This window comes from Ranitomeya variabilis, chromosome 2, assembly GCF_051348905.1.
Source record: "Ranitomeya variabilis isolate aRanVar5 chromosome 2, aRanVar5.hap1, whole genome shotgun sequence".
Lineage (NCBI taxonomy): Eukaryota > Metazoa > Chordata > Amphibia > Anura > Dendrobatidae > Ranitomeya > Ranitomeya variabilis.
Genome location: NC_135233.1, coordinates 1,093,531,675 through 1,094,685,107, shown reverse-complemented (window position 1 = coordinate 1,094,685,107; position 1,153,433 = coordinate 1,093,531,675). Strand labels below are relative to the sequence as shown.

General features: G+C 45.2%; 6 protein-coding genes across 9 annotated transcripts; 2 read left to right on the top strand and 4 right to left on the bottom strand.

Annotated features, from left to right (window-relative positions):
• The first annotated feature begins 34,537 nt into the window (after positions 1-34,537).
• Positions 34,538-42,633, top strand: ESCO2 (establishment of sister chromatid cohesion N-acetyltransferase 2). 2 transcript variants are annotated; one of them, XM_077291794.1, is made up of 10 exons: positions 34,538-34,728; positions 35,613-36,471; positions 36,993-37,062; positions 37,138-37,186; positions 37,456-37,579; positions 37,670-37,801; positions 38,043-38,132; positions 38,673-38,813; positions 41,319-41,491; positions 41,587-42,633. In XM_077291794.1, the coding sequence occupies exons 1-10, from the start codon at positions 34,676-34,678 to the stop codon at positions 41,717-41,719; spliced, it is 1,824 nt and encodes a 607-aa protein (XP_077147909.1). In that variant the 5' UTR covers positions 34,538-34,675; the 3' UTR covers positions 41,720-42,633. The 2 variants fall into 2 exon arrangements, with proteins under 2 accessions (XP_077147909.1, XP_077147910.1); XM_077291795.1 differs by lacking the exon at positions 34,538-34,728 and adding an exon at positions 34,939-35,119.
• An 8,477-nt stretch (positions 42,634-51,110) lies between these two features.
• PBK (PDZ binding kinase) lies at positions 51,111-66,716 on the bottom strand. The gene is made up of 7 exons (XM_077291793.1): positions 66,548-66,716; positions 64,407-64,503; positions 63,172-63,314; positions 62,524-62,693; positions 53,792-53,921; positions 51,705-51,887; positions 51,111-51,625 (listed from the first exon to the last, which is right to left on the bottom strand). The coding sequence occupies exons 1-7, from the start codon at positions 66,606-66,608 to the stop codon at positions 51,423-51,425; spliced, it is 987 nt and encodes a 328-aa protein (XP_077147908.1). The 5' UTR covers positions 66,609-66,716; the 3' UTR covers positions 51,111-51,422.
• A 123,183-nt stretch (positions 66,717-189,899) lies between these two features.
• Positions 189,900-512,937, bottom strand: SCARA5 (scavenger receptor class A member 5). The gene is made up of 9 exons (XM_077291789.1): positions 512,771-512,937; positions 482,208-482,338; positions 431,868-431,993; positions 349,206-349,880; positions 309,308-309,388; positions 301,474-301,572; positions 240,198-240,251; positions 207,952-208,146; positions 189,900-190,830 (listed from the first exon to the last, which is right to left on the bottom strand). The coding sequence occupies exons 2-9, from the start codon at positions 482,317-482,319 to the stop codon at positions 190,694-190,696; spliced, it is 1,479 nt and encodes a 492-aa protein (XP_077147904.1). The 5' UTR covers positions 482,320-482,338; positions 512,771-512,937; the 3' UTR covers positions 189,900-190,693.
• A 9,770-nt stretch (positions 512,938-522,707) lies between these two features.
• LOC143808782 (L-gulonolactone oxidase-like) lies at positions 522,708-694,286 on the bottom strand. 2 transcript variants are annotated; one of them, XM_077291791.1, is made up of 12 exons: positions 694,108-694,286; positions 668,931-669,032; positions 668,469-668,594; positions 652,911-653,005; positions 622,948-623,038; positions 622,272-622,457; positions 587,064-587,171; positions 586,573-586,649; positions 530,974-531,123; positions 524,143-524,307; positions 523,426-523,516; positions 522,708-523,245 (listed from the first exon to the last, which is right to left on the bottom strand). In XM_077291791.1, exons 1-12 carry the CDS (start codon positions 694,108-694,110, stop codon positions 523,117-523,119), a joined length of 1,323 nt encoding a protein of 440 aa, XP_077147906.1. In that variant the 5' UTR covers positions 694,111-694,286; the 3' UTR covers positions 522,708-523,116. The 2 variants fall into 2 exon arrangements, with proteins under 2 accessions (XP_077147906.1, XP_077147907.1); XM_077291792.1 differs by having other exon boundaries at positions 694,092-694,135.
• Positions 694,287-879,443: 185,157 nt separating this feature from the next.
• On the top strand, positions 879,444-882,353 carry LOC143804065 (uncharacterized). The gene is made up of 5 exons (XM_077281805.1): positions 879,444-879,739; positions 879,821-879,889; positions 880,085-880,277; positions 880,438-880,594; positions 880,715-882,353. Exons 1-5 carry the CDS (start codon positions 879,668-879,670, stop codon positions 882,351-882,353), a joined length of 2,130 nt encoding a protein of 709 aa, XP_077137920.1. The 5' UTR covers positions 879,444-879,667.
• A 178,952-nt stretch (positions 882,354-1,061,305) lies between these two features.
• On the bottom strand, positions 1,061,306-1,138,884 carry EPHX2 (epoxide hydrolase 2). 2 transcript variants are annotated; one of them, XM_077291787.1, is made up of 19 exons: positions 1,138,722-1,138,882; positions 1,128,808-1,128,892; positions 1,124,608-1,124,767; positions 1,124,001-1,124,191; positions 1,123,112-1,123,234; positions 1,122,957-1,123,028; positions 1,113,106-1,113,201; positions 1,112,828-1,112,906; positions 1,112,592-1,112,626; positions 1,105,100-1,105,126; positions 1,101,096-1,101,181; positions 1,100,833-1,100,944; positions 1,100,481-1,100,555; positions 1,083,470-1,083,509; positions 1,081,888-1,081,990; positions 1,081,364-1,081,433; positions 1,079,014-1,079,094; positions 1,078,292-1,078,350; positions 1,061,306-1,061,643 (listed from the first exon to the last, which is right to left on the bottom strand). In XM_077291787.1, the coding sequence occupies exons 1-19, from the start codon at positions 1,138,823-1,138,825 to the stop codon at positions 1,061,568-1,061,570; spliced, it is 1,674 nt and encodes a 557-aa protein (XP_077147902.1). In that variant the 5' UTR covers positions 1,138,826-1,138,882; the 3' UTR covers positions 1,061,306-1,061,567. The 2 variants fall into 2 exon arrangements, with proteins under 2 accessions (XP_077147902.1, XP_077147903.1); XM_077291788.1 differs by lacking the exons at positions 1,100,481-1,100,555; positions 1,100,833-1,100,944; positions 1,101,096-1,101,181 and having other exon boundaries at positions 1,138,722-1,138,884.
• Positions 1,138,885-1,153,433: the final 14,549 nt, after the last annotated feature.

Below are 1,153,433 nucleotides of genomic sequence, written 5' to 3'. Positions count from 1 at the left end.
AGTGTATTGCCAAAAATTTCGGAAATGGTCCGTGCTTACTCAGTGGAATGAGTGTGCTCTGGCCGCAAATTTCAGAAATGGCCTTTCTGAAGCCATTAAGAATGTGATGGTGGGTTTCCCTGTTCCTACAAATCTGAATGATTCTATGGCGCTGGCTATTCAAATTGATCGGCGTTTGCGGGAGCGCAAAACCGCTAATCCTCTGGTGGTGTTGTCTGAACAAACACCTAATTTAATGCAATGTGATAGAATTCAGACTAGAAATGAGCGGAAAAATCATAGACGTCAGAATGGGTTATGTTTTTACTGTGGTGATTCTACACATGTTATATCAGCATGCTCTAGACGTCTAACAAGGGTTGTTAGTCCTGTCGCCATTGGTAATTTGCAACCTAAATTTATTCTGTCTGTGACTTTAATTTGCTCTTTGTCTTCTTACCCTGTTATAGCGTTTGTGGATTCAGGTGCTGCCCTGAGTCTTATGGATCTGTCATTTGCCAAGCGCTGTGGTTTTGTTCTTGAACCGTTGGTAAATCCTATTCCTCTTAGAGGTATTGATGCTACGCCATTGGCGGAAAATAAACCGCAGTTTTGGACGCAGGTAACCATGTGCATGACTCCTGAACATCGGGAGGTGATTCGTTTTCTTGTTCTGCATAAAATGCATGATTTGGTCGTTTTGGGTCTGCCATGGTTACAGACCCACAATCCAGTCTTGGATTGGAAGGCAATGTCTGTGTCAAGTTGGGGCTGTCAGGGAATTCATGCTGATTCCCCGCCGGTGTCTATTGCTTCCTCTACTTCTTCGGAAGTTCCTGAGTATTTGTCTGATTATCAGGATGTATTCAGCGAGTCCAGATCCAGTGCTCTGCCTCCTCATAGGGACTGTGACTGCGCCATAGATTTGATTCCAGGTAGTAAATTTCCCAAGGGAAGATTATTTAATCTGTCTGTACCTGAGCATGCCACAATGCGTTCGTATATCCAAGAGTCTCTGGAGAAGGGGCATATCCGTCCTTCCTCTTCCCCTCTTGGTACGGGATTCTTTTTTGTGGCCAAGAAGGACGGATCTTTGAGACCTTGTATTGACTATCGGCTTCTGAATAAAATCACTGTTAAATTTCAGTATCCTTTGCCTCTGTTGTCGGACTTGTTTGCCCGGATTAAAGGTGCCAAGTGGTTCACCAAGATAGATCTTCGTGGTGCGTACAACCTTGTGCGCATTAAGCAAGGAGATGAATGGAAGACTGCATTTAATACGCCCGAAGGTCATTTTGAGTACTTGGTGATGCCTTTTGGGCTCTCTAATGCTCCCTCAGTGTTTCAGTCCTTTATGCATGATATTTTCCGGAAGTATCTGGATAAATTTATGATTGTTTATCTGGATGATATTCTGGTTTTCTCTGAAGATTGGGACTCACATGTGGAGCAGGTCAGGATGGTGTTTCAGGTTTTGCGTGAGAATGCTTTGTTTGTTAAAGGCTCAAAGTGTCTCTTTGGAGTACAGAAGGTTCCCTTTTTGGGGTTTATTTTTTCCCCTTCTGCTGTGGAGATGGACCCAGTCAAGGTCCGAGCTATTCATGAGTGGACTCAACCCACGTCAGTTAAGAGTCTTCAGAAGTTCTTGGGTTTTGCTAACTTCTACCGTCGTTTTATCGCAAATTTTTCTAGCGTTGTTAAACCTTTGACGGATATGACCAAGAAAGGTTCTGATGTTGCTAACTGGGCTCCTGCAGCCGTGGAGGCGTTCCAAGAGTTGAAGCGCCGGTTTACTTCGGCGCCTGTTTTGTGCCAGCCTGATGTCTCACTTCCCTTTCAGGTCGAAGTGGATGCTTATGAGATTGGGGCAGGGGCTGTTTTGTCACAGAGAGGCCCTGGTTGCTCGGTAATGAGACCATGTGCTTTCTTCTCTAGGAAGTTTTCGCCTGCTGAGCGGAATTATGATGTTGGCAATCGGGAGTTACTGGCCATGAAGTGGGCATTTGAGGAGTGGCGTCATTGGCTCGAGGGTGCTAAGCATCGTGTGGTGGTCTTGACTTATCACAAAAATTTGATGTATCTCGAGTCTGCTAAGCGCCTGAATCCTAGACAGGCCCGCTGGTCATTGTTTTTCTCCCGTTTTGACTTTGTGGTCTCGTATTTACCAGGTTCAAAGAATGTGAAGGCTGATGCTCTTTCAAGGAGCTTTGTGCCTGACTCTCCTGGAGTCGCAGAACCTGTTGGTATTCTTAAAGAGGGAGTTATCTTGTCAGCCATTTCTCCTGATTTGCGACGCGTGTTGCAGAGATTTCAGGCTGGTAGACCTGACTCTTGTCCACCTGACAGACTGTTTGTTCCTGATAAGTGGACCAGCAGAGTCATTTCCGAGGTTCATTCCTCGGTGTTGGCAGGTCATCCGGGAATTTTTGGCACCAGAGATCTGGTGGCTAGGTCCTTTTGGTGGCCTTCCTTGTCACGGGATGTGCGGTCATTTGTGCAGTCCTGTGGGACTTGTGCTCGAGCTAAGCCTTGCTGTTCTCGTGCCAACGGGTTGCTCTTGCCCTTGCCTGTCCCGAAGAGGCCTTGGACACACATTTCCATGGATTTCATTTCTGATCTCCCGGTGTCTCAGGGTATGTCTGTCATCTGGGTGGTATGCGATCGCTTCTCGAAAATGGTCCATTTGGTGCCTTTGCCTAAGCTGCCTTCCTCTTCCGATCTGGTTCCTGTGTTCCTTCAGAATGTGGTTCGTTTACACGGCATTCCTGAGAATATTGTGTCTGACAGAGGATCCCAGTTTGTTTCCAGGTTCTGGCGATCCTTTTGTGCTAGGATGGGCACTGATTTGTCGTTCTCGTCTGCCTTTCATCCTCAGACTAATGGACAAATGGAGCGAACTAATCAGACTCTGGAGTCTTATTTGAGGTGTTTTGTTTCGGCAGATCAGGATGATTGGGTGACCTTCTTGCCGTTGGCTGAGTTTGCCCTTAATAATCGGGCTAGTTCCCCTACTTTGGTTTCGCCATTTTTCTGCAACTCTGGTTTCCTGTTGTGGATTCTGTTTGTGGGCTCCCTCTGGTGGTTACTGCTGGTACTGGGTGACTTTGGTGGGTTGCGGCCTTTGGTTTCCACCTGTCCATCAGAGGCTGGGTGTTTCCTATTTTACCTGGCCTTTCTGTCATTTCCTTGCCGGCTATCAATGTATTCAGATGTGCTCTGTTTGGTTCCTGCCTACCTGCTCCCAGATCTTTCAGGATAAGCTAAGTGCTGATTTTCAGTTGTTTGGTTTTTTGTCCAGCTTGCTTATTATGTCTCTATGCTAGCTGGTAGCTCTAGTGGACTGAGGTTCTCCCCATGTGCCATGAGTTGGCACATGGGTTCTTGTAATCTCAGGATGGTTTTTTTGATTAGGGTTTTTTGCTGACCGCTCAGTCCCCTTTTGTATCATTCTGCTTTCTAGTTTACAGCGGGCCTCAATTTGCTAAATCTATATATATCATCTCTATGTGTGTGCCTTCCTCTCATTTCACCGTCAATACATGTGAGGGGGCAACTATATCTTTTGGGGTTCATTCCTCTGGAGGCAAGTGAGGTCTTTATTTTCTCTGCAGTACTAGTTAGCTCTTAGGCTGGTGCGTGGCGTCTAGAACCAACGTAGGCACGCTCCCTGGCTATCTCTAGTTGCGTTTGTCAGGCGTAGGGCAGCGGTCAGCCCAGGTTCCATCACCCTAGAGCTCGTCCGTTATTTATTTGTACTTTGCTTGTCCTGTGCTATCCCTAGCCATTGGGGATTCATGACAGTTTCCATCCTCGTTTTTCCTCGGGACATGTGGAGCCTTCTGACTGTCCTGGGGTAGATTCTGTGGTGGATAGGTTGCAGCAGATCTGGAATCATGTGGTGGACAACTTAAAATTGTCACAGGAGAAGGCTCAGCGTTTTGCCAACCGCCGCCGCGGTGTGGGTCCCCGACTTCGTGTTGGGGATTTGGTGTGGCTGTCTTCTCGATTTGTTCCTATGAAGGTCTCCTCTCCTAAATTTAAGCCTCGCTTCATCGGTCCTTACAAGATATTGGAAATCCTTAATCCAGTGTCCTTTCGCTTGGATCTTCCGGTTTCGTTTGCCATTCACAACGTGTTCCATAGGTCTTTATTGCGTCGCTACGTTGTGCCTGTGGTTCCTTCTGCTGAGCCTCCTGCTCCGGTGTTGGTTGAGGGCGAGTTGGAGTACGTGGTTGAGAAGATCTTGGATTCTCGTCTCTCCAGACGGAGGCTTCAGTATTTGGTCAAGTGGAAGGGCTATGGTCAGGAGGATAATTCCTGGGTGGTTGCCTCTGATGTGCATGCGGCCGATTTAGTTCGTGCCTTTCACGCTGCTCATCCTGATCACCCTGGTGGTCTTGGTGAGGGTTCGGTGACCCCTCCTTAAGGGGGGGTACTGTTGTGAATTAGACTTTTTGGCTCCCTCTTGTGGTTACTAGTGATATGACTCTGGGATTTTCTTCCCTCAGTTTGCACCCAGCTGGGTCTGTCATGATTCCCCAATGGCATGGGAACATCAGAAACACAAAATAACAGACTAGCCCTCGGGTGATGGAAACTCAAGCTGACCGTGACCTAAATCTACCACACAACTAACAGTAGCCAGGAAGCATTCCTACGGCTGCCTAGATGCCATGCGCCAGCCGGAGAACTAACTACACCTGGAAGAGGAAGGAACAGACCTGGCTTACCTCTAGTGAAATTCCCCAAAGATGATAGTAGCCCCCACATATATTAACGGTGAGTTCAGAGGAAAAGACATACACAGTATGAAGGTAGGTTTAGCAAAGCGAGGTCCACTTACTAGATAGAGGAAGGATACAAAAGAGGACTTCACGGTCAGCTGAAAAACCCTTTCAAAAACCCATCCTGAAATTACTTTAAGACTCCTGTGTCAACTCATGACACAGGAGTGGCAATTTCAGTCCACAAGAGCTTCCAGTAACAGGAAATGACAAACTGTAAACTGGACAAAAAATACAAAACAAAAAGGACAAGAGTCCACTTAGCTGATCAGCAGACTGGTAGCAGGAACATGCAACTGAAAGACTCAGGTTACAATGATGACCGGCAAGGAAGTGACTGGAGAGCAAGGCTAAATAGGGAACTCCCAAAACTGATGGAAGCAGGTGAGCTGAGGCAGAAAAGAACACACAAGTCTCCAGTACCACCAGCCACCACTAGGGGAGCCCAAAAAGCGGATCACAACAGTACCCCCCCCTTAAGGAGGGGGCACCGAACCCTCACAAGAACCGCCAGGGCGACCTGGATGAGCCCTATGAAAGGCACGAACCAAATCCGAGGCATGAACATCAGAGGCAGTCACCCAAGAATTATCCTCCTGACCATAGCCCTTCCATTTAACCAGATACTGGAGTCTCCGCCTGGAAATACGGGAGTCCAAGATCTTCTCTATGACGTACTCCAATTCACCCTCAACCAGCACAGGAGCAGGAGGCTCAGCAGAAGGAACCACCGGCACCTCGTATCTCCGCAACAACGACCGATGGAACACATTATGGATAGCGAAAGATGCCGGGAGGTCCAAATGAAAGGAAACAGGGTTAATAATCTCCAAAATCCTATAGGGACCGATGAACCGAGGCTTAAATTTAGGAGAAGAAACCCTCATTGGGACAAAACGGGAAGACAACCACACCAAGTCCCCAACACGAAGGCGAGGACCAACCCGACGCTGGCGGTTAGCAAACCGCTGAGTCCTCTCCTGGGACAAATTCAAATTGGCCACCACTTGTTCCCAAATCCGATACAACCGATCCACCACAGCATCTACTCCAGGACAATCCGAAGACTCCGCCTGACCAGAAGAAAAACGGGGATGAAACCCCGAATTGCAAAAGAAAGGGGAAACCAAAGTGGCCGAACTAGCCCGATTATTAAGAGCAAACTCCGCCAACGGCAAAAAGGCAACCCAATCATCCTGATCCGCAGACACAAAACACCTCAAATACGTCTCCAAAGTCTGATTAGTTCGCTCCGTCTGGCCATTAGTCTGAGGATGGAAGGCAGACGAAAAAGACAAATCAATGCCCAACCTGGCACAGAATGCCCGCCAAAATCTAGAAACGAACTGGGTACCCCTATCAGAAACGATATTTTCAGGAATACCATGCAAGCGAACCACATTTTGAAAAAACAAAGGAACCAACTCAGACGAGGAAGGCAACTTCGGCAATGGCACCAAATGAACCATCTTAGAAAAACGGTCACACACCACCCAGATAACAGACATCCTCTGAGAGACAGGAAGATCAGAAATAAAGTCCATCGAGATGTGCGTCCAAGGCCTCTTCGGAATAGGCAAGGGCAACAACAACCCGCTAGCCCTAGAACAACAAGGCTTGGCCCGAGCACACACATCACAAGACTGCACAAAAACACGCACATCTCGAGACAGAGATGGCCACCAGAAGGATCTAGCCACCAAATCCCTGGTACCAAAAATTCCAGGATGACCCGCCAGCGTAGAAGAATGAACCTCCGAGATGACTCTACTGGTCCAATCATCAGGAACAAACAATCTACCAGGTGGGCAGCGATCAGGTCTATCCGCCTGAAACTCTTGCAAAGCACGTCGCAGATCTGGGGAAATAGCGGATAATATCACCCCATCCTTAAGGATACCTGTAGGTTCCGAATCACCAGGGGAATCAGGCTCAAAACTCTTAGAAAGGGCATCTGCCTTCACATTCTTAGAACCTGGTAGATATGAGACCACAAAATTAAACCGAGAGAAAAACAACGACCAGCGCGCCTATCTAGGATTCAGGCGCCTGGCAGACTCAAGATAAATCAGATTCTTGTGATCAGTCAAAACCACCACCTGATGTCTAGCACCCTCAAGCCAATGACGCCACTCCTCAAATGCCCACTTCATGGCCAAAAGCTCCCGATTACCGACATCATAATTTCTTTCGGCGGCAGAAAATTTTCGAGAAAAGAACGCACAAGGTCTCATCACTGAGCAATCGGAACTTTTCTGCGACAAAACCGCCCCCGCTCTGATCTCGGAAGCATCGACCTCAACCTGAAAGGGGAGAGAGACATCAGGCTGGCGCAACACAGGGGCAGACGAAAAGTGGCGCTTAAGTTCCCGAAAGGCCTCCACAGCGGCAGAGGACCAATTGGCAACATCAGCACCCTTCTTAGTCAAATCCGTAAGAGGCTTAGCAACACCAGAAAAACCAGTTATAAATCGACGATAAAAATTAGCAAAGCCCAAGAACTTCTGAAGACCCTTTAGAGAAGTAGGCTGCGTCCAGTCACAAATAGCCCGAACCTTGACAGGGTCCATCTCAACAGAAGAAGGGGAAAAAATGTACCCTAAAAAGGAAATCTTTTGAACCCCAAAAACACACTTAGAACCCTTTACACACAGAGAATTCTCCCGCAAGACCTGAAAAACCCTCCTGACCTGCTGAACATGAGACTCCCAGTCCTCAGAAAAAATCAAAATATCGTCCAAATACACAATCATAAATTTATCCAGATATTCACGGAAAATATCATGCATAAAGGACTGAAAAACTGAAGGTGCATTAGAAAGGCCGAAAGGCATTACTAAATACTCAAAGTGGCCCTCAGGCGTATTAAATGCGGTTTTCCACTCATCCCCTTGCTTAATTCGCACCAAATTATACGCCCCACGGAGATCAATCTTGGAGAACCACTTAGCCCCCCTTATGCGAGCAAACAAATCAGTAAGCAGCGGCAACGGATACTGATATTTGACAGTAATTTTATTCAGGAGTCGATAATCAATACAAGGCCTCAGCGAGCCATCCTTTTTAGAGACAAAGAAAAACCCAGCTCCTAAAGGTGATGAAGAAGGATGAATATGTCCCTTTTCCAGGGACTCCTTAACATACTCTCGCATGGCAGCATGCTCAGGTACAGATAGGTTAAACAAACGACCCTTTGGAAATTTACTGCCTGGAATCAGATCTATGGCGCAATCACACTCTCTGTGGGGAGGGAGAGAACCAATTTTAGGCTCTTCAAAAATATCCCCAAAATCCGACAAAAATGCCGGAACCTCAGAGGGAATAGATGACGAGATAAAAACCAAAGGTATGTCCCCATGAGCCCCCCGACATCCCCAGCTTAACACAGACATAGCTTTCCAGTCAAGGACTGGGTTATGAGACTGTAACCATGGTAATCCAAGCACCAAAACATCATGTAAATTGTACAACACAAGGAAGCGAATCACCTCCTGATGGTCTGGAGTCATACGCATAGTCACTTGCGTCCAGAACTGTGGTCTATTACAAGCCAGAGGTGTAGAATCAATACCCTTCAAAGGTATAGGAACTTCCAGAGGCTCCAAATCAAACCCACAGCGCCTGGCGAAGGACCAATCCATGAGACTCAGAGCGGCGCCAGAGTCCACATAGGCATCCACGGTAATAACTGATAATGAACAAATCAGAGTTACAGACAGAAGAAATTTAGACTGTAAAGTGCCAATAGAAACAGACTTGTCAACCTTCCTAGTACGTTTAGAGCATGCTGATATAACATGCGCGGAATCACCACAGTAGAAGCACAAGCCATTTTTGCGCCTATAATTCTGCCGCTCGCTTCTTGACAGAATTCTGTCACATTGCATTTTCTCTGGCGTCCCTTCAGAAGATACCGCCAAATGGTGCACGGGTTTGCGCTCCCGCAAACGCCGATCAATCTGAATCGCCATTGTGATGGACTCATTCAGACCTGTGGGCGTAGGAAACCCCACCATGACATCCTTAACGGCATCAGAAAGGCCTTCTCTGAAAATTGCCGCTAGGGCACACTCATTCCACTGAGTAAGCACAGACCATTTACGAAATTTTTGGCAGTATATCTCAGCTTCATCTTGCCCTTGAGACAGGGCTATTAAAGCTTTTTCAGCTTGAATCTCCAAATTAGGTTCCTCATACAGCAACCCTAAAGCCAGAAAAAACGCATCCACATTGAGCAACGCAGGATCCCCTGGTGTCAATGAAAATGCCCAATTTTGAGGGTCACCTCGCAGCAAAGAAATCACAATCTTAACCTGCTGAACAGGATCTCCAGAGAAGTGAGGTCTGAGAGAAAGGAATAATTTACAATTACATTTGAAATTCTGAAACCGAGATCTATCTCCGGAAAATACCTCTGGTGTAGGAATCTTAGGTTCAGAAATAGGGGTACGTATAACATAATCTTGTAAATTCTGAAACTTCGTAGCAAGATTATTTAAACCTGCAGCCAAACTCTGAGAGTCCATCCTTAAACTGGAGAGATCAGAGCCATTCAAGGATTAGAAGGAGAGAAAGGCAAGGCTGTAAATAGAGCAGAAATACAACTGAGCCAACTAAGTAGCAAACATGTGAAAAAAAAAAAAAAAAATCTACAGACTTTTTTTACTCTCCTTTCTTCTGCCAATTACTTTAACAGCGGCCGGTCATACTGTCATGATTCCCCAATGGCATGGGAACATCAGAAACACAAAATAACAGACTAGCCCTCGGGTGATGGAAACTCAAGCTGACCGTGACCTAAATCTACCACACAACTAACAGTAGCCAGGAAGCATTCCTACGGCTGTCTAGATGCCACGCGCCAGCCGGAGAACTAACTACGCCTGGAAGAGGAAGGAACAGACCTGGCTTACCTCTAGAGAAATTCCCCAAAGATGATAGTAGCCCCCACGTATATTAACGGTGAGTTCAGAAGAAAAGACATACACAGTATGAAGGTAGATTTAGCAAAGCGAGGTCCACTTACTAGATAGAGGAAGGATACAAAAGAGGACTTCACGGTCAGCTGAAAAACCCTTTCAAAAACCCATCCTGAAATTACTTTAAGACTCCTGTGTCAACTCATGACACAGGAGTGGCAATTTCAGTCCACAAGAGCTTCCAGTAACAGGAAATGACAAACTGTAAACTGGACAAAAAATACAAAACAAAAAGGACAAGAGTCCACTTAGCTGATCAGCAGACTGGTAGCAGGAACATGCAACTGAAAGACTCAGGTTACAATGATGACCGGCAAGGAAGTGACTGGAGAGCAAGGCTAAATAGGGAACTCCCAAAACTGATGGAAGCAGGTGAGCTGAGGCAGAAAAGAACACACAAGTCTCCAGTACCACCAGCCACCACTAGGGGAGCCCAAAAAGCGGATCACAACATGGGTCGTTAGTTCAGGGGTGTTGCTATATAAACCTCCTGGATCCTTAGTCCAGTGCCTGGCATCGTTGTAATCAGACACATTCTGTTTGCTCCTATCTGCTGGTCCTGGTTCGTGCAAAATTAAGCTAAGTCTTGCTTCTTTGTTTTTTGGGTTATTCGCTTGCTCTCATTTTTGTCCAGCTTGTACTAAATGTGATTCCTGACCTTGCTGGAAGCTCTAGGGGACTGGTGTTCTCCCCCCGGGCCGTTAGACGGTTCGGGGGTTCTTGAATTTCTAGTGTGTATATTTTTGATAGGGTTTTTGCTGACCATATTAGTTATCTTTCTATATTCTGCTATTAGCTAGTGGGCCTCTCTTTGCTAAATACCTAGCTCATTCTTATGTTTGTCTTTTCCTCTTACATCACCGTTATTATTTGTTGGGGGCTTGTATCCAACTTTTGGGGTCTTTTCTCTGGAGGCAAGAAAGGTCTTTCTTTTCCCTTCTAGGGTTAGTTAGTTCTCCGGCTGGCGCGAGACGTCTAGAATCAACGTAGGCACGTTCCCCGGCTGCTGGTATTTGTGGTGCTAGGATTAGATATATGGTCAGCCCAGTTACCACTGCCCTATGAGCTGGTTTTCTGTGTTTGCAGACTTAGCAATTATTCCTGAGACCCTCTGCCATTGGGGTCATAACACCTTGGCTCCTGGGACCCATAATTAACAACAGTTTAAGCCTACGGGCCAGTCCTTTCGTGCTCCGGGTATCCAAACAAAGGAAGTTACTTTAAACACATGGCCCCGTGACCCATTTAGCAACAGGTCATATAGTCCTGACCCTGTTCGTTCCGCTGGTCCTCCTGCACAAGTTTTCTCCCCCCTCCCTCGTTTTAGTGGAGTACGGTCCCTTAACAGCAACAGGTGGGCTGCTTTTACCAGGGAACAGTTCAGGGCTAAAACAGGTACAGTTCAAGGTTAAAACAGTTCAGTATTTAAAGCAGGCGCACAGAGTCCATTCCCGTTTCCATGGGTGATTAACCCCTTCATGGTTCAGTCCCGTAATCCAGCAGGGCATATGCAAACGTGCATAAACAAAACTTGGATGAGGACGGGGAAAACAAAAACACAGTCTCTTATTCGAGACTGTACTGGTCACCACTGACACCTCTGTCCTGGTGTCATACTGGGCTCACTGCCCTCTTAGGAGACGCAGAACAGTCTCTCATACATTTCTTCACTCGGTGCAACCAGCACAACATTTTCAAAGGGGCTGCCTCATTTCATGCAAGGCAACTGGGTGGCAGAGTAGGCCGCATTCAGGCCCTGAAAGACAACAAACGTATGGACCAAAGACCTGCTGGAAGATGACTCATCACTACTCCACCGGCTTCTTTCCTTCGGCAACGGCCAACTCAGCAAACTTGGAGCCTCCCGCTCCCGTGGCCCGACTGTAGCCACTGCTTAAGGGCACCTCTAGGGGCCGCGTATCATCCGGCCGGACATGGTTCCTCCGCCGGGGCGCTGCAGCTCCTTTAACATTCGGCGCTCCCGCCGTTTCTTGTTTGATCACTCCCGCTACCCACTGGACCTCTTCGGCCATGGGAGCCCGGGACTTATCCAGGCAGATGCCGTGGGGAGATGCGGAGGCCGGGGAAGGAGACGGGACAGGAGTCAGTGCGGGAGCTGAGGTGAGGGTAGATGTCGCACTCACCGTGACTGCAGCCAGCTGCTACGGTCCTCCACTGCAGCCGTGCAAACTCGGGATCACAACCGCAATGGTCCCTCTTTCCACAACTTCTGGTTTCTCGATCACTCCTTCAGGCTCTGGCTTCTCCGCATCCATGGTGACCTCGCTCTCTGCGATATTCATCTGCACAGGTATCTCACTTGGCAATGGCGTCTCTCTTCCAGGCATGCCATCTTGCTCTCCTGGCCTCCAATTGTTCGTGGGTGGAGTCACTTCCTGCTGCTCCACCCGTTTCTTCTGATCAGGCTGGAAGGGTGACAGCTTCTTCTTCGCCCGCAACCATTTAGGGTGGGCATTCTTCACAGGGGGATGCGGCCTTCTTTTCATTCGCACCAAATCTCTTTCATGACGCCCACGAAAGGTGGCACCCTCCCTCACTTTCACGCCGCTAACCTCTGTCTTCTTGTCAGTGTTCAGCACCATCTTAAAGTCACTGTCAGCCGCCATCTTTAACTCTTTCACGGCGGTCAACAATTCACAAGTCTCGGGAGTCTTCTCCATCAGCATTTCAAAATCACTGTCAGCCCCTCGTCCGGTTCCAATTGGGAAAGGTGGCGGGAGCACCATCTCAGCTGCTCCTGCCCCGGTCATAAACCCTGGATCCTTCTCTGATACTCTTAGGGTTTCAGGGCTCCTGGGTTCAATCCTGCCAACTATGCCAAAATGTAACAAGGTGACACGGAGTGGTAGTCATAGCCGAGTCCACGAGGTCACAGTCAGTGAGTGCCCCGGCCCCTTGCACATGAAACGGCAGATACAGTCCCAGTCCTGCAGCACAATTACCTCTAGCACTCGGTTGCTCCCAACACTGGAACGGCATCCTCCGGATACACCACACGCCATGCTTCAGTTCCAACATTAATTAACTTTTTAATAGAGATGGGGTAGATGAGGTAAATGAAGTAATTGAGGTAACAATTCCTGAACTGTCCCTATTCAAATATGCTGCTCCATTGGCAGCAGCAGCAGCAGAAGCATCAGCTCCTGTCAGCTTGCAGGAGCTAACAGTCTCTTGGTGGCCACTCACACAGTCCTTGTGCCCATTCCTGCTGCCCGGCAGTCCGACGGCAGCACTGCTTCCCCTACAGGGGTGTATTCTGCTCCCAACTGAGGAGCACGTCCTGCCATGGCCAAGCCTGGCTAGGCTCTGCTCGAGAAGCAGGAAATCACTTCCCTGTAAACCGGCTAGTCCTGCCAATTCATTAACTTAACTCTCTCTGTCACTAAGCTTGTGCATGACATACATAGCACATCACAACATACACAGCATAAGAACAGGCATAACAAACACAGCACATCATAATACATGACATTACAGTCTAATCATAGATGAACTATTCGGGTGCCACATGGGATGCACATGCCCAACATATATAGGACAAAGAAGGCAGTTGAGGGTCCCCACCACCTCTTTACACATACACACAAAAAGTAGATAATCAATGTATAAATCAAAAGGGCTTGCTACATATGCCTTACACTAGAGCCTATGCTTTTGTCTACCTACCAGCGGAGGTTGGCAACCTAGGGGATACGATAGTGGCATCCCCATTCCTCGATGACTCTCCCTGTTAGTCCTAGATGATCCTATTATAGGGAAGGGGTAAAAGGTAGAGTAAAAGAGAAAACTAAATGGTTCTAAGATAGCATAGGATACTCAAATATGCCAGCTGGACCACCTGCTTTAGACTAGTGTAGTATTAATAAGTCCAGCGAAATACAAAAAAGACTAGCAAGTCAGTGTAAGCAGGAGTGGGGAGACAGATTAACCATCAGTAGTAAATATATGCCAGTATCATAGATGACCAAACTCGATATCCGTCTATCTTAACCCTACATACACCCTGAGGCTTATTCCTGCCTATCAGTGGAGGTTTGAGAGGTAGAGATGTGTGCACTACTATATGTGGTGCCAAGGTAGGTTCCCACAGCATGTGAAACTCAAAAGGAAGAACCTGACACTCAACTTAATGCTTGTGAGAGTTTTAATTGTAGTACCCAAAACGTTTCGGTCCTAGTTCAGGACCTTCATCAGTTACGTACTAGTTTGGTGGATAAGGTAACTGTGTCAGATGATACACTGTGATCTGCGCCTGCTAATGGGTAGCTTATGTATTGCCATATGGTGATTAGAATGGGCTGTTACAGAATGGGTATCTATGTGTCCACACGCTGTGTCCCCCACTCGTCGACGCATTAAATGCCGCTGTCAGAGTTTGACAGTGGAATTTAACTAGTTAATAGGCACAGGCAGATCTTGATTCCATCTGCGCCTATTGAGGGCACATGTCAGCTGTTGAAAACAGCTGACATGGTGCGGCTTTGAGGTGGGCTCACCGCTAGAGCCCACCTCAAAGCGGGGCTTCTGACGTCGGACGTACTATCCTGTCCAACGTCAGAAAGGGGTTAATAAATGCAGAGCAGCATAAATATACAGCCCCAGAGGATCCTGTAAGCACTTACAGACCATAACACTTAGCACTAAATTATTATTATTTATTATTATAGCGCCATTTATTCCATGTCGCTTAACATGTGAAAAGGGGCATTCATATGTAAAAACAATTATTATAATCTTAAACAATACAAGTCATGACTAGACCAGGAGGAGACAGGACCCTGCCCTCGAGGGCTCACAATCTACAAGGGATGGGTGAGAATACAGTAGGCGAGAGCAGGGCTGGTCGTGCAGCGGTTTGGTCGATCGGTGGTTACTGCAGGTTGTAGGCTTGTCGGAAGAGGTGGGTCTTCAGGTTCCATTTGAAGGTTTCCACATTAGGCGAGAGTCTGATGTGTTGTGGTAGAGGGTTCCAGAGTAGGGGGATGCGCGGGAGAAATCTTGTATGCGGATGTGGGAGGAGGAGATAAGAGGGGAGTAGAGAAGGAGATCTTGTGAGGATCGGAGGTTGTGTGCAGGAAAGTACCGGGAGACGAGGTCACAGATGTAAGGAAGAGACACATTGTGGATGGCTTTGTACGTCATGGTTAGGGTTTTGAATTGGAGTCTCTGCGTAATGGGGAGCCAGTGAAGGGATTGACAGAGGGGAGAGGCCGGGGAATAATGGGAGCATAGGTGGATTAGTTGGGCAGCGGACTTTAGGATAGATTGGAGGGGTGCGAGAGTGTTAGAAAGAAGGCCACAAAGTAGGAAGTTGCAACGGTCGAGGTGGGAGATGATGAGGGCAGGCATTAGTGTTTTTGCAGATTCTTGGTTAAGGAATGTACGTATCTGGGAAATATTTTTGAGCTGGTGTGAGCATGAAGTGGAAAGGGATAAATAAAAAGGTCCATATCTCCAGAATCGTAAGGTTGTTTTTTTTTGTTTGTTTTTTTAAAAAGAAAAAAAAAAACAGATTATTCAGGGGAGCAGCAGGAATAAAATAAAAGCAAAATCTGGTCACTTTAGATCCTGTGACAGATCCTCTTTAATCTACATACTGAAAATACACCATGTACCAAATTATTATGCAAATGATATTTTTCTCGGATTTTCCTAAATGGTCGGTGCAAATGACAGTCAGTCTAATAAACGTCATCACCCGTTAGATTATACATCGGATTTTATTGAAGAAACCTCCCAATGATAACAGTTTAATCTCCAAAATGGATAAAACCTCACAATGCACCGTTCCAAATTATTAGGCACAGTAGAATTTCTAGACATTTGATTTGTTTTAAAGAACTGAAAAGTCTCATTTGTGGAATTTGCAGCATTAGGAGGTCACATTCACTGAGCAAAAAAGCTATTTAACTCCAAAACCTCCCAACAGGCCAAGTTACATGTAACATAGGAACCTTCTTTGATGTCACCTTCACAATTCCTGCATCCATTGAACATGTGAGTGTTTGGAGAGTTTCTGCTTGTATTTCTTCCCTCCCAGAGCTGCCGTTTTGATGTGAATGGCCTCCCACCCTCATAGATCTTTTGCTTGTTGATCCTCCAAAGGTTCTCTATAGGGTTGAGGTCAGGGGAAGATGGTGGCCACACCATGAGTTTATCTCCTTTTATGCCCATAGCAGCCAATGACTCAGGTTTTCTTTGCAGCATGAGATGGGGCATTGTCAGCATGAAGATGATTTTGCTCCTGAAGGCACGTTTCTGCTTTTTATACCATGGAGGAAAGTTGTCAGTCAGAAACTCTATATACTTTGCAGAGGTCATTTTCACACCTTCAGGAACCGTAAAGGGCCCTACCAGCTGTTTCCCCATGATTCCGGCCCAAAACATGACTCCTCCACATCCTTGCTGATGTCACAGCCTTGGTGGAACATGGTGGCCATCCACCAACCATCCACTACTCCGTCCATCTGGACCATCCAGGGTTGCTCGACACTCATCTGAAAACAACACTGTTTGAAAATTAGTCTTCATGTATGTCTGGGCCCACTGCAACCGTTTCTGCTTGTGAACACTGTTTAGGGGTGGCCGAATAGTAGGTTTATGCACCACAGCAAGCCTTTGAAGGAGCCTACACCTTGAGGTTTGAGGGACTCCAGAGGCACCAGCAGCTTCAAATAACTGTTTGCTGCTTTTGTAATGGTATTTTGGCAGCTGCTCTCTTAATCCAATGAATTTGTCTGGCAGAAACCTTCCTCATTATGCCTTTATCTGCATGAACTCCGTCTGTGCCCTGTTTCAGTCACAAATCTCTTCACAGTATGATGATCACTCCTAAGTTTTCGTGAAATATCTAATGTTTTTATACCTTGTCCAAGGCATTGCACTATTTGATGCTTTTCGGCAGCAGAGAGATCCTTTTTCTTTCCCATGTTACTTGAAAACTTTGGCCTGCTTAATAATGTGGAACATCATTTTTAAGTAGTTTTCCAGTGTTTAAGATTGATTTCAGTGATCCATTGAGCCATGAGACACAATACCATCCATGAGTTTATTTGAAAAACAAAACAAATAAATCTTTATGACCTTACATCCAATTTGCATAATAATTTGGAACACAGTGTAAATCATAAACAAATCCTGCTAACTCAATAGTGTTGAAGGGTTGGTGTTTTGCTTCTGGGATGAACAGTTCTGACTCAAAAGCAGATGTTAGACTAAAATTATCATTTTCATTGAATATTCACCACCATGTTGTGGGATTGACGGGGATGCAAATGATAATCATATCTGGGAGGACGTTTTGCATGAGATTTGTTAGTCTGAAAATGTCCTACATTCACCACCAGCCTTTACCTTATGTGTTAGGTTCTCGAAACTAAATACATGATACTTCCAAAAAAAGACATTTATTTTAATAGAGGATCTCAGTGGGATATTCTACAAAAAGAACATGGGAATTAAATTTCCACAGGTCAAAAATAGGACTCAAGCTAGTGAGTTATCACTGCACTCTATGGAGGCAAAGTTTTTACACATTTCTTGCAAAGTGGCCCAAGGTGCTAATACAATATATTGGAGATCAAAACTGAAGATTAAATAAAAGTTGTCCACTACTATAACCTTTTTCTTTTTTTTCATAAATCTTGCTATTATCTGCCACTGAAAACATCTACTGTGTTTATTTTAGCAATATTACCTTTTATCATGCTGTAGCAGCACATCTTTAGTGCTGGATTCAGCTCTAATGGGGTTAATCGACAACTTCCTTTCTCCTGAGTCATTGTGCTCTAATACTACAAGTTCCATGATGCATTGCACTGCTACTAAGCCCGAACCTACCACACCCACTCCAAAACACACCCCAACCCCTCCCTCCTCTCCCTCCTCTAGCCTCAAAAAAGATTTGTGATGTCATTTCTGTCCAACCTCCTCTTTTACATTTGTCCAACCCACACTCCATTACACACAGATAGATAGATAGATAGATAGATAGATAGATAGATAGATAGATAGATAGATAGATAGATGATAGATAGATGAATACATACAGATATATCTATGTCTATTTCCATAGATATGTCCATATCCATGTTTCTAAACCCCTTCACCCCCTGGAGCATTTTTGTTTTCGTTTATCGCTCCCCTTCTTTCCAGAGCCATAATTTTTCCGTCAATATGGCCATGTGGGGGCTTATTTTTTGCGGGACAAGTTCTACTTTTGAACGCCATCATTGGTTTTAGCATGTCGTGTAGCAGAAAATGTGAAAAAAATTCAAAGTGCAATGAAATGGCAAAAAAAGTGCAATCCCACACTTGTTTTTTGCTTGGCTTTTTGGCTAGGTTCACTAAATGCTAAGGCTGTGTGCACACGTTGCGGATCTGATTGCAGATCCGCAGCGTTTTTTGCTGCACTGAATTGCATCAAATCCGCAGTGTAGAGCACAACAACCAATGTAAGTCTATGGGAGCCGCAGACTTGTGCACATGCTGCGGAAAAAGCCGCACCAAAACCACACCAAGAACTGCATCAAAACTGCACCAAAAACTGTATCAAAACCGCACCAAAACTGCGAAACTGCACCAGGTTTTGATGGAGTTTTTGGTGCAGTTTTGATGCAGTTTTTGGTGCAGTTTTGATGCTTTTTTTGGTGCGGTTTATGCGCGGTTTTAATGCCGTTTTTGGAAATAAGTAAATAAACGGAAAATGTGCATGATTCGAATGGAAACATGCATGAAAAAACGGATTCCAAGGCCGGATTCATCATTTCACAGCTCAGTTTCATATGTTTTTTTGCCGGATCCGTCTCTGTGCATTTTTTCGCCGGACAGAAAAAAACGTTCCTCTGTATGTGTTTTCCATCCGGCGGAAACAGCTTTTTTGACGGATCCGGCAAAAAACGGATGAAACTCTATGAGAAAAAAACTGATCCGACGGAAAAAAATGGATCCGTTTTTTTAAAAACTCGCCGGATTGTGCCTCACGGCAAAAACCTGATGTGTGAAAGCACCCAAATATATGGATAGATACATCTATGTATCTATAGATATATCTATAGATAAATATATCTATAGATAGATATATCCATAGATATATAATAGAAAGGCCGATGTTTCTATAAGGCTACTTTCACACTTGCGTTTTTCGCAATCCGTCTTTTTGGGAAAAAAACGGATCCTGCAAATGTGCTCGCAGGATGCGTTTTTTACCCATAGACGTGTATTAGTGAAGGATCGCGACGGATGGCCACACGTCGCGTCCATTGTGCAACGGATCCGTCATGTTTTGGCAGACCGTTGGCACGTCCGTCGCGTCTGCCATTTTCTACCGCGCATGCGCGGCCAAAACTCCGCCCCCTCCTCCCCGGACTTCAGAATGGGCAGCGGATGCGTTGAAAAACTGCATCCGCTGCCCACGACGTGCACAAATTTCACAACGTGCGTCGGTACGTCGGCCCAACGCATAGCGATGGACCCGTGCCGACGCAAGTGTGAAACAGGGCTTAATGAGCGTTTAATTTAATAAAAAACGGAAAAAAACAACGTGGGCTCCCGCGCAATTTTCTGCGCAAGAGGGGGAAAGCCGACGGCCGGGGGCCAATATTTGTAGCCTGCTATGAATATCAGCCCGCAGCTGTCTGCGTAGCCTTTACTGGCTAGTAAACTAGGGGGACCCCCCCCAAAAAATGACGTGGGGTCCCCCTATATTTTATAGCCAGAAAGGCTACACAGACAGCTGCGGGCTGATATTCATAGCCTAGAGAGGGGCCATGGATATTGGTCCCCCCCCTGCTACAAATACCAGTCCGCAGCCACCCCAGAAATGGCGCATCTGTAAGATGCGCCAATTCCGGCACTGAGGCTGGTTTCACACTTTCGTTTTTGGACGCTGCGTTTTAGCGCTAAAAAACGCATGCGTTTTTTTTCCTATACTTAACATTAAAAACGCATGCGTTTTTTCGCATGCGTTTTGACACGTTTTCGGCAACGCATGTGTTTGTGAACGGGCGCGTTCATTTGCAGAAATGCAACCTGTAGTAATTTTTAGCGGCGTTTTTTTGCCGCAAAAAAATGCATGCGTTTATTTGCGGCAAAAAAATGCATTGCTGTCTATGTAAACGCATGCGTTTTTAAGCACATGCGTTTGTTTGCGTTAAAAACGCATGCGTTTTTATAGAAAAAAACAGAAAAAACACTGAAACACCACCCACCACCATCAGGGTGATAAAGGGATCCAAACCCTAACCCTAACCCTACCCCTAACCTCACCCCTAACCGTTTAATGAACATTTTCTGACAGTCATAGTGCCACGATATTTCAGTGCCACGTATGTAAGTGCCACGTATATAAGTGCCACGTATATAAGTGCCATTATGTAAGTGCCACGTGCCACGTATGTAAGTGCCATGTATGTAAGTGCCATGTATGTAAGTGCCATGTAAGTGCCACGTATGTAAGTGCCATGTATGTAAGTGCCATGTATGTAAGTGCCACGTATGTAAGTGCCACGTATTTAAGTGCCACGTGACACGTATTTCAGTGCCACGGATTTAAGTGCCACGTATTTCAGTGCCACGTGCCACGTATTTCAGTGCCACCTATGTAAGTGCCACCTATGTAAGTGCCACGTATTTCAGTGCCACGGATTTAAGTGCCACGTGCCACTTATTTCAGTGCCACGGATTTAAGTGCCACCTATGTAAGTGCCACCTATGTAAGTGCCACGTATTTCAGTGCCACGGATTTAAGTGCCACGTGCCACGTATTTCAGTGTCACGTATTAAAGTGCCACGTATTTCTGTCACGTTTAGGGTTAGGGTTAGGCCCTAACTCTACCCCTAGCTATTTCTATTTATAGTGGGTTTTCTTGTGGATTTTGATGATTGGCAGCTGTCACACACTTCTCAGCATGCATTTTAAAAACGCAAATGCATGAAAAAACGCATGTAAACCCGTCAAAACGCCACATTTTTTTTTCTACATGCAAAAACGCATGCGTCTAAAAAACGCAGCGTTTTACCGCGTTTACATGCGTTTTTTCACACATGCGTTTTTTTTAAAAACGCATGCAGATAAAAATGCAAGTGTGAAACCAGCCTTAGCCCCTCTCTTCCCACTCCCGTGTAGCGGTGGGATATGGGGTAATAAGGGGTTAATGTCACCTTGCTATTGTAAGGTGACATTAAGCCGGGTTAATAACGGAGAGGCGTCAATAAGACGCCTATCCATTATTAATCCAATACTAAAAAAGGGTTAATAAAACACACACACATTAGGAAAAAGTATTTTAATATTCTTCATTTAACGATACTTACCATACTTCAGCGCCTGCAAAAAACGTAACATAATAAACCGTATACTACCTGTCTGCCGTAGTCCAATTAATAACGAGTGTCCCATGACGATCTCCCCTATAGAACAGTGACATCGGGTCATGTCACTGCTCTATAGGACCCTCAGTGACACACTGACAGGAGACAATGGCTCCTGCAGTGTATCACTGAGATTACCTGAGTTCAAAGTGTCACTTTATGGCAATTGCTGCTTGGGAAAATGTCTCATACAGCAATGCCATAAAGTGAGACTAGGGACTATTTTCTCACAGGGGCGTAGGAATACATTGTGGGGAATACATTGTGGAAGGATACCTTCCTCCCCTCATTGTGTTCCTGGAGCCCCTGGAGGGTGGTTGCGTCAGCTGATGCTCCTGCTCTCCACAGGAGATCGTCGTGGGACACTCGTTTTAATTGGATTACTGCGGATCAGGGAGTATAGTGTTTGTTTATTATTTTAATATTTTTTACAGATGACAATGGCTTCGGGGATCAAAGTGACAAGTGATGGTGAGTATGTACTCTGTGTTATATGTACTGTATGTCTATATGTATGTACTGTATGTATGTATGTACTGTATGTCTGTATGTATGTATGTACTGTATGTATGTACTGTATGCGCATGTCGTCGCATGGCGCATCTCGTCGCATGTCGTCGCATGGCGCATGTCCTGTATGTGTTCTATGTATGTATGTACTGTATATGTGTTTTTTTTTTCTTTGTTTTTTTTTTTACATTCAACACATTAGCCGGATGATGGGACTACTACTGTCCCATCATTGGCTAATGTGTCACTCACTGTCACTGTAGCAGGCAGAGCCCGATGGGACTTGTAGTCCCATCGGACATGCCTGCACACAGAGACAACGCCGCCGCCACCACCACCGCACAGCCACCTTCAGCACCGGCAGCCGCCACCACGGCACCGGCCGCAGCCACGGGATCAGCCGCCACCGCAGCACATCTCGGCATTGTCGGCAAGCAGATCCCAGCACCAGACACCTGCAGTGCACAGCCCCGCCCGCCCCCAGCACAGCACAGTCCCGCCCACAGCCCAGTCACTCTTGAGTGACTGCTGACTGTGCGGCTGGGACACGCCTTTTACTGACGTCACGTCAATTTCCAGAGTCTGGAAATTGACGTGACGTCGGCGGAAATTAGCGGTGGCTGCAGCCTGGGGGTCACGTGACCCGGACTCAGCCACCAGCATAGCGCCGCTCACAGGGGAAAAAGGCAACGCAAGGTATTTACACAATTCATCAGGGGGCCCGGTCATGGCTCTCAATGGCAAGAGAACGTAGAAAAGCATACAAAAGGACTAGCTCTTGGAAGATGGGAACTCGAGCTGACTGTGAGCTAAACCTACCGCACAACTAACAGTGGCCGGGTAGCGTGCCTACGTTTTATCCCTAGACGCCCAGCGCCAGCCGGAGGACTGACTGACCCTAGCAGAGGAAAATACAGACCTGGCTTACCTCTAGAGAAATTTTCCCCAAAAGGCAGACAGTAGCCCCCACATATATTGTCGGTGATTTCAGAGGAAATTGACATACGAAGTATGAAGATAGGTTTAGCAAATTGAGGTCCGCTTACTAGATAGCAGGAAGACAGAAAAGGGAACTTCACAGTCAGCTGAAAACCCTATTCAAAACACCATCCTGAAATTACTTTAAGACTCTAATATCAACTCATGACACCAGAGTGGCAATTTCAGCTCACAAGAGCTTCCAGCCTCAGAAATATTCAATCACAGAGAACTGGAACAAAAATGCAAAACAAACTTAGGACTACAAGTCCAACTTAGCTGATAGTAGTCTAGGAGCAGGAACATGCAACAGAAAGGCTTCTGGTAACATTGTTGGCCGGCATAGAAATGACTGAGGAGCAAGGTTAAATAGAAAACTCCCACATCCTGATGGAAACAGGTGAACAGAGGAGATGAAGCACACAAGTTCAGTACCACCAGTGACCACCGGGGGAGCCCAGAAACCAAATTCACAACAGTACCCCCCCCTCAAGGAGGGGGCACTGAACCCTCACCAGAACCACCAGGGCGATCAGGATGAGCCCTATGAAAGGCACGGACCAAATCGGAGGCATGAACATCAGAGGCAGTCACCCAAGAATTATCCTCCTGACCGTAGCCCTTCCACTTGACCAGATACTGAAGTCTCCGTCTGGAAACACGGGAGTCCAAGATCTTCTCGACAACGTACTCCAACTCACCCTCAACTAACACCGGAGCAGGAGGCTCAACGGAAGGCACAACCGGTACCTCATACCTGCGCAACAATGACCGATGGAAGACATTATGAATAGAAAAAGATGCAAGGAGGTCCAAACGAAAGGACACAGGGTTAAGAATCTCCAATATCTTGTACGGGCCGATGAACCGAGGCTTAAACTTAGGAGAAGAAACCTTCATAGGGACAAAACGAGAAGACAACCACACCAAGTCCCCAACACAAAGACGAGGACCAACACGACGACGGCGGTTGGCAAAATGCTGAGTCCTCTCCTGGGACAACTTCAAATTGTCCACCACATGCCCCCAAATCTGATGCAACCTCTCCACCATAGCATCCACTCCAGGACAATCCGAAGACTCCACCTGACCGGAAGAGAAACGAGGATGAAACCCCGAATTACAGAAGAAAGGAGAAACCAAGGTGGCAGAACTAGCCCGATTATTGAGGGCAAACTCCGCCAACGGCAAAAAGGCAACCCAGTCATCCTGATCCGCAGACACAAAACACCTCAAATAAGTCTCCAAGGTCTGATTAGTTCGCTCCGTCTGGCCATTAGTCTGAGGATGGAAAGCAGACGAAAAAGACAAATCAATGCCCATCCTAGCACAAAACGCTCGCCAAAATCTAGACACGAATTGGGTTCCCCTGTCAGAAATGATATTCTCCGGAATACCATGCAAGCGAACCACATTTTGAAAAAACAGAGGAACCAGCTCAGATGAGGAAGGCAATTTAGGCAAGGGAACCAAATGGACCATCTTAGAGAAACGGTCACACACCACCCAGATGACAGACATCTTCTGAGAAACAGGGAGATCAGAAATAAAATCCATGGAGATGTGAGTCCAAGGCCTCTTCGGAATAGGCAAAGATAACAACAATCCACTAGCCCGAGAACAACAAGGCTTGGCCCGAGCACAAACATCACAAGACTGCACAAAACCTCGCACATCTCGCGACAGGGAAGGCCACCAGAAGGACCTAGCCACCAAATCCCTGGTACCAAAGATTCCAGGATGACCAGCTAACGCAGAAGAATGGACCTCCGAGATGACTCTACTGGTCCAATCATCAGGAACAAACATTCTACCAGGCGGGCAACGATCAGGTCTATCCGCCTGAAACTCCTGCAAGACCCGTCGCAAGTCTGGGGAAACAGCAGATAATATCACTCCATCCTTAAGGATACCTGTAGGTTCAGAATTACCAGGGGAATCAGGCTCAAAACTCCTAGAAAGGGCATCCGCCTTCACATTTTTAGAACCCGGTAGGTAAGAAACCACAAAATTAAACCGAGAGAAAAATAACGACCAGCGCGCCTGTCTAGGATTCAGGCGCCTGGCAGACTCAAGATAAATCAAATTCTTGTGGTCGGTCAATACCACCACCTGATGTCTAGCCCCCTCAAGCCAATGACGCCACTCCTCAAAAGCCCACTTCATAGCCAAGAGCTCCCGATTACCAATATCATAATTTCGCTCAGCGGGCGAAAATTTACGAGAAAAGAACGCGCAAGGTCTCATCACGGAGCAGTCGGAACTTTTCTGCGACAAAACCGCCCCAGCTCCGATTTCTGAAGCGTCGACCTCAACCTGAAAAGGAAGAGTAACATCAGGCTGACGCAATACAGGGGCGGAAGAAAAGCGGCGCTTAAGCTCCCGAAAGGCCTCCACAGCAGCAGGGGACCAATCAGCAACATCAGCACCCTTCTTAGTCAAATCAGTCAACGGTTTAGCAACATCAGAAAAACCAGTTATAAATCGACGATAAAAATTAGCAAAGCCCAAAAACTTCTGAAGGCTCTTAAGAGAAGAGGGTTGCGTCCAATCACAAATAGCCTGAACCTTGACAGGATCCATCTCAATGGAAGAGGGGGAAAAAATGTACCCCAAAAACGAAATCTTTTGAACCCCAAAAACGCACTTAGAACCCTTTACACACAAGGAATTAGAGCGCAAAACCTGAAAAACCCTCCTGACCTGTTGGACATGAGAGTCCCAGTCATCCGAAAAAATCAAAATATCATCCAGATACACAATCATAAATTTATCCAGATATTCACGGAAAATGTCATGCATAAAAGACTGAAAGACTGAAGGGGCATTTGAAAGACCAAAAGGCATTACTAAATACTCAAAATGGCCCTCAGGCGTATTAAATGCGGTTTTCCACTCATCCCCCTGCTTAATTCGCACTAAATTATACGCCCCACGAAGATCAATCTTAGAGAACCACTTGGCCCCCTTTATTCGAGCAAACAAATCAGTAAGCAGTGGCAACGGATATTGATATTTAACCGTGATTTTATTCAAAAGCCGATAATCAATACACGGCCTCAAAGAGCCATCTTTTTTAGATACAAAGAAAAAACCAGCTCCTAAGGGAGATGATGAAGGACGAATATGTCCCTTTTCCAAGGACTCCTTAATATATTCCCGCGTAGCAGCATGTTCAGGCACAGATAGATTAAATAAACGACCCTTCGGAAACTTACTGCCCGGAATCAGATCTATTGTACAATCGCAATCTCTGTGCGGAGGTAGTGAACCAAGTTTAGGCTCCTCAAAAACGTCACGATAATCCGATAAAAATTCCGGAATCTCAGAGGGAATAGATGACGAAATGGAAACCAAAGGTACGTCCCCATGAGTCCCCTGACATCCCCAGCTTAACACAGACATTGCTTTCCAGTCGAGGACTGGGTTATGAGATTGCAGCCATGGCAATCCAAGCACCAACACATCATGTAGATTATACAACACAAGGAAGCGAATAATCTCCTGGTGATCCGGATTAATACGCATAGTCACTTGTGTCCAGTATTGTGGTTTATTACTAGCCAATGGCGTGGAGTCAATACCCTTCAGAGGTATAGGAACTTCCAGAGGCTCTAAATTAAACCCACAGCGTTTGGCAAAGGACCAATCCATAAGACTCAAAGCGGCGCCAGAGTCGACATAGGCGTCCGCGGTAATAGACGATAAAGAGCAAATCAGGGTCACAGATAGAATAAACTTAGACTGTAAAGTGCCAATTGAAACAGACTTATCAACCTTCTTTGTGCGTCTAGAGCATGCTGATATAACATGAGTTGAATCGCCACAATAGAAGCATAACCCATTTTTTCGCCTAAAATTCTGTCGTTCGCTTCTGGACAGAATTCTATCACATTGCATAATCTCTGGTGCCTTCTCAGTAGACACCGCCAAATGGTGCACAGGTTTGCGCTCCCGCAAACGCCGATCAATCTGAATAGCCATTGTCATGGACTCATTCAGACCTGTAGGCACAGGGAACCCCACCATAACATCTTTAATGGCATCAGAGAGACCCTCTCTGAAATTCGCCGCCAGGGCGCACTCATTCCACTGAGTAAGCACAGACCACTTACGAAATTTTTGGCAGTATATTTCAGCCTCATCTTGCCCTTGAGACAGGGCCATCAAGGCTTTTTCAGCCTGAATCTCTAAATGAGGTTCCTCATAAAGCAACCCCAAAGCCAGGAAAAACGCATCCACATTGAGCAACGCAGGATCCCCTGGTGCCAAAGCAAATGCCCAATCCTGAGGGTCGCCCCGGAGCAAGGAAATTACAATCCTGACCTGCTGTGCAGGATCTCCAGCGGAGCGAGATCTCAGAGACAAAAATAATTTACAATTATGTTTGAAATTCTGGAAGCGAGATCTATCCCCGGAGAAAAATTCAGGCAAAGGAACTCTAGGTTCAGATATAGGAGCATGAATTACAAAATCCTGTAAACTTTGAACCTTCATAGCGAGATTATTCAAACCTGTAGCTAAACTCTGAGGATCCATTTTAATCAGGTGAAATCAGAACCATTCAAGGATTAGAAGGAGAGAGAGACGAAGGCTGCAGTAAGCAGAGATGTTAGAGAATCAACTAATGAGCAAACTCAGGAAAAAAAAAAAAAAAATTCTCTGCAGAGTTCTTTTCTCTCCTTTCTTCAGCCAATTATTTTAACCCTTGGCCGGCCAAACTGTCATGGTTCTCAATGGCAAGAGAACGTAGAAAAGCATACAAAAGGACTAGCTCTTGGAAGATGGGAACTCGAGCTGACTGTGAGCTAAACCTACCGCACAACTAACAGTGGCCGGGTAGCGTGCCTACGTTTTATCCCTAGACGCCCAGCGCCAGCCGGAGGACTGACTGACCCTAGCAGAGGAAAATACAGACCTGGCTTACCTCTAGAGAAATTTTCCCCAAAAGGCAGACAGTAGCCCCCACATATATTGTCGGTGATTTCAGAGGAAATTGACATACGAAGTATGAAGATAGGTTTAGCAAATTGAGGTCCGCTTACTAGATAGCAGGAAGACAGAAAAGGGAACTTCACAGTCAGCTGAAAACCCTTTCAAAACACCATCCTGAAATTACTTTAAGACTCTAATATCAACTCATGACACCAGAGTGGCAATTTCAGCTCACAAGAGCTTCCAGCCTCAGAAATATTCAATCACAGAGAACTGGAACAAAAATGCAAAACAAACTTAGGACTACAAGTCCAACTTAGCTGATAGTAGTCTAGGAGCAGGAACATGCAACAGAAAGGCTTCTGGTAACATTGTTGGCCGGCATAGAAATGACTGAGGAGCAAGGTTAAATAGAAAACTCCCACATCCTGATGGAAACAGGTGAACAGAGGAGATGAAGCACACAAGTTCAGTACCACCAGTGACCACCGGGGGAGCCCAGAAACCAAATTCACAACAGCCCCCCACATGACATGGTCTAGTGCTGACAATCACAGCCAGTATATAAAGCAAGGGGTGGCTAAACAGCAGCATTTTATGCTTGCACAGTGTAGGGAAAGGAAGTCAGAGCGCACAGATTATTCCACTTAGTGATAGGAAAAGTCCTAATCTGGTTCTGATGCACAACTGCAGTGCTGAAGAATATTGAAGTGGAAGTGGAAGTCTCAGTATAGGAATAATAATTCAATGACTCAAGTGATATTTAGGGAAGTGCTGAACCTGTATAGTCACTCCGTGTGACTGTGAATTGATTGATCTGTAATACACTGCAGTAAATCCTCATCCCGCCCCCTGTACCTCAAGGCTCTTGGGACCGTACTCTTCTTTACCTATACCTTTGGAATTGGACTACTCATAAAGTCCCATGGCTTCCACTACCACCAATATGCTGATGATACCCAGCTCTACCTCTCTGGCCTAGACGTCACTTCTCTGGTGTCCAGAATCCCAGAGTGTCCATCAGTCATTTCCTCCTTCTCCACTTCCTAACGCTCAATATGGGCAAAAACTGAACTAACCATTATTCCTCCATATCACCTAATTCTTCTACCCAATCAATTTATCGCAATAAATGACATTACACTTTCCGCCGTACCGGAAGTCTGCTGCCTCGGAGTAACCCTTGACTCTGTCCTGTCCTTCAAACCGCACATCCAAGCTCTCACCACCTTCTGCCGTATCCAACTCAAAAATATTTCCAGAATCCGTTCTTTCCTTAAACCGGAATCTATTAAAATGCTTGTGCATGCCCTAATCATCTCCCACCTGGACTACTGCAATATCCTCCTCTGTGGCCTCCCTGCTAACACTCTCCAGCTCGCCATTAATTCTCCTGCCGATCTAATCCACCTCTCTCCCCACTATTCCTCCACTTCTCCGTTCTGCAAATCCCTTCATTGGCTCCCAATTCCCCAACATTTTACTTCAAAGTATTAACACTGACCTGCAAAACCGCCCTTAATCTGTCTCCTCCATATACTGTATTTCTGAGCTGATATCCCAAAGGTTTTTTCACACATAATCTCTGGTCCTCCTTAGACCGTCTCCTCTCCCCCACACTTATACGTACCTTACACAATTGCCTCCAAGCCTTCTCCCGAGCAGCCCCTATACTCTGGAATTCTGTGCCCCAACATGCCCGATTATCCCCTACATACAGAACTTGAAAACTCATCTCTTCGACAAAGCTACAGTCTGCAATGACCCCACTGTCAGCACCACTGAAGCTGCCGCAACCCCCAATCTACTATTTCCTTCCCCGCAATGCTGTAGACAGTATGACTGCCGTTGCAAGTCAGACATTGCTTTTCAACCATGCTTCCACAGAAATAAAAAAAAAATAAAACTCGTGAAATAGGCCTGGACAGAAATGATGGTACCCCTGAAAGTAAATGTCCACTAACTATCATCACAGGTGTCTACAATCCTGGAATCAGTGGGTGGCCTGTATATAGGGCTACAGATCCTCACTGTGCTGTGTGGTGACATGGTGAGTATCACATCAACATGGACCAGAGGAAGCGAAGGACAGAGTTGTCTCAGGAGATTAGAAAAAAAATGATAGACAAACATGTTAAAGGTAAAAGTTATAAGACCGTCTCCAAGCAGTGTGATGTTCCTGTGACTACAGCTGCACATATTATTCAGAGATGTAAGATCCATGGGACTGTAGCCGACCTCCCTGGACGTGGCCGCAGGAGGAAAATTGATGACAAATCAAAGAGACGGATAATACGAATGGTAACAAAAGAGCCAGAAAAACGTCTAAACAGATTAAAGGTGAACTTCAAGCTCCAGGAACATCAGTGTCAGATCGCACCATGTGTCGTTGTATGAGCCAAAGTGGACTTCATGGGAGACGACCAAAGGAGGACACCATTGTTGGAAAAAAAAATCATAAAAAAGCCAGACTGGAATTTACCAAACTACATTTTGACAGGCCACAAAGCTTCTGGGAGAATGTCCTATGGACAGATGAGATAAAAATGGAAATTTTTGGCAAGGCACATCAGCTCTATGTTCACAGATGGAAAAATGAAGCATATCAAGAAAAGAACACTGTTCCTACTGTGAAACATGGAGGAAGCTCTGTTATGTTCTGGGGCTGCTTTGCTGCATCTGGCACAGGGTGTCTACAATCTGTGCAGGGTACAATGAAATCTCAAGACTATCAAGGGATTCTAGAGAGAAATGTGCTGCCCAGTGTCAGAAAGCTTGGACTCAGTCGCAGGTCATGGGTCTTGCAACAGGATAATGACCCAAAACACACAGCTAAAAACACCCAAGAATGGCTAAGAGGAAAACATTGGACTATTCTGAAGTGGCCTTCTGTGAGCCCTGACCTAAATCCTAGTGAGCATCTTTGGAAAGAGCTGGAAAAGGCAAACTTAAAATACGAGACAACTGGAGCAGTTTACTCTTGAGGAGCAGCCAAGATACCTGTGTCGAGAGGTGCAGAAGTCTCACTGACAGTTACAGGAATGATGTCACTGTGACAGAGCTTGAACTGCCGTGACCTCATCACTTGCTTTCTCCCACGGTCCTGAGGTCACACGAGTTCATGCCGGCAGCGAGCACAGACTCAGTGACGTCACCACTAGTTACAGAGCCTGTGCGCACTGCTTCTCATTCATTCCCCAGTAGTTTACAGCAGGGATGGTCGCATTAGCACTGCTCCTGGTTGTAAACTGTACATTTCCCAGATATGGATTGTGCCCTGTTACTGACTGTATGGTGGACAGGTGTGGGTAAATTGTTGTTTTTTATTTATTTTTTTTTACAGGAGATCCAGGGCTTCACTTGGATTAATAGTCTAATCAATAAGGGAAAACTGTGTGGTGCATGATTTAATTAAAATATTTTATTCTTACTGTGTGGTGTTTAATTAACCCTTTACCAACTATAGGATTAGTAATGGACAGGTGTCTTATTGACACCTCTCCATTACTAAGCCGGCTTAATGTCACCTTACAATAGGAAGATGACATTAACCCCTCATAACCCCACTTGCCACCGATACAGGGCAGGTGGGAAAAACCGGGCAAAGCTCCAGAATTGGCACATCTAATAGATGCGCCTTTTCTGGGAAGGTGTGGGCTGCTGTTTCTAAGCTGGGGGGGGCCTATATCCATGGCTCCTTACAAGCCTGAGAATAGCAGCCCACACATTTGAGTTTTGCCGGGTTGGTTTAAAAACATAGGGAGACCCCACGTCGGGTTTTCATTCATTCATTCTCCCCTGCTCATGCTGATCGCCAGCAGAGCAGGGGAGAATGGATGAAAGGAGCATTCAGCACCTGCTACCGGGGATCAGCGCTTACAGTAGTGCTACTTCCCTGGCGGCCATCTGTGTGGTACTGATGTGGCACACGGGCGGCACATGGTTGCCGCACGTAGTACACACACGGACACACGGACACTGATATCTCCGGTACCGGAAATATCAGGACATGTGAAACCGGGCCTTAGAGCAAGTTGTCCTCCTCCTTCTCCTCACCACACTCATCATTTTATCAGCTAGGCTGGACCTTCATGTAGTACCTGGTTGTGTCATCATCTCCACAATTGTCATCCATCACTACTGCTTGTCAAGCTCGAAATGAGCCTCTTGCTTCTTCTCCATCCCATATATCCATCCCTGATTGTGTGTCAAGGAATCCCAGTTATCCGCTGATTCGCCAACTAAACACTGATCTGTTCACCTTGATGGTGGCTCATTCACTGCTGTGCCAACTTGTGGAGTCTGCTGCCTTTCGTGAAATTATGGCATGTGCTCAGCCTTACCGGAAGATACAAAACTGCCATTCCTTTTTACAGAAATGGTTGCCCGCTCTCTGTCCTCCTGTACAAGAGAATATAAGCCGCTCTCTTGTCTTGTCTTTGACTTCCAAAGTCCAAAGTGCGCTTCACTGTAGATACCTGGAGCAGCAACTATGACCATAGACCATACGTGGATGAATGTTTTTAGAGGCAGAGATGCATCACCCCATCTGGGACAGGGGGTGAGACCTCCGCAACTGCGACATATGTCTGTTTCCAGTCTCCTCCTGCACCTCCTGCAGATCCTGTTTAACTGACGTGACTCCATCTTCTACAACCACATCGTTGGTCCTACCCACCGATCTCATTGTGTTTGCTCCTGCAAGGCAAAGCGATTCCAAGCAGTTTTACAGCTGGAAAGTAAAGGGCAGACAGTCCATATGGTGCCCGAATGGCGGCTTTGCAACTCACCTGAAGCTGAAGATCTCACCATAAGCTGCCACTTGGGATGGTCATGAATATTCTGGCTGCCATTCTCTCTGGCTAAGTAACTCATGTTCTGTACACGGCGCAACGTTCAGACTTTGACAGTGCGAGATTTCATTCACAAATATACTTTATTGAGGAAGGAAGTCTCTATGGTCGGTAAAGTGTCAGCTCCAACGATCTCATGTGATGAAGCATGTCCTCCTGGCCTTCCATAGACAAAACAGACGCATCCTACATGTCGCAGCGTCTGTGCAAACAGCGTAAAGCGGTGAGTGTCAGACGATATTATGTAGAAGACAAACCGGAGCGTGGGCTACCATGCGATCGGCATCCACAGGGGATGATATAAAGACCTTGGAAAAGGCAACACAATTCGTTAGTTGGGACAAGTGTGGGATCAGCAAAGTCATCCTGCCAATATTCATCCAGGAAAAAAATACACAACAGAACGCGAGAGGGGATGGAGGAAGAACAGAAACTGGAAACTGATCATTGCTGCCCTGTGTCTGCTGGCGACCCTCGAGGTTTCCATTGGCTGTTAGTCGTAATCATCAACATTAACAGAAATAAACACTTAGGAGCCTTTACAGGTGTTTTTTGTTACTTATTCTAATTTACTGAGATAATGACTTTTGGGTTTTCATTGGCTGTAAGCCATAATCATCAACATTAACAGAAATAAACACGTGAAATAGATCATTCTGTGTGTAATGACTATAGAATATATGAGACTCACTTTTTGTATTGAAGAACTGAAATAAACTCACTTTTTGATGATCTTCTAATCTTGTGAGAAGCCCCTGTGTGTATTTGCACATATATATAGATTTGATGGTAACATGAGAGACTCGGTATCCGGCGATTTAGATTCTGTTACATGTGACATTTTCTGTCTCCGTTTCCCTTTGATGCAAACGATCCGATTTCCCTGTGATGTTTCTTCTTTCTCCAGACGAGATGGAAATATCGAAACCGACAAACAACAACAAAGCTTCATCCGGCGGCTGCAGGACACAAGTACGTGATGGCGGTCTGTGACCGACGCCGCACAGTGACACCCCCCACACCGGACGCCATTGTACAAATCCCACCTGACTGCAACAGAGACAGAAGCCCCCTGATCCTCCTCCGGGGTCCGGAGATGATTAACCCCTGACTGCACCCAGGCAGCATTTTTTTTCTCTTTTTCCAGTGTTCTATGTGGTAAAAAGGATCACTCAAAACAACAACTGATCCCACAAAAAAAAACCCGTCCTCATACATCGGTGGATGGAAAAAAAAAACTACAAACTCATGGCTTTTGGAAGAAAGGAAAAAAAACAAAGGTGCTCAAAAGTGCTCCCCCCCCTATATGTGATAATGATAGTGACCGGCTGATCCACTAGAGGGCGCTCCGGAGGCAGATGATTCGCACGCAGCAGACGAAGGCGCCGCGGAGTCAGTGGCGCCATTTATTTCACAACGTTCCCACCATTTACACACAATGGATGAGACGCGGATCTGCTTCATGTAATAAGTAGATTTCATCTAACGTGCGCTTAGGAGCCAGGCCGGCGCCAGCAGCTGGTACTACACCCCTGCGGCTTATTGTACAAGGGATCGCAGGCTCAAGCCCCCCGAGTCACGGAGAATATATATTGTATATAATCCAATATTTCTGTGTGCATAACTATAAGGGCTAATAAAGTCTTACAATTATTTAACTGGATTTGATAAAAACTGCAGCAAAAATAATGACCTTGAGAAAACGTTATTGTCCATATTAAAAAAAATTATAATAATATTGGTAAGCAAAAAAGGATAAACTTTGAGCCCACCCTGGCAGAAGGCATTTTTTTTAATAATGTGCAATATGCTGTTTGGACACTAGATGGCGCAGCGTGTGATTTTAATTATTAGACCGGCAATGTGATTCCTTGTACACTAGATGGCGCTTTATTTCATTTAGATGACTTTTTCTGCAATATGCTGCTTGTACAGCAGAGGGCGCTCCGGATAATAATCATCACGTTTACGCGCCCTCTAGTGTTAAAATAGCAGAATGCCGTTCATTTAATGTATCTCTGCGAGCGCCCTCTGGTGAATGAATAGCATCCTGCAGTTATAATTAGTAATCCTGCGCCCTCTGGCGGTAGAAGCTCCGTACTGCACTCTACTGTGCTCGTTCCCGGGAAAGATCGGGGTTGCGCTTTTTGCCCAGCTGTCTCCGCGCGGTGCATGCTGGGGTCGGACTGGAGTTTGAACAGTCTGGCGGTAAATCTTTCCCGTGCGATCGCTTCCTGCAGTGCTGATCGCCCGCGAACACCCGACCATGGCCACCCGGACACCGAGGAAGAGAAAGCACAGCTGGGGCGCTGCAGACGGGTGAGGGCGATCATATCCTGCCAGGGTCCGAATATCGGGGGGCGCGATCGGGGGCGAAATCTGCCCCGATCCCTTCTGGACACTAGGACTGGGCGCAGACTGCGGTAATAACAGTCTGCGGGGGGCGCGGTAGTGCTAATGACCACCGGGGGGCGCTCAGGAGGCCGCAGATGATTGCACCTCATGTTATATAATCGCCGCCTGTAATGACCGCAGCGGCCGCCGGGGGGCAGCAGAGAGCGGCGGCGCTCATCACCTGCAGCGAGATCAGGACATGCTGGGAGTTGTAGTTCCGCAGCGGCCGCCGGGTGGCAGCAGAGAGCAGGACATGCTGGGAGATGTAGTTCCGGAGGCGGCAGGGCATTAACGAGGCACAGTGCGGTACATAGAGGTAAATTCCTGTGATCCGGCATTTTATAATCCGGACCCTCCAGTCGGCCTGCACAGGTTTATTATCTGCTTCTGATAATCCGGCACTGATTATCCTTCCTATAATCCAGATTATTTTCTAATCCGGCACTGCTCGGTCCTCGGTCATTTCACAGCTGCTGGATTACCAGATATTCTGAATTATCGGGCGGTCACTTCAGGGATAGAAGATCTGGAGACGAGGTCAGTAAGTGTCCCGGTGGCCGGAGGTTGGTTTCCATTCCTGTAATCCGGCATCCGGTGGTCTGGACGCTGCGGACCCCGCGCTGCTTCCTCCTCCCGTCTCGGAGATGGTTGAGAATGATCTGTGCGCAGACAATGGCGGTCACAGTCCTATAATCCGGGAGGCTCCGGGGTCAGGCAGAGATTCGTCCATTTTTTGTGTGTAACAGTAGCGGGGGTCCGAGGGTCCCGTGGTGTGTTGTCAGTAACGCTCGCCCTCTTCTCTCCCGCAGCCCACCCTCCGGCACGCCGGGGAAGAAGTTATTGGCGGACTGCAGCGTGGTGCTGACTCCGCTCCGGTCCAGGAACCTGAACAGCAGCACGAAACGTTCACCAACGCCGCGCAGCGCGACCACCGGGGACCCCCGGGAGAAGGAGAACATGGCGGCCTCCCCACGTAGGAGCAGCGTCGCCCGGAAGCTGATCGTGTCGCCCCAGCCGGCGGAGCGCGCCGACGCTTATGTCTTCTCCCCGGTGAAGTCGCCGGTGCCGGCCGTGTCCTTCTACAAGAAGCAGAGTGACTACGTGACGCCGATCGAGCGGAAACTGATCAGCGCCAGTAAGGGGCACAGCGGCGGCGGGGAGGACGGGACGTCACTGACGGTCACAAGGACGAGGAAACTGCCGAGCGCCAAGAAAAGGAGGTCAACCGGAAAGACCACGAAAAAAAGCCCCCCAAAAAACAGAAGTCCGACCCTCCAGGAGCCCAGCAAGATGTCGCCCGCAGAAGAGCCGGTCGCCCAGAAAACCGCCATCCTGGGGCTGAAGGTGAAGCCGCGGCCGAGGTTAACGGTGGGCGCTGCCTTCTTCGCCACCAGCAAGAGGCCTCATTCCGCGCCCCGGCGGCCCCCCGCCCACCTCAGATTACCAGCGTCTTCTAAGCCGTCGTTGAGACCCGGAAAAGAGAGCGCTGCGCCAACCGCGAAGTCTGAGGTCAGCACCGCGGGCAGGAAGGAGGCGGCCGGCGGCAGCCAGGAGGGAGGCGAAGGTCGTGTGTCGGCTGTCTGGGGGAACAGCGAGAGCGAGGGGGCCGACGACAACCAGAAGGGTCCGGAGGAGAAGAACGCCCACCCGGGACAAGAGCGCGGCGCGGTAAGGACGGCATCGGTGGTGGCGGGTGCACGATGGGGGTTGTAGCTGAACAGAAACCTGCAGAAATACAATCGCCGGTCACAGAGGGGGGGACAGAAAGGGAAAAGTTTTATTAAAAGTGCAAAGGAATGAAAAAATGTATTTGGTGTCGCGGCGTCCGTAGAAAATAACGAGGCCGTGCGGGAAACGTCACAGAAGGGAAAAAAGCAAAAACTGGACAGTAATTTTTTTTGTTTCAGTTACCAAATTTTCCCAAAAATCGATGAGTGCAGATAAAATCCTCAGCTGTTCACTTTGCCTTCGTTGATTGTGCTGTCGCCTTCCGTCGCCTTCGTTGATTGTGCTGTCGCCTTCGTTGATGTTGCTGTCGCCTTCCGTTGCTGTCGTCTTCCGTTGCCTTTTGTTGCCGTCTCCTTTGTTGATGTTGCTGTCGCTTTCCGTCGCTCTGGCCTCCACTGCTGTCTCCCCCTCTGACGGTGCCGTTGCCTCCCTTGCTGACTTCTGTTCTCCTTCCTGCGCAGGGAGCGGCCGATGGATCTCAGATGATATTTGACACTGACGACTCCATAGTGAAATCCTCGGAGAAGAGAGGTACGGGGCCGCGGCCGCTGAGAGCAACGCCACGAATAATGCAAGAATAAAAGTAACTCTTGTCTTCTGTTGCAGACCCCTCGGTGTACCCGATCTTCAGCACCCCGTCCGTGGCGAAGAAGCGGTCAGCGCAGCTTTTAGCTTTGTGATGTTTTGCTCTCTGTTATCAGCCCTGAAGCCCCGGCATGTTGTCCCATTTCCTTGTGATTGTCGGGAATATTTCTTTATTCCGTCCTGAGCTGTTATCTGCAGTCATCTGATAATCCGGAATATCTCTGCAGATGCCGGATTACCGGACTTCTCCTCCGTTCTCTTGTGTTTTGCACATTATTGTTTATCTTCTATGTTCCGATTTCCATCGTTGTCGTTCTTCTTTCTCTCTTTTCCCCTCAGACCCGTAGATTTTCGGGGGGATCTGACGTCCCCCGTTTGCTCCAGTACTCCGGCCGTGACTAAAGCCCCGAAGCTGAGCAAGAGGAAGGACGGCAAGAAAATGGCCGACGATCAGCTGATCATAGTGAGTCCAGCGCGGCACACGCCCACACGGTCTGCTGAAATCCTCTGTGCTGCGGCTGTCGGCAGTGACCCTCTGTGTCTCCCTCTGCAGGACGCGGGGCAGAAGCACTTTGGTCCGGTGTCGTGCGGCTCCTGCGGGATGATCTTCTCGGCCTCCAGTGCGGAGGATGAGGCTCAGCACGCGCAGTATCACCAGAGGCTACTGGAGCGGCTCCGCTACGTGGTGAGGACCCTCAGGTGGTGGGACGGCCATCGTGCCGGACCTCTGCTGGCAGTCAGTGAATGGGTGTCAGTCTAGGGCAGAACTAAGCCGTCTCACAGCTGAGGGTTCGCTGCAGTGTATCGCCGTCACCCTGGAGCTAAACATGGCCGCCCCTATTCACTGACAGCGAGCAGCGCTGGTACGACCGGCTCAGCATTTATTTTTTTATATATTTTTTTTTTTTAACCTTTTCGCTTTGCAGGGTTGGAAAAAAGAGCGAATCGTTGCCGAGTCCTTTGAAGGGAAAATCCTGATGATCTGCCCCGACGACCCGAAATATGCCAGGAGGAAGGTGAGGGGCTAACGCTGCACGTCACCGACCGATGTTCAGCGCTGATTGTGGAGGGTTTCTCTTCTCCAGTCACCTCCAGAGCTGCACTCTGGCAATTCTCCTCTAATTGTTCTTTTTTTTTTTTCTCTTCTCCAGTCATCTCCCAGAGCCGCACTCTGTTAATTCTGCTCTGATTGCTGAGGTTTTCTGCTCCGGTCACCTCCAGAGCTGCACTCTGTTAATTCTGCTTTGATTGTTCTTTTTTTTATTTCTTCTCCAGTCACCTGCGGAGCCGTGCTCTGTTAATTCTGCTCTGATTGCTGCACAGAACGCTCTCTAATACAATACAAAAAAAGTGTAGTCATCAGGCGGCAGAGGCTTGAATGCAGCTCCGGATGTGACAAGATACGAGTTAAAAAATAAAAAAAAACGTGCAAACTTTCCCGCCATTGTGGCTGATGCACAATTGAGCTGATCCTGGACAGTAGAATGTTTGGCCGCAGCTTTGGATGTGACTGGAGGACGGGTTTTTCCTGTAGATTTTGGTTTTGTCGCCTGCAGGCGGAGGAGGTGCGAGAGCTGGTGGACGCGGAGCTCGGCTTCCAGCAGACGAGCCTGAATTCTCCCGCCAGAGCGTGCACCTATCTGTACGTGACCAGTGATAAGATCGCCGGGTGCCTGATCGCCGAGCCCATCAGACAGGTACGTGGAGCCGCCCCATGGTCGTCTTCCATCATCTGCGCCACCCTGCTATAACATGAGCTTCGGCAGAATGTACAGAGATCAGTGGGATCATTCCAGCAGTCCAGTGATCTCGAAGGTCGCAGTTGTCCGCTATAACATGTGACGTCAGAGTACCATGAGATGGGAATTCCAATAGTCCGGTATAATATGAGCTCATGCTCTAACGTAGACTTGAAGGCCGGACCTCACCCCACAGGCAGAGTTTCGGTGTGATTACACCGCAGGAAGATCCTACATGCATGCTCTAACATAGGCTTGGAGGCGATGAATATCTGCGGGGATAAGGGTGCTAATGAAGGAATAGCAGCAGTGCTGCACCGAGTGGTGGCACAATATGGGGAATTAGACGTACGCGCTCTGACATAGGCTCGGAGGATCAGACGCGCTCTCTGGCATAGGCTCGGAGGATCAGATGCGCTCTCTGGCGTAGGCTCGGAGGATCAGACGCGCTCTCTGGCGTAGGCTCGGAGGATCAGATGCGCTCTCTGGCGTAGGCTCGGAGGATCAGACGCGCTCTCTGGCGTAGGCTCGGAGGATCAGACGCGCTCTCTGGCGTAGGCTCGGAGGATCAGACGCGCTCTCTGGCGTAGGCTCGGAGGATCAGATGCGCTCTCTGGCGTAGGCTCGGAGGATCAGACGCGCTCTCTGGCGTAGGCTCGGAGGATCAGATGCGCTCTCTGGCGTAGGCTCGGAGGATCAGATGCGCTCTCTGGCGTAGGCTCGGAGGATCAGACGCGCTCTCTGGCGTAGGCTCGGAGGATCAGATGCGCTCTCTGGCGTAGGCTCGGAGGATCAGACGCGCGCTCTGGCGTAGGCTCGGAGGATCAGTTGAGCGCGCTCCGACGTAGGCTCGGAGGATCAGTTGAGCGCGATCCGAGTTTCGGTGTGATTACACCGCAGGAAGATCCTACATGCATGCTCTAACATAGGCTTGGAGGCGATGAATATCTGCGGGGATAAGGGTGCTAATGAAGGAATAGCAGCAGTGCTGCACCGAGTGGTGGCACAATATGGGGAATTAGACGTACGCGCTCTGACATAGGCTCGGAGGATCAGACGCGCTCTCTGGCGTAGGCTCGGAGGATCAGACGCGCTCTCTGGCGTAGGCTCGGAGGATCAGATGCGCTCTCTGGCGTAGGCTCGGAGGATCAGACGCGCTCTCTGGCGTAGGCTCGGAGGATCAGACGCGCTCTCTGGCGTAGGCTCGGAGGATCAGACGCGCTCTCTGGCGTAGGCTCGGAGGATCAGACGCGCTCTCTGGCGTAGGCTCGGAGGATCAGATGCGCTCTCTGGCGTAGGCTCGGAGGATCAGACGCGCTCTCTGGCGTAGGCTCGGAGGATCAGATGCGCTCTCTGGCGTAGGCTCGGAGGATCAGACGCGCTCTCTGGCGTAGGCTCGGAGGATCAGACGCGCTCTCTGGCGTAGGCTCGGAGGATCAGACGCGCTCTCTGGCGTAGGCTCGGAGGATCAGACGCGCTCTCTGGCGTAGGCTCGGAGGATCAGATGCGCTCTCTGGCGTAGGCTCGGAGGATCAGACGCGCTCTCTGGCGTAGGCTCGGAGGATCAGATGCGCTCTCTGGCGTAGGCTCGGAGGATCAGACGCGCTCTCTGGCGTAGGCTCGGAGGATCAGACGCGCTCTCTGGTGTAGGCTCGGAGGATCAGACGCGCTCTCTGGCGTAGGCTCGGAGGATCAGACGCGCTCTCTGGCGTAGGCTCGGAGGATCAGACGCGCTCTCTGGCGTAGGCTCGGAGGATCAGACGCGCTCTCTGGCGTAGGCTCGAAGGATCAGACGCGCTCTCTGGCGTAGGCTCGGAGGATCAGACGCGCTCTCTGGCGTAGGCTCGGAGGATCAGACGCGCTCTCTGGCGTAGGCTCGGAGGATCAGACGCGCTCTCTGGCGTAGGCTCGGAGGATCAGACGCGCTCTCTGGCGTAGGCTCGGAGGATCAGACGCGCTCTCTGGCGTAGGCTCGGAGGATCAGACGCGCTCTCTGGCGTAGGCTCGGAGGATCAGACGCGCTCTCTGGCGTAGGCTCGGAGGATCAGACGCGCTCTCTGGCGTAGGCTCGGAGGATCAGACGCGCTCTCTGGCGTAGGCTCGGAGGATCAGACGCGCTCTCTGGCGTAGGCTCGGAGGATCAGACGCGCTCTCTGGCGTAGGCTCGGAGGATCAGACGCGCTCTCTGGCGTAGGCTCGGAGGATCAGACGCGCGCTCTGGCGTAGGCTCGGAGGATCAGTTGAGCGCGCTCCGACGTAGGCTCGGAGGATCAGTTGAGCGCGCTCCGACGTAGGCTCGGAGGATCAGACGCGCACGCTGGCGTAGGCTCGGAGGATCAGACGCGCGATCCGACGTAGGCTCGGAGGATTTTCGATGTATACACTTGTGCAGTCCCGGAGACTTCTTGTCACCCTTCCTCCGGGCCCCCAGGTCTCATGTTCTTGCTTTGATCGCGTCTGCAGGCGTTTCGGGTTCTGGCCGAGCCGCCGTCTCCTGAGGACAAGTCGCTGGAGCGTCACCGAGCCTGGCGCTGCTCCTCTGACCCCCAGCCGGCCATCTGCGGCATCAGCAGGATCTGGGTGTTCTCCCCGATGCGCAGGAGGAACATCGCCAGCCGCCTGATGGACGCCGTGAGGTGAGGGCGCCGCTGATCTCCATCTTATAGTAGTATGTTGTTGTCCTGTCAGCGCCCCCCTGTGGTGACACCCGGCATGTTCTCTTCTCTTACAGGAGCTCCTTCATTTACGGCTCGCACCTGAACACCGATGAGATCGCCTTCTCCGACCCCACGCCAGACGGGAAGCTTTTCGCCAGCACCTACTGCGCCGTCCCCGACTTCCTGGTGTACAACTTCCTCAGTTAGATGCTGATGAGAGCAGTAGTTTCTCCAGCCCCGCTGGGAGTTGTAGTTCTGCAGCAGTTGGAAGCTGCTTGTTTAGTTTGTTGCACTTTGTTTCGCTCGCTGCTAGAACAGATCGTCCTCGTGCCGCTGTTTTTTGGTCTCACGACGAGGCGGTCGGAGCGTTCTTTAGTGCCCGGTGCCTCCAGCGAAGGGGACACTAAAGAATGCTCCACCTGTATTATAAATGAAGAGTTTTATTTCCTCCCCCGCCTCAGTCCTTACTGGCAATGTCTTCCTGGTGACGGCGGAGTCCCTGCGCTTGTAGCTTTGGGACTGGATATAGGTTACCACTAACTCCGATAACTTCAGTAATTGCCATTTAAGCAATTCCCCAATTTGTTTGTTCACTGCCTTTTTAGAAATAAGAAACTTCTGGATTCTTGTGCAAAAAAAAAAGTTTCTGAATGATGAAAAGTTTAAACTTTTCCAACTTTTGTTCCTCTTCTCCAGGATCTCTTCCTGCTGTCTGTGAATGGGAACATTGATTATTTGCGCCGATGCAGGGGTCCGGGCCTGCAATTCTCGGGGGTCCGGATCCCGCAGCCGTGAGACTGATTGTCTTCTTTTTGATGTAAATAATAAGTTTTCATTCCCTGCTGGCAGCAGAGATCTTGGAGATGGTCTTTTATACAATAGTGTAAGTGGTGACGGAGGAGACGACTCCTCGCCGCTCCTGGTTCTCCGCTCCTGTCTGTTTTCTGTCCTGTAAATATTTCCTTGTGTGATGCTGGTACTTGTTGTTCACCAGTTGCATTCTCATTGCTGGTTGTACATTATAGATAAGATTGGCCAATCGTAGCCCCCAGGGACTGGTCACATGACACAATATTTTATCTTAAAGTTGCTGTTTAAAATAATAAAACTTTTATTTCTCACTTTTTTATTTATTTTTTAATCTAAAGTGACGCTTCAGCACAAGCTTGGCATTCCGTAGAGACCACCAACCAATCACATTAATGGGGGGTATCACGTGCTGCAGAAGACCCCACTTGGCATTTGTACACCCGTCCTATGGATGTAGCAGCATTACTCTGTTACTCCTCCTGGAAATCTGACCGGGGTCTGTCCTGTGTATTCCGATACTGCCGTCATGGATTGGATGATGGGGTCTTTATATAGTTGAACCGGTGGTCCATTTATTCCTGCATTTCCAGGAGGGATTACAGAGGGTCGGCACATGGGGACCATGATCCAGAATTGTGATTTCATTATAGCAGGGCTCCGGCGTTCCACAGCTGCCAGCCAGCTTCTCCTGATAATTTGGTCTCACCCTATGGACGTGTGGGAGAGAAACCTGACTGGGGAAGTGCCAGACTAGTCCCGGGCTGGCTCTGCATACAGCAGGCTGCCATCGTACAAGCCAGGCTCCCTGTGGTTTGGGCAGCAAGGGTAGAGTGACAGGTAGTGATGAGCGCGCGTCGGGGTGCTAGGCTACACAGAGTATCTCAGTTGATTAGCTTCCCGCCCTACATGTTTCGTAGCCATTATGTTGTCATGATTGCCCATGTATGGAGGGCAATATGTGTGGTTTTTTATGGCTAACAGCTGCAAAACATGCGGTGAGGAGACTTTAAAAACTGCGATACTCGGTGTAGCCAAGAATCCCGATGTTCACTCAAGTGGAGAGCACCCTCACTTATCACTGGTGACAGGTTCTACTAAAACTACTATAATAATGCCCCTGTCACAATACTGTTGCAGGATTTCCTGGGACAATGGGCTCCTTCCCTGTCCCTCAAGTTATGGGAACCCTAGGCCCAGTTCTCCTGATGGTGGAGATATAGGGGGCCTCGTATTTTGCTATGCTCCTAAATGAACGCTAAACTGTTTCCTACCTCACCCAGGGAGGTAAAGGACACAAACTTATTGGATAATACAGACCTGACTGATAAAAGAAACTACAATCATACAAATACACTCACACAAAAACAACCGAGTGGGAAATAAGGGAACAGTAGGAGAAAAAAACAAATGTAACAGGACAAGAATAAGTACACAAAACCAAATCCACACATGTCTCCTAAGAACTACACCATCTGACTGCTACTAATTCAGACTACTCTAAAGCACTAAACCAGGTAGTTGTAAACTATTACCAGCAATTCACCAGTGCAAGGCGTGAGCATACATACCCGAGAGGAGCGGCCAACCCAGAACAGCTGAGAACGTCAGACATAGAACTAATCAACCCTTGAAACCACAGAGAAAGGAAAATCTGCACTGCTAATAGTAAGGTGAAGCAGATCTAATAAGTGCCGGGATTTGTGTAACGATCTACTGGACCCTCTTTGTCAAGGTATCCCTGTGACAGTAGAACCCCTCCTAAGTGGGATCTCTGGACCCTCAACCAGGTTTATTTGTACGTGAGGCGTGAAAAGACCGAACCAACCTGATTGCATGAACATCAGAAGCTGGTACCCCCATTCTTTCTTCAGGATCGTAACCCTTCCAATTTACAAAATATTGAAGAGACCAGTATACAAAGCGAGAATCAATCTTCGCTATCTGGAATTCCAAATTCCAATCAACAGTGACTGAGGAAGGTGGTGGAGTGGAGATGGTTCAGAGGAAGCAATGTATTTTTTGTGAAGTGATCGGTGAAATACATTATGAATCTTGAACATGGATGGCAAAGCAAGGCGAAATGCTACAGGATTAACAATGGCCACAATGTTATAGAGGCAGATGAACCTGGGTCCAAGTTTCCAAGAAGGAACCTTCAACTTAATGTTCTTCGAGGACAACCACACCAAAGTCCCAACACACCAGTCCGGACCCACCAAGTGTTTCTGATCAGCCATACTCCTCAAATTATTAAGATCATTTTGCCACACTGATGTAAAAGGTGACGAAAACTCTTCTTTCTTAGGTAGTTCTGAAGAACGATTACAATTGAAGGAGCAGAAATGAGTGAAAACCGTACGACCCGAAGAAAGAGGACTTGTCAGTAGATTCATGACAACGGTTAATCACAGCGAACACATCTAGAGATAAAGAAGACCCCCAGTCTTCCTGATTCTCAGATGCAAAACACCCGAGAAGTCTCAAGATTCTAGTTCACTCTTTGTCCTTTAGACTGTGGATGAAAGGAGGACGAAAATGAAAGACAAATCCCAAAGCGATGACAAAATGCTTTCCAAAATTTGGAAATAAATTGAACCCGCTGGTCAGAAACTGTCAGATGGCATCCCATGTAATTTCATGATCTCTTTAATATTTGCGCCAAGGTCTTGTCATTCGGTAAAGAAGGTAGCACAATGAAATGTGCAATCTTGCTGAATCGGTCTACCACCACCATTATTACAGTGTTCTCTGCTGATACAGGTAGATCAGTGATGAAATCTACAGATAAAACGAGTCCATGGTCTTCAGGGAATCGCTGATGGTTGAAGAGCCCCAAACGGACAGGTATGAGGGGTCTTAGAATGCGCAGGCAGCTACATATTCCCAAACGTCCTGGTGTATCCTAGACCACCAAAAATGCACAGTATGGAGATCTGTGGTGGCTTTACTACCAGGATGTCCAGTCAAGACTAAATCATGATGTTCACTCAAAATTGTAAGACTGAAGTTCATAGGTACAAATAGTTTACCTGAAGGACCCTCAGCATCGGCATCACCCTGAGCCTCTAGGATCTCCTCCAGATCATAACATATGGCAGCAATAACCACCTCTTTTTGTAATCTAGGAACCGGCTCGCAATTACCTCCTCCCCCCAGAAAACAAGATCAGGCATCAGCGTAAAAGTTCTTGTTCCCCGGCCTATAGGTCTCCAAAAAAGTTGAATCTGGTAAAGAACAATGACCGTCTTGCCTGGCTAGGTGTCAGATATTTAGGAGATTCCAGATAGAAAAGATTTTCATAATCAGTGATGACCATGGCCAGGTGAACTGACCCATCCAAAAAATGACATCACTTCTCAAAGGTCAACTTTATTGCCAAGGGTTTTCTATTACCGACGTCATAGTTGCTCTGGGCAGATGACAGTGTCTTGGAAAAGTATGCACACAGATGCCATTTACTTGGGAGATGAACCCTGCGACAATACAGCCCCAACCACCACCTCTGACGTGTCAACCTCTACAATGAATGGCTGTGACGTCAGGCTGTATGAGAATCGGCACAGAAGCAAAACGCCGCTTCAAAAGTAGAAAATGCTTCACTGGCCGGACTGGACCATTTGGAAAAGGCCATCCCTTTCCTGGTCATATCCGTCAGAGGTTTGGCCACTTCTGAAAAGTTATTGATGAACTTGCAGCAATAATTAGAGAAACCCAAAAATCTTTGTAAAGCTTTCCGGTTTTCAGGACGATTCCAATCCAGAACCACCCAGACTTTCGCTGGATCCATGCACAAACCAGTGGACAATAAGCAGTAACCCAGAAAAAGGATCTCCTCTACCGAGAACATACATTTCTCTGGTTTGACATATAATTTATTGTCCCCGAGTATCTGTAAGACCTGCCTGACATTGATTTATTCGTCGGACCTCGAGTCACACCAGATAGACCACCACAAATCTACTTGCCAGATGAAGGAAAATGGTGCTGAAAGATGGAGTCAGCATTAGTCAACCTAATTAGCATGACAAGGTTTTTGTAATGTCCCTCAGGTGTATTAAAAGCAGTCTTCCACTCATCCTCCTCACTTATACAGATGAGATTGTATGCCCCCCTGTGGTCTAGTTTAGAAAACCACTTAGCCCCAACAATCTGATTAAAAAGGTTTGGATTGAGAAGGAGAGGATATGGATCCCAGTCCGTGATCTGATATAGGTCTCGGAAATCTTGACAGGGGAGTAACCTCCAGTCTTTTCTTCCCAATGAAAAACTCTGCTGCTCCAGGAAATGAAGAAGGTCTGATATAATACTTAGGCCGGTGTCACACTTGCAAATGTCATGCGAGAAAGTCACACGAGCCTCTCGCATCAATAATCGGCACTGCTGCCTGCACTCGGGACCGGAGCGTGTATCTGCTTGTATTTCTATGCAGCCACACGCTCCAGTGCCGAGTACCGGCGGCAGTGTCCGGTATCTCTCTGATATAGTCCTTCATGACCTGCCTCTCTCATGACCTTGGCCCAGCAAATAAAATAATGGCGCAATCATAAGGACGATGAGGAAGTTCCTGACACCCCCTGTTCTCAGAACACATTCTGAAAAAGACAGGTATTCGAGCAGGGACAAGGTATCAACCCTGGCTAAACGGGTGCCCAAGCAGTATCTTTGATAGTACTCACTCCACATTATTACCTCTGGAGCCCGTCAGTCCACCACGGAATTGTGCAATGAAAGTCCAAGAACTACAGGAGATGGCAAGCCCTCTAGCATATAACAATCGATTAATTCCGAGTGCATGGCCTCTACCTGCAGATATATACCTCTAACAACCCGAGTCAAATACCCCTGGCTCAAGGGAGCAGAATCAATAGCTATAAGTATAGGTATAGTCAAATTTATGAGGATTGAGGGCCTGGTCCTGGACGAACCAGGAGTCAATCAGAATAAACTCGGCTCGGCTGTCCAAAAAAGCACAAAAGAATTGTGACCTACCCACAAAGGAAATATATACACCCGCGTTGGCAACATCCCTGCCACCCGGGCTCCTAAGTTTTCCGGCAGTTTATTTGCGACTGCATAAAGATGGACAGATGTCCACAAAATGGTTCTATTTGGCACAACGAGAAAAAGAAAAAAAAAAACACTTTTCCCCAAACTGCAAGAGGACTTGTGCAACAGGTCTTCCCACCCAACATGGCAGCCTCCAGGGAGACAAAGGTCTTGTACAGAATTAAGGCATCTTTCACCTTCTCCGAGAGGCCCTGACAGAGCTGGCTACGCAGCGCGGGAGCATTCCACCTAGTATCTGTAGGCCACATACAGCGCAATACTCCTCCGCTGGCCAGTCTTCCTGATAAAGCCAATGTACTTTAGCCTTAGAGAGACGCAGTCGGGGGTCAGCATAACTTAGATCCAGAGCATTAAACAATTCCTCGACCGTGTGAAGCGACTGGGAGTCAGACGGCAGAGGAAATACTGAGGCTTAGGGAGGTCACCGTAGAGAGATTACAATCCGAAAGCAGCTGTTCCCTGAAGGCAGTGGACCCAAAGCCTGGAGATGGATCATGCAAGGCAACTGCGCATAGATCTGCCACCTCCAGGCTAAGTGTCTGTAATTGCCCAGCCAGAGCAGCCGCAAGATCCATAGTTGATCCAAAAAGGTATGGGCTGGTGATAATGTCACAATACTGTAACAGGATTTCCTGGGGCCATTGGCTCCTTCCCTGTCCCTCAAGCTAGGAGAAGCCAAGGCTATCCCTATTCCCCCAGATGGTGGAGGTGCTGGGGCCTCGCACCTCGTTATGCTCCTAAACGTACACTGAACTGTTTCCTCCCCCATCCAGGGAGGTAACGGACAGAAGTGTGTAGGAAAACACAAACTTGACAAACAGTGGAACTGACAGGTAGAAAAGAAACGACAATCATACAAATACACTGAATAAAACAAGAGTAAAGAAAAAAAAAAACTGTAGGAGGGAAAACAAACAAATAGCAGGGAAGAATAAACACAATACCAAACGCACACAGATACAGGCGCTTCTCACAAAATTAGAATATCATCAAAAAGTTCATTTATTTCAGTCCTTCATTACAAAAAGTGAAACTCATTTCACGTGTTTATTTCTGTTAATGTTGATGATTATGGCTTACAGGCAATGAAAACACAAAAGTCATTATCTCAGTAAATTAGAATCCTTTATAACACCAGCTTGAAAAATGACTTTAGAAAAAATGTTGTCCTACTGAAATGTACACTCACCGGCCACTTTATTAGGTACACCATGCTAGTAACGGGTTGGACCCCCTTTTGCCTTCAGAACTGCCTCAATTCTTCGTGGCATAGATTCAACAAGGTGCTGGAAGCATTCCTCAGAGATTTTGGTCCATATTGACATGATGGCATCACACAGTTGCCGCAGATTTGTCGGCTGCACATCCCAAAGATGCTCCATACAAGGCAGGATGGATCCATGCTTTCATGTTGTTTACGCCAAATTCTGACCCTACCATCCGAATGTCGCAGCAGAAATCGAGACTCATCAGACCAAGCAACGTTTTTCCAATCTTCTACTGTCCAATTTCGATGAGCTTGTACAAATTGTAGCCTCAGTTTCCTGTTCTTAGCTGAAAGGAGTGGTACCCGGTGTGGTCTTCTGCTGCTGTAGCCCATCTGCCTCAAAGTTCGACGCACTGTGCGTTCAGAGATGCTCTTAGGCCTACCTTGGTTGTAACGGGTGGCGATTTGAGTCACTGTTGCCTTTCTATCAGCTCGAACCAGTCTGCCCATTCTCCTCTGACCTCTGGCATCAACAAGGCATTTCCGCCCACAGAACTGCCGCTCACTGGATTTTTTTTCTTTTTCGGACCATTCTCTGTAAACCCTAGAGATGGTTGTGCGTGAAAATCCCAGTAGATCAGCAGTTTCTGAAATACTCAGACCAGCCCTTCTGGCACCAACAACCATGCCACGTTCAAAGGCACTCAAATCACCTCTCTTCCCCATACTGATGCCCGGTTTGAACTGCAGGAGATTGTCTTGACCATGTCTACATGCCTAAATGCACTGAGTTGCCGCCATGTGATTGGCTGATTAGAAATTAAGTGTTAACAAGAAGTTGGACAGGTGTACCTAATAAAGTGGCCGGTGAGTGTATGTTCAGTAAATGCACTCAATACTTGGTCACGTTTCCTTTTGCGTAAATCACTGCATCAATGCGGCGTGGCATGGAGGCGATCAGCCTGTGGCGCTGCTGAGGTGTTATGGAAGCCCAGGTCGCTTTGATAGCAGCCTTCAGTTCGTCTGTATTGTTGGGTCTGGTGTCTCATCTTCCTCTTGACAATACTCCATAGATTCTCTATGGGATTAAGGTCAGGCGAGTTTACTGCCAATCAAGCCCAGTGATACTGTTGTTTTTACACCAGATATTGGTACTTTTGGCAGTGTGGACAGGGGCCAAGTCCTGCTGGAGAATGACATTTCCATCTCCATCACTGTGTCAAGTCACTCATGACCAATAGACAACGCCAGAAGCATCTTACCTGGGCCAAGGAGTAAAAGAACCGGACTGTTGTCAGTGGTCCAAGGTGTTGTGTTCAGATGAAAGTAAATTTTGCATTACATTTGGAAATCAAGGTCCCAGAGTCTGGAGGAAGAGTGGAGAGGCCACAATCCAAGCTGCTGGAGGTCTAGTGTGAGGTCTCCACAATCAGTGATGGTTTGGGGAGCCATGTCATCTGCTGGTGTAGGTCCACTGTGTTTTATCAAGACCAAAGTCAGCGCAGCCGTCTACCAGGACATTTTAGAGTCCTTCATGCTTCCCTCTGCTGACAAGCTTTTTGGAGATGGATATGTCATTCTCCAGCAGGACTTGGCCCCTGTCCACACTGCCAAATTACCAATACCTGGTGTAAAAACAACAGTATCACTGGGCTTGATCGGCAGCAAACTCACCTGACCTTAACCCTATACAGAATCTATGGAGTATTGTCAAGAGGAAGATGAGACACCAGAGAGCTGAAGGCTGCTATCAAAGCAACCTGGGCTTCCATAACCTCTCAGTAGTGCCACAGGCTGATCGCCTCCAAGCCACGCCGCATTGATGCAGTAATTGATGTAATAGGAGCCCCGACCAAGTATTGAGGGCATTTACTAAACATACATTTCAGTAGGACATTTCAGATTTTACAATCATTTTTCAAGCTGGTGTTATAAAGTATTCTAATTTACCAAGATAATGACTTTTGGGCTTTCATTGGCAGTAAGCCATAATCATCAACAGTAACATAAAAACCACGTGAAACAGATCACTCTGTGTGTAGTGACTATATAATAGGAGATTCACTTTTTGTATTGAAGAACTGAAATAAATTAACTTTTTGATGATATTCTAATTTTGTGAGAAGCCCCTGTATGTCCTGAGAACAACACACAACGACTGCTACTAATTCAGACTACTCCTTCAACACTAAAAAAAAAAAGTTAGATGTAAACTATCAACAGCAATTCACCAGGACAAGGTGTGAGCATATAAAAAGGAGAGGAGCGGCCAACACAGAACAGCTGAGACCATTCAGGACGAAAAACTTCAGGAAGGTGAAGCAGATCTAATAAGTGCAGGGGTTTGTGTAACCAGTTGCCTCAATCTTCTGGTTCTCACAGGGGGCAGTATTACAGTATTTATATTCTTGTACACAGGGGCAGTATAACTGCTATAACACCATGTGCTGCAGGGTCCTTGGTAGTGAGGACAGAGTATTATCGTACAGAATTTAATGATCGCCATACAATGAATTATTTTTTTATAACAGGCCACTACATGTTTTATTATTATGTGAATATATAGGGACACTTAGAAACATAAATATAAGACAAAACAACATAAAAACAAAATTATTTTCACAACTCTTTAAACATCTGTATCTGAGGTGCAGTCCTCTCCCTCTCCTCTAGAGGTGCTCTTTCAATCAACTATCGCCTCTATAGTTCCGCTTTTTTTAACAACATAACCCTCCTAACAGAACTGGAAACTTTTTCTATGGAAGATGGAAGCATTAAAACTGTAAAACCGGCAACTTAGCAGATAGATGGCGGCCTATAATATATTCATTGGATATTCTCCGCCTCTAGGACCTCCACAATCAGTGCAGCAGAGGGCCTTTCTTTGGGGTCCTCACTCGAGCACATGAAAAACAGTTCTATGATCCGCTGATAGGAGTCGTCCAGATTATCAATGTTGAGCGGTGGCCGTGTCCCCAAGGCTTCGTAGTAGGCGTCCTCGTCAAAGTCGTCTTCATCGAAAGAGTCCTCTGTGGACCAACAAAAAAAGGGATCAGAAAGTGACGAAGATCGGAGTGTCCTACACTGCCGGGTCCTGACAACACCCACCTTCATCACCATTGTCGTTTTCTGGTGGCAGGTTGACATGAGGGATGGACAAGGTCATCATCTCCCATAGAGTCAAACCAAAGGCGTAGATGTCAGACTTATCGGAGATGACACCGAATTCTTCCAGAGCCTCCTTGGGTTTCCAGGATTCTGTGCCGATGTAATACGAGTCTGGATCACTCACTAGAAGCAAGGAAAAGTAATAGTGAAACGAGCACAGAAAGACTAGTCTGGTGAAAAGAAAGTAAGGAAGAGACACCTAGAGTGAAACACGTATAGGAAGACGGGAACAGCTGATGCCAAAAGCCTGTGGAGCCTCAGAATCAGGTTCTGTAGGCTTTGGACGTCGGAATCGTGGCACGTTGACATGCGTGGGACTTTTTTTTTTCCTAATAAACTGATAAACGAGGGACAGTATCTTGATTTTATTTCTTTCTCTAAGATTTTCAGGTTTCCATTTGTGTGTTTTATTTTTACCTGCCTAGGCCACCAAACAAATGCACTCTTTTATGTGCAGCAATGTGCCAAGCAGCCACCCCCTCCATTAATTTGGTAGGTTGTGAGTGGCTGCTTCATCGGTTATGCTGCACCGGTGTTTTTTCTACCACATGGGTCCACTGCATCCTGAGAGTGCATTTGTTTGGTGGCCTAGGCAGGTAAGCATCTCTGCCCTGTTTTGCTGTATTTTCTATTTTTGGAGGATCTTTGAATCCTCTTTTTGTGCTTTTGCTGTATTTTATTTTTAAATACATTTTTGTATTTTTAACTTTTCAGTACGAGGTCAGTACTGGGGATTGGGGGGCGTCCGATAGACACCTCCACCGCACCAGAGTAATGAGGAAGAACGGAGGCTAAGGGCCAAAATAGGCGCAACTAATGTGATGTGCCAATTCTGGGGTGGCTGCGGGTTGGTGTTTTTAGTCTGGGAAGGGCCCGATAACCAAGGACCTTCGCAGCCTGATAATACCAACCCGCGGCTGTCTGCTTTACCTTTACTGGTTATCAAAAATAGGAGACCCCATGTTGTTTTTTATCATTATTTATTAGGTTAAACAGGCATAAAAGCTGTGGAATAAACTCCACTTGAAAGGAACTAAAGGGTGTTGTGAAATTATATATCTGCAGGATAACTATCATCTATATATTGCTTTATTAGTTGTAAACTAGCTGCAAATTACATAGAAAAGTGCAGTATGTAAAATATGATAAAAACGCATTGTATACGGATCCGAGCCGAGCAAATAACCGCATGACAAGAAGTCAAGACAAGATTTTCCATTACTGACCCCTGGGCTTGATGTCAGCAGACATTACACAGCTGACATCAACCCCATTACCCCGATTGCCACTGCACCAGGGCAATCGGGAAGAGCCAAGGCATCTATGGATGCGCCACTTCTTGCATGGCTGGGGTTATTAGTATGGGAGGCCAATATCCATGGTCCATTCATGCCTATTAATATAAGTCTGCTTTGCCTTAGCTTAATAAAAAATAGGGGGAACCCAACATAATTTTTTTGGGATCCCCCTTATAATAACCAGTATTTGCTAAACAGAGAGCTGTGAGCTGATGTTAATAGGTTGGGAAGGTCCATGGATATTGGCCCCTTCCCAGAATAACACCAACAGCTCACAGCTGTCTGCTATCCCTCAGCTGGTAATTATTAGCTAAATATAAGGACAGAAAACTACACACACAAAGCACTGATTATGTATCTCACCGACTTATTTCTATCCTGAGGGTTCTGGCTGTGAATTTACTGTACTTGGCTGATGAATTGTCAGGTTTCCTTTGAGAGGTGTGAGTAAAAATTAGACGGCACACGCATGGTTCATGCGCTTTACGATTTTTTTTTTCGCATCCATTGACTTGCAATGGCGAGTGCGATCCGATTCTCGCAATCGCTATGGCGATGTGGTTGTGGGTGCTGTAATCTCCCCCAACCGGACAGGCCATACACTGCGACTGCGGGGGGGTGGGGTTGGTTGCAGGTTCTCCATCTCCCAAGGAGGGACTCAATTTAAGAAAATGAACCCACGGTCCCCGAGTCCTCACGTGGCCTCCTATAGACTTCCACAATACTCACTGATCATGTTCTCATCCAGCAGCAGCGACACCCCAACGTCACAGATTTTGATGGACTCGAAGTCGCCCTTGATAACTATGTTGGTGGATTTGATGTCTCCGTGCAGGATGTTTTTATCGTTGTGCAGGTACTGAAAAGGGAGAATAAGACGATACCATAGACTGTAGAACATAGATACAGGCCTGACCTATGACAACCCCTACTGCGCAGTGAAGGTATGACAGGCGGAGGGGCGCTCTCATTTTCTAAGAACCTATATTTTCCAGTCACTGGGGCGGGGTGAGCGCTTGTTCTTTACCAAATGAGTCAAGCAGATTTATATGAATGGGAAAATGCCAAACTTTTCTTTTTCAAATTTCCATGGGGATCTTGAATCTGTAACTCCCGTTACATACTGCTATATATTATATATACACATACACACAATACAATCATATAGCAGTATGTAGCTAAAATGAGGACCAACATGGCCGCCATGTCAATTCACGTCACGTAGGATCTCTACCCGTCAGCTGCAGCTACGTCCGCAGAAGACACCGGCCGGAAACACCGGGACTTGGAACCAACAGTAAATAAGAAAAAAGCCGCAGACTTGGCGAGTGCTGTAGAAAGATTAGAATCCAATGCCAAGTATAAAATCCTTAGATTCCAGCCAACACGTTTCGTAGCCGATCTGGCCCCTTCCTCAGGCACATAATGACTGGATATTGTCCATGACCTTTATAGGGGTCATTGATGACGTGATGACTTGGTTTCACAATAAAAATTACATACATCTAAAAAAGACAGCACTTTTTATAGTCACATTATTAGGTAAATAAGATAAAAATTCTCATCAAATATTATAAATACATAAACTATATTTGACGTTCATGTCTAGCACAGAATTCTAACATTCAATCTCATCGCTCTGATTACCGACAGGTTTGAGGGGTTCTGCTATGGGCACTAGTTTCACCCCAAATGACACCAATCTTTTCAAGTCCTCCCACTTAGCCCAGTCCTCCCTGCTGGTGGCCCACATCTTTTACAAAAGGTTCATTGATGATTTATTTTTTATATGGGCAGGCACACTCCATAAGGCAGATCTTTTCATGAATAAACTTAAAATGATAACCGTGGTGGTGGTTACATTTTTTTTCTAATTTTTCAGGACCAAAATATGGATTTTTGTGTACTTACCGTAAAATCCTTTTCTCCGAGCCATTCATTGGGGGACACAGACCATGGGTGTATGCTGCTGCCACCAGGAGGCTGACACTAAGTATTACAAAGAAGGTTAGCTCCTCCCCTGCAGTATACACCCCTCTGCTGGCTCCCAGCTAACCAGTTCGGTGCAAAAGCAGTAGGAGATCAATAACATATAAGCGTATAGCATGTCACATTATATATGAGAGTATAACATATCAAATGATAAAAACAAATACAACTAATAATAGGGAGGGAGCTGTGTCCCCCAATGAATGGCTCGGAGAAAAGGATTTTACGGTAAGTACACAAAAATCCCTATTTCTCCTTCGCCTCATTGGGGGACACAGACCATGGGACGTCCCAAAGCAGTCCCTGGGTGGGGACAACATCAGATCAGGCCGTGTAACCGCTACTTACAAGTGCGCCAAGGCGGCCTGCAAAGTCCGCCTGCCCAGACTCACATCTGAGGAAGTGTGTGAATTATAGTGCTTCAAGAATGCATGCGGACCTGAGACAGGGAGATAGGCTGACATCTAGCACGGAAGGACTCCTGGATGGTGAAAAGAATCCACCAGGCTAACGTGGCCGATGAACCCGGCTAAACCCTTCCTGTGACCATCGGGAAGCCTACTTACCATCGAGAAGCCCAAGCAAAGTGTCCAACCTTTGGAAGGACGCCGTCCTCGATACGTACCCACTTGGAGCACTCACTTCTTCCAGATTATGGAGAACCCATTCCGTTGTGTGGACTGGAGCCGAAAGATGAGAGGACGATGCCCCTGCAACAGTGGGAATACAAAACCACCTTGGCAACGAGGGAATGGGATGGCTTGAGGGCAACGATGCATAGATGGTAATAAGGAAAAAAGACTGAAAGGAACAGAGTGGGAAGCTCTGAAGACTCATCAGGATGACAAGAACGCATAGAAGAAAGGGGAGTGACGTTCCCTTATCGTAAAGTCTTTCTGGATCGAAAAAGGAGTGTACTGTAAGATCCCCAGGACCATTAAGGTCCCCCAGATCTAACGGTACGCGGTAGGGAAGAACTACAGGTGGAGACTCCCTGCGAGAAGGTCCATATTTCCAATTTTGACGAAATAAGACGGAGAAATACTAGTACCGCAAGCGAGAAAACCTGACATGGTCAGTGCGGGTCTCCCAGGATCACTGGGGGCCTTTTCCGCTTCCAAAAAGGTCTCAGACGTAGTGGAAGAGGAGTTATGGAAATTGGTACCGTGGAAGAAACGGAGTATGCACTGCGATGGACTTGGATCTTGCAGCCAAACCATGAACTGGAGTACATAGGCGTTCAGCTTGGACGCCATCCGACCTACATCTGGAGTACTCCAGTGAAGGCAGATGTGAAGGAAGACTTCCGAGTGAAGTTCCCACTCACTTGAGGAGAAAACCCTGATGGCTGAATATGTCAGCCGCCCAGTGTTCTACTCCAGGGACATGTACTGTTGAGATCACCGAATGATAGATCTCGGCCCATCAGAGAGTGCGAGGTACCTCGGCCATGGCGCTTGACTGTGGGTACCTGCGAGATGATTGACGTATGGCACAGCCGTGGCATTATCCAAATTGAAGACGGATGGTTGACCCGCCTAAGGGCAGTGGACCTGCTGTGGGATTGGCCGTACTGTTCAGATCCCCAGAGAAATGATCGGGAGAAGAAGACGGGCATTGGTATCCCTAATAACCATTGGACCAGAAGAAGGCTCTGGATGAGGAAGGAGCTTAGAAACTACCTTTTGAAAGCCTGATTGACTTGCTGAAAACGAGCGGAGCAAAAGAAAACTACTTCCGTTTTCATCTTATTGCTCGGAACCCTCCTAGCTAATTGAATGAACCGAGGGAATGAGTGATCAAGTGCACAAGCTCCGTGTTGAAGGGCCACGACCTTGACTCGAGAGAGAGAATTACCATCCTTCTTGTGCAGGATCATCGTCAAAGAGGATCTGCTGGGCTGGGAATGAGGAAAAAACTTGTCTAAGTTTAGCTGCTAGCCCAAGAGAGAGGGTATTGCAAGTGATATAGACGACTTAGCGTAGTCCTTGTAGAGCGGCTAGAGAGTCGACCGAGTAGGGCAGGACGACCATGTTTCTAAGGTGCAGGAAGCGCATGACAACCGTCATGACCCTTGCGACCACTCTGGTGTGGTAGCCAGGCAGAAGGGCCAGGTCGTGAAAATACTGTTCGCGAATGGAAAGGCGAAGAGATTATAGTAGAGAGGAGAAATAGGTATGTGAGGGAAGAATCCCGGATGACGATGGATGCCAGAAAACAACCACGTTTCTCTGTTGAAGTAGTGGCTGAGCGGAGGAACTCCATCCGAAAAAAGAGAGGGCCCTGTCAAAGGTTGTTAGAAGTTTGGGGTCCAGAAATGGAGATACTTTTCATTCCCTCCATTTTGGAACCAAGATCCCTTAGATCTAGACTGTCCTGGCCAATGCTTCCACTGCTGGTTGAGCTTGAAGAAGAGATACGATCCCTTGCTAGTCTCCCGCTCAGAAGATTTGATTGGCCAGCTATACTGTGGAACGAAGTAGATAAGGTCTGGGACCCGGAGACTTTCATTCTCTCCCTTTGGTCAAGCAACCCATGTGGCGGCTAAGAAAGGGTAGAGCGCTAAACCCGAAACCACAGGACGGAACTAACTAGACCTGCTATCCGACCGTCTGTGGAATCTTAATTGATGATACACCGGCCAGGATACTGGTAGGAATACCGCAAGAAATTCTGCCCGGCGAGTCTGTCAAGTGACAGAATGCGGGACTGTAACAAGCAGGTCTCTGCCATCGTGCAGAGAAGAAAATAAGGAAAAAAATAAAAATAAATAAAAAATAAAAAACCTCGATCCACCATCTCTTAACAGGGAAGTGGAGAGGAATCGTCCACTTTCTTGCATCTGATACAAAGGGGGGAAAAACCTCCTTGTTGGGACGCCACAAATGTGTGCCTCAGTACATCCCCAGAATTGAGGTTTCCGAGTGGACAGGGCAGGTTGAGGCGATAGACCTGGATGCAGAAGAAGATACATGGAGGCGACACTCCGTGTGCTCGTCTGTTGAAGGTGTGGGGGGAAATCGGAGCCCTTAAAGGGACCCGTCGCCCATAAAATTCCGACCAGGTATGGTATCCTACTTAGAGGTCTTCCAGTGCATCACCGTCAAATGTTGATGGAGATTTTCTAGAACCTGTACGTTTTTCTAGAATACTTGCGGCCCCTGCTAGCCGACGGCTCCCATTGTAGGAGAGGGAGCATGTGAGTGCTCCAGAGCTCAGTTAGGGTGACCAGCTTAGGATAGATGATGTGCCCTTAAGACCAGTAAATACTGGTCATGCGCTTTTAAGGCTAGGGGTTACTGGCCATGAGCCTTTAAGACCAGGGAATACTGGTCTTGTGCCTTTTGTAAGATGAAATACTGTTCATGTGCCTTTAAAAGCAGGGCATGCTGAAATCCAGGAGATAATGGTCATGTGCCCTTAAAACCAGGGTATGCTGGTCATTTGCGTTTAAGACCAGGGCGTACTGGTCCTGAGCCTTTAAGTCCAGGGCATAATGGTCACGTGCCTTAAAGACCTGGGCATACTGGTCGTGTGCCTTTAAAAGCCAGGGCGTACTGGACATGAGCCTTTAAGACCAGGGCATACTGGTCATGTGCCTAGAAAACCAGGACGTACTAGTCATGTGCCTTTAAGACCAGGGCATACTGGATATTGCGTTTAAGACCAGGGGATACTGGTCACGTGCCTTTAAGTCCAGGGCATACTGGTCATGTGCCTTGAAAACCAGGACGTACTAGTTATGTGCCTTTAAGACCAGGGCATACTGGTTATTGCGTTTAAGACCAGGGGATACTGGTCACGTGCCTTTAAGTCCAGGGCATACTGGTCATGTGCCTTGAAAACCAGGACGTACTAGTTATGTGCCTTTAAGACCAGGGCATACTGGTTATTGCGTTTAAGACCAGGGGATACTGGTCACGTGCCTTTAAGACCAGGGCATACTGGTCATGTGCTTTTAAGACCAGGGTATACTGGACACGTGTCTTTAAGACCAGGGAATACTGGTCACGAGTCTATAAGACCAGGGCATGCTGGTCACGTGCCTTTAAGACCAGGAATACTGGTCATGAGAGGAATGTAGGAACAAGTGCCTTAAAGACCAGCAAAGCTGGTAATGTGCCTTTAAGAACAAAAAAAGCTGGTCATGCTCCTTTAAGACCAGGGATGCTGGTCATGTGTCTTTAAGACGAGGGCACACTTGCCATGTGCCTTTAAGACCAGTGCCTACTGTCCCTGTGCCTTTAAGACCAGGGCATACTGGCCTGATTAAGTACTAAGGAAAAAGAGACCGGCTTCTGGCAGAGCAGAGAATGCTGGGGATGTGACCCTTTTAAAACTAGGGGACCCTTAAGACCAGGGAATGCTGGTCCTGGGTTTAATAAAAAGGCATGGAAAGCTGGGGATGCACCTATGGGCCCAGCGACTACCGAGGCAGAGTAGCAAATACCAGGGAATGAGTCGCCAGGGAATGAGTCGCCAGGGAATGAGTCGCCAGGGAATGAGTCGCCAGGGAATGAGTCGCCAGGGAATGAGTCGCCAGGGAATGAGTCGCCAGGGAATGAGTCGCCAGGGAATGAGTCGCCAGGGAATGAGTCGCCAGGGAATGAGTCGCCAGGGAATGAGTCGCCAGGGAATGAGTCGCCAGGGAATGAGTCGCCAGGGAATGAGTCACCAGGGAATGAGTCACCAGGGAATGAGTCACCAGGGAATGAGTCACCAGGGAATGAGTCACCAGGGAATGAGTCACCAGGGAATGAGTCACCAGGGAATGAGTCACCAGGGAATATGAGTCATGAGAGCTTCGTTGCTGGGAACTCACAGCTCTCCGTGTGCAAGCCTGCATACTGTACTATACATTCTGTAGTGTGCAGGAGCACCAGAAAATTGCAGCCTTAAGTATATAAAAAAACAGGGAAAGCTAGTCCCTTAATGCTGCCGGGATGCGTGCCGGGGATGGGGGGCCGATTCACCTTACTCAGGTTCTGAGTCCCCCGACTGGAATAGCGCTGACTTCAGCGCTGAAAAACCGCCGGCCGCAGCCCCCTCCAGAAGAAATAGTGACCGCAATGGAGGAGGAGGAAGATGGCCGCCGAGATCTCGTCTGGAACGAGAAGCGCCTGAATAGGGGGGCGGAGCCGCTAGAAGGGAGCAAGCGGTGGGCGGGGCCTCCCGGGCTGCGGCCTAAACAGGGCCGAAGCCGGGGACTAAAGTTATGGCTTCGGCCGGCGCGCACCCGCAGACTGAGGGGAAAAGTGCCGCGAAGCTCTGTGGGGACCCAGTCGCTATGGAGCCCTCCTCTGACCGTCGGAACACCCAAATCTCACGGAGCACTTACCCCAATATAGAGGGGGACCATGGCAGATGCTGCAGGTAGGAGCTGTGCCCGGGTAGATAGGCCGATGCAGGGTTGGGGAGCCTCCATCCACCATCCCTGCAGAAGAGGGGTGGAGAGGAACCGTCTGCCTCCTTCCATCATCCGCTTTTTCAGTGGTGATGCAGTGGGGGCTGCTCGGACGCCACGCTGGAAGGTGCCTCTGTACAGCCGAGGGTAAAACCTGGTGGACAGGGCTGAATGTCCGGCAATAGGCCTGGCTGCAGAAGAGGATACTGAAGGAAAACTCCAGTGCTCGTCTGATAAGGGAGGGGGGAGATCGGTGCCATGAAAGGGCCCGTCGCCCCTAGAATCAGCTCAGGCAGTGGCTTCCCACGTCGCAGGAGAGGATACGGAGAGGTAAAACTCCCGTGCTCGCCTGTTGATGGTTCGAGGAAATCGGAACATGAAAGAATCCGTCGCCCCATTCGACCGTAGTAAAAAGTAAAAAACGGAAAAAAAGAGTTCTTTGGGTCTGAATAGCAGACCCGTCCGTGTGCCTCCTACGGACACTAAGCAAGAACTGGTTAGCTGGGAGCCAGCAGAGGGGTGTATACTGCAGGGGAGGAGCTAACTTTCTTTGTAATACTTAGTGTCAGCCTCCTGGTGGCAGCAGCATACACCCATGGTCTGTGTCCCCCAATGAGGCGAAGGAGAAATAGAGTTTTTGGAAGGGAGAACAGAGGTAAGACCACCGCAAGTCCACAATTAAAAAAAAAAAAAAAGCGCAATGTTAAGTTACCTGGAGTTCTCGAGTGAACATTATCCAAAATGCATTCACAATGTTCCAAATGTCCAGTATAGATCAGAAGAAAACTGCACGTGATGGCGATTTTGAAAAAAAGTCAAAGTTTTACAACAAAGATTTGAAGACAAAAAAATACCTCCCCAAAGCATAATGACCAACCTGAGGAAGGGGCCATAGAGAATGCGAAACGCATGGTCTGAATAAAAGGATTTTATACTTAGGATTGGATTCTCATCTTCCTGGCAGCGCACACCAAGTCCGCTTTTTTTCTCGTATTCATGGTCATGTCTCAGAGGGCACAGAAGAGAGCATAGGTTTAATGCCGCTGTAATGCTCGACAATGGCACTTTAATGTTATCAGCAATGATCAGAGCTCAGCTCCGGTTGCTGCTATAAACAGGCAGATGGAGGTTGTATGACAGCTCGTGAGCTCACGCCATACCCCCCCAACCTCCTACATGACAGATATATCAGTCATTGGGCTTTCAGGGGTCATGCAGCCCCTCTCTTTCTCCGTGTAACAGGAACAGTAGACCATATAGGAGATTATATATTGGGCAGAGTTCAGACGGTAGAGGGACGATTGGTGCACTACAACCGAGTGTGAGCATTTATTCTTGAACTACATTGTGTGGCAGGGGATTATTTTCCTCTAATTTAATGATGTCAGAAAAGTCTTAAATTAAAAATGTATAACTAAAAATTAATTTCTGGAAACGCGGTTTATAAGGAATTTTGGCCATTTTCTTCTGCATCCTCTATGCATCACCATACATAGACTACATAGTGAGGGATTAGTGACTCGTTTGGGAGCTCCTTCTGTGGCCTGTATCGGAGACGGGGGTCCGCAGCTACCAAACTAAACGCCAGTGTCTTGCAAATCTTTTTGTTCACCCCTGGTCAGTACCGCTCGGTCTCTCTTCCCCCAGACCCATCTACTGTGATGATTTAGACTTGGTAAGAATTCATCACAGAAGATAGTTCAGGAGAAGGTAGATGAGCCTTATGGACCAAGGGGAGAAGATCACTGATTGATTCACTGGTCCAGCACCCTGAGCCTTCTATGTACTGTGATACATAGAGGATGTAGAAGACAAACAGTCCAAAATATTCAGTGGAAGCTACTTTGGCAAAAATGATTATAAAAGAAAAGAAATACATGAATTTAGGTTACAAAAAGACCAAGTTTCTGCAGCTTTCATTTAGGGACAGGAAATTAATAAAAGTGCCTCATATGGCCCCAACTACATGATCCTGGTGGCCACGGGTTGATGACCTGTTACCAGTCATTGCAGCTTCCCTTATATTACAAGGGGTCCCATTCTTTAGGGTAAAGCTATGACACTGTACCTTCAGCCCCCGCGCCATGCTCAGGGCCACCTTAAGAATGGTGTGGGCAGGAAACGGGCCCAGTTTCTTCTCGCTTCTCTCCTCTATCAGGTTGTTCAGCGACTTCTCTCCGCCGTACTCCATGGCGAGGCAGAGGCTGCCATCTTTGGCCTTGGTCAGGCCTCTGTAACCTGAGAAGGATAGGCGATACAACCTGTGAGCGAGTCACTGCATGTAAGGATGTGTTCACACCAGACAGCTTTTATTTTTTGGAAGTGTGATGACCCCTTTTAGCCGACACCAGAAAACAACCCACAGGATCAGAAAAAAAATGTGAACATTGGTAGACAAGCCCTGAAAAGCCAGGACCACTACCAGGACAGTGCCAGGACCTGCTGAGATTGGTTCTCTCTAATTTACGGCACATTACTAGTGATTAGTGCAGTCCCCTTAGAGAGGCGATAACCGCTCATCGGGTAATTTATGTGATTATTGTACTGACTGTCAACCTCTGGCTGTTCTATCAGATTATATCAAAACCTACAGGTTATTTCTTCTACCCGGCTGAATTCTAACACCAAAAGGAAACAAGGCGAAGATGATGGATCCATCAGCAGCTGAAATGCCGGACTATCGGGTACAGCGACTCCACACATACTTTCTACTCACCAACAATGTTGGGGTGTTGTAGGTTTTTCAGAATTCTGGCCTCATTATTCAGTCTCGTCTCATAGAGGCTCTTACTGGACTTGTCACACTGTTTATTCACCTTCTTTACCGCCCAAGGGGAATGAGATAAACCTTTTGGTGATCTACCAAAAAACAAAATGCTTATTCTCTAGAGCTGAACTCACTCTTCTGCTGGTGCAGTCACTGTGTACATACATTACTGATCCTGAGTTACATCCTGCATTATACCACAGAGCTGCACTCACTATTCTGCTGGTGCAGTCACTGTGTACATACATTACACTACTGATCATGAGTTACCTCCTGTATTATACCCCAGAGCTGCACTCACTATTCTGCTGGTGCAGTCACTGTGTACATACATTACATTACTGATCCTGAGTTACATCCTGTATTATACCCCAGAGCTGCAGTCACTATTCTGCTGGTGCAGTCACTGTGTACATACATTACATTACTGATCCTGAGTTACATCCTGTATTATACCCCAGAGCTGCACTCACTATTCTGCTGGTGTAGTCACTGTGTACATACATTACATTACTGATCATGAGTTACATCCTGTATTATACTCCAGAGCTGCACTCACTATTCTGTTGGTGCAGTCACTGTGTACATACATTACATTACTGATCCTGAGTTACATCCTGCATTATACCACAGAGCAGCACTCACTATTCTGCTGTTGCAGTCACTGTGTACATACATTACATTACTGATCCTGAGTTACCTCCTGTATTATACTCCAGAGCTGCACTCACTATTCTGCTGGTGCAGTCACTGTGTACATACATTACATTACTGATCCTGAGTTATATCCTGTATTATACTCCAGAGCTGCACTCACTATTCTGCTGGTGGAGTCACTGTGTACAAACATTACATTACTGATCCTGAGTTACATCCTGTATTATACCCCAGAGCTGCACTCACTATTCTGCTGGTGCAGTCACTGTGTACATAACATTACTGATCCTGAGTTACATCCTGTATTATACCCCAGAGCTGCACTCACTATTCTGCTGGTGCAGTCACTGTGTACATTACATTACTGATCCTGAGTTACATCCTGTATTATACTCCAGAGCTGCACTCACTATTCTGCTGGTGTAGTCACTGTGTAAGTACATTACTCTGTATATATATATGTGGTGACTCCACCAGAAGAATAGTGAGTGCAGCTCTGGATGGGCATCTTATGCAGTGGACTTCACCTTTTCATGAGATAGACGCTGACTCCAGTGCCGTAACCAAACTTCTTCATGAATGGTGAGGCTGGGATGGCAAATGAGGGGGACTGTGCGGAGGACCCTGCAATAGAGGAACAGAGCAGCCGTGTTAGAAGATTACAGTCGGTAGATATGACGCCGCTCTGCCCGCTCTAGTTACTGTTATGTTCTGCTTTCTACTAGGGTTGGCATATTACCAAAAAAAGACCAGACTCCATTTAAATCTTTAATTTTTTTTCTAATTTCGATCAAGTATAGATAAAAAGAGGAAAAAAAATATATACATACAATTGCGCTCCCGGCGTCTCGGTCAGGGATTCATATGAATCTGAAGCAGCACAAGTGTCACACGATAAAGGCTGCGGAGATTACAGCAAAGAAACCCGTCACACAGGAAAAGATACTGTGCATCATCGGGCACCTGATGCCCTGGGATCGCTGAGGGCCCCGGAGACCGGCAGGGGCCCAGGGAAACGTTTACACAGCAAGAAACTAGGAAGAAAAAATCCACCTCAAAAGCTGCCGGACTCCCTGTGGATTTGTCAGGCCGACTTCCAGACTTTTCACCACACTAGTAATAGCCGTGAACCCTCCAGGGGTGGGCCGAGAACCAAACAGGGGGCAACAGTGGCCTCATTACATGTTATAGAGGAGTCACAGGCCAGAGCTCAAGGGGAGGGGAAGGGTTAACCCAGGTCAGGACCCCGACCGTCACTATAGGGCCGAGCGACTGCTCCTCTGTATGAGACATATGGCCAACATATATCAGAGGGTCTTCACACAGAAAGGTGAGAGGTCACCCCCATCACTGTACGACGCCCCCACCCCCCAGTATAATACACCCCCATCGCTGTACGACGCCCCCACCCCCCAGTATAATACACCCCCATCACTGTACGACGCCCCCACCCCCCAGTATAATACACCCCCATCGCTGTACGACGCCCCCACCCCCCAGTATAATACACCCCCATCACTGTACGACGCCCCCACCCCCAGTATAATACACCCCCATCACTGTACGACGCCCCCACCCCCAGTATAATACACCCCCATCGCTGTACGACGCCCCCACCCCCAGTATAATACACCCCCATCGCTGTACGACGCCCCCACCCCCAGTATAATACACCCCCCTTCACTGTACGACGCCCCCACCCCCAGTATAATACACCCCCATCGCTGTACGACGCCCCCACCCCCCAGTATAATACACCCCCATCGCTGTACGACGCCCCCACCCCCAGTATAATACACCCCCATCGCTGTACGACGCCCCCACCCCCAGTATAATACACCCCCATCGCTGTACGACGCCCCCAGCCCCAGTATAATACACCCCCATCGCTGTACGACGCCCCCACCCCCCAGTATAATACACCCCCATCGCTGTACGACGCCCCCAGCCCCAGTATAATACACCCCCATCGCTGTACGACGCCCCCACCCCCAGTATAATACACCCCCATCGCTGTACGACGCCCCCACCCCCAGTATAATACACCCCCATCGCTGTACGACGCCCCCACCCCCAGTATAATACACCCCCATCGCTGTACGACGCCCCCACCCCCAGTATAATACACCCCCATCGCTGTACGACGCCCCCACCCCCAGTATAATACACCCCCCATCACTGTACGACGCCCCCAGTATAATACACCCCCATCACTGTACGACGCCCCCAGTATAATACCCCCCCATCACTGTACGACGCCCCCAGTATAATACCCCCCCATCACTGTACGACGCCCCCAGTATAACACACACCCCCCCATCACTGTACGACGCCCCCAGTATAACACACACCCCCCCCATCACTGTACGACGCCCCCAGTATAACACACACCCCCCCATCACTGTACGACGCCCCCAGTATAACACACACCCCCCCATCACTGTACGACGCCCCCAGTATAACACACACCCCATCACTGTACCACGCCCCCACCCCCAGTATAACACACATAACTGTGATTTCACACCTCGTCCTTCATATATAACTGATGACATCACACGGAGCCATATACCACACAGAGCCGCCAACCTCTAAGTGCCCCTGATATAACAGCTATAACGGCCCCCGCCGCCCCGCACACGCTGACACCCCGGGGTCCCGCTCTCACCGAGGCTCCTGCCCTTCGCCACCTTACAGGGGGTCTTGAAGCTGCTTTCTGCCTTCTCCATCTTCTCCGTTTCTGCCGTTACACACGAGCTGCTCCCGCGACACAATTCAAACCGAAGCGAGCGCGCTCCCGTGCCTGACGTCACCTAGAGCGACAAGCGTGCGTATAACGTCTCCAGAGCGCGCACGTAGTGACGTCATCTCCAGCAGCGGCAAAGGAGGAGGAGGGGCTCTTCTGTGTGATAGAAATACCGACTGTATCTAATCCTCTCCTGTGTGATACTGACTGCTGAGCTGTGTATCTAATCCTATCCTGTGTGATACTGACTGCTGAGCCGTGTATCTAATCCTATCCTGTGTGATACTGACTGCTGAGCCGTGTATCTAATCCTCTCCTGTGTGATACTGTCTGCTGAGCCGTGTATCTAATCCTATCCTGTGTGATACTGTCTGCTGAGCCGTGTATCTAATCCTCTCCTGTGTGATACTGACTGCTGAGCCGTGTATCTAATCCTATCCTGTGTGATACTGACTGCTGAGCCGTGTATCTAATCCTCTCCTGTGTGATACTGTCTGCTGAGCCGTGTATCTAATCCTCTCCTGTGTGATACTGTGTGCTGAGCCGTGTATCTAATCCTCTCCTGTGTGATACTGACTGCTGAGCCATGTATCTAATCCTATCCTGTGTGATACTGTCTGCTGAGCCGTGTATCTAATCCTCTCCTGTGTGATACTGACTGCTGAGCCGTGTATCTAATCCTATCCTGTGTGATACTGTCTGCTGGGCCGTGTATCTAATCCTCTCCTGTGTGATACTGACTGCTGAGCCATGTATCTAATCCTATCCTGTGTGATACTGTCTGCTGAGCCGTGTATCTAATCCTCTCCTGTGTGATACTGACTGCTGAGCCGTGTATCTAATCCTATCCTGTGTGATACTGTCTGCTGAGCCGTGTATCTAATCCTCTCCTGTGTGATACTGACTGCTGAGCCGTGTATCTAATCCTCTCCTGTGTGATACTGTGTGCTGAGCCGTGTATCTAATCCTCTCCTGTGTGATACTGACTGCTGAGCCGTGTATCTAATCCTATCCTGTGTGATACTGTCTGCTGAGCCGTGTATCTAATCCTCTCCTGTGTGATACTGACTGCTGAGCCGTGTATCTAATCCTATCCTGTGTGATACTGTCTGCTGAGCCGTGTATCTAATCCTCTCCTGTGTGATACTGACTGCTGAGCCGTGTATCTAATCCTATCCTGTGTGATACTGTCTGCTGAGCCGTGTATCTAATCCTCTCCTGTGTGATACTGACTGCTGAGCCGTGTATCTAATCCTATCCTGTATGATACTGTCTGCTGAGCCGTGTATCTAATCCTCTCCTGTGTGATACTGTCTGCTGAGCTGTGTATCTAATCCTCTCCTGTGTGATACTGACTGCTGAGCCGTGTATCTAATCCTATCCTGTGTGATACTGTCTGCTGAGCCGTGTATCTAATCCTCTCCTGTGTGATACTGACTGCTGAGCCGTGTATCTAATCCTATCCTGTGTGATACTGTCTGCTGAGCCGTGTATCTAATCCTCTCCTGTGTGATACTGTCTGCTGAGCCGTGTATCTAATCCTCTCCTGTGTGATACTGACTGCTGAGCCGTGTATCTAATCCTATCCTGTGTGATACTGTCTGCTGAGCCGTGTATCTAATCCTCTCCTGTGTGATACTGTCTGCTGAGCTGTGTATCTAATCCTCTCCTGTGTGATACTGTCTGCTGAGCCGTGTATCTAATCCTATCCTGTGTGATACTGTCTGCTGAGCCGTGTATCTAATCCTCTCCTGTGTGATACTGACTGCTGAGCCATGTATCTAATCCTATCCTGTGTGATACTGTCTGCTGAGCCGTGTATCTAATCCTCTCCTGTGTGATACTGTCTGCTGAGCCGTGTATCTAATCCTCTCCTGTGTGATACTGTCTGCTGAGCCGTGTATCTAATCCTCTCCTGTGTGATACTGACTGCTGAGCCGTGTATCTAATCCTATCCTGTGTGATACTGTCTGCTGAGCAGTGTATCTAATCCTCTCCTGTGTGATACTGTCTGCTGAGCCGTGTATCTAATCCTCTCCTGTGTGATACTGTCTGCTGAGCTGTGTATCTAATCCTCTCCTGTGTGATACTGTCTGCTGAGCCGTGTATCTAATCCTCTCCTGTGTGATACTGACTGCTGAGCCGTGTATCTAATCCTATCCTGTATGATACTGTCTGCTGAGCCGTGTATCTAATCCTCTCCTGTGTGATACTGACTGCTGAGCTGTGTATCTAATCCTATCCTGTGTGATACTGACTGCTGAGCCGTGTATCTAATCCTCTCCTGTGTGATACTGTCTGCTGAGCCGTGTATCTAATCTTCTCCTGTGTGATACTGACTGCTGATCTGTGTATCTAATCCTCTCCTGTGTGATACTGTCTGCTGAGCTGTGTATCTAATCCTCTCCTGTGTGATACTGTCTGCTGAGCTGTGTATCTAATCCTCTCCTGTGTGATACTGACTGCTGAGCCGTGTATCTAATCCTATCCTGTATGATACTGTCTGCTGAGCCGTGTATCTAATCCTCTCCTGTGTGATACTGACTGTTGAGCCGTGTATCTAATCCTATCCTGTGTGATACTGACTGCTGAGCTGTGTATCTAATCCTATCCTGTGTGATACTGACTGCTGAGCCGTGTATCTAATCCTCTCCTGTGTGATACTGTCTGCTGAGCCGTGTATCTAATCTTCTGTGTGATACTGACTGCTGATCTGTGTATCTAATCCTATCCTGTGTGATACTGACTGCTGAGCTGTGTATCTAATCCTCTCCTGTGTAATACTGTCTGCTGAGCCGTGTATCTAATCCTCTCCTGTGTGATACTGTCTGCTGAGCTGTGTATCTAATCCTATCCTGTGTGATACTGTCTGCTGAGCCGTGTATCTAATCCTCTCCTGTGTGATACTGTCTGCTGAGCTGTGTATCTAATCCTATCCTTTGTGATACTGTTTGCTGAGCTGTGTATCTAATCCTCTCCTGTGTGATACTGTCTGCTGAGCCGTGTATCTAATCCTATCCTGTGTGATACTGACTGCTGAGCCGTGTATCTAATCCTCTCCTGTGATACTGTCTGCTGAGCCGTGTATTTAATCCTCTCCTGTGTGATACTGTCTGCTGAGCCGTGTATCTAATCCTATCCTGTGTGATACTGTCTGCTGAGCCGTGTATTTAATCCTATCCTGTGTGATACTGTCTGCTGAGCTGTGTATCTAATCCTCTCCTGTGTGATACTGACTGCTGAGCCGTGTATCTAATCCTCTCCTGTGTGATACTGTCTGCTGAGCTGTGTATCTAATCCTATCCTGTGTGATACTGTCTGCTGAGCCGTGTATCTAATCCTATCCTGTGTGATACTGTCTGCTGAGCTGTGTATCTAATCCTATCCTGTGTGATACTGTCTGCTGAGCCGTGTATCTAATCCTCTCCTGTGTGATACTGACTGCTGAGCCGTGTATCTAATCCTCTCCTGTGTGATACTGTCTGCTGAGCCGTGTATCTAATCCTCTCCTGTGTGATACTGTCTGCTGAGCCGTGTATCTAATCCTCTCCTGTGTGATACTGTCTGCTGAGCCGTGTATCTAATCCTCTCCTGTGTGATACTGACTGCTGAGCCGTGTATCTAATCCTATCCTGTGTGATACTGACTGCTGAGCCGTGTATCTAATCCTCTCCTGTGTGATACTGTCTGCTGAGCTGTGTATCTAATCCTCTCCTGTGTGATACTGTCTGCTGAGCCGTGTATCTAATCCTCTCCTGTGTGATACTGACTGCTGAGCCGTGTATCTAATCCTATCCTGTATGATACTGTCTGCTGAGCCGTGTATCTAATCCTCTCCTGTGTGATACTGACTGCTGAGCCATGTATCTAATCCTCTCCTGTGTGATACTGTCTGCTGAGCCGTGTATCTAATCTTCTCCTGTGTGATACTGTCTGCTGAGCCGTGTATCTAATCTTCTCCTGTGTGATACTGACTGCTGATCTGTGTATCTAATCCTATCCTGTGTGATACTGACTGCTGAGCTGTGTATCTAATCCTCTCCTGTGTGATACTGTCTGCTGAGCCGTGTATCTAATCCTCTCCTGTGTGATACTGTCTGCTGAGCTGTGTATCTAATCCTATCCTGTGTGATACTGTCTGCTGAGCCGTGTATCTAATCCTCTCCTGTGTGATACTGTCTGCTGAGCTGTGTATCTAATCCTATCCTTTGTGATACTGTTTGCTGAGCTGTGTATCTAATCCTCTCCTGTGTGATACTGTCTGCTGAGCCGTGTATCTAATCCTATCCTGTGTGATACTGACTGCTGAGCCGTGTATCTAATCCTCTCCTGTGTGATACTGTCTGCTGAGCCGTGTATCTAATCCTCTCCTGTGATACTGTCTGCTGAGCCGTGTATTTAATCCTCTCCTGTGTGATACTGTCTGCTGAGCCGTGTATCTAATCCTCTCCTGTGTGATACCGTCTGCTGAGCCGTGTATCTAATCCTATCCTGTGTGATACTGTCTGCTGAGCCGTGTATTTAATCCTCTCCTGTGTGATACTGTCTGCTGAGCCGTGTATCTAATCCTCTCCTGTGTGATACTGTCTGCTGAGCCGTGTATTTAATCCTATCCTGTGTGATACTGTCTGCTGAGCTGTGTATCTAATCCTCTCCTGTGTGATACTGACTGCTGAGCCGTGTATCTAATCCTCTCCTGTGTGATACTGTCTGCTGAGCTGTGTATCTAATCCTATCCTGTGTGATACTGTCTGCTGAGCCGTGTATCTAATCCTCTCCTGTGTGATACTGTCTGCTGAGCTGTGTATCTAATCCTATCCTGTGTGATACTGTCTGCTGAGCCGTGTATCTAATCCTCTCCTGTGTGATACTGTCTGCTGAGCCGTGTATCTAATCCTCTCCTGTGTGATACTGTCTGCTGAGCTGTGTATCTAATCCTATCCTGTGTGATACTGTCTGCTGAGCCGTGTATCTAATCCTCTCCTGTGTGATACTGTCTGCTGAGCTGTGTATCTAATCCTATCCTTTGTGATACTGTTTGCTGAGCTGTGTATCTAATCCTCTCCTGTGTGATACTGTCTGCTGAGCCGTGTATCTAATCCTATCCTGTGTGATACTGACTGCTGAGCCGTGTATCTAATCCTCTCCTGTGTGATACTGTCTGCTGAGCCGTGTATCTAATCCTCTCCTGTGATACTGTCTGCTGAGCCGTGTATTTAATCCTCTCCTGTGTGATACTGTCTGCTGAGCCGTGTATCTAATCCTCTCCTGTGTGATACCGTCTGCTGAGCCGTGTATCTAATCCTATCCTGTGTGATACTGTCTGCTGAGCCGTGTATTTAATCCTCTCCTGTGTGATACTGTCTGCTGAGCCGTGTATCTAATCCTCTCCTGTGTGATACTGTCTGCTGAGCCGTGTATTTAATCCTATCCTGTGTGATACTGTCTGCTGAGCTGTGTATCTAATCCTCTCCTGTGTGATACTGACTGCTGAGCCGTGTATCTAATCCTCTCCTGTGTGATACTGTCTGCTGAGCTGTGTATCTAATCCTATCCTGTGTGATACTGTCTGCTGAGCCGTGTATCTAATCCTCTCCTGTGTGATACTGTCTGCTGAGCTGTGTATCTAATCCTATCCTGTGTGATACTGTCTGCTGAGCCGTGTATCTAATCCTATCCTGTGTGATACTGTCTGCTGAGCCGTGTATCTAATCCTCTCCTGTGTGATACTGTCTGCTGAGCTGTGTATCTAATCCTATCCTGTGTGATACTGTTTGCTGAGCTGTGTATCTAATCCTCTCCTATGTGATACTGTCTGCTGAGCCGTGTATCTAATCCTCTCCTGTGTGATACTGTCTGCTGAGCCGTGTATTTAATCCTATCCTGTGTGATACTGTCTGCTGAGCCGTGTATCTAATCCTCTCCTGTGTGATACTGTCTGCTGAGCTGTGTATCTAATCCTATCCTGTGTGATACTGTCTGCTGAGCCGTGTATCTAATCCTCTCCTGTGTGATACTGTCTGCTGAGCTGTGTATCTAATCCTATCCTGTGTGATACTGTCTGCTGAGCTGTGTATCTAATCCTCTCCTGTGTGATACTGTCTGCTGAGCTGTGTATCTAATCCTATCCTGTGTGATACTGTGTGCTGAGCCGTGTATTTAATCCTATCCTGTGTGATACTGTCTGCTGAGCCGTGTATCTAATCCTCTCCTGTGTGATACTGTCTGCTGAGCCGTGTATCTAATCCTATCCTGTGTGATACTGACTGCTGAGCTGTGTATCTAATCCTATCCTGTGTGATACTGTCTGCTGAGCCGTGTATCTAATCCTCTCCTGTGTGATACTGTCTGCTGAGCCGTGTATCTAATCCTATCCTGTGTGATACTGTCTGCTGAGCCGTGTATTTAATCCTATCCTGTGTGACACTGACTGCTGAGCCGTGTATCTAATCCTATCCTGTGTGATACTGTCTGCTGAGCCGTGTATCTAATCCTCTCCTGTGTGATACTGTCTGCTGAGCTGTGTATCTAATCCTATCCTGTGTGATACTGTCTGCTGAGCCGTGTATCTAATCCTCTCCTGTGTGATACTGTCTGCTGAGCTGTGTATCTAATCCTATCCTGTGTGATACTGTCTGCTGAGCCGTGTATCTAATCCTCTCCTGTGTGATACTGTCTGCTGAGCTGTGTATCTAATCCTATCCTGTGTGATACTGTTTGCTGAGCTGTGTATCTAATCCTCTCCTATGTGATACTGTCTGCTGAGCCGTGTATCTAATCCTCTCCTGTGTGATACTGACTGCTAAGCCGTGTATTTAATCCTATCCTGTGTGATACTGTCTGCTGAGCCGTGTATCTAATCCTCTCCTGTGTGATACTGTCTGCTGAGCTGTGTATCTAATCCTATCCTGTGTGATACTGTGTGCTGAGCCGTGTATTTAATCCTATCCTGTGTGATAGTCTGCTGAGCCGTGTATCTAATCCTCTCCTGTGTGATACTGTCTGCTGAGCCGTGTATCTAATCCTCTCCTGTGTGATACTGTCTGCTGAGCTGTGTATCTAATCCTATCCTGTGTGATACTGTCTGCTGAGCCGTGTATCTAATCCCCTCCTGTGTGATACTGTCTGCTGAGCCGTGTATCTAATCCTATCCTGTGTAATACTGTCTGCTGAGCCGTGTATCTAATCCCCTCCTGTGTGATACTGACTGCTGAGCCGTGTATCTAATCCTCTCCTGTGTGATACTGACTGCTGAGCTGTGTATTTAATCCTATCCTGTGTGATACTGTCTGCTGAGCCGTGTATCTAATCCCCTCCTGTGTGATACTGACTGCTGAGCTGTGTATCTAATCCTCTCCTGTGTGATACTGTCTGCTGAGCCGTGTATCTAATCCTATCCTGTGTAATACTGTCTGCTGAGCCGTGTATCTAATCCCCTCCTGTGTGATACTGACTGCTGAGCCGTGTATCTAATCCTCTCCTGTGTGATACTGACTGCTGAGCCGTGTATCTAATCCTATCCTGTGTGATACTGACTGCTGAGCCGTGTATCTAATCCCCTCCTGTGTGATACTGACTGCTGAGCTGTGTATCTAATCCTCTCCTGTGTGATACTGTCTGCTGAGCTGTGTATCTAATCCTATCCTGTGTGATACTGACTGCTGAACCGTGTATCTAATCCTCTCCTGTGTGATACTGACTGCTGAGCCGTGTATCTAATCCTCCTGTGTGATACTGACTGCTGAGCCGTGTATCTAATCCTATCCTGTGTGATACTGACTGCTGAGCCGTGTATCTAATCCTCTCCTGTGTGATACTGACTGCTGAGCCATGTATCTAATCCTCTCCTGTGTGATACTGTCTGCTGAGCCGTGTATCTAATCCTATTCTGTGTGATACTGACTGCTGAGCCGTGTATCTAATCCTCTCCTGTGTGATACTGTCTGCTGAGCCGTGTATCTAATCCTATTCTGTGTGATACTGACTGCAGAGCCGTGTATCTAATCCTATCCTGTGTGATACTTTCTGCTGAGCCGTGTATCTAATCCTATTCTGTGTGATACTGACTGCTGAGCCGTGTATCTAATCCTATCCTGTGTGATACTGTCTGCTGAGCCGTGTATCTAATCCTATCGTGTGATACTGACTGCTGAGCCGTGTATCTAATCCTCTCCTGTGTGATACTGTCTGCTGAGCCGTGTATCTAATCCTATTCTGTGTGATACTGACTGCTGAGCCGTGTATCTAATCCTCTCCTGTGTGATACTGTCTGCTGAGCCGTGTATCTAATCCTATTCTGTGTGATACTGACTGCAGAGCCGTGTATCTAATCCTATCCTGTGTGATACTGACTGCTGAGCCGTGTATCTAATCCTATCCTGTGTGATACTGACTGCTGAGCCGTGTATCTAATCCTCTCCTGTGTGATACTGACTGCTGAGCCATGTATCTAATCCTATCCTGTGTGATACTGACTGCTGAGCCGTGTATCTAATCCTCTCCTGTGTGATACTGACTGCTGAGCCGTGTATCTAATCCTATCCTGTGTGATACTGACTGCTGAGCCGTGTATCTAATCCCCTCCTGTGTGATACTGACTGCTGAGCCGTGTATCTAATCCCCTCCTGTGTGATACTGTCTGCTGAGCCGTGTATCTAATCCCCTCCTGTGTGATACTGTCTGCTGAGCCGTGTATCTAATCCCCTCCTGTGTGATACTGTCTGCTGAGCCGTGTATCTAATCCTATCCTGTGTGATACTGACTGCTGAGCCATGTATCTAATCCTCTCCTGTGTGATACTGACTGCTGAGCCGTGTATCTAATCCTCTCCTGTGTGATACTGACTGCTGAGCCGTGTATCTAATCCTCTCCTGTATGATATTGTCTGCTGAGCCGTGTATCTAATCCTCTCCTGTGTGATACTGACTGCTGAGCCGTGTATCTAATCCTATCCTGTGTGATACTGACTGCTGAGCCGTGTATCTAATCCTATCCTGTGTGATACTGACTGCTGAGCCGTGTATCTAATCCTCTCCTGTGTGATACTGACTGCTGAGCCGTGTATCTAATCCTCTCCTGTGTGATACTGTCTGCTGAGCCGTGTATCTAATCCTCTCCTGTGTGATACTGTCTGCTGAGCCGTGTACCTAATCCTCTCCTGTGTGATATTGTCTGCTGAGCCGTGTATCTAATCCTGTGTGATACTGACTGCTGAGCCGTGTATCTAATCCCCTCCTGTGTGATACTGACTGCTGAGCCGTGTATCTAATCCCCTCCTGTGTGATACTGTCTGCTGAGCCGTGTATCTAATCCCCTCCTGTGTGATATTGTCTGCTGAGCCGTGTATCTAATCCTGTGTGATACTGACTGCTGAGCCGTGTATCTAATCCCCTCCTGTGTGATACTGTCTGCTGAGCCGAGTATCTAATCCCCTCCTGTGTGATACTGTCTGCTGAGCCGTGTATCTAATCCCCTCCTGTGTGATACTGTCTGCTGAGCCGTGTATCTAATCCCCTCCTGTGTGATACTGTCTGCTGAGCCGTGTATCTAATCCCCTCCTGTGTGATACTGAGCTGTGTATCTAATCCTGTGTGATACTGTCTGCTGAGCCGTGTATCTAATCCTATCCTGTGTGATACTGACTGCTGAGCTGTGTATCTAATCCTCTCCTGTGTGATACTCTGCTGAACCGTGTATCTAATCCTATCCTGTGTGATACTGACTGCTGAGCCGTGTATCTAATCCTATCCTGTGTGATACTGACTGCTGAGCCGTGTATCTAATCCTATCCTGTGTGATACTGACTGCTGAGCCGTGTATCTAATCCTGTGTGATACTGACTGCTGAGCCGTGTATCTAATCCCCTCCTGTGTGATACTGACTGCTGAGCCGTGTATCTAATCCCCTCCTGTGTGATACTGTCTGCTGAGCCGTGTATCTAATCCCCTCCTGTGTGATACTGTCTGCTGAGCTGTGTATCTAATCCCCTCCTGTGTGATACTGTCTGCTGAGCCGTGTATCTAATCCTATCCTGTGTGATACTGACTGCTGAGCCGTGTATCTAATCCTCTCCTGTGTGATACTGACTGCTGAGCCGTGTATCTAATCCTCTCCTGTGTGATACTGACTGCTGAGCCGTGTATCTAATCCTCTCCTGTGTGATACTGTCTGCTGAGCCGTGTATCTAATCCTCTCCTGTGTGATACTGACTGCTGAGCCGTGTATCTAATCCTATCCTGTGTGATACTGACTGCTGAGCCGTGTATCTAATCCTATCCTGTGTGATACTGACTGCTGAGCCGTGTATCTAATCCTATCCTGTGTGATACTGACTGCTGAGCCGTGTATCTAATCCTCTCCTGTGTGATACTGACTGCTGAGCCGTGTATCTAATCCTCTCCTGTGTGATACTGTCTGCTGAGCCGTGTATCTAATCCTCTCCTGTGTGATATTGTCTGCTGAGCCGTGTATCTAATCCTGTGTGATACTGACTGCTGAGCCGTGTATCTAATCCCCTCCTGTGTGATACTGACTGCTGAGCCGTGTATCTAATCCCCTCCTGTGTGATACTGTCTGCTGAGCCGTGTATCTAATCCCCTCCTGTGTGATACTGTCTGCTGAGCCGTGTATCTAATCCCCTCCTGTGTGATACTGTCTGCTGAGCCGTGTATCTAATCCCCTCCTGTGTGATACTGTCTGCTGAGCCGTGTATCTAATCCCCTCCTGTGATACTGAGCTGTGTATCTAATCCTGTGTGATACTGACTGCTGAGCCGTGTATCTAATCTCCTCCTGTGTGATACTGTCTGCTGAGCCGTGTATCTAATCCTATCCTGTGTGATACTGACTGCTGAGCCGTGTATCTAATCCTATCCTGTGTGATACTGACTGCTGAGCCGTGTATCTAATCCTATCCTGTGTGATACTGACTGCTGAGCCGTGTAATCCTATCCTGTGTGATGACTGCTGAGCCGTGTATCTAATCCTCTCCTGTGTGATACTGACTGCTGATCCGTGTATCTAATCCTCTCCTGTGTGATACTGTCTGCTGAACTGTGTATCTAATCCTATCCTGTATGATACTGTCTGCTGAGCCGTGTATCTAATCCTATCCTGTGTAATACTGTCTGCTGAGCCGTGTATCTAATCCTATCCTGTGTGATACTGTCTGCTGAGCCGTGTTTCTAATCCTCTCCAGTGTGATACTGACTGCTGAGCCGTGTATCTAAGCCTATCCTGTGTGATACTGACTGCTGAGCCGTGTATCTAATCCTATCCTGTGTGATACTGTCTGCTGAGCCGTGTATCTAATCCTATCCTGTGTGATACTGACTGCTGAGCCCTGTATCTAATCCTATCCTGTGTGATACTGTCTGCTGAGCTGTGTATCTAATCCTATCCTGTGTGATACTGACTGCTGAGCCGTGTATCTAATCCTGTCCTGTGTGATACTGTCTGCAGAGCCGTGTATCTAATCCTATCCTGTGTGATACTGACTGCTGAGCCGTGTATCTAATCCTATCCTGTGATACTGTCTGCTGAGCCGTGTATCTAATCCTATCCTGTGTGATACTGACTGCTGAGCTGTGTATCTAATCCTATCCTGTGTGATACTGACTGCTGAGCCGTGTATCTAATCCTCTCCTGTGTGATACTGACTGCTGAGCCGTGTATCTAATCCTCTCCTGTGTGATACTGACTGCTGAGCCGTGTATCTAATCCTCTCCTGTGTGATACTGACTGCTGAGCCGTGTATCTAATCCTATCCTGTGATACTGTCTGCTGAGCCGTGTATCTAATCCTATCCTGTGATACTGACTGCTGAGCTGTGTATCTAATCCTATCCTGTGTGATACTGACTGCTGAGCCGTGTATCTAATCCTCTCCTGTGTGATACTGACTGCTGAGCCGTGTATCTAATCCTCTCCTGTGTGATACTGACTGCTGAGCCGTGTATCTAATCCTCTCCTGTGTGATACTGACTGCTGAGCCGTGTATCTAATCCTCTCCTGTGTGATACTGACTGCTGAGCCGTGTATCTAATCCTGTCCTGTGTGATAGTGACTGCTGAGCTGTGTATCTAATCCTATCCTGTGTGATACTGTCTGCTGAGCCGTGTATCTAATCCCCTCCTGTGTGATACTGTCTGCTGAGCCGTGTATCTAATCCCCTCCTGTGTGATACTGAGCTGTGTATCTAATCCTGTGTGATACTGACTGCTGAGCCGTGTATCTAATCTCCTCCTGTGTGATACTGTCTGCTGAGCCGTGTATCTAATCCTGTCCTGTGTGATACTGTCTGCTGAGCCGTGTATCTAATCCTATCCTGTGTGATACTGACTGCTGAGCCATGTATCTAATCCTATCCTGTGATACTGTCTGCTGAGCCGTGTATCTAATCCTATCCTGTGTGATACTGACTGCTGAGCTGTGTATCTAATCCTATCCTGTGTGATACTGACTGCTGAGCCGTGTATCTAATCCTATCCTGTGATACTGTCTGCTGAGCCGTGTATCTAATCCTATCCTGTGTGATACTGACTGCTGAGCTGTGTATCTAATCCTATCCTGTGTGATACTGACTGCTGAGCCGTGTATCTAATCCTCTCGTGTGACACTGACTGCTGAGCCGTGTATCTAATCCTGTCCTGTGTGATACTGTCTGCTGAGCCGTGTATCTAATCCTATCCTGTGTGATACTGACTGCTGAGCCGTGTATCTAATCCTATCCTGTGATACTGTCTGCTGAGCCGTGTATCTAATCCTATCCTGTGTGATACTGACTGCTGAGCTGTGTATCTAATCCTATCCTGTGTGATACTGACTGCTGAGCCGTGTATCTAATCCTCTCCTCTGTGATACTGACTGCTGAGCCGTGTATCTAATCCTCTCCTGTGTGATACTGACTGCTGAACCGTGTATCTAATCCTGTCCTGTGTGATACTGACTGCTGAGCTGTGTATCTAATCCTATCCTGTGTGATACTGTCTGCTGAGCCGTGTATCTAATCCCCTCCTGTGATACTGTGCTGAGCCGTGTATCTAATCCCCTCCTGTGTGATACTGAGCTGTGTATCTAATCCTGTGTGATACTGACTGCTGAGCCGTGTATCTAATCTCCTCCTGTGTGATACTGTCTGCTGAGCCGTGTATCTAATCCTCTTCTGTGTGATACTGTCTGCTGAGCCGTGTATCTAGTCCTCTCCTGTGTGATACTGAGCTGTGTATCTAATCCTGTGATACTGACTGCTGAGCCGTGTATCTAATCCCCTCCTGTGTGATACTGTCTGCTGAGCCGTGTATCTAATCCCCTCCTGTGTGATACTGAGCTGTGTATCTAATCCTGTGTGATACTGACTGCTGAGCCGTGTATCTAATCTCCTCCTGTGTGATACTGTCTGCTGAGCCGTGTATCTAATCCTCTTCTGTGTGATACTGTCTGCTGAGCCGTGTATCTAATCCTATCCTGTGATACTGTCTGCTGAGCTGTGTATCTAATCCTCTCCTGTGTGATACTGTCTGCTGAACCGTGTATCTAATCCTATCCTGTGTGATACTGACTGCTGAGCCGTGTATCTAATCCTATCCTGTGTGATGACTGCTGAGCCGTGTATCTAATCCTCTCCTGTGTGATACTGTCTGCTGAACTGTGTATCTAATCCTATCCTGTATGATACTGTCTGCTGTTCCGTGTATCTAATCCTATCCTGTGTAATACTGTCTGCTGAGCCGTGTATCTAATCCTATCCTGTGTGATACTGACTGCTGAGCCCTGTATCTAATCCTATCCTGTATGATACTGACTGCTGAGCCGTGTATCTAATCCTATCCTGTGTGATACTGACTGCTGAGCCGTGTATCTAATCCTATCCTGTATGATACTGACTGCTGAGCTGTGTATCTAATCCTATCCTGTGTGATACTGTCTGCTGAACCGTGTATCTAATCCTATCCTGTGTGATACAGACTGCTGAGCCGAGTATCTAATCCTCTCCTGTGTGATACTGACTGCTGAGCCGTGTATCTAATCCTGTCCTGTGTGATACTGACTGCTGAGCCGTGTATCTAATCCTGTCCTGTGTGATACTGTCTGCTGAGCCGAGTATCTAATCCTCTCCTGTGTGATACTGACTGCTGAGCCATGTATCTAATCCTCTCCTGTGTGATACTGTCTGCTGAGCCGTGTATCTAATCTTCTCCTGTGTGATACTGACTGCTGATCTGTGTATCTAATCCTCTCCTGTGTGATACTGTCTGCTGAGCTGTGTATCTAATCCTCTCCTGTGTGATACTGTCTGCTGAGCTGTGTATCTAATCCTCTCCTGTGTGATACTGACTGCTGAGCCGTGTATCTAATCCTATCCTGTATGATACTGTCTGCTGAGCCGTGTATCTAATCCTCTCCTGTGTGATACTGACTGTTGAGCCGTGTATCTAATCCTATCCTGTGTGATACTGACTGCTGAGCTGTGTATCTAATCCTATCCTGTGTGATACTGACTGCTGAGCCGTGTATCTAATCCTCTCCTGTGTGATACTGTCTGCTGAGCCGTGTATCTAATCTTCTGTGTGATACTGACTGCTGATCTGTGTATCTAATCCTATCCTGTGTGATACTGACTGCTGAGCTGTGTATCTAATCCTCTCCTGTGTAATACTGTCTGCTGAGCCGTGTATCTAATCCTCTCCTGTGTGATACTGTCTGCTGAGCTGTGTATCTAATCCTATCCTGTGTGATACTGTCTGCTGAGCCGTGTATCTAATCCTCTCCTGTGTGATACTGTCTGCTGAGCTGTGTATCTAATCCTATCCTTTGTGATACTGTTTGCTGAGCTGTGTATCTAATCCTCTCCTGTGTGATACTGTCTGCTGAGCCGTGTATCTAATCCTATCCTGTGTGATACTGACTGCTGAGCCGTGTATCTAATCCTCTCCTGTGATACTGTCTGCTGAGCCGTGTATTTAATCCTCTCCTGTGTGATACTGTCTGCTGAGCCGTGTATCTAATCCTATCCTGTGTGATACTGTCTGCTGAGCCGTGTATTTAATCCTATCCTGTGTGATACTGTCTGCTGAGCTGTGTATCTAATCCTCTCCTGTGTGATACTGACTGCTGAGCCGTGTATCTAATCCTCTCCTGTGTGATACTGTCTGCTGAGCTGTGTATCTAATCCTATCCTGTGTGATACTGTCTGCTGAGCCGTGTATCTAATCCTATCCTGTGTGATACTGTCTGCTGAGCTGTGTATCTAATCCTATCCTGTGTGATACTGTCTGCTGAGCCGTGTATCTAATCCTCTCCTGTGTGATACTGACTGCTGAGCCGTGTATCTAATCCTCTCCTGTGTGATACTGTCTGCTGAGCCGTGTATCTAATCCTCTCCTGTGTGATACTGTCTGCTGAGCCGTGTATCTAATCCTCTCCTGTGTGATACTGTCTGCTGAGCCGTGTATCTAATCCTCTCCTGTGTGATACTGACTGCTGAGCCGTGTATCTAATCCTATCCTGTGTGATACTGTCTGCTGAGCAGTGTATCTAATCCTCTCCTGTGTGATACTGTCTGCTGAGCCGTGTATCTAATCCTCTCCTGTGTGATACTGTCTGCTGAGCTGTGTATCTAATCCTCTCCTGTGTGATACTGTCTGCTGAGCCGTGTATCTAATCCTCTCCTGTGTGATACTGACTGCTGAGCCGTGTATCTAATCCTATCCTGTATGATACTGTCTGCTGAGCCGTGTATCTAATCCTCTCCTGTGTGATACTGACTGCTGAGCCATGTATCTAATCCTCTCCTGTGTGATACTGTCTGCTGAGCCGTGTATCTAATCTTCTCCTGTGTGATACTGACTGCTGATCTGTGTATCTAATCCTCTCCTGTGTGATACTGTCTGCTGAGCTGTGTATCTAATCCTCTCCTGTGTGATACTGTCTGCTGAGCTGTGTATCTAATCCTCTCCTGTGTGATACTGACTGCTGAGCCGTGTATCTAATCCTATCCTGTATGATACTGTCTGCTGAGCCGTGTATCTAATCCTCTCCTGTGTGATACTGACTGTTGAGCCGTGTATCTAATCCTATCCTGTGTGATACTGACAGCTGAGCTGTGTATCTAATCCTATCCTGTGTGATACTGACTGCTGAGCCATGTATCTAATCCTCTCCTGTGTGATACTGTCTGCTGAGCCGTGTATCTAATCTTCTCCTGTGTGATACTGACTGCTGATCTGTGTATCTAATCCTATCCTGTGTGATACTGACTGCTGAGCTGTGTATCTAATCCTCTCGTGTGATACTGTCTGCTGAGCCGTGTATCTAATCCTCTCCTGTGTGATACTGTCTGCTGAGCTGTGTATCTAATCCTATCCTGTGTGATACTGTCTGCTGAGCCGTGTATCTAATCCTCTCCTGTGTGATACTGTCTGCTGAGCTGTGTATCTAATCCTATCCTTTGTGATACTGTTTGCTGAGCTGTGTATCTAATCCTCTCCTGTGTGATACTGTCTGCTGAGCCGTGTATCTAATCCTATCCTGTGTGATACTGACTGCTGAGCCGTGTATCTAATCCTCTCCTGTGTGATACTGTCTGCTGAGCCGTGTATCTAATCCTCTCCTGTGATACTGTCTGCTGAGCCGTGTATTTAATCCTCTCCTGTGTGATACTGTCTGCTGAGCCGTGTATCTAATCCTCTCCTGTGTGATACCGTCTGCTGAGCCGTGTATCTAATCCTATCCTGTGTGATACTGTCTGCTGAGCCGTGTATTTAATCCTCTCCTGTGTGATACTGTCTGCTGAGCCGTGTATCTAATCCTCTCCTGTGTGATACTGTCTGCTGAGCCGTGTATTTAATCCTATCCTGTGTGATACTGTCTGCTGAGCTGTGTATCTAATCCTCTCCTGTGTGATACTGACTGCTGAGCCGTGTATCTAATCCTCTCCTGTGTGATACTGTCTGCTGAGCTGTGTATCTAATCCTATCCTGTGTGATACTGTCTGCTGAGCCGTGTATCTAATCCTCTCCTGTGTGATACTGTCTGCTGAGCTGTGTATCTAATCCTATCCTGTGTGATACTGTCTGCTGAGCCGTGTATCTAATCCTATCCTGTGTGATACTGTCTGCTGAGCCGTGTATCTAATCCTCTCCTGTGTGATACTGTCTGCTGAGCTGTGTATCTAATCCTATCCTGTGTGATACTGTTTGCTGAGCTGTGTATCTAATCCTCTCCTATGTGATACTGTCTGCTGAGCCGTGTATCTAATCCTCTCCTGTGTGATACTGTCTGCTGAGCCGTGTATTTAATCCTATCCTGTGTGATACTGTCTGCTGAGCCGTGTATCTAATCCTCTCCTGTGTGATACTGTCTGCTGAGCTGTGTATCTAATCCTATCCTGTGTGATACTGTCTGCTGAGCCGTGTATCTAATCCTCTCCTGTGTGATACTGTCTGCTGAGCTGTGTATCTAATCCTATCCTGTGTGATACTGTCTGCTGAGCTGTGTATCTAATCCTCTCCTGTGTGATACTGTCTGCTGAGCTGTGTATCTAATCCTATCCTGTGTGATACTGTGTGCTGAGCCGTGTATTTAATCCTATCCTGTGTGATACTGTCTGCTGAGCCGTGTATCTAATCCTCTCCTGTGTGATACTGTCTGCTGAGCCGTGTATCTAATCCTCTCCTGTGTGATACTGTCTGCTGAGCTGTGTATCTAATCCTATCCTGTGTGATACTGTCTGCTGAGCCGTGTATCTAATCCTCTCCTGTGTGATACTGTCTGCTGAGCTGTGTATCTAATCCTATCCTGTGTGATACTGTCTGCTGAGCCGTGTATCTAATCCTCTCCTGTGTGATACTGTCTGCTGAGCTGTGTATCTAATCCTATCCTGTGTGATACTGTTTGCTGAGCTGTGTATCTAATCCTCTCCTATGTGATACTGTCTGCTGAGCCGTGTATCTAATCCTCTCCTGTGTGATACTGACTGCTAAGCCGTGTATTTAATCCTATCCTGTGTGATACTGTCTGCTGAGCCGTGTATCTAATCCTCTCCTGTGTGATACTGTCTGCTGAGCTGTGTATCTAATCCTATCCTGTGTGATACTGTCTGCTGAGCCGTGTATCTAATCCTCTCCTGTGTGATACTGTCTGCTGAGCTGTGTATCTAATCCTATCCTGTGTGATACTGTGTGCTGAGCCGTGTATTTAATCCTATCCTGTGTGATAGTCTGCTGAGCCGTGTATCTAATCCTCTCCTGTGTGATACTGTCTGCTGAGCCGTGTATCTAATCCTCTCCTGTGTGATACTGTCTGCTGAGCTGTGTATCTAATCCTATCCTGTGTGATACTGTCTGCTGAGCCGTGTATCTAATCCCCTCCTGTGTGATACTGTCTGCTGAGCCGTGTATCTAATCCTATCCTGTGTAATACTGTCTGCTGAGCCGTGTATCTAATCCCCTCCTGTGTGATACTGACTGCTGAGCCGTGTATCTAATCCTCTCCTGTGTGATACTGACTGCTGAGCTGTGTATTTAATCCTATCCTGTGTGATACTGTCTGCTGAGCCGTGTATCTAATCCCCTCCTGTGTGATACTGACTGCTGAGCCGCGTATCTAATCCTCTCCTGTGTGATACTGACTGCTGAGCTGTGTATTTAATCCTATCCTGTGTGATACTGTCTGCTGAGCTGTGTATCTAATCCTCTCCTGTGTGATACTGTCTGCTGAGCCGTGTATCTAATCCTATCCTGTGTGATACTGTCTGCTGAGCCGTGTATCTAATCCCCTCCTGTGTGATACTGACTGCTGAGCCGTGTATCTAATCCTCTCCTGTGTGATACTGACTGCTGAGCCGTGTATCTAATCCTATCCTGTGTGATACTGACTGCTGAGCCGTGTATCTAATCCCCTCCTGTGTGATACTGACTGCTGAGCTGTGTATCTAATCCTCTCCTGTGTGATACTGTCTGCTGAGCTGTGTATCTAATCCTATCCTGTGTGATACTGACTGCTGAACCGTGTATCTAATCCTCTCCTGTGTGATACTGACTGCTGAGCCGTGTATCTAATCCTCCTGTGTGATACTGACTGCTGAGCCGTGTATCTAATCCTATCCTGTGTGATACTGACTGCTGAGCCGTGTATCTAATCCTCTCCTGTGTGATACTGACTGCTGAGCCGTGTATCTAATCCTCTCCTGTGTGATACTGACTGCTGAGCTGTGTATTTAATCCTATCCTGTGTGATACTGTCTGCTGAGCTGTGTATCTAATCCTCTCCTGTGTGATACTGTCTGCTGAGCCGTGTATCTAATCCTATCCTGTGTGATACTGTCTGCTGAGCCGTGTATCTAATCCCCTCCTGTGTGATACTGACTGCTGAGCCGTGTATCTAATCCTCTCCTGTGTGATACTGACTGCTGAGCCGTGTATCTAATCCTCTCCTGTGTGATACTGACTGCTGAGCCGTGTATCTAATCCCCTCCTGTGTGATACTGACTGCTGAGCTGTGTATCTAATCCTCTCCTGTGTGATACTGTCTGCTGAGCTGTGTATCTAATCCTATCCTGTGTGATACTGACTGCTGAACCGTGTATCTAATCCTCTCCTGTGTGATACTGACTGCTGAGCCGTGTATCTAATCCTCCTGTGTGATACTGACTGCTGAGCCGTGTATCTAATCCTATCCTGTGTGATACTGACTGCTGAGCCGTGTATCTAATCCTCTCCTGTGTGATACTGACTGCTGAGCCGTGTATCTAATCCTCTCCTGTGTGATACTGTCTGCTAAGCCGTGTATCTAATCCTGTCCTGTGTGATACTGTCTGCTGAGCCGTGTATCTAATCCTATTCTGTGTGATACTGACTGCTGAGCCGTGTATCTAATCCTCTCCTGTGTGATACTGTCTGCTGAGCCGTGTATCTAATCCTATTCTGTGTGATACTGACTGCAGAGCCGTGTATCTAATCCTATCCTGTGTGATACTGTCTGCTGAGCCGTGTATCTAATCCTATTCTGTGTGATACTGACTGCTGAGCCGTGTATCTAATCCTATCCTGTGTGATACTGTCTGCTGAGCCGTGTATCTAATCCTATCGTGTGATACTGACTGCTGAGCCGTGTATCTAATCCTCTCCTGTGTGATACTGTCTGCTGAGCCGTGTATCTAATCCTATTCTGTGTGATACTGACTGCTGAGCCGTGTATCTAATCCTCTCCTGTGTGATACTGTCTGCTGAGCCGTGTATCTAATCCTATTCTGTGTGATACTGACTGCAGAGCCCTGTATCTAATCCTATCCTGTGTGATACTGACTGCTGAGCTGTGTATCTAATCCTATCCTGTGTGATACTGACTGCTGAGCCGTGTATCTAATCCTCTCCTGTGTGATACTGACTGCTGAGCCATGTATCTAATCCTATCCTGTGTGATACTGACTGCTGAGCCGTGTATCTAATCCTCTCCTGTGTGATACTGACTGCTGAGCCGTGTATCTAATCCTATCCTGTGTGATACTGACTGCTGAGCCGTGTATCTAATCCCCTCCTGTGTGATACTGACTGCTGAGCCGTGTATCTAATCCCCTCCTGTGTGATACTGTCTGCTGAGCCGTGTATCTAATCCCCTCCTGTGTGATACTGTCTGCTGAGCCGTGTATCTAATCCCCTCCTGTGTGATACTGTCTGCTGAGCCGTGTATCTAATCCTATCCTGTGTGATACTGACTGCTGAGCCGTGTATCTAATCCTCTCCTGTGTGATACTGACTGCTGAGCCGTGTATCTAATCCTCTCCTGTGTGATACTGACTGCTGAGCCGTGTATCTAATCCTCTCCTGTATGATATTGTCTGCTGAGCCGTGTATCTAATCCTCTCCTGTGTGATACTGACTGCTGAGCCGTGTATCTAATCCTATCCTGTGTGATACTGACTGCTGAGCCGTGTATCTAATCCTATCCTGTGATACTGACTGCTGAGCCGTGTATCTAATCCTCTCCTGTGTGATACTGACTGCTGAGCCGTGTATCTAATCCTCTCCTGTGTGATACTGTCTGCTGAGCCGTGTATCTAATCCTCTCCTGTGTGATACTGTCTGCTGAGCCGTGTATCTAATCCTCTCCTGTGTGATATTGTCTGCTGAGCCGTGTATCTAATCCTGTGTGATACTGACTGCTGAGCCGTGTATCTAATCCCCTCCTGTGTGATACTGACTGCTGAGCCGTGTATCTAATCCCCTCCTGTGTGATACTGTCTGCTGAGCCGTGTATCTAATCCCCTCCTGTGTGATATTGTCTGCTGAGCCGTGTATCTAATCCTGTGTGATACTGACTGCTGAGCCGTGTATCTAATCCCCTCCTGTGTGATACTGTCTGCTGAGCCGAGTATCTAATCCCCTCCTGTGTGATACTGTCTGCTGAGCCGTGTATCTAATCCCCTCCTGTGTGATACTGTCTGCTGAGCCGTGTATCTAATCCCCTCCTGTGTGATACTGTCTGCTGAGCCGTGTATCTAATCCCCTCCTGTGTGATACTGAGCTGTGTATCTAATCCTGTGTGATACTGTCTGCTGAGCCGTGTATATAATCCTATCCTGTGTGATACTGACTGCTGAGCTGTGTATCTAATCCTCTCCTGTGTGATACTCTGCTGAACCGTGTATCTAATCCTATCCTGTGTGATACTGACTGCTGAGCCGTGTATCTAATCCTATCCTGTGTGATACTGACTGCTGAGCCGTGTATCTAATCCTATCCTGTGTGATACTGACTGCTGAGCCGTGTATCTAATCCTGTGTGATACTGACTGCTGAGCCGTGTATCTAATCCCCTCCTGTGTGATACTGACTGCTGAGCCGTGTATCTAATCCCCTCCTGTGTGATACTGTCTGCTGAGCCGTGTATCTAATCCCCTCCTGTGTGATACTGTCTGCTGAGCTGTGTATCTAATCCCCTCCTGTGTGATACTGTCTGCTGAGCCGTGTATCTAATCCTATCCTGTGTGATACTGACTGCTGAGCCGTGTATCTAATCCTCTCCTGTGTGATACTGACTGCTGAGCCGTGTATCTAATCCTCTCCTGTGTGATACTGACTGCTGAGCCGTGTATCTAATCCTCTCCTGTGTGATACTGTCTGCTGAGCCGTGTATCTAATCCTCTCCTGTGTGATACTGACTGCTGAGCCGTGTATCTAATCCTATCCTGTGTGATACTGACTGCTGAGCCGTGTATCTAATCCTATCCTGTGTGATACTGACTGCTGAGCCGTGTATCTAATCCTCTCCTGTGTGATACTGACTGCTGAGCCGTGTATCTAATCCTCTCCTGTGTGATACTGTCTGCTGAGCCGTGTATCTAATCCTCTCCTGTGTGATATTGTCTGCTGAGCCGTGTATCTAATCCTGTGTGATACTGACTGCTGAGCCGTGTATCTAATCCCCTCCTGTGTGATACTGACTGCTGAGCCGTGTATCTAATCCCCTCCTGTGTGATACTGTCTGCTGAGCCGTGTATCTAATCCCCTCCTGTGTGATACTGTCTGCTGAGCCGTGTATCTAATCCCCTCCTGTGTGATACTGTCTGCTGAGCCGTGTATCTAATCCCCTCCTGTGTGATACTGTCTGCTGAGCCGTGTATCTAATCCCCTCCTGTGATACTGAGCTGTGTATCTAATCCTGTGTGATACTGACTGCTGAGCCGTGTATCTAATCTCCTCCTGTGTGATACTGTCTGCTGAGCCGTGTATCTAATCCTATCCTGTGTGATACTGACTGCTGAGCTGTGTATCTAATCCTCTCCTGTGTGATACTGTCTGCTGAACCGTGTATCTAATCCTATCCTGTGTGATACTGACTGCTGAGCCGTGTATCTAATCCTATCCTGTGTGATACTGACTGCTGAGCCGTGTAATCCTATCCTGTGTGATGACTGCTGAGCCGTGTATCTAATCCTCTCCTGTGTGATACTGACTGCTGAGCCGTGTATCTAATCCTCTCCTGTGTGATACTGTCTGCTGAACTGTGTATCTAATCCTATCCTGTATGATACTGTCTGCTGAGCCGTGTATCTAATCCTATCCTGTGTAATACTGTCTGCTGAGCCGTGTATCTAATCCTATCCTGTGTGATACTGTCTGCTGAGCCGTGTTTCTAATCCTCTCCAGTGTGATACTGACTGCTGAGCCGTGTATCTAAGCCTATCCTGTGTGATACTGACTGCTGAGCCGTGTATCTAATCCTATCCTGTGTGATACTGTCTGCTGAGCCGTGTATCTAATCCTATCCTGTGTGATACTGACTGCTGAGCCCTGTATCTAATCCTATCCTGTGTGATACTGTCTGCTGAGCTGTGTATCTAATCCTATCTTGTGTGATACTGACTGCTGAGCCGCGTATCTAATCCTGTCCTGTGTGATACTGTCTGCAGAGCCGTGTATCTAATCCTATCCTGTGTGATACTGACTGCTGAGCCGTGTATCTAATCCTATCCTGTGATACTGTCTGCTGAGCCGTGTATCTAATCCTATCATGTGTGATACTGACTGCTGAGCTGTGTATCTAATCCTATCCTGTGTGATACTGACTGCTGAGCCGTGTATCTAATCCTCTCCTGTGTGATACTGACTGCTGAGCCGTGTATCTAATCCTCTCCTGTGTGATACTGACTGCTGAGCCGTGTATCTAATCCTCTCCTGTGTGATACTGACTGCTGAGCCGTGTATCTAATCCTATCCTGTGATACTGTCTGCTGAGCCGTGTATCTAATCCTATCCTGTGATACTGACTGCTGAGCTGTGTATCTAATCCTATCCTGTGTGATACTGACTGCTGAGCCGTGTATCTAATCCTCTCCTGTGTGATACTGACTGCTGAGCCGTGTATCTAATCCTCTCCTGTGTGATACTGACTGCTGAGCCGTGTATCTAATCCTCTCCTGTGTGATACTGACTGCTGAGCCGTGTATCTAATCCTCTCCTGTGTGATACTGACTGCTGAGCCGTGTATCTAATCCTGTCCTGTGTGATAGTGACTGCTGAGCTGTGTATCTAATCCTATCCTGTGTGATACTGTCTGCTGAGCCGTGTATCTAATCCCCTCCTGTGTGATACTGTCTGCTGAGCCGTGTATCTAATCCCCTCCTGTGTGATACTGAGCTGTGTATCTAATCCTGTGTGATACTGACTGCTGAGCCGTGTATCTAATCTCCTCCTGTGTGATACTGTCTGCTGAGCCGTGTATCTAATCCTGTCCTGTGTGATACTGTCTGCTGAGCCGTGTATCTAATCCTATCCTGTGTGATACTGACTGCTGAGCCATGTATCTAATCCTATCCTGTGATACTGTCTGCTGAGCCGTGTATCTAATCCTATCCTGTGTGATACTGACTGCTGAGCTGTGTATCTAATCCTATCCTGTGTGATACTGACTGCTGAGCCGTGTATCTAATCCTATCCTGTGATACTGTCTGCTGAGCCGTGTATCTAATCCTATCCTGTGTGATACTGACTGCTGAGCTGTGTATCTAATCCTATCCTGTGTGATACTGACTGCTGAGCCGTGTATCTAATCCTCTCCTGTGTGACACTGACTGCTGAGCCGTGTATCTAATCCTGTCCTGTGTGATACTGTCTGCTGAGCCGTGTATCTAATCCTATCCTGTGTGATACTGACTGCTGAGCCGTGTATCTAATCCTATCCTGTGATACTGTCTGCTGAGCCGTGTATCTAATCCTATCCTGTGTGATACTGACTGCTGAGCTGTGTATCTAATCCTATCCTGTGTGATACTGACTGCTGAGCCGTGTATCTAATCCTCTCCTCTGTGATACTGACTGCTGAGCCGTGTATCTAATCCTCTCCTGTGTGATACTGACTGCTGAACCGTGTATCTAATCCTGTCCTGTGTGATACTGACTGCTGAGCTGTGTATCTAATCCTATCCTGTGTGATACTGTCTGCTGAGCCGTGTATCTAATCCCCTCCTGTGATACTGTGCTGAGCCGTGTATCTAATCCCCTCCTGTGTGATACTGAGCTGTGTATCTAATCCTGTGTGATACTGACTGCTGAGCCGTGTATCTAATCTCCTCCTGTGTGATACTGTCTGCTGAGCCGTGTATCTAATCCTCTTCTGTGTGATACTGTCTGCTGAGCCGTGTATCTAGTCCTCTCCTGTGTGATACTGTCTGCTGAGCCGTGTATCTAATCCTCTCCTGTGTGATACTGAGCTGTGTATCTAATCCTGTGATACTGACTGCTGAGCCGTGTATCTAATCCCCTCCTGTGTGATACTGTCTGCTGAGCCGTGTATCTAATCCCCTCCTGTGTGATACTGAGCTGTGTATCTAATCCTGTGTGATACTGACTGCTGAGCCGTGTATCTAATCTCCTCCTGTGTGATACTGTCTGCTGAGCCGTGTATCTAATCCTCTTCTGTGTGATACTGTCTGCTGAGCCGTGTATCTAATCCTATCCTGTGATACTGTCTGCTGAGCTGTGTATCTAATCCTCTCCTGTGTGATACTGTCTGCTGAACCGTGTATCTAATCCTATCCTGTGTGATACTGACTGCTGAGCCGTGTATCTAATCCTATCCTGTGTGATGACTGCTGAGCCGTGTATCTAATCCTCTCCTGTGTGATACTGTCTGCTGAACTGTGTATCTAATCCTATCCTGTATGATACTGTCTGCTGAGCTGTGTATCTAATCCTATCCTGTGTGATACTGTCTGCTGAGCCGTGTATCTAATCCTATCCTGTGTGATACTGACTGCTGAGCCCTGTATCTAATCCTATCCTGTATGATACTGACTGCTGAGCCGTGTATCTAATCCTATCCTGTGTGATACTGACTGCTGAGCCGTGTATCTAATCCTATCCTGTATGATACTGACTGCTGAGCTGTGTATCTAATCCTATCCTGTGTGATACTGTCTGCTGAACCGTGTATCTAATCCTATCCTGTGTGATACAGACTGCTGAGCCGAGTATCTAATCCTCTCCTGTGTGATACTGACTGCTGAGCCGTGTATCTAATCCTGTCCTGTGTGATACTGACTGCTGAGCCGTGTATCTAATCCTGTCCTGTGTGATACTGTCTGCTGAGCCGAGTATCTAATCCTCTCCTGTGTGATACTGACTGCTGAGCCGTGTATCTAATCCTGTCCTGTGTGATACTGATTGCTGAGCTGTGTATCTAATCCTATCCTGTGTGATACTGTCTGCTGAGCCGTGTATCTAATCCTCTCCTATGTGATACTGTCTGCTGAGCTGTGTATCTAATCCTCTCCTGTGTGATACTGTCTGCTGAACCGTGTATCTAACCCTATCCTGTGTGATACTGTCTGCTGAGCCGTGTATCTAATCCTCTCCTGTGTGATACTGTCTGCGGAGCCGTGTATCTAATCCTCTCCTGTGTGACACTGACTGCTGAGCCGTGTATCTAATCCTGTCCTGTGTGACACTGTCTGCTGAGCCGTGTATCTAATCCTATCCTGTGTGATACTGTCTGCTGAGCCGTGTATCTAATCCTATCCTGTGTGATACTGACTGCTGAGCCGTGTATCTAATCCTATCCTGTGATACTGTCTGCTGAGCCGTGTATCTAATCCTATCCTGTGTGATACTGACTGCTGAGCTGTGTATCTAATCCTATCCTGTGTGATACTGTCTGCTGAGCCGTGTATCTAATCCTATCCTGTGTGATACTGTCTGCTGAGCCGTGTATCTAATCCTATCCTGTGTGATACTGACTGCTGAGCCGTGTATCTAATCCTATCCTGTGTGATACTGACTGCTGAGCCGTGTATCTAATCCTCTCCTGTGTGATACTGTCTGCTGAGCCGTGTATCTAATCCTCTCCTGTGTGATACTGTCTGCTGAGCCGTGTATCTAATCCTATCCTGTGTGATACTGACTGCTGAGCCGTGTATCTAATCCTCTCCTGTGTGATACTGTCTGCTGAACCGTGTATCTAATCCTATCCTGTGTGATACTGTCTGCTGAACCGTGTATCTAATCCTATCCTGTGTGATACTGACTTCTGAGCCGTGTATCTAATCCTATCCTGTGTGATACTGACTGCGGAGCCGTGTATTTAATCGTATCCTGTGTGATACTGACTGCTGAGCCGTGTATCTAATCCTCTCCTGTGTGATACTGTCTGCTGAGCTGTGTATCTAATCCTATCCTGTGTGATACTGACTGCTGAGCCGTGTATCTAATCCTATCATGTGTGATACTGTCTGCGGAGACATGTATCTAATCCTATCCTGTGTGATACTGACTGCTGAGCCGTGTATCTAATCCTATCCTGTGTGATACTGTCTGCTGAGCCATGTATCTAATCCTCTCCTGTGTGATACTGTCTGCTGAGCCGTGTATCTAATCCTATCCTGTGTGATACTGTCTGCTGAGCCGTGTATCTAATCCTCTCCTGTGTGATACTGTCTGCGGAGCCGTGTATCTAATCCTCTCCTGTGTGACACTGACTGCTGAGCCGTGTATCTAATCCTGTCCTGTGTGATACTGTCTGCTGAGCCGTGTATCTAATCCTATCCTGTGTGATACTGACTGCTGAGCCGTGTATCTAATCCTATCCTGTGTGATACTGACTGCTGAGCTGTGTATCTAATCCTATCCTGTGTGATACTGACTGCTGAGCCGTGTATCTAATCCTCTCCTGTGTGACCCTGACTGCTGAGCCGTGCATCTAATCCTGTCCTGTGTGACACTGTCTGCTGAGCCGTGTATCTAATCCTATCCTGTGTGATACTGACTGCTGAGCCGTGTATCTAATCCTATCCTGTGATACTGTCTGCTGAGCCGTGTATCTAATCCTATCCTGTGTGATACTGTCTGCTGAGCCGTGTATCTAATCCTATCCTGTGTGATACTGTCTGCTGAGCCGTGTATCTAATCCTCTCCTGTGTGATACTGTCTGCCAGTAACAGTTCCATAGTGGAGACACAGAAGCGTCTATTGGATGTGGTGCAAGATCAGCAGCACTAGTGCAGAAGACACTGCTTAAAGTTATGCTGTCCGGAGTGGATTGTCCAGGATAAAGTATCAAAGGAGAGGTGTCGGCTAGTGTGTCTGGGATGTGGCATCCACCGCTAGTATTTTGATGACTGCAATAAAATCACCAAAAAACTTCATTTAAGTTGAGTGCTTAAGTTTATCTCTCTCTGCATATGGTTTTGGACCCTACTAAGGCACCATATTCGGATAGTGCATGCGGTTTTCTCTTATACTCCTGTCCTGTCCTGTTCCTCCTGCTCTCCTGTCCTGTCACTCCTCTCCTGTCCTGTTACTCCTTGTCTCCTGTCTTGTCGCTCCTGTCCTGTCCTGTTACTCCTTCTCTCCTGTCTTGTCGCTCCTGTCCTGTCACTCCTGCTCTCCTGTCTTGTCGCTCCTGTCCTGTCCTGTTACTCCTTCTCTCCTGTCTTGTCGCTCCTGTCCTGTCACTCCTGCTCTCCTGTCCTGTCACTCCTGCTCTCCTGTCCTGTCACTCCTGCTCTCCTGTCCAGTCACTCCTGCTCTCCTGTCTTGTCGCTCCTGTCCTTTTACTCCTCTCCTGTCTTGTCGCTCCTGTCCTGTCACTCCTGCTCTCCTGTCCTGTCACTCCTGCTCTCCTGTCTTGTCGCTCCTGTCCTTTTACTCCTTCTCTCTTGACTTGTCGCTCCTGTCCTGTCACTCCTGCTCTCCTGTCCTGTCACTCCTGCTCTCCTGTCCTGTCACTCCTGCTCTCCTGTCCTGTCACTCCTGCTCTCCTGTCCTGTCACTCTTGCTCTCCTGTCCTGTCACTCTTGCTCTCCTGTCCTGTCACTCTTGCTCTCCTGTCCTGTCACTTCTGCTCTCCTGTCCAGTCACTCCTGCTCTCCTGTCTTGTCGCTCCTGTCCTGTCCTGTTACTCCTTCTCTCCTGTCTTGTCGCTCCTGTCCTGTCACTCCTGCTCTCCTGTCCTGTCACTCCTGCTCTCCTGTCTTGTCGCTCCTGTCCTGTCCTGTTACTCCTTCTCTCCTGTCTTGTCGCTCCTGTCCTGTCCTGTTACTCCTTCTCTCCTGTCTTGTCGCTCCTGTCCTGTCCTGTTACTCCTTCTCTTCTGTCTTGTCGCTCCTGTCCTGTCCTGTTACTCCTTCTCTCCTGTCTTGTCGCTCCTGTCCTGTCCTGTTACTCCTTCTCTTCTGTCTTGTCGCTCCTGTCCTGTCATTCCTGCTCTCCTGTCCTGTCACTCCTGCTCTCCTGTCCTGTCCCTTCTGCTCTCCTGTCCTGTCACTCCTGTCCTGTCCCTCCTGCTCTCCTGTCCAGTCACTCCTGCTCTCCTGTCTTGTCGCTCCTGTCCTGTTACTCCTTCTCTCCTGTCTTGTCGCTCCTGTCCTGTCATTCCTGCTCTCCTGTCCTGTCCCTCCTGCTCTCCTGTCCTGTCCCTCCTGCTCTCCTGTCCTGTCGCTCCTGTCACTCCTGTCCTGTCCCTCCTGCTCTCCTGTCCAGTCACTCCTGCTCTCCTGTCTTGTCGCTCCTGTCCTGTCACTCCTGCTCTCCTGTCCTGTCACTCCTGCTCTCCTGTCCAGTCACTCCTGCTCTCCTGTCTTGTCGCTCCTGTCCTGTCCTGTTACTCCTTCTCTCCTGTCTTGTCGCTCCTGTCCTGTCACTCCTGCTCTCCTGTCTTGTCGCTCATGTCCTGTTACTCCTTCTCTCCTGTCTTGTCGCTCCTGTCCTGTCACTCCTGCTCTCCTGGAGGTTGCTATGCTGTGGCTTTTTTTGGCCTAATGAAGTGAGAGTGCAGGTGCCCATTCGCAGCCTCGGATTGGCTGTCTGTAAACCTGGCACTGGCACCGCTCAAACATCCCCTTTGTGGGAAGTGAGTACTTGGTGTGTTTTATATTGGGGACTGTAGTGTTTTGAAGGTATTGTCCAAGTAGCAGAAAACCCCCTTAATAATATCTGCAGCCTCCTTCTGTGTTTATTATAATTTCTGTAGGTTAATTTTTGTTTGTTTTTTTCTCCCCCTTCCCCCTCCCCGAATTCCCCAAACACCTCTTTATTCTAAGTCCTTATGTACGAGGGGTGTAGCGCGGGGAACCCCTGGCGTCTGTGCTGTGCCCACCTCTTGCCCCCGGTATCTGTTACGGGTGAGGATCGGCGCGGGTTGGTGACTTGTGTATGTAACGGGCATCCACTGAGCGGATCACTGATCTCCGCCAGGAATGTGGGAGCCACTGAGATCTCATCAATTGCACTCGTCAGTCCACCTGCTTACTAATGTAAGGACTGTTGGGGAAAACCTGTACTTTGTCAGCTGCATTTTTTTTATACCAAAGCTGAAAATCATTAATGAGTTTTGGGACTGAATTTTCAACAATCCTGAAAATCTTTACCAGTTATAACAGGGGTGGGCAATTAATTTTCCCAAGGGGCCACATCAGAAACTGGTACTGCTGTGGAGGGCCGAACCAATCGGCTGCACTTAAAGGGGCGGTCCGAAACCAAAGGTGAATTTCATATTAAATGTATATCTATTCAGTGTAATAATCTAATCTTGCTTTCTAATATACTTCAATGAAAAATTCCCTGACGTACCCTTTACATTCTGACTTCCTGTCTTTTTTTTTTTTTTTTTTTTTTTTTTTACATGAGCATATAAAAAAATCATGATTTTCGTCCAGAAAAAGACGATTTTCCATCTGCATTGTCATCTGTATGGCATCCATTTTTATAGAGCAGAAGTGAATAAAATTTGAAAGAGGAAATACAGTGTCCTGTGTTAGTAATGGAAATGTATTCGTAAAAATCGGATGCTATATGGATGATTCATATGGGATCCAATTTTTTTTTTATTTTTGTACACCCATAGACTTCAACGGGTGGAACAGTCTGGAGTGGATGTGATAAGCCACAGATCACAGGGGGGAGCACTATGGGGGACTTAACCCTTACCTCTCCTGCACAGGACATACCACAGTACAAGCTGGGAGCAAAGAGGGAGGTAAGGGTTAACCTTCACATACAGGGGTGAGGAGGCCTACATGGTGGGGGCACATAGAATATGTATGTAGTGGGGGTGAGGGGGCACTTCACTGCTGGACCCCATATTCAGAGGGAATACTCAGCCCAAGGGTTTTATCCCCCTTCAGCTGCCAGGAAGATCCAGGGAGATGCAGGGGCTACTAATAAGCTGCCCTCCCTGAACCTAAACTACGGCCCCACAACTTTCATTCCACAGTGTGAAAGGAGGCGACGCAGGTGCAGTGACCTCAGCACAGCGGACGCAGGATGCTGCCTCCCAGGTGGTATCTGGGCTCCTCTTAGAAGCCACCTGCCCATTATCTGCAGCAGATGGGTGTTGTAGTCCATGCTTGCCTCCTCCGGTCCTGACCGCTCTGCCCCCTGACCTGCATAGATTTCAACAGCTCTGCAAGCCAGGAACTGAGCAGCCCCGCATCCACCCATGAGAAGACGGGGGCGGAGAAAGAGCAGACTCCTAGATCAGTCCCTCTCCGGTAGTGATGGGCAGTCCGGCTCACAAAACGGCTCTTTTTGGATCCTAAATGGATCCCTATTGACTATCTGTTCAGGCGTCCGAAACGCCGCCCACCTAGCGCAGAAACTCCGCCCACTTCTTAGAGCCAATTGCATTGAAGAGTGGGCGGGGTTTTGCTCAGGTGGGCGGGGGTTACGCATCCCGAAGTCCGTGATTTTACGCCCAGTGAGAGCCATTCAGGAAAATTTTAGTGGCTCTCACTGGCGTGCCAACTCCCATCGTTCACAGCAGGGAGCCGGCTCTTTGTGTCGGCTCTTTCGCGAATGACACGTCACTACTCTCCGGCCCACTGGCTGTGAGAGTCAGCGGGCCGCACACAAACACTCAGGGGGCCGGATGTGGCCCGCGGGCCGCAGTTTGCCCAGGCCTGAGTTATAAGATCCTTATTTGTAACTGAAAATGTTATTTTGGAAATCTCTATATTCTTCCCTTAATGTGTGTAAGAACTGGTCTGGGGCAATACTTTGATCTCTTTGAATCTAGAACGAACGCTCCTCATCACTGAAATTGCAACACAACGTCGTGGAATGATGGAGACGTTAATGATCTGCAAATGAGGGAAAATGGAAGCAACATTTGCAAAACCTCCGGATTTATTCAGTCGGGAATATGAACCAAGTGCAGAAATCCCGGCACTTCCAGCCTTGGCTGCCATCAGTGAGGTTATTAATGGTCGTCTGAGGAAGATTCTGCTGCTGAATGCACTCAGGAAATCATCAGGATCCTCTGCTGGCAACGACCACCGACGTCCCAGATCTGCTCGATGGAAGATAAATCCCGTCCATGAGTGACCGTGAGCTCTTAGCCATAACATTAGCCTATAAGGAATGGTAATTTCTACTTGAAGGACGTAAATTCTTGGTGATATACAGTTGGGCAAAAAAGTATTTAGTCAGTCAGCAATAGTGTAAGTTCCACCACTTAAAAAGATGAGAGGCGTCTGTAATTTACATCATAGGTAGACCTCAACTATGGGAGACAAACTGAGAACAAAAAATCCAGAAAATCACATTGTCTGTTTTTTTAACATTTTATTTGCATATTATGGTGGAAAATAAGTATTTGGTCAGAAACATAATTTCATCTCAATACTTTGTAAGAAATCCTTTGTTGGCAATGACAGAGGTCAAACGTTTTCTGTAAGTCTTCACAAGGTTGCCACACACTGTTGTTGGTATGTTGGCCCATTCCTCCATGCAGATCTCCTCTAGAGCAGTGATGTTTTTGGCTTTTCGCTTGGCAACACGGACTTTCAACTCCCTCCAAAGGTTTTCTATAGGGTTGAGATCTGGAGACTGGCTAGGCCACTCCAGGACCTTGAAATGCTTCTTACGAAGCCACTCCTTCATTGCCCTGGTTGTGTGCTTTGGATCATTGTCATGTTGAAAGACCCAGCCACGTTTCATCTTCAATGCCTTTGCTGATGGAAGGAGGTTTGCACTCAAAATCTCACGATACATGGCCCCATTCATTCTTTCATGTACCCGGATCAGTCGTCCTGGCCCCTTTGCAGAGAAACAGCCCCAAAGCATGATGTTTCCACCACCATGCTTTACAGTAGGTATGGTGTTTGATGGATGCAACTCAGTATTCTTTTCCTCCAAACACGACAAGTTGTGTTTCTACCAAACAGTTCCAGTTTGGTTTCATCAGACCATAGGACATTCTCCCAAAACTCCTCTGGATCATCCAAATGCTCTCTAGCAAACTTCAGACGGGCCCGGACATGTACTGGCTTAAGCAGTGGGACACGTCTGGCACTGCAGGATCTGAGTCCATGGTGGCGTAGTGTGTTACTTATGGTAGGCCTTGTTACATTGGTCCCAGCTCTCTGCAGTTCATTCACTAGGTCCCCCCGCGTGGTTCTGGGATTTTTGCTCACCGTTCTTGTGATCATTCTGACCCCACGGGGTGGGATTTTGCGTGGAGCCCCAGATCGAGGGAGATTATCAGTGGTCTTGAATGTCTTCCATTTTCTAATTATTGCTCCCACTGTTGATTTCTTCACTCCAAGCTGGTTGGCTATTGCAGATTCAGTCTTCCCAGCCTGGTGCAGGGCTACAATTTTGTTTCTGGTGTCCTTTGACAGCTCTTTGGTCTTCACCATAGTGGAGTTTGGAGTCAGACTGTTTGAGGGTGTGCACAGGTGTCTTTTTATACTGATAACAAGTTTAAACAGGTGCCATTACTACAGGTAATGAGTGGAGGACAGAGGAGACTCTTAAAGAAGAAGTTACAGGTCTGTGAGAGCCAGAAATCCTTATTGTTTGTTTCTGACCAAATACTTATTTTCCACCATAATATGCAAATAAAATGATAAAAAAAACAGACAATGTGATTTTCTGGATTTTTTTTTCTCAGTTTGTCTCCCATAGTTGAGGTCTAACTATGATGTAAATTACAGACGCCTCTCATCTTTTTAAGTGGTGGAACTTGCACTATTGCTGACTGACTAAATACTTTTTTGCCCCACTGTATATTGTGGAGGCACAGGGAGAGTCAGCGGGCACCCAGGTCCGCTAGCCGATACTGCATGGACCCTGGATCGTCCACCAAACGTCTGCTCTCCCCTTAATGTGGGCATAACGCTAATCAGACAACACAGGGTGAGGGTAAAACAGAAGGAAAAAAAAAAAATGTGACAAAACCAGCTCACCTACTAGGCATTTGTTGTGGGGAAGCCCGGATGACGTGCAGTCTTCACGTGAAGCAATAGAACAAATAGAGGAGAAAATCCAGCTTCCAGAAATATCAAAATTTATTGAAGATAAAATCCAGAGTCCAAAAACATGGTTAACAGGAGAAGAAATAGCAGCAAGCTACATGTTTCGAACAATAAGTTCTTTTTCAAAGCTGCTCACCATGCACCAGAGTGAGGTTTAAATAGCAGCTGTGAAAATCACAGTGAATCACTCCACCACCTGATGCAGCAGTGATTATATACAATAAAAACGCAAAATTATCACAAAAAAACAAAGAAATATATAATATACATATGTAAAACATATAGTACAACTAGACAATGTGGATCTCTCAGTAATGAAACATAATTTCCTTGCGAGCATTTAAGCCCATGGGATAGCAAGTGTTAAGATAAAACATCCAATAAGCTTCACGCGTCATTAGACGTCTCTTCAAGTCTCCTCCTCTGGCTGTCACTCCAAGCCTCTCAATGCCGACAACCCGAAGGAATGCAGTATTTCTTTGATGACTGGTAATAAAATGCTTAGAGGCATGAGATACAGAGCGATTATTATTAGTAGACACAACAATATCAGTGATATGTTCAGAGATACGCGTCTTTAACATGCGAGTGGTACAACCTATGTAACTTAATTTGCATTTAATGCATGTTATCATATAAACTACATTCTTGCTATTGCAGTTAATAAATTGCTGGATTTTATGTTCTTGTTTATCACTGCTATCAGTAAAAGAATGCGTGACAACGGAATGGGCACATGTGCGACATTTAGAAGCACCACAGTGATAAAAGCCTATATGGTGTAACCATGTATGGGAGACTTTACTGGATTTAAATAGGCTGGGTGAGAGAATGTCAGACAAAGTAGTAGCCTTTTTTGCAATCACCTGACAGCCTGAAGACAGAATTTCGGAAAGAATCTCATCCTCATATAAAATAGGAATGTTTTTCAAGATAAGAGATTTAATATCGTTGTATTGAGGACTATATTTAATAGAGCAAAAGGTTTTTTGATTTTGATACAATTTATTCTCCTTACTCTTTGATAACAGCATATCGCTGCGTTTTTTTTGTTGTACTATGTTTTTAGCTCTATCAAGAGACCAATTAGAATAGCCTCTTTTTTCTAATTTTTTACAACACAGATCGGTCTCTTGCTTTAAAATACTGGCATCATTACAATTCCTGGTTATTCTGGTAAGCTCGCCCACTGGTATGGACTTTATTGTATGTCCAGGATGGCTGCTGGACGCATGTAAAATGCTATTACCACAAAGGGGTTTGTGAAATGTGGAGGTGGTAATAACATGGCCCACAGTACTGCACAGTGTCAAGTCCAAAAAAGAGATCATGTGCGGATTATGACTGCATGTGAAGCGAAGATTGAAATCATTAGAATTGAGATGGACAAGAAACTCTGGTATGGCAGACACATCGCCACTCCAGATGAGGAGTAAATCGTCGATGTATCTACCATACCAGAAAATGTCCATCGCAAATGGGTTACAGTCCGAATAAAAAAACAATTCCTCCCAATATGACATTACCAAATTAGCAACAGATGGTGAGTGTTTACCTCCCATAGAAACTCCTTTGCATTGGAGAAAGAACTGCTGATCAAAGGAGAAATAATTATGAGTCATTAAGAAAAAGATAACCTGTATAACATAATTGCACAAATCAATAGTATAGTTACTATACTTATACAGATGGAATTCTAGTGCTTGAATGACAATATTTTGTGGAATACAGGTGTACAATGAAATGACATCACAACTTATCCATTGAAAACCATCACACCATGCAATATTAGAGAGCTGATGTAAAACATCTCTTGAGTCTCTCAGGAAACCTGGAACCCTCACAACCAATGGCTGTAATAGGGAGTCCACCCATTGGCTTAGATGTTCCGTTAGAGAACCCATCCCTGATAATATAGGGCGCATTGGTGGAGGTGTAATACCTTTGTGTACTTTGGGTAAGCCATACATTGTAGGTATAGTGGGGCAATCAACCTTGAGATACTCAACATGTGTTCTGGTTAGAACACCCAAAGCTGCGCCTTCATCTATCAAGCTGAACAGTTCTTTTTTGTAAGCCGATGTGGGATCTGAAGGCAGTTTTCTATACGTTGTGGTGTCATTCAAAAGATTGTTCATTTGATCCTTATACATCGATGTGTCCATGACAACAATCAGGCCACCTTTGTCTGCCTTTTTTATAATGATCTGGTCCATCTTTTTAATTTCCTGGAGAGCTCTGCGCGGTTTCCAATTTAGATTGCCTTTGTATGTTTTCTGTTGGACATATGTGTCTAAAGATCGCAAATCTCGTTCAATGACAGCTTGAAATCTGTCCATGCAGTCCACTCGTGATTGAATAGGGTAAAATGATGGATTTTTTGTTACAAATTGATCAGCTTGATTTACATCTCGGTTTAAAGATACATTAGACCTATTCAAGTCATTCAGATTTTGCTTTGTTAAATATTTTTGTGCTCTAAGGCATATATTTTCTTTCTTTTTTTTTTTTTGTTTGTGGGTTTTTTGGAAATATCTTCACAAAATGAATGAAAGTCCAGAAAGAGCTCGTAAAGCCGCTCAGTTGTTCTCAATGGATTTATCCTCCACAATGGATGGGTCTGAGTCAGACCTTTTCAGCACAGACGTTAATAAGCTGGAAAAACTGATGATAAATTAAATGAAAGTGTGGTGGGATTTTACTACATTGGACAATTATGTGCAAAAAGAAATGATCCCTAGAGGGTTGCGCATTAAGAAAATTCCCACCACCACATATTCACAGCAGTTTGTGCAAGAGTGGAATATGATCCTAAGTAATTGCTCCATTCAGCTAATGCAATTAATCATGAAATATGAGGACACTAAGCTGAAAAATATTCAGTCAGAAATCAACAACATTAAAACTAGCTTGGAAAATAAAGACACTATTAAATATAATGAGGAATTAAAAAGTATAAAAATATCTCTCGAAAACAGAAGATTTAATCATGAGTCGCAAGAAAAACAAATTTCAACGTGACTTAAGAGATTATCAAACAAATCAGGTATATGAATGGGGTAGATGGCAGAAAGCACACAAAAGCCCTCGCCCAATCCTGAAACGTACTAATTCCTCTGATACATCTGAGCGCCGAGTTTCTTTCAGTTCCTCAGACATGGATTCTATGGATAATGGGTCTATTGAAACTGGTGGTGATGAAAACATCAATCAAAATATGGATAACACCAACACCTACTACCGTAGACCAAGAAGATTCAACTCAAAAAATGCAAGAGGCGCGGGGGCCGCAAACACCGCAGGAAACTTTCGCATGGCTACCCGCAACAGAAAGTAACATCTTTTTCAGGTGATTTTTCTAATATTTTAAATATTTCTAGCTGTGATCTCTCAGTTGAACAATTGCAAGTGTTGTCCTTGGGACTTAAATATGCACCGGATCAACGGTTTGATTTATTTCATACACTGATAGATATCAACAGATTTATTCGCAATTTGACAGTCAAAAGACATTTTTTCAAACAGGAATCTACCTCCATTGTGGATACCTCTGCTGTCAGGAATGAATTTTGTGACCTTACGTTTAATGAACAATGTCTTTTGAGAAATCTGAATGACTTGAATGGGTCTAATGTATCTTTAAACCGAGATGTAAATCAAGCTGATCAATTTGTAACAAAAAATCCATCATTTTACCCTATTCAATCACGAGTGGACTGCATGGACAGATTTCAAGCTGTCATTGAACGAGATTTGCGATCTTTAGACACATATGTCCAACAGAAAACATACAAAGGCAATCTAAATTGGAAACCGCGCAGAGCTCTCCAGGAAATTAAAAAGATGGACCAGATCATTATAAAAAAGGCAGACAAAGGTGGCCTGATTGTTGTCATGGACACATCGATGTATAAGGATCAAATGAACAATCTTTTGAATGACACCACAACGTATAGAAAACTGCCTTCAGATCCTACATCGGCTTACAAAAAAGAACTGTTCAGCTTGATAGATGAAGGCGCAGCTTTGGGTGTTCTAACCAGAACACATGTTGAGTATCTCAAGGTTGATTGCCCCACTATACCTACAATGTATGGCTTACCCAAAGTACACAAAGGTATTACACCTCCACCAATGCGCCCTATATTATCAGGGATGGGTTCTCTAACGGAACATCTAAGCCAATGGGTGGACTCCCTATTACAGCCATTGGTTGTGAGGGTTCCAGGTTTCCTGAGAGACTCAAGAGATGTTTTACATCAGCTCTCTAATATTGCATGGTGTGATGGATTTCAATGGATAAGTTGTGATGTCATTTCATTGTACACCTGTATTCCACAAAATATTGTCATTCAAGCACTTGAATTTCATCTGCATAAGTACAGTAACTACACTATTGATTTGTGCAATTATGTTATACAGGTTATCTTTTTCTTAATGACTCATAATTATTTCTCCTTTGATCAGCAGTTCTTTCTCCAATGCAAAGGAGTTTCTATGGGAGGTAAACACTCACCATCCGTTGCTAATTTGGTAATGTCATATTGGGAGGAATTGTTTTTTTATTCGGACTAACCCATTTGTGATGGACATATTCTGGTATGGTAGATACATCGACGATTTACTCCTCATCTGGAGTGGCGATGTGTCTGCCATACCAGAGTTTCTTGTCCATCTCAATTCTAATGACTTCAATCTTCGCTTCACATGCAGTCATAATCCGCACATGATCTCTTTTTTGGACTTGACACTGTGCAGTACTGTGGGCCATGTTATTACCACCTCCACATTTCATAAACCCCTCTCTGGCAATAGCATTTTACATGCGTCCAGCAGCCATCCTGGACATACAATAAAGTCCATACCAGTGGGCGAGCTTACCAGAATAACCAGGAATTGTAATGATGCCAGTATTTTAAAGCAAGAGACCGATCTGTGTTGTAAAAAATTAGAAAAAAGAGGCTATTCTAATTGGTCTCTTGATAGAGCTAAAAACATAGTACAACAAAAAAAACGCAGCGATATGCTGTTATCAAAGAGTAAGGAGAATAAATTGTATCAAAATCAAAAAACCTTTTGCTCTATCAAATATAGTCCTCAATACAACGATATTAAATCTCTTATCTTGAAAAACATTCCTATTTTATATGAGGATGAGATTCTTTCCGAAATTCTGTCTTCAGGCTGTCAGGTGATTGCAAAAAAGGCTACTACTTTGTCTGACATTCTCTCACCCAGCCTATTTAAATCTAGTAAAGTCTCCCATACATGGTTACACCATATAGGCTTTTATCACTGTGGTGCTTCTAAATGTCGCACATGTGCCCATTCCGTTGTCACGCATTCTTTTACTGATAGCAGTGATAAACAAGAACATAAAATCCAGCAATTTATTAACTGCAATAGCAAGAATGTGGTTTATATGATAACATGCATTAAATGCAAATTAAGTTACATAGGTTGTACCACTCGCATGTTAAAGACGCGTATCTCTGAACATATCACTGATATTGTTGTGTCCACTAATAATAATCGTTCTGTGTCTAATGCCTCTAAGCATTTTATTACCAGTCATCAAAGAAATACTGCATTCCTTCGGGTTGTCGGCATTGAGAAGCTTGGGATGACAGCCAGAGGAGGAGACATGAAGAGACGTCTAATGACGCGTGAAGCTTATTGGATGTTTTACCTTAACACTTGCTATCCCATGGGCTTAAATGCTCGCAAGGAAATTATGTTTCATTACTGAGAGATCCACATTGTCTAGTTGTACTATATGTTTTACATATGTATATTATATATTTCTTTGTTTTTTTGTGATAATTTTGCGTTTTTATTGTATATAATCACTGCTGCATCAGGTGGTGGAGTGATTCACTGTGATTTTCACAGCTGCTATTTAAACCTCACTCTGGTGCATGGTGAGCAGCTTTGAAAAAGAACTTATTGTTCGAAACATGTAGCTTGCTGCTATTTCTTCTCCTGTGAACCATGTTTTTGGACTCTGGATTTTATCTTCAATAAATTTTGATATTTCTGGAAGCTGGATTTTCTCCTCTATTTGAGGGTAAAACAGTGTGCCAATGCTTTATTGAACCACAGAACAGGCAGATAATACATAGTACAGTCCCAGCAAAATACCCCAAGATGGCGCACATTACAGAATCTCACCCTTCCGCTGACTCGCTGGGATAATAGCAGCTGTTACTTCGGAGCTCCCAGGGTTGACTACCCCACCTGCGGCACAGAAAAAAGAGAGGAGGTAACGACAAGCTTAGGAAGATGACAGTCCATTGAGGTACAAGGCCAGTTGACCATGGTGTCACAACCTGGCTTTTCTGAACATCTCCATGGAGCCAGGCGACCGGCAGGTCCCAATCCTGGCTTTATCTAAACATATCCATGGTCCAGCGATGGTCAATTGAGCAGATCTCTATTCTTCCAACCGGGGCTGAGGTGTCATGATCTCCATGGCCAGAGAACTAGCATAAGCCTCTATAGGAACAAGCTCTTGGAAGATGTAACTGTACTGACCATGAACTAAACCTACCGCATCATCTAGAAGTAGCCAGGTAGCATGTCCTACTTTTTATCCCTATATGCCCAGCGCCGGCCGGAGAACTAAATAATGCTAGCAGAGGGAAATATAAGACCTGACTCACCTCTAGAGAAATGCCCAAAAGGAGACAGAAGCCCCCCACATATATTGGCGGTGATATGAGATGAAACAACAAACGCAGCAGGAAAATAGTTTTAGCAAATTTGAGGTCCGCTTTCTAGATAGCAGAAGACAGAAAGCATACTTTCATGGTCAGTAGAAAACCCTAACAAAACACATCCAGAAATTACTTTAGGACTCTGGCATTAACTCATAATACCAGAGTGGCAATTCCTGATCAACAAGAGCTTTCCAGACACAGTAACGAAACTGCAGCTGTGAACTGGAACCAAAATACAAAAACAAAACATGGACGAATGTCCAACTTATCTAGTAGATGTCTGGGAGCAGGAACAAGCACAGAGAGGCTTCTGATAACATTGTTGACCGGCAAGCATCTAACAGAGAAGCCAGGTTATATAGCGACACCCAGATCTAATCAGAACAGGTGAACAGGGAAGATGATGTCACAAGTTCAATTCCACCAGTAGCCACCGGGGGAGCCCAGAATCCAAATTCACAACAGTACCCCCCCCTCAAGGAGGGGGCACCGAACCCTCACCAGAACCACCAGGGCGATCAGGATGGGCCCTATGAAAGGCACGAACCAGATCAGAGGCATGAACATCAGATGCAGTGACCCAAGAATTATCCTCCTGGCCGTATCCCTTCCACTTGACCAGATACTGGAGTCTCCGTCTGGAAACACGGGAGTCTAGGATTTTTTCCACAACGTACTCCAACTCACCCTCAACCAACACCGGAGCAGGAGGCTCAACGGAAGGCACAACACCTCATCACGGCGCAGTCAGAACTTTTCTGCGACAACACTGCCCCAGCTCCGATCTCAGAAGCGTCGACCTCAACCTGAAAAGGAAGAGTCACATCAGGCTGACGCAACACAGGGGCAGAAGAAAAACGGCGCTTAAGCTCCTGAAAGGCCTCCACAGCATCAGGGGACCAATTAGCAACATCAGCACCCTGTCTAGTCAAATCGGTCAATGGCTTAACGACATCCGAAAAACCAGAAATAAATCGACGATAAAAGTTGGCAAAGCCCAAAAATTTCTGAAGACTTTTAAGAGAAGAGGGCTGCGTCCAATCACAAATAGCTTGAACCTTGACAGGATCCATCTCAATGGAAGAGGGAGAAAAAATATATCCCAAAAAGGAAATTCTCTGTACCCCAAAAACGCACTTAGAACCCTTGACACACAGAGAATTAGACCGCAAAACCTGAAAAACCCTCTTAACTTGCCGGACATGAGAGTCCCAGTCATCCGAAAAAATCAGAATATCATCCAGATACACTATCATAAATTTATCCAAAAAATCGCGGAAAATATCATGCATAAAGGACTGGAAGACTGAAGGGGCATTAGAAAGACCAAAAGGCATCACCAAATACTCAAAGTGGCCCTCGGGCGTATTAAATGCGGTTTTCCACTCATCCCCCTGCCTGATCCGCACCAAATTATACGCCCCACGGAGATCAATCTTAGAGAACCACTTGGCCCCCTTTATGCGAGCAAACAAATCAGTCAGCAACGGCAATGGGTATTGATATTTAACCGTGATTTTATTCAAAAGCCGATAATCAATACATGGTCTCAAAGAGCCGTCTTTTTTTGACACAAAGAAAAAACCGGCTCCTAAGGGAGATGACGATGGACGAATATGTCCCTTTTCCAAGGACTCCTTTATATATTCTCGCATAGCAGTATGTTCAGGCACAGACAGATTAAATAAACGACCCTTTGGGTATTTACTACCCGGAATTAAATCTATAGCACAATCGCACTCACGGTGCGGAGGTAGTGAACCCAGCTTGGGTTCTTCAAAGACGTCACGATAATCAGACAGGAACTCAGGGATTTCAGAGGGAATAGATGATGAAATGGACACCAAAGGTACGTCCCCATGAGTCCCCTTACATCCCCAGCTCAACACAGACATAGCTCTCCAGTCAAGGACTGGGTTGTGAGACTGCAGCCATGGCAATCCCAGCACCAAATCCTCATGTAGATTATACAGCACTAGAAAACGAATAATCTCCTGGTGATCCGGATTAATACACATAGTCACTTGTGTCCAGTATTGTGGTTTATTATTAGCCAATGGGGTGGAGTCAATCCCCTTCAGAGGAATAAGAGTTTCCAAAGGCTCTAAATCATACCCACAACGATTGGCAAAGGACCAATCCATAAGACTCAACGCGGCGCCAGAGTCGATATAGGCGTCAGTAGTAATAGATGACAAAGAGCAAATCAGGGTCACAGACAAAATAAATTTAGACTGTAAAGTGCCAATGGAAACGGATTTATCAAGCTTTTTAGTACGCTTAGAGCACGCTGATATAACATGAGTAGAATCCCCACAATAGAAACACAACCCATTTTTCCGTCTAAAATTCTGCCGCTCGCTTCTGGACAGAATTCTATCACACTGCATGCTTTCTGGCGTCTTCTCAGTGGACACCGCCAGATGGTGCACAGGTTTGCGCTCCCGCAGACGCCTATCGATCTGAATGGCCATTGTCATGGACTCATTCAGACCCGCAGGCACAGGGAACCCCACCATAACATCCTTAATGGCATCAGAGAGACCCTCTCTGAAAGTAGCCGCCAAGGCGCACTCATTCCACTGAGTAAGCACAGACCATTTACGGAATCTTTGGCAGTAAATTTCAGCTTCATCTTGCCCCTGCGATAGGGACATCAAAGTTTTTTCTGCCTGAAGTTCCAAATGAGGTTCGTCATAAAGCAACCCCAAGGCCAGAAAAAACGCATCCACATTGCGCAACGCAGGATCCCCTGGTGCCAATGCAAAAGCCCAGTCTTGAGGGTCGCCGCGGAGCAAGGAAATCACAATCCCAACCTGCTGTGCAGAGTCTCCAGCAGAACGAGATTTCAGGGACAAAAATAGCTTACAATTATTTCTAAAATTCTGAAAGCTAGATCTATTCCCTGAGAAGAATTCCGGCAAAGGAATTCTCGGCTCAGATACCGGAGCATGAATAATAAAATCTTGCAAATTTTGTACTTTCGTGGTGAGATTATTCAAACCTGCAGTTACACTCTGAAGATCCATTATTAACAGGTGAACACAAAGCCATTCAAAGATTATAAGGAGAGAGAAAAAAAAGAAAGACTGCAGCATAGACAGACTGGCAAGTGATCCAATTAAGAGCACAGAGGAAAAAAAAAAAAAAAACTCTCAGCAGACTTCTTATTTCTCTCCTTTCTCAGCCAAGGATTTTAACCCTTTAGTGGGCCGGTCAAACTGTCATGATCTCCATGGCCAGAGAACTAGCATAAGCCTCTATAGGAACAAGCTCTTGGAAGATGTAACTATACTGACCATGAACTAAACCTACCGCATCATCTAGAAGTAGCCAGGTAGCATGTCCTACTTTTTATCCCTATATGCCCAGCGCCGGCCGGAGAACTAAATAATGCTAGCAGAGGGAAATATAAGACCTGACTCACCTCTAGAGAAATGCCCAAAAGGAGACAGAAGCCCCCCACATATATTGGCGGTGATATGAGATGAAACAACAAACGCAGCAGGAAAATAGTTTTAGCAAATTTGAGGTCCGCTTTCTAGATAGCAGAAGACAGAAAGCATACTTTCATGGTCAGTAGAAAACCCTAACAAAACACATCCAGAAATTACTTTAGGACTCTGGCATTAACTCATAATACCAGAGTGGCAATTCCTGATCAACAAGAGCTTTCCAGACACAGTAACGAAACTGCAGCTGTGAACTGGAACCAAAATACAAAAACAAAACATGGACGAATGTCCAACTTATCTAGTAGATGTCTGGGAGCAGGAACAAGCACAGAGAGGCTTCTGATAACATTGTTGACCGGCAAGCATCTAACAGAGAAGCCAGGTTATATAGCGACACCCAGATCTAATCAGAACAGGTGAACAGGGAAGATGATGTCACAAGTTCAATTCCACCAGTAGCCACCGGGGGAGCCCAGAATCCAAATTCACAACACTGAGGTCCCCTACGTTGTTTCCTGTAGAATAGATCCGTGTCCCTCGTGATGGAGCCATGATGTATTGGCAGCAGTCCTGTAGGGTCTTCTGGATGTTTGGATGTCTTGGCAGAATCAATGGCTCTCTGTCTCTGTCAGGCTATACTGAGGCATGTAACCTCTTTTTATATTTAACAAGTGTCCTTCATCCAGTATTTACATAAAGGGCAAGAAAAGAGATAAGATCAAGTAGCATTACTTGATTATTTAATCTATTTGCACAGTTTTTCCTCCTCTGTTTTCAAAGTCACCAAACTTTATGTAATAATTAGCGTATCAGTAAACATCATTAGTCATCAAGGATACGCACACACTATGTTATATGAAATATCAGCTTACATATCAATATTACAGGCTTACACGAGCAAAAGTCTGTTTTCTTGACTAGCCCTGGAGTATAATACAGGATGTAACTCAGGATCAGTAATGTACAGTACAGACCAAAAGTTTGGACACACCTTCTCATTTAAACATTTTTCTGTATTTTCATGACTATGAACATTGTACATTCACACTGAAGGCATCAAAACTATGAATTAACACATGTGGAATTATATACTTAACAAAAAAGTGTGAAACAACTGAAATTATGTCTTATATTCTAGGTTCTTCAAAGTAGCCACCTCTTACTTTGATGACTGCTTTGCACACTCTTGGCATTCTCTGGATGAGCTTCAAGAGGTAGTCACCGGGAATGGTTTTCACTTCACAGGTGCGCCCTGTCAGGTTTAATAAGTGGGATTTCTTGCCTTATAAATGGGGTTGGGGCCATCAGTTGTGTTGAGCAGAAGTCTGGTGGATACACAGCTGATAGTCCTACTGAATAGACTGTTAGAATTTGTATTATGGCAAGAAAAAAGCAGCTAAATAAAGAAAAAAGGAGTGGCCATCATTACTTTAAGAAATGAAGGTCAGTCAGTCCGAAAAATTAGGAAAACTTTGAGTGTCCCCAAGTGCAGTTGCAAAAACTATCAATCGCTACAAAGAAACTGGCTCACATGAGGACCGCCCCAGGAAAGGAAGACCAAGAGTCACCTCTGCTTCTGAGGATAAGTTTATCTGAGTCACCAGCCTCAGAAATCGCAGGTTAACAGCAGCTCAGATTAGAGACCAGGTCAATGCCACACAGAGTTCTAGCAGCAGACACATCTCTACAACAACTGTTAAGAGGAGACTTTGTGCAGCAGGCCTTCATGGTAAAATAGCTGCCAGGAAACCACTGCTAAGGACAGGCAACAAGCAAAAGAGACTTGTTTGGGCTAAAGAACACAAGGAATTGACATTAGACCAGTGGAAATCTGTGCTTTGGTCTGATGAGTCCAAATTTGAGATCTTTGGTTCCAACCACCGTGTCTTTGTGCGACGCAGAAAAGGTGAACGGATGGACTCTACATGCCTGGTTCCCTCCGTGAAGCATGGAGGAGGAGGTGTGATGGTGTGGGGGTGCTTTGCTGGTGACATTGTTGGGGATTTATTCAAAATTGAAGGCATACTGAACCAGCATGGCTACCACAGCATCTTGCAGCGGCATGCTATTCCATCCGGTTTGCGTTTAGTTGGACCATCATTTATTTTTCAATAGGACAATGACCCCAAACACACCTCCAGGCTGTGTAAGGGCTATTTGACCAAGAAGGAGAGTGATGGGGGCTACGCCAGATGACCTGGCCTCCCCAGTCACCAGACCTGAACCCAATCGAGATGGTTTGGGGTGAGCTGGACCGCAGAGTGAAGGCAAAAGGGCCAACAAGTGCTAAGCATCTCTGGGAACTCCTTCAAGATTGTTGGAAGACCATTCCCGGTGACTACCACTTGAAGCTCATCAAGAGAATGCCAAGAGTGTGCAAAGCAGTCATCAAAGCAAAAGGTGGCTACTTTGAAGAACCTAGAATATAAGACATATTTTCAGTTGTTTCACACTTTTCTGTTAAGTATATAATTCCACGTGATAATTAGCTTTCCAGGTGATTCTAATTAAAGGAAATCTACTTAAAAATGATGTTCCACATTATTAAGCAGGCCACAGTTTTCAAGCAATATTGGAAATAAAAATGATTTCTCTGCTGCTGAAAAGCATCAAATAGTGCAATGCCTTGGTCAAGGGATGAAAACATTAGATATTTCTTGAAAAATTAAGAGTGATCATCATACTGTGAAGACATTTGTGACAGAGCACAGAGTTCATGCAGATAAAGGCATAATGAGGAAGGTTTCTGCCAGATAAATTCATTGGATTACGAGAGTGTGAAGGGACAAATTAAGAAAGATTCTCCATTTTGGCTTTTCGACTCCATTTTGCTGTTCTAAGATAAATTTTGTTAGTAGGCTAAAGTTTACAGCTGTTATGAGAACCTTGATTGTTGCAATCTAGCCAGGACATGAGACTGAGGGTGTATTGTTCTACGAGACTTTGACGCACAGACTGTTCCTGCATTCTTATAGGTTAAGAACTGTGAGCGTGTTCTTATGCTGATTGGTTGAAGTATAATTTCTATGACTATGAAAAGTTATACACAATAAACGGGGGCCAGAGAGATCTGCTTGATCCCCCCCAAACAGAGACATACGTCTCCGTCTGGTCATTTTCAGTTGCCGGCAACGCCCTGTAGATTAATTTGGAAATCACTGAGTTAACCGTGAAGGATCACTTTAGATCCTGCCTCAACAGTTGGCGCCTGAAACGTGGGACCCCAAGCAGGAACGCCTCTGGCCCCCGGAGGACAACAAGACAAAGGACTCTCGGACTGGACGCAGGCACTGGAAAATTGGGACTGATCATCCCCCACAACAACCACGGTATGTTGGCAGTTATACTGTCCAGACTGACCGTTTGGTGTGGTTTTCCTGTGTTTGTTGCTGCAAAGAGGATCTGAGGTTTGTCCCCGATGGTGGGGTGATTCTTGGGTGGAATCATATAGAGGTGTAGTTCCGTTGGGAGCCCAGTGCTCGAACCGTACCTCATAAGGGACGGACACCCCGGATTGACCAGTGATGTAATTCTCTTTATAGTCAAAATATCCTGAATTCCTGATCACTGTTAGAATCAGGTGCGGTAAGGTGATCGAAGATGGGTAGGATGCGTAACTCAGGAATATATAGATATATATGTGTATTTCCAGAGGTGTCTGGAGGGAAAATCTGAGACGCCCTCCTCCTTTCGCTGAGTACCGCGTTTTTGGGTTGTCCCAGCGGGGGACAGGTAGACCTAGTGGAACAAACTAATACGGCCGCTCTGGTATTGTGCATGACAAAGTAAGGATATTTAGCTCTAAAGGAGAATCAGTTTCCGTGGAAGAAGAAGAAGACTTTGAATTTGTTTGGTGAATCTGATATTGTTAGCCCAAAGATGGGGAAAATATTCTCAATCATTGGTTTTTCTACGGTGTTCTGGCATGTGAATTGTGTGATGAAGGTTTTGTAGAAATTAAGTCTGAGAACTACTGTATTCCGTTTCTGTGTGAAATTTCTAAGATACCAGATGGGAGGGGTCAAACAGCTGTTCTATTGCTTTCTCCTTTCTGTGCTGAGGAATGCTGCAATTTTCTTATCTCTGCTGTGTCTCTGGTATGGCGGGGGCACGTAGCTGCGTTCTCTCTGTATTTTCTTGGTGTAGTACACGCTGGGAGATCTGTGTTTTGTTTCAAGCAACAATATCGTTTTGCAGTACAAAGAAATACTGTAAGTTGAAAGTGAAATTATGATTGTTTTTGGGACGTTGAAAAAGGAAAGTTGTCTATTACTATGACAAAAAAATGGATGTTTTATGGTACCAGAAGGAACTGAGAAAGTGACTGAGATTAATGTGTCGGGAAAGCAAATAATTAAAAATTTGGGACAGGGGGTCTCCCTGCTAGATAATATGGTCCCTCCCCAGGAAATTAAGCCTCTACTCCCGACTGTAAGCCCTATGCCCCTTAACCCCAAGGCACCAATATATCCTGGACTGCCGAGAAGTTCTATGGGCGTCTTATGGTAGTATTTAAAGATTTGGGATTCTCATTGTAACAAAAAGCCCATTCACACCTTTTTGTAGTAGCTTTAATGTCCGGACTTAAATCTGAATTGAAAGAGGCAATAATGTCAGTTAGACCTGATATCAAGACTTCCACTCCAGATGATGCATTAAAATGAGTAGTAAAAAGGTTTTCAGAAGTTAGCCCATTCTGCATCAGCAGGGAAATCAAAAGGTTAAACCATTAGCCGCAGCGAATCCTGCTCCAATCTCAGCCCCCCCCCCCACAGTTACAAGGACGCAGATCCATTCCTTATCAGTGGCCCAAGTAACAGACTCCAGCTCCTGCCCTCCTCCCATACACAAATCCAGTCTCATACTCCAATATCCCTTTTAACCCTATGTCTGGGAATCTCCCTCACAAGCCCCGCCATGTCAATTCTTAGACCAAGAGCTTGTTTTAATCGGTGTAGATGGCAGACCCAATAAATATACTCTCACAAAACCCTGTGGGACCCTTCCCTGAAGTTACTGCTCAGTTCGTAATCTCTCCTATATGTCTGGTAAATTTACTGGGGGCAGATTTATTATCACAGTTCCGCTCCAGAATACAATTCCAAGATGATGGTCAGATGGTTCTTACATTATATAACCCCTGTATCCTACATGCCCTTCCTACGGTTATGATGGCCCTGATAGGCCCAGATCCACCCCCAATAATGCCTGTAGAACCATACTCTTTTGTCCCAGATATCTCAGGATGCTGCTTGGTTCACAGTTATCGACCTCGCCAATGCCTTCTTCAGCATTCCATTACACCCAGATTGCCAGTTTCTATTTGCATTCACTTATCAGGGATGACAATTGACGTGGACAGTTATGCCACAAGGGGCCGAAAACAGTCCCAATCAGTTTGCAAAAAATATGGGCGAGTGTCTTTTACCCAGGCAGTTAAATCACCCCTATGTCACACTGCTTCACTATGTGGCTGATCTTTTGTTGTGTGCACAAACAGAGCAGGAAGCCATTGCTGCCACTGTTAGCCTCCTCAAGTATCTGGCAGATCTGAACTGTCGGATTTCGGCTTCGAAACTTCCGTTCTGCCTTGGTCAAGTGATAGTTTTGGGTCACTGTCTCCTTCAGGGTGTCAGACACCTCACAAAAGAAAGAAAAATAGCCATCAGCTCCCTTCCTTTTCCGAAAGATGAGACTGAACTCCAGCGTTTTCTTGGACTATGTACCTATTCTCGTCAGTGGATAACGGACGCGTCCCGCATAATGCAACCTCTCTACAATGCCCTGAAGGAAGGTTCAAGATATGCTGATGATTTTGGCAGATTCCACACCGGATACGCTGTTACTACGGAAGATACTGTAGTGCACGGAGCTGCACTCCCTCCCTCACTGTCAGCAAAAGAAGCAGAACTTCAGACTCTGTCTACTGCATGTGTTCTGGCCAAAGACAGGCGGGCTAATATATACACGGACTCACAGTAAGAATTTGGTATTGCTCATGATTTCGGAGCCCTATGGGCCAATCGAGGGTTTATTACTACCGCCGGGACTCCAGTGAAGAATGCTGAAGCTGTTAAAACCCTCATGGACTCAATCAAATTACCTACTCAGGTGGCCATTATCAAGGTCAAGGTGCACGGTCCTAGGAGCAGTCCACAGACTGTTGGTAACGCCTTTGCAGCTATGCAAGCAAAAGCTGCTGCTCTCCTACCCGTTGACCTGACCATACCAGCTATGGTGACCACACACTCTCAGCGTAAACAGTTACAAGAAACACTGACTCTACAGGAAGCTGATGATCTACGCCAGACTGAGGTTTTCTGCTGGACCTCACAAGACCGCTTAATGACGATGCAGAGAATGTCCCCAAAGGAAGAGGTGAAGCAGTGGAAGGCTGATGGAGCACGTATGGACAATGGTCTCTGGAAAAAGGACCAATTTGTGTGTCTCCCTAAGCGGATGTACCCTGCTATTCCCTTGTGTGGGCACATGGGCCCACACATCGAGGAAAAAAAAAAAAAACAGGCCCTAGCCCTGGTACAAAAATTCTACTGGGCTCCAGGTATTTCTACAGTCCTGACAGCACTCAACCGTGCATGTAATATCTGTCAGACCTGCAATCCTGGTCAACTTCAACGTGTACCCCCGAAGCACCTTGCTAAGCCCGACTATCCTTTCCAAAGGCTCCAAGTGGACCATATCACGTTGCCTAAGTCTGGAAGGTATGAATATTGTCTGGTAGTTGTCAACATGTTCTCCAGTTGCCCAGAAGCATTCCCCGTTACCAACATGACTGCAAAGACTACAGCGAAGAAACTGGTGATGGAAGTTATATGCAGATATGGTGTTCCAGAAGTCGTCGAAAGTGACCAAGTTCCGGCCTTTTCTTCTTATGTGTATCAGGAGTTTCTGACAATGCTTGGATCCACTGTAGCCCTCTATACTCCGTACTATCCACAATCCAGTGGGAAAGTTGAGAGGCTGAACGGCACACTGAAGGGACAATTGACCAAAATGATGCAGGAGACTACGGCTCCATGGCCAGGGCTCCTACCCATTGTACTGTACCACATTCGTACTACCCCTAAGGCAAAACATGGCCTGTCCCCATATGAGATATTGTTTGGTGCTAGGCCCCCAGTTGCAAATTTCCAGCCTCAGTAGATATAAGAAGAAACTGACCGTGCTGTTCAATATGTTTTTCAGCTTAGTAAAAATCTTGCTAACACCCATGTTTTAGTTTCTTCTTCCTTTCCAGATTCAGCAGAAACCGACACTTGTCACAACTTGAAGTCTGGTGATTTTGTGGTCGTGAAAAGCCATGTCAGAAAACACGGACTAGAACCCTTGTATGACGGTCCCTACCAAGTCCTCATTACTCCTATGTCAGTAAAGCTGGAAGGAAGGCCGACGTGGATCCACATATTGGAACAGTGCATTGTGAGTTTTTATTCATTTTGGAGATTATACTGTTATCATTAGGAGGTTTCTTCAATAAAATTTGTATAATCTAACGGGCGATGACTTTTGTTAGACTGTCATTTGCACAGACCATTTAGGAAAATCCGAGAAAAATATCAGTTGCATAATAACTTGGAACATGGTGTATATATATATATATATATATATATATATATATATATATATATATACAGTATGTATATATATATATATATATATATATATATATATATATATATAATTACAGCAGCATGTAAAAGTTTGGGTACCCCTGGTAAAAATTACTGTTATTGTGAAGTTGAAATAATATCTAAAAGGCCTGAAGTTAAATATGACACATTTTGTTTGTATTTTAGGCAAAAAATATATATATATATATATATATATACACGAAGTTTGAGATCAACAAAATTCTGGACTATAAGAAGTTTTGTAGGAATCTCTTCTAATTAATAGTCTGGAAGGGACACAGTCCTGAGAAAAGATGCTGAGTACCAAAAAAGACCTGGTAGTCAATCCTCTGTTCCCCCTGCTACCTCAAACCCATCATTTGCTATAAGCATAACAAAATGTTGTTAGAGACTTTTCAAGGTAAATAATTCAGCCACATCCATGTGGGTTCTGCTTCAGATCTGCTATTATCTTCTTCAACTGCTCTCCTGGTTCTTTGGCCTCCAGCATGTCCTGCCTTGCCTGTTGGTCCACCATACGGAATAGCCTGTTTTCTCGCTGTTCCACTGCCTTCCAGCCTGCAGGACCAAGGCTCTGGCTCCTTGTGTCCACCATGACATGGGGCTTTATGACTCCACCTCACCAAGTGAACCTATCCCTTATATTGTCCCTTTGATACTGAAGACTATGTTAATGGTTCCTGCACATTGGCAACATATGTTGGGTCTATCCACTCATTTCATGTAAACAGTAGAGAGGAACAGGTCCCGAAATGTGTTAATTCAATGAAAACTTCCAGAACTTATTTCTGTTCCTAGATGAGCTCAGTATTTGGAGGGATCACACCCTTGACACTTGTATAGTGGCATAGTGCTTCTCGCACAATGGCATTTTAAGTATAGTGACCTCCTCTGTTACAAGACTTATATGAGGCTTTAGTCCTTGGTCAGGTGTCCAGGTAGTGATCCTTTCTTGGTGGCCATTGCAACTTTCATTGTCTAGAGGTCGCTAGTGTGCTCTAATTCTTGGTGGTCTGTTGTCAATTTAGTGTCTCTAACACTGGTGGTCCCATGGTGGACTTTGTGCACTTTTCATAGAGCTCGTCATTAATAATATTTGGGGCGCAGTTGGGTCCCATATGCTTAGTATCTATAGGATCAAGTACACAGCTCATAGATCATTCTCAGGCGCTACATGAATGCAGTGATACAACTGCTCACAAATGCAGCCTAACACCATTAATAATATGGAGAGAGGGCTGAAGCCTGTCTCTGCTGATAATCACTGCTCACTTTGAGAAAGGCAATGCAGCCGCTGCTTACACAATACTTCTCTTGTCTCTGAAATGATATATCTACCCATGTTCCAACAGAAACTATTGGGGACTTTTAAAGGGGTTCATTTACTACAACCTAGATGAAAATGTATACATTCCTGGTGCTGTCCCCATACATTACTGATCTTGAGTTACTCGCAGTATTATGCTCCAGAGCTGCACTCGCTGTTCTACCGGTGGAGTCACAAGATAATTGTCCATGTTTTTCAATTTGGTTCCACACTCCTCCCGAGGACAGCTCCTATTCTCCGAGCTCCTACACTTCAGGTTGTCCTTAACACACAGGTTCTCATGAAAGCAGCACCCAGTCCCAAAACGTCAAGGAGATCCTGATCGATGTAAACCAAACCCAAGATCCCAACTTAGACAATCCTTGAGCACCAGAGACTTCTGAAAATGGGTCAACAGAACTCTTGACAAGGCGCTTCGTTGGCAAAGTCCTCATCTCCCACATTCCCAGTCCCCACTGGCAAATTACCTTCAGAACCAAGGTAGCGGAAGATGTCCATGCGGTGTGCGAAGATCCTTCACTTGCCCTACTGTCTTCCATTCCTGGAAGAAAGGCTGAAACCATCCCCTACAGGAGAATGCCCAAGGAGGAGCCCTCTCTTTCCTCATATGACCTACTGGGGGGTGGCAGTAGAGGGAGTTAAGACGATATATAAAGTGTCAAGAGAGCTCCCCTCTTGTAAATGGTTTCATTGACAGCTCTTTTGAGGTTGAAACTGGTGTTCTCCACGGTTGTCCCTTGACCCATTGCTCTGTGTTTTTGATGTACCCATTCCTCGGAAAAGCATAGGGAAGGATGGATCTTGCAGCACTCTGACGGTGGTTGTGTATGCTGATGACTTCACTGTGTTTGTGTTCTTGGATGGTAAGGCAGAGTGGGTGAATCGGAAGAAGATTGCTACTCCGAGGTATCTGGGTCCATGCTATCCATTGACCTCTCAGTCACAGAGCACAGCACTAAATGTGTTGCAGCCTGAAATGGAGCAATGCTGGCCTCCGGAAGGACCCGAGTTGCAAACTTTACCAGCTCATTAATGAGCACTTCTGTCTGCATTGAGAAGTGCTATGGGACGCCAATCCTCAATTTAGGATGGGTCATTACCCTTTGATAATATGATCAGGGCAGACCTCCTCATTGAATACCTCAGTGAAGAGGGGAACTAAGGTGTCCTTATCGGTTCCTATAGAATTCAGATGTTAAGCCATCAGGACCAGGCAATATATTTATGATGAACCTTTCAATTGCCAAAACAATTTCCTCTTCCTGGATCATCCCTGTCAAAAACATCAAGACATGGTCTACCCCTGGTTCAGAGACAGTTTCAGCCAGGAAAGCAGACATCTCCTCCTAGTCCAGATCCCTATTTCCCAAGAGGTGCGACTAGAAGTGTCTGAGACCTCAGAGAACCTTACTCAGGATCTTTTCAGGAACCTGTGCTGTCAACCATTCTTACAACAACTTTACTGTTTCATTCTAGCTTGCAGCTTCTGTAGGGGATGGGCAAGCGGAGCTTTCCAAAATCCCGCTCCAGAGCCAAAGATACGTGTCCATCATACTGACACCTCCGTAGCTCAGATTTCACTCATCACAGCTACATCCAGATGAGAAAAAATGCTCAAGTTGCCTCTTCAGGACTCGATACAGGTGGTTCCTATCCAGACAAGAACAGTGTTTCCCAAACTCCAGTCCTCACGGACCCTACGGTTCATGTTTTCAGGATTTTCTTAGTATTGCGCAAGTAGTGAAAGTATCATCAAGGCATCAGGAATTGTCTCACCTGTGTAACACTAAGGAAAACGACCCGTGGGGTCCGTGAGGACTGGAGTTTGGGAAACACTGCTCTAGAGGCTCGAGAGCTGGTGGAGGAATCTCTGCACACTTTTATAAGGCTGTAACTCAGGATCAGTAATGTAATGTATGTACACAGTGACTGCACCAGCAGAATAGTGAGTGCAGCTCTGGGGTATAATACAGGATGTAACTCAGGATCAGTAATGTAATGTATGTACACAGTGACTGCACCAGCAGAATAGTGAGTGCAGCTCTGGAGTATAATACAGGATGTAACTCAGGATCAGTAATGTAATGTATGTACACAGTGACTGCACCAGCAGAATAGTGAGTGCAGCTCTGGAGAATAATACAGGATGTAACTCAGGATCAGTAATGTAATGTATGTACACAGTGACTGCACCAGCAGAATAGTGAGTGCAGCTCTGGGGTATAATACAGGATGTAACTCAGGATCAGTAATGTAATGTATGTACACAGTGACTGCACCAGCAGAATAGTGAGTGCAGCTCTGGGGTATAATACAGAATGTAACTCAGGATCAGTAATGTAATGTATGTACACAGTGACTGCACCAGCAGAATATAGTTAGTCCTCGGGTTACAACGGTCTCGAGTTACATCGTTTCGTGGTTACAACGCTTTATACAAAGCCTCGTTCCGACTTACACGATTTGCGTCGTAAGTCGAACTACATGCAATAGAGTCCAGTACTGTACACTGTACCCGGTTACACGAGGAAAACGAGTCTCCTGCACGCCATAACACCCTAATTATGTAGGGTACTGTGTTAGGATAGGTGTTTGGATAGGCTAAGTGTTTGCAGTACTGTACTGTTATTATGGTACAGTACTGTATGAATGTATGGTCCGACTTACATCGAAATTCGGTTTACGACTCCGTGTAAGAACGGATCAACGACGTAAGTCGAGGACTACCTGTAGTGAGTGCAGCTCTGGGGTATAATACAGGGTGTAACTCAGGATCAGTAATGTAATGTATGTACACAGTGACTGCACCAGCAGAATAGTGAGTGCAGCTCTGGGGTATAATACAGGAGGTAACTCAGGATCAGTAATGTAATGTATGTACACAGTGACTGCACCAGCAGAATAGTGAGTGCAGCTCTGGGGTATAATACAGGAGGTAACTCAGGATCAGTAATGTAATGTATGTACACAGTGACCGCACCAGCAGAATAGTGAGTGCAGCTCTGGGGTATAATACAGGAGGTAACTCAGGATCAGTAATGTAATGTATGTACACAGTGACTGCACCAGCAGAATAGTGAGTGCAGCTCTGGGGTATAATACAGGAGGTAACTCAGGATCAGTAATGTAATGTATGTACACAGTGACTGCACCAGCAGAATAGTGAGTGCAGCTCTGGAGTATAATACAGGATGTAACTCCGGATCAGTAATGTAATGTATGTGCACAGTGACTGCACCAGCAGGATAGTGGGTGCAGCTCTGCTCAGCTGCTGCTCACTGTGTTGATTGTGGGTGCGGTCGCTGCTGAACCTGCAGTGTGCTCCTGAGCTCCTGAGAACCACCACCTCTCCACCCGGGGACCTGCTCTCTCTCTTACCCAGGGAGGGAGTGGGTTTCCTGGGATGAGTGAAGGAGCCAAGTCCCAGGCTTCTGCTTCCCGGACCAGGCTGGCGGGGGGCAGAAGGAACCAGCAACCAGCCTGCACATCAGAGGATTCGGGGGTGAGACGCTCCACCAGGAGTCGCAGCAATGTGGCTCCTACTCCCCCCAGGTCTGCAGAGACCCAGAGAAGCCGCAAGGCTTCCATGGAGGAGAAGCCTGCTAGTGTGCAAGATGGCGGTCCTTCTGGAGGAAAGCTGAGTGCTCACGGAGGTGAAGCCGACCTCACTGAAGAGGGTTGGGCGCTGCAGAGCCCCCGGGAGTCTGTGTCCACCTATGCCTCCCGGGTCATGAGCCACCTCCGTGAGTATGAAGACGCAAGCAAGACCATCATGAGGCTCCGAGAGGAGCTGCGCTGCACAAGCAACAAAGCTGCAGGTTCCTCCAAACCGAGGAAGAATCAGCTCCAGGCAGAGGTAAGGAGACTGAAAGATGACATCAATGAGCTTGAAGTCAGAAAAGCTTTCATCAGAGAAAAAAGTGGACCATTTAAGGAAAAACTTATTAATGAAGATCGATTCAGAGAAATGGCTGATAACAGAGAGCAAAGGCAGATGGGGCTGCAGCCTGAGTGCCAGGTGGATGATGATGATGAGGAGGAGGAGGATGACCAGCAGAAAGCCCCACCTGGCAGCCTGCTTAGTCACTCACAGGCCACGTGCAGCGAGCTCCCTGCTGGACAGGCGACAATGACATCTCGTCGCAGTTCTACTGGCTCTGGGGAGGACAGTGACATCGGCCAGGGAGGGGCACTAATGGCCGAGATCAAGCTCCTGGAGTCCCCAGTGTGCCTTCAGAACTTCCATCTTGGTGATGATTTGCCAGAGGAGGCACCTGGGGGCCGGAAAAAAAAGGTGAAGAAGATCAAACCTAAGCTGCAGGAAGCGGTAAGCTATGTATATGCCCCCCTCCCTGTACCCCCTGAGTCGGCTGAAGGGTCAGCTCGCTGTATAAGCCCCGTTGCCCAGCCCAGCCCGGGTTCTGCTGTGGATCCGGTGCAAAGGCGCGGGGAGACTACAAAGCAATGTAGTGAGGCGCAGAGCTCCGTTTCTGCTTGTAGTAGCGGGGACGTAGCAGCAGGTGCATCAGCCGAGAGGCTGGACAGTGAGGGCGGCCCGGCGGCGGGCGAAAAATCAGGCCACGATACTGTGGTGCGCTCCCCAGTGGGAGGGGGGAGCAGCCCGGTGTCAGGGGCAGCTCCGGTAGCCTCGGTGCCCCTGAATGCTGTTGCCGCTGATCACTTAGTTGAGAAGCGGCGGCAGTGTGAGGGGGTTACCGGGGCTGGGCGTTCCGGTCCTCCCACCAAAGTCCTGTTCTGTGTTGGCGCCGCTGGTCAACAAGATCCTGATGCTAAGGATCAGCGGTGCCTCACAACAGCGAAAGATCAGCGGCGCCTGGTAGCAACCATGAAGCAGCGGAAAATATCAACTGATGATGCGGAGGGCACACATAAAACCAGGGGTGAGGTCACCTCCAGTTCTGTGGAGGAGACTCAGCCCCTTGTGCCTGATGATGCGGAGGCCAAAATGTCACCCCCTGTTGTCACTGGTCCAGCAGGAGTGAATGTGGTGGTGGGTATGGATGAGGAAAACTCTTTGTCTAGTGGTGTGGTTGCTGGTTTGGTGGAGGGTGAGGAGGTTATGGAGGTGGGTAATGGTGATACTGTTGGTGTGGATGTGGTCACTGGTCCGGTTGCCCCCCCGGTGGTGGCAGCACCTGTCAGGAGTTATGCCGCTGTCACCTCCGGGGGAAATAGGGCGTCCTCCTCGTCTCTGGGCTCTGGGGACGGCATGTTGCAACGGCGTCTCCTGGAGGCTCTAAAGAAGGGAGAGAGATCACTAATGGTAGAGGGTCGAGAGGTTGATCTATCCTTCTGGATAGAGAGGCATGGCCTCGGGGCCTTCCGAGAGCAAAGAGGGGGGGATACAGTGTGGTCCCTCCCAACAGCCGGGCCGGGTAGTGTGCATAGGAATGTGGTCCGTCTTCGGTGGAGGGGCAGTGATGCGTGTCCTCCAAGGTCGAAGGTTGTGGAGCTCCTGCTGAGGATGGGCTTCAAGGCAATTGACATCTACGCCTTGATACATCCCTATTCCACACCTGAGTTTGATGTCAGCTTTGTTCGGCCGGAGGGGCTTGAACTTTTCTGGTCGAACTATGAGTTGGCAAAAAATGAGCCCGGCTGGCGAGACTTTGCCGTTCAGGCGGTGTCTCGCCAAAATCAAGTCAAGAAAGTGACCGTGATGACATGTAACGAGTCGCTTTCTTGTTACGACATCATGACGTGGCTTGGCCGGTATGGAGAGGTAGTGGAGATGCCAAAGAAAAACCGTGACGAGTTTGGTATCTGGTCAGGGGCCTGGACGTTTATGGTAAAACTTAAGCGTTCAGGTGGTACGGTTGCCCACATACCATCATCTGCCTTCCTGGGTAGGGATCGTATCCTGGTCTTCTACCAGGGGCAACCGAAGCTCTGTCATAAGTGCGGCGACCCCACACACTTCAGCGCAAACTGCACTGTGCAGAAGTGTGCATTGTGTGGGGATGTCGGCCATCTTGCTGCATCTTGTGTGGAGATTAGGTGCCACCTGTGTGGTGAGTTAGGTCACCCATTCAGCCGTTGTCCTCGCTCCTTCGCTAACGCAGTCGTGACCCCGGTGGGAGAAAGCCGTGAGGCTGATTCTGCTGGGGAAGGGACTAGCAAGGGTGAGGGAGCTGAGGGGCCAAGGAAGAAAAGCAATAAAAAGACGCCTGCCCAGCTAAGGCGTCTAGACAAGCGCAGACAGGATAGGGAGCTGGGCGAGCCTCGGGCTACTGGGGCGGCCCCTGTCCTGGATGCCAGTCTTGCTGCTGAGGCCCCAAGGGATGATGAGTTGGATGAGGAGGTCAGGAGGATCCACAGGGAGGAGAGTGCCACTGCCTCAGAGTCCTCCCATTATGAAAGTATGGATGAGCATAATAGGCAGTGGCTAGAGGACAAGCGTAAGCTCGGCACCAAAAACAAGAGAAAGAAGGGAGATAAAAAATCTTCTCTCACTCTGACCAAGGTACCTAAGGAAGGAAAAACTGACTCCCCTCTGGTTGGTCTTTCTAACCGGTTCCAAGCCCTTGAAAACATCTCTTCCTCTGAGGAGGAAGCTGAGGGTGAGGTTCTGGCTTCGGCGGGGCTCACAGGGGGCGCCGAGTCTCCTCCTTCTGGGAACGTAAGATCCTTGGAGGGAGGGACTGGCCCAGAGTCCGGAGACGAGGACGAAAAAAATAAAAAACGCGTGGAAATGGATACCTCCATGTCATTAAAGAGGGGGAAGGATTCCTCCTCTGAGGCAGAGGATAAGGGGAGTGGGAAAAAGAAAGCCATCTAACTCAATCACCAATGATGGCGGAACCCACTCCGTTGACGCTGGCGTCCATTAATGTCGCCAGCATAAAGTCAAATACAGCTAGATTTGCGGCCTTTGATTTTCTCAGCCGGGTTGAAGCTGACATTTTCTTTTTGCAAGAGACCAGGCTGCCAAACATGGCAGATGTGTTTAAAGCTAAGAGGGAGTGGAGACTCGGGCCCTCCTATTGGTCTCTTGCGGCCGAGCCGTATAGCGGAGTGGCGGTCCTTTTTACCGCACCGGTGGAATGCCGACGGGTTATTGAGTTAGAAATGGGGAGGTGCCTGATCTTAGATGTCCTCATGAAGGGACAAGAGCTCCGGCTCATTAACATCTATGGTCCCCAATCTAAGTGGGACCGGAAGTGTCTCTTTATGAGGATCAAGCCCTACCTTTTTACAAGTCGGCAGGTTGTCTTTGGAGGGGACTTCAATGCTGTCACGAGGCCCCGAGATAGAGGAGGTTCCAGAGACAAGCTGACTTATGATAGCGTCGCCCTTAATAGTATAGCTAGTGAGGCTCGCCTGGTGGATGTCCACATTCGGCACACCCCAGGCCACGAGGGGTTCACCTATCATAGAGGTAACTGTAGGTCCAGAATAGATAGGTTTTATTTAAAGGAGGAAGCTGTCTCTTCAGCAGTGTCTGTTGTTGAGGTGGAGTTCTCCGACCACTGTTTAATTTTGTTTTCTCTGAATGTTACAGAGACCCTCCGGATGGGAAGAGGCTTTTGGAGGCTCAATTCGTCTCTCTTGGAAGAAGCGGAGATAAGACAGTCCTTTGAGGATTTTCTTCAGAGCCAGGTACCCTTACTGGATCTTTGTAGTAGTAGGTCAGAGTGGTGGGAGATGTTCAAGGAAAGGGTGGCAAGATTCTTCCGCCAGCTCTCGAGCCTCAGGAGTCTGAGCAGGTACCGCCTGTATCAGGGTCTGAGGAGGAAACTCGAGCATCTTGTCTCAACTGGAGGTAGCCGCGAGGAGATCTCCAGAGTGAAATCTTTGCTTATGAGGTGTCAGTACGATAGACATGCATCTTTGGTTTTTGAGAGGGATTACGGGAAGTACCGCTCGCCCGACCCTTAAGGTACCTTCACACGAAGCGACGCTGCAGCGATAGCGACAACGATGTCGATCGCTGCAGCGTCGCTGTTTGGTCGCTGGAGAGCTGTCACACAGACCGCTCTCCAGCGATCAACTATGCCGAGGTCCCCTGGTAACCAGGGTAAACATCGGGTAACTAAGCGCAGGGCCGCGCTTAGTAACCCGATGTTTACCCTGGTTACCAGCGTAAAATCTAAAAAAAACAAACAGCACATACTTACATTCACGTCCCCCTGCGTCCACTTCCTGACTGACTGAGCGCCGTACAGTGAGAGCAGAGCGGTGACGTCACCGCTGTGCTGCTTTCACTTTCACTTTGCGGCGCTGAGTCAGAGGAGGAAGCAGACTGCAGGGGACGCAATGTGAGTATGTGCTGTTTGTTTTTTTTACATTTTACGCTAGTAACCAGGGTAAACATCGGGTAACTAAGCGCGGCCCTGCGCTTAGTAACCCGATGTTTACCCTGGTTACCAGTGTAAAATATCGCTGGTATCGTTGCTTTTGCTTTCAAACACAACGATACACAGCGATCGGACGACCAAATAAAGTTCTGGACTTTATTCAGCGACCAGCGACATCACAGCAGGATCCTGATCGCTGCTGCGTGTCAAACGAAACGATATTGCTAGCGAGGACGCTGCAACGTCACGGATTGCTAGCGATATCGTTATAATGTCGTTTCGTGTGAAGGTACCTTTACAGAAACTGCAAGATGTCAGTGAATAGTAAAGTGGTTACAGGACTGGTCGACACTACGGGGTCCCTGAGGCGATCCAGATCAGGGATCCTGGAGGTTGTCAGATCCTTCTACTCGCACCTCTTGGGGAAGAGGGATCTTGATTGGGATGAGATGTCGGCTTTCCTGGCAGAAGCTGTCCCCGAACCAGGGGTAGACCCCTCTCTTGACGTTTTGACAGAAATTATCAGGGAAGAGGAAGTTCAGTTGGCGATTGAAGGGCTTGCTCCCAAAAAATCGCCTGGTCCAGATGGCTTAACATCTGAATTCTATAAGACCTTTAAGGACGTTTTGGTTCCCCTCTTGACTGAGGTATTCAATGAGTGTCTTTCCTCGGGCACTCTGCCGAAATCAATGAGGAGGTCTGCTCTGATCATCTTGTCAAAGGGTAAGGACCCGTCTTGCATTGAGAATTGGCGTCCCATAGCGCTTCTCAATGCAGACAGGAAGGTTCTAGCAAAGGTGCTGTTTAATCGGCTGGTGAAATTTGCACCCCGACTCCTTTCGGGGGCCCAGCATTGCTCTGTTCCAGGCCGCAGCACATTTAGTGCTGTGCTCTGTGTCCGAGAGGCAGTGGAGCAGGGTAGGGCTGGTCACTGGAAGGGGTACATGCTGTCACTGGACCAGGCAAAAGCGTTTGATCGGGTTAATCACGAGTACCTCTGGTCCGTCCTTCTGAGATATGGCCTGCCGGGGGGGTTTGTTGATTGGCTTAAGACCTTGTACAGTGGGGCAGAGAGTTTCCCGCTTGTGAATGGTTGGATTGGTAGCTCTTTTGAGGTTGGGTCCGGTGTTCGCCAGGGTTGTCCCTTGAGCCCGCTGCTGTACGTGTTTGCGATTGACCCTCTTCTTAGGAGGGTGGAGCGTGGACCGTTGGCCGGGATCGGGATGGATCAGGCAGCACCGGAAGCCACTCTGAGGGTGGTGGCGTATGCCGATGATGTCACTGTGTTTGCTTCCTCTCACGAGGAGGCAGGGTGGCTGATGTCAGAGGTAGATCGCTACTCGGAGGCATCCGGGTCCAAGATCAACCGGGATAAGTGTGAGAGTCTCTGGCTGGGAGGAGGAGATCCTGGTTTTGATCTCCCGGACACCCTTCCAGGACCCAAAGTCTCTGCAAAAGTCCTTGGCATCGAATTTGGCCAGGGGGATTACCCCAAACAAAATTGGGACAGCAGGCTAGAGATCGCCACTCAGAAGGTGAACCAATGGAAGGGTTGGTCTTTGACCCTAAGGGAAAGGGTAAACCTGAGCAAAACTTACCTGCTCCCTTTACTGATTTATCTGGGCAGTGTGTGCATCTTGCCGGAATCTCTCTGGACTCGGGTCTACAGTTTGTTCTTCCAACTGTTATGGGGGAATAGACTGAACCTGGTCAAGAGGGAGGTTACTTACCGTATGAGGAGACTAGGAGGGTTGGGTATGGTCAACCCTGTGGTATTCCTTGTGGATACCTTCATTAAGATCAATATCGCAAACCTCTGGAAAGAGAGGGCTCCTCCGTGGGTATTCTCCTGTAGGGGATGGTTTCAGCCTTTCTTCCAGGAATGGGAGACAGGAGGGCAAGTGAAGGATCTTCGCACTCCGCATGGACATCTTCCGGCTTATGCTACCTTGGTTCTGAAGGTAATTCGTCGGTGGGGTCTGGGAATGTGGGAGATCAGGACTCTGCCAAGGAAACTACTTGACAGTAGGGTTCTGTTGACCCATTTCCAGAGGCCTCTGGCGCTCAGGGACTGCCCAAGTCGGGATCTTGGGGTGGGTTTGCATCTTTTGAATTCTATCAGGATCCCCTCGAAGTTTTGGGACTTGGCTTGGCGCTGCTTCCATGGGAAACTGTGTGTGAGGGACAATCTGAAGTGTAGGAGCTCTGAGGACAGGAATTGTCCTCGGGAGCATTGTGGTACCTTGCTGGAAAGCATGGACCACTTCCTGCTTCATTGTCCCTTCAACACAGAGGTGTACAACAGGGTGGGCGCCTTCATTGGCTGGTCTCGGCTGGCCGGTCTCTCCTATGCGGAATGGGCCTATGGAGCATTCGGAGACCTTGGTGGTCGGGACCGTTGCACCTTATTTCTAGTTAGCGCAGTGGTTAGGTATCACACGTGGAACGCACGGTGCTTAGTATCGACGCAACGAAAAATCCTCCCCGTGGACGATGTGTTTAGGACCATACTTGGTGACCTGGTGAAGGTGCGCTCTCTGGAGTATGGGAGACTGGGCGCACGGAGGGCCGCGCTCCTCTGGAGGGGCTTTTCTTTTAGTGTGCCCTAGTCTGGTCATCTCCTTTCCTGGTGGTGGGCTGCTGCTGACACTGTAGATTTTTGTTTTGTTTGATCATTATACAGTGATGTAGGGCTGCAGGCGCCGAACTTGGGCTTCGTGTTTTGTAATTATTGTGGTGTGTGCTGCTGTATATATTGTATATGGGGATATAGATTTGGGTGTAGGTGTTAGGTTGGGTGGTGGGAAAAGGGGGGAGGTGGGATTATCTTGTGGGACTATGGGACACTGGGTTGTTTGGGGGAAAAACTGGCACTGCCTGATCTGGCCTATGGACGTTGGACATGGACTGAGGCATGTGACGCAGGACCAGCTCTCAGGTCAGTGCGGGGGGTTGGGAATGGAGGATAGCTTGTAGTATTGTATATATTTGTTTAATTTGTAGTTATTTTATTTAAAACTAAAAAAAAAAAAAAAAAAATTCCTGTATATAGTCTTTGTTTTCCATTGTTTATTTTATTTGTTATTATTATTTTGTTTGGTGACCGGACCTGAAGTTATTGTTCTGTATATACTGTATAATATGTGTGAGAGGAGAGAATGAGCGGCTGGACCAGTGTTCAGTATACTGATTATTTTCTGGCTAATATTTTTGTTATGTTTTCTGCTATTATTGTTGTTATGTTTTTCATTTTTATAATAAAAGATCTACAGGATGTAACTCAGGATCAGTAATGTAATGTATGTACACAGTGACTGCACCAGCAGAATAGTGAGTGCAGCTCTGGAGTATAATACAGGATGTAACTCCGGATCAGTAATGTAATGTATGTACAGTGACTGCACCAGCAGAATAGTGAGTGCAGCTCTGGAGTATAATACAGGATGTAACTCAGGATCAGTAATGTAATGTATGTACACAGTGACTGCACCAGCAGAGTAGTGAGTGCAGCTCTGGGGTATAATACAGGATGTAACTCAGGATCAGTAATGTAATGTATGTACACAGTGACTGCACCAGCAGAGTAGTGAGTGCAGCTCTGGGGTATAATACAGGATGTAACTCAGGATCTGTAATGTAATGTATGTACACAGTGACTGCACCAGCAGAATAGTGAGTGCAGCTCTGGGGTATAATACAGGAGGTAACTCAGGATCAGTAATGTAATGTATGTACACAGTGACTGCACCAGCAGAATAGTGAGTGCAGCTCTGGGGTATAATACAGGATGTAACTCAGGATCAGTAATGTAATGTATGTACACAGTGACTGCACCAGCAGAATAGTGAGTGCAGCTCTGGGGTATAATACAGGATGTAACTCAGGATCAGTAATGTAATGTATGTACACAGTGACTGCACCAGCAGAATAGTGAGTGCAGCTCTGGAGTATAATACAGGATGTAACTCAGGATCAGTAATGTAATGTATGTACACAGTGACTGCACCAGCAGAGTAGTGAGTGCAGCTCTGGGGTATAATACAGGATGTAACTCAGGATCAGTAATGTAATGTATGTACACAGTGACTGCACCAGCAGAATAGTGAGTGCAGCTCTGGGGTATAATACAGGATGTAACTCAGGATCAGTAATGTAATGTATGTACACAGTGACTGCACCAGCAGAGTAGTGAGTGTAGCTCTGGGGTATAATACAGGAGGTAACTCAGGATCAGTAATGTAATGTATGTACACAGTGACTGCACCAGCAGAATAGTGAGTGCAGCTCTGGGGTATAATACAGGATGTAACTCAGGATCAGTAATGTAATGTATGTACACAGTGACTGCACCAGCAGAATAGTGAGTGCAGCTCTGGAGTATAATACAGGAGGTAACTCAGGATCAGTAATGTAATGTATGTACACAGTGACTGCACCAGCAGAATAGTGAGTGCAGCTCTGGAGTATAATACAGATGTAACTCAGGATCAGTAATGTAATGTATGTACACAGTGACTGCACCAGCAGAATAGTGAGTGCAGCTCTGGGGTATAATACAGGAGGTAACTCAGGATCAGTAATGTAATGTATGTACACAGTGACTGCACCAGGAGAATAGTGAGTTCAGCTCTGGAGCATAATACAGGATGTAACTCAGGATCAGTAATGTAATGTATGTACACAGTGACTGCACCAGCAGAATAGTGAGCGCAGCTCTGGAATATAATTCAGGATATAAGTCAGGATCAGTAATGTAATGTATGTACACAGTGACTGCACCAGCAGAATAGTGAGTGCAGCTCTGGGGTATAATACAGGATGTGGATTTGTACAATATAGATAATGAATGTACACTGACTACAGTATTTGGAAATATTACAGATGGGAAAATATTTTTTTTTGTGGAATCTGATGGAGAGGTCTGATACATGATTCTCGGACATCTACCGTTTTGAGAACACAAGTGCTGTGCAGTCAGTGAGGAATAGTAGATTAGTAAGTGCAAGAGGAGAACTTGGAATATTTGTAAATTCGACAAAATCAAGTCCCAACTCATTTGCTAAAATAAAAATGTTAAATTGGACAACCCCTTTAAGTGGCTCAGCACTCGAGCATGTCTGCCCGTTATCGCTCAGCCCAATCTCCTCAGATCTGCACTCTCCTTTTATTTCATTGCTTCGCCTTATAGTTGATGATCTCTTTCACATTCCCGTATAACGTCCGTTCTTCTCCTCGCAGCTGCTATGTTTCCTTGGAGCACTAGAGGGCAGTGTTCTGCCGTGTGTCGGGTCCGGTGATTGGTTTGGCGTGTTCCAGGATCGGTCTCTATAGTCACATTAATTGGAAAGAAAAATTATTGCAACATTTTAATGTTTAGAACAATTTTTTACGGGTTAAAAAAAATCTGCGGAATGTTAAATGTTTGCATACCTCGAAGCCACCGCGTGACAGTTATAGCATCGCTGAGGGATAAATAAGCCGTTAAATAAGGTATTGATATAAAATGTTCAAGATTATTTTATTTCGTACGCATATGGCACTCATCTGTCAATCACAGAAGCTTAAGGTCGTTTTCTAATTTAGAAGAGAGATTGCTCAACAAGATTGTCAAAAGGTGCCGATCTGAGATCTCCAGTGATCGGCTGTAATCGGTGAATGACAAGTGTTCTGTTTACCTACAGCACCCCCACAGGAGAAATGAAGTATTGCACGGTCGATGTCAGTGGATTGTCTTAGTAATGTAGAGACATGTTGTGTCCTCCAGTGGAGGATGCGGTCTTTGGAACTGCTCTCCGCTTGAAAAATATTAATTTTAAATTGTTGGTTGATTCCGAAGTCTGAAACGTGGAATTAGGACTAAAAGACAACAGGACAGGAGAGTGGGGCATGACAAGAACAACGTTTAGAACTCGGGGGGTATTCAGTGTTCAAGTACAGGTTTTTGTCTGTACTCGAACCCCTCCCTGGGCTTGTCTGGCCTGGGCCTGAACTCTAAACCTTTACCTTGTATCTGATCTACTTCTGTCTGAACCTGTACCTTCCTCCAAACCTCAATGTCTGAATCAGTGCCTATGTCTAAACCTATTAATCTGTGTTATTTGATTGAGTTCCCTCTGTCTGATCCTGAACCTTTCCCTGCTCTGGTCTAGTCTGAAGAAGGACCTGTTTCCTAACCATGAAACCGCTCCACCGGTATCTGAGTCTGTCCGCACCTGCGGTTCCTGAGCCTGTCTGTACCAGCTGTACCCGAGCCTGTCCGCACCTGTGATACCTGAGCCTGTCCGCACCTGCGGTACCTGAGCCTGTCCGCACCTGCCATTCTTGAGCCTGTCTGCACCTGCCATTCCTGAGCCTGTCTGCACCTGCCATTCTTGAGCCTGTCTGCACCTGCCATTCCTGAGCCTGTCTGCACCTGCCGTTCCTGAGCCTGTCTGCATCTGCCGTTCCTGAGCCTATCCGCACCTGCCGTTCCTGAGCCTGTCTGCATCTGCCGTTCCTGAGCCTGTCTGCATCTGCCGTTCCTGAGCCTGTCTTCATCTGCCGTTCCTGAGCCTGTCTGCACATGCCATTCCTGAGCCTATCCACACCTGCCATTCCTGAGCCTCTCCGCACCTGCCGTTCCTGAGCCTGTCTGCACCTGCCGTTCCTGAGCCTATCTGCACCTGCCGTTCCTGAGCCTGTCTGCATCTGCCGTTCCTGAGCCTGTCTGCACCTGCCGTTCTTGAGCCTATCCGCACCTGCCGTTCCTGAGCCTGTCTGCATCTGCCGTTCCTGAGCCTGTCTGCACCTGCCATTCTTGAGCCTGTCTGCACCTGCCATTCCTGAGCCTGTCTGCACCTGCCATTCTTGAGCCTGTCTGCACCTGCCATTCCTGAGCCTGTCTGCACCTGCCGTTCCTGAGCCTGTCTGCATCTGCCGTTCCTGAGCCTATCCGCACCTGCCGTTCCTGAGCCTGTCTGCATCTGCCGTTCCTGAGCCTGTCTGCATCTGCCGTTCCTGAGCCTGTCTTCATCTGCCGTTCCTGAGCCTGTCTGCACATGCCATTCCTGAGCCTATCCACACCTGCCATTCCTGAGCCTGTCTGCACCTGCCGTTCCTGAGCCTGTCTGCACCTGCCGTTCCTGAGCCTATCTGCACCTGCCGTTCCTGAGCCTGTCTGCACCTGCCGTTCCTGAGCCTGTCTGCACCTGCCGTTCTTGAGCCTATCCGCACCTGCCGTTCCTGAGCCTGTCTGCATCTGCCGTTCCTGAGCCTGTCTGCACCTGCCATTCTTGAGCCTGTCTGCACCTGCCATTCCTGAGCCTGTCTGCACCTGCCGTTCCTGAGCCTGTCTGCATCTGCCGTTCCTGAGCCTGTCTGCATCTGCCGTTCCTGAGCCTGTCTGCATCTGCCGTTCCTGAGCCTGTCTGCATCTGCCGTTCCTGAGCCTCTCCGCACCTGCCGTTCCTGAGCCTGTCTGCACCTGCTGTTCCTGAGCCTATCTGCACCTGCCGTTCCTGAGCCTGTCTGCATCTGCCGTTCCTGAGCCTGTCTGCACCTGCCGTTCTTGAGCCTATCCGCACCTGCCGTTCCTGAGCCTGTCTGCATCTGCCGTTCCTGAGCCTGTCTGCACCTGCCATTCTTGAGCCTGTCTGCACCTGCCATTCCTGAGCCTGTCTGCACCTGCCGTTCCTGAGCCTGTCTGCATCTGCCGTTCCTGAGCCTGTCTGCACCTGCCGTTCTTGAGCCTATCCGCACCTGCCGTTCCTGAGCCTGTCTGCATCTGCCGTTCCTGAGCCTGTCTGCACCTGCCATTCTTGAGCCTGTCTGCACCTGCCATTCCTGAGCCTGTCTGCACCTGCCGTTCCTGAGCCTGTCTGCATCTGCCGTTCCTGAGCCTGTCTGCACCTGCCATTCTTGAGCCTGTCTGCACCTGCCATTCCTGAGCCTGTCTGCACCTGCCGTTCCTGAGCCTGTCTGCACCTGCCGTTCTTGAGCCTATCCGCACCTGCCGTTCCTGAGCCTGTCTGCATCTGCCGTTCCTGAGCCTGTCTGCACCTGCCATTCTTGAGCCTGTCTGCACCTGCCATTCCTGAGCCTGTCTGCACCTGCCGTTCCTGAGCCTGTCTGCATCTGCCGTTCCTGAGCCTGTCTGCATCTGCCGTTCCTGAGCCTGTCTGCATCTGCCGTTCCTGAGCCTATCTGCATCTGCCGTTCCTGAGCCTATCTGCACCTGCCGTTCCTGAGCCTCTCCGCACCTGCCGTTCCTGAGCCTGTCTGCACCTGCCGTTCCTGAGCCTGTCTGCACCTGCCGTTCCTGAGCCTGTCTGCACCTGCCGTTCCTGAGCCTGTCTGCACCTGCCGTTCCTAAGCCTATCCGCACCTGCCGTTCCTAAGCCTATCCGCACCTGAGGTCCGTGCCGGTCCGCACGTGTGGCTCTGTGCATGTCCACAGCTGTGGACCTGTGCCTCTCTGCACCTGCAGTTCAGTACCTCTCCTGCCAGTGACTTGGTTCTGGTTTGACCAGTTACTCTGGCTGCCGATGGTTCTGAGCCTATCCGCACGTGTAGTTCCATGCCTGTCAGCAACTGCAGATGTTTGCCTGTCCTCACCTGTTGTTCCATGTGTGTCTGCATCTGCAGTTCTGTACCTCTCCTGTCAGTGACTCGGTTCCTGTCTGATGGGTTACTTCAGCTCCAAGTCTGCGTGCCTCTGCTGGGGTCAGCAGATGCGTTACCGGACACTGTCCTGGGAGTGGTACATGGCGACCACCTCTGAGTCAAGTCTAACTCCACTATGAGGAGCTCTAGTGAAAAACCAGGTAGTCGCCTAGTCATGTTCCTCCCGGGTAAGTCAGGTTCGTGAAAATGTGGGTCGTTTAAGGATTTAAGAACATGATGAAGTGGCAACTGAAAACATATGTACAGGAACCCGAGACCTGGAACCACTGACAAGGCAACACAAACAGAGGAACCAAATCAAGAACTGACGCTGTGTGGATCTGGAGGTCTTTACCAGATGTCCCACCCAACATTGCGCCCAGTGAAGGACCGCTGAAGGATGCAGGTTTCTGTCTCCACTAACATTCGGGGACTCACGAGCCACCTTTATGACTTGTAGGACTCGGCAAAACATGTGTTTCGCATTTCTCACTTGTGCAGGCCTGTTTTGCATCGTTCCATGTCATCCCCATCCCTGTGATGGCGTGTCAGTGAGGGTGTCTGTTCGCCGGGTGCCTTGGTCACATTCAACAAATTGCTTAATGGTTAATTCCAAAAGTTCCACTCTGAAAATTACACACTTTGTAGTCGTCGCTGTTTGCACCAACGCGCTTTAGGGCTCGTCACTGTCTGACACATCTGCGCACATTCTCTGCATTTACTGTGATGTCAGAAGAGGGGCATGGAAGGATGTTGACCGGAGGCCTGCGAACTGGACAAGCTGAACACCGAACAAGAAGTGTTGTCATAGGGCAGAAGAGTTGCAGACATACAGCCAGTTCGACACTTTGATGTCCTCTCCAAGCTTTCTCCATAACACTTCTTGATGTGTCCCTTAACATCTTTACCTCCAATGACCTTTATGTACATTTTTTTTCATGATGGATGAACATCTCATCGAGTTACATGGATCATCTGCAGCTCAGATGTTGGCCGCAGCGTTTATGAGACAATTTAGTCCAATCGTCAGTTTTTCCCTTGGGAACACTTGTATCTGATTTAATCTTCGGACCAGACTTGTGTGACTTTTCTTTATTACTATTGTTGTGTTGTTATAGTTTCATTGTTTTTATACGTTTATGTGGATATTATACACAGCGGGGACAGACGTCGTCTTTGTATCTCTGAGACTGTCCTGTGATTAAGGAATTTTCCATCCAGGAACAATCTTTTTTTTCATTATGTAACGCACATTATGTACATTGTCTCATTATAGTCAGTCCCTGTTGGGGCTTACAGTTTCCTCAGATCCCAAACATGCGCCAGGGTTAATATGTAAGAAAGTAGAGGAGTCACAAGGAGAACATACAGACTGTGTGTAGGCGAGTCGTGGTAAATCATACAGAGTGGATGTAGAGGAGTCGTGGGAAGAACGTACAGAGTGGACGTAGAGGAGCAGTGGGAAGAACGTACAGACTGGACATGGAGGAGTCGTGGGAAGAATGTACAGACAATGTAGAGGAGTCATGGTAAAACATACAGACTGGGTGTAGAGGAGCCATAAGAAGAACGTACAGAGTGGACGTAGAAGAGTCATGGGAAGAACTTACAGAGTGGACGTACAGGAGTTGTGGGAAGAACATACAGACGATGTAGAGGAGTTGTGATAAAACATACATACTAGGTGTGGAGGAGCCGTAGCAAGAACGTACAGACTCGATGTGGAGGAGCCGTGGGAAGAACGTACAGACTGGACATAGAGGAGCTGTGGGAAGAACGTACAGACTGTACGTAGAGGAGTCGTGGGAAGAACGTACAGACTGTACGTAGAGGAGTCGTGGGAAGAGTGTACAGACTGGACGTAGAGGAGCCATGGGAAGAACGTACAGACTGGACATAGAGGAGCTGTGGGAAGAACGTACAGACTGTACGTAGAGGAGTCGTGGGAAGAACGTACAGACTGTACGTAGAGGAGTCGTGGGAAGAGCGTACAGACTGGACGTAGAGGAGCCATGGGAAGAACGTACAGACTGGACTTTGAGGAGCTGTGGGAAGGACGTACAGACTGTAGTTAGAGGAGTCGTGGGAAGAACGTACAGACTAGATGTATAGGAGCCGTGGGAAGAGCTTACAGACTGGATGAAATGGAACCGTGGGAAGTATGTACAGACTGGACATAGAGGAGTTGTGGGAAGAACAAACAGACTGGACATAGAGGAGTCGTGGGAAGAATGTACAAACTGGAAGTAGAGGAGTCGTGAGTAGAATGTACAGACTGGTTGTAGAGGACACGTGGGAAGAATGTACACATGAGTAACCGAGAAGTATATACAGTCTGGTATCTTCCAACAAGGCAATGGTTAATATCAGGAATGCGATGAAGTATAGACAAACTAGCTAGAAATTAACTTGAAGAGATGTGTTACCTTGATTACAGAGGCCCAGTGTGAACAGTTGTCAGAGGTTGATAACTTGCTGAGAGATTAGTGTGTGGACTTATTCTAAGCAACCAGGATTGAGGATAGAAATATTTCAGGTTTAGCAAGGAAGTCAGGAGTAGAAGAGGAGACAATAGACATCTGCCTGGAGCTCAGCTCAGTGAAGTAGATGAAATCTCTTGACAACTTAGGTCTTGGTCTAGGGTGATGATTGCAGAGGATTTTGTTGGGGTACCTGTGAAATCTGACGTGGACTACTGCACAGGGAAGTGGCCATAGAAGAAGGCAGCCAAGCCTACCACTTCACCAGTACCTGTGTATTTACTAAAATTACACTCCCAATTTAATTAGCATCTAATTGATTCTCTCATCTCTTGTGTAACGGACATTTTCCCGTGTACCCCATTCATTGTAGATGGGAAAACTGCAAAATCGGCAGCGGATCAAATACTTATTTTCACCACTGTATATAGATAGATAATAGGTGATAAATAATAAATAGATGATAGATAATAAATAGATAATAGATGATAGATTAATAGATAATAGATAGGCAATAGATAATAGATAATAATAGATAATAGAGATATAATAGATAGATAATATACAGAGGTCGGTCGGTCGGTCAGTCGCTGTCAGGGTTAATATGTTACTGTTGCCTCTGATGCATTATTACATTACGGAACATTCAGTTCTTCCATAGAACTTATCTGACCTTTCTATATATTTACATGCAGACTTTATTGCGAGAGCCGAACATAAAGCTGTCAGGATGCGCCGGCCATGTGTCAGCTGTTGGCAGACATTGTTCTCCGTATGTGGCCTCGGATTGTGTGATCCTGCAGATTTCATGTCCTTGTATCACATGAGCATTTAATGGGTGGCACATGTCATGTTTCTGTCATGGAAGGTCAGAGGCTTTACGGGGCCACACCGGCCGCTCACATCAGTGCATGGTGGCTCCACACTTCCTCCAGAGCACCAGGGACCCACAGACCACAGCTGCAGCCCTCGCTGCCACATTCGGGGGGCATGAAGTACATGAACAGTTTGCCTTTGCCCCTTTTGTCATTGTAGCCTTGGGTGATCCATGCACAAGAGGGTGGTGGGCTGCATGCCATCCTGCCACGGGTGGGTGTGGGGGCAGCGGTGCCGCCCCTCTTGTTCCTGTCAGTGTTTGGAAGGGTTCACTTATTTTCATGTTATCCATTTTGGACAAGATGTCCTGGGAGCGAGGCAGAGCCCACAGGAAAATGTATATCTCTGTGGAGGTGGAAGGCCCCGGCAGGGCACTAGGCAGCATTTACTTGCTAGCAATAGGACTTTTCAGAACTCATGGACTGGAGAAAGAAAAGTTCCTAAAACAGAGGGGTTTTCTCTAAGAAAATACTTAATTTTTGTTACACCCTCTCACTTTAAGGCCGGCGTCACACTTGGCGTAAGACAATACGCCACGTATTATACGTCCGTACTACGGCCGTAATACGGAGAAATGTTCCCAAAATAGTGATCCGTAGTCAGGGTGTGTCAGCGTATTTTGCGCATGGCATCCTCCGTATTTAATCCGTATGGCATCCGTACTGCGAGATTTTCGCGCAGGCTTGCAAAACCGACATCTAATGGATTTATGTGCTCAAATGTTCATTAAAACATATATACAGTATATATATATATATGTCATTGAGACACATATATATATATTCTGTATTTAGATTTCATTCAGCGCGATATCTGTGAAAAGCCGGTAATTCAATTGCCGGCTTCTCATTTCTCCTGCACAAACCCGACAGGATATGAGACATGATTACATACAGTAAACCATCTCATATCCCCTTTTTTTTTTGCATATTCCACACTACTAATGTTAATAGTGTGTATGTGCAAAATTTCAGCGCTGTAGCTGCTGAAATAAAGGGTTAAATGGCGGAAAAAATTGGAGTGGGCTCCCGCGCAATTTTCTCCGCCAGAGTGGTAAAGCCAGTGACTGAGGGCAGATATTAATAGCCAGGAGAGGGTCCATGGTTATTGGTCCCCCCCGTGGCTAAAAACATCTGCCCCCAGCCACCCCAGAAAAGGCACATCTGGAAGATGCGCCTATTCTGGCACTTGGCCACTCTCTTCCCACTCCCTGTAGCGGTGGGATATGGGGTAATGAAGGGTTAATGCCACCTTGCTATTGTAAGGTGACATTAAGCCAGATTAATAATGGAGAGGCATCAATTATGACACCTATCCATTATTAATCCAATTGTTGGAAAGGGTTAAAAAAACACACACACACACACACACGATTTAAAAGTATTTTAATGAAATAAACACAGCGGTTGTTGTAATAATTTATTGTTCTCTCAATCCATCAGGAACACCCTCGCTTGGAAAAATAATAAACGCACAAGATACATACCTTCTGGTGAACCGTCTCGTCCCACGAAGTAATCCATCTGAAGGGGTTAACTAATATTACAGGCAGGAGCCCTGCTAAATGCAGCGGTGCTCCGTGCCTGTAATCCCCGGCGAATGAATGAAATGTAGGTCATTGACCTACATTTCCTTCAGTCGCGGTGATGCGCCCTCTGGTGGATGTCCTCATATGACCTGGAGCGTGGGAAAAAGTTCCCAGGCTGCAGTTCATGAGAACATCCAGCAGGGGCGCATCACCGCGACTGAAGGAAATGTAGGTCAATGACCTACATTTCATTCATTCGCCGGGGATTACAGGCACGGAGCACCGCTGCATTTAGCAGGGCTCCTGCCTGTAATATTAGTTAACCCCTTCAGATGGATTACTTCGTGGGACGAGACGGTTCACCAGAAGGTATGTATCTTGTGCGTTTATTATTTTTCCAAGCGAGGGTGTTCCTGATGGATTGAGAGAACAATAAATTATTACAACAACCGCTGTGTTTATTTCATTAAAATACTTTTAAATCGTGTGTGTGTGTGTGTTTTTTTAACCCTTTCAAACAATTGGATTAATAATGGATAGGTGTCATAATTGACGCCTCTCCATTATTAATCTGGCTTAATGTCACCTTCCAATAGCAAGGTGACATTAACCCTTCATTACCCCATATCCCACCGCTACAGGGAGTGGGAAGAGAGTGGCCAAGTGCCAGAATAGGCGCATCTTCCAGATGTGCCTTTTTTGGGGTGGCTGGGGGCAGATGTTTGTAGCCACGGGGGGGCCAATAACCATGGACCCTCTCCTGGCTATTAATATCTGCCCTCAGTCACTGGCTTTACCATTCTGGTGGAGAGAATTGCGCGGGAGCCCACGCCAATTTTTTCAGCCATTTAACCCTTTATTTCAGCAGCTACAGTGCTGAAATTTTGCACATACACACTACTAACATTAGTAGTGTGGAATATGCAAAAAAAAAGGGGATATGAGATGGTTTACTGTATGTAATCATGTCTCATATCCTGTCGGGTTTGTGCAGGAGAAATGAGAAGCCGGCAATTGAATTACCGGCTGTTCACAGATATCGCGCTGAATGAAATCTAAATACAGAATATATATATATGTGTCTCAATGACATATATATATATATATATATATATATATATATATATATATATATATATATATATACTGTATATATGTTTTAATGAACATTTGAGGCCATAAATCCATTAGATGTCGGTTTTGCAAGCCTGCGCGAAAATCTCGCAGTACGGATGCCATACGGATTACATACGGAGGATGCCATGCGCAAAATACGCTGACACACCCTGCCTACGGATCAATATTTTGGGAACATTTCTCCGTATTACGGCCATAGTACGGACGTATAATACGTGGCGTATTGTCTTACGCCCAGTGTGAGGCCGGCCTTAAGGTCATTGCTAGTGGCAACTTACGGCATCACATAACCAGGTCCGTCCTCACTTTAGACACAAGACTTAGTCGACTATAGATGAGGGATGTGGGACGACAGAAGACGTTTACCACTGAATTTACTGGAAAGTTTCTATAATTTCTGTTTTTATGGGTTTTTGTTATTTTTTATGGTGAGTTTGGAGAAAAGTCATCTGTAGGAATTTTTGGAATCTGAAATCAGTGAAATTGTCCAATGTTCTCGTAGTAAAAATTCCAACCTAAGCACGAGACCAGTGCACCATCAGCGAGCAGCTTTATAATTTCTGTTACTTGCTTATATTTCTTTTTTTGCTATTTTTAAAGATGACTTGTCACTTGCCATAAGCCTCCTGGTGTGAGTGCCGCTTTTCTCCAGAATCCGGCGCTGTCGTTCTTCTTTTTCTGCATCTTTCCCTTCCTCAGATATGAATCATTCTTCTTTTTATATAAATCTTGCATTGTTAGCCAAATAGGCGTGGTCATCCATTATTTTTACATGGGCTTCTTACTGATGACCACGCCCACTTGGCTATAAGTACAAGATTTATATAAAAGGAAAAGGAGGCCATATCTCTGGAATGGAGAGGCGTAGAGACAAAAGAAAAACATCGTCGGATTCAGGAGAACAGCGGCATTTACACCAGGAGAAAATAATCCCATTTTATGGAACATGATGACCTGAATGTGCTCCAGGTCTCCTTCCCGATACTAGAACAGACTCTTCTGTGATCTGCTGGGGCCACAGTCCTGTTCTCTGGCCGTCCTGCGATTATCGCTAGGATCAGTGAGGATACATCCACTAAAACCCACGTTATTGCCAATAAGGAGGAGCCCATGACCCCTTTGGCTTTTTCAAAAATATTACCAATTCCCTAAAAGGCACCTGGTGTGAAATTTTGGGACAGCTCCATCTTTTATAAAGACCTTGAATCATCCGAAAATGACCTGTTGTTATTGTGTTAAATATATATTTTTATTTTTGGTTATGTGTTTTTTTTTCATATCATGATGATTTGTATTAAGAAAAAAAATACTAATATTGCAATTTTCCCACTGGCAACTGGGGCTATTCTGCACTCCTCCTGCTGTTTACAAAAAGCTTTTCAGAAGTTTCATTATCATCAGAGGCAGCAGTACAAGGATAGATAACACCTATATACAGTGGGTACGGAAAGTATTCAGACACCTTTATGTTTTTCACTCTTTGTTTCATTGCAGCCATTTGGTAAATTCAAAAAAGTTAATTTTTCTCATTAATGTACACTCCGCACCCCATCTAGACTGAAAAAAACAAGTGTAGAAATTTTTGCCTATTTAATAAAAAAGAAAAACTGAAACATCACCTGGTCATAAGTCTTCAGCCCCTTTGCTCAGACACTCATATTTAGGTCACATGCTGTCCATTTCCTTGTGATCCTCCTTGAGATGGTTCTAGTCCTTCATTGGAGGCCAGCTGTGTGTAATTAAACTGATAGGACTTGATTTGGAAAAACACCTGTTTTCAGGATCAATGTTTGGATTTGTGGCAGATCTGGCCTCTCAGAATAAAACTTTTTTCCTTTCAGGCTATCGGGGGTTAATGCAGTTTGTCCCGGTGACCGCTGGTGTAATTACTTTGCTGCCTTTTTTGCTTATGCAGGTGGTGACCACTCCAACCTTCCTTCAAAAGGTCACCTGATGCATCAGCTGACTGTTGGTTATACAGGTCCTTTTGGAGACCAACTGTGCTGAAGACTGGAGGTTGCTGGTTCAGTGGTTCTTCAGCTGAATACTGATATCTGGTGCCTTATTCTGCTGTGCGGTGCATTGCAGCAGAGAAAGCCAAGTGTTGAGTTTATTGTTGTTTTGTCCCTTTGTTGTCTGTAACTTCCCCTGTGTTGTATTAGTGCAGCGGTGGGGCCAGTGCTCTCACCTGCCAGCTCCCTACCTAGGGATAAGAGCAGGGTAAGTGAGGGACTAGGTATCCTGCTCGGCGATGGGGTGAAAGAACCCATATAGGGACGCTAGTAAGAGCAGGGCACATCCTCAGGTGAGTGCAGGAGGTGTCCATTCCCCGTTCCCTACCGACTGGGCCCACCGTTGTTAAAGTTTCCCCAGTGTACCCTTTTGTTGCTGCCACTAGAGGATCCCTCTACCCGAAGGACCACTAACAGCAGACATAGAACAGCCCTATGCTGTAGGAGACCCTAGATCCCAACACATTAAAAACATATATATATTGAACACATTCGGCAGATTAGTGGCCCAAATTGGCGGAGAAAGAATTAGTCCACAAACACCCTTCACAGATACAAGACTTAATGTTGATGGAGCAGTCATACACTCATCAAGTTTGCTGTTGATATGGTTTAAATACGTCAATGATCTACCCCTATTATTAACAATCTATAGCGCCCATAGACAGCGGGACGTCATTATATCATGATAAATTTACTGGTATAGCAGGGTCAAACCTAGAGGCATTGGTCCATACATCCCTTACTTATACTGATTCATTAAACCAGTCAAACTATAACATCCCAGCGTCCCAAAATGACATATAGAGTTTCCACATAAGTGTGTATCAATATATTAAATAGAAAGATAACCGCGCAGGTGCACAAATCTGGGATGTTATTACGTCTTGTATCTGTGATAATTGGCAATAATTTCCATCTGTTGTCTATTCCAAGTGCACAATTGCGCATGTGGGAATACTATATTTGTTAATTTTTTACACTTTTTTTTGCTATTTATGTTTCTGAAAATGAGGGCGATTCAATTTTTAGATTTTTTTCATGTTTTTATTATAACTTTTTTTTTCTGGGGTGTACTTTTGCAGCAGACACTGGGGTCTTTAGTAGGTCCCCCACTGCCATGAAGACTCACTTGCACCGTACAATCATATTTCACAGTGTGAACCAAAGGAAGTTGGATGTGTCACCCTGGCTCTTACATGCAGCTGTCGCATTCAGACGCTCAACGCTAGCGCCAATTGCATCAGTTATATTCAGATGCCGTCTTTGTAACCCAGCTGACACCTATGCTGCATAGAGGGAGCTCAATATCTGAGTCTTCTTCATAGGCCGGGGACACACTTAACGTATAAAAAAACGGTCCGTTTTTCACGGCCGAGAATCGCACAAATGTTTCAAAAACAGTGATCCGTGTGCAGTGCGAGGATGCGATTTCCTCGCATCAAATGATCCGTGTGACATCCGTGTGACATCCGTATGGCATCCGTATGCGGAGATTTTCGCGCAGGCTTGCAAAACCGACATCTAATGGATTTATGTGCTCAAATGTTCGGGAAAACATATATACAGTATATATATATATATGTCATTGAGACACATATATATATATTCTGTATTTATATTTCATTCAGCGCGATCTCTGTGAAAAGCCGGTAATTCAATTGCCGGCTTTGCATTTCTCCTTCACAAACCCGACAGGATATGAGACATGATTACATACAGTAAACCATCTCATATCCCCATTTTTTTTGCATATTCCACACTACTAATGTTAGTAGTGTGTATGTGCAAAATTTCAGCGCTGTAGCTGCTAAAATAAAGGGTTAAATGGCGGAAAAAATTGGCGTGGGCTCCCGCGCAATTTTCTCCGCCAGAATGGTAAAGCCAGTGACTGACGGCAGATATTAATAGCCAGGAGAGGGTCCATGGTTATTGGCCCCCCCGTGGGTAAAAACATCTGCCCCCAGCCACCCCAGAACAGGCACATCTGGAAGATGCGCCTATTCTGGCACTTGGCCACTCTCTTCCCACTCCCTGTAGCGGTGGGATATGGGGTAATGAAGGGTTAATGTCACCTTGCTATTGGAAGGTGACATTAAGCCAGATTAATAATGGAGAGGCGTCAATTATGACACCTATCCATTATTAATCCAATTGTTGGAAAGGGTTAAAAAACACACACACACATGATTAAAAAGTATTTCAATGAAATAAGCACAGCGGTTGTTTTAATAATTTATTGCTCTCTCATTCCATTTTCATACCCTCGCTTGGCAAAACAATAAACACACAACATACATACCCTCTCTGATGAACTGTCACGTCCCACGAAGTAATCCATCAGAAGGGGTTAACTAATATTACAGGCAGAGCTGCGATAATCCACTGGCTCGTACCTGTAATCCCCGGGTGCTGAAAGGAAAGCAGTGATCTATACTTACATTGAGTCGCGGTGAGGCTCCCTCTGGTGGATGTTCTCATGAACTGCAGCCTGGGAACTTTTTCCCACGCTCCAGGTCATATGAGGACATCCACCAGGGGGCGCATCACCGCGACTGAAGGAAATGTAGGTCAATGACCTACATTTCATTCATTCGCCGGGGATTACAGGCACGGAGCACAGCTGCATTTGCAGGGCTCCTGCCTGTAATATTAGTTAACCCCTTCAGATGGATTACTTCGTGGGACGAGACGGTTCACCAGAAGGTATGTATCTTGTGCGTTTATTATTTTTCCAAGCGAGGGTGTTCCTGATGGATTAAGAGAACAATAAATTATTACAACAACCGCTGTGTTTATTTCATTAAACTACTTTTAAATCATGTGTGTGTGTGTTTTTTAACCCTTTCCAACAATTGGATTAATAATGGATAGGTGACATAATTGACGCCTCTCCATTATTAATCTGGCTTAATGTCACCTTCCAATAGCAAGGTGGCATTAACCCTTCATTACCCCATATCCCACCGCTACAGGGAGTGGGAAGAGAGTGGCCAAGTGCCAGAATAGGCGCATCTTCCAGATGTGCCTTTTCTGGGGTGGCTGGGGGCAGATGTTTGTAGCCACGGGGGGGCCAATAACCATGGACCCTCTCCTGGCTATTAATATCTGCCCTCAGTCACTGGCTTTACCATTCTGGCGGAGAAAATTGCGCGGGAGCCCACGCCAATTTTTTCCGCCATTTAACCCTTTATTTCAGCAGCTACAGCGCTGAAATTTTGCATACACACACTACTAACATTAGTAGTGTGGAATATGCAAAAAAAATGGGGATATGAGATGGTTTACTGTATGTAACCATGTCTCATATCCTGTCGGGTTTGTGAAGGAGAAATGCAAAGCCGGCAATTGAATTACCGGCTTTTCTATAGAGCAGCGCTGCGTATTTCTCGCAATGCACACGCATGGTCCGTGTGGAATCCGATTTTTTCTCGCACCCATAGACTTGCATTGGCGAGTCTCGGCCGAGATACGCTGACAATCGCAGCATGCTGCGAGTTCCCTCGGATCCGAAATACGGTGGAGAAAATATCGGATGATGGGAGCTGAACCATAGATTAACATTGGGCCGAGTGTTATGCGATTTTTTATCGCATAGCACTCGTCCGTATTACGGTCTAGTGTGACCCCGGCCATATACTCAGCGCACACATCCACCGTATCTTGTAATGGTGTGAAAAGAGTTGCCCAGTGTCAAGAATCCGCTGCCTCCAATTGTAACGACAATTCCGCAATTGACTGACGAGTGACGGACGAGGCTTCGGCAGCGTCCACTACAAGGCCAGTTATAGGGAAACTCACAGTGAGCGTATGGTATATACACTTCCAACGCAAAAAAATATATGTATATATCCTCTGTAATGTCGCTGCTGGTTCCACAATAACAAAAAGGAACCACTAGCTGCCACCACCAATCGTTTATACAGGCCGATTGAACACCGGTTAAAGGTAGCGTATGGCTTCAGGGGTGCGGTTTACAGAATAAGAGGAACAGAACTATAATATTTATATATTGATTCCAGAAAGACAGGCAGTAAAATATACAAAAATGGGAACAAAACAATACGATATATGCAATTACATAAAATAAAAAGGATTAACGAAAGAAAACCTGGTGACGAAAATGGTTCACAGCGGAGGGAAGCACTCCGATTGGGAAAATGGACAGAACCTCCACAGTGAACTATGTCTTCCATGGAGAGACAAAAGACCCAGACCCAAATACTGCTATTTATTAGCTCCTCTTAATGAGATCATGTAGGGGAAGATTGTGGGATGTGCTGGGTCTATTAAAATATTAACTTGTAGAAAACTTGGCACTCGGGTAAATGTTGTAAACAGATAATTTTATTTTGTGCAGGCAATCCAAAAATAAAGAAATGTTTTGGTCCTGCAATGGCCTTCATCAGTCTGATAGATATAGATTGCAGTCCCAAGTTTTCTACAATACTTACATGGGATAGGTTCCTACGTGGGCACCATCCAATTTTGATCATATTTTATGAGATCCCCAACTTACAGGATATCTTCACCCCTGAATCTTCCAGGTAGTAGATATTCATGTCATATTTCTTATCATTGTTTTACCGTTGCATTGAGATCGATTATGGCCTGTTTCACATCATTTATCAGTCCGTTATTGAGTTGGAGGGGTTCTAGTGGCCCTACATTGAGTGAATGTGAGTGAATGTGTTCTGTTTGTCCCTTCGCTATGACGCCAAAAAGCTATATTCCATAAATATTGGATCAATACAAACCCCAATATTCAAATCTGACCCCTGGCACCAGCCAGACTGTGAGATCCTTAGATCTACGGAAGCTCTTCTCCTATCAGTATACAAGTGTCCATTTAAGTATCTGTTTCCCAGAGTAGATCTTCCTATCCTAATTACCTGGCCACTGCAGGGGTCCTCTGCTTCAATGGAGGTAAAGTGTTATCTCTCTCTTTATTTCCCTTGTTTTAATTACTTTCTAGGTCTAATTAATCCCATTTCAAGGTTGGAGCGTCAGCTCTTCTCCAGTTGTAGGTAGTTTGCCCTCTTCCCCATATGGTCAATGTGAGGGTGATATTATGGATTTTAATTTTCCTCTACGACATCCAGGATTTGTGATATTAAACCAATAGAGTTGACTTTCAGAGTGATTTCTCATCAGTGGATCAACACTATGGGGCCGAACAGATATCGATAAACTCGTATTTTTAATATCTACACGGTCAATCACTCAGTAAACTGGATGACAAATTCCCTTTAAGAGGTTAAAGTGCACCGGTAAATATGTGACTAAGGCTGGCGAGAGCCATTTACCTGCACCACGACCTCCGCTCTCACCCAGACATTGGTCTCCACCATCCACTCTTACACTATGGATTCTGTAGTGTCGCCTCCGGTATTTATTATCTCTTTGATATTTATATTCGCAGGAAACAAAACACAAATTTGCAATTTATGCGATAATTTTCCTTATACAATATTATATTCCTTATATTTCAGGGACACAGAGTCATCTCCAACAAGCAGGTCCCCGCGATGGTGGGAGAAGACTCCGGGAAATAATGTCAGCATCGTCCTTATGTAGAAGTGGCGCAGACCTGTGAATGTGACGTCCACAGCTGTGAAAATGTTCCTGGTGGGAATCCTGAACATCTGCATTGGCGGCCATCACTCAGGACCTGTCATAGGAAGAATCTGGAGGGGGAGACCAGAATGTCGCCTCGTATTCCAGTCATATGGTACCTGCCATCAAAGTATCTGCTTCATTAATGGACGGCTTCCCCCAATCTGCAACACACAGTAAATCTGCAGAAGGGAATTGTAACCAGGATGTGACGGCGCAACGTGCAGAAAAGGCAAGAGCTGCACTCACTATTCTGCTGGTGCAGTCACTGTGTACATACATTACATTACTGATCCTGAGTTACATCCTGTATTATACTCCAGAGCTGCACTCACTATTCTGCTGGTGCAGTCACTGTGTACATACATTACATTACTGATCCTGAGTTACATCCTGTATTATGCTCCAGAGCTGCACTCACTATTCTGCTGGTGCAGTCACTGTGTACATACATTACATTACTGATCCTGAGTTACATCCTGTATTATACTCCAGAGCTGCACTCACTATTCTGCTGGTGCAGTCACTGTGTACATACATTACATTACTGATCCTGAGTTACATCCTGTATTATACCCCAGAGCTGCACTCACTATTCTCCCTGCGGAGGACCTGCCATGTTAATGTATTCCACAGATAGCTCATTGATTTCTTCACACACTGTGTAATTCCTCACTTCCCCTGCGGAGGTGCTGCAGGATGATTGATCACTTGCTGCTGAGTTCTTGGAGGTGATCACTTCCGGCAAGAGAATTGTTCTGTTTATAGTTCTTATGAAAACATGATTTGGAGCCCCCTTAACCCTTCATTGCCCATACAGTCACTTTAGATATAGAACTCTAAGGCAGATATAGGCCTCCATGGAAGCCCCCTCCTCTGGGTGATTGTCTTGTCCCCTCGGTAATGACAGCCCTGTAAATGGCGGAGGTTCCGGCCTCTTGCCGGTCAGTTATGTCACAGTAATATTCCACTTCTGGAATGTTTCCTGCATCAGAGGCCGCTGCTCGTTTATTTCTATTAATCCATTTTTTGCCGGTGACATCGGAGCGAGGGTCCGGCCGTGGCACCGCAGAGATTTTCACTTGCTGTTAATTTGAGAAACAGAACGTGAGATGAAATGACGGAAATGTTTGGGAATTTTTTTAAGTCATTAAACCCCGGGGGGAACCAATGCTGTGGCGAAACCTCCCAGCGAGTCGTGTAAACTCATCCAAAAAATAGCATCATGGATGGGGCCTCAGCTTGAGGGCAGGAGACATCTGTTATAGTGAGTTCTTGTCTTCCCCATAAAGTATCACTGCAGGTCGTCCCTCTGTTACTCCTCCTGGGAATGTATAAGGAAGGTGGCGATACCCAGATGTCGCTCTCCTTCACTGCACAGTCTGACCTCATCCAATCCTGATGGCATGTGGGATGGTGGCTGCCAGGTTCCATAGAGCACTATGGAAATTATGTGTTATTTTATAACCACCCTAGACCACCAGGATATCAGATACTACTTCATAGACCACCAGGGATAATAAATATTACTCCATAGTCACTAATTATATTTAACTTTTTCAACATCCGTTGAGGTCTCATTTTTTGCACTTTTGTCCCTTTCTTCTTTATTTTCGGCTTATTTTTTAGTCTTATGAGGTCTTGTTTTTTTCACCAGATGAGTTGTAGTTTTGAATGACGACATTCATTTTACCATATGGAAAAATGGGGAAAAAATTCCAAGTGTGATGAAATGGTGAAAAGAAAACATAAAAATACGTCATTGTTTTTTTTTGTTTGGTTTTTTTCATTATGCAGTAAAATTGATTCGGTAACATGATTCTTCAGGTCGGTGCGAATACGGCGATAAAAAATACTTACAAAATTCTGAGCTTTTTGTTTTATTTATTTAGTATCCTTGGGGGACTTGAACCTACGTTTGTTTATTCGACACCCTGCAGTTCTATTGTCTTACAGTATATAGCATAATTCCAGCCCAATGACGCACCAATTTCTGCTTAGTGCATCAATCCTCCAAGTTATACATGTCGTCTGCTCATATTTCATTGATGCACATGGAAGACCTGCGGGTGATTGCTCAGTGGCAGATGACAAGACAACCTATTGGGGCCCTATGGGAATGACATACACTAGTTATCTCAGGTCCCGGCCATTAATCTGTCAGCTGAATAAAAGAGCCTGTGTAATACTTCCTTTCCCCTCTGGGGGGCGCTGCAGGGAAACTGATCACTTTCAGCTAATTACAGCTCCTCCCTGGAGGAGTCTCCAACCCTTCTAACCCTTCTAAGAAGGTGGGATTGTCCACAACCTTGGTGACTTGGAAGCCTTAATCTCTGCTTCTCTCTTGGGGGCGCATCTGGGATTGGTAAATCCAACCCTACCATTGGGATTACCGGTGTTGCAGAGGTTGTGAATTGTAACACTGCTTGCTTTACACTGCAGATGTACAGATCAATGATGAGGGCACTATCCTAAAAGAAGGTCCTGTGTCCCCTAAGCCGTAGACAGCGGGAGCAGCTTGACAGGAGCTGGATGACTCCATGGCTCGGTGAAGTCTACCATCTTGACCTCGGCCATCCCACCCGCTCTACTGTTGGAACATCTGATGTGGTAATTGGGTTTTCTGCTGAAGACGGAACATTTGTCACACTCGCTCCTAATTAATGGCACACGTCTGTGTTTTTCCACAGGCCAGATGTGGATGGGTGAGAAGACATGTCCATCCATGAGTTATTCTACCAGCAGATGCACAGCGCTAATCTCATCCAGACCTCAGCATTACATAAGACGGAAGAGCAGATTAATGAATGTGCAGGACTGATTGTGCCTCAGGCTGATGGATCGTCCTATGACCATACACATATCCTACATGTGCACAGTATTTCTATATAGCAGCTCAGGAGATGACTCCTTATGGTTTATCTTTACTCGTTACTTAGAAAAGAATTCAATTGATCCATTTTGGGATTAACCCTAGGGACAAGAAATGTATATATTTCCCTCATCCTCCAAAACAAAAGTTTTTTGCTCACATAGCAGTCTGATATGTCCAGAAACCATCCCTATCTTCCAGCTTTGTAATTTTCCATCCACTCTTTCTAAGAGACTGGTTCCTCTTTATAAGCATTCTGCCTGCACTTTAGGTGCTAGAACTTCTTTCCCTTCATTCCCCAGGATGCATTGCTTCTTCTTTTGTCCAGTGTCTGCCTCGAACAGAAAGCCCACCTGACCTGACCTGACCTTACTTCCTGTAGAGACAAAGACCCATCCTCACTTCCTGTAGAGACAAAGACCCATTATTATTATTATTATTATTATTATTATTTATTGTTATAGCGCCATTTATTCCATGGCGCTTTACAAGTGAGGAGGGGTATACATAATAACAAGTACAATAATCTTGAACAATACAAGTCATAACTGGTACAGTAGGAGAGAGGACCCTGCCCGCGAAGGCCCACAATCTACAAGGGATGGGTGAGAATACAGTAGGTGAGGGTAGAGCTGGTCATGCAGCGGTTTGGTCGATCGGTGGTTACTGTAGGTTGTAGGCTTGTCGGAAGAGGTGGGTCTTCAGATTCTTTTTGAAGGTTTCGATGGTGGGCGAGAGTCTGATGTGTTGTGGTAGAGGGTTCCAGAGTAGGGGTGATACGCGAGAGAAATCTTTTATGTGATTGTGGGAAGAGGAGATAAGAGGGGAGTAGAGAAGGAGATCTTGTGAGGATCGGAGGTTGCGTGTAGGAAAGTACCGGGAGATGAGGTCGCAGATGTAAGGAGGAGACAGGTTGTGGATGGCTTTGTACGTCATGGTTAGGGTTTTGTACTGGAGTCTCTGGGCAATGGGGAGCCAGTGAAGGGATTGACAGAGGGGAGAGGCCGGAGAATAGCGGGGGGACAGGTGGATTAGTCGGGCAGCAGAGTTTAGAATAGATTGGAGGGGTGCGAGAGTGTTTGAGGGGAGGCCACAGAGCAGAAGGTTGCAGTAGTCAAGGCGAGAGATGATGAGGGCATGGACTAGGGTTTTTGCAGATTCTTGGTTGAGGAATGAACGGATTCGTGCAATATTTTTGAGTTGAAGTCGGCAGGAAGTGGAAAGGGCTTGGATATGTGGTTTGAAGGAGAGATCAGCGTCAAGGATTACCCCGAGGCAGCGAGCTTGTGGGACTGGGGAGAGTGGGCAGCCATTTACTGTAATGGATAGGTTCGTTGGGGGGGTCACGTGAGATGGGGGAAAGATGATGAATTCTGTTTTGTCCATGTTAAGTTTCAGAAATCTAGCGGAGAAGAAGGATGAAATAGTGGACAGACATTGAGGGATTCTGGTTAGTAGGGAGGTGATATCTGGTCCAGAGATGTAGATCTGTGTGTCATCAGCATAGAGGTGATACTGAAAGCCATGAGATTCTATGAGCTGTCCCAGGCCAAAGGTGTAAATGGAGAAGAGCAGGGGCCCAAGGACTGAACCTTGTGGGACTCCGACAGATAGGGGGCGAGGTGAGGAGGTGGTGTGTGAGTGGGAGACGCTGAATGTCCGGTCTGTTAGGTATGATGAGATCCAGGATAGGGCCAAGTCTGTGATGCCAAGGGATGAGAGGGTCTGTAATAATAGGGAATGGTCCACTGTGTCAAAGGCAGCCGACAGGTCGAGGAGGAGGAGGACAGAGTAGTGTCGCTTGCTCTTGGCGGTTAAGAGGTCATTGGTGACCTTAGTTAGGGCAGTTTCAGTGGAATGGTGTGACCGGAAGCCAGATTGTAAGCGGTCAAAGAGGGAGCAAGAAGAGAGATGGGAGGACAGTTCAAGGTAGACGTGTTGTTCCAGTAGTTTTGAGGCATAGGGGAGAAGTGATATAGGGCGATAGCTAGATACAGAGGATGGGTCAAGAGAGGGCTTTTTGAGGATAGGTGTGATGGAGGCATGTTTAAAGCTTGAGGGGAAAACACCAGTTGTTAGTGATAGGTTGAAGAGATGGGTTAGGGTTGGGATGAAGATTGTGGTGAGGTTTGGGATGAGGTGGGATGGGAGCGGGTCAAGTGCACAGGTGGTGAGATGCGATCTTGAGAGTAGAGTGGCGAGTTGATCTTCTGTAATGGTGGAGTAGTTGGTTTTGGAGGTGGAGGGTAGGGAAGTTGGGAGGAAGGGCTCTGGGGCTTGTTGACCAAAACTGTCTCTGATGTTATCAATCTTCTGCTTGAAGAATGAGGCAAAGTCTTCAGCAGAGATAAGTGGGGAGAGAGGAGGTGCTGGGGGACGGAGGAGAGAATTGAAGGTGTTGAATAACTGTTTAGGGTTGTGAGACAGGGAGGATATGAGAGATGAGAAGTAGGTTTGTTTAGCTGTGGCGAGTGCGGTCTTGAAAGTAGTGAGGGACTGTTTGAATGCGATTAAGTGGTCGTTGGAGTGGGATCTTTTCCATCTGCGCTCAGCAGCCCTGGAAGCTCGCCTCAGTTCCTTGGTCAGGCTGGTGTGCCAGGGCTGTCTGTTGATTTTGCGAGCTTTGGTATGTGTAAGTGGGGCAGCAGATTCCAAAGCTACAGCTATTGTGGTGTTATATAGAGCGGCAGCGTCATCCGCATTGTGTATGGAACTTATGTCAGTGAGAGGTAGGAGGGATTCAGAGAATGAATGTAGGTCAAGATGTTTAAGATTTCTGCAAGGGTGTGAAAGTTTGTGGGGTGGGGACTCTAGACATGGAGTGGAGAGAGATGAGAATGTGAGAAGGTTGTGGTCAGAGAGAGGAAGAGGTGAGTTAGAGAGGTTAGATAGGGAGCAGAGGCGGGTGAAGATGAGGTCCAGTGTGTGACCATCTTTGTGAGTGGCTGCAGAAGACCATTGAGTGAGGCCGAAGGAGGAAGAGAGAGATAGAAGTTTAGTGGCAGCTGAGAGGGAAGTGTCAATGGAGATGTTAAAATCGCCCATGATGATAGTGGGGATGTCTGCAGAAAGGAAATGAAGTAGCCAGGTGGTGAAGTGGTCAAAGAAGATGGTGGCTGGCCCTGGGGGGCGGTAAATGACAGCCAGTTGGAGGTTGGAGGGGGAGTAGATGCGCACAGAGTGCACCTCAAAGGAAGGGAGGGTAACAGAGGGTGGCAGTGGGATTGGGGTGAAGGAGCAGTTATCTGACAGGAGAAAACCAACTCCTCCGCCATGCTTGCTGCTGGGGCGGGGTGTGTGAGAAAGGTGGAAGCCACCGTAAGAGAGTGCAGCAGGAGAGGCTGTGTCAGAAGGGGTGAGCCAGGTTTCGGTGATGGCGAGGAAGGAAAGTTTGGTAGTAACAAAGAGATCATGGATGTAGGAAAGCTTGTTACAGACAGAGCGAGCGTTCCACAGAGCTCCTGTTAGTGGGACTGGGGAAGCGGGGGCTGGGCGAATGGGTATAAGGTTAGAGAGGTTACGGAAGTTTGTGATGGAGCATGGATGGGAGGTAGAAATGACTGTGGGAATGTGGTGAGGAGGACCAGGATTTGGAGAGATATCACCAGCAGTGAGAAGGAGCAGGGATAGTGTTAGCAGGTGGGAGCAGGAGAGAGCATGAGGGGGCTGCCTGTGTTTTGAGACAGAGGATTGTATGTTAAGGAACAGTTCTGAGGAGGAAGTGAGATGGATGGGGAGGATTGAAGAGGAGATGAACAGTTCCTTTCTTGGTGTGGGGATTGGGGGAGGTAGCAGAAAGTGAAAGATTATAGGGGTAAAAGTGACAACAAACAGAAACATTGTTTGCAGTGTCAGGCCAGTTACCTTCAGTTTCCTTCAGGTTCAATTCAGGTTTTAATTCTAATGTAATCCACACTTTTAGAACACACTTCTAGAAATCACACTGCAGACTGAAGTCTAGCAGACTTGTGCTATGCAATATATGGAAAACTAAGTGCGTTCAGGTGTGGAGCAGAGAGGAGTGGTCTCTGCTCATCTTGGTCAGAGAATTAAGGGTGGACCAGATGCATACAATCAGGCCTAAGTAAACAATGTCATAAATAACACAGGGCAAGCGGGGGTTAGCTGAAAGGCATACCATATGAAAGCAAAGAGCAGAGGGAAGTCTGTGTGCAAAGCTGGGTGATGTATTATGTGCACTTCATGTAGGAGAGCTGGATGAACATACCATATGAAAGCAAAGAGCAGAGGGAAGTCTGTGTGCAAAGCTGGGTGATGTACTATGTGCACTTCATAGGAGAGCTGGATGAACATACCATATGAAAGCAAAGAGCAGAGGGAAGTCTGTGTGCAAAGCTGGGTGATGTATTATGTGCACTTCATGTAGGAGAGCTGGATGAACATACCATATGAAAGCAAAGAGCAGAGGGAAGTCTGTGTGCAAAGCTGGGTGATGTATTATGTGCACTTCATGTAGGAGAGCTGGATGAACATACCATATGAAAGCAAAGAGCAGAGGGAAGTCTGTGTGCAAAGCTGGGTGATGTATTATGTGCACTTCATGTAGGAGAGCTGGATGAACATACCATATGAAAGCAAAGAGCAGAGGGAAGTCTGTGTGCAAAGCTGGGTGATGTATTATGTGCACTTCATGTAGGAGAGCTGGATGAACATACCATATGAAAGCAAAGAGCAGAGGGAAGTCTGTGTGCAAAGCTGGGTGATGTATTATGTGCACTTCATGTAGGAGAGCTGGATGAACATACCTGTTGGAAGAAGTCTACTTCCTGTAGATAAACAAAGACCAGCTCCCACTTCCTGTAGAGACAGACCTGACCTTACTTCCTGTAGAGACAAAGACCCACCCCACTTCCTGTAGATAAACAAAGACCCACCCCCACTTCCCGTAGAGAAAGCCCCGCCCCTACTTCTTGTATGGAGATAAAGACCTGCTCCACTTTCTGTAGAGACAAGACATGACCTTACTTCCTGTTGAGACAAAGACCCATCCTCACTTCCTGTTGAGACAAAGACCCGTCCTCACTTCCTGTAGAGGCAAAGCCCCACCCCTACTTCTTGTACGGAGATAAAGACCTGCTCCACTTCCTGTAGAGACAAAGACCTTACCTTACTTCCTGTAGAGACAAAGACCTTACCTTACTTCCTGTAGAGACAAAGACCGTCCTCACTTCCTGTAGAGACAAAGCCCCGCCCCTACTTCTTGTACAGAGATAAAGACGCGCCCCTCTTTCTGTAGAGACTAAGACCCGTCCTCGCTTCCTATAGAGACAAAGACCCGCCCCCACTTCCTGTAGAGACTAAGACCTGTCCTCACTTCCTGTAGAGACTAAGACCTGTCCTCACTTCCTGTAGAGACTAAGACCCGTCCTCACTTCCTATAGAGACAAAGACCCGCCCCCACTTCCTGTAGAGACTAAGACCTGTCCTCACTTCCTGTAGAGACTAAGACCTGTCCTCACTTCCTGTAGAGACTAAGACCTGTCCTCACTTCCTATAGAGACAAAGACCCACCCCGCCCTATACTTGTGCATTTATATAGTTTATCTAGTGCCTTACCTATCAGTAGAGCTGTCCTTTATTCCACCGCCATTTAGTGTTAGTGAGATGACTCATGCCAAACAGATCAGATGAAACACGATGGCGGTGGCCAGTATCGTCCATCCCAAGTGATTGTGGCCTGTGGTTTAATAACCAATGATTGTTTGTATCGATCATGGAATGACCTCGGTCTTCTTGTAAACACTGCAATGGATCTTCTCGTTGGATGATCCGTACAGGTTAGATAATGGAATCAAGGTGGGCACATAGAGGAAAAGAAAAGAAAGCTACTTTTTGTCTGTACCAATTTTATCATAACTTAAAAAAATATAGGTTTCACCATGTCCATAGTGAACACTTAGAAACAGCCCAATTTTTTTTTTCTGTTTATCCAGATAACAAAACATTAAATAAAAAGTAATAAAAACCCGACATGGGCCAATGCAAATGTAAACTCTCAAAGAACAACAGCCTGGCCGATGGAAAAATAAAAAAATTATAGATTTCGGAATAAGGCAACACATGATTTAAAAAATATAATATAACAAAATGTAAAAAACATAAATGTGGCATCACAATAATTACAGACTAAGTTTATAACCCTTATAGTTCATGGTAAATCCTTTAGAAAAATGTATTGTTATTTTTCTCCCCATCCTAAAAAAATTACGTTTTTTGACAAATTATATGTACCCCAGAATGGTGTATTAAAAAATACAGCACGTCCCATAAAATAGGCTTCACATAGCTAAGTCTCTGACCTAGGAACACAGTAATAAGAAAAATGTAAAGAAATCACTGTGCCCTCAACTGTCCCGAATATGCCAGGAAATATCCCACACTTTTCAGAAACAGTTGAGCAAATTTGTGGTGTTCCGGACCGATAGGGGACCCAAAACCCAATATGTATGGAGTTCTCATTAACCCTATATTCGCTTCTTTTCTATTTTTCTGCTCATCTGTTGCCTATAAACATGGGAAAGCCTCCTCTGGTGGGGAGAACGAGGTGGAGACCACTGGTCTTTTGATGTTTCTCAGTCCTGGGCACCAGGTATGATTTCTGGCTGCATTAACCACAAATTAAACAGCACGAGCCTTAGACCCTATGTCGACCCGATGACGGCCCCTGCCCGCTCCGTGGATGTATGTCATTTATTTAATTTCATCTCAATGTTCCATGACCACAATCAGACTCGGCGCTGACATCAATCATCACCTCGATCCAAATCACCAATCGTTGATGCCTTGCAGTCGTCTGTGTGTCAGAATTCATTATCTAAGACAACACGTAGTTACAAGAAAAATATCGAGATTCGTCTAGAATCTTCTTCATTTCAACAAAAGAACACGGTCATGTCTGGACCTTCGGTGGCCAATGTTGTGGGAAGAGACAGTGGCTAAAAAAGCTGACGATGACTGTAAGCATAGCCCAAATCAAAAATAGTCACCCAAAGCCATATCACAATCTACTTTGAAGAGATTGGAAACTTATGAAGACCTCCAAACTTTCCGAAAACTTTCTTTGACAATTAACTTTTGAGGGAGAAGTCATTGACATGAAACAAGCCTTAGATGGGTACACCATGGCTTAACACCCCCTATGCTTTCCCAGAGTGGGTCCGTAGTTTGGGGTCAATTTTTGGAAACACATTTGAGTGCGTCACAAAGACAATGTGTTAATCCAGACCAAGGTGTGGGGCAATGGACCCATGACCATCTGGACACAAGGGGAATATAAGTTTTCCAGTGGTCTCACTTTCGACTATGGTTGCCATATGGTGTCCACAGGCTACATGGGGTCATATGGAAGAGAATTGGATGTGATCACATGACACCACACCTGGTCTAGCAGTGACCATCTTGTCTTTGATATGTCTTTCAGATCGATTGAAGATTTTTGATGATTTTTTTTTTTACATTTTTCCAAACTTTCTATTTTTAAGAACATTTTTGTTTCATCTTGTAATATATTCTTGCTTCATTTGCTATAAATCCGAGCCCCGGTTACGTCGTAGTAATGTTCTTGGACACGGTGGATGTGTGTTTTGCGGTTCTCCCGTCCCGGCCACATGTTTTCCATTTGTCAAGCTTCGATGATGGTCGTATAAACAGATGAACAGAAATCCACACACGGAGAACTGAATAGTTTTAAATCCAATTTAGATCTGGGCGGAATGTATTAATCACGCTCTGAAATAAAGCAGGTTTGTCGGAGAAGGTCGCTCATTGAATCCAGGTTCGTTGAGACATTTTACTTGTAGTTTTCAGTTGCACAATGCTTCGGGATGAATTTATGTTCCAGGATTTAAAAATTATTTCCAGAATAAAAATTAATGCCGCCCGCGCCCCAACCAACCTCCACATATTGTCTTTGTTTTTATTGGAAAAGTTTCCTTAGAAGGAAATCATCGCTGGAGTGGGCTCTGGTATATACAGGTGACCTTATAAGACTGAGCTATATTGCACCCCATGTACAACCACATCAAGTGGTGGCTATACTGTGCCCCCCTGTTCCCTTAGAAGTGTAACTATAGGGCACAGAACATATTATTCACCTGTTCCGGCTCCAGCGTTGAGTCCTCCACCTTCCACATGCTGCTCGCAAACCCCTCTGTTCCTCTGCGCATTGCATTTCTATGTTACCCCAGCACGATCTAGTGCAAACTCACTCCATGGCTTGTGCAGGCTCCTGGATGCCGCCTGAGTGTTCAGATAGTTGGCATTCTCATATCACTCCTTATATATTGGTTTTGCTACAACCATATTGAGAGTCTTCTGACCAGCCTAGCTCTGCTCTACATGTTGGCCTCTGCTATATTCAAATGCCAATCTCCTGAAAGACTTGGCCCTGCTGCAACGCAGCTGACTCCTGTATTTCTGCAATCATGTTGATCTTCCGTTCATTGGGCCTCCAGTTGGGTTCAGCTCTACAGCATTGCTACCTCTACCTCATCGGTCTCCCTGTGCTGAGTCCCCGAGATTTGTTGGACTTCTACTCTACTCTTTTGGGTACCATCCAGTCTCATCAGCCTCCCTCTTGCTTTGCTGCACCAACAACTGATTATCTGGACCATGGACTTTGAGGAACCATCTCAGCAGATGAGACATAACAGACATTTGTTGTCGCCTTCAGGTTCTAGAGTTTTAGGCGAACCAAAGGGGGTTTCTGTCCTATAGTAGCTCAGTGAAGAAAACAATACATGATAGGTGGGGGAGATCGGCATCTGCTCAACCCTCTCTAGCTAAAGTTAATATATAGTGGAGCTTTCAAGTTCATGAGGCCTTCAGAATTTTCCTTAATTCTGCATAAATTTGTCGTAAAGCTTGATTTGATTTTCATACAAGTCCCAAAAGTAAATAATGAATCAAATCAAGCAAATTAGTAAAAAATATCTGACTTAGCAATTTTATAATTGAGGGAAATGATCCAATATCATACATCTGCAAGTTGCAAAAGTATGTGAACCCTTTGCACCCAGTATCTGGTGTGACTTGTGCACCAATATTTGCATCTCAACGATCCCGATGGTTATTCCTGCACATCGGATGGAGGAATTTTAGCCCATTTCTCCCTACAACACACCCCTTCTCCTCTGTTATTTTGGTGGTTTTCCTCATGAACTGCTTCTCATTTATACCACAAAAGCTCCATTTTGGGACAGGCAGCAATGTTGTTTTTGCAAAGCAGAGGCTTTCTCCTTGCAGTTTTGCCATGCACACCATTGCTATTCTGTGTCCTTGTGATTGTGAGCTCGTGGACATTAACATCTAATGTGAGATAGGCCTTTAGTTGCTTAGTGGTTTCCTTGGGTTCCCTTGCAAGCTCACACTATTATATACTTTGCTCTTGGAGTGATCTTAGTTACTTGACCACTCCTGTGGAGTGTAATAGTGGTCTCAAATTTCCTAAATTTGTTCACAATCTGTCTAAATCCACAATAATGGAGTCCAAATTCTTTAGAGATGGTTTTGTATCATTTCCACACTGATGAGCACCAACAACTCTTCTTCTGAGGTCCTCTGACATCTCCTTTGTTGGCTATGATACATTTTCACAGATGTGTTGTGAAGATCTGACTTTGATAGATTCCAGCTCTTTAAATAAAACAGGTCGCCCACTCACATCTGATTGTCATCCCATTGATTGAAAACACCAGTCTCGAATTTCACCTTTAAATTATCTGTTAATCCTAAAGGGTCACATAATTTTACTACTCACAAACATGTGATATTGGATAATTTTCTTGAATAAAAAAGTCAGATAGTCTGATATTTTCTACTCCTTTGTTTGATTTGCTTTTTTTATCTCCTCTTATGTGATAATAGTGTGAGAGGTTCAACAAAATGATTTACTGACTGGCTCTAATGGTTCAGTGGGTGGATGTCATTAAATCATCATGACTCACATGTGTGCCTTTACCTCCGTATATTTTGAGTATTCACTGTGAGACGTGATTAAGAACCATTTAATAATATTGGTTTGAAATGCGTCAGATCATAAAGCTACTTTTTCTATTGAGTTTTTTGTATCAAATTGGATTTTAATCTTATGAAATAAACTATTCACTGAGCTGCTGGTCACATGGACCGAGGGCAACGATGCAGGGTCGAGGACCTAGAAATTGGGATTATGCTGGATGGTAAGCAAACAAGGAAAGCAAGGCACAACAGGAGACACAGCGCCAGGAGTTTAAACAAGCAGGTGAAGGGTTAAATGGCAGGTCTGAACCAAGATGTAGATGACCAAAAGGGTTTTGCAGAGATAATTGCAGGATAATGTGAACAGTCGCCAAATAGTACTTCGAAATGCATGCATCAAACGATGAGTTGAACAGCAACTTGCAGGGATGACTGCAGCATAATGTCAACAGTCTCTAAAGGCAGTTCGTAATACTTTCAGCAGTTTATGGGTTAACCAGCAGGTCTAAGGAGCACTGCAGAAAACGCTGGAGATTACAGCAGAGGAAACTGAATAGTGGCAAAACTCCAAACAAACAGCACATGAACACACACAAACGTATGATGATGATGATATCAATGCGGTGTAACGTGGAAGCAGTGAAACGCGACATGGAGCACAGCAAAGAGCCGCAGCCACAGGGTAAGGTTCAAACCTTCAGTCAAGACAGGTGTGTAATATTTGACCCCGCTTGAAATTTTTGCAACATTAGACTTTTAGTGTCAACAAGTAGATATATAATTCTCCACACGAGTTCATATCCCTAGGAACGAAGCCATGAGACACCATATGAGATGTCATCAAATGGCTGCAGTTCAAAGATGTCCATCAAAAGTCCCCGAAAGAAAAATAAGGTTCAGTATGTCCTACACACGTTCTGCACACGATGACAGGGATGTCATTAATTTGGAGCTGACCACAAACGTCTCACTGTGCCCAGAATATCTGGTCACGGTTGGCCAAGCAACGAGGCATTAGACCAATAATAACACACAGATTCCACCCTGATACAAAAATATTGCTTACATCTGTTCCATGTTCTGTAAAAGTCTGAGTAGAAAAGAAGGTCTTTACCTCGAAGACTGTGCACTCCGTGTATGTACGAGAAATGATAAAATATGCCAGGAGGTTACCACCTGCCATCTTAGACCCGAAAGATGATTATGTACCAATAATACCCCCATGTAGTGGGCTTATAGCAGTACATAGCAGCTCTGGACAGATAAATCTATTGATTGTAGCCATTTCCTTTCTTTCCATCTGGTCCAGACCTCTATGACAACTTCTTCTCGGTATCACTTGTTTTTGCCACCTTTTTCCATCCTGCATAAACTCCACATCCTGCTGAAGACCCATTTCTGTGTCTGTTGCTGGCGGCCATAAGTTGCCCATGTAAAAATATTACCACAGAGATGTAATAGTATGCAGGTACTGAGTGTGTCACCACGGAACAGACAGACCAACAGTTGAGGGGTTTAATAACAGGAATCAGGTTCTCCTCGCAGGGGGGGGAAGCAATGGAAAATAACTAGCAATAAAACAGTGCAAAAATATGGGAGTGAAACAATGTGACCGAAGTAAGCAAGATTTCTTGAGGAAAGAACACTTATCAGTCTGATGAGGACTTGCTTGAAGGGTCGTCTTCTCCAATGTAGGCGCCGAGAAACAGCGGCACTTGTCGTCCCTCTGCTGTCCGTGGGCTGAGTAGTCTCTAGGAGCCTGCTGCCTGGGGTTTCGGGAGTTAATGTGGCATGCACAGACTCTGAGTCTTTAGCTTTTACAGCACAGCCAGGAATCATGGGCTCTGCACTGTTAAGTCTCTGTACCAGGAATCAGGGGCTCTGCACTGTTAAGTCTCTATACCAGGAATCAGGGGCTCTGCACTGTTAAGTCTCTGTACCAGGAATCACAGTCTCTGTACTGATACCGTGGGGACCAGGGGGTCGAAGTCTCTGCACGGGCCAATGTTTCTACACGGGTCTCAAAGCACCCCTCTCCAGTCACAGCAGAGTCCGCTTTCATGTACTCACAAGATGCAGTCTTTCTGGGCAGTCTCTCTGTATTTGTCCTCAGACCGGGAGCTCTCTCTCCCGGAGTGCAGCAGCACCCTGCTCTGACCGCTGTTCAGGCTGCCCTGTCTCCTGCGTGCGTGCCTTTCCCGCTCTCTGCCCGCTTCCTTCCTGTCCCAGTCTCTAAGTCTGCCCCATGGGGAACCTGCAGCACAGTTCAATGGTTCCAGGCGCAGAGCCGAGAAGGTAACCGCCCCCAGATTCTTCTTGTGTTTTACTTCCTTACATTCCCCCCCTCTTTCTGCTCGCCATTCCACGGGTGAGATCTTCAGGAGTTCCTGTTGGCAATCTTCCAGTCCTTTCACAATCTGCTGCCAGATGAACTCATCCTGATTGTAGCGAACAGGTGGTACACCAGCCGTTGAACGTTCAGAGGGTCTCAAGCCAGCAGGGGCGGTGGTGTCAACTGCTGTGGGAGGAGTCAAGGCTTCCTCTGATACGTTGGTAGTTTCAGGCACCAGCCCTGTTCCTGGGTTCCCTGGGAGAGATTGGGAGTCTTCCACATCTACATTGATCACTGGGGCAGCCAGTGGGGGCGCTGGAGCCAATTGGACTGATTCAGGATCTCGAGACAAACATGGACGCAACATATTCCTGTGCAGTGTGCGGGTGGGAGTCCCCTCTTCCGTTTCGGGCTGGACCTCATAAACGGGACCCCCGTTGCCGAGCCGCCGCTTCACTCGGTACGGCCTTTTCTCCCACCGGTACTCTAGTTTGTTATGTGGGTGCTTTTCCATCACTAAGACTCGGTCTCCAGTGTTATGATCCGGTGGCCTTGGAGCCGCATGAGACCTTCTCTGGAGAAGGTGGTACCTGTACAGACCGCAACCCTAAACTGACACCGCAACTAGAAGTAGCCGTGGGGTGTACCTAACACATCCTAGACACCTCGACACAGCCGGAGGACTAAATAACCCTATAGATGGAAATGGGAATTCTATCTTGCCTCAGAGCAGAAACCCCAAAGGATAGGCAGCCCCCCACAAATATTGACGGTGAATATAAGAGTAAAGACACACACAGGCTGAAAACAGGATTTAGCAAAAGAGGCACTTCTAGCTAAATAGTAAAGGATAGGACAGAGTACTAAGCGGTCAGTATTAAAACTCTGAAAACATCCACAGCAGAAAATACAAAAATTCCACATCTAACTAAAGACATAGAATGTATATCTGCATCTCCAGAGAATCCAGCATGACTGAAAAAATCCAAACAAGTCTAAGCTGGACAAGACAAAACAATAAATTGTTCTGAACTGAAAAGCACACTACATGTGTGCTGCAGGGAAATAAACAAGACACTTATCTTGGCTGAATTGGCAGCAGAGCAGAAGGAACCAGACAGGGATGTAAACCCTTCAAGAACAATGGACAACTGGCACTGACTAATGAATCCAGCACACCTAAATACCGAATAGAGCTGCAATCAGCAGAAACACCTGCCCGGATTACAACCCAGAGACAACTGCACTATCACAAACAACCACCGTAGGGAGCCCAAGAACAGAATTCACAACAGTACCCCCCCTTGAAGAGGGGTCACCGAACCCTCACCAGAGCCCCCAGGGCGATCAGGACGAGCCAGATGAAAGGCACGGACCAAATCAGCAGCATGGACATCAGAGGCAAAAACCCAAGAATTATCCTCCTGGCCATAACCCTTCCATTTGACAAGATACTGAAGCTTCCGCCTCGAAAAACGAGAATCCAAAATCTTCTCAACCACATACTCCAACTCCCCATCAACCAACACAGGGGCAGGAGGATCAACAGAGGGAACAACGGGCACCACATATTTCCGCAATAAAGATCTATGGAAAACATTATGGATGGCAAAAGAGGCTGGAATGGCCAAACGAAAAGAGACCGGATTGATAATCTCAGAAATCCTATAAGGACCAATAAACCGAGGCTTAAACTTAGGGGAAGAAACCTTCATAGGAACATGACGGGAAGACAACCAGACCAAATCCCCAACCCGAAGCCGGGAACCAACACGCCGACGATGGTTAGCAAAACACTGAGCCTCCTCCTGAGACAACACCAAATTGTCCACCACATGAGCCCAAATCTGCTGCAACCTGTCAACCACAGAATCCACACCAGGACAGTCAGAAGGCTCAACCTGCCCTGAAGAAAAATGAGGATGAAAACCAAAATTACAAAAGAAGGGTGAAACCAAGGTAGCCGAACTAGCCTCGGCCAATGGCAAGAAAGCCACCCAATCATCCTGATCAGCAGACACAAAGCATCTCAAATAAATTTCCAAAGTCTGATTAGTTCGCTCGGTCTGGCCATTTGTCTGAGGATGAAATGCGGAGGAAAAAGACAAATCAATGCCCAACCTAGCACAAAAGGCTCGCCAAAATCTAGAAACAAACTGTGAGCCTCTGTCAGACACAATATTCTCCGGAATACCATGCAAATGAACCACATGCTGAAAAAACAACGGAACCAAATCAGAAGAGGAAGGCAATTTAGGCAAAGGCACCAAATGGACCATCTTAGAGAACCGGTCACAAACCACCCAGATAACAGACATCCTCTGGGAAACCGGAAGATCTGAAATAAAATCCATAGAAATATGCATCCAGGGCCTCTCAGGGACCGGCAAAGGCAAAAGCAACCCACTAGCACGGGAACAACAAGGCTTAGCCCGCGCACAAGTCCCACAGGACTGCACAAAAGAACGCACATCACGCGACAAAGAAGGCCACCAAAAGGACCTACCAACCAAATCTCTGGTACCAAAAATACCAGGATGGCCAGCCAACACAGAACAATGAACCTCAGAAATCACTCTACTAGTCCATCTATCAGGAACAAACAGTTTCCCCACTGGACAGCGGTCAGGTTTGTCAGCCTGGAATTCCTGAAGAACCCGTCGTAAATCAGGGGAAATGGCAGAAAGGACCACCCCTTCTTTCAGAATGCCGACTGTCATGATCTGTACTTTTGCCCTGTCCTGTATTTGAATCATATGTATTTTCTTGTGCTTTGAGTCAATCTGTAACAAAATGTCTCCTTCCCCCAATACTTGCAGCCCTAAGCTATAATGTAATTAAGCTTTGTCAACATCACTAGGAAGGAATAGCCATTGTTCCTCACAGCAGGTGGCTAGTCAAATGTACATATTACTTAGACTATGTGGAGCTGACCAAAATAGAATCTTCTGGTGAACTCAACCATTGAACAGAAGATGTGACCCCTACCCCCTTCATGGGCGGATCCCAGGAGCTCAGACAATCCATTCTTATGTTGAGATCAGATGTGAGTTGATGCTGGAAGGAGAAGGAGTGGGGATTCTTAGCTGAGGCAAGACCCTACGTTCATCTGTGACTGCGGAAGCGAGACTTGAGCTGAGGCCATATCTCATCATTCGTGAGATTGTTTGGGATCTCTTGGACTCGTGTGGACTATAATTTTGTTAGCTGGCACAAGGATTATCGGGAGGTGCCCCCGAACCTGTTCCGTTGGACTAATTGTGGACTCTGTAGATCTACCTGCCTGTGTTGTTCCAGCGTTCTTGATAATAAATCTGTGGAATCATCCCTTGGCCTGTTGTCCCTTCTTGCTCTGCCGTACACCCCGTCACAAACTGGTGGCAAGCAGCGGGATCAGAGCAGAAGGAATGGAGGACAATGGCCCAACGTCTGGAACCAGCACCGCAGAGTACAAGAACTGGACTTTGGGGAGCCTACAATCAAAGGCCCGTGAAGTAGGAGTCCGTTTTAAAGGACTCTCCAAGGAGCAGCTAATTGAGGCTTTGGAAGGAGTTCGCCTGCAAGATGACGCTGAGGAGGGATCCTCACAGCAAATGGAGGAAAGACTGCAGCCGGAGGTAAATACCCACAAAAGTCAGTGGGTTGTATGGTACGAGGAGGAGTTGGCATTGCTGGGAGAGGAGCTCACCATCGCCGATAAGAAGGAGGCCATTCACAGAGCTCAGGAGAGGCAGAGGGAAGCCATTCACAGAGCCGAGGAGAGAGAGAGGGAGGCCATTCACAGAGCCGAGGAGAGAGAGAGGGAGGCCATTCACAGAGCCGAGGACAGAGCTCAGGAGATGGCATTGCTGGAGAGGCAGATCGCTTTGGAAGCAGCTAGAAGCTCCAGACAGACTGTAACCCCAGCACCCACCATGAGGGAACTCCCCAGAGTGTCCCGCAAAGACTTCAAGCCGTTTAATGAGGCTTCAGGCGACATTGAGGATTTCTTCCAGGACTTTGAGCATCAGTGTCGATTAATGGAAGTCCCGGACAGGGAGCGAGTCCGACATCTGGTGGGGCTCTTAGAGGGTGGAGCTGCCACAGCCTATAGAGCTATGGGCCCTCGAGAGAACTGTGAGTATGCGGAGATTAAACTGACTATTCTTGAACATTATGCTGTGACGCCAGACACTTACAGGACTCAGTTCCGTACTTTAGCCTGCAATGAAGAAGTGTCTTTCAAGATGTATGCCCACAGACTCAAACAAATATGTAATCGCTGGCTGGAAGCAGAGGAGGCCTTAACCTGGGAGACCTTTCTCCAGGTTATCCTAAAAGAGCAGTTTTACTTCCAGTGCCCTGCTGAGATCCGGGAATGGGTGCATGAGAGGAGACCAGCGACAGTGGAAGAAGCTGCATCTCTCGCTGATGAGGCTCTCACCATCAAGCCTCAGTGGAGGGTTCTGTTAGAGGATCGAGAGACACCTACCAGCTCCACAACACCGGTGGCCCCCAGTTCTTCTGTCCCCATTGTTCCCCGTTCCTCTAAGCCACCACCTCATGCTGATACCCGTGTAAATGTGCCTCCAGTTGCTTCTACTGCATTTTCTGGAATACGACGAGGAGAGGAAGTAGCAGAGCGCAGGTGTTATGGTTGTGGGCATCCGGGGCATCTGCAGGCCTCATGCCCAGCCAGCCCATGGAGGAGTCGTCCTCAAACCCCTACCGCACCTTCAGGTGGGAGCCGGCCTTCAGGTTCCCTTACCCCTCGCCCAAGAGGACGCCTTGGATGGAGTGAGACCCAGCACAGATGCTATCGATGTGGGCAGCCGGGGCATCTGCAAGCCTCCTGCCCAGCTGTTCAAATGAGGATTGATCCTGTACCCAGTCGTATTATTAATTATGTACAGCCAAGTGCCATGGAGGAAGACGTGTCACCACTACGTGAGGACTGGCCTAGTGCCTCACCCACCCATGTTGCACCCCTAGGAGTTTATGGGGTGCGACCTGCAGCTATGATGACGTCTGCTCATCGAAGTAAGCACTTGCAGGAGGTCGTGCTGGATGGACAGAGACTTATTGGATTTTGTGACTCGGGGGCTTTCCTCACACTGGCTGATCCCCGAGTGGTTCGGCCTGAGGCAATCCATAGAGGACCTGGGATTGTTATTGAACTGGCTGGTGGACATTGGAGGACTATTCCCACAGCCACTGTGGATCTGAACTTTGGTTTTGGGGTCAGGCGATGTTTGGTTGGGGTGATGGGAGGTCTGCCTGCAGATGTTCTCCTGGGCAATGATGTGGGAGAGCTACAAAGCCAATTCGTGGCTGCATGAAGCCACATGTAAGTTACGCTCTGCCTGTGTGTACTTAACCAGCGACCTGTAGAGGTCCCTAGTACGTACACAAATTGGGAGGGGAAGGGATTGTCATGATCTGTACTTTTGCCCTGTCCTGTATTTGAATCATATGTATTTTCTTGTGCTTTGAGTCAATCTGTAACAAAATGTCTCCTTCCCCCAATACTTGCAGCCCTAAGCTATAATGTAATTAAGCTTTGTCAACATCACTAGGAAGGAATAGCCATTGTTCCTCACAGCAGGTGGCTAGTCAAATGTACATATTACTTAGACTATGTGGAGCTGACCAAAATAGAATCTTCTGGTGAACTCAACCATTGAACAGAAGATGTGACCCCTACCCCCTTCATGGGCGGATCCCAGGAGCTCAGACAATCCATTCTTATGTTGAGATCAGATGTGAGTTGATGCTGGAAGGAGAAGGAGTGGGGATTCTTAGCTGAGGCAAGACCCTACGTTCATCTGTGACTGCGGAAGCGAGACTTGAGCTGAGGCCATATCTCATCATTCGTGAGATTGTTTGGGATCTCTTGGACTCGTGTGGACTATAATTTTGTTAGCTGGCACAAGGATTATCGGGAGGTGCCCCCGAACCTGTTCCGTTGGACTAATTGTGGACTCTGTAGATCTACCTGCCTGTGTTGTTCCAGCGTTCTTGATAATAAATCTGTGGAATCATCCCTTGGCCTGTTGTCCCTTCTTGCTCTGCCGTACACCCCGTCACACCGACCGGTTCAAGGACCTCAGGAGAATCAGGCAAAAAACTCCTAGAGAGGGCATCAGCCTTAATATTCTTAGAGCCCGGAAGATACGAGACCACGAAATCAAAACGGGAAAAGAAAAGGGACCATCGAGCCTGTCTAGGATTCAGCCGCTTGGCAGACTCGAGGTAAATCAGATGTTTATGATCGGTCAAGACCACAATACGGTGCTTAGCTCCCTCAAGCCAATGTCGCCACTCCTCAAACGCCCACTTCATAGCCAACAACTCCCGATTGCCGACATCATAATTGCGTTCAGCAGGCAAAAACTTACGGGAAAAGAAGGCACACGGTTTCATCAAGGAACCATCAGAATTCCTCTGAGACAAAACGGCCCCTGCCCCAATCTCAGAAGTGTCAACCTCAACCTGAAACGGAAGAGAAATGTCCGGTTGACGCAACGCCGGGGCTGAAGTAAATCGGCATTTAAGCTCCTGAATGGCAGAGACAGCCGCAGAAGACCAATTCGTCACATCAGCGCCCTTCTTCGTCAAATCGGTCAAAGGTTTAACCACACTGGAGAAGTTAGCAATGAAACGGCGATAAAAATTAGCAAAGCCCAAAAATTTCTGAAGGCTCTTCACGGATGTGGGCTGAATCCAATCATGAATGGCCTGAACCTTAACCGGATCCATTTCTATAGATGAGGGAGAAAAAATGAAGCCCAAAAAAGAAATCTTCTGTACTCCAAAGAGACACTTAGACCCCTTCACAAACAAAGCATTATCACGAAGGATCTGAAATACCATCCTGACCTGCTCCACATGAGATTCCCAATCATTGGAAAAAATCAAAATGTCATCCAAATATACAATCATGAATTTATCAAGATAAGTCCAGAAGATGTCGTGCATGAAGGACTGAAAAACAGATGGAGCATTAGAGAGCCCGAATGGCATCACAAGGTATTCAAAATGGCCTTCGGGCGTATTAAACGCAGTTTTCCATTCATCCCCCTGCTGTTATGACCCCAATGGCGAGGGTCTCAGAGGAACGTGGAAGTCTGCAGAATACAAAAATCCAGCTCATAGGGCAGTGGTAACTGGGTTGACCATATATCTACTCCTAACGCCAACACTAGAAGTAGCCGGGGATCATTCCTACGTTGATTCTAGATGACACGCGCCAGCCGGAGAATCTAGCTACCCCTAGTAGAGGAAAACAAAGACCTTTCTTGCCTCCAGAGAAGGGGACCCCAAAGCTGGATAGAAGCCCCCCACAAATAATGACGGTGAGGTAAGAGGAAATGACAAACACAGAAATGAACCAGGTTTAGCACAGAGAGGCCCGCTTACTGATAGCAGAATAAAGAAAGGTAACTTATATGGTCAACAAAAACCCTATCAAAATCCACACTGGAAATTCAAGAACCCCCGAACCGTCTAACGGTCCGGGGGGAGAACACCAGCCCCCTAGAGCTTCCAGCAAAGGTCAGGATATAGATTTGGAACAAGCTGGACAAAAATACAAAACCAAAACAAATAGCAAAAAGCAAAAGGCAGACTTAGCTGATATAACTGGAACCAGGATCAGTAGACAAGAGCACAGCAGACTAGCTCTGATAACTACGTTGCCAGGCATTGAACTGAAGGTCCAGGGAGCTTATATAGCAACACCCCTAACTAACGACCCAGGTGCGGATAAAAGGAATGACAGAAAAACCAGAGTCAAAAAACTAGTAACCACTAGAGGGAGCAAAAAGCAAATTCACAACAGTACCCCCCCCTTAGTGAGGGGTCACCGAACCCTCACCACGACCACCAGGGCGATCAGGATGAGCGGCATGAAAGGCACGAACTAAATCGGCCGCATGAACATCAGAGGCGACCACCCAGGAATTATCCTCCTGACCATAGCCCTTCCACTTGACCAGGTACTGAAGCCTCCGCCTGGAGAGGCGAGAATCCAAGATCTTCTCCACCACGTACTCCAACTCGCCCTCAACCAACACCGGAGCAGGAGGCTCAGCAGAAGGAACTACAGGCACAATGTACCGCCGCAACAAGGACCTATGAAATACATTGTGAATAGCAAACGACACAGGAAGATCCAGACGAAAAGATACAGGATTAAGGATTTCCAATATCTTGTAAGGCCCAATAAAACGAGGTTTAAATTTGGGAGAGGAGACCTTCATAGGAACAAAGCGGGAAGAAAGCCACACCAAATCCCCAACGCGTAGTCGGGGACCCACACCGCGGCGGCGGTTGGCAAAGCGCTGAGCCTTCTCCTGTGACAACTTCAAGTTGTCCACCACATGATTCCAGATCTGCTGCAACCTATCCACCACAGAATCCACCCCAGGACAGTCAGAAGGCTCCACATGACCCGAAGAAAAGCGAGGATGGAAACCAGAGTTGCAGAAAAAAGGCGAAACCAAGGTGGCGGAACTAGCCCGATTATTAAGGGCAAACTCAGCCAACGGCAAGAATGTCACCCAATCGTCCTGATCAGCAGAGACAAAACACCTCAAATAAGCCTCCAAAGTCTGATTGGTTCGCTCCGTCTGTCCATTAGTCTGAGGATGGAAAGCAGACGAAAACGACAAATCAATGCCCATCCTACTACAAAAGGATCGCCAGAACCTGGAAACGAACTGGGATCCTCTGTCTGACACAATATTCTCAGGGATGCCGTGCAAACGAACCACGTTCTGGAAAAACACAGGAACCAGATCGGAAGAGGAAGGCAGCTTAGGCAAAGGAACCAAATGGACCATCTTGGAGAAGCGATCACATATCACCCAGATAACGGACATGCCCTGAGATAGCGGAAGATCAGAAATGAAATCCATGGAGATATGTGTCCAAGGTCTCTTCGGGACAGGCAAGGGCAAGAGCAAACCGCTGGCACGAGAACAGCAAGGCTTAGCTCGAGCACAAGTCCCACAGGACTGCACAAATGACCGCACATCCCTTGACAAGGAAGGCCACCAAAAGGACCTGGCCACCAGATCTCTGGTGCCAAAAATTCCCGGGTGACCTGCCAACACCGAGGAATGAACCTCGGAAATGACTCTGCTGGTCCACTTATCCGGGACAAACAGTCTGTCAGGTGGACAAGACTCAGGCCTATCAGCCTGAAATCTCTGTAACACACGTCGCAGATCCGGAGAAATAGCTGACAAGATAACTCCATCTTTAAGAATACCAACAGGATCAGCGACTCCAGGAGCATCAGGCACAAAGCTCCTAGAAAGAGCATCGGCCTTCACATTCTTTGAACCTGGTAAATACGAGACAACAAAATCAAAGCGGGAGAAAAACAATGACCAGCGGGCCTGTCTCGGATTAAGGCGTTTAGCAGACTCGAGATACATCAGATTTTTGTGATCAGTCAAGACCACCACACGATGCTTAGCACCCTCGAGCCAATGACGCCACTCCTCAAATGCCCATTTCATGGCCAACAACTCCCGATTGCCCACATCATAATTTCGCTCGGCAGGCGAAAATTTCCTAGAGAAAAAGGCACAAGGCTTCATAACAGAGCAACCAGGGCCTCTCTGCGATAAAACGGCCCCTGCCCCAATCTCCGAAGCATCCACCTCAACCTGAAAGGGAAGTGAGACGTCAGGCTGGCACAAAACAGGCGCCGAAGTAAACCGGCGTTTCAACTCCTGGAAAGCCTCCACGGCAGCAGGAGCCCAGTTAGCTACATCGGAGCCCTTCTTGGTCATATCCGTCAAAGGTTTCACAATGCTAGAAAAATTAGCGATAAAACGACGGTAGAAGTTAGCGAAGCCCAAGAACTTCTGAAGACTCTTAACTGACGAGGGCTGAGTCCAATCAAGAATAGCTCGGACCTTGACTGGGTCCATCTCCACAGCAGAAGGGGAAAAAATGAACCCCAAAAAGGGAACCTTCTGTACACCAAAGAGACACTTTGAGCCCTTGACAAACAAAGAATTTTCACGCAAAATTTTAAAGACCAACCTGACCTGCTCCACATGCGAATCCCAATTATCAGAAAAAAACAAAATATCATCCAGATAAACAATCAAAAATTTATCCAGATACTTCCGGAAAATGTCATGCATAAAGGACTGAAAAACTGAAGGCGCATTGGAGAGCCCAAAAGGCATCACCAAGTACTCAAAATGACCTTCGGGCGTATTGAATGCGGTTTTCCATTCATCACCTTGCTTAATGCGCACAAGGTTGTACGCACCACGAAGGTCTATCTTGGTGAACCACTTGGCACCCTTAATCCGGGCAAACAAGTCAGACAACAGCGGTAAAGGATACTGAAATTTGACAGTGATCTTATTTAAAAGCCGATAATCAATACAAGGTCTCAAAGATCCGTCCTTTTTTGCCACAAAAAAGAATCCCGCACCAAGAGGGGAAGAAGACGGACGAATATGTCCTTTTTCCAGAGACTCCTTGATATATGAACGCATAGCGGTATGTTCAGGTACCGACAGATTAAACAGTCTTCCCTTAGGAAATTTACTGCCTGGGATCAAATCTATAGCACAGTCACAGTCCCTATGAGGAGGCAGTGCACTGGACTCGGACTCACTGAAGACATCCTGATAATCAGACAAATACTCCGGAACTTCCGAAGGCGTAGACGAAGCAATAGACACAGGCAGGGAATCCTCATGAATACCACGACAGCCCCAACTTGAGACTGACATAGCCTTCCAGTCCAGGACTGGATTATGGGTCTGTAACCATGGCAGCCCTAAAACGACCAAATCATGCATTTTATGTAAAACCAGGAAACGTATCACCTCGCGGTGTTCAGGAGTCATGCACATGGTAACCTGAGTCCAATACTGCGGTTTATTTGCTGCCAATGGTGTAGCATCAATACCCCTAAGAGGAATAGGATTTTCTAATGGTTCAAGAGTAAATCCACAGCGCTTAGCAAATGAGAGATCCATGAGACTCAGGGCAGCACCTGAATCTACAAACGCCATGACAGGATAAGATGACAGTGAGCAAATCAAAGTTACAGACAGAATAAATTTAGGTTGCAAATTACCAACGGTGACAGGACTAACAACCTTAGCTATACGTTTAGAGCATGCTGAGATAACATGTGTAGAATCACCACAGTAGTAGCACAAGCCATTCCGGCGTCTATGAATTTTCCGCTCATTTCTAGTCAGGATTCTATCACATTGCATTAAATCAGGTGTCTGTTCAGACAACACCATGAGGGAATTTGCGGTTTTTCTATCACATTGCACCGAATTAGGTGTCTGTTCAGACAACACCATGAGGGAATTTGCGGTTTTGCGCTCCCGCAACCGCCGGTCAATTTGAATAGCCAGTGCCATAGTATCATTCAGACCTGTGGGAATGGGAAAACCCACCATAACATTCTTAATGGCTTCAGAAAGGCCATTTCTAAAATTAGCGGCCAGTGCACACTCGTTCCAATGTGTCAGCACGGACCATTTCCGAAATTTTTGGCAATACACTTCAGCCTCGTCCTGCCCCTGAGACATAGACAGCAAGGCCTTTTCTGCCTGAATCTCAAGATTGGGTTCCTCATAAAGTAAACCGAGCGCCAGAAAAAACGCATCAAGATCAGCCAATGCCGGATCTCCTGGCGCCAGCGAAAAAGCCCAATCCTGAGGGTCGCCCCGTAAGAACGAAATAACAATTTTTACTTGCTGAGCAGAATCTCCTGAAGAACAGGGTCTCAGGGACAAAAACAATTTACAATTATTCACGAAATTCCTAAACTTAAACCTGTCTCCGGAAAACAGTTCAGGAATCGGTATTTTAGGTTCTGACCTAGGATTTCTGATAACATAGTCTTGTATGCCCTGCACACGAGTAGCCAGCTGGTCCACACTTGTAATCAAGGTCTGGACATTCATGTCTGCAGCAAGCATAGCCACTCTGAGGTAAAGGGGAAGGAGAAAAAAAAAACTCAGAATCTTCTTTCTTATAATCCCTCTTCTGCAATGCATTAAACATTTAATACTGGCCTGGCAAACTGTTATGACCCCAATGGCGAGGGTCTCAGAGGAACGTGGAAGTCTGCAGAATACAAAAATCCAGCTCATAGGGCAGTGGTAACTGGGTTGACCATATATCTACTCCTAACGCCAACACTAGAAGTAGCCGGGGATCATTCCTACGTTGATTCTAGATGACACGCGCCAGCCGGAGAATCTAGCTACCCCTAGTAGAGGAAAACAAAGACCTTTCTTGCCTCCAGAGAAGGGGACCCCAAAGCTGGATAGAAGCCCCCCACAAATAATGACGGTGAGGTAAGAGGAAATGACAAACACAGAAATGAACCAGGTTTAGCACAGAGAGGCCCGCTTACTGATAGCAGAATAAAGAAAGGTAACTTATATGGTCAACAAAAACCCTATCAAAATCCACACTGGAAATTCAAGAACCCCCGAACCGTCTAACGGTCCGGGGGGAGAACACCAGCCCCCTAGAGCTTCCAGCAAAGGTCAGGATATAGATTTGGAACAAGCTGGACAAAAATACAAAACCAAAACAAATAGCAAAAAGCAAAAGGCAGACTTAGCTGATATAACTGGAACCAGGATCAGTAGACAAGAGCACAGCAGACTAGCTCTGATAACTACGTTGCCAGGCATTGAACTGAAGGTCCAGGGAGCTTATATAGCAACACCCCTAACTAACGACCCAGGTGCGGATAAAAGGAATGACAGAAAAACCAGAGTCAAAAAACTAGTAACCACTAGAGGGAGCAAAAAGCAAATTCACAACACCTGCTTAATACGAACAAGATTATACGCCCCCCGAAGGTCAATCTTAGTAAACCAACTAGCCCCCTTAATCCTAGCAAACAAATCAGAAAGCAAAGGTAAAGGGTATTGAAACTTGACCGTGATCTTATTCAAGAGGCAATAATCAATACAGGGTCTTAAGGAGCCATCCTTCTTAGCAACAAAAAAGAATCCCGCTCCCAACGGTGAAGAAGATGGCCGAATATGCCCTTTCTCCAAAGACTCCTTAACATAACTCCGCATGGCGGCATGTTCAGGCACAGACAGGTTGAAAAGTCGGCCCTTAGGAAACTTACAGCCTGGAATCAAGTCAATAGCACAATCACAGTCCCTATGCGGTGGAAGGGAACTGGACTTGTGCTCATCGAATACATCCTGAAAATCAGACAAAAACTCAGGAATTTCAGAAGAGGAGGGAGAGGAGATTGACATCAAAGGAACATCATTATGAACCCCCTGACAACCCCAACTAGTCACAGACATAGACTTCCAATCCAACACAGGATTATGTACCTGCAACCATGGAAAACCCAGCACAATAGCATCATGCAAATTATGCAACACCAGAAAACGACAATCTTCCTGATGGGCTGGCGCCATACACATGGTCACCTGTGTCCAAAACTGGGGTTTATTTTTTGCCAAAGGTGAGCATCACTGCCCCTTAAAGGAATAGGATTCTGCAAAGACTGCAAGGGGAAACCACAACGTCTGGCAAATTCAAAGTCCTTTAAGTTCAAAGCGGCGCCTGAATCCACAAACGCCATGACAGAAAATGATGACAATGAGCAGATCAGGGACACAGATAACAGAAATTTAGGTTGTACAGTACTGATGGTAACTGAACTAGCGATTCTCTTTGTACGCTTAGGACAGACTGAAATAACATGAGAAGCATCGCCACAGCAAAAACACAACCTATTCTGACGTCTGAATCCTTGTTTTTCTGTTCTAGACAGAATCCTATCACACTGCATAGGCTCAGGCATCTGCTCTGAGGACAATGCCACAGCGTGCACAGCTCTGCGCTCACGCAAGCGCCGATCAATCTTTAGATTTAACGGATTCAGAAAGACCCTTTCTGAAAATTGCCGCCAAAGCATCATCATTCCATTTAGTCAGCACAGACCATTTTCTAAATTTCTGACAATACAATTCTGCCGCCTCTTGACCCTGAGACAGGGCCAACAAGGTCTTCTCCGTTTGATCCACAGAATTTGGTTCATCATATAATAATCCTAGAGCCTGAAAAAAGGCGTCTACATTAAGCAAGGCCGGATTCCCAGATTCCAGGGAAAATGCCCAATCCTGAGGATCGCCACGCCGCAGGGAGATGACAATTTTAACCTGCTGAATGGGATTACCAGAGGAATGAGGTTTCAGAGCAAAAAACAGTTTGCAGTTGTTTTTAAAACTCAAAAATTTGGACCTGTCCCCAAAAAACAAATCAGGAGTAGGAATCCTAGGCTCTAAAACCGGAGTCTGAACAATATAATCTGCAATACCCTGTATTCTAGCAGCAAGCTGCTCTACACGAGAAGCTAATCCCTGAACATCCATACTAGCACAAGACTCCACAGCCACCCAGAGGAAAAGAGGGAAGGAGAGACAAAGCAGACTACAGAAAAAAAAATGGCTCAACACCCTTCTTCCCTTCTTCTGAGATGCATTTAACTCATTGTTGGCCAGTTGTACTGTTATGATCCGGTGGCCTTGGAGCCGCATGAGACCTTCTCTGGAGAAGGTGGTACCTGTACAGACCGCAACCCTAAACTGACACCGCAACTAGAAGTAGCCGTGGGGTGTACCTAACACATCCTAGACACCTCGACACAGCCAGAGGACTAAATAACCCTATAGATGGAAATGGGAATTCTATCTTGCCTCAGAGCAGAAACCCCAAAGGATAGGCAGCCCCCCACAAATATTGACGGTGAATATAAGAGTAAAGACACACACAGGCTGAAAACAGAATTTAGCAAAAGAGGCACTTCTAGCTAAATAGTAAAGGATAGGACAGAGTACTAAGCGGTCAGTATTAAAACTCTGAAAATATCCACAGCAGAAAATACAAAAATTCCACATCTAACTAAAGACATAGAATGTATATCTGCATCTCCAGAGAATCCAGCATGACTGAAAAATCCAAACAAAGTCTAAGCTGGACAAGACAAAACAATAAATTGTTCTGAACTGAAAAGCACACTACATGTGTGCTGCAGGAAAATAAACAAGACACTTATCTTGGCTGAATTGGCAGCAGAGCAGAAGGAACCAGACAGGGATGTAAACCCTCCAAGAACAATGGACAACTGGCACTGACTAATGAATCCAGCACACCTAAATACCAAATAGAGCTGCAATCAGCAGAAACACCTGCCCGGATTACAACCCAGAGACAACTGCACTATCACAAACAACCACCGGAGGGAGCCCAAGAACAGAATTCACAACACTCCAGGCCGCAGGGCTGTCCCCTTTTGAGGAGTTGCCTGGGGATGCTCCAATTCTTGCAGCCGGTTTTGCACTAGACGTTGAATTGTCCGCAGCCGATGATGATGTTCTTGAACCCAGGAGTACACCCACATCCGTGGGTAGTCCTCCTCGGGTTCCAGCGCCAGCTCTGCCAGTCCCTTCCCGGGTCGGCCAAAGAACAGAGAGTAGGGTTGAATCCGGTGGTGCTGTGTTTCTGATTGTTATACACCCACACCAATCCAGGGACAGACTCAGTCCACTTCGCCTTCTGGTCTTCTTCCAGGGTCCTCAGCATGTGAATCAGAGTGCGGTTAAATCTTTCACAAGCCCCATTCCCCTGTGGATGATAAGGGGTGTGGTCCGAGACTTATCGATTTTGTACAGCTGGTGCAGCTCCTCCATCACTCTTCCGAGGAAGCAGGCCCCTTGATCAGAATGGATGCGCTTGGGACACCCCGTACATCTGTATGAAGTGTTTGCAGATTGCGTGAGCAGCAGACTCGGCAGTCTGGTCCCGCGTGGGCGTCACTACGGCAAATTTAGTAAAGTGGTCTATCATCACTAAACAATGCTCATAGCCTTGGTGTGCTGGTCCAATTGTCAAGTAATCTATTGCCGGTAGGTCCATGGGGCCAGAAGACCTCACTGTCTCTGTGGGAGCTCGTTGTTCTGGTGGTTTGACCAGCTCACAACTTCTGCATTGCTGACATACTTTCTCCACAATGTTCCTTAAGTGGGGGTGATAAAATAGGCGCTGTAACCACTGGAAAGTTTTTTCTGGCCCAAAGTGTGCTCCTTTCTCATGTGCTTCCTTAGCCACCTGGTCTATCAAGGACGAGGGAATCATCGTCTGCCATACAAGACTGAGTTCTGTTTGCAGGAATAACTTCCGGTACAGGATACCATCCCACATCTGGAGCCTCTCCCACTGGCGTAGCATCTTCAGTACTTCAGGTGACATGGACCTCCTCTCGTGCTGATTGGGCATTTGTTCAGACATGACCCACCTTCTCAACTGAGCTAGCTCCGGATCCTCCTGCTGCACTCGGACCCACTCATCGCGGGGCTGCTCCAGCAAATTCACACAGGCCTCTTCCTGTTCAATTTCCCGCGCCGCTGCCACCGTCCTGGCAGTCTCTCCAAAACCTGGAACCTCCACATCTTCCAGTTCTTCATCCTGGCTGGGTGCTGGTTTGCGATCGTTTACTCGGGAGAGGGCATCCGCATGAACATTCTCAGCTCCTCTTTTATACAAAATTCTGTATTGGAACTTGGCCATTCGGGCTACCCAGCGTTGTTCTAGGGCACCTAACTTGGCATTCTCGAGATGGGCCAACGGATTGTTATCGGTGCGTACATGAACTTCTGAGCCAGCCAGATATTCCGCGAACTTCTCAGTCATTGCCCACACCAGCGCCAACAACTCCAGCTTAAATGAACTGTAGTTTTCTGGATTCCTTTCCGAGTCATGCAAAGACCGACTGGCGTATGCGATGACACGCTCTTTCCCATCCTGCATCTGCGATAGTACGGCCCCGAGGCCCTGCAGGCTCCCATCAATGAACGGTTGTGTGAAGTCAGCGTAGGCCAGCACAGGGGCCTCCATCAAAGCCTTCTTCAAAGCCAAGAATGTCTCCTCCTGACGCTTCCCCCACTGTATGTTCCTGTTTTTGGCGCAAGAGGACACTCCCTGTTGTGAATTCCGTTCTGGAGCTCCCTCCTGTGGTTGCTAATGGTATTTTTGTGAGTTCTGCCCTTGGGCTCCCTCTGGTGGTTTCGAGTGGAACTGCTGCTCCTTTAGGTAGCTGTAGCAGCTGCCTTCACTGATCGCCTTGCCTGGGTTTGTTATTTAAACCTGCTCTGGGCTTTAGTTCATGCCAGCTGTCAATGTTCTTGGTTGGATTTGGTTCTGTCCTTGGATTTCTCACATGGCCTGTCCTTGTCAGCAAAAGATAAGTTTTTGCTAGTTCTTGTTTGTCCATTTGTTTTGGACTCTATTGCTCTGCAAATATGTCTCTTTTTGTCCAGCTTGTCACTATGTCATATTCAGGCTAGCTGGAAGCTCTGGGGTTGCAGATTTGCCCCTCCACACCGTGAGTCGGTGTGGAGTTCATTTTTGTAAACTCTGTGTGGATTTTGTAGTTTTTTATACTGACCGCACAGTATCCTTTTCTCTCTGTCTATCAAGTTTAGTATTGGCCTCCTTTGCTGAAATCTGATTTCATTTTTGTGTACGTCATTTCCCTCTCCACTCACAGTCAATATTTGTGGGGGGCTGTCTTTCCTTTTGGGGTTTTCTCTGAGGCAAGATAGCTTTCTATTTCCTACTTTAGGGGTAGTTAGTTCTTAGGCTGTGAAGAGGTGTCTAGGGAGAGTCAGGAACATCCCACGGCTATTACTAGTGTTTTTGTTTGGATTAGGGACTGCGGTCAGTAGAGATATCACCTCCTCAGAGCTCGTCCCATGTTGCGTTTTAGCCACCAGGTCATATCAGTGTGGCCTCTTAACCACCAGGTCATAACAACTCCCCTCAACAACTCCTGGAGTGGATTAGCAAGGCGGGTAAAGTCTTTTACTAAGCGTCTGAAGTATCCTGTGAGTCCCAGGAACGCACGCACATCTTTCACAGTTTTTGGAGTTGGCCAATCTTGTACCGCAGCGATCTTCTCCTGGGAAGGCCTCACCCCCTCAGCGGAGACAACGTGTCCCAAGTATTCAATCTCGGTACGGAAGAGGTGACATTTCTGGGGTTTCACTTCCAAGCCATGCTTCTGTAGCCGACATCCAAGTAGATCAAAGTGGCTTCAAAGTTCAGGTCTCCCAGACATCTCTCCATGAGTCGCTGAAATGTTCCTGGGGCGTTTGCTAGGCCGAAGGGCATCCGGTCGAACTCATACACTCCCATCGGAAGGATGAAAGCCATCTTGGCTCGGTCTTGCTCAGACATGGGCACCTGCCAGTAGCCGCTGGCCAAGTCTAACGTGGAGAAATATCTGGCATTCCCTAGTGCCATCAGGGACTCCTCTATCCTGGGCAGTGGGTACGAGTCCCGCACTGTGCAAGCGTTGAGCCGGCGATAGTCCACACAGAACCGCAGGGACCCGTCTTTCTTTCTCACCAAGACTATAGGGGCAGCCCATGGGCTCAGACTCTCGCATATAACTCCCTTCTTCAGCATGTGTGACAGCATTCCCTTCACCTCCTGGTACATCTGTGGGGGTATTTGGCGGTACCGTTCCCGGATTGGTGTCGCATCCCCAGTGGGTATCTCGTGGGTAATGGCCGTGGTACGTCCAAAGTCATCTTCATCTTTGGCGAACGCCTCCTGATATTTCCCCAATACGGCTTCCACCTGAGGTACCTGCTGCGGAGTAAGTTCTGAGAGCTCTGCCCTCATACGTTCCAGTATCTGGCACCCTTCTTGCAGTAATCTGGGGTCCAGAGCTGCTTCCGCTTTGACGGTCACCAGCCACGGATCTTCTGGCCTTGCTGTCAGCTGTACCGCCTCAGTGGGGACCAACTCATCTGGGAGGCCCAGGACTTGAGCAACTTCGCTTCTAGGTGGCAAAGTTGTATCTGTCTCCCCCAAATTGATGCAGCACACAAGGACAGTTTCATCCCACACTGTAGCCAGGGACCGTGCAACCAATATTCCTGACGGCAGCTGGTCGGCTCTGCTAGGCTCAATTTGGACTTCGACCCCTTCCAGCGGGATGCCAGCTCATACAGGCAGGGGAAGCACCGTCTGCCCAGGGGGCAACACTTGATTGACTGAGGTGGGGGTGAATACTTTGCCGAGTTCCTTTCCAATTATGATCCTTAGTGGTTGAGGATCACAAATTACTCCAGCAAGGTGACTAAAAATAGGACAAGCTCTAGGGAGGTGGAAAACTGGACTGACCGCAAAACTGAACCTATCCAACCACACTAGAGGCAGCCGGTGAACGTGTCTAAAATCCTAGACGTCTCGAGCCAGCCTGAGGAACTAACTACCCCTAGAGAGAAAGAAAGACCTCTCTTGCCTCCAGAGAAATAATCCCCAAAAGATATAGAAGCCCCCAACAGATAATAACGGTGAGGTAAGAGGAAGGCACATACACAGGGGTGAAAGCAGATTCAGCAAAAGAGGCCCACTAATTCTAGATAGCAGAAAATAGAAAAGGGGTCTATGCGGTCAGTAAAAAACCCTTACAAAATATCCACACTGAGATTTCAAGAACCCCCACACCAACTAACGGTGTGAGGGGAGAAACTCAGTCCCCTAGAGCAACCAGCAAGTAAGAAATCACATTTTAACAAGCTGGACAAAAAACATGATGAACGCTGATAATCAGAAACTGAACAAACAAAAACTTAGCTTGTCTTGGAGAGACCGGGAGCAAGGTAGTCACCAGGAATCTGAAGAGCACTGAATACATTGATAGCAGGCAAGGAACTGAGTATCCAGGTGAGCTAAATAGGAAACCAACCAAGGATAACGAACCAGGTGATGAAGCCAACCTGCAGAAAGACAACACTACACAGTACCGCTTGTGACCACTAGAGGGAGCCCAAAAATAGAGTTCACAACACTTTCCGTTGCTGTATGCTTCCCGGACCTGGGCGATCCGTATCAGTTGTTGAAAGACCCTTCTCTGGGGGGTTTGGTCGCTCCATTGTTGCAGGAACTGTTCCGGGGACTCGTTGAAAACAAGGCTTCCGAGGTCTTTTAACACATTCATGCCCAGGATCACGGTATGGTCTTTAGCTACCTCTCCATCCACCAGTACCACCCCTCTTCTCCCAAGGTCTTTTCCGCAGACCTCTATGTTCATCCATACCACCCCTGCGACCGGGATGGGCAAGTGATTGGCGGCCATAAGTTTGATCACAGGGCCCCATTCGGGCCGTAGCGCCTCTGTGAAGTGACGGCGGAAATATCTCTCAGGCATGGTGGTCACTTGTGAGCTGGTGTCTATCAAGCATCGCACTGCTCTTCCATTGATTTCTGCCCAGACCAGAGGGCACGTGGAAACAAGGCTCTGGGGACTTTTACTCCTCCTCCTCTGTTCTTCATGCTCTGAGCGGTGCCCCTCAAGCTCAGAGCCACCTAGTTTAAAGGCGGGTACGTGGATGGTCGGCTCCACCGGGGACACCATCGAGCACTGTGGCCGGATTCTCCACAAGTGTAGCATGTAAGAGGGATTCTCCTCCTGGTAGTTTCACCCTCCCTTCGGGGGGCAGCTTCTCTGTCTCGCATCAGAGGGTCGGGCCCTTCTGCCAGAGTTCTTCTGGAGGCCGCCATTTCTTCACGGACCTGTCTAATCTCCATTCTCAGGTCCTCCACCCACTGGGGGATATTGTCTGCGGTGGTGGTTACCTCCCCGCTCTGCACCCTTCCCACCAGCCCCGTCACTCCCTGTTCTTGTTCTCGCACACGCGCCTCTCTGCCAACCTCAGAGAAAGTCATGTCTGGCTTTACTCGCATGCGCTCTCGCAGTGCCTGTTTCATCATTGTTTCACGCAGTCCCATCACCAGCTGATCTCTGAGCACCACATCAACTGACCCAACCTCTACACCATCCTTTCGTCTGATAGCAGTGTGAAGCTCTTGTAGGGCGTTCATGAAATGGGTCACGGTCTCCCCCTCCCGTTGTACCCGGTGAAACAGTCACATGCGAAGTTCCCCTACGTCAGTGGGGTCCCCATGCGTTTCCTCAAGTATGCGCAGCACTTTGTCCAGGGTATCTCTCTCCCGGGGGGACCTATGCATGACAGAATCCCGCGCCTCCCCCTCCAGAGCCATCAATGCAATTTCTGCCTCCAGGGCTGGTGTCATGGGGTGCATCCGCATCATTCCCCGGATATGCTCCATCCAGCTCCACAGCATTACATTGTTCCCAGTGAACCTTGGCAAATTATTCAACATGGCTCCCAGGGAAATGCTAGACCTGGGAACTTCCCCAGCTGTTGATCTACCCTGTCCGCACTACCGTGTGACATCCTGCCGACTACGCCAATTGTAATAGTATGCAGGTACTGAGTATGTCACCACGGAATTGACAGACCAACAGTTGAGGGGTTTAATAACAGGAATCAGGTTCTCCTCGCGGGGGGAAGCAATGGAAAATAACTAGCAATAAAACAGTGCAAAAATATGGGAGTAAAACAATGTGACCAAAGTAAGCAAGATTTCTTGAGGAAAGAACACTTATCAGTCTGATGAGGACTTGCTTGAAGGGTCGTCTTCTCCAACGGAGGCGCCGAGAAACAGCGGCACTTGTCGTCCCTCTGCTGTCCGTGGGCTGAGTAGTCTCTAGGAGCCTGCTGCCTGGGGTTTCGGGAGTTAATGTGGTATGCACAGGCTCTGAGTCTTTAGCTTTTACAGCACAGCCAGGAATCAGGGGCTCTGCACTGTTAAGTCTCTGTACCAGGAATCAGGGGCTCTGCACTGTTAAGTCTCTGTACCAGGAATCAGGGGCTCTGCACTGTTAAGTCTCTGTACCAGGAATCACAGTCTCTGTACTGATACTGCAGGGACCAGGGGGTCGAAGCCTCTGCACGGGCCAATGTCTCTACTTCCTTTGGTCTCAAAGCACCCCTCTCCAGTCACAGCAGAGTCCGCTTTCATGTACTCACAAGATGCAGTCTTTCTGGGCAGTCTCTCTGTATTTGTCCTCAGACCGGGAGCTCTCTCTCTTCCGGAGCGCAGCTGCACCCTGCTCTGACCGCTGCTCTGTCTCCTGCGTGCGTGCCTTTCCTGCTCTCTGCCCGCTTCCTTCCTGTCCCAGTCTCTAAGTCTTCCCCATGGGGAACCTGCAGCACAGCTCAATGGTTCCAGGCACAGAGCCGAGAAGGTAACCGCCCACAGACTCTTCTTGTGTTTTACCTCTTTACAGAGACAGCAGCCCCAAAACAAAATTGCTAAATGTATTGTGCCCTACATATAATCGGGCAAACAGGGCCAAAGATACGGATTACGCACCAGACAATAATAGTTTAATGTTTTGTACCCTACAAACTTTTAATGCCCCTAAACAGTAAATGATACCATTCTTAGTGCACATAGTAAAATCCCCTCCTCGAAAAAGTAATACAGTGCCCCTTTAAAGTAGCAATTCCCCTATGTGCTCTCTGTGAAGTAGTAGTTCCCCCTTTCTCTCGTACACACGTTATTAATGTGTAAAGTTTCCCCCCGATAAACTGTTAGTGTCAGGCTGTATGGTCTGCAAATGGGATTGGGGTTGGTTTTGGTTGCTGAGTATGCAGCAAACCCCTTGAAAAAGAGATGAAGGCATACCCCTTTAAATAGAAAAGGATGCAGTGGCCCTCGATGGTAGAGTGGCTGTGCATTCAATGATGGCGGAAGGATGACGAAGTACCCAATCAGTTCAACAACCTCATTCACACAGAGGCAACAAACTTGATGGTTACGACCATCTCACAAGAGGGTCCTCCTTCTCTTGGTCACTCTGTGGGCAGCACAGCAGATTCGTTGTGCTGGTCACAGCCTCTCTCACCTCTACAGGCCGCCATAATCTCGTAGCCCACACTTCACAGTTATCAGGTCACAATTCTTCTCACTCGGGAACCAGTTTACGAGCCGTGTCTGGCCTGATACTCATTCTTACATACTTCATGGCCTTCATGCTGCAGCTCAGTGTCAAATGCTACTCATCCCCACTTCCTGCTAGCTATGGCTATATTGTTAAAGTGGTTGTCACCTTTCAAGTAATCAGAAGCCATATTTAATTTGTAGGCAGGACATCTGTTGTGTCCCATGAATGGGAACAGCCTGTTGTGTGTTTTCTGCATTGTATTCTGTTGTTGCTAGGCAGAATCCATGCCGTTTGAAGTTGTCCCCTCTTCTCTCCTGTAGTTGATGATGTTAGCCCTTGCTCCTCCCTTCTTCCTCATTATTCAGTTTGCTCTAGCCATCTTTGGCTGCACGTGCATACTTCTCTGTTTGGGATTACTCTTTCCACCTGCTGCATTGTACCTTAATACAAGATTTCAGAGAAAATCAACTCTTTTTCTCCTGGACTCTTATTACAAGTCAGCACGGCTGAGTTGGCACTGTCTGAGGACGCTTTGCATGTGAATACAACAATCATACAGTTATCTAAGGGATTGATGGCTAAGGATTTAGAGAGTCATACTGCCCTGAAGAGTCAGAATACATCTTGTACTAGGAAATGGATTTCTTCGGAGTGGGAGCACAAAATAATCGTATCTTTCCCAGCACTGCTATTCATGCACTCTCTGTATATACTGTAAATATACTACCTATGTGTGATAGAATAAAGTCATATAATCACTTGACTTCCTGAGTTGTAGAACAGGTTGTAATAGAGGCAAGTCCAATAACCACTAGACCACCAGGGCTAATTTGAAAAACAAAAACAAATGGCCACTGGGTTAAGAACTATGAAAAATGAACACTAAAATGCAACACTAAGTAACTGAATCACAAGGAGTTGCCACTAGGACACCAGGAATGATAATGATGGAATGACTGGACCACCAGGGATGTATACTAAACTAAATCAATGTAAGTCCATAAAGTAGAGCATTTCTGTCTATGGGCACAAAATATTTGGATCAACAAAGGTGCAACAGAACCACTGGACCACCAGGAATGGCTGACCTAAGAAGGGGTACTGTACAACTGGATGACCCGGAAGAAGATCTTTACGACATTGTTTTATTTTGATGTTTTCCACCATTGCTTGTGGTACAGTATCTCACACGGCTGAGATACAGCAGCTTGGTCTAAATAATAACAAGACACGGGGCTTCATAAAAAATGTTCTTGACTTTATTCCATATAATCACATTATCGCTGCATATTCCTCAGTATATAGTCTCGACTTGGCTCAGCGACATCTTCCCTCTGCACGAGCTACGGAAGTAAAAGAAAAAAAAAAGGAAGAAGCTGTACTGCGACCACACGGCTGCCCACCAGGGCGCCATATTGTCTCCCCTTCTATGGTCTTAGGTCTTCCATTAGTTTTCAATATATAAAAGTCAAAAAAAGAGAAAAGCGCAAAATAAAAGAAACGTTCATCAGATAAAACGAGTAGAGTAAATATCTGCTCAGTATTTTTTTGGTTCGGTTTTTTATGTTTAGTGCTCAGTATTGCTTGCTAGGTTCTCGATAGTGGGGGCGCGATAAACGTCTTATATGTTGTACCTTACATGTACATGGAGGTTTTTGAAGCTTAGTGTGAGCACCTCGAATCTCAGCCTTCATTCGTAGGTGCCATAATACTAAACGTGGAGAAGTTCCACCACAATGGACACCATTGGCCCGGTCATGGTTTCTCCAGATTAGAGTAATGTGCCCTCTCTGAATATTTCCTTGGCTTCATAAACAATAAATGGGATTGGAAGCGTGACCGTCTTTGTTTTCCTCCCTACGAGCCTGAAGACGGTGAAGAAGCAAAGTCTCATCCAACGGTCGGTCGTCTGTAAAGGTCTCTCCGCGATGCTCGGGCCACGAGACACAACATAAGATGCGGTGATTCTCCACGCCTGGATTGGATCGGACGTCTCCATGATCAAGGTTCCAGTGTCTTCCACCTCGTGGCTCACTGTTTGATACAGGTCACGCCGGCATCTTCCGCGTGGCCGCAGTTGGTTTTGCCCCAGGTGGAGAACATGCACTGCAGTAGCGACTCCTCGGTTCCTTTGCAGGCGACGTCATCCATCCAGATGCGTCCAGTGCCTACAAAAACACAAACGTAATTAATTGTTTGTTTGTTTTCTTGGTGGGTGGAAAAATACACAAATTAAACATTTTTCAAAAAATCTAAAAAAATAAATAAATGTCAGGATGGGTGGGAGTCAGAGACCCTCAATGTCCTCTGTAATAACACAGTTACTAATGTGCTGAGAGACCTTAAAAGCCAATTCTCCTGTCATATACACACACGTTACTGACGGCCGGAGGGGTAATTCTAGCAGAATAGGAACTTATAACACCATTAAAACACGGAGGCACATATTATACCTGCACTGTGACATCACTGTGTGTATTATCCCTGTACTGTGACATCACTGTGTATATTATACCTGCACTGTGACATCACTGTGTGTATTATCCCTGTACTGTGACATCACTGTGTGTATTATCCCTGTACTGTGACATCACTGTGTGTATTATCCCTGTACTGTGACATCACTGTGTGTATTATCTCTGTACTGTGACATCGCTGTGTGTATTATCCCTGTACTGTGACATCACTGTGTGTATTATCCCTGTACTGTGACATCACTGTGTGTATTATCCCTGTACTGTGACATCACTGTGTGTATTATCTCTGTACTGTGACATCACTGTGTGTATTATTCCTGTACTGTGACATCACTGTGTGTATTATCCCTGTACTGTGACATCGCTGTGTGTATTATCCCTGTACTGTGACATCACTGTGTGTATTATCCCTGTACTGTGACACCACTGTGTGTATTATCCCTGTACTGTGACATCACTGTGTGTATTATCTCTGTACTGTGACATCACTGTGTGTATTATCTCTGTACTGTGACATCACTGTGTGTATTATCCCTGTACTGTGACATTACTGTGTGTATTATCCCTGTACTGTGACATCACTGTGTGTATTATCCCTGTACTGTGACACCACTGTGTGTATTATCCCTGTACTGTGACATCACTGTGTGTATTATCCCTGTACTATGACATCACTGTGTGTATTATCTCTGTACTGTGACATCACTGTGTGTATTATCTCTGTACTATGACATCACTGTGTGTATTATATCTATACTGTGACATCACTGTGTGTATTATCTCTGTACTGTGACATCACTGTGTATATTATCCCTGTACTGTGACATCACTGTGTGTATTATCTCTGTACTGTGACATCACTGTGTGTATTATCCCTGTACTGTGACATTACTGTGTATTATTCCTGTACTGTGACATCACTGTGTATTATCCCTGTACTGTGACATCACTGTGTGTATTATCTCTGTACTGTGACATCACTGTGTGTATTATCTCTGTACTGTGACATCACTGTGTGTATTATCTCTGTACTGTGACATCACTGTGTATTATCTCTGTACTGTGACATCACTGTGTGTATTATCTCTGTACTGTGACATCACTGTGTGTATTATATCTATACTGTGACATCACTGTGTGTATTATCTCTGTACTGTGACATTACTGTGTGTATTATCCCTGTACTGTGACATCACTGTGTGTATTATCTCTGTACTGTGACATCACTGTGTGTATTATCCCTGTACTGTGATATCACTGTGTGTATTATCCCTGTACTGTGACATCACTGTGTGTATTATCTCTGTACTGTGACATCACTGTGTGTATTATCTCTGTACTGTGACATCACTGTGTGTATTATCTCTGTACTGTGACATCACTGTGTATTATCTCTGTACTGTGACATCACTGTGTGTATTATCTCTGTACTGTGACATCACTGTGTGTATTATATCTATACTGTGACATCACTGTGTGTATTATCTCTGTACTGTGACATCACTGTGTATATTATCCCTGTACTGTGACATCACTGTGTGCATTATCCCTGTACTGTGACATTACTGTGTATTATTCCTGTACTGTGACATCACTGTGTATATTATCTCTGTACTGTGACATTACTGTGTGTATTATCCCTGTACTGTGACATCACTGTGTGTATTATCTCTGTACTGTGACATCACTGTGTGTATTATCCCTGTACTGTGACATCACTGTGTGTATTATCCCTGTACTGTGACATCACTGTGTGTATTATCTCTGTACTGTGACATCACTGTGTGTATTATATCTATACTGTGACATCACTGTGTGTATTATCTCTGTACTGTGACATCACTGTGTGTATTATCCCTGTACTGTGACATTACTGTGTATTATTCCTGTACTGTGACATCACTGTGTATATTATCTCTGTACTGTGACATTACTGTGTGTATTATCCCTGTACTGTGACATCACTGTGTGTATTATCTCTGTACTGTGACATCACTGTGTGTATTATCCCTGTACTGTGACATCACTGTGTGTATTATCCCTGTACTGTGACATCACTGTGTGTATTATCTCTGTACTGTGACATCACTGTGTGTATTATCTCTGTACTGTGACATCACTGTGTGTATTATCTCTGTACTGTGACATCACTGTGTATTATCTCTGTACTGCGACATCATTGTGTGTATTATCTCTGTACTGTGACATCACTGTGTGTATTATATCTATACTGTGACATCACTGTGTGTATTATCCCTGTACTGTGACATCACTGTGTGTATTATCTCTGTACTGTGACATCACTGTGTGTATTATCCCTGTACTGTGACATTACTGTGTGTATTATCTCTGTACTGTGACATTACTGTGTATTATTCCTGTACTGTGACATCACTGTGTATATTATCTCTGTACTGTGACATTACTGTGTATTATTCCTGTACTGTGACATCACTGTGTGTATTATCTCTGTACTGTGACATCACTGTGTGTATTATATCTATACTATGACATCACTGTGTGTATTATCTCTGTACTGTGACATCACTGTGTGTATTATCTCTGTACTGTGACATCACTGTGTATTATCTCTGTACTGTGACATCACTGTGTGTATTATCTCTGTACTGTGACATCACTGTGTATATTATCTCTGTACTGTTTCATCACTGTGTATATTATCCCTGTACTGTGACATCACTGTGTGTATTATCCCTGTACTGTGACATCACTGTGTGTATTATATCTATACTGTGACATCACTGTGTGTATTATCTCTGTACTGTTTCATCACTGTGTATATTATCCCTGTACTGTGACATCACTGTGTGTATTATCTCTGTACTGTGACATCACTGTGTGTATTATCCCTGTACTGTGACATTACTGTGTATTATTCCTGTACTGTGACATCACTGTGTATATTATCTCTGTACTGTGACATTACTGTGTGTATTATCCCTGTACTGTGACATCACTGTGTATATTATCTCTGTACTGTGACATCACTGTGTATATTATCCCTGTACTGTGACATCACTGTGTGTATTATCCCTGTACTGTGACATCACTGTGTGTATTATATCTATACTGTGACATCACTGTGTGTATTATCTCTGTACTGTTTCATCACTGTGTATATTATCCCTGTACTGTGACATCACTGTGTGTATTATCTCTGTACTGTGACATCACTGTGTGTATTATCCCTGTACTGTGACATTACTGTGTATTATTCCTGTACTGTGACATCACTGTGTATATTATCTCTGCACTGTGACATCACTGTGTGTATTATCTCTGTACTGTGACATCACTGTGTGTATTATCCCTGTACTGTGACATCACTGTGTGTATTATCCCTGTACTGTGACATCACTGTGTGTATTATCTCTGTACTGTGACATCACTGTGTGTATTATCTCTGTACTGTGACATCACTGTGTGTATTATCCCTGTACTGTGACATCACTGTGTGTATTATCCCTGTACTGTGACATCACTGTGTGTATTATCTCTGTACTGTGACATCACTGTGTGTATTATATCTATACTGTGACATCACTGTGTGTATTATCCCTGTACTGTGACATCACTGTGTGTATTATCTCTGTACTGTGACATCACTGTGTATTATTCCTGTACTGTGACATCACTGTGTATATTATCTCTGTACTGTGACATTACTGTGTATTATTCCTGTACTGTGACATCACTGTGTGTATTATATATATACTGTGACATCACTGTGTGTATTATCTCTGTACTGTGACATCACTGTGTGTATTATCTCTGTACTGTGACATCACTGTGTATTATCTCTGTACTGTGACATCACTGTGTGTATTATCTCTGTACTGTGACATCACTGTGTGTATTATATCTATACTGTGACATCACTGTGTGTATTATCTCTGTACTGTGACATCACTGTGTATATTATCCCTGTACTGTGACATCACTGTGTGTATTATCTCTGTACTGTGACATCACTGTGTGTATTATCCCTGTACTGTGACATTACTGTGTATTATTCCTGTACTGTGACATCACTGTGTATATTATCTCTGTACTGTGACATTACTGTGTGTATTATCCCTGTACTGTGACATCACTCTGTGTATTATCTCTGTACTGTGACATCACTGTGTGTATTATCCCTGTACTGTGACATCACTGTGTGTATTATCCCTGTACTGTGACATCACTGTGTGCATTATCTCTGTACTGTGACATCACTGTGTGTATTATTCCTGTACTGTGACATCACTGTGTGTATTATCTCTGTACTGTGACATCACTGTGTGCATTATCTCTGTACTGTGACATCACTGTGTGTATTATCTCTGTACTGTGACATCACTGTGTGTATTATCTCTGTACTGTGACATCACTGTATTATCTCTGTACTGTGACATCACTGTGTGTATTATATCTATACTGTGACATCACTGTGTGTATTATCTCTGTACTGTGACATCACTGTGTATATTATCCCTGTACTGTGACATCACTGTGTGTATTATCTCTGTACTGTGACATCACTGTGTGTATTATCCCTGTACTGTGACATTACTGTGTATTATTCCTGTACTGTGACATCACTGTGTATATTATCTCTGTACTGTGACATCACTGTGTGTATTATCTCTGTACTGTGACATCACTGTGTGTATTACCTCTGTACTGTGACATTACTGTGTATTATTCCTATACTGTGACATCACTGTGTATATTATCCCTGTACTGTGACATCACTGTGTGTATTATCTCTGTACTGTGACATCACTGTGTGTATTATCCCTGTACTGTGACATTACTGTGTATTATTCCTGTACTGTGACATCACTGTGTGTATTATCCCTGTACTGTGACATCACTGTGTATATTATCCCTGTACTGTGACATTACTGTGTATTATTCCTGTACTGTGACATCACTGTGTATATTATCTCTGTACTGTGACATCACTGTGTGTATTATCCCTGTACTGTGACATCACTGTGTGTATTATCTCTGTACTGTGACATCACTGTGTGTATTATCCCTGTAGTGTGACATCACTGTGTGTATTATCCCTGTACTGTGACATCACTGTGTGTATTATCTCTGTACTGTGACATCACTGTGTGCATTATCCCTGTACTGTGACATCACTGTGTGTATTCTCCCTGTACTGTGACATCACTGTGTGTATTATCTCTGTACTGTGACATCACTGTGTGTATTACCTCTGTACTGTGACATTACTGTGTGTGACATCACTGTGTATATTATCCCTGTACTGTGACATCACTGTGTGTATTATCTCTGTACTGTGACATCACTGTGTGTATTATCCCTGTACTGTGACATTACTGTGTATTATTCCTGTACTGTGACATCACTGTGTGTATTATCCCTATACTGTGACATCACTGTGTGTATTATCCCTGTACTGTGACATCACTGTGTGTATTATCTCTGTACTGTGACATCACTGTGTGTATTATCCCTGTACTGTGACATTACTGTGTATTATTCCTGTACTGTGACATCACTGTGTATATTATCTCTGTACTGTGACATCACTGTGTGTATTATCCCTGTACTGTGACATCACTGTGTGTATTATCTCTGTACTGTGACATCACTGTGTGTATTATCCCTGTACTGTGACATCACTGTGTGTATTATCCCTGTACTGTGACATCACTGTGTGTATTATCTCTGTACTGTGACATCACTGTGTGCATTATCCCTGTACTGTGACATCACTGTGTGTATTATCTCTGTACTGTGACATCACTGTGTATTATCTCTGTACTGTGACATCACTGTATTATCTCTGTACTGTGACATCACTGTGTGTATTATATCTATACTGTGACATCACTGTGTGTATTATCTCTGTACTGTGACATCACTGTGTATATTATCCCTGTACTGTGACATCACTGTGTGTATTATCTCTTTACTGTGACATCACTGTGTGTATTATCCCTGTACTGTGACATTACTGTGTATTATTCCTGTACTGTGACATCACTGTGTATATTATCTCTGTACTGTGACATCACTGTGTGTATTATCTCTGTACTGTGACATCACTGTGTGTATTACCTCTGTACTGTGACATTACTGTGTATTATTCCTATACTGTGACATCACTGTGTGTATTATCCCTGTACTGTGACATTACTGTGTATTATCCCCGTACTGTGACATCACTGTGTGTATTATCTCTGTACTGTGACATCACTGTGTGTATTATCCCTGTACTGTGACATTACTGTGTATTATTCCTGTACTGTGACATCACTGTGTGTATTATCCCTATACTGTGACATCACTGTGTATATTATCCCTGTACTGTGACATTACTGTGTATTATTCCTGTACTGTGACATCACTGTGTATATTATCTCTGTACTGTGACATCACTGTGTGTATTATCCCTGTACTGTGACATCACTGTGTGTATTATCTCTGTACTGTGACATCACTGTGTGTATTATCCCTGTAGTGTGACATCACTGTGTGTATTCTCCCTGTACTGTGACATCACTGTGTGTATTATCTCTGTACTGTGACATCACTGTGTGTATTACCTCTGTACTGTGACATTACTGTGTATTATTCCTGTACTGTGACATCACTGTGTATATTATCCCTGTACTGTGACATCACTGTGTGTATTATCTCTGTACTGTGACATCACTGTGTGTATTATCCCTGTACTGTGACATTACTGTGTATTATTCCTGTACTGTGACATCACTGTGTGTATTATCCCTATACTGTGACATCACTGTGTGTATTATCCCTGTACTGTGACATCACTGTGTGTATTATCTCTGTACTGTGACATCACTGTGTGTATTATCCCTGTACTGTGACATTACTGTGTATTATTCCTGTACTGTGACATCACTGTGTATATTATCTCTGTACTGTGACATCACTGTGTGTATTATCCCTGTACTGTGACATCACTGTGTGTATTATCTCTGTACTGTGACATCACTGTGTGTATTATCCCTGTACTGTGACATCACTGTGTGTATTATCCCTGTACTGTGACATCACTGTGTGTATTATCTCTGTACTGTGACATCACTGTGTGCATTATCCCTGTACTGTGACATCACTGTGTGTATTATCCCTGTACTGTGACATCACTGTGTGTATTATCTCTGTACTGTGACATCACTGTGTGCATTATCTCTGTACTGTGACATCACTGTGTGTATTATCCCTGTACTGTGACATCACTGTGTATTATCCCTGTACTGTGAAATCACTGTGTGTATTATCCCTGTACTGTGACATCACTGTGTGCATTATCTCTGTACTGTGACATCACTGTGTGTATTATCCCTGTACTGTGACATCACTGTGTATATTATCCCTGTACTGTGACATCACTGTGTGTATTATCTCTGTACTGTGACATCACTGTGTGTATTATCCCTATACTGTGACATCACTGTGTATATTATCCCTGTACTGTGACATTACTGTGTGTATTATTCCTGTACTGTGACATCACTGTGTGCATTCTCCCTGTACTGTGACATCACTGTGTGTATTATTCCTCTACTGTGACATCACTGTGTGTATTATCCCTGTACTGTGACATCACTGTGTGTATTATCCCTGTACTGTGACATCACTGTGTGTATTATTCCTGTACTGTGACATCACTGTGTGTATTATCCCTGTACTGTGACATCACTGTGTGTATTATCCCTGTACTGTGACATCACTGTGTGTATTATCCCTGTACTGTGACATCACTGTGTGCATTCTCCCTGTACTGTGACATCACTGTGTGTATTATTCCTCTACTGTGACATCACTGTGTGTATTATCCCTGTACTGTGACATCACTGTGTGTATTATCCCTGTACTGTGACATCACCGTGTGTATTATCTCTGTACTGTGACATCAGTGTGTATTATCTCTGTACTGTGACATCACTGTGTGTATTATCCCTGTACTGTGACATCACTGTGTGTATTATCCCTGTACTGTGACATCACTGTGTGTATTATCCCTGTACTGTGACATCACTGTGTATATTATCCCTGTACTGTGACATCACTGTGTGTATTATCCCTGTACTGTGACATCACTGTGTGTATTATCCCTGTACTGTGACATCACTGTGTGCATTCTCCCTGTACTGTGACATCACTGTGTGCATTCTCCCTGTACTGTGACATCACTGTGTGTATTATTCCTCTACTGTGACATCACTGTGTGTATTATCCCTGTACTGTGACATCGCTGTGTGTATTATCCCTGTACTGTGACATCACTGTGTGTATTATCCCTGTACTGTGACATCACTGTGTGTATTATCCCTGTACTGTGACATCACTGTGTGTATTATCTTTGTGTTCTGTTTTTCACATTGGACCTAAACAGGAGGAATGTGTAGAAATGTCATGACTGACAAATTTTCAGAGCAAGAACATTTCTGGTGCTGAAAGATGAACGTGCTCTCCTGTCCATAGATGATGCACATGATGTGGTGCCCCAGAGCACTAGTGGGGAGGACACTTTAGTGACTATGAATCTTTTCCTTGGATTCTTGTATTTGAAAGGAGAAGACCCGGATCAGGCAAACCTACTCCGTGATGGATCCGGAACTGTCAGGGCTGTCACCCAGGTTGCATGGGGGGAAAGCATAAGGCCCCGGACCGACCTTTGCACTCTGGAGTAGGCGGCGCGGCTAAGATAAAAGAGCTGCAGAGCGCGGGAAATCAGTCAGTCTTAGTGGGAAGAAGGGCAGTGTCAGGGCTCCTACTGTAGAGCATCCTGACACAGCAGGCCCATGCCAGAAAGGTCTGAGAGCCGTGACCAGAGACTGCTGACAAAGACGCATCCGGTCCCCGCTGACTTCGCTGATCATGAGTGACAAGTCACGCATTCAGGACATAGACGCGCTCACGGGGAACCCGGGTCACCTGCCGTGAGGGATTTCCCGTTATATCTGTTCTCATCGTGCCTTGTCTATGGACTCTGAGAAGGAAATAGACTGTGTTCTACCCTGCTCGTAATTTCTCGTCCCGCCGACCATCCACCGGACCACGAGCAATCACCGCCGCCGCCAGGATCCAGGACGCCATCTTCTCCAGGACTACACCGGACCCCATACGCACCACGGCCTTGATGCCAACTCTCTCATCCCGAAAACTGCATTCTGACTTCGCCGGACTGATACGTTTGCTATTCTTAAACTTCCTCCCCTATTCACTACCCCTGTTTTCCCTGAGTTCCAAGCCTCTTGTTCGATCATACTGTTTTCCACATTTTCTCCCTGCGAGGAGCATATCTGTTAAAGTAAACCCCACGTTAACCCTTGCTCTACCTCCGACCCATTACTGCATCTTGCAACCTGCTCACATATTGAACATCTCTAGGGCAATGGACAACCATGACACATCTATGGCAATCATAACTGGTCTGGAGGTTTTATGGTCTACATATGCAGCTCTCCTCCAGTTATGCATGCCCCAAGAGAGAGGGAATGCGTACTTTCCAAACGCATTTCATAGTTGTAAAGTAGTGCAGTAACATATCCTTAGGGGCTACAAATTATGATGACAGGTCTAAGCTTAGAATAATTGAGAAACCCTGGTCTAGAGCCAACCAGGGCTTCACTAGAAGAGTTGGCCATATCCATGGTGAGCATTGAAGCCCAATTCTGCTATATCAAAATTATTTTTACCTCCTTGTTCCGTTTGTTTAGTTCCAGAAATGCTCGAAACATTTGTTGTTGTTTTTTTTTTTGTCTGGTTTGGTTTCATTCTTCTGATGGAGCTTTTTATGTGTAATGTTCACAAACCCTGGCATGTACCCTGGCATATGAAGGCTGTGTTCGCTGGCATCATTTTGCATTTTGGCACCTCTCTCGGACAATAGAAGGGCAGAGGGAAACGTGTTTGTACATGGGATTAATTGAGTCTTTCTTGCTGCCAGATCCTCAGACTAAACACAATTTACAGCAATTAATCTGAAGGACCGTGAGTGCGAGAAAAATCAATAGATCCACAAAGAGCGGGCCGGCCAGAGAAAATAATCCTACCACCAAAAATCACTGTTCCCCACCATGTTTCATTCTCATTTGCACATTTCATTTTAGATGGATATGTAAAACCTTCAGCTGGCACCTTTTGAGGTCGTCTACTGTGGATTGTGACGTGTGTTTAGGATCATTATCCATTTGTAGCAGCCATCCTCTTCCTCTTCCTCTTTTCACCTTCAGCTTTTTTACAGATTAGTGTTATGTTTGCATCAAGAACTTGTTGAAATCTCATTAAATCCATCTTTCCCTCTCTACTTGTGAAATGTTCCCCGTCCCATTGGATGCAACACAGCCCCAAAGCATGATTGATCTACCACCATGCTTAATGGTGGGCGAGATGTTCTTTTCCTGAAGTTCTGTGCCCTTTTTTCTCCACACATACCTCTGATCATTGTGGACAAAGAGTTCTATTTTATCCTCATTGGTCCTCAGGACTTGTTTCCAAAATACATCAGGCTTGTTTAGATGTTCTTTTGCATACTTATCAGACTGAATTTTATGATGAGGACGCAGGAGAGGTTTTCTTCTGATGATACTTCCATGAAGGCCATATTTGTGCAGGTGTCTTTGAACAATAGTACAATGTAGCACAACTCCAAAGTCTGCTAAATCTTTCTGAAGGTCTTTTGTAGTCAAGCGGGGGTTCTGATATGCTTCTCTAGCAATCTTACCACCACCATTTTCAGAGTGCCAGGCAGCTGCTTAGATGAACTCATGGCTGCTGTTTTTGGCTCAAGCTTAGAGGAGGCTGGGTTTTTATAAAGCTGGGAAATTTGCATCACTTGACCTTTCCTAATGGTGATAGTGAACAAGACATAACCCTAACAGGCTAATTAAGGTCTGAAACCTTGGTCAAAGTTATCACAGCACACAAATCTACAAGGGTGCCCCAAATTTTCCACTGATACTTTTCGGCACCACAGGTGCCAGGTTACCAAAAGTATCACCTAAAGTCAGACTAATGTCGGCACAAGAAGCTGGTGAAATATACAGATGCTGAAATAAGTATTGAACACGTCACCAATTTACTAAGTTAATCTATTTCTAAAGGTGCTGGTGATATGAAATTCTCGCCAGATGTTGGTAACAACCCGTCCAATCCACACAGTCAAAGAAATCATCCATAGATGTCCATAAATTAAGTTATGTGTGATAATGAGAAGTTATGTGTGATAATGAAAAGACTATTGAACACGCTTACTGAAATTTACTTAATACTTCATACAAAAGTCTTTGTTGCTGGTGAAGCTTCAAGACGCCTCCTGTATGGAGAAACTAGTCGCAGGCCTTTCTCAGGTTTGATTTTTGCCCATTCTTCCATACAAATACTCTTCATATCCTGAAGGTCCTGCGGCTTCTTCTATAAACTTTGAGCTTTAGTTTCTTCCATACCTTTTCTATTGGATTCAGGTCCGGTGATCAGCTCGGTCATTCCAGCAGCTTTATTTTCTTTCTCTGAAACCAGTTGAGAGTTTGTCCACCCTCGTTTCATCTTAGTCATCCTGGCAGATGGCAGCAGATTTCCATCTCGGTACATTTGTCCATTTATCCTTCCTTCAATCGCAAGAAGTTCGCTAGTGCCATATGCTGAAAACAGCCCACACATAATGTTTCACCTTCAATCTTCACTGCTGATATGATGTTTTGGGGTGATATGCAGTGCTTTTTGGCCTCCAAACATGGTGTATTATGGCATCCAAAGAGTTCAATTTTAGTCTTATCTGACCAAACTATGTTATTTCACAGGCTTGTCTAAATGTTGTTGAGCAAACTAGATGCGATTGAACACTTTTTGTTCAGCAAAGAAGTCTTCCCGGGTGAAAGTGCATACTGACCATGGAGGTTGAGTGGTGAGTGTGCATACAGGCCATGGAGGTTGCATGTTGAGCGTGCATACAGACCATGGAGGTTGTGTGGTGGGCGTACATACAGACCATGGAGGTTGTGTGGTGGGATTACATACAGGCCATGGAGGTTGTGTGGTGAGCATGCTTACAGGCCATGGAGGTTGAGTGCATTACTCATTATTTTCTATGAAACAATTCTACCTGCTGATTCCAGGTCTTTCTGTAGCTCTCCACAGGTGGTCCTCAGCTCTTGGACATCACTTCTGATAATTCTTTTCACTCCTCTGTGTTTTTCGGGGAGCTTCTGGTTGTGGCCGGTTTATGGTGAAATGATGTTCTTTCCACTTCTGGATTGTGACCCAGGAAAGTGCTCACTGGAACCGTCGGTAGTTTAGAAATTCTTCTGTAACCAAAGCCATCAGTATTTTGGAGGAAATAACTGCACTGCTTGACCATGAAGTGTACTTGCTTGATGAAAGGACCGCAGTCCTGATTTCATGTTGGGAAAAACCTCAGCACTGAAATGATGATGGAGAACGAAGATCTTGATGCAATAAGTTAATACTTTATTTTGATCCGGCAAGAGAAGGTCCAACATTTTGGCCAATAATGGTCTTTATCGAGGATATTGGTATTGCAGAGGAGCCGTGTATTGGCTAAGGTCAGCTCGAAATACTAACAAGTATGAAGTTCAGGTCCATTCACTGGAACAGGTCATAAAAGTACGTCTGTTTGTAGGAAGTTGCTAGAAGAGTCTTCCAGCTTCAATATTTGGCTTAACAATTAATACCTTCATGGTGAAGGGCTCCCTCTGGTCATTAGTAGGACTTCTTCAGCAGTTTCTCGAGCATCTAAAATGTCTCTCTTCCAAAATAAAAAAAGTTCTCTACGCTGTCTCTTGTAGATAGCCAAAGGATCAGGAGCAATTTATCAGCCAATTCAGTCTTTGTCCTTATCCAGTCCTCATCGCTATCCAGTCCTCGTCCTTATCCAGTCCTCGTTCTTATCCAGTCCTCGTAAGTACAGAGTATGCTTCTGATTTGATTTGTTTGAGATGTTTCTGAGAGATTTGTCCGCTTGACTTCCTAAACTTTTTCTTGATCTCTGCAAGAAGAATTAGTACCTGGGTCAAGGAACAGAGCTTTGGCCATGGAAGTACGGCCACCAGCGGGTCAGAGCTCTTTTTGAAAATCTCAAATATTGAATGATGTCCTCATCATGGTGAGCAGACATTGACGTGTTCCCGAATGCTGCTGATCAGTATTTCATATAACTGGTTGCTAATTGTCATTCATTCCTTTTAAGACAACATCGTAATGAGAAATGTATCCGCTCGTTACCGGCTCCCAGAATTAATGCGCCTGCCAACACCTCCCCTCGGCCTCTCGGGAACGGAGCAGCGTTATGTTTATTAATTACAATTAATGGTAATAAACTCCACTCAATCTGCATCCCGCAGGTCTCATTACTGAGCCGTCACCAATCACTTAGTATAAACAGCGCTCGGATCAAGTCTCATTCTGTGCCGAAGAAGGAGAAGTCACGGAAAGTGCCGGCTAGGAACATATAATGGTGTCCGACCAGTGATGGTCTGAGGTCCAGGGGGATTTAGGAGATCTTTAATTGTGATCCAAGTCCAGTAAAGTCCTAGAACCTCTTATAGGATCCCATCGTATAGGTGGTCCCGGGGTGGTGCCCACTGAATGATGCCAAAGCCCCCATCAGTAGGAACAGGGACATGTTAGATGCAATTATCTTGCCCTCGTTCTGACAGTCTGGTAAGTGAGGAGCTGATGGAGAGCTGATGGAGAGTGATTCCATGTGCATGAGCTTCCTAGAGGATAGAGGAGCTGTCTTCAGACTCTTCTATCTGCTCCCAATTCCTCTGTCTTCTTCATACCCCACTTTCCTCTACAGACGCCTCTGTTCCGTCCATACTCTTCTGTTCTCTTCCTCCAGACCCCTCTGTCCTCTCCAGACTCTCCTAGTCTGTCTGCTTCATACCCCACTGTCCCTTCCAGACTGTTTTCACTCCTGACTCTTCGGTTCTGTCCAGACTCCTCTGTTCCCCGCCTCCAGACTCCTTTGTCCTCCTCCAAATTCCACTGTTCTGCCCAGACTCTTCTGTTGCCTCTGGACTCCTGTTCTCCTCCTCCATATTCCTCAGACTCCTCCATACTCCAATGTCCCCTCAAGACTCCTCTGTTCCCCTCTTTTAGGCACCTTTGTCCCTTCCAGACTCCTCTGTTCCCTCCAGACTTTTCTGTTCTCTCCAGAACCATGTCTCCCTCCTACAGAAACCTCTGACCTCCTCCAGACCCCTTTGTCCTCTCCAGACTCCTCTGTCCCTCTCCTAGAGAATCCTCCATCCCCTTTATCCCTTCCATACTCCTCTGTCCCCATTTTTTCTACAAATTCCCTTTTAGAGGGGCATCACATTGTATCATTTTGGGAGCAGATATAATAATGGAGTCACTGTTGTGGTGTCGGTTTACGGTCAAAAAATTGGCTCAATGTGGCGGTTTGGTGGTTTTGTCTTCCAGATTGGAGCATGAACCCCAATGTCTGCTCCTCAAGCATGGGGCGACAGTCGCTATAGCGAGTACACCGCACGCCCCGCGGGCCGCATACCGCGCGATTCCTGGTGATTTGTATATTTAAAGTCGCGGCGGCCTCCTCTGTTTATAGTCATCAGATTGTAACCCAGATACAAGGAGCTCTACAAAGCCGCCGCCACACTCGCTACGCGCCGCTGTCAATCACCCGGGATTTGTTTGCAATCACCCACATGTTCAGCACCAGATCTTCATCTGCGGAGCAAATCTCCGAGCTGCGCGGTTTACTATTTCCGCACGTGTCCAGGCCGCCAGTCAAACATGGGCATCTGCCATATGTGTGATGTGCCATGCGCTATGGATGGGGCCTGAACAGGGGGTTCACAGCCGACGTCTCCTGACGAGTAATTAGATGAAGACCCCAGAGAAAGTAACGAGCGCTCTGGGCGCTGCGGCTCGTTACACGGGAGGAAACCCCCCATTATGTGCTGCGGCCCTCCACAGTCCGGACCCTAATGACTCCCACCTGGTGGGACGACACGGGCTGCAAACTTATATACTAATGTGTATGTATCCTGGAGACCGGAGCATAGACAGCGGGGAGCATCAGAGCCCAACAGCCTGGCATCCGATAGTCCAGAAAGTCCAACAGCCTGGCATCTGATGGTCCAGAAAGTCCAACAGTCCGGCATCTGATGGTCCAGAAAGTCCAACAGCCCGACATCCGATAGTCTAGAAAGTCCAACAGCCCGGCATCCGGTAGTCCAGAAAGTCCAACAGCCTGACATCCGATAGTCCAGAAACTCCGATAGCCAGACATCCGATAGCCCAAAAAGTCCAACAGCCCGACATCCGATAGACCAGAAAGTCCAACAGCCCGACATCCGATAGTCCAGAAACTCCAACAGCCAGACATCCGATAGCCTAGAATGTCCAACAGCCCGACATCCGATAGACCAGAAAGTCCAACAGCCCGACATCCGATAGTCCAGAAACTCCAACAGCCAGACATCCGATAGCCTAGAATGTCCAACAGCCCGACATCCGATAGCCTAGAAAGTCCAACAGCCCGACATCCGATAGTCCAGAAAGTCCAACAGCCTGACATCCGATAGTCCAGAAACTCCAACAGCCAGACATCCGATAGCCCAAAAAGTCCAACAGCCCGACATCCGATAGACCAGAAAGTCCAACAGCCCGACATCCGATAGTCCAGAAATTCCAACAGCCAGACATCCGAAAGCCTAGAATGTCCAACAGCCAGACATCCGATAGCCTAGAAAGTCCAACAGCCCGACATCCGATAGTCCAGAAAGTCCAACAGCCTGGCATCTGATAGTCCAGAAAGTCCAACAGCCCGACATCTGATAGCCTAGAGAGTCCAACAGCCCGACATCCGATAGCCTAGAATGTCCAACAGCCCGACATCCGATAGCCTAGAGAGTCCAACAGCCCGACATCCGATAGTCCAGAAAGTCCAACAGCCCGACATCCGATAGCCCAGAAAGTCCAACAGCCCGCCACCTGATGATTTAGAAAGTCCCAAAGACTGGCATCTGCTAGTCCAGAAAGTCCAGCGCTGGTGGAGGAGATAAGCGGCTGCCAGAGTCTCAGAAAACAACAAATTCCTCCTTCATGTCAAGAACCTTTAGGGCCGAGGAAACTCGTAGCTCGCGGACCATCAGTAAGAGCCCCCCACTGATTGCTGGGGTATATCATGTGACCATGGGGGACCACTACTACACCTCATCCCCCCAAAGCTGCAGCCACAGTTGGCAGATTTATCATTAACTCTTTCTTCCCCAGACCTCTGCTTGCTGTCTGTGAATGAGACCCTCCTGATCACTTGCCCAGGTCCAGGCCTCATCCAGCGCTGATAACTGATAATCCTGTAACTTCTCCTTGTTACTGATCTTGTACCAGTTCCTAGCGTCACCTCCAGAGCTGCGCTCACAATTCTGCAGGAGTTCACGTCTCCCTGACACTCTGCTGTCTGTGGCACAGTATGGAAGCTGTAAGGTTCTCACTAGATGCTGATAGCATGACCTGCTGCTCCGTCTCAGGCAGCAGTAGTGTGAACGCAGCTCTGGATGTGACTGGAGACAAGTAGCAGCAGAAGAATTCCAATTCTGTTCCTTTTTTCTGCTGCCTTTGCCGTATCTGAGCTCCGATCAATTGTATAATTAAAGGTGCATTCACATCAGGCTAAGGGCCAATTAATAGAATAGTAAGTGTCGGGAGAACCCTCCCTGATGGGACTGTTGTCTTTACCAATGAGTTTTAACGTTTTTATGGAGTAGACTAAAAGACAAGAGACGCTTTTTTTTTTTTTACCTTGGCCAAATTTGGCGGTCCGGTACACCTCTTCCGCTCCCTTGTAGCCCAGCATCCTGCACACCACATCACCGTCCTTCTTATCCCAACCGTCGTCGCACACCGTACCCCAGCGCTTGTCATGGTACACCTCGACGCGTCCTTCATGAGGACCAGATCCGTTCACCAGCCGTACCAGCCCTTCCTCGGCCGACGCTGGGGGAAAAAAACCCAGATAAGTTATGTTATAATGTTTTACATAAAAGTACTAGTACTGTTCATCCTGAGCCTCCTGATTCATGATTGAACTTTCACTAGACACACTCTAGACCACCAGGAAATTAGTTATTCTCATTACTGCCCTACACCACCAGGGATAGTATTCATTCAACTTCTCATTGCTGTGGACCACCAGGGATACTTTTATTAATCTTTTCTCTAGACCACCAGGTATATTTTTTTATTAAAATTATCATTGCTCTAGACCACCAGGGATATTATTTATTAAACTTTTCATTGCTCTAGACCACCAGGGATAATTGTATTAAACCTTTAATTTCTCTAGACCACCAGGGATTTTTTTTTATTAAACTTATCATTGCTCTAGACCACCAGGGATATTATTTTTATTAAACTTTTCATTACTCTAGACCACCAGGGATATTATTTTTATTAAACTTTAAATTTCTCTAGACCACCAGGGATATTTTTTCATTAAACTTATCATTGCTCTAGACCACCAGGGATATTTTTTCATTAAACTTATCATTGCTCTAGACCACCAGGGATATTATTTTTAGTACATTTTTCATTACTCTAGACCATCAGGAGATTACATTTTAATCATTTTACAGCCCTAACCCACCAAGATTTTTTTTTCACAGCACTAGACCACCAGGTATATTTTGAACTCCCATTTACAGTCCTAGACCACTGGGTTATTACCGTAGTTTTAAACCATTTCCTGCTCTACACGAGTAAGGACGTCACCATTAACCATTTTTCTGCACTAGATCACCAAGGATTTTATCTTTAACTACTTCACATCCTAGATATAAAACCTTTCACTCCTCTAGACCACCAGGGACTTAACTTTTAATACTTTAATGCTAAAGACCATCATGAAAGTTTTATTTTAACCACGTCACGATTCTAGGCTAGTAATAGGTTTTCTTACCCTTATACTGCCCTAGACCACCAGGGATATTATTATTACATTTATTACTGCCCCTGCCAAACCATGATGTTTCCATTAAAGGGGCTATCCACCCGCAGACATTTATCCACAAGAATAATGGACAGACAGGTACTCAGTGCAGGTACATGGGAGCCCAGGCATGAGACCACCACAAGCTCAGCAGGAGCAATGATATAAAAATCAGCCATGAAGGTTTTTTGATTTCCCGATTGAGGTGAGGAGCCCTTTAAAGGAGACCTGTGCAGGGTATAATCAGTACCATGTAGCGCATGGCGAGCAGTAATGAGCCGCACTCATTTATTGGGCGATGACTGACACATGGTTTGTATTAGACGTTGGGGGAGGGGCGGCACCAGCTGTACGCCATGTACACCGCTCCAGGTCATTATGTCACACAGCCGGGATCATACATCCACATATGTACAGCTGATGGATGAGTGTGTGACTAAAAAGAAAACGGCGCAAAGGTGTAAAAAACAAAACAAAAAAAGGCAGCGCCGAAAGGTAAGAAGTTAAAATGATGCAACAATGTAACAAGATCAATGTATCAATTACATGTTCTCATGATTGAGGAATTACCAAAAGAAAAGGACACGAATACAGGAAAATAACTTATAACGGGACAATGTGTATGTATCAGGGACCAACTACCAACACATCAAGATACAGAAGGATCCCCAACAGACATACTCCAGAGCAGCACTCACTATTCTGCTGGTGCAGTCACTGTGTACATACATTACATTACTGATCCTGAGTTACATCCTGTATTATACCCCAGAGCTGCACTCACTATTCTGCTGGTGCAGTCACTGTGTACATACATTACATTACTGATCCTGAGTTACATCCTGTATTATACTCCAGAGCAGCACTCACTATTCTGCTGGTGCAGTCACTGTGTACATACATTACATTACTGATCCTGAGTTACATCCTGTATTATACTCCAGAGCTGCACTCACTATTCTGCTGGTGCCGTATAATACAGCATGTAACTCAGGATCAGTACAGGATCAGTAATATAATGTATGTACACAGTGACTGCACCAGCAGAATAGTGAGTGCAGCTCTGGGATATAATACAGGATGTAACTCAGGATCAGTAATGTAATGTATGTACACAGTGACTGCACCAGCAGAATAGTGAGTGCAGCTCTGGAGTATAATACAGGATGTAACTCAGGATCAGTAATGTAATGTATGTACACAGTGACTGCACCAGCAGAATAGTGAGTGCAGCTCTGCAGTATAATACAGGATGTAACTCAGGATCAGTAATGTAGTGTATGTACACAGTGACTGCACCAGCAGAATAGTGAGTGCAGCTCTGGGGTATAATACAGGATGTAACTCAGGATCAGTAATGTAATGTATGTACACAGTGACTGCACCAGCAGAATAGTGAGTGCAGCTCTGCAGTATAATACAGGATGTAACTCAGGATCAGTAATGTAGTGTATGTACACAGTGACTGCACCAGCAGAATAGTGAGTGCAGCTCTGGGGTATAATACAGGATGTAACTCAGGATCAGTAATGTAATGTATGTACACAGTGACTGCACCAGCAGAATAGTGAGTGCAGCTCTGGAGTATAATACAGGATGTAACTCAGGATCAGTAATGTAATGTATGTACCCAGTGACTGCACCAGCAGAATAGTGAGTGCAGCTCTGGGGTATAATACAGGATGTAACTCAGAATCAGTAATGTAATGTATGTACACAGTGACTGCACCAGCAGAATAGTGAGTGCAGCTCTGGAGTATAATACAGGACGTAACTCGGGATCAGTAATGTAATGTATGTACACAGTGACTGCACCAGCAGAATAGTGAGTGCAGCTCTGGAGTATAATACAGGATGTAACTCAGGATCAGTAATGTAGTGTATGTACACAGTGACTGCACCAGCAGAATAGTGAGTGCAGCTCTGGGGTATAATACAGGATGTAACTCAGAATCAGTAATGTAATGTATGTACACAGTGACTGCACCAGCAGAATAGTGAGTGCAGCTCTGGAGTATAATACAGGATGTAACTCAGGATCAGTAATGTAATGTATGTACACAGTGACTGCACCAGCAGAATAGTGAGTGCAGCTCTGGGGTATAATACAGGATGTAACTCAGATTCAGTAATGTAATGTATGTACACAGTGACTACACCAGCAGAATAGTGAGTGCAGCTGTGGAGTATAATACAGGATGTAACTCAGGATCAGTAATACAATGCGTGTACACAGTGACTGCACCAGCAGAATAGTGAGTGCAGCTCTGGGGTATAATACAGGACGTAACTCAGGATCAGTAATGTAATGTATGTACACAGTAACTGCTCCAGCAGAATAGTGAGTGCAGCTCTGGGGTATAATACAGGATGTAACTCAGGATCAGTAATGTAATGTATGTACACAGTGACTGCACCAGCAGAATAGTGAGTGCAGCTCTGGGGTATAATACAGGAGGTAACTCAGGATCAGTAATGTAATGTATGTACACATTGACTGCACCAGCAGAATAGTGAGTGCAGCTCTGGAGTATAATACAGGAGGTAACTCAGGATCAGTAATGTAATGTATGTACACAGTGACTGCACCAGCAGAATAGTGAGTGCAGCTCTGGAGTATAATACCGGATGTAACTCAGGATCAGTAGTGTAATGTATGTACACAGTGACTACACCAGCAGAATAGTGAGTGCAGCTCTGGGGTATAATACAGGATGTAACTCAGGATCAGTAATGTAATGTATGTACACAGTGACTGCACCAGCAGAATAGTGAGTGCAGCTCTGGGGTATAATACAGGATGTAACTCAGGATCAGTAATGTAATGTATGTACACAGTGACTGCACCAGCAGAATAGTGAGTGCAGCTCTGGGGTATAATACAGGATGTAACTCAGGATCAGTAATGTAATGTATGTACACAGTGACTGCACCAACAGAATAGTGAGTGCAGCTCTGGAGTATAATACAGGATGTAACTCAGGGTCAGTAATGTAATGTATGTACACAGTGACTGCACCAGCAGAATAGTGAGTGCAGCTCTGGGGTATAATACAGGATGTAATGATCATGTGAACCATATCACTGAGTGTCGCTGTGTGATTTCTGCTCTGAGGTCTCCTTTTCTCTCGGTGTATGAGGCACTGACAGGCCGTGTGGTGTCGGTGCTGTGTACGATTTGCACAGATTACGTTGAGCTCTGTTATTATGTATGATGGGAACAGTCTAATATTTCCTTTGCTTATTTTTGTGCCGTGTTGTAGAGTTTCTCTTGGCGGCGGTCTCGGCTTTAGACATATTGGACGGTGTGGAGTCTTGGTGAGCGGCCATAGAGTGGACAGGAGAGAGCGCAGTGCTGGAGTACAGGAGGAGGCCGGCTCTCCACTATATGCCGCACACTACTCTACACATGTAGCAGAGCTGAGTTCACCCAGTGTAGCAGAGTTGTATTTGTCACCTGTAACAAAGCTGAAATGACGGCCTCTTCCTGTATAGGATCTGCAGTATAACATGGTCTCGGCTCCTGCACCCCTACTCTAGGGGTCTTTGCCTACTCTAGGGGTCTTTGCTAATAGTTGAAATGATGATGTTGCGTTGACCACTGCAACCAATCACTAGCCTCAGTGTTAACATGCCCTACTTCCGATGAGACCATTTCTTCAATACGGCACAATGTTTGACGAACTTGGCACAAATAATTTTTTCAATTTTTTCTGTTTTGCTTTTATTTGCGTCTTTTTTTAAGTACAATGTAGCAAGACCCTTTCAATTAGTCCCCACCCAAAAAAAAAAAATCCCTTTTTTGTACACCACTACTGCAGCACCATTGCGGTAAAACTTTGCGACATTTTGAAAAGTATGATAACATCTAGGTCATGAAACCCACGGCCACATTATCGAAGAAAATTTTTAAAAAAATCATGACGTCTGAAAAAAACGATAATAGAAATGAGAGCAAAAATCCGTCACGAATTTTGCTGCAATCTTAAAAATGTCCAAACTTTGACTCCAAAAATGGTGAAAATTGCTGATACATCAGCCTTGATTTTGGGCTTTTGCGCCTTCCATGCTTTTTTGTTTTATATTTTTACATTTTGCTACGAAAATAAATCTTTTTAAAATGAATAATTTTTCAAAAATATTTGGCAAATTTGCCAATGATTTGTTATCTGAATTTCCTTTTTTGTCCACGTAGGTGATTGGTTAAGGACTGTAAGCGTCTGTCCAGGGGTTTTCTTTTATTCTGTTCCAATTAGTAATGATTTATATTTGTGACCCCTAATTTTTCTCTTTTTTTACGTATCCCTGCAGGGATTAGTATATATTTTATACATCATTTTGTTTCTTTTATGAAACTTTATTACATTGCTGTTTTCACAGATTCTATGGTCAACCTTAGTTGAAGGTGGGGAAGACTCCATCGAAAGGTCGGCCAGTTCCGAATGTTTTGCAAGTACTGACTTATATTTTTCTCTTGCGACAGATGATGTCTCCAGGAATGAGGACCAGACATGATGAACATCAAAGCCAGACCCATTTGTTCAGGCAGGTTTCTATCATATGTCTTCCGCATGTGCCTGCTCGAGTGAATTGAGCGTGCACTTGTATGTCTGGTCAAGAGAGTTAGCTGCAAACCGAACGAGCTCGCAATATGGCCGACAGCTAAGCCAATGATTGACACTAAAAACAACAATTGGTGACGAGTAACAAATGGGGGAGAGGACCCCATAGCCAAGTCAATATAGAAGCCCACACTTCCCATTTCTTGGAGGACAAGTTCTCATCCCAGGGGCCCATTACTCGGTGGCAGGGTGGTGTTTGGAGGTGGATGAAGCTATTTGAGGAACCACTTGAGAATAAAAAGTTTCCAGTGATGGAGATGGAGTCCACGTCTATATCCAAGTGGGAAGTGGTGGGAGGACTCAAGAAGACGAGCTCCTTCTGCCGTAATGGAGATGGTGTCCACGTCTATATTCACTGGAGAAGTGGTGGGAGGACTCGTGAAAATGAGCTCCTTCTGCCGTAATGGAGATGGTGTCCACGTCTATATTCACTGGAGAAGTGGTGGGAGGACTCGTGAAAATGAGCTCCTTCTATCGTAATGGAGATGGTGACCACGTCTATATCCAAGGGGAAAGTGGTGGGAGGACTCGTGAAGATGAGCTCCTTCTGTCGTAATGAAGATGGTGTCCACGTCTATATACGGGGGGAAGTGGTGGGAGGACTCATGAAGGCGAGCTCCTTCTGTCGTAATGGAGATGGTGTCCACATCTATATCCACAGGGTAAGTGATGGGAGGACTCATGAAGACGAGCTCCTTCTGTCGTAATGGAGATGGTGTCAACGTCTATATCCACAGGGGAAGAGGTGTGAGGACTCGTGAAGACGAGCTCCTTCTGTTGTAAATGAGATGGTGTCCACGTCTATATCCACGGGGGAAGTGGTAGGAGGACTCGTGAATACGAGCTCCTTCTTTCTAGACATGTAGTACCCAGCTCAGTTTCTCCATCAGTGGTTTCGCAGGGTTAAGCCTGCAGGACACCACCCGCAGGTTCTTAAAAACAATATCTTATTGGATCAACAAGTTGTCCTGCCAAATTTTCTCGATTCGCCAACAGCTCGTAAAAGCGGTTTCCTTTAGGGATCTCTTCGGGACCAATAAAACTGTTTTATGTTGAGCTGCGCCAGCTCGGAGCCTGGGATAGAAGAGTGCGCTCTCTGGTACAGGTGCCGCAGCCCAGCGGTTGTATCCATCAGCCGTAAACCTGCCACAGAGGAACTTAATAAACCCTTCATCAGGGCTTTCACGATAAGTGCAGAAGATTGACCTTGAGCCTACGGAGCATCAGTCTACGCGAAGCTCAAGTCTTCGTGGTGATGAAAGTCTTCCCGGAGGATTTCCTAATCATCACATTAAGCTCCAAAGCACAGGAACCCCAGAACATTTCAAACTTTTTTTAAAAGTTTTCTTTAACCCTTTTGCTGCTGAAGAATTTATAACACTTTTCGAAACAGTGATGTATAGATGGCATAAGTCCTATATTTTTGCATGAGAGCGATGGACTATTTTGTAATGCCCCAAAAGTCCCTTTGATCAATGACACCGATGACACCTGTCTCTGCAGTAGTGACTGTAGACATACAGATCTTTCATGTCTCCTTTAAGAGAGCCACTTACCTTTTAGGTAATAAACTGTTGCCAGATACAAGGATCAGACATGTTAAAATCCAACATGCCCAATCTTTCTTTGCCACTGGTTAATGAAAAGGGGAGAGTCAGGAGAGCCCCATGAATACCATTTCCTCAGGTAAGACACTTTTGTACCAAAGACTGAGTCTGAAGGTGTCACGTGAGGTCTTCTAGCTCGCTCCATGGCCCCTTTAAGTAAGAAAAAATTAAACGGGTCTGACCTAGTGACTAACTCCCTTCTAGAAATTGGCATCTAACATGCAAAAGAAAATGAATTAGAGCCGGTTTCCTGAGTACGGCTGTGCCTTCTAGACGTTGGCACAGAGTAGGTGCCCGCATGTTCCACCACCTGTGAATGGAACCTTGGAAGAACTCAACCTTTCTGAAAAGTTCCGTTCATTTCTTCCATGTCCAGGTAGGGAGGCGGGGGCGTCGGCGTCAGTGATACTATTACTACGACGTGAAACCACATGATGTCACCTCCCGCAATAAACAGCAAAGACTCGTTTCATTTTCGATGTTTGTCTTCTGGAAGGAATGTGTCCTGTTTTCTTGTGAAAATTTCCTTTGTCCGGCCAAAAACAAATTATTTTATGTTAGAAAGGTCCCCCGAAAATATTCTGAACACAGTCTTCTCATCAATCAGCTGACAATCTAAGAGAGATCAAAAAGGCAGGTGTTCACTTTCTCTGCAGCGCCACCACTGGAGAAATGAGGTATTACACCGTGCTGTCCGAGGACTGTTTACAATCGATACTTCTTCCACTTGGCGTTGTAGAGTTTTCTCCGACATCTGCTACTATATAGACATACGTTTACTCCCAGTGTAAAAAATGCACAATGTATAGCGGTAAAGAGGGGGAACGGTTACAGTTATATACGTGTCAGTGATGGACAATTCGGCTGAAATCTGAATCCGGCAGTCCGGTCACTGGGCATCCTTGGCATCTACTGGCACCTGGCATCACAGACGCCAAACATGATCCAGTGACCGGAGTGAAGAAAACAGATCAGGGGCCGGCGAATTTTAATATTTATAAACATTTTTTACCCCTTTCCAGCCATTTTGAATCCAGTAAAGCAGGAGTGGGGAACCTCCAGCCCGCCATGTAATTTCTTCCGGCCCCCAGGCAGACTTCCTGTGTTTTGTCACTAGTGGATGGTAAGTGTAGTCACCAGATTATGTCTATTGTCATTCAGTGCTGCATGTTATCTCTAGGGGGCGCATTGTTACTAGAGGGCGCTGTGTGTTCTCGTGTGTTACCACTAGAGGGCGCTGTGTGTTCTCGTGTGTTACCACTAGAGGGCGCTGTGTGTTCTCGTGTGTTACCACTAGAGGGCGCTGTGTGTTCTCTCTTCAGGATGCTATTTTTCAGTAATATGTATTGTCACTAGAGGGCGGCAGTGTCACATTTGGGTGCTGTGTGTTACTACTAGAGGGCGCTGTGTGATCTCATTTCTGGGCACTATTGTTACATGTTCATGCTGCCACTAGAGGGTGCTGTTCGTTCGCTCTTCAGAGTTCTATTGTCATTAATATGTATTGCCACTAGAGGGAGGTAGTGTCACACTTATGTGATGTATGTTACCACTAGAGGGCGCTGTGATTTAATTTTCTGTTCACTATTGTTAGATGGTCATGTAGCCACTAGAGGGCGCTGTTGTCAGTAATGTGTACTGCCACTAGAGGGCAGCATTATCACATGCATGTTCTGTGTGTTGCCACTAGGGGGCGCCGTGCCAGTAGATATTTCCGGTCCTGTTCGGTTTGGCGGTTCGGTTCTGGTCACATCAGTTTTGATTACTGCACTTGATTCCTAACAGAGAAGAGGTTTTAATGACAAGTTGTCGTTGTTACAGAGAAAATACCCAGAGCATTATAGCAGAAGTATGTTATAGTCCTCAGGTCCCTGCTCTCCATGTACCGGTTTCCTGCGGAGCTTGTGCAGCAGACAATATGAAGCAGAAAAGCTGCAGTGTAAAGCATGGGGAAGGACAGCCTCCGTTACTGATGGACATACAGCTTAGGCCTCTTTCACACTTCAGTTGTTTGGCGTCAGTCTAAATCCGCCATTTTCCTCAAAAAACGGATCCGTTTTTTTTTTCGACGGATCCGTTTTTTTCCCCATAGACTTGCATTAGCGACGGATTGTGACGGATGGTCGTCCGTTCCATCCGTCATGCGACGGATCCGTCAAAATTTGGCGGACGTCATCTAGACATTGACGGTCATTGCAACGTTTTTTGTCTGCGTTGAAATGGCGGATCGCGACGGATCCGTCGCGTCCGTCATTTCATAGAATGGCCACCTATGGGCGACGGATCCGTCGCGACCGTCATTTCGGCGGATCCGTCGCCCCAATCCGTTTTTTCAATTTTTTTCAATTGCGCATGCTCCAAAAAGTATATACAACCCCCGAGTAACGGATCCGTCAAAAAAACGGATCCGTTACATCCATTTTTTCAACTATTGTGACGGATCCGTCATTATGTCGGAAGTGACTGACGCCAAAAAACTGAAGTGTGAAAGAAGCCTTAGCTGCAGTCACTGACAAATCTGTGCTCTAATGGAGAATAGCTGCAGTGTAAAGCATGGGGGCAGATAATTATTGCTCATGTTACTTATGAGTTGTAATTAGAAAGTCTTCGAAATCTTGAGGGTTTTCTTTACCAGAGCGAGGAGAATGGAATGGAAGATGCGGAGCAGACTTTGAGGAGTTAAACTTGATAAGCTGGAAGTTGTCACCTCTAGGGGGCTCCACATTCTCAGCTATGTAATATAAGGACCTTACACTTGTCGGTTATTGTTGGCAGAGAAGTTTATTTTTCCCTAAAACTGAATTAAAATGTATAAAGATGACATTTTCCGTAATCTAGAAGAGTTTATATGTGGATTCTCTCATTACATGGTTATTACAGACATATGAGAAGGATTTGGGGGGCAGTGATGGAGGGAGGTGGTCCACATCCCGGTGATTTGATCCCCTCCTCCACTTGTAAGACAGTTGGAAATGACCCACATACAATGACAGACAGTTCCCCCACCTGGACTGATGTCCATTGCCCACTTGTTTTTGGTGTGAGTCCTGCTGACACTGCAGGGTGAGGAGCAGAGGGCTTCCCTCCACTCTGGGGTCAGCTGCAGAGGGCATGCAACTTATGGGAAATGGGCACATCTGAAGTCGTGTGCTTCACACAAAAGTCACAAAAAGGAGATCAGTGACTGTTCATGGTAGAGAAAGCCTTGCCCACCTGTAAGGATGGGAAGAAAAGACTAGCCAGATAGCAGGGCTGAGGTAGCCAGAGAGTAGGGGTGAGGTAGCCAGAGAGTAGGGGTGAGGTAGTCAGAGAGTAGGGGGGAGGTAGTCAGAGAGTAGGGGTGAGGTAGTCAGAGAGTAGGGCTGAGGTAGCCAGAGAGTAGGGGTGAGGTAGCCAGAGAGTAGGGGTGAGGTAGTCAGAGAGTAGGGGGGAGGTAGTCAGAGAGTAGGGGTGAGGTAGTCAGAGAGTAGGGCTGAGGTAGCCAGAGAGTAGGGGTGAGGTAGCCAGAGAGTAGGGGTGAGGTAGTCAGAGAGTAGGGGGGAGGTAGTCAGAGAGTAGGGCTGAGGTAGCCAGAGAGTAGGGGTGAGGTAGCTATAGAGTAGGGGTGAGGTAGCCAGAGAGTAGGGGTGAGGTAGCTATAGAGTAGGGGTGAGGTGGCCAGAGATTAGGGGTGAGGTAGCCAGAGATTAGGGGTGAGATAGCTATAGAGTAGGGGTGAGGTAGCCAGAGAGTAGGGGTGAGGTAGTCAGAGAGTAGGGGGGAGGTAGTCAGAGAGTAGGGGTGAGGTAGTCAGAGAGTAGGGCTGAGGTAGCCAGAGAGTAGGGGTGAGGTAGCCAGAGAATAGGGGGGAGGTAGTCAGAGAGTAGGGGTGAGGTAGTCAGAGAGTAGGGCTGAGGTAGCCAGAGAGTAGGGGTGAGGTAGTCAGAGAGTAGGGGGGAGGTAGTCAGAGAGTAGGGGTGAGGTAGTCAGAGAGTAGGGCTGAGGTAGCCAGAGAGTAGGGGTGAGGTAGTCAGAGAGTAGGGGTGAGGTAGCCAGAGAGTAGGGGTGAGGTAGCTATAGAGTAGGGGTGAGGTGGCCAGAGAGTAGGGGTGAGGTAGCTATAGAGTAGGGGTGAGGTGGCCAGAGAGTAGGGGTGAGGTAGCCAGAGAGTAGGGGTGAGGTGGCCAGAGAGTAGGGGTGAGGTAGCTATAGAGTAGTGGTGAGGTGGCCAGAGAGTAGGGGTGAGGTAGCTATAGAGTAGGGGTGAGGTGGCCAGAGAGTAGGGGTGAGGTAGCCAGAGAGTAGGGGTGAGGTGGCCAGAGAGTAGGGGTGAGGTAGTCAGAGAGTAGGGGTGAAGTAGTCAGAGAGTAGGGGTGAGGTAGCCAGAGAGTAGGGGTGAGGTAGCCAGAGAGTAGGGGTGAGGTAGCCATAGAGTAGGGGTGAGGTAGCCAGAGAGTAGGGGTGAGGTAACCAGACAGTAGGGGTGAAGTAGTCAGAGAGTAGGGGTGAGGTAGCCAGAGAGTAGGGGTGAGGTAGCCAGAGAGTAGGGGTGAGGTAGCTATAGAGTAGGGGTGAGGTAACCAGACAGTAGGGGTGAAGTAGCCAGAGATTAGGGGTGAGGTAACCAGAGAGTAGGGGTGAGGTAACCAGAGAGTAGGGGTGAGGTAGCCAGAGAGTAGGGGTGAGGTAGCTATAGAGTAGGGGTGAGGTAGCTATAGAGTAGGGGTGAGGTAGCCAGAGAGTAGGGGTGAGGTAGCTATAGAGTTGGGGTGAGGTGGCCAGAGAGTAGGGGTGAGGTAGCTATAGAGTAGGGGTGAGGTGGCCAGAGAGTAGGGGTGAGGTAGCCAGAGAGTAGGGGTGAGGTGGCCAGAAAGTAGGGGTGAGGTAGCCAGAGAGTAGGGGTGAGGTAGCCATAGAGTACGGGTGAGGTAACCAGAGAGTAGGGGTGAGGTAGCTATAGAGTACGGGTGAGGTAACCAGAGAGTAGGGGTGAGGTAGCCATAGAGTAGGGGTGAGGTAGCTATAGAGTAGGGGTGAGGTAACCAGACAGTAGGGGTGAAGTAGTCAGAGAGTAGGGGTGAGGTAGCCAGAGAGTAGGGGTGAGGTAGCCAGAGAGTAGGGGTGAGGTAGCTATAGAGTAGGGGTGAGGTAACCAGACAGTAGGGGTGAAGTAGCCAGAGATTAGGGGTGAGGTAACCAGAGAGTAGGGGTGAGGTAACCAGAGAGTAGGGGTGAGGTAGCCAGAGAGTAGGGGTGAGGTAGCTATAGAGTAGGGGTGAGGTAGCTATAGAGTAGGGGTGAGGTAGCCAGAGAGTAGGGGTGAGGTAGCTATAGAGTTGGGGTGAGGTAGCCAGAGAGTAGGGGTGAGGTAGCTATAGAGTAGGGGTGAGGTGGCCAGAGAGTAGGGGTGAGGTAGCCAGAGAGTAGGGGTGAGGTGGCCAGAAAGTAGGGGTGAGGTAGCCAGAGAGTAGGGGTGAGGTAGCCAGAGAGTAGGGGTGAGGTAGCCATAGAGTACGGGTGAGGTAACCAGAGAGTAGGGGTGAGGTAGCTATAGAGTAGGGGTGAGGTAGCTATAGAGTAGGGGTGAGGTAATCAGACAGTAGGGGTGAAGTAGTCAGAGAGTAGGGGTGAGGTAGCCAGAGAGTAGGGGTGAGGTAGCTATAGAGTAGGGGTGAGGTAACCAGAGAGTAGGGGTGAGGTAACCAGAGAGTAGGGGTGAGGTAGCCAGAGAGTAGGGGTGAGGTAGCCAGAGATTAGGGGTGAGGTAGCCAGAGATTAGGGGTGAGATAGCTATAGAGTAGGGGTGAGGTGGCCAGAGAGTAGGGGTGAGGTAGCCAGAGAGTAGGGGTGAGGTAGCCAGAGAGTAGGGGTGAGGTAGCTATAGAGTAGGGGTGAGGTAGCCAGAGAGTAGGGGTGAGGTAGCTATAGAGTAGGGGTGAGGTGGCCAGAGAGTAGGGGTGAGGTAGCTATAGAGTAGGGGTGAGGTGGCCAGAGAGTAGGGGTGAGGTAGCCAGAGAGTAGGGGTGAGGTGGCCAGAGAGTAGGGGTGAGGTAGCCAGAGAGTAGGGGTGAGGTAGTCAGAGAGTAGGGGTGAGGTAGCCATAGAGTACGGGTGAGGTAACCAGAGAGTAGGGGTGAGGTAGCTATAGAGTAGGGGTGAGGTAGCTATAGAGTAGGGGTGAGGTAATCAGACAGTAGGGGTGAAGTAGTCAGAGAGTAGGGGTGAGGTAGCCAGAGAGTAGGGGTGAGGTAGCCAGAGAGTAGGGGTGAGGTAGCCAGAGAGTAGGGGTGAGGTAGCCAGAGAGTAGGGGTGAGGTAGCTATAGAGTAGGGGTGAGGTGGCCAGAGAGTAGGGGTGAGGTAGCTATAGAGTAGGGGTGAGGTGGCCAGAGAGTAGGGGTGAGGTAGCCAGAGAGTAGGGGTGAGGTGGCCAGAGAGTAGGGGTGAGGTAGCCAGAGAGTAGGGGTGAGGTAGTCAGAGAGTAGGGGTGAGGTGGCCATAGAGTAGGGGTGAGGTAACCAGAGAGTAGGGGTGAGGTAGCTATAGAGTAGGGGTGAGGTAGCTATAGAGTAGGGGTGAGGTAATCAGACAGTAGGGGTGAAGTAGTCAGAGAGTAGGGGTGAGGTAGCCAGAGAGTAGGGGTGAGGTAGCTATAGAGTAGGGGTGAGGTAACCAGACAGTAGGGGTGAAGTAGCCAGAGATTAGGGGTGAGGTAACCAGAGAGTAGGGGTGAGGTAACCAGAGAGTAGGGGTGAGGTAGCCAGAGAGTAGGGGTGAGGTAGCCAGAGATTAGGGGTGAGGTAGCCAGAGATTAAGGGTGAGATAGCTATAGAGTAGGGGTGAGGTGGCCAGAGAGTAGGGGTGAGGTAGCCATAGAGTAGGGGTGAGGTAACCAGAGAGTAGGGGTGAGGTAGCTATAGAGTAGGGGTTAGGTGGCCAGAGAGTAGGGGTGAGGTAGCTATAGAGTAGGGGTGAGGTGGTCAGAGAGTAGGGGTGAGGTAGCTATAGAGTAGGGGTGAGGTAACCAGAGAGTAGGGGTGAGGTAACCAGAGAGTAGGGGTGAAGTAGTCAGAGAGTAGGGGTGAGGTAGCCAGAGAATAGGGCTGAGGTAGCCAGAGAGTAGGGGTGAGGAATGCCCCCTAAAGTAAAGAGAGCCAGTTTTATCCCAGGTGAATGGACGATGAGCCGTATCACCAGAGTGGCCTGTGTACATGGATGCTGAGGAAATGCTACAGAGTGTTAACCTGCTGAAGACGAGTGAGATGTGGATGAAGGGGGGAGCATGTAATGATGTCGAGTGGCCAAGAGAAGGATGATTGGAGGAGAATTGCAGAGACTTTTACCTATTACTGCAATGTTTAAGCCAAGTACCTCACCTTTGCTTCTGCTGTCAAAGGAGACAGTACCGTGTCCTGCACCTCCACGGGAGGAGAATCTCCAGCCTCTGCTCCCTGAGAATCAGCCTCCAGAGATAAAGGGGGTGTTACCAGTGTGAGACATGTAGATCAGGAGAGCAGACTGTCAGTCATTACATGTCTCACACTGGTAACACCCCCTTTATCTCTGGAGGCAGATTCTCGGGGAGATCTATGTTCCGCCCATAGATCTTAACAGTTCATTTACATGTTAAGAAAAATGTGGATTTCTCTGTAATAAGACATTGGATCGCAGATATCAAGGTATCATTTTATTCAGCTTCCTATGACCTACGTGTCCATATAGATGGCTCAGGAGGGTTGATCCTATTGACACATTCCCTTTCATCCAATTTTTCTGCAGATTAAGCCATTCTTAAAGGAGTCCTCATAATGTACAGAGGACTGGGGAAGGAGATCATTGAGCTGAGCAGGCAGGAACCAGGTAATCCCAAGCTAGAGATTGTTGACTCTTATGGTTGATGAAGGCAGTTCTGTTTGGTTTTTGGGGCGTTCCCTCGCGAGATTGGGGGCAGGTATTAAACATTCCTTATGGCAGGGAAGTGTCAATACCAGGTGTCAGAGTTTTTTCTTTTAATTTCTCCACTTGGAGGAACCTTCTGTCCATTGTATAAACAGAGCTCACACCCTTCATTCTTAGTATTGGCGGAATCCCAAAGACATAGCTTAGATCAAAAGTCCCTCTTTTAGGCAAATTAATGGAGGTGTTGGAGGCCAGACCCTCACCAACTAACATAAAAAAACCCATTCTCAGTTCCGGGGAACCCCTTTAAGGGGTTTTCTATAACAGACTTGGATTCTCCTACCAAGAAAGTGATTGGGGAGAAAACCTCAGATCTAGGGTCCCAGGATGAAGGGTTGGGAGTCATCACCACTAAGGGGCTTCACATTCTATCCTATGTAATAAACAGATCTTATTCTTGTGATTTTTGATGGCAGAGAAGTTTCTTATTTGCTTTAACTGAATTAAAATGTATAAAGATGACATTTTGCACAATGTAGATGAGTTTACATGCAAATTCCATCAATAAATGGTTGTATAGAATTATGAAAAAGATGTGTGGACGATTATGTGTAATGATGATGGGAGGGGGACAGAGGTCCATGTGTCGGTCATTAGATACCTTTCTACATATTGAGCAGTTCTTGGAGGAATCTGGTTGGGAGAAAGGGATTTGGGGAGAGGGAGACAGTAAGACGGGAGGCTGAGGATGTGGAGTAAGGGATGGAGATAGGATGCCGGTGGAGACTGAAAGAAAGGGTGTCGGGAGAAGGAGACAGAGAGCCGGTTATGGCAGGAAGACAGGGAGTCACAGGAAGGAGACAGGGAGTCGTGGACAGCCGGGAGATAGGTAGTTGGGAGAGGAACATAGAGAGTCGGGATAGGGAGACGGAGGTGGTAGCAGCTGTGAGACAGAGTCAAGGGAGGGAGCTGGAGATAAGGAGTCTGGGGTGGCCAGAAGTCAGGGAATCAGAGGAGCGAGACAGGGAGTCAGGAGCAATCAAGAGACATGAAGTTGGGAAAAGAAGACAGGGAGCCGGCTGGGACACAAACAGTCACAGGAGGGAGATAGGGAGCTAACGTCAGCTGGAAGACAAGCAGTCAAGGGAGGGAGAACGGGAGCCAACATCATCCGGAAGACAAGCAGTGAAGGGAGGGAGAAAGGGAGCCAACATCAGCCAGGAGACAAGCAGTCAAGGGTGGGAGATAGGGAGCCAACGTCAGCTGGGAGACAAGCAGTCAAGGGTGGGAGATAGGGATCCAACATCAGCTGGGAGACAAGCAGACAAGGGAGGGAGATAGGGAGCCAACGTCAGCCGGGAGACAAGCAGTCAAGGGTGGGAGATAGGGAGCCAACGTCAGCCAGGAGACAAGCAGTCAAGGGTGGAAGATAGGGAGCCAACGTCAGCTGGGAGACAAGGAGTCAAGAGGGAGAAAGGGAGCCAACGTCAGCCGGGAGACAAGCAGACAAGGGAGGGAGATAGGGAGCCAACGTCGGCCAGGAGACAAGCAGTCAAGGGTGGGAGATAGGGAGCCAACGTCAGCTGGGAGACTAGGTTTCAAGGGAGGGAGAAAGTGAGCCAACGTCAGCTGGGAGACAAGCAGTCAAGGGTGGGAGATAGAGATCCAACATCAGCCGGGAGACAAGCAGACAAGGGAGGGAGATAGGGAGCCAACGTCGGCCAGGAGACAAGCAGTCAAGGGTGGGAGATAGGGAGCCAACGTCAGCTGGGAGACAAGGAGTCAAGGGTGGGAGATAGGGAGCCAACGTCAGCTGGGAGACAAGCAGTCAAGGATGGGAGATAGGGATCCAACGTCAGCCGGGAGACAAGCAGTCAAGGGTGGAAGATAGGTAGCCAACGTCAGCTGGCAGACAAGGAGTCAAGAGGGAGAAAGGGAGCCAACGTCAGCCGAGAGACAAGAAGAAAAGGGAGGGAGATAGGGAGCCAACGTCGGCCAGGAGACAAGCAGTCAAGGGTGGGAGATAGGGAGCCAATGTCAGCTGGGAGACAAGGATTCAAGGGAGGGAGAAAGGGAGCCAACGTCAGCTGGGAGACAAGCAGTCAAGGGTGGGAGATAGGGATCCAACGTCAGCCGGGAGACAAGCAGACAAGGGAGGGAGTTAGGGAGCCAACATCGGCCAGGAGACAAGCAGTCAAGGGTGGGAGATAGGGAGCCAACGTCAGCTGGGAGACAAGGAGTCAAGGGTGGGAGATAGGGAGCCAACGTCAGCTGGGAGACAAGCAGTCAAGGATGGGAGATAGGGATCCAACGTCAGCCGGGAGACAAGCAGTCAAGGGTGGAAGATAGGTAGCCAACGTCAGCTGGGAGACAAGGAGTCAAGAGGGAGAAAGGGAGCCAACGTCAGCCGGGAGACAAGAAGAAAAGGGAGGGAGATAGGGAGCCAACGTCGGCCAGGAGACAAGCAGTCAAGGGTGGGAGATAGGGAGCCAACGTCAGCTGGGAGACAAGCAGTCAAGGGTGGGAGATAGGGATCCAACGTCAGCCGGGAGACAAGCAGACAAGGGAGGGAGATAGGGAGCCAACGTCAGCCAGGAGACAAGCAGTCAAGGGTGGGAGATAGGGATCCAATGTCAGCCGGGAGACAAGCAGACAAGGGAGGGAGATAGGGAGCCAACGTCGGCCAGGAGACAAGCAGTCAAGGGTGGGAGATAGGGAGCCAACTTCAGCCAGGAGACAAGCAGTCAAGGGTGGAAGATAGGGAGCCAACATCATCTGGGAGACAAGGAGTCAAGAGGGAGAAAGGGAACCAACGTCAGCCGGGAGACAAGCAGACAAGGGAGGGAGATAGGGAGCCAACGTCGGCCAGGAGACAAGCAGTCAAGGATGGGAGATAGGGAGCCAATGTCAGCTGGGAGACAAGGAGTCAAGGGAGGGAGAAAGAGAGCTAACATCAGCTGGGAGACAAGCAGACAAGGGAGGGAGATAGGGAGCCAATGTCAGCCAGGAGACAAGCAGTCAAGGGTGGGAGATAGGGAGCCAACGTCAGCCGGGAGACAAGCAGTCAAGGGTGGGAGATAGGGAGCCAACGTCAGCCAGGAGACAAGCAGTCAAGGGTGGGAGATAGGGAGCCAACGTCAGCCAGGAGACAAGCAGTCAAGGGTGGGAGATAGGGAGCCATCAGCTGGGAGACAAGCAGTCGAGGGAGATAGGGAGTGTTATGGACTGGTAATTTAGGAGCGACATGCGACTAGCTCTGAGCAGGTGGTAACTATACAGACCGCAGTTCCTGATCTTAACACAACACTAGAAGTAGCTGTGGGATGTTCCCGTCACTCCCTGGACACCTCGTCACAGCCGGAGAGCTAGCTACCCCTAAAGGAAGAAACAGGAAAGCTATCTTGCCTCAGAGAAAATCCCCAAAGGATAGGATAGCCCCCCACAAATATTGACTGTGAGAGGAGAAGGAAATGACATACGTAGTATGAAACAAGATTTAGCAAAGGAGGCCACTTCTAGCTATATACATAGTAAGGAAAGAACACTGTGCGGTCAGTAATAAAAACTAGAAAAAGTCCACCGCAGAGATATGCAAAAATCTCCACACCTGACTAAAGGTGTGGAGGGCAAAATCTGCAGCCCAGAGCTTCCAGCTTAGCTAAATAGATCCATACTGATAAGCTGGACAAATGAGCAAAACATAGAATGTGCTGAACAATAAAGTCCACAACAAATGGACTGCAAAAGGACAAGCAAGGACTTATCTTTGCTGAAGTGGACAGAGTGTCAGGGAAATCCAAAAGAGCAGTGGCTCCAAGCAGGAACAATTGACAACTGGCATTGATTGAGGGCAAAGGCCAGACTAAAATAGCCGAGCCAGAAAGACGATCAGTGGAAGCAGCTGCTAATGCTAAATCCAAGAAGCAGCTATACCACTCAAAACCACAGGAGGGAGCCCAAGAGCAGAACTCACAAAAGTGCTACTCACAACCACCGGAGGGAGCCCAAGAGCGGAATTCACAACAGTACCCCCCCCCCCCTTGAGGAGGGGTCACCGAACCCTCACCAGAGCCCCCAGGCCGATCAGGACGAGCCAAGTGAAAAGCACGAACCAAATCGGCAGCATGGACATCGGAGGCAACCACCCAAGAATTATCCTCCTGGCCATAACCCTTCCACTTAACAAGATACTGAAGCCTCCGCCTCGAAAAATGAGAATCCAAAATTTTCTCAACCACATATTCCAACTCCCCCTCAACCAACACCGGGGCAGGAGGATCAACAGAGGGAACAACGGGCACCACATATCTCCGCAACAAAGATCTATGGAAAACATTGTGGATGGCAAAAGAGGCTGGAAGGGCCAAACGAAAAGACACTGGATTGATAATCTCAGAGATCTTATAAGGACCAATAAACCGAGGCTTGAACTTAGGGGAAGAAACCTTCATAGGAACATAGTAACATAGTAACATAGTTATTAAGGTTGAAGGAAGACTTTAAGTCCATCTAGTTCAACCCATAGCCTAACCTAACATGCCCTAACATGTTGATCCAGGGGAAGGCAAAAAAAAACCCATGTGGTAAGAGTAAGCTCCACCATGGGGAAAAAAATTCCTTCCCGACCCCACATACGGCAATCAGACTAGTTCCCTGGATCAACGCCCTATCAAGAATCTAGTATGTATACCCTGTAACATTATACTTTTCCAGGAAGGTATCCAGTCCCCTCTTAAATTTAAGTAATGACTCACTCATTACAACATCATACGGCAGAGAGTTCCATAGTCTCACTGCTCTTACAGTAAAGAATCCGCGTCTGTTATTATGCTTAAACCTTTTTTCCTCCAGACGTAGAGGATGCCCCCTTGTCCCTGTCACCGGTCTATGATTAAAAAGATCATCAGAAAGGTCTTTGTACTGTCCCCTCATATATTTATACATTAACATAAGATCACCCCTTAGCCTTCGTTTTTCCAAACTGAATAGCCCCAAGTGTAATAACCTATCTTGGTATTGCAGACCCCCCAGTCCTCTAATAACCTTGGTCGCTCTTCTCTGCACCCGCTCCAGTTCAGCTATGTCTTTCTTATACACCGGAGACCAGAACTGTGCACAGTATTCTAAGTGTGGTCGAACTAGTGACTTGTATAGAGGTAAAATTATGTTCTCCTCTTGAGCATCTATGCCTCTTTTAATGCATCCCATTATTTTATTTGCCTTTGTAGCAGCTGCCTGACACTGGCCACTGAATATGAGTTTGTCATCCACCCATACACCCAGGTCTTTTTCATTGACGGTTTTGCCCAGAGTTTTAGAATTAAGCACATAGTTATACATCTTATTACTTCTACCCAAGTGCATGACCTTACATTTATCCCCATTAAAGCTCATTTGCAATTTATCAGCCCAAGCTTCTAGGTTACATAAATCATCCTGTAATATAAAATTGTCCTCCTCTGTATTGATTACCCTGCAGAGTTTAGTGTCATCTGCAAATATTGAAATTCTACTCTGAATGCCCCCTACAAGGTCATTAATAAATATGTTAAAAAGAAGAGGGTCTAATACTGACCCCTGTGGTACCCCACTGCTAACTGCGACCCAGTCCGAGTGTGCTCCATTAATAACCACCCTTTGTTTCCTATCCCTGAGCCAGCTCTTAACCCACTTACACATATTTTCCCCTATCCCCATTATTCTCATTTTAGGTAACAACCTTTTGTGTGGCGCCGTATCAAAAGCTTTTGAAAAGTCCATATACACTACATCTACTGGGTTCCCTTGGTCCAGTCCGGAACTTACCTCTTCATAGAAGCTGATCAAATTAGTCTGACATGAACGGTCCCTAGTAAACCCGTGCTGATACTGGGTCATGAGGTTATTCCTCTTCAGATATTCCAGCATAGCATCCCTTAGAATGCCCTCCAGGATTTTACCCACAGTAGAGGTTAAACTTACTGGCCTATAATTACCGAGTTCAGTTTTTGTCCCCTTTTTGAATATTGGCACCACATTTGCTATACGCCAGTCCTGTGGTACAGACCCTGTTATTATGGACTCTTTAAAGATTAAAAATAATGGTCTATCAATGACTGTACTTAGTTCCTGCAGTACTCGGGGGTGTATCCCATATGGGCCCGGAGATTTGTCAATGTTAGTGATTTTTAGACGCCGCTGTACTTCCTGCTGGGTTAAGCAGGTGACATTTAATTGGGAATTTTTATCACTAGTCATATTGTCGCCATGGGATTTTCTTTTGTAAATACTGATGAAAAAAAGTCATTTAGCATATTGGCTTTTTCCTCATCCTCATCCACCATTTCACCCAGACTATTTTTAAGGGGGCCAACACTGTCATTTTTTAGTTTCTTACTATTTATATAGTTAAAGAATATTTTGGGATTATTTTTGCTCTCTCTGGCAATGAGTCTCTCTGTCTCAATCTTTGCTGCCTTGATTTGCTTTTTACAGAATTTATTTAATTTTCTGTATTTATTTAATGCCTCCTCACTACCTACTTCCTTTAATTCTCTAAATGCTTTCTTTTTGTCCCTTATTGCGCCCCTTACAGCTCTATTTAGCCATATTGGTTTCCTCCTATTTCTAGTATGTTTATTCCCATACGGTATATACTGTGCACAGGTCCTATCCAGGATGCTAATAAACGTCTCCCATTTTCTTTGTGTACTTTTATGTTTCAGGATATCGTCCCAGTTAATTGCACCAAGATCCTCTCTCATCCGTTGGAAATTTGCCCTCCTGAAGTTTAGTGTCCTTGTCACCCCTCTACTACACATCTTATTAAAGGAGACCTGAAAACTTATTATTTTGTGATCACTATTCCCCAAGTGACCCCCAACCCTTATATTTGATATGCGGTCTGGCCTGTTGGTTAATATTAGGTCTAGCAGTGCCCCCCTCCTTGTTGGGTCCTGAACCAGTTGTGAAAGGTAATTGTCTCTCATAGTTGTCAAAAACCAACTACCTTTACTGGAACTGCAGGTTTCTGTTCCCCAATCTATTTCAGGGTAGTTGAAGTCCCCCATAATAATGACTTCTCCTTGAGTCGCAGCTTCATCTATTTGCTTTACGAGGATATTCTCCATTGCTTCCATTATTTTTGGAGATTTATAACAAACCCCTATCAGTAATTTATTATTTTTTCCCCCTCCCCTTATCTCCACCCACAGGGACTCTACATTTTCATTAGATTCACCTATATTATCACGCAGGATGGGTTTTAAGGTCGATTTTACATACAGACACACCCCACCCCCTCGCTTATCTGTACGGTCATTTCTGAAAAGGCTATAGCCCTCCAAGTTAACAGCCCAGTCATGGCTCTCATCCAGCCATGTTTCAGATATCCCCACCATGTCATAATTATGCTCCAACAACATTAATTCTAATTCGTCCATTTTGTTGGCGAGGCTTCTGGCATTAGTATACATGCACTTGATGTTCCTCTCTGTACCTCTATTCTTTATTAAATTACTAACTGTTCTAACCCCACCCCCCATGCCACCGCCACCCCCAACTTCCTTATTTGTGCCCAGGTCTCTATCTGCACTATCTTCCCCTCCAATAAAATGAATACCCTCCGACCCCAATCCCTAGTTTAAACACTCCTCCAACCTTCTAGCCATTTTCTCCCCCAGCACAGCTGCACCTTCCCCATTGAGGTGCAGCCCGTCCCTAGCGTAGAGCCTGTAGCCAACTGAGAAGTCGGCCCAGTTCTGCAGGAACCCAAACCCCTCCTTCCTACACCAATTCTTGAGCCACTTATTAACCTCCCTAATCTCCCGTTGCCTCTCTGGCGTGGCACGTGGTACAGGCAGTATTTCGGAAAATACCACATGACGAGAAGATAACCAGACTAAATCCCCCACACGAAGCCGAGGACCAACACACCGACGGCGGTTAGCAAAACGCTGAGCCTTTTCCTGAGACAACGTCAAATTGTCTACCACATGAGTCCAAATCTGCTGTAACCTGTCCATCACAGAATCTACACCAGGACAATCAGAAGGCTCAACCTGCCCTGAAGAAAAACGAGGATGGAAACCAAAATTACAAAAAAAAAGGCGAAACCAAAGTAGCCGAACTGGCCCGATTATTAAGGGCAAACTCAGCCAACGGCAAGAAAGCCACCCAATCATCCTGATCAGCAGACACAAAGCATCTCAAATAGGTTTCCAAGGTTTGATTAGTTCGCTCAGTTTGGCCATTTGTCTGAGGATGGAACGCTGAAGAAAAAGACAAATTAATGCCCATCCTAGCACAAAAGGCCCGCCAAAACCTGGAAACAAACTGGGAACCTCTGTCAGACACAATATTTTCCGGAATGCCATGCAAACGAACCACATGCTGAAAAAACAATGGAACCAAATCAGAGGAGGAAGGCAATTTAGCAAAGGTACCAAATGGACCATTTTAGAGAACCGGTCACAAACCACCCAGATAACAGACATCCTCTGGGACACAGGAAGATGCAAAATAAAATCCATGGAAATATGCGTCCAGGGCCTCTCAGGGACAGGCAAAGGCAAAAGCAACCCACTAGCGCGGGAACAGCAAGGCTTAGCCCGGGCACAAGTCCCACAGGACTGCACAAAAGAACGCACATCCCGCGACAAGGAAGGCCACCAAAAGGACCTAGCCACCAAATCTCTGGTACCAAAAATCCCAGGATGACCGGCCAACACCGAACAATGGACCTCAGAAATTACCTTACTTGTCCATCTATCAGGAACAAACAGCTTCCCCACAGGACAGCGGTCAGGTTTATCAGCCTGAAATTCCTGAAGCACCCGCCGTAAATCAGGGGAGATGGCAGAAAGAATCACCCCTTCCCTAAGAATGCCAACCGGCTCAAGAACTCCAGGAGAATCAGGCAAAAAACTCCTAGAGAGGGCATCTGCTTTAACATTCTTAGATCCCGGAAGATATGAAACCACAAAATCGAAACGGGAGAAAAACAGGGACCATCGAGCCTGTCTAGGGTTCAGCCGCTTGGCCGACTCGAGGTAAATCAGATTCTTATGATCGGTCAAGACCACAATACGGTGCTTGGCCCCCTCAAGCCAATGTCGCCACTCCTCAAATGCCCACTTCATAGCCAACAACTCCCGATTGCCGACATCATAATTGCGTTCCGCAGGCGAAAACTTTCGGGAAAAGAAGGCACATGGTTTCATCAAGGAACCATCAGAATTCCTCTGAGACAAAACGGCCCCTGCCCCAATCTCAGAAGCGTCAACCTCAACCTGAAAAGGAAGAGACACATCCGGCTGACGCAAGACAGGGGCAGAAGTAAATCGGCGCTTAAGCTCCTGAAAGGCCTCAACAGCCTCAGAGGACCAATTTGTCACATCAGCGCCTTTCTTCGTCAAATCGGTCAGGGGCTTAACCACACTAGAGAAGTTGGCAATGAAACGGCGATAAAAATTAGCAAAGCCCAAAAATTTCTGAAGGCTCTTCACAGATGTGGGTTGAATCCAGTCATGAATGGCTTGGACCTTAACAGGATCCATTTCTATAGACGAAGGAGAAAACATAAACCCCCAAAAAGAGACCTTCTGAACTCCAAATAGGCACTTAGACCCCTTCACAAATAGAGCATTATCACGTAGGATCTGGAATACCATCCTGACCTGCTTCACATGAGACTCCCAATCATTGGAAAAAATCAAAATATCATCCAAATGCACAATCAAGAATTTATCAAGATAATTGCGGAAAATGTCATGCATGAAGGACTGAAATACAGAAGGAGCATTAGAAAGCCCGAAAGGCATCACCAGGTATTCAAAATGGCCTTCGGGCGTATTAAATGCAGTTTTCCATTCGTCACCCTGTTTAATACGAACAAGATTATATGCCCCTCGAAGTTCAATCTTGGTAAACCAACTAGCCCCCTTAATCCGAGCAAACAAATCAGAGAGCAAAGGTAAAGGGTATTGGAATTTGACCGTTATCTTATTAAGAAGGCGATAATCAATACAGGGTCTCAAGGAGCCATCCTTCTTGGCAACAAAAAAGAATCCCGCTCCCAATGGTGACGAAGACGGCCGAATATGCCCCTTCTCCAAGGACTCCTTAACATAGCTCCGCATAGCGGTATGTTCTGGCACAGACAGGTTGAAAAGTCGGCCCTTAGGGAACTTAGAGCCTGGAATCAAGTCAATAGCACAATCACAGTCCCTATGTGGAGGAAGGGAACTGGACTTGGGCTCATTGAATACATCCTGGAAATCTGACAAAAATTCAGGAACATCAGAAGAGGGGGAAGAGGAAATTGACATTAAAGGAACGTCACTATGTACCCCTTGAAAACCCCAACTAGTCACAGACATCGATTTCCAATCCAACACTGGATTGTGTACTTGTAACCATGGAAAACCCAGTACAACAACATCATGTAAATTATGCAACACCAGAAAACGACAATCTTCCTGATGTGCTGGAGCCATGCACATAGTCAACTGAGTCCAATACTGAGGTTTATTCTTGGCCAACAGTGTAGCATCAATACCCCTCAAAGGAATAGGGCTCTGCAAAGGTTGCAAAGAAAAACCACAGCACCTGGCAAATTCTAAGTCCATTAAGTTCAGGGCAGCACCTGAATCCACAATTACCATGACAGAGAAAGATGACAATGAGCAGGGTCACAGACAGGAGAAACTTAGGCTGTACAGTACTAATGGTAACAGATTAATACGCTTAGGGCAATCAGAGATAGTATGAGCTGAATCGCCACAGTAAAAACACAGCCCATTCTGACATCTGTATCCCCTCTGTTCCACTCTAGTCAGAATCCCATCACATTGCATAGGCTCAGGACTCCGCTCAGAGGATGCTGCCATATGGTGCACCACATTGCGCTCGCGCAGGCGCCGATCGATCTGAATGGCTAGAGACATAGATTCGCTCAGACCAACAGGCGTGGGGAACCCCACCATGACATCTTTAAGGGCTTCAGAAAGACCCTTTCTGAAAATTGCTGCCAGAGCGTCCTCATTCCATTTAGTGAGCACAGACCATTTTCTAAATTTCTGGCAGTATAATTCTGCCGCTTCCTGACCCTGGCACAGAGCCAACAAGGTTTTTTCTGCATGATCCACAGAGTTAGGTTCGTCATACAATAATCCGAGCGATTGAAAAAATGCATCTACATTAAGCAATGCCGGATCCCCTGACTCAAGGGAGAATGCCCAGTCCTGAGGGTCACCACGCAGCAGAGAAATAACTATTTTAACTTGCTGAGTGGGGTCACCAGAGGAACTGGGTTTCAGAGCAAAAAACAATTTGCAGTTATTTTTAAAGTTCAAAAACTTAGATCTATCCCTGTAAAACAAATCTGGAGTAGGAATTCTAGGCTCTAAGGCTGGAGTCTGAACAACATAATCTTGGATACTCTGAACTCTTGCAGCAAGCTGATCCACACGAGAAAACAGACCCTGAACATCCATGTCCGTGCCCAAATCCACCCAGAGATTAAGAGGAAGGAAAAAGACAAAACAGACTAAAGAAAAAAAAATGGCTCAGAACTCTTTTTCTTTTCCTTCTTTTGAGATGCATTCAACTCATTTTTGGCCAGTTGTACTGTTATGGACTGGTAATTTAGGAGCGACATGCGACTAGCTCTGAGCAGGTGGTAACTATACAGACCGCAGTTCCTGATCTTAACACAACACTAGAAGTAGCCGTGGGATGTTCCTGTCACTCCCTGGACACCTCGTCACAGCCGGAGAACTAGCTACCCCTAAAGGTAGAAACAGGAAAACTATCTAGAAACAGGAAAGCTATCTTGCCTCAGAGAAAATCCCCAAAGGATAGGATAGCCCCCCACAAATGACTGTGAGAGGAGAAGGAAATGACATACGTAGTATGAAACAAGATTTAGCAAAGGAGGCCACTTCTAGCTATATACATAGTAAGGAAAGAACACTGTGCGGTCAGTAATAAAAACTAGAAAAAGTCCACCACAGAGATATGCAAAAATCTCCACACCTGACTAAAGGTGTGGAGGGCAAAATCTGCAGCCCAGAGCTTCCAGCTTAGCTAAATAGATCCATACTGATAAGCTGGACAAATGAGCAAAACATAGAATGTGCTGAACAATAAAGTCCACAACAAATGGACTGCAAAAGGACAAGCAAAGACTTATCTTTGCTGAACTGGACAGAGTGTCAGGGAAATCCAAAAGAGCAGTGGCTCCAAGCAGGAACAATTGACAACTGGCATTGATTGAGGGCAAAGGCCAGACTAAAATAGCCGAGCCAGAAAGACGATCAGTGGAAGCAGCTGCTAATGCTAAATCCAAGAAGCAGCTATACCACTCAAAACCACAGGAGGGAGCCCAAGAGCAGAACTCACAAAAGTGCTACTCACAACCACCGGAGGGAGCCCAAGAGCGGAATTCACAACAAGGGAGCCAACATCAGATGGGAGACAAGCAGTAGAGGGAGATAGGGAGCCAATGTCAGCTGAGAGACATGTAGTCAAGGGAGGGTGATAGGGAGCCAACGTCAGCTGGGAGACAAGCAGTCAAGGCAGGGAGAAAGGGAGCCAATGTCAGCCGGAAGAGAAGCAGTCAGGGGAGGGAGAAAGAGAGCCAAGGTCATTCGAGAGACTGGGAGTTAAGGGAAGGAGATAGGGAGCCAATGGCAGACAGAAGACAAGCAGTCCAGCGAGGAAGAATGGGAGCCAACGTCATCTGGGAGACAAGGAGTCAAGAGGGAGATAGGGAGCCAACATCAGCAAGGAGACAAGCAGACAAGGGAGGGAGATAGGGAGCCAACGTCGGCCAGGAGACAAGCAGTCAAGGGTGGGAGATAGGGAGCCAACATCAGCTGGGAGACAAGGAGTCAAGGGAGGGAGAAAGGGAGCCAACGTCAGCCGGGAGACAAGCAGACAAGGGAGGGAGATAGGGAGCCAACGTCAGCCAGGAGACAAGCAGTCAAGGGTGGGAGATAGGGAGCCAACGTCAGCCGGGAGACAAGCAGTCAAGAGAGCTAACGTTAGCCAGGAAACAAGCAGACAAGGGAGGGAGATAGGGAGCCAACGTCAGCCGGGAGACAAACAGTCAAGGGTGGGAGATAGGGAGCCATCAGCTGGGAGACAAGCAGTCAAGGAAGGGAGATAGGGAGCCAACATCAGATGGGAGACAAGCAGTAGAGGGAGATAGGGACCCAATGTCAGCTGGGAGACATGTAGTCAAGGGAGGGTGATAGGGAGCCAACGTCAGCTGGGAGACAAGCAGTCAAGGCAGGGAGAAAGGGAGCCAATGTCAGCCGGTAGAGAAGCAGTCAAGAGAGGGAGAAAGAGAGCCAAGGTCATTCGAGAGACTGGGAGTTAAGGGAAGGAGATAGGGAGCCAACGTGAGCTGGGAGACAAGCAGTCGAGAGGGAGAAATGGAGCCAATGTCAGCCGGAAGAGAAGCAGTCAAGAGAGGGAGATAGGGAGCCAATGTCAGCCTGAAGAGTAGCAGTCAAGGGAGGGAGAAAGATAGCCAAGGTCAGTAGAGAGACTGGGAGTCAAGGGAAGGAGATAGGGAGCCAACATCAGCCGGGAGACAAGCAGTCGAGAGGGAGAAAGGGAGCTAATGTCAGCCGGAAAATAAGCAGTCAAGAGAGGGAGATAGGGAGCCAACGTCAGCTGGAAGAGAAGCAGTCAAAAGAGAGAGATAGGGAACCAACGTCAGCCTGAAGAGTAGCAATCAAGGAAGGGAGAAAGAGAGCCAAGGTCAGTCAAGAGACAGGGAGTCAAGGAAAGGAGATAGGAAGCTAGAGGTAGCAGATAGTTCGGGAGAGACAGGATGCTAGGAAGGCTGACAGACAGGCAGTTGGGGTAGGAAACAGGGAGTTAGGGAGGCCCAGGACATAGGGAGCCATGGGAGAGAGACAGGGAGTTGGGGGAAGGAGACAGGGAGTCGGTGGCAACTGGAAGACAAGGAGTCAAGGGACAGAGATAAGAAGGTAGGGTTGGCAGGGAGATGGGGAGAGATACAGGTCGAGAAACAGGGATTTCAGGTGGAAGACCGGTAGATGGGGAGGCATGAGATATAGGGAGTTGAGGGAGGAGAGTTGGGGGGACAGGGAATCAGTGCTGGCCAGGAGAAAGGGAGTCAGGGGAGGGAGACAGGGAGGCAAGTTGGCTGAGGGACAGGGAGTTGTGGCGGGCATGGATGCAGGAAGTCAGGGGAGGTAGGGAGAAAGGGAGTCAGGGGGGTGCCGGGAGACAGGGAGCTTCCTACTTTTTATCTCCAGCTCCAGTGCAGAGCCATACGTCTCCATGACAACAGTCTACAATCTCTGTGTAGTCTGATCCTTCAGACAGACTTCATTTTGTTCCTCCCCTAATTTTTCCTAACATTTGGTAGATTAGTAAGAAGCAGTGGACCGATTGTAAGAAATATAACTGCGGATTACACAGTTCAATGTCTGTTCCATTGGAGGCACATAAGTCTGCATAAGTGCTGTAGGCACAAAACGGGAGGATACTTTATATTACAACCTACTGCATAGTTGTTTCACTTTCAATTTTAGATGTTATTGGGCAGAGGAGGAGAGATGCTGGAATAAATTATAGCCAGTCATGAAGAAACAAAGTTCAATATCTCACAATATTTTACTTCTCACGGCTGAGGGTTTGTCATAGTTTTGTCCAATCTGGACAATAAATCATGAGCTAAATACATCAACAATCTAAATCTCACTAGTGAAAATCTCTATCTCAGAAACTCACCAAACAGCTAGAGGACGCTTACTGCACACTGTACAGAGAGCTCTGTATGCAGTAAGCTCCTGAGCTCCCCCTTGTGGCGGCATCTGGAAGCCGTAATTGTATCCAGTAACTTTCTATTCAGATGATTTGGAGCTTTGTATATAACAAACAATCATTTCTAACCACTATAAATTTATATTGAGAAATTCATCAGCTCTGAATGTTTGGAAATGATAAAGTGTTTAAAGGTAAAGATTTACTTTAAAGGGGTCGTACAGGATTAGAAAACAAAGCTTACTTTAAAAAAAACAGCAGCACAGCTGTCCATAGCTTGCGTGTGGTATTGTAGCCCTGCCTAAGACACAATAATGTGCAATACCAGGCATAGCCCATGGACACGTGGTGTGGGCTCTGAAACTTCCTCTTTATGTGGCCCATCTAGTCTTATGATTAGTGGGGGCCCCAAAGGTCGAAGCACCACTGATAATAAAGTAATGGCATATCCCTGATAGGAATGCTCCTTTACTATTAAAGACCTTTGGAGGTCACAAGCGCCAAGCTTTCTGTGGAAACACCATCAGAAGGGGCTGGAGTTGCACCCCACTGACCCCAATGTATGGCCATGGGGATGATGACAGAAGGCTAAAGGCGAGCAGTAAACTCTTGTATAGACCACTTGACTTGTGTTGCCCAGGGAATATATTATTTTTATGGTGGGAAGTGGTAGACTGTCAACGGTCATGCTTGACATGTCTCTCACCGCACCAGTTGGGTCCCATTCCATAGATACCTCCAAGTCTTAACGGGAGTCTGTCACACCCAAAATACAGGGATATAGGGGACTTCACCCTTATAAAAACCTGTCACTGGTGCAAAACTTGTAAAAATAACTGAATCCATATACAAATACAGAGTCTTCGCGGCACCAATGGAGTGGCCATGAGCTAGGTGCACCGTTACGCCCCATTAATTTGCACTTGGCAAAATGGTGCACCTGGCTCACAGCCCCACCATGGGCGCACTGAAGACCCCTCATTTTCAAATGGATTAAAAGTTATTGTCACAAGCACCGTACCAGTAACAGGTAAACCGCTAGTGGGTGTTTTATAGGGGTGAAGGCTGAAAGGCATTTTTTAAGGTGAGAGACTGCAAAAAATCCAAGTATAGCCAACCAAAACTGGTGGAGAATGCCAACTAAAGTCACTCGTCTACGGAGAAGTATGGCAACCGCCAAATAAACTGATACATGTGATGTCACACATGGCGCCAATTTCATCGCCACCGGGATGAGAGTCAGTGACTGATATGGACATGTGCTTTGTCGGCCCTGGACCAAAACTGTGCAGACAAGTCCCGTCCATCCTAGCACGCCTGCCCAGAAAAGCTCCAGGAGACGAGACATTCGTGAGGAGAAAACAGATGCACATTTTTCGCTCCTGTGCTGTCTTCCGTTAGGGAAAGTGTCTGTTTTTCTCCTGCGAGGCGCTCTCAACACAATGAGGTTCTGTTCACGGATGAAACAATAATATCAGGATGGCGGCTGCGAAACGCGTTCACAGGGGATGTGACCTCTCTCCTGTTACTGGATCCGATTACATGACTTAGGCTAAAGTTATGCACGCGTTTCGCTCTAGGTTCACTGCAGATATCAAGGACACGAGTGAGCCAGATGAATCTGTAAGACTAACATGACCTAAACTTAGCAAATAGCGTGCGTGTTAATTAATTGTACTGACGCCGCTGCTCTCCGGTTACCGGTCTACTGTAGAGTAATATTCATGATTCTCCTACTAATCTACAGAGCACAATTGTGCACCGTCCTGTATGTCCTCCATCATCCCAAGCTTCACCAAATTTACCACTGGTGGTCACTGCTCCATATTACATCCTCTTACACCTGCTCGCTGGACTTCTCTGATGCTGCAGCAAATGGGTGCGGGACCGCACTGCCCCAAAACATTACACTCTCCTGTAGAGGGTCAGCTCTTTTGGACAGGGTCCTGCTTGTGTAGAGTATCAGCCCTTGTGGATACTTATTGATTTCTCTAGGTACCTTATATTTCCTCTGATCTTGGGATCTCAGTATGGAGACATATTTGTTTTGTTTTTTTTTCACATGTAGATATTTCCTGTTATTTACCTTTCAGTTGTGTGGTCCGCCATGTTTTAACCATTTAATAGTCATTAATAACTGAAACACGGGACGCTCATCGTCAGTCTCTCACCTAGTTCTCCTCTGTCTCCTTTCTCGCCCTTCAGTCCTCTTTGGCCAGTTTCACCTAAAAAAGAAAACTAAAACAATTACTATAAACACAATATATCATCCTTGGTGACATTTTTAACAACACTTGATGTGTGATATATAAGAGGTTTTCTCCAGTCCGGGGCGGCTTTAGGGGTCCAAACCTCGGCAATTGCTCAGGGCTCCAACTCCCTTGAGTGCCAGAAACATTTATAACAGGAGCTAAACTGACAATAGTTATAGTGTGTATACATTTATGTGTATGTTCTGTGTATATATATAGTAGGTACGGAAAGTATTCAGACCCCTCTAAATTTTTCACTCTTTGTTTCATTGCAGCAATTTGGTAAATTCAAAAACGTTTATTTTTTTTTCTCATTAATGTGCACTCTGCACCCCATCTTGACTGAAAAAAACAGAAATGTAGAAATTTTTGCAAATTTATTAAAAAAGAAAAACTGAAATATCACATAAGTATTCAGCCCCGTTGCTCAGACACTCATATGTAAGTCAGATGCCGTCCATTTCCTTGTGATCCTCCTTGAGATGGTTCTACTCCATCATTGGAGTCCAGCTGTGTGTAATTAAACTGATAGGACTTGATTTGGAAAGGCGCACACCCGTCTATATAAGGCTGGTTTCACACTTGCGTTTTTATCTGCATGCGTTTTTTAAAAAAACGCATGTGTGAAAAAACGCATGTAAACGCGGTAAAACGCATGCGTTTTTTAGACACATGCGTTATTATAGAAAACCACAAGAAAACAAGAAAAAAAAAAAAAACCCTAACCCTACCCCTAACCCTAACCCTAACCCTACCCCTAACCCTAACCCTACCCATAACCCTACCCCTAACCCTAACCTGAAATGTGTGGCACTGAAATACGTTTATATATGTATAAACGTATATAAGTGCCACGATATTTCAGTGGCCACGTATATAAGTGCCACGTATTGCCACGTAAGTGCCACGTATTTAAGTGCCACGTATATAAGTGCCACGTATATAAGTGCCACGTATTTAAGTGCCACGTATTTAAGTGCCATGAATATAAGTGCCACGTATATAAGTGCCACGTATTTAAGTGCCACGTATATAAGTGCCACGAATATAAGTGCCACGAATATAAGTGCCACGTATTTAAATGCCACGTATTTCACGTAAATGACACGATATTTCAGTGCCACGCATTTAACCCTACACTTAACCCTACCCTAAATACGTGGCACTGAAATATGTGGCACTGAAATATCGAGGCACTTAAATACGTGGCACTGAAATATGTGGCACTGAAATATCGTGGCACTGAAATACGTGGCACTTAAATACGTGGCACTGAAATACGTGGCACTGAAATATCGTGGCACTGAAATATGTGGCACTGAAATACGTGGCACTATGACTGTCAGAAAATGTTCATTAAACGGTTAGGGGTGAGGTTAGGGGTAGGGTTAGGGTTAGGGTTTGGATCCCTTTATCACCTTGATGGTGGGTGACTTTTCAGTGTGTTTTCTGTTTTTTTCCAATAAAAACGCATGCGTTTTTAACGCAAACAAACGCATGTGCTTAAAAACGCATGCGTTTACATAGACAGCAATGCATTTTTTTGCCGCGAAAAACGCATGCGTTTTTTCGCGGCAAAAAAACGCGCAAGAAAATACTGCAAGTAGCATTTTTGAAAATGAACGCATGCAGAAAAAAACCGCATGCGTTTGAAAACGCGACCAAACGCGTACAAAAAAACGCATGCGTTTTCAATGTTAAATATAGGGAAAAAACGCTGCAGACAAAAACGCAAGTGTGAGGGTATGTGCACACGTCCGGATTTCTTGCAGAAATTTCCTGAAGAAAACCGGAAATTTTCTGCAAGAAATCCGCATTTTTTTTTTTGCGTTTTTTTCCGTTTTTTTTCACGTTTTTTTTAGCATTCTGCAAGCGTAATTAGCTTGCAGAATGCTAAAGTTTTCCAAGCGATCTGTAGCATCGCTTGGAAAACTGACTGACAGGTTGGTCACACTTGTCAAACATAGCGTTTGACAAGTGTGACCAACTTTTTACTATAGATGCTGCTTATGCAGCATCTATAGTAAAAGATAGAATGTTTAAAAATAATAAAAAAAATGCTTATACTCACCCGCAGACAGCTGATCTCCTCACCGGCGTCCGTTCCGTATAGATGGTGTGTGCGCGCAGGACCTTCCATGACGTCGCGGTCACGTGAGCGGTCACATGACCGGTCTCGACCAATCACAAGACGGCGACGTCATCGGCAGGTCCTTCACCGCACACCAGCTACAGGAACCGAAGCGACAGCGTGCAGTGGAGAGGCGGGAAGACATCGAAGGTGAGTATAGGACTATTTTTTATTTTAATTCTTTTTTTTTGGACCAATTATATGGTGCCCAGTCCGTGGAGGAGAGTCTCCTCTCCTCCACCCTGGGTACCAACGCACATAATCTGCTTACTTCCCGCATGGTGTGCACAGCCCCGTGCGGGAAGTAAGCAGATCAATGGACTCCTAGGTGTGCGGAATCCCCTGCAATTCCGCATTTTAATGAACATGTTGCTTTTTTTTCCGCGATGCGATTTTTTCGTGGAAAAAAAGGCTACATTTGCACAAAAAATGCGGAATACACTGAAAATAATGGGAGGCATATGTAAGCGTTTTTTTCGCGTTTTTATCACGTTTTTATAGCGAAAAAACGCGAAAAAAACGCGAAAAATACTGAACGTGTGCACATGGCCTGAAACCACCCTAAGACCTCACAGCTCACAGTGCATGTCAGACCAAATGAGAATCATGAGGCCAAAGGAACTGGCCAAGGAGCTCAGAGACAGAATTGTGGCAAGGCACAGATCTGGCCAAGGTTACAAAAGAATTTCTGCAGTACTCAAGGTTCCTAAGAGCACAGTGGCCTCCATAATCCTTAAATGGAAGAAGTTTGGGACCACCAGAAGTCTTCTTAGAACTGGCGGTCCAGCCAAACTGAGCAATCATGGGAGAAGAGCCTTGGTGAGAGAGGTAAAGAAGAACCCCAAGATCACTGTGGCTGAGCTCCAGAGATGCAGTAGGGAGATGGGAGAAAGTTACACAAAGTCAACTATCACTGCAACCCTCCACCAGTCAGGCCTTTATGGCAGAGTGACCCGAAGGAAGCCTCTCCTCAGTGCAAGACATATGAAAGCCGCATAGAGTTTGCTAAAAAAACACATGAAGGACTCCCAGGCTTTGAGAAATAAGATTCTCTGGTCTGATGAGACGAAGATAGACATTTTTGGTGATAATTCTAAGCGGTATGTGTGGAGAAAACCAGGCACTGCTCATCACCTGCCCAATACAATCCCAACAGTGAAACATGGTGGTGGCAGCATCATGCTATGGGGGTGTTTTTCAGCTGCAGAGACAGGATGACTGGTTGCCATTGAAGGAAACATGAATGTGGCCAAGTACAGAGATATCCTGGATGAAAACCTCTTCCAGAGTGCTCTGGACCTCAGACTTGGCCAAAGGTTCACCTTCCAACAAGACAATAACCCTAAGCACACGGCTAAAATAACAAAGGAGTGGCTTCAGAACAACTCTGTGACCATTCTTCACTGGCCCAGCCAGAGCCCTGACCTAAACCCAACTGAGCATCTCTGGAGAGACCTGAAAATGGCTGTCCACCATCCAACCTGGCGGAACTGGAGAGGATCTGCAAGGAAGAATAGCTGAGGATCCCCAAATCCAGGGGGAAAAAACTTGTTGCATCATTCCCAAGAAGACTCATGGCTGTACTAGCTCAAAAGGTGCTTCTACTCAATACTGAGCAAAGGGGCTGAAGACTTATGACCGTGTGAGATTTCAGTTTTTCTTTTTTAAGAAATTTGCAAAAAATTCTACATTTCTATTTTTTTTTAATCAAGATGTGGTGCAGAGTGTACATTAATGAGGAAAAATGAACTTTTTTGAATTTACTAAATGGCTTCAATGAAACAAAGAGTGAAAAATTTGAAGGGGTCTGAATACTTTCCTTACCCACTGTATATCTATGTATGTGCTCTGTATACATGGATATGTATGTGCTCTGTGCATACATATGTGTGTGTAACATTCAGCGTTTGTGTCACACACTGTGTATGTAGCATCCATTTATAAATCCAAGCTGCATAGACAAGATTTCATAAAGTTGTTGGCAATAATGCAGACAACGAGCAAAATGATGCATATTCATCTGGTGATTGGCTTGTTTATGGTGGAATAAAAATCGATGTGTTTCCAAGTTGCCCTTTCTTCAGTTAAAAATTTAATTAAGAAATGGCAGTTACCAGGAACAGTGGAGGTCAAGATAAGGTCTGGAAGATCAAGCAAAATTTCAGTGAGAGCTACACGTAGGATTGCAAGAGAGGCAAATCAAAAACCCCTGGAGTTGGGGTTCATTGTTCTACTGTTCCGAAACACCAGCACAAATATGGCCTTCAAGGAAGAGTCATCAGAAGAAAAACTCTCCTGCGTCCTCACCATAAAATTCAGTCTCAGAAGTATGCAAAAGAACATCTAAACAAGCCTGATGCATTTTGGAAACAAGTCCTGTGGACCGATGAGGTTAAAATAGAACTGTTTGGTCACAATGATCAAAGTTATGTGTGGAGATAAAAGGGCACAGAATTTCAGGAAAAGAACATCTCGCCAACCAGTAAGCATGGGGGTGGATCAATCATGCTTTGGGGATGTGGTGCAGCCAATGGCACTGGGAACATTTCACGGACAGAAGGAAGAATGGATTCAATGAAATTTCAATAAATTCTTGATGAAACGTAACCCACCTGTAAAAAAGCTGAAGGTGAAAAGAGGAAGAGGATGGTTTCTACTAATGGATAATGATCCTAAACACACGTCACAATCCACAAAAGGCGCAAGCGGAAGGTTTTACAATGGCCCTCACAGTCCCCTGATCTGAGCATCATTGAAAATCTGTATCTAGACCCCAAAATAGAAGAGGATGCAAGACGACTCGGGAATCTCACAGAACTGGAGGAATTCTCCAAGGAAGAATGGACGAAAATCAATCAAACTGTAAGACATTGAAAATGGGTGTTACTAGTTACTAACCATGCAGGGTGCCCAAACTTTTGCATGGGCCTATTTACCTTTTTGTAATTTTTAAATTTTAAAAGATGAATATATATATATATATATATATATATATATATATATATATATATATATATATATATATATATATATATATATTTGCCTAAAATACAAAGTTATTGTGTCATCTATAACTTTACCCCTTTTAGAGATAATTTCATCTTCAACTTGACAATAGTAATTTTGGCCAGGGGTGCCCAGACGTTTACATGCCGGTGTATTTGTGAGCAGCCCAGTGTCACATTGCGATGATTACTGCAGTAACTATGTGACAATCCCATTGTGTAATTTATAGCTCTGATTTTAATTTTTAATCTACAACTTAAGTCGCACTATATTGAGGTCCTTTTCTTTAGTATAGTGTTATGGACCTGGTGGTTAGGAACACCCGGAATGACCTGATGAGTAAACAAGTAATCGGAACAAGCTCTGGGAAAGTGGGAACTCTGCTGACCGCAAACCCTACTCCTATAACACAAACTAGAAATAGCTGTGGAGCGTACCTAACTCTCCCTAGACGCCTCTTCACAGCCTAAGAGCTAACTACCCCTAAAGATAGAAATAGAAGCCTAACCTTGCCTCAGAGAAATTCCCCAAAGATAAAGGCAGCCCCCCACATATATTGACTGTGAGTTAAGAGGAAAGTCACAAACACAGGAATGAAACAGGTTTTAGCAAAGGAGGCCAGACTTCACTAAAATAGTCAGAGGATAGCAAAGGGAACTTTGCGGTCAGCACAAAAGACTACAAAAAACCACGCAGAGTAAGCAAAAAGACTCCCCACACCGACTCACGGTGTGGAGGTGCCACTCTGCACCCCAGAGCTTCCAGCTAGCAAGGGAATATCATGATAGCAAGCTGGACTAGAAATTAGCAGTACTAAGAAATATATTCAGGAAGCAGTAACAACAAATGAACTAGCAAAGACTTAGCTTCTGCTGGAGTAGACAGGTCCTCAGAGAAGTCCAAGAGAGATCTGAACCAATACTGAAACATTGACAGCTGGCATCAAGTAATGATCTGAGTGGAGTTAAATAGGGAAGCCAGCAAGCAATAAACGAGAGCAGCTGACAAAGCCAACCTCAGTAACCAGCAGTTCCGCTCAAAGCCACCAGAGGGAGTCCAAGAGCAGAACTAACCAAAGTACCATTCATGACCACAGGAGGGAGTCCGAGAACCGAATTCACAACAGTATAGGTCATCAATATGAGGCCGGTGGGGGTCTGACACCTGGCACCCCATTGATCAGCTATTATTTACTCTGGTGAACGCGGCTCTCTTCCATGAATAGTGGCCGGATTCTGCAGTATTCCTTTGAATAGCAGCTGTTCTGCAGTAACCGGCAGCAGGCGCTACACACTGATTGTTGCTGCATCAACTCATCACCTTCCGATTCCTTGTCTAATGCACTGTATCACATACATTGTATAAGGAAATTCAATATCTCCATCCATCTCCCGCCATGTATACAGCTGTCAGTACAATAATGGGTGAGTCTCCGGCATGTTCCTCATGTGGACGGTCAGCCGTGATTATCTGGGGGAAGGATCCGGTTACATAACACAGAGTGTTGGGATATTTATTGGGGGCAGGGACTCCGCTGGAATGTGTAATTCCTCACATGGGACCCCGCTCCACTTCCTTCGCGGCTGGGCTGCGGGCCATTTATTTTATACTGCACTTGTTCTGAACAGTCTGGGGTAATAATAATAATAATAATTTTTATTTATATAGCGCCAACATATTCCGCAGCGCTTTACAACTTATAGAGGGGACTTGTACAGACAATAGACATTACAGCATAACAGAAATCACAGTTCAAAATAGATACCAGGAGGAGTGAGGGCCCTGCTGCTCGCAAGCTTACAAACTATGAGGAAAAGGGGAGACACGAGAGGTGGATGGTAACAATTGCTTTAGTTATGTGGACCAGCCATAGTGTAAGGCTCGGGTGTTCATGTAAAGCTGCATGAACCAGTTATCAGCCTAAGTATGTAGCAGTACATACACAGAGGGCTATTAACTGCATAAAGTGTATGAGAACACGATGTGAGGAACCTGATTATGTGTTTTGGTTTTTTTTCTATTTTTAATAGGCCACACAGGGATAGTTAGGTTCATGCGTTGAGGCGGTAGGCCAGTCTGAACAAATGCGTTTTTAGGGCACGCTTAAAACTGTGGGGATTGGGGATTAATCGTATTAACCTAGGTAGTGCATTCCAAAGAATCGGCGCAGCACGTGTAAAGTCTTGGAGATGGGAGTGGGAGGTTCTGATTATTGAGGATGCTAACCTGAGGTCATTAGCGGAGCGGAGGGCACGGGTAGGGTGGTAGACTGAGACCAGAGAGATGTAGGGTGGTGCTGAGCCATGGAGTGCTTTGTGGATGAGGGTAGTAGTTTTGTACTGGATTCTGGAGTGGATGGGTAGCCAGTGTAATGACTGGCACAAGGTAGAGGCATCGGTGTAACGGTTGGTGAGGAATATGATCCTGGCAGCAGCATTCAGGACAGATTGGAGCGGGGAGAGTTTGGTAAGAGGGAGGCCGATTAGTAGAGAGTTACAATAGTCCAGACGGGAATGAATAAGAGAAACAGTAAGAGTTTTTGCAGAGTCGAAAGTAAGAAAAGGGCGAATTCTAGAAATGTTTTTGAGATGCAAATAAGAAGAGCGAGCCAGTGATCGGATGTGGGGTGTGAATGAAAGCTCGGAATCAAGGATGACCCCAAGGCAGCGGGCATGTTGCTTTGGAGTAATGGTGGAACCACACACGGAGATGGCAATGTCAGGCAAAGGTAGGTTAGTAGAGGGAGAGAACACGAGGAGTTCAGTTTTTGACAGGTTCAGTTTCAGATAGAGGGAGGACATGATGTTAGAGACAGCGGTAAGACAATCACTGATGTTTTCTAAGAGGGTCGGAGTGAAAGCAGGAGAAGAGGTGTATAATTGGGTGTCGTCAGCATAGAGATGGTTAGAGAAAAAAAAAAAAATTCCTTTCTTGGCGCTTCCGGAAGACAAGGATAGTTTGAAGGTTGAGATAATTTGCTCAGTACCAAATTTATTAGGACACTTTAATAAGAACAAAACAACGCGTTTCAGCCCACAACGGCCTTCATCAGGTATTATATGTGCTTTTAAGCATAGAGATGGTACTGGAAACCAAATCTACTGATTGTTTGTCCAATAGGGGCAGTATACAAAGAGAAGAGGAGGGGGCCTAGGACTGATCCTTGAGGAACCCCAACAGTAAGGGGAAGGTGAGAGGAGGAGGAACCAGCAAAACATACAGTGAAGGATCGGTCAGAGAGATAGGAGGAGAACCAGGAGAGAACGGTGTCCTTGATGCCGATGGAGCGGAGCATAGTGAGGAGGAGCTGATGATCCACAGTGTCGAATGCTGCGGAAAGATCCAATAGAATTAGCATGGAGTAGTGACCATTAGATTTAGCTGTTAGTAGGTCATTAGAGACTTTAGTGAGGGCAGTTTCAGTAGAGTGTAAAGAGCGGAAGCCAGATTGAAGAGGGTCGAGAAGAGAGTTATCTGAGAGATAGCGGGTAAGACGGGAGTGGACCAGGCGTTCCAGGAGTTTAGAGATGAAGGGAAGACTAGAGACAGGTCTATAATTAGCGGCACAGTTTTGGTCGAGGGAGGGTTTTTTAAGTAATGGATGTATGATGGCATGCTTAAATGAGGAGGGAAAAATACCGGAAGTGAGGGAAAGGTTGAATATTTTTGTTATGTGAGAGGTGACAGCCGGTGAAAGGGACTGGAGGAGATGTGACGGAATGGGGTCACTGGTGCAAGTGGTCGGGCGAGAAGATGCAAGGAGCCTGCTTACTTCTTCTTCAGTAACTGGTTCAAAGTCAGAGAGTGAACTAGATGCAGTGGGGGAGGGAGGACAGTGCCTGGTATGAAGAGATTGGGAGATGATTTCCTGGCGAATGTGGTCAATTTTTTCTTTGAAGTAATTGGCCAGATCTTCAGCGTGGAGATCTATGGTTGGGGCCTGCTCTCTTGGGTTGAGTAGGGACTGGAAAGTGTCGAAGAGACGTTTAGGGTTATTGGACAGTGAGGTGATGAGGGTGTTGAAATAGGTTTGTTTGGAGAGGTGAAGGGCAGAGTTGTATATTTTTAGCATGAACTTATAATGGATGAAATCTTCGGGTAGATTAGATTTTCTCCACAGACGTTCGGCGCACCTGGAGCATCGCTGCAGGAAGCGTGTTTGCAGCGTGTGCCACGGTTGTCGCCGTCTGTGTCGAGTTGCTCTATGTATAGGAGGAGCAGCTTCATCCAGGGCACTTTGCAGGGTTTCATTGTAATGGTTCAGAGCAGAATCAGGACATGAGATGGAGGAGATTGGGGCCAATGAGGACTGCAAGTTCTTCATAAGTTTCTGGGTGTTAATGGCCTGCATGTTTCTATAAGTGTGGAAAGTGGGGGTGACCTGAGCAGGATGGCAGTTCTTGATAGAGAATGAAAGAAGGTTGTGGTCAGAGAGCGGGAGAGGGGAGTTTGTGAAATCATCCACTGAGCAAAGCCAGGAGAAGACCAAGTCAAGGGAGTTTCCATCTTCATGTGTTGGAGAGTTAGTATGCTGCGAGAGGCCGAAAGAGGAGGTTAGAGATAAAAGGTGAGAAGCAGACGGGGAAAGGGGAGAAGCAATGGGGATGTTGAAATCACCCATGATAAGGGTGGGAGTGTCACAGGAGAGAAAGTGTGGAAGCCAGGTGGCAAAGTGATCCAGGAACTGATGAGAGGGGCCAGGAGGACGATACACCACCGCCACTCGCATGGAGAAGGGGACGTAGAGTCTGACAGCATGGACCTCAAAGGAAGGGAATACAAGTGAGGGTACTTGGGGAATAACTTGGAAGGTACATTTGGGTGAAAGGAGCAGCCCAACGCCTCCACCTGCTCTGTTGTCTGATCTTGGGGTATGAGAAAAGTGTAGTCCACCATATGAGAGAGCAGCAGCAGCGGTGGTGTCTGACTGCTGGATCCAGGTTTCAGTAAGAGCCAGGAGATTAAGAGCCTTAGAAAGGAAGTAATCATGGGTGAAGGAGAGTTTATTACACACAGAGCGAGAATTCCGAAGAGCACAATTGAAAGAGACAGAAGGCATGCATGGAATATTGATAAGGTTAGAGTGGTTTCTGGGTGTAGCAGTTGGGAGGTTTGACTGGCTATAACATGGGGGGCCGGGGTTGGGAGAGATGTCTCCAGCGACTAGGAGAAGGAGGATAGAAAGAGTGAGCAGATGGTTAAGTGATTTGTGAGAGCGTCTTTTGTGTTGGATGGTGGGACTGAATGGATCTGCGCTGTTAAGCAATGTGAACAGAGCATGAGTGCTATACATAGGAGAGGCAAGGACAGAGGGGCCGATATGGATGGAGTGTAGAGAGTTAATGCAAGGGCGGTGAGTGAATGCAGCAGCCAGGATATAGATTATACAGATACATATGGTGTGTATTTGTTCTGTTTCAAGTGAATAGGGAGTAGGTTTAGATTTTCTTACCTGTCTCCTGCCCAACTGCCATGTTATAACTGCGTCATACTTTGAAAAAAAAAGTACACGAATAATAGTGCACGAATAATAGTGCATGAATGCACCCCTGCATGAATGCATCCCCAAGTTATGTCCACATTTATAGAAGGCTAGCTCTTAGATCTCACTTTTTTTTTTTTTTTTTGGAAAAGGGTGTTTCTCCCCCTCTTGTTACCAATCAATCTAACTCAATTGAGACAGCAGGACACAATAAATGTAGTGATCAGATAAACAAATGTCCAGGTCTGCATGGATCATAAACCCCTTTGAAAAAGTTATGTGATCTCTCTATATAGGGACAAGCAAAAGTGAGTGAAATATCTATAAACACAAACAAATGCATAATAAGATGACTAACATATATAGCTATATGCAGGATTCAATGCCGAAGATAGAATGAATCAGATACCATCCAAGCCGCTTGCTGTCAGGGAATGGAGCAATAGACATGCAGGATAGTTCAGTTCAGGGAATGAATGATATGTTTACCATCCATAAGCTTTGATTCACTAGGAATCATTCTTTGTACAGGCATGGATTACGAAGAACATTCCTTTAAGTAGTTAAAGCGAACCTTCATCAATAGAGAAGAATAGGGTCCATGTTCTTTCCCCTCTCTATTCACTAATATTAGTAATTAGTAAATATTAGTCTTTACTGCACAGTCACCACAACCCCTCCATATAACAGACCACTGCTCTTCCTCCAAACCTTCCTCTGCACCATCACTAAAGGAGAGCTTACTTATCTTTTCTCCAAATCACACCTCCTTACTACTTCTGCACTTGACCCCATCCGACCTCTCACCCATCCTCACCACCACCCTTATCCCGGCCCTAACCCATCTCTTCAATCATTAACTTCTGGAACCTTCCCTTCTGCTTTCAAACATGCCATCATCACACCTATTCTAAAGAAACCATTCCTTGACCAGTCCTCTACTTCCAGCTATCCTCCCATATCGCTGCTCCCGTTCTCCTCCAAACTCCTCGAACAACCTGTCCATGCTGAACTTTCCTCCCACTTCTCATCTAACTCACTTCTTAACAACCTGCAATTCAGCTTCCATCACCACCACTCCACTGAAACGGCCCCGAATAACGACTTACTAACCGCAAAACCTAACAGATAATTCTCTATCCTCGTTCTGCTAGATCCATCCTTTGCCATCAACACAGTTGACCATTTCCTCCTACTATAAATCCTCTCGTCCCTTGGTGTCAAAGACCTTGCCCTATCTCCTCATATTGTTCTAAACGCACATTCAGTGTCTCCCACTTCCACACTACCTCGTCCTCCTGCCTTTTCTCTGTGGGAGTCCCTCAAAGCTCTGTCCTGGGATCTCTACTATTCTCACTTTATGAGTTGTCACAGGCCAAAGGTATAAAGTCCCATGGCATCCAGTAGCACATATATGCCAATGACACTCAGCCTCTCTGGCCCAGACGTCACCTCTCTGGTGTCCAGAATCGCAGAGTGTCTATCAGCCATATCATCCTTCTTCTCATCATATTTTCTAAACCTCAATGCGGACAAAACAGAACTCACCATCTTTCCTCAATCTCACCTGATTTCCCTACCTGACCTATTGATCACAATAAATTACATTTCGCTTTCCCCTGTAATGGAAGTCCGCTTCTTCTGGATAACCCTCGACTTTGCTCTCTCCTTCACACAACACATCCAAGCTCTCGCCACCTCCTGCCGCCTCCAATTCAAAAATATTTCCAGAATATGTCCTTTCCTCAACACTGAAAGTACCAAAATGTTAGTGCATGCCCTCATCATCTCCTGCCCTGATTATTGTAACATCCTCCTCTGTGGCCTACCTGCTAACACTCTCGTACCTCTACAGTCCATTCTTAACTCATTTGTCCAACTAATCCACTTCTTTCCTCGCTATTTCTCCACTTCTCTCCTCTGCAAATCCATTCATTTGCTCCCAATTCTCCAGCGTATCTAGTTCAAACTGCTAACATTGACCTATAAAGCCGTCCATAATCTGTCTCCTCCATATACCTGAGAACTAATCTCCTGATATCTTCCTACACGTAATTTCCAGTTCTACCAAGACCTCCTTCTCTTCTCCACGCTCATATGTTCCTCATCAAATCGTCTCCAAGACTTCTCCCAAACTTCCCCGATCCTCTGTAATTGTGTGCCCAATACATACGATTATGGCCACACTAGGAACCTTCAGCCACAACTTGAGAACCCATCTCTTCAAGAAAGGTTACAGTCTACAATGACCCTACTGCCACCTCACCACCACTGGAGCTCTCACCTCATCATCACCAGACCTGTCAATTCACCACAAACGGAGTTGTCATCTCACCACTATCAGAGTTGTCATCTCACCACCACCGGAGCCGTCACCTCACCACCAACAGAGTTGTCACCTCACCACTACCAGAGTTGTCATCTCACCACCACCGGAGCCGTCACCTCACCACCAACAGAGTTGTCACCTCACCACTACCAGAGTTGTCATCTCACCACCACCGGAGCCGTCACCTCACCACCAACAGAGTTGTCACCTCACCACTACCAGAGTTGTCATCTCACCACCGCCGGAATTGTCACCTCACCACCACGGGAGCTGTCAGTGACATTGGTGCGGGATTTAAATCCCACTTCGCTGATTGCTCACATGCCCCAGCCTGCGCGACCAATCAGTGACATTGGCGCGGGATTTAAATCCCGCTTCGCTGATTGATCCACCAAAAACAAATACATCAAGATCCTACTATTACCAGAAAAACCAAACAAGAAAAAACAAGGATCCCTAAAATATAACTTTTAATGTATAAAGTTTAAAAAGTATTCCAAAATTGGAGACAAGTAGCAAAAATACGAAATATATCATAGGGGAAAATGATACCAATAGTATATCCTGTTGGGCCCTATAAATAAACTAAAATGACCCCTACCTGACAGTGGAGGTTGGCACCCTAAGTTTCAGCGGTAGGCGCCCCCACTCCGTGGCGGCTTGCCCTCCTGTCCCTACAAATCCCTATGATCAAAAAACGTGTCCCAATGCACCCATTGCCCCAGTGAAAAAAACACAGAAAAAATTACAAAAAAAACATAAAAAATGAAAAAAAAAAAATAATAATAATAAATAGAGCGGGTACTTCCCACAATAATGAATGCTCTATTCAGCTCCTAAATGGGAGAAAATAGGGAATCATATCCCCGTTATGCCAAAAAGTCAATCTGCAGGCACAAATGGTATAAAAATATCAGTAATAAATAGAGCGGGTGCGTCTCACAATGATAAATGCTCTATCCAGCTCCCAAATTGGAAACAATAGGGAATAATATCCCCTTTATACCAAAATGTCAATCTGTAGGCACATATGGTGTAAGATTGTAAACTTGTCTCATTTGTTCTGTAGTGTTATTAGGAAAAAGCAAAAAACTCCGCATTCTATGCCACTTTTAAAGAGATGTATATACATTCCGAATCACCAATAATAACCATAGTGTCTATTTGTATAGAGTATTGCAGCTGATCAATCAATCAATCAATCAACAGGATATACTATTGGTACATATCATTTTTCCTTATGATATATTTTGTATTTTTGCTACTTGTCTCCAATTTTGGAATACTTTTTAAACTTTATACATTAAAAGTTATATTTTAGGGATCCTTGTTTTTTCCGCTTCGCTGATTGCTCGTGCCCAGCCGGCGCGACCAATCAGCGACATTGCCGTGGGATTTAAATCACACTTCGCTGATTGGTTGCGCCCAGCCGGCGTGACCAATCAGCGACATTGGCGCGGGATCTAATGTTAAAAATAATTAAAAACATTAAAAATCATTATATTCTCACCTTCCGGATCCAGCCCAGGCCTTTCCCGCTCCTCGCGACGCTCCGGTGACCGGTCCATGCATTGTGGTCTCGCGAGACCGCAATGCACTCTTGGGACCGGAGCGTCGCGAGGAGCATCGGTAAACGCCTCGGCTGGATCCAGGGGCCGACGGAGGGTCTAACTATTTTTTATTTTAATTCTTTTTTTAACAGATATGGTGCCCACATTGCTATATACTACGTGGGCTGTGTTAGATACTGCGTGGGCTGTTCTATATACTACATCTCTGTGCTATATACTACATGGCTGGGTAATATACTATGTGGCTGGGCAATATACTACGTGGCTGAGCAATATACTACGTGGCTGGGCAATATACTACGTGGCTGAGCAATATACTACGTGGCTGAGCAATATACTACGTGGCTGGGCAATATACTACGTGGCTGGGCAATATACTACGTGGCTGAGTAATATACTACGTGGCTGGGCAATATACTACGTGGCTGAGCAATATACTACGTGGCTGAGCAATATACTACGTGGCTGGGCAATATACTACGTGGCTGGGCAATATACTACGTGGCTGAGTAATATACTACGTGGCTGGGCAATATATTACGTGGCTGGGCAATATACTATGTGTCTGTGCTATATACTACATGGCCTGTGCTATATACTACATGGGCTGTGCCATATACAACGTGGGCTGTGCTATATACTACGTGGCTGTGCTATATACTATGTGGCTGTGCTATATACTACGTGGGCTGTGTTATATACTACGTGGCTGTGCTATATACTACGTGGCTGTGCTATATACTACGTGGGCTGTGTTATATACTACGTGGCTGTGCTATATACTACATGGGCTGTGCTATCTACTATGTGGCTGTGCTATATACTACATGGGCTGTGCTATTTACTATGTGGCTGGGCAATATACTACGTGTCTGTGCTATATTCTACGGGCGCTGTGCTATATACTATGTGGCTGGGCAATATACTACGTGGCTGTGTTATATACTATGTGGCTCTGCTATATACTACGTGGGCTGTGTTATATACTACGTGGCTGTGTTATATACTACGTGGCTGTGCTATATACTATGTGGTCTGTGTTATATACTACGTGGCTGTGTTATATACTACGTGGCTGTGCTATATACTATGTGGTCTGTGTTATATACTACGTGGCTGTGTTATATACTATGTGGCTGTGCTATATACTACGTGGCTGTGCTATATACTACGTGGCTGAGCAATATACTACGTGGGCTGTGTTATATACTACGTGGCTGTGTTATATACTATGTGGCTGTGCTATATACTACATGGCCTGTGCTATATACTACATGGGCTGTGCCATATACAACGTGGGCTGTGCTATATACTACGTGGCTGTGCTATATACTATGTGGCTGTGCTATATACTACGTGGGCTGTGTTATATACTACGTGGCTGTGCTATATACTACGTGGCTGTGCTATATACTACGTGGGCTGTGTTATATACTACGTGGCTGTGCTATATACTACATGGGCTGTGCTATCTACTATGTGGCTGTGCTATATACTACATGGGCTGTGCTATTTACTATGTGGCTGGGCAATATACTACGTGTCTGTGCTATATTCTACGGGCGCTGTGCTATATACTATGTGGCTGGGCAATATACTACGTGGCTGTGTTATATACTATGTGGCTCTGCTATATACTACGTGGGCTGTGTTATATACTACGTGGCTGTGTTATATACTACGTGGCTGTGCTATATACTATGTGGTCTGTGTTATATACTACGTGGCTGTGTTATATACTACGTGGCTGTGCTATATACTATGTGGTCTGTGTTATATACTACGTGGCTGTGTTATATACTATGTGGCTGTGCTATATACTACGTGGCTGTGCTATATACTACGTGGCTGAGCAATATACTACGTGGGCTGTGTTATATACTACGTGGCTGTGTTATATACTATGTGGCTGTGCTATATACTATGTGGGCTGTGCTATATACTACGTGGCTGTGCTATATACTACATGGGCTGTGTTATATACTACGTGGCTGTGCTATATACTACGTGGCTGTGCTATATACTATGTGGCTGGGCAATATACTACGTGGACTGTGCTATTTACTATGTGGCTGGGCAATATACTACGTGTCTGTGTTATATACTACGTGGCTCTGCTATATACTACGTGGCTGTGTTATATACTACGTGGCTGTGTTATATACTACGTGGGCTGTGTTATATACTACGTGGGCTGTGTTATATACTACGTGGGCTCTGCTATATACTAAGTGGCTGTGTTATATACCACGTGGCTGTGCTATATACTACGTGGCTGTGTTATATACTACGTGGGCTGTGTTATATACTACATGGGCTCTGCTATATACTACGTGGCTGTGTTATATACTACGTGTCTGTGTTATATACCACGTGGCTGTGCTATATACTATGTGGGCTGTGTTATATACTACGTGGGCTGTGTTATACGCTACTTGGCTGTGCTATATTTCTCTGCTGTATCTGTGCATCATGAATCGTGGTATGTGTTAAAGAGGGGGGCCCACTGAGACTCTTTCGCCCGGGGCCCTCAAAAACCTGGAGCCGGCCCTGGCTTCGCTGATTGGTCGCGGCCGGCCGAATCCTGTGTATAAATTGCATTATTCTGAAAACTTCATAAATAAACTACATACATATTCTAGAATACCCGATGCGTTAGAATCGGGCCACCATCTAGTAACTAATAATAGTGTCAGTATAATAATATAGTAATATAATACATCATCACTTTAATAGAATGAACCCAACCAGTTTCCCCATTATAAAGTACCATTCACATCAGAGACCATAGATGTGCCACAGTGGTCAGGTGATAGTACCAGCGGCCGTTCTTGTGGATACCATTTTATGCAGTGCTTATATAATGGTACAAATCTCACATTACCCAATTATTATCCTTATAATTTGATACCAGAAAGAGCAGATTTCATCTATAGCCTTAATATACGGCAACAATACTATTCACATTGCTCCTATATACTGTAAGTGCCACTGACTGCCCCATGTACATCATCCATAGCATCTGTATAATAGTGCACATATAACAGTACAATTTTCTGCATCTGTATCATCCATAGCATCTATATATACTACTCTTCATAGTGCCCATATAACAGTACCACTCACAATATCCATGAATATCATACACAGCATCTATATATACTACTCTTCATAGTGCCCATATAACAGTACCACTCACAATATCCATGAATATCATCCATAGCATCTATATATACTACTCTTCATAGTGCACATATAACAGTACCACTCACAATATCCATGAATATCATCCATAGCATCTATATATACTACTCTTCATAGTGCACATATAACAGTACCACTCACAATATCCATGAATATCATCCATAGCATCTATATATACTACTCTTCATAGTGCCCATATAACAGTACCACTCACAATATCCATGAATATCATACACAGCATCTATATATACTACTCTTCATAGCGCACATATAACAGTACCACTCACATTATCCATGAATATCATACACAGCATCTATATAACTATACTCTTTACAGTGCACATGTAACAGTACCACTCACAGTACCTGTGTGTATCTTTTGTTGCATATGTTTAATAATACTCTTCAGTGCATATATAACAGTATCAGTCATAGTATCTATGTATACCTATATAATCTCTATAATAATACTCTTCATAGAGCAGATAATGTAAGAGAATCAGTCACAGTATTCATGTGTAATATCTATAGCATCTATATAACATTACTCTTCACGTTGTACAAATAACAGTGTCAATCATAGCAGCTATGAATATCTTGCACCGTCCCAAATCCATGCTTTCTTTCTTCATCCTGGTCCCCTAAATTCTCTAGTGCTCCACATCGGGCTTTGCAGATGGCCTGGAGGGCTACTGTTTGATCATCTGCCTAGGCCCTTATGAGGCACATCAAAATGCACATACGTAACTTGGTATTAAGACTTCAGTGCTACTAAGATTCTGAGTTTGTTGGTACACCTTGACCTGCTCTGCAGGCTGTGGTCTCCAGAAAGTCTCCTGCATGCCTGCAGTTTCCAGAATCCCAGCTGCCTGTCCATAGTCTTCTGGATGTTTCCTGCCTGCCTACAGGTTTCAGCATCCCAGCAGCCTATCTGGGGTCTCCTGTCTACAATTTCCAGTATCTCAGCTACCTGTATGTGGTCTCCCGGACGTCTCCTTCCTGCCTATGGTTTCCAGAATCCCAACTGACTGTCCATGGTCTCCAAGGAGTTTCCTGTCTGCCTGCAGCTTCCAGTAATTCTGCCAACTGTCTGCGGTCTCCCGGATGTCTCCGATCTGCCTGCAGCTTAGAGTAACTCTGTTACCTGTTTTCTTGTGCAACACCTGCCTGCTGCACCGACGCCCGTGTGTCCATCTGGACCTCGAGCTTAGAGGATCCATCTCACCTAGTGAGCCTAACAATATAATTTATAACATCTGTATAATTATACACTTCACATATAACCGCACCAGTCACAGTATTCATGAATAATATCTAAAGCAGTCCCAGTATCCTTGACTACTGTACATTGCAGCTTTACTCTAAGCAGCAGGACATTAATTAACTAGTTCTCTGTCTTTTTCTTGACACAGCCAGATGAGAACTTTTTTCTTCAGGACATCTAGACCTTGAAAATTCCATGTTTCTCTTATTCTAAGTGTGAGAACAGTGGACAGCTAATATACTTAGATGAAATTCTGTGGCGAAGCTGAGTGCTCTCCCTCCAGAACATGTGGAAGCCACAGCATCTGAAATCAAGACCTCGCAATCTCATGGAGCTCTATAAAACACTCTTCATTAAATATCCCAAACCCCCTTCACCCATTTTATACCCTCCTCAATATTGTTTAAGCTTAAATATAAAATATTGTAATAAAAACGGAGCAGGAAATTCTTGAACTCAAAGACTCTGGGAAAGAATTGTTCTCGAGGGTCCTCAGCTGCGTCCAATCCAACAAGACAGCATTGAGCCTCCAGTTCTGATGAGAAGCAGATGGATGCCTCTCCAGTTATTAGATGCTACACACTTATAGAACGGTAATAAGTGCGGGCGGCACATGAAGAGCTGCAGCGAAGCCATTAACGAAGCTTATAAAGATCAGACGGAGTGGTTATATCTACCCCTATTTAGATGGCTTGAAATCTAAGAAGCCTTGAAATAAGATATTCTTGTGGCTATTTTCCAAGAAGCCGACCAGAAATGGAGAATTTACCTTCATCATCATCTTTGTGAGCCAAATGTTCAGGGCTAGCAAAAAATTTTTGTAGACCTTGATTTTCTCATGATGTAATGGTGGCCTTGGACAGATGTCAGTGAATTCTGGTGTCCCCTAATCTCATGTCCAGCTTCTACAGCAGGTGCACGTTAGGTTCGGACCTGGTTTCTACCCAAAATTACTTCAGCTCCAGGTCTCTTTGGTAAAATGTATTTTTCAAAACTACTTATCAAAAAGGGGTAATGCTCGCCAATGCCCTAGCGCTCCCATACACGCATCATCCTTGTGGGTTTACCAGTTACCAGCGATTACATCGAATGTCGACACCTGAGCGTTGAAACCTTTCACTGGCTGTAATGGTGACATGTCAACACTATTGAGGTATCCAGTGATTGGATGAAGCAGATAATGTCAACATGTCATCACTGGAGTCAGTGGGGTTCCCGGTAAAATGGCACATGAGATTTGTAAGGTGAGTATTGAAAGCTGCCTCAAAAAAATGGACAACCCTTAGACAATGGCTGGAGCCAAAAGGTTCTCCGGGCCTATATCAGGAGATCAGTGCACATGTTAGAAGGACTTTGTTGTAGATTTTGCATTGTGGCAGAAGTTGTGGCTGTTATGCTCACTAGGTGAGGTGGATCCTCCAAGCCTAAGGTCTGGGTGTACACATGAGGGTCAGTACTGCATATGGGTGAGGCACGCAAGACATGGATACCTGGGATACTGAAAACCGAAGACAAGCTGGAGACATTCAGGAGACCAAGCACAAGCAGCAGGGATTCTGGAAACTGTAGGCAGGCAGGAGATGTCCAGGAGACCATGGTCAGGCAGCTGGGATTCTGGAAACCATAGGCAGGCAGGAGATGTGCAGGAGACCATGGTCAGACAGCTGGAATGTTGGAAACTGCATGCAGGTGGGAAAATGTTCAGGAGACCACGAACAGACAGCTGGGATGCTGAAAACTGCAGACAGGTGGGAGGCATCCAGGAAGCTACAGGCAAGCAGCTGGGATGCTGAAAACTGCAGGCAGGTGGAGAAGTCCAGGAGTAGCAGGTCAATGTGCTTAGAGCAACTCCGAATCTTCGACGCACTGAAGTTCTAATACCAACACACTGGTGTGTGTCTTGGTGAGCCTTATATAGACCCAGGCGGAGGCTCATATGGAATCACAGTGGGCCCGCTGCAAAGCCCGATGTGGAGCACAACAGAGTCTAGAGGACCAAGGTGAGGGAAGCAAAGCTCGGATCCGGGACAGGATTGTAACAGTGTCACTGTAAGCTCAGTGCTACAGCTACATTTTACCGTCAGGTATTTGCCAAGAACTTCTTGGTTGAAAGTCAAATTTTTATAGAACAACACAAGATGTTGGATCACGAGTTTGAACCCATCAAAGATTTCTACGACCAGCTGGAAAGGTCAAGAACTCCACCTTGATTGACTGTAATTAGAATTCGTGGGATTTTCCATAATGTAAATTGATTGGAGCGGTGAGTTCACTCTACTCCGCCTTCATCTAGTTTATGCTTGACTTCTCAATGACAGAACTGTCAAACATGGGTAACTGGCATGAAGCTGATGAAAATCATTAGAGTAAATGAGTAATAATGAGGTTGGGTATTGTACTGCAGAACATTGCTCCAATCAGTGTCCTCTATCATCTCACCCCAGAGTGAATACACAATGTAGACATCATGGAGACATCATATTAATCAGCTGCTCAGACCACATTCCTGGAAACCGATCCAACGATTCATGTCGCTAATTCATGGAACTGCAGAGTCCTGTGCAAAGGCAACATGAACTTATCAGTGACCTGTACTGCCTGGACGTCCCGGGGGGCATTCTGACCAAAGGGAGTTTTATGGTCGTACATGAGGGGCAAAAAGAATTTTGCATTAAGTGTCCTACCTTTTGCTCACACTCTCAATGAGACTTCCATAAATTGTAGACACTGCATCACCTCAGTCACATAAGTATGTGTATAAGAGTGTGTCTAAGCAGTCGATGGCCACCAATGGAGAAGCTAGAGTAAGTTGTCCTGCAGCCTTCAGATTTATATATTTTATTTAACGGCCTTAAGCTCAATCTCGAGTAATGGCGACTTGATGAATGAACGATCTTTAGGAAGATCGATCTTGTGCAGCCTAGATAGGTCCACCAGGGTCTTCTCCGCCGTATCTTGATTCTATTAAGTGTAAAGCAGCAACTCGCATGACAGTGGCCCACGATAGTTCAAATCAAATCTCTTTATTTTGGCAACTTACGAAAATAAACTCAATCGTTATAATCTGGTTTGCAGTTGGATCATTAGTAACAGTCCGTATCAATCTGTTACCGTGGGCGACTGCTCCACCGTATAAATCATGGGTGCGGCAATGGCTTTGCTCTCTCTGGCTCTGACCGGTGTTCAGTGTCACAGACCTGACATACACAGAGATACTACTCTGCTGCTTGCAAACAAACACTGACACACCCAGATCTTAACTGAAAGCTTAAATGTGAATCGTGGACATGGGCCAGTCCCAAGTCCAGGAGTGGAGGGAGAGATCTGTCCCACTACCATCCAACAGATCTCCAAAAATAAAAGCCATGTCAGGTTTTCCTAAATCTGACTTGGTCAAATAGCTTGACCAGTTCCACACTCTCTTTTAATTTGCATTATAACCACAGCTGTAGCTATAATTACAATGCTCTCCAGCGAGTTCAATACATTTCTATGCACATCATGGGGGACACATAACAAAGCGACCCACGTATATGACTCCTCTCACTGCCTCACACAATTCATCGGGATGCTGGTCTTCCTCTTCGCCTTGTTCCTTCTATTCTTCCGACCATGATGTCCTTCTCCAGTGATTGCCCACTTGGTATGATGTTTCCAACATAGGTACTGTAAGTCGTAGCTTGGTGATCCTTGCTTCGGGTGACATGTCTGGCTTGATTTGTTCCAAAATTGATTTGTTTGTTCTTCTAGCAAAAATTTTCTAGACTACCATTAATCCTGACAGTAAGCCATTCCCTGTCCTAGACCACCAGGGCTATTATTACTGATACGTTCATGGCACTAGACCACCAGGGATGATATAATTTACTCCTTCCCTGCCTTTGAAGATCCAGGTATGTTATTATTAGTACCTTCACTGCTCTAGAACAAAAGGATGTAAATACTTAATATTTTATAGTCCTAGATAACCAGGGATCTTATGTTCTCCTTCAAAGTCTCCCCTACCCTACACCACCAGGGATGTGATTACTAGCTTTTTCCTTACCCTACACCACCAGGGATGTTATTACTAGCTCTTTCCTTACCCTACACCACCAGGGATGTTATTACTAGCTCTTTCCTTACCCTACACCACCAGGGATGTGATTACTAGCTCTTTCCTTACCCTACACCACCAGGGATGTGATTACTAGCTCTTTCCTTACCCTACACCACCAGGGATGTGATTACTAGCTCTTTCCTTACCCTATACTAGCAGGGATGTTATAGCTAACTTCTTCCCTACCCCAGACCACCGGGCAGGAACGGACACTAACAGTGCAGGTCCCCTGTGCAGGACTTGTGAGTATACTCCACCTGCATTTACATGTATATTCACATTAGGCAGACATATAAAGTAAGCACATGCTAATAAATGTAGCAAGCGTCTACACATTTTGCATATATACATAGTACGCACATGGACACAAGCACATCTAACATTCACACGAACACATGCATATACACAATCACATTTTTGTGATGCTTTTGTTCAAACGAATGGATGATTTTTTTTTTCATTTTTCATTCATTCATTCATTCATTCATTCATTCATTGCTGTAGCAGCCATAACTTTTTGTTTTCTTATGAAGCTTCACTCTGAGATTTTGCTTATTATAAGATGAGCTGTAGTTTTTTTGCCATTTTGCCAATGTATCCGTTACATTTGTAAAAACTTTTTTATGGGTTTAACAGAGGAAAAAAAAATACTATGCTATTTTCTGATTGGCGTAAATAATCTGTTCACTGTATTGTATGGGCTGTTACAAAAAAAGATGTAATTTTTTTCACAATTCTGCCATATTTTACCCTTAATACACAATTATATAGGGATGTTCTGATAAGAAGATATACATCTCCATATGCCAGTACATTATGCCTATAATATAGAAGAATACAATTTAGATCTTTAGGCAGAGAAGATCCGCCTATACTTTGCACTGTAGCCTGTGTCTCTCTGCTGTAACTGCTGCCTTCCATGATACAGGTTCTGAGTTTGAATTTATTAAATACAAAGATATAAATGCATCTAATAATTAGAGACACATCCTGGGACCCCTTATTCCAGTGTCCTGAGTCAGTGGAGGAGAACCGAAAACAGAAAGAACACATTAGAGAAAAAGAACACAGAAGCTCAGCTTTCAAAACCAGGCTGGAAGACAAAGAGCCTGAATATTGACTATAGATATTGGATTTTTGGCCCCCCATATACCTTTTTAGAATGGGAAATTATTAAAGGGTTAAAGCAGAATTATATAATTTTCCGATTAGGAGAAGTGACCGTTCTCAGACGTCCCCTACATTCTCCCAACCATTTAGGGGGTAAGATAACAAATACAGCTCGGAGGACTTAACAAAACATCTTCCTTTACAAAAACAATTTACGTTTCCTATACACAAGGCAGACACAATGTTTTACATTCACAAGGAGTCTGAAGTCTGAATAAATAAGAAATGAAGACGGACCCGTGAGACCCGGCGCACCAGTCCCTATGCCCGCTGTACAAACTGTGAGCCCTATTGTGCGGAAGAGCACGGGGCCACACAAAATATACACGCCTGACCCAGTTTTGCTTCTTCTGTTTGCACCAAACGTCTGTAGATTCAGCACAGATCCGTCCCCGGTACATACTGCCATATTGTATATTTATATAGTATTGCATATGGGCAAGTGCCGGGGGGTGGAGGTAAGGTTACACAATGCTGAAAGAATAATAGAATGGAAATTATCACAAGGAAACAATTTTACCATATTAATAAACTTCTGCTTTAACTCAATGCCAAATCCTTCTACCCTCCTCAACACTGAAATTGTAACGCCAAGGAGGAAAAGTCGTAGACTGATGGAAATCACTGGATGCAGACATTACTGGTCTGCAAATGATGAAAAAATGGAAACATCCATATTTAGTCAGTCTGGAGTGTGAAGCATGGCACTCACATCCTCGGCTGATATCAGTGAGGTTATTAATGGGCGACTTAGGAAGATTTTGCCACCGAATGACTTGGTCAAATCATCAAGATCCTCTGCTGGCAGCTCCTATGTAATCACCAACCAGTGATGCCCCCGATGTGGAGACAAGTCCGAAGATGCTGCAGATATGGGAAAATGTTTAGGCCACGCAGGCTGCTGACCATAATGCAAAGAACATGTGGCCTGGCGTTGTCGTGTTGACAAATTTATGATTCCTTGAAGGTTTTTACTCATGGTGTTGCCCATGTGGTCTCCAGAGCAATCTCCAGCAATCATTGTGTCCAAGACCAAAGAAAGACTCATCACTGAAGAGGAAACACCTCTATTCCAGACTCCATTCCCAAGTTGTTCTGCATCCCAAGAACTTTTGAGGGCAGGGACATGATGTCAATGGATACCTGTAGCCAGATATCTGGCTCTTAGCTCAATGTACTACAGACGCCTACTGTGGTTTATATAGACATTGATTGAGGCCTTAGTATTGGTAAGTGATGTCTATTTCACGTAAAGTACAAAATGGATCACTACGTGGCATTCTTCTAATCTGAAGAGACAACATGGGCAATGTCATGAAGAGGCCTTCACCAGGAGACGTCACACCAGTCCTACTCTCGGAATTATGGTGTTGGAGGCATAATGTACAGTAGGCAGATCCCTCTAGCTTCCATTCCATGTGCACTAATAGCTCGTCAATGGCTGCAGCGTCTCCAGACTTGTCTCCCATCGAGCAACGGATCTTGATGATTTGCCCAAGTGCAGAACCCTCCTCAGATGACCATTAATAACCTCATTGACTGTAGCTGAGGCTGGAAGTGCCGGGATTTCTGCATATGGATCATACTCCAGACTGAAGAAATCAGGGTATTTTGAAAATGTTGCTTCCATTATTTCATTACTTGCAGATCAGTAATGCCTCCATCCTGTGATTTCCATTATTACACCACTTTTCCTTCTTGGTGTTGTAATTCCAAAGTTGAACAGTGTATATTAGTAAAGTAGTTTATCATAGTTGTAAATTATTCTATATTAGAACACAAGATAAATTGTAGAAAATCATTTAATATATGTATGTATATATTGTAAACTTTCCGGAATTTAGCACTCAATGCCAGATGGCAGCTGCAAAAGCCAATGTAATGTTACTATTTTACATAAAAAGAGAACTAAACACCTTTATGGTGATATGAATCACTTGTCAGCCCACCTCTTAAAAACAGCATGCAATTTTGGGTACTAGACCCTTATAACTTGACCCCGAAGAAAAAGTTCTGTAGCAAAATACTAGTAAAGCTTGACCCTCACCCACCTATTTGCAGTATAGTTTTCCTTGTAGGGAACAATTCTGTTAGGATTCTCTGATAAAGATCTGCACACACAGAATATTTTAAATTATGAGCTTGAGAAGCCAAAGGAAGCTTCTCTTGGCCAGGCGTCATCTGGCAGAAAAATTTGCTGCGAGGTCCAGGAAGAATAATATTTCTCAAGTAAATAATAATTGTCAATTAATAACAAATCACTCAGTGTACAAACAATCCAAACCAATTTTCCTTCTCGCACGAATGACTCTCATTAGCCTCTTTAAGCGGAAAGTTTCGCGGTTGAAAGAATAAAATTGTTCGTCGTTCCTTTCGATGTGAAGTTAATACTTTTGTTCCAGGATCTTCTGCTTTCTGTTAAAGGACAAATGGCCAGTGAGAACCTTTGTGGTTTCCAACTCGTAGAAGATTAGTGTATTGTGGTATTGGGAATAAAAGCGTCAAGTTCCAAAAAAAGTTTGAGGATTACGAGAGAATATTTGTGATGTGGAAAGAGGAGAGCCGTAATGTGGTTCTGCCGGAGAAGGGAGGGAGATGTTTTTATAATCCGCCACATGAGATAGAATACAACATTTCAGTGGAAAAGACTTTTCTTCTCACCCTCACCAGTTATTTAGGACTCATGGAAATTTTTGTGGTTGGTGGTTAGACCACTATGTTGATCGAAGATTTATCTGCTCAACCTCCCCAAGCTGGCACGTTGGAGATACTTTATTCTTCAGCGTGAGACTCCGAGGTTTGGGCTCATTGAACCTGTACACATGAATGAATTCAGGCAGAAGACTTATTGTCCCATCAGACGTGAGAACCCTCGCCACTGTGTGCAAACCGGCGGTCTTCACTTATGTCATGCGGATACTGGTGACCACAAAATGGTCTATAGTCATCACTTTCTAACCACATTTTCTAAAATTCCCAATAACATGCCTATTTCATCTGGGTTCTTGTCAACAATGTCATCATGTCGTAACAGGTGTTCACACAAAGTTTTGGAAACTCTTGAAAACGAAGAAGACTACTGCCACCATAAATCTCATTGATAGTGATGCCATGATTGGTCAGGAAGGGTCCCTACTGTGTTTTGCTTGTGTCATTCCGTTACACGCCAGATACATTTGGACAGGGCAGAACTAGGATTTTCTAGCGTAATTTCAATGGGATTTGTATTTTAATAGTTTAGTTGCTAGTTAGATCAGTAACGTTCTGACCAATTTTTGTTTTTTGAGATTTGCTATTGGGCTAATCTTCAATCTCTATCCTTTACCTACAGTTGTGCTCAAAAGTTTACATAACCTGGCAGAATTATTGCTTTCTTGGCCTTTTCTCAGAGAATATGAATGATAACACCAAAACTTTTTCTCCACTCATGGTTAGTGGTTGGGTGAAGCCATTTATTGTCAAACTACTGTGTTTTCTCTTTTTAAATCATAATGACAACCCAAAACATCCAAATAACCCTGATCAAAAGTTCACATACCCCATTCCTTAATACCGTGTATTGCCCCCTTTAACATCAATAACAGCTTGAAGTCTTTTGTGGTAGTTGAGGATGAGGTTCTTTATTTTCTCAGATGATAAAGCTGCCCACTCTTCTTGGCAAAAAGCCTCCAGTTCCTGTAAATTCCTGGGCTGTCTAACATGAACTGCGCGCTTGAGATCTCCCCAGAGTGGCTCAATGATATTGAGGTCAGGAAACTGAGATGTCCACTCCAGAACCTTCACTTTGTTCTGCTGTAGCCAATGACAGGTCGACTTGGCCTTGTGTTTTGGATCGTTGTCATGTTGGAATATCCAAGTACGTCCCATGCGCAGCTTACGGGCTGATGGTTGCAAATTTGCCTCCAGTATTTGCTGCATTCATCTTTCCTTCAACTTTCACCAAGTTTCCTGTGCCTTTGTAGCTCACACATCCCCACAACATCAGCGATCCACCTCCTTGCTTTACAGTAGGAATGGTGTTCCTTTCATCATAGGCCTTGTTGACCTCTCTCCAAATGCAACGTTTATGGTTGTGGCCAAAAAGTTAAATTTTGGTCTCATCACTAGAAATTACCTTGTTCCAGAAGTTTTGAGGCTTCTCTCTGTGCTGTTTTGCATATTATAGGTGAGATACCTTGTGGCATTTGCACAGTCATGGCCTTCTTCTGGCAACTCGACTATGCAGCCCATATTTCTTCAAGTGCCTCTTTATTGGGCATCTTAAAACAGCCACACCGGTGGATTTCAGAGAGTCCTATATTTCAGCTGATGTTATTTGTAAGTTTTTCTTTGCATCCCGAACAATTTTCCTGGCAGTTGTGGATGACATTTTTGTATCCCTTTCCAGTTTTATACAGTTCAACTACCTTTTCCCATAGATCCATTGACAATTCTTTTGCATTCCCTATGCCTCTTAATCCAGAAATGTCAGTGGCTGGATGAAAGATGCAAGAGTCTGTCTGGATCCCAGAAACTCACTCAGCTTTTATGCACACACAGTGATTACAAGCAAACAGGTCAAAGGGGAGGATGTTACCTTTAGTAGCCATTCACATCCATTTGTGTCAACTTCTGTGCATGTTATCAGGCCAATATCACCAGGATATGTGAACTTTTGATCAGGGTCAATTGGATGTTTTGGGTTGTCATTATGATTTATAAAGAGAAAACACAGTAGTTTGACAATAAATGGCTCCACCCAACAACTCACCATGAGTGGAGAAAAAGTTTTGGTGTTATTCATATTCTCTGAAAAAAGGCTAAGAAAACAAAAATTCTGCCGGGTATGTAAACTTTTGAGCACAGCTGTATATCAAATGCATGTGATGGTAACTATAGTGGAGTCTGGGGTAGCAGTCGCACCTGGGTCCTTGTTCCTTAGAGGGTACAAATGTCCCCCTGCCATATATGAAGAGAGAGGGTCATAGCTGCCAACTCTCCCGGAAAAACGATGAGATCTCCCAAAGTCCTGGAAGATCAAGTTGCGTGTGGTGATGCCCAAGAGAAAAGAGGATGACAGGGACAGAGACAGACTGGTCTGGGGTCTGTATTATGGTGGGGTCTGTATTATGGGGAAGTCTGGTCTACAGATTATATTAAGAGGAGTAGGCTCTGAAGCCCATATTAAGGAGGTCTTTATTTTCCAAGGGTCTGGTCTACAGTCTGTGTCAGTTTCGGGGTTTGGTCTGGGATCTGTATTAGTTTAGTGGTCTGGGGTCTATATTAGTTTAAGAAAATGAGTCTGGGGTCCGTATTAGTTTATGGGGTCTAGTTCTGGTCTCTGTATAAGTATACATGTATTATTAGTATACAGACCCCTTTAACTAATACAGACCCAATACCAGACCTATAAACTAAATCGGACTCCCGGCTTCTCTTCCTAGGGGTTGTGGTCTAGGGTCTTTAATAGTTTAGGGGTTCTGGTTTGGATCCGTATTAGTTCAGGGGTCTTGTCTGAGGTCTGGATTAGTTTATGGCTCTAATCTGGGGTCTGTTTTAGTTTAGGAGGACTGATCTGGGGTCTTTATTAGTTTAGGGGGTCTAGTCTGTGGTCCGTATTTGTTTAGTGGAACTGATATCTGTATTTGTTAATGAGTACATGGTCTGGGTCTGTATAAGTTTCTGGGGTCTGTTTCTGTAGTCTGTATTTTTTGGGGGGTATGATCTTGGGTCTGGTTTGGAATCTGTATTGGATTAGGGGGTCTAGTCTGGGGTTTTTACAGATTAAGGGGTGTGGGTCCATATATACTTTGAGTTGTAATCAAGGGATCCTAGACTGTATTTGAGCTATAAATTCTCTAAATTCAGAGGGTTTGTCCTATATGATGGCTACATTGTTCCCATTAGTAACCTAACATATCCTTTCTCAATGTTGGCAGGTGTAAGAAGACCCCAGTATTATACATGGCACGTAGCAGGTTGGGGGTCCTGATACTGAGTTTGCATTGGAGTCTTGTTACACCTCCGCAGCGGTTTACTTACTAAATAATGTTTTGGAAGCATATTATGATTTCCAATTAGATAATGAGGAAAGACGTGGACCTATGAGCTCGGTCCAATCTTACAGCTCCAAAGTGCTAATATGAAGGATGGTTTGTACTATATTGTGACACAAACAAGCACTTGGCATTCTTGTATGGAGTCTCCATGTTCTTGGGATTTGTGCATTTGTCAGATCTCCAATGTGTGAGAAATTCCCCGCTTGAAAGCAGAGCTGTCACCAGGGCGAAACTGTTCAGTTTTTGGTCTTATTTTACGCTCATCACTCCCCTGAGTATTCTTTTTCTTAAATCTGCTATACAGTTCCATAAATATGGACTTTTTTATTTGGTGTAAAATGTTATTGTCTTTATCACGAAGGGCGTGGCTCACAGGATCCTCTGGGGTGTGTCTTTAGTCTGCTCTTTATTATCACCCTGTGAGCCACGCTCGCTTGGTAAAGAAAATAAAAGTTAGTTCTAAATAGTAAGTACCATATCTCTGGAACTGTATGGTGGATTTTCAAAAAAACTAAAACCTGAAAACTCTGGGGCGCAACGAGAATAATGTTAGAGCAAAATCTTTCCACTTGGTGGCAGGTTCTCTTTAACCAATGCATCTCTATGCATCTCGATCCTAAGGAGGGGAAGGATTTTGTCTCTCTACAGGAAATAGGGGTGGGATTTTGTCTCTCTACAGGAAGTAGAAGCAGAATTTTGTCTCTCTACAGGCAGTAGGGGCAGAATTTTGAATCTCTACAGGAAGTAGGGGTGGGATTTTGTTTCTCTACAGGAAGTAGGGGTGGAATTTTGTCTCTCTACATGAATTATGGGTGGGATTTTGTCTCTCTACAGGAAGTAGGTACAGAATTTTGTCTCTACAGGAAGTTGAGGTGGAATTTCTCTACAGGAAGAAGGGGCAGGATTTTGTCTCTCTACAGGATGTAGGATGGGATTTTGTCTCTACAGGAAGTAGGGGGCGGGATTTTGACTCTCTACAGGAAGTAGGGGCAGGACTTTGTCTCTCTACAGGAAGTAGGGACAGGATTTTGTCTGTACAGGAAGTTGGGGCGGAATTTTGTTTCTACAGGAAGTAGGGACAGGATTTTGTCCCTACAAAAAGAAGAGGCAGGATTTTGTTTCTACAGGAAGGAGGGATGGGATTTTGTCTCTTTACAGGAAATAGAGGTGGGATTTTGTCTCTACAGGAAGTAGGGGTGGAATTTTGTCTCTACAGGAAGTTGAGGTGGAATTTTGTCTCTCTACAGGAAATAGGGGTGGGATTTTGTCTCTACAGGAAGTAGGGGAGGAATTTTGCCTCTACAGGAAGTAGGGGCGGGATTTTGTCTCTCTACAGGAAGTAGGGGCAGGATTTTGTCTCTCTACAGGAAGTAGGGACAGGATTTTGTCTCTACAGGAAGTTGGGGTGGAATTTTGTTTCTCTAAAGGGTGGGATTTTGTCTCTATAGGAAGTAAGGGCGGAATGTTCTCTCTACAGAAAGTTGTGGCAGAATTTTGTCTTGCTGCAGGAAGAAGAGGTGGGATTCTGTCTCTACAGGAAGTAGGGATGGGGTTTTGTCTCTCTACGGGAAATAGGGGTGGGATTTTGTCTCTCTAAAGGAAGTAGTGGTGTAATTTTGTCTCTACAGGAAGTTGGGGCGGAGTTTTGTCTCTACAGGAAGTTGGGGTGGAATTTTGTCTCTACAGGAAAAAGGGGCAGGAATTTGTCTCTCTATAGGAAGTAGGGATGGGATTTTGTCTCGCTACAGGAAGTAGGGGCGGGATTTTGACTCTCTACAGGAAGTAGGGGTGTAATTTGGTCCCTCTACAGGAAATAGGGGTGGGATTTTGTCTCTACAGGAAGTAGGAGAGGAATTTTGTCTCTACAGGAAGGAGTGGCAGGATTTTGTCTCTCAACAGGAAGGGGTGGCAGGTTGTTGTCTCTCTCCAGGAAGTAGGGGTGAGATTTTGCTTCTCTACAGGAAGTAGGGGCAGGATTTTGTCTCCCTACAGGAAGTAAGGACAGGATTTTGTGAAGTGGATTGGATTAAAAACATTTTTGAAGATGATGCCTGGACAGGTGCCGCATAGGTCCCCATGACCCTGCACCTCTGCTGAGCAACCCTGTGCACTGCCTTGGGTGCATTGATTGACATGCCAGGGCAGCTGTGGTGTCCTTTGAAGGCCATTCGCCTCACTCTCGGTGTGCAAGGCATGTTTTCTCTCCACCAGCTGCTTCTGGACTTGCACGCACAGCGAGCTGGTCTCACTTCGTACCACCCTCCCGTGCGGTACGGGCGATGTTACATGCTGGTGTCCTTGGAGTACAGTGAATCAGGGTTTGAATCTGGAGAGGTGCCTAATAAACGAGTACCACATCCAAGAAAGGCAGCAGTCAAGCAAATTAACCATTCCTCAACTGAGTCAGCAGTTGGTGTTACAAGACACAACAGCCGTCCATGACACCTTCGAGGCTCTGTAATTGGAATAAGTAGCTAATAAGAGCAGAATGGCAGTGGCACTCGTGCATTTATACAGGCCGGGTCACGTGGTGCGCCGGTCAATCACAGCCATACCAATACTTGGCATGGCTAGGATGGCTCAGGAAGTGCCCACAACCTAAAAGCTTGTTGATTGGCTGCGCTGCAGTTTTTCAGCAAACTTTATTAGGCACCCGAACACTAAACCTCACATCCTGTTATAAGTCCGTTTTTGGGGTTTGGTAAGGGACATTAGATGTCTGGTAAGAACCCTAATCTTTCCAGTTCAAGTTCGCTCATTGCTAATGAGCAGGCATACATAGGATAAAGAGGCTCAAGGTGCCATAATAAAAGAGGCATGAACAAGCAATGATAAAGAGACAAGAGCAGGCGTAGATAAAAGTCATCACATCATTTCTATTCCAGGTCTTCAGGCACAGCACAAACCATTGAGCGGCCATGTTGCCCATAAATCTGTTTTTTGCACATTGCGGCTTGTTAAATTCTTGACTTAATATGGTTGAACTTCCTGATGTTGATTGTTACATTCCTTCTAGTTAATGCCAGATCTAATGAGTTTTCCTGTCACCGTTCATTAGCATCAGTAACCATAGACTTCATTGGCTCGGTCCATTAAATCAATCTATTTGTTTGTTGACTCGGTGGAGGCAGAACGGTTGGATTAGTGAAGCCTGCCATTATAATGCTCCATCCTGATTAAAAACAAGTGTCAGATTGGAAATGTGTCGAGCAGACGTCTCCTCACCCAACATCTCAGAAACCACACTAAAAGTTCATGACAAGATGTTGGCCAAGACCGTATCATTCCTCCCTCTTCACCTCCCGAGTTGCCAAGAAGCCTCAACCCTTACATCATCCGCATCCTGACGACTCCTTATCTGTGGGACCGTCCATCCCACCACCGATTAGACCTGCCAAACCCACTTACATCAGGCCCCCGGCTGGGTAGGAGCCTGCGTTTCCTCACATGTGGTCCGATTGATTATTTCTACATTGAAGCTGTTTATATTTCTTTTCTATTGGATTGTATTTATTTGCATTGGCTTCCATCCCGAGCGCTCATTTCCTTCACCTCGACCATTAAACTTTTCCTATGAGCAGTTTGTTTCCTGCTCCGGACAGACAGATGTCAGAAACAAATATGAACACGATCGGAACTTGACACAACAGCAACGCAACGTAATCAATACGGCCTAGCAACAAAGCCTTCATGCCTGTGCATCGGTGCCTTCATTATGGTCTCTTCACTACTCCAGCAACCTAGGGATATTCTCAATAAATCCTGTACTACCCTGTACCACCAGGGATTGTACCATCAGCCACATTTACTGCACTACCCCTCTAGTGATGATCTAATGAACCCTTGAGCAGGTAGCCCATCGCTAGTGACCATATGTCTTAAGGAGGCCAAAGCATCAAATGTGCATAAGGGTGTCTGACATTTCCAAGATAACAGATAATTAGATGAATGTTGGCCAAACCCGCCAACACTTAAATGTTGAAGTACTGTAATTGGACGAACCTACCAATATCACAGTTTTCAGCCAACACTCGAATTTGCATGGAGGCACCGCACCAGCCTACTGATAGTCGAGGAAGATTTTGATTGGGTATGTCCAATTTTGCACTGCCCATTGTGCCAATTTTCCAGAAATAAGCTTTTGCCAGAGATGTCAGTCGGCGGCTTTCTCATAGCGAACTCAGGAGTGCTAGCAGTTTGCCGAACAACAATCATCAAAAACATTGTTCGGCCAACAGAAATCTAATGTATATGGACGGCTCTACTCCAATGTCAGCTGGTTGGGAGGAATACCTACTGGCCAAACGAGAGCTTGGCCAACAATTTACAAAAGATTGTCTAGCTTTTCATTATGCAGTTCTTGAGATGAAGGCTGAGAACAAAAATGGGGTATGGAAGCTAATACCAATGTTATTTTTTCCCCTACAAATCACTATATGAGCCGAGAACCTCTTTATATTTGTGTACACGTGGCTGGGTGGTTGACTACTTGGAAAGATGTGGTCTTTTCTTTGACCCTTACACATGTGTGAACCTTGTAAAAGTGTCTACGTCAATAGAGAAAGGAAAATTCACAACAAATCATTGTTTTCAGGCAGGTCACTTCCACCCTGTGGATTTACACACAGATGATAAAATTTGTTTGTATTCATTCATTGGCACGCCTAGAATCCGGAACTCCAGTGTCGTCCACTATCAGATACAGATGTACCACCTGCTGGGATAGAGTCCTTAGGGATACATCTGATGTTACAGTTCTCACTGAACCAGAGTATGGTCCTATCTGCTGTTTCACTACTGAATACCCCATAACTCACATTTTATGTAGGACAGAAGCTAATTCCGCATCACTTAACCCATTGTTACATCAGTAGCCATAAGCAATGGACTACATCTCTTGGACTATTGCTTCCATGTTCCAGATAAAAGTTGGTGGAAACCCTGACCCTGTTCTGGACAGCAGCCTATCTGACTCCTTATACCAGCCAAAAGTTCTACAGGATGAAATCCAACATACCCAATCACTCCCCATAAGCAGTCACCATGTGTTCTCATGGGGTCTACAATAGCATCAAACTGGAATGCATAGGCAAAGGGTGCTTTATAAAAAGTCAATATAAAATTTATTTCCTAATAGAGAACAATATGTTGTTGCCTTTAGCTGCAGCAGACTGACATTGAGCTCTATCACCCAAATTAATCTCCATTGAAGACTCCACATATACTGATCCATCTTGGGTATAAATGACATGTACATTTTTTTCTCCAAGATATATAACCTTACTGTACACACTGACCTTCTTCTGCCATTTTGGCTAGTTACTAAAGGGCTTCCTCTAAAGATAAGACGCACATCAAGATGGAAGTAGACAAATCCAAAAGGCAAACTGAATGGCTGAAACCTGAACTACGCTCAAAGGGAGTTGGGGGGGCACCATTTTCATGATACCCTGTGCATAAATCATGAAAGTACAAGACAGGAAACCCTTTTACCTCAACACGGTTCATCTTAAGTACATGGAGATCAGAACTTTGAGGTTCTTGTATGTAACAGAAGAAAGTACAAAACCATTATTCTTGTTAGCACTTAGAAGTGGTAATCTTGGACTGAGCTCACAAAAAAAATAATTTCTCATCAGCTTGTTGGAAATCAGAATATTTTTCCTTTCAATGTGTTTATAAGGGATCTCATCAATTTACTAAAGATAGATAGAAAACAGGTGGGACCTCAAGGGCATTCCAAGGGTTGTCCCTGAGTTATAGCCTATGAGGGAGGTCCACCGACTCTGTAAGACATAGGAGGACACTATTTATGTAAAGGAGTTGTCCAAATCTTGGGGTTGGCTTCTCACACTTTTACAAAGTCCTTGAACATCACAAGTTCTCCGGATCCAACCATTTTACGGATGGTGACAGGACAGTAAATGCTCTCTGGGCAAATTATTCAAGTTATCTCTCCTCTAGAAACAAGAGTTCTGTATCTCCAGATACACTTATAGATCCATGTGAGTATACGAGCCTTTCCACTTGCGCCAATCCAATACAGTCATGATTATCCATGGTCAATCACATGGACTGACGAAGATCTGATGATTTGCCTTAAAAAAAAAACCTAGAAGAATCACTAAAAGTGTTTTAACTTCATCTTTGGAGTGTGCAGAAGGTACATCTATGATTCAGGTTGTGTTGGGAACCTATTGTGTTTCTCACAGCGGCGGCCTTGTTGTAGATGTTACATCGGGAACTTCAAGTTACACATCTCAAGGACATTTAGCAAAACGCTCAACGATGTCTCATTCCTGTTCTTCGAAAAGATAAGTTGATGATCCTTCTCCACATACACCAAATACATTATACCTGTCCAGTACTCAAAACATACTACCTAACAATGTTCATAAAGTAGTCACACGGTGACAAGATATCCCCACCATAAAGTACCCGTAAAATAGTCATTATTTTCCTCTACTAAGAGCTTTAATCAGTTTTTTCCTTTACCAAGTAGAAAAGGTTGTGCAGCGCCCCAGAGTCCTGGTCGTTGCAGTAACGTCGCTCTGCCACTAAGGGGGGCTATGGTACGTCTGATGGCACTGAAGGAGTTCACCTGACCAGGTATCACAGACACCAATACACTTCACAGTCTGGCCTCCAGGGGAGCTAAGGGTGCTATGTATTAGGCCACTCCTCACAATCTGGTAAAACTGGGGGTTAGAGAGGAAGTTAGGTAGAAAGCTAACTGGGTTGGAGCCAGGCAACATCCTGTGGCAGAGGGTGTTGTGGGAGAAGACTCAGGGGGGTCACTGTCAGGGGTGGGATCCTGACAGAGGCCTAGCGAACCGAGAGAACGTTACGGGACCGCGCCTGCACGAGATAGCGGCGGTGCCCTAAGAAAGGACAAGAAGCGAGGTTTATTGTGCTGAGTGAGAAACGAGATCAACGCAACAAGGAGAAACACCAGTAGGAGTCGTGCTGTAAGACAAGGCAACATCCTACTGAGGCGCGCAGCCGGTGGCCGGAACGCCGAGGAAGTATAGAGCTCCAGGCCAAACTTCAAACCTACAGCAGGACAGTCAGTTATAGGCGGGCTGTCTCACTCAATTCACCTAAGAAGACATAGGGGGCAACAACAGGAGAGGGGATATAGCCATATCATCTGGGGGACGAAGAAGAACATCAGAATCGAGTTGTGAGGGAACTTAAGAAACAGACACAACAGTTGTGGGGACTATCCCGTAAGCACAGCAGGGGAAGACCACAACACACAAGCGCTAGAAGGTAGGCACAGATTTCCACCTGCAAAGGGAACTCTGGAGGTGCCATCGGACCGGCCGGACTTGCGCAGCCCGGTTAACCGTATTCCAGACTGAGTGACCTGAAGCCTCCAGTAAAGAGGTAAAGAGACTGCAACCTGGTGTCCTCGTTATTTACTGCGGCCTGCACCACATCATAGCATCGTCACCATACCCTCCACCTTCATTGTACGCCCCTCAGCAAGGTCACGGACCGGGTCTAGCCACCGTGACAACCCCAGAGCAGAGACTCAGAGGCCCGGTACCGGGTACCCCTCGGCCCTGCGGCAGTGGGGGCGCTACAACTGTCTATCAAAAATGTCAAAAACGTCTGATCTGTGGTGGTCCATCAGCAGGCCTCCATCTGGTCCTGAGAACAAGCTAGTGCTACTTTCCATTGCTCCCCTACCTCGCCGTTGTTGCTGTAAGATGACTCAGCTGAGCATGACAACCAAACATGGTATACAACACCACAATCTTGGTCATGCGATATCTGAAAAATCCAAGAATTTCCCATTCTCTTTTTCCAGTAAGACTTTCATACAGCCAGAAATTACATTAGCGAAGAATCCTGAAGCTAACATGATACCTCCCGCTCAGCTCCATTCCGCTCCTCCGATCATCTCTGCTTCACATTAGCATCTGACTATTTGAGGTCTAGTAAATACCAGATAGAATGAAACAAAAGATCAGCATAAAAGAAAAGTAAGAAAGATACCGTATTACTGAAGGAACCGGCACTGAACGCATCCATCACATCATCCGAATTCTCATCTATGACATCTACAATATTGACTGAAGATGGAGAACTGGAATAGAAGACACCCGGAGAGCGATTTCACCAGCGTTTCATACTTTGTGATTTATTATATACATTTATTATGACTCATACAGCGCTGTGCAAAAGTTTTAGGCAGATGTGTAGAAAAATAATGCAGGGTAAGGAGATTTCAAAACTAGGAGTGGTAATAGTTTATTTTTTATCAATGAACAAAATAGAAAGTGAACAAAGAAAAGAGAAATCTAAATCCCATCAGTATCTGGTGACCGCCCATCACCTCCGTCACTTCTTGTTACTTGTACATGAGTTATGGAGGATTTCAGCAGGAGGTTGTTCCAAACATCTTGGAGACCTGACCCCAGATCTTCTGTGTATGAGGCTTGAACAGATCTTTCTGTCTCTTCATATGATCCCAAATGGGATGATGTGAGATCAGGGCTCTGTGGGGCCGGACCATCACCCCCAGGACTCCTCGTTCTTAATGACATTGGCTGGATGTTGGGAGTTGTTGTCTGATTGTAGAATAAATTTGGAGTGGATCAGACGCCTCCTGATATTACATGATGGATAAGTGTCTGCCTGGAGTTCTCAGCTTTGAGGACACCATTAATCCTGACCAAATCCACAACTCCATTTCATGACACTCAGCCACAACCTTGCAGGACCCTCCATTGTGAGTCACTGCTCCTGCAGACCCTCATGATTGTGTCGCTCTCCGGCCTCCGGGGAACAATCTCCTTCTATTGCAGCTGAATATTTCACATTGTTTCTCCTTGGTCCAGACCACCAGACACCTTTTTTTTCTGCATCCTGGTTCCTATGTTTTTATGCTTAGTCAAGTCACTTGTCCTTGTTTCCATGATGAAGGTCTGTTTTTTTTTGCCACAGTTCAGAGCACTTCTGGGCAGAAGTCTCCAGAGTCCAGACAATAGATAGATATTGTTGATAACACTGGTTGCCGCCAGTCCTGAACTGATGGCACTGCTGGACATCTTCCAATTTCAAAAGCAAATAACATGATGTATCTTTCATCTGCTGCACTAAGTTTCCTTGGCTGACCGCTTCATCTATGGCGCTCAACGTTCTCCGTTTCTTGATATCCTAAATGCTGAGAAATCCAGGCAGACACTTATCTATCATGGAATACCATCAGGAGGCATCTGATCGGCTCCAAATTTATTCTGCAGCTGGACAACAACCCCCAACATCCAACCAATGTCACTAAGAACTAGGAGTCCTGTAAATGATGATCCGTCCCCACAGAGCCCTGATCTCACATCATCCAGTCTGTCTGGGATCACGTGAAGAGACAGAAGGATCCGCACAAGCCTCATACACAGAAGTTCTGGGGTCAGGTCTCCATGATGTTTGGAACATTATCAAGTTTCCTCAAATATTGTGCAAATAATAAGTGACTGAGAAGAAGTGATGAAGGCAACGAGCGGTCCCTGAATATTGTTGGATTTTACATTTCTCTTTTGTTCATTCACTTTGCATTTTGTTACTCGGCAAATATAAATTACTAAAACTTCTTTCTTTGAAAATATTCTTACTTTGCAGCAGTAAGCCTATTCGGGTGTACGGGTGATATAGACGGGTATTTTATATTCCATCGTCTGTTCTCCTCTCCATTTCTTTCCTAATCCTCCTTCTTTAACAAATTATGTCCACTGTTTTCATAGCCTGAGCCTATAAGTGAAGCACTTGATGATCTCCCCTCCGTTTCAGGCCTGCCATGCTGGCCTGCTTATTTTTACGAGGTGTCTGAAGGATTTTAGTAGAACACACTGAAAACAGTCAAATTAAGAAACAAGAAAAGTCCCAGAGACATATCTACTGACGTCCTGAAATACCACAGTAATGACCAGGACCGGCCCCCAGGGGAACCTCATTCCTTCCTGCTGCTCTAAAATCTAATATTGTAGTCTACAAAATGACGTATAAGTTGCAGATGAGCGAATTGACAAATTTTTCAAGAAATTCGATCTGCAGCATATTAATTTGCTGTGAATCTAAAAAAAAACTGCAGATATTCCAATAACCCTGAAATTTGTGCGTAACACTCTGAGGACTCCTATAACTGCATCCAAACCCATTAAAGCTCTATTACACAAACACAGCCTTAGTTATGTCAACCCTTACTGAGGATAACCATTCTTCACTGCTTTGCTGTCACACATTATCTGTATTGTTTATTCAGTCTTTTATGGGTTTTTCTCCCTACCCATTGCTGAGCTATGAGCTTTGATGTCCTCTCGCTATCCAGATTCAACACAAACTGGCTGCTGCATTCCTAGCCTGAGCTTTTATACAGGCTATGATAGTGTCTCCTGATTGGCTGCAATATACCATAAGGCATTTTGGGGATGACAACACAGCTGAGTAAGAAGACAGGTCAGCTTTTTATGACTTCTGTAAAGTGTAAATTAACAGTGGGCATTATAGGAATTTCCCACAGAACAAATCGTAAATTGTTCAAATTTACTGAATTCAGCAAATTTGGTAAAGACACACATTAGATTTGTATTGAATTGTTTCAGCTCTAATATGAGTATAAAGGATCTCGGCACGAGCATGGCGACATAGATTGCCGGTGATCGGTGCAATTTTGTGCTCACTTATGTAAGATTTTTGGTTATAAGTAGAGATGAGCGAATATGTTTGGAAAACAATCGCCAAACATAAATTCGGCAAGATTATGGTACATTCACATTCGTGATCAGAAACACGAGCATTTTTCAATTCGAAAAAGTTGGTAACATTCGGTAAAAGTGCAGGAAAATAATTGCATTGCAACTAAAGTATTTTAAAGTAGATGATAGATAGATAGATAGCGTTAAAGTCGGCAATTCATGTGCCGCGTACAGTATATTCACAGCGTGACAGGTTAGAATAGAATAGATATACTGTATACACATATAATACATAGATATATAGATGTCAGTGACACGCACATATATATATATATATATATATATATATATATATATATATGTTACATAGATAGATAGATAGAAGAAAAGCCGGCAGTTCAAGTGTCGTGTACTATAAAATCACAGCAGGAGCCGACAGCACAGAATAGATGGATTAAGTACAGAATATACACATAGAATAGATAGATATATAGATGTCAGTGACAAATACAATTAGTGCAGTGTGTGCAGCTTACTATACATATATTTAATAAAAGATTATTTTTCGGAAAAAAATGGCGTGGGCTCCCGCGTAATTTTCGTAACCAGAAGAGGGAAAGCCGACGGCTGGGGGCCGCGGGTGATAGCCTGGGAAGGGGGTAATACCCATGGAGCTTCCCAGGCTATTAATATCAGCTCACAGCTGTATAATTAGCCCTTACTGGCTATTAAAATGGGGACCCTAAAAAAATGACGTATGGTCACCCTATAATTAAAAACCAGCAAAGGCTATGCAGACAGCTGTGGGCTGATAATAATAGCCTAGGAAGGGGCCATGGATACTGGCTTTCCCCCCAGACTAAAAACATCAGCTCTCAGCCGCACCAGAAAAGGCGCATCTCTAAGATGCACAAATTCTGGCACTTAGCCTCGCTCTTCCCACTTGCCCTGTAGCAGTGGCAAGTGGGGTGATAGTTGGGGGGGTTGCTGTCACCTTTGTATTGTCAGGTGACATCAAGCTCCGAGGTTAGTAATGGAGAGGCATCAATAAGACACCCCCATTACTAACCCCATAGTCACGTTGCATGAAAACACAGACACCCATCAGCTGCTCCTGCTCTCACTGTAATTAGCCGTAGCAGGAGTTGGATGATGGGATCAGTAGTGCCATCAGCTGACACCAGTGACAGGAGGTAAACTTTACACCTCCAATCACAACTGAGCGCTCACACTGTCATTTGACAGTGTGGGATTCGCGGCTCTCTGACCGGCGGGGATAATTTCACCGCTGATCAGAAGTTTTACGCCGATGTTTCCCACGCTGTCACACAGCGTGGGCAACACCGGCTTTTGTGCTGTGTATGTTCTGCTATATTCGGCGATTAAATAGGCGAATATTGTAAATTCGGCGATCGTGAGCCGAACCGAATATTGAAATATTTGCTCATCTCTAGTTATAAGTCTCTGCGAAAAATAGTGGGATCTGCTAACGAAGCTTGAATTTATGGGTTTCAGATGATTCAACTAAAGAGGTATACTATTTAGCAATATAAGACCCCCTTTCTCTGAGGAAGATGGGACACAGAAGAGGCAAATCCACATGGCATTACCTTTGGTGGATCATCATCACTAAGCTGTAAAGAGGGCAATTTCTGTAAACACACATGACCGCACCCTTATCCTCCATAGATGTCCGTCATTATTAAAATAAGAGTAGAGCACTAATCCCAAACAGGGGAACGTAGTATGAGTTGCTATCATGTACAGAAAATTTTCTCTTTGACCGTTGAGAGTTATTCATCGTAGATCAATCGAATTTGTAATTTTGGCACTTTTATAGGAGGCGACGGCTGTGAATGTCTGATCCCCTCCACCCCTCTGGTTCATATTATCTGTATCTAATCGGAGAGAGGAAGCTTTCACTCTGATGAGTTATGCCGGGTCGTTAAGGAAGAAGGAATGAGGCTAAATATTTCTTTCCCCAGGTGGATTCTCTTCCATGCTCTCCAGCATTAAGCATTCCCTGGGCATTTTACAGTCTCGAAAACTTTTTAGTGCTCAAATTGATCCCACTCAAACATTTTATGTACCTGTCATACGACACAGGAGGACTCAGATCACAGAGAGGAACCTAGAACGTCTCACATTTCATGATTCTCATGTATTCACCTGATACCTTATGAAGAAAACTCAAATGTTTCCATTTTATTCTCTCCCGTAGAGTATTAGGTCGTCCTTCTGATACACAAACCCACTAGCAAATTAACACACTTGTCTTCAACTTTCTAAGGGTCATCATAGTCCTAAAAAGGTTAAATTGGTCATTTCCACCAGGCTCTTATTTTTTTTCCTTCTTCTGGCTCATGACTTATTTCATCTAGGTAACTGGTCTAGAAAACATTTGCCTTGGAGATCAGGATCTTCAAGGTGAGGTGCACCTCAATTAAGAAGAACGTTTCCTCTCTTTGTTTTGGAAGATCCTTCTCCCAGACTTAATAATTGATGGAGTTGGAAGAGGGTGAACCTCTTGCCTTCATCTTGAAGATGTTGGCCACTGACTTCATTCCACTTTACACTAGCCTATTTGTAGGAGCAAAGATTACCACCACCTCACAAAACGAGAGACACTCTAGGAACTTCGGAATTAACAGAAATTGGTACCCTTGTAAATCCTAAAATAAATATACTAATTTCTAAACACAATAGAAACAATACTGAATAAGATATTTTTTGGATTGTTGCGTTGTATAAAAAAAGCTTTGTCAGAGGCCTCAAATACAGCCAAACCAGATCTCATGCTTTGCACTGAGGAATAGCAGAAGCATGAAACGTGTCTGCAATTGAGATTCTTCAATGGCTTTTCTCCTAACTCATGTAGCAAGGCTCATTAAAGGGTTCATATTGACTTTTAGGATTGATACTTCCAGTAGGTGGCACTACAATTCAAGTCCTGCTCCTTTCTGAAGAAGCAATTTGCATATTTACTTTTCCAGAGAAGTATGGCATGGCCTATAAGTCTCCTTACACTGGCAGGTCAGGCATGTCACTCTCCTTAAGGAGGTACATTACCCATTAGATCCGTTCTAGAAAAGTAATTTTTGAGAGTTTGTATTTGAATCAAAAAGAGAACAATGTTCAAAAAATGTATTATACAAGGTATTTCCATTTTGTTTGGAAATGAGTACATTTATTTTGGGGTTCGCAATGGTTGCAATTTCTGCTACTAGCGTCTATGTCATCTTGTAAAGTTGCTCCCACAAACCGGTTAGAGAACAAGTGCAATGAAGTCAGTGACCATTGACTTCAAGATCATGGTCACCTGCCTCCAGAGTCCACGAGGTTCCAATCCCACCCCAGGTTGCAACTCCATCAATTACGGAAGGATCTTCTGAATCAAGAAGAGGAACATCCTTCTGAACTGAAGTGTTTCTTCAAGATCCTGATCCACCAATGTAAAATCTATCCAAAGGTTCTACGATGAGCATGTGGATTCGAGCTTCTACCACCTTGATTTTTACATTAGGGTCGATGTTGCAGTTGGAGCTTCACTGTAACTACTGCACTCAAAGGTGATGTCTCCTAGAGATCCTGAAGATCAGGATCAAGCCCAGCTTGGCAATTCCTTCCTCTAACTTCACCTTCCGTGGCTCCCCGACCTGAGATTACCTGGCCCGGATAATTCTATATGTCAGATATATCCACTGGAAAGCCAAGTCTTCCTTAAATAACGTGAAAACAAAAAGATTCTTTCTACTTTTCGAAACATTTCGTTGATGCATAAATAAAATGTCCATCACGTTTATCCCGGTATAATCCTCTCATTGTGAGAGCACAAAGTTGGCCGGGGAGCCGGTGACTTTTTGTTCTGCAGGGAGAGGTGTGGGCGAGAGCCAGAGACTCGGAAGATCAGCCATCTGCCTGGGTGTTTGTTTTTGCTCTCAGGTATCAGGGCTCACACTGTGCTCCCCTGTCCTTGGCATTGCCCGCTTCAGCCTCCTACATACCGGGACTCATTAATTCACTTTGCAGACTCTTGGTTTACTGGGAATGGTTTAGAAATTACCAAGATCTGAAATAACATAATCACAACCAAACGAGTTCCTGGGAAAATCACCAAAGATAAGACAATCCTGCTGTTACCGGGCACCGAAGGGGAACGTGCCCCAGCTAGACGTTATCACAACATGTCGGAGGGTCACGGAAAAGAGGAAATGTAAGGGGCACTGATCATCCTGCGGGCACTTATCATTGCTCTAAAGGAAACCGTGGCATACATTGAAAGATGCCCTGTGCCCTAAGTGCCAGTAACATCATCCTGTACCCCAAGTGTCAGTGTCATTACCCTGTACCCCAAGTGTCACTTTTTCTCTGAAATCTCGGCATTTGTTAGTTGAGTGTCACATAGGATCCAAGGCTGAGCGTTGTATCCGGCCTGTAGATCCATCCTACACTGGAAATACCTGAGAAACATGGCTCCTCCAGCTAGAAAACACGAGTCCGACTGACAGCATTAGGTCCAAATGGGCGACAAAGGAGAAACCTGATGAATGTTCCCAACAACAGGACGTGAGGACACCAGTAACACCGGCCATGAAGCGCCGCACTTACGTCACTGTCTTTAAATGTCTTTCAGCACTTCGCCGCCTTGGCTGAGATTTATGAACGGCTGCCAGTCATGGTGACCTAACGTTTCTGGCCACCACATCATGTTGGTTTGGCAAATGATTTCCAGGTCCTTCTCCTTAATGTCTATAAACAAGTAGATATATTAAGAAATCTGACTAATAGAATATTCCTGCGATGGAGACGGCGATGGGAAGGAAATACGAGAGCAACACAAGTATTAACTGAAATGGTAACAAGAAGCTGCATGATGGTGGCCAACACCAGGAAAAAGGAGACAGAAATGTCCCACGAAAAGAATGGAGGGCGAGTCATCTCATGTGCTGTGGGGTGGAGGGGTGTAGTACCCACTGCAGAAGAAATAATCACTAGTCAGAACTTACTGGCTGCTCCTCCATATATCAATACATCCTGTATTATACTCCAGAGCTGCACTCACTATTCTGCTGGTGCAGTCACTGTGTACATACATTACATTACTGATCCTGAGTTACATCCTCTATTATACCCCAGAGCTGCACTCACTATTCTGCTGGTGCAGTCACTGTGTACATACATTACATTACTGATCCTGAGTTACATCCTGCATTATCCCCCAGAGCTGCACTCACTATTCTGCTGGTGCAGTCACTGTGTACATACATTACATTACTGATCCTGAGTTACATCCTGTATTATACTCCAGAGCTGCACTCACTATTCTGCTGGTGCAGTCACTGTGTACATACATTACATTACTGATCCTGAGTTACATCCTGTATTATACTCCAGAGCTGCACTCACTATTCTGCTGGTGCAGTCACTGTGTACATACATTACATTACTGATCCTGAGTTACATCCTATATTATACTCCAGAGCTGCACTCACTATTCTGCTGGTGCAGTCACTGTGTACATACATTACTGATCCTGTATTGATCCTAGTTACATTCTGTATTATGCTCCAGAGCTGAATTCACTATTCTGCTGGTGCAGTCACTGTGTACATACATTACATTACTGATCCTGAGTTACATCCTATATTATACTCCAGAGCTGCACTCACTATTCTGCTGGTGCAGTCACTGTGTACATACATTACATTACTGATCCTGAGTTACATCCTGTATTATACCCCAGAGCTGCACTCACTATTCTGCTGGTGCAGTCACTGTGTACATACATTACATTACTGATCCTGAGTTATATCCTCTATTATACTCCAGAGCTGCACTCACTATTTGACTGGTGCAGTCACTGTGTACATACATTACTGATCCTGTATTGATCCTAGTTACATCCTGTATTATGCTCCAGAGCTGAATTCACTATCCTGTTGGTGCAGTCACTGTGTACATACATTAATGATCCTGTATTGATCCTAGTTACATCCTGTATTATGCTCCAGAGCTGAATTCACTATTCTGCTGGTGCAGTCACTGTGTACATACATTACATTACTGATCCTGAGTTACATCCTATATTATACTCCAGAGCTGCACTCACTATTCTGCTGGTGCAGTCACTGTGTACATACATTACATTACTGATCCTGAGTTATATCCTGTATTATACTCCAGAGCTGCACTCACTATTCTGCTGGTGCAGTCACTGTGTACATGCATTAAATTACTGATCCTGAGTTATATCCTGTATTATACTCCAGAGCTGCACTCACTATTTGACTGGTGCAGTCACTGTGTATTGTGACAAAGTCACAGTAAAGTGATGTAAAACCCAGAGATTTTCCTCCAGTACACTTAGTGCTGCGAGAGGTTAACAGCTAATATGTTTGATGGGTTGGGTTTTTGTGAACAACCATAGAACAGATGGGAGGTTGTCTACCTTATCTCCACCCCAGGGAGTGGTCTGGGGCTTAAATAGCTGGCCTCCAGAGGCAGTCTTTGTTCAGCATGTGAGGAGAGAGGCACTCCATGAAAGTTCTTATCCGAGAGGTAAACTGAACCAGAAGGTTTTGCTAACCCCGAGTGAGGCGGATCCCTGCTACTGCAGAGACTGTGAGACACCATTTTGGCTTTGTCTTTCTTGTTTTGCCCTAAGAGCTGTGCTTATTTTTGGTGCATGTTGGTTTTTGCTGCATATACAATATACCAATGGACGATTTAATAAGACAGTGTACCCGTGTCTACCTCAGTGCACAGCCGAGTGAGCAGATCTACCACAATAAAGTACATTACTTATCCTGAGTTACATCTGATGCACCCCCAGGGCAGTGGGATACTTGGTACCGGGTCCGGACGCAAAGGGAGATGTCACAGTGGCTGCGACCCAGTCCGTGGCCCTGGGCATCAATGATAAAGGGGTTAAATGTTCAAAGTTTGTCGAGACGCCACCTGTGAAGTTCGGTGAATAGGGGGACCGATGCTGCATTAGAGAGGTCCCCTGGGGCATGTTGCAGCAGCCCAGATGTTACACTTTCCACAGGTGAAGCGGGGTCCCCAGGGGTCCTATGGTGTGTGGCGTGGATGGTATAGCCGGTGAATAAATAGAGAATAAATAGAGGAGACAGGTGGCTTACTATGGGTGACAGGCCACAGTCCAGGGCATCAGACACGGGTGATGGTGGTCCGGCCGGCTCAGAGGCAAGTGAGAGTTCTCCTGTACCAGTAGAGGTCCATGAGCATTTCCAACTAGCGCCTTTCAAGGTGATGTCCCTGCTACCTGAAGCTTCCTACAGGGCCCTCCAGTTTCCCCCTGTCCTGAGACAGGTACCTGCACGACGGGCAGCTTGAGCCTTTTTACAGGGACTCTAACATGCCCCGGGCTCCTCAGGTGCTGCTGCGTCTCAGGCTTGGTGCGGGCAGGTAACGTGTAGTGTTGTGCCCTCCGGTTCTGCTCTGTGTCCTAGAGTCCCATAAAAGCCTCAGGCTCCCGATTCCCGGCTACTGCGCTTCAGCTCTGAGGGTGCCCTGCCACAGTTCCCCTCTGAGCTCTGCTCCTCTCCTGTGCTCCTTCCCTTCCGGCTACTCCACATCCAACGCTTCAGGTCTTCCTCCTTCCAGAGGCTGCAGCTCCCTCGTGGCTGCCAGGCCTCTCTGTCTGCACTCAGTTCCATACTTCCTTCTACTTCTGTGGCTCTCAACAACTAACTAGCTCCTCTTCCAGGTCAGGATACCTAAAGCCTCGGGAAGCTCCCCTGAATCCGGGTATTGAGCTCCCCCTCCTGGCCTGGATTCAGAATGTGTTGCATGTGTGAGCCTTACCTGGTGAAGAGAACTCCTTTGCCTCTGAGCATGACATCACCTTCCCCGAAGGAAAAGCAACATCACTGCAGCAACCGGTAACCTGGGATGCTGCACATCCTGTATTATACCCCAGAGCTGCACTTTCTATTCTGCTACTCGGGCTCAGTTAAGCTGTAGTATTGGTATCTGTCTATACCTTGATGACTGTTTCTTATAACAACTGCTGACTACTCATTATGGTGATCTTTAATATCCAAGTGTGGTCGGTCGCATCGTCCTCAGCCTTTGGTACTAGGAGGATATGTCCTGGCGCTGGTGTTGGACTATCTACATCCTGCACTTTACTTGTCATTATGTCTGGATAAGCTCTTAATGGTTGTTGTCTGACTTGTCCCCCTTGGCGCCCCCTGTGACATCTCTCAATGTCACCGTCACATCCCATCCTTTTTATACAATAAATGGACTTTAATAAACAAAATAAACATTTCCACATTATCCACTAAGGGGCTTGTATTTCAGTCTCAGCCATTTGGGCAGTCACTTCTCCTTGGCATGGTCACTCCTTAGCAGACATATTGGAGCATGGGACATACACCACATATAGACTGTTGTATCACTTAAGTCCACCTCCCTGTTAGTATTAATCTTCATCACAAGTGCTTAAGTACTGGGAAGGCAGAGCTTATTGTGCGTGTGCTCTCATATACAGAAGACGATCCCGGAAAGAAAACCAGACGTTCGAAGAAAGGAACGCCAAGGTTTGCTTCAAGTGATCTCAGGATCATCAGTATTAATTGCATCGGCTTTTACTATCATCCAGGAACATTCTCAGATCCTCTAATCCCATCATGTCATCATCAGACTATTTCACCAGCCCAGATATTTTTTTTGGTTCCAAACATTCCAGAAATATGGGATTTTTTTCAAGAAATGCACTAAAGAAAAAAAAAAAGAAATTCACTAATGTAAGAACCAAAAGATTAAAAAATATTAGAAAAATGTGGAGCTCCAAACACCTGTGTCTGTCTTATTCCACCTCATCAGTGCTACACCACCTCCTCACCTCGCCCCCTATCTGTCGGAGTCCCACAAGGTTCAGTCCTTGGGCCCCTGCTCTTCTCCATTTACACCTTTGGCCTGGGACAGCTCATAGAATCTCATGGCTTTCAGTATCACCTCTATGCTGATGACACACAGATCTACATCTCTGGACCAGATATCACCTCCCTACTAACCAGAATCCCTCAATGTCTGTCCACTATTTCATCCTTCTTCTCCGCTAGATTTCTGAAACTTAACATGGACAAAACAGAATTCACCATCTTTCCCCCATCTCACGTGACCCCCCCAACGAACCTATCCATTACAGTAAATGGCTGCCCAATCTCCCCAGTCCCACAAGCTCGCTGCCTCGGGGTTATCCTTGACGCTGATCTCTCCTTCAAACCACATATCCAAGCCCTTTCCACTTCCTGCCGACTTCAACTCAAAAATATTGCACGAATCCGTTCATTCCTCAACCAAGAATCTGCAAAAACCCTAGTCCATGCCCTCATCATCTCTCGCCTTGACTACTGCAACCTCCTGCTCTGTGGCCTCCCCTCAAACACTCTCGCACCCCTCCAATCTATTCTAAACTCTGCTGCCCGACTAATCCACCTGTCCCCGCGCTATTCTCCGGCCTCTCCCCTCTGTCAATCCCTTCACTGGCTCCCCATTGCCCAGAGACTCCAGTACAAAACCCTAACCATGACGTACAAAGCCATCCACAACCTGTCTCCTCCTTACATCTGTGACCTCATCTCCCGGTACTTTCCTACACGCACCCTCCGATCCTCACAAGATCTCCTTCTCTACTCCCCTCTTATCTCCTCTTCCCACAATCGTATACAAGATTTCTCTCACATATCACCCCTACTCTGGAACCCTCTACCACAACACATCAGACTCTCGCCCACCATCGAAACCTTCAAAAAGAATCTGAAGACCCACCTCTTCCGACAAGCCTACAACCTGCAGCAACCACCGATCGACCAAACCGCTGCATGACCAGCTCTACCCTCACCTACTGTATTCTCACCCATCCCTTGTAGATTGTGAGCCTTCGCGGGCAGGGTCCTCTCTCCTACTGTACCAGTTATGACTTGTATTGTTCAAGATTATTGTACTTGTTTTTATTATGTATACCCCTCCTCACTTGTAAAGCGCCATGGAATAAATGGCGCTATAACAATAAATAATAATAATAATAATAATATGTGGTTTTTACTGAGCAGGAAGATTAGGCATGGAGAAAATGGAAGAACACACTAGAGCTTGAAGAACACAATGGAGATGGAAAAACACAATGGAGATGGAAGAACACAATGGAGATGGCAGAACACACTGGAGATGGAAGAACACAATGGAGATGGAAGAACACAATGGAGATGGAAGAACACAATGGAGATGGAAGAACACAATGGAGATGGAAGAACACACTGGAGAAGGAAGAACGCAATGGAGATGGATGAACACACTGGAGATGGAAGAACACAATGGAGATGGAAGAACACACTGGAGATGGAAGAACACACTGGAGAAGGAAGAACACAATGGAGATGGAAAAACACAATGGAGATGGAAGAACGCACTGGAGAAGGAAGAACACAATGGAGATGGAAGAACACAATGGAGATAGAAGAGCACACTGGAGAAGGAAGAACACAATGGAGATGGAAGAACTCAATGGAGATGGAAGAACTCAATGGAGATGGAAGAGCACAATGGAGATGCAAGAACACACTGGAGATGGAAGAACACACTGGAGATGGAAGAACACACTGGAGATGGAAGAACACAATGGAGATGGAAGAAAACAATGGAGATGGAAGAACACACTGGAGATGGAAAAACACAATGGAGATGGAAGAGCACAATGGAGATGGAGGAACACACTAGAGGTGGAAGAACACACTGGAGATGGAAGAACACACTGGAGATGGAAGAACACAATGGAGATGGAAAAACACACTGGAGATGGAAGAACACACTGGAGATGGAAAAACACAATGGAGATGGAAGAGCACAATGGAGATGGAAGAACACAATGGAGATGGAAGAGCACAATGGAGATGGAAGAACACAATGGAGATGGAAAAACACAATTGAGATGGAAGAACACACTGGACATTGAAGAACACAATGGAGAAGAAAGAACACACTAGAGCTGGAAGAACACACTAGACCTGGAAGAACACAATGGAGATGGAAAAACACAATGGAGATGGAAGAACACACTGGACATGGAAGAACACAATGGAGATGGAAGAACACAATAGAGATGGAAGAACACACTAGAGATGGAAGAGTACACTAGAGCTGGAAGAACACAATGGAGATGGAAGAACACACTGGAGATGGAAAAACACAATGGAGATGGAAGAACACACTGGAGATGGAAGAACACAATAGAGATGGAAGAACACACTGGAGATGGAAGAACTCAATGGAGATGGAAGAGCACAATGGAGATGCAAGAACACACTGGAGATGGAGGAACACACTGGAGATGGAAAAACACAATGGAGATGGAAGAACACAATGGAGATGGAAGAACACACTAGAGGTGGAAGAACACACTGGAGATGGAAGAGTACACTAGAGCTGGAAGAACACAATGGAGATGGAAGAACACAATGGAGATGGAAGAACACACTGGAGATAGAAGAACACAAAGGGGATGGAAGAACACAATAGAGATGGAAGAACACACTAGAGATGGAAGAGTACACTAGAGCTGGAAGAACACAATGGAGATGGAAGAACACAATGGAGATGGAAAAACACAATGGAGATGCAAGAACACACTGGAGATGGAAGAACACACTGGAGATGGAAGAACACACTGGAGATGGAAGAACACAATGGAGATGGAAGAAAACAATGGAGATGGAAGAACACACTGGAGATGGAAAAACACAATGGAGATGGAAGAGCACAATGGAGATGGAAGAACACACTAGAGGTGGAAGAACACACTGGAGATGGAAGAACACACTGGAGATGGAAGAACACAATGGAGATGGAAAAACACACTGGAGATGGAAGAACACACTGGAGATGGAAAAACACAATGGAGATGGAAGAGCACAATGGAGATGGAAGAACACAATGGAGATGGAAGAGCACAATGGAGATGGAAGAACACAATGGAGATGGAAAAACACAATTGAGATGGAAGAACACACTGGACATTGAAGAACACAATGGAGAAGGAAGAACACACTAGAGCTGGAAGAACACACTAGACCTGGAAGAACACAATGGAGATGGAAAAACACAATGGAGATGGAAGAACACACTGGACATGGAAGAACACAATGGAGATGGAAGAACACAATAGAGATGGAAGAACACACTAGAGATGGAAGAGTACACTAGAGCTGGAAGAACACAATGGAGATGGAAGAACACACTGGAGATGGAAAAACACAATGGAGATGGAAGAACACACTGGAGATGGAAGAACACAATAGAGATGGAAGAACACACTGGAGATGGAAGAACTCAATGGAGATGGAAGAGCACAATGGAGATGCAAGAACACACTGGAGATGGAGGAACACACTGGAGATGGAAAAACACAATGGAGATGGAAGAACACAATGGAGATGGAAGAACACACTAGAGCTGGAAGAACACAATGGAGATGGAAGAACACAAAGGGGATGGAAGAACACACTAGAGCTGGAAGAACACAATGGAGATGGAAAAACACACTGGAGATGGAAGAGCACACTGGAGATGGAAAAACACAATTGAGATGGAAGAACACACTGGACATTGAAGAACACAATGGAGAAGGAAGAACACACTAGAGCTGGAAGAACACACTAGACCTGGAAGAACACAATGGAGATGGAAAACACAATGGAGATGGAAGAACACACTGGACATGGAAGAACACAATGGAGATGGAAGAACACAATAGAGATGGAAGAACACACTAGAGATGGAAGAGTACACTAGAGCTGGAAGAACACAATGGAGATGGAAGAACACACTGGAGATGGAAGAACACAATGGAGATGGAAGGACACACTGGAGATGGAATAACACAATAGAGATGGAAGAACACACTGGAGATGGAAGAACTCAATGGAGATGGAAGAGCACAATGGAGATGCAAGAACACACTGGAGATGGAAGAACACACTGGAGATGGAAAAACACAATGGAGATGGAAGAACACAATGAAGATGGAAGAACACACTAGAGGTGGAAGAACACACTGGAGATGGAAGAGTACACTAGAGCTGGAAGAACACAATGGAGATGGAAGAACACAATGGAGATGGAAGAACACAATGGAGATGGAAGAACACACTGGAGATGGAAGAACACAAAGGGGATGGAAGAACACAATAGAGATGGAAGAACACACTAGAGATGGAAGAGTACACTAGAGCTGGAAGAACACAATGGAGATGGAAGAACACAATGGAGATGGAAGAACACAATGGAGATGGAAGAACACACTGGAGATGGAAGAACACAAAGGGGATGGAAGAACACAAAGGGGATGGAAGAACACAATAGAGATGGAAGAACACAATGGAGATGGAAGAATACAAAGGAGATGGAAAAACACACTAGAGCTGGAAGAACACACTAGAGCTGGAAGAACACAATGGAGATGGAAAAACACACTGGAGATGGAAGAACACAATTGAGATGGAAGAACACACTGGACATTGAAGAACACAATGGAGAAGGAAGAACACACTAGAGCTGGAAGAACACACTAGACCAGGAAGAACACATTGGAGATGGAAAAACACAATGGAGATGGAAGAACACACTGGACATGGAAGAACACAATGGAGATGGAAGAACACAATAGAGATGGAAGAGTACACTAGAGCTGGAAGAACACAGTGGAGATGGAAGAACACACTGGAGATGGAAGAACACAATGGAGATGGAAGAACACACTGGAGATGGAAGAACACAATAGAGATGGAAGAACCCAATGGAGATGGAAGAGCACAATGGAGATGCAAGAACACACTGGAGATGGAAGAACACACTGGAGATGGAAAAACACAATGGAGATGGAAGAACACAATGGAGATGGAAGAACACAATGGAGATGGAAGAAGACACTAGAGGTGGAAGAACACACTGGAGATGGAAGAGTACACTAGAGCTGGAAGAACACAATGGAGATGGAAGAACACAATGGAGATGGAAGAACACAATGGAGATGGAAGAACACAATGGAGATGGAAGAACACACTGTAGATGGAAGAACACAAAGGGGATGGAAGAACACAATAGAGATGGAAGAACACACTAGAGATGGAAGAGTACACTAGAGCTGGAAAAACACAATGGAGATGGAAGAACACACTGGACATTGAAGAACACAATGGAGAAGGAAGAACACAATGGAGAAGGAAGAACACACTAGAGCTGGAAGAACACAATGGAGATGGAAGAACACAATGGAGATGGAAGAACACAATGGAGATGGAAGAATACAAAGGAGATGGAAAAACACACTAGAGCTGGAAGAACACACTAGAGCTGGAAGAACACAATGGAGATGGAAGAACACACTGGACATGGATGAACACAATGGAGATGGAAGAACACAATAGAGATGGAAGAACACAATAGAGATGGAAGAACACACTAGAACTGGAAGAACACAATGGAGATGGAAGAACACACTGGACATGGAAGAACACAATGGAGATGGAAGAACACAATAGAGATGGAAGAACACAATAGAGATGGAAGAACACACTAGAACTGGAAGAACACAATGGAGATGGAAGAACACAAAGGAGATGGAAAAACACACTAGAGCTGGAAGAACACACTAGAGCTGGAAGAACACAATGGAGATGGAAGAACACACTGGACATGGATGAACACAATGGAGATGGAAGAACACAATAGAGATGGAAGAACACAATAGAGATGGAAGAACACACTAGAACTGGAAGAACACAATGGAGATGGAAGAACACACTGGACATGGAAGAACACAATGGAGATGGAAGAACACAATAGAGATGGAAGAACACAATAGAGATGGAAGAACACACTAGAACTGGAAGAACACAATGGAGATGGAAGAACACAAAGGAGATGGAAAAACACACTAGAGATGGAAGCACACACTAGAGCTGGAAGAACACACTAGAACTGGAAGAACACAATGGAGATGGAAAAACACAATGGAGATGGAAGACCACACTGCACATTGAAGAACACAAAGGAGATGGAAGAACACACTGGAGATGGAAGAACACAATGGAGATAGAAGAACACACTGGAGATGGAAGAACAGACGTTAGATGGAAGAACACACTGAAGATGGAAAAACACAATTGAGATGGAAGAACACACTGGACATTGAAGAACACAATGGAGAAGGAAGAACACACTAGAGCTGGAAGAACACACTAGACCTGGAAGAACACAATGGAGATGGAAAAACACAATGGAGATGGAAGAACACACTGGACATGGAAGAACACAATGGAGATGGAAGAACACAATAGAGATGGAAGAACACACTAGAGATGGAAGAGTACACTAGAGCTGGAAGAACACAATGGAGATGGAAGAACACACTGGAGATGGAAAAACACAATGGAGATGGAAGAACACACTGGAGATGGAAGAACACAATAGAGATGGAAGAACACACTGGAGATGGAAGAACTCAATGGAGATGGAAGAGCACAATGGAGATGCAAGAACACACTGGAGATGGAGGAACACACTGGAGATGGAAAAACACAATGGAGATGGAAGAACACAATGGAGATGGAAGAACACACTAGAGGTGGAAGAACACACTGGAGATGGAAGAGTACACTAGAGCTGGAAGAACACAATGGAGATGGAAGAACACAAAGGGGATGGAAGAACACACTAGAGCTGGAAGAACACAATGGAGATGGAAAAACACACTGGAGATGGAAGAGCACACTGGAGATGGAAAAACACAATTGAGATGGAAGAACACACTGGACATTGAAGAACACAATGGAGAAGGAAGAACACACTAGAGCTGGAAGAACACACTAGACCTGGAAGAACACAATGGAGATGGAAAACACAATGGAGATGGAAGAACACACTGGACATGGAAGAACACAATGGAGATGGAAGAACACAATAGAGATGGAAGAACACACTAGAGATGGAAGAGTACACTAGAGCTGGAAGAACACAATGGAGATGGAAGAACACACTGGAGATGGAAGAACACAATGGAGATGGAAGGACACACTGGAGATGGAATAACACAATAGAGATGGAAGAACACACTGGAGATGGAAGAACTCAATGGAGATGGAAGAGCACAATGGAGATGCAAGAACACACTGGAGATGGAAGAACACACTGGAGATGGAAAAACACAATGGAGATGGAAGAACACAATGAAGATGGAAGAACACACTAGAGGTGGAAGAACACACTGGAGATGGAAGAGTACACTAGAGCTGGAAGAACACAATGGAGATGGAAGAACACAATGGAGATGGAAGAACACAATGGAGATGGAAGAACACACTGGAGATGGAAGAACACAAAGGGGATGGAAGAACACAATAGAGATGGAAGAACACACTAGAGATGGAAGAGTACACTAGAGCTGGAAGAACACAATGGAGATGGAAGAACACAATGGAGATGGAAGAACACAATGGAGATGGAAGAACACACTGGAGATGGAAGAACACAAAGGGGATGGAAGAACACAAAGGGGATGGAAGAACACAATAGAGATGGAAGAACACAATGGAGATGGAAGAATACAAAGGAGATGGAAAAACACACTAGAGCTGGAAGAACACACTAGAGCTGGAAGAACACAATGGAGATGGAAAAACACACTGGAGATGGAAGAACACAATTGAGATGGAAGAACACACTGGACATTGAAGAACACAATGGAGAAGGAAGAACACACTAGAGCTGGAAGAACACACTAGACCAGGAAGAACACATTGGAGATGGAAAAACACAATGGAGATGGAAGAACACACTGGACATGGAAGAACACAATGGAGATGGAAGAACACAATAGAGATGGAAGAGTACACTAGAGCTGGAAGAACACAGTGGAGATGGAAGAACACACTGGAGATGGAAGAACACAATGGAGATGGAAGAACACACTGGAGATGGAAGAACACAATAGAGATGGAAGAACCCAATGGAGATGGAAGAGCACAATGGAGATGCAAGAACACACTGGAGATGGAAGAACACACTGGAGATGGAAAAACACAATGGAGATGGAAGAACACAATGGAGATGGAAGAACACAATGGAGATGGAAGAAGACACTAGAGGTGGAAGAACACACTGGAGATGGAAGAGTACACTAGAGCTGGAAGAACACAATGGAGATGGAAGAACACAATGGAGATGGAAGAACACAATGGAGATGGAAGAACACAATGGAGATGGAAGAACACACTGTAGATGGAAGAACACAAAGGGGATGGAAGAACACAATAGAGATGGAAGAACACACTAGAGATGGAAGAGTACACTAGAGCTGGAAAAACACAATGGAGATGGAAGAACACACTGGACATTGAAGAACACAATGGAGAAGGAAGAACACAATGGAGAAGGAAGAACACACTAGAGCTGGAAGAACACAATGGAGATGGAAGAACACAATGGAGATGGAAGAACACAATGGAGATGGAAGAATACAAAGGAGATGGAAAAACACACTAGAGCTGGAAGAACACACTAGAGCTGGAAGAACACAATGGAGATGGAAGAACACACTGGACATGGATGAACACAATGGAGATGGAAGAACACAATAGAGATGGAAGAACACAATAGAGATGGAAGAACACACTAGAACTGGAAGAACACAATGGAGATGGAAGAACACACTGGACATGGAAGAACACAATGGAGATGGAAGAACACAATAGAGATGGAAGAACACAATAGAGATGGAAGAACACACTAGAACTGGAAGAACACAATGGAGATGGAAGAACACAAAGGAGATGGAAAAACACACTAGAGCTGGAAGAACACACTAGAGCTGGAAGAACACAATGGAGATGGAAGAACACACTGGACATGGATGAACACAATGGAGATGGAAGAACACAATAGAGATGGAAGAACACAATAGAGATGGAAGAACACACTAGAACTGGAAGAACACAATGGAGATGGAAGAACACACTGGACATGGAAGAACACAATGGAGATGGAAGAACACAATAGAGATGGAAGAACACAATAGAGATGGAAGAACACACTAGAACTGGAAGAACACAATGGAGATGGAAGAACACAAAGGAGATGGAAAAACACACTAGAGATGGAAGCACACACTAGAGCTGGAAGAACACACTAGAACTGGAAGAACACAATGGAGATGGAAAAACACAATGGAGATGGAAGACCACACTGCACATTGAAGAACACAAAGGAGATGGAAGAACACACTGGAGATGGAAGAACACAATGGAGATAGAAGAACACACTGGAGATGGAAGAACAGACGTTAGATGGAAGAACACACTGAAGATGGAAGAACACAATGGAGATGAACACAATGGAGATGGAATAACACACTGAAGATGGAAGAACACAATGGAGATAGAAGAAGACACTGGAGATGAGTAAATCTGTACATGGTGAATCAAATTTGCTTAAAATGCAACAAAATATTTGCACAGAGTTATCATCCAAGGGCTACTTAGCCTAGCACAGAGTGATCATCCAAGGACTACTTAGCCTAGCACAGAGTGATCATCCAAGGACTACTTAGCCTAGCACAGAGTGATTATCCAAGGGCTACTTAGCCTAGCACAGAGTGATTATCCAAGGACTACTAAGCCTAGCAAGGGCTACTAAGCTTTGCACAGAGTGATCATCCAAGGGCTACTAAGCCTAGCACAGAGTGATCATCCAAGGGCTACTAAGCTTTGCACAGAGTGATCATCCAAGGGCTACTAAGCCTAGCACAGAGTGATCATCCAAGGGCTACTAAGCTTTGCACAGAGTGATCATCCAAGGGCTACTAAGCCTAGCACAAATTATCCAAGGGCTTCTAGGCCTAGCACAGAGGGATCATCCAAAGGATACTAATCCTCGCATAGATTGATCATCCAAGGGCTACTAAGCCTAGCACAGAGTGATTATCCAAGGGCTACTAAGCCTAGCACAGAGGGATCAACCAAGGGCTACTAGGCCTAGCACAGATGGATTATCCAAGGGCTACAATGCCTTGCACAGAGTGATCATCCAAGGGCTACTAAGCCTAGCACAGAGTGATCATCCAAGGGCTACTAAGCCTAGCACAGAGTGATCATCCAAGGGCTACTAAGCCTAGCACAGAGTGATCATCCAAGAGCTACTAAGCCTAGCACAGATGGATTATCCAAGGGCTACTATGCCTTGCACAGAGTGATCATCCAAGGGCTACTAAGCCTAGCACAGAGTGATCATCCAAGGGCTACTAAGCCTAGCACAGAGTGATCATCCAAGGGCCACCAAGCCTAGCACAGAGTGATGAAAGACACTGAAGAGGATGGCTCCTGCCATGAAAATCAGAAGTGACCAGATCTACAGAGGGCCAAGGAATGACTGGGCAGGGAGGTGCGGCATGGAGGAAGATGAGCGGCAAGAGGAGCTTCAATAGGCACATTCAACTTGCATCAAATACAGTAGAAGAATGTGTTTCTTGAACAAATTTTGGTGTAAAGCTGAACGGAAATCTTTGCAAATTACCAGAGTATACCTGAATGGTTATGCAACAAGGTGTTGAAGTTTGATATCACCACTCGGAAGGACAAGAAAACCCAAGACTTGCTTTCTCCACTAGTGAAGCCTTTGCTGATATTTGACCCCTCTCTGCCTTCAACCCCAAAGATCCATTGCTTAAAACATATGGTGATTATGATTGACATGGTGCCAATCTGGAGATGGAGGGACCGAGGTGGTCCATCAGCTGCACAGAGGAGCAGACAAGGTACGGGTCAGGGTTGCCAACTTGATTTTTCGGCACACCTCATCAAAAAATCACAGACAGTCGACATTTTTATGGACACATTGTAAAACTGTAATAAATTATTAAGATTTTTAGTGATACATGTCTGCAGCAGAAAACCCTGATACCCCGACATCAGCTGCATAAACTGAATTGTGAAATTATGAGAATTACAGCCGCAATATTCCGTACGAGCTTCTCCAGCTTCAAAGAAATCACGGACGCATCAAAGTTTTATTGCGGACAATGGAAAAAAGTGCCTGATTTTACTTCTGAACGTCTGGCGACCACTGGACACTCAGATCAAGGTCACAAAGGGAAAACAGGAAAGAAAAGGAAGACCACCTACCTCTAAGTCCACGAAGACCCATACTACCAGGAAGACCGATGTCGCCCTGGTCTCCTTTCTGACCAGGCAAACCAGGAAGACCTCTCTCACCCGGAAGACCTGTAAAATATGAAAAGAAAGGAGTATGGGACAAGAAAGGAAGGACGGAACGAAGGAGGGAAGGAAGGAACAAGGAAGAAAGAAAATGGGGGAAAGGAATTAATGAAAGAAGAAATTAAGGGTGTCAAAGAAGGAAGGAAAAAGGGCATGAAGGAGAAAAAGAGGGAAGAAAACAAAGGAAGGAACAAGGAAGAAAGAAAAAGAAGTAATGAAAGAAGGGAAGAAGGGAAGAAGAGAATTAAAAAAAGAAAAGAAAAAAGTAATGAAAGAAAGTAAGGAGGAAAAGAGGAAAGAAGGAGGAAATGACAAAAGGAAGGAAAAAGGAAAAGGAAGGAAAGGAAGTAACAAAAGTAACAAAAAAAGAAAGGGGGAAAGGACATGATGAGAAAAAGAAGGGAAGAAGGTAGGCATGTTGGAAGGAAGAAGGGAAGTAAAGAAAGAGGGAAGGAAGGAACAAGGATGAAATGAAAAGAGGGAAAGGAATACATTAAATACGGAAGGGAGTTAGGAATGGAATGAAAAAATAAAAGGAATGAAAAAGGGAAAGAAGGAAAATAAGGAGAAACAAGAAAGAAAGGAAAATAAGTAATGAAAGAAGGAAGGAAGGGAGAAAGTCAATAAAGGAAGGAAAGAAGGGAGAGGAAAGGAAACAAGGAGGAAAAGAGGGAAGGAGAACAAGGAAGGAAGGGAGAGGGGGAATAAAGGAAGAAAAGAGCAAAAGAGAAAAGGAAGGAGGGAAGGAAGCAAGGAAAAAGGGAGGAAAGAAGGAATAAGTAAGAAATTGAAGGAGGGAAAGGAAGTATCAAAAGAAGGAAAGATGGAATGATAGCAGAAAGGGAGAAAAGAAGCAAGGAGAGAAGGATGGGAGGAAGGGATTGAAGGAGGGAAGTATGTAAAAAAAAAGAAACGAGGAAGGAAGTAGGGACCGATGGAAAGAATGAAATGAAGAAGGAAGGAAGGATGAAAGGAAGGAGGAAAGGATAGAGTATAGGAAAGAAGAAAGGGAGAGATGAAAGAAAGGAAGGTCCATGGGGGAAATGAAGAAAAGCGGAGAGGAAGGAGGGAAGGGAGGGACAATAAAATAGGGAAGAAGGAAGGAAGAAAATTAAGTAAGAAAAAAGAGAAACAATGAAAGAAAGAAGGGAAATTAACAAAAAATAGAAAGAATAAATTAAAGAAAGCAAGGATAGAAAGAAATGAAGAAGGAGAAAGGGATTTCATTAGATACAGTTTAAACATTCTAACAAATATTTATTTGAGACAGAAACGAGTTCCTACAAGTTTTCACTGCACTTCCCCCACTCGTCTTGGCAACTCCTACATTGAAAATTACCCAATAGGTGGCGATGATGAGCAGAAGAGAAAGCTCCTCCTGGGGTAAAGAGGGTCAGCTCTTTGTATTGTGCGTCCTAAGTGCCCCTAAAGGAGCTAAGAATCACTCGCAGGTGACCCGGATTGTACTTAGGTTCCATTATCACCTTGGTTTGGTTCTTACGCTGCTGTACTATGCGCCACAAATCAGTGCAGAAATCTCACTGAAAAGTCAATGACGATAATATAGAAGCTGGAAAGAGGATTCCCCACATTATACAGAATAACAATGACCCGCTGATGTCTGAGGGCGAATGTGACTAAGATTTAACCTCAGAAACATCACAACTGAAAGAGGATTCTGTGCTGGAAGAATAAGAACAGAACATTGCACTGAGCACAAAGTCTGCAAAATCAGTGATTACAGAAGCCGCAGAGAATAGATAAGTGGTGTCAGCTGCAGTATTATAGTAGTTATATTCTTGTACGTAGGAGCAGTATTATAGTAGTTATATTCTTGTACATAGGAGCAGTATTATAGTACTTATATTCTTGTATATAGGACTAGTATTATAGTAGTTATATTCTTGTACATAGGGGCAGTATTATAGTAGTTATATTCTTGTACATAGGAGCAGTATTATAGTAGTTATATTCTTGTACATAGGGGGCAGTATTATAGTAGTTATATTCTTGTACATAGGGGCAGTATTATAGTAGTTATATTCTTGTACATAGGGGCAGTATTATAGTAGTTATATTCTTGTACATAGGAGCAGTATTATAGTAGTTATATTCTTGTACATAGGGGCAGTATTATAGTAGTTATATTCTTGTACATAGGAGCAGTATTATAGTAGTTATATTCTTGTACATAGGAGCAGTATTATAGTAGTTATATTCTTGTACATAGGGGCAGTATTATAGTAGTTATATTCTTGTACATAGGAGCAGTATTATAGTAGTTATATTCTTGTATATAGGGGGCAGTATTATAGTAGTTATATTCTTGTACATAGGGGCAGTATTATAGTAGTTATATTCTTGTATATAGGAGCAGTATTATAGTAGTTATATTCTTGTACATAGGGGCAGTATTATAGTAGTTATATTCTTGTACATAGAGGCAGTATTATAGTAGTTATATTCTTGTACATAGGGAGCAGTATTATAGTAGTTATATTCTTGTACATACGGGGCAGTATTATAGTAGTTATATTCTTGTACATAGAGGCAGTATTATAGTAGTTATATTCTTGTACATAGAGGCAGTATTATAGTAGTTATATTCTTGTACATAGGAGCAGTATTATAGTAGTTATATTCTTGTACATACGGGGCAGTATTATAGTAGTTATATTCTTGTACATAGAGGCAGTATTATAGTAGTTATATTCTTGTACATAGAGGCAGTATTATAGTAGTTATATTCTTGTACATAGGAGCAGTATTATAGTAGCTATATTCCTGTACATAGGAGCAGTATTATAGTAGTTATATTCTTGTACATAGGAGCAGTATTATAGTAATTATATTCCTGTACATAGGAGCAGAATTATAGTAGTTATATTCTTGTACTTAGGGGCAGTATTATAGTAGTTATATTCTTGTACATAGGAGCAGTATTATAGTAGTTATATTCTTGTACTTAGGGGCAGTATTATAGTAGTTATATTCTTGTACTTAGGGGCAGTATTATAGTAGTTATATTCTTGTACTTAGGGGCAGTATTATAGTAGTTATATTCTTGTACTTAGGGGCAGTATTATAGTAGTTATATTCTTGTACATAGGAGCAGTATTATAGTAGTTATATTCTTATACATAGAGGCAGTATTATAGTAGTTATATTCTTGTACATAGGAGCAGTATTATAGTAATTATATTCCTGTACATAGGAGCAGTATTATAGTAGTTATATTCTTGTACTTAGGGGCAGTATTATAGTAGTTATATTCTTGTATATAGGGGCAGTATTATAGTAGTTATATTCTTGTACATAGGGGCAGTATTATAGTAGTTATATTCTTGTACATAGGGGGGAGTATTATAGTAGTTATATTCTTGTACATAGGGGCAGTATTATAGTAGTTATATTCTTGTATATAGGGGCAGTATTATAGTAGTTATATTCTTGTATATAGGAGCAGTATTATAGTAGTTATATTCTTGTATATAGGGGCAGTATTATAGTAGTTATATTCTTGTACATAGGGGGGAGTATTATAGTAGTTATATTCTTGTACATAGGGGCAGTATTATAGTAGTTATATTCTTGTACATAGAGGCAGTATTATAGTAGTTATATTCTTGTACATAGGAGCAGTATTATAGTAATTATATTCCTGTACATAGGAGCAGTATTATAGTAGTTATATTCTTGTACATAGGGGGGAGTATTATAGTAGTTATATTCTTGTACATAGGGGCAGTATTATAGTAGTTATATTCTTGTATATAGGGGCAGTATTATAGTAGTTATATTCTTGTACATAGGAGCAGTATTATAGTAGTTATATACTTGTACATAGGGGCAGTATTATAGTAGTTATATTCTTGTACATAGGAGCAGTATTATAGTAGTTATATACTTGTACATAGGGGCAGTATTATAGTAGTTATATTCTTGTACATAGGGGCAGTATTATAGTAGTTATATTCTTGTACATAGGGGCAGTATTATAGTAGTTATATTCTTGTACATACGGGGCAGTATTATAGTAGTTATATTCTTGTACATAGAGGCAGTATTATAGTAGTTATATTCTTGTATATAGGAGCAGTATTATAGTAGTTATATTCTTGTACATAGGGGCAGTATTATAGTAGTTATATTCTTGTACATAGAGGCAGTATTATAGTAGTTATATTCTTGTACATAGGGAGCAGTATTATAGTAGTTATATTCTTGTACATACGGGGCAGTATTATAGTAGTTATATTCTTGTACATAGAGGCAGTATTATAGTAGTTATATTCTTGTACATAGAGGCAGTATTATAGTAGTTATATTCTTGTACATAGGAGCAGTATTATAGTAGTTATATTCTTGTACATACGGGGCAGTATTATAGTAGTTATATTCTTGTACATAGAGGCAGTATTATAGTAGTTATATTCTTGTACATAGAGGCAGTATTATAGTAGTTATATTCTTGTACATAGGAGCAGTATTATAGTAGCTATATTCTTGTACATAGGAGCAGTATTATAGTAGTTATATTCTTGTACATAGGAGCAGTATTATAGTAATTATATTCCTGTACATAGGAGCAGAATTATAGTAGTTATATTCTTGTACTTAGGGGCAGTATTATAGTAGTTATATTCTTGTACATAGGAGCAGTATTATAGTAGTTATATTCTTGTACTTAGGGGCAGTATTATAGTAGTTATATTCTTGTACTTAGGGGCAGTATTATAGTAGTTATATTCTTGTACTTAGGGGCAGTATTATAGTAGTTATATTCTTGTACTTAGGGGCAGTATTATAGTAGTTATATTCTTGTACATAGGAGCAGTATTATAGTAGTTATATTCTTATACATAGAGGCAGTATTATAGTAGTTATATTCTTGTACATAGGAGCAGTATTATAGTAATTATATTCCTGTACATAGGAGCAGTATTATAGTAGTTATATTCTTGTACTTAGGGGCAGTATTATAGTAGTTATATTCTTGTATATAGGGGCAGTATTATAGTAGTTATATTCTTGTACATAGGGGCAGTATTATAGTAGTTATATTCTTGTACATAGGGGGGAGTATTATAGTAGTTATATTCTTGTACATAGGGGCAGTATTATAGTAGTTATATTCTTGTATATAGGGGCAGTATTATAGTAGTTATATTCTTGTATATAGGAGCAGTATTATAGTAGTTATATTCTTGTATATAGGGGCAGTATTATAGTAGTTATATTCTTGTACATAGGGGGGAGTATTATAGTAGTTATATTCTTGTACATAGGGGCAGTATTATAGTAGTTATATTCTTGTACATAGAGGCAGTATTATAGTAGTTATATTCTTGTACATAGGAGCAGTATTATAGTAATTATATTCCTGTACATAGGAGCAGTATTATAGTAGTTATATTCTTGTACATAGGGGGGAGTATTATAGTAGTTATATTCTTGTACATAGGGGCAGTATTATAGTAGTTATATTCTTGTACATAGGGGCAGTATTATAGTAGTTATATTCTTGTACATAGGGGCAGTATTATAGTAGTTATATTCTTGTACACAGGAGCAGTATTATAGTAGTTATATTCTTGTACATAGGAGCAGTATAATAGTAGTTATATTCTTGTACATAGGGGGCAGTATTATAGTAGTTATATTCTTGTACATAGGAGCAGTATTTTAGTAGTTATATTCTTGTACATAGGAGCAGTATTATAGTAGTTATATTCTTGTACATAGGAGCAGTATTATAGTAGTTATATTCTTGTACATAGGAGCAGTATTATAGTAGTTATATTCTTGTACATAGGGGGCAGTATTATAGTAGTTATATTCTTTTACATAGGGGGCAGTATTATAGTAGTTATATTCTTGTACATAGGGGCAGTATTATAGTAGTTATATTCTTGTACATAGGAGCAGTATTATAGTAGTTATATTCTTGTACATAGGGGACAGTATTATAGTAGTTATATTCTTGTACATAGGGGCAGTATTACAGTAGTTACATTCTGGTACATAGGGAGCTGTATTATAGCAGTTATATTCTTGTACATAGGAACAGTATTATAGTAGTTATATTCTTGTACATAGGGGCAGTATTATAGTAGTTATATTCTTGTACATAGGGGCAGTATTATAGTAGTTATATTCTTGTACATAGGAGCAGTATTATAGTAGTTATATTCTTGTACATAGGGGGCAGTATTATATTAGTTATATTCTTGTACATAGGGGGCAGTATTATAGTAGTTATATTCTTGTATATAGGGGCAGTATTATAGAAGTTATATTCTTGTATATAGGGGGCAGTAGTATTATATCTACACATGTATCAAATTAATGAATTTGAGTTTACAGTTGTAGAGATCTCTTTCCATGACAAGTCAAACATTATTAGATGATGATCTTTACACGACAGTTTGTTGAACATTAATACAAAGGGTTTTAGTCTGGATCACTGAACATCCCTAAAATGTACAATGTTGTTAATTACAGTATTTCTCTAAGGGCATTATAACCCGTGATAGATATACAGACAGACAGGTAGATAGATGGTTGTTCTTGCTCTTCTCCATGTACTGTATATGGATGGTAAACCTTCAGAACGTTCATGGTTTTGGAAGGGTCACTGATAATTTTCTTTCATTACTGTGGATTACTCGCGGGGTGAATGCCTCCTCAGATACAGGGACCAGGATGATTGATGTGATTCTCACATGTGGAAGCAGTTTAGTGTTTGTTGTAATTTTACACAAGGTTCAGATCATGCAGAGATTATGATGGACGTGAAATGTTGGAATAAACAATGTGTTGGGTCCAAGGGTAGAATGAGCATCGAGATGAGATAATGATCTGCGGGAGGACAAGTGATGAAAAGGCTGCAGACAAGGTGAGAACAGAACGTCAGCGGCGTCCATAAGGGTTAAAATAATCTTGAGGAACCTTCTATTCTCGTCTACACGTGTTATTCCAGAATACGGTAAGGTATCAGTGAGATTCATTTATACTGATGTCTCTAGTGTTTCATAAGACCAGGCAAAGGTCCTCTTTTCCCTTCCTTGGTCCTATGTGGACCTCACCCTTTGTACCCAATGCCAATGAGGAATGGGTGATACCTCGGGAGGGTCGAGAGCCTTATGGTTAAGAGCCGAGTTCTTTGATATGCATAGACCACGGCGCCCCCTTTTTATTGTGCTTTGCTTAAAGTTTCCGTACTCTTCTGGCCCCATGGTTTCAGGCTATACTCGTTTTCCATTGTTATTTTAGGAAATTGACAGGGGTCTACACATGGGCATGAATGCGGCCAAATTCATTGTTGTTTACAGGAAAAGTGAAATACTCGGCCAATTTATCAATTTTCAGAAATTACAAATGGACATCATCTTTCATTGTTTAGTCAGAATGAAGGCAGGAGGCTCAAGGTATCAAATTATGAGGTTGTCAACATCAACAGAAGGTTTCATAGTCAACTACTTGGGTTAAAACATTATAGATAAGTGGACAAGTATCCATAAATAGGATAAATTCGACACTTATTGGCAAGGCTTAGTGCAGAGTCCGACTGATGCCAAAGGTAAGAGACTGGTTTTCTATTATGTACTCTGGTTTTCGACTTTTCTAATGTCATGTTAAAGACACCGTTTTGTCCAACAAGAAGGTTGTTGTGGCTCCTCCATACACACAGATTGTTTAATATGATGGGAATTCAGCAAACATTTCCAGTTGTTGTTACCTCTTAACCCAGGAAGTCCGGAAACGCCAGGTTCTCCTTCCATTCCTTCATGACCTTGTTCTCCCTTTGGCCCTGGTGGACCTAGAAAAGAAAGCAAATTGTGGGCACAGGTAAAGAATATTCAGCAAAATGTCATGTTTCTTAGGTAGAAGAAACAACAGGTGTTTTAGGTACAGCTACATTATCAATTTTAACAAAGATGTCCACGATGGAACCGATACTAAGATTTGGCAATTACAGTACACGGCCCGTGGGAGTAAAATTCAAGATAACATCTGTATTACATAGCTGGAAACAGATCACCTCCTCCTCCCTCTCTCTGCGCAGAGACCTCTGTTCATTACACAGAGCACGCTCCACGCTCTCCTCTAGAAGGTAATAGGTTGTGTTCTTTCATAAGTTGCCTATACCTATAGGATTCATTGATTTAATGTGTAAGGAATAGCCCGATACAGGAGATGTTGGAAGAAAGGAAGGTCAGATATGCTGGATTTTAGCATCAGCAGCGGACGGACATATGGCGCGTCTTTCCAGACCGCAGCATGTCTATTTATCTTACAAGACTTGTGGCATCGATGACTTGGACCCTCCAATTCAGTTATTTTTCCTCTGTCCATGGCCTACCTCTGCGCAGTACCCATGTACCGGCCAAGCCAGTATTACTTCACCATCTTTTCCAGGTCTGGCCTACACATTGCCTCAGCCCTAAAACTTCTCCTTTACTGTCTCATGGTCCTCAGAAACCCATAGCTATTCGTACCTGGGCTCCCAGACATACCTTTCTGTCCTCTCCACTTTCCAGGACATTAAAGATGTCTTGGCCGTGGTTTGGATCCAACCTGCAACTTCTCAGTCGAGTTGAAAGCTTGCTACCTATGTCTGTTTCCTTCCACACACACCAAATCTGAACTTTATTCTCCCAGTTACCGACTTCTCCTCTCTTCAACTCACTCCTACTTATCTGTAACAACACCCAGGGGTATAGTTCAGGAATGGAGGTGGTAGTGGCCATCTAACCTCTTGGGCCCCTATGCGGCTGCACAGGTTGCACCAATGTCATGTCTGCCCACCTGCCTACTTTCCCAAAACTTTCACAAAAAAATTAAGTACAATATGTGGGGTTAACATGAACCATAAAATCACCAAACTCTGCAACAAGGTGAAGAAATATCAGTATATCATGCAGCAGCATAGGAAAGAAAGAAATCTCTTCTGGGGTTCACAAAAAAGTTTTCACACCTTCTCCCAAAACATTAGCAATGGCTAAGCAGTGTGAACACTAGACAGTCATACACGATGCTTCCAGGTTAACTTCTTTCTTTCCATTTTTAGTTTGTAATATTTCTTTCAGTACCATCAAAAAAAAGAATGTACGCACAACCTACTGACAGTTATAATGCTTGACATGGGATCCAAGGGGTAGTATCACTCCTTGTGGAGAGTAACATGCCAGTGTAAGGAGACTTATAGGTCATGCAGTGCACCCTTGGGAAATCTGATCTCTTGTTTTGCACACTCTTGAGAAGCAAACACCCCAAAACAAGTGTCTGCAACTAGAGTGTCTGTTTTTAGTGTCCTAAAATTCACTTTTTAGGATTGCTACTTGCAGCAGGTGGTACTAGAGTTCTAGTCCTCTTCCTCTCTGAAGAGACAGTTTGCACAATGCTTGTCAGGAAGATTTTTGCATTATTTTTGGCCTTATAATTGTCCTATGTTGAAACCTGCTCCTCCATCTATGATGTGTTTATCTGAATTTTCCCTCCCTGGTAACATAATCCCAGTCTCTCCCGGAGAGTGAAGGTCAGAAGAAGTAAAGTGAAGGCACCTTGGCATCCCGAGATGGGAAACCTATCTGTCTTTATCAGAAAAACACTCTTCTCTTTCTCTTGTGGTCTTTTTGACTGTTGGGAAGTAAACAGCGCTCCCCGACTGACGACATGCCCTGTCATAATGTGAGCACCAAAGTGATGTCTCTGGCAGAACATCTGTAACCACAGTGTGCAGCAATCACAAGGGTTGGAAGAGTTTTGCTCCAGCTACGAACGCACGTGGACGCAGCGGGACGTACGGGCGGGAATGCTCGGTGGTGAAGGGAAGTATTGTACAACGTCTACCATTCTAATCTCACATGGGCTGAGAATTGAGTCAGGAAGAAATGGAGTGTGGGGGGGATGACTGCAAATGATAAGACAGGACGGGGACTTTATGAAGTTTTTGACTAAGGGCCTCCACCAACATTGATCCAACCGGACGTCTACTAGATCCAAAGCTGTCTGCCATGAACAAGAGTAACGCATCTTCCAATATCCAGAATTCGACCTCCCGGATTTTCATCTCTTAGCCCGAGTAAAAGCAGTTGCAAAAAGTTGACTTTTACTTGGGAGGTCAACGATTCTGTGTGGTACTAAAGGACGACCGGTCGTGTGGCTTTTTAACTAAACTAAGAGTTGAAGGGGCTTTTTTTTGGTATAGAGTTTCCTCAATCTGGGATGGTGTATAATAACCATCCATCACCATGGGCCATTTCTAGAAATTGCCTCAATTCCCACATACAAAAATGGCAATAACAAGTTCAGGACCGGGCATTTTTAAAATTTAGCATTTTCATCCAAGAGCAATAACTTTTTTTATTTTACCATCAACCTAGCCGTGCAAAGGATTATTTGCTGTGGGACTGGTTGTCATTTTCAGTGACACTTTACCATAAAATGGACTAAAAAATGAGAAAAAAAAATCCAAGTGGAGCGAAACCATCAGAATTTTTTTATTCCACCATTGTATATTAATTACATTTTTATTTTTACAAAGATCATTGGTATAAAAGATTATCCAGGTCAGTACAATTATGGCGATATCAGACCTGCACAGTTTTCTTGTATTCAAGTTGTGATTTTTTATTTAATTTATTTATTTATTTATTTTAAGTTTGTTTGTGTCACCATTTTTTGTGACCCGTACCGTTTTTATTTTTCTACCTTTCGAATTGTTATTTTATTGATACCATTTTTGGGATCTATGGATGAAGAGCTGTAACTCAAAAACTGCAATTCTCGTTTTTTGATTCTGGCTTTTTTTCATCACATCGTTAATTGTATGGGTTGATTAATTTTATAGTTTGATAGCTCACACTTTTACGCATGCGGCGATACCAAATATGTTTTTTTTTTTTTATTTATTCATTTTATACTGGGAAAAGGAAGTTACATTTTTTATTAATATATACACTCACTGGCCACTTTATTAGGTACACCTGTCCAACTTCTTGTTAACACTTAATTTCTAATCAGCCAATCACATGGCGGCAACTCAGTGCATTTAGGCATGTAGACATGGTCAAGACAATCTCCTGCAGTTCAAACCGAGCATCAGTATGGGGAAGAAAGGTGATTTGAGTGCCTTTGAACGTGGCATGGTTGTTGGTGCCAGAAGGGCTGGTCTGAGTATTTCAGAAACTGCTGATCTACTGGATTTTCACGCACAACCATCTCTAGGGTTTACAGAGAATGGTCCGAAAAAGAAAAAAAATTCAGTGAGCGGCAGTTCTGTGGGCGGAAATGCCTTGTTGATGCCAGAGGTCAGAGGAGAATGGGCAGACTGGTTCGAGCTGATAGAAAGGCAACAGTGACTCAAATCGCCACCCGTTACAACCAAGGTAGGCCTAAGAGCATCTCTGAACGCACAGTGCGTCGAACTTTGAGGCAGATGGGCTACAGCAGCAGAAGACCACACCGGGTACCACTCCTTTCAGCTAAGAACAGGAAACTGAGGCTACAATTTGTACAAGCTCATCGAAATTGGACAGTAGAAGATTGGAAAAACGTTGCTTGGTCTGATGAGTCTCGATTTCTGCTGCGACATTCGGATGGTAGGGTCAGAATTTGGCGTAAACAACATGAAAGCATGGATCCATCCTGCCTTGTATGGAGCATCTTTGGGATGTGCAGCCGACAAATCTGCGGCAACTGTGTGATGCCATCATGTCAATATGGACCAAAATCTCTGAGGAATGCTTCCAGCACCTTGTTGAATCTATGCCACGAAGAATTGAGGCAGTTCTGAAGGCAAAAGGGGTCCTGTTATGATTTTCCCAATGGCAGGGAAATCAAAAATAACAAACGGACTAGCTCTCGGGTGATGGAAACTAAAGTGACCGTGACCTGAACCTGACACAACACTGGAAGTAGCCGGGGAGTGTTTCCTACGATGCCCTAGACACCACGCGCCAGCCGGAGATCTAACTACCCCTATCAGAGGAATATACAGGCCTGCCTTACCTCCAGAGATGAACCCCAAAAGGAGATAGCAGGCCCCCACAAATATTGACGGTGAGTCAAGAGGAAAAGACATACGTAGGATGAACAGCAGATTTAGCACAGTGAGGTCCGCTTACTAGATAGCAGAAGTACAGGAAAGAGTTACTTCACGGTCAACTTCAAAACACAACTCAAAAACACCATCCTGAAATTACTTTAAAACTCCAGTGACAACTCATGCCACTGGAGTGGCAATTTCAGTCCACGAGAGCTTCCAGCTGCAGAGAGTCACATTGCAGATAGCTGGACAAAAAATAACATTAACAAGGAACAAAATTCAACTTAGCTGAACTGGAACTTGAGGCAGGAGAATGCAACAGAATGCTACTGATACATTGTTGGCCGGCATCGGACCAGCAGCCAAGCAGCCTTAAATAGGAAACTCCCCTAATGGGTGTCAACAGGTGATCAAGGATAGAAGAAGGCAAATAAGTGGCAATACCATAAAACACCACCGGGGGAGCCCACAAACAGAATTCACAACAGTACCCCCCCCTTAAGGAGGGGGCACCGAACCCTCACCAGAACCACCAGGGCGATCTGGATGAGCACTATGGAATGCACGAACCAAATCAGGAGCATGAACATCAGATGCTGTCACCCAAGAATTATCCTCCTGACCATAGCCTTTCCACTTAACCAGATACTGAAGTTTCCGTCTGGAAACACGGGAGTCCAAGATCTTTTCTACCACATACTCCAACTCACCCTCAACCAGCACAGGAGCAGGAGGATCAGCAGACGGAACAACCGGCACCTCATACCTCCGCAATAATGACCGATGAAAAACATTATGAATAGTAAAAGATGCTGGGAGGTCCAAATATTCTGACTCATGGATATGTAGAACGCAGTGGTGCCTGGATAGGCCTCTCTTTTCGGGCGCTTCCGTATTCACCTGTACTCACGTTCATACCGATTTATCAGATAGCTTAACTCAGCCACGATCTCATGTAAGAAGACTCCAGGAAAAGAGGATTGCTTTAACTGAAATTCTTGTATTATGATGAAAGTAGCAGGTAAAAAGGAATATTCAACAGAGGACATGTAATAGGATGCATACAGATATGGGGATGATGACAAAATGGAGAATAAGGGCGTGAACAAACATACATCACAGGACTACAGTGAGAGAGTTGGGACAAAATAAAGGGAAAGGCAAACTTCTGCCTAGAAAGAAGGATAGAACACAAGCAATGCAAACAGTGAATGATTTCCCAAGTCGTGGGACATGACACTCCCCGTCTGAAATCCTTGGATTTCACGATGTCCGTAATTTTTCGAAGTCGTTCAAACCTGAAAAAACAAGAGGAAGAAAACATGCATGCAATAATAAACATAAAAGATTTTTAAGTCCAACTCGTTGTTGTTGACCCGTAGATCACACCGAAAGATAAGTTCAAGTATATAAAACCCATCTTCAGATTGGGGAAGCCGCAAACATGCAAACTCTTCCACCAACCCAGAATCCAATGGGAATGTTAAGGGTTCAATCCAATGGAAAATGTCAACATTCAATAAACTGGGGAATGAGGAGGAATGCTCCCCGCCGTGAACAACGTCCAGGAGCATGTTCAGTTCATGTGATGTCCTCCTTTCGTAGAAGCAGCACGAGTTCAGTGACCGGGCGGAAGAAGGTTCGGGTAGAGCCCCCTTTTGTCACCTTAACTTCTACCTTACGAGTCTTTCCGTCCTCACCGGGTAGGACTTTGGTGATAAGTCCCATTGGCCAGTCATTACGATGAGCCTCTTTGTCCTTTAAGAGAACAAGGTCTCCTTCTTGGAGATTGGGACTGGGTGTCTGCCATTTGTGACGGTTTTGAAGCAAGTGCAAATATTCGGTCTTCCAGCGATGCCAAAACACATTAGCCAGGTGTTGAACTTGTCTCCACTGACGTTTGTAAATGTCCTTGTTATCGAAATTCCCAGGTGGGACTGTAGCGGCTCCAATCTTCTGTGTAAGGAGTGTAGCTGGAGTAAGTATCGTTGGAGCATCGGGGTCGGATGATACTGGAACCAAAGGTCTAGCATTTATTATGGCTGACACTTCTGCGAGGAAGGTGACCAGAACTTCATGAGTAAGGGGAAGTTTATGGTCCAGCAACATGGAGTCGAGGATCCTTCGTGCAACACCAATCATGCGTTCCCAAGATCCACCCATGTGTGAAGAGTGTGGAGGGTTGAATACCCAAGTGCATCCATTGTCGGACAAGAAGTTGTCAAACTGCAGTTCCTTGCAGGCTCCTACAAAGTTTGTGCCGCAGTCGGACCGGAGTTGTTTGGCAGGTCCCCGGATGGAAAAGAATCTTCTTAGGGCATTGATGAAGCTGGAGGTATCCATGGATTCAATAACCTCGATGTGAACTGCACGGATACTGAGACAGGTGAATAGGACAGCCCATCGCTTACTGTTCGCGGCTCCTCCACGGGTTTTCCTGGTAACAACCGACCATGGCCCGAAGACGTCTACACCAACATATGAAAACGGTTGGTCCATGCTCAGTCGATCTGCTGGGAGGTTCGCCATTTGTTGTTGTTGGTGTTTTCCTCGTAACCTTCGACACTTGACACATCTATGGAGAACTGAAGAGACGCACCTCTTCATTCCCATGATCCACAAGCCAGCAGACCTGATGGCACCTTCAGTAAGATGTCTGCCTTGGTGCTGTACTCGTTCGTGATAGTGCCGAATCAACAGAGTAGTGACGTGATGTCGACCTGGAATGATGATAGGGTTCTGCTCCTTATCGTATAGGTCTGATTTACTTAAACGTCCTCCCACTCTTAGAAACTTGAGATGATCGACTACTGGATTCAAGTCGAGTAGAGTGCTGTTTTTGGACACGCTGACTCCCTTGGTAATACTGCCAATCTCATGTGAATATTCTTCTTGTTGCACACACCTGATGATAACTTGTTCAGCATGGTCTATGTCGTCGGCAGTAAGACGACTCTTACACACGTGCCAACCATGGCACCCTGAGGGCTTGTCCTTTGTAAAACAGCGAGCAATGTGAATGAGACGAGCTACAGTTCGTACAACGGAGGACCAGCTTGAAAAGCGTTCAAAACGATGAGACTTCAAACCTTGCCTAGATGTCATTGAAGTATAGTGAGCAGAGATAGTTTGTCTTATCTCCTTGTCAGATTCTGGTTCCACCAGCTCATAAGCATTTTTGGTGTTGTTCGCACAGAAATCTTCGTACAGGAGACTGGGAGGCGTCAACCACATGTTGTCACCAAGCTTAGAAGCCGCTGCGAGTCTTGTACCTCGGTCGGCTGGGTTTAAATCGGTGGAGATGTGATGCCACTGCTCAGGGGTAGAAAAACTTCTGATGCGCTCAACTCTGTTGCTCACATATGTATAGAACTGCTTTGTTTGGTTGTGAATGTACCCGAGTACCACCCTGCTGTCAGTGTAGAAAGTAAAGGAATCAATTGTAATGTCCATTTCGTCTTGTACAACTTTAGCAATTTCTACTGCCAATACCGCAGCACAAAGCTCGAGTCTGGGTACAGAGTGTGCAGGCTTTGGAGTTAATTTGGCTTTACCCAGGATGAAACCACAGTGTACCTTGTTAGCTCCTAAGGTCATCAGATAAGCTACTGCGGCTATGGCTTCTGTAGATGCGTCAGAGAAAATATGGACTTCTCTTCTGATTGCAGTCGAAGGTGATCTTGGAGAATAACAACGTGGGACTTGGAGTTGCTCTAAGAACTTCAGAGACTTCTTCCACGCCTCCCACCTTTGCTGTTTCTGAGTTGGGAGCGGGGTGTCCCAATCCGTGTTCTCGGCCGTAAGCTGTCTTAACAGTATCTTGCCTTGAATAGTGATGGGTGCTACAAACCCGAGAGGATCATAGATGCTATTTATGACAGATAGGACTCCTCGTTTGGTAAAGGGTTTGTCATAGGGTGACACTTGGAAAGTGAAGGTGTCCCGTTTGATATCCCACAGTAGACCAAGGCTGCGCTGTGTTGGAGGAACATCGGAACCCAAGTTGAGGTCCTTTAGGTTTGTGGCATGGTCCTCAGATGGAAACGCGTTCATTACCTCTTGACTGTTAGAGATAATCTTGTGGAGTCTGAGGTTTGATGTGGATAGCATTTCCTGTGTTCTGGAGAGTAGGTCAATTGCATCTTCGCTTGTGGGCAAGGACTTGAGCCCATCGTCCACGTAGAAGTTCTTCTCTACAAATTGCCGAGCATCGGAACCGTACTCTCTCTCACCTTCCTGGGCTGTCCGTCTCAGTCCATAGATCGCCACAGCAGGTGAGGGACTGTTGCCGAAGACATGGACCTTCATCCGGTAGTCTATGACCTGATTGTTGACATTGTTGTCTTTGTGCCATAGGAACCTAAGATAGTTTCTGTTGTCTTCTTTTACAATGAAGCAATGAAACATCTGCTGAATGTCGGCCATTATGGCAACAGGTTCTTGTCTGAAGCGGATCAATACTCCAAGGAGGCTGTTGTTCAGGTTGGGCCCAGTTAGGAGCAGGTTATTGAGAGAGAGGCCTTCAAACTGAGCACTGGAGTCAAACACCACTCTGATCTGATTAGGCTTGCGAGGGTGATAGACACCAAAGGATGGAAGATACCAACATTCTTCTCCCTCCCTCAGTGGTGGCGCAGGTTCAGCATGATTTCTGTCAAAGATGTTCTGCATAAAGTCAATGAAATGCTTCTCCATCTCTGGTTTCCTCTTTAGGGTACGCTTTAAGGATGAGAACCTTGCAGTTGCTTGCTGCAGGTTGTTCGGCAACCTCACTCTTGGGAAACGAAAGGGTAAAGGAGCTACCCAACTGTTGGAGTCGTCTTGAACAAATTCTTTATCCATAACCTTTATAAATTCTTTATCTTCCCTTGTGGGTGCCAACTTGTTGTCATTACTTGTGGAATCGAACACTGATGACCCGAGGTTTTCTTCCCAGGACTGGAGTGTGTTCATGTTGTTGAAGGATTCCTGTTGCCACTTGGTGTTGCTCACTTTCTCTTTCACCCAGTAGTGATGTGGGCATGGTTGGAAATGGGTGCTGCGACCATTTGACAAAATGTGTGTCTTGTAAGAGGAGATGTTGTTAGGTCTCTTCATCTTGTGTATGCAAACATTGCCTATGATTACCCAGCCTAGATCTAAGCGTTGGGCAAATGGTGCATCGTGTGGTCCATTAATTTGCTGACGCACCTTGTGCAGCCGGAGGATGTCTCTGCCTAGCAGAATCAGGATATCTGCACTGTTGTTGAGGGCTGGTATCTTGTTTGCTATCCCCTTGAGATGTTGGTGATGAAGAGCAGCCTCTGGCGTTGGGATCTCTTCTCGATTGGATGGAATCTGGTTGCACTCGACCAGTGTAGGTAACGGTATCTCGACGGTGTTCTCAAGAGATGTCGCTGTAAGACCACTGGCCCTTCTCCCATAAACCTCTGTAACACCACTGCAGGTACCTAAGGTGTAAGGGTAGGCATTTCCCTTTAAGTTAAACATATCAAAGAGTTCTGACCTTGCAAGTGATCGGTTGCTCTGATCATCCAGAAGGACGTACACCTTCACGGCTTTCTCTGGGTGACCGTTGGGATATACGTTCACCAGGCAAATCTTCGCACAGGACTTGTCCCAGAGGTCTTCTCCGCAGACTTCTGTGCATGAAGAAGATATTGTGGTATGGCTTGCAGTTTGAGCTGCGTCCTCCCCGCCATGGCTCGTGGTGGGGGAAGGAGTAAGTGTAGAGTCAGGACGGAATGGGTGGAGTGCTTGTACGTGGTCCTCACTGTCACACTCCATGCACTTAATTGTAGTTTTACAGTCTTTAGCAAGGTGTTCAGTAGAAGCACAACATCTGTAGCATACCCCGAACCTCTTTAGAAGCTCCTTGCGTTCCTGGAGCGGTTTCTTCCTGAAGCCGATGCACTTTTTTAAGGGATGTGGCTTCTTGTGGATGGGACATTCACGATTTGGGTTCTCTATCTTTTCACCTTTGTTACTCTTGTCTGGGGCTGGTGTTGGTAAGGGAAGAATATCCGTCTTCTTCACTGACACTGGACCTCTGCGGTTTCTGTCGTTCGAGCGTGCACTGACGTATTTAGAAGGAGGTGAAGCTGGGCCACTGGATTCTTGGTAAGAAAAGCTTGGGTCGTTCTTGCGCTCTGCCACGTCTTTTATAAACTCACAGAAGTAGGAGAATGGAGGAAATGACACTTGATGGTCTTTCTTGTATTTTGACCCTAGTGTAGTCCACCTTTCTTGCACGTTGTACGGTAGCTTGGAGATAATGGGATTTACTCCACGAGCAGTGTCCAGGTAGCTGAGGCCAGGTAGGTGGGTGTCTGCCTTGGCCAGCTGGAGCTCTAACAGCAAGTCACTGAGCTCTAGGAACTTTGAACTGTCCTTGCTTGATATCTTTGGAAAACTCTGTAGACGCTTGAACAGTGCATTCTCTATGGCTTCTGGACTGCCAAAGTTTTTCTCTAGTCTTTCCCATGCAGCCATGAGACCAGCCATTGGATTACTGATATGTACAGACCTGAGTCTCTTGACACGCTCTGTGGATTGTGGTCCTAGCCATCTGATTAGCAGGTCCAGCTCTTCGGCAGCAGTGATGCCGAGGTCACTAGTTACGGTTCTAAAGGCATTTTTCCAACCTCTGTAATTTTCAGGTTGGTCGTCAAACCTTGTGAGACCGGTTTTAGTAAGTTCGCGGCGAATCATGTACCTTGCGAAGTCGGACATGTCTGTTCTTTCTGACTTAGGATGCACGAATGTGGGCTGAGCGGTGTTGTACATAGGAATGGAGACGTCTTGGACTTGAAACGTGGGTAAGTATGGAGTGGCATATGCATTTAGTCCAGCAACCGGTTTGGTGGGTATAGTCTCTGCTACATGCGGAGCTGGCACTGTGCGGTTGTCGAGAGTATAATGACCTGCCGGTATATTTGGTTGCGTGTAGATAATAGCCTGTGGAGTTTGATGAGATGCAGGGTCTTGGCGCATACTGGAATACGAAGGAAGTTCAAGTTTGGGAGCATTGTGCTGACCTTGAGTGTAGGGTTCTGTAAGTTGATCGGCATCCTGGTGTCCTGGAGAAGCATGAACGCCATCAGAAGTGTTAGTGATGATCTGCGGTTCGCCATTTTGGCTTAGCACGTAGTCTCTTGTGCGTTCAATAGGGTCCTCCGCCTCCACTTCACACAAACTGATGCTGTCTCTTTGACTCCCACTGATAGCTCGCTCCAGGATCCTTAACTCCGCCATGGCTGTTGCGTGCTCACATTCCTTCTCCAGAGCTTCCTTGCGTGCTGCATCCGCATCCATTTCTGCTCTCTTTTGTGCTGTGGCTGCTTCTATTTCTGCTCTCTTTTGTGCTGTGGCTGCGTCCATATCTGCTCTCCTTTGCGCAAAGGCTGCTTGTATCTTAGACGTTTCTGCCTTAGCACGTGCCCTTATAAGCTGCTGGCTGAGAGTGGAATATTTTGATGAACTTGACCTAGATGAGCGTTTTGAGTGCTTAGACGATTTGGATGAGCGAGATGATGCATCTGGTGTCCGTGCAATTTTAGCCTCTATCTTTGTCTTAATGTCGCGTACGGTGCAGTCCCTTTCAGAATTAAGCTGCTGGAAACTTTGCAATTCTTTTAAAGTCTCTGGCAGATTCAGTTTTTTCAGGAGAGTAATGTATTGGTCAGTCTTCTCCATATACATTTGGTATGCTGTGCATAATTGTTCTAGGGCTCCCTCAAGTGGTAACTCATGAGAAGCAGGCCTTGATACAGTGTCTATGTGACTCAGCACTTTCTCCCACAGTGAAGACACATCACTATATACAACACATTTTTCAGTCTCTAAATTCTCCATGACTTTCCATGTAGGTTTAACTGTACGTTTTCCTCTTTCACTAGCTGGTGGATGGGGATCTGGGTCTCTGTCCTGTGTTTGTAAGTCTGGTAGGGACATTGTATTCCTTGCTTCAGACATGATTTGCTTGCAGGCAGGAAGAGTGGATGATGAGGGTTATACTTCTCACTGTTTATCTGCAGTGTGTGCTTCTATGCACGCTGGGGTCTGGCTGGGAACTGGGTTACTGTGTATCTGGGAAATGTCCTTTTCCACTGAGGTTCAGCACAGACCTTGAGTTACTGTCTCTGAAGGCAGGCTATTCCTTTTTACTATTCTGACTCATGGATATGTAGAACGCAGTGGTGCCTGGATAGGCCTCTCTTTTCGGGCGCTTCCGTATTCACCTGTACTCACGTTCATACCGATTTATCAGATAGCTTAACTCAGCCACGATCTCATGTAAGAAGACTCCAGGAAAAGAGGATTGCTTTAACTGAAATTCTTGTATTATGATGAAAGTAGCAGGTAAAAAGGAATATTCAACAGAGGACATGTAATAGGATGCATACAGATATGGGGATGATGACAAAATGGAGAATAAGGGCGTGAACAAACATACATCACAGGACTACAGTGAGAGAGTTGGGACAAAATAAAGGGAAAGGCAAACTTCTGCCTAGAAAGAAGGATAGAACACAAGCAATGCAAACAGTGAATGATTTCCCAAGTCGTGGGACATGACACCAAACGAAAGGACACAGGATTGAGAACCTCCAGAATCCTATAAGGGCCGATAAACCGAGGCTTAAACTTAGGAGACGAGACCTTCATAGGAACAAATCGAGAAGACAACCAAACCAGGTCCCCAACACAAAGACGAGGACCGACACGCCGATGACGATTAGTGAACTGTTGAGTCTTCTCCTGGGACAACTTCAGATTGTCCACAACCTGTCCCCAAATCTGATGCATTCTATCAACCACAGCATCTACTCCAGGACAATCCGAAGATTCCAATTGACCGGACGAAAAGCGAGGGTGAAACCCTGAATTACAAAAAAATGGAGAAACCAAAGTGGCAGAACTGGCCCAATTGTTAAGGGCAAACTCTGCCAATGGCAAAAAATCAAGCCAATCGTCCTGATCAGCGGACACAAAACACCTCAAGTAAGTCTCCAAGGTCTGATTAGTACGCTCAGTCTGGCCATTAGTCTGAGGATGGAATGCAGACGAAAACGACAAGTCGATGCCCATCCTGGCACAGAACGCCCGCCAAAATCTAGACACAAACTGAGTACCCCTGTCAGAAACTATATTCTCAGGAATACCATGCAAACGCACAACATTCTGAAAAAATAGAGGGACCAGCTCAGAGGAGGAGGGCAATTTGGGCAAAGGTACCAAGTGAACCATCTTGGAAAAACGGTCACACACCACCCAGATGACGGACATCCTACGAGAAACAGGAAGGTCAGAAATAAAGTCCATAGAGATGTGCGTCCAAGGCCTCTTAGGAATAGGCAAGGGCAACAACAACCCGCTGGCCCGGGAACAGCAGGGCTTAGCCCGAGCACAAACATCACAAGACTGCACAAAAATACGTACATCTCGAGACAAGGAAGGCCACCAGAAGGACCTAGACACCAGATCCCTGGTGCCAAAAATTCCAGGATGACCTGCCAACACGGAAGAGTGAACCTCCGAAATAACTCTACTGGTCCAGTCATCAGGGACAAACAGTCTACCAGGCGGACAGCAATCAGGCCTATCCACCTGAAACTCCTGCAAAGAGCGCCGCAGGTCTGGGGAGACAGCTGACAATATCACCCCATCCTTCAGGATGCCAGTAGGTTCGGAATCACCAGGCGAGTCAGGCTCAAAACTCCTAGAGAGGGCATCCGCCCTCACATTCTTAGACCCAGGCAGATATGAGACCACAAAGTTAAATCGAGAGAAAAACAACGACCAGCGCGCCTGTCTAGGATTCAGACGCCTGGCTGACTCAAGATAAATTAGATTTTTGTGGTCAGTCAAGACCACCACCTGGTGTCTAGCACCCTCAAGCCAATGACGCCACTCCTCAAATGCCCACTTCATGGCCAAGAGCTCCCGATTTCCAACATCATAATTTCGCTCAGCGGGCGAAAACTTTCGAGAGAAAAACGCACATGGTCTCATCACTGAGCAGTCAGGACCTTTCTGCGACAAAACTGCACCTGCTCCGATCTCGGAAGCATCTACTTCAACCTGGAACGGGAGTGAAACATCAGGCTGGCGCAACACAGGAGCAGAAGAAAAGCGGCGCTTAAGCTCCCGAAAGGCCTCCACAGCCGCAGAGGACCAATTAGCAACATCAGCACCCTTCTTGGTCAAATCAGTCAAAGGTTTAGCAATGGCAGAAAAACCCGCTATGAATCGGCGATAGAAATTAGCAAATCCCAAGAATTTCTGAAGACTCTTTAGAGAAGTAGGTTGTATCCAATCACAAATAGCCTGAACCTTAACAGGGTCCATCTCCATAGATGAAGGGGAAAAAATATATCCCAGAAAGGAAATTCTCTGAACCCCAAAAATACACTTTGAGCCCTTCACAAATAGAGAATTAGCTCGTAAAACCTGAAAAACTCTCCTGACCTGTTGAACATGAGATTCCCAGTCCTCCGAAAAAATCAAAATATCATCCAAATACACAATCATAAATTTATCCAGATATTCACGGAAAATATCGTGCATAAAGGACTGAAAAACGGAAGGGGCATTCGCGAGACCGAAAGGCATTACCAAATACTCAAAATGGCCTTCAGGCGTATTAAATGCGGTCTTCCACTCATCCCCCTGCTTAATCCGCACCAAATTATACGCACCACGTAGATCGATCTTAGAGAACCACTTCGCCCCCTTTATGCGAGCAAAAAGATCAGTCAGTAAAGGTAACGGGTACTGGTATTTAACAGTAATCTTATTCAGAAGTCGATAGTCGATACAAGGTCTCAATGAACCATCCTTTTTACCCACAAAGAAAAACCCTGCCCCCAATGGAGACAAAGAGGGGCGAATATGACCCTTTTCTAAAGATTCTCTGATATACTCCCGCATAGCAGTATGTTCAGGTACAGACAAATTAAACAAGCGACCCTTAGGAAATTTACTACCGGGAATCAACTCAATAGCGCAGTCACACTCTCTGTGAGGGGGGAGAGAATCAGTTTTAGGCTCCTGAAAGACATCATAAAAATCTGACAGAAATGCTGGGATCTCAGAGGGAGTAGATGAAGAAATGGGAACCAAAGGTGCATCCCCATGAATCCCCCGACATCCCCAACTCAGCACAGACATTGATCTCCAGTCCAAGACTGGATTATGAATTTGTAACCATGGTAATCCAAGTACTAATACGTCATGTAGATTATATAACACAAGGAAACGAATAATCTCCTGATGGTCTGGGGAAAGATGCATAGTCACTTGTGTCCAATATTGTGGTTTATTGCTAGCCAAAGGTGTAGAATCAATACCCTTTAAGGGAATAGAAACCTCCAGAGGCTCTAAATCAAACCCACAACGCTTGGCAAAGGACCAATCCATGAGACTCAGAGCGGCGCCAGAATCCACATAAGCATCCACAGTAACAGATGATAAAGTACAAATCAATGTCACGGACAAAAGAAATTTAGACTGCAAGGTACCCATAGAAAAAGATGTATCAACCTTTTTATCAACCTTCTTTATGCGTTTAGAGCATGCTGATATAACATGAGCTGGATCTCCACAATAGAAGCACAACCCATTTTTGCGCCTGTAATTCTGTCGTTCGCCTCTAGACAATACACTATCGCATTGCATATGCTCTGGTGCCTTTTCAGAGGTCACCGCCAAATGATGCACAGGTTTTTGCTCAGAAGATACCGCCATATGGTGCACAGGTTTTTGCTCAGAAGATACCGCCATATGGTGCACAGGTTTTTGCTCAGAAGATACCGCCATATGGTGCACAGGTTTTTGCTCAGAAGATACCGCCATATGGTGCACAGATTTGCGCTCCCGTAAACGCCGATCAATCTGGATAGCCAATTTCATGGCATCATTCAGACCTGTAGGCACAGGGAACCCCACCATGACATCCTTCACGGCATCAGAGAGACCTTCTCTGAAATTAGCTGCTAGAGCGCACTCATTCCATTTAGTAAGCACCGACCATTTACAAAATTTCTGGCAGTATATCTCAGCTTCATCTTGCCCTTGGGAAAGAGCTATCAAGGCTTTCTCAGCCAAAATCTCTAAATTAGGTTCTTCATAAAGCAACCCCAAAGCCAGAAAAAACGCATCTACATTTAATAACGCAGGATCCCCTGGCGACAATGCAAATGCCCAACTTTGTGGGTCACCCCGCAATAGAGAAATAACAATTTTAACCTGTTGTGCAGGATCACCAGCAGAGTGAGATTTCAGAGACAAAAACAATTTACAATTCTCTCTGAAATTCAAAAAACGGGATCTGTCTCCGGTAAAAAATTCAGGCATAGGGATCTTAGGTTCAGACATTGGAGCACGTATAACAAAATCTTGTAAGTTCTGGACCTTTGTAGCCAGGTTATTCAGACCTGCAACCAAACTCTGTGGATCCATGATTCAAACAGGTGTAACCAAAGCCATTCAAAGATTAAGAGGAGAGGAAAAAAAAAAAAAAAGGCTGAAGACTGCAGTTTAAGCAAGAAGTACAAATAAGCACTAAGGTGCACTTTCCAAACACAGAAGGAAAAAAAAAACCTTTTCATATCCTTTCCTGCTTTAGTGCATAGTTTTAACACATGTGGGCCGGCCAAACTATCATGATTACCCCAATGGCAGGGAAATCAAAAATAACAAACGGACTAGCTCTCGGGTGATGGAAACTAAAGTGACCGTGACCTGAACCTGACACAACACTGGAAGTAGCCGGGGAGTGTTTCCTACGATGCCCTAGACACCACGCGCCAGCCGGAGATCTAACTACCCCTATCAGAGGAATATACAGGCCTGCCTTACCTCCAGAGATGAACCCCAAAAGGAGATAGCAGCCCCCCACAGATATTGACGGTGAGTCAAGAGGAAAAGACATACGTAGGATGAACAGCAGATTTAGCACAGTGAGGTCCGCTTACTAGATAGCAGAAGTACAGGAAAGAGTTACTTCACGGTCAACTTCAAAACACTACTCAAAAACACCATCCTGAAATTACTTTAAAACTCCAGTGACAACTCATGCCACTGGAGTGGCAATTTCAGTCCACGAGAGCTTCCAGCTGCAGAGAGTCACATTGCAGATAGCTGGACAAAAAATAACATTAACAAGGAACAAAATTCAACTTAGCTGAACTGGAACTTGAGGCAGGAGAATGCAACAGAATGCTACTGATACATTGTTGGCCGGCATCGGACCAGCAGCCAAGCAGGCTTAAATAGGAAACTCCCCTAATGGGTGTCAACAGGTGATCAAGGATAGAAGAAGACAAATAAGTGGCACTACCATAAAACACCACCGGGGGAGCCCACAAACAGAATTCACAACAGGGTCCAACCCGTTACTAGCATGGTGTACCTAATAAAGTGGCCGGTGAGTGTATATATATATGGTTTTTTTTTTTTAAACATTTTGTATTACCTTTTAGTCAATTTCTAAGTCCCCGTAGAAGACGATACGTAGGTTGTGCTACAGTATATACTGCAATACTTCTTGATCTTCCCAACCTACTACTGGGCTTGATGGGTGTACCAAGATGGTGGTGACAGAGGCTTTCAGAAGACGCCACGCTTTCACGAGTCAAACCCACTGAACAAATTGTAATTCTTTCTTTCTCCTGTGGGGGAGCTGCAGAGAAATTGAACACTTCCTGGCAATCAACTGAACCCACATGAGTTTTGTGATCAGCTTTATTGTCACGTGATCCATTCTAAAAAGTTGAGATTGTGAAAACTGGAGAAATCCTTTCAGACTTTGTATCGTACCTCCAATGTGTCCGATGGATCTATGAGACCTTTGGGTACCAGAATAGAGGAGCTTTTCTTCCCTCCTCCACATCTTCCCCTGACAGAGGTCTCCACAGATCTAATCAAATAAATTTCAGTAAACAGCAATGAAATTTGACCTGATCGGCAGATAGAACATGTTTCGGAGGTGGACACCATCCAACACGCGTCCTCGCCCTAAGAGTATTTGGACATGGACCGCAGAAACTAAGGAACAATCCAAGAAAAGCTAAAAAACCATTGAGAAGTAAGGAAGGAGAAAAAAAAAACAGCGCTCAGAGCCAGAGCTTTCATATAAAGGCTGATCCGCCACAAATCTCGGCTTTATCATCTTCGTGTAAATACAATAAAATCAGTTCACAAACCGGTTACCAAAACATATGGAAGACGTCTTGGCCCAGCGCAGGATAAAGGAGATGATGGTGGAGGCAGCAGACAAGGAGGGAGGTTATATAGGTTTATGTAGTTTAAAGGATTTTTCCAAAAATTTATATGACATTTCCCATAAGTGGGAATGTTGGTGCCTCTATCAACCAGCACCGGAAATATGGAAGTTTCCATAACCGCACGTAGATGCCGGCTTCTATACCGATGGTTGAGATTTGTGAAGTCTCCACTGAAGAACGTCCCATTGAGATTTGTGCTCTTCTGCGCCTTCCTAAAGACCATTTAGACATTTAGTGTAACAGGCCAGATTTACCCCCCACCCAGAATGTACCCGGGGTTAAAGTGGCCTAGGCCAGATTATACTGTATGCTGCTTGGGGCCTCTGTGCGCTGCCTGGGATCCCGTGTGCTGCCTGGGACACCGTTCGCTGTCTCTGCCCCCCGTTCGCTGCCTGGGGCCCCTGTGTGCTGCCTAGGGCCCTGTGCGCTGCCTGGGGCCCTGTGTGCTGCCTGAGACCCCGTGTGCTGCCTGGGTCACGGTGTGCTGCCTGGGGCCCCTTTCTCTGTCTCTGCCCGTTTGCTTCCTGTGGCTCCGTGTGCTGTCTAGGACCCCCTGTGTGCTGCCTGGGGCCCTGTGCACTGCCAGGTGCCCCTGTATGCTGCCTGGGGCCTCTGTGCGCTTCCTGGAACCCCCACTTGCTGCTTGGAGCCCTGTGTACTGCCTGGGGCCCCTGTGTGCTGCCTGGGGCCCCGTGTGCTGCATGGGACATCATTTGCTGTCTCTGCCCCCCGTGCGCTGCCTGGGGCCCTGTGCGCTGCCTGGGACCACGTGTGCTGACTGGGACCCCGTTTGCTGTCTCTGCCCCCCGTGCGCTGCCTGGGGCCCTGTTTTCTGTCTCTGCCCCCTCCACGCACTGCCTGGGACCCTGTTTGCTGCCTGGGGCCCCGTTATTAAGTATATCACTCACTGGTTCTCAAAAGCCTGAAAAATCTGATCTACAGCGGCCGGGGCACATTCTGACCTGGAGGGGTATAATCTGGCCTAGGCCACTTTAACCCTGGGTATATTCTGGGCGGGGGGTAATCTGGCCTGTTACTACACCGGTCTATAATCGGGATCACGCATATCTATGAAGGCTGATTTCCTGACTATCTGTTTGTCTACTGTAGTCAATCATTTGACGAATGAGCAACACTTACGTTTGTAGGGTGAGATTATTTTAAGCAGACATAAAAATCATCATTGTCGGCAGCACAGCAGCCGGTGTACACAATATGTGCTGCCGAGGACAATGATGTTCTTTCCACACGTAACGATCGTATTAACAATCCCTGTATAAAAACGAGCATTAGCTGACACTCTAGTCATGGCCGACCTGTCCTGGGCCTTTGGGGTAAATGGAGAGTTGCCCGCCGGGCTCTTACGGATGTGGGTCAGTGAATCCGGCCTTATTGGTTCAGCTTCAGGTTGATTTTTAGTGGCTGTTACAGATAGTCTTTCCTGATTGGCTGCACTATATCATGTGAGATGACAGCTGCAAGGCATTATGGGGAAGACCACCCAAGGTGAGGTGATCCTTCTCTAGCCAATGTAGACTTCTGTAATGTACAAATTAGCGACAATCCTCTCAGGTGATTCGTGTGAAGTGAAGGGTAAATTGTTTTCAGCAATTCTTAAAAATTGTGCTCTTGTATGTGAGTCCTGTACGGCTGTTATCTGCATCCTATAAGGCTCTGTTATCTGCGCCCTGTATGGCTCTGTTTTCTGCATCCTGTATGGCTCTGTTATCTGCATCCTGTATGGCTCTGTTATCTGCATCCTGTACGGCTGTTATCTGCATCCTGTACGGCTCTGTTATCTGCATCCTGTACGGCTCTGTTATCTGCGCCCTGTATGGCTCTGTTATCTGCATCCTGTACGGCTCTGTTATCTGCATCCTGTACGGCTCTGTTATCTGCATCCTGTACAACTCTGTTATCTGCATCCTGTACGGCTCTGTTATCTGCATCCTGTACGGCTCTGTTATCTGCACCCTGTACAGATCTGCATCCTGCACGGCTCTGTTATCTGCATCCTGCACGGCTCTGTTATCTGCATCCTGTACGGCTCTGTTATCTGCATCCTGTATGGCTCTGTTATCTGCATCCTGTACGGCTCTGTTATCTGCGCCCTGTACGGCTCTGTTATCTGCATCCTGTACGGCTCTGTTATCTGCATCCTGTACGGCTCTGTTATCTGCATCCTGTACGGCTCTGTTATCTCCATCCTGTACGGCTCTGTTATCTGCATCCTGTACGGCTCTGTTATCTGCACCCTGTACAGATCTGCATCCTGCACGGCTCTGTTATCTGCATCCTGCACGGCTCTGTTATCTGCACCCTGTACGGCTCTGTTATCTGCATCCTGTACGGCTCTGTTATCTGCGCCCTGTACGGCTCTGTTATCTGCATCCTGTACGGCTCTGTTATCTGCACCCTGTACAGATCTGCATCCTGCACGGCTCTGTTATCTGCATCCTGCACGGCTCTGTTATCTGCATCCTGTACGGCTCTGTTATCTGCTCCCTGTACGGCTCTGTTATCTGCATCCTGTATGGCTCTGTTATCCGCACCCTGTACGGCTCTTTTATCTGCATCCTGTACGGTTCTGTTATCTCCATCCTGTACGGTTCTGTTATCTCCATCCTGTACGGCTCTGTTATCTGCATCCTGTACGGCTCTGTTATCTGCACCCTGTACGACTCTTTTATCTGCATCCTGTACGGTTCTGTTATCTCCATCCTGTACGGTTCTGTTATCTGCATCCTGTGCGGCTCTGTTATCTGCATCCTGAACCGCTCTGTTATCTGCATCCTGTATGGCTCTGTTATCCGCACCCTGTACGGCTCTTTTATCTGCATCATGTACGGTTCTGTTATCTCCATCCTGTACGGCTCTGTTATCTGCATCCTGTACGGCTCTGTTATCTGCATCCTGAACCGCTCTGTTATCTGCATCCTGTACTGCTCTGTTATCTGCACCCTGTACGGCTCTGTTATCTCCATCCTGTACGGTTCTGTTATCTGCATCCTGTGCGGCTCTGTTATCTGCATCCTGAACCGCTCTGTTATCTGCATCCTGTATGGCTCTGTTAACTGCATCCTGAACCGCTCTGTTATCTGCATCCTGTACTGCTCTGTTATCTGCACCCTGTACGGCTCTGTTATCCTCATCCTGTATGGCTCTGTTACCTGCACCCTGTATGGCTCTGTTATCTCCATCCTGTACGGCTCTGTTATCTCCATCCTGTACGGCTCTGTTATCTGCCCCCTGTACGGCTCTGTTACCTGCACCCTGTATGGCTCTGTTATCTGCACCCTGTACGGCTCTGTTATCTGCATCCTGTACGGCTCTGTTATCTGCACCCTGTACGGTTCTGTAATCTCCGTCCTGTACGGTTCTGTTATCTCCATCCTGTACGGCTCTGTTATCTCCATCCTGTACGGCTCTGTTATCTGCCCCCTGTATGGCTCTGTTATCTGCATCCTGTACGGCTCTGTTATCCGCATCCTGTACGGCTCTGTTATATGCATCCTGTATGGCTCTGTTATCTGCACCCTGTACGGCTCTGTTATCTGCATCCTGTACGGCTCTGTTATCCGCATCCTGTACGGCTCTGTTATCTCCATCCTGTACGGCTCTGTTATCTGCACCCTGTATGGCTCTGTTATCTGCATCCTGTACGGCTCTGTTATCTGCACCCTGTATGGCTCTGTTATCTGCATCCTGTACGGCTCTGTTATCCGCACCCTGTACAGCTCTGTTATCTGCATCCTGTACGGCTCTGTTATCTGCACCCTGTACGGCTCTGTTATCTGCATCCTGTACGGCTCTGTTATCTGCATCCTGTACGGCTCTGTTATCTGCACCCTGTACAGCTCTGTTATCTGCATCCTGTACGGCTCTGTTATCTGCCCCCTGTATGGCTCTGTTATCTGCATCCTGTACGGCTCTGTTATCTGCACCCTGTACGGCTCTGTTATCCGCATCCTGTACGGCTCTGTTATCTCCATCCTGTACGGCTCTGTTATCTGCACCCTGTATGGCTCTGTTATCTGCATCCTGTACGGTTCTGTTATCTGCACCCTGTTCGGCTCTGTTATCTGCCCCCTGTACGGCTCTGTTATCTGCATCCTGTACGGCTCTGTTATCTCCATCCTGTACGGCTCTGTTATCTGCATCCTGTACGGCTCTGTTATCTGCACCCTGTACGGCTCTGTTATCTGTATCCTGTACGGCTCTGTTATCTGCACCCTGTACAGCTCTGTTATCCGCGGTCTGTGCGGCTCTGTTATCTGCACCCTGTACGGCTCTGTTATCTGCACCCTGTACGGCTCTGTTATCTGCACCCTGTATGGCTCTGTTATCTGCACCCTGTACGGCTCTGTTATCCGCGGTCTGTGCGGCTCTGTTATCTGCACCCTGTACGGCTCTGTTACCTGCACCCTGTATGGCTCTGTTATCTGCATCCTGTACGGCTCTGTTATCTGCACCCTGTACGGCTCTGTTATCTGCATCCTGTACGGCTCTGTTATCTGCACCCTGTACGGTTCTGTAATCTCCGTCCTGTACGGTTCTGTTATCTCCATCCTGTACGGCTCTGTTATCTCCATCCTGTACGGCTCTGTTATCTGCCCCCTGTATGGCTCTGTTATCTGCATCCTGTACGGCTCTGTTATCCGCATCCTGTACGGCTCTGTTATCTGCATCCTGTATGGCTCTGTTATCTGCACCCTGTACGGCTCTGTTATCTGCATCCTGTACGGCTCTGTTATCCGCATCCTGTACGGCTCTGTTATCTCCATCCTGTACGGCTCTGTTATCTCCATCCTGTACGGCTCTGTTATCTGCATCCTGTACGGCTCTGTTATCTGCACCCTGTACGGCTCTGTTATCTGTATCCTGTACGGCTCTGTTATCTGCACCCTGTACAGCTCTGTTATCCGCGGTCTGTGCGGCTCTGTTATCTGCACCCTGTACGGCTCTGTTATCTGCATCCTGTACGGCTCTGTTATCTGCATCCTGTACGGCTCTGTTATCTGCACCCTGTACAGCTCTGTTATCTGCATCCTGTACGGCTCTGTTATCTGCACCCTGTATGGCTCTGTTATCTGCATCCTGTACGGCTCTGTTATCTGCACCCTGTACGGCTCTGTTATCCGCATCCTGTACGGCTCTGTTATCTCCATCCTGTACGGCTCTGTTATCTGCACCCTGTATGGCTCTGTTATCAGCATCCTGTACGGTTCTGTTATCTGCACCCTGTACGGCTCTGTTATCTGCCCCCTGTACGGCTCTGTTATCTGCATCCTGTACGGCTCTGTTATCTCCATCCTGTACGGCTCTGTTATCTGCATCCTGTACGGCTCTGTTATCTGCACCCTGTACGGCTCTGTTATCTGCACCCTGTACGGCTCTGTTATCTGCACCCTGTACGGCTCTGTTATCTGCACCCTGTACGGCTCTGTTATCCGCGGTCTGTGCGGCTCTGTTATCTGCACCCTGTACGGCTCTGTTATCTGCACCCTGTATGGCTCTGTTATCTGCACCCTGCATGGCTCTGTTATCCGCTCCCTGTACGGCTCTGTTATCTGTATCCTGTACGGCTCTGTTATCTGCACCCTGTACGGCTCTGTTATCTGCATCCTGTATGGCTCTGTTATCTGCACCCTGTACGGCTCTGTTATCTGCACCCTCTACGGCTCTGTTATCCGCTCCCTGTACAGCTCTGTTATCCGCTCCCTGTACGGCTCTGTTATCTGCACCCTGTACGGCTCTGTTATCTGCATCCTGTACGGCTCTGTTATCTGCATCCTGTATGGCTCTGTTATCTGCACCCTGTACGGCTCTGTTATCTGCACCCTGTACGGCTCTGTTATCTGCACCCTGTACGGCTCTGTTATCTGCATCCTGTACGGCTCTGTTATCTGCATCCTGTACGGCTCTGTTATCTCCATCCTGTACGGCTCTGTTATCTGCATCCTGTACGGCTCTGTTATCTGCACCTTGTACGGCTCTGTTATCTGCACCCTGTACGGCTCTGTTATCTGCATCCTGTACGGCTCTGTTATCTGCACCCTGTACAGCTCTGTTATCCGCGGTCTGTGCGGCTCTGTTATCTGCACCCTGTACGGCTCTGTTATCTGCACCCTGTATGGCTCTGTTATCTGCATCCTGTACGGCTCTGTTATCCGCACCCTGTACAGCTCTGTTATCTGCATCCTGTACGGCTCTGTTATCTGCACCCTGTACGGCTCTGTTATCTGCATCCTGTACGGCTCTGTTATCTGCATCCTGTACGGCTCTGTTATCTGCACCCTGTACAGCTCTGTTATCTGCATCCTGTACGGCTCTGTTATCTGCCCCCTGTATGGCTCTGTTATCTGCATCCTGTACGGCTCTGTTATCTGCACCCTGTACGGCTCTGTTATCCGCATCCTGTACGGCTCTGTTATCTCCATCCTGTACGGCTCTGTTATCTGCACCCTGTATGGCTCTGTTATCTGCATCCTGTACGGTTCTGTTATCTGCACCCTGTTCGGCTCTGTTATCTGCCCCCTGTACGGCTCTGTTATCTGCATCCTGTACGGCTCTGTTATCTCCATCCTGTACGGCTCTGTTATCTGCATCCTGTACGGCTCTGTTATCTGCACCCTGTACGGCTCTGTTATCTGTATCCTGTACGGCTCTGTTATCTGCACCCTGTACAGCTCTGTTATCCGCGGTCTGTGCGGCTCTGTTATCTGCACCCTGTACGGCTCTGTTATCTGCACCCTGTACGGCTCTGTTATCTGCACCCTGTATGGCTCTGTTATCTGCACCCTGTACGGCTCTGTTATCCGCGGTCTGTGCGGCTCTGTTATCTGCACCCTGTACGGCTCTGTTACCTGCACCCTGTATGGCTCTGTTATCTGCATCCTGTACGGCTCTGTTATCTGCACCCTGTACGGCTCTGTTATCTGCATCCTGTACGGCTCTGTTATCTGCACCCTGTACGGTTCTGTAATCTCCGTCCTGTACGGTTCTGTTATCTCCATCCTGTACGGCTCTGTTATCTCCATCCTGTACGGCTCTGTTATCTGCCCCCTGTATGGCTCTGTTATCTGCATCCTGTACGGCTCTGTTATCCGCATCCTGTACGGCTCTGTTATCTGCATCCTGTATGGCTCTGTTATCTGCACCCTGTACGGCTCTGTTATCTGCATCCTGTACGGCTCTGTTATCCGCATCCTGTACGGCTCTGTTATCTCCATCCTGTACGGCTCTGTTATCTCCATCCTGTACGGCTCTGTTATCTGCATCCTGTACGGCTCTGTTATCTGCACCCTGTACGGCTCTGTTATCTGTATCCTGTACGGCTCTGTTATCTGCACCCTGTACAGCTCTGTTATCCGCGGTCTGTGCGGCTCTGTTATCTGCACCCTGTACGGCTCTGTTATCTGCATCCTGTACGGCTCTGTTATCTGCATCCTGTACGGCTCTGTTATCTGCACCCTGTACAGCTCTGTTATCTGCATCCTGTACGGCTCTGTTATCTGCACCCTGTATGGCTCTGTTATCTGCATCCTGTACGGCTCTGTTATCTGCACCCTGTACGGCTCTGTTATCCGCATCCTGTACGGCTCTGTTATCTCCATCCTGTACGGCTCTGTTATCTGCACCCTGTATGGCTCTGTTATCAGCATCCTGTACGGTTCTGTTATCTGCACCCTGTACGGCTCTGTTATCTGCCCCCTGTACGGCTCTGTTATCTGCATCCTGTACGGCTCTGTTATCTCCATCCTGTACGGCTCTGTTATCTGCATCCTGTACGGCTCTGTTATCTGCACCCTGTACGGCTCTGTTATCTGCACCCTGTACGGCTCTGTTATCTGCACCCTGTACGGCTCTGTTATCTGCACCCTGTACGGCTCTGTTATCCGCGGTCTGTGCGGCTCTGTTATCTGCACCCTGTACGGCTCTGTTATCTGCACCCTGTATGGCTCTGTTATCTGCACCCTGCATGGCTCTGTTATCCGCTCCCTGTACGGCTCTGTTATCTGTATCCTGTACGGCTCTGTTATCTGCACCCTGTACGGCTCTGTTATCTGCATCCTGTATGGCTCTGTTATCTGCACCCTGTACGGCTCTGTTATCTGCACCCTCTACGGCTCTGTTATCCGCTCCCTGTACAGCTCTGTTATCCGCTCCCTGTACGGCTCTGTTATCTGCACCCTGTACGGCTCTGTTATCTGCATCCTGTACGGCTCTGTTATCTGCATCCTGTATGGCTCTGTTATCTGCACCCTGTACGGCTCTGTTATCTGCACCCTGTACGGCTCTGTTATCTGCACCCTGTACGGCTCTGTTATCTGCATCCTGTACGGCTCTGTTATCTGCATCCTGTACGGCTCTGTTATCTCCATCCTGTACGGCTCTGTTATCTGCATCCTGTACGGCTCTGTTATCTGCACCTTGTACGGCTCTGTTATCTGCACCCTGTACGGCTCTGTTATCTGCATCCTGTACGGCTCTGTTATCTGCACCCTGTACAGCTCTGTTATCCGCGGTCTGTGCGGCTCTGTTATCTGCACCCTGTACGGCTCTGTTATCTGCCCCCTGTATGGCTCTGTTATCTGCACCCTGTACGGCTCTGTTATCTGCACCCTGTATGGCTCTGTTATCTGCACCCTGTACGGCTCTGTTATCTGCATCCTGTACGGCTCTGTTATCTGCATCCTGTATGGCTCTGTTATCTGCACCCTGTACGGCTCTGTTATCTGCACCCTGTACGGCTCTGTTATCTGCACCCTGTACGGCTCTGTTATCTGCATCCTGTACGGCTCTGTTATCTGCATCCTGTACGGCTCTGTTATCTGCACCTTGTACGGCTCTGTTATCTGCACCCTGTACGGCTCTGTTATCTGCATCCTGTACGGCTCTGTTATCTGCACCCTGTACAGCTCTGTTATCCGCGGTCTGTGCGGCTCTGTTATCTGCATCCTGTATGGCTCTGTTATCTGCATCCTGTACGGCTCTGTTATCCGCATCCTGTACGGCTCTGTTATCTGCACCCTGTACGGCTCTGTTATCTGCCCCCTGTATGGCTCTGTTATCTGCACCCTGTACGGCTCTGTTATCTGCACCCTGTATGGCTCTGTTATCTGCACCCTGTACGGCTCTGTTATCTGCATCCTGTACGGCTCTGTTATCTGCATCCTGTATGGCTCTGTTATCTGCACCCTGTACGGCTCTGTTATCTGCACCCTGTACGGCTCTGTTATCTGCACCCTGTACGGCTCTGTTATCTGCATCCTGTACGGCTCTGTTATCTGCATCCTGTACGGCTCTGTTATCTGCACCTTGTACGGCTCTGTTATCTGCACCCTGTACGGCTCTGTTATCTGCATCCTGTACGGCTCTGTTATCTGCACCCTGTACAGCTCTGTTATCCGCGGTCTGTGCGGCTCTGTTATCTGCACCCTGTATGGCTCTGTTATCTGCCCCCTGTATGGCTCTGTTATCTGCCCCCTGTATGGCTCTGTTATCTGCACCCTGTACGGCTCTGTTATCTGCACCCTGTATGGCTCTGTTATCTGCACCCTGTATGGCTCTGTTATCTGCTCCCTGTACGGCTCTGTTATCTGTATCCTGTACGGCTCTGTTATCTGCACCCTGTACGGCTCTGTTATCTGCACCCTCTACGGCTCTGTTATTTGCACCCTGTACAGCTCTGTTATCCGCTCCCTGTACGGCTCTGTTATCTGCACCCTGTACGGCTCTGTTATCTCCATCCTGTACAGCTCTGTTATCCGCTCCCTGTACGGTTCTGTTATCTGCATCCTGTACGGCTCTGTTATCTCCATCCTGTACGGCTCTGTTATCTGCACCCTGTACGGCTCTGTTATCTGCACCCTCTACGGCTCTGTTATCTGCACCCTGTACGGCTCTGTTATCTCCATCCTGTACGGCTCTGTTATCTGCACCCTGTACGGCTCTGTTATCTGCACCCTGTACGGCTCTGTTATCCGCATCCTGTACGGCTCTGTTATCTGCATCCTGTACGGCTCTGTTATCTGCATCCTGTACGGCTCTGTTATCTGCACCCTCTACGGCTCTGTTATCCGCGGTCTGTACGGCTCTGTTATCCGCGGTCTGTGCGGCTCTGTTATCCGCGGTCTGTGCGGCTCTGTTATCTGTGCCCCGTACGTTTTCTCTGCCCTCTTTAGCTCTGTCATATGGATCTGCTGCCACATTACAGGAGCGCTGGTAATGACTCCGTCCGGCCAAGATCTGTTTTATGCCTTTGGCCGTCGTCCTCGTGTTATGAATATTCGACATGAAATTGGGAAAACTCAGCGATGGAAAAAAAATCTCCTGAAGGAAAACACGAGGAGGAGCGCGGCGCATGCTTCTAACTCGGTGGGAGAACTTTTTATTATGGTGGAAATAATGTAGAGGCTCTTCACCTAATCTGAAGGCCAGCAGCCAATAATCTGATGACTTCTCGTTCTCTGGTTTCTCAGCCTATCGGCTCCACTGTGAATTCTGCAGAGTCAAGGAAACAGTGAACATGTAGGTGCCTGACTCCAGCGGCTGCTCCCACCCTCATAGATGACTATTGTATGGCGGCAGCGTTACATGAAAATCACCAGCAGGAGGCGTCAACAGGTGCAACATCTAATGGGAAATTATAGAGTACAGGATATAGCGCAAAGAGAGGAAAAGGGAAGGATGGAAGGCAGGAAAGAAAGAAGGGATGGAGGAAGTAAGGAAGGGAGGGAGTATAAAAGGAAGAGATGGAGGATGTAAGGAAGGAAAGGAGGGATGGAGTAAAGAAGGAAGAGAATTAAATGGTAGATAGATATGAGAATACAGAAATAAAACAAAAAGAAGGAAACAAAGAAATATAAGAGGGAGACAAAATTGGACATAATTTCACACAAATGCCAAAAATGGGACCGTCAAAATTGTTGGCAATTTTCAAAAAAGTGGGGGTAAACAAATCACACCTGAAACCAGATAAAAAGGGGAGAGGTTGACTCAATCTTTGCATTCTGTGCCTGTGTGTGCCACACTAAGCATGGAGAACAGAAAGAGGAGAAGAGAACTGTCTGAGGACTTGAGAACCAAAATTGTTGAAAAATATCAACAATCTCAAGGTTACAAGTCCATCTCCAGAAATCTTGATGTTCCTTTATCCACGGTGCACAACATTATCAAAAGTTTACAACCCATTGCACTGTAGCTAATCTTCTTGGATATGGACAGCAGAGAAAAATTGATGAAAGGTTGCAGCACAAGATAGTCCGGATGGTGGACAGTCAGCCCCAGTCAAGTGCCAAAGAAATTCAAGCTGTCCTAACGCTATAGCAGGAGACCCAGGAGGTCCCTGCTGATGACACAGAGCCATAAAAAAGCTAGACTGCAATTTGCCAGAATGCACGTAAGCCAAAATCCTTCTTGTAGACAGTTGAGACCAAGATAGAGCTTTTTGGTAAAGCACATCATTCTACCGTTTACCAAAAATGGAATGAGACCTACAACGAAAAGGACACAGTACTTACAGTCCGATATGGTGGAGGTTCAAAGATGTCTTGGTGTTGTTTTGCTGACTTTGGTACTGGGTGACTTGACTGTGTGCAAGACATCATGAAATCTTAAGATCATCAAAGGATTTTGGATTGCAGTGTACTGCCCATTGTCAGAAAGCTGGGTTTGAGTCCTAGGTCATGGGTTTTCCAGAGGACAATGACCCCAAACATACTTCATGAAGCCCCCAGAAATGGATGGAAACAAAGCGCTGGAGAGTTCTTAAGTGGCAGGAATGAGTCTGGATCTAAATCGCATTGATCACCTGGGGAGAGATCCTAAAATTTCTGTTGGGGAAAGGTGCCTTCACTTATGAGAGACCCGGAGCAGTTTGTAAGAAGAGTCGTCCAAACTTCCAGCTGAAAAGTGTAAGAAGCTTGTGGATGGTGTGAGGCAGTGACCGATGTTACATGTGAGGGTCGCTGTGTGTTCCCCCCAGAATATGCACGGAGGCGTATTGAGGCCATGAGAGTGCACTGCAGTCACAGGCGTAGCTGTGATTGCAATGCAGAATAAAAGTAAGTGTTAGTCTTGGGCAAACTGTTTGTCCAAGGAAGATTTAAGAAAACCTGCTTGGCTTTTATTTTTTAAATGGACTACAGGATGGTAGTGGGGCAGTCCATTTCCTTTCTGGCTGGGTTTTCCATGTGGCCCATGTCCACAGATTCCAGTTCAAAACCCTGCAGTAAAGGGTTTGGGTGTGTCAGGGTCAGTGTCAGAGTCAGTTTGGTTTTTGCAAGAGTGCAGAGCAGAAGGCTCTGCAGAGCTCCATCTGTGTGAGGCAACATAGGTAAACGGAGCCAAACAGTCAAGGGAGCTAAAAGGCCTGGCATCCACAGCGTAAACAGCGGTGCAGTCACCCACAGCAACCGGTCTCGGAGGTGAACTTGCGTGTTTATTGGCTGCAATCTGGAGAATATATTTCCCGGCTGTGATCCGGAGGATATCGTGTGCGGTGTACTTTTGTGAGTTGAGCATTAAAGAGACTTTTGTTTTGGAACTTTGCTGGATCACTGCCTCATCACTGCACAGTGCGGATACCGCTACATGACAATGGTTACAGGAAGCGATTGATTGCAGTTATTTATTCCAAAGTGTGTGCAACAAATATTAAGTAGGGTGTCAACAATTTTGACCGGCACATTTTTTGGGGTGTTGATGGAAATTATGTCCAATTTGTTTTTTTTTTCTCTTTTTGTGTTGCTCCAATACACACAGAGGAAATAAACACGTGTATAACAAAACGTGTGTAACTGCAATAATTCTCTGGGAGAAATACTTCATTTTCTGGAACAATACCTAGGGTGCCGACACTTTCGGCCATGACTATGGATAGATACACTGGCATTGGTCGGAGTTGATTTCCATATATCTGCAGTATGATCTCTCGGTGGCTGTGGATTCTGGAGGTGACAGATAACCGGCCCCATGTGCAGCATCTGTCCGCCAGCTTGTACTCGCTCTTGTCTGTCCTGTGCGATCAGCGGGCACCTACATCTATCTCATACAACCTGTTACCTCGGGTGACCCGGCGCACTCCACAAGACGGCCTGTAGAGATGCCATAGAGAGGGTACCGTACTTTACCGCGCTGTAGAATAACTGCTATCCGGGGTCTCCACCTGGAGTTTGTAAAGTTTGGGGGCAATTAAAAAAAACCCTTCAGAACTTTATAAAAAACAAATACATGTTTGTGCCTCCATCCTCTGAGACCAGTAACTCTTTATTTTCCCATCGTCATGGCCATATGGGAGCTTTTTTTTATTGGGATCCCTTTGGGGCACATACAATGTTTCAATCACCTTTATTTCTCTTTTTTTTGTTGGACGTGCAGCGAGCGAAATCGACAATCCTGGCATTTTGATTTTTTTAATTAGCTTCATGGCGTTTACGGTTCAGGTTCAATAATTTTATGTTTTCATAGATCGGACTTGACAAATTATAATTTTTTTTAACTTATGCAAAAAAATAAGAAAAAGCGGGTGATAGCATTTTTATATTCTCATATTTATATATTTTTTTAAAAAAATGTTCATTTTTCATAGATTTTTTTTTGTCTCCCCTGGGGAATGAAGATTGTTCTACTGTATGTAGGTCAATGCTGCAGTTGTAAAACCCCAGGGTTCTGTTGGTTACAGTGGCATTGCTTTCCTCATGTGGAGAGTGATGTCACGCTTGGAAGCGAGCGAAGATCTTCTCTATCAGGTTTACACAAACATGCAACATGTTCACACTCCAGGCCAGAAGGGGGAGCTCTAAACCCGGTTTAAGGGGAACTTCCCTATATATATATATACACATTCTGGTCTGGAGAGAGAGAGTCAGTGAGTGCCAGACAGCAGACTGGAACAGTCTGCCAGAGACAGGAACTGAATGAGTCAGAGATTGCCAGAGAGGAGCTGGTCAGGGAATTTCAGCTTAGGCAGAGCTGGTAAGAAAGGAATGTAGCTGAACAGACGTGGGAGTCTGCAGCTCCTGGCAAGAAGAGAAGAGAGCAGTCAGAAGGACTGGAGGGGCCGTGCAGCCACGAGGGTGCTGAAGCTCCTGGAGAAACAGCACAGGAAAACAAACAGAATTGTAGAGAGCGTGCAGGAGGGTGAAGCGCAGGAGAGTGACACCTGGGGAGTACAGCAACGATTGGGCTACCTCCCTGTAGAGCGCAGATTCCAGTAGCCAGAAGACCGAGGTTGTGTCGGACTCTAAGAGACACAGCAGAAACCGGCAGGACAGCTGGACTACACGTAACCTGTCCACCCTAATACCCAGGAGGCACAGTGGCACATAGAGTCCGGGTCGTGATAGAGACCCTGTGAAAAGGCTTGAGTCACCTGTCACACGGGTTTGTGCCCCACCTTTAAGGATGACAAAGAGAACTGTGTGGACCTTGATAGAAGCCACAGGCAGCAAGGGACTGCTCAAAAGCGCTAAAAGGAAGGCTTCTAACTCCACCTGGCAAAGGGGACTCTGAACTCGCTTCCAAGCCGGCCGGACCCTGCCTGTACCTGTGATCTGGTGCCCTGGACGGTGGCTGCCTGAAGCCTTCAGTAAACCAGGTAAAGAGAGTGCAAACCTGTGTCCTCCGTTCTTTACTGCACCACTCACCATTCTCATCTATACACTGGGAGCCCTGGGGACCTACTTTACCTGTGGGAAGTTATACCATGTTAGCTGCCATAACATCACCCCAGAGGACCCCTTTAACCCCTTCACCCCCAAGGGTGGTTTGCACGTTATGGACCGGGCCAATTTTTACAATTCTGACCACTGTCCCTTTATGAGGTTATAACTCTGGAACGCTTCAACGGATCCCGGTGATTCTGACATTGTTTTCTCGTGACATATTGTACTTCATGATAGTGGTAAAATTTCTTTGATATTACCTGCGTTTATTTGTGAAAAAAACGGAAATTTGGCGAAAATTTTGAAAATTTTGCAATTTTCCAACTTTGAATTTTTGTGCAATTAAATCACAGTGATATGTCACACAAAATACTTAATAAGTAACATTTCCCACATGTCCACTTTACATCAGTACAATTTTGGAACCAAAATTTTTTTTTTGTTAGGGAGCTATAAGGGTTAAAATTTGACCAGCAATTTCTCATTTTTACAACACCATTTTTTTTTTAGGGACCACATCTCATTTGAAGTCATTTTGAGGGGTCTATATGATAGAAAATACCCAAGTGTGACACCATTCTAAAAACTGCACCCCTCAAGGTGCTCAAAACCACATTCAAGAAGTTTATTAACCATTCAGGTGTTTCACAGGAATTTTTGGAATGTTTAAATAAAAATGAGCATTTAACTTTTTTTTCACACAAAATTTACTTCAGCTCCAATTTGTTTTATTTTACCAAGGGTAACAGGAGAAAATGGACCCCAAAAGATGTTGTACAATTTGTCCTGAGTACGCCGATACCCCATATGTGGGGGTAAACCACTGTTTGGGCGCATGACAGAGCTCGGAAGCGAAGGAGCGCCATTTGACTTTTCAATGCAAAATTGACTGGAATTGAGATGGGACGCCATGTTGCGTTTGGAGAGCCACTGATGTGCCTAAACATTGAAACTCCCCCACAAGTGACACCATTTTGGAAAGTAGACCCCCTAAGGAACTTATCTAGAGGTGTAGTGAGCACTTTGACCCACCAACTGCTTCACAGAAGTTTATAATGCAGAGCCGTAAAAATAAAACAAACATTTTTTTCCCACAAAAATTATTTTTTAGCCCCCAGTTTTGTATTTTCCCGAGGGTAACAGGAGAAAGTGGACCCCAAAAGTTGTTTTCCAATTTGTCCTGAGTACTCTGATACCCCATATGTGGGGGGGAACCACTGTTTGGGCGCATGGGAGGGCTCGGAAGGGATGGAGCGCCATTTTGAATGCAGACTTAGATGGAATGGTCTACAGGCGTCACATTGCGTTTGCAGAGGCCCTAATGTACCTAAACAGTAGAAACCCCCCACAAGTGACACCATTTTGTAAAGTAGACCCCCTAAGGAACTCATCTAGATGTGTTGTGAGAGCTTTGAACCCCCAATTGTTTCACTACAGTTTATAACGCAGAGCCATGCAAATAAAAAATATTTTTTTTTCCACAAAAATTATTTTTTAGCCCCCAGGTTTGTATTTTCCCAAGGGTAACAGGAGAAAATGGACCCCAAAGGTTGTTGTCCTATTTGTCCTGAGTACGCTGATACCCCATATGTTGGGGTAAACCCCTGTTTGGGCGCACGGGAGAGCTCGGAAGGGAAGGAGCACTGTTTTACTTTTTCAACGCAGAATTGGCTGAAATTGAGATCGGACGCCATGTCGCGTTTGGAGAGCCCCTGATGTGCCTAAACAGTGGAAACCCCCCAATTTTAACTGAAACCCTAATCCAAACACACCCCTAACCCTTATCCCAACGGTAACCCTAACCACACCTCTAACCCAGACACACCCCTAACCCTAATCCCAACCCTATTCCCAACCGTAGATGTAATCCAAACCCCAACCCTAACTGTAGCCCCAACCCTAACTGTAGCCCCAACCCTAACCCTAGCCCCAACCTAACCCTAGCCCTAACCCTAGCCCCAACCCTAACCCTAGCTCCAACCCTAGCCCTAACCCCAACCCTAACCCTAACCCTAGCCCTAACCCTAGCCCTAACCCTAGCCATAGCCCTAGCCCTAACCCTAATGGTAAAATGGAAATAAATACATTTTTTAAATTTTTTTATTTTTCCCTAACTAAGGGGGTGATGAAGGGGGGTTTGATTTACTTTTATAGCGAGTTTTTTAGCGGATTGTTATGATTGGCAGCCGTCACACACTGAAAGAAGCTTTTCATTGCAAAAAATATTTTTTGCGTTACCACATTTTGAGAGCTATAATTTTTCCATATTTGAATCCACAAAGTCATATGAGGTCTTGTTTTTTGCGGAACGAGTTGACGTTTTTATTGGTAACATGCTCGGGCACGGGAGATTTTTTGATCGCTTTTTATTCCGATTTTTGTGAGGCAGAATGACCAAAAACCAGCTATTCATGAATTTCTTTTGGGGGAGGCGTTTATACCGTTCCGCGTTTGGTAAAATTGATAAAGCAGTTTTATTCTTCGGGTCAGTACGATTACAGCGATACCTCATTTCTATCATTTTTTTATGTTTTGGCGCTTTTATACGATAAAAACCATTTTATCGAAAAAATAATTATTTTGGCATCGCTTTATTCTGAGGACTATAACTTTTTTATTTTTTAGCTGATGATGCTATATAGCGGCTCGTTTTTTGCGGGACAAGATGACGTTTGCAGCGGTACCATGGTTATTTATATCTGTCTTTTTAATCGCGTGTTATTCTACTTTTTGTTTGGCGGTATGAGAATAAAGCGTTGTTTTTTGCCTCGTTTTTTTTTTTTCTTTTACGGTGTTCACTGAAGGGGTTAACTAGTGATATAGTTTTATATGTGGGGTCGTTACGGACGCGGCGATACTAAATATGTGTACTTTTATTGTTTGATTTTTTTATTTAGATAAAGGAATGTATTTATGGGAATAATATTTTTTTTTTTTTCTTTATTTAGGAATTTTTTTTTCTTTTTTTTTTTACACATGTGGGAATTTTTTTTTTTTTACTTTGACCCAGGGGGGGACATTACAGATCGCTGATCTGACAGTGTGCACAGCACTCTGTCAGATTACCGATCTCACTTACAGCCGTGCAAGCTTACAAGCACCTGCACGGCACCCGGAAGTAATCCCTGCAGGACCCGGATGCAGCCCCGTGGCCATTTTGGATCCAGGGCCTGCAGGGATAGGAGGTAGGAGACCCTCGCAGCAACGCGATCACATCGCATTGCTCCGGGGGTCTCAGGGAAGCCTGCAGGGAGCCCCCTCCCTGCGCGATGCTTCCCTGTACCGCCGACACACCGCGATCATGTTTGATCGCGGTGTGCCGGGGGTTAATGTGCCGGGGGCGGTCCGTGACCGCTCCTGGCACATAGTGCCGGATGTCAGTTGCGATAGGCAGCTGACACCCGGCCGCGATCGGCCACGCTCCCCCCGTGAGCGCGGCCAATCGCGCTGGACGTACTATTCCGTCCTTGGGAATTAGGGCCCACCCCACATGGACGGAATAGTACGTCCAATGGCAGAAAGGGGTTAAGCAGCGTTGGTCCCCACTGACTGATTACCACAGATGGCGTCATGAACACAAACTTTATTCCAACCCCTTTAAGGACATTCCCTTTTACCTGGGCGCCCAGGGCCAAGGACCGGGTCGCCGCCACCAGGACATCCCCTTTAAGTACCGGACCAAGTACCGACTACCCCTAGGCCCTGGCGGGTAACTCAGTAGTGCAGAATATGGGGAACCTGATATTTCCCTATGAAGCCCGGGCACAGGCTCAGCTTCACAGGAGTACAAAGATGGCTGCCACTTCTTTAAGACTTGGCTTCCAGTGGTACCCAGCAACACCTTCTACCTGTGATCTGGCCGCCGGTGGGACCCTGTGTTAAATATGTGATACGACCCCTTCTGGGTTAATAGACCTGGTGTCAGTCAACAACTGATGGGGGGCACCTGTATTGAGGCTGAAGGCCACCCCCCACTTTATGAAAAGCCTAAAAAAAGTCTGAGGGGGGTCACCATGTTATCTGCTGTTCCCTCGTAAAGTGGATCCAGAAGACATGGATCCAACTACAGCTAAACATTCCCATCTGGAGCCTGACACAACGCTGATAAGATCTGAGCACACCACGCGTACATGTTCGACGGCCCAGGGCTATAAACATTGGACACGTTTCACTGGACCTGACAAAGAGCCGAAAAAACCCCATAAAAGCAGCAACTACAAATCAGAAGACTGATTCCATCGTTAACACCGTAATCTAGACTTGAGTTGCCATTGCATGTCTTTCAAAAGTTTACATCTCATGTGGTTGAGATGGAGGAATTGATTTGATTTCTATCTTGGAAAACATCCTTTACTGCCCCAAAGGCAACTCGCTCTACAGTGTTCTCATATGTGGGCTGGAAAGTTTTCGAAAAAATTCCCAGAGCTCGTAGTTGTAGCAACAGTATTGGCTGCTGGGACCTCTTTCTATCTGGGTTAGGTACATTCCCGAGATCAACAACTCAACAACAATCTGTAATGTATATTCAGTGCTTCATATTTTTCTCTCCCTTTCTCTACAGCTAAGATCAGAGCTGTGACATCCTCTCACTGTTCAGATTCACTCTAAAAAGGCTACTGCATTCCCTGTCTCGACTTTTATACATGCTATTATAGTCCCTCTTGATTAGCTGAGCTATAACATGTAATGTAATAGATGTATGGCATATTATGGAGAAGCTTGCCTGGCCACACTCTTGGTCAAGTGAGTCTTCTCTGGCTGAAGCTATGTTCGTCAAGCTGTAAAATGGTAGCAGTCATTTTGTGTGGTACATGTCAATTATTTAACAAGTTTGGCATATTCCTAATAATTCAACACAAATTAAATTTTCATCAAATCAATTTGCTTATCTCTTGCAAATACTAAGGGACCCAACTAGATTCCTGACTAATTATATCTCCACCTCGTATGAGGCATGTCGGTGGTATGAAATCGGAGGCATATGGTAACAATATAGGGCCATATGCAGAAGATACATCATGAGGCCTTAGAAATAGAATCGTTTGTCACATTGATGTAGATTGAGATCGCTGTGATTTCCTGCTGCGAGAGGGGAAAAGAGAACTGCCCCAGTCCATGTTTAAGAGAAGTAATCTGACTATTTTTGCCTGGTTCATTCTAAAAAGCTAAAGCTAAAACTAATGATATCGTGTACAGTACAGAACTGGATTACATAATCTATGACCTCCATATCCTGGGGTGATTTCTTCTTCTCTCACTCTTACAATATCCATGTATGCGACCATGAAGATGGCTCTCCTCATTAGTCTGGATAGTCTTCTTCAGAAACTCATACAAGCCATGTCTACATTGTCCACAATTGTAGGGTGACCACTGAGCAAACACATAAAGTAGAGGCACTCGTGCTAGAAACGTATCTGGACCCCTTGCCTAAGATCTATTAACATCTGAAAGTAGTTATGATCCATGAGATTAATTTGTATTGAGATCAATTAGTTTTATATGTCAAGGAACAACCACTGGGACTCACACTGATTTCTAAAACAGAGGTCCCTCAACCCTATCATGCTCGAAAAGGTGGCCATTAGGGTTGAGCGAAACGGATCGGTCATTTTCATAAGTCGCCGACTTTTGGCAAAGTCGGCGTCTCATGAAACCCGACCCGATCCCAGCGTGGGGTCGGCCATGCGGTACGCGATCTTGGCGCCAAAGTCGCGTTTTGAATGACGCCTTCCCCGCCATTTTTTCAGCCAATTAATTGTGGGCAGCGTGATGACATAGGTTCCGGCGTCATAGAGCCATATTACCGTTTGGGTAGCAGTGATTTCCGGAGTCAAATACAATATATGCACGGAGGAGAGAGAGAGCGAGAGAGAGAGAGAGCGAGAGAGAGAGAGAGCGAGAGAGAGAGAGAGAGAGAGCGAGAGAGAGAGAGAGCGAGAGAGAGAGAGAGCGAGAGAGAGAGAGCGAGCGAGAGAGAGAGAGAGAGCGAGAGAGAGAGAGCGAGAGAGAGAGAGAGAGAGAGAGAGAGATGAATGCACATTCACTTGCATTGGGTTCCGGGACCGGAGCCCGACTTCACAGTAGAATCGGCCGATTTCACACGATCCGACTTTTGAGAAGGTCGGGTTTCACAAAACCCAACTCGATCCTAAAAAAGCAAAAGTCGCTCAACCCTAGTGGCCATCACAAAATAACATTGATCAGCTATCTGTAGGATAGGTAATAAATGTATGATGGGTGGGAATACAACTGCTTGGACCCTCCTTGATGAAGAGAACAGAGGAAATGCGTCTTCCGAGTAAATCAAGCTATAGTGACCCCATAAAAAGTGACTAGATTAGTGGCCACACATGCGCACTACCTCTATATTCACTTACGGCTCACAGGACCTCTGTTCTTATGATCAGTGGGGGTTATAGAGGTTGGACCACCCATGATAAAACATTTATGACCCATTCTATGTATACGTGTTGAGAGTTCTACAGGGGATAATTTCTTTAGGTTAGAGAAAGAATGAAGAAGTGGCCATGCATGTAACTCCAAGAGCTGAGCACATGACCACCATACAGGAAGTTCTCCATTTTCTGTCCAAGATCTTTAAGTAACCAACATAAGACAATGACCTACCTCTCAATACTGTGATGTTTTTTAAGGCTATCGAGTGCTCCCAGTCTTTGAGCCGCAGGTCTTCGGTCACGTTATTGATAAGCGCCATCTCATGCTTTAGCTGCTGCTCCATCACTATATGAAGAAGTCTCGTCTTTCTGGTGTCTTCAGACACATTACTGATGAGACCTTGAAGCTCCTGTATCCTTGAATGATGGATCCCTATATCATAATAAAAAGTCCCATTCATAGCATTTAAGGTGACCATCAAGTCACCTAACTGCTCGTTAAGTCCTTCAACTTTACTCATTAACATCTTCAACATGGTGTCATGGTGACTCCATATATAATGACTAGTGTTAACTTCTGTAGATAGTCTATAGATATCTAAGTTGTGAGAGTCAGTGACCTGGTTTAGGCTAACGCCGAGACCTGAGACCATCGCGTCCGTCTTGGAGGCCAAGTCTTGGACACCATTGAGGTTTCGCTCAAGTTTCTGTAAGGATTCTGTCAACTGAAACAATGAGTCTGTATGGTTCTGGAAAAGGTCCTGCAGCTTCCAGATATGGTCCATGAAGTCTCCCTTGAAGGTGAGTTGCATGAGCTTAAATTGAAGATCCCTGTAGCTCTCATTCAGACGGTTGACATTGCTCGTTAACACCTTCAGATCTTCTGGAGCACTTTGAGGTCTTGATACTAAAGCAAAGAAGAAACAAAGGCATGAATAGCAATGACAGAAATCATACAAACAGAAACTGAACACAGAGCTCCAGATCCCCTGCAGAGACACTGGGCTACCTGATAAACTCTGGCAACCAGCAGCCTCCACTGGCGGGAGCTAATGAGCTTTCTGCAGACAATGAAAAAAAAGCAAATAATAACAACAATATTAATACAAATTTAATAAAACATGATTGATTAAAGGGGCTTTTTTCTATCTGGGACATTTCTGCCATAAGGAACCGAATCTCCAAGACTGTCCTACATGTTTCAATCAGGTTGTCCTGACCCAACCCCACATTAGCATTGTGGCATGGCACCAGTATGGGAAAAGTATGTGAACCCTGGCCGTCATCCACGCCATGTTGAGGTCCTGAGAGTCTACTATTCATAGTATCCTGTTAGGTCAGCAGGGAAGCTGGCCGCCTTCTGGATGTTTACTTGTCCTTCATGTGATACTGATCCCTGGGGAACAGAGCTCATCAGATCCCCAATCAATAGCGCATCATGGCGTCCGAACATCTGAGGTTACTACTTCTACTTTGTTGTGAAGCCAAATGGGTCAGGTTATTTAAGTTGAGATAGAAAAAACACTTAAGAAAGGAAGAAAAGGCAAAATTCCTCAGAAACAAGGTCTGACCTAATACAAAGCAGGAGTCACGGGCCTGGCCTCGCTCCAGACACAATTAATGTATATCTTCTGTAGGGGATGATGAGATTTATACTAGAGTCTTCCCGGCCCCACTGATTTATTTGGGCCTGTCAGTTCTGGCCGGCTCTGGGCGTCCCGGATCCAGCATGTTATCCCCCGTCCTATACGCTTCCTATAGAAGGCGATGCGTAGGTCCTGCAGGGCAACATAGGGGGAATCGCCTAATGTCAGGTGGTCGGGGGTCAGATCTAACATGGCTGTAAGAGAATGAAAAAAAGCCTGATCTCAGCTGAACGAGGATCCCGTCAATGAACCAAGACCCCAATGCCGGTCCTGGGCTTCAGGTTGGCTACTTGTGTGTCTTAGGGTGACAGGGATTCTTCTAATTACCATTACAGTGCCTAGGTCCAGGGGCTAGTGATCAACACGTAGGCTATCAAGGAAGCCATGGGCAAAACTACCAGGCTGGCCGGCACAGCAGAAATCCTTATACTGTGGCATCACTGTGTGCATTATCCCTATACTGTGACATCACTGTGTATTATCCCTGTACTGTGACATCACTGTGTGTATTATTCCTGTACTGTGACATCACTGTGTATTATCCCTGTACTGTGACATCACTGTGTGTATTATTCCTGTACTGTGACATCACTGTGTGTATTATCCCTGTACTGTGACATCACTGTGTGTATTATCCCTGTACTGTGACATCACTGTGTGTATTATCCCTGTACTGTGACATCACTGTGTACATTATCTCTGTACTGTGACATCACTGTGTGTATTATCCCTGTACTGTGACATCACTGTGTGTATTATCTCTGTACTGTGACATTACTGTGTGTATTATCCCTGTACTGTGACATCACTGTGTGTATTATCCCTGTACTGTGACATCACTGTGTGTATTATCCCTGTACTGTGACATCACTGTGTGTATTATCCCTGTACTGTGACATCACTGTGTGTATTATCTCTGTACTGTGACATCACTGTGTGTATTATCCCTGTACTGTGACATCACTGTGTGTATTATCCCTGTACTGTGATGTCACTGTGTGTATTATCTCTGTACTGTGACATCACTGTGTGTATTATCCCTGTACTGGTACATCGCTGTCTACGTTATTTCTGTTATGTGACATCACTGTGTGGATTATGCCTATATTATGACATCATATCACTGGGTGGGTAATGCCTATGCTGTGACATTACTGCGCATATTATATAGACAGGAGATAACTTTTTTGGGGGGAATAACTCTTTAATAAAGATCATTATACTAATAATGATAATGTGGCTGAGGAGGAATAGGTCACCACCATGCCGCGAGTTTGGGTTGATCGTATCCCTTTTTCTCATGGGTGGAGATGACTTGATTTTGACTCCTCCTTTTTACAGGCTATTTAATTTGCAACAATATACAGCACAAGAAGCTTAAGATTCATATCAATGTTTTGTCCTACATGAGACGAAAGTTGGATTTATGAAACTCCACTAAAAGGAGACCCTTTTACATCTGGTTACATCTTTGAACACAACAAACTACTGAGCACATACATGCAGTTGACATAAAGCTGATATGGACCCTAATATTAGTTTTACTAGAATTTTCTTCCTCATGGGCAGTACTAACACACTTGGTACATCTCCCAATCCTTTAGCATTGTTTTCTCACATTTCTACTCCTCATGGGCTGTACTAACACACTTGTTACATCTCACAATCCTTTAGCATTGTTTTCTCACATTTCTACTCCTCATGGGCGGTACTAACACACTTGGTACATCTCACAATCTCAGCATTGTTTTCTCACATTTCTACTCCTCATGGGCGGTACTAACATACTTGGTGCATCTCACAATACTTTAGCATTGTTTTCTCACATTTCTACTCCTTATGGGCGGTACTAACACACTTGGTACATCTCACAATCCCTTAGCAGTGTTTTCTCACATTTCTACTCCTCATGGGAGGTACTAACACACTTGGTACATCTCACAATCCCTTAGCAGTGTTTTCTCACATTTCTACTCCTCATGGGCGGTACTAACACACTTGGTACATCTCACAATCCCTTAGCATTGTTTTCTCAAATTTCTACTCCTCATGGGCTGTACTAACATACTTGGTACATCTCACAATCCCTTAGCAGTGTTTTCTCACATTTTTACTCCTCATGGGCGGTACTAACACACTTGGTACATCTCACAATCCCTTAGCATTGTTTTCTCAAATTTCTACTCCTCATGGGCTGTACTAACACACTTGGTACATCTCCCAATCTTTTAGCAGTGTTTTCTCAGATTTCTACTCCTCATGGGCAGTACTAACATACTTGGTACATCTCTGAATAAGCAGCAAATAAAAATGGGGAATCTCTCAGCATAGTTTGATCCCATCTCTACTCCTCATGGGTGGTACTAACATATCTGTAAAATTTCCCAATAGGTAGCAAACAAAAAAGAGGAAACCCTCAAAGTGTAGTCACATTTCTACTCCTCATGGGCGGTACTTATGCAATTTAGATTTCTCCTCTCTACAGGCATCACAACTAATAATAAAGGAAGTCCGTGGCCATCTTGCCCTTTTTTTAAAGATTTTTACATTTTTTTTTAAATTGATTGTCTCTTGAAACATTTTGGAAGTCACGCTACTCCTGTGTCATCTGGATCTGTCTGGGGTTTGGCTGTAGTTAGTGTGTTTATTCTGCTTTTATAGCCTGTGATTGTCTTTTCTTAAATAACCATGCACTCACAAGGCCGGGATAATGTGATTTGTTTTTCGACACTAATTCGGCTCTATAATTTAAGGACACGTCAAGGAACAAACGTGGGCAAGAAAAAGTCATTAAAACCTAGAAATGGATCTGAAAGTTAAGGAAAGTTGGAAACAAAACCTCATCATATTGGCAGCGTCTAAAAGAACATCTCAGCTGTAAAAGGCCCTTCAAACATCTGCCAAATGAAAAAAAAAATTCTGCCTCCCACAGTCACCACCAGGGGGAGCTCAACATATACAGATGAAAACACTGAACTCCATAACATCGCTGCATTGAGTACACTCCCTCTAGTGGTGGTTGGAGGAAGTCACAATGGTTGGTGGGGATTCTTTACAGAAAAAGCATTTTTATCACATCCCAGGTCAGTAGCAAGTAAATAAGGGCCCCTTCTATGAAAATTAAAATTTTCACATAATTTTAAAATTTTTGGTGGTTTTGGGCTGCAAAAGGTTAATTTTACATCCAGTGGTAGTCAGGACGACTGAACTTTTTAATAGTATATTAAACTTGATTGACTATACATGGTTAATTATAAATTCCCTGGTGTTCTAGAGGAGTGACTGGTTAATTTCACATTCCCTGTGGTCTGGTGACTGAAATCGGTAGTTTCCCAGTATCTAGGGGGCTGCGCTTGGTGGACTGTCTATCTAAATAGTATGGATACAGTGGCCCTGATTTGAAATGAATGCAGACGGTCACCAGCAAGAGTTTATCTTCATTTTACAAAGTCTCTTTAAGAGGTAATAGGCTTGAAAAAAAGGGAGATAGTTGGTTTATAGTTAATTTATGTCAATGAGGAAACACTTTGTAATTGTGACAGTCTGATGGCAAACACCTCAGCCGCACCTCCTTCCCACAGACACAATTGAAGTGTCCGAGGGCAAGGCCGCCCATGCATATCCATGATCTGGCCCAGCAAAACTTCCACACTCAGATTCCATCTTAACAAACGTATCTTTACTGTTATACATTTTCATTAACACAGCGGAACACAATAATAGACAGTACAAAATATGCCTATTCACAGAAACAAACTTTCCCTCACTGTCCCTATCCACACGTTACCAGTTCCTTTGCTCCAGGAGGTTATCTTCCCACGTCGCAGGCCTGTCTGTCACTGCAGGGAGACGCTCCAGCCGAGGAGAAAACAACAGGGAGTAAACAAAACTCTGTCTCTCAGGTCCAGACTGTAGTCCTTGGGGTTCAGCAGGTCAGGGTGGAATGTTCGGCCTCTCAACAGAGGGCCCGCTTACAGTTCATGGGCTCCAGGATCTGTGAAGATGTCACCGCTGAGTGCTCCGCAGTGTGGGAGCTGGGAACAATCTGGATGTCAGCTTCCAAGAGAGAGGGGTCATCCAGGCAATCTTCTATATCGCATCAACTGGAGGACGCCAGCACACACAGACCTCTCTCTGCACCGACTGGTTTCCCGGGCTCTTCTTCTTCTCCCTCCCCTTCCTGGTCACATGACATAACAGGGGGGAGTTTAGCCAATACAGTTTGTTTCTCTGTAATCACATTCGGCATAGGTATAACTTCTGGCCACACGGGGGCAGTGTCTGTCACAGATTCTATGTCAATGATAACGGAACAGCCACAGCCGGCCAGCTCACTACACGCCCCCCCACTTGAAGGTTGGCAGTCCCTGTCAACGACTGACTCCAGGGCGGCGATGGCTGTGGAGGTTGTAGGACCCGGCTGTGAAAAGGGCCACACATATTGGTCTCTGTAGGACTGTCCCGGGGGCACTCCTGCGGTGGTCCTCGCGGTCTGCCTAACGGGTGCTAGTCTCTCTCCCCGATCAGTCACTCCACTCTCCGCCCCAGTCGGTAAATCAGTCGAGGAGGTAAGGGGTTCAGACGCGTCAGTCAGGCGAGCAGGGGTAGGAATGTCTTCGCCCTCTACATCCCCGGTATCGGTGTCTCCCACAGTATTAGTGACATCCGTCTCTCTAGGCATTATAGGAGGGGAGTCAGGCTGAGAACGACAGGGGCGCAACATGTTATGGTGCAGGGTGCGGAGGCTGCCGCTGTCTTCGCCTTGTACTTGGTAGACGGGGCCACCAGGGTACGGGTGTCCAATTATTCGATAGACTTCGGTCTCCCACTTGGGCCGGAGTTTTCCTTGTGGTTTCTTTATACGAACTAGGACTAGTTGACCCACACTCAGTAGGTCTTCTTGTACTGGAAGTGGATCAGCGTGGACCTGGTCCTGGATCTGCTGTTCCACCAGCCGGTAGACAGTTTCCATCCTTTGACGGTGTGCTTGTAGCCAGGAAGGATAGGTACCACAGGTGTCTTCATCAGAGTTAGACAGGTGTAGCTCATGGATGCCTTTGCCAGGGCGGCCAAAAAGGAGGGTGTAAGGCGTGTATCCGGTGACAGAATGGACTTGATTGTTATAGGCCCACAGCAGTTCTGGGAGGAATCGAGGCCAGTCGGGCTTTTTGTCTTCTGCTAAGGTTCGGATCAGTTGTAAGAGGGTCCGGTTGAAACGTTCACACGCGCCATTCCCTTGTGGATGATACGGGGTGGTCCTGGACTTCTTGATTCCATACATCTGCTGAAGTTCTTCAATGACTCGCCCTTCGAAACACGCCCCCTGATCAGAGTGCAGCCGCTCTGGACACCCGTAGACCCGAACGAAGTGTTGACAGATGGCCTGTGCAGCTGATTCGGCAGTCTGATCTTTGGTAGCAACAGCGATGGCGAATTTCGTGAAGTGGTCCACCATCACCAGACAGTACTGGTAGCCACTATTTGCCATTCCGATCAACAGATAGTCCACCATCAACAACTCGATGGGCCTGGATGTGCTAATAGTCTGGACGGGTGCACGCTGCTCAGTAGACTTGTGGAGTTCACATGTACGACACCTTAGGCAGACGTTTTCAACCAGCTTACGGAGTCCTGGGCAAAAATGAATTGCTGGGTCCACCGGCGGGTCTTGTCTATGCCGAAGTGGCCGTTCCTTCTGTGGGCTTCAGCCACCATCTCATGGGCTAGCTGCACCGGGACGACAATCTGCAAACATTCTTCCAGCATATGGGATAAAAGGGCCCTGCGATACAAGACTCCATCCTTCACGATCAGCCGATCCCATTGGGCAAGTAGGGCAGAGGCCCTGGTTGATAGTCGGGCTCTTACTTCGGAGGGTGGTTTCTCTTGTGTCTTCACGTACTGTTTCAGTAAGACGTGTTCAGGGTCTCGATCTTGAAGCTTGGCCCATTCTTGTTGGGACAGGGGGGACCCCACTACGGCTTCGATCCCACCTACAGCATACTGGCGGCTATCTTCTATTTGTTTAGCTAGCCGGGCAAAGTCGGGCAGTTCATCTTCCTCCAACTCTTCATCCCGGTCCCCTACCGGCGGGGATGATGTCACTCTGGAAAGGCTGTCAGCATTCTGATTCTCCGTCCCCGCTCTGTATTTAATTTTGTATTGGAATCTAGAGAGCCTTGCCATCCAGCGCTGTTCCATTGCCCCTAGTTTGGCATTTTCTAGGTGGGCAAGAGGATTGTTGTCATTCACGACCAGCACCTCCGCCCCTGTCAGGTAGCCAGCAAATTTCTCTGTCATAGCCCAGGTCAGGGCCAGGAGTTCCAGGCGGAAAGAGCTGTAGTTGACGGGGTTCTTTTCGGTGTCATGGAGGGATCTACTGGCATAGGCTATTACGCGTTCCTTGTTATCTTGGACTTGGGAGAGGACCGCCCCGAGACCTTGAAGGCTGGCGTCGGTGTATAACTGGAACGGCAAGGTGTAGTCTGCAAATGCCAGAATAGGGGGTGATGTCAGAGCAGCTTGAAGCGCCCGGAAGGATTTTTCTTGGTCGGGCCCCCAGCTGATGCGTCGTCTTCTGGGACTGTTCGCGGTCCCTCGGAGGGTCTCATGCAGTGGTTCTGCAAGCCGGGCAAAGTCCTTGACAAATCGGCGGTAATAGCCCGCTAGCCCCAGGAAAGCCTGGACTTCTTTGATGGTAGTTGGCTGTGGCCATGCTTGGACAGCTGCTATCTTCTCTGGAGAGGGTTGGACACCTTCGGCCGAGATCCGGTGTCCCAGGTAATCGATCTCCTGCTGGAATAGACGGCACTTGCTGGGCTTCAACTTCAGGCCGTGTTTCTTCAAGCGCTGGAACACTTTGCCAAGCTTGTGAAGATGATCCTCGAAGGTGGCGGAGTATACCAAGATGTCATCAAGGTATATCAGCATGAATTCGAAGTTGAAATCTCCCAGACAGCGTTCCATCAGTCTCTGAAAGGTCCCTGGTGCGTTATTCAAGCCGAATGGCATCCGGTCAAACTCGTACAGGCCCATGGGAAGGATGAAGGCGGTCTTTTCTCTGTCCTTCTCACTCATGGGGACCTGCCAATATCCACTGGCCAAGTCTAGAGACGAAAAGTATTTGGCCTTTTTCAGGGCGGTCAGTGACTCTTCGATCCGGGGGAGTGGATAGGAGTCCCGGATCGTGCAAGCGTTCAACCGACGGTAGTCTACGCAAAATCTCAGGGATCCATCTTTCTTTTTGACTATCACCACGGGTGCAGCCCATGGGCTCTGGCTTTCCCGCACCACTCCGGCGTGTAGCATAGATTCTAAGAGGCTTTTCACCTCCTGGTATTGTTGAGATGGTATTTGTCGGTACCTCTCGCGAATAGGGGCAGCATCGCCCGTGGGAATCTCGTGTTGGATACTGGTGGTGTACCCGAAGTCGGTGTCATGCTTTGCAAAGGAGTCTTGGTGTTCTCGCAGTAGTTTCTCCACTTGAGACACTTCCTGTTTGGTGTACTGGGACGGGTCCAGTTGCACTTTTTCCAGTAGTTTTCGCCCAATGTCTTCATCATCTGCTTGAGCATTTATGGCTGAGACAGTTACCGTCCAGCCATCTTCTGTAGACGGGGTGAATTGTAAGGGTCCCATGGGGTTCACTTCTGTGGGTAGAGCATATACTCTGGCAAGTTGCCTGCCAGCCTCAAGAGCTACACCTACGTCTGCGGTGTTGTTTAGCCTGACAGGGACTCTTCCGTTCCTCACGACGGCTAGGGTGCGGGCGACTAGTGGGTTTAGCTTACTCCCACTTGGAGCCCTCGGCTCGATTAACACTTCAACTCCTTCAAGTTGTCGGTTGGTGTTAAGAGGCAGGGAAATGACTGTCTCTTTTTCAGCGGGCAAAGTAATCCGGGTACAGCGGGGCACTTTAATGGCTGCTAGGGGTAGTTGTTCCTTTGCCATCTGTTGAAGTCCAACGGTCCGGATTACGCGCTGGAACGCCAGACGAGTCGGTTTATGTTTGGTAACTTTCTGCGAGTACTTGGGCCCTTTTCTTGTCAACAGCATAAGGTCCAGGTCTTTCAAGATATTCATTCCAATTATTACTGGGGTCTCGGAGCCGAAGCCTTCCTTGACAATGACGATTCCTCGTTTCCCTAGGTCTTGTCCACAGGCCTTCGTATCCATCCAGGCGACTCCGATTACTGGAATGGATAGGTTATTAGCCGCAATTATCTTAATGGTGGTATCTGGATCACAAGCAGTTCTTGGTTTGAGGTACTTTTCATAAAACTGTTCAGAGATCGTGGTCACTTGCGACCCAGTGTCCATCAATCCTTGCACCGCAACTCCCTCCAGAATAACTTCAAGTATAGGACTACTCGAGGCCAGAGTACTCCGTTGCTGGTTCTGTTTTTCTACACCCCATTCTCTGTCCCCCCCTGCTGCTCGAACCTCAGCTGCAGGGGTGTCTAGTTTAACGGCGGCCATTGTGGTGAGACCTGGTGTGGTGGCTCTGCTTGTGGATGTAGCTGATATTCTGTTCGTCGTGGTAACTGATGGTTTGTTCGTTGAGGACAACGATTCGCCCTGTGGCGAGGGTCACCACATGACCAACACGGTCCCGTGGGACGGCTAGGTCGTATCCGCTGGTCTCTCTGTCGTTCTAGTGTTAACTGTGACACCTGTTGCTGTAAATCTGCTACCATCTGTTTCAGCTCCTCGGTGTCACTGTTGGGCTGTTTACTGTCTAATATGGATCTGCACGCAGCGCTTTGAGTCCCCACATCCATGATGGGTCCCCTAGAACGTTCTATGGCTTCCTGCTTGACTTCAGCGAAGGTGAGAGTCGGCGTCATCCGAATCAAGTCCTGTAGCGTACGGTTAAGATACTGGTCTCTCAGCCCTATAACGAATTGGTCTCTCAGTACCAGGTCACGAGGAGCTATAGTAGCCAGTTGTTCCCCTCTTGCACAGACTTGTTCAAGGAGTACCTGAAGGGCATTTGCATATTGGGGAATGTCCTCCCATTCAAGCTGTGTCCGTCTGAAGAACAGGTATCGCAGTGTTCCCTGGTACGTAGTAGGTCCATAGGTCTTTTCCAGCACCCGCACCAAATCCTCCAACACACGCTGCCCCCTGACCGTCTCCAGTCTGACTGTCGTCCATGCCTCCCCCTCTAGCGTCAGTACCGCCATTTCTGCCAAGGTCTTAGGGTCAATATTATACATTTCTCCCAGTATCCGCACTTGTTCCGCCCACTCTGGTACGGGGTAGTTTCGCCCGCCAAACTTCCTGACCTGGTTTACAATGGACACCGGCGGCGGTTTCTGACTGTATACTGGGCCTGGGTGGGAATCTTGCTGGGCACAGATCCTGCCGACTACGCCAGATGAAGTGAGTGAGGGTAAGGTTGCCCATGCATATCCATGATCTGGCCCAGCAAAACTTCCACACTCAGATTCCATTTTAACAAACGTATCTTTACTGTTATACATTTTCATTAACACAGCGGAACACAATAACAGACAGTACAAAATATGCCTATTCACAGAAATAACGTGTAATAACAAACTATCCCTCACTGTCCCTATCCACACGTTACCAGTTCCTTTGCTCCAGGAGGTTATCTTCCCACGTCGCAGGCCTGTCTGTCACTGCAGGGAGACGCTCCAGCCGAGGAGAAAACAACAGGGAGTAAACAAAACTCTGTCTCTCAGGTCCAGACTGTAATCTTTGGGGTTCAGCAGGTAAGGGTGGAATGTTCGGCCTCTCAACAGAGGACCCGCTTACAGTTCATGGGCTCCAGGATCTGTGAAGATGTCACCGCTGAGTGCTCCGCAGTGTGGGAGCTGGGGAACAATCTGGATGTCAGCTTCCAAGAGAGAGGGGTCATCCAGGCAATCCTCTATATCGCATCTACAGGAGGACGCCAGCACACACAGACCTCTCTCTGCACCGACTGGTTTCCCGGGCTCTTCTTCTTCTCCCTCTCCTTCCTGGTCACATGACATAACAGGGGGGAGTTTAGCCAATACAGTTTGTTTCTCTGTAATCACATTCGGCATAGGTATAACTTCTGGCCACACGGGGGCAGTGTCTGTCACAGATTCTATGTCAATGATAACAGAACAGCCACAGCCGGCCAGCTCACTACACAATCTCACCAGGATTAGTGCGAAAAACGGAAAATTTTGTGCAGCGACGCTGAGACCCCGGGGTCCCGCGTCTCTTTAAGAGGTAATAGGCTTGAAAAAAAAGGGAGATAATTGGTTTATAGTTAATATATATCAACGAGGCAACACTTTGTACTTGTGACAGGCTGATGGCAAACACCTCAGCCGCACTTCCTTCCCATAGACACAATCTCTATATCTTCATCTCTGTGCAGCACAGCAAACGTCCACCACGCCGGTCACATCCCCTTCTCGCTGTCATCTCTCTTGGCAGCTTGCATACCCTTGTGCCAAACTCACTCGCTTAACTTTTCACAGACCCTCACTCACACACAGACCCTCACACTTGTCTTCAGCTGTCTCTGATGGGCTAATCCAGAGATAAGCCTCTATGACCATCTCTGAAATATCTAATCCTTTCCCAACTCCACATTGCCCCTGACTCAGCATCTCACACAGCAGCTCAGTGTGTTACCTCTTTATGCTCAGAAACCTTCACTCCTGAGTCCTGCTACTTAGTGGCTCACTGCCTGGGCATCTTCAAAAAATATATGGCTACAGACAACAGCAATCCTTCTCAGCACACATGCCACACTACACTGAATCTTAGGATAAGCCTGTACACCCCCACTAATTTTACATTTCCTGGGGTCCAGTGCACTGACAGGATAATTTTATATCCCCTGGTGGTCTAGAGGTGAGAAATGGTAGATTTTCCATTACGAGGTGGTGTTAACTTTTCATCTCTTGGTGTAGATTTGGACTGTTCTCAGGGTCTCATACTAGGGGCCCTCATGTAGTTTGGGGCCCTTAGCTTCTGCCCCGGTGTTCTTCAGGTAATGGCTGCAGCCAATCGCCGGGAACACGATTCCTGTCCGCAGTTCTATGAAAATCAAGTGCAGAAAGAAGAGGAGCCGCATCCAGCCAGGAATCTGTAATGTAGCCGGGCGCAGCGCCAGCACCGCATAAACCCCAAAGTGTTATGTGATTTACTGAGACTGCCTTAACCCCTGCAGCCAGTCAGCGGGAAACTGACTAAACACATACAGATGTAGCAGAGCTGAGACTGACAAATAAACAAGAGCTCAGGCAGGTGTAGAAAGGTCACCGCTATCGGATACAGCAGAGATGAATGTGTTAGGAGCAGAGAGGTGGAGGCTTGCCGGATTGTAAAGAGCCAGGATAGTCAGATGGAGCAGAGCTGGGTTTGTCAGATGTAGCAGGGCTGAATATGTAGAGGTAGTAGAGCTTGGTTTGTTAGATGGAGCAGAGCTGAATATGTAGATGTAGTATAGCGGGGTTTGTTAGATGGAGCAGGGCTGAATATGTAGATGTATCACAGCTGAGTTTGTCAGATGGATCAGAGCTGAATATGTAGAGGTAGTAGAGCTGGGTTTGTTAGATGGAGCAGAGCTGAATATGTAGATGTAGTAGAGCTGGGTTTGTCAGATGTAGCAGGGCTGAATATGTAGATGTAGTAGAGCTGGGTTTGTTAGATGGAGCAGAGCTGAATATGTAGAGGTAGTAGAGCTGGGTTTGTTAGATGGAGCAGGGCTGAATATGTAGAGGTAGTAGAGCTGGGTTTGTTAGATGGAGCAGGGCTGAATATGTAGAGGTAGTAGAGCTGGGTTTGTTAGATGGAGCAGAGCTGAATATGTAGAGGTAGTAGAGCTGGGTTTGTTAGACGGAGCAGGGCTGAATATGTAGAGGTAGTAGAGCTGGGTTTGTTAGACGGAGCAGGGCTGAATATGTAGATGTATCACAGCTGAGTTTGTTAGATGGAGCAGAGCTGGATATGTAGATGTAGTAGAGCTGATTGTGCTGCTGTAGCAAAGTTGTCAGAGAAATAAAAGCCATATAGAGAGTTTACATTTGTCAGATGTAGCAGAGCTGTGGATGTGCAGAATTACGTTTGACAGTGGTGCTGATATATAGCAGAACTGAGTAGAAGTGGCGACGTTTACAGCTCGTCTGATGTATTAGACCCGCATTATGTGCAATGTCCATTGGAGTCAGCAGTGGTCTGAGATCCACCTCAGCTATTTTCAGTGGCTCAGTCTGCTACTCTGTCCGTCCTCCATGCTTTCCACTGCAGCTCAGCTTTTTTCAGTGCAAGAGCAGGATGATAATAAATATAAGAAAAGTTTTGCTTCTCTGTAGCAGATTTTGTGTTTCACAATTTTCTATATCTCTGCTTGATGTCAGTGAATGAGAATATTCAGATTATTGCTGTGACACTTTCTCGGAGCTGAGGGTTTGTTACAATTGTATCTAGGCGATGATCTCCAATGTAAGCCGCCAGTTACAGTATGGCTGACTGTGCTACTAGCGCTATATGCAGCAGCGGCCCACGGATGGCGGAGTCAGGGCCGTTTTCTACTATTTGCGCAGTATATAACGTGTCACGCTTGCGGTATAAGATGTTCTGTTTTGCTGTAATTGGGGCAGATTCGTCCTCGTATTTTTATGTGATACAGATGGTGAGTAATGGAGCTGACGAGCGTGCAGAGTCTTGGCCAAGCGACGGCCCCTGAGGGTCACAACATGTAAATCACTGAGGTATATCTCCGCACAGCGCCCGACCCCTGAGTCACCGCCCGGCCCCCGAATCACCGCCCGGCCCCCGAGTCACCGCCCAACCCCTGAGTCACCGCCCGGCCCCCGAGTCACCGCTCGGACCCCGAGTCATCGCTCGAACCCTGAGTCACCGCCTAGCCTCTGTCACTGCCCAGCCCCCGAGTCACCGCCCGGCCTCTGTCACCGCCCAGCCCCCGAGTCTCCGCCCACCCCTGAGTCACCGCCTGGCCCCCGAGTCACCGCCTGGACCCCGAGTCACCGCCCGGCCCCTCAGTCACTGCCCAGCCTCTGTCACCGCCCAGCCCCCGAGTCACCGCCCGACCCCCAAGTCACCACTCAGACTCTGTCACCGCCCAGCCCCCGAGTCACCGCCCGGCCCCTGAGTCACTGCCCAGCCTCTGTCACCGCCTGACCCCCGAGTCTCCACCCACCCCTGAGTCACCGCCCGGCCCTTGAGTCACCGCCCAGCCTCTGTCACCACCCGGCCCCAGAGTCACCGCCCGTCGCCTGAGTCACTGCCCAGCCCCCGAGTCACCGCCCGGCCCCCGAGTCACCGCCCGGCCCCTGAGTCACCGCCCAACCTCTGTCACAGCCCGGCTCCTGAGTCACCGCCTGTCGCCTGAGTCACCGGCCGGCCCCTGAGTCACCGCCCAGCCTCTGTCACCACCCAGTCCCCGAGTCACCGCCCACCCGAGTCACCGCCCGCCCGAGTCACCGCCCAGCCCCCGAGTCACTGCCCATCGCCCGAGTCACCGCCCAGCCTCTGTCACCACCCAGTCTCCGAGTCACCACCCGCTCGAGTCACCGCCCGGCCCCTGAGTCACTGCCGAGCCTCTGAGTCACCACCCGCCCGAGTCACCGCCCGGCCCCCGAGTCACCGCCCGGCCCCTGAGTCACTGCCTGCCCCCGAGTCACCGCCCGCCCCTGAGTCACCGCCCGGCCCCCGAGTTACCGACTGGCCCCTGAGTCATTGCCCAGCCTCTGAGCCACCGCCCGCCCCGAGTCACCGACTGGCCCCTGACCTTCCACACATGCAGCGCATTTCACCAGCCATTCCTCACAGACATTTCTGCCTCGGGACACAGCTCTGCTCTGTGCTCTGTGTGATCATCATTCTGCCTCCTTTTCTCTTACACTGGAGTCCATGTGTGCTCCTCACCCTTTCCTGGTTTTGCTGTGGCAGCAGCCGTGGTTTGAAGGCTTTGGACCTATGATCAGATAGTGACCGCCGCCCTGACATGCATGGCCCCTGCTGTCTCCTCCCCCTCTCTGTGGCCCCTGCTGTCTCCTCCCCCTCTCTGTGGCCCCTGCTGTCTCCTCCCCCTCTCTGTGGCCTCTTTCTCCTCCCCCTCTCTGTGGCCCCTGCTGTCTCAATCCCTCTCTGTGGCTCCTGCTGTCTTCTCTCCCTCTATGTGTCCCCTGCTGACTCCTCCCCTTTTCAGTGGCCCCTGCTGTCTCCTTCCCCTCTTTGTGGCTCCTCCCCTGTCCAGTCCTCTGCACAGCTCCCCCCCAATCTTTTAGGCAACTCTCTGACCAATGCTCTGCATAGCTCCCCGCCCAGTCCTCCACGCAGCTCTTCACACAGCCCTCCTCTGAGCTCTCCAAACAGTGCTCCAGGCAGCTCCCAGCCCTTTTCATAGACACAGTCCTCTGCACAGCTCACCTCCAAGGTCACAACATGCCTCACCTTACCTTCTGAGACCCAGAGGCAAACGGCCAGACTGGAGGGAGCTAGCTGAGGAGATGATGGGGCAAGGAGTTGCTTAGAGAACTAGGCAGGGGGCTGCGCAGAGGACGAGAGCAGGTGGAGAGTTGTGCAGAGGACTGGGGGGAACTATGCAGAGGACCAGACCAGGAGCTGTACAGAGGACCAGGTGAGGAGCTGTGCAGAGGACCAGGCGAGGAGCTGTACAGAGGACCAGGTGAGGAACTGTGCAGAGGACCAGGCTGGGGAGCTGTGCAGAAGACCAGGAGAGGAGCTGTACAGAGGACCAGGCAAGGAGCTGTACAGAGGACCAGGCGAGGAGCTGTACAGAGGACCAGGCAAGGAGCTGTACAGAGGACCAGGCGAGGAGCTGTACAGAGGACCAGGTGAGGAACTGTGCAGAGGACCAGGCTGGGGAGCTGTGCAGAAGACCAGGCGAGGAGCTGTACAGAGGACCAGGCAAGGAGCTGTACAGAGGACCAGGCGAGGAGCTGTACAGAGGACCAGGCAAGGAGCTGTACAGAGGACCAGGCGAGGAGCTGTACAGAGGACCAGGCGAGGAGCTGTACAGAGGACCAGGCGAGGAGCTGTACAGAGGACCAGGTGAGGAACTGTGCAGAGGACCAGGCTGGGGAGCTGTACAGAGGACCAGGCGGGGAGCTGTACAGAGGACCAGGTGAGGAGCTGTACAGAGGACCAGGCGAGGAGCTGTACAGAGGACCAGGCGGGGAGCTGTACTGAGCACCAGGTGAGGAGCTGTACAGAGGACCAGGCTAGGAACTGTGCAGAGGCCCAGGCAGCAAGCTGTACAGAGCACCAGGCAAGGCTCTGTGTAGAGGACCAGGTGGGGAGCTGTACAGAGGACCAGGCGAGGAGCTGTACGGAGGATCAGGCGAGGAGCTGTACAGAGGACCAGGCGGGGAGCTGTACAGAGGACCAGGCGGGGAGCTGTACAGAGCACCAGGCGAGGAGCTGTACAGAGCACCAGGTGAGGAGCTGTACAGAGGCCCAGGCGAGGAGCTGTACAGAGGCCCAGGCGAGGAGCTGTACAGAGGCCCAGGCGAGGAGCTGTACAGAGGCCCAGGAGAGGATCTGTGTAGAGGACCAGGCTGGGAGCTGTACAGAGGACCAGGCGGGGAGCTGTACAGAGGACCAGGCGGGGAGCTGTACAGAGGATCAGGCGGGGAGCTGTACAGAGGACCAGGTGGAGAGCTGTATAAAGGACCAGGTGGGGAGCTGTACAGAGGACCAGCCGGGGAGCTGTACAGAGGACCAGCCGGGGAGCTGTACAGAGGACCAGCCGGGGAGCTGTACAGAGGACCAGGCGGGGAGCTGTACAGAGGATCAGGCGGGGAGCTGTACAGAGGATCAGGCGGGGGCTGTACAGAGGACCAGCTGGAGAGCTGTGCAGAGGACCAGGTGGGGAGCTGCACAGAAGACCAGGCAGAGAGCTGTACAGAGGACCTGTCGGAAAGCTGTACAGAGGACCAGGTGGGGAGCTGTGCAGAGGACCAGGTGAGGAGCTGTACAGAGGACCTGGTGGGGATCTGTACAGAGGACCTGTCAGAGAGCTGTGCAGAGACCCAGGCGGGGAGCTGTACAGAGGAAATGTAAAAAATGGAGGTCAACATTTCACTTCATTCGAGCTAATCAAGAAAATTTGAATTCCTGTGAATTTGCGTCGGATCCATTTTCTCTTCTCTAGATAAGATGCAGATTTGCTATATGATGGAACATTTTTACCAGATTTGGGCAGTGGGGTCCTGAAGGGTCGGTGAGACATGAGATCCAATCCGGACTTTACACCAAGTTGCCCATGTCTCTTCCGTCCTGGCCCGCGCACGGCTGAAGGTTGGCGTCTGCTGTAGGATACAGACCCCGGTAATTGCTCCAGATTAGGAGAGAGAAGCTATAAAAGCCAGTGTGCGGTGTCCTGGCGCCCGGCACGGGGGGACGTCGCCTTGTCAGGCATCGCTGATCTTACGATATAATTGTGGTGGATATTCAGAACACTTTAAATGAAGAGACTAAGAACAAAAGCCCATAAAATGGTGGAAAACGCCCCCCTGGTGGTTCCAAGTGGGTCCGTAAAGCCATTTCCCAGGACGTCAGGAGTCGGTGGGATCATACTGCCAGGCATTGGGGGACTGCTGATCCGGATGCTGCCTTGATGGGTCAAGATTCACTAAGAACTGCCATATCTATCCCACCCACCGGCAGAGGGGCTCTGGGAGGTTTAGAGGCCAACTACAAACTGAGATCCAAGACAGAAGGATTAACATTCTTAAAATCTGGAGCAAGAGTGGGCAAAATATGGTGGGAGAGTCATTTGTTGGCATGGCTGATGGGCTCTCACCAGGAGTAGACCCTTAAGGTGATTGTTGGTTGGGATCTTCAGTCCTTAACCCCTTCACACTCCATGATGTATATACCTGTCCTGGAGAAGGTGTGGATATATGGAGCCAACATCCGCCGCCAACAACAGTGATCAGAGGTCGCTCCGATCATGGCCGTTCAACCCCTTAGGCCCACTCTCAATCAGTTACCACAGCATTTAAGTTGTGCCATCCTGGTGGCATGTCCGTTCAAGCGTCCTTCAGTCCCACCACGGCTTGATTGTTGGGGGTCGATGGACTACCATGGCAGGTGAGGGCCTTGGTGAAAGTCCCTATCGCTGCCACCTTGGTCCTCCTGTGGTTGGGCTTCATAGGGGAAATTTATTTAACCATATACCCAAGGATTACAATATATACTACCAGCAATCACAGGTTCAAGTCCTCTATTGAGAAGAAAAAAATAAGTGAAAGTGAAAAACAAAAGAAATCCAAAAAAACCAAACAAAAGTTCCAAGTAAATTCAGTCTTCAGGGTTAGGGTTAGGGTTAACCCTATAGAATAAATCCAGACCCCAGAACATATACAGACCCCAAACAAGGCTCCAACTACATTCATAGACCAGATCATTCCCCCAAAATAAATCCAGACTACAGACCAGCAGTAATAAATTCAGACCCCAAAGAAAAGCCCCAAACAATTATACATTACAGACAAGACCTAAAATCAGTCAGACCCCTATACAATAATCCAGAAAAAATACAGACGCGAGACACCAATACAGAGAGTAACCAGACTCCGAAAAGTACTCGCCCTTAAAATAAATACAGATCCCATAGAAACCCCTAAAATAAAGACTGTCCACAAAGCGCAGACCCCAGCGGCAGCCGCCCCGGAGACACGTGTGCTACCCCAGCCCCCCATGGATCCTATACCCCAGGGAGATACACACGGCATGGAAAGTATGGCGTCCAGATGGCTCCTCGCCTCCTCCCAGGACACGTCGCCTTCATGTTTTCTGCGCCTTTTGTTAATATATGGATGGATTTCCGCGATTCGCACCCTGCCCGTCTATATACAGCCCTCTCCGGCTTCTCCATGGGTGTACGGCAGTGTTTGGGGGGATCAGGTTCGCTATCCTCGTTATAGGCGTCATGTGTCCGCAGCGGTAATTACAGGAGGATTTAGAAGGATGTGGACGGGAATTGATTTGGCGAGGAAACAATTTTGGGATATTCGAGCTCTGGGTGGTCCATAAAAATCGTACAATTATAATGTCAACTGTCCGGAGAGTCCTATAATGAGGGGCTCGGGTGAGCGGCCCTCCAGTCTCTATGTGTCATAGTACAAAAACTGAGCAAAAAAAAACAAACTATGATAAAAAATGCAAAATGGAAATATAAATCTTGGAACTTCAGAAGAAGGACAGGATCCCCCGAGATGGTGCCACATAGTAACTGTCAGTGTATGCTGCCCACCAGAAAATGTAACCGCACCGCAAATATCCAGCATTAATCACCACTAATATATACCACTTTATATAAATAAAGATTATTATTGTCATATCTATTTCTTATGATCTTCTAGACATTATGCGAGCTTCTCTGAATAAGGTTATTCAGCGTTTTGGGGCTTTTTCTCCTTATCTCTATTTCCAAGCTGTGAAGTCCTCTCACTATTCAGATTCACCACTATCTGGCTGCTGCATTTCCTGCATCAGCTTTTATACTGGCTACGACAGACCCTTCTGATTGGCTGTGCTACCATGTGATGTGAGAGAAGCAAGTTATTATGAGGAAGTTGTCCCCAAGGTCTTGTGTTCCTCCTTCTCTGACTTGTGCAATGTGTCCGGAAAACTCCTAAAAATTCCACTTCCAATAGTTTTCTTCTTCTCCCTAGAGGTAACTAGCATATGTAAATTTGATGCAAATTTCAATTAATTAATCTATAAATACCACCATATAGTGCTTATATAATATGATATATCTATATAGCTGTAATGGGAGTATGGTTGATTAACCCCTTAGCTGACACGATTGTTAGAGACGGCAGCATCTAAGTGGTAAAGCAAAGCGTTTCCTCTGTCGCCTCAGCTCCCTTGGGTGCTGATGTCTTTACAAGGTAGACTAACTAACATAAGCAAAAAAAAAAATGTTTTTGATAGATGGAATGAATAAAGAACAATGAAAAGTGATTAAAAATTGGAAGTAATGACACGAGTTAAAAAGATAAAAATAAATAAATAAATATTGTTCGAAGTGAAAAAGTATTGGATTTAAATTAATAATAATAATAAAAAAATAATAAACTTGAAATTGCCCTGATGATACAGATCCAGGGAAAATGTTATCGTAATACAGCGTGCTGCAAAAACAAACTCCACCCCCCCAAAAAAAAACAAAAGAACAAAAATGCTGCAGAATAGTTGTTCTTTTCAGTCTCCTTCCAAAAGAAACACTTTTTATTACATTCTACGTCCCTAAAATAACACCGTAAAAAAATACAACTTGTCCCTTGAACACGGCCACATTAATGAAGAGAAATGAAATTATGGAGGAGATGGTGAAAAACAAAGAAAAAATACACAAGTGTCTGAAGTGGCAGAAAATCCAATCATCCTGGAGCTGCTTACGCAGAGCATAACAGTGCAGATGATCTTTGACAACGGCTGCTGCGCTCTGCATAGGCAGCAACATAAATTATTATTTTTTTAGTATAATGAACTGAGATTTGTCATCCCCAGAGAAAAGCCAACAATGATACACTTTTCTCCATTGCTGTGATCTGCATATGCAGGTACGCAGATGATGGAACATTAGCACGTATTGATTAAAGCCATTTCTTCATCAATCAATACTGTCTTCATTCAATACTAAGAGCGGCTTTAGTGCTTTCACATTTCTACACTTTTCTAACCATGACAAGTTAGGATTAGGGATTTGTTTAGTGTTAGGCTTTAAGTTAAGCTTACACCTAGGGTTCATTTTAGGACTAGGGATTGGGATAGGCTCAGTGTTAGTCTTAGGGCTAGGGATTGGGTTCGGTTTATGACTAGGGTTTGGCTTAAGGTTGGTGCTAGAGTTACCTCTAGGGACAGGGTTAGGGTTGGGCTAGAGTTAGTTTTCCAAATCTGATTAGGTTTAAGGTTAGGGTTAGTCAAAGGCTAAGAATTGGGTTAGATTTAGGGCTAAGGATAGGGTTAGGTTTAGAGCTAGAGTTAGGTGTAAGGTTGGGGTTAGTCCAAAGCATGGGTTAGGTTTATGGTTAGGGTTAGAAATTGTGTTAGGGTAAGTACTTGGATTAGAGTTAGGGCTAGAGTTAGGAATAGGGTTATGTTTACAGCTAGGGTTAGGGATAGGGTTAGGTTTAAAGCTAAGGTTAGGTTTAGGGTTGGGGTCAGGGTTAGTCTAAGGGATTATGTTAGATTTATGGTTAGGGTTAGTCTTAGGATTAGAAATTGAGTTAGGGTAAGTAGTTGGATTATAGTTATGGCTAGGGTTAGGGATTGGGTTACGTTTACAGCTAGGGTTGGGGTCAGAGCTAGTCTAAGGGATTTGGCTAGGTTTGTAGTTATGGTTATTCTTAGGGTTAGCAATTGGGTTAGAGTAAGTAATTGGATTAGAGTTAGGGCTAGAGTTAGGGATTGGGTTAGGTTTACAGCTAGGGTTAGGGTTGGGGACAGGGTTGGGTTTACAGCCAAGGTTAGGTTTAAGGTTAGGGAAAGGTTTACAGCTAGGGTTGGTGTCAGGGTTCATCTAAGGGATTAGGTTAGGTTAGGGCTAGAGTTATGGATTGGGTTAGGTTTAAAGCTAGGGTTAGGTTTAGGGTTGGGTTTACAGCTAGGGTTAGGTTTAGGGTTGGGGTCAGGGTTAGTCTAAGGGATTAGGTTAGATTTATGTTAGGGATAAGTCTTAGGGTTAGAAATTGGGTTAGGGTAAGTACTTGGATTAGAGTTAGGGCTAGAGTTAGGAATAGGGTTATGTTTACATCTAGGGTTAGGGATAGGGTTAGGTTTAAAGCAAAGGTTAGGTTTAGGGTTGGGGTCAGGGTTAGTCTAAGGGATTAGGTTAGATTTATGGTTAGGGTTAGTCTTAGGGTTAGATATTGAGTTAGGGTAAGTAATTGGATTAGAGTTATGGCTAGGGTTAGGGATTGAGTTACGTTTACAGCTAGGGTTAGGTTTAGGGTTTGAGTCAGGGTTGGATTTACAGCTAGGGTTAGGGTTAGAGATAGGGTTAGGTTTACAGCTAGGGTTAGGTTCAGGGTTGGGGTCAGGGTTAGTCTAAGGGATTAGTTTAGATTTATGGTTAGAGTTAGTTTTAGGGTTAGAAATTGGGTTAGGGTAATTGGATTAGAGTTAGAGCTAGGTTTAGGGCTAGAGTTAGGGATTGGTTTAGGTTTAAAGCTAGGGTTAGGTTTAGGGTTGGGTTTACAGCTAGGGTTAGGTTTAGGGTTGGGGTCAGGGTTAGTCTAAGGGATTAGGTTACATTTATGTTAGGGATAAGTCTTAGGGTTAGAAATTGGGTTAGGGTAAGTACTTGGATTAGAGTTAGGGCTAGAGTTAGGAATAGGGTTATGTTTACATCTAGGGTTAGGGATAGGGTTAGGTTTAAAGCTAAGGTTAGGTTTAGGGTTGGGGTCAGGGTTAGTCTAAGGGATTAGGTTAGATTTATGGTTAGGGTTAGTCTTAGGGTTAGATATTGAGTTAGGGTAAGTAATTGGATTAGAGTTATGGCTAGGGTTAGGGATTGAGTTACGTTTACAGCTAGGGTTAGGTTTAGGGTTTGAGTCAGGGTTGGGTTTACAGCTAGGGTTAGGGTTAGAGATAGGGTTAGGTTTACAGCTAGGGTTAGGTTCAGGGTTGGGGTCAGGGTTAGTCTAAGGGATTAGTTTAGATTTATGGTTAGAGTTAGTTTTAGGGTTAGAAATTGGGTTAGGGTAATTGGATTAGAGTTAGAGCTAGGTTTAGGGCTAGAGTTAGGGATTGGTTTAGGTTTAAAGCTAGGGTTAGGTTTAGGTTTGGGGTCAGGGTTGGGTTTACAGCAAGGGTTAGGTTTAGGTTTAGGGATTGGGTTAGGTTTACAGCTAGGGTTAGGTTTAGGGATTGGGTTAGGTTTACAGCTAGGGTTAGGTTTAGGGTTGGGGTCTGGGTTAGTCTAAGGGATTTGGTTAGGTTTATGGTTAGGGTTAGTCTTCGGGTTAGAAATTGGGTTAGGGTAAGTAATTGGATTAGAGTTAGGGCTAGAGTTAGGCATAGGGCTAGGGTAGTAAAATTATTGCATAAAAAATATAATACAGCAAAAAATAATAACATAACTATTATTCATGAAATCTTTGCAAAGTCAAACAACAAAGCATAATTTCATCAGAATTTTCTTAAAATAAAATACAGCACAATCCATGTGTGTTTGGGGAATAAGGGTACAATCCTGGACTGGTGGAAGGGACTCAGGTTGGGGTTAGGGTCAGATGGGGCAAATGATCTGTCTTGCCCGTGCTATGGTAACGCAGGCTATGCCACTGCAAAGAGGGGAGAGAGCAGCGACCTGATCTGTCACTTTTCTCGAAAATATAGATTCTACTCACTTTAACCCCCCAAAATTCCGGGATGCCATTTTTTATCCACAATCTCAACTGTTTTTATGAATTTCAGGAATATCTCTAGACAGAAATCTTCTAGATCGTTTCTACTATATCAGGAGGCACTTGGATACATTTGGCACAAATAACAGAAAAATGGCTAAAAAAAAAAATCCCCTGTGGATAAATCAACCTCAGTTAACTGACTGTAGCACTGTGCATTGGGTTACAATTTCCCTCTGTTAACCTGTAATTGCTGTGATTTGAGAGGATTTCTGCTTCGGACGTTCATCTACATTACCAGAGATGCAGATATGCATGGGAAATAAAAAGGGAAATGGAGAGTTCCTAGATTTCCAGTTTAACACTGAGCATTAATGCATTTATGCTTCAATTGATACAACTGTAAAGTGCTGCTAATTTTTGCAATATCTGTTGCAAATTTCCTCTGAGATTGGAGAATGTTATGATTTATTTGTAATTGAATCTTCACTACAACCATAAAGAGATTATTGTCTACTGCAAAATTCCAGCTGACCACTAGAGGGAGCACAATGCCTGCTATTTTACACTCTAAACAGTCTGCACAGAGCTCCCTCTAGTGGTGACTGCAGGTAGATAGACATCTACTATGTAACTGTTGTCCTCGGAGGGATTAAATGGTCCATAGAAGAAAAATAGAACATTGAACCCTACAAAGATAATCCAGGACATTAATAGGCACAAAATATTGTTGAGAATGGACAATTCCTTTAAGAACAAATCACTTCAGCATCATTGTAACAATTGCATTATAACTGCCTTGATAAGTTTGTCTTTTATAGTATGAGAGATTCAGTGACAGCGAATGATACAATCTGTTCCCTAATGAGGGGTAGAACAGTAAAAAGATTAAAACCCCAAAAACAATATAAACAGTCAAATATACATTTATAGTCACCACTGAACCATCATAGGGATCTATGAAAAAGAACAGCTGAACAGTAGAAAAGGGCTTATTTTATCGATCTCTGAGGCTTTGCTTTCTCCATGCTTTATACTGCAGCTCTCACTATTACAATTCTGCTGATAATAAAACAGAAACTCCAAATAATGATATCACAATCCGATCAGTAAAGAAAGATGAAGCAGAAAGGACCAAGTCTCACATTATGTCACTGTGTCCAGAGAATAGGCGGAGACCCCACAGGACTTTCAGAAGGGTGGAGGGTCCTTATCTCCCATCTCTCACCATGTGGCAATACTTATACCAGACATATAGCAAATCATCATAATCTGCTTTACTGGAAGCCGTAGTATATGGGGAACATGCAGATTTCATAACATCAAAGGTGATGAAATATTTACTGTGATTATTCTGCAAAAATAAAGACAACATTTCATTACGGAAGCAGAGAGAAAACAAGAACAATGTTATATTGCACTGGTCTACTACAATACTGCCCCTATGTACAAGAATATAACTACTATAATACTGCTCCTATGTACAAGAATATAACTACTTTAATACTGCCCCGATGTACAAGAATATAACTACTATAATACTGCTCCTATGTACAAGAATATAACTACTATAATACTGCCCCTATGTGCAAGAATATAACCACTATAATACTGCCCCCTATGTACAAGAATATAACTACTATAATACTGCTCCTATGTACAAGAATATAACTACTATAGTACTGCTCCTATGTACAAGAACATAACTACTATAATACTGCCCCTATGTACAAGAATATAACTACTATAGTACTGCCCCTATGTACAAAAATATAACTACTATAATACTGCTCCTATGTACAAGAATATAACTACTATAATACTGCCCCTATGTACAAGAATATAACTACTATAATACTGCCCCTATGTACAAGAATATAACTACTATAATACTGCTCCTATGTACAAGAATATAACTACTATAATACTGCCCCGATGTACAAGAATATAACTACTATAATACTGCTCCTATGTACAAGAATATAACTACTATAATACTGCCCCTATGTGCAAGAATATAACCACTATAATACTGCCCCCTATGTACAAGAATATAACTACTATAATACTGCTCCTATGTACAAGAATATAACTACTATAGTACTGCTCCTATGTACAAGAATATAACTACTATAATACTGCCCCTATATACAAGAATATAACTACTATAATACTGCCCCCTATGTACAAGAATATAACTACTATAATACTGCTCCTATGTACAAGAATATAACTACTATAATACTGCCCCTATGTACAAAAATATAACTACTATAACACTGCTCCTATGTATAAGAATATAACTACTATAATACTGCTCCTATGTACAAGAATACAACTACTATAATACTGCTCCTATATACAAGAATATAACTACTATAATACTGCCCCTATGTACAAGAATATAACTACTATAATACTGCTCCTATGTACAAGAATATAACTACTATAATACTGCTCCTATATACAAGAATATAACTACTATAGTACTGCCCCCTATGTACAAGAATATAACTACTATAATACTGCCCCTATGTACAAGAATATAACTACTATAATACTGCTCCTATGTACAAGAATATAACTACTATAATACTGCTCCTATGTACAAGAATATAACTACTATAATACTGCTCCCATGTACAAGAATATAACTACTATAATACTGTCCCTATGTACAGGAATATAACTACTATAATACTGCTCCTATATACAAGAATATAACTACTATAGTACTGCTCCTATGTACAAGAATATAACTACTCTAATACTGCCCCCTAGGTACAAGAATATAACTACTATAATACTGCCTCCTATGTACAAGAATATAACTACTATAATACTGCTCCTATGTACAAGAATATAACTAATATAATACTGCCCCCTATGTACAAGAATATAGCTACTATAATGCTGCCGCTATGTACAAGAATATAACTAATATAATACTGCCCCCTATGTACAAGAATATAGCTACTATAATGCTGCCGCTATGTACAAGAATATAACTACTATAATACTGCCCCTATGTACAAGAATATAACTACTATAATACTGCCCCTATGTACAAGAATATAACTACTATAATACTGCTCCTATGTACAAGAATATAACTAATATAATACTGCCCCCTATGTACAAAAATACAACTACTATAATGCTGCCGCTATGTTCAAGAAAATAACTAATATAATACTGCCCCCTATGTACAAGAATATAACTACTATAATACTGCTCCTATATACAAGAATATAACTACTATAGTACTGCCCCCTATGTACAAGAATATAACTACTATAATACTGCCCCTATGTACAAGAATATAACTACTATAATACTGCTCCTATGTACAAGAATATAACTACTATAATACTGCCTCCTATGTACAAGAATATAACTACTATAATACTGCTCCTATGTACAAGAATATAACTACTATAATACTGCTCCTATGTACAAGAATATAACTACTATAATACTGCTCCCATGTACAAGAATATAACTACTATAATACTGTCCCTATGTACAGGAATATAACTACTATAATACTGCTCCTATATACAAGAATATAACTACTATAGTACTGCTCCTATGTACAAGAATATAACTACTATAATACTGCCCCCTATGTACAAGAATATAACTACTATAATACTGCCTCCTATGTACAAGAATATAACTACTATAATACTGCTCCTATGTACAAGAATATAACTAATATAATACTGCCCCCTATGTACAAGAATATAGCTACTATAATGCTGCCGCTATGTACAAGAATATAACTAATATAATACTGCCCCCTATGTACAAGAATATAGCTACTATAATGCTGCCGCTATGTACAAGAATATAACTACTATAATACTGCCCCTATGTACAAGAATATAACTACTATAATACTGCCCCTATGTACAAGAATATAACTACTATAATACTGCTCCTATGTACAAGAATATAACTAATATAATACTGCCCCCTATGTACAAAAATACAACTACTATAATGCTGCCGCTATGTTCAAGAAAATAACTAATATAATACTGCCCCCTATGTACAAGAATATAACTACTATAATACTGCCTCTATGTACAAGAATATAACTACTATAACACTGCTCCTATGTACAAAAATATAACTATTATAATACTGCTCCTATGTACAAGAATATAACTACTATAATACTGCTCCTATGTACAAAAATATAACTATTATAATACTGCTCCTATGTACAAGAATATAACTACTATAATACTGACCCTATGTACAAGAATATAACTATTATAATACTGCCCCAATGTACAAGAATATAACTACTATAATACTGCCCCTATGTACAAGAATATAACTACTATAATATTGCCGCTATGTAGAAGAATATAACTACTATAATACTGCTCCTATGTACAAGAATATAACTACTATAATACTGCCCCTATGTACAAGAATATAACTACTATAATACTGCCCCTATGTACAAGAATATAACTACTATAATACTGCCGCTATGTACAAGAATATAACTACTATAATACTGCTCCTATGTACAAGAATATAACTACTATAATACTGCCCCTATGTACAAGAACATAACTACTATAATACTGCTCCTATGTACAAGAATATAACTACTATAATACTGCCCCCTATGTACAAGAATATAGCTACTATAATGCTGCCGCTATGTACAAGAATATAACTACTATAATACTGTCCCTATGTACAAGAATATAACTACTATAATACTGCCTATATGTACAAGAATATAACTACTATAATACTGCTCCTATGTACAAAAATATAACTATTATAATACTGCTCCTATGTACAAGAATATAACTACTATAATACTGCTCCTATGTACAAAAATATAACAATTATAATACTGCTCCTATGTACAAGAATATAACTACTATAATACTGCTCTTCTGTACAAGAATATAACTACTATAATACTGCTCCTATGTACAAGAATATAACTACTATAATACTGCTCCTATGTACAAGAATATAACTACTATAATACTGCTCCTATGTACAAGAATATAACTATTATAATACTGCCCCTATGTACAAGAATATAACTACTATAATACTGTTCCTATGTACAAGAATATAACTACTATAATACTGCTCCTATGTACAAGAATATAACTAATATAATACTGCTCCTATGTACAAAGAATATAACTACTATAATACTGCTCCTATGTACAAAAATATAACTATTATAATACTGCTCCTATGTACAAGAATATAACTACTATAATACTGCCCCTATGTACAAGAATATAACTATTATAATACTGCCCCTATGTACAAGAATATAACTACTATAATACTGCTCCTATGTACAAGAATATAACTAATATAATACTGCCCCTATGTACAAGAATATAACTACTATAATACTGCTCCTATGTACAAGAATATAACTACTATAATACTGCTCCCATGTACAAGAATATAACTACTATAATACTGTCCCTATGTACAGGAATATAACTACTATAATACTGCTCCTATATACAAGAATATAACTACTATAGTACTGCCCCCTATGTACAAGAATATAACTACTATAATACTGCCCCTATGTACAAGAATATAATTACTATAATACTGCTCCTATGTACAAGAATATAATTACTATAATACTGCTCCTATGTACAAGAATATAACTACTATAATACTGCTCCTATGTACAAGAATATAACTACTATAACACTGCCCCCTAGGTACAAGAATATAACTACTATAATACTGCTCCCTATGTACAAGAATATAATTACTATAATACTGCTCCTATGTACAAGAATATAACTACTATAATACTGCTCCTATGTACAAGAATATAACTACTATAATACTGCTCCCATGTACAAGAATATAACTACTATAATACTGTCCCTATGTACAGGAATATAACTACTATAATACTGCTCCTATATACAAGAATATAACTACTATAGTACTGCCCCCTATGTACAAGAATATAACTACTATAATACTGCTCCTATGTACAAGAATATAACTACTATAATACTGCCCCCTATGTACAAGAATATAACTACTATAATACTGCCCCCTAGGTACAAGAATATAACTACTATAATACTGCCTCCTATGTACAAGAATATAACTACTATAATACTGCCCCCTAGGTACAAGAATATAACTACTATAATACTGCCTCCTATGTACAAGAATATAACTACTATAATACTGCTCCTATGTACAAGAATATAGCTAATATAATACTGCCCCCTATGTACAAGAATATAGCTACTATAATGCTGCCGCTATGTACAAGAATATAACTAATATAATACTGCCCCCTATGTACAAGAATATAGCTACTATAATGCTGCCGCTATGTACAAGAATATAACTACTATAATACTGCCCCTATGTACAAGAATATAACTACTATAATACTGCCCCTATGTACAAGAATATAACTACTATAATACTGCTCCTATGTACAAGAATATAACTAATATAATACTGCCCCCTATGTACAAGAATATAGCTACTATAATGCTGCCGCTATGTACAAGAATATAACTAATATAATACTGCCCCCTATGTACAAGAATATAGCTACTATAATGCTGCCGCTATGTTCAAGAATATAACTAATATAATACTGCCCCCTATTTACAAGAATATAACTACTATAACACTGCCTCTATGTACAAGAATATAACTACTATAACACTGCTCCTATGTACAAAAATATAACTATTATAATACTGCTCCTATGTACAAGAATATAACTACTATAATACTGCCCCTATGTACAAGAATATAACTACTATAATACTGCCCCTATGTACAAGAATATAACTACTATAATACTGCTCCTATGTACAAGAATATAACTACTATAATACTGCCCCTATGTACAAGAACATAACTACTATAATACTGCTCCTATGTACAAGAATATAACTACTATAATACTGCCCCCTATGTACAAGAATATAGCTACTATAATGCTGCCGCTATGTACAAGAATATAACTACTATAATACTGTCCCTATGTACAAGAATATAACTACTATAATACTGCCTATATGTACAAGAATATAACTACTATAATACTGCTCCTATGTACAAAAATATAACAATTATAATACTGCTCCTATGTACAAGAATATAACTACTATAGTACTGCCCCCTATGTACAAGAATATAACTACTATAATACTGCTCCTATGTACAAGAATATAACTACTATAATACTGCCCCTATGTACAAGAATATAACTATTATAATACTGCCCCTATGTACAAGAATATAACTACTATAATACTGCTCCTATGTACAGGAATATAACTAATATAATACTGCTCCTATGTACAAGAATATAACTACTATAATAATGCCCCTATGTACAAGAATATAACTACTATAATACTGCCCCTATGTACAAGAATATAACTACTATAATACTGCTCCCATGTACAAGAATATAACTACTATAATACTGTCCCTATGTACAGGAATATAACTACTATAATACTGCTCCTATGTACAAGAATATAACTACTATAATACTGCCCCCTAGGTACAAGAATAGAACTACTATAATACTGCTTCCTATGTACAAGAATATAATTACTATAATACTGCTCCTATGTACAAGAATATAACTACTATAATACTGCTCCTATGTACAAGAATATAACTACTATAATACTGCCCCCTAGGTACAAGAATATAACTACTATAATACTGCTCCCTATGCACAAGAATATAATTACTATAATACTGCCCCCTATGTACAAGAATATAACTACTATAATACTGCTCCTATGTACAAGAATATAACTACTATAATACTGTCCCTATGTACAAGAATGTAACTAATATAATACTGCTCCTATGTACAAGAATATAACTACTATAATACTGCCCCCTATGTACAAGAATATAACTACTATAATACTGCTCCTATGTACAAGAATATAACTACTATAATACTGTCCCTATGTACAAGAATGTAACTAATATAATACTGCTCCTATGTACAAGAATATAACTACTATAATACTGCTCCTATGTACAAGAATATAACTACTATAATACTGCCCCCTATGTAAAAGAATATAACTACTATAATACTGCCCATATGTACAAGAATATAACTACTATAATACTGCCGCTATGTACAAGAATATAACTACTATAATACTGCCCCTATGTACAAGAATATAACTACTATAATACTGCTCCCTATTTACAAGGATATAACTACTATAATACTGCCCCTATGTACTAGAATATAACTACTATAATACTGCCCCCTATGTAAAAGAATATAACTACTATAATACTGCCCATATGTACAAGAATATAGCTACTATAATACTGCCCCTATGTACAAGAATATAACTACTATAATACTGCCCCCTATGTACAAGAATATAACTACTATAATACTGCCCCTATGTACAAGAATATAACTACTATAATACTGCTCCTACGTACAAGAATATAACTACTATAATACTGCTCCTATGTACAAGAATATAACTACTATAATACTGCCCCTATGTACAAGAATATAACTACTATAATACTGCTCCTATGTACAAGAATATAACTACTATAATACTGCCCCCTATATACAAGTATATAACTACTATAATACTGCCCCTATGTACAAGAATATAACTACTATAATACTGCCCCTATGTACAAGAATATAACTACTATAATACTGCCCCCTATATACAAGTATATAACTACTATAATACTGCCCCTATGTACAAGAATATAACTACTGTAATACTGCCCCTATGTACAAGAATATAACTACTATAATACTGCTCCTATGTACAAGAATATAACTACTATAATACTGCTCCTGTGCACAAGAATATAACTACTATAATACTGCCCCTATGTACAAGAATATAACTACTATAATACTGCCCATATGTACAAGAATATAACTACTATAATACTGCCGCTATGTACAAGAATATAACTACTATAATACTGCCCCTATGTACAAGAATATAACTACTATAATACTGCTCCCTATTTACAAGGATATAACTACTATAATACTGCCCCTATGTACTAGAATATAACTACTATAATACTGCCCCCTATGTAAAAGAATATAACTACTATAATACTGCCCATATGTACAAGAATATAGCTACTATAATACTGCCCCTATGTACAAGAATATAACTACTATAATACTGCCCCCTATGTACAAGAATATAACTACTATAATACTGCCCCTATGTACAAGAATATAACTACTATAATACTGCTCCTACGTACAAGAATATAACTACTATAATACTGCTCCTATGTACAAGAATATAACTACTATAATACTGCCCCTATGTACAAGAATATAACTACTATAATACTGCTCCTATGTACAAGAATATAACTACTATAATACTGCCCCCTATATACAAGTATATAACTACTATAATACTGCCCCTATGTACAAGAATATAACTACTATAATACTGCCCCTATGTACAAGAATATAACTACTATAATACTGCCCCCTATATACAAGTATATAACTACTATAATACTGCCCCTATGTACAAGAATATAACTACTGTAATACTGCCCCTATGTACAAGAATATAACTACTATAATACTGCCCCCTATATACAAGTATATAACTACTATAATACTGCTCCTATGTACAAGAATATAACTACTATAATACTGCTCCTGTGCACAAGAATATAACTACTATAACACTGCTCATATGTACAAGAATATGTTTATCTGACATCCCCTTCTCTCCCTCTTTCTACTAAAGAACCATTTTGTCCCAGGGCACAGAGCAAAACAAACTGTAAATTGTTCCTCCTCTTTTATAATCCTGCGTTCTTCCAATAGAGCAGATGGGTTTTGGGTCCATTTAGGCACCAGGGTCTGGTTTACCACTGTAGTCACCTCCTGTGTGTGGTAGTCACCTTCTCTTACTAAACTTGGGTTCAGGATCCTTGTCCTGCTGATGGCTGGAGGTTTAAGAGTTTGGCCCCGCAGGTAATATTTATGGCATTATCTGTGGCTTAGAAGGACTACCCAACGGACATGGGACAATGGTTCCGATAAGAGTAATTGGAGGTTCATAGAAGGGGACGTGACTCAGAATTGGGCAGAATCCCTAGAAATGATTCCTATCTTCTCCCTATATCTACCTGAAATGCTGGTGCTACAATCACCCACCGGCCGGGGTCGTAGATGAGCCATCCGGCACCATGCATGGTCCCATGGTGGCAGCATTAGTAAATGTTCCCACACACTTTCTCTTGGCTCGTGTTATGCTCCATATTTTCTTCCATTTATCACTTAAATAGCCAAAAAATAAAAAGTCTGTGCACAACATGGAAAAGGCGGTTCTGATCCCCGGGCCAGGATCCAAGCCACAGTCCAGCACACTAAAACAAACAGCCTAATAGAGAGCAGAGCCGCGTTCTCCGGTACTCAGCGAGCATGTGCCGCTCACACGTGGGCGCGTAGCTGCTGTTTATGGCAAATTAATGGTCGCCCTGTGATCACAGAACATTTATATAGAAATCCGGGCAAACCGAGCTAGAAACATCGAAGAAGAATGTAACAAGTAACACATGCTACGTATAAAAATGCTATTAATGGGGAATATACTTAATAATGTGTCAATGGGAAGATTGAAGAATGAGGTCCCAGAGATCAAAGCCTGATAGAGCAAAATCTTCAGGAATGGAGACTCTCAACGTTTTTTGTATTTACTGAAGTTTTGTGTTTATTATTAAGAAAAACATTGGGGTGACAATACAGGCAGAATAGGCACAATGGTCACTAGGGCTTCAGATCCGCAGGCACTGTGCTAAGGGCGCGTGTGTGCTCCTTCCTTCTTAACGTGGCCTCAGCCAATGGCTGGGAGACGCTAATTATTTAAGGCACCTTCACCTGCATGTAGGTGCCTGTGCAATGTTGTTAGTTTGTTCCCATCAAGCTTGTTAGTTCTCAGGTCCCTGTTCATTAGTTCCCACTAGACCCGTTAGTGTGTATCCATCCATAGATTTGTTGACAACTCCGGCCGTATTTGCACCTACCCAAGCTGTGACCACCTTGGGCATGACCCATCAGCCTGCCAACTATGTGCCCGGTTCCAGCCCCCATCTGTCGGCTTTTTCCCATTATGGCAGTGACCCAGCCCAATGTCGGGGGTTTCTTAATCAGTGCATGCTGAACATTGAACTTTTGGTTCATCAGTTCACCTCAGATCGGGCCAAAGTGGCTTTCATCATGTCCCATCTCACTGATGAAGCTCTGGCGTGGCTCATTCCATTATGGGAGAGAGGGGATCCTCTTGTATCGAACCTGCGGTCCTTTCTTGAAGCCTTCTGCAAGGTCTTTGATGAGCCCGGCCTCATGCCCTCTGTAGCATCTTCCCTCCTCACGCTGCTCCAGAGAAAACTCGAAGTAGACCTCTATGCTGTTCGTTTTCATACCCTGTCATCTTAACTCTCCTGGAATAATGAGACTTTGGTGGCTACCTTCTCAGAGGGCCTTTCTGGGAGAATCAATTACAAGCTGGCTGGTCATGATATACCCACCTCACTGGATGACCAGTTGTCTCTGACAACTCGGGCTGAGATCAGGTTTCAGGAGGTGATCCGCGAGAAGACCTTTGCACCTGGCTCCTACCTTTCAAAGGCCGATCTTACAGCAAGTCTCAGCTTCAACCTCCTCAACGAAGTCCATGAAAATTGACCAGGTGAAGATGGCCAATTATCGTCAGGAAGCCCGTCGCTCTAAAGAAAGGTGCTTCTATTGTGACAGTCCTGATCATGTAATCCACTCCTGTCCAAAGAAAATGGGAAACTCCAGTGACTAGGGTCTGTTGGAGAGGTCACCCTGGGTGAGAATCACTACTCTCCATGGTGGACTTTGACAGAAGCCGTTTTCTGTGGCAACATCAGTTTTGTCGAGTCAGCCTAGCTGAACTCTGGTTCAGCAGGTAATGTCATCCAGCAGGCCATTGTGGAGCGGTATAAAATTCTGATCCAATGTCTACAGGATGTGTTGGTGGTTTCTTTAGAGGTTGGAAGAACTCTTTCTGAGACCATCCAGTTCATTACCGAGCCTGTGGAACTTTGGGTAGAAATACTACACTCGGAGAAGATTCCTCTCTACATGCTGTCAGCCTGTTTCACCCACTTTACCTAGGTCTAACATGGCTGCGGAGACTCCAGCCTGTCTTGGAATGGAAATCCGGAGAAGTACTCTGTTGGGGACAGAAGTTCCACGAGACCTGTCTAGTTCCTATTCTTCCTGCCCGACCTCTGGCTTCTCCATGTAATTTACCTGGCTTGCATGCTGAGTATTGGAAGTTCCCTGACGTCTTCGACAAGAGGGATAGGCCGTATGACCGTCCTACCGACTTTCTTCCTGGTGCTTCCCCTCCACGAAGTCGAATCTACCCCCTGTTCTCAGGCTGAGACCCGAGTCATGTCTGAGTATATCAAATACAATCTTGCCAGGGGATTTATTTGAAAATCTTCCTCCCTGGCTGGAGGATTCTTCTTTAGAAGGAAAAAAGAGGGAGAGCAGCACTTCCAGCGGCTCAATAAAACAAGGATTTTATTTAGCAAGCCATAAAAAAGACAAACAGAGTTAAAAAAAAAACTGACGCGTTTCTGGCATCCAGGATGCCCTTAATCATTGAGGACATCCTGAACTCATGTCACTGTGTACATACATTACATTACTGATCCTGAGTTACATCCTGTATTATACCCCAGAGCTGCACTCACTATTCTGCTGGAGCAGTCACTGTGTACATACATTACATTACTGATCCTGAGTTACATCCTGTATTATACCCCAGAGCTGCACTCACTATTCTGCTGGTGCAGTCACTGTGTACATACATTACATTACTGATCCTGAGTTACATCCTGTATTATACCCCAGAGCTGCACTCACTATTCTGCTGGTGCAGTCACTGTGTACATACATTACATTACTGATCCTGAGTTACATCCTGTATTATACCCCAGAGCTGCACTCACTATTCTGCTGGTGCAGTCACTGTGTACATACATAACATTACTGATCCTGAGTTACATTAGTATTATACTCCAGAGCTGCACTCACTATTCTGCTGGTGCAGTCACTGTGTACATACATTACATTACTGATCCTGAGTTACCTCCTGTATTATACTCCAGAGCTGCACTCACTATTCTGCTGGTGCAGTCACTGTGTACATACATTACATTACTGATCCTGAGTTACATCCTGTATTATACCCCAGAGCTGCACTCACTATTCTGCTGATGCAGTCACTGTGTACATACATTACATTACTGATCCTGAGTTACATCCTGTATTATACTCCAGAGCTGCACTCACTATTCTGCTGGTGCAGTCACTGTGTACATACATAACATTACTGATCCTGAGTTACATTAGTATTATACTCCAGAGCTGCACTCACTATTCTGCTGGTGCAGTCACTGTGTACATACATTACTGATCCTGAGTTACATCCTGTATTATACTCAACAGCTGCACTCACTATTCTGCTGGTGCAGTCACGGTGTACATACATTACATTACTGATCCTGAGTTACCTCCTGTATTATACTCCAGAGCTGCACTCACTATTCTGCTGGTGCAGTCACTGTGTACATACATTATATTACTGATCCTGAGTTACATCCTGTATTATACTCAAGAGCTGCACTCACTATTCTGCTGGTGCAGTCACTGTGTACATACATAACATTACTGATCCTGAGTTACATTAGTATTATACTCCAGAGCTGCACTCACTATTCTGCTGGTGCAGTCACTGTGTACATACATTACTGATCCTGAGTTACATCCTGTATTATACTCAACAGCTGCACTCACTATTCTGCTGGTGCAGTCACGGTGTACATACATTACATTACTGATCCTGAGTTACCTCCTGTATTATACTCCAGAGCTGCACTCACTATTCTGCTGGTGCAGTCACTGTGTACATACATTATATTACTGATCCTGAGTTACATCCTGTATTATACTCAAGAGCTGCACTCACTATTCTGCTGGTGCAGTCACTGTGTACATACATAACATTACTGATCCTGAGTTACATTAGTATTATACTCCAGAGCTGCACTCACTATTCTGCTGGTGCAGTCACTGTGTACATACATTACTGATCCTGAGTTACATCCTGTATTATACCCCAGAGCTGCACTCACTATTCTGCTGGTGCAGTCACTGTGTACATACATTACATTACTGATCCTGAGTTACATCCTGTATTATACCCCGGAGCTGCACTCACTATTCTGCTGGTGCGGTCACTGTGTACATACATTACATTACTGATCCTGAGTTACCTCCTGTATTATACCCCAGAGCTGTACTCACTATTCTGCTGGTGCAGTCACTGTGTACATACATTATATTACTGATCCTGAGTTACATCCTGTATTATACTCCAGAGCTGCACTCACTATTCTGCTGGTGCAGTCACTGTGTACATACATTACATTACTGATCCTAAGTTACATCCTGTATTATACTCCAGAGCTGCACTCACTATTCTGCTGGTGCAGTCACTGTGTACATACATTACATTACTGATCCTGAGTTACATCCTGTATTATACTCCAGAGCTGCACTCACTATTCTGCTGGTGCAGTCACTGTGTACATACATTACATTACTGATCCTGAGTTACATCCTGTATTATACTCCAGAGCTGCACTCACTATAATTGATTCTGGATGCAGTCAGTAAGCTTGCAGCTCTGGTGTATAGAACATCTGTACATGTTATTATATTCTCTTAGGTCTCCTGCTTATATCTGTGTGGGTGGGTTCATTCCTGCAATCAGGACGACCTCTGACCATGGTGCTGAATATGGTCTTTGACTCTTGAAGGTTTTGTGAGGGGTTAATATACTCTGTAAGAAGAGGTAACAGGTCCTGTATATATTGGGGGCAGGTGACTGTTTAGCCCCTTCCCCCGACTTGTACCTGGACACAAACCAGCACAGGAGGCCTTCAATGTACTGAAATATTAGAAGGGGAAGTCGCCATCCTCCCTCCTCGTCACCCGGTTCCTATGTTTTCCCTGCCTGGGTGCAGATTCCATTCGTTTGCCAGTTCTAAGTTGATGGCTCTGCTGGATATTGTCTGACTTTGAAAAGTAACTTCATGTGTCTTTCATCTGCTGCACTAAGTTTCCTTATACGACCTCAGTGTCTACGCTCCTCAGTGTCTTCGCTCCTCAGTGTCTTCGCTCCTCAGTGTCTTCGCTCCTCAGTGTCTGCGCTCCTCAGTGTCTGCGCTCCTCAGTGTCTGCGCTCCTCAGTGTCTGCGCTCCTCAGTGTCTGCGCTCCTCAGTGTCTACGCTCCTCAGTGTCTACGCTCCTCAGTGTCTGCGCTCCTCAGTGTCTGCGCTCCTCAGTGTCTACGCTCCTCAGTGTCTACGCTCCTCAGTGTCTACGCTCCTCAGTGTCTACGCTCCTCAGTGTCTTTGCTCCTCAGTGTCTTCGCTCCTCAGTGTCTTCGCTCCTCAGTGTCTACGCTCCTCAGTGTCTACGCTCCTCAGCGTCTTTGCTCCTCAGTGTCTTTGCTCCTCAGTGTCTACGCTCCTCAGTGTCTTCGCTCCTCAGTGTCTGCGCTCCTCAGTGTCTGCGCTCCTCAGTGTCTGCGCTCCTCAGTGTCTACGCTCCTGTCTACGCTCCTCAGTGTCTTCGCTCCTCAGTGTCTGCGCTCCTCAGTGTCTGCGCTCCTCAGTGTCTACGCTCCTCAGTGTCTTCGCTCCTCAGTGTCTTTGCTCCTCAGTGTCTTTGCTCCTCAGTGTCTGCGCTCCTCAGTGTCTACGCTCCTCAGTGTCTACGCTCCTCAGTGTCTACGCTCCTCAGTGTCTTTGCTTCTCAGTGTCTTTGCTCCTCAGTGTCTTCGCTCTTCAGTGTCTATGCTCCTCAGTGTCTTCGCTCCTCAGTGTCTTCGCTCCTCAGTGTCTTCGCTCCTCAGTGTCTTCGCTCCTCAGTGTCTTTGCTCCTTCGTGTCTGCGCTCCTCAGTGTCTACTCTCCTGTCTACGCTCCTCAGTGTCTTCGCTCCTCAGTGTCTGCGCTCCTCAGTGTCTTTGCTCCTCAGTGTCTTTGCTCCTCAGTGTCTTTGCTCCTCAGTGTCTTCGCTCTTCAGTGTCTTCGCTCTTCAGTGTCTACACTCCTCAGTGTTGCCCATTTCTTGGTGTCCTCAATGCTGAGATATAAACAGACACTGTCCCATGTAACACTTATCAGGATGCGTCTGATCGACGCTAAATTTATTCTACAGTCGGACAACGACTCCCAACATCCAGCCAATATCATTAAGAATGAGGAGTCCTGGGGGTGATGGTCTAGCTCCACAGAGCCCTGATCTCACATCATCTCGTCTGTCTGGGATCAGAAGAGACAGAAGGATCTGCACAAGCCTCATACACAGAAGATCTGGGGTCGGGTCTCCAAGACGTTTGGAACAATCTCCTGCCGAGATCCTTCATAACCTGTGTACAAGTGACGAGGAGAAGTTATGAAGGAGATGGGCGGTCACCTGATACTGATGATGGAGGGGACGGGCGATTACCAGATAATGATAATGGAGGTGACGGGGCGGTCACCAGATACTGATGATGGAGGTGACCGACGGTCACCAGATACTGATGATGGAGGTGACGGACGGTCACCAGATACTGATGATGGAGGTGACGGACGGTCACCAGATACTGATGATGGAGGTGACGGACGGTCACCAGATACTGATGATGGAGGTGACGGACGGTCACCAGATACTGATGATGGAGGTGACGGGCGATCACCAGATACTGATGATGGAGGAGATGGGCAGTCACCAGATACTGATGATGGAGGAGACGGGAGGTCACCAGATACTGATGAGGGAGGAGACGGGCAGTCACCAGATACTGATGAGGGAGGCAACGAGCGGTCACCAGATACTGATGATGGAGGTGATGGGCGGTCACCAGATACTGATGATGGAGGTGATGGGCGGTCACCAGATACTGATGATGGAGGTGATGGGTGGTCACCAGATACTGATGATGGAGGCGAAGGGCGGTCACCAGATACTGATGATGAAGGAGATGAGCGGTCACTAGATACTGATGAGGGAGGCGACGAGCGGTCACCAGATACTGATGATGGAGGAGACAGGCGGTCACCAGATACTGATGATGGAGGAGACGGGCGGTCACCAGATACTGATGATGGAGGAGATGGGCGGTCACCAGATACTGATGATGGAGGAGATGGGCGGTCACCAGATACTGATGATGGAGGAGATGGGCGGTCACCAGATACTGATTATGGAGGAGACAGGCGGTCACCAGATACTGATGATGGAAGAGATGGGCGATCACCAGATACTGATGATGGAGGACATGGGAGGTCACCAGATACTGATGATGAAGCAGATGGGCGGTCACCAGATACTGATGATGAAGCAGATGGGCGGTCACCAGATACTGATGATGGAGGTGAGGGGTGGTCACCAGATACTGATGATGGAGGTGACGGACAGTCACCAGATACTGATGATGGAGACGACGGGTGATCACCAGATACTGATTATGGAGACGACGGGCGGTCACCATATAATGATGATGGAGGAGACGGGAGGTCACCAGATACTGATGGTGAAGCAGATGGGCGGTCACCAGATACTGATGATGGAGGTGAGGGGTGGTCACCAGATACTGATGATGGAGGTGATGGGAGGTCACCAGATACTGATGATGGAGGCGACGGGCGATCACCATATACTGATGATGGAGGAGACGGGAGGTCACCAGATACTGATGATGGAGGCGACGGGCGATCACCATATACTGATGATGGAGGAGACGGGAGGTCACCAGATACTGATGATGAAGCAGATGGGCGGTCACCAGATACTGATGATGGAGGTGAGGGGTGGTCACCAGATACTGATGATGGAGGCGACGGGTGGTCACCAGATACCGATTATGGAGACGACGGGCGATCACCAGATACTGATGATGGAGGAGACGGGAGGTCACCAGATACTGATGATGGAGGCGACGGGCGATCACCATATACTGATGATGGAGGAGACGGGAGGTCACCAGATACTGATGATGAAGCAGATGGGCGGTCACCAGATACTGATGATGGAGGTGAGGGGCGGTCACCAGATACTGATGATGGAGGAGATGGGCGGTCACCAGATACTGATGATGAAGCAGATGGGCGGTCACCAGATACTGATTATGGAGGAGACAGGCGGTCACCAGATACTGATGAGATTTGAATTTCTCTATTATTCACCTTGCATTTTGTGAATTGATTAAAATAAATTATTAACATTTCTACAGTGTAAGCTTCTTACTTTCTGATTCTGCCATATTGTTTTTCACACCTGCCTGTAACTTTTGCACATTACTGTATATTTAAAAATATTTACTGGTTAAGAAATTCAGCAAAGGAAAACTGACCCTGAGAGTATTACACATATGAATCCCAGCAGAATATTTACGTGGAAGGACGACCAGCACCAGCCGGCACAATGTGCTTCCTCCACACCATCACTCTCCTTACTTCCTGCATCCACATATTCTCCTCCAACATCACATCTCTCTATGGTCAGCACTAAATCAGGGAGTTCAGGAGTCACAGCCTCAACTGTAAAGGGTTCAATTTGGAGAAGCCGGAGAGGAAAGAGCGAGGACCGAGAGCGAGGACCAAGAGCGAAGACCGAGAACAAGGTCCGAGAGCAAGGACCGAGAGCGAGGACCGAGAGCGAGGACCGAGAGCGAGGACCGAGAGCGAAGACCGAGAGCGAGGACTGAGAGCGAGGACAGAGAGCGAGGACCAAGTGCAAGGACCGAGAACAAGGACCGAGAGCAAGGACCGAGAGCGTGGACTGAGAGCGAGGACCCAGAGCGAGGACCCAGAGCGAAGACCGAGAACAAGGTCCGAGAGCAAGGACCGAGAACGAGGACCGAGAGCAAGGACCGAGAGCGAGGACCGAGAGCAAGGACCGAGAGCGAGGACCGAGAGCGAGGACCGAGAGCGAGGACCGAGAGCGAGGACCCAGTGCGAGGACCGAGAACAAGGTCTGGGAGCAAGGACCGAGAGCGAGGACCAAGAGCGAAGACCGAGAACGAGGACCGAGAGCAAGGACCGAGAGCGAGGACCGAGAGCGAGGACCGAGAGCGAAGACCGAGAGCGAGGACTGAGAGCGAGGACAGAGAGCGAGGACCAAGTGTGAGGACCGAGAACAAGGACCGAGAGCAAGGACCGAGAGCGTGGACTGAGAGCGTGGATCGAGAGCGAGGACCGAGAGCGAGGACCGAGAGCGAGGACTGAGAACGAGGACCGAGAACGAGGACTGAGAACAACAAGGTCCGAGAGCGAGGACCGAGAGCGAGGACCAAGAGCGAGGACCGAGAGCAAGGACCGAGAACGATTACCAAGAGCGAGGACCAATAGCGAGGACCGAGAGCAAGGACCAAGAACGAGGACCGAGAGCAAGAACCGAGGACCGAGAGCGAAAACTGAGAGCGAGGACCGAGAGCGGGGACAGAGAGCGAGGACTGAGAACGAGGACTGAGAACGAGGACCGAGAGCGAGGACTGAGAGCTAGGACCGATAGCGTGGACTGAGAGCGAGGACTGAGAGCGAGGAATGAGAGCGAGGACCAACAGCGAGGACCGAGAGCGAGGACCAAGAGCAAGGACTGAGAAAGAGGACCAAGAGCGAGGACCGAGAACGAGGACTGAGAACAAGGACCGAGAGTGTGGACCGAGAGCGAGGACCGAGAGCGAGGACCGAGAGCGAGGACCAAGAGCAAGGACTGAGAAAGAGGACCAAGAGCGAGGACCGAGAACGAGGACCGAGAACGAGTACCGAGAGCGAGGACCGAGAGTGAGGCCCGAGAGCGAGGACTGAGAGGACCGAGAACGAGGACCGAGATCAAGGACCGAGAACAAGGACTGAGAGCAAGGACCGAGAACAATTACTGAGAGCGAGGACCGAGAGTGACAACCGAGAACGAGGACTGAGAACGAGGACTGAGAGCGAGGACTGAAAGCAAGGAATGAGAGCGAGGACTGAGAGCGAGGACCGAGAATGAGGACCGAGAACGAGGACCGAGAGCGAGGACCGAAAGCGAGGACCGAGAGCGAGGACCGAGAGCGAGGACTGAGAGAGAGGATCGAGAGAGAGGATCGAGAGCGAGGACCGAGAGCGAGGACCGAGAGCGAGGACTGAGAACGAGGACTGAGAGCAAGGACCGAGAACGATTACCGAGAGCGAGGACTGAGAGCGTGGACCAAGAGCGAGGAAGGTTGTCAGGATTGTCTGCATTTATCTGGAATAATCTTCATGCACACGTCGTATAACGGCCATTACAAGAGTTTCAGGCATTATACTAATATTATCAATAGTGATTTGTAGTGATGCATGTGCCGGGGGCAGATAATACTGCAGGAAGGAGCAGGGAGCAGATATGTATTATCTCCAGAAAAGAACTCTACTGATGGGCACAGGAACCAGTGGCTGCATCTATCTATTAATTACCTATTATCTATCCATCATCTATTTATTATATATCTATTATCTATCCTTTATCTATCTATATCTTATCTATTAACTATTTATTATCTACAGTGCCCTGCGAACGTATTCGGCCCCCTGAAACTTTTCAACCTTTTCCCACATATCAGGCTTCAAACATAAAGATACCAAATGTAAATTTTTGGAGAAGAATCAACAACTGGAACACAATTGTGAAGTTGAACGCAATTTATTGGTTATTTTAAATAATATTGCACGCCCCACTTTTCAGTTTTTGAATTTCCACAAAAATTTAAAATAACCAATAAATTTCGTTCAACTTCACAATTGTGTTCCACTTGTTGCTGATTCTTCACCAAAAATTTACATTTGGTACCTTTATGTTTGAAGCCTGATATGTGGGAAAAGGTTGAAAATTTCCAGGGGGCCGACTACTTTCACAAGGCACTGTATCTATTATCTATCTATTATCTATTTATTATCTACCTATTATCTAGGCTATCATTAATAAAGAAAATGAGTCATACTCAGTGTGAGAGTTTAGGTAGGTGTAAATCCTGCTGGATCGCCTTACAGAAATCCTAAATAAGTGGGGACTTAGTATCAATCTTTTATGAAAAACGTATTTTCATCTTGCTAAATTAGTAAAATTGCAATCTGCTTGTAAAAATAAACAATGTTGTAATTTACCACTTATTAAACATTCTCTCTGTTCTCAAGAACAAAGGGATGTTTCTTCCATAGTCGGCTCTACCAGAGGCAGAAGAGAACACTGGTGCGCGCTGCGCTGACGCGGCCAGATGGCGGCCCTGGGCTCCTAGTGCTGTAGGAACACATCTGTGTGTCAGTGTGTCTGCAGCTGATGTACCTGTCAATAATCCGGAGCAGGACCCCTTATCAGGAGCGCAGCGCCCCCAGGCAAGAAGAAGCAGAGGAAAAGTGCGCTCCTGAAAGCGATGGTTTGCCTACAGAGGGCGCTGTCAGGAGAAAAAGCCAGGGTAAGTCAGTGCTGTCATTATCCAGAGAGAGAGGTGGGGACATGCAAAACCAGTGGGCGGGATAGTGCACCGAGCATACATGCCACACCCTGGGTGCACCGAGCATACATGCCACACCCTGGGTGCACCGAGCATCGCGGCCACACGCAGGGTGCACTGAGCATCCCAGCCACACCCAGAATGCACCAAACTTCCTGGCTACACCCAGGGTGTACCGAGCATCCCGGCCACACCCAGGGTAAACCGAGCATCTCAGCCACACCCAGAGTGCACTGACCATCCATGCCACACCCAGGGTGCACCAAGCATCCCAGCCACACTCAAAATGCACTGAGCATCCCGGCCACACCCAGGGTGCACCAAGCATCCAGACTACACCCAGGGTGCACCAATTATTCATGCCCCACCCAAGGTGCACCGAGCATCCTGGCCACATCCCAAGGTGCACCAAACATCTCGGCCCAGACCATCCCGGCCACACCCAGGGTGCACCAAGCATCCCGGCCACACCCAGGGTATACCGAGCATCCACACCACATCCAGGGTGCACCGAACATACTGACCACGTCCAGGGTGCCCCTAGTATCCCATCCACACCCAGGGTGCACCGAGCATCCAGGCCACACCCAGGGTATACTGAGCATCCACACCACGTCCAGGGTGCACCGAACATACTGGCCACATACAGGATGCCCCTAGTATCCCATCCACACCCAGGGAGCACTGAGCATCCCAGCCACACCCAGGGTATACCGAGCATCCACACCACACCCAGGGTGCACCGAACATCCTGGCCACACCCACGGTGCACTCAGCATCCCAGCCACACCCAGGGTGCACCAAGCATCCCGGCCACACCCAGGGTATACCGAGCATCCACACCACATCCAGGGTGCACCGAACATACTGACCACGTCCAGGGTGCCCCTAGTATCCCATCCACACCCAGGGTGCACCGAGCATCCCGGCCACACCCAGGGTATACTGAGCATCCACACCACGTCCAGGGTGCACCGAACATACTGGCCACATACAGGATGCCCCTAGTATCCCATTCACATCCAGGGAGCACCGAGCATCCCAGCCACACCCAGGGTATACCGAGCATCCACACCACACCCAGGGTGCACCGAACATCCTGGCCACACCCACGGTGCACTCAGCATCCCAGCCACACCCAGGGTGCTCTGAGCCTCCTGGCCACACCCAAGGTGCACTGAGTGAGTAGGATGATTACCATATCTGAATAAACTCCAGTTTTTGCAGAACAAAGGCAGCTATTGGAACAGAAAAAGTTCAACTTTTATGGGGTTAATATCCTCTACAAGACTATATATTTAGGTTGTGATGTCAGTGCGGGTTAACACTCCCTTTAAACATGGCCCCTCCAAGCAATTTTCCATCATTTTCTTGGATTTAGAAGGAATGTGATTTTTCTATGTGTATTGGACTGGTATATTTGATTGTCTCGGGTGACTATCAGTTGTCTAGGATTCTTGTCTCTGGAATATTTTTAACACCATATACAGTTGTTTGCTTTGGGAAGTTCCCATTTACATTGATAAAATATGGAGTCAATTAGAAGAAAATTATTTATGTTTTCAGTACATGGGGCAGAATATATCACAACCATAAGTTTATCCAAAGATTATGTATAGAACGGCGGAATCTAAAGAATGATACATAACTGGAAACGGTCCAATACAGCAATGCTCATATTACCTAAGCTATGTTCTTCTACATAGGGGGCAGTATTATAGTAGTTATATTCTTGTACATAGGAGCAGTATTATAGTAGTTATATTCTTGTACATAGGAGCAGTATTATAGTTGTTATATTCTTGTACATAGGAGCAGTATTATAGTAGTTATATTCTTGTACATAGGGGCAGTATTATAGTAATTATATTCTTGTACATAGGGGGCAGTATTATAGTAGTTATATTCTTGTACATAGGGGCAGTATTATAGTAGTTATATTCTTGTACATAGGAGCAGTATTATAGTAGTTATATTCTTGTACATAGGGGGCAGTATTATAGTAGTTATATTCTTGTACATATGAGCAGTGTTATAGTAGTTATATTCTTGTACATAGGAGCAGTATTATAGTAGTTATATTCTTGTACATAGGAGCAGTATTATAGTTGTTATATTTTTGTACATAGGAGCAGTATTATAGTAGCTATATTCTTGTACATAGGGGCAGTATTATAGTAGTTAGATTCTTGCACATAGGGGCAGTATTATAGTAGCTATATTCTTGTACATAGGAGCAGTATTATAGTTGTTATATTCTTGTACATAGGAGCAGTATTATAGTAGTTATATTCTTGTACATAGGAGCAGTATTATAGTTGTTATATTCTTGTACATAGGAGCAGTATTATAGTAGTTATATTCTTGTACATAGGGGCAGTATTATAGTAGTTAGATTCTTGCACATAGGGGCAGTATTATAGTAGCTATATTCTTGTACATAGGAGCAGTATTATAGTAGTTATATTCTTGTACATAGGGGCAGTATTATAGTAGTTATATTCTTGTACATAGGAGCAGTATTATAGTAGTTATATTCTTGTACATAGGAGCAGTATTATAGTAGTTATATTCTTGTACATAGGGGCAGTATTATAGTAGTTAGATTCTTGCACATAGGGGCAGTATTATAGTAGCTATATTCTTGTACATAGGAGCAGTATTATAGTAGTTATATTCTTGTACATAGGGGCAGTATTATAGTAGTTATATTCTTGTACATAGGAGCAGTATTATAGTAGTTATATTCTTGTACATAGGAGCAGTATTATAGTAGTTATATTCTTGTACATAGGAGCAGTATTATAGTAGTTATATTCTTGTACATAGGGGCAGTATTATATTAGTTTTATTCTTGTACATAGGGAGCAGTATTATATTAGTTTTATTCTTGTACATAGGAGCAGTATTATAGTAGCTATATTCTTGTACATAGGGGCAGTATTATAGTAGTTATATTCTTGTACATAGGAGCAGTATTATAGTAGTTATATTCTTGTACATAGGGGCAGTATTATAGTAGTTATATTCTTGTACATAGGGGCAGTATTATAGTAGTTATATTCTTGTACATAGGAGGCAGTATTATAGTAGTTATATTCTTGTACATAGGAGCAGTATTATAGTAGTTATATTCCTGTACATAGGGGCAGTATTATAGTAGTTATATTCTTGTACATAGGGGCAGTATTATAGTAGTTATATTCTTGTACATAGGAGCAGTATTACAGTAGTTATATTCTTGTACATGGGGCAGTATTATAGTAGCTATATTCTTGTACATAGGGGCAGTATTATAGTAGTTATATTCTTGTACATAGGGGCAGTATTATAGTAGTTATATTCTTGTACTTAGGGGCAGTATTATAGTAGTTATATTCTTGTACATAGGAGCAGTATTACAGTAGTTATATTCTTGTACATGGGGCAGTATTATAGTAGTTATATTCTTGTACATAGGGGCAGTATTATAGTAGTTAGATTTTTGCACATAGGGGCAGTATTATAGTAGCTATATTCTTGTACATAGGAGCAGTATTATAGTTGTTATATTCTTGTACATAGGAGCAGTATTATAGTAGTTATATTCTTGTACATAGGAGCAGTATTATAGTTGTTATATTCTTGTACATAGGAGCAGTATTATAGTAGTTATATTCTTGTACATAGGGGCAGTATTATAGTAGTTAGATTCTTGCACATAGGGGCAGTATTATAGTAGCTATATTCTTGTACATAGGAGCAGTATTATAGTTGTTATATTCTTGTACATAGGAGCAGTATTATAGTAGTTATATTCTTGTACATAGGAGCAGTATTATAGTAGTTATATTCTTGTACATAGGGGCAGTATTATAGTAGTTAGATTCTTGCACATAGGGGCAGTATTATAGTAGCTATATTCTTGTACATAGGAGCAGTATTATAGTAGTTATATTCTTGTACATAGGGGCAGTATTATAGTAGTTATATTCTTGTACATAGGAGCAGTATTATAGTAGTTATATTCTTGTACATAGGAGCAGTATTATAGTTGTTATATTCTTGTACATAGGAGCAGTATTATAGTTGTTATATTTTTGTACATAGGAGCAGTATTATAGTAGTTATATTCTTGTACATAGGGGCAGTATTATAGTAGTTAGATTCTTGCACATAGGGGCAGTATTATAGTAGCTATATTCTTGTACATAGGAGCAGTATTATAGTTGTTATATTCTTGTACATAGGAGCAGTATTATAGTAGTTATATTCTTGTACATAGGAGCAGTATTATAGTTGTTATATTCTTGTACATAGGAGCAGTATTATAGTAGTTATATTCTTGTACATAGGGGCAGTATTATAGTAGTTAGATTCTTGCACATAGGGGCAGTATTATAGTAGCTATATTCTTGTACATAGGAGCAGTATTATAGTAGTTATATTCTTGTACATAGGGGCAGTATTATAGTAGTTATATTCTTGTACATAGGAGCAGTATTATAGTAGTTATATTCTTGTACATAGGAGCAGTATTATAGTAGTTATATTCTTGTACATAGGGGCAGTATTATAGTAGTTAGATTCTTGCACATAGGGGCAGTATTATAGTAGCTATATTCTTGTACATAGGAGCAGTATTATAGTAGTTATATTCTTGTACATAGGGGCAGTATTATAGTAGTTATATTCTTGTACATAGGAGCAGTATTATAGTAGTTATATTCTTGTACATAGGAGCAGTATTATAGTAGTTATATTCTTGTACATAGGGGCAGTATTATAGTAGTTATATTCTTGTACATAGGAACAGTATTATAGTAGTTATATTCTTGTACATAGGGGCAGTATTATATTAGTTTTATTCTTGTACATAGGGAGCAGTATTATATTAGTTTTATTCTTGTACATAGGAGCAGTAATATAGTAGTTATATTCTTGTACATAGGGGCAGTATTATAGCAGTTATATTCTTGTACATGGGAGCAGTATTATAGTAGTTATATTCTTGTACATAGGGGCAGTATTATAGTAGCTATATTCTTGTACATAGGGGCAGTATTATAGTAGTTATATTCTTGTACATAGGAGCAGTATTATAGTAGTTATATTCTTGTACATAGGGGCAGTATTATAGTAGTTATATTCTTGTACATAGGGGCAGTATTATAGTAGTTATATTCTTGTACATAGGAGGCAGTATTATAGTAGTTATATTCTTGTACATAGGAGCAGTATTATAGTAGTTATATTCCTGTACATAGGGGCAGTATTATAGTAGTTATATTCTTGTACATAGGGGCAGTATTATAGTAGTTATATTCTTGTACATAGGAGCAGTATTACAGTAGTTATATTCTTGTACATGGGGCAGTATTATAGTAGCTATATTCTTGTACATAGGGGCAGTATTATAGTAGTTATATTCTTGTACATAGGGGCAGTATTATAGTAGTTATATTCTTGTACTTAGGGGCAGTATTATAGTAGTTATATTCTTGTACATAGGAGCAGTATTACAGTAGTTATATTCTTGTACATGGGGCAGTATTATAGTAGTTATATTCTTGTACATAGGGGCAGTATTATAGTAGTTAGATTTTTGCACAAAGGGGCAGTATTATAGTAGCTATATTCTTGTACATAGGAGCAGTATTATAGTTGTTATATTCTTGTACATAGGAGCAGTATTATAGTAGTTATATTCTTGTACATAGGAGCAGTATTATAGTTGTTATATTCTTGTACATAGGAGCAGTATTATAGTAGTTATATTCTTGTACATAGGGGCAGTATTATAGTAGTTAGATTCTTGCACATAGGGGCAGTATTATAGTAGCTATATTCTTGTACATAGGAGCAGTATTATAGTTGTTATATTCTTGTACATAGGAGCAGTATTATAGTAGTTATATTCTTGTACATAGGAGCAGTATTATAGTAGTTATATTCTTGTACATAGGGGCAGTATTATAGTAGTTAGATTCTTGCACATAGGGGCAGTATTATAGTAGCTATATTCTTGTACATAGGAGCAGTATTATAGTAGTTATATTCTTGTACATAGGGGCAGTATTATAGTAGTTATATTCTTGTACATAGGAGCAGTATTATAGTAGTTATATTCTTGTACATAGGAGCAGTATTATAGTTGTTATATTCTTGTACATAGGAGCAGTATTATAGTAGTTATATTCTTGTACATAGGGGCAGTATTATAGTAGTTAGATTCTTGCACATAGGGGCAGTATTATAGTAGCTATATTCTTGTACATAGGAGCAGTATTATAGTAGTTATATTCTTGTACATAGGGGCAGTATTATAGTAGTTATATTCTTGTACATAGGAGCAGTATTATAGTAGTTATATTCTTGTACATAGGGGCAGTATTATAGTAGTTATATTCTTGTACATAGGAGCAGTATTATAGTAGTTATATTCTTGTACATAGGAGCAGTATTATAGTAGTTATATTCTTGTACATAGGGGCAGTATTATAGTAGTTATATTCTTGTACATAGTAGCAGTATTATATTAGTTTTATTCTTGTACATAGGAGCAGTAATATAGTAGTTATATTCTTGTACATAGGGGCAGTATTATAGCAGTTATATTCTTGTACATAGGAGCAGTATTATAGTAGTTATATTCTTGTACATAGAGGGCAGTATTATAGTAGTTATATTCTTGTACATAGGAACAGTATTATAGTAGTTATATTCTTGTACATAGGGGCAGTATTATATTAGTTTTATTCTTGTACATAGGGGGCAGTATTATATTAGTTTTATTCTTGTACATAGGAGCAGTAATATAGTAGTTATATTCTTGTACATAGGGGCAGTATTATAGCAGTTATATTCTTGTACATAGGAGCAGTATTATAGTAGTTATATTCTTGTACATAGGGGCAGTATTATAGTAGTTATATTCTTGTACATAGGGGCAGTATTATAGTAGTTATATTCTTGTACATAGGGGCAGTATTATAGTAGTTATATTCTTGTACATAGGGGCAGTATTATAGTAGTTATATTCTTGTACATAGGGGCAGTAATATAGTAGTTATATTCTTGTACATAGGAGCAGTAATATAGTAGTTATATTCTTGTACATAGGAGCAGTATTATAATAGTTATATTCTTGTACATAGGGGCAGTATTATAGTAGTTATATTCTTGTACATAGTAGCAGTATTATATTAGTTTTATTCTTGTACATAGGAGCAGTAATATAGTAGTTATATTCTTGTACATAGGGGCAGTATTATAGCAGTTATATTCTTGTACATAGGAGCAGTATTATAGTAGTTATATTCTTGTACATAGAGGGCAGTATTATAGTAGTTATATTCTTGTACATAGGAACAGTATTATAGTAGTTATATTCTTGTACATAGGGGCAGTATTATATTAGTTTTATTCTTGTACATAGGGGGCAGTATTATATTAGTTTTATTCTTGTACATAGGAGCAGTAATATAGTAGTTATATTCTTGTACATAGGGGCAGTATTATAGCAGTTATATTCTTGTACATAGGAGCAGTATTATAGTAGTTATATTCTTGTACATAGGGGCAGTATTATAGTAGTTATATTCTTGTACATAGGGGCAGTATTATAGTAGTTATATTCTTGTACATAGGGGCAGTATTATAGTAGTTATATTCTTGTACATAGGGGCAGTATTATAGTAGTTATATTCTTGTACATAGGGGCAGTAATATAGTAGTTATATTCTTGTACATAGGAGCAGTAATATAGTAGTTATATTCTTGTACATAGGAGCAGTATTATAATAGTTATATTCTTGTACGTAGGGGCAGTGTTATAGTGTTTATATTCTTATAAAATTACTTAGCGAGGCTTTAGTCTTTCCTGCCTTTTGGTTTGGGCGTTATGAATTGACTGACCTGTTCCCTTTAATGATGCACAGTGCACAATCTCCCATCTTTGGAATGAAATCTTGGATATATTATTATTTAACAGCCTTCAGCTGGATCTCGAGCCATGGGAACATGATCTGTGAATGATCACGTGGAAGCTTAGATAGATCCACAAAGATCTTCTTTGCGTAATCTTGATAGTATCAATCCATCAGGTTGTTGTTGTTCCTCTTCCCTTGTTCCTTCTATCCTTCCGACCATGATGTCCTTCTCCAGTGATCGCTCTCTTGGTATGACGAGTACACAGTAGACAAGTCATAGCTTGGTGATCCTTGCTCCGAGTGACCTATCTGGCTTGGTTTGTTCCAATATTGACTTCTTTGTCCTTCTTGCCATCCATGGTATTGATAACATCCTTCTCCAGCACCACATTTCGAAGGCGTTGATTCTTCTGTCTTGTTTCTTTGTTATCCAAGTTTCACATCCATACATTACTACAGAAAAGACCAGACTTTGCACGAGCCGCGTCTTCATCGCCAATGAAATGTTCCTCAACAAAGGTCTTCAAATCGAGGAACATTTCACTGGCGACCAAGACACGGCTCGTACATAGTCTTTTCTGAAGTAACTTATGGATGTGAAACCTAGATATTTAGTATTATTTTTTTTTTATATTTCTGAGAAATGCAAGTTCCAAGGCCCAATTATCAGGTTTACAGTGATGTAACTGACATCGACATTCGTGCTGAATAATTACGCTTACAATTATTTCGTTCCTCTGTTCTTTGTGATCTGTCGGTTCTTTTGGTTATTTTTTTTTTTATTTTGCTTATATTTTGTCAGTTCATTGAAGCTTTTTTTTTAGTGAATTTAATAACATGTGAAGGAAAGAAAATCACATTTACAGGATGTCGGCCTCACTACCACATCCCGTTTGCTAATTTTGGAAGGAAATTGTTACCAGAAAGTTAGAAATTAAATTTTATATCTTCTGGGTTGGTTGATTAAGAAAATAAAAGAAAGATGCAAACTGAAGACTGATATATTTTATTCGCTTACAGATCCGCTCGCAGAGATTATCACAGGAAGCCACTTTATTTTGAGAGGTACAGCTCCCGAGACCCCCGGAAAAAATCGGATTAGGGAGGACACAACAGGAGAAGAGCACTGAAATAAATTTCCACCCATATAACAAGTGTAACACATGGACACAGTTCTGGCTGAAAAGGAAAAAATGAAGACTTAAATTTTATTCTTTTTTTACGGCTCTTTAAAAATTGGGCTAAAACCAGGAAATTTGCAAATAGTTGAATTCCCGGACTACAAGCTTGTTTTACAGCTCAGCATATATGCATTTAACTCCTAAGGGTGACCTCGATGATTGGGGCGAAAGGTTACATAAACTGAAGAGCGCCGGGCTTAGCAGCATCGGATGAATGACGTGGTCCTGAGTTTGGTAAAAACCAGGCCAAACGCAACGATGAAAAGGCCAAATCACTAACGAGCTTGCACAAAGTTACACTTCTCTAAATGAAGAAGTAAAAAAAAGACTCAACTATATCAGATCCCTCCACCCTACACATATCCGACAGATCTCGTGCCGCAAGTTCACGCAAAAGTAAACTAAAGTGTCATGAAAAGATTTTAAAATTCCATTAAGTTTCTTGAATTTCATTTTTTTCTTAAAGTGACTTTCTATATAATTTAGATTTCTTTTGTAATCTAAAAATTTTCAAAATTTGGAGATGATTAATTTTAGGTGGAAAAATTGTTGCAAAGAAAGAATGCTTTCAAAAAATAGGTCATGCGTTTATATCATGGCAAGACTGAGTATAGCAGCAAGCAGGGCCGGCGTCCGCACCTGGCGCACCTGGGCAAGTGCCGGGGCCCTGAGCAGGCAGGGGGCTTACTCACCGTCTGGGACACTGGCGTTCTATGGTGCCGGCCCCCACGAGTGGACCCCCCACCTGCTCCGGGCCTCGGCACTTGCGATACTTACCTCTCCCGGTTCCAGCACTGCAGCGTCTTAAATCCTCTGACTGTGACGTTCAGGTCAGAGGGCGCGATGATGTCACTAGTGCGCGCCCTCTGCCTGAGCAGTCGCAGCACAGAGAAGACGCCGACGGTGAGGAGTCCAGAGCAGAGCAGCGTCAAGCAACGAGAGGTGAGTATTTCATTTTTTTTTTATATTTTGAGCAATATATGGGGACCATCAGAAGGGGCCCATATATGGAGCATTATATGGGGCTAATTCTATATGGAGCTTCTTATGTGGCCAATTACATATGGAGCAGTATATGGGGCCAATTACATATGGAGCATCTTATGGGACTAATTATATATGGAGCATTTTATATGGCCAATTATATACTGTATGGAGCCCATTATACATAAAGCATCTTATGGGGCCAATTATTTTTGGAGCATTATTTGGGACCCATTCTGTAAGGAGTATTATATGGGGCCCATTCTGTAAGGAGTATTATATGGGGCCCATTCTGTATGGAGCATCATATGGGGCCCATTCTGTATGGAGCAATATATGGGACTTAGTATACTGTATGGGGCCGATCATATACTATATGGAGCATTATATGAGGCTCATTATTTATGGAGCAATAGATTGGGCCCATCAATTATATGTGGCTCACTATACTGTATGGAGCATTATATGGGGTCAATTCTGTATGGACCAATATATGCGGCTCATTCTGTATGGAGCACTCTGTGGTGCCCATTATACTGTATGGAGCAATATATGGGGCTCATTATTCTGTATAGAGGACTATGTGGTGCCAATTATACTGTATGGAGCAATATATGGGGCTCATTATTCTGTTTGGAGCATAATATGGGGCTCATTATTCTGTATAGAGGACTATGTGGGGCCAATTATACTGTATGGAACAATATATGGGGCTCATTATTCTGTTTGGAGCAATGTATGGGGCTCATTATTCTGTTTGCAACAATATATGGGGGTCATTATTCTGTTTGGAGCAATATATGGGGCTCATTATTCTGTATGGAGGACTATACTGTCCGGTTTCTGAGCTAATGTAGAATGTACAATAGATATCACTCATGTAATATAAGAAGTAAGTGAAATCTTTGGCATTTTACTATCCCTATATTTCTCTGCCATATCTGTCATGATCTCAATGGCAAGAGAACATAGCATAAGCATATATAGGAACTAGCTCTTGGAAGATGGGAACTGAGCTGACCATGAACTAAACCTAACGCACAACTAGCAGTGGCCGGGTAGCATGCCTACGTTGATTCTAGATGCCCAGCACCAGCCGGAGGACTAAATAATGCTAGTAGAGGAAAATATCAGTCCTAGCTCACCTCTAGAGAAATACCCCGAAAGGAGACAGAGGCCCCCCACATGTATTGGCGGTGAATTAAGATGAAATAACAAACGTAGTATGAAAATAGGTTTAGCAAATTTGAGGTCCACTTACTACATAGCAGAAGACAGAAAGGACACTTTCATGGTCAGCTGAAAACCCTATCAAAACACCATCCAGGAATTACTTTAAAACTCTGGCATTAACTCATAACACCAGAGTGGCAATTCCTGTTCACAAGAGCTTTCCAGACACAGTAACGAAACTACAGCTGTGAACTGGAACAAAAATGCAAAAACAAACATGGACAAGAGTCCAACTTATCTAGTAGTTGTCTAGGAGCAGGAACAAGCACAGAAAGGCTTCTGATAACATTGTTGACCGGCAAGCAACTAACAGAGCAGCAAGGTTATATAGCGACTCCCACATCTTGATGGGAACAGGTGAACAGAGAAGATGAAAACACCAGTTCAATTCCACCAGTAGCCACCGGGGGAGCCCAGAATCCAAATTCACAACAGTACCCCCCCCTCAAGGAGGGGGCACCGAACCCTCACCAGAACCACCAGGGCGATCAGGATGGGCCCTATGAAAGGCACGAACCAGATCAGAGGCATGAACATCAGATGCATTCACCCAAGAATTATCCTCCTGGCCGTATCCCTTCCACTTGACCAGATACTGGAGTCTCCGTCTGGAAACACGAGAGTCCAAGATTTTCTCCACAACGTACTCCAACTCACCCTCAACCAACACCGGAGCAGGAGGCTCAACGGAAGGCACAACCGGTACCTCATACCTGCGCAATAATGACCGATGAAAAACGTTATGAATAGAAAAGGATGCAGGGAGGTCCAAACGGAAGGAAACAGGGTTAAGAATCTCCAATATCTTATACGGGCCGATGAACCGAGGCTTAAACTTAGGAGAAGAGACCCTCATAGGGACAAAACGAGAAGACAACCACACCAAATCCCCAACACAAAGCCGAGGACCAACACGACGGTGGCGGTTGGCAAAAAGCTGAGTCTTCTCCTGGGACAACCTCAAATTGTCCACCACCTGCCCCCAGATCTGATGCAATCTCTCCACCACAGCATCCACTCCAGGACAATCCGAAGATTCCACCTGACCAGAGGAAAATCGAGGATGAAACCCCGAATTACAGAAAAACGGGGACACCAAAGTGGCAGAGCTGGCCCGATTATTGAGAGCGAACTCTGCCAATGGCAAAAAAGCAACCCAATCATCCTGGTCAGCAGACACAAAACACCTCAGATATGTCTCCAGGGTCTGATTAGTCCGCTCGGTCTGGCCATTCGTCTGAGGATGGAAAGCGGACGAAAAAGATAAATCTATGCCCATCCTAGCACAGAATGCCCGCCAAAATCTAGACACGAATTGGGTCCCTCTGTCAGAAATGATATTCTCAGGAATACCATGCAAACGAACAACATTTTGAAAAAACAGAGGAACCAACTCGGAAGAAGAAGGCAACTTGGGCAGAGGAACCAAATGGACCATCTTAGAGAAACGGTCACACACCACCCAGATGACAGACATCTTCTGAGAAACAGGCAGATCTGAAATAAAATCCATCGAGATGTGCGTCCAAGGCCTCTTAGGAATAGGCAAGGGCAACAATAATCCACTAGCCCGAGAGCAACAAGGCTTGGCCCGAGCACAAACGTCACAAGACTGCACAAAGCCTCGCACATCTCGTGACAGGGAAGGCCACCAGAAGGACCTTGCCACCAAATCCCTGGTACCAAAAATGCCAGGATGACCTGCCAACGCAGAAGAATGAACCTCAGAGATGACTCTACTGGTCCAATCATCAGGAACAAACAGTTTATCAGGTGGGCAACGATCCGGTCTATCTGCCTGAAACTCCTGCAAGGCCCGCCGCAGGTCTGGAGAAACGGCTGACAATACCACTCCATCCTTAAGGATACCTGTGGGCTCAGAGTTACCAGGCGAGTCAGGCTCAAAACTCCTAGTAAGGGCATCCGCCTTAACATTCTTAGAACCCGGTAGGTATGACACCACAAAATTAAACCGAGAGAAAAATAATGACCAGCGCGCCTGTCTAGGATTCAGGCGCCTGGCGGTCTCAAGATAAATCAAGTTTTTGTGGTCAGTCAATACCACCACCTGATGTCTGGCCCCCTCAAGCCAATGGCGCCACTCCTCAAAAGCCCACTTCATGGCCAAAAGCTCCCGATTCCCAACATCGTAATTCCGCTCAGCGGGCGAAAATTTACGGGAAAAGAAGGCACAAGGCCTCATCACGGAGCAGTCAGAACTTTTCTGCGACAACACTGCCCCAGCTCCGATCTCAGAAGCGTCGACCTCAACCTGAAAAGGTAGAGCAACATCAGGCTGACGCAACACAGGGGCAGAGGAAAAACGGCGCTTAAGCTCCCGAAAGGCCTCCACAGCATCAGGGGACCAATCAGCAACATCAGCACCCTTCTTAGTCAAATCGGTCAATGGCTTAGCAATATCCGAAAAACCAGCAATAAATCGACGATAAAAGTTAGCAAAGCCCAAAAATTTCTGAAGACTCTTAAGAGAAGAGGGCTGCGTCCAATCACAAATAGCTTGAACCTTGACAGGATCCATTTCAATGGAAGAGGGAGAAAAAATATATCCCAAAAAGGAAATTCTCTGTACCCCAAAAACACACTTAGAACCCTTCACACACAAAGAATTAGACCGCAAAACCTGGAAAACCCTCCTGACTTGCTGGACATGAGAGTCCCAGTCATCCGAAAAAATCAGAATATCATCCAGATACACAATCATAAATTTGTCCAAATAATCGCGAAAAATATCATGCATAAAGGACTGGAAAACTGACGGAGCATTTGAAAGACCAAAAGGCATCACTAAATACTCAAAGTGGCCCTCGGGCGTATTAAATGCGGTTTTCCACTCATCCCCCTGCCTGATTCGCACCAAATTATACGCCCCACGAAGGTCAATCTTAGAGAACCACTTGGCCCCCTTTATGCGAGCAAACAAATCAGTCAGCAACGGCAAAGGGTATTGATATTTTACAGTGATTTTATTCAAAAGCCGATAATCGATACATGGTCTCAAAGAGCCGTCTTTTTTTGACACAAAGAAAAAACCGGCTCCTAAGGGAGATGACGATGGACGAATATGTCCCTTTTCCAAGGACTCCTTTATATATTCTCGCATAGCAGCATGTTCAGGCACAGACAGAATAAATAAACGACCCTTTGGGTATTTACTACCCGGGATTAAATCTATGGCACAATCGCACTCTCGGTGCGGAGGTAATGAACCAAGCTTGGATTCTTCAAAGACGTCACGATAGTCAGACAGGAACTCAGGAATTTCAGAGGGAATAGATGATGAAATGGAAACCACAGGTACATCCCCATGAGCCCCCTTACATCCCCAACTCAACACAGACATAGCTCTCCAGTCGAGGACTGGGTTGTGAGATTGCAGCCAAGGCAATCCTAGCACCAAATCATCATGTAGATTATACAGCACCAGAAAGCGAATAATCTCCTGGTGATCCGGATTAATACGCATAGTTACTTGTGTCCAGTATTGTGGTTTATTATTAGCCAATGGGGTGGAGTCAATCCCCTTCAGAGGAATAGGAGTCTCCAAAGGCTCTAAATCATACCCACAGCGTTTGGCAAAGGACCAATCCATAAGACTCAAAGCGGCGCCAGAGTCGACATAGGCGTCCGTGGTAATAGATGACAAAGAGCAAATCAGGGTCACAGATAGAATAAACTTAGACGGTAAGGTGCAAATGGAAACAGATTTATCAAGCTTTTTAGTGCGCTTAGAGCATGCTGATATAACATGAGTATATAACAACCCATTTTTCCGTCTAAAATTCTGCCGCTCGCTTCGGGACAGAATTCTATCACACTGCATATTCTCTGGCGTCTTCTCAGTGGACACCGCCAGATGGTGCACTGGTTTGCGCTCCCGCAAACGCCTATTGATCTGAATAGCCATTGTCATGGACTCATTCAGACCCGCAGGCACAGGGAACCCCACCATAACATCCTTAATGGCATCAGAGAGACCCTCTCTGAAAGTCGCCGCCAGGGCGCACTCATTCCACTGAGTAAGCACAGAGCATTTACGGAATCTTTGACAGTAAATTTCCGCTTCATCTTGCCCCTGAGATAGGGACATCAAAGTTTTTTCTGCCTGAAGCTCCAAATGAGGTTCGTCATAAAGCAACCCCAAGGCCAGAAAAAACGCATCCACATTGAGCAACGCAGGATCCCCTGGTGTCAATGAAAAAGCCCAGTCTTGAGGGTCGCCCCGGAGCAAGGAAATCACAATCCTGACCTGCTGTGCAGGGTCTCCGGCAGAGCGAGATTTCAGGGACAAAAATAATTTGCAATTATTTCGAAAATTCTGAAACCCAGATCTATTCCCCGAGAAAAATTCCGGCAAAGGAATTCTCGGCTCAGATACAGGTGCATGACAAACAAAATCTTGCAAATTTTGTACCTTCGTGGCGAGATTATTCAAACCTGCAGTTATACTCTGAAGATCCATTACAAACAGGTGGACACAGAGCCATTCAAAGATTAGAAGGAGAGAAAAAAAAAAAAAAAAAAAAAAAATTTCAGCAGACTACTTATTTCTCTCCTTTCTCAGCCAAGGATTTTAACCCTTTAGTGGGCCGGTCAAACTGTCATGATCTCAATGGCAAGAGAACATAGCATAAGCATATATAGGAACTAGCTCTTGGAAGATGGGAACTGAGCTGACCATGAACTAAACCTAACGCACAACTAGCAGTGGCCGGGTAGCATGCCTACGTTGATTCTAGATGCCCAGCACCAGCCGGAGGACTAAATAATGCTAGTAGAGGAAAATATCAGTCCTAGCTCACCTCTAGAGAAATACCCCGAAAGGAGACAGAGGCCCCCCACATGTATTGGCGGTGAATTAAGATGAAATAACAAACGTAGTATGAAAATAGGTTTAGCAAATTTGAGGTCCACTTACTACATAGCAGAAGACAGAAAGGACACTTTCATGGTCAGCTGAAAACCCTATCAAAACACCATCCAGGAATTACTTTAAAACTCTGGCATTAACTCATAACACCAGAGTGGCAATTCCTGTTCACAAGAGCTTTCCAGACACAGTAACGAAACTACAGCTGTGAACTGGAACAAAAATGCAAAAACAAACATGGACAAGAGTCCAACTTATCTAGTAGTTGTCTAGGAGCAGGAACAAGCACAGAAAGGCTTCTGATAACATTGTTGACCGGCAAGCAACTAACAGAGCAGCAAGGTTATATAGCGACTCCCACATCTTGATGGGAACAGGTGAACAGAGAAGATGAAAACACCAGTTCAATTCCACCAGTAGCCACCGGGGGAGCCCAGAATCCAAATTCACAACACATATCGGTGCATTATGAATTGTGGTATGTGTTAAAGGGGCCCACCGGGACTCTTTCACCCAGGGCCCATGAAAACCTGGAGCCGGCCCTGGCAGCAAGACACCAGGTAGTTATACTGCATCGGCGAGGTGTCTCCCAGGCAAAGATTTCACAGCACACTGAGGTTTTCAGGTTGTGCTGTTGAGGCTCTTTTAAAAAATCATCAAAAAATGAGCAATGTTGAGAAGCGTAGACACAGTGGTCGGCCAAGGAAAACTATGTGTACCAGATGAAAGACATATATTGCTCATTTTCCTTAGAAATTAGATGTTCAGCAGTGCCAATAGTTCAGAAATGTCTGGAGCCAGAGAGACCAGCTACAACCAGCCACTGTTAAGAGAAGTCTCATCATAGTGTAAAAGTTTGTGCACCCCTAAATTACTGTTATTGTGAACAGATCGGTAAGTTTAAGATGAAATGATTTCTAAAAGGCCTAAAGTTGAAGATGACACTTTTCCTTTGTACTTTAGTAAAAAAAAATATATACCGTATTTTTTGGACTATAAGACGCACTTTTTTTCTCCCAAAATTTGCAGGAAAATGGGGGTGCGTCTTATAGTCTGGATGTACCTGCTCTAGCTGTGGATGGGGAGGTGGGATAGTGGCAGTGGCGGAACAGCGGGTCACAGGAGGCAGGAGCCGGCTGCTGCGACTAACTCCTGTACCCGCTGCTAAAGAGAAATGAACATTCACTGCTCTCCACGTCCATGGGAGTGGAGAGTATTTAATATTCATTTCTCTTTAATAGCTAACACGCTTTTAGCCGCAGCCACAAGCTTCCTGCAGCTGCTGGGGCATTCAAGTGTGCTTGCTACTTAAGGGAATGAATATTCACTGCTCTCCACTTCCATGGGCATGGAGAGCAGTGAATATTCATTACCTTTAGTAGCCGGCACATGTGAGTGCCAGGCAGCTGCTACTAATGTGCCTCCTATTAAAGATCAATGAATATTCACTGCTCCCCACACCTATGGGAGTAGAGAGCAGTGAATATTCATTCCCTTATGTAGTGGGCACACGTGAACGCCCGGCAGAGTCTGGGGCTTAAAAACCCCATCAGCTGCCTGATGTCTGTCCACTTCTCCTGACAACCACCATATAAGTTGGGTTGAAGTCGTGAGGTTCTGTATGGAGCAAACACCTGCCAATAACAGCATTGATTTAAACGAGCGCTGATTGCAGCATTTTAACCCTTTGGATGTTGTGAACAATAACCACGGAATCTAAGAGGTTAGACAAGGAGGGCCTTTTGTGAAGAAGGAGGCACCAGATTGCCTTGTAGTGGATAGTTAGGAGAGTGGTGACGCCAGGCAGCTTTTAAAGGGCCCTATGTGTTATCAAACCATTGATAAGTGGCTCTCAGGAAAACTGGACTTACAAATCCTGTGGGCTTCAGTATGAAGGAAAAACACAGATTATTGAAATGTTTATAATACTTATTAAATTCTGAAGATGTGATATGGATCTTTTAGGTGCAGCCAGGAGACTATCTTTCATGATTGCCTTCTTGGAGTAATTCATTATGACCTTCATGTTTCATGATCTTAATATCCATATTTCATGGTTTTCCAGGAGCGAGGGGCTGTTCCCTCTCGCTGTCATGAGAGTGGGATACCGCTAACCAGCTGCAGCCATTTACAGGAACATCTGCTTTGTGTAGATCACTTACGTCAAACTCAAGTTGCAAAGTGATGCACCGGTATCGACTGCCAAGACACAGAGCAGAGTCACTGCCGACTCCACCCTGATCTTTTGTATCAGCATGACCCTCAAATGATGGATTAACTTCTCAAGTCGGGTCAGTCATGTACTATACAACTTACGACTAAGAAGATAAGCACTGATTATGTCCATTAACAGAGATTCCAGAAAGGACTCGGTTCAGAGCCAAACTGGCCCAAAGTTTGGTTCTCCGGTTACGGACGTCCTTCTCTTGATTGACATGATTATACCCCATTATCTGATAAGAGAACGTGTTTATGTTACATATCACAACTCCAGTGACACTGTCCATTCCTGTCACCTCATTAATGGCTCGTTAGCAGTGGCAAAAATGAAGGTCCATGTTTTATAACTCATTCTACTACCTGACAGGTGGCAAGAATATTTCGTAAACTCATCTCCATAAACAAGGTCTTCTCAAAGAGAACATGATCCAACAGCCGGAAACATTACCCTAATTAGAAAGCAGGTATTGAAGATGGTGGCTTTCAAGATGGCGGAGAGGTGGTATTGTCACCAGAAGTTCATTGTTTGATGGGATGTTCTGTGGGTCGGTGGGGAAGCCTAGGGCCTGAAAAAAGCTGCCTAGTATGTGTATGGCACTATATTACTGTATGGTGGTACACAGGGCATTCTTCAGTCAGAAATATTTGTCAGGAAATACTTCTGTCAGAAGAACCACCTCCCTGTGTGAATAGTGTCAATCCTGAAAGTGCCACACCCCTCCATCCTGGATGTCCTCACCTTCGATGAGTCCTCTCCTCTTAGTTCTTCACAACAGAGATCCATAGACATCTAGAGGCAATGGCGTAACTAGAGTCTGATGGGCCATGTTGCAAGATTTGGACTGAGCACCCCCCATCCTGGTATATATATTTGTCATCCATCCAGGTATATATGTGCCTCATCCTGGTATATATATATGCCCTCCACCCTGATATATATATCCCCCATCCTGGCATGTATGTCCCTTATACTGGGCTCCATACTGGCATACATCCCCCATCCTGGTATATATGTGCCTTATCGTGGGCCCCACCCTGGCATATCTATCTCCCATCCTGGTGCATGTGTCCCTTATACTGGGCTACATCCTGGTATATGTATCCCCAATCCTGGTATATAGCTCCCCCTCCTGGTATATATATCTTGCATCCTGGTATATATATTTCCATACTGGTATATAAGTCCCTTATCCTGAGCTCCATCCTGGTATATATATCCTCCATCCTGGTATGTATGACCCTTATTGTGGGCCCTATCCTAGTATATATAACCCCCCTCCTGGTATATATAACTCCCAACATGGTATATATGTCCTTTATCCTGAGCCCCATCCGGGTATACATTATATAGACCCCATCCTGGTATATGTCCCCCATCCTGGTATATAGTATATAGCCCCATCCTTGTATATGTCCTCTGCACCGGAATACATGCAATAAATTGCGCCGCAATACACATCAACTAAATGTATGTCTGAAGGCGCACATCCAGTTGAAGTTTGTGCTGGTGTCGGAGGGCCCACTACCCGCACAGTCCCGGTAACGACCTCTCTAACTGCCGTTGTTAAGCTCCTGTCTCGAGGCGAAGCTCCTACGGTGCGTAAACCCATGAGCGTCTCCATAAACACCTACTCCGGAGGAGGAGCGGGTGGTACCCTTACATCTAGAAACACACCTGCTTGAAGATCTTGGCCAACAAACCATGTTGTCTTCCAGGTGACATTCGTTTGTCTGGTTGTTGCCTGCGGCTTGTACAAATCTGAAATAACTCGTGTGATCGTCCTATGTGCTACGGCCACAGCCGGTCTCGTCTCATCTGTTTCTGCAGAACAGAATGTGGGAAGGAACTTCTTCCAAGCTCTAGACCCGGCCAGAGACTTCCATGATATTAGGTCATAAATTACCAACATACGGCAAAGGGGGCCGTTATCCGCCCATGAGTGATGGATACACTGGAGACCCACTGGGCCGCGCTGCTCTGGGGCCATTGGTTGTGATATCTGATCATAACCATTTACGATGACTTATGAGGGCGATGAGACATTATTCATCCTCTGTGGCAGATAATAAATCGCCATGGACAAGGAATTCTCTGAGAAATGAATATCAGATGATTTATCGCTGACAAAACTCATTACAGACATAAATTAGGAGCCATAGAAATGAGGTTTTAATTCTAATGTTTCGCGAGCTTGTAGGCTTAACCCCTTAAAGTTATGGCATTGTGATCGATTGGGCGTACCGGATATGCCCATGTGATCTCTTTTGGGGGGCAGCGGTGATTGACCGCCACCAACTGAGACTGGAGATAGTTTAACCCTTGTGATTCAATAACGATCAAAAAAAGGGGACTTGCCAGTACCATTGGTTGGTCATCAACTAATTAGCCATCCTGCCTGGGTAATTTTTCATTTTTGCCCTTTGCTTTTTTCTACTCCCTTCTTCCAAGAGTCTTAAATTTTTTAGTTTTCTGTATCCATAGACATATGAGCACTTTTTTGTTGTTGTTGTAGTTTTTGATGTCATCATTAATTTTACCATATAACACACTATAAATTTGGGGAAAAAATGTATTTAAAGTGCGGTGACGTGATGAAAAACTATGCAGTTTCGCCATTTTTTTAATGTTTTGTTTTACCAACCTTGTTTAGTGTTTTTTATTTACTTGGGGGAAAAAAAAGTATCTAAAAACATTTTTTGTGCCTCCAGATTCTGAGACTCCTAAGTTTTTGATTGTTGAATCGAGCACCGTAAGGTTTTCCACGTGCCGAGCTAATGGTTTTATTGATAAGAATTTGGTATACAAGTGACGTTTTGATTGCTTTTAATTGCATTTTTTAGGAATTCTGGCCGAGGTCAATTTTTTTTTTTTTTTTGCCTTTACCTTACAGTTTAATTAATTTTATATATTCTTAGATTGGAAATGTATGGATGCGGTGATTTTTTTTCTATTTGTTGAGGGATGGGGATACAAATCTTCATTTGTTTGTACGTATAAAAACATTTTTAAACATTTTTTAGACATGTTATTGGACTTGTACGTGCAGGTGTTTTATTATTAGCTATTAGTTATTGTTTTATTATTAGTTCTATTTACTATGATTCTACGGTATTGCATAAAATAGTAAAAATGACATTCTTCTATTAAGCTTAGGCTGGACTTCACAGGAAGACTAACATAGCAGTCATATGTAACATTAGTGTCATGGCTCGGTTAGGGGATTTGATCTGGTGACCTGGTACTGTGTGGTTACGTCACATGTCTGCTGAGCTATTGCCTTTTCTTAACTATCACATTTTGGTTTGGGTTTTCTATGTTCATCCTTCACTGCACTTCCTTGCTGGCTATACCTCTAGGTGGATTTGGGTTTAGAATTTCCAGCCTTTCAGTTAAGGGGTTTACATTGCATGGTAAATAATTGAATTCCTGCAGTGAGTCTGTTTGTTTTCCGTCCCAGTTTCTCTTCCTTTCACTTGATAGTTTGTTTCCTTGAGATTATATTTGTTATGTTTACCTTTGCCTCTCCTTTAAAGCCTATAACCAGGACTTTACAAAAAGCAAAGTATTTACCCAAGTACTTACAGGCAACTAATTGCAGCTGTGTTTCAGCTGTTGAACAGCAGCCACAGGGACACAAACATATTATTCGAGCACCCCGAAGACACTTGGTTGCAACCGAGCATGCTCAGATAACACCTTATCCCAGCACGTTCCCTCTTCACTAGTCAGGATAATTACAGAAATACCTAATTTAGGCTGGGATTGCAAGTTGACGTGTCGTGTGACAGGAAATCATAGACAAGTCCCGTGACCAAAACTGTTTTGTAATTTGTCTGCAACTTCTATTTTATAGCTTCAATTTTCTGCAAAAAATAGAATTTAAACCAAACAAGAGAAGCCGAACATGTAATCAAAACAATATGGGACAAGAAAGTATATAAATATAAAATACCTTTATTAACAAAGTGGTTAAGGGTAGCACCGAATACAAGAGTGGTCCGCACCATTAAAATAATAAAACATAATCATATGCAATAAAAAAATATAAAAAATAATAAAAAGCCAACCCCAAGATAACAAAAATATGATGTCTATCAATTAGAATATATACTATACAATACTATGTGCTACAATGTGCACAGAGGATATATATATCAAAGTATATATAACAAGTGCCGTGCCCCATGTGCAATGTGGAAGCTCGGAACTACAAGGAAAAGAAAGATGGAGATGTATGTGGGAAGAGGTAAAGGTGCAGGTGCTCCTTAAGTGCAAGGACAAATGATTAAGCGGTAAAGATAAGGTTAAGATGCCATAAATTAAGGTTTAGTTGACATGGAGCTGAAAATATCAAAGCAACCTGGGCTTCCATAACCCCTCAGCAGAGCCACAGGCTGATCGCCTCCGTGCCACGCCGCATTGATGCAGTAATTGATGCACAAGGAGCCCGACCAAGTATTGAGTGCATTTACTGAGCATACATTTCAGTAGGACGACATTTAGGATTTTAACATAATTTTTCAAGCTGGTGTTATAAAGTATTCCAATTTACTGAGATAATTACTTTTAGCTTTTCATTGGCTGTAAGCCATAATCATCAACATTAACAGAAATAAACACATGAAATAGATCACTCTGTGTGTAATGACTCTATAGAATATAGGAGATTCACTTTTTGTATTGAAGAACTGAAATAAATTCACTTTTTGATGATATTCTAATTTTGGGAGAAGCCCCTGTATATATCTACTGTTGTGTCCAATACTTGTTTTCTATTAAAATATAGAATGGCCAAATTGCAGACAACGGGCAGAAAAGCTGCAAAAAACAAGTGGTAGCGCCATGCAACTTGCATTGAAGTTTATGCCAAGTGAGTCATGTGCGACCTGCGACAGAAAGTGACACATGTTGCCTTATATGCTGTCCATTTTTATATTACTTTTTGATCAATTTTATTTGGTTTAATGGAAAACAGAAATGAAGAAACAACAGCAATTCTGATATATATTTTTTTAAATGTAATAAGTATGTTAAATATGTTCCCTTCTTTTTCGACAAAGTATTTTATTCTAGAGTTCTTTTGTGTTTTCCTTTTCCGTCTTTGTATAAATACTCCATGTAACGTTCTTTTATCATTTTCTCACTGTGACCATTACAGGTTGTATCCCCGACTACCTAGATCTCTGCTCATTTTCACCCTATCTCGGCAGAGGCAGTAACATACATGATTGTGTCATTTGTTTTTCTTCAGACGTATCCGAGGAGTTGATATAAAGTGCAAACTAATAGCACAGAAACATCAAAGCCAAGAACATATTAAGTCATGATTAATAAAAGAAACAGCCAAGATGCTGCGGTTCTGCTGCACAGCCTCAGCCACATTAAGCTCGCCAACTCAGCCTCCTCAAGCTCTCCACCTCAGCCTCCTCGAGTTCAGCACCTTAGGCTCCTCAGCCTCCTCGAGCTCGCCACCTCAGGCTCCTCAAGCTTGCCACCTCAACCTCCTCAAGCTTGCCACCTCAGGCTCCTCAGCCTCCTCGAACTCGCTGCCTCAGCCTCCTCGAGCTCTCCACCTCTGCCTCCTCGAGTTCAGCATCTCAGGCACCTCAGTCTCCTCGAGCTCGCCACCTCAGGCTCCTCAGCCTCCTCAAGCTCACCACCTCAGCCTCCTCAAGCTTGCCACCTCAGCCTCCTTGAGCTCGCTGCCTCAGCCTCCTCGAGCTCACCACCTCAGGCTCCTCAGCCTCCTCAAGCTCACCTCCTCAAGCTCGCCACCTCAGCCTCCTCAAGCTTGCCACCTCAGCCTCCTTGAGCTCGCTGCCTCAGCCTCCTCGAGCTCACCACCTCAGGCTCCTCAGCCTCCTCAAGCTCACCTCTTCAACCCCCTCAAGCTCGCCACCTCAGCCTCCTGAAGCTTGCCACCTCAGCCTCCTCGAGCTCACCACCTCAGGCTCCTCAGCCTCCTCAAGCTGCCTCCTCAACCTCGCTACCTCAGGCTCCTCAGCCTGCTCGAACTCGCTGCCCCAGCCTCCTTGAGCTCACCACCTCAGCCTCCTTGAGCTCACCACCTCAGCTTCCTCGAGCACGCCACCTCAGCCACCTCTAGCTCGCCACCTCAGCATCCATGAGCTCGCCACCTCAGCCTCCTCAATCTCGCCACTGCAACCTCACAAATTTTCATCAGTTTATTTAATGTAAATTTTGGATTAACGGCCTCTATATGCAGTATCTTCCTCCATGATCCAAGTTGGCATCGTACATCTGCACTGGATCTCACAGTACATGGGGGAGGTTGAGTTTTATGTGTTCATTAAGGTCCTCCTAACATGATACATTTCCAGGCTGAGGTCCCAGAGTAGTCACCAATTGGTGTCAGCCATGCCGAGAGAACTGTAACATAGCCAGGAACAGAGCCAAGGGTCATCAGCAAGAGAGCGAGAATCTGGAGGAACGAGGAGGTACAAGCACCGCACACTATCTCTTAGGAGGGAGGCAACCAGAATCCAGTAATGAATCCAAAAGCAGGGTCAAGGTCAGGAATATGCACGCTCCCTATATACTTGGATGCATGCTCCCTATATATTTGGATACACGCTCCCTATATACTTGGATGCACGCTCCCTATATACTTTGATGCACACTCCCTACATACAAGGATACATGCTCCCTACATACTTGGATGCATGCTCCCTATATACTTGGATGCACGCTCCCTATATACTTGGATGCACGCTCCCTATATACTTGGATGCACGCTCCTTATATACTTGTATACATGCTCCCTATATACTAGGATGCACGCTCCCTATATACTAGGATGCACGCTCCCTATATACTTTGATGCACACTCCCTACATACAAGGATGCACGCTCCCTATATTGTTGGATTCGTGCTCCCTATATACTTGGATACATGCTCTCTATATACTTGGATGCACGCTCCCTACATACAAGGATGCATGCTCCCGATATACTTGGATGCACGCTCCCTACATACAAGGATGCATGCTCTCTATATTCTTAGATGCATGCTGCCTATATACTTGGACACATGCTCCCTATATACTTGGATGCACACTCCCTAAATACAAGGATGCACGCTCCCTATGTACTTGGATACACGCTCCCAATATACTGGGATGCACGCTCCCTATATACTAGGATGCACGCTCCCTATATACTTTGATGCACGCTCCCTACATACAAGGATGCACGCTCCCTATATTCTTGGATGCGTGCTCCCTATATACTTGGACACATGCTCCCTATATACTTGGATGCACACTCCCTAAATACAAGGGTGCACGCTCCCTATGTACTTGGATACACGCTCCCAATATACTTGGATGCACACTCCCTATATACTTGGATGTACGCTCCCTACACACAAGGATGCACGCTCTCTATATTCTTGGATGTGCACTCCCTATATACTTGGATACACGCTCCCTATATACTTTGATGCACGCTCCCTATATACAAGGATGCACGCTCCCTATATACTTGGATACACGCTCCCTATATACTTTGATGCACGCTCCCTATATTCTTGGATGCACGCTCCCTATATACTTGGATACATGCTCCCTATACACTTGAATGCACGCTCCCTACATACAAGGATGCACGCTCCCTATATTCTTGGATGCACGCTCCCTATATACTTGGATACACGCTGCCTATATACTTGGATGCACGCTCCCTATATACTTGGATACATGCTCCCTATATACTTGGATACACGCTCCCTATATACAAGGATGCACGCTCCCTATATTCTTGGATGCATGCTCCCTATATACTTGGATGCACGCTCACTACATACGAGAATGCACGCTCCCTATATACTTGGATGCACGCTCCCTATATACTTGGATGCACGCTCACTACATACGAGAATGCACGCTCCCTATATACTTGGATGCACGCTCCCTATATACTTGGATGCACGCTCCCTATATACTTGGATACACACTCCCTATATACTTGGATGCATGCTCACTACATTCTAGAATGCACGCTCCCTATATACTTGGATACATGCTCTCCATATACTTGGATGTACGCTCCCTATATACTTGGATGCACGCTCACTACATTCTAGAATGCACGCTCCCTATATACTTGGATGCCAGTTCTCTACATAGAAGGATACACGCTCCCTATATACTTGGATGCATGCTCCCTATATACTTGGATGCCAGTTCTCTACATACAAGGATGCACGCTGTTGTGAAATTGGATTTTGGGCTCCCCCGGTGGCCACTGGTGGAATTGAACTGGTGTGCATCATCCCCTCTGTTCACCTGTTTCCATCAGGATGTGGGAGTCGCTATTTAACCTTGCTCCTCTGTCACTTCCATGCCGGTCAACATTGTAATCAGAAGCCTTTCTGTGCATGTTCCTGCTGCTAGACAACTCCCAGCTAAGTTGGACTTAGTCCTTGTTTGTTTTTGCATTTTGTTCCAGTTCACAGCTGTAGTTTCGTTTCTGTGTCTGGAAAGCTCTTGTGATCTGAAATTGCCACTCTGATGTTATGAGTTAATACTAGAGTCTTAAAGTAATTTCAGGATGGTATTTTGATAGGGTTTTCAGCTGACCATGAAAGTGCCCTTTCTGTCTTCCTGCTATCTAGTAAGCGGACCTCAATTTTGCTAAACCTATTTTCATACTACGTTTGTCATTTCATCTAAAATCACCGCCAATATATGTGGGGGCCTCTGTCTGCCTATCGGGGAAATTTCTCTAGAGGTGAGCCAGGACTATATTTTCCTCTGCCAGGATTAGTTAGTCCTCCGGCCGGCGCTGGGCGTCTAGGGATAAAAACGTAGGCAACGCTACCCGGCTACTGTTAGTTGTGCGGCAGGTTTAGTTCATGGTCAGTTTAGTTTCCATCCTTCCAAGAGCTAGTACTCATGTTTGCTGGGCTATGTTCTCTTGCCATTGAGAACCATAACAGTTTGACCGGCCCAAAAAGGGTTAAATTAATTGACAGAGAAAGGAGAGAAAAGAGAAGTCTGCTGAAGATTTATTTTTTTTTTCCCTTCCCTTCAGTTCTGAGTGTGCTTGTAATTTAATCTCTTGCAAGTCTGCCTATATTGCAGCCTTTCTCTCTCTCTCTCTCCTTCTAATCCTGGAATGGCTCTGTGTTCACCTGTTTAAAATGGATATTCAGAGTTTAGCTGCAGGTTTGAATAATCTCACCACGAAAGTTCAAAATTTACAAGATTTTGTTGTTCATGTTCCTATATCTGAACCTAGAATTCCTTTACCTGAATTTTTCTCGGGGAATAGATCTTGCTTTCAAAATTTCAAAAATAATTGCAAGTTGTTTTTGTCCCTGAAATCTCGCTCTGCTGGAGATCCTGCTCAGCAGGTCAGGATTGTGATTTCCTTGCTCCGGGGCGACCCTCAGGATTGGGCTTTTGCATTGGCTCCAGGGGATCCTGCGTTGCTCAATGTGGATGCGTTTTTTCTGGCCTTGGGGTTGCTTTATGAGGAACCTCAGTTAGAGCTTCAGGCGGAAAAGGCCTTGATGTCCCTATCTCAGGGGCAAGACGAAGCTGAAATATACTGCCAGAAATTCCGTAAATGGGCTGTGCTTACTCAGTGGAATGAGTGCGCCCTGGCGGCGAATTTCAGAGAGGGTCTCTCTGATGCCATTAAGGATGTTATGGTGGGGTTCCCTGTGCCTGCGGGTCTGAATGAGTCCATGACAATGGCTATCCAGATCGATAGGCGTCTGCGGGAGCGCAAACCTGTGCACCATTTGGCGGTGTCTACTGAGAAGACGCCAGAGAATATGCAATGTGATAGAATTCTGTCCAGAAGTGAACGGCAGAATTTAAGACGAAAAAATGGGTTGTGCTTCTATTGCGGTGATTCAACTCATGTTATATCAGCATGCTCTAAGCGTACTAAGAAGCTTGATAAGTCTGTTCCAATTGGCACTTTACAGTCTAAGTTTATTCTATCTGTGACCCTGATTTGTTCTTTATCATCTATTACCGCGGATGCCTATGTCGACTCTGGCGCCGCTTTGAGTCTTATGGATTGGTCCTTTGCCAAACGCTGTGGGTATGATTTGGAGCCTCTTGAAACTCCTATACCCCTGAAGGGGATTGACTCCACCCCATTGGCTAGTAATAAACCACAATACTGGACACAAGTAACTATGCGGATTAGTCCGGATCATCAGGAGATTATTCGCTTTCTTGTGCTGTATAACCTACATGATGTGTTGGTGCTTGGATTGCCATGGCTGCAATCTCATAACCCAGTCCTTGACTGGAAAGCTATGTCTGTGTTAAGCTGGGGATGTAGGGGGACGCATGGGGACGTACCTGTGGTTTCCATTTCATCATCTATTCCCTCTGAGATTCCTGAATTCTTGACTGAATATCGTGACGTTTTTGAGGAGCCTAAGCTTGGTTCATTACCTCCGCACCGGGAGTGCGATTGTGCCATAGATTTGATTCCGGGTAGTAAATACCCTAAGGGTCGTTTATTTAATCTGTCTGTGCCTGAACATGCTGCTATGCGAGAATATATAAAGGAGTCCTTGGAAAAGGGACATATTCGTCCTTCGTCATCTCCCTTAGGAGCCGGTTTTTTCTTTGTGGCTAAGAAAGATGGCTCTTTGAGACCGTGTATTGATTATCGGCTTTTGAATAAAATCACGGTTAAATATCAATATCCGTTGCCACTGCTGACTGATTTGTTTGCTCGCATAAAGGGGGCCAAGTGGTTCTCTAAGATAGATATCCGTGGGGCGTATAATTTGGTGCGAATCAGGCAGGGGGATGAGTGGAAGACCGCATTTAATACGCCCGAGGGCCACTTTGAGTATTTGGTGATGCCTTTTGGTCTTTCAAATGCCCCTTCAGTCTTTCAGTCCTTTATGCATGACATTTTCCGTGATTATTTGGATAAATTTATGATTGTGTATCTGGATGATATTTTGATTTTTTCGGATGACTGGGACTCTCATGTCCAGCAGGTCAGGAGGGTTTTTCAGGTTTTGCGGTCTAATTCCTTGTGTGTGAAGGGTTCTAAGTGCATTTTTGGGGTTCAAAAGATTTCCTTTTTGGGATATATTTTTTCCCCCTCTTCCATCGAGATGGATCCTGTCAAGGTTCAGGCTATTTGTGATTGGACGCAACCCTCTTCTCTTAAGAGTCTTCAGAAATTTTTGGGCTTTGCTAACTTTTATCGTCGATTTATTGCTGGTTTTTCTGATGTTGTTAAACCATTGACTGATTTGACTAAGAAGGGTGCTGATGTTGCTGATTGGTCCCCTGCTGCTGTGGAGGCCTTTCGGGAGCTTAAGCGCCGCTTTTCTTCCGCCCCTGTGTTGCGTCAGCCTGATGTTGCTCTTCCTTTTCAGGTTGAGGTCGACGCTTCTGAAATCGGAGCTGGGGCAGTTTTGTCGCAGAGAAGTTCCGATTGTTCCGTGATGAGACCTTGTGCCTTTTTCTCGCGTAAATTTTCGCCCGCCGAGCGGAATTATGATGTTGGGAATCGGGAGCTTTTGGCCATGAAGTGGGCTTTTGAGGAGTGGCGTCATTGGCTTGAGGGGGCTAGACATCAGGTGGTGGTATTGACTGACCACAAAAATCTAATTTATCTTGAGTCCGCCAGACGCCTGAATCCTAGACAGGCGCGCTGGTCGTTGTTTTTCTCTCGGTTTAATTTTGTGGTGTCCTACCTGCCGGGTTCTAAGAATGTTAAGGCGGATGCCCTTTCTAGGAGTTTTGAGCCTGACTCCCCTGGTAACTCTGAACCTACAGGTATCCTTAAGGATGGAGTGATATTGTCTGCCGTTTCTCCAGACCTGCGGCGGGCCTTGCAGGAGTTTCAGGCGGATAGACCTGATCGTTGCCCACCTGGTAGACTGTTTGTTCCTGATGATTGGACCAGTAAAGTCATTTCTGAGGTTCATTCTTCTGCGTTGACAGGTCATCCTGGAATCTTTGGTACCAGGGATTTGGTGGCAAGGTCCTTCTGGTGGCCTTCCCTGTCTCGAGATGTGCGAGGCTTTGTGCAGTCTTGTGACGTTTGTGCTCGGGCCAAGCCTTGTTGTTCTCGGGCTAGTGGATTGTTGTTGCCCTTGCCTATCCCGAAGAGGCCCTGGACGCACATCTCGATGGATTTTATTTCGGATCTTCCTGTTTCTCAGAAGATGTCTGTCATCTGGGTGGTGTGTGACCGTTTCTCTAAGATGGTCCATTTGGTTCCCCTGCCTAAGTTGCCTTCTTCTTCCGAGTTGGTTCCTCTGTTTTTTCAAAATGTGGTCCGTTTGCATGGTATTCCGGAGAATATCGTTTCTGACAGAGGAACCCAATTCGTGTCTAGATTTTGGCGAGCATTCTGTGCTAGGATGGGCATAGATTTGTCTTTCTCGTCTGCTTTCCATCCTCAGACAAATGGCCAGACCGAGCGGACGAATCAGACCTTGGAGACATATTTGAGGTGTTTTGTGTCTGCAGATCAGGATGATTGGGTTGCTTTTTTGCCTTTGGCGGAGTTTGCCCTCAATAATCGGGCCAGCTCTGCCACCTTGGTGTCTCCTTTTTTCTGTAATTCGGGGTTTCATCCTCGATTTTCTTCTGGTCAGGTGGAATCTTCGGATTGTCCTGGAGTGGATGCTGTGGTGGAGAGGTTGCATCAGATTTGGGGGCAGGTAGTGGACAATTTGAAGTTGTCCCAGGAGAAGACTCAGCTTTTTGCCAACCGCCGGCGTCGGGTTGGTCCTCGGCTTTGTGTTGGGGACTTGGTGTGGTTGTCTTCTCGTTTTGTCCCTATGAGGGTTTCTTCTCCTAAGTTTAAGCCTCGGTTCATCGGCCCGTACAAGATATTGGAGATTCTTAACCCTGTGTCCTTCCGTTTGGACCTCCCTGCATCTTTTTCTATTCATAATGTTTTTCATCGGTCATTGTTGCGCAGGTATGAGGTACCGGTTGTGCCTTCCGTTGAGCCTCCTGCTCCGGTGTTGGTTGAGGGCGAGTTGGAGTACGTTGTGGAAAAAATCTTGGACTCCCGTGTTTCCAGACGGAAACTCCAGTATCTGGTCAAATGGAAGGGATACGGTCAGGAGGATAATTCTTGGGTGACTGCCTCTGATGTTCATGCCTCCGATCTGGTCCGTGCCTTTCATAGGGCTCATCCTGATCGCCCTGGTGGTTCTGGTGAGGGTTCGGTGCCCCCTCCTTGAGGGGGGGGTACTGTTGTGAAATTGGATTTTGGGCTCCCCCGGTGGCCACTGGTGGAATTGAACTGGTGTGCATCATCCCCTCTGTTCACCTGTTTCCATCAGGATGTGGGAGTCGCTATTTAACCTTGCTCCTCTGTCACTTCCATGCCGGTCAACATTGTAATCAGAAGCCTTTCTGTGCATGTTCCTGCTGCTAGACAACTCCCAGCTAAGTTGGACTTTAGTCCTCGTTTGTTTTTGCATTTTGTTCCAGTTCACAGCTGTAGTTTCGTTTCTGTGTCTGGAAAGCTCTTGTGATCTGAAATTGCCACTCTGATGTTATGAGTTAATACTAGAGTCTTAAAGTAATTTCAGGATGGTATTTTGATAGGGTTTTCAGCTGACCATGAAAGTGCCCTTTCTGTCTTCCTGCTATCTAGTAAGCGGACCTCAATTTTGCTAAACCTATTTTCATACTACGTTTGTCATTTCATCTAAAATCACCGCCAATATATGTGGGGGCCTCTGTCTGCCTATCGGGGAAATTTCTCTAGAGGTGAGCCAGGACTATATTTTCCTCTGCCAGGATTAGTTAGTCCTCCGGCCGGCGCTGGGCGTCTAGGGATAAAAACGTAGGCAACGCTACCCGGCTACTGTTAGTTGTGCGGCAGGTTTAGTTCATGGTCAGTTTAGTTTCCATCCTTCCAAGAGCTAGTACTCATGTTTGCTGGGCTATGTTCTCTTGCCATTGAGAACCATAACAGCACGCTCCCTATATTCTAGGATGCACGCTCCCTATATACTTGGATACATGCTCCCTATATACTTGGATACACGCTCCCTATATACAAGGATGCACGCTCCCTATATTCTTGGATGCATGCTCCCTATATACTTGGATACACGCTCCCTATATACTTGGATGCACGCTCCCTATATACTTGGATGCACGCTCCCTATATACTTGGATGCACGCTCACTACATACGAGAATGCACGCTCCCTATATACTTGGATGCACACTCCCTATATACTTGGATGCACGCTCCCTATATACTTGGATGCACGCTCACTACATACGAGAATGCACGCTCCCTATATACTTGGATGCACGCTCCCTATATACTTGGATACACGCTCCCTATATACTTGGATGCATGCTCACTACATTCTAGAATGCACGCTCCCTATATACTTGGATACATGCTCTCCATATACTTGGATGTATGCTCCCTATATACTTGGATGCACGCTCACTACATTCTAGAATGCACGCTCCCTATATACTTGGATACATGCTCTCCATATACTTGGATGTACGCTCCCTATATTCTAGGATGCACGCTCCCTATATACTTGGATGCATGCTCACTATATACTGTATATGGATGCACATTCCCTATATACTAGGATGCATGATCCATATATACTTGGATGCATGCTCCCTATATACTTGGATGCACGCTCCCTATATACTGTATATGGATGCACGCTCACTACATACTAGGATGCACGCTCCCCATATACTAGGATGCATGATCCCTATATACTTGGATGCATGCTCTCTATATACTAGGATGCATACTCCCTATATACTGTATATGGATGCACGCTCCCTATATACTAGGATGCAGCACGCTCCCTATATACTGTATATGGATGCACGCTCCCCATATACTTGGATACACGCTCCCCATATACTTGGATGCACGCTCACTACATACTAGGATGCACGCTCTCTATATACTGTATATGGATGCACGCTCACTACATACTAGGATGCACGCTCTCTATATACTGTATATGGATGCACGCTCCCTATATACTAGGATGCACGCTCTCTATATACTGTATATGGATGCACGCTCCCTATATACTAGGATGCACGCTCTCTATATACTGTATATGGATGCACGCTCCCTATATACTAGGATGCACGCTCTCTATATACTGTATATGGATGCACGCTCCCTATATACTAGGATGCACGCTCTCTATATACTGTATATGGATGCACGCTCCCTACATACTAGGATGCATGCTCCCCATATACTTGGATGCACGCTCACTACATACTAGGATGCATGCTCTCTATATACTGTATATGGATGCACGCTCCCTATATACTAGGATGCACGCTCTCTATATACTGTATATGGATGCACGCTCCCTACATACTAGGATGCATGCTCCCTATATACTAGGATGCACGCTCCCCATATACTAGGATGCAGCACGCTCCCTATATACTGTATATGGATGCACGCTCCCTACATACTAGGATGCATGCTCCCTATATACTAGGATGCACGCTCCCCATATACTAGGATGCAGCACGCTCCCTATATACTGTATATGGATGCACGCTCCCCATATACTTGGATACACGCTCCCCATATACTTGGATGCACGCTCACTACATACTAGGATGCATGCTCCCTATATACTAGGATGCACGCTCCCCATATACTGTATATGGATGCACACACACACGTCCTGGCCCGCGTACCTATTCTTTCAGCCTACCATCCAGAGCTGCACACAAGCACCGCTGCGCACAGTGTGCGGTTACCATTCCAGGCAGGGGTGGGGGTGCTGATCCTCATGTTTGTTAGAATAACTGCAGATTGCATAACAATGTTTCGCCGGAGCCCCCCACACCAGAGCAGCTGAGAGCGATTACGCCTGACACGAGGGATCATTAGTGGCCGGCTAATTGCTTATTTGTACAGGAAACCATTGCCACTTTAATTACTAAATTACATATCTGAGGGAAACATAAAATTCCAGAGGAAAAAAAAACGGTGTAAACTTATGATGAGTGTATACATATATACGTCAGACGATATCAGCACTGTTAGACTCTTCAGAGTAACATAGTGCTTGTTAAGAGAGGGACTAGTGGGGACATTTTTCCTACATCCTTACATCATGAAACTTCTATAGTGTAAAGTTAATGTGCAATTCTGACCCAATTACCCATTAACGAAAGAAATGTAATTTACGGGAGAATTACTGATATGTTTTAACTGTAATACCCTGTGTGACCAGCGGGTGTGCTGTCACCTGAGAGCTCCTCACTGAGAGCACAAAGCAAGTGTGGTGCGACACTCTACAGCACCACCTAGTGGTGGAAGCGTCACATGCAGAAAAATGTATCATCTAATCAGTCATTAAGAAAGCTAGCCAAATTAATATTTATTAAACAAGCTAGCCAAGAATCAGTCATTGGTGGGTCTTTGTCAACCCAGTCTGACACTGGATGTCAGCGGCCAGGATTCGGTGTCTGAGCATTAACAGAATAAGACTGACAGCAGGTGGAGGTACTGAAACAGGTCAGGGATTGAAACCGAAATTATGATAGAACTTTCTGCTACATTGTATCAGCTCCCGCAGCGTCTGCGCCCGTTCTCCATTCTGAGTTATGGTTTCTACCTGGTAATGTGATCTTACACAGCAGCTGCCGGAGCCTTCTGGGTCATGTACTCCGCCATAAACGTAGCAGAAGGGAAATGCCCCTGCGGCCCGTAAATCACGGTGAGCGACGCTACATTAACTGCTAATGAGGTATCGATGGGTTGTCGGCTTCCAACGAGAAGCGGAAGATAAACTCCCTGTCCTGAAAGACCCAGAACCGAGGAGAACGCCGTGATGTCACCTCCCAAAGCTTCCAGCCAGACCATCTATAAAACCGCGGCAAGATAGGAGGAGCGGAGTCGTCAGCTACGTACAGTAAAACATGTTTAGATTCCTACAACACGGCCTTCAGTAATTCGAGTCATTCAAAGAGGACGCGTCACTTGCCATAAATGTGTAATTATTATCACCTGGTGTAAATGCCGCTGTTCTCCTGAATCCGGCGATGTTTTTCTTTCCTTCCTGCGCCTCTCCGCTCCTGAGATATGGCCTCCTGTTCCCAGCATAAAAATCTAACCTTGTTAGCCAACAGGGTGTGATCCTCAGCTCTCCTCGGGGGTGGATCCTTGAGAACCACGCCTAATTGGCAAAAAAAATTCCATAGTTTTATACCGGGAAGAGAGAGCCATAACTCAAGAACGGAGAGGCGCAGAAAGAAAAGAAAAACAGCGTCGGATTCAGGAGAACAGCGGCGTTTACGTCAGATGAAAAAAACAAACAAACACATATTTATGATAAGTGACAGGTCTTGGTTAAAGGGATTGTCCACTTTGGAAAATTCCCCAATGAAACTGATCATAAAGTGATCCTCATCGATCAGCTGTAATCTTTGTAGGAACCCAGCAGCAAGTACAGTATTCTGTTTTGCTGCGGCTCCCCCACAGGGGAAATGAAGAATTACACAGTGACAAATGGAAATAATAGCTCGTCCATGTAGCATATGGAAGCACTGAGTCCTCCAGAGAAAGATTTTTTTTCTAACAGATTTGATTGATCGACAGGTGGTCCTGAGAGTTGACAACTGATTTGGTGTTCTAGATTTTTGCTCAACAGTGTGATTGGAGCAGTAGTTCTCTCATTCCCGGGTGGACAATTCTTTGGTGCACACCATACATTACACTGGTTCCAGCGCTTGCCCTACGTGGCTCCACTTCACAGCCCCCGATCCCCCGACTCTAGCAGTCATCTCCAGGCTTCGTCACCTTGTTACTCTGCAGATGATTACTCACCCGATGATCGACGGTTACACCCCAAATTAATGACTGCAGTAAAGAATAGGGAAGACTGTGGGCTGTAATCAGCGCAGGACGGCGCCGTAAGCTACAGGGGCTTATAATGTGTCACCATGGGCAGGACTGTCACCAGACTGTGCTGGATTAATGGTTCACAGGGTCCCCATTATCATACCAATCATTGTGCCCAATACCAGTGCCAATCATAAGGGCATCATCACAGTGTAGTGCCACATTACAGTGCCAGTATCATGTCAGCAAGCATTGTCATGATCACATATCACAGGCTTAGCTACAGTAGCTCAGCCGCTCATCATCGCTGTAGATATAAGGCAGCCATAAGTCCGGTGTTTGTGCCTTCAATAGAATTAGGAACTTTAAAAAGGATCAGTCACCAGATTTCACACTACAGACTGCCTGCATTATTAAATAGATGTCTCGGACCTGATGATGCTGGGATGCTGACTGTGAAAATCCATGTCAGTATGGCTGTGTCATATGTTTGGAAATTTTTCCTTTGAAATGAGCAATTTGTCAAGTGTAAAAACTTTAGAAAAGGATTATGCAGCCATTATGATGTGGATCAAAGCAAGTACACCAGCTTCACTTTCCTGAATTCCATGAAAAGAGGCTTAAAAGAAGTTCTCTGCTTTGCGTAATTCCTTTTTCAGAAGGACCCCCAGCTCTACAATCAACTGTCTGTCCTGCTGCTGTGACCCCCCGAGGATCATCTGTGATCTAGAGAATCAGGGACAAGTCTTTGATTTCTCAGCAGCGCCCCCACAGGTAACATAAAACATTACAGTGTTCTCATTAAAGTCAGATAGGCAACTGCTGGTCACGGAGACCTGAAGACTTATCCAATCCGCAGTAAATCTAAGGACTCTATAAAAATAGAAGTCATCACAACAGTCACATGTGGCCATCACCTGTTGTCACCATTACATTGACCAACTTCTAAGATAGACATGTTTTCATCTATCCGGGGAGCTCACCTGCCAAGATGAACACTCCAACAAGGATGAGGAAGACCAGTAAGTAGAGTCCGACCACCGCGTACTTCAGAGCAGCGATCGACCCCAGCTGCCCGCAGCGCCGTGACTTCCTTCCATTTGTTGGACCTGCACATAAAGAAAAGGCGTCACCTATCCATACTGTGATTTGGGGTGTATCAAATCGAATTTGTTATGAAAAATGGCAAAATGTTTGGAATTCCCACAAATAAAATCAGCAGCCTTCCAGTCCTCCACACTCGTCCTCGATTCTTCTGGCCTCCATGATGCTTGAGGTCACGCCGCTGATAAAGCCAGTGTCGGAAGAGCCCAAGACCAGAATGGAGGACGAAGGACCGGTGAGCAGTAAGGGCTACTCCCAAAGTTTTTCTGATTCGCCATGTCTCTTTCCTCATGAGCAGGACCTTAGGTATCCATGGTTACGACCACTTATATAGTGAGTTAGCTAGTTGCTAGTGGTCGCAACCATGGCTACATATGCATAGTTTTCTGATTCGCCATGTCTCTTTCCTCATGTGTAGGACCTTAGATATCCATGGATACAACCACCGATATAGTGACAGTTTGTTAGCTAGTTGCTAGTGGTCGTAACCATGGATACCTAAGGTCCCGCAATGCCTGTACATGAGGAAAGAGACATAGCGAATCAGAAAAACTTTACTAGATTTATAATTGGAGGCATTTACTAATTATTATTATTATTACTACACTTACAACATGGTGGGATAGGATCCTGGAGATGGGAATACTTCTTTAAGTGTTTTATTACTTTTTAACCCCTCACATCCCTCCATTTATTTATTATTCTTCAGGGTCTGTAGAGACCTCAGTGCATAAGTGCATGAGAAGCGGCTTTTTGGGGCACTTTCGATTCAGACCAGATCTGTTCGAAATTAATGTTAATTTCTAGCAGTGACCAAAATATTTGAAATTGAGGATGGACGTCTTCATTTTCCATTATCTACTAATCAAATTGGCTCAACTTTGGATCATATTTCTTAGCTGGAAAAATCCCTGATGTTTACATATGCCCTTACAGTGCTTGCTCCACTAATCCTCTCTCTCCTTCGCTATCCACAAACCCCAGCACCCTCTAACCAAATAACCATCTCCTCTTCCCACTTACCTACCAACCTGTCCTCCTATACTTACCTGCTGCTCAACCTCAAATCTGTCCTAATAAAACATAAAACAAGTCGCCCACTCTCCTCCCACCTGCTCTCCCTTTCTCTGCTTCTCCTCACTGCTAGTGACATATCTCCCAACCCTGGACCCCCACAGTTCATACCTCCCATGACTACCCCCTCCTATTGCTCTCTGTCTAATACGAACTACCGCAATCTTTCCAACATAAAACCCGTGCCCCTGACGCCCACCCCCCTGCTCCCTCTCTCTGGAGCACTCTGGAATTCCCGCATAATCTGCAATAAGCTTCATGTGATTCATGGCCTTTTTCTCTCTCACAATCTTGCCTTCCTTGGCCTCACAGAAACATGGCTAACACCCTCTGACACCACCTACCCTGCTGCGCTGTGTTACGGCGGCCTCCACTTCACCCACACATCTCGTCCCAGCAACAGACATGGTGGAGTGGGTCTTCTCCTTTCTTCAAACTGCACCTTTAACCCAATCTCAGCTCTTCCCTCCCTTATCCTCCCCTCTTTTGAAGTCCACTCTGTCCGCAACTACTCTCCCTCCAACATCCAAGTGGCCGTCATATACCGACCTCCGGGCCCAGCCACTGCTTTTATTGACCAATTCTCCACCTGGCTTCTTCACCTCTCTGCTGACATTCCCACCTTAATCATGGGTGACTTCGTCATCCCTACTGATACCCCTCAGTGTCATGATTCCCAATGGCAGGGACATGGGCAAAAACGGACTAGCTCTAGGAAGATGGTATCTCAGGTAACCGCGATGCTGAACCTAACACGCAAATAAAAGTAGCCAGGGGGTGTGCCTACGTTGTATCCCTAGACACCTCCGCCAGCCGGAGAGCTAACTACCCCTATAAGAGGAATACACAGACCTGGCTTTCCTCCAGGGAAACCCCAAAAGTTATAGTAGCCCCCCACATGTAATAACGGTTAGGTAAGAGGAAAACACAAATGCAGTATGAATATAGATTCAGCAAAGTGAGGCCCTCTGACTAGATAGATGAAAATACAAAAGAGGACTTCGCGGTTACCTCAAAACCCTAAGCAGCCATCCTGAAACCACCTTAACTCCGTTATCAACTCATGACACCGGAGTAGTAATTTCAGATCACTAGAGCTTCCAGCAGCACGAGAAATATAAATGCATGCTGGACAAAACAAACACAAAAAGCCAAAGATTTCAACTTAGCTGAATTGCAGACTTGGAGCAGGTAGCAAGCAACAGAGATGCTCTGGTAACATTGATTGCCGGCACTAGAGTGACTGAGAAGCCAGACTAAATAGGAAACTCCCAATTTCCTGATGAAAACAGGTGCACTGGAAACACAAGACCAAAGTCAACCAGTACCACCAGTAGCCACCAGAGGGAGCCAAAAACAGAATTCACAACAGTACCCCCCCCTTAAGGAGGGGGCACCGAACCCTCATGAGAACCACCAGGGCGATCTGGATGCGCCCTATGAAAGGCGCGAACCAAATCAGAGGCATGAACATCAGAGGCAGTCACCCAAGAATTATCCTCCTGACCGTATCCCTTCCATTTAACCAGATATTGAAGTCTCCGTCTGGAAATACGAGAGTCCAAAATCTTCTCCACAACATACTCCAATTCACCCTCCACCAGCACAGGAGCATCTGCCTTCACATTTTTCGAGCCCGGCAAGTATGAAACCACAAAATTAAACCGAGAGAAAAACAATGACCAGCGCGCCTGTCTAGGATTCAGACGCCTGGCGGACTCAAGGTAAATCAGATTCTTGTGATCAGTCAAGACCACCACCTGATGTCTAGCACCCTCAAGCCAATGACGCCACTCCTCAAATGCCCACTTCATAGCCAAGAGCTCCCGATGACTGACATCATAATTTCGCTCGGCGGGCGAAAACTTTCGAGAGAAAAATGCACATGGTCTCATCACTGAGCAATCGGGACTTTTCTTCGACAAAACCGCCCCCGCTCCAATCTCGGAAGCATCAACCTCAACCTGAAAAGGGAGCGAAACATCAGGCTGGCGCAACACAGGGGCAGAAGAAAAGCGGCGCTTAAGCTCCCGAAAGGCCTCCACAGCCGCAGAGGACCAATTGGCAACATCAGCACCCTTCTTAGTCAAATCAGTCAGAGGTTTAGCAACACTTGAAAACCCAGTTATAAATCGACGATAGAAATTAGCAAAGCCCAAGAACTTCTGAAGACTCTTCAGGGAAGTAGGCTGCGTCCAATCACAAATAGCCCGAACCTTGACAGGATCCATCTCAACAGAAGAAGGGGAAAAAATATACCCCAAAAAGGAGATCTTCTGAACCCCAAAGATACACTTTGAACCCTTTACAAACAGAGAATTGGACCGCAAAACCTGAAAAACCTTCCTAACCTGTTGAACATGCGACTCCCAGTCATCCGAAAAAATCAAACTATCATCCAAATACACAATCATAAATTTATCCAGGTATTTACGGAAAATATCGTGCATAAAGGACTGAAAGACTGAAGGAGCATTAGAAAGACCAAAAGGCATTACCAAATACTCAAAATGGCCCTCGGGCGTATTAAATGCAGTTTTCCACTCATCTCCCTGCTTAATCCGCACCAAATTATACGCACCCCGAAGATCAACCTTAGAGAACCACTTTGCCCCTTTAATACGAGCAAATAAATCAGTCAATAGTGGCAAAGGATACTGGTATTTGACTGTAATCTTATTCAACAGGCGATAATCAATACAGGGCCTCAGGGAGCCATCTTTTTAACCCACGAAAAAAAAACCTGCTCCTAAAGGGGATGAGGATGGACGGATATGTCCCTTTTCCAAGGACTCCTTAATATACTCTCGCATAGCAGCATGCTCAGGCACAGATAGATTGAACAAACGACCCTTGGGAAACTTGCTGCCCGGAATCAAGTCTATAGCACAATCGCAATCCCTGTGAGGGGGAGAGAACTAAGTTTGGGCTCCTCAAAAACATCACAATAGTCAGACAAAAATGCCGGAATTTCAGAGGGAGTAGATGAAGCAATGGAAACCAAAGGTACTTCCCCATGAGCCCCCTGACATCCCCAACTTAACACAGACATTGTTTTCCAGTCAAGGACTGGATTATGAGTTTGCAACCATGGCAATCCAAGCACTAAGACATCATGCAAGTTATGCAACACAAGGAAGCGAATCACCTCCCGATGGTCAGGAGTCATACACATAGTCACTTGTGTCCAGTATTGTGGTTTATTCCTAGCCAATGGTGTGGAGTCGATACCCTTCAGAGGGATAGGAACTTCCAAAGGCTCTAGGCTAAACCCACAACGTCTGGCAAAGGACCAATCCATAAGACTCAAGGAAGCGCCAGAATCCACATAGGCATCCACAGTAATAGATGATAATGAACAGATCAAAGTTACAGACAAAATAAACTTAGACTGTAAAGTGCCAATTGCAAAAGACTTATCAACCTTTTTTGTGCGTTTAGAGCATGCTGATATAACATGAGCAGAATCACCACAGTAGAAGCACAACCCATTTTTACGCCTATAATTCTGCCGTTCACCTCTGGACAGAATTCTATCACATTGCATAATCTCCGGTGCCTGCTCAGAAGACACCGCCAAATGGTGCACAGGTTTGCGCTCCCGCAAACGCCGATCAATCTGAATAGCCATAGTCATGGATTCATTCAGACCTGTGGGCGTAGGAAACCTCACCATGACATCTTTAACGACGTCAGAGAGACCTTCTCTGAAATTCGCCGCCAGGGCGCACTCATTCGACTGAGTAAGCACAGACCATTTTCGAAATTTTTGACAATATACTTCAGCTTCATCATGCCCTTGAGAGAGGGCTAGCAAGGCCTTTTCAGCCTGAATCTCCAAATTAGGTTCCTCATAGAGCAACCCCAGTGCCAGAAAAAACGCATCCACATTGAGCAGCGCAGGATCCCCTGGTGCCAATGCAAATGCCCAATTCTGGGGGTCACCCCGCAACAAGGCAATAACAATTTTAACCTGCTGAGCGGGGTCTCCAGCGGAACAAGATCTCAGAGAAAGATACAATTTACAATTGTGCTTAAAATTCAAAAAGCGAGATCTATCTCCAGAAAAGAACTCAGGTATAGGAATCTTGGGTTCTGACACAGGAGCATGCATAACATAGTCTTGGATATTTTGAACCTTAGAGGCAAGAGTATTAAGATTAGAAGCTAAACTCTGGATATCCATTTCTCAACAGCAGAGATCTGAGCCATTCAGGGGTTAAGAGGAGAGAAAAAAAAACAAACAAAAAAAAACAGCAGATTGCAATTATGGCTAGACAGAACCTCTGAGTAAAAAAAAAAAAAAGGGTCAGAAACTTTTTTTTTTTTTTTCTCCTTCTTTAGCCAATACCTTTAATACATTATGGCCGGCAATACTGTCATGATTCCCAATGGCAGGGACATGGGCAAAAACGGACTAGCTCTAGGAAGATGGTATCTCAGGTAACCGCGATGCTGAACCTAACACGCAAATAAAAGTAGCCAGGGGGTGTGCCTACGTTGTATCCCTAGACACCTCGCGCCAGCCGGAGAGCTAACTACCCCTATAAGAGGAATACACAGACCTGGCTTGCCTCCAGGGAAACCCCAAAAGTTATAGTAGCCCCCCACATGTAATAACGGTTAGGTAAGAGGAAAACACAAACGCAGTATGAATATAGATTCAGCAAAGTGAGGCCCTCTGACTAGATAGATGAAAATACAAAAGAGGACTTCGCGGTTACCTCAAAACCCTAAGCAGCCATCCTGAAACTACCTTAACTCCGTTATCAACTCATGAGACCGGAGTAGTAATTTCAGATCACTAGAGCTTCCAGCAGCACGAGAAATATAAATGCATGCTGGACAAAACAAACACAAAAAGCCAAAGATTTCAACTTAGCTGAATTGCAGACTTGGAGCAGGTAGCAAGCAACAGAGGTGCTCTGATAACATTGATTGCCGGCGCTAGAGTGACTGAGAAGCCAGACTAAATAGGAAACTCCCAATTTCCTGATGAAAACAGGTGCACTGGAAACACAAGACCAAAGTCAACCAGTACCACCAGTAGCCACCAGAGGGAGCCAAAAACAGAATTCACAACACCTCAGTCAACAGCCTCCAAATTTTTGTCCCTTACTTCATCTATTGGACTTACTCAGTGGTCCTCCGCAGCCACCCACACAGATGGACATACCCTAGACCTGGTCTTCACCCGTCTCTGCTCTCTATCTAACTTCACCACCTCCCCTCTCCCTCAATCCGACCACCATCTGCTCACTTTCTCATCCCTGTCCTCCTCACTGGTCACCCATGTCTAGCAACATGTGCACCCCCGCAGAGACCTTGCACACCTCGACTCCCACACACTCTGACTCTATAATACCACTGGCATCCATATCCTCACTCCACAACACAGACAGTGCCACTGCTTTCTACAATGCCACTCTCCTATCAGCTATTGACACGGTCGCCCCTCTAGTTCATGGCAGAGTGCGACGTATCAATAGACAACCCTGGCACAATAACATCACTAAAAAGCTCCGGAAACTGTCCAGGGTTGCAGAGCGGAATTGAAAGAAAACACATTCGCAAGACGACTTCACTGCATTCAAACAGGCAACACTCGCTTATAAATCAGCTATCACTTCTGCTAAACAGGTCTACTTCACAACCCTTGTATCTTCCCTATCCTACAACCCCAAACAGTTATTCTATACCTTTAACTCCCTCCTCCACCCCCCCACTGCCCCCTACAACCTCCCTCATCTCTGCTGAGGACTTTGCCACACAGTTTAAAAATAAGATCGACCAAACAAGGCAAGTCTTCATTGTTCAATCACCACAACCCCTTTGTATACCAGACCAATGCCCAAACCCCATAACCTCCCTCTCCAAGATCACTGAATGGGGGCTTAATTGTCTCCTCTCCAAATCGCACCTCACCACCTGTGCGCTCGACCTCACCCCATCCCACTTCCTCCCCAACCTCACCACCACACTTATCCCATTCCTAACCCACCTCTTCAACCTATCACTAACTTCTGGCACCTTCCCTTCTGCTTTCAAACATGCCACAATCACGCTTATCCTTAAAAAGCCAACCCTCGACCCAACAGCTATGTCCAGCTATCGCCCAATATCGCTGCTCCCATTCGCTTCCAAACTCCTGGAGCAGCACGTCCATGTTCAACTTTCCTCCCACCTCTCATGTAACTTGCTCTTTGACAATCTACAATCTGGTTTCCGCCCTCATCATTCAACTGACACAGCCCTGACCAAAATCACTAATGACTTACTTACAGCCAAAGCTAACGGACAATACTCTGTACTCCTCCTCCTAGACCTGTCCTCTGCTTTTGACACAGTTGACCACTGCCTTCTACTACAGATCCTCTCCTCCTTTGGGATCAAATACCTCGCCCTATCCTGGATCTCCTCATACCTTTCCAACTGTACATTCAGCATCTCCCAGTCCCACACTACCTCCTCATCCCACCCTCTCTCTGTTGGGGTCCCCCAAGGCTCTGTTCTAGGACCCCTACTCTTCTCAATCTACACACTTGGCCTGGGGCAACTCATAAAGTCCCATGGATTCCAGTACCACCTTTATGCTGATGACACTCAGATCTACCTTTCTGGCCCAGACGTCACCTCTCTGCTGTCCAGAATCCCGGAGTGTCTATCAGCCATATCCTCCTCCTCCTCCTCTCGCTTCCTCAAACTCAATGTGGTCAAATCTGAACTCATCATCTTTCCTCCATCACATAGATCTTCCATACCTGACCTATCTATTGCAATTAACGACCTCACACTTTCCCCCGTACTGGAAGTCCGCTGCCTTGGAGTAACCCTTGACTCTGCCCTGTCCTTCAAACCGCACATCCAAGCTCTTTCCACCTCCTGTTGCCTCGAGCTCAAAAATATCTCCAGAATCCATCCTTTCCTCAACCGTCAATCTAGTAAAATGCTTGTGCATGCACTCATTATCTCCCGCCTTGACTACTGCAACATCCTTTTCTGTGGCCTCCCTGCTAACACTCTCACACCTCTCCAGTCCATCCTTAACTCTGCTGCCCGACTTATTCATCTCTCTCCTCGCTACTCCTCTGCTTCCCCCTTCTGCAAATCTCCTCACTGGCTCTCATTCCCTCAGCGTATCCAGTTCAAATTACGAAAACTGACCTACAAAGCCATCCATAACCTGTCTCCTCCATATATCTCTGAACTAATCTCCCAATATCTTCCCTCACGCAATCTCCGGTCCTCCTAAGACCTCCTCCACACTTATCCGCTCCTCACCCAACCGCCTCCAAGACTTCTCCAGAATATCCCCCATCCTCTAGAATTCTTTGCCCCAACACATCCGACTATCAACCACATTTGGATCCTTCAGACGGAACCTGAAAACCCATCTCTTCAGGAAAGCCTACAGCCTGCACTGACCCCGCTGCCTCCTCACCACTACTGAAGCTACCGCCTCCTACAACCCTGAACCTATTGTCTCCATCCCCACCATCCTGTAGAATGCAAGCCCACAAGGGCAGGGTCGTCACCCCTCTGTGTCAGTCTGTAATTGTTAGTTTGTTTACTGTAAGTGATATCTGTAATTTGTATGTAACCCCTTCTCATGTACAGTTCCATGGAATCAATGGTGCTATATAAATAAATAATAATAATAATAGACTGATCGCTGGTTACTCCTACAATCCTCAGTGATCAGTAGAGGAACCTTTCAATAAGTATTGGCTTCTCCTACAGCACCACCAGTGGAGAACCGGAGAATTACATGGTAGGTGCACCATCACCGATGCATTGGGTCCTCCAGAACAAATTATGCCCCTTGAGTTTTCTGAATTAAAACATACTTTTAAGGACCAATTTGCTATAGTTGAGATTCACTTTTGCATATTGCCAGCTATGACGTTGGGGATATTTAGGATCGAAGCCCCAGAAACTGCTCAGCTCCACGTGTTATGCCCTAATGTAATCAAATCTAATCTAGCACATATTATTCAGCCTGAATCCCGAGCAGTAAATCCCTTTATCTGAACTTCTTTATCAAAATAATGAAAATTCCCAGAGTGCGAAACGCGTGGTGTAAACGTAATAGGCCGCTATTGTTTCTACTTGATTGAATTAAATAATGGAGCTGATACAGGAAATAAAATATCATTAGAAAGTCAAATCTCTCCGGCTCTCTCGTTCCTCGCTCTTACTAGATTGGCCAACCTATAAAACGCGTCAGATAAAAAAGAAAAACCAAAAGACCACAAAAGGGAAACAGATGTAGAGTGAAGAATGAAAAAAAACCCTCAGTAAATTGTGGTTGAGATGGATTTCCAATTTTAATGTACAAAAGATGTCCAGAATTCTATCCTGAAATATATGGAGACACCTTCCATGAAAGAGCCGTATATTACACCGGTGACAGGACAGGAGGCGACGCGCATCTCATATCTGCTCATACGTGTGATCGGACGTACCGTAAATCTGCTGACAGTCACATAACGTCCCAATTACTGAGCCCCCCAGATGACCCCTATAGAAAATGGACTCAGTGTGTATCAATCACTAGTGATTGAGCAACTCAGATTACTAAATCACAATCACATGACTGCCTCTATTTTCTGCACTGCACTGGCGTCAATGACTTCCGTGATCAGAGCAGGAACAGCACATTGCACCTTTATTTTCAGCTTCAGGTCACAGGCTGCTGGGATAATGCTGGAGTCTGAAGACGTGATACACTGCACATAGTTCTTTGCCTTCGACGGTTCCGCCATCTCAGCTAAGTGCTCCTGTGTTCTCTATGAGAGAGCCGCTGACAGAACAAAAGGATCGGTGGTAGTTGCAACTCCAAAGTGCTGATCCTTCCTCTCCTGACATCATCCGGAGACCCACTTATACATTATCTGGTGGCCAAGCCTGCTGATATTCGTGGCTTTGGTTGACATTAATGGATGTAACTTTTCCCCCTGACGCATGGAGTTGGAGGGAGAAGGATCTGGCATATCGGACTTACAATGGTTGATCTTTTTGTTCTCCGCTGCCGGAGGAATCATGCCATGGCTCCTATTGAGAGCACACAAAGCTTTCATGTGAATGGAGGATGCAGGACGCCTCCATCACTTCTTTTTGTCACATGCACACAGTGTAGGAAGGAATTTGAGTCGGCAGGAGGTTGTGCCAAACTTCTTGGAGAATTAACCCCAGATCTTGTGTTAGAACAAAGAACTTCCCATATGGAGTCCTACTAATAACGAGGTTACAACTCAATATATAACATTATGGTATGTAAAAGTATTTATACAGGATGTTAGGATTGGTCACATGTAAAGTATATAGGCATTTACAAGAAAATACTGGTAAGATGTTTTTCCCCACCCCCCATACGCGCGTTTTGAAGTTTCTTCATCAGGGGGCGTGTTTACAGGGAATGAGGGGTAATTATACGTATGTTTTGTCAACTAATTAGTTTGATCAGTGCCATCAAGTGTGTGTGTGGCAATAACTTGCGTCCATGGCGGAGCATGTGCGGGTGACTCACTTCCTTATGTGGGATGCTTCTGTTTACGAACCCATGGACCGCAAGCTTACCACCGTTGCATAGCAAAGTGTCACAATGGCCGTGTTTGGAGAATCCAGGAGCTTTTTTACTGACAATAGAGGTGTCCCACTAGGACAGCACTGCGGTGTATACTGTATATACTGTACTGCCTCCTCCACGTAGCATGTCTCGCAGCTGTTAGGCAGTCCCTGCATGTGTTGCGGCTGCCTATCAGCCGCGAGACTCGAACATATATTCGAGCACGCGGAAGTCCTCCGTTAGCACCCGAGCATGCTCAGATAACACCTGGTCCCAACACGTTCACTCATCACTAATTAATACTTGATGGAGAAGCATCTATGTGGACTCCTAATAAGACACCCCCTTTACCGTCCATAGACCACCATGAATAATAATTAATTAGTCCATAATCCAACTTTCCAAGCTCTATAGTGGCAGAGGATGTCCTAAAAGTGTTCAGTCACTATAAGAAGAGGAGAATAACCCAGACACCATTGATGGCGGTTTATCTAAAAATGGAAACAAAGGACTGTGCATGTTTAAATTTAACATGCCCGATCTTACTTTTCCCTGACATTTACCATTGGGGCAGTGTAAGGACTCACAGAGATTAGAGAAGTCATCTGACTCTCCACTGATGTGTAGGACACCTTAAAGCCCTGATAGAGGGTCTCCTGGACCCTGTAAGATGCCCCTATACTTGCCAACATATGCATATTTTCGGACTTTTAGGGGCTATTCTTTCATCTATCTCCATCACTTTTGTGTTGATATGTCATTAATATATGCCAGTTATTTTGTAGGCCCCTTTAGAGAAGAAATAGTAGAGCTAATTTCAGAATGGCGGGCCCCATACAGAGCGTCTATCTCTATAATGATGACTCTCTAGTCAATCTTTCATCTGATGGGTCAGAATTCATCAGTAATTTTTGGTCAATTGAACCTTGGTGTTCTTATTATATCTGGATATGGGCCTCCAATGCCTATAGGGCCCCTGTGCACCTATGGTATGTCAGCCCTGAATATAGTCCTGGCCAGTCTGCCCCGGTTCAGTTCAGCAGGTGGACGGTAATTCAATATCCAGCTGAACATTCAGATCTTGACGCAGCTGTGAAATTCGACTCGACACCTGTAGACTGACTCCTCCATCACGTCCAACAGTCATAGAGCAAACGAGACTCTGGTTCTCCTCGTCGTCCCCTAAATACCTCAGGCTATAATAGTGTTTACACATCAGCAGCAATCGTATCCATTATAATGAGGCATTTACTAGAAAACGAAGATAATTGGAGAAAATTATTAGGTCACTGGATCCTCCAGAGTAACCTTGGATGAGATGAACGGGGGTCTGGGCTCAGTCGTTGTGCCAAACCCTCCTAATATTGGACGGAGCGTGCTGTGTGTAATGTGATCCCGAGCTCCAGAGACCCCTGGAAGAGCAGAAGGAACATTACAAAAGTTCTCAACCCAACAATAAAACTCCACACGTGTTCCTGTGTTTTCCTACAAGCCCGATGTACACCACGCGCTCTTCTTATTACCCATTGTGTCCATCCGTTCCTCCAACTATGTGACATCGCATGATTAACAGGAAACAGCCCGCATCTTATGGGATGAAAACATTTACACAGCTGGCAACTTGGCATTCGTAGCCTTGTGGTGGAGGTCCAGGAAGACGTGCACCTTGGCACACGAGTCAGATCTCATGGGAAGAGGTGGTTTCTCTAGGAACTCATGATCGAAATATACTTCTTAGTCAACCAGTGAACTCGAATGACATTGAACAATCTCAACAGCTCCGGCCGCCAAATCAAAACATACTGCAGCCTTGGGCAAAAAAAAGATTTCCAGGTTATAGGAATGTATCACGACCTGTCACCACTTGGAAAGGTCTTCAAGATATCTACATATCCCTCAAATGAAGACGTTGTATCCCGAGGAGCTTCTCTGGGCTGTGCAAGTGCTCTGTCCATCTTGGCCAATATTTTTGGCACCTTGGGATCGAATGCGATTGCTTCGAGTTGCTGCCCATAACCACAATCCCACACATGAGTAATTCCTTTCCCACAGTGGTCATTTTATAAGTGGTGTGAGAGACTATTCTCCGGGCTGGGTGTGGACGCTGTATCCATTGGCATGTGTCTTTATCTAGGCTTCAACGCTCGAGAGTTTTTGCTATAAATTTAATGAGACGTCTTGTTTTAGGAATGATCTGATCATCGGCCATGGATAGATTTATCCAGGGAAATGCACTGGGTCACGGCCACCCACTAGCTGGATTTCACAATTTGTAGTCAATATGCTGTATTAAGGGGCCCAATTTAAAGGGTTCAACCAACCTATCGGACTCATACGAAGAATATCTGAGAAGATACGGTCTTCAAAAATTTGGCAGGTAACGATAACATTATGGCTTAAAACCATCACAGTATTGCCCACAATTCATGGCAAACTTTCAGGATTGAACACAACCGTTATTAATTAATCTCTGGTACACTACAAAAAACATTCATGGACTGTACAGGTTTGTGATGAAAGTCTGCAGTCATTCACAGCAAGCTGTCAGTAATTGCATTAAAAGCAGGACGTAACATGACCACATCTAGTTGGAATGTGCCCGAAATATGAAAATTCATATACTTATGGTCAAGTGACCTCCCTATCTCATCGCCGACATCAAAGAATCCTGACAGTGTATGGTGTGCACGTTGTGAGGAACAGAAGTCTGCAGTCACACAGAGTGAATGCAGACTTTCATTCCAAACTTGGACAACCCCATTAAGCTTCCACCTGAACCAATGCCATTGTTGAGATCGAGCACAGTGTTGAAGACTGGCCACGTGCTTCACTAGTGAAGGGATACTTGCCTATGTGCAAAACTCTATCAATTAAACCTATGTTGTAAGGAACAGTTCTCCACTACCACCACCGTTGCCTGACCTATGATGGACGAGGCAACGACTGCTTTTGCTACTAGGCGGAACACTAGACGCTTCACAGTGAAGGTATACTATACAGTGGGTGAAATAAGTATTGGACACGTCACCAGTTTTCTAAGTAAATCTATTTCTAGGTGATATTGACATGAAATTCTCACCAGATCTCGGTAACAACCCATCCAATCCACACAGGCAAAGAAATCATCCATATATGTCCATAAATTTTGTGTAATAATGAGTAATGACACAGGGAAAAAGTATCGAACACACGAAGAAAGAGAGGAGCAGTAACCAATGAAAAGCCATGACACCTGTTCAAATAATATCAGCTCTTTCAACTAATCTAATATATAAAGCTGAATGTGTGTGTGTATGTATGTATGTATGTCCGGGATTGGCATCTGCACCGTCGCAGCTACAGCCACAAAATTTTGCACAGTCACACGTCTGGACCCCGAGAGCGTCATAGGCTATGTTGTGAGGCGAAATTTTAACCCCGCGCTTTCCAATTCACCAAACAATGTTGCTCCTATCTACATAATGGGGAAAAAGTGAAAGAAAAAGTGTTGGAGGCAAATTAACAGCTGCCAGATGTGAACAAGGGGGACTTAAAGAATGAGAGCGATGGCGCCAAAGAGTATATACTGTACAGTTGCTAAGGTGGGGCCCCGACATGGGATACTCACCACACCACCACGGGGATATGAACACATACACAAAATGCGCCACACACTACCACGTGCTCGAGCACATATACCACCCTCAGCACACATTTCACCACACATACACCAACCTCGCCACATAAAAGTCGAAACACAAAAGTCGCCGCTCAAAACTCGCCATGCGCAAAACTCTCCACATGCAAAACTCGCCACACGTGCAAAACTCACCTCATGGAAAACTCGCCACACGCAAAACTTGCACACGTGGAAAAATTGCCACATGCACAAAAGTTGCAACACATGCAAAAGTTGCCTCACGCAAAACTTGCACATACTCAAAACGCACCACACATAAAACTCGCCACGCGCAAAACTCGCCATGCGCAAAACTTGCTGCACACAACTTGCTACACTAACCTGTCACATGCAACTCGACACACAAAAAGCTGCTACACGCATGTCGCCACACAAAACTCATCTCACAAAAGTCGCTACATGCATGTCGCCACACGCAACTCAACACACACAACTTGACACATGAAACTCGCCCTAAAACACACACAAGTCTGGTATTATCCTTCAAAAATAAAAATCTGATTAATAAGAAGACAAACTACAAGAGCAACAACTGTACCATATAGGAAATACGGCAGCTGTCAGTCACATGACCTGTCTATTACGTGTATGTGTGAGCTAATATATACTGCCAGGGGGTGGGCTTACTGTTGGCTGGGGATTTATCAGGCTGCCAATTTAGCTTACAAATACTGAGGTAAAAATACTGACCAAATAACGTGTGAACGAGGTCTAATACAGGAGGAGATGACATACAGATATATACTATATACAGGAGGAGATGACACACAGGTATATACTATTTACAGGGGAGATGACACACAGGTATATACTATATGCAGGAGGAGATGACACACAGATATATACTATATACAGGAGAGATGACACACAGGTATATACTATATAGAGGAGGAGATGACATACAGGTACATACTACATACAGCAGGAGATGACACACAGGTATATACTATATACAGGGGAGATGACACACAGGTATATACTATATACAGGAGCAGATGACACACAGGTATATACTATATACAGGGGAGATGACACACACATATATACTATATACAGGGGAGATGACATACAGGTATAAACTATATACAGGGGAGATGACACACACATATATACTATATACAGGGGAGATGACACACAGGTATATACTATATACAGGAGCAGATGACACACAGGTATATACTATATACAGGAGGAGATGACATAGATATATACTATATACAGGAGGAGATGACATACAGGTATATACTATATACAGGAGGAGAAGACACACATATATACTATATACAGGGGAGATGACACAGGTATATACTATATACAGGAGGAGATGACACACTGGTATATACTATATACAGGGGAGATGACATACAGGTACACACTATATACAGGGGAGATGACACACAGTTATATACTATATACAGAGGAGATGACACACAGGTATATTCTATATGCAGGGGAGTTGACACACAGGTATAAACTATATACAGGAGGAGATGACACACAGGTATATACTATATACAGGAGGAGATGACACAGGTATATACTATATACAGGGGAAATGACAGACAGATATATACTATATACAGGAGGAGATGACACAGGTATATACTATATACAGGAGGAGATGACACACAGGTATATACTATATACAGGAGGAGATGACACACAGGTATATACTATATACAGGGGAGATGACACACGTATACTATATACAGGAGGAGATGACACACAGATATATACTATATACAGGAGCAGATGACACACAGGTACATACTAAATACAGGAGGAGATGACATACAGGTATATACTATATACAGGAGGAGATGACATACAGGTACATACTTTATACAGGAGGAGATGACACACAGGTATATACTATATACAGGAGCAGATGACACACAGGTATATACTATATAAAAGAGATGACACATAGGTGTATAGAGGAGGAGATGACATACAGCAGGTATATACTATATACAGGGGAGATGATATACAGGTATATACTATATACAGGAGATGACATACAGGTGTATACTATATATAAGGGAGATGACAAACATGTATATACTGAGGGGAAAATGAGAGGTGTGAGGTGAAAATGAGGGGTGTGAGGTGAAAATGAAAAGGTGTGAGTGCAAAATGAGAGGAGTGAGGGAAAATAGTGGAGTGATGGGAAAATGACAGATGTGAGGTCGAAATGACAAGTGTTAGGGGGGAATGAGAGGAGTGAGGGGGGAATAAGAGGAGTGAGGGGGAAAATGAGAGGTGTAAGGGAGAAAATGAGAGATGTGAGGGGGAAAATGAGAGGCGTGATGGGAAAATAAGAGAAGTGAGGTGCTATAACTAACCACAGATATTTACTATGCCCAGTCAACGCCGGGCTCTTCAGCTAGTGGCTTATAAAAAGGAAACTCACTATCAAGGTACCACACAAGAAACATCTCATGATGGGTAAAACCAGTGAGCCGTCTCAAGACCTTCACAACCTTATTGTTGAAAAACATACTGATGGCATTAGTTACAGAAGAATTTCTAAACTACTGAAGGGTCCAGTGACTGTTGGGGCCATAATCTGGATGTGGAAAGAACATCATATTACCATAAATCAGCCACCGTTAGATGCTCCCCAAAAGGTTTCAAACAGAAGAGTGGAAAAATTATCAGAAGAGTTGTCAACGAGTCAAGGACATTTCTCATTATAACACATACATTAACTTATAGATATCTATGGTTTGGTTTTGTTGCCCGTGTGGATTGGATAGGTTGTTGTTACCAAGATCTGGTGAGAATTTCATTTCAATGGCACCTCTAGAAACATGACTAAAAGAGAGAAAAGGCAGCCATACTTGCAATACCATGTCCACACAGAAATGCACAAACAGGATGCAGCACGTCCTCCATCATTAAAGCGGGGCAGAACAAGTGTAAAATACTGAAAACAACTACTGAGTAACCCACCAAACATCCGTGGGGTGGCTGTCTAGTATTCTAATTACACAAAGGTCTGCATAGGGCATCATTCACACCATTATGTGAGATGCACCGCTATCCGTATAACAGCCAATTACCAACGCCCCTACTATTACATCAGGAGGCCTGCCAACACCATATGTGCAACCACAGGTCTGACATCCCACATTACCCAGCCACCACTGGGTGGCAGAAAAAGGAGCAAAAAAGGTGTATATTGCATGATACTGATACAATGGTGTCTTTCAGTGATTTTTTTTATTGATTTTAAGTCCTTTTTTCGGTGAATTGTTTTTCAATAGCACCTTTAGTCATAGATTAACTTAAAAATTGGTGAAGTGTTCAATACTTAGTTTACTCGCTGTATATATAAGGCAGTATTATAGTAGTTATATTCTTGCACATAGGGGGCAGTATTATAGTAGTTATATTCTTGTACACAGGGGGCAGTAATATAGTAGTTATATTCTTGTACATAGGGGCAGTATTATAGTAGTTATATTCTTATACATAGGGGCAGTATTATAGTAGTTATATTCTTGTACATAGGGGCAGTATTATAGTAGTTATATTCTTATACATAGGGGCAGTATTATAGTAGTTATATTCTTGTACATAGGAGCAGTATTATAGTAGTTATATTCTTGTATATAGGAGCAGTATTATAGTAGTTATATTCTTGTATATAGGAGCAGTATTATAGTAGTTATATTCTTGTACATAGGAGCAGTATTATAGTAGTTATATTCTTGTACATAGGAGCAGTATTATAGTAGATATATTCTTGTACATAGGGGCAGTATTATAGTAGTTATATTCTTGTACATAGGGGCAGTATTATAGTAGTTATATTCTTGTACATAGGGGCAGTATTATAGTAGTTATATTCTTGTATATAGGAGCAGTATTATAGTAGTTATATTCTTCTACATAGGAGCAGTATTATAGTAGTTATATTCTTGTACATAGGAGCAGTATTATAGTAGTTATATTCTTGTGCATAGGGGCAGTATTATCGTAGTTATATTCTTGTACATAGAAGCAGTATTATAGTAGTTATATTCTTATACATAGGGGCAGTATTATAGTAGTTATATTCTTGTACATAGGAGCAGTATTATAGTAGTTATATTCTTGTGCATAGGGGCAGTATTATAGTAGTTATATTCTTGTACATAGGGGCAGTATTATAGTAGTTATATTCTTGTACATAGGAGCAGTATTATAGTAGCTATACTCTTGTACATAGGAGCAGTATTATAGTAGTTATATTCTTGAGCATAGGGGCAGTATTATAGTAGTTATATTCTTGTACATAGGGGCAGTATTATAGTAGTTATATTCTTGTACATAGGAGCAGTATTATAGTAGCTATACTCTTGTACATAGGAGCAGTATTATAGTAGTTATATTCTTGTACATAGGAGCAGTATTATAGTAGTTATATTCTTGTACATAGAAGCAGTATTATAGTAGTTATATTCTTGTACATAGGAGCAGTATTATAGTAGTTATATTCTTATGCATAGGGGCAGTATTATAGTAGTTATATTCTTGTACATAGGGGCAGTATTATAGTAGTTATATTCATGTACATAGGAGCAATATTATAGTAGTTATATTCTTGTACATAGGAGCAGTATTATAGTAGTTATATTCTTGTGCATGGGGCAGTATTATAGTAGTTATATTCTTGTACATAGGAGCAGTATTATAGTAGTTATATTCTTGTACATAGGAGCAGTATTATAGTAGTTATATTCTTGTGCATAGGGGCAGTATTATAGTAGTTATATTCTTGTACATAGGAGCAGTATTATAGTAGTTATATTCTTGTGCATAGGGGCAGTATTATAGTAGTTATATTCTTGTACATAGAAGCAGTATTATAGTAGTTATATTCTTGTACATAGGGGCAGTATTATAGTAGTTATATTCTTGTACATAGGAGCAGTATTATAGTAGTTATATTCTTGTACATAGGAGCAGTATTATAGTAGTTATATTCTTGTGCATAGGGGCAGTATTATAGTAGCTATACTCTTGTACATAGGAGCAGTATTATAGTAGTTATATTCTTGTGCATAGGGGCAGTATTATAGTAGTTATATTCTTGTACATAGGAGCAGTATTATAGTAGTTATATTCTTGTGCATAGGGGCAGTATTATAGTAGTTATATTCTTGTACATAGGAGCAGTATTATAGTAGTTATATTCTTGTACATAGGAGCAGTATTATAGTAGTTATATTCTTGTACATAGGAGCAGTATTATAGTAGTTATATTCTTGTACATAGGAGCAGTATTATAGTAGCTATACTCTTGTACATAGGAGCAGTATTATAGTAGTTATATTCTTGTGCATAGGGGCAGTATTATAGTAGTTATATTCTTGTACATAGAAGCAGTATTATAGTAGTTATATTCTTGTACATAGGAGCAGTATTATAGTAGTTATATTCTTGTATATAGTGGCAGTATTATAGTAGTTATATTCTTGTACATAGAAACAGTATTATAGTAGTTATATTCTTGTACATAGGAGCAGTATTATAGTAGTTATATTCTTGTGCATAGGGGCAGTATTATAGTAGTTATATTCTTGTACATAGGAGCAGTATTATAGTAGTTATATTCTTGTACATAGAAACAGTATTATAGTAGTTATATTCTTGTACATAGGAGCAGTATTATAGTAGTTATATTCTTGTGCATAGGGGCAGTATTATAGTAGTTATATTCTTGTACATAGGAGCAGTATTATAGTAGTTATATTCTTGTACATAGGAGCAGTATTATAGTAGTTATATTCTTGTGCATAGGGGCAGTATTATAGTAGTTATAGTCTTGTACATAGGAGCAGTATTATAGTAGTTATACTCTTGTACATATGAGCAGTATTATAGTAGTTATATTCTTGTACATAGAAACAGTATTATAGTAGTTATATTCTTGTACATAGGAGCAGTATTATAGTAGTTATATTCTTGTGCATAGGGGCAGTATTATAGTAGTTATATTCTTGTACATAGGAGCAGTATTATAGTAGTTATATTCTTGTACATAGGAGCAGTATTATAGTAGTTATATTCTTGTGCATAGGGGCAGTATTATAGTAGTTATATTCTTGTACATAGGAGCAGTATTATAGTAGTTATATTCTTGTGCATAGGGGCAGTATTATAGTAGTTATATTCTTGTACATAGGAGCAGTATTATAGTAGTTATATTCTTGTACATAGGAACAGTATTATAGTAGTTATATTCTTGTACATAGGGGCAGTATTATAGTAGTTATATTCTTGTACATAGGAGCAGTATTATAGTAGCTATATTCTTGTGCATAGGGGCAGTATTATAGTAGTTATATTCTTGTACATAGGAGCAGTATTATAGTAGTTATATTCTAGTGCATAGGGGCAGTATTATAGTAGTTATATTCTTGTACATAGGGGCAGTATTACAGTAGTTATATTCTTGTACATAGGAGCAGTATTATAGTATTTATATTCTTGTACATAGGGGCAGTATTATAGTAGTTATATTCTTGTATATAAGGGCAGTATTATAGTACTTATATTCTTGTACATAGGAGCAGTATTATAGTAGTTATATTCTTGTATATAAGGGCAGTATTATAGTACTTATATTCATGTACATAGGAGCAGTATTATAGTACGGTAGTTATATTCTTGTATATAGGAGCAGTATTATAGTAGTTATATTCTTGTACATAGGGGCAGTATTATAGTGGTTATATTCTTGTACATAGGAGCAGTATTATAGTAGTTATATTCTTGTACATAGGGGCAGTATTATAGTAGTTATATTCTTGTACATAGAAGCAGTATTATAGTAGTTATATTCTTGTGCATAGGGGCAGTATTATAGTAGTTATATTCTTGTACATAGGGGCAGTATTATAGTAGTTATATTCTTGTACATGGGGCAGTATTATAGTAGTTATATTATTGTACATAGGGGCAGTATTATAGTAGTTATATTCTTGTACATAGGGGGCAGTATTATAGTATTTATATTCTTGTACATAGGGGCAGTATTATAGTAGTTATATTCTTGTACATAGGAGCAGTGTTATAGTAGTTATATTCTTGTACATAGGGGCAGTGTTATAGTAGTTATATTCTTGTATATAGGAGCAGTATTATAGTAGCTATACTCTTCTACATGGGGAGCAGTATTATAGTAGTTATATTCTTGTACATAGGGGGCAGTATTATAGTAGTTATATTCTTGTACATAGGGGCAGTATTATAGTAGGTATATTCTTGTATATAAGGGCAGTATTAAAGTACTTATATTCTTGTACATAGGGGCAGTATTATAGTAGTTATATTCTTGCACATTGGGGCAGTATTATAGTAGTTATATTCTTGTACCTAGAGGCAGTATTATAGTAGTAATATTCTTGTACCTAGAGGCAGTATTATAGTAGTTATATTCTTGTACCTAGAGGCAGTATTATAGTAATAATATTCTTGTACATAGGGGCAGTATTATAGTAGTTATATTCTTGTACATAGGAGCAGTATTATAGTAGTTATATTCTTGTACATAGGAGCAGTATTATAGTAGTTATATTCTTGTACATAGGGGGCAGTATTATAGTAGTTATATTCTTGTACATTGGGGCAGTATTATAGTAGTTATATTCTTGTACCTAGAGGCAGTATTATAGTAGTAATATTCTTGTACCTAGAGGCAGTGTTATAGTAGTTATATTCTTGTACATAGGGGCAGTATTATAGTAGTTATATTCTTGTACATAGGGGCAGTATTATAGTAGTTATATTCTTGTACATAGGGGCAGTATTATAGTAGTTATATTCTTGTACATAGGGGCAGTATTATAGTAGTTATATTCTTGTACATAGGGGCAGTATTATAGTAGTTATATTCTTGTATATAGGGGCAGTATTATTGTAGTTATATTCTTGTACATAGGGGCAGTATTATAGTAGTTATATTCTTGTACATAGGAGCAGTATTATAGTAGTTATATTCTAGTACATAGGGGCAGTATTATAACAGTTATAATGTACCATGAGGTGTTAAATAGCAACCTGTCCTATAATATCTTCCCAAAGGTTTGATATTCATCTAGGTGAAAATAGTGGAGACATAATAAGATTAAACACTGAAATTGATGGTTATTATTCTTGAAGTATCTTATGCAAAACTAAGGTTCATACAAATCCCAGATTAAATTATTCATACATTCCGCTGCCAAACATTACGTTGGGGAGGGACGTTTTACAGATAAAAAAGCAGATATCTGCATTACACCATTGTATGATTTGGCGGCAGTTGAAACCCATGATCCACTTAGTCAATGACCTCACTGCAGATATAGGCTGAAATGGATACTACCTATAACATAGCAACGTTACATGATTGCTGGGCTGGGTGTTCACAGCTTCAACACATTTTCTGGATCTGTCTTCAATCAGATCAGTTTATGTAACACATATCGACATCGGTGGAGATTTAACCGAGAAAAAGCTGTATATCTTCACTAAGTGACTGATCCACACTAAATCACTTTCATATTTAGAGGGAATTTTTCACAGTGGGGAAATAAATTGCTGACACTGGAAATAGTTATAAAGATTACACAGGTGTCAAGCTGCATCAAACATTGAATTCTGCTGTAATAACGCATTACAATGTCATTCTTCTGTACATGCAGTCATGCACCCTTGTTGTTCTAGAAAATAAAGATTTTCTCCCAGAAAATTATTGCAATTACACATGTTTTGTTATACACATGTTCATTTCCTTTGTGTGTATTGCAACAACATGAAAAAAATTGAGAAAAAAAATCAAATTGGACATAATTTTACACATAACTCCAAAAATGGTCAGGACAAAATTGATGGCACCTTTCCAAAATTGTGGGTAAACAGCTTTGTTTCAAGTGTGTGATGCTTGTTCAAACTCACATGTGGCAAGTAACAAGTGTGGTCAATATGGAAATCACACCTCAACCAAATAAAAATTAGAAAAGTTGACTCAACTTTAGCATGGAGAACAGAAAGAGGAGAAGAGAACAGTCTGAGGACTTTAGAACCAATTTTTTTTTCCAAAAATATCAACAACCTCAAGGTTACAAGTCCATCTCCAGAGATCCTGATGTTCCTTTGTTCACGATGCGCAACATAATCAAGACGATTACAACCCATGACACTGTAGCTAATCTCCCTGGATGTGGAAGTCAGAAAGAATTGCTGAAACATTGCAATAACAGATAGTTCGGATGGTGGATAAGCCCCAATCAAATTCCAAAGAAATTCAAGCTGTCCTGCAGACTCACGGTGCATCAGTATCAGTGCGAACTACCTGTCCACCTGTGAATGAAATAGAACACTATGGTAGGAGACCCAGGAGGACCCCACTGCTGACACAGAGACATAAAAATCTAAGATTGCAGTTTGCTGAGTAAGCCAAAATATTTCTGGAAAAGCATCTTGTGGACAGATGAGACCAGATAGAGCTTTTTGGTAAAGCACATCATTCTACTGTTTACCAAAACAGAATGAGGCCTACAAAGAAAAGAACACAGTACCTACAGTCAAATATAGTGGAGGTTCAAAGATTTTTCAAGGGTTGTTTTGCTGCCTTTAGCACTGGGTGCCTTGACTATGTGCAAGGCATCAAAATATCTGAAGGATATCAAATATCAAAGGATTTTGGGTTGCAATGTAGTGCCCAGTGTCATAAAGCTGGGTTTGTGTCCTAGGTCATGGGTCTTCCAGTAGGAGAGTGACCCCAGAAATGTATGAAAACAAATCACTGGAGAGTTCTGAAGTGGCAGCACTGATCTAAATCCCATTGATCATCTGTGGAGAGATCTTAAAATTGCTGTTGGGAGAAGGCGCCTTCAAATATAAGAGATATGGAGCAGCTTGTAAGAGAAGAGGAGTCCGAAACTCCAGCTGAGAGGTGTAAGACTCTTGTTGATGGTTATAAGAAGTGATTGATTGCAGTTATTTATTCCAAAGGGCGTGCAACCAAATATTAGGTTGAGTTTGCTGACCATTTTGTCCAGCCCATTTTTGGGGTTTTGTAGGAAATTATGTAAATGCTGCCTTTTTTTTCTCTGTTATTTTGTCTTGTCCCAGGTCACACAAAGGAAATAAACATGTGCAACTGCAATAATTGTCTGGGATAAATACTTCAATTTCTGCAACAATTTCAAGGATGCCAACACTTTCGGCCATGACTCTGTCTGCCCTTGTGTTCCGTGTCGCTCTTAGATGTGTTCCATTCAGCAGCACACCGTGTGGTCAGACAAGGTATATCAAGCAAACATGTAAAAATAAATAAATAAATAAATAGAAAAAAAATAAAAAATCTTTTAGTCTTTGGACTGATTTATTTTTTTATTTATTTGAAAAGCAAAGAGAAATTGACAGTTCTATCTAACCTTTCTCTGCCTGGAAGGAATAAAGGATCTAAACATTGATACAAGGATGTGATAGAAAATATTAATATCCGGAACACTGTCCCAGATGTGAAACATGGTGGGGGAAATATCATGCATTGGGGGTGCTTTTCTGCAAAGGGGACAGGACGACTGCACCGTATTGAAGAGGGGATGCATGGGGTCATGTATCGCAAGATTTTGGCCAACAACCTCCTTCCCTCAGTAAGAGCACTGAAGATGGGTCGTGGCTGAGTCTAGCATGAGAATGACCAGAAGCACACAGCCAGAGCAACTAAGGAGTGGCTCCGTAAGAAGCATCTCAAGGTCCTGGAGTGGCCTAGCCAGTCTCCAAACCTGAACCCAATAGAAAATAATTGCAGGGAGCTGAAACTCAATGTTGCCGAGTGACAGCCCCGAAACCTGAAAGATCTGGAGAAGATCTATATGGAGGAGGGGGCCAATATCCCTGCTGCAGTGTGTGCAAACCTGGTCAAGATCTACAGAGAAACGTCTGACCTCTATAACTGCAAACAAAGATTTCTGTACCAAATATTAAGTTCTGTTTTTTTATTGTATCAAATACTTATTTCATGCAATAAAATGCAAATTAATTATGTAAAACTCATGCAATGTGATTTTCTGGATTTTCTTTTAGATTCTGTCTGTCACAGTTGAAGTTTTCCTACGATACAAATTACAGACCTCTCCATTATTTGTAGGTGGGAAAACTTGCAAAATCTGCAGAGTATCAAATACTTAATTTCCTTGCTGTAACTGTATACGGTGCATTGTTTTGTACACTTTGTAAAGTCTTTTGTATAAACACTGTCTATTAGTGAAGAGCGAGTGTACTCGTTGCTCGGGTTTTCCCGAGCACGCTCGGGTGATCTCCAAGTATTTGTGACTGCTCGGAGATTTAGTTTTTATCGCGGCAGCTGAATGATTTACAGCTACTAGCCAGGCGTAGTACATGTGGGGGTTGCCTGGTTACTAGGGAATCCCCACATGTACTCAGGCTGGCTAATAGCTGTAAATCATTCAGCTGAAGCGATGAAAACTAAATCCAAGCAGTCATAAATACTCGGAGGTCACCCGAGCGTGCTCGGGAAAACCCGAGCAATGAGTACACTCGCTCATCACTACTGTCTATCATTCTGGATTAAATATAGAATGTCAAATATAAAATAGTTCTGTTCCTTTTGTTCTGTAAACCACACTCCTGAAAGCCATATGCTACAAGAAAGCAGGCATCCAGTCGGCCTGTATAAACGACTGGTGCTGGCAGCCAGTAGTTCTTTGGTTATCGTGCAGCTGGCAGTGATCGTACCCGAAGTATATTCATATATGCCATGCGTTGGAATCGGAGGTGTATATACCATACAATAACTGCTAGCTCTTCAACAACCGGCCTATTAGTGGTAACAGCCAAAGCCTCATCCGATAATCGTCAGACAATTGTGGAATTGTCCTGATGATAAGGGGCAGCAGAGAGCTGTTTGTGACAAAAAGGTGGGATTTGCATGACCCCTCCGGTGTTGTCCTTGACAAAGCACAACACAGAAATCTAGAGAGGTGATTGACCACCAGATAGGAAATTTTAATTTCTTTCCAACCCTCATGGGGTATAACCATCGTGGGTGCAGGGATTGTAATTGCACATGGGCTTTGGAGCGTGAAAGTGATATGGAGGGATAAAAGTTGCTTATGCCCTTATGAATATATTGTGATGTCAGATTCTTGCCACTAAAAAAAAACATTTTTCTGGACACAGTATAAAGCTTTTATTCTGTTGGCTGTAGATAATGTATAATGATACAGAGTTAGTCGAACCAACCAGTAACACTAAATGACCATAAACCAGTTACCTGTCTACTGATCAACTGTTTAATCGCCTGTTTACATTGGCAGACTACTCTTCAACGATCTGCAATTTTCTAACTAAATCTATTTCTAAAGGTGCTATCTATTGACAAGAAATTCTCACCAGTTAACAACCCATCAAATCCACACAGGCAAAGAAATAATGCATAGAGGTCCATAAATTATGTGTAATATTGAGAAATAAAACAAGGAAAACGTATTTAACACATGAAGAAATAGAGGTGCAAAAAGCCATGGAAACTCCTGACACCATCTGAAATCTATCAGTAATTAGAAAGCAATCCTGCCACTTAGTGACAAATAATATCAGCTGGTTCAACTAATGGTCTAAGAAAAACGGTGTCTCTTTACCAAGGTGCCGCACAAGAAACATATCATGATGGGTAAAACTAGTGAGCTGTGTCAAGACCTTCACAACCTTATTGTTGCAAAACATACTGATGGCATTGGTTACAGAAGAATTTCTAAACTACCGAAGATTCCAGTGAGCACTGTTGGGGCCATAATCTAGAAGTGTAAAGAAAATAATTTCACTATAAATCGACCATGACCAAGTGCTCACCGCAAGATTTCAAACAGAGGAGTAAAAAGGTTTATCATAAAAGTTGTCCAAGGACCACCTGTGGAGAGTTACAGAAAGACCGGGAATCAGCAGGTAGAATTGTTTCACAGAAAATTATAAGTCGTGCACTCAACCTCCATGGCCTGTGTGCATGCTCACCACACAACCTCCATGGCCTGTGTGCATGCTCACCACACAACCTCCATGGCCTGTGTGCACGCTCACCACACAACCTCCATGGCCTGTGTGCACGCTCACCACACAACCTCCATGGCCTGTGTGCACGCTCACCACACAACCTCCATGGCCTGTGTGCATGCTCACCACATCATCTCCATGGCCTGTATGTACACTCACCACACAACCTCCATGACCTGTGTGCACGCTCACCACACAACCTCCATGGCCTGTGTGCATGCTCACTGTTGTGAACTATACTTCTTGGCTCCCTCTTGTGGTCACTAGTGGTTTGGCACTTGGATTGTCTTTTCCCAGGTTGGTACTCACCTGGTTCGTTAGGCCTGGGGTGTTGCTATTTAAACTTACTGGATTCTCAGTCCAGTGCCTGGCATCGTTGTAATCAGTTCATTTCTGTTTGCTCCTGTCTTCAGGTCCTGGTTCTTTGCAAGATAAGCTAAGTCCTGCTTTCTTATTTTTGTTTATTTGCATTGTTCATATTTTTGTCCAGCTTGTACAAAATGTGATTCCTGATATCGCTGGAAGCTCTAGGGGGCTGATATTCTCCCCCCTCACCGTTAGTCGGTTCGGGGGTTCTTGGATATTCAGCGTGGATATTTTGCAGGGTTTTTTGCTGACCATATAAGTCATCTTACTATCTTCTGCTATTAGTCAGTGGGCCTCTCTTTGCTAAAATCTAGTTCATTCTTACGTTTGTCTTTTCTTCTTACCTCACCGTTATTATTTGTTGGGGGCTTGTATTATAACTTTGGGGTCTTTTCTCTGGAGGCAAGAGAGGTCTTATTTTCCCTGACAGGGTTAGTTAGTTCTCCGGCTGGCGCGAGACGTCTAGAATCAACGTAGGCACGTTCCCCGGCTACTGTTAGTTGTTTGTGCTAGGATCAGGTATATGGTCAGCCTAGTTACCACTTCCCTATGAGCTGGTATTTATGTTTGCAGACTTTGCTGTAATCTCTGAAATCCTCTGCCATTGGGATCATAACAGCTCACCACATCATCTCCATGGCCTGTATGTACACTCACCACACAACCTCCATGGCCTGTATGCACACTCACCACACAACCTCCATGGCCTGTATGCACACTCACCACACCATCTCCATGGCCTGTGTGCACGCTCACCACACAACCTCCATGGCCTATATGCACACTCAGCACACTAGACTATTGCTGATCAAAATGCATGTTAAAGCACATATACAGTCTGCTCCCCAACATTTAGACACTATGGTGAAATACTGGGACAATATAGTCAGGTCAGATGAGACCAATATTGAACTCTTTGGATGCCATAATACACACCATGTTTGGAGGCCAAAAAGCACTGCATGTTACCCCAAAACTCCATATCAAAAGTGAAGTTTGGAAGTGGGAACATCATGGTGTTGGGCTTTTTTCAGCATATGACACTGGCAAACTTCATATTGAAAGGATGAATGGACAAATGTACTGAGACATTTTTGCTAAAAATCTGCTGCCATCTACCAGGAAATGAAGATGAAATGAGGGTGGACATTTCAGCAGGACAAGGATCCCAAACACACAGCCAAGGAAACTCTCTATTAGTTTCAGAGAAAGAAAATAAAGCTGCTAAAAAATTTCCAAGTCGAACAACCGACCTGAATCCAATAGAAAGTGTATGGAAGGAACTAAAGCTCAGAGATCATAGCAGAAGCCACGGAAGGTTCAGGACGTGAAAAGTGTTTGAGTGAAAGAATGGGCCAAAATCACACCTGAGCAATGCCTGCGACTAGTTTCTCCAAACAAGAGGCGTTTTGAAGTTTCATCACCAATTCTGAGATAAAATCTGTATTCACTGAAGACAGACTTTCCTATTACTGAGAGGAGATGACAGTGACTACGGATACAATTCTATATTGACCGGAGGAGCTCAAGGCAGAGCTCCTCTCCCGTCTATTCATAATCTCATCAGTAGCAGCTGCCATCTCCTGTCTCAGTAATGGGAAAGTCTTCAGTGAATACAGATTTTTACCTCAAAATTGAGAATTTTGATAATGTCTGATCAATTGTGACAGAGAAAGAAGCTAATTTTTTCCGATAAGTTTTATTACAAAGTTGCCTATTTTCATGTGTACTATTGATTCATGAAATACAAATTAAAACATCAGTTACGGTTGAAATAAATGTCAGTAAACGCGTTCAATACTTTTTGCCTGAGTTTTTTTTTTCATTATTACACATAATTTATGGACATCTATAGTGATTTCTTTGCCTGTGTGAATTTGACGGGTTGTTACTGACATATGATGAAAATTTCATGTCAACAGCAACTTTAGAAATAGGTTTACTTAGAAAATTGGTGACGTGTTCAATACTTTTTTTCTCCTGCTGTACATGCTGCTAAAATAAAATAGCGAAGAAGTTTTTATCAGTTTTGGATGGACTATCCACATTTATCTCTAGAATTTATCTGGACCCTACATAAAACTATCTGGACATACTATTGGGCCAACATTAATCTAATGGTAGTATTTATTTATTAATCTGAACACAGAATGAAACTATTTATCTGAACACTATATAAAAACTTTACGTGGACTAAGTACGAGAGTTTCTCAGAATTTAATAAAACTATCTGGACATAGTATGAAACTATTTATTTGGACTCAATATAAATTTATCTTGAAACTGAATAGAATTGCTTATCTGGAAAGATTATACACTATTTAACTGGAGATTGCATGACACTATTTATCTGGTCAGTGTATAAAACTTTATCTCATCACTGTATAAAACTACCTGAGAACTGAAAACTGAATAAAACTATTAATCTGGACACTGCATAAAACTTATTTAACTGGTTAGTATATAAAACTATTTTTCTGGAAACTATATAACTGGGAACTGAATAAAATTATTATAAAACTATTTGGACACTGTATATAAAACTATCTGGAAACTGCACTTTTCATCTGGACACAGCATAAAACTATTTATCTGGACACTGGATAAAACTATCTGAGAACTGAAAAAACTATTTTTCGGTCAGTGTATAAAACTATTTATCTCATCACTGTATAAAACTGACAACCGAATAAAACTATTTATCTTGACACTGTATCAAACTTTATCTTGACTGTTATGATCCGGTGACCTTGGAGCCACATGAGACTTTCTCAGGAATAGGTGGAACCTATACTGACCGCAAACCCTAAACTGACACCGCAACTAGAAGTAGCCGTGGGATGTACCTAACAATCCTAGACACCTCGACACAGCCGGAGGACTAAATACCCCTATAGATGGAAATAGGAATCCTATCTTGCCTCAGAGCAGAACCCCAAAGGATAGGCAGCCCCCCACAAATATTGAGTGTGAGTATTAGAGGAAAGACACATGCAGGCAGAAAACAGGGTTTAGCAAAAGAGGCCACTCTAGCTAAATAGAAAAGGATAGGACAGAATGCTAAGCGGTCAGTATTAAAACCCTGAAAATATCCACAGCAGATAATACAAAAATTCCACCATCTAACTAAAGACATGGAACATATATCTGCATCTCCTGAGAATCCAACTTGACTGGAAAAATCCTGACACAGTCTAAGCTGGACAAGAAAAAACAATGAATAGCACTGATCTGTAAAGCACACAGCATGTGTGCTGCAGAAACAAAAAAACAGACACTTATCTTTGCTGATTTGGTAGCAGGGCAGGAGGAACCAGACTGAGATCCAAAACGTCCTAGAACAATGGCCAACTGGCAAGGACTAATGAATTCTGCTCTTGGGTTCCCTCCGGTGGTTGTTGGTGGTAATACAGTTGTCCCTGGGTTGCAGTCCTGGGCAGGTGTCCCTGCTGATTGCAGTGCTGACTGGGGTATTTAAGGTTGCAGGATTCATTAGTCCTTGCCAGTTGGCCATTGTTCTAGGACGTTTTGGATCTCAGTCTGGTTCCTCCTGCCCTGCTACCAAATCAGCAAAGATAAGTGTCTGTTTTTTTGTTTCTGCAGCACACATGCTGTGTGCTTTACAGATCAGTGCTATTCATTGTTTTTTTTGTCCAGCTTAGACTGTGTCAGGATTTTTCCAGTCATGCTGGATTCTCAGGAGATGCAGATATACGTTCCATGTCTTTAGTTAGATGGTGGAATTTTTGTATTATCTGCTGTGGATATTTTCAGGGTTTTAATACTGACCGCTTAGCATTCTGTCCTATCCTTTCTATTTAGCTAGCGTGGCCACATTTGCTAAACCCTGTTTTCTGCCTGCGTGTGTCTTTCCTCTCATACTCACAGTCAATATTTGTGGGGGGCTGCCTATCTTTTGGGGTTCTGCTCTGAGGCAAGACAGGATTCCTATTTCCATCTATAGGGGTATTTAGTCCTCCGGCTGTGTCGAGGTGTCTAGGATTGTTAGGTACACCCCACGGCTACTTCTAGTTGCGGTGTCAGTTTAGGGTTTGCGGTCAGTATAGGTTCCACCTACTCCTGAGAAAGTCTCATGCGGCTCCAAGGTCACCGGATCATAACAGTACAACTGGCCGACAATGAGTTAAATGCATCTCAGAAGAAGGGAACCCAAGAGCAGAATTCACAACACTTGACACTGTGTAAAACTATTTATCTGGGCACTGAATAAAACTATCTGAGAACTGAATAAAACTATTTATTATACTATTTACCTTGACACTGTATAAAACTATTTATCTGTACACTGCATAAAACTATGTGAAATCTAAATCAAACTATTTATCTGGTCAATTTATAAAACTATTTATCTGGACAGAGTATTAAACTATGCATAAGTACACTGCATAAAACTATCTGAAAACTGAACAAAACTATTTATCTGGACACGTTCTAAAACTATCTGAGAGCTGAATAAAACTATGTATATGGACTAAGTATAAAACTATCTGGCAGAGTATAAGACTATTTATTGTGACACAGTATAAAATGACCTACTGAACACTACATATCTGGGCGCCATACAGTGCTGCATATCTGGATCCTTTATAGCTAAATAAAGTTTATTTTATTAATTTGCTTTTTCGGATTGCCCAATCCCCAACCCCCCCACCCAGCAGATACAATGACTTGGAGGAAACAATAGACGGGACCCCTTTCATCACCGACCTCTTACATGGTGGTTATATTACATATCCTAAAAGCTATTACTTTAATTTTCATAATGATCTCATCCGGTAAATTTTCAGATCCTAGCAGCATATTGTAGCCCATTGTTTTGTCTTAAAAGCTAAATGTTAAATAAATGATCCCCCTGAAATAATAAAAGTAATAACCTCACCGGAAAAATGTAGGCGCCCAAAATAAACATTATTTTTATAAAACATAAACCATTCTTTTACTGTAACACTTAACATAAAATGAAGAAAATGTGAACTATACGATCTCCGAACATCTAATATCGAGATCGAAGTCAAGAGTAAGCCCCGTCCCGGGCACCTTCCTCCAGATGCCTCCAAATTCGAGAGAATGGACTTCTTGGCACTCGTCGTATCAGTGCAGCGAAGCTGAGAATCTGTAATATTCACCAGCAGAAAAATATTTTTTCCCCCATGGTTACAGCGTGGACTTAACTTATATGGATCTGACTAACTATCTTGTATTTTTTTTGCTTGTACAGCTGCAGATTGAGCCTTGGAGTGGGCGGGATACGGCAGACCAAGCCAAGTCCTCTTTTGTTCTCCGAGGACCTGATCTAAGTGCTAATGTCAGTAAAATATTGCCGTTACCCCTATTATGGAAGGACAGGTCCATCTGTTTCCCTGCAAAGAAATTACCTGAGCAATGAAGAAATAATAATAATCGTAACCAGATAGACCCCGACATAAGGCGAGATCTTGTGAGAGTCACGTGCTGCTGAAATCACCTTTCAAGTTTATTCCGGGACACACGGATACAAAAATTGAACACAAAACTGAAAACAATATATTTCTACTGTCTTCCCCGTTCCAGAAACATTCAACTATTTTTCAAAAATTTTCATGGCCAAGCCACAAAAACAAGAATATGGTGGAGAAGAATAGAGAATATCTGGCGGAGCCAAAGACTCGTATGTTACAATTAGCAAACACCATGTAGGAAAGGAAGAAGCTGATTTCACTCTTTCCCCCCGTAATCCCTTGTAGGAAGGAACATTTACAGGAAGATATTTCTCCGCCTGACATGTAAGACCTCAAGTGTGAAAAGTGCAGAGACCGAGCCTGTAAGAAGGTGAAAAGATGAAATGTTCGTCCAAACCTTCATAAAAAGGGGCGTCTGGAATCCAAGTGGTTCGCTCCAAGTGATGACTATTTGTCTTCAGCTTCATCTATGTCCAATTTCTGCAGCTATAGAGAGGGAATGTAGAGAGGGTGCGACTACGACAGAGTCCAAAGTGAATTCATACAGAACATGCTGGCAGAGGTCCTATGTAGGAGAGAGAGAAATACCAGAAACTGTAGATAGATAATAGATAGATGATAGATAACAGATAGATAATAGATAGATAGATACATAATAGATAACAGATAATAAATAGATAGATGATAGATAATAGATAGATAGATACAGTGGGTACGGAAAGTATTCAGACCCCTTTAAATTTTTCACTCTGTTTCATTGCAGCCATTTGGAAAATTAAAAATAAGTTCATTTTGTTCTCATTAATAATGTACACTGTGCACCCCATCTTGACTGAATAAAAACAGAAATGCAGTAATTTTTGCAAATTTATAAAAAAAAAAAAAAACTGAAATCTCACATGGTCATAAGTCTTCAGCCTCTTTGCTCAGTATTGAGTAGAAGCACCTTCTGAGCTAGTACAGCCATGAGTCTTCTTGGGAATGATGCAACAGGTTTTTCACACCTGGATTTGGGGATCCTCGGCCATTCTTCCTTGCAGATCCTCTCCAGTTCCGTCAGGTTGGATGGTGAACGTTGGTGGACGCCATTTTCAGGTCTCTCCAGAGATGCTCAGATGGGTTTAGGTCAGGGCTCTGGCTGGGCCAGTCAAGAATGGTCACAGAGTTGCTCTGAAGCCGCTCCTTTGTTATTTTAGCTGTGTGCTTAGGGTCATTGTCTTGTTGGAAGGTGAACCTTTGGCCAAGTCTGAGGTCCAGAGCACTCTGGAAGAGGTTTTCATCCAGGATATCTCTGTACTTGGCCACATTCATGTTTCCTTCAATGACAACCAGTCGTCCTGTCCCTGCAGCTGAAAAGCACCCCCATAGCATGATGCTGCCACCACCATGTTTCACTGTTGGGATTGTATTGGGCAGGTGAAAAGCAGTGCCTGTTTTTTTCCACGCATACCGCTTAGTATTATCACCAAAAAGGTCTATCTTCATCTCATCAGACCAGAGAATCTTATTTCTCATAGTCTGGGAGTCCTTCATGTGTTTTTTAGCAAACTCTACGCGGGCTTTCATATGTCTTGCACTGAGGAGAGTTTTTTGTTGGGTCACTCTGCCATAAAGGCCCAACTGGTGGAGGGCTGCAGTGATAGTTGACTTTGTGGAACTTTCTCCCATCTCCCTACTGCATCTCTGGAGCTCAGCCACAGTGATCTTGGGGTTCTTCTTTACCTCTCTCACCAAGGCTCTTCTCCCACGATTGCTCAGTTTGGCTGGACGGCCAGGTCTAGGAAGACTTCTGGTGGTCCCAAACTTCTTCCATTTAAAGATTATGGAGGCCACTGTGCTCCTAGGAACCTGGAGTACTGCAGAAATTCTGTTTCAACCTTGGTCAGATCTGTGCCTTGCCACAATTCTGTCTCTGAGCTCCTTGGCCAGGTCCTTTGACCTCATGATCCTCATTTGGTCTGACATGCACTGTGAGCTGTGAGGTCTTATATAGACAGGTGTGCGCCTTTCCAAATCAAGTCCTATCAGTTTAATTACACACAGCTGGACTCCAATGAAGGAGTAGAACCATCTCAAGGAGGATCACAAGGAAATGGACAGCATGGGACTTAAATATGAGTGTCTGAGCAAAGGGGCTGAACACTTATGACCATGTGATATTTCAGTTTTTCTTTTTTATTAAATTTGCAAACATTTCTACATTTCTGTAGATAGATAATAGATAGATAGATAGGCACCCTTGAAATTGTTCTAGAAAATGAAGTATTTCTCCCAGAACATTATTGCAATTCTCCATGGTTTGTTATACACGTTTATTTACTTTGTATTGGAACAACAGAAAAAAATGAGAAAATAGGCAAATTGAACATAATTTTCTACAAAACCCCAAAAATGGTCCATACAGAATTGTTGGCACCTCAGCTTAATATTTTGTTGCATGCCCTTTGGAATAAAAAACTGCAATCGATCGCTTCCTATAACCATCCTGGACCATTCTCCTTTTGCAGACTGCTCCAGGTCTCTCATATTTGAAGTCGCCTTTTCCTAACAGCCATTTGATCAGTCAGATCTGCAACAAATGAGGCCACAACTGCTGTTTGGTGGAGAGGACTAAACAAAGTTTGAAAGCTGAAGTGGTGGTTGTGGTGGTAGCGAGACCTATGTGCGGGCATCTTTGATTTGGGAATTCTTTAATCACATTGCCAGAGGACCAACCTATTGCATTGTGCAGGTTGTGCTGTTGGAAAATAAGCCGGGTTCATCCTGGCACACATCGACTAGAAACTATGACCCTCCATCAGCAAATGAAATGGCATCACCAACCAATGTGGAGAATGCAAACTGAGCAGCAAGATGAGCAAGGATCAATCTGTCCTCCTTCTTCTCCTAATGATTGTCTTTTTTGTTAACCAGTCTGAACCCACAAGTTGTGCCTTGTCTTAATTAACAGCCCACATCATCTTCATCATCCTCACGTACTGCTTCCCGTACTGTTCTTCTCCTCCATCCACTGCGTAGTCAGATAGCCAATTGTCTTCCCATAAAACTTGCGTCCAGTTGTCCACTTGAGTGGAAATGAAATTTCCACATTTACAAGTTCACCACAATCGCTGCCAAACCATATGGGCATTGTGTTGTCATGCGTGTGTCACATCCTCCTGGGAAATCTAGGAAGATCACTACGTATTGTGAATCGCAGATCTTCCATTTAGCCTGTGTGTTTATGTCCCATATTAAATGGATTTGGTTTCTTTGGTGCTAAAGACGTTAACACTTTCTATGGTGGTCAGAAACTAGTACGCTCCATTTTCAGCTGCTTCTGACCTGGTCATTTCCTTTCCCTATAAAACCTGGTCAGATCCACTCTACCTTGCCAGTAAAAACTTTGCTTCCGAGCTCCTTGGAGACACTGTGCTGTATTGGAGATTGTTGTGTGCTGTTTTTTTGTCAACAAGCATTATTGATTGCTAGTGATACCTCCATACCAGGTGACACTTATGCATTTCACCCACATTCTGTCCCATGCATTTGCAGGACAGCGTGCCGACACCTCAACTAATCTTACGTGCTAAAGAATGGCCTCGGGGATTGCAGCAGCAGAGTAGTATGACGTAACCAATGGCTAATTTGCGACATTGCAATGTAAGGAGTCCAGGGTGGTAGTCGTGGAGAGGAGCTGCTGCGCTGCCACACCCTGTCACCCCACAAAGGAAATACAACGTCCCATCTGCTGTGTGTGATAAATACCAAATGGAACACTCACATTAGATTCCAGGTTCCTTCTGATTCTGCACTCTTGACTCCAGATTCACGGTTCAGCCAAATAACTCCAGACTCCATGTCCGTACTCAACAGATCAACTTTACTTGGAAACGGTGTTCTTCATACAGACGTAGCACAGTTCACGTACAATAACATTCCTGGAACTTTCCCTACCTTATCTGACAACTTCCTTCCTGAAGACACTAGAATCCCTGTATCTTCCAACAGCCTCTGTCCTGCAGACAGTCCTTTTCTCTTCTGCGGCGTCCGTGCCCCCAGGTCCACCATCTTCCTCCCATTCTCCCTGTCCAGTTTCAATTGGAAAAGGTAAAAGGCGCGCTCAGCTCTGTGTAGTCCCGGCCGCAGGCCCCAGATCCTCTTTGGAATGGTTGCTTCATTAGATGGTGACCACTTTCACGCTGCTCAGCCTGAGGCCCCTTAATGCCTCAGCAATCTTCACCCCCACAGCTATCCGTCTGCTCTCTGTCACTGCTGCAAAACTACTCCTCACTAAATAGGAAGTCTCACTACTATATCCCACTGCTCTGTACTACATCCATCTCTAACTCATCCAAACTGGAAAACCCCAGATTCTAACTATGCTTGGTCTGACATTCTCATCCCCTATCTCTATTGTGCCCCACTGATCTACTCCCAACACTGTCCTATCCTATTACTACCCTTCTATTCTATCTTCCATATATTTCCCTAACCCTATGCCAAGGAAATGTAAAGTACATGACAGTATAATAACATCACTAAATATAATAAGGTACATAAAACTCAATGGATCAGCATATATGCAATGCCAACACGGTCAGGGGAGGGGGAGAGGCATGGCGGCCTCTGTCACCCCCTTACAGCAACGTGATGAAGTTCCCTACCACGTATGTTACAGCATTTATACCAGCAACATATGGCGACTGATAATATGCAGCATAGAAACTGGAGCTTGTGTTACTCTGAGATCCACGTCCATCAGGTGATGACTCACAACTGAGGCTCTTTGAAGAGGGTATAAAATGTGTCAGTATGGAAAACGGTGAGATCAGGGATGTCATTCCCTTCTGAATTATATTGGAAAAATGCTCGATACAACAAGGCATGGTGGAAGAAGCGCAACTTCTCAATGTTCGCCCTCCGCCCGGGGTCTAGAGGGGCCTCATGGAGCTTCTCATTGATTATTCACAAACCATAGTGTATGTGCTTCTCCCTCTGCTGTTTCACATTCTTTTAGAAATCTTTTTAATTCTTCCTTGGGGCTTTTTGGGGGTGTGGTGGGCAAGAAAATAAGCTATTCTCTGGGACTTTATTGCCAAACTGATAAAAATAATTAGTTTTGTCACATTTAAAAAAAATAAGCCATTTCTTCTATGATTACTCATTTACCATCATCCTCAGTTTTTTTTTTCAAATGAGGATTTTTCACGTTTTCAATGGTGCAAGTTTCCCCAGTAGGACCTTGTCCAGGATCAGGTCCCTGCACAGGACTGAATAGAAATGTTTCCATTAGGGTGAATTCCCCTGGTAAGTCCCAGGCAGGGCGGAAAGACAGACAGTGACACAAGAAGGCAGGATCATCGGGATTGTTCCATTGTATCGTCTCCTGTCTCATTTGCATACTCTCCAGTGCATTGTTACATTGTATCTTCTCCTGTCTGATTTGCATACTCTCCTGTGCATTGTTACATTGTATCTTCTTCTGTCTCATTTGCATACTCTCCTGTGCATTGTTACATTGTATCTTCTCCTGTCTCATTTGCATACTCTCCTGTGCATTGTTACATTGTATCTTCTTCTGTCTCATTTGCATACTCTCCTGTGCATTGTTACATTGTATATTCTCCTGTCTCATTTGCATACTCTCCTGTGCATTGTTACATTGTATCTTCTTCTGTCTCATTTGCATACTCTCCTGTGCATTGTTCCATTGTATCTTCTCCTGTCTCATTTGCATACTCTCCTGTGCATTGTTACATTGTATATTCTCCTGTCTCATTTGCATACTCTCCTGTGCATTGTTACATTGTATCTTCTTCTGTCTCATTTGCATACTCTCCTGTGCATTGTTACATTGTATCTTCTCCTGTCTCATTTGCATACTCTCCTGTGCATTGTTACATTGTATCTTCTCCTGCCTCATTTGCGCTCTCCTGTGCATTGTTACATTGTATCTTCCCCTGTCTCATTTGCATACTCCCCTGTGCATTGTTACATTGTATCTTCTCCTGTCTGATTTGCATACTCTCCTGTGCATTGTTACATTGTATCTTCTCCTGTCTGATTTGCATACTCTCCTGTGCATTGTTACATTGTATCTTCTTCTGTCTCATTTGCATACTCTCCTGTGCATTGTTACATTGTATCTTCTCCTGTCTCATTTGCATACTCTCCTGTGCATTGTTACATTGTATCTTCTTCTGTCTCATTTGCATACTCTCCTGTGCATTGTTACATTGTATCTTCTCCTGTCTCATTTGCATACTCTCCTGTGCATTGTTACATTGTATCTTCTCCTGTCTCATTTGCATACTCTCCTGTGCATTGTTACATTGTATCTTCTCCTGTCTGATTTGCATACTCTCCTGTGCATTGTTACATTGTATCTTCTTCTGTCTCATTTGCATACTCTCCTGTGCATTGTTACATTGTATCTTCTCCTGTCTCATTTGCATACTCTCCTGTGCATTGTTACATTGTATCTTCTTCTGTCTCATTTGCATACTCTCCTGTGCATTGTTACATTGTATCTTCTCCTGTCTCATTTGCATACTCTCCTGTGCATTGTTACATTGTATCTTCTGCCTCATTTGCGCTCTCCTGTGCATTGTTACATTGTATCTTCCCCTGTCTCATTTGCATACTCCCCTGTGCATTGTTACATTGTATCTCCTGCCTCATTTGCATACTCACCTGTGCGCACACTGTTAGGCCGGCGTCACACTAGAGAGAACTACAGACCAGGGAGAGGCGCAAAAACTACGCATTGCACACGGACCAATGTTTTTCTATGGGGCAGCTCCTATCTGCCGTATATTTCTCGGCCGTATTTTACAGGCTGAGAAAATCACAGCATGCTGCAATTGTCAGCGTATTCCTCCAAAAGTACGCCAATGAAAGTCTATGGGGGCGAGAAAAATACGGATTACACACGGACCATGCGTGTGACTTGTGAGAAATACGCAGCGGTGTTATAGAGAAAAGCCGGTAATTCAGTGCGGTGTACAGTAAAATCACACTGACAGGTTGGAATAGAATAGATCAAATAAATGTCTACACATAGTATACGGTAGGTATATATATATCTATATGTCATTGAGACACATATATATATCTATATATATAATTGTCTAAGGGGTTTTCCGTCTGTCTGTCTGTCTGTCTGTCTGTCTGTCTGTCTGTCTGTCTTTCTGTCTGTCTGTCTGTCTGTCTGTCTGTCTGTCTGTCCTGGAAATCACTCCATATAAGGTATGGTCTACAAACAGGATACCTTATATGGAGTGGTCGGCGGTTTGTAGACCATACCTTATATGGAGTGGTCGGCGGTTTGTAGACCATACCTTATATGGAGTGGTCGGCGGTTTGTAGACCATACCTTATATGGAGTGGTTGGCGGTTTGTAGACCATACCTTATATGGAGTGGTCGACGGTTTGTCGGGCGGCCTCGACCAATCAGAGATGGGCACAGCATGGCGACGATGATGTCATAATGGTTGCCATGGCGACGATGATGTCATAAAGGTTGCCTCGACCAATCAGCGACGGGCACAGTCTGCCGCGAATCACATACTACGGGGACATGCATATTCTAGAATACCCGATGCATTAGAATCGGGCCACAGTCTAGTATATATATATTTATATTTAATACAGAGCTAGATAGCTTAAAAGCCGGTAATTCAATTGCCGGCTTTTGCTATCTCCTTATCAAACCCGACAGGATGTGAGACATGGTTACATACAGTAAACCATTTCACATCCCTTATATTTCTACATATTCCTCACTAATAATGTTAGTAGTTTGTGTGTGCAAAATTTGGGGGCTCTAGCTGTTAAAATAAAGGGTTAATTCACAGAAAAAACTGCCAATTTTCTCAGCCAGAGTGGGAAAGCCAGTGACTGAGGGCAGATATTAATAGCCCAGAGAGGGACCATGGTTATAGGACCCCCCTGGTTAAAAACATCTGCCCCCAGCCACCCCTTCAGATGGATTTACATTGTGGGACATGACTGTATGGCGGACAGGTATGGGATATTGTTGCTTTTTTTTTTTCCTTTTTTTTTCAGAAGAACGAGGGTCTTTAGGTGGATTGAGCGTACAATAAATATATTAAAACACCATGTGTTTATTTATTTCATTAAAATACTTTATTCTTAATGTGTGTGTGTTTTTTAACCCTTTATTACTATTGGATTAATAATTGATAGGTGTCTTATTGACATCTCTTCATTATTAACCTGGCTTAATGTTACCTTACATTAGCAAGGTGACATTAACCCCTTATTACCCCATATCCCACCACTACACGGGAGTGGGAAGAGAGTGGCCAAGTGCCAGAATAGGCGCATCTTACAGATGTGCCTTTTCTGGGGTGGCTGGGGGCAGATGTTTGTAGCCAGGGGGGGCCAATAACCATGGTCCCTCTCTAGGCTATTAATATCTGCCCTCAGTCACTGGCTTTACCACTCTGGCTGAGAAAATTGCGCGTGAGCCCACAACAGTTTTTTCTGTGATTTAACCCTTTATTTTAACACCTAGAGCTCCCAAATTTTGCACACACACTACTAACATTATTAGTGAGGAATATGTAAAAATATAAGGGATATGAAACGGTTTACTGTATGTAACCATGTCTCCTGTCGGGTTTGATAAGGAGATAGCAAAAGCCGACAATTGAATTACCGGCGCTGTATTAAATATAAATATACATATATATGTGTGTGTCACTGACAAACATACATATATATATATATATATATATATATAATGGAAAAAAAAAAGGAACAGCACAAAGTCTATACTTATCTTCGGGTGCAAAGCCCAAGCAACCCGTCCCTTGGTTGCTCTCAGTCCATATAAATTACAAAAATGGGCAGCACTCCTTGTTCAAAGGAAAAACAGCAGGTCTTTATTGAGCCCACATCTCCACGCAACGTTTCGGCTCTGACTGAGCCTTTCTCAAGCCTTGAGAAAGGCTCAGTCAGAGCCGAAACGTTGCGTGGAGATGTGGGCTCAATAAAGACCTGCTGTTTTTCCTTTGAACATGGAGTGCTGCCCGTTTTTGTAATTTTTATATATATATATATATATATATATATATATATATATATATATATATAAACTGTATATACGTTTTCATGAATATTTGAGCCCATGGATCCATTCTACGTCCATTTTGCTAGTTGGTGAGAAAATCTCACCGTACGGATGACACACGGATACTTTTTGGAGAAAAAATTGCATCCTCGCATTGAATACGGATCACTATTCAGGAACTTTTCTTCATATCTCAGCCGTAAAAAAACGGATCATATTTTTTTACGTTAGGTCTGACCCCGGCCTTACTTTGTATCTGCAGTCATTTGCATGTGGTGATGCCTGTGCTCCTGGACTTTGTCTTCTCGCTGTCAGCTGTCTGGCGTCCTGCTAGTGGTTTGTGGTATTTGGGGAGAGAACGATGGATTTTTAATTTCTGGATTTTTCTTCAGCTAATCTGTGTTTTGGGAGTGAAGCCCTCGAGTTCTCAGGAAGATTAGCGAGGAATGTTCTTTATGTTTCCTGTTGGCCTCTTATTTCCCTAACGAGACTGAGGAACGATGATTGGAATATTACATTATATAGCAATTCCCAAACTCAGGGCAAATGTACAAGGATCCCAGTATGGACTGGTCCAGGGCTGAGCTAAAGTGGCTTCACACATATCCCCTCCATATGCCATCACTTACTAATCATGGAGGACGATTCTCTGGACCCCTGATTCTTTCATTGCGACCTCTTTATGGTGGTGTGAGCAACAGACCTGGTGGCCATGAGAAGATAATATTTTGTTCCCTTTCTTCTCCAAATTACTGGTGGTCCCGGTATTACATACAGCTATGGTGGTATATAGTGATAAGAACTGTGTGACAGCAGCACAGAATATTTCAGAAGAGGAAGGTCCTCATCTTTGAGGTCACAGACAAGAAGATACATGTTGGAATTTGTAGGCTGCCCTTGTACCTGCTTCCGTTATGAGGCTCATGGACATGTACGCCATTTGTCACAAGCTCCAGATTCATTAATAGTCGTGCACTCCTTAATATATCAGGCACCTCTGTTTCCAGCATGTCCCATCATCAAGACTGGTGTGAACATCACTGGTCTTGATGAATCAGGGCCAAGAAGTTCAATTTTGGACAGATTCAGTTTCAGACATGATGTTAAAGACAATGGACAGGCGACAATGGGTATTTTGTAGTAATGTGCAGGTAATGTCAGGAACAGAGGTGTACAGTTCGGTGTCATAAGCATAGAGATTGTACTGGAAACATTATCTATTGATGATTTGTCAAATAGGGTCAGTGTATAGAGAGAAAATGAGGGGACATAAGACTGAACCCTGAGGAACCTCGACAGTAGGAGGTGGGCACCTGGGCGTGAACCCTGAGAAACCTCAACAGTAAATGGAGGAGGCGTGGACCTAGGAATGAATCCTGATGGAACCCCAACATTAGGAGGAGGAGACCATGGACTGAGCCATGAGGAATCACAATAGTAACTGGAAGACTAAGATTAAACCATGAGAAACCTCGACAGTAAGAGGAGAGGACCTAGGACTGAGGCCTGAGGAACCCCAAAAGAAAAGGATAAGAGCAAGGGACCTATGACTGACACCTGAGGAACCTCGACAGTAGGAGGAGGGGACCTAAGGATGAACCCTGATGAATCCCAACGACAGCAAGGGGAAGAGGAGGGAACTAGTACTGAAACCTGAGGAACCTTGACTGTAAGAGGAGGGGACCTAGGACTGAGCCCTGAGGGACGCCAACAGTAAGGGGAAGAAGAGGAGACCAAGGACTGAAACCTGTGGAACCTCAACAGTAGGAGGAGGGGACCCAAGGCTGAACCCTGAGTAGGGGAAGTGGAGGGGACTGTGGAAATATGACAGTCAGTGCTCTTGTCCGCTGGCCTTGCTGTCTTTAGAAAGACCGCATGGGACAGGGCTCATCCCACTGAATGCCTGCTTACCTTCCCTGTGGGCAGAATACTACTCAGGCAACATAGAGTGGGGGTAACACACTGCGGTAATGCTTTATTGGATCATTATTCAATATTATGAAGTTCAGTCCCAATAAATACACAAGGTGGTGAAAACGACAGTCTCACCCTTATGCTGTCTCTCCAGGGGTTAGAACATCTACTACTTCGGGGTATCCAGTCCATCTACCCAAACCAGTAGCACCCCGCTTTTGGCCACCCACAGAGAAGATGTAGCGGCAAGCTTAGGAAGCTGATTGAGTAAACTGAGGTACTGTATGTGGCCAGGTGACCTGATTGTACCAACCTGGGTTCTCCAAATGTTTTCATGGGTTTAATGATGGGGAGTGGACCATATTTGTATTCCAACAGTTGGAGGCATAATTCCTCGGCTGAAATCCTGTAGAGTCTCTGGAAACAGAGGCAACCCCTTTTTATATTTCACAGCTCGTTTTCAGCGTGTTCTTCCACAGGATTGGGGGTATGTGGGGGGAAGTAATCTCTCATTATTCTATTGTTCAATTAACCTGCATATTTGTCCTCAAAGGTCTGTAGACTAGTAAACTGTAGGGGCTGATACAATATGTAATCAGCAGACAGTCAACAAATTAACAAATATCAACTGTTTAATTAACTTGCATATTTGTCAAACAAGGTCTGTAGACTAGTAAACCGCAGGGGGCTGATACAATGAGCTTGCACTTAATGAGCTTGCATTCCACAGATTAACACAGAACAAGAGTCAACCTACCGGCTCATATGAACAATGGCTCATGTGCCTTGACCTACTGAACAATATCTCTGGCATAATTAAGAATCAATGATGTGTCGTCACAGATACCTATGATTGAACCCTGAGAAACATCGGCAATAGGAGGAGAGGAACTAGGACTGAGCCCTGAGGAACCTCAACAGTAAGGGGAAGAGGAAAGGACCTGGGACTGAACCCTGAGGAACCTTGACAGTAAGAGGAGGAGACCTATTGCTATATCCTGAAGAAAGTTGGCAGTAAGGGGAAGAGGAAGAGAAGAAGATCCAGAAAAAGATATAGTGAAGGAGCGGTCAGAGAGGTAGAAGGAGAACCAAGAGAGAGTGCAATTCACTAGACCGACAGAGCTGAGCATAGTGAGGAGGAGCTGGAGATCTGCAGTCTCAGAATATGCAAAAAGATCTAGGAGAATCAGCAGGGAGCAGGGACCATTAGATTTAGCAGTTAGTAGATCATTAGAGACTTTAGTAAGAGCAAATTCTGCAGTTTACTGATGATTTTCCCACTTATTATCAGGAACTTCAGAAACCACATAGACTACTGCACCAGATGCCAAATATATCTTGGTGGTCTAGCCGCTCTCACCTGGTTATGATCAGGAGATGAAGTGTTGAACCTACAGAAGGCAATACCAACAAGACAAAGATGAAAGAAACACCACAAGTTATGCAAAATCTCAGGTCCAAACCCGAGAATCAGAACCAAGTTAACCAAGTTTGTCCATTGGCGCCGATTTCTGCGCCAATGGACAAATCTGTGGAATTTACAGGAATTAGATTCTAATCGTCGGAGCAAAATATAAGGAAGAGAAATCTACGAGATGTTGGGAGTAATATGGGAGACTACAGGGTGCTGCTCAATGTGCCCATAAAATGGTCCACAAACGTCCATCACTTGAAATATCAGATTCTCTGCTGCCTGTCAGTGACTGTAAACCTTCCTCTTTAGATTTATCTACTCAAACTGCAATTTCCATCCATTTAGCCAAGGCTGGATTTTAACCTTGGTGGTCTCGGGTAATTAGGATGGTATTACACTTCTCAGGGGCGAGTCAACAGGATGGAATTACACTCCTCAGGGGCGAGTCAATAGGAATCATATTTAACCCCTTTAGGGTGGAATTACACTCCTCAGGGGCGAGTCAATAGGAATGATATTTAACCCCTTTAGGGTGGAATTACACTCCTCAGGGGCGAGTTAACAGGTATGATAGTTAACCCCTTTAGGGTGGAATTACACTCCTCAGGGGCGAGTCAACAGGAATGATATTTAACCCCTTTAGGGTGGAAGTACACTCCTCAGGGGCGAGTCAATAGGAATGATATTTAACCCCTTTAGGGTGGAATTACACTCCTCAGGGGCGAGTCAATAGGAATGATATTTAACCCCTTTAGGGTGGAATTACACTCCTCAGGGGCGAGTCAATAGGAGTGATATTTAACCCCTTTAGGGTGGAATTACACTCCTCAGGGGCGAGTTAACAGGTATGATAGTTAACCCCTTTAGGATGGAACTACACTCCTCAGGGGCGAATCAATAGGAATGATATTTAACTCCTTTTCACAGCAGCAAAGTTTCATTTTTGTGCTTTAGTTTTTTCCTCTCTTCTTCCAAAATCCGTAACTTTTATTTGCATCGCTGGATGAGTGCTTGTTGTTTTTTGTGAATGACACCTTTCACTTTACCATATAACGAACTGATAAAATATTACAATTTGGGGTAAAATGGTAAAAAAATGTAATCCTGCCATCATTGTTCATGTTTCACTACAGCAATAACAAATTTATTGTATTTTTTTTTTACATTTTATTGCTTTTTAAAAATTCACCCTACGTGATCTCACTTGATCCTTTTTTTTTTGGAAGACTTTGTCCTTTTGGCGAGAGCTGGAGGTGTTGGTAAAAAAGATTAGAAAAGGTCCAGTCCTGGGCTGAGCCCTAATACAACAGTCACAGACGTTTCCCCGTGTTGGGGCTGCGTACACTATCTTGGACAACTCCCTGCTAAATACAGTGCTCAGCTCTGCAGACATATGTAACTGCTCCGAGCCAATGCCAAAAATAAATTGGATTTACATGAAAACCTTCTGCCAACCTGAATACGGCAGAACATCTATCAAGAGGCGTTTTCTTCCTCGCTGTATTTTCTCGTGGACGCGAGGAGCGCGGTTGTGTCAGAGGAGCTAATGTAAAATAAATGACGCTATTAAATTATGTCTCCGCTCATACCCAGCGAAGCTACGGATCCTGCACCACCGTCTGTTTCCACTTACGCCGCCGGCAATGTCAGAGATGGAACACCCGGCCTGAGTCACCGCGTGCGATGTGTACGCTGCCGGTGTAAGGCATGGACCTCAACTACAAAGGGTGGGGAAGGAGATATCACTGCCAGGCCCTGGCGCATTAAGGGGCCCCAGGGTACAAAAGAAGACATCACATGCTGAAATGGATCCTCGAAGGCCTTGATTTGGATGAGCATCTGTAATGCAGCACAGACATAGGACTTTGATGTGGTGGGGGATGTCCGCTTGGAAAAACAGAAGATGGTAGAGACTGGTCGGCAATTGGAGGAGTTGACTAGCGGTCCACTTGGAAACCAGAGGCTCAGTGCAAGGAGACTAATGAGGCAGAGTCAGTAATTCGCGAGATGCACTGAGGTTTTGTGGCCGAGTGATGTCGTAGACCTGAGTAGGTTACGAGACTCATTGAGGTGTCATAATAGAGCCCAGCAATGTAGACGAGTTGATTAGATGAGGACATTCACTGTGACATTGTCATAGCAGAGGCCAGTGAGGTAGCAGAGGTGAGGAGACTCACTGTACAGCGATGTAGAAGATATTAGGACTATAGCAGGGATGAGTAAGACATGGTTTCTCACTTGGTTTGGTATGCTAAGACCAAGGAACATAACATCAGAGGTCTGCACCATGAGGAACAGAGAAGAAGAGGAAGCAGCGCCCAATGCTGGATCCAGGAGAGGTGAGTAACAAGGAACTAAGACTTCAAGTTTGCCTTTCCTTAACCCCAAGGGCCCACATGCTTCTACAAGCCTCCACCTGAGTCTGTTTCAGCACTAGTTCTTTTTTATTTTGCTTGTTTTATCCTGAAACTGTAAGATTCTAAATGCATTTTTTTCCTAATTCTATGCTCCTAGTGGGAGGGGCCTAAGCAAGTCTGTGTGGTCAATAGGAAGCCTTCTGTATATCAGGGAAAACTACACTGTGTGAATATTAGGACACAGTCTGATGCACAGTAGCAGCACACCTTGTTGGAGGCCCTGTGGGGTCACCATATTATGCATTTGGGGGATGGAGGGAGTCAATGTGGGAGTATCATGCGTTAGGTGTGTGTTGGGGGGGTTTAGATGTTACATCATACACGGAAAGGAATTTTAAAGGAATTCTCCAGCTTTAACCAACACGCGCACACACAAAAAATGATATGTGCCAACTGCAAAGTTTTGACCCCTTTTGGCCCAAAATACTGTAAATTTACCGAGACTGGATTAAAAAAATGGCCCAGTCCTGGCAAATTTGCAGTATTTTGTGCCAAAAAGGGTCAGAAATCCCATGAACCTCATCACTAAATTCAAGGTCCTGGGAGGTCTCAAAAGTTCCTAAATTTCCAGCACCAATGGAAGGAAGCCACAGGAGCGCTAGTAACGAAGGACAAATGATAGACGAGGGTCCCTGAGGTCCACCCTAGGACATGCACATCAATATCATTGCGCAGAACAGAATTCACAAATTGCATTTTTTTGTGTTTTTTTTTTAAAGGGGAAGTGCTTGAGTAAATGGTATAGTTGATGGATCAAGTGCCTGCTCGGGCTTGAACATTGAGTATTAATTTGGAGGCCTGCAAATAATATAAATAACTGTGGAATGAGGTCACTGGTGAGACGCAGGGTATAAATAGACGCCGTGTCAGACGCTGCTGGCTTCACTCATGTTTACACCAGACCAGCTCGCCCTGTTCCTGAATGGCCGCCGTGGGCGCTGCGATACAATCCCTCATACCAGCGGTGCAGTCGGCCAGGCCCGTGTGCATCCCGAGTACACAGCTCTTCTCTAGGTGTCTAAGGGTTGAAGATTTCTTATTTTTGGCCCCAGCAGTAGTTTTTACACTTTTTGTAGCCCGGAGTCGAGTACACGGCCTCCTTTATGTGAATTATTGCATAACTTTAACCAGATCCACATCAACATAATGACAGCCCTAGAAAGATAGCTCTGCGATGCAATCTGATGAGACATGGGGATCCGCACCAGGGGGCCCAGTCCCTCATATCAGCCACATGATGCAACTGGTAGAAATTAATAACTTATGGAGATCTGTACCTATCAGGTCACACAAAACAAGATGGAAAGGGGCCAACCTCAGGCGCTGCAGAAAAGATTATTTATGGGTCTTGATAAGTCTACAAGACATACTGTAATAACTGCTTTAAATAAAAAAAAAATATTTATATGCAGTACCACTCCTGACCACATGGTGAGCTGTTCAGAATAAGTAATGCTGAACATAAAGCACTTCCATGCAAAGGTGGTTGAATACTCTTAAGCTCCACCTAGTGGTGGTGGAAATATTTCCAAAATAAAATAATTATTATTTATGCTCAATACCACTCCTGACCACATGGTGAGCTGTTGAGAATAAATAATGCTGAACATAAAGCACTTCCATGCAAAGGTGGTTGAATACTCTTAAGCTCCACCTAGTGGTGGTGGAAATATTTCCAGCAATAATTCGATTTTCTGCTCTGCAAGACATTTTGTGTTGCCTTTTCTACAATAACCACATGTAGAATAATCAATCCCATCACCAGCTAGTGCAGTAGAAAGGGCAAAATTATTTCCCATGGTGATGTATGGAGCCATGGACTCATGGAGCCATTGCTCGTTCCTGATGAAGGACCACCAGCAAGGCGCACCATTATACCTCCTAATTATAAGTTTGGATCAAACACTGTCCTACATCCCTTACATAACCCACCAATGCTACATTACCAAATTGGTGAAATTTGTCAAATTAACTCTCTATCGAGTCACGTGATCTTATTAACCCTGACTCCGTATTTTGAGAAGTGAGGCCTGGCTGGCCCTCGGTCTTAGACAATGAGCATCTGAAATTATATAAGTGGATACATTTTACACATGTACAAGTGAGATGGACTTCCATAAAATGGAGGTCTTTATCTGGTCTAGGGGGTCATCACTGGATCAACCACATTTTGGAGGATGGTCAGTACTTACATCCTTCACATAGATTCATCTTTGACAAATTTTTCCCATCGAAAGATTCCTCGAATATTGAGCCATTTTCTTTTTCATCAAATGTATGTAGGTACATGGCTTTATTGTCCATGATGGCTCCTTAACGCTACCTAGAATGGAAGAGGGAAATAGATTAGACATTCCTGCACGATGTACCTGTACGATAACCTCACATCTAAAGACCACCAGAGGAACAGACAATGGACTACATGACATGCTGAAGGAGAAAGAAACATTTCGGAAATTGGCCAATGTTAACGATACATCAACGGACTGGTCAAAAAAAACTCCACCGGCAAAACTTCAAAATAGTGGACTTCCATGGAAATTTGTAATGTTTTTATAGGCCATGCTGAATCTTCTACTACGTCCAAGCATTGACTTACGATATGGTAACATTCAAGCCGTGCCACTTTTGCATCCGTTGATCTGTAATCCTCGGGAGTTTCCAACATATATATTTTTTTGCCTCCTTCGCCCCATGTGTTGATGGAAAAATGGAAATCGATGGCTCAAACCATCATCGAAATCAAGTACTGATAAGTTCTCACCACAGCCCAAGGTCCACACTGTGGAGATGACCCATGTTAAGGTTATAGACTGAAGAACTTTAGGATCAAGAGCTCAACCACCATCTGAAGACTTCTTCATGTCCACTCGCGAGTCAGTGTGATGGAAGATAAGAATTTGATTAGTCCTAGGCTGTTCTCATGCCTTTGTCAAATTAAGGATTTTGTAAGCTATCCGAAAGGTACGTAACCTAATTAATCTTGACATGGCTATTCTTATACTCACACATCAAGCAGGAATGTGCACCAACCCCAGTGAAGTCACAAGCTGTAATTTCTTCTTACAGTGCGCTAAGATTAGGAAAGAAACCGGTGATTTGTGCCAGAAATAAACCCAACAATGCTGTTGTTTTGTCAGAATTCAGAAAATTGTGTTTAAAAAAATGGAAAATTCTGACGTTTTCAGTGTTATTTTTGTAATAGCTAAAATAACAGCAACATTTAAAAATAAAAACAGCAACTATGGAAATCCACGGTATTATTTTAAATTTAATCAATGGAGAACATATCTCATGTGGGTAGTGAAATATCATGAACATCTTCATGGTGGGGATGGGGTAGATTGTAATGAAAAAAGTAATTAGACATTAAAAAAATGTAATGAAAGAATAATAAATACAGAGTATATAGTATTATATTGTAGTTTTATAGTAGATATAATCTTGTACATGAGTAAGTATTACAGTAGTTATATTCTTGTACATAGGAGCAGTATTATAGTAGTTATATTCTTGTACATAGGAGCAGTATTATAGTAGTTATATTCTTGTACATAGGAGCAGTATTATAGTAGTTATATTCTTGTACATAGGAGCAGTATTATAGTAGTTATATTCCTGCACATAGGAGCAGTATTATAGTAATTATATTCTTGTACATAGGAGCAGTATTATAGTAGTTATATTCTTGTACATAGGAGCAGTATTATAGTAGTTATATTCTTGTACATAGGGGGCTGTATTATAGTAGTTATATTCTTGTACATAGGGGCAGTATTATAGTAATTATATTCCTGCACATAGGAGCAGTATTATAGTAATTATATTCTTGTACATAGGAGCAGTATTATAGTAATTATATTCTTGTACATAGGAGCAGTATTATAGTAGTTATATTCTTGTACATAGGAGCAGTATTATAGTAATTATATTCCTGCACATAGGAGCAGTATTATAGTAATTATATTCTTGTACATAGGAGCAGTATTATAGTAATTATATTCTTGTACATAGGAGCAGTATTATAGTAGTTATATTCTTGTACATAGGGGGCATTATTATAGTAGTTATATTCTTGTACATAGGGGGCATTATTATAGTAGTTATATTCTTGTACATAGGAGCAGTATTATAGTAATTATATTCCTGCACATAGGAGCAGTATTATAGTAATTATATTCTTGTACATAGGAGCAGTATTATAGTAATTATATTCTTGTACATAGGAGCAGTATTATAGTAATTATATTCTTGTACATAGGGGGCATTATTATAGTAGTTATATTCTTGTACATAGAGGGCAGTATTATAGTAGATATATTCTTGTACATAGGGGCAGTATTATAGTAGTTATATTCTTGTACATAGGAGCAGTATTATAGTAGTTATATTCTTGTATATAGGAGCAGTATTATAGTAGTTATATTCTTGTACATAGGGGCAGTATTATAGTAGTTATATTCTTGTACATAGGAGCAGTATTATAGTAGTTATATTCTTATACATAGGAGCAGTATTATAGTAGTTATATTCTTGTACATAGGAGCAGTATTATAGTAGTTATATTCTTGTACATATGGGCAGTATTATAGTAGTTATATTCTTGTACATAGGGACAGTATTATAGTAGTTATATTCTTGTACATAGGAGCAGTATTATAGTAGTTATATTCTTGTACATAGGAGCAGTATTATAGTAGTTATATTCTTGTACATAGGGGGCAGTATTATAGTAGTTATATTCTTGTACATAGGGGCAGTTTTATAGTAGTTATATTTTTTGTGGCATAGCGACTGGTCATGTGATTGATGGATGGTATGTATCGCAGAGGTGGGGGGCCCTGTGATGGAAGCCTGGGTATGTTTTGCTCAAGCAGATCTACTGCTGAGGGATTTGTTTACGTTGGGAGGCTTCCAGGTGATTGGAGAGATGGGTGGGTTCAGTCACCTACAAACCCACCCAAAGAGGCGTGTCTGAACACGTAAGATGGTTTTGTGTGTAAGGACCTGTGGTGATGTCACGCTCACCTGACTAGCCATGTGACAGGTACCTGGGTGTGGTTACACCTATGTAAAGGAGGTGTGTGTAGCACATGGAGTGAGTGTGTGGGTGTCTGTCAGGGTGGACACACTTCCAGGTGTCCTGGCTGGACACTGCAGAGTGGCCTGTGTGTTGGACGGTTCCACGTGGGGACAGACGTCCTGAACAACACACAGAGACCATCTTTAGGCTGGAGAGCCTACGTGCTGGACATAGCACGGTCTGTGAGCCCACAGACATGAGAGAGCGGAGCTCTACTATGGACATTGGGGAATCACCTGTTTGACGTAAGACTGTTTATCTGTTGTTCCTGTTGCAATGTGGTTTATGGAGCAATAAACCCTGTGAACTTTTAAGGAAACGTGTCTCCTGAGTGTCATCCGTCGCACCTAAGCGAGTGTCCCAAAGACCCGTAGCGGGTGAAATGCTACAATTGGTGTTTCGAATGCGGGCAACGATCCAAGGAACACATGTTGCAGCGCTGGCTGGTCTGAGCCAGAAGAGTGGACGGTCTTGACAACAGTGAGTAAATACTGACCGGGGTCAGTGAGAACTGCTGTTTATGGGATACCTCTGAGGAGAAGAGGGATCCGGGAACCTGTGTGGCAATGACAGGGAACGGATGGAGATCCGTGGTGTACTGACCGGGGTCAGATTGGAGAGAGAGACATTGTGTCTGGGCACCTCTGAGGCCGAGGGGTGTCCAGGAACCCGTAAAAGTTGCCAACGGGTAACGGTATGAAAACCGTGTATTATACTGACCGGGGTCAGTGAGAAATTGTGTTTGGGCTGTAAAGCCAGGTGTGTAACGGTCTGAAAACCGTGTATTATATTGACCGGGGTCAGTGAGAGACTGTATTTTTCTATAAAGCACGTGTGCAGGTGCTTGCTGTGGACCGGCGAGTCCATGTATTTCTTTTTTTTTTTCTTCTCTGATCAACTTGCTGTGGCTCGGCGGGGCCACGAAGACTGAAGGCGTCTGGCGGTAACTCGGCGGGTTACGAAGTTTGCTGTGGATCGGCGGGTCCACGAAGGAGACAAGCAGCTTGCTGTGGATCGGCGGGTCCACGAAGTCTGAGGTTGAGCCGTGAAGCGCGGTTGCAGCGAGGGGTTCCGCAGCGTCAGGAGCTGCAGTGGCGGTGGCAGCAGCTTGTGATCGGCACCCGGAGGTGCCGGAGATTTGTGTCTGCAGCAGGAGCTCTAGCAGTGCCGGCAGGAGCTGGTGAAGTTTTGAAAAAAAAAAAACCAAAACATTATTTGTGCTCCAGGTTGTGCAGACTCTTAAAGGGCCGGTGCCAACCTAAAGAGATATATACTGTGGAGCTGTTGGGGCTTGTGAGTGCCGTGGGGGAGTCCACGAGGGGTGTCCCTAAAAGGGGTGGTGTCCATAAAAGTTGGCAGTGACCCAAACGAGGATGGTTGCCCAAAAGGGGGCGGAGTCCCAAAAAGGGGCGGTAACCCGAACAGGGATAGTAGCCCAAAAAGGTGGAATCCCAAAAGGGGGCTGTATCCCGAACAGGGGTGGTGTCAAAAAGCAGAGCACTTGCCCAAAAGGGGGCAGAGCCAATAAAAGGGGCGGCAATCAGTGAGGAGTCACAACTGTGTCCTTTTTGGCTGGATGGAGAGTGTGTGCGGGGGTTGATAGACCCGGGGAGAGAAGCGTCTTTGCTGGGAACCCTTCCAGGAAGTTCTGTGTCACCTGGGGACACTAAAGGTCTTCAGGTAGCCACTCTCTACATTGTCGCAGCTAATGTTTCCACATACCATGAGGTGGCTGTAGTCCCGAACTTGCCGTGTCCTATGGTAATAGGACAGGATTTGGAAGCACTGTGGGACTGGTGGAAAAAGGGTGAAGTGTCTGTGGAATTGATGTGTATAAAAATTAATGCAGAGAATGCACCCCCTATAGTTGACAGTCCTAAGTCAGGCGTGACCAAGGAAAATGGTGGAGGGTCCCAACTTACGGACATGACGTCACCTAATGTGTGCCAAAAGATCACTGTTAGTGGTGTGATGGATAGAATGTGTGGAGCTGACTCCCGGAAAGAGTGTGACTTGGGGGTTCACCATACTGTGGGGTATGACACAGACTATGCTGGTGACTGTGACTCTGAGGAAGTAAGGGAGTACAGTAAAAAAAAGCCCCACCAGAAGGAAAAGTCCTCCCGTCGCCGGAGACGTAAAGGATGCAAAGAAGTGGTACCAGTTGCACCTTGTGAAGAGCTGGAGGGGGCCACCAAAGGAGTGGGACCAGAAGTAGATACCACCTCGCATGATGAAAGCTCAGCCAATCCAGAGGATGTAGCGAGCTAAGCATGGTCCAAGAGGCTGTGGATACCCGTTTGAAGCAAGAGGAGTTTCGGAGACAGGCCACTGAGTGTCGTGTGAGTGCCTTAGAGAAAGAGGTGGCGGAGCTCAGAGGTCGCTTGAAAGAAAGCCAGTCAATGTATAAAGCAGCCTGGGAGAAGGTGGAGCGGCAGGTGTCTATCCTGGCCAAACGTCTGGAAGCTGGTGATGTTCAGAGGAAGTTGGCTCTGAAAGCTGAACAAGATGGGTGTCTAATGACAGCTGAAGAGAAGGAGAGTTCCTTGTTCAAATGCATGATAGATGTACCTGAAGACCTGAGAGAGGCCTGTGCTAGGGAGTCTATGCATGAAGAGTTCAAGAAGGCTGTGGGGGCATGTAGGGTGAACCGGACCGCAGAAACTAATCAGTTAGTGATACTGTCCACAACTGATGTCACAGCTAAGAGGGTAGCTACCCTGAGTGACATGCACCTGAGATATGTGCGTACAAAATGGATGGCCCAATTGCGGAATGAAGAAGCTGCTAGACGACTGGAGCATGTGAGGAAAGCTCGGAGTCTTTGAGAAGATGTAATACAGGTACCCGTCTCTAGGGTGAAGAAGGTCATTGGAAGGAATGGTCAAGCCATGCAAGAGATGGTGGATAAGTCTGGAGTGGTAAGGTTGAGAATACCTGGTGTCCATGAAGACCAAATACCCAGAGAAAAGGGTATGGTTCCCTTCTTCGTTGTAGGAACAGTGAAGAGTCTTAGCAAAATACGGACTCTGCTGGAGTATTGCATGGTATATCTGAAGGAAATGGAGCAGTTAAGGGTTGAAGGACGGCGCCTTACAGGACTGCTGCGGCCACTTTCGACCCGAAATGTGGACAAACAAAGGGGTGGAAGTACCCAGCCTGAAGGAAGAGTTAGAGGCAGTGACTCCTCAGTTAGCTCAGGGCTGAGTGACTTACGTGGGAGACCTTGTAGCAGACGAGATGACAAGGGGTCATCTTTATCAAAGGGTGTGACGGAAATGGTTGACGAATGCCGACGAAAGGGTTCAGTAACAGGCCCTGACTTTGACAGACGGTTTGACTGTCAGGGGCGACAGAGAAGGATCTCTGGTCGGGTAATAGAAAGTGCCAAGCCCCACGGCTTTAGGCAGAGGGGGGGAATATGTGGCATAGCGACTGGTCATGTGATTGATGGATGGTATGTATCGCAGAGGTGGGGGGCCCTGTGATGGAAGCCTGGGTATGTTTTGCTCAAGCAGATCTACTGCTGAGGGATTTGTTTACGTTGGGAGGCTTCCAGGTGATTGGAGAGATGGGTGGGTTCAGTCACCTACAAACCCACCCAAAGAGTCGTGTCTGAACACGTAAGATGGTTTTGTGTGTAAGGACCTGTGGTGATGTCACGCTCACCTGACTAGCCATGTGACAGGTACCTGGGTGTGGTTACACCTATGTAAAGGAGGTGTGTGTAGCACATGGAGTGAGTGTGTAGGTGTGTGTCAGGGTGGACACACTTCCAGGTGTCCTGGCTGGACACTGCAGAGTGGCCTGTGTGTTGGACGGTTCCACGTGGGGACAGACGTCCTGAACAACACACAGAGACCATCTTTAGGCTGGAGAGCCTACGTGCTGGACATAGCACGGTCTGTGAGCCCACAGACATGAGAGAGCGGAGCTCTACTATGGACATTGGGGAATCACCTGTTTGACGTAAGACTGTTTACCTGTTGTTCCTGTTGCAATGTGGTTTATGGAGCAATAAACCCTGTAAACTTTTAGCGGGTGAAATGCTACATCTTGTATATAGGGGCAGTATTATAGTAGTTATATTCTTGTACATAGGGGCAGTATTATAGTAGTTATATTCTTGTACATAGGAGCAGTATTATAGTAGTTATATTCTTGTACATAGGGGCAGTATTATAGTAGTTATATTCTTGTATATAGGGGCAGTATTATAGTAGTTATATTCTTGTACATAGGAGCAGTATTATAGTAGTTATATTCTTGTACATAGGGGCAGTATTATAGTAGTTATATTCTTGTGTATAGGGGCAGTATTATAGTAGTTATATTCTTGTACATAGGGGCAGTATTATAGTAGTTATATTATTGTACATAGGGGCAGTATTATAGTAGTTATATTCTTGTACATAGGAGCAGTATTATAGTAGTTATATTCTTGTACATAGGGGCAGTATTATAGTAGTTATATTCTTGTACATAGGGGCAGTATTATAGTAGTTATATTCTTGTACATAGGAGCAGTATTATAGTAGTTATATTCTTGAACTTTGGGGCAGTATTATAGTAGTTATATTCTTGTACATGGGGCAGTATTATAGTAGTTATATTCTTGTACATAGGGGCAGTATTATAGTAGTTATATTCTTGTACATAGGAGCAGTATTATAGTAGTTATATTCTTGTACATAGGGGCAGTATTATAGTAGTTACATTCTTGTACATAGGAGCAGTATTATAGTAGTTATATTCTTGTACATAGGAGCAGTATTATAGTAGTTATATTCTTGTACATAGGATCAGTATTATAGTAGTTATATTCTTGTACATAGGATCAGTATTATAGTAGTTATATTCTTGTACATAGGGGCAGTATTATAGTAGTTATATTCTTGTACATAGGGGCAGTATTATAGTAGTTATATTCTTGTACTTAGGAGCAGTATTATAGTAGTTATATTCTTGTACATAGGGGCAGTATTATAGTAGTTATATTCTTGTACATAGGAGCAGTATTATAGTAGTTATATTCTTGTACATAGGAGCAGTATTATAGTAGTTATATTCTTGTACATAGGGGGCAGTATTATAGTAGTTATATTCTTGTACATAGGGAGCAGTATTATAGTAGTAATATTCTTGTACATAGGGAGCAGTATTATAGTAGTTATATTCTTGTACATAGGGAGCAGTATTATAGTAGTTATATTCTTATACATAGGGGCAGTATTATAGTAGTTATATTCTTGTACATAGGGAGCAGTATTATAGTAGTTATATTCTTGTACATAGGGAGCAGTATTATGGTAGTTATTTTCTTTTATCTATGGGGCAGTATTATATATATATATATATATTATATGCTTGCACCTTACATAGGCGTCATTTTTATATCCATTTTTGAACCATAGACTGATTTGTGCTCAGTCCATAGTGGCTTTATGATGTCATCACAAACTTTCTAACTCGATCATTTTATTATGGATTGTTTACTTTTGCTGATATTTCTTGTTTCTTTAAACCCTATAAATTGAGTTTTTCTTATTATATTGTTACGGAGAACGGATGAGAAGAGAACATTATACTCGACGTCGTGTAAACAGAACAAAGAGCGGACGTTGTTTGTTTAAAGATCGAAATTCAATTTTCTCCCATTTCTAAATCTGTTTATTTTCAGCTGTTCCAAAGTCAGCGGTAAGAAAGATCTGGACGAAAGCCGGGGCTCTAAGGCAGTAGAGGGCCCCTAGCGATCTGGGTTGTACAGGAAGGCCATTGTGATCCCTGCGCTAGTGATAATGTCTCTCTATCCTCAGATACTTTGCTTTCAATATGGTGTAAACATTAAGTAACTGGTCATCACTGCGATGCCGACCTCGAGAATAGAGGTAGAGAAAGCGCAGAGAAGGAGAGGAACCTGAGGGTGAGGTGGGGCGTTATGGGCCAAACACACTGAACTAGGCCCCTAGTGGTGATGTCATTGGGCCCCACCAGTTGCCATGGCACCTGTAGAAGTGGCTTATGATGTCGTTAATCTAGACCGGTAGCTATGCGAACTGTAGAACATGAGCAGTGAGACACTGCTGCATAGACGTAAGTTTGAGCAGAGCCTACAAGTTCAATGGTTTGCAAAAATATCCATCCCCACACCCCCTTGGCATTTTTTGTGTTTCGCTGCCTCACAACCTGGAATTTCATTGCTAATATTCTTTAGCTTTTGCATCAGTTCACGTAAACAACATTCCTACAACTGTGAACATTTGGTTTTATTTTTATTGTTTTATTGTAAAGCAACAACAAATAGGACAAAATTACTAAAAACGTCTGTGTGCATAAATATTCACCCCCCACCCTAAAGTCAGTACTTTGTAGAGCCTCCTTGTTGCAGCAATTACTGCTACAAATCACTTTGGATAAGTCTCTATGAGATTTCCACATCTGACCACTGGGATTTTTGCTGATTCCTCAAGGCAAAACTGCTCCAGCTCCTTCACGTTAGATGTTTCCTCTGGTGAACATCAATCTTCAATTCTGACCACAGATTCTTCATTGGATTAAGGTCTTTTTTTAACTTGGCCACTCCAGAACAATTACAAGTTTCGCCTTCACCTCCTCAAGTGTGACTTTAGCAGTATGCTTTGGATCATCGTCTTGTTGGAACATAAACCTCCGTCCCAGTCTCAAGTCACTGACAAACTGAAACAGGTTTTTCTCAAGAATATCCCTGTATTCCGCACCATCCACCTTTGCTTCGACTACGACCATTTTCAATGTCCCTGCTACTGACTAACATCCCCACAGCATGATGCTGCCACCACCATGTTTCTCTGTGCGGATGATTTTCTTGGATTGGCGCCAGACATAGCGTTTACCTTAATGGCCAAAAAGTTTAATTTTGGTCTCCTCTATCCACAGCGACTGCTTCCATACATTTGGGGGGTCTACCACTCGTCTTTTGACAAACTCAAAATGAGACTTACAACTTTTGTGTGTAATTAAGGTTTTTTTCTGCCCACTCTTCTATAAAGGCCAACACTATGGAGTATATGGCTTATTGTAATCCTGTGGACATACATTCCAGTCTCTGCTTGGGAACTCTGAAGATATTTCAGAGTTCTCTTTGGTCTCTGTGCTGCCTCTCTGATTAAAGCCCTACTTGCCTGGGGTGATAGTTTTGGTAGGTGCCCTCTCTTGGCAGGTTTGTTGTGGTACCATGTTCTTTCCATTTGATGATAATGGATTTGATGGTGCATTGGGGAATTATCAGAGATTGGGATATTTCTTTATAACCCCATCCTGACTTGTACTTCTTGACAACTTTGTCCCTGACTTGTTTAGAGATCTCCTTGGTCTTCATGGTGTTGTTTGGAGATCTCCTTGGTCTTCATGGTGTTTTATGAAGATCTCCTTGGTCTTCTTGGTGTTGTATGGAGATCTCCTTGGTCTTCACGGTGTTTGGAGATCTCCTTGGTCTTCATGGTAATTGGAGATCTCCTTGGTCTTCATGGTGTTGTTTGGAGATCTCCTTGGTCTTCATGGTGGAGTTTGGAGATCTCCTTGGTCATCATGGTGTTGTTTGGAGCTTTCCTTAGTCTTCATGGTGTTGCTTGGAGATCTCCTTGGTCTTCACGGTGTTTGGAGATCTCCTTGGTCTTCATGGTAATTGGAGATCTCCTTGGTCTTCATGGTGGAGTTTGGAGATCTCCTTGGTCATCATGGTGTTGTTTGGAGCTTTCCTTAGTCTTCATGGTGTTGCTTGGAGATCTCCTTGGTCTTCATGGTGTTTGGAGATCTCCTTGGTCTTCATGGTGTAGTTTGGAGATCTCCTTGATCTTCACGGTGGAATTTGGAGATCTCTTTGGTCATCATAGTGTTGTTTGGAGCTTTCCTTAGTCTTTATGGTGATGTTTGGAGATCTCCTTGGTCTTCATGGTGTTGTTTGGAGATCTCCTTGGTCTTCATGGTGGAGTTTGGAGATCTCCTTGGTCATCATGGTGTTGTTTGGAGCTTTCCTTAGTCTTCATGGTGTTGCTTGGAGATCTCCTTGGTCTTCACGGTGTTTGGAGATCTCCTTGGTCTTCATGGTAATTGGAGATCTCCTTGGTCTTCATGGTGTTGTTTGGAGATCTCCTTGGTCTTCATGGTGGAGTTTGGAGATCTCCTTGGTCATCATGGTGTTGTTTGGAGCTTTCCTTAGTCTTCATGGTGTTGCTTGGAGATCTCCTTGGTCTTCATGGTGTTTGGAGATCTCCTTGGTCTTCATGGTGTAGTTTGGAGATCTCCTTGATCTTCACGGTGGAGTTTGGAGATCTCTTTGGTCATCATAGTGTTGTTTGGAGCTTTCCTTAGTCTTTATGGTGATGTTTGGAGATCTCCTTGGTCTTCATGGTGTTGTTTGGAGATCTCCTTGGTCTTCATGGTGGAGTTTGGAGATCTCCTTGGTCATCATGGTGTTGTTTGGAGCTTTCCTTAGTCTTCATGGTGTTGCTTGGAGATCTCCTTGGTCTTCATGGTGTTTGGAGATCTCCTTGGTCTTCATGGTGTAGTTTGGAGATCTCCTTGATCTTCACGGTGGAGTTTGGAGATCTCTTTGGTCATCATAGTGTTGTTTGGAGCTTTCCTTAGTCTTTATGGTGATGTTTGGAGATCTCCTTGGTCTTCATGGTGTTATTTGGACATCTCCTTGGTCTTCATGGTGTTGTTTGGAGATCTCTTTGGTTTTCATGGTGGAGTTTGGATATCTCCTTGGTCTTCATGGTGTTGTTTGTAGATTTCCTTGGTCTTCATGGTGTTGCTTGGAGATTTCCTTGGTCTTCATGGTGGTGTTTGGTTAATGGTGTTGCAGCCTCTGTGGTCATCAGAAAAGGTAAAGTGTATATACTTACAGACACGTGACACATCGATTGTACACAGGGGGACATCCTGTCACTAACCATGGGACTTATGACGGAAATTGCTTGAAAATTTTAGGGGCTTTATCCCAAAAGGGGTGATTGCATATGCACATGCTAATTTTTAGTTCTTTGATCCCATAAATGTAATTTATGCCTATATTTTCTCACTTCACTTCACCAACTTAGAATATTTAGTCCTGATGCATCACAGACAAATCAGATCGCAAAAATATTTACACAGGTTGTAATGTAACAACACATAGGTAAAAAGCCAAAAGGGGAAAATACTTTCACAAGTAACAGTAAGTATGTCATAAATAAGCCAAAATAAAGGAAATGAGATAGAAATTCCAGAAAATTCCTCAGACACCACGAAAAATATGAATCTGTGAGATATTCCAGCTGAGAAGCTCCCAGACGAGGACACGGCCATTATCATGTTATCACAGCTGAACTGATGGATAAAGTGATGAGGAAATTAATGAAAATCAATATGGAGGAGAAAGAGCGGCCGACCCCGGGAACGGGGGCGTCACAGAGACAGCGATGCTGACCCCAACTACTGTGAGGGGTCTACATCCCAGACATAGGTGACATGTAATCCACTACCAAATCAGGAACAGGATCTCCATAGCGTTAGGCTATGTGCACACGTTGCGGATTAGGCTTAGGAATTTCTGGTGCGGATTCTGTCTCTCCTGGCAGAAAACGCACCTGCGTTTTTTTGTGTGTTTTTGCTGCGGTTTTCTTGCGGATTTGCTGCGGTTTTTACCCCTGCGGTTTTCTATAATGAAGTGGGTACAAAAACGCTGCAGATTCACAAAAAAAAAGTGACATGCTACTTCTTTTAAACCGCAGCGTTTCCGCAGCGGATTTTCCACAACGTGTGCACAGCATTTTTTTTTCTCATTGATTTACATTGTACTGTAAATCAATAGCGGTTCTGCAGCGTTTCTGCACCTCAAAAAACGCTGCGGATCCGCAGCAAATCCGCAACGTGTGCACATACCCTCAGACTGACCGAAAATCAATGTACAGGGAGAGTCCTAAAGGGACGAGCAACCCCACCTGTGAGCGCCCCCCAGAGCTTTATATAATACACCCTTATAAAAGTTATATATCTGTCTATAGCACATTATTACCCTGTACCCCGAGTGTCAGTGTCATTATCCTGTACCCCCAGTGTCAGTGTCATTATCCTGTACCCCCAGTGTCAGTGTCATTATCCTGTACCCCCAGTGTCAGTGTCATTATCCTGTACCCCGAGTGTCAGTGCCATTATCCTGTACCCCGAGTGTCAGTGTCATTATCCTGTACCCCCAGTGTCAGTGTCATTATCCTGTACCCCCAGTGTCAGCATCATTATCCTGTACCCCCAGTGTCAGTGTCATTATCCTGTACCCCGAGTGTCAGTGTAATTATCCTGTACCCCGAGTGTCAGTGCCATTATCCTGTACCCCAGTGTCAGTGTCATTATCCTGTACCCCGAGTGTCAGTGTCATTATCCTGTACCCCGAGTGTCAGTGTCATTATCCTGTACCCCCAGTGTCAGTGTCATTATCCTGTACCCCCAGTGTCAGTATCCTGTACCCCGAGTGTCAGTGTCAGTATCCTGTACCCCCAGTGTCAGTGTCATTATCCTGTACCCCCAGTGTCAGTGTCATTATCCTGTACCCCCAGTGTCAGTGTCATTATCCTGTACCCCGAGTGTCAGTGTCATTATCCTGTACCCCGAGTGTCAGTGTCATTATCCTGTACCCCGAGTGTCCGTGTCATTATCCTGTACCCCGAGTGTCCGTGTCATTATCCTGTACCCCGAGTGTCAGTGTCATTATCCTGTAACCCGAGTGTCAGCGTCATTATCCTGTACCCCCAGTGTCAGTGTCATTATCCTGTACCCCCAGTGTCAGTGTCATTATCCTGTACCCCCAGTGTCAGTGTCATTATCCTGTACCCCCAGTGTCAGTGTCATTATCCTGTACCCCGAGTGTCAGTGCCATTATCCTGTACCCCGAGTGTCAGTGTCATTATCCTGTACCCCCAGTGTCAGTGTCATTATCCTGTACCCCCAGTGTCAGCATCATTATCCTGTACCCCCAGTGTCAGTGTCATTATCCTGTACCCCGAGTGTCAGTGTAATTATCCTGTACCCCGAGTGTCAGTGCCATTATCCTGTACCCCAGTGTCAGTGTCATTATCCTGTACCCCCAGTGTCAGTGTCATTATCCTGTACCCCCAGTGTCAGTGTCATTATCCTGTACCCCCAGTGTCAGTGTCATTATCCTGTACCCCGAGTGTCAGTGTCATTATCCTGTACCCCCAGTGTCAGTGTCATTATCCTGTACCCCCAGTGTCAGTGTCATTATCCTGTACCCCCAGTGCCAGTGTCATTATCCTGTACCCCGAGTGTCAGTGTCATTATCCTGTACCCCGAGTGTCAGCGTCATTATCCTGTACCCCGAGTGTCAGTGTCATTATCCTGTACCCCGAGTGTCAGCGTCATTATCCTGTACCCCGAGTGTCAGTGTCATTATCCTGTACCCCGAGTGTCAGTGTCATTATCCTGTACCCCCAGTGTCAGTCATTATCCTGCACCCCCAGTGTCAGTGTCATTATCCTGTACCCCCAGTGTCAGTGTCATTATCCTGTACCCCGAGTGTCAGTGTCATTATCCTGTACCCCCAGTGTCAGTGTCATTATCCTGCACCCCCAGTGTCAGTGTCATTATCCTGTACCCCCAGTGTCAGTGTCATTATCCTGTACCCCCAGTGTCAGTGTCATTATCCTGTACCCCCAGTGTCAGTGTCATTATCCTGTACCCCCAGTGCCAGTGTCATTATCCTGTACCCCGAGTGTCAGTGTCATTATCCTGTACCCCGAGTGTCAGCGTCATTATCCTGTACCCCGAGTGTCAGTGTCATTATCCTGTACCCCGAGTGTCAGCGTCATTATCCTGTACCCCGAGTGTCAGTGTCATTATCCTGTACCCCAGTGTCAGTGTCATTATCCTGTACCCCCAGTGTCAGTCATTATCCTGCACCCCCAGTGTCAGTGTCATTATCCTGTACCCCCAGTGTCAGTGTCATTATCCTGTACCCCGAGTGTCAGTGTCATTATCCTGTACCCCCAGTGTCAGTGTCATTATCCTGCACCCCCAGTGTCAGTGTCATTATCCTGTACCCCCAGTGTCCGTGTCATTATCCTGTACCCCCAGTGTCAGTGTCATTATCCTGTACCCCCAGTGTCAGTGTCATTATCCTGTACCCCGAGTGTCAGTGTCATTATCCTGTAACCCGAGTGTCAGCGTCATTATCCTGTACCCCCAGTGTCAGTGTCATTATCCTGTAACCCGAGTGTCCGTGTCATTATCCTGTACCCCCAGTGTCAGTGTCATTATCCTGTACCCCCAGTGTCAGTGTCATTATCCTGTACCCCGGGTGTCAGTGTCATTATCCTGTACCCCGAGTGTCAGTGTCATTATCCTGTACCCCGAGTGTCCGTGTCATTATCCTGTACTCCGAGTGTCAGTGTCATTATCCTGTACCCCCAGTGTCAGTGTCATTATCCTGTACCCCGAGTGTCCGTGTCATTATCCTGTACCCCGAGTGTCATTATCCTGTACCCCGAGTGTCAGTGTCATTATCCTGTACCCCCAGTGTCAGTGTCATTATCCTGTAACCCGAGTGTCAGTGTCATTATCCTGTAACCCGAGTGTCCGTGTCATTATCCTGTACCCCCAGTGTCAGTGTCATTATCCTGTACCCCCAGTGTCAGTGTCATTATCCTGTACCCCGAGTGTCAGTGTCATTATCCTGTACCCCGAGTGTCAGTGTCATTATCCTGTACCCCGAGTGTCCGTGTCATTATCCTGTACCCCGAGTGTCCGTGTCATTATCCTGTACCCCGAGTGTCAGTGTCATTATCCTGTAACCCGAGTGTCAGCGTCATTATCCTGTACCCCCAGTGTCAGTGTCATTATCCTGTACCCCCAGTGTCAGTGTCATTATCCTGTACCCCGAGTGTCCGTGTCATTATCCTGTACCCCCAGTGTCAGTGTCATTATCCTGTACCCCCAGTGTCAGTGTCATTATCCTGTACCCCGAGTGTCAGTGTCATTATCCTGTACCCCGAGTGTCAGTGTCATTATCCTGTAACCCGAGTGTCAGTGTCATTATCCTGTACCCCCAGTGTCAGTGTCATTATCCTGTACCCCCAGTGTCATTATCCTGTACCCCGAGTGTCAGTGTCATTATCCTGTACCCCAGTGTCAGTGTCATTATCCTGTACCCCAGTGTCATTATCCTGTACCCCCAGTGTCAGTGTCATTATCCTGTACCCCGAGTGTCAGCGTCATTATCCTGTACCCCGAGTGTCAGTGTCATTATCCTGTACCGCCAGTGTCAGTGTCATTATCCTGTACCCCCAGTGTCAGTGTCATTATCCTGTACCCCCAGTGTCAGTGTCATTATCCTGTACCCCGAGTGTCAGTGTCATTATCCTGTACCCCCAGTGTCAGCGTCATTATCCTGTACCCCCAGTGTCAGTGTCATTATCCTGTACCCCCAGTGTCAGCGTCATTATCCTGTACCCCCAGTGTCAGTGTCATTATCCTGTACCCCCAGTGTCAGTGTCATTATCCTGTACCCCCAGTGTCAGTGTCATTATCCTGTACCCCCAGTGTCAGTGTCATTATCCTGTACCCCCAGTGTCAGCGTCATTATCCTGTACCCCCAGTGTCAGTGTCATTATCCTGTACCCCGAGTGTCAGTGTCATTATCCTGTACCCCCAGAGTCAGCGTCATTATCCTGTACCCCCAGTGTCAGTGTCATTATCCTGTACCCCCAGTGTCAGTGTCATTATCCTGTACCCCCAGTGTCAGTGTCATTATCCTGTACCCCCAGTGTCAGCGTCATTATCCTGTACCCCCAGTGTCAGTGTCATTATCCTGTACCCCCAGTGTCAGTGTCATTATCCTGTACCCCCAGTGTCAGTGTCATTATCCTGTACCCCCAGTGTCAGTATCCTGTACCCCCAGTGTCAGTGTCATTATCCTGTACCCCCAGTGTCAGTGTCATTATCCTGTACCCCGAGTGTCAGCGTCATTATCCTGTACCCCGAGTGTCAGTGTCATTATCCTGTACCCCCAGTGTCAGTGTCATTATCCTGTACCCCCAGTGTCAGTGTCATTATCCTGTACCCCGAATGTCAGTGTCATTATCCTGTACCCCGAGTGTCAGTGTCATTATCCTGTACCCCCAGTGTCAGCGTCATTATCCTGTACCCCGAGTGTCAGTGTCATTATCCTGCACCCCCAGTGTCAGCGTCATTATCCTGTACCCCCAGTGTCAGTATCCTGTACCCCGAGTGTCAGTGTCATTATCCTGTACCCCCAGTGTCAGTGTCATTATCCTGTACCCCCAGTGTCAGTGTCATTATCCTGTACCCCCAGTGTCAGCGTCATTATCCTGTACCCCGAGTGTCAGCGTCATTATCCTGTACCCCGAGTGTCAGTATCATTATCCTGTACCCCCAGTGTCATTATCCTGTACCCCCAGTGTCAGTGTCATTATCCTGTACCCCGAATGTCAGTGTCATTATCCTGTACCCCGAGTGTCAGTGTCATTATCCTGTACCCCCAGTGTCAGCGTCATTATCCTGTACCCCGAGTGTCAGTGTCATTATCCTGTACCCCGAGTGTCAGCGTCATTATCCTGTACCCCGAGTGTCAGTATCATTATCCTGTACCCCCAGTGTCATTATCCTGTACCCCGAGTGTCAGCGTCATTATCCTGTACCCCGAGTGTCAGTGTCATTATCCTGTACCCCGAGTGTCAGTGTCATTATCCTGTACCACGAGTGTCAGTGTCATTATCCTGTACCCCCAGTGTCATTATCCTGTACCCCCAGTGTCAGGGTCATTATCCTGAACCCCCAGTGTCAGTGTCATTATCCTGTACCCCGAGTGTCAGCGTCATTATCCTGTACCCCGAGTGTCAGTGTCATTATCCTGTACCCCAGTGTCAGTGTCATTATCCTGTACCCCGGGTGTCATTATCCTGTACCCCCAGTGTCAGTGTCATTATCCTGTACCCCCAGTGTCAGTGTCATTATCCTGTACCCCGAGTGTCAGCGTCATTATCCTGTACCCCGAGTGTCAGTGTCATTATCCTGTACCCCCAGTGACAGTGTCATTATCCTGTACCCCGAGTGTCAGTGTCATTATCCTGTACCCCGAGTGTCAGTGTCATTATCCTGTACCCCCAGTGTCAGTGTCATTATCCTGTACCCCCAGTGTCAGTGTCATTATCCTGTACCCCCAGTGTCAGTGTCATTATCCTGTACCCCCAGTGTCAGTGTCATTATCCTGTACCCCAGTGTCAGTGTCATTATCCTGTACCCCCAGTGTCAGCGTCATTATCCTGTACCCCCAGTGTCAGTGTCATTATCCTGTACCCCAGTGTCATTATCCTGTACCCCGAGTGTCAGTGTCATTATCCTGTACCCCCAGTGTCAGTGTCATTATCCTGTACCCCGAGTGTCAGTGTCATTATCCTGTACCCCCAGTGTCAGTGTCATTATCCTGTACCCCCAGTGTCAGTGACATTATCCTGTACCCCCAGTGTCAGTGTCATTATCCTGTACCCCGAGTGTCAGTGTCATTATCCTGTACCCCGAGTGTCAGCGTCATTATCCTGTACTCCGAGTGTCAGCGTCATTATCCTGTACCCCGAGTGTCAGTGTCATTATCCTGTACCCCGAGTGTCAGCGTCATTATCCTGTACCCCGAGTGTCAGCGTCATTATCCTGTACCCCGAGTGTCAGTGTCATTATCCTGTACCCCGAGTGTCAGTGTCATTATCCTGTACCCCGAGTGTCAATGTCATTATCCTGTACCCCGAGTGTCAGTGTCATTATCCTGTACCCCGAGTGTCAGTGTCATTATCCTGTACCCCCAGTGTCAGTGTCATTATCCGTACCCCGAGTGTCAGTGTCATTATCCTGTACCCCCAGTGTCAGTGTCATCATCCTGTACCCCCAGTGTCAGTGTCATTATCCGTACCCCGAGTGTCAGTGTCATTATCCTGTACCCCGAGTGTCAGTGTCATTATCCTGTACCCCGAGTGTCAGTGTCATTATCCTGTACCCCCAGTGTCAGTGTCGTTATCCTGTACCCCCAGTGTCAGTGTCGTTATCCTGTACCCCGAGTGTCAGTGTCATTATCCTGTACCCCGAGAGTCAGTGTCATTATCCTGTACCCCAGTGTCAGTGTCATTATCCTGTACCCCCAGTGTCAGTGTCATTATCCTGTACCCCGAGTGTCAGTGTCATTATCCTGTACCCCCAGTGTCAGTGTCATTATCCTGTACCCCGAGTGTCAGTGTCATTATCCTGTACCCCCAGTGTCAGTGTCATTATCCTGTACCCCGAGTGTCAGTGTCATTATCCTGTACCCCCAGTGTCAGTGTCATTATCCTGTACCCCGAGTGTCAGCGTCATTATCCTGTACCCCGAGTGTCAGCGTCATTATCCTGTACCCCCAGTGTAATTATCTTGTACCCCCAGTGTCAGTGTCATTATCCTGTACCCCGAGTGTCATTATCCTGTACCCCCAGTGTCATTATCTTGTACCCCCAGTGTCATCGTCATTATCTTGTACCCCCAGTGTCAGTGTCATTATCCTGTACCCCGAGTGTCAGTGTCATTATCCTGTACCCCAGTGTCAGCGTCATTATCCTGTACCCCGAGTGTCAGCGTCATTATCCTGTACCCCCAGTGTCAGCGTCATTATCCTGTACCCCGAGTGTCAGTGTCATTATCCTGTACCCCCAGTGTCAGTGTCATTATCCTGTACCCCGAGTGTCAGTGTCATTATCCTGTACCCCGAGTGTCAGTGTCATTATCCTGTACCCCGAGTGTCAGTGTCATTATCCTGTACCCCCAGTGTCAGTGTCATTATCCTGTACCCCCAGTGTCAGCGTCATTATCCTGTACCCCCAGTGTCAGTGTCATTATCCTGTACCCCCAGTGTCAGTGTCATTATCCTGTACCCCCAGTGTCAGTGTCATTATCCTGTACCCCCAGTGTCAGTGTCATTATCCTGTACCCCAGTGTCAGTGTCATTATCCTGTACCCCCAGTGTCAGCGTCATTATCCTGTACCCCCAGTGTCAGTGTCATTATCCTGTACCCCCAGTGTCAGTGTCATTATCCTGCACCCCGAGTGTCATTATCCTGTACCCCCAGTGTCAGTGTCATTATCCTGTACCCCGAGTGTCAGTGTCATTATCCTGTACCCCCAGTGTCAGTGTCATTATCCTGTACCCCCAGTGTCATTATCCTGTACCCCGAGTGTCAGTGTCATTATCCTGTACCCCCAGTGTCAGTGTCATTATCCTGCACCCCCAGTGTCAGTGTCATTATCCTGCACCCCCAGTGTCAGTGTCATTATCCTGTACCCCGAGTGTCAGTGTCATTATCCTGTACCCCGAGTGTCAGTGTCATTATCCTGCACCCCCAGTGTCAGTGTCATTATCCTGCACCCCCAGTGTCAGTGTCATTATCCTGTACCCCAAGTGTCAGAGTCATTATCCTGTACCCCCAGTGTCAGTGTCATTATCCTGTACCCCGAGTGTCAGTGTCATTATCCTGTACCCCCAGTGTCAGTGTCATTATCCTGTACCCCAAGTGTCAGAGTCATTATCCTGTACCCCCAGTGTCAGTGTCATTATCCTGTACCCCGAGTGTCAGTGTCATTATCCTGCACCCCCAGTGTCAGTGTCATTATCCTGCACCCCCAGTGTCAGTGTCATTATCCTGTACCCCAAGTGTCAGAGTCATTATCCTGTACCCCCAGTGTCAGTGTCATTATCCTGTACCCCCAGTGTCAGTGTCATTATCCTGTACCCCGAGTGTCAGTGTCATTATCCTGCACCCCCAGTGTCAGTGTCATTATCCTGTACCCCAAGTGTCAGAGTCATTATCCTGTACCCCCAGTGTCAGTGTCATTATCCTGCACCCCCAGTGTCAGTGTCATTATCCTGTACCCCAAGTGTCAGAGTCATTATCCTGTACCCCCAGTGTCAGTGTCATTATCCTGTACCCCGAGTGTCAGTGTCATTATCCTGTACCCCCAGTGTCAGTGTCATTATCCTGCACCCCGAGTGTCAGTGTCATTATCCTGCACCCCCAGTGTCAGTGTCATTATCCTGTACCCCAAGTGTCAGAGTCATTATCCTGTACCCCCAGTGTCAGTGTCATTATCCTGTACCCCCAGTGTCAGTGTCATTATCCTGTACCCCCAGTGTCAGTGTCATTATCCTGTACCCCCAGTGTCAGTGTCATTATCCTGTACCCCCAGTGTCAGTGTCATTATCCTGTACCCCCAGTGTCAGTGTCATTATCCTGCACCCCCAGTGTCAGTGTCATTATCCTGCACCCCCAGTGTCAGTGTCATTATCCTGTACCCCAAGTGTCAGAGTCATTATCCTGTACCCCCAGTGTCAGTGTCATTATCCTGTACCCCCAGTGTCAGTGTCATTATCCTGTACCCCGAGTGTCAGTGTCATTATCCTGCACCCCCAGTGTCAGTGTCATTATCCTGTACCCCAAGTGTCAGAGTCATTATCCTGTACCCCCAGTGTCAGTGTCATTATCCTGCACCCCCAGTGTCAGTGTCATTATCCTGTACCCCAAGTGTCAGAGTCATTATCCTGTACCCCCAGTGTCAGTGTCATTATCCTGTACCCCGAGTGTCAGTGTCATTATCCTGTACCCCCAGTGTCAGTGTCATTATCCTGCACCCCGAGTGTCAGTGTCATTATCCTGCACCCCCAGTGTCAGTGTCATTATCCTGTACCCCAAGTGTCAGAGTCATTATCCTGTACCCCCAGTGTCAGTGTCATTATCCTGTACCCCCAGTGTCAGTGTCATTATCCTGTACCCCCAGTGTCAGTGTCATTATCCTGTACCCCCAGTGTCAGTGTCATTATCCTGTACCCCCAGTGTCAGTGTCATTATCCTGTACCCCCAGTGTCAGTGTCATTATCCTGCACCCCCAGTGTCAGTGTCATTATCCTGCACCCCCAGTGTCAGTGTCATTATCCTGTACCCCCAGTGTCAGTGTCATTATCCTGTACCCCGAGTGTCAGTGTCATTATCCTGTACCCCGAGTGTCAGTGTCATTATCCTGTACCCCCAGTGTCAGTGTCATTATCCTGCACCCCCAGTGTCAGTGTCATTATCCTGTACCCCAAGTGTCAGAGTCATTATCCTGTACCCCCAGTGTCAGTGTCATTATCCTGTACCCCGAGTGTCAGTGTCATTATCCTGCACCCCCAGTGTCAGTGTCATTATCCTGTACCCCCAGTGTCAGTGTCATTATCCTGTACCCCCAGTGTCAGTGTCATTATCCTGCACCCCCAGTGTCAGTGTCATTATCCTGTACCCCAAGTGTCAGTGTCATTATCCTGTACCCCCAGTGTCAGTGTCATTATCCTGTACCCCAGTGTCAGTGTCATTAACCTGTACCCCCAGTGTCAGTGTCATTATCCTGTACCCCCAGTGTCAGTGTCATTATCCTGTACCCCCAGTGTCAGTGTCATTATCCTGTACCCCGAGTGTCATTATCCTGTACCCCCAGTATCAGTGTCATTATCCTGTACCCCCAGTGTCAGTGTCATTATCCTGTACCCCGAGTGTCTGTGTCATTATCCTGTACCCCGAGTGTCAGTGTCATTATCCTGTACCCCGAGTGTCAGTGTCATTATCCTGTACCCCAAGTGTCAGTGTCATTATCCTGTACCCCCAGTGTCAGTGTCATTATCCTGTACCCCCAGTGTCAGTGTCATTATCCTGTACCCCCAGTGTCAGTGTCATTATCCTGTACCCCCAGTGTCAGTGTCATTATCCTGTACCCCGAGTGTCATTATCCTGTACCCCCAGTATCAGTGTCATTATCCTGTACCCCCAGTGTCAGTGTCATTATCCTGTACCCCGAGTGTCTGTGTCATTATCCTGTACCCCGAGTGTCAGTGTCATTATCCTGTACCCCGAGTGTCAGCGTCATTATCCTGTACCCCGAGTGTCAGCGTCATTATCCTGTACCCCAGTGTCAGTGTCATTATCCTGTACCCCCAGTGTCAGTGTCATTATCCTGTACCCCCAGTGTCAGTGTCATTATCCTGTACCCCCAGTGTCAGTGTCATTATCCTGTACCCCCAGTGTCAGTGTCATCACCCTGTACCCCCAGTGTCAGTGTCATTATCCTGTACCCCCAGTGTCAGGGTCATTATCCTGTACCCCGAGCGTCAGTGTCATTATCCTGTACCCGAGTGTCAGTGTCATTATCCTGTACCCCGAGTGTCAGTGTCATTATCCTGTACCCCGAGTGTCAGTGTCATTATCCTGTACCCCGAGTGTCAGTGTCATTATCCTGTACCCCCAGTGTCAGTGTCATTATCCTGTACCCCCAGTGTCAGTGTCATTATCCTGTACCCCCAGTGTCAGTGTCATCACCCTGTACCCCCAGTGTCAGTGTCATTATCCTGTACCCCCAGTGTCAGTGTCATTATCCTGTAACCCAAGTGTCAGTGTCATTATCCTGTACCCCGAGCGTCAGTGTCATTATCCTGTACCCGAGTGTCAGTGTCATTATCCTGTACCCCGAGTGTCAGTGTCATTATCCTGTACCCCGAGTGTCAGTGTCATTATCCTGTACCCCGAGTGTCAGCGTCATTATCCTGTACCCCGAGTGTCAGCGTCATTATCCTGTACCCCAGTGTCAGTGTCATTATCCTGTACCCCCAGTGTCAGTGTCATTATCCTGTACCCCCAGTGTCAGTGTCATTATCCTGTACCCCCAGTGTCAGTGTCATCACCCTGTACCCCCAGTGTCAGTGTCATTATCCTGTACCCCCAGTGTCAGGGTCATTATCCTGTACCCCGAGCGTCAGTGTCATTATCCTGTACCCGAGTGTCAGTGTCATTATCCTGTACCCCGAGTGTCAGTGTCATTATCCTGTACCCCGAGTGTCAGTGTCATTATCCTGTACCCCGAGTGTCAGTGTCATTATCCTGTACCCCCAGTGTCAGTGTCATTATCCTGTACCCCCAGTGTCAGTGTCATCACCCTGTACCCCCAGTGTCAGTGTCATTATCCTGTACCCCCAGTGTCAGTGTCATTATCCTGTAACCCGAGCGTCAGTGTCATTATCCTGTACCCGAGTGTCAGTGTCATTATCCTGTACCCCGAGTGTCAGTGTCATTATCCTGTACCCCGAGTGTCAGTGCCATTATCCTGTACCCCCAGTGTCAGAGTCATTATCCTGTACCCCCAGTGTCAGTGTCATTATCCTGTACCCCAGTGTCAGTGTCATTATCCTGTACCCCGAGTGTCAGTGTCATTATCCTGTATCCCCAGTGTCAGTGTCATTATCCTGTACCCCCAGTGTCAGTGTCATTATCCTGTACCCCGAGTGTCAGTGTCATTATCCTGTACCCCCAGTGTCAGTGTCATTATCCTGTACCCCGAGTGTCAGTGTCATTATCCTGTACCCCCAGTGTCAGCGTCATTATCCTGTACCCCCAGTGTCAGTGTCATTATCTTGTACCCCGAGTGTCATTATCCTGTACCCCCAGTGTCAGTGTCATTATCCTGTACCCCGAGTGTCAGTGTCATTATCCTGTACCCCCAGTGTCAGTGTCATTATCCTGTACCCCCACTGTCAGTGTCATTATCCTGTACCCCCAGTGTCAGTGTCATTATCCTGTACCCCCAGTGTCATTATCCTGTACCCCCAGTGTCAGTGTCATTATCCTGTACCCCGAGTGTCAGTGTCATTATCCTGTACCCCGAGTGTCAGTGTCATTATCCTGTACCCCCAGTGTCAGTGTCATTATCCTGTACCCCCAGTGTCAGTGTCATTATCCTGTACCCCGAGTGTCAGTGTCATTATCCTGTACCCCCAGTGTCAGTGTCATTATCCTGTACCCCGAGTGTCAGTGTCATTATCCTGTACCCCCAGTGTCAGCGTCATTATCCTGTACCCCCAGTGTCAGTGTCATTATCTTGTACCCCGAGTGTCATTATCCTGTACCCCCAGTGTCAGTGTCATTATCCTGTACCCCCAGTGTCAGTGTCATTATCCTGTACCCCGAGTGTCAGTGTCATTATCCTGTACCCCCAGTGTCAGTGTCATTATCCTGTACCCCCAGTGTCAGTGTCATTATCCTGTACCCCCAGTGTCAGTGTCATTATCCTGTACCCCCAGTGTCATTATCCTGTACCCCCAGTGTCAGTGTCATTATCCTGTACCCCGAGTGTCAGTGTCATTATCCTGTACCCCGAGTGTCAGTGTCATTATCCTGTACCCCCAGTGTCAGTGTCATTATCCTGTACCCCCAGTGTCAGTGTCATTATCCTGTACCCCCAGTGTCAGTGTCATTATCCTGTACCCCGAGTGTCAGCGTCATTATCCTGTACCCCGAGTGTCAGCGTCATTATCCTGTACCCCGAGTGTCAGCGTCATTATCCTGTACCCCCAGTGTCAGTGTCATTATCCTGTACCCCGAGTGTCAGCGTCATTATCCTGTACCCCAGTGTCAGTGTCATTATCCTGTACCCCCAGTGTCAGTGTCATTATCCTGTACCCCAGTGTCAGTGTCATTATCCTGTACCCCCAGTGTCAGTGTCATTATCCTGTACCCCAAGTGTCAGTGTCATTATCCTGTACCCCCAGTGTCAGTGTCATTATCCTGTACCCCAGTGTCAGTGTCATTATCCTGTACCCCCAGTGTCAGTGTCATTATCCTGTACCCCGAGTGTCAGTGTCATTATCCTGTACCCCCAGTGTCAGTGTCATTATCCTGTACCCCCAGTGTCAGTGTCATTATCCTGTACCCCGAGTGTCATTATCCTGTACCCCCAGTATCAGTGTCATTATCCTGTACCCCCAGTGTCAGTGTCATTATCCTGTACCCCGAGTGTCTGTGTCATTATCCTGTACCCCGAGTGTCAGTGTCATTATCCTGTACCCCGAGTGTCAGTGTCATTATCCTGTACCCCGAGTGTCAGCGTCATTATCCTGTACCCCAGTGTCAGCGTCATTATCCTGTACCCCAGTGTCAGTGTCATTATCCTGTACCCCCAGTGTCAGTGTCATTATCCTGTACCCCCAGTGTCAGTGTCATTATCCTGTACCCCCAGTGTCAGTGTCATCACCCTGTACCCCCAGTGTCAGTGTCATTATCCTGTACCCCCAGTGTCAGGGTCATTATCCTGTACCCCGAGCGTCAGTGTCATTATCCTGTACCCGAGTGTCAGTGTCATTATCCTGTACCCCGAGTGTCAGTGTCATTATCCTGTACCCCCAGTGTCATTATCCTGTACCCCCAGTGTCAGTGTCATTATCCTGTACCCCCAGTGTCAGTGTCATTATCCTGTACCCCCAGTGTCAGTGTCATCACCCTGTACCCCCAGTGTCAGTGTCATTATCCTGTACCCCCAGTGTCAGTGTCATTATCCTGTACCCCGAGTGTCAGTGTCATTATCCTGTACCCCCAGTGTCAGTGTCATTATCCTGTACCCCCAGTGTCAGTGTCATTATCCTGTACCCCGAGTGTCAGTGTCATTATCCTGTACCCCGAGTGTCAGTGTCATTATCCTGTACCCCCAGTGTCAGTGTCATTATCCTGTACCCCCAGTGTCAGCGTCATTATCCTGTACCCCCAGTGTCAGTGTCATTATCTTGTACCCCGAGTGTCATTATCCTGTACCCCCAGTGTCAGTGTCATTATCCTGTACCCCCAGTGTCAATGTCATTATCCTGTACCCCGAGTGTCAGTGTCATTATCCTGTACCCCCAGTGTCAGTGTCATTATCCTGTACCCCCAGTGTCAGTGTCATTATCCTGTACCCCCAGTGTCAGTGTCATTATCCTGTACCCCCAGTGTCATTATCCTGTACCCCCAGTGTCAGTGTCATTATCCTGTACCCCGAGTGTCAGTGTCATTATCCTGTACCCCGAGTGTCAGTGTCATTATCCTGTACCCCCAGTGTCAGTGTCATTATCCTGTACCCCCAGTGTCAGTGTCATTATCCTGTACCCCGAGTGTCAGCGTCATTATCCTGTACCCCGAGTGTCAGCGTCATTATCCTGTACCCCCAGTGTCAGTGTCATTATCCTGTACCCCCAGTGTCATTATCCTGTACCCCCAGTGTCAGTGTCATTATCCTGTACCCCGAGTGTCAGTGTCATTATCCTGTACCCCGAGTGTCAGCGTCATTATCCTGTACCCCGAGTGTCAGCGTCATTATCCTGTACCCCCAGTGTCAGTGTCATTATCCTGTACCCCAGTGTCATTATCCTGTACCCCCAGTGTCAGTGTCATTATCCTGTACCCCGAGTGTCAGCGTCATTATCCTGTACCCCGAGTGTCAGCGTCATTATCCTGTACCCCCAGTGTCATTATCCTGTACCCCCAGTGTCAGTGTCATTATCCTGTACCCCGAGTGTCAGTGTCATTATCCTGTACCCCGAGTGTCAGCGTCATTATCCTGTACCCCGAGTGTCAGCGTCATTATCCTGTACCCCCAGTGTCAGTGTCATTATCCTGTACCCCCAGTGTCATTATCCTGTACCCCCAGTGTCAGTGTCATTATCCTGTACCCCGAGTGTCAGTGTCATTATCCTGTACCCCCAGTGTCAGTGTCATTATCCTGTACCCCCAGTGTCAGTGTCATTATCCTGTACCCCGAGTGTCAGCGTCATTATCCTGTACCCCGAGTGTCAGCGTCATTATCCTGTACCCCGAGTGTCAGTGTCATTACCCTGTACCCCCAGTGTCAGTGTCATTATCCTGTACCCCCAGTGTCAGTGTCATTATCCTGTACCCCGAGTGTCAGCGTCATTATCCTGTACCCCAGTGTCAGTGTCATTATCCTGTACCCCCAGTGTCAGTGTCATTATCCTGTACCCCCAGTGTCAGTGTCATTATCCTGTACCCCCAGTGTCAGTGTCATTATCCTGTACCCCCAGTGTCAGTGTCATTATCCTGTACCCCCAGTGTCAGTGTCATCACTCTGTACCCCCAGTATCAGTGACATTATCCTGTACCCCGAGTGTCAGTGTCATTATCCTGTACCCCCAGTGTCAGTGTCATCACCCTGTACCCCCAGTGTCAGTGTCATTATCCTGTACCCCCAGTGTCAGTGTCATTATCCTGTACCCCGAGTGTCAGTGTCATTATCCTGTACCCCCAGTGTCAGTGTCATTATCCTGTACCCCAGTGTCAGCGTCATTATCCTGTACCCCGAGTGTCAGTGTCATTATCCTGTACCCCAGTGTCAGTGTCATTATCCTGTACCCCGAGTGTCAGTGTCATTATCCTGTACCCCCAGTGTCAGTGTCATTATCCTGTACCCCCAGTGTCAGTGTCATTATCCTGTACCCCGAGTGTTAGTGTCATTATCCTGTACCCCCAGTGTCATTATCCTGTACCCCCAGTGTCAGTGTCATTATCCTGTACCCCCAGTGTCAGTGTCATTATCCTGTACCCCGAGTGTTAGTGTCATTATCCTGTACCCCCAGTGTCATTATCCTGTACCCCCAGTGTCAGTGTCATTATCCTGTACCCCCAGTGTCATTATCCTGGACCCCCAGTGTCAGTGTCATTATCCTGTACCCCCAGTGTCAGTGTCATTATCCTGTACCCCCAGTGTCAGTGTCACTATCCTGTACCCCGAGTGTCAGTGACATTATCCTGTACCCCCAGTGTCAGTGTCATTATCCTGCACCCCCAGTGTCAGTGTCATTATCCTGCACCCCAAGTGTCAGTGTCATTATCCTGTACCCCCAGTGTCAGTGTCATTATCCTGTACCCCGAGTGTCTGTGTCATTATCCTGTACCCCGAGTGTCAGTGTCATTATCCTGTACCCCGAGTGTCAGCGTCATTATCCTGTACCCCCAGTGTCAGTGTCGTTATCCTGTACCCCCAGTGTCAGTGTCGTTATCCTGTACCCCCAGTGTCAGTGTCATTATCCTGTACCCCCAGTGTCAGTGTCATTATCCTGTACCCCCAGTGTCAGTGTCATTATCCTGTACCCCCAGTGTCAGTGTCATTATCCTGTACCCCCAGTGTCAGTGTCATTATCCTGTACCCCCAGTGTCAGTGTCATTATCCCGTACCCCCAGTGTCAGTGTCATTATCCTGTACCCCCAGTGTCAGTGTCATTATCCTGTACCCCAAGTGTCAGTGTCATTATCCTGTACCCCAAGTGTCAGTGTCATTATCCTGTACCCCCAGTGTCAGTGTCATTATCCTGTACCCCCAGTGTCAGTGTCATTATCCTGTACCCCAGTGTCAGTGTCATTATCCTGTACCCCCAGTGTCAGTGTCATTATCCTGTACCCCGAGTGTCAGTGCCATTATCCTGTACCCCAGTGTCAGTGTCATTATCCTGTACCCCGAGTGTCAGTGTCATTATCCTGTACCCCGAGTGTCAGTGTCATTATCCTGTACCCCCAGTGTCAGTGTCATTATCCTGTACCCCGAGTGTCAGTGTCATTATCCTGTACCCCGAGTGTCAGTGTCATTATCCTGTACCCCGAGTGTCAGCGTCATTATCCTGTACCCCCAGTGTCAGTGTCATTATCCTGTACCCCCAGTGTCAGTGTCATTATCCTGTACCCCCAGTGTCAGTGTCATTATCCTGTACCCCAGTGTCAGTGTCATTATCCTGTACCCCAGTGTCAGTGTCCTGTACCCCCAGTGTCAGTGTCATTATCCTGTACCCCCAGTGTCAGCGTCATTATCCTGTACCCCCAGTGTCAGCGTCATTATCCTGTACCCCAAGTGTCAGTGTCATTATCCTGTACCCCAAGTGTCAGTGTCATTATCCTGTACCCCCAGTGTCAGTGTCATTATCCTGTACCCCCAGTGTCAGTGTCATTATCCTGTACCCCAGTGTCAGTGTCATTATCCTGTACCCCCAGTGTCAGTGTCATTATCCTGTACCCCCAGTGTCAGTGTCATTATCCTGTACCCCAGTGTCAGTGTCATTATCCTGTACCCCAGTGTCAGTGTCATTATCCTGTACCCCCAGTGTCAGTGTCATTATCCTGTACCCCCAGTGTCAGTGTCATTATCCTGTACCCCCAGTGTCAGTGTCGTTATCCTGTACCCCCAGTGTCAGTGTCATTATCCTGTACCCCCAGTGTCAGTGTCATTATCCTGTACCCCCAGTGTCAGTGTCATTATCCTGTACCCCCAGTGTCAGTGTCATTATCCTGTACCCCAGTGTCAGTGTCATTATCCTGTACCCCCAGTGTCAGTGTCATTATCCTGTACCCCCAGTGTCAGTGTCATTATCCTGTACCCCAAGTGTCAGTGTCATTATTCTCTCACATCTGTCTTATAATTATCTGCTTTCTGGACTGATACATTGTAACAAACCCCCAGCTGCGAGGAATATTAGCTACATCCAGGTTTTGTACGTAAATCACAATGTTTTTATTCACTGACAGCAGCAGAAGTATTGAAAAGGATTAAGAAAAATGAAAGTCTAATATCTGGTAGAAAGTTACAGAATATTTCCTGTTTGGATGATTAAGATTGCTATAAATCTGGAGGAGGCTTATAATGTTCTGGGTGATGGAGGCGAGGTCAGCTGTATGGAGCGCAGCTCTGGAGCCGGCACCTGCTGCACATGATGACAGCTCGCATTCCAGCAGCCATAGATCCCCATCATCCACGCCCAGGCCCACCGCATGCACCGCTCACCTGCACGGCCAGATGTGCTCCAGGTCCCTGCTCCCTGTCTTCTATGGGGTCCCAGGCTGCAGTCCGGGGGGCCGGTGATCCTCTGCTGATGCCTTTACTGTAGTCTCCTCTGCAACTCTTCCCACAAACTTTCTGACTGCTGGAATTTGTAAGAAGTTGAGTTTTGCGGTCACCTTGTTTTGCAGAAGGGTGAAAAAAAGGGGGATTATTTCTTATTTGACAGATCGCACAATGAAACCTCCCCCTTAAACAAAAAAGAAAAAAGAAAAAGCTTGTATTGATGAGTCCTTAAAATGTGCAGATCCAGAAATCATATGTTCAACTTCAGAGCAAAGTTCATGGAGAACTGTCCCATCTGCCCAGGAGGACACTGCCCTCTAGTGGAACTTTTCTATCACAGCAAGGAAAGTTTGAAGTAAAGTCAGGACTAAAGAGAAAGTAAGCTCACGGCTTCATTTCTTGGTCTCCATCAGATCACTGAAAGACCCAGTGTTATTTGCCTCTGAGACATTACCAGAAGTTTCTGTACGTCCTGTCACCTTCTCGATGTGGGCCATAGATTCCAGACCTACCATTAGTCTGCTGAAAGAAGTACTGGTAAAGGCTATACTTGGCAAGATGTAATGCTCTGTGTGTCCTGACCCCTTTCTATCATAGCTGTGATGCTGTGCATGCTCTGACCCCTTTCTATCATAGCTGCGATGCTCTGTGTGTCCTGACCCCTTTCTATCATAGCTGTGATGCTCTGCGTGTCCTGACCCCTTTCTATCATAGCTGTGATGCTCTGTGTGTCCTGACTACTTTCTATCATAGCTGCGATGCTCTGCTTGTCCTGACACTTTTCTATCATAGCTGCGATGCTTTTTGTGTCCTGACACCTTTCTATCATAGCGGTGATGCTCTGCATGTCCTGACCCTTCTATCATAGTGCAATGCTCTGCGTGTCCCGACACTTTTCTATCAAGCTGCAATGTTCTGCATGGCCCGACACCTTTTATCATAGCTAGTCATTATCCTGTACCCCCAGTGTCAGTGTCATTATCCTGTACCCCGAGTGTCAGTGTCATTATCCTGTACCCCCAGTGTCAGTGTCATTATCCTGTACCCCGAGTGTCAGTGTCATTATCCTGTACCCCAGTGTCAGCGTCATTATCCTGTACCCCGAGTGTCAGTGTCATTATCCTGTACCCCAGTGTCAGTGTCATTATCCTGTACCCCGAGTGTCAGTGTCATTATCCTGTACCCCCAGTGTCAGTGTCATTATCCTGTACCCCCAGTGTCAGTGTCATTATCCTGTACCCCGAGTGTTAGTGTCATTATCCTGTACCCCCAGTGTCATTATCCTGTACCCCCAGTGTCAGTGTCATTATCCTGTACCCCCAGTGTCATTATCCTGGACCCCCAGTGTCAGTGTCATTATCCTGTACCCCCAGTGTCAGTGTCATTATCCTGTACCCCCAGTGTCAGTGTCACTATCCTGTACCCCGAGTGTCAGTGACATTATCCTGTACCCCCAGTGTCAGTGTCATTATCCTGCACCCCCAGTGTCAGTGTCATTATCCTGTACCCCAAGTGTCAGTGTCATTATCCTGTACCCCCAGTGTCAGTGTCATTATCCTGCACCCCCAGTGTCAGTGTCATTATCCTGTACCCCGAGTGTCATTATCCTGTACCCCGAGTGTCTGTGTCATTATCCTGTACCCCGAGTGTCAGTGTCATTATCCTGTACCCCGAGTGTCAGCGTCATTATCCTGTACCCCCAGTGTCAGTGTCGTTATCCTGTACCCCCAGTGTCAGTGTCGTTATCCTGTACCCCCAGTGTCAGTGTCATTATCCTGTACCCCCAGTGTCAGTGTCATTATCCTGTACCCCCAGTGTCAGTGTCATTATCCTGTACCCCCAGTGTCAGTGTCATTATCCTGTACCCCCAGTGTCAGTGTCATTATCCTGTACCCCCAGTGTCAGTGTCATTATCCCGTACCCCCAGTGTCAGTGTCATTATCCTGTACCCCCAGTGTCAGTGTCATTATCCTGTACCCCAAGTGTCAGTGTCATTATCCTGTACCCCAAGTGTCAGTGTCATTATCCTGTACCCCCAGTGTCAGTGTCATTATCCTGTACCCCAATTGTCAGTGTCATTATCCTGTACCCCAGTGTCAGTGTCATTATCCTGTACCCCCAGTGTCAGTGTCATTATCCTGTACCCCAGTGTCAGTGTCATTATCCTGTACCCCCAGTGTCAGTGTCATTATCCTGTACCCCAAGTGTCAGTGTCATTATCCTGTACCCCAGTGTCAGTGTCATTATCCTGTACCCCCAGTGTCAGTGTCATTATCCTGTACCCCCAGTGTCAGTGTCATTATCCTGTACCCCCAGTGTCAGTGTCATTATCCTGTACCCCCAGTGTCAGTGTCATTATCCTGTACCCCCAGTGTCAGCGTCATTATCCTGTACCCCCAGTGTCAGTGTCATTATCCCGTACCCCCAGTGTCAGTGTCATTATCCTGTACCCCCAGTGTCAGTGTCATCATCCTGTACCCCCAGTGTCAGTGTCATTATCCTGTACCCCCAGTGTCAGTGTCATTATCCTGTACCCCAAGTGTCAGTGTCATTATCCTGTACCCCAAGTGTCAGTGTCATTATCCTGTACCCCCAGTGTCAGTGTCATTATCCTGTACCCCAATTGTCAGTGTCATTATCCTGTACCCCAGTGTCAGTGTCATTATCCTGTACCCCCAGTGTCAGTGTCATTATCCTGTACCCCAGTGTCAGTGTCATTATCCTGTACCCCCAGTGTCAGTGTCATTATCCTGTACCCCAAGTGTCAGTGTCATTATCCTGTACCCCAGTGTCAGTGTCATTATCCTGTACCCCCAGTGTCAGTGTCATTATCCTGTACCCCCAGTGTCAGTGTCATTATCCTGTACCCCCAGTGTCAGTGTCATTATCCTGTACCCCGAGTGTCAGTGTCATTATCCTGTACCCCCAGTGTCAGTGTCGTTATCCTGTACCCCCAGTGTCAGTGTCATTATCCTGTACCCCCAGTGTCAGTGTCGTTATCCTGTACCCCCAGTGTCAGTGTCATTATCCTGTACCCCCAGTGTCAGTGTCATTATCCTGTACCCCCAGTGTCAGTGTCATTATCCTGTACCCCCAGTGTCAGTGTCATTATCCCGTACCCCCAGTGTCAGTGTCATTATCCCGTACCCCCAGTGTCAGTGTCATTATCCTGTACCCCCAGTGTCAGTGTCATTATCCTGTACCCCGAGTGTTAGTGTCATTATCCTGTACCCCCAGTGTCAGCGTCATTATCCTGTACCCCGAGTGTCAGTCATTATCCTGTACCCCCAGTGTCATTATCCTGTACCCCGAGTGTCAGTGTCATTATCCTGTACCCCCAGTGTCAGTGTCATTATCCTGTACCCCCAGTGTCAGTGTCATTATTCTCTCACATCTGTCTTATAATTATCTGCTTTCTGGACTGATACATTGTAACAAACCCCCAGCTGCGAGGAATATTAGCTACATCCAGGTTTTGTACGTAAATCACAATGTTTTTATTCACTGACAGCAGCAGAAGTATTGAAAAGGATTAAGAAAAATGAAAGTCTAATATCTGGTAGAAAGTTACAGAATATTTCCTGTTTGGATGATTAAGATTGCTATAAATCTGGAGGAGCCTTATAATGTTCTGGGTGATGGAGGCGAGGTCAGCTGTATGGAGCGCAGCTCTGGAGCCGGCACCTGCTGCACATGATGACAGCTCGCATTCCAGCAGCCATAGATCCCCATCATCCACGCACAGGCCCACCGCATGCACCGCTCACCTGCACGGCCAGATGTGCTCCAGGTCCCTGCTCCCTGTCTTCTATGGGGTCCCAGGCTGCAGTCCGGGGGGCCGGTGATCCTCTGCTGATGCCTTTACTGTAGTCTCCTCTGTAACTCTTCCCACAAACTTTCTGACTGCTGGAATTTGTAAGAAGTTGAGTTTTGCGGTCACCTTGTTTTGCAGAAGGGTGAAAAAAAGGGGGATTATTTCTTATTTGACAGATCGCACAATGAAACCTCCCCCTTAAACAAAAAAGAAAAAAAAAGAAAAAGCTTGTATTGATGAGTCCTTAAAATGTGCAGATCCAGAAATCATATGTTCAACTTCAGAGCAAAGTTCATGGAGAACTGTCCCATCTGCCCAGGAGGACACTGCCCTCTAGTGGAACTTTTCTATCACAGCAAGGAAAGTTTGAAGTAAAGTCAAGTCTAAAGAGAAAGTAAGCTCACGGCTTCATTTCTTGGTCTCCATCAGATCACTGAAGGACCCAGTGTTATTTGCCTCTGAGACATTACCAGAAGTTTCTGTACGTCCTGTCACCTTCTCGATGTGGGCCATGGACTCCAGACCTACCATTAGTCTGCTGAAAGAAGCACTGGTAAAGGCTATACTTGGCAAGATGTAATGCTCGGTGTGTCCTGACCCCTTTCTATCATAGCTGCAATGCTCTGTGTCCTGACATCTTTCTGTCATAGCTGCGATGCTCTGCGTGTCCTGACTACTTTCTATCATAGCTGTGATGCTCTGCATGTCCTGACCCTTCTATCATAGCTGTGATGCTCTGTGTCCTGACATCTTTCTATCATAGCTGTGATGCTCTGCATGTCCTGACCCCTTTCTATCATAGCTGTGATGCTCTGTGTCCTGACACCTTTCTATCATAGCTGTGATGCTCTGTGTCCTGACTCCTTTCTATCATAGCTGTGATGCTCTGCATGTCCTGACCCCTTTCTATCATAGCTGTGATGCTCTGCATGTCCTGACCCCTTTCTATCATAGCTGTGATGCTCTGTGTGTCCGGACCCCTTTCTATCATAGCTGTGATGCTCTGCATGTCCTGACCCCTTTCTATCATAGCTGTGATGCTCTGTGTCCTGACACCTTTCTATCATAGCTGTGATGCTCTGTGTCCTGACTCCTTTCTATCATAGCTGTGATGCTCTGCATGTCCTGACCCCTTTCTATCATAGCTGTGATGCTCTGCGTATCCTGACTCCTTTCTATCATAGCTGCGATGCTCTGAATGTCCTGACTCCTTACTACCATAGCTGTGATGCTCTGCATGATCTGATACCTTTCTATCATAGCTGTGATGTTCTGCGTGTCCTGACACCTTTCTATCTTAGCTGCAATGCTCTGCATGATCTGACCCCTTTCTACCATAGCTGTGATGCTCTGCATGATCTGACACCTTTCTATCATAGCTGCGATGCTCTGCGTGTCCTGACTCCTTTCTTGCATGGGCAGCACGGTGGCTCAGTGGATAGCCTTGCAGCGCTGGAGTCCTGGGTTCAAATCCCACCAAGGACAACATCTGCAAGGAGTTTGTATGTTCTCCCCGTGTTTGCGCGGGTTTCTTCTGGGTTCTCCGGTTTCCTCCCACATTCCAAAGACATACTGATAAGGAATTTAGATTGTGAGCCCCATCGGGGGACAGCAATGATAATGTGTGCAAATTGTAAAGCACTGCGGAATATGGTAGCGCTATATAAAAATAAACCTTATTATTATTACCATCGCTGTGATGCTGTGCATGCTCTGACCCCTTTCTATCATAGCTGCGATGCTCTGCGTGTCCTGACACCTTTCTATCATAGCTGTGATGCTCTGCGTACCCTGACTCCTTTCTATCATAGCTGTGATGCTCTGTGTGTCCTGACACCTTTCTATCATAGCTGTGATGCTCTGTGTCCTGACACTTTTCTATCATAGCTGTGATGCTCTGCGTACCCTGACTCCTTTCTATCATAGCTGTGATGCTCTGTGTGTCCTGACACCTTTCTATCATAGCTGTGATGCTCTGGAGAAAGTGTCTGCCTTCGCTATTGCTGAGGGAGGGAAGTGGGTCTTGGTCTTCCACCTAGATGGGGTCCCAGGGTTGTGCTCAGTAGTCTAGGCTGGTGGAGAGCAGGGAAAGCCAGCAGACATCCATGACTGCACCATCTGGCCCAGGGGTACGAAGATCTTGCGGGAGTCGCAGTGAAGGCAGAGCAGAGAGCCGTGAAAGCCGAAAGGCCTTGAAGAAAGAGGCTAAAATTAGTGATGGAGGTCCCGAAGCTTGGAATTGAAAATGTCATGTAGGTAAACCCTGTGGTGCGCGGGGCCCCAGGGAGCTAATCATCATGTTTGGCTGCAGGGTCATGGGAAAATTGAGTGACTGAATATGGCGGAATGATCTTGCAGTGGCTTTGGGAGGATCTGCTTGGTGCACTGATACAGATGGAGTCAGCCACCAAGAAGCCGGAGCTCAGAGTCTAGATACAGAGACTGAGGAATGAGATCCGGACTCTGGAGGAGTGGAGGGCCAGCCTATTTGAGGGTGCAGTGGGCCCTTCAAAGAAAAACTGGTCAATGACATGAAGTTTTCTGAGATGGCGCATGAACCAAGGGTTGTGGAGAAAGAAGAGGGTAGAAATCAAGCAGAGAAATCAACATCTGGGAGTCTCCATCCATATCAGGTTTTGCTGCCATCTGCTTCCAGTGTACATGATGCTGAGGAAAACGATAGTCCTGATGGGGAATTTCTGGCTTAAATCCACCAACTTGAGTCTCTGATGAAGCTGGGGGACTTCGGTTTTGGAGATGACTTATCTGAGGATGTTCCTGGAGGGAGGAAAAAGAGGGAGCTGAAGAAAATAACGGGGGAGGTGAGACAGGTCTATGTCCCTCACCCTTTGCACTCTGGGGTAGCTGAACAGTTACCCCCGAATGCAGACCCCATTAACCAAGTTGATCAGAAAAAGAAGGCTACTTAATATAATCACCCTAGATGGCAGTATTCACTCTATTGACATTGGCGACCATTAATGTGACCTTCATTATGTCAAACGTGGCTTTCGATTTTCTCACTCGAGTTGAAGCCGACACCTGAATTTTGCAGGAGACCAGGTTGACAAATTCATTTGCAGTACATTTTGCAGAAAGTGAGTAGAGACTTGGGTCCGACTATTGATCCCTTGCAGTCAGCATTGGACAGGGGTGCCAATGGCCCTCCTGTAACATTGACTCTGGGGCCAACTGTTCAGCTATATTCAAGTGTTAAATTGCCCTCGGGCACAATTGTCTCTCTATAGAGTAATAAACTGGGTGGTTTGTTTAATGATTGATGAGATGTTGCTTCTGTCTTTACATTGAATTAGTGTAGTGTGCAAACTAATGCTAATATTAATAAGGGTCCAGTCCTGCACTGGGGCCCATCGGGCGATTCTTCTGTTCTCCTGTGGGCCAGTCCGAAACTGCTTGGTGCCGAGCCGTATAGTGGAGTGGCGGTCCTTTTTATCACACTGGTAGAATATCGAACGGTTATTGAGTTAGAAATGGGGAGGTCCTCATGAAGGGACAAGAGTTCCAGCTCATTAACATCTATGGTCCCCAATCTAAGTGGGACCGGAAGTGTCTCTTTATGAGGATCAAGCCCTACCTTTTTACAAGTCGGCAGGTTGTCTTTGGAGGGGACTTCAATGCTGTCATGAGGCCCCAAGATAGAGGAGGTTCCAGAGACAAGCTGACTTATGATAACGTCACCCTCAATAGTATAGCTAGTGAGGCTCGCCTGGTGGATGTCCACATTCAGCACACACCAGGCCATGAGGGGTTCACCTATCATAGAGGTCCAGAATAGATAGGTTTTATTTAAAGAGGAAGCTGTCTCTTTAGCAGTGTCTGTTGCAGAGTCTCATCCTTCTGCTGACTCGCCAGGATAAGAGCAGCTGTGACTTCAGAGCTTCCAGGGCTGACTACCCCACCTGTCACATGCACAGAGGAGAGGAGGTATCGATAAACTTAGGAAGATGGCAGTACATTGAGGCACAAGGCCAGTTGACTGGAGGGTCACAATCTGGCTTCTCCAAACATCTCCATGAAGCCAGGTAACCGGTGGGTCCCAATCCTGGCTTTCTCCAAATGTATCGATGAGGCTCAGGTGACCGGTGGATCAAAAATCCTGACTACCACAAACGCATCCATGGTTCAGCTATGGTTAATAGAGCAGATGTGTTTTCTTCCAACTGGGGAAGTGGTTCCCTAAGCTGGTATCCTATAGAATTACAAATCTGTGTCTCTTATGAATGAGCCATGATGTCTTGTCTGCTGTCCTGTAGAGAGTCTCTGGTTCTTTGGATATTTAGATGTCTTGGCTGAATCTCTGTCTCATGTTACAGAGGTATATAACCTCTTTTTATAGCTAACAACTGTTCTTCATCCAGTAATCACATGTAAAGGGTAAGGATGGTGATAAGACCAACTCGCATTGTTTGATTATGTTATCTATTTGCATAGTTTTTCCTCCATTTTGCAAGTCAACAAACTGGCTGGCCTGGACAATGTATAATCAACATATCAGCAAATATCCTTATTCCATGACCCTGTATCACTAGTCATCAAGGATAACAGCACTATATGTAACAACAAATTGACAAATATTACAGGCATACATGAACAAAAGTCTGTTTTCTTGACCAACCAGAAAGAATCACATACATTCAAAAGTCAACATATAGAAAACAGTTTATTCTTCCTGACTTGCTGAAAATAGACATCTGCTTAATTAAGATACAATGCAATGGGCCAGACCCAGGGACATTGGGCCAACACAACACAAAACCAGTGAAGTGATTAGATCAAGTTACAATTGCTTTCTAAGGTAAAAGCTCTTATCTTACTGGACAACACTGTAATATCAGATGTAATGACTGCTGTCCATTACCAGTCACATTGTATTGTAAAATCAGTCTTCATCATGTGATTAACAACAACAATACTTCACCTGAGTGGGCCCGGCCTCGTTCATGACCTCTGTGACCACAATAGTTATGCCCCTGCCAGCCAAGCTCACAGGAGGGCACCCCTCTCTGGCTAGTGAGCTCTGGGCAAGTGCCCAGTCACTCCTCTAATGCCTGTCCATTAATCATGCAAAAGACTGTAGAAGAGCACGTCCTGGCAAGAGCCTAAAAATTCCTCAGAAGACGGTAGGCAAACTGCAAGATTTCTAAACAAAGTAGTGTAGTGTAATAAGTGGTGACATAACGCTGGTTTCCAGAGAACGTCCACATGTGTGAAATGGAGCCATTTTACTGGAGATATTAGGGACTGATCTTCCCTTGTGACTGTTTCTATTCTTGTCTCCCCAACTGGGCCCAGTCTTTGGTTTTTGAGGTAGATCTCGCCTGTGGCTTCCTGAGGGTCATATTACATCTCACACTTCCTGACTTCCAGTGTTACTTGTCATCGTGTTGTGGTGGCATCGTTAATTTTTGCCATGGACTGTGAGACCAATTAACCATCTCCTATTCCTCACCCTACTATGTGATGATTCTTTCGGATATCACAGGGCCACCATCAAGTCCTTATAGCAAAACTGGACATATCCCAAGAGCAAAATGGTGCTGAGTCCTAACTAAGAGAGAGAGAGAGAGAACAGAGCAATCAGCTTGGTGAATAGTTAGTGGTACTGGCCGTGAAGAAGCTCCTTAAATGTCTCCCACCAGTAGAATGAAAAGAAATGTAGGTGGGATATTACTAATTCCAGCATACAACAGGAATTGTCTGTTCTCTGGTCTTTTCCAGGATGGTCTTCGTCCCACCTGACAGTGTGACATCACTATGACATCACTGCGCTTCACAAAATTGGTACTGTGTTTCCACAAGAGTGGGTTGGAAAAAATATGTCAAGGCAGGGGAGTCAGTGGCTGACTATGGAGAGAACTAAACTGGGTTGTCTACAATTTCAGTTACGTGAAGGAAGAGGAGGCCCCTTGATCACAGATTCTGAGCATGCAGTCCACAGTTAAAGTACACAGGGTCCAGTTAAGCTGCCAAGTCCGGGTCCATCCGGAGCAGTGGCCAACGGTCAGAACTACTTAGCCAATAAAACAGACACAGACTATTTTTGGATCTTTTGTGACAGTTTTTAATGTTAAATTGGATCATTCTTCTTGAAAGGATGAAGGAACCCAAAAATATTTATCGGCATAAGAGAAAAATTGAACCGGTCAACCATTTACGAATTAACAGAGTTTAAGGGAAAAATCAAAGTGCATTGGATGATTGGACAGTCTCAGATGGCTCAGTCCCTCTGGGCTTCTTTTTTTACCATGACGGCATGGCACCAGGTGAATACAATGTAAGGCGAGTCCAGAAGTGGAGCAATGTGGTGCTCGGGTGGACCTCATTTAACACAGCTGGAAAGAACTTTCCACCAAGTCCAGAAATTTCTGAGTATAATGAAAATTTTGCAAAACTTTCTGTGGGTGGAAAGAAATTTAATTGAAGATTTTTTTTTTTGACCACTGTGTCCTCCTCAGTAGAAGACTTTCTCAAGATAGGAATTGAGGAACATCCCTGTTGGGTCCAGCTTCTCTCTGATGTTTTTAAATTTGTTGAACGCTGGATACATCTTCTCAAAATCCTTACGAGTGCAAGTATGGGCCTGGAAATAGATGAAAATGGTGCGGGTCATACTAGAGACATGGGAGTCTTACAAGGTCTACTGAATTTAAACATGGAAACCACAAAAATTGATCAGAAATGAGAATCCAAAAACATTATGAAGGATTTTCAGAACATTAGGATGGTTCGAGAGTATCTGCTTCATATCTATCGGCCGTACCTTAGCCCAGTGAGGTCGCCCTCCAACGCCCTTCATAATCTTCTCATACTCTGACCAGTAATCCTGATGTGGAACCTCTTTCCCGTATGGCCTAAGGGAAGAATTATTAGTAGACAGTAGACGAAGCCTAAAGACCAGAACAAAGAAGATCGAGGCTGTACGGCTGGAGAACTCAGGGCCGGGGCTAGGTGACCAGTTTTTTTAATTTATCCTTTTTATTCCTCTCTTTCCTGCTCTTCAGAATTCATCCATTTTGCCAGATTGGCACAAAGTGATTCTCCCAAAATTTGTATTCTTCCGAATCTACGAATTCTTTGAAAATCTAATTGAGTATGATTAGTTTCATGGCAGCTTTTGGCACTTGAGATCCAAGTCTCTTATATACCTTTTGGGCAATTTATGAGAAGTTTCCATTTAGGAACTGGAGAAGCCCCCAGACCCACAGAAGATTCTAACTCAATCGCTTGCCAAGGCATGTGCCAAAAATTGGATACCCAAGATTGCAAGCTCAATGTTTGGTCCATTGGAGGGAGAGGCCATAACAAAATGCCGCCCAGTTATGACTTAGTCCCAGTATAGGACTGAGGACTTACTGCTATGCACGGCTCTTCCTGTAGGGGGAAGTAGATGAACATAAAGTTAGCAGTTCATTAGATTCCCAGCAGGGGGCGCCCTATATATAATGTGCTCCATATGTCGTGCACACACCTGTCTCACCTGTACATAATGATGTTCATGTAGCAGCTGTCTCGCTGGTAGCATGGACTCAGCAGAATGTCATCTCCCTTGGCAAATCGAACCTCCACAGGGAAATGCGCCACCACCTGCGGATTCCTCTCCAGCCAGGATTTCAGCTGCAGTAAGGCTTCTTTAGTCTTTTCTCTAAAAAAAAAATAAAATTCTTATTACTGAAGGAAGTAACATAAAACATTGTGCTCCAATGTAGTGGGGGAAGGGAGGTGACAACTGATCTGAACACATATCTGCATTCCTGATTGTCAGCGAGTTATGCATGCAAAGGGCAGATCCCAGGGCCTTTGTTAGGACTCCCTGCAGCTGCAGTGTGGAGAGCCAACGGGGTGATCGAGCCTATGCTAAACACCTTAGATGCCAATGTTTTGTCCATAGCATCTAAGGGGGTTAATGGCTCGGATCAGCATTATGTGTGATCTTAGCTTACATACAAAGCTACCGCAAGGGACGGCACAAACCCAGCTCCTGAGCCCGCACCATCACTGTGACATAATAGTACGGCACTTTGTGAGAATTACCACATACTATAGAAATGGAAGAGATTAAATGACAGCTGTGACAAAACACTCCGGGATCGCCTTTGCTGGGGTCAAAGGTCACGTGGTTTGTGCAATAAACTCTAAGGCGTACAGCAGGATTCTGAGTAGACTGACCGGAGGTCAGGTTTATTAACGTGAAAGCAATCATAAAACAAAACATAAACATAAATCCTTGCCTGTCCGGCACTAACTAAACAAACACGTTCCTAACTAACAACTGGGGGGCTTCTCCCACCCAGCTAACATTACACAGTTCATGAGCACAGCTCTCACTCACGTTTGTCCCACACAGACAGACATTCTGTGTGCCCCAGGCTGACGCCTGATTCCTCCAGCTGGTCATCTTTTAAACCTGCACTTATTAACCCATGAGTATGCTGAAGACACTGAGCAGCCTAACTGACATAGGACAGGTATCTAGGCAAGATATACCTGCCCCCAACTACCAGACCGACATGACTCTTACATATCCCCCCCCCCTGCTCAGACCACTCCGGTCGAGCAAGGACACCCCCGAAACAGTGCACTCGGGATAGGGCATCGGCGTTTCCCATCTGCGCCCCTGGGCGATGCTCTACTGTGAAAGAGTAGGCCTGCAGGGCAAGGAACCAGCGAGTTACCCTACTATTACGGTCCTTGTGGAGGTGCATCCACTTGAGAGGGGCATGGTCCGTGACCAGCTTAAACTTCCTACCTGCCAGGTAATACTTGAGGGAGTCGAGAGCCCATTTAATGGCTAGACACTCTTTTTCAACGACGGCATACCACTGCTCATGTACATTTAATTTCTGGCTGAGGTAGAGGACCGGGTGTTCCACTCCGTCCTTCACCTGGGAAAGTACAGCTCCGATACCAGTATCAGAGGCATCAGTTTGCACCACAAACTCGCTGCTGAAATCGGGAGTCACTAGTACGGGCTGAGAGCACAAAGCCCGTTTCAGGCTGTGGAAGGCCTCTTCGGCCGCTGAAGTCCACTTTACCATGATGGAATTTTTCCCTTTGGTAAGATCCGTCAAGGGGGTGGCAATGGCTGCAAAGTTGGGTATGAACCGGCGATAATAGCCGGCAATCCCCAGGAACGCTTGTACTTGTTTCTTGTTCACTGACTGCGGCCAGCTCTGAATAGCCTATATTTTGTCGATCTGGGGCTTAATCACTCCTCTGCCTATCACGTAGCCCAAATATCGGGCTTCTTCAAGGCCGATGTGACATTTCTTGGGGTTCGCAGTTAGGCTTCTTCTCGCAGGTCATCAATCACCGCCTGTACTTTCTGGAGGTGAGTCCCCCAGTCCATGCTGTAAATTACGATGTCATCGAGGTAGGCAGATGCGTACTGCCTGTGGGGCCTCAAGACTCGATCCATCAGTCTCTCGAACGTTGCTGGTGCTCCGTGAAGTCCAAATGGCATGTAGATATACTGGAACAGACCTTCCGGTGTAGCAAATGCCGTCTTCTCTCTGGCCGCCTCGGCCAGAGGGATCTGCCAGTACCCCTTTGTTAGATCCAGGGTCGTAATGTATCGGGCTTTACCAAGCCGGTCGATCAACTCATCGACCCGGGGCATAGGATACGCATCAAATTTAGAAGCCGCATTCAGTTTCCTAAAGTCATTACAAAATCTTATGGAGCCATCCGGCTTGGGTATCAACACGATTGGACTGGACCAAGCGCTGTGCGACTCCTCAATGACTCCTAAGTCCAACATTGCCCTCACTTCCCGGGAGATGGCTTCACGGCGGGCTTCCGGAATCCGGTAAGGCTTCACATGGACTGTGACCCCGGGTTCTGTGACGATCTCATGTTTCACCAGCTTAGTCTGGCCAGGTTTTTCCGAGAAAAACTGTCGGTTCTGTAACAAAAACTGCTTCACCTCAGATTTTTGTCGTTCCGAGAGAGTCTCGGCAATCTGCACCTCCGGTACGGTAGGTGCGCAAACCGGGCGGGGTATATCCGCCGCTAGGGCAGAGTGGTCTTTCCAGGGTTTTATCAGATTCACATGATAAATCTGTTCTGGCTTTCTTTTACCAGGCTGGTATACTTTATAGTTCACTTCACCAACCCTCTCCACGACCTCAAAGGGGCCCTGCCATTTCGCCAGAAATTTACTATCCACCGTAGGGATTAGGATCAACACCCTATCCCCGGATGCAAAGGTACGGACCTTGGCGCCTCTATCATAACTTTGCCTCTGGGCTCCCTGGGCCTGTAACATATGGTCCCTAACAATGGGCATGACCGCGGCAATACGGTCTTGCATTTGTGTTACATGGTCGATTACCGTTTTAAAGGGAGTGACTTGACCTTCCCATGTTTCTTTTGCGACGTCCAACAGACCACGGGGACGATGTGCGTACAATAGTTCAAAAGGCGAGAATCCTGTGGAAGACTGGGGAACTTCCCTAATGGCAAACAGCAAATAGGGTAACAAGTAATCCCAGTTCTTCCCATCTTTGTCTATCGCCTTCCGGAGCATTTGTTTTAAGGTTGTATTGAACCGCTCAACCAACCCATCTGTTTGAGGGTGATAGAAAGATGTACGCAATGGGTCTATTTGTAGGAGCCTACAGAGCTCCTTCATTACCCTTGACATAAAGGGAGTCCCCTGGTCGGTGAGTATCTGTTTTGGACTTCCTACCCGACTAAACACTTGCACCAACTCTTTAGCAATCGTTTTGGTAGCCGTGTTTCGTAAAGGGATGGCTTCCGGGTAGCGAGTGGCATAGTCCACGATGACGAGAATATGTTGGTGCCCACGTGCGGACCGGGGAAGGGGCCCAACCAAATCCATCCCAATTCTCTCAAATGGGACTCCAATGACAGGGAGAGGTACCAAAGGGCTACGGAACCGAGTTTTAGGTGCGGAGATTTGGCACTCTGGACAGGACTCACAATAGTTACGCACATCACTATGTAGGCCGGGCCACACAAAACAATGGGATATCCTTTCTGTGGTTTTCTGCACCCCCAGATGTCCCCCCATTATATGTCCGTGGGCCAGGTCCAGTACCTTCCGCCGATAAGGTTTGGGTACCACTAACCGTTGCACAGTGTCCTCCCCTTTTTTCTCTACCTGGTAGAGCAAATCATTTTCAAGAACCATATACGGGTATGCTAGCCTGGTGTCAGGTTCTACGTGTACCCCATCTATTATTTTTACGTTTTTCCTAGCCGGAGCCAGAGTAGGATCTTTCATTTGCTCGCTGTGAAAGTCATCCACCTGAACTTCCAAATCTGGCAGGCAGGGTGCCGGATGGCTGTCTGCCTCCGCCTCTCGCTGAGTTTCCTCAGTTTCCTCAGTTTCCCCCGCCATAACTGAGAAGGGGTACTGAAGGTTAGATTCACTAATCTCCCCAGCAGCATCTTCCTGTGGGGTCTCCTCCAGGAGCTCGGGACCTCCAGATGGCATGGGAGAAGATTCACGGTTACAGCTACCGTGAAGGAGCAACTGATTCTCCCACAACTGCCAGAAATGAGGAAAATCCCTGCCCAAGATTATATCCTGTAACAATGCGGGAACGAGTCCCACTTTGTGCTGCACAGACCCATATGGAGTGGAGATACATATGACCGCTGTAGGATATGAGCAGGTGTCACCATGCACACACGTTACAGAAAACTTGTCAGACGGACTAGTTGGACGTGCTATCAGACTGGCTTTCACCAGAGTCACCACACTTCCAGAGTCTAGTAATGCCACAACATTTTTCCCGTCTACAGACAATTCACACAGATGTTTTACTGTATCATTTTGACCCACATTCACACTTACTAGCCGTGTAACCAAAGACATGCGTTCCTTAGAGTCTGTAACGTCGCACTGCATGGGTTCAGTGGTAACAGGACAGTTCGCAGAAACATGGCCCTTCTCATGGCAACGGAAACACCTAACAGGCCCCCTATTGAAACAGTCCGACATGCAGCATCAGTAGTAAAAAAATGTAATGTTAAAAATAAAATAATAAAAAAAAAAACCTGCTATTCTCACCCTCCGTAGTCCGCCGAGCCGCACGTGGCTGCCGCCATCTTCCGTTCCCGGAGATGCATTGCGAAATTACCCAGAAGACTTAGCGGTCTCGTGAGACCGCTAAGTCTTCTGGGTAATTTCGCAATGCATCCTGGGAACGGAAGATGGCGGCAGCCGTGTGCGGCTCGGCGGAGCTTCGGTGGATCCCGGTGGGTGAGTATAGAACTATTTTTTATTTTAATTAATTTTTTTAGCAAGGATATGGTGCCCACACTGCTAAATACTCCATGGGCTGTGTGATATACTGCGAGGGCTGTGCTATATACTACATGGGCAGTATTATATACTACGTGGGCTGTGCGATATACTGCGGGGGCTCTGCTATATACTACGTGGGCTGTGTGATATACTGCGGGGGCTGTGCTATATACTACATGGGCAGTGTTCTATACTACATGGGCTGTGTGATATACTGCGGGGGCTGTGCTATATACTACATGGGCAGTATTATATACTACGTGGGCTGTGTGATACACTGCGGGGGCTCTGCTATATACTACATGGGCAGTGTTATATACTATGTGGACTGTGTGATATACTGCATGGGCTGTGTGATATACTGCGAGGGCTGTGTGATATACTGCGAGGGCTGTGCGATATACTACATGGGCAGTGTGATATACTACATGGGCTGTGTGATATACTGCGGGGGCTGTGTGATATACTGCGGGGGCTGTGCTATATACTACATGGGCAGTGTGATATACTGCGTGGGCTGTGTGCTATACTGCGGGGGCTGTGCTATATACTACATGGGCAGTGTGATATACTACGTGGGCTGTGTGATATACTGTGGGGGCTCTGCTATATACTACATGGGCAGTGTTATATACTACGTGGGCTGTGTGATATACTGCGGGGCCTCTGCTACATACTACATGGGCAGTGTTATATACTACATGGGCTGTGTGATATACTGCGAGGGCTGTGTGATATACTGCAAGGGATGTGCTATATACTACATGGGCAGTGTTATATACTACGTGGGCTGTGTGATATACTGCGGGGGCTGTGCTATATACTATGTGGGCTGTGAGATATACTGCGGGGGCTCTGCTATATACTACATGGGCTGTGTGATATACTGCGGGGGCTGTGTGATATACTGCGTGGGCTGTGTGATATACTGCGGGGGCTGTGTGATATACTGCGAGGGCTGTGCGATATACTACATGGGCAGTGTGATATACTACATGGGCAGTGTGATATACTGCGGGGGCTGTGCTATATACTACATGGGCAGTGTGATATACTGCGTGGGCTGTGTGATATACTGCGTGGGCTGTGTGATATACTGCGGGGGCTGTGCTATATACTACATGGGCAGTGTGATATACTGCGTGGGCTGTGTGATATACTGCGGGGGCTGTGCTATATACTACATGGGCAGTATTATATACTACGTGGGCTGTGTGATATACTGCGGGGGCTGTGCTATATACTACATGGGCAGTGTGATATACTGCGTGGGCTGTGTGATATACTGCGGGGGCTGTGCTATATACTACATGGGCAGTGTTATATACTACGTGGGCTGTGTGATATACTGCGGGGGCTGTGCGATATACTATATGGGCAGTGTTATATACTGCGTGGGCTGTGTTATATACTGCGTGGGCTGTGCTATGTATTACGTGCCCTGTGTTATATACTACGTCGCCTGTGTTATATACTGCGTGGCTGCTATATACTGCGTGGGCTGTGCTATATAGTACATGGGCTGTGTTATGTACTGCGTGGCCTGTATTAACGCATCGGGTATTCTACAATATGTATGTATATAGCAGTCACATAGTATAGAGTACAGGCCACATACTATTTGTCTGCTATATACTACATGCCTCCTATATACTATGTGGCCTGTGCTACATACCATGTGGCTGCTATATACATACATATTCTAGAATACCCGATGCGTTAGAATCGGGCCACCATCTAGTAGTAAATACCTGCTCACAGATTTTCTTTTTTTTCTTAGAATGCACTGAGTACCTCCATGGTCCAACTCATGACTGTTGGGAAAGTGATTAATTCAGGGCAGCGATGGCCTATGTGAGACCCAGGGCGGTTCTAAGAAAGCGTCAAGACGCATAAAACCACCGAAACTTACAATCAGGATAAATATAAAAATTATTTTAAAAAAATTATTAAAACGACAATTTATTGAAATAGCAGAGAAAGTAGTTTATATGTTAATAACAACAGGGAAAATCTCCTGTGCCCAATACTCACATGGGAATGGCCCAGTCCTGCACGTGCTGCTTAAACAGACAGTCAAAGTTGAAGACTTTGTAGCTGATGTCCACACGATCGCTCCGACCCGCAAAAAGCAGCCAGAAGAAAAATCGATTTATCCCAGGAAGCAGCCGTGGAATGAAAGTGCTGAAAACAGAGAACAATAGAGAAAAATGATCAAAGAAGAAATATATATAAGGAGCGTCTCACAGGTGACAAAAGATAAAAAAACAACAGAAAGAGAAAAGACGCCACATATAGTGGCATTAATATGGGCAGTATTATAGCAGTTATATTCCTGTACATAGGGGCAGTATTATAGTAGTTATATTCTTGTACATAGGAGCAGTATGATAGTAGTTATATTCTTGTACATAGGAGCAGTATTATAGTAGTTATATTCTTGTACACAGGAGCAGTATTATAGTAGCTATATTCTTGTACATAGGAGCAGTATTATAGTAGTTATATTCTTGTACATAGGAGCAGTATTATAGTAGTTATATTCTTGTACATAGGGAGCAGTATTATAGTAGTTATATTCTTGTACACAGGAGCAGTATTATAGTAGCTATATTCTTGTACATAGGGAGCAGTATTATAGTAGTTATATTCTTGTACATAGGGGCAGTATTATAGTAGTTATATTCTTGTACATAGGGAGCAGTATTATAGTAGTTATATTCTTGTACATAGGGGCAGTATTATAGTAGTTATATTCTTGTACATAGGGGCAGTATTATAGTAGTTATATTTATATTCTTGTACATAGGAGCAGTATTATAGTAGTTATATTCTTGTACCTAGGGGGCAGTATTATAGTAGTTATATTCTTGTATATAGGAGCAGTATTATAGTAGTTATATTCTTGTACATAGGAGTATTATAGTAGTTATATTCTTGTACATAGGAGGCAGTATTATAGTAGTTATATTCTTTTACAAAGGGGCAGTATTATAGTAGTTATATTCTTGTACATAGGAGCAGTATTATAGTAGTTATATTTATATTCTTGTACATAGGAGCAGTATTATAGTAGTTATATTCTTGTACCTAGGGGGCAGTATTATAGTAGTTATATTCTTGTATATAGGAGCAGTATTATAGTAGTTATAATCTTGAACATAGGAGCAGTATTATAGCAGTTATATTCTTGTACATAGGAGCAGTATTATAGTAGTTATAATCTTGAACATAGGGGGCAGTATTATAGTAGTTATATTCTTGTACATAGGAGCAGTATTATAGTAGTTATATTCTTGTACATAGGGGCAGTATTATAGCAGTTATATTCTTGTACATAGGGGCAGTATTATAGTAGTTATATTCTTGTACATATGGGGCAGTATTATATTAGTTATATTCTTGTACATAGGGGGCAGTAGGGCAGTATTATAGTAGTTATATTCTTGTACATAGGGGCAGTATTATAGTAGTTATATTCTTGTACATAGGGGGCAGTATTATAGTAGTTATATTCTTGTACATAGGGGCAGTATTATAGTAGTTATATTCTTGTACATAGGAGCAGTATTATAGTAGTTATATTCTTGTACATAGGGGCAGTATTATAGTAGTTATATTCTTGTACATATGGGGCAGTATTATATTAGTTATATTCTTGTACATAGGGGGCAGTAGGGCAGTATTATAGTAGTTATATTCTTGTACATAGGGGCAGTATTATAGTAGTTATATTCTTGTACATAAGGGCAGTATTATATTAGTTATATTCTTGTACATAGGTGGCAGTAGGGCAGTATTATAGTAGTTATATTCTTGTACATAGGGGCAGTATTATAGTAGTTATATTCTTGTACATAAGGGCAGTATTATAGTAGTTATATTCTTGTACATGGGGCAGTATTATAGTAGTTATATTCTTGTACATATGGGGCAGTATTATATTAGTTATATTCTTGTACATAGGGGCAATAGGGCAGTATTATAGTAGTTATATTCTTGTACATAGGGGCAGTATTATAGTAGTTATATTCTTGTACATAGGGGCAGTATTATAGCAGTTATATTCTTGTACATAGGGGAAGTATTATAGTAGTTACATTCTTGTACATATGGGCTGTATTATAGTAGTTATATTCTTGTACATGGGGCAGTATTATAATAGTTATATTCTTGTACATGGGGCAGTATTATAGTAGTTATATTCTTGTACATATGGGGCAGTATTATATTAGTTATATTCTTGTACATAGGGGGCAGTAGGGCAGTATTATAGTAGTTATATTCTTGTACATAGGGGCAGTATTATAGTAGTTATATTCTTGTACATAGGGGCAGTATTATAGTAGTTATATTCTTGTACATGGGGCAGTATTATAGTAGTTATATTCTTGTACATATGGGGCAGTATTATATTAGTTATATTCTTGTACATAGGAGGCAGTAGGGCAGTATTATATTAGTTATATTCTTGTACATAGGGGGCAGTATTATATTAGTTATATTGTTGTACATAGGGGGCAGTATTATAGTAGTTATATTCTTGTACATAGGGGGAAGTATTATAGTAGTTATTTTCTTGTACATAGGGGGCAGTATTATAGTAGTTTTATTCTTGTACATAGGAGCAGTATTATAGTAGTTATATTCTTGTACATAGGAGTAGTATTATAGTAGTTATATTCTTGTACATAGGGGCAGTATTATAGTAGTTATATTCTTGTACATAGGGGGCAGTATTATATTAGTTATATTCTTGTACATAGGGGCAGTATTATAGTAGTTATATTCTTGTACATAGGGGGCAGTATTATAGTAGTTATATTCTTGTACATAAGGGCAGCATTATAGTATTTATATTCTTGTACATAGGGGCAGTATTATAGTAGTTATATTCTTGTACATAGGGGCAGTATTATAGTAGTTATATTCTTGTACATAAGGGCAGCATTATAGTATTTATATTCTTGTACATAGGGAGCAGTATTATAGTAGTTATATTCTTGTACATATGAGCAGTATTATAGTAGTTATATTCTTGTACATAGGGGCAGTATTATAGTAGTCATATTCTTGTACATAGGAGCAGTATTATAGTAGTTATATTCTTGTACATAGGGGCAGCATTATAGTAGTTATATTCTTGTATATAGGAGCAGTATTATAGTAGTTATATTCTTGTATATAGGGGGCAGTATTATAGTAGTTATATTCTTGTACATGGGGCAGTATTATAGTAGTTATATTCTTGTACATAGGAGCAGTATTATAGTAGTTATATTCTTGTACATAGGGGCAGTATTATAGTAGTTATATTCTTCTACATAGGGGCAGTATTATAGTAGTTATATTCTTGTACATAGGGGGCAGTAGGGCAGTATTATAGTAGTTATATTCTTGTACATAGGGGACAGTATAATAGTAGTTATATTCTTGTACATAGAGGCAGTATTATATTAGTTATATTCTTGTACATAGGGGGCAGTAGGGCAGTATTATAGTAGTTATATTCTTGTACATAGGGGCAGTATTATAGTAGTTATATTCTTGTACATAGGGGCAGTATTATAGTAGTTATATTCTTGTACATGGGGCAGTATTATAGTAGTTATATTCTTGTACATATGGGGCAGTATTATATTAGTTATATTCTTGTACATAGGAGGCAGTAGGGCAGTATTATATTAGTTATATTCTTGTACATAGGGGGCAGTATTATATTAGTTATATTGTTGTACATAGGGGGCAGTATTATAGTAGTTATATTCTTGTACATAGGGGGAAGTATTATAGTAGTTATTTTCTTGTACATAGGGGGCAGTATTATAGTAGTTTTATTCTTGTACATAGGAGCAGTATTATAGTAGTTATATTCTTGTACATAGGAGTAGTATTATAGTAGTTATATTCTTGTACATAGGGGCAGTATTATAGTAGTTATATTCTTGTACATAGGGGGCAGTATTATATTAGTTATATTCTTGTACATAGGGGCAGTATTATAGTAGTTATATTCTTGTACATAGGGGGCAGTATTATAGTAGTTATATTCTTGTACATAAGGGCAGCATTATAGTATTTATATTCTTGTACATAGGGGCAGTATTATAGTAGCTATATTCTTGTACATAGGGAGCAGTATTATAGTAGTTATATTCTTGTACATAGGGGCAGTATTATAGTAGTTATATTCTTGTACATAGGGAGCAGTATTATAGTAGTTATATTCTTGTACATAGGGGCAGTATTATAGTAGTTATATTCTTGTACATAGGGGCAGTATTATAGTAGTTATATTTATATTCTTGTACATAGGAGCAGTATTATAGTAGTTATATTCTTGTACCTAGGGGGCAGTATTATAGTAGTTATATTCTTGTATATAGGAGCAGTATTATAGTAGTTATATTCTTGTACATAGGAGTATTATAGTAGTTATATTCTTGTACATAGGAGGCAGTATTATAGTAGTTATATTCTTTTACAAAGGGGCAGTATTATAGTAGTTATATTCTTGTACATAGGAGCAGTATTATAGTAGTTATATTTATATTCTTGTACATAGGAGCAGTATTATAGTAGTTATATTCTTGTACCTAGGGGGCAGTATTATAGTAGTTATATTCTTGTATATAGGAGCAGTATTATAGTAGTTATAATCTTGAACATAGGAGCAGTATTATAGCAGTTATATTCTTGTACATAGGAGCAGTATTATAGTAGTTATAATCTTGAACATAGGGGGCAGTATTATAGTAGTTATATTCTTGTACATAGGAGCAGTATTATAGTAGTTATATTCTTGTACATAGGGGCAGTATTATAGCAGTTATATTCTTGTACATAGGGGCAGTATTATAGTAGTTATATTCTTGTACATATGGGGCAGTATTATATTAGTTATATTCTTGTACATAGGGGGCAGTAGGGCAGTATTATAGTAGTTATATTCTTGTACATAGGGGCAGTATTATAGTAGTTATATTCTTGTACATAGGGGGCAGTATTATAGTAGTTATATTCTTGTACATAGGGGCAGTATTATAGTAGTTATATTCTTGTACATAGGAGCAGTATTATAGTAGTTATATTCTTGTACATAGGGGCAGTATTATAGTAGTTATATTCTTGTACATATGGGGCAGTATTATATTAGTTATATTCTTGTACATAGGGGGCAGTAGGGCAGTATTATAGTAGTTATATTCTTGTACATAGGGGCAGTATTATAGTAGTTATATTCTTGTACATAAGGGCAGTATTATATTAGTTATATTCTTGTACATAGGTGGCAGTAGGGCAGTATTATAGTAGTTATATTCTTGTACATAGGGGCAGTATTATAGTAGTTATATTCTTGTACATAAGGGCAGTATTATAGTAGTTATATTCTTGTACATGGGGCAGTATTATAGTAGTTATATTCTTGTACATATGGGGCAGTATTATATTAGTTATATTCTTGTACATAGGGGCAATAGGGCAGTATTATAGTAGTTATATTCTTGTACATAGGGGCAGTATTATAGTAGTTATATTCTTGTACATAGGGGCAGTATTATAGCAGTTATATTCTTGTACATAGGGGAAGTATTATAGTAGTTACATTCTTGTACATATGGGCTGTATTATAGTAGTTATATTCTTGTACATGGGGCAGTATTATAATAGTTATATTCTTGTACATGGGGCAGTATTATAGTAGTTATATTCTTGTACATATGGGGCAGTATTATATTAGTTATATTCTTGTACATAGGGGGCAGTAGGGCAGTATTATAGTAGTTATATTCTTGTACATAGGGGCAGTATTATAGTAGTTATATTCTTGTACATAGGGGCAGTATTATAGTAGTTATATTCTTGTACATGGGGCAGTATTATAGTAGTTATATTCTTGTACATATGGGGCAGTATTATATTAGTTATATTCTTGTACATAGGAGGCAGTAGGGCAGTATTATATTAGTTATATTCTTGTACATAGGGGGCAGTATTATATTAGTTATATTGTTGTACATAGGGGGCAGTATTATAGTAGTTATATTCTTGTACATAGGGGGAAGTATTATAGTAGTTATTTTCTTGTACATAGGGGGCAGTATTATAGTAGTTTTATTCTTGTACATAGGAGCAGTATTATAGTAGTTATATTCTTGTACATAGGAGTAGTATTATAGTAGTTATATTCTTGTACATAGGGGCAGTATTATAGTAGTTATATTCTTGTACATAGGGGGCAGTATTATATTAGTTATATTCTTGTACATAGGGGCAGTATTATAGTAGTTATATTCTTGTACATAGGGGGCAGTATTATAGTAGTTATATTCTTGTACATAAGGGCAGCATTATAGTATTTATATTCTTGTACATAGGGGCAGTATTATAGTAGTTATATTCTTGTACATAGGGGCAGTATTATAGTAGTTATATTCTTGTACATAAGGGCAGCATTATAGTATTTATATTCTTGTACATAGGGAGCAGTATTATAGTAGTTATATTCTTGTACATATGAGCAGTATTATAGTAGTTATATTCTTGTACATAGGGGCAGTATTATAGTAGTCATATTCTTGTACATAGGAGCAGTATTATAGTAGTTATATTCTTGTACATAGGGGCAGCATTATAGTAGTTATATTCTTGTATATAGGAGCAGTATTATAGTAGTTATATTCTTGTATATAGGGGGCAGTATTATAGTAGTTATATTCTTGTACATGGGGCAGTATTATAGTAGTTATATTCTTGTACATAGGAGCAGTATTATAGTAGTTATATTCTTGTACATAGGGGCAGTATTATAGTAGTTATATTCTTCTACATAGGGGCAGTATTATAGTAGTTATATTCTTGTACATAGGGGGCAGTAGGGCAGTATTATAGTAGTTATATTCTTGTACATAGGGGACAGTATAATAGTAGTTATATTCTTGTACATAGGGGCAGTATTATATTAGTTATATTCTTGTACATAGGGGGCAGTAGGGCAGTATTATAGTAGTTATATTCTTGTACATAGGGGCAGTATTATAGTAGTTATATTCTTGTACATAGGGGCAGTATTATAGTAGTTATATTCTTGTACATGGGGCAGTATTATAGTAGTTATATTCTTGTACATATGGGGCAGTATTATATTAGTTATATTCTTGTACATAGGAGGCAGTAGGGCAGTATTATATTAGTTATATTCTTGTACATAGGGGGCAGTATTATATTAGTTATATTGTTGTACATAGGGGGCAGTATTATAGTAGTTATATTCTTGTACATAGGGGGAAGTATTATAGTAGTTATTTTCTTGTACATAGGGGGCAGTATTATAGTAGTTTTATTCTTGTACATAGGAGCAGTATTATAGTAGTTATATTCTTGTACATAGGAGTAGTATTATAGTAGTTATATTCTTGTACATAGGGGCAGTATTATAGTAGTTATATTCTTGTACATAGGGGGCAGTATTATATTAGTTATATTCTTGTACATAGGGGCAGTATTATAGTAGTTATATTCTTGTACATAGGGGGCAGTATTATAGTAGTTATATTCTTGTACATAAGGGCAGCATTATAGTATTTATATTCTTGTACATAGGGGCAGTATTATAGTAGTTATATTCTTGTACATAGGGGCAGTATTATAGTAGTTATATTCTTGTACATAAGGGCAGCATTATAGTATTTATATTCTTGTACATAGGGAGCAGTATTATAGTAGTTATATTCTTGTACATATGAGCAGTATTATAGTAGTTATATTCTTGTACATAGGGGCAGTATTATAGTAGTCATATTCTTGTACATAGGAGCAGTATTATAGTAGTTATATTCTTGTACATAGGGGCAGCATTATAGTAGTTATATTCTTGTATATAGGAGCAGTATTATAGTAGTTATATTCTTGTATATAGGGGGCAGTATTATAGTAGTTATATTCTTGTACATGGGGCAGTATTATAGTAGTTATATTCTTGTACATAGGAGCAGTATTATAGTAGTTATATTCTTGTACATAGGGGCAGTATTATAGTAGTTATATTCTTCTACATAGGGGCAGTATTATAGTAGTTATATTCTTGTACATAGGGGTAGTATTATAGTGGTTATATTCTTGTACAGAGGGGCAGTATTATAGTAGTTATATTCTTGTACATAGGGGACAGTATAATAGTAGTTATATTCTTGTACATAGGGGCAGTATTATAGTAGTTATATTCTTGTACATAGGGGCAGTACTATAGTAGTTATATTCCTGTGTTTCCTTGTGAATTAGAGGAATTTTCAAGATAAAAGGTCGTTAATTTGCACTTGTACCACGTTGGAGGGACGTTTGCGCTGCTATGAGATGCTTTATCAGAATGAAAAATGTTGCTGCTTTCTCATAATTTATTTATTTTACTCATTCATGTAATACGGTAGCATTAATTCTATCATTATACCTTTGGAGTGTGGGAGGAAAATGAAGTACTGGGGAAAAAACCCATGCAAACACAGGGAAAACATACAAACTCCTTGCAGATGTCGTCCTTGGTGGGATTTGAACCTAGGACCTCAGTGCTGCAAAGCGACAGTACTAGCCACTGATCCACTGTACAGAGCTAACCACTGAGGAGTTGCACCTGAGCTCTTGTGACAGAGATTTGTACATTAAAGGTTCATGCAGATGACTGTCAGTGCATTGCTAACCACTGATCCACCGTGCAGTGCTAACCACTGAACCACCCTGCAGTGCTAACCACTGAGCCTCCGTAAAGTACTAATTACTGAGTCACTGTGTAGTGCTAACCACTGAGCTATCCACTGAGCCACCATACAGTGCTAACCACGGAGCTACCTTACGGTGCTAATTATTGAGCCACCATACAATGCTAACCACTGAGCCACCATACAGTACTAATTACTGAGCCACTGTGTAGTGCTAACCACTAAGCCACCGTGCAGCCCAATGAGATACAATTCCTTTGATTATGGCTACAGTCAGTAACTGGCGCACAACTCATAGAGCTTCTCTGTTTTCATACTTCTCTCTATTATTTTTCCTCCATCCACCTCTTCATCTTTGTGATAACCTTACATTTGTGTTAGGGTGTGTGCACACGTTGTGGATTTCCTGCTGATCCACAGCGTTTTTTACCGTGCAGAAACGCTGCAGATCCGCAAGTGATTTACAGTACAATGTAAATCAATGAGAAAAAAAACGCTGTACTAATGGTGCGGAAAATTCCGCGCGGAAACGCTGCGGATCAAAAGAAGTAGCATGTCACTTCTTTTGTGTGGATCTTCAGAGTTTTCGTACCCATTCCATTATAGAAATTCGCAGGGGTAAAAACGCAAGAAATCCGCAGAAAATCTGCATAAAAAACACATCAAATCTGCACCTGCGTTTTCTGCCAAGAGATGCAGAATCCACACAAAAAATTCCAGAGGCTAATCCGCAACGTGTGCACATAGCCTTAGTGTCTCCTGTTCTGTTTTCTGGAGTGCTGTCATGTCACCTGAATGTCATTGTTGTAATTTGGGTGTGATTACACCACGTCAACCATGGTCTCTGACTTTCCCCAGTTTACTGCCCCATTGACAGGACATCAACAGCTTCAGGGCGTGTATACAGCCCTATATCTACATCACATATACAGACCAAGCAGGAGATGCTCCTTCTATGCATGCAGTTGTAGCTTCTATGTCTGTTGTAGCTGGTCTGAGTGTGTGTTGTGTGTGTTGTAGCTGGGCTGAGTTTGTTGTGTCTGTTGTGGTGGGCTGAGTGTGTGCTGTGTCCGTTGTGGCTGGGCTGTGTGTGTTGTAGCTGGGCTGAGTGTTGCATCTGTTGTAGCTGGGCTGAGTGTGTTGCATCTGTTGTAGCTGGGCTGTGTGTGTGTTGTATCTATTATTATAGCTGTGTGTGTTGTGTCTGTTGTGACTGGGCTATGTGTGTTGTGTTTATTATAGCTGTGTGTGTTGTGTCTGTTGTGACTGGGCTATGTGTGTTGTGTCTATTATAGCTGGGCTGAGTGTGTGTTGTGTCTGTTGTTGCTGGGCTGAGTGTGTGTTGTGTCTGTTGCAGCTGGGCTGTGTGTGGTGTCTATTATAGCTGGGCTGAGTGTGTGTTGTGTCTGTTGTAGCTGGGCTGTGTGTGTTGTGTCTATTATAGCTGGGCTCAGTATGTGTTGTCTCTTGTGGATGAGGTGTGTTGTGTCTGTTGCTGGGCTGTGTGTGATGAGTCTGTTGTGGCTGGGATTTGTGTGTTGTGTCTGTTGTAGCTGGGCTGAGTATGTGTTGTGTCTGTTGTAGCTGGGCTCAATGTGTGCTGTGTATGTTGTAGCTGGACTGTGTGTTGTGTTATAGCTGGGGTGTGTGTGTTGAGTCTGTTGTAGCTGGGCTGAGTGTGTGTTGTAGCTGGGCTGAGTGTGCGTTATGTCTATTGTAGCTGGGCTGTGTTTTGTGTCTGTGCAGCTGTGCTGTGTGTGTTGTGTCTGATGTAGTTGGGCTGAGTGTGTGTTGTGTATGTTGTAGCTGGACTGTGTGTGTGTTGTATCTATTATTATAGCTGTGTGTGTTGTGTCTGTTGTGACTGGGCTATGTGTGTTGTGTTTATTATAGCTGTGTGTGTTGTGTCTGTTGTGACTGGGCTATGTGTGTTGTGTCTATTATAGCTGGGCTGAGTGTGTGTTGTGTCTGTTGTTGCTGGGCTGAGTGTGTGTTGTGTCTGTTGCAGCTGGGCTGTGTGTGGTGTCTATTATAGCTGGGCTGAGTGTGTGTTGTGTCTGTTGTAGCTGGGCTGTGTGTGTTGTGTCTATTATAGCTGGGCTCAGTATGTGTTGTCTCTTGTGGATGAGGTGTGTTGTGTCTGTTGCTGGGCTGTGTGTGATGAGTCTGTTGTGGCTGGGATTTGTGTGTTGTGTCTGTTGTAGCTGGGCTGAGTATGTGTTGTGTCTGTTGTAGCTGGGCTCAATGTGTGCTGTGTATGTTGTAGCTGGACTGTGTGTTGTGTTATAGCTGGGGTGTGTGTGTTGAGTCTGTTGTAGCTGGGCTGAGTGTGTGTTGTAGCTGGGCTGAGTGTGCGTTATGTCTATTGTAGCTGGGCTGTGTTTTGTGTCTGTGCAGCTGTGCTGTGTGTGTTGTGTCTGATGTAGTTGGGCTGAGTGTGTGTTGTGTATGTTGTAGCTGGACTGTGTGTGTTGTGTTATAGCTGGGGTGTGTGGGTGTGTGTTGAGTCTGTTGTAGCTGGGCTGTGTGTGTTGTAGCTTGGCTGAGTGTGCATTATATCTGTTGTACCTGGGCTGTGTTTTGTGTCTGTTGTAGCTGTGCTGTGTGTGTGTGTTGTGTCTTGTTATTGCTGGGCTGTGTGTGTTGTGTCTACTATAGCTGTGCTGTTTGTGTTGTGTCTGTTGCTGGGCTGTGTGTGTTGTGTCTTGTTATTGCTGGGCTGTGTGTGTTGTGTCTACTATAGCTGGGCTGAGTGTGTGTTGTGTCTGTTGTAGCTGGGCTCAGTATGTGTTGTCTCTTGTGGATGAGGTATGTTGTGTCTGTTGCTGGGCTGTGTGTGATGAGTCTGTTGTGGCTGGGATGTGTGTTGTGTCTGTTGTAGCTGGGTTGAGTGTGTGTTGTGTATGTTGTAGCTGGACTGTGTGTGTTGTGTTATAGCTGGGGTGTGTGTGTGTTGAGTCTGTTGTAGCTGGTCTGAGTGTGTGTTGTAGCTGGGCTAAGTTTGCGTTATGTCTGTTGTAGCTGGGCTGTGTTTTGTGTTGTGAATTCTGCTCTTGGGCTCCCTCCGGTGGTTGTTGGTGGTAGTGCAGTTGTCTTGGGGTTGTAATCCTGGCAGGTGTTTCTGCTGATTGCAGCTCTATTAGGTATTTAGGTGTGCAGGATCCATGAGTCCATGCCAGTTGTCCATTGTACTTGGAGGGATTGCATCTCTCTCTGGCTCCTCATGCCCTGCTGCCAATTCATCTAAGATAAGTGTCTGTTTTTTTTTGTCTCTGTGCACACATGCAGTGTGCTTTGCAATTCAGTGCAATTTATTGTGTTTTTGTCCAGCTTAGACTTTGTTTGGATTTTTCAGTCATGCTGGATTCTCAGGAGATGCAGATATACTTTCTATGTCTTTAGTTAGATGTAGTTTATTTGTATTATCTGCTGTGGATATTTTTAGGATTTTAATACTGACCGCTTAGAATTCTGTCCTATCCTTTTCTGTTTAGCTAGAAGTGCCTCTTTTGCTATATCCTGTTTTTCTGCCTGCGTGTGTTTTTCCTCTTATACTCACAGTCAATATTTGTGGGGGACTGCCTATCCTCTGGGGTTCTGCTCTGAGGCAAGATAGAATTCCCATTTCCATCTATAGGGGTATTTAGTCCTCCGGCTGTGTCGAGGTGTCTAGGATGTGTTAGGTACATCCCATGGCTACTTCTAGTTGTGGTGTTAGTTTAGGGTTGCGGTCAGTACAGGTACCACCTACTCCTGAGAAAGTCTCTCATGCGGCTCCAAGGTCACCGGATCATAACAGTACAACTGGCCAACAATGAGTTAAATGCATCTCAGAAGAAGGGAAGAAAGAGCCATTTTTTTTTCTGTAGCCTGCTTTGTCTTTTCTTCCCTCTTTTCCTCTGGGTTACTGAGGAGTCTTGTGCTAGCATGGATGTTCAGGGATTAGTTTCTCGTATAGACCAGTGTCACGATTCACACCACGACTGTCAAGATCCCTTAGCCGCTGCCCACAATATGTCACGGATTGGGGTGACTTTAGGCCAGCAGACGGCTATCACATGTGCAGGGGGCTTATCCTAGTTATCCCTCCACTGCCACAATGTGATGAAAAGAACACACACAAGGTTATTGACCTCTTAGTTTACAGCAGGGGCTTATTTTAGGTATCCCACTGCTCTTCAATATACCATGAACTGCAGGGATTTGTGTATCCCGCTTACAGTTTCACTCAACACTTGCAGCTCTCTGGCGCCCCCCTTACTGTCAGGTCAGATTAGGTACTGCACCTAGGGTAATTAGTCACCAGAAAGTCTGCCTGCTATGTACTGGCTATTGGGCGCGCTGCAGCGACGCGATAAACTACTCCCACTCAGGCAGGAACAATAATTATCAAGCCGCAGTCGCTACAGTGACCCCCAAAAGCCTGCACACGGTAAGCTGCCACCAGCTCCGATTAAACGGGTCCGGAGCTAACCCAACACAGTAGCGTAATTTCCGTTCAAGAGACTTAGGGTACGTTCTTAGAGCAGGGAGGAACAACTGGCATGAAATAATATACCCCACAAAATGTAGGCAGAGCTTTTTATAAAAATATTTTACAAAGATGTTACAAATGAGACAATTGCAAATATGTACAAGGTAATTATGAAAATAAAAGGATTAAATGAAGAAAAGATAACACTCACATTTCTCAGATCATTGCATTGCAGGCAACCATACGTCCCAGCTCATTGGACGTGCTCAGGTCTGTCCAGGAAAAACTCAAATCTGCCTCCTGAAAGTCTCCCAGCAACTTAAAACCTGCAGTCTGTGACCTCACAGAAAGGGCTGGCTTTTCCAACCCCTCCTACTTCTTCAGTATTACTCACTGGGCATTAAATATATCTGATGCCCGTAACTTCGCTACAGAACATATCATAATCGTACCATACCCAGCATTCATCTCGTATTATCGCTGGCATTCTAGTGAGATCAAATATGTCCTATTATTTACAGAGCAATCCCTACTTCTTCACCCGATGGAGTTAGACGCCCGTGTTTAGAGTGATGCGTAGATCCTCCGAGTGTGATTATGACGATATATTTTGGTGTTCGTATTTTAAATCGTTTGCCTAATATCTTACAAAAACAGAACAAAGGACTTTCATGATTCTAGAAGTTTCTAGTCCAGTGATAGCTGGACAAGAGCTTACACGGCAGGAAATGCCGGTCGTAAATACCTTTCTTCAATAAAACTCCCCTCTCACATACATTGGCAAGGCAAGCTCAACTCTGAAGTAACAGAGAAGGGGGGTTTCTTAGCCCACATCCTGGGCTGACAAGAGAAACTCAACTTATATGATATTTCCTACCATATCGTGACAACCAGCTTGCGGCTAGGGTACAGGGTATTTCTGATTATATTGTTCAGACTCCGCTTTTAGAGCCTAGTATTCCTACTCCTGATTTGTTTTTTGGGGACAGGTCCAAATTTTTGAGTTTTAAAAACAATTGTAAACTGTTTTTTGCTCTGAAGCCTCGTTCCTCTGGTGATCCCATTCAGCAGGTTAAAATTGTCATCTCCCTGCTGCGTGGCGACCCTCAGGATTGGGCATTTTCCCTGGAATCTTGGAATCCGGCCTTGCATAATGTAGATGCCTGTTTTCAGGCTCTAGGATTATTATATGATGAACCAAATTCTGTGGATCAAGCGGAGAAGACCTTGTTGGCCCTGTCTCAGGGTCAAGAAGCGGCAGAATTGTTTTGTCAGAAATTTAGAAAATGGTCTGTGCTGACTAAATGGAATGAGGATGCTTTGGCGGCAATTTTCAGAAAGGGTCTTTCTGAATCTGTTAAAGATGTTATGGTGGGGTTTCCCACGCCTGTTGGTCTAAGTGATTCTATGTCTCTGGCCATTCAGATTGATCGGCGCTTGCGGGAGCGCAGAACTGTGCGCGCTGTGGCGTTGTCCTCAGAGCAGATGCCTGAGCCTATGCAGTGTGATAGGATTCTGTCTAGAACGGAACAACAAGGATTCAGACGTCAGAATAGGTTGTGTTTTTATTGTGGCGATGCTTCTCATGTCATTTCAGTCTGCCCAAAGCGTACAAAGAGAATCGCTAGTTCTGTTACCATCGGAACTGTACAACCTAAATTTCTGTTATCTGTGACCTTGATCTGCTCATTGTCGTCATTTTCTGTCATGGCGTTTGTGGACTCGGGCGCCGCTTTGAATTTAATGGACTTTGAATTTGCCAGGCGTTGTGGTTTCCCCTTGCAGTCTTTGCAGAACGCTATTCCTTTAAGGGGCATTGATGCTACACCTTTGGCTAAAAATAAACCCCAGTTTTGGACACAGGTGACCATGTGCATGGCGCCAGCCCATCAGGAAGATTGTCGTTTTCTGGAGTTGCATAATTTGCATGATGCTATTGTGCTGGATTTTCCATGGTTGCAGATACATAATCCTGTGTTGGATTGGAAGTCTATGTCTGTGACTAGTTGGGGTTGTCAGGGGGTTCATAATGACGTTCCTGTGATGTCAATCTCCTCTTCCTCCTCTTCTGAAGTTCCAGAGTTTTTGTCTGATTTTCAGGATGTATTCGATGAGCCCAAGTCCAGTTCCCTTCCACCGCATAGGGACTGTGATTGTGCGATTGACTTGATTCCAGGCTGTAAGTTTCCTAAGGGCCGACTTTTCAACCTGTCTGTGCCGGAACATACCGCCATGCGGAGTTATGTTAAGGAGTCTTTGGAGAAAGGGCATATTCGGCCATCTTCTTCACCGTTGGGAGCGGGATTTTTTTTTGTTGCTAAGAAGGATGGCTCCTTGAGACCCTGTATTGATTATCGCCTCTTGAATAAGATCACGGTCAAGTTTCAATACCCTTTACCTTTGCTTTCCGATTTGTTTGCCAGGATTAAGGGGGCTAGTTGGTTTACTAAAATTGACCTTCGGGGGGCATATAATCTTGTTCGTATTAAGCAGGGTGACGAATGGAAAACTGCGTTTAATATGCCCGAGGGCCATTTTGAATACCTTGTGATGCCATTCGGGCTCTCTAATGCTCCATCTGTGTTTCAGTCCTTCATGCATGATATCTTCCGGAATTATCTTGATAAATTCATGATTGTATATTTGGATGACATCTTAATTTTTTCCGATGATTGGGAGTCTCATGTGAAACAGGTCAGGATGGTATTTCAGATCCTTCGTGATAATGCTTTGTTTGTGAGGGGGTCTAAGTGTCTCTTTGGAGTGCAGAAGGTTTCTTTTTTGGGCTTCATTTTTCCCCCTCATCTATAGAGATGGATCCGGTTAAGGTTCAGGCCATTCATGATTGGATTCAGCCCACATCTGTGAAGAGCCTTCAGAAATTTTTGTGCTTTGCTAATTTTTATCGCCGTTTCATTGGTAACTTCTCCAGTGTGGTTAAACCCCTGACCGATTTGACGAAGAAAGGCGCTGATGTAACGAATTGGTCCCCTGTGGCTGTCTCTGCCTTTCAGGAGCTTAAACGCCGATTTACTTCTGCCCCGGTGTTGCGTCAGCCAGATGTTTCTCTTCTGTTTCAGGTTGAGGTTGACGCTTCTGAGATTGGGGCAGGGGCCGTTTTGTCTCAGAGGAATTCTGATGGTTCCTTGATGAAACCGTGTGCCTTCTCTTCCCGTAAGTTTTCGCCTGCTGAACGCAATTATGATGTCGGAAATCGGGAGTTGTTGGCTATAAAGTGGGCGTTTGAGGAATGGTGACATTGGCTTGAGGGAGCCAAGCACCGTATTGTGCTATTGACCGATCATAAAAATCTGATTTACCTCAAATCTGCCACACGGCTGAATCCTAGACAGGCTCGATGGTCCCTGTTTTTCTCCCGTTTTGATTTCGTGCTCTCGTATCTTCCGGGTTCTAAGAATGTTAAGGCTGATGCCCTCTCTAGGAGTTTTTTGCCTGATTCTCCTGAGGTATTGGAGCCGGTCGGCATTCTGAAGGAAGGGGTGGTCCTTTCTGCCATTTCCCCTGATTTGCGACGGGTTCTGCAGGAATTTAAGGCTGACAAACCTGACCGCTGTCCAGTGGGGAAACTGTTTGTTCCTGATAGATGGACTAGTAGAGTGATTTCTGAGGTTCATTGTTCTGTGTTGGCTGGCCATCCTGGCATTTTTGGTACCAGATATTTGGTTGGTAGGTCCTTTTGGTGGCCTTCTTTGTCGCGTGATGTGCGTTCTTTTGTGCAGTCCTGTGGGACTTGTGCGCGGGCCAAGCCTTGTTGTTCCCGTGCTAGTGGGTTGCTTTTGCCTTTGCCGGTTCCTGAGAGGCCCTGGATGCATATTTCTATGGATTTTATTTCAGATCTTCCGGTTTCCCAGAGGATGTCGGTTATCTGGGTGGTTTGTGACCGGTTTTCTAAGATGGTTCATTTGGTGCCTTTGCCTAAATTGCCTTCCTCTTCTGATTTGGTTCCGTTGTTTTTTCAGCATGTGGTTCGTTTGCACGGTATTCCGGAGAATATTGTGTCCGACAGAGGTTCCCAGTTTGTTTCTAGGTTTTGGCGGGCCTTTTGTGCTAGGCTGGGCATTGATTTGTCTTTTTCTTCCACATTTCATCCTCAGACAAATGGCTAGACCGAGCGAACTAATCAGACTTTGGAATCTTATTTGAGATGCTTTGTGTCTGCTGATCAGGATGATTGGGTGGCTTTCTTGCCATTGGCCGAGTTTGCCCTTAATAATCGGGCTAGTTCGCCTACCTTGGCTTCGCCCTTCTTTTGTAATTTTGGTTTTCATCCTCGTTTTTCTTCGGGGCAAGTTGAGCCTTCTGATTGTCCTGGTATGGATTCTGTGGTTGACAGATTGCAGCAGATTTGGGCTCATGTGGTGGACAATTTGGTGTTGTCTCAGGAAGAGGCTCAGCGTTTTGCTAACCGTCGTCGGTGTGTTGGTTCCCGGCTTCGGGTTGGGGATTTGGTCTGGTTGTCTTCCCGTCATGTTCCTATGAAGGTTTCTTCCCCTAAGTTTAAGCCTCGGTTTATTGGTCCTTATAGGATTTCTGAGATTATCAATCCGGTGTCTTTTCGTTTGGCCCTTCCGGCCTCTTTTGCCATCCATAATGTTTTCCATAGATCTTTATTGCGGAAATATGTGGTGCCCGTTGTTCCCTCGGTTGATCCTCCTGCTCCTGTGTTGGTAGATGGGGAGTTGGAGTATGTGGTTGAGAAGATTTTGGATTCTCGTTTTTCGAGGCGGAGGCTTCAGTACCTTGTCAAATGGAAGGGTTATGGCCAGGAGGATAATTCTTGGGGTTTTGCCTCTGATGTCCATGCTGCTGATTTGGTCCGTGTCTTTCATCTGGTTCGTCCTGATCGGCTCTGGTGAGGGTTCGGTGACCCCTCTTCAAGGGGGGGGTACTGTTGTGAATTCTGCTCTTGGGCTCCCTCCGGTAGTTGTTGGTGGTAGTGCAGTTGTCTTGGGGTTGTAATCCTTCCTGGCAGGTGTTTCTGCTGATTGCAGCTCTATTAGGTATTTAGGTATGCAGGATCCATGAGTCCATGCCAGTTGTCCATTGTACTTGGAGGGATTGCATCTCTCTCTGGCTTCTCATGCCCTGCTGCCAATTCATCTAAGATAAGTGTCTGGGTTTTTTTTGTCTCTGTGCACACATGCAGTGTGCTTTGCAATTCAGTGCAATGTATTGTGTTTTTGTCCAGCTTAGACTTTGTTTGGATTTTTCAGTCATGCTGGATTCTCAGGAGATGCAGATATACTTTCTATGTCTTTAGATAGATGTAGTTTATTTGTATTATCTGCTGTGGATATTTTTAGGATTTTAATACTGACCGCTTAGAATTCTGTCCTATCCTTTTCTGTTTAGCTAGAAGTGCCTCTTTTGCTAAATCCTGTTTTTCAGCCTGCGTGTGTTTTTCCTCTTATACTCACAGTCAATATTTGTGGGGGGCTGCCTATCCTCTGGGGTTCTGCTCTGAGGCAAGATAGAATTCCCATTTCCATCTATAGGGGTATTTAGTCCTCCGGCTGTGTCGAGGTGTCTAGGACGTGTTAGGTACATCCCACGGCTACTTCTAGTTGCGGTGTTAGTTTAGGGTTGCGGTCAGTACAGGTACCACCTACTCCTGAGAAAGTCTCTCATGCGGCTCCAAGGTCACCGGATCATAACAGTTTTGTGTCTGTTGTAGCTGTTCTGTGTGTGTTGTGCCTGATGTAGCTGGGCTGAGTGTGTGTTGTGTATATTGTAGCTGGACTGTGTGTGTTGTGTTATAGCTTGGGTATGTGTGTGTTGAGTCTGTTGTAGCTGGGCTGGGTGTGTGTTGTAGCTGGGCTGAGGGTGCATTATGTCTGTTGTAGCTGGGCTGTGTTTTGTGTCTGATGTAGCTGGGCTGAGTGTGTGTTGTGTATGTTGTAGCTGGACTGTGTGTGCTGTGTTATAGCTGGGGTGTGTGGGTGTGTGTTGAGTCTGTTGTAGCTGGGCTGAGTGTGTGTTGTAGCTGGGCTGAGTGTGCGTTATATCTGTTGTAGCTGGGCTGTGTTTTTTGTCTGTTGTAGCTGTGCTGTGTGTGTGTTGTGTCTGATGTAGCTGGGCTGAGTTTGTGTTGTCTGTTGTAGCTGGGACATGTGTGTGTTGTGTCTTTTGTTGCTGGGCTGTGTGTCTTGTGTCTGTTGTAGCTGGGCTGAATATCTGTTGTGTCTGTTGTAGCTGGGCTGAGTGTGTGTTGTGTCTGTTGTAGCTAGGCTGTGTGTATTGTGTCTGTTGCTGGGCTGTGTGTGTGTCAGTTGTAGCTGGGCTGATTGTGTGTTGTGTCTGTTGTGGCCGGGCTGTGTGTGTTGTGTCTGCTGTAGCTGGGCTGAGTGTGTGTTGTGTCTGTTGTAGCTGGACTGTGTGTGTTGTGTTATAGCTGGTGTGTGTGTGTTGAGTCTGTTGTAGCTGGTCCGAGTGTGTGTTGTAGCTGGGCTAAGTGTGCGTTATGTCTGATGTAGCTGGGCTGTGTTTTGTGTCTGTTGTAGCTGTTCTGTGTGTGTTGTGTCTGATGTAGCTGAGCTGAGTGTGTGTGTTGTGTCTGTTGTAGCTGGGCTGAGTGTGTGTTGTGTATGTTGTAGCTGGACTGTGTGTGTTGTGTTATAGCTGGGGTGTGTGTGTTGAGTCTGTTGTAGCTGGTCTGAGTGTGTGTTGTAGCTGGGCTAAGTGTGTGTTATGTCTGTTGTAGCTGGGCTGTGTTTTGTCTCTGTTGTAGCTGTTCTGTGTGTGTTGTGTCTGATGTATCTGGGCTGAGTGTGTGTTGCGTCTGTTGTAGCTGGGCTGAGCTTGTGTTGTGTCTGTTGTAGCTGGGCTGAGTGTGTGCTGTGCTGTTGTAGCTGGGCTGTGTGTGTGTTGTGTTTGCTGTAGCTGTGCGGAGTGTGTTTTTTGTCTGTTGTTTCTAGGCTGTGTGTGTTGTGTCTGTTGCAGCTGGATTGAGTGTGTGTTGTGTCCAGGCTGTGTGTGTTGTGTCTGTTGTAGCTTGGCTGATTGTGTGTTGTGTCTGTTGTGGCCGAACTTTTTGTGTTGTCTATTGTAGCTGGGCTGAGTGTGTGTTGTGTCTGTTGTAGCAGGGCTGAGTGTGTTGTATCTGGTCTGTGTGTGTTGTGTCTGTTATAACTGGGCTGTGTGCTGTCTGTTGCTGGCCTGTGTTCAGTCTGTTGTTGCTGGCCTTTGTGTGTTGAGTCAGTATTTGCTGGGTTGTGTGTTGCGTCTGTTGTGGCTGGGCCGTGTGTGTTGTGTCTGTTGTAGCTGGGCTGTGTGTGTTGTCTGTTGTAGCTGGGCTGTGTGTGTTGTGTCTGTTGTGGCTGGGCCGTGTGTGTTGTGTCTGTTGTAGCTGGGCTGTGTGTGTTGTCTGTTGTAGCTGGGCTGTGTGTGTTGTGTCTGTTGTGGCTGGGCCGTGTGTGTTGTGTCTGTTGTAGCTGGGCTGTGTGTGTTGTCTGTTGTAGCTGGGCTGTGTGTGTTGTGTCTGTTGTGGCTGGGATGTGTGTGTTGTGTTTGTTGTAGCTAGGCTGAGTGTGTGTTTTGCCTGTTGTAACTGGACTGAGTGTGTGTTGTGTCTGGTGTAGCTGGGCTGTGTGTGTTGTAGCAGGGCTGTGTGTGTTGTGTCTGTTGTAGCAGGGCTGTGTGTGGTGTGGCTGTTGTAGCAGGGCTGATTGTGTGCTGTGTCTGTTGCTAGGCTGTGTGTTGTATCTGTGGCTGCTAGACTGTGTGCTGTATCTGTTGTTGTGGCAGGGCTCTGTGTGTTGTACCTGTTGTAGCTGGGCTGTGTGTGTTGTGTCTGTTGTAGCTGGGCTGTGTGTTGTGTCTGTTGCTAGACTGTATGTGTTGTGTCTGTTGTTGCTGGGCTGTGTGTGTTGTGTCTGTTGTTGCTGGGCTGTGTGTGTTGTGTCTATTGTAGCTGAACTGTGTGTGTTGTGTCTGTTATAGCTGGGCTGTTTGTGTTGTGCCTGTTGTAGCTGGGCTAAGCTTGTGTTGTGTCTGTTGTACTTGGGCCGAGTGTGTGTTGTGTCTATTGTAGCTGGACTGTGTGTGTTGTGTCTGTTGCTAGACTGTATGTGTTGTGTCTGTTATAGCTGGGCTGTTTGTGTTGTGTCTATTGTAGCTGGGCTGTGTGTTGTGTCTGTTGTAGCTGGGCTGTTTGTGTTGTGCCTGTTGTAGCTGGGCTGAGTGTGTTGTATCTGATCTGTGTGTGTTGTGTCTGTTGTAACTGGGCTGTGTGTTGTCTGTTGCTGGCCTGTGTTGAGTCTGTTGTTGCTGGCCTTTGTGTGTTGAGTCAGTATTTGCTGGGTTGTGTGTTGCGTCTGTTGTGGCTGGGCTGTGTGTGTTGTGTTTGTTGTAGCTGGGCTGTGTGTGTTGTGTCTGTTGTAGCTGGGCTGTGTGTGTTGTAGCAGGGCTGTGTGTGTTGTGTCTGTTGTAGCAGGGCTGTGTGTGGTGTGGCTGTTGTAGCAGGGCTGAGTGTGTGCTGTGTCTGTTGCTAGGCTGTGTGTTGTATCTGTGGCTGCTAGACTGTGTGCTGTATCTGTTGTTGTGGCAGGGCTCTGTGTGTTGTACCTGTTGTAGCTGGGCTGTGTGTGTTGTGTCTGTTGCTAGACTGTATGTGTTGTGTCTGTTGTTGCTGGGCTGTGTGTGTTGTGTCTGTTGTTGCTGGGCTGTGTGTGTTGTGTCTATTGTAGCTGGACTGTGTGTGTTGTGTCTGTTATAGCTGGGCTGTTTGTGTTGTGCCTGTTGTAGCTGGGCTAAGCTTGTGTTGTGTCTGTTGTACTTGGGCCGAGTGTGTGTTGTGTCTATTGTAGCTGGACTGTGTGTGTTGTGTCTGTTGCTAGACTGTATGTGTTGTGTCTGTTATAGCTGGGCTGTTTGTGTTGTGTCTATTGTAGCTGGGCTGTGTGTTGTGTCTGTTGTAGCTGGGCTGTTTGTGTTGTGCCTGTTGTAGCTGGGCTGAGTATGTGTTGTGTCGTAGCTGAGCTGTTTGTGTTGTGTCTTTTGTAGCTGAGCTGAGTGTGTGTTGTGTCTGTTGTGGCATGTACGATACTTCACCAGAGACTCTGAGCACGCTCTCCTTAACAGACGACCTTCATCCTCATCGCACTGTCTCACAATGGTGCGGATACGTTGCCTCGCATCTCCCATTGTGATCGTCGGGCTCCAGACTGTTCCACTCTTTTCATATGTTCTCATCTGAACAGTTGAAGGATTATGAAATGGAACATGACATTTGAACTAATCTTTCCCCACGGGGCCACCGTCAGATTTAGCGGTCATCTGGTGAATCAGATGTTACTGTCTCCAGGCCAATAAAACATGTAAATGTCTGATAGATTCCAAGACCCTGCGCTGATTACAGCAACATGTGTCCTGGGGACTGGACGTGTCATGGTTCTCACCAGAGGCACGGATCTATCAGTGAAGTTACAGAACAACTTGTCTGCTCGTGTGTTACTGACTGGCATTAATCATGATTTAAAAGGCAACTCCAGCTCAGATAAACGCTCCCTAACTGGTTTTCCTCCAGCACTACGGCCATCATCATGACCGATCACTTGACCTTCACTGAATTAAACCCAAGGAGAACATCGAATATGCATCTTAGAGGGGTATTTCCATATATGGATGTTTATTCCATTTATCCCACCTATTGCATAAAGGGCCCCGTTTTGCACTAAAGAGGAGGCTGTGCCTGTGTGACTCTCGCTATTCACTTACACAGGAGTTCCAAAATGTGTCACCTCAGGAACTGCACTAATCTCATGCAACTACAGGAGGAACAGAGAGGTTTCTGCGCCTGTACAGTTCTCTCCATTACCTCCTATGAAAGTTCCAAAATTATTTGAGCCTACGTAGCCATCTTCCTTCATTCCTGGAGGCAGGCAAGCACAATTCTCAAAATAGGTGAGGGTTCTGGGAAAGGTGCCTACATTTGCCAGACATTTATTTCATAAATGTCCAGCATGGGACACTGCTTAAAATATTCATGCACCATAGATAAGCTGGTGGTAATTCCTGTTGACCTGTGGCTCCAATGTGACAGTCGTTTTCCTCAATAACCAGGAAGGCAGTGGCTCTAATATACTGTAACAGTGGTTCTCCTTGATAACCAGGAGGGCAGTGGCTCTAATATGACAGTCATTCTCCTTGATAACCAGGAGGACAGTGGCTCCAATAAGACAGTCGTTCTCCTTGATAACCAGGAGGGCAGTGGCTCTAATATGACAGTTGTTCTCCTTGATAACCACGAGGACAGTGGCTCCAATATGACAGTCGTTCTCCTTGATAACCAGGAGAACAGTGGCTCCAATAAGACAGTCATTCTCCTTGATAACCAGGAGGGCAGTGGCTCTAATATGACAGTCATTCTCCTTGATAACCAGGAGGGCAGTGGCTCTAATATGACAGTCGTTCTCCTTGATAACCAGGAGGGCAGTGGCTCTAGTATGACAGTCGTTCTCCTTGATAACCAGGAGGGCAGTGGCTCTAATATGACAGTCATTCTTGACAACCAGGAGGGCTGTGGCTCTGACAGTCGCTCTCCTTGACAACCAGGAGGGCAGTGGCTCTAATATGACAGTCGTTCTCCTTGACAACCAGGAGGGCAGTGCCTCTAATATGACAGTCGTTGTCCTTGATAACAAGGAGGACAGTGGTTCTAATATGACAGTCGTCCTCCTTGATAACCAGGAGGTCAGTGGCTCCAATATAAGTAATTCTCCTCGATAACCAGGAGGGCAGTGGCTCTAATATGACAGTCGTTGTCCTTGATAACAAGGAGGACAGTGGTTGTAATATGATAGTCGTTCTCCTTGATAACCAGGAGGGCAGTGGCTCTAATATGACAGTCGTTGTCCTTGATAACAAGGAGGACAGTGGTTGTAATATGACAGTCGTTCTCCTCGATAACCAGGAGGGCAGTGGCTCTAATATGACAGTCGTTCGCCTTGACAAGCAGGAGGGCAGTGGCTCTAATATGACAGCCACTTTCCTCGATAAAAAGGAGGGTTAATATGACAGATGCTGCTCTTTATAGCTGAAGACAGCCTCTCCTCTTAATCAGCAACTACAGTACAGTAATTCCTGATGACTTCAGTGATATTGCAGTGACTGAACACTAGATGTCAGCATTAAACTAATAATAAATATGTGTGTGATAAGTAAAAAAACAACCAGATCTACTACAGTAGCACATTCCAAAGTTCTTGAAGTCCAAGAATTCCAGGACAGTGTGTAAAAATAGGGCAAAGTTCCCTCTCCCCCCAAGTCCATATACAGTGGGGGGCCTAAGGGCCTCTGGAAAATGGCTGGTACCTCTGCATTAGCGGCAGCTGTGCCCAGTTCCGTATAATACAGCATAGAGGCAGTTAGTGTTTGCAGATGATATTTTCTTCTCTTTTGTTACTTAAAGAATTTAGAACTAAATATTTTCCTTTACTTTAAATTTCCTTGCAGCCATGTAATTTTCTGAGTATGTCCGGTTTACAATTTTTACACAGATATAATCTACAGGCAATACATACTGCATAATACTGCAGAGCTGCCCTCACTATTCTGCGGGTGCATGCAGATAGGTCCAGAAATGTTTGGACAGTGACACAAGTTTTGGCATTTTAGCTGTTTATCAAAACATATTTCAGATACGGTTCATTAATCAATCTGGGCATAAAGTGCAGACTGTCAGCTATAATCTGAGGCTAGTCACAATCTGATTGGAGGAAGGGTTTAGGAATCACAGCTATGTAGCCGCCTCTTTTAATGGAATCAAAATTATTAATCAGATAATTTTCTCAAAACCTTAATCAATCCATCATCAATTAAACAGGTAAAAGGTCTGGAGCTGAATCAGGTGTGGCATTTGCATTTGGAAACTGCTGCTGTGAACCCACAACATGCACACAGAGGATCTCTTGCAGCGCCCCAGAGTCCTGGTCGTTGCAGTAATGTTATTCTTCCACCAGGGGGAGTGATATTACGTCTGATGGCAATAAAGGAGATCTTCCTACCAGGTATCACAAACCATACACCACACTTCACACTCCAGATCACCAGGGGGAGCCTTGCTCCTATCTACTAGGGCACTCCTCACAATTAGGGTAAAACTGGTGGGCTGGATAGAAAGTTAGTCAGAAGCTGACTGGGCTTCACCCAGGTAACATCGAGTCAGTTCCTGTCAGGCAGACAGAAGGGAAGGAGGAACATCAGAGCTGCAGACAGAGAGGTCCCTGACAGGGGTGGGATCCTGTCAGAGGCCTAGATAGAAGCCATGGAGCTGCGCCTGCCCCACGTGCGGCAGCATCCTAAGAAAGGACACGAAGAGAACTGTATTGTAGCGGGTGAGAAACGAAGTCATAGCACAAGGAGAGAAAACCAGAAGGAGTTCTGCCCTGTAAAAGGCTGCCTCCTTCTGAGGCGCAGAAGCCGGTAGCCAGAACACTGAGGGAATAAGGTTCTCTACGCTTTACTTGAGAGACTGGCAGGACAGTTAATTCCACGTTGGCTGCCCGACCATATTCCCAGGAGGCACGGTGGCAACTGTGGGGGCCGGGGTGTCTCTAGGGTCCCTCTAAAAAGCCTCAGGCCACCAGTCATACGGGTTTGTCCTATCCATACCATCTGGGAAACAAAGAGGAAGACATAACAGCTAGAACATCTACAACAGTTGTGAGGACCTTACCGAGAAGCTCAGCAGGGAGGTACTACAACACACAGGCGCTAGAGGAAGGCTACTGATTTCCACCTGGATAAGGGGACTCTGGATTTGCCTTCGGACCGGCCGGACTCTGCCTACCCTGTGGTCTGTACCCTGGACTGTGGATGCTGAAGTCTTCAGTAAAAGGTAAAGAGACTGCAACCTTGTGTCCTCGTTATTCATTGCGTCTTCCAACATCTACCATCACCATCTACACTTCTGGGAAGCCCTGGGGACACACTTCACCTGTGGGAAGGTATACCATCTAGCTGCCGTAACATCACCCAGCGGACCCCTCACAGCGGCGTCTGTCACCCTGACCGAATACCACAGGTGGCGTCACGAACTACCCCTTTAAAGACCTTTCCCAAAACCATAGAAACTATTCCTTTTATTGGACACCCCTCCTAGGGCCATGGACCGGGTCGGGCCACCGTGACATCCCCAAACCGAAGGACCCGGTGCCGAGTACCCCATTGCCCTTACGTGGGGGCGCTCCACTCTCATTGGGAGAGAAACCGAATATAATTACAGTAGGCTGAAAAATAAAAAAAATCCATAACATAGACAACAGAACTGTTAGGAGTGGCCAAATTAAGTTTGTTAAATTCTACAAAAATAGAGCACACTGGTGAGCTTAGGAACTGAAAAATGCCTGGACATCCCAAGAAGACCAGTGTGGTGGATGATGGCAGAATCCTTCCCATGGTGAAGAAAAACACAACATCCACCCAAGTGAATTACACTCCCCACGAAGCTGATCCTGAGCTACATGCTGTATTATATTCCAGAGCTGCACTCACTATTCTGCTGGTGCAGTCACTGTGTACATACATTACATTACTGATCCGGAGTTACATCCTGTATTATACTCCAGAGCTGCACTCACTATTCTGCTGGTGCAGTCACTGTGTACATACATTACATTACTGATCCTGAGTTACATCCTGTATTATACCCCAGAGCTGCACTCACTATTCTGCTGGTGCAGTCACTGTGTACATACATTACATTACTGATCCTGGGTTACATCCTGTATTATACCCCAGAGCTGCACTCACTATTCTGCTGGTGCAGTCACTGTGTACATACATTACATTACTGATCCGGAGTTACATCTTGTATTATACCCCAGAGCTGCACTCACTATTCTGCTGGTGCAGTCACTGTGTACATACATTACATTACTGATCCGGAGTTACATCTTGTATTATACCCCAGAGCTGCACTCACTATTCTGCTGGTGCAGTCACTGTGTACACACATTACATTACTGATCCTGAGTTACATCCTGTATTATACCCCAGAGCTGTACTCACTATTCTGCTGGTGCAGTCACTGTGTACATACATTACATTACTGATCCTGAGTTACATCCTGTAGATCTTTTATTATAAAAATGAAAAACATAACAACAATAATAGCAGAAAACATAACAAAAATATTAGCCAGAAAATAATCAGTATACTGAACACTGGTCCAGCCGCCCATTCTCTCCTCTCACACATATTATACAGTATATACAGAATAACTACTTTGATTTTCAGGTCCGGTCACCAAACAAAATAATAATAACAAATAAAATATACAATGGCAAACAGACTATATACATGAACTTTTTTTTTTTTTTTTTTTTAGTTTTAAATAAAATAACTACAAATTAAACAAATATATACAATACTACAAGCTATCCTCCATTCCCAACCCCCCGCACTGACCTGAGAGCTGGTCCTGCGTCTCATGCCTCAGTCCATGTCCACGTCCATAGGCCAGATCAGGCAGTGCCAGTTTTTCCCCCAAACAACCCAGTGTCCCATAGTCCCACAAGATAAACCCACCTCCCCCCCTTTCCCACCACCCAACCTAACACCTACACCCAAATCTATATCCCCATATACAATATATACAATATATACAGCAGCACACACCACAATAATTACAAATCACGAAGCCCAAGTTCGGCGCCTGCAGCCCTACATCACTGTATAATGATCAAACAAAACAAAAATCTACAGTGTCAGCAGCAGCCCACCACCAGGAAAGGAGATGACCAGACTAGGGCACACTAAAAGAAAAGCCCCTCCAGAGGAGCGCGGCCCTCCGTGCGCCCAGTCGCCCATACTCCAGAGAGCGCACCTTCACCAGGTCACCGAGTATGGTCCTAAACACATCGTCCACTGGGAGGATTTTTCGTTGCGTCGATACTAAGCACCGTGCGTTCCACGTGTGATACCTAACCACTGCGCTAACTAGAAATAAGGTGCAGCGGTCCCGACCACCCAGGTCTCCGAATGCTCCATAGGCCCATTCCGCATAGGAGAGACCGGCCAGCCGAGACCAGCCAATGAAGGCGCCCACCCTGTTGTACACCTCTGTGTTGAAGGGACAATGAAGCAGGAAGTGGTCCATGCTTTCCAGCAAGGTACCACAATGCTCCCGAGGACAATTCCTGTCCTCAGAGCTCCCATGGAAGCAGCGCCAAGCCACGTCCCAAAACTTCGAGGGGATCCTGATAGAATTCAAAAGATGCAAACCCACCCCAAGATCCCGACTTGGGCAGTCCCTGAGCGCCAGAGGCCTCTGGAAATGGGTCAACAGAACCCTACTGTCAAGTAGTTTCCTTGGCAGAGTCCTGATCTCCCACATTCCCAGACCCCACCGACAAATTACCTTCAGAACCAAGGTAGCGTAAGCCGGAAGATGTCCATGCGGTGTGCGAAGATCCTTCACTTGCCCTCCTGTCTCCCAATCCTGGAAGAAAGGCTGAAACCATCCCCTACAGGAGAATACCCACGGAGGAGCCCTCTCTTTCCAGAGGTTTGCAATATTGATCTTAATGAAGGTATCCACAAGGAATACCACAGGGTTGACCATACCCAACCCTCCTAGTCTCCTCGTACGGTAAGTAACCTCCCTCTTGACCAGGTTTAGTCTATTCCCCCATAACAGTTGGAAGAACAAACTGTAGACCTGAGTCCAGAGAGATTCCGGCAAGATGCACACACTGCCCAGATAAATCAGTAAAGGGAGCAGGTAAGTTTTGATCAGGTTTACCCTTTCCCTTAGGGTCAAAGACCAACCCTTCCATTGGTTCACCTTCTGAGTGACGATCTCTAGCCTGCTGTCCCAATTTTGTTTGGGGTAATCCCCCTGGCCAAATTCTATGCCAAGGACTTTTGCAGAGACTTTGGGTCCTGGAAGGGTGTCCGGGAGCTCAAAACCAGGATCTCCTCCTCCCAGCCAGAGACTCTCACACTTATCCCGGCTGATCTTGGACCCGGATGCCTCCGAGTAGCGATCTACCTCTGACATCAGCCACCCTGCCTCCTCGTGAGAGGAAGCAAACACAGTGACATCATCGGCATACGCCACCACCCTCAGAGTGGCTTCCGGTGCTGCCTGATCCATCCCGATCCCGGCCAACGGTCCACGCTCCACCCTCCTAAGAAGAGGGTCAATTGCAAACACGTACAGCAGCGGACTCAAGGGACAACCCTGACGAACACCGGACCCAACCTCAAAAGAGCTACCAATCCAACCATTCACAAGCGGGAAACTCTCTGCCCCACTGTACAAGGTCTTAAGCCAATCAACAAACCCCCCCGGCAGGCCATATCTCAGAAGGACGGACCAGAGGTACTCGTGATTAACCCGATCAAACGCTTTTGCCTGGTCCAGTGACAGCATGTACCCCTTCCAGTGACCAGCCCTACCCTGCTCCACTGCCTCTCGGACACAGAGCACAGCACTAAATGTGCTGCGGCCTGGAACAGAGCAATGCTGGGCCCCCGAAAGGAGTCGGGGTGCAAATTTCACCAGCCGATTAAACAGCACCTTTGCCAGAACCTTCCTGTCTGCATTGAGAAGCGCTATGGGACGCCAATTCTCAATGCAAGACGGGTCCTTACCCTTTGACAAGATGATCAGAGCAGACCTCCTCATTGACTTCGGCAGAGTGCCCGAGGAAAGACACTCATTGAATACCTCAGTCAATAGGGGAACCAAAACGTCCTTAAAGGTCTTATAGAATTCAGATGTTAAGCCATCTGGACCAGGTGATTTTTTGGGGGCAAGCCCTTCAATCGCCAACTGAACTTCCTCTTCCCTGATCATTTCTGTCAAAACGTCAAGAGAGGGGTCTACCCCTGGTTCGGGGACAGCTTCTGCCAGGAAAGCCGACATCTCATCCCAATCAAGATCCCTCTTCCCCAAGAGGTGCGAGTAGAAGGATCTGACAACCTCCAGGATCCCTGATCTGGATCGCCTCAAGGACCCCGTAGTGTCGACCAGTCCTGTAACCACTTTACTATTCACTGACATCTTGCAGTTTCTGTATGGGTCGGGCGAGCGGTACTTCCCGTAATCCCTCTCAAAAACCAAAGATGCGTGTCTATCGTACTGACACCTCATAAGCAAATATTTTACTCTGGAGATCTCCTCGCGGCTACCTCCAGTTGAGACAAGATGCTCGAGTTTCCTCCTCAGACCCTGATACAGGCGGTACCTGCTCAGACTCCTGAGGCTCGAGAGCTGGCGGAAGAATCTCGCCACCCTTTCCTTGAACATCTCCCACCACTCTGACTTACTACTACAAAGATCCAGTAAGGGTACCTGGCTCTGAAGAAAATCCTCAAAGGACTGTCTTATCTCCGCTTCTTCCAAGAGAGACGAATTGAGCCTCCAAAAGCCTCTTCCCATCCGGAGGGTCTCTGTAACATTCAGAGAAAACAAAATTAAACAGTGGTCGGAGAACTCCACCTCAACAACAGACACTGCTGAAGAGACAGCTTCCTCCTTTAAATAAAACCTATCTATTCTGGACCTACAGTTACCTCTATGATAGGTGAACCCCTCGTGGCCTGGGGTGTGCCGAATGTGGACATCCACCAGGCGAGCCTCACTAGCTATACTATTAAGGGCGACGCTATCATAAGTCAGCTTGTCTCTGGAACCTCCTCTATCTCAGGGCCTCGTGACAGCATTGAAGTCCCCTCCAAAGACAACCTGCCGACTTGTAAAAAGGTAGGGCTTGATCCTCATAAAGAGACACTTCCGGTCCCACTTAGATTGGGGACCATAGATGTTAATGAGCCGGAGCTCTTGTCCCTTCATGAGGACATCTAAGATCAGGCACCTCCCCATTTCTAACTCAATAACCCGTCGGCATTCCACCGGTGCGGTAAAAAGGACCGCCACTCCGCTATACGGCTCGGCCGCAAGAGACCAATAGGAGGGCCCGAGTCTCCACTCCCTCTTAGCTTTAAACACATCTGCCATGTTTGGCAGCCTGATCTCTTGCAAAAAGAAAATGTCAGCTTCAACCCGGCTGAGAAAATCAAAGGCCGCAAATCTAGCTGTATTTGACTTTATGCTGGCGACATTAATGGACGCCAGCATCAACGGAGTGGGTTCCGCCATCATTGGTGATTGAGTTAGATGGCTTTCTTTTTCCCACTCCCCTTATCCTCTGCCTCAGAGGAGGAATCCTTCCCCCTCTTTAATGACATGGAGGTATCCATTTCCACGCATTTTTTATTTTTTTCGTCCTCGTCTCCGGACTCTGGGCCAGTCCCTCCCTCCAAAGATCTTACGTTCCCAGAAGGAGGAGAGTCGGCGCCCCCTGTGAGCCCCGCCGAAGCCAGAACCTCACCCTCAGCTTCCTCCTCAGAGGAAGAGATGTTTTCAAGGGCTTGGAACCGGTTAGAAAGACCAACCAGAGGGGAGTCGGTTTTTCCTTCCTTAGGTACCTTGGTCAGAGTGAGAGAAGATTTTTTTTCTCCCTTCTTTCTCTTCTTTTTGGTGCCGAGCTTACGCTTGTCCTCTAGCCACTGCCTATTATCCTCATCCATACTTTCATAATGGGAGGACTCTGAGGCAGTGGCACTCTCCTCCCTGTGGATCCTCCTGACCTCCTCATCCAACTCATCATCCCTTGGGGCCTCAGCAGCAAGACTGGCATCCAGGACAGGGGCCGCCCCAGTAGCCCGAGGCTCGCCCAGCTCCCTATCCTGTCTGCGCTTGTCTAGACGCCTTAGCTGGGCAGGCGTCTTTTTATTGCTTTTCTTCCTTGGCCCCTCAGCTCCCTCACCCTTGCTAGTCCCTTCCCCAGCAGAATCAGCCTCACGGCTTTCTCCCACCGGGGTCACAACTGCGTTAGCGAAGGAGCGAGGAAAACGGCTGAATGGGTGACCTAACTCACCACACAGGTGGCACCTAATCTCCACACAAGATGCAGCAAGATGGCCGACATCCCCACACAATGCACACTTCTGCACAGTGCAGTTTGCGCTGAAGTGTGTGGGGTCGCCGCACCTGTGACAGAGCTTCGGTTGCCCCTGGTAGAAGACGAGGATACGATCCCTACCCAGGAAGGCAGATGATGGTATGTGGGCAACCGTACCACCTGAACGCTTAAGTTTTACCATAAACGTCCAGGCCCCTGACCAGATACCAAACTCGTCACGGTTTTTCTTTGGCATCTCCACTACCTCTCCATACCGGCCAAGCCACGTCATGATGTCATAACAAGAAAGCGACTCGTTACATGTCATCACGGTCACTTTCTTGACTTGATTTTGGCGAGACACCGCCTGAACGGCAAAGTCTCGCCAGCCGGCTCATTTTTTGCCAACTCATAGTTCGACCAGAAAAGTTCAAGCCCCTCCGGCCGAACAAAGCTGACATCAAACTCAGGTGTGGAATAGGGATGTATCAAGGCATAGATGTCAATCGCCTTGAAGCCCATCCTCAGCAGGAGCTCCACAACCTTCGACCTTGGAGGACATGCATCATTGCCCCTCCACCGAAGACGGACCACATTCCTACGCACACTACCCGGCCCGGCTGTTGGGAGGGACCACACTGTATCCCCCCCTCTTTGCTCTCGGAAGGCCCCGAGGCCATGCCTCTCTATCCAGAAGGATAGATCAACCTCTCGACCCTCTACCATTAGTGATCTCTCTCCCTTCTCTAGAGCCTCCAGGAGACGCCGTTGCAACATGCCGTCCCCAGAGCCCAGAGACGAGGAGGACGCCCTATTTCCCCCGGAGGTAACAGCGGCATAACTCCTGACAGGTGCTGCCACCACCGGACCGGTGACCACATCCACACCAACAGCATCACCATTACCCACCTCCATAACCTCCTCACCCTCCACCAAACCAGCAACCACACCACTAGACAAAGAGTTTTCCTCATCCATACCCACCACCACATTCACTCCTGCTGGACCAGTGACAACAGGGGGTGACATTTTGGCCTCCGCATCATCAGGCACAAGGGGCTGAGTCTCCTCCACAGAACTGGAGGTGACCTCACCCCTGGTTTTATGTGTGCCCTCCACATCATCAGTTGATATTTTCCGCTGCTTCATGGTTGCTACCAGGCGCCGTTGATCTTTAGCTGCTGTGAGGCACCGCTGATCCTTAGCATCAGGATCTTGTTGACCAGCGGCGCCAACACAGAACAGGACTTTGGTGGGAGGACCGGAATGCCCAGCCCCGGTAACCCCCTCACACTGCCGCCGCTTCTCAACTAAAGGTACCGTCACACTAGGCGATATCGCCAGCGATCCGTGACGTTGCAGCGACCTGGATAGCGATATCGCTGTATTTGACACGCAGCAGCGATCTGGATCCCGCTGTGAAATTGCTGGTCGCTGCTAGAAGGTCTGCACTTTATTTGGTCGCTAGGTCGCCGTGTATCGCCGTGTTTGACAGCAAAAGCAAGGATACCAGCGATATTTTACACTGGTAACCAGGGTAAACATCGGGTTACTAAGCGCAGGGCCGCGCTTAGTAACCCGATGTTTACCCTGGTTACCAGCGTAAAAGTTAAAAAAACAAACAGTACATACTCACCAGCGCGTCCCCCAGCCTCTGCTTCCTGACACTGACTGAGCGCCGGCCCTAAACTGAAAGTGAAAGCACAGCGGTGACGTCACCGCTGTGCTGTTAGGGCCGGAGCTCAGTCAGTGTCAGGAAGCAGAGGCTGGGGGACGCGCTGGTGAGTATGTGCTGTTTGTTTTTTTAACTTTTACGCTGGTAACCAGGGTAAACATCGGGTTACTAAGCGCGGCCCTGCGCTTAGCAACCCGATGCTTAACCTGGTTACCCGGGGACCTCGGCATCGTTGGTCGCTGGAGAGCTGTCTGTGTGACAGCTCTCCAGCGACCAAACAGCGACGCTGCAGCGATCGGCATCGCTGTCGCTATCGCTGCAGCGTCGCTTAATGTGACGGTACCTTAAGTGATCAGCGGCAACAGCATTCAGGGGCACCGAGGCTACCGGAGCTGCCCCTGACACCGGGCTGCTCCCCCCTCCCACTGGGGAGCGCACCACAGTATCGTGGCCTGATTTTTCGCCCGCCGCCGGGCCGCCCTCACTGTCCAGCCTCTCGGCTGATGCACCTGCTGCTACGTCCCTGCTACTACAAGCAGAGACGGAGCTCTGCGCCTCACTACCGTGCTTTGTAGTCTCCCCGCGCCTTTGCACCGGATCCACAGCAGAACCCGTGCTGGGCTGGGCAACAGGGCTTATACAGCGAGCTGACCCTGCAGCCGACTCAGGGGGTACAGGGAGGGGGGCATACACATAGCTTACCGCTTCCTGCAGCTTAGGTTTGATCTTCTTCACCTTTTTTTTCCGGCCCCCAGGTGCCTCCTCTGGCAAATCATCACCAAGATGGAAGTTCTGAAGGCACACTGGGGACTCCAGGAGCTTGATCTCTGCCATTAGTGCCCCTCCCTGGCCGATGTCACTGTCCTCCCCAGAGCCAGCAGAACTGCGACGAGATGTCATTGTCGCCTGTCCAGCAGGGAGCTCGCTGCACGTGGCCTGTGAGTGACTAAGCAGGCTGCCAGGTGGGGCTTTCTGCTGGTCATCCTCCTCCTTCTCATCATCATCATCCACCTGGCTCCCAGGCTGCAGCCCTATCTGCCTTTGCTCTCTGTTATCAGCCATTTCTCTGAATCGGTCTTCATTTTGCAATTTTTCTTTAAATGGTCCACTTTTTTCTTGGATAAAGGCTTTTCTTACCTCCAGGTCATTAATTTCCAGCTTCAGCCTCTTTACCTCAGCCTGGAATTGCGTCTTCCTGGGTCTTGAGGCGCCTGCAGCTTTTGCGCTTGTGCAGCGCAGCTCCTCCCAGAGCCTTCTCAATCTCTTGCTTGCTTCTTCATACTCACGAAGGTGGCTCATGACCCGGGAGGCATAGGTGGACACAGACTCCCGGGGTCTCTGCAGCGCCCAACCCTCCTCAGTGAGGTCAGCCTCACCTCCGTGAGCACTCAGCTTTCCTCCGGAAGGGCCGTCATCCTGCACGCTAGCAGGCTTCTCCTCCATGGAAGCCTTGCGGCTTCTCTGGGTCTCTGCAGACCTGGGGGGAGTAGGAGCCACATTGCTGCGACTCCTGGTGGAGCGCCTCACCCCCGAATCTTCTGATGTGCAGGCTGGTTGCTGGTTCTTTCTGCCCCCCGCCAGCCTGGTCCGGGAAGCAGAAGCCTGGGACTTGGCCCCTTCATTCATCCCAGGAAACCCACTCACTCCCTGGGTAAGAGAGAGAGCAGGTCCCCGGGTGGAGAGGTGGTGGTTCCCAGGAGCTCAGGAGCACACAGCAGGCTCAGCAGCGACCGCACCCACAATCAGCACAGTGAGCAGCAGCTGAGCAGAGCTGCACCCACTATCCTGCTGGTGCAGTCACTGTGTACATACATTACATTACTGATCCGGAGTTACATCTTGTATTATACCCCAGAGCTGCACTCACTATTCTGCTGGTGCAGTCACTGTCTACATACATTACATTACTGATCCTGAGTTATATCCTGTATTATACCCCAGAGCTGTACTCACTATTCTGCTGGTGCAGTCACTGTGTACATACATTACATTACTGATCCTGAGTTACATCCTGTATTATACCCCAGAGCTGCACTTACTATTCTGCTGGTGTAGTCACTGTGTACATACATTACATTACTGATACTGAGTTACATCCTGTATTATACCCCAGAGCTGTACTCACTATTCTGCTGGTGCAGTCACTGTGTACATACATTACATTACTGATCCTGAGTTACATCCTGTATTATACCCCAGAGCTGCACTCACTATTCTGCTGGTGCAGTCACTGTGTACATACATTACTGATCCTGAGTTACATCCTGTATTATACCCCAGAGCTGCACTCACTATGCTGCTGATGCAGTCACTGTGTACATACATTACTGATCCTGAGTTACATCCTGTATTATACTCCAGAGCTGCACTCATTATTCTGCTGGTGCAGTCACTGTGTACATACATTACATTACTGATCCTGAGTTACATACTGTATTATATCCCAGAGCTGCACTCACTATTCTGCTGGTGCAGTCACTATGTACATACATTACATTACTGATCCTGTATTGATCCCGAGTTACATCCTGTATTATACTCCAGAGCTGCACTCACTATTCTGCTGGTGCAGTCACTGTGGATATAACACATTGGGAACCCTCTTTTAGGAATCTTCCTCTGTATTTTAGGCCTCTCTATCACGGAGCAATCCTAAGTTCCCCATGTGATAGTTCTGCAGGTCTCATTCTCTGCTCCCACTGTAAATCTTGAAACTAAAGAAATAATATCTGATTGCTGCAGTTCCAAATAAAACCTGTGGTGCAGTTTTCACTGTTCACCAATAGGGGGCAATCACTGCTTGCATCCCCAAGAGGAATTATATAGATAAATTTAACTGACTTTTATGGAGGATTACAATATTTACTGAAAAAACTTCAAACCAAATCACACAGGATAGGATTAGATACACAGCTCAGCAGTCAGTATCACACAGGATAGGATTAGATACACAGCTCAGCAGTCAGTATCACACAGGAGAGGATTAGATACATTGCTCAGCAGACAGTATCACACAGGATAGGATTAGATACACAGCTCAGCAGTCAGTATCACACAGGATCGGATTAGATACACAGCTCAGCAGTTAGTATCACACAGGAGAGGATTAGATACACGGCTCAGCAGTCAGTATCACACAGGATAGGATTAGATACACGACTCAGCAGTCAGTATCACACAGGATAGGATTAGATACATGACTCAGCAGTCAGTATCACACAGGATAGGATTAGATACACGGCTCAGCAGTCAGTATCACACAGGAGAGGATTAGATACATGACTCAGCAGTCAGTATCACACAGGATCGGATTAGATACACGGCTCAGCAGTTAGTATCACACAGGAGAGGATTAGATACACGGCTCAGCAGTTAGTATCACACAGGATAGGATTAGATACACGGCTCAGCAGTTAGTATCACACAGGAGAGGATTAGATACACGGCTCAGCAGTCAGTATCACACAGGATAGGATTAGATACACAGCTCAGCAGACAGTATCACACAGGATAGGATTAGATACACGGCTCAGCAGACAGTATCACACAGGATAGGATTAGATACACGGCTCAGCAGTCAGTATCACACAGGATAGGATTAGATACACGGCTCAGCAGTCAGTATCACACAGGATAGGATTAGATACACGGCTCAGCAGTCAGTATCACACAGGATAGGATTAGATACACAGCTCAGCAGACAGTATCACACAGGATAGGATTAGATACACGGCTCAGCAGACAGTATCACACAAGATAGGATTAGATACACGGCTCAGCAGACAGTATCACACAGGAGAGGATTAGATACACGGCTCAGCAGACAGTATCACACAGGAGAGGATTAGATACACGGCTCAGCAGTCAGTATCACACAGGATAGGATTAGATACACGGCTCAGCAGTCAGTATCACACAGGATAGGATTAGATACACGGCTCAGCAGTCAGTATCACACAGTATAGGATTAGATACACGGCTCAGCAGTCAGTATCACACAGGATAGGATTAGATACACGGCTCAGCAGTCAGTATCACACAGGATAGGATTAGATACATGCTCAGCAGACAGTATCACACAGGACAGGATTAGATACACAGCTCAGCAGACAGTTGAAGCGATGGCCGGGGGACCACCACGGTGCAGGAAGACTGCTGTACACAAGATGAGGTGCAAACAACAAAGGGTAGATTTATTGGGAGGCAAGGAACGAAGTGGGTGAGGAAGATGCAAACAGGGGTATACAATGGCAAGAGACACTTTACAAGACTTATATACTTTATCTTGTCCATAAAATAGCACAGTGCTCCGGCTATTACAGACTCAAAATATGTCTCACAAGCAAATTTAAACAGTAAACAAATAACTATGCTACTCTACGTATAACCTCCCTGGCCTTTACTAAGCAGGCCCCACGGCTGCCGTGTACTGACTACTGAAGCCTACACTAGGCCCTAACAGGTGCACCAAACAGGAACAGACTCACGGTGATGTTGGGGACTCAGCTCCAGTCCCAGGGGGGCCCCCTGCAGTTTAATATGATGGTGCGCATGGCTTTCTGTCAGCTCTGTAAAGCGTGGTCTTCTCCTTGCTTCTGGGTCCTAGGGATGCTCCTGGAAACTGTAAGTCCCTTTCTCAGTATCTTCGTGGCTTCACAAACTAGCACAGAACAGCCACCTTTGCTGTACCCGGAAAAGTCTTGCAAATTTCACAAGTACACTACGTCCCAGGCTGTGGGACCTTTCTTGTAGCAAACAGCACACAGTTCTCTCTGTAGCAGCTTCAGGCTCAACTCCTCCCCTAATTCTACGGCAGATAATCTTCTCAGTCTATAGCAGGGGGAAGCAGGACATTCCATCACACCAAACAAGGGGGTGCTGTCTCTTAAAGTGGCAGCGTGTTACTGTCCATAACAGCACCACCCTCTTACATGCCTCCCTTCTTAATGATGGTCATCCTCGGCCATCACAGCATCAAGGTCGAAGCGTAATGAAGGAACGTGCAATGAGGAAACAGCACCTATAGAGGAGGCAACAAAGTTGGAAAAACAGACAGAGCACACTGTTCTACATAGCGGACTGGTGGAACCCCTGCATTAGACCTCTGGGATCTCTGGAGCTCTTGGCTGTCAGGCAAAGCTTGACTATCTTCCAGAGGAACACTTGCTGCAGGAGTCATCGTGGGCTCTTGTCTGGTCTCGTTCTCGTGTGGCGGTACTGGTACATGGAAAAAGGAAGGAGATCCAAACTGGTACATCCATGGGATTACCGTCTCTGTGGGGCTGAGGACCCCCTACATCAGGGACGGTCCACCACTCGTCATCAATTTCACCATCAGGTATGACAGATTCAGGAAGTGGAGTAGCGCCTTCAGGCGACAATGGCGTAGAACAGATCTCAGACCGGCAGGGCCTCAGCATATTTCTGTGAAGTACTCTAGGGGCGGACGCCTCACTCTCAATTTGCACCTTGTAGACAGGGCCGTTAGCATACACTCGCTCGATTACTCTATAAGGCTGTACTTCCCATCTCTCACTTAGTTTTCCCTTGGGGTGCTTCTCTCTGACTCATACTTGGTCTCCGGGTCGGAGTGGTAACTCTTGAGTCGGTTTACGGCCTGTATGCTCTTTTTCTTGCAGCTGCTGATCCGCCAACCGCCGTATCGTTAATAGTCGTTGCCGATGCTCTTTCACCCATGAGGTGACCGTTCGCTCCATCAGCTCCTCTGGCTGTTCCAAATTCAGCTCAATGATCTCCCGTCCTGCTCTTCCAAACAGCAGTAGATAGGGGGTATAACCCGTGGTGGAGTGGACCCGATTGTTGTAGGTCCAGACCAACTCTGGCAAGTAGTCTGGCCAACACGCCTTCTTATCCTCCTCCAACATTCTCAGCATTTGAAGTAAGGTTCGGTTGAAGCGTTCACATGCTCCGTTGCCTTGAGGATGGTAAGGGGTGGTACGGGACCGCTCGATGCCATACATACGATACAGTTCTTCCATCACCTTGCCTTGGAAACAAGCGCCTTGGTCGGAGTGGATGCGCTTTGGGCACCCATACACCCGCATGAAGTCTTGACAGATGGCTCGCGCCACCGACTCTGCAGTCTGATCTCTAGTCAGGGTAACTACTGCGAACTTGGAGAAATGATCAGTCATCACCAAACAGTACTGTAGCCCCCGGGCCAAGTGTCCCACGAGGAGATAGTCGATCATCAAGACTTCTAGCGGTTCCTTAGTTTGTATGGTCTGGATGGGTGCTCTCTGTTCGGTACTCTTAATGAGGTCGCATACTTGACATTGCCAGCAAACCTCTTCCACCACAGACTCCAACCGGGGGCAATACACATATCGCTGTAACCATTGGTAGGTCTTTCTGGGCCCGAAGTGAGCTCCAAATTCGTGGGCTTCTCTAGCTACTTCTTGAGCCATTCTTCCTGGGATGACCACCTGCCACCTTACTTCCACATATTTTGGCTGTTGTCTCTTGCGATATAACACTGATTCTCGCACTTCCAGTCTATCCCACTGGTGTAAGATACTCTTCATTTTAGCGTCCAGATCATCTCTCTCTTGTTTGCCAGGCTTCCGCTTCTGAGTTACCCACCCTTTCATCTGTCTCAGCCCTTCGTCTTCATCCTGAACATGTCCCCATTCCTCATTGGTTCTCCCCAGGGACCGGGGTAGTGCATAGGCCTCCCTTCTTGACTGGGCCGCAACCACTGGGGGCTTGAACTTACGAAAATCTGGGGTCTCCTTCTCTTCGAGTTGTTCATCGAGATCCCCCGCTGGAGTCTCCACAGTCACTCTTGACAGCTCGTCAGCATTTTCGTTTTCGGTAGCAGAGCGATAACGGATGGTAAAGTCAAACTTGGCTAGGCGAGCCACCCATCGTTGTTCTAAGGCCCCCAATTTAGCATTCTCAAGGTGGGCCAGGGGATTATTGTCTGTTCGAACTTGAATCTTGGTCCCTGCCAGGAAGCCCGCAAACTTCTCTGTCATGGCCCACACCAGGGCCAGGAGCTCTAACCGGAAGGAGCTGTAATTGTGGGGGTTTCTTTCGCTGTCTCGCAGGGACCTGCTGGCATACCCGATGACTCTCTCATGTCCATCCTGTATCTGAGAAAGTACGGCACCGAGTCCATGAAGGCTACCGTCTGTGTACAACAAGAACGGTTGATCGAAATCTGCATAGGCCAAAATCGGGGCTGAAGTAAGGGCATTCTTTATAGCCTGGAAGGCCTCCTCTTGTCTCTGGGCCCAAGGGATGTACTGGGTCTTCGGTACTCCGGCGATCCCCCTCAGCAGCTCATTCAGGGGACCCGCCACCTTCGCGAAGTCTTTGACAAACCGGTGGTAGTACCCGGCAAGCCCAAGAAAGGCCTGAAGTTCTCTCACCGTGCGAGGGACTGGCCACATCTGGATAGCAGCCATTTTTTCTGGTGAGGGTAGAACTCCATCTTGTGACACTATGTGGCCCAGGTACTCGATCTCTCTCTTGAAGAGGTGGCACTTCTTTGGCTTCACCTTCAGGTTATGAGCCCGCAGTCTTCCAAGTACCTATCCAAGCCGGGCAAGGTGTTCTTCGAATGAGGCCGAAAACACAATGATGTCATCCAGATAGATCAGGGTAGCCTCAAAATTTAAGTCTCCCAAACACTTTTTCATCAGCCGTTGGAACGTGCCCGGAGCATTGGAGAGGCCGAAGGGCATCCGGTTAAACTCAAACAGTCCCATAGGGAGGATGAAGGCGGTTTTTTCTCTGTCTTTCTCTGCCACGGCTACTTGCCAGTATACGCTTGCTAGGTCCAGGGTGGAGAAGTACTTGGCTTTCCCCAACGCTGTCAAGGATTCCTCGATGCGGGGCAACGGATACGAGTCTCGAACAGTGCAGGCATTGAGTTTCCTGTAGTCTACACAGAACCGGATGGTCCCATCCTTTTTCTTGACCAGCACGACCGGGGCTGCCCAAGGGCTCTGACTACTCTGCACCACTCCTGAATCCAGCATCTGCCTCAGTAATGTTTTCACCTCTTGATACATCTTGGGCGGGATATGCCGGTATCGTTCTCGAATTGGACGAGCTTCTCCGGTCGGTATCTCGTGCGTGATTGCTTCAGTACATCCGAAATCCTCGGCGTGACGGGCGAATGCGGCCTGATGTTCCCACAGCATAGCTTCTATTGCTTGCACACGCTCAGGGCCCAGAGCCTTCACATCCACTTCCATTTGATTAAGGATGACCCGTCCACTCCACTCCGGGGATGGCATCTCTTTGGCCCCCACAGCAACTGCTAGGGTCCACCCCACACCTTCTTTCGGCGATAAAGACATCTCCTTCTGACTCACCACTTCGCCCTTATGTAGGTACACCAGGGCCAGATCTGTCCCTCGTGGCAAGGTGACCTCCCCGGGGCCCACATTCAAAGCTCTTATGGGGATGTGTCCTCGCTGGACCACAGCTACTGTACGAGCTATCATGACTTCTTGGTCCACTCCTCCGCCTACCACAGGCTGAACAATCACTTCCAACCCGTCAAGGTTGCGATGCGTCCCCACTGGAAGGTATACTATAGTTTCTCGCTTGGGAGGCAGGATTACAGGTTCTTTACCAGGAGCCCTGATGACCCCTACTGTCTGATAGGATGGCACACTCTTCTGCGTCCCACAGACGCGGATCAGTCGTTGAAGAGCTTCTTGAGTAGGCTTATGTGTAGTAGCCTTCTTGCAATATCCAGGTCCCCGTTTGGTAAACATAAACCGATCGAGTTCACGTAGGATATTCATCCCCAGTACGACAGGCACATCTTCTTTGATAGGCTCAGGGACTAGCAGGATCCCTTTTATCCCCACTTCTTGCCCACAGATTCAAATATTCATCCACACGACCCCTGTGACCGGGATCGGTTGTTGGTTGGCGGCAAACAACCGGATCAATGTCTCTTTTTCTGGCTTGGCCAGGGCCTGGAAATGCTGGCATCGTCATCACTTTTGACCCGTCATCTACCAGGCAATCCACTAGAACTCCCTCAAATTCAGCACGTAGGATGGGACTCCCAGCAATCAAGTGTTCGTTATGATATGGAGCGGCCTCTCTCCTCGCCTCCCCCGCAGAGTGCCGCACTACTGCGGGGGTTGGTAGTTTAACGGCGGCTTCCGCTGGCCTTGAGTATAGTTCCGACAGTCTCTGGCAAGGTGCCCCCGTCCTCCACATTCCCAGCATTGGAGATGCCTCCTCCTCACCGGGGGGTACTTCGAGCCTGTCCTCGTGCCTCCGATGCCTGACGGGAGGGGGCTTGCTCCCACTGATCCCTTGTCGGTCGGGCTGAAGAATGGTTGCATGAGTATGGTGGGTCAGGCTCTTGTAGTTCCCCCACTCTTCGCTCCATCTGGGTCAGTTTCTCTTGCACGTTAACAAGGGACCGCTGCAAGTCTTGCACTACCTGGACCAGCACCTCTTGATGGTTTGGGTCCCCTCTGGAATTGGCGCCCTGGACACGCATCACCCCAGACGCATAGCTCTCTTCTTTACTTTGGGCCACTGTTTCCGCCAGGATTTGACGAAACGTAAGGACCGGATCTGCCCGGACCCGTTCTGACATTGCTCGCCACAAGGATGTGTTGTGCAGTCCCAGAATGAATTGCTCCCGGAGTATCCGGTGTTTAGAGCCCATGCCGTCAAATCCATCTGCCTCCTTTCTCTGCACCTCTGCTAACACTTCTTGCAATGCTGTTGCATACTGAGAAATTCCTTCTTCTTCCCGCTGCAGCCTAGAGAAAAATTTGGCGCGAAGGTGTCCCGCGCTAGCAGTCTCGCCGTAGATTTCTTCCAGGAACTTCACTAGCTCCTTCAGGGTACTACGGATGAGTTCTGGTTGTAGGCAGACATTTCTACGGGCTTTTCCCTCTAGGGCAGTTAACGCAATGTCCACTTCAAGGTCTGGGCTGATGTTATAAATCTTCAGGGTGCTTTGCAGCCGGGACACCCAGTCTGACAGTGGCATATTCTCGCCGTCAAACTTTTGTAGCACACTAAATATGGTGCCCATAGGGAGTGTCCTTGCAGGGGTTCCACCAATGCCCACAGCATCCCCATTAATGTTAGCATTCCCGCCATTGCTGTCTGCTGCCTCCATCCTAGTGACAGTGCCCTGCTCGCAGCGCCACTTGAAGCGATGGCCGGGTGACCAACACGGTGCAGGAAGACTACTGTACACAAGATGAGGTGCAAACAACAAAAAGTAGATTTATTGGGAGGCAAGGAATGAAGTGGGTGAGAAAGATGCAAACAGGGGTATACAATGGCAAGAGACACTTTACAAGACTTATACACTTTATCTTGTCCGTAAAATATCACAGTGCTCCGGCTATTAAAGACTCAAAATATGTCTCACAAGTAAATTTAAACAATAAACAAATAACGATGCTACTCTACATATAACGTCCCTGGCCTTTACTAAGCAGGCCCCACGGCAGCTGTGTACTGACTACTGAAGCCTGCACTAGGCCCTAACAGGTGCACCAAACAGGAACAGAGTCACGGTGATGTTGGGGACTCAGCTCCAGTCCCAGGGGTCCCCCAGCAGTCTAATATGATGGTGCGCACGGCCCTCTGTCAGCTCTGTGAAACGTGGTCTTCTCCTTGCTTCTGGATCCTAGGGATGCTCCTGGAAACTGTAAGTCCCTTTCTCAGTATCTTCGTGGCTTCACAAACTAGCACAGAACAGCCACCTTTGCTGTACCCGGAAAAGTCTTGCAAATTTCACAAGTACACTGCGTCCCAGGCTGTGGGACCTTTCTTGTAGCAAACAGCACACAGTTCTCTCTGTAGCCGCTTCAGCTCACACACGCAGTTCAGGCTCAACTCCTCCCCTAATTTTAGGGCAGTTCATCTTCACAATCTATAGCAGGGAGAAGCAGAACATTCCAACACACCAAACAAGGGGGTGCTGTCTCTTAAAGTGGCAGCGTGTTACTGTCCATAACAGTATCACCCTCTTACACAGTATCACACAGGATAGGATTAGATACACGGCTCAGCAGACAGTATCATAGAGGATAGGATTAGATACACGGCTTAGCAGACAGTATCACACAGGATCGGATTAGATACACGGCTCAGCAGTCAGTATCATACAGGATAGGATTAGATACACGGCTCAGCAGTCAGTATCACACAGGAGAGGATTAGATACACGGCTCAGCAGTCAGTATCACACAGGAGAGGATTAGATACACAGCCCAGCAGTCAGTATCACACAGTAGAGGATCTTTTCAAACTAACATGACAATTGCGCTTTTTCCACCTTTTCTGCACTAAGCTGCTGAAGAACCTCTTTATGGAAGAGAGAGCTTCCTAGCAGTCACTATTGAGCGTTGAGTCCGGCGCGCCCTTTAGAAGCAGATTATATGAAGAAATGTTCCCGTCGGAGCTAATATATATGCAGGTAGAATAATGGCGTTTACTGAGGGAGACGAGAGGGGCTGACAGCTGCCACACAAGGTCCCGAGTCCTCCCCTCCGCCGCACTCGCTGCGCATTATGATTAATACGGATCTCACAAAGTTCCTTTGAAAAGTCATTAAGGCTTCATTCTGTGGATTAAAGGCAGCGAGGTCCTTTCATGTCCCGGCGCCCGTGGTGCTCCGCTGTCTGCAGAGCTTTCTGCTCCATCCTCCTTTCTCCTATTTCTTCTCGGCATCTTTGAAACCAAAACTCTTATCCCAATAAAGACAGTGGACGCGGGGGGCAAAACGCGTCAGCGCCACCGGGGCACGGGACTAACGACTACACTCCTCAGGTGGTCCGAACAGTCCGGAGTCACTCAGGACAACCAGGATTACCGAATCCACCTTCACTCGTAATAAAATGTAGCCGAGGACCGAAACGCGTTACAAGAAATAAGGCGAGAAATGATTTAGTGGCTAAATTTATCATGAAAAGAACTAAAGCGGAAACCTTAAAGGGATTTGATATAAATGGGATATTACTAATGATGATGGGACCTGCGGGAGATTGCACGGAGATCAAAAACACTGATCCCTGCCAGGGGAACAGTTGTTAAAGATGCCAAGTTACCGAGCACGTGAAGCAGTGAGGATCAGTAGATCTGGATATTCTGGAGGGCATGAGGATCCGCTGAGCTGGAAATAGCAGACAGCAACTTACAGCTGCAGAGAAATGCTTTGTAATGTATGTTGGTATGGCAGAGATGAATGTGTAGACAGGACCTTGGAATAGCAGAGCCAAGGCTGCAGACAGCATCTTACAGCAGCAGAGCAAGGCATGTAGGAATTTACCTTTGTATAGCAGAGATGAATGTGTGGACAGGACTTTGGAATAGCAGAGCTGTGAAGACAGTGTCCAGCAGCAGCAGAGCCATGTGAACGGACAGGTCTATGATGCAACAGAGTCGAATGTATAGTCAGCACCTTGGGATTTGAGAGAGTCATATAGGGTGACAGTTACCTTACAGTAGTAGAACCGAGTGTGCGGACTGCATCTCGGAATAACAGAGCCGAGTCAGAAGACAGGCATCTTGAGTGTGTATACAGCACCTAGAAGCAGTAGAGCTGCGATGGCAGACAGGCACTTGAACTGCAGAGTTGATAGGCACCTTGATGTAGCAGACCTGAGTGTGTGAGCAGCACCTTGGAATGTCAGAAGCTACCTTTGTAATAAATGCATCAGAGCCCAGAGGTAATGAGCCACCCCAGGTTCCTGGTTGTTACAGTGGCATTGCTTTCCTCACGGGGAGAGTGATGTCACGCTTGGAAGAGAGGAAGGATCCCTTTCATTAGATATCACAAGTATGCAACATGTTCACACTCCAGGCCAGAAGGGGGAGCTCTGATCCAGTTTATGGGTGGCTCCCCTATATATATTCTGGTCTGGAGGGAAACAGAGTCAGTGTCTGCCAGAGACAGGAACTGATGACAGTCTGTCAGAGGGACAGAGGAGAGAGAACAAGAGGGGCCGTGCAGCCACAAGGGTGCTGCAGCTCCTGAAAGGAAAGAGATATAACAGACAGCTGGACAAGCCTAAATACCCAGAGGGGGCATGTATCCACCTGAATGTGTCTTAAAAGGCTTGAGTATGTAAGATGCCGGGGCCAGGGCTGTAGTCATGGCTGACAGACACCCCTGTGTCGCTCCCTGGCCCTCTCCCAGTACACAAACATGTTTTCTTCTCTGAGTACCTCGGTGCTGCTTCTCTGCGTCATCTGGGATCTCCTGGTATGAGAGTGTATTCTCTACCTACAGACGGTTCCACAATTAAAGAGTCACAGTCCGGCTTCACTTTAACTTCAACTTCTTTACTTAACACAGCATTATCCAGGGCACAGTCAATCATAACAATTGGCAACGCTTTCCCTTGCCTCTCCTCTCTGCCGCTAAGCCTGTCCCCAGGATGGTTCATTTCCTCCGGTCCCTCAGTGTCCTCAATGCCAGAATTCCTGCTTCTTGTGGGGGTATTTTCTGCCGTTTCGCCCCGGTCCTTAGAATAGCGGCCCACGCAAAAATCTGCCACATCTTGGATACCTTGCTCCCGTTCTGCTTAGCCTTCTTCCCGTAGCACTGCAGTCCCACTTATACTGAACCGTTATCTCTGGTGTCGCTGTGCTTCGTACTGTACTCTGGCCCCCTGGATACTGACTGCTGGGCCCACTCTCCTGACAAACGTTACGGGGCACAGTGGTGCCTTGGGCTAGCCAGCCCTGTGTTCCACACGGCGCCCCGATCCCAACTCAACTGACCAGGAACACCTTGCTTACTTATCCCACCGTGCCCCTCCTACAGTTAACTATTTGCTATCCCACTAATAATGCCACCATCTAGTGGCCAACTTGGGGTAATACTTCCCTCTAGCACTATTTGTAATGAACGGCCTGGGGAACTCACTTTCCCTATCAACAATAACGGTGCAAAACATGTAAATGGTAATACATATGGAATCAAGAAGTACCAATATTACAAAAGTGATAATACACCAGTGAGTGTAGCAGTATCACATTGCATAAATAAAGGACATTTGGTAAGACACATTAAGTAAATGTTACATCCCCTACAGAGATATGTTCTCAGAGGTGCGTTTTGAATTACCATGGTACCCCAAAATGTATGAGACCAGGGAGCCGGCCAGCGGAGAGAACAAACACACGGACCAGAGCTGGAGCCAGGATAGATGAATAACCCAGATATTCCAGATACAAAGCCAAGTCTTCCCACACAGGATACATGTGAGGAAATGAAGACCATTCTGACCCAATATGTCTCCAGAGTAATTTTTTCCCCAGGAAGTTACAATAATGCAAATTGAAGGAATTAGGTGTTCATATGTAAGTCTTCTATCAAGTGTAGCATCAGGGATCCATCCCAGGTCATGTAGCTTCATCAACTTTCCCTCTGTGGTCTTATTTTTTAGTTTTGGTCTGGAGGCTTCCTGAAGGCTCCATCACAGATGCAGTGTATCGGTTAGTTTGTCCCATCAAGACTTAGGCAAGTTTCTGGCTACCCCCACAAAATTCCATTTTTGGTTTCAGAACTTCCTAAAAGTTTCATCATGAATGTGCATGGCCTATTAACTTTCTTTCTATCTAAGCAATCTTCTATATTTTGGCCGAAAACATGTTTTGAGACTCCATCAAAAATAAGGTTGCAGATCTTATTGTCATATGAAGGCTTAGGTACAGCATGGTCAGATTGCTTAATAAACTTTCCATCTTTGATCTGAAAACTTCCATAATGCTCCCTCACAGGTCAGGCTACATTGTCAATTTTAGACTTTTGTCCAAAAAGTTCCTTGAGGTTCCATCATAGGTCAGATGTCTCCATCGAGGTATGGCACAGATCATGTTGCATTTTTATATTCTCATCTTTCCATTTTTCAACATTAAGGCTCCATCAACTTTCCATCTAGCTGCTCTATCAATGTCACATCTATATGCCTCATCAACTTTTTATTTTTCGTCTGGAAGCAGGTCGATATTCTCGATCAAGGCTTAGGCAAGGTAAAGTTACCATTTTTGGTCTCAGAACTTTCTAATAATTTTATCACTAGTTTTCGTGCCCCAATAACTTTGTATCTTTAAAAAAAAAAGTCCTTTTGGTCTGAAACTTCCTTGATGCTGCATCACAAATTAATTTGTAGGTCTGTTTGTCCCATCAAGGTTTAGGAACGGTTTAATCTGGTTGTTCAATACATTTTTCATATTTAATAAACGTTTCCATTTTTGGGCTGGAAATGTCCCGGAGGTTCCATAACAGGCCAGGCTTCATCATTGGTACTACTTCATAACCAGAAAGTTCCTTGAAGCTCCATCAAAGGTCAGTTTTCCCCATTAAGGTTTAGGAGTGAATCATGTTGCATCATGAACTTTCCATGTTTGATCTGAGCACTTCCTAAAGGCTTCATCCCACCGATTGTTTGTATTATGAAGGCTTCTACCCTATCAATTTTACAACTTTAAACAACTTTGAATATTTGTTCTGGAAAGCTTTCTTGGGGCTTCACGACAGGTCTCTTTGTTTTATCGAGGACCAGGCAAGGTTATGTCTGGTTGCTTAATCAACTTTCTAATTTTCATCCAAAAATTGTCTCCAGGATCAATCATGGGTCACGCTGCATCATCACATTTATATTTTTCCTTTCGAAACTCAAAGCTTCATCACAGGCTCGTTTGGTGGTCTATAAGTCATACCAAAGCTTAAGCCACCCAAACACATTTTCGTTAGACCAATCCTTTTATTTTCCTGGGAGATGAGTTGCCATCACAGGTGTCTGACAGAACTCCCCATCCACTTACAAAATGTGAGTGTTCGCCAAGCTGTCTTAACGTTTATCGGGGAATCGGTGGACATAGCTCTCGGCTGCATGCTCTTTTGGCTGACAGCTGTCTTGTTTATGGTCACCTTATGGAACGATTTAGGTTGGTCATCTCTCTATCTTTAGTTTGAAAACTTGTAAAAGGCTTTTTTGCTGGTTAATTTTACTCAATCAAGTCTTATGCCCCATCACCTGTTGGTTGCAAAATTTTCTCAAAGCCCAATCATACATCAGGTTGCATCATGAACGTTACCTTTTAGTCCAGTAATCGTTCCTCAAAGTTCCATCATATGTCTTGTAAGGTCTCAGATCTGTTTGCCCCATCAGAACTTAAGCATGGTTCTCTTTTTTCTTTGATTGCTTGATTAACTTTCCATATTTGAGAAACTTCCCATCTCTGGTCTCGAAACTTCTTCAAGACCCCATCACAATGGTCTCTGTTTGGTCCATCAAGGCTAAGTCACAGTTTTGTCCAGTTGCTTGATCAACTTTCCATCTTTGGTCCGGTTGCTTTAACAAGGCTGCTTCAGTTATATTGTCAATTTACCTGCCCTGGATCCAGACCCGTCCTCCTTCCATCATCCATCCAGTCTGTGACATTCAAAATGATCTACTTGGAGGTGTTCTTAAGGAACCTCTTTGCCAGTTACGTTATTTGTTCCTATCGCAGAAGGGTCCATCTTGGGTCATGACATCTCCTGACACAATACTCAAATTATGGTATTCAGTTTGCCTGGCTCAATAGATAGATAGATAGATAGATAGATAAGTTTCAGTCTGGAATCTTGAATTTCTAAACAATCAGGTGGCAGAATAAATACACATTACAGTCAGGCTCCTATAATATCACTTGAGGAGTCAGAATAATATGAATTTCAGCACACTAAACACAGACACAGCACTTTATGTCGCCATCAATCTCGGTGGATAGAATTCTTCTGGTGATGACTGCGGCTGTCGGAGCAGATCCTAATCCAGCACAATAGAAAACGCTGCCCCTGAATCACGGTGACATTATATGTAGGAGATGCGACGGGCTCCTCCGTATCCTACATCATCACTGGGAGCAGGAGTGACATTAATGATCCGGGGTTATGGACGGAGCCATCATTTACTGTACAATACGAGGTGGATGACTGGAGACGCTGAATAATAACCAACACATGGCGCAGACCTTCCAGAAAGAAATATGGTCCCAATACAGAGGATTTATAGGGAAGGACGTAAAATTGTGGATGAAATTCAGCAGCGAGAATCGATTAGGGAAAGTTCTGTATGAAAATTACATAAAACAAACGCAACAATGTCTCCAACATCTATCTGCTGTCTCATTTATATCAGATCTTTCCTTCCCATCTTTCTTTTTTTCTCTCCTTCTACTTCTTTCACTTCCCTTTTGCCCTCCTTATTTCCCTTACTCTCTCTTCCTTCTTTCTTCTCTTCTTTCATTCTCCTTCTTTCCTTCATTCTCCATCTCTCGGTCTTTATTACATTCTCCTTCTCTCCTTCATTCTCCTCTTCTCTCTTCTTCACTCTTCATCTCTCTCCTTCATACTCCTCTAATCTTTTTCTCTTCTTCATTCTCCTTTTCTCGCTCTCTTTCTTCTTCTCTCCTTCTGACATTCATTCTTCATCTCTCCTTCGTTTTCCTTCTGTCTCCTTCATTCTTCTTCTCTCTCCTTCATTATCCTTTATTCTTCTTTTCTCCTTCTGTCTTCATTTTCCTGCTCTCCTTCATTCTCTCTTTTTTCCTTCATTTTCCTCCTCTCTCCTCTCCCCTTCTCTTAACTTCATTCTCTCTCTCTCCTTCATTCTCTTTCTCTCACCATTCTTATTCTCTCTTTCATTCTTCTCTCCTTCATTCTTCTTATCTCCTTTGCTTCATTCTTCCCACGTTTTCATTCTTCTCTCCTTCATTCTTCTCTCCTTCTCTCACCTTCATTCTCCTTTATTTTTCTTTTTTCCTTCTTTCCTTCATTCTTTTTCTCTCCTTCTTTCCTTCATTCTCCTTATCTCTCCTTCACTCCTTTTACTTTCTCTCTTTTTTCTGTCTTTCTTTTTCCTCTCCTTTTGTCTTTCTCTCTTTCTCTTTGTCATGAAATTAAGCTATAATCATTTTAGCCAGTTCCAGGAAATACTCGGTAATATCATCATTTTTTCCTAAAAGAACATTCTAGAACCATTCATCCTACGCCCGGTGTCATTAAACAAGTAGGACCAGTATCGGATCCCTGTGATGGAGCGCAGTAGAGCGTTCTCACTTGGTCAGGTCCATGTCCCCATCAGGTTGGACCTCCACCGTAAGGAATATTTATGTTATATCTGACAGATCATCCGTACATGTGACCAGATGGAATGTTCCTTTTACGTCCTTCTGATGATGGCTTCCTTCTCTAAGACACTTTATGGCAGGTTCTTGTGTCTTCTAGCTTCCCGGTGATGATGAGTCATGTGGAATATTCTGTAGTGAATCCATCATGTCCTGAAACCACGGTGGAGCCGGGCGGCAGAAAAATCTGAGCGCTTCATCTGTGCAGCGTATGTCTTTATGGGCCGTGGATGGTGGATCAACCAAGACTGACTCCACGGCTCTGGGACATATTTTTCTATGGTGACGAGAGGTCTCTGGATTCATGCTGGACACATGGTGTCATAGAATCTAACATTCTATGATTCTAAAAGACCACGTGTCCAGCGTCAATCTACAGAACTCTCGTCACTATAGAACAATGTGTCCCGGAGCCGTGGAGTCAGTCTTGATTGATCCGCCATCCACGGCCCACCAGGACATACGCTGCACAGATGAAGTGCTCAGATTTTTCTGCCGCCCGGCTCCACCGGCCTCATCCATCTGTTCCTGCCAACTCATATCTCCATGTGTCATCTTGTTCTGGAATCTTCTATCTAATATCTCTACCTGTATCTAATATCTTGCATCTAACTTGTACCTATTCCGAATCTCTCTGTTATATCCATCGTCCATCTCACATCTGTAATGTAACCCACATCTGGCTTTCAATCCTACGTTGGACTTATTTATCCGTCTACTACGGCGCTCGCACGGCTGTGTGCGGGATTGTTTGCTCCTGTTTGGCTGAACCACGTGAACGCAGTAATCCGGAGGAGGGTCTCGGGGGGTTTGGTGGATAGTCATGTCTCTACAGAAGGCATATAACGGTGACTCCATTATCCACTGATCACTGAGGATTCGTTATGTTCAAAGATGAGATAAAAGGTGAAAGTTATTTCATGTCCCTGCTCAAAAAATCATCAAAAGGCAAAATCTGAATATTCAGCGGGATCGTTATATTCTGTAATAACCGCAGAGATCCTGCAGACATGACATTAGAGGATTCATGTGGGAGAGGGGTGGTCTGTATATAGGGGCTCATATACGGTCAGGACACTGCACCTACAAGCTTTGTGTAAAGGGTTAATGTCCCTCAAGGATATATACCGGCCCCTGAATGCCCCTCTATGGTCGCACAGTGCACGACCGTGATACTTTCTGGTAAGGTGCGGTATATTCGGTGCTAGTAATGTCTTCTTTATTCACAGGTCCTGTCCCACATTCCCAGCGCTTCCATTACTCCTCAGGAGCGTGGGTTAAAATGGATAGGCTCTGCAGCCAGGAAGAGGTTGTCAACACGGGGGGCACTTACAGTGTGGGGCGGAATAATCTGCAGTACAGATCTACCGGCACCAAGGATGGAAGTGTTACGGGCATGACGACTTATCCCGGTACTGGGAATGTCACTGATATTGGGGCACTGTGGCAGGTATATGTAGGGGGCACTGTGGATGTCATAGTTATTGGGGTATTGTGGTTGGTATTTGTGGTGGGGGGCACTGTGGATGTCATAGTTATTGGAGCAGTGGGCCAGTATATTTAGCGGGGTACTGTGGATGTCATTTTATGGGGGTACTGTGGTTGGTATTTGTGGTGGGGGGCACTGGATGTCATGTTAATGAGGCACTATGAATGATATATGGATGGGGACACTGTGGATGTCATGATTATTGGGGCACTGTGCCTGGTATATGTAAGGGGCACTGTGGATGTCATGTTAATGAGGCACTATGAATGATATATGGATGGGGACACTGGGGATGTCATGGATAACAGCCGAGACTGAAATTTCCAGGATTTTTACACATGGCTCTAGCTCCAGAATGAATACACTCAGATTTTGTAAAAGTTATTTGTACATGAAGATCAGTAACGTCCATCCTGTGATTATCATGACTTTTTCTTCTTGTTGTTACAATTTCACTGTTGAGGAGTGTGAAGGATAACACTGGGGAGATCACTCAGATCCCACCGCTGCCACCAATGGTGCAGAATGACTCCAGAAGGGTCACACAGATCTAACCGCTGCCACTAGTTGTCAAGGATGATACCAGAGGGATCACACAGATCCCACCGCTGCCATCAGTTTGTCAGGGGACGCAACTATGCTGCCTCCAATCATCAGGGCAATTGACTAACGTGTGATGTATGAGGCCGCGGCTGCTTCCACTACTAGGCCAGTTATTAGGGAACTTACAGGGAGTATATGGTATATACAGTACACCTCCAATTCCAACGCATGGAATATATATATATACTCCCATATGCTCACTCAACGTAGGAAAGGAATCACATATTGGCTGCCACCACCAATCGATTATACGGGCTGATCGGACACCTGTTACAGATAGAGCATGGCTTCTAGGGTGCGGTTTACAGAACAAGAGGAAGAGCTATTACATCTTATATATTGATTCCAGAAAGATAGGCAGTGTTTATACAAAATATACAAAGGTGATACAAAATGGGAATAAAACAATACGATATATACAATTACACCAAAAAAAGGAACCACGTATTAGCTGCCACCACCAATCATTTGTACAGGCCGATTGGACACCTGTTACAGGTAGAGCATGACTTCTAGGGTGCGGTTTACAGAGCAACAGGAAAAGTTATTACATCTTATATGTTGATTCCAGAAAGATAGGCAGTGTTTATACAAAATATACAAAGATGATACAAAATGAGAATTAAACAATACGATATATACAATTACATAAAATAAAGAGGAATAATGAAAGAAAGAGTACTAAGCCTGGTCACAGAAATGGCTCAAAGCTTAGCAGAGGGAGGCACTCCGATTGGGAAAATGGAACACTCTAACATTGAACTATGTCTTCCAGAATGAGAAAAGACAGAAACCCAAACTTTCATTTTTATTAGCTCAATGATACACCCACATACCTCCCCTTCATGAGCCCATTTGGGGGCTGATTGTAGAATGGGCTACTTTGTCCAGAATTCCATCAGATCCCCAAATTACAGGATATCTTTGCCCCTGGAGGTACCAGGCGGTATAGTCATCATATTTCTTATCACGATATTATCTTTACATAGAGATGAAATATGACCTGGATAGCACCATCAATCACACCGTTATTAAGTTGGAGGGGTTCAGCGTGCCTTATGGTGATGTGAACTAATGCATTATTTTCGTCCTTTCGGAAAAATGCCAAAAATATATCTCCCATAAAAATCTGATTGAAACAAAACCCCAATATTCATCACTGACTACTGGCTCCCAAACATCTCAGAAATATCCTTTGATCAGAGGAAGCTTATGTATAATACGTGTATTTCCCAGCCTCTGATTGAACAAATCTTAGACTTGGAGTCTTCTTCTCACAGCAATTCTGTGTTGTAATCACCTGGTCACTGCAGGTTGTCCCTACTTCAATGGAGGTTGACGTGTTAGCTCTCTCTCTGCTTCCCCTGTTTTAATTAATTTATCTTTCCCCAGCTACAATTAATTCCATATGTCCAATATGAGTGTGATATGTCCCCTGTCCAGAGATTTATTTTGGATTTTAAATTTTCTCTATGATATGGAGGAGTGTATATATACATATCGATAATCTGCGGAACATAAGGACGACAGCCAGTGTGCATAAAATAATGATAATGGAACGGCACCCTATAGCCACACGAGTGCATCCTGTGCCCTACCTCATCCAGAGCAGGAACTCCAACACGTAATATCCCACAAAACAATCCCAAAACCAGTTGGTCTTGGAGGACGGAGGCTGCAGAGAAGCGACATCACAAGTTATAAGACTGTGCAACAATACATTAGATCTCCATACAGCATGATTAAAAATCTCTTCTATATACTTTTTCTTGCCTTTTAATGATTTTCAGTTCTTGTACATGACTTATACTCTAGTTACAGCCAAAGCTGCACTCAGAAGCATTACACAGCGCAAAATGCAACACGGCAGGAAATGCAGAATGGAAGACACTGAATAAATAGTGAGAATCAGGAGAGGACGAGTGAAGACTGGAACAGAAGAGAAAGCGCACAGCATTATAACCCTGGCTCTGCCGGAAGATGGTGATCACTGCGAGACATCCACAGATAGAGGAGGACAGGGACGACGGAGGAGGAGGACAGGGAATCTATCAGAGAGCAGCGCGGATACACAAGCGAACACTGATACCTTGTCTGTAGGGTCCTGATAAAAGAGGCTGACGCTCTCAGTGTGGGGAAACCAGAAGAAGCGGAAATATTCCGAAGAGTTTAAGTGTATGTCAAGATTGTCTAAAGTCTGCAACCAGAAGATATAAATTGTTACACGAGGTTATAATCTTGTATATAGGAGCAGTATTATAGTAGTTATATTCTTGTACATAGGAGCAGTATTATATTAGTTATATTCTTGTACATAGGGGCAGTATTATAGTAGGTATATTCTTGTATAGAGGGGCAGTATTATAGTAGTTTTATTCTTGTACATTGGGACAGTATTATAGTAGTTATATTCTTGTATATAGGAGCAGTATTATAGTAGTTATATTCTTATACATAGGGGGCAGTATTATAGTAGTTATATTCTTGTACATAGGAGCAGTATTATAGTAGTTATATTCTTGTACATAGGAGCAGTATTATAGTAGTTATATTCTTGTACATAGGGGCAGTATTATAGTAGTTATATTCTTGTATATAGAGGCAGGATTATAGTAGTTATATTCTTGTACATAGGGGGCAGTATTATAGTAGTTATATTCTTGTACATAGGAGCAGTATTATAGTAGTTATATTCTTGTACATAGGAGCAGTATTATAGTAGTTATATTCTTGTACATAGGGGCAGTATTATAGTAGTTATATTCTTGTATATAGAGGCAGGATTATAGTAGTTATATTCTTGTACATAGGGGGCAGTATTATAGTACTTATATTCTTGTACATAGGGGCAGTATTATAGTAGTTATATTCTTGTACATAGGAGCAGTATTATAGTATTTACTGTATATTCTTGTATATAGGAGCAGTATTATAGTAGTTATATTCTTGCACATAGGGGCAGTATTATAGTAGTCATATTCTTGTACATAGGAGCAGTACTATAGTAGTTATATTCTTGTACATAGGGGCAGTATTATAGTAGTTACTGTATATTCTTGTATATAGGAGCAGTATTATAGTAGTTATATTCTTGTACATAGGGGCAGTATTACAGTAGTTATATTCTTGTATATAGGAGCAGTATTATAGTAGTTATATTCTTGTACATAGGAGCAGTATTATAGTAGTTATATTCTTGTATATAGGAGCAGTATGATAGTAGTTAAATTCTTGTACATAGGGGCAGTATTACAGTAGTTATATTCTTGTATATAGGAGCAGTATTATAGTAGTTATATTCTTGTACATAGGGGCAGTATGATAGTAGTTATATTCTTGTGTATAGGGGCAGTATTATAGTAGCTATATTCTTGCATATAGGGGCAGTATTATAGTTGTTATATTCTTGTATATAGGAGCAGTATTATAGAAGTTATATTCTTGTACATTGGGTCAGTATTATAGTAGTTATATTCTTGTACATAGGGGCAGTATTATAGTAGTTATATTCTTGTACATAGGGGGCAGTATTATAGTAGTTATATTCTTGTACATAGGAGCAGTATTATAGTTGTTATATTCTTGTACATAGGGGCAGTATTATAGTTGTTATATTCTTGTATATAGGAGCAGTATTATAGTAGTTATATTCTTGTACATTGGGGCAGTGTTATAGCAGTTATATTCTTGTATATGGGTGTGATTGTGGGATATGTTATGTGGGTATCATTTTGTGTATATTTATATTTTACTTATTTTCATGGTGTTCTCTTGTAGGATGAGTTGTTATTTGCTATCTGATATTCTCCCCACAGTCCTGTACTGTTATCTCTCCACAGGGTCAGTGAATAATGTTGTTTGCTAATTATGCTAATGACATGTTGACCTAGCTTGTTGAAAAAATAAGCCCCTGCGACCCACCCCCCCTAACCTGTGAATGAGGAGAGGGACTTGTAAATATCAGGGAGGTGAGACACAGATCAGTCTTGTGTGGAATGAGGTGAACACCGCACGTCAGAGAGAAGGGGAAGCATATGGACCATTTTTTATCCTCTGTCTGCTGGATTGTTGGACTTTTATCCTGTTACTGAACTGCATTCGTGTTCTGGACTATTTTATCCTTTGTGTGGTGGCTTATATGGACCTTTCGTGTTTTTGCCTAAACAAAGGTTCTGGAATTGTTCACTATTCTCTTGCTCTGTTGATTGGGTGATACCCGAGAAGGACCCTGTGACAACTGGTGTCAAGCAGTGGGATCAACGGAGCATAACCTAATGGAGAACCACACACAGAGTGAGTACAGCAACTGGACTGTATGCAAATTACAGGAGAGAGCCAGAGACTTGGGCCTGAACTACCAGGGACTGACTAAAGAGGCCTTAATTGATCTACTGGTGGGTGCTAACCAGACCACCTCCTCCCATATGTCTGAAGGACAAGCGCAGGAGACAGGGATCCCCACCCCAAAAAGCCAGTGGGTGGTGTGGTATAAAGAAGAGATGGCGGTTCTGGGCCCAGGCGTCTCTCAGGAGTACAAGTAGGAGGCTGCCCGCCGGGCACAGCGGAGACAAGAAGCAATGGAGCTTGAAAGAGGGAGTAATGCAATGTGGAATGTAAACCCAACGATCCGGGAGCCTGTACGGATCACCCGGACAGAGTTTAAGCCATTTGATGAGGCTTCTGGAGATGTGGAGGGGTTCTTCAAGGACTTTGAGCAGCAGTGTGCTGTGATGGAGGTGCCCCACTCTGGCTGGATGCGTTTGTTAGTGGGACTCCTGAACGGTAGCCTGGCGGAGGCTTACCGAACCATTGACTCCCAGCGGAACCAGGATTATAACATTGTAAAGCGGACTATCCTGGATTACCATGCTATCACCCCAGACTCATATAGGGCCAAGTTCCGAGACCTCCCATGCACTACGGGGGGATCGTTTAGGATGCATGCACATGCAGCGCCCCAGAGTCCTGGTCGTTGCAGTAATGTTGTTCTTCCACCCACCAGGGGGGAGCAATATTACGTCTGGAGGCAATAAAGGAGATCTTCTGTCCAGGTAGCACAACCACACACAACACGCTTCACACTCCAGCCACCAGGGGGAGCAAAGGGTTCTATCTACTAGGCCTCTCCTCACAGTTAGGTAAAACTGGGGGTTGGAGGGAAAGTTAGGGAGTTCCTGGCTGGGGACCGAGACGAAAAGGTCTCCAGACCGAGCTGGCTGGAGAGAGTTCCAGTCAGATCCAGACTGTGGTCTGAGGAGGACAAGGTTCTGGAATTGTTCACTATTCTCTTGCTCTGTTGATTGTGTGATTGTGTGGGCAGTATTATAGTAGTTATATTCTTATACATAGGAGCAGTATTATAGTAGTTATATTCTTGTACATAGGGGGCAGTATTATAGTAGTTATATTCTTGTACATAGGAGCAGTATTATAGTAGTTATATTCTTGTATATAGCAGTATTATAGTAGTCATATTCTTGTACATAGTAGCAGTATTATAGTAGTTATATTCTTGTACATAGGAGCAGTATTATAGTAGTTATATTCTTGTATATAGCAGTATTATAGTAGTCATATTCTTGTACATAGGAGCAGTATTATAGTAGTTATATTCTTGTATATAGGAGCAGTATTACAGTAGTTATATTCTTGTATATAGGAGCAGTATTATAGTAGTTATATTCTTGTACATAGGGGCAGTATTATAGTAGTTATATTCTTGTACATGGAGACAGTATTTTAGTAGTTATATTCTTGAACATCGGAGGCAGTATTATAGTAGTTATATTCTTGTACATAGGGGCTGTATTATAGTAGTTATATTCTTGTCCATAGGGGCAGTATTATAGTAGTTATATTCTTCAACATAGGGGCAGTATTATAGTAGTTATATTCTTGTACATGGAGACAGTATTTTAGTAGTTATATTCTTGAACATCGGAGGCAGTATTATAGTAGTTATATTCTTGTACATAGGGGCTGTATTATAGTAGTTATATTCTTGTCCATAGGGGCAGTATTATAGTAGTTATATTCTTGTACTAAGGAGCAGTATTATAGTAGTTATATTCTTGTACATAGGGGGCAGTATTATAGTAGTTATATTCTTGTACATAGGAGCAGTATTATAGTAGTTATATTCATGAACATAGTTGCAGTATTATAGTAGTTATTTTCTTTTACATGGGGACAGTATTATAGTAGTTATATTCTTGTACATAGGAGCTGTGTTATAGTAGTTATATTCTTGTACATAGTAGCAGTATTATAGTAGTTATATTCTTGTATATAGGAGCAGTATTACAGTAGTTATATTCTTGTATATAGGAGCAGTATTATAGTAGTTATATTCTTCAACATAGGGGCAGTATTATAGTAGTTATATTCTTGTACATGGAGACAGTATTTTAGTAGTTATATTCTTGAACATCGGAGGCAGTATTATAGTAGTTATATTCTTGTACATAGGGGCTGTATTATAGTAGTTATATTCTTGTCCATAGGGGCAGTATTATAGTAGTTATATTCTTGTACTAAGGAGCAGTATTATAGTAGTTATATTCTTGTACATAGGGGGCAGTATTATAGTAGTTATATTCTTGTACATAGGAGCAGTATTATAGTAGTTATATTCTTGAACATAGTTGCAGTATTATAGTAGTTATTTTCTTATACATGGGGACAGTATTATAGTAGTTATATTCTTGTACATAGGGGGCAGTATTATAGTAGTTATATTCTTGTACATAGGAGCAGTATTATAGTAGTTATATTCTTGAACATAGTTGCAGTATTATAGTAGTTATTTTCTTGTACATGGGGACAGTATTATAGTAGTTATATTCTTGTATATAGCAGTATTATAGTAGTCATATTCTTGTACATAGGAGCAGCATTATAGTAGTTATATTCTTGAACATAGTTGCAGTATTATAGTAGTTATTTTCTTGTAAATAGGAGCTGTGTTATAGTAGTTATATTCTTGTACATAGTAGCAGTATTATAGTAGTTATATTTTTGTATATAGGAGCAGTATTATAGTAGTTATATTCTTGTATATAGGAGCAGTATTATAGTAGTTATATTCCTGTACATAGGGGCAGTATTATAGTAGTTATATTCTTGTACATAGGGGCAGTATTATAGTAGTTATATTCTTCAACATAGGGGGCAGCATTATAGTAGTTATATTCTTGTACTTAGGGGGCAGTATTATAGTAGTTATATTCTTGTATATAGGGGCGGTATAATAGTAGTTATATTCTTGTACATAGGGGGCAGCATTATAGTAGTTATATTCTTTTACATAGGGGCAGTATTATAGTAGTTATATTCTTGTACATAGGAGCAGTATTATAGTAGTTATATTCTTGTATATAGCAGTATTATAGTAGTTATATTCTTGTACATAGGGGCAGCATTATAGTAGTTATATTCTTGTACATAGGAGCAGTATTATAGTAGTTATATTCTTGTACATAGGGGCAGTATTATAGTAGTTATATTCTTGTATATAGGGGCAGTATTATAGTAGTTATATTGTTGTACATAGGGGCAGTATTATAGTAGTTATATTCTTGTATATAGGGGCAGTATTATAGTAGTTATATTCTTGTACATAGGGGCAGTATTATAGTAATTATATTCTTGTACATAGGGGCAGTATTATAGTAGTTATATTCTTGTACATAGGAGCAGTATTATAGTAGTTATATTCTTGTACATAGGGGGCAGCATTATAGTAGTTATATTCTTGTACTTAGGGGCAGTATTATAGTAGTTATATTCTTGTACATAGGGGCAGTATTATAGTAGTTATATTCTTGTATATAGGGGCAGTATTATAGTAGTTATATTCATGTACATAGGAGTAGTATTATAGTAGTTATATTCTTGTACATAGGGGCAGTATTATAGTAGTTATATTCATGTATATAGGGGCAGTATTATAGTAGTTATATTCTTGTACATAGGAGTAGTATTATAGTAGTTATATTCTTGTACATAGGGGCAGTATTATAGTAGTTATATTCTTGTACATAGGGGCAGGATTATAGTAGTTATATTGTACATAGGAGCAGTATTATAGTAGTTATATTCTTGTACATAGGAGCAGTATTATAGTAATTATATTCTTGTACATAGGGGCAGTATTATAGTAGTTATATTCTTGTACATAAGAGCAGTATTATAGTAGTTATATTCTTGTACATAGGAGCAGTATTATAGTAGTTATATTCTTGTAAATAGGGGCAGTATTATAGTAGTTATATTCTTGTACATAGGGGGCAGTATTATAGTAGTTATATTCTTGTACATAGGGGCAGTATTATAGTAGTTATATTCTTGTATATAGGGGCAGTATTATAGTAGTTATATTTATGTACATAGGAGTAGTATTATAGTAGTTATATTCTTGTACATAGGGGCAGTATTATAGTAGTTATATTCATGTACATAGGAGCAGTATTATAGTAGTTATATTCATGTACATAGGGAGCAGTATTATAGTAGTTATATTCTTGTAGAAAGGGGCAGTATTATAGTAGTTATATTCTTGTACATAGGGGCAGTATTATAGTAGTTATATTCTTGTACATAGGGGCAGTATTATAGTAGTTCTATTCTTGTACTTAGGGGCAGTATTATAGTAGTTATATTCTTGTACATAGGGGGCAGTATTATAGTAGTTATATTCTTGTACATAGGGGGCAGCATTATAGTAGTTATATTGTTGTACTTAGGGGCAGTATTATAGTAGTTATATTTTTGTACTTAGGGGCAGTATTATAGTAGTTATATTCTTGTACTTAGGGGCAGTATTATAGTAGTTATATTCTTGTACCTAGGGGGCAGTATTATAGTAGTTATATTTTTGTACATAGGGGCAGTATTATAGTAGTTATATTCCTGTACATAGGAGCAGTATTATAGTAGTTATATTCTTGTACATAGCGGCAGTATTATAGTAGTAATATTCGTGTACATAGGGGCAGTATTATAGTAGTTATATTCTTGTACTTAGGGGCAGTATTATAGTAGTTATATTCTTGTACATAGCGGCAGTATTATAGTAGTAATATTCGTGTACATAGGGGCAGTATTATAGTAGTTATATTCTTGTACATAGGGGGCAGTATTATAGTAGTTATATTCTTGTACATAGGGGGCAGCATTATAGTAGTTATATTGTTGTACTTAGGGGCAGTATTATAGTAGTTATATTTTTGTACTTAGGGGCAGTATTATAGTAGTTATATTCTTGTACTTAGGGGCAGTATTATAGTAGTTATATTCTTGTACCTAGGGGGCAGTATTATAGTAGTTATATTTTTGTACATAGGGGCAGTATTATAGTAGTTATATTCCTGTACATAGGAGCAGTATTATAGTAGTTATATTCTTGTACATAGCGGCAGTATTATAGTAGTAATATTCGTGTACATAGGGGCAGTATTATAGTAGTTATATTCTTGTACTTAGGGGCAGTATTATAGTAGTTATATTCTTGTACATAGCGGCAGTATTATAGTAGTAATATTCGTGTACATAGGGGCAGTATTATAGTAGTTATATTCTTGTACTTAGGGGCAGTATTATAGTAGTTATATTCTTGTACCTAGGGGGCAGTATTATAGTAGTTATATTCTTGTTGATATAAAATACATAGGAAATATGGAATATTGTATTAGTAGAATAACAAGATAGACTTGAGTTACATGCCAGCTCCAGTTATGTAACTGAAGCTCTTTCATTAGAAATCTTAATACTGCATACTGTCATGTACAATATATAATGTGGATAAATACATCTATGCTAATAATTTAGTATCCATCAGCATTAATTCTGATAATGCAGGATGTCAGTAATGGGGGATGGGTAATGTATGGAGACGCTGCAGGCGGCCGTTAAATGCTTCCTATATGTTCAGCCATACCGATACATCTCCTTCAAGGAAAAGAGCATCTGTCCGTCTCTTCTTTAGGTTACTATACATTTGCTCGGCATCTGTGTTCCCAGCGGGCAGCACATCACTATGGAGACTGACGATGTAATGCACGGAGATTTATAATGTCCGGATGATTTACAAGGATTCTGACAAATGTCTCGGCCATTTTATATATTGCCTCTTTGTTGACTTGTTGCTTATGGTTTAGATGCAGAAGAAGCAGATTTGTGACCACTTCTATGATTGTCGAGCACAGAAAGGGAATTATATTGATCTATTTGTTTGGTTAAACTGTCGAGTGGAAAAGAAACAAAAAAGAAAACAAACATTCCGGAGTTTTTGCATCACAATATTTGTATTTCATTTTTTTCTTAACTATTTTCTTTCGCTGCCAATTTCATTTTTGTACTTTTCCCCCCTCTTTCAAGAACCATAGCTGTTTTAGTTTTTTTTGTGGAGGGGTTTTTCTTCACCATGGAAATGATTCTGCAATCATCCACCACTGTTTCCTTCTATGGATGCACAGGCCTTTTTGATTTCCCAAGCTCACCAATATCCTCTTTTTTTGCAGAATGTACCAAACTGTTGATTATTTAGCCGCTCCTAACATTTCTGATGGATTTCTTTTTTTTTTCCAGCCTAATGGTCTGTTTCTCTTTCATTGATAGCTTCTTTTACCGCATGTTCTGGGTTCACAGCAACAGTTTTCAAATGCAAATGCCACACCTGAAATCAGCTCCAGACCTTTTACCTGCTTAATTGATGATGGATTAAAGAGGGTAAAGCTCATGCAGCACATTAATAAGCTTTTGGGATGAATGTCCAATTCTTTAGATTCCTTTAAAAGAGGCAGCTCCATATCAAACAGCTGTGATTCCTTAAATCTTACTCCACTCAGGATGCGAATACTCTCAGATTAAATTTGAGAGTCTGCATTTTAAGCCCAGAATGATTACAGAACTGGATCTGGAATATGTTTTGGTAAACAATTAAAATGCCAAAACTCGTGTCACTGTCCAAATTTTTCTGGACCTAGCTGTGTCGCTTGAAATACAGGAGTTGTGGCTATGGCAGAAAAAACAAAAGGTGAATCAAGTGTCCAGTTTTAGAGGGCATTCCCACTGCTATAACAGGCTACTAATATCCCTTTGATTTTTCCTGGAAGACTGTTATTCACACGGGGAAATAGGTAACTGTCACACACAGTGAAGGGAGACTAAGTGCAGCAAGAAGGGATAAGGGAAAGGGAACTAAACACTAAGGAAGGGGGCAGTGGAGACTTCTAGACAGATCTAACATCACCCTGTCTGCCCTATCATCCCTTTATAGGTTCTGCACCTATCGCCGAGCAGAATATCTAATCCCTGTCTGACCCTGGTGATAAGCCCTACTTCGGGAAGGACAGGATGAGTGCTAGTCAACCCTCACTACCACTAAAGACAGATAGGAGAAACAAAACAAGAAACATTTAGCTTGAGTAGACTCAAAGAGAAACACCGTCGTCCTTCAAACTCCAAAGAGGATGCTAGCTGACTTTTACAGTTCCAAGCCTCAACAGGGAAGTTCAAATAAAAAATATCACCTGCACCTCCCAGCAGGAAGTTGGGAGTTATAAACACCCAGATCTAGGTGTGACCATTAGAGCCGGGGGAGGAGGCCACTGGGTCCTAGCGTCAGGACCAAGCAGAAGTCTGCAAAGAAAACTGCTGAGGCCTTCTGCAGTTAGATGCAGTGCAACGGTCTGCAGCATTTGACACATCCGTGACAGTAACATGCTAAAAACTGCGAGTGTCCCTTCTGGTTCCTGTACAGACTAGAGATCGTGACCCTGCAGTCCCTAGTAGTTCCTGCGTGAGATGAGATAGTGCTAACTACAGACTAGGGGGTGTGTTATGGACTGGTAATTTAGGAGCGACATGCGACTAGCTCTGGGCAGGTGGTAACTATACAGACCGCAGTTCCTGATCTTAACACAACACTAGCAGTAGCCGTGGAATGTTCCTGTCACTCCCTGGACATCTCGTCACAGCCGGAGAACTAGCTACCCCTAAGGTAGAAAACAGAAAACTATCTTGCCTCAGAGAAAATCCCCAAAGGATAGGACAGCCCCCCACAAATATTAGCTGTGAGAGGAGAAAGAAATGACATACGTAGTATGAAACAAGATTTTAGCAAAGGAGGCCAATTCTAGCTAGATAGACAGTAAGGAAAGAAACACTGTGCGGTCAGTAATAAAAACTAGAAAAAGTCCACCGCAGAGATATGCAAAAATCTCCACACCTGACTAAAGGTGTGGAGGGCAAAATCTGCAGCCCAGAGCTTCCAGCTTAGCTAAATAGATCCATACTGATAAGCTGGACAAATGAGCAAAACATAGAATGTGCTGAACAATAAGTCCACTACAAGTGGACTGCAAAAGGACAAGCAAGGACTTAGCTTTGCTGAACGAGTCAGAGTGTCAGGGAAATCCAAGAGCCGTGCCTCCAGGCAGGAACAATTGGCAACTGGCATTGATTGAGGGAAAAAGCCAGACTAATATAGCCGAGCAGAAAGAAGATCAATGGATGCAGCTGCTGATGCTAAATCCAAGAAGCAGCTATACCACTCAAAACCACAGGAGGGAGCCCAAGAGCAGAATTCACAAAAGTACTACTTACAACCACCGGAGGGAGCCCAAGAGCGGAATTCACAACAGTACCCCCCCCTTGAGGAGGGGTCACCGAACCCTCACCAGAACCCCCAGGCCGATCAGGACGAGCCAAGTGAAAAGCACGAACCAAATCGGCGGCATGGACATCGGAGGCAACCACCCAAGAATTATCCTCCTGGCCATAACCCTTCCACTTGACAAGATACTGAAGCCTCCGCCTTGAAAAACGAGAATCCAAAATTTTTTCAACCACATATTCCAACTCCCCCTCAACCAACACCGGGGCAGGAGGATCCACAGAGGGAACCACATTGTGGATGGCAAAAGAGGCTGGAAGGGCCAAACGAAAAGACACTGGATTGATAATCTCAGAAATCTTATAAGGACCAATAAACCGAGGCTTGAACTTAGGGGAAGAAACCTTCATAGGAACATGACGAGAAGATAACCAGACTAAATCCCCCACACGAAGCCGAGGACCAACACACCGACGGCAGTTAGCAAAACGCTGAGCCTTCTCCTGAGACAACGTCAAATTGTCTACCACATGAGTCCAAATCTGCTGTAACCTGTCCATCACGGAATCAACACCAGCATAATCAGAAGGCTCAACCTGCCCTGAAGAAAAACGAGGATGGAAACCAAAATTACAAAAAAAAGGTGAAACCAAAGTAGCCGAACTGGCCCGATTATTAAGGGCAAACTCGGCCAACGGCAAGAAAGCCACCCAATCATCCTGATCAGCAGACACGAAGCATCTCAAATAGGTTTCCAAGGTTTAATTAGTTCGCTCAGTTTGGTCATTTGTCTGAGGATGGAACGCCGAAGAAAAAGACAAATTAATGCCCATCCTGGCACAAAAGGACCGACAAAACCTGGAAACAAACTGGGAACCTCTGTCAGAAACAATATTCTCCGGAATGCCATGCAAACGAACCACATGCTGAAAAAACAATGGAACCAAATCAGAGGAGGAAGGCAATTTAGGCAAAGGTACCAAATGGACCATCTTAGAGAACCGGTCACAAACCACCCAGATAACAGACATCCTCTGAGACACAGGAAGATCCGAAATAAAATCCATGGAAATATGCGTCCAGGGCCTCTCAGGGACAGGCAAAGGCAAAAGGAACCCACTAGCGCGGGAACAGCAAGGCTTAGCCCGGGCACAGGTCCCACAGGACTGCACAAAAGAACGCACATCCCGCGACAAGGAAGGCCACCAAAAGGACCTAGCAACCAAATCCCTGGTACCAAAAATCCCAGGATAACCGGCCAACACAGAACAATGGACCTCAGAAATTACCTTACTTGTCCATCTATCAGGAACAAACAGCTTCCCCACAGGACAGCGGTCAGGTTTATCAGCCTGAAATTCCTGAAGCACCCGCCGTAAATCAGGGGAGATGGCAGAAAGAATCACCCCTTCCCTAAGAATGCCAACCGGCTCAAGAACTCCAGGAGAATCAGGCAAAAAACTCCTAGAGAGGGCATCTGCCTTAACATTCTTAGATCCCGGAAGATATGAGACCACAAAATCGAAACGGGAGAAAAACAGGGACCATCGAGCCTGTCTAGGGTTCAGCCGCTTGGCCGACTCGAGGTAAATCAGATTCTTATGATCGGTCAAGACCACAACGCGATGCTTGGCTCCCTCAAGCCAATGTCGCCACTCCTCAAATGCCCACTTCATCGCCAACAACTCCCGATTGCCGACATCATAATTGCGTTCCGCAGGCGAAAACTTTCGGGAAAAGAAGGCACATGGTTTCATCAAGGAACCATCAGAGTTCCTCTGTGACAAAACGGCCCCTGCCCCAATCTCAGAAGCGTCAACCTCAACCTGAAAAGGAAGAGACACATCAGGCTGACGCAAGACCGGGGCAGAAGTAAATTGGCGCTTAAGCTCCTGAAAGGCCTCCAGAGCCTCAGAGGACCAATTTGCCACATCAGCGCCATTCTTCGTCAAATCGGTCAGGGGCTTAACCACACTAGAGAAGTTGGCAATGAAACGGCGATAAAAATTAGCAAAGCCCAAAAATTTCTGAAGGCTCTTCACAGATGTGGGTTGAACCCAGTCATGAATGGCTTGGACCTTAACAGGATCCATTTCTATAGACGAAGGAGAAAAAATAAACCCCAAAAAAGAGACCTTCTGGACCCCAAATAGGCACTTAGACCCCTTCACAAATAGAACATCATCACGAAGGATCTGGAATACCATCCTGACCTGCTTCACGTGAGACTCCCAATCATTGGAAAAAATCAAAATATCATCCAAATACACAATCAAGAATTTATCAAGATAATTGCGAAAAATATCATGCATGAAGGACTGAAATACAGAAGGAGCATTAGAAAGCCCGAAAGGCATCACCAGGTATTCAAAGTGGCCTTCGGGCGTATTAAATGCAGTTTTCCATTCGTCACCCTGTTTAATACGAACAAGATTATACGCCCCTCGAAGGTCAATCTTGGTAAACCAACTAGCCCCATTAATCCGAGCAAACAAATCAGAGAGCAAAGGTAAAGGGTATTGGAATTTGACCGTGATCTTATTAAGAAGGTGATAATCAATACAAGGTCTCAAGGAGCCATCCTTCTTGGCAACAAAAAAGAATCCTGCTCCCAATGGTGACGAAGATGGCCGAATATGCCCCTTCTCTAAAGACTCTTTAACATAGCTCCGCATAGCGGCATGCTCTGGCACAGACAGATTGAAGAGTCGGCCCTTAGGGAACTTACAGCCAGGAACCAAGTCGATAGCCCAATCACAGTCCCTATGAGGAGGAAGGGAACTGGACTTGGGCTCATCGAATACATCCTGGAAATCTGACAAAAATTCAGGAACATCAGAAGAGGGGGAAGAGGAAATTGACATTAAAGGAACGTCACTATGTACCCCTTGACAACCCCAACTAGTCACAGACATCGATTTCCAATCCAACACTGGATTGTGTACTTGTAACCATGGAAAACCCAGTACAACAACATCATGTAAATTATGCAACACCAGAAAACGACAATATTCCTGATGTGCTGGAGCCATGCACATAGTCAGCTGAGTCCAATACTGAGGTTTATTCTTGGCCAACGGTGTAGCATCAATACCCCTCAGAGGAATAGGGCTCTGCAAAGGCTGCAAAGAAAAACCACAGCGTCTGGCGAAATCTAAGTCCATCAAGTTCAGGGCAGCGCCTGAATCCACAAATGCCATGACAGAGAAAGATGACAATGAGCAAATCAGGGTCACAGACAGGAGAAACTTAGGCTGTACAGTACTAATGGTAACAGATCTAGCGACCCTCTTAATACGCTTAGGGCAATCAGAAATAGTATGAGCAGAATCACCACAGTAAAAACACAGCCCATTCTGACGTCTGTATCCCCTCTGTTCCGCTCTAGTCAGAATCCTATCACATTGCATAGGCTCAGGACTCTGTTCAGAGGACGCTGCCGTATGGTGCACCACTTTGCGCTCGCGCAGGAGCTGATCAATCTGAATGGCTAGGGACATAGATTCGCTCAAACCAACAGGCGTGGGGAACCCCACCATAACATCTTTAAGGGCTTCTGAAAGACCCTTTCTGAAAATTGCTGCCAGAGCATCCTCATTCCATTTAGTGAGCACAGACCATTTTCTAAATTTCTGGCAGTACAATTCTGCCGCTTCCTGACCCTGACACAGGGCCAAAAGTGTTTTCTCAGCATGCTCTACAGAGTTAGGTTCGTCATACAATAATCCGAGCGATTGAAAAAATGCATCTACATTAAGCAATGCCGGATCGCCTGACTCAAGGGAGAATGCCCAGTCCTGAGGGTCACCACGCAGCAGAGAAATAACTATTTTAACTTGCTGAGTGGGGTCACCAGAGGAACGGGGTTTCAGAGCAAAAAACAATTTGCAGTTATTCTTAAAGTTCAAAAACTTAGATCTATCCCCGTAAAACAAATCTGGAGTAGGAATCCTAGGCTCTAAGGCTGGAGTCTGAACAACATAATCTTGGATAATCTGAACTTTTGCAGCAAGCTGATCCACACGAGAAAACAAACCCTGAACATCCATGTCCGCGCCCAAATCCACCCAGAGATTAAGAGGAAGGAAAAAGACAAAACAGACTAAAGAAAAAAAAATGGCTCAGAACTCTTTTTCTTTTCCTTCTTTTGGGATGCATTCAACTCATTTTTGGCCAGTTGCACTGTTATGGACTGGTAATTTAGGAGCGACATGCGACTAGCTCTGAGCAGGTGGTAACTATACAGACCGCAGTTCCTGATCTTAACACAACACTAGCAGTAGCTGTGGAATGTTCCTGTCACTCCCTGGACATCTCGTCACAGCCGGAGAACTAGCTACCCCTAAGGTAGAAAACAGAAAGCTATCTTGCCTCAGAGAAAATCCCCAAAGGATAGGACAGCCCCCCACAAATATTGGCTGTGAGAGGAGAAGGAAATGACATACGTAGTATGAAACAAGATTTTAGCAAAGGAGGCCAATTCTAGCTAGATAGACAGTAAGGAAAGAAACACTGTGCGGTCAGTAATAAAAACTAGAAAAGTCCACCGCAGAGATATGCAAAAATCTCCACACCTGACTAAAGGTGTGGAGGGCAAAATCTGCAGCCCAGAGCTTCCAGCTTAGCTAAATAGATCCATACTGATAAGCTGGACAAATGAGCAAAACATAGAATGTGCTGAACAATAAAGTCCACAACAAGTGGACAGCAAAAGGACAAGCAAGGACTTACCTTTGCTGAGCGAGTCAGAGTGTCAGGGAAATCCAAGAGCCATGCCTCCAGGCAGGAACAATTGGCAACTGGCATTGATTGAGGGAAAAAGCCAGACTAATATAGCCGAGCAGAAAGAAGATCAATGGACGCAGCTGCTGATGCTAAATCCAAGAAGCAGCTATACCACTCAAAACCACAGGAGGGAGCCCAAGAGCAGAATTCACAAAAGTACTACTTACAACCACTGGAGGGAGCCCAAGAGCGGAATTCACAACGGGGTGGCAGCTAAGACCTATGCTGTCTGAAAGGCCATAGAGCGCTTCACGTTCCTCCTAAAGAGCGGAGGACAGAGAAGAGTGAAAATTACCTACAAAAGGGAAAGAGTGCTGAAAAAGAAAGAGATCCCAGACTAAGTAAAACACCATGAAATACGGGCAGATCTGAATCCTACTTAAATTCCTTCTGCAGATTCGGATTTTAGCTATTTAGGAGGTGTGGATTTTACAATAGCAAGAAGACAGATCTATAGGTAACCAACCAAAAATGATGTATGGTGCATACAGGGCCACGTACAGAACAATATGGATGTATAATCACTCAATGTGCTACACTTTAAAAAACAGTGATAAAGTGTGATAGCACAATATGTAGCACTGATATAATACCGCCATACAGTGCACAAATAACCCGTCCATATATGAAAAATGTGAAAGTTCTGCATTACAGGGGTGCACATAGGGCAGAGGAAGCTAAATTAAAGTTATACCCCCATATCAATTGTTCTTGTCTCTCCTTTTGCTTTTCTCCGTTTGGAAGAAAAAGTAGGTGCAACCATCAAGCCGATTTCCCCCATCTGAGACAGGTGTAACTTAAGAGGGTGCGCTGTACAGATGTACACCGACTACGAGTCTAGTTCTTCTCCATGAGCCCCAGTGCAGGCGCAGGAGCTGCACATAAGAGAGCACTATGCACAATGCCAGGCGGCTGCTAGAGGAATGTAAAGCCGTCATGTCTGGTGGCAAGGGTTCCTGCCATAGAGTCAACAGAAGAGTCTGAGTCAACAGATGAGTCTGGTGGAGCAGAGTAATGGTCGATGTCATGATGTTTGTGGACAAATGATGATGATGGGTTTGGGCTCAAAACTCCAACCCCAAACTTTTCCGATTACTTGGAAACCCAACATCAGTGCACAACCACACCAACGCTCTGGAACTGTGGTCCAAAATCCTACAAATCAGAAATAAAAGAAAATGAGTTGCATGTTTATGCCAATACTTCTCTGAAAGTCAATCTTTAAGCAGGTCATCTGCTATGTTGAGGGGTTCACATACTTTTCCAGATGCAATGTAGGTTTTATCTGCATAATGAAATATTGGACAAATTCTGATCTGAATAAAGCAAAAGCTGCCAGTGGATGTCAAAGAGAGAAAAGAAGAAGAAGTGAGAGATGTGCTGTGCGGAGGAAATGAAGAGCGGCTCCGGAGGACGGCATCTGCACGGCAAAGCCACTGCTCATTCAGAGACTTGAAGTTTAGTGTCCTTGCAGCACAATACAAGGTCATCAATCATGGGAATGGAGGCTCAGAGCTGACGGAAGCAGATCGGAACATTTTGGAAGTTTTTTTAGTTGTCCAATCTTCGAAAAAATGCACTTCTGACACTGGCCACAAGAACACAAGCAGTAGGGTGACACTTGTTTACTGTCACTAGTCAGCTTTGCTGTATAGAAAGGAACGTGATAAGCGGAGCCATTTCACGATCATTACAGCTTGGATAAGTGAATGACAGCCCTGTAACAGTATAACAACACGATACACACAGATACTTTGTGGACTTTTTGTGCTTGCTACATTGACCATACTTTGTGGACTTCTTATGCTTAGTACATTGTCCGTACTTTGCGGACTTTTTGTGCTTGGTACATTGACCATACTTTGTGGACTTTTTATTCTTGGTGCATTGACCATTCTTTGGACTTTTTGTTCTTGGTGCATTGACCATACTTTTCAGACTTTTTGTGCTTAGTACGTTGACCTTACTTTGTGGACTTTTTGTGCTTGGTGCATTGACCATACTTTGCGGACTTTTTATTCTTGGTGCATTGACCATACTTTGTGGACTTTTTATTCTTGGTGCATTGACCATACTTTTTGGACTTTTTATTCTTGGTGCGTTGACCATACTTTTTGGACTTTTTGTGCTTGGTGCATTGACCATACTTTGTGGACTTTTTGTTGTTGGTGCATTGACCTTACTTTGTGCACTTCTTATGCTTAGTACATTGACCATACTTTGTGGACTTCTTATGCTTAGTACATTGACCATACTTTGTGGACTTCTTATGCTTAGTACATTGACCATACTTTGTGGACTTTTTGTTCTTGGTGCATTGACCATACTTTGTGGACTTTTTGTTCTTGATGCATTGACCATTCTTTGGACTTTTTGTGCTTGGTGCATTGACCATACTTTGTGGACTTTTTGTGCTTGGTACATTGACCTTATTTTGTGGACTTTTTGTTCTTGATGCATTGACCATTCTTTGGACTTTTTTGTTCTTGGTGCATTGACCATACTTTGTGGACTTTTTATTCTTGGTGCATTGAACATACTTTGTGGACTTTTTGTTCTTGATGCATTGACCATTCTTTGTAGACTTTTTATGCTTGGTACATTGACCTTACTTTGTGGACTTTTTGTTCTTGGTGCATTGACCATACTTTGTGAACTCTTTGTTCTTGATGCATTGACCATTCTTTGTGGACTTTTTACTCTTGGTACATTGACCATACTTTGTGGACTTTTTGTTCTTGATGCATTGACCATACTTTGTGGACTTTTTGTGCTTGGTGCATTGACCATACTTTGTGGACTTTTTGTTCTTGATGCATTGACCATTCTTTGTGGACTTTTTGTTCTTGGTACATTGACTCTACTTGCCCCATGGTCTTCATACTCTTCTCAAGACGAGAGAATGCATTGTTGAAGCCCACCAAGTACCCCCTGTACCCAAGAAAGAAATATTATACACATGTTCTTCCTTAATTTTCCTCTTGACTCGACATATTCTCAAGATGACCAGCTTGGAAAAAGAAACACCTCCAGTTACTCGGCCAAGGGTGTCCTTCATGCCATATGTATCTGTGTAAGAACGTATCAAATAACAATTATTGGAAATTAAAATGTCTTTGGTCCAAAGCAATAGTAGGAAAAATTGCCATATGAGACTGTCCATAACCTCGGAGGGCTCGTGGCCCCTCTCCGGTAGCGGCTGACATCTACCCCTTCTGGGTCAGAGGTCGTGACGAGTCCTATCGATGCATCACCAAGCCCTACGGTGCCAACATCCCTTTAAGGCTGTGATGCAATCTTGACACCTTAAGAACACTTTTTTTTAACCCGAAGCACCCGCCGTAAATCAGGGGAGATAGCAGAAAGAATCACCCCTTCCCTAAGAATGCCAACCGGCTCAAGAACTCCAGGAGAATCAGGCAAGAAACTCCTAGAGAGGGCATCTGCCTTAACATTCTTAGATCCCGGAAGATATGAGACCACAAAATCGAAACGGGAGAAAAACAGGGACCATCGAGCCTGTCTAGGGTTCAGCCGCTTGGCCGACTCGAGGTAAATCAGATTCTTATGATCGGTCAAGACCACAACACGATGCTTGGCTCCCTCAAGCCAATGTCGCCACTCCTCAAATGCCCACTTCATCGCCAACAACTCCCGATTGCCGACATCATAATTGCGTTCCGCAGGCGAAAACTTTCGGGAAAAGAAGGCACATGGTTTCATCAAGGAACCATCAGAGTTCCTCTGTGACAAAACGGTACCTGCCCAATCTCAGAAGCGTCAACCTCAACCAGAAAAGGAAGAGGCACATCAGGCTGACGCAAGACCGGGGCAGAAGTAAATCGGCGCTTAAGCTCCTGAAAGGCCTCCAGAGCCTCAGAGGACCAATTTGCCACATCAGCGCCCTTCTTCGTCAAATCGGTCAGGGGCTTAACCACACTAGAGAAGTTGGCAATGAAACGGCGATAAAAATTAGCAAAGCCCAAAAATTTCTTAAGGCTCTTCACAGATGTGGGTTGAACCCAGTCATGAATGGCTTGGACCTTAACAGGATCCATTTCTATAGAATGGTCACCATGAGGGTCACCACGCAGCAGAGAAATAACTATTTTAACTTGCTGAGTGGGGTCACCAGAGGAACGGGGTTTCAGAGCAAAAAACAATTTGCAGTTATTCTTAAAGTTCAAAAACTTAGATCTATCCCCGTAAAACAAATCTGGAGTAGGAATCCTAGGCTCTAAGGCTGGAGTCTGAACAACATAATCTTGGATAATCTGAACTTTTGCAGCAAGCTGATCCACACGAGAAAACAAACCCTGAACATCCATGTCCGCGCCCAAATCCACCCAGAGATTAAGAGGAAGGAAAAAGACAAAACAGACTAAAGAAAAAAAAAATGGCTCAGAACTCTTTTTCTTTTCCTTCTTTTGGGATGCATTCAACTCATTTTTGGCCAGTTGCACTGTTATGGACTGGTAATTTAGGAGTGACATGCGACTAGCTCTGGGCAGGTGGTAACTATACAGACCGCAGTTCCTGATCTTAACACAACACTAGCAGTAGCCGTGGAATGTTCCTGTCACTCCCTGGACATCTCGTCACAGCCGGAGAACTAGCTACCCCTAAGGTAGAAAACAGAAAGCTATCTTGCCTCAGAGAAAATCCCCAAAGGATAGGACAGCCCCCCACAAATATTGGCTGTGAGAGGAGAAGGAAATGACATACGTAGTATGAAACAAGATTTTAGCAAAGGAGGCCAATTCTAGCTAGATAGACAGTAAGGAAAGAAACACTGTGCGGTCAGTAATAAAAACTAGAAAAAGTCCACCGCAGAGATATGCAAAAATCTCCACACCTGACTAAAGGTGTGGAGGGCAAAATCTGCAGCCCAGAGCTTCCAGCTTAGCTAAATAGATCCATACTGATAAGCTGGACAAATGAGCAAAACATAGAATGTGCTGAACAATAAAGTCCACAACAAGTGGACAGCAAAAGGACAAGCAAGGACTTAGCTTTGCTGAGCGAGTCAGAGTGTCAGGGAAATCCAAGAGCCGTGCCTCCAGGCAGGAACAATTGGCAACTGGCATTGATTGAGGGAAAAAGCCAGACTAATATAGCCGAGCAGAAAGAAGATCAATGGACGCAGCTGCTGATGCTAAATCCAAGAAGCAGCTATACCACTCAAAACCACAGGAGGGAGCCCAAGAGCAGAATTCACAAAAGTACTACTTACAACCACTGGAGGGAGCCCAAGAGCGGAATTCACAAAGGGGTGGCAGCTAAGACCTATGCTGTCTGAAAGGCCATAGAGCGCTTCACGTTCCTCCTAAAGAGCGGAGGACAGAGAAGAGTGAAAATTACCTACAAAAGGGAAAGAGTGCTGAAAAAGAAAGAGATCCCAGACTAAGTAAAACACCATGAAATACGGGCAGATCTGAATCCTACTTAAATTCCTTCTGCAGATTCGGATTTTAGCTATTTAGGAGGTGTGGATTTTACAATAGCAAGAAGACAGATCTATAGGTAACCAACCAAAAATGATGTATGGTGCATACAGGGCCACATACAGAACAATATGGATGTATAATCACTCAATGTGCTACACTTTAAAAAACAGTGATAAAGTGTGATAGCACAATATGTAGCACTGATATAATACCGCCATACAGTGCACAAACAACCCGTCCATATATGAAAAATGTGAAAGTTCTGCATTACAGGGGTGCACATAGGGCAGAGGAAGCTAAATTAAAGTTATACCCCCATATCAATTGTTCTTGTCTCTCCTTTTGCTTTTCTCCGTTTGGAAGAAAAAGTAGGTGCAACCATCAAGCCGATTTCCCCCATCTGAGACAGGTGTAACTTAAGAGGGTGCGCTGTACAGATGTACACCGACTACGAGTCTAGTTCTTCTCCATGAGCCCCAGTGCAAGCGCAGGAGCTGCACATAAGAGAGCACTATGCACAATGCCAGGCGGCTGCTAGAGGAATGTAAAGCCGTCATGTCTGGTGGCAAGGGTTCCTGCCATAGAGTCAACAGAAGAGTCTGAGTCAACAGATGAGTCTGGTGGAGCAGAGTAATGGTCGATGTCATGATGTTTGTGGACAAATGATGATGATGGGTTTGGGCTCAAAACTCCAACCCCAAACTTTTCCGATTACTTGGAAACCCAACATCAGTGCACAACCACACCAACGCTCTGGAACTGTGGTCCAAAATCCTACAAATCAGAAATAAAAGAAAATGAGTTGCATGTTTATGCCAATACTTCTCTGAAAGTCAATCTTTAAGCAGGTCATCTGCTATGTTGAGGGGTTCACATACTTTTCCAGATGCAATGTAGGTTTTATCTGCATAATGAAATATTGGACAAATTCTGATCTGAATAAAGCAAAAGCTGCCAGTGGATGTCAAAGAGAGAAAAGAAGAAGAAGTGAGAGATGTGCTGTGCGGAGGAAATGAAGAGCGGCTCCGGAGGACGGCATCTGCACGGCAAAGCCACTGCTCATTCAGAGACTTGAAGTTTAGTGTCCTTGCAGCACAATACAAGGTCATCAATCATGGGAATGGAGGCTCAGAGCTGACGGAAGCAGATCGGAACATTTTGGAAGTTTTTTTAGTTGTCCAATCTTCGAAAAAATGCACTTCTGACACTGGCCACAAGAGCACAAGCAGTAGGGTGACACTTGTTTACTGTCACTAGTCAGCTTTGCTGTATAGAAAGGAACGTGATAAGTGGAGCCATTTCACGATCATTACAGCTTGGATAAGTGAATGACAGCCCTGTAACAGTATAACAACACGATACACACAGATACTTTGTGGACTTTTTGTGCTTGCTACATTGACCATACTTTGTGGACTTCTTATGCTTAGTACATTGTCCGTACTTTGCGGACTTTTTGTGCTTGGTACATTGACCATACTTTGTGGACTTTTTATTCTTGGTGCATTGACCATACTTTCTGGACTTTTTGTGCTTGGTACATTGACCATACTTTGTGGACTTCTTATGCTTAGTACATTGACCATACTTTGTGGACTTTTTGTTCTTGATGCATTGACCATTCTTTGGACTTTTTGTTCTTGGTGCATTGACCATACTTTTCGGACTTTTTGTGCTTAGTACATTGGCCATACTTTGTGGACTTTTTGTGCTTGGTGCATTGACCATACTTTGTGGACTTTTTGTGCTTGGTGCATTGACCATACTTTGCGGACTTTTTGTGCTTAGTACATTGGCAATACTTTGTGGACTTTTTGTGCTTGGTGCATTGACCATACTTTGTGGACTTTTTGTGCTTGGTGCATTGACCATACTTTGCGGACTTTTTGTGCTTGGTGCATTGACCATACTTTGTGGACTTTTTGTGCTTGGTGCATTGACCATACTTTGTGGACTTTTTATTCTTGGTGCATTGACCATACTTTTCGGACTTTTTGTGCTTAGTACATTGGCCATACTTTGTGGACTTTTTGTGCTTGGTGCATTGACCATACTTTGTGGACTTTTTGTGCTTGGTGCATTGACCATACTTTGTGGACTTTTTGTGCTTGGTGCATTGACCATACTTTGCGGACTTTTTATTCTTGGTGCATTGACCATACTTTGCGGACTTTTTATTCTTGGTGCATTGACCATACTTTGTGGACTTTTTGTGCTTGGTGCATTGACCATACTTTGTGGACTTTTTATGCTTAGTACATTGTCCGTACTTTGCAGACTTTTTGTGCTTGGTACATTGACCATACTTTGTGGACTTTTTATTCTCGGTGCATTGGCCATACTTTGTGGACTTTTTGTGCTTGGTACATTGTCCGTACTTTGTGGACTTTTTGTTCTTGGTGCATTGACCTTACTTTGTGCACTTCTTATGCTTAGTACATTGACCATACTTTGTGGACTTCTTATGCTTAGTACATTGTCCGTACTTTGTGGACTTTTTGTTCTTGGTGCATTGACCATACTTTGTGGACTTTTTGTGATTGGGTGAATTGACCATACTTTGTGGACTTTTTATTCTTGGTGCATTGAACATACTTTGTGGACTTTTTGTTCTTGATGCATTGACCATTCTTTGTAGACTTTTTATGCTTGGTACATTGACCTTACTTTGTGGACTTTTTGTTCTTGGTGCATTGACCATACTTTGTGAACTCTTTGTTCTTGATGCATTGACCATTCTTTGTGGACTTTTTATTCTTTGTACATTGACCATACTTTGTGGACTTTTTGTGCTTGGTGCATTGACCATACTTTGTGTACTTTTTGTGCTTGGTACATTGACCATTCTTTGTGGACTTTTTGTTCTTGGTACATTGACTCTACTTGCCCCATGGTCTTCATACTCTTCTCAAGACGAGAGAATGCATTGTTGAAGCCCACCAAGTACCCCCCGTACCCAAGAATGAAATATTATAAACATGTTCTTCCTTAATTTTCCTCTTGACTCGACATATTCTCAAGATGACCAGCTTGGAAAAAGAAACACCTCCAGTTACTCGGCCAGGGGTGTCCTTCATGCCATATGTATCTGTGTAAGAACGTATCAAATAACAATTATTGGAAATTTAAATGTCTTTGGTCCAAAGCAATAGTAGGAAAAATTGCCATATGGGACTGTCCATAATCTCGGAGGGCTCATGGCCACTGACGGACAATATGTGGCCCCTCTCCGGTAGCGCCTGACATCTACCCTCTCTGGGTCAGAGGTCGTGACGAGTCCTATCGATGCATCACCAAGCCCTACGGTGCCAACATCCCGTTAAGGCTGTGATGTAATCTTGACACCTTAAGAACACTTTTTTTTTTAACCCTGTGAGACCTGAATCCTCCTTGATCCCGGAGTTAAATCTCTCTGGATATATTTTTTCATCTCAGACTGTAATTTTCCCTGGAGATGGAATTTCTGAAACTTAAAGCAGTACAAACAGTGTGAGAGATAATGTGCAAGGAAATCCGGAGAGAAGAGAAGAGCCGGGATTAACCTGCGCTCGGCTTCAGATGCCCGGAATAATCTAGATGCATGGAAGCCTTTTATCATCATGGCAGGTTGGGCGCCCCTGCGGTATATGGTCCTGACAATCACAGAGGTGCACTCACAGCCAACACTGATCCAAAAACAGGAGATTTTTGTTTTTCTCTTTTCATCAAAGTTTTGACTTAGTTCAGATATTTGCTTTACATACATTGAGTTTTACTCCTTTCGCTCCAGTCACATCCAAAGCTGCATTCCAAATTCTATATTCTAAGCGAAGAGTAAATGGAATATTATATGCCAACTGATAAAAAGAAGGACCATCCATGAAATGCATAGACAGCCTAGGTGGGTCTATTTTTTGAGAAATGCGCTTTCAATTGTTAAATTTGACTGGTAAAATCTAGTGGGCTCTGTTGCTTTAATTATCAAATTATTTGCTGCCACCGGTGGTGAAAAGTGGTACTACAAGTTACAAATACTGTAAATTAAAGGAAGGGCTGACAATCTTGGCAATATCAGATTGCAATTTTAATCCCCAATCTGAAATCTGGAAGTTTCCATCACTTTCTCCAGCAATTTTCATTAAAAATGCTAAATCCCCTTTAAATCACCCACAGCAGACCGGATTATTAATGGAGCGTTTTAGACTTAATTGGGATGTAGGACACCTCACTGTCCTAAACTGGAGAAGAAGGGAGCAGTGAGGAGACTAGTGGGAAGAGTCAGCTGTATTAATGCAGAGAGCAGGTTCGGCGTCCTACCGGGAATCATTAGGGATGCGCGGTGTCTGACCTTGAGAACGGCTCGGAGATTCTTTTTTTGTTACACAGATCTCTCGTGGCATAATCTTCCTGAAATTGCTTTATCTAATGTACCACGAGGGCGCGCTTCCCCTTTAATCGAGGACGGAATCTTCTAATTGTATAAACATGTTTCATGGTGATAAATAATTAAATGTCAGGAAGCAAAATAATCACATTGTCCGCGATTCATCAAAGTCTTCACTCCAGAATTCTGGAGAAAGAAGCTTGGAAATTCTCAAACATTTGGTGTAACACGAGGCTCGGATAAAGCTTAGCAACTTTTTTTTAGCATTTTACGGCATTTGCTCTTACTTCTGACAAAATGGGTGTGGTAAAGGGGGCAGTACAGGGGCGGTAAAGGGGGGCGGCACAGAGGCGGTACAGGGGCAGCACAGGGCCGGTAAAGGAGGGGCAGTACAGTGGCAGCACAGGGATGGTACAGGGGCGGTGGAGGGCCGGCACAGGGGTGGTAAAGGGGCGGTACAGGGGCAGCACAGGGGCGGTACAGGGGCCGTAAAGGCGGCGGCACATGGGCAGTACAGGGGCAGCACAGGGGCGGTACAGGGGCAGCAAAGGGGGGCGGTACAGGGCCAGTACAGGGGCAGCACAGGGGCAGTACAGGGGCAGCACAGGGGTGGTACAGGGGCAGCAAAGGGGGGCGGCACAGGGGCGGTACAGGGCCAGTACAGGGGCAGCACAGGGGCGGTACAGGGCCAGTACAGGGGCAGCACAGGGGCGGTACAGGGCCAGTACAGAGGCAGCACAGGGGCGGTACAAGGCCAGTACAGAGGCAGCACAGGGGCGGTACAGGGCCAGTACAGGAGCAGCACGGGTGGTAGAGGGGCAGCACAGGGGCAGTACAAGGCCAGTACAGGGGCAGCACAGGGCGGTACAGGGGCAGCACAGGGGCGGTACAGGGCCAGTACAGAGGCAGCACAGGGGCGATACAGGGCCAGTACAGGGGCAGCACAGGGGTGGTAGAGGGGCGGCACAGGGGCGGTACAGGGGCAGCACAGGGGCGGTACAGGGCCAGTACAGAGGCAGCACAGGGGCGGTACAGGGCCAGTACAGGGGCAGCACAGGGGTGGTAGAGGGGCGGCACAGGGGCGGTACAGGGGCAGCACAGGGGCGGTACAGGGACAGTACAGAGGCAGCACAGGGGCGTTACAGGGCCAGTACAGGGGCGGCACAGGGGCGGTACAGGGGCAGCACAGGGGCGGTACAGGGGCAGCACAGGGGCAGCAAAGGGGGGCGGAACAGGGGCAGCACAGGGGCAGCACAGGGGTGGTACAGGGCCAGTACAGGGGCAGCACAGGGGTGCTACAGGGGCAGCACAGGGGTGGTAAAGGGGCAGCACAGGGGCGGTACAGGGGCAGTAAAGGGGGCGGCACATGGGCAGTACAGGGACGATACAGGGGCAGCACAGTGGCGGTACAGGGGCAGTAAAGGGGGCGGCACAGGGGCAGTACAGGGGCGGTACAGAGGCAGCAAAGGGGTGGCACAGGGGCAGCACGGGGGCAGTACAAGGGCGGACAAGGGCAGCACAGGGCAGTGCAGGGGCGGTACAGGGGTGGTACAAGGGCGCGGTGGGAAAATACTAAGTCGTAAAACGATTGCGCAACTTTACATTGTGCACAAATTTTACAACTTTTAACAATGACTTTAAAAGCTGCTACGGCCACAGTGCCCCATAACAGTACCGCTACAGTAACAGGACCCCGAAACATCCACTGCAGCCACAGTGCCACATAACCAGACTCCTACAGGCACAATGCCTTTTAAAAACGCTACAACTACAGTGCACCACAAAAGTGCCGCTACAGCCACAGTGCCCCATAACAGTGCCACTATAACCACAATGCCCCATAATAGTGCCGCTACAGCCACAGTGCCCCAAACCAGTGCTGCTACAGCCACAATGCCCCATAATAGTGCCGCTACAGCCACAATGCCCCATAACAGAGCCACTACAGCCACAGTGCCCCATAACAGAGCCACTACAGCCACAGTGCCCCATAACAGGGCTGCTACAGCCACAGTGCCCCATAACAGAGCCACTACAGCCACAATGCCCCATAACAGAGCCACTACAGCCACAGTGCCCCATAACAGAGCCACTACAGCCACAGTGCCCCATAACAGTGCTGCTACAGCCACAATGCCCCATAATAGTGCCGCTACAGCCACAATGCCCCATAACAGAGCCACTACAGCCACAGTGCCCCATAACAGAGCCACTACAGCCACAGTGCCCCATAATAGTGCCGCTATAACCACAGTGCCCCATAACAGAGCCGCTACAGCCACAGTGCCCCATAACAGAGCCGCTACAGCCATAGTGCCCCATAACAGTGCTGCAACAGCCACAGTGCCCCATAACAGAGCCGCTGCAGTCACAGTGCCCCATAACAGTACAACTATAGCCACAGTGCACTAGATCTGAGAGCAAATAAACTTGATGGCCTAACCTGGGAGGACTCCGGAGTATAACAATCATTGTTTTCATTTTTTGCTTCAGTGATGTGTGAGACAAAAAGGACTCCGGAGGTCACGTAATCAGCTAAATCATCTGTACAAGGGGGGCACAGGGCTCCACCAAGCAGAGAATATACCTAATATCAGCTGTACATATATAATTATATACAGGAGATACCCAGGTTATACCGGCTGTACATATATAATTATATACAACAGATGCCCAGGTTATACCAGCTGTACATATATAATTATATACAGGAGATGCCCAGGTTATACCAGCTGTACATATATAATTATATACAGGAGATGCCCAGGTTATACCGGCTGTACATATATAATTATATACAGGAGATGCCCAGGTTATACCGGCTGTACATATATAATTATATACAAGAGATGCCCAGGTTATACCGGCTGTTCATATGTAATTATATACAGGAGATGCCCAGGTTATACCAGCTGTAAATATATAATTATATACAGGAGATACCCAGGTTATACCAGCTGTACATATATAATTATATACAGGAGATGCCCAGGTTATACCAGCTGTAAATATATAATTATATACAGGAGATACCCAGGTTATACCAGCTGTACATATATAATTATATACAGGAGATGACCAGGTTATACCGGCTGTTCATATGTAATTATATACAGGAGATGCCCAGGTTATACCAGCTGTACATATATCATTATATACAGGAGATGTCCAGGTTATACCAGCTATACAGATATAATTATATACAGGAGATGCCCAGGTTATACCAGCTGTACATATATAATTATATACAGGAGATGCCCAGGTTATAACAGCTGTACATATATAATTATATACAGGAGATGCCCAGGTTATACCAGCTGTACATATACAATTATATACAGGAGATGCCTAGGTCATACCACCCATACATATATAATTATATACAGGAGATGCCCGGGTTATACCAGCTATACATATGTAATTATATACAGGAGATGCTGGGTTATACCAGCTGTACATATATAATTATATACAGGAGAGGCCCAGGTTATACCAGCTGTACATATATAATTATATACAGGAGAGGCCCAGGTTATACCAGCTGTACACATATAATTATATACAGGAGATGTCCAGGTTATACCCGCTGTACATATATAATTATATTCAGGAGATGTCCAGGTTATACCAGCTGTACATATATAATTATATACAGGAGATGCCCAGGTTATACCAGCTGTACACATATAATTATATACAGTAGATACCCAGGTTATACCAGCTGTACATATATAATTATGTACAGGAGATGCCCAGGTTATACCGGCTGTACATATATAATTATATACAGGAGATGCCCAGGTCATACCAGCTATACATATGTAATTATATACAGGAGGTGCCCAGGTTATACCAGCTGTACATATATAATTATATACAGGAGATGCCCAGGTTATACCAGCTGTACACATATAATTATATACAGGAGATACCCAGGTTACACCAGCTGTACATATATAATTATATACAGGAGATACCCAGGTTATATCAGCTGTACATATATAATTATATACAGGAGATGCCCAGGTTATACCAGCTGTACATATATAATTATATACAGGAGATGCCCAGGTTATACCAGCTGTACATATATAATTATATACAGTAGATACCCAGGTTACACCAGCTGTACATATATAATTATATACAGGAGATACCCAGGTTATATCAGCTGTACATATATAATTATATACAGGAGATGCCCAGGTTATACCAGCTGTACATATATAATTATATACAGGAGATGCCCAGGTTATACCAGCTGTACATATATAATTATATACAGTAGATACCCAGGTTACACCAGCTGTACATATATAATTATATACAGGAGATACCCAGGTTATACCAGCTGTACATATATAATTATATACAGGAGATGTCCAGGTTATACCGGCTGTACATATATAATTATATACAGGAGATGTCCAGGGTATACCGGCTGTACATATATAATTATATACAGGAGATGCCCAGGTTATACCGGCTGTTCATATATAATTATATACAGGAGATGCCCAGGTTATACCAGCTGTACATATATAATTATGTACAGGAGATGTCCAGGTTATACCAGCTGTACATATATAATTATATACAGGAGATGCCCAGGTTATACCAGCTGTACATATATAATTATATACAGGAGATGCCCAGGTCATACCAGCTATACATATGTAATTATATACAGGAGGTGCCCAGGTTATACCAGCTGTACATATATAATTATATACAGGAGATACCCAGGTTATACCAGCTGTACACATATAATTATAAACAGGAGATGTCCAGGTTATACCAGCTGTACATATATAATTATATACAGGAGATGTCCAGGGTATACCGTCTGTACATATATAATTATATACAGGCGATGCCCAGGTTATACCGGCTGTACATATGTAATTATATACAGGAGATGTCCAGGTTATACCAGCTGTACATATATAATTATATACAGGAGATGTCCAGGGTATCCCGTCTGTACATATATAATTATATACAGGCGATGCCCAGGTTATACCAGCTGTACATATGTAATTATATACAGGAGATGTCCAGGTTATACCAGCTGTGCATATATAATTATATACAGGAGATGTCCAGGGTATACCAGCTGTACATATATAATTATATACAGGCGATGCCCAGGGTATACCGGCTATACATGTATAATTATATACAGGAGATGCCCAGGTTATACCGGCTGCTGTACATATATAATTATATACAGGAGATGCCCAGGTTATACCGGCTGTACATATATAATTATATACAGGAGATGCCCAGGTCATACCAGCTGTACATATATAATTATATACAGGAGATGTCCAGGTTATACCGGCTGTACATATATAATTATATACAGGAGATGCCCAGGTTATACCGGCTGTGCATATATAATTATATACAGGAGATGCCCAGGTTATACCGGCTGTACATATATAATTATATACAGGAGATGCCCAGGTCATACCAGCTGTACATATATAATTATATACAGGAGATGCCCAGGTTATACCAGCTGTACATATATAATTATATACAGGAGAGGCCCAGGTTATACCAGCTGTACATATATAATTATATACAGGAGATGCCCAGGTTATACCAGCTGTACATATATACTTATATACAGGAGATGCCCGCATTATACCAGCTGTACATATATAATTATATACAGGAGATACCCAGGTTATACCAGCTGTACATATATAATTATATACAGGAGATACCCAGGTTATACCAGCTGTACATATATAATTATATACAGGAGATGCCCAGGTTATACCAGCTGTACATATATACTTATATACAGGAGATGCCCGGGTTATACCAGCTGTACATATATAATTATATACAGGAGATACCCAGGTTATACCAGCTGTACATATATAATTATATACAGGAGAGGCCCAGGTTATACCAGCTGTACATATATAATTATATACAGGAGATACCCAGGTTATACCAGCTGTACATATATAATTATATACAGGAGATACCCAGGTTATACCAGCTGTACATATATAATTATATACAGGAGATGCCCAGGTTATACCAGCTGTACATATATACTTATATACAGGAGATGCCCGGGTTATACCAGCTGTACATATATAATTATATACAGGAGATACCCAGGTTATACCAGCTGTACATATATAATTATATACAGGAGAGGCCCAGGTTATACCAGCTGTACATATATAATTATATACAGGAGATACCCAGGTTATACCAGCTGTACATATATAATTATATACAGGAGATACCCAGGTTATACCAGCTGTACATATATAATTATATACAGGAGATGCCCAGGTTATACCAGCTGTACATATATAATTATATACAGGAGATGCCCAGGTTATACTAGCTGTACATATATAATTATATACAGGAGATGCCCAGGTTATACCAGCTGTACATATATAATTATATACAGGAGATACCCAGGTTATACCAGCTGTACATATATAATTATATACAGGAGATACCCAGGTTATACCAGCTGTACATATATAATTATATACAGGAGATACCCAGGTTATACCAGCTGTACATATATAATTATATACAGGAGATGCCCAGGTTATACCAGCTGTACATATATAATTATATACAGGAGATGCCCAGGTTATACTAGCTGTACATATATAATTATATACAGGAGATGCCCAGGTTATACCAGCTGTACATATATAATTATATACAGGAGATACCCAGGTTATACCAGCTGTACATATATAATTATATACAGGAGATGCCCAGGTTATACCAGCTGTACATATATAATTATAAACAGGAGATGCCTAAGTTATATCAAATCACATAGAAAATGGTTGGCTTAACCAATAAAAGTTCTATATTCGAGCCTTTTCTGCCATAGCTGAGAAATATCAGGATGTGTGTAGGAGATGTAGTAGTGAAGTAAGTAAAGAACATGCAATATTCTATGGAATCCACAGATACATTAGCAGGGCATATTACGCCACATCAAAAAGTTTGTATAAATCTTTCTTCGGTCGTATGAGCGTGCGGTGCCTCAAACAAAAATATTTTTACTTCATGTCTTGTATAAGATATTTTATTAATTGAAACTTTTTGAAAAAAAAGAGGGCATTATTGCAGAATTGGAGGGATCCACTCTCTCAGCAGTATCATAACTGCAGCCTTTTCTCCGGGTTTCACATCACAGAGGCACCTGGGTGATGCATACACTCCACTGTACCCCCTTCATTTTCTACTTTACTTACTATATATTCTGGTACATAGAGACAGTATTATAATAGTTACATTCTTGTACATAGGGAGCAGTATTATAGTAGTTATATTCTTGTACATAGGAGCAGTATTATAGTAGTTATATTCTTGTACATAGGAGCAGTATTATAGTAGTTATATTCTTGTACATAGGGGCAGTATTATAGTAGTTATATTGTACATAGCAGCAGTATTATAGTAGTTATATTCTTGTACATAGGGGCAGTATTATAGTAGTTATATTGTACATAGCAGCAGTATTATAGTAGTTATATTCTTGTACATAGGAGCAGTATTATAGTAGTTATATTCTTGTACATAGGAGCAGTATTATAGTAGTTATATTCTTGTACATAGGGGCAGTATTATAGTAGTTATATTGTACATAGCAGCAGTATTATAGTAGTTATATTCTTGTACATAGGGGGCAGTATTATAGTAGTTATATTCTGGTACATAGGAGCAGTATTATAGTAGTTATATTCTTGTACATAGGGGCAGTATTATAGTAGTTATATTCTTGTACATAGGAGCAGTATTATAGTAGTTATATTCTTGTACATAGGGGCAGTATTATAGTAGTTATATTCTTGTACATAGGGACAGTATTATAGTAGTTATATTCTTGTACATAGGAGCAGTATTATAGTAGTTATATTCTTGTACATAGGAGCAGTATTATAGTAGTTATATTCTTGAATATAGGGGCAGTATTATAGTAGTTATATTCTTGTACATAGGGGCAGTATTATAGTAGTTATATTCTTGTACATAGGAGCAGTATTATAGTAGTTATATTCTTGTACATAGGGGCAGTATTATAGTAGTTATATTCTTGTACACAGAGGCAGTATTATAGTAGTTATATTCTTGTACATAGGAGCAGTATTATAGTAGTTATATTCTTGTACACAGAGGCAGTATTATAGTAGTTATATTCTTGTACATAGGAGCAGTATTATAGCAGTTATATTATTGTACATAGGGGCAGTATTATAGTAGTTATATTCTGGTACATAGGGGCAGTATTATAGTAGTTATATTCTTGTACATAGGGGCTGTGTTATAGTAGTTATATTCTTGTACATAGGAGCAGTAGTATAGTAGTTATATTCTTGTACATAGGGGCAGTATTATAGTAGTTATATTCTTGTACATAGGAGCAGTATTATAGCAGTTATATTATTGTACATAGGGGCAGTATTATAGTAGTTATATTCTGGTACATAGGGGCAGTATTATAGTAGTTATATTCTTGTACATAGGGGGCAGTATTATAGTAGTTATATTCTTGTACATAGGATCAGTATTATAGTAGTTATATTCTTGTACATAGGGGCTGTGTTATAGTAGTTATATTCTTGTATATAGGAGCAGTATTATAGTAGTTATATTCTTGTACATAGGAGCAGTATTATAGTAGTTATATTCTTGTATATAGGAGCAGTATTATAGCAGTTATATTCTTGTACATAGGGGCAGTATTATAGTAGTTATATTCTTGTATATAGGGGGCAGTATTATAGTAGTTATATTCTTGTATATAGGGGGCAGTATTATAGTAGTTATATTCTTGTACATAGGGGCAGTATTATAGTAGTTATATTCTTGTATATATGAGGCAGTATTATAGTACCCTAGTTATATTCTTGTCTGCCTAACCTTTGCTGGTTAATAAATATAAAGCGTGCCTACATCATTTTTTGAGGGAGTCCCCAATTCCGTTGAAGCGTTCCAGAGTTATAACCTCATAAAGGGACAGTGGTCAGAATTGTAAAAATTGGCCCGGTCATTAACGTGCAAACCACCCTTGGGGGTGAAGGGGTTAATAACCAGTAAAGGCTAATTATACAGATCTGAGCTGATATTATTAGCCTGGGAAGCTCCATGGGTATTACCCCGTTCCTAGGTTATAAACATCTGCCCCCAGCTGTTGGCTTTCCCTCTGCTGGCATGAAAAATTATGCGGGACCCCACGCCATTTTTTTTTACAAAAAATAATGTATTTAGTAATAAAATGCATGTACAGTAAACTGCACACACTGTACTAATTATATTTGTCACTGGCATCTATCTATATCTATTCTATCCTGTCGGCTCCTGCAGTGATTTTACACTACGCGGTACATGAATTGCTGGCTTTTCTTCTGTGTATTACATGTACATATATACAGTATATGTGTTTGTCACTGACATCTATATATCTATGTTTTTTATATGTGTATATATCTATTCTATCTATTCTATTCTAACCTGTCAGTGTGATTTTACTGCTTTTCAAAGGACACCGGTGCGTAAACATCGGACGGCACAGCATGGTCTGACTTTTTTCTTGCACCCATTGACTTCAATTGCCGAACGCTATCCGATTTCTCATTACAATCGCAGCCGTCTTAGGAAGCCTTCGCAGGTGATTTTTGTTAATTATTCTAATTTACTGAGATAATGACTTTTGGGTTTCCATTGGCTGTAAGCCGTAATCATCGACATTAACAGAAATAAACACTTGAAATAGATCACTCTGCGTGTAATGACTCTATACAATATATGAGATTCACTTTTTGCACTGAAGAACTGAAATAAACTCACTTTTTGATGATATTCTAATTTTGTGAGAAGCACCTGTACAGTCATAAAACTGTATCACACATGAAAAGATTAGATACACAGCTCAGCAGACTGGATCGTATCACCGGATTAGATACAATGGCCATATTTGCATTCTGCCAGTGATGTGCGACCCCTGGGACCCCTCAGACGCTGAATTCCGAGCTCACTGTCCCCCGGGTTCCTGCCTTCAGGATGATATATCATCGTTACCTCTTGCAGGGTGGACGGTTGCTGGATCTCCTGCAGGTGGAAGGCAGCCTTGCATTGCAGAGTGACGGTGAGAAGGACCCCCAGAGACCCCAGGTGAAGTCTGGCTGCTTGGAAAAGTTCGACATTCACCGAGTCTGAGCATTCGAAGATCTCGCCCGAAGACGTCATCAAGGTCAGCGCCACAACCTGCGTATAATGAAGGGTCATGAGACGCTCGACTGTGGGCACGGTTCAGAATCCAGCATGCAAAACCCATTCCAAGGTCTTGGAGAACCCCATTCAAAATCCTGAATTATTATTGTCCATTGCCCTGGATGACTCTCCACACCTACACCACTAAAGAACTGACAGCAAGCGGAGATCTTAAAATGAGCTATCATCATTTATCTGGAGTGAAAAGTAGCTAGAGAGCAATCCTCCAGTTCAGGAGGACCTGACACATCCATGCATTACATGGATCGTCCATTGATTTCAATGACACAAGTGTAATACTTCATTTTTCCTGTAGGGGCACTGCAGGGAAATTAAACACATGCTGTCGGGTTCTATCACTAATGACTGCAGCAGGATACTTTATTTCTTCCGACAACCCCTTGGCCAATGTTAAGAAGTGGCAGATTTGGTGGAGATTTTTGGTGAAATCCGCGGTGAATCCACAGTGCAATCAGTCTCCTACCTGTGTAGCCAGGATGCCGTGAGTGATGCCGGTATTGTGGGTCCCCGTTCCGATTACTCCACCTGCTGCAACTTCAGACACAGCCCCGATGCTGTGGAATAAAGTGAGGATAAATGAGGGTGGACATGTTAGGATGTCTCCCATCCACAGCACACACAGACATAGGGGATTTCTGCTCTCTGGTCTCAATGTAGTACATGTTCAGAAGCAGCAACATGGAGGACATCATACATCAGCGCTGAAAAATGTAGCTGTGAATCCAGCTCTGGGATGAAAAAATTAAGAATGGTGGATATTCTATGACCGTATAGAGCGGTTAATCCAACTCTGGGTGAGAGACAGCACTTACTAAAATGCAGCAGAAAGGAAGACATTGTACAGAAGTATTGCACACAGTAGCTGTGAATCCAACCCTGGTCTGAAATGAAGATTTACTAGAACGCTAAAGCATGTATGACATTTTTCAGCAGTTCTGAGCATTGTTGCCATGAATCCAGCTCTGGTGTGATATAAGAGGCTTACTAAAAAGCATTATCATCATGGATAACTTTATTTATCAGTATTGGACAGTGTAGCTGGTAATCCAGCCCTGGAATAAGAAAATACAGCAAGGTGAAAACAGTATAGAGTGGTGAATCCACCTCGACGACATTTACTAAAAAGTAGCAGCATCGAGGACATTATACAGAAGTACTGATCGCTGTAACTGTGAATCCATCCCTGAGTTGAAATAAAGATGCACTAGAAAGGTGCAGCATGTAGGACATTCTACAGCAGTTCTGAATATTGTTGTCTTGAATCCAGCTCTTGGAGTGAGATAAAACATTTACTAGAAAGCATCACGATCATAGACAATATTTATCAGTGCTGAGCAGTTTAGCTGTGAATTCAGCTGTAGAGTGAGAAACCTACAGCATAGTAGATAGTAGATATTCTAGAACAGTACAGAGGAGTAAATCCAACTCTACACCACTTAGTAAAAAGTAGCAGCATAGAGGACATTATGCAGAAGTACTGAACACTGTCTGTGAATCCTGTCTGTGAACACTGTGAATCCTGCCCTAGATTGAAATAAAGATTTAGTAGAAAGCTGCAGCATGTAGGACATTTTACTGCGGGTCTGAGCAGTGTTGCTGTGAATCCACCTCTGGGGTGAGATAAAATACTTACTAGAAAGCATCATCCTCATGGGTAACACTATGTAGCGCCTCCGTCCCGTTCCCAGCCTGCCCGCGCTGTTGGGACATGGTGCACGTCCCGCAGGTCTTCTAGAATGCCACTAAGGGCGCAATCGCTCTCCCGGTCTCTTAATCAGACAGCATGCTATTTCCTAGTTATTAGTGATGAGCTAGTGTGCTCGTTGCTCTGGCTTTCCTGAGCACGCTCGGGTGGTCTCCAAGTATTTGTTAGTGCGCGGAGATTTAGTTTTTGTTGACGCAGCTGCATGATTTCCAGCTACAAGACAGGCTTAATACAGGTGGGGATTCCATAGCAACCAGGCAAAACCCACATGTACTCAGCCTGGCTAGCAGCTGTAAATCATGCAGCTGCATCAACAAAAACTAAATCTCCGCCCACTAACAAATACTCAGAGACCACCCGAGCAACGAGTATACTCGCTCATCACTACTAATTATGTGTCAGCCAATGGCTGAGTGTCTCGTTCTACTTCAGGCACCTCTGCCCTTAGGTAGGTGCCTGAGCAACAAGTGTTTCCTGTCACTAGTTTTCAGGTTGCCCGCGCTTGCGTGTGTGCTCTGTTTGCATCTCGCTAACTCTGTTTATTTCCTCAGTGTGTCCTCCGTGCTTCCACGCCACCTGGAACTTCGCCTGTTACCCGCTTGTGCCGCTTGTCTCCTGCCTGGTTCTTCGCTACTTGTTGCACCTGCCTGCCCGCAAGTCCGGCCGAGTCAGCTACCACGTACCCGGGGTCTAACTGGAGGTAGCACCTTGCATCTCTTGGGCTTTCCATTCTGGCCCTGTGTGAGGGGTCTTACTACGGGAGTCCGGGGCTCACTTAGTCACGCCCCCTTCGGAGTCCCCCATGTAGTGGCCCAGTGGTTTCACAATTAGTTCAATAAATGAATGTGCACTTCACCATCTGTGCCTCCGTTTCCATTTGTTACACACTATATAGAAGAACTGAGCAGTGTAGCTATGAATCCAGCTCTGATGTGAGATAAGACACTTACTACAAAGCAGCAGAAGAGAACTGTGTATCTCTGCACCTCTGAATGCTCTTCTCAATAGTCAGCTGGATTTGCCCTTTACGTTCTGGAGCAGAACAATATTGTATCATACAATTATTAGGTTCTGTAGAAGGACGTAGATCTGGGGATTTATTGTGATGGAATATAGGCTGAACTGGATGGACAAATGTCTTTTTTCGGCCTAACTATGTTACTATGTTACTATGTTCTTTCATAAGAATATACAAAAGGAATATGAAACATGCACAATGTCAACCCAAAGTCTGTGCTCTATGAGAGCAGATAAGAGTGGTGCTGTCCGTGGTCTGATACCTTACAAGTAGCCACCTGCTGACATTTACTGCAGCTTTGGATGTGATTGGAGTTGAAGACATGTTGATTATTACATAAGAGGTCTGTAACCATTGGCCCTATACTTTTTGGCAGACAACAGATCCCATCATTCGGTTGGGCATGCTGGGGCTAGTAGTCTTCCATCAGCTAAATCATCAGAGGAGTGATCTGGACTTATAAATGATATTCAAAGATGAAGCTAAAATTTATAACATTCTTACAAAGTGGTTTCCTCAGCTCCGGCTGCTCGGCCCAAACTTATTAGTGATATGCAAATAGTGACATATGGCAAAGCCGCGGCTCGGAGGACCACAAAGCGCATCCATATTCATCCATCTGCAGCCGGCCACGCCGCGTCACCTCCACTCCCACGAGAAGTCACATCTCATCGTCAGGTGCTGGAAGTGACCTTCATGGCGACGCGTGGAGTCGTCAAACGTCAGCAGCAATTAATGTCTCGTGAGTATAAGCAGCTGCGCCGCGTCTCCTGGGACCGGACAGTAATTAGCGCACAGTGCCGTGTCCGCACATCACGTCCTCATGTAATGACCCAAGCTATGGAGACATCCTCCACCGCTAAGGACTGCGGAAAGAAAAAGACAGGGAGAAAACTAAATACTCCCCACATGATCAGCGCACTCCTCTCCTGAAATACTCTGTGCTGCTGGGGACGATGCTTCTGTATTAAACTAGTCTGTGACCCCCAACATGATCAGCGCACTCCTCTCCTGAAATACTCTGTGCTGCTGGGGACCCTGCTCCTGTATTAAACTAGTCTGTGACCCCCAACATGATCAGCACACTCCTCTCCTGAAATACTCTGTGCTGCTGGGGACACTGCTTCTGTATGTAACTAAACTAGTCTGTGACCTCCCACATGATCAGCACACTCCTCTGCTGAAATACTCTGTACTGCTGGGGACACTGCTCCTGTATGTAACTAGTCTGTGACCCCCCACATGATCAGCACACTCCTCTCCTGAAATACTCTGTGCTGCTGGGGACACTGCTCCTGTATGTAACTAGTCTGTGACCCCCCACATGATCAGCACACTCCTCTCCTGAAATACTCTGCGCTGCTGGGGACACTGCTCCTGTATGTAACTAGTCTGTGACCCCCCACATGATCAGCACCCTCCTCACCTGAAATACTCTGTGCTGCTGGGGACACTGCTCCTGTATGTAACTAGTCTGTGACCTCCACATGATCAGCACACTCATCTGCTGAAATACTCTGTGCTGCTGGGGACACTGCTCCTGTATGTAACTAGTCTGTGATCCCCCCACATGATCAGCACACTCCTCTCCTGAAATACTCTGTGCTGCTGGGGACACTGCTCCTGTATGTAACTAGTCTGTGATCCCCCCACATGATCAGCACACTCCTCTCCTGAAATACTCTGTGCTGCTGGGGACGCTGCTTCTGTATGTAACTAGTCTGTGACCTCCCACATGATCAGCACACTCGTTTCCTGAAATACTCTGTGCTGCTGGGGACACTGCTCCTGTATGTAACTAGTCTGTGACCCCCCACATGATCAGCACACTCCTCTCCTGAAATACTCTGTGCTGCTGGGGACGCTGCTTCTGTATGTAACTAGTCTGTGACCTCCACATGATCAGCACACTCATCTGCTGAAATACTCTGTGCTGCTGGGGACACTGCTTCTGTATGTAACTAGTCTGTGACCTCCACATGATCAGCACACTCCTCTCCTGAAATACTCTGTGCTGCTGGGGACACTGCTCCTGTATGTAACTAGTCTGTGACCCCCCACATGATCAGCACACTCCTCTCCTGAAATACTCTGTACTGCGGAGGACGCTGCTTCTGGATGTAACTAGTCTGTGACCCCCCCACATGATCAGCACACTCCTCTGCTGAAATACTCTGTGCTGCTGGGGACACTGCAGGGCCGCGGGGAACTCGATACCGGGCCTCTCTGTCTCGGTCCTGGGGATGTCACGGTGGCTAGACCCGGTCCGTGACCCTGCTAAGGGGCGTCCAATGAAAGGTGTGATAGTGGTGCGTGGTGCAAGTCGCGATGAATAACGAGGACACAGGGTTGCAGTCTCTTTACCTCTTTACTGAAGGCTTCGAGGTCCGCAATCCAGAGCACTGCTAACAGGGCTGCAAGAGACCGGCCGGTCCGATGGCACCTCCAGAGTTCCCTTTGCAGGTGGAAATCAGTACCTTCCTACTAGCGCCTGTGTGTTGTAGTACCTCCCTGCTGAGCACCACGGGATAGTCCTCACAACTGTCGTGTATGTTTCTGTTCTCTCTCTCCGTCCCCCAGATGATATGGATAGGACACACCCGTATGACGGGGTAGGCCTGGAGTTATTTTATAGGGACCCTAGAGGCGCCCCTCTCCCACAATTGCCTCCGTTGTCTTCGTTAGGTATAAAAGGGAGACAGCCAACCTAGAGTTAACTGCCCGGCCGTAGTTCAAAGTAATGCGTAGAGTCTCTTACTTCCTCGGCGTTCCGGCCGCCGGCTACGCGCCTCAGTAGGATGTTGCTGATCTTGAGGCACGACTCCCTCTGGTTCTATCTCCTCTGTGCTATGATCCCGTTTCTCACTTCTTCACAATATGCTTCGCTTTGTGTACTTTCTTAGGAGTCTGCCGCTATAAGGCACAGGCACGGCTCCGTAACGATCTGTCCTTCTCTAGGGCTCTGCCAGGATCCCACTCCTGACAGGTCCTCTCTCGAGCTCTCCCAGCTACTTTCTCCCTGACACCCTGTCCAACCCCCAGTTTTACCCAAGTGTGAGGAGTGGCCTAGTGGATAGGGCCTTTTGCTCCCCCTGGCGGCCGGAGTGTGAAGTGTAATGTGTGTCTGTGATACCTGGTCAGGTGAACTCCTTTAGTGCCATCAGACATACCATCACTCCCCTTAGTGGCGGAGCGGCAGTACTGCAACGACCAGGACTCTAGGGCGCTGCACTCCCCCCCGGTTAAATCCAGTACTCCCGGACTGGGAAAAGAAGAACAACAATACATGTTAACGAAAGACATGCAAAACTTTTTAAAATGCAATAAACAAGTAAATTTAACAGTGCTTCCCTTTATGGGAGGTGAGAACACTTGAACGTTGCGAAAGTTTGGTCATGCACAGTTTATGACTCTCAGTTCGGTGGTTGTAACTTTGAAACAGCAGGGACCCCGGGTAAACAAAGGGGTCCCCTCTGAAAGTTTTGGAGCAATTCACTGTCCATTACTCCATTGTCCATTTTTAAACCTGTAACAAAGATATTTACACGAACATTTTCAACCAAATAGCAACCTTCGTTAATATCTCCCAAGTTTTGTAGCGAAGCGGAGTTTGATTCTTGGTGCTACGTGTAGACCTACGCAGTGCAGGGGTTGCTATTGGCCTAACAGGGCCCGCTATACCTGCTACCGCTGGTGTAGTGCACTGTCTTCTAGCTACGCTTCTAGTGAGTCTGGGTAGCACTGGCATGCTGGAGCTCTCAGGGCTGCTGCTACCAATAGTGGGTACGGCAGATTCGCCGATAGCAGAGGGAGGACTTGCCGATTCCACGGTTGGCATTGTATCCTCTGGTGGGGTCTGCTGAGATTGTGGGCCCGGATGATCTGGCACCACATTTAGTTCTGGCGGGTTCGGCTGACGAAACGTTAGGACAGGTACCACGATGGCCTGATTTATTTGAGTCCAAGACTGGGGAAAATCGCCAAGAACAGTATGTATCATCTTCTCCTCTTCTACAGGTGGAGAGGTTCCTGGATCTGTCTCCCTCTCTCTCAACTTATCAGGGCATATTTTAAGGTGGTCTCTGGATATTGCCGTTGAGGTTTCCCCTCCATCTTTGCTGATGAGACAGACATTCGTGTTGTCGAAATCGGATGGCAGGATGGTATACGGTTCCGCTTCCCATTGGTCATCAAGTTTGTGTAGCCTCCTCTTCCGTTTGAGTACTTGCTCACCGGGTGACAAGGGAATCGCAGGGGCATGCTGGTTGTAGTCCCTTTCTTGTTTTTGTCTGGCCTGGGCCAGACTTCTTTCCACACATTCCTGTATTTTGCGGTACCTTTGCTGCCTTTCTGCATCCCAATCGGCATCCGGCTATGTATCTTCAGGGGTTAGGACCCCCATGTCCAGATCGACAGGTAACTTGCTAGACCTTCCTCGCATCAAGTACGCTGGAGTGCAGTTGGTGGAATTCACTGGGATGTGGTTGTACATGTCAACCAGGTCAGGCAACTTTGTTGGCCACAAGTTCCGTTCCTCTACAGGCAAGGTCTTCAGTAAGTCGATCACCACTTGGTTAATCTTTTCACACATCCCGTTGGTTTGTGGATGGTACGGTGTGGTTCTAATCTTCTTACACCCGTACAGGTTACAGAACTCCTGGAACACCTCCGCTTCAAATGCTGGTCCCTGATCGGTCAGTACCTTCTCTGGGTACCCATGGGGTCTGCAGAAGTACTGCTGGATGGTTTTGGCCGTCCTGGCCGTTAGATCTTTGACAGGCACAATTACCAGGAATCTGGAGTAGTGATCCACGATAGCAAGAGCGTAGATATAGCCTGACCGGCTAGGTGTTAGCTTCACATGATCCAAAGCGACCAGTTCGAGTGGCCATTTGGTGATGATGGGCTGCAAGGGAGCTCATTGGCTATCACGGTCCTTCCTGCGTAGGCTACATGGGCCACACTCCCGACACCACTTGTCGATGGATTTCTTCATGCCAATCCAATAGAACCTCCTTCGGAGTAGCCTCTCCAACTTTCTCCATCCGTAGTGCCCGGCCCCATCGTGGTACGCTCCCAGAACCATGGGCGCATCTTGCCTTGGCACCACTATCTGCCATATAAATTCATGGGTGCGTGGGTCGATGCTTCTCCGGCACAGCTTACCATTGTGAATAAACAGTTTGCCTCTCCCCTTCCACAGCTGTTGTGTTTCTTGTGGATCATCCGGGCCGGAGTGCAAACCTGCCTGCATCAGGAGCTCTTTCACCCGACGGACTGCGAGGTCACCATCCTGGGTCTCTGCCCATCCATGGTGGGGCAGGGGATTTGGCGGGGCATCTTGTTTGTTCTTGTGCCTGTTCTTCACATGATGGGAGCACTGAGTGGCTTTTGGGCGATGGAAAGCGGGCAGCTCTACCTTTTCAAGTGCCTCCGGGTCCTCCCCCGTTTCTGGCAAATTGGGCATCCGGGACAATGCATCGGCGTTCGCATTCTTGCGTCCTGCCCGGTACTTGATGGTGAAGTCGTAATTGGACAGCCGGGCCATCCATCGCTGCTCTAAGGCCCCGAGTTTTGCTGTGTCCAAGTGCGTTAGGGGATTATTATCCGTGAAGACGGTGAATTTTGCTGAGGCCAGATAGTGCTTGAACCTCTCCGTCACTGCCCAAACGATGGCGAGAAATTCCAGCTTAAAGGAACTGTAGTTGTCAGGGTTCCTTTCCGTGGGACGAAGTTTCCTGCTGGCGTAAGCGATTACCCTCTCCTTGCCTTTCTGGACCTGGGACAACACGGCTCCCAGTCCTACGTTGCTGGCGTCCTTTACAGCACAAACGGTTGTCATATTCAGGGTAGGCAAGTACCTCTTCCCCCGTCAGTGCCAACTTCAAACAAGTGAATGATCCTTCCAATCCCTCGTTCCAATCAAATGGGGTATTCTTCCCCTTCGTCTTCTTGGATTGGCCCACCAACAGGTCTTGCAATGGCGCGGCCTTCTTGTTGAAATCCTTGATAAATCTCCTGTAATAGCCTACCAACCCGAGGAACTGCCGGACTTCATGGAGGTTGCTGGGCTTCGGCCAGTCCTTGATCACCATAACCTTGTCGGGGTCTGGGGCCACTCCTTCAGCACTCACCACATGGCCTAGGTACTGCACTTTGGGTTTTAGCAGATGGCATTTGTACGGTTTCACCTTTAAGCCAAAGTTGGACAGAGCTTCAAACACCTCGGCCAGGTGCTTCAGATGGTCTTCATAGGTTTTGGAGAAGACAATGACATCGTCCAGATACAGCAGCACGGTTTCTAAGTTCTTGTGTCCCAGACAGCACTCCATCATCCTCTGGAATGTTCCTGGGGCATTGCACAATCCGTAGGGCATGTAGTTGAATTTGCAGAGACCCATCGGCGTCGTGAAGGCCGTCTTCTCCTTGTCTGCCTCTGCCACGGGAACCTGGCAGTACCCACTGGTGAGATCCAAAGTAGAGAAGTAGTTAGCAGATTTTAAAGCAGCCAAGGACTCCTCTATCCTGGGCAGTGGGTATGCAGCCTTATGTGTAATGCGATTTAACTGCCTATAATCAACACACATCCTCATTGTGCCATCTTTCTTCCTGACGAGGACTAATGGTGCTGCCCAGGGGCTACAACTGTCTCTCACTACCCCAGCCTCCTTCATTTCTCGTAACATGTCCTTGGCACATTGGTAATGAGCTGGGGGTACAGGACGGTATCTCTCTTTCATGGGCCGATGGTCTCCTGTGAGGATATGATGTTGGATCCTTTTTACCTGCCCAAAATCTAGGGGGTGTTTGCTAAATACCCGCTCGTACTCATGAACCACCCTGTAGGCCCCCTGTTTCTGATGAGATGGGGTAGAGTCAGTGCCCACGTGCAATTCCCGACACCAATCCTTCGGTTGCCCTGCAGAACCGTTGTGCTCCGCCGGATTGGACGGAACCAAGGGTCTGGGTGCCTGTATCACACTACTATTAACAGTAAACAGTTTGGCAAGTGTGGCATATTTGGTTAGATGGACTTCCTCCTCCCCACAGTTAAGAACGCGTACTGGCACTCTCCCCTTGCGGACGTCAACCACCCCTTTGGCTGTCAGGATAGTAGGCCTATTATCTGAATATACGGGTTCTACCAGGGCCTGATAGTCTTTACCCCTGAGGCCTATGGCTGCCCGGCACCATATCAACATTTCACTCCTGGGGGGTATCGCGATGGGGTTTGAATCACTCACTGTGACACGACCAATTTCACCACCAGTCAGCTCCACCTGCTGTCTCTGCATCAGAGCCCTGATTTCTTTTTGCAGGGCGCATTGTTCACTGTAGCCAGCTGTTTCTGCTACCTGCTGTAACAAAACAATAACTTCTGCAAGACAGTTTTCTATGACATTAGTACCAATGGTCATCATGGGATTACATTCACGGCAGTCAATATCAACAATTACAATCCCTTGGGCCTCTAATTCTACCTACCCCATTTTGATGGTGACCTCTTTATACCCCACTTGTGGCAAGGGCTGACCATTACTGGCTATTATGGTGAAATCATCATCGGGGCCACGGGTAATGTCGGTGTCTTCCCAATAACGTTTATAAAGGATGTAAGGCATAGTCGTCACCTGGGAACCGGTGTCCAGCAAAGCATTCATGGGGATACCGTCGATCACGATGGGGAGAACCGGTTGCCCCCGATGTATTTGGCTCTCCAGTTCTGCGGGCTTGATCGTCCTACTCCTGGGGGTTGGCCCTCTGCCCCAGGGGTTGCTCGTTTAAATGACAGTACCTTGCAAGATGGCCCACCTGGTGGCAGCGGCGACAGATAGGTCATCCATCCTCCCGATGAAAGCGATCGTCGTCCTGGCCTCTGGTCGGCGGAGTCCTCCTCCGTCGCTGCCAGGGAACATCTTCCGGGCTGGAAGCCAGCTGGATCTTCTCCTTGGGGGCCTCCTGTAGAGACTGTATGGTCCGGGCTAGGGCAGCAACGCTCTTGGTCAGCTCCTGCATCTGGAGGCGTAGTCCCGCAGGGGAGTCATCTTCCAAGGTATGGGCATCGGCCTCGGCGGAAATGGGAGTATCCGGCGCCACTTCCTGGTGGTACGTGAGGGCTTGGCGCCTGGGAAGTATGGCACGGCTGGGCTGTCACTCCGGTAGCGCCTGGATGGCTTTATCTTTGAATTGCGCAAAAGTCAGATCTGGATTCTGCATGGCCAGGAAGTGTAATTGAGCCCTTTGGTGGCTGCACAGGAGCCCCTCAATGAACCGCTCTTTCAGGAGTTTATCTTCATCTTGCATGCTGTTTAGGTCACTCTGCTTGATGGCCCGCATCGCCTCATGGAGATTAAGGGCATAGTCCCGTAAGCTATCCTGCGGCCTCTGCTTGCACCCATAAAACGTTAACTTAATTTCTGTAGCGGTGCGGGTGTCAAAGGTGGCTTTAAGCTTTGCAAAGACCTGCTGCGCAGTTCTCTTATCCGCGGCGCGCCAGGACTTCACTTCTCTCAGAGCCGCTCCAAGTTGGCCTGTTATCATATGAACTTTCTGAGGCTCTGTCAGGGGATAAAACTCAAGGAGGCTGCAGATCCCCTCTTTAAAGTCAGTTAATGTATGTGACTCTCCAGAGTATCGCGGGAGCCAGGCTGCTCCAGGTAGGTACGGCATGGAGAAGGGCATTATGGCTGTTGTAGCCGTGGCAGTATCCGGCTGGCTGATGGGGGTGGCAACCTCTGCAGCAACCGGCGGTGGTGCAAGGCCCGCGGCTGCGTCTACTGCGGGGACCGGAGGCGCCCCCGGGTCTGCGGCTGCGACCTCCGCTTCCGCTCCTCCCGACTCAGACATGGCTGTGCCTTCCCCCTGCTAACCTGCTGGAAGTCGGGGTTTTTCTTCCGGGATTGGCGCTGCACCGCGTCTTCTCGTTCAGCGCTCTTTTGGCCGGCTCCGCCCACGAAGCTATGGCTCCTCCCTCCGTGCGCGGCGATGGCGGATTTTTGGCGGCAAATAGCAATACACAGTCTTTGCAGTAAATCACGGTTCAAACACAACTCAGTCACAGTTCCAAGGCACACATGACCTGATTCTTCAGGCTTAAGTAGATCCTGTTCATGACGCCAAGTTGGAGCGCCCCCAGACGCAGGGCCGTGGGGAACTCGGTACCGGGCCTCTCTGTCTCGGTCCTGGGGTTGTCACGGTGGATAGACCCGGTCCGTGACCCTGCTAAGGGGCGTCCAATGAAAGGTGTGATGATGGTGCGTGGTGCAAGGTGCGATGAATAACGAGGACACAGGGTTGCAGTCTCTTTACTGAAGGCTTCGGCATCCGCAATCCAGAGCACTGCTAACAGGGCTGTCTGAGACCGGCCGGTCTGAAGGCACATCCAGAGTTCCCTTTGCAGGTGGAAATCAGTAGCCTTCCTACTAGCGCCTGGGTGTTGTAGTACTTCCCTGCTGAGCACCACGGGATAGTCCTCACAACAGTCGTGTATGTTTCTGTTCTTTCTCTCCATCTCCCAGATGATATGGATAGGACGCACCCGTATGACGGGGTAGGCCTGGAGTTATTTTATAGGGACCCTAAAGACGCCCCTCTCCCACAATTGCCTCCGTTGTCTTCGTTAGGTATAAAAGGGAGACAGCCAACCTATAGTTAACTGCCCGGCCGTAGTTCAAAGTAATGTGTAGAGCCTATTACCTCCTCGGTGTTCCGGCCGCCGGCTACGCGCCTCAGAGGGATGTTGCTGATCCTGAGGCACGACTCCCTCTGGTTCTATCTCCTCTGTGCTGTGATCCCGTTTCTCACTTCTTCACAATATGCTTCACTTCGTGTCCTTTCTTAGGAGTCTACCGCTATAAGGCACAGGCACAACTCCGTAACGATCTGTCCTTCTCTAGGGCTCTGCCAGGATCCCACCCCTGACAGGTCCTCTCTCGAGCTCTCCCAGCTACTTTCTCCCTGACTTCCTGTCCAACCCCCAGTTTTACCCAAGTGTGAGGAGTGGCCTAGTGGATAGGGCCTTTTGCTCCCCCTGGCGGCCGGAGTGTGAAGTGTAATGTGTGTCTGTGATACCTGGTCAGGTGAACTCCTTTAGTGCCATCAGACGTAACATCACTCCCCCTGGTGGAAGAGCAACATTACTGCAACGACCAGACTCTGGGGCGCTGCACTACTAATCTGTGACCCCCCACATGATCAGCACACTCCTCTCCTGAAATACTCTGTGCTGCTGGGGACACCGCTTCTGTATGTAACTAGTCTGTGGCCTCCCACATGATCAGCACACTCCTCTGCTGAAATACTCTGTGCTGCTGGGGACACCGCTTCTGCATGTAACTAGTCTGTGACCCCCACATGATCAGTACACTCCTCACCTGAAATACTCTGTGCTGCTGGGGACGCTGCTTCTGTATGTAACTAGTCTGTGACCCCCCACATAATCAGCACACTCCTCTCCTGAAATACTATGTGCTGCTGGGGACGCTGCTTCTGTATGTAACTAGTTTGTGACCTCTCACATAATCAGCACACTCCTCTCCTGAAATACTATGTGCTGCTGGGGACGCTGCTTCTGTATGTAACTAGTCTGTGACCCCCCACATGATCAGCACACTCCTCTCCTGAAATACTATGTGCTGCTGGGGACGCTGCTTCTGTATGTAACTAGTCTGTGACCCCCCACATGATCAGCACACTCCTCACCTGAAATACTCTGTGCTGCTGGAGACACTGCTTCTGTATGTAACTAGTCTGTGACCCCACAAAAGACCAGCACACTCCTCTCCTGAAATACTCTGTGCTGTTGGGATCCCTGCTCCTTGCACTATGTAACTCTAAGGATGAAACCTTCCACTGGATCCACACATTTCCTTAAATACTCTGTCCTGCTGTAGGAAATTGCTCTTTTCACTATGTATTACTAGTCACTGCTCTTCCTACAAGATCTGAAATCCTCTGTGCTGCTGGCGGATCCTGCTCCTTTCATCATGCAATTGTCCATCTGTAGTTTGCCCCCATTTCCTTCAGGTCACTTGCTGTTCTTTTCACTTTTCTCAACAAAATCAGTGCACTCCTCCCCTGCTGCCGTAATTCCCCCCTGAGATCTGACTTCACATTAGTTGTTCTGCTTTTGTCCATTTCAAAGAAATTGCAGAAATGAAAATTCGAGGGCATGTCCAGCATAAGAAAAACTGTCTGCTTTCCTCCAGAAACAGCGCCACACCTGTGCACAGGTTGTATGTGGTATTACAGGTCAGCTTCTTTTACCTCAATGGAGCTGAGCTGCAATCCCAGGTCCGTCCTGAGGACAGGTGTGGCGCTGTTTCTGGCAGAGACACGTCATGTTTTGCTAAACCTGGAGCCCCTTTGCTTCCCCGTCTCTGGTGTCCTGCACTATCACATCTGACATCAGTATGGAGTACAATGGATTTGGTGAAGGGTCGGCCCTGGCTCCCGGCCCTCACAGCCTCGGGGAAATATTTTTGGCAGCCATCACCAGCTTTTCATCTCCCGTAACAAGAGAGAAAGCAAAAAAGTTCTGTTATTCCATAAGGATCAACATTATCAGCCGGAAACTTTCAGAAACTTTTCATGTTTCAGAAAAATAAAAATAAAGGGAAAATGTAATAAAGCAAAAAAATAACAAGAAAAAAAACAAAGAGAAAAGTGAAAACAATCAGCGGAACATGGAAATAGATGAATACACGAGATGAGACAGCGGAAGGAGACAAAACTAAGTAACCCCCTCACGTCATTGAGAGGCGCTCCGAAAATTGTCACAAATATTCTGTCTGGCTTTTATGTTAAGCGCTGGCCCTTTAAATCTATACCAGAGTGGTCAGCTCGGTCACATGCATCTAATGCATATGGGAAGCCAATGTAACAAACTGCACATTATGTCTGAGGGGTCATGGATACAAATCCAGTTATTAGCAGTCTGGGAGGATACGGTTAATAAATGTTATTTCTGGTGGTTAAAGAGTTAATGATAAAATTCCCACTAATGAGGATGTGAGAGGGAGAATATATATAATATATATGGTGGATCATTGTGATGAAGGGATTAATAAATCTTTACGTTCAAGCAAATCATTGTGTTTAAAGCTTAACATCCACTATCTCTGATGGTCCATGGTGGATGGGAAATTAGCATCTACAATACCTGGTGGTACAGGGTGGGTGGGAAGTTAGCATCTACAATACCTGGTGGTCCAGGGTGGATGGGAAGTTAGCATCTACAATCTCTGGTGGTACAGGGTGGATGGGAAATTAGCATCTACAATACCTGGTGGTCCAGGGTGGATGGGAAATTAGCATCTACAATACCTGGTGGTCCAGGGTGGGATGGGAAGTTAGCATCTACAATACCTGGTGGTCCAGGGTGGATGGGAAATTAGCATCTACAATACCTGGTGGTCCAGGGTGGATGGGAAGTTAGCATCTACAATACCTGGTGGTACAGGGTGGATGGGAAGTTAGCATCTACAATACCTGGTGGTACAGGGTGGATGGGAAATTAGCATCTACAATACCTGGTGGTCCAGGGTGGATGGGAAATTAGCATCTACAATACCTGATGGTCCATGGTGGATGGGAAGTTAGCATCTACAATACCTGGTGGTACAGGGTGGATGGGAAATTAGCATCTACAATACCTGATGGTCCATGGTGGATGGGAAGTTAGCATCTACAATACCTGGTGGTACAGGGTGGATGGGAAATTAGCATCTACAATACCTGGTGGTCCAGGGTGGATGGGAAGTTAGCATCTACAATACCTGGTGGTACAGGGTGGGTGGGAAGTTAGCATCTACAATCTCTGATGGTCCATGGTGGATGGGAAATTAGCACCTACAATACCTGGTGGTACAGGGTGGGTGGGAAGTTAGCATCTACAATCTCTGATGGTCCATGGTGGATGGGAAATTAGCACCTACAATACCTGGTGGTACAGGGTGGGTGGGAAGTTAGCATCTACAATACCTGGTGGTCCAGGGTGGGATGGGAAGTTAGCATCTACAATACCTGGTGGTCCAGGATGGATGGGAAATTAGCATCTACAATACCTGGTGGTCCAGGGTGGGATGGGAAGTTAGCATCCACTATCTCTGATGGTCCAGGGTGGGATGGGAAGTTAGCATCCACTATCTCTGATGGTCCAGGGTGGGATGGGAAGTTAGCATCCACTATCTCTGATGGTCCATGGTGGATGGGAAATTAGCATCTACAATCTCTGGTGGTCCAGGGTGGGATGGGAAATTAGCATCCACTATCTCCGATGGTCCAGGGTGGATGGGAAATTAGCATCTACAATACCTGGTGGTCCAGGGTGGATGGGAAGTTAGCACCTACAATACCTGGTGGTACAGGGTGGGTGGGAAGTTAGCATCTACAATACCTGGTGGTACAGGGTGGGTGGGAAGTTAGCATCTACAATACCTGGTGGTCCAGGGTGGATGGGAAGTTAGCATCTACAATACCTGGTGGTACAGGGTGGGTGGGAATTTAGCATCTACAATACCTGGTGGTACAGGGTGGGTGGGAAGTTAGCATCTACAATACCTGGTGGTCCAGGGTGGATGGGAAGTTAGCATCTACAATACCTGGTGGTCCAGGGTGGGATGGGAAGTTAGCATCCACAATCTCTGGTGGTCCAGGGTGGGATGGGAAGTTAGCATCCACAATACATGGTGGTACAGGGTGAATGGGAAGTTAACATCCACTATCTCTGATGGCCCAGGGTGGGATGGGAAGTTAGCATCCACTATCTCTGATGGTCTAGGGTGGGATGGGAAGTTAGCATCTACAATACCTGGTAGTCCAGGGTGGATGGGAAGTTAGCATCCACTATCTCTGATGGTCCAGGGTGGGATGGGAAGTTAGCATTCACTATCTCTGGTGGTCCAGGGTGGGATGGGAAGTTAGCATCCACAATCTCTGGTGGTCCAGGGTGGGATGGGAAGTTAGCATCCACAATCTTAGCATCCACAATTTCTGGTGGTCCAGGATTGGATGGGAAGTTAGCATCCACTATCTCTGATGGTCCAGGGTGGGATGGGAAATTAGCATCTACAATACCTGGTGGTCCAGGGTGGGATGGGAAGTTAGCATCTACAATACCTGGTGGTCCAGGGTGGGATGGGAAGTTAACATGTACAATACCTGGTGGTCCAGGGTGGGATGGGAAATTAGCATCCACTATCTCTGATGGTCCAGGGTGGGATGGGAAGTTAGCATCTACAATACCTGGTGGTCATGGGTGAATGGGAAGTTAATATTTACTATCCACTGTGCTCAAGGATGGGTTAAAAGTTAGCATTCACTATCTCTGGTAGTCCAAGGTGGATAGGAAGTTAGCATCTACAATACCTGGTAGTCCAGGGTGGGATGGGAAGTTAGCATCTACAATACCTGGTGGTCCAGGGTGGGATGGGAAGTTAGCATCCACTATCTCTGATGGTCCAGGGTGGAATGGGAATTTAGCATCTACAATACCTGATGGTCCAGGGTGAATGGGAAGTTAGTGCAGCGCCCCAGAGCCTTGGTCGTTGCAGTAATGTCGTTCTTCCACCAGGGGGAGTGATATTACGTCTGATGGCAATCAAGGAGATCTTCCTACCAGGTCTCACAAACCATACACCACACTTCACACTCCAGAACACCAGGGGGAGCCTTGCTCCTATCTACTAGGGCACTCCTCACAATTAGGTAAAACTGGTGGGCTGGATAGAAAGTTAGAGAGAAGCTGACTGGGCTTTGCCCAGGTAACATCGAGTGAGACGCTGGCAGGGCTTCTCCCGGGCAGAGCCCTGTCAGGCAGACGGAGGGAAGGAGGAACATCTAGGCTGCGGACAGAGGGGTCCCTGACGGGGGTGGGATCCTGTCGGAGGCCTAGATAGAGGGCCGCGGAGCTGCGCCTGCCCCACGTGTGGCAGCATCCTAGGGAAGGACACAAAGAGAGTTGTATTGTGGCGGGTGAGCAGCGGGGTCTTGGCACAGGGGGAGGAGACCAGAGGGAGTTCTGCCCTGTAGGGGGCTGCCTCCTTCTGAGGCGCAGAAGCCGGTAGCCAGAACACCAAGCGAGTAATAGTCTCTACGCTTTACTCCAGAGACTGGCAGGACAGTTAATTCCACGTTGGCTGCCCGACCATATGCCCAGGAGGCATGGTGGTAGCTTGTGGGGGCCGGGGCATCTCTGGGGTCCTTGTGAGGGGCCTCAGGCCACCAGTCATACGGGTTTGTCCTATCCATACCATCTGGGGGACAGAGAGGAAGACATAACATCTACAACATCTACAACAGTTGTGAGGACCTTACCGAGAAGCTCAGCAGGGAGGTACTACAACACACAGGCGCTAAAGGAAGGCTGCTGATTTCCACCTGGATAAGGGGACTCTGGATTTGCCTTTGGACCGTCCGGACTCTGCCTACCCTGTGGTCTGTACCCTGGACTGTGGACACTGAAGCCTTCAGTAAAGGTAAAGAGACTGCAACCTGGTGTCCTCGTTATTCACTGCGCCTCTCACCGTTCACTATCTGCACTCTGGGGGGCCCTGGGGATGTGCTTCGCCTGTGGGAGGGTATGCCATCTCAGCTGCCGTCGCCTCGCCCCAGCGGACCCCTAGGCAGCGTCGGTCACCCTGACCGAATACCACAGATGGCGTCACGAACTACCCCTTTAAATACCTTTCCCAAAACCATAAAAACTCTTTTCTTTATTGGACGTCCCTCAAATGGCCACGGACCGGATCGGGCCACCGTGACATCCCCTGAACCGAAGGACCCGGTACCGAGTACCCCATTGCCCTTGCGTGGGGGCGCTCCAAAATCTTGGCGTCACGAACAGGATCTACTTAAGCCTGAAAATCGGGTCATGTGCGCCTAAGAACTGTGTCAGAACTGTACTGGAACTGTGGTTTGCTTAAAGGCTGTGTATTGCAAAAAACCGCCAAAATTCCCGCCAAAACCGCCGCCATTGCAGCGCCACGAGGAGCGCAGAAGAAGAAGGGCGTGCCAACATGGGAGGAGACTACCAAAGCGGCGCCAAAAGTGACGACCGCCCCCTCCGACTACTGCTGCGAGATGACGACGTGCTCAGAAGCCAAGGAGCTCCAACCCCAGAAAATGGAGGAGCAGGGTGCAGATGCGGCCGCAGACCTCAGAGCAGAGATGGCGACCAGCGGGTACCTGAACGACGACGAAGTGACCCAGGACCATCTCAAGCGACCGAAGGCGAACCTGAACTTGCCGCTGTTGGAGGAGTCGGACTTCTTAGATTCGCAGGTGGAGGAGCTGAGTCCTCGACTCCCAGACACAGAGCCGACAGCAGTGAAGAAATGGAAGTCGGAGCTGTGCAAGAAGATCGCACTGGAAGAGCCGTGGTCCGAGCAGCAGCCAACTCCAGCGTTCTCATCAGCGGAGCGGATCGACATCGGTGGAACCACATCAGATGCAGGTACGGAAAACGCTCCTGCCCCGTCGACCGATCCTGCTCCAGCGACCGCTCCCCGCCCCGACTGTGACCAACCACCAGCCGTCGTTCTGGTTCTAACGACCCCCGACACCATCGATGAGGTACTGCCCCCGTTACCAACATCTATGGGCATACCGCTAGACGTGAGTCCCGAAGGGGTGATTTTCAAATGGGACGCTCCGAAAACCAAACCGGACGGGTCCAAACAAGAAGGATCCTATATTACGAGGCTCACCTTGGAAAAGTACAAGCAATGCCTAATTTCGCACTGGAAAAACCGAAAGGAAACAGAACCAAATGCCCAACATAAAGTGCAGAAGCATAAGACCAAACGCTGCAATAAGAGCCCAGCGAAGCAAGGGACGATATTAGCCTTTCACCCGAAAAGGGGTTGGGGCTTTATACAGGAGCCGGGACTACCAACCGAAGTCTTTGTTACCAGCTATAACGTGGAGGCCCAGTTCCGCGACGGTCACCCTACCCGAAACTTGTGCAGAGGGGACCATGTGACCTACACCCGCCACTGGAGTGAGCAAGGTTGGTACGCTAAGAACGTTAAACGATGTGAACCTGCAGTAGCGCCACCTGCTGACACGATTACGACTAACGACATTACCCCTCTAGTCTCTGAACTAGCGAGTCCCAATACTACCACCACTGTGTGCATCATTTCTACTACTGAATCTGCTACCAAAACTGACATTCGAACCCAGACCACCAATGACTTTACCGCACCTGAAAGGCAAACCAATGACGGTGAGACCGCATCGGACAGGGACTCGGACACAAACCTTCCTAGGTCAGGAAGTGTTCGCTACCGACTGATGCCTTGTAATCTACTGTAATAAACCTCGAAGAAACCGATGAAAATGTAAATAGTTAATTGTTCCTTCCTTGCCTTTAACTGTTTCCTTGCTGCTTTACAAGTACTAAACCCGTCCAGGGTTAACTCTTAAAGGGGTCCCCTGCTTAAAGTGATCCTATGTTTGTGCACAAGTTGTTTTATTACCAAAGAACATTTGGATCATGGACGATGAATGATTCACAAACTGCCTGTAAATAGTTTTCACCTTCTTAAAGGTGCTCTCTACTGATTTTACATAGGAGGCTTTTACAGAGACGGACTCTTAACAGAAACTGCTGTTAATTATGCTGTAAAAATAACTTTGCCTTTCAGACTTGAAGAAAAACCCGTTGGTGTGGCAGAATTCCAGGTCAGGATTACACGTCTTGTAGCCCAGCCAAGACCAACGTTCGGGGGTTCGTAACGGGTCCCTCATATAGCATCACATCACCATTGAACTGACTTGAATACAGATGATGTGATTTAAATGCTGCTTTACCTCGGAAAAGACTTAGGTTTACCCTTAAAGGGAATGTTTACTTGTTGCACTTTGCCTAAGAGTGATAATGTTGTCTTGAGTAGTTAGACAGTAATAATGTTATATAGCCGATAGTATGTAGCCAAGAATAGGAAATGTTAGATGATGTACTTTAAATAAAATTGAGGTTAAATAAATTGAAGAAAGATGCAGTGAGCCCGTGGGGGTGGATAGATAGTCCTGCATGTGAAGTGTAAGAATAAAGAAAATGTTAATTTGTACTTTGAAGTTTGATAGTACACCCTTAGAGGGTATTTGCACTTAAGGACTGTTTTGTAATTGCACTTAGTAGATAATAGATAGAATACCTGTACGGGTAATAGTATTTTATAGTTAATGCATCTGTATTGTCTTTAGCAGTCATGTAAATATGTTCTTGTTTGCAACGTTCAAGTGTTCTCACCTCCCATAAAGGGAAGCATTGCTATATTAATTTGTTTTATAACATTTCAAAAATTGAACATGTCTTTTGCTAATGTATTGTTGTTTTCTTTTCCCAGTCCAGGAGTACTGGATATAACGGGGGGGGGGGCAGCGCCCCCAAGTCCTGGTCGTTGCAGTAATGTCGTTCTTCCACCAGGGGGAGTGATATTACGTCTGATGGCAATCTTCCTACCAGGTATCACAAACCATACACCACACTCACACTCCAGACCACCAGGGGGAGCCTTGCTCCTATCTACTAGGGCACTCCTCACAATTAGGTAAAACTGGTGGGCTGGATAGAAAGTTAGAGAGAAGCTGACTGGGCTTCGCCCACGTAACAACGAGTGAGACGCTGTCTGGGCTTCTCCCGGGCAGCGCCCTGTCAGGCAGAGAGGGAAGGAGGAACATCTAGGCTGCAGACGGAGGGGTCCCTGATGGGGGTGGGATCCTGTCGGAGGCCTGGATAGAGGGCCGCGGAGCTGCGCCTGCCCCACGTGTGGCAGCATCCTAGGGAAGGACACAAAGAGAGTTGTATTGTGGCGGGTGAGCAGCGGGGTCTTGGCACAGGGGGAGGAGAACAGAGGGAGTTCTGCCCTGTAGGGGGCTGCCTCCTTCTGAGGCGCAGAAGCCGGTAGCCAGAACACCGAGGGAGTAATAGTCTCTACACTTTACTCCAGAGACTGGCAGGACAGTTAATTCCACGTTGGCTGCCTGACCATATGCCCAGGAGGCACGGTGGCAGCTTGTGGGGGCCGGGGTGTCTCTGGGGTCCCTGTGAGGGGCCTCAGGCCACCAGTCATATGGGTTTGTCCTATCCATACCATCTGGGGGACAGAGAGGAAGACACAACATCTAGAACATCTACAACAGTTGTGAGGACCTTACCGAGAAGCTCAGCAGGGAGGTACTACAACACACAGGCGCTAGAGGAAGGCTACTGATTTCCACCTGGATAAGGGAACTCTGGATTTGCTTTCAGACTGGCCGGACTCTGCCTGCCCTGTGAACGGTACTCTGGACTGTGGACGCTGAAGTCTTCAGTAAAGGTAAAGAGACTGCAACCTGGTGTCCTCGTTATTCACCATTCATTATCTGCACTCTGGGGGGCCCTGGGGATGCGCTTCGCCTGTGGGAGGGTATGCCATCTCAGCTGCCGTCGCATCGCACCAGCGGACCCCTAGGCAGCGTCGGTCACCCTGACCGAATACCACAGGTGGCGTCACGAACTACCCCTTTAAAGACCTTTCCCAAAACCATAGAAACGATTTTCTTTATTGGACGTCCCTCAAAGGGCCACGGACCGGGTCGGGCCATCGTGACCTCCCCTGAACCAAAGGACCCAGTACCGAGTACCCCATTGCCCTTGCGTGGGGGCGCTCCATTAGCAATTACTATCCATTGTGGTCAAGGGTGGGTTAAAAGTTAGCATCCACTATCCCTGGTGGTCCAGGGTGGATGGAAAGTTAACATCCAATATCCTTTGTGGACCAGGATGGATTAAAAGTTAGCATCTACTGTCCCTAGTGGTCTATGGTGGATGGGACGTTAGCATTTACTATCCCTGGTGGTCCAGGGTGGATATGAAGTTAGCATCCACTATCTCTGGTGGTCCAGGGTGGGATTGGATGGGAAGTTATAATCTACTATCCCAGGATGGGAAGTTAGCATATACTACTAACCCTTGTGGTCCAGGATGGAAAAAAGGTTATCATCTACTATCCCTGGTGGTCCAGGGTGAATAGGCAGTTACCATCTACTATCACTGGTGATCCATGATAGATAAAGAGAAAGCTACTACTACTCCTGACTGTCAAGGGTAGATGAGAGGTTAGTATCTATTATCCCTGATGGTCCGAGAAAGATAAGAAGTTAGCATCTATAATCCCTGGTGTTCCAGGGTGGATGAGAAGTTAGCATCTACTACTACTGGTCAAGGGTAGATGAGGATTTAGCATCTAATATTTCTAGTGATCCAGGGTGGATGAGAAATTTACATCTAGTATTCCTAGTAATTCAGAGTAGATGAGGAGTTAGCATCTACTACTCCTGGTGGTCCAAGGTAGATGAGAAGATAGCATCTATAATCCCTGGTGGTCCAGGTGTGGATGAGAAGTTAGCATCTACTACTACTGGTCAAGGGTAGATGAGGATTTAGCATCTACTACTTCTGGTGGTCCGAGGTAGATGAGAAGATAGCATCTATTATCCCTGGTGGTCCAGGTGTGGATGAGAAGTTTGCATCTACTACTACTGGTGGTAAAAGGTGGATGAGAAGTTTGCATCTACCATCCCTGGTGGTCCAGTGTGGATGAGAAGTCAACATCTACTATCTCTGGTGGTGCATTTCACTCCTTATCCTGCTCTGTTTGTCATTTGTACACACATTTTCTCCTGCATTATTATTCCTGTGCGGTCTGTGCAGCGTGGAGAGACAGTCCACTGTATGGCTCATGTTCTGTACAGGACGATCCTGCCTGTACTCTGCTGTCACTGTTGAGGGTTGTGTGACCCTGTTCACACTGTGCAGACATTATTATCCTCCGTGTCCTCCTTGTGGCGTGTAAGCAGTACAGCGGCCCCGGCTCCGGTGTAATCACGCCGCCGTCCGTCTCCCGCTAATCATTTACTTTGATCTTTTCCCTATTATGTCGCCACTGCGGAGAGGTGAGCGGTGACACGGATCTCATAATAACGGCTCCTAAGAAGTGACAGCCGAGAAATGGGAAGAAGGCGAAGACAAGACAATCACAGCCGAGCCGAAGCCGCGGGGAAAGTGACAGCGAGCGCTGAGTGACAGCTGCCGACGAGACAGTGACAGGTTCAAGAGACCGATCCCTGAGAAAGCGGCAAACAGAGCGAGGTACCGACATCTCCACATCTGCAGCCGCCACCGGTGTACGTACACAGGTAATAAACGGATGTCACCGGCAGTCCTATGTAACACCACAGTGGTAACACTCTGTGTACAGATAATAAACTGGATGACACTGGCAGTCCTATGTAACACCACAGTGATAATACTGAGTACAGTAATGTACTGAATGTCACCAGCAGTCCTATGTAACACCACAGTGATAACACTCTGTGTACAGATAATACAATGGATGACACTGGCAGTCCTATGTAACACCACAGTGATAATACTCTGAGTACAGTAATGTACTGAATGTCACCAGCAGTCCTATGTAACACCACAGTGGTAACACTATGGGTACAGATAATAAACTGGATGACACTGGCAGTCCTATGTAACACCACAGTGATAATACTGAGTACAGTAATGTACTGAATGTCACCAGCAGTCCTATGTAACACCACAGTGATAACACTCTGTGTACAGATAATAAAATGGATGACACTGGCAGTCCTATGTAACACCACAGTGATAATACTCTGAGTACAGTAATGTACTGAATGTCACCAGCAGTCCTATGTAACATCACAGTGGTAACACTATGGGTACAGATAATGAACTGGATGACACTGGCAGTCCTATGTAACACCACAATGGTAACACTATAGTTACAGTAATGAACTTGATGACACTGGCAGTCCTATGTAACACCACAATGGTAACACTATAGTTACAGTAATGAACTTGATGACACTGGCAGTCCTGTGTAACACCACAATGGTAACACTATGGGTACAGTAATGAACTGGATGACACCGGCAGTCCTACGTAACACCACAATGGTAACACTATGGGTACAGATAATGAACTGGATGACACCGGCAGTCCTATGTAACACCACAATGGTAACACTATAGTTACAGTAATGAACTTGATGACACTGGCAGTCCTGTGTAACACCACAATGGTAACACTATGGGTACAGTAATGAACTTGATGACACTGGCAGTCCTATGTAACACCACAATGGTAACACTATAGTTACAGTAATGAACTTGATGACACTGGCAGTCCTATGTAACACCACAATGGTAACACTATAGTTACAGTAATGAACTTGATGACACTGGCAGTCCTGTGTAACACCACAATGGTAACACTATGGGTACAGTAATGAACTGGATGACACCGGCAGTCCTACGTAACACCACAATGGTAACACTATGGGTACAGATAATGAACTGGATGACACCGGCAGTCCTATGTAACACCACAATGGTAACACTATAGTTACAATAATGAACTTGATGACACTGGCAGTCCTGTGTAACACCACAATGGTAACACTATGGGTACAGTAATGAACTTGATGACACTGGCAGTCCTATGTAACACCACAATGGTAACACTATAGTTACAGTAATGAACTTGATGACACTGGCAGTCCTGTGTAACACCACAATGGTGACACTATGGGTACAGTAATGAACTGGATGACACCGGCAGTCCTATGTAACACCACAATGGTAACACTATGGGTATAGATAATGAACTGGATGACACCGGCAGTCCTATGTAACACCACAATGGTAACACTATAGTTACAGTAATGAACTTGATGACACTGGCAGTCCTGTGTAACACCACAATGGTAACACTATGGGTACAGTAATGAACTTGATGACACTGGCAGTCCTATGTAACACCACAATGGTAACACTATAGTTACAGTAATGAACTTGATGACACTGGCAGTCCTGTGTAACACCACAATGGTTACACTATGGGTACAGTAATGAACTGGATGACACCGGCAGTCCTATGTAACACCACAATGGTAACACTATAGTTACAGTAATGAACTTGATGACACTGGCAGTCCTGTGTAACACCACAATGGTAACACTATGGGTACAGTAATGAACTGGATGACACCGGCAGTCCTACGTATGGTAACACTATGAGTACAGATAATGAACTGGATGACACCGGTAGTCCTATGTAACACCACAATGGTAACACTATGGGTACAGTAATGAACTGGATGACACCGGCAGTCCTATGTAACACCACTATGGTAACACTATGGGTACAGATAATGAACTGGATGACACCGGCAGTCCTATGTAACACCACAATGGTAACACTATGGTTACAGCAATTAACTGGATGACACCGGCAGTCCTATGAAACACCACAATGGTAACACTATGGGTACAGATAATGAACTGGATGACACCGGCAGTCCTCTGTAACACCACAGTGATAACACTCTGGGTACAGATAATGTACTGGATGTCATTAGCAGTCCTACGTAACACCACAGATAACACAGCGGACTACATGTGTGGACAATCCTATCATACTATGTGGAGGGCTATTTGTGGGGCCATCATACTACATTGAGGGCTATTTGTGGGGCCATCATACTACATGGAGAGCTATTTGTGGGGCCATCATACTATATGGAGGGCTATTTGTGGGGCCATCATACTATATGGAGGGCTATTTGTGGGAAAATCATATTATATGGAGGACTATTTGTTGAGCCATCATACTGTATGCTGGGCTATTTATGGGGCCATCATACTATATGGGGGGTACTTGTTGAGCCGTCATACTATATGGAGGGCTATTTGTGGGGCCATCACACTATGTGGAGGGCTATTTGTGGGGCCATCATACTATATGGAGGACTATTTGTGGGGCCATCACATTATATGGAGAGCTATGTGTGGGCGCCATCACACTATATGGAGGGCTATGTGTGGGGGCTATCACACTATATGGAGGGCTATGTGTAGGGGCTATCACACTATATGAAGGGCTATGTGTGGGGGCCATCACACTATATGAAGGGCTATGTGTGGGGACCTTCACACTATATGGAGGGCTATGTGTGCGGTCCATCATACTATATGGAAGGCTATGTATGGGGGCTATCACACTATATGGAGGGCTATGTCTGGGGGCCATCATACTATATGGAGGGCTATGTATGGGGTCATTATACTATATGGAGGGCTATGTTTGGGGGCCATCATACTATATGGAGGGCTATGTGTGGGCTCCATCATACTATATGGAGGGCTATGTGTTGCGTCCATCACACTATATGGAGGGCTATGTCTGGGGACCTTCATACTATATGGAGGGCTATGTCTGGGGGCCATCACACTATATGAAGGGCTATGTGTTGGGGCCATCACACTATATGAAGGGCTATGTGTGGGGGCCATCACACTATATGAAGGGCTATGTGTGGGGGCCATCACACTATATGAAGGGCTATGTGTGGGGTCCATCATACTGTATGGAGGTCTATGTGGGGTCCATCATACTATATGGAGGGCTATGTGTGGGAGCCATCACACTATATGGAGGGCTATGTGTGGGGTCCGTCACACTATATGGAGAGCTACGTTTGGGGCTATCACATTATATGAAGGGCTATGTGTGGGGCCATCACACTATATGAAGGGCTATGTGTGGGGGCCACCACACTATATGAAGGGCTATGTGTGGGGGCCATCACACTATATGGAGGGCTATGTGTGCGGTCCATCACACTATATGGAGAGCTACATTTGGGGGCCATCATACTATATGGAGGGCTATGTCTGGGGCCATTATACTATATGGAGGGCTATGTATGGGGCTATCGCACTATATGGAGGGCTATGTCTAGGGGCCATCATACTATATAGCGGGCTATGTGTGGGGGCCATTCTACTATATGGAGGACTATGTTTGGGGGCCATCATACTATATGAAGGGCTATGTATGGGGGCCATCATAGTGTATGGAGGTCTATGTGTGGGGTCCATCATACTATATGGAGGGCTATGTGTGGGGTCCATCACACTATATGGAGGGCTATGTCTGGGGGCATCATACTATATGGAGGGCTATGTATGGGTCATTATACTATATGGAGGGCTATGTATTGGGGCCATCACACTATATGGAGGGCTATGTCTGGGGTCCATCACACTATATGGAGGGCTATGTCTGGGGTCCATTACATCATATGAAGGGCTATGTGTGGGGGCCATCACACTATATGAAGGGCTATGTCTGGGGTTCGTCACACTATATGGAGGGCTATGTGTGGGGGTCATCACACTGTATGAAGGGCTATGTGTGGGATCCATCATACTATATGGAGGGCTATGTGTGGGGTCCATCGAACTATATGGAGGGCTATGTGTTTGATCCATCATACTACATGGAGTGCTATGTGTGGGATCCATCATACTACATGGAGGGCTATGTGTGGGATCCATCATACTATATGAAGGGCTATGTGTGGGATCCATTATAGTATATGGAGGACTATGTGTGGAATCCATCACACTATATGGAGGGCTATGTGTGGGGGCCATCACACTATATGAAGGGCTATGTGTGGGATCCATCATACTATATGGAGGGCTATGTGTGGGGTCCATCATACTATATGGAGGGCTATGTGTGGGATCCATCATACTATATGGAGGGCTATGTGTGGGATCCATCATACTATATGGAGAACTATGTGTGGGATCCATCATACTATATGGAGGGCTATGTGTGGGGTCCATCATACTATATGGAGGGCCATGTCTGGGGTTCATCACACTATATGGAGGGCTATGTCTGGGGGCCATCATACTATTTGTAGCTTTATGGGGGCCATTATATAGTGTGGAGTGTTGTGCAGAGGCCATTATATTGAGTGGGGGGTTGTGTGGGGGACAGTACACTGTCTGGAGCGTTATGTGGGGGCCGTCATACTGTTCAGAGTGCTATTGGGGCCCACTATAGTGTGGGAACACTAAAGGACTTAAACAGGGGCGAAACTACTTTGTAAGGGCTGCAATTGTAGTATATGCTCTTCTGTGCCCCAGCCATATATTTTCTTTTGGGGGGGCCCAATAACGACTTCGGGGCCCAATTAGGACTTTTGCTATGGGGCACCATGATTTCTATGTCAGCTCCTGTAGCAGTGAGCTTCTCCTCCCCCGCAGTAATATTCGGGGTGCTCCCGTCCCCCACATGTTTCTGTAGCTGGATGATTTATGTTCCTACTCTTCTCTTTGCCCTCGGTTTGTGTCCGGTCCTGACTTTGGCCTTACACCCGGTGGGGGAGGGGGGATCCGCTGCTGCACATGATCAATACTTAATCAATGGCTGCAAGGATTTATCTGGTGTCAGCTCGCCGGGCTCATGTGCAGCACAGCACGTCTCACTCCAGGGAATGTGCGGTACCCTCCATATGTATGCATCATCACGGTACCCCAATACCTCCCCTCCAGCCCCTTACTAACCCTCTCCCCTCTGGGCGCCTCCTCATCACTTGTACCTCATTCTGTCCTGTATTGTCTCTCTATGCACTGACTCTCTGCATTAAAGTGAAGAAGCAGAGCTGCAGTGTAAAGCACGACCACAGTGGTCACAGGCAGCGGATTAGTGTAGTATCTCGGGCATGTGGACCCCTCATTAGCTTAAATTACACGTCCCTCGTTAGAGCAGGACCTCGGCCCGGTACTGACCCTCTTCACTGCGTTCCATGGGTGTGAAGAAAGTTCCCCCAGGAAGTGTAAGCTAGGAGACTGGATTTATTTTAGGGTCTGGATTTATTTTAGGGAATGGTCTGTGGTCTGGATTTATTTTAGGGTCAAATCTGGGGTCTGGATTTATTTTAAGATCTGGTCTGGGGTCCGGACTTATTTATGGTCCAATCTGGGGTCTCAATTTATTTTAGGGTCCAGTCTTGGGTCTGGATTTATTTTAGGGTCTCGTCTGGGTCCTGACTTATTTAGGGTCCAATCTGATGTCTCGATTTATTTTAGGGTCCGGTCTGGGGTCATGACTTATTTAGGGTCTGATCTTGGGTCTCGATTTATTTTAGGATCTTATCTGGGGTCCTGACTTATTTAGGGTCCGGTCTGGGGTCTGGGTTTATTTTAGGGTCCGGTCCGGGGTCTTGGCTTATTTAGGGTCCTATCTGGGGTCTGGATTTATTTTAGGGTCCTATCTGGGGTCTGGATTTATTTTAGGGTCCGGTCTGGGGCCTGGATTTATTTTAGGATCTGGTCTGGAGTCTTGACTTATTTTAGGGTCTGGTCTGGGGTCTCGATTTAGTTTGGGGTGTGTTCTGGGGTCTCGATTTATTTTAGGGCATACTTTGGGTTTTTGACTTATTTAGCATTTGGTCTGGGGTCTTGATTTATTATAGGGTCTAGTTTGTTCCCCAAACATCAGGACCCTTCCACTTGCAGGCCGGATTTCTATGAGTTTTGGATGTTCTGGGCGTTTTGGGGCCCTTTCTGGATGTTCTCTCATTTTACCCATTTCCGTTTGACAGGTTTAGCTTCTAATGTCTGCCACCTGCACCCCGGTATAATCAGGGTTCTGTCCCCCAGAATTATGCACAGGGGCAGGTTTAGGTTTTGTGGCAGGTGGTGGGGACACTATGGGGGACCCAGGCTGGATTTCTGCAGCCTGTATCTCTAGGACCATGAGGACTCCGAGCACAATATCCCCAATATCCAGTGTAGGAGCCACAGCGCCCCCTGCTGCACTTACTTAGACAAGGCCATCCCGCTGCGGTTCAGCACCTCATTCACCTGGCTCAGGAGGATCCCGGCCTCCACTGTCACTTGCTTCTTATCCTTGTCAATCTGGAGGAAGAGACACAGGAGAGAAGTAAGAAGAGGGGACGGTGCCACGGTGAGAACGGGGGGACGAATGACATCTTAATTTGAGATTTGATGGCCGCTCGTCCAGGCATGACCTGATTCTTTATAAAGGCGTCTTAAGCTTATTCCCGCCAAGTGCGACATCTGCCCAATTACGAGCCCCCGATGTTCCGCTCGCTGCAGCCGCTGAAGTTTTACAGCTTCCATGCCAAGATAATAGCGGAGGCTTCCTGAGCGCAGTAATAGGCTGCACCTGCCTCCAAAGTGCCAGGAAGAAAGCTAATAAAACACAATGGCAGCGAGCAGAAGAACTGCGCGGCCCCCCTGCTCTCACCACCAATGTTACCTATGGGCTCAATAAAACGGAAAATCGAAAGTAACAAAGTTGATCTCAAAACTAAAAGACTGAATTTCCCCCCCAGCGAATCGTCCATTCTAACAGATCTGACAACCGGTAATGGCTGCCGTTACAAACGAGTTGTCAGCCTGCTCTCTGCAGGCAATTACTGGAGCGGTGGCACGTCACATGCTAGATCTCCTAAAGGGGAAGATAATATATATTATTGTAAATTATTAACAAAATGCTTAAAGGGATTGTTTGCCTAATAAAAAAAATGGGTCAATTTGTTAATTTCTGGTCTCAACAAGAAACTTTCTAATTGACTTGCATTAACTAAAATGCTTCCTTCTCCTTGTAATTCGAGCACCAATTTGAAGACATTTCCAGCTTCTCCCTATCAGCATCCTGCAGTGGTCACAGATGAGTGGGTCACATGACAGCCTGATGGGGTCACATGACAGCCTCAGCTTCTAAGCAGCCTCCTGGGTCCTAAGTGCCTCCAGTTACAAACAATGTGGAAAGTTCTTAGTGTTATGCAAAATGTACCCAAAAGTGCAAACTCAGGGGGACAGTGTCAATCACACACACTCCCCAATCTGTCATGTCCAACACTCATGGCCACCTTTACACTTCTGACACTTTTCACTATCCATCCTCCATCTGGCTGCACCATCGACGCTCAGCTGCCAAACTTACTACAAGTCACCATCTTTCCTAAAAGTTATTCTTTATGAAATCTATAGGACTATTATTTAATTCCTATGGTAATTTCCCTTTAATAGAGGCACATGTGTTTAGAGCTTTAAGATGTCGCTGGCCCTTTAAGGTTTGGATATTTTTTAGAATTCAGCCTCAGTCCATCCATTCACTGGAACCAGCGGTGTCACTGAAGCAGGAGGCAATCTGTGTGCCAGCATGTGGCCTGCAGAGCTGCAGGGCTGGAGATCGGCTCCGCTGTGCACCGACAAGGATCCGCTTAGTTTTGATTTTTGTTGATATTGATGATATTGTTTATACTTCCTGCGAACACTAGAGGGAGCTCCCTGTATATGGATTTATACAGTTTTTCTGAGTAGCAGCTTCAGGCAAAAATTATATATGGACCCCAGATTTGGCTGTGCCCCAGTTGCCAATATCATTTAGCTGCCCTGATTCCTGGAAATTATAGAACTTATTCTCCCTTCCCTAAGCTCTATCTTTTAGTTTCTGTTGTTTCTTAGCTAGTGGATGGAAATTAACAGCTATGATGTAACCTATACATAGCACACACAAAGATGTTCAGAAGAAACAACGGCATAGAGGACATTATATGGCAGTACTGAGCAGTGAAGCTTTGAATCCAGCTCTGGAATGAATTTACTAGTAAACAGTAGCATGGAGGGCATTATACCACAGTACTGAGAGATGTAGATGTGAATCTAGCTCTAGGGTGAGATACAACACATAATAGAAAACAGCAGCATGTGTAACAAAGCACAGCAGTATTGAGCAGCGTAGATGTAAGTTCAACAATTGGGTGATATAAAACATTTATTAAAAAGTAATCACATTAAGGAAATTACACAAGATTACGGAGCAGTGTAGCTGTTAATTAAGTACTAGGGTGATATAAAACACTTACTAGAAAGCATCAGCATTTAGGACATCATACAGCAGTACTGAGCAGTGTAGCTGTGAATTAAGTACTTGGGGTGATATATATATATAACACTTACTAGAAAGCATCAGAATGGAGAACATTATATTGCAATACTGAGTATAGTAATTGTGAATGCAGTACTCAGAGTGATATAAGAAAAAACTTTCTAGTAAGCTTCAGCATGGAGAACATTATATAGCAGTATTGAGCAGTGTAGATATAAATCAAGTACTGGGGCAGGAAAAAACACTTTCTAGAAAGTATCCATATAAAGGACGTTATACAGCAGTTCTGAGCAGTGTAGCTGTGAATCCAGTACTGGCATTAAATAAAACATTAATTAGAAAGCATCAGAATGGAGGACATCATATAACAGTACTGAGCGGTGTAGCTGTGAATTGTACTGGGGATGATCTAAAACACTTATTAGTAAGCATCAGCATGGAGGACATTATGCAGCAGTACTGAGCAGTGCAGATGTGAATATATCACTAGTAATGGTAACTTGAAAGCATTAGCGAAGAGGATAGAATACAGCAGTACTATACTGTGTAGCTGTGAATCTAACACTTGTGACAGTGACTAGAAAGAATAAGCAAGGAGGATATTATACAGCAGCACTGAGCAATGTAGCTGTGAATGTAACACTGGAGGCAGTGACTAGAAAGAATAAGCAGGGAGGATATTATACAGCAGTACTGAGCAATGCGGCTGTGAATCTAACACCGGGGACAGTGACTAGAAAGCATTACCATAGACGACATTATACAGCAGTACTATGCGATGTGGCTGTGACTCCAGCTATGAGGTGAAATAAAACGTAGTAGAAAGCAGCAGCACAGATAAGTTTTTGTGGCTTATTCTCTCTCTGCTCCTCTCTCCTTCTCCCCCTCCCCTGGATTATTGCAGTGATTGGTATTAAGGGGTTCACACAGGGGCTAAACTAACCTGAAATGGGTCTCCTGTCTCCCAGGACCCCAATTATAACTGAATTTGCTGCCTTTCCCCGAATAAGTCGTCTCTGGGTTCACATACTTTCGGCCATGTATAAATATAGCGGAGCAGCGCTGTAAGTGTCCCTATCACAGGGAATTAGGGCTGTGACCGCCAGAAATGCATTTTCTATGAAGCCTTGAGACCCTTTGTGTCGGCGCGGCTTTATCTCCTAAGCCGGACTTATCCCCAGAAATGATTTATTTAAACAGAAGAAAAAAATAATAGAAGAAAAAGTGAAAATGAAATTCTGTTCGTGAATCATCTCAGGAGGACGAGCCGCCAGATTTATTAATCCCTGCGCGGTGGATCGGCGAGTATCTTATAACAAGTGGAGGTAGTTAGGACGAGCGGCGCCTCCTCACCCGGGACATAATCAGCAGATAGACACGGAATGACACTAAGCTCCGTCACTGACAACCGCGCTTCACGGTCGCTGCGTACAATTTATTACTGCAGACAGTCGCTGTGAAGAACAGGAGCAGCGCACCCGCCACACGGTGTGTACTAATGAGCAGATGGGGCCTGCACTTCACCACTCTGCCACTAGGTGGCGCTGTAACATCAGCATCCCTTTTATGCTGTTAAAGGGGTGTTCTCATCATATGTATGGCATAACCCCCCCATATAAATGTTGCATCCGCTACCTTCTTATGTGGCCAGGGTCAGTGGTGCTTTTATTCAAACAGATGTAGACAGCTGTTTAAACTGATATACAGCAGGAAGGCTGAAATAAAGGGGTTCCCCGCTTAGTAATTCACTTTTTGTTCAAATGGTTGACTGATGAAATTGCCCATCTACGAGATTCCCACCGCTGGGATCCTCAGCTGTAACCTGTGAAAAAGTCCATCAACAAGTGTTCTGTTATCCTACAGCACTCCCAGAGGAGACAAGAAGTATTACACAGTCCTCAATTAAATCAGTGTAATATACGGATATGCGGGTCCTCCAGAGAGAACATTCTTATAACTGTGGCTGATAAATGAGGGTCCTAATTGAGATACACAACATCCTGGGGGAGACGTGGACTGAAGAGGGCCCCCGAAGACGTTGTACAAGGACCTTTTGCTCAGTGCACCAGTAAGAGTGAGATACTTATGTGAATGGACACTAGGCAGCTTCTATTACCATGACAGTGGCCCCGTTACCTACCAGACAGTGCACATATGGTATGGGGACCTCTGAATTTTATAGATAGTGGTCTTTAAATTGAACTCCTCAGGTATATAGTATCCTGCCCACTGCAGGCTACAAATTATATAGGGATGTATTTGTGTTTCCAACTGTGGTCATCAGTGATATGGCATCTTTTTCCATTCTGTGTGCTGAGCTTACTATGTATAGTATAAGTCCCTATCGCTTTACATTTAGTCTTTCCATGCACACCCCCTCAGTGTCATAGTTAGGGGGCACAGGCAGATCATCTGCCCGGCAAATCTGGGTCAGAGCAACGTAAGTATGAAAAGATATAGTATGGGTGGGAGAGTTGAATATATATAGAAGACAGTATAGAGAGCGTGGGAATGTGTGAGGAGACGGTATGAGCAGAGAGAAATGTATGAGGAGACAACATGGGGAGGGGGAGAATGTGTGAGGCGACAGAATAGGAAAGGTGTGAATGTTGGAGGAGGCAGTATGGGAAGTGAAGGAATATTCAAGAAGACAGTACAGGAATGGGAGAATTAGTGAAAACACAGTACTTGGGATATGAGTGGTGGGACAGTATGGGAAGGGGGAATGTGTGATGAGACCGTATGGGAAGGGGGAATGTGTGAAGAGACAGTATAGTGAGGGTGAGTGTTGAGGATATAGAATTGGGAGTGGGGTGTGTGAGGACAAAGTATGGTGAGGAGAATTTGTGAAGCGACAGTATGGTGATTGGGAATGTACGAGGAGAAACCTTGGGTGGGGGAATGTGTGAGGAGACACAATGGAGAGGGGGATGTGTGTGGAAACCGTATGGGCAGGGGGCAATGTGTGGGGAGACTGTGATGAGGGGGAAAGTGTGAGGAAACTATATGGGTGGGCGGAATGTGTGAAGGGACAATACCGTGAGAGGGAGTGTGTGAGGAGACAATATGGGGAGGGGATGTGCAAGGAAACAGTACAGAGATGAGGGAATGTGTGAAAATACAGTATGAGAGGAATGTGTGAGTAGACAGAATGGGCAGAGGGAAAGTGTGACGGAACAGTATGGGGAAAAGGGAAAGTGTGAGGAGACAGTATGGTGACAGGAAATATGTGAGGAGACAGAATGGGGAAATAAATGTGTGTGAAAACAATATGAGAAAAAGGGGGAAATGTGTGAGAATACATTATGGGGAGTGGTGGGAATGTGTGAGGATTCAGTATAGGCAGGAGGGAAATGTGTAGAATGTGTGAGAAGACAGTACTGGGAATGTTACATGTGCAAAGATACAGTATGGAGAGAAAGGAATGTGTAAGGAGACAGAATGGGTAGGGGAAATGTGTGAGAATACAGTATGGGGAGGGGGAACTGTGTGAAGAGGCAATATGGAGGAATGTGCGAGGAGACAGTATGGGAAGGTGGGAATGTGTGAGGAGACAGTATGGAGGGAATATGTGAGGAGACAGTATTGACAAAGGAAGGGGTCAGTATGGGTAAGGGGAATGTGTGAGAAGACAGTATAGAGAGGGGAAATGTATGATGAGACAGTATGGGCAGGGGGACATGTGTGAGGAGACAGTGGGGCAGGGTGGAATGTGTGAGGAGGCATTATGGAGAAGAATGGGATGTATGGTGAGACAATATGGACAGAGGGGAAATGTGTGAGAATACAGTATGGGGAGTGGAGTGTGTGTAAGGATACATTTTGGGGAGAGGGAATGTTTGAGGAGTCTAAATAGGTAGAGGGAAGGTGTGAAGAAACGGTTTGGGAAGGGGATGGAATTTGTGAGGAGATAGTGTGGGGAGGGGGTAAATGTGTGAGTGTACAGTATGAGATTGGGGTAAAGAAACAGTATGAGGAAGGAATGTGTGAAGAGAATATGGGGAGGAGAAAATAAGGAGGAAAAATGTGTGAGCATAAAGTATACGAAGGGGAAATATGTGAGGAGACTGCATGGGAAAGGGAGCTAATTGTGAGGACACAGTATGAGGGAAATGTGTGAGGAGACAATGTGAGGAGGGGAGAATGTGTGAGGAAACAGTATGAGGAGGGGAGAATGTGTGAGGAAACAGTATGAGTAGAGGTAGAAATGTGTGAGGAGACCATATGGGTGTGGGGAAAAATATTTGAGGAGACAGCACTAAGTGCGGATTTTCTTCTACTTCTTTGAAAATTTACAATGTGTGTTTGATCGTGCAACACCGCGAAGAAATCTTTTAAAGAGGTTGCATAGTTGCAACAAAGGTCATTACACACTGGTGAAAAGCTTTCAGATTGGTGCCCCAACACTTTTTCATTTATAAAAAGAGAGATCAACTTCAAGCACAGAAAATGTTATCTATAAGGTACTGGATGTAAATGATTATTTTGTGATAATGATTTCATCTCATCAGTGCTCTGGTTCCTGTATGGTTCCCAGTCTGATTATTTATGTTAACAACAACTTCCAGTATCTCCTTACCGTTATTAAAACCTACTGGGAATTGTATGTTCATACAATACAATGAGCTGACATGACATTACGTTTGATTGCTGCACTAACCTTGATTCTGTATTTCTGTACTGATAATGGTTCTGGTGCTGTATTCATGTACTGATGGTGGTATTGGTAATTTATTCATGTACTGATAATGGTTGTGAAGTTGCATTCATGTACTGATGATGGTTCTTGTGATGTATTACTGTATTGATGGTAGTTCTGATTATATATTCCTGTACTGACTGTGGTTGTGGTAATGTATTTTTGCACTGATGGAGGTTCTGACAATGTATTCATACACTGATGATGGTTGTGATTCTGTATTTCTGTACTGTTGTTTTTTGTGCTCTATTTCTGTACTCTTGGTGGTTCTGGTGAAGTATTCTTCTACTAATCAATGATTTTAGTGATGTATTGATGGTGGTTCTGGTGATGTATACCTGTCCTGCTGCTGGTTTTGATTATACATGTACTGATGAGGGTTATGTAATGTATTCCGGTACTGATGGTGGTTCTGGTGTCCTGTACTGATTAAGTTTCTGGAGATGTATACCTGTGCTGTTATTGGTTCCATTCCTCTACACATGTTGCAATCTGTAACTTCTCAGAAAGTGTGATACATGGCTGTGTTAATAAAGTATTGTGCCGTCTGTATATTTGCCAGGAGCATTGTTAGGATGCAAATATAAGTTCGCATTTAAAGAGACATTTCTTGACACCTCCGCTTGTTAACGGGATTAAATATTGACTCATCTGTCCACCATCGATCGTGATGACGTTTCTTTTATTCTGCATTTTTCAGACTTGCAGATAAAGGTTGAAACATGGAGAATAATCAGCAGATGGTGATCAGCATAGACTATAGCTTCAGCCATCACTCACCCTGCAGAAGTGATCCAGGGCTCGGCTGTCAGTGGATTTATAGGAAAGTGACAGATCTCATCTGCCAATATAGGGAAAAGGTGGTGGAGTGCAGAAAATGCTGCAGAAAACTGCTCAGTAGAGTCAGCCACAGATCCCCATAACATTGACATAGACAATACACCCAATAACGGCACGTCATTCGCAGATCCCCCATAACAGTGCGTCATCCACAGATCCTCATAACAGTGCGTCATCCACAGATCCCCAATAACAGTGCGTCATCCACAGATCCCCCATAACAGTGCGTCATCCACAGATCCCCAATAACAGTGCGTCATCCACAGATCCCCCATAACAGTGTGTCATCCACAGATCCCCAATAACAGTGCGTCATCCACAGATCCCCCATAACAGTGCGTCACCCACAGATCCCCCATAACAGTGCGTCATCCACAGATCCCCCATAACAGTGCGTCACCCACAGATCCCCCATAACAGTGCGTCATCCACAGATCCCCAATAACAGTGCGTCATCCACAGATCCCCCATAACAGTGCGTCACCCACAGATCCCCCATAACAGTGCGTCATCCACAGATCCCCCATAACAGTGCGTCATCCACAGATACCCCATAACAGTGCATCATCCACAGATCCCCCATAACAGTGCCTCATCCCCAGATCCCCATAACAGTGCGTCATCCACAGATCCCCCATAACAGTGCATCATCCACAGATCCCCCATAACAGTGCCTCATCCCCAGATCCCCATAACAGTGCATCATCCACAGATCCCCCATAACAGTGCATCCTCCACAGATCCCCCATAACAGTGCATCATCCACAGATCCCCCATAACAGTGCATCATCCACAGATCCCCCATAACAGTGCGTCATCCACAGATACCCCATAACAGTGCGTCATCCACAGATCCCCACAACAGTGCGTCATCCACAGATCCCCATAACAGTGCATCATCCACAGATCCCCCATAACAGTGCGTCATCCACAGATCCCCCCATAAGTGCGTCATCCATAGATCCCCCATAACAGTGCATCATCCACAGATCCCCATAACAGTGCGTCATCCACAGATCCCCCATAACAGTGCGTCATCCACAGATCCCCCATAACAGTGTGTCATCCACAGATCCCCCATAACAGTGCATTATCCACAGATTCCCCATAACAGTGCATTATCCACAGATTCCCCATAACAGTACGGCATCCACAGATCCCCCATAACAGTGCGTCATCCACAGATCCCCCATAACAGTGTGTCATCCACAGATCCCCCATAACAGTGCGTCATCCACAGATCCCCATAACAGTGCGTCATCCACAGATCCCCATAACAGTGCGTCATCCACAGATTCCCCATAACAGTGCATTATCCAGATTCCCCATAACAGTGCATTATCCACAGATTCCCCATAACAGTGCATCATCCACAGATCCCCCATAACAGTGCATCATGCACAGATCCCCCATAACAGTGCGTCATCCACAGATCCCCCATAACAGTACATCATCCACAGATCCCCCATAACAGTGCGTCATCCACAGATCCCCCATAACAGTGCATCATCCACAGATCCCCCATAACAGTGCGTCATCCACAGATCCCCAATAACAGTGCATCATCCACAGATTCCCCATAACAGTGCGTCATCCACAGATCCCCCCATAAGTGCATCATCCACAGATCCTCCATAACAGTGCATCATCCACAGATCCCCCATAACAGTGCGTCATCCACAGATCCCCCATAACAGTGCGTCATCCACAGATCCCCATAACAGTGCGGCATCCACAGATCTCCATAACAGTGCGTCATCCACAGATCCCCCATAACAGTGCGTCATCCACAGATCCACCATAACAGTGCGTCATCCACAGATCCCCCATAACAGTGCATCATCCACAGATCCCCCATAACAGTGCGTCATCCACAGATCCCCCATAACAGTGCGTCATCCACAGATCCCCCATAACAGTGCGTCATCCACAGATCCCCATAACAGTGCATCATCCACAGATCCCCATAACAGTGCATCATCCACAGATCCCCCATAACAGTGCGTCATCCACAGATCCCCATAACAGTGCATCATCCACAGATCCCCCATAACAGTGCATCATCCAGATCCCCATAACAGTGCATCATCCACAGATCCCCCATAACAGTGCATCATCCAAAGATCCCCCATAACAGTGCATCATCCACAGATCCCCCATAACAGTGCGTCATCCACAGATCCCCCCATAAGTGCATCATCCATAGATCCCCCATAACAGTGCGTCATCCACAGATCCCCCATAACAGTGCGTCATCCACAGATCCCCATAACAGTGCATCATCCACAGATCCCCATAACAGTGCATCATCCACAGATCCCTCATAACTGAGCGTCATCCATAGAACCCCCATAACAGTGCATCATCCACAGATTCCCCATAACAGTGCGTCATCCACAGATCCCCCATAACAGTGCGTCATCCACAGATTCCCCATAACAGTGCATCTGCAGCGCCCCAGAGTTCTGGTCGTTGCAGTACTGTGGCTCTGCCACTAAGGGGAGCCATGGTACGTTCGATGGCACTGAAGGAGTTCCTCCAATCAGGTATCACAGACACCAATATGTTTCACAGCAGGGCCTCCGGGGGGAGCTAAGGGTGCTATTCATTAGGCCACTCCCCACCATAGTGGGTAAACTGGGGGTCAGGCAGGAAGTTAGAGGAGAACGCTGACGGGATTGAACAGAGCAACACCCTGTGGCAGGGGGTGTTGTGAAGGGAGAGACTGTAGGGTCTCTGCCAGGGGTGGGATCCTGGCAGAGACTTGGCATTGAGAGAACGTGACGGGACCGTGCCTGCTCAGCTTAGCGGCGGTGCCCAGGAAAGGACTAGAAGCGAGGCAGGTTGTGCTGAGTGAGAAACGAGATCAAGCAGAAGGAGAATACCAGCAGGGGTTTTGTTGGAAGAGGCAGCACCCTGCTGAGGCGCAATACCGGTGGCCGGAACGCCGAGGGAGTGGATTAGAATACAGCTTCAAGCCATACTCCAAACAGCGGCAGGACAGTCGGTCTCAGGCGGGCTGTCTACCACATATCACCTATGAAGTCTTGGGGGGCAATTGCGGGAGAGGGGCGACTCTAGGGTCCCGGAAGAACTCCAGGCCTACCTGACAAACGGGTGCCATTCCAACCTGAATACAGGGAAGGGGTGGATTACAGAGGAACATCAAATCGAGTTGTGAGGGAACTTAAGAAACAGACACAACCGTTGTGGGGTCACTTTCCGTGAGCACAGCAGGGAAGGACTACAACACATAGCGCTAGAAGGAAGGCACAGATCTCCACCTGAGAGGAGGACTCTGGAGGTGCCATTGGATCGGCTGGACTTGCGTAGCCTGGTGAACCGTGTTCTGGACTGAGGACTCAGAGATCTCCAGTAAAGAGGTAAAGAGACTGCAACCTGGTGTCCTTGTTATTTACTGCGACCTGCACCCCCACAACTGCACCGCTACATCGCTATCATTACTACCAACACCCACACCTTGCATTTTACTGTGCGCCCCCCACGGCAGGGTCACGGACCGGGGCCTAGCCCCCGTGACAACCCCAGAAGCAGAGACTCAGAGGCCCGGTACCGGGTACCCCTCGGCCCTGCGGCGGTGGAGGGGGCGCTGCAGCACTTGGCGTCACGAACAGGATCTACTTAAGCCTGAAGAATCAGGTCATGTGTGCCTAGAGACTGTAATTTACTGTGCTTGGACTGTACTTTATTGTAAGACTGTGCTGCGCCATTAGCCGCCAAAAGTTCCCGCCAAAAGGCGCCGCCATTGCTGCATCCAAGGGGAAGGAGGGCGTGTTATGGGCGGAGACTCCCAGTGTGGCGCGAGAAATGGCTACCGCCCCCTGCACTTCTGGTTGCAGAGGAATGGCCTGCCCCAAAACGGAAGAGAAACACCCCTTGATATGCAACAGCGAGGGGCTGGGGATGGAGAAGCCCGACCTCGGAGAAATGGCGGAGTTAGGTGCATGCACTGCCAGCGACTATCGGGCAGCGACGATGAACGGCGAGTGCCTGAGCGAGGAAGGAGCAGTTCCGGCCTGCCCTTCTTCACCAACGATGGACCGGAAGCCTGCGGACCCGACAGCGGGGCTACGTCCACCAATCCTGACTTCGGAGTTAGAGGAGGAGGAACTACAGCAAGCGGAGCCGAATCCGAGAATCCTATTGGAGGAGCCGCAGTCCGGGCTGCAGCCAACTCCAGCACCCTTGTTAATGGACCGGAGCGACACCGATGGAACCACATTAGGCGCAGGTATGGCCGACGTCCCTGCTCCCCTTCACGAGCCCGATTCCATGACCCACCTCCGTCTCAGTAGGGAGCGACTTATCTCGGCAGGGCTAATGGTGCTATCCCCCGATGACCTGGGGAGGATGGTGCCACCGCTGTCGACTGGAGTGGGGGAGCCCGTGGATGTGAGTTTAGATGGAGTAGTTCTTCGGTGGGACACCCCCTGGTTTAGAGCAGATGGATCCCGGGAGAACGGGTCCACTCTTGCGGTGCTTACATGGGAACAATATAGACAGTGCTTGATTCTGCAGTGGAAAGGACGGAAAGGGACTGAGTCGATGGGCCCATCGAAAGTACGACAACCCCCCCCGACAGGGGATGACAGAGACGTGGTAAGGCGGGGCACTGTGTTGGCCTACCATGTAAAAAGGGGGTGGGGCCTCATACACGAGCCGGGACTGGATACTGATGTTTTCGTTGCGCATTGTAACGTGAGGGCTCCCTGTTGTGGCCGAAGTGGAGAACCCTTACAAAAGGGGGATCCAGTGACCTACAGCCGCCACTTGAACCCACTCGGGTGGTATGCACGGAATGTTCGGCGGTGTATGTCTGGAGCCGCGGCACTAGCTACCCCAGACCTGGTCCCGGGAGTACCCGAACTTGTCACCATCGCAACGGTACGCCTAGTGGCAGCCCCAGAGTTGGCCAATCGAGTTCATCTGCATGTTCGAACCGCGGACACTGGCGCTACAGTGGCCGGGGTCCCGGAACCAAAGCCACCTGAAGAAGAATAAACCTCGGAAACCTGCAAAAATGTAAATAGTTTTCCTTTAACTGTTCCTGATTGTTTGTTGCTAAACCCGTCCAGGGTAAACTTTAAAAGGTGACCCCTTTGTTGACCCGGGGTCACTATTGTTGTTTTCCAGAAGTTTTACACAAACTGCAGTAATCATGGACTGTGCATGATTCGAACTTCCTTGTAAATAGTTGCACCTTCTTAAGGGTGCCTCCTACTGGTTTTAGTTAAAAGACACTTTGCGAAGATACCTTTCCTACTGGTTTTAGTTAAAAGACACTTTGCGAAGATGCCATTCCGGAGCCTTTGCGTGGACTGGTAGGCTGGGAAGACGAGCTACCTCAGAAAGGCTTGGTCCCCTCTTAAAGGGGATGCGTGGAATTGAACTTGAAAGCGATACTGTTTTAGAACGGTAATATGATGATGCTTTGAGAAAGAATGTAACTGTTTTATATGAAAAGTTATATGTGTTTAAATTGTTTTAATTGTGAAATCTGAAAATAATGTTTTGTGAAAGGAAAAGATGCAGAGAGCCCGCAGGGGTAGAAGTAGAGATCTGCGTAGTTGAAAGTAAAAAAGTAATGATGAAGGTGAGGATAGAAGGTAAACCCTGCGTCCCCATAGAAAGTTACTTTGTTACTAAGGACAGAAAGCGAACCCGTAGGGGTTAGAGAGTGAGTCCTTAAAGGAGCCGAGTAGAGCTGGCTCAGAGTTCTTTAAACGAAAGGAATGTTATGTCTATACTATGTATAGTAGCGAAAGGCAGTAGGCCCTGGCTGAACGGGGCGGTCCTGTAAAAGAAAGGAGAGGCAGTAGGTCTGGTGCCATAGGGACAGGCGGTCCTGCAGGTTCAAAGTAGGAGAATGTGAAGTTACCCTACCCTGTAATGTGATTATAGGAAGGCCTTTGGTAAACTAAGAGTGTATGTTTCTTAAGGCAATGTTAATTTATTGTTCCAGAATTTGCACTAAGTAGAATACCCGGTTGGGTAACAGGAGTTATGTATAGCCTGTAATTTATAATGTTGACTATGTTTGTAACGTTAAAAGTGTCCTCACCTCCCATAAAGGGAAGCCTGTTCAAGTATACTTATTGTTTTGCACTCAACAAAATTGTATGTCTGTTTACTAATCTGTATTGTTGTTTTTCTTCCCAGTCCCGGAGTACTGTGTTTAACCAGGGGGGAGTGCAGCGCCCCAGAGTTCTGGTCGTTGCAGTACTGTGGCTCTGCCACTAAGGGGAGCCATGGTACGTTCCATGGCACTGAAGGAGTTCCTCCAATCAGGTATCACAGACACCAATATGTTTCACAGCAGGGCCTCCGGGGGGAGCTAAGGGTGCTATTCATTAGGCCACTCCCCACCATAGTGGGTAAACTGGGGGTCAGGCAGGAAGTTAGAGGAGAACGCTGACGGGATTGAACAGAGCAACACCCTGTGGCAGAGGGTGTTGTGAAGGGAGAGACTGTAGGGTCTCTGCCAGGGGTGGGATCCTGGCAGAGACTTGGCATTGAGAGAACGTAACGGGACCGTGCCTGCTCAGCTTAGCGGCGGTGCCCAGGAAAGGACTAGAAGCGAGGCAGGTTGTGCTGAGTGAGAAACGAGATCAAGCAGAAGGAGAATACCAGCGGGGGTTTTGTTGGAAGAGGCAGCACCTTGCTGAGGCGCAATACCGGTGGCCGGAACGCCGAGGGAGTGGATTAGAATACAGCTTCAAGCCATACTCCAAACAGCGGCAGGACAGTCGGTCTCAGGCGGGCTGTCTACCACATATCACCTATGAAGTCTTGGGGGGCAATTGCGGGAGAGGGGCGACTCTAGGGTCCCGGAAGAACTCCAGGCCTACCTGACAAACGGGTGCCATTCCAACCTGAATACAGGGAAGGGGTGGATTACAGAGGAACATCAAATCGAGTTGTGAGGGAACTTAAGAAACAGACACAACCGTTGTGGGGTCACTTTCCGTGAGCACAGCAGGGAAGGACTACAACACATAGCGCTAGAAGGAAGGCACAGATCTCCACCTGAGAGGAGGACTCTGGAGGTGCCATTGGACCGGCTGGACTTGCGTAGCCTGGTGAACCGTGTTCTGGACTGAGGACTCAGAGATCTCCAGTAAAGAGGTAAAGAGACTGCAACCTGGTGTCCTTGTTATTTACTGCGACCTGCACCCCCACAACTGCACCGCTACATCGCTATCATTACTACCAACACCCACACCTTGCATTTTACTGTGCGCCCCCCACGGCAGGGTCACGGACCGGGGCCTAGCCGCCGTGACAACCCCAGAAGCAGAGACTCAGAGGCCCGGTACCGGGTACCCCTCGGCCCTGCGGCGGTGGAGGGGGCGCTGCACATTATCCACAGATTCCCCATAACAGTGCGTCATCCACAGATCCCCCATAACAGTGCGTCATCCACAGATTCCCCATAACAGTGCATCATCCACATATCCCTCATAACAGTGCGTCATCCACAGATCCCCCATAACAGTGCGTCATCCACAGATCCCCCATAACAGTGCGTCATCCACACATCCCCCATAACAGTGCGACATCCACAGATCCCCCATAACAGTGCGTCATCCACAGATCCCCCATAACAGTGCATCATCCACAGATCCCCCATAACCGTGCATCATCCACAGATCCCCCATAACCGTGCATCATCCACAGATCCCCCATCAGTTAAACTGCTCCCCCAGTATCGGTGTGACTGGTGATCCATCTGACCCTTCAGTTTCTGGCTTTCTCCTCTCTCCCCATTAGTGAACACTTCGTGTCTGGGTTTTTCTGCGACTCTCCGGCAGCCATCACACAGTCGGTCCCGGGCTGTTACAAATGTAGCAGAGCTAAGTTTGTGGTGCAGCGAGTTTCCGCACACAGGGGTTTTTTTATACCTTTAATACTTTGTTCATTTTATCCATGCGGACCATGAAGTCGTCGGTGCAGGCGATGTCTGAGGGCGAGTGCCCCGCGCCCACCACCTTCACCCTCTTACTCCTCTGTCGCGCCAGGTCCAGGATCTGCGGAGAAAGGAAAGAAAATCACTCATTCTACAGTTCTCCTTATACCTTCATGAAACAAGAAGTGTTGTCATAGGGACAAAACAAGGAGAAAAAGAAGGGCATCCATTTTTTTGGACCGGCTACAACTGTAGGAGACCCAGATTAGTGGAATAGTGCGGTGCCAATGAGAAGCAGGTGAAAATCTCCAAAAACAAAGAAAAAAATGTGTAAATGCAATAATGATCCGAACCCTTTATACCCTTACCAGACACGGCATGCTGGGAGTTGTAGTCACCCTACTAGAACCCCGGATAAAATCACAGGTGGCCGTTACCCCTGTTGCCCCTCACTCACCTCCTTCACCTCCTCCACGCTGCTAGGCTGGAAGTACAGCTCCGGGGTGGACCCGTAGGTCTGAGCCCAGTTTTGGAACTTGTATCCTCCCCGTCCGAGAACCTAGAATCAGACGAAGGAATCATCACAAGCCAATAAATGAAATGTTGCACATGTAGCAGAGCTGAAAGGGACATTTAAAGATTCAACATTCCCTTTAAATAAAGCACAAATTGGAATTTAAAGCATAAATTTGGAAAAATGTATTTTTCACATTTGCAGAAGAGAAAATTTTTTTGTATTGCAATGAAACTTTCCACCACTAGGTGGCACCGTGCAGAGTGTGACTCTGCTCTACCTCAATACTACACCATGTGGTCAGGGCTGGTACTGCAGGTAAAATATATCACTGCTTTTTCTTACTATCCTGTGCACAAAAGACACGGACCTGTAGAGAAAACAAAAACCAGCACCAGAAATCCAGCTCTGTGGGATTGTACTTTTTAAATTATAAAATTCATGTAGCAATAGGGGATTTATTCTGGTACAAAATCCTCACCCCCAAAAAACTCCTGAAGGTTTTCTTGTGATCTACATACAGAAATGTGCTGGAGATGTCATTTTTTTTAAATTCTATGCACTGAATAAAAAAGGAAAAAATGTACAGAGGCACGTGACAAATGTTTTTTTCACTCGAATGCTTTACATTTGTGGGGTGATTCCCCTTTAAGAGCCGATCCCCAATGTAATTCCATTAAGAGTCCGCGGTCGGTCGGATTAAAGCTCCGGACGCAATGTTACCATGACGGGCGTGAAGATTAACGAGCGATGCAGAATGACTCTGCCAATCACTGCCTATGGTAAAATCAATGGCTGATTGAGGAGAGATATAAATATCTGCCGCTCGAGATAAGTGATGGGGGCCACGTCCGGCCTTTACACAGGGGAAATAATTCACTGGCTCATTCCAGTCGTAAACCCGGAGTATGACGGCAAACACGTCCGGGCTCGTATATTAATCTGGTCTTATACCAGCGTCCGTCCACACTGCAGTGCAAAAGTATTCAACCCCCTCAAGTCAATAGAGTTTTCTAGTTTACAACCCAGCAGTGGTCTGGGAGGTGGGCATTACAACTGGTCATCCAGACCAAGGGCTTCCCTGATCCGCCGCATGACGTGAGACATAACACCAAGCATAAAGAGTAGAGTAACACAGGACTGCAGGACTTAGGGTCAGTGAGGAGACATATATACAGCTCCCCGCTGGCAGAGACCGGTACTGTGCTAAATGAACTCTGTTCTGCTGGTTTGAGTGGCATTTTGACAGCACAAGATGGGGCTCACTAAGGAGGAAGTGACTGACAGGAAGTGGGTGTGCGGCCATCTTGGGAGAGGAGAGTGAGAGCTGTTAGAGAGAGGACTGGTGGATCTTCATCCAGCGCCATCCTTGTCGGCCGTGTGACCTGATGAGACGGAAACCACTCCAGTAACAGAGGACACCGTCGTGATTCAGTTACTTCGGCAAGGGAGAAGGTTGGAGTGTAAAGCCCATGGAGCCGGTATCAGTGACGTATCAGGAGGGCCCTCCCGCAAGTCCTGGTCCCTGTAAACGGTCTAGAAATCCATGGAGGTTCGTTCTTGGCCAGGATGAGTGAAAGAGGGCACTGGACAGCCAACCTTCCTCCTCCTGGAGCTCTTTTCCAGGATAGATGATGAGACTACACAGAGATAGATTGTAGTCTGTAACCAAGGAAACACATAGATCTCCATAGGAGCTGTACACACAAAACGGTACTTTTTTTTAACTTAAAGGGCACCTGTCACCACGTTTTTGGAAGATGGGATAAATATAGCGTTAAATAGGGGCAGAGGTGGGCGTTACATTAGTGTGTTTGTTATGCGTTTATTACCCACCGAAGCTGCCGAAATACCTTTGCAAAGTAGCCGTTTTCGCCTGTCAATCAGGCTGGTCTGGTCAAAAGGGCGTGGTGTCTTCCCCCAGATCTTGCTTATCTGTACGTTGGTGGCGTAGTGGTTTGCGCATCCCCAAGGTCCCGAAGCCACTGCACAGGAGAGTGAAAACATCGCGATGTGCGTTATTTCCCTGTTGATCGGTGGGGACGGCCATCTTCCTTTGGCCGCCGCGATCTCCATCTGCGCACGCGCGGCATCCCGCGGCCATTTTCCTGAAGCCACGGCCAGCAGAGCACCGCTTCTGCACACGCACGGCCAAAGGAAGATGGCCGCCCTCACCAATCACCAATGAAATAGTGCACATCGCGCTCTTTTCACTCCCCTGTGCAGTGGATTCGGGACCTTGGGCATGCGCAAACCACTACGCCACCAACGGAAAACTACGCAAGATCTGGGGGAAGACACCACGCCCTTTTGACCAGACCAGCCTGATTGACAGGCGAAAACGGAGACTTGGCAAAGGTATTTCGGCAGCTTCGGTGGGTAATAAACGCATAACAAACACACTAATGTAACGCCCACCTCTGCCCCTATTTAACGCTATTTTTATCCCATCTTCCAAAAACGTTGTGACAGGTGCCCTTTAAGACTGCATGGTAACTTTCCATTTTTTGATATGGTATAGAATACAAGGAACATCTCTGGGACCAGTATACAATACAACGAACATCTCTGGGACCAGTATACAATACAAGGAACATCTCTGGGACCAGTATAGAATACAAGGAACATCTCTGGGACCAGTATACAATACAACGAACATCTCTGGGACCAGTATAGAATACAAGGAACATCTCTGGGACCAGTATACAATGAAAGGAACATCTCTGGGACCAGTATACAATGAAACGAACATCTCTGGGACCAGTATACAATACAAGGACCATCTCTGGGACCAGTATAGAATAGAAGGAACACCTCTGGGACCAGTATACAATGAAAGGAACGTCTCTGGGACCAGTATAGAATACAAGGAACATCTCTGAAACCAGTATACAATCCAGAAGGAACATCTCTGGGACCAGTATAGAATAGAAGGAACATTTCTAAGACCAGTATACAGTGAAAGGAACATCTCTGGGACCAGTATACATTGAAAGGAACAAATCTGGGACCAGTATACAATGAAAGGAACAAATCTGGGACCAGTATATAATGCGAGGAACATCTCTGGGACCAATATACAATACAAGGAACATCTCTGGGACCAGTATACAATGAAAGGAACAAATCTGGGACCAGTATACAACCCAGAACAAACATCTGTGTGACCAGTATACATCTCAGTCACCAGTATACAATACAAGGAACATCTCTGAGACCAGTAAATAATGCAAGGAACATCTCAGTCACCAGTATACAATGCAAGGAACATCTCTGGGACCAGTACAGTATACAGCAAAAGGAACATCTCAGGCACCATTATACAATGCAAGTACCATCTCAGTCACCAGTATACAATGAAAGGAACACCTCTGGGAGCAGTATACAATACAAGGAACATCTCAGTCACTAGTATACAATACAAGGAACATCTCAGTCACTAGTATACAATACAAGGAACATCTCTGGGACCAGTATACAATACAAGGAACATCTCTGGGAGCAGTATACAATACAAGGAACATCTCAGTCACTAGTATACAATATAAGGAACATCTCTGGAACCAGTATACAATACAAGGAACATCTCTGGGACCAGTATACAATGCAAGGAACATCTCAGGGCCCATTGCCATGGGCAGATATATGTACCTGGTTAAATACCCGGATGGTAAGCCCCTGTACATGTGAGCATGTTGCGGGATGCAGTAACGGATGGGAGGCAGAGCAAGGGTTAAAACTAACGTTACTATAACATGGGTATACTCCATGCAGAGAGGAAAGAAGGTAGAGGCAGGGGGTATTAACACTTTGAATATTGAATATCCGGACAGAGGGGATGAGGGCAAAGGTTTTAACCAATGTTCAATAATGGTAACTTATCAGTCCGACGGCTTCAGAGTGGAGAGTCTCAGATGCGCACGGTGGTGCTGACACGGTCAGCACGTGATGGATACGATGCAGGCCTGTAAGCGTCGATGTACCAGTTCCTGGCGGTGACAATGAGTCCTCGATGTCTGTCGCGGGGTCTGGAGTAGCAGTGAGCAGAGCAGTCCTTCACGCTGCTGGGGCTTGACAGAGCCCGGACGGAGTAAGCGGGTAAGTATAAGATTCTCGACAAATCACCCGGTTTCTCATAGGCGGCACGTGCACGCTATACACTGGCCTGTGACGTTGAGTAACTGGAGCAGTAGGGGTCAACGGGCAGTAAACGGTTCTCCAGTCACAGGCTTTGTAGGGCGCAGCCAGGACTATGTAGCGCTGTCACGGTGCTCAAAGGACGGAGCACCAGAATTACCCTGCTGCACGCTGCGTCTTCCCGCTAAGTCTGCTCCCCATGTCGCGCTCTCTGCCATTTTTATCCTAGCTCCGCCCCCTGCTGTCCAGTGCAATGGTCGGTTCGGGGCTCTAAACTTTCCCCCAGACAACAAAGGTGACAGTCCCGATGGTTCCGGCCACAGCGCAAAAAAGGTACCCCCGGTCCAGTCTGTCATCTTACATACATATGGCGTAGCACCCAGCTGACCAGCGTAGCGTGTGCACATCTGTGTCCGTTTAAGTGTAAAGATTGTTCCTGCTGTATATAAGTTTACTTGCTTGCTGTCAGTAATGATGTGGTACTGCTTTACATTGCCTGAAATGCCTTTATTCGGCCACAAGAGGCCGCTTATCACAATCTCCACTCTGTTCCTGTCTGATATGTTACTTTGTGTAGGGGTTGTGCTGGGTTTGTGCTGCATCATCTGTGTTCACTTTTCCTGATTAGTCTTCTACTTAAGCATGCTAGCTCCTTCACTCTGTGTCAATCGTACACTTGCTGCTGCCTGTGTAAGTCTGATCCCTCTGTGCTCTGCGCCTGACCCAGCCTGACTGTATTCCCTTCCTGGACTAGATTCTTTGCTTGTGACCTGACTTCTCTTTTGCCTGCTCCTTGTAAACTATATGTGCCTTTCTGGCTTTCCTGACTCCGGCTAGTGAATTGGATTTAGTCTCGGCCTTCCCCCTGTTGTACTTCGCTAATTCCTGGACCTGACCTCAGATCGTTTGACCTCACTTTACTAATTCAGTAAGAAGTATTATATTACTATCTGTTATTGTAGTCTTTCGCTCCATTTTTGGGACTTATTATTACTATAGTGACTTGCGTCACACCGCTGTTTCCTGAGCACAACTGAAAGGTTAGGTCTACCCAGCAACAGACTGCATGGTCAGAGACAGTTGGATATAGGTCACAGGAAAAAGTAGGGCTGCCATCTTGGTTGCAGTTGGAAGTTATTGAAGACAGGGAAAGGACGTACCGAAGCACGTACAATGGTGTTCAAAAGTCCTGCATAGGCGTGAAGAAAACTATATGTTTCATACTTCTGCATCTCTACAGTGAAACTGGTGGAACATATATGTTTTTCTAATCCCTCATTGTATGCCATACTCATTTTTGAATGTCCCAAGTGTATAAATTGTTATGGTAAGCGCATTTTTGATAATTTTTTTACAGCATAACCATACCTACACCAGTACAGTGTGTAGAATGGTGAACAGGTTTCTAAGTTCATTAACTTCCAATGCAAGTTCACACAGACTTAAATTTAACTTTTTAAGATTTATTATTTTTTATTTAATTCCGAGTCCTGAAAAGGGCCTTTTGATGCATCTGTAGCTTCTAATACTTTATCGGCCAGCCTTTGCTCTTGAGCACCAGCTTGCATCTCTGTGGCATTGAGTGAACAAGCTTCTGCAGATGTTCACGAGTGATGATGTGGTTCCAGGCCTGTATCAGAGCCTCAATCAACTCACTCTTGGTCCTTGGCTGTTTTCTAGATATCTCTAATGATACCTTGTGCCACAAATTTTCAATTGGATTGAGGTCTGGGGACTGAGCTGGCCAGTCAATAGTAGCCACCTTGTTCTTTTTTTTCCATTCCGTTACTGTCTTAGCTCTGTGACAAGGAGCATTATCATCCTGGAAGATGTAATCCCCTGAAAAGAGGTGTTGAGCAGAAGGCAGCATTTTCTTATTAAGGATGTCTATGTATTTTTTTGCATTAACCATACCCTCCACAATATGAAGCCTTCCACCACCATTGGCTGCCATACCGCCCCAGACCATTACTTTCATCGGATGTTTCCCAGAGAAGCTCAAACACTCTGGCTTGTACTCTTCATGTGGGAACCTTCTCACATAAGACTTGCCATCATTTCCTAAAATGCAAAAAGTGCTTTCATCACTAAATAGCACTTTTTCCCACTCCTCCTTCCTCCATTTTAAATATTTCAATGCCCACAGTTTTCGCCTTTGTCTTTGTATGGCTGTCATCAATGGATTCTTTTCGGCCTTGCACCCTCTCAATCCTGCTTCCAAACATCTCTTCCTAACAGTTGATGTTGTTACCTCAATATTGCACTTTTCTTGCCATTCTCGCAGAAGCTGAGGAGAGGTGAGCTTTCGATTGGCAAGGGATGTTCTTATCAGTACTCTATCCTCCCTTTTAGTTGACTTTCTGGGCTGACCAGATCTGGGCCTGTCCTGGGTAATTCCAAGCTGCTTATGTTTCTGCAAAATTTTTACGACTGTACTCTAGTGTTGAGCATTCCGATACCGCAAGTATCGGGTATCGGCCGATACTTGCTGTATCGGAATTCCGATACCGAGATCCGATACTTTTGTGGTATCGGGAATCGGTATCGGATCCATATTACTGTGTAAAATAAAGAATTAAAATAAAAAATATTGATATACTCACCTCTCCGGAGGCCCCTGGACATCACCGCTGGTAAACGGCAGCCTTCTTTGCTTAAAATGAGCACGTTTAGGGCCTTCCATGACGTCACGGCTTCTGATTGGTCGCGTGCCGCTCATGTGACCGCCACGCGACCAATCACAAGCCGTGACGTTATTCTCAGGTCCTAAATTCCTAGAATGTAATGCAATGTGATTGGCTGCCATATCCAGGTTATGATTGGTCACAAGAACCTCATCTGTGATTGGCTAATTTTGGATCTGAAGCTGTACAATATTTAGTTGTGCTTTCAATTCCCATATTGTTGCAATAATTTCAGGCAAAACTGCTTCAAAAGCTAAAAATATTACAGGGAGAGAATGAAAAATTGTATTCTGAACAAAACCATATATAATATGTCATATTAGCATCGAAGATAATCGACAGAAAACATTTAAAACTTGAAAAATCAATTTATCCTATACCTATGCAGGACTTTTGAACACCACTGTATAAACATCCCACTGGATCCAGAATTGCGGTGGAGTGGAACAAACCCTACCCGTAACCATATCCTTATCAGATGGGAGAAGATTTCTGCCAAGAACACTGCTGAGAGACAGAAATAGGCCCGAGTAATGCTGGACACTGCTGAGGAGTCAAGCCATGGTAATTAGTGGTACCAATCGTCTGTTGGAGGGTTGCCTCATCCATCCGCATGTATCGGTATTTGTCCAGAGCAGACCTGGGTCGGTAAGATAACTAAGGCCAACAGAGTGCCAACCTTCTCACATTTTGGCACCTACATACCCAAGACTGAGACAGGGCCTGGAGTTAGAAAGACAAATGGACCATGTCAGGCTGCAATTTTTGCCAAGATCAGTGTCCGGGATTTTTGGCTTCACTTCAATTCACACCTAGGTGCTGTTGAAGCGCGCAACTGACTTTAGACCATTCGTAAGTTTGTCCACGAGTAAGCTTCTGAGGAACATTATAGTTATTTGATATTTGTTCTAGTTTTTCAACCTTTATTTCTTTTGGGCTGAGCAGATGCTGCATTTTTATTCATGATGTAGTCAAGGAAGGATTATTATTCAGTGTTCACTGAAGTCGTAACAGGGCAGCGAAGTGTTTGGTTGGGTAAGAGTTAAATTATTGTAAGATTGCAAGCTGTCGTGCTGTACCGCAGGTGAGCCCGTATCCCACACCCATTGACTTGTTCTAGATTTAAGGGTATGTACAGGTAATAGGCAGCTGGTTTAACCAGGCACACCAGTAGGTAAATATATAGTGAATATAGTTGGCATTTATTGTAGGGCGCCACGCTGTACAGCACAAGGATCTCGGCCTCCTGGTTGGGTGTCTGTGAACGTTTGAAACTTTCTCCTTTCTCTGGTACGTTTATTCACATATTTAATTAAAGTGTTTCTTTTTAGTGGTTGAACTGGTATTGGAGTCTTCTTTCTCGTTCATGACTTCGCTGTATCCTAGGAAGCCCGTACAAGGCTTACAGAAGGAACATCTCTGAGACCAGTATACAACGCAAGGAACATCTCCGAGACCAGTATACAACGCAAGGAACATCTCTGAGACCAGTACACAATGCACAGAACATCTCTGAGACCAGTATACAACGCAAGGAACATCTCCGAGACCAGTATACAACGCAAGGAACATCTCTGAGACCAGTATACAACGCAAGGAACATCTCTGAGACCAGTACACAATGCACAGAACATCTCTGAGACCAGTATACAACGCAAGGAACATCTCCGAGACCAGTATACAACGCAAGGAACATCTCTGAGACCAGTATACAACGCAAGGAACATCTTCGAGACCAGTATACAACGCAAGGAACATCTCTGAGACCAGTACACAATGCACAGAACATCTCTGAGACCAGTATACAACGCAAGGAACATCTCAGACCAGTACACAATGCTGGGAATGTCTACAAACAGTATACAATATGAGGAACATCTCTGGGACCAGTATACAATGCAAGGAACATCTCTGGGACCAGTATACAATGCAAGGAACATCTCTGGGACCAGTATACAATGCAAGGAACATCTCTGAGACCAGTACACAATGCAGGGAACATCTCTGAGACCAGTATACAACGCAAGGAACATCTCAGACCAGTACACAATGCTGGGAATGTCTACAAACAGTATACAATACGAGGAACATCTCTGGGACCAGTATACAATGCAAGGAACATCTCTGGGACCAGTATACAATGCAAGGAACATCTCTGGGACCAGTATACAATGCAAGGAACATCTCTGGGACCAGTATACAATGCAAGGAACATCTCTGGGACCAGTATACAATGCAAGGAACATCTCTGAGACCAGTACACAATGCAGGGAACATCTCTGGGACCAGTATACAATGCAGGGACTGTCTACAAACAGTATACAATACGAGAAACATCTCTGAGACCAGTACACAATGCGAGGAACATCTCTGGGACCAGTATACAATGCAAGGAACATCTCTGGGACCAGTATACAATGCAGGGAACATCTCTGGGACCAATATATAATGAAAGGAACACCTCTGGGACCAGTATACAATGCAAGGAACATCTCTGGGACCAGTATACAATGCAAGGAACATCTCTGGGACCAGTATACAATGCAAGGAACATCTCTGGGACCAGTATACAATGCAAGGAACATCTCTGGGACCAGTATACAATGCAAGGAACATCTCTGAGACCAGTACACAATGCAGGGAACATCTCTGGGACCAGTATACAATGCAGGGACTGTCTACAAACAGTATACAATACGAGGAACATCTCTGAGACCAGTACACAATGCGAGGAACATCTCTGGGACCAGTATACAATGCAGGGAACATCTCTGGGACCAATATATAATGAAAGGAACACCTCTGGGACCAGTATACAATGCAAGGAACATCTCTGGGACCAGTATACAATGCAAGGAACATCTCTGGGACCAGTATACAATGCAAGGAACATCTCTGGGACCAGTATATAATGCAAGGAACATCTCTGGGACCAGTATACAATGGAAGGAACATCTCTGGGACCAGTATATAATGAAAGGAACACCTCTGGGACCAGTATACAATGCAAGGAACATCTCTGGGACCAGTATACAATGCAAGGAACATCTCTGGGACCAGTATACAATGCAAGGAACATCTCTGGGACCAGTATATAATGCAAGGAACATCTCTGGGACCAGTATACAATGCAAGGAACATCTCTGGGACCAGTATACAATGCAAGGAACATCTCTGGGACCAGTATATAATGAAAGGAACACCTCTGGGACCAGTATACAATGCAAGGAACATCTCTGGGACCAGTATATAATGAAAGGAACACCTCTGGGACCAGTACACAACGCAAGGAACATCTCTGAGACCAGTACACAATGCACAGAACATCTCTGAGACCAGTATACAACGCAAGGAACATCTCTGAGACCAGTATACAACGCAAGGAACATCTCTGAGACCAGTATACAACGCAAGGAACATCTCCGAGACCAGTATACAACGCAAGGAACATCTGAGACCAGTACACAATGCACAGAACATCTCTGAGACCAGTATACAACGCAAGGAACATCTCAAACCAGTACACAATGCTGGGAATGTCTACAAACAGTATACAATACGAGGAACATCTCTGGGACCAGAATACAATGCAAGGAACATCTCTGGGACCAGTATACAATGCAAGGAACATCTCTGGGACCAGTATACAATGCAAGGAACATCTCTGGGACCAGTATACAATGCAAGGAACATCTCTGGGACCAGTATACAATGCAAGGAACATCTCTGAGACCAGTATACAGCGCAAGGAACATCTCTGAGACCAGTACACAATGCAGGGAATGTCTACAAACAGTATACAATACGAGGAACATCTCTGGGACCAGTATACAATGCAAGGAACATCTCTGGGACCAGTATACAATGCAAGGAACATCTCTGGGACCAGTATACAATGCAAGGAAAACCTCTGGGACCAGTATACAATGCAAGGAACATCTCTGAGACCAGTATACAACGCAAGGAACATCTCTGAGACCAGTACACAATGCTGGGAATGTCTACAAACAGTATACAATACGAGGAACATCTCTGGGACCAGAATACAATGCAAGGAACATCTCTGGGACCAGTATACAATGCAAGGAACATCTCTGGGACCAGTATACAATGCAAGGAACATCTCTGAGACCAGTATACAATGCAAGGAAAACCTCTGGGACCAGTATACAATGCAAGGAACATCTCTGAGACCAGTATACAACGCAAGGAACATCTCTGAGACCAGTACACAATGCTGGGAATGTCTACAAACAGTATACAATACGAGGAACATCTCTGGGACCAGAATACAATCCAAGGAACATCTCTGGGACCAGTATACAATGCAAGGAACATCTCTGGGACCAGTATATAATGAAAGGAACACCTCTGGGACCAGTATACAATGCAAGGAACATCTCTGGGACCAGTATATAATGAAAGGAACACCTCTGGGACCAGTACACAACGCAAGGAACATCTCTGAGACCAGTACACAATGCACAGAACATCTCTGAGACCAGTATACAACGCAAGGAACATCTCTGAGACCAGTATACAATGCAAGGAACATCTCTGAGACCAGTATACAACGCAAGGAACATCTCCGAGACCAGTATACAACGCAAGGAACATCTCTGAGACCAGTACACAATGCACAGAACATCTCTGAGACCAGTATACAACGCAAGGAACATCTCAGACCAGTACACAATGCTGGGAATGTCTACAAACAGTATACAATACGAGGAACATCTCTGGGACCAGAATACAATGCAAGGAACATCTCTGGGACCAGTATACAATGCAAGGAACATCTCTGGGACCAGTATACAATGCAAGGAACATCTCTGGGACCAGTATACAATGCAAGGAACATCTCTGGGACCAGTATACAATGCAGGGAACATCTCTGGGACCAATATATAATGAAAGGAACACCTCTGGGACCAGTATACAATGCAAGGAACATCTCTGGGACCAGTATACAATGCAAGGAACATCTCTGGGACCAGTATACAATGCAAGGAACATCTCTGGGACCAGTATACAATGCAAGGAACATCTCTGGGACCAGTATACAATGCAGGGACTGTCTACAAACAGTATACAATACGAGGAACATCTCTGAGACCAGTACACAATGCGAGGAACATCTCTGGGACCAGTATACAATGCGAGGAACATCTCTGGGACCAGTATACAATGCAGGGAACATCTCTGGGACCAATATATAATGAAAGGAACACCTCTGGGACCAGTATACAATGCAAGGAACATCTCTGGGACCAGTATACAATGCAAGGAACATCTCTGGGACCAATATATAATGAAAGGAACACCTCTGGGACCAGTATACAATGCAAGGAACATCTCTGGGACCAGTATACAATGCAAGGAACATCTCTGGGACCAGTATACAATGCAAGGAACATCTCTGGGACCAGTATATAATGCAAGGAACATCTCTGGGACCAGTATACAATGCAAGGAACATCTCTGGGACCAGTATATAATGAAAGGAACACCTCTGGGACCAGTATACAATGCAAGGAACATCTCTGGGACCAGTATACAATGCAAGGAACATCTCTGGGACCAGTATACAATGCAAGGAACATCTCTGGGACCAGTATATAATAATAATAATAATAATCTTTATTTTTATATAGCGCTAACATATTCCGCAGCGCTTTACAGGTTGAACACATTATCATCGCTGTCCCCGATGGGGCTCACAATCTAAATTCCCTATCAGTATGTCTTTGTAATGTGGGAGGAAACCGGAGTACCCGGAGGAAACCCACGCAAACACGGAGAGAACATACAAACTCTTTGCAGATGTTGTCCTTGGTGGGGTTTGAACGCAAGGAACATCTCTGGGACCAGTATACAATGCAAGGAACATCTCTGGGACCAGTACACAATGCAAGGAACATCTCTGGGACCAGTATATAATGAAAGGAACACCTCTGGGACCAGTATACAATGCAAGGAACATCTCTGGGACCAGTATATAATGAAAGGAACACCTCTGGGACCAGTACACAACGCAAGGAACATCTCTGAGACCAGTACACAATGCACAGAACATCTCTGAGACCAGTATACAACGCAAGGAACATCTCTGAGACCAGTATACAACGCAAGGAACATCTCTGAGACCAGTATACAACGCAAGGAACATCTCCGAGACCAGTATACAACGCAAGGAACATCTGAGACCAGTACACAATGCACAGAACATCTCTGAGACCAGTATACAACGCAAGGAACATCTCAGACCAGTACACAATGCTGGGAATGTCTACAAACAGTATACAATACGAGGAACATCTCTGGGACCAGAATACAATGCAAGGAACATCTCTGGGACCAGTATACAATGCAAGGAACATCTCTGGGACCAGTATACAATGCAAGGAACATCTCTGGGACCAGTATACAATGCAGGGAACATCTCTGAGACCAGTATACAATGCAAGGAAAACCTCTGGGACCAGTATACAATGCAAGGAACATCTCTGAGACCAGTATACAACGCAAGGAACATCTCTGAGACCAGTACACAATGCTGGGAATGTCTACAAACAGTATACAATACGAGGAACATCTCTGGGACCAGAATACAATGCAAGGAACATCTCTGGGACCAGTATACAATGCAAGGAACATCTCTGGGACCAGTATACAATGCAAGGAACATCTCTGAGACCAGTATACAATGCAAGGAAAACCTCTGGGACCAGTATACAATGCAAGGAACATCTCTGAGACCAGTATACAACGCAAGGAACATCTCTGAGACCAGTACACAATGCTGGGAATGTCTACAAACAGTATACAATACGAGGAACATCTCTGGGACCAGAATACAATGCAAGGAACATCTCTGGGACCAGTATACAATGCAAGGAACATCTCTGGGACCAGTATATAATGAAAGGAACACCTCTGGGACCAGTACACAACGCAAGGAACATCTCTGAGACCAGTACACAATGCAAGGAACATCTCTGGGACCAGTATACAACGCAAGGAACATCTCTGAGACCAGTATACAATGCAAGGAACATCTCTGAGACCAGTATACAACGCAAGGAACATCTCAGACCAGTACACAATGCTGGGAATGTCTACAAACAGTATACAATACGAGGAACATCTCTGGGACCAGAATACAATGCAAGGAACATCTCTGGGACCAGTATACAATGCAAGGAACATCTCTGGGACCAGTATACAATGCAAGGAACATCTCTGGGACCAGTATACAATGCAGGGAACATCTCTGGGACCAATATATAATGAAAGGAACACCTCTGGGACCAGTATACAATGCAAGGAACATCTCTGGGACCAGTATACAATGCAAGGAACATCTCTGGGACCAGTATACAATGCAAGGAACATCTCTGGGACCAGTATACAATGCAAGGAACATCTCTGGGACCAGTATACAATGCAGGGACTGTCTACAAACAGTATACAATACGAGGAACATCTCTGGGACCAGTATACAATGCAAGGAACATCTCTGGGACCAGTATACAATGCAAGGAACATCTCTGAGACCAGTACACAATGCGAGGAACATCTCTGGGACCAGTATACAATGCGAGGAACATCTCTGGGACCAGTATACAATGCAAGGAACATCTCTGGGACCAATATATAATGAAAGGAACACCTCTGGGACCAGTATACAATGCAAGGAACATCTCTGGGACCAGTATACAATGCAAGGAACATCTCTGGGACCAGTATACAATGCAAGGAACATCTCTGGGACCAGTATATAATGCAAGGAACATCTCTGGGACCAGTATACAATGCAAGGAACATCTCTGGGACCAGTATATAATGAAAGGAACACCTCTGGGACCAGTATACAATGCAAGGAACATCTCTGGGACCAGTATACAATGCAAGGAACATCTCTGGGACCAGTATACAATGCAAGGAACATCTCTGGGACCAGTATATAATAATAATAATAATAATAATAATCTTTATTTTTATATAGCGCTAACATATTCCGCAGCGCTTTACAGGTTGAACACATTATCATCGCTGTCCCCGATGGGGCTCACAATCTAAATTCCCTATCAGTATGTCTTTGTAATGTGGGAGGAAACCGGAGTACCCGGAGGAAACCCACGCAAACACGGAGAGAACATACAAACTCTTTGCAGATGTTGTCCTTGGTGGGGTTTGAACGCAAGGAACATCTCTGGGACCAGTATACAATGCAAGGAACATCTCTGGGACCAGTACACAATGCAAGGAACATCTCTGGGACCAGTATATAATGAAAGGAACACCTCTGGGACCAGTATACAATGCAAGGAACATCTCTGGGACCAGTATATAATGAAAGGAACACCTCTGGGACCAGTACACAACGCAAGGAACATCTCTGAGACCAGTAGACAATGCACAGAACATCTCTGAGACCAGTATACAACGCAAGGAACATCTCTGAGACCAGTATACAACGCAAGGAACATCTCTGAGACCAGTATACAACGCAAGGAACATCTCCGAGACCAGTATACAACGCAAGGAACATCTGAGACCAGTACACAATGCACAGAACATCTCTGAGACCAGTATACAACGCAAGGAACATCTCAGACCAGTACACAATGCTGGGAATGTCTACAAACAGTATACAATACGAGGAACATCTCTGGGACCAGAATACAATGCAAGGAACATCTCTGGGACCAGTATACAATGCAAGGAACATCTCTGGGACCAGTATACAATGCAAGGAACATCTCTGGGACCAGTATACAATGCAAGGAACATCTCTGAGACCAGTATACAGCGCAAGGAACATCTCTGAGACCAGTACACAATGCAGGGAATGTCTACAAACAGTATACAATACGAGGAACATCTCTGGGACCAGTATACAATGCAAGGAACATCTCTGGGACCAGTATACAATGCAAGGAACATCTCTGGGACCAGTATACAATGCAAGGAACATCTCTGAGACCAGTATACAGCGCAAGGAACATCTCTGAGACCAGTACACAATGCAGGGAATGTCTACAAACAGTATACAATACGAGGAACATCTCTGGGACCAGTATACAATGCAAGGAACATCTCTGGGACCAGTATACAATGCAAGGAACATCTCTGGGACCAGTATGCAATGCAAGGGACATCTCTGAGACCAGTATACAATGCAAGGAAAACCTCTGGGACCAGTATACAATGCAAGGAACATCTCTGAGACCAGTATACAACGCAAGGAACATCTCTGAGACCAGTACACAATGCACAGAACATCTCTGAGACCAGTATACAACGCAAGGAACATCTCAGACCAGTACACAATGCTGGGAATGTCTACAAACAGTATACAATACGAGGAACATCTCTGGGACCAGAATACAATGCAAGGAACATCTCTGGGACCAGTATACAATGCAAGGAACATCTCTGGGACCAGTATATAATGAAAGGAACACCTCTGGGACCAGTACACAACGCAAGGAACATCTCTGAGACCAGTAGACAATGCACAGAACATCTCTGAGACCAGTATACAACGCAAGGAACATCTCTGAGACCAGTATACAACGCAAGGAACATCTCCGAGACCAGTATACAACGCAAGGAACATCTCCGAGACCAGTATACAACGCAAGGAACATCTGAGACCAGTACACAATGCACAGAACATCTCTGAGACCAGTATACAACGCAAGGAACATCTCAGACCAGTACACAATGCTGGGAATGTCTACAAACAGTATACAATACGAGGAACATCTCTGGGACCAGAAAACAATGCAAGGAACATCTCTGGGACCAGTATACAATGCAAGGAACATCTCTGGGACCAGTATACAATGCAAGGAACATCTCTGGGACCAGTATACAATGCAAGGAACATCTCTGAGACCAGTATACAGCGCAAGGAACATCTCTGAGACCAGTATACAATGCAAGGAACATCTCTGGGACCAGTATACAATGCAAGGAACATCTCTGGGACCAGTATACAATGCAAGGAACATCTCTGGGACCAGTATACAATGCAAGGAACATCTCTGGGACCAGTATACAATGCAAGGAACATCTCTGGGACCAGTATACAATGCAAGGAACATCTCTGGGACCAGTATACAATGCAGGGACTGTCTACAAACAGTATACAATACGAGGAACATCTCTGAGACCAGTACACAATGCGAGGAACATCTCTGGGACCAGTATACAATGCGAGGAACATCTCTGGGACCAGTATACAATGCAGGGAACATCTCTGGGACCAGTATACAATGCAAGGAACATCTCTGGGACCAGTATACAATGCAAGGAACATCTCTGGGACCAGTATACAATGCAAGGAACATCTCTGGGACCAGTATATAATGCAAGGAACATCTCTGGGACCAGTATACAATGCAAGGAACATCTCTGGGACCAGTATATAATGAAAGGAACACCTCTGGGACCAGTATACAATGCAAGGAACATCTCTGGGACCAGTATACAATGCAAGGAACATCTCTGGGACCAGTATACAATGCAAGGAACATCTCTGGGACCAGTATATAATAATAATAATAATAATCTTTATTTTTATATAGCGCTAACATATTCCGCAGCGCTTTACAGGTTGAACACATTATCATCGCTGTCCCCGATGGGGCTCACAATCTAAATTCCCTATCAGTATGTCTTTGTAATGTGGGAGGAAACCGGAGTACCCGGAGGAAACCCACGCAAACACGGAGAGAACATACAAACTCTTTGCAGATGTTGTCCTTGGTGGGGTTTGAACGCAAGGAACATCTCTGGGACCAGTATACAATGCAAGGAACATCTCTGGGACCAGTACACAATGCAAGGAACATCGATGGGACCAGTATATAATGAAAGGAACACCTCTGGGACCAGTATATAATGAAAGGAACACCTCTGGGACCAGTACACAACGCAAGGAACATCTCTGAGACCAGTACACAATGCACAGAACATCTCTGAGACCAGTATACAACGCAAGGAACATCTCTGAGACCAGTATACAACGCAAGGAACATCTCTGAGACCAGTATACAATGCAAGGAACATCTCTGGGACCAGTATATAATGAAAGGAACACCTCTGGGACCAGTACACAACGCAAGGAACATCTCTGAGACCAGTACACAATGCACAGAACATCTCTGAGACCAGTATACAACGCAAGGAACATCTCTGAGACCAGTATACAACGCAAGGAACATCTCTGAGACCAGTATACAACGCAAGGAACATCTCCGAGACCAGTATACAACGCAAGGAACATCTGAGACCAGTACACAATGCACAGAACATCTCTGAGACCAGTATACAACGCAAGGAACATCTCAGACCAGTACACAATGCTGGGAATGTCTACAAACAGTATACAATACGAGGAACATCTCTGGGACCAGAATACAATGCAAGGAACATCTCTGGGACCAGTATACAATGCAAGGAACATCTCTGGGACCAGTATACAATGCAAGGAACATCTCTGGGACCAGTATACAATGCAAGGAACATCTCTGGGACCAGTACACAATGCAAGGAACATCTCTGAGACCAGTATACAGCGCAAGGAACATCTCTGAGACCAGTACACAATGCAGGGAATGTCTACAAACAGTATACAATACGAGGAACATCTCTGGGACCAGTATACAATGCAAGGAACATCTCTGGGACCAGTATACAATGCAAGGAACATCTCTGGGACCAGTATACAATGCAAGGAACATCTCTGAGACCAGTATACAATGCAAGGAAAACCTCTGGGACCAGTATACAATGCAAGGAACATCTCTGAGACCAGTATACAACGCAAGGAACATCTCTGAGACCAGTACACAATGCTGGGAATGTCTACAAACAGTATACAATACGAGGAACATCTCTGGGACCAGAATACAATGCAAGGAACATCTCTGGGACCAGTATACAATGCAAGGAACATCTCTGGGACCAGTATACAATGCAAGGAACATCTCTGAGACCAGTATACAATGCAAGGAAAACCTCTGGGACCAGTATACAATGCAAGGAACATCTCTGAGACCAGTATACAACGCAAGGAACATCTCTGAGACCAGAATACAATGCAGGGACTGTCTACAAACAGTATACAATACGAGGAACATCTCTGGGACCAGTATACAATGCAAGGAACATCTCTGGGACCAGTATACAATGCAAGGAACATCTCTGGGACCAGTATACAATGCAAGGAACATCTCTGGGACCAGTATACAATGCAAGGAACATCTCTGGGACCAGTATACAATGCAGGGAACATCTCTGGGACCAATATATAATGAAAGGAACACCTCTGGGACCAGTATACAATGCAAGGAACATCTCTGGGACCAGTATACAATGCAAGGAACATCTCTGGGACCAGTATACAATGCAAGGAACATCTCTGGGACCAGTATACAATGCAAGGAACATCTCTGGGACCAGTATACAATGCAGGGACTGTCTACAAACAGTATACAATACGAGGAACATCTCTGAGACCAGTACACAATGCGAGGAACATCTCTGGGACCAGTATACAATGCGAGGAACATCTCTGGGACCAGTATACAATGCAGGGAACATCTCTGGGACCAATATATAATGAAAGGAACACCTCTGGGACCAGTATACAATGCAAGGAACATCTCTGGGACCAGTATACAATGCAAGGAACATCTCTGGGACCAGTATACAATGCAAGGAACATCTCTGGGACCAGTATATAATGCAAGGAACATCTCTGGGACCAGTATACAATGCAAGGAACATCTCTGGGACCAGTATATAATGAAAGGAACACCTCTGGGACCAGTATACAATGCAAGGAACATCTCTGGGACCAGTATACAATGCAAGGAACATCTCTGGGACCAGTATATAATAATAATAATAATAATAATCTTTATTTTTATATAGCGCTAACATATTATGCAGCGCTTTACAGTTTGCACACATTATCATCGCTGTCCCCGATGGGGCTCACAATCTAAATTCCCTATCAGTATGTCTTTGTAATGTGGGAGGAAACCGGAGTACCCGGAGGAAACCCACGCAAACACGGAGAGAACATACAAACTCTTTGCAGATGTTGTCCTTGGTGGGGTTTGAACGCAAGGAACATCTCTGGGACCAGTATACAATGCAAGGAACATCTCTGGGACCAGTACACAATGCAAGGAACATCGATGGGACCAGTATATAATGAAAGGAACACCTCTGGGACCAGTATACAATGCAAGGAACATCTCTGGGACCAGTATATAATGAAAGGAACACCTCTGGGACCAGTACACAACGCAAGGAACATCTCTGAGACCAGTACACAATGCACAGAACATCTCTGAGACCAGTATACAACGCAAGGAACATCTCTGAGACCAGTATACAACGCAAGGAACATCTCTGAGACCAGTATACAACGCAAGGAACATCTCCGAGACCAGTATACAACGCAAGGAACATCTGAGACCAGTACACAATGCACAGAACATCTCTGAGACCAGTATACAACGCAAGGAACATCTCAGACCAGTACACAATGCTGGGAATGTCTACAAACAGTATACAATACGAGGAACATCTCTGGGACCAGAATACAATGCAAGGAACATCTCTGGGACCAGTATACAATGCAAGGAACATCTCTGGGACCAGTATACAATGCAAGGAACATCTCTGGGACCAGTATACAATGCAAGGAACATCTCTGGGACCAGTATACAATGCAAGGAACATCTCTGGGACCAGTATACAATGCAAGGAACATCTCTGAGACCAGTATACAGCGCAAGGAACATCTCTGAGACCAGTACACAATGCAGGGAATGTCTACAAACAGTATACAATACGAGGAACATCTCTGGGACCAGTATACAATGCAAGGAACATCTCTGGGACCAGTATACAATGCAAGGAACATCTCTGGGACCAGTATACAATGCAAGGAACATCTCTGGGACCATTATACAATGCAGGGAACATCTCTGGGACCAATATATAATGAAAGGAACACCTCTGGGACCAGTATACAATGCAAGGAACATCTCTGGGACCAGTATACAATGCAAGGAACATCTCTGGGACCAGTATACAATGCAAGGAACATCTCTGGGACCAGTATACAATGCAAGGAACATCTCTGGGACCAGTATACAATGCAGGGACTGTCTACAAACAGTATACAATACGAGGAACATCTCTGAGACCAGTACACAATGCGAGGAACATCTCTGGGACCAGTATACAATGCGAGGAACATCTCTGGGACCAGTATACAATGCAGGGAACATCTCTGGGACCAATATATAATGAAAGGAACATCTCTGGGACCAGTATACAATGCAAGGAACATCTCTGGGACCAGTATACAATGCAAGGAACATCTCTGGGACCAGTATATAATGCAAGGAACATCTCTGGGACCAGTATACAATGCAAGGAACATCTCTGGGACCAGTATATAATGAAAGGAACACCTCTGGGACCAGTATACAATGCAAGGAACATCTCTTGGACCAGTATACAATGCAAGGAACATCTCTGGGACCAGTATATAATAATAATAATAATAATAATCTTTATTTTTATATAGCGCTAACATATTCTGCAGCGCTTTACAGGTTGAACACATTATCATCGCTGTCCCCGATGGGGCTCACAATCTAAATTCCCTATCAGTATGTCTTTGTAATGTGGGAGGAAACCGGAGTACCCGGAGGAAACCCACGCAAACACGGAGAGAACATACAAACTCTTTGCAGATGTTGTCCTTGGTGGGGTTTGAACGCAAGGAACATCTCTGGGACCAGTATACAATGCAAGGAACATCTCTGGGACCAGTACACAATGCAAGGAACATCTCTGGGACCAGTATATAATGAAAGGAACACCTCTGGGACCAGTATACAATGCAAGGAACATCTCTGGGACCAGTATATAATGAAAGGAACACCTCTGGGACCAGTACACAACGCAAGGAACATCTCTGAGACCAGTAGACAATGCACAGAACATCTCTGAGACCAGTATACAACGCAAGGAACATCTCTGAGACCAGTATACAACGCAAGGAACATCTCTGAGACCAGTATACAACGCAAGGAACATCTCCGAGACCAGTATACAACGCAAGGAACATCTGAGACCAGTACACAATGCACAGAACATCTCTGAGACCAGTATACAACGCAAGGAACATCTCAGACCAGTACACAATGCTGGGAATGTCTACAAACAGTATACAATACGAGGAACATCTCTGGGACCAGAATACAATGCAAGGAACATCTCTGGGACCAGTATACAATGCAAGGAACATCTCTGGGACCAGTATACAATGCAAGGAACATCTCTGAGACCAGTATACAGCGCAAGGAACATCTCTGAGACCAGTACACAATGCAGGGAATGTCTACAAACAGTATACAATACGAGGAACATCTCTGGGACCAGTATACAATGCAAGGAACATCTCTGGGACCAGTATACAATGCAAGGAACATCTCTGGGACCAGTATGCAATGCAAGGAACATCTCTGAGACCAGTATACAATGCAAGGAAAACCTCTGGGACCAGTATACAATGCAAGGAACATCTCTGAGACCAGTATACAACGCAAGGAACATCTCTGAGACCAGTACACAATGCTGGGAATGTCTACAAACAGTATACAATACGAGGAACATCTCTGGGACCAGAATACAATGCAAGGAACATCTCTGGGACCAGTATACAATGCAAGGAACATCTCTGGGACCAGTATACAATGCAAGGAACATCTCTGAGACCAGTATACAATGCAAGGAAAACCTCTGGGACCAGTATACAACGCAAGGAACATCTCTGAGACCAGTACACAATGCACAGAACATCTCTGAGACCAGTATACAACGCAAGGAACATCTCAGACCAGTACACAATGCTGGGAATGTCTACAAACAGTATACAATACGAGGAACATCTCTGGGACCAGAATACAATGCAAGGAACATCTCTGGGACCAGTATACAATGCAAGGAACATCTCTGAGACCAGTACACAATGCAGGGAATGTCTACAAACAGTATACAATACGAGGAACATCTCTGGGACCAGTATACAATGCAAGGAACATCTCTGGGACCAGTATACAATGCAAGGAACATCTCTGGGACCAGTATACAATGCAAGGAACATCTCTGAGACCAGTATACAATGCAAGGAAAACCTCTGGGACCAGTATACAATGCAAGGAACATCTCTGAGACCAGTATACAACGCAAGGAACATCTCTGAGACCAGTACACAATGCTGGGAATGTCTACAAACAGTATACAATACGAGGAACATCTCTGGGACCAGAATACAATGCAAGGAACATCTCTGGGACCAGTATACAATGCAAGGAACATCTCTGGGACCAGTATACAATGCAAGGAACATCTCTGAGACCAGTATACAATGCAAGGAAAACCTCTGGGACCAGTATACAATGCAAGGAACATCTCTGAGACCAGTATACAACGCAAGGAACATCTCTGAGACCAGTACACAATGCTGGGAATGTCTACAAACAGTATACAATACGAGGAACATCTCTGGGACCAGAATACAATGCAAGGAACATCTCTGGGACCAGTATACAATGCAAGGAACATCTCTGGGACCAGTATACAATGCAAGGAACATCTCTGAGACCAGTATACAGAGCAAGGAACATCTCTGAGACCAGTACACAATGCAGGGAATGTCTACAAACAGTATACAATACGAGGAACATCTCTGGGACCAGTATACAATGCAAGGAACATCTCTGAGACCAGTACACAATGCTGGGAATGTCTACAAACCGTACACAATACCAGGAACATCTCTGGGACCAGTATAGAATGCAAGGAACATCTCTGGGACCAGTATACAATGCAAGGAACATCTCTGAGACCAGTATACAATGCAAGGAACATCTCTGGGACCAGTATACAATGCAAGGAACATTTCTGGGACCAGTATACAATGCAAGGAACATCTCTGGGACCAGTATACAATGCACGGAACATCTCTGAGACCAGTATACAATGTGAGGAACATCTCTGGGACCAGTATACAATGCAAGGAATATCTCTGGGACCAGTATACAATGCAAGGAACATCTCTGAGACCAGTATACAATGCAAGGAACATCTCTGGGACCAGTATACAATGCAAGGAACATTTCTGGGACCAGTATACAATGCAAGGAACATCTCTGGGACCAGTATACAATGCACGGAACATCTCTGAGACCAGTATACAATGTGAGGAACATCTCTGGGACCAGTATACAATGCAAGGAATATCTCTGGGACCAGTATACAATGCAAGGAACATCTCTGGGACCAGTATACAATTTGAGGAACATCTCTGGGACCAGTATACAATTCAAGGAATATCTCTGAGACCAATATACAATGCAAGGAATCATTTTACATTGCACATTATCAACATAAAATGCACGTGGAGATGCTGGAAAAACTTTTAACTTTTTCTAAAAGTTTTTAAAACCTATAGAGAAAATTAGAGGTCAAGTGACCAAAACAACCAAAGTCAGAGATCGGCTTTAGTTATCTAAAAGATCATGTCCACCTCTTAATATTAAAGCTACAACAGTGCAGAAATAGTTACAATTGGGCCTTGAGGGACCTGAAGACTATCCCGTCTGATAAGAAGACCCCAGTGTAATGATTGGCTCCCAGGCAGAAATGTAGTCAGGAAGGAAGGTGACAATGTTTTCAGGCACATTCTTTGCCATAATTGCCAATGTTCCTACATAGATGCCAAAATGAGGAAAGACCGGTGTAGTAAAGGAGAACCCTGCCTTGAAGTTATTCGGATCTACAGTTCTGTCCAAAATAACTTTTCAGCAAATTTCAGGGACCCCAAAATACAAATGTAAAACTTTGTCACTACATGATAGCAAAAACCTCAACAGGCAGCAATCCACAGCACAACCACTGAGTGGTCACCTTTGGGCACTTACAGCATAAACATCTCCCAATTGTCATCTTGAGATATGTCAAGCCAAGATGAAAGATAAGGAAGGATATATCTGTACGAGCAACCTCCAAGAAAGAGCATTTGGAGGTTTCCGAAACTTTGAGGTTTCTCTGTTCAGATTGAGACACCTTTTCCCAGGATTCATGGAGGTCCCTGCAGTTGGAAGACCACCTGTCAGCCTTATAGAAGTCTTCTTCTGGAAAAGCCACTTTTATACTTGTTTCTGTTGGCACTTACCATCTTTTGCCCTTACCATCTTTTGCCCTTATGTCCTTCTGATGATCAGATCTGGTTCTCCTGACTCTGGTGTGGGGACGGTCTGGTTATTGTAAGAGGACAAGTCCTTCTTCTCCAGGTATTTTATCAGGTAGCATGAGGCTGTTGACTAAGCAGATGTCTCGTAACACTTCAAGGAGCCCGAGTTACAGATTCATGGTGCGTATGATGAGCGGGATAATGTATAACAGTCTGGAAGCTACTGGCCCATATCTGCAGGGATTCCCCGGACTGGCTCAATCTTTCACCAAAATGACTTTTTAATGATAGCGGCTTCTAAGATAAATATCCTGACTCTCGATTCGAGAGGGTAAAATATTGTGTAATGTCAGGGCTCTGCCTTATTAAATGTAAAATAAGACCATTCCTCCTGAGGTATATAGTGGTTCCGTACAGCAGATAATGTTTGTTTTATTGTATCGTTGACAGTCATCACTATAGAGGGATTTAGAGAAGTCGGAGGTTTGGTTAGAGGAAAGGCTAATTATGGTTCAACACTGTTAGGCTAACTAGATGAGGTGGATCCTCAAAGTCCAAGGTCCGGGTGGAGGCACATGCCATGGGCGTTCGCACAGCAGGCAATTGAGGCACAAGGGAAACAGACAGATAGCAGAGGTCATGGAGACCTCAGACAGGTAGAAGAGGACCTGGAGGCTGCAGACAGGTAGCAGAGGTCCTGGAAGACTGGGTACAGGTAGCAGAGGTCCTGGAAGACTGCAGACAGGTAGCAGAGATCCTGGGAGACCGCAGACAGGTAGCAGAGGTCTTGGGAGACTGCAGTCAGGCAGCAGAGGTCCTGGAAGACTTGGAACAGGTAGCAGAGGTCCTTGAAGCCACAGGAAAACAGGAGACGTCCTTAAAACCGCAGGCGAATATATAGCAAAGGTTCTGGAAGATCGAGAACAGGTAGTAGAGGTCCTGGAAGTCTGGGAACAGGTAGCAGAGGCCCTGGAAGACCAGGAACGGGTAGTAGAGGTCCTGAAGACTGCAGACAGGTGGTTGTGGTCCTGGAAGACCAGGAACTAGTAGCAGAGGTCCTGGAAACTGCACACAAGCAGCAGAGGTCTTGGAAGACTGGGAATAGGTAGCAGAGATCCAGAAAGATCGGAACAGGTAGCAGAGGTTCTGGAGACTGCAGACAGGTAGCAGAGGTCCTGGGACACCGCAGATAGGAAGCAGAGGTCCTGGAAGACTGGGAACAGGTAGCAGAGGTTCTGAAAGACTTGAAACAGGTAGTAGAGGTCCTAGAAGTCGCAGGCAAACAGGTCCTAGAAGTCGCAGGCAAACAGACAGCATTCTGAAAGCTGCAGGCAGACATATAGCAGAGGTCCTGGAAGAGCATTAACAGGTAACAGAGGTCTTGGAGACTGCAGACAGGTAGCAGAGGTCCTGGAAGACTGGGAACAGGTAGCAGAGGTCGTGGAAGACTGAGAATAGGTAGCACACAGAACTTCACAGCAACTAGTAAGTCAAGTCATGATGCCAAGACATAGGTGTGTGTCTTGGTAGGCCTTATATATACCGAGGCAGATGATCACATAGGATTTGCAAAGCTTGATGAGGAACATAAGAGAGTTCAGCAGACTAGGTGGAGTTAAAAGCCTTCCTCTAGCGCGGTGGTGTTGTTGACCCTTACTGCCTCTGGCTTCAGATAAGGTCTTCACAGTTCCTCTCTCTGTCCCCCATATAGGATAGGACAATAGCTGTATGACAGGTAACTAGAGCTTTTTTACAGGGACTCTATCACACCCTGGGCACGATGTGTTACTGTGTCTTCAGGTGTGTGTGGCGGACAGGTAACTTGCAGTTCAGCTGTCCTGCCAGTCTCTGCTGTAAGTCTTTGAGTCCCTTACAACCTCGGTGTTCCAGCTACCAGTGATCTGCGCTTCAGATGGAGGTAGTTCGTTTGCAGCTGGTCTCCCCTGATATCACTCTCATGTGCTTCACTCTCCTTCACTCTCACTGAACGATGTCCTTTCCTTCTGTATCTCTATCCAGGAGTTGCAGCACTTTTTCGTGGCTGCACGGCTCCTCATACGTTCTTCCTGCCTCAGACTGCTCCAGTCTGCTTCCTGGCACTATCTGACTGAAACTAAAACTAACTTTCCCTCCAAACCACAATATATATAGGGGAGTCACCTAAGAATAGGATCAAAAGCTCTCCCTGGTGGCCTGGAGTGTGAACATGTGTGTATGGTGATTACTAGTGATGAGCAAATATACTCGTTACTCGAGATTTCCCGAGCATGCTCGTGTGTCCTCCGAGTATTTTTTAGTGCTCGGAGATTTATTTTTTCTTGCCGCAGCTGAATGATTTACATCTGTTAGCCAGCATAAGTACATGTGGAGATTCCCTAGCAACCAGGCAACCCCCACATGTACTTATACTGGCTATCAGATGTAAATCATTCAGCTGTGGCAAGAAAAATGAAATCTCCGAGCACTAAAAAATACTCGGAGGACCCCCGAGCATGCTCGGGAAATCTCGAGTAACGAGTATATTCGCTCATCACTAGTGATTACCTGATAAAAGATATCCTTCATCGCTTCCAAATGTAACATCACTCTCCCCGTGAGGACAGCAATGCCACTGTGACGACCAGGACCCTGGGGTGCCACATAGTCAGCACCGCCAACATCCCTGGGACCTGATAGAATTGTAAAAAGGGAAGTCTACAGGGACAATCTCTTTCAGCTTCCTCATGGAAAAATTTGTGACTAGTGATGAGCGAATATACTCGTTGCTCGGGTTTTCCAGAGCATGCTCGGGTGGTCTCTGAGTATTTATGACTTCTCGGAGATTTAGTTTTTATGGCCACAGCTGGATGATTTGTGGCTACTAGACAGCTTGATTACATGTGGGGATTCCCTAGCAACCAGACAACCCCCACATGTACTCAGGCTCGCTAGTAGCTGTAAATCATCCAGCTGGGGCAAGGAAAACTAAATCTCCGAGCAATCATAAATACTCAGAGGCCAGCCGAGCGTGCTCTGGAAAACCCGAGCAACGAGTATATTCGCTCATCACTACTCGTGACCATTATGTCTCACCTGGAGAGGTGGATCCTGGAAGCACCTGGTCTAGATGATCAGTCCTTATGCAGCAGGGTGATCTAGTTTGATTAACGGAGGCTGATAAGAGAGGACGGCAACCAGAGTAGCAGAAATAGAACCATGGGAGACAATGAAACAGAGTTGAAACAATGGTAGCAGAGTTGTAATACTTAAAGAAGCGGAGTGAGAAACTGCAGCAGGACAGGAGGTTAAAAAGCCGAATTCCTCCTGACAAGAATTACCATAGCTCAGCGAAGAGGAATAGGAGCAGCAGAGCTGAATTGCATAGGAAGATCCAAGGCAGCAGCGGCCCAGCAAAAGGAGCAGTGACCTCAAAGTTGAAGCAGAACTGAGTGACAACTGAGTTCAATGTCAGCGCTCGGTCAGCAATAGACCAGAATTTTAAGACGAGTTCAATGGCAGAACTGGCGAAGCAATGCAGCAGAGTTAACCCAGTGCTGAATAACAAATGGTGCATTTGCAGAGGTGCAGAACAGTGCTGTGAAGAAGTCCTCAGAAGCGACAAGGATGACAACTACCTGAATACTCAGGTGGTGTTCCAGCACATGAGCCAGATTATATTGCCCCGGAGAGTGACGGCACAGAGGCAGAGGATCAGATGGCAGAGTGGCAGAAGGAGGAGGACAAAACACCCAGGAGCAGGGAGTGACCTTGGGATTGCATCCATGGGAAGTGTTGTGGTTGGCATGGAGTTGGAGCTTCATAGGATGGTAAATGGTTAGTGTGGGGGCATCTGCGGTTATAATGAGGGTGCAAATGTGGCTGCAACTCTTACAGAGCACTGACACAAGGATATTTGTAGCTGTGGATATAATGGGGTCACTACCCAGCACTCATTTTCTGGTAAACCAGTGTCCTAAACTGTCCAAATTGCATTTACTACCTAGCGACTTTCCATCCGAGCACGAGATAAGACCAAAGTTTGCTCTGAGATGAACATAGCAGTCTATTTACACCGGGAGTGCTACATATAAGATGGAAAATCACAGGGAGAAAATGGAAGAGAAAGACAACTCAAGGATATCAGTGAGCAGTAAACTAAACTGAACTGTAGAGCCAGTGCCAGGCAGCTGCTGGAAAGCCAAAGATTATGAGTTGGGTCAAAAGGGACAGGTACAGTGCTCAAGGAAGAGCTTGGACATTTGAGAAGGGTTCTTTACTGTAAGGGCAGTGATACTATGAGACTAACCAATGCTACAGGATCGCGTAATGGTTAATTTAATAAAAGATGGTAACTTTTGTGCCACAAAGAAAAGCCATGTAGCCGAGAATCCTGACAGCCATCCATAGCAGAATGCTTTACTTCATTGCTGCAATCTCCCCAATCTGACAGTCACTCTGAATCCTTCCTGACGAGTCTCCGTACACATATAAACCGCGATCATATCCAGATCTACAATCAACAGAAGGATTTTACATTTACTCTTGTAGAAGAGAACACAGGCTCGGAGCTTACGTCTGGATTAGCCGATATAATACAATTTGTAAATTGAAAACTAGCCGGAGCTGCCGGCGAACGGGATGGCGGCGTCTTTTCAATCAGCTTAAACTTGTTGATATCTTTTCAATTTAGCAGTGTAAAGATTTGCTAAATAAATGAAGAAGGCAGGTCGTGCTGAGGAAGCCAAGCAGCACCCGGAGGTGAAGGCCTCGGCCCGTCGGCCTTCATGACTGTGCTCCTGGGCTCTACAATGTGGAGATGTGAGAAGCGAAATCCTGAGAGCTGACAGGAAAGCAGCAGAAGGACGAATGTAGGTAATGACTGAGAATGGAGCAAAAAGAAGAACAAGAAAGCTAAGTTATAAAAGATCTCCACCCTTAGGCTACGTTCACATTTGCGTTGTGCGCCGCAGCGTCGGCGCCGCAGCGCACAACGCAAACAAAAACACGGCAAAACGCACGCTAAAACGCTGCGTTTTGCGCCGCATGCGTCCTTTTTGGCCGAAAGTTGGACGCAAAAAAAATGCAACTTGAAGCGTTTCTTGCGTCCAACGCTTGCGGCCATGCGGCGCAAAACGCAGCACAACGCATGTCCATGCGCCCCCATGTTAAATATAGGGGCGCATGACGCATGCGGCGCCGCTGCGGCGCCCGACGCTGCGGCGCTGACCGCAAATGTGAACGTAGCCTTAGACATTTCTGCCATATCGATGGGATCCCAGTTTGGCCTTTTCTGTAGTTCGCACCTCTCCATTCGGTCTCGGGATGTGACCACAGGCCGTACGTCAGTCATGGAGGTCCCTCGCTCCCAATTAATAGGATCCCCCCTCAGGCATTTAGGGGTTATCCGGTTCTACAGACTGTGAAGGGAAGGAAAACGCTTTTAAACAAAGGATTTGGAAAGACACCAAAATGACCTGTGGAGATTTAACCCCTTCTTGACGAGGCCAATTTGAATTTTTTTCGCTTTTCTTTTTTTTATCCTTTTGTTCTATGCGCCATAACTTCATTTTTTGGCCCCCGTAGCTGTATGCGGGGGCTCATTTTTAACGGGACAAGTTGTAGTTTTTAATGACACCATTCATTTTAACCATGAATTGGAAAATGGAAAGAACTAAATATTTTAGGCGGGGTACAATGCGAATTCTGCTATTGTTACTCTTGGTTTTGTCATTCATTGTGAGGTACAAATGACCGGGAAACTTGATTCTGCAGGTCTGCATGGTGGTAGATGCAGTGACACCAATACACTAATTATTACATTTTTTTTTGGGGGGGGGGGTTGGAATAGGGATGATATAAAAAAAAGGTAATTATTTCCTCATTAATGTGCGCTCTGCACCCCATCTTGACTTAAAAAAACAGAAATGTAGTAATTTTTGCAAATTTAACAAAAAAGGGTCTGTGCTGCTGGGCCAACCTCGTGCCCATGGGACTCCAGGTCCTTAAGAATGTGGACTTTAACCGGAACTTATATTACTGCGCTCCCAAAAATACTGATGGGTTAGTATGGACAGTATATTGTGAGCCCCAATGGGGACCCGGACTGATGGGAGCGATGACCATCCCTTTCTGAATTTCCTGATGGTACATCAATAAATAAAAAATAATAATGTGATAATGAGATTATTTGACGTCTCGCTTTTACTCCATCCGTTTCCTCCAAAAATATCAAAGGGCATCATGGACGTTGTTTTTGTGGCACTGTAGGTTCCAGCCCTCGACGCCCGATGGTGTGAACGCTGCACCGCCAAAGCCCCACATTCCCACCTGTGTATCGTGCCGTCATCACTGGTACAGACGTTTTGCAGCGATGCTCAGTCATGTAGACGACCTTTGTCTGTGATGGAAGGAGCCGGGCACAATTCAGCCCAGACCACAGAGTGAGGCTTCTGGCCATCAGATTGCTGGTGGAAACTTCGGTCGGGCAAAAGTAGTCTTTACTGGAGAAAGAAGGGACACGACAATTTCTGAAAATATAAAGCCGAGCTCCATGTTTTCTCCGGGTGATATTACTTCTGGCCAAGATTTTCCCTACTCAGCATCTTCTATATTGGTGTCTAGAAATCCTGCAAACTTAGTGACATCAATTACTTGGAACTGTGCAGCCGAGCAAAGCAAGACGGATGATATAAAATCAATCTACACACATGAAACATAAAGCCCCCTGTAAGACCCTGATATTGATTGTACGACACAATGTGAATCACAGAGACCCAGAAACGGGAGCAGAAAATGGAGAAAAGCAACAGAAAAGTCACAATGTGACATAACTAATACTGCGCACATATCCAGCAGAACACACACCACTGTAAAAGATAGACAATAGATAGATAAATAATAGATAATAGATGGATAATAGATAGATAGATAGATAGATAGATAGATAGATAGATAGATAGATAGATAGATAGATAATAGATAGATAATAGATAGAAAAATAATAGATTATAGATAGATAATAGATAGATAGATAGATAGATAGACAATAGATAGATAATAGATATTTAATAGATAGATAATAGATAGATAAATAATAGACAATAGATAAATAATAGATAATAGATAGATGATAGATAGATAATAGATAGATACATAATAGATAGATAATAGATATATAGATATACAGTACAGACCAAAAGTTTGGACACACCTTCTCATTTAAAGGTTTTTCTGTATTTTCATGACTATGAAAATTGTGCATTCACACTGAAGGCATCAAAACTATGAATTATCACATGTAGAATTATATACTTAACAAAAAAGTGTGAAACAACTGAAAATATGTCTTATATTCTAGGTTCTTCAAAGTAGCCACCTTTTGCTTTGATGACTGCTTTGCACACTCTTGGTATTCTCTTGATGAGCTTCAAGAGGTAGTCACCGGGAATGATTTTCACTTCACAGGTGTGCCCGGTCAGGTTTAATAAGTGGGATTTCTTGCCTTATAAATGGGGTTGGGACCATCAGTTGTGTTGTGCAGAAGTCTGGTGGATACACAGCTGATAGTCCTACTGAATAGACTGTTAGAATTTGTATTATGGCAAGAAAAAAAGCAGCTAAGAAAAATGAGTGGCCATCATTACTTTAAGAAATGAAGGTCAGTCAGTCCGAAAAATTGGGAAAACTTTGAAAGTGTCCCCAAGTGCAGTGGGAAAAACCATCAAGCGCTACAAAGAAACTGGCTCACATGAGGACCGCCCCAGGAAAGGAAGACCAAGAGTCACCTCTGCTTCTGAGGATAAGTTTATCCGAGTCACCAGCCTCAGAAATCGCAGGTTAGCAGCAGCTCAGATTAGAGACCAGGTCAATGCCACACAGAGTTCTAGCAGCAGACACATCTCTACAACAACTGTTAAGATGAGACTTTGTGCAGCAGGCCTTCATGGTAAAATAGCTGCTAGTAAACCACTGCTAAGGACAGGCAACAAAGCAGAAGAGACTTGTTTGGGCTAAAGAACACAAGGAATGGACATTAGACCAGTGGAAATCTGTGCTTTGGTCTGATGAATCCAAATTTGAGATCTTTGGTTCCAACCACCATGTCTTTGTGTGATGCAGAGAAGGTGAACGGATGGACTCTACATGCCTGGTTCCCACCGTGAAGCATGGAGGAGGAGGTGTGATGGTGTGGGGGTGCTTTGCTGGTGACACTGTTGGGGATTTATTCAAAACTGAAGGCATACTGAACCAGCATGACTACCACAGCATCTTGCAGCCGCATGCTATTCCATCCGGTTTGTGTTTAGTTGGACCATCATTTATTTTTCAACAGGACAATGACCCCAAACACACCTCCAGGCTGTGTAAGGGCTATTTGACCAAGAAGGAGAGTGATGGGGTGCTACGCCAGATGACCTGGCCTCCACAGTCACCAGACCTGAACCCAATCGAGATGGTTTGGGGTGAGCTGGACCGCAGAGTGAAGGCAAAAGGGCCAACAAGTGCTAAGCATCTCTGGGAACTCCTTCAAGATTGTTGGAAGACCATTCCTGGTGACTACCTCTTGAAGCTGATCAAGAGAATGCCAAGAGTGTGCAAAGCAGTCATCAAAGCAAAAGGTGGCTACTTTGAAGAACCTAGAACATAAGACATAATTTCAGTTGTTTCACACTTTTTTTGTTAAGTATATAATTCCACATGTGATAATTCATAGTTTTGATGCCTTCAGTGTGAATGTACAATTTTCATAGTCATGCAAATACAGAAAAATTCTTTCAGTAAGGAGGTGTGTCCAAACTTTCGGTCTGTACTGTATATATAATAGAGAGATAATAGATTGATAATATAGATAATAGATGATAGATAGATAATAGATAGAAAATAGATAATATATAGATATAATAGATAGATAATAAATAGATAAATAATAGATAAAAAATAGATTGATAGATAATAGATAGATAATAGATTATTGATAGATAATATATAGATAGATAATAGAAAATCAATAGATAATAGATAGATAATAGATAGATAGATAATAGAAAATCAATAGATAATAGATAGATGACAATATAAAAATAAATAATAAATAGGTAATAGATAGTTTCACTAGTTTACCACGACACATAGGAGCCAGAAGACCGCAGCGTCTGATTTCTCCATAATGATTAGAAGCTCTTCACTTCACCTTCATATTAAACGATGTGTGAGGCAGTGAGGGGGATCATATGCGAGGGTCGCTATTAGTGATGAGCGAATATTCTCGTTACTCGAGATTTCCCGAGCATGCTCGGGTGTCCTCCTAGTATTTTTTTAGTGCTCGGAGATTTAGTTTTTCTTGCCGCAGCTGAATGATTTACATCTGTTAGCCAGCATAAGTACATGTGGGGGTTGCCTGGTTGCTAGGGAATCTCCACATATACTTATGCTGGCTAATAGCTGTAAATCATTCAGCTGCGGCAATAAAAACTAAATCTCTGAGCGCTAAAAAATACTCGGAGGTCCCCGAGAATGCTCGAGAAATCTCGAGTAACGAGTATATTCGCTCATCACTAGTCGCTATGTGTCCCCCAGGATGCGGATGGAGTCCTATTAATCCCGGTGGAGTGCCTTGTGTCCACAGCAGGACGCCTGTGAGTCACAAGGAAAAATAAAAGTAAGTGTGGACCTAGTCAAGTTATTTGGCCAGGGCAATATTCAGGAAAACCCGTTAATGGCTTTTATTTTTGGAGTGAACTACAGGATGGTAGAGGGGCGGTTCGCTCTCTCCATCCACGTCTTACAAGATGCCCATGGACACAGATTCCATTTAAAAACCCTGCAGCAAGGGTTTGGGTGTCAGTCTTGGTTTGCAAACTTCAGAGCAGGTGGCTCTGCAACATCCAGCTTGTGTGAAGTAACATGGAGCCAAGCAAAGCCAAAATGCCTGGCATCTCTCAGTGTGACACGGTGGTGCAGTCGCCCATGGCAATCGGTCTCGGATACGGACTGTCTAAATGCCTGGCTGCGATCCGGAGAATATCATTTGTTTTTCATTTGTGAGTTACGTTGGACATTAAAGACACTTTGCTTTGAACTTTCCTGTGGTCCCTGCCTATCTGTCACACTGCACCAACCCCGCTGCACTATAGCTGTAAATTTATTTTGTCAATGCAGGGGTTAATCTGCTCAGTTGAGAGTTCCTGGAAGCTTTCCTGCATTAAGACTCTCAGCCGTTCACTGTTAGACACTCCCATCTATATATTCTGGGCCCTGGCTAGCACTCATTGTCAGAGTTAGCTGCATGGCTGGAGGTTGTTGGTGGTTATCATTGGAGAATGCATTTGGTGGATTTATTTGTGACTATTGCTAGGGTTTGAGTGTGTAATAAATCGCTTTCTTCTACTATTTTGGTATAACCTCCACTTCCCGATGCATTCCTATATGTGAGTATATTTGTATGTTTGGTATTTTTCGTTAGCCAAGTTTGTATTACCCTGTTCGTCTGGTTTGTGTATTACAGTACACTACAACTCCCGTCTTCTGGGGGAAGGATATAGACTGAAGGCGGATTCAGGAGCTAAGGCAAGATACGTGGCCCCGGCATCTTCACCATCAGAAGTAATCCGGGGAACAGGGTGAGCTAGGGCGCCCCTTGCATTAGGGACAGGGAAGGAGCCCCTGGTCCCGAGAGAACCGACAACAGAGTCATGACAGATATATAAATAGATGATAATAGATAGGGTGCAGAAATTGTTCATATGTAAATACTGGAGAAAATCGTTCAAACATTATTTGCTTATGAAAGGAGCAAAAATGTCATAAATCTGTTTACCAATAGATCGATCCACATACCAGGAAAAAAATCTATACTGCTGTATTAGGTACAAGTATATAATTACTGTAACACTGCCTCTATGTACAAGTATATAACTACTATAATACTGCCCCTATGTACACGAATATACTACTATTATACTGCCCCCTATGTACAAGAATATAGCTACTATAATACTGTCCCTATGTACAAGAATATAACTACTATAATACTGCCCTCTGTACACAAGAATATAACTACTATAATACTGCTCCTATGGACAAGAATATAACTACTATAATACTGTCCTCTATATACAAGAATATAACTACTATAATACTGCCCCTATGTACAAGAATATAACTACTATAATACTGCTCCATATGTACAAGCATATAACTACTATAATACTGCCCCTATGTACAAGAATATAGCTACTATAATACTGCCCCCTATGTACAAGAATATAACTACTATAATATTGCCCCTATGTACAAGAATATAACTACTATAATACTGCTCCTATGTACAAGAATATAACTACTATAATACTGCCCCTATGTACAAGAATATAGCTACTATAATACTGCCCCCTATGTACAAGAATATAACTACTATAATATTGCCCCTATGTACAAGAATATAACTACTATAATACTGCTCCTATGTACAAGAATATAACTACTATAATACTGCTCCTATGTACAAGAATATAACTACTATAATACTGCCCCTATGTACAAGAACATAACTACGATAATACTGCCCCTATGTACAAGAATACACTACTATAATACTACTCCTATGTACAAGAATATAACTACTATAATACTGCCCCTATGTACAAGAATATAACTACTATAATAATGCCCCTATGTACAAGAATATAACTACTATAATACTGCTCCTAGGTACAAGAATATAACTACTATAATACTGCCCCTATGTACAAGAATATAACTACTATAATACTGCCCCTATGTACAAGAATATAACTACTATAATACTGCTTCTATGTACAAGAATATAACTACTATAATACCACCCCCTATGTACAAGAATATAACTACTATAATACTGCCCCTATGTACAAGAATATAACTACTATAATACTGCCCCTATGTACAAGAATATAACTACTATAATACTGCTCCTATGTACAAGAATATAACTACTATAATACCACCCCCTATGTACAAGAATATAACTACTATAATACTGCTCCTATGTATAAGAATATAACTACTATAATACTGCCCCTATGTACAAGAATATAACTACTATAATAATGCCCCTATGTACAAGAATATAATTACTATAATACTGCTACTATGTACAAGAATATAACTACTATAATACTGCCCCTATATACAGGAATACAACTACTATAATACTGCCCCTATGTACAAGAATATAACTACTATAATACTGCCCCTGTATACAAGAATATAACTACTATAATACTGCTCCTATGTACAAGAATATAACTACTATAATACTGCCCCTATGTGCAAGAATCTAACTACTATAATACTGCCCTTATGTACAAGAATATAACTACTATAATACTGACCCTGTGTACAAGAATATAACTACTATAATACTGCCCCTATGTACGAGAATATAACTACTATAATACTGCTCCTATGTACAAGAATATAGCTACTATAATACTGCCCCTATGTACAAGAATATAACTACTATAATACTGCCCCCTATGTACAAGAATATAACTACTATAATACTGCTCATATGTACAAGAATATAGCTACTATAATACTGCCCCTATGTACAAGAATATAACTACTATAATACTGCCCCCTATGTACAAGAATATAACTACTATAATACTGACCCTGTGTACAAGAATATAACTACTATAATACTGCTCCTATGTACAAGAATATAACTACTATAATACTGCCCCTATGTATAAGAATATAACTACTATAATACTGCCCCTATGTGCAAGAATATAACTACTGTAATACTGCCCCTATGTACAAGAATATAACTACTATAATACTGACCCTGTGTACAAGAATATAACTACTATAATACTGCCCCTATATACAAGAATATACCTACTATAATACTGCCACTATGTACAAGAATATAACTACTATAATACTACCCCTATGTGCAAGAATATAACTACTATAATACTGCTCCTATGTACAAGAATATAACTACTATAATACTGCCACTATGTACAAGAATATAACTACTATAATACTGCCTCCTATGTACAAGACTATAACTACTATAATACTGCCCCTATGTACAAGAATATAACTACTATAATACTGCCCCTATGTGCAAGAATATAACTACTATAATAGTGCCCCTATGTACAAGAATATAACTACTATAATACTGCTCCTATGTACAAGAATATAACTACTATAATACTGCCCCTATGTACAAGAATATAACTACTATAATACTGCTCCTATGTACAAGAATATAACTACTATAATACTGCCTCTATGTACAAGAATATAACTACTATAATACTGCCCCTATGTACATGAATATAACTACTAAATCTGTTCATATGTACAGTTATGACTGCCATAGCACATTCATGCTAGTAATGAACAAACCTGAACTTGACAGATCCCAGATTAGGAAAAGCCATTCTCTGACCATGGTCTGCCCCTGCCTGACCGCGGACATTTGCACTCTAAGGTAATGCAATGGCACCCCCCACTTGACGGTTGCTCACCCTGAGTGTCCAGCAGCTCCTAGGATAAAGTAGCAGTTCCTTAGGGAGAAAAAGAATCACTCACAAAATAACTGCAATCAACAGAAACTACAGCACAGTGAATGAATCCAGCAACATTTATCACCAGCACGAAACACCAGCAGGAGAAAGTATTTAAAGCAGCACTCGAAAGTTGATAGGACAGACAAACACAGTAAATGACAAAACACCTGTTACACAAAACCGACAGAAACAAAGATAACTGAACTAAAATACCCAAAGAAAAGGTGTATCAGTTGTGGCTCCCAGAAGTAGAAAACACAGAATCAAGTGTTCAAATTTAAAAGCATGACAGAACCTCACTTCATGGAGGGACCACTGGACCCACTGAGATTCCCAACTTCTGAAGCTGCAGATAGAACTCCCTCACTAGACGATCGCCATGTATGTCTTTAGCATCCACCCAGGAGTTTTCCTCCGGACCAAAACCCACTTATCAAGAAACTGAAATCGCCATCTTACACTTCCGAAATTCAAGACACATGCCACCTCATAATCCTTGTCCTCTTCCAAGTCTACCTCAATATTGTTCTGAGGACCCGGCGTCCCTTCAAACTTTTTAAGAAATTAAACATGGAAAGAATTATTAATCCTCCATGCAAGTTTAAGCTTAACCTCACCGGATTGATGATCTTGATTATCTTATAAAGTCCAATAAATTTATTAGCAAATTTTCTGAATGGAACTTTAAGATGGAGATTTTTAGAGGATAACCAAACAAAATCTTCCAACTTAAAGACAGGATCTCTCCTACATCTGCGGTTAGCAGTTCTCTTGTTCCAAATTTTCAAAAGGCATCTTTTACCGTCTTTCCAAACCATAACCAAATGAGAAGAATAACTTTCTTCCTCAGGAACCACAGATTGCAAACCAGAAACATGTCCGAACACTGGATGGAAACTCTAACAACAACAACAACAAAAAGCAAGGTACCGGTAGTAATAGAGGTGTGGTTATTGAGCGCGAACTCAGCCAGGGAAAGAAAATTCACCAAATCCTCTTGATTAGATGAGACAAGGCAACACGTCTTAAATATTGTTTCAATTCCTGGTTCATTCTTTCGGTCTAAACAAAAGTTTCAGAATGATAACCTGAAAAGAATGGTGGCTTAATTCCCAATCTAGAGTAAGAGCTACTCCAAAAGCTTGGAACAAACTGAACCCCTCTATCAGAAATAATGTTTTTAGGAACAACATAAAGTTTAATGACGTGGGAGATAAACAAAGTAGCTAAATGTTTAGCTGTAGGCAATTTTGGTAGAGGAACTAAGTGAACCATCTTGCTAAAACGGTCAACCACCACCCACACCACAGTACTACAAACAGGATTAGGCAAATTAGTGACAAAATCCATAGACCGTGGGTGCAAGGTTGAAACAACCTTAGGAAAAATAAACCCTTCCAGGACCTGGTGAGAGGCTTTAGACCTGGAGCAAATCCCCCACTTATGGACTTATTCATCCACATCTTTTTGAGCACTCTGCCACCGAAAGGACCTGGAAACATGTCTCCAGATAGCAGAGAGGCCAAGATATCCAGCAAACACTGAGCCATGCACTTCTTTAACAAGAGCAAAAAGTCACAAAAAACTTGCCAGGTGACAAGCCTTTTGGTGCCCCATCCTAAGGCTCAATATTGCACACTCAGATCAATACCCAAAGCACCACCACCTATTCATTAAAAATTTTGATTGGATTTTCGTCCCTCAACTCCGAAATGAAACTGCATGGTAAGGCATACACCTTAACCCCTTTCTGACCTCGGACGGGATAGTACGTCCGAGGTCAGAAGCCCCGCTTTGATGCAGGGCTCCGCGGTGAGCCCGCATCAAAACCAGGACATTTCAGCTGTTTTGAACAGCTGACATGTGCCCGTAATAGGTGCGGGAAGAATCGCGATCTGCCCGCGCCTATTAACTAGTTAAATGCCGCTGTCAAACGCAGACGGCATTTAACTACCGCTTCCGGCCGGGCGTCCGGAAATGATCGCATCGCCGACCCCCGTCACATGATCGGAGGTCAGCGATGCTTCAGAATAGTAACCATAGAGGTCCTTAAGACCTCTATGGTTACTGATCCCCGGCAGCTGTGAGCGCTCACAACACACCTGCAATTCTGCTACATAGCAGCGATCTGAAGATCGCTGCTATGTAGCAGAGCCGATCGAGTGGTGCCTGCTTCTAGCCTCCTATGGAGGCTATTGAAGCATGGCAAAAGTAAAAAAAAAAAGTAAAAAAAAAATGTGAAAAAAATAAAAAAAATATAAAAGTTTAAATCACCCCCCTTTCGCCCCAATCAAAATAAATCTATAAAATAAAAAAAACCTACACATATTTGGTATCGCCGCGTTCAGAATCGCCCAATCTATCAATAAAAAAAAGCATTAATCTGATCGCTAAACGGCGTAGCGAGAAAAAAATTCGAAACGCCAGAATTACGTTTTTTTTGGGTCGCTGCAACATTGCATTAAAATGCAATAACGGGCTATCAAAAGAACATATCTGCACCGAAATGGTATCATTTTAGCAAAGTTTGGAATTTTTTTTTCACCACCTAGATAAAAAATAACCTAGTCATGTTAGGTGTCTATGAACTCCTACTGACCTGGAGAATAATAATGGCAGCTCAGTTTTAGCATTTAGTGAACCTAGCAAAAAAGCCAAACAAAAAACAAGTGTGGGACTGCACTTTTTTTGCAATTTCACTGCACTTGGAATTTTTTTCATGTTTTCTAGTGCAGGACATGGTAAAACCAATAATGTCGTTCAAAAGTACAACTCGTCCCGCAAAAAATAAGCCCTCACATGGCCAAATTGATGGAAAAATAAAAAAGTTATGGCTCTGGGAAGGAGTGGAACGAAAAACGAACACGGAAAAACCCAAGGTCATGAAGGGGTTAACATTCTTAGTACCAGGGAGATATATCACAGAGAAATCAATCTGAGTGAAAAAAGAGAACCCACTCAGCCTGTCTAATATATTAGGCACTTAGCAGAGGCAACATAGAGTAATTTTTTTGTGATCTGAAAAGACAGTTACTCTATGCCTTGTGTCCTCTACACAATGTCTCCATTCTTTGAAAGCTCTCTTAACAGCCAAGAGTTCCCAATCACCCATATTATAGTTGTACTCTGCTTGCGAGAATTTACAGGAGAAAAAAGAGATTGAATGTAAGCGTCCTTTTCTGTGAATGAGCAGCACCCATCCCTACAGAAGAAGCATCTACCTCAACCACAAAAGGCAAATCAACATTAGGTTGACTGAGATCCGGAACTTTCGAAAAGGCTAACTTAAGAGCAACAAAAGCATCAACAGCCTCAGAAGACCAAGAGGTAAAGTCATCACCTTTCTTAGTCATATAAATAAGAGGTTTGACTATGAGTGAAGTTTTCAATGAACTTATGAAAATAATTAGCGAAATCCAAGAACCTCTGTAAAGCTTTAAGATAAGGACGTTGCACCCAATCATGAACGGCCCTGTACTTTAACGGGATCCATTTGAAAACCTTCAGCCGAAGTCAAATGACCCATAAACTCTGCCTCAAACTAACACTTCTCTAGTTTGGCAAACAAATGATTGTCACGAAGAATGTGAAGCACCGGTCGAACATGCTCCCCATGCTTCTCACGTGAACCTGAGTAGATAAAAATATAATCAGCACAAATCTTCCTACCAAAGAGGAGAAAATATATTTTATGAAGTTCTGAAATACAGTAGGAGCATTGTTCAAACCAAATGGCATCATCAAATTCTCGATGTGACCCTCGGGATTATTGAAGGCAGTCTTCCACTCATCACCTTGGCGAAAATGTATAAGGTTATATGCCCCTCGTAGATCCAGTTTAGAAAACCACTTGGCCCCCACTAATTGATTAAACAGATAAGGAATAATAGGTGATAGCTATGGGTTACATGCAGTAATTTTATTAATCTCTCTAAAATCCAACCAAGGATGCAAACCTTCATCTTTCTTCTTATCAAGGGAAAATCCAGTGGTGACTGGTGAGATGGAGGGCCTTATTTGTCCCTTGTGGAGAGACTCTTCTGAATGTACAATTTCAAGGCACCTCTCAGGAAAAGAGAGAATAAACAGACAAGATTTAGGTACGTTGGTTCCTGGGATAAAGTCGATAGCACAATCATATGATACCGTCACACAGTACCATTTTAATCGATACGACGGCACGATCCGTGACGTCGCAGCGATCGTATGAATATCGCTCCAGCGTCGTAGACTGCGGTCACACGTTGCAATCACGGCGCTGGAGCGATGCCGAAGTCCCCGGTAACCAGGGTAAACATCGGGTAACTAAGCGCAGGGCCGCGCTTAGTAACCCGATGTTTACCGTGGTTACCAGCGTAAACGTAAAAAAACAAACAGTACATACTTACATTCCGGTGTCTGTCCCCGGCGTTCTGCTTCTCTCCACTGTGTAAGCGCCATAGCCGGAAAGCACAGCGGTGACGTCAGACGTCACCGCTGTGCTCGCTTTCCGGCTGGCAGACGCTCACACAGTGCAGAGAAGCTGAGACGCCGGGGACAGACACCGGAATGTAAGTATGTACTGTTTGTTTTTTTTACGTTTACGCTGGTAACCACGGTAAACATCGGGTTACTAAGCGCGGCCCTGCGCTTAGTTACCCGATGTTTACCCTGGTTACAAGCGAACACATCGCTGGATCGCTGTCACACACAATGATCCAGCGATGTCAGCGGGTGATCAAGCGACGAAAGAAAGTTCCATACGATCTGCTACGACGTACGATTCTCAGCAGGATCCCTGATCGCTGCTGCGTGTCAGACACAGCGATATCGTAACGATATCGCTAGAACGTCACGAATCGTACCGTCGTAGCGATCAAAATGGTACTGTGTGACGGTACCCTTATGCAGGGGAAGAACTTCACATTCTGTCTCAGAAAAACAACTTCCTCAAAATCTTGAATACAATCTAGAAGTAGACAAACAATTGGAAAAACAAAAAGACTTAACCTCACGACTATCCCAACTGATGGAAGGATTTTGTTTCACCAACCAGGGCATACCCAACACAGCTTTATCTGGTAATGATGGAAAGACCATGAAAGAAATACATTCTGTGTGTAACACTCCCATTCTCATGCGCAAATTGTCAACCTTAGAAGTAACATGACTTTGGATGAGGGAAGAATTATCAATTGCTGACACTTGAATAGGATGACCAGGAGTTGAAATTGTGCACCAACACTCAACAGAAAAATCACTGTCAGAGATCTAAGGTGGGACCTGAGTCAACAAATACAGAGGTAATTAAGATTTAAGATTAGGTAACAAAAGATATTTGTATAAAAACAACCAGTAGTCTGCATGAGAGATAAGACTGAGAACTTCAAAATGTTAAGGTACCGTCACACTAAACGATATCGCTAGCGATCCGTGACGTTGCAGCGTCCTGGCTAGCAATATCGTTTAGTTTGACACGCAGCAGCGATCAGGATCCTGCTGTGATGTCGCTGGTCGCTGAATAAAGTCCAGAACTTTATTTGGTCGTCCGATCGCCGTGTATCGTTGTGTTTGACACCAAAAGCAACGATACCAGCGATGTTTTACAATGGTAACCAGGGTAAACATCGGGTTACTAAGCGCAGGGCCGCGCTTAGTAACCCGATGTTTACCCTGGTTACCAGCGTAAAAGTAAAAAAAACAAACAGTACATACTCACCTGCGCGTCCCCCAGCGTCTGCTTCCTGCTCTGACTGAGATCCGGCCCTAAAGTGAAAGTGAAAGCACAGCGGTGACGTCACCGCTCTGCTGTAGGGCCGGAGCTCAGTCAGTGTCAGGAAGCAGACGCTGGGAGACGCGCAGGTGAGCATGTACTGTTTGTTTTTTTTACTTTTACGCTGGTAACCAGGGTAAACATCGGGTTACTAAGCGCGGCCCTGCGCTTAGCAACCCGATGTTTACCCTGGTTACCCGGGGACCTCGGCATCGTTGGTCGCTGGAGAGCGGTCTGTGTGACAGCTCTCCAGCGATCAAACAGCGACGCTGCAGCGATCGGCATCGTTGTCGCTATCGCTGCAGCGTCGCTTAATGTGACGGTACCTTTAGAATCATTGTCCTTACATCTACAACAACAGAGAAAAAAGTCTCAGATGTGCCCGTATCCCTAAGATGTCAAGTCCAGGGACATGGGCTTAACCAGGGACAATGGAGAAGCACTACAAACTATCATATCTCGTATTTTACGAGAGAACCTGGCAGAATTGACTGCGGAGAGCTGGGTCATTCCTAGACGTTTCTACTGTCCAGAGTCTGAGCTAAGAGCAGTGGTCCTCCACTTTAAGATTTCTCTGAACCAACCTATAGATCATTGATTTAGGAACTGTAATGTTATCAGAGTGGTCATAAATGAGCCCCAGAGCAGAGAAACAAACCATCAGAGGAAAACACTGGACAATCCTCTGGCAGAGAAAATGCCCAAGCCTGAAGGTCTCCATGAAGCAACATCAAAACAATTCCAACGCATTGACTCTCTTTCCCCAGATGAGGTAGGACAGAGACGAAAATACAATTTACGTGAAATAAAAAAAAGATGGAAAACTTACTTTGGTGCCCATCTCCATTACTTCGATAATTTTATCTGATGCTCACATGACTGATTATAGTGGAGTAGAACCAGTCGAGTGGTGGAAAATGCCGTTGTTGTTGCTGCTTGATGTCTGCCACTTCCAAAGACAAAGTCCGCAATTGTGCGGTCAGGGCTTCCATGATGACTTCTTGGCAAACAATAAATGGAGTAGGCTAGTGATTATGTTATGACTGCCAAAGCACATTCACACGGGCACTGTACAAGCCATGAAGACAAATACCTGAATCTGACAGGTCCCTGTTCAGACTAGGTAAAGTCCTTCTCTCATGCTTGTGCAGCGCCCCAGAGTCCTGGTCGTTGCAGTACTGATGCTCCGCCGCTAAGGGGGGCTATGGTACGTCTGATGGCACTGAAGGAGTTCACCTGACCAGGTATCACAGACACCAATACACTTCACAGTCTGGCCTCCAGGGGGAGCTAAGGGTGCTATGCATTAGGCCACTCCTCACAATCTGGTAAAACTGGGGGTTGGATAGGAAGTTAGACAGAAAGCTGACTGGGTTGGAACCAGGCAACATCCTGTGGCAGAGGGTGTTGCAGGGGAAGATTCAGGGGGGTCCCTGTCAGGGGTGGGATCCTGACAGAGGCCTAGCGAACAGAAAGAACGTTACGGGACCGCGCCTGCACTTCATCGCGGCGGTACCCCAAGAAAGGACAAGAAGCGAGGTTTATTGTGCTGAGTGAGAAACGAGATCAACGCAACAAGGAGAAACACCAGTAGGAGTTGTGCTGTAAGACAAGGCAACATCCTACTGAGGCGCGTAGCCGGTGGCCGGAACGCCGAGGAAGTATTGAGCTCCAGGCCTTACTTCAAACCTACGGCAGGACAGTCAGTTCTAGGCGGGCTGTCTCACCCAAAATCACCTAAGCAGACACAGGGGGCAACATTTGGAGAGGGGCGACACTAGGGTCCCAAAAGAGCTCCGAGCCTACCCGTCATACGGGTACGTCCTAGCCATATCATCTGGGAGGACGAAGAAGAACATCATAATCGAGTTGTGAGGGAACTTCAGAAACAGACACAACAGTTGTGGGGACTATCCCGTAAGCACAGCAGGGGAGGACCACAACACACAAGCGCTAGAAGGTAGGCACAGATTTCCACCTGCAAAGGGAACTCTGGAGGTGCCATCGGACCGGCTGGACTCAGGTAGCCCGATTGACCGTATTCCGGACTGAGGATCCTGAAGCCTTCAGTAAAGAGGTAAAGAGACTGCAACCTGGTGTCCTCGTTATTCACCGCGACCTGCACCGCACCATAACATCATCACATTCTCAACTTTCACTGGACGCCCCTCAGCAGGGTCACGGACCGGGTCTAGCCACCGTGACGACCCCAGGACTGAGACATAGAGGCCCGGTACCGGGTACCCCTCGGCCCTGCGGCAGTGGGGGCGCTCCACTTGTCTGTTCCTTCCTGACTGGGAAGGTTGGAACCTAACGTAACGCAATGGTGCCCCCTTTTGACGGTGGCTTACCTTAAACATCCTTAGCAACTCCTAGGATTGCTAGAGTAGCAGTTCCCTAAGGAGAAAAGGAATTATACACAAGACAACTGCAACCAACACAAACTACACCACAGTGAATGAATCTGACAAAGTCTATCACCAGCTGCACTCGAAAGGTGATAGGACAGACAGAGTGCATGAAAAACGCCTGTTACCCAAAACCGACAGAAACAAGCATAACAGAATCCAAACACCCAAATAAAAGGTGTATCAGCTGTGGCTCAGCGGAAAGAGATGCTGACCACAGAATCAAAGGTTCGAATCCAGAAGCATGACATGTACAACTATATACAGAAGGGAAAATAAGTATTTGATACACTGCCGGTTTTGCAAGTTTTACCACATACAAAAAATGGAGAGGTCTGTAATTTTTATCGTAGGTACACTTCACCAGTGAGAGACAGAATCTAAAAATAATATCCAGAACATCACATTGTAAGTTTTTTACATAATTAATTTGCATTTTATTGCATGAAAAAACTGATACAATAGAAAAACAAGTTAATATTTGGTACAGAAACCTTTCTTTGTAATTACAGAGGTCAGACGTTTCTCGTAGTTCTTGACCAAGTTTGCACACACTGCAGTAGATTTTGGCCTCCTCCTCCATACAGATCTTCTCCAGATCTTTCCGGTTTCAGGGCTGTTGCTGGGCAACATTGAGTTTCAGCGCCATCCAAAGATTTCATATTGGGTTCAGGTCTGGAAACTGGCTAGGCCACTCCAGGAGTGGACCTTGAAATGCTTTTTGTGGAGCCACTCCTTTGTTGCCCTGGTTGTGTGTTTCGACTCATCTTCAATACTCTTACTGAGGTAAGGAGGTTGTTGGCCAAAATCTCGCAGTACATGACCCCATTCATCCTTCCTTTAATACGGTGCAATGGGCCTGTCCCCTTTATAGAAAAGCACCCCCAAAGTATGATGTTTCCCCCACCATGCTTAACGGTTGTGATGGTGTTCTTGGGGTTGTACTCATCCTTCTTCTTCCTCCAAACATGTCTAGTGAAGTTGATACCAAACAGTTCTATTTTAGTCTCATCTGACCGCATGACCTTCTCCCATGCCTCCTCTGGATCATCCAGATGGTCATTGGTGAACGTCAAATGGGGCCTGGACATGTGCTGGTGTGAGCAGGGGGCCTTGTGTGTGTCCTGCAGGACTTTAATCCATGACGGCGTAGTGTGTTACTAATGGTAATGTTTGAGACTGTGGTCTCAGCTCTCTTCAGGTCATTGACCAGGTCCTCCCGTGTTGTTCTGGACGAGATCCTGCATTGAGCCCCAGACCAAGGAAGATTGACAATTCTGTTTTTATTGGTGATAGTTTGTAGACTTACAGTCTGATCATATAAGGAGGACATTTAGTTTTTGTGTAAAGACCATGCTTCTCAGAAACCTGCTTCTGTACATTAGATAACCGGATCTGATATTTTGCGCTGCTGAGTCCTGAGGAATCTGGAAATAGAAGATGGTTCCAAAGAGCATTTAGCTTTGCAAATTATTAGTCAACGTAGAAGGATGTTCTGGTATTTTATTAACCCAATCTCTGCAATTACAAGTGACCTGAGGGATCGTTCCACCCTGAGCCCATGTAATGTGGCCACTAAATAAGCAACTTCAAGACACAAACCAGAACCTCATGACCTTATTACCAAACAGTAACTTCAAAAGTATAGCAAATGTTTACTGCTCTGTCAACAAAACCTGCCTAAAGCAATAGTACAAATGAATGCTATATAATATATCTTACTAAGGGAATACACTTGTTTCTCCACTTCTGAAACACTTCTCCATCCCTGCCTCCTGTAGTCAACATTCACGAAGCTCGGAGAAATATGATCAGGACGGATACATAGTTTACTGAGGGATCAGATTGCAGCTGATACAGAGAGAATCACAGGCCGAGGCTGCATCTTTCAAGCATTTGTTTTTCTTATCTCTCATCTGGATTCACAACTACACTGCTTAGTAATGCTATGTAAATGCTAATGCTTTTTTTACCAAGTGTTTATATCACCCCAGAGGTGAATTCACATTTACACTGCTCAATACTGCTCAATAATTTCCTACATGCTGCTGCTTTCTTCTGTTTCACCGGATCACCAATCTAGATTCACAGCTACACTGCTCAGTATTATTGTGTAATATTCTGCATGTTGCTACTTTCTAGCAAAGTGATTATCATTTCAGAGATGATTGTTGCAACACCGAGTTATGGTGAATATTATCGTTCTTGATGTTGCTTTTGAATTAGTGGTTTATATAATTCTAGATCTGATTTTACAGCTTCACTGCTTAGTACTAATAAATAATGCCATCGATCCACCCTACTGCTTTCCACAAAGTGTTTTATTTGAGCCCCAGATATTGATTCACAGCTACACTGCTCATTACTGTATAATCTCCGCAATGTTACTGCTTCTTCTGAACATGTGCTACATAGAGACAGGAGAGCTGAAATCTTTCCAGTAGACATCATAAAATCTAATCTCAACCCAATAATGTCATGCTGTGACGGTCTTCGGTAAGGAAGGGGGGCCTCAAACTGTCCCTGGAACTGGGACCCTAACTATCCCTGTCCCGGGGATACTCTTGAAGGTAGAGAGGCCAGAGTCTCCAACCTTACTATGCTCTTGTTAAACCCTGATCTGTCACCTTCACACCCAATGAGCATGAGACAGAAATGTAAGGTAAACAAGACACAAAGACAAAACAAGGATAACAGAAAACCTCTATCATACAAAAGCACTAACTAACAATAGGGAGGAAGATAGGGACAGGGGGGAATGTTATGACTAGGGTTGAGCGAAACGGGTCGATCATTTTCAAAAGTCGCCGACTTTTGGCTAAGTCGGCGTCTCATGAAACCCGATCCGACCCCTGTGCTTGTCGGCCATGCGGTACGTGACTTTCGCGCCAAAGTCGCGTTTCAATGACGCGAAAAGCGCCATTTCTCAGCCAATGAAGGTGAACGCAGAGTGTGGGCAGCGTGATGACATAGGTCCTGGTCCCCACCATCTTAGAGAAGGGCATTGCAGTGATTGGCTTGCTGTCTGCGGCGTCACAGGGGCTATAAAGGGGCGTTCCCGCCGACCGCCATCTTACTGCTGCTGATCTGAGCTTAGGGAGAGGTTGCTGCCGCTTCATCAGAAGCAGGGAGAGCGTTAGGCAGGGTCCACTAACCACCAAACCGCTTGTGCTGCAGCGATTTCCACTGTCCAACACCACCTTCGGTGTGCAGGGACAGTGGAAGCTATTTTTTTTTTTTTTTCCCCTCAGCGCTGTAGCTCATTGGGCTGCCCTAGAAGGCTCCGTGATAGCTGTATTGCTGTGTGTACGCCACTGTGGAAACCAACTGCTTTTATCAAAGCACATATCCTCTTGTTCCTTCCTTTCTGCACAGCTATCTTTTTTGTTTGTCCACACTTTTTATTTAATTTGTGCATCAGTCCACTCCTATTGCTGCCTGCCATACCTGGCTGAGATTACTGCAGGGAGATAGTAATTGTAGGACAGTCCCTGTTTTTTTTTTTTTTTGTGGGAGATTAAGATTGGCATTTCTGCTACAGTGCCATCCCTGTGTGTGCCATCTCTCACTGAGTGGGCCATAGAAAGCCTATTTATTTTTTCCTTCATTTGTGTTCTAAAATCTACCTCAACACAAAAACACTACATCAATCAGTGGTAGAAAAATATTGGCCTCAGTCAGGGCTTGTGTGCCACTGCTGTGTGTGCTATCTCTCATTCAGTGGGCTATAGAAAGCCTATTTATTTATTTTTTTTTTTAAAATATTATTTGGTTTCTAAAGTCTCCCTGAAAAAAAAAAAAAACATAAAAAAACAGTGGGAGAGTAATATTGCCATTTCAGCTTGTGTGCCAGTCTTGACTCCTGGGTGTGCCACCTCTCTCTCTAATTGTGGGCCATAGAAAGCCTTTTTATTTTTTTCCTTCATTTGTGTTTTAAAATCAACCTCAACACAAAAACACTACATCAATCAGTGGGAGAAAAATATTGGCCTCAGTCAGGGCTTGTGTGCCACTCCTGTGCGTGCCATCTCTCATTCAGTGGGCCATAGAAAGCCTTGGTTTTTTTTGTTTTTTTTTAATATTATTTGGTTTCTAAAGTCTCACAGAGAAAAAAAAAAAAATAAATTAGGTGGGAGATTAATATTGACATTAGTGCTTGAGTGACAGTCCTGCGTGTGTGGCATCTCTGTAATTTGGTGCCACAGAAAACAGTGTGTAACATTGTGCCTGATTTTCCTTGTGGTCTCACCAACCTGTTAAGGGATATTGAAATCATACTGAAGTTATAGCTCACCGTGTAAGTTGTTTGACAGCAACAAATAAAGTTAGTTTGGTTACGATTTTTAAACAATGAGGAAGTCTGGTGCAAGAGGTCGTCGTGGGCATTCATTGTCAGCTGGTAATGATGGTAGTGGTAGTGGAGCATCAGGTGGTCGTGGGGATAAAAATATTCCACCTAAGTCTGGAGCTGTGGAGCCAGTTTCGTCGTCAGGCTACACAAGGCCTCGAACGCTCTCTTTTCTGGGAGTAGGAAAACCGCTTTTAAAGGCGGAGCAGCAACAGCAAGTTTTGGCTTACATTGCAGACTCAGCCTCTAGCTCTTTTGCCTCCTCTTCCGAAACTGGTAAATGTAAAAGCAGCGCGTCGCTTGTGGATGTTCACGGTCAGGGACAAGTCGCTTCCTTGTCCTCCTCAGCAAAAACTACAACAAGAGAGAAGGATGCAGCAGGCGACACAACGGGTCACTCCATGGAGCTCTTTACACATACCGTCCCTGGCTTAGAAAGTGAAACATTTAACAGGCCATGCCCATTACAAGTAGATTCTGACATGGAGTGCACTGATGCACAGCCACAGCCAGAGTACTATGCTGCTCCTTTGACTCAGACCACCACATTGCCCTCTCAGGGTACAGATCCACAATCAGACCCTGATGAGACTATGTTGCCCCGCCACGAACGCTATACCACCGACCGACACAGTGACACAGACGAAGTTGCACACGAGCTCGAAGAGGAGGTAATAGATGACCCAGTTATTGACCCCGATTGGCAGCCATTGGGGGAACAGGGTGCAGGCGGCAGTAGTTCAGAAGCGGAGGTGGAGGAGGGGCCGCAGCAGGCATCAACATCGCAACAGGTTCCATCTGCCGGGCCCGTATCTGGCCCAAAACGCGTGTCAAAGCCAAAACCTGTTGGAGGACAGCGTGGCCATCCGGTTAAAGCTCAGTCTGCAATCCCTGAAAAGGGATCCGAGTCTAGGAAGAGTGCAGTCTGGCATTTTTTTAAACAACATCCAACTGATCAGCGCAAAGTCATCTGTCAAAAATGTTCAACTAGCTTAAGCAGAGGTCAGAATCTGAAAAGTCTAAATACTAGTTGCATGCATAGACACTTAACCACCATGCATTTTCAAGCCTGGACTAACTACCAAACGTCCCTTAAGGTTGTAGCACCCTCGGCCAATGAAGCTAGTCAGCAACGCAACATCCCTTCCGTCACTGTAAGGCCACCATTTTCCGCACCACCGGCAGTATCTGTGCAGGTTTCTTTGCCAGCCAAAAGCAGTCAGGGTCAGGGAATCACCAGTTTAGTAGGAGGAAATATTGCATCTAGGGCACCGGCGGAAACAATACCGTCTCCAACCGTCTCTCAGTCTGCCATGTACACCGGCACACCCGAAAGTTCCACGATCTCCAGCTCTCCAGTCCAGCTCACCCTACATGAGACTCTGGTTAGAAAAAGGAAGTACTTATCCTCGCATCCGCGTACACAGGGTTTTAACGCCCACATAGCTAGACTAATCTCGTTAGAGATGATGCCCTACCGTTTAGTTGAAAGCGAAGCTTTTAAAGCCCTGATGGAGTACGCTGAACCACGATACGAGCTACCTAGTCGACACTTTTTTTCCAGAAAAGCCATCCCAGCCCTGCACCAGCATGTTAAACAGCGCATCGTCCATGCACTTAGGCAATCTGTGAGTACAAAGGTGCACCTGACTACAGATGCATGGACCAGTAGGCATGGCCAGGGACGTTATGTGTCCATCACGGCACACTGGGTGAATGTGGTGGATGCAGGGTCCACAGGCGACATCAATTTAGGGACAGTTGTGCCTAGCCCACGGTCTAGGAAACAGTTGGCTGTAGGCGTTCGCACCCCCTCCTCCTCCTCCTCGTCCTCCTGCAGAAGCTACAGCTCTTCCACAGAACGCAGTCGGCCAACCACTCCATCGGCAGATGACACTGTTGCACACCAGTTGTCCCATTATGGGCCAGCTACTGCCAAGCGTCAGCAGGCTGTATTGGCTATGAAGTGTTTGGGCGACAACAGACACACCGCGGAAGTTCTGTCCGAGTTCTTGCAACAAGAAACGCAGTCGTGGCTGGGCACAGTAGATCTTGAGGCAGGCAAGGTAGTGAGTGATAACGGAAGGAATTTCATGGCTGCCATCTCCCTTTCCCAACTGAAACACATTCCTTGCCTGGCTCACACCTTAAACCTGGTGGTGCAGTGCTTATTGAAAACTTATCCTGGGTTCTCCGACCTGCTCCTCAAAGTGCGTGCACTTTGCTCACATATCCGACGTTCGCCTGTACACGCCAGCCGTATGCAGACCTATCAGCGGTCTTTGAACCTTCCCTAGCATCGCCTAATCATAGACGTTGCAACAAGGTGGAACTCAACACTGCACATGCTTCAGAGACTGTGCGAACAGAGGCGTGCTGTTATTTATTTGTGGGAGGATACACGGGCAGGCAGTAGGATGGCAGACATGGAGTTGTCAGGTGTGCAGTGGTCGAAGATACAAGACATGTGTCAAGTCCTTCAGTGTTTTGAGGAATGCACACGGCTGGTTAGTGCAGACAACGCCGTAATAAGCATGAGCATCCCCCTAATGCGTCTGCTGATGCAAAGTTTGACGCACATAAAGGAGCAGGCGTCTGCACCAGAGGAAGAGGGAAGCCTTGATGACAGTCAGCCATTGTCTGGTCAGGGCAGTGTACAGGACGAGGTAGCGGGCGAAGAGGAGGTGGAGGACGAGGAGGATGATGGGGATGAGTATATTTTTAATGCGGAAACTTTCACGGGGGCACAGGAAATTGGTTGCGTGTCACGGCCGGGTTCTGGTTTTTTGAGGGACACAAGTGACGTAGATTTGCCTGCAACTGCCCCTCAACCAATCACAACCGGAGATTTGACAACTGGAACTTTGGCCCACATGGCGGATTATGCCTTACGTATCCTAAAAAGGGACACACGCATTACGAAAATGATGAACGATGACGATTACTGGTTGGCCTGCCTCCTTGATCCACGCTATAAAGGCAAATTGCAAAATATTATGCCACATGAGAACTTGGAACTAATATTAGCAACCAAACAATCAACTCTTGTTGACCGTTTGCTTCAGGCATTCCCAGCACACAGCGCACGTGATCGTTCTCACACGAGCTCCAGGGGGCAGCAGACTAGGAGTGTTAGGGGTGCACACATCAGAAGTGGCGTTGGACAGAGGGGTTTTCTGACCAGGTTGTGGAGTGATTTTGCTATGACCGCAGACAGGACAGGTACTGCTGCATCAATTGAAAGTGACAGGAGACAACATTTGTCCAGTATGGTTACTAACTATTTTTCATCCCTTATCGATGTTCTCCCTCAACCGTCATTCCCATTTGATTACTGGGCCTCCAAATTAGACACCTGGCCAGAATTGGCAGAATATGCATTGCAGGAGCTTGCTTGCCCGGCAGCAAGTGTCCTATCAGAAAGAGTATTCAGTGCTGCAGGGTCAATATTAACCGAAAAAAGGACTCGTCTGGCTACCCAAAATGTTGACGATCTAACATTCATTAAAATGAACCACAACTGGATTTCAAAATCTTTTGCCCCACCTTGCCCGGCCGACACCTAGCTTTCCTATGAAAAGCTCTTGCCTGTGAATTACTTTTCTAATGTCTAATTTGCTGCTGCAGATTGTACAGCATACGACATGTTTACACCTCCCTAAATGGCCAAACTCCCCACACGGGGCCGTGGTATCGCGACTTGGCGCAAGCACCCGTGAGACTGCTGTTTGTCTGAAGAGGTGGGTGTGCTCGCTTTTGGTTGACGGCATTGCTACTGGGTCCCTCATAGTACAATGTAGTGTCTCTGGCGGTGGTGGTGCGCACCCAACGTCAGACACACCGTTGTAACATGAGTGGCCCTGGGGCGGTCCCGCCGGCCTCAAGAGAGTTCCCCCCTACCCCAGCTCAAACTGGGCTCTACCACGTGCAAAATTATGTCGCACAGCTCCACCAATCTTTAGTCTATTCGCTGACATCATTCAATGTCTGGCACTGACAATACAAATTTGTAGACATCTATGATGCAACTTAAAGTAGTCTGTGTCTGTGTCCTATATTGGCACCATTAAATAGTTACTGCCAAATTACTATGTCAGAAACACAGCAGATGAGCCCACCCCTGTACCTAAGTATGCCACCTTTTTTTTTGTTTTGGTTGTTTTGCGAGACATTAACATCTATTTATATTTTGGGAGTACTGGGACAGACACTCCTTGCACTACTCCTCCACTCAGCACCAAGCTGCCTGCCCGTGTATCCATGTAACCGCTGTAAAACTGCCATGAGCCTATTGTTTGTTATTTTAGGCCTTTGAAGCCTTTCTGCGCTCCCTCCTTCCACTAGTCCTCCACTGACCAGACCACTGCTGCCCGTGTACCCCTGGAACCAATTTTAAAGTGCCTACAGCCAGCCCATTTTATTGTGTTAGGCCTTCGAAGCCTGTCTGCGGTCCATACTTCCACTAGGCCTCCACTGACCAGACCACTGCTGCCCGTGTACCCCTGGAACCAATTTTAAAGTGCCTACAGCCAGCCCATTTTATTGTGTTAGGCCTTCGAAGCCTGTCTGCGGTCCCTCCTTCCACTAGGCCTCCACTGACCAGACCACTGCTGCCCATGTACCCCTGGAACCAATTTTAAAGTGCCTACAGCCAGCCCATTTTATTGTGTTAGGCCTTCGAAGCCTGTCTGCGGTCCATACTTTAAATACTCCTCCACTCACCACCAAGCTGCCTGCCCGTGTATCCATGTAACCGCTGTAAAACTGCCATGAGCCTATTGTTTGTTATTTTAGGCCTTTGATAGCCTGTCTGCGGTCCCTACTCCTCCACTCAGCACCAAGCTGCCTGCCCGTGTATCCATGTAACCGCTGTAAAACTGCCATGAGCCTATTGTTTGTTATTTTAGGCCTTCGAAGCCTTTCTGCGCTCCCTCCTTCCACTAGTCCTCCACTGACCAGACCACTGCTGCCCGTGTACCCCTGGAACCAATTTTAAAGTGCCTACAGCCAGCCCATTTTATTGTGTTAGGCCTTCGAAGCCTGTCTGCGGTCCATACTTTAAATACTCCTCCACTCACCACCAAGCTGCCTGCCCGTGTATCCATGTAACCGCTGTAAAACTGCCATGAGCCTATTGTTTGTTATTTTAGGCCTTTGATAGCCTGTCTGCGGTCCCTACTCCTCCACTGACCACCAAGCTGCCTGCCCGTGTATCCATGTAACCGCTGTAAAACTGCCATGAGCCTATTGTTTGTTATTTTAGGCCTTTGAAGCCTTTCTGCGCTCCCTCCTTCCACTAGTCCTCCACTGACCAGACCACTGCTGCCCGTGTACCCCTGGAACCAATTTTAAAGTGCCTACAGCCAGCCCATTTTATTGTGTTAGGCCTTCGAAGCCTGTCTGCGGTCCATACTTTAAATACTCCTCCACTCACCACCAAGCTGCCTGCCCGTGTATCCATGTAACCGCTGTAAAACTGCCATGAGCCTATTGTTTGTTATTTTAGGCCTTTGATAGCCTGTCTGCGGTCCCTACTCCTCCACTCAGCACCAAGCTGCCTGCCCGTGTATCCATGTAACCGCTGTAAAACTGCCATGAGCCTATTGTTTGTTATTTTAGGCCTTCGAAGCCTTTCTGCGCTCCCTCCTTCCACTAGTCCTCCACTGACCAGACCACTGCTGCCCGTGTACCCCTGGAACCAATTTTAAAGTGCCTACAGCCAGCCCATTTTATTGTGTTAGGCCTTCGAAGCCTGTCTGCGGTCCATACTTTAAATACTCCTCCACTCACCACCAAGCTGCCTGCCCGTGTATCCATGTAACCGCTGTAAAACTGCCATGAGCCTATTGTTTGTTATTTTAGGCCTTTGATAGCCTGTCTGCGGTCCCTACTCCTCCACTGACCACCAAGCTGCCTGCCCGTGTATCCATGTAACCGCTGTAAAACTGCCATGAGCCTATTGTTTGTTATTTTAGGCCTTTGAAGCCTTTCTGCGCTCCCTCCTTCCACTAGTCCTCCACTGACCAGACCACTGCTGCCCGTGTACCCCTGGAACCAATTTTAAAGTGCCTACAGCCAGCCCATTTTATTGTGTTAGGCCTTCGAAGCCTGTCTGCGGTCCATACTTTAAATACTCCTCCACTCACCACCAAGCTGCCTGCCTGCCCGTGTATCCATGTAACCGCTGTAAAACTGCCATGAGCCTATTGTTTGTTATTTTAGGCCTTTGATAGCCTGTCTGCGGTCCCTACTCCTCCACTGACCACCAAGCTGCCTGCCCGTGTATCCATGTAACCGCTGTAAAACTGCCATGAGCCTATTGTTTGTTATTTTAGGCCTTTGAAGCCTTTCTGCGCTCCCTCCTTCCACTAGTCCTCCACTGACCAGACCACTGCTGCCCGTGTACCCCTGGAACCAATTTTAAAGTGCCTACAGCCAGCCCATTTTATTGTGTTAGGCCTTCGAAGCCTGTCTGCGGTCCATACTTTAAATACTCCTCCACTCACCACCAAGCTGCCTGCCCGTGTATCCATGTAACCGCTGTAAAACTGCCATGAGCCTATTGTTTGTTATTTTAGGCCTTTGAAGCCTTTCTGCGCTCCCTCCTTCCACTAGTCCTCCACTGACCAGACCACTGCTGCCCGTGTACCCCTGGAACCAATTATAAAGTGCCTACAGCCAGCCCATTTTATTATGTTAGGCCTTTGAAGCCTGTCTGCGGTCCCTACTTTAAATACTCCTCCACTCACCACCAAGCTGCCTGCCCGTGTATCCATGTAACCGATTTCAAACTGCCATGACTGCCTACTGTTTGTTATTTTAGGCCTTTGTGAGCCTGTCTGCGGCCCCTACTTGCAATACTCCTCCACTGACCACAATGCTGCCTGGAGTGCCTGCCTGTGTATCCATGTAACCGATTTCAAACTGCCATGACTGCCTACTGTTTGTTATTTTAGGCCTTTGTGAGCCTGTCTGCGGCCCCTACTTGCAATACTCCTCCACTGACCACAATGCTGCCTGGAGTGCCTGCCTGTGTATCCATGTAACCGATTTCAAACTGCCATGACTGCCTACTGTTTGTTATTTTAGGCCTTTGTGAGCCTGTCTGCGGCCCCTACTTGCAATACTCCTCCACTGACCACACCAATGCTGCCCGTGTACCCCTGGAACCTATTTAAAAGTTCATAGAGCCTAGTTATATATTTTATTTACTATTAATAAGGCCATGATGGACTACGCTGTACCACGCTACAAGCTAACCAGTCGACACTTCTTTTGCGAGAAAAGCCATCCCAACCCTCCACCAGCTTGTAGAAGACCGCATTGTCCATGCACTCTGGCAATCTGTGAGTACAAAGGTGCACCTGACAACAGACGCATGGACCTGTAGGCATGGCCACGGAAGATTACGTGTCCATTACGGCACAATGGGTTAATGTGTTGGATGCATGGTCCACAGAGGACAGCCTACTAAGTATGTCTGCAGTCCATAATTCAAATTGTCCTCCACTGTCTAAATCGGAGCTTCCACCTTCTGGCTTTCGGCCTATAGTATCAGAAATTAAACTGCATTTGGCCTTCAACTTTGGTTACGGCCTACTAACGGCTTCTGCCCCTCCCTGGTGTTGCCCACAACTAAATAAAGCTGAGCTTCAACCTTCCGGCTCTCATTAAGTGGTTTTGAAAAAACAAAATGGTGGATAGGGCCTACTAACGGCTTCTGCCCCTCCCTGGTGTTGCCCTCAACTAAATAAAGCTGAGCTTCAACCTTCCGGCTATCATTAAGTGGTTTTGAAAAAACAAAATGGTGGATAGGGCCTACTAACGGCTTCTTCCCCTCCCTGGTGTTGCCCTCAACTAAATAAAGCTGAGCTTCAACCTTCCGGCTATCATTAAGTGGTTTTGAAAAAACAAAATGGTGGATAGGGCCTACTAACGGCTTCTTCCCCTCCCTGGTGTTGCCCTCAACTAAATAAAGCTGAGCTTCAACCTTCCGGCTCTCATTAAGTGGTTTTGAAAAAACAAAATGGTGGATAGGGCCTACTAACGGCTTCTGCCCCTCCCTGGTGTTGCCCACAACTAAATAAAGCTGAGCTTCAACCTTCCGGCTCTCATTAAGTGGTTTTGAAAAAACAAAATGGTGGATAGGGCCTACTAACGGCTTCTGCCCCTCCCTGGTGTTGCCCTCAACTAAATAAAGCTGAGCTTCAACCTTCCGGCTCTCATTAAGTGGTTTTGAAAAAACAAAATGGTGGATAGGGCCTACTAACGGCTTCTGCCCCTCCCTGGTGTTGCCCTCAACTAAATAAAGCTGAGCTTCAACCTTCCGGCTCTCATTAAGTGGTTTTGAAAAAACAAAATGGTGGATAGGGCCTACTAACGGCTTCTGCCCCTCCCTGGTGTTGCCCTCAACTAAATAAAGCTGAGCTTCAACCTTCCGGCTCTCATTAAGTGGTTTTGAAAAAACAAAATGGTGGATAGGGCCTACTAACGGCTTCTGCCCCTCCCTGGTGTTGCCCTCAACTAAATAAAGCTGAGCTTCAACCTTCCGGCTCTCATTAAGTGGTTTTGAAAAAACAAAATGGTGGATAGGGCCTACTAACGGCTTCTGCCCCTCCCTGGTGTTGCCCTCAACTAAATAAAGCTGAGCTTCAACCTTCCGGCTCTCATTAAGTGGTTTTGAAAAAACAAAATGGTGGATAGGGCCTACTAACGACTTCTGCCCCTCCCTGGTGTTGCCCTCAACTAAATAAAGCTGAGCTTCAACCTTCCGGCTCTCATTAAGTGGTTTTGAAAAAACAAAATGGTGGATAGGGCCTACTAACGGCTTCTGCCCCTCCCTGGTGTTGCCCACAACTAAATAAAGCTGAGCTTCAACCTTCCGGCTCTCATTAAGTGGTTTTGAAAAAACAAAATGGTGGATAGGGCCTACTAACGGCTTCTGCCCCTCCCTGGTGTTGCCCACAACTAAATAAAGCTGAGCTTCAACCTTCCGGCTCTCATTAAGTGGTTTTGAAAAAACAAAATGGTGGATAGGGCCTACTAACGGCTTCTGCCCCTCCCTGGTGTTGCCCTCAACTAAATAAAGCTGAGCTTCAACCTTCCGGCTCTCATTAAGTGGTTTTGAAAAAACAAAATGGTGGATAGGGCCTACTAACGGCTTCTGCCCCTCCCTGGTGTTGCCCACAACTAAATAAAGCTGAGCTTCAACCTTCCGGCTCTCATTAAGTGGTTTTGAAAAAACAAAATGGTGGTTAGGGCCTACTAACGGCTTCTGCCCCTCCCTGGTGTTGTCCTCAACTGAACAAAGCTGAGCTTCCACATTCTGCCTTTCGCCCTATACTATCAGATATTAAACTGCATTTGGCCTACTAGTGTGGTTAGGCCCTTGAAACAGTGTCTGCTGCTCTTGGGTTTGCTACTCCACTGAACAAAGCAATGCCGCCTGTTTAGTCCTGTTACCAATTTTGAACTGCATTTAGCCTACTTTATTCTTTGGCCCTATATCTGTTTCCTCCTCATCCTGCCCATTGCCCAGCCACTGCTAAATGAGTCTGCTGGTACATTGACCTAGACCACTACATTCCCCTTGTACTCTACACAGCCAGAATCTGACCCTGCTGAAAGTAAGGTTCCCCTTCTCGCATGTTATACCACCTTACACAGGGACAAAGAGGAAGGTGCAGATGAAAGTGCAGGTTCCTTCATCAGGTGGGGGGGGCATACTCGTTGGCGACGTCACTGGCACAGGGCCCCTCAGAGTACGCAAAAGTGTCGCTGCTGGTGGGAGGCGCCCCCGCCATGCAAACACACCGCCGTACTTTGAGGGGCCCTGTGCCAGTGCCAATGCGAACGAGTGGGCCCCCCCCTGCTTGCTCAGGATCACAGCACTTGCAACGTTTAAATACTTACCTTTCCCTGCAACACCGCCGTGACGTAGTCCGCATTTCCTGGGCCCACGAAAAAATTGAGCCAGCCCTACTCCCCCCACAACTTTTGCCAAATGACCCCCAATTCCCTATGCCCAACTATTATTATAAAGTTAATTACGATTGGCAAGCTTCAGAAACAAGAATGGATGTTTTTGGCATTAAAATGGGCACTGTAGGTGTTTTCCTGGCCTCCACTCACTGCCGACTATGCTTCCCCATTGACTTGCATTGGGTTTCGTGTTTCGGTCGATCCCCGACTTTTAGCGATAATCGGCCGAATGCACTCGACTCGACTCTGGACAAAATCGGGTTTCCCAAAACCCTACTCGATCTGAAAAAAATGAAAGTCGCTCAACCCTAGTTATGACCCCAATGGCGAGGGTCTCAGAGGAACGTGGAAATCTGCAGAATACAAAAATCCAGCTCATAGGGCAGTGGTAACTGGGTTGACCATATATCTACTCCTAACGCCAACACTAGGAGTAGCCGGGGATCATTCCTACGTTGATTCTAGATGACACGCGCCAGCCGGAGAATCTAGCTACCCCTAGTAGAGGAAAACAAAGACCTTTCTTGCCTCCAGAGAAGGGGACCCCAAAGCTGGATAGAAGCCCCCCACAAATAATGACGGTGAGGTAAGAGGAAATGACAAACACAGAAATGAACCAGGTTTAGCACAGAGAGGCCCGCTTACTGATAGCAGAATAAAGAAAGGTAACTTATATGGTCAACAAAAACCCTATTAAAATCCACACTGGAAATTCAAGAACCCCCGAACCGTCTAACGGTCCGGGGGGAGAACACCAGCCCCCCTAGAGCTTCCAGCAAAGGTCAGGATATAGATTTGGAACAAGCTGGACAAAAATACAAAACCAAAACAAATAGCAAAAAGCAAAGGCAGACTTAGCTGATATAACTGGAACCAGGATCAGTAGACAAGAGCACAGCAGACTAGCTCTGATAACTACGTTGCCAGGCATTGAACTGAAGGTCCAGGGAGCTTATATAGCAACACCCCTAAGTAACGACCCAGGTGCGGATAAAAGGAATGACAGAAAAACCAGAGTCAAAAAACTAGTAACCACTAGAGGGAGCAAAAAGCAAATTCACAACAGTACCCCCCCCTTAGTGAGGGGTCACCGAACCCTCACCACGACCACCAGGGCGATCAGGATGAGCGGCATGAAAGGCACGAACTAAATCGGCCGCATGAACATCAGAGGCGACCACCCAGGAATTATCCTCCTGACCATAGCCCTTCCACTTGACCAGGTACTGAAGCCTCCGCCTGGAGAGGCGAGAATCCAAGATCTTCTCCACCACGTACTCCAACTCGCCCTCAACCAACACCGGAGCAGGAGGCTCAGCAGAAGGAACTACAGGCACAATGTACCGCCGCAACAAGGACCTATGAAATACATTGTGAATAGCAAACGACACAGGAAGATCCAGACGAAAAGATACAGGATTAAGGATTTCCAATATCTTGTAAGGCCCAATAAAACGAGGTTTAAATTTGGGAGAGGAGACCTTCATAGGAACAAAGCGGGAAGAAAGCCATACCAAATCCCCAACGCGTAGTCGGGGACCCACACCGCGGCGGCGGTTGGCAAAGCGCTGAGCCTTCTCCTGTGACAACTTCAAGTTGTCCACCACATGATTCCAGATCTGCTGCAACCTATCCACCACAGAATCCACCCCAGGACAGTCAGAAGGCTCCACATGACCCGAAGAAAAGCGAGGATGGAAACCAGAGTTGCAGAAAAAAGGCGAAACCAAGGTGGCGGAACTAGCCCGATTATTAAGGGCAAACTCAGCCAACGGCAAGAATGTCACCCAATCGTCCTGATCAGCAGAGACAAAACACCTCAAATAAGCCTCCAAAGTCTGATTGGTTCGCTCCGTCTGTCCATTAGTCTGAGGATGGAAAGCAGACGAAAACGACAAATCAATGCCCATCCTACTACAAAAGGATCGCCAGAACCTGGAAACGAACTGGGATCCTCTGTCTGACACAATATTCTCAGGGATGCCGTGCAAACGAACCACGTTCTGGAAAAACACAGGAACCAGATCGGAAGAGGAAGGCAGCTTAGGCAAAGGAACCAAATGGACCATCTTGGAGAAGCGATCACATATCACCCAGATAACAGACATGCCCTGAGATAGCGGAAGATCAGAAATGAAATCCATGGAGATATGTGTCCAAGGTCTCTTCGGGACAGGCAAGGGCAAGAGCAAACCGCTGGCACGAGAACAGCAAGGCTTAGCTCGAGCACAAGTCCCACAGGACTGCACAAATGACCGCACATCCCTTGACAAGGAAGGCCACCAAAAGGACCTGGCCACCAGATCTCTGGTGCCAAAAATTCCCGGGTGACCTGCCAACACCGAGGAATGAACCTCGGAAATGACTCTGCTGGTCCACTTATCCGGGACAAACAGTCTGTCAGGTGGACAAGACTCAGGCCTATCAGCCTGAAATCTCTGCAACACATGTCGCAGATCCGGAGAAATAGCTGACAAGATAACTCCATCTTTAAGAATACCAACAGGATCAGCGACTCCAGGAGCATCAGGCACAAAGCTCCTAGAAAGAGCATCGGCCTTCACATTCTTTGAACCTGGTAAATACGAGACAACAAAATCAAAGCGGGAGAAAAACAATGACCAGCGGGCCTGTCTCGGATTAAGGCGTTTAGCAGACTCGAGATACATCAGATTTTTGTGATCAGTCAAGACCACCACACGATGCTTAGCACCCTCGAGCCAATGACGCCACTCCTCAAATGCCCATTTCATGGCCAACAACTCCCGATTGCCCACATCATAATTACGCTCGGCAGGCGAAAACTTCCTAGAGAAAAAGGCACAAGGTTTCATAACAGAGCAACCAGGGCCTCTCTGCGACAAAACGGCCCCTGCCCCAATCTCCGAAGCATCCACCTCAACCTGAAAGGGAAGTGAGACGTCAGGCTGGCACAAAACAGGCGCCGAAGTAAACCGGCGTTTCAACTCCTGGAAAGCCTCCACGGCAGCAGGAGCCCAGTTAGCTACATCGGAGCCCTTCTTGGTCATATCCGTCAAAGGTTTCACAATGCTAGAAAAATTAGCGATAAAACGACGGTAGAAGTTAGCGAAGCCCAAGAACTTCTGAAGACTCTTAACTGACGAGGGCTGAGTCCAATCAAGAATAGCTCGGACCTTGACTGGGTCCATCTCCACAGCAGAAGGGGAAAAAATGAACCCCAAAAAGGGAACCTTCTGCACACCAAAGAGAAACTTTGAGCCCTTGACAAACAAAGAATTTTCACGCAAAATTTTAAAGACCAACCTGACCTGCTCCACATGCGAATCCCAATTGTCAGAAAAAACCAAAATATCATCCAGATAAACAATCAAAAATTTATCCAGATACTTCCGGAAAATGTCATGCATAAAGGACTGAAAAACTGAAGGCGCATTGGAGAGCCCAAAAGGCATCACCAAGTACTCAAAATGACCTTCGGGCGTATTGAATGCGGTTTTCCATTCATCACCTTGCTTAATGCGCACAAGGTTGTACGCACCACGAAGGTCTATCTTGGTGAACCACTTGGCACCCTTAATCCGGGCAAACAAGTCAGACAACAGCGGTAAAGGATACTGAAATTTGACAGTGATCTTATTTAAAAGTCGATAATCAATACAAGGTCTCAAAGATCCGTCCTTTTTTGCCACAAAAAAGAATCCCGCACCAAGAGGGGAAGAAGACGGACGAATATGTCCTTTCTCCAGAGACTCCTTGATATATGAACGCATAGCGGTATGTTCAGGTACCGACAGATTAAACAGTCTTCCCTTAGGAAACTTACTGCCTGGGATCAAATCTATAGCACAGTCACAGTCCCTATGAGGAGGCAGTGCACTGGACTCAGACTCACTGAAGACATCGTGATAATCAGACAAATACTCCGGAACTTCCGAAGGCGTAGAAGAAGCAATAGACACAGGCAGGGAATCCCCATGAATACCACGACAGCCCCAACTTGAGACTGACATAGCCTTCCAGTCCAGGACTGGATTATGGGTCTGTAACCATGGCAGCCCTAAAACAACCAAATCATGCATTTTATGTAAAACCAGGAAACGTATCACCTCGCGGTGTTCAGGAGTCATGCACATGGTAACCTGTGTCCAATACTGCGGTTTATTTGCTGCCAATGGTGTAGCATCAATACCCCTAAGAGGAATAGGATTTTCTAATGGTTCGAGAGTAAAACCACAGCGCTTAGCAAATGAGAGATCCATGAGACTCAGGGCAGCACCTGAATCTACAAACGCCATGACAGGATAAGATGACAGTGAGCAAATCAAAGTTACAGACAGAATAAATTTAGGTTGCAAATTACCAACGGTGACAGGACTAACAACCTTAGCTATACGTTTAGAGCATGCTGAGATAACATGTGTAGAATCACCACAGTAGTAGCACAAGCCATTCCGGCGTCTATGAATTTTCCGCTCATTTCTAGTCAGGATTCTATCACATTGCATTAAATCAGGTGTCTGTTCAGACAACACCATGAGGGAATTTGCGGTTTTTCTATCACATTGCACCGAATTAGGTGTCTGTTCCGACAACACCATGAGGGAATTTGCGGTTTTGCGCTCCCGCAACCGCCGGTCAATTTGAATAGCCAGTGCCATAGTATCATTCAGACCTGTGGGAATGGGAAAACCCACCATAACATTCTTAATGGCTTCAGAAAGGCCATTTCTAAAATTAGCGGCCAGTGCACACTCGTTCCAATGTGTCAGCACGGACCATTTCCGAAATTTTTGGCAATACACTTCAGCCTCGTCCTGCCCCTGAGACATAGCCAGCAAGGCCTTTTCTGCCTGAATCTCAAGATTGGGTTCCTCATAAAGTAAACCGAGCGCCAGAAAAAACGCATCAAGATCAGCCAATGCCGGATCTCCTGGCGCCAGCGAAAAAGCCCAATCCTGAGGGTCGCCCCGTAAGAACGAAATAACAATTTTTACTTGCTGAGCAGAATCTCCAGATGAACAGGGTCTCCGGGACAAAAACAATTTACAATTATTCACAAAATTCCTAAACTTAAACCTGTCTCCGGAAAACAGTTCAGGAATCGGTATTTTAGGTTCTGACCTAGGATTTCTGATAACATAGTCTTGTATGCCCTGCACACGAGTAGCCAGCTGGTCCACACTTGTAATCAAGGTCTGGACATTCATGTCTGCAGCAAGCATAGCCACTCTGAGGTAAAGGGGAAGAAGAAAAAAAAACTCAGAATCTTCTTTCTTATAATCCCTCTTCTGCAATGCATTAAACATTTAATACTGGCCTGGCAAACTGTTATGACCCCAATGGCGAGGGTCTCAGAGGAACGTGGAAATCTGCAGAATACAAAAATCCAGCTCATAGGGCAGTGGTAACTGGGTTGACCATATATCTACTCCTAACGCCAACACTAGAAGTAGCCGGGGATCATTCCTACGTTGATTCTAGATGACACGCGCCAGCCGGAGAATCTAGCTACCCCTAGTAGAGGAAAACAAAGACCTTTCTTGCCTCCAGAGAAGGGGACCCCAAAGCTGGATAGAAGCCCCCCACAAATAATGACGGTGAGGTAAGAGGAAATGACAAACACAGAAATGAACCAGGTTTAGCACAGAGAGGCCCGCTTACTGATAGCAGAATAAAGAAAGGTAACTTATATGGTCAACAAAAACCCTATTAAAATCCACACTGGAAATTCAAGAACCCCCGAACCGTCTAACGGTCCGGGGGGAGAACACCAGCCCCCCTAGAGCTTCCAGCAAAGGTCAGGATATAGATTTGGAACAAGCTGGACAAAAATACAAAACCAAAACAAATAGCAAAAAGCAAAGGCAGACTTAGCTGATATAACTGGAACCAGGATCAGTAGACAAGAGCACAGCAGACTAGCTCTGATAACTACGTTGCCAGGCATTGAACTGAAGGTCCAGGGAGCTTATATAGCAACACCCCTAAGTAACGACCCAGGTGCGGATAAAAGGAATGACAGAAAAACCAGAGTCAAAAAACTAGTAACCACTAGAGGGAGCAAAAAGCAAATTCACAACAGGGGAATAAACTAAATGGGAGCAGGGACCAGGAGATAAACACTCATGTACTACAGCAAACCCCAGAACACTACTACAACAACTCTACTCCAACTACTTAGCTTTAGCACACAGCACAGGATGACAAATCTTTCACTGGCAAGGACAAGGAGGTCTGACCAGTTAATATAGGAAGAGGTAATGACCAGATCAGAAGCAGCTGAAATGGAGCTGCGTGTTCCTGACCAGCATACAATGGGTTGTTAAGCTCTTCAGCACCAGAAGACACTAAATCCATTTAATTTGGGGCACACGTCCCACCATCTCTAAAGATTAATTACCCAATGTGAAAGTCTAACTCCAGATCTTCCAGGGGGACATCACACCCTCATGACAACCAGCTCAGAGATCACAGCAAAGCAGACAGAGTATGTAGAGGGTAAAGCTGGTGAAAAAGTAATGTATTGCCCAGAAGTAGTGTTATTCCTCACATACACACAGGACAAATTATTCTGAAGACACCAGATATGACGAGTACTCTTTAAAGAGAATAAATCATGAATATTGCAGGTATCACATTGGCCCCAAAAGCGGGCACAATAGGTTGGCACTTCCTGCTTTCTGCTGCTGATTTGTCAGCTTTAATATTTAGACTGGGGCAAGATGAGCAGAGTCATCTCAGGATAGTTTAGTTACTGATTGGATGCAGGAATAAGGCTGCAGGGTGGCACTATACGCACAAATTAGCATTATTGATAACAGTCCCTAATTTGCTGAGAATGCTCTGATTTATCAAAAACAATCCCGTAAAATGGAGTCGGGGTGAGTAAACTTTGTCCAAAAGTGGATGTTCCAGTTTGTTTTTTCTTGCTGTGAGATCTGGACTGAGACGGGGACATAAGGTCCTAATTTTGCCCCCAGAACGGTATAAATAGGCCATAACAATACTACATGTCACAGTGAGAGGACGGATCACGTGCGGTAAGATTCCGCCATGGTCTCTTCTTCTATATTTGCCAGTTTATGAATACGGCCAGGGACATTCTCCCACCGCTGAGTGCACAGAATTAGCGGAGGGTTCATTATATTCCTTTTTGCATTATGAACTCCGCTACATTCACTGGGAAGCAGAAGGAATGATGAGCTGAGAAAGGTCTCCGGCTGCGGTTTTATTTTTGTCCTGATGATTAATTATTCCTATTCATCTGTTTTATTATAATGATGCATAAAATAACAGTGTTCTCACCAAGAAACAATGGCGCGACCTCTGCAGCATCAATGAGCCGTCAGTGCTGACTACATATCATCCCCTATTATCAGGATCAGGAATATTAATATAATAAATTCTTTTGGTTTAACCCTTGTTATTGCTTATGTGCCATGGAGCCAGCAGCACGTGTGGCCATATAATGCAGTATCGGCTAAAGGTAGCGACTCAGACAGCCGGGTACCAGGGGCTGGGGACCGACAACATCTGTGGTGGTATTATTTCAGCACTTTATGGTGGTATTATTTGAGCACTACATGGTGGTATCTGAGCACTACATGGTGGTATCTGAGCACTATATAGTGGTATTATTTGAGCACTATATGGTGGTATTATTTGAGCACTATATGGTGGTATTTGAGCACTACATGGTGGTATCTGAGCTTTATATGGTATTATTTGAGCACTATATAGTAGTATTATTTGAGCACTATATGGTGGTATTATTTGAGCACTATATGGTGGTATTATTTGAGCACTATATGGTGGTATTTGAGCACTATATGGTGGTATTATTTGAGCACTATATGGTGGTATTATTTGAGCACTATATGGTATTATTTGAGCACTGTATAATAGTGTTATTTGAGCACTATATGGTAGTATCTGAGCACTATATGGTGGTATTATTTAAGCACTATATAATGGTATTATTTCAGCACTATATAGTGGTGTTAGTTGAGCACTATATAGTGGTGTTATTTGAGCACTATATAGTGGTGTTAGTTGAGCACTGTATAGTGGTGTTATTTGAGCACTATATGGTGGTATTATTTGAGCACAATATAGTGGTATTATTTGAGCACTATATAGTGGTATTATTTAAGCACTGTATAATGGTATTATTTGAGCACTATATGGTGGTATTATTTGAGCACTATATGGTGGTGTTATTTGAGCACAGAATGGTTTTATTCTCTGAACACTATATCATGGTATTATTTGAGAACTCTTTGGTGGTATTATATAATTAAAATATTGTTGTGGTATTTTTTGAGCACTAGATAGAGGTATCATGTATACCCAGTATGGGGATAGTACAAGAACATTTTAGGGTGGTATTTTTGAGCACTCTCTGATGGTGTTATACAAGCACTGCATGGTGGTATCATATGAACCCTACATGATGATATTATTTGTGCACTTTGTGCATTCTGTGGCAGCATTATTTAACTACTATTGAGTTATTATATGAAATCTGTAGGTGATATTATTTATGCATTACTTAGTGATATTATTTGAACACTATATGGTGGTGGTATTTGAGCACTATATGGTGGTATTATTTAAGCACTGCATAATGGTATTATTTGAGCACTATATGGTGGTATTATTTGAACACTATATGGTGGTGGTATCTGAGCACTATATGGTGGTATTATTTAAGCACTGTATAATGGTATTATTTGAGCACTATATGGTGGTATCATTTGAGCACTATATGGTGGTATTATTTATGCATTACTTAGTGATATTATTTGGGCACTATATGGTATCATATGTGCATTATATGGTACCATTATTCCAGCATTATTGGTATTAGTTTAGCATCATATAGCGGTAGGACACAGAGAGAGGTCGCACCCGTGCAGAATACTGGTGAGGATACAATTCTTTCACATCTATCAAACATGAATGGGGTCAGCGCACACAAATAAGGCTTCTTTGAGGCAACATTCACGCAGTTATTTAGGGAGTGTTATTGAATGACAGCAAACAAAGATCTTGAAACTTGAAGAATTGATGTAAAAAGTGTTAGGAAGTTCCATAACTTTTAATTAAACAAAACAACATTATTTTTATTTAACAATTAATATTCCTTTAAGCCTTTTAGATAATACAGCAGATGCCTCAGAGGGTCCCTATTATATCGTGTCCCCCCTGGGTCTGAAGCTCTGTGCTCCTAGTGTTCACTATTGCAGCACGGTAACTTCCTACCGTCCCTATGATGAAAAAGTGAAAACTGAAAATACTACATTATAGGTGGACATGTTTTCCAGTCTTTCCGCGCCCGGGTCATCAGTGTAACATTACGATCCCCTCTAAATCTGTCTGACCTTTTATGACGCTCTCATCTATTCATTATTACACTAATGCCGTATTCTTCTTTCCGAGCCGCGTCCAGGACTCATTATTCGCGTGCATATTCAGGAGACGTCGGGGATCTGCTCGGAGAAGGGTTTTTTAGTTATAGACTTGATATTAATGGAGCCGCACAATCGTCGTGTGCAAACATAAAATAATTCCTTAATGGGATGTAATGAGTCAGAGAAGATATGACGGGAATGATCTAATGCTCCGTGCAGGATACAGCGCGGTATTAGATTATTCCCGTCAGGATACAGCGCGTCGTCACATTGTACATTTACGATATATAAACTCCGGATCAGCGCTGTTACTGCCTGGACGCAGCTATTAACCTGGGATGGCAATCAAGAATTCCATTTTTTAATAGCCTAGAAAAACAACATTGACTATGAAGTGGCACTTTGCAAAAAAAAAAAGCCCAAAAAATGGATACCGCTCATTATGAATATTTTCTATGGTGGACGTTTGCCACTGTGCCGTATGTCAGTGCTAATGCTGATAAGCATACTACAGTCTGAATATTGATTTGTATAGATATTCTTTAACAGCATCTTCTGATCTTATTTGCCTTGGCAGCAGCTGCATGACATTGGCTTCCGCAGGTTGCAGCCTACTTACATACCCCCCTCCTCTGCCCTATTGTGAGAGACAACAGGTACATCCGGGCCTATCTGTCCAGTGTCTGTCTCTGCGAAAGGACATATTGTAGATATAGAGTTTTCATATACAGTAGTATTATTATTGCTGGTACTTTCCCCTTGATCTAACTATTTATCATCTTCCAATGCTTCCTGTGCTGGGTCTCAAGCAAAACTGTGCAGAAGAGGGAGGCAGTCTAATGTACAGCTGATGAAATGAGTGTCTTGAACAGAAGAAAAAAAAACGAGTAATGTAACATGGTGTATCGCTTTATCATACAGGTGATAAAACAAGTATGTGAAACATTTATAGACAGTCTGTTGTATAGCAGACATCACAAGCCTGTCTATTGTTAAGAAGGAGTCTATTGTAAATCTGATCAAACAACAGAGTGCCCTATATTGGGGCAACTGAAACACGAAGGGACAATCCATTGTGAAAAAAATAAAACAAGACTGTGCGACATAGGTAGGTTCTTGTCTAGCAGATAAGACAAGGCTGTGTAACGAAGAGACGCCAGATTCATTTTATTTTAAACATTTGGGTTTGGATGCTTTCCGAGCACCGACCTATCCAGAGTGCTGTATTCCTACTGACTTTTAAGATAGAAAGGCAGTCTGCTGTACAGCAGGTAAAACAAAGTTGTGGAACAGAGAGGCAGTCTCATATACAATAACTAAAAAAACAGCTGTGTAACAAAGAGAGTAAGTCTGATATTCAGTAGCTAAACAAGGCTGTGTAACACAGAGAGTAATATAAACATAAGGATGAATGACCTCGGGGAGATCAAAACATCCAACACCGCGGAGACACCATCACGTGTTTCTCAACGCAGTGATAAAGAACACTGCCCCCATCCCTTATGGGAAATATGCAAATGCATGTAGAAAAGCTGCGGAGACACCATCACGTGATTCTCAACGCAAGCAATGAATAGCCAAGTCTTTCACCGGGAAGGAACAACCACGGGAAGGGCAGCATCCTATAAAGGAAAACCACCTATGCCAAAACATGGTATCCATCCACAGACAGCTGTTTCAGGGTATTTGCCCCTCATCAGTGTGGAGTAGGAAACTGGCTATTAGGAGCAGTGCCTAGTGAAAGGACTATAAACATAAGGATGAATGACCTCGGGGAGATCAAAACATCCAACACCACGGAGACACCATCATGTGTTTCTCAACACAGTGATCCAGAACTCTGCCCCCATCCCTTTTCAGAAAAGTTCATATGAGTTCATCCAGCAGAGGGCGCATCACCGCGACTCGAGGTAACTATGGGACATTCCCCTGCATTCCATTCATTCACCAAATTTTACAGACAGGAGCACAGCTGCATTAGCAGAGCTCCTGGGTGTAAAATGATTTAACCCCTTTTATTATTATTATTATTATTTATTGTTATAGCGCCATTTATTCCATGGCGCTTTACATGTGAGGAGGGGTATACATAATAAAAACAAGTACAATATTCTTAAACAATACAAGTCATAACTGGTACAGGAGGAGAGAGGACCCTGCCCGTGAGGCCTCACAATCTACAAGGGATGGGTGAGGATACAGTAGGTGAGGATAGAGCTGGTCATGCAGCGGTTTGGTCGATCGGTGGTTACTGCAGGTTGTAGGCTTGTCGGAAGAGGTGGGTCTTCAGGTTCTTTTTGAAGGTTTCGATGGTAGGCGAGAGTCTGATGTGTTGTGGTAGAGGGTTCCAGAGTAGGGGTGATACGCGAGAGAAATCTTGTATGCGATTGTGGGAAGAAGAGATAAGAGGGGAGTAGAGAAGGAGATCTTGTGAGGATCAGAGGTTGCGTGCAGGAAAGTACCGGGAGACAAGGTCAGAGATGTATGGAGGAGACAGGTTGTGGATGGCTTTGTACGTCATGGTTAGGGTTTTGCACTGGAGTCTCTGGGCAATGGGGAGCCAGTGAAGGGATTGACAGAGGGGAGAGGCCGGGGAATAGCGGGGGGACAGGTGGATTAGTCGGGCAGCAGAGTTTAGAATAGATTGGAGGGGTGCGAGAGTGTTAGAGGGGAGGCCACAGAGCAGGAAGTTGCAGTAGTTAAGGTGAGAGATGATGAGGGCATGGACTAGGTTTTTGCAGATTCTTGGTTGAGGAATGAACGGATTCGTGAAATATTTTTGAGTTGAAGTCGGCAGGAAGTGGAAAGGGCTTGGATATGTGGTTTGAAGGAGAGATCAGCGTCAAGGATTACCCAGAGGCAGCGAGCTTGTGGGACTGGGGAGAGTGGGCAGCCGATTACTGTAATGGATAGGTTCGTTGGGGGGGTCGCGTGAGATGGGGGAAAGATGATGAATTCTGTTTTGTCCATGTTAAGTTTCAGAAATCTAGCGGAGAAGAAGGATGAAATAGCGGACAGACATTGAGGGATTCTGGTTATTAGGGAGGTGATATCTGGTCCAGAGATGTAGATCTGTGTGTCATCAGCATAGAGGTGATACTGGAAGCCATGAGATTCTATGAGCTGTCCCAGGCCAAAGGTGTAAATGGAGAAGAGCAGGGGCCCAAGGACTGAACCTTGTGGGACTCCGACAGATATGGGGCGAGGTGAGGAGGTGGTGTGTGAGTGGGAGACGCTGAATGTCCGGTCTGTTAGGTATGATGAGATCCAGGATAGGGCCCAGTCTGTGATGCCAAGGGATGAGAGGGTCTGTAATAATAGGGAATGGTGCACTGTGTCAAAGGCAGCCGACAGGTCAAGGAGGAGGAGGACAGAGTAGTGTCGCTTGCTCTTGGCGGTTAAGAGGTCGTTGGTGACCTTAGTTAGGGCAGTTTCAGTGGAGTGGTGTGACCGGAAGCCAGGATTTACAGCGTGGGACAAGACTGATCGACAGAAGGTATGGAATATTGTTGTTTGTTTTGTTTAACTTTATTTCAGGTGACCAAGGGTCTTCAGGTGGATTGAGAGTATAATAAAATATTAAAACACCCTGTGTCTTTATTTCATTAAAATACTTTTTAATAATGTGTGTGTGTGTGTTTTATTAACCATTTCATACTATTGGATTAATAATGGATAGGTGACATAATTGACGCCTCTCCATTATTAACCTGGCTTAATGTCATCTTACAATAGCAAAGTGACATTAACTCTTCATTACCCCATATCCCACCGCTTACAGATGTGCCTTTTCTGGGGTGGCTGGGGGCAGATGTTTTTAGCCAGGGGGGGGCAATAACCATGGTCCTTCTCTAGGCTATTAATATCTGTTTTTTCTATCATATGGGTCCACTGCATCCTGAGAGTGCATTTGTTTGGTGGCCTAGGCAGGTAAGCATCTCTGCCTTGTTTTGCTGTATTTTCTATTTTTGGAGGATCTTTGAATCCTCTTTTTGTGCTTTTGCTGTTTAGAGTTAGGACTCATGAGTGTGGGGACCCTTGACGCGGGTCATGAGCTTCCGTATTTTGGCCAAAATATTAACCAATACCTCACATAGAAATTTTTTTGTGTGTGTTTTTTGCACATTTTTTTCCAGGGTGCAGTTGGGCCCATTTTTGTCTTGTAAACTGTGGTGTCTGTTCACATGGGGTGCATTTGGATAGCGCTGGGCAGGACCGCCTGATCTAATAGAAGGGTGTCACTACTAGGCTTGCCTGGATGCTGTGCATCTCCATTGTGTGAACAGCGCCGCATGCAAGTCTTTTATGTGCAGCAATGTGCCAGGCAGCCACCCCCTCCATTAATTTGGTAGGTTGTGAGTGGCTGCCTCATCGGTTATGCTGCACAGTGTTTTTTCTACCATATGGGTCCACTGCATCCTGAGAGTGCATTTGTTTGGTGGCCTAGGCAGGTAAGCATCTCTGCCTTGTTTTGCTGTATTTGCTATTAATATCTGCCCTCAGTGACTGGCTTTCCCACTCTGGCGGAGAAAATTGCGCAGGAGCCCACGCCAATTTTTTCTGGGATTTAACCCTTTAATTTAATAGCTAGAGCTTCAAAATTTTACACACAGACACTTGTTACATTACTAAAGAGGAACATGCAATAAAAAAGGGATATGAGATGGTTTACTGTATGTAATCATGTCTCATATCCTGTCGGATTTGTGAAGGAGAGAGCAAAAGCCGGCAATTGAAATACCGGCTTTTATGCTATCTTGCGCTGAATTAAATATAAATATAAATATAAATATATAGGTGTCTCACTGACATCTAATATATAAAGCTGAATGTGTGTATGTATGTGTGTGTGTGTATGTCCGGGATTGGCATCTGAACCATCGCAGCTACAGGCACAAAATTTTGCACAGTCACACGTCTGGACCCCGAGAGCGTCATAGGCTATGTTGTGAGGTGAAATTTTAACCCCGCGCGTTCCAATTCACCAAACAATTTTGCCCCTATCTACATAACGGGGAAAAAGTGAAAGAAAAAGTGTTGGAGGCAAATTAACAGCTGCCAGATGTGAACAAGGGGGACTTAAAGAATGAGAGTGATGGCGCCAAAGAGTATATACCGTACAGTTGCTAAGGTGGGGCCCCAACATGGGATAATCACCACACCACCACGGGGATATGAACACACACACAAAATGCGCCACACACTACCACGTGCTCGAACACATATACCACCCTCAGCGCACATTTCACCACACATACACCAACCTCGCCACATAAAAGTTGAAACACAAAAGTCGCCGCTCAAAACTCGCCACGCGCAAAACTCTCCACATGCAAAACTCGCCACACGTGCAAAACTCACCTCATGGAAAACTCGCCACACGTAAAACTTACACACGTGGAAAAATTGCCACATGCACAAAAGTTGCAACACATGCAAAGGTTGCCTCACACAAAACTTGCACATACTCAAAAGGCACCACACATAAAACTCGCCATGCGCAAAACTCGCCATGCGCAAAACTTGCTGCACACAACTTGCTACACTAACCTGTCACATGCAACTCGACACACAAAAAGTTGCTACATGCATGTCGCCACACAAAAGTCATCTCACAAAAGTCGCTACATGCATGTCGCCACACGCAACTCAACACACACAACTTGACACACGAAACTCGCCCTAAAACACACACAAGTCTGGTATTATCCTTCAAAAATAAAAATCTGATTAATAAGCTGACAAACTACAAGAGCAACAAATGTACCATATAGGAATCCGGCAGCTGTCAGTCACATGACCAGTCTATTATGTGTATGTGTGAGCTAATATATACTGCCAGGGGGTGGGCTTACTGTTGGCTGGGGATTTATCAGGCTGCCAATTTAGCTTACAAATACTGAGGTAAAAATACTGACCAAATAACGTGTGAACGAGGTCTAATACAGGAGGAGATGACATACAGATATATACTATATACAGGAGGAGATGACACACAGGTATATACTATATATAGGTGAGATGACACACAGGTATATACTATATACAGGAGGAGATTACATACAGGTATATACTATATATAGGAGGAGATGACATACAGGTATATACTATATACAGGGGAGATGACACACAGATATATACTATATATAGGTGAGATGACACACAGGTATATACTATATACAGGAGGAGATTACATACAGGTATATACTATATATAGGAGGAGATGACATACAGGTATATACTATATACAGGGGAGATGACACACAGCAGGTATATACTATATACAGGGGAGATGACATACAGGTATATACTATATACAGGAGATGACATACAGGTGTATACTATATATAAGGGAGATGACAAACATGTATATACTGAGGTGAAAATGAGAGGTGTGAGGTGAAAATGAAAAGGTGTGAGTGCAAAATGAGAGGAGTGAGGGAAAATAGTGGAGTGATCGGAAAATGACAGATGTGAGGTCGAAATGACAAGTGTTAGGGGGGAATGAGAGGAGTGAGGGGGAAAATAAGAGGAGTGAGGGGGAAAATGAGAGGTGTGAGGGAGAAAATGAGAGATGTGAGGGGGAAAATAAAAGATGTGATGGGGAAAATGAGAGGCGTGATGGGAAAATAAGAGAAGTGAGGTGCTATAACTAACCACAGATATTTACTATGCCCAGGCAACGCCGGGCTCTTCAGCTAGCTTAGATTTACAATCTCCATGCTTTTCTCATGGTCAACTTTATGTGGCCTGTTCAAGAGTTGGAACAGCCAAAAATCTGTTTGTCTTTGCACCTGAAGGAAAAACTAAGAATGTCGTTTATCAAAAGGCTCTCAAATAAGTAGTAGAAGATTACTTCACATTACTTGGCCAATTTAGTTAAATCTGTGTGGAATATCTCTGGTGTTGAAATATATGTTGTAAAATGCTTCTATTAGCTTAGTTTTTGCCTTTTAATAATTACATTTCTATCTATTTGTTTTGTAGTTTTTTTGTGCAGAATAAATTTTTGTTAACACATTCTATTTTGCTAACAGCAGTTATTACCCCGGGCGAAGCCGGGTAGTACAGCTAATATATATATATATATATATATATATATATATATATATATATATATATATATATATATATATATATATATATATATATATACACTCACCGGCCACTTTATTAGGTGCACCATGCTAGTAACGGGTTGGACCCCTTTTGCCTTCAGAACTGCCTCAATTCTTCGTGGCATAGATTCAACAAGGTGCTGGAAGCATTCCTCAGAGATTTTGGTCCATATTGACATGATGGCATCACACAGTTGCTGCAGATTTGTCGGCTGCACATCCCAAAGATGCTCCATACAAGGCAGGATGGATCCATGCTTTCATGTTGTTTACGCCAAATTCTGACCCTACCATCCGAATGTCGCAGCAGAAATCGAGACTCATCAGACCAAGCAACGTTTTTCCAATCTTCTACTGTCCAATTTCGATGAGCTTGTACAAATTGTAGCCTCAGTTTCCTGTTCTTAGCTGAAAGGAGTGGTACCCGGTGTGGTCTTCTGCTGCTGTAGCCCATCTGCCTCAAACTTCGACGCACTGTGCGTTCAGAGATGCTCTTAGGCCTACCTTGGTTGTAACGGGTGGCGATTTGAGTCACTGTTGCCTTTCTATCAGCTCGAACCAGTCTGCCCATTCTCCTCTGACCTCTGGCATCAACAAGGCATTTCCGCCCACAGAACTGCCGCTCACTGGATTTTTTTTCTTTTTCGGACCATTCTCTGTAAACCCTAGAGATGGTTGTGCGTGAAAATCCCAGTAGATCAGCAGTTTCTGAAATACTCAGACCAGCCCTTCTGGCACCAACAACCATGCCACGTTCAAAGGCACTCAAATCACCTTTCTTCCCCATACTGATGCTCGGTTTGAACTGCAGGAGATTGTCTTGACCATGTCTACATGCCTAAATGCACTGAGTTGCCGCCATGTGATTGGCTGATTAGAAATTAAGTGTTAACAAGAAGTTGGACAGGTGTACCTAATAAAGTGGCCAGTGAGTGTATATATATAGAGAGAGATAGAGAGAGAGAGAGAGAGACTGTATATATGTTTTTAGGAATATTTGAGCCGATGGATCCATGATATGTCCATTTTGCAAGCCTGCGCAAAAAAATCGCCGTACGGAAGCCATACGGATGACACACGGATACATTTGTCCGTAAAAATCACATCCTCGCATTGAATACGGAACAGTGTTTTGTGAAAATTACTGCATATTACGGCCGTAAAATACAGACCGTATTTCCCTACGCTGAGTGTGATGCCGGCCTTAGTGCGATGATAAATAATCACAAAGCTGGAAAACTTCAGTCTCGTTATTATACAGACATCTCCGGAGGACGCGGATAATCCCATTACTGACGAGAGGCGGCGGCGGGAGCAATCTGCTTACACTGATAATTATACATCCAACTTTCCACACAGACTTTCCTCTGCTCCTAGCCTCCACTTGGTATGTTCATGCACCCAGCTCCCCAGCCTGCGCTCCTGCCTTGTCTGTCTATGAAGTGCATATAGTACATCATCCATCTTTCCACACAGACTTAGGCCATGTTCACACGTGGCGGTTTTTACAGCGGATCCATGTTCTGTAAGCCTGTACCATGTAAGCCTATGGAAAACCAAATCCGCTGTGCACATGCACAGAGTCCTGGTCGTTGCAGTAATGTCGTTCTTCCACCAGGGGCAATGATGTTACATCTGAAGGCAATAAAGGAGATCTCTTTACCAGGTATCACAAACCACACAACACACTTCACACTCCAGTCCACCAGGGGGAGCTATGCTCCTATTTATTAGGGCACTCCTCACAATTAGGTAAAACTGGTGGGCTGGATAGGAAGTTAGTCAGAAGCGAGCTGGGCTTCCCCCAGTAAGCTGCTATCTGAGCTCCGCTCAGGTAGTGGGTCCCTGACAGGGGTGGGATCCTGCCAGAGGCCTAGACAGAAGGCCATGGAGCTGCGCCTGCCCCACGTGCGGCAGCATCCTAAGAAAGAGACATTGGAAGAGAATTGTGTTGTAGAGAGTGAGAAACGAAGTCATAGCAAAAGGAGAGGAAACCAGAAGGAGTTCTGCCCTGCAAAGGCTGCCTCCTTTCTGAGGCACAGGATCCGGTAGCCAGAACACCGAGGGAGTCATCGTCTCCAAGCTTTGCTCCAGAGACCGGCAGGACAGCTAATTCCATATTAGTTGCCCGACCTTTACCCAGGAGGCACGGTGGCAACTGTGGGGGCCGGGGCATGATAGAGTCCCTGTGAAAAGCCTCAGGCCATCAGTCATACGGGTTTGTCCCATCCTTACCATCAGGGGGACAGAGAGAAAGAGACATAACATCTACAACAGTTGTGAGGACCTTACCGAGAAGCTCAACAGGGAGGTACTACAACACCCAGGGGCTAGAGGAAGGCTACTGATTTCCCCCTGGATAAGGGGACTCTGGATTTGCCTTCGGACCGGCCGGACTCTGCCTGCCCTGTGATCTGGTGCTCTTGGAGCGCCCCCACGCAAGGGCAATGGGGTACTCGGCACCAGGTCCTTCGGTTCGGGGAATGTCACGGTGGCCCGACCCGGTCTGTGGCCCTTTGAGGGACGTCCAGTAAAGAACTAGAGTTTTTATGGTTTTGGGAAAGGTCATTAAAGGGGAAGTTCGTGATGCCCCCTGTGGTATTCGGTCAGGGTGACCGACGCTGCTTAGGGGTCTGCTGGGGTGATGTTATGGCAGCAAGATGGTATATCTTCCCACAGGTGAAGTGTATCCCCAGGGCTTCCCAGAAGTGTAGGTGGTGATGGTGTAAGGCGCAGTGAATAACGAGGACACAGGGTTGCAGTCTCTTTACCTTTTACTGGAAGCTTCAGCATCCACAGTCCAGGGTACAGACCACAGGGTAGGCAGAGTCCGGCCGGTCCGAAAGCAAATCCAGAGTCCCCTATCCAGGTGGAAATCAGTAGCCTTCCTACTAGCGCCTGTGTGTTGTAGTACCTCCCTGCTGAGCAACTCGGTAAGGTCCTCACAACTCTTGTGGATGTTCTAGCTGTTATTTCTTCCTCTCTGTCCCCCAGATGGTATGGATAGGACAAACCCGTATGACTGGGATGGCCTGAGGCTTGTTTATAGGGACCCTAGAGATGCCCCGACCCCCACAAGTTGCCACTGTGTCTTCTTAGGTATTAAGGTCAGGCAGCCAACTTGGAATTGACTGTCCTGCCGGTCTTTGAAGTAATGCGTAGAGTCAATTACTCCCTCGGTGTTCTGGCCACCGGCTACGCGCCTTAGAAGGAGGCTGCCTGTCTCAGGGCAGAACTCCTCCCGGTGTTTTCTCCTAGTGCTGTGACTTTGTTTCTCACTCTCCACAACACAGTTCTCTTTGTGTCCTTTCTTAGGAGGCTGCCGCACGTGGGGCAGGTGCAGCTCCGTGTCTTTCTGTCTCGCTAGGCCTCTGTCAGGATCCCACCCCTGACAGGGACCCTCTGTCTGCAGCTCCGATGTTCCTCCTTTCCCCGTCTGCCTGACAGGTGTTGCCTGGGCAAAGCCCAGTCAGCGTCTCTCTAACTTTCTATCCAAACCACCAGTTTTACCCTTCTGTGAGGAGTGGCCTACTAGATAGGAGCGTAGCTCCCCCTGGTGGATTGGAGTGTGAAGTGTGGTGTATGTTTGGTGATACCTGGAAGGTGAACTCCTTTATTACCTTCAGACGTAATATCACTCCCCCTGGTGGAAGAATGACATTACTGCAGCAACCAGGACTCTGGGGCACTGCACTCTGGACTGTGGATGCAGAAGCCTTCAGTAAAAGGTAAAGAGACTGCAACTTTGTGTCCTCGTTCTTCACTGCGCCTCACACCATCCACCATCTACACTCTTGGAAGCCCTGGGGATACACTTCACCTGTGGGAAGGTATACCATCTAGCTGCGATAACATCACCCCAGCGGACCTCTCACAGCAGCGTCGGTCACCCTGACCGAATACCACAGGTGGCGTCATGAACATATCCCTTTAAAGACCTTTCCCCCCAATTTACAATGGATGTCCCTAGGGCCACAGACCGGGTCAGCCACCGTGACATCCCCCTTGAAAACCGAAGGGCCCGGCTCCGAGTACCCCACTGCCCTAGAAGGGGTGATCCATACATGCTGCGGGAAAAAACGCGCGGAAACGCAGTGTTGTTTTTTCTGCAGCATGTCAATTCTTTGTGCGGAACTGCAGCGTTTCTGCACCCATTGACTTGTATTGAGTCAGGCACTTCCGCAGCAAAACTGCAGATGTAAAAAAGATCTGCGGTTTAGCTGAGGAGGAAATGCTGCAGTTCGGGAGGGTGTTGTGAATTCTGTTTTTGGCTCCCTCTGGTGGCTACTGGTGGTACTGGTTGACTTTGGTCTTGTGTTTCCAGTGCACCTGTTTTCATCAGGAAATTGGGAGTTTCCTATTTAGTCTGGCTTCTCAGTCACTCTAGTGCCGGCAATCAATGTTACCAGAGCATCTCTGTTGCTTGCTACCTGCTCCAAGTCTGCAATTCAGCTAAGTTGAAATCTTTGGCTTTTTGTGTTTGTTTTGTCCAGCATGCATTTATATTTCTCGTGCTGCTGGAAGCTCTAGTGATCTGAAATTACTACTCCGGTGTCATGAGTTGATAACGGAGTTAAGGTAGTGTTAAGTCCTTCTCAGTCCCTGGCTTACTGGAGGTAAGCTTCCAGGTAAATGACACGCAAACAAAGTATTGTGTGATCATATACAGGGGAAGCTCAGGAGCGCGTCTGACTCTCTGGGCTTTACCCCTCCTTTATAAAAAGAGTTAGACATTTTACAGACATGCGTACAAGCGCTCATTATTTCACATTCTCTTACAAAGCTTATCTATACTGTGAAATTTACAACCTCTAGTATGTAGGTAAAAGGCTATAATAACAGAAGGAATGCGTGCATAAAAAGGAAATGTCAACATTGCTCTAGTTTCTTGCTGATAAGCCAGACGTCTCAGCAGAAAGACACAATGGATTCTTTCAGTCTAATCTCTACAATTCCCCCCTTTGACATATTCCTTTTATTTATTACCACAGGGCCAAAGACAAAGCCTTTATTTTTGGTATTACACATGTACATGCTTATATTATTAATAAGAGAATCAAATCTAGTATTAATTCTTCTATTGCAAATTATTTTCTTCTTTAGCAGTATACTAAAATATAAAAACAAAAATTAGTACAGTAATATTAATTAGAATCACTAGAGGATAACATAAGAAGGAAGAAAAAAAAACTTTATACTCTTGCATCGATTACACAAAGTTTATCTGTGCATACTGAGATACCCTTGAGCACAATCTGGAATAGTACGTATATGACTATTATAAGCTGATTCTGTACAGCTATACTAGTGTTTAGTATATCCAATATATCCCAAATCTGATCATCTAGATAATCCGTGGCTCTAACTAATTTATCCCACATCTGTGTTAACATTATTAACATCAATATCATGAGTTTTGTACTGCTTTTTTGCAGTGGCTTGCATGTATCCATGATGCCTTTCCTTCAAGCTTGACTGATGTAGGTGTTGTCAACAGGACTTGGAAGGGTCCGTCAAATCTTGGTTCAAGAGCCTTTCTGGTGTGTCTTTTTACATAGACTTGATCACCTGGTTCCAACTTGTGACTTCCTTCAATGTTGTCAGGATCTGGAAGGGAAGCAAAAACTTGTGCATGCACCTTAGTTAATTGTTTCTGAAGATTTTGCACATAAGAAGTCAATGACTCAATATTTAACACAAGTTGTTGTGGAAAATAACATCCTAAATTGGCAGTCATGCCAAACAAAATTTCATATGGAGACAGTTTAGTCTTACCCCTTGGGGTATTGCGTATTGAGTAAAGGGCCAGTGGAAGGCATTCTGTCCAAGGCTTTCCTGTTTCAGCCATGGCTTTCTGTATTTTTAATTTTAAAGTTCCATTCATGCGTTCCACCTTACCAGAACTTTGAGGATGGTATGGAGTGTGTAACTGACTTTCAACACCCAACATTTTCAGTACATTTTGAAATATTTCTCCAGTGAAATGAGTACCCCTATCTGACTCGATCACTTCAGGGAGACCGTAACGGGGTATCAGTTCGGCAACTAGCTTTACAGCAGTGTTTTTAGCTGAAGCCTTCCGAACTGGATAGGCCTCTGGCCACCCCGAGAACATGTCCACACACACCAACACATACTCATACCCATTACTTTTTGGCAGCTGGATAAAGTCTATTTGTAATCGCTGAAACGGATAGAGAGGTCGGACGTGGTGCTTCATAGGGGTCTTTGTCGTCTGTCCGGGATTATGTGCCAGGCATATAACGCATGCAGCACAATAGTCTCTTGCGTAGTTGCCAAAACCTGGAGCCAACCAGACTTGCTTTGCCAGTAGTGTCATTGCATTTGCAGACACATGAGTAGGGTGGTGCAGTCCACCAACTACAATCGGGTACCAGGCTCTAGGTAGACATATTAGTCCATCTTTCTTCCAAATTCCTGCTTGTTCTTCTGCCCCTTCCTTTTTCCACCTGTCCCTCTCCTCTTCTCCTGCATCTTCCTGTGCTTGTCTCAGTCTATCTTCAGTATTTTCTGTGGGGTTTACAGTATGAACCTGCTGTAAGGGTTTGACCGCTGCTGCCTTGGCTGCTTTATCAGCCCTATCATTTCCCCTAGATTCCCTAGTGTCGAGTCTCACATGTGCAGCTACCTTAATTACTGCTACTTCTTTTGTTTCTTGTGCAGCCTCTAAGATCTGTTTGATCAGAGAAGCATGTTTTACAGGTTGGCCTGACGCTGTCATGTAACCTCTAGCTCTCCAGATTACTCCAAAGTCAAACACAATACCATGTGCATACCTAGAATCAGTGTATATATTAGCTGTCTGATTCTCAGCTATTTTTAGCGCTTCAATCAATGCTGTTAGTTCTGCTTCTTGTGCAGACTGTTTCGGTGGAAGTGGTTCTGCTTTGAGAGTTTCAGATTCTGACACAACTGCATACCCTGTATGGAAGTTACCTGTGTCATCTGCAAACCTACTACCGTCTATAAACAGCTCTAAATCTGGGTTTTGAAGTGGTGTTTCGGATACATTGGGTAAGCCTACCGTTTCTTGTAAAATGAGCTCTGTACAATCATGTGTGTCTGTAGGGAAAAAATTTGCGTGTGGATCAGTGTCCTTATTCCCCCCTTCAGACTCGAGAGGTAGCAGTGTAGCTAAATTGAGAGTCTGAAGCCTTACAAATGTGATAGTAGAGGGGAGCAGCAAAGAACACTGTAGCCGCAAATGTCTGGCCATGGAAATGTGTTTTGGTTGGACCTGGTTTAATATCCCATAAACATCATGTGTAGTTTGAACTGTGAGTGGATGCTCTAGGACAATTTCTGATGCTTTGTCCAACAATAGCGAGACAGCAACAACCACACGTACACAGGTTGGCGCTGCCCTGGCTACTGGATCTAACCTTGCTGAAAGATATGCAATTGGTCTTTGTTTCCCTGCATGCTTCTGGGTAAGAACTCCTGTAGCATGGGAATCAACTTCTGCAGCCATAAGCTGAAATGGTTTGGTGTAGTCTGGTAGCCCTAACGCTGGAGCTGAAACAAGGGCATCTTTTAATTGTTGGAACGAAATCTGACCTTCTTTTGTCAACAAATAAGGTTCACTTTTTACACAGTCATACAGTGGTTGCATTAGTTGACTGGCATGTATAATCCATTGTCTACAATGAGACACTATTCCTAAAAATGCTCGTAGCTGTTTATGATTTCTAGGCTCATTCATCTGTCTTATTGCTTCAGTTCTTTGAGGTGTAAGATGCTTTTTACCTTGAGAAATGCAATGACCTAGAAAGACCACTTTGATCTGACAAACTTGTAGCTTTTGTCTATTCACTTTACACCCTTCTTTTTCTAGAAAACATAGTAAACTCACAGTGGACCTTTCTGCAGTTTCTAGATCTGGGCAGCAAAGTAGTAGGTCATCCACATACTGCAAAATTACTACCTGTGATTCAGGTTCAAACCTCTGAAGGACTGTTTGTAGGGCATTTGAATAAAGAGTAGGGGAGTGTATCATTCCCTGTGGAAGGCGTGTCCACGCCAACTGTTTGCCCTTAAATGTAAATGCAAACAAATGCCAACTATCTTGGTGTAAAGGAACCGAGAAAAATGCATTTGAAAGATCTATTACAGTAAACACTTGAGAACTGGCTGGTATCTGTGATAGTAACGTATGAGGATTGGGTACAACTGGGGTGATTGGATCTAGAACTTTGTTTATTTCTCTTAGATCATGTACCATACGATATTTGGGCATAGAACCCTTATCAAGAGTTCTCTTCTTGACTGGATACAGAGGAGTGTTAGCAGGTGATTGTATCTCTACCAAAACTCCTTTCTCTCTATATCCCTCTATCTGTTTTGTAATCGCTAATTCCTGCTGGGCACTCACAGGGTATTGTCTGAGCTGTGGGAGAACAGCTCCTGGTTGCACAGATAATTTTACAGGAGAGATATGTAATAATCCCACATCAGTGTCACCCTGTGCCCACAGTGTTTCTGGGATCATTGAGAGGTCTAGATCTGTGTTGTACTCTTTTTCTTCAGTATAATCCTCAAAAGCCTGAATTCTGACATATTGTTCTAATGATTCTGCATCATCAGGGATAGTCAGCATAACTGTGCCATCGTCCCTAAATTTGATGTTAGCTTCTAATTTCTTTAATACATCAGTTCCTAAAAGACATGTTGGGGCACCTCTGGCATACAAAAATCTGGATGCAAAACATTTAGGTCCTAATGAGACCTCTAGGGGCACAGTATATGGCAGTGTTCGAATTACCCCATCATAACCCTCAGCAAAAGTTGTTTGTTCTGAAATATCTTCCGGATTCGGAAGAAAATCTTGATTCAAAATTGAGGAAGTTGCACCTGTATCTATCAAAAATGGAATCTCTCTCCCCCCCACATTCACCTGTATCATAGGTCTTCTAGCTGGTAGGGAAGTTTGTAACACATCGAGTCAATCTGAATCTGGTATGGGACCATCTATGATGGTAGATTTCTGCTGGTTGTCCGTTTGGGGAGGGTTATTTCTGGGAACAAATTTGCCTGACTTTATATCTGCCAACTTCTTCCTGCACTCTCTTTGGAAATGACCTGGCTTTTTACAGTAGTGGCAAAGAAAATTGTGTCTCACTCTTCCTCCTGTATTAGCTTGTGCTATTCTAACAGGCTTACGATTCTCTCTCATATCCATGGCTATTCCTAAACATCGTTGTTTCACAATATTTGGTTGTTCAATTGTTCTCCAATCTGGAGTAGAGGATTTAAATTTTTCTCTGATTTTCGGATCTAGCCCCTCTATTAATTGTTTTGTAAAAAGTCTCCTTACTGAAGCATCAGTCAAATCCAATCCTTCATCCCTAAAGTTATTTTCTAGTTCTTGACTATATTCTTCAATACTTTGCCCAAATTTCTGCATAATCACACCTGTAGACCCCCTTTCCCTCTGTTTTCCTCTCATGAAAATTATTAATGCCTCTGTGAACTGGGTACCTGATGCTTCTGTCTGTAAGGCACCCCCTTCTGCCACTGGTCTATTGGGCTGTAGGTGTGTCAATAATTCCTGAAAAAAGTCCGGGGGACATTTTCATTCTACATAATTCTTCCCCGTCCGCCCAGACCCCAGCATGAGTCTGCATGATTTGTTGTATATACTGCGCAAACCTTATGGGGTATTGAGTGGGATCAGGCGCATTATGCAGGAGGGACATACCCTCGGCAGGGGACCAAGGAAAGTATTGTCGGGTCTGATGATATCTAGTTCCCATTACCCCGTCAGCACCAGGTTCCCTAAAGGGTCTTGGTACTACCCTAACAGGGGCAAGTACAGCGCCATATCTAGGTGTACCACAGGCTAGGCAATCATTTCTCCAATCTGGATTTTGTTGTCCACAGTGAGAACATTCCCATCCTCCTACCCCACCAAGATTGGGATACAAGGCTGGAAATTGTTTTCCTCCTTCTGCTCTTCCAGATGGTACAAATGATTGGGCTTTTGGATCTAGGTAAGGTGGCGGGATTATGTCACAACTTTTTCCCTTCCCCATGATCCATTTGGAAGTGTCTGGATCGTACTTCCAATTCTCCTCTTTAGCTGTTTTTGAGACCTCTATCATACAGTGTATGATTTCTTCCCACCCATTGTCTTTGATAATTCCACCTCGTTCTTTACTCAGTCTTTCCCATTCTGTACTAAACATAAGTGCTTCTGAAATTCCCAATTTTTCTCTTACCCTTCTAATCTGTCTTCTGACTATCTTTCCACATCTTTCCTGTATGATATCTGCTGCTTCCACTTGTCCTAAGACAGTTTTGGTCTGTTTATTTCCCATTTTTCTTTTCAATATTAGCTATGACTACCCTAGGTGACGTTTGGACAACCACTTCCTCTGTTGGTGGCGTCTCGTTGCCTTCTCTCCTAGGGAGCTAAAATATTGAAGGGCTCGTCTGCTCCATTTCTTCTAATATGCAGGACGTACTTAAGTGCTATTATGCACGCAGACAGACCCAGCAACACCATACAGATCACAAAACTTTCTGTGTCAGTTAGCATACTTGTCCCAGGCTCATGAAAACCCGCGTCCTGGGCTCATTCTATCAAACCTTATCCAGAAATGAAGGAGGTTAAGCACTTAATGAATAGTCAAGCATGGGCGGAGGTCTCCCAGAAGGACGCAACCACATGACCCAGTTAGGCTGACTTCCGTGTATAAGGCTTATACCCCAACTATTTCGGCTTATTTTTCTATGCACTTTTGCTCTTCTTTCACAACATACCACAACCTTCACACTGTTCACACACTGCCAGGGACAGGACTCATAAGTCTATACAATATGGTAACCCGAGTTTTATAGGTATCTACTCACTACTAGACTAACCCAGCGTGACACGGCTCATAGAGATCTTTCGGATAATACAGGGCAGATAAAAGAGAACTAATAATGTCTCTTACCTGGCCAGGTTTTTCAGTTCATTTGCCGTCCATTATCCCAGATCTCCGTTGTCCGTATCCGCAGGTAAATCTCGAGCAAATACTCTTATCTCAGGTCCCTGTTCAGGCGCCAAAGAAATGTTAAGTCCTTCTCAGTCCCTGGCTTACTGGAGGTAAGCTTCCAGGTAAATGACACGCAAACAAAGTATTGTGTGATCATATACAGGGGAAGCTCAGGAGCGCGTCTGACTCTCTGGGCTTTACCCCTCCTTTATAAAAAGAGTTAGACATTTTACAGACATGCGTACAAGCGCTCATTATTTCACATTCTCTTACAAAGCTTATCTATACTGTGAAATTTACAACCTCTAGTATGTAGGTAAAAGGCTATAATAACAGAAGGAATGCGTGCATAAAAAGGAAATGTCAACATTGCTCTAGTTTCTTGCTGATAAGCCAGACGTCTCAGCAGAAAGACACAATGGATTCTTTCAGTCTAATCTCTACAGTAGTTTCAGGATGGCTGCTTAGGGTTTTGAGGTAACCGCGAAGTCCTCTTTTGTATTTTCATCTATCTAGTCAGAGAGCCTCACTTTGCTGAATCTATATTCATACTGCGTTTGTGTTTTCCTCTTACCTAACCATTATTACATGTGGGGGGCTACTATAACTTTTGGGGTTTCCCTGGAGGCAAGCCAGGTCTGTGTATTCCTCTTATAGGGGTAGTTAGCTCTCCGGCTGGAGCGAGGTGTCTAGGGATACAACGTAGGCACACCCCCTGGCTATTTTTATTTGCGTGTTAGGTTCAGCATCGCGGTTACCTGAGATACCATCTTCCTAGAGCTAGTCCGTTTTTTGCCCATGTCCCTGCCATTGGGAATCATGACAGTATTGCTGGCCCTAATGTATTAAAGGTATTGGCTAAAGAAGGTGAGAAAAAAGAAGTTTCTGACATTTTTTTTTTTTTTTTTACTGAGAGGTTCTGTCTAGCCATAATTGCAATCTGCTGTTTTGGTTTTTTTTTTTCTTCTCTCCTCTTAACCCCTGAATGGCTCAGATCTCTGCTGTTGAGAAATGGATATCCAGAGTTTAGCTTCTAATCTTAATACTCTTGCCTCTAAGGTTCAAAATATCCAAGACTATGTGATACATGCTCCTATGTCTGAACCCAAGATCCCTATACCTGAGTTCTTTTCTGGAGATAGATCTCGCTTTTTGAATTTTAAGCACAATTGTAAATTGTATCTTTCTCTGAGATCTCGTTCCGCTGGAGACCCCGCTCAGCAAGTTAAAATTGTTATTGCCTTGTTGCGGGGTGACCCCCAGAATTGGGCATTTGCATTGGCACCAGGGGATCCTGCGCTGCTCAGTGTGGATGCGTTTTTTTTGGCACTGGGGTTGCTCTATGAGGAACCTAATTTGGAGATTCAGGCTGAAAAGGCCTTGCTAGCCCTCTCTCAAGGGCATGATGAAGCTGAAGTATATTGTCAAAAATTTCGAAAATGGTCTGTGCTTACTCAGTGGAATGAGTGCGCCCTGGCGGCGAATTTCAGAGAAGGTCTCTCTGACGCCGTTAAAGATGTCATGGTGGGGTTTCCTACGCCCACAGGTCTGAATGAATCCATGACTATGGCTATTCAGATTGATCGGCGTTTGCGGGAGCGCAAACCTGTGCACCATTTGGCGGTGTCTTCTGAGCAGGCACCGGAGATTATGCAATGTGATAGAATTCTGTCCAGAAGTGAACGGCAGAATTATAGGCGTAAAAATGGGTTGTGCTTCTACTGTGGTGATTCTGCTCATGTTATATCAGCATGCTCTAAACGCACAAAAAAGGTTGATAAGTCTTTTGCAATTGGCACCTTACAGTCTAAGTTTATTTTGTCTGTAACTTTGATCTGTTCATTATCAACTATTACTGTGGATGCCTATGTGGATTCTGGCGCTTCCTTGAGTCTTATGGATTGGTCCTTTGCCAGACGTTGTGGGTTTAGCCTAGAGCCTTTGGAAGTTCCTATCCCTCTGAAGGGTATCGACTCCACACCTTTGGCTAGGAATAAACCACAGTTCTGGACACAAGTGACTATGTGTATGACTCCTGACCATCGGGAGGTGATTCGCTTCCTTGTGTTGCATAACTTGCATGATGTCTTAGTGCTTGGATTGCCATGGTTGCAAACTCATAATCCAGTCCTTGACTGGAAAACAATGTCTGTGTTAAGCTGGGGATGTCAGGGGGCTCATGGGGAAGTACCTTTGGTTTCCATTGCTTCATCTACTCCCTCTGAAATTCCGGCATTTTTGTCTGATTATGGTGATGTTTTTGAGGAGCCTAAACTTAGTTCTCTCCCCCCTCACAGGGATTGCGATTGTGCTATAGACTTGATTCCGGGCAGCAAGTTTCCCAAGGGTCGTTTGTTCAATCTATCTGTGCCTGAGCATGCTGCTATGCGAGAGTATATTAAGGAGTCCTTGGAAAAGGGACATATCCGTCCATCCTCATCCCCTTTAGGAGCAGGTTTTTTTTTCGTGGGTAAAAAAGATGGCTCCCTGAGGCCCTGTATTGATTATCGCCTGTTGAATAAGATTACAGTCAAATACCAGTATCCTTTGCCACTACTGACTGATTTATTTGCTCGTATTAAAGGGGCAAAGTGGTTCTCTAAGGTTGATCTTCGGGGTGCGTATAATTTGGTGCGGATCAAGCAGGGAGATGAGTGGAAAACTGCATTTAATACGCCCGAGGGCCATTTTGAGTATTTGGTAATGCCTTTTGGTCTTTCTAATGCTCCTTCAGTCTTTCAGTCCTTTATGCACGATATTTTCCGTAAATATCTGGATAAATTTATGATTGTGTATTTGGATGATATTTTGATTTTTTCGGATGACTGGGAGTCGCATGTTCAACAGGTTAGGAAGGTTTTTCAGGTTTTGCGGTCCAATTCTCTGTTTGTAAAGGGTTCAAAGTGTATCTTTGGGGTTCAGAAGATCTCCTTTTTGGGGTATATTTTTTCCCCTTCTTCTGTTGAGATGGATCCTGTCAAGGTTCGGGCTATTTGTGATTGGACGCAGCCTACTTCCCTGAAGAGTCTTCAGAAGTTCTTGGGCTTTGCTAATTTCTATCGTCGATTTATAACTGGGTTTTCAAGTGTTGCTAAACCTCTGACTGATTTGACTAAGAAGGGTGCTGATGTTGCCAGTTGGTCCTCTGCGGCTGTGGAGGCCTTTCGGGAGCTTAAGCGCCGCTTTTCTTCTGCCCCTGTGTTGCGCCAGCCTGATGTTTCGCTCCCTTTTCAGGTTGAGGTTGATGCTTCCGAGATTGGAGCGGGGGCGGTTTTGTCGCAGAAAAGTCCCGATTGCTCAGTGATGAGACCATGTGCATTTTTCTCTCGAAAGTTTTCGCCCGCCGAGAGAAATTATGATGTCGGTAATCGGGAGCTCTTGGCTATGAAGTGGGCATTTGAGGAGTGGCGTCATTGGCTTGAGGGTGCTAGACATCAGGTGGTGGTCTTGACTGATCACAAGAATCTGATTTACCTTGAGTCCGCCAGGCGTCTGAATCCTAGACAGGCGCGCTGGTCATTGTTTTTCTCTCAGTTTAATTTTGTGGTTTCATACTTGCCGGGCTCAAAAAATGTGAAGGCAGATGCTCTTTCTAGGAGTTTTGAGCCTGACTCCTCTGGTGATTCTGAGCCTACGGGTATCCTTAAGGATGGAGTGATTTTGTCTGCTGTCTCCCCAGACTTGCGACGTGCTTTGCAGGAGTTTCAGACTGATAGGCCTGATCGTTGTCCGTCTGGGAGATTGTTTGTTCCAGATGAGTGGACCAGTAGAGTCATCTCAGAGGTTCATTCTTCTGTGTTGGCGGGCCACCCTGGAATTTTTGGTACCAGAGATTTGGTGGCCAGGTCCTTCTGGTGGCCTTCCCTGTCTCGGGATGTGCGTACCTTTGTACAGTCTTGTGATGTTTGTGCTCGGGCCAAGCCTTGCTGTTCTCGGGCTAGTGGATTGTTGTTGTCCTTGCCTATTCCGAAGAGGCCGTGGACGCACATCTCTATGGACTTTATCTCGGATCTCCCGGTTTCTCAGAAAATGTCCGTCATTTGGGTGGTGTGTGACCGTTTTTCTAAGATGGTTCATTTGGTACCCTTGCCCAAATTGCCTTCTTCATCGGAGTTGGTTCCTTTATTTTTTCAGAATGTGGTTCGCTTGCATGGTATCCCGGAAAACATAGTGTCTGACAGAGGATCTCAATTTGTGTCTAGGTTCTGGCGAGCGTTCTGTGCCAGGATGGGCATTGATTTGTCTTTTTCATCTGCGTTCCATCCTCAGACTAATGGCCAGACGGAGCGAACTAATCAGACCTTGGAGACGTATTTGAGGTGTTTTGTGTCTGCTGATCAGGATGATTGGGTCATCTTTTTGCCGTTGGCAGAGTTTGCTCTCAATAATCGGGCCAGTTCTGCTACTCTGGTTTCTCCTTTCTTTTGCAATTCAGGGTTTCACCCTCGTTTTTCGTCTGGTCAGGTGGAGTCTTCGGATTGTCCTGGAGTGGATTCTGTTGTGGATAGACTGCACCGGATTTGGAGTCATGTGGTGGACAATTTGAAATTGTCTCAGGAGAAGACTCAGCAGTTTGCTAATCGTCATCGTCGTGTGGGTCATCATCTCCGTGTTGGAGACTTGGTGTGGTTGTCTTCTCGTTTTGTCCCTATGAAGGTCTCTTCTCCTAAGTTCAAACCTCGGTTCATAGGTCCTTATAGGATTTTGGAGATTCTTAATCCTGTATCTTTTCGTTTGGACCTTTGTCATGATTACCCCAATGGCAGGGAAATAAAAATAACAAAACGGACTAGCTCTCGGGTGATGGAAACTAAAGTTGACCGTGACCTGAACCTGACACAACACTGGAAGTAGCCAGGGAGTGTTCCTACGATGCCCTAGACACCACGCGCCAGCCGGAGATCTAACTACCCCTATCAGAGGAATATACAGGCCTGCCTTACCTCCAGAGATGAACCCCAAAAGGAGATAGCAGCCCCCCACAGATATTGACGGTGAGTTCAGAGGAAATGACATACGTAGGATGAACAGCAGATTTAGCACAGTGAGGTCCGCTTTCTAGATAGCAGAAGGATAGGAAAGAGTTACTCCACGGTCAACTTCAAAACACTACTCAAAAACACCATCCTGAAATTACTTTAAAACTCCAGTGACAACTCATGCCACTGGAGTGGCAATTTCAGTCCACAAGAGCTTCCAGCTACAGAGAGTCACATTGCAGCAAGCTGGACAAGAAATAGCATAAACTAGAAACAAAATTCAACTTAGCTGAACAGGAACTTGAGGCAGGAGAATGCAACAGAATGCTACTGATACATTGTTGGCCGGCATAGGACTAACAGCCAAGCAGCCTTAAATAGGAAACTCCCCTAATGGGTGGCAACAGGTGATCAGGGATAGAAGAAGGCAAATAAGTGGCACTACCATAAAACACCACCGGGGGAGCCCACAAACAGAATTCACAACAGTACCCCCCCCTTAAGGAGGGGGCACCGAACCCTCACCAGAACCACCAGGGCGATCTGGATGAGCACTATGAAATGCACGAACCAAATCAGGAGCATGAACATCAGATGCTGTCACCCAAGAATTATCCTCCTGACAATAGCCCTTCCACTTAACCAGATACTGAAGTTTCCGTCTGGAAACACGGGAGTCCAAGATCTTTTCCACCACATACTCCAATTCACCCTCAACCAGCACAGGAGCAGGAGGATCAGCAGAAGGAACAACCGGTACCTCATACCTCCGCAATAATGACCGATGAAAAACATTATGAATAGTAAAAGATGCTGGGAGGTCCAAACGAAAGGACACAGGATTGAGAACCTCCAGAATCCTATAAGGGCCGATAAACCGAGGCTTAAACTTAGGAGATGAGACCTTCATAGGAACAAATCGAGAAGACAGCCAAACCAGGTCCCCAACACAAAGACGAGGACCAACACGCCGATGACGATTAGTAAACTGTTGAGTCTTCTCCTGGGACAACTTCAGATTGTCCACAACCTGTCCCCAAATCTGATGCATTCTATCAACCACAGCATCTACTCCAGGACAATCCGAAGACTCCAATTGACCGGACGAAAAGCGAGGGTGAAACCCTGAATTACAAAAAAATGGAGAAACCAAAGTGGCAGAACTGGCCCGATTGTTAAGGGCAAACTCTGCCAATGGCAAAAAATCAAGCCAATCGTCCTGATCAGCGGACACAAAACACCTCAAGTAAGTCTCCAAAGTCTGATTAGTACGCTCAGTCTGGCCATTAGTCTGAGGATGGAATGCAGACGAAAAAGACAAGTCGATGCCCATCCTGGCACAGAACGCCCGCCAAAATCTAGACACAAACTGAGTACCCCTGTCAGACACTATATTCTCAGGAATACCATGCAAACGCACCACATTCTGAAAAAATAGAGGGACCAGCTCAGAGGAGGAGGGCAATTTGGGCAAAGGTACCAAATGAACCATCTTGGAAAAACGGTCACACACCACCCAGATGACAGACATCCTACGAGAAACAGGAAGGTCAGAAATAAAGTCCATAGAGATGTGCGTCCAAGGCCTCTTAGGAATAGGCAAGGGCAACAACAACCCACTGGCCCGAGAACAGCAGGGCTTAGCCCGAGCACAAACATCACAAGACTGCACAAAAATACGCACATCTCGAGACAAGGAAGGCCACCAGAAGGACCTAGACACCAAATCCCTGGTGCCAAAAATTCCAGGATGACCTGCCAACGCGGAAGAGTGAACCTCCGAGATAACTCTACTGGTCCAGTCATCAGGGACAAACAGTCTACCAGGCGGACAGCGATCAGGCCTATCCACCTGAAACTCCTGCAAAGAGCGCCGCAGGTCTGGGGAGACAGCTGACAATATCACCCCATCCTTCAGGATGCCAGTAGGTTCGGAATCACCAGGCGAGTCAGGCTCAAAACTCCTAGAGAGGGCATCCGCCCTCACATTCTTAGACCCAGGCAGATATGAAACCACAAAGTTAAATCGGGAGAAAAACAACGACCAGCGCGCCTGTCTAGGATTCAGACGCCTGGCTGACTCAAGATAAATTAGATTCTTGTGGTCAGTCAAGACCACCACCTGGTGTCTAGCACCCTCAAGCCAATGACGCCACTCCTCAAATGCCCACTTCATGGCCAAGAGCTCCCGATTTCCAACATCATAATTTCGCTCAGCGGGCGAAAACTTTCGAGAGAAAAACGCACATGGTCTCATCACTGAGCAGTCAGGACCTTTCTGCGACAAAACTGCACCTGCTCCGATCTCGGAAGCATCTACTTCAACCTGGAAAGGGAGCGACACATCAGGCTGGCGCAACACAGGAGCAGAAGAAAAGCGGCGCTTAAGCTCCCGAAAGGCCTCCACAGCCGCAGAGGACCAATTAGCAACATCAGCACCCTTTTTGGTCAAATCAGTCAAAGGTTTAGCAATGGCAGAAAAACCCGCTATGAATCGGCGATAGAAATTAGCAAATCCCAAGAATTTCTGAAGACTCTTTAGAGAAGTAGGTTGTATCCAATCACAAATAGCCTGAACCTTAACAGGGTCCATCTCCATAGATGAAGGGGAAAAAATATATCCCAGAAATGAAATTCTCTGAACCCCAAAAATACACTTTGAGCCCTTTACAAAAAGAGAATTAGCTCGCAAAACCTGAAAAACTCTCCTGACCTGTTGAACATGAGATGCCCAGTCCTCCGAAAAAATCAGAATATCATCCAAATATACAATCATAAATTTATCCAGATATTCACGGAAAATATCGTGCATAAAGGACTGAAAAACGGAAGGGGCATTCGCGAGACCGAAAGGCATTACCAAATACTCAAAATGGCCTTCAGGCGTATTAAATGCGGTCTTCCACTCATCCCCCTGCTTAATCCGCACCAAATTATACGCACCACGTAGATCGATCTTAGTGAACCACTTAGCCCCCTTTATGCGAGCAAACAGATCAGTCAGTAAAGGTAACGGGTACTGGTATTTAACTGTAATCTTATTCAGAAGTCGATAGTCGATACAAGGTCTCAATGAACCATCCTTTTTACCCACAAAGAAAAACCCTGCCCCTAGAGGAGACAACGAGGGGCGAATATGACCCTTTTCCAAAGATTCTCTGATATACTCCCGCATAGCAGTATGTTCAGGTACAGACAAATTAAACAAGCGACCCTTAGGAAATTTACTACCGGGAATCAACTCAATAGCGCAGTCACACTCTCTGTGAGGAGGGAGAGAATCAATCTTAGGCTCCTGAAAGACATCATAAAAATCTGACAGAAATGCTGGGATCTCAGAGGGAGTAGATGAAGAAATGGGAACCAAAGGTGCATCCCCATGAATCCCCCGACATCCCCAGCTCAACACAGACATTGATCTCCAGTCCAAGACTGGATTATGAATTTGTAACCATGGTAATCCAAGTACTAAAACGTCATGTAGATTGTATAACACAAGGAAACGAATAATCTCCTGATGGTCTGGGGTAAGATGCATAGTCACTTGTGTCCAATATTGTGGTTTATTGCTAGCCAAAGGTGTAGAATCAATACCCTTTAGGGGAATAGAAACTTCCAGAGGCTCTAAATCAAACCCACAACGCTTGGCAAAGGACCAATCCATGAGACTCAGAGCGGCGCCAGAATCCACATAAGCATCCACGGTAACAGATGACAAAGTACAAATCAATGTCACGGACAAAAGAAATTTAGACTGCAAGGTACCCATAGAAAAAGATTTATCAACCTTTTTATCAACCTCTTTTATGCGTTTAGAGCATGCTGATATAACATGAGCTGGATCTCCACAGTAGAAGCACAACCCATTTTTGCGCCTGTAATTCTGTCGTTCGCCTCTAGACAAAACACTATCGCATTGCATATGCTCTGGTGCCTTTTCAGAGGTCACCGCCAAATGGTGCACAGGTTTTTGCTCAGAAGATACCGCCATATGGTGCACAGGTTTTTGCTCAGAGGACACCGCCAAATGGTGCACAGGTCTTTGCTCAGAAGATACTGCCATATGGTGCACAGATTTGCGCTCCCGTAAACGCCGATCAATCTGGATAGCCAATTTCATGGCATCATTCAGACCTGTAGGCACAGGGAACCCCACCATGACATCCTTCACGGCATCAGAGAGGCCTTCTCTGAAATTAGCTGCTAGAGCGCACTCATTCCATTTAGTAAGCACCGACCATTTACGAAATTTCTGGCAGTATATCTCAGCTTCATCTTGCCCTTGGGAAAGAGCTATCAAGGCTTTCTCAGCCAAAATCTCTAAATTAGGTTCTTCATAAAGCAACCCCAAAGCCAGAAAAAACGCATCTACATTTACTAACGCAGGATCCCCTGGCGACAATGCAAATGCCCAACTTTGTGGGTCACCCCGCAGTAGAGAAATAACAATTTTAACCTGTTGTGCAGGATCACCAGCAGAGTGAGATCTCAGAGACAAAAACAATTTACAATTCTCTCTGAAATTCAAAAAACGGGATCTGTCTCTGGTAAAAAATTCAGGCATAGGGATCTTAGGTTCAGACATTGGAGCACGTATAACAAAATCTTGTAAGTTCTGGACCTTTGTAGCCAGGTTATTCAGACCTGCAACCAAACTCTGTGGATCCATGATTCAAACAGGTGTAACCAAAGCCATTCAGAGATTAAGAGGAGAGGAAAAAAAAAAAAAAAAAAAAGGCTGAAGACTGCAGTTTAAGCAAGGAGTACAAATGAGCAAACTAGGGTACACTTTCCAAACACAGAAAAAAAAAACCTTTTCACATCCTTTCCTGCTTTAGTGCATAGTTTTAACACATTGCGGCCGGCCAAACTGTCATGATTACCCCAATGGCAGGGAAATAAAAATAACAAAACGGACTAGCTCTCGGGTGATGGAAACTAAAGTTGACCGTGACCTGAACCTGACACAACACTGGAAGTAGCCAGGGAGTGTTCCTACGATGCCCTAGACACCACGCGCCAGCCGGAGATCTAACTACCCCTATCAGAGGAATATACAGGCCTGCCTTACCTCCAGAGATGAACCCCAAAAGGAGATAGCAGCCCCCCACAGATATTGACGGTGAGTTCAGAGGAAATGACATACGTAGGATGAACAGCAGATTTAGCACAGTGAGGTCCGCTTTCTAGATAGCAGAAGGATAGGAAAGAGTTACTCCACGGTCAACTTCAAAACACTACTCAAAAACACCATCCTGAAATTACTTTAAAACTCCAGTGACAACTCATGCCACTGGAGTGGCAATTTCAGTCCACAAGAGCTTCCAGCTACAGAGAGTCACATTGCAGCAAGCTGGACAAGAAATAGCATAAACTAGAAACAAAATTCAACTTAGCTGAACAGGAACTTGAGGCAGGAGAATGCAACAGAATGCTACTGATACATTGTTGGCCGGCATAGGACTAACAGCCAAGCAGCCTTAAATAGGAAACTCCCCTAATGGGTGGCAACAGGTGATCAGGGATAGAAGAAGGCAAATAAGTGGCACTACCATAAAACACCACCGGGGGAGCCCACAAACAGAATTCACAACAGACCTTCCAGCATCTTTCACCATTCATAATGTTTTCCATAGGTCGTTGTTGCGGAGGTACGAGGTACCGGTTGTTCCTTCTGTTGAGCCTCCTGCTCCTGTGCTGGTGGAGGGTGAATTGGAGTATGTTGTGGAGAAGATTTTGGACTCTCGTATTTCCAGACGGAGACTTCAATATCTGGTTAAATGGAAGGGATACGGTCAGGAGGATAATTCTTGGGTGACTGCCTCTGATGTTCATGCCTCTGATTTGGTTTGCGCCTTTCATAGGGCGCATCCAGATCGCCCTGGTGGTTCTCATGAGGGTTCCGTGCCCCCTCCTTAAGGGGGGGGTACTGTTGTGAATTCTGTTTTTGGCTCCCTCTGGTGGCTACTGGTGGTACTGGTTGACTTTGGTCTTGTGTTTCCAGTGCACCTGTTTTCATCAGGAAATTGGGAGTTTCCTATTTAGTCTGGCTTCTCAGTCACTCTAGTGCCGACAATCAATGTTACCAGAGCATCTCTGTTGCTTGCTACCTGCTCCAAGTCTGCAATTCAGCTAAGTTGAAATCTTTGGCTTTTTGTGTTTGTTTTGTCCAGCATGCATTTATATTTCTCATGCTGCTGGAAGCTCTAGTGATCTGAAATTACTACTCCGGTGTCATGAGTTGATAACGGAGTTAAGGTAGTTTCAGGATGGCTGCTTAGGGTTTTGAGGTAACCGCGAAGTCCTCTTTTGTATTTTCATCTATCTAGTCAGAGGGCCTCACTTTGCTGAATCTATATTCATACTGCGTTTGTGTTTTCCTCTTACCTAACCGTTATTACATGTGGGGGGCTACTATAACTTTTGGGGTTTCCCTGGAGGCAAGCCAGGTCTGTGTGTTCCTCTTATAGGGGTAGTTAGCTCTCCGGCTGGCGCGAGGTGTCTAGGGATACAACGTAGGCACACCCCCTGGCTATTTTTATTTGCGTGTTAGGTTCAGCATCGTGGTTACCTGAGATACCATCTTCCTAGAGCTAGTCCGTTTTTTGCCCATGTCCCTGCCATTGGGAATCATGACAGGAGGGGGGAAGAGTGTGGGCGGTGCGTGGGCGGAGACTGTGTGCGTGTGTGTGTGTGGGCGGGGTCTGCGAGCTCTCCGTGCCGGGTCTGCGGGCTTTCCGGGTGGTCTGCGGCCTGTCCAGGGGGGTCTGCGGCCTTTCCGGGTGTGTGTGGCACTGTGTGTGCAGGCATCGTCCAATGGGACTACAAGTCCCATCGGGCTATTCCTGCTACAGTGACAGTGAGTGACACATTAGCCAATGATGGGACAGTAGTAGTCCCATCATCCTGCTAATGTGTTGAATGTATAAAAAAACAAACATACTACATACATACAACATACTACATACATACAACATGCTACATACTACATACATGCAACATACATACAACATACTACATACATGCAACTTACTACATACATGCAACATACTACATACATGCAACATACTACATACATACAACATACTACATACATGCAACATACTACATACATGCAACATACTACATACATGCAACATACTACATACATGCAACATATTACATACATACAACATACTACATACATGCAACATACTACATACATACAACATACTACATACATGCAACATGCTACATACATACAACATACTACATACATGCAACATACTACATACATCAGCTGATGCGACCGCTCTCCAGGGGCTCCAGGAATACAATGACGGGAGGAAGGTATCCTTCCGCACTGTATTTCTCCGCCCCTGTGAGAAATAGTTCCTAGTCTCACTTGTGGCACTGCTGTGTGAGAAAGTTCCCACGCAGCAATGCCATAAAGTGAGACCCTGAACTCAGGTAACCTCAGTGATGCACTGCAGGAGCCATTGTCTCCTGTCAGTGTGTCACTGAGGGGCCTACAGAGCAGTGACATCACCCAATGTCACCGTTCTATAGGGGAGATCGTCGTGGGACACTCGTTATTAATTGGACTGCATCAGAGGTAGTATATGGTTTATTATTTTAAATTTTTTACAGGCGATCGAGTATGGTAAGTATGGTGAAATGAAGAATAATAAAATACTTTTTTTCTGGCTGTGTCTTTATTTTTTTAATTCTTTCACTACTCTAGGATTAATAATGGATAGGCGTCTTATTGACACCTCTCCATTATTAACCCGGCTTAATGTCACCTTACAATAGCAAGGTGTCATTAACCCTTTATTACCCCATAACCCACCGCTACTTGGGAGTGGGAAGAGAAGGGCTAAGTGCTGGAATTGGCGCATCTCACAGATGCGCCATATCTGGGGTGGCTGGAGGCTGGTATTTGTAGCCGGGGTGGGGGGTGGGGGGCAGGTACGGACTGGGGCTGAAATTCAGCCCTGGCATTTGAAATCACACAGGCCCATGTTGTCCCCGTCCCCAAGCACCGGATGGAATATATTTCTAATCTTTCCCTGGATGGAGGAAAGTAAAATTTACTACAAGACCAATATACTAATGATACCCGTGGCCTGCTGGGGTAAGTGACGGAGTCAGTGACTTTGTGCTCCATCGCAATTCTTAACATTATGGGTATCTTGAGAACATCAATTCTGTTAACAATGTTGCAAGCAAGGTAGCCCACAACCAGACAGGCCCTTCTGGCATTTGCCAGAATTGCCAAATGGCCAGTCCGGCCCTGGGGGGGGGGCAATATCCATGGCCCCTCTCTAGGCTATGAATATCAGCCCACAGCTGTCTGCGTGGCCTTTCTGGCTATAAAATATACGTCATTTTTTTTGGGGGGGTCCCCTATTTTAATAGTCAGAAAAGGCTACGCAGACAGCTGCGGGCTGATATTCATAGCCTGGGAGGGGGCCATGGTCATTACCCCCTTCCCAGGTTACAAATATTGGCCCCAGTCGTCGGCTTTCTCCCTCTGGTGCAGAAATGGTGACGCCATTTTTTTTTTTTTTTTAATTAAACGTTCAGTAAGAAACATAGGCCTCACTATTATATATCTATGGATAAATCTATAGATATATCCATAGATAAATCTATATATCTATACATGGATAACTATGGATATATGTATAGATATAACTATGGCTATATCAATCTCTAGATATATTTATAGATAGATATATCTGTAGATACATAGATATATCTATCTACATCTATCCATAGATATATCTATCTGGCTACTTTCACACATCAGGTTTTTGCCATCAGGCACAATCCAGCGAGTTTTGAAAAAACGGATCCATGTTTTTTTTTCCACCGGATCCGTTTTTTCTCATAGAGTTGTATTAGCACCGGATTGCGCCTGATGGCCACACGTTTCATCCGTTTTTTGCCGGATCCGTCAGAACAGCTGTTTCCAGCGGATGGAGAAAACGTACAGAACAATGTTTTTTTCTGTCTGGTGAAAAAACGCCCAGCGACGTATCCGGCGAAAAACGTATGAAACTGAGATGTGAAATGATGAATCCCGCCTCCGAATCTGCTTTTCATGCATTTTTCCATTGAAATCATGCACATTTTCCGTTCTCTCTCTCTCAAAAAAACAGATTAGTTGCATCATTTTTTCTCTATTTACAATGGATCCGTTTTTTTTAAATTTGCCGGATCCTGCCTGATGGATAGATATAGATGGATATATGGATAGTTAGGCTACTTTCACACATCAGTTTGTTTCCGTCAGGCAGGAACCGGCGAATTTTTGAAAAAACGGATCCGTTGCGAATAGTGAAAAACTGATGCAACTGATTCGTTTGTTTTTTTAGAGAAAGAGCGAGAGAGAGAATGGAAAATGTGCATGATTTCAATGGAAAAAATGAATGAAAAAACCGATTCGGAGGCCGGATATATCATTTCACATCTTAGTTTCATACGTTTTTTGCCAGATCCGTCGCTGCGTGTTTTTGCGCCAGACAGAAAAAAACTTTCCTCTGTACGTTTTCTCTGTCTGCCGGAAACAGTTTCTTTTGACAGATCCGGCAAAAAACGGATGAAACGTGGGGCCATCAGGCGCAATCCAGTGCTAATACAACTCTATGAGAAAAAAAACGGATGTCGAAAAAAAACGGATCCGTTTTTTTCAAAACAAAAACAACATGTCCATCTTGAACTGTCCTCCCATCTATCTTCCTGCTCCCTCTTTGACTGCTTACAATCTGGCTTCCGGTCACACCACTCCACTGAAACTGCCCTAACTAAGGTCACTAATTACCTATTATCCGCCAAGAGCAAGCGACACTACTCTGTCCTCCTCCTCCTCGACCTGTCGGCTGCCTTTGACACAGTGCACCATTCCCTATTACTACAGACCCTCTCATCCCTTGGCATCACAGACTTGGCCCTATACTGGATCTCGTCAAACCTAACAGACCGGATATTCAGCATCTCCCACTCACACACCACCTCCTCACCTCGCCCCCTATCTGTCGGAGTCCCACAAGGTTCAGTCCTTGGGCCCCTGCTCTTCTCCATTTACACCTTTGGCCTGGGACAGCTCATAGAATCTCATGGCTTTCAGTATCACCTCTATGCTGATGACACACAGATCTACATCTCTGGACCAGTTATCACCTCCCTACTAACCAGAATCCCTCAATGTCTGTCCACTATTTCATCCTTCTTCTCCGCTAGATTTCTGAAACTTAACATGGACAAAACAGAATTCATCGTCTTTCCCCCATCTCACGCGACCCCCCCAACGAACCTATCCATTACAGTGCACGGCTGCCCACTCTCCCCAGTCCCACAAGCTCGCTGTCTCGGGGTAATCCTTGACGCTGATCTCTCCTTCACACCACATATCCAAGCCCTTTCCACTTCCTGCCGACTTCAACTCAAAAATATTGCACGAATCCGTTCATTCCTCAACCAAGAATCTGCAAAAACTCTAGTCCATGCCCTCATCACCTCTCGCCTTGACTACTGTAACCTCCTTCTCTGTGGTCTCCCCTCCAATCTATTCTAAACTCTGCTGCCCGACTAATCCACCTGTCCCCCCGCTATTCCCCGGCCTCTCCCCTCTGTCAATCCCTTCACTGGCTCCCCATTACCCAGAGACTCCACTACAAAACCCTAACCATGACGTACAAAGCCATCCACAACCTGTCTCCTCCATACATCTGTGACCTCGTCTCCCGGTACTTTCCTGCACTCAACCTCCGATCCTCACAAGATCTCCTTCTCTACTCCCCTCTTATCTCCTCTTCCCACAATCGTATACAAGATTTCTCTCGCGTATCACCCCTACCCTGGAACTCTCTACCCCAACACATCAGACTCTCACCTACCATCGAAACCTTCAAAAAGAACCTGAAGACCCACCTCTTCCGACAAACCTACAATCTGCAGTAACCTCCGATCAACCAAACCGCTGCATGACCAGCTCTATCCTCACCTACTGTATCCTCACCCATCCCTTGTAGATTGTGAGCCTTCGCGGGCAGGGTCCTCTCTCCTCCTGTACCAGTTATGACTTGTATTGTTTAAGATTATTGTACTTGTTTTTTCTTATGTACACCCCTCCTCACATGTAAAGCGCCATGGAACAAATGGCGCAATAATAATAAATAATAACTAATAATAATAATATGTTATAAGGGCAAGTGTCATGTATCTGCATTCACTGGGACCCAGGTACAATCGGGGCAAGAGACCTGACAGCAGATAAAGAGTGACAAGCCAGGCCCTCATACAGAACCCAACAGTCACACTGTGGCCATAGATCACATCACCGCACAGCAAATCTGGGGAGCGAATCATGCATTCATTAAAATCCGGAAATTACCATGTGTATGTACACAGTGACTGCACCAGCAGAATAGTGAGTGCAGCTCTGGAGTATAATACAGGATGTAACTCAGGATCAGTACTGTAATGTATGTACACAGTGACTTCGCCAGCAGAATAATGAGTGCAGCTCTGGAGTATAATACAGGAGGTAACTCAGGATCAGTAATGTAATGTATGTACACAGTGACTGCACCAGCAGAATAGTGAGTGCAGCTCTGGAGTATAATACAGGATGTAACTCAGGATCAGTAATGTAATGTATGTACACAGTGACTTCACCAGCAGAATAATGAGTGCAGCTCTGGAGTATAATACAGGATGTAACTCAGGATCAGTAATGTAATATATGTACACAGTGACTGCACCAGCAGAATAGTGAGTGCAGCTCTGGGGTATAATACAGGATGTAACTCAGGATCAGTAATGTAATGTAAGTACACAGTGACTGCACCAGCAGAATAGTGAGTGCAGCTGTGGAGTATAATACAGGATGTAACTCAGGATCAGTAATGTAATGTATGTACACAGTGACTGCACCAGCAGAATAGTGAGCGCAGCTCTGGGGTATAATACAGGATGTAACTCAGGATCAGTAATGTAATGTATGTACACAGTGACTGCACCAGCAGAATAGTGAGTGCAGCTCTGGTGTATAATACAGGATGTAACTCAGGATCAGTAATGTAATGTATGTACACAGTGACTGCACCAGCAGAATAGAGAGTGCAGCTCTGGAGTATAATACAGGATGTAACTTGGGATCAGTACAGGATCAGTAATGTTATGTACAGTATGATTTCTGTTTGCTCATACTCCAGCTAAATTTCCAATATTAGAGCTCGTTTGCCACAGATTTGTTCACATTTCAGTAATGCAATTTGTGACATGCAGAAATAGTGCTAACTCTTGTTGCTTCAAAAGCATCCAGCAACTAGAGGGGTCAACACAGTCACAGGAGACAGGAAGTGGTTACCAGAGCCCCAGGAGGGTTGTGGGAAACCTGTTGACTGTTCTGGAAGCAGGGAAAGGGATGAGTGGTGTGTGTTCATTGATGCTGGGATGAGAATGTATTTTGGATCCAGTGACTCAACTGCTTTTCTTCTCCCAGAAAAGTGAGGAGAATTAATATTTGATACTCTGCCGATTTTGCAAGTTTTCCCACCTACAAAGAATGGAGAGGGCTGTAATTTTTATTGTAGGTACACTTCACCTGTGAGAGACAGAATCTAAAAATAAAATCCAGAAAATCACATTGTATTATTTTTACATAATTAATTTGCATTTTATTGTATGAAATAAGTATTTGATCACCGACCAACCAGCAAGAATTCTGGCTCTCACAGACCTGTTAGTTTGTCTGTAAGAAGCCTCCTACTCCACACTCATTACCTGTATTAAATGCACTTGTTTTTAAAAGACACCTGTGCACACACTCAATCACACTCCAACCTCTCCACCATGGCCAAGACCAAAGAGTTGTCGTAGGACACCAGGGACAAAATTGTAGACCTGCACAAGGCTGGGATGGGCTACAGGACAATAGGTAAACAGCTTGGTGAGAAGGCAACAAGTGTTGGTGGAGTGCCCCGTCAGGGCAAAGGGGTTACTCGGTACCGGGTCCTGCGGTTCACAGGGGGATGTCACGGTGGCTGACCCGGTCCGTGGCCCTGGGACGTCCATGTAAAAGGGAAAGGTCTTTAAAGGGATAAGGTTTATGTTCGTGACCCCATCTGTGGTATTCAGTCAGGGTGACCGACGCTGCTTTAAGGGGTCTGCTGGGGTGATGTTATCGCAGCTAGATGGTATACCCTCCCACAGGTGAAGTATATCCCCAGGGCTCCCGGAGTGTAGATGGTAGAATGGTGAGAGGTGCAGTGAAGAACGAGGACACAGGGTTGCAGTCTCTTTACCTTGTTTACTATTGGTTTCAGCAGCCACAGTCCAGGGCACCAGATCACAGGGCAGGTAGAGTTCGTCCGGTTTGGAGGCAAATCCAGAGTCCCCTTGTCCAGGTGGAAATCAATAGCCTTCCGTTGCGCTGTGGTGGTGTAGTTCCTTACTGCATAAGCTTCAAATAAGGTCCTCACAGATGTTCTGTCTCTCTCTCTGTCCCCCGTAGTCGGATAGAACAAAACCCGTATGACTGGTGACTTGAGGCTGTTTATAGGGACTCTAGCACACCCTGGCCTCTGAGGGGTGCCACTGTGCCTCCTGGGTGTAGGTGCGGACAAGTAACATGCAATTAGCTGTCCTGCCAGTCTCTGAAGTAAGGTGTAGAGGTCCTTACCACCTCGGTGATCCGGCTACCGGTTATCTGCGCCTCAGAAGGAGGCAGTCTGCTCTGGGCTTGTCTACTTCTGGTATCCTCTCCTGTGCTTTGCTTTCCTGCACGCTCACTGCAACGTATTCTGCTGTCTGAAATGTCTCCTTCAGGGAGCTGCAGCTCTTAGGGCATGCACAGCTCCATGGACCATCTGTCCTCCTCAGACGGATGTCTGGAACTAACTAACTTTCCCTACAGACTACCAGTTATATATATATGGAGAGTCACCTAGTAAATGGGATCAAAAGCTCCCCCTGGTGGCCTGGAAAATAAATATGTTGCATGCTTGTGGTACCTGGATGCAGTTATCCTTCCTTGCCTCCAAACATAGCATCACTCTCCCCGAGAGGAAAGCAATGCTACTGTGACGACCAGGACACTGGGTCGCCAGACTGGCACAATTGTTAGAAAATGGAAGAAACATAAGATGACGGTCAATCTTCCTCGGTCTGGGGCTCCATGCAAGATCTCACCTTGTGGGGTAAGGATGATTCTGAGAAAGGTCAGGAATCAGCCCAGAACTACATGGGAGGACCTGAAGAGAGCTGGGACCACAGTCTCAAACATTACCATTAGTAACACTACACCATCATGGACTAAAATCCTGCAGGGCACACAAGGTTCACCTGCTCACAACAGCATATGTCCAGGCCCATGTAAAGTTCACCAATGGCCATCTGGATGATCCGGAGGAGGCTGTTATGGACCTGGTGGTTAGGCGCACCCGGAATGACCTGATAGTTAAACACAGAATCGGGACGAGCTCTGGGGAAATGGGAACTCTGCTGACCGCAAACCCTACTCCTATCAACACACACTAGAAATAGCCGTGGAGCGTGCCTGACTCTGCCTAGACGCCTCTTCACAGCCTAAGAGCTAACTACCCCTGAAGAAAGGAAACAAAGCCTCACTTGCCTCAGAGAAATTCCCCAAAGGTAAAAGCAGCCCCCCACAAGTATTGACTGTGAGTTAAGAGGAAATCACAAACACAGGAATGAAATAGGTTTTAGCGAAGGAGGCCAGTCTAACTAAACAGATTGAGGATAGAAAAAGTATCTTTGCGGTCAACACAAAAAACTACAAAAACCCCGCAGAATGTGCAAAAAAGACCCCCGCACCGACTCATGGTGCGGTGGTGCCACTCAGCACCCCCAGAGCTTCCAGCTAGCCAGGTAATTTCATGAGCAAGCTGGACTAGAACTTAACAAGAAAAACAATATGCAACAAATGAACAAGCAGGAACTTAGCTTCTGCTGGAGTAGACAGGTCCTCAGAAAGGTCCAAGAGAGATCTGAACCAGTGCAAAGACATCGACAGCTGGCATGCACTAACGATCTGAGTGGAGTTAAATAGAGAAGCAGTAGCAGCAAACGAGACCAGGTGAGGAACGAACCTCAATGGCTAGTAGCTCCACACACAGCCACCAGAGGGAGTTCACAGACAGAACTCACCGAAGTACCATTCATGACCACAGGAGGGAGTTCGGAATTCACAACAGGAGGCATGGGAGAAGATCATGTGGTAAGATAAGACCAAAGTAGAACTTTTTGGTATAAACTGCACTCACTGTTTTTTTCTAGGAAGAAGAATGAGTACAACCCCAAGGACACCATCCCAACCATGAAGCATGGTGGAGGAAACATCATACTTTGGAGGTGCTTTTCTGCAAAGGGGACAGGACGACTGCACCGTAATAAAGGGAGGATAGATGGGGTCATGTTTTGTGAGATTGTGACCAACAACCTCCTTACCTCAGTAAGAGCATTGAAGATGGGTCATGGCTGGGTCTTCCAGCATAACAATGACTTAAATCTCACAGCCAGGGCAACTCAGGAGTGGCTCGGTAAGAAGCATTTCAAGGTCCTGCAGTGGCCTAGTCAGTCTACACACCTGAACCCAATAGAAAATCTTTGAAGTGGACACATATCCCAGTGCTAGACTGTGTCGTCTCTTACAGCAGCCATGGGCCTACATTTGTTTTCATGGCACCTAACATGTAGTATGTCTTTCACAGTTTACATCATATCTACTTTTACGATTCAACTTTGAAACATGCTTGAAAAATCCACACACAGTATGATGTCGCCACATTACACATGCTTGATTGGAGACAAGTCTGGAGACTCTGCAGCCATGGTGGCACATTTAGACCACGCAGACTGCTCACTTTATCATGTTGCCTGGGACAGTTTGGAGAAATGACATTACCACTGGTTCCACGACAAAATCAATGTAATGTAGAATGAAGTCTACCGGGGTCCGGTCACTTTACATTATGCCCCCCACACCATTATCAAAGGAGTAAGATCGGTGTGATGTTCCCTCTCAAGGGCTTCTTCTTTGAACTCATGTCACTGCTCTTAAAGGCTTTCCTGGTGCACAACATGGCAGCAATGGAGGCTGGAATTAGGGCTGGAGTCCTCTTTATTCCTGCTTTTCCCTTGGATGCAATGATAATCGGAGATTGCTCTTAGGGACCACATCGGTGACACCAGAAAGGGGCCTTTACAAGGGAAGGTCACACCTGTCCTTCATCCAGTATTATGGTGGGGGTGGAATAATGTACAGTGGCCGGACCCCTCTAGTCTTTAAGCCGGGTACACTAACAGCTCGGGGTTACATTAATTTGGTGGTAATTGATACAGACATGAGCAGAGTCAATCAGAGATCTGAGAGAAAGGACAATCGTACTTCTTCGTTGGCCAAAGTGAATGACCGAATGCAACATGGAGACATTGTCCATCTTCTCCATCAGCCCAACCATGGACTCTGTTGGAGCGGTGACTGGGACAAATTATCATTTTTTACCTTCATCTGACCGGATCGATCCTCAATGCTCACCAGCTCTGACTTCTATTACTTGAGTCTGTGCACCAAGAGTTGCACCTTTGGAGCTTAAAAGGAGTATTCCCATCTCCAAGATCCCACCCCATTATGTAGTAGGTGTAGTAATCTATATATATAATCGTCTAAGGGGCATTTCTGTCTATCTGTCTGTCAATCAGTGACGGGCACAGTCCGGCCGCGAATTCGCCCCTTCCTACTCTCCGTCAGTGCCCCCTTAAGTCAGTGCTCACACAGGGTTAATGGCTGCATTACACCGCGTTATGCCGCGGTGTAACGCACTCCGTTAACGCTGCTATTAACCCTGTGTGACCAACTTTTTACTATTGATGCTGCCTATGCAGCATCAATAGTAAAAAGATCTAATGTTAAAAATAATAAACAAAATACAAAATCATTATATACTCACCTTCCGTCGCCTTTCCCGCTGTTCCTCGCGACGCTCTGGTTCATGCATTGCGGTCTCACGAGATGATGACGTAGCACTCTCGCGAGACTGCTACATCATTATTCCGCGAGACTGCAATGCGTTCTTGGGACTGGAGCGTCGCGAGGAGCATTGGTAAACGCCTTGGCTGGATCCGGGGGTCGATGGAAGGTGAGTATATAATTATTTTTTATTTTAATTATTTTTTTTAACAAGGATATGGTGCCCACATTGCTCTATACTACATGGGCTGTGTTAGATACTGCATGGGCTGTGTTATATACTGCATGGGCTGTGTAATATACTGCATGGGCTGTGTTATATACTATGTCTCTGTGCTATATACTACGTGGCTGTGGTATATATTACGTGGCTGGGCAATATACTACATCGCTGTGCTCTATACTACGTGGCCTGTGTTATATACTGCATGGGCTGTGTTATATACTACGTCTCTGTGCTATATACTATGTGGCTGTGCAATATATTACGTGGCTGTGAAATATATTATGTGGCTGGGCAATATACTACGTGTCTGTGCTATATACTACGGGGCTGTGCAATATACTATGTGGCTGGGCAATATACTACGTGGGCTGTGCTATATACTACGTTGGCTGTGCTATATACTATGTGGGCTGTGTTATATACTACGTGGGCTGTGTTATATACTACGTGGGCTGTGTTATATACTAGGTGGGCTGTGTTATATTTCTCTGCTTTATCTGTGCATCATGAATCGTGGTATGTGTTAAAGAGGGGGACCCACTGAGACTCTTTCACCCGGGGCCCTCAAACACATGGAGCCGGCCCTGGCTTCACTGATTGTTCGCAGTCGGGTGTGTCCAATTAGTGGCAAGTGCAGTCTGGCCGCAAATTGGCATGGAATTTGAACCACGCTTCGCTAATTGGTCACGGCCGGCCGACCGAATCCTGAGTATAAATTGCATTATTCTGAAAACTTCATAAATAAACTACATACATATTCTAGAATACCTGATGCGCTAGAATCGGGCCACCATCTAGTAATAATAATATTGGCAAATTCCTCCAATTAGAAATGTGGTATAGTTTTTCTGATTGGCTTTTGTTCTTTCCTCACATGCAAGGCATTGCAGGACCTCAGGTATCCATAGTTACGACCACTATCAAACTATCTAAGTGGTCGTAACCATGGATCTCTGAGGTCCTGCAATGCCTGCACATGAGGAAAGAGCCATCGCGTTGTGTGTTTAGTGCCCCGTTCTGCCCACTTGTTTTGCATTTTGCATGGCCGCCTACCCGACTGCTGGCTTCCTTGGAATAAGCCATATCTGTAGAGAAAGCTCTGACAAGTCAGTTGTTGTCAATCATCGGCGTGTGATGATATTTCCTGGTGACTATATAAAGAAGACCACCGGCATGTGTGGCCAATACCCTGCAACGTTCAATGTAAGCTTCTGATCACACTGGATTTAGAATGCGCATTACCAGTTTCCCCAGTGCTTCTATCATCCATGTCCACAACTCATTCACTCATCAAACATTAAAAAAAAGGGTTGACCCTTCAGGCTCCGTAGGATCAGGATCTACTGACATGTCTGGCTTTACTGTATAGCAAAGAACTGTTCAAAGCATTTTTGTAAGCAGAGACATCTCACCAAAATGTATAAATACTAGTAAAACGCAAACAAGTTATCCAATAGCCCAACCGCCATATATCATTGTCACCAAATCCTTATTGTGCCATGTGCGTGAGACAAAACATGGCGGCCAGCCTCCAGAAAGAGACAAAACAGTTCAGGCAAAACTCCAAAACCTCCCCTGATGTCCGTCTCCGGCCATTGTTTCCTCCGGGACAAAATTCAGCTTCTATAGAAAAACATTTAATTGTATGAAACTCAGCAGAGAGAACAATCAATCATAGTAACAAAAAGTCCAAGAATAGAAATCTCAGTGGTTTGTTATGGAGCTGCCAGGAGCGAAGTATTACTGCAGCTAATATACTGAACCGACAGGAAATAATTATATACAGGGTGGTCCAAAAGTAGGTGGACAGAAAATGTTAAGAACATTTATATATAAAATTATATTTACTAACACAAGCATAACAACTGACAATTACATTTTATTCTGAACAATAATACAAAAGCCCTGAAATTTTATCAGCGCAGGTGCTCCGACTGTTCTCCATCACAATTTACACGGCTTTGAAGTCGCCTCTTACACTCCGACAAACATTTTAGTCTCTTTTGGTATTAATTTCTAGAAATGCATCTCTTATGTAATTTTTCAAATCACTGACACTTTTTGGTTTTCGACTATAAACTTTGTCTTTGAGAACTACCCAAAAGAAAAAATCCATTGGGATCAAGTCTGGTGAACGTGCCGGCCAATCAAGTGGGACTCTTCGGCCAATCCATTTATTGGGAAATGTTTCATCAAGATACTCGCGGACTACTCTTGAATAATGTGGAGGGGCCCCATCTTGTTGGAAATAAAGCTCATTTGAATTAGGCTGTGGCTGTAACTGGGGAACAACTTGATTCATTAGAATGTCGAGATACTAATCTCCTTTGACTGCTCCATAAAAAAAAAGGTCTAAAAACACCAAAACTTGAAATACCCCCTTTATAAAATTATTACACATACTGTCCACCTACTTTTGAACCACCCTGTATATAACTACTATAATACTGCCTCCTATGTACAAGAATATAACTACTATAATACTGCTCCTATGTACAAGAATATAACTACCATAATACTGCCCCCTATGTACAAGAATATAACTGCTATAATACTGCCCCTATGTACAAGAATATAACTACTATAGTACTGCCTCCTATGTACAAGAATATAACTACTATAATACTGCCACCTATGTACAAGAATATAACTACTATAATACTGCCTCCTATGTACAAGAATATAACTACTATAATACTGCCCCTATGTACAAGAATATAACTACCATAATACTGCCCCCTATGTACAAGAATATAACTACTATAATACTGCTCCTATGTACAAAAATATAACTACTATAATACTGCCCCTATGTACAAGAATATAACTACTATAATACTGCCCCATGTACAAGTATATAACTAATATAATACTGCCCCTATGTACATATGTACAAGAATATAACTACTATAATACTGCCCCTATGTACAAGAATATAACTACTATAATACTACCCCTATGTACAAGAATATAACTACTATAATACTGCTCCTATGTACAAGAATATAACTACTATAATACTGCCCCTATGTACAAGAATATAACTACTATAATACTGCCCCTATGTATAAGAATATAACTACTATAATACTGACCTCTATGTACAAGAATATAACTACTATAATACTGCTCCTATGTACAAGGATATAACTACTATAATACTGCTCCTATGTACAAGAATATAGCTGCTATAATACTGCCCCCTATGTACAAGAATATAACTACTATAATACTGCTCCTATGTACAAGAATATAAATACTATAATACTGCTCCTATGTATAAGAATATAACTACTATAATACTGACCTCTATGTACAAGAATATAACTACTATAATACTGCTCCTATGTACAAGGATATAACTACTATAATACTGCTCCTATGTACAAGAGTATATCTACTATAATACTGCCCCCTATGTACAAGAATATAACTACTATAATACTGCTCCTATGTACAAGGATATAACTACTATAATACTGCCTCCTATGTACAAGAATATAACTACTATAATACTGCCCCTATGTACAAGAATATAACTACTATAATACTGTCCCTATATACAAAAATATAACTACTATAATACTGCTCCTATGTACAGGAATATAACTACTATAATACTGCTCCTATGTACAAGAATATAACTACTATAATACTGCCCCTATGTACAAGAATATAACTACTATAATACTGTCCCTATATACAAAAATATAACTACTATAATACTGCTCCTATGTACAAGAATATAACTACTATAATACTGCTCCTATGTACAAGAATATAACTACTATGATACTGCTCCTATGTACAAGAATATAACTACTATAATACTGCCCCTATGTACAAGAATATAACTACTATAATACTGCCCCTATGTACAAGAATATAACTACTATAATACTGTCCCTATATACAAAAATATAACTACTATAATACTGCTCCTATGTACAAGAATATAACTACTATAATACTGCTCCTATGTACAAGAATATAACTACTATGATACTGCTCCTATGTACAAGAATATAACTACTATAATACTGCCCCTATGTACAAGAATATAACTACTATAATACTGCTCCTGTGTACAAGACTATAACTACTATAATACTGCCCCCTATGTACAAGAATATAACTACTATAATACTTCCCCTATGTACAAGAATATAACTACTATAATACTGCCCCATGTACAAGAATATAACTACCATAATACTGCCCCTATGTACAAGAATATAACTACTATAATACTGCTCCTATGTACAAGAATATAACTACTATAATACTGCTCCTATGTACAAGGATATAACTACTATAATACTGCTCCTATGTACAAGAATATATCTACTATAATACTGCCCCCTATGTACGAGAATATAACTACTATAATACTGCTCCTATGTACAAGGATATAACTACTATAATACTGCTCCTATGTACAAGAATATAACTACTATAATACTGCTCCTATGTACAAGAATATAACTACTATGATACTGCTCCTATGTACAAGAATATAACTACTATAATACTGCCCCTATGTACAAGAATATAACTACTATAATACTGCCCCTATGTACAAGAATATAACTACTATAATACTGTCCCTATATACAAAAATATAACTACTATAATACTGCTCCTATGTACAAGAATATAACTACTATAATACTGCTCCTATGTACAAGAATATAACTACTATGATACTGCTCCTATGTACAAGAATATAACTACTATAATACTGCCCCTATGTACAAGAATATAACTACTATAATACTGCTCCTGTGTACAAGACTATAACTACTATAATACTGCCCCCTATGTACAAGAATATAACTACTATAATACTTCCCCTATGTACAAGAATATAACTACTATAATACTGCCCCATGTACAAGAATATAACTACCATAATACTGCCCCTATGTACAAGAATATAACTACTATAATACTGCTCCTATGTACAAGAATATAACTACTATAATACTGCTCCTATGTACAAGGATATAACTACTATAATACTGCTCCTATGTACAAGAATATATCTACTATAATACTGACCTCTATGTACAAGAATATAACTACTATAATACTGCCCCTATGTACAAGAATATAACTACTATAATACTGCTCCTATGTATAAGAATATAACTACTATAATACTGACCTCTATGTACAAGAATATAACTACTATAATACTGCTCCTATGTACAAGGATATAACTACTATAATACTGCTCCTATGTACAAGAGTATATCTACTATAATACTGCCCCCTATGTACAAGAATATAACTACTATAATACTGCTCCTATGTACAAGGATATAACTACTATAATACTGCCTCCTATGTACAAGAATATAACTACTATAATACTGCCCCTATGTACAAGAATATAACTACTATAATACTGTCCCTATATACAAAAATATAACTACTATAATACTGCTCCTATGTACAGGAATATAACTACTATAATACTGCTCCTATGTACAAGAATATAACTACTATAATACTGCCCCTATGTACAAGAATATAACTACTATAATACTGTCCCTATATACAAAAATATAACTACTATAATACTGCTCCTATGTACAAGAATATAACTACTATAATACTGCTCCTATGTACAAGAATATAACTACTATGATACTGCTCCTATGTACAAGAATATAACTACTATAATACTGCCCCTATGTACAAGAATATAACTACTATAATACTGCCCCTATGTACAAGAATATAACTACTATAATACTGTCCCTATATACAAAAATATAACTACTATAATACTGCTCCTATGTACAAGAATATAACTACTATAATACTGCTCCTATGTACAAGAATATAACTACTATGATACTGCTCCTATGTACAAGAATATAACTACTATAATACTGCCCCTATGTACAAGAATATAACTACTATAATACTGCTCCTGTGTACAAGACTATAACTACTATAATACTGCCCCCTATGTACAAGAATATAACTACTATAATACTTCCCCTATGTACAAGAATATAACTACTATAATACTGCCCCATGTACAAGAATATAACTACCATAATACTGCCCCTATGTACAAGAATATAACTACTATAATACTGCTCCTATGTACAAGAATATAACTACTATAATACTGCTCCTATGTACAAGGATATAACTACTATAATACTGCTCCTATGTACAAGAATATATCTACTATAATACTGCCCCCTATGTACGAGAATATAACTACTATAATACTGCTCCTATGTACAAGGATATAACTACTATAATACTGCCCTTATGTACAAGAATATAACTACTATAATACTGACCTCTATGTACAAGAATATAACTACTATAATACTGCCCCTATGTACAAGGATATAACTACTATAATACTGCTCCTATGTACAAGAGTATATCTACTATAATACTGCCCCCTATGTACAAGAATATAACTACTATAATACTGCTCCTATGTACAAGGATATAACTACTATAATACTGTCCCTATATACAAGAATATAACTACTATAATACTGCCCCTATGTACAAGAATATAACTACTATAATACTGCTCCTGTGTACAAGACTATAACTACTATAATACTGCCCCCTATGTACAAGAATATAACTACTATAATACTTCCCCTATGTACAAGAATATAACTACTATAATACTGCCCCATGTACAAGAATATAACTACCATAATACTGCCCCTATGTACAAGAATATAACTACTATAATACTGCTCCTATGTACAAGAATATAACTACTATAATACTGCCCCATGTACAAGAATATAACTACCATAATACTGCCCCTATGTACAAGAATATAACTACTATAATACTGCTCCTATGTACAAGAATATAACTACTATAATACTGCTCCTATGTACAAGGATATAACTACTATAATACTGCTCCTATGTACAAGAATATATCTACTATAATACTGACCTCTATGTACAAGAATATAACTACTATAATACTGCCCCTATGTACAAGAATATAACTACTATAATACTGCTCCTATGTATAAGAATATAACTACTATAATACTGACCTCTATGTACAAGAATATAACTACTATAATACTGCTCCTATGTACAAGGATATAACTACTATAATACTGCTCCTATGTACAAGAGTATATCTACTATAATACTGCCCCCTATGTACAAGAATATAACTACTATAATACTGCTCCTATGTACAAGGATATAACTACTATAATACTGCCTCCTATGTACAAGAATATAACTACTATAATACTGCCCCTATGTACAAGAATATAACTACTATAATACTGTCCCTATATACAAAAATATAACTACTATAATACTGCTCCTATGTACAGGAATATAACTACTATAATACTGCTCCTATGTACAAGAATATAACTACTATAATACTGCCCCTATGTACAAGAATATAACTACTATAATACTGTCCCTATATACAAAAATATAACTACTATAATACTGCTCCTATGTACAAGAATATAACTACTATAATACTGCTCCTATGTACAAGAATATAACTACTATGATACTGCTCCTATGTACAAGAATATAACTACTATAATACTGCCCCTATGTACAAGAATATAACTACTATAATACTGCCCCTATGTACAAGAATATAACTACTATAATACTGTCCCTATATACAAAAATATAACTACTATAATACTGCTCCTATGTACAAGAATATAACTACTATAATACTGCTCCTATGTACAAGAATATAACTACTATGATACTGCTCCTATGTACAAGAATATAACTACTATAATACTGCCCCTATGTACAAGAATATAACTACTATAATACTGCTCCTGTGTACAAGACTATAACTACTATAATACTGCCCCCTATGTACAAGAATATAACTACTATAATACTTCCCCTATGTACAAGAATATAACTACTATAATACTGCCCCATGTACAAGAATATAACTACCATAATACTGCCCCTATGTACAAGAATATAACTACTATAATACTGCTCCTATGTACAAGAATATAACTACTATAATACTGCTCCTATGTACAAGGATATAACTACTATAATACTGCTCCTATGTACAAGAATATATCTACTATAATACTGCCCCCTATGTACGAGAATATAACTACTATAATACTGCTCCTATGTACAAGGATATAACTACTATAATACTGCCCTTATGTACAAGAATATAACTACTATAATACTGCCCCTATGTACAAGAATATAACTACTATGATACTGCTCCTATGTACAAGAATATAACTACTATAATACTGCCCCTATGTACAAGAATATAACTACTATAATACTGCTCCTGTGTACAAGACTATAACTACTATAATACTGCCCCCTATGTACAAGAATATAACTACTATAATACTTCCCCTATGTACAAGAATATAACTACTATAATACTGCCCCATGTACAAGAATATAACTACCATAATACTGCCCCTATGTACAAGAATATAACTACTATAATACTGCTCCTATGTACAAGAATATAACTACTATAATACTGCTCCTATGTACAAGAATATAACTACTATAATACTGCCCCTATGTACAAGACTATAACTACTATAATACTGCCCCCTATGTACAAGAATATAACTACTATAATACTGGTCCTATGTACAAGAATATAACTACTATAATACTGCTCCTATGTACAAGAATATAACTACTATAATACTGCCCCTATGTACAAGACTATAACTACTATAATACTGCCCCCTATGTACAAGAATATAACTACTATAATACTGCTCCTATGTACAAGAATATAACTACTATAATACTGCCCCCTATGTACAAGAATATAACTACTATAATACTGCCCCTATGTACAAGACTATAACTACTATAATACTGCCCCTATGTACAAGAATATAACTACTATAATACTGCCCCTATGTACAAGAATATAACTACTATAATACTGCTCCTGTGTACAAGACTATAACTACTATAATACTGCCCCCTATGTACAAGAATATAACTACTATAATACTTCCCCTATGTACAAGAATATAACTACTATAATACTGCCCCATGTACAAGAATATAACTACCATAATACTGCCCCTATGTACAAGAATATAACTACTATAATACTGCTCCTATGTACAAGAATATAACTACTATAATACTGCTCCTATGTACAAGAATATAACTACTATAATACTGCCCCTATGTACAAGACTATAACTACTATAATACTGCCCCCTATGTACAAGAATATAACTACTATAATACTGGTCCTATGTACAAGAATATAACTACTATAATACTGCTCCTATGTACAAGAATATAACTACTATAATACTGCCCCTATGTACAAGACTATAACTACTATAATACTGCCCCTATGTACAAGAATATAACTACTATAATACTGCTCCTATGTACAAGAATATAACTACTATAATACTGCCCCCTATGTACAAGAATATAACTACTATAATACTGCTCCTATGTACAAGACTATAACTACTATAATACTGCCCCTATGTACAAGAATATAACTACTATAATACTGCCCCTATGTACAAGACTATAACTACTATAATACTGCCCCCTATGTACAAGAATATAACTACTATAATACTGCTCCTATGTACAAGAATATAACTACTATAATACTGCCCCTATGTACAAGAATATAACTACTATAATACTGCCCCTATGTACAAGAATATAACTACTATAATACTGCCCCTATGTACAAGAATATAACTACTATAATACTGCCCCTATGTACAAGAATATAACTACTATAATACTGCCCGTATGTACAAGAATATAACTACTATAATACTGCCCCTATAGATGTGTAATACTTTCATGCCTTGGTTATGTATTATATATTGGGTGCTGCGATCTGTCCTGTACAGTTATGTTAGATGGAGATGTTGGACATTATATCATCCTCTTTCCGCCTTTGCCTCGTGCAGTGCTGACATTTCTTCTTTATTGCTCCGCTCAGCCATGTCCCATCTGGGAGCTGCCAGGATGGAGCATATTTACGGTTTTTAGTTGGAGCAAACAGTACGCCTGCTCATTTTATTATCTGGGAGACATCATAAATATGGAGTTCGAGCATTTGCAGCTCATGGTCTCGGCAGTTACCGCTATCGTCAGTGGCTGAACAATGGGCTCTTCAGATGTCAGGTAATTGATGAGGTCGATTTCATACTAGTCCGTGTTCCTCCAAATTCCCATGTCTATAATACTGAATTCTGCGCTACACTTTTGGAAACATTATATTTGAATAATTTAAAGGCTTGTTACCGAAATAATAAATGATCCCATCTCCATACGATAGGTGGTATCTTACTAATCTGCTGACCATGCATGTCGCCATCAAAAGGTGCTGGGATAGTATCTGCAGGTGAGGTGAGTGAGAAACATCTGGATTTCTTCAGTGTGGAGTCTGAGCTTGTGCAGAAATCCCAGCACTTCCAGCCTTGGCTGCCATCACTGAGGATATTAATCATCGTCTGAGGAAGGTTCTGTCGCTGAATGCAAACCATCAAGATCCTCTGCTGGCAGCTCCTGTGTCATCACCAACCAATGACGTCCAAGATATGATCGATGGGAGACAAGTCAGGAGATGCTGCAGCCACAGTTGCACATTCAGGCCAGGAAGGCTGCTCACAGTATCATGAGGAACATGCAGCATGGAGATGTTGTGTCAAAAAACAGCTTCTGGAACACTTTTATGGTCCATTTTGAAGGCCTCCTCATGGTGTTGTCTCAAGTCAAATCTTCAGCTATCATTGCATCCAAGACTCATTGCTGAAGAGGATAGACCTCCAGACCAGTCTCTATTGCTCCATTGCTGTCTCCATTGCCGTCTTTCTTTGATCATGACAACCTTTGAGAGCGGTGGCGTGAGGTCAGTGGACACCTGTAGCCAGATGTCCAGCTTGTAACCTTTTTTTTGCAGTCATCTTATGATGTAGAAGCTGTGTGATGACTTAGGTTTGGTATATAACATCTATTTCACTTCCAGTACAAAATGGATCACTACCCACCATTCTTCTAATCTGACGAGGCCGTGTGGGCAATGCGATGATGAGGCCTTCAAGAGGGAACTTCACCCCAGACCTACTCCAATAATTATGGGGTGGAGAGGGTATAATGTACATTAGCTGGACCCTCATAGTCTTCATCCCAGGTGCACTAACAGCTTCAGCATTACATTGATTGGTCATGGAACCAAAGGTAAGGCCATCTCTCCAAAGTGCCCCAATGACAACTCCAGGCCACATGTTACTGGTGCTTCTGTATGCAGCCCGCATGGCCTAAATGTGCTTCCATGGCTGCAGCGTCTCCAGACTTGTCTCCATCGAGCACATCTGGGGCGTCAATGGTTGGTGATTACACAAGAGCTGCCAGCAGCAGATCCTAATGTATTGCCCAAGTGCACTCAGCTGCAGAACCTTTCTCGGACCACCATTAATAACCTCAGTCATAGCATGGCTGGAGGTGCCGGGATTTCAGCCCTAATGTAAAGTGCTGCAGAGCAGTAGTCATGACCGTGCTGCTGTTCCCGTCCCAGTGTGCTGTAGGGTGTGAGGTGATCAGTCACTTTTAAGCCACAGGCCTCCGCTGGTTCCAAGCCTCCATTCTCAGGAGCCACCACACACAATTCAGAGGACACCTAGTTCTTTACAACAGGCAAACCTTTACTAGTCAGTTCAAGTTCATCAGGTGGTGACAAGTGGGATAGGGCACAGCATTTCCTGTTTCTTCTTTCCTTGGTACAGTCCTTCTTCAGTCCTTTCACCTGTTCATCCTGAACTAGCCCCAAGCCCGTTGCCTCCATCAGTCTCAGGGATTCTCCTTCCACTTCAACAGTGCACTCGGGACCAGCCACCTGCCCCCACGTAATTCTATGTCCACCGACCTTGAGATGTCAGAAGACCAGGCCCACTCCATGTTACCTAGCCTAAGACCTAGACTTCAGATGTTACAAGAAGGTCCATCATGGATCTCAGTATGGCCTCCTACTGCATTGAACGATTGTCCCATGCTGCCCAAGCAGCCCACTGCTCCTGAACTTGACACTGCACTTCTTGTTGTGAATTCTGCTCTTGGGCTCCCTCCGGTGGTTGTTGGTGGTAGTGCAGTTGTCTCTGGGTTGTAATCTGTTATGATCCTAGTGGCAAGGATCGCAAGTCTGACTAGCTAAGTAACTAAACAGACGACTAGCTCTGGGGAAGTGGTAACTGAATTGACCGCAACCTGATCCTATCCGCACACAACTATAGGTAGTCGTGGAACGTTAACTGAAAATCCTAGACGTCTCTTCACGGCCTGAGAAACTGACTATTCCTAGAGGGAAAGAAAGTCCTCACTTGCCTCAGTGAAATGACCCCAAAGATATAGAATAGCCCCCCACAAATATTAACGGTGAGTTAAGGGGAAAGCACAAACGCAGAGATGAAATAGATTTAGCAAATGAGGCCCGCTAACACTAGATAGCAGAAAATAGGAAGGGAACTGTGCGGTCAATTAAAAACCCTATTCAAAATATCCACGCAGAGATTGCTCGAGCCCCCGCACCAACTAACGGTGCGGGGGAAGCAACTCCGTACCCCAGAGCTTACCAGCAGCAAGAAATCACTTATTAGCAAGCTGGACTAAACTCATCATACACAGAAATCATATTGCAGACTGATGAGCAAAAAATAATCAAACAGAACTTAGCTTCTCCTGAAGAGACTGAAAACGAAGATAATCAGGAGTAATCAGAATAGCACTGAATACATCGACAGCCGGCAACAAGTGGAAGTGAAGCAGAGCTAAATAGGAACCTCCCTAGTGAATAACGAGGCAGCTGATCCAGCCACAGACCCGCAGGATAACAAACAAAGCCACCAGGGGGAGCCCAAAAACAAAAGTCACACAATACCACCTGTGACCACAAGAGGGAGCCTGAAAACAGAGTTCACAACAGTAATCCAGGGCAGGTGTTTCTGCTGATTGCAGCTCTACTAGGTATTTAGGTGTGCAGGATCCATGAGTCCCTGCCAGTTGTCCATTGTTCTTGGAGGGATTGCATCTCTGTCTGGCTCCTCATGCCCTGCTGTCAATTCAGCCAAGATAAGTGTCTGTTTTTTTGTCTCTGTAGCACACATGCAGTGTGCTTTACAATTCAGTGCAATTCATTGTGTTTTTGTCCAGCTTAGACTTTGTTTGGATTTTTCAGTCATGCTGGATTCTCTGGAGATGCAGATATACATACTATGTCTTTAGTTAGATGTAGAATACTTGTATTTTCTGCTGTGGATATTTTTAGGGTATTAATACTGACCGCTTAGAATTCTGTCCTATCCTTTTCTATTTAGCTAGAAGTGCCTCTTTTGCTAATCCTGTTTTCTGCCTGCGTGTGTCTTTCCTCTTATACTCACAGTCAATATTTGTGGGGGGCTGCCTATCCTTTAGGGTTCTGCTCTGAGGCAAGATAGAATTCCCATTTCCATCTATAGGGGTATTTAGTCCTCCGGCTGTGTCGAGGTGTCTAGGACGTGTTAGGTACACCCCACGGCTACTTCTAGTTGCGGTGTCAGTTTAGGGTTTGCGGTCAGTACAGGTACCACTTACTCCAGAGAAAGTCTCATGCTACTCCAGGGTCACCGGATCATAACAACTTCTCTAACCACACACTATCTGGAAGTGCTGCCGCTTTATCATCACTAGTTCCCACCCACTGGACAAGTTCTATCATTAACTATTTCCTATCTTATAGACTAAACCTATTGTTCTTATCCTGTCCTATATTGTTGCTAAACCACTTACTATATAAACAGTACTCATGGTATCACATTGCTAATTCTGTGCTTACTCTGCACTGTACACTAGTCACACTACACATTAGCACTTTACATAACATATCTACTGTATTATGGTGATGTAAAGCATATAAGACACACATCACTATTACAAGTAAAACCACATGACACTAGACTGAAGAAATCCAGAAATTTCAAACATTTGGTTTTCATTTTTTCATCATTTGCAGATTAGTAATGTCTCTGTCCTGTGATTTCCAGAACACCACAACTTTTCCTTCTTTGTGTTGTAATTTCACTGTTGAGGAGTTTTTATTTCTATATATTTATATTTGTGCATATAAAAATATATATATATATATATATATATATATATATATATATATATATATACATCTTTGTCTGGTAAAAACTTAGGAACAGAAAGGAGCTCAGGAGTTAGGACATCGAAGAAGCTCAGGATATCGCAGGAGCTCAGGACACTGAAGAAGCTCAGAATATCGCAGGAGCTCAGGACACCGAAGAAGCTCAGGATATTGCAGGAGCTCAGGACACCGAAGAAGCTCAGAACACTGAAGAAGCTCAGGATATTGCAAGAGCTCAGGACGCCGAAGAAGCTCAGGATTTCGCAGGAGCTCAGGACACCGAAGAAGCTCAGGATATCACAGTAGCTCAGGACACTGAAGAAGCTCAGAATATCGCAGGAGCTCAGGACACTGAAGAAGCTCAGGATATTGCAGGAGCTCAGGAAACAGAAGAAGCTCAGGATATCTATGGAGCTCAGGACACCAGAGAAGCTCAAGACATCGCAGGAGCTGAGAACACCAAAGAAGCTCAGGATATCACAGGAGCTCAGGACACAGAAGAAGCTCAGGGTAACGCAGGAGCTCAGGACACGGAAGAAGCTCAGGATATCGCTGAAGCTGAGGACACCAAAGAAGCTCAGGATATCACCGGAGCTCAGGACACCAGAGAAGCTCAAGATATCGCAGGAGCTGAGAACACCAAAGAAGCTCAGGATATCGCAGAAGCTCAGGACACCGAAGAAGCTCAGGATATTGCAGGAGCTCAGGACACCAAAGAAGCTCAGGATAGTGCAGGAGCTCAGGACACAGAAGAAGCTCAGGATATCGCAGAAGCTGAGGACACCAAAGAAGCTCAGGATATCACCGGAGCTCAGGACACCAGAGAAGCTCAAGATATAGCAGGAGCTGAGAACACCAAAGAAGCTCAGGATATCGCAGAAGCTCAGGATATTGCAGGAGCTCAGGACACCAAAGAAGCTCAGGATATTGCAGGAGCTCAGGACACCAAAGAAGCTCAGGATATCGCAGAAGCTGAGGACACCAAAGAAGCTCAAGATATCGCCGAAGCTCAGGACACAAAAGAAGCTCAAGATATAGCAGGAGCTGAGTTCACCAAAGAAGCTCAGGATATCGCAGGAGCTGAGGACTCCAAAGAAGCTCATGATATTGCAGGAGCTGAGTTCACCAAAGAAGCTCAGGATATCGTAGGAGCTCAGGATACTGAAGAAACTCATGATATCGCAGGAGCTCTGGACACCGAAGAAGCTCAGGATATCGCAGGAGCTCAGGAACAGGCACACAGAAAAAGAAGAGAATCCATCACAACCACTTTCTGGACCACAAGCAGACCAAATATCTCCACTTATATATTCTCTTTCTCCTCTAAACTTGCTTGTATTATTTCTCTGATTTCCTTTAGGAGCAGGGACACGTAGTATTGGAAGGTGGAGGGGGGAGCTGCTCGTGTTTGTCAGTGTCTGCGTCTCTTTGAGAGGGTGTAGGTACTTTTACGGATGTTTTATTATATTGCAATCATGTATTATTTCAGTATATGGTTTCCATAAAAGAGACTTCTGTCTCACACATAGAGCATAGAGTGAGGTGGATAATTTGTATAGTGGTGACATCACTGAGAAGTGGAGTAGAACGACGCTGGTCCCCGGAGGAGGCGGCGGTAGGTGAGTATATTACTGCACTCACATTACATTACATACACCTATACACAGATTTAGTAAAATAAAAATCTTCTTTAGCTTAATTAATTAATCATGTTCTAAGACTTCCTTGCTAAAGGTTTAGACATTGACTTAAAAATTCAGCACCTGGAACATATGGAGGTAGAAAGCCATCTTTATTACAACTAATTACCATAACCTTTTATCTGATCTGTAAGTCTAGTTGGACTGTGGCAGGACGTATGCAGATTACATGCTTGTGGACAAATGAACGAAAGCTTTTTCTGATGGTTTTCGGAGCGTTCAAGTCCTACCTGAAAAAAATGTTGTGTGAACAAGACCTTTGAAATCAATCAAACGTCATGGCGGATATAGAACGAATACATTATTATTATTATTATTATTATTATTTATTGTTATAGCGCCATTTATTCCATGGCGCTTTACAAGTGAGGAGGGGTATACATAATAACAAGTACAATAATCTTGAACAATGCAAGTCATAACTGGTACAGTAGGAGAGAGGACCCTGCCCGCGAAGGCTCACAATCTACAAGGGATGGGTGAGAATACAGTAGGTGAGGGTAGAGCTGGTCATGCAGCGGTTTGGTCGATCGGTGGTTACTGCAGGTTGTAGGCTTGTCGGAAGAGGTGGGTCTTCAGATTCTTTTTGAAGGTTTCGATGGTGGGCGAGAGTCTGATGTGTTGTGGTAGAGGGTTCCAGAGTAGGGGTGATACGCGAGAGAAATCTTGTATGCGATTGTGGGAAGAGGAGATAAGAGGGGAGTAGAGAAGGAGATCTTGTGAGGATCGGAGGTTGCGTGTAGGAAAGTACCGGGAGAAGAGGTCGCAGATGTAAGGAGGAGACAGGTTGTGGATGGCTTTGTACGTCATGGTTAGGGTTTTGTACTGGAGTCTCTGGGCAATGGGGAGCCAGTGAAGGGATTGACAGAGGGGAGAGGCCGGAGAATAGCGGGGGGACAGGTGGATTAGTCGGGCAGCAGAGTTTAGAATAGATTGGAGGGGTGCGAGAGTGTTTGAGGGGAGGCCACAGAGCAGAAGGTTGCAGTAGTCAAGGCGAGAGATGATGAGGGCATGGACTAGGGTTTTTGCAGATTCTTGGTTGAGGAATGAACGGATTCGTGCAATATTTTTGAGTTGAAGTCGGCAGGAAGTGGAAAGGGCTTGGATATGTGGTTTGAAGGAGAGATCAGCGTCAAGGATTACCCCGAGGCAGCGAGCTTGTGGGACTGGGGAGAGTGGGCAGCCATTTACTGTAATGGATAGGTTCGTTGGGGGGGTCACGTGAGATGGGGGAAAGATGATGAATACATTATCATATATCACTCATTCTCGTGCAATGTGATATCCTCGGAAGACCTCTCACGCGCCTTTTGTTCTCCGTGTAAGTTCTATATGAAGAAAATTCCCATAATGTATGAAATAATAGATATTTTATCAGCTGTAATTATTGGTTCCTTCTCTGTAATTTGCGCTAATCAAATATCGCTTGTGTTTTATTTCCGGAAATCAGCAAAGCTCGGAGCCTAAATATCCCAGATGACCGATTTCAGCAGAATCTGCGTCTCTCTGTGAGTGCGGCTCTCGTTCCGGGATGTCAGTAAAAGCTTTCTGATTGCTTGTAAACAGAATCCCGCGGATGCATTACACCGCCGCCGATCGTGCGCACCAATAAAAATAATGTATCTCTCTAGGGAAAATGAACTTGGCTCTCACGCAAAATTGCTTTACCATCATGTAAAAGCATGAGACGTCTCAGCGCAAACACGAGATCCCCTAATATAAAGCATGAATCAAATCCAAGGAATATTAGGAGGTAATTTAATCGGGAGTCTGCGGAGGAGCGAATTTTATACCGCAATTACTGCAGCCCGGAGTATAATAATTCATCGTAAGGTCCTGAGATCCTTGGATCGTCTCCATTTATACTGCTTTGAAGTGGACGGGGATAATAAATGCTACAACCAATCAGATATTGGGAATGATGACAGCAGCAGGACAAGAGTGCGTTGTTCTTGTGAGCGGACAGTGACTTGTCTACTGATGGGAAGAGTAGGACGGTCACAGATTAAAGTTACTTATATACATTGGATAGCTGTCACCCAAACACATGATTGCAAGTGTTTTCAATGGGGAGAGGACAGTATCGTCACCCCAGACACCTTTGGCACTAGGTTGGGAAAGAAAAGTATTGGACATTGTGATTCAGTTCCCCTGATCCTTCTCTCGCTTGACACTGTTGGGGTAGAATTTGGAGCCCGCCATGCTCGTTAGATGATCAACTAATGGTTGTCTAATAAGCTAACATGTCGAATCGATTGATTGTCAAAATTAATTTATTAGGAAGAAGAGGATTCACAAAGCCTCTGGTGTGGATGAGCAGGTGGTAAAATGCAGACTGGGGACACTGGTGTGGCAGGACGGATGAGATGGTAATGCTGTGGTGCCAGAGATATAAAACAGCTGAGTTATTTTATTGTACTATGCTAATATAGCGATATTAATTCCTCAGCGCTTTACAGACATTATCATCGCTGTCCCCAATGGGGCTCACAATCTAAATTCCCTATCAGTATGTCTTTGGAATGTGGGAGGAAACCCACGCAAACACGGGGAGAACATACAAACTCTTTGCAGATGTTGTCCTTGGTGGGATTTGAACCCAGGACTCCAGCACTGCAAAACCGTGCTAACCACTGAGCCACCATACATTGCTAACCACTGAGCCACCATGCTGCCTTATAGCTCATCAGCAGATGAAGGATTTGGCAGCCAGCACTGGATCCAAGAAAGGTAAATAACAAATAGTGCTGTGCCATGTGCACGGAGACTGTACGGCCCTACATGGAAACCTGTAGCTGAAGTCCCCGATGCTCCATTCTACATATAGCCATTGTGGGGCACCATATGTATTGAGCAATTCTTCTTTCATCTTTAGGGGTCTAATGGAGCATGCCACCATTTATCTACTGTCTGTAGACTGGATTTGCCTCTGTATCAAAGAACTAGAGTAATGGCACCATGAACTGGAACACCCGCCAGGGCCGTGGGGTACTCTGTACCGGGTCCGATACTCACAGGGGAATGTCACGGCGGCGGCGACCCAGTCCGTGGCCCTGGGCAGCCATGTCCTAAAAGGGGTTTTTAATAAAGTTTGTTCGTGATGCCACCTGTGGTATTCGGTCAGCGGGGACCAACGCTGCTTAAAGGGGTCCTCTGGGGTGATGTTATGGCAGCTAGATGGTATAACTTTGCACAGGTGAAGTGTGTCCCCAGGGCTCCCGGTGTGTAGATGGAAGAGGGTGAGTGGTGCAGTAAAGATCGGAGGACATAAGTTTGCAGTCTCTTTACCTGGTTTATTGAATTCTTCAGGTATCCATATTCCAGGGCACCAGATCACAGGTACAGGCAGGGTCCGGCCGGGTTGGAAGCAAGTTCAGAGTCCCCTTTACCAGGTGGAGATGGAAGCCTTCCTACCAGCACTTTGTTGTAGTCCCTTACTGCCTATGGCTTCTGGCAAGGTCCTCACAGTTCTCTCTGTCCTCCATAAAGGTGGGATGCTAACCCGTGTGACAGGTGACTCGAGCCTTTTTACAGGGTCTATATCATGACACGGGCTCTATGTGCCACTGCGCCTCCTGGGTATTTGGGCGGACAGGTTACGTGTAGTTCAGCTGCCTGCCGGTTTCTGCTGTAAGTCTTGGAGTCCCCTCACAACCTCAGTCTTCCGGCTACCGGTATCTGCGCTTCGCAGGGAGATAACCCAATTGCAACTGTCCTCCCCTGTTATCACTCGCCTGTGCTTCTCTCTCCTGCACGCTCACAACACGCTGTTCTTCCTTTTGTGTCTGTCCAGGAGCTGCAGCACCCTCTTAGATGCATGGCCCCACCAGTCCTTCAGACTGCTCTCTTCCTTCCTTCCTCTACTGCCAGGAGCTGCAGACCCCCACATCTGCTCAGCTATACTCCTTGTGCACCAACTCCACCTCAGCTGAAGTTCTGTGACTCGTTCCTCTCTGGCCTTTTTTCCTCTTTCTGCCAGGAGCTGCAGACCCCCACGTCTGCTCAGCTATTCTCCTAATGTACCAGCTCCACCTAGCTGAAGCTCCTTGACAAGCTCCTCTCTGGCTTCCTCTCACTCTCTCACTCCTCCCTCAGACTGACTGCTTTCCCTCCAAGCCAGAATATATATCTGGGGAAGCCATCCACAAACCGGGTCATGGCTCCAACTTCTGGCCTGGAGTGTGAACATGTTGCATGCTTGTGATTACCTGATAAGAAGACTCCTTCATCGCTTCCAAGCGTGACATCACACTCCCCGTGAGAAAACCAATGCCACTGTGATAACCAGGAGCCTGGGGTGTCACAGAACCATTATGGAAGTCCTATTATGGCTCTGTTTTGTAGTATGAGCGCATCTTATGTCCTATCAAGATAGTGTCCGCGCGATGCTGGATCCTAAAATTGGCTCTAAATACAGTATGTGTGTATGAGAATATGCTCACCTCCATTCCTCACCCTCCGATTTGGGACATATGGGGTCAGCAACATGCGATCCTCATGGGAACTTTGTAATTAGGGTTCCACTGATTACACGGCTTCGCCTTCCCTCCGTGGAACACTGATATTCCCAGCGATCGCTCCACTTCTCTGACTTTCTTCTTCTTCGATAATTGAAATTTATTTTTGTGTTAATCCTTGGAAAGAAAGGAGAACAAAGAATGTGGCTATTGGATCAATACCAGCGCTTCTCGGGGGGGAATCATCTCCGCGCTCCTCTTTGATGAAGGTTCATTGAGGATTTTACATTGTGGCCGGGAGTTTAATGTGTAACCCATTTACCAACAACCCGTCAGCTCTATGGACAGCTCTTTTTAAGAAAGTTTGTACAGCATGTGAAATAATAATCGATACTTGTATGGAGCATTTCCAATGTCCAGAAACTCCAGGACAGTTTGTAAAAATGGGGCAATAATTTACGGAGTCTAATTATCATCATTTTACAGTTTACTGATGTCTCCTATCAGAATTGTGGACTGTAGACACAGATCACTTAGAATCATAAGGATTTATTATGGTTTTCCAATGTGTCTGTAAAAAATAAGGTCTTTCCAGGACTTTTCGATAAGTTATACAGAAAAAAATAAAAAGTTAAGTTGGCAACCCTGTTTGTGCTACTCCTCTGTATTCCAGCTAGACCAGACCCGGGCAAACTGTGACCCACGGGCCACATCCATCCCTCTGGTTATTCCAGTCCGACCTGCGGTCTGAGACAGGCGAAGGGCTAAACCAGTGGCCCACAGGCCGCGCTGTGCCATCACCCACCTCCCGTCAACCGCCGCCCACTGTTACCACTATCCGCATACTTGGGATGCAGACAGCGGTAAATGCATTGGTGGAGGCCAGCGCCGTCTGCTTTATCTTCCACCGATCAGCTGTGCACTGTTGAAAGTCAGTGCATCGGAGAGAGCAGAATCAGAGGGGAACGGGAATAAGATGCAGGGCTGGCAGACTAGTCAGTATCTGCCTGGGGCCCCTGCTCCACCAGGGGCCCCCAGCCAGTGGCATGCGGTTATGGGGCTCGTGAGTCAGGGTCTCCATCACCAGCACCGTCCCCTCCCGCATTCAACTGTATTAGCATCATAGATGCCGATACAGTTGAAAGCAATGATAGAGGAAAGCTTGTCAGATGACGCCCCATCATTCCCCTCTGCTTATGATGCAGCGGGTGCGCGATGATGTCACTTCATCGTGCACAATGCTGTGTCAGCAGTGGAGCTGTTGAGACACTCTGCAGAGACCAGAGCAGCGGGGAACGAGGAGAGTATTGTTTATTTATATGTCAGTGAGTGCGTGGGGGTCATAATTCTGTAGGACTGTGGGGCTGCATTATACGCTATGGGGGGCTGCATTCTACTCTAGGAAGGTGGCTGAATTATACTCTATGGTGTGGCTGCATTATACTCAGAGGGGGGCTGCAATATACTCTATCGAGGACTTTGGGGTGCATTATACTATATGGGGGCTGCATTATACTTGAACGGCCTATGGGGAGTGGATTATACTATATTTACTACACTGTGTGCAGAATTATTCGGCAAGTTGTATTTTGATCACATGATACTTTTTATACATGTTGTCCTACTCCAAGCTGATCAGGCTTGAGAGCCAACTACCAATTAAGTAAATCAGGTAATGTGCATCTCTGTAATGAGGAGGGGTGTTGTCTAATGACATCAGAACCCTATATAAGGTGTGCTTAATTATTAGGCAACTTCCTTTCCTTTGGCAAAATGGGTCAGAAGAGAGATTTGACGGGGTCTCAAAAGTCCAGAATTGTGAGATGTCTTGCAGAGGGATGCCGCAGTGTTAAAATTGCCAAACTTTTGAAGCGTGATCACCGAACAATCAAGCGTTTCATGGCAAATAGCCAACAGGGTCGGAAGAAGCGTGTTGGGCAAAAAAGGTGCAAAATAACTGCCCATGAATTGAGGAAAATCAAGCGAGAAGCTGCCAAGATGCCATTTTCCACTAGTTTTGCCATATTTCAGAGCTGCAACGTTACTGGAGTAACAAAAGGCGCAAGGTGTGCGATACTCAGGGACATGGCCAAGGTAAGGAAGGCTGAAAAACGACCACCTTTGAACAAGAAACATAAGATAAAACGTCAAGACTGGGCCAAGAAATATCTTAAGACTGACTTTTCAAAGGTTTTATGGACTGATGAGATGGGAGTGACTCTTGATGGGCCAGATGGATGGGCCAGAGGCTGGATCAGTAAAGGGCAGAGAGCTCCACTCCGACTCAGACGCCAGCAAGGTGGAGGTGGGGGACTGGTATGGGCTGGGATCATCAAAGATGAACTTGTGGGACCTTTTCGGGTTGAGGATGGAGTGAAGCTCAACTCCCAGACCTACTGCCAGTTTCTGGAAGACAACTTCTTCAAGCAGTGGTACAGGAAGAAGTCGGTATCGTTCAAGAAAAACATGATTTTCATGCAGGACAATGCTCCATCACATGCCTCCAACTACTCCACAGCGTGGCTGGCCAGTAAAGGTCTCAAAGAAATAAACATAATGACATGGCCCCCTTGTTCACCTGATCTGAGCCCCATAGAGAACCTGTGGTCCCTCATAAAATGTGAGATCTACAGGGAGGGAAAACAGTACACCTCTCGGAACAGTGTCTGGAGGCTGTGGTGGCTGCTGCACGCAATGTTGGTCGTAAACAGATCAAGCAACTGACAGAATCTATGGATGGAGGCTGCTGAGTGTCATCAGAAAGAAAGGGGGCTATATTGGGCACTCATTTTTGGGGGTTTCATTTTTGCATGTCAGAAATGTTTATTTCTAAATTTTGTGCAGTTATATTGGTTTACCTGGTGAAAATAAGCAAGTGAGATGGGAATTTATTAGGTTTTTATTAAGTTGCCAATAATTCTGCACAGTAATAGTTACCTGCACAAACAGTTATCCTCCTAAGATAGCGAAATCTAAAAAAACCCACTCCAACTTCCAAAAATATTAAGCTTTGATATTTATGAGTCTTTTGGGTTGATTGAGAACATAGTTGTTGATCAATAATAAAAATAATCCTCTAAAATACAACTTGCCTAATAATTCTGCACACAGTGTATATGACATGTGCATTATACTGTATCAAGGACTTTCGGGAATGCATTATACTATATGAAGAACTATGGGATGCTTAATACTATGGGCAGTGCATTGTACTACATGGAGGACTATGGGGGTGCATTATATAATATGGAGGACCATGAGGAGTGTATTATGATTATTATTATTTATTATTCTAGCGTCATTTATTCCATGGCGCTTTACATGTGAGTATTATATTATATGGAGGACTGAAGAGTGTATTATACTATATGGAGGACTATAGGGAGTGCATTATACTATATGCAGGACTATGGGGAGTGTATTATACTATATGGCGGACTTTGGTGTGCATTATACTATATGGAGGACTATGAGGGTGTATTATACTATATGGCGGACTTTGGTGTGCATTATACTATATGGAGGATTATAGTGCACATTATACTCTATGGAGGACTAAGAGGAGTGTATTATACTATATGGAGTTTATTATACTATATGTAGGCCTATGAGGAGTGTATTATACTATATGGACGACTATTAGACACATTATACTATATGGTGCACTATGGTGTACAGTATACTATATGCAGGATTATTGTGCACATTAAACTATATGGAGGACTATGGGGCACATTATACTATATGGTGCACTATGGTGTACAGTATTCGATATGCAGGATTATGGTGCATATTACACTATATGGAGGACTATGGGGCACATTATACTATTTGGAGGACTATGGAGTGCATTATACTAAGTGGAGCACTATGAGGTGTATCATAATAAACATGCAAAATGCTGCCTACTCATACAGTGATTGAATTATTTATACTGGAACAAATATTGTTCTCAGCAGCACATCACCCGGTGAAAACTGCAGATGTGCCGCTGATAACATAATACTTTATGTGGACAGATTGATCTACTAGTGATTGTTTTGTCCCCATCATTGTTTCTAAGTAATTTGTAAAATTTATGGCACTCCTAAAAAATAGGGAATGTGGTGCCCAATAGGGTGTTCAGCCCGTAGTCAATAAAGCTGAAAAAACTTGGCATTCACGAGAGAATAAAGTATGAAAAAGTAAGTTTCCATTTATTGTGCATCCAAGAAAATAATAATCGTTGTTAAACGTTTTCGGTCCTGGTTTGGACCGTCATCAGAACTGGTATAGTTGCAGAATTTCTATATTTCAGTGTAGTTGTCCTGTCTTCTAATGGTATTTAAACAAGGACAAAGGCTGCCTGGCCATGTGCGAGGAGGGAGGAGGAACCCGTGGATTGCTGGCGCTTAGGGAATCGGCAATCTGCGTCACTGGGAATGGCGCCATATAGGGGCTATGAGGGGCTCGTACTGCATATATGAGGTTATGGGGACTCATACTGCATATACTAGGCTATGGGGGCTCAAACTGCATATGGGAGGCTTTGTGGGTATCATGCTGTATAAATGAGGCTACATGAGGCTCATGCTTTATATGGGAGGCTATGTGGGGCTCATACTGGATAAAGGAGCTAAGGAGCTCATGCTTTATATGGGAGGTTATGTGAGCTCATACTGTATATTGGAGGTAACGTGGGGCTCATATTGTATATAGGAGACAATATTGGATTCATACTGTACATAGGAGACTATGTGGGGCTCATGCTATATATGGTAGGCTATGTGAGGTTCATACTATATATAGGGGCTATGCGGGGCTCATGCTGTGTATGGGAGGCTATGTGGGGTTCATACTGTATATAGGGGCTATATGGGGCTCATGCTTTGTATGGGAGGCTATGTGGGGTTCATACTGTATATAGGAGACAATATTGGATTCATACTGTACATAGGAGACTATGTGGGGCTCATGCTATATATGGTAGGCTATGTGAGGTTCATACTGTATATAGGGGCTATGCGGGGCTCATGCTGTGTATGGGAGGCTATGTGGGGTTCATACTGTATATAGGGGCTATGCGGGGCTCATACTTTATATAAGAGAAAAGAAAACTGTCGCCAGTCCAGCAGGAAGGAATGCCTACAGGTCCTTAGTTACATCAATATCTTCTGCACACTCCTCTTTATAAATATGTATGTGTATATTTAGCCTTATGTCTCTGTGGATGTTTGGTGTATCTGGCCGAGTAAAAATGATGGACATGTATCTCTTACCCTATCTATTCATTATTCATCTCCTCCTGCTGCATTGTCGCCTTCTGTTTGTTTGCTCACTGTGCCTATATTTGACGAAATTCTTTAATATATTTTTGCATAATGCCAATAAAGATTTATTTGATATAATTATTGTGGGCTACCTACATTCTTTGAGAATAGGTTGCTTTGACTTTTCTTGATACTTCTGCATCCCTACTCTAATTGGTGCCAGTTTAGTGAGGTTTTTCCCAACACTTTTTTGTTCTGGCTTTTATAGGCTTCTTCTATTTTATATAGGAGGCTATGGAGGCTCATACTGTAATTGTGAGACTATGTGGGGCTCATGCTGTATATGGGGCTATTTGAGGCTCATATTGCATATAGGAAGCTATGTGGGGATCATACTGCATAGAGGCGGCTATGAGAGCTCATACTGTATATGGGAGGTTATGAGCTGCTCATGCTGTATATAGGAGGCTATGTGGGGCTCATGCTGTTTATGGGAGGCTATGTGGGAATCATGCTGTACATATGAGGCCATGTGAGGCTCATAATGTAAATAGGAGGCTATGTGGGAGCTCATGTTCTCTATGGGAGGCTTTGTAGGACTCATACTGTATGACTGAGTTAGTGTGGTTGCTTATGCTGTATATGGGAGGCTATGTTGGGTTCATACTGTACATATGGGACAATGTGGGGCTCATACTGTATATAGGAAACTATGTGGAGGCTCATGCTATATATGGGAGGCTATTTGGGGCTTATATTGGATATAGGTGCTATGAGGGGCTCATGCTGTATATGGAAGCTATGTGAGGGTTCATACTGTTTATAGGTGGCTATATGGGGCTCATACTTCATTTAGGGGGTTATGGAAGCTCATACTCAATATAGTAGGCTATGAGGGCTCATACTGTATATAGGAAGCTATGTGGAGTTATGCTGTATATGGGAGGCTCATGATGCATTTGGGAGGCTATGTGGGGATCACCTTATCTATGGCAGGCTATGTGGGGCTCATTCTTTATATAAGGAGGTCATGTGGGGCTCATACTGTATATAGGTGGCTATGTGGGGGCTCATACTGTATATAGGAGGTGTGATGCAGCGGTGTGACCATACACAGTGAAACAGCAGTGACCCAAACAAGTTCAAAAAAATGTTCTTTTATTGTGTTACTTCACACAGTCAATATAGTATACGGCTTCTTCATACAGTCCATTAATAATGCATGGATATATGACGCAGTCAATACACAGGCCGAACTTCCCTTTGTCCAGTTTCCCTGGGTGACCGCACGCCGGTAACAAGTCTCTGTACTCACTCAGCGCACTGCACTCTTTATCTGGAGTGCTGCCAGGTACACATAAGACAGCCCAAGACGCAGGGTGTCAGTCTCCCTGGTTCCATTAGCCTCTGCTGCTCCACACAGAGAGAGCTCTGCAGACAACTGCCCTGTCCAAGAACACACTGACACACCTTCCCCACTACTACAGGGCTTTTAAATCAGTCACTGCATCACTATACTAATTACAGCCACACCTGTGTCTGTAGTATGCCCTCATGGCCTCACTACGCTTCAATGCACATTCTGCAGAGCACATACAGCGCCCCCTAGCTGTACCAGGGGTCACTGCCTCACAGAGGCTATGTTGGGGTTCATACTGTATATATGAGGCTATGTTGGGGCTCATAATTCATATAGGGGGCTATGTACAGGCTTATCTTGTATATAGAAGGGTTATGTGTGCTCATACTGTATATAGGGGATATGTGAGGGCTCACATTGTAAACAGAGGGGCTATGTGTGGGTTCTTAAAGTATATATAGGGCTGTGGATGGGCTCACACATTATATTGGTGGGCTCATACCGTGTATAAAGGGGGATGTCCGCATACTTAAGTCTGCTCAATATTAAGTGACACAATTAATAATATAAAATAATTATACTTAAAGAGGGTATCTGGAACTTTTCAAAAAACAAAAAAATGTATCTAAGCATTAACAGGCAGGTAATTGCAACTTACCTACCTGTTATGCACGGAGCTGTTCTCCAACCCCTGGCAAAAATTATGGAATCACCGGCCTTGTTTAATTTAGTAGAAAAAAAGCAGATCACAGACATGGCACAAAACTAAAGTCATTTCAAATGGCAACTTTCTAGCTTTAAGAAACACTAAAAGAAATCAAGAACAAAAAATGTTGTAGTCAGTAATGGTTACTTTTTTAGAACAAGCATAGGGGAAAAATTATGGACTCACTCAATTATGTGGGGAAAATTATGGAATCACCCTGTAAAGTTTCATCCCCAAAACTAACACCTGCATCAAATTAGAGCTGCTCATTATTCTGCATCTAAAAAGGAGTGATCACACCTTAGAGAGCTGTTGCACCAAGTGGACTGACATGAATCATGGCTCCAACACAAGAGATGTCAATTGAAACAATGGAGAGGATTATCAATCTCTTAAAGGAGAGTAAATCATCACACAATATTGCAAAAGATGTTGGTTGTTCACAGTCAGCTGTGTCTAAAATCTGGACCAAATACAAACAACATGGGAAGGCTGTTAAAGGCAAACATACTGGTAGACCAAGGAAGACATCAAAGCATCAAGACTGGAAACTTAAAGCAATATGTCTCCAAAACAGGAAATGCACAACAAAACAATTGGGGAACGAATGGGAGGAAACTGGAGTCAACGTCTGTGACCGAACTGTAAGAAACCGCCTAAAGGAAATGAGCTTTACATACAGAAAAGCTAAATGAAAGCCATCATTAACACCTAAACAGAAAAAACAAGGTTACAAAGGGCTAAGGAAAAACAATCGTGGACTGTGGATGACTGGATGAGAGTTATATTCAGTGATGAATCGCGAATCTGCATTGGGCAAGATGATGATGCTGGAACTTTTGTTTGGTGCCGTTCCAATGAGTTTTATAAAGATGACTGCCTGAAGAGAACATGCAAATTTCCACAGTCATTGATGATATGGGGCTGCATGTCAGGTAAAGGCACTGGGGAGATGGCTGCCATTACATCTTCAATAAATGCACAAGTTTATGTTGATATTTTGGACACTTTTCTTATCCCATCAATTGAAAGGATGTTTGGGGATGATGAAATCATTTTTCAAGATGATAATGCATCCTGCCATAGAGCAACAACTGTGAAAACATTCCTTGTAAAAAGACACATAAGGTCAATGTCATGGCCTGCAAATAGTTCGGATCTCAATCCAATAGGAAATCTTTGGTGGAAGTTGAAGAAAATGGTCGATGACAAGGCTCCAACCTGCAAAGCTGATCTGGCAACAGCAGTCAGAGAAAGTTGGAGCCAGATTGATGAAGAGTCCTGTGTGACCCTCATTAAGTCCATGCCTCAGAGAATGCAAGCTGTTATAAAAGCCAGAGGTGCTGCAACAAAATACTAGTGATGTGTTGGAGTGTCTTTTTGTTTGTTTGTTTTTCATGATTTCATAATTTTTTCCCACATAATTGAGTGAGTCCATAATTATTCCCTCTGCTTGTTCTAGAAAAGTAACCATTGTTCTTGATTTCTTTTAGTGTTTCTTAAAGCCAGAAAGTTGCCATTTGAAATGACTTTAGTTTTGTGCCATGTCTGTGATCTGCTTTTTTCCTACAACATTAAACAACTGAATGAACATCCTCCAAGGCCGGTGATTCCATAATTTTTGACAGGGGTTGTATTTGCAAACTTCTTTTTCTTCATTATAGAAAAAAAATTGAATCGGTGATGTAGACCTGACAATAAACTCAATATCACACAGGTATAAGAGTGTCCAAACTTTGGTAAAATTGGGGCAGATGAGATCTATTTTAACGCTACTGCCTGCATCCCTGCATGGCTTACCATCCCCCACCATGCAGGGACACCGACGTACTCACCAACCCAGGCTGTGCAGTGAGCTCCTTGTCCTCTGCTTGCTGTGTGCAGTGGGCTCCTGGTCTTCTGCTTGCTGTACATGTTTCCTGGCTGCATGCTTAAGATGCCCACACATGCATTTCCTGATTTTTAAAGAAACAGAGTGCGCATTCCTAATGTGTCCCCCGCCTATTTCTGGGAGGCATTTGGTACTTAAGGCACCTCCACCAGTTGGGCGGTGCCTGAGCAACATTTTCTTTCAGTGTGTGTGCAACTACTGAGTTGCCAGGTACTGTACTGTTTCTTCTCTTGGCTGAACCTGCTTCCCTGGGTCTGGACTGTACCAGTATCTGATCTTGCCTGTCCCTGGGTCTGCGATCCCAGACCTGTGCTCTGAACATACACATGTGTCTGTTCTTTCTGTATTAGCACTTATCACTGGACCTGTTTGTATCTAAGTATCTCCCTATACCTTATGTGTCTGACTCTTTACCTTTCCTTAAACCTGCTGTTAGAACTTGTACCTTTCCTTTACCAACGGAGTCTGAATCAGTTGTAGTCTGTTGTCGCTGTGTAACATTAGTGATTAGTGTGTACACTCGCTACTTCATTGTAAGTACTAGTGCGATCTAGGTCCTGTTTGTGTTTGTCTTTGTAATTGTTCTGTGCTAACCTAATTCGATCTGTTCCATTTGAATCGAGTCCTGTCTATCCTATAGGAACCTGCAGCTCCGTACTTGTCTGCATCTGCAGTTCCCTGTCTGTCCAGTCTGAACTGGGTCCTACCCATTCCTGTTTTCCAGCCGTACCTGCCAGGGACCCAGACCTTCCTGAACCCATTCTTTGTCTGAACTGAGTCCTACCTGTTCCTGTTTTCCAGCCGTACCTGCCAGTGGCCCAGACCTACCTGAAGCTGTTCAAGTTCGTCCAGTCTGAACTGGGTCCTACCTATGACTCTGTGTCAGCCATGCCCGCCTACCTGCCAGTGTATCATCTGTGCCCACCTCTTTGCAAGTGTATCAGCAGTGCCAGCCTGCCTGCCTGCCAGTGTATCAGCCGAGCCATCCTACCTGCCAGTGTATCGGCCATGCCAGCCTGCCTGTCTGCCAGTATATCAGCCGCATCCACCTGCACCTTGCCATGTCCGTCAGCATTCCTGCCAGCATCTGTCGTTACAGCTTCCTGTCCCCTTGAGGGTCAGCTGCTACTACCGGACACCGCCCTGGAGTGGTAACTGGCAGCTACCTGCCGCACCAGTCTGACCTCACCACTAGAGGCTCCAGCGAACACCAAGGTAGCTGCATAGTCACACCCCTCCGGGGTAAGTCTGGTCCGTGGCACAGTGGGTCCACGATCCACACTCGTGCTTAACCGACCAAGAGCAAGTGTGGATCGCGCACGGTCTGTTTTCCAGTAGATATTTTTTTCTGTTGCTTTTATTAAGAAGTAAAATAATTTCTAATTAAGAAAAAATATTGTTAATATTTTTTATTTTGTTATTTTTTTATTAACTGTTATTGAACTTGATTTGCTTTTTTCCTCATTGATGGATGACTAAATTGTGTAACCCTTAGATTACATCTGTAATACTTTGGTAGTATTCCTAGTAGTGATGAGTGAATATACTCGTTACTCGAGAATTCCCGAGCACGCTCGGGGGTCCTCCGAGTATTTTTTAGTGCTCAGAGATTTAGTTTTTCTTGCCACAGCTGCATGATTTACAGCTATTAGCCAGCATAAGTACATGTGGGGATTCACTAGCAACCAGGCAACCCCCACATGTACTTATGCTGGCTAATAGCTGTAAATCATTCAGCTGCGGCAAGAAAAACTAAATCTCCGAGCACTAAGAAATACTCGGAGGACCCCCGAGCGTGCTCGAGAAATCCCGAGTAACGAGTATATTCGCTCATCACTAATTCCGAGCCATTTTTGCCTGTGAGAAAGATATTTTCAGCAATTGTGGGGGTACTGATGACAGGAGAAAGGGAATCTTCGCCCTTTCAGATTCTGCAGTCGTAATTTACTCCAGCTTCAAAAGAATTAGTAAAGCCAATCCGACGACCTGCCGCGACAACCACAACAACTTCCAGGTTCAATCCTTTCCCTCTCCTTACGCCGGTTTGGCACTCTCTCCAAGGAGAAACATTCCCCCCTTAGACCACGGTCAGAGACTTCTCATACAGCCAAATCAGATCTCTTGCTTTGCACTGATGAGGGGGCAGCACCCTGAAACATGTGTTTGAAAAATGAATTTCTGAATTGGCGTCACATTATACTTCATGTGTCAAGGCTCGTTAAAGGGTCAATATTGACTTTTAAGATTGCAACTTCCAAATCCTGAAGAGGAATTAGCATAATCCATATTTTGAAAATACTTGTTTTTATTTTATCAAGAGCCAATCTCGCTGCTCCCTGTGATTTACAGACGTGACCTAAGACCATTAACCTCCGAGGTGATACCCTCACCCACACTACAGCTACAATGTGGCCGCTCGGGTTTATTGGACATGCTCCCCAGAAGATAAGCTGCATTATCGATGGAAGCTTTTGACTTCGGTGACGCCGGGATATACGGGATTACGATATTGCAGGGATACTTGGAGGTTATGGTAATACCAATCCGGTCTTTGGACATAAATAAGAAACAATGCGGATGCAGGAACAATAATCAAAAACTTAATTATACAGGCGGAAACATTTAGGTGTAAAACACAACCGCCAGCCTGATAAAAGAGAAAAATGAGATAATTCCTATTACAATTCACAGAAAAGGAGCTGAAAATCCCATTAGTGTAGATCATCGGGTTTGCATTTACCGCACACTCTTCCAGCCAGAAATACATCACAACTCTATTAATATGGCTATATGGAGTTCCATTAAAAAAGATCTGTCACCAGCCATAAATATGTAATGTTATTACCTGGTGTAAAAGCTGCGGTTCTCCTGAATCCGGCGATGTTTTTCTTATGCTCCTGCACCTCTCCGTTCCTGAGATATGGCCTCCTCTTCCTTCCATATAAATCTAGTCCTGTCGGCCAAGTAGGCGAGATTCTCAATAAGAAGTCTACGGAGAAGAATTGAAGACCACACCCTGTTGGCTAAGAAGACTAGATTTATATACAAGGAACAGGAGGCCATATCTCTGGAACGAAAGGCGCAGAAACAAAATTAAATTTGCCAGATTCAGGAAAAAAGTGGTATTTACGCCACGTAAAAAATGTACATCCATTGTACTAAATGGACTATTAGTATACTGCATAGAAATGCTGGGTCCTCCATAGAGAGAGAAAGTGAGGGACCCTCTTTGTAGTGCCATATGAAAGGTACTTTTTTGAGGCACCTTTTTACCATGCGCATATGCGAGTGTTACATTTATACTAACATTTATTATTAATAAAACAAAGATGATAAATACACAATTTTCTCTACGATATTTAGAGATTGTCATAATTGATATGTTGACGGTATTGCACAGGTGGTTAGTATCATCGGAACACAAAAACTATGTTATTTATTTGTTATTTATTATAGGTTCGTTATATTTGTTTAAAGGAGTGTGTAAAAATGAGATTCATGTAATTGTTTTTGCTTTAGTAGCTTTATAGAAAAAAGAATTGCTGGCTTTTAATCTCACCTTTCCTTAACCTCTAACCCCTAATGTGCTTATACATAGAGATACAGCTATATGTTCCTGTGCATTATGGCGGTAAAGAAGAAAAAGAATACTATTTAGATCTTTAGGCAGAGAAAATTCTCTTACAGAAAAATACAGCCTGTGGCTCACTGATGGAGTTTCTACCTTCAGTCTTGGGTTCATTTTCTGAGTAAAGACTTGCTGCAGAAAATTAAATATCTGGTGAGCACGTATCGATGCGAGGAGTGACTGTACCAGGGAGAAATGATGAACATAGTGGTTACACAGGATGGATACTGTGATTGACATGAGTCTGCATAAACCGGCTCAGATCAGAATTGCTGGACCATCATGGACCGGCATGCAGCTGAACCTGTGAGCAGCCATAGCTGTGGTCCCCACCGGTACAGAATTAACTACGGACATCTCCACAATGGCAATCATCAGTGTTAGGCGCCATGACTGTATCCGCAATAGAATATGATGTATATAGCGGCGCGGCGGAGCGCTGACCCGTGCTCAGGAATAAATGCTGATCTGTTTTATCCCCCCCACCAGGCGGTTTTGCTGTCCAGGCACATAGCATTAATCTCTTAGAGGATAGAAAGGTCATGGGCCATGTTGGTCAGCACTCACCTACCTGTGAATGATTACTGCAATCTCTTGGATTGCTGCGAGTCCAGCAGAGCATTGAATGAGATGTAAATGCCAAAGTCCAGAAATGGTAAAAATGGAAGGGAAAAAAAAGCGCAGCCTTCACGAAATTTCTGCTTCACCTTTCACCCATACTGCATCAAGGAGAGTTCTAACAATTGTGCAGCCATCGGGGAATATTCACTACTGGGCCTCTACGACTATTATAATAATGGGATGATAATAACCTTAGATACCGGTGTCTAGACGCAATGATCAAAAATGATAAATCCCACTGCTTTGTGAACACAGCTCCTATGCAAAGCAATCTGTGTCCATGTGATTGATCCAGAACCTAAACATGAAAAGTAAAGTTCTATCTGGTGTCAACGTGAAATAGCACAAACTGATGGATCAATGATAACGGGGATGTGTCAGTGCTGATAATAGCCACCGAGCTGAGCAACAGTGTCATCAAGCAAGGCTGCTAACACGTGGATGGTGGTTGTAAAGTATATGGGATGGCGGTAATACAAGATATGGGATGGCAGTAATACAAGATATGGGATGGCGGTAATACAAGATATGGGATGGTGGTAATACAAGATATAGGATGGCGGTAATACAATATATGGGATGGCGGTAATGCAAGATACGGGACGGCGGTAATACAAGATATGGGATGGTGGTAATACAAGATATGGGACGGCGGTAATACAAGATATGGCACGCCGGTAATACAAGATATGGGACGGCGGTAATACAAGATATGGGACGGCGGTAATACAAGATATGGGACGGCGGTAATACAAGATATAGCACGGCGGTAGCACAAAATATGGGATGGCGGTAATACAAGATATGGGATGGCGGTAACACAAAATATGGGATGGCGGTAATACAAGATATGGGATGGCGGTAATACAAGATATGGGACGGCGGTAATACAAGATATGGGATGGCGGTAATACAAGATATGGGATGGTGGTAATACAAGATATAGGATGGCGGTAATACAATATATGGGATGGCGGTAATGCAAGATATGGGATGGCGGTAATACAAGATATGGGACGGCGGTAATACAAAATATGGGATGGCGGTAATACAATATATGGGACGGCGGTAATACAAAATATGGGATGGTGGTAATACAAGATATAGGATGGCGGTAATGCAAGATATGGGACGGCGGTAATACAAGATATGGGATGGCGGTAATACAATATATGGGACGGCGGTAATACAAAATATGGGATGGTGGTAATACAAGATATAGGATGGCGGTAATACAATATATACGATGGCGGTAATACAAGATATGGGATGGTGGTAATATAAGATATGGGATGGCGGTAATACAAGATATGGGATGGCGGTAATACAAGATATGGGATGGCGGTAATATCAGATATGGGACGGGGGTAATACAAGATATGGGATGCGGTAATAGAAGATATGGGATGGCAGTAATACAACATATGGGATGGCAGTAATACAAGATATGGGATGGTGGGAATACAGGATATGGGATGGTGGTAATACAAGATATGGGATGGCAGTAATAAAAGATATGGGATGGCGGTAATACAAGATATGGGATGGCAGTAGTACAAGATATGGGATGGCGGTAATAAAAGATATGGAATGGCGGTAATACAAGATATGGGACGGTGATGATACAAGATATGGGATGGCGGTGATACAATATATGGGATGGCGGAAATGCAAGATATGGGACGGCGGTAATACAAGATATGGGATGGCCCTAATACAAGATATGGGATGGCAGTAATACTGTACAAGATATGGGATGGCAGTATGTTATGATCTGGTGGCCTAGGAGCAGCATGAGTGGTACTCTGGAGAAGGTGGTACCTGTACTGACCGCAGACCCTGAACTTAACACCGCAACTAGAAGTAGCCGTGGAATGTACCTATCACTCCCTAGACATCTCGACACAGCCGGAGGACTAATTACCCCTAGAGATAGAAAAGGGAAAACTATCTTGCCTCAGAGAAAATTCCCAAAGGATAGACAGCCCCCCACAAATATTGACTGTGAGAGGAGAGGGAAAAAATATACACAGACTGAAATCAGAATTTAGCAAAGGAGGCCACTTCTAGCTAAATAGAAAGGATAGGACAGAGTACTATGCGGTCAGTATTAAAACACTAGAAAATATCCACCACAGAAAATACAAAATCTCCACATCTAACTAAAGATATGGAGGGTATATCTGCATCTCCAGAGATACCAGCTTGGCTAAACAAATCCTTATACAGACCAAGCTGGACAAGACAAAAACATGGAAAAGAACTAAACAATAAGGCCCACAGCATGTGGACTGCAAAAATCAAGGCCAGAACTTATCTTTGTTGAAATAAACAGCAAAGCAGGAGAGACCAGGCAGGGATGTGAATCCTCCAGGAACAATGGACAACTGGCACTGACTAAAGGGTCAAGCAAGACTAAATAGCCCAGTCAGAATGGCAAAAAGTGGACACACCTGATGAATGCTGCGATCCAGAGACAGCAGCGCTGCCACTTATAACCACCGGAGGGAGCCCAAGAGCAAAATTCACAACAGTACCCCCCCTTGAGGAGGGGTCACCGAACCCTCATCAGAGCCCCCAGGCCGATCCGGACGAGCCAAATGAAAGGCACGAACCAAATCCTCAGCATGAACATCGGAGGCAACAACCCAAGAATTATCCTCCTGGCCATAACCCTTCCATTTGACAAGATACTGAAGCTTCCGCCTCGAAAAACGAGAATCCAAAATCTTCTCAACCACATACTCCAACTCCCCATCAATCAACACCGGGGCAGGAGGATCAACAGAGGGAACAACGGGCACCACATATTTCCGCAACAAAGATCTATGAAAAACATTATGGATGGAAAAAGAGGCTGGAAGGGCCAAACGAAAAGACACTGGATTGATAATCTCAGAAATCCTATAAGGGCCAATAAACCAAGCCTTGAACTTAGGGGAAGAAACCTTCATAGGAACATGACGGGAAGACAACCAGACCAAATCCCCAACACGAAGCCGGGAACCAACACACCGACGACGGTTAGCAAAACGCTGAGCCCCCTCCTGAGACAACACCAAATTGTCAACAACATGAGCCCAAATTTGCTGCAACCTGTCAACCACAGAGTCCACCCCAGGACAATCAGAAGGCTCAACCTGCCCTGAAGAAAAACGAGGATGAAAACCAGAGTTACAAAAGAAGGGTGAAACCAAGGTAGCAGAACTAGCCCGATTATTAAGGGCAAACTCGGCCAATGGCAGGAAAGCCACCCAATCATCCTGATCAGCAGACACAAAGCATCTCAAATAAGTTTCCAAAGTCTGATTAGTTCGCTCGGTTTGGCCATTTGTCTGAGGATGAAATGCGGAAGAAAAAGACAAATCAATGCCCAGCCTAGCACAAAAGGCCCACCAAAACCTAGAAACAAACTGGGAACCTCTATCGGACACAATATTCTCCGGAATGCCATGCAAACGAACCACATGCTGAAAAAACAACGGAACCAAATCAGAAGAGGAAGGCAACTTAGGCAAAGGTACCAAATGAACCATCTTAGAAAACCGGTCACAAACCACTCAGATAACCGACATCCTCTGGGAAACCGGAAGATCCAAAATAAAATCCATAGAAATATGCGTCCAATGCCTCTCAGGGACCGGCAAAGGCAAAAGCAACCTACTAGCGCGGGAACAGCAAGGCTTGGGCCGCGCACAAGTCCCACAGGACTGCACAAAAGAACGCACATCCCGTGACAAAGAAGGCCACCAAAAGGACCTACCAACCAAATCTCTGGTACCAAAAATCCCAGGATGACCAGCCAACACAGAACAATGAACCTCAGAAATCACTTTACTTGTCCATCTGTCAGGAACAAACAGTTTCCCCACTGGACAGCGGTCAGGTTTATCAGCCTGAAATTCCTGAAGAACCCGTCGTAAATCAGGGGAGATGGCAGAAAGAATCACCCCTTCCTTCAGAATGCCGACCGGCTCAAGGACCCCAGAAGAATCAGGCAAAAAGCTCCTAGAGAGGGCATCAGCCTTAACATTCTTAGAACCCGGAAGATACGAGACCACAAAATCAAAACGGGAGAAAAACAGGGACTATCGGGCCTGTCTAGGATTCAGCCGTTTGGCAGACTCGAGGTAAATCAGATTCTTATGATCGGTCAAGACCACAATACGGTGCTTGGCCCCCTGAAGCCAATGTCACCACTCCTCAAATGCCCACTTCATAGCCAACAACTCACGATTGCCGACATCATAATTGCGTTCCGCAGGCGAAAACTTTCGAGAAAAGAAGGCACACGGTTTCATCAAGGAACCATCAGAATTCCTCTGAGACAAAACGGCCCCTGCCCCAATCTCAGAAGCGTCAACCTCAACCTGAAAAGGAAGACAAACATCCGGCTGACGCAACACAGGGGCCGAAGTAAATCGACGTTTAAGCTCCTGAAAGGCAGAAACAGCCGCAGAGGACCAATTCGTCACATCAGCGCCTTTCTTCGTCAAATCGGTCAAGGGTTTAACCACACTGGAGAAGTTAGCAATGAAACGGCGATAAAAATTAGCAAAGCCCAAACATTTCTGAAGGCTCTTCACAGATGTGGGTTGAATCCAGTCATGAATGGCCTGAACCTTAACCGGATCCATCTCTATAGATGAGGGAGAAAAAATGAAGCCCAAAAAAGAAACCTTCTGCACTCCAAAGAGACACTTAGATCCCTTCACAAACAAAGCATTATCACGAAGGATCTGAAATACCATCCTGACTTGTTTCACATGAGACTCCCAATCATCTGAAAAAATCAAAATATCATCCAAATATACAATCATGAATTTATCAAGATAATTCCGAAATATATCATGCATGAAGGACTGAAACACAGATGGAGCATTAGAGAGTCCGAATGGCATCACAAGGTATTCAAAATGGCCTTCGGGCGTATTAAACGCAGTTTTCCATTCGTCACCCTGCTTAATACGAACAAGATTATATGCCCCTCGAAGGTCAATCTTAGTAAACCAACTAGCCCCCTTAATCCTAGCAAACAGATAAGAAAGCAAAGGCAAAGGGTATTGGAATTTGACCGTGATCTTATTCAAGAGGCAATAATCAATACAGGGTCTCATCCTTCTTGGCAACAAAAAAAAAATCTGCTCCCAATGGTGAAGAAGATGGCCGAATATGCCCCTTCTCCAAAGACTCCTTAACATAGCTCCGCATGGCGGTATGTTCTGGCACAGACAGGTTGAAAAGTTGGCCCTTAGGGAACTTACAGCCTGGAATAAAGTCAATAGCACAATCACAGTCCCTATGCGGTGGAAGGGAACTGGACTTGGGCTCATTGAATACATCCTGGAAATCTGACAAAAACTCAGGAATTTCAGAAGAGGGGGAGGAGGCAATTGACATCAAAGGAACGTCACCATGATCCCCCTGACAACCCCAAAAAACAAATCAAGAGTTGGAATTCTAGGCTCTAAAACCAGAGTCTTAACAATATAATCGGAAATACCCTGTACTCTAGCAGCAAGTTGATCCACACGAGAAGCCAATCCCTGAACATCCATGCCAGCGCCAAACTCCTGAGCCACCCAAGAGGGAAAAAAAAACACAACAGACTACAGAAAAAAAAATGGCTCAGCACTTTCCTTCCCTTCTTCTGAGATGCAGTTAACTCATTGTTGGCCAGTTGTACTGTTTTGATCTGGTGGCCTAGGAGCAGCATGAGTCGTACTCTGGAGAAGGTGGTTCCTGTACTGACCGCAGACCCTGAACTTAACACCGCAATTAGAAGTAGCCGTGGAATGTACCTATCACTCCCTAGACATCTCGACACAGCTGGAGGACTAATTACCCCTACAGATAGAAAAGGGAAAACTATCTTGCCTCAGAGAAAATTCCCAAAGGATAGACAGCCCCCACAAATATTGACTGTGAGAGGAGAGGGAAAAAACATACACAGACTGAAATCAGAATTTAGCAAAGGAGGCCACTTCTAGCTAAATAGAAAGGATAGGACAGAGTACTATGCGGTCAGTATTAAAACACTAGAAAATATCCACCACAGAAAATACAAAATCTCCACATCTAACTAAAGATATGGAGGGTATATCTGCATCTCCAGAGATACCAGCTTGGCTAAACAAATCCTTATACAGACCAAGCTGGACAAGACAAAAACATGGAAAAAAACTAAACAATAAGGCCCACAGCATGTGGACTGCAAAAATCAAGGCCAGAACTTATCTTTGTTGAAATAAACAGCAAAGCAGGAGAGACCAGGCAGGGATGTGAATCCTCCAGGAACAATGGACAACTGGCACTGACTAAAGGGTCAAGCAAGACTAAATAGCCCAGTCAATATTGCAAAAAGTGGACACACCTGATGAATGCTGCGATCCAGAGACAGAAGCGCTACCACTTATAACCACCGGAGGGAGCCCAAGAGCAGAATTCACAACAGCAGTAATAAAAGATATGGGATGGGGGTAATGCAAGATATGGGACGGTGATGATACAAGATATGGGATGGCAGTAATACAAGATATGGGATGGCGGTAATACAAGATATGGGATGGCGGTAATACAAGATATGGGATGGCAGTAATAAAAGATATGGGATGGCGGTAATACAAGATATGGGATGGCGGTAATACAAGATATGGGATGGCGGTAATACAAGATATGGGACGGCGGTAATACAAGATTTGGAACGGCGGTAATACAAAATATGGGACGGCAGTAATACAAGATATGGGATGGCGGTAAGACAAGATATGAGATGGCGGTAATACAAGATATGGGATGGCGGTAATACAAGATATGGGATGGCAGTGATAAAATATATGGGATGGCGGTAATTCAAGATATGAGATTGCGGTAATACAAGATATGGGATGGCGGTAATACAAGATATGGGGCATCAGTAATACAAGATATGGGACGGCGGTAATACAAAATATGGGACGGCAGTAATACAAGATATGGGACGGCGGTAACACAAAATATGGGATGGCGGTAATACACGATATGGGATGGTGGTAATACAACATATGGGATGGCGGTAATACAAGATGTGGGACGGCGGTAATACAAGATATGGGACGGTGATGATACAAGATATGAGATGGCAGTAATACAAGATATGGGATGGTGGTAATACAACATATGGGATGGTGGTAATACAAGATATGGGACGGCGGTAATACAAGATATGGGACGGCGGTAATACAAGATATGGGATGGCCCTAATACAAGATATGGGATGGTGGTAATACAAGATATGAGATGGCAGTAATAAAAGATATGGGATGGCGGTAATACAAGATATGGGATGGCAGTAATACAAAATATGGGATGGCATTAATACAAGATATGGGATGGCGGTAATACAAGATATGGGATGGCAGTAATACAAGATATGGGATGGCGGTAATACAAGATGTGGAATGGCGGTAATACAAGATATGGAATGGCAGTAACACAAGATATGGGATGGCGGTAACGCAAGGTATGGGATGGCGGTAATACAAGATAAGGGATGGCGGTAATAGAAGATATGGGATGGCAGTAATACACGATATGGGATGGCAGTAATACAAGATATGGGATGGCGGTAATTCAAGATATGAGATTGCGGTAATACAAGATATGGGATGGCGGTAATACAAGATATGGGATGGCCCTAATACAAGATATGGGATGGCGGTAATACAAGATATGGGATGGCGGTAATACAAGATAAGGGATGGCGGTGATACAATATATGGGATGGCGGTAATACAAGATATGGGGCATCAGTAATACAAGATATGGGACGGCGGTAATACAAAATATGGGACGGCAGTAATACAAGATATGAGACGGCGGTAACACAAGATATGGCATGGCGGTAATACACGATATGGGATGGTGGTACTACAACATATGGGATGGCGGTAATACAAGATGTGGGACGGCGGTAATACAAGATATGGGACGGTGATGATACAAGATATGAGATGGCAGTAATACAAGATATGGGACGGTGATGATACAAAATATGGGACAGCAGTAATACAAGATATGAGACGGCGGTAACACAAGATATGGCATGGCGGTAATACACGATATGGGATGGTGGTAATACAATATATGGGATGGTGGTAATACAAGATATGGGACGGCGGTAATACAAGATATGGGCTGGCGGTAATACAAGATATGGGACGGCGGTAATACAAGATATGGGACGGCGGTAATACAAGATATGGGATGGTGGTAATACAAGATATGAGATGGCAGTAATAAAAGATATGGGATGGTGGTAATACAAGATATGGGATGGCTGTAATACAAGATATGGGATGGCAGTAATACAAGATATGGGATGGCGGTAATACAAGATATGGGATGGCAGTAATACAAGATATGGGATGGCGGTAATACAAGATGTGGAATGGCGGTAATACAAGATATGGAATGGCAGTAACACAAGATATGGGATGGTGGTAACGCAAGGTATGGGATGGCGGTAATACAAGATAAGGGATGGCGGTAATAGAAGATATGGGATGGCAGTAATACACGATATGGGATGGCAGTAATACAAGATATGGGATGGCGGTAATACAAGATATGGGATGGCGGTAATAAAAGATATGGGATGGCAGTAATACAAGATATGGGATGGCGGTAATACAAGATATGGGATGGCAGTAATACAAGATGTGGGATGGCGGTAATAAAAGATATGGGATGGCGGTAATACAAGATATGGGATGGCAGTAATACAAGATATGGGATGGCGGTAATAAAAAATATGGGATGGCGGTAATACAAGATATGGGATGGCAGTAATACAAGATATGGGATGGCAGTAATAAAAGATATGGGATGGCAGTAATAAAAGATATGGGATGGCAGTAATACAAGATATGGGATGGCGGTAATACAAGATATGGGATGGCAGTAATACAAGATATGGGATGGCGGTAATAAAAGATATGGGATGGCGGTAATACAAGATATGGGATGGCGGTAATACAAGATATGGGATGGCGGTAATACATGATATGGGATGGCGGTAATACAAGATATGGGATGGCGGTAATACAAGATATGGGATGGCGGTAATACAAAATATGGGATGGTGGTAATACAAGATATGGGATGGCGGTAATACAAGATATGGGATGGCGGTAATGCAGGATATGGGATTAATAATGGATGGCTGTGATTAGAGATTATCAAATCTTCTGAAGTTTAAATTCTCTATACTCCACTTTTGATAAATTTTTCCACAAAACTTGATTCTCAGTAAGTTGATACGCCATGAGTTGCAATACTGACAATATGTGTAACACTCTGAGGTCTCCTAGGACTGGCTAGCTCTTCATCTGATATACAGCCTTATTAAAGTCAAAGAACATCACAATGGAAGCAGATGGTCACCTAGTAGTAACCAACAGACCATTTCATAAAACAGTGCACTCACAGATTTTTCAAGGTTTTTTTTGTTATTCTTCTTATTTATTTGTAATCCCACACAGAATATTCTGTGCAGAAAGCTGACTGAAACTGACAGTGTCGCTGTCAGAGGTAACATCAACCTGCCGGAACTGATGATGTTCCGTATATTACATAATTCCCTCCACTTTCCCCCCACAAATACGATTGCCAGAGGCAGAGCCTATTGTGATCTGACTGGTGCCAGTGATGGTGATGATTCCTCTGCTGGTGCTAGCAGTTAACCCATTCTTTGCCATCCTATGGCTTTGTGTTTTTTTTCTTTCACACTGCCCATTCTATTTTCCATACCTCTTTTTCTTTTACATACAACCCTTTAATTTACTTTTGACAGTCTTCTCAATCCCAGTTATTTAACCCTTGCAGAAAAAGGATGTAACACCTGACAACACCTGTGATTGGTGCGGTGCACAGATGTAAGTTTTGACTAGTAAAACAATATACTGTATGTGACCCATAAGACAGGCAGTCTGAATTTTGGGGAATTTTCTTTCGCATTTTAAAAATATTTATATATTATTTCCCCTTTACAAAAAAGTTGCACAGGAAATGCAAAAAGTCAGTACAGTTGATTGTGACAAGCAAGCACACCGACTCTGCCTGACACTGATTTCAGATTTTTTTTCTATAAAAAGTATCGTGCTGTTTTCTAAGGCATTAAAAATGGAGAAAAAAGGGGCAATTGTCATAAAGCCCAGCAGAACAGATGCAGCTCCACCACATCTCTGATCAATCACACAGCCCTCAGCTTCTGGAACATCGTCAGTCCCTCTCCTCCCTCAGTATTATTCACAGACTATTACTCTCATCTTCTTCAGTGCAGCCGTTATACTGTCCGGAGTGTTTGTCCAATGTTTTAGGATTCTCTTTTCCTGTTTCTTTCTATTGCTAAGCGCTGACGTACTGTCACTATTCTAAATCCCCTTACAATGGCTGCTGCCTTACCTGCCTCAGCTTTTATACAGGCTATGATAGTTTTTCTTGCACGATGCCATGTGATGTGATAGCATCAGAGTTCGTATCAGACACCTAGTGTCCAGTGCTGAACCCGAACACGGACACCTCTCGGAAGTCCGTGTTACTGATCGGAGTTGGAATGCTTAATGTCACGATCCAGGTCGGGGTTTGCTTCTTGCTTTTCTTTCCCCGGCCTGGTTATGGTGGGGATAACCTTTCCTGCCTCTCTATGGTTCGTGGGTGGCTATTTATTGGTGCCATTTCTGGTAGCATTTGTCAGTGATAGTTCCAGTCGCTGGTTTGAGCAGCTGACCCGTATACCCTAGTTATCCTTCTGCCTCTGACTACCCGTATTTGTGCCTGACCCGTTCCTGTTGTGAATTAGACTTTTTGGCTCCCTCTTGTGGTTACTAGTGATATGACTCTGGGATTGTCTTTCCTCAGTTTGGCACCCACCTGGGTCGTTAGTCCAGGGGTGTTGCTATATAAACTTCCTGGATCCTTAGTCCAGTGCCTGGCATCGTTGTAATCAGATCCTTTCTGTTTGCTCCTGTCTGCTGGTCCTGGTTCGTGCAAAATTAAGCTAAGTCGTGCTTCTTTGTTTTTTGGTTATTTGCTTTGCTCTTATTTTGTCCAGCTTGTACTATATGTGATTCCTGACTTTGCTGGAAGCTCTAGGGGGCTGGTGTTCTCCCCCCGGGCCGTTAGACGGTTCGGGGGTTCTTGAATATCCAGCGTGGATATTTTGATAGGGTTTTTGCTGACCATATAAGTCATCTTACTATATTCTGCTATCAGCTAGTGGGCCTCTCTTTGCTAAATACCTAGCTCATTCTTACGTTTGTCTTTTCCTCTTACCTCACCGTTATTATTTGTTGGGGGCTTGTATCCAACTTTTGGGGTCTTTTCTCTGGAGGCAAGAAAGGTCTTTCTTTTCCCTTCTAGGGTTAGTTAGTTCTCCGGCTGGTGCGAGACGTCTAGAACCAACGTAGGCATTTTCCCCGGCTGCTGCTATTTGTGGTGCTAGGATTAGATATATGGTCAGCTCAGTTACCACTGCCCTATGAGCTGTTTTTTTGTGTTTGCAGACTTAGTAATTATTTCTGAGACCCTCTGCCATTGGGGTCATAACAGTATGCCAGGCCAACATTGAATGTTTAATGCATTGCAGAAGTGGGATAATAAGAAAGGAAATTCTGAGGTTTTTTTTTTTTTTTTCCTCTCTTCCTCCCCTTTACCTCTGAGTGGCTTGTGCTTGCTGCAGACATGAATGTCCAGACCTTGATTACAAGTGTGGATCAGCTTGCTGCTCGTGTGCAGGGCATACAAGATTTTGTTACCAGTACTCCAATGTCTGAACCTAAAATACCTATTCCTGAACTGTTTTCTGGAGACCGATTTAAGTTTAGGAATTTCAGGAATAATTGTAAATTGTTTCTATCTCTGAGACCCCGTTCATCTGGAGATTCAGCTCAGCAAGTTAAAATTGTTATCTCTTTTTTACGGGGCGACCCTCAGGATTGGGCTTTCTCGCTAGCGCCAGGAGATCCGGCATTGGCAAATATTGATGCGTTTTTTCTGGCGCTCGGATTGCTTTACGAGGAACCCAATCTTGAAGTTCAGGCAGAAAAAGCCTTGCTGGCTATTTCTCAGGGCCAGGATGAAGCTGAAGTGTATTGCCAAAAATTTCGGAAATGGTCCGTGCTTACTCAGTGGAATGAGTGTGCTCTGGCCGCAAATTTCAGAAATGGCCTTTCTGAAGCCATTAAGAATGTGATGGTGGGTTTCCCCATTCCTACAAGTCTGAATGATTCCATGGCGCTGGCTATTCAAATTGACCGGCGTTTGCGGGAGCGCAAAACCGCTAATCCTCTGGTGGTGTTGTCTGAACAAACACCTGATTTAATGCAATGTGATAGAATTCAGACTAGAAATGAGCGGAAAAATCATAGACGTCAGAATGGGTTGTGTTTTTACTGTGGTGATTCTACACATGTTATATCAGCATGCTCTAAACGCCTAACAAGGGTTGTTAGTCCTGTCGCCATTGGTAATTTGCAACCTAAATTTATTTTGTCTGTGACTTTAATTTGCTCATTGTCCTCCTACCCTGTTATGGCGTTTGTGGATTCAGGTGCTGCCCTGAGTCTTATGGATCTGTCATTTGCCAAGCGCTGTGGTTTTGTTCTTGAACCGTTGGTAAATCCTATTCCTCTTAGAGGTATTGATGCTACGCCATTGGCGGAAAATAAACCGCAGTTTTGGACACAGGTTACCATGTGCATGACTCCTGAACATCTGGAGGTGATTTGTTTTCTTGTTCTGCATAAAATGCATGATTTGGTCATTTTGGGTCTGCCATGGTTACAGACCCACAATCCAGTCTTGGATTGGAAGGCAATGTCTGTGTCAAGTTGGGGCTGTCAGGGAATTCATGCTGATTCCCCGCCGGTGTCTATTGCTTCCTCTACTCCTTCGGAAGTTCCTGAGTATTTGTCTGATTATCAGGATGTATTCAGCGAGCCCAGGTCCAGTGCTCTGCCTCCTCATAGGGACTGTGACTGCGCCATAGATTTGATTCCAGGTAGTAAATTTCCTAAGGGAAGACTATTTAATCTGTCTGTACCTGAGCATGCCGCAATGCGTTCGTATATCAAGGAGTCTCTGGAGAAGGGGCATATCCGTCCATCCTCTTCCCCTCTTGGTGCGGTATTCTTAAAGAGGGAGTTATCTTGTCAGCCATTTCTCCGGATTTGCGATGTGTGTTGCAGAGATTTCAGGCTGGTAGACCTGACTCTTGTCCACCTGACAGACTGTTTGTTCCTGATAAGTGGACCAGCAGAGTCATTTCCGCGGTTCGTTCCTCGGTGTTGGCAGGGCATCCGGGAATTTTTGGTACCAGAGATCTGGTGGCTAGGTCCTTTTGGTGGCCTTCCTTGTCACGGGATGTGCGGTCATTTGTGCAGTCCTGTGGGACTTGTGCTCGAGCTAAGCCTTGCTGTTCTCGTGCCAGCGGGTTGCTCTTGCCCTTGCCTGTCCCGAAGAGGCCTTGGACACACATTTCCATGGATTTCATTTCAGATCTTCCGGTGTCTCAGGGCATGTCTGTCATCTGGGTGGTATGTGATCGCTTTTCTAAAATGGTCCATTTGGTGCCTTTGCCTAAGCTGCCTTCCTCTTCCGATCTGGTTCCTGTGTTCTTTCAGAATGTGGTTCGTTTACACGGCATTCCTGAGAATATTGTGTCTGACAGAGGATCCCAGTTTGTTTCCAGGTTCTGGTGATCCTTTTGTGCTAGGATGGGCATTGATTTGTCGTTTTCGTCTGCCTTTCATCCTCAGACTAATGGACAAACGGAGCGAACTAATCAGACTCTGGAGGCTTATTTGAGGTGTTTTGTTTCGGCAGATCAGGATGATTGGGTGACCTTCTTGCCGTTGGCTGAGTTTGCCCTTAATAATCGGGCTAGTTCCGCTACTTTGGTTTCGCCATTTTTCTGCAACTCTGGTTTCCATCCTCGTTTTTCCTCGGGACATGTGGAGCCTTCTGACTGTCCTGGGGTAGATTCTGTGGTGGATAGGTTGCAGCAGATCTGGAATCATGTGGTGGACAACTTAAAGTTGTCACAGGAGAAGGCTCAGCGTTTTGCCAACCGCCGCCGCGGTGTGGGTCCCCGACTTCGTGTTGGGGATTTGGTATGGCTGTCTTCTCGATTTGTTCCTATGAAGGTCTCCTCTTCTAAATTCAAGCCTCGCTTCATCGGTCCTTACAAGATATTGGAAATCCTTAATACTGTGTCCTTTCGCTTGGATCTTCCGGTGTCGTTTGCCATTCACAACGTGTTCCATAGGTCTTTGTTGCGGCGGTACGTTGTACCTGTGGTTCCTTCTATTGAGCCTCCTGCTCCGGTGTTGGTTGAGGGCGAGTTGGAGTACGTGGTGGAGAAGATCTTGGATTCTCGTCTCTCCAGACGGAGGCTTCAGTATCTGGTCAAGTAGAAGGGCTATGGTCAGGAGGATAATTCCTGGGTGGTTGCTTCTGATGTGCATGCGGCCGATTTAGTTTGTGCCTTTCACGCTGCTCATCCTGATCGCCCTGGTGGTCTTGGTGAGGGTTCAGTGACCCCTCCTTAAGGGGGGGGGTACTGTTGTGAATTAGACTTTTTGGCTCCCTCTTGTGGTTACTAGTGATATGACTCTGGGATTGTCTTTCCTCAGTTTGGCACCCACCTGGGTCGTTAGTCCAGGAGTGTTGCTATATAAACTTCCTGCATCCTTAGTCCAGTGCCTGGCATCGTTGTAATCAGATCCTTTCTGTTTGCTCCTGTCTGCTGGTCCTGGTTCGTGCAAAATTAAGCTAAGTCGTGCTTCTTTGTTTTTTGGTTATTTGCTTTGCTCTTATTTTGTCCAGCTTGTACTATATGTGATTCCTGACTTTGCTGGAAGCTCTAGGGGGCTGGTGTTCTCCCCCCGGGCCGTTAGACGGTTCGGGGGTTCTTGAATATGGATATTTTGATAGGGTTTTTGCTGACCATATAAGTCATCTTACTATATTCTGCTATTAGCTAGTGGGCCTCTCTTTGCTAAATACCTAGCTCATTCTTACGTTTGTCTTTTCCTCTTACCTCACCGTTATTATTTGTTGGGGGCTTGTATCCAACTTTTGGGGTCTTTTCTCTGGAGGCAAGAAAGGTCTTTCTTTTCCCTTCTAGGGTTAGTTAGTTCTCCGGCTGGCGCGAGACGTCTAGAACCAACGTAGGCACGTTCCCCGGCTGCTGCTATTTGTGGTGCTAGGATTAGATATATGGTCAGCTCAGTTACCACTGCCCTATGAGCTGGTTTTTTGTGTTTGCAGACTTAGTAATTATTTCTGAAACCCTCTGCCATTGGGGTCATAACACGTTCCCTATCCTTGACTTAGTGTGTGCTTGGTGGTTCCTTACAGTGTATGACTCGGCTTGAATTCTGAACCCTGCCTCCTGGTTTCCGTCTCTGTTACTAAGTTTCCTGTCTGGCTTTGACTCTTTGGCTCGTACCCCGACTTTGTCTTCTGTCTCATGTTTTGGATCCCGGGCTCCCGTCTGGTTCCGATTTCTGGCTTGTCTCTGACCACACGCATTGCTGTGACCTCTGCTACTTCGTCTTCCTGCTTGTTGCTGACCGGCCTGCCTGACTGCTCTGCCACCTCCTAGTGGCGCTCTGCACTTTGCACTGTGGCGCTACGCAGTGAGTGCTACCTGTTTCCCCTTACCTGCGCCCCCCGGTGGAGGTTGCGTGCAACTGCCCTGCAGTTGCATTACACTTAATAGAGCTTGCTGAAAGGCTACAGCTCAGCCAATCAACAAGCTTTTACACTGTGGGCACTGCTGGTGTCGGCGCCGCCCAATTGTTCTACTTTTAGCCCCATTTTGCTTCCTTTTTCAGCCCCTTGCCCTTAGTATGAAAATGTTACAGCACCAAAGATCAGGCTATATATTGAGTTATATGGGGTTCGGGTCCTGGGTCAAGTTCTGGTATCCGAACCAAACTTTGGGCTAAAGTTTGACCAAACTCGATGAACCCAAACTTCCACGGGTCTGATCATCCCTAATCAGTAGGCAAGATTTTTTCGCCACCATCCTGGGCCTATTTTTACAATAAAGGATAGTTGTGAACAAACCCTGTAAGACCTCAGAGCAACGGCAGCATGATTCCAGGATCAGACTACACAGAGTGTATATGTAGTCTGTAACCATGGAGACACACAGATCTGCACAGAAGCTGTGTACACAAAATTTTCTCTACGAGATTTGTTTTTGTTTAGACAGATTGGAATAATGACAGGATGATTGACAAAATGCAAAGCGGCTCTTTAGGTTAAGTAATGGATTTAGTTTAGAAAAAAATGAGATTTGTATGTGGAGAAGAACATTCAGTGGAAATATTTAATCTCCTCGGATAATTGGTGCTGACATTTTCATATAAGAGGCGGAGAAAAGAGCCGTAATAAAGCATGTAATCAGCATTTATCTAATTACAGTGCTAAAAATACGAAGCTTGGTGGAAACAGCAGAGAGAACGCGCAAACAAGGAGATATCCATGGAGAAAAGAACTGCAATATTTCCATTGGCCTGACTTCCCTAATTCTGCTTCGCTGATTTTCTAATCTTACTCTTATCCCCTGAAAAGAAAAGTGGAAAAGTTAATGAATGAGATAAAAGTAAAATGGCAACTGACTTTCCCTACAAAACTAGTCAAGACGGACTCCCGCTCACTGAGGGATCAGGTTACCACTGCCTACTGAAGGCAATGAGAGAAAGCCCAAGATACACACAGACCAATTCTGCTTGTGAGCAGGATTCACAGTTACACTGCACAGTACTGCTATATAACGTGTCCTTCGTGTTGCTGTATTATGTCCTGCATGCTGCTCCTGCTTCTGAACATTTGCAACATGGAACCAAAAGATCAGGAATCCCTCATGTCTGTATGTTCTGTGTGTGAGAAGCCATCATGGTTATTAATCTCCATCCACTAGCTCAGAGACAACTGAAAATTTGATATAGGGCCAGCAGATGTATAAAATGCGTGGTACAAGTTATATAATGGCCATAAATAATGTTGTTTCTTTAGTGCACACAAGACAGGTAATTCTGAACAGTCGCCTGAAATGACAGGTACACTTTATTCTGTCCAGTTCTATATGACTCCTTATCTTGTCTGACTTCTCTACGGATGGACCTTCTTTTATCTTAATCGACTTTCCCTCTGACTGATTTCTGTTTGCTGTTCTGTACTTTACTTCATTCCTCCTGATAATTACGTGGCTTGGTTTGACCATCTCTGCCTCATGCTCGCTCCACCGGCCAGCAGCCACTGTGTGGAAGCAACCTGAGGTGCCCCACTGTAAATCAAGATTTCTGTATCTGGGGTTTAAGAGTGAAGTCCAGGATTTTGTTTGAAATCTGCCGGACGAAGAGACTAGAGCCAAGTTGGTCCGAGGAACAATCACTTTGCTTAATCCTTCCTGATTATTACCTGGTTTATTTGACCATTCCAGCCTCATGCTCGCTCCTCCGGCCAGCAGCCACTGTATAGAAGCAACCTGAGGTGCTCAGTTGTAAATCAAGATTTCTGTATAGGGGGTTTAGGAGTAAAGTCCAGGATTTCCTTTGGGATCTGCCAGAGAGGCTAGTGGCAAGTTGGTCCAAGGTAGCCTTTTTGAGCTAATGGCCACTGACAAACTTTACAATATGTTTGCAATTGGTTGGGACTCGGGAGTACTATATATTCCAATAAAATGGTAGTTACTGATTACTACAACTAAGTAAAAATTATTATATTTTTTTAGGAAACACATTAGTGCCAGGGTAATACCTATGTCTGTAATAAATCATAAAAGATGTTCAAAATAAAAGCTGAAAATTGTTAACTTCCAAACAGAGCTGGATGGTATTTCATACATGGATGAAGCTGCTGAGAGATCATATACCAGGGCTGGTCTGTGCTTGTGCATATCCGTCCCCAAGCGGTATCATTTTTCTCCACATAGCCCACCAAACAGTCTAATGTGCACATACAGCCCCTCACACTGTCGCGATCTTGCCACTGTCACGATTCCTCTGCTCAGAGTGTCTGGGACTCAGTGATGGACGGCTCTGTCATCCTATCCTGTGCTGGGGCGTGCTGGGCTGTCGGTGCTTTGATTGACAGCTCGGGTGACCTATCTGACTGGAAGAGTAAGAGATTTCCTCAGGTGCTCCCTGTTCTTGGTAATTGCCCTGTTATTTAGGTGAGCTGTCTGGCCCAGATCATTGCCAGTCAAAAGCTAGTTCTAAGCTTGTGCTCCCTGGTGTGTTCGCCTGTACTCTGTGCTGTAAGTTCTGATCTTTTTCTGCTGCTGACTTTGGACCGTCTTCATACTACCAGTTTATTATTTGCCCTTTTGCATCTGATATTCCATTGCTGACCTTTGGACCGTGTTCAGACTACCCGTTTGTTATTGCCCCTTTGCATCTGATATTCTGCTTCTGACCTTTGGACCGTGTTCAGACTACCCGCTTGTTATTGCCCCTTTGCATCTGATATTCTGCTTCTGACCTTTGGACCATGTTCAGACTACCCATTTGTTATTTGCTCCTTTGCATCTGATATTCTGCTTCTGACCATTGGACCGTGTTCAGACTACCCGTTTGTTATTGCCCCTTTACATCTGATATTCTGCTTCTGACCATTGGACCGTGTTAAGACTACCCGTTTGTTATTGCCCCTTTGCATCCTATATTCTGCTTCTGACCTTTGGACCATGTCCAGACTACCCGCTTGTTATTGCCCCTTTGCATCTGATATTCTGCTTCTGACCTTTGGACCATGTTCAGACTATCCATTTGTTATTTGCTCCTTTGCATCTGATATTCTGCTTCTGACCTTTGGACCGTGTTCAGACTACCCGTTTGTTATTTGCTCCTTTGCATCTGATATTCCATTGCTGACCTTTGGACCATGTTCAGACTACCCATTTGTTATTGCCCCTTTACATCTGATATTCTGCTTCTGACCTTTGGACCGTGTTCAGACTACCCGCTTGTTATTGCCCCTTTGCATCTGATATTCTGCTGCTTAGAGTGTACTAACTATATCCCTACAACAATTCACGGGTTTCCCTACTGTGCAGTCCTCCCCAATCCCTGGGGACGGACTTGAGGTTTAACCTCCAGGAAACCAAAACAAAAGCTGGCCATAAGGATAAAATAAAATGGTAGGGGCTGTATTATGTCAAGGTTCCAAACCGCTGACCAACTTGCGGCAATGTGCATGTTTCTCTAGGAAATTTTTGCCTGCTGAGAGAAATTCTGATGTTGGGAATCACGAGCTTCTTGCTGTCAAGTTAGCTTTTGAAGAATGGAGATATTTTTTGGAGGGGCAGTTCATCAAGTCACTGTGGTGATAGATCATAAAAATTTAGTTTACATTGAATCAGCTGAATGGTTGACACCAAGACAGGCCAGATGGTCCTTATTTTTCTCTAGATTAAATTTTTCTATCATATTCAGGCCAGGGTCCAAGAATGTCAGGGCACATGCGTTATTACGCAGCCTAGACTCAGTTTCTCCTCTTGAACCTCCATCCTCCTGTCATGAACCGGGGTTGTTTGGTTGCCCCAGTTCTTTCTTCAGGGATTTATTTATATCTCACTTCCCAGTATCGGTTTGGAACTTGCAGCTCTCTGGCACCCCCTTACCCTCAGGTCAGTTAGGGAACTTTACCTAGGATAATTAGTCGCCAGAAGGGCTGCCTGCTATGTACTGGCTATTGGACACACACTGCAGTTAGGGCGATATAACTATTCCCAGCCGCAGCCAGGCAATACACTTATAAGCCCCTTTCCATCTCTGCCAGTTTCCCCAAAAGCGCAGGACACTTCGCTGCCATCAGCTCCTATTACTATGACTAATAGCGGGTCAGGAGACAACCCAATCAGTAGCGTTATTTACTTCAGAGGATGTTGGGGGTACATTTTAGAGCAAGGAAAACAAAGCTAGTACATATTATAACTTTTACTCCAAAAAGAAATAGGCAGTGTTTACAAAAGGTATAAAAATAATATTACAAGATGAGACAATTATAGCATGTACAAAACAATTACAAAATAAAAGGGATTAAAGAAGAAAATAAACTTACATTTGTCTTATGTCATTCCATGGTAAGCCATGCGGCAGGGAGGAGGAGGAGCATATGATCCAATGCATCAGAGCAGATTGCAGAGTGTCTGTTAGCTCACTTCCTGGGCAAAAAGCTCCTCCTAAAATGAGGCTGGATCTCTTATACCCACTGCTAGTGACATCACTGAGGGGCTTGATATGCCCCCTTTGGAAAGGTATGGAAAACCATCTATTAAACATATCTCGGGGTATGAACCTCATAGAAGGACCCCAAAACTATCATTCTCCCAAGCATGAGATGAGTGTTAATTTGAGCCCAAACATGAAGTATCTGTATGACCCGGTTAAATAGTAATCCATTTCTCGAATTCTGCTGACACGGTAAATTAGAAAACGCACTGGTGTGTAGGTCTATTAATGCACATTCCCAAAAATGTCAGCTTCACACCTATGCCACTACTTGGGGTCGAGTTATTTCATCTTGAATAACTTTTTCGTACACACATGGAGCACATGGCGGCAGACACAGAGCTGGGTTCTGCTAATTAACACATTCTTGGGGGGGAGAAGGAGTATAGGATTACACACACAGGCAGAGAGAGAGGAGGGATGGAGAGGGGAATCAAAGCTACAGTGTGTGTCTGCAAAACCAAACGACGTAGTGTGCGATCCAACAATAAGACGTTACGTCATATTTCCTGACACCTCCATTCTTTCTTGGAGCATTGTGGTTTCCATGTTATCCTCAGAGTTGGAAGTGGAGATACAGAGTCCAGTCACTGGATCCTTCCACTACTCCTAGGGCCAAATTATTTGTACCAGTGTACCTAAGATTGCTTCTGTTAAAAGAGTTTCAGATTGCTGTCGTGTATAATCACTCTGGTGTCAAAGCTATGCAAATTTGTCATTGTAAGGCTTTTTTGGTGGCCATTAGTGTTGAGAGAGTGTACTTGTTGCTCAGGTTTTCCCGAGCACGCTCGGGTGGTCTCCAAGTATTTATGACTGCTCGGAGATTTAGTTTTCATCTCCTCAGCTGAATGATTTACAGCTACTAGCCAGCCTGAGTACATGTGGGGATTCCCTAGCAACCAGGCAACCCCCACATGTACTCAGCGTGGCTAGTAGCTGTAAATCATTCAGCTGAGGCGATGAAAACTAAATCTTTGAGCAGTTACAACACTCGAAGACCACCCGAGCAACGAATATACTCGCTCATCACTAGTGGCCATCAATATATAATGATATTGGAGATTTTGTTTCTGCCTGTGAGGTCTGTGCATGTGTTAAAGGAAACCAGTCACCCCATTTTTCGACTATAAGCTGCGGCCACTGCCATCAGCGGCTTATCTCATTCTGTAATGCTGTAGATAAGCCCCCGATGTAACCTGAAAGATAAGAAAAACAAGTTTAATTATTCTCACGCGAGGGCGGTGCGGTCCGGGTCCGGCGCCTCCCATCTTCATACGATGACGTCTTCTTCCTTGCTACGTGTCGCTGCCCCTGCGCAGGCGTACTTTATCTGTCCTGTTGAGGGCGGAGCAAAGTACTGCAGTGCGCAGGCGCCGGGAAAGGTCAGAGAGGCCCAGCGCACTGCAGTACTTTATGCTGCCCTCAACAGGACAGATAAAGTACGCCTGCGCAGGGGCAGCGACACGTAGCAAGGAAGAGGACGTCATCATATGAAGATGGGAGGCGCCGAACCTGCACCGGGACACTCATCGGACTGGACCGCTCCGCCACCTCCCCTGGGTGAGTATAATCAAACTTGTGGGGCTTATCTACAGCTTTACAGAATGAGATAAGCCCCTGATGGCGGTGGCCGCAGCTTATAGGCGAAAAATGGGGTGACAGGTTCCCGTTAAAGTCTGTTATAACCAGCCGGAAGGGGAATTGGCTCAATTATCAGTTCAAGAAAGACCGTGGACTCATATGTCCATGGATGTCATCACAGATTTGCCTTTGTCTGAGAAAACTGTTATTCGGGTGGTCGTTGATTGATTCAGTAAATAGGCCTATTTTGTTTCTTTATCAGGGCAACCAAATGCTAAAACACTTCACAGGTCGTTTATCAATCATGTGGTGAGACTGCATGGAATCCCTCTGAACATTGTATCTGATATGGGGGTGCAATTTGTCTCCAAATTCTGGAGAGCCTTTTGTAGAAAATTGGGGATTGATTTATCATTTTCTTCTGCCTACCACCCTGAAATCAATGGTCAAACAGAAAGGACAAATCAATCATTGGAACAAGTTTTAAGGTTTTTAGTTGTGGCTCAGCAGGAGGACTGGTCCTCATATTTACCGCTTGCCAAATCCATCTTTAACAGTCAGATCAATCAATCCACTGGAAACTTGTTTTATCCTCATTTTGGTGAATTTTCTAGGATGAGTTTCGGGTGTCCTCAGGGGTGGCATTCAAATTTTTAACAACAGGTTCTGTGTTTGTGTGTAGGCAAACCACACCCATTTATTAAGCCATGCCCATTTACACACACCTTTTCCTCAAACATATACAAGTAGGGGCGCAGTCAAACCATACCTCCCAATTTTTGAAGAAGGGAAAGAGGGATAAAGTTTGCGGCACGCAGAGCGCCGCAGCAAATTTTAGGCCATGCCTCTGACCACACCCATTTTACAACTAGTCACACCCATATCTGCGTCCCAACCACACCCATTTAGCACTGCTGATCACACTGTTTCATAAATAATAATTATAAACCAAAAAATATGGCCCCACATGATGCTCAATACTGTATAATGGCCCCACAAGATGCTCAATACTGTATAATGGCCACACATGATGCTTCATACTGTATAATGGCCACATGATGCTCCATGCTGTATAATGGCCACATGATGCTCCATACTGTATAATGGCCATACATGATGCTGCGTACAGTATAATGGCCACACATGATGCTCCATACTGTATAATGGCCACACAGTGCTCCATACTGTATAATGGCCACATGATGCTCCATACTGTATAATGGCCACACATGATGCTGCGTACAGTATAATGGCCACAAATGATGCTCCATACTGTATAATGGCCACATGATGCTTTATACTGTATAATGGCCACATATGATGCTCAATACTGTATAATGGCCACACATGATGCTGCGTAGAGTATAATGGGCACACATGATGCTCCATACTGTATAATGGCCACACAGTGCTCCATACTGTATAATGGCCACACATGATGCTCCATACTGTATAATGGCCACATATGGTGCTCAATGCTGTATAATGGATATACACACGATGCTCAATACTGTATAATGGCCACACACAATGCTCTATACTGTATAATGGCCACACGATGCTCCATACTGTATAATGGCCACACATGATGCTCAATACTGTATAGTGGCCACACATGATGCTCCATACTGTATAATGGCCAGCCACACAGTGATCCGTACTGTATAATGGCCATAGATGATGCTCCATACTGTATAATGGCCATACGATGCTCCATACTGTATAATGGCCACACTTGATGCTCAATACTGTATAATGGCCACACAGTGCTCCATACTGTATAATGGCCACACAGTGCTCCATAGTGTATAATGGCCACACGATGCTCAATACTTTATAATGGCCACACATGATGCTTCATATTGTATAATGGCCACACATGATGCTCAATACTGTATAATTGCCACACAGTGCTCCATACTGTATAATGGCCACACATGATATTGCGTACAGTATAATGGCCACACATAGTTACTCCTACACAAGCGGCTCTGCTCCATACACCTCGTACACACATGGCTCCGCTCCGTACATCTCATACACACACGGCTCTGCTCTGTACACCTCGTACACACATGGCTCCGCTCCGTACACCTCGTACACACATGGCTCTGCTACATCCACACTGTAAACCCCTCCTGACTCCACACATAAGCGTACCCTTCTCCAGCACCATGACAGCATAGCAGAGTCCTGCAATACACGGAGGCCCTTGATCATGTGACTCCTGACTCCTCCCCTCCTGTGACCTCATCACAGGGCCTGTGCGCACAGAGCAGCGGCAGCCATATATGTGGTGTGCGGCTCTGCAGTGCAGGACCGACTTTCAAAATCGGTACTGCCCCGCGGGATATCGGACGGTTGGGAGGTACTGGATCGCGGCTCTGAATCTCCCCGGTTCAGGGAACCGGCTGCTTTTTTAACAAGTGGTTACATCGAACCAGGGAGAACCAGCCAAATCCCACCCCTGGGTGTCCTGAGGTAGAGATTGCCATACAGAAACTTGGGGATGTCTGCAGGAAGGTCCAAAAGAATATTGGTGTGGCTCAGCTTTGCCAAAAACAGAACACTGATAAGAAATGTTTGTAGGTTCCCATCTAAAGGATAGGTGACAATGTTTGGGTATCATAAATAACTAGATGGGCATTTCCTCAAGGAAATACATGGTGCTTGAACAGCGCTGCCAGCTTTACAGCAGTGTATCAGGTGTCGACTGGTAGCCACTTTGGCCACTTGGTAGCCACATTGGCACATTCGGCACCTCGGTAGCCACTTTGGCACATTCAGCACGTCTGTAGCCACTTTGGCCACTTGGTAGCCACATTGGCACATTCGGCACCTCGGTAGCCACTTTGGCACATTCAGCACCTCTGTAGCCACTTTGGCCACTTGGTAGCCACTTTGGCCACTTGGTAGCCATTTTGGCCTTTTGGCCTTTTGGTAGCCACTTTGGCACATTCGGCACCTCAGTAGCCACTTGGTAGCCACTTTGGCACATTCGACACCTCGGTAGCCACTTTGGCCACTTGGTAGCCATTTTAGCACATTCGGCACCTCAGTAGCCACTTTTGCCACTTGGTAGGCACATTCGGCACCTCGGTAGCCACTTTGGCACATTCGGCACCTCTGTAGGCACTTTGGCCACTTGGTAGCCACTTTAGCACATTCGGCACCTTGGTAGCCACTTTGGCACATTCGGCACCTCGGTAGTGACAGCTCAGCTGCTCTATGAATAGGAGGGGTATTTCGATATGTCAGTGTAGTGTTTGGGTTTTGTCCAGGTGTTTTCCTTTCTGGATAATTGCCAGGCTATTTAACTGTCTGGCAATGTTAGGCCATTGCCAATTGTAGCTTCAGCTCTATGGTGTGTTTACTTTGAGCTCTGTATTCTGATATTATGATCTTTTGTTGATGGACCTTGGATTTGCCTTTTGACTACCCATTTGAATATCCCCTTCTGCCTTTGACACATTCTGACCTTAGTTACTAGACCTCGGACATGGCTTTTGACCTTGGACCTCTTAACCACTCTGCCTCACGGCTAGTCCGTAAGTAGTGACTAACTTCACACACACATTATGATGTCCCAAGTCCTCAACAGAGTATGATGTCCCCCACACAGCATTATGACACCACAAGCCCTCCATGCAGTATAATATCCCCGCACAGCCCCCCACATAGTTTGATGTCCCCACATTTTCCCACAAGTACTGACAATATTAAAAAAAAATAAAGATAAAACTCCTCACTTAGGCCCCGATCACCTGTTGCCCCGGTTTGCGCCACATACTGAGACACAGCTGGCGCAATGTAGTGATGTCATCACGCCTGCTGTGCTCTCAAACGTACAGGATCAATGGTGGAAGATGGAGCTGATGGCTGCCTGTTCCATCATTGTTTTCATCTGTATCTGCGTGCTGAAGATGCAGATGCCAGTGAAGTTGAGATGTCATGCAGGGGGCGTCCGTACGGTGTCGAATGCCACTGATTCCACCCCCCTGGTTGTCCCTGTCCAAGGGCCACACTTTGCACAGGTCTGGTTTAGCTTTATAGAGCGACACATGTTTTTTACATACAGGTAAGAGTGTAGTTAATTGCACTGTATAACTTTTATCATTAAATATGTATCTAGTTCTCTTTTTTATAGGGTAACTATTTTACCCTGTATGTCTGAGTGATGGGCATGTCACTGTAAATTCAATAGTGCTCTGTCTAATTGGAACAAGATATGATTTACTGCTTCTGTGCCACCAACAGTGCACGGTTGTAGAAGACAGAGTGTCCATGAAACTTCCCTGCCTGCGTGTGCGCGCTCGCTGGACGTCCTCCTAGTGGCATCTCCATTTGGGTCAGAAATGGAAAATATTTCCAAATACAGACACGGGCACTTGTCATTAGTCGTGGCTTATAAGCTCTTATCTATTGAACAGTAGCGTAGCTACTGGGGGGGCAGAGGGGGCCATCGCCCCGGGCCCTGTCACATGAAGGGGCCCACTGGGAGCCAGGGCAGGGCCACTTCTGTGACGAGGCAGAACACCGCATAGGAGCAGAGCAGTATAATGTCTGCTCCCATCTGACGGAGACTGCACGCTGCTAGCACAGTGGCCGGCTGCAGTCTCCCCCCTGCAGTGAATGGTTTCGCCCATCTGACCTGATGATGAAGCTTTTCCCGGCTGCAGTTTCCTTCACTCTGTGCACGCTGGGATTGGCTCAGGCACCCTGGGTCCTAGTGCCCACATCTTGCATTTCACCTAGACACTTCCTGGTCCTGCCTGCAGTGCAAACCTTATCAGTAAGTGGGGATGGGACTTATTAGGTTTCTTAAATTCAGGTATGTCACTGTGAGACCGTTGGGGTATTGTGGGGGCTGAAAGTGAGTGAGGGGGGACAGGGTGCTGGGGGGTGAATGTGAGACCATTTGGGTGTTGTGGGGGCTGAAAGTGAGTGAGGGGGAACAGGGTACTGGGGGTGAATGTGAGACTATGGGGGTATTGTGGGGGAGGGGAGACAGGACACTGGGGGGTAAATGTGAGACCATGGGGGTGTTGTGGGGGCTGAAGGTGGGTGAGGTGGGACAGGGCACTGAGGGGGTGGATGTGGAATGATGGGGGTATTGGGGCTGAAGTGGGGGAGGGGGACAGGGCACTGGGGGCTGAATATTATAATGTTTAACTATGATATTATATGTACTCCATCACATGTAATATTTGCTGTCTGGGGAGGCTGGAGATGGGGGGGTCGGGGGCTTTTGATACGTACCACCTGGGTCTTTTATGAGTATTAGTATAAGGAGCCGCATACAGTAACCAAGAGCTGCATCACATTTACAGCACCGCTCCAGCATTATTTTTTATCTCATTGCTGGAGCGGTGCTGAAAATCCCCGTCCCCTGCCCCCTGTCTGATACTCACCTTCCGGCATTTTCATCTGTTTTAGTCTCCGCTCGGCCCCGTCTCCTGCAGTTTGTGACCTGTCCGAGGCTCCAGTGTTTCATGGAGCAGCGCAGAGGTCACTAATCAATGTGAGTCTGTGGGAGCCTTGTTCTGGCCTCTTTCTCACTCTCAGGCTATGTGCACACGTTGTGGATTAGCCGCTGCGGATTCACAGCAGTTTTCCATCTGGTTTACAGTGTAAACCTATGGAAAACCAAATCCGCAGTGCACATGATGCGGAAAATACCACGCAGAAACGCTGCGTTGTATTTTCTGCAGCATGTCAATTCTATTTGCGGATTCCGCAGCGTTTTACACCTGCTCCTGTATAGGAATCCGCAGGTAGTAAAACGCAGGTGAAATCTGCACAAAAAAACACAGGAAATCCGCGGTAAATCCGCACAAATCCGCAACAAGTGCACATAGCCGCATAGTCTTACATTGAGCGCTTGTGACATAGCTTCTAACTTCTGGCCTGTCAGAAGCTGCGCTCACAAGTTTCAGCCGCGGGACTGCAGCAGTGCCCCAAAATAGTGAATACGCCGGAGGATGAGTAAATGACCAGGACATCCAAATCATGACAGGGAGCTGTGAATCCATCATACTGTGTATAAGGGAGCTGTGAGTCCACCATACTGTGTATAAGGGAGCTGCGGGCCCATCATACTGTGTATAAGGGAGCTGCGAGCCCATCATACTATGTATAAGGGAGCTGCGGGCCCATCATACTGTGTATAAGGGAGCTGCGAGCCCATCGTACTGTGTATACAGGAGCTCTGGGTCCATCATACTGTGTATACAGGAGCTGCAGGCCCATCATACTGTGTATAAGGGAGCTGCGGGCCCATCATACTGTGTATAAGGGAGCTGTGAGTCCATCATACTGTATATAAGGGAGCTGCGGGCCCATCATACTGTGTATAAGGGAGCTGTGCACACATCATACTGTGTATATGGGAGCTGCGGGCCCATCATACTGTGTATAAGGGAGCTGCGGGCCCATCATACTGTGTATAAGGGAGCTGCGGGCCCATCATACTGTGTATAAGGGAGCTGCGGGCCCATCATACTGTGTATAAGGGAGCTGCGAGCCCATCATACTGTGTATAAGGGAGCTGCGGGCCCATCATACTGTGTATAAGGGAGCTGCGGGCCCATCATACTGTGTATAAGGGAGCTGTGGGCCAATCATACTGTGTATAAGGGAGCTGTGGGCCCATCATGCTGTGTATAAGGGAGCTGTGCACACATCATACTGTGTATAAGGGAGCTGTGAGTCCATCATACTGTGTATAAGGGAGCTGGGGGCCAATCATACTGTGTATAAGGGAGCTGCGGGCCCATCATACTGTGTATAAGGGAGCTGCGGGCCCATCATGCTGTGTATAAGGGAGCTGCGGGCCCATCATGCTTCATGCTGTGTATAAGGGAGCTGCGGGCCCATCATACTGTGTATAAGGGAGCTGGGGGTCCATCATACTGTGTATAAGGGAGCTGGGGGTCCATCATACTGTGTATAAGGGAGCTGCGGGCCCATCATGCTGTGTATAAGGGAGCTGCGGGCTCATCATACTGTGTACAGGGGAACTGTGGGGGACATCATACTGTGTATAAGGGAGCTGCGGGCCCATCATACTGTGTATAAGGGAGCTGCAGGCCCATCATACTGTGTACAGGGGAACTGTGGGGGACATCATACTGTTTGACGGGAGCTGCATGCCAATCATATTGTGTATAAGGGAGCTGCAGGCCCATCGTACTGTGTATAAGGAACTGTGAAGGCATATTGTGCATATGGGAGCTGTTGGCCCATTACACTGTATATAGGGGAGCTCTGGGAGGCATTATACTTTCTATAGTGGAGCTCTGTCAGCATTTATACTGTGTATAGGGGAGCATTGGGCTCATACTATCTATAGGGGAGCAATGGGATCATACTGTGTAGAGGGGAGCAGTGGGAACATCATACGGTGTATAGGGGAGTTATAGAATCATCATACTGTATATAGGGGAGCTGTGGGGCCTTATACTGTGTATATCGAAGCTTTGGGGGAACTTAGGGGACATTATTAAATGTTAAGTGGGCACTTAAGCATTATTGTTATAGGGGCACTCAGAGTATTGTGACCATCAAAGTTGCATATGGTCACAATATGGCGGTAAAGTCAATGTTCGTTTTTGTATATAGATTTATTTTCAATAACAGTAGGGTCATATTCTGAGGTTCCCCTATATTCACAACTAGAGTGCGCAACCGTAGCTGTAATCAGGGTTAGCTGTTAGGGGCCCACTCAGATGTTTCGCCCCCCCTAAGTTGAAACCCTAGCTACGCCTCTGCAGTATTGAATGATTATACATTACGGCTGTCATTTCATATGTCTAGAAAATAAAGATTTAGCAAAGTGAAAATTTCTGTATGAACATTTTCGATTCCTGAGTGATGGCGCACCCTAATCATAGGTATAGGGGACCTCAGCAGATGACCGCACTGTTACTGAAAACAACTTTCTACACAAAGACCAACACTGATATTACCGCCATATCGTGACTACACAGTGGTCGATACCAGCGCTGCCCAACATATAGGAGATTACAGCACAGTTATAGATGGTGATTTACCGCTGATGATTTTTTGGCTCTCTCCACACCATTGGAACACCAAATTTGAAGCTTTTTCTTTGTCCTTTGCTCCATTTTCGTAATAATTCGATACATGCTTTGCACACTATGTGTGGTGCCCAAAACTTGTCTTGGTCCCCAAGCATAACCCCAAAATAGGCAAAATACACTTTTTTTACGAAGTCTGTTATGTTTCTTCTATGTTTTGGCAGTGTGTATTCACCACAAATGTAACAGAATGAGTCTGGATCGTTAAGACAACTTCTTCTTGATGAGTTCATGCTTTTCACTGCAAAACAGACAACAACATAAAGTTAGTGCAAAAATCAAGCTATGAACAAACTTTTAGAACACTAATTAACACAAAACTATATTGAGAACTGCTCAGTTCAAGTACTAATCCAAAGAAATTAATGAGATGATGCGTCGCATTTACCAACAAGTGCTATAAATAAGATACCAAAAATCTCAAAAACTTGAGCCAATCTGGCAAAACTGATAGCATATTCAGAATCAGCACACCAAAAAAACCCTAAATTCATTAAAATATTTTGGACACCAGAAAAAAAATTTTTTTTTGTCGACCTGTGTAATGCTCCCAGTGTGCCCATTTGACAGTCCCAATACCGAGTGCCCCTATATCAATTATGCTCATTAAGTGCCCACTTAACATTTAGTAATGTCCCCTGAATCCCCCCACATGTGTTGGGCTAATACACGGCATGACTCCTCCCACATGTTGGGACCTACCGCTTCCTACACACAGCATGATGGGCCCCACAATAGCCCCTTACCACTGTGACAGCCCTCAGTGGCCCCCACCATGTATGGGGGCCCCCAGTAGCCCCTGACACTGTATGATGGCCCACAGCAGCCCTACTCACACTGTACGATGCCCCTCAGTAGCCTCCTCACTGTATGATGGCAACCTTCGTACCCTCTCACACTGTATGATAGCCCTCAATAGCCTCTCACACTGTATGGTAGCCCTCAATAGCCTCTCACACTGTATGGTAGCCCTCAATAGCCTCGCACACTGTATGGTAGCCTGCCAGTAGCCTCCTGCACACTGAATAATGGCTCCCAGTATGCCCCCACACTGAATGATGGCCCCCGGTAACCTCCACCACACTCCACACTGTATGTTGACCCCCAGTATTTCCCTTACACGAAATGATGGCCCCTACTATGCCCCCACCAGGAGCGTATGCAGAAATCACAGGGCCCTGAAGTGGAAGTAATGATTTGCTGCTCCTCCCAACCTATCCCATAAACACGAAAAAAAATGTCAGCGGGGTTACAGATCCCACACCTTTACAGCCTTCATAATTGAAGCCCCTTAGTGTTCCCGAGCATTATGATGGCCCCCACAAGGTATGATGCCAACATAAGTTCCCCCAAACACAGTATGACACCCCCAGGAAGAATTCCTACACAGTACTCTCCACACACATACAGGTGCCTCTCATAAAATTAGAATATCATCAAAAAGTGAATTTAGTTCAGTTCTTCAATACAAAACGTGAGTCTCATATATTCTATAGTCATTACACACAGAGTGATCTATTTCACGTGTTTATTTCTGTTAATGTTGATGATTATGGCGTACAGCCAATGAAAACCCAAAAGTCATTATCTCAGTAAATTAGAATACTTTATAACACCAGCTTGAAAAATGATTTTAAAATCAAGGCTTTACGAGCAGCAGAGGCCAGTTGTGGAATACCAGCTCCAACACGGTATTCTGCTCAGCCTCCGCACATAACAACTCAAGAGCGGACATGGATGTCTGACATTTGTGTGGTTCTCCAAGACTTTGAGAACTCCACAAAGATGGTGAGCGGCAATGACGCCATCATCAGCACAGCAATCCCATTTCTCGGCCTACTTACATAGTCGTTGATCACAATTAAAGTTGAAGCTTTGCATGCGGACCAGATGGAGATACAGGAAGACATGAGACAGGGAGATACTACCCAGCCCAATCTCATCTCATCTGCTCAGCGCGGATTGGGTAACAATGAGGAGGAGGCTGAGGAACAGGAGGAGGAACAGGACCTGCTTACTAGCGCAACAGAGGCTAGTACCCATACAAGCTTTGTCCCTTCTCTCCTACATGGATGGGCTGAGGCGGGGAATAAGGAGGAAGAGATGGAGTTGGAGATGGAGAGTAGTCATCAAGGTGGAGACAGGGAAGTGTTGGTTGTAGGGAGCTTGCCACATATGGCCGACTTTACCTACCGCTGCCTTTCCTGTGACCATCGTGTTACATTCATCTTGCCCAAAAAATCTGTTTGACATTACAAGGAGAACCTTGCATCTCTCCTTCCTGATGCGGAGAGGTCTACTAAAATGCTGCTATACCAGAATGTCATTGCGAAAAATATGTTGAAAAAATTCCCATCAGACAACGCTAGCGGCAGGGGGCAAGCTTTCTTGCCCAACCAAGATGGAGAGGCGAGTGAGACACACACCAGGTACAGCAGAGTCAGGGGTACGCTGTTAAAAGTCTGGACCAATTTCACCTTCCCAGCATCCAGGTCCAGATCTGGTATTTTTGACAAGGAGTGAAAATTTGTTAACCCCTTTACCCCTGAGGGTGGTTTGCACGTTAATGACCAGGCTAATTTTTACAATTCTGACCACTGTCCCTTTATGAGGTTATAACTCTGGAACGCTTCAAAGGATCCCGGTGATTCTGACATTGTTTTCTCGTGACATATTGTACTTCATGATAGTGGTAACATTTCTTTGATATTATTTGCGTTTATTAGTGAAAAAAACTAATTTGGCAAAAATTTTGAACATTTTCGCAATTTTCCAACTTTGAATTTTCATTCTGCAGCGCCCCAGAGTCCTGGTCGTTGCAGTACTGATGCTCCGCCGCTAAGGGGGGCTATGGTACGTCTGATGGCACTGAAGGAGTTCACCTGACCAGGTATCACAGACACCAATACACTTCACAGTCTGGCCTCCAGGGGGAGCTAAGGGTGCTATGTATTAGGCCACTCCTCACAATCTGGTAAAACTGGGGGTTGGATAGGAAGTTAGAGAGAAGCTGACTGGGTTGGAACCAGGCAACATCCTGTGGCAGAGGGTGTTGCAGGGGAAGATTCAGGGGGGTCCCTGTCAGGGGTGAGATCCTGACAGAGGCCTAGCGAACAGAAAGAACGTTACGGGACCGTGCCTGCACTTCATTGCCTGCACTTCATTGCGGCGGTACCCCAAGAAAGGACAAGAAGCGAGGTTTATTGTGCTGAGTGAGAAACAAGATCAACGCAACAAGGAGAAACACCAGTAGGAGTCGTGCTGTAAGACGAGGCAACATCCTACTGAGGCGCGTAGCCGGTGGCCGGAAATGCCGAGGAAGTATTGAGCTCCAGGCCTTACTTCAAACCTACGGCAGGACAGTTGATTACAGGTTGGCTGTCTCACCCAAAATCACCTAAGCAGACACAGGGGGCAACATTGGGAGAGGGGCGACTCTAGGGTCCCGGAAGAACTCCAAGCCTACCCGTCATACGGGTGAGTCCTATCCATATCATCTGAGGGACGAAGCAGAACATCATAATCGAGTTGTGAGGGAACTCCAGAAACAGACACAACAGTTGTGAGGACTATCCCGTAAGCACAGCAGGGAAGGACTACAACACACAAGCGCTAGAAGGTAGGCACAGATTTCCACCTGCAAAGGGAACTCTGGAGGTGCCATCGGACCGGCCGGACTCAGGTAGCCCGGTTAACCGTATTCCGGACTGAGGATCCTGAAACCTTCAGTAAAGAGGTAAAGAGACTGCAACCTGGTGTCCTCGTTATTCACCGCGACCTACACCGCACCACAACATCATCCCATTCTCAACTTTCACTGGACGCCCCTCAGCAGGGTCACGGACCGGGCCCAGCCACCGTGACAACCCCAGGACTGAGACGCAGAGGCCCGGTACCGGGTGCCCCTCGGCCCTGCGGTAGTGGGGGCGCTCCAATTCCCTTAAATCACAGAGATATGATACAGAAAATACTTAATAAGTAACATTTCCCACATGCCTACTTTACATCAGCACAATTTTGGAACCAACATTTTTTTTTGTTGTTAGGGAGTTAAGGGTTAAAATTTGACCAGCGATTTCTCATTTTTACAACACCATTTTTTTTAGGGACCACAATCACATTTGAAGTCACTTTGAGGGGTCTATATGATAGAAAATACCCAAAAGTTACACCATTCCAAAAACTGCACCCATCAAGGTGCTCAAAACCACATTTAAGAAGTTTGTTAACCCTTTAGGTGCTTCACAGGAATTTTTGAAATGTTTAAGAAAAAACGAACATTTCACTTTTTTTCACAAAAAATTACTTTAGATCCAATTTGTTTTATTTTCCCAAGGATAACAGGAGAAATTGGACAATTTGTCCTGAGTACGCTGATACCCCATATGTGGGAGGTAAACCACTGTTTGGGCGCACTGCAGAGCTCGGAAGGGAAGGAGCGCCATTTGACTTTTCAATGCAAAATTGGCTGGAATTGAGATAGGACGCCATGTCGTGTTTGGAGAGCCCCTGATGTGCCTAAACATTAAAACCCTCCACAAGTGACACCATTTTGGAAAGTAGACCACCTAAGGAACTTATCTAGATGTATGGTGAGCACTTTTAACCCCCAATTGTTTCACTAAAGTTTATAATGTAGAGCCCTGAAAATGAAAAAAACATTTTTTCCACAAAAATGATCTTTTAGCCACCAATTTTGTATTTTCCCAAGGGTATCCAGAGAAATTGGTCCCCAAAAGTTGTTGTGCAATTTGTCCTGAGTACTCTGATACCTGATATGTGGGAGAAAACTACTGTTTGGGCACACGTCGGGGCTCGGAAGGGAAGAAGTGGCGTTTTGGAATGTAGACTTTGATGGAATGGTCTGCGGGCGTCACGTTGCGTTTGCAGAGCCCCTGATGAACCTAAACAACAGAAACCCCCCACAAGTGACCCCATATTGGAAACTAGACCCCCCAAGGAACACATCTAGATGTGTTGTGAGAACTTTGAGCACCCAAGTGGTTCACTAAAGTTTATAATGCAGAGCCGTGAAAATAAAAAATAATGTTTTTTCCCACAAAAATGATTTTTTTAGCCCCCAAATTTTTATTTTCACAAGGGTAACTGGAGAAATTGGATCACAAAAGTTGTTGTCCAAATTGTCCTGAGTACGCTGATACCCCATATGTGGGGGTAAACCCCTGTTTGGGCGCACGGCAGAGCTCGGAAGGGAAGGAGCACCGTTTTACTTTTTCAACGCAGAATTGGATGGAATTGAGATCGGACGTCATGTTGCGTTTGCAGAGCCCCTAATGTGCCTAAACAGTGGAAACCCCCCAATTTAAACTCCAACCCTAACCCCAACACACCCTTAACCCTAATCCCAACCCTAACCACACCCCTAACCCCAACACACCCCTAACCCTAATCCCAACCCTAACCATAACCCTAACCACACGCCTAATCCGAACACACCCTTAACCCTAATCCCAACCCGAACACACCCCTAACCCCAACCCTAACCATAACCCTAACCACACCCCTAACCCTGACACACCCCCTAACCCAACCGTAAATTTAATCCAAACCCTAACCCCAACACTAGCCACAACCCTAATTCTAACTTTAGCCCCAATCCTAATCATAACTTAAGCCCCAACCCTAACTTAAGCCAAAACTCTAACCCTAACTTTAGCCCCAACCCTAACCCTAACTTTAGCCCCAACCCTAACCCTAATGGGAAAATGGAAATACATTTTTTTTTATTTTATTATTTTTCCCTTTGAGAGCTATAATTTTTCTATAGTTTGGTCCACAGAGTCATGTGAGTTCTTGTTTTTTGCAGGACGAGTTGACGTTTTTATTGGTACCATTTTCGGGCACATGACATTTTTTGATCACTCTTTATTATGATTTTTGTTAGGCAGAGTAAACAAAAACCAGCAATTCATGAATTTCCTTTGGGGGTGGGCGTTTATACCGTTCCGCGTTTAAATCGATAAAGCAGTTTTATTCGTCGGGTCAGTATGATTACAGCGATACCTCATTTATATCTTTTTTTTATGTTATGGCGCTTTTATACAATAAAAACTATTTTATATAAAAAATAATTATTTTTGCATCGCTTTATTCTGAGGGCTATAACTTTTTTATTTTTTTGCTGATGACGCTGTATGGCGGCTCGTTTTTTGTAGGACAAGATTACGTTTTCAGCAGTATCATGTTTATTTATGTCCGTCTTTTTTATCATGTGTTATTCCACTTGTTGTTCGGCAGTATGATGATAAAGCAATGTTTTTTGCCTCTTTTTTTTTACGGTGTTCACTTAAGGGGTTAACTAGTGGGACAATTTTATAGGTCGGATCGTTACGAACACGGCGATACTAAATATGTGTGCTTTTATTGTTTTTTATTATTTACATAAAGAATTGTATTTATTGGAACAATATTTTTTTTTTTTCTTTATTTAGGATTTGTTTTAAAATATTTTTACACAGTGTAATATATATATATATTTTTTTTTACTTTTTCACATTGTCCCAGGGTGGGACATTACTATATAAATTCAGATCGCTGATCTGACACTTTGCACAGTACTGTGTCAGATCAGTGATCTGACAGGCAGTGCAGGAGGCTTCTCAGCACCTGCTCTCAGCAGGCATTGACAAGCCGCCTCCCTGGAGGAGAACGGAAGAGATGCTCGGAACAACGCGATGTGATCGCGTTGTTCCGAGGGTCTCAGGGAAGCACAGAGGGAGCCCCCTCTCTGCGCGATGCTTCCCTATGCCACCGGATCGCTGCGATCATGTTTAATAGCAGTGTTCCAGGGGATAAAATGCCGCAGTGGTCTGTGACCGTTCCTGTCACATAGTGCCGGATGTTAGCTTGGATAATCAGCTGACACCCGGCCACACTCCTCCCATGAGCACAGCTGATCGCATATGATGTACTATCCCGTCGATGGTCATACGGGCCCAGGTCATCTCGACAGGATAGTACGTCTGATGTTAGAAAGGGGTTAAAGATGATAAAGCAGCAATACCTGGCCAACAAAACCAATGTACTCCCTAATTCCTCTGTGAACTTCAGTGATTGGGTCTCAAAGCTGGAAACCTGGCATGAGCTGTCCCTCTATGTCTTGGAGGTGTTGTGCTGCCCTGCCGCTAGTTCCTTGTCTTAGCGACGGAAAATGCTGACAAGCTCACTCTGATAAAAAAGAAGAAATCCTTGATTCGCACCAACTTTTTCACACAACCAGATGACAGCAGCACACAAAGTGTTTTTAAACTTCAATATTTGAATGGGGCCCACCAAATGTTGCCTTCAAGGGTTTATGAATGACCCTTCTTATAATTTTTTCCTGGCTTTACACTGTGTGCAAAGCCTTTATGAGTGTAGGAGTACATCAACTAAACTGAGAATATATGTTAATGAGGCCTACCAGTTGTTGCCTTCAAGGTTTTATGGATAACTGGATGACCCTCCTTATAACTTTTTCCTAGCTTTGCACTTTGTGCAAAGCTTTTATGAGTGTAGAAGTGCCACGACTACTCTTTCTTAATTTTTTTATGGACCACTCCATCTTGTGCCTTCAAGGATCTATTGATTACTGGATAACCCTCCTTATAATCTTTTCCTGGCTTTGCACTTTGTACGAAGGCTTTATGAGTGTAGGAGTACATCAACTGCACTTTCAAAATATTTGAATGAGGCCCACCGGTTGTTGTTTTCAATAGTCTATGGATGACCTTCCCTATTTTTTTTCTGTCTTTGCACTGTGTGCAGAGCTTTTGTAGGAGTAACACAAAAACTTTTTGTACACAAAATTTTAATGAGGCACTCCAGTTGCTGCCTCCAAGTGTGTATGAATGAACCTACTTGTAATTTTTGACAGGCTTTGCACTTTGTCAGAGCTTTTATGAGTGTAGGAGTGCCACAACTACACTTTGTGCACAATATTTGAATGAGGCACTACAGTTTGTGCCTTCAAGGGTGTATGGATGACCTTGCTTGTAATCTTTGGCAGGCTTTGCACTTAGAGCATAGCCTTTATGAGTCAAGGAGTAGCACTACATGACAATTTGAACATAATGTGTATCAGGCCCTTTTTTATGTCTAATACAGGGTGTATCCGAGTCCTTCTTCCACCTAATTTTTGATAGTTCTTTCATCCTTCATAAATTACACTGACATTTCCATTTTTTTTGATAAAAAAATACAAATTTAATAAAAATGAATAAATAAAATTCAATTTTGTTCACAGCAGCAATCTGGGCGTCAGAGATGCTTTCAGGGTTCAACATGCTGTTCTCCTTCCATTCAGCACTTTTTCCATCCATTTCAACATTTTCACTGCCCCCTAGACCTTCTTGTATGGTCTGCTGGAAAAATGCTCAGATTTCACATTGACTTCCATTATACTCATTACTTAAAACGAGTACCTGAGCATCAGAAATTACTTGGTTCGAGTACAGGAAAGATATATATCTTGGTACCGTGTTAGCCAGTAGATAGAAAAATGTTAAGAATTGAGAGTCCTCAGTGGTTGATACCTTTTAATGGCTAACTGAAAAGATGGTAACAAATTGCAAGCTTTCGAGACTACACAGGTCTCTTCACCACTGAGGACTCTCAATTCTAAACATTTTTGGTTCGAGTAATGAGCATCTTAGCATTTTCATGCTCGCTCATCCATAATTATTGCACATAGCGGCAATATGATAGTAGTTATATTCTTGTACATAGGGGGCAGTATTATAATAATTATATTCTTGCACATAAAGGTCAAAATTATAGTAGTTATATTGTTGTACATATGGGCAGTATTATAGTAGTTATATTCTTGTACATAGCAGCAGTATTATAGTAGTTATATTCTTGTACATAGGAGGCAGTATTATAGTAGTTATATTCTTGTACATAGGGGCAGTATTTTAGTAGTTATATTCTTGCACATAGGGGCAGTATTATAGTAGTTATATTCTTGCACATAGGGGCAGTATTATAGTAGTTGATATATTCCTGTACATAGGAGCAGTATTATAGTAGTTATATTCTTGTACATAGGGGCAGTATTTTAGTAGTTATATTCTTGCACATAGGAGGCAGTATTATAGTAGTTATATTCTTGCACATAGGAGCAGTATTATAGTAGTTATATTCTTGCACATAGAGGCAGTATTATAGTAGTTGATATATTCCTGTACATAGGGTGTTGTGAGTTCCGTTCTTGGGCTCCATCCTGTGGTTGCAAATGGTATTTTTGGGAGTTCTGCTCTTGGGCTCCCTCTGGTGGTTTCAGGTGGAACTTAGCAGCTGCTTTCACTAATCGGTTCCCTGGCCTTGTTATTTAACTGGGCTTTGGGCTGTAGTGGATGCCAGCTTTCAATGTTCCTTCCTGTGGATTCAGTCTTTTCCTGGAAGTTCTCTGTTGGCCAGTCCATTTCAGCTTAAGATAAGTTCTGCTAGTTTTTGGGTTTTTCCCTGCCTATGACCTTTTGTTCAGTTTAAGTTATGTCTCTTTTGTCCAGCTTGTCATCATGAAATATTCCGGCTAGTTGGAAGCTCTGGGGTTGCAGATTTGCCCCTCCACACCGTGAGTCGGTGTGGAGGTTATTTTTGTAAACTCTGCGTGGCTATTTAGTTTTTATACTGACCGCACAGTAGCCTTTTCTTTCTCTGTCTATTTAGATAGTAGTGGCCTCCTTTGCTAAAATCTAGTTTCATTTCTGAGTTTGTCATTTCCCTCTTCACTCACCGTCAATATTTGTGGGGGGCTATCTTTCCTTTGGGGGTTTCTCTGAGGCGAGATAGTTTTCCGTTTCCATCTTCAGGGGTAGCTAGTTCTTAGGCTGTGAAGAGGCATCTAGGCAGAGATAGGAACGCTCCACGGCTATTTCTAGTGTTGGTGTTAGGAGTAGGGATTGCGGTCAGTAAAGTTACCATCTCCTCAGAGCTAGTACATTATTTGTTTTACCCACTAGGTCATTTCAGTGCTGCTCCGTAATCACTAGGTCATATACAGTTAGGTCCATATATATTTGGACAGAGACAACATTTTTCTAATTTTAGTTATAGACATTACCACAATGAATTTTAAACAAAACAATTCAGATGCAGTTGAAGTTTAGACTTTCAGCTTTCATTTGAGGGTATCCACATTAAAATTGGATGAAGGGTTTAGGAGTTTCAGCTCCTTAACATGTGCCACCCTGTTTTTAAAGGGACCAAAAGTAATTGGACAATTGACTCCAAGGCTATTTCATGGATAGGTGTGGGCAATCCCTTCGTTATGTCATTCTCAATTAAGCAGATAAAAGGCCTGGAGTTGATTTGAGGTGTGGTGCTTGCATTTGGAAGGTTTTGCTGTGAAGTAAACATGCGGTCAAAGGAGCTCTCCATGTAGGTGAAACAAGCCATCCTTAAGCTGCGAAAACAGAAAAAACCCATCCGAGAAATTGCTACAATATTAGGAGTGGCAAAATCTACAGTTTGGTAAATCCTGAGAAAGAAAGAAAGCACTGGTGAACTCATCAATGCAAAAAGACCTGGGCGCCCACGGAAGACAACAGTGGTGGATGATCGCAGAATAATCTCCATGGTGAAGAGAAACTCCTTCATAACAGCCAAACAAGTGAACAACACTCTCCAGGAGGTCGGCGTATCAATATCCAAATCTACCATAAAGAGAAGACTGCATGAAAGTAAATACAGAGGGTTCACTGCACGGTGCAAGCCAACTCATAAGCATCAAGAATAAAAAGGCTAGACTGGACTTTGCTAAAAAACATCTAAAAAACCCAGCACAGTTCTGGAAGAACATTCTTTGGACAGATGAAACCAAGATCAACCTCTACCAGAATGATGGAAAGAGAAAAGCATGGCAAAGGCGGGGTACAGCTCATGATCCAAAGCATACCACATCATCTGTAAAACACGGCGGAGGCAGTGTGATGGTTTGGGCATGCATGGCTGCCAGTGGCACTGGGTCACTAGTGTTTATTGATGATATGACACAGGACAGAAGCAGCCGAATGAATTCTGAGGTATTCAGAGCCATACTGTGTGCTCAGATCCAGCCAAATGCCGCCAAACTGATTGGTCGTCGTTTCATACTACAGATGGACAATGACCCAAAACATAAAGCCAAAGCAACCCAGGAGTTTATTAAAGCAAAGAAGTGGAATATTCTTGAATGGCCAAGTCAGTGACCTGATCTCAGCCCATTTGAGCATGCATTTCACTTGTTAAAGGCTAAACTTCAGACAGAATGGCCCACAAACAAACAGCAACTGAAAACCACCGCAGTGAAGGCCTGGCAGAGCATCAAAAAGGATGAAGCACAGCGTCTGGTGATGTCCATGAGTTCAAGACTTCAGGAAGTCATTGCCAACAAAGGGTTTTCAACCAAGTACTAAAAATGAACATTTTATTTAAAATTATTGAATCTGTCCAATTACTTTTGGTCCCTTTAAAAACAGGGTGGCACATGTTAAGGAGCTGAAACTCCTAAACCCTTCATCCAATTTTAATGTGGATACCCTCAAATGAAAGCTGAAAGTCTGAACTTCAACTGCATCTGAATTGTTTTGTTTAAAATTTATTGTGGTAATGTCTGTAACCAAAATTAGAAAAATGTTGTCTCTGTCCAAATACATATGGACCTAACTGTAGGTGATTACTGTCTGTAGAGCTGCCACCTCCTCTGAGCTTGTCCATGATTGGTTTTTAGCCACCAGGTCATCTCAGTACCACTCCGTAACCACCAGGTCATAACAGTACAGCTGGCCCACAAAGTGTTAAATGCATCTCAAAAGAGGGAAGAGAAAGTTCTGAGTCATAGTTTCTTTTTTCTTGTTGCTTGTTTCGTCTTTTTTTTCCCCTTGATTTTTGGATGGTGCAGGAGCTTGGTACTGATATGGAGGTTCAGGGTCTGTCTGCGCGTGTTGATCATCTCGCTGCAAGGGTACAGAGTATCCAAGACTATGTTGTTCAAACTCCTGTTTCTGAGCCTAGAATTCCTATCCCTGATTTGTTTTCTGGGGATAGATCTAGGTTTTTGAATTTTAAAAATAATTGCAGATTGTTTTTTGCTCTGAGACCCCGTTCCTCTGGTGACCCCATTCAGCAGGTGAAGATTGTTATTTCTCTGCTGCGTGGTGACCCGCAGGATTGGGCATTCTCCCTTGAGCCAGGGAATCCTGCATTGCTCAATGTAGATTCATTTTTTCAAGCACTCGGACTGCTTTATGATGAACCCAATTCTGTGGATCAGGCAGAAAAAATTTTGCTGGCTCTGTCTCAGGGTCAGGAAGTGGCAGAGATATATTGTCAGAAATTTAGAAAGTGGTCTGTGCTTACAAAATGGAATGAGGATGCCCTGGCGGCTATTTTCAGAAAGGGTCTTTCTGAAGCTCTTAAAGATGTTATGGTGGGGTTTCCCACGCCTGCCGGCTTGAACTAATCAATGTCTCTGGCCATTCAGATTGATCGGCGCCTGCGTGAACGTAAGGTGGTGCACCATATGGCGGTGTCCTCTGGGCTGAGTCCTGAGCCTATGCAATGTGATAGAGTTTTGACGAGAGCAGAACGGCAGGAGTTCAGAAGTCAGAATGGCCTGTGTTTTTACTGTGGTGATGCTACTCATGCTATCTCTGACTGCCCGAAGCGAACTAAGAGGGTTGCTAGGTCGGTTACCATCAGTACTGTACAGCCTAAATTTCTCTTGTCTATTACCCTGATTTGCTCATTGTTTTCCTTTTCTGTAATGGCATTTGTGGATTCTGGCGCTGCCCTGAACTTAATGGACCTAGAATTTGCCAGGCGCTGTGGTTTTTCCTTGGAGCCTTTGCAGAGTCCTATTCCCTTGAGGGGGATTGATGCTATGCCATTGACCAAGAATAAACCTCAGTACTGGACACAGTTAGCCATGAACATGGCTCCAGCACATCAGGAAAATATTCGTTTTTTGGTGTTGCATAATTTGCATGATGTGGTTGTGCTGGGGTTTCCATGGTTACAGGTACATAATCCTGTGCTGGATTGGAAATCTATGTCTGTGACTAGTTGGGGTTGTCAGGGGATACATAGTGACATTCCTCTGATGTCAATTTCCTCGTCCCCTTCTTCTGAAGTTCCTGAGTTTTTGTCGGATTTCCAGGATATATTTGAGGAGCCTAAATACAGTCCTCTGCCTCCTCATAGGGACTGTGATTGAGCTATTAATTTGATTCCTGGCTGTAAGTTCCCTAAGGGTCGACTTTTCAATCTGTCTGTGCCAGAGCATGCCGCTATGCGGACTTATGTAAAGGAGTCCTTGGAGAAGGGGCATTGTTGTGTATCCGCTTTTTGGGCTCCCCTGGTGGTTGCTGGTGGTACTGGTGACTTGTTTGCACTTTGCTGCTTCTGTTCACCTGCTTCCATCAGCGTTTGGGAGTTTCCTATTTGGCCTTGCTCTCCAGTCATTTCCTTGCCGGTCATCATTGTAACCAGAGCCCTCGGTTGCATGTTCCTGCTACTAGTCTGCTGATCAGCTAAGTGGACTTTGTCCTTTTGTTTTGTATCTTTAGTCCAGTTTGCAGTTTTTGTAATTCTCTGTAGCTGGAAGCTCTTGCGGGCTGAAATTGCCACTCCTGTGTCATGAGTTGACACAGGAGTCTTAAAGTAATTTCAGGATGGTTTTTTGAAAGGGTTTTCAGTTGACCGTGAAGTCCTCTTTTGTATCCTTCTGCTATCTAGTAAGTGGACCTCTCTTTGCTAAATCTACTTTCATACTGTGTATGTCTTTTCCTCTTATTTCACCGTTATTACATGTGGGGGGCTGCTATCATCTTCTGGGGTACTTCCCTAGAGGTAAGCCAGGTCTGTTTCTTCCTCTACCAGGCTTAGTTAGTCCTCCGGCTGGCGCGTGGCATTTAGGAAGCCGTAGGTATGCTCCCTGGCTACTATTAGTTGTGTGGTAGATTTAGCTCACGGTCAACTCGAGTTTCCATCACCCGAGAGCTCGTTCGTTATTTATATGTTTCTTATGTTCCCTTGCCATTGGGAGCCATGACAGGGCATATTCGCCCGTCTTCGTCACCGTTGGGAGCGGGATTCTTTTTTGTTGCCAAGAAGGATGGCTCCTTGAGGCCCTGTATAGATTATCGCCTTCTCAATAAGATCACGGTCAAATTCCAGTACCCTTTGCCTTTGCTCTCTGATTTGTTTGCTCGGATTAAAGGGGCTAGCTGGTTTACCAAGATTGACCTTCGAGGGGCGTATAATCTGGTCCGTATCCAAACAGGGTGATGAATGGAAAACAGCATTTAATACGCCCGAAGGCCATTTTGAATATCTTGTGATGCCTTTCGGGCTCTCTAATGCTCAATCTGTGTTTCAGTCCTTTATGCATGATATTTTTCGGGAGTATCTGGATAAATTTATGATTGTATATTTGGACGATATTTTGGTTTTTTCCAATGATTGGGAGTCTTGTTGTGAATTTGGATTCTGGGCTCCCCCGGTGGCTACTGGTGGAATTGAACTGGTGTTTTCATCTTCTCTGTTCACCTGTTCCCATCAAGATGTGGGAGTCGCTATATAACCTTGCTGCTCTGTTAGTGTCTTGCCGGTCAACAATGTTATCAGAAGCCTCTCTGTGCTTGTTCCTGCTCCTAGACAACTACTAGATAAGTTGGACTTTTGTCCATGTTTGTTTTTGCATTTTTGTTCCAGTTCACAGCTGTAGTTTCGTTACTGTGTCTGGAAAGCTCTTGTGAACAGGAATTGCCACTCTGGTGTTATGAGTTAATGCCAGAGTTTTAAAGAAATTTCTGGATGGTGTTTTGATAGGGTTTTCAGCTGACCATGAAAGTGCCCTTTCTGTCTTCTGCTATGTAGTAAGTGGACCTCAAATTTGCTAAACCTATTTTCATACTACGTTTGTTATTTCATCTTGATTCACCGCCAATACATGTGGGGGGCCTCTGTCTCCTTTCGGGGTATTTCTCTAGAGGTGAGCTAGGACTAATATTTCCCTCTGCTAGCGTTATTTAGTCCTCCGGCTGGTGCTGGGCATCTAGAATCAACGTAGGCATGCTACCCGGCCACTGCTAGTTGTGTGTTAGGTTTAGTTCATGGTCAGCTCAGTTCCCATCTTCCAAGAGCTAGTTCCTATATATGCTGATGCTATGTTCTCTTGCCATTGAGAACATGACAGTTTGACCGGCCCACTAAAGGGTTAAAATCCTTGGCTGAGAAAGGAGAGAAATAAGAAGTCTGCTGAGAATTTTTTTTTTTTTTTTCTCCTTCTAATCTTTGAATGGCTCTGTGTCCACCTGTTTGTAATGGATCTTCAGAGTGTAACTGCAGGTTTGAATAATCTCGCCACGAAGGTACAAAATTTGCAAGACTTTGTTTGTCATGCACCTATATCTGAGCCGAGAATTCCTTTGCCGGAATTTTTCTCGGGGAATAGATCTGGGTTTCAGAATTTTCGAAATAATTGCAAATTATTTTTGTCCCTGAAATTTCGCTCTGCCGGAGACCCTGCACAGCAGGTCAGGATTGTGATTTCCTTGCTCCGGGGCGACCCTCAAGACTGGGCTTTTTCATTGACACCAGGGGATCCTGCGTTGCTCAATGTGGATGCGTTTTTTCTGGCCTTGGGGTTGCTTTATGACGAACCTCATTTGGAGCTTCAGGCAGAAAAAACTTTGATGTCCCTATCTCAGGGGCAAGATGAAGCGGAAATTTACTGTCAAAGATTCCGTAAATGGTCTGTGCTTACTCAGTGGAATGAGTGCGCCCTGGCGGCGACTTTCAGAGAGGGTCTCTCTGATGCCATTAAGGATGTTATGGTGGGGTTCCCTGTGCCTGCGGGTCTGAATGAGTCCATGACAATGGCTATTCAGATCGATAGGCGTTTGCGGGAGCGCAAACCAGTGCACCATCTGGCGGTGTCCACTGAGAAGTCGCCAGAGAGTATGCAGTGTGATAGAATTCTGTCCCGAAGCGAGCGGCAGAATTTTAGACGGAAAAATGGGTTGTGTTTCTATTGTGGTGATTCTACTCATGTTATATCAGCATGCTCTAAGCGCACTAAAAAGCTTGATAAATCTGTTTCCATTTGCACCTTACCGTCTAAGTTTATTCTATCTGTGACCCTGATTTGCTCTTTGTCATCTATTACCACGGACGCCTATGTCGACTCTGGCGCCGCTTTGAGTCTTATGGATTGGTCCTTTGCCAAACGCTGTGGGTATGATTTAGAGCCTTTGGAGACTCTTATTCCTCTGAAGGGGATTGACTCCACCCCATTGGCTAATAATAAACCACAATACTGGACACAAGTAACTATGCGTATTAATCCGGATCACCAGGAGATTATTCGCTTTCTGGTGCTGTATAATCTACATGATGATTTTGTGCTAGGATTGCCTTGGCTGCAATCTCACAACCCAGTCCTCGACTGGAGAGCTATGTCTGTGTTGAGCTGGGGATGTAAGGGGGCTCATGGGGATGTACCTGTGGTTTCCATTTCATCATCTATTCCCTCTGAAATTCCTGAGTTCCTGTCTGACTATCGTGACGTCTTTGAAGAATCCAAGCTTGGTTCATTACCTCCGCACCGAGAGTGCGATTGTGCCATAGATTTAATCCCGGGTAGTAAATACCCAAAGGGTCGTTTATTTAATCTGTCTGTGCCTGAACATGCTGCTATGCGAGAATATATAAAGGAGTCCTTGGAAAAGGGACATATTCGTCCATCGTCATCTCCCTTAGGAGCCGGTTTTTTCTTTGTGTCAAAAAAAGACGGCTCTTTGAGACCATGTATCGATTATCGGCTTTTGAATAAAATCACTGTAAAATATCAATACCCATTGCCGTTGCTGACTGATTTGTTTGCTCGCATAAAGGGGGCCAAGTGGTTCTCTAAGATTGACCTTCGTGGGGCGTATAATTTGGTGCGAATCAGGCAGGGGGACGAGTGGAAAACCGCATTTAATACGCCCGAGGGCCACTTTGAGTATTTAGTGATGCCTTTTGGTCTTTCAAATGCTCCGTCAGTTTTCCAGTCCTTTATGCATGATATTTTTCGCGATTATTTGGATAAATTTATGATTGTGTATCTGGATGATATTCTGATTTTTTCGGATGACTGGGACTCTCATGTCCAGCAAGTCAGGAGGGTTTTCCAGGTTTTGCGGTCTAATTCTTTGTGTGTGAAGGGTTCTAAGTGTGTTTTTGGGGTACAGAGGATTTCCTTTTTGGGATATATTTTTTCTCCCTCTTCCATTGAAATGGATCCTGTCAAGGTTCAAGCTATTTGTGATTGGACGCAGCCCTCTTCTCTTAAGAGTCTTCAGAAATTTTTGGGCTTTGCTAACTTTTATCGTCGATTTATTGCTGGTTTTTCGGATATTGCTAAGCCATTGACCGATTTGACTAAGAAGGGTGCTGATGTTGCTGATTGGTCCCCTGACGCTGTGGAGGCCTTTCGGGAGCTTAAGCGCCGTTTTTCCTCTGCCCCTGTGTTGCGTCAGCCTGATGTTGCTCTACCTTTTCAGGTTGAGGTCGACGCTTCTGAGATCGGAGCTGGGGCAGTGTTGTCGCAGAAAAGTTCTGACTGCTCCGTGATGAGGCCTTGTGCCTTCTTTTCCCGTAAATTTTCGCCCGCTGAGCGGAATTATGATGTTGGGAATCGGGAGCTTTTGGCCATGAAGTGGGCTTTTGAGGAGTGGCGCCATTGGCTTGAGGGGGCCAGACATCAGGTGGTGGTATTGACTGACCACAAAAACTTGATTTATCTTGAGACCGCCAGGCGCCTGAATCCTAGACAGGCGCGCTGGTCATTATTTTTCTCTCGGTTTAATTTTGTGGTGTCATACCTACCGGGTTCTAAGAATGTTAAGGCGGGTGCCCTTTCTAGGAGTTTTGAGCCTGACTCGCCTGGTAACTCTGAGCCCACAGGTATCCTTAAGGATGGAGTGGTATTGTCAGCCGTTTCTCCAGACCTGCGGCGGGCCTTGCAGGAGTTTCAGGCGGATAGACCGGATCGTTGCCCACCTGATAAACTGTTTGTTCCTGATGATTGGACCAGTAGAGTCATCTCTGAGGTTCATTCTTCTGCGTTGGCAGGTCATCCTGGCATTTTTGGTACCAGGGATTTGGTGGCAAGGTCCTTCTGGTGGCCTTCCCTGTCACGAGATGTGCGAGGCTTTGTGCAGTCTTGTGACGTTTGTGCTCGGGCCAAGCCTTGTTGCTCTCGGGCTAGTGGATTATTGTTGCCCTTGCCTATTCCTAAGAGGCCTTGGACGCACATCTCGATGGATTTTATTTCAGATCTGCCTGTTTCTCAGAAGATGTCTGTCATCTGGGTGGTGTGTGACCGTTTCTCTAAGATGGTCCATTTGGTTCCTCTGCCCAAGTTGCCTTCTTCTTCCGAGTTGGTTCCTCTGTTTTTTCAAAATGTTGTTCGTTTGCATGGTATTCCTGAGAATATCGTTTCTGACAGAGGGACCCAGTTCGTGTCTAGATTTTGGCGGGCATTCTGTGCTAGGATGGGCATAGATTTGTCTTTTTCGTCCGCTTTCCATCCTCAGACGAATGGCCAGACCGAGCGGACTAATCAGACCCTGGAGACATATCTGAGGTGTTTTGTGTCTGCTGACCAGGATGATTGGGTTGCTTTTTTGCCATTGGCAGAGTTCGCTCTCAATAATCGGGCCAGCTCTGCCACTTTGGTGTCCCCGTTTTTCTGTAATTCGGGGTTTCATCCTCGATTTTCCTCTGGTCAGGTGGAATCTTCGGATTGTCCTGGAGTGGATGCTGTGGTGGAGAGATTGCATCAGATCTGGGGGCAGGTGGTGGACAATTTGAGGTTGTCCCAGGAGAAGACTCAGCTTTTTGCCAACCGCCACCGTCGTGTTGGTCCTCGGCTTTGTGTTGGGGATTTGGTGTGGTTGTCTTCTCGTTTTGTCCCTATGAGGGTCTCTTCTCCTAAGTTTAAGCCTCGGTTCATCGGCCCGTATAAGATATTGGAGATTCTTAACCCTGTTTCCTTCCGTTTGGACCTCCCTGCATCCTTTTCTATTCATAATGTTTTTCATCGGTCATTATTGCGCAGGTATGAGGTACCGGTTGTGCCTTCCGTTGAGCCTCCTGCTCCGGTGTTGGTTGAGGGTGAGTTGGAGTACGTTGTGGAGAAAATCTTAGACTCTCGTGTTTCCAGACGGAGACTCCAGTATCTGGTCAAGTGGAAGGGATACGGCCAGGAGGATAATTCTTGGGTGAATGCATCTGATGTTCATGCCTCTGATCTGGTTCGTGCCTTTCATAGGGCCCATCCTGATCGCCCTGGTGGTTCTGGTGAGGGTTCGGTGCCCCCTCCTTGAGGGGGGGGTACTGTTGTGAATTTGGATTCTGGGCTCCCCCGGTGGCTACTGGTGGAATTGAACTGGTGTTTTCATCTTCTCTGTTCACCTGTTCCCATCAAGATGTGGGAGTCGCTATATAACCTTGCTGCTCTGTTAGTGTCTTGCCGGTCAACAATGTTATCAGAAGCCTCTCTGTGCTTGTTCCTGCTCCTAGACAACTACTAGATAAGTTGGACTTTTGTCCATGTTTGTTTTTGCATTTTTGTTCCAGTTCACAGCTGTAGTTTCGTTACTGTGTCTGGAAAGCTCTTGTGAACAGGAATTGCCACTCTGGTGTTATGAGTTAATGCCAGAGTTTTAAAGAAATTTCTGGATGGTGTTTTGATAGGGTTTTCAGCTGACCATGAAAGTGCCCTTTCTGTCTTCTGCTATGTAGTAAGTGGACCTCAAATTTGCTAAACCTATTTTCATACTACGTTTGTTATTTCATCTTGATTCACCGCCAATACATGTGGGGGGCCTCTGTCTCCTTTCGGGGTATTTCTCTAGAGGTGAGCTAGGACTAATATTTCCCTCTGCTAGCATTATTTAGTCCTCCGGCTGGTGCTGGGCATCTAGAATCAACGTAGGCATGCTACCCGGCCACTGCTAGTTGTGTGTTAGGTTTAGTTCATGGTCAGCTCAGTTCCCATCTTCCAAGAGCTAGTTCCTATATATGCTGATGCTATGTTCTCTTGCCATTGAGAACATGACAGTGTCTCATGTGAAGCAGGTCAGGATGGTATTTCAGATTCTTCGTGCTAATACACTGTTTGTGAAGGGGTCTAAGTGCCTTTTTGGAGTTCAGAAGGTTTCTTTTCTGGGGTTCATTTTTTCTCCCTCGGCTATTGAAATGGACCCTGTTAAGGTCCAGGCTATTTATGATTGGACGCAGCCCACATCTGTGAAGAGCCTTTCAGAAGTTTTTGGGCTTTGCTAATTTTTATCGCCGCTTCATTGCTAATTTTTCTACTGTGGTTAAACCTCTGACCGATTTGTCCAAGAAAGGTGCAGATGTGGTGAATTGGTCCTCTGCGGCTGTGGAGGCCTTTCAGGAGCTTAAGCGTCGTTTTACTTCTGCCCCTGTGTTGCGTCAGCCAGATGTCTCTCTCCCTTTTCAGGTTGAGGTTGACGCTTCTGAGATTGGGGCAGGAGCTGTTCTGTCTCAGAGAAGTTCTGATGGCTCTGTGTTGAAACCATGTGCTTTCTTCTCCAGAAAGTTTTCGCCTGCTGAGCGTAATTATGATGTCGGCAATCGGAAGTTGTTGGCTATGAAGTGGGCATTCGAGGAGTGGCGACATTGGCTTGAGGGAGCCAAGCATCGTGTTGTGGTCTTGACCGATCATAAGAATCTGATTTACCTTGAATCGGCCAAGCGGTTGAATCCTAGACAGGCTTGGTGGTCTTTGTTTTTCCCCCTTTTTTATTTTGTGGTCTCGTATCTTCCGGGATCTAAGAATGTGAAGGCTGATGCCCTGTCTAGGAGTTTTTTGCCTGATTCTCCTGGAGTCCGTGAGCTGGCTGGTATTCTCAAGGAGGGGGTGATTCTTTCTGCTATCTCCCCTGATTTACGGCGGGTGCTTCGGGAGTTTCAGGCTGATAGACCCGACCGCTGTCCTGTGGGGAAATTGTTTGTTCCTGATAGATGGACTAGTAAGGTGATTTCTGAGATTCATTGTTCAGTGTTGGCTGGTCATCCTGGGATCTTTGGTACCAGAGATTTGGTTGCCAGGTCCTTTTGGTGGCCTTCTTTGTCACGGGATGTGCGTTCCTTCGTGCAGTCCTGTGGGATCTGTGCTCGGGCTAAGCCCTGCTGTTCTCGTGCTAGTGGGTTGCTTTTGCCTTTGCCTATCCCTGAGAGGCCCTGGACGCATATTTCCATGGATTTTATTTCTGATCTTCCTGTTTCTCAGAAGATGTCTGTCATCTGGGTGGTTTGTGACCGGTTTTCTAAAATGGTCCATTTGGTACCTTTGCCTAAGTTGCCCTCCTCCTCTGATTTGGTTCCTTTGTTTTTCCAGCATGTGGTTCGTTTGCATGGTATTCCGGAGAATATTGTGTCTGACAGAGGTACCCAGTTTGTTTCTAGGTTTTGGCGGTCCTTTTGTGGTAGAATGGGCATTAATTTGTCTTTTTCTTCGGCGTTTCACCCTCAGACAAATGGACAGACGGAGCGAACCAATCAGACCTTGGAAACCTATTTGAGATGCTTTTTGTCGGCTGATCAGGATGATTGGGTTACCTTCTTGCCGTTGGCCAAGTTTGCCCTTAATAATCGGGCTAGTTCTGCTACCTTGGTTTTGCCTTTTTTTTGTAATTTTGGTTTTCATCCTCGCTTTTCTTCAGGGCAGGTTGAGCCTTCGGACTGTCCTGGGGTAGATTCTGTGGTGGACAGGTTGCAGCAGATTTGGACTCATGTGGTGGACAATTTGACATTGTCTCAGGAAAAGGCTCAACGTTTTGCTAACCGCCGTCGGTGCATTGGTCCCCGGCTTCGGGTTGGGGATTTGGTCTGGTTGTCTTCTCGTCATGTTCCTATGAAGGTCTCTTCCCCTAAGTTCAAACCTCGTTTTATTGGTCCTTATAGGATTTCGGAAATTATCAATCCGGTGTCTTTTCGTTTGGCCCTTCCAGCTTCGTTTTCCATTCATAATGTGTTCCATAGATCTTTGCTGCGGAGATATGTGGTGCCCATGGTTCCCTCCATTGACCCTCCTGCTCCGGTGTTGGTCGGGGGGCAGCTGGAGTATGTGGTGGAGAATATTTTGGATTCTCGTCTTTCAAGGCGGAAACTTCAGTATCTGGTCAAGTGGAAGGGTTATGGCCAGGAGGATAACTCTTGGGTTTTTGCCTCCGATGTTCATGTTGCCGATTTGGTACGTTCTTTTCATTTGGCTCGTCCCGATCGGCCTGGGGGCTCTGGTGAGGGTTCGGTGACCCCTCCTCAAGGGGGGGGGGGGGTACTGTTGTGAGTTCCGTTCTTGGGCTCCATCCTGTGGTTGCAAATGGTATTTTTGGGAGTTCTGCTCTTGGGCTCCCTCTGGTGGTTTCAGGTGGAACTTAGCAGCTGCTTTCACTAATCGGTTCCCTGGCCTTGTTATTTAACTGGGCTTTGGGCTGTAGTGGATGCCAGCTGTCAATATTCCTTCCTGTGGATTCAGTCCTTTCCTGGAAGTTCTCTGTTGGCCAGTCTTTCAGCTTAAGATAAGTTCTGCTAGTTTTTGGGTTTTTCCCTGCCTATGACCTTTTGTTCAGTTTAAGTTATGTCTCTTTTGTCCAGCTTGTCATCATGAAATATTCCGGCTAGTTGGAAGCTCTGGGGTTGCAGATTTGCCCCTCCACACCGTGAGTCGGTGTGGAGGTTATTTTTGTAAACTCTGCGTGGCTATTTAGTTTTTATACTGACCGCACAGTAGCCTTTTCTTTCTCTGTCTATTTAGATAGTAGTGGCCTCCTTTGCTAAAATCTAGTTTCATTTCTGAGTTTGTCATTTCCCTCTTCACTCACCGTCAATATTTGTGGGGGGCTATCTTTCCTTTGGGGGTTTCTCTGAGGCGAGATAGTTTTCCGTTTCCATCTTCAGGGGTAGCTAGTTCTTAGGCTGTGAAGAGGCATCTAGGCAGAGATAGGAACGCTCCACGGCTATTTCTAGTGTTGGTGTTAGGAGTAGGGATTGTGGTCAGTAAAGTTACCACCTCTTCAGAGCTAGTACATTATTTGTTTTACCCACTAGGTCATTTCAGTGCTGCTCCGTAATCACTAGGTCATATAGGTGATTACTGTCTGTAGAGCTGCCACCTCCTCTGAGCTTGTCCATGATTGGTTTTACCCACCAGGTCATCTCAGTACCACTCCGTCACCACCAGGTCATAACAATAGGGGCAGTATTATAGTAGTTATATTCTTGTACATAGGAGGCAGTATTACAGTAGTTATATTCTTGTACATAGGGGCAGTATTATAGTAGTTATATTGTTGTACATAGGAGGCAGTATTACAGTAGTTATATTCTTGTACATAGGGGCAGTATTATAGTAGTTATATTCCTGTACATAGGGGGCAGTATTATAGCAGTTATATTTTTGTACATAGGGGGCAGTATCATAATAGTTATATTATTGTACCTAGGAGTAGTATTATAATAGTTATGTTCTTGTACATAAGGGGCAGTATTATAGTAGTTATATTCTTGTACATAGGGGGTAGTATTATAGTAGTTATATTCTTGTACATAGGAGCAATATTATAGTAGTTATATTCTTGTACATAGGGGGCAGTATTATAGTAGTTATATTCTTGTACATAGGGGCAGTATTATAGTAGTTATATTCTTGTACATAAGGGGCAGTATTATAGTAGTTATATTCTTGTACATAGGAGCAGTATTATGGTAGTTATATTCTTGTACAAAGGGGCAGTATTATAATAGTTATGTTCTTGTACATAAGGGGCAGTATTATAGTAGTTATATTTTTGTACATAGGGGCAGTATTATAGTAGTTATATTCTTGTATATAGGGGCAGTATTATAATAGTTATGTTCTTGTACAAAAGGGGCAGTATTATAGTAGTTATATTTTTGTACATAGGGGCAGTATTGTTATTGTAGTTATGTTTTTGTACATAGGGGGCAGTATTATAGTAGTTATACTCTTGTACATAGGGGGCAGTATTATAGCAGTTATATTTTTGTACATAGGGGGCAGTATCATAATAGTTATATTATTGTACATAGGGGGCAGTATTATAGTAGTTATATTCCAGTACATAGGGGCAGTATTACAGTAGTTATATTCTTGTACATAGAGGCAGTATTATAGTAGTTATATTCTTGTACATAGGAGCAGTATTATAGTAGTTATATTCTTGTACATATGGGCAGTATTATAGTAGTTATATTCTTGTACATAGGGGCAGTATTATAGTAGGTATATTCCTTTACATAGGGAGCAGTATTATAGTAGTTATATTCTTGTACATAGGGGCAGTATTATAGTAGTTATATTCTTGTACATAGAGCCAGTATTATAGTAGTTATATTCTTGTACACAGGAGCAGTATTATAGTAGTTATATTCTTGTACATAGGAGGCAGTATTATAGTAGTTATATTTTTGTACATAGGAGCAGTATTATAGTAGTTATATTCTTGTACATAGGGGCAGTATTATAGTAGTTATGTTCTTGTACATAAGGGGCAGTATTATAGTAGTTATATTTTTGTACATAGGGGCAGTATTATAGTAGTTATATTCTTGTACATAGAGGCAGTATTATAGTAGTTATATTCTTGTACACAGGAGCAGTATTATAGTAGTTATATTCTTGTATATAGGAGCAGTATTATAGTAGTTATATTCTTGTACATAGGGGCAGTATTATAGTAGTTATATTCTTGTACATAGGAGGCAGTATTATAGTAGTTATATTCTTGTACATAGGGGCAGTATTATAGTAGTTATATTCTTGTATATAGGGGCAGTATTATAGTAGTTATATTCTTGTACATAGGAGGCAGTATTATAGTAGTTATATTCTTGTACATAGGGGCAGTATTATAGTAGTTATATTCTTGTACATAGGAGGCAGTATTATAGTAGTTATATTCTTGTACATAGGGGCAGTATTATAGTAGTTATATTCTTGTACATAGGAGGCAGTATTATAGTAGTTATATTCTTGTACATAGGGGCAGTATTATAGTAGTTATATTCTTGTATATAGGGGCAGTATTATAGTAGTTATATTCTTGTACATAGGAGGCAGTATTATAGTAGTTATATTTTTGTACATAGGAGCAGTATTATAGTAGTTATATTCTTGTACATAGGGGCAGTATTATAGTAGTTATATTCTTGTACATAGGAGCTGTATTATAGTAGTTATATTCTTGTACATAGGGACAGTATTATAGCAGTTATATTCTTGTTCATAGGAGGCAGTATTATAGTAGTATTCTTGCACAAAGGGGCAGTATTATAGTAGTTATATTCTTGTACATAGGGGGCAGTATTATAGTAGTTATACTCTTGTACATAGGGGCAGTATTGTTATTGTAGCTATGTTTTTGTACATAGGGGTAGTATTATAATTGTTATATTCTTTACATAGGTTACTACTGATAGCTGCCAGATGTAGTTTGATCTTCCTGTAGTTTGCTGCTGCTGCTTCTCAGCTCTTCATTCGTCTGTAGGTTTCTTGTTCCAACCTCGGCTCGTTTACTGACTACTCTTCTCTTTTCTGATTTTGACTAGTCCCGCTAGCTTGCACTTCATGGCCCCAACCTAGAGGCCCCTGTGTAAGTCCACATACTTATGCGGCGGTTAGGGGGTGAAGGCCAGGGTAAGTATAGTATTTATTTTCTTCCACAGTGCAGGCAGCATTACTGCAGCTATTTTCATATCCATAGAAGGTGAGAAGGTCACTGATATTTTATTGTGCATTAAACATACCGAAAATATAATTTGCCTTCAGGATCAGTTTTATTGCTGGTTGTTAACAATCTTGTCAGTTGTATTTCATTTGAGTATGGTAAGCAGGCAGGATAATAGCAGTCATTAATCTTATGATAAAACATGGTCATAGCCGCGGGTCATATACCGCCCGACGTTGACACTTCCATCTCTACACCTGGGTCTTCATTAGCACGGAGGGAATTATTGACAAGGAACTGGCTTCAAATCATGCTGCTAAAATAAATGAGCTTCCTGAATTGTGAGGCTCGAAAAAGCGACAGACTTCTCCACAAAAGGAACATGTGGAGGGGACTTTAATTAGATGCACATTAGGTGGAAGTCCTCTAGTGATGCATTGACGTTGCGTCAGATGGGATTGATTAGAAAGCTTTATGGAGGGCACGCCGTGACCCGTGTAGAGCTGTCTGCGATGTCATATATTGTATAGTCACGGAAATGTAAAAGATTTAGAACAGATTGAAAAACAATGTTCTATCCCTTGTCTCCATGCCGTGCCGAATATCTCCGAACATTCCAGGACTCATCAGGCCGGAGGACGCAGGCAGCACTTCACTCCTCCAAAATGTTTTCTATATGCAACATTGATGTATAATTTGCCTCTAATTGATTGACACCAAATCCCATAATTTGTGCACCCTTTATTTATCGGTGCAACCTTGCTACTTTCTCCACAGTAGATCCATCCTGTAACGAGACCCGTTCCCTACATATTGTGACAGCCGCTGCTCCTCTTCACATTGTCACAGCTCCGTCCATCCTACTTGTGTTATCGAATAGCAACATAATCATGGCTGGGTGCACACGTGTTTCTAATGGTAGAGAACATGCGACTGATGGAGATTGTCTTATGTGATTTCTTAATCTGCAGATCACTTTTTTAAAGTAGTTTTCTTAATCTCAAAAATCATTCCAAAGTGCTGACTACTTGGGTGTCCTACTTGTCGCTGTCTGCGGCCTGTTGTCAATGCCATCACAAATAGTGTTATAAAAAGTAATAAATATCTTCTCGGGCAGTGGTGGCGGGTCTCCGATTCCCTACAGGATGTGAGGGCGGGTCTTTATCTCTCTACAGGAAGTGAGGGTGTGTCTTTATCTCTCTACAGGAAGTGGTGGGGGGTCTTTGTCTCTCTACAGGAAGTGGTGGGGGTCTTTGTCTCTCTACAGGAAGTGGTGGGGGTCTTTATCTCTCTACAGGAAGTGGTGGGGGGTCTTTGTCTCTCTACAGGAAGTGGGAATGGGTCTTTGTCTCTCTACAGGAAGTGGGAATGGGTCTTTGTCTCTCTACAGGAAGTGGTGGGGGGTCTTTGTCTCTCTACAGGAAGTGGGAATGGGTCTTTGTCTCTCTACAGGAAGTGGGAATTGGTTTTTGTCTCTCTACAGGAAGTGGTGGGGGTCTTTGTCTCTCTACAGGAAGTGGTTGGGGGTCTTTGTCTCTCTACAGGAAGTGGGAATGGGTTTTTGTCTCTCTACAGGAAGTGGTGGGGGGTCTTTATCTCTACAGGAAGTGGGAGCTGGTCTTTATATCGCTACAGGAAGTGGGAGCTGGTCTTTATATCTCTACAGGAAGTGGGAGTGGGTCTTTATCTATCTACAGGAAGTGATGGGGTCTTTGTCTCTCTACAGAAAGTGAGAACAGGTCTTTTTCCCTCTACAAGAAGTGTGGTGGGTTTTTGTCTCTACAGGAAATGGTGGCGGGTGTTTCTCTCTCTACAGGAAGTGGTGGGTCTTTGTCTGACTACAAGAAGTGGTGAGTCTTTATCTGTTTACTGGAAGTAGAGGTGAGTCTTTGTCTCTACAGGAAGTGCAGGTGGGTCTTTGCCTCTCTATAGGAAATGTGGGCAGATCTTTGTCTCTTTACAGGAAGTGGTAGCTGGTCTTTATCTCTACAGGAAGTGGTAGCTGGTCTTTATCTCTACAGGAAGTGGTGGCGGGTCTTTGTCTCTTTACAGGAAGTGGGAGTGGGTCTTTCTCTCTCTACAAAAAGTGGTGAGTCTTTGTCTACAGGAAGTGGTGGCCGGTCTTTGTCTTTCTACAGGAAGTGGTGGCCGGTCTTTGTCTCTCTACAAGAAGTGGGAGCTGGTCTTTGTCTCTCTACTGGAAGTGGGGGTTATTGTCTCTCTACAGGAAGTGGGTGATCTTTGTCAGTCTTTGTTTCTCTACAGGATATGGGGGAGCCGGGTCTTTTTCTCTCTACAGGAAGTGGAGGGCATTTCTTTGTTTCTCTACAGGAAGTGAGGGGTCTTTGTCTCTGTGCAGAAAGTGTTTTTTTTGTCTCTCTCTACAGGAAGTGGGGGTCTTTGTCTGTCTAGAGAAAGTGGGTGGTCTTTGTCTACAGGAAGTGTGGTGTGGCTCTTAGTTTCTCTATGGTAAATAGGGTGGGTCTTTTTCTCTTTACAGGATGTGGTGGTGGGTGTTTTGTCTTGGGGAAAAATGGGGAAGGGTCTGTCACTTTACGGAGGTAGTCAGGACGATCTTTATCTTTCTACAGGACATGTGGTCTATGTCTCTCTACAGTAGATCTTTTTCTTTCTGCTTCTGCTCTCCTGTCAACCTAAATAAAGCTCTAGAAGAGTAGGAAGCTTTCATATTAGAATAGGCAAGCCATTGTCAGTGCAATGCATGCTGGGAAGTAACAGGAGATGTGAATCCTGCATGCGATACAGGTAGCTGCATCAAAAGCAGTTTTAATTTGTGTAAATGAGGGCAGCAGGATCATGCTTTTTCTGATGAAGTCAAACTCTACTGTCATGAAATTGTACATAATATAAGTTTGAATTAATACTGATCTCTAGTAGTAAAAAGGAGCTAATAGGAACGTAGTTCTGATAATATAGTGTAATATATTTGTCGTCACATTCTGCAGAGAGAATCTTATCATGTATCTCTGTATACAAGGAGCTCCCCCTAGTGGTGACTGCAGACAGGATCTTATCATGTGTCTCTGTATACAAGGAGCTCCCCCTAGTGGTGGCTGCAGGCAGGATCTTATCATGTATCTCTGTATACAGGGAGCTCCCCCTAGTGGTGACTGCAGACAGGATCTTATCATGTATCTCTGTATACAGGGAGCTCCCCCTAGTGGTGACTGCAGACAGGATCTTATCATGTATCTCTGTATACAGGGAGCTCCCCCTAGTGGTGACTGCAGACAGGATCTTATCATGTATCTCTGTATACAGGGAGCTCCCCCTAGTGGTGACTGCAGACAGAATCTTATCATGTGTCTCTGTATACAAGGAGCTCCCCCTAGTGGTGACTGCAGACAGGATCTTATCATGTATCTCTGTATATAGGGAGCTCCCCCTAGTGGTGACTGCAGACAGAATCTTATCATGTATCTCTGTATACAGGGAGCTCCCCCTAGTGGTGACTGCAGACAGGATCTTATCATGTATCTCTGTATACAGGGAGCTCCCCCTAGTGGTGACTGCAGACAGGATCTTATCATGTACCTCTGCATACAGGGAGCTCCCCCTAGTGGTGACTGCAGACAGGATCTTATCATGTGTCTCTGTATACAAGGAGCTCCCCCTAGTGGTGACTGCAGACAGGATCTTATCATGTATCTCTGTATATAGGGAGCTCCCCCTAGTGGTGACTGCAGACAGAATCTTATCATGTATCTCTGTATACAGGGAGCTCCCCCTAGTGGTGACTGCAGACAGGATCTTATCATGTATCTCTGTATACAGGGAGCTCCTCCTAGTGGTGACTGCAGACAGGATCTTATCATCTATCTCTGTATACAGGGAGCTCCCCCTAGTGCTGGCTGCAGATAGAATCTTATCATGTATCTCTGTATACAGGAAGCTCCCCCTAGTGCTGGCTGCAGATAGAATCTTATCATGTATCTCTGTATACAGGAAGCTCCCCCTAGTGGTGACTGCAGACAGAATCTTATCATGTATCTCTGTATACAGGGAGCTCCCCTTGGGGTGACTGCAGACAGAATCTTATAATGTATCTCTGTATACAGGGAGCTCCCCCTAGTGGTGACTGCAGACAGGATCTTATAATGTATCTCTGTATACAGGTAGCTCCCCCTAGTGGTGACTGCAGACAGAATCTTATCATGTATCTCTGTATACAGGGAGCTCCCCCTAGTGGTGGCTGCAGACAGAATCTTATAATGTATCTCTGTATACAGGGAGCTCCCCCTAGTGGTGACTGCAGACAGGATCTTATAATGTATCTCTGTATACAGGTAGCTCCCCCTAGTGGTGACTGCAGACAGAATCTTATCATGTATCTCTGTATACAGGGAGCTTCCCCTAGTGGTGACTGCAGACAGAATCTTATCATGTATCTCTGTATACAGGGAGCTCCCCCTAGTGGTGACTGCAGACAGGATCTTATCATGTATCTCTGTATACAGGGAGCTCCCCCTAGTGCTGGCTGCAGACAGAATCTTATCATGTATCTCTGTATACAGGGAGCTCCTCCTAGTGGTGACTGCAGACAGGATCTTATCATCTATCTCTGTATACAGGGAGCTCCCCCTAGTGGTGGCTGCAGACAGAATATTATCATGTATCTCTGTATACAGGGAGCTCCCCCTAGTGGTGACTGCAGACAGAATCTTATCATGTATCTCTGTATACAGGGAGCTCCCCTTGGGGTGACTGCAGACAGAATCTTATAATGTATCTCTGTATACAGGGAGCTCCCCCTAGTGGTGACTGCAGACAGGATCTTATAATGTATCTCTGTATACAGGTAGCTCCCCCTAGTGGTGACTGCAGACAGAATCTTATCATGTATCTCTGTATACAGGGAGCTCCCCCTAGTGGTGACTGCAGACAGAATCTTATCATGTATCTCTGTATACAGGGAGCTCCCCCTAGTGGTGACTGCAGACAGAATCTTATCATGTATCTCTGTATACAGGGAGCTCCCCCTAGTGGTGACTGCAGACAGGATCTTATCATGTATCTCTGTATACAGGGAGCTCCCCCTAGTGGAGACTGCAGACAGAATCTTATCATGTATCTCTGTATACAGGGAGCTCCCCCTAGTGGTGACTGCAGACAGAATCTTATCATGTATCTCTGTATACAGGGAGCTCCCCCTAGTGGTGACTGCAGACAGGATCTTATCATGTATCTCTGTATACAGGGAGCTCCCCCTAGTGGTGACTGCAGACTGGATCTTATCATGTATCTCTGTATACAGGGAGCTCCTCCTACTGGTGGCTGCAGACAGGATCTTATCATGTATCTATGTATACAGGTAGCTCCCCCTAGTGGTGACTGCAGACAGAATCTTATCATGTATCTCTGTATACAGGGAGCTCCCCCTCGTGGTGGCTGCAGACAGGATCTTATCATGTATCTCTGTATACAGGGAGCTCCTCCTACTGGTGGCTGCAGACAGGATCTTATCATGTATCTATGTGTACAGGTAGCTCCCCCTAGTGCTGGCTGCAGACAGGATCTTATCATGTATCTCTGTATACAGAGAGCTCCCCCTAGTGGTGGCTGCAGATAGGATCTTATCATGTATCTCTGTATATAGGGAGCTCCCCCTAGTGGTGACTGCAGACAGGATCTTATCATGTATATATGTATACAGGGAGCTCCCCCTAGTGGTGACTGCAGACAGGATCTTATCATGTATCCCTCTATACAGGGAGCTCCCCCTAGTGGTGACTGCAGACAGGATCTTATCATGTTTCTCTGTATACAGGGAGCTCCCCCTAGTGGTGGCTGCAGACAGGATCTTATCATGTATCTCTGTATACAGGGAGCTCCCCCTAGTGGTGGCTGCAGACAGGATCTTATCATGTATCTATGTATACAGGGAGCTCCCCCTAGTGGTGACTGCAGACAGGATCTTATCATGTATCTCTGTATACAGGGAGCTCCCCCTAATGGTCACTGCAGACAGGATCTTATCATGTATCTCTGTATACAGGGAGGTCCCCCTAGCGGTGGCTGCAGACAGGATTTTATCATGTATCTCTGTATAAAGCGATCTCCCCCTAGCGGTGGCTGCAGGCAGGATCTTATCATGTATCTATGTATACAGGGAGCTCCCCCTAGTGGTGGCTGCAGACAGGATCTTATCATGTATCCCTGTATACGGGGAGCTCCCCCTAGTGGTGACTGCAGACAGGATCTTATCATGTATCTCTGTATACAGGGAGCTCCTCCTACTGGTGGCTGCAGACAGGATCTTATCATGTATCTATGTATACAGGTAGCTCCCCCTAGTGGTGACTGCAGACAGGATCTTATCATGTATCTCTGTATACAGGGAGCTCCCCCTAGTGGTGACTGCAGACAGGATCTTATCATGTATCTCTGTATACAGGGAGCTCCCCCTAGTGGTGGCTGCAGACAGGATCTTATCATGTATCTCTGTATACAGGGAGCTCCCCCTAGTGGTGACTGCAGACAGAATCTTATCATGTATCTCTGTATACAGGGAGCTCCCCCTAGTGGTGGCTGCAGACAGAATCTTATCATGTATCTCTGTATACAGGGAGCTCCCCCTAGTGGTGACTGCAGACAGGATCTTATCATGTATCTCTGTATACAGGGAGCTCCCCCTAGTGGTGACTGCAGATAGGATCTCATCATGTATCTCTGTATACAGGGAGCTCCTCCTACTGGTGGCTGCAGACAGGATCTTATCATGTATCTATGTATACAGGGAGCTCCCCCTAGTGGTGGCTGCAGACAGGATCTTATCATGTATCTCTGTATACAGGGAGCTCCCCCTAGTGGTGGCTGCAGACAGGATCTTATCATGTATCTCTGTATACAGGGAGCTCCCCCTAGTGGTGACTGCAGACAGAATCTTATCATGTATCTCTGTATACAGGGAGCTCCCCCTAGTGGTGGCTGCAGACAGAATCTTATCATGTATCTCTGTATACAGGGAGCTCCCCCTAGTGGTGGCTGCAGACAGGATCTTACCATGTATCTCTTTATACAGGGAGCTCCCCCTAGTGGTGGCTGCAGAGAGGATCTTATCATGTATCTCTGTATACAGGGAGCTCCCCCTAGTGGTGGCTGCAGACAGGATCTTATCATGTATCTCTGTATACAGGGAGCTCCCCCTAGTGGTGGCTGCAGACAGAATCTTATCATGTATCTCTGTATACAGGGAGCTCCCCCTAGTGGTGACTGCAGACAGAATCTTATCATGTATCTCTGTATACAGGGAGCTCCCCCTAGTGGTGGCTGCAGACAGGATCTTATCATGTATCTCTGTATACAGGGAGCTCCCCCTAGTGGTGACTGCAGACAGGATCTTATCATGTATCTCTGTATACAGGGAGCTCCCCCTAGTGGTGGCTGCAGACAGGATCTTATCATGTATCTCTGTATACAGGGAGCTCCCCCTAGTGGTGAGGGCAGACAGGATCTTATCATGTATCTCTGTATACAGGGAGCTCCCCCTAGTGGTGACTGCAGACAGGATCTTATCATGTATCTCTGTATACAGGGAGCTCCCCCTAGTGGTGAGGGCAGACAGGATCTTATCATGTATCTCTGTATACAGGGAGCTCCCCCTAGTGGTGGCTGCAGACAGGATCTTATCATGTATCTCACTATACAGGGAGCTCCCCCTAGTCGTTACTGCAGACAGGATCTTATCATGTATCTCTGTATACAGGGAGCTCCCACTAGTGGTGAGAGCAGACAGGATCTTATCATGTATCTCTGTATACAGGGAGCTCCCCCTAGTGGTGGCTGCAGACAGGATCTTATCATGTATCTCTGTGTACAGGGAGCTCCCCCTAGTGGTGGCTGCAGACAGGATCTTACCATGTATCTCTTTATACAGGGTGCTCCCCCTAGTGGTGGCTGCAGACAGGATCTTATCATGTATCTCTGTATATAGGGAGCTCCCCCTAGTGGTGGCTGCAGACAGGATCTTACCATGTATCTCTTTATACAGGGAGCTCCCCCTAGTGGTGGCTGCAGACAGGATCTTATCATGTATCTCTGTATACAGGGAGCTCCCCCTAGTGGTGACTGCAGACAGGATCTTATCATGTATCTCTGTATACAGGGAGCTCCCCCTAGTGGTGGCTGCAGACAGGATCTTATCATGTATCTCTGTATACAAGGAGCTCCCCCTAGTGGTGGCTGCAGACAGGATCTTATCATGTATCTCTGTATATAGGGAGCTCCCCCTAGTGGTGGCTGCAGACAGGATCTTATCATGTATCTCTGTATACAGGGAGCTCCCCCTAGTGGTGGCTGCAGACAGGATCTTATCATGTATCTCTGTATACAGGGAGCTCCCCCTAGTGGTGGCTGCAGACAGGATCTTATCATGTATCTATGTATACAGGGAGCTCCCCCTAGTGGTGACTGCAGACAGGATCTTATCATGTATCTCTGTATACAGGGAGCTCCCCCTAGTGGTGGCTGCAGACAGGATCTTATCATGTATCTCTGTATACAGGGAGCTCCCCCTAGTGGTGAGGGCAGACAGGATCTTATCATGTATCTCTGTATACAGGGAGCTCCCCCTAGTGGTGACTGCAGACAGGATCTTATCATGTATCTCTCTATACAGGGAGCTCCCCCTAGTCGTTACTGCAGACAGGATCTTATCATGTATCTCTGTATACAGGGAGCTCCCCCTAGTGGTGAGAGCAGACAGGATCTTATCATGTATCTCTGTATACAGGGAGCTCCCCCTAGTGGTGGCTGCAGACAGGATCTTATCATGTATCTCTGTATACAGGGAGCTCCCCCTAGTGGTGGCTGCAGACAGGATCTTATCATGTATCTCTCTATACAGGGAGCTCCCCCTAGTCGTTACTGCAGACAGGATCTTATCATGTATCTCTGTATACAGGGAGCTCCCCCTAGTGGTGAGAGCAGACAGGATCTTATCATGTATCTCTGTATACAGGGAGCTCCCCCTAGTGGTGGCTGCAGACAGGATCTTATCATGTATCTCTGTGTACAGGGAGCTCCCCCATAGTGGTGGCTGCAGACAGGATCTTACCATGTATCTCTGTATACAGGGAGCTCCCCCTAGTGGTGGCTGCAGACAGGATCTTATCATGTATCTCTGTATATAGGGAGCTCCCCCTAGTGGTGGCTGCAGACAGGATCTTACCATGTATCTCTTTATACAGGGAGCTCCCCCTAGTGGTGGCTGCAGACAGGATCTTATCATGTATCTCTGTATACAGGGAGCTCCCCCTAGTGGTGACTGCAGACAGGATCTTATCATGTATCTCTGTATACAGGGAGCTCCCCCTAGTGGTGGCTGCAGACAGGATCTTATCATGTATCTCTGTATACAAGGAGCTCCCCCTAGTGGTGGCTGCAGACAGGATCTTATCATGTATCTCTGTATATAGGGAGCTCCCCCTAGTGGTGGCTGCAGACAGGATCTTATCATGTATCTCTGTATACAGGGAGCTCCCCCTAGTGATGACTGCAGACAGGATCTTATCATGTATCTCTGTATACAGGGAGCTCCCCCTAGTGGTGGCTGCAGACAGGATCTTATCATGTATCTCTGTATACAGGGAGCTCCCCCTAGTGGTGACTGCAGACAGGATCTTATCATGTATCTATGTATACAGGGAGCTCCCCCTAGTGGTGGCTGCAGACAGTCCTAGAGGCCTTTTGTAAGGCTGCTTTCACACTTGCGTTTTTGAACGCTGCGTTTTTTACAAAAAAAACGCATGCGTTTTTTTCCCCTATATTTAACATTGAAAACGCATGCGTTTTTTGGTGTACGCGTTTGCATGCGTTTGTGAACGCATGCGTTTTTTAACTGCATGCGTTCATTTTATAAAATGCAACTTGTAGTATTTTGAGGGGCGTTTTTTTTTCCTAAAAAAACGCATGCGTTTACATGCGTTTTTTTTGGACAAAAAAATGCATTGGAGTCAATGGAGACGCATGCGTTTTTTTTGACATGCGTTTGCATGCGTTTGCATGCGTTTTTTTGACGCATGCGTTTTTTTTGGCACCACTGAATTAACTGTAGATAAAGATGTCTAGACACTGATAAGACTCTCCCATAGCAGCAAGGTTATAAAGGGAAGGTGGGGGGAAGTTTCTGGTCACTTCTCATCAGACTCCAAAGAAGACAGCACCCTGCCCGGACGCATTCTTGGACAAGACACAGAGCAATGTGAGTATATCCTAGCCAATGCATTCATTTTCAATTTTTTGGATCTACATCTCCTAATTTCTTCTATTTTTTTTCTTTCAACACGCATCAGAATGTCTTCTCCGGTTTCCTCGTCTGATGAGGAGTTCCAGCCACGTCAATCAGAAGTGGATCACGTGAGCGAGGTATGTTTTTTGTACGTCAGCTTGGTAAGTATTGACTGTCACATCGACACATGAGGCAATTTTTTTTTTTTAATTTTATAGAGCACTTCAACAGAGGGACAGAGAGGTACTGAGCAGCGGAGTCAAGGTCCAGGTGGAAGACGGCAGCGGGTATGTATACCAGGCAGACTGTCCTTATTGTAATATTCTTTTAACTTCCTTTCTGTACCCTTGTTTTTCTATACATATTTCTTATATCATCCTTTTCTGAAAGTTGTCTTTCATATTCCTGCCCTTTCTCATCTTCGTGTCTTATTTTTTACAAATGTGGTTGAGCAAACTTAAATGATTTTGTTTTAATTTTAGGTTTCACAACGGGACGACGACCGGATTGATAATGACCTGCTGATCAGTCTGGTCCAGGAGCGAGTCCCGTTGTGGGACAGCCGGGATAAACAGCACGCCGTCAATAGTGTTCTCCGTCGTTTGTGGAGTGAGGTGGCCCAAGCGTTGTGGGATGGCTGGGAGAATTCCACGCCACGGGTCCGTAATGCATTTGGTAAGTATTGCACGGTAGTGTGAAGCAACAGACCTTGGCCATGCTCTCTTGACTGTGTGTGATGAAAGAAACTTTTCGTAGTTTCTGTCATCACACACAGTCACAAGAGCACGGCCAAAAGTTCTTATTCTGACCATTATATTTTATTGTTATTTCACAGTGGAAAAAGTAAGGACACGTTGGCGTTCCATGAAGGACCGCTTCAACTGTGACCTACGTGCAGAGAAGAGTGCAGCTAGTGGTTCCGGAGCAAGGCACCGGCTCTACAAATACCACCGTGTGTTGGCCTTCCTGAGACCGGTCCTTCTCATGAGAACGTAAGTATTTCTCACATGCCTCCGGTTGTATTGCATTGACATAATCTGTCACTTTTAATTCCACAGGATGTACCGTCTTGTTGTAGTTTGGTATTAATTTTCTGTTTTGTTTTTTCACAGCACACACTGCACGACTGTCGCCACAGGTGCTGGAGCGGTCCTTCAGCCGGAAGCCACGGACCCGTCCCAGCCATCCAGCAGCGCAGCACCAGGTGGGTCTTCCACACTCACTGGAGACCAGGGGGCTGGCCCATCAGGTCTTCCCCTTTCGCAGTCCTCTTTCGCTGCACCCATTTTGGCGGGCTCATCCCGGCAGCGACAGAGGGCTTCGGATAGGTCCCTCATGCCCGAGTTTTTACACTTGAGCTCGGTTTTACATGATGCTATCAAGGCTTTAGGTGACAGAATGGATGCGAACCATAATCTCTTAAATTGCCGCATCCAGGATGTCGCCAAAAGCGTTGATCAATTGAAAGCCGACCTCAATAAGCCAGCTCAGCATTTTTTCAATCAAATCCTAGAGGGCATGTCGGAACACCTTAGCCCTGATCTCCAGCTGAGTGTGATGCAGGCCTGCAATGTTGCTTTTGTGCAGGCTATGCAGCAGAGTCAGAGTCGTAATGTGGCGGCCTATCCAACTGTGCCGTCACTGTCACAAGTAAACACTATTCCTACCTCTGCTGCATACCACTGCACGGCCACCTCTATTCCCTCTACAGGTGTACTCCACTACAGCGCCAACACGATGACGAGTGCTGTTGGACATCCCACCGCCACCACCGTGACGACCGCTGCTCCGGCTTGGACCTCCTCCGCTGACACCACGAGGACGCAGGACCCTGGCATGGCTTATCGGGCCGGCACCCTCCCGATGCAGCAGGACCCATCCATGCAATATCGGACCGGCCCACCCCAGATGCAGCAGGACCGAGGCCTGGCATACCGGACCGGACCCACCCCGATGCAGCAGGACCGAGGCGTTGCATACCGGACCGGACCCACCCCGATGCAGCAGGACCGAGGCGTTGCATACCGGACCGGACCCACCCCGATGCAGCAGGACCGAGGCGTTGCTTTCCTGGCAGGACACCCCCCGATGCAGCAGGACCCATCCATGGCGTATCGCACCGGGCCCCCCATGATGCAGCACGACCAAGCCATACCTTTCCAGGCAGGACCCACCCTGATGCAGCAGGACACATCCATGGCTTTATGTTCCCCCCCACCAGCAATGCAGCAGGACACTGTTATGGGATTTGTTTCCCCCCCCCCCCCAACGAGGCACCAGGATCCTGGAAGGGTTTTTGTTTCCCCACCCCCAACGAGGCACCAGGACCCAGGCGTGAGTTTATCTTTCCCCCCATTGGACTCAGACATTGCCGAGCGCTCCACAATGGAGACTGACTGTGTGGAGCCGGGTCCTGACGTGTCTCCCGCCCACACTGTACAACATAGCCCAAGAAGACTTCCCCCAACCCGGAAAACCCAACGTAAAACTGGCAAAACGCATAAAAAACAAAAAACTTTGATTATTCCTCCCCCATCACCTACCGATGTGTCTCAACATTCCAGTGTGTCTCAAGCCCCTCATGTTTTAAGCCCCATCCCCGAACTTCCAGACCCTTCAAGTTTTGTTGCCCATTCTCCTGCCACCTCTGCCTCCTCCATGGTGAGCCAGGCTTCAGTTCTGAATACCCCCCAGTTACGTTACTCAACCCCAAGCCGGCGTGGTTCAACCCGGCGCGGTACCAAAAAATAAATTTGTTTTTTTTTTTCCTCAATAAAAAAAAAGTTTATTTGAAAAAATTATGTTTGGTTTATTGTGTCTATCACCTCTCTCAATACACACCAATAAACTTCATCACACACTTATTCTTTTGGCCTACACATATCTCCAGTAGTATAAAATACAAGACAACATCTATATGTGTTTCTTTAGTATACAGATATGAGTTGGCCAAAAAAATAGTATTTATTTCCATACTCTTTTATTTTTGTACCTAGTGTAGTGTCACTGTACAAAGAGAAAATGGTGGAAATCAAGTTCAGAAATTAACTGAAACGGTCATATGTCAAAATATATACCTGACCGATTAAGTTGATTACTGCCTTGTATATTCACCATATTCTATATAGCTCATTATGTGACAATGGTTGTCAAACAGATGGGACAAGTGTTCTCACACTCTACATATCTATGCTCACCAGGCCAGGTGTAAGAAATTGTGAATTCATGATCATGTATATGTTTATCATGAATTTATTATTGCTTACACTTGACGGATATAGAGACCGTGACAGTCTTGACGCAATGACGTCAACAATATTAGAATTAATAAATAAAAATAATTAAAAATTTTGTACCATTATTATAAGTATGGGGCCCGTGGTTTATATCATTCTTTGAAAACCAAAATAGGGAGTGCAACATAGGTAAATTACGATGAAAAATTTAAAATTTATTACCTCAACAACTATCACCCACTCCTGGTTTTGGATTACAAAATATGATATACATATCTACTGCCCATCTTTGGTCAACCTTTGTTTAGACAGGAAAAAGATATTAGACATGGTGAACACAAAAAAGTTTATTAATTAGAAAAATGTTTATCAGTGTTTAATAATTGGTAAACATAAACATACAACAGGACATTTAAACAACATTGTCCTGCCATGACACACGTCCAATATCGGACACAAAATAGGCCGCAAATTGGTCCCGCATAAGACCAACGGCTGCAGTTGACCGCATCGGGTAATGCTGAAAATCAGGCAATGGGTGTGCAACAGGTTCATCAAGTTCAATGTGGGGTCGCTCCTTAGCCATTATATAATTGTGTAGCACCACACAGGCTTTGACCACCTCGTCCACTGTTTCCACTTTTAGATTGATGGCTGTTGCAAGAATGCGCCATTTAGCAACAAGAATGCCAAAGCTGCACTCTACGGTTCTTCTGGCCCTGGTCAGTCTGTAGTTGAATATTCTTCTAGTGTGGTCCAAGTCCCTACTAGAATAGGGCTTCAGGAGATTTTCACACATTTGGAAGGCCTCATCCCCAACCATAACAAATGGCAGCGGTGGGCCTTGAGTGTTGGGGAGAGGCTGTGGAGGGGGAAAATTAAAATTGTTGCCATACAACCGACGGCCCATATCCGAGCTCTTGAAGGTTTGGGAATCATTGCCACGGCCAAAAGCTCCAATATCCACGGCGATGAAGCGACACTCCGCATCCGCTATTGCCATAAGCACTACCGAAAAATATTTTTTATAATTATAAAACTCAGATCCGGTTCTGGCCGGTTTGACAATGCGGATGTGCTTTCCATCCACCGCCCCTAAACAGTTTGGGAAATCACACACGTTCAAAAATGTAGTTGAAATTTCCCGCCACATGTCCACGGTGGGTACGGGTATAAACTCCTCACGGAGTGCATTCCATAACGCACGACAGGTGTCCACAACAATTCCGGAGAGGGTTGAGATTCCAAGGCGATATTGGAAGTGCAGGGAAGATAAACTCTCTCCTGTGGCAAGAAATCTAGAAGAAAAAGAAACAAAAACAAAAAAAATTAAAAATCGGTTCTAATGGTGTGTTTTAAAAAAAAATAAATAATAAAAAAAAAAAAACATAGAAAACATGTCATAACAACAAAGTTGACGGTCATTGGTTTAGTTTAGGAACGTACCGTAATGTCACTAACAGACGTTCCTCAGGTGGAATCGCTCTACGGAGCCGTGTGTCCTGTCGCCTTATGGATCCTTCAACACGAGCCAGTAAATCCCGGAAAGAATCTTGAGACATTCTGGTATAATCCTGGAATTTCTCCGGGTTGGCATTCAGCTCCGCATAGAGCGTGTGATATGCTCCACGGCTCTCACGCACTTCAATGATGGGGTGCCTCCAAAAACGCCGACGCTGTCTCCTTCTCCATCTTTGGCGGTTTCGGTCTTGCTCCCAAGCAAAAACACAGGCAATGAAAATCTTGAAGCTGAACTCCAGTTTGAAATAAAAGTTATCCATAGAAAGATCCATCGTGACACCGGAAACAGTAGCAAGCTCTGAAAATTTCTGTTCCCCTAGGGTCAATATATTGAGAGACAATCATATACGCCCTCTCTATTCCCATTGGTTGTGTCTGGGGTTTTTTTTTTTTTTTTTTTTTTTTTTTGGAAAAATGTTAAAAAAACGCAAACGCATGCAAAAACGCATGTAAACGCGTGTAAACGCTGCGTTTTTTGGACACACGCGTTTAACGCATGCGTCAAAAAAACGCAGCGTTTACATGCGTTTACATGCGTTTTTGCACCATGCGTTTTTTTAAAAAAACGCATGCGTTCAAAAACGCAAGTGTGAAACCAGCCTTAGGGTTGTCTGTATTAATCATGCATCCTGGTTATTTGCTCTCTGATAAATCATGGTTCTTCGGGTGTTAATTATCTGTCCTGGGAGAATTTTCTTGTCTCGGCCGTTCAGGTTAGAGCGCAGCTGTCAGTCACAGCTTTCCTACAATAAGTGATCTGCGTCAGCGCTTCTGGTCTCTCACAATCACAGACATGTACATTCATGAGACATCATGTGATAATAATCAATGGTCACATTCTCAAAATTGTTTATATTAGTTTTATTTTATGTAAAAAACCAATATATATGTATTGTCTTACAAAAAATGTTTCGCCTTGTAATGAAATTACATAAACACATTGCCACAAAGGAAAAAAGGAAATCAATTTTGATTTAGAGATACATTTTCATGTGCGTCCTTTGACCTTGGTCGATCCCTCAGCCGTATCTCATGTATTTTGCACGATCAGAGCTTCTATAATTGATAAGCTTCACACGGATCAATCCCCCTAAGCGAAACCTGTGTGATATTTCAGTTCCTGCCATGTGAATAATTGCTGCGTCTTGTGCAGATCACACGATGACATTAGATTACGCAGATCCTGGAGAATCTTCTACTCCACTGGAAGAAGCGCAGAATTCAGTGTTACTAATGATAGAATCATCGATGCTCCAAGAGCAAGCGTGGCCTCCGAGTATCACATGATCCGGCTGCGCCCACCACACCGAGAGTCACACACTCATAGCAGATACATTTTGTCTAATAAAAGAGTTTCTATTTCAGAGACCCCTATTAATGTAAAATCCCCTAACAGAAGTGATGATGGATGAGACCACCACTCAGAGACCCCCTGACACTGGGGAAACGTGTTCTTTTTATGTTATTATCATTGGAGACTGAGTATTCCATTTTTTTATTTTTTTATTTTTTGTTCTATAAATCCATCATATGGCTCCAGATAATTGAGGGGTTATCTAGTGATGACTTTTATGGTCTTTACCAAAAGGGCGGAGCTCACAGGTTTGTTTTGAGGTGTGTCTTTAGGCTGCTATTTACTATTAGGGCTGTCCCACACGTCCAGATAATTCCGGTACCGGAAAAAATCGGTACCGGAGTTATCCGTGTCCGTGTGCCCGTGAGCTCACGTAGGCCATACGTGTGGCACACGTGTGCCGCCCGTGTGCTGAGTGGGTACCACACGGAGCGTGTGGTACCCACGCGTGTGGTACCCTGCATCGTGCTGAAGCCGCAATTCATATCTTCTGTGCAGCAGCATTTGCTGCATAGAAGATATGAATAATAGTGTTTAAAAGAAAGATCTATCTGTCCGCTGCCCCCCCACCACCTGTGCGCCCCCCGCTGTTCTGAAAATACTCACCCGGCTCCCTCAATGGCTGTCGATGCTTCCTGGTCTGACCGCGCCTTCTACTGTATGCGGTCACGTGGGGCCGCTCATTTACAGTCATGAATAGGCGGCTCCACCCCTATGGGAGGTGGAGCCACCTATTCATGACTCTAATCGGCGGCCCCACGTGACCGCATACAGTAGAAGGGGCGGCCAGCACAGAACACTGCGAGGGAGGCGGGTGAGTATTTTCAGAACAGCGGGGGGGGGGGCGCACAGGGGGTGGGAGGGCGGCGGACACATAGATCTTTCTTTTAAACACTATTATTCATATCTTCTATGCAGCAAACGCTGCTGCAGGGAAGATATGAATGGCGGCTTCAGCACCATGTGGGGGGGACAGCGCTTACAGTAACGCTGTCTCCTGCATGCCACACGGACTGCACACGGAGAAGGTCCGTGTGTGGTCCGTGTTTTACACGGACCCATTGACTTTAATGAGTCCGTGTAATACGTGCGCTCCCACAAACACTGAAATGTCTCCGTGTTTGGCACACGGAGACACGGTCCGCAAAAAATCAATGACATCTGCACAGATGCATTGATTTTAATGGGTCTACGTGTGTCAGTGTCTCCGGTACGTGAGGAAACTGTCACCTCACGTACCGGAGCCACTGACGTGTGAAACCGGCCTTAGGCTGTGAGCACCGCCCATTGTAAAGACCACAAAAAGTAGCAGACTTAATGTGAATGGAAATATTCTAGGTGCTAAGATTCTCCACCAGCAGAACAGTGAGTGCAGCTCTGGAGTATAATACAGGATGTAACTCAGGATCAGTAATGTAATGTATGTACACAGTGACTGCACCAGCAGAATAGTGAGTGCAGCTCTGGAGCATAATACAGGATGTAACTCAGGATCAGTAATGTAATGTATGTACACAGTGACTGCACCAGCAGAATAGTGAGTGCAGCTCTGGGGTATAATGCAGGAGGTAACTCAGGATCAGTAATGTAATGTATGTACACAGTGACTGCACCAGCAGAATAGTGAGTACAGCTCTGGAGTATAATGCAGGATGTAACTCAGGATCAGTAATGTAATGTATGTACACAGTGACTGCACCAGCAGAAGAGTGAGTGCAGCTCTGGAGTATAATACAGGATGTAACCCAGGATCAGTAATGTAATGTATGTACACAGTGACTGCACCAGCAGAATAGTGAGTGCAGCTCTGGAGTATAATACAGGAGGTAACTCAGGATCAGTAATGTAATGTATGTACACAGTGACTGCACCAGCAGAAGAGTGAGTGCAGCTCTGGAGTATAATACAGGATGTAACCCAGGATCAGTAATGTAATGTATGTACACAGTGACTGCACCAGCAGAATAGTGAGTGCAGCTCTGGAGTATAATACAGGAGGTAACTCAGGATCAGTAATGTAATGTATGTACACAGTGACTGCACCAGCAGAAGAGTGAGTGCAGCTCTGGAGTATAATACAGGATGTAACCCAGGATCAGTAATGTAATGTATGTACACAGTGACTGCACCAGCAGAATAGTGAGTGCAGCTCTGGAGTATAATACAGGAGGTAACTCAGGATCAGTAATGTAATGTATGTACACAGTGACTGTACCAGCAGAATAGTGAGTGCGGCTCTGGGGTATAATACAAGATGTAGCTAATCTCATCATGTAAATAAGTTTTTATATAAAACTGAACACCTGAAATTCCTATACCGTTTATGTAAGGGAAAGTCATAAAATCTGCAGATAAATAATGATAAACTATAAATTATGCAATTAAATAGCTGTAAAATATTGTGCCTAAGCAGCAATGAATACAGTGCATACGCCACACCCGGGACATTAATTACACCAGAGCAATTACGGAAATTAAATTCTGGAGATCTACTTTTAATGAATATTTTTGTAGTCCGTCTTTTTACTGGGGCCCAGTGCACTTAGTTACGGAGTGATTTTCAATGTGGAGGACGCGCAGCTTTAGTTCTGCGCTCGGCAGTCAATTCCAGCAAGGACGCAGCATGAAAAAGGACAAGTGTCGCTTAATCTAGACTATAAAACAAGCACAATTGCCGAGTGCCCTTTAGCGCTCGCCCCCCACAGATCCTCGAGTGGTAATTAGACGTTCATTTTTCTTAATTCGATTAATCTATTATGGAAGCTGCGTTCAAAGGAAAAACTCGAGACTCTGATACTAAGGCTGCAAGACAAAGATAGAGAGTCACTGGGGTGGTGAACCCCAAGGGAGCCGATGTTTTCATTTTCTCCTAATTAATTCTTACAACTATTCTGTGCCAAGTGTATTTTATGTATCATGTCCTAATGAAGGTCAACGGGATCCAGTATGATCCTGTAAGGAGGTTGCGGGGACCCTCACGTGCCTTCTCTCTCCTGAACACGTGTCACATGTGGCACCCTAGTGTTTTATTAATGCTAATGTAATATGTGGTTCATTAGTGCGTGTCATGTATTGCAATGTGTTGTACTTGATATGTTTAGGATTAGGCATAGAAGTTAGCATAGAGTAACTGCGGGGTTAGACTAGAGGGGGGCACATTAGAGAATAGATAGGAGTGTTGGTTGGATACAGGCAGCATGGGGTGAAGCAAATGGGATGGGCCACAGAGCAGCACAGAGCTGGGAGGTATAAGATGGGAACTTCCTGATTAGAGGCAGAAGCCTGGGCTGCCTTGCCCAGGGCAAGATGTAGCACTGAGAGTGAACAGTTGGATGGCCATGGTGTAGAGCTGCTATGGCAGGAAGGGGCCCGAGGCTGGAGATTGTGCAGGTGGGCATCAGCTTAGGAAGGACCAACCCAAAGAGTGTCTACGACTGGGGCAGGAGTAGCTGCGATGGTGTTCCTGGCACTTTTCCCAGTTGGACGACAGAGAGCTGGTGACGAGGAAAGCATGGACAGAAAAGAGTTTCTCTAGAAGTATGACAATGAATACTGGGATGAAGGAGAGAGAGACTACAGAAAGAATAGAGCCTGCCCAGAAGGCAGGGAAAGTGCAGAATACGTGGCTCTGTGTGAATTGTGCCCCGTTACCTTCCTCAGCCTCTGCATCTCCCCGTGGCATCTACCTAGATTAACCCCAGGCTCCCACAGCAGAAGAGGCCCGGTGGGTAGTGGGAGTGAGTGAACAGAAGAAACAGCAGGAGTGCCAAATTTTAAAGGAGCTACAGCTTTCCGGCGGAGGAACCATGTCCAGCCAGATGACGCGTGGCCCCTACAGAAAGCCAAAGGGCAGAGGCGCCCTTAAAGGAAGCTGTGGCCAGAGTCGGGTCAACGGAGCAGGAGGCTCCAGGTACCATGAATCAGCCGCTGGCGGAGGAAAGAAGTCGGAGGGACAGTGGTAAGTCATCCTCCAGCGAATCTTCGGGCCACACTTTTATTATTATTCAGGGCCAGAATGAGGCCCACTACGCTAGTCTGTGGCCTTGCATTGATCAGAGTGACCCCTTTAAGTGTGTTGTGCTAGTTGCATTGGAATAAAGTAAAGGAGAGACTGTTCCGCGTCTCCGGAAGGGCAAGGAGCCCTGGACGGCATCAGGATTGAGTTTCTCTAGAAGTTCGGCAGCGAATACCGGAAGGAAGGAGAGAGAAACTACAGAAAGAAAAGAGACTGCTCGGAAGGCAGGGAAAGTGCAGAATACGTGGCTCTGTGTGAATTGTGCTGCCCGTGTGATGAATAGGTGAATACAGTGCTGTCTAGTAAAGTTAAGCTGTTGGAAAAAAAACAGTCTCTGAAGTGATTTGCGGAGCTCATGAATGCGGAGCCGACATGACAGCAGTCGAGAGGCCTCTAACAATAATCGTGAGTGTGTTGCTGCATATGCAGCACAAAGGACTTTACATTTCATCTGTGGATTGATGTCATTGCCACGACTACCACCCTGGCCACCTTACAGATTTGGCGTAGTCAGCAGGATTGCGATGCCTTGTGTACAGAGAGCGGAGTAGTCTTGAAAACAGCAAAGATGGCAGCCGTTAGGGACTTAAAGATGGCATCGAACACTGACATGAAGATGGTGGTCAGTGGTGCGAAACCTGAGAGTGTGTTGCTGCGCATGCAGCATATGCAGTATTCTGACTCTTCAAGGCTGTATAAGTCTCTAAATCCTTAGCCATCAATCCCTTAGATAACTGTATGATTGTTGTACTCACATGCAAAGCATCCTCAGATAGTTCCAAGTTGAGGAATGTCAGAGCTGGGTATGCAGAAAGGCACCATGGAACAGCAGAGCCGAGTGGAACAGTAGAGTTGAGTCTGTTTGGAGACTCCCTTTAGGAAATATGCAGCAAAGCCCTGTGGGACAACAGAACCGGGCACTACTGTATGTGTGGACACATTTGGCACTAGATGTTGTAAAGTGCAGCAGAATGGCTGAGCTGGGTTTGTTAGGAGGCACACATTAAACACTGATCAAAAAATGGAGTGACGTGGAATGGTAGTGAAGAGGACACTGAACTGCCTGAATACTAAGGCTACCATGAAAAGATGACGGGCATTGGAGCCATCATGGAAGGAAGGAGCCAAGGCTGGCCCTGGAGCTGGGGCATGTAACAAGAGACTAACAATACTGGAAATGCCGGTCCTTTTTTATGGTGTAGAGTGTCCTCCCCTCCTCTTCTCTATTAGTGATGAGCGAACCCATGGATGTCAGGTTCGGGCAGACTTTTGAAACAGCCCAGTTCAGGACTCGAACTTAACCCAAACTTGACTCAGGACTCCGAACCCCATTCAAGCCAATGGGGGCCTGAACTTCAGTGCTGTAAAATGGCTGTATAATGGTCACTGTAAGAGCTATGGGGCTGCGAAAGGAAGCAAACTGTCACAGACACGGGTGCAGAGTACACATAGAGGGTGTTTTTGGAAAACTATGCACTGTCCCTCACTACAGATGTGTCCTGTCTCAAAGCAGAGCAGAAATAAAAAATAAGAATCTTGAGCCAGGAGGAACAGGTCCAAGTGGAGAAGGAGGTGGAAGAGGCAGCATAGGTGGAAGAGGCAGGGCAGCATGGTGGCTCAGTGGTTAGCACTGTTGCTTTGCAGTGCCAGGTTCAAATCCCACCAAGGACATCTGCAAGCAGTTTGTATGTTCTCCCCGTATTTACGTGGCTTTCCCCTGGATTTTCCGGTTTCCTCCCACACTCCAAAGACATACTGATAGGAATCTAATTTGTGAGCCCCAATGGTGTCAGTGATGATAATGTCTGTGGAGCTAATGGCGCTATATAAGCGAGTAAAATAATTAAAACAACCTAGAATTTACAAAACTAAAACTAGCAATCTGTAACAAGTAGGCGTAGGTGCAAGTGGAGGAAGGGGTGGACATGGCGGTATAGGTGGAAGAGTAAGGGGGGAATAACCCAGTGATGCCCATGAGCTGCTGAGAACACAGTTGTTCCTCCTCCGCCCACCTCCTCCTCTTCATCATCACCCTCCCAAACTATTGCCTGCCTGTATAGTTGGGTACCTACTGCTGTTGGTACAGGAATCCACCCTCCGAGCCATGTGTGGATGACAGGCCTGATATTGGTGTGATTTGACCCTGCTCCTCCTCCTGTCCCATTCCCTCCTGTGCCACCACCTCATCCATCATTACCTGAAGTGTTCTTTCCAGCAGACATATAAGTGGTACAGTAACGCTGATGATGGTCATCAGAGCTTGCCATATTGGTGGAATATTGAAAACAGCGCAACACGGCACACACGTCCCGCATGGAGGCCTACTCATTGGTGGTGAAGTGGTGTTGTTCTGTAGAGCGACCCCCCCAATGCATGCTGCAGCTGAAACTCCACTATTACCTGCTGCTGCTCGCAGTCTTTCCAGCATATGCAGGCTTTAGTTGCACTTCCACCTTTTTAGTACATCACATATCAGCCGGTGAGCGGGAAATCAGAAGTGACACTGAAACTCAGACAGGCAAGTAGCAGCAGAGTGAGAAGGCCGAAAGTGTGTACACACTGCCTGCACTTTTAGCAGCAGCTCCAACATTTGTGGGTAGTTTTTTAGGAAACTCTGCGCCAGGCCAGGGATGTGCGTCAAACCGGCTAGGCCCAGAGCTGCAATGAGATTTACCCGTTATCGCACATCACCAGGCCGAGCTTGAGGCTCAGCGACACCATCCGCTCATCTGCCTGCTGTATGATCCCCATCTACAGATCCTGCGCAGTGTGGGATTTGTCCCCCAAACAGAGAAGTTTCAGAACAGCCTGCTGTTGTTTCCCTCTGGCTGTGCTCAAGTTGGTGGTGCAGGTGTTCCTGTGACTAAATGAGGAGGTGGTGGAGGAAGCAGAAGAGGAGGTGGAGGCAACATGGACAGATAAATGTCCAACAATCCTTGGTGGAGGAAGGACATGAGGTAGAACACTGTCATGTCAGACGCTGTTCACACTAGGGCGTCCGACAGACAGCGGTAATTCCACATACGTCCACTACACGCTCAGTGGCGTCGGCTAGACTTTATCCAGCTTGCTTGGGGTTAATCTAGCTGGTAATTTGGTTGGAGGCTGGGTCACGCCCACAGCCTTTAAATAGTTGTGCTGGACTTTGGGGCGTCGCCGATTATAGCTTGTGCTTTGTGCCTAGTGATACTGGTCTGGAGTGGTGGTATTTGTAGGAATATCGTATCAGGTGGTGTATTATCCTTTTGTCATATTCCTCCTTCCTATATTTGTATTTGTTTTGCCCTGTGCACATTATAGTGTTTTCCTGTGTGTCTGCGGCGTGGTGCGTTTTTCAGTTTTCCCTGTCTGTGCTTTCTGTGGGGATTGGTGTGTGGTCTCTTCACTGGGTGGCGGGTGGTGGTTTCAGCTTAGGGCTGAAACAGGAGACAGGGTCAGGCCTGGCGGCCCAGACATGCACACCTTTAGTGTAACTTCTGGGAAAGGGACAGACAGGGTTTCCCTAGCCTGAGTGATATCGCAGGGGCCCGGGTACTTAGTCTTAGTCTGTCTAGTATCCCCGTGACAAACACCTTCGGCCTTTGTCCCAGCTGCCACTACATTTACCCAGTGGGTAGTTAGGGAGATGTAACGTCCCTGGCCATGCTCACTGGCCCAACTATCAGTCATTATGTGGACCTTGCCACTGATGGCGTTGCGCAGTGCACACCTGATTTTTTCCGCAACATGATTGTGCAGGGCAGGGATGGCACAGCTGGGAAAGTAGTGGTAGCTGGGAAGAATATACTGAGTGACAGCCATCGCCATCAGTTTTTTTTAAACTGTCTGTTTCCACCAGCCGGGATGGCAGCATTTCAAAGGCCAGGAATTTGGAAATGCCATCATTCTGGACCAGGGCTTGTAGGTTTCTAAGGGGGTATCTCCTGTTTATATCAAGGATTTGGGGGATGAAAAGATGAACTCTTCCATGGGACGGTGTGGAGATACTCAGTGATGGTGATGGTGGTGGTGAGGCTTTCAAATCCTCTCTTATTGAGGGAAGGCAGGTGGCCCTGTTGATCATGAGCGGGAGAAAGACGCTGAGATCGCAGCAGAAGTGGGAGCACGGGGAGACTCAGATCGGTCTTGCTTTTTAAGGGGCGTACTCGACTGCACCTCGTGCTTAGATTTCAGATGCCTCATCATGCAGGTACTGCTCAGGTTCAGAACATTTTTCACTCCAGGCTCTGAGTGCACAGAGTGCACACCACTGGTCACTTGTTGGCAGCACATTACCTGAAGAAATGCCATGCCAGGGAGCTCTTTTGAGCTGTCTTGGTGTGCTTATTACAGCGGCACAGTAGACAATAGCAGTCGACGTACAGCGTAGGTGCTGCCCGCTGTGTCTTTGCACCCTGCTCCCTCTTTTGCTGTGCTGATGGGTCAGCGTGGCCACCTCCTCTTCCTCTGAACTGCGCACATCACCAGTATGGCTTCTACTCCATGTGGACCTACTACTCCATCTAGGACCGCCTCATCTCCCGCATCATCTTCCACTGACTCCTCATCCCTGCCGTCCTTGCTGGTCTTCACACTGCAGAAAGACCCAGTAGTTGGCAACTGAGTTTTGTCATCATCTGACATGTACTGCTGTGGTCAACTGACCATGTGCACTATCTATCCCACAGGCGGGGGGGGTAATCAGCGGCTTTTATCACAGAAATAGCGCATATGCTGTTGCAGAGTACATACAGCATTTTTTTTGCAGAGCGCTCAGTCATAATCTGTCCCTCACTCCAGTTGCATCCTGTCCCTACGCTATTGAGAGCATAATGTGGCGGCAGACGTAATCCAGCCTTGATACAGGCTGGGTCATGTGCTATGCCGGACAATCACAGCCATGCCAATACTTGTCATGATTGTGATGGCTCAGGAAGTGCCCACAGTTTAAAAGCATGTTGATTGGCTGCTCTACAGCCTTTCAACAAGCTTTATTAGACTGGCGAAACCGAACATGAAACGACGTAAATTAAAGTAGGTGTTTGGTAACGGACGCTAAGTGTCCAACCCGGACTCCGAACGTTCCCGTTCGGTTTCGCTCATCTCTATTCTCCATACAGCATATCAGAAATTACAGCAGAAGAGTGAACAGAAAAGAAAAAGAAGAAATTAAATATTTCATGGTGTTCCTTCTCATCAGTGGGTTTTCTGCGTAATGCAGGACAGGAAAGGTTCTCCAAAAGAGATGTTCCTTGTGGTCGTTCTTCACTGTGACCAAGAAATGAGGATCGTGAAAAGAAGACTTTCCACCATTATCTCGAATGTTTATATAAAAACGGGTTTCCTCAATTTCCAACTCTTCTAAATGGACATCATTGTCCATGCGCCGTCCACCACCTCCACCATGGGCTGTATTGTGATTGCGGCTGGTGTGAATGAACAACCAAAATGATTAAACTCAGCAAACTGATGATTGGAAACAAGGCAGCCCAGCGTACCTCCACCACTGAGAACACTTAGGCCGATCAGTTAGATGCCTCTTTATTCTTATGCCAATCAGAGCTGATGCGTGTGTCGGTGTCGGAGGACCTCCACCATTGTGGCATCTTAAGAAAACTTTAAATATATGGATGTTTGATCTTGTTTTGTTATTTTTCGTTTCTCCCCTCTCGGTTCATGAGCAGCTCGGTGGAGTTATTTGAGGTCTTGGAGCTAATGGTCAGCGTAGACCGGGCTCATGCTCCGTGAAGTGGGAGCTCATGTTTTATGGAACGCATTAGAAACAAAAAGTCTCTGTACATTAAGTCACTGTTAAGGAAAATTTTGGATATTGAACCTGACACATCCTACACTTGTAAACACTGAATTATTGAGGAATCGGAGCACTCAGTCCACAAGAAAACTCCGGAGAATAGAGAAATAGGAATCTGTACATGATTTTACATTTTTTGTAGGGGACTTTATCATAAGGATGACATATCAGCAATGGGTGACACACGTGCCAAACTATTGTCTCCTTTCCAAAAATTATGTCTGCATGGCAATAGCGGGAGTCTCGTAATCGCGATGGGCCTTCAGAAGAAAGCGGAGCAGCGGATTAACCTCTGCTGGACAAGGTCCATCATTTTCTACATCATGTAATACTATGGTTCTTCTGCAGTGGCCATTATTGGGAAAATGAGCAGTTGACTGAAACTTTCTCCAGCAAAATCAGCGGATCCTATGGTAACAGACTACAAACAAGTCGGTGTAGTCAGATTTCATTTTCACACCAGATGTAGGAGTAATTCTCCACGGTGAGTACCACTAACAAATAGATAATCCCTGCACATGTTCTGCATGTCGAACAGCCACGAGACACGCAGCTGCGGCGTCCCGAGCATTTTTATTAACCCTCCAAAAATACTCGATTATTACACAAGCATGACTATTCAGGACACGTCATCTTTTTTTTTTCCTAAAGCGCCTTTCTTTGCTGGTCACTTATTCGATGTTTTTGGTTTTTTGAGTGTTTTCCACTGTTATTGGGTTAACTATTTTACTGATGTTTTCCAGTCGTTTTATTTTTACTCCATTCAACAATTAAGCTAAGAAATCACTAGCAGTTTCTTAAACTGCCACACTATGAAAAGCTGCAGCATCCGGACCTCACCTAACAACAACCCCTGGCAACAATTATGTAATCACTGGCCTTGGAGGATGTTCATTCAGTTGTTTAATTTTGTAGAAAAAAAGCAGATCACAGACATGGAACAAAACTAAAGTCATTTCAAATGGCAACTTTCTGGCTTTAAGAAACACTAAAAGAAATCAAGAACAAAAAATGTGCTAGTCAGTAATGGTTACTTTTTTTGAACAAGGAGAGGAAAAAAATTATGGACTCACTCAATTTTGTGGGAACAAATTATGGAATCACCCTCTAAATTTCAATTCCCAAAACTAACACCTGTATCAATTTACATCTGATCGTTAGTCTGCACCTAAAAAGGAGTGATCACACCTTGGAGAGCTGTTGCACCAAGTGAACTGACATGAATCATGGTTCCAACACGAGAGATGTCAATTGAAACAAAGGAGAGGATTATCAAACTCTTAAAAGAGGGTAAATCATCAAGCAATGTTGCAAAAGATGTTGGTTGTCCACAGTCAGCTGTGTCTAAAATCTGGACCAAATACAAACAACATGGGAAGGTTGTTAAAGGCAAACATACTGGTAGACCAAGGAAGACATCAAAGCGTCAAGACCGGAAACTTACAGCAATATGTCTCCAAAACAGGAAATGCACAACAAAACAAATGAGGAACGAATGGGAGGAAACTGGAGTCAACGTCTGTGACCGAACTGTAAGAAACTGCCTAAAGGAAATGGCTAAACGAAAGCCATCATTAACACCTAAACAGAAAAAAACAAGGTTACAATGGGCTAAGGAAAAGCAATCGTGGACTGTGGATGACTGGGTGAAAGTCATATTCAGTGATGAATCGCAAATCTGCATTGGGCAAGGTGATGATGCTGGAACTTTTGTTTGGTGCCATTCCAGTGAGATTTATAAAGATGACTGCCTGAAGAGAACATGCAAATTTCTACAGTCATTGATGATATGGGGCTGCATGTCAGGTAAAGGCACTGGGGAGATGGCTGTCATTACATCTTCAATAGATGCACAAGTTTATGTTGATATTTTGGACACTTTTCTTATCCCTTCAATTGAAAGGATGTTTGGGGATGATGAAATCATTTTTCAATATGATAATGCATCCTGCCATAGAGCAAAAACTGTGCAAACATTCCTTGAAAAAAGACACATAAGGTCAATGTCATGGCCTGCAAATAGTCCGGATCTCAATCCAATTGAGAATCTTTGGTGGAAGTTGAAGAAAATGGTCCATGACAAGGCTGCAACCTGCAAAGCTGATCTGGCAACAGCAATCAGAGAAAGTCAGAGCCAGATTGATGAAGAGTCCTATGTGACACTCATTAAGTCCAGGCCTCAGAGACTGCAAGCTGTAAGAAAAGCCAGAGGTGGTGCAACAAAATAATAGTGATGTTTTGCAGTGTTTTTTGTTTGTTTGTTTTTCATGATTCCATAATTTTTTCCTACATAATTGAGTGAGTCCATAATTTTTCCCCTATGCTTGGTTAAAAAAGTAACCATTACTGACTACCACATTGTTTGTTCTTGATTTCTTTTAGTGTTTCTTAAAGGGAACCTGTCACCACGTTTTTGGAAGATGGGATAAAAATAGCGTTAAATAGGGGCAGAGGTGGGCGTTACATTAGTGTGTGTGTTATGCGTTTATTACCCACCTAAGTTGCCGAAATAACTTTGCAAAGTCTCCGTTTTCGCCTGTCAATCAGGCTGGTCAGGTCACATGGGCGTGGTGTCTTCACCCAGATTTGGCGTAGTTTTCCGTTGGTGGCGTAGTGGTGTGCGCATGCCCAAAGTCCGGAATCCTCTTCCAGGGGATTTAAAATAGCGCGGTGTTCGTTATTGCATTGGTGATCGGTGGGCGCGGCCATCTTCCTTTGGCCGCGCGTGCGCAGAAGCGGCGCTCTGCTGGCCGCGGCTTCAGGAAAATGGCCGCCGCGATATCCATCTGCGCACGCGCGGCATCCCGCGGCCATTTTCCTGAAGCCGCGGCCAGCAGAGCGCCGCTTCTGCGCACGCGCGGCCAAAGGAAGATGGCCGCGCCCACCGATCACCAATGCAATAACGAACACCGCGCTATTTTAAATCCCCTGGAAGAGGATTCCGGACTTTGGGCATGCGCACACCACTACGCCACCAACGGAAAACTACGCCAAATCTGGGGGAAGACAACGCCCATGCGACCTGACCAGCCTGATTGACAGGCGAAAACGGAGACTTTGCAAAGTTATTTCGGCAACTTAGGTGGGTAATAAACGCATAACACACACACTAATGTAACGCCCACCTCTGCCACTATTTAACGCTATTTTTATCCCATCTTCCAAAAACGTGGTGACAGGTTCCCTTTAAAGCCAGAAAGTTGCCATTTGAAATGACTTTAGTTTTGTGCCATGTCTGTGATCAGCTTTTTTTCTACAAAATTAAATAACTGAATGAACATCCTCCAAGGCCGGTGATTCCATACTTTTTTCTAGGGGTTGTATTGTGTATAGTGTCGTCATCATGTGTCATCTCTTGTGTTTCAACTTTAATGAGAAGTCTCCACTGGTCGCTCCATTTACTGGTAATGACATGACTCTAAGTACTCTGTCCCAGTCTGTTCAGTTCAGCCCAAAAGTAAGGTACAGGATATGTCAGGATAACGTAAGAGCTGGAACATTTTAGTTGTTTTTTGTTGCAATATGTATAGTAATATGAAAATAAATATTTGTAAAAAAAAAAAAAGGATTTTTTTTATAACTTGGAATTTGATGCTATTCTATCAGATCAGTGGGGGTCCAACACCTTGCACCCCACCGATTATGACCGGATGTGCACTGTATATGGTGCCAGGATATCACAGCTCTGTACACCGACTAGTGGTTGTTATTGGGTACTGCAGCTCAGACCACATTTACTTGAGTGCAATACCCAAGAATGGCCACTACACAGTATATAGCGCTGTAGAGCTTTCCTGCTCCGTACACTGTGCATTTTGCTGGTGTGTTGCAATCACGGGGGTGTCAAAAGCCGGACCCCCACCATCTAATATTGATGACCTGTCCTAAGGATAGACCATCAATATCAAAGTCCTTGACAACCCCTTTATATTAATGTCATATTCCCTTTAATGTAAACCTTGATTGATGCCGCTCTCATAAAGAAGAACCGATATTTCGTGTCTGAAATCCGCGGGACCCAGAAGACGTTTTACGGCAATGGCTTTAATTGCAAAAGTAAACGATTCATAAATAATTCCATTTATAAAAGGCATTATGACGATAAGAATTCAATATATGTATTTTCTGGCCGGCTGCTCGGCGTATTACTAATCCTCTCATCCATTACTTATCCCGAGCCGTACAAGTCGCATCACTCCATGCATCAACGAAGTCTACGAGGAGGGAGAAAGAAGCCTGTAAACGAGGCAGCCATGGATGAAGGCTACCCATGCCAGGACCCCGGACAGAATGGAGAAAACTCAAGATATTATTACGGCTGACAAGTGTGAAGCAAAGGATGTGCTAGAAACAACGAAAAGGTGGAGGACTTCACCCATCGGAACAGTGGTGGCCTCATCCATACCGGCAGATACAATGTAACAACCAGCTGCATTGCCTTTAAGAGCGATCCTCCACTCAGGGCCCCCCTACACATGGAGGACCACCATGCACAACTACATGTCTAATGCAGGACAATCTCTCGGCCAGACAAGGCTTCCCTAGGAAAAGTTTTCTCGCAATACACATTATAAAAGGCGCTCGTCAGTAGAAAAGACAACCTGTGACCTTGAATTTCGGTCCGGCCTGTAGGCAGACTGTATAGAGTAGAATTTGCTAATATATCACTTGGTGGGAAAAGATTTAGCATAACGTATAATCCATTTATTATAATTCTGGCTTTAGGAGTCCAGTGGGAGTGTCATTCACTGAGTGGAACCGCCCACTGGACTCCAAAGCCAAAAATCAGCAGCAACATGCGGATGGATCACATGTTAAACAAGACTTTTTCCCACCAAACTGTACATATGTCAGGCTCCACCTGCTCTATATCATACTGCCTGCGGATCAGACTGCAATGTCAATGTGACAGGATCCCTTTAAAGAAAAACTACTTAAAGGGGTAGCATGATTAATTTTCATTGAAAATACAATATACTAAGTAGGGGTTCAAGGTGCTCAAAACCATGTTTTCCTGTATTTTGTAGATTATGTTTCCAATAAAGTTGAGCGAATTGATGCTAATCAAATTTGCGTCAAATTTTTGGGAAACTCATGGACCAGGCAAATTCGAACAATTCACTAATAAAATGTCCAGATGAGCCAGAGAAAGCTTACATTACCTTAGACACTGTCTCATAAACTTCCCATAATGCCCTGCAGCTGTCACATGGTTGAGCACACCAATCAGGAGAGACTGTAGCCTGTATAAAAGCCGATGAAGGGAATGTAGCAGTCATTTACTGGTGATTCTAGATAATTAGAGGACATGTCAGCTCAGGAATAAAGGTAAGTAAAGAAAGCTTTAAGATACTGAATAAACAATGCAGAAAGTGTGTGACAACCCTGCAGTGATACACGGCTGCCATCCGTATGCCAATATTTATGTTGTCATGTTTGAAAAGAAGATTCTTAAAAGTGTTCAACACAGTCCTAAGATTGTTATACACACATTTTCTTTTAAATTGGTGGCTTTACAGTACTTGGGATTAACGATGAAAAACAAATGAAAAATTCAACAAAACTGAAGAATGTGGATTACAAAAAATTCTTTTGTTTCCAGGTAAAAGATGCAACACACAATGGTAGAACAGCTGCAACGGAGAGAAGCCGGCAGCTGTATCATGACTAGGATGGGCTGTTAGAAAAGAAATAGAGGTCATCGGTCAGTGTCAAGTATATTAATTCCCCTTTCTTGGCAAATTACTCTCTTTTGTAGGTATGGCAGCTGAATTTACTGTATAACGCAGGTGTTATTGCCCAAAAGTGAGACGGCACTAATAGTGTGTTTCTGTACAGTGAGTCCATGCCTTTATTAATATATGAAAATTTCCTGCTGGCTCGTGATGCAGCTGACTGACATTGAGCTGCTATTTAGTGTGTGATGTACCAGTTCTCCCAGATCCTTCTCAACAACTGACTCTCCCAGTTTTTCTTCCCTTAGGGCAGATAAAGTGATAACAGATAAATGTTGATAGTTTTTCTAGATGGACCATGAGAGAGTGGCTGAACCTAAACCCCATGTTCAATCTTAAGGGTCCATTCAGGTGGGCTGTTAAGGTCGACATGTACCCCAAACTGCGGTCAATTAGTGGTCTGCTTTGACATGCTGACCTCACATATATTCACCCAGATTGATTCTAGCATAATATCATCGGCAGCACATCTCTTCAATGTGCTGACGAGAGCAATTATTTTTAAGCAGATCTAAAAATTATCCCCCCCAATGTTTGAGCTTTTTGCTCATTTTATTGGGTGAATTCCAGCCTGTTTTAGACAGGAGTATGAATGGAAATGAGCTTTTGTACGAGTGCGCGCTCCAGATTATCAGACTAGAGTTCTCATCATGTGTCATCTCCTGTGACTTGATGTTAATGAGAAGCCTTTACTGGTTGCTCCATCTGTTTTAATGAGATGGCTCTGCTGACTTTGTCCCATTCTGTTCAGTAAAGCCTAAAAGTAAACTACAGGTACAGGAAATGTCAGAACTGGATATTTTTGTTGGTGGATTATAAAACTAATTTGTCACTAAGAAACAAGTCGATAAACTGAGATAAAACCAATAAATTAGTGGCTGCCACATATAAAGCATTGCCGTGGTTGTATTGCAACTGGTGGTGAACATCTGGTGAATGTTCTTCTTGTCCATTGCTAGTCTTCGATCCACAATCTAATTTCCTTCATGACAGACACAATCACACTAGGAGCAATTTCGTACAAAGCCAATTAATCCAACAATACATTTTTGTAAAACAGAAAGCTCAGAAAGAACATATATAAAACTCCCCGAATTTGTTGCCCTTGGTGGATTCAAACCCAAGAATTCAGCACAGTAGAGCGATAATTCCAACCACGGAGCCGCTATTTTTCTTTTTTTAGTTCCTAAAATAAAGTTTCAAACATTTCAACTTATGGAAGAAAAGAAAACATTGGACTAAGGTGTCGTTAAGATTAATATTGGTGCTTGAGAAAGAAAAGTGCGTAAACAGAAAAAGCTTGTAATTCCACGCTTTACATTTAAATCTCTGGAACCTGCAAAATTTGCAATTATCCCTTATCAAAAACACTGAATATGCTAAAAAGCAATTTCTTTCAAGTGCCATGAACACCGGCCTCAATCATCTTTCTCTCCCTCCAGGTGATGTAAATCCAATTTGTGTTTCTTTTTTGGGGGGCAATGTCCTTTTTTATTCTTCCGCGAAGCTGTAACGGTGTAACTCATTGCCCATTATAGCCGTGGAGTCATAAATGTTTTCACATTTTCTTTTCTTTTTTATGTTCTCCATCAAAAACAATTACAGCTATTGAAGGGATTCTCGGAGAGCTCTGCGAGGGTCTCGTCATTTACCGTAAATGAGCTTATTTCACAAGACCAGAAGTTACTGGAACACAGATTTACCGAACCGCAATCTATTATAGGGATTGTACGGGATTAGAAAAACAAAAATGGCGCCACATGTGTCCAGAGGTCGTGTGTGTTATTGCAGCTCAACCCCATTCACTTCCAGATAAACTGCAATATCGCACACATCAGGTGCGGTGCAGTGTCTGGTAGAAAGCAGCCATGTTTTTCTACTGCTATGCCCCTTTAAGGAATGCATAATAAAGCTATATTCCAGAGACCCCAGAATCATGTCGCTATGTCAACTCTGCTAGCTCACATTGTTCTAACTCCCTTTTTTTAGAATGTTGCTGCGTCCAAACTCTTACATGGCTGAAATATTTTCTATTTTTCACCCGTATTAACTATGTAACTATGTCTTTGTGTACTATTATCGTGTGTTTTGTTCCTCATATTAAATGGACTTCATTTCCTTTGGCGCTGAAGAGGTTAACGACTCTTTGTATGCTGTTTAGAAACATGCAGCTCATCTCACAGCTGCTCCAGACCTTTTCATTTTCCTCCTCTCTATAAACCTGGCCAGACCTTCTCTTCCTTGCCTGTGAAAGTTTTACTTCCTGGCTTGCTGGAGTTGATGTGCTGAAGTTGGAGTTCATAGTTGCTGCTGGAGATTGTTGTTGCTTTTTGTTATCCCTGTTTGTCTTATGTGTATGTAAGGGTGGGCCAGGGCAGTAATCGTGGCTGAGGACTTCTGCTCCATCACACCCTGGCCTCCCCTCACATAAATATAGTGTCCATTAATAAGTGTACCTGTGTTTCCAGGTCCATCTCCTTTAGAGTCTCCTCTCCTCTGCAGGTGACTCTCTCCAGATGATTTCACACAAACTGAGGCACAGTCCATTGCAACTTTTAAATGAACGGCTGTACTAGTTGCTTTACACAGCACATCCTTGTACTTCACAGCTTTTTGTCACAGGTTGCACATATCTTCATCTTTCCTTATGCTTCTCTCATGGCTACACAGCACATCCCCGGGTTGGACCGTCTCAGGTGGTCTCTCAGGGTCCTCCCTGTTTGCCTCTGCCACGGTTAGACACTCCTCTGTCTGTTTCGCCCCAGACATCAGATCATTTGTACCCAAAGTCATCTGCCACACAGCGAGTGACCTGTCCTTCTGCACAGCCATAGCTTCTACTGTGGTACTTCCTATGGCCTCCAGTACATTACAGGGAACTACAGCCTTTAACGGTAATGCAGCACCAGTCCATGCGACAAGTCACCACATCATGGAGTCTCCTGCGTCCCTGTACTCTCCTGGCCTTTCCTTCAGCTTCTGCACCACACTGCTGTCTCCCACTGTAGCTCTATCCTGTTGTTGTCCTGGTCTGTGGCTAAGGATGGCTGGGCTCCTGTCTTAAAACGTTATGGAGCTAACTACCCTGTCAGGGCGCTCCGACCCAACTGAGTCAAATTCGAGATGTTTCCCAGGTTAACGGCTTTTAGCCCCTCCCACTTGACTATTTACACTCTAGGCATCTCTATATCCCCATCTAGTGGGCCAAACAGGGAACTACACTTTCCCTATGATAAACTATGCACATCTTCTTATACATAGCAGCAGAAATAAATACGTACATTACTAAAGATACCCAAAAGCAGTAGCCAAAGGTAAAACATAACATTAGACTTAAATATACCTTATACAGTACCGGGATGGGCAAGAGAAATGTAAACATTCATATTTATGGACACCTCCTTGAGTCCCCTACATGTATATACACTAACATTTCTGTCCCAGGCCTCCTGGGGGAGGGGAAAGCTAAGGACATTAACAGGAGCATAGTAGGGTAACAGACTCGGGCCTCTACCTTTAAGAGGACCCCTGGGACAGGAATAGTTAGGGTCCCAGACCCAAGGACAATTTGAGGCCCCCTTCCTTACACTGTCACAGCGTGACAATTAAGGAATTTTTTCGCTTCTGCAGCTGACAAAGCAGCAGGGAGAAAGTAAAGGACTGTAATAATTCAAGTTTCTTCCTATTCTTAATTAAATGAATTAAGTATTGACATCCTTATGTAAAAGATTTCAGTAAAGCCACTCCCTTCCTAATGGGACCATTTGCAGTTTTCATCTCTCCTGTTTTCTAATTTACTAACAGTAAGTTATCATTATTTCCCATGTTACAGATGCAGCTGAATCGTGCACAGAATCTGATCCTCGTATCAAATCCTCTAGATCACTCCTCCCTTCCAGTATTTCACTATTATGGCCAAATCTACAATTGCAGTAAATTGCAAAGATATTGATTGAAAAATCAGTAATAAAGATAAAGCTTGTTAACTTGTAAGTTCTGCTTATAGACAGAAAGCTTAGCATTTTCTGTTTGGGTGAAAGATTCAAGGTATTTAACAATATGTCTTTTATGTGTCCAATTATCTCTATTTATTTCCTCCTACAGTTGCAAGATCAGCAGGGAAAAAGTAAAGGACTGCAATAGTTGCAAGATCAACAGGGAGGAAGTAAAGATGCTGCAGTAGTTGCAAGATCAGCAGGGAGGAAGTAAAGGACTGGAGTAGTTGGAAGATCAGCAGGGAGGAAGTAAAGGACTGCAGTAGTTGCAAGATCAGCAGAGAGGAAGTAAAGGACTGCAGTAGTTGCAAGGTCAGCAGGGATGAAGTAAAGGACTGCAGTAGTTGCAAGATCAGCAGGGAGGAAGTAAAGGACTGGAGTAGTTGAAAGATCAGCAGGGAGGAAGTAAAGGACTGGAGTAGTTGGAAGATCAGCAGGGAGGAAGTAAAGGACTGCAGTAGTTGCAAGATCAGCAGAGAGGAAGTAAAGGACTGCAGTAGTTGCAAGGTCAGCAGGGATGAAGTAAAGGACTGCAGTAGTTGCAAGATCAGCAGGGAGGAAGTAAAGGACTGGAGTAGTTGGAAGATCAGCAGGGAGGAAATAAAGGACTGCAGTAGTTGCAAGATCAGCAGAGAGGAAGTAAAGGACTGCAGTAGTTGGAAGGTCAGCAGGGATGAAGTAAAGGACTGCAGTAGTTGCAAGATCAGCAGGGAGGAAGTAAAGGACTGGAGTAGTTGGAAGATCAGCAGCAGGGAGGAAGTAAAGGACTGAAGTAGTTGGCAGATCAGCAGGAAGGAAGTAAAGGACTGCAGTAGTTGGAAGATCAGCAGGGAGGAAGTAAAGGACTGGAGTAGTTGGAAGATCAGCAGGGAGGAAGTAAAGGACTGCAGTAGTTGGCAGATCAGCAGGAAGGAAGTAAAGGACTGCAGTAGTATACGTCTCCTCCTACACCTATTGAAATTAATGAAGTGTGCAGTCTACAAATAATTGAAGTTACAACCTTGCGTATTCTAAGAGATTAGTAAAAGGATCACATTGCACTTTAAAGGGCCTGTCTGACCGTTTAAGACAAATGAGAGCTTTTGGTTATTTACACGTCGGAGCACCCTGCAGTATAACGATTGGACTCTTCCTGAATTTTGAGTCTACCAACCTATTGCAAAGAGCCTCAGATGGAAATATGACAATTGGATGTGACCCCACAAGACAAATAAAAGAGCTGAGGAACTCATCCGAATATTGTTCTTCAGTATGACTTCTTCAAAATGAAGCCAATTGGAGAAGGAAAGAGCCACAGAATCCTCGTTCCAGTAATCAGGAAGGGTCATAAACTTATTTATCACTTATCGGAAGAAGTTTGAAACTTTTTAAAGATCTCGGGAGCAGCGTCATGGTCCGAACCTTTGTACACTGGTGTCCTCCAGGAGTGGTGGAGCGTGACGTGTATAGGGTCGGTGGGTGCTACGTAGAGAGAAGTTACATTTCAGCAGTTTTTTTCTGTCTGCTTTTTCCAGATCTCATCACATTAACCTTGGTGCACAAAACGCGCTCTTCAAAGGTCAAGCAAGCCAAGATATTAAAGCAAATAGGGTCCATCTATCACCTGGCGTGATACTTCATCTTGTGCAGTCTTGTAGGCGCCTTGTTATTCACAGATTTCTATTATTTTCCATGTGTTTTCTAGAACAAATAATGTAACATGTCGATTCCTGGAGAGTGTTACATACCAGATGCAATTACGCCTTACAAGACATGCTCCCACTATTGGACTTGCTGTAGATAGTGCCACGGCTTCTGTGGAATCCAAAGTAGCTCGACGCTCAAGACTGCGGAATAAGACAATGGAAAAAAAAAAGGTTAAAACAGAAAATATTACTCTTTGACGTCTGAAATTGATGGAGATCAATGATTGGTTAGAGCGCCACGTTAATGGTGTGACCAGCAACGTCGTTTGTTACATTCGTCTTTTCTTATTAAAATGATATAAAAGTGTCAAAAATAACTAATTTGTAACAAGTGAAATCAATTAAATTGACGATTGTGAGGAGGGAGAGGAGGGAGATGCAGCTGCAGTCCTTCAGCCTTAAAATATGTGAGACAAAAGCTGGGAGACGAGATGGAGGTCATGTAACACTGCTTGTAAATCACAGCCGGGAGCGCCCATCTGTAAGTCTGGTCAGTCTTCTCCGCTTCAGTCACTTCCTACTTGTTAGGTCTCATAAAATCGGTCTTGTACCTCAAACACGTCCTTGTTAATTGTATGTATATTGCCGCCTTGCAATGTCGTTAAACAGTGTATTTATGGTGGTATTTAATATTCTGTATCTAGTGCTGATATTTGTATATTGTTGTTATGGAAAGTGCAGTACCTCAGTTATGACACTAGATAAGGTACATTAGTAATATAGTAATTTAGGAGGAGTCAACCGTGTATAAGAGGGTTTTTCCTGTTTTTAGTTAGAAGGGCCGTGGAGCCCGCACAGGGTGGATGACTCCATAACGTTCCAAGTGGGAAGCCCAGTCGTCCAGGGGCCAGCAGGCCAGAAGTGCAGCAGGAAAGGACTAGCAGTGCAGAAGGAAAGGGACGCAGGTCTCTTCATCATGTGGCAGCTTACTGCATGGGCTGATGCTCTAATGTCCGGAGCAAAATGGACAGGGGAACTGCTTAATGTAGTGAAGCTGAACGGGAGGATGCTGCGATGCCGGACGAGACGGAACGACCCGGGAACCTGCTGAAGGTAGTAGGGAAGAGCACAGGGAAAGATAAAGAAGTGAACTGTGTGGACCTCTATGTTGATGCTGTTACTGACACCGGCGTGCTGCGAAAGGAAAGAAGTTAAGTAATTTGTATACAGTTGAAATTGGACTGTGTCTCTGTTTGTGTGCACACGTACACGTATGGAGGGGGTCCTCAGCGACTCAGAGGAGACCCTGAAGGTGCAGAGAGCAGAAAGGCAAGTACATTGACAAAAGGACATTGCTTGTATGTGATGGGAGACCAGGGTGCGCAAGAGTCATTAGTCTCAGCCATGGCTACGGCCCTGGCACTCCCTCACAATTGTACAGCAGGGGGAGGAGGTGAGCAGTGACAGCTATTGTGAATGCTGGATTCTGTGTTATCTACTGTATATAGAGGTGTTATCAGTCATTGTACAGGAGGAGGAGGAGAGCTGTGACATCACCTATTGTGAATGGTGGATCCTGTGTTATCTACTGTATATAGAGGTGTTATCAGTCATTGTACAGAAGGAGGAGGTGAGCTGTGACATCACATATTGTGAATGGTGGATCCTGTGTTATCTACTGTATATAGAGGTGTTATCAGTCATTGCACAGGAGGAGGAGGTGAGCTGTGATATCACTTATTGTGAATGGTGGATCCTGTGTTATCTACTGTATATAGAGGTGTTATCAGTCATTGTACAGGAGGAGGAGGTGAGCTGTGATATCACGTATTGTGAATGGTGGATCCTGTTTTATCTACTGTATATAGAGGTGTTTATCAGTCATTGTACAGGAGGAGGAGGTAAGCTGTGACATCACCTACTGTGAATGGTGGATCCTGTGTTATTTACTGTATATACAGGTGTTATCAGTCATTGTACAGGAGGAGGAAGTGAGCTGTGTCATCACCTATTGTGAATGGTGGATCCTGTGTTATCTACTGTATATAGAGGTGTTATCAGTCATTGTACAGGAGGAGGAGGTAAGCTGTGACATCACCTACTGTGAATGGTGGATCCTGTGTTATTTACTGTATATACAGGTGTTATCAGTCATTGTACAGGAGGAGGAAGTGAGCTGTGTCATCACCTATTGTGAATGGTGGATCCTGTGTTATCTACTGTATATAGAGGTGTTATCAGTCATTGTACAGGAGGAGGAGGTGAGCTGTGACATCACCTATTGTGAATGGTGGATCCTGTGTTATCTACTATATATAGAGGTGTTATCAGTCATTGTACAGGAGGAGGAGGTGAGCTGTGACATCACCTATTGTGAATGGTGGATCCTGTGTTATCTACTGTATATAGAGATGTTATCAGTCATTGTACAGGAGGAGGAGGTGAGCTGTGATATCACCTATTGTGAATGGTGGATCCTGTGTTATCTACTGTATATAGAGGTGTTATCAGTCATTGTACAGGAGGACGAGGTGAGCTGTGATATCACCTATTGTGAATGGTGGATCCTGTGTTATCTACTGTATATAGAGATGTTATCAGTCATTGTACAGGAGGAGGAGGTGAGCTGTGATATCACCTATTGTGAATGGTGGATCCTGTGTTATCTACTGTATATAGAGGTGTTATCAGTCATTGTACAGGAGGAGGAGGTGAGCTGTGACATCACCTATTGTGAATAGTGGATCATGTGTTATCTACTGTATATAGAGGTGTTATCAGTCATTGTACAGGAGGAGGAGGTGAGCTGTGACATCACCTATTGTGAATGATGGATCCTGTGCTATCTACTGTATATAGAGGTGTTAATTGGAATTGGTTGTAATTGGAAAAAAAAATGTTTTATTCTGTTGTGCAGCCACAATTACATCTTCTGTCCGGTCCAGACTGAAAAATTTGGTGGAAAGTCGTCTTTAAACTAACAGTGTGTTAGTAAGTGTATCTGCTAATTAATTTTATGTCTAATGGTTATTTGTGACTCGTTAGAGACATAAAGTGGTTATATTAGGAACTCTTACATAGGGGCCACAACTGTCTGTGTCCACCTCTGTGATCTTGCATATATTATCCTCTGCACCCCTACCATGATTGCACTTAAATGTAAGGTGAACCCCATTGGGAAAAAGAATAACGCCAATTGCAAGTATTGCACGTCAGACCTTCTCACCCTCCGGGACAACGTTTTGTTCCTCTACCTTGGGACATAAGGCAAAAAAGCACCAATCTGGGGAGTTTGCCCCCTCTTGGAGATATCAGCAGACTAATCAGGGACTTGCTCTTGCACCTCCACCTTGGGACTTAGCGATTCAGTGGGACTAGTATGGGAACAATCCGTAATCTTGGAATTCCCGTCCAGCCTCTTGAGAACCAGCTCTCGCTCCTCCACCTTGGGACTTAAGGTAAAAGGTCTAGGCTGGGGAGTTTGCCGCTCTCTTGGAGCTCCCATCGGGTTAATCAGTGACCAGTTCTTGCACCTCCACCTTGGGACTTAGCGATTCATTGGGACTAGTATGGGAACAATCCGCAATCTTGGAACTCCTGCCCAGTCACTTGAGAACCAGCGCTCGCTCTTTCACCTTGGGACTTAAGGCAAAAGGACAAGGCTGGGGAGTTTGCCACCCTCTTGGAGCTCCCATCGAGTTAATCAGGGATCAGTTCTTGCACCTCCACCTTGGGACTTAGCAGTTCAGTGGGACTAGCGTGGGAAGCAATATGCAATCTTGGAACTCACACCCAGCCGCTTGAGAATCAGCTATCGCTCCTTCATCTTGGGTCTTAGGACAAAGGACCAGTCTGTGGAGTTTGCGATCCTCTTGGAGCTCTCATTGGATTAATCAAGGACTAGCTCTTGCACCTTCACCTTGGGATTTAGCGGTTCAGTGGGACTAGTATGAGAACAATCCATAATCTCGAAACTCCCATCCAGCCACTTGAGAGCCAGCTCTCGGTCCTCCACCTTGGGACATAAGCCAAAAGGACCAGGCTGGGGAGTTTTCCTCCCTCTTGGATCTCCCATCGGTCTAATCAAGGACTAACTCTTGCACGTTCACCTTGGGACTTAGAGGTTCAGTGGGACTAGCGTGGGAAGCAATACGCAATCTTGGAACTCACGCCCAGCCCCTTGAGAATCAGCTCTCACAACTTCATCTTGGGTCTTAGGGCAAAGGACTAGTCTGGGGAGTTTGCCATCCTCTTGGAGCTCTCATCGGGCTAATAAAGGACTAGCTCTTGCAACTTCACCTTGGGGCTTAGGCTTCTTTCACACTTGTGTCATGTGACGTACGTCGCAATCCGTCGTTTTGGGAAAAAAACGGATCCTGCAAATGTGCCCGCAGGATGCGTTTTTTTCCCATAGACTTGTATTGCCGATGGATCGCGACGTATGGCCATATGTCACGTCCGTCGTGCACTGGATCCATCGTGTTTTGGCGGACCATCGGGACGAAAAACCGCTCAATGTAACGTTTTTCATACGTCGTGTCCGCCATTTTCTACCGCGCATGCGCGGCCGGAACTCCGCCCCCTCCTCCCCGGACTTCAGAATGGGCAGCGGATGCATCGAAAAACTGCATCCGCTGCCCACGTCGTGCATAATTTTCACAATGTGCATCGGTACGTTGCGCCGATGCTTAGCGACGGACCCATACCGACGCAAGTGTGAAAGTAGCCTTAGCCGTTCAGCGGGACTAGTGTGGGAAGCAATACGCAATCTTGGAACTCACGCCCAGCCACTTGAGAATTAGCTCTCACTCCTCCATCTTGGTTCTTAGGGCAAAGGACCAGTCTGAGGAGTTTGCCATCCTCTTGAAGTTCTCATCGGGCTAATCAGGGACTATCTTTTGCACCTCCACCTTGGGATTTAGCGGTTCAGCGGGACCAGCAGGTGAACAATCCGCAATCTTGGAACTCCCGCCAAGCTTCTTGGGAACCAGCTCTTTCTCATCGACATTGGCACTTAAGGCAGGAGAACAAGCAGTGAGAGAATGCCACCCATCTGGAACTACTGCCATGCCACTTGGGGGCCAGCTCCCACTCTTACACCTCTAGATTTAGGGTATTGGGAACAGATGGGAAACATGATGCCCTTCTGGAACTCCCACCTGGCCACTTGGGAACCTTCTCCCACTTCTAGAACTTGAAACTTAGTCCAGCTGTACCAGCAGGGAGAACATGCCAAGATCCTGGAATTGACACCCCCCACCTGGAAACCTCCTTCTGTGCCTCAACTCACTAATTATTTCATGGCTGAATAGGCACAAATATGTAAAGAAACTACCATTTTTTTCCTTTAGCATAATTTTTTTATGGTTTTGCCAATAGTAATATAGCTGCAATTCTTCCATATCTCATTTAGTTGTTTGTATAGTTGTTCTTATCATGCCTGTCAATGTCTCTTGATACATCCCATGATTTTGTTTGCTTTCAGAAGCAGCTATTTGGCATTGGTTACAAAAGTTGCATTTACTGTCCTCCAGTTCCTTTTAGTTTTGGTATTTCTCCATTTTTACTAAATTATATACAACTGTAAAATGTATTTGTGAATAATCTTACATTTATTTCACCATGGGAAATGCAAAAAGGCGGTAATGACTGACAAAAGGCAGTATGAAGGGACAGTGGCAAATCGACATCTAAAGGAAAAGTCAAGCAAAGCCTAGGTCAGGATCATAACCAAAGTAAATGTCAAGCAAAACCTAGGTCTGGATCATAACAAAAAGGAAATGTCAAGCAAAGCCTAGGTCAGGATCATAACCAAAGGAAAGGTCAAGCAAAGCCTAGGTCAGGATCACAACCAAAGGAAAGGTCAAGCAAAGCCTAGGACAGGATCATAACCAAAGGAAATGTCAAGCAAAGCCTACATCAGGATCATAACCAAAGGAAATGTCAAGCAAAGCCTAGGTCAGGATCATACCAAAGGAAATGTCAAGTAAAGCCTAGGTTAGGATCTACTATTGGAAATAGAGCAAGGTTTCTATAAGCAGTCCTACTTAATTTGATGTCAGATAAATTAAAAACTAATACTGCGTGGCAACCGCTAAAGAAAAATAATGCTGATCACAAGAAGGAGCTCCGGTGTGTCGCACTGCACAGCCACAATCAGTGGACCTGTCAAGCTGGAAATTACAAAAAGGTGATACCAAGGAAAGGAAGACAGCAGGCTCAGGAGCTGGAGCCATGGGACATGGTAAGTAGGAGTCAGTTTAGTACTACTATCCAGCGCTCAGCAGCATAATGGTGCTGTAATAACCCTCCTACCCTCTAATGATGATGCCTTTGCATATACCTCCCCAATCTACACAGCAAAGTTGACAAGTGGGAAGCAGAAACTTGGAACCGATATCCTATTACATCATGTCTTCTAGCATAAATGTGACCTCTGGAATATCTCAATATTCTTTTTGGTGTAAATAGTAGGAAAAAAAGTCACAAAAAATGTGTTCATTAAAAGCCAGATTTTGTTGCAGAGAAATTTTCTCATTAAAGACGACCTGATCGCCAAGATGGCGAGGAACGAGTTGTATAATGAGATAAAGCCACTGTCTGGCCTAAACATAGATGGAGGTTAAGATTTATAGGCTGAACTCCCCAACATTTCATGTCCTTGAGGTGTCTATGAGCTACAGAAAAACCGAAGACAATGTAACTGCCGATGTCATTGTGATACTGTGTTTTTCTTAAGCATTTCTTGTCATTTTCTAGTCATGTGCACCAACCCCAGAACACGCACATATATCAACCTTAGAAAGCAATTATACGACTATGGCAGTAGTGAGCTCTGTTCTGTCACATCACTCCGCTGATACCATGGGGGATTCTTGTGGACATCCGTGCTGCATCAACATCTCTTCTCCCATTGAGGATCCACGTCACCAGGTGAGACTTAGCATCGGCCTGGAGCTCTGCTCCTCCTGGAACATGATGAGGATAAGATTCCATAAAGGTCCTGTCTGTACATGAAGATCTAAGAGCAATTTGAAGATTTTATGTTTTACTCTGAGAATAGTTTAAAAAAGTTATGTAAATTGCCGGTAGTGGTAAAGCTTGCATGTTGCCCTCCATACGTTGTGCTCTTTTTTTCCTGGAATGCTCTTCTAACCTCCCACCCTAAAAGATGTTTCTTAGCAGTGAAGTGCGAAGCACCAGTCACATGTTTTTGTTCTCCTTTTCGTGAAGCCGTCGTAGCACCGGCACAGTCCTTCTAACATCAATTGCTTTAGTTTCTGGCCTTTAGGAAATAAGAGAATCTCTCGCACTGATACAAGCGATGACTCAGAACTGCCTTCGAGTCCGCAGCTAATCAGCCAACATCTTTTGATCAGTGAAGTACAAAAAAACCCCATCACATCAAAACCTCCCGAATCCCTAACAATAAAAGAACTGACCCAAAAAGTAACTCAGATAATATTTACAGCGTGTTTTGTATTACAGCATTACATCTTCTATTTTATGTCATCACATCTGCTACTTGTTACATTGTATCAGCGGTTATCGTTACAGCAGTCATATGTTAATTAGAACCATGAAGAGTTCGCACGGAACAACAGAATTTTAAACCGCTTTTATACGAAAAACGATACTTTTCGATCCCCTGCAACTCCCATTCCAATGTATCCCGGACCCTTCTTAAGAACCAAAACATGGCAAGAAATGCTCATCCTCGGCTCCAATGTTTGAGACGTGTTTCACAACAGCTTCTTCTGGGGTCAAACCCTGACAGCGATGTATAAATGGCTGCTAAATAGCTATGAGTCTCATATAACCCTTTTACAGAAATATTGCAATACATAGGACAAGCGATCAAATAATTGCGGGTTCAAGACTACAAATAAAAATATATATAAAAAACATAAAAATTTGAATTGCCCCTTTTTCCTTTTTCTCATTCAAAAACGAACAAATTGAAAAATAAATATATAAACAAATTTGGTATCACCGCATCTGTCAAAGTCAGATCTAGGAAAATATACAACTAATTAAACCAATATAGTAAATGGCATAAAGAAACATAATTTAAAATGCCAATATTATATTTTTGGGGGTAGACTCACCTTTTCCCAAACACTGGAACAAAAAGCAATGAGAATATGCTATGGGTTCTCAGGACGGCATCCATAAAAACAAGAGTTGATTTAAAACATTTCAGACCTCGGAAAATAATCTACTTACGGATATATGGACAAAAAAGCATAAAGTAGTTATGGGCTCTTGGAAGAACAGGGGGGGAAAAAAAAAAAGCACAAAAACAAAAAAATAACCTGATCCTTAAATTACTGTCAGTGATAGCACCGAGAATTGCCAATCTAATTGGACAGGTCATCAGCTTTAAGGTATTACATAATCCTTTAATAACGTTTCCACCTTTGTTGTGGTCAGTTACTGCTGTATATACAATTATACTTCTGGATGCACTTGAATGCACAAGCATGTCAGCGCTCCACTATTCGGTCTAACAGTGAAATATTTAATTCTAGGAAATATTCTCAGAGCAGTTTAGATTTTTCTGATTGTTGGAGATTGAAAGAAACAAAATAGTAAAAGAAATCCTGTGCTTTGCCTCAAATGTTGTAAAATTCATAACTCTACCTCCAGCCTCTGCATTATTACTTGTCGGCTCAATAAAGCGCACATTTTCGTTTTCCCATTATACTGTAAAGTCGCCGTTTGTCTGTTGCTTTGTATTTCTCCCGTCGTCCGTGTTATCTTCTGCTAGAAAAGGTAATGATGGGGGTGAAACATTTCAGAAGAAAGAAATAAAACTTTCACTTACCGAAACAAGTGTCGAAATGTAAAGTCTGACTCAACTAAATAAAAAAAATTCTTCCAACCTTTCCTGTTACCCAAAACGAAGCAATTCTCGATTTCCTACTGTGCTCTGCTTAAAGGGTTTGTCCAGTATTGACATGAAAGTCTGCAGTCACTCTACGCACAGCGCACACTGGCAGGATTCTCCAGTGCCGGCGATGGGAGTGTACAGTCAAGGGACCACAATTATGCAATATTCTTACCTGCCCATTCCCGGTGCTGGCATTGGGGAGTACATGCATACTGTGAGGATTCACATGTCTGCAGTCACACAGAGTGGCTGCAGAATTCCGTGCCGACCTGGATAACCCCTTTAAGGTATTGTATGTTTGTAGCGGCTTCTGTTATACTGATATGTTAACAATGTGACTGATGGCGATGTACAGGTCCTTCTCAAAAAATTAGCATATAGTGTTAAATTTCATTATTTACCATAATGTAATGATTACAATTAAACTTTCATATACTATAGATTCATTATCCACCAACTGAAATTTGTCAGGTCTTTTATTGTTTTAATACTGATGATTTTGGCCTACAACTCCTGATAACCCAAAAAACCTGTCTCAATAAATTAGCATATCAAGAAAAGGTTCTCTAAACGACCTATTACCCTAATCTTCTGAATCAACTAATTAACTCTAAACACATGCAAAAGATACCTGAGGCTTTTAAAAACTCCCTGCCTGGTTCATTACTCAAAACCCCCATCATGGGTAAGACTAGCGACCTGACAGATGTCAAGAAGGCCATCATTGACACCCTCAAGCAAGAGGGTAAGACCCAGAAAGATATTTCTCAACAAATAGGCTGTTCCCAGAGTGCTGTATCAAGGCACCTCAATGGTAAGTCTGTTGGAAGGAAACAATGTGGCAGAAAACGCTGTACAACGAGAAGAGGTGACCGGACCCTGAGGAAGATTGTGGAGAAGGACCGATTCCAGACCTTGGGGAACCTGAGGAAGCAGTGGACTGAGTCTGGTGTGGAAACATCCAGAGCCACCGTGCACAGGCGTGTGCAGGAAATGGGCTACAGGTGCCGCATTCCCCAGGTAAACAGCGGCAGAAGCACCTGACCTGGGCTACAGAGAAGCAGCACTGGACTGTTGCTAAGTGGTCCCAAGTACTTTGTTCTGATGAAAGCAAATTTTGCATGTCATTCGGAAATCAAGGTGCCAGAGTCTGGAGGAAGACTGGGGAGAAGGAAATGCCAAAATGCCTGAAGTCCAGTGTCAAGTACCCACAGTCAGTGATGGTGTGGGGTGCCATGTCAGCTGCTGGTGTTGGTCCACTGTGTTTCATCAAGGGCAGGGTCAATGCAGCTAGCTATCAGGAGATTTTGGAGCACTTCATGCTTCCATCGGCTGAAATGCTTTATGGAGATGAAGATTTCATTTTTCAGCACGACCTGGCACCTGCTCACAGTGCCAAAACCACTGCTAAATGGTTTACTGACCATGGTATTACTGTGCTCAATTGGCCTGCCAACTCTCCTGACCTGAACCCCATAGAGAATCTGTGGGATATTGTGAAGAGAAAGTTGAGAGACGCAAGACCCAACACTCTGGATGAGCTTAAGGCCGCTATTGAAGCATCCTGGGCCTCCATAACATCTCAGCAGTGTCACAGGCTGATTGCCTCCATGCCACGCCGCATTGAAGCAGTCATTTCTGCCAAAGGATTCCCGACCAAGTATTGAGTGCATAACTGAACATTATTATTTGATGGTTTTTTTGTTTGTTATTAAAAAACACTTTTATTTGATTGGACGGGTGAAATATGCTAATTTATTGAGACAGGTTTTTTGGGTTATCAGGAGTTGTATGCCAAAATCATCAGTATTAAAACAATAAAAGACCTGACAAATTTCAGTTGGTGGATAATGAATCTATAATATATGAAAGTTTAATTGTAATCATTACATTATGGTAAATAATGAAATTTAACACTATATGCTAATTTTTTGAGAAGGACCTGTACAGTACGACAGATTGTCATTGCCCGGGGTAAGGCAATAATTTAGCACTTTCTAACCCATGGACTCTTCCACTAGTCCGGTATTGAACCCTATCCACTTACAGTCACGGCCGGACATGTTGGCACCCTTGAAATTGTTCTATAAAATGAAGTATTTCTCCCAGAAAGTTATTGCAGTTACACATGTTTTGTTATACACATTTATTTCCTTTTTGTGTATTGAAACAACGCACAAAAATGAGATAAAAACGCAAATTGGACATAATTTCACACAAAACCTCTAAAGTGGGCCGGGCAAAATTGTTAGCGCCCTCCTTAATATTTGGTTACACGCCCTTTGGGATAAATAACTGCAGTCATTCACTTCCTACAACCATCCACAAGCTTCTTACACCTCTCAGCTGGAATTTCGGACTCCTCTTCTCTTATAAGCTGCTCATGGTCTCTCATATCTGAAGGCATCTTCTCCCAACAGCAATTTTAGGATCTCTCCACAGGTGGTCAATGAGATTTAGATCCGGACTCATTGCTGCCACTTCAGAACTCTCCAGCGCTTTGTTTTATCCATTTCTGGGGGCTTCTAGAACTATGTTTGAGGTCATTGTCTTGCAGGAAGACACATGACATAGGATGCAATCCCATCTTTCTGACACCCAAAATACTTTGGTAATCTTCAGATTTCATGATGCCTTGCACACAGTCAAGGCACCCAGTGCCAGAGGCACCAAAACAACCCCCAAAATTTTGCGACCCTCCACCATATTTGACTGTAGGTACTGTGTTCTTTGTAGGCCTCAATCCATTTTTGGTAAACAGTTGAATGATGTGCTTTACCAAAAAGCTCTATCTTGGTCTCATCTGTCCACAAGACACTTTCCCAGAAGGATTGTGGCTTACTCACTTACATTTTGGCAAACTGCAGTCTATCTCCTGCCATAGCGTTTCATCTCTCACCCTGAGCCTGCAGGACAGCTTGAATTTCTTTGGACCTTGATTGGGGCTGCTTATCTACCATTCAGACTATCCTGCGTTGGAGCCTTTCATCAATTTTTCTCTGCCGTCCACATCCAGGTAGATTAGCTACAGTGCCAAGGGGTTGTAAACTTCCTGATTATCTTCAGCACCGTGGACAAAGGAACATCAGGATCTCTGGAGATGGACTTGTAACTTTGAGATTGTTGATATTATTCAATGATTTTGGTTCTCAAGTTCTCAGACAGTTCTCTTCTCCTCTTTCTGTTCTCCGTTCTTGTTGCGGCACACAAACACACAATGCAAAGATTGAGTCAACTTCTCTCCTTTTTATCTGTTTTTTGGTGTGATTTTCCTATTGACCACACTTGTTACTTGCCACAGATGAGTCTGAACGAGCATCACATACTGGAAACAAAGTTGTTTACCCACAATTTTGGAAAAGTGCTAACAATTTTGTCTGGACCATTTTTGGGGTTTGTGTGAAATTATATCCAATTTGCCTTATTTTTCCTCAGTTATTTTTGTGTTGTTCCAATACATACAAAGGAAATAAACCTGTGCATAACAAATCATGTGTAATTGCAATAATTTTCTGGAACAATTTCAGGGGTGCCAACACTTTCATCCATGACTGTATATTATGTTTTATAAAATTACTGATGCAGTTGAGTTTGTCATTGGTTGCTGCCCTCTGCATAGGCAAAAACTGACATTAGAAAACTAAATTACTTTACTGATAGTTTTGTCATCTCAGTCACTGCCTGTGCAGAGCGCTGTAGCCAAAGACAGCTGATCTGAACTACTGCACTCTGCATAGGCAGAGCCGAGTGGGCACTTCCTCAGCGGTGTTCACCAGTGGGTTCATTTGGCAGTGCCAATAGATGGGGTAGCAATTTGCACATCTATAGACCTTGGCCACTGGGATGATGCATTATGTTGGACTGTGTGAGCAAAGTTGGTAATTATGTTGAGAACGGACAGAATAGAAGGTAAATCTGCAGTAGGGGCGCTATCACTACAAGGCTCCATCATGTTTCCAGACATTGTTATTTTGGCTCAATATGTGCATTTATGGCAATGTATTATCAAGTGCTAGTATATAGGAGCGCGCTGGAAGGTGTCTGACCGCCGGTCCTCGCCCATGAATTATAGAATAATCCTAACGGATGACCCTCGTGTGGTGTGACAATACCATTTCATGCCTGACCAGGTTCCGTCTCTTCTCACAGATTCCAGCAATTCATGAACTCTCTATGTGGGACGGGGTTAAAGCGACTGCAAATAGCGAGATGCTGAGACCAAGGATAGTTCCTACGATTCAGTATTTCATAGAAAAAGCTGATTAAATTCTGCAAGGACTTAAAGAGAAAGAGTGTGCGGCCGATTCATCAAGCCTGGCATAGAGCACGTTCACACTATGCAGGTACAAGTCGCCAAATTAATTAAGAGATGCACGCCACTGAAAAATAATCTATCGGCAGGTATCTGTTACCTCAAGAGCAGCATAGTATAGGGCAAGTGACCCTGATTCCAGAGATGCATCACTTAGTTTATTGGGTGCAGCAGTTGTGATACAATCAGAGTTTTTAAATGCAGCATGAAGCAGAGCTCAGAAAGCTAATCCCACCCACACCACAGCTAACCACGCCCACACCACAGCTAACCACGCCCACACCACAGCTATCCCCATCCATATCACAGCTAACCTGCCCACACCACAGCTAATCCCTCCCACACAACAGCAAACCCCGCCCACACCACATATATCCCCACCCATACCACAGCTAACCCACCCACACCACAGCTATCCACATCCACACCACAGCTAATCCTACCCACACCACAGCTAACTATGCTCACACCACAGATATCCCCATCCATACAGCTAACCCCGCCCACACTACAGGTATCCCCATCCACACCACAGCTAACACCGTCCACACAACAGCGGACCACGCCCACACCACAGTTAACCCTGCCCACCCCACAGCTATCACCATTCACACCACAGCTAACCACGCCCACATCAGGCTCCCTGTGTACATTGTTGATTGATAGTGAGCTGCTTATCACAGGAGGGGGCCATGGTTGGACCAGGGCGCACGTGCTGCTGTAGTCCAGCAGTGATTATCTCCTAGTGATAAAACCTTCATTACAAGTAAACACAGCACACAAGTGATACATTAATGAATTCAGTGTCTCTGTTGATACCTCATGCTGTCCACAGATTACGAAGCAAAACTTGCTGACGGATTTGCTTTAATGAATTTGGTGCATCTTCTGAGTGCCGTGCGCCTCTGGACAAATTGGCAGAAATGCAACTCTAGTGAGGGGCTGGAGTAGCATTTCTGCCATACAAAACACCGGCACATGCCACGTCCATCTCCAGTCATGACCATTTCAGCAGGTTCAGTCTACATTAAACTAATGTTTACAGGGGTGCTATTTACCTTCTGTTACAGCCAAATATTTCACATTGTGACCCCCTCAGTCCAGAGCACCAGCTGCCATTATTCTGCACCCAGTTCATACATGTTTTTGTTTCCATGTCGAAGCTATAGATATTGGCTGCAATTATTTCATGAAGAACCACTTCTGGCCACAATTCTTCTGTGAAGAACCAAATCTGGCTGCAATTCATTTGGGAAGAACCACCTGTGGCCCCAATTCATCCGTGAAGAACTACTTCTGGCTGAAATTCTTCTGTGAAGAACCACTTCTGGCCACAATTCATCATTGAAGAACCACTTCTGACCACAATTCTTTATTGAAGATGAAAAACCAATTCTGGCCACAATTCTGCTGTGAAGGAGAACTTCAGGGCATATTTCTTTGAAATGTAGGTGTAGCTGGTTCCCACTGATCCTCAGCATTGCCATCTTCCTGGTGTCCTCAATGGTGAGGAATCCAGGCAGTCACTTAACCATCACGTAATACCATCAACAGGTGTCTCATTTTCTCCAAATTTATTTTACAGCCGGACAAAGACCCCCAACATCCAGCCATTGTCATTAAGAACGATCTTTAGCGTAAAGATGAGCACAGACTCCTGCAAGAGATAATGGGACAGCATGGTGGCTCGGTGGTTAGCACTGTAGCCCTTCAGCACGGAGGTCCTAAGCTCCAACCAACCAAGGACAACATGTGCGAGGAGCTTGTATGTTCTTCCCATATTTTCATAGGTTTCCTCCATATATTCTGGTTTCCTCAGACACTTCCTCTGTGAACTTATAGTCCTCAACAAAAAAAACAGCGACGACAAAGCTTATAAGGGCAACCGGTAGGCACCAAATCAGGGTCACATAGGTTACCGCTCTTCGTTGTCAAAACCCTGAATGGTGTTTGCCACATAAAAAATTTCCCATAATAGACCCGATATTACGGCTCTTCCTTGCGCCACTTCCTTGCGGTAGCGCATGTATACCAACATTTGGCACCAAAAATGAATACTAGCCCACCCGCCATGTGCCATATGTATGTTCTGATTAGCCATACCTTTATGATTCGATAATTGTAAAACCTCTAATATCCCTAATTCTGACGTCCTGCAGAGTTTCAGAGCAGAGTAGGTGAGGAGACCATGGACCCTGGAAAGAAGAGTCCACTGGGTGGGTCCCTCCAGCTTCTGGGTGTCATTGCACATTTTTGGATTTATTTTAGAATCTTTTCCAAACCCTTAATGTTGCAGATTCTCCTGCAGATCATCAATTGCAAAATGCACTAGTTCTGAAAAAGAAAATTCCTTCGAGCACCGGAGGAGGCGAGGGCAGTGCTCTCTGCAAGGAAATTAGGCAAAATTTTGCACCCATTTGCCGCATTGAATTGTGGCTTTGTCCGGATGTGACGATAATGATGGAATATTCTAGGGATTTTGGTGATGGGATACAGTAGATATCATATTCCAACTAACGTTAAAGTAGCCTGCATGACATTTAATAAGGATTGCGGTGCTGGAAATGACATTTAGATGCAGCGTTACTATGTACGAGTCCAGACGAAGAATTACACGGCTGAATCCCTAATTCCCCCGACCTTTAATGCCCTGAGCTGAGCTTCGTTCGGTCACCTCATATTGTGCACATTCTGCAGCTGCTGGCGCCGTACATTGCTGCACTTTCACAGATCGTTACCTCGTTTTATTTGTATTTTTTTGCAAAAAAAATGATAAGAAATCTACTATACACTCTTGTGCTGCCCTTAAAGTTACTGTCTGTGGACATCAGGTTTCTAATAAATAGGTTTTTACAGCATGCAAACATATTGTGCTCCAAGTGAATTAAATTTTTCTATTTTTCAATTTTGCCACCATCTTTTGTTATTGTTCTAACGTTTTGGTCTCCAGCTCCTATGAAACCGTATGTATCTCCATGGTAACAGACAACAAATAAACCCTGTGTAGTCGGGTCTTGTATTTATACTCCTTTCTGTAAATGTAGATATATAAACTATATATATATATATATATATATATATATATATATATATATATATACATATATATATATAGCAGTTGTATCTCAGTTTTTCAGTTAGAGATGACAGAATCTCCCAAAATTAATTTTAGGCAGATTGGTTTGGATCAGATTTTATTAGCTCACTAATTAATTGATTAATAGTTTAGTTACGGTAAAACCCTGCGCTGTACATACCGCGTGCGACCGTGGCCTCCCCCATCCTAGTGTGGACGATGGTCACTATTCCCTCTAGCTCAGTTTTGCAGATATTGGCCCCCATCCCTCCCAGACCACGTGAGTCTAACTTATAAGAGAAACTAAACTTTCTAAAAAAAATTGATATATTTTGCCACCATTTTGGGGGTTTTAATCAAAGTTTTGATGGAATTTGGCGAAATCCAACTTTTTATTGCACCATTTGAGAGCAAATTTTAATAGTAATCACTAGGGTTGAGCGAAACGGGTCGTTCATTTTCAAAAGTCGCCGACTTTTGGCAAAGTCGGCGTCTCATGAAACCGAGCCGATCCCAGCGTTGCATCGGCCATGCGGTACGCGACTTTCGCGCCAAAGTCGCGTTTCAATGACGCGAAAAGCGCCATTTCTCAGCCAATGAAGGTGAACGCAGAGTGTGGGCAGCGTGATGACATAGATCCTGGTCCCCACCATCTTAGAGAAGGGCATTGCAGTGATTGGCTTGCTGTCTGCGGCGTCACAGGGGCTATAAAGGGGCGTTCCCGCCGACCGCCATCTTACTGCTGCTGATCTGAGCTTAGGGAGAGGTTGCTGCCGCTTCTTCGGAAGCAGGGATAGTGATAGGCAGGGTACATAAAGCTGCAAACCGCTTGTGCTGCAGCGATTTCCACTGTCCAACACCACCTTCGGTGTGCAGGAACAGTGGAAGCTACATTTTTTTTTCCTCAGCGCTGTAGCTCATTGGGCTGCCCTAGAAGGCTCCGTGATAGCTGTATTGCTGTGTGTACGCCACTGTGCAAACCAACTGCTTTTTTCAAAGCACATATCCTCTTGTTCCTTCCTTTCTGCACAGCTATCTTTTTTGTTTGTCGACACTTTTTATTTAATTTGTGCATCAGTCCACTCCTATTGCTGCCTGCCATACCTGGTTGAGATTACTGCAGGGAGATAGTAATTGTAGGACAGTCCCTGTTTTTTTTTTTTTTTGTGGGAGATTAAGATTGGCATTTCTGCTAGAGTGCCATCCCTGTGTGTGCCATCTCTCACTCAGTGGGCCATAGAAAGCTTTTTTTTTATTATTATTTGGTTTCTAAAGTCTCCTTAAAAAAAAAAAAAAAATCAAACAGTAGGAGATTAATATTGCCCTTTCTGCTTGTGTGCCACTCCTGACTCCTGTGTGTGCCATCTCTCACTCAGTGGGCCATAGAAAGCCTTTTTTTTTATTATTGGGTTTCTAAAGTCTCCCTGAAAAAAATAAATAAATCAAACAGTAGGAGATTAATATTGCCCTTTCTGCTTGTGTGCCACTCCTGACTCCTGTGTGTGCCATCTCTCACTCAGTGGGCCATAGAAAGCCTATTAATTTTTTTTGCTTGATTTGGGTTCTAAAATCTACCTGAAAAAAAATCACTACATCAATCAGTGGGAGAAAAATATTGGCCTCAGGGCTTGTGTGCCACTCCTGACTCCTGTGTGTGCCATCTCTCACTCAGTGGGCCATAGAAAGCCTATTTTTTTTTTTTGCTTGATTTGGGTTCTAAAATCTACCTGAAAAAAAATCACTACATCAATCAGTGGGAGAAAAATATTGGCCTCAGGGCTTGTGTGCCACTCCTGACTCCTGTGTGTGCCATCTCTCACTCAGTGGGCCATAGAAAGCCTATTAATTTTTTATTATTTGGTTTCTAAAGTCTCCCTGAAAAAGAAAAAAAAGATAAAACAGTGGGAGATTAATATTGCCCTTTCTGCTTGTGTGCCACTCCTGACTCCTGTGTGTGCCATCTCTGTTGTGGATTCTGTTTGTGGGCTCCCTCTGGTGGTTACTGCTGGTACTGGGTGACTTTGGTGGGTTGCGGCCTTTGGTTTCCACCTGTCCATCAGAGGCTGGGTGTTTCCTATTTTACCTGGCCTTTCTGTCATTTCCTTGCCGGCTATCAATGTATTCAGATGTGCTCTGTTTTGTTCCTGCCTACCTGCTCCCAGATCTTTCAGGATAAGCTAAGTGCTGATTTTCAGTTGTTTGGTTTTTTGTCCAGCTTGCTTATTATGTCTCTATGCTAGCTGGTAGCTCTAGTGGACTGAGGTTCTCCCCATGTGCCATGAGTTGGCACATGGGTTCTTGTAATCTCAGGATGGTTTTTTGATTAGGGTTTTTTGCTGACCGCTCAGACCCCTTTTGTATCGTTCTGCTTTCTAGTTTACAGCGGGCCTCTATTTGCTAAACCTATATATATCATCTCTATGTGTGTGCCTTCCTCTCATTTCACCGTCAATACATGTGGGGGGCAACTATACCTTTTGGGGTTCGTTCCTCTGGAGGCAAGTGAGGTCTTTATTATCTCTGCAGTACTAGTTAGCTCTTAGGCTGGTGCGTGGCGTCTAGAACCAACGTAGGCACGCTCCCTGGCTATCTCTAGTTGCGTTTGTCAGGCGTAGGGCAGCGGTCAACCCAGGTTCCATCACCCTAGAGCTCGTCCGTTATATATTTGTACCTTGCTTGTCCTGTGCTATCCCTAGCCATTGGGATTCATGACAGTATAGCCGGCCCACAAAGTGTTAATTGTTTGGGCTGAAGCAGGAGAATAAGAAGTGTTTAAGGGAATTTTTTTTTTTTTTTTTTTCCCTTCAGAGTTTTGCTGCCTAGCCCTTAATTGCTGTCTAGCTGCTTCTTACCTCCTCTTAACCCTTGAATGGCTCTGATCTTAGCTGTTTAACATGGATGTCCAGAGTTTGGCTTCCAGCCTGAGTAATCTCGCGGCAAAAGTTCAAAACATACAGGATTTTGTTGTTCACACTCCCATGTCTGAACCTAGAATTCCTATTCCAGAGTTCTTCTCTGGAGATAGATCTACCTTCCTGAATTTCAGGAACAATTGTAAATTGTTTCTTTCTTTAAAATCTCGCTCCTCTGGAGACCCTGCTCAACAGGTCAGGATTGTAATATCTTTCCTGCGGGGCGACCCTCAGAATTGGGCATTTGCATTGGCACCAGGGGATCCTGCATTGCTCAGTGTGGATGCGTTTTTTCTGGCATTGGGATTGCTCTATGAGGAACCCAACCTGGAGATTCAGGCTGAAAAGGCTTTGTTAGCCCTCTCTCAGGGGCATGATGAAGCGGAAATATATTGTCAAAAATTTCGGAAATGGTCGGTGCTTACTCAGTGGAATGAGTGCGCCCTGGCTGCAAACTTCAGAAATGGTCTTTCTGAGGCCATTAAGGATATTATGGTGGGGTTCCCTATGCCTACAGGTCTGAATGAGTCTATGGCTATGGCCATACAGATTGATCGGCGTTTGCGGGAGCGCAAACCCGTGCACCAGTTGGCGGTGTCTTCTGAACAGGCACCTGAGACTATGCAATGTGATAGAATTCAGTCCAGAAGTGAACGGCAAAATTATAGGCGGAAAAATGGATTGTGTTTTTATTGTGGTGATTCAGCTCATGTTATATCAGCATGCTCTAAACGCACAAAAAAGCTTGATAAATCTTTTGCCATTGGTACTCTTCAGCCTAAGTTCATTTTGTCTGTGACTCTGATTTTTTCACTGTCTTCCATTTCCGTTGATGCCTATGTGGATTCGGGCGCTGCCCTGAGTCTTATGGATTGGTCATTTGCTAAACGCTGCGGTTTTAGTCTGGAGCCTCTGGAAGTTCCTATTCCTCTGAAGGGAATTGACTCTACACCATTGGCTATGAATAAACCGCAGTATTGGACACAAGTGACCATGCACATGACTCCCGTTCATCAGGAGGTGATTCGCTTCCTTGTACTGTATAATTTACATGATGTACTAGTGCTGGGGCTGCCATGGTTACAAACTCATAATCCTGTCCTGGACTGGAAAACAATGTCTGTGTTAAGCTGGGGATGTCAGGGGGTTCATGATCATGCACCTCCGATTTCAATCGCTTCATCTACTCCTTCTGAGATCCCTGCGTTTTTGTCTGACTATAGGGATGTTTTTGAGGAGCCTAAGCTCAATTCGCTCCCTCCTCATAGAGATTGTGACTGTGCTATAGAATTGATTCCTGGCAGTAAGTTCCCTAAGGGTCGTTTATTTAATCTGTCACTGCCAGAGCATACTGCTATGCGGAATTATATTAAGGAGTCCTTGGAAAAGGGACATATTCGTCCATCTTCGTCCCCTCTGGGAGCAGGTTTTTTTTTCGTGGCAAAAAAAGATGGTTCCCTGTTGTGAAATTGGATTCTGGGCTCCCCCGGTGGCCACTTGTGGAATTGTACTTGTGTGCATCATCCCCTCTGTTCACCTGCTCCTATCAGGATGTGGGAGTCGCTATATAACCTTGCTCCTCTGTCAGTTTCATGCCGGTCAACAATGTAATCAGAAGCCTTTCTGTGCATGTTCCTGCTACTAGACAACTCCCAGCTAAGTTGGACTTTTGTCCTTGTGTGTTTTTGCATTTTGTTCCTGTTCACAGCTGCTGTTTCGTTACTGTGTCTGGAAAGCTCTTGTGAGCGGAAATTGCCACTCTGGTGTTATGAGTTAATGCTAGAGTCTTAAAGTAATTTCTGGATGGTGTTTTGATAGGGTTTTCTGCTGACCATGAAAGTGCCCTTTCTGTCTTCTTTCTATCTAGTAAGCGGACCTCGATTTTTGCTAAACCTATTTTCATACTACGTTTGTCATTTCATCTAAAATCACCGCCAATATATGTGGGGGCCTCTGTCTGCCTTTTGGGAAAATTTCTCTAGAGGTGAGCCAGGACTGTCTTTTCCTCTGCTAGGATTAGGTAGTTCTCCGGCTGGCGCTGGGCATCTAGGGATAAAAAAACGTAGGCATGCTACCCGGCCACTTCTAGTTGTGCGGCAGGTTTAGTTCATGGTCAGTATAGTTTCCATCTTCCAAGAGCTAGTTCTCATATATGCTGGGCTATGTTCTCTCGCCATTGAGAATCATGACAGTTTGACCGGCCCAAAAAAAAAGGGTTAAATTACTGGCTGAGAAAGGAGAGAAAAAAGAAGTCTGCTACAATTTTTTTTTTTTTTTTTCCTCTAGTTCTGAGTGTGCTCTTAATTGAATCACTTGCTAGTCTGCCTATACTGCAGCCTTCCTCTCTTTCTCTCCTTCTTATCCTTGAATGGCTCTGTGTTCACCTGTTTCAAATGGATCTTCAGAGTGTAGCTACAGGTTTGAATAATCTCGCCACAAAGGTACAAAATTTGCAAGATTTCGTTGTTCATGCACCTATGTCTGAGCCTAGAATTCCTTTGCCTGAATTCTTCTCGGGGAATAGATCTCACTTTCAAAATTTTAAAAATAATTGCAAATTGTTTTTGTCCCTGAAGTCTCGCTCTGCCGGAGACCCTGCACAGCAGGTCAGGATTGTAATTTCCTTGCTCCGGGGCGACCCTCAATACTGGGCTTTTGCATTGGCACCAGGGGATCCTGCGTTGCTCAATGTGGATGCGTTTTTTCTGGCCTTGGGGTTGCTTTATGAGGAACCTCATTTAGAGCTTCAGGCGGAAAAGGCCTTGATGTCCTTGTCTCAGGGGCAAGATGAAGCTGAAATATACTGCCAAAAATTCCGCAAATGGTCTGTGCTTACTCAGTGGAATGAGTGCGCCCTGGCGGCGATTTTCAGAGAAGGTCTCTCTGATGCCATTAAGGATGTTATGGTGGGGTTCCCTGTGCCTGCGAGTCTGAATGAGTCCATGACGATGGCTATTCAGATCGATAGGCGTTTGCGGGAGCGCAAACCTGTGCACCATTTGGCGGTGTCTACTGAGAAAACGCCAGAAAATATGCAATGTGATAGAATTCTGTCCAGAAGCGAGCGGCAGAATTTTAGACGAAAAAATGGGTTGTGCTTCTATTGTGGTGATTCAACTCATGTTATATCAGCATGCTTTAAGCGTACTAAGAAGCCTGACAAGTCTGTTTCAATTAGCACTTTACAGTCTAAGTTTATTCTATCTGTGACCCTGATTTGTTCTTTGTCATCTATTACCGCGGACGCCTATGTCGACTCTGGCGCTGCTTTGAGTCTTATGGATTGGTCCTTTGCCAAACGCTGTGGGTATGATTTGGAGCCATTGGAGGCTCCGATACCTCTGAAAGGGATTGACTCCACCCCATTGGCTAGTAATAAACCACAATACTGGACACAAGTGACTATGCGTGTTAATCCGGATCACCAGGAGGTTATTCGCTTTCTGGTGCTGTATAATCTACATGATGTTTTGGTGCTGGGATTGCCATGGCTGCAATCTCATAACCCAGTCCTCGACTGGAGAGCTATGTCTGTGTTAAACTGGGGATGTAAAGGAACTCATGGGGACGTACCTTTGGTTTCCATTTCATCATCTATTCCCTCTGAGATTCCTGAATTCTTGTCTGACTTTCGTGACGTTTTTGAAGAACCCAAGGTTGGTTCACTACCTCCGCACCGGGAGTGCGATTGTGCCATAGACTTGATCCCGGGTAGTAAATACCCTAAGGGTCGTTTATTTAATCTGTCTGTGCCTGAACACGCGGCTATGCGAGAATATATAAAGGAGTCCTTGGAAAAGGGACATATTCGTCCTTCGTCATCTCCCTTAGGAGCCGGTTTTTTCTTTGTGTCTAAGAAAGACGGCTCTTTGAGGCCGTGTATTGATTATCGACTTTTGAATAAAATCACGGTTAAATATCAATATCCGTTACCACTGCTTACTGATTTGTTTGCTCGTATAAAGGGGGCCAAGTGGTTCTCTAAGATTGATCTCCGTGGGGCGTATAATTTGGTGCGAATCAAGCAGGGGGATGAGTGGAAAACCGCATTTAATACGCCCGAGGGCCATTTTGAGTATTTGGTGATGCCTTTTGGTCTTTCAAATGCCCCTTCAGTCTTCCAGTCCTTTATGCATGACATTTTCCGCGATTATTTGGACAAATTTATGATTGTGTATCTGGATGATATTCTGATTTTTTCGAATGACTGGGACTCTCATGTCCAGCAGGTCAGGAGGGTTTTTCAGGTTTTGCGGTCTAATTCCTTGTGTGTGAAGGGTTCTAAGTGTGTTTTTGGGGTTCAAAAGATTTCCTTCTTGGGATACATTTTTTCCCCCTCTTCCATCGAGATGGATCCTGTCAAGGTTCAGGCTATTGGTGATTGGACGCAACCCTCTTCTCTTAAGAGTCTTCAGAAATTTTTGGGCTTTGCTAACTTTTATCGTCGATTTATTGCTGGTTTTTCTGATGTTGTAAAACCATTGACTGATTTGACTAAGAAGGGTGCTGATGTTGCTGATTGGTCCCCTGATGCTGTGGAGGCCTTTCGGGAGCTCAAGCGCCGCTTTTCTTCCGCCCCAGTGTTGCGTCAGCCTGATGTTGCTCTTCCTTTTCAGGTTGAGGTCGACGCTTCTGAAATCGGAGCTGGGGCGGTGTTGTCGCAGAGAAGTTCCGACTGCTCCGTGATGAGACCTTGTGCTTTTTTTTCCCGTAAATTTTCGCCCGCCGAGCGGAATTATGATATTGGGAATCGGGAGCTTTTGGCCATGAAGTGGGCTTTTGAGGAGTGGCGTCACTGGCTTGAGGGGGCCAGACATCAGGTGGTGGTATTGACTGACCACAAAAATTTAATTTACCTTGAGTCTGCCAGGCGCCTGAATCCTAGACAGGCGCGCTGGTCGTTGTTTTTCTCTCGGTTTAATTTTGTGGTGTCTTACCTACCGGGTTCTAAGAATGTTAAGGCGGATGCCCTTTCTAGGAGTTTTGAGCCTGACTCCCCTGGTAATTCTGAGCCCACAGGTATCCTTAAAGATGGAGTGATATTGTCTGCCGTTTCTCCAGACCTGCGGCGGGCCTTGCAGGAGTTTCAGGCGGATAGACCTGATCGTTGCCCACCTGGTAGACTTTGTTCCTGATGATTGGACCAGTAGAGTCATCTCTGAGGTTCATTCTTCTGCGTTGGCAGGTCATCCTGGAATCTTTGGTACCAGGGATTTGGTGGCAAGGTCCTTCTGGTGGCCTTCCCTGTCACGAGATGTGCGAGGCTTTGTGCAGTCTTGTGACGTTTGTGCTCGGGCCAAGCCTTGTTGTTCTCGGGCTAGTGGATTGTTGTTACCCTTGCCTATCCCGAAGAGGCCTTGGACGCACATCTCGATGGATTTTATTTCGGATCTGCCTGTTTCTCATAAGATGTCTGTCATCTGGGTGGTGTGTGACCGTTTCTCTAAGATGGTCCATCTGGTTCCCTTGCCTAAGTTGCCTTCTTCTTCCGAGTTGGTTCCTCTGTTTTTTCAAAATGTTGTTCGTTTGCATGGTATTCCGGAGAATATCGTTTCTGACAGAGGGACCCAATTCGTGTCTAGATTTTGGCGGGCATTCTGTGCTAGGATGGGCATAGATTTGTCTTTTTCGTCTGCTTTCCATCCTCAGACTAATGGCCAGACCGAGCGGACTAATCAGACCTTGGAGACATATTTGAGGTGTTTTGTGTCTGCGGATCAGGATGATTGGGTTGCTTTTTTGCCTTTGGCGGAGTTCGCCCTCAATAATCGGGCCAGCTCTGCCACCTTGGTGTCCCCGATTTTCTGTAATTCGGGGTTTCATCCTCGATTTTCCTCCGGTCAAGTGGAATCTTCGGATTGTCCTGGAGTGGATGCTGTGGTGGAGAGGTTGCATCAGATTTGGGGGCAGGTGGTGGACAATTTGAAGTTGTCCCAGGAGAAGACTCAGCTTTTTGCCAACCGCCGTCGTCGTGTTGGTCCTCGGCTTTGTGTTGGGGACTTGGTGTGGTTGTCTTCTCGTTTTGTCCCTATGAGGGTTTCTTCTCCTAAGTTTAAGCCTCGGTTCATCGGCCCGTACAAGATATTGGAGATTCTTAACCCTGTGTCCTTCCGTTTGGACCTCCCTGCATCCTTTTCGATTCATAATGTTTTTCATCGGTCATTGTTGCGCAGGTATGAGGTACCGGCTGTGCCTTCCGTTGAGCCTCCTGCTCCGGTGTTGGTTGAGGGTGAGTTGGAGTACGTTGTGGAAAAGATCTTGGACTCTCGTGTTTCCAGACGGAAACTCCAGTATCTGGTCAAATGGAAGGGATACGGTCAGGAGGATAATTCTTGGGTCACTGCCTCTGATGTTCATGCCTCCGATCTTGTCCGTGCCTTTCATAGGGCTCATCCTGATCGCCCTGGTGGTTCTGGTGAGGGTTCGGTGCCCCCTCCTTGAGGGGGGGGTACTGTTGTGAAATTGGATTCTGGGCTCCCCCGGTGGCCACTTGTGGAATTGTACTTGTGTGCATCATCCCCTCTGTTCACCTGCTCCTATCAGGATGTGGGAGTCGCTATATAACCTTGCTCCTCTGTCAGTTTCATGCCGGTCAACAATGTAATCAGAAGCCTTTCTGTGCATGTTCCTGCTACTAGACAACTCCCAGCTAAGTTGGACTTTTGTCCTTGTGTGTTTTTGCATTTTGTTCCTGTTCACAGCTGCTGTTTCGTTACTGTGTCTGGAAAGCTCTTGTGAGCGGAAATTGCCACTCTGGTGTTATGAGTTAATGCTAGAGTCTTAAAGTAATTTCTGGATGGTGTTTTGATAGGGTTTTCTGCTGACCATGAAAGTGCCCTTTCTGTCTTCTTTCTATCTAGTAAGCGGACCTCGATTTTTGCTAAACCTATTTTCATACTACGTTTGTCATTTCATCTAAAATCACCGCCAATATATGTGGGGGCCTCTGTCTGCCTTTTGGGAAAATTTCTCTAGAGGTGAGCCAGGACTGTCTTTTCCTCTGCTAGGATTAGGTAGTTCTCCGGCTGGCGCTGGGCATCTAGGGATAAAAAAACGTAGGCATGCTACCCGGCCACTTCTAGTTGTGCGGCAGGTTTAGTTCATGGTCAGTATAGTTTCCATCTTCCAAGAGCTAGTTCTCATATATGCTGGGCTATGTTCTCTCGCCATTGAGAATCATGACAGTTCCCTGAGGCCTTGTATAGATTATCGCCTTCTGAATAAGATTACAGTCAAATATCAGTATCCATTGCCATTATTGACTGACTTGTTTGCTCGCATTAAGGGGGCTAGGTGGTTCACTAAGATAGATCTTCGCGGTGCGTATAATCTGGTGCGGATAAAACAAGGTGATGAGTGGAAAACCGCATTTAATACGCCTGAGGGCCATTTTGAGTATTTGGTAATGCCTTTTGGACTCTCCAATGCTCCGTCAGTCTTTCAGTCCTTTATGCACAATATTTTCCGTGAATATCTGGATAAGTTTATGATTGTGTATTTGGATGATATTTTGGTGTTTTCTGATGACTGGGAGTCTCATGTTCTACAGGTCAGGAAGGTGTTTCAGGTTCTGCGGGCCAATTCTCTGTTTGTGAAGGGCTCAAAGTGTCTCTTCGGAGTCCAGAAGATTTCTTTTTTGGGGTACATTTTTTCTCCTTCTACTATTGAGATGGATCCCGTCAAGGTTCAGGCAATTTGTGACTGGACACAACCTACATCGGTTAAGAGCCTACAGAAGTTCTTGGGGTTTGCTAATTTTTATCGTCGGTTCATTGCAAATTTTTCCAGTATTGTTAAACCTTTGACTGATTTGACTAAAAAGGGTGCTGATGTTGCTAATTGGTCTCCTGCGGCTGTGGGGGCCTTTCAGGAACTTAAGCGCCGGTTTTCTTCTGCTCCTGTGTTGTGTCAACCAGATGTTTCACTTCCTTTTCAGGTTGAGGTTGATGCTTCCGAGATTGGAGCGGGGGCGGTTTTGTCACAGAGAAGTTCTGATGGCTCGGTGATGAAGCCATGTGCATTCTTCTCTAGAAAATTCTCGCCCGCCGAGCGCAATTATGATGTGGGTAATCGGGAGCTTTTGGCCATGAAGTGGGCATTTGAGGAGTGGCGTCATTGGCTTGAGGGTGCTAAACATCGTGTGGTGGTCTTGACTGATCACAAGAATCTGATTTACCTTGAGTCTGCCAGGCGTTTGAATCCTAGACAGGCTCGTTGGTCGTTGTTTTTTTCTCGTTTCAATTTCGTGGTTTCATACCTGCCAGGTTCAAAGATTGTGAAGGCAGATGCTCTTTCCAGGAGTTTTGTGCCTGACTCTCCTGGAGATTCTGGGCCTACTGGTATCCTTAGGGATGGGGTAATATTGTCCGCCGTATCCCCAGACTTGCGACGTGCATTGCAGGAGTTTCAGGTGGATAAACGGATCGTTGTCCACCAGAAAGACTGTTTGTTCCGGATGATTGGACCAGTAGAGTCATCTCCGAGGTCCATTCTTCTGTGTTGGCTGGTCATCCTGGAATATTTGGTACTAGAGACTTGGTGGCCAGGTCTTTTTGGTGGCCTTCCTTGTCTAGGGATGTGCGTACCTTTGTGCAGTCTTGTGAAGTGTGTGCTCGAGCTAAGCCTTGCTGTTCTCGGGCCAGTGGGTTGTTGTTATCCTTGCCCATCCCGAAGAGGCCTTGGACGCACATTTCCATGGATTTTATTTCTGATCTCCCGGTTTCACAGAAAATGTCCGTTATCTGGGTTGTGTGTGACCGCTTTTCTAAGATGGTTCATTTGGTGCCCTTGCCTAAGTTGCCTTCCTCCTCTGAGTTGGTCCCTTTGTTTTTTCAGAACGTGGTTCGTTTGCATGGGATTCCGGAGAATATCGTTTCTGACAGGGGATCCCAGTTTGTGTCTAGATTTTGGCGGACATTTTGTGCCAAGATGGGCATTGATTTGTCTTTCTCGTCTGCATTCCATCCTCAGACGAATGGCCAGACGGAGCGAACTAATCAGACCTTGGAAACTTATTTGAGGTGTTTTGTTTCTGCTGACCAAGATGACTGGGTTGCTTTTTTGCCACTGGCCGAATTTGCTCTTAATAATCGGGCTAGTTCTGCCACGTTGGTCTCTCCTTTTTTTTGTAATTCGGGGTTTCATCCTCGTTTTTCCTCTGGTCAGGTGGAGTCTTCGGATTGTCCTGGAGTGGACGTGGTGGTGGACAGGCTACATCAAATTTGGAATCAGGTGGTGGACAATTTGAAGTTATCTCAGGAGAAAACTCAGCAGTTTGCTAATCGCCGTCGCCGCGTGGGTCCCCGACTTCTTGTTGGGGATTTGGTGTGGTTGTCTTCTCGTTTTGTCCCTATGAAGGTCTCTTCTCCTAAGTTCAAGCCTCGGTTCATCGGTCCTTATAGGATCTCGGAGATTCTTAACCCTGTATCTTTTCGTTTGGATCTCCCAGCATCGTTTGCTATTCATAATGTGTTCCATCGGTCGTTGTTGCGGAGGTATGAGGTGCCCGTTGTTCCTTCGGTTGAGCCTCCTGCTCCGGTGCTGGTGGAGGGAGAATTGGAGTATGTTGTTGAGAAGATCTTGGATTCTCGTGTTTCCAGACGCAAACTCCAGTATTTGGTTAAGTGGAAGGGTTATGGTCAGGAGGATAATTCCTGGGTGGTCGCCTCCGATGTTCATTCGACTGATTTGGTCCGCGCCTTCCATAGAGCTCACCCTGATCGCCCTGGGGGTTCTCGTGAGGGTTCGGTGACCCCTCCTCAAGGGGGGGGGTACTGTTGTGGATTCTGTTTGTGGGCTCCCTCTGGTGGTTACTGCTGGTACTGGGTGACTTTGGTGGGTTGCGGCCTTTGGTTTCCACCTGTCCATCAGAGGCTGGGTGTTTCCTACTTTACCTGGCCTTTCTGTCATTTCCTTGCCGGCTATCAATGTATTCAGATGTGCTCTGTTTTGTTCCTGCCTACCTGCTCCCAGATCTTTCAGGATAAGCTAAGTGCTGATTTTCAGTTGTTTGGTTTTTTGTCCAGCTTGCTTATTATTTCTCTATGCTAGCTGGTAGCTCTAGTGGACTGAGGTTCTCCCCATGTGCCATGAGTTGGCACATGGGTTCTTGTAATCTCAGGATGGTTTTTTGATTAGGGTTTTTTGCTGACCGCTCAGACCCCTTTTGTATCGTTCTGCTTTCTAGTTTACAGCGGGCCTCTATTTGCTAAACCTATATATATCATCTCTATGTGTGTGCCTTCCTCTCATTTCACCGTCAATACATGTGGGGGGCAACTATACCTTTTGGGGTTCGTTCCTCTGGAGGCAAGTGAGGTCTTTATTTTCTCTGCAGTACTAGTTAGCTCTTAGGCTGGTGCGTGGCGTCTAGAACCAACGTAGGCACGCTCCCTGGCTATCTCTAGTTGCGTTTGTCAGGCGTAGGGCAGCGGTCAGCCCAGGTTCCATCACCCTAGAGCTCGTCCGTTATTTATTTGTACTTTGTTTGTCCTGTGCTATCCCTAGCCATTGGGATTCATGACACATCTCTCACTCAGTGGGCCATAGAAAGCCTATTTATTTTTTATTATTTTGTTTCTAAAGTCTCCCTGAAAAAGAAAAAAAAAATAAAACAGTGGGAGATTAATATTGCCCTTTCTGCTTGTGTGCCACTCCTGACTCCTGTGTGTGCCATCTCTCACTCAGTGGGCCATAGAAAGCCTATTTATTTTTTATTATTTTGTTTCTAAAGTCTCCCTGAAAAAGAAAAAAAAAATAAAACAGTGGGAGATTAATATTGACATTTGTGCTTGAGTGACAGTCCTGCGTGTGTGGCATCTCTGTGATTTGGTGCCACAGAAAACAGAGTGTGTAACATTGTGCCTGATTTTCCTTGTGGTCTCACCAACCTGTTAAGGGATATTGAAATCATACTGAAGTTATAGCTCACCGTGTAAGTTGTTTGACAGCAACAAATAAAGTTACTTTGGTTAAGATTTTAAAACAATGAGGAAGTCTGGTGCAAGAGGTCGTCGTGGGCGTTCATTGTCAGCTGGTAATGATGGTAGTGGTAGTGGAGCATCAGGTGGTCATGGGGATAAAAATATTCCACCTAAGTCTGGAGCTGTGGAGCCAGTTTCGTCGTCTGGCAATAGGGTTGAGCGAAACGGGTCGATCATTTTCAAAAGTCGCCGACTTTTGGCTAAGTCGGCGTCTCATGAAACCCGATCCGACCCCTGTGCTTGTCGGCCATGCGGTACGCGACTTTCGCGCCAAAGTCGCGTTTCAATGACGCGAAAAGCGCCATTTCTCAGCCAATGAAGGTGAACGCAGAGTGTGGGCAGCGTGATGACATAGATCCTGGTCCCCACCATCTTAGAGAAGGGCATTGCAGTGATTGGCTTGCTGTCTGCGGCGTCACAGGGGCTATAAAGGGGCGTTCCCGCCGACCGCCATCTTACTGCTGCTGATCTGAGCTTAGGGACAGGTTGCTGCCGCTTCGTCAGAAGCAGGGATAGCGTTAGGCAGGGTCCACTAACCACCAAACCGCTTGTGCTGCAGCGATTTGCACTGTCCAACACCACCTTCGGTGTGCAGGAACAGTGGAAGCTATTTTTTTTTTTTTCCCCTCAGCGCTGTAGCTCATTGGGCTGCCCTAGAAGGCTCCGTGATAGCTGTATTGCTGTGTGTACGCCACTATGCAAACCAACTGCTTTTTTCAAAGCACATATCCTCTTGTTCCTTCCTTTCTGCACAGCTATCTTTTTTGTTTGTCCACACTTTTTATTTAATTTGTGCATCAGTCCACTCCTATTGCTGCCTGCCATACCTGGCTTAGATTACTGCAGGGAGATAGTAATTGTAGGACAGTCCCTGTTTTTTTTTTGTTTTTTTTGTGGGAGATTAAGATTGGCATTTCTGCTACAGTGCCATCCCTGTGTGTGCCATCTCTCACTGAGTGGGCCATAGAAAGCCTATTTATTTTTTCCGTGATTTGTGTTCTAAATTCTACCTCAACACAAAAACACTACATCAATCAGTGGGAGAAAAATATTGGCCTCAGTCAGGGCTTGTGTGCCACTGCTGTGTGTGCTATCTCTCATTCAGTGGGCTATAGCAAGCCTATTTATTTTATTTTTTTTTTTAATATTATTTGGTTTCTAAAGTCTCCCTGAAAAAAAAAAAAAACCTAAAAAAACAGTGGGAGAGTAATATTGCCCTTTCAGCTTGTGTGCCAGTCTTGACTCCTGGGTGTGCCACCTCTCTCTCTCATTCAGTGGGCCATAGAAAGGCTATTTTTTTTTTTGGTTTTTTTAATATTATTTGGTTTCTAAAGTCTCCCTGAAAAAAAAAAAAAAAACATAAAAAAACAGTGGGAGAGTAATATTGCCCTTTCAGCTTGTGTGCCAGTCTTGACTCCTGGGTGTGCCACCTCTCTCCCTCTCATTCAGTGGGCCATAGAAAGCCTATTTATTTTTTTTTTTAAATATTATTGGGTTTCTAAAGTCTCCCTTAAAAAACAAAAAATACATAAAAAAACAGTGGGAGAGTAATATTGCCCTTTCAGCTTGTGTGCCAGTCTTGACTCCTGGGTGTGCCACCTCTCTCCCTCTCATTCAGTGGGCCATAGAAAGCCTATTTATTTTTTAAAAAAAATATTATTGGGTTTCTAAAGTCTCCCTTAAAAAACAAAAAATACATAAAAAAACAGTGGGAGAGTAATATTGCCCTTTCAGCTTGTGTGCCAGTCTTGACTCCTGGGTGTGCCACCTCTCTCTCTCATTCAGTGGGCCATAGAAAGGCTATTTTTTTTTTTGGTTTTTTTAATATTATTTGGTTTCTAAAGTCTCCCTGAAAAAAAAAAAAAAAACATAAAAAAACAGTGGGAGAGTAATATTGCCCTTTCAGCTTGTGTGCCAGTCTTGACTCCTGGGTGTGCCACCTCTCTCTCTCTAATTGTGGGCCATAGAAAGCCTTTTTTTTTTTTTTTTTTTAATATTATTTGGTTTCTAAAGTCTCCCTGAGAAAAATAAATAAATAAATTAGGTGGGAGATTAATATTGACATTAGTGCTTGAGTGACAGTCCTGCGTGTGTGTCATCTCTGTGATTTTGTGCCACAGAAAACAGAGTGTGTAACATTGTGCCTGATTTTCCTTGTGGTCTCACCAACCTGTTAAGGGATATTGAAATCATACTGAAGTTATAGCTCACCGTGTAAGTTGTTTGACAGCAACAAATAAAGTTACTTTGGTTAAGATTTTAAAACAATGAGGAAGTCTGGTGCAAGAGGTCGTCGTGGGCGTTCATTGTCAGCTGGTAATGATGGTAGTGGTAGTGGAGCATCAGGTGGTCGTGGGGATAAAAATATTCCACCTAAGTCTGGAGCTGTGGAGCCAGTTTCGTCGTCAGGCTACACAAGGCCTCGAACGCTCTCTTTTCTGGGAGTAGGAAAACCGCTTTTAAAGGCGGAGCAGCAACAGCAAGTTTTGGCTTACATTGCAGACTCAGCCTCTAGCTCTTTTGCCTCCTCTTCCGAAACTGGTAAATGTAAAAGCAGCGTGTCGCTTGTGGATGTTCACGGTCAGGGACAAGTCGCTTCCTTGTCCTCCTCAGCAAAAACTACAACAAGAGAGAAGGATGCAGCAGGCGACACAACGGGTCACTCCATGGAGCTCTTTACACATACCGTCCCTGGCTTAGAAAGTGAAACATTTAACAGGCCATGCCCATTACAAGTATATTCTGACATGGAGTGCACTGATGCACAGCCACAGCCAGAGTACTATGCTGCTCCTTTGACTCAGACCACCACATTGCCCTCTCAGGGTACAGATCCACAATCAGACCCTGATGAGACTATGTTGCCCCGCCACGAACGCTATACCACCGACCGACACAGTGACACAGACGAAGTTGCACACGAGCTCGAAGAGGAGGTAATAGATGACCCAGTTATTGACCCCGATTGGCAGCCATTGGGGGAACAGGGTGCAGGCGGCAGTAGTTCAGAAGCGGAGGTGGAGGAGGGGCCGCAGCAGGCATCAACATCGCAACAGGTTCCATCTGCCGGGCCCGTATCTGGCCCAAAACGCGTGTCAAAGCCAAAACCTGTTGGAGCACAGCGTTGCCATCCGGTTAAAGCTCAGTCTGCAATCCCTGAAAAGGGATCCGAGTCTAGGAAGAGTGCAGTCTGGCATTTTTTTAAACAACATCCAACAGATCAGCGCAAAGTCATTTGTCAAAAATGTTCAACTAGCTTAAGCAGAGGTCAGAATCTGAAAAGTCTAAATACTAGTTGCATGCATAGACACTTAACCACCATGCATTTTCAAGCCTGGACTAACTACCAAACGTCCCTCAAGGTTGTAGCACCCTCGGCCAATGAAGCTAGTCAGCAACGCAACATCCCTTCCGTCACTGTAAGGCCACCATTTTCTGCACCACCGGCAGTATCTGTGCAGGTTTCTTTGCCAGCCAAAAGCAGTCAGGGTCAGGGAACCACCAGGAAATATTGGATGTAGGAGGAAATATTGCATCTAGGGCACCGGCGGAAACAATACCGTCTCCAACCGTCTCTCAGTCTGCCATGTACACCGGCACACCCGAAAGTTCCACGATCTCCAGCTCTCCAGTCCAGCTCACCCTACATGAGACTCTGGTTAGAAAAAGGAAGTACTTATCCTCGCATCCGCGTACACAGGGTTTTAACGCCCACATAGCTAGACTAATCTCGTTAGAGATGATGCCCTACCGGTTAGTTGAAAGCGAAGCTTTCAAAGCCCTGATGGAGTACGCTGAACCACGATACGAGCTACCCAGTCGACACTTTTTTTCCAGAAAAGCCATCCCAGCCCTGCACCAGCATGTTAAACAGCGCATCGTCCATGCACTCAGGCAATCTGTGAGTACAAAGGTGCACCTGACTACAGATGCATGGACCAGTAGGCATGGCCAGGGACGTTATGTGTCCATCACGGCACACTGGGTGAATGTGGTGGATGCAGGGTCCACAGGCGACATCAATTTAGGGACAGTTGTGCCTAGCCCACGGTCTAGGAAACAGTTGGCTGTAGGCGTTCGCACCCCCTCCTCCTCCTCCTCCTCGTCCTCCTGCAGAAGCTACAGCTCTTCCACAGAACGCAGTCTGCCAACCACTCCATCGGCAGATGACACTGTTGCACACCAGTTGTCCCATTATGGGCCAGCTACTGCCAAGCGTCAGCAGGCTGTATTGGCTATGAAGTGCTTGGGCGACAACAGACACACCGCGGAAGTTCTGTCCGAGTTCTTGCAACAAGAAACGCAGTCGTGGCTGGGCACAGTAGATCTTGAGGCAGGCAAAGTAGTGAGTGATAACGGAAGGAATTTCATGGCTGCCATCTCCCTTTCCCAACTGAAACACATTCCTTGCCTGGCTCACACCTTAAACCTGGTGGTGCAGTGCTTATTGAAAACTTATCCTGGGTTCTCCGACCTGCTCCTCAAAGTGCGTGCACTTTGCTCACATATCCGACGTTCGCCTGTACACGCCAGCCGTATGCAGACCTATCAGCGGTCTTTGAACCTTCCCCAGCATCGCCTAATCATAGACGTTGCAACAAGGTTGAACTCAACACTGCACATGCTTCAGAGACTGTGCGAACAGAGGCGTGCTGTTATTTATTTGTGGGAGGATACACGGGCAGGCAGTAGGATGGCAGACATGGAGTTGTCAGGTGTGCAGTGGTCTAAGATACAAGACATGTGTCAAGTCCTTCAGTGTTTTGAGGAATGCACACGGCTGGTTAGTGCAGACAACGCCGTAATAAGCATGAGCATCCCCCTAATGCGTCTGCTGATGCAAAGTTTGACGCACATAAAGGAGCAGGCGTCTGCACCAGAGGAAGAGGAAAGCCTTGATGACAGTCAGCCATTGTCTGGTCAGGGCAGTGTACAGGACGAGGTAGCGGGCGAAGAGGAGGTGGAGGACGAGGAGGATGATGGGGATGAGTATATTTTTAATGCCGAACCTTTCCCGGGGGCACAGGAAATTGGTTGCGTGTCACGGCCGGGTTCTGGTTTTTTGAGGGACACAAGTGACGTAGATTTGCCTGCAACTGCCCCTCAACCAATCACAACCGGAGATTTGACAACTGGAACTTTGGCCCACATGGCGGATTATGCCTTACGTATCCTAAAAAGGGACACACGCATTACGAAAATGATGAACGATGACGATTACTGGTTGGCCTGCCTCCTTGATCCACGCTATAAAGGCAAATTGCAAAATATTATGCCACATGAGAACTTGGAACTAATATTAGCAACCAAACAATCAACTCTTGTTGACCGTTTGCTTCAGGCATTCCCAGCACACAGCGCACGTGATCGTTCTCACACGAGCTCCAGGGGGCAGCAGACTAGGAGTGTTAGGGGTGCACACATCAGAAGTGGCGTTGGACAGAGGGGTTTTCTGACCAGGTTGTGGAGTGATTTTGCTATGACCGCAGACAGGACAGGTACTGCTGCATCAATTGAAAGTGACAGGAGACAACATTTGTCCAGTATGGTTACTAACTATTTTTCATCCCTTATCGATGTTCTCCCTCAACCGTCATTCCCATTTGATTACTGGGCCTCCAAATTAGACACCTGGCCAGAATTGGCAGAATATGCATTGCAGGAGCTTGCTTGCCCGGCAGCAAGTGTCCTATCAGAAAGAGTATTCAGTGCTGCAGGTTCAATATTAACCGAAAAAAGGACTCGTCTGGCTACCCAAAATGTTGACGATCTAACATTCATTAAAATGAACCACAACTGGATTTCGAAATCTTTTGCCCCACCTTGCCCGGCCGACACCTAGCTTTCCTATGAAAGGCTCTTGCCTGTGAATTACTTTTCTAATGTCTAATTTGCTGCAGCTGATTGTACAGCATACGACATGTTTACACCTCCCTAAATGGCCAAACTCCCCACACGGGGCCGTGGTATCGTGACTTGGCGCAAGCACCCGTGAGACTGCTGTTTGTCTGAAGAGGTGGGTGTGCTCGCTTTTGGTTGACGGCATTGCTACTGGGTCCCTCATAGTACAATGTAGTGTCTCTGGCGGTGGTGGTGCGCACCCAACGTCAGACACACCGTTGTAACATGAGGGGCCCTGGGGCGGTCCCGCCGGCCTCTAGAGAGTTCCCCCCTACCCCAGCTCAAAATGTGCTCTACCACATGCAAAATTATGTCGCACAGCTCCACCAATCTTTAGTCTATTCGCTGACATCATTCAATGTCTGGCACTGACAATACACATTTGTAGACATCTATGATGCAACTTAAAGTAGTCTGTGTCTGTGTCCTATATTGGCACCATTAAATAGTTACTGCCAAATTACTATGTCAGAAACTCAGCAGATGAGCCCACCCCTGTACCTAAGTATGCCACCTTTTTTTTTGTTTTGGTTGTTTTGCGAGACATTAACATCTATTTATATTTTGGGAGTACTGGGACAGACACTCCTTGCACTACTCCTCCACTCACCACCAAGCTGCCCGTGTATCCATGTAACCGCTGTAAAACTGCCATGAGCCTATTGTTTGTTATTTTAGGCCTTTGAAGCCTGTCTGCGGTCCCTCCTTCCACTAGTCCTCCACTGACCAGACCACTGCTGCCCGTGTACCCCTGGAACCAATTATAAAGTGCCTACAGCCAGCCCATTTTTTTATGTTAGGCCTTTGAAGCCTGTCTGCGGTCCCTCCTTCCACTAGTCCTCCACTGGCCAGACCACTGCTGCCCGTGTACCCCTGGAACCAATTATAAAGTGCCTACAGCCAGCCCATTTTTTTATGTTAGGCCTTTGAAGCCTGTCTGCGGTCCCTCCTTCCACTAGTCCTCCACTGGCCAGACCACTGCTGCCCGTGTACCCCTGGAACCAATTATAAAGTGCCTACAGCCAGCCCATTTTTTTATGTTAGGCCTTTGAAGCCTGTCTGCGGTCCCTCCTTCCACTAGTCCTCCACTGGCCAGACCACTGCTGCCCGTGTACCCCTGGAACCAATTATAAAGTGCCTACAGCCAGCCCATTTTCTTATGTTAGGCCTTTGAAGCCTGTCTGCGGTCCCTACTTTAAATACTCCTCCACTCACCACCAAGCTGCCTGCCCGTCTATCCATGTAACCGCTGTAAAACTGCAATGAGCCTATTGTTTGTTATTTTAGGCCTTTGATAGCCTGTCTGCGGCCCCTACTTGCAATACTCCTCCACTGACCACAATGCTGCCTGGAGTGCCTGCCTGTGTATCCATGTAACCGATGTAAAACTGCCATGACTGCCTACTGTTTGTTATTTTAGGCCTTTGATAGCCTGTCTGCGGCCCCTACTTGCAATACTCCTCCACTGACCACAATGCTGCCTGGAGTGCCTGCCTGTGTATCCATGTAACCGATGTAAAACTGCCATGACTGCCTACTGTTTGTTATTTTAGGCCTTTGATAGCCTGTCTGCGGCCCCTACTTGCAATACTCCTCCACTGACCACAATGCTGCCTGGATTGCCTGCCTGTGTATCCATGTAACCGATGTAAAACTGCCATGACTGCCTACTGTTTGTTATTTTAGGCCTTTGATAGCCTGTCTGCGGCCCCTACTTGCAATACTCCTCCACTGACCACAATGCTGCCTGGAGTGCCTGCCTGTGTATCCACGTAACCGATGTAAAACTGCCATGAGTGCCTACTGTTTGGTATTTTAGGCCTTTGATAGCCTGTCTGCAGCCCCTACTTGCAATACTCCTCCACTGACCACACCAATGCTGCCCGTGTACCCCTGGAACCTATTTAAAAGTTCATAGAGCCTAGTTATATATTTTATTTACTATTAATAAGGCCATGATGGACTACGCTGTACCACGCTACAAGCTAACCAGTCGACACTTCTTTTGCGAGAAAAGCCATCCCAACCCTCCACCAGCATGTAGAAGACCGCATTGTCCATGCACTCTGGCAATCTGTGAGTACAAAGGTGCACCTGACAACAGACGCATGGACCTGTAGGCATGGCCACGGAAGATTACGTGTCCATTACGGCGCAATGGGTTAATGTGTTGGATGCATGGTCCACAGGGGACAGCCTACTAAGTCTGTCTGCAGTCCCTAATTCAAATTGTCCTCCACTGTCTAAATCGGAGCTTCCACCTTCTGGCTTTCGGCCTATAGTATCAGAAATTAAACTGCATTTGGCCTTCAACTTTGGTTAGGGCCTACTAACGGCTTCTGCCCCTCCCTGGTGTTGCCCTCAACTAAATAAAGCTGAGCTTCAACCTTCTGCTCCAAATTACCATTTTAAAAAATGCAATAGGCTTTTCCGGCCTACTAAAGGTGTCTGTCTGTGTGCCCCTGCCTGGTGTTGTCCTCAACTAAATAAAGCTGAGCTTCAACCTTCTGCTCCAAATTACCATTTTAAAAAATGCAATAGGCTTTTCCGGCCTACTAAAGGTGTCTGTCTGTGTGCCCCTGCCTGGTGTTGCCCTCAACTAAATAAAGCTGAGCTTCAACCTTCTGCTCCAAATTACCATTTTAAAAAATGCAATAGGCTTTTCCGGCCTACTAAAGGTGTCTGTCTGTGTGCCCCTGCCTGGTGTTGTCCTCAACTAAATAAAGCTGAGCTTCAACCTTCTGCTCCAAATTACCATTTTAAAAAATGCAATAGGCTTTTCCGGCCTACTAAAGGTGTCTGTCTGTGTGCCCCTGCCTGGTGTTGTCCTCAACTGAATAAAGCTGAGCTTCAACCTTCCGGCTCTCATTAAGTGGTTTTTAAAAAACAAAATGGTGGTTAGGGCCTACTAACGGCTTCTGCCCCTCCCTGGTGTTGCCCTCAACTAAATAAAGCTGAGCTTCAACCTTCTGCTCCAAATTACCATTTTAAAAAATGCAATAGGCTTTTCCGGCCTACTAAAGGTGTCTGTCTGTGTGCCCCTGCCTGGTGTTGTCCTCAACTGAATAAAGCTGAGCTTCAACCTTCCGGCTCTCATTAAGTGGTTTTTAAAAAACAAAATGGTGGTTAGGGCCTACTAACGGCTTCTGCCCCTCCCTGGTGTTGCCCTCAACTAAATAAAGCTGAGCTTCAACCTTCTGCTCCAAATTACCATTTTAAAAAATGCAATAGGCTTTTCCGGCCTACTAAAGGTGTCTGTCTGTGTGCCCCTGCCTGGTGTTGTCCTCAACTAAATAAAGCTGAGCTTCAACCTTCTGCTCCAAATTACCATTTTAAAAAATGCAATAGGCTTTTCCGGCCTACTAAAGGTGTCTGTCTGTGTGCCCCTGCCTGGTGTTGTCCTCAACTGAATAAAGCTGAGCTTCAACCTTCCGGCTCTCATTAAGTGGTTTTTAAAAAACAAAATGGTGGTTAGGGCCTACTAACGGCTTCTGCCCCTCCCTGGTGTTGCCCTCAACTAAATAAAGCTGAGCTTCAACCTTCTGCTCCAAATTACCATTTTAAAAAATGCAATAGGCTTTTCCGGCCTACTAAAGGTGTCTGTCTGTGTGCCCCTGCCTGGTGTTGTCCTCAACTAAATAAAGCTGAGCTTCAACCTTCTGCTCCAAATTACCATTTTAAAAAATGCAATAGGCTTTTCCGGCCTACTAAAGGTGTCTGTCTGTGTGCCCCTGCCTGGTGTTGTCCTCAACTGAATAAAGCTGAGCTTCAACCTTCCGGCTCTCATTAAGTGGTTTTTAAAAAACAAAATGGTGGTTAGGGCCTACTAACGGCTTCTGCCCCTCCCTGGTGTTGCCCTCAACTAAATAAAGCTGAGCTTCAACCTTCTGCTCCAAATTACCATTTTAAAAAATGCAATAGGCTTTTCCGGCCTACTAAAGGTGTCTGTCTGTGTGCCCCTGCCTGGTGTTGTCCTCAACTGAATAAAGCTGAGCTTCAACCTTCCGGCTCTCATTAAGTGGTTTTTAAAAAACAAAATGGTGGTTAGGGCCTACTAACGGCTTCTGCCCCTCCCTGGTGTTGCCCTCAACTAAATAAAGCTGAGCTTCAACCTTCTGCTCCAAATTACCATTTTAAAAAATGCAATAGGCTTTTCCGGCCTACTAAAGGTGTCTGTCTGTGTGCCCCTCCCTGGTGTTGCCCTCAACTAAATAAAGCTGAGCTGCAACCTTCTGCTCCAAATTACCATTTTAAAAAATGCAATAGGCTTTTCCGGCCTACTAAAGGTGTCTGTCTGTGTGCCCCTGCCTGGTGTTGTCCTCAACTAAATAAAGCTGAGCTTCAACCTTCTGCTCCAAATTACCATTTTAAAAAATGCAATAGGCTTTTCCGGCCTACTAAAGGTGTCTGTCTGTGTGCCCCTGCCTGGTGTTGTCCTCAACTAAATAAAGCTGAGCTTCAACCTTCTGCTCCAAATTACCATTTTAAAAAATGCAATAGGCTTTTCCGGCCTACTAAAGGTGTCTGCCCCTCCCTGGTGTTGTCCTCAACTGAACAAAGCTGAGCTTCCACATTCTGGCTTTCGCCCTATACTATCAGATATTAAACTGCATTTGGCCTACTAGTGTGGTTAGGCCCTTGAAACAGTGTCTGCTGCTCTTGGGTTTGCTACTCCACTGAACAAAGCAATGCCGCCTGTTTAGTCCTGTTACCAATTTTGAACTGCATTTAGCCTACTTTATTCTTTGGCCCTATATCTGTTTCCTCCTCATCCTGCCCATTGCCCAGCCACTGCTAAATGAGTCTGCTGGTACATTGACCTAGACCACTACATTCCCCTTGTACTCTACACAGCCAGAATCTGACCCTGCTGAAAGTAAGGTTCCCCTTCCCGCATGTTATACCACCTTACACAGGGACAAAGAGGAAGGTGCAGATGAAAGTGCAGGTTCCTTCATCAGGTGGGGGGGCATACTCGTTGGCAACGTCACTGGCACAGGGCCCCTCAGAGTACGCAAAAGTGTCGCTGCTGGTGGGAGGCGCCCCCGCCATGCAAACACACCGCCGTACTTTGAGGGGCCCTGTGCCAGTGCCAATGCGAACGAGTGGGCCCCCCCCTGCTTGCTCAGGATCACAGCACTTGCAACGTTTAAATACTTACCTTTCCCTGCAACACCGCCGTGACGTAGTCCGCATTTCCTGGGCCCACGAAAAACTTGAGCCAGCCCTACTCCCCCCACAACTTTCCCCCAATTCCCTATGCCCAACTATTATTATACAGTTAATTAAGATTGGCAAGCTTCAGAAACAAGAATGGATGTTTTTGGCATTAAAATGGGCACTGTAGGTGTTTTCCTGGCCTCCACTCACTGCCGACTATGCTTCCCCATTGACTTGCATTGGGTTTCGTGTTTCGGTCGATCCCCGACTTTTAGCGATAATCGGCCGACTGCACTCGACTCGACTCTGGACAAAATCGGGTTTCCCAAAACCCTACTCGATCTTAAAAAAATGAAAGTCGCTCAACCCTATCTGGCAACACAAGGCCTCGAACGCTCTCTTTTCTGGGAGTACGAAAACCGCTTTTAAAGGCGGAGCAGCACCAGCAAGTTTTGGCTTACATTGCAGACTCAGCCTCTAGCTCTTTTGCCTCCTCTTCTGAAACTGGTAAATGTAAAAGCAGCGCGTCGCTTGTGGATGTTCACGGTCAGGGACAAGTCGCTTCCTTGTCCTCTTCAGCAAAAACTACAACAAGAGAGAAGGATGCAGCAGGCGACACAACGGGTTACTCCATGGAGCTCTTTACACATACCGTCCCTGGCTTAGAAAGTGAAACACTTAACAGGCCATGCCCATTACAAGTAGATTCTGACATGGAGTGCACTGATGCACAGCCACAGCCAGAGTACTATGCTGCTCCTTTGACTCAGACCACCACATTGCCCTCTCAGGGTACTGATCCACAATCAGACCCTGATGAGACTATGTTGCCCCGCCACGAACGCTATACCACCGACCGACACAGTGACACAGACGAAGTTGCACACGAGCTCGAAGAGGAGGTAATAGATGACCCAGTTGTTGACCCCGATTGGCAGCCATTGGGGGAACAGGGTGCAGGCGGCAGTAGTTCAGAAGCAGAGGTGGAGGAGGGGCCGCAGCAGGCATCAACATCGCAACAGGTTCCATCTGCCGGGCCCGTATCTGGCCCAAAACGCGTGTCAAAGCCAAAACCTGTTGGAGGACAGCGTGGCCATCCGGTTAAAGCTCAGTCTGCAATCCCTGAAAAGGGATCCAATGCTAGGAAGAGTGCAGTCTGGCATTTTTTTAAACAACATCCAATTGATCAGCGCAAAGTCATCTGTCAAAAATGTTCAACTAGCTTAAGCAGAGGTCAGAATCTGAAAAGTCTAAATACTAGTTGCATGCATAGACACTTAACCACCATGCATTTTCAAGCCTGGACTAACTACCAAACGTCCCTTAAGGTTGTAGCACCCTCGGCCAATGAAGCTAGTCAGCAACGCAACATCCCTTCTGTCACTGTAAGGCCACCATTTTCCGCACCACCGGCAGTATCTGTGCAGGTTTCTTTGCCAGCCAAAAGCAGTCAGGGTCAGGGAATCACCAGTTTTGTAGGAGGAAATATTGCATCTAGGGCACCGGCGGAAACAATACCGTCTCTCAGTCTGCCATGTACACCGGCACACCCGAAAGTTCCACGATCTCCAGCTCTCCAGTCCAGCTCACCCTACATGAGACTCTGGTTAGAAAAAGGAAGTACTTATCCTCGCATCCGCGTACACAGGGTTTTAACGCCCACATAGCTAGACTAATCTCGTTAGAGATGATGCCCTACCGGTTAGTTGAAAGCGAAGCTTTCAAAGCCCTGATGGAGTACGCTGAACCACGATACGAGCTACCCAGTCGACACTTTTTTTCCAGAAAAGCCATCCCAGCCCTGCACCAGCATGTTAAACAGCGCATCGTCCATGCACTCAGGCAATCTGTGAGTACAAAGGTGCACCTGACTACAGATGCATGGACCAGTAGGCATGGCCAGGGACTTTATGTGTCCATCACGGCACACTGGGTGAATGTGGTGGATGCAGGGTCCACAGGGGACATCAATTTCGGGGCAGTTGTGCCTAGCCCACGGTCTAGGAAACAGTTGGCTGTAGGCGTTCGCACCCCCTCCTCCTCCTCGTCCTCCTGCAGAAGCTACAGCTCTTCCACAGACCGCAGTCGGCCAACCACTCCATCGGCAGATGACACTGTTGCACACCAGTTGTCCCATTATGGGCCAGCTACTGGCAAGCATCAGCAGGCTGTATTGGCTATGAAGTGTTTGGGCGACAACAGACACACCGCGGAAGTTCTGTCCGAGTTCTTGCAACAAGAAACGCAGTCGTGGCTGGGCACAGTAGATCTTGAGGCAGGCAAGGTAGTGAGTGATAACGGAAGGAATTTCATGGCTGCCATCTCCCTTTCCCAACTGAAACACATTCCTTGCCTGGCTCACACCTTAAACCTGGTGGTGCAGTGCTTATTGAAAACTTATCCTGGGTTCTCCGACCTGCTCCTCAAAGTGCGTGGACTTTGCTCACATATCCGACGTTCGCCTGTACACTCCAGCCGTATGCAGACCTATCAGCGGTCTTTGAACCTTCCCCAGCATCGCCTAATCATAGACGTTGCAACAAGGTGGAACTCAACACTGCACATGCTTCAGAGACTGTGCCAACAGAGGCGTGCTGTTATTTATTTGTGGGAGGATACACATACACGGGCAGGCAGTAGGATGGCAGACATGGAGTTGTCAGGTGTGCAGTGGTCGAAGATACAAGACATGTGTCAAGTCCTTCAGTGTTTTGAGGAATGCACACGGCTGGTTAGTGCAGACAACGCCATAATAAGCATGAGCATCCCCCTAATGCGTCTGCTGATGCAAAGTTTGACGCACATAAAGGAGCAGGCGTCTGCACCAGAGGAAGAGGAAAGCCTTGATGACAGTCAGCCATTGTCTGGTCAGGGCAGTGTACAGGACGAGGTAGCGGGCGAAGAGGAGGTGGAGGACGAGGAGGATGATGGGGATGAGTATATTTTTAATGCGGAAGCTTTCCCGGGGGCACTGGAAATTGGTTGCGTGGCAAGGCCGGGTTCTGGTTTTTTGAGGGACACAAGTGACGTAGATTTGCCTGAAACTGCCCCTCAACCAATCACAACCGGAGATTTGACAACTGGAACTTTGGCCCACATGGCAGATTAAGCCTTATGTATCCTAAAAAGGGACACACGCATTACGAAAATGATGAACGATGACAATTACTGGTTGGCCTGCCTCCTCGATCCACGCTATAAAGGCAAATTGCAAAATATTATGCCACATGAGAACTTGGAACTAATATTAGCAACCAAACAATCAACTCTTGTTGACCGTTTGCTTCAGGCATTCCCAGCACACAGCGCACGTGATCGTTCTCACACGAGCTCCAGGGGGGCAGCAGACTAGGAGTGTTAGGGGTGCACACATCAGAAGTGGCGTTGGACAGAGGGGTTTTCTGACCAGGTTGTGGAGTGATTTTGCTATGACCGCAGACAGGACAGGTACTGCTGCATCAATTGAAAGTGACAGGCGACAACATTTGTCCAGTATGGTTACTAACTATTTTTCATCCCTTATCGATGTTATCCCTCAACCGTCATTCCCATTTGATTACTGGGCATCAAAATTAGACACCTGGCCAGAATTGGCAGAATATGCATTGCAGGAGCTTGCTTGCCCGGCAGCAAGTGTCCTATCAGAAAGAGTATTCAGTGCTGCAGGTTCAATATTAACCGAAAAAAGGACTCGTCTGGCTACCCAAAATGTTGACGATCTAACATTCATTAAAATGAACCACAACTGGATTTCGAAATCTTTTGCCCCACCTTGCCCGGCCGACATAGTCTATGCGATGACATCCTTCCACACCTGCCACTGACAATACCATTGTGTTGACATGTATGATGGTACTTAACATAGTCAGGGGCAGTGTCCTCTATTTACCACAGTAAATACTTTGCGCTAAATTAGTAGGTCTGAAACAACGCAGAGGATCCCACCCCTGAACCTAATGATTGCACCCTTTAGTGTTTTTGTTTTGTTTTAATGCGAAACATTCACATTTAATTGTTGTTTTTGACTACTAACTGGCAGACACTCATTACAATCGGCCTCCGTTGACCAGACCACTGCTGCCCGTGTACCCCTGGAACCAATTATAAAGTGCCTACAGCCAGCCCATTTTATTGTGTTAGGCCTTCGAAGCCTGTCTGCGGTCCCTCCTTCCACTAGGCCTACACTGACAAAGGTACACCTGACAACAGACACATGGACCTGTAGGCATGGCCACGGAAGGTTACGTGTCCTTTGTGGCTCAATGGGTTAATGTATTGGATGCATGGTCCACACAGGGGACAGCCTGCTAATTCTGTCTGCAGTCCCTAATTCAAGTTGTCCTCAACTGAATAAAGCTGAGCTTCTACCTTCCGGCTCTGATTAACTGCTGTTTTTAAACACATTGGTGGTTCCGGCCTACTAACGGTGTCTGCCCCTGCCTGGTGTTGTCCTCAACTGAATACAGCTGAGCTTCTACCTTCTGGCTCTGATTAAGCTTTTTTTTTTTTTTTTAATTGCTGGATGGGGCCTAATACCTCTGTTTGCTGCTCCCTGGTGTTTGTCCTCAACTGAATAAAGCTGAGCTTCTACCTTCTGCCTTTGATTAACTGCTGTTTTTAAAAAAAAATGGTGGTTCCGGCCTACTAACGGTGTCTGCCCCTGCCTTCTGTTGTCCTCAACTGAATAAAGCTGAGCTTCTACCTTCTGGCTCTGATTAACTGCTGTTTTTTAAAAAAATTGGTGGTTCCGGCCTACTAACGGTGTCTGCCCCTGCCTTCTGTTGTCCTCAACTGAATAAAGCTGAGCTTCTACCTTCCGGCTCTGATTAACTGCTGTTTTTAAACACATTGGTGGTTCCGGCCTACTAACGGTGTCTGCCCCTCCCTGGTGTTGTCCTCAACTGAATAAAGCTGAGCTTCTACCTTCTGGCTCTGATTAACTGCTGTTTTTAAAAAAAATTGGTGGTTCCGGCCTACTAACGGTGTCTGCCCCTGCCTTCTGTTGTCCTCAACTGAATAAAGCTGAGCTTCTACCTTCCGGCTCTGATTAACTGCTGTTTTTAAACACATTGGTGGTTCCGGCCTACTAACGGTGTCTGCCCCTGCCTTCTGTTGTCCTCAACTGAATAAAGCTGAGCTTCTACCTTCTGGCTTTGATTAACTGCTGTTTTTAAAAAAAAATGGTGGTTCCGGCCTACTAACGGTGTCTGCCCCTGCCTTCTGTTGTCCTCAACTGAATACAGCTGAGCTTCAACCTTCTGCCTCTCATTAACTGCTGTTTTTAAAAAAAAAATGGTGTTTAGGGCCTACTAACGGTTTCTGCCCCTCCCTGGTGTTGCCCTCAACTGAATACAGCTGAGCTTCAACCTTCTGCCTCTCATTAACTGCTGTTTTTTTTTAAAAAAATGGTGTTTAGGGCCTACTAACGGTTTCTGCCCCTCCCTGGTGTTGTCCTCAACTGAATAAAGCTGTGCTTCACCCTTCTGTTCCAAATTAAGATTTTTAAAAAAGAAATTGGGTGTTTAGGGCCTACTAACGGTGTCTGCCCCTCCCTGGTGTTGTCCTCAACTGAATAAAGCTGTGCTTCAACCTTCTGGCTCTTATTAACTGCTGTTTTTTAAAAGATTGGTGGTTCCGGCCTACTAACGGTGTCTGCCCCTCCCTCGTGTTGTCCTCAACTGAATAAAGCTGTGCTTCAACCTTCTGTTCCAAATTAAGATTTTTAAAAAAGAAATTGGGTGTTTAGGGCCTACTAACGGTGTCTGCCCCTGCCTGGTGTTGTCCTCCACTGAACAAAGCTGAGTTTCCACCTTCTGGCTCTTTTTTTTTTTTTTTTTTTAAATTGCTGGATGGGGCCTAATAGCTCTGTTTGCTCCTCCCTGGTGTTTGTCCTCAACTAAAAAAAGCTGAGCTTCAACCTTCTGGCTTTCGGCCTATATTATCAGATATTAAACTGCATTTGGCCTTCAACTTTGGTTCCGGCCTACTAACGGTGTCTGCCCCTGCGTGGTGTTTGTCCTCAACTGAATAAAGCTGAGCTTCAACCTTCTGGCTTTTGGCCTACAGTAGCAGATATTAAACTGCATTTGGCCTATTAGTGTGTTTGGGCCCTTAAAACAGTGTCTGCTGCTCTTGGGTTTGCTACTCCACTCAACAAAGCAATGCCGCCTGTTTAGTCCTGTTACCAATTTTGAACTGCATTTAGCCTACTTTATTCTTTGGCCCTATATCTGTTTCCTCCTCATCCTGCCCATTGCCCAGCCACTGCTAAATGAGTCTGCTGGTACATTGACCTAGACCACTACATTCCCCTTGCACTCTACACAGCCAGAATCTGACCCTGCTGAAAGTAAGGTTCCCCTTCCCGCATGTTATACCACCTTACACAGGGACAAAGAGGAAGGTGCAGATGAAAGTGCAGGTTCCTTCATCAGGTGGGGGTGGCATACTCGTTGGCGACGTCACTGGCACAGGGCCCCTCAGAGTACGCAAAAGTGTCGCTGCTGGTGGGAGGCGCCCCCGCCATGCAAACACACATCGCTGTACTTTGAGGGGCCCTGTGCCAGTGCCAATGCGAACGAGTGGCCCCCCCCTGCTTGCTCAGGATCACAGCACTTGCAACGTTGAAATACTTACCTCTCCCTGCTCCACCGCCGTGACGTAGTCCACGTTTCCTGGGCCCACTAAAACCTTGAACCAGCCCTACCCCCCACAACTTTTGCCAAATGACCCCCAATTTCCAGTGCCCAACTATTATTATAAAGATAATTAAGATTGACAAGCTTCAGAAAACAAGAATGGATGTTTTTGGAATTAAAATGGGCACTGTAGGTGTTTTCCTGGCCTCCACTCACTGCCGACTATGCTTCCCCATTGACTTGCATTGGGTTTCGTGTTTCGGTCGATCCCCGACTTTTAGCGATAATCGGCCGACTGCACTCGACTCGACTCTGGACTAAGTCGGGTTTCACAAAACCCGACTCGATCTTAAAAAAATGAAAGTCGCTCAACCCTAGTAATCACATTTCTTGTACAATGTTATGTTCCTTGCCTCTCACTGCCCCCCCCCCAAAAAAAAATATTTAGAATGGTATCTGCCCCAAAAGATGTTTATTATGCTCTAAAGCCTCTACAGACTCCAAAACATAATACAAATATATCCTGTAAGGGTTTAAATATTTTTTTTAAAGACTCTACTCACCTGACCTTCACGATCCTCTGCATGCTCTGAATCAATCATCTCTCTGAATCTTTCAGTGCTGACTACACTTCAAGTAGTCACGAGGTCGTCGTGAAGCGCGTCAATGTAAATATCTTCCCACAAGATCATTGGTGACGTGATGCAAGTCTCTGATGTCAGCTACATAGATTCCACTCCACATGACCACCTAAAGCCAAGTCAGAGATGGAAGGTCAGACGCAGCCGTCAGTGTGAAATAAAAGTAAAAAACCTGGTAGCAGATTCCCTTTAAAGTATAGTTGTCATTCCTAGTGCTGGTATTGATAATATTCATGAGAAATGTAGGCAGTAGAATAAAAGCGGATGAGCCAGAAAGTGGGAAAACTAGCGTGGTGGCACGTGGAGTCAGTAGTGGCCGCGCTCCGTGCACGAGGCTGCATAGTCACTAGTGGCTGCTAGAAATGCAAAGCTTTCCTAGGGGTTCCATTTATATTAATGGACGGAGCAGTCAGGCAGACATAAGTTATAAAATATAGCAAGACGCTTACGTTTTCAATAAGGAAGTGCAGTAATTTAATAGCTTGTCCCGAGGAAAAGCTCCAAGAGAAACTTTCAATAGATGGTTGGAAAATGTTGACGACTCACATTCATAGAAATATTGTATCTCCAAAATGTCCGGGCAGTTCTGATTCCATCGGTCATCCTCATGCTGACGGCTTCTATTCGAGGGCACAATATGTCTTATGTCCACGTCCATTATTATTACAGGAATATGTCGGGGTGTTGGGGGAATCCACATCTACTGGAAATCTCCAAATCTTTGTTATGATTTTCACAATCATCTTTATGCCAGAGATGAGTAAATAGAGTCAATCACAACCAATCAAATTTGTGGCAAATTTTCTGAAAAATTGGATTAGCAAAAATTTACATTTTTAGGGATTTTAGTTGCACCAATATAGGAAAATGTCATTTTGGTGGATAAGTTTGAGAGCCAGGAAGGATTTAAAAAGATTAAAAAAAAGATTAAACTTACCTGTCCTAGGTCCAACGCTCATGAATCCTAAAGCCACAGGTCCCCATTCGATTTGGATTTATCTTCCCTCTGGTCGTTGCGTCTGACCTTCCATCTCTGACTTGGCTTTAAGTGGTCATGTGGAGTGGAATGTATGTAGCTGACATCAGAGACTTGCATCACGTCACCAATGATCTTGTGGGAAGATATTTACATTGATGCGCTTCATGACCACCTTGTGACTACTTGAAGTGTAGTCAGCACTGAAAGATTCAGAGAGATGATTGATTCGAAGCATGCAGAGGATCGTGAAGGTCAGGTGAGTAGAGTCTTTAAAAAAAATATTTAAACCCTTACAGGATATATTTTTATTATGTTACAGGATATATTTGTATTATGTTTTGGAGTCTGTAGAGGCTTTAGAGCATAATAAACATATTTTGGGGCAGATACCATTCGAACTGAATTCTATCTATGAGACAAAGGGCATAGAAGCTCCACCCATGAAGAGAACAATGCATGGAAGCTCCATTGATAAAGAGAACAGGGCATGGAGGTGATGGAGGCTCCATTCATGAAGATAAAAGGGCATGAAGGCTCCACATATGAAGAGACCAAGGCATGGAGGCTCCACACATGAAGAGAAAAGGGCATAGAAGTTCCACCCACAAAGAGAACAAGAGAAGGAGGCTTCACTCATGAAGATAAGAGCACATGGAGGCTCCACTCACAAAGAGAGCAGGGCATGGAGGATCCTTCATGAAAAGAAAAGTGAATGGAAGCTCCACCCGGAAACAGAAAAGGGCATGACATTTCACCTATGAAGAGTTCAGGGCACGGAGGCTCCACCCATGAAGAAAAGGGGCATATAAGCCCCACCCATGAAGAGAACAATGCATGGAATCTCCACCCATAAAGAGAACAAGGCATGGAGGGCATGGATGCTCCATTCATGAAGATAAAAGGGCAAGGAGGCTCCACCCATGAAGAGACTAAGACATGGAGGCTCCACACATTAAGAAACCAAGGCATGGAAGCTCCACACATGAAGAGAAAAGGGCATAGAAGGTCCACCCACAAAGAGAACAGGAAACGGAGGCTCCACTCATGAAGATAAAAGGGAATGGAGGCTCCACTCACAAAGAGAGCAGGGCATGGAGGATCCTACATGAAAAGAGAAGGGAATAGAAGCTCCACCCAGGAACAGAAAAGGGCATGAGGTTTCACCCATGAAGAGGTCAGGGCACGGAGGCTCCACCCATGAAGAAAAGGGGCATAGAAGCCACACCCATGAAGAGAACAATGCATGGAAGCTCCACCCATAAAAGAACAAGGCATGAAGGCAATGGAGGCTCCATTCACGAAGATAAAAGGGCATAGAGGCTCGACACATGAAGAGACCAAGGCAGATGACAGAAGACGACTGACAACTAAAATATTAATTCATAGGAAAACGTTAAAATCTACAAAAGAAAAGGCAATTATTAATGATGATCAGAAAGAAGAAACTATTTCTCTGGTTACATTTATGAACACTTGTGTTTACAGCTCGGTTTTTGCCTTCACAACCTTGCAGAACCCAGGAGGACTTCATGATGCCGCGAAATGTGCTGTGATCTGCGCGTGCATGCGCAGAATTATCCCCAACCTCATCAGAAGTCCTAGCTCAGTGTGAAAGGCCTGAGGACCTCAACCATCAAAAGATGCTATGAAGACTGGATGGTGGCAGTGAAGAGCAGATGGACTGAAAAGGTGAGTGGTCAGGTGAGTATAAGGCTGTGTTCACATGTTGCATTTTTGCTGCATTTTTTTCTTCATGCAAAACCTGCTCTGTTGGCAGTAAAGAAACTGCTTAAAAAATGCAGGTTTTCCTGCGTTTTTTGCTGCATTTTGCAGTTTAGTGCCTGTTGTTCTTGAATTTTCTGCATTAAAAACGCAGCAAAACCTGATACCTACGTTTTTTTCAGTTTTTTTTACCTACTCTTCGCTTTCTATGGGTGAAAAAAAAACGCCGCTAAAGCACCAGAAGAAGTGACGTGCTGCAGTTTGCAAAAACACAACAGTTTTCCAAATCAATCAAGAAAATAAATCCAATGTGTGTGCATGAGATTTCTGAAATCTCGCAGCTTTTGCTGATACTGTAAAATGCGGCTTTTAATTAGCATTAAAAAAAATGCAGCAAAAAATTGCAATGTGTGAACAGAGCCCAAGGATTCTGTTGGTGCCATTTTGCCGAATCAAATTACAAATGCGGATTTTTGGAAAATGTAGGTAGAACTCAGTTAGACTAGATGAGGATGGTGGTAAAATAAGGGTCTGCGGTCAGTCCAGGGTCTGTGTAATATTCTGTAACGGGTGGATGTTGTATGTAGAGGTCGCGTTGTCTTTTCATTGTCTTTTCATGATTGTCCATGCGCTGCAGACAAATATCTGGATTCTGAAAGCTTCTTGTATAAAACCCTGAGGAAATCCCTTTTCAGCGAGTCCAATCTACGTCTCAGTACATTAGCTTGTTACTGTTTGTAAATCTTTGCTCACAGAACAATTCTTCCGGAATCTTTGATATCGGACAAACGGAATGTTCTTTCACCATTTTTCACAATGTCCACCATTGCACACAAGGAAAACGTTTGCTTCTACTTTATAGAATGTTGATGTAACAAAGATCTCCCCAGCGGGGATACTAATCAGTCCGGATATTCTACGTGATCCTAAATGAGCGTTGCAAATTTGGATGCCACATTCGTTCAGCTTAACCCCTTCATGATCTTGGGGTTTTCCATTTTTGCGTTTCTGCTTTTTTATCCCCGTCTTACACAAAGCCATAACTTTTTAATTTTTCCATCAATATGGCCATGTGAAGACATGTTTTTTGCAGGACGGGTTGTACTTTTGAACAACATAGGTTTTACCATTTCATGTACTGGAAAACGGGAAAAAAATTCAAAGTGCGGTGAAATTGCAAAAAAAAAAAAAAAAATGAAATTCCACAATTTTTTATGTTTTTTCTTAAACCATGCTCATTAAATGCTAAAACTGACCTGCCATTATGATTCTCCAGGTCATTACGAGTTCACAGACACCTAACATGTATAGGTTCTGTTTTATTTAAGTTTGCAAGAAAAAAAATGGCACGTATCTCAGCATCTCCATTTTTCGTTATCTCGGGTTGGGTGAGGGTTTTTTTTGGGTGCCGAGATGACGTTTTTATTGATACCATTTTGATGTAGATACGATCTTTTGATAGCCTGTTGTTGCATTTTATTGCAATGTTGCGGAGATTAAAAAACTGTAATTCTGGCGTTTTCATATTTTTTCTCGTTACACTGTTCACCCACTGGGTTAATTACATATATATAAATAGATCAGACGATTCTGAACCCAGCGATACCAAATGTGTATATTTAATTTTTTTTAATTGTTTTATTTTGAATGGGGTGAATTGAACGTTTATATTTTTTAAATTTTTTAAATATTTTTAAAAACTTTTTTTTACTTTTCACTTGCTTTAATAGTCTCCATGGGAGACTAGATGCTGCAGTTCTGCAATGTGTAGCTAAAATACTCATCTGCTATGAGCACCGCCCGATGGTCGACAATCTGGAAATGACAACCACATGGGTCTCCCGTAAACTCCGGGTTCTCATGCCAACCCATTGGTGCCCCAAGGTCATGTGAAATTTTTTTTTTCCATATTTTTCATTTCATTGTATGGAAAGATAAATGTTGTTATTCAAAACTACAACGTGTCCTGAAACAACAAGTCCGCTAGATGGAAGGATAAAAAAGTTATGACCTTTGGGAAAAGAGAAAACAAAAATGTGAGATGAAAAATGTTGCGCCCTTTTCCTGGTATTCTGGGCTTTGCTTCCTTCCCCTGAGTCTGCTGCCCTCTGTTGTGCTCCACATCAGGTTTTGCAAGTCACCGAATGCAGCTCGCTGACATCAGCTCTCTGGACCTTTTAAGGCTCCTTTCGACACATCCGGGGTTCTGAGCATTAAGCCAGAACTATGTCCTTCAGACTCGTGATGGAACTCTGACTTTACCCAAGACCTTGGTTCCTGTTGTTCCTCAGACTTCTGTGAACTTTTCTTCCTTGAAGGAGGTTAAATCATCCCTGCTGCCTTTTGTCCCACTACCTGCTGTTAACATCCTAAAGTGTTACTGGAGCCTGTCCTCATTACCTACATCTGTGTCTGCTTCAGACCTGCCATTTTGCTATTTCTGAACTGTTGTCTCCTTAGCTCCCAACATGTCCCACATTGACAGTCATCCGAGTCGTCATACCACGTGCCTGACAGCGAGCCGAGCCAACACCTAGGATCCGTATGTCCAAGCTGACCAGTGGTGGGTCCACCTCACCTGGTATACCCAACAAAAAACATGATCATGTTTCAGTCTCCTGGGAAATCTCCAAAAACGATAATGGTCATTGTTCCTCCCTATGTCACCATCCATAGGAATTGCAGCACAGTCTGAGACTGGAATCTCATTGATCTTAACATCCATTACTCTCATTAATAACCCTTCCGAAGATAATTTGTAATCCAATCCATCTCCTAATCCATGCACGCTAGGGAGAAACGTAAATTCTCATCCAACCGGGTTATTCATTCTCCACGTTTCTAGCATTACATTATAATACTGTAATTAATTCCTGTCATCAAATGTGGATCTTGGCCCTGGAAAAGTTGACCTATCTGAATTCACTACCCTGCTGAGAATCTCCACCAATAATCTGCATTTATCCAATCTGCCAAATTCAGAAGGAACCTTTCATCCTCTCAGTCTCCTATATTCCATTACGGTATTTACAGGTGCTTCTCACAAAATTAGAATATCATCAAAAAGTAAATTTATTTCAGTTCTTCAATATAAAAAGTGAAACTCGTATATTATACTAGCTGTACTACCCGGCTTGGCCGGTTTAATAACTGCTGTTAGCAAAATAGAATGTGTTAACAAAAATTTATTCTGCACACAAAAACCACAAAATAAATAGATAGAAATGTAATTATTAACCCCTTTCTGTCATTGGACGTACTATTCCGTCCATGTGGGGTGGGCCCTACTTCCCAAGGACGGAATAGTACGTCCAGCACGATCGGCCGCGCTCACGGGGGGAGCGTGGCCGATCGCGGCCGGGTGTCAGCTGCCTATCGCAGCTGACATACGGCACTATGTGCCAGGAGCGGTCACGGACCGCTCCCGGCACATTAACCCCCGGCACACCGCGATCAAACATGATCGCGATGTGCCGGCGGTGCAGAGAAGCATCGCGCAGGGAGGGGGCTCCCTGCGGGCTTCCCTGAGCCCCCCGCAGCAACGCGATGTGATCGCGTTGCTGCGAGGGTCTTACCTCCCTCCCTGCCTGCTCCAGACCCGGATCCAAGATGGCCGCGGATCCGGGTCCTGCAGGGAGGGAGGTGGCTTCACAGAAGCCTGCTCAGAGCAGGCACTGTGAAGCAGCCTGCACTTCTCGCAGATCGGTGATCTGTCAGAGTGCTATGCAAACTGGCAGATCACCGATCTGTATTGTCCCCCCCTGGGGCAAAGTAAAAAAGTAAAAAAAATTTTTTTCCAAATGTGTAAAAAAAAATAAAAAAAAATATTCCAAAATAATGAAAAAAAAATATATATATTATTCCCATAAATACATTTCTTTACCTAAATAAAAAAAAAAACAATAAAAGTACACATATTTAGTATCGCCGCGTCCGTAACGACCCGACCTATAAAACTGGCCCACTAGTTAACCCCTTCAGTAAACACCGTAAGAGAAAAAAAAAAAAAAACGAGGCAAAAAACAACGCTTTATTATCATACAGCCGAACAAAAAGTGGAATAACACGCGATCAAAAAGACAGATATAAATAAACATGGTACCGCTGAAAGCGTCATCTTGTCCCGCAAATAACGAGCCATGATACAGCATCATCAGCAAAAAAATAAAAAAGTTATAGTCCTGAGAATAAAGCGATGCAAAAATAATAATTTTTTCCATAAAATAGTTTTTATCGTATAAAAGCGCCAAAACATAAAAAATAATATAAATGAGATATCGCTGTAATCGTACTGACCCGAAGAATAAAACTGCTTTATCAATTTTACCAAACGCGGAACAGTATAAACGCCTCTCCCAAAAGAAATTCATGAATAGCTGGTTTTTGGTCATTCTGCCTCACAAAAATCGGAATAAAAAGCGATAAAAAAATGTGACGTGCCCAAAAAGTTACCAATAAAAACGTCAACTCGTCCCGCAAAAAACAAGACCTCACATGACTCTGTGGACCAAAATATGGAAAATTTATAGCTCTCAAAATGTGGTAACGCAAAAAATATTTTTTGCAATAAAAAGCGTCTTTCAGTGTGTGACGGCTGCCAATCATAAAAATCCGCTAAATAACCCGCTATAAAAGTAAATCAAACCCCCCTTCATCACCCCCTTAGTTAGGGAAAAATAAAAAAAATGTATTTATTTCCATTTTCCCATTAGGGTTAGGGCTAGGGTTGGGGCTAGGGTTAAGGCTACAGTTAGGGTTGGGGCTAAAGTTACGGTTAGGGTTTAGATTACATTTACGGTTGGGAATAGGGTTGGGATTAGGGTTAGGGGTGTGTCTGGGTTAGAGGAGTGGTTAGGGTTACTGTTGGGATTAGGGTTAGGGGTGTGTTTGGATTAGGGTTTCAGTTATAATTGGGGGGTTTCCACTGTTTCGGCACATCAGGGGCTCTCCAAACGCGACATGGCGTCCGATCTCAATTCCAGCCAATTCTGCGTTGAAAAAGTAAAACAGTGCTCCTTCCCTTCCGAGCTCTCCCGTGTGCCCAAACAGGGGTTTACCCCAACATATGGGGTATCAGCGTACTCAGGACAAATAGGACAACAACCTTTGGGGTCCAATTTCTCCTGTTACCCCTGGGAAAATACAAAACTGGGGGCTAAAAAATAATTTTTGTGGGAAAAAAAAGGATTTTTTATTTTCACGGCTCTGCGTTATAAACTGTAGTGAAACACTTGGGGGTTCAAAGTTCTTACAACACATCTAGATAAGTTCCTTGGGGGGTCTAGTTTCCAAAATGGGGTCACTTGTGCGGGGCTTCTACTGTTTAGGTACATTAGGGGCTCTGCAAACGCAATGTGACGCCTGCAGACCATTCCATCTAAGTCTGCATTCCAAATGGCGCTCCTTCCCTTCCGAGCCCTCCCATGCATCCAAACGGTGGTTCCCCCCACATCAGTGGCTCTCCAACCGCAACCCATCTCAATTCCAGTCAATTTTGCATTGAAAAGTCAGATGGCAGGCACTCCTTCGCTTCCAAGCTCTGCCATGTGCCCAAACAGTGGTTTACCCCCACATATGGGGTATCAGCGCACTCAGGACAAATTGGACAACAACTTTTGGGGTCCAATTTCTCCTGTTACCCTCGGGAAAATACAAAACTGGGGGCTAAAAAATAATTTTTGTGGGAAAAAATTTTTGTTTTATTTTTATGTCTCTGCATTATAAACTTCTGTGAAGGCCTTGGTGGGTCAAAGCGCTCACCACACATCTAGATAAGTTCCTTAGGGGGTCCACTTTCCAACATGGTGTCACTTGTGGGGGTTTCTACTGTTTAGGTACATTAGGGGCTCTGCAAACGCAATGTGACGCCTGCAGACCATTCCATCTAAGTCTGCATTCCAAATGGCGCTCCTTCCTTTCCGAGCCCTCCCATGCGCCCAAACAGTGGTTCTCCCCACATATGGTATATCATCGCACTCAGGACAACTTGGACAACAGATTTTGGGGTCCAATTTCTCCTGTTACCCTCGGGAAAATACAAAACTGGGGGCTAAAAAAATAATTTTTGTGGGAAAAAATTTTTGTTTTATTTTTACGGCTCTGCATTATTAACTTCTGTGAAGCCCTTGGTGGCTCAAAGCGCTCAAAACACATCTAGATAAGTTCCTTAGGGGGTCTACTTTCCAAAATGGTGTCACTTGTGGGGGGTCTCAATGTTTAGGCACATCAGTGGCTCTCCAAACGCAACATGGCGTCCCATCTCAATTCCTGTCAATTTTGCATTGAAAAGTCAAACGGTGCTACTTCCCTTCCGAGCTCTCCCATGTGCCCAAACAGTGGTTTATCGCCACATATGGGGTATCAGCGTACTCAGGACAAATTGTACAACAACTTTTGGTGTCCAATTTCTTCTCTTACCCTTGGGAAAATAAAAAATTGGGGGCGAAAAATAATTTTTGTGAAAAAATATGATTTTTTATTTTTACGGTTCTGCATTATAAACTTCTGTGAAGTACTTGGTGGGTCAAAGTGCTCACCACACCTCTAGATAAGTTCCTTAGGGGGTCTACTTTCCAAAATGGTGTCACTTGTGGGGGGTTTCAATGTTTAGGCACATCAGGGGCTCCCCAAACGCAACATGGCGTCCCATCTCAATTCCAGTCAATTTTGCATTGAAAAGTCAAATGGCGCTCCTTCGCTTCCGAGCTCTGTCATGCGCCCAAACAGTGGTTTACCCCCACATATGGGGTATCGGCGTACTCAGGACAAATTGTACAACAACTTTTGGGGTCCATTTTCTCCTGTTACCCTTGGTAAAATAAAACAAATTGGAGCTGAAGTAAATTTTTTGTGAAAAAAAGTTAAATGTTCATTTTTATTTAAACATTCCAAAAATTCCTGTGAAGCACCAGAAGGGTTAATAAACTTCTTGAATATGGTTTTGAGCACCTTGAGGGGTGCAGTTTTTAGAATGGTGTCACACATGGGTATTTTCTATCATATAGACCCCTCAAAATGACTTCAAATGAGATGTGGTCCCTAAAAAAAAATGGTGTTGTAAAAATGAGAAATTGCTGGTCAACTTTTAACCCTTATAACTCCCTAACAAAAAAAAATTTTGGTTCCAAAATTGTGCTGATGTAAAGTAGACATGTGGGAAATGTTACGTATTAAGTATTTTGTGTGACATATCTCTGTGATTTAAGGGCATAAAAATTCAAAGTTGGAAAATTGCAAAATTTTCAAAATTTTTGCCAAATTTCCATTTTTTTTGCAAATAAACGCAGGTAATATCAAATAAATTTTACCACTATCATGAAGTACAATATGTCACGAGAAAACAATGTCAGAATCGCCAAGATCCGTTGAAGCGTTCCAGAGTTATAACCTCATAAAGGGACAGTGGTCAGAATTGTAAAAATTGGCCCGGTCATTAACGTGCAAACCACCCTTGGGGGTGAAGGGGTTAAAAGGCAAAACCTAAGTTCATTGGCTCTTGAGGAAGCAGCTCTTGTTTTCATGTCTGCAAGCCTCGCTCCCCTCTCCTCAGAAAGTTCATTGGCCCTTGAGGAAGCAGCTCTTGTTCTCTTGTCTGCAAGACTAGCTTCCCTCTGCTCAGAAAGTTCATTGGCTCTTGAGGAAGCAGCTGCTGTTCTCATGTGTGCCAGCCTTCTTTCTCGGTCTTCACATTTTTCATTGGCCCGTAATGCAGCTTTTCTTTTTGCATCAGCTGACATTCGTGTAACTGGCAGTTTCTATATCCTTTCACATAGAGGTAATGTGACTGACATCAGCCTTTCCACCAACACACCCTAACTGACATGCTATTACCTCACACAAGCTTTGTTATACTGAGAATGTCTTTGTTGCCTATATTAACCAATCAGAGCTCAGATTAATTAACTATTAAAAAATCGAAGCTGAGCTGTGATTGGTTGCTATTGATTGGCAGCCTGATAAATCCTCAGCCAACAGGAAGCCCTCCCCCCTGGCAGTATATATTAGCTCACACATACACATAATAGACAGGTCATGTGACTGACAGCTGCCGGATTTCCTATATGGTACAGTTGTTGCTCTTGTAGTTTGTCTGCTTATTAATCAGATTTTTATTTTTGAAGGATAATACCAGACTTGTGTGTGTTTTAGGGCGAGTTTCATGTGTCAAGTTGTGTGTGTTGAGTTGCGTGTGGCGACATGCATGTAGCGACTTTTGTGAGATGAGTTTTGTGTGGCGACATGCGTGTAGCAACTTTCTGTGTGTCGAGTTGCATGTGACAGGTTGGTGTAGCAAGTTGTGTGCAGCAGGTTTTGCGCATGGCGAGTTTCGCGCTTGGCCAGTTTTATGTGTGGTGCGTTTTGAGTATGTGCAAGTTTTGTGTGAGGCAACTTTTGCATGTGTTGCAACTTTTGTGCATGTGGCAATTTTTCCGCGTGTGCAAGTTTTGCGTGTGGCGAGTTTTCCATGAGGTGAGTTTTGCACGTGTGGCGAATTTTGCATGTGGCGAGTTTTGCATGTGGTGAGTTTTGCATGTGGTGAGTTTTGCGCGTGGCGAGTAGGGTTGAGCGACTTTCATTTTTTTAAGATCGAGTAGGGTTTTGGGAAACCCGATTTTGTCCAGAGTCGAGTCGAGTGCAGTTGGCCGATTATCGCTAAAAGTCGGGGATCGACCGAAACACGAAACCCAATGCAAGTCAATGGGGAAGCATAGTCGGCAGTGAGTGGAGGCCAGGAAAACACCTACAGTGCCCATTTTAATGCCAAAAACATCCATTCTTGTTTCTGAAGCTTGCCAATCTTAATTAACTGTATAATAGTAGTTGGGCATAGGGAATTGGGGGAAAGTTGTGGGGGGAGTAGGGCTGGCTCAAGTTTTTCGTGGGCCCAGGAAATGCGGACTACGTCACGGCGGTGTTGCAGGGAAAGGTAAGTATTTAAAAGTTGCAAGTGCTGTGATCCTGAGCAAGCAGGGGGGGGGCCCACTCGTTCGCATTGCCACTGGCACAGGGCCCCTCAAAGTACGGCGGTGTGTTTGCATGGCGGGGGCGCCTCCCACCAGCAGCGACACTTTTGCGTACTCTGAGGGGCCCTGTGCCAGTGACGTCGCCAACGAGTATGCCCCCCCACCTGATGAAGGAACCTGCACTTTCATCTGCACCTTCCTCTTTGTCCCTGTGTAAGGTGGTATAACATGCGGGAAGGGGAACCTTACTTTCAGCAGGGACAGATTCTGGCTGTGTAGAGTACAAGGGGAATGTAGTGGTCTAGGTCAATGTACCAGCAGACTCATTTAGCAGTGGCTGGGCAATGGGCAGGATGAGGAGGAAACAGATATAGGGCCAAAGAATAAAGTAGGCTACATGCAGTTCAAAATTGGTAACAGGACTAAACAGGCGGCATTGCTTTGTTCAGTGGAGTAGCAAACCCAAGAGCAGCAGACACTGTTTCAAGGGCCTAACCACACTAGTAGGCCAAATGCAGTTTAATATCTGATAGTATAGGGCGAAAGCCAGAATGTGGAAGCTCAGCTTTGTTCAGTTGAGGACAACACCAGGGAGGGGCAGACACCTTTAGTAGGCCGGAAAAGCCTATTGCATTTTTTAAAATGGTAATTTGGAGCAGAAGGTTGAAGCTCAGCTTTATTTAGTTGAGGGCAACACCAGGCAGGGGCACACAGACAGACACCTTTAGTAGGCCGGAAAAGCCTATTGCATTTTTCAAAATGGTAATTTGGAGCAGAAGGTTGAAGCTCAGCTTTATTTAGTTGAGGGCAACACCAGGGAGGGGCAGAAGCCGTTAGTAGGCCCTAACCACCATTTTTTTTTTTAAAACCACATAATGAGAGCCGGAAGGTTGAAGCTCAGCTTTATTTAGTTGAGGACAACACCAGGGAGGGGCAGAAGCCGTTAGTAGGCCCTAACCACCATTTTTTTTTTTTTAAAACCACTTAATGAGAGCCGGAAGGTTGAAGCTCAGCTTTATTTAGTTGAGGACAACACCAGGGAGGGGCAGAAGCCGTTAGTAGGCCCTAACCACCATTTTTTTTTTTAAAACCACATAATGAGAGCCGGAAGGTTGAAGCTCAGCTTTATTTAGTTGAGGACAACACCAGGGAGGGGCACACAGACAGACACCTTTTGTAGGCCTGAAAAGCCTATTGCATTTTTCAAAATGGTAATTTGGAGCAGAAGGTTGAAGCTCAGCTTTATTTAGTTGAGGGCAACACCAGGGAGGGGCAGAAGCCGTTAGTAGGCCCTAACCACCATTTTTTTTTTTAAAACCACATAATGAGAGCCGGAAGGTTGAAGCTCAGCTTTATTTAGTTGAGGACAACACCAGGGAGGGGCAGAAGCCGTTAGTAGGCCCTAACCACCATTTTTTTTTTTTTAAAACCACTTAATGAGAGCCGGAAGGTTGAAGCTCAGCTTTATTTAGTTGAGGACAACACCAGGGAGGGGCAGAAGCCGTTAGTAGGCCCTAACCACCATTTTTTTTTTTAAAACCACATAATGAGAGCCGGAAGGTTGAAGCTCAGCTTTATTTAGTTGAGGACAACACCAGGGAGGGGCAGAAGCCGTTAGTAGGCCCTAACCACCATTTTTTTTTTTAAAACCACATAATGAGAGCCGGAAGGTTGAAGCTCAGCTTTATTTAGTTGAGGACAACACCAGGGAGGGGCAGAAGCCGTTAGTAGGCCCTAACCACCATTTTTTTTTTTAAAACCACATAATGAGAGCCGGAAGGTTGAAGCTCAGCTTTATTTAGTTGAGGACAACACCAGGGAGGGGCACACAGACAGACACCTTTTGTAGGCCTGAAAAGCCTATTGCATTTTTCAAAATGGTAATTTGGAGCAGAAGGTTGAAGCTCAGCTTTATTTAGTTGAGGGCAACACCAGGGAGGGGCAGAAGCCGTTAGTAGGCCCTAACCACCATTTTTTTTTTTAAAACCACATAATGAGAGCCGGAAGGTTGAAGCTCAGCTTTATTTAGTTGAGGACAACACCAGGGAGGGGCAGAAGCCGTTAGTAGGCCCTAACCACCATTTTTTTTTTTTTAAAACCACTTAATGAGAGCCGGAAGGTTGAAGCTCAGCTTTATTTAGTTGAGGACAACACCAGGGAGGGGCAGAAGCCGTTAGTAGGCCCTAACCACCATTTTTTTTTTTAAAACCACATAATGAGAGCCGGAAGGTTGAAGCTCAGCTTTATTTAGTTGAGGACAACACCAGGGAGGGGCAGAAGCCGTTAGTAGGCCCTAACCACCATTTTTTTTTTTAAAACCACATAATGAGAGCCGGAAGGTTGAAGCTCAGCTTTATTTAGTTGAGGACAACACCAGGGAGGGGCACACAGACAGACACCTTTTGTAGGCCTGAAAAGCCTATTGCATTTTTCAAAATGGTAATTTGGAGCAGAAGGTTGAAGCTCAGCTTTATTTAGTTGAGGGCAACACCAGGGAGGGGCAGAAGCCGTTAGTAGGCCCTAACCACCATTTTTTTTTTTAAAACCACATAATGAGAGCCGGAAGGTTGAAGCTCAGCTTTATTTAGTTGAGGACAACACCAGGGAGGGGCAGAAGCCGTTAGTAGGCCCTAACCACCATTTTTTTTTTTTTAAAACCACTTAATGAGAGCCGGAAGGTTGAAGCTCAGCTTTATTTAGTTGAGGACAACACCAGGGAGGGGCAGAAGCCGTTAGTAGGCCCTAACCACCATTTTTTTTTTTAAAACCACATAATGAGAGCCGGAAGGTTGAAGCTCAGCTTTATTTAGTTGAGGACAACACCAGGGAGGGGCAGAAGCCGTTAGTAGGCCCTAACCACCATTTTTTTTTTTAAAACCACATAATGAGAGCCGGAAGGTTGAAGCTCAGCTTTATTTAGTTGAGGACAACACCAGGGAGGGGCAGAAGCCGTTAGTAGGCCCTAACCACCATTTTTTTTTTTAAAACCACATAATGAGAGCCGGAAGGTTGAAGCTCAGCTTTATTTAGTTGAGGACAACACCAGGGAGGGGCAGAAGCCGTTAGTAGGCCCTAACCACCATTTTTTTTTTTAAAACCACATAATGAGAGCCGGAAGGTTGAAGCTCAGCTTTATTTAGTTGAGGACAACACCAGGGAGGGGCAGAAGCCGTTAGTAGGCCCTAACCACCATTTTTTTTTTTAAAACCACATAATGAGAGCCGGAAGGTTGAAGCTCAGCTTTATTTAGTTGAGGACAACACCAGGGAGGGGCACACAGACAGACACCTTTTGTAGGCCTGAAAAGCCTATTGCATTTTTCAAAATGGTAATTTGGAGCAGAAGGTTGAAGCTCAGCTTTATTTAGTTGAGGGCAACACCAGGGAGGGGCAGAAGCCGTTAGTAGGCCCTAACCACCATTTTTTTTTTTAAAACCACATAATGAGAGCCGGAAGGTTGAAGCTCAGCTTTATTTAGTTGAGGACAACACCAGGGAGGGGCAGAAGCCGTTAGTAGGCCCTAACCACCATTTTTTTTTTTTTAAAACCACTTAATGAGAGTCGGAAGGTTGAAGCTCAGCTTTATTTAGTTGAGGACAACACCAGGGAGGGGCAGAAGCCGTTAGTAGGCCCTAACCACCATTTTTTTTTTTAAAACCACATAATGAGAGCCGGAAGGTTGAAGCTCAGCTTTATTTAGTTGAGGACAACACCAGGGAGGGGCAGAAGCCGTTAGTAGGCCCTAACCACCATTTTTTTTTTTAAAACCACATAATGAGAGCCGGAAGGTTGAAGCTCAGCTTTATTTAGTTGAGGACAACACCAGGGAGGGGCAGAAGCCGTTAGTAGGCCCTAACCACCATTTTTTTTTTTAAAACCACATAATGAGAGCCGGAAGGTTGAAGCTCAGCTTTATTTAGTTGAGGACAACACCAGGGAGGGGCAGAAGCCGTTAGTAGGCCCTAACCACCATTTTTTTTTTTAAAACCACATAATGAGAGCCGGAAGGTTGAAGCTCAGCTTTATTTAGTTGAGGACAACACCAGGGAGGGGCAGAAGCCGTTAGTAGGCCCTAACCACCATTTTTTTTTTTAAAACCACATAATGAGAGCCGGAAGGTTGAAGCTCAGCTTTATTTAGTTGAGGACAACACCAGGGAGGGGCACACAGACAGACACCTTTAGTAGGCCGGAAAAGCCTATTGCATTTTTCAAAATGGTAATTTGGAGCAGAAGGTTGAAGCTCAGCTTTATTTAGTTGAGGGCAACACCAGGGAGGGGCAGAAGCCGTTAGTAGGCCCTAACCACCATTTTTTTTTTAAAACCACTTAATGAGAGCCGGAAGGTTGAAGCTCAGCTTTATTTAGTTGAGGACAACACCAGGGAGGGGCAGAAGCCGTTAGTAGGCCCTAACCACCATTTTTTTTTTTAAAACCACATAATGAGAGCCGGAAGGTTGAAGCTCAGCTTTATTTAGTTGAGGACAACACCAGGGAGGGGCACACAGACAGACACCTTTTGTAGGCCTGAAAAGCCTATTGCATTTTTCAAAATGGTAATTTGGAGCAGAAGGTTGAAGCTCAGCTTTATTTAGTTGAGGGCAACACCAGGGAGGGGCAGAAGCCGTTAGTAGGCCCTAACCACCATTTTTTTTTTTAAAACCACATAATGAGAGCCGGAAGGTTGAAGCTCAGCTTTATTTAGTTGAGGGCAACACCAGGGAGGGGCAGAAGCCGTTAGTAGGCCCTAACCACCATTTTTTTTTTTAAAACCACATAATGAGAGCCGGAAGGTTGAAGCTCAGCTTTATTTAGTTGAGGACAACACCAGGGAGGGGCAGAAGCCGTTAGTAGGCCCTAACCACCATTTTTTTTTTTAAAACCACATAATGAGAGCCGGAAGGTTGAAGCTCAGCTTTATTTAGTTGAGGACAACACCAGGGAGGGGCACACAGACAGACACCTTTAGTAGGCCGGAAAAGCCTATTGCATTTTTCAAAATGGTAATTTGGAGCAGAAGGTTGAAGCTCAGCTTTATTTAGTTGAGGGCAACACCAGGGAGGGGCAGAAGCCGTTAGTAGGCCCTAACCACCATTTTTTTTTTAAAACCACATAATGAGAGCCGGAAGGTTGAAGCTCAGCTTTATTTAGTTGAGGACAACACCAGGCAGGGGCACACAGACAGACACCTTTAGTAGGCCTGAAAAGCCTATTGCATTTTTCAAAATGGTAATTTGGAGCAGAAGGTTGAAGCTCAGCTTTATTTAGTTGAGGGCAACACCAGGGAGGGGCAGAAGCCGTTAGTAGGCCCTAACCAAAGTTGAAGGCCAAATGCAGTTTAATTTCTGATACTATAGGCCGAAAGCCAGAAGGTGGAAGTTCCGATTTAGACAGTGGAGGACAATTTGAATTAGGGACTGCAGACAGACTTAGTAGGCTGTCCCCTGTGGACCATGCATCCACCACATTAACCCATTGCGCCGTAATGGACACGTAATCTTCCGTGGCCATGCCTACAGGTCCATGCGTCTGTTGTCGGGTGCACCTTTGTACTCACAGATTGCCAGAGTGCATGGACAATGCGGTCTTTTACATGCTGGTGGAGGGTTGGGATGGCTTTTCTCGCAAAAGAAGTGTCGACTGGTTAGCTTGTAGCGTGGTACAGCGTAGTCCATCATGGCCTTATTAATAGTAAATAAAATATATAACTAGGCTCTATGAACTTTTAAATAGGTTCCAGGGGTACACGGGCAGCATTGGTGTGGTCAGTGGAGGAGTATTGCAAGTAGGGGCTGCAGACAGGCTATCAAAGGCCTAAAATAACAAACAGTAGGCAGTCATGGAAGTTTTACATCGGTTACATGGATACACAGGCAGGCACTCCAGGCAGCATTGTGGTCAGTGGAGGAGTATTGCAAGTAGGGGCCGCAGACAGGCTATCAAAGGCCTAAAATAACAAACAATAGGCTCATGGCAGTTTTACAGCGGTTACATGGATACACGGGCAGGCAGCTTGGTGGTCAGTGGAGGAGTATTTAAAGTAGGGACCGCAGACAGGCTATCAAAGGCCTAAAATAACAAACAATAGGCTCATGGCAGTTTCACAGCGGTTACATGGATACACGGGCAGGCAGCTTGGTGGTGGTGAGTGGAGGAGTATTTAAAGTAGGGACCGCAGACAGGCTTCAAAGGCCTAACATAAGAAAATGGGCTGGCTGTAGGCACTTTATAATTGGTTCCAGGGGTACACGGGCAGCAGTGGTCTGGTCAGTGGAGGAGTATTTAAAGTAGGGACCGCAGACAGGCTATCAAAGGCCTAACATAACAAACAATAGGCTCATGGCAGTTTCACAGCGGTTACATGGATACACGGGCAGGCAGCTTGGTGGTGGTGAGTGGAGGAGTATTTAAAGTAGGGACCGCAGACAGGCTTCAAAGGCCTAACATAAGAAAATGGGCTGGCTGTAGGCACTTTATAATTGGTTCCAGGGGTACACGGGCAGCAGTGGTCTGGTCAGTGGAGGAGTATTTAAAGTAGGGACCGCAGACAGGCTATCAAAGGCCTAACATAACAAACAATAGGCTCATGGCAGTTTCACAGCGGTTACATGGATACACGGGCAGGCAGCTTGGTGGTGGTGAGTGGAGGAGTATTTAAAGTAGGGACCGCAGACAGGCTTCAAAGGCCTAACATAAGAAAATGGGCTGGCTGTAGGCACTTTATAATTGGTTCCAGGGGTACACGGGCAGCAGTGGTCTGGTCAGTGGAGGAGTATTTAAAGTAGGGACCGCAGACAGGCTTCAAAGGCCTAACATAAGAAAATGGGCTGGCTGTAGGCACTTTATAATTGGTTCCAGGGGTACACGGGCAGCAGTGGTCTGGTCAGTGGAGGAGTATTTAAAGTAGGGACCGCAGACAGGCTATCAAAGGCCTAACATAACAAACAATAGGCTCATGGCAGTTTCACAGCGGTTACATGGATACACGGGCAGGCAGCTTGGTGGTCAGTGGAGGAGTATTTAAAGTAGGGACCGCAGACAGGCTATCAAAGGCCTAAAATAACAAACAATAGGCTCATGGCAGTTTTACAGCGGTTACATGGATACACAGGCAGCTTGGTGGTGAGTGGAGGAGTATTTAAAGTAGGGACCGCAGACAGGCTATCAAAGGCCTAAAATAACAAACAATAGGCTCATGGCAGTTTTACAGCGGTTACATGGATACACAGGCAGCTTGGTGGTGAGTGGAGGAGTATTTAAAGTAGGGACCGCAGACAGGCTTCAAAGGCCTAACATAAGAAAATGGGCTGGCTGTAGGCACTTTATAATTGGTTCCAGGGGTACACGGGCAGCAGTGGTCTGGTCAGTGGAGGAGTATTTAAAGTAGGGACCGCAGACAGGCTTCAAAGGCCTAACATAAGAAAATGGGCTGGCTGTAGGCACTTTATAATTGGTTCCAGGGGTACACGGGCAGCAGTGGTCTGGTCAGTGGAGGAGTATTTAAAGTAGGGACCGCAGACAGGCTATCAAAGGCCTAACATAACAAACAATAGGCTCATGGCAGTTTCACAGCGGTTACATGGATACACGGGCAGGCAGCTTGGTGGTGGTGAGTGGAGGAGTATTTAAAGTAGGGACCGCAGACAGGCTTCAAAGGCCTAACATAAGAAAATGGGCTGGCTGTAGGCACTTTATAATTGGTTCCAGGGGTACACGGGCAGCAGTGGTCTGGTCAGTGGAGGAGTATTTAAAGTAGGGACCGCAGACAGGCTTCAAAGGCCTAACATAAGAAAATGGGCTGGCTGTAGGCACTTTATAATTGGTTCCAGGGGTACACGGGCAGCAGTGGTCTGGTCAGTGGAGGAGTATTTAAAGTAGGGACCGCAGACAGGCTATCAAAGGCCTAACATAACAAACAATAGGCTCATGGCAGTTTCACAGCGGTTACATGGATACACGGGCAGGCAGCTTGGTGGTGGTGAGTGGAGGAGTATTTAAAGTAGGGACCGCAGACAGGCTTCAAAGGCCTAACATAAGAAAATGGGCTGGCTGTAGGCACTTTATAATTGGTTCCAGGGGTACACGGGCAGCAGTGGTCTGGTCAGTGGAGGAGTATTTAAAGTAGGGACCGCAGACAGGCTTCAAAGGCCTAACATAAGAAAATGGGCTGGCTGTAGGCACTTTATAATTGGTTCCAGGGGTACACGGGCAGCAGTGGTCTGGTCAGTGGAGGAGTATTTAAAGTAGGGACCGCAGACAGGCTTCAAAGGCCTAACATAAGAAAATGGGCTGGCTGTAGGCACTTTATAATTGGTTCCAGGGGTACACGGGCAGCAGTGGTCTGGTCAGTGGAGGAGTATTTAAAGTAGGGACCGCAGACAGGCTATCAAAGGCCTAACATAACAAACAATAGGCTCATGGCAGTTTCACAGCGGTTACATGGATACACGGGCAGGCAGCTTGGTGGTCAGTGGAGGAGTATTTAAAGTAGGGACCGCAGACAGGCTATCAAAGGCCTAAAATAACAAACAATAGGCTCATGGCAGTTTTACAGCGGTTACATGGATACACAGGCAGCTTGGTGGTGAGTGGAGGAGTATTTAAAGTAGGGACCGCAGACAGGCTTCAAAGGCCTAACATAAGAAAATGGGCTGGCTGTAGGCACTTTATAATTGGTTCCAGGGGTACACGGGCAGCAGTGGTCTGGTCAGTGGAGGAGTATTTAAAGTAGGGACCGCAGACAGGCTTCAAAGGCCTAACATAAGAAAATGGGCTGGCTGTAGGCACTTTATAATTGGTTCCAGGGGTACACGGGCAGCAGTGGTCTGGTCAGTGGAGGAGTATTTAAAGTAGGGACCGCAGACAGGCTATCAAAGGCCTAACATAACAAACAATAGGCTCATGGCAGTTTCACAGCGGTTACATGGATACACGGGCAGGCAGCTTGGTGGTCAGTGGAGGAGTATTTAAAGTAGGGACCGCAGACAGGCTATCAAAGGCCTAAAATAACAAACAATAGGCTCATGGCAGTTTTACAGCGGTTACATGGATACACAGGCAGCTTGGTGGTGGTGAGTGGAGGAGTATTGCAAGTAGGGGCCGCAGACAGGCTATCAAAGGCCTAAAATAACAAACAATAGGCTCATGGCAGTTTTACAGCGGTTACATGGATACACGGGCAGGCAGCTTGGTGGTCAGTGGAGGAGTATTTAAAGTAGGGACCGCAGACAGGCTATCAAAGGCCTAAAATAACAAACAATAGGCTCATGGCAGTTTCACAGCGGTTACATGGATACACGGGCAGGCAGCTTGGTGGTGGTGAGTGGAGGAGTATTTAAAGTAGGGACCGCAGACAGGCTTCAAAGGCCTAACATAAGAAAATGGGCTGGCTGTAGGCACTTTATAATTGGTTCCAGGGGTACACGGGCAGCAGTGGTCTGGTCAGTGGAGGAGTATTTAAAGTAGGGACCGCAGACAGGCTATCAACGGCCTAACATAACAAACAATAGGCTCATGGCAGTTTCACAGCGGTTACATGGATACACGGGCAGGCAGCTTGGTGGTCAGTGGAGGAGTATTTAAAGTAGGGACCGCAGACAGGCTATCAAAGGCCTAAAATAACAAACAATAGGCTCATGGCAGTTTTACAGCGGTTACATGGATACACAGGCAGCTTGGTGGTGAGTGGAGGAGTATTTAAAGTAGGGACCGCAGACAGGCTTCAAAGGCCTAACATAAGAAAATGGGCTGGCTGTAGGCACTTTATAATTGGTTCCAGGGGTACACGGGCAGCAGTGGTCTGGTCAGTGGAGGAGTATTTAAAGTAGGGACCGCAGACAGGCTTCAAAGGCCTAACATAAGAAAATGGGCTGGCTGTAGGCACTTTATAATTGGTTCCAGGGGTACACGGGCAGCAGTGGTCTGGTCAGTGGAGGAGTATTTAAAGTAGGGACCGCAGACAGGCTATCAAAGGCCTAACATAACAAACAATAGGCTCATGGCAGTTTTACAGCGGTTACATGGATACACAGGCAGCTTGGTGGTGAGTGGAGGAGTATTTAAAGTAGGGACCGCAGACAGGCTATCAAAGGCCTAAAATAACAAACAATAGGCTCATGGCAGTTTCACAGCGGTTACATGGATACACAGGCAGCTTGGTGGTGAGTGGAGGAGTAGTGCAAGGAGTGTCTGTCCCAGTACTCCCAAAATATAAATAGATGTTAATGTCTCGCAAAACAACCAAAACAAAAAAAAAAGGTGGCATACTTAGGTACAGGGGTGGGCTCATCTACTGAGTTTCTGACATAGTAATTTGGCAGTAACTATTTAATGGTGCCAATATAGGACACAGACACAGACTACTTTAAGTTGCATCATAGATGTCTACAAATTTGTATTGTCAGTGCCAGACATTGAATGATGTCAGCGAATAGACTAAAGATTGGTGGAGCTGTGCGACATAATTTTGCACGTGGTAGAGCACATTTTGAGCTGGGGTAGGGGGGAACTCTCTTGAGGCCGGCGGGACCGCCCCAGGGCCCCTCATGTTACAACGGTGTGTCTGACGTTGGGTGCGCACCACCACCGCCAGAGACACTACATTGTACTATGAGGGACCCAGTAGCAATGCCGTCAACCAAAAGCGAGCACACCCACCTCTTCAGACAAACAGCAGTCTCACGGGTGCTTGCGCCAAGTCGCAATACCACGGCCCCGTGTGGGGAGTTTTGCCATTTAGGGAGGTGTAAACATGTCGTATGCTGTACAATCAGCTGCAGCAAATTAGACATTAGAAAAGTAATTCACAGGCAAGAGCTTTTCATAGGAAAGCTAGGTGTCGGCCGGGCAAGGTGGGGCAAAAGATTTCGAAATCCAGTTGTGGTTCATTTTAATGAATGTTAGATCGTCAACATTTTGGGTAGCCAGACGAGTCCTTTTTTCGGTTAATATTGAACCTGCAGCACTGAATACTCTTTCTGATAGGACACTTGCTGCCGGGCAAGCAAGCTCCTGCAATGCATATTCTGCCAATTCTGGCCAGGTGTCTAATTTGGAGGCCCAGTAATCAAATGGGAATGACGGTTGAGGGAGAACATCGATAAGGGATGAAAAATAGTTAGTAACCATACTGGACAAATGTTGTCTCCTGTCACTTTCAATTGATGCAGCAGTACCTGTCCTGTCTGCGGTCATAGCAAAATCACTCCACAACCTGGTCAGAAAACCCCTCTGTCCAACGCCACTTCTGATGTGTGCACCCCTAACACTCCTAGTCTGCTGCCCCCTGGAGCTCGTGTGAGAACGATCACGTGCGCTGTGTGCTGGGAATGCCTGAAGCAAACGGTCAACAAGAGTTGATTGTTTGGTTGCTAATATTAGTTCCAAGTTCTCATGTGGCATAATATTTTGCAATTTGCCTTTATAGCGTGGATCAAGGAGGCAGGCCAACCAGTAATCGTCATCGTTCATCATTTTCGTAATGCGTGTGTCCCTTTTTAGGATACGTAAGGCATAATCCGCCATGTGGGCCAAAGTTCCACTTGTCAAATCTCCGGTTGTGATTGGTTGAGGGGCAGTTGCAGGCAAATCTACGTCACTTGTGTCCCTCAAAAAACCAGAACCCGGCCGTGACACGCAACCAATTTCCTGTGCCCCCGTGAAAGTTTCCGCATTAAAAATATACTCATCCCCATCATCCTCCTCATCCTCCACCTCCTCTTCGCCCGCTACCTCGTCCTGTACACTGCCCTGACCAGACAATGGCTGACTGTCATCAAGGCTTCCCTCTTCCTCTGGTGCAGACGCCTGCTCCTTTATGTGCGTCAAACTTTGCATCAGCAGACGCATTAGGGGGATGCTCATGCTTATTACGGCGTTGTCTGCACTAACCAGCCGTGTGCATTCCTCAAAACACTGAAGGACTTGACACATGTCTTGTATCTTCGACCACTGCACACCTGACAACTCCATGTCTGCCATCCTACTGCCTGCCCGTGTATCCTCCCACAAATAAATAACAGCACGCCTCTGTTCGCACAGTCTCTGAAGCATGTGCAGTGTTGAGTTCCACCTTGTTGCAACGTCTATGATTAGGCGATGCTGGGGAAGGTTCAAAGACCGCTGATAGGTCTGCATACGGCTGGCGTGTACAGGCGAACGTCGGATATGTGAGCAAAGTGCACGCACTTTGAGGAGCAGGTCGGAGAACCCAGGATAAGTTTTCAATAAGCACTGCACCACCAGGTTTAAGGTGTGAGCCAGGCAAGGAATGTGTTTCAGTTGGGAAAGGGAGATGGCAGCCATGAAATTCCTTCCGTTATCACTCACTACCTTGCCTGCCTCAAGATCTACTGTGCCCAGCCACGACTGCGTTTCTTGTTGCAAGAACTCGGACAGAACTTCCGCGGTGTGTCTGTTGTCGCCCAAACACTTCATAGCCAATACAGCCTGCTGACGCTTGGCAGTAGCTGGCCCATAATGGGACAACTGGTGTGCAACAGTGTCATCTGCCGATGGAGTGGTTGGCCGACTGCGTTCTGTGGAAGAGCTGTAGCTTCTGCAGGAGGACGAGGAGGAGGAGGAGGGGGTGCGAACGCCTACAGCCAACTGTTTCCTAGACCGTGGGCTAGGCACAACTGTCCCTAAATTGATGTCGCCTGTGGACCCTGCATCCACCACATTCACCCAGTGTGCCGTGATGGACACATAACGTCCCTGGCCATGCCTACTGGTCCATGCATCTGTAGTCAGGTGCACCTTTGTACTCACAGATTGCCTGAGTGCATGGACGATGCGCTGTTTAACATGCTGGTGCAGGGCTGGGATGGCTTTTCTGGAAAAAAAGTGTCGACTGGGTAGCTCGTATCGTGGTTCAGCGTACTCCATCAGGGCTTTGAAAGCTTCGCTTTCAACTAACCGGTAGGGCATCATCTCTAACGAGATTAGTCTAGCTATGTGGGCGTTAAAACCCTGTGTACGCGGATGCGAGGATAAGTACTTCCTTTTTCTAACCAGAGTCTCATGTAGGGTGAGCTGGACTGGAGAGCTGGAGATCGTGGAACTTTCGGGTGTGCCGGTGTACATGGCAGACTGAGAGACGGTTGGAGACGGTATTGTTTCCGCCGGTGCCCTAGATGCAATATTTCCTCCTACAAAACTGGTGATTCCCTGACCCTGACTGCTTTTGGCTGGCAAAGAAACCTGCACAGATACTGCCGGTGGTGCGGAAAATGGTGGCCTTACAGTGACGGAAGGGATGTTGCGTTGCTGACTAGCTTCATTGGCCGAGGGTGCTACAACCTTGAGGGACGTTTGGTAGTTAGTCCAGGCTTGAAAATGCATGGTGGTTAAGTGTCTATGCATGCAACTAGTATTTAGACTTTTCAGATTCTGACCTCTGCTTAAGCTAGTTGAACATTTTTGACAGATGACTTTGCGCTGATCAGTTGGATGTTGTTTAAAAAAATGCCAGACTGCACTCTTCCTAGACTCGGATCCCTTTTCAGGGATTGCAGACTGAGCTTTAACCGGATGGCAACGCTGTGCTCCAACAGGTTTTGGCTTTGACACGCGTTTTGGTCCAGATACGGGCCCGGCAGATGGAACCTGTTGCGATGTTGATGCCTGCTGCGGCCCCTCCTCCACCTCCGCTTCTGAACTACTGCCGCCTGCACCCTGTTCCCCCAATGGCTGCCAATCGGGGTCAATAACTGGGTCATCTATTACCTCCTCTTCGAGCTCGTGTGCAACTTCGTCTGTGTCACTGTGTCGGTCGGTGGTATAGCGTTCGTGGCGGGGCAACATAGTCTCATCAGGGTCTGATTGTGGATCTGTACCCTGAGAGGGCAATGTGGTGGTCTGAGTCAAAGGAGCAGCATAGTACTCTGGCTGTGGCTGTGCATCAGTGCACTCCATGTCAGAATATACTTGTAATGGGCATGGCCTGTTAAATGTTTCACTTTCTAAGCCAGGGACGGTATGTGTAAAGAGCTCCATGGAGTGACCCGTTGTGTCGCCTGCTGCATCCTTCTCTCTTGTTGTAGTTTTTGCTGAGGAGGACAAGGAAGCGACTTGTCCCTGACCGTGAACATCCACAAGCGACGCGCTGCTTTTACATTTACCAGTTTCGGAAGAGGAGGCAAAAGAGCTAGAGGCTGAGTCTGCAATGTAAGCCAAAACTTGCTGTTGCTGCTCCGCCTTTAAAAGCGGTTTTCCTACTCCCAGAAAAGAGAGCGTTCGAGGCCTTGTGTAGCCTGACGACGAAACTGGCTCCACAGCTCCAGACTTAGGTGGAATATTTTTATCCCCACGACCACCTGATGCTCCACTACCACTACCATCATTACCAGCTGACAATGAACGCCCACGACGACCTCTTGCACCAGACTTCCTCATTGTTTTAAAATCTTAACCAAAGTAACTTTATTTGTTGCTGTCAAACAACTTACACGGTGAGCTATAACTTCAGTATGATTTCAATATCCCTTAACAGGTTGGTGAGACCACAAGGAAAATCAGGCACAATGTTACACACTCTGTTTTCTGTGGCACAAAATCACAGAGATGACACACACGCAGGACTGTCACTCAAGCACTAATGTCAATATTAATCTCCCACCTAATTTATTTTTTTTTTTTTCTCAGGGAGACTTTAGAAACCAAATAATATTAAAAAAAAAAAAAAAAAAAGGCTTTCTATGGCCCACAATTAGAGAGAGAGAGGTGGCACAACCAGGAGTCAAGACTGGCGCACAAGCTGAAAGGGCAATATTACTCTCCCACTGTTTTTTATGTTTTTTTTTGTTTTTTTCAGGGAGACTTTAGAAACCAAATAATATTAAAAAAACCAAAAAAAAAAAAGGCTTTCTATGGCCCACTGAATGAGAGGGAGAGAGGTGGCACACCCAGGAGTCAAGACTGGCACACAAGCTGAAAGGGCAATATTACTCTCCCACTGTTTTTTTAGGTTTTTTTTTTTTTTTCAGGGAGACTTTAGAAACCAAATAATATTAAAAAAAAAAAAAAAAAAAAAAAAATAGGCTTGCTATAGCCCACTGAATGAGAGATAGCACACACAGCAGTGGCACACAAGCCCTGACTGAGGCCAATATTTTTCTCCCACTGATTGATGTAGTGTTTTTGTGTTGAGGTAGAATTTAGAACACAAATCACGGAAAAAATAAATAGGCTTTCTATGGCCCACTGAATGAAAGGGAGAGAGGTGGCACACCCAGGAGTCAAGACTGGCACACAAGCTGAAAGGGCAATATTACTCTCCCACTGTTTTTTTATGTATTTTTTGTTTTTTCAGGGAGACTTTAGAAACCCAATAATATTTAAAAAAAAAAATAAATAGGCTTTCTATGGCCCACTGAATGAGAGGGAGAGAGGTGGCACACCCAGGAGTCAAGACTGGCACACAAGCTGAAAGGGCAATATTATTCTCCCACTGTTTTTTTAGGTTTTTTTTTTTTTTTTCAGGGAGAATTAGAAACCAAATAATATTAAAAAAAAAAAATAAATAGGCTTTCTATGGCCCACTGAATGAGAGGGAGAGAGGTGGCACACCCAGGAGTCAAGACTGGCACACAAGCTGAAAGGGCAATATTACTCTCCCACTGTTTTTTTAGGTTTTTTTTTTTTTTCAGGGAGACTTTAGAAACCAAATAATATTAAAAAAAAAAAAAAAAAAAAAAAATAGGCTTGCTATAGCCCACTGAATGAGAGATAGCACACACAGCAGTGGCACACAAGCCCTGACTGAGGCCAATATTTTTCTCCCACTGATTGATGTAGTGTTTTTGTGTTGAGGTAGAATTTAGAACACAAATCACGGAAAAAATAAATAGGCTTTCTATGGCCCACTGAATGAAAGGGAGAGAGGTGGCACACCCAGGAGTCAAGACTGGCACACAAGCTGAAAGGGCAATATTACTCTCCCACTGTTTTTTTATGTATTTTTTGTTTTTTCAGGGAGACTTTAGAAACCCAATAATATTTAAAAAAAAAAAATAAATAGGCTTTCTATGGCCCACTGAATGAGAGGGAGAGAGGTGGCACACCCAGGAGTCAAGACTGGCACACAAGCTGAAAGGGCAATATTATTCTCCCACTGTTTTTTTAGGTTTTTTTTTTTTTTTTCAGGGAGAATTAGAAACCAAATAATATTAAAAAAAAAAAATAAATAGGCTTTCTATGGCCCACTGAATGAGAGGGAGAGAGGTGGCACACCCAGGAGTCAAGACTGGCACACAAGCTGAAAGGGCAATATTACTCTCCCACTGTTTTTTTAGGTTTTTTTTTTTTTTCAGGGAGACTTTAGAAACCAAATAATATTAAAAAAAAAAAAAAAAAAAAAAAATAGGCTTGCTATAGCCCACTGAATGAGAGATAGCACACACAGCAGTGGCACACAAGCCCTGACTGAGGCCAATATTTTTCTCCCACTGATTGATGTAGTGTTTTTGTGTTGAGGTAGAATTTAGAACACAAATCACGGAAAAAAATAAATAGGCTTTCTATGGCCCACTGAATGAAAGGGAGAGAGGTGGCACACCCAGGAGTCAAGACTGGCACACAAGCTGAAAGGGCAATATTACTCTCCCACTGTTTTTTTATGTATTTTTTGTTTTTTCAGGGAGACTTTAGAAACCCAATACTATTTAAAAAAAAAAATAAATAGGCTTTCTATGGCCCACTGAATGAGAGGGAGAGAGGTGGCACACCCAGGAGTCAAGACTGGCACACAAGCTGAAAGGGCAATATTATTCTCCCACTGTTTTTTTAGGTTTTTTTTTTTTTTTTCAGGGAGAATTAGAAACCAAATAATATTAAAAAAAAAAAATAAATAGGCTTTCTATGGCCCACTGAATGAGAGGGAGAGAGGTGGCACACCCAGGAGTCAAGACTGGCACACAAGCTGAAAGGGCAATATTACTCTCCCACTGTTTTTTTAGGTTTTTTTTTTTTTTCAGGGAGACTTTAGAAACCAAATAATATTAAAAGAAAAAAAAAAAAAAAATAGGCTTGCTATAGCCCACTGAATGAGAGATAGCACACACAGCAGTGGCACACAAGCCCTGACTGAGGCCAATATTTTTCTCCCACTGATTGATGTAGTGTTTTTGTGTTGAGGTAGATTTTAGAACACAAATCACGGAAAAAATAAATAGGCTTTCTATGGCCCACTCAGTGAGAGATGGCACACACAGGGATGGCACTGTAGCAGAAATGCCAATCTTAATCTCCCACAAAAAAAAAACAAAAAAAAAAAAAAAACTGTCCTACAATTACTATCTCCCTGCAGTAATGTAAGCCAGGTATGGCAGGCAGCAATAGGAGTGGACTGATGCACAAATTAAATAAAAAGTGTGGACAAACAAAAAAGATAGCTGTGCAGAAAGGAAGGAACAAGAGGATATGTGCTTTGAAAAAAGCAGTTGGTTTCCACAGTGGCGTACACACAGCAATACAGCTATCACGGAGCCTTCTAGGGCAGCCCAATGAGCTACAGCGCTGAGGGGAAAAAAAAAAAAAAATAGCTTCCACAGTCCCTGCACACCGAAGGTGGTGTTGGACAGTGGAAATCGCTGCAGCACAAGCGGTTTGGTGGTTAGTGGACCCTGCCTAACGCTCTCCCTGCTTCTGACGAAGCGGCAGCAACCTGTCCCTAAGCTCAGATCAGCAGCAGTAAGATGGCGGTCGGCGGGAACGCCCCTTTATAGCCCCTGTGACGCCGCAGACAGCAAGCCAATCACTGCAATGCCCTTCTCTAAGATGGTGGGGACCAGGATCTATGTCATCACGCTGCCCACACTCTGCGTTCACCTTCATTGGCTGAGAAATGGCGCTTTTCGCGTCATTGAAACGCGACTTTGGCGCGAAAGTCGCGTACCGCATGGCCGACAAGCACAGGGGTCGGATCGGGTTTCATGAGACGCCGACTTAGCCAAAAGTCGGCGACTTTTGAAAATGATCGACCCGTTTCGCTCAACCCTAGTGGCGAGTTTTGAGTGGCGACTTTTGTATTTCGACTTTTATGTGGCGAGGTTGGTGTATGTGTGGTGAAATGTGCGCTGAGGGTGGTATATGTGTTCAAGCACGTGGTAGTGTGTGGCGCGTTTTGTGTGTGTGTGTTCATATCCCCGTGGTGGTGTGGTGAGTATCCCATGTCGGGGCCCCACCTTAGCAACTGTACAGTATATTCTCTTTGGCGCCATCGCTCTCATTCTTTAAGTCCCCCTTGTTCACATCTGGCAGCTGTCAGTTTGCCTCCAACACTTTTCCTTTCACTTTTTCCCCATTATGTAGATAGGGGCAAAATTGTTTGGTGAATTGGAATGCGCGGGGTTAAAATTTTGCCTCACAACATAGCCTATGACGCTCTCGGGGTCCAGACGTGTGACTGTGCAAAATTTTGTGGCTGTAGCTGCGACGGTGCAGATGCCAATCCCGGACATACACACACACACACACATACACACATATGCAGCGCCCCAGAGTCCTGGTCGTTGCAGTACTGATGCTCCGCCACTAAGGGGGGCTATGGTACGTCAGATGGCACTGAAGGAGTTCACCTGACCAGGTATCACAGACACTAATACACTTCACAGTCTGGCCTCCAGGGGGAGCTAAGGGTGCTATGTATTAGGCCACTCCTCACAATTAGGTAAAACTGGGGGTTCGATAGGAAGTTAGAGAGAAGCTGACTGGGAATTGAACAGGCAACATCCTGTGGCAGAGGGTGTTGCGGGGAGAGACTCAGGGGGGTCCTTGTCAGGAGTGGGATCCTGGCAGAGACCTAGCGAACTAGAGAGAACGTAAAGGGACCGCGCCTGCACTTCCTTGCGGCGGTACCCAAGAAAGGACAAGAAGCGAGGTGCATTGAGAAGAGTGAGAAACGAGATCAAAGCAACAAGGAGATAAAGCCAGTAGGAGTAGTGCTGAAAGATCGAGGCAACATCCTACTGAGGCGCGTAGTCGGTGGCCAGAACGCCGAGGAAGTAATTGACTCCAAGTATTACTTCAAACAGAGGCAGGACAGTTGATTACAGGTTGGCTGTCTCACACAAATCACCTATGAAGACATGGGGGGCAACGGTGGGAGAGGGGCGACTCTAGGGTCCCGGAAGAACTCCAGGCCTACTCGTCATACGGGTGCGTCCTAGCCAAATCATCTGGGGGACGGAGAAGAACATCAGGATCAGTTGTGAGGGAACATCAGAAACAGACACAACAGTTGTGGGGACTTTCCCGTGGTGCTCAGCAGGGGAAGACTGCAACATACAGGCGCTAGTTGGTAGGCACCGATTTCCACCTGCAAAGGGAACTCTGGATGTGCCATCGGACCGGCCGGTCTCAGCCAGCTCGGTTGTCAGTGCTCTGGATTGAGGACCCTGAAGCCTTCAGTAAAGAGGTAAAGAGACTGCATCCCTGTGTCCTCGTTATTGATTGCGCCTTGCACCACACACCGAACTGTTATTTCTTTATTGGACGCACCCATAGCAGGGTCACGGGCCGGGGTCTAGCCACCGTGACATCGACAGGGCCAGAAGAGAGACCCGGTACGGAGTACGCTGTGGCCCTGCGGCTGTGGGGGCGCTCCAATTTGGCGTCACGAACAGGATGTACTTAAGCCCGAGGATCGGGTCATGTGTGCCTTGGAACTGTGATTGAATTGTGCTTAGACTGTGCTTTATTGAAAAGACTGTGTACTGCCATTACCACAAGGACTACCGCCAAAACCGCTGCCATTATAGTACCATGTGGCGTGCAGGACGAGTGGGGCGTGTCATCGTGGGTGTAGCCTGGAAGAATGGCGCGAAGGTGGAACCAGCCCCTCACAGATACTACTATGTCCGAGAGATATGTCCATCGACGAGAAAGGTCCGCCTCCTAGTGTGGGATGGTGGAGGAGAGAGAGGCCGCCCTCCGGATGGGGAGGGGCAGGAACCGCTGGATGCCACGAGGCAGAATCCGGTGGCAGCATGGCGAGCGGAAGTCACCCAGGAGAGGGGGAGAAGACCCGTACCAGGCCCCGCCAATGGGAGCCGAGGGAGCTCCTACCAGGCTGCGCAGACCAGGAAATCCTTGGAGCGGAGGTGGAAGAGCTGTGCCGGCAGTTCCGGAGTCTGTGCCAGCGAGCAACCATCGCTAGTGAGGGACCGCACCATCACCAGGCACTGGTACCGCAGCCGGCAGCAGAGGAGACCAGCACCGGAGATGCTCCGGAAGCAGGTAGCAGCACCGACCCTGCCGCGGCGGCCGAAGAGTCCTTGCTAGTGGATGTGGACTCACCTCCACCACGACCACCCGGATGGGTGTGTAGTCGCATTGAATGCGAGAGGCCTTGGGAAACCCTGCAGACGGCCGACAACCCCCTGCGACCCACCAAGCAGCCCGAAAAGTTCCAGGGAGAATGGGTGACCTTCAAGTGGACCCGTGCGGCCACCACCAATTTGATTGGGTTCCCAGGGGACGTCCAGGAGGAGGGGGAGAGTATCGAGGTCATCCGCCAGAGGGAATATCGCCAGCAGCTGCGCCAGCAGGAAGAGGAGTGGGCCCGCAAGAAAGAGCTCCGGCGTCAGGCAGAGTGGGAGAAGGACCTTCAGGCTAAAGCCCAGGTTAGGCAAGCTGCTGAGGAGGACTGGGGCCCGCAGCGCCATGGAGTCATCAGCACCTTCCGGCTGCAGGGAGGTTGGGGCTTCATCAAAGAGCCCGGTCTCGCTTTGGAGGTATTCGTGAACCGGCGGGATGTGGAGGCGCACCTCATCGAAGGACACCCAGACCGGGATCTTTACCCGGGAGACCGAGTTCGGTACACCCGCCACTGGGGAGACAAAGGGTGGTATGCCTTGCACGTGCGCAAATACAAGCCGGAAGTGACAGTACCACCATCCGACGATTCACCGGGACCAGCAGTCATTGCTCCAATCTCCCTGTGTGCCAAATGCCTGCGGACCATCACCCCGAGGAGAACCGTGAGTACCCAGACCCCTATCCAGGGTGCGGACGCCCTTTATGTGGTGGCAGGTGGAGGGCAGTACTCACGGAAGCCACCCCCAGACTTGGAGGGATAAACCTCGATACCACGGGAATGTACATAGTTACTTGTTCGTTTTTTCTATGTGTCCTTTTGCTGCTACAACCCGACTAGGGTTAAACTCTTAAAGGGATCCCTTTGGTTACCCGGGATCCCTTCCTCTGCTTTTTGTTTTTGTTTCCTGTTTTGTCATTGTTGAAAGGACTGCTGAATCATGAACAATGCATGATTACAAACTTCTTGTAAATAGTTTGCACCTTCTTAAAGGTGCCCTCTACTGGTTTTACAAAAGAAAGGACTCTTTGCGAAGAAACTGTTCCTGGAAACAGCACCGGAGTCCTTACTGTATACAGACTTGCAGCTTGAGAAGTTACACTATCTCATAGAGACTTGGTTCCTTCTTAAAAGGAATGCTCACATGTTGCACTTACGAATAGTGTTGCCTTAAGATAGTTGAATGGTAATGATGTCTTGACAGAAGAAGTAATAATGCCAATATGTAAAAGTTATATGTTTTTAACTAGTTAATTGTGAGGAATGTTTAATAATGTGCTAGAAGAATGAGGACAGAAAGTGAACCCGTACGGGGTTAGTCAGTGAGTCCTCCTAGGAGCCATACAGAGATGGCTCGGTGATCTTGAACTGAGAGAAGGAAGATAAGTTCTATACTGTGTATAGTAGCAGAAAGGCAGAAGGCCCGGGCGGAAAGGGGCGGTCCTGCAACAGAACGAGAGGCAGTAGGCTTGGGGCAAATAGACAGGCGGTCCTGCAGATGTAAAGGTGGAAAATGAAGAAAAGTTGATTAGCCTTATAGTGTTTTATAAGAAGGTCTTTAGTGGATTTAGCGTATACGTCCTTAAAGGCAATGTTCAATTATTGTTCGGAAATTGCACTAAGTAGAATACCCGGTTGGGTAAGAAAAGTTATTTATAGTATGTTATTTAAAAGTATTTAACCATGTTTGTAACGTTCAAGTGTCCTCACCTCCCATAAAGGGAAGCTCTGTTAAAGTTTACTTATTATTGCATTCCAAAATTGTATGTCTTTTTGCTGACATGTATTGTTGTTTTCTTCCCAGTCCAGGAGTACTGGATTTAACCGGGGGGAGTGCAGCGCCCCAGAGTACTGGTCGTTGCAGTACTGATGCTCCGCCACTAAGGGGGGCTATGGTACGTCTGATGGCACTGAAGGAGTTCACCTGACCAGGTATCACAGACACTAATACACTTCACAGTCTGGCCTCCAGGGGGAGCTAAGGGTGCTATGTATTAGGCCACTCCTCACAATTAGGTAAAACTGGGGGTTGGATATGAAGTTAGAGAGAAGCTGACTGGGAATTGAACAGGCAACATCCTGTGGCAGAGGGTGTTGCGGGGAGAGACTCAGGGGGGTCCTTGTCAGGAGTGGGATCCTGGCAGAGACCTAGCGAACTAGAGAGAACGTAAAGGGACCGCGCCTGCACTTCCTTGCGGCGGTACCCAAGAAAGGACAAGAAGCGAGGTGCATTGAGAAGAGTGAGAAACGAGATCAAAGCAACAAGGAGATAAAGCCAGTAGGAGTAGTGCTGAAAGATCGAGGCAACATCCTACTGAGGCGCGTAGTCGGTGGCCAGAACGCCGAGGAAGTAATTGACTCCAAGTATTACTTCAAACAGAGGCAGGACAGTTGATTACAGGTTGGCTGTCTCACACAAATCACCTATGAAGACATGGGGGGCAACGGTGGGAGAGGGGCGACTCTAGGGTCCCGGAAGAACTCCAGGCCTACTCGTCATACGGGTGCTGTCCTAGCCAAATCATCTGGGGGACGGAGAAGAACATCAGGATCAGTTGTGAGGGAACATCAGAAACAGACACAACAGTTGTGGGGACTTTCCCGTGGTGCTCAGCAGGGGAAGACTGCAACATACAGGCGCTAGTTGGTAGGCACCGATTTCCACCTGCAAAGGGAACTCTGGATGTGCTATTGGACCGGCCGGTCTCAGCCAGCTCGGTTGTCAGTGCTCTGGATTGAGGACCCTGAAGCCTTCAGTAAAGAGGTAAAGAGACTGCATCCCTGGGTCCTCGTTATTGATTGCGCCTTGCACCACACACCGAACTGTCATTTCTTTATTGGACGCACCCATAGCAGGGTCACGGGCTGGGGTCTAGCCACCGTGACATCGACAGGGCCAGAAGAGAGACCCCGTACGGAGTACGCTGTGGCCCTGCGGCTGTGGGGGCGCTCCACATACACACATACATACATACACATTCAGCTTTATATATATATATATATATATATATATATAACTAGACTGTGGCCCGATTCTAACGCATCGGGTATTCTAGAATATGCATGTCCACGTAGTATATGGACAATGATGATTCCAGAATTCGCGGCAGACTGTGCCCGTCGCTGATTGGTCGAGGCAACCTTTATGACATCATCGTCGCCATGGCAACCATTATGACATCTACGTCGATACTGTGCCCGTCGCTGATTGGTCGAGGCCTTGCGGCCTCGACCAATCAGAGACGCGGGATTTCCATTATGACATCACCGTCGCCATGCTGTGCCCTGTTATGACCCCAATGGCGAGGGTCTCAGAGGAACGTGGAAGTCTGCAGAATACAAAAATCCAGCTCATAGGGCAGTGGTAGCTGGGTTGACCATATATCTACTCCTAACGCCAACACTAGAAGTAGCCGGGGATCATTCCTACGTTGATTCTAGATGACACGCTCCAGCCGGAGAATCTAGCTACCCCTAGTAGAGGAAAACAAAAGACCTTTCTTGCCTCCAGAGAAGGGGACCCCAAAGCTGGATAGAAGCCCCCCACAAATAATAACGGTGAGGTAAGAGGAAATGACAAACACAGAAATGAACCAGGTTTAGCACAGAGAGGCCCGCTTACTGATAGCAGAATAAAGAAAGGTAACTTATATGGTCAACAAAAACCCTATCAAAATCCACACTGGAAATTCAAGAACCCCCGAACCGTCTAACGGTCCGGGGGGAGAACACCAGCCCCCTAGAGCTTCCAGCAAAGGTCAGGATATATATTTGGAACAAGCTGGACAAAAATACAAAACCAAAACAAAATAGCAAAAAGCAAAAAGCGGACTTAGCTGATATAACTGGAACCAGGATCAGTAGACAAGAGCACAGCAGACTAGCTCTGATAACTACGTTGCCAGGCATTGAACTGAAGGTCCAGGGAGCTTAAATAGCAACACCCTTAACTAACGACCCAGGTGCGGATAAAAGGAATGACAGAAAAACCAGAGTCAAAAAACTAGTAACCACTAGAGGGAGCAAAAAGTAAATTCACAACAGTACCCCCCCCTTAGTGAGGGGTCACCGAACCCTCACCACGACCACCAGGGCGATCAGGATGAGCGGCATGAAAGGCACGAACTAAATCGGCCGCATGAACATCAGAGGCGACCACCCAGGAATTATCCTCCTGACCATAGCCCTTCCACTTGACCAGGTACTGAAGCCTCCGCCTGGAGAGGCGAGAATCCAAGATCTTCTCCACCACGTACTCCAACTCGCCCTCAACCAACACCGGAGCAGGAGGCTCAGCAGAAGGAACTATAGGCACAATGTACCGCCGCAACAAGGACCTATGAAATACATTGTGAATAGCAAACGACACAGGAAGATCCAGACGAAAAGATACAGGATTAAGGATTTCCAATATCTTGTAAGGCCCAATAAAACGAGGTTTAAATTTGGGAGAGGAGACCTTCATAGGAACAAAGCGGGAAGAAAGCCATACCAAATCCCCAACGCGTAGTCGGGGACCCACACCGCGGCGGCGGTTGGCAAAGCGCTGAGCCCTCTCCTGTGACAACTTCAAGTTGTCCACCACATGATTCCAGATCCGCTGCAACCTATCCACCACAGAATCCACCCCAGGACAGTCAGAAGGCTCCACATGACCCGAAGAAAAGCGAGGATGGAAACCAGAGTTGCAGAAAAAAGGCGAAACCAAGGTGGCGGAACTAGCCCGATTATTAAGGGCAAACTCAGCCAACGGCAAGAATGTCACCCAATCGTCCTGATCAGCAGAGACAAAACACCTCAAATAAGCCTCCAAAGTCTGATTGGTTCGCTCCGTCTGTCCATTAGTCTGAGGATGGAAAGCAGACGAAAACGACAAATCAATGCCCATCCTACTACAAAAGGATCGCCAGAATCTGGAAACGAACTGGGATCCTCTGTCTGACACAATATTCTCAGGGATGCCGTGCAAACAAACCACGTTCTGGAAAAACACAGGAACCAGATCGGAAGAGGAAGGCAGCTTAGGCAAAGGAACCAAATGGACCATCTTTGAGAAGCGATCACATATCACCCAGATAACGGACATGCCCTGGGATAGCGGAAGATCAGAAATGAAATCCATGGAGATATGTGTCCAAGGTCTCTTCGGGACAGGCAAGGGCAAGAGCAAACCGCTGGCACGAGAACAGCAAGGCTTAGCTCGAGCACAAGTCCCACAGGACTGCACAAATGACCGCACATCCCTTGACAAGGAAGGCCACCAAAAGGACCTGGCCACCAGATCTCTGGTGCCAAAAATTCCCGGGTGACCTGCCAACACCGAGGAATGAACCTCGGAAATGACTCTGCTGGTCCACTTATCCGGGACAAACAGTCTGTCAGGTGGACAAGACTCAGGCCTATCAGCCTGAAATCTCTGCAACACACGTCGCAGATCCGGAGAAATAGCTGACAAGATAACTCCATCTTTAAGAATACCAACAGGATCAGCGACTCCAGGAGCATCAGGCACAAAGCTCCTAGAAAGAGCATCGGCCTTCACATTCTTTGAACCTGGTAAATACGAGACAACAAAATCAAAGCGGGAGAAAAACAATGACCAGCGGGCCTGTCTCGGATTAAGGCGTTTAGCAGACTCGAGATACATCAGATTTTTGTGATCAGTCAAGACCACCACACGATGCTTAGCACCCTCGAGCCAATGACGCCACTCCTCAAATGCCCATTTCATGGCCAACAACTCCCGATTGCCCACATCATAATTTCGCTCGGCAGGCGAAAACTTCCTAGAGAAAAAGGCACAAGGTTTCATAACAGAGCAACCAGGGCCTCTCTGCGACAAAACGGCCCCTGCTCCAATCTCTGAAGCATCCACCTCAACCTGAAAGGGAAGTGAGACATCGGGCTGGCACAAAACAGGCGCCGAAGTAAACCGGCGTTTCAACTCCTGGAAAGCCTCCACGGCAGCAGGAGCCCAGTTAGCTACATCGGAGCCCTTCTTGGTCATATCCGTCAAAGGTTTCACAATGCTAGAAAAATTAGCGATAAAACGACGGTAGAAGTTAGCGAAACCCAAGAACTTCTGTAGACTCTTAACTGACGAGGGCTGAGTCCAATCAAGAATAGCTCGGACCTTGACTGGGTCCATCTCCACAGCAGAAGGGGAAAAAATGAACCCCAAAAAGGGAACCTTCTGTACACCAAAGAGACACTTTGAGCCCTTGACAAACAAAGAATTTTCACGCAAAATTTTAAAGACCAACCTGACCTGCTCCACATGCGAATCCCAATTATCAGAAAAAACCAAAATATCATCCAGATAAACAATCAAAAATTTATCCAGATACTTCCGGAAAATGTCATGCATAAAGGACTGAAAAACTGAAGGCGCATTGGAGAGCCCAAAAGGCATCACCAAGTACTCAAAATGACCTTCGGGCGTATTGAATGCGGTTTTCCATTCATCACCTTGCTTAATGCGCACAAGGTTGTACGCACCACGAAGATCTATCTTGGTGAACCACTTGGCACCTTTAATCCGGGCAAACAAGTCAGACAACAGCGGTAAAGGATACTGAAATTTGACAGTGATCTTATTTAAAAGCCGATAATCAATACAAGGTCTCAAAGATCCGTCCTTTTTTGCCACAAAAAAGAATCCCGCACCAAGAGGGGAAGAAGACGGACGAATATGTCCTTTCTCTAGAGACTCCTTGATATATGAACGCATAGCGGTATGTTCAGGTACCGACAGATTAAACAGTCTTCCCTTAGGAAATTTACTGCCTGGGATCAAATCTATAGCACAGTCACAGTCCCTATGAGGAGGCAGTGCACTGGACTCAGACTCACTGAAGACATCCTGATAATCAGACAAATACTCCGGAACTTCCGAAGGCGTAGAAGAAGCAATAGACACAGGCAGGGAATCCCCATGAATACCACGACAGCCCCAACTTGAGACTGACATAGCCTTCCAGTCCAGGACTGGATTATGGGTCTGTAACCATGGCAGCCCTAAAACAACCAAATCATGCATTTTATGTAAAACCAGGAAACGTATCACCTCGCGGTGTTCAGGAGTCATGCACATGGTAACCTGTGTCCAATACTGCGGTTTATTTGCTGCCAATGGCGTAGCATCAATACCCCTAAGAGGAATAGGATTTTCTAATGGTTCAAGAGTAAAACCACAGTGCTTAGCAAATGACAGATCCATAAGACTCAGGGCAGCACCTGAATCTACAAACGCCATGACAGGAAAAGACGACAGTGAGCAAATCAAAGTTACAGACAGAATAAATTTAGGTTGCAAATTACCAACGGTGACAGGACTAACAACCTTAGCTATACGTTTAGAGCATGCTGAGATAACATGTGTAGAATCACCACAGTAGTAGCACAAGCCATTCCGGCGTCTATGAATTTTCCGCTCATTTCTAGTCAGGATTCTATCACATTGCATTAAATCAGGTGTCTGTTCAGACAACACCATGAGGGAATTTGCGATTTTTCTATCACATTGCACCGAATTAGGTGTCTGTTCAGACAACACCATGAGGGAATTTGCGGTTTTGCGCTCCCGCAACCGCCGGTCAATTTGAATAGCCAGTGCCATAGTATCATTCAGACCTGTGGGAATAGGAAAACCCACCATAACATTCTTAATGGCTTCAGAAAGGCCATTTCTAAAATTAGCGGCCAGTGCACACTCGTTCCAATGTGTCAGCACGGACCATTTCCGAAATTTTTGGCAGTACACTTCAGCCTCGTCCTGCCCCTGAGACATAGCCAGCAAGGCCTTTTCTGCCTGAATCTCAAGATTGGGTTCCTCATAAAGTAAACCGAGCGCCAGAAAAAACGCATCAATATCAGCCAATGCCGGATCTCCTGGCGCCAGCGAAAAAGCCCAATCCTGAGGGTCGCCCCGTAAGAACGAAATAACAATTTTTACTTGCTGAGCAGAGTCTCCAGATGAACAGGGTCTCAGGGACAAAAACAATTTACAATTATTCACAAAATTCCTAAACTTAAACCTGTCTCCGGAAAACAGTTCAGGAATCGGTATTTTAGGTTCTGACCTAGGATTACTGATAATGGAGCGCCCCCACACCGCCGCAGGGCCGAGGGGTACCCGGAGCCGGGCCTCTAGGTCTCAGTCCTGGGGTTGTCACGGTGGCTAGACCCGGTCCGTGGCCCTGTCTGTCAATGGGGGACGTCCGGTGCAATAAGTGGTGTGGTAACGGTGCAGGTCGCGGTAAATAACGAGGACACCAGTTTGCAGTCTCTTTACCTCTTTACTGAAGATGTTGGAGACCTCAGTCCAGAGCGCTGTTAACTGGGTTTTCAGAGACCGGCCGGTCCAACGACACATCAGGAGTTCTCCTCACAGGTGGGAATCAGTATCTACCTTCTAGCGCTGTGTGTTGTAGTTCTTCCCTGCTGAGCTCCCGGGATAGTCCTCACAACTGTTTCTTTCTGTCTCTACTGTTCGTTCTCCGTCCTCCAGGTGATATGGTAGGACGCACCCGTATGACGGGGTAGGCCTGGAGTTCTTCCGGGACTCTAGAGTCGCCCCTCTCCCACAGCTGCCTCCGTTGTCTGCTTAGGTGTTAAGTGAGACAGCCAACCTGTAATTAGCTGTCCTGCCGTGGTTTGCAATGTACTTAAAGTCTCTTTCTTGCTCGGCGTTCCGGCCACCGATTGTTTGCGCCTCAGCAAGGTGCTGCCTCTTTCAACAAAACCCCTGCTGGTATTCTCCTTTTCTGTATTCCCGTTGTTTGCTGGTTAGTTCTGCTCTGAGGAGTCTGCCAGGATCCCCATCCCTGACAGGTCCTCTCACTAGCTCTTCCCAGCTACTTCTCCCTGTCTTCCTGTCCAACCCCCAGTTTTACCAGAGTTGTGAGGAGTGGCCTACTAGATAGGACCACCCCCCCTGGTGGCCGGAGTGTGAAGTGTGGTGAAAATGTACCTGGTCAGAGGAACTCCTTAGTGCAATCAGACGTACCATAGCTCCCCATAGTGGCGGAGCCGCAGTACTGCAACAACCAGGACTCTGGGGTGCTGCACTCCCCCCCGGTTAAATCCAGTACTCCGGGACTGGGAAAACAAGAACAATAATACATGTTAACAGGAAACACACAAACTTTTGAAATAGCATAACAATTGAACATAACAATGCTTCCCTTTACGGGAGGTGAGGATTCTTGAACGTTGCAAAAGTTAGGTCATGCACAGTTTATGACTCTCAGTTCAGTGGTTGAAACAGCGGGGACCCCGGGTAAACAAAGGGGTCCCCCTTATGAAAGTTTTTTGAGCAATTCACTGTCCATTACTCTATTGTCCATTTTAACAACCTGTAACAAAAAGATATGCATACAAACATTTTTAATGAAATAGCAGCCCTTATCAATACCTCCACATTTTGTAGCGGAGGGGAGTTTGGTTCTGTGTGCTGCGTGTGGACCTTCGCAGCGCAGGGGTTGCTATTGGCCTAACAGGGCCCGCTATGCTTGCTACCGCTGGTGTAGTGCGCTGTCTTCTAACTACACTTCTAGTGAGTCTGGGTAGCACTGGCAGGTTGGGGCTCTCAGAGCTGCTGCTATCAACAGTGGGTACGGCAGGCTCACTGATAGCAGAGGGAGGATTTGCCGGTTCAACGGTCGGCATGGCTTCTTCAGGCAAGGCTTGTTGAGGTTGCGGGGCCGGATGATCTGGTTCCACCATTGTTTCTGGCGGGTCCGGCTGTTCAAACATTACAACAGGTACCGCAACGGCTTGGTTTATCAGAGTCCAGGACTGGGGAAAGTCACCAAGGACAGTATGGAACATTTTCTCCTTTTCCACCGGCGGGGAGATTTCTGGGGCCGTGCCCCTCTCTTTCAATTTATCGGGGCAGACCTTAAGGTGATCCCTGGATACCGCTGTCGAGGTCTCCCCTTTGTCCTTGCTGATGAGACAGACCTTAGTGTTGTCGAAGTCGGATGGCAAGATGGTATACGGTTCCGCTTCCCATTGGTCATCGAGCTTGTGTAACCTCCTCTTTCGTTTAAGCACCTGCTCACCAGGTGACAGGGGAATCGCAGGAGCGTGTTGGTTGTAGTCCCTTTCTTGCCTCTGCCTAGCCTGGGCGAGACTTCTCTCCACACACTCTTGCACTTCGCGGTACCTTCGCTGCCTTTCTGCATCCCAATCCGCATCCGGCGAGGTATCTTCGGGTACTAGGACCCCCATGTCCAGATCAACAGGTAACCGACTAGACCTTCCTCGCATCAGGTACGCTGGAGTACAGTTGGTGGAACTTACTGGGATGTGGTTGTACATATCCACCAAGTCAGGCAACTTTGTCGGCCACAGATTCCGTTCCTCCACAGGCAAGGTCTTCAATAAATCGATTACTACCTGGTTCATCTTCTCGCACATCCCGTTGGTTTGAGGGTGATACGGTGTAGTTCTGATCTTCTTACACCCGTACAACTGGCAGAATTCTTGGAATACTTCTGCTTCAAAGGCAGGTCCCTGGTCGGTCAGTACCTTCTCTGGGTAGCCATGGGGCCTACAAAAGTGCTGCTGGAAGGCCCTGGCGGCAGTCCTGGCCGTTAGATCTTTAACAGGCACAACCACCAGAAACCTGGAGTAGTGGTCCACGATGGTAAGGGCGTAGATATAGCCCGACCGGCTAGGTGTCAGCTTCACATGATCCAGCGCGACCAGTTCAAGCGGCCGTTTGGTGATGATAGGCCGCAGGGGGGCCCGTTGGCTGTCACGGTCCTTTCTGCGCAGACTACATGGACCACACTCCCGACACCACTTCTCAATGGTTCTCTTCATGCCAATCCAATAGAACCTCCCTCGGAGTAGCTTCTCCAGCTTCTTCCATCCGAAGTGTCCGGCTCCATCATGGTAGGCTCCCAGAACCATGGGCGCATCTCGCCTTGGCACCACTATCTGCCACACCAATTCATGAGTACGTGGGTCGATGCTCCTCCTGCACAGCTTGCCATCATGGATAAACAGCTTGCTTCTTCCCTTCCACAGCTGTTGGGTTTCTTGTGGATCATCTGGGCCAGGGTGCAACCCAGCCTGCGTCAAGAGCTCCTTCACCTGACGGACCGCGGGGTCACTATCCTGGGTTTCTGCCCATCCGTGGTGGGGCAGGGGATTCAGCGTGGCATCCGGTTGGTTCTTGTGCCTGTTCTTCACATGGTGAGAGCTCTGAGTGGCTTTGGGGCGATGGAAGGCAGGCAGCTCCACCTCTTCAAGTGCCTCCGGGTCTTCTCCCACTTCTGGTAAATTGGGCATTCGGGACAAAGCATCGGCATTGGCATTCTGGTGCCCTGCCCGATATTTGATGGTGAAATCATAGTTGGACAGCCGGGCCATCCACCGCTGTTCCAAGGCCCCGAGTTTGGCGGTATCCAGATGCGTTAGCGGATTGTTGTCCGTGAAGACGGTGAATTTCGCGGAAGCCAGGTAGTGCTTAAACCTCTCCGTCACTGCCCAGACAAGGGCAAGGAATTCCAGTTTGAAGGAACTGTAGTTGTCAGGGTTCCTTTCCGTGGGACGGAGTTTCCTGCTGGCGTAAGCGATCACTCTTTCCTTGCCGTTCTGAACCTGAGACAGCACGGCTCCTAGTCCCACATTACTGGCATCTGTGTACAGCACAAACGGTTGGTCGTATTCGGGGTAAGCCAGTACCTCTTCCCCCGTCAGCGCCGACTTCAAGCAGGTGAAGGATTCCTCCAGCTCTTCGTTCCAATCAAAGGGGGTTTTCCTCCCCTTGGTCTTCTTTGGTTGGCCCACCAGCAGATTTTGCAAGGGTGCGGCCTTCTTGGTGAAATCCTTAATGAATCTCCGGTAGTAACCTACCAACCCGAGGAACTGCCGGACTTCGTGGAGGTCACTAGGCTTTGGCCAGTCCTGGATCACTGTGACCTTGTCGGGGTCTGGGGCCACTCCTTCAGCGCTCACTACATGGCCCAGGTACTGCACTTTAGGTTTCAGCAGATGACACTTGGACGGTTTCACTTTTAGGCCGAATTTGGACAAGGCTTCAAACACCTCGGCCAGGTGCTTCAGATGGTCTTCGTAGGTTTTAGAGAAGACTATGACGTCATCCAGATATAGCAGCACGGTTTCAAAGTTCAGGTGTCCCAGGCAGCTCTCCATCATCCTCTGGAACGTTCCGGGAGCATTGCACAATCCGAAGGGCATGTAGTTGAACTCACAGAGGCCCATTGGCGTCGTGAAGGCCGTCTTTTCCTTGTCCGCCTCCGCCACAGGAACCTGCCAGTACCCACTGGTGAGATCTAAGGTAGAGAAATAGTTAGCAGATTTTAAAGCAGCCAGAGACTCCTCTATCCTGGGCAGTGGGTATGCGTCCTTATGTGTAATGCGATTCAACTGTCTGTAATCAACACACATCCTCATTGTACCATCTTTCTTTTTAACAAGGACTAACGGAGCCGCCCAGGGGCTACAGCTGTCTCTCACCACCCCAGCCTCCTTCATTTCCCGCAACATGTCCTTGGCACACTGGTAATGAGCTGGGGGTACAGGGCGATATCTCTCTTTTATGGGTCGATGATCTCCCGTGGGGATGTGATGTTGGATCCCTTTCACCTGTCCAAAATCTGAGGGGTGTTTGCTGAATACCTGTTCGTACTCGTGTACCACCCTGTAAGCCCCCTGTATTTGATGAGATGGGGTAGAGTCAGTGCCCACATGCAATTCCCGACACCAATCTTTCGAGGGCTCTGCAGAACCTTTGTTCTCCGCCACGTTTGACGGGCCCAAAGGTTCAGGTGTCTGTATTACACTATTATTGACAGTGAACAGTTTGGCGAGCGTAGTATACTTGGTTAGGTGGACCTCTTCCTCCCCACAATTGAGGACACGTACAGGCACTCTCCCCTGTCGGACGTCTACCACCCCCCGGGCTGTCAGAACAGTAGGCCTATTGTCTGAATATACAGGTTCTACCAAGGCCTGGTAGTCCTTACCCCTGAGGCCTATGGCTGCTCGACACCATATTAACATTTCACTCTTGGGAGGTATCGCGATGGGGTTTGAATCACTTCCAGTGACACGACCAATCTCACCACCAGTCAGCTCTACCTGCTGTCTCTGCATCAGAGCTCTGATTTCCTTCTGCAGGGCACGTTGCTCACTGTGGCCAGCGTTTTCTGCCACCTGTTGCAACAAAACAATCACTTCTGCAAGACAATTTTCTATAACATTAGTACCAAGAGTCATCATGGGATTACATTCTCGACGATCAATATCTACAATCACAATCCCTTGGGCTTTCAATTCCACCCGCCCCACTTTGATGGTGACCTCCTTATACCCCACTTGTGGCAATGGCTGACCATTACTGGCGATTATGGTGAAATCATCATCAGGGCCACGAGTAATATCAGCGTCCTCCCAATACCGTTTGTAGAGCACGTAAGGTATAGTCGTCACCTGAGAACCGGTGTCCAGCAAAGCATTCAAGGGGATTCCATCAATCACTACAGGGAGAACTGGTCGTCCTCCAATATACTTGGTTCTCCAATGCTGCGGGCCTGACCGTCCTACTCCTGGGGGTTGGCCCTTTGCCCCAGGGGTTGCTCGTTTAAAGGACAGTACCTTGCAAGATGGCCCACCTGGTGACAGCGGCGGCAGATGGGTCGTCCATCCTGGTGGAAGCGATCGTCGGGCCGGCTCCTGGTCGGCGGAGTCCTCCTCTGTCGCATCCAAGGGACATCCTCCGGGCTGGAAGCCAACTGGATCTTCTCTTTGGGGGCCTCCTGTAGGGACTGCACCGTCCGGGCCAGGGCAGCAACGCTCTTGGTTAGCTCTTGCATCTGGAGACGAAGTCCTGCAGGGGAGTCGTCCTCGAAGCTCTGGGCGTCGGCCTCCGCGGCAACTGGGGTATCCGACGCCACCTCCTGGTGGTATGTGAGAGCGGGGCGCCTGGGTGGTACTGCGCGGCTGGGCTGTCGCTCCTGCAATGCCTGGATAGCTTTATCTTTAAACTGCGCAAAAGTCAAGTCTGGATTTTGCATGGCCAGAAAGTGCAATTGGCCCCGCTGGTGACTGCACAGGAGCCCCTCAATGAACCGCTCCTTCAGGATTTTATCTTCATCCTGCATGCTGCCGGGGTCACTCTGCTTAATGGCCCGCATCGCTTCCTGGAGATTAAGGGCATAGTCCCGCAAGCTATCCTGTGACTTTTGTTTGCATCCATAAAAAGTCAGTTTAATCTCTGTAGCAGTGCGAGTGTCAAAGGTGGCTTTAAGCTTGGCAAAAATCTGTTGTGCAGTTCCTTTATCCTCAGCGGGCCAGGATTTCAATTCCCTCAGAGCCGCCCCAAAGAGTTGGCCGGTTATCATATGGACCTTCTGGGGCTCGGTTAGGGGATAGAACTCGAGCAGGCTGCAGAGCCCTTCTTTAAAGTCAGTGAACGTATGCGCCTCCCCAGAGTATCGTGGGAGCCAGGCCGCTCCGGGCAGGTAGGGCATGGAGAAGGGCATTATGGCTTTTGCATTAGCGGCAGTGTCCGACTGGCTGATGGGGGCAGCGGGTTCTGCGGCAGTCAGTGGTGGTATTAGGGCCGCGGCTTCGCCCGCTGCGGGGACCGGAGCTGCCCCTGCGTCCGCGGCTGCGACCGCCACCTCCTCTCCTCCCGACTCGGACATGGCCGTCCCTTCCTTCCACTAACCTGCTGGAGGTTGGAGTTCCTCTTCCGGGATTGGCGCCTCACCGCGCTTTCCGTTCCGCGCTTCTTTTGGCTGATCCCGCCCACGTAGCTAAGGCTCCTCCCTCCGCGCGCGGCAATGGCGAATTTTGGCGGCAAATGGCACAGCACAGTCTTTTCAATAAAGTACAGTCCAAGCACAATAACTCACAGTTCCAAGGCACACATGACCTGATTCTTCAGGCTTAAGTAAATCCTGTTCGTGACGCCAAGTTGGAGCGCCCCCACACCGCCGCAGGGCCGAGGGGTACCCGGAGCCGGGCCTCTAGGTCTCAGTCCTGGGGTTGTCACGGTGGCTAGACCCGGTCCGTGGCCCTGTCTGTCAATGGGGGACGTCCGGTGCAATAAGTGGTGTGGTAACGGTGCAGGTCGCGGTAAATAACGAGGACACCAGTTTGCAGTCTCTTTACCTCTTTACTGAAGATGTTGGAGACCTCAGTCCAGAGCGCTGTTAACTGGGTTTTCAGAGACCGGCCGGTCCAACGACACATCAGGAGTTCTCCTCACAGGTGGGAATCAGTATCTACCTTCTAGCGCTGTGTGTTGTAGTTCTTCCCTGCTGAGCTCCCGGGATAGTCCTCACAACTGTTTCTTTCTGTCTCTACTGTTCGTTCTCCGTCCTCCAGGTGATATGGTAGGACGCACCCGTATGACGGGGTAGGCCTGGAGTTCTTCCGGGACTCTAGAGTCGCCCCTCTCCCACAGCTGCCTCCGTTGTCTGCTTAGGTGTTAAGTGAGACAGCCAACCTGTAATTAGCTGTCCTGCCGTGGTTTGCAATGTACTTAAAGTCTCTTTCTTGCTCGGCGTTCCGGCCACCGATTGTTTGCGCCTCAGCAAGGTGCTGCCTCTTTCAACAAAACCCCTGCTGGTATTCTCCTTTTCTGTATTCCCGTTGTTTGCTGGTTAGTTCTGCTCTGAGGAGTCTGCCAGGATCCCCATCCCTGACAGGTCCTCTCACTAGCTCTTCCCAGCTACTTCTCCCTGTCTTCCTGTCCAACCCCCAGTTTTACCAGAGTTGTGAGGAGTGGCCTACTAGATAGGACCACCCCCCCTGGTGGCCGGAGTGTGAAGTGTGGTGAAAATGTACCTGGTCAGAGGAACTCCTTAGTGCAATCAGACGTACCATAGCTCCCCATAGTGGCGGAGCCGCAGTACTGCAACAACCAGGACTCTGGGGTGCTGCACTAACATAGTCTTGTATGCCCTGCACACGAGTAGCCAGCTGGTCCACACTTGTAATCAAGGTCTGGACATTCATGTCTGCAGCAAGCATAGCCACTCTGAGGTAAAGGGGAAGAAGAAAAAAAAAAAAAAACTCAGAATCTTCTTTCTTATAATCCCTCTTCTGCAATGCATTAAACATTTAATACTGGCCTGGCAAACTGTTATGACCCCAATGGCGAGGGTCTCAGAGGAACGTGGAAGTCTGCAGAATACAAAAATCCAGCTCATAGGGCAGTGGTAGCTGGGTTGACCATATATCTACTCCTAACGCCAACACTAGAAGTAGCCGGGGATCATTCCTACGTTGATTCTAGATGACACGCTCCAGCCGGAGAATCTAGCTACCCCTAGTAGAGGAAAACAAAAGACCTTTCTTGCCTCCAGAGAAGGGGACCCCAAAGCTGGATAGAAGCCCCCCACAAATAATAACGGTGAGGTAAGAGGAAATGACAAACACAGAAATGAACCAGGTTTAGCACAGAGAGGCCCGCTTACTGATAGCAGAATAAAGAAAGGTAACTTATATGGTCAACAAAAACCCTATCAAAATCCACACTGGAAATTCAAGAACCCCCGAACCGTCTAACGGTCCGGGGGGAGAACACCAGCCCCCTAGAGCTTCCAGCAAAGGTCAGGATATATATTTGGAACAAGCTGGACAAAAATACAAAACCAAAACAAAATAGCAAAAAGCAAAAAGCGGACTTAGCTGATATAACTGGAACCAGGATCAGTAGACAAGAGCACAGCAGACTAGCTCTGATAACTACGTTGCCAGGCATTGAACTGAAGGTCCAGGGAGCTTAAATAGCAACACCCTTAACTAACGACCCAGGTGCGGATAAAAGGAATGACAGAAAAACCAGAGTCAAAAAACTAGTAACCACTAGAGGGAGCAAAAAGTAAATTCACAACAGTGCCCGTCTCTGATTGGTCGAGGCCGGGCGGCCTCGACCAATCAGAGACGCGGGATTTCCAGGACAGACAGACAGACAGACAGACAGACAGACAGACAGACGGAAAAACCCTTAGACAATTATATATATACTAGATTGTGGCCCGATCTAACGCATCGGGTATTCTAGAATATGCATGTCCCCGTAGTATATGGACAATGATGATTCCAGAATTCGCGGCAGACTGTGCCCGTCGCTGATTGGTCGAGGCAACCTTTATGACATAATCGTCACCATGGCAACCATTATGGCATCTACGTCGATACTGTGCCCATCTCTGATTGGTCGAGGCCGCCATTATCACATCATCGTCGCCATGCTGTGCCCGTCGCTGATTGGTCGAGGCCGCCAGGCCTCGATCAATCAGAGAGGCGGGATTTCCAGGACAGACAGACAGACAGACAGACAGAAAAACCCTTAGACAATTATATATATAGATAATTGTCTAAGGGTTTTTCCATCTGTCTGTCTGTCCTGGAAATCCCGCGTCTCTGATTGGTCGAGGCCACCAGGCCTCGACCAATCAGCGATGGGCACAGCATGGCGACGATGATGTCATAATGGAAATCCTGCGTCTCTGATTGGTCGAGGCCGCCAGGCCTCGACCAATCAGCGACGGGCACAGTATCGACGTAGATGTCATAATGGTTGCCATGGCGACGATGATGTCCTAAAGGTTGCCTCGACCAATCAGCAACGGGCACAGTCTGCCGCGAATTCTGTTATCATCATTGTCCATATACTACGGGGACATGCATATTCTAGAATACCCGATGCGTTAGAATCGGGCCACAGTCTAGTATATTATATAGAGTCATTACACACAGAGTGATCTATTTCACGTGTTTATTTCTGTTAATGTTGATGATTATGGCTTACAGCCAATGAAAATCCAAGAGTCGTTATCTCAGTAAATTAGAATAATTAACAATAAACACCTGCAAAGGCTCCTAAGTGTTTATAAAGGTCCCTTAGTCTGTTTCAGTAGCTCCACAATCATGAGGAAGACTGCTGACCTGACAGATGTCCAGAATGCAGTCATTGACACACTCCACGAGGAGAGGAAGCCACAAAAGGTCATTGCTAAAGAAGCCGGCTGTTCACAGAGTGCTGTATCCAAGCATATTAATGGAAAGTGGAGTGGAAGGAAAAAGTGTGGTAGGAAAAGGTGCACAAGCAACCGGGATAACCGCAGCCTTGAAAGGATTGTTCAGAAAAGGCCATTCAGTAATGTGGGGGAGATTCACAAGGAGTGGACTGCTGCTGGAGTCATGGCTTCACCACACACAGACGTGTCCAGGACATGGGCTACAAGTGTCACATTCCTTGTGTCAGCCACTCATGACCAATAGACAACGCCAGAAGCCTCTTACCTGGGCCAAGGAGAAAAAGAACCGGAGTGTTGTCAGTGGTCCAAGGTGTTGTGTTCAGAGGAAAGTAAATTTTGCATTTCATTTGGAAATCAAGGTCCCATAGTCTGGAGGAAGAGTGGAGAGGCCACAATGCAAGCTGCTGGAGGTCTAGTGTGAAGACTCCACAATCAGTGATGGTTTGGGGAGCCATGTCATCTGCTGGTGTAGGTCCAATGTGTTTTATCAAGACCAAAGTCAATGCAGCCGTGCGTCATTTTAATGGAACGTGCAACTGTTTGGTCTAAACTGGCACAAAAAAAGGATAAAAACAAAAACTAAAGAGTACTTAATATTTTGCAAAAAATGTATGAACCCCCTCCACCATTTGGAATTATTTGGTGCTAAAATATCAACAATTACAAGACAAGAAAGAACTAAGACTTTTAAAAAATGCAAATTATGAATCGGGTCCAACGTCTTTTCACACTTCTTTTGCCGTCTTTAATAGTGTTTTTTTTGGATCACTTTTCAATAAAATTATTCATCGCAGATGATATTTCTATTGTCTTCACTTGCGCAATGTTCTTTGCTCTCTGCTGATGTCCTTTTGGTTACAGAGAATGCAAGGGGCGCACAGTGGAAGATGCAGTTCCCCAGCATAGCATTTGTCACCGGAGGTTGCCACCTCCTGTTCAAACTGAATCAAGCGGAAACGAAGGATGGAAGAAGAGTTTCTGGAAGGACAAGTCAAGCAGGAGCATCGGGTCAGATGATCCCTGTGGCACAGTTATCCGATATAAAAAAACGGAGTGACAAGCCAGGAAGTCAGTTAGTGCCAACAAGTGAAACCATCAGGGTGTGTGAGTGGAGGCTTGCCGAGACCAAGTCAGTGGAATTCGTGTGGGAAGCTAGCCATTGAGGTCCAGACAATGCCAGTCAAGACCCAAGACGCAGCCCTCATAACTCATGGCCCGAGAGGCATACACCACAGTTCAAGCACCGAAAACCAAGTATGGAACATCCTTTGGGAGTGGACGTTTGCTGTGGTGATCAGAAGGTGTGAATGAACAGGGACATTACTTTCAATGCTGAGGTACAGTACAGGATTCGGGTTGTGCAGCAGACAGGATAGGGACCGGCCAGTGTGAGGAGGGCCCCTAGAGCATTACTTGACTTTGTAAGGAGGACTTGTGGCCTGGCGGGAAATACCATGCTGAAGAAACATTCTAGTGGTGGCTCTATTGTTAAGAGTTATCACACCGGGGACATTAGGGCGTCATCTTCACTGGAAGATAGGCAGATAGGATAGAGAAACGGGTACTGCAACTGTTAAAGTGCGTTTTTGTCACAATATTACCAATGATATCATTTATATTCTGTATCTGTAACTTATACTTTTTCAAAATTAACACCTTCATTTCTGTGATAAGAGAATAAATAAATAATAATTTAGTTTGTTACTTCCACCTTATCCTTGTCTGCGTGTTGCACCCTTGTAACCTGTTTACAAAAAGGACAGAGGAAGCTGGATGAGATAGAGGTGTCAGTAGAGACAGAGGAGTCTGAAGACGACAGAGGAGTCTATAGAGGACAGAGGAAAGTATAGAGGACAGAGGAATCTGGATGAGACAGAGGTGTCAGAAGAGACAGAGGAGTCTGAAGGGGACAGAGGAGTCTATAGAGGACAGAGGAAAGTATAGAGGACAGAGGAATCTGGATGAGACAGAGGTGTCAGAAGAGACAGAGGAGTCTGAAGGGGACAGAGGAGTCTATAGAGGACAGAGGAAAGTATAGAGGACAGAGGAATCTGGATGAGACAGAGATGTCGGAAGAAACTGAGAAGTCTAAAGGGGACAGAGGAGTCTATAGAGGACAGAGGAAAGTATAGAGGACAGAGGAATCTGGATGAGACAGAGGTGTCAGAAGAGACAGAGGAGTCTGAAGGGGACAGAGGAGTCTATAGAGGACAGAGGAAAGTATAGAGGACAGAGGAATCTGGATGAGTCAGAGGTGTCGGAAGGTACAGTGGAGTCTATAGGGGACAGAGGAGTCTATAGAGGACAGAGGAAACTGGATGAGACAGAGGTGTCGGAAGGTACAGTGGAGTCTGGAGGGGACAGAAGAATCTATAGGTAACAGAAAAGTCTGGAGAGAACAGAGTAATCCGGAGAAAACAGAGGCGTCAAGAGTGAACAAAGGTTTCTGGAGGAGGGCAGAGGGGTCAGAAGGAAAAACAGGTATACGGAGGGGACTGAGGTATCTGGCAGGGTAGAGAAATCTGGAGTTGGACATAGGAGTCTGGTAATAGTATAACGCCTTTCTCCAATGACAGCACATGTACGATCGGCCATGCTGAGCATGCATGTGTATAGCGGGTCTGAAGACAGCAGCACAAGCATTTTGCCCACATCTAGTAAAGGAGTATGGATACATTATAGTTTAAAATACCTGGTGAATTAAATGTTTGGATTTGAACACATGAGATATATAGCGCTGATAATTAGAATGTTGGATTGTTTCCATGGCAGCATTAACATCTATTCCGAGCTTTGTCTAAACAAACGGCACGAACCTAGTGAGCAAAGTGCAGAACGTCACTGATGCATCATCTGTCTGTACGTCCTAAATTATTGTATTCAATTAAAAGGCAAATTTTCCAATTCATGGCAACAAAAATATTAGAAAAGACTAGCAGCACAAACATTCCCCTGTACAGTCATGTGGGGACTATGGTCGAGCACTAAAATGCTCGGGGCTTGTACTCGTAACAAGCTTTTCATAATGTTCGGGTGCTCATCTCGAGTAATGAGCATAATGAAAGTCATTAAGTAACTCAAGCATTTTTCCAGGATGTCTGGGGGGCAGGAAATGTAACGTCCATGGCCACAAGCACTTGTCCACGTGCCGGTCGTTAAGTGGACAATACCAGTAACAGCGTTGGTAAGATGTTCCAAGTATCTGCACCAGTATCATGGACAGGGGATTGGGAAGCACCTAGCAAAGTGAAAGAGGCCGTGGTGTCACCCGCTGGCACCAATTGTGGACATGGACATTTGGCCCACCGAGTTGTGTGCTTAGATGACATGTGCCTGATCATGGTGGTGGTTAGGCTCTTAGTGGCCAGGCCCCTGCTGATCTTGACATGGCAGATTGCAAATGACCATTTTTTGTGACAGAACTCTCTTTAAAAAAGTCCCAGACTGAGGAACACCTAACTTTTTCATGGAGAAATTCAGGAGTGTCAGTTCTCTGAGGAACAGTTGCCAGCCTTCTCCCTCTGATGACCCCACTATCTGTTTCGGAGCTGCCGATCTCTCCCCCTCAGCTCTGCATGCCAAAGTTCAAGGTCGGGTCAGTGACTTCGTCATCCACCACCTCGTCTTCCACCCCCGCACCATGGTCCTCCTGACTTTGTGAATTATAACAACAAGACTTAGGGGAAACTGTGTCTCATCATCTTCTTCCTTAGCCAAAATTTGCCATTCTCCACCGTCATCTTCTTATGGCCGTGGCTGCCTTAAGGTTTATGCATCACTAAAGAGAATGTCGTCCTGTCCCTCTTGGATCATGCAGGGTGAGAGGCCATAATTATGAAGTGATGTTGTAAAGAGCTTCTCAGGGTGTCCTAGTGTGGGATCATTAATCTGATGGGACTCAACATGGTGGGAAAAGGAGGATCATGGTAAGGATTAAGTGATCCAGACTGCTGGCTGGTGAGACTGGACCGTATGGAAGACTGGGTGGTGCTGGCAATCATGCTCGAAGCATTATCTGCTATCCAACCGACCACATGTTCACACTGCTCTGGCTTCAGAAGTGCTGTACCGTGCCTCACTGCAAAGTGGGACAGTAACCTATGTGTCATGGATGGGCGTGTTTCTTGTGCTCCAGCAACAGGCATAGCCACACTTGCCCCACATCCTTGGCGTCTGCATGCACCATCATTAGGATATGTATGCAAATGCATGCCAAAACACATACAAACGCATGCTTACACTGCGTTTTTATCCGCATCAGCTTACGTATGACGCAAAAAAAACTGCTGTGTGTGCATGCATTTGTATGCGTTTTTGCCTGCGTTTCCATTGTTTATGCGCATGCATTCGATATTTCCAGGAGGGCGTGTCTCAATTGGCGTCTCTCAATTGGACTGCATATGTCCAGTAACCAAAGTACGCAAGCGCATCGAACGCATGGGTACGCATGTCTTTGCGTACCAATGCGCTCCCATAGACAGTAATGCGTTGTTTATACGCACTCATATGCATATTTGCGGATACCCATATTTGACTCCTCAAAAAATGCAACATGTTGCGATCGCCAGACACTGCGAAATGATGCATGAGCACGCATCCGCATGTGAACTGATGCAAACGCATGTCCCTGCATACACAATGTTAAACATATGTACGCAAGACGCATCCAGATCTATACGCAGGCATACGTTGCGCACAGATGCGCTAATGTGAACCCAGCCTTACTGCACGTCTTATGCATTCTATAATTGCTAGGTCTCTTGAAACCAAGTTTATTTTTAATTTAAAAAAAATAACAAATTGGTCACCTGCAGCAATCAAAGCTTTTTTTTTTTAGTTTAGTACTACCATTATGTAACACACAGCATGTAATACTCTATGGATGACAAATTAATTCCAGAAACATTTTTGAACGCTTTTTTAGAGTGCTATATACCACCAAAATGTACAATAATTATATACCACAGAAATGTAGAATAAAGTATATAATACTCTATGGGTGAGTAATTGAATAAAAAAGTGATTATACACCATCAAAATGTACAACAAAGAACATATTACTGTATGGATGACTAATTGGATCCATAAAAAAAGTTAACTCTTTTTCTGAGTGTTATATACCACAGAATTGTACATCACAGCATGTAATACTCTATGGGTGAGTAATTAAATCCGCAAACATTTTTCAACACTTTTTTGTAGTGTTATATACCATTGAAATGTATCACAGAGCATGTAATACTGTATGAATGAGTAATTGAATCCCTTTTTTGTAAATTGTAAATTGTAAACCCTTTTTGGAGTGTTATATAACACAGATATGTACCATAAAGCATACCATAGTACTGTATGGATGAGCAATTGCATCCAGAAATATTTTTCAACTCTCTTTTGGAGTGTTATATGTTATGCTCCTAGGTGGCGCAAGTGGTTTATGGACCGACTGTGCCACAGACCACACTTACCCTGGAGAGGCGTGACTAAGCAGCTACCTCGGTGTTCTCTGCAGCCTCTAGTGGTGAGGTCAGACTTGTGTGGCAGGTAGACGCCAGGCGCCACTCTTGAGTGATGTCCGGCAATAGCCACTGACCCCAAGGGTCTAAGCAGTTAGTACAGGTTCCTAGACAAGGCAGGACAGCCACTGGAACAGGCTCAGATTGTGCAGACAGGAAGTCACTTGGGACAGGTTCAGACTGTGCTGAGACAATGGCCACTTGGGACATTTTCAGAGTGTGCTGACAGAACGGCAACTTGGGAAAAGTTCAGACTGTGCAGTCTCTGGATAGCAGATGGGATGGCCACAGAGACAGGTTTGGACTGTGCATTGTCCAGATAGCAGATGGGATGGCCACACAGACAAGTAAAGATTATGCTGACAGGACGGCCACAGGGATAGGTTCAGACCCACTGTTCTCAGGAAAAAGTTCAGGTACTGCCGAACCAGCCACGGCATACAGATACCGTGGATGCGGTTTCAGGATCAGGGTTCAGACATGGGCATTCAGCCCCCAGGCTAGAAGATAGGTACCCCAAATGCGGTTTCAGGATATGACCACTGCCAAAGAGATCACAGTAACTCGGACAGACTATACTGGACTAACGGAACACAGGATGATGGAATAGCTTTAACAGATTAGGGACGTGGGACCTGGCAACATATATTGTAGTTGCACATACTAACCACCTAACAAAACTATAGGGGTGGCTCAGGCACCTCCCTATTGGGGAGGGTGCCTTTTATACGAGATGTCTCCCAGTTATTGGCTGGGAAACACCATGCAGGTGAAGCCTTTAACTAAGTGCGTCGCAGCTGTAAGCTAGGGGTAGTTACCATGTGCGCACACTGCCACTATAAGAACAGGGGAGCGCGTTCACACACGCACTAGGCACACTTCCAAGTCACAGTGCGACATGCACACCAGGAAGTGGCAGGATGCAGGCCCACACCGAAGAACTGCATCGAGGGCTGGGGCAGTGAGGGGGGCATGGAGGGAGAAGGGGACACGATGGAGGGGCACAGGCAAAGGCACTACATTATATACCACAGAAATGTGCCACAAAGCACGTAATACTCTATAGATGACAATATAGTCAATTTTTTCACCCCCCAAAAAAAGTGGTCACGTGCAGCAGATATGCAGCGCCCCAGAGTCCTGGTCGTTGCAGTATTGTTGCTCCGCCGCTAAGGGGAGTGATGGTACGTCTGATTGCACTAAAAGAGTTCACCTGACCAGGTATCACAGTCACACATTACACTTCACACTTTGGCCACCAGGGGGAGCAAAAGGTTCTATGTATTAGGCCACTCCTCACACTCTGGTAAAACTGGGGGTTGGATAGGAAGTTAGGGAGAAGCTGACTGGGTTTTGCCCAGGTAACATCTAGTGAGAGGAGAGCGCTACTTGGGAAGATTCAGGGGGGTCCCTGTCAGGGGTGGGATCCTGACAGAGGCCTAGCAAAGGACAGATCGTTACGGAGCCGTGCCTGCACCTCATTGTGGCGGCATCTTAAGAAAGGACACGAAGCGAAGTATATTGTGGAGAAGTGAGAAACGAGATCACAGCACAAAGGAGATAATACCGGGAGGAGTCGTGCCCCGAGATCGGCAACATCCTACTGAGGTGCGTAGCCGGCGGCCGGAATGCCGAGGAAGTAATAGACTCTACGCATTACTTTGAACTACGGCAGGGCAGTTAACTTTAGGTTGGCTGCCTCACCTTAATCACCTAATGAAGACAACGGAGGCAATTGTGGGAGAGGGGCGTCTCTAGGGTCCCTATAAAATAACTCCAGGCCTACCCCGTCATACGGGTGCGTCCTATCCATATAATCTGGGGGACGGAGAGAAAGAACAGAAACATACACGACAGTTGTGAGGACTATCCCGTGGTGCTCAGCAGGGAAGTACTACAACACACAGGCGCTAGTAGGTAGGCACTGATTTCCACCTGCAAAGGGAACTCTGGATGTGCCTTCGGACCGGCCGGTCTCAGCCAGCCCTGTTAGCAGTGCTCTGGATTGTGGATGCTGAAGCCTTCAGGTAAAGAGACTGCAACCCTGTGCCCTCGTCATTTACTGCGACCTACACCGTCACCTACATCTTTAATTGGGCGCCCCATAGCAGGGCCACGGACCGGGGCAGGCCACCGTGACATCCTCAGAACCGAGAAACCCGGTACCGAGTACTCCGCTGCCCTGCGCTTGGGGGCCGCTCCAAACTTGGCGTCACGAACAGGATCTACTTAATTAAGCCTGAGGAATCAGGTCATGTGTGCCTTGGAACTGTGACTGAATTGTGCTTGAATCGTGATTTATTGCAAAGACTGTGTATTGCTATTTGCCGCCAAAAATTCCCGCCAAAACCGCCGCCATTACAGCGCCACGAGGAGCGCAGGGGAAGAAGAAGGGCGTGCCATGGGAGGAGACTATCAAAGCGGCGCCAAAAGTGACGACCGCCCCCTCCGACTACTGCTGCAAGATGACGACCTTCCCAGAAGCAGAGGAGAACCGCCCCCTGATTTGCAACGGCGGGAACCAAGACAAGAAGGAGCTCCACCCTGGGAAAATGGCGGAACCATGTGTGTGTGCAGCTGCCCACTGCGAAACAACGAGGGTGACCAGCGAGTTCCGGAACGACGGCGAAGTGATCCCGGGCTCTCCCCACCGACTGGAGACGGATCCGAACCTCTTGGAGCCGCAGGCAGAGGGGCCGAGTCAACCTATCCCGGACACGGAGCCAGCCAATGTGAAGCAATGGAAGTTGGAGTTGTCGCATCGGAAGAACCGCGGTCCGGGCCGCTGCCGACTCCAGTGTCCTCATCAGTGGAACAGACAGGCATCGGTGGAACCACATCAGACGCAGGTATGGAAAGCGCCCCTGCTCTCCCAACCGATCCTGCTCCCGTGACCGCTCCCCGTCCCGACAGTGACCGATTCCCCGCCGCTGAGCTGGTGGTGGTAACCCCCGGCACCATGGCGAAGCTGGTGCCTCTGTTACCGACAACTATGGGAGAACCACTAGATGTGAGCTCAGAGGGGGTGATCTTCCAATGGGATACTCCGAGGATTGGGCCTGACGGGGCCAGGTAGGAGGGCCTCAGCATTGCCGTGCTCACCTGGGAACAATATAAATAATGCTTAATTCTACACTGGAAAAACCGAAAAGAGACAGAACAAAGTGACCCACCGAAAGTACCAGAACCAAAGCCCGAACGCGGTAAGAAGATCTTGGTAAAACAGGGGACTGTACTAGCCTTTCACCCGAAATGGGGTTGGGGCTCTATACAGGAACCGGGACTGCCGACTGAAGTCTTCTTTACCAGTTACAATGTGAAGACCCCGTCCCGCAACAGATGTGACAACCAACTTCTATGTAAAGGGGACCAGGTGACCTACACTCGTCATCGGAGTGCGCAAGGATGGTGCACACGGAACGTCCAACGATGCGGGCCTGCAGTGGCGCCACCTGCTGTCCTGACTACGACTAACTCGGACCTGACAAATTCTGCTACCATCACCACTGTGTGCATTGTTGCTGCTACTGAACTTGCAACCAAAGCTGACATTCGAATCCAGACACCGGGTGACCTGACCGCACCTGAGAGACGAACCACTGATACTGACACCGCATCAGCCGAGAACAGGGAACCGGAGCTTCCCCGGTCAGGAAGTGTTCGCTACCGGCTGGTGTCTTGCAACCTACTATGAGGATAAACCTTGGAACCACGAGTATGTAAATAGTTAACTGTTTGTTTTCCTGCTGTTTTGCTGCTTTAAACCCGACCAGGGTTAAGGCCCCGTCTCACATAGCGATTTACCAACGATCACGACCAGCGATACGACCTGGCCGTGATCGTTGGTAAGTCGCTGTGTGGTCGCTGGGGAGCTGTCACACAGACAGCTCTCTCCAGCGACCAACGATCAGGGGAACGACTTCGGCATCGTTGAAACTGTCTTCAACGATGCCGAAGTCCCCCTGCAGCACCCGGGTAACCAGGGTAAACATCGGGTTACTAAGTGCAGGGCCGCGCTTAGTAACCCGATGTTTACCCTGGTTACCAGCGTAAAAGTAAAAAAAAACAAAACGTACATACTCACCATCTGACTGACTGCCGGCCGTAAAGTGAGAGCAGAGCGCAGCGGTGACGTCACCGCTGTGCTGTGCTCTCACTGTACAGCGGCACTGTCAGAGCAGGAAGCAGACGGCAAGGGACCTGACGGACATCAGATGGTGAGTATGTACAGTTTGTTTTTTTTTACTTTTACGCTGGTATCCAGGGTAAACATCGGGTTACTAAGCGCGGCCCTGCGCTTAGTAACCCGATGTTTACCTTGGTTACCAGTGAAGACATCGCTGGATCGGTGTCACACACACCGATTCAGCGATGTCAGCGGGACCTCAACGACCAAAAAAAGGTCCAGGCCATTCCGACACGACCAGCGATCTCGCAGCAGGGGCCTGATCGCTGGTACGTGTCACACATAGCGAGATCGCTACTGAGGTCGCTGTTGCGTCACAAAACTTGTGACTCAGCAGCGATCTCGCTAGCGATCTCGCTATGTGAGACGGGGCCTTTAGTTCTTAAACGGATCTCTTCGTTTACCCAGGATCCCTATTATTTTATGTTTGTTTTTGCACAAGTTCATCAGTGTTCTAAAAGACTGGCAAATCATGGACGGTGAATGATTAACAAACTGTTGCTGTATATAGTTTGCACCTTCTTAAAGGTGCCCCCTACTGGTTTTACAAAAAGAAGAGCTTTTTGAAGAGACTGTTCCTGATTACAGCGCAGAAGTTCTTGCTTTAAACGGACTTGCAACTTGAGAGCTGCACTACCTCAAAGAGACTTGAGATGTCCCTCTTAAAGGGAATGTTCCTTGTTGCACTTAGCCAAAATATAATGTTGCCTTAAGAAAGTTAAATAGTAATAATGTTTACATAGAAATAGTATGTAGTTGGTTAGATAGTAATAAGAAACGTTTAATGATGTTCTTTGAAAATTGAGGACCAGGGAAAGTTGAAAACTGAGTTTCAATAAAGTGAACCCGTAGGGGTTAGTGAGTCCTCCGGAAAGCCATAAGAAGATGGTTGGTGAATCTGTACTTAGGAAGATAAAGAAAAGTTAATTTGTACTATAGTGTTTTATAGTATGCCTTTAGTGGGTACCTGCCCTTACGCCCTTAAAGGAAAAGTTAAATTATTGTTCTGAGTTTGCACTTAGTAGATAGTAGATAGTATGCCCGGTTGGGTAATGATAGTTATTTATAGCTAGATATTTAATAAGTGTTATTTAAAATCTTCAACACAATGTAAATATGTTTCTGTTTGTAACGTTCAAGTGTTCTCACTTCCCATAAAGGGAAGCACTGTTAAATTTACTTGTTTACAGCATTTCAAAATTTTGTATGTCTTTTGCGAACATGTATTGTTGTTCTTCTTTTCCCAGTCCGTAAGTACTGGATTTAATGGGGGGGGGGGGGGGAGTGCAGTCACACATTACACTTAACACTCTGGCCACCAGGGGGAGAAAAAGTTCTATGTATTAGGCCACTCCTCACACTCTGGTAAAACTGGGGGTTGGATAGGAAGTTAGGGAGAAGCTGACTGGGTTTTGCCCAGGTAACATCTAGTGAGAGGAGAGCGCTACTTGGGAAGATTCAGGGGGGTCCCTGTCAGGGGTGGGATCCTAACAAAGGCCTAGCAAAGGACAGATCGCTACGGAGCCGCGCCTGCACTTCATTGTGGCGGCATCTTAAGAAAGGACACGAAGCGAAGGATATTGTGGAGAAGTGAGAAACGAGATCACAGCACAAAGGTGGTAGAACCAGTAGGAGTCGTGCCCCGAGATCGGCAACATCCTACTGAGGCGCGTAGCCGGCGGCCGGAACGCCGAGGAAGTAATAGACTCTACGCATTACTTTGAACTACGGCAGGGCAGTTAACTTTAGGTTGGCTGTCTCACCTTTTACACCTAATGAAGACAACGGAGGCAATTGTGGGAGAGGGACGTCTTTAGGGTCCCTATAAAATAACTCCAGGCCTACCCCGTCATACGGGTGCGTCCTATCCATATAATCTGGGGGACGGAGAGAAAGAACAGAAACATACACGACAGTTGTGAGGACTATCCCGTGGTGCTCAGCAGGGAAGTACTAAAACACTCAGGCGCTAGTAGGTAGGCTACTGATTTCCACCTGCAAAGGGAACTGTGGATGTGCCTTCGGACCGGCAGGTCTCAGCCAGCCCTATTAGCAGTGTTCTGGATTGCGGATGCCGAAGCCTTCAGTAAAGAGGTAAAGAGACTGCAACCCTGTGTCCTCGTCATCTACTGCGACCTACACCGTCACCTACATCTTTAATTGGGCGCCCCATAGCAGGGCCACTGACCGGGTCAGGCCACCGTGACATCCCCAGAACCGAGAGACCCGGTACCGAGTACCCCGCTTGGGGGCCGCTCCAAACATATATTAAGCAACAGACTGCAAAGCCCTAAGCCCTGCCTAGAGACTGTATTTAGCCACTCTTCCTGCTCTTGCAACTGTCCCAAGGCTAAATGCAGATTGTATCTCATACAAACAGCAAAGCACAGATTTAGCCTTTAGAAGGACTGTTAGAATGATGGTTCAGCATCAGCACCAGTATCAACACTAGAGGACTATGATTCATTACACTGTGCACACACAGGCCTAGACAAGCTCTCTCTTCCTCCAGTAACAACTGTCCCTGCACTGTGCAATGGCGTCAGTATGCCGAGTGTGGCAGTGCCTGTTCTTTTATAACTTCTGATGAGGTTATGAGTACATTCGAGCACCGTGATGCACTGAAGACCGGACGGCTAATGGTGAGAAGCGGAGGGGCAGAAAAGGTGAGCGGTAAGGTGAGCATGAGGATTTTTTACATATTTTGCATGCTACATTCATTATGCTCTAAGGTCTCGAGAGATCTCAAACCATAATAAGAGACATTAAATTTGTGGAGAATAACTTATCTGTGCATCGAATTTCCCAGGTAAATCCACGCGAACTGGCAAATCCGAATATTGTTTAATCTCTTGTGGTCAGCAATTTTCAGAACTCCCAAACAAGTGAGTAGAGAAAGAGGTCTCCTTTTCATTCCTGGTGGCACAGGATGAGAGCTGCTTTCCTTTTCTGTGAGTTTATTATGACATTTTTAAGAAAAAAAAAACCTAAGTGTGAATCCAGTCTAACAGTCAAGTCTCCACCTCTTCGCTAAGCCGCCCTCCGGATCATTTACACCTCGTTAGTGAACTTCCCCAACTTCATTTTTGGAGACAATTTAAGACTCGCACGCTCACGACTTACAGTCTACATCTCCCCTTAGGGAACATTGTAATTGTGATCCTGCAATGACCCCAGAAAATCAAAGTGTCACCTTGTGGAAATATTAAAATGACCTCTGGTCTCTGATGTCAAACAGAAAAGTCAGCGGAGTTATTTATTTTGCTTTTAAATATGGAGCAAGATAATGGGGTAATATGTATTCCTAGAGCGAGCCTTTTACATGCTTGTATGGGAGCAGCAGTGAGCAGGGATATAGTGATGTTTGGTAGGATAGCCTACTATAATTTTGCCTCCGTGTCTGCAAACTGTGCATAAATCAAGAGTACAAGCAGTAGCTACAAGGAGGGCAGAGGGGGCGGATTTGCCGGGACCCTCACTCAGAGGGCCCCATCTGGAGCTACCTCTGCCTTTAACACACCAATGTAGCTAAATTCTTAGGTAGATAACTGTAAATGTTTATCTCACAGCGGTGCTGGATTCACAGCTACACTGCTCGATACATTGGATAATATCATTAATGCTGAGGCTGGTTTCTAGAAAGTGTTTTATTTCACACAGAGCTGTATTCACAGATACACGGCTCTATACTGTTGCTTAATGTTCTCCATGATGATATCTCTGGACATGTGCTATGTATAGACAGGGGAGCAGGAATCCCTCATGTATGTGTGCGCTGTGCATGGGAGAAATCCTAGCAGCTCGTCTCCACCCACCAGCTCAGAGACAACTGAAAATTAGAGATAAAGGCTGCATACAAGTCATATAGTGTGCAGATATAGTGTTATTCCTCATGTACACATATGACTAGGGATGAGCAGTCCCTTGAAAGTTCGGGTTTGTCGGGTTTGGCTGAACTTTAGTCCAACATTTGTCTTGATTATCAGAACTTGACCCCGAACCTCATAGAAGCCAATGGGGAATCGAACTTTGGAGCTGGAAAATGGCTGTAATAAGGTTGTAGTAGGGGCCAGGGGGCTGCAAAAGGAAGCAAAATTGGGATAAGAGCCGGACAATTGTCCTGTAAACACATGTGGATAGGAAAATTACTTAAAGTAACATAGAATTAAATAATAATAATAATTTTGAACAAGGAGGCGGAGGTCCAAGTGAAGGAGTGGAGTGTGTGTAGTTTACTGTATTTGTTAATAAATAAGTTACAAAAACAACGTTGGGTCTCTCCTATTTTTTATAACCAGCCAAGGTAAAGCAGGCAGCTATGAACTGGCATTATTAGACTCGGAAGGGACCAATATTCATGGACGTTCCTAGCCTATTAATATCAGCCACCAGCTATCTGCTTTGCCTTTACTGGTTAATAAAAATGGGGGGAAGGGACCTAAAAAAATTATGTGGGGACAACCCTATTTTTAATAACTAGCTTTCCAGCTTAATAAGCCCAGCCTTCAGCAGCCCCAGAAATGGCGCATCCATTAGATGCATCAAATCTGGCGCATAGCCTCAGTTCTTCTCGATTGCAGTAGTGTGGTGCAATCAGGGTAATAGTTTACCCATTCATTAATAAAAAATAATCCCAGCAGTTCTGATGTGGTTCCCACGACGACCAGCAACCTATGAGGTGTCATTCTGAGAACGAGGCTTCATAGGTCACTCGCGGTCATGTCTCATGAATGATGATGTCAGTAAGGTACTCGCCCATAAGACATGACCGGGAGTGACCTATAAAGCCTCGGTCTCTAGGATGATCCATAGGATGCAGGAGAGAATCTCTGGATGCGCTGCAGCCTTTCAACAAACTTTATTTGGCACCAAATCCTAACAGTAAAACGGCCTTGCCTTGTTGTTGAGAAATCATCTTTTATCCCTTTCTATAAATGACCTCTTCCCGGCTCTGGTCAGGATGTTGTCTGGAAGATAGCTCTGCCTCCAGAGCTTATTTTACACGAAGGGGGCGTTATCAGTGTGATGTTCAATGGCCGCTCTCCTGATCTCACTGCAGAGCTGTGTGCGATTATACCTGACACATCTGCAGGTTCCTCTCAGCTCCAATGCAATACAGCAGAGCTCAGAGAACTGCAAAAAATGTGTTTCATCAGTTCTGTGGTAACTCTGACTTTTATTTAAAACAAGCTCCGGAGGCCGAGTTATCTTCTAGGCATTTTCCTTCCCAAAACCTGGAACAGGTCAGTTACATAAAGTGATAAAACAGGATTTTCTCAGCAACAAGGCAACTGATGAGCGACACACAGGGAGGACTGTTCTCAGCATTCTATAACCTGTATGCCCATATTAATTGTTTAGATAGGTCAAATATGGTGACAGATTCCCTTTAAAAAAAAAAAAACTTTTCCGATTTTACTCCATTGTTGATAGATCAGGAGCTATGGAGACACTTGGGTTTGCCGAGGAGCTGTGTGCAAAATACAGTACAAAATGTTTAATTAAGACAAAGCTATTTCTATTCGGGGTCTTTTCTTGCTACGGTGGAAACAATCACAATTTTTGTCCATCTGATATGGCAGAGGACCTCTGGTCACAAGCGACCGCTGCTTTATGTGGTCTCGTGCAGTAGATACATATTTAGCAATGGACTGCAAAGCCCTAAGCCCTGCCTAGACTCCGAATTCAGCCACTCTCCTTTCTAAATAAGGCAAATAACTTCAGCGATAAAAAATAAGAAGCGCGGACGCCTCCTGCTGCTAAATGTATGAACTATACTTTTTGGACTTACTGCACGTCTGTGTGCGATGACGGATCGGAGGAAGCGCCAGCGGTCGTATCGCCATCAATCAGGATTATGCAACCACGTGAATCAATGTCATCAAAAAAGATGAATAAAGACGGAGCGGAGCCACTATTTTTCTAAAGCTGCATGTAAGCTGTGGGGCCAGAATGGACGCCTCTGGGGGAATTATTTTTTATTTTTTTTTTTTTACTGAAATGCATATATTTTGGGCTATAAAACCCTTTCGCGACATGCGCCGTACATGTACTGCGCATGTCGGGTCCCCTGCTTTGATGTGGGCTCCGGCAGTGAGCGCACATCAAAGTCGCGACATGTTAGCTGTTTTGTACAGCTGACATGTGCGCGCAATAGCGGCGGGTGAAATCGCTATTCACCCGCCGCTATTAACCTGTTAAATGCCGCTGTCAAATGCAGACAGCGGCATTTAACTACCGCATCCGGCCGGGCGGCCGGAAATGACGTCATCGCCGACCCCCCGTCACATGATCGGGGGTCGGCGATGCATCAGGAAGGTAACCATAGAGGTCCTTGAGACCTCTATGGTTACTGATGCCGGCCTGCTGTGAGCGCCCCCCTGTGGTCGGCGCTCACAGCACACCTGCATTTCAGCTACATAATAGCGATCTGATGATCGCTGCTATGTAGCTGAGCCGATCCCATGGAGGCTATTGAAACATGGCAAAAGTGAAAAAAAAAAGTTTTTAAAAACGTGAAAAAAATATTACAAATATAAAAGTTTAAATCACCCCCCTTTCGCCCCATCCTAAATAAAACAATAATAAAAAAAAAAACCTACACATATTTGGTATCGCCGCATTCAGAATCGCCCGATCTATCAAGTAAAAAAAAGCATTAACCTGATCGCTAAACAGCGTAGCGAGAAAAAAATCCGAAACGCCAGAATTACGTTTTTTTGGTTGCCGCGACATTGCGTTAAAATGCAATAACGGGCGATCAAAAGAACGCATCTGCGCCGAAATGGTATCGTTAAAAACATCAGGTCGGCACGCAAAAAATAAGCCCTCACCCGACCCCAGATCACGAAAATTGGAGACGCTACGGGTATCGGAAAATGGCATTTTTTTTTTTTTTTTTTTAAGCAAAGTTTGGAATTTTTTTTCACCACTTGGATAAAAAATAACCTAGACATGTTAGGTGTCTATGAACTCGTAATGACCTGGAGAATCATAATGGCAGGTCAGTTTTAGCATTTAGTGAACCTAGCAAAAAAGCCAAACAAAAAACAAGTGGTGTATTGCACTTTTTTTGCAATTTCACCGCACTTGGAATTTTTTTCCCGTTTTCTAGTACACGACATGGTAAAACCAATGATGTCGTTCAAAAGTACAACTCGTCCCACAAAAAATAAGCCCTCACATGGCCAAATTGACGGAAAAATAAAAAAGTTATGGCTCTGGGAAGGAGGGGAGCGAAAAACGAAAACACAAAAACGAAAAAGGGCCGCGGCATGAAGGGGTTAAAAATTTTGCATGATTTGTCTTTTACTGTTTCTTTGTTTCCCGGCTCAATGACAGGAGAGGTTGTAAGTCTTTTATTTGTCTTTTTCAGAGCTATTCTCAGCTGATTTATGACCACAAACATGGAATGAAGGCAGAACTTCAGCGGATAGAAAGAGTTATGAAGTCGGAGGGAGCTCGCTGACAGACTCTCAGGTAACTCATTCTGCAGCCAGTGCAGTACAGAGGCTATAGAAGGAAAACGGGGCAACATTTTTAATAAAACCAAAATGTAAAAATTAGCCTAAAATATATGCAATATATACATTAGCAGGCCTGCATAAAGTCGCCTGAGTCCTGCCAGGGAAAACATAAATGTATCAAAAGAACAGTAAATTGGCGATTAGGTGACTCCGGCCACAAAGGCGGGCTGCTGACATGAAGCTGCCGTGTGCACATTGTATCAATCCCTTTCTTCCCTGTACTGATGGACACGGAGGGTGGGAGCCGCTGGGGGGCGACGTGAAGATCTTTGAAGTCGCATTTTCCGCCATGTATCTGATTTACTTCATACTTTAATCTTCGCGCAGAGACACAGCAGAGTTAATTTCCTCATTTTTTTGATGCTTCCGTTTTATGTTTCCCACCAGTTCTCTGCAGAAATAGACAGTGATACGTTTTACATCCTCACACATTACCGAGACTCGCACTCAAAGAGGGAAGTTATCCGTAATCCCAGCTACGAGCAGAGCGACGCATCACTGAGGCCGAGAATTCCCCAATGTAGCAACTGTATTCCCAGAGATGGAGACTGTTAGTGTATATATATATATATATATAGTCATTGTTACCATCCTACGAGGCTGAGAAGAGCATAAGGCCGGCGTCACACCTAACGTATAAAAATACGGTCCGGTTTTTACGGCCGACATACGCAGAAATCTGTACGTCATCCGTGTGCAGTGCGAGGATGCAATTTTTTCTCAAAAAAGTATCCATGTGTCATCCGTGTGGCAAGATTTTCTCGCCGGCTTGCAAAATGGACATAGAATGGATCCATGGCCTCAAATATTCATGAAAACATATATACAGTCTATATATGTATATATATACAGTACAGAGCAAAAGTTTGGACACACCTTCTCATTTCAAGATTTTTCTGTATTTTCATGACTATGAAAATTGTACATTCACACTGAAGGCATCAAAACTATGAATTATCACATGTGGAATTATATACTTAACAAAAAAGTGTGAAACAACTGAAATTATGTCTTATATTCTAGGTTCTTCAAAGTAGCCACCTTTTGCTTTGATGACTGCTTTGCACACTCTTGGCATTCTCTTGATGAGCTTCAAGAGGTAGTCATTGGGAATGGTCTTCCAACAATCTTGAAGGAGTTCCCAGAGATGCTTAGCACTTGTTGGCCCTTTTGCCTTCACTCTGCGGTCCAGCTCACCCAAACCATCTCGATTGGGTTCAGGTCTGGTGACTGTGGAGGCCAGGTCATCTGGCGTAGCACCCCATCACTCTCCTTCTTCGTCAAATAGCCCTTACACAGCCTGGAGGTGTGTTTGGGGTCATTGTCCTGTTGAAAAATAAATGATGGTCCAACTAAACGCAAACCGGATGGAATAGCATGGCGCTGCAAGATGCTGCGGTAGCCATGCTGGTTCAGTATGCCTTCAATGTTGAATAAATCCCCAACAGTGTCACCAGCAAAGCCCCCCCACACCATCACACCTCCTCCTCCATGCTTCACGGTGGGAACCAGGCATGTAGAGTCCATCCGTTCACCTTTTCTGCGTCACACAAAGACACGGTGGTTGGAACCAAAGATCTCAAATGTGGACTCATCAGACCAAAGCACAGATTTCCACTGGTCTAATGTCCATTCCTTGTGTTCTTTAGCCCAGACAAGTCTCTTCTGCTTGTTGCCTGTCCTTAGCAGTGGTTTCCTAGCAGCTATTTTACCATGAAGGCCTGCCGCACAAAGTCTCCTCTTAACAGTTGTTGTAGAGATGTGTCTGCTGCTAGAACTCTGTGTGGCATTGACCTGGTCTCTAATCTGAGCTGCTGTTAACCTGCGATTTCTGAGGCTGGTGACTCGGATAAACTTATCCTCAGAAGCAGAGGTGACTCTTGGTCTTCCTTTCCTGGGCCGGTCCTCATGTGAGCCAGTTTCTTTGTAGCGCTTGATGGTTTTTGCCACTGCACTTAGAGACACTCAAAGTTTTCCCAATTTTTCGGACTGACTGACCTTCATTTCTTAAAGTAATGATGGCCACTCGTTTTTCTTTACTTAGCTGCTTTTTTCTTGCCATAATACAAATTCTAACAGTCTATTCAGTAGGACTATCAGCTGTGTCTCCACCAGACTTCTGCACAACACAACTGATGGTCCCAACCCCATTTATAAGGCAAGAGATCCCACTTATTACACCTGACAGGGCACACCTGTGAAGTGAAAACTATTCCCGGTGACTACCTCTTGATGCTCATCAAGAGAATGCCAAGAGTGTGCAAAGCAGTCATCAAAGCAAAAAGTGGCTACTTTGAAGAACCTAGAATATAAGACATAATTTCAGTTGTTTCACACTTTTTTGTTAAGTATATAATTCCACATGTGATAATTCATAGTTTTGATGCCTTCAGTGTGAATGTACAATGTTCATAGTCATAAAAATACAGAAAAATCTTTTAATGAGGTGTGTCCAAACTTTTGCTCTGTACTGTATGTATATATCTTTATTAGTGATAAGCGAGTGTACTCGTTGCTCGGGTTTTCCGAGCCAGCAGTTTGAGTACTGTTTACATACATGTTTCATTATATATGTGTCATCATGATTTTTTGTAGCCACATTTTTATACGTTTTAAATGTTTTTAATTAGGTTGTTACATGTGTTTGCACTCAGTGTTGTTTAATAAAGCCTTTATTACGATTAATACTAAAGGTGTGTGCACCTTATATGTGCCTTCTTTCTTCTTGCCTTCATTATTCCAGTTGGGCACACTGGTAGCACCCCAGATAATTTATAATCATACACATTAGTGGTGCCGCTTTACTACTACTGGTTGATGCTGTGCTTTCCTACACACGTATAAAACGGCCGAGAAAACAATGGATGATAGGAGCTGCCCCATAGATGAACATTGATCCGAGTCCTATGAAATTTTTTATCACATAGCACTCATCCATATTATGCTCTAGTGTGACTCCTGCCTTACGGTATAACCTGGGAATCTCCTGTGTATAGTTATATATGTACAGCTGGTATAACCTGGGCATCTCCTGTATATAATTATATATGTACAGCTGGTATAACCTGGGCATCTCCTGTATATAATTATATATGTACAGCCGGTATAACCTGGGTATCTCCTGTATATAATTATATATGTACAGCTGGTATAACCTGGGCATCTCCTGTATATAATTATATATGTACAGCCGGTATAACCAGGGTATCTCCTGTATATAATTATATATGTACAGCTGGAATAACCTGGACATCTCCTGTATATAATTATATATGTACAGCTGGTATAACCTGGGTATCTCCTGTATATAATTATATATGTACAGCTGGTATAACCTGGACATCTCCTGTATATAATTATATATGTACAGCTGGTATAACCTGGGCATCTCCTGTATATAATTATATATGTACAGCTGGTATAACCTGGGCATCTCCTGTATATAATGATATATGTACATCTGGTATAACCTGGGTGTCTCCTGTATATAACCCTATAGCAGCAGACATTCCCAGCCTCCCACTCTTCCACATTTCATACATAGTCATGAATTTCCCTAAAGCCTTTATTGTTGCTCATAGAAAATCCACCGGAGTGTAATTAACCAGTCACTATGGGAAAGTGAAGAGATAAAACCCGGTGACTTCGGAGGCGGCAGCCTAAGATCTTGTGCTAATTGATGAAAGGGTCTCGATTCCTTTGAGAACGTGGCGGTATAATTACCGCGTGTGGACAGCGGCAGCAGTGTAGATGGTTATTATAGGATTTACAGGGTTAACCTTGGGTTCTGACCTCCGCTTAGATTTATGGCAGCCGAGACTGTAACAAACTGCGACACTTCATTTCCAATCTGCTTTTCCAGATGAATATTTAGCGCGAGGTCAGAAAAGGTCAATTTATTAACAATTTTTCTGCAAATTTACCTCTTTCAATTTAAGGGATGAATATCATCAGGGGGAGAAATTCCACCGCAATTCCCGCTGCTTTCTGATACTCGGCACATAGGATTGTGAGTGTATAAAGCTCATGCAAATTGGTTGGAGACTTCATCGGCATGATGGAGACGATCAGAGCCGCCGTCCATTCCATGGGAAAGTGACTATGAATTTACCGGGGCCAAAAATGGATCTCTGCTCTCTCACCGAAGGAATCATTCAGGATGTTCATGTCGGGATTAAGTCAGCAAGTCTGAGGGAACTTTACTCTTCTTTTTAATAACCTGAGATGAAGGATTAAAGGCCAAACTACGAACCGATATAACATATACCATGAACACCATATAAGACCTGTCGTATACCTAGAACATCCCACAAGACCTGCCATGTATCAGGAACACTCCACAAGACCTGTCGTACACCAGGAACACCCCACAAGACCTGGCATATACCTAGAACACCCTACAAGATCTGCCATAAATCAGGAACACCCCACAAGATCTACCATATACCGGGAATACCCCACAAGAGCTGCCGTATACAGGGAACACCCCACAAGATCTGCCATATATCAGGAACACCTCACAAGACCTGCCGTATACCGGAAATACCCCACAAGAGCTGCCTTATACCAGGAAAACCCCACAAGACCGGTCGTAGGCCAGGAAAATCCCATATGACCTGCTGTATACCAGGAACACCCCACAAAACCAGCTGTATACCAGGACCACCCCACAAGACCTGCCGTATACCAGGAAAACCCAACATGACCTGCTGAATACCAGGAACACCCCACAAAACCAGCTGTATACCAGGACCACCCCACAAGACCTGCCGTATACCAGGAAAACCCAACATGATCTGCTGTATGCCAGGAACACCCCACAAGACCAGCCCTATACCAAGAACACCCCACAAGACCTGCCGTATACCAGGAACACCCCACAAGACCTGGTATATACCAAGAACACCCCACATGACCTGCCGTATAAGGGAACACCCCACAAGACCTGCCGTATACCAGGAAAACCCAACATGATCTGCTGTATGCCAGGAACACCCCACAAGACCAGCCCTATACCAGGAACACCCCACAAGACCAGCCCTATACCAGGAACACCCCACAAGACCTGCCGTATCCCAGGAACACCCCACAAGACCTGGTATATACCAAGAACACCCCACATGACCTGCCGTATAAGGGAACACCCCACAAGACCTGCTGTATACCAGGAACACCCTATAAGACCTGCCGTATACCGGGAACACCCCACAAGACCTGCCGTATAGATGGAAACAACCACAAGACCTGTTGTATACCAGTAAAACCCTACAAGACCTGCCATTTACCAGGAACACCCCACAAGATCTCCCATATACCAGGAAGACCCTACATGACCTGCCGTATACTAGGAACACCCCACAAGACCAGCCCTATACCAGGAACACCCCACAAGACCTGCCGTATACCAGGAACACCCCACAAGACCGGTCGTATACCAGGAAAACCCCACATGACCTGCCGTATACTAGGAACACCCCACAAGACCGGTCGTATACCAACAACACCCCACATGACCGGCCATATACCAGAGACACCCCACAAGACCTGCCATATACCAGGAACACTTTATAAGACCTGCCGTATACCAGGAACACCACACAAGACCTGCCGTATAGGTGGTAACAACCACAAGACCTGTCGTATACCAGGAACACCCCACAAGACCTGCCATATACCAGGAACACCCCACAAGACCTGCCATATACCGGGAACACCCCACAAGACCTGCCGTATAGGAGGGAACAACCACAAGACCTGTTGTATACCAGGAACACCCCACAAGACCTGCCGTATACCAGGAACACCCCACAAGACCTGTCGTATACAAGGAAAACCCCACAAGACCGGTCGTAGGCCAGCAAAATCCCACATGACCTGCCGTATACCAGGAACACCTGTTGTGAATTCTGCTCTTGGGCTCCCTCCGGTGGTTGTTGGTGGTAGTGCAGTTGTCTCTGGGTTGTAAGCCAGGGCAGGTGTTTCCGCTGATTGCAGCTCTACTATGTATTTAGGTGTGCAGGATCCATTAGTCCTTGCCAGTTGTCCATTGTTCTTGGATGGATTGCATCTCTCTCTGGCTCCTCTTGCCCTGCTGTCAATTCAGCTAAGATAAGTGTGTTTTTTTTTGTCTCTATAGCACACATGCAGTGTGCTTTTCAATTCAGTGCAATTCATTGTGTTTTTGTCCAGCTTAGACTTTGTTTGGATTTTTCAGTCATGCTGGATTCTCTGGAGATGCAGATATACATTCTATGTCTTTAGTTAGATGTAGAATTTTTGTATTATCTGCTGTGGATATTTTTAGGGTTTTAATACTGACCGCTTAGAATTCTGTAATATCTTTTTCTATTTAGCTAGAAGTGCCTCTTTTGCTAAATCCTGTTTTTCTACCTGTGTGTGTCTTTACTCTGATATTCACAGTCAATATTTGTGGGAGGCTGCCTATCCTTTGGGGTTCTGCTCTGAGGCAAGATAGAATTCCCATTTCCATCTATAGGGGTATTTAGTCCTCCGGCTGTGTCGAGGTGTCTAGGATGTGTTAGGTACACCCCACGGCTACTTCTAGTTGTGGTGTCAGTTCAGGGTTTGCGGTCAGTACAGGTACCACCTACTCCAGAGAAAGTCTCATGCGGCTCCAAGGTCACCGGATCATAACAGTACAACTGGCCAACAATGAGTTAAATGCATCTCAGAAGAAGGGAAGAAAGGTGTTGAGCCATTTTTTTTTCTGTAGCCTGTTTTGTCTTTCCTTCCCTCTTTTCCTCTGGGTGACTGAGGAGTTTTGTGCTAGCATGGATATTCAGGGATTAGCTTCTCGTGTAGACCAGCTAGGGTACAGGGTATTTCTGATTATAATGTTCAGACTCCGGTTTTAGAGCCTAGGATTCCTACTCCTGATTTGTTTTTTGGGGACAGGTCCAAATTTTTGAGCTTTAAAAACAACTGTAAACTGTTTTTTGCTCTGAAACCTCGTTCCTCTGGTGATCCCATTCAGCAGGTTAAAATTGTCATCTCCCTGCTGCGTGGCGATCCTCAGGATTGGGCATTTTCCCTGGAATCTGGGAATCCGGCCTTGCTTAATGTAGATGCTTTTTTCAGGCTCTAGGATTATTATGTGATGAACCAAATTCTGTGGATCAAGCGGAGAAGACCTTGTTGGCCCTGTCTCAGGGTCAAGAAGCGGCAGAATTGTATTGTCAGAAATTTAGAAAATGGTGACTTCTAGTTGCGGTGTCAGTTTAGAGTTTGCGGTCAGTACAGGTACCACCTACTCCAGAGAAAGTCTCATGCGGCTCCAAGGTCACCGGATCATAACAAACACCCCACAAAACCAGCCGTATACCAGGACCACCCCACAAGACCTGCCGTATACCAGGAAAACCCAACATTACCTGCTGTATACCAGGAACACCCCACAAGACTGGTCGCATACCAGCAAAACCCCACATGACCTGCCGTATACCAAGAACACCCCACAAGACCTGCCGTATACCAGGAACACCCCACAAGACCTGCCGTATAGATGGAAACAACCACAAGACCTGTTGTATACCAGGAAAACCCTACAAGACCTGCCATTTACCAGGAACACCCCACAAGATCTCCCATATACCAGGAGGACCCCACATGACCTGCCATATACCAGGAAAACCCCACATGACCTGCTGTATACCAGGAACATTTTATAAGACCTGCCGTATACCAGGAACACCACACAAGACCTGCCGTATAGGTGGGAACAACCACAAGACCTGTGGTATACCAGGAACACCCCACAAGACCTGCCGTATACCAGGAACACCACACAAGACCGGTCGTATACCAGGAAAACCCTACATGACCTGCCGTATACTAGGAACACCCCACAAGACCAGTCGTATACCAGGAACATTTTATAAGACCTGCCGTATACCAGGAACACCACACAAGACCTGCCGTATAGGTGGGAACAACCACAAGACCTGTGGTATACCAGGAACACCCCACAAGACCTGCCGTATACCAGGAACACCACACAAGACCTGCCGTATAGGTGGGAACAACCACAAGACCTCTCGTACACCAGAAACACCCCACAAGATCTGCCATATACCAGGAAGGCCCCGCATGTTCTGCCATATACCAGGAACACCCCACAAGACCAGCTGTATACCAGGAGAATCCCACAAGACCTGCCATATACTAGGAACACCCCACAAGACCTGCTGTATACCAGGAAAACCCCACATGACCTGCCGTATACCAGGAACACCACACAAGACCGGTCATATACCAGGAACACCCCACAAGATCTGCCATATACCGGGAACACCCACAAGACCTGCCGTATACCGGGAACACCGCACATGACCTGCCATATACCATGAACACCCCACATGACCTGCCGTAAACCAGGAACACCCCACATGACCTGCCATATACCAGAAACACACCACAAGCACTGCTGTATACCAGGAACACCCCACAAGACCTGCTGTATACCAGAAACACCCTACAAGACCTGCTGTTTACCAGGAACACCCTGTAAGACCTGCCGTATACCTGGAGCACCCCACAAGACCAGCCATATATCAGGAAAACCTTACAAGACCTGACGTATACCAGGAACACCCCACAAGACTTGCCAAATACCAGGAACACCCCACAAGACCTGCCGTATACCAGGAACACCTTGCAAGGTCTACTGTATACCAGGAACACCCCAAAAGACCTTCTGTATATCGGAAACACCCCACAAGCCCTGCCATATACCAGCTGAACAGAGATGTGACACCAGGTGCCAAGTCACCAGCCAATCAGGAATGTGACACCTTGTGCTAAGTCACCAGCTGATCAGGGATATGACATCAGGTTCCAAGTCACCAGCCGATCAGGCATGTGATACCAGGTTCCAAATCACCAGCCGATCAGTGATGTGACACCAGGTTCCAAGTCAACAACCGATCAGGGATGTGATACCAGGTGCCAAGTCAGCAGCCGATCAGGGATGTGACACCAGAGGCCAAGTTACCAGCCGATCAGGTATGTGACACCAGAGGCCAAGTCACCAGCCAATCACAGATGTGACACCAGGTGTCAAGTCACCACCCGATCAGGGATGTGACAACAGGTGCTAAGTCACCAGACGATCAGGGATGTGACACCAAGTGCCCAGTCACCAGCCGATCAGGGATGTGACACCAGAGGCCAAGTCACCAGCTGATCAGGGATGTGACACCAAGTGCCAAGTCACCACCCGATCAGGGATGTGACACCAGAGGCCAAGTCACCACCCGATCAGGGATGTGACACCAGAGGCCAAGTCACCAGCTGATCAGGGATGTGACACCAAGTGCCAAGTCACCACCCGATCAGGGATGTGAAACCAGAGGCCAAGTTACCAGCTGATCAGGGATATGACACCAGAGGCCAAGTTACCAGCCGATCAGGTATGTGACACAAGTGGCCAAGTCACCAGCCGATCAGGGATGTGATACCAGGGGCCAAGTCACCAGCCGATCAGGGATGTGACACCAGAGGCCAAGTCACCAGCTGATCAGGGATGTGACACCAAGTGCCAAGTCACCACCCGATCAGGGATGTGACACCAGAGGCCAAGTTACCAGCTGATCAGGGATATGACACCAGAGGCCAAGTTACCAGCCGATCAGGTATGTGACACCAGAGGCCAAGTTACCAGCCGATCAGGTATGTGACACCAGAGGCCAAGTCACCAGCCAATCACAGATGTGACACCAGGTGTCAAGTCACCACCCGATCAGGGATGTGACAACAGGTGCTAAGTCACCAGACGATCAGGGATGTGACACCAAGTGCCCAGTCACCAGCCGATCAGGGATGTGACACCAGAGGCCAAGTCACCAGCTGATCAGGGATGTGACACCAAGTGCCAAGTCACCAGCCGATCAGGGATGTGAAACCAGAGGCCAAGTTACCAGCTGATCAGGGATGTGAAACCAGAGGCCAAGTTACCAGCTGATCAGGGATATGACACCAGAGGCCAAGTTACCAGCCGATCAGGTATGTGACACCACGTGCCAAGTCACCACCCGATCAGGGATGTGATACCAGGGGCCAAGTCACCAGCCGATCAGGGATGTGAAACCAAGTGCCAAGTCACCAGCCGATCAGGTATGTAACAATATCTACACAATCACCAATTGATTACTATGATCAGAGTGATACTAGAAGACACATTCGCAGTTACATAAAATAGAGGGATGAGGAACCCAGAGATCAATGTGGACATTTGTAACGTGCAGCCACTTTCAAGTGGATTTTGGTGTTTGAAATTTAGAAATTTCCTAAAAATCTTTGTACCTGTACTACCATCTTTTATGTTACAGCCTTGAACATGTTACTTAGTGCTGTCCTGGATGTCTCGTAAATCCTTTCCTGTCTACATTCATTTACTAGGAACCATGGAGCAAGCCCTAATGAATAATGACAGCAGGATCGTCTTCTATTAAATATTAATGGCGTTCAATCTAACTTACTTTGGAGAACACATTCTCTGTAATTGGTGAAGTCTGACCGTGCAGCGAGTATTGTGCCCCGTGCAGCCCTATAATGAGGCCGAATGGCTGACTAAAGACATATGTGCATACATTAAATATTAATCTGGATTGGGGTTTAGTTCCCTGGATGGTTCTCAGTCATGGAAGAAAAAGTGTATTTTGTGCATAGACTGTATAAATATTTATCCCTTTTGGAATACTTTTTGTTCTATATAGTTTATTAAGGCTTATAAAAACTGGACGGTTGTACCTAGATTGCACAACAACTCGAGATGAGGTTAGTATCCCAGTGTAGAGGATGATCTTAACTATCACTGCAAGGACCATATTAAAAAACTTCCTTCTTCTTAGTATAATGGGATGTCAGCAGACATCTGTATGCCCTTTGCTTCTTGAGTGGATAAAATATAGTATTTTCCTGACAATATGGGTCACATATATAGAAAGAGGCAGAAATTCAGGCTGTGCTACACATAAACATCTGCACCATAGCTACCTAGCAAGTGGGTGTGAGTAAGTATTCGCTTTTAAGGTCCACCACCCTAGGGCTTAGTGAAAGCAATGGAGGAGGAAGAAAGGAGCTCAAGTCTGAGTCGTAGCGAGTGAGATCAGATATAAGACCTGCATGAGAGCGCTATTATGAAGGTAATGGAGCGTTATTATGAGCGCTATTATGAAGGCAAGGTTTGCCACAGCAGAAGGGTGCAGAACAAGCTTATACTTGTGAGTGATGAAATCCGCAAAAAAACTAAAGATTGGCCACCCAAAAGAATCGAGGAGCGTGCCCCACCAAAGGAAATAGTAAGCTAATGTCTGAGTGTAAAGGAGAAAGAGATACTAGAAAGATAAAAGTGATTAGTGTCCATTCGTGGGGGACAAATATGTTGTAATTGTTCGAATAGGCTAAAAAAGTGCGCAAGGTGCCAGATAAGTTCTTCTAGGATATTGCTGCAAAGACAGGTGACAGAGAGAGTGTGTCTGTGAAAATCACTCATTGAGAGTGATACAGAGACAGTGTAGAGTAAAGGAGGAGCAGCTGAGGAAGTTGCCAGCAGACTGTGTAAAGTGACGGAAGTGTCAGCCAACTTTTGCTGTTCATGTGAACAGTATTACATGAGGCATCAATTTAACTTGAATGGTAGATTGCACCAGTACAGGACTTTTCACTCTTAGAACAAGTCTCAATCAGGGTGGGCTATTGCAGATGTAGGACAACAGTTCCCGTTCATGAGAGTCATGGAGAGATGATGAGGATATCTACCAAAGTGGGGAGAAGAAAGGATTATTCCTTGTGCATTGGCATGTGAGAGGCAAGAAGGTACAGTAGCTGCACAAGATGGGTGAGGATTAGGCAACAATCGGAGTCTGGAAACTGATGCCTGGGTGTATAGAGGAATGCTATGCCAGGGGACTGACATGTTTGTGTGAAGAATTGAGATGTAGGAACTGGGAAGAGGAGGCCACAAAAGTTTGCAAAGTTCCAGACAAAAGCTACTGCAGGACATTTCTGCCAAATGAGATTACCATGAGTAGGGCTGCGACAAGCACTGATACTATGTGCTGACTTCTGAAATAGTCACACGAAAACTGTTGTAGAGCAACAGAGGTGCTGCTGAAGAGATTGCCAGCAGTTTGTAGCAGTTGACAGCAAGCTGTGCAAGTATAAACCCACAGTGGCCAGTGCCACATATCTACCTCTGCAAGAAATTATCCTGTAGCCTCATGTAAGACTATATACCATCAAGCTAGCTCATTGCTTTCTTGTTGGTAAAATTCTATATCTAGGATTTTGGCCTCAAATCAATGTACACCCAAACCAAACAATCCTTTTATAGGCCAGCAAATAGTCTGTTAGTGTCACAAAATATGTAACAACCCCATAGGGGTCGGTAAGCAGACGGCATGACACACACACAACAGGAGGCCCTATCGATAGGGAATGAAGGATGGCCACCACCTGAACTCAAACCTGAGTGTGTCCCTGCACTCCCCTAACGCCCTAAGCATGTCCTTCCCCCCACCACCGTCACGAACCTCATCCCTCGCTGTCACCTCACACTGCTCTGGCTAGTGCACTGGCCGAAAAGAGTTAATTACCAAACAGGACCAGAAACCACAGACAGTTCTGGGGAAATAAGCCAGTACTCAGTCCATATCAGCTAGAAGCTAAATCGCCTTGATGAAAAAGGAAAGATAACCTTGGCATGGCTGGTGGGCACACGCATGAATTGGCTAATTTGTACACTAAGAGCTTTGGTTTATTAGTACTCTGTATATATGGCAGTAATGTCTTTAACAATGTAGCCTTGCAAATATCTTATCGTATACAGATTTTTCTTGTATTTACTGCAGCTTGCACCTGTTCACATTTGCTTCATTCTGTTAGTTTTTTTTGTAGGTAGATAATGTGATTATTATGGTCCTGATGTTTGTATTGTCACCATCTGACTGTTCCTATTTACTTGTTGCCTCGTTGTTGCAGTGATACATTGTTGCAGATGTTCCGTTTTATAGCTTCTCGCTCCCCAGCGCTGTTTTCCTCCTGAACCCCTTCCCACCTTCCTACACATTATTCATGGCCTCCTTTATTTCCATCGATAATACTGTATTGTCTTAAACAAATGTGCGTTTCCCTCGCACAGAGAATCTCTGTGATTTCAGCTCTGGGCATCGAACAATTACTTATTTTCAGATCGCTCGCCGCACGTCAGAAGCCTGCAAGCTGTGTCTACTAAGAGGCTCTAATATTGATGATCTTTCACGGGGTTCTGTACAGTGAATGAAATAATCAGCCTGCGGCAAACGGAATAATAGACCTCGGTGGAAACTTGGCTTCCCTATGGAACAGCTGGAAAAGATCTGAGACAAAGCGCATTTAATGAGGGACACTTCACCACATGCCTTTATCCCGGCTATTTCCAGTGTGATCGTGTTGCTTTATGCACCATTTATAATACTCACCCTGTGTATTACAATCTATCACACTGATATACTAGTATTATGCTGCAAAATTTGGCCGTTTATCGTGATTTTTTTTTTTTTTTTTGCTAAACCTCAATTTTTTATGTCAAATTTCAATAGGAGGCAATCAAGAGCGTTACACAAAAACGTCTTATTTCTCTGCAGCACTCCGCATGGTCAGGGTTGGAACTGCAAGCAAAACCAACTTTTTATTTAAAAAAAAAAAACTACCTCCAGGCAGGGATGACACTGTGATTGTATATATATATAAAAAATAGGAAATTCTTGTAGGGTAATCCATAGTTTTATGCAACCTCTTCGATCATTTAATATTTCTATTAGTCATGCATGCCTGCAGAAAGTTGAGTTGAGTGAAAAATGTTATTGGGCCATTTTGCAATTAATAACTCTTGTGCTGCGGGGCACAAATATATGTAGAGCTTGCCGACTACTATTCCTATGCCTCCTTGTGGGAGTAACAATCTGCTGGGTCAGTTTTCTAGGTGCTTGTCAATTGGTGTCCCAGCTGCCATCCTCTTCCAACGTCACATTTTAGCCCAAAGTGCAGATACGTCAGCTTGTGGCCAATGCCGAAGGCTTTTATGGGCCCTTCCCGTAGTGTATTGTGCCTGAATAATAAGGTCCCTTTGGTTTTTGTTGACTTCGTGTATTTCATCCTGCTGTTTTCTGCTTACAATGTGGCATTTTCTGTTGACCATGGCATTTTGTCTGCGGCCAGTCCTGACCTCTGCTGATAACTGAATCATGACAACCTCGACTGTTATGATCCTAGTGGCAAGGATCGCAGGTCGGACTAGCTAAGTAACTGAACAGACTACTAGCTCTGGGGAAGTGGTAACTAGATTGACCGCAACCTGATCCTATCCGCAAACAACTATAGGCAGCCGTGGAACGTAACCTAAAAATCCTAGACGTCTCGTCACGGCCTGAGAAACTGACTATTCCTGGAGGGAAAGTAAGTCCTCACTTGCCTCAGTGGAAGACCCCAAAGATATAGAATAGCCCCCCACAAATATTAACGGTGAGTTAAGGGGAAAGCACAAACGCAGAGATGAAATCAGATTTAGCAAATGAGGCCCGCTAATACTAGATAGCAGAAAATAGGAAGGAAACTGTGCGGTCAATAAAAAACCCTATTCAAAATATCCACGCAGAGATTGCTCAAGCCCCCGCACCAACTAACGGTGCGGGGGAAGCAACTCCGTACCCCAGAGCTTACCAGCAAAAAGAAATCACATGTTAGCAAGCTGGACTAGACTCATCATACACAGAAATCATATTGCAGGCAGATGAGCAAAAAATATTCAAACAGAACTTAGCTTATCCTGAAGAGGCAGAAAACGAGATAATCAGGAGTAATCAGAATAGCACTGAATACATTGACAGCCGGCAACAAGTGGAAGTGAAGCAGAGCTAAATAGGAGCCTCCCTGGTGAATAACGAGGCAGCTGATCCAGCAGACCCGCAGGATAATAAACCAAACCACCAGGGGGAGCCAAAAAACCAAAGTCACACAATACCATCTGTGACCACAAGAGGGAGCTTGAAAACGGAGTTCACAACACTCGACCATTATACTGCCCGATTACATAGCCTGCCATTGGCACCTCACAATGGAATTAACTTGTTTACTTGTCAGCCTAAGCGGAGACTCATCTGGTGGTGGCTATCCAGGGATTCCCATTGTGAAAGTCCACAAAATCTTTCACAGGAGTTAAAGAGAACCTGTGATGTTGAGAATAATCTCTGATATGCAGGAAGGATGTTATAGAACAAGAGGAGCTGATCAGAATTTTGTACACTTTTCATTGAAAAGTTTCAGCAAAACTTGCTACAGTAAAAATTCATTGAAATCCATGTTTGTCTGCATGAGTCCAGTGGGCGGTCCTATTCAGTGATTGGCAGTCTTCTCTGTATGACTGTGCATGCAGAGATAGCCTATTCAGTCCCTTGCATACAAACACCAGAAATTTTAATAGATAAAACAGAAATAATACAGAATCCTTTCCAACAAACCTATATACTCAACTTCCCCTTCTTCAAATCGGACTGCATGTAAAGACAGGTTCTCTTGAATGATGAAAAACCCACTATCCTGTGTTCCCAGATTTGGTCCTACAGCCAATCCATTAGTGATCCATTGAAGCCACGTTGTCAGTCAACCACATTAGTCTGTAAGTGAGCATTATTCTGAAGGCCACTATCGTAGACACCTAGATTTGGTCCTACACCAAATTCATTAGTGACCCATTGAAGCCACATCCTCAGTCGACCACCATTACTCTGTAAATTAGCATTATTCTGAAGGCCACTCTTGTAGACACCTAGATTTGGTCCTACACCAAATCCATTACTGACCCATTGACGCCACATCTGTAGCTGACTACCGTTACTCTTCAAATGAGCATTATTCTGAAGGCCACTCTCGTAAACATCCTGGTTTGGTCCTACACACCCAATGCATTAGTGACCCACTGAAGCCACATCCTCGGTCGACCATCGTTATGCTGTAAATTAGCATTATTCTGAAGGCCATTCTCATAGACACCTAGATTTGGTCTTACACCAAATCCATTATTGACCCATTGAAGCCACGTCTGTAGTCAACCACCGTTACTATGTAAATTAATATTATTCTGAAGGCCACTCTCATAGAGATCCAGGTTTGGTCCTACATCCAATCCATTAGTGACCCATTGAAGCCACATCCCCAGTCGGCCACCGTTACTCTGTAAATTATCATTATTATGAAGGCCACTCTCGTAGACTTCCAGGTTTGGTCCTACACCCAATTAAGTGACTCATTATAGCCACGTCCTCAGTTGACCACTGTTACTCTGTAAATTAGAATTATTCTGGAGGCCACTCTCGTAGACACCTAGATTTGGTCCCACACCAAATCCATTAGTGACCCATTGAAGTCATGTCTGTAGTCGACCACCGTTACTCTGTAAATGAGCATTATTCTGAAGGCCACTCTCATAGAAATCCAGGTTTGGTCCTACACCCAATCCATTACTAACCCATTGAAGCCACATCCTCAGTCGACCACCGATACTCTGTAAATGAGCATTACTCTGAAGGAGCAGTATAAAGTTGCATGGTTCACAACTGAAAGTTAGTAAACTTTAAAGGGATTTTCCACTATTGGTAAACCCCTTATTAATAGATCCAGCAAGAATAAAAAAATATATTCGACTCCTGACCAGAGCCGCTCCTCTGAAGTTAATGCTTAGTCTCCCCGCCAGTCTCAAGAATCCACGTTTAGAGAGGGTGTCACGTGAGCACTTCAGCCAATCGGTGGTCACTGATCAGCTGCAGGGTTCACATTTTGCCCAAGCAGAAGAAACACTGGTCCTAGTTGTAAGGTATTGTCCAGCAGTGGAAAACTCTTCAAAGCAGCTAAACCTCTAGATTGTGTTCAAGACAGTATATAACACAAGCATTGACAAGCTGAGCAAGAATATTAGCAGGACCTTGGTCTAGTGGTCATGTAGGTAGTCAACAACTGCCAGACCAGAGCCCTTTGAACTTCTTCTTACCTACCATTACGTCTCTTAGGCATGACATTGCGGTGGACCTACTGATAAGAAGAGGCGTCGGGGATGCTTGCAGGTAGGAGAAGGTTTACAAGGTTCTGATCCTATGTCCACTGGCCACCAACTTGGCCGCATGACCAGCAATTATAGAATTTAGACATAACAAGTAATACATCACATATAGCGAATGACGGTTGTGCTGTACTTTCATAAGCTATGAATGTCTAGAAATGAACACATTTTCTGTAATTCTTTTTCAGGTTCAAATTGATTTGAAAGTGCTCTGAAAGCTCCAATTGCCCTGAAGAGACGTATAGGACGCTGAGGTTATGGAGGTTATGGAGTGTCGTGCCTCAATAAATTGTCACAAAATGAGCTACAATAAACAACGCTTTCTGTGATGTATAAATCCTTGTAGATTGATGAAAAATAAACAGCAATATTGGGTGCGGAAAAAGCAGAAAATGCAAAAAATGAGTGCTGTGCAAGAGCAAGTGAGTGAGTGAAGACCAGCACTGACAACAGCAGTTCTTGCCTGACACCATGTTGGTGACTTTAACTCTCTCCTCCTCTATCAATTTCTTGTATTTAATTCTATCTATTGTGTATCTGTGATTGAGCTCTGAAATCATCTCTCCTATCCACATTTTCCATAACATAGCAGCAGCCTCTCCTGCTTGGACTTTTATAGTGGCTATGAGTCATCAGTGACTAATGCCATATAGTCCTTCATGATCGTAAAGAGATGAGTAATTACAAGGCATGAGGAAGCCGGCCAAGCCATGCCCAAGGTCACTTCATCATTCTTGTCTGTCTTATGCTACATTTCATATGGGGATTAGACCTAAATTAATTCCACATTTTTGGGGATTTGTAACAACTTTGGATAAGTTTGTGTGGAACTTGATTCGATTCACTCATCTCTTTTCATGTCTCATCTCTCTCAGCTCAGTCGGCCCCGTATTTTCCTGACTTCTCAGGTAGCTGCACCATCGGACATGTGAGATAAGTAGAGGTGCTTACTGACAAATCTGTATGGTGAAATCATCCATCTTGTATCCTACACCAAGTAAACCACCTAATATAAGACAAATGTCTCCTTTCCCTGTAGTCCGCCTATAAATGACATTCGGTGACGGCGCGTCTTCTGATTTATTATCACATTTTCTATCCCGGGAACATAATTTCTTCTCCATTTGGATCCAGGATAATCTCCAAGATCTTACAATATCTTTAACTAAGTGGTTTGTTCACCCGAGTCCAGCTCTGGAGGACTTAATCTAATCGCGAACTACCACACAATCGAATCATCGGGATTCAGTATTAGATTTCACAGAGCGGGAGAATCGTACATCTCAATCCTAAACCCTCCCAACCCTCGGAGTGACGCACTGGAAGTCGCTCACCTGTGCCGAGGTCATCACTATAAATGGTGACAACGACGAAGAGCGGTGCGATGTAACTGAGGGACAATTTTATTATATTATATATATATATATATTATATATATAAAGCTGAAAGTGACGTGCGGTCTGTAGAAGGAGGCGGCAGCCATAAGTGATTGCAGTTTGGCGGCGTCTCCGATAATTCGCGCGATGGGAGCATGCATTGAGCGTGCGGGGCGAGTCGACAAATTGCACTTTTTTTGCAGAAAATTTTTGGATAGATGGAAGCTCACTATGTAAACCAACCCTGCAATAAATCTCTTGTGTGTAAGGAAGGTAAGACCTAGCTAGACCAGTGAGTGCCCACTAAAGCAAATAATGCACCCCGAGTACATAATTTAAAAAAAGTATTATAGCCCCTTAATAAATGATGCCCGAGTGCCCCCAATAAGAATAATATTGCCACTGTTATGCCGCCATCCTCCACTCACTCTCCTAATCCAAGCGTCTGAGACCTCTTCTCCACGACCCACAGAGCGGGCCAGCACAGATGGAAGGCGAGTTGCACCGCGGTGTTCACCGGCTTGTTGCCTGGCCTATGGCTCCCTGCTCTACCACTAGATCCATCTATATCGGCACCATGTTGATGCCCATGCAGCCTAAAGTGCCTCTCGCCGAGAGATCCGGACTGTAACTCCTAGCAACGACACCTTTCTTACTTTTTTTTTTTTTGAAGTTTCGTACCACTAATAATTTTGCATGCAGGGCGGTCACCTCTGTGGTCCCCAATGTTACGCCACTAATTTAAAGGGGGTTTTCCACTTTTGGGAAAAATATTTTTTACTTACTCAAATGGGTGCAGTTGGGGCTGGAAATCATTTTTGTGATTGAGTTTCATTAAAAACGTTGCATCGTTTGCCTATTATAGCCGCTGTATTACACCGTCTATTGCTGGTTTACAAAAAGAGTTAACGGGGTTGGCCATTGACCAGACCTGGCCAATAGCAAAGCCTTTTTCTCATGTGAGGTTTTCTATTGGAGGAGACTGATGGACAGGTCTGGTCACATGCTCCTCCACTAACAGCCACTTTACGGACTGGAGATCTGGACAATCACTGAGGAAGCTGCAGGAGGAGAATCTGCCGAATCTGTAAGTCCAACAAAGTCATGTCCCCAAAACATCTGATAAAATACAGATAATGTGGCCGAGCCTGTTACCTCATTCTGCAGTCAGTAATAGGCGGTGTAATATAGCGAATATAGGAGCCAAACGGTGCAAAATTTTTAATAAAACCCAATTGCAAAAATGATTTTTTAGCCCCAATTGCTTGCAATTAAGTAAGAAAAAAAAAGTGGACAACCCCTTTAAGATAAAATTCTAATTCATTTATGGAATCACTGCAAAATTTCCCATGGAAGGAGGACTTGGTTCTCAACGTGTAGGAATGTTTTGCTTTCCTCTTAAAAGAACTTCCTTTAACCATTGCCTGGTTCTCCGTGCTCCTCGTTTCACCTTTGAGTTATTCGTTGGGACTTTCTGTAAATTTTCAGGTCCTCTGACCGTATCTTCTTCTGGATTCTGGTTTCTTCATGGAAGGAGGTGGTGCATTTCTCTCTTTTCTTAACAGGATTGTTCTGGTTTGTTAGTGTCCGTCCGAGGAGAAGTCGGATCTTCACAACAGTATCTGCCTATCTTTACAGTGGGGCTCCCATGAGACAATGATAGTCATTTACCAAAATTCTACTAGTGTCTCTCCTTGGAGTGCTGCGCAATCAACTAAAAGAACAATTTCAGGAATTTACTAGTTGAAAACTTAAAATACTAACAATTTTCGGTATTGTTTTCCTAGTGACTTGGAGACAGTTTCATAAGTGCGTGTCCAATTTTATGCAAAATTGATGAATTCTGCTCTTCAGCTGCAGCCGACGGAGGACTGTATCGGCGGCGTAATGCACAGTAAATTCCTCGGTAAATAGATTAGTGTTTGAGAACTTCAGGCAGCACAACACGGAATATTAAATTACCAAACCTCCCGCAGAACGCTGATACAACTGTGTGCAGAGAAATCCCATTATAAGAATGCAAGGCATGGAAAATTACTTACGTTACAAGGGGAACTCCGAGTTATTTTCTAAATAATTCCCACAGCAAGTGGGAGCCAGGGTTTAATAGAAGCCCAGGGTGGCTGAGGTCGGAGACATTCTTAAGTTATGTATTAACTCCTTCAAGACCGTTGACATACATGTACGTCATAGGCCGTGTCCCTACTTTTGATGTGGGCTCACACGCTGTGTCCGCATTTTTCACGTCACTTGATGGCTGATTTAATCAGCCATCACGTGTCTCCAACAGCAGCGGGTGGATCGCTGCTTCCCTGACGGATGTTAACCAGTTACATCCAAGGCTGTCGAGCCAAACCTCTGACTCCTCAATTTCCATGACACTGACTCCGACTCCATCAAAGAGGGCTCTGACTCTGACTTCACAGCCATGACAGTGCTGTGGAGGCAGTAAGCCAAACCTCCGACTCTGACTCCTCAATTTCCATGACTCCGATTCCACCAAAATGGGCTCCGACTCCGACTCCACATCCAAGCCAGTGCTGTGGAGGCAGTAAGCCAAACCTCCGACTCTGACTCCTCAATTTTCAACACACCGACTTCGACTCCACCAAAATAGGCTCCGACTCCATGACTCCACAGCCATGTCAGTGCTGTGGAGGCATTAAGCCAAACCTCCAACTCTGACTCCTCAATTTCCATAACATCGACTCCACCAAAATAGGCTCCGACTTCAACTCCACAGCCAAGACAGTGCTGTGGAGTCGATAAGCCAAACCTCCAACTCTGACTCCTCAATTTCCATGACTCCGACTCCAACTCCACGACTCCGACTCCACAGCCCTGGTCATGACAGCTGAATAACCTCGTGCCTGTCGTCGATCCTATTCATAGGAGATCGTGAATTCTGCTATACTACTGAAGTACTTCTATGCACAGCACAGGTGGTTGGACGATCACAGCTTCAAGTATCTAAGCAGACTATTAAATATAGTAATAAAAATGTTAAAAAAGTTTAATAAAAAAAAAAAAACACAAAATGTTCAAATCACCTCCCATTTGGGCATATTAAAAATAAAACAATTTTTTTTTTTTTTTTTTTTAAATCCACATATTTGGTATCGCCGCATTCAGAAATGTCCAATCAAATTATAAAATAAATTATTCTGATCGATAAACGGCATAACAAGAAGAAAAATGTATTTGGGGGTCGCAGCAACATTGCAATAAAATGTAATGAAAGGAGATTGAAACATCGTGTCTACCCCAAAATGGTATCCGTAGAAATGTCAGCTGAGGGTGCAAAAAATAAGCCCTCACTCAGCCCAAGATCACGAAAAAATGAGAACGTTATGGGTTTTGGAAAATGGCTACAAAATCCAAAAATTTTCTTTAAAGATTTCTGAATTGTTATTTCACCACTTAAAATAAGAAAACAAAAGAAACTATACATGTTTGGAATCTGCGAACTCGTACTGATCTGGTGAATCATATTACAAGGTCATTTTTATTTTTACCATATAGTCAACATTGTAAATGAAAAACCCAAAAAATAATTGTGGAATTGCACTTTTTTTGTGCAATTAAACCACATTTGGATTTTTTTTTCCCCATTTTACAATACACTATGTGGAGTCATTCAAAACTACAACACATTCCGCAAAAAAACAAGCTCATATATGCCATATTGACGGAAAAATAAAAAAAAAGTTATGGCTCTTGGAAAAAGGGGAGCAAAAAATTAAATCGAAAAATCATCTGGAGGAGAAGAGGTTAAAGCATTTACTTTTACAGATCGTCTGACCAAAGAGGTGCAGCATCAGCTTCATGGAAAGGACTTTGTCACAAAGGAGTCAGAGGGCGCTTTAGAAAAATCCCAACAAAGGTGGTGGTGCTTTCTCCATGCACTTTCAACAACAGAAAGGGGGTGTTACACCCCCTTAACCACATGGATACACCATTCCCTGCATGTAAATGAAAAAAACAAACAAAACATAATTAGCAAGAATAAAGAAAAGTTTCCCAAATTTTGCATTTTTTGCCACGTATGTTTTACTTGCAGTACCATGCCAGGCCACATGGTGCACTGTTAAAAAAGAAACATGATCAGAAAAAGCGCAAATCACGATGAAGCTTCATTCATATACAAGGAGCACAATTCTGTGTTTTTGAAATTGCATTTTTTGAAAAAATATATATTTAATTTACAAACAAGCAATAGTGACTTCATATTTTTCAGTGTATTTAGCTCAGAAGCCTCTGGCGATATATCCAATTTTAGTGATGAATTTTTATGCATTTTTTTAACAAAATTTAATACATTGCATGGAGTTTCTAATATACACAATATATTGGTAATTGGGGAAAGGAGGTGAAAACTTATTTTCTAGTTTGCAAATCAAGTTACAGTGGGTACAGAAAGTATTCAGACCCCTTTAAATTGTTCACTCTTTGTTTCATTGCAGCCATTTCGTAAATTCACAAAAGTGTATTTTTTTCTCATTAATGTGCACTCTGCACCCCGTCTTGATTGAAGAAACCAGAAATGTAGAAATTTTTGCAAATTTAATTAAAAAGAAAAACTGAAATATCACATGGTCATAAGTCTTCAAGCCCTTTGCTCAGACTCTCATATTTAAGTCCCATGCTGTCCATTTCCTTGTGATCCTCCTTGAGATGGTTCTACTCCTTCACTGGAGTCCAGCTGTGTGTAATTAAGCTGATAGGACTTGATTTGGAAAGGCGCACACCTGTCTATATAAGACCTCACAGCTCACAGTGCATGTCAGACCAAATGAGAATCATGAGGTCAAAGGAACTGGCCAAGGAGCTCAGAGACAGAATTGTGGCAAGGCACAGATCTGGTCAAGGTTACAACAGAATTTCTGCAGTATTCAAGGTTCCTAAGAGCACAGTGGCCTCCATAATCCTTAAATGGAAGACGTTTGGGACCACCAGAAGTCTTGCTAGACCTGGCCGTCCAGCCAAACTGATCAATCATGGGACAAGAGCCTTGGTGAGAGAGGTAAAGAAGAACCTCAAGATCACTGTGGCTTAGCTAAGAGATGCAGTAGGAAGATGGGAGAAAGTTCAACAGAGACAACTATCACTGCAGCCCTCCACCAGTTGGGCCTTTATGGCAGAGTGGCACGACGGAAGCCTCTCCTCAGTGCAAGACATATGAAAGCCGCATAGAGTTTGCTAAAAAACACATGAAGGACTCCCAGACTATGAGAAATAAGATTCTCTGGTCTGATGAGATGAAGATAGACCTTTTTGGTGATAATTCTAAGCGGTATGTGTGGAGAAAACCAGGCACTTCTCATCATCTGCCCAATACAATCCCAACAGTGAAACATGGTGGTGGCAGCATCATGCTATGGGAGTGCTTTTCAGCTGCTGGGACAGGACGACTGGTTGTCATTGAAGGAAACATGAATGCGGCCAAGTACAGAGATATCCTGGATGAAAACCTCTTCCAGAGTGCTCTGGACCCCAGACTTGGCCGAAGGTTCACCTTCCAACAAGACAATGACCCTAAGCACACAGCTAACGAAGGAGCGGCTTCAGAACAACTCTGTGACCATTCCTGACCGGCCCAGCCAGAGCTCTGACCTAAACCCAACTGAGCATCTCTTGAGAGACCTGAAAATGGCGTCCACCAACGTTCACCATCCAACCTGACGGAACTGGAGAGGATCTGCAAGGAAGAATGGCCGAGGGTCCCCAAATCCAGGGGTGAAAAACATGTTGCATTATTCCCAAGAAGACTCATGGCTGTACGAGCTCAAAAATTAGCGAAAATTTCTACATTTCTGTTTTTTTCAGCCAAGATGGGGTGCAGAGTGAACATTAATGAGGAAAAAAATAATCTTTTCTGAATTTACCAAATGGCTGCAATGAAACAAAGAGTGAAAAATGTAAAGGGGTCTGAATACTTTCCGCACCCACTGTATGTCTGTGCATGACAAACTCTCTGGCAGCAAAAGGGGTTAATCTGTCACAATGCGGAGAATAACAATACCAGCTCCAAGTGACCCCGAATGTCACAACACGATGCAACAGTAACAGTTGTTCAGAATCTTTCATTAAATAGAGAATTTCTTCTTCCAATTAGTATATGACGGATTCTTCACATCGCAGCGATATCAGCTGGAGCTGCCACAGACGGTCACCATGACATTTAGGGTGCGTGTCCACGCTCAGGATGGCCGGCGGGATCGCCGGAGCGGCGAAGCCGCTCGGCGATGAGCCCCGCCCCCTTTCTGGGACGCGATGGTGCCGGATGTGTACAGTACACATCCGGGATCATCGCACCCCTCACCATAGGGCCCTGTGATATGCCTTGCGGGGACGCTGCGTCCCCGCAAGGTACGGACATGCTGCGATCTTAAAAGACGCGCAGCATGTCCGGAGTCGCAGGGCCGCTGCGTGCGGGTTTCCACGCATAGTGGACACGGGATTTCAACAAATCCCCTCCACTATGCTGGAACATCTGGACGCTGCGTGTTTGACGCTGCAGCGTCAAACAAGCAGCGTTTCCTGACAGTGGACACTCACCCTTAGATGATTCCACCTGTCAAGTACAAAGTGGAAATCAATATATGTCAGAGACTCAATGCATGAGTGTGTAGAGGTCTCCTAAAACGGATCGGAACGTTGTATTAATAGGATTGTTCTTTATGGATAATTGATGCAAGCATTGAAAAGTCATATGGAGGTAACAAAGGGTCCCACAAAAAGCACCCCTATTACTAACAGCAGAATTCATTCCCTATTGTCATGTGGGTGCCAGCCTGCCATAACAATAAAAGCTCAAAGGCTGTGATTCATCTCTGCATCTGTACTGTATAGTATATATGTATATAATAATATAACTACTATAATACTGCCCTATGTACAAGAATATAACTACTATAATACTGCCCTATGTACAAGAATAAAACTACTATAATACTGCCCTATGTACAAGAATATAACTACTATAATACTGCTATGTACAGGAATATAACTACTATAATACTGCCCCTATGTACTAGAATATAACTAGTATAATACTGCCCTATGTACAAGAATATAACTACTATAATACTGCCCTATGTACAAGAATATAACTACTATAATACTGCTCCTATGTACTAGAATATAACTACTATAATACTGCCCCTATGTACAAGAGTATAACTACTATAATACTGCTCCTATGTACAAGACTATAACTACTATAATACTGCTCCTATGTACAAGAATATAACTACTATAATACTGCTCCTATGTACAAGAATATAACTACTATAATACTGCCCCTATGTACAAGAATATAACTACTATAATACTGCCCCTATGTACAAGAATATAACTACTATAATACTGCTCCTATGTACAAGAATATAACTACTATAATACTGCCCCTATGTACAAGAATATAACTACTATAATACTGCTCCTATGTACAAGAATATAACTACTATAATACTGCCCCTATGTACAAGAATATAACTACTATAATACTGCCCCTATGTACAAGAATATAACTACTATAATACTGCTCCTATGTACAAGAATATAACTACTATAATACTGCCCCTATGTACAAGAATATAACTACTATAATACTGCCCCTATGTACAAGAATATAACTACTATAATACTGCTCCTATATACAAGAATATAACTACTATAATACTGCCCCTATGTACAAGAATATAACTACTATAATACTGCTCCTATGTACAAGAATATAACTACTATAATACTGCCCCTATGTACAAGAATATAACTACTATAATACTGCCCCTATGTACAAGAATATAACTACTATAATACTGCCCCTATGTACAATAATATAACTACTATAATACTGCCCTATGTACAAGAATATAACTACTATAATACTGCCCCCTATGTACAAGAATATAACTACTATAATACTGCCCCCTATGTACAAGAATATAACTACTATAATACTGCCCCTATGTACCAGAATATAACTACTATAATACTGCCCTATGTACAAGTATATAACAACTATAATACTGCCCCTATGTACAATATAACTACTATAATACTGCTCCTATGTACAAGAATATAACTACTATAATACTGCTCCTATGTACAAGAATATAACTACTATAATACTGCTCCTATGTACAAGAATATAACTACTATAATACTGCCCCTATGTACCAGAATATAACTACTATAATACTGCCCTATGTACAAGTATATAACAACTATAATACTGCCCCTATGTACAATATAACTACTATAATACTGCTCCTATGTACAAGAATATAACTACTATAATACTGCCCCTATGTACAAGAATATAACTACTATAATACTGCTCCTATGTACAAGAATATAACTACTATAATACTGCTCCTATGTACAAGAATATAACTGCTATAATACTGCCACCTATGTACAAGAATATAACTACTATAATACTGCCCCGATGTACAAGAATATAACTACTATAATACTGCCCCCTATGTACAAGAATATAACTACTATAATACTGCTCCTATGTACAAGAATATAACTACTATAATACTGCTCCTATGTACAAGAATATAACTACTATAACACTGCCCCCTATGTACAAGAATATAACTACTATAGTACTGCTCCTATATACAATAATATAACTACTATAATACTGCTCCTATGTACAAGAATATAGCTACTATAATACTGCTCCTATGTACAAGAATATAACTACTATAATACTGCCCCTATGTACAAGAATATAACTACTCTATTACTGCTCCTATGTACAAGAATATAACTACTATAATACTGCCCCCTATGTACAAGAATATAACTACTATAATACTGCCCCCTATATACAAGAATATAACTACTATAATACTGCCCCTATGTACAAGAATATAACTACTATAATACTGCCCCTATGTACAAGAATATAACTACTATAATACTGCCCCTATGTACAAGAATATATCTACTATAATACTGCCCCTATGTACAAGAATATATCTATTATAATACTGCCCCTATGTACAAGAATATAACTACTATAATACTGCTCCTTTGTACAAGAATATAACTACTATAATACTGCCCCTATGTACAAGAATATAACTACTATAATACTGCTCCTTTGTACAAGAATATAACTACTGTAATACTGCCCCTATGTACAAGAATATATCTACTATAATACTGCCCCCTATGTACAAGAATATATCTATTATAATACTGCCCCTATGTACAAGAATATAACTACTATAATACTGCCCAAACAAGCATAGGAATTTGTGAGCTTGTTATAACTCTGATCTTGCTTTTTAGTCTTGCTCTAACCACAATTCCTTCTTCTGCTTCGTGAATCGTGACCCTTGTAGAATATGGCCGATGTGTTGACTTCCTTTCCGCGTCGTTATCACAGGCTGCGCTTTACTTTTCATCTCCCCCTCCGTGGTTTTCGGTGCATTTTTGATAACATGGAGCAGTATTAATGTGATGGTTTTCATGGAGCTACACGAGAGGGATTTGAGCTTTCTCATCACTGCAGGCTTTTCTTGTGTTGGTTACGGGTCACTTATCGGACCGGCCGCGGCGTCCTCACCGGTGAACCGCAGCTGGTTTGAAGCTGTGCCGCTCCTCACATCGCTGTTAGAAAACAACTACATTTGCTCAGTCTTAAAAAATTCATAGCTGTTTTTGGAGAGACGCCGGCTGTGCTGTCAGTCAGAATTTGGCTGAAAGGTGGAACAGGAGAATCTTCTAAGAGAGGAGTGTTCGCTCTGCCGGGTTTTTCATCCAGAAATCATACTACGTCCTGGGAGATACAGATGCATCGCTTGGCGGGAGTGTGGGGGCACTACAAGTCCCATGTCTGCAACAATATGTTCTAACAAAATACAGATACATTGTACGTACATCATATCAGGGACTGATCTCCGGATACAACGTATGCAAGCCTTCATGTATGATACTGTCTGCTGAGCCGTGTCTCCAAGCCTCATTTGTGGTCCTGCCTTCTGAGCCACTATGGCCAAGCATCTTGTGTATGATACTATTCACCCAAGTCTGGGCTTACATCGAATTTTTGGAGGTGGAAATATCAGATATGTCTTTCCAGAAAAATCCACTCTAGGAAAGTGTCCTTTTTTAGGGCGTTTTCCCCCCTGAAGTCTTCTCACTTGATATGTCAAGTTTGGAGCAGATACCGAGAGGACTGAAGAGTTTTCAAAGCCTCAGCCTTAAAATAAGCTTAAAGTGGATTTTCTATAAAAAAAATAAAAAAAAAGTAGAGAAATCAAAGACAATTTGGGGCATTTTTTTTTCAGAGTATTTTAGAGCAGAACTACTTCAAAATCTTCTTCGAAACGGTCCGTTATCTCCAGCCAAAGGGTACGTTGAGGCTTTTAGCTGTGTTTTTGGAGTGGAAATTGAGCAGAAACTCTCAGGATTCTGCCTGAAAAATCACCAGAAAAATTAGCCTAGTGCACAGCAACGTCAAAACGTCATTACTGTGCATGTTCCGATTCTTGCCGTTTCTTTCAAAGTTTGTAAACCTTAGAGCAGTTATAAGAAGCAGCATACTCAGTCTTCGGGTGTCTTCCGCTACGAAACTGCTTGCCACTTTCATTGAAAGAGGAGCAAGAAGACGCCTATGGAAAAAGCCACCAGTGAACTTGGATCAAGAAAAAAAGATTGACGGAGCTTGATCTGGAGCGGCTTCGCCTAGAAAAATTTGCTGGGCGAATGAAGACATCTTGCGTACTTAACCCAAATCCTTCTCAAAAAGTAAAACTCCTAAAAAACTTGTGAGTTTCTGCTCCAAAACCTGTGCGCACATAGCCCAAGCCAACATGTCATACAGATTGCGTAGCCAGCACACCGATGTCAATTTCTGCTTTGTTTTTTATGGGAAAATGGAGACTAGAGTCCTATTGCATGGGGGCTTTTACAGTTCCCCAACTCTTGCCTCCCATGGTCAGCAGACAGGAGGTGAGGAGCTGTTCTTCGTAAGGGCAGTGCTGCATGACGGCAGGAGGAGCTGCAATCTGCAGATCATAAACAAGGAGAGAAGGACAATAAGGATGTCTTTTAGGCAGCACGCACACATCTGTGAGACATCATGTTTTTCTCGGCAGCACATTGACCCACAGAGTTTCACTGATCCATAAACATATCAGTATCAAAATTAGGTCCAAGTGTCCCTTAGCAGCTCCTAATCTCATCTGTTTTATGGATCGAACTCCATTATTGAAAAACTGGAGCAAGTTCAGAGAAGAGCGACCAGGATGGTGAGTGGACTGCAAAGTATGTCCTACGAGGAACGGTTACAGGATCTGGGAACGTTCAGGAGACTTAATAGCGGTCTACAAATATCTGAAGAGCTGTCACAGTGTAGAGGGCTCATCATTCTCAATACGAAAAACAATGGAATGAAACTGAAACAGAGAAGATACAGATTAGATATTAGAAAAAACTTTTTGGCAGTGAAGGCGATCAAAGAGTGGAACAGGCGGCCAGGAGAGGTGGTGAGTTCTCCTTCAGTGGAAGTCTTCACACAGAGGCTGGACAGACATCTGTCTGAGATGGTTTAGTGAATCCTGCTTTGAGCAGGGGGTTGGACACCGTAGACCTGATCTACAAGTTAGCTTTCTGCACTTGCTTTGCACAAGAAACAATCACAAAAAGTTAAGTAACTGCATATTTACTTTCAGTGATGATCTAGAAAGTTGAGCTGACAATGTCTTTTACACAATGAAAACGACATTTGTCTTTGTTTTCCAGACTGCATTGAAGATCGGCGTCTTCACGGTAATACAATGCTTTACAACACAAGCCACAGAGCAAACACTTGACGCCGCTGACAATGACTTGTCGCATAACTGCTTCTCTTCCCATCACAATGACATTGAATTATAAAAAAAAAACACATCTTTTTGATCTTAGTGAAGGTTCATAAAAAGTGACTGAAGGAAAAATGCAAACAGTCAAAGGAGAACAAGATCACACATCAAAGATATTCCTGACATCTGGTCCCCAATACTTGGGCAATGTAGACATCAACATGATAAAGCAATGTGTATGTGATGCTGCAAAATAGTGGCCAGATATGAAGATTACAGTTGTTATCCCACCGGCGACCAAGCATGCATCTTGCAATGCTCGGCAGCATGACCAAGGCCATTGTTGGTTCGCTTTCTACTCACTCTACGTCGATGGTTGAGCATCATCGGATTCACACTAACCATTAGCTAAGTCCTCAGCCTGGTCCAGTGATATCTCAGTGTCTCCTTGCACATGCACCTTCTGCTGTCTCCTTCATCACACTCTGCTGCCTGCAACATTGTCCTTGAGGTTCCCAAACAGCCCCGGATGGCAATAAACATTTAGAAGTTGCTGTTCTTCATCATCCCCTTGCTGAATCCTTGTGCATGTTTTTTCCCCCAAAATATATCATTGATGTCACAGTTGTCTCTACTGTACTTATGTGTTCCTCATCAGCTGCCAGTGGTGGATTTCAAAATAATCCAAGCTCCAGGTTGCCCGTTACACAATAAAATCAGTTACCGCTTTACAGTGCTCCTACAGATACTCCAACAGATACAGAAATACAATTCCATCACTTTGAAACATAGCAAATCAGGCGATGCATGGGCCAACAGCTTTGTCACCCATGCTCATTAGCTGTAAAACAGCTTGGTAATGCTTTAGCTTATGAGAATGAAAATACTGAGGGTGGGGAGAGAATGCAATGTTCTGCCCTATTGTTGTTGGAAATGGGGTCATGTCCATTGAGGAGAATGTGGAAAAGATGTAAAAGGAGAGAAGTGCTGCCTAGTATTGGAACCAGACCATTGGAATGAGACTTCTCTCGTGTTCAGTGGTGCATCACTGCTGCTCAATATATTGAGCCATGAAAAACATATAATGTCCCTGTACATAATTGCTGATCTATGTGTCGACAGTGCGGCACTCTTTCTAGGTCACTGCCAAATCTAGAGAGCAGCCCACACTCTCCTGGACATCCGTTCTGATTTGTATTGCTGATACCACAACCGCCCTCTTCTGATGACATCACCCCGATCTGGTTCCAAGGTCCTCTCAACCACGCAATGAAGATCCTTGGAAGTTGTCTCAGGCTGAAATGTCCAGAGCTCCTTTTCCTCCCGATTTCCATCTCTAGATTTACCAGGACTCGGGGTGCCACTGCGACCTCAGTTACCACTGACAGTGCCTCCTCTATCACCATGGTTGGTAAAGTCAGCAACATAGCTATGAATTTGTATCACGTCCTCCATCTGCTCTGTTGATCGGATCCAATAAATCACGTGTAATAATAAGTTATTGTTGGGAAACATCTTTGCCCCCAGTGTGTTGTGGTTTAAGGGATTGAAAAATGGTCAGAAAAGAAAGTGTTTCATTGGTGAAATTGAAGGACTGCAAGATAAAAGATAAAGTGTTACGGCGGTTTAGCAGGAGGACTATGCAGAACACTGACTCAAACTGACAGTGTCACTGTCAGAGGTAACATCATCCTGCTGTGACTATGATGAGTGATATGCCATATATTACATATCATCTTCGACTCCCTTTCTGCTAATACACTTGCTGGAGGCAAAGGTGGCCAATTATGTCCCGTGTTTGGTAGTACTACTACATAGACGACTGATGCCACTGATCATTCTTATTGCCAGATGCCGTGCTGTTTTGTTTTCTTTTACATTACCCCATCCATTTCAAACTTTTTCTTTTACCATCCATTTTTTTTTTTACTAAACTTTAATGAACTTTTGTCACTGTTTTCACACACAATTTCCCCAGTTCCCTCCCAAAAAATGAGCAAGAAATGCCAGATGCACGTAAAAAGAAAACAGAAGCACAACAGGCCGCAGTATTGGTGTTAAATTTGACAAACAGTTCTACAAAAAAAGTAGTTTGTGACACGCACGCTTAGTGAGATTGACAGTCGCAGTTAAATATCTGGATTTTTAAAAAAATCCTATTTTGTATTTTTCAAACCCAATTATATCCCGATTTCCAAAACAGAATGAACATGAAAAAACTTTGTACACATACAAAAAAAAAACTAATAATGTGGGCAAAAATCCAGCACACTGATTTGTGACATGCACACTTTGCTTCTTTTTTGTCTTTCAGCAATATTGTTGGCTATTTCTGCATGAAGAAAGTGAAAAAAATACGTCACTGCTGTCAATCAATCACTTTCGCTGCTGCAGTCTGTATATAAACCGAATCTCTATATTATTTTCCTTTTTTCAGACACTTCTTCACTACTACTGTTCTATATCTACTGTACAGACCATCTATGAAATGTGTCCATTGTTCATGACTTTCTCTCCAGATCTATGTTACGTTCGTGGTTGGTCTGGACACTGTCTGTAACGCAGCCTGGTCAAAATGGTCTAAATCCTGACTAATGTCAATGAGGCCGTTCCTAAAAGTCCAAGAGAAGATTCGCTACTTTAGACAACAGATTTCTTACGCCAGGGTCCTGGAATGCAGGAAAGGTTTTCATCTTTCTCCTGGTCAATAGTAGTTGAATTGTAATTTAATATCTTCAACCCAAGAGCAGCTACACCGTGCTACAATCCATTCTGGATATTGACTGGTGGGATTGGTTAATGAGTAGTTTCTTCTTAATATACGACCAATGAAGCATCTATGTTTTATGGACGCTTGGTATTGATTGACTCCACCACATTGTTAGCCTGATTTATCTGTATTAAGGAATGGCAGGTTTCATACCCCAACCAAGAATTGAACTCTAATTGGAGAACAGGAGAATGTGACAGTGATACATGTGGATAAGATGTCGTCAATATACCCGGCAGATTATAAACGTAACCCTACTGTGAGGTGACACACGAGCCGCCCGAGACATGTCGTATTACAAGTTACGCACTGATTACTTTGTTACACTAGCAAAGAAATAGTGACACATACAGCGTTTAATTCGGTGATAGATGACACTGTTACGGAATTCAGAATTTGTACTGTCGGATTATAGATGCGTGCAGTAGTCGAGGGGCACGATTCTGTAAAACGACATTTTACAGTAATTTTGTAATAAATTAATAAGCATTACTGTATTTATACTTTGTTTTTGCTGTGTTTTCTATTCTCAGAGAAAACCCTTCTTAAACAGCAGCTGCGGGGGCAATCAATTGATTGAAACGGTTTTAGCTTCTGGTTGCGGACAAACATTATGTAAGAAAGGAATCTGTTCAAAAGTTGTCTAACATTGACAAAAACACATTTTAAGAATTCTTTTTGCCAACATTGACAGTCGCTACAGGGAAAGCAAACTGTAGTGATCTGCAAAACAAGGCGAGCTTCGTCCGCCAGTACAGAACCAAGTCCTCCACGCCATCTCAGGTATAATGGAGGAACCTCACGACACTCGGAAGGACGCCTGTCCACTGCCATTTCAAAAGAATATCGTGCTCCGTTTTCTGGAATAGGAAAAGCAAAGTCTATCATCATAAAATGGATTTAGCTAGTCATTATACTCCCAAACAGGAGTTTTAAAAAAAACAGCATTTCAAGCTAGCGTTATATTTGTTATGTCTCACCTGATTCAGATGACACGGACAGGTGGTGCTGGTGAAGCTGGACGGTCAAGCTGTGTTGAAGGGCTGTCAAAGATGTAATGGGTTGTAAAGAAAATGCCGAGCTGGTGTAGCAGAGCTGGGACAGTGATGACTGATGTAGCAGAGCTGGGACAGTGATGACTGATGTAGCAGAGTTGGGACAGTGATGAATGATGTAGCAGAGCTGGGAAAGTGAAGACTAATGTAGCGGAGCTGGGACAGTGATGACTGATGTAGCAGAGCTGGGACAGTGATGACTGATGTAGCAGATCTGGGAAAGTGATGACTGATGTAGCAGAGTTGGGACAGTGATGACTGATGTAGCAGATCTGGGAAAGTTAAGACTGATGTAGCAGAGCTGGGAAAGTGATGACTGATGTAGCAGAGCTGGGAAAGTGAAGACTGATGTAGCAGAGTTGGGACAGTGATGAATGATGTAGCAGAGCTGGGAAAGTGAAGACTGATGTAGCAGAGCTGGGACAGTGATGACTGATGTAGCAGAGTTGGGACAGTGATGAATGATGTAGCAGAGCTGGGAAAGTGAAGACTGATGTAGCAGAGCTGGGACAGTGATGACTGATGTAGCAGAGTTGGGACAGTGATGAATGATGTAGCAGAGCTGGGAAAGTGAAGACTGATGTAGCAGAGCTGGGACAGTGATGACTCATGTAGCAAAGCTGGGACAGTGATGGCTGATGAAGCAGATTTGGACCACTGATGGCTGATGAAGCCGAGCTGGGACAGTGATGACTGATGTAGCAGAGCTGGGACAGTGATGACTGATGTAGCAGAGTTGGGACAGTGATGAATGATGTAGCAGAGCTGGGAAAGTGAAGACTGATGTAGCAGAGCTGGGACAGTGATGACTCATGTAGCAAAGCTGGGACAGTGATGGCTGATGAAGCAGATTTGGACCACTGATGGCTGATGAAGCCGAGCTGGGACAGTGATGAATGATGTAGCAAAGCTGGGACAGTGATGGCTGATGAAGCAGTTGGACCACTGATGGCTGATGAAGCAGAGTTGGACCACTGATGGCTGATGAAGCGGAGCTGGGACAGTGATGATCAGAGTAGCTGAATCTTAGCAGTATTGGCTGAGGCAGCAGTGCTGAGACAACGATGACTAGAATAGCAGAGTTATAGCAGCATTGGCTAATGTAGTATTGCACCCCAAATGGCTGATGTGCAGGAAGTTCCCAACACTGAATAGTGGCAGGATGCCACCTACATGAGTTCTCAGGAGGCTTCCCGCCACCCGAGCCTGGTTAAGTAACCCAGTGTGAACATGTCACGGAGCCATCAGGTTGCAGAAACACCCGGATGAATAGGAAGGAGGATGAAGAGCGCTGCGCTGGAGCCAGGAGAGGCGAGTAACAATATTTCTAAGACCATATCTACTCAAAGTCCAAACTGTCGGATTTGGGTTTCACCCGCACTGGCTTCTTCTGGGGTTTGAAAGTAGTATGTCACATGCCCAGATTGATAATTAGGAAATATTTATTTTTCCAGACTGTTATAACTTTCCTTCTTAGACCTCTTCTGCACTCTTCCGTTCGCAGCGTGGGTGCAGTGTGTGGCACTGTGATCTAGCGGACACGGTGATAGGAGAGACTTGTAGTGGTGAGTGGCGGCTGATCCCGGCACTCACAACTTGCCACCAAAAAAACTGGCAAATCCTCCCTGAAAAGTGTTCACTTGTAGCAGTCACACTCTGCGAGTCTGATATATTGCTGCATTACCACTAACGAGCCTCTGGCTGATAATATCCTGGTATTGATCACATATATATTTTAACAGATAAACTGACAGCATAAAAAAAAAATCTCTAGATTTCATGAAACTTTTAAAAAGTTTACATAATATTTGAGCATAGGGAAGTATTCAATCAAGAGAACCAAATTAACCTTTGCAAACCAGAGAAAAGTTGTAACGTTTTGGCATGTATTTGTCGTTTCATTTTTTGACTTTTCTGTCCCATTTTCTACTGTATTAGATTTTTTTTTAAATGGACATTGAGAGCAGATGTCATTTTATGACCCATAATTAAGAAAATCTGAGTACGAGAACATAAGTAATTTTTCTCACCCGGTGTTCACTTAGTATAAAAAAAAATAAATTAAAAATTAAAAAAAAGTTTAATTTCAAATTAAATTCATTCCAAGAATAGTCATTTTAATTTTTTTATCTTATTGAAAAAAACCAGCCATAATAATAAAACCACCTGCTTAATAGTGTGCTGGACTGTTGCAAAGAAAGCTGCGATGTTCTGCGAGTCCTGACCCTTTTCTATCATCGCTGCAATGCTCTGTGTGTCCTGACACCTTTTTACGATAGCTGCAATGTTCTGCGTGTCCTGACACCTTTCTATCATAGCTGTGATGCTCTGCGTGTCCTGACCCCTTTCTATCATAGCTGTGATGCTCTGCGTGTCCTGACCCCTTTCTATCATAGCTGTGATGCTCTGCGTGTCCTGACACCTTTCTATCATAGCAATGATGCTCTGCGTGTCCTGACCCCTTTCTATCATAGCTGTGATGCTCTGCGTGTCCTGACACCTTTCTATCATAGCTGCGATGCTCTGTGTGTCCTGACATCTTTCTATCATAGCTGTGATGCTCTGTGTGTTCGGACTCCTTTCTATCATAGCTGCGATGCTCTGCGTGTCCTGATTCCTTACTATTATAGCTGCAATGCTACTCTTGTCTTGACCCCTTTCTATCTATAGTTGAGATGCTCTGCGTATCCTGACCCCTTTCTATCATAGCTGCGATGCTCTGCTTGTCCTGACTCCTTTCTATCATAGCTGCGATGCTCTGCGTGTCCTGATTCCTTACTATTATAGCTGCAATGCTACTGTTGTCTTGACCCCTTTCTATCTATAGTTGAGATGCTCTGCGTATCCTGACCCCTTTCTATCATAGCTGCGATGCTCTGCTTGTCCTGACCCCTTTCTATCATAGCTGCGATGCTCTGCGTATCCCGACACCTTTCTATCACAGCCCACAATAGGAGGAAAAAAAAAAGGAGGAAAAAACCTCCACTATTCTAGAGAAAACAACACAAAAAAACAGGCAAAGGTGCTTACCTATCTAGGCCTCAAGTCAAATGCACTATCATGGTGCAGCGGGCGCGAGTAAAGATGGCGACGACACAGGTGTGGTAATACCAAATAAGACAGTCAACCTATCATAGCTACAATGCTTTTCGTGTCCTAACCCCTTTCTATCGTAGCTGCAATGTTTTTCATTTCCTGACTCCTTTCTTTTCATAGCTGCCATGCTCTGCGTGTCCTGACACCTTTCTATCAGAGCTGCTGTCTTGACCAGTCAGTCATATACAGCAGGATATTTATGAATAAGTTGTTGTATAGCCGCCATGGGATCTGATCAGTCTTCAGGCTCATTGTATCATTCGGCCTTGAGTGTCCATTAATTGGTCGCTGGTTTACTGGTTGTTCTTGGATAACTTCTGAAATGTTTGGTTGGTACTAATCACTGTATATCAGAATCCCCTCTCAATGCCCACAATATACCTAGGACATTCCACAAGACCTGCTGTTGACTGGGATCAAACCAAAGTATGTGATGCATATCGGAAACATTCCACAAGACCTGCGGTGTGCACCAGAAACACCCTACAAGACCTTAAATGTACCAGGAACACCGTACAAGACCTTAAATGTACCAGAACAGCCCATAAGGCCCAACATATACTGGGAAAACCCCATAAGGATAAGATCTGTGGTATATATTGACAACGCTCCAGAAGATCTCCTACATACTGAGAACACATGACCACAAGACGTTCAACATACCAGGAACACCCCACAAGACCTTCAGTGTACCAGGATCAGACAGTAAAGCCCAACATATACTGGGAACACCCCATAATATCAGAGGTGTATATCGACAACGCTCCACAAGACCTGCTATATACCCGAAAAACATCACCACAAGATGTTCCACTTACCGGGAAGACCCCACAAGACAGGCCGTAAACTATGAACACTCCAAAAGGACTATCAAACAGAAAAACACCCCTCTAAACTTGACATACACAAGACCACCCTTCCAGACCTGCACTTAAAGGACCACCCCAGAAGACCCATCATATACCAGGAATACCCAAGAAGACTTACGTTTCTCTAGGAGTCTGAGCATTTTATAATGTTGCCTACTTCTACTCCACTTCTTCACACAAAGGACAGTCTCTTAAAAGTCAGACGCTGCAGCTGCATCCCCCTCCTCCCTTTCTACTACAGGTAATGTTGTTAAGCTGTGCTCACTGAGTGTGTACAGACACCGTGTGCACTCATTGCATAACACTGAGGTCTACAGATGGATGGCATCATAGATGTCCACAATGTACAGCATCAACCAGGAGCCACCGGCCCGAAGATCTCTTCTTACGGTCCAAAGAACAAAGTTTGATCAAGTGTTGTGTTCGCTATGTGCGAAGTATCGCAACGCTAATTACCAAGTTATCATCGGAGGATCTCACTACCTGGAGATCCTCCGATGATCCATCCTGGAGATGTCGCCATCCTTCTAGTCATCCCGCTCGTCCCCGCGACATTACATCACATTATCACATTCCATCACTGAATCATTTCTGTTTAATTGTATAAAACATGTTATTATTCACAAATCGCAGCTTCTATGAAAAGGGTCAGGGTTAATCATCAAATGGGATTGGTTAGAAAATCCATTCTCCGTGCCGGTAATAACAATGCCTTTCTGCATTAGACGCATGACCGGCGGACAATTAGCGTGTGCTGGATTATGCCAGGAAGGAATTAGAAATAGTTTCCGTAGACAATCGATCGAAATCAAGAATTTGGTGGACATGACATAGCGAGCTCAGAGCTTAGAAGGGACGGCAGCGGAGTGAACGTCTCCCAACCACTTAATCAGGATTTCATTCAAGGCAGCCGGTCTACAAGAGAAGATACAGAAAACAACATTCATAAAAACTAACAGCTGGGAAACATGGTGCATGAAATACATAACATTACTTATCACTGTCATATATATTCCTGTACATAGGGACAGTATTATAGTAGTTATATTCTTGTACATAGGAGCAGTATTATAGTAGTTATATTCTTGTACATAAGGGCAGTATTATAGTAGTTATATTCTTGTATATAGGGGGCAGTATTATAGTAGTTATATTCTTGTACGTAGGGGGCAGTATTATAGTAGTTATATTCTTGTACATAGGGGCAGTATTATAGTAGTTATATTCCTGTACATAGGGGCAGTATTATAGTAGTTATATTCTTGTACATAGGGGCAGTATTATAGTAGTTATATTCTTGTACATAGGGGGCAGTATTATAGTAGTTATATTCCTGTACATAGGGGGCAGTATTATAGTAGTTATATTCTTGTACGTAGGGGGCAGTATTATAGAAGTTATATTCTTGTACATAGGGGGCAGTATTATAGTAGTTATATTCTTGTACGTAGGGGGCAGTATTATAGAAGTTATATTCTTGTACATAGGGGCAGTATTATAGTAGTTATATTCTTGTACATAGGGGGCAGTATTATAGTAGTTATATTCCTGTACATAGGGGCAGTATTATAGTAGTTATATTCTTGTACATAGGGGCAGTATTATAGTAGTTATATTCCTGTACATAGGGGCAGTATTATAGTAGTTGTATTCTTGTACATAGGGGGCAGTATTATAGTAGTTATATTCTTGTACATAGGGGCAGTATTATAGTAGTTATATTCTTGTACATAGGGGCAGTATTATAGTAGTTATATTCTTGTACATAGGGGGCAGTATTATAGTAGTTATATTCTTGTACGTAGGGGGCAGTATTATAGTAGTTATATTCTTGTACATAGGGGCAGTATTATAGTAGTTATATTCTTGTATATAGGAGCAGTATTATAGTAGTTATATTCTTGTATATAGGAGCAGTATTATAGTAGTTATATTCTTGTACATAGGGGCAGTATTATAGTAGTTATATTCTTGTACATAGGGGGCAGTATTATAGTAGTTATATTCTTGTACATAGGGGGCAGTATTATAGTAGTTATATTCTTGTATATAGGAGCAGTATTATAGTAGTTATATTCTTGTACATAGGAGCAGTATTATAGTAGTTATATTCTTGTACATAGGAGCAGTATTATAGTAGTTATATTCTTGTACATAGGGGCAGTATTATAGTAGTTATATTCTTGTACATAGGAGCAGTATTATAGTAGTTATATTCTTGTACATAGGGGGCAGTATTATAGTAGTTATATTCTTGTACATAGGGGGCAGTATTATAGTAGTTATATTCCTGTACATAGGGGCAGTATTATAGTAGTTATATTCTTGTACATAGGAGCAGCATTATAGTAGTTATATTCTTGTACATAGGGGGCAGTATTATAGTAGTTATATTCTTGTACATAGGGGCAGTATTATAGTAGTTATATTCTTGTACATAGGAGCAGTATTATAGTAGTTATATTCTTGTACATAGGGGCAGTATTATAGTAGTTATATTCTTGTATATAGGAGCAGTATTATAATAGTTATATTCTTGTACATAGGAGCTGTATTATAGTAGTTATATTCTTGTACATAGGAGCCGTATTATAGTAGTTATATTCTTGTACATAGGGGGCAGTATTATAGTAGTTATATTCTTGTACATAGAGGGCAGTATTATAGTAGTTATATTATTGTACATAGGAGCAGTATTATAGTAGTTATATTCTTGTATATAGGGGCAGTATTATAGTAGTTATATTCTTGTACATAGGAGCCGTATTATAGTAGTTATATTCTTGTATATAGGGGCAGTATTATAGTAGTTATATTCTTGTACATAGGAGCCGTATTATAGTAGTTATATTCTTGTACATAGGGGCAGTATTATAGTAGTTATATTCCTGTACATAGGAGCAGTATTATAGTAGTTATATTCTTGTACATAGGGGCAGTATTATAGTAGTTATATTCCTGTACATAGGAGCAGTATTATAGTAGTTATATTCTTGTACATAGGGGCAGTATTATAGTAGTTATATTCTTGTACATAGAGGGCAGTATTATAGTAGTTATATTATTGTACATAGGAGCAGTATTATAGTAGTTATATTCTTGTATATAGGGGCAGTATTATAGTAGTTATATTCTTGTACATAGGAGCCGTATTATAGTAGTTATATTCTTGTACATAGGGGGCAGTATTATAGTAGTTATATTCTTGTACATAGAGGGCAGTATTATAGTAGTTATATTATTGTACATAGGAGCAGTATTATAGTAGTTATATTCTTGTATATAGGGGCAGTATTATAGTAGTTATATTCTTGTACATAGGAGCCGTATTATAGTAGTTATATTCTTGTACATAGGAGCAGCATTATAGTAGTTATATTCTTGTACATAGAGGGCAGTATTATAGTAGTTATATTCTTGTACATAGGGGGCAGTATTATAGTAGTTATATTATTGTACATAGGAGCAGTATTATAGTAGTTATATTCTTGTATATAGGGGCAGTATTATAGTAGTTATATTCCTGTACATAGGAGCCGTATTATAGTAGTTATATTCTTGTACATAGGGGGCAGTATTATAGTAGTTATATTCTTGTACATAGAGGGCAGTATTATAGTAGTTATATTATTGTACATAGGAGCAGTATTATAGTAGTTATATTCTTGTATATAGGGGCAGTATTATAGTAGTTATATTCTTGTACATAGGAGCCGTATTATAGTAGTTATATTCTTGTATATAGGGGCAGTATTATAGTAGTTATATTCTTGTACATAGTATTAGATCAGTATTATTCCTGTAAACAGCATGCATAAAATCTTAAAGGGAACCTGTCACCAGGTTTGGCCGATACGAGTTACGGTCAGCGCTTTTCAAGGCTTATATACAGCATTCTATAATGTTGTGTATAGGCCTCCAATCCAACCTGTAAGAGAAGAAAAATAACTTTTAGTATACTCATTTGTGGGACGTCCGGTCCGATGGGTGTCGCTGGTCTTGGTCCTGTACCCCCCATCTTCTTACGATCCCCGTCCTCCTCGCTTGCTTCATGTGGATGATGCGTCCCTGCGTCATCCACACACGCTCCCCGGAATCGCGCTCCTGCACAGGCGTACTTATCTGCCCATCGCAAGAAGAGTGACACCCCTCGGACCAGACCGCCCCGCAGGGGAGTATAATAAAAGTTATTTTTCTTCTCTTGCAGGTCGGGTTGGGGGCAGGTATACAGCATTATAGAATACCATATATAAGCCCTGAAAGGGGGTGGCTGTAACTAATAGCGGCCAAACCTGGCGACAGGTTCCCTTTAAATCCCTTTGGCTTTTGCGGTTTGTTGAGGAGTGATATAAAAGAGAAATAGACAAAATCAGGTAGAAAATAAAACTGTCCCAATCAATACTAAATAAGCGACGTCAGAACAGAAATGTAGATGTCATTCCTGAGAGCACAACCTGTCATTTGTGCTTCTGACTTTTCGCTTCCGTGCACGTTCCTTATATGTAGGGCACATTTATCGCTCGCGCTCTACGTGCTGTATCATTACACTGTATTTTTATAATAACCTGGTAAATCTGACACTTTGTAGATAGGAGCAGATTTTTCCGAGATACTGGAAGGAAAATGTCAGGATTGATTTATTTTAAGAGGATCTTTATTTCTGAAGCGCCCTGGGACCCTTCTTCCCCGACTCTATAGTACAATGTATGTATGTGACTGTGGCTGCTATATATACGCTATTAGGGTGATGCCATAGACTTATAGGGGTCCGTCCTGGAGAATAATCCACAGGGAAACAATCAGACATTCTCCCTTGTAAATGTATCATTCAGAACATTCTACAACACTTACTAGCCTCTTCCCCAATATCCGGAGTATGGAGGAGGAACCAGAGACGCTCCACTATAGATCGTATAATATATAATAGGGTATATTCCTGCTCATGAATAATATCTACATCACTGAAAAAGGCATCGTTCTCATCCTACATCAGCTGATATTTCCTTATCTATAGGCAGTTCGTACTTGAATACAATTTGCGTCAACCACCCAGAATATCCATTTATTTAGATAAAAAGGAGGAGGGAGGAGGGGGATGCAGCTGCAGAAGGAGGCCTAAGACTGCGTGCTGTAATTGCAGAGAGGAGGGGATGTAGGTGTACCAGGAGGCCTAAGACTGGGTGCTATGAGAGGGGAGAGGAGGGGGATGCAGCTACACCAGGAGGCCTAAGACTGGGTGCTATGAGAGGAGGGGGATGCAGCTACAGCATGAGACATAAGACTGCATGTTGTGAGATGGGAGAGAAGGCGGATATAGCTGCACCAGGAGGCCTAAGACTGGGTGCTATGAGAGGAGGGAGGAGGGGGATGCAGCTACACCAAGAGGCCTAAGACTGGGTGCTATGAAACGGGAGAGGAGGGAAATGCAGCTACACCAGGAGGCCTAAGACTGGGTGTTATGAGAGGGGAGAGGAGGGGGATGCAGCTACACCAGTAGGCCTAAACTGGGTGTTATGAGAGGGGAGAGGAGGGAAATGCAGCTACACCAGGAGGCCTAAGACTGGGTGTTATGAGAGGGGAGAGGAGGGAAGTGCAGCTACACCAGGAGGCCTAAGTCTGTGTGGTATGTGAGGGGAGAGGAGGGGGATGCAGCTACACCAGGAGGCATAAGACTAGGTGCTGTGAGAAGGGAGAGAAGGGGAATGCATCTAAAGCAGGAGGCCAAAAACTGAGTGCTAGTAGAGGGGAGAGAAGGGGAATGTAGCTGTAACAGGATGCCTAAGACTGCACGTTGTAAGAAAGGAGAAAAGCTGCATGCCTAAGACTGTGTACTGTTTGAGGAAGGAAATGCAGCTGCAGCAGCATGCTTAAGACTGTGTCCTGTGAAAGGGAGATGCAACTGCTGCAAAAGCATATGTAAGACTATGTATTGTGAGAGGATGAAAATGAAGCTACAGCAGCATGCCTAAGACTGTTTACTGTGAGAGAAGGAAGATGCAGCTGCAAGCCTAAGACTTTTTACTGTGAGAGGAGGGAGATGCAGCTGCAAGCCTCAGACTGTGCTGTGAGAGGAGGGAGATGCAGCTGCATGCCTAAGACTGTGCTGTGAGAGATGCAGCTGAATGCCTAAGACTGTGTTGATAGAGGAGGGAGATGCAGCAGCATGCCTAAGACTGTGTGCTGTGAGAGGAGGGAGATGCAGCTGCATGCCTACGACTGTGTGCTGTGAGAGGAGGGAGATGCAGCTGCAAGCCTAAGACTGTTTACTGTGAGAGGAGGGAGATGCAGCTGCAAGCCTAAGACTGTGCTGTGAGAGGAGGGAGATGCAGCAGCATGCCTAAGACTGTGTGCTGTGAGGGGAGGGAGATGCAGCTGCATGCCTAAGACTGTTTACTGTGAGAGGAGGGAGATGCAGCAGCAGCATGCCTAAGACTGTGTGATGTGAGAGGGAAGAAGAGCCGAAGTAGGAAACCAATGATTGGCTCAGTATAACAGGAACAGACCAGTAATTAAATTAGGATTTTTCAAAAGTGAAGGCAAAAGACAAAAAAAAAAGTCAGAAGTGCTTTCTTCATTTTTGTGCAAATTTATTCTGGCAATGTTTGTTTTTTCAAAAGGTCAAAAGGTCATTTCAATCAGTGACAATTTGGCAATATGGATAGGATTCCACAGGCAATGTGTGACACTGAGGATTACACTAAAGATGCGACAGCTGCTCAGAAAGGCACGAGGAGAGCGACGAGTCTGGGCGTAATTCAGACTACAAGCATTGCACGTGCCAGTCCTCGGTTACCTGCCTCTGCCTGGCACGGGCACAACAACCAGGGGCCGAGATGTGGGCGCTCCGCTGAATATTAACTGTTTATTGGTGGATTTCCAATATAGCTGCTCATGATTGTGAAACGCTAAAGACAATCATCACAGTTTTGCGCCGTTTTTATGGCGTAAAACAGGTTTTTATTTCGGACTGTTTTTTATTTGTGCCTCATTTGTTATTTAGTTTGCACCTTATTTAAGCTTCTTGTACTTAGCTATGTCAGTGCTTGTAGGTTTTCATTATCCAGATGTTGTTTTTTGGCGCAATTGAACTCTAGTGGAGTAGAAATTCAGTTTGTTTGTTTTTGGAAAACGTATGACATTTTACAGGATGATGCGACTTTTTGCCCTACAAATGATGCAAAAAAGGCAAATGATAAAAAAAACAAAAAAAAAAACAACATCTTTGATTTTGTAATTCATCAACCCATTTTGAAGAATCTGGGAATACAAAGCGTCAACAGCACCAGACAAAAAAACAAAGTCATATAAAAAAAATATATAAAAATGAATAAATAAAAAAAAATTGCAAAATGGATGATTGAGGCCACAAATTTTGCCCACAAGTATTTGTTTCCTTGCTCGACATATTGAATCAAGACACGTCTGCCATTCGATCACCAGTTTTGGCCGCTTTTGATTCAATATCGGATTTGCAGCATTATTTTGTTTACTTTTTTGCTGTTTTTCCATTTGTGCATTATTATTATTTTCATTTGTACCTTTTCTAAAGTCTATTTTAGATTTCCGTATATATTTGTCATTGTAACCGATTTTTTTGGGGGGCTGATCTGTCATTGTGCACATTTAATCCAATGTGTTCCCCCACTGGATTGATTTCATATAAAACCTGATTTTGTTTTTTTATTTGTGCAAATATTGAAACATTTTAGTGTAATATTCGACTTTTTGAGCTAAAAAAGGTGTAAAAACAAAAATAAAAAAGCATGTTTTATTTTGTACAAAATTTTCAAAATTTTGGAGCAAAAAATATTTGCTAAAAAACAAAACAATGGATGAATTGGGTGAATGCCTCCGTGTGTGGCACTTACCGGTTGAGCTGTCGATTGCAAGGATTCACTACTAACTATCGTGAAAAATTGAGAGTCCTTAACCTTTTTACAACCAGACACTGAACCAGCAGGTGACGGCAACACCAGCGAGACTGGGAAAGCATTTCTGGATCTGACGGGACTGGATAATACCAGTATGGACGTGGCGCTGACAATAACCAGTCACGTTCTTTCTTCTCTCCCCCCCAATTGTCATTAAACACAAAGTAATTGATCCTACATTGATGGCTCAGTGCGTAGGTCGCCGGCTCGGCAGCGTCCTCTCCACGGCCGGGGATCAGGTGTGCGCCGAGCACCAGATCATGTATAAATCACAAAGAGTTCAGCAATAGGGCAAGATAAAGCTCGATGACTCAATTTCAGAACAAGTGGTATCAGTGCTCACCGCCGCCGGCAGGGAAGCTGCACACACCGGATGTACCAGAGACGGCAGGACAGAGCTAAAAATGCTCCAACATGGGCCCGATATGGCAGGACGGAGCTAAAAATGCTCCAACATGGGCCCGATATGGCAGGACGGAGCTAAAAATGCTCCAACATGGGCCCGATATGGCAGGACGGAGCTAAAAATGCTCCAACATGGGCCCGATACGGCAGGACGGAGCTAAAAATGCTCCAACATGGGCCCGATACAGCAGGACGGAGCTAAAAATGCTCCAACACGGGCCCGCTATGGCAGGATGGAGTTAAAAATGCTCCAACATGGGCCCGATATGGCAGGACGGAGCTAAAAATGCTCCAACATGGGCCCGATATGGCAGGACGGAGCTAAAAATGCTCCAACATGGGCCCGATATGGCAGGCCGGAGCTAAAAATGCTCCAACATGGGCCCGATACGGCAGGACGAAGCTAAAAATGCTCCAACATGGGCCCGATACGGCAGGACGGAGCTAAAAATGCTCTAACATGGGCCCGATATGGCAGGACGGAGCTAAAAATGCTCCAACATGGGCCCGATACAGCAGGACGGAGCTAAAAATGTTCCAACATGGGCCCGATATGGCAGGACGGAGGTAAAAATGCTCCAACATGGGCCAGATACCGCAGGACGGAGCTAAAAATGCTCCCACAGGTGCCCGATATGGCAGGACGGAGCTAAAAATGCTCCAACATGGGCCCGATATGGCAGGACGGAGCTAAAAATGCTCCAACATGGGCCCGATACAGCAGGACGGAGCTAAAAATGCTCCAACATGGGCCCGCTATGGCAGGATGGAGTTAAAAATGCTCCAACATGGGCCCGATATGGCAGGACGGAGCTAAAAATGCTCCAACATGGGCCCGATATGGCAGGACGGAGCTAAAAATGCTCCAACATGGGCCCAATATGGCAGGACGGAGCTAAAAATGCTCCAACATGGGCCCGAGCGTCATAGCAATTTGTACTAGTGCAATAACACTGCAAGATCTGCGGCTCAAATTGTGCCAAAAAGCCGCGATACAAGCCGTGCGCCAAACTTATGTGATTTACACACTTTGTTTTACACTTTTCAGAGTCTGGAATAGAAGGTGCAAAATGCACAAAAATGTATTAGTTTTGCTGGTGCTCCCCCAGCCTGGAGAGTGGGGCCTGAGGTGGTCAGCGAGGCAGGCGAAACCACTGCCCGGAGTGCGATTTTCTGTTATTTATTTTTGCACTTTTATTTCCCTCACTTTCCTTTTAAGAGCCATAATTTTTTTTTTCTTCGACACAGGGCTTTTTTTTTTTTTTTTTTTTTTTAACAGGACGGGTTGTAGTTTTGAACTACTCCATTCATTTTTCCATAACAAAAAAAAAAAAAGGAAAAAATATCAAACAAGGTGAAAAAGTGAAAAAAAACCTCCTATAATTCAGCAATTATTTTTTTTTGTCTTTATAGCGTTCATAGTGCTGTAAAAACGACCCAACAACATGATTCTCCAGGTCAGTACGATTGCACCAATACCAAACTTGTATGTATTTTTTTTTACTTAAATGGGTTTTTTCACAAACAAAATTAAATATAAAGTTAATTTTAATCAATAGATCTAGGAATAATAATAACTTCCACAATTGGATGTGATTAAATAAAATGTTCCTGTGCTGAGATAATCTTATAAATGTGTCCCTGCTGTGTACTGTGTTATGGTCGTGTCCGACTATACAGGAACATGGTCTGATCATACCACAGCTCCTGGGCAGGTGGGGGGGGAGAAAAAAAGTGTACAGACATTACAGCCGGGGATCACAGCTGATTCTTTTTGTGAGATAAAGCATTTACCTGCCTGCTTTTAAAAAAATGTTTTATCTCAATGAATGTCTGTTTACTCTTTTACGACCTCCCCTGCCCAGGAGCTGTGGTATGAGCAGGCCATGTTCCTGTAGGTCAGATATGACCATAACATAGTACACAGCAGAGGCACATTTATAAGATTATCTCAGCACAAGAATATTTTATTTAATCACAGCCAATTGTGGAAATTATTATTATTCCAAGATCTATTGATTAAAATTAATTTTAAAATTAAATTTGTTCGTGGGAAAATCCCTTTAAGTGATGAAAAACGAACTGCAGAAATTTGTAAAGAAAAAAAATATTGTGTTTGTATCACCATTTTTCGAGAACTGTGCTGTTTTTATGTGAATGGAGCGAGAGATTGGGGTTTTTCAAGTGTGGAGAGCCGACATGTTTATCTTTTGGTGTACATACCATGTTCTGATCACTTCTTATTGCATTTTTTTGCTGGATCTGCAGAAACCAGTTGAACAATTTTTTCCTCTTTACAGCATTTACCGATAGATCAGACTATTACGGATGTAGCAAAACCAAACATATGGAATTTTTTTTTGTTTTCTGTAGCTAAACCAAATGTGTAATTTTTTTAGTTTTTTTATTTCTCTATTAAGAACATAGTAAAAAAATAAAAATAAAATAAAAATCAGCTTCTTAATGAAGCCCATCCACAGGCTGAGCTTCACAGCAACACCTTCAAGGAAGCCACAGGGGCTTTCAGCAGCCCCCAGCTGCCATTGCAACTTACCAGCACCCCGAAATCACGATACATCGGCGCACCCCTCAGAGATCAACAGTGCTAAGTGCTTAATGAAATGAGAGACATCCAGGGGTGAAATCTGGGGGGCACTAGGGCCCATACAATGCTTTGGAAGCCACTCTGCAATCCTTGACATTTGTTGTTTTGCAGTCCCATGCAAATCAAACATCGTCACATTCTAAGATGACTTTATAGCGCCCCCAGCTGTACAATACAGCACATTACATCCAGCCGGGGGTGTAAAACATGAGACTACGGGGGGCTCCGGCTGTGAGAAATGTGGATTAAGTATTCTTACCATCCAGCGATACGAGGCGGAGATTCTCGGCAGGAACGGCCCCGCTCCGTCATAAAGAGTGGTATGAAGGGACACATTTTACGCCCCCTACAACCCGGCGCTTACATCAGGTGTTATAGCCTCATTAGTCCTAGGTGATTACGAGACGGCGGCGGCGGCTCCGACACCGTAATTATATATGGAGGTGTTAGGAAATTTCATCTCTCCAATAAACAGCAAGGCGCTAATCTACTGGTGGGAGGAAGCGGCAGCCCCGGCTCCATCTGTGCACAGGGCGAGCAGTCATGGCTGTGCCGGTACAGGGCTATTCTGTGGTGTCTGCTCCACGCTGGATTCAGCTATTAGGATATAATGGCCGTCATCATCCACCACCAAGAAATCACTGCTATGACTGCTGCGAATGACTCCCAATGTCTGCAGATCGCTCCTCGGGATCAAACAGCGCGGCATTCTTCATTCTCCATTTCACCAGCTCTGAAACATCGATAATCCATTGCCAATCCCGCCGTGCTGCACCTGTTATTGACCCCTGCACCGGTCACTGCCCTCTGCGGCATTGGTCACTGTTGTTCCAGCTGTGCAGCACCAGTTAGCGCCTTTCCAGCTGTGCTTTAGCGGTCACCGCCCTTCCAGCCATATGGCACCGGTCACCACGCTTCCAGTTGTGCAGCAACGGCCAGCACTCTTCCAGCTGTGTAGCACTGGTCACCGCCCTTCCAGTTGTGGTGCACCGGTCATTGCCCTTCCCGATGAAAGGCACCAGTCACTGCCCTTCCACCTGTGCGGCACCGTTCACTGCCCTTCCACCTGTGCGGCACCGGTCACCGCCCTTCCACCTGTGCGGCACCGGTCACCGCCCTTCCACCAGTGCGGCATCGGTCACCGCTCTTCCACCTGTATGGCACCTGTCACTGCCCTTCCACCTGTGCAGTACCGGTCACTGCCCTTCCACCTGTGCGGCGCCGGTCACCGCCCTTCCACCTGTGCAGTACCGGTCACCGACCTTCCACCTGTGCGGCACCGGTCACTGCCCTTCCACCTGTGCGGCACCTGTCACCGCCCTTCCACCTGTGCATCACTGGTCACCGCCCTTCCACCTGTGCGGCATCCGTCACTGCCCTTCCACCTGTGCGGCACCGGTCACCGCCCTTCCACCTGTGCGGCACCGGTCACCGCCCTTCCACCTGTGCGGCACCGGTCACCGCCCTTCCACCAGTGCGGCATCGGTCACCGCTCTTCCACCTGTATGGCACCTGTCACTGCCCTTCCACCTGTGCAGTACCGGTCACTGCCCTTCCACCTGTGCGGCGCCGGTCACCGCCCTTCCACCTGTGCGGCGCCGGTCACCGCCCTTCCACCTGTGCAGTACCGGTCACCGACCTTCCACCTGTGCGGCACCGGTCACTGCCCTTCCACCTGTGCGGCACCTGTCACCGCCCTTCCACCTGTGCATCACTGGTCACCGCCCTTCCACCTGTGCGGCATCCGTCACTGCCCTTCCACCTGTGCGGCACCGGTCACCGCCCTTCCACCTGTGCGGCACCGGTCACCGCCCTTCCACCTGTGCGGCACCGGTCACCGCCCTTCCACCTGTGCGGCACCGGTCACCGCCCTTCCACCTGTGCGGCACCGGTCACCGCCCTTCCACCTGTGCGGCACCGGTCACCGCCCTTCCACCTGTGCGGCACCGGTCACCGCCCTTCCACCTGTGCGGCACCGGTCACCGCCCTTCCACCTGTGCGGCACCGGTCACCGCCCTTCCACCTGTGCGGCACCGGTCACCGCCCTTCCACCTGTGCGGCACCGGTCACCGCCCTTCCACCTGTGCGGCACCGGTCACTGCCCTTCCACCTGTGCGGCACCGGTCACCGCCCTTCCACCTGTGTGGCACCGGTCACCGCCCTTCCACCTGTGCGGCACCGGTCACCGCCCTTCCACCTGTGCGGCACCGGTCACCGCCCTTCCACCTGTGCGGCACCGGTCACCGCCCTTCCAGTTCTGCCACATACAGTAGATCCTCGCTGCTCCAGCACTAATACCATGAAGCTTAATATGTGCCCATCTGCACCAGGGAGGCTTTTTACAATGAAGTACAACGAAAAGGCGCTTGTCCGGTCCTGTGATCAGATACTGTACATAGAGGGAACTTCGCCCCCAGAATGCTGCACACACACCTTCTAATAAATTTGGTGCATTTTGGGCGTCTGTGCACCAGAAATATAAAACCTATTCCACCTATTAAATCTGATACAAATGACACTCTTTTACTGGTGTAAATAACAGGACACATATAATGCTGTATTTCATTGCCCCCAGTATCACAAAGCAACAAACCCATAGATAGATCTTCCTGGTTAGCAGCAGTGATTCTCCGTCACACGGGTATCACCGGGATCACACTGCACTATGGAGGACTTGTCCAAAAATCTAAGGGCTGCGATCATGTTCAAAGAAAAAGCAATCTGCCAGCAGATAACAAGACAAACCTGTAATGTAACCCGAGACAGTAGGTTAAATGAATGCCACAGTGCAATGTCACCAGGGCTCAGAGACGGGGACAACGGCCATGGACGGGGAGTAATGAAAAATGTTTCTTATCAGCCATCAAACTTGTCAAGATCCCGTCATCTCCAGACCTAAACTAATCCTGTGGAAATGTCACAAGTGCTGGAAACAGCATATCTCCGAATTAGAGGCTTCAGAAGACCTCACTGTTACTGCTGCAAAACACAACGCTCAAAGGGCAACACCGGCATTATTTATAGTAATTATACACTGCACAGAAATGTACTATATACCGTATATACAGTATATTACCTAAGTACAAGAATATAACTACTATAATACTGCTCCTATATACAAGAATATAACTACTATAATACTGCCCCTATGTACAAGAATATAACTACTATAATACTGCTCCTATATACAAGAATATAACTACTATAATACTGCTCCTATATACAAGAATATAACTACTATAATACTGCCCCCTATGTACAACAATATAACTACTATAATACTGCCCCATGTACAAGAATATAACTACGATAATACTGCTCCCTATGTACAAGAATATAACTACTATAATACTGTCCCTATGTACAAGAATATAACTACTATAATGCTGCTACTATGTACAAGAATATAACTACTATAATACTGCTCCCTATGTACAAGAATATAACTACTATAATACTGCCCCTATGTACAAGAATATAACTACTATAATGCTGCTACTATGTACAAGAATATAACTACTATAATACTGCCCCTATGTACAAGAATATAACTACTATAATACTGCCCCCTATGTACAAGAATATAACTACTATAATACTGCTCCTATGTACAAGAATATAACTACTATAATACTGTCCCTATGTACAAGAATATAACTACTATAATACTGTCCCTATGTACAAGAATATAACTACTATAATGCTGCTACTATGTACAAGAATATAACTACTATAATACTGCCCCTATGTACAAGAATATAACTACTATAATACTGCCCCCTATGTACAAGAATATAACTACTATAATACTGCCCCTATGTACAAGAATATAACTACTATAATACTGCCCCCTATGTACAAGAATATAACTACTATAATACTGCTCCTATGTACAAGAATATAACTACTATAATACTGCCCCTATGTACAAGAATATAACTACTATAATACTGTCCCTATGTACAAGAATATAACTACTATAATGCTGCTACTATGTACAAGAATATAACTACTATAATACTGCCCCTATGTACAAGAATATAACTACTATAATACTGCCCCCTATGTACAAGAATATAACTACTATAATACTGCTCCTATGTACAAGAATATAACTACTATAATACTGTCCCTATGTACAAGAATATAACTACTATAATGCTGCTACTATGTACAAGAATATAACTACTATAATACTGCCCCTATGTACAAGAATATAACTACTATAATACTGTCCCTATGTACAAGAATATAACTACTATAATGCTGCTCCTATGTACAAGAATATAACTACTATAATACTGCCACTATGTACAAGAATATAACTACTATAACACTGCCCCCTATGTACAAGAATGTAACTGCTATAATACTGCCTCTATGTACAAGAATATAACTACTATAATACTGCTTCTATATACAAGAATATAACTACTATAATACTGCCCCTATGTACAAGAATATAACTACTATAATACTGCTCCTATGTACAAGAATATAACTACTATAATACTGCTCCCTATGTACAAGAATATAACTACTATAATACTGTCCCTATGTACAAGAATATAACTACTATAATACTGCTCCTATGTACAAGAATATAACTACTATAATACTGCTCCCTATGTACAAGAATATAACTACTATAATACTGTCCCTATGTACAAGAATATAACTACTATAATGCTGCTACTATGTACAAGAATATAACTACTATAATACTGCCCCTATGTACAAGAATATAACTACTATAATACTGCTCCCTATGTACAAGAATATAACTACTATAATACTGTCCCTATGTACAAGAATATAACTACTATAATACTGCCCCTATGTACAAGAATATAACTACTATAATACTGCTCCTATGTACAAGAATATAACTACTATAATACTGCTCCTATGTACAAGAATATAACTATTATAATACTGCTCCTATGTACAAGAATATAACTACTATAATACTGCTCCTATGTACAAGAATATAATTACTATAATACTGCCCCTATATACAAGAATATAACTACTATGATACTGCCCCTATGTACAAGAATATAACTATTATAATACTGCTCCTATGTACAAGAATATAACTACTATAATACTGCTCCTATGTACAAGAATATAACTATTATAATACTGCTCCTATGTACAAGAATATAACTACTATAATACTGCTCCTATGTACAAGAATATAACCACTATAATACTGCCTCCTATGTACAAGAATATAACTACTATAATACTGCCCCTATGTACAAGAATATAACTACTATAATACTGCTCCTATGTACAAGAATATAACTACTATAATACTGCCCCTATATACAAGAATATAACTACTATGATACTGCCCCCTATGTACAAGAATATAACTACTATAATACTGCCCCCTATGTACAAGAATATAACTACTATAATACTGCTCCTATGTACAAGAATATAACTACTATAATACTGCTCCTATGTACAAGAATATAACTACTATAATACTGCCCCTATGTACAAGAATATAACTACTATAATACTGCCCCCTATATACAAGAATATAACTACTATAATACTGCCACTATGTACAAGAATTTAACTACTATAATACTGCTCCTATGTACAAGAATATAACTACTATAATACTGCCCCTATGTACAAGAATAGAACTACTATAATACTGCCCCTATGTACAAGAATATAACTACTATAATACTGCTCCTATGTACAAGAATATAACTACTATAATACTGCCCCCTATGTACAAGAATATAACTACTATAATACTGCTCCTATGTACAAGAATATAACTACTATAATACTGCCCCTATGTACAAGAATATAACTACTATAATACTGCTCCCTATGTACAAGAATATAACTACTATAATACTGCTCCTATGTACAAGAATATAACTACTATAATACTGCTCCTATGTACAAGAATATAACTACTATAATACTGCCCCTATGTACAAGAATATAACTACTATAATACTGCCCCTATGTACAAGAATATAACTACTATAACACTGCTCCTATGTACAAGAATATAACTACTATAATACTGCCCCTATGTACAAGAATATAACTACTATAATACTGCTCCTATGTACAAGAATATAACTACTATAATACTGCCCCTATGTACAAGAATATAACTACTATAATACTGCCCCTATATACAAGAATATAACTACTATAATACTGCCCCTATGTGCAAGAATATAACTACTATAATACTGCCCCTATGTACAAGAATATAACTACTATAATATTGCTCCTATGTACAAGAATATAACTACTATAATACTGCTCCCTATGTACAAGAATATAACTACTATAATACTGCTCCTATGTACAAGAATATAACTACTATAATACTGCCCCCTATGTACAAGAATATAACTACTATAATACTGACCCCTATGTACAAGAATATAACTACTATAATACTGCCCCCATGTACAAGAATATAACTACTATAATACTGCCCCTATGTACAAGAATATAACATAATATAATAATATGAAATGTTCACATCTGACTGTAGTTTCCCATTTTGACCATTATATAATTTTTGCTTTTCTCTCTAGGGGATATTTCCCACGGGGACTTTGCCACCTACTTCTCCATCTGAGTCCAGTGTCCGCAGGCTTCAATATGTCCTCTTGTCAGATTTGGAATCTGCAAAATAGATTTTTAGATACAGAATTTATGTTTTATAATTCATGATGTGCAGAAGACCCTAACCATCAGGGCTGTAGTATTAAGACCCCATCCGATGACACACTACAAGGGTCTCCAGCATTGCTCCTAATGCAGAATATCAGTGATAAGGACCTGAGTGCACAGGATCTCGGTTGATCACAGAAAAATAGTTGTACATTGTGAAAACTATCAAATATTTTCATCGCCAAAAGTGTATTTGTCACTTAAACCTCTGGGATCTGAAGGAGTGATACATTTCTGAATGCTGTACAGTTGTGTCAAAGTCTTTGCCCCCTTCCTGATTTCCTATTCTTTTCCATGTTTATCACACTTCAATGTTTCAGACAACAAACAAATGTAAGTATAAGACAAAGATAACACAAGTAATCACAAAATACAATTTATAAATGAAGGTCTTTATTATTAAGGGAAAAAGAAATCCAAACCTTAAGGGTCCTGTGTGAAAAAGTGATTGCTCTCTAAAACCTAATAACTGGTTGGGCCGCCCTTAGAAGCAACAAACATATAAGTGTGACAAACATGACAAAGAATAGGAAATCAGGAAGGGGGCAACTTTTTTGCACAACTGTAGTGCCCTATGAAGCAATGGTTGCCTTTGTCTATGGTCTTGTTTCTCACCATCTTCTCCATGCCCGTGGACATTACTGGCAGTAGCACTGGGTCCTTTTCCGCCGTCACCATCAGGGCTGGAACCAGGATCTGCAAGCGAAAGAAAGGAAAATCAGCTCTGGAACCTCAACAAAGAGGCTCTGCAGCGTCGTCCTGCGTGAAGCGAGGGGAGATGTATGGTCGCCATTGGGGGCATTTTTGGCCAACGATCATCTTTGCAATTGGGTTTCAATCAAAATTTTGCACCGTTTGGCTTTTACAGGCTTTTTGTTTCCCTATGAATCACCAGTTCGAGAGCGCGTCAGGCGTCTGCAGAACGTCCATGGTTAATAACATATTTAGGCGCTGCGACGCGCGCTCCCCACCTGGGGGTCAGGCTGAACAGATATCTGGACAATATCCTGCAAGGTCTGAATTAATAATCACACAAAGAGTTTGCGTTGCCAAAAAATCCTCCCAACGCGCATCCCATCACATCTGTCTGCGCGCAGCGGCCAGGAGCTGCCGAGTATCGAGATTTAACCCCTCGTTGATCGCAGCTCTTTAATATTTGTTGCCCCTTATTCCAGCAGACAGGATGGCCGATGTGGTCTTTTCCGATATATGCACCCCTTTCATTATTTGTGGGTTTGTTTGTTTTTTTTTTAAGTGAATATTTTGTCTCTTTTTGTTGCTTTTTTTGCCTTCTTTAAAAAGTTGTAAAACAATTTTTTTAAAGATCACTCCGGGGAAAAATGAGCAAATTTTGGGCAAAATTTGTGGACATTTTAACTATAAGAAAAACAACAGTGAACAAAAAAGAAAAAAAAAAAAAAAAAAGAACAAGTAAAAAAAAATCATAATGGGAGCAACTTTGAAGAAGAATTTAGCAAAACCCCTTCACGACCTACATGTACGTCATATGTCGGGTCCCCGCTTTTGATGGGGGCTCGTAAGCAGCGCTTGCACTTTTCGCAGCCGATGCACTGCTGTGCATAGCACAAACAATCGGATGATCGTAGCTCCAAGTCCCCTAAGGGGACTAAGAAATACAGTAAAAAAAAGTTAAAAAAAAATGTATTAAAAAGTATATAAAAAAAAATACAAAAATTCAAATCACCCCCAACTTTTGCCCCATTAAGACAATGAAAAAAAACCAAAACCATAGGTTTGGTATTGATGAGTTTGTAAAAGTCCAATCTAGCAAAATAAATTAATCAGATTGGTAAACGACGTAACAAGAAAAAAATCAAAACACCAGAATTACATTTTTTTATGGTCGATGCAGCATTGTAATAAAAGGAGATCAAAACATTACATCTACCTCAAAATGGGATCAGTAAAAATGTCAGCTCAGGGCAGAAAAAATAAAAAACTACCCGAAAATGTAAAGCGTTACAGATCACGGAAAATGGCGACACAAGCAACGGTGTTTTTTTGTTTGTTGTTCTTTTTACACAAAGTTCCGATTCTTTTTTTTAACCACTTACATAAAATAAAACACTGCACGTTTGGTATCGGCGAAATTATACAAGGTACATAAAAAAATAAAAATAAAAAAAATTGTAGAATTGATTTTTTTTCTGCAATTTCAACACCATCGATTTTTTTTTCCCCGCTTCCCAGCACATCACGTAATAAAATGAATGGCGTCAACTCGTCTCTCAAAAAACAAGCCGTCATATGGCGACATGGAGGGAAAAATAAATATGTCATGGCTCTCGAAAGAAGGGGAGGAAAAAACGGAAAAGGAATTAAAAGCAGGAAGGGAAAAAACAGACCCAAATGCAACAATGAATCGGGCTTTACATACAACGCTCGTCGCTCAGCATAAATGAGTACACCCCACATCAAAGACTATTACACTATTAAGGCTATCCGCTGCATTTCTGAAGAAGAACGGGTGACAGTGACTCAGTGGCCAAGTGTCTCCTGATCTGACAACCGGACACCCCGGCATCCCGGCTCTAGAGCTCGTGCTTAAAAAAATGGAAAAAGATCGATGTTGCAATGTCGGCAACTTGTTTCTTCCAGGCCTAAAATACGTGGTGCAACCCTTAAAAATCATGGAGGTCATACATAATAGTGGATGTAGTTGCTTTTTTTTATGTGGGGTGTACTCTTTTTTTACATCAATTAAGTGGAGTAAAACTGAAGATTTTGCAATGAAAGTTATATTATTAACCTCACTGTCATCTTATGTTCTATGAAACTCGTCTGGTCACATTGTTGGAAATTGTTCTTGTGTTCCGTGGGATACTTATTAAATTCTTAAAGGGGGTGTACTCACTTATGCCGAACACTGTGTACATCTCGCCACCTTACTGATCAGATCAGGAGCAAAGTGAATGTCTCCCGACTACCTTATATGTGACCTTACCTTCCAGTTGTGGCCCTTGATCGCCCACTCCCAGCTCCGGTCCATGTTTCTGTACCAGTTTAATGGGCCCCTGCAGGACAAAGGCGGTGGATCAGGAAATCACGCCCACCACTTTTTATTTTTCTCTCATACGGAGCTGTATGATGGATTACTTATTGTTTTCTTGCGTGACGAGCTTTAGTCTTACCGATCACATTTTGGGGCACTTGAGAGCAGCAATTAAGTGGTTAAACAGCAGCGATCGGAGCTTGCTCCGGTTGCTGCTGGTAGAAGCAGGTGCTGGCTGTGTAACACAGAGGGCACCCACTGAGTATGGAGGGAGCGCAACTCCAGGGCTCACTTTGTAAACCGCCTGTACCCACAGGACGTATGTTTATGTAATTTGGTCATAAATGGGAAAAATGTTAATTTGTCTCCTCATGCATGCCACCTCATTGCAAAAGTCTGCAGTCCCCACAACCCCATTCTGATCATCAGCCAATCCCAAGCTCCTGTTCTGTGTGCTGATGTGATAAGATTCCTACCTGAACCCACTCTTCTTAAACTGTGATACATAAAACCGCAGGTCTGATTCGCTGAGTATTCTACTGCGGGGAATTTCCTCCGGGAGACCGACAAACAGACCGCCTGTAAAGAAGAAGAGCGGATGGTATGGGGACTGCTGTAAACGTATAAATCTATTTAGTCAGACATTAATTTTATCAGGCATCTGATAACTGAGAGCGCTTGATTATATCTTAGTATTAGGAGAAACTTGTCCCACATCACAGGAAAAGAAGCACAAAAAATAATTCTTCATTACAGGCACAGTAAATTGGATTCTTTATGGCTTTTTTTTGTCTTTTGCTAAGCTGAGGGTTCAATGGTGGCAACTTATGTCCCACAAAAAAAAAATATATATATCAGGCATTAGGAGAAACTTTTCCCACATCAAAGGAAAAGAAACACAAAAAACTAATTCTTCATTACAGGCACAGTAGATTGGATTTTTATGGCTTTTTTTGTCTTTTGCTAAGATGAGGGTTCAATGGTGGCAACTTATGTCCCACAAAAAAAAATATATATCAGGCATTAGGAGAAACTTTTCCCACATCAAAGGAAAAGAAACACAAAAAACTAATTCTTCATTACAGGCACAGTAGATTGGATTTTTATGGCTTTTTTTGTCTTTTGCTAAGCTGAGGGTTCAGTGGTGGCAAAAACAAAATATCAGGCGTTAGGAGAAACGTTACCCACATCACAGGAAAAGAAGCACAAAAACTAATTCTTCATTACAGGCACAGTAGATTGGATTTTTTATGGCTTTTTTTGTCTTTTGCTAAGCTGAGGGTTCAATGGTGGCAACTTATGTCCAACAGAAAAAAAACCCAAAATATCAGGCATTAGGAGACACTTTTCCCACATCAAAGGAAAAGGAACACAAAAAACTAATTCTTCATTACAGGCACAGTAGATTGGATTTTTATGGCTTTTTTTGTCTTTTGCAAAGCTGAGGGTTCAATGGTGGCAACTTATGTCCAACAGAAAAAAATAAAATATCAGGCACAGTGAAATCCAACTGCCCAGTTTTACGCTTCTGTCTCTGCTCCTGCAGAACGCAGGCAGTACCATCCCGTCTCTTCTCTTGAGCATCGGGTTGATACTCTGATGATAACCATCCAGTTAATGTAAACCCAGCTCCTTCCGCTACATTGTTCCACCACTGCAAATTCAATGCTGCTATTCCGGTCATCAAGCACTGCTGTACATCTCTGCTACTTATTAAGACTCTGTTGCAAATCCAGCTCTTCCACATTGGTTTTAATGGATGAGTGAACTCTGCTGCAAACTCAGCTCTGCTGCGCTGCTTCCTCATAACTCAAACTTAGATCTGCTAACATCGGTTCCTCTTGGCTAAGCCAACGTCGCTACATCACTGTGCAGCTCTGCTGCATTTATCCTCCACTGTATACCCAGAGTGAACTTTTCCGGTATTTCTTGGAATGGACCCTATTCAAAAAACTTTTTAAAACAATTTTTTTTTCTTGGTGTGTCTGCTGCAAAAAAAAAAAAAAAAACACTGGAAAAAAGAGCTCGCAAAATGAGAAAGTATCGAGCGATCATTACCTCTCTCGCAGACGCCGCTGGTGCTTAAAGAAGCTCTGACCTAAAATAAAACAGACACAAATATTATAAAACGCCACCTCCCCCTGCAATGTGTCAGTCATCAAGAAGTGTTTAAGACCCCTCTTATAGGAATTGTATCAATTGTTATTCTGGAGCCTGGAAAAGATGGGTGAAGTTCCTGCAAGATCCGTAATCAGTTATCACCCAGCTTTCCTAGATACGCCGGTGATAGAAGAGGACACCGTCAGGCCGCCTGCCGTACGCCATCAATTATTGAAGGGGGAGATGAGAAGTTTAGTCGCGCTCTGCTTGGTGCTAATCTATTTAGCTCCTGCTATAATTGCCGTCTGATCTATCAGCGACACCTCCGACATCAGAGCTCAGCGCCGGGAGGTGACGGGGAGGTCGTGTGGGGTGGACGCTCCTCTTCTCCGATCACTGCCAGCAGGTGTCAATCAGTGTGTGACACCGGAGTAAGTGCGCGAGGCTGCCCCCCCGTATTGTACTGAGCCCCCCACCACATACACAGGACGACCCTCCACATACATGGGACGACCCACCACATGCACGGGACGACCCACCACATGCACGGGACGACCCTCCACATGCACGGGACGACCCTCCACATGCACAGGACGACCCTCCACATGCACAGGACGACCCTCCACATGCACAGGACGACCCTCCACATACACGGGATGACCCACCACGTACACGGGACGACCCACCACGTACACGGGACGACCCACCACATGCCCAGGACGACCCTCCACATACACGGGATGACCCTCCACACACACGGACCGACCCACCACATGCACAGGACGCCCCTCCACGTACACAGGACGACCCTCCCGACACTATATTATACGCATATAATGCACCGTGTAAGTGAGGAGTATATATATATATACACACATGTACAGTGCGCCGCGCAGCCCGCAACACCCAGACAGGGTAGCATTTCCCACGTATTCAGTAACATGTGAACTATTGATGAGCTCGGATCTGGTGTCAGCGACATTTTCCAGTGGGGAAGTCAGAAAATCTGGAGAAGACCGAAGATTTCACACGTCTAACGTAATAGGAGGCCGAGGGCGGAGAAGGAGGGACACAATCATCTGCTACATCACCAAAGCCTCAACATCCACCATCTACAAGGACCATAATGTCTGGGAATAAGTCACCAGCAGAATAGTGAGTGCAGCTCTGGAGTATAATACAGGATGTAACTCAGGATCAGTAATGTAATGTATGTACACAGTGACTGCACCAGCAGAATAGTGAGTGCAGCTCTGGAGTATAATACAGGATGTAACTCAGGATCAGTAATGTAATGTATGTACACAGTGACTGCACCAGCAGAATAGTGAGTGCAGCTCTGGAGTATAATACAGGATGTAACTCAGGATCAGTAATGTAATGTATGTACACAGTGACTGCACCAGCAGAATAGTGAGTGCAGCTCTGGAGTATAACACAGGATGTAACTCAGGATCAGTAATGTAATGTATGTACACAGTGACTGCACCAGCAGAATAGTGAGCGCAGCTCTGGGGTATAATACAGGATGTAACTCAGGATCAGTAATGTAATGTATGTACACAGTGACTGCACCAGCAGAATAGTGAGTGCAGATCTGGAGTATAATACAGGATGTAACTCAGGATCAGTAATGTAATGTATGTACACAGTGACTGCACCAGCAGAATAGTGAGCGCAGCTCTGGGGTATAATACAGGATGTAACTCAGGATCAGTAATGTAATGTATGTACACAGTGACTGCACCAGCAGAATAGTGAGTGCAGCTCTGGAGTATAATACAGGATGTAACTCAGGATCAGTAATGTAATGTATGTACACAGTGACTGCACCAGCAGAATAGTGAGTGCAGCTCTGGGGTATAATACAGGAGGTAACTCAGGATCAGTAATGTAATGTATGTACACAGTGACTGCACCAGCAGAATAGTGAGTGCAGCTCTGGGGTATAATACAGGATGTAACTCAGGATCAGTAATGTAATGTATGTACACAGTGACTGCACCAGCAGAATAGTGAGTGCAGCTCTGGGGTATAATACAGGAGGTAACTCAGGATCACTAATGTAATGTATGTACACAGTGACTGCACCAGCAGAATAGTGAGTGCAGCTCTGGGGTATAATACAGGATGTAACTCAGGATCAGTAATGTAATGTATGTACACAGTGACTGCACCTGCAGAATAGTGAGTGCAGCTCTGGAGTATAATACAGGATGTAACTCAGGATCAGTAATGTAATGTATGTACACAGTGACTGCACAGCAAAATAGTGAGTGCAGCTCTGGAGTATAATACAGGATGTAACTCAGGATCAGTAATGTATGTACACAGTGACTGCACCAGCAGAATAGTGAGTGCAGCTCTGGAGTATAATACAGGATGTAACTCAGGATCAGTAATGTAATGTATGTACACAGTGACTGCACCAGCAGAATAGTGACTGCAGCTCTGGAGTATAGTACAGGATGTAACTCAGGATCAGTAATGTATGTACACAGTGACTGAACCAGCAGAATAGTGAGTGCAGCTCTGGGGTATAATACAGGATGTAACTCAGGATCAGTAATGTAATGTATGTATACAGTGACTGCACCAGCAGAATAGTGAGTGCAGCTCTGGGGTATAATACAGGATGTAACTCAGGATCAGTAATGTAATGTATGTACACAGTGACTGCACCAGCAGAATAGTGAGTGCAGCTCTGGAGTATAATACAGGATGTAAATCAGGATCAGTAATGTAATGTATGTACACAGTGACTGCACCAGCAGAATAGTGAGTGCAGCTCTGGAGTATAATACAGGATGTAACTCAGGATCAGTAATGTAATGTATGTACACAGTGACTGCACCAGCAGAATAGTGAGTGCAGCTCTGGGGTATTATACAGGATGTAACTCAGGATCAGTAATGTAATGTATGTACACAGTGACTGCACCTGCAGAATAGTGAGTGCAGCTCTGGAGTATAATACAGGATGTAACTCAGGATCAGTAATGTAATGTATGTACACAGTGACTGCACAGCAAAATAGTGAGTGCAGCTCTGGAGTATAATACAGGATGTAACTCAGGATCAGTAATGTAATGTGTGTACACAGTGACTGCACCAGCAGAATAGTGAGTGCAGCTCTGCTCAGCTGCTGCTCACTGTGTTGATTGTGGGTGCGGTCGCTGCTGAACCTGCTGTGTGCTCCTGAGCTCCTGGGAACCACCACCTCTCTGCCCGGGGACCTGCTCTCTCTCTTACCCAGGGAGTGAGTGGGTTTCCTGGGATGAATGAGGGGGCCAAGTCCCAGGTTTCTGCTTCCCGGACCAGGCTGGCGGGGGGCAGAAGGAACCAGCAACCAGCCTGCACATCAGAGGATTCGGGGGTGAGACGCTCCACCAGGAGTCGCAGCAATGTGGCTCCTACTCCCCCCCAGATCTGCAGAGACCCAGAGAAGCCGCAAGGCTTCCATGGAGGAGAAGCCTGCTAGCGTGCAAGATAGCGGTCCTTCCGGAGGAAAGCTGAGTGCTCACGGAGGTGAGGCCGACCTCACTGAGGAGTGTTGGGCGCTGCAGAGACCCCGGGAGTCTGTGTCCACCTATGCCTCCCGGGTCATGAGCCACTTTCGTGAGTACGAAGATGCGAGCAAGACCCTGAGAAGGCTGCGGGAGGAGCTGCGCTGCACAAGCGCAAAAGCTGCAGGCGCCTCCAGACCCAGGAAGACGCAATTCCAGGCGGAGGTAAAGATCCTGAAGCTTGAAATTAATGACCTGGAGGTAAGAAAAGCATTTATTCGTGAAAAAAGTGGACCATTTAAAGAAAAGCTTATAAATGAAGACCGATTCAGAGAAATGGCTGATAACAGAGAGCAAAGGCAGATGGGGCTGCAGCCTGGGAGCCAGGTGGATGATGATGATGAGAAGAAGGAGGATGACCAGCAGAAAGCCCCACCTGGCAGCCTGCTTAGTCACTCACAGGCCACGTGCAGCGAGCTCCCTGCTGGACAGGCGACAATGGGGAGGACAGTGACAACATCGGCCAGGGAGGGGCGCTAATGGAAGAGATCAAGCTCCTGGAGTCCCCCGTGTGCCTTCAGAACTTCCATCTTGGTGATGATTTACCAGAGGAGGCACCTGGGGGCCAGAAAAAAAGGCAAAGAAAACCACCAAGCCAAAGCTGCAGGAAGCGGTAAGCTATGTGTATGCCCCCCTCCCTGTACCCCCTGAGTCGGCTGCAGGGTCAGCTCGCTGTATAAGCCCCGTTGCCCAACCCAGCCCAGGTTCTGCTGTGGATCCGGTGCAAAGGCGCGGGGAGATTACAAAGCAATGTAGTGAGGCGCAGAGCTCCGTCTCTGCTTGTAGTAGTGGGGACGTAGCAGCAGGTGCATCAGCCGAGAGGCTGGACAGTGAGGGCGGCCCGGCGGCAGGCGAAAAATCAGGCCACGACACTGTGGTGCGCTCCCCAGTGGGAGGGGGGAGCAGCCCGGTGTCAGGGGCAGCTCCGGTAGCCTCGGTGCCCCTGAATGCTGTTGCCGCTGATCACTTAGTTGAGAAGCGGCGGCAGTGTGAGGGGGTTACCGGGGCTGGGCGTTCCGGTCCTCCCACCAAAGTTCTGTTCTGTGTTGGCGTCGCTGGTCAACAAGATGCTGATATGAAGGAACAGCGGCGTGCCACAGCGGCGAAAGATCAGCGGCGCCTGGTATCAGCAGTAAAGCAGCAGAAAATATCATCTGATGATGCGGAGGTCACACGTAAGACCAGGGGTGAGGTCGCCTCCAGTTCTGTGGAGGAGACTCAGCCCCTTGTGCCTGATGATGCGGAGGTCAAAGTGTCACCCCCTGTTGTCACTGGTCCAGCAGGAGTGAATGTGGTGGTGGGTATGGATGAGGAAAACTCTTTGTCTAGTGGTGTGGTTGCTGGTTTGGTAGAGGGTGAGGGGGTTATGGAGGTGGGTAATGGTGATGCTGTTGGTGTGGATGTGGTCACTGGTCCGGTTGCCCCCCCGGTGGTGGCAGCACCTGTCAGGAGTTTTGCCGCTGTCACCTCCGGGGGAAATAGGGCGTCCTCCTCGTCTCCGGGCTCTGGGGACGGCATGTTGCAATGGCGTCTCCTGGAGGCTCTAAAGAAGGGAGAGAGATCACTAATGGTAGAGGGTCGAGAGGTTGATCTATCCTTCTGGATAGAGAGGCATGGCCTCGGGCCCTTCCGAGAGCAAAGAGGGGGGGATACAGTGTGGCCCCTCCCAACAGCCGGGCCGGGTAGTGTGCGTAGGAATGTGGTCCGTCTTCGGTGGAGGGGCAGTGATGCGTGTCCTCCAAGGTCGAAGGTTGTGGAGCTCCTGCTGAAGATGGTCTTCAAGGCGATTGACATCTACGCCTTGATACATCCCTATTCCACACCTGAGTTTGATGTCAGCTTTGTTCGGCCGGAGGGGCTTGAGCTCTTCTGGTCGAACTATGAGTTGGCAAAAAATGAGCCTGGCTGGCGAGACTTTGCCGTTCAGGTTGTGTCTCGCCAAAACCAAGTCAAGAAAGTGACCGTGATGACTTGTAACGAGTCGCTTTCTTGTTATGACATCATGACGTGGCTTGGCCGGTATGGAGAGGTGGTAGAAATGCCAAAGAAAAACCGTGACGAGTTTGGTATCTGGTCAGGTGCCTGGACGTTTATGGTAAAACTTAAGCGTTCAGGTGGTACGGTTGCCCACATACCATCATCTGCCTTCCTGGGTAGGGATCGTATCCTGGTCTTCTACCAGGGGCAACCGAAGCTCTGTCACAAGTGTGGCGACCCCACACACTTCAGCGCAAACTGCACTGTGCAGAAGTGTGCATTGTGTGGGGATATCGGCCATCTTGCTGCATCTTGTGTGGAGATTAGGTGCCACCTGTGTGGTGAGTTAGGTCACCCATTCAGCCGTTGTCCTCGTTCCTTCGCTAACGCAGTCGTGACCCCGGTGGGAGAAAGCCGTGAGGCTGATTCTGCAGGGGAAGGGACTAGCAGGGGTGAGGGAGCTGAGGGGCCAAGGAAGAAAAGCAATAAAAAGACACCTGCCCAGCTAAGGCGTCTAGACAAGCGCAGACAGGATAGGGAGCTGGGCGAGCCTCGGGCTACTGGGCCGGCCCCTGTTCTGGATGCCAGTCTTGCTGCTGAGGCCCCGAGGGATGATGAGTTGGATGAGGAGGTCAGGAGGATCCACAGGGAGGAAAGTGCCACTGCCTCAGAGTCCTCCCATTATGAAAGTATGGATGAGGATAATAGGCAGTGGCTAGAGGACAAGCGTAAGCTCGGCACCAAAAAGAAGAGAAAGAAGGGAGATAAAAAATCTTCTCCCGCTCTGACCAAGGTACCTAAGGAAGGAAAAACCGACTCCCCTCTGGTTGGTCTTTCTAACCGGTTCCAAGCCCTTGAAAACATCTCTTCCTCTGAGGAGGAAGCTGAGGGTGAGGTTCTGGCTTCGGCGGGGCTCACAGGGGACGTCGAGTCTCCTTCTTCGGGGAATGTAAGATCCTTGGAGGGAGGGACTGGCCCAGAGTCCGGAGATGAGGACGATAAAAATAAAAAACACATGGGAATGGATACCTCATTGTCATTAAAGAGGGGGAAGGATTCCTCCTCTGAGGCAGATGATAAGGGTAGTGGGAAAAAGAAAGCCATCTAACGCAATCACCAATGATGGCGGAACCCACTCCGTTGACGCTGGCATCCATTAATGTCGCCAGCATAAAGTCAAATACAGCTAGATTTGTGGCCTTTGATTTTCTCAGCCGGGTTGAAGCTGACATTTTCTTTTTGCAAGAGACCAGGCTGCCAAACATGGCAGATGTGTTTAAAGCTAAGAGGGAGTGGAGACTCGGGCCCTCCTATTGGTCTCTTGCGGCCGAGCCGTATAGCGGAGTGGCGGTCCTTTTTACCGCACCGGTGGAATGCCGACGGGTTATTGAGTTAGAAGTGGGGAGGTGTTGTGAATTCCGTTCTCGGGCTCCCTCCTGTGGTCATGAGTGGTACTGTGTGAGTTTGTTCTTGGGCTCCCTCTGGTGGCCTTTAGCGATATGGCTGGGCTCAGCTGCTTCATTTCCTTCTATGCTGGGCCTATTTAACTCACCTGGACCTTCATTTGTTGCCTGCTGTCGGTGTATTCAGTCCTGACTCTGAGCTCTCCGGAATATTCCTTGTGACTAGTCTCCTGCTGGAGAAGCTAAGTTTGCTTGTTCATTTTGCTCATTATTTCCTTGTAAACGTTTCTCAGTATATGATGAGTTCAGTCCAGCTCGCTTTTATGTGATTTTTTGCTTGCTGGTTAGTTCTGGGGTGCAGAGGGCACCCCTCACATCGTGAGTCGGTGTGGGGGTTCTTGTATTCTCTGCGTGGTTTATTTTTGATAGGAGTCTGTGCGGTCAGTACAAAAACTATCTATTTTCTGTCTATCTAGTGTTAGCGGGCCTCATTTGCTAAACCTGTTTCATTTCTACGTTTGTATTTTCCCCTTAACTGACCGTTATTATTTGTGGGGGGCTGTCTATAACTTTGGGGTTATTTCTCTGAGGCAAGTAAGGTCTTTGCTTTCTCTCTAGGGGCAGTCACTTTCTCAGGCTGTGAAGCGGCGTCTAGGTTTTTAGGTAACGCTCCACGGCTGCCTTTAGTGTGTTGGATAGGTTCAGGATTGCGGTCATTATAGCTTCCACATCCCCAGAACTTGTCCTATCATTCTGGTTATATGTGTCAGGTCAGTTTTGAGATCCTACCACCGGATCATAACAGTACAGCAGGCCACAAAGTGTTAATGCAGCAGAAGAGGGAGAAGAGAAATCCTGAAGTCATTTTTTTTTTTTCTCTGCACTGTGTTTAGTCTCTCTCCTCCCCTTTCTCTGGGTGGTTCTGAACTCAGCTGCAGATATGGACATTCAGAGTCTGTCTTCTAGTGTGGATCATCTCACTGCAAGGGTACATGGCATTCAGGATTATGTAGTCCGCAGTCCTATGTCAGAGCCTAAAATACCAATTCCTGAGCTGTTCTCCCGAGATAGATCTAGGTTTTTGAACTTTAAGAATAATTGTAAGTTATTCCTTTATCTGAGCCCTCGCTCCTCTGGTGATTCTGTTCAGCAAGTTAAAATTGTTATTTCTTTGTTGCGTGGTGACCCTCAAGATTGGGCATTCTCTCTGGCGCCAGGAGATCCTGCATTGCTAAATGTGGATGTGTTTTTTCTGGCGCTTGTAGTGCTTTATGAGGAACCTAATCTGGTAGACCAAGCAGAGAAGGTTTTGCTGGCTCTCTCTCAGGGTCAAGATGAAGCAGAGGTTTACTGTCAGAAGTTTAGGAAGTGGTCTGTGCTCACTCAATGGAATGAGTGCGCCCTGGCGGCGATTTTCAGAAAGGGTCTTTCTGAAGCCCTTAAAGATGTTATGGTGGGGTTCCCCACGCCTGTGGGTCTGAATGAGTCTATGTGTTTGGCCATTCAGATAGATCGGCGTCTGCAGGAGCGCAAACCTGTGCACCATCTGGCGGTATTTTCTGAGCAGAAACCTGAGCCTATGCAATGCGACAGGATTCTGACCAGAGTTGAACGGCAAAACCACAGACGTCAGAATGGGTTGTCCTTTTACTGTGGTGATTCTACTCATGTTATCTCAGAGTGTTCTAAGCGCACAAAAAGGTTCGCCAAGTCTGTCACCATTTGTACTGTACAACCTAAATTCATTTTGTCTGTTACTTTGATTTGCTCTCTGTCATCCTACTCAGTTATGGCTTTTGTGGATTCAGGTGCCGCCCTGAATTTGATGGATTTGTCATTTGCCAGGCGTTGTGGTTTTATCTTGGAGCCTTTACAGTTCCCTATCCCACTAAAGGGAATTGATGCTACGCCATTGGCCAAGAATAAACCTCAGTACTGGACCCAAGTGACCATGTGCATGGCTCCTGCACATCAGGAGGTGATTCGCTTTCTTGTGCTACATAATTTGCATGATGTTGTCGTGTTGGGTCTGCCATGGCTGCAGGCTCACAATCCAGTCCTGGATTGGAAAGCAATGTCTGTGTCAAGTTGGGGTTGCCAGGGAATTCATGGCGATACTCCTTTGGTGTCAATTGCTTCTTCTACTCCTTCTGAAGTCCCTGAATTTTTGTCGGACTACCAGGATGTATTTGATGAGCCCAAATCTAGTGCTCTACCTCCTCATAGGGATTGTGATTGTACTATAAATCTGATTCCTGGTAGTAAGTTCCCTAAGGGACGACTTTTTAATTTATCTGTACCAGAACATGCCGCTATGCGGAGTTATATAAAGGAGTCCTTGGAGAAGGGGCATATTCGCCCGTCCTCGTCCCCTTTAGGTGCGGGGTTCTTTTTTTGTGGCCAAGAAGGATGGTTCTCTGAGACCCTGTATAGATTATCGCCTTCTAAATAACATCACGGTCAAATTTCAGTACCCCTTGCCACTGTTGTCCGATCTGTTTGCCCGGATTAGGGGGGCCAGTTGGTTCACCAAGATAGATCTTCGAGGAGCGTACAATCTTGTGCGCATAAAGCAGGGCGATGAATGGAAAACAGCATTTAATACGCCCGAAGGCCATTTTGAGTACTTGGTGATGCCTTTTGGGCTTTCTAATGCCCCCTCTGTGTTTCAGTCCTTCATGCATGACATCTTCCGAGAGTATCTGGATAGATTTATGATTGTGTACCTGGATGATATTTTGGTCTTTTCTGATGATTGGGAGTCTCATGTGAAGCAGGTCAGGATGGTATTTCAGGTCCTGCGTGCCAATGCCTTATTTGTGAAGGGCTCTAAATGTCTCTTCGGAGTCCAGAAGGTTTCCTTTTTGGGCTTTATTTTTTCTCCTTCTACTATTGAGATGGATCCAGTCAAGGTCCAGGCTATTTATGACTGGACTCAACCTACATCTGTGAAGAGTCTTCAGAAGTTCTTGGGTTTTGCTAATTTTTACCGTCGCTTCATCACTAATTTTTCTAGTGTGGTTAAGCCTTTGACGGATTTGACCAAGAAGGGTTCTGATGTGACGAATTGGTCTCCTTCGGCCGTGGAGGCCTTTCAGGAGCTGAAACGTCGATTTTCTTGGGCTCCTGTCTTGCGCCAGCCCGATGTCTCTCTTCCCTTTCAGGTCGAGGTTGATGCTTCTGAGATTGGAGCAGGGGCTGTCTTGTCGCAGAGAAGCTCTGATGGCTCTGTGATGAGACCATGTGCTTTCTTTTCAAGAAAGTTTTCGCCTGCCGAGCGGAATTATGATGTTGGTAATCGTGAGTTGTTGGCAATGAAGTGGGCATTTGAGGAGTGGCGACATTGGCTTGAGGGAGCCAAGCATCGTGTTGTGGTCTTGACGGATCACAAGAATTTGACTTATCTCGAGTCTGCCAAACGGTTGAATCCGAGACAGGCTCGATGGTCGCTGTTTTTCTCTCGTTTCAATTTCGTGGTTTCATATCTTCCGGGTTCGAAAAACGTGAAGGCTGATGCCCTTTCTAGGGGTTTTGTACCTGACTCCCCGGAAGTTTCTGAACCGACTGGTGTCCTCAAAGAGGAGGTGATTTTGTCTGCCATCTCTCCTGATCTGCGACGGGTGTTGCAGGAGTTTCAGGCCAATAGACCTGACCGTTGTCCACCGGAGAGACTGTTTGTCCCGGACAGATGGACCAGTAGAGTTATTTCCGAGGTTCATTCTTCAGTGTTGGCAGGTCATCCTGGGATTTTTGGTACCAGGGATTTGGTGGCGAGGTCCTTTTGGTGGCCTTCCTTGTCGCGGGATGTGTGTTCCTTTGTGCAGTCCTGTGGGATTTGTGCTCGGGCCAAGCCTTCGTGTTCTCGTGCCAGTGGATTGCTTTTGCCTTTGCCTGTCCCGAAGAGGCCTTGGACGCATATTTCCATGGATTTTATTTCGGATCTTCCGGTCTCTCAGAGGATGTCTGTCATCTGGGTGGTTTGTGATCGTTTTTCTAAAATGGTCCATTTGGTACCTTTGCCTAAGCTGCCTTCCTCCTCCGATTTGGTGCCACTGTTTTTTCAGAATGTGGTTCGTTTACATGGTATTCCGGAGAACATTGTGTCTGACAGAGGATCCCAGTTTGTGTCCAGATTTTGGCGGTCCTTTTGTGCTAAGATGGGCATTGAATTGTCTTTTTCGTCGGCCTTCCATCCTCAGACGAATGGCCAAACCGAACAAACTAATCAGACCTTGGAAACTTATTTGAGATGTTTTGTTTCTGCTGATCAGGATTATTGGGTGACTTTTTTGCCATTGGCTGAGTTCGCCCTCAATAATCGGGCTAGTTCTGCTACTTTGGTTTCACCTTTCTTTTGCAATTCTGGTTTTCATCCTCGTTTTTCCTCGGGTCAGGTTGAACCCTCTGACTGTCCTGGGGTGGATTCTGTGTTGGATAGGTTGCAGCAGATTTGGAACCATGTGGTGGACAATTTGACGTTGTCCCAAGAGAAGGCTCAGCGCTTTGCTAACCGCCGTCGCTGTGTGGGTCCCCGACTTCGTGTGGGGGATTTGGTGTGGTTGTCTTCTCGTTATGTCCCGATGAAGGTTTCCTCTCCTAAGTTCAAGCCTCGTTTCATCGGTCCTTATAAGATTTTGGAAATCCTCAACCCTGTGTCATTTCGTTTGGACCTCCCAACATCGTTTGCCATTCATAATGTGTTCCATAGGTCATTGTTGCGGAGATATGTGGTGCCTGTGGTCCATTCTGTTGATCCTCCTGCTCCTGTCTTGGTCGAGGGGGAGTTGGAGTATGTGGTGGAGAGGATCTTGGATTCTCGTATTTCGAGATGGAAGCTTCAGTACTTAGTTAAATGGAAGGGCTATGGTCAGGAGGATAATTCCTGGGTTGTCGCCTCCGATGTCCATGCGGCCGATTTGGTTCGTGCCTTTCATTCGGCTCGTCCTGATCGGCCTGGGAGCTCTGGTGAGGGTTCGGTGACCCCTCCTCAAGGGGGGGTACTGTTGTGAATTCCGTTCTCCGGCTCCCTCCTGTGGTCATGAGTGGTACTGTGTGAGTTTGTTCTTGGGCTCCCTCTGGTGGCCTTTAGCGATATGGCTGGGCTCAGCTGCTTCATTTCCTTCTATGCTGGGCCTATTTAACTCACCTGGACCTTCATTTGTTGCCTGCTGTCGGTGTATTCAGTCCTGACTCTGAGCTTTCCTGAATATTCCTTGTGACCAGTCTCCTGCTGGAGAAGCTAAGTTTGCTTGTTCATTTTGCTCATTATTTCCTTGTAAACGTTTCTCAGTATATGATGAGTTCAGTCCAGCTCGCTTTTATGTGATTTTTTTGCCTGCTGGTTAGTTCTGGGGTGCAGAGGGCACCCCTCACATCGTGAGTCGGTGTGGGGGTTCTTGTATTCTCTGCATGGTTTATTTTTGATAGGAGTCTGTGCGGTCAGTACAAAAACTATCTATTTTCTGTCTATCTAGTGTTAGCGGGCCTCATTTGCTAAACCTGTTTCATTTCTACGTTTGTATTTTCCCCTTAACTGACCGTTATTATTTGTGGGGGGCTGTCTATAACTTTGGGGTTATTTCTCTGAGGCAAGTGAGGTCTTTGATTTCTCTCTAGGGGCAGTCAGTTTCTCAGGCTGTGAAGAGGCGTCTAGGTTTTTAGGTAACGCTCCACGGCTGCCTTTAGTGTGTTGGATAGGTTCAGGATTGCGGTCAGTATAGCTTCCACATCCCCAGAACTTGTCCTATCATTCGGTTATATGTGTCAGGTCAGTTTTGAGATCCTACCACCGGATCATAACAGGGAGGTGCCTGATCTTAGATGTGCTCATGAAGGGACAAGAGCTCCGGCTCATCAACATCTATGGTCCCCAATCTAAGTGGGACCGGAAGTGTCTCTTTATGAGGATCAAGCCCTACCTTTTTACAAGTCGGCAGGTTGTCTTTGGAGGGGACTTCAATGCTGTCACGAGGCCCCGAGATAGAGGAGGTTCCAGAGACAAGCTGACTTATGATAGCGTCGCCCTTAATCGTATAGCTAGTGAGGCTTGCCTGGTGGATGTCCACATTCGGCACACCCCAGGCCACGAGGGGTTCACCTATCATAGAGGTAACTGTAGGTCCAGAATAGATTGGTTTTATTTAAAGGAGGAAGCTGTCTCTTCAGCAGTGTCTGTTGTTGAGGTGGAGTTCTCCGACCACTGTTTAATTTTGTTTTCTCTGAATGTTACAGAGACCCTCCGGATGGGAAGAAGCTTTTGGAGGCTCAATTCGTCTCTCTTGGAAGAAGCGGAGATAAGACAGTCCTTTGAGGATTTTCTTCAGAGCCAGGTACCCTTACTGGATCTTTGTAGTAGTAGGTCAGAGTGGTGGGAGATGTTCAAGGAAAGGGTGTCGAGATTCTTCCGCCAGCTCTCGAGCCTCAGGAATCTGAGCAGGTACCGCCTGTATCAGGGTCTGAGGAGGAAACTCGAACATCTTGTCTCAACTGGAGGTAGCCGCAAGGAGATCTCCAGAGTGAAATCTTTGCTTATGAGGTGTCAGTACGATAGACACGCATCTTTGGTTTTTGAGAGGGATTACGGGAACTGCAAGATGTCAGTGAATAGTAAAGTAGTTACAGGACTGGTCGACACTGCGGGGTCCCTGAGGCGATCCAGATCAGGGATCCTGGAGGTTGTCAGATCCTTCTACTCGCACCTCTTGGGGAAGAGGGATCTTGATTGGGATGAGATGTCGGCTTTCCTGGCTGAAGCCATCCCCGAACCAGGGGTAGACCCCTCTCTTGACAGTTTGACAGAAATGATCAGGGAAGAGGAAGTACAGTTGGCGATTGAAGGGCTTGCCCCAAAAAAATCGCCTGGTCCAGATGGCTTAACATCTGAATTCTATAAGACCTTTAAGGACGTTTTGGTTCCCCTCTTGATTGAGGTATTCAATGAGTGTCTGTCCTCGGGCACTCTGCCGAAGTCAATGAGGAGGTCTGCTCTGATCAACTTGTCAAAGGGTAAGGACCCATCTTGCATTGAGAATTGGCGTCCCATAGCGCTTCTCAATGCAGACAGGAAGGTTCTGGCAAAGGTGCTGTTTAATCGGCTGGTGAAATTTGCACCCCGACTCCTTTCGGGGGCCCAGCATTGCTCTGTTCCAGGCCGCAGCACATTTAGTGCTGTGCTCTGTGTCCGGGAGGCAGTGGAGCAGGGTAGGGCTGGTCACTGGAAGGGGTACATGCTGTCACTGGACCAGGCAAAAGCGTTTGATCGGGTTAATCACGAGTACCTCTGGTCCGTCCTTCTGAGATATGGCCTGCCGGGGGGGTTTGTTGATTGGCTTAAGAGCTTGTACAGTGGGGCAGAGTGTTTCCCGCTTGTGAATGGTTGGATTGGCAGCTCTTTTGAGGTTGGGTCCGGTGTTCGCCAGGGTTGTCCCTTGAGTCCGCTGCTGTACGTGTTTGCGATTGACCCTCTTCTTAGGAGGGTGGAGCGTGGACCGTTGGCCGGGATCGGGATGGACCAGGCAGCACCGGAGGCCACTCTGAGGGTGGTGGTGTATGCCGATGATGTCACCGTGTTTGTTTCCTCTCACGAGGAGGCAGGGTGGCTGATGTCAGAGGGAGATCGCTACTCGGAGGCATCCGGGTCCAAGATCAACCGGGATAAGTGTGAGAGTCTCTGGCTGGGAGGAGGAGATCCTGGTTTTGATCTCCCGGACACCCTTCCAGGACCCAAAATCTCTGCAAAAATCCTTGGCATCGAATTTGGCCAGGGGGATTACCCCAAACAAAATTGGGACAGCAGGATAGAGATCGCCACTCAGAAGGTGAACCAATGGAAGGGTTGGTCTTTGACCCTAAGGGAAAGGGTAAACCTGATCAAAACTTACCTGCTCCCTTTACTGATTTATCAGGGCAGTGTTTGCATCTTGCCGGAATCTCTCTGGACTCGGGTCTACAGTTTGTTCTTCCAACTGTTATGGGGGAATAGACTGAACCTGGTCAAGAGGGAGGTTACTTACCGTACGAGGAGACTAGGAGGGTTGGGTATGGTCAACCCTGTGGTATTCCTTGTGGATACCTTCATTAAGATCAATATTGCAAACCTCTGAAAAGGGAGGGCTCCTCCGTGGGTATTCTCCTGTAGGGGATGGTTTCAGCCTTTCTTCCAGGAATGGGAGACAGGAGGGCAAGTGAAGGATCTTCGCACACCGCATGGACATCTTCCGGCTTACGCTACCTTGGTTCTGAAGGTAATTCGTCGGTGGGGTCTGGGAATGTGGGAGATCAGGACTCTGCCAAGGAAACTCCTTGACAATAGGGTTCTGTTGACCCATTTCCAGAGGCCTCTGGCGCTCAGGGACTGCCCAAGTCGGGATCTTGGGGTGGGTTTGCATCTATTGAATTCTATCAGGATCCCCTCGAAGTTTTGGGACTTGGCTTGGCGCTGCTTCCATGGGAAACTGTGTGTGAGGGACAATCTGAAGTGTAGGAGCTCTGAGGACAGGAATTGTCCTCGGGAGCATTGTGGTACCTTGCTGGAAAGCATGGACCATTTCCTGCTTCATTGTCCCTTCAACACAGAGGTGTACAACAGGGTGGGCGCCTTCATTGGCTGGTCTCGGCTGGCCGGTCTCTCCTATGCGGAATGGGCCTATGGAGCATTCGGAGACCTTGGTGGTCGGGACCGTTGCACCTTATTTCTAGTTAGCGCAGTGGTTAGGTATCACACGTGGAACGCACGGTGCTTAGTATCGACGCAACGAAAAATCCTCCCAGTGGACGATGTGTTTAGGACCATACTCGGTGACCTGGTGAAGGTGCGCTCTCTGGAGTATGGGCGACTGGGCGCACGGAGGGCCGCGCTCCTCTGGAGGGGCTTTTCTTTTAGTGTGCCCTAGTCTGGTCATCTCCTTTCCTGGTGGTGGGCTGCTGCTGACACTGTAGATTTTTGTTTTGTTTGATCATTATACAGTGATGTAGGGCTGCAGGCTCACTTCGTGAGTTGTGATTATTGTGGTGTGTGCTGCTGTATATAATGTATATATTGTATATATTGTATATGGGGATATAGATTTGGGTGTAGGTGTTAGGTTGGGTGGTGGGAAAGGGGGGAGGTGGGTTTATCTTGTGGGACTATGGGACACTGGGTTGTTTGGGGGAAACTGGCACTGCCTGATCTGGCCTATGGACGTTGGACATGGACTGAGGCATGAGATACAGGACCAGCTCTCAGGTCAGTGCGGGGGGTTGGGAATGGAGGATAGCTTGTAGTATTGTATATATTTGTTTAATTTGTAGTTATTTTATTTAAAACTAAAAAAAAAAAAAAAAAGTTCATGTATATATTTTGTTTGCCATGTTTATTTTATTTGGTGACCGGACCAGAAGGTCAAAGTAGTTATTGTTCTGTATATACTGTATAATATGTGTGATAGGAGAGAATGAGCAGCTGGACCAGTGTTCAGTATACTGATTATTTTCTGGCTAAATTTTTTTTTTGTTATGGTTTCCGCTATTATTATTGTTACGTTTTTCATTTTTATAATAAAAGATCTACAGGATGTAACTCAGGATCAATAATGTAATGTATGTACACAGTGACTGCACCAGCAGAATAGTGAGTGCAGCTCTGGGGTATAATACAGGATGTAACTCAGGATCAGTAATGTAATGTATGTACACAGTGACTGCACCAGCAGAATAGTGAGTGCAGCTCTGGAGTATAATACAGATGTAACTCAGGATCAGTAATGTAATGTATGTACACAGTGACTGCACCAGCAGAATTGTGAGTGCAGCTCTGGAGTATAATACAGGATGTAACTCAGGATCAGTATTGTAATGTATGTACACAGTGCCTGCACCAGCAGAATAGTGAGTGCAGCTCTGGAGTATAATGCAGGAATTATATATCCTATGATGTAACTGTGCTGTGAACAGACAGGGTCAGGTGTGGAAAAATGATGCAACTGTAAATTGTGGACAGATATAAGTATTGATAGACAGCCATCTCCTGTGGAGGAGAATTTACCTTTTCACCTGGACCACGGAAAAATATTTTAAATGTTCTTTCCAAGTTTTTCTCCAGTTCTGCTTCAGCGACGCCCTAAGGAATGGAACCACAATTAGCGCTGCGATCGGAGGAATTAGACAGAGGTTACTGATCGCTCTGACTCCGCCGTCTGCTCCGGTGATGGCCGCACAATCAGCCCAGAAGCCCCGGGGTGTCAGCGGCCGGTCAGTGTGATCGCAGGTCAGAGACGGGTCCATCTCACCCACAGACATATAACTGCAGCGGGCCATGCTGGGTGTTGTAGTTCTACAATGGATCCCCGAGCATTGGTATGCTCGGTATTGAGGAGGACAAGGAGACAAACACTCACCGGCTCCTGGAAATAAATCTGGTAATCAAAGATGGGGTTTGCTCTTATGGCCTCACTGGTTCTTCTTTCTGGATTAGCGGGAAAGTATGGCGTATTGAGCGACGCCACGGCTCTGAAAACCAAAAGCTAAGAAGTAATAGACATGTCCGCTCCTGAAACACTCTGCACCGCTGGTGTCGCTGCTGCCGCCACTGTGTGTCCTCCAGTCTCGGACTCCCCTGACAATGGCCGCCTCGTACACATTGGGCGCATCATCTACTTACTTGACTCTTTCGGGAAAAAACAGCGCCATGTACCAAACAAAAGCGCCGCCCCAGTCATGTCCGATGAACGTGGCCTGAGAAACACCCTGAAAAATACAGGCGAGAAGCTCCATGTGGGACCAGATGGGAGAAGGAGGCAGTGTCTCCAAACACAGCGACTAAACAAACACAGCTCTGCTACACCCGACACCATGCATGGCGCCCACTGCACCCCTGGAAATATCAGAGACATGGACTCCCAGAAGAGACGGCACGGTCTGCGCCCCACATACTCACTGGCAGCCATTCCTGTGCTCCTCTCCCAGACGCCACATCCGGCTATCAGGGGGCACCTGGGAGGTGCGGAAATGCCGGAATCAGGAGAGGGAAGTATCCGGACATCCGGTCAGGGGTCTGAAAGTAGAGGGGAATGGTCTGGGGTCTGAAAATAGGGGGTCTGGTCTGGGATTTCACAATAGGAGGGTGTGGGGTCTGAAAATAGGGGAGTTCTGGTCTGAAAATAGGAGGGGTCTGGTCTGAGGTCTTAAAGTAGGGGGTATGGTCTGAGGTCTGAAGATAAGGGGCTCTGGTCTGAGGTCTGAACATAGGTGGTCTGGTCTAAAATCTGAAAATAGAGGGTCAGCACTGGGGGTCTAAAAATAGGGGGTCTGGTCTGTGGTCTGAAAATAGGTGGGTCTGGCCTAAGGCCTAAAAATAGGGAGTCCTGGTCTGAAAATAAAGGGGGCTCTGAAAATGGAGGATCAGCTCTGGAGGTCTGAAAAGTAGGAGGTATGGTCTGAGGCCTGAAAATGGGGGGTCTGGTCTAAAGCCTGAAAATAAGGGGGGGTCTGGTCTGCGGCCTGAAAATAGGGGGGATTTGGTCTGAGCTCTGAAAATAAACGGGGTCTGGTCTGAGGTATGAAAATAGGGGGGGGGATTGGTTTGAGGCTTGAAAATAGGGGCTCTGGTCTGAGGTCTAAACATAGGCGCTCTGGTCTGAGATGTGGAAATGAGGGGTCTGGTCTCTCGTGGAAATGAGGGGTCTGGTCTCTCGTGGAAATGAGGGGTCTGGTCTCTCGTGGAAATGAGGGGTCTGGTCTCTCGTGGAAATGAGGGGTCTGGTCTCTCGTGGAAATGAGGGGTCTGGTCTCTCGTGGAAATGAGGGGTCTGGTCTCTCGTGGAAATGAGGGGTCTGGTCTCTCGTGGAAATGAGGGGTCTGGTCTCTCGTGGAAATGAGGGGTCTGGTCTCTCGTGGAAATGAGGGGTCTGGTCTCTCGTGGAAATGAGGGGTCTGGTCTCTCGTGGAAATGAGGGGTCTGGTCTCTCGTGGAAATGAGGGGTCTGGTCTCTCGTGGAAATGAGGGGTCTGGTCTCTCGTGGAAATGAGGGGTCTGGTCTCTCGTGGAAATGAGGGGTCTGGTCTCTCGTGGAAATGAGGGGTCTGGTCTCTCGTGGAAATGAGGGGTCTGGTCTCTCGTGGAAATGAGGGGTCTGGTCTCTCGTGGAAATGAGGGGTCTGGTCTCTCGTGGAAATGAGGGGTCTGGTCTCTCGTGGAAATGAGGGGTCTGGTCTCTCGTGGAAATGAGGGGTCTGGTCTCTCGTGGAAATGAGGGGTCTGGTCTCTCGTGGAAATGAGGGGTCTGGTCTCTCGTGGAAATGAGGGGTCTGTTTTGGAGACCATTCTAAGCAGGAGGTCTTGTCTAATACAGGGGTCCTGTAGACAGGGGGACTGGTCTGGGATTTATACATTGGGGGCAGTTCCCAGTCTTTATATGATGAATAGCTTTGGGGTCTGTATTTTTAATAGGGTCTAGTTTAGGGTCACTAATAGTTTTATGGGCTCTGGAAGATTCTGCATCTATTTATGAGGCTGTATTAGTTTAGGGGGTCTGGCCGGGTATCTAACTGTCTTTAAGGCGGTGGTCCGATGTGTGGTCTTAGTTTTTTTTAAAGGTAAGTATAGCAATCATCAGAAAATCACTGACTCTTTACATCATGTTGTTGGGATAAATGGATTTTGTTTTGGAAATTTCTCTTTCCATATCGCAATATGTATTAACAATGTGAAATCCTGCGATTCTCGCACCGGACACTGGGCTTTTATACATGATAACTTTCTCTTGTTTTAGGAACTTCGTATGTACATTAGCAGCAATGGATGGAAGCTGACCACATCTATTATACTGAAGCATGTAATGAGCGTGTGCAAAGGTCACTGTGAAGAGAGGGAGGAGGTGAGCTGTGACTTCACCTCTTGTGAATGGTGGATCCTGTGTTATCTACTGTATATAGAGGTGTTATCAGTCATTATACAGGAGGAGGAGGTGAGCTGTGATATCACCTATTGTGAATGGTGGATCCTGTGTTATCTACTATATATAGAGGTGTTATCAGTCATTATACAGGAGGAGGAGGTGAGCTGTGATATCACCTATTGTGAATGGTGGATCCTGTGTTATCTACTATATATAGAGGTGTTATCAGTCATTGTACAGGAGGAGGTGAGCTGTGACATCACCTATTGTGAATGGTGGATCCTGTGTTATCTACTGTATATAGAGGTGTTATCAGTCATTGTACAGGAGGAGGAGGTGAGCTGTGACATCACCTATAGTGAATGGTGGATCCTGTGTTATCTACTGTATATAGTGGTGTTATCAGTCATTGTACAGGAGGAGGAGGTGAGCTGTGACATCACCTATTGTGAATGGTGGATCCTGTGTTATCTACTGTATATAGAGATGTTATCAGTCATTGTACAGGAGGGGGAGGTGAGCTGTGACATCACCTATTGTGAATGGTGGATCCTGTGTTATCTACTGTATATAGAGGTGTTATCAGTCATTGTACAGGAGGAGGAGGTGAGCTGTGACATCACCTATTGTGAATGGTGACTCGTGTTATCTTCTATATAGAGGTGTTATCAGTCATTGTACAGGAGGAAGAGGTGAGCTGTGACATCACCTCTTGTGAATGGTGACTCGTGTTATCTTCTATATAGAGGTGTTATCAGTCATTGTACAGGAGGAAGAGGTGAGCTGTGACATCACCTATTGTGAATGGTGACTCCTGTTATCTTCTATATAGAGGTGTTATCAGTCATTGTACAGGAGGAGGAGGTGAGCTGTGACATCACCTATTGTGAATGGTGGATCCTGTGTTATCTACTGTATATAGAGGTGTTATCAGTCATTGTACAGGAGGAGGAGGTGAGCTGTGACATCACCTATAGTGAATGGTGGATCCTGTGTTATCTACTGTATATAGTGGTGTTATCAGTCATTGTACAGGAGGAGGAGGTGAGCTGTGACATCACCTATTGTGAATGGTGGATCCTGTGTTATCTACTATATATAGAGGTGTTATCAGTCATTGTACAGGAGGAGGTGAGCTGTGACATCACCTATTGTGAATGGTGACTCATGTTATCTTCTATATAGAGGTGTTATCAGTCATTGTACAGGAGGAGGTGAGCTGTGATATCACTTATTGTAAATGGTGGATCCTGTGTTATCTACTGTATATAGAGGTGTTATCAGTCATTATACAGGAGGAGGTGGTGAGCTGTGACATCATCTATTGTGGCTGGTAAATCCTATGTTATCTACTGTATATGGAGGAGCTATCAGTGATTTTACCGTAGGAGGAGAAGGTGAGCTGTGATATCTATTGTGAATAGTGATCCTGTGTTATTTTCTGTATATGGAGAAGCTATCAGTCACTTTTCAGGAAGAGCAGAGTCACGCGATGAATCCAGAAACATCCAGAAACCAATGAAGTTAAGTGGTAAGTGGAAATGTGGTGTTCTGTTCCCGGGGGATGAAGTCGGATTGCTGCCGACACTGCTCAGTTATATAGTGTAGAGACAAGACAGCAATAAAACTCGGATAAAACAGCAACAAAGCAAGAGGCATAAAAACGTGCAGAAAGTCTTAGGGTGAGATTTACAGACTGAGATCAAGACTCTTACACTCAATAAAAAACTCTCATTCTGTAAAAAGGAACGAGAAATGATCTCTCACCAGATTATCCAGGAAAGTCACCATGTCCTGCAAGAAATACAAGAAACACTAAGCTATAAGAGGAAGAAAAGGCGAGCACTCAATGTACAAGTGACTGTGTGTACAGTAGCTTGCAAAAGTATGCTCCCCTTTGGCTTTTTACCTATTTTATTACACCACAACCTGTATTAAATACTTTGTGATCCAATTTGAGTGTGATGCATTAGTAATAAATTGTCTAAGTGGGATCAAAAAGCTAAAAATTGGCATGTGCATATGTTTTCAGCTCTTTTGCGATGAAGCCCCTAAAAATTTCTGGTGCAAGCAATTCCCTTCATAAGTCCCATGGTTAGTGACAGGACGTACCCCTGTGTGCAATTTAAGTGTCACGTGTCTGTCAGTATTTACAGTTATATGAAAAAGTTTGGGCACCCCTATTAATCTTAAGCTTAATGTTTTATAAAAATTGTTTTTTTTGCAACAGCTATTTCAGTTTCATATATCTAATAACTGTTGGACACAGTAATGTTTCTGCCTTGAAATGAGGTTTATTGTACTAACGGAAAATGTGTAATCTGCATTCAAACAAAATTTGACAGCTGCATAAGTATGGGCACCTCACCAGAAAAGTGACATTAATATTTAGTAGATCCTCCTTTTGCAAAAATAACAGCCTCTAGTCGCTTCCTGTAGCTTTTAATGAGTACCTGGATCCTGGATGAAGGTATTTTTGACCATTCTTCTTTACAAAACAATTCCAGTTCAGTTAAGTTTGATGGTCGCTGAGCATGGACAGCCCTTTTCAAATGATCCCACAGATGTTCAATGATATTCAGGTCTGGGGACTGGGATGGCCATTCCAGAACAGTGTAATTGTTCCTCTGCATGAATGCCTGAGTAGATTTGGAGCGGTGTTTTGGATCATTGCCTTGCTGAAAGATCCATCCCCTGCGTAACTTCAACTTTGTCACTGATTCATGAACAATATTGTCAAGAATCTGCTGATACTGAGAGGAATCCATGCGTCCCTCAACTTTAACAAGATTCCCGGTGCCGGCATTGGCCACACAGCCCCAAAGCATGAAGAAACCTCCACCAAATTTTACTGTGGGTAGCAAGTGTTTTTCCTGGAATGCTGTGTTTTTTGGCCGCCATGCATAACGCCTTTTTGTATGACCAAACAACTTAATCTTGGTTTCATCAGTCCACAGGACAAGAAATTGGCTTCTCCAAATGTGCTTTTGCATACCTCAGCCGACTCTGTTTGTGGCGTGCTTGCAGAAACGGCTTCTTTCGCATCACTCTCCCATACAGCTTCTCCTTGTGCAAAGTGCGTTGTATAGTTGACCGATGCACAGTGACACCATCTGCAGCAAGCTGATGCTGCAGCTCTCTGGAGGTGGTATGAGGATTGTCCTTGACTGATCTCACCATTCTTCTTCTCTGCCTTTCTGATGTTTTTCTTGGCCTGCCACTTCTGGCCTTAACAACAACTGTACCTGTGTTCTTCCATTTCCTTACTATGTTCCTCACAGTGAAAATTGACGGGTTAAATCTCTTAGACAGCTTTTTGTATCCTTCCCCTGAACAACTATGTTGTATAATCTTTTTTTTCAGATCATTTGACAGTTGTTTTGAGGAGCCCATGATGCCACTCTTCAGAGGAGATTCAAACAGGAGAACAACTTGCAAGTGGCCACTTTAAGTAGCTTTTCTCATGATTGCATACACCTGGCTATGAAGTTCAAAGCTCAATGAGGTTACAAAACCAAAAAAAGTGCTTTAGTAAGTCAGTAAAAAGTAGGTAGGAGTATTTAAAACAAGAAAATGATAAGGGTGCCCATACTTATGCACCTGTCAAATTTTGTTTGAATGCAGATTGCACATTTTATGTTAGTACAATAAACCTCATTTCAAGGCAGAAACATTACTGTGTCCAACAGTTATTAGATATATGAAACTGAAATAGCTGTTGCAAAAAAACAATTTTTATAAAACATTAAGCTTAAGATTAATAGGGGTGCCCAAACTTTTTCATATAACTGTACACTTTACGTTCTCTGAAAGCCCACAAAGGATGCAACACCATTAGCAAGAGGCACCACAAACCAAACACCACCATGAAAACTAAGGAGATCTCCAAACACCACCATAAAGACCAAAGAGATCTCCAAACACCACCGTGAAGACCAAGGAGATCTCCAAACACCACCATGAAAACTAAGGAGATCTCCAAACACCACCATAAAGACCAAATAGATCTCCAAACACCACCGTGAAGACCAAGGAGATCTCCAAACAACACCATGAAGACCAAGGAGATCTCAAAACAACACCATGAAGACCAAGGAGATCTCAAAACAACACCATGAAGATGGGACAAATTTGTTGAGATGTATAAGTCAGTGCTGAGTTCTAAAATGTATCCCAATCTCTGATGATCAAGGAGATCTCCAAACAACACCATGAAGACCAAGGAGATATCCAAATAAGTTAGGGACAAAGTTGTTGAGAAGGACAAGTCAGGGCTGGGTTATAAAATATATCACAATCTCACAATCTCTGATGATCCCAATACAATAAGCCGTACACTCCATGGAGATGACCATAATGGAAGAGTGGGCACAAAAAAGTCTGTACTTACACACAAAAATTGTAAGGCTCGTTTTGAGTTTGCTAAATGTGTGGGGAAAGGTGCTGTGGTTAGAGGAGACTAAAATTAAAATTGAACCAACACAGGTCATCACCCCAAGAACACCATCCCCACAGTGAATCAGTGATAGCAGCATCAAGCTGTGGGGGTGGTTTTGGCAGCAGGGACAGGGAAAAAGGTCCAAGTCGAAGGGAAGATGGATGGTGCGAAATACAGGGATATTCTTGAGACTGGGAAGAAGGTTCACCTTCCAACAAGACAATGACCAAAAGGTGGGGTGGTTTTGGCAGCAGGGACAGGGAAAATGGTTCAAGTTGATGGGAAGATGGATGGTACGAAATACAGGGATATTCTTGAGACTGGGACGGAGATTCACCTTCCAACAAGACAATGACCAAAAGCACACTGCTAAAGCAACACTTGAATGGTTTAAGGAGAGTTGTGTAAATGTTGTGGAGTGGCCTTGTCAAAGCCCAGTCCTTAATCCAATTGACAATCTGTGGTCAGACTTGAAGATCGATGTTCACCAGAGGAAACATCTAACTTGAAGGAGCTGGAGCAGTTTTGCCTTGAGGAATGGGCAAAAATCTCAGTGGCAAAATGTTGAAAGCTCAGAGACTTATCCAAAGCGACTTGCAATTGTAATTGCCACAAAAGGAGGCTCTGCAAAGTACTGACTTTAGAGGGGTGAATAGTTATGCACACGGACGTATTCAGTTATTTTGTCCTATTTGTTGTTTGCTTCACAATAAAAAAACAAAATGTTCACAGTTGTAGACATGTTCTTTACATGTCCTGATGCAAACCCTAAAATAAAAAATAGTGAAATTTCAGGTTGTGAGGTAGTAAAAAAAATGAAAAATGCCGTTGTGGGGGTGAATATTTTTGCAAGACACTGTTCTCGACCTCCACCACAGCATATATACCAAAGCCCCGGCCACTGAGTCTACATCGCTGCCCCGGCCAGAGCACATATTCCCAAAGCCCCAGCCTCAGAGTCTATACTGTGGCTCTTGCAGTCAGAGCCATTGCTCATCTTGACTTGTTAATTAGTTTAAGTTGGGTTTAAAGGGGTTGTCCATGTTTTGTATGAAGGTCTGTAGTCACTTTATGTAGCTGAAGTATGCTTATCGCATACGTGTGGTCAGTTATTCGCCTGCTCCCGATACCAGAGAATCCTGACAGCTTGTGGTGTGCACGATGTGAGGATTCCCAAGTCTACAGTCAGAGTGACTGCAGACTTAAATGCTAAACCCAGACAACCCCTTAGGGCTACATGCACACATCCATGCAATTTCTCAGGTTGTCTCCCAGTTGCATCCATTTTTTTCACATCTGTTTCTTCACTGAAGCAGGTAAATGTCGGAACTTATTTTTTCCCATTTATTGTTAATAATTTATCAGTAACAATTGGATGAAACTGTAAATTATGTAGTCTGCCTTCTGTGAGAATCGGACCTGCTCTGAGCATCATTGACCGGAGACACGGACTCATATTTATTACTAGCAAAATACCCGCAGCTTTGCTTGCGGAAAATATGTTAAATTGTCGGTTACGCTTGCTAAGGCTAAATTTCCAGTTCCACCCTGAAGTGGACATCTTCAGCTTTTTAAAATGTGTTTTTTAACTGTTCTTTTTTGCTAGTTCGGTGTTAAGAGTTTTTTATGTTTACAAATTTGTTGGAACACGGAGGCGAACATAAACTACTTTCTGAACTAATTTTTATTCAATAGTAAAATGTACTCTCCTTTTGACAGTGTTCGCATATTGCATCTATTTTGCCTATTATGACTTTTGGATGTGACCTATAGTCCTGAATTGGGTTGTAGTGAAACACTTCCAAACTCAAGTCAGCCCGCCTACGTCTTTGCATAAGTTGGATATGTCGTCTGCTGTCATTTTGATGACATTCTTCCTTTTCCATTGTTCAGATGTTTCCGCATCCCTTGATTCCGCCTGTCTCATCCATTTCTCCTGAAGACGACATTCAGATGTTTCTGCATTCCTTGATTCAGCCTGCCTCATCCATTTTTCCTGAAGAGGACATTACTGTTGTTCAGATGTTTCCGCATCCCTTGATTCAGCCTGTCTCATCCGTTTGTTCAGATGTTTCAGGTTCCCTTGATTCTCCTGAAGATGACGTTCCTATTGTTCAGATGCTTCTTCATACCTTGATACAGCCTATCTTATCCGTTTCTCCTGAGGATAATGTTCAGATGTTTCTGCAACCCTTGATTCAGCCTGTCTCATGCGTTTGTTCAGATGTTTCAGGTTCCCTTGATTCAGCCTGTCTCATCGTTTCTCCTGAGGATGACATTTCTGTTGTTCACATATTTCCACATCCCTTGATTCCACCTGTCTCATCTGTTTCTCCTGAGGACGACATTTACATTGTTCATGTTTCCACATCCCACATCCCTTGATTCAGCCTGTCTCATTAATTTCTCCTGAGGACGACATTTCCATTGTTCAGATGTTTCCGCATGCCTTGATGCAGCCTGTCTCATCCGTTTGTTCAGATGTTTCAGGTTCCCTTGATTCAGCCTGTCTAATCGTTTCTCCTAAGGATGACATTTCTGTTGTTCACATATTTCCACATCCCTTGATTCCACCTGTCTCATCTGTTTCTCCTGAGGACGACATTTACATTGTTCATGTTTCCACATCCCTTGATTCAGCCTGTCTCATTAATTTCTCCTGAGGACGACATTTCCATTGTTCAGATGTTTCCGCATGCCTTGATTCAGCCTGTCTCATCCGTTTGTTCAGATGTTTCAGGTTCCCTTGATTCTCCTGAAGATGAAATTCCTATTGTTCAGATGCTTCTTCATACCTTGATTCAGCTTATCTTATCCGTTTCTCCTGAGGATAATGTTCAGATGTTTCCGCATCCCTTGATTCAGCCTGTCTCATCCGTTTGTTCAGATGTTTCAGGCTCCCTTGATTCTCCTGAAGGTGACGTTCCTATTGTTCAGATGCTTCTTCATACCTTGATTCAGCCTATCTTATCTGTTTGTCCTGAGGATAATGTTCTGATGTTTCTGCATTCCTTGATTCAGCCTGTCTCATCCGTTTCTCCTGAGGATGACATTTCCATTGTTCAGATGTTTCCGCATCCCTTGATTCAACATGTCTCATCCGTTTGTTCAGATGTTTCAGGTTCCCTTGATTCAGCCTGTCTCATCTGTTTCCCCTGAAGATGACGTTCCTATTGTTCAGATGCTTCTTCATACCTTGATTCAGCCTATCTTATCCGTTTCTCCTGAGGATAATGTTCAGATGTTTCTGCATCCCTTGATTCCACCTGTCTCCTCTGTTTCTCCTGAGGATGACGTTTACATTGTTCATGTTTCTACATCCCTTGATTCAGCCTGTCTCATCCATTTCTCCTGAGGACATTTCCATTTTTCAGATGTTTCCGCATCCCTTGATTCAGCCTGTCTCATCCGTTTGTTCAGATGTTTCAGGTTCCCTTGATTCTCCTGAAGATGAAATTCCTATTGTTCAGATGCTTCTTCATACCTTGATTCAGCTTATCTTATCCGTTTCTCCTGAGGATAATGTTCAGATGTTTCTGCATTCCTTGATTCAGCCTGTCTCATCCGTTTCTCCTGAGGATGACATTTCCATTGTTCAGATTTTTCCGCATCCCTTGATTCAGCCTGTCTCATCCGTTTCACCTCAAGATGATGTACTGTTGTTCAGATGCTTCCCCATCCCTTGATTCAGCCAGTCTCATCTATTTCACCAGAGGAAGACGTTTACGTTGTTCAGATGTTTCCGCATCCCTTGATTCAGCCTATCTTATCCGTTTCTCCTAAAGACGACATTCCCATTGTTCAGATGTTTCCGCATCCCTTGATTCAGCCTGTCTCTTCAGTTTCTCCTGAAGACGACGTTTCTATTGTTCAAATGCTTCAGCCTCTCTCATCCGTTTCCTATCAATCCGGGACTCGCGTTGTTCACTTGTCTCAGCTGCTTGAGACCGTTTAGCTTTCTTAGATTTTGGATTAACTTTGCCCATTAGATGGTCGTTTCTTGGGAGTCATTTTATAAAACAGTCCTTAGTATTTTGACCCTTAGTAATCAAGTCACATGGAACTGAGATCTATGTATAAAGAAAGCACAGATTGTGTGACTGCCTCACAGTCAGACTGTTCTAGTTGTCCATAGACAAACAGACCTATTATGTATATTAGATTGGATCAAACAGAAAAAAAAAACCTTAAAAATTAACTTTTATTAAATTTGATTAAAGTTACATATTGTATATCGATAAAATAGAGGGTCAGGAAATATGCAGGATGACAATGCACTAAACCCTGAAGTAAATAAAAACAGTGCAGAGGGGTGAAGGGAGTGAATTAGCCCTCACGGTTCCTGCCTTGCCGCGGAGGTTGGCACCCAAAGGATTCGATTTGGCAAGCCCGCTCAATGTAGGCAATCCCTATATGACCTCCTACCAAAACCACTACCATCATCCAACAATAAAGTGCTTATACAATAATTATGTCTGGCTATAACCTTATATAAGTACGGTAACTGCAAACAAGATAGATATCCGAACATATGCAATCATTTCTCTGTAATCTGGCGCTATATGAAGAAGCTCCGCTTCCATGATCAACCCGGGCTGGAGATCTCCTGATCTGAACCTGACCGTTCTCATATATGCTTATTACGATGTTGAGTTCAGGTCAGGAGATCCGCGGCCAGTCATTACGAAGAGGTCCGCACTCAGACCCAGGAATGGAGGAAGAGTAACGGCACTAAGGGTTAATGTTCTAGGCCTGAAAGATCAGCTCATAATACTAAGGAACTGGCGATCCCTGTGTCCAACTATAAAATTGTGGTCGTACCTGGCAGAGTACTTGCAGGGAGTATTCTTCAATCTCTGGAATGAAAAAAAACAAACCAAAAAAACCCACATTATTCCTTTTTCACTAGGCGGGGAATAGAGCTGGAGTGACAGAGGCTTTGGATCTACCATAGCTCTTCAGCCTCATTTCTCACTAATGGAGGATGGGACATGTAAAGATATTGCCGGCGTTGTCTTTGAAAGAGGTACACACTAATATATCCTGAAGTTACTTACCAGGAGGAGCAGACGAGTCCCCGTAGCCCTTCATGTCCAGGGCTATTACTCTGTAGCCAGCATTAGCCAAGGCCGGCAACTACAATGAAAATGGGAACAAATGAGAAAGTTTCTGGCCATGAACACACTTTTATAGCATCGTGGACACATCACTGACTGACTGCAGCGGTCACATTATGTGGTTCAGGACAACAACAAAGATGGCGTACAGGAAGCCATTCTTTGCAGTAATACACAAACCATAGCGGTCTGTATATGGTAGGGTTAGCGCTCCTCACCTGGTACCGCCACGAATACCAGCTCTCCGGAAAGCCGTGACACAGGCAGATCACCGGCCCGCTTCCCATCTCTACATAATGAAGCTTCACGCCGGGCTACAAGGAATGAGAAAAGAACGGGGCAAGGGTTACTGACGTAAATGAGAAGAAAACCACGCTCATTCCAAACTTCATCCTTCCTCATGGTCTCCTCCGAACCTTCCCAACCTCATTACTGGTGATACATTGTAGCCACAAGTAACTAATCTCATTTACTGCAAACATCACATCCGGGAAGAAACGTGAGAGTATAGCAGCGTGTATACACTGCAGAGAACTGAAGAGCCGCAAGGTTCATCAATGGAGAGGAGCTGCAGGTAGTAGGGATTAAGGGTCCTGACTTTTCTGCATCTCTAGAGATATCCGGAGATGAGTGACATTAGATGAACAGCTTAGGAGAACGCTATGGCGCTACGTCAGGTGCGGGAAACACTTCTATTTTTCAAAGCCGGTTATCTCAGGACACTCATGTAAGGATATATCGAGGAGAAGGAGGATGGCACAAGAGCCGGAGCGACGAGAGCCCCAGAACTAGTCAGAAACCCAGACAGACAACTGTATGAGTAAGAAACACAAGAAAACTTGTAACTTTCATTTTCTGAGTTTTGGGATTCAATAGCCATGTAATCAGATAAATAAAAGATAGATAATAGATATATTGATAGATAGGTAATAGATAGATGATAGATAGATAATAGATAGATAGGTAATAGATAAATGATAGATAATAGATAGATGATAGATAATAGATGATAGATAAAAGATAGATAATAGATAGCTAATAGATAATAGATAGATAATAGATGATATATAATAGATAGATAATAGATATAAATAGATGATAGTTATATAGATAATAGATAGCTAATAGAAAAATAAATAATAGATAGATAATAGCTAAATAAATAAATAGACAGATAATAGACAGAGAGATAGATAATAGGTGTATAACATCCAGGCAACCCAGAGCACAACATCCGGCCCCTTGCCCCCAGAATACAACATCTGTCCCCTCGCCCCCAGAGCACAAGATCCGGCCCCTTGCCCCCAGGGCACAACATCCGGCCCCTCGCCCCCAGGGCACAACATCTGGCCCCTCGCCCCCAGGGCACAACCTCCAGCCCCTCGCCCACAGAGTACACCATTCAGCCCCTCGCTACCTAGAGTACAACACTGGGCCCTTTGGCCTCGGTCTATAACATCTGGTCCCTGACCCCCGATGTATAACATTAGACCTCCCGATTCCAGAGCACAACATCCAGCCCCTTGCCCCCAGAGCACAACATCCGGCCCCTTGCCCCCCAGAATACAACATCCAACCCCTTGCCCTCAGAGCACAACATCCAGCCCCTCTCCCCCAGAATACAACATCCGGCTCCTCGCCCACAGAGTTCAAAATCCGGCCCCTCGCCCCCAGAGCACAACATCTGGCCCCTCGCGCCCAGACCACAACATGCAGCCCCTCGCCCCCAGAGCACAAGATCCGGCTCCTCGCCCCCAGAGCACAACATCCGGCCCCTTGCCCCCAGAGCACAACCTCCAGCCCCTCGCCCACAGAGTACACCATTCAGCCCCTCGCTACCTAGAGTACAACATTGGGCCCTTCGGCCTCGGTCTATAACATCTGGTCCCTGACCCCCGATGTATAACATTAGACCTCCCGATTCCAGAGCACAACATCCGGCCCCTTGCCCCCAGAGCACAACATCCGGCCCCTTGCCCCCCAGAATACAACATCCAACCCCTTGCCTTCAGAGCACAACATCCAGCCCCTCTCCCCCAGAATACAACATCCGGCTCCTCGCCCACAGAGTTCAAAATCCGGCCCCTCGCCCCCAGAGCACAACATCTGGCCCCTCGCGCCCAGACCACAACATGCAGCCCCTCGCCCCCAGAGCACAAGATCTGGCTCCTCGCCCCCAGAGCACAACATCCGGCCCCTTGCCCCCCAGAATACAACATCCAACCCCTTGCCTTCAGAGCACAACATCCAGCCCCTCTCCCCCAGAATACAACATCCGGCTCCTCGCCCACAGAGTTCAAAATCCGGCCCCTCGCCCCCAGAGCACAACATCTGGCCCCTCGCGCCCAGACCACAACATGCAGCCCCTCGCCCCCAGAGCACAAGATCCGGCTCCTCGCCCCCAGAGCACAACATCCGGCCCCTTGCCCCCAGAGCACAACCTCCAGCCCCTCGCCCACAGAGTACACCATTCAGCCCCTCGCTACCTAGAGTACAACATTGGGCCCTTCGGCCTCGGTCTATAACATCTGGTCCCTGACCCCCGATGTATAACATTAGACCTCCCGATTCCAGAGTACAACATCCAGCCCCTCACCCTTGGTGTGTAACCTCCGGTCCCCCAGGCCATCTGCCTATACTAACATGTGACAAAGCGGCTGCTGGTGCCGAGCTCACTGATACCAGTGCAGTCCTGTAATAGGAGCCACCGGGGTAACAAGTCTGTTCATGACTTTTCTTCCTCCTGAATCTTCCCCCATCACCTGTGAGTGATATTATTGAGAAGTGGAAGGAACCGCAGAAACTCAGCTACGAAGTAGAGACCCCGTAATGCTACAGAGTGGGGGGCAGAGTGAAGAGGAGCACCAACGCTCTTCTGCTGACGCCATAACTAGAGTTGAGACCTCCTCAACTAGAACATCAGCACAAACACTGCATGCAGCCGTACATTACCAAGCACAATGTTGAGCGTCGGATAGAGTAGTGTAAAGCCGCCACCACTGGACTCCGGAGGAGACGTGTTCTGTGCAGTAACAGATCACACTTCTCTATCTGCGTCTGATGGAGGAATCTGGTTTTTGTGATTCCAGGAGAACGTTACCCCCTGACTGCATTGTGCCCCCTGTACAGATAGTGGAGGAGGATAATACTATGGGCTGTCATCAGGGGTCGGCATTGGGCCCTTAGCTACAGTGAAGGGAAATCTTAATCCTTCAGCACAAAACATTGTGGACATTGTAGCTTCAGCTTTAAGGGAACATTTTCACAAGGTCCATACAGATATGGAGGGAAGAACATGAGCAGCCGCACAGAGCCCGAACCACAATGTCATCCAGCACCTATAATTGTGAGCCCCACCTTCCCCCCAGCATCAGGGTCTGACCCCCACAAATCGGCAAAAATTCCATCAGACGTCCCAATCATCTTGTAGAAATCCAGAGACGTTGGTACATTTCCTCTGTACTACATACAGTAGGGAATACAAGGTTATACATCCGCACTGTTCCTAAGGGTGACATGAATGGGATTTCTGTGGGTCGATGGCTCCTGCGGCATCACTGCCCGTCTCTGGCCTCACACCGTGGTATCACAGAACCATCCGTCCTTTCCTCTTCTCCGGATCGATGTGCTGCTCGCTGAACAGAGGATGATGGCTCCTCTTCATCCTCTCTTGCAGCATATTACCTATCACAGGGACAGATGGCTGTAAACCAGCAGTATACAGCATATACATTACTCACAGGGTCAAGGCTCGAACACCTCCGCAATAAATAGAGGGGGTCAGCATCGGTCCTGCTTTATATAAAATGCGCAAGAATTATTTGTGATATATGACATCAAGGCACCGATCTATGAAGAGCTAAATCCAAAATCCAATAATCCATCATTTACAGATATGTGCCAGAGAAGAGTGAAAATAAAATATCAATATAAAATGCTGCAGGCGAAGGGTGGGAGCGAAACGCGTCAGCACCCGTGAGAAGCCTCTGTCCTGGCCGTACAGGCAGGAGTTAATGAAAGGGTTACCGCAGCTTGAGACTGGAATCCTTATCAATGTCTGGCAAGTAATGCAGACTGCGGCCCCATCACTGGAGGACAGGTCTCTGCCAGCATCAGGACTGGTGACGGGGTTTATCTCTGCCCCTGATGCCAGTCGGCAGCTGCCCGTGTACAGCACGTTCTGCCGAGCAGCCGCCGCTTATCTGCTCCGCACTAATCACACAGAGACCGGCGTCCAAACATTCAGAGATTTTCACTTTTGCACAAAAATACATCACATCATAAAGGCTGATGGGAAAAAATATGTCCAAATATTCACAAATCAGCCAGAACATTAAAACCACTAGCCTAAAATAGTGTGAGCCCCGCTTCTGTGGACAAGGTAACTGATCCCTCCAGTTGTCTGCAGGGGTCCTGAGGTATCCGGCACAAACCGCAGCACATCCCCCTGTTGACCTTGGAATCTGGATTCTCAGTGATCACTTCTTCCATCGTCCCACCAGCCATTTCTGATGCTGACAACATTGGACAGAAGTCAGTATGGTCAATTGTGACCGGTCTGCAGAGCTGCAGTGCTCTGATCCCTTTCTATCATAGCTGCGATGCTCCGCATGTCCTGACCCCTTTCTATCATGGCTGCAAGGCTCTGCGTGTCCTGACCCCTTTCTATCATAGCTGTGATGCTCTGTGTGTCATGACGTCTTTCTATCATAGCTGTGATGCTCTGCGTGTCCGGACCCCTTTCTGTAATAGCTGTTATGATCTGCATGTCCTGACTCCTTTCTATTATAGCTGTGATGTTCTGCGTGTCCTGACAGCTTTCTATCATAGCTGTGATATTCTGCATGTCTGGACCCCTTTCTATCATAGCTGTGATGCTCTGCGTTTCCGGACACATGTCTATCATAGCTGTGATGCTCTGCATGTTCTGACACCTTTCTATCATAGCTGCGATGCTCTGCGTGTCCAGACCCCTTTCTAACATAGCTGTGAAGTTTTGCTTGTCCTGACTCCTTTCTATCATAGCTGTGATGCTCTGTGTGTTCTGACCCGTTTCTATCATAGCTGCGATGCTCTGCGTATCCAGACCCCTTTCTATCATAGCTGCGATGCTCTGCGTATCCAGACCCCTTTCTATCATAGCTGCGATGCTCTTCGTGTCCTGACACCTTTCTATCATAGCTGTGATGCTCTGTGTGTCCTGACACCTTTCTATCATAGCTGTGATGCTCTGTGTGTCCGGACCCCTTTCTATCATAGATGCAATGCTCTTCGTGTCCGGACCCCTTTCTATCATAGCTGTGATGCTCTGTGTGTCCTGACACCTTTCTATCATAGCTGTGATGCTCTGTGTGTCCGGACCCCTTTCTATCATAGATGCAATGCTCTTCGTGTCCTGACACCTTTCTATCATAGCTGTGATGCTCTGTGTGTCCTGACACCTTTCTATCATAGCTGCGATGCTCTGCGTATCCAGACCCCTTTCTATCATAGCTGCGATGCTCTTCGTGTCCTGACACCTTTCTATCATAGCTGTGATGCTCTGTGTGTCCTGACACCTTTCTATCATAGCTGTGATGCTCTGTGTGTCCGGACCCCTTTCTATCATAGATGCAATGCTCTTCGTGTCCGGACCCCTTTCTATCATAGCTGTGATGCTCTGTGTGTCCTGACACCTTTCTATCATAGCTGTGATGCTCTGTGTGTCCGGACCCCTTTCTATCATAGATGCAATGCTCTTCGTGTCCGGACCCCTTTCTATCATAGCTGTGATGCTCTGTGTGTCCTGACACCTTTCTATCATAGCTGTGATGCTCTTCGTGTCCTGACACCTTTCTATCATAGCTGTGATGCTCTGTGTGTCCGGACCCCTTTCTATCATAGATGCAATGCTCTTCGTGTCCAGACCCCTTTCTATCATAGCTGTGATGCTCTGTGTGTCCTGACACCTTTCTATCATAGCTGTGATGCTCTGTGTGTCCTGACACCTTTCTATCATAGCTGTGATGCTCTGTGTGTCCTGACACCTTTCTATCATAGCTGTGATGCTCTGTGTGTCCTGACACCTTTCTATCATAGCTGTGATGCTCTGTGTGTCCGGACCCCTTTCTATCATAGATGCAATGCTCTTCGTGTCCGGACCCCTTTCTATCATAGCTGTGATGCTCTGTGTGTCCTGACACCTTTCTATCATAGCTGTGATGCTCTGTGTGTCCGGACCCCTTTCTATCATAGATGCAATGCTCTTCGTGTCCGGACCCCTTTCTATCATAGCTGTGATGCTCTGTGTGTCCTGACACCTTTCTATCATAGCTGTGATGCTCTTCGTGTCCTGACACCTTTCTATCATAGCTGTGATGCTCTGTGTGTCCGGACCCCTTTCTATCATAGATGCAATGCTCTTCGTGTCCAGACCCCTTTCTATCATAGCTGTGATGCTCTGTGTGTCCTGACACCTTTCTATCATAGCTGTGATGCTCTGTGTGTCCTGACACCTTTCTATCATAGCTGTGATGCTCTGTGTGTCCTGACACCTTTCTATCATAGCTGTGATGCTCTGTGTGTCCTGACACCTTTCTATCATAGCTGTGATGCTCTGTGTGTCCGGACCCCTTTCTATCATAGATGCAATGCTCTTCGTGTCCGGACCCCTTTCTATCATAGCTGTGATGCTCTGTGTGTCCAGACCCCTTTTATCGTAGCTGTGATGCTCTGAGTGTTCGGACACTTTTCTATTATAGCTGCGATGAGCTTCAATGTGACTGTCTGACCTGTTGGAAGTATAACCAATGGGCCACAACCAGAGTTGATTCTCGGGGTGTTGGGGTCCTGCTCGTTGCGTGTCATCCCATCCCAATACAGCTGCATCGGCGATGTTTGTGGGGGCAGCTGTGATTTACACCATCATCTTTCAGGGATTTCTCTACTGGTAAAGTGCGGTGAGAAGTGAATCATCACGGTGACATCTCTATTAATCCCAGAATGTGCTGTGACACACGTGTGCTGTCTGCCATCGCTCATCACAGGAACACGGGGGGCTGCCTCCAGGAATCGGCTCCGCTCCTGTGATAACACTAATAATATCTCATCATCATCGCTGCACTACGATGTATAGGGCAGAGTGTACACCAGTGGAGCGCGGGGTCTGTATATATCATGGAGATGGCGGCTGTGTACTGCCCTCTATGTATACAGTATGTATATAGAATATGACTATGGAGAGGTCACAGCCATCAGCCAGAACAATAAAATCACAGCACCGGTCTGGGTCGGGATATACAGTATCTGGCAGAAGAATAATAGTCACCTCTGGAGGCCGAGGAGATTGAAGGGCATAGGATAGGGGTGCTCCCAGTATACGGCGGGTCTTGTGGGGGATTTTTGGTATGCAGCGGGTCATGTGGTGTGTTCCCAAATCAACTGCAGTATATCAGGAACCCCCCACAAGACCCACCGTATGCTGGGAACCCCACAAGACCCGCCATATGCTGGGAACGCCACATGACCCACCGTATACTGGGAACCCCACAAGACCCGCCGTATGCTGGGAACCCCACAAGACCCGCCGTATGCTGGGAACCCCACAAGACCCGCCATATGCTGGGAACGCCACATGACCCACCGTATACTGGGAACCCCACAAGACCCGCCGTATGCTGGGAACCCCACAAGACCCGCCGTATGCTGGGAACCCCACAAGACCCGCCGTATGCTGGGAACCCCACAAGACCCGCCGTATGCTGGGAACCCCACAAGACCCGCCATATGCTGGGAACCCCACAAGACCCGCCGTATGCTGGGAACCCCACAAGACCCGCCGTATGCTGGGAACCCCACAAGACCCGCCATATGCTGGGAACCCCACAAGACCCGCCGTATGCTGGGAACCCCACAAGACCCGCCATATGCTGGGAACCCCACAAGACCCGCCGTATGCTGGGAACCCCACAAGACCCGCCGTATGCTGGGAACCCCACAAGACCCGCCGTATGCTGGGAACCCCACAAGACCCGCCGTATGCTGGGAACCCCACAAGACCCGCCGTATGCTGGGAACCCCACAAGACCCGCCGTATGCTGGGAACCCCACAAGACCTGCCGTACGCTGGGAACCCGAGTATGTCAGTGACACCTCACCCTATTCGGTTAACCCCCTACAAGACCAGCTATATACAAAGGATCCGCCATATGCCAGGAACACCACCTAGATCTGTCGCATGCCAGGAACACCCCACAGGACCCGCCGTGTGCCTGGAACACCCCACAAGAGCAACGGTATTCTGGGAACACCCCAACCTATTTAGTTAAGCCCCCACAAGACCCTCCATATACAGAAGACCCTCCGTATGCTGGGACCTCCCACATGCTGGTAAAACCACACAAGACCCGAAGTATACCAGAAACTTCTCGGCATACAGCAGGTTTTGAGGGGAGTTCCCAGAATACGTCAAGTCTTCTGTACATGGAGGGTCTTGTGGGGTGTTAACGAAATAGGTTGGTGTGTTCCTGGTATATTCCGGGTTATTGTGCGGAGTTCCCAGCATACGGCGGGTCTTGGGGAGGTTCCTGGCATATGGCAGGTCTTGTGGGAGGTTCCCGACAAACGGCGAGTCTTGTGAGGGGCTCCTGATATACTGCGGGCCTTGTGGGGGGTGCCCGACAAACGGCGAGTCTTTTCGGGGGTTCCTGGTATACTGCGGGTCTTATGGGAGGTTTCAGGCATATGGCGGGTCTTGTGCAGAGTTCCCAGCATACGGCGGGTCTTGTGGGTGGTTCAAGGCATACGGCGGGTCTGGTGGGGGGTTCCCGGTATATGGCAGGTCTTGTGGGTGGTTCAAGGCATACGGCGGGTCTGGTGGGGGGTTCCTGGTATATGGCAGGTCTTGTGGGGGCCCAGCATACGGCAGGTCTTGTTGGGGGTTCCCGGTATATGGCAGGTCTCGTGGGGGTCCAGCATATGGCGGGTCTTGTGGGGGGTTTCTGGCATATGGCAGGTCTTGTGGGGGGTTCCCGGCATACGGCGGGTCTTGTGGGGGGTTTCCATCATACGGCACATCTTGTGCAGGGTTCCCGGCATACGGCAGGCTTGTGGGGGGTTTCCAGTATACTGCGGGTCTTGTGGGGTGTTCCCGGCATAGGGAAGGTCTTGTGGGTGTTCCCAGTATACTGCGGGTCTTGTGGGGGGTTCCCGGGATATGGGAGGTCTTGTGGGTGCTCCCAGTATACTGTGGGTCTTGTGGGGGCTTCCCGGCATACAGCGGGTCTTGTGGGTGTTCCCAGTATACTGCGGGTCTTGTGGGGGCTTCCCAGCATACGGCGGGTCTTGTGAGGGGTTCCCGACATGAGGCAGGTTTTGTGGTATGTTCTCAAAATATATAAAGTCTTGTGGGGTGTTCCCGCTAAATGACGGGTCTTTTGTTTGTTCCCAGTGTAGATCAGGTCCTGTGGGAGGTTCCTAGTGTATGGTAGGTCTTGTGGGAGTATACCCCATGTGACAAGTCCATGTGTTGCCCCTTTTTTCCCCTCGGACAGCACACTAACCCACAGAGTTTGACACACATCTGTTTTATGAAATGCCTCCGTGTCTCCGTGAGGCTCAGGCTCTACATCAGTCCTGTAGACCGGACTTGTATATGAGGACTCGTATAGGACTGATGACACGCAGGTGACAGGCTGGGATCTCAGTTTACCACTGATCCACGGTGGAGATACGACGGATAAAGTACAGACAGTCTATATACTACAGTGTTAAAGACCAGATGTAACATGGATGCTCATAGGAGAGAATGGTCCTGTGTGATGGATGGCCGGAGGCAGGACCCTGCCGTGTGCTCACGAGGCCTCTGTGAGTTTATGGCAGGAGTCCGGTCTGTCTATGGTGCCGATACGACATCTCTAGGCAGCGCTCCATAGATAAACGTTCACCTTCTCACGTTGCGGCGGTGACAACTCTATAATTGTCAGTGGCAGCGGGGGCACAACGTTACACTGTGTGCTAAGGACTCACACAGAAAGTGACGCAGGTCGGTCACTACGCAGACATCGCGCCCACTCCCCGATGGAAATCATACCTTGATGGGAACATATCCATGAGACACAGTGTCGAGGTCGGCAGCCGGCGGCAGCAAGTCATCATCCAGGAGCTGTGAGAACACAAGACGGAGCGTCATGCACTATCCGAGCGTTCTCAGCCACCGCGGGGTCCACAGCCCCGAGTATTCATTACCTGCACCCCGGACAATTCCTGCAGCTCCTGCAAAGCCTTCTCTGTGTCTCTGACCAGCACTGTAGACATCCCCAGAGCACGGGCCGGCTTCAGATTAGCACCGATGTCATCCAGGAAAATGGTCTGAAATAGAAAAGGGAACAATAATAATAATAACAATAATGGCGGGGACAGTCACATCTCTACAAGACAGGACTGGCCGAGAGTCAGCAGAAACCTGGGGCACCGTAACAGGAAGCAGAATAGTGAGTGCAGCTCTGGGGTATAATACAGGATGTAACTCAGGATCAGTAATGTAATGTATGTACACAGTGACTGCACCAGCCAAATAGTGAGTGCAGCTCTGGGGTATAATGCAGGATGTAACTCAGGATCAGTAATGTAATGTATGTACACAGTGACTGCACCAGCAGAATAGTGAGTGCAGCTCTGGGGTATAATGCAGGATGTAACTCAGGATCAGTAATGTAATGTATGTACACAGTGACTGCACCAGCCAAATAGTGAGTGCAGCTCTGGGGTATAATGCAGGATGTAACTCAGGATCAGTAATGTAATGTATGTACACAGTGACTGCACCAGCAGAATAGTGAGTGCAGCTCTGGGGTATAATGCAGGATGTAACTCAGGATCAGTAATGTATGTACACAGTGACTGCACCAGCAGAATAGTGAGTGCAGCTCTGGGGTATAATACAAGATGTAACTTGGGATCCGTTCTGCATTTAGTGATTACACCTTGTATGTACAATATATTCACTTTGTGGCTGAAAGTGGAAGTAGCCTTTAGATAAGAGGAGTATAAGGGCCAAGTAGAAGCAGTAGATATAAGTTGTAGACAATGACGAGAGTCCCGTGTAATACTGTAATCTGGTGAGATCACCGCTCACCTCTTCAGGTTTGGCCTCCATCATCTTCAGTGCGTACTCGTATATCCGAGTCTCTGGTTTCCTCATGCCGACGCGGCAGGATTCGATGACCAGGTCAAAATGGCGGCTCAAGGTAGAGAATATGTCGGCGGTGTGGTGTCGGAGGGGACTGTCATCCACCCAGTTGTTGGTGAGGACACAAGTTTTAAAGCCTGTATGTTGGGAAAGATGACGGCACGTGAGACGCTGCGATACAGGAACGCTGTCAGACATATCCAAGAAGACAGCGTACGGCCATCTGACCATGTGCGACATCTGGCTGTTTACACCAAGTCAGCGCGGTCACATTGTTCACCAACGATGTTGCAAAAAGCGAGATCTCGCGCTTTAACCTCATCCCACAATACAGAAGTTCTGCTCCAACTTTTGCTATGAAGTTATTCCCTTTCGAGGGATATCAGGAGATATTCTACGCAGTTTTGATAACGATTATTTAGAAACATCAGTTTGGGGTAAGAAACGCCGCTGCTTTTGAAGAATTTGACCGGTGGGCATACCCACACCTCCCCAGCTGCACACAAAACCACAAAAGTTACAAAATTTTGCACAGAAATGTTGCTGGTCTTACCGTGGTTTCTCAGCGTTGTGGCGGCTTTCAGGAACGGCTTGTTGAGTTCACCGGTCTCAAACAAACCATGGACGACCTGTTCCAGAGAGAAGGTCTCAGGGAGGGAAACTCCAGATTCTTCAGCAAGCGCCTGACATTCCTTGTTCATATCTGTAACAAACTAATCAGAGGAGAAATATTAGAAAATCACTTATGGCGGTAAAGATCATCCAGTGATCGTCAACGGCGGCAACGATCATCAAGTGATCGTCCGCGGCGGCAAAGAGCATCCAGTGATCGTCAATGGAGTTAAAGATCATCCAGTGGTCGTCAGTGGAAGCAACGATCATCCAGTCATCGTCCACGGTGGCAACAATCATCCAGTGATCGTCCGCGGCGGTAAATATCAACCATTGATCATCCGCGGAAGCAAAAGTCAACCAGTGATCGTCGGCTGGCAGCAACGATCATCCAGTGATCTTCAACAGTGGCAACGATCATGCAGTGATCGTCCACAGCGGCAAAGATCACCAGTGATCATCCACGGCGGCAACGATCATCCAGTGATCGTCCACAGCAGCAAAGATCATCCAGTGATCGTCCACAGCAGCAAAGATGAAGTCCAAGATGGAAGCTATAGCCAACCATTGCTTCGTGGGGACTTGGTGGGAGGTTGGGCAAATTGTGGCCAAATCAGGGCACCACTTCGATTGCAGAACTTAAATGATCAACAGCAGCATTTATGAAGTTAAGCAGCAGCGATCAGAGCCAGCTCCAGGTACTGCAGTTATTATCCAGAGCCTGGCTGTATAACACAGCTGACACTCAATACATGTAAGGGGCTCAGACTCAAAATGATGCCGGTTTAGGATTTTTGTGTAAAATTAAATTTATTTTTTTTTTTATCTTTTCCCTTTTAAAGGGAAAATTATTTAAAATTTTGCACACAACTAACATTTGCAAAAAAAAAAACAAAAAACAAACACACGTATTTGCTGAAAAAATTATTATTGAACCAGAAGTAAAAATCTGGAAACTGCGGCACCAAAGGCAAACATAAAAACAACAGAGAAAGAACAAACAAACAAACAAAAAAAGACAAATTAAAATCAGGCTAAGGCCATGTTCACACAGTGCGTTTTTTACCGCGGAACCGCGGCGGTTTTGCCGCTGCGGTTCCGCAGCTGTTTTCCATGCAGGGTACAGTACACTGTACCCTATGGAAAACAGGACACACTGTGCACATGGTCCGGAAATTAAAAAAAAAAGCCGTGCTGAATAGCTCCCGGAAAAAAGAAGGAGCATGTCAATTCTTCTTCCTGAACCGCAGCGGTTCTGCACCCATAGACCTCCATTGTGAGGTCAAAATCGCAGTAAAACCCGCAGATCAAAAATATATCTGCGGGTTTTACTGCGGTTTGTTGTGCAGAACCGCTGCAGCCGGAAGTGCGGGGAAGCCGGCGGAAGTGCGGGGCCGGAAGTGCGTGGGCGGAGAGACATGGAGGCATACCGGCGCATGGGGATCGTGTCGGCCGTTTGATTGATTTGGTATGTGTGTCTGTGTGTGTGTGTGTGTGTCTGTGTGTGTGTGTGTGTATGTGTATGTGTGTGTGTATGCGTGTGTGTGTGCGTGTCCCCATGCGACGCTAGTGCCACCATTGTGCTAAGTCGCCGTATGGACTACTACTCCCATCCGGTATTAGGATGGGAGAGTTGTCCCTGTGTCCGGCGACTTAGCACAATTGTAAAGTTACACCAAACACCTACACACAATACACATACATGACACACAGTGCAGTACATACAACACATAACACAGAGTATATACTCACCAACAGCACACTTGTAGGCGAAGCCCTCGATCCTCCAGGAAAAAATAGCAAAATAATAAACCAAATTCATACTCCCTGTCCGCAGAATCCATAAAACGAGTGTCCCACGCCGATCGGCTGCTCTCCGGCGATACACTGCCAGGAGCGAAGCTCCTAGCAGTGTGTCGCGTACTGTTCCGGAGTTCAATGACTCCGGCGTCTCGGTTAACAGCAGTACAGCTGCGTTGAACTTTCCCACGCAGCACTGCCGTTAAGCGAGAGTGCCGGGGTCAATGACCGCCGGTAAACTCGCTCGCGCATGCGCAGTGACACACCGACAGGAACTATGGCTCCTGTCAGTGTGTTGCTGCATCCGTGGAGAGCAGACATATCTCTGGATGTGTCTGTTCTCCATGGAAAATCTTCGTGGGATACGTGGCACTTAAATACGTGGCACTTAAATACGTGACACGTGTCACTTATACGTGATACGTGTCACTTAAATACATGATACGTGTCACTTAAATACGTGGCACGTGGCACTTAAATACGTGGCACTGAAATACGTGATACGTGGCACGTGGCACTTAAATACGTGGCACGTGGCACTGAAATATGTGGCACGTGGCACTTAAATACGTGGCACGTGGCACTGAAATACGTGGCACTGAGATACGTGGCACGTGGCACTTAAATACGTGGCACGTGGCACTGAAATACGTGGCACGTGGCACTGAAATATGTGGCACGTGGCACTAAAATACGTGGCACGTGGCACTTAAATACGTGATACGTGGCACTGAAATACGTGGCACTGAAATACGTGGCACTGAAATACGTGGCACGTGGCACTTAAATACGTGGCACTTAAATACGTGGCACGTGGCACTGAAATACGTGGCACTTAGGCTATGTTCACATTTGCGTTGTGCGCCGCAGCGTCGGCGCCGCAACACACAACGCAAAGTAAAACGCAGCAAAACGCATGCACAACGCTGCGTTTTGCGCCGCATGCGTCCTTTTTTTGATTGATTTTGGACGCAGCAAAAATGCAACTTGCTGCGTCCTCTGCGCCCGGATGCGTGCGCTGCAGTGACGCATGCGGCGCAAAACGCGGAGCGCTGTCATTCAAAACACGTCCACTCATTTTGGTGTTTAGTCCCAAAATGGAGGATGGAAGAAGAAAAGGGTTGGCCAAGGAAATGACATCATTTCTTTTTTTTTTTTCCCCCACTGCAGTTAAAGCTTTATTTGTGTCAAACACAGACAATTTGCAGAGAAAACTGCATACAAAACGCACAAAAAACCGCACTAAAAAACGCACCAAAAAACGCACCAAAAACGCACCAAAAAACGCACCTGCGTTTTCTGCAGAGACCTGCAGATTCAGTCAGGAAAAAAAAAGGATGGAAATCCTGAACGTGTGAACATAGCCTAAGGCTAAGTGCACACGTCCGGAATTGCCGTGGAAATTTCCGTTGCAATTCTGCAACTGTGCCGGGGGTAAAACGCATGCGGAATTGGCATGCGTTTTCCTGCTAAACACTAGCGTTTTCCAAGCGTAATTAGCTTGCAGAATGATGGCGTTTTCCAAGCGATCTGTAGCATCGCTTGGAAAACAGGTTCGTTACACTTGTCAAACAGTGTTTGACAAGTGTTACCAACTTTTTACTATTCATGCTGCCTATGCTGCATCAATAGTAAATAGATCTAATGTTAAAAATAATTTAAAAATAATAAATCATGATATTCTCACCTTCCGGCATCCCCGGCAATCTTCCCGCACTTCGCGATGCTTCCGTTCCCAATAATGCCTAGCGGCAATAACCCCAGATCATGTAGCAGTCTTGCGAGACCCACGTCATCACAGGTCATTGCCGCAAAGCATCACTGGGAACGGAAGCATCGCGATGAGCGGGAACGCTGCGAGGGACGCCGAAAAGGTGAGAATATCACGATTTATTATTTTAATTATTTTTTTTTTTAACAATTATATGGTTTCCAGGGCCTGGAGGAAAGTCTCCTCTCCTGCACCCTGGGTACCAACCGCACATGATCCGCTTACTTCCCGCATGGTGCGCATAGCCACATGCGGAAAGTGAGCATTTCAATGCAATCCTATGTGTGAGGAATCCCCGCGATTCCGCACAAAGAATGAGCATGCTGCGTTTTTATCCGGAATGCGATTCCGCAGCGAAAAAAAACACAACGTGTGCAGAAAATAATAGGATGCTTAATGTACGAAAAATCCTGAACGCGTGCCTAAAAGCAACAAAAAAACAAAACAAAAATAAAAAATCACAATTGCAACAATGTATCAGGCCCCATATGTGTGTTTTCCAGCAGAAACAATGGAGCACTCGGCTTCGGCTCACGGACACAACGTCCCTCCAGTGTTTTTCCATCTTACCTGGGAGAGTGGTATCTGTCCCCTCTCGGCCCGGGCGAAAGATCCATCTGAGCCGCTCTTCACAAACACTTTCACCAGGAATCCTCTGTAAGAAAACAAGTCTAAGCGTGAAATGAGCACAATATGGAGGACACCCGTTAGGCTAGGTTCAGACAGGCGTATTTTATACCCTTCCGCAATTTACACTCATGACAGATCCCATAACTAACGGTTCTCTGAACCCGGCCTCGGCAATACAATCTTAGGCCTCATTCACACGTACGATTTTCTCATACGAAGGCTCTCCATGGTTTTCATGGATAGCACTCGTACCTGTGAAAGTCTATGGGGTCGCTCACATTTATGTGAATTTTCGCGGACCGAGTGGTCCATGCAAAATCGCGGAGACATGTCTGATTTTGATCAAAATCAGCAATGCAAGTCTACCGGTCTGGGAAAAAAATCGGATGCTTTTCGAATACGGACCGACTGTCTCATAGGAGAGAGGGTGGAGAAATGTGTTTTTTTCCTCCACGTACAAAAAAAAATTGATGTCACTTGGACCAAATTCAGGTCAAAATAATCAATTGGTTTTTCTCATTCGCGAGAAAATCTGGTGTTTGAATGATGCCTAAGTGCTCTATCCACACCATTTTTAATAATCCCCCTAAATTTTAATAACCAGCAGAGGGAAAGCCGACAGATGGGGGCTGATACTTAATGCCTTGGAAGGGAGTAATACCCATGGAGCTTCCTAGGCTATTTATATCAGCTCACAGCTGTATACTTAGCCTTTACTGGTTATTAAAATGGGGAACCCTGCAAAGAAAAAAAAAAAAAAGACGTAGAGTCTCCCCTATAATTAGTAACCAGCAAAGGCTAGGCAGACAGCTGCAGGCTCTTAATAATAGGTTAGGAAAGGCCATGGATATTGGCCCACTCTCAGACTAAAAACATCAGCCCTCAGCTTCTCCAGAAATGGAGCATCTATAAAATGCGCCAATTCTGGCGCTTAGCCTCTCTCAATGCGCCAATTCTGGCGCTTAGCCTCTCTCTTCCCACTTGCCCTGGTGCAGTGGAAAGTGGGGTGATAGTACTGGAGTTGATGTCAGCTTTGTATTGTCAGGTGACATCAAGCCCCGAGGTTAGTAATGGAGAGGCTTCTATAGGACACCCCCAATACTAACCCCATAGTCATATTATGCGAACGGTAGTGCAGCATCAGTGTCCACGGTGACATGAATAAGGTGAGTAGGGGTTCTTAGCTGATAAATTCTGTTCACCTCACTGACGTCTCCGCTCGGTTATCACCCTAGTGGTGACTTCATTGAGGTGAATGGAGTTCATTGGCTATGAATTCAGCTCACCTTTCTCACGACACCACGAGGCACCGATGCTGCGCGATTACGCGCAGCTCAGTGTCTCTGCTGGATGCCAGGCTGAATGCTCGCATCATGCCAACGTTCAGCATGGCAACTACATGTAGCAGAGCTAGATTTGTCAAGGGACAAATGGATTATCTTGTCGGAAACTTAGGAATATGGTTGTTTTGTTATTTTTCATTTACAGGGGACATGGGCATCGGTGGATTATCTTCATGTCGGACAGATGAGGGATATGGTTGTTTATTATTTTTGGTCTTTTACAGGAGACATGGGCTTCATTGGATTTGGAGTAAAGGTGAGTATAACTTTGCTTTTTTATTTTCAATTAAGATAAAGGTGTCAGTGTCTTTATTTCAATTAAAGGACTTTATTCTGAGTGGTTTTCAATTTACAATATGACTATGGGGTTAGTAATGGGAGTGTCTTATAGACACCATTTCATTACTAACCCCAGGCATTGATGTCAGGCGACATCATGTAAGGCGACATCACACAGCCCCCAATACTATTACCCCACTTGCCAATGCATCAGGGCAAGTGGGAAGAGCGGAGGACAAGTGCCAGAATTGGCACATATTATGGATGCACCATTTCTGGGGTGGCTTAGAGCTGATGTATATAATATGAGAGGGGGACAATATCCTTTCCTAGCCTATTAATATCAGGCCGCAGCTGTCTGCCTAGCCTTTGCTGGTTATTAATTATGGGGGGACCCTACGTCTTTTGTTGGAAAGGTTCCCATCTTAATAACCAGTAAAGGCTAAGTATACAGTTGTGAACTGAGATTAATAGGATGGGAAGCTCCATGTGTATTACCCTCTTCCCAGGCATTAAACATCAGCCCCAAGTTGTAGGCTTTTCCTCAGCTGGTAATTACATTTTCAGGGAGATCCCACGCCATTTTTTCTGTACTTTATTAATTAAATACATGTACAGTAAGCTACACACGCACTGGACTAATTATATATGTCACTCATATATTTGTAGCCATCTATTCTATTCTGACTTGTCACGCTGTGATTTTACGTGGCAGATGAAATGTCAAGTTTTCTATGAGATTGGTGTGTTAAAATCAGAGGCGCTCGCATGGTCCGAGTGCCATGCGATTTTTTTTTGTCACACCCACTGACTTGCATTGGTGAGTCTCTTCCGATATACAAGGACAATTCCCGCCTTTCTCCCAGCGCCGCCCCCTGGCTATCATTCTTCCAGCATCACCCCCCTGGCCACCTTTCTTCCAGCTCCACCCCCTGGCCACCTTTCTCCCAGCTCCTCCCCCTGGCCACCTTTCACCCTGAGCCGCCCCCTGGCCACCTTTCTCCCAGCACCGCTTCCCGGCCACCTTTCTCCCAGCGCTGCTCCAGAAGACTGACAGCTCCCAAAGAGAAGCAATGAATGTACTGTAAAAACAATGTTTCTAAAGTATATATATTAATTTTTTTCCCCCTAAAGAAGTGCAACATGTCAGAAAGTCTGTGAGCACCTTATAACAAACACATTTAACTCTATACCATATAATTCATGCACAAGGCGCATACCCTCATAATATACATCAGCAAAAAAATATATCAAAAAGTAATCTCACATAAATCACAACACATTATATACAGCTGCGATGTCGACATTATCTCATCTGAATCACAATTCATGCACATGTCAAAGAAAATAAAATTGATTTCCTCTTTCTAAACATACTCCTCTTCAATCTGTCCTGAATGCGGCAGTCAGGGTCATATATCTGTCCAGCTACTGCACCAATGCCTCCACCCTGCGCCAGTAATTACACTGGTTACTCATCTTGTTACAGAATGCAATAAAAAAGTCAGACTCTCAACCACAAAGCTCTCCACAGTTCTGCCCCATCCTACATCACTTGAATACCCTTATTTATTAGAATGATGGCCGGACTGTACATGACAATCGCATTCTACCTATTGTTTCCCCTTTTTCCCTATAGATTGTAACTTGTGAGCAGCCGGACCCTCACTCCTCCTGTAACTGCTGAAATATGTGTTACTTTGTATTGTCTGTACATGTAAGTAAAGTGCTGCGGAATATGTTGGAGTTCTAGAAATTAAATTATTATTATATGCAGCGAATGTCCTGTAATCGGACACCGGTGAGCCTCACCTTCCACATTACTTGAAAATCGATAATGCACAAACGATGTTGCAACTGTTTAATTAAGCATTTCTGTATGTGTAAGTAACGTGCTTACTTTATTCTTTATGAAGAGGCGCCGCCGTTCTTCCCGATTTAGACAGGTAACGTTATATGAAGGGTTTACTTTCTCCTGGCTAAATACACCAGCAGTGTAGGCGTATTAGGCTTTGTTCACATGGTGCTGAATTACGTTGTTTCAGCTTGATGGAAAACATTGGATAATTCAGGATTTTTGGGGGGGAACCATGTATAAATGGACGCAAGCGGACACAACGGACAACCCCTCCAAGGAAGGTTTACATTGTGATTATAGCAAAAGCCATCAGGTCCTTACACACAAGTCGTGTTCACTCCTCATACAAGGATCATCGGGGCGGCGACCCCCACTCATCACATTCATGACGAAAGGCGGCGTTCCTTACACCCCAAACCCTACTCAAGTCCCTGGCAAGGGTAAGATTTGGGACGAGCCGAGTGACACTTGTCGACGCACAAGATTCATTAAGAGATGAGTGCCTCTGAGTCGGGAGCAGTGGACTTCATCGCGCCCCATAACAAGACCGGTGAGTAAAACACCGGTTATAACGGATCAGTGCCAATGTGCTGACAATGTAAATGGATGTTTCCATACAGAGGCTCTTTAAAGGGAACCTATCACCTGAATTTGGCGGGACCAGTTTTGGGTCATATGGGTGGGGTTTTCGGGTGTTTGATTCACCCTTTCCTTACCCGCTGGCTGCATGCTGGCCACAATATTGGATTGAAGTTCATTCTCTGTCCTCCGGAGTACACGCCTGCGCAAGGCAATATTGCCTTACACAGGCGTGTACTATGGAGGACAGAGAATGAACTTCAATCCAATATTGCAGCCAGCATGAAGCCAGCGGGTAAGGAAAGGATGAATCAAGCACCCGAAAACCCCACCCATATGACCCAAAACTGGTCCCGCCAAATTCAGGTGATAGGTTCCCTTTAATCCTCTCATATATCTTGCTCTTTGACAATCTGGTTTCCGCCGCCATCACTCAACTGAGACAGCCCGGCCCAAATTACTCTCTGCTGTCCAGAATCCTGGCGTGTCTATCAGCCATATCCTCCTTCTTCTCCTCTCGCTTCCTCAAACTCAATGAGGACAAATCTGAACGCATCATCTTTCCTCCATCTCATAGATCTTCCTTACCAGACTTATCACTATTAACGACTTCATGCTTTCCCCCATACCGGATGTCCGCTGCCTCGGAGTAACGCTTGATTCTGCCCTGTCCTTCAAACCGCACATCCAAGCTCTTTCCACCTCCTGTTGCCTCCAGCTCAAAAATATCTCCAGAATCCGTCCTTTCCTCAACCGTCAATCTACTAAAATGCTTGTGCATGCCCTCATCATCTCCCGCCTTGACTACTGCAACATCCTTTTCTGTGGCCTCCCTGCTAACACCCTTGCACCTCTCCAGTCAATCCTTAACTCTGCTGCCCGACTAATCCATCTCTCCTCGCTACTCCTCCGCTTCCCCCCCTCTGCAAATCCCTTCACTGGCTCCCATTCCCTCAGCGTATCCAGTTCAAATTACTAATACTGACCTACAAAGCCATCCATAACCTGTCTCCTCCATGCATCTCTGAACTAATCTCCCGATATCTTCCCTCCTGTAATCTCCGGTCCTCCCAAGACCTCCTTCTCTCCTCCACACTTATTCGCTCCTCATCCAATCGCCTCCAAGACTTCTCCCGAATATCCCCCATCCTCTGGAATTCTTTGCCCCAACACGTCCGGTTATCCACCACATACGGATCCTTCAGACGGAACCTGAAAACCCATCTCTTCAGGAAAGGCTACAGCCTGCACTGACCCCGCTGCCTCCTCATCACTATCGGAGATACCGCCTCACCAACACCAGAGCTCCTGCAACCCCCGACCTACTGTCTCCTTCCCCAGCGTCCTGTAGAATGTAAGCCGGTAAGGGCAGGGTCCTCGCCCCTCTGTATCAGTCTGTCATTGTTACCGTATTTCGCGGACTATAAGACGCACCGGACCATAAGGCGCACCCCAAATTTGGGGTGAAAATTGCAGAAAAAAAGATTTTTTATAAGATGGGGGTCCGTCTTATTGTCCGAATTTACAGTATCTTACCTGAAGGCTGGCGGTGGCAAAGCAGGGTCACAGGAGGCATGGTGTCGGCAGAGGTGGGGTGATGCGGTACGGCGTGCACCTGAGCAGGGTCCCTTCCTGCTTAGGTGGGCGACGCCATGGCCTGGTGTCCATGGGAGGGTTGCAGCACTGGTTACCGGCAGAGGTGCTGGGATGAGGAGGTGCTGGGATGAGGAGGTGCTGGGATTAGGAGGTGCTGGGATTAGGAGGTGCTGGGATTAGGAGGTGCTGGGATTAGGAGGTGCTGGGATCAGGAGGTGCAGGGATCAGGAGGCGCAGGGATCAGGAGGCGCAGTGACAGGTATGGTGTGAGAGGGTCCCTTTCCCCGGTGAGGTGATGCAGCAGCCCGGTAAGGAGCAGAGCCGGGTGAATGCTGTTGTTATCGGTGGTGGCGGCCATCTTCCGGGGGCCGCGCGAGCGCAGATGAAGCGCTCTGCTTCCCGGGGCTTCAGGAAAATGGCCGCGGGAAGCCGCGCGTGCGCAGATGGAGATCGCGCGGCCATTTTCCTGAAGCTAAGAACTTCAGAAAAATGGCCGCCGCGATCCCCATCTGCGCACGCGCGGCATCCCGCGGCCGTTTTCCTGAAGCCCCGGGAAGCAGAGCGCTTCATCTGCGCACGCGCGGCCCCCGGAAGATGGCCGCCACCACCGATGACAACAGGATTCACCCGGCTCTGCTCCTTACCGGGCTGCTGCATCACCTCACCGGGGAAAGGGACCCTGCTCACTGCTCCTCCTCATCTCCGCACGTCTGCCGCCGCACCTCTGCCGCCACGGGTAAGCCTGCATTTCGACTATTAGACGCACCCCCCATTTTCCCCCCTTTTTTGGGGGGGAAAAAGTGCGTCTTGTAGTCCGAAAAATACGGTAGTTTGTTTACTGTAAGTGATATCTGTAATTTGTATGTAACCCCTTCACATGTACAGCACCATGGAATCAATGGTGCTATATAAATAATAATAATATACCTGACCCAATCACCCGCAGACTGAATACACAGCCCCATCCCATCTCCCCCACCTCGTATACCTGTCCCCATCTCCCCACCTCGTATGCCCATGCGCATCTACCCCCCATCTAATATGCCATCCCCATCTCCCCCCACCTCGTATAACTGTCCCCATCTACCCTGTATACACAGCCCCATCCCATTTCCCCCCTCATATGCTCGTCCCCATCTCCCCCTTTCGTATGCTTGTCCCCGTCCGCTCCCCACGTATACTCGTCCTCATCCACTACCCATGTATCCTCGTCCTCTTGCCCTGTATACACTCCCCTCCTCCGTATACTTGTCCCTGTGCCCTCCCCCATATACTTGTCCCCTCCCCTGTATATGCGTCCCCCCTTGTATACTGGTCCCCTCACCTATATACTCGTCCCCTCCCCTGTATAGTCATCCTCTCCCTCGTATACGCGTCCCCCCTCATATGCTCGTTCCTCTCCCCCTCTCTCGTATTCTCGTCCCCTCCCTTGTATATTCGTCCCCCCTTGTATACTGGTCCCCTCACCTGTATACTCGTCCCCTCCCCTGTATACTCGTCTCCTCACCTGTATACTTGTCCTCTCCCTCGTATGCTCGTTCCTCCTCATACGCTCGTCCCCTCCCCATACACTCGTCCCCTCGTATACTCATCCTCCTCGTAAACTCGTCACCCCCTCGTATACTCACATACCTCCCAACCGTCCCGATTTCAGCGGGACAGTCCCGCTTTGGCACCGGGGTCCCGCTGTCCCGCTTCGGGCATTTAAAATCCCGAATTTGCGGCCGCCGGTGAAGCCCCGCCCACTTCCGGGACGTAGAGAGAGCCTGTTTTTTTTTTTTTTTATATAAAAGCTGCCTCCTGACCGCCCGCGCAACACCCCCCCCCCCTCCCGCCCCCTGTGCGGCGCTGCCACGCTGAAGGAGAGAGCCTGCAGCAATCAAGAAGAAAGGTCAGCGATTCACTACCTCTGGCTGTGTGTGCACGGAGCTCCGGCTTCTGCTCTTAGCTGCTATCCCGGCAGAGAAGGAGAGACGGGGGAGGTGCCGGGATAGTGCAGAGCTGTGAGCAGGAGACTGAAGACTTCAGCAGAGAGCTGCACATGGACATCAGCCGCCCCTGCATCACAGAGGAGATTGTGTGTGTGTGATGTGTGTGATGGCTGCGTGTGTGTGTGTGTGATGGCTGGGTGTGTGTGTGTGATGGCTGTGTGTGTGTGATGGCTGCGTGTGTGTGTGTGTGATGGCTGCGTGTGTGTGATGGCTGCGTGTGTGTGTGTGATGGCTGTGTGTGTGTGATGGCTGCGTGTGTGTGTGTGATGGCTGCGTGTGTGTGTGTGTGATGGCTGCGTGTGTGTGTGTGATGGCTGCGTGTGTGTGTGATGGCTGCGTGTGTGTGTGTGATGGCTGCGTGTGTGTGTGTGATGGCTGCGTGTGTGTGTGATGGCTGCATGTGTGATGGCTGCGCGTGTGTGTGTGTGTGTGATGGCTGCGTGTGTGTGTGTGATGGCTGTGTGTGTGATGGCTGCGTGTGTGTGTGATGGCTGCGTGTGTGTGTGTGATGGCTGCGTGTGTGTGTGTGATGGCTGCGTGTGTGTGATGGCTGCGTGTGTGTGATGGCTGCGTGTGTGTGATGGCTGCGTGTGTGTGATGGCTGCGTGTGTGTGTGATGGCTGTGTGTGTGTGATGGCTGCGTGTGTGTGATGGCTGCGTGTGTGTGATGGCTGTGTGTGTGTGATGGCTGTGTGTGTGTGATGGCTGTGTGTGTGTGATGGCTGTGTGTGTGTGATGGCTGTGTGTGTGTGATGGCTGCGTGTGTGTGATGGCTGCGTGTGTGTGTGATGGCTGCGTGTGTGTGTGTGTGTGATGGCTGCGTGTGTGATGTCTGCGTGTGTGTGTGATGGCTGCATGTGTGTGTGATGGCTGCGTGTGTGTGTGTGTGTGATGGCTGCGTGTGTGTGTGTGATGGCTGCGTGTGTGTGTGTGTGTGATGGCTGCGTGTGTGTGTGTGTGATGGCTGCGTGTGTGTGTGATGGCTGCGTGTGTGATGCATTTGTGTCAAAGCTGCATGTGTTTGTGAGCTGCGTGCGTGTGAGCTGCGTGCCTGTGTGTGAGCTGCGTGCCTGTATGTCATTATACAGTATGGAGCATCATGTGTGGTCATTATACAATATGGAGCATCATGTGCGGTCATTATACAGTATGGAGCATCATGTGCGGTCATTATACAGTATGGAGCATTATGTGTGGCCATTATACAGTATGGAGCATCATGTGCGGTCATTATACAGTATGGAGCATCATGTGCGGTCATTATACAATATGGAGCATCATGTGCGGTCATTATACAGTATGGAGCATCATTTGCGGTCATACAGTATGGAGCATCATGTGTGTTCATTATACAGTATGGAGCATCATGTGCGGCCATTATACAGTATGGAGCATCATGTGGGGTCATTATACAGTATGGAGCATCATGTGCGGTCATTATACAGTATGGAGCATCATGTGCGGTCATACAGTATGGAGCATCATGTGTGTTCATTATACAGTATGGAGCATCATGTGTGGCCATTATACAGTATGGAGCGTCATGTGTGTTCATTATACAGTATGGAGCATCATGTGTGGCCATTATACAGTATGGGGCACTGTGTGGCCATATTTTTTTGTTTATAATTATTGTATATGAAACAGTGTGATCGGCAGTGCTAAATGGGTGTGGTTGGGATGTGGATATGGGTGTGACTAATTATGAATGGGTGTGGTCAGAGGCGTGGCCTAAAATTTGCCGCGGCGCGCAAAGCGCGCCGCAAACTTTGTCCCTCTTTCCCATCTTCAAAAGTTGGGAGGTATGTACTCACCCCCCTCTCGTACACTCGTCCCCTCCCTCGTACACTCATCCCCCCCTTGTACACTTGTCCCCTCCCTCATATACTCGTCCTTTCCCTCCTATACTCGTTCCCCACATACTTGTCCCGATACCCTCCCTCCTATACTCGTTCCCTCGTATACTTGTCCCCTTCCCCGTATACTTGTCCCCTCTGGTACAGTCGTCCTCATCCCTCTGTGCCCCTTGTCTGTAGAGCCCCCATCTCCCTACACTCTGCTCTGACCCCGCTGCCTCTTTCCCGCCTAATCGCGTCACATGACCGCGCTGTGACGTCACTGGTCGGACCACCATACACACACGGGCACCCTGGCTGCACCACGTGACTCCCCCTGTGACTGACAGCTCGGACCCCGGAGCGCACTCACCCGGGCAGACGGTGCGTCTCCTCCAGCCGGTGGAAGGCGGCCTGCAGCCCGGGGGTGAGCAGCACCCCGCCCAGGTCAAACAGCACGAAGCGCTTGGCGGCCATGTCTGTGAGCGCTGTGACACCGGCGGCCTCTGTACTGCGGGCACCGGGGTCACTGCAGCGCCCGCCCCCGGCCGGGGAAGGCGGGACCGGGGGAGGGGGTGTATACAAAGTATCCATCTGTAGCTATAGTACACACTGACAGTGCTCTGGATACATTTGCCAGTAACCAATATGTGACCTTGGTCCGTGCTAGGAACACGATTCCCACCTGAGACCATAGTCCATGGTTATTACATTTTTTTGGTGATTTTTATTTATTTTTTTGTTTAAAAAAAATATTAAATAATGATATAAATTACAGAAACAATTCTATAATAAAATCATTAGATACAATTTTTGTATTATACTTTTTATGTCATTTATATAATTTTTTTTTTAGTATGATTTAATTTTCTATTGATGGCTTGCTAGGAGTTCACATACAGGGGTCTTCAGTAGCCCCTCGTCTGCCGTGGTGGCCCCATGACGGCAGCGTGTGGAGCGCGCTCAGGTTGCTGACTGTATCGCCCAGCCGTCATGCTCTGCTCCTGAGCGCTGCGTACAATCACCCCTGACATCGGACCATACGCAGGAGCTAAGCGAGCGCCTTCTGCGTGCTCAAATAATAAAGAAACGGGAAATCTCTGCATGTGTTGCGGCTGTCGAACAGCCCCGGGGGACTCAACAGTCAGCACTCGAGCATGCTTAGATAACACCTTATCCGTGCACGTTCACTCATCACTCGTCCTAATTCATCACTTCTGACTTCTCGAACTGTTGCAAAGTCTTTGCACAATTGTTTGTCGCTAACTTAGTGGAGTGCAAAAGTTAGGATTATTTTTTTTTTCTTTTTGCCTATTTATTCGCTTGTTACTCAAAGCAAACAGCGAGAGCGATATTGTATTTGCTTTCATTGTTGAGCGCAGGTTTTTAGGAATTTGGTGCAAAATCGTCCAGTACAAACAGAGACCAAATAAGAAAATGACTTAAAAAAGAAAATTAAACATTTGCAAATGATAAATCGGGGCTAAAATGATTAAAATTCCATCCACTTGTATTGTTAATCTGCGCCCAGAAACTCTACAACGTGTAAGTCCACCTATTCCGAGCTGTTCTCCATCCTGGTATCCTTTATACTATGGATTGTGGGGCTTCAGCCGTCCATAACCCACCAGCCAGTGATGGACTATCCTACCACTAAGCCTAAAGGGGTCGTCCTGGACTAAGAGATCAATCTGTCCTGAGGACAAGTGATCGATGTCAGATCAGTGGGGGGAGACATATCACACCTACCAATCTACTGTCAGTAGATCCCTGACATCAGCGCTCCATGCGCTCGGTAAAGGCCGATAGCTCAGATCACATTCACTATAATAAGAGCTTAGCTGCAGTGCCCAAGAATGGCCACTGCGCAGTGTGTGGCGCCGTGCTGCTATTTTTGCTTTGCGCTATGTTTACATCTGTTGCTTCAGGACCAGCAAAAAGCTGATGAAGAATAAGCCATCATGATACAAGTCTTGGAAATCTTTATGCCAAAGGGTGTGATGCGTCTATTAGCAAAAGCCAAGTTACACTTGCATCTCTCAATAAATTACAGTAAAGAATCCATAGTCTCACTGCTCTTACAGTAAAGAATCCATAGTCTCACTGCTTTTACAGTAAATAATCCATAGTCTCACTCCTCTTACAGTAAAGAATCCATAGTTTCACTGCTTTTACAGTAAATCCATAGTCTCACTGCTCTTACAGTAAAGAATCCATAATCTCACTGCTTTTACAGTAAATAATCCATAGTCTCACTTCTCTTACAGTAAAGAATCCATAGTCTCACTGCTCTTACAGTAAAGAATCCATAGTCTCACTGCTCTTACAGTAAAGAATCCATAGTCTCACTGCTCTTACAGTAAAGAATCAATAGTCTCACTGCTCTTACAGTAAAGAATCCATAGTCTCACTGCTTTTACAGTAAATAATCCATAGTCTCACTCCTCTTACAGTAAAGAATCCATAGTCTCACTGCTTTTACAGTAAATAATCCATAGTCTCACTGCTCTTACAGTAAAGAATCCATAATCTCACTGCTTTTACAGTAAAGAATCCATAGTCTCACTGCTCTTAAGTAAAGAATCCATAGTCTCACTGCTCTTACAGTAAAGAATCCATAGTCTCACTGCTCTTACAGTAAAGAATCCATAGTCTCACTGCTCTTACAGTAAATAATCCATAGTCTCACTGCTCCTACAATAAAGAATCCATAATCTTACTGCTCTTACAGTAAAGAATCCATAGTCTCACTGATCTTACAGTAAAGAATCCATAGTCTCACTGCTGTACAGTAAAGAATCCATAGTCTCACTGCTCTTACAGTAAATAATCCATAGTCTCACTGCTGTACAGTAAAGAATCCATAATCCTACTGCTCCTACAGTAAAGAATCCATAGTCTCACTGCCCTTACAGTAAAGAATCCATAGTCTCACTGCTCGTACAGTAAAGAATCCATAGTCCCACTGCTCTTACAGTAAAGAATCCATAGTCTCACTGCTCTTACAGTAAAGAATCCATAGTCTCCCTGCTCTTCCAGTAAATAATTCATAGTCTCACTGCTCTTACAGTAAAGAATCCATAGTCTGACTCCTCACAGTAAATAATCTATAGTCTCACTGTTCTTACAGTAAATAAAACATAGTCTCACTGCTCTTACAGTAAAGAATCCATAATCTCACTGCTCTTACAGTAAAGAATCCATAGTCTCACTGCTCACACAGTAGAGGATCCATAGTCTCACTGCTCTTACAGAAAATAATCCATAGTCTCACTGCTCATACAGCAAAGAATCCATAGTCTCACTGCTCTAACAGTAAAGAATCCGTAGTCTCACTGCTCTTACAGTAAATAATCAATAGTCTCACTGCTCTTACAGTAAGGAATCCATAGTCTCACTGCTCTTACAATAAAGAATCCATAGTCTCACTGCTCTTACAGTAAAGAATCCATAATTTTACTGCTCTTACAGTAAAGAATCCATAGTCTCACTGCTCTTACAGAAAATAATCCATAGTCTCACTGCTCTTACAGTAAAGAATCCATAGTCTCACTGCTCTTACAATAAAGAATCCATAATCTCACTGCTCTTACAGTAAATAATCCATAATTTTACTGCTCTTACACTAAAGAATCCATAATCTCACTGCTCTTACAATAAGGAATCCATAATCTTACTGCTCTTACAGTAAAGAATCCATAGTCTCACTGATCTTACAGTAGATAATCCATAGTCTCACTGCTGTACAAAAAAGAATCCATAATCCTACTGCTCCTACAGTAAGGAATCCATAGTCCTACTGTAAAAAATCCATAGTCCCACTGCTCTTACAGTAAAGAATCCATAGTCTCAGTGCTCTTACAGTAAAGAATCCATAGTCTCACTGCTCTTACAGTAAAGAATCCATAGTCTCACTGCTCGTACAGTGAAGAATCCATAGTCCCACTGCTCTTACAGTATAGAATCCATAGTCCCACTGCTCTTACAGTAAAGAATCCATAGTCTCACTGCTCTTACAATAAAGAATCCATAGTCTCACTGCTCTTACAGTAAAGAATCCATAGTCTCACTGCTCTTACAGTAAAGAATCCATAGTCTCACTGCTCGTACAGTAAAGAATCCATAGTCCCACTGCTCTTACAGTATAGAATCCATAGTCTCACTGCTCTTACAGTAAAGAATCCATAGTCTCACTGCTCGTACAGTAAAGAATCCATAGTCCCACTGCTCTTACAGTATAGAATCCATAGTCTCACTGCTCTTACAATAAAGAATCCATAATCTTACTGCTCCTACAGTAAAGAATCCATAGTCTTACAGTAAATAATCCATGGTCTCACTGCTCTTACAGTAAAGAATACAATTTCTTACTTCTCCTACAGCAAAGAATCTGCATCTGTGAATATGGTTGAATCTTCTTTCTAGACGTAGGTGATGCCAACTTGTCACTGTCACAGGCCTTGGTGTAAAAAGCTCATCGTACAGATCTGTACTGTCCCTCATACTGTATATTGGTACATTGTAATAAGATCGCCCCTAAACCTTCACTTTTCCAAACTGAACATCAAAGTTTAATAACCCGTCTTGTGCAGTCACCCATTCCCTTAATAACGTTGGTCGCTCCTCTCTGCACCCGCCCTAGTGCAGCTCTGTCCTTACACACCAGAGATGACAATTGTGCCCAGTATATGTAGAGAGATGAAAACTATGTTCTTGTCATCAGCATCTCTGCTCTTTTATTGAATCCTGTTATTTATCTGCCTCGGCAGCAGCTGCCTGGCACTGGTCACTAAAGTGGAGTTTGCCATCCTCCCATACGCCAAGGTCTTTTCCAGTGACAGCTTTACCCATTGTTTTACCATTAAGTGCATACGGTAATTAGACATTTTAGTGCATGACCTTACATTTATCGTTATGTAAATGCTATTGTCATTTCTCAGCTCAGGCCTCCAACTTGTATAAATCCTTCTGTAATATTATATCCTCCTCTGGGTTGATTAACCTGCAGAGTTCAGTATCACCTGTTGAAATATTGAAATTCTGCTCTGTATGCCCCCTACAAGATCATGAAAAAGAAAAATATTAAAAAGAAGAGGTCCCAATACTGACCCTTGAATAATATTGAAGTTTTATAACCAGGTGATTACAATTAGAGATGAGCGAATATTTCCGTATTCTGTTCGGATTACGATCGCCGTATTTGCGATATTAGCCAGAACACAGTCAATGAGAGTAGAGATTAACGAATATGTTTGTAAACGACAATCAAACATAAAATCGGCCCGAATATGGCAAATTCGGATTCAGCTATCATTTTCCGCTATTAGACTTACTAGGTAATGAATTAATGCAATATATATATATATATATATATATATATATATATATATAACGTGAATTTTGTGAATTATTCTGTGTAGTTTGTTATTTTGTTGCCACTTGTTTATTTATTGTTACATATTTTGTACATGTGACCATGTTGCCTAACTGGCTTTTTATGGGGCTTTTGTTGCATTTAAGTAAAGTTTGAAACTTTTTAAGAACAGGTGGTCACTAGAGTTGAGCGACTTTCATTTTTTTAAGATCGAGTCGGGTTTTGTGAAACCCGATTTTGTCCAGAGTCGAGTCGAGTGCAGTCGGCCGATTATCGCTAAAAGTCGGGGATCGACCGAAACACGAAACCCAATGCAAGTCAATGGGGAAGCATAGTCGGCAGTGAGTGGAGGCCAGGAAAACACCTACAGTGCCCATTTTAATGCCAAAAACATCCATTCTTGTTTCTGAAGCTTGTCAATCTTAATTAACTTTATAATAATAGTTGGGCATAGGGAATTGGGGGTCATTTGGCAAAAGTTGTGGGGGGAGTAGGGCCGGCTCAAGTTTTTCGTGGGCCCAGGAAATGCGGACTACGTCACGGTGGTGGAGCAGGGAAAGGTAAGTATTTCAACGTTGCAAGTGCTGTGATCCTGAGCAAGCAGGGGGGGCCCACTCGTTCGCATTGGCACTGGCACAGGGCCCCTCAAAGTACAGCGATGTGTGTTTGCATGGCGGGGGCGCCTCCCACCAGCAGCGACACTTTTGCGTACTCTGAGGGGCCCTGTGCCAGTGACGTCGCCAACGAGTATGCCCCCCCACCTGATGAAGGAACCTGCACTTTCATCTGCACCTTCCTCTTTGTCCCTGTGTAAGGTGGTATAACATGCGGGAAGGGGAACCTTACTTTCAGCAGGGTCAGATTCTGGCTGTGTAGAGTATAAGGGGAATGTAGTGGTCTAGGTCAATGTACCAGCAGACTCATCTAGCAGTGGCTGGGCAATGGGCAGGATGAGGAGGAAACAGATATAGGGCCAAAGAATAAAGTAGGCTAAATGCAGTTCAAAATTGGTAACAGGACTAAACAGGCGGCATTGCTTTGTTCAGTGGAGTAGCAAACCCAAGAGCAGCAGACACTGTTTCAAGGGCATAACCACACTAGTAGGCCAAATGCAGTTTAATATCTGATAGTATAGGGCGAAAGCCAGAATGTGGAAGCTCAGCTTTGTTCAGTTGAGGACAACACCAGGCAGGGGCAGACAGACACCTTTAGTAGGCCGGAACAGCCAATTTTTTAAAAAAACAGCAGTTAGTAAGAGGCAGAAGGTAGAAGCTCAGCTTTATTCAGTTGAGGACAACACCAGGCAGGGGCAGACATTCACCTTTAGTAGGCCGGAACAGCCAATTGCATTTTTAAAAATGGTAATTTGGAACTGAAGGTTGAAGCTCAGCTTTATTCAGTTGAGGACAACACCAGGCAGGGGCAGACATTCACCTTTAGTAGGCCGGAACAGCCAATTGCATTTTTAAAAATGGTAATTTGGAACAGAAGGTAGAAGCTCAGCTTTATTCAGTTGAGGACAACACCAGGCAGGGGCAGACATTCACCTTTAGTAGGCCGGAACAGCCAATTGCATTTTTAAAAATGGTAATTTGGAACAGAAGGTTGAAGCTCAGCTTTATTCAGTTGAGGACAACACCAGGCAGGGGCAGACAGACACCTTTAGTAGGCCGGAACAGCCAATTGCATTTTTAAAAATGGTAATTTGGAACTGAAGGTTGAAGCTCAGCTTTATTCAGTTGAGGACAACACCAGGCAGGGGCAGACAGACACCTTTAGTAGGCCGGAACAGCCAATGGCATTTTTAAAAATGGTAATTTGGAACAGAAGGTAGAAGCTCAGCTTTATTCAGTTGAGGACAACACCAGGCAGGGGCAGACAGACACCTTTAGTAGGCCGGAACAGCCAATGGCATTTTTAGAAATGGTAATTTGGAACAGAAGGTAGAAGCTCAGCTTTATTCAGTTGAGGACAACACCAGGCAGGGGCAGACAGACACCTTTAGTAGGCCGGAACAGCCAATGGCATTTTTAAAAATGGTAATTTGGAACAGAAGGTAGAAGCTCAGCTTTATTCAGTTGAGGACAACACCAGGCAGGGGCAGACAGACACCTTTAGTAGGCCGGAACAGCCAATGGCATTTTTAGAAATGGTAATTTGGAACAGAAGGTAGAAGCTCAGCTTTATTCAGTTGAGGACAACACCAGGCAGGGGCAGACAGACACCTTTAGTAGGCCGGAACAGCCAATGGCATTTTTAGAAATGGTAATTTGGAACAGAAGGTAGAAGCTCAGCTTTATTCAGTTGAGGACAACACCAGGCAGGGGCAGACAGACACCTTTAGTAGGCCGGAACAGCCAATGGCATTTTTAGAAATGGTAATTTGGAACAGAAGGTAGAAGCTCAGCTTTATTCAGTTGAGGACAACACCAGGCAGGGGCAGACAGACACCTTTAGTAGGCCGGAACAGCCAATTTTTTAAAAAAACAGCAGTTAGTAAGAGGCAGAAGGTAGAAGCTCAGCTTTATTCAGTTGAGGACAACACCAGGCAGGGGCAGACATTCACCTTTAGTAGGCCGGAACAGCCAATTGCATTTTTAAAAATGGTAATTTGGAACTGAAGGTTGAAGCTCAGCTTTATTCAGTTGAGGACAACACCAGGCAGGGGCAGACAGACACCTTTAGTAGGCCGGAACAGCCAATTGCATTTTTAAAAATGGTAATTTGGAACTGAAGGTTGAAGCTCAGCTTTATTCAGTTGAGGACAACACCAGGCAGGGGCAGACAGACACCTTTAGTAGGCCGGAACAGCCAATGGCATTTTTAGAAATGGTAATTTGGAACAGAAGGTAGAAGCTCAGCTTTATTCAGTTGAGGACAACACCAGGCAGGGGCAGACATTCACCTTTAGTAGGCCGGAACAGCCAATTGCATTTTTAAAAATGGTAATTTGGAACAGAAGGTTGAAGCTCAGCTTTATTCAGTTGAGGACAACACCAGGCAGGGGCAGACAGACACCTTTAGTAGGCCGGAACAGCCAATTTTTTAAAAAAACAGCAGTTAGTAAGAGGCAGAAGGTAGAAGCTCAGCTTTATTCAGTTGAGGACAACACCAGGCAGGGGCAGACATTCACCTTTAGTAGGCCGGAACAGCCAATTGCATTTTTAAAAATGGTAATTTGGAACTGAAGGTTGAAGCTCAGCTTTATTCAGTTGAGGACAACACCAGGCAGGGGCAGACAGACACCTTTAGTAGGCCGGAACAGCCAATGGCATTTTTAAAAATGGTAATTTGGAACAGAAGGTAGAAGCTCAGCTTTATTCAGTTGAGGACAACACCAGGCAGGGGCAGACAGACACCTTTAGTAGGCCGGAACAGCCAATGGCATTTTTAGAAATGGTAATTTGGAACAGAAGGTAGAAGCTCAGCTTTATTCAGTTGAGGACAACACCAGGCAGGGGCAGACATTCACCTTTAGTAGGCCGGAACAGCCAATTGCATTTTTAAAAATGGTAATTTGGAACAGAAGGTTGAAGCTCAGCTTTATTCAGTTGAGGACAACACCAGGCAGGGGCAGACAGACACCTTTAGTAGGCCGGAACAGCCAATTTTTTAAAAAAACAGCAGTTAGTAAGAGGCAGAAGGTAGAAGCTCAGCTTTATTCAGTTGAGGACAACACCAGGCAGGGGCAGACATTCACCTTTAGTAGGCTGGAACAGCCAATTGCATTTTTAAAAATGGTAATTTGGAACTGAAGGTTGAAGCTCAGCTTTATTCAGTTGAGGACAACACCAGGCAGGGGCAGACAGACACCTTTAGTAGGCCGGAACAGCCAATGGCATTTTTAAAAATGGTAATTTGGAACAGAAGGTAGAAGCTCAGCTTTATTCAGTTGAGGACAACACCAGGCAGGGGCAGACAGACACCTTTAGTAGGCCGGAACAGCCAATGGCATTTTTAGAAATGGTAATTTGGAACAGAAGGTTGAAGCTCAGCTTTATTCAGTTGAGGACAACACCAGGCAGGGGCAGACAGACACCTTTAGTAGGCCGGAACAGCCAATTTTTAAAAAAAACAGCAGTTAGTAAGAGGCAGAAGGTAGAAGCTCAGCTTTATTCAGTTGAGGACAACACCAGGCAGGGGCAGACATTCACCTTTAGTAGGCCGGAACAGCCAATTGCATTTTTAAAAATGGTAATTTGGAACTGAAGGTTGAAGCTCAGCTTTATTCAGTTGAGGACAACACCAGGCAGGGGCAGACAGACACCTTTAGTAGGCCGGAACAGCCAATGGCATTTTTAAAAATGGTAATTTGGAACAGAAGGTAGAAGCTCAGCTTTATTCAGTTGAGGACAACACCAGGCAGGGGCAGACAGACACCTTTAGTAGGCCGGAACAGCCAATGGCATTTTTAGAAATGGTAATTTGGAACAGAAGGTAGAAGCTCAGCTTTATTCAGTTGAGGACAACACCAGGCAGGGGCAGACAGACACCTTTAGTAGGCCGGAACAGCCAATTGCATTTTTAAAAATGGTAATTTGGAACTGAAGGTTGAAGCTCAGCTTTATTCAGTTGAGGACAACACCAGGCAGGGGCAGACAGACACCTTTAGTAGGCCGGAACAGCCAATGGCATTTTTAAAAATGGTAATTTGGAACAGAAGGTAGAAGCTCAGCTTTATTCAGTTGAGGACAACACCAGGCAGGGGCAGACAGACACCTTTAGTAGGCCGGAACAGCCAATGGCATTTTTAGAAATGGTAATTTGGAACAGAAGGTAGAAGCTCAGCTTTATTCAGTTGAGGACAACACCAGGCAGGGGCAGACAGACACCTTTAGTAGGCCGGAACAGCCAATGGCATTTTTAAAAATGGTAATTTGGAACAGAAGGTAGAAGCTCAGCTTTATTCAGTTGAGGACAACACCAGGCAGGGGCAGACAGACACCTTTAGTAGGCCGGAACAGCCAATGGCATTTTTAGAAATGGTAATTTGGAACAGAAGGTAGAAGCTCAGCTTTATTCAGTTGAGGACAACACCAGGCAGGGGCAGACAGACACCTTTAGTAGGCCGGAACAGCCAATGGCATTTTTAGAAATGGTAATTTGGAACAGAAGGTAGAAGCTCAGCTTTATTCAGTTGAGGACAACACCAGGCAGGGGCAGACAGACACCTTTAGTAGGCCGGAACAGCCAATGGCATTTTTAGAAATGGTAATTTGGAACAGAAGGTAGAAGCTCAGCTTTATTCAGTTGAGGACAACACCAGGCAGGGGCAGACAGACACCTTTAGTAGGCCGGAACAGCCAATTTTTTAAAAAAACAGCAGTTAGTAAGAGGCAGAAGGTAGAAGCTCAGCTTTATTCAGTTGAGGACAACACCAGGCAGGGGCAGACATTCACCTTTAGTAGGCCGGAACAGCCAATTGCATTTTTAAAAATGGTAATTTGGAACTGAAGGTTGAAGCTCAGCTTTATTCAGTTGAGGACAACACCAGGCAGGGGCAGACAGACACCTTTAGTAGGCCGGAACAGCCAATTGCATTTTTAAAAATGGTAATTTGGAACTGAAGGTTGAAGCTCAGCTTTATTCAGTTGAGGACAACACCAGGCAGGGGCAGACAGACACCTTTAGTAGGCCGGAACAGCCAATGGCATTTTTAGAAATGGTAATTTGGAACAGAAGGTAGAAGCTCAGCTTTATTCAGTTGAGGACAACACCAGGCAGGGGCAGACATTCACCTTTAGTAGGCCGGAACAGCCAATTGCATTTTTAAAAATGGTAATTTGGAACAGAAGGTTGAAGCTCAGCTTTATTCAGTTGAGGACAACACCAGGCAGGGGCAGACAGACACCTTTAGTAGGCCGGAACAGCCAATTTTTTAAAAAAACAGCAGTTAGTAAGAGGCAGAAGGTAGAAGCTCAGCTTTATTCAGTTGAGGACAACACCAGGCAGGGGCAGACAGACACCTTTAGTAGGCCGGAACAGCCAATGGCATTTTTAGAAATGGTAATTTGGAACAGAAGGTAGAAGCTCAGCTTTATTCAGTTGAGGACAACACCAGGCAGGGGCAGACAGACACCTTTAGTAGGCCGGAACAGCCAATTTTTTAAAAAAACAGCAGTTAGTAAGAGGCAGAAGGTAGAAGCTCAGCTTTATTCAGTTGAGGACAACACCAGGCAGGGGCAGACATTCACCTTTAGTAGGCCGGAACAGCCAATTGCATTTTTAAAAATGGTAATTTGGAACTGAAGGTTGAAGCTCAGCTTTATTCAGTTGAGGACAACACCAGGCAGGGGCAGACAGACACCTTTAGTAGGCCGGAACAGCCAATTGCATTTTTAAAAATGGTAATTTGGAACTGAAGGTTGAAGCTCAGCTTTATTCAGTTGAGGACAACACCAGGCAGGGGCAGACAGACACCTTTAGTAGGCCGGAACAGCCAATGGCATTTTTAGAAATGGTAATTTGGAACAGAAGGTAGAAGCTCAGCTTTATTCAGTTGAGGACAACACCAGGCAGGGGCAGACATTCACCTTTAGTAGGCCGGAACAGCCAATTGCATTTTTAAAAATGGTAATTTGGAACAGAAGGTTGAAGCTCAGCTTTATTCAGTTGAGGACAACACCAGGCAGGGGCAGACAGACACCTTTAGTAGGCCGGAACAGCCAATTTTTTAAAAAAACAGCAGTTAGTAAGAGGCAGAAGGTAGAAGCTCAGCTTTATTCAGTTGAGGACAACACCAGGCAGGGGCAGACATTCACCTTTAGTAGGCCGGAACAGCCAATTGCATTTTTAAAAATGGTAATTTGGAACTGAAGGTTGAAGCTCAGCTTTATTCAGTTGAGGACAACACCAGGCAGGGGCAGACAGACACCTTTAGTAGGCCGGAACAGCCAATGGCATTTTTAAAAATGGTAATTTGGAACAGAAGGTAGAAGCTCAGCTTTATTCAGTTGAGGACAACACCAGGCAGGGGCAGACAGACACCTTTAGTAGGCCGGAACAGCCAATGGCATTTTTAGAAATGGTAATTTGGAACAGAAGGTAGAAGCTCAGCTTTATTCAGTTGAGGACAACACCAGGCAGGGGCAGACATTCACCTTTAGTAGGCCGGAACAGCCAATTGCATTTTTAAAAATGGTAATTTGGAACTGAAGGTTGAAGCTCAGCTTTATTCAGTTGAGGACAACACCAGGCAGGGGCAGACAGACACCTTTAGTAGGCCGGAACAGCCAATGGCATTTTTAAAAATGGTAATTTGGAACAGAAGGTAGAAGCTCAGCTTTATTCAGTTGAGGACAACACCAGGCAGGGGCAGACAGACACCTTTAGTAGGCCGGAACAGCCAATGGCATTTTTAGAAATGGTAATTTGGAACAGAAGGTTGAAGCTCAGCTTTATTCAGTTGAGGACAACACCAGGCAGGGGCAGACAGACACCTTTAGTAGGCCGGAACAGCCAATTTTTAAAAAAAACAGCAGTTAGTAAGAGGCAGAAGGTAGAAGCTCAGCTTTATTCAGTTGAGGACAACACCAGGCAGGGGCAGACATTCACCTTTAGTAGGCCGGAACAGCCAATTGCATTTTTAAAAATGGTAATTTGGAACTGAAGGTTGAAGCTCAGCTTTATTCAGTTGAGGACAACACCAGGCAGGGGCAGACAGACACCTTTAGTAGGCCGGAACAGCCAATGGCATTTTTAAAAATGGTAATTTGGAACAGAAGGTAGAAGCTCAGCTTTATTCAGTTGAGGACAACACCAGGCAGGGGCAGACAGACACCTTTAGTAGGCCGGAACAGCCAATGGCATTTTTAGAAATGGTAATTTGGAACAGAAGGTAGAAGCTCAGCTTTATTCAGTTGAGGACAACACCAGGCAGGGGCAGACATTCACCTTTAGTAGGCCGGAACAGCCAATTGCATTTTTAAAAATGGTAATTTGGAACAGAAGGTTGAAGCTCAGCTTTATTCAGTTGAGGACAACACCAGGCAGGGGCAGACAGACACCTTTAGTAGGCCGGAACAGCCAATTTTTAAAAAAAACAGCAGTTAGTAAGAGGCAGAAGGTAGAAGCTCAGCTTTATTCAGTTGAGGACAACACCAGGCAGGGGCAGACATTCACCTTTAGTAGGCCGGAACAGCCAATTGCATTTTTAAAAATGGTAATTTGGAACTGAAGGTTGAAGCTCAGCTTTATTCAGTTGAGGACAACACCAGGCAGGGGCAGACAGACACCTTTAGTAGGCCGGAACAGCCAATGGCATTTTTAAAAATGGTAATTTGGAACTGAAGGTTGAAGCTCAGCTTTATTCAGTTGAGGACAACACCAGGCAGGGGCAGACATTCACCTTTAGTAGGCCGGAACAGCCAATTGCATTTTTAAAAATGGTAATTTGGAACAGAAGGTAGAAGCTCAGCTTTATTCAGTTGAGGACAACACCAGGCAGGGGCAGACATTCACCTTTAGTAGGCCGGAACAGCCAATTGCATTTTTAAAAATGGTAATTTGGAACAGAAGGTTGAAGCTCAGCTTTATTCAGTTGAGGACAACACAAGGCAGGGGCAGACAGACACCTTTAGTAGGCCGGAACAGCCAATTTTTAAAAAAAACAGCAGTTAGTAAGAGGCAGAAGGTAGAAGCTCAGCTTTATTCAGTTGAGGACAACACCAGGCAGGGGCAGACAGACACCTTTAGTAGGCCGGAACAGCCAATTGCATTTTTAAAAATGGTAATTTGGAACTGAAGGTTGAAGCTCAGCTTTATTCAGTTGAGGACAACACCAGGCAGGGGCAGACATTCACCTTTAGTAGGCCGGAACAGCCAATTGCATTTTTAAAAATGGTAATTTGGAACTGAAGGTTGAAGCTCAGCTTTATTCAGTTGAGGACAACACCAGGCAGGGGCAGACATTCACCTTTAGTAGGCCGGAACAGCCAATGGCATTTTTAGAAATGGTAATTTGGAACAGAAGGTAGAAGCTCAGCTTTATTCAGTTGCAGCTTCTTGGCAATAATATAAAGAAGACGCGACAGGACAACACTCGGTGGATGCCATATCTGTGTTTTCAATGGAAAAAAACCTTTCAGTTAACTACTTGCAGGAGAAAGTTTTTGTAGCTGGTGGCCAATTTTTGTACTGTACCAGTTTTTTGTTGTATGTGTTTTTGTTTTTAATGTTAAAATGTCTGCATTTGATATCTCTCCAGTATTTTCTTTTTTATAAGCAAAATACTGCAGTTTTACATCGGTTACATGGATACACAGGCAGCTGGTGGTGAGTGGAGGAGTATTTAAAGTAGGGACCGCAGACAGGCTATCAAAGGCCTAAAATAACAAACAATAGGCTCATGGCAGCTTTACAGCGGTTACATGGATACACGGGCAGGCAGATTGGTGGTCAGTGGAGGAGTATTTAAAGTAGGGACCGCAGACAGGCTATCAAAGGCCTAAAATAACAAACAATAGGCTCATGGCAGTTTTACAGCGGTTACATGGATACACGGGCAGCTTGGTGGTGAGTGGAGGAGTATTTAAAGTAGGGACCGCAGACAGGCTATCAAAGGCCTAAAATAACAAACAATAGGCTCATGGCAGCTTTACAGCGGTTACATGGATACACGGGCAGGCAGCTTGGTGGTCAGTGGAGGAGTATTTAAAGTAGGGACCGCAGACAGGCTATCAAAGGCCTAAAATAACAAACAATAGGCTCATG

Coding starts and splice junctions, on each gene's coding strand:
- ESCO2 (XM_077291794.1), top strand. CDS start 34,676: ATGGCCACCCGGACACCGAGGAAGAGAAAGCACAGCTGGGGCGCTGCA. Junction 37,580..37,669: donor CCGACGATCAGCTGATCATA/GTGAGTCCAGCG, acceptor CTCCCTCTGCAG/GACGCGGGGCAGAAGCACTT. Junction 37,802..38,042: donor TGGAGCGGCTCCGCTACGTG/GTGAGGACCCTC, acceptor TTCGCTTTGCAG/GGTTGGAAAAAAGAGCGAAT.
- PBK (XM_077291793.1), bottom strand. CDS start 66,608: ATGGAGAAGGCAGAAAGCAGCTTCAAGACCCCCTGTAAGGTGGCGAAG. Junction 64,504..66,547: donor GGCGAAGGGCAGGAGCCTCG/GTGAGAGCGGGA, acceptor CCTCTATTGCAG/GGTCCTCCGCACAGTCCCCC. Junction 62,694..63,171: donor ACAACACCCCAACATTGTTG/GTGAGTAGAAAG, acceptor TATCCTTCTCAG/GTTACAGAGGCCTGACCAAG.
- SCARA5 (XM_077291789.1), bottom strand. CDS start 482,319: ATGGACAATAAAGCCATGTACCTACATACATTTGATGAAAAAGAAAAT. Junction 349,881..431,867: donor TGGAGTGTTCATCTTGGCAG/GTGAGCTCCCCG, acceptor TCTTTGCTTTAG/TATCAAGACCTCAAAGTGCT. Junction 208,147..240,197: donor AGGAGACAGAGGAGAACTAG/GTGAGAGACTGA, acceptor TTTTTCCCCCAG/CGTCGGCCGAGGAAGGGCTG.
- LOC143808782 (XM_077291791.1), bottom strand. Junction 586,650..587,063: donor ATCAGGACCCTACAGACAAG/GTATCAGTGTTC, acceptor GCTTCTCTGCAG/CCTCCGTCCTCCAAGACCAA. Junction 523,246..523,425: donor GGCGACCTCACTGGGCTAAG/GTACGGCCGATA, acceptor ATCTATTTCCAG/GCCCATACTTGCACTCGTAA.
- LOC143804065 (XM_077281805.1), top strand. CDS start 879,668: ATGTCTTCTCCGGTTTCCTCGTCTGATGAGGAGTTCCAGCCACGTCAA. Junction 879,740..879,820: donor AAGTGGATCACGTGAGCGAG/GTATGTTTTTTG, acceptor TTAATTTTATAG/AGCACTTCAACAGAGGGACA. Junction 880,595..880,714: donor CCGGTCCTTCTCATGAGAAC/GTAAGTATTTCT, acceptor GTTTTTTCACAG/CACACACTGCACGACTGTCG.
- EPHX2 (XM_077291787.1), bottom strand. CDS start 1,138,825: ATGGCCGCCAAGCGCTTCGTGCTGTTTGACCTGGGCGGGGTGCTGCTC. Junction 1,100,945..1,101,095: donor TTTTTTCCCGAAAGAGTCAA/GTAAGTAGATGA, acceptor TTTGGTTTTCAG/AGCCGTGGCGTCGCTCAATA. Junction 1,083,510..1,100,480: donor TCCGTGGTCCAGGTGAAAAG/GTAAATTCTCCT, acceptor GTTTTATTTTAG/GTCAGAGCTTCTTTAAGCAC.